Genomic DNA, 1,012,549 nt, shown 5'->3' on the forward strand with positions numbered 1-1,012,549 from the left:
CTCTCTCTCTCTCTCTCACCCTCTCTCCTTCCCTCCCCTTCCTCCTCTCTCTGTTTTCCTTCCTATACTCCAAATCCGCCTTCCCTTCCATCTCCGAAATCCGCCTCTCTCCGATCCAAAACCGCCCGACTATCCCTCCGAAATCCCCTAACCTCCAACTCCGAACCACAACTTCAACACACCCTAACCCTGTACCTCCACCAACACACCCGAACCCTGTACCTCCACCCGCTATAAAATCCATCCTAACTCCTATCTATACTGTCCCGGCCTCGAACCGAACCCCGACGAATTACGAATCCTATAACCCTGCTCTCCACCTAACCCTAATCTCGAACCCTTCGCCTCTGCCGAACTCGCCGCTACAACCACCCTGCCATCTGCTCCCAAATCCATCCCCCCGCCTCGACGACGCGAACGACACGGACCGACATCGAACCTATCTATATATCTACGGGAACCCTCCCTCTCCGAACACCACTCCATGCCCCCGACGTGACACTGCATCGCCTATGTCTCTATGGGAATCCATATCGGCCATGTGCGACATCCGGATGACGCCCTGCATTCCCCTCGCCCCGCATGCCCGATGTGGTGCGACCGTGGCGGGCGGATGACAACGGCCACGGGGAATCTACTGGTCTACGGCGCTGCTACGCTCCTGGCCGCCCCTCTGAAAACTCCGCCATCGTCGTACCATCGCCGGAAAATGGAAACATGTCCGATCGCGACCGGCTTCGCCCTCCGACATACGTTCCTGTATATCGACCTGCTGCACCAACCCTACCGTGCCGCGACGATCTATCCTGCACGCGGGGACGGGCATCTTATGACTACGAATGACCCAATAACCGCCTTCTCTCCTCGCTATGTCGCACCGCGCATATGGGATCACCGATATACTCTACAACGACGAACCCTCTCCCTTCCTACACGAACACCAACTTCTGCCAACCCTAACCCTAACGGATCGACGACCATCTGCCGCCGACGACATGCGACGGGAACGCCTGATGTCGCGGCGATGCGATGCTACGACGCACGGCAATAATCCTGCGACATGGAATCCGCGGAATCGGGCTCGTGTCCGAATCGTACGGATGAAATCTTGCGAAACCGACGTCAAAAAACATCGTGTTGTGGCCACTCTGCTATTCGAACATTGGCGACGACGACGAAACACACATTCGGCGCCCGAACGATAACCGGAACCATTTCACGCTACTTCTTCCCCCTCGTCGCGAATGGGGACCATGATTGCCGTCGTGGTGCAATTTACGGGCCCGCTTTTCGATCGGAATGTCGAAAACCACCAAAACTGCCCGGACGGCAACGACGATATCACACCCACGCCATCGTCTCTGCCCTCCGAACCCACACGACATCGAAAATGGACCGCCCTCGTGCTCTCCGAATTTTTGCCCGAATTTTGGGGCACTGTGGCGACGACGACGAATTTTGGAATCCGCCGCATCGCCATGCTCTACGCCCACCACTTTCGCGCTGACGTAATCATCCACCGCACCTCACTTGGCCATTCTGATCTGGTCACCCTCGAAATCGGACGGACATGCGAACAAAATGGACCTCTTCTCTGCCGGCGACCCGACATCGTGGGATGCTACCACGGTGGATTAACGGCGGGACAATGCCTCTCTACTGCCGACGAACGATCCTTACGGTCTGCTCGCAATGCCCTTTCGCACGGCTGGAACGGAACATCACTCCTTACTAATACTATAATGCATATGCGAATCCGATCCTACCCCGACGCCCTCGGTGCCGTGCACTTGTCCAAACTCCCAAAACAATCGAAACAACCCCGACATTTCGATGCCCTGGGACACTATCTTTCATCGGACTCGTCATCCGCGACGATGCCCACCTTCTGCGCCTCTTCTTCCATCCACGACACCATCCGTTCGCCTCCTACAACCAACATCGCCGCGACGGCGGGTCGAACTACACCCGGAAATTGACAACTCCGCTGGCGGACGCGTCGAAACCGCCGTCGTCCGCCATGGCTGATGTCCTGCCATTGGTGGCACACCGCTTGGGGGACGTGACATCCGAAACAACCGGTGTGTGCATCGAAACGAATCTTGCTAACAATGTCGTACGCCCGCTGGACGGCATCTCGCATGTCCCATGGGCACTGCTGCCACGAATGCCCCCCATCGGCTTCCCCACGCACAAAACATATGCTGCACCGCCCCGTCCACTGCTGCAACGTCGACGCGATGGACTCGACGCTGACGTGCTCCATCTGCCGACGATGTCGTTGGCGCTGCTCGACGAACGCGAACGCGCGGGCCTGCGCTTCGCGCTCGACTTCTCGTCGCCTGCGGATCCGCCCCTGCTCCTCCTCTTGCTCACGATCGGTCTCGCGCTGCTCGACGGCGACGTCTCCGACATGCTCGCGTTCCCCTTCGGGCCGGGGGACGGCGATCCTGCGCCGCTTTCGACCCCGCGGCAACCCGCGACACACGTCGCATCGTTCCTCGTCGACCTGGCACGCACTGCGATCCACTCGACCATCCATGTGTCGGTCCAACGGGACCCGGCGACACTGCTCCCCGCGGATGAACGCCTTCATGGCCGCGTCGGTGCCCCACCCCTGCTCCTCCTTCTCCTGCCCGGTCCGCTCGTCGACGGACGTGCCCTGCAACATGATGGCCTCGCTGGGGCGCCCGTCTCGCCCGGCACGCCCGCTCTCCTGGGCGTACTGCTTGATCTGCTCGCGAACGCCGACGTGAATCACGACGCGGATGCGGGGGGCGTCGACGCCCAACCCCAATGCGTTGGTGGCGGTGAACACGCGCTCCGTCTCCCCGGTCAATCGTCGCAAAATCGTCTTCTTCGCCGCGGCGTCGCCTACTCCGCGGTGATACACGCTGCACCCCAACACGCCGGCCAAACGCTTCGCCTGTTCGACGCGCCTGCAATACACGACGATCTGGCCCTCGGGGTACTGCTCCTTCTTCCGCTCGACCAACTCCCGCACCGCCCCATCCTCCTCCTCGCGGGCATACTGGACGACGGAATACGCAATGTTGGGTCGACCCGTGACGTCGCGAATCATCCGCACATCCTGCTCCTCGACCCCGATCGCGTGCAAAAACATGCTTTCCTCGCTGGGCGGCAATGTGGCGGTCAAAAACAACACCTGCACCCCGTACCCGGTCATCTCTCGCAACTCCAACACCTTCGGCCTCCAATCCGCCGTGCTCTCCAAAACGGTGTGGCACTCGTCGATGACGATGCGTTCCAATTGCCCGTTCGCACGCTTCATCGCCAAAAACTGGCCGAACGCGACCGACACGGCCGACTCGGGCGTCACGAACACGATCTGACTATCATACGGGGGCCGCTCGCCGTTCCACTCGCTGCATCGGATTCCGGCGGCGCTGCACCGCTCGTGCAAATCCTGGCGCAACGACACGACGGGCACCACGACGACGGTCAACCATTGCGGGGAACCGGCGGCGGGCAACATGAACAACATGCTCTTCCCGCCGCCGGTGCGCATGACGGCGACGACGTACGGCGTCCCCGCGACGATGGCGTCCAACGCTGGCCGCTGCACTCCACGGAACGCCGCGTCGGGCCCGTACATCCTCGCCAACTCGCCCGCGACGTCGACGCTCCGGATCCGCCGCGTGCGTGCGGCGTCGACCTGCTCCTGCTCCTGCTGGATCCGCGCGCCGACATCTGCGACCCCCTGATGCTGCGCTTCCGCGGACGGGAACTGTAAAATGCGGTGCCAATTGACGCTCACCTGCCGGAACTGCTCCCGCTCGGACATGGTGATGAACGGCGACTCGGTCATCAACAACCCATATATCATCTCCTCCATCTCGGGGCTGTGCCCGGACTGGGTCGCCTGCACGTTCCGCATCTGCTCGATCACGGCGCCAATGGCCGACCGCTGCGGACTGCCGTCGTAAATCCGGTCCAACGTGTCCCGGACGCTACTATTGCGACACAACTCGCGCTGGATGGCGGGATATGCGTTCCTCCACACCGCGACGCCGATCCGCACGCCGATGCGGCTCTCGGTCTCGCGATACATGACCCTCCGGACGCGGTCGGTGTCCCAAAACCCGTCGGTGTTCAACGGCGCCCGCTCGTCCTGGGACGGGGGCACATCCGCCAACCACTCGTCGTCCTCGTCGTCCTCGTCGTCGCTGTGTTCGGCCGGGCCCCTGCGGACCCCCTCCTCGACTCCATCGTCGCCCTCGTCGCCCTCATCGTCGACTTCGCCGTCCGCCCACTGCTCCTCGGGCTTGGGCTCCCACACATGCGCACCACGCTCGAACTGGTCCCGCACCGCTTCGCGCAACTGCTGGACGAATGGCTCGATCAACCACAAAAAATACACGACGACCTCTCCCACCTCCGTGGGCACGTACCGGTGCACGATCTTGACCCGCTTGCTGGCGCTGTATCCCTTGTGATAATTGGTGACGAACGCGACCATCCCGTCCTGGATGAACACTCCGCGCTGGCCGCGACTCTGCTCCCCATTGCGGTGCCGGATGCTGCTCAACTCGGTCGCGCGCGCGGGCGCGCCGCCCGAAAAATGGACCAACGCCATCAACTCCTCCTTGAACTGCCGCACCTGCCGGAAATACGCCTCGACGCCGCTCTGCTTCCACACGACGCGCCCGCCGCCGCTGCTCTCGATCAACTGCCCGGGGTGCTCGTCCGCCAATCGCTCCCACATCCACCGCTCCCCGGGGACCGACCACGTGTTGCGGTGGTCGTCGATAAAACACCACCGGGGGCTCATCTCGCTCGCGTCGTCGTACAATGATGCCACATCGACGTCCGGCATCTGGACGGGCCTCCAATCGCGCGCGCGGACGACTCCGTCCGCCGGGAACCACATCAACTGGTGCACCAAACGCCGCCGCACGCTCTCGTTCAACCCGTGCACGACGGCGCGGACCATGTCGATGGTGAATCGCGCCTTGCCGACCGTGATGCGCGCTCCCTCCCACAACACCTGCCCGGGCGCCTTGGTGGTGTACCGGATCTTCATCCCGTACGTCTTCTGGTGGAATATCCGGTCCAACGGCGTGGGGCGGCCCCCGTATTGCGTCAACGTCATGCATCGCTGCGCGTACGGCTGCACGCCCTCCAACACGGCCGGCGCGGCCATCTGCGCGGCCACGACGCTGCTCCCGCCCGCGGTGCGCGCGCGAATGGCGCTGACGCGCTGCCCGTGGGCGTGGTACACGACCATCGCCCGCAACGGCGCGATGATTCCGGACAAAATGGGGGTGTAATTGATGGCGGGCACCCACCCCCCCTTCTCGCTGTTCAACCCCAACACGGCCAACCCGCTGACGATGGCGCTCTGGAACTCGCTGTCCTTCAACGGGTGGTCGAACATGGACAACCAAAACTGCAAACTGCGGCGCACCAACTGCCGCTTCGCCCGGGCCTTCTGCGCGTCGCCCTCGGACTCGATGACGGCCACGGCGCCGCTCTGGACGCGGGCCAACGCCTGGTGCTGGCCCTCCAACAACACGTACGGGGGACGCCGGTCGCGGGCGTGCGTGCGCCAAATGTACCGCAATATCTGGACCCAATGCCCGCTATACTTGCGAATCGTCTTCACCTGCTGCTCGGCGTAAAACGGCCGCTCGTTGTCGTCCGCGCCGCACTCGCGGCGATTGATGTGCTCCAACGCGGCGCGTCCGACTACGGCCGGACGACACACGCGGAATGCCTGTCGGATCAACCGTCGCGTGGCGTGGCATGCCTCCGCCAACCCGACCATCTCGCCGTCCTCCTCGGCCGGGGGGACGGGCTCATCCTCGTCTCCCTCTTCGCCCTCGGCGGGCCGGATGGTCGCCAACAACTCCTCGGACGTGAATCCTGCCAAATGGGCCGACCACCCGGTAAAATCTAACCACGGGTCGGCGACGCTCCGCGCATTCTCGGCGGGGATGGTGCTCTCCTTTCGCAACTCTTCCCGCCGCTCTTGGATCTGGCCCAACAACGCGCGCATCGCATCGCTGGCGGGGGCCTCGACGGCATGGGACACGACGAAATACCGCTGCCATCCTCGAAACTTGAAAAATCGCTGGCAATGCTGGCCCTCCTCCCATATGCGGTCCGTGGGGGGGCCACCTCGCCCGTTCCGCGACCGACCTCGCGCCTGGTTCGACGACCATGCATGCGCCTGGCGGCAATGTGCTGCGATGTGGGCGGTCTTTGCTCCGCGACACATATACGGACATGGCTGTCCCGCGGCATCGACGCCTCGACACCGGAATCCATCGGTGTATACGGGCAACCATTCGATGGGGCGCGCGCCTGCTTCGGGATATGTGACTTCTTCTGGTGCCTGGGCAACGTCGGACAAACCGGCGAACACCTCGTGGACGCGCTGTTGCATCTCGCGATCCCATTGGCGATGCGCACGCCGTAAATGGCCTGCAAACTCGTGGGGAATAATCGCGAATCCGCATGGCTTACATATCACGACGCCGTACTCGGGCAAATGGGCAAACACCTCGATGAATGTCTCCATCCGATCGCGCTTCTTCCCATTCATGGATGGGAATCAACACGTTCGCCCCCGCCGCGACGTGATGTCAAACTCTCCCCTGACCCGGTCTCCCGATTCGTATGCGGCTCAACTTTAATCGTATATGTGGACGATGGAACAATTTCCTCTGCTCGACGCGGGGCTCTTCAATTCGCGAAACTGGGCGCGCGGCATCGATGGTCGGTCTGTAAAATGTGTGCGAAATTTGGGGGCAATCGGGCCCATGGTGGAAACATGGCCGATTTTGGGGCAAATCCATACGTTATATAAATACTCTTGCGATCCGTCCTCGGCATTAACTGCTACGACGAACACGCAACACGCTCGCTACTTATGGAAAACGCTTCGACGTGGTCGCCAATGCTCTGGAATGTGCAACTATATGCGATACGGTACTACCTTGCCCTCCGGGACACCGATATGCTCGTGATCGAATGTTTCGTCGGGGTACCCTAACCCTAATGGGACTGGCGACGACGATTCCTCTCGCATGGCACGTCGAATCGGCTTCAAACTCACGGACGGGCGACTTCACTGTCTCGTGTTATTTTGTGCAACGTTGCGCGATTTTGCGTGCCTTCTGGCGGACGGCATGAATTTTTTGCCATTCGTGGTCTCCTACGGATAACAATGGCGCTACTGGCAACGACGATACCTCCCGAACGACAATACGAATGGACCCCAAACTTGGTGACGGCTAACCTGGCCATCGAATGGAATGTGGGACAACGCTGCTCGGATTGTGGGATCCTCTTACGTGTGGCGTAATTTTCGCAATACGCGGTACTCGACGTGCCGAAATGGCGCTACTGGCGACGACGATATCTCTCGAACGACTTGTCCGATGAACACCAAACTCGCGGACGGGCGACTTTACTATTCAATGTAATTTTGTGCAACGTTGCTCGAATTTTGGCGTCCTCTGACGGGCGGAATAATTTTTGCAATTCGTGGTCTCGTGCGTACGGCTGCGGGCGGAACTGGCGACGTCGATACATCTCCAACGGCAACGCGAATGGACACAAAACCTGGGGACGGGCGACTGTACTGTCCAATGTAATTTTGTGCGACGTCGCTCGAATTTCGGTGGCCTCTGCCTGGTGCTAAAACTTTTGCAATCCGTGGTCTCTTGCGTATTACTACGGGCACTACTGACGACGTCGATACCGCTCGAACGGCCCTCCGAATGGACTCCCAACTCGTGGACGGGCGGGCCATGGTCGATCCGCAAAACCTATGCAATATTTGGGGACAATCGGATGCGTCGTGGAAACACGGTCGATTTTTGACGTTGTAAATGCGCATCACAAATTTCCTTTCTCCCCCCCGCCGTATTGGCCTCGCGTGTCCGACACGTACTACGCTCGCTCCTTGTCCGGAACGCTTCTCGCTGGACGCGGACGCTCTGGAACTGGTGGATGCGTCCGATACAACTCTATCTTGCCCTCCGGGACGCCAATATACTCGTGGTCGAATGCTTCGTCGGGGCTACCCTAACCCTAATGGGACTGGCGACGACGATTTCTCTCGACTGACACGACGAATGGCCTTTAAACTCGCGGACGGGTGACCTGACTATCGAACGTAATTTTGTGCAACGTCGCTGGAATTGTGCCGCCCTGCGGCGGATGGCATAATTTTTGCAATCCGCGGACTCTTGCGTTGTGCTATGGGCGCTACGGACGACGTCGGTGCCTCTCGAACGGGGCTGCGAACGGACCCGAAAATCGGGGACGGGCGACGGTAATCCTAAATGGAATATTGTGCAACGTCGCGCGATCTTTGATATCCGCATGCGTGTGGTATTATTTTCGCAACCCGCGGCCTTCTACGTGCTAAACTGGCGCCACTGGCAACGATAACATCTCTCGAACGGCAATGCGAATGGACTTCGAACGTGGGGACGGGCGATATTCCTATCTAATGTAATTTTGTGCAACGTCGCGCGAATGTGGTGCCCTCTGCCGGCTGGCGTAATTTTTGCAATCTGTGGTCTCGTGCGTACGGCAATGGGCGCAACTGACGACATCGATACCTCTCGAAATGTACTGCGAATGGGCTTCAAATCTGCGGACGGGTTTCTGTACCTTTTCATCTCCCTGCCGGAACTTTTGCGCGACTTTATATGGAACACCCCCTGGCGGATGGCAAACACGCGGTGTGCATGCGAAAACGGCACGACTGGCGACATCGACATGTCCCGAACTACCTGTGCAATGGACCCTAAACTCGCGGACGGGCGACCTTGCTATCGAATGTAATTTTGTGCGACGCTGCTCGAATTTTCGCGTCCCCTTGCGGGTGGCATAATTTTTGCAATTCGTGGTGTATTGCATACGACAACGGGCGCTACTGGCGACGACGATATCTCACAAATGGCAATGCGAATCAACTCCAAACTTGGGGACGGGCGACCTTACGATCGAATATAATTTTGCACAACATTGCTCGAATTGTGGCATCCTGTGGCGGGTTGCATAATTTTTGCAATTCGTGGTCTTTTGCGTACGGCTGGGGGCGGAACGCGCGACGTCGATATCTTGGAAACGGCGCTGCGGATGGGCGTCCAACTTCCGGACGGGCGACTTTACTGTCTAATGTAATTCTGTGTGACGCCGCTCGAATTTTGGCGTCCTCTGGCGGACGGTATGAATTTTTGTAATCCGTGGTCGGTCGGTGGTCTCGGGAATGGCGGACCTGGCGACGTCGACATCTCTTTACCGGCGCTGCCAATGGGCCCCAAACGTGCGGACGGACGTCTATATTATCCGCCCTCCCTGGCCGGATCTTTGCGCGAACGTACACGTCCTCTGGCGGGTGGGATATCTCGTGGCACGCGATGCTCGACGTGCGGGAATGGCGCGACTGGCGACGACGATATCTCTCGAACGCCCTGCGGAATGCACTCCAAACTTGCGGACGGGCATCTGCATCCTCCGACCTGCCGCTCTGCAACTTTACGTGAATTGATCATCTCTATGGTGGCCGGGTGGAATTTTGGACTGGACGGTGTCTTACACTCCTCGGCGCCCGGGCGCGTTGCCCTGAAACTCGACGACGCGACTCTTGACGTGCATGTGCGCCCTCTCGACAACTTCTCGCACACTCTATGCCGCCGCCGACGTGTCGGGGATCTATGGGGTCTGTTCGCGCGATGGTTACGACCGCTTCGACGTGCTGTTGCATATGCGATGTGTGCTGCGTACGCCTGCTGCGCCTGCTGCGGTCGCGATTCGCTGGCCTTGGCGGAACTTCACTCGGTCCCATGGCTTTCTTCCGGCGACGATATCTCGCGAACGGCGACAGCGGCTGCGGATTTTCTTTCAATGGTCCTCAGCGATTGCGCGACTCTTCTACATGTCCCGAAATCAGCGTGTGCGAGCGCCATCTCACCATCCGAGATTTGGGGTCGAAATCAAATGATCGGATGGGAGACCCTGGGGAATTTTTGTATGGGAGAAGCAGAGCCGCAAATGATCGAATGGGCATCCGAGACCCCGGCATACTGGGTAGCGATTGCGCGACTCTTCTACATGTCCCGAAATCAGCGTGTTCGAGGGCCATCTCACCATCCGAGATTTAGGGTCGAAATCAAATGATCGGATGGGAGACCCTGGGGAATTTTCGTATGGGAGCAGCAGAGCCGCAAATGATCGAATGGGCATCCGAGACCCCGGCATGCTGGGTAGCGACTGCGCGACTCTCCCACATGTCTCGAGATCAGCGTGTTCGAGCGCCATCTCACCGTTCGATATTTGGGGTCGAAATCAAATGCTCGGACAGGAGACCCTGGCTGAATTTTAGGTGGCTTAGGGTATAAAACAAATGCTCGAACACACGTCCGATCTCCCGGCATACTGGGTAGTCATCTTTCGTGGACACACGGCTGCGCCCGGTCACGGGACAAGGAAGGATCTCTCATACCCTGAGAGATCCTCCTGCATATGAAGGAACGGATCTCTCGCTCTCTCGACAGAGCAGCGGACCGGGTCTCTCACGTACACAACAGACCCGGAGGAACATATGGGATTCTCCTTTGTATATAGCGAGCGATGAATATCGCCTCTCTAGATAGTGATCGCGTACAACTCACTGTTCTATCTCACTGATTGGAATCAAGTGAATCTTCCTACTTCGTTACCTTCCTCTAGACTACCCGACAAGCTCAAATCCCGATCGAGCTCAAGCTTCTGCTTAGTGAGATCTTAGGTCATCAGCATCCCGCTCATAACCTAACAGCTTTGTACGCCCTTAAGGATGTCTACCACAGGAAGCTCCAGGGGGAATCCCGCCCCCAGCGAAGCAGGATCCAGCCGCAGCAAGCCAGTCCAACCTCCAAGACCGACTCCACCAGATGACTCCGACGACGAAGATAGTGGCCCAAGACTGAGAAGCTTCAAACCAGCGAAGCCTGACCACTTCTATGGAGATCGGAACAAGTTCGACGATTGGGTCAACCAGATGGACATGTTCCTCATGTTCAACCCCGTCGAAGGAAACCTCAAGACTGTCTTTGCCAGCACGTACCTCAGAGGTAGTGCACAGAACTGGATCAAACCCCACCTCAAGGTCTATCTGGACAGCGAGGGACGACAGGATCCCACCGGCATGTTCAGAGACTACACGACTTTCAAGATCAAACTCAAGGAGATCTTCGGATCTTCCAATGAGGTAACCCAAGCGATCAGGGTTATCCAGCACCTCAAGCAACGTACCTCAGCATCCGAATATGCAGCCAAGTTCGAGGAACACTCTCAGGTGACTGGATGGGACCAACAGGCGTTAATGACGATGTTCAGACGTGGACTCAAAGACTCGGTCAAGGACCAGTTAATGAACCACGGAGGAACACTTGACACCCTGAAGGATTTGACCGAAGCGGCTATTGAAATCGACGACCGGCTCTACGAGAGAGCGCTGGAACGCAAGTACGACTCCAAGGTTGGAGGAACCGCCGGGTTCACCCCAGACTATGGAAGGAACCGCGGATACCATTCCAAGCCAAATAATCAGTCCAACAAACCATACTACGGACCCCAACCAATGGAACTCGACGTTACCCAGAAAGGTCGGAAGATCAAAGGAAGAGGCAAGCCAAAGGGCAAGCCCAAGAAGAAACAAGGTAGCGATAAGACTTGTTACAATTGTGGCAAACCAGGCCACTTTGCGAGGGATTGTCGTTCTAAGAACATGGTGCAGCGACAATCCATCAACACGATGCAAAGAAGAGAAGAAGGACGAGGTGGTTATAACGACAATAACTCCCCTCAGGAGGTCCGACTTCTAGGCATGATACAACGAAAATCGGAAGGAACGCCAATCCCGCCAGAATGGATTGCGCGAGAAAAGAACATCGAGCAAGACTACATAAACCTCGATGAACGACTTGAAGAATGGGATCGACTAATCAACCTGGTTCGCGAAGAAGAAGACTCGCTCAGAGCACGGGGACAAGAACGCACCGAGTCAACCCACAAGCTTCGCGACTTCCACAATCGAATCGTGGGAGAAAGGAACAAGGTTGTCCAAGAGATAAATCAACAGATCCGAGCAAGTCAATTTTCCGATAACACCCAGAGAGACGTAAGGACCTTCGGTATGATATCTCGGAAGAGAGAGAACAAGGCGACTACCGAAGAAGACGACCAACTCATACTACTCGATCGGCTCGACCGACAAATAAGCGAAATCGAGAACGAAATGCATCCCCTCACCTCGAAGACCGGGCTGTGGACGGACCAGGAATACAAGCGATTCAGGGAACTGATTCGACAGTATAGCAGGATAACCAACGAACTCGAAGTTCTAAGGGACGCAATGGTCGAAGAACCTACGACAAAACGGACGCTTGGAATGATGCAACGACGAAGCATCCCAACACAGATCCGCTGGGAAAAACGTCACGGACACGGAAGCCTTCACTGGCGATTCTGTTACGATGACGCATGCCAAACCCACATCTCTTCCAAGAGGGAGAACAACTTCTTCCCGATCGAACCAATCCGAGAAGAAGATCCTCCAATCCGGCGATATGATGACGGAAGTAGGCCCTTGCCTATTCCAGAGGAGCTGCAAGAGTTAGCACCACACCTCAGACTCGCCGAGGAAGAAAATAACGACGAATCTTGCCATGAAAACCAAGAGAATATCCCTCCTGAAATTGACTCCGAGGAGGAAGGGCAAGACTCGTCCGCAGACGAAGAAGACGTGTCGGAGGAATCATCCGATGAAGAACCAGACCCGGATGACGAAATCACGACATTCACGTGTACCCAGGCAGGAATAATGCGCAAGGTTATGCTATTCCTGGCTATGCGACAAGAAGACATATTCCCGAGAATTGGTGGGAAACGATACCTACACCCCACCAAGTTCGATCACGCACTCAAGGAACTTCGTATCAAACTCTGGAACCAGCCGAGAATCTCTGTACAGTACGACTTCAGATCACTGGTACAGGAACTCGTTCCTATCGGAAGCACGATCACACCATTCGGATATGTCACACCGAGCGAAGAAATCGTGCCGAACTCAGCACGAGACAACATACGCCGAATCTCCGAACAATATGCCAAGATACAACAATGTCAATCGATGTACGCTTGCATCGAAACACCAGAGGAGAAGACAATACACGAAACAATCAGATACACGTCACATCAGATCCGAGAATGGTATAGAACACCTACCATCGAGACCCAGTCGGGAAAAGGATCGACTCTCAAGGAATGAGCGTCCAAAGAGAGTTCTGCAACACGGAAAGCGCTCAGGCATCAACATCAGTCTTTCGCACCAACATTACCGTCAACGGACACAAGGTCCAAGCCATGATTGATTCTGGAGCGAGCGGGAACTTTGCCTCCAAATCATTTGTGAAGCGATATGGGATAGCTACCCAATCGAAGGACGAAGGGTACGAATTGATCGCAGTCGACGGATCATCGTTACCAAGCGTGGAACGAGAAACCATTCCGTTACCACTTGCTATCCAACAGCACCACGAGGAAATTGTCTTAGACATCACAGACATGGCCAGTCATGACGTCGTACTAGGCATACCTTGGTTGAGAAAGCACAATCCAATCATCGATTGGAGACGAGGAGTACTCAGGTTTGAACAATGCGATTGCGTTATCGGCATTGACCCTATGCAGCGACAGAGTTCACTGATAGATGAGGCTAGGAGACAGATCAACGAAATGACACTCCAGTCGCCCGGAGCTACGAAACAATCGAGCCCAACTCGGACAGTCACTCGCGATGGCAAGGAGGACAACCAAGTCACGAGAACAGATGGAAGTAACGTACCATCGAAGGATACGGCCTCGGAACCCGATATCCCCAAGGAGTATCAAAAATGGGCGAAACTCTTTGAAGAGGTAGAAGACATCACCGCTTTACCTAAACACCAGACATGGGACCACCGGATCAACCTGAAACCCGGAACGGAGCCCCCATTCGTGCCACTATTCAAGAAATCCGAACACGCGCTCCAAGAAGAAGATAAGTGGCTACGCAAGATGCTAGCCAAGGGCTGGATACGAAAATCCAGGTCCAGTGCAGGCGCACCTATCTTCGGCGTTCCAAAGCCCAACGGGAAGACACGAATCGTCGTTGACTACAGGAAGCTCAACGACATCACGATCAAGAACCGATATCCACTACCCAACATCGAGGAATCGCAGGACAGACTTACCGGATCAGACTGGTATACGAAGATCGATCTACGAGATGCATTCTATGCTATCCGCATGGCGGAAGGCGAGGAATGGAAGACGGCATTTCGAACACGCTACGGATTGTACGAATTCACGGTTATGCCAATGGGATTAACCAACGCACCCGCCTCCTGTCAGGAGATGGTAAACGACATTCTCAGAGACCTGCTCGACATATGCGTCATCGCATACATGGACGATATCCTCGTCTACACTAGAGGATCTCTTGAGAAACACAAACGACAAGTACAAGGCGTATTCGAAAGACTCTCCCGAGTAGGATTCCGGACCGCACCCGAGAAATGCGAATTCCACAAGAAGGAAGTCAAATTCCTTGGCTTCATCATCAATACAAGAGGAATCGCAATCGACCCGGAAAAGATCGAATCTATCAAAACATGGCCGACTCCGAAGACAGTCAAGGATGTACAGTCATTCCTTGGACTAGCCAACTACAATCGGAAGTTCATCAGAGACTATTCTAAGATCGCCACACCACTGTCAGATCTTACGAAGAAGGACCTCAAATGGAAATGGGAACAACAACATCAGGAAGCATTTGACAGGCTAGTACAGATGTGCTGCGGAGCACCAGTACTAATGATGTTCGACACCAAGAAGCCAGTCTTCATCGAGACTGACGCATCGGATCTAGCCATAGGAGCATGCCTCACACAGATGCATGATGGGAAACGACACCCAGTGGCTTACTATTCAAGGAAAATGTCACCCGCGGAACAAAACTACGATGTCCATGACAAGGAACTGCTAGCCATCGTTGCAGCACTGCAACACTGGAACTACTACGCGGAAGGAGCACCAGGACTAACGATTCTTTCTGATCACAAGAATCTGACCTACTTCACTACGACTAAAGTACTGACCCGAAGACAGGCCCGCTGGTCGGAACTGCTCGGACAGTACAAGTTCGAAATCCGCTATACTCCAGGAAAAGAGAATGGTAGAGCAGATGCCTTGAGTCGAAGAGTCGACTACATGGAAGGAAAAGAACCCGTGCAACAACGAGTTCTCAAGGCCAACCCGGACGGAAGCCTTAGTGCCAACACACAAGAATTCAACAACATAGTGCGAATCCTCAACGACACCGAGGAACAGTTTCCAATACTACAAGGAAAGTACCAGGTACCAAAGGACCGAGAAGAAGAATGCATACGACAACATCACGACGACCCGTCGAAAGGACACCCAGGAGCGACCAAGACTGTAGAACTCATCCAGAGAAGTTTCAGCTTTCCACAGATGCGACAGAAAGTGCTTAAGTACATAAAGCGCTGCGAGCATTGCCAAAGAAACAAGGCCGAACGACATGCAAAATACGGACACATACAGTTTAGGACTCCGCCACAACAACCTTGGGACGAAGTCACGATGGACTTCATTACCAAGCTCCCGCCCTCGAAGGACAAGGTCACGGAAAACACGTTTGATATGATCATGGTCATGGTCGACAGACTCACCAAATATGCACACTTCATACCTGCAAGCGAAAAATATACGGCGGAACAACTCGGATACCTCGTGATGGACAGGCTAGTACGATACCACGGATTCCCGAAAATCTTCATTACCGACAGAGACAAGCTATTCACATCGAACTACTGGCAAACACTGGTCGGAACTATCGGAATCAAACACAAACTATCTACGGCCTATCATCCAGAAACAGATGGACAGACGGAAAGAATGAACCAAACCCTGGAACAATACCTACGACACTACATCAATCACGCACAAGACAATTGGGTTACGCTGCTCCCCATGGCACAAATAGCACTGAACAACCACAAGTCAGAAACTACGCAGGCTACACCATTCTTTGCGAATTATGGACGAAATCCGAACCTGTTCGGAAACCCACATAGTCATCCCCAAGCTGAAAGAGCAATGGTTGCGGCAGAGGACATGAAAACCGTTCATAACGAACTCAAAAACCGCATCCAAGACTCGCAAAAAGCGATCACCAAGTCTAGGCAAGACAAAAGAAAAATGGCACCTCAGCTAAAGAAGGGGGATAAGGTCTATCTTCTTACCAAAAACCTGAAGACAAGGAAGAAGACCAAGAAATTGGATCACATCAAGGTCGGGCCATTTTTGATTGACGAAGCCAGGGGACCAGTCAACTACCGACTCAAACTACCAAAAGATGCAAAGATCCACCCGGTGTTCCATGTATCACTGTTGGAACCCGCCGACGCCGAAACCCCATGCCAAGACACATTCCACTTCCAACCAGAGGAAGAAGACGAGTTCGAAGTCGAAAAAATCCTGGACTACAAGAATCAGAAATACCTCATCAAATGGAAAGGGTACCACGAATCCGACAACACCTGGGAGCCGGAGACGAACCTTACGAACTGCCGGCCACTCCTTGAGCAGTTCCGTCGGCAGGCTCTGCCACAACTCCGTCGAGAAAACCCCAGAAGGCGGAATCCGCGGAACCATCCATAGCACTCCAGGTCAGAGGACTAAGAGCAAGACCAGACGAGTCCCCGGGAGCAAGGAGAACACCCGCCTGTTCCATGGCACGTTCCTCCTCCTCCATCTCCTCGAGCTCCCGCTCCTCAAGAGCACGACCAGCCTCTACTTTCTGGTCCAAGGCATCCAACTGCCGCCGCAAGCGCATCTCCTTCGCGTGCGCCTTCATGAGCGCATCTTTCGCCTGATCCAGCTCGGACAGTAGCTTCTTGCGCTGTTTCCCGAGGCGTTCCCATTCAGAGTCTGTTATCCGCGCGTCGCACCTCTTCGCGTTGCTGGCATGACAGTGGGAACACTTCCCCGACGAAATATGGATCCGACACACCAAGTTGTTCTCTTGACAGCGAGAACAAGGCTTCATGGCGTATTCTCCGAACTGGTGAATTCGAATGGCACGGCGTTTGCGTTTCTTCGTAGACGGCGCGTCAGTAGGATTGATGTTGCAAGGGAAAGAAAGAGACATCTTTACCACCAGGTATGACGAGGGGAATCCTGAGGCTAATAAGCACGGAAGCTCGGGACGAGCTAAGCTAGAGGGGGGATGGTGTTACGGTTCTGACCGTCACGACTCCCCCTGCCCAGTCATCTTTCGTGGACACACGGCTGCGCCCGGTCACGGGACAAGGAAGGATCTCTCATACCCTGAGAGATCCTCCTGCATATGAAGGAACGGATCTCTCGCTCTCTCGACAGAGCAGCGGACCGGGTCTCTCACGTACACAACAGACCCGGAGGAACATATGGGATTCTCCTTTGTATATAGCGAGCGATGAGTATCGCCTCTCTAGATAGTCATCGCGTACAACTCACTGTTCTATCTCACTGATTGGAATCAAGTGAATCTTCCTACTTCGTTACCTTCCTCTAGACTACCCGACAAGCTCAAATCCCGATCGAGCTCAAGCTTCTGCTTAGTGAGATCTTAGGTCATCAGCATCCCGCTCATAACCTAACAGGCGGGAGGCCTCGAGGCCTCCCAACACGCGACAACACCCCCCAACCGACACCGCGACGTCGCGAGCGGAGGAGGGAGCCTGGGAGAAGGAGGTTGCGTCTCCAACTCCCAGACGGCCCAATCCCGCCCGCAACCACCCCTCTCTGGCCTCCCAAGCCAGAGAACAACTGCTAACACCAATACCCTGAAACTGACCATCCAAAAGAACCTAAAGACACTCACCGAACAGATCCAGAGCCACCTCGACTCCCAGTCGACCCTTTCTCCCTCCCCAACTCTCCTCCTCCTCCAACAGGCCCAACAGGCCCTCCTCCACCACGCCCTCCGCCAGGAAGGATCCTCGGCCATTCAGGCCATCCAGAAAACCCTCCAGAGCCGCCCAACACCCACTGCCACCACCCCCAAAACATGGGCCCAAACAGCCCAATTTGGACACACAATGCCAAGGCCCCAGCCTCAGGCATCCATGACCATCTCTGTGAAGATGGGAAACCAAGAAGAAAGAGAAGCAGCAAGGAAGATGAGCCATGACGAGCTCAGAAGGAAACTTGGAGTCCAGCAATTTAAGGCTGTGCAAAAACTCCCAAGTGGAGACCTCAAAGTCATCCTCCACAGAGAAGGAGAGAAAAGCCGGTTGGAAAAGGACCAATCATGGCTTAGGGCTGCATACCCAGGAGCCCAGGTAGAATCACCTGTCACACAGGTAATTGTACACAGCATCAGGACTTCCTGGAAGCCTGAGGATGCGAACAGCTGGGTACAACTGGACCAGGACAATCTGACCTGGTTCCCAGATGGGCTCAAGATCAAGAAAGCCTTCTGGCTCAAGAACCAGAGGGCAAGGGAAGAGACCAACTTCTCATCAGTCGTGATGGCAGTGCAGGACAAGCAGACTGCAAGAGAGATGTGCAAGAGGGGCATAACTATTGGATCAATGTGGTGTGTAGTAGAACCATACCACCCACAGCAGAGGATAGTACAATGCCTCAAGTGCAACAGTTTTGGGCACATAACCACCCACTGTAGGGCTACAGAAGATATATGTGGAAAATGTGCAGGGAAGCACAGGACAGACAGCTGCAAGGAGAAGAAAGTCAAATGTTGCAACTGCAGGGGAGACCACAAGGCATACTCCCTCCAATGCAGCTACAAAGCTGCTGCAAAGACCAAAGCAAGAGCATTCTCAGAGTGGTTCAAAAAGCAATGGGAGGCAGCCTCAGGCCCAACACAAGGAGGCAATGCTACAGAACCCACAGCCCTCAAGAGGAAAGCCCCACCAGCTGAGCCTCCACAGAGGGATGTTAGGTACAAAGGCAGGCCCCTAGGCACCACAGCAACAGCAATGGCAGGCAGGAGGCAAGCAAGCAAGCTCCACTTCCCTCCTACACAGGAGAAAGAGGACACCCAAGGGGAAACAAGCACCCCCCAGGAAGACATGGACATCGACCCAATTGAGCTCCTCTCCCAAGTATCCCATGAGTAACCAAACTATGACAATCTACCAACACAATGTCAACAGGTCAAGCACCACCCAAACCCTACTGCTAGACAGCCAAGCAGCAAGAGAAGCTACAGTTATTGCACTACAAGAGCCATGGCTCAACATAACAAATGGCAAGACTAAGGCCAAGAAGGGATACCACACAGTCCTCCCACCCCAGCAAAACCCAAGGGTCGCAATGCTGGTGTCAGACAAGATTGGAACCACCAACTGGAAGCCACTGTTCTACGGCACAGGAGACCTGGTCACCATCCAACTCCAGACACCTGCAGGACCCATCTCCATTCACAACTGCTACAATCCATCAGGACCAACAAGCCACAGACAAGATGGGACTTTACCTGCACTCCAAGAGGCACTTACGCAACCCCAAGAAGACATATCTACAAACCACATTGTCCTAGGAGACTTCAACCTCCACCACCCAAGATGGGGGGGAAACACAACCCAGGCCCAGCATATTATGGCAGACAAACTTATTGAAACGGTTGCAGAGGCCCATCTACAGCTGGCCCTTGAACCAGGAACAATCACATGGGAAAGACACATGGCCAGCTGCCAAACACTGGACCTGGTCTTTGTTAGCCTCTCCCTCCAGAACCTGATCCAGGAATGCAAAGCCCTCCCAGAGGAAACACACAGCTCTGACCACATCCCTATAAGGACAACCCTGTGTGTCAATCTCTATGGGCTACCAAAGCAGGGACAAAGGAAACAATGGAAAGCTGCTAACTGGACCCAGATCCAGAATCTCATTTCCCAGGAAACCAACCAACTCAATCAATTCCCAGTCAACACAAGGGAACACCTGGACACCTTAGCCAAGGGAATACAATCCTCTATCCAGAGGGTAGTAGAAGAGACAGTCCCAACAGCCAGACCATCAAGCTATGCCCAGATGGCCTGGACACAGGAGTGCAGAGATGCCACAAAGCTGGCAAGGAGAATGAGAAGAGAATGGAGGGAAAGCAGGACAGAATGGAGCCATGAACAATACCTTAAGGCCTCCCATGCAAGAAGCAAGGTTGTGAGGAGGGAACAGAACCTGGCCTGGAGAAGGCTTATAAGAGAAGTAACAGAGGACCCTAAGAAGATCTGGAAGATGGCCAAATGGGCGAGGGAGGGGCCAAATCAAGGGCACCAGTTGCCACATTTCCCAGACCTTGCTGACCCAGAGCACAATGGAGACACCAACGAAGGGAAAGCAGCAATCCTGGCTAAACACTTCTTCCCAAACCCAAGAGATGCAGACCTGAGTGACATCCAACACACCCAGCTGCCACCCCAGTTCCACATGGAAACTGAGGTAAACTCAGAGGAGGTGAAAGGGATCCTCAAGAAACTGCCTAGCAACAAAGCCCCAGGGCCTGACCAGATACCAAACCTACTGCTCAAGGAATGCAGAGACCAACTTGCCCCAATTCTGGCCAAGCTCTTCACTGCATGCCTGAGGATAGCATACCACCCTAAGCCATTCAAGCACTCCACTACAGTGGTGCTCAGGAAGCCACAGAAGCCAGACTACACGAAGCCAGGAGCATACAGACCAATTGCCCTACTCAACACAATAGCAAAGGTCCTGGAGGCGGTAGTTGCAAGGAGGATATCCAAGGAAACTGAAGAAAGAAAGCTCCTCCCAGAAGAACAGATGGGTGCAAGGCCAGGCCGGTCTACAACCTCAGCACTGGACCTCATCACAGAACAAGTTAGGACTATCTGGAAAGCCAAGCCAGGAGCGGTTGCATCAATGCTCTGCCTAGACATCTCTGGTGCATTTGACAAAGTCTCCCACCAGAGGCTGCTCCACAACATCAGAATGAAGGGTTTCCCAGACCACATAGTTAGCTTTGTCCAATCCTTCCTTCAAGACAGGACCACCTGCCTCAGGTTGGGAGAGTTTATGGACCAACCAAGGCCTCAGAACACAGGGATTCCCCAAGGCTCCACCCTGTCCCCAATTCTCTTCCTCTTCTTTGCATCAACCCTGCTCCCAACACTACACGAAGGGAACACCTCAGCAATGGGTTTTGTGGATGACTCCAACATCCTGACATACAGCATGTCAACAGAGGAGAACTGCAGGCAACTGGAGAAAGCCCACCAAAAGTGTGAGCAATGGGCAAAAAAACATGGTGCAGAATTTGCACCACAGAAATACCAACTCATCCACTTCACCAGGAGCAGGAAGCACAACCTCAAGGCCACAGTCCAGATCCAAGGATTTGATGGGGAACCACTGCCCTCACTCAGGCTCCTTGGGGTATGGGTAGACACCAAACTCAAGTGGGGCCCACACATCAAGAAAGCAGCAGAGAAGGGGGCCAACCAGATGCAATCACTCCAGAGAATGTGCAAATCCACATGGGGAGCATCCTTCCAGAGAGCAAGGCACCTGTACACAGCAGTTGTCAGACCAGCCATTACATTTGGCTGCCAAGTCTGGTCCAACCCAGAAGGCACACAAGGCTACTGCAGAAACCTCACCAAACCCATTGAGAAGATCCAGAGAGAGGCAATGAAGAACATCACAGGAGCATACAGGTCAGTTGCAACAGCAGTCCTGGAAAAGGAAGCAAACATTGCTCCCCTTCACCTGTACACCCAGGACCTGGCCAGACAGGCAGCCAAGAAACAGGACAACCAGCCTGCATACCAATACATCAAAAACAGGTGCAGGGAGATCAGAAGACAGGCACAAGCAGGGAGGAGAACAAGGCACCCTGCTGCACCAACCCAAACCAGACAGGAGGAAATCCTCCAACTAGTACAGGGCCAAGAGACCACAATGCAGACACACCTGGGTCACAAGGCATGGTGGGCAAAACACCAGTGGAACAGGAAGTGGGAGAGAGAAAAGGAAGGGAGGAGAACCAGAGCAGGAGGAGAACAGCCACCTGCATGGACAACCACCACCTCCTCCACTGTAGGACTAGCTCTGCATAAAGGGCTCACCAGACCAGAGAGCACAATGGTCACACTCCTCAGAACAGGGCACATTGGGATGAGGCAATCCCTCGCGAAGAGGAGAGTCCCAGGTTACACACCAGACTGTGACTGCGGGCAGGGACATGAAACACCAAAGCATGTATGCATGTTCTGCCCAAGATGGGCTGAGAGGAGACACCTCCTGTTCCAAGCAGGGGGATCTACAAACTGGAAGGATTTGGCAAACACAAAGAGGGGACTGCATGCAACAGCAAAGTGGCTTATCCAGGAAGGGGTCCTAGAACAGTTCTCGCTGGCAGGGAAAGAGGACTAGGAGGAAAGGAGGAGAGAAGAAGGGAGAGATAGGACCTGGTGAGAGGAGGACTCGCTAGACACCTAGTATTGTCCGAAGGAAAAACAGAGGCAAAGGAAGCGGCTACGCAGGCTGCAAAGTAAAGGGAAGGCGAGGGTTTTTCGAAGGCTTTTCCCTCGGTCGAAATCTATAGAGCGTGCTGCTTACTCTAGTATTAAAGAGGTAGACCGGCGTATAAGAATTATCTATCTATTTATTTACTAAGCTTTCTGTTACGAAGTCGCGTATCGTCGCATGTTATCGGGGGGCACTAAGGGACCCTCTCTCGTATTGTCGGGCAAAAGAGGATACAAAACTATCTACACTATCGAATGGTACTATATAGGGGCTAGTATACAGGGTCTGGGGTCCCGGGTATATAGGAACCAATATACATGACTCACAGCAGGGCCCAGTGGAGTGTCAGTTCACAACACTCCCCTTGACAGTGCACTGGGGCTGTTCAATCCATCTCCTCATCCCAATCATCATCCTGATCATGTGCAACTAGGGCCAAGGCCTTTGAATCTGAGATCTTGTTCTCAGAGACCACCTTTATCATTCCTTGGGCCATTTCCAAGTATGGGCAGATTGAAACATAGTGCCCAGCTTGATTGCAGAGCTTGCATCTCAGTCCTTGTCTGTCAGACATCTTGCTGTCTGATCTTCTTCCTCTGTGAGATGATGATCCTCTTGATGATGCAGCTCGGGCTGCAAAGGCCACAGGTGTGCTGCCTGCAGGCATGCTCACCTCTTTCTCCTGAAGGATTGAGAGTATGCTTTCAGGTGACAGTGAGGGTTGACCATCTATTGCATCTCTGATGGTAGACCATTGTTCTGGAAGCCCAGACAAGAGTACCTGTGCTCTTGCCTTTGGGTTTATGGCAGCAGCCATTTCAGGTTGGGCAACTTTGATCCTTTTGCCAAGTGCCTGAAGGTGTGTCCATGCTCCATCAATGCTCATGTCCTCTGCCTTTTGGAAACTGAAGTACTGCTTCAGAAGTTTCCTTCCTGTAGCTTGGTTGTCTGCATACTTCTTCTTCAGCTCTTGCCAAACCTCCTTTGCAGTTTGGAGTTCTGAGACCAGCTCTTCATCATCCTCCCCTATGCACAAAGATATCCACCAGATTGCTTTGTACTGTGACTTTGGGGTGATGGGTGTGTGTGTCTCATGGGAGATTGTGTGATACAGGTCTTCTCCCCTCAAGAAGATTTCCATCCTTCTGAACCATCCTTCTGCATTGTCCTTGCATAGGATTGGGCATGGTCTTTTCTGAAGTCCGGAGGATTTGTCTTGAGTATCCATTGTAGTCTTGTAGAATTAGTATTGGGTCAGATGGAAAGTTGTCCTTCTGTCCCAAGGAGAATCAAAGCGGGGAAAAGTCAAATGATTGCAGGGTTCTTCCTATACATGGGTCACCCTCTGTCCCTCCTCAGATTAGAGCCTCCTGTTGGAATGATCCGGCCATCAAGCAGCCGTGCTTTCCTGCTGGCATATGGGAATCAAGGGAGCATACCACTTTGGCACCCTCCAGCTCAGGACTTCCTGTAGCTATCCCATAAGACAAAGGTAGGTTCATGACTCCTCTTGATCCTGGATTCACCATTGGCCTCCAGAGGTAGTGAGAGGTTCAGGCAGTCTCTGAAGTGTTATGAGCCATCAGCAGTCCATGTCAGAACTGCCTTGCAACTGCTTCCTCCCTGAACATAACATATCTGGTATAAACCAAGCCTTTGGTTACTGCAAGATCTTCCTTTGAGAGTTGGCAAGTTCTCCCAGCACCAGAGATAAGGTACTAATCCAGACAGCTTGGGGTGCAGTCTCTGAAGTGTTATTCTGCCAACAGCAGGTTTGGTGTACTGCAGGTTGCTGTTACACTTTCTGCAGCCCTCTGTTGCAACATCCTCTCCCCTTGTTGTCTGTCTTGGTGTCCTCACTCTAACTATCATTCCTCAATGCTCTTCTCTCTTCTGCATTTGGTCTCAGCTGCAGGTGGGCTGGCTGCAATTCTGCATGCAGCTGCACCGCTGTTTTCAGTCCCTCAGCTAGGGTCCATGGGGTCCTACACCCAGTTGCAATCTGGGACTCATGTTTAACCATGGAAAGGGTTTTGCTCCTTCTTTATACAGGGGCACATTGTCCTTTGTCCCTGAGCACAGAGGGCACAGTCCTTCCTCTGTGTGCCTGTCTTCACCCGCAGGCTCCTGGCGCAGTCTCTGCTGCTACTGTCCCTGTTTATACAGCCACAGCTCGGGCTGTTTCCTTGCTCTTCTAGCTCGGTGTCTCGCTGTTGCCAATAGCGTTCCTGTTGTCCTGCCTTCGGCTTCCGTACTCTGTCGGTGAACCGCGCCTCGCCTTCTATCGGAGCTTGGAATACAATAGCGCTAACCCGGGCTCATAACCTGTTACGAAGTCGCGTATCGTCGCATGTTATCGGGGGGCACTAAGGGACCCTCTCTCGTATTGTCGGGCAAAAGAGGATACAAAACTATCTACACTATCGAATGGTACTATATAGGGGCTAGTATACAGGGTCTGGGGTCCCGGGTATATAGGAACCAATATACATGACTCACAGCAGGGCCCAGTGGAGTGTCAGTTCACAACACTTTCTATAAAATAGATATTTTTTGTCACGGGCTGGGCCCGTAGACATAAGACTGCCTGGAAGTCGGCGGAAGTTAGTAACGCCGGCCCCGGCTCACGTGCGCGGGAAGCACGGGAGCGCCTGCACACTTGTACGCTCGAAGAGAGAAAGCTCTCCCTTCCTCTCTTCGAGCTACGTCCTGTCAATTCGGGCTACCCATATGGTAGCGCAGAGCACCTGAGCCCTGTCCGTAGCAACTGTACCTGTGTCAACCATACCTACCTTCCTGCTAGCCTCCGCCCGTGACACTACGTAGCTCCTACCTTTAGGTATGGCTGTCGACCGCCCTCTACCTCCGTTCCTCCCGGAAACCGAGTCTCAGTTCTCTGAGCATGCCGCTACCCACCCGTCCCTCTGGTACGCCTATTTCCAGTCCGCCTACCGCTATATCGACGAACACGATAACGGCCAGGATAAGCTCGCGAACGAGCTTGTCCGCGAACAAATCCGCGCTTCCGAGACCCAAGAAGCCCTCCAGTCCGCCCGTACTGAAATCTCTCAACTACGTGCCATTATCGACTTCCAGAAGAGCTCGTATGAAGAGAAGGAAACGAAATTCCGCGAGGAACTGCTCTTAGCAAAGATAGAGGTCGAGAGAGCCCTCCACCTCGCCCAACCTATCGTACAAACCCCGCCGTCCCTACCTGCCGACACGCGCGCTAAGAAGAGCGCAGATCCTACTCCGCGAACGACTCCGCCTACTCCTGCCGCACCTACCGAGTCTAGCCAACGATCTGAGAAGCTACCCGACCCAGAGAAGTTTACCGGCGACCGCAAGGACCTCCGCCGCTTTGTCTCTCAGATACACGAAAAGATGTTCGTAAACTGCGACCGCTTCGCAACGCCCCAGTCTCGTATATCCTACGTAACAAGCCGCCTCTCTGGGATTCCTTACTCTCAGATCCTACCGTATATTAAGGACGGGATCTGTCAACTTCCAGACTACCAGAACGTTCTTCAGATTCTCGACAACGCCTATGGAGACCCGAACCGTGTTAATAATGCCCGCGCCGACCTGTTCCGCTTCCGCCAAACTAATAAGGACTTTGCTGCCTTCTTCGCCGAGTTTCAACGCCTAGGACTAGAGGCTGAGATGACCGAGGAATCTCTCTCGACGCTCCTCGAACAAGCCGTTTCGAACGAGATTAAACAGATGCTCGTCCATAGTCCTCCACCGACGCGAGAGTACCTCAAGCTCGCCGCACACTTGCAAGACCTCGAGAACCGTCGCCGGTACTATAACCAAACCCCTGCTATCCCGAACCCCCGCACCTTACGACCGACTACTCCGCCTGCTGCCCGTAACGAGAAAACCTACGCCGCTGCTATTAAAGAGAGGTCGCCCGATCCTATGGACCTCGACCGGTTTAAGAGGAACCAGAGGACAGACAAAGAAACCGGAAACTGCTTCCGCTGCCACAAGCCAGGCCACCAGGTGAAACACTGCACCGAACCGGACACCCGCCCTTCCTGGAAACAGTTTAGCGACGAGCAACGACGCGCAGAGAAGCGGCGGGCTAACGAGACCACCCGCACCGCTTCACCCCTCTCCTCTCGAGGACGATCTCCCCCGCAGTTACCTCTTGCCCGTAGTCCGTCTCCGAACACGTCGGAAAAAGGCGTACGCTTGGTAACAGTCGCTACCCGGCGTTAAGTGTGCGCGAGGCCTTACCTGCCCCCGCAACTAGCTACCGACCCTGCGTTCTACCCGACGTTGTTCGGAGTAAGAAGCATTGTTTACCCTCTGAATTGTCTTCTGGATCCCCGCCTACTGCTCCTAACCCTCTAAAGAGAGAGGTTTTCCGTATTTCTGCTACAGCGCTTAGGGTGCCACATAAGTTTGACCGCTCCGTTTCCCCAAAGGTTCAGTTTACTACCACCGTTAACGGCTCCGAAATCTCCGACTACGCCCTACTAGATACCGGCTGCGAGGCTTATGGCCTTATCGACCTGCAGTGGGCTACTGAGGTAGGCCTACCTATCCAGACTCTCGAGAAAGAGGTCTATATGTTGCCTGTCGACGACCAGGAGGGAGAACGCGAGTTCGCTCTTAAGTACGGCACAGTCTGCGCCCTGCGAATCGGCGAACATACCGAAAAAAATGTTGTCTTTCGCCTTACGAAGCTAGGCGGCTGCCCGATGATTCTTGGCTATCCTTGGATGGAAGGCCATAGCGTGAATCTTAGCCCCGCTAACGCTACTCTATTATTTGACAGCCCGTACTGCCAGTCACACTGTAACGTCTCACTAGTCCCCGCTAAGGTTAAGGTCTATACCCGGAAGGTCCCCCGTTTAGCTACCCGGAGGAAGAATAAACTCGTCGACGTCTGTAATATCTCCTTTCGAACCGCAAGCCTCTATGCTGCACCGAAGTACCAGAGGAAAGGCTACCGCCTCTGCTATACGACGATCGAGGACCTGCAGTCGATATTTACCTCCGAAGAGAAAGCCGATATCGAAGGACAGCTGCCCGAGTGCCTCCGCGACTTTAGCTCTGTGTTTTCTCCGAAGCTAGCCGACCAGCTTCCTCCACACCGCCCGTACGACCACGATATTAAGCTAAAAGAGGGCGCTGAACCGCCATTCGGCCCCCTCTACGGGATGTCTCGAGATGAACTACAAGCCTTAAAGGAGTGGCTCGACGAGAACCTCAAAAAGGGCTTTATTCGACCAAGCTCCTCCCCAGTCGCCTCACCTGTCCTGTTCGTTAAAAAGCCCGGGGGTGGCCTACGACTCTGTGTAGACTACCGCGCGATAAATGAGCTTACGGTTAAGGACCGATACCCGCTCCCGCTAACGACCGAGACTCTAAATAATCTTAGCGGCATGAAGTACTTCACAAAGATCGACATTATCTCTGCGTTTAATAATGTCCGTATGAAAGAAGGGCAAGAATATCTTACTGCCTTCCGGACCCGTTTCGGACTATTTGAAAGCCTCGTTATGCCTTTCGGACTCACCGGCGCGCCGGGAACCTTTCAGCGGTTTATTAACGACACTCTGCGCGAATTCCTCGACCAGTTCTGCTCTGCTTACCTTGACGATATCCTGATTTACAGCCGGACCCGAGAAGAACACGAAAAACACGTCCGGGCTGTCCTGCAAAAGCTGCACGATGCGGGTCTTTACGCAAAGCTATCGAAGTGCGAGTTTTTCCAACACGAGACTAAGTTCCTAGGGATGATCGTTGGCCAAAACGGCATCCGGATGGACCCCGAAAAGATCCAGACAATCCAGAACTGGCCCGAACCGAAGAATGTTACCGACGTCCAGTCCTACCTAGGGTTTGCGAATTTCTACCGCCGCTTTATACGGAACTTCTCGAAAATCTGCCAGCCGCTCACAGCTCTTACGCGTAAAGACACTCCGTTCGCCTGGACTCCCGCTTGCCAGAAAGCCTTCGACGACCTAAAGCAAGCCTTCGTAGAAGGCCCGATACTCGCCCCGTTCGATTGGACTAAGGAAGTTATCGTCGAAACCGACGCCTCCGACTACGTGTCCGCCGGGATCCTCTCCCAATACGATAACGAAGGAATACTACGACCTATCGCCTTTTTCTCAAAGAAGCATAGCCCTGCCGAATGTAACTACGAGATCTACGATAAAGAGCTGCTTGCTATTATCCGCTGTTTCGAAGAGTGGCGCCCTGAGCTCGAGGGAGCCGAACACCCGATTAAAGTCTTGTCCGACCACAAGAATCTGGAATACTTTACGACGACAAAGCAACTTAACCGCCGTCAAGCGCGCTGGTCCGAATTTCTGTCCCGTTTCCGCTTCCAGATTACCTACCGACCAGGGAAACAAGGCCAAAAACCCGACTCTCTGACCAGGAGGTCAGGTGATCTGCCTAAAGAGGGGGATGAACGCCTACAGCACCAGAGCCAAACGATCCTAAAACGAGAAAACCTCCCTGCCCCTAGGAAACAAAAACGAGTATCGTTCTCCGACCAGGTTACGATCTATACGCTACCTACGCCGGAACCGCAGCTATACGCCTTCCCAATCCGAACAAGGGAACAGTCCCCGCCGAGGGACGCTGTTAGCGCAGTACAGATCCCCGAAGAGCTCCAGGAAACGATAAGGCAAGGATATCGAACCGACGAGACCCTCTGCGAGATAATAGACGCAATACGAGAAGGGAAAAGCCGTTACCCGACGATCCAGCTCGCGCAGTGCGAGCTACGAGAGGACCTGCTCTTCTACCGAAACCGACTCTACGTACCGAACAACGAGGAGCTTTACGACCAAGTTCTCCGCCTCTGCCACGAAACCCCAGCTGCCGGACACCCTGGAAGAGCCCGCACGTACCAGATCGTATCGAGGGATTACTACTGGCCAGGTATGAGCGCGTATATCCGCCGCTGGGTCCAGAACTGCCATGTCTGTAGTAGGATTAAGCCTAGCCGACAACGTAATCGAGGACTCCTACAACCGTTACCGACACCCGACCGTGCCTGGGATTCGATCTCGATGGACTTTATTACACACCTGCCTAAGTCCGAAGGGTTCGACGCTATCTTCGTAGTCGTCGATCGCCTTACGAAGCTACGCCACTATGTCCCATGCCTTACGACCGACGGCGCCGAAGAGATTGCTCGCCTGTTTGTTAAGAATATCTTCCGACTCCACGGGAAACCGATTAACATTGTCTCTGATCGGGACGCCAAGTTTATGTCTGACTTTTGGAAACACCTTACGCGGAAACTAAGGATTACCTGCTCCCCATCGACCGCCTACCACCCGCAGACAGATGGCCAGACCGAGAGGCTAAATGCAGTCCTCGAACAACACCTGCGTGCGTACGTTTCGTACCTACAAGACGACTGGGTAGAATGGCTACCGCTAGCGGAATTCTCAGCGAACTCAGTATTCTCCGAAACTACCGGCTTGTCTCCGTTCCTAGCTACCTACGGTTTCCAACCCCTCCTAGGAACCGAAGTCCTACAGCATACGACCGACGCCCCTGCGAGTCGAGAAGCAGAATCTTTCGTCGCAGATATGAAGGCGATTACCGACTTCCTAAAGGCCGAGACCAGCCTCGCACAGTCCCGATATGAAGAGGCTGCAAATCGGCACCGTAGCGCCTCACGCAAGTTCTCTGTTGGAGAAGAAGTCTGGCTCGACGCTAGGAATATCAAGACCCTCCGCCCTACGAAGAAACTTGACTGGAAGAACCTAGGCCCGTTCCGCATTCTTGAGGTCAAACCGTATACCTGCCGACTAGACCTGCCAGCGACGATGAAGCTGCACCCGGTGTTTAACAACGATCTGCTTACTCCTGCCGCGAACAACCCGCACGGCTATCAGCGTACGCCCCCGCCGCCGCCCGTTATCGTCGACGGGGTCGAGGAATGGGAAATCGAAGAGATCGTCGACTCGAAGGTCGACCGCCGCGGCCGCGGTGGCAAAGAACGACTGCGTTACGTAGTAAAATGGAAAGGCTACGACGTACCGACTACAGAACCTGCCGATACGATTATCGAGGATGTGCCACACCTCGTCCGGAACTTCCACCGCCGGTACCCGCTCAAACCAGCGCCCCGCCAAATGCCAATGTAAAGAGCAAAAGTCGGCACGACGTTGAGACACCGCAGGTGCTATCAACGTTACGCATAGCCCGTCGAGGGTTCGAACCTCGAGCGTCAAGCATGGCAACCGAAGAGACAGACGTTGTGTCTCTCGGCCTATACCTGTGCCCCAGACCAACTGGACGAGCTGACTAAGCACGATTCCTGCCGCAGTATAATGCCTGAAATCCGTTGGACGTTACAGACTTGCGCCAGCATACGGCTGCAGCGATAACCGCCAGAGGTTACACGAGCCCACTGGAGTCGAAGATCTTCCGCGCACCCAGACCCCGAAAAAAGTCACATGACTTCTTGGCACGCCCGCCTGCTCCGCCAACTACCCCCTCCGACCGGTCGCGACCCGAATGTACACCCAACGCCGCTGCCCCGAACCGACTCGAACGCGTAACCCCGAGGAGATTGACCTCCCCGCCGAGAATTGCCATATCTCGCCCGTCGTCGCCGGAAAAAATGTCCCGACTTTATCGCCCACCTGCACATGACCCCTGCTACGCGCCTACACCTTGAACCGCTCGAAATCCGATACTCGGTTCCTGCCCCCAACGAGGATTGAACCCGAGGCCCCAGATTCCTGCTGGACAATCATAACCACTGCACCACGGAAGCAACCTGAATTCTGAAGAGTCATATTGGATCCAAAATCCTCTGCCTGCGACCATTCAGACAAACTGACTACAGGGGTCCCCGCCGGGGGTTCCTGTAAATTGAGGGGCTGCATATGAGACTGGCCTGACCACCCAGTGACTCTAGTGCAGTAAGAGGGCCGTCCTGACCACGAAGAACTGTGTACAGTAAAGCTCCGGTGTTGTCTTTGGATCCTGTGTACTAGTCGCAGCAACGATGGTGGATTGGGTTCCTCGAGCGGGCTGTACATACCAAAGGCGATACCGTGGAAGGCTCCTGCTTGCAGGAGCTAACCTGTTTGCTCCGCTGTTGCAGAGTATCTGTCCTGTTTTGTTCCGCCCTCGGGTAAGACCCGAGGAAGAGGAGCTGCACGCTGCCTAGGAAGGGAGTGCGCTGCACTCGCCCTATTTTGAAAGAACGTGACTCGGAGCGTCACTGCTAGGAAGGGAGTAATGTCACGGGCTGGGCCCGTAGACATAAGACTGCCTGGAAGTCGGCGGAAGTTAGTAACGCCGGCCCCGGCTCACGTGCGCGGGAAGCACGGGAGCGCCTGCACACTTGTACGCTCGAAGAGAGAAAGCTCTCCCTTCCTCTCTTCGAGCTACGTCCTGTCAAAGAGGGCTACCTATAGGGTAGCGCAGTGTCTATAAAGCCTGTCCGTAGCACTCCGTACCTGTTGCGACATCACCTACCTTTCCTGCCGGTCTCCGCCCGTGACAGCGCGGCGCTTCCTTCGGCTCTAGGCGATACCTCGCTATATAGTACCTCGCTACTTAGCTTAATTAGCTATATTAACTCGTTATATACTATACGTTTATATCCGTTATATATCGCTATATATTCGTGTCACGGGCGGAGGCTAGCAGGGAGATAGGTATGGTTGACACAGGTACAGTTGCTACGGACAGGGCTCAGGTGCTCTGCGCTACCATATGGGTAGCCCTCTTTGACAGGACGTAGCTCGAAGAGAGGAAGGGAGAGCTTTCTCTCTTCGAGCGTACAAGTGTGCAGGCGCTCCCGTGCTTCCCGCGCACGTGAGCCGGGGCCGGCGTTACTAACTTCCGCCGACTTCCAGGCAGTCTTATGTCTACGGGCCCAGCCCGTGACACGCGCCTACTAAACTCTAAGTATCGAGGTCTTACTACTCGGATCTAAAATATATGTTGGAAAGTGCAGTCCAGTTGGACATTCTGAGAGACACTTTGGGACAGCATATCAGGTGACATAGGTCATGTGACGTTAGGTCACATGACTAAGCTGATGCCCTATCTCAGGAGTGAGATGCAACCTGTAACTAACTAACACAATCAACTCGGTTGGTTCCTACCTATCGCCTCTACTTCTACTGCGCTATACGCCTTACGATCCGACCTGCCGACCACATAACTCGACAGGTTATGAGCCCGGGTTTGCAGAGAGGCCCTAGGTAGAAAGAGTTAGCCTTCTCATCCTCAAAGTAACACCTGTTACCTCTTGTAGGACCTGCAGTATCGACAAGACAGAGAAGTAGGAAAAGAGCATAAGGGAGACTGGAGGCAGATCCCATCTGCACTGCCTAGAAGCTTTGGAAGATCCTGGTTGCAAACCAGAAGTTCCCAAAGGGCAGGTAAGACAGAGAAAAGCCTAGTGAGGCACACTCTGCTTTGAAAGAGAAGCACATCAAAGGAGTGTAAAGAGGAAAGGATAAGCCTTGGATTGCAGCACCCAAGTGGATAAGACTGGGCCCAAGCACCAAGTACTGCCAATACCTCAGAACTGGCCAGCAGTGCCCTTCTGAGAAGGTGGATCTTTTGGAGGTTCTCCACCTAAGAACCTAGCCAACTCCCCCAAGAGAGAAGAGTCCTTGGAAGCCTCAGCTGAGAGAGAAGAGTCTCAGCACACAGGGAAGGCAGAAATCCAGAAACTGCCCATCAGATTAAAAGAGCTTGTGTTTCTGGAGTTTGGATTTGTTTGTTTGATTTTGCAGAAATGGATTCAACAAATGAGTCTGACAAGAGGAGAACACCAATCTTGACAAGAGAAAACTGGAGACTATGGTTCAAGCTGCAGGAAAACATACTTGGAGGAAAGGGAATCTTCTGGACAATCTCAGACCTCAAGGGGACACTATCATCCTCTGAGTTGTCTGAGGCATCATCAAGCAAGGGAAAAGGCACTGCATTCTCAGAGTTCAGTGCAAACTGGAAGAAAGACAATGCAAGGGCAGTGCACATCTTGATTGAGAGCCTTGGGCAAGATGACCAAGATGAGGTTATGGATGAAACCAGAGCATATGACATTTGGACAAGGCTGCACAAGAAATACAGCAAAGTCCAGCAAGCACATGCAATGGCTATTGTCCAAGAGTTTGTGACATTCAAGATGGAACCAGGAGATACAATCAGGAAATCATGGGTTCACCTTGGCAACCTTGGAAGAAGAATTGCAGAGATTGATCAGAGGGAGTCTCACTACAAGACACCTGAGACAAGAATCAAGCACCTGCTCTTTGCACTTCCAGCAGAATATAAGAGCACAAGGCAAGCCATCCAAGCCCAAAGGGACTTGGAACCTGAGGAAATCCTCCAACTCCTTGAGGCAGAGGAGTCAATGCAGCATAGGAGCCAGTCCCAAGAAACGGCAATGTTTGCCAAGGGCAGAGGCATACAGCACACAAGACTGAAATGCCACCTCTGTGGAGAGGAGCATTTTGGAGGTGTTGCCAAGTGTCCACACCTTGACAAAGCCAAGAGATTTGTCAACCTAAGACAAACAAGCAGGGTGGAGAAGAGAAGATCACCACCCAGAGAGAGCAACTTCAGGAGGAGATCATCACCAGACAAGGATGCACTGAAAGAAATGGTGAAGAAACTCAACCTGAAAGTCCAATCCCTTGAGAAGAGACAAAGCTCAAGGAAGTTTTCCAAGAAGGCATATGCTGCCCAAGAAGATACAGAGCCTTCTGCAGCATCTGAAGCATCTCAATCCCCATCAGAGGATGATGATGTTGATGAAGTTGCACACTCAACTGTTGAGGCAAAAGGCAAGTACATGCCATCCAAATGGCTGCTTGACTCTTGTGCCTCATCACACATGACTAACCAAGAATCACTTTTCAGGGAACTGAAACCTCTTCAGAGGAAAAAGTGGATCAAGGTTGGAGGTGGCTATCTAATAGCTACACATGTGGGAGATGCAGTAATGGGTGGAAGAAAAGGAAAACAGATTGTCCTCAAGAATGTTCTCTTAGTGCCTGGATTGGGAGTAAATCTTGTTTCTTGGAATCAGTTCAGCCAGCAGTATGGTGTTCAACCACCAAGTTTCACTCTTGTTTCATTGTCTGGGAAACCAGTTGTCCAGACAAAATTAATAGGAGGAGTACCATTCATTGAGGAGATTGATAACACATTGCAGGAGCTTGCAATGTCGTGTATTAATCAGAATCAAGAGAATGAAGCCTATGCCTTTGAAGCCCAGGAGAAATCCCAAGATCAGTGGGAGCTTTGGCATAGGAGACTTGCACATTTTGGAGAGGGTCTTCTCAGAAACCTGCACAAGGTGTCTGACTTGAGGGCTCAGATTCCCATTCCAAAGGAACATCAACCATGCAGAGTATGTTCCTTGGCAAAGATGAAAAAGCACAGAGGAAAAGAAACTGAGAGAAAACCCCAGAGGCTATCTCTTGTTTCTGTTGATGTCTGTGGCCCTTTGCCTGTCTCAAGACTAGGATACAAATGGTGGCTTGAGATTGTTGACAACTTCTCAAGGAAGAAATGGGCTTTCCCAATGAAATCCAGAGAAGATGCACCAAGTATCCTAAGAGATTGGAAGGTGAAAGCTGAGCTGCAATCGGGAAATCCCCTCCAGATTGTAAAGAGTGATGGAGCAAGAGAGCTTCTTGCTGTGCTAAAGCAGTGGGAGAAGGAACATGGCATTTCCTTCCACACTACTGAGGCATACAACTCCATCCAAAATGGAGTAGTTGAGAGGTCAATCCAAACCTCTGAAGATCATGTGAGAGCAATGCTAGAAGATGCCCACATGCCCATTGAATTCTGGCCAGAAGCCTTGGCAGCCTGCATGGTTGTCAGAAATTCTCTTCCAAATGGCCCAGAAATTGATGGATTCAAAGTGTCACCAGAGGAGGCCTTTTCAGGCATTCAGCCCTCAGTGTCACACTTCAAAGTTTGGGGTTGCAAAGCAGTAGTCTACATGGATCCAAGGTCCCAGCCAGCTGGGATGAGATCAGACAAACTGATGAACAGAGGCAAAGATGCTGTGTTCATTGGGTATGTTCCAGATACTGCCAAAATGTGGCTCTTTTGGGAGCCTGACATGAGAGCTATCAAAGCTCACAGCACTGCAACTTGGTTTGAGCATGAGAAAGGAGGAGAGATGGAGCTGAATGTTCCCAAGCTCAATCAGTCAAGCAGTGCACCTGTCAGGAACCCAGTGGGCAGACCTCCAAAGAAGCCAACAGCAGTTGCACCACCTGCAGCTGCTGCACCTGCAGTGCCAAGACCAGATCCTGAATCAACTGGTGATTTGATTCAGCCTCAGGCACCAAGTGCCAAGAAAGCTGCAGGTCCCAGCCAAACACTCTTTGTGCAGTTGCCACCTCCACCAAAGGACAAGGAGGAGTACCAGAGGATGGAGGATCCAGAAGAAGAAAACTCTGGGGAACCACTTCCCCAGCAGGAGAAAAGTGGAACCACTGAACCACCTGAGTCCAGCCAGGAAATCAATGGACAAGCCAGTCCTGGCACTAGTGGGAGACTGCATTCCAAAGCAAAAGGATCAACTGTTGCACAGCAGGACCCACAAGGACACAGGGATCAGGAGGGGAACCAAGACCAGACCCATGGCCAAAAGAGAAGGAGATCTGTCTCAGATGAAGGACCAGGCCCAGAGCCAAAGGCACACAGCATGGTCACAAGACAAGTTCTGCAGAAGAGACAGAGAGAACATGGACAGGAGGAAGAGCCAAGTGCCAAGCACCACAGAGCATTCCTCAGCCAAGTCCAAGGCCAAGATTGGGAGTGGATTTGGGAAGCCCTGTCAGAGGTTCAAGAATCTGCTTATGCAGCAATTGCTCCTCAAGTCTCAGGACTGAGACAAGAGGTGCCTATTCCAAAGTCCTACAAAGAGGCAATTCAGGACCCCAAATGGGGACACATGTGGGAAGATGCAGTCCAAAAGGAACTGACTGCATTGGGAAGCAACAACACCTGGACAGAGGTTGTTCCCCCGAAAGGAGCAAACCTTGTTACATCCAAGTGGGTGTTTGATGTGAAGAGATCAATCAGTGGAGCCATTGAGAAATTCAAGGCAAGGCTGGTTGCAAGAGGATTCTCTCAGAAGTTTGGAGTTGACTTCCAAGAGACCTTTGCACCAACAGTCAGGCATGACACTCTAAGAGTGTTCATGGCTGTGGTTTGTGAGAAGGACTTGGAACTTCACCAAGTGGATGTGAACAATGCATTCACTGAGAGTACTCTTCAGGAAGAAATCTTCATGATTCCACCTCCAGGGGTTGAGATTCCACCCAACATGGTCCTGCAAATCCTGAGAAGCCTGTATGGACTGAAGCAAGCAGCAAGAGACTGGAACAAACTCTGTGTCTCAAAGTTGAAACAGATTGGGTTCACACAATCAGAGGTGGACCCATGCCTCCTCATCCACCAGGAGAGAAACATTCTCATCCTGACCCATGTGGATGATATTCCAATTGCAGCACCAAAGCTGAAGGATGTGCTTTGGTTTAAGGAACAGCTTGGCAAGGTCTTCAAGATCAAGGATCTTGGAGAACCAGAGAAAATCCTTGGGATGAGGTTGACAAGGGACAGACAAGCTGGAACATTAAAGCTTGATCAGGAACACTTCATCCAAGAGAACCTTGCAAAGCTGGGAATGATCAGAGAAATGGCCAACCCAACTCTCTCACCAATGGACAGTTATGAAAGTCTGAAACCAACAGACTTGTATGATGAGAGAGGGAGCAGATCAGAGTACCAAAGTCAAACTGGTACCTGGATGTGGCCCATGGTTATGACAAGACCAGACATTGCTTTCTCCCTTGGCAGACTGAGCTCATACAGTTCAGACCCAGCCAAGAGGCATATGCATGCTCTGAAGAAACTGGCAAGGTACCTAAGATCATCCCAAGACCTGGGATTGATGTTCAGGAGAAATGGAGGAAAGCTGATTGGGTATTCTGACTCTGACTATGCAATGGACAAAGCAGACAGAGTCTCAATCCTTGGAAGCATCTTCTTCCTTTGTGGAGCCCCAGTTTCTTGGATGAGCAAGAAGCAAAAGTCTGTTGCAACATCAACAATGGAAGCTGAGTACATGGCTATGAATGCATGTGCAAAGCAGTCTCAATTCTTGGCAGCACTCTTGAGAGAGATGGACTGTGCAGGGTTAGTGGGAGAATGCCCATTCCAACCAACTGTAAAGGCCCATCCTGACGCAGTTAAAGAGTTGAGGCCAGTACAAATTATGGGAGACAACCAGGCAGCTTTGACCCTTGTCAAAGATGCACACACCCATGAGAGATCTAAACATATTGATGTTGCATACAACCATGTCAGACATCTCTGGTGGCAAAGGAAGGTTGCAGTGGAATATGTTCCAACAAAAGAGATAGTTGCTGATGGCCTAACCAAACCAAAGAATGGGCCACAGTTCCAGGAGTTTGTAAGACAACTCCAACTTGCTTGATAAAAGGCAAAAGATTCATGCCCTAACTGTGGATTGAACTCTGGACCTTGGAGAAGCAAAAGTCCAATCCATGTAGGTTGAGTGTTCAACCACATGGACCGGAATACCAAGCCCAGGAGTTGCACCATGGAAGAAGTGGCTTGCCACACTTGATGAGTAATCAGAGTCTGGTGATCCATATATGGCTCAGAAGAAAGGACTGGAAGAAAAGCAAAATGGTAAGGGAAAACCCCCAGAGAGGATAACCTTCTGGGCTCGCCCATACCACGATACCAGGCCATGGAATTGAACCAAGATGGATTGGGTACACAGCTCCAACCATGTGACCACAGCACCTGATGACTCATCATAACTTGGGGATGGACTTGAGTGCAAGAAAGCAGGCAGAAGACCATCTGGCCTGAGTGGGAGTGTTGGAAAGTGCAGTCCAGTTGGACATTCTGAGAGACACTTTGGGACAGCATATCAGGTGACATAGGTCATGTGACGTTAGGTCACATGACTAAGCTGATGCCCTATCTCAGGAGTGAGATGCAACCTGTAACTAACTAACACAATCAACTCGGTTGGTTCCTACCTATCGCCTCTACTTCTACTGCGCTATACGCCTTACGATCCGACCTGCCGACCACATAACTCGACAATATAGTAAATTTAACGTAAGACTACTAGTTATACTATTAGACTCTAAGTATAGACTATACTAGAGCACTACTACTATAGGAGTCGCGCGGTAAAGAGACTATAAGCACCGGACCTTCTCTGCCTAGTTACGTCTCCGCTCGAACGATCTATTCGGTTGTTACGGTCTGGTTCCGCAGGAACACCACGGACCAATCACACCCGGGATGACCCTGGTGGAGACAGCGCCTGGGACCAAGACACCCACCCACGTGACCTACTCTGTTTGGTGAGAACCACCAGAAACAGAGGAGGATGCCTCTGCAGAGGGTCTCTCTCTTGAGACAGAGGCAGGACAGAGCGATGCTCTGTCCTAAGGGAACATCTCCTTTGTATTTAGCAGCGATGAGTATCGCCTCTCTAGATAGTCATCGCGTACAACTCACTGTTCTATCTCACTGATTGGAATCAAGTGAACCTTCCTACTTCGTTGCCTCCCTCTAGACTACCCGACAAGCTCAAATCCCGATCGAGCTTAAGCTTCTGCTTAGTGAGATCTTAGGTCATCAGCTCCCGTTGATTAAAACCTAACATCGGTATCGCGAGATATTAGTATAATATGGCTATCTTAGGCTGTCAGCGAGGCGCGACTCGGTGTTAGGTTTGATCAACGGGAGGCTGATGACCTAAGATCTCACTAAGCAGAAGCTTAAGCTCGATCGGGGTTTGAGCTTGTCGGATGAAGTTGAAGTGTAACGAAGTTGGGATCTCAATATTCCAATCAGTGAGATAGAACAGTGAGTTGTACGCGATGACTATCTAGAGAGGCGATACTCATCGCTCGATATATACAAAAGGATTCTGCTCATGCTTCTGAGCATACTGATCGCGCTGATCAAGGTCCTGATCATTCTGCTCAGTGTGATCAGTGTGATCAGGATGGTGTTGGTCTGAGCGCCTCTGATCATTGGATCCTTGGCGTAAGCCTCAGGCCCCAGCGCCTGCTCGGGCTGAGCCTCTTGTCACATGAACCGTAACACTCGGTTCCTCTTGTGCGAGCGACGGAGACGCCTGGATCTAGCTCTCACGACCACTGAAACGTTTGTCGCAATCCGATCAGCGCGTCGCATTACTCCAGTGGAGGACTCCTCGCGACCGTACTGAAAGCTCTGCTTTGAAGCGCCGGGGTTAGCTCTCTACAGGACTGGCATCGCCACTGGCATGACCTCTTCGGTGTGCAGCGCTCTCGTGTCCTTCGCGGCGACCATGGTGGCACGCGAGGCGCTGTCTGGAGCGCATAGCGCTGTCCGCTCGTCCTCGACAGCTTCCAGAATGGAAGAAAACAGAATGAGTTCCGGCGCCAGACCACGGTGCTCGCTCAGCTGGGATTACGCCCAATGGCAGCAACGTCTGTCGCGATACTGGAACAGGTGTCCAATTGCAGCGTGAGAGAAGCAACGAATCGTTCTGCTGCTTGCAATGTCCAATGTGCTTAACAGGCTTCGACTCTCGCACTCAACCTCAAGGAATGGGTAGGCTGCCTCGCGCCACAACCGACCCAGCTGCCATGCGCAGAAGGCGGGGACGATGAGATTGAGCCGATGCACATCGCTTCGTGGCTCTGCGCGTGTGGGATGCAAAGTCATGATCACATCAGTCGAATTATGGTCGCAGTGCATCGGCCAGTAAAGCGACTCCGAAAGAAGATGAACATGAAGCTTCTAGCCAATGCCCACGTGGAGCAGCCCTGGGGTGCAGCCTCAAGGTGCTTAAGCGAGCAGCTAGGAGAGGAGAGAATTTTCTCATCTCTGGGAAGTTGTCGCATGAGACCAGATTGGCCTGTCAGTCCGGTCGCAAGAGAGCTGTCTCGTGCGAGGTCACTGCTTAGAAATCCTGGACGTCGTGGCGCTTGATACTTTGCATGAGCCACGAACGCCAGGCTCATGAGAATCAGCTACATGCATACTACAGCCGTCCCAAAATCAAACACTGGTCGATCTTGGCACGCGTTCCGAGAGCTCTCCGAAGCTTTGCGAGACATATTGGCAGTGAGAAGCGACTACGGGAATAACGATGGATTTTGGAGAGCGAGCAGGCGACATCGACAACAACATGAAGTGGAGGCTCCACGATGTCAACGAATACGATTCGCTGGAATCTGCCTGAAGATTTCAAATACGTCGATCGCAGCAAGCTAGTTCTACCTACCCCACCAGCCCACCTGTCTAGGCCTAGGCCTCTGCACTGGTGCTTCCTAACATCATCAGGCCCGAGGCAATACAAAGTATTGTTCTCACGCTGATCACTATTCAAATTCCTACTCTCTTCCTCGTTAAGAATCCACAATTGAACATCAGCAAAGCAATCATGTCAGCCCCAAAGCTTCTCTCGGGATCCTTCTCCCACATTATTAACGGAAAGGCGTACGACACCACAGGAGCAAAGACTCTGGACGTGATCAACCCCGCGACTGAGGAGAAGATTGCCTCAGTGCCCATTGCTACGCGCGAAGTGCTCGATGAAGCTGTCGAGCATGCCCAGACGGCATTCGAATCATGGTCCCAGACATCATGGCAAGAGCGTGCAAAGGCGATCAAGGCTGTCGGTGAAGAGTACAAGGCAATGAGCCAGGACATCGTTGAGCTGCTTGTGCTCGAGCAAGGAAAGGCCACTCCATTCGCAAAGGGCGAGGTCGATCTTGTCAACGAATGGTTCGAGCGTCAGCCAGCTATGGAAATCAAGGAGAAAGTCGTATGGGAGAACGACGAAACAAAGGCCATTGAGCAGTATGTTCCTTTGGGGGTTACTGCTGGAATTGTGCCATGGAACTTCCCAGTCCTTCTCATGATCTGGAAGATCATCCCCGCTGTCCTCACTGGGAACACAATCATCATCAAGCCATCGCCATTTACCCCTCTCTGCGATGTCAGATGTGTCGAGCTCTTCAACCGACACCTGCCACCTGGTGTCGTGCAGATTGTGCTGGGAGACGACAACCTTGGCCCATGGGTCACAGAGCACCCAAAGATTCGCAAGATTTCTTTCACCGGCAGCACGGCAACTGGTCGCCTGGTAGCCAAGAGCTGTTCTGCGACTTTGAAGCGTGTAACACTAGAGCTGGGCGGCAACGATGCATGCATTGTCCTGCCAGATGTTGATATCGAGAAAGTCGCGCCCACTATCCTGCTGAGTGCTTTCTTCAACTCCGGCCAAGTGTGCCACGCAGCAAAGCGCATCTACGTCCACGAAGACATTTTCGAGAAGCTCTCGAAGGCCCTGGTCGAGGCCGCCAACCAAGCTGGCGTAGGACCCGGCTCAAAGGAGGGCGTCATGTACGGCCCATTGAACAACAGACAAGTCTACGAGAAAGTCAGTGAGTTCTTCGCAGACTCGCAGAAGAACAACCACGACTTCTTGACTGGCGGCAAGATTCCCGAGGGCCCAGGATTCTTCGCACCACTGACCCTCGTCAACAACCCACCTGAGAACAGCCGTCTCGTGCAAGAAGAGCCATTCGGACCAATCGTGCCATTGCTCAAGTGGAACGATGACAAGGAAGTCATCAAGCGTGTCAACGACTCTTCCTGGGGCCTGGGTGCCACCATCTACGGCACAGACTTGGCTCGTGTTGAGAAGCTAGCTCGCCAAGTTGAGGCTGGTGTTGTCTGGACCAATACGATGATGCAGCAGCATCCGGTAAGTTTCGTCTTTTGCGTTTGACTGATTAGTCGCTAACTTCTCGAACAGGAAGTTCCATTCGGCGGCTTCAAGGGCAGCGGTGTTGGCTGTGAGAACGGCGAGGCAGGCCTCAAGGGCTGGTGTCAAGTGCGCAGCATATACCTGGCCAAGGCATAGGTCCTGCGACTCACGTACGAGAGCATTGAAATGACAAATACACATAGCAGTACAACACCCTTGCCTCTGCAAACTACATCAGTGGCAGCTCAGCAGACCTCTGTCCAATTCACCGTTGGTGTAGCTCACTTTCTGTTCCATCTGGTCGCCTCCGAGCCCTCGCCCGCCATCGACAGCGCATAACTATTCGACGTGTTGCTCTGTTGTAGCAAGACCAACTGCATTACGCCTCTGCTATGGACACGCGCTTCTCTAGGCCTTGGGCCTTAGTGTGTTCAAAAAGATGCACGGCTGTATTATGCACGCGTCTTACAATTAACACGACGCCATGCGTTCTCAATCAGAAGATGGCGAAGCCTTTCACTCAGCGTAAGTACTCAATCTTTAGGCCCGACAGATGCATCGAGACGCGCGTTGCCGCAGGAACTAATGTCTTCAACTTGTGCGGACGTGGCCTAGATTGACGCTTGCGATGCGTCCAGATGCAGGCGATAGTCGTACGATTATCTTTATTGGTAAGTTCAATGCTATCGCGGTACTTCATCGCTGGAAAAGCTGATCCGAGATCGCAATGGCATTACTTCGGATGTCGGGTTACGTCCTCAATCGTTCTAGCTCTCTGTGGGCCGTCCGAACGAGCATTTTCTTCACATCGTGTTGGGCCGAGATCGCGCGTCGCCTGAAGGGCTCGCCTTCGCCGGGCCGTCGTGCGTCCATATAGTCTATTGATCTGATAAGATCCTGGAGCTTGGTTTTTGAAAGTGAATGTGTACGGTCTCGAGAGATGGCGCAAAAGCTTGATCATTCGGCTACAGCGATCCCAAATTTCCAGTGCAGACTACCAGATCGCAGCAAAGAAGAGCCGTCATTCGACATCGTTGCAGTGACCGGCGATGCAAATTCAGCTGGAAGTGATGGCGGGCGATCGACACATGTGCCGATGCGTATGAAGCTGATCGCTGTGTTGATGGTATCTCTGATCGGATTCGGCTCACACTGGTCTTCTGGGGTAACAGGAGCCATGAAGTCTACGCTCAAAAAGGTGACTTTCGTCTTCCAAAGTTAATCAAGAAACTTCACTAACACGGTGTATCAAAGGAACTACAGATTGACAACACTCAATACTCATTGCTGGAAGCGTCAGAAGACTTCATGAAGACGGCACTAATCCTGTTCATGGGAATCCTGACTGACCGCTTCGGAGGTGCGGGTATCATGGTTTGGGGCAACATCGTCTACAGCCTCGGATCTATCATCATTGCTGCAGCCACCACAGTCCGTAGCTACAGACTCATGGTCGGCGGGATGATCGTCCAAGCGCTGGGAGACATCTCAACTCAGGTCGCTCAATACCGAATCTTCAGTTCGTGGTTCGCGCCATCGGATGGTTTCGCATCAACGCTCGGTCTGGAGTTGGCCATTGGCAAACTCGGCTCATTCGTTGGCACAGCCACAGCAAATCCCATCGCCAAGAACACTGGTAACTTCTGCTGGGTGTACTGGACTGCTGTGTTCATGAACTTACTCACAAACGCTTTCACGATACTGTTTTGGTTCTTCCGGAAATACTGCGACAGGACATACAGCGACGGTATCAACGATCCTGCAACGGGCGAGGAGCTGAGAGAAAAGACAAAGAAGTTTGAGTGGAGAAAAGCACTGCAACTTCCGATGGCTTTCTGGGGTTTCATCTGCTTTACTGCCTTTCAAACATCCATGGCTGTAGTATTCTCTCAAAACGCCACCGAGCTCGCGGAGCAGCGCTTTGATGTCGATGGCACAAAAGCAGGATGGTACACTGCATCCGCAAGGTATCTGGGATTCTTCTTGGTCCCTCTCCTCGGGCTCTTCATCGACTGGTATGGACATCGCCTTACAGTCATTCTTGTCTGTGGGCTCTTGTGCTTCCTCGCCATGTGCCTCGCAGCATTTGGACCTACGGTTGCAGGGACCGCTGCCGCTTTCGGGATCTACGCCTTCGGCTTCACGTTGGGTCCGACAGCTATCATTGATGGTATCCGGACGGCAATCTGGTATCAGGACACGTTCGGCACGGCTTACGCTGTCAAGATTGCGGTGAACAACAGCATGAGCATCATCATACGCATCATTACTGGGGTGGTCCAAGACGAAGATAACAACTCTTACAATCATGTTGTCATTGTTTATGTGATCTTGGCTGCAGGCGCTGTGGTCGTGGGACTCACACTTTTCATCTGGAGCTTTTTCACTGACGATTTGCGGCGACTGCAGTGGTCTAGAAAGCAGAGGCAGCAAAATGGAGACCTGATCAATGCCCAGCGTGAGTCATATGAGGTTGGGAACAAGGCCAGCTTGAATAGACAAGTGGGCGTTGTCTTCTTCATCATGCTCATCGCCTTGATCTTGGGCGGATGGGCGAGCTATTTCTGGGGCGTAGCGACAAACAATAACTCGTAGCACGTGGCTCAGAGGCATCCAAGCAGTTTTGAATCATGTCTCAAATAGCTCAATCATTTTCCCTGGAGGCAGATCGAGCACCCTTGAAGAAGTCTGCTCCTCCAACATCTTCGTCGCCGGCTGCACATTCACAGTCCACGGCTTTATCGGAGCATCATCATGAAGGCACCAAATCACCTTTTCTGGTTCGTCAAGCCACCTCGAGACTTTGACCGCAAATTGAGCAGCAGATCCATCAAAAGGCCTTCCATTCAGATTTGCCCGGCCAGCAATGGCTTGAATCAGCACGTTCGGCTTAGGCTCAACACTTTTTAGGATTCCTTCGTACGCACCCAAATGTGCACTCCACATGAGGGTCTCGTTCGTCCCAAGCAAGCAATTGAACATCAATTGGCCGCCATCGAAGTGAGACATACAGTTCCGAGCTGGACCGTTGATATAATCAACGAAAGATCGCATACCATCGTCCATTGACTCGCGGGGTACATGATCGCCCATCTTCAGAAGACCGTATTTCATGCCAAAGGTGATGTTGAGTGTGCACGCAAACTGGCTCGCACCTCCCACGTATTCCTATCCCACAATTAGCCGTCTTCAGATTCAAAGTAACAGACAGCTTTATCGTACCTTTCCCGTATCCATGACATCTGGAATATCTGCGTGCGACTTTCCTGGCATGAGACAATGCAACGATGGCCAGATGTGCACAGCTGCCACAGCAAGCTTATGATGCGGACTGCTTGGAGCTCCTGGCGGACCTGGCTCGACATCTACTTCGCCGCGTTTCGCTGCATAACGCACTTTGCGCGTGAACAACGGCACTCGTTCTCCGCCAGCTACTGGCACAAGCTGCTCCTCTGGCACGCCGGCATTTCGCAGCACATTGATCGCTTCTCCATTGGCGATGACGATTGCACCAGTCTTGATTGCAATACGGTCTGCGCCGGGAAGACTGCATAAAGCAATCAGCTTCTCTTCCCAAGGTGGTCGACTTCCTCATTACATACTGGTCGAAGTGAGCATGTGAGATGAAGATGTAGTCTGCTTCTTGAACATCATCAATGGCTAAGAACTTTGGCAGCACACTCGGTCTCTTAAGCCATGTGTCAAGGAAGATCGTTAGTCCATTCGTCTTCAGCCGGTAGGTCGTGGCTCCTGCGCTACTGGGTCAGTACATGATGTAGGCGAGATAGGGTATCAATATGGATACCAAACCATTCGAGCGTTGTAGGCATTGTCGTCTGTTTGTTACGACTCCAGTCTTCGAGCGTCTTCATGCGCACTGTAGTGAGTTCATTCATGTGGAGGTGGGGTATTCCGATCTAAGCTAAGAGGAACAATCGGCAAAAGCAGACCCACGGTGCTGGCGGGAACTCTAGTTCATGACTTTCAGCACTCTGTCTATCAATTGCTTCCAGTCTTGCCCCCGAACACCCGCCAGCTCCCCTCGCCACGCAATGATACCGTCTGGTCGAACCAACACTCCACCCATAGAACCGACTGCACGGTGTTTCTGCCATTCGCCTGTCCTATCCTGCCAGCCATCGGGACCAATGACTACGACCTTCGTGAGGGCATCATCGACCTGCCAATTCTCGAAATGTTCCACGAATAGTGTGAATATACTGAGATCCAAGAGATCGCGAATCGCCACAGTCTTTCCGTCTTTTTCAACCCACGCATGCGGCAGATGATGCCCTGGGATCGTTGAAATGAAGTAGGAATGATGTACAAGAGTGCCATCAGGCATCTGCTGGCCACCGTGCGTCTCGCCACCTTCCGAGCTGATATCTGCCGAAGGATAAAACCAACCGACCTCGTAGCCAGGCGCCTTGAACTCAGTGTCCAGTTGTCGCGAAGCTTCCTGTATAAGTGCCTGCTTGCGTTGATAGTCTGGGTGGTTTCGATCGAAGAATGCTTCTCCAGCAGCGATATTCTCGGCTTTCGTCTGGTTCATACTCACGCCCATAGCAGCATCGATGTGTCCAGAATGGGATCGCATATTTTCAAGGCTGGTTTGGCCCACCCGCCTGCCAACTTCCAGCCGCTCTGTTTCGTACGTATCGAGCAGAGCATCGTATTTCTGCTCGTTTTGTAGAGCAAGACTCAATTTCCAGATAAGATTTTGTGCGTCTTGAATTCCAGAATTCATGCCAAGTGCTGCTGAATGTCAATACACTACGCAGTGTCGGTGTGTGATGTACTTACCTCCCCAAGGCGGTATCCGATGAGCACTATCGCCAACCAAAAAGCTTCGCCCAACACGCCATTGCGAAGCGTACAGAGCATTCACAGTCCAGTGGCTCAGACTAATGAGCTCGATATCTAGGTCTGGAATACCGATCGTCCTCCTCGCCCGATCCAGTACAGTCCTCTCATCGAACGTTGGAGGGTCATCTTCAGTCAAACCACAAGCAAACATCCATTCCTCAACAGCCGGATTCGTCATCGCCTCTGGCCAAGGTCCCAATTGATATAGATAGCCAGTCCTTGTACTACCTCCCATTGCCGGGTTGGTAAACCATGTCATGAAATTGCGGTTGTCAGGGTGAAGCGGCCTGATCGGAGCTCGAATGTGTGCACTGGACATCGTCAATAGACCCCCTTCGCCACCCCAGCTCACTCCAAGTTTCTCTGTGAACGATCGCCCACCATCAGAGACGATGAGATAGCGTGCATGATGCTCAGATATTTCGCCTGTCGTGCGATTCTTCACAGTCACCGTAGCTCTATCATCTGCGTTCTCAGCAGTCAAGACCTCATGATTGTACCAAATGCCAGTCGGATTGAGCTCGATCGCTCGTCGCTTCAAAATTGGCTCCAACCGGATCTGAGGCAAGATGCAGTACCGCGAAGGACTATGCTTCGCATATTCTTCTTCGTACATACCTCCTCCCCACGCATCTCGAGAAAAGATCTCTTTGCCATCGGGTCCGAGAGAAGTATACCAAGCTGTTCGTCCGGCGATTTCTGCAGGTGCGGCATGTGCATAGACTTCGTCTTCGATACCCATCACGCGAAAGATCTCGGTCGTACGTTGATTGATGCCTGCGGCCTTGGGATGAATCGATGTCGAAAGATGCCGCTCGAAGAGAATGTGCGGGATCTTTCGCAAAGAGAGCAAGATAGATGATGTGAGACCGACTGGTCCACCACCAATGATGATGACGGGATTCATCTGCTCCGTCATGCTTGGTTTCGCTGTCCTTTTGTTTCTGGCTGTCCTTCAGTCTGAATCTCGCAAAACACAACGGATGTATATGAGGTCAAATTGTCTGGCCAAGCTACAGACGACAGTGGCCCAAAAAGAGTGGAGTCGTAGGCTTAGCTCCGCCTACTCGGCCGCTGACTGTCTGTACTCCGCAATGGAGGCAGGAACCCTGATTCCGATGATAGTTGCCGTTAGACTCGGCCAGTGATGTCCTTTGGATGAGGCTGACACCACTGGGGTCGACAGTGGTATTCCTGGTATAGTTCCAAGTTTGATAGCGGGGACTCCGACTTTGCGGAGCAGCCGTGTTTCAGATGTCCAAGGCCTGGAGCAGATTCGAGGGTGAAGAGACAGCTAGCAGAGGATGACATGATGGATTCAAGATGATTGATGCTACTTGCGATGATTTACTGGCGTTCATCCTTTGTACGAGGTGAAGTCGAGATCTTCTCGCTCTTTGAGTCCGATAGTTTCCAAGGCTGACGCTCCCCAGCCGAGCACTGTCAAAACAGCACCGATTACTTTGATCAGCACTTTGCCGCTCGTAGTCGTCAGGTCCAAGTCAGTGACGCTCTGACTCGCTTTGACCATTTTGAAAGCTCGCCCGTACATCTCCTCGTCAAACTGGTGAACCAAAGTTGCAAGCTCCTCGTCAGAGGGGGCGCTTTCCGTAAACTGTGTCCCATGAAACAGCTTGACAAGTTTGCCTGCATCCGTCAAAGCCTGATTCGCTCCCATTCCTCTTCCCGGTGTCATTGGGTGGACTGCATCTCCAAGCAGAATCACTCGGCCATGTCTAGGGTCATTGTTCCGCCAGCTCGTCTTCGGCTTCACTGAACTAGTCAGGAGTCCTGTGCGAAGATGCTCGGTTGCTGACTCCATGATGAAAGGTAGAGCTCCTTCGTACCCAAGATCCTGACGCAGATAGTCCAGAAGATAAGGAAGCACCTTTTGCGGGTCATCGTTCGCTTGCTGCAACATCTGCTTTCCACGCACACTGGGCACCAGGATTGACCAAAACAGCGTGTACGTCTCTGTCCCACCCGTCCCGAGGTCGGCTTTGGGGTCGTAGACAGATGCAAAACCGGAAGCATGTCGGCCGCCCAAAAACAGCACAGAGCCAGAATCTATTAGCGATTTGGGCAACTTGTCTCGTACGGAGCGATCGATGCCCGCTCGAGACTGGATCAAAGTCCAGTTTTCGAGCTTTACTTTGTTGTTCAGGCCAACTTGTCGATTGATTCGGCTATTACTGCCATCTGCAGCCACCAGGATATCGGCATACTGCGACTGCTCCCCTTCAAAGTGTAGCTGCACGCCGCCTTGTTCTTCTGGCAGGTAGTCGAAACTTGTCAGACTGTGGTTGAAGTGGACCCTCTTCTGCGAGAGCAGAGGTTGGAGAAGAGCACGACGAAGTCCAGTTCGTGGTACCGGACGACTCGAAGGATACAATTTCAGATCGGCGAGGCGAAGGAGCAGTTTGAAGTTGGGATCCACTACTGCCGGTGCTCTAGCCTCATCGCCAGCCCAGGTTTCACGAAGAGAATCCCAGAGATCCCGATCAGAAACGATTCGCAATGCATTAAGGCCATTTGCACTGATACGTAACTGGTAGCCACCACGCTCAGAGTCGAATGCAACCGTGTCGCGCTCGTAGACCTGCACATCGAATCTGCCAGCCGGGTCTTTCAGTAACCCATTGGCGACGGCGAGTCCAGATATACCTGCTCCGATAATGGCAACTTTGATAAGGCGCGGCTTTGACTCCGTGTGGTCACTGTGCTGGGATCTTGGTGAAGGCATGTTGTCCAGGATGGAGCGATGTTGGCGAAATTGTCTTCAAGGCCGGACTGTCCGAGAAAGGCAGCCTTTATCTCCAGTCCGACTGCTCAAAAAGCTCCACGTCGTGCTTTGAACCCCATGATAGACCAGACGTGTATTGACGGAGTACTGTCGACTGGTGACACGCTCTTCCCCACAGCCGGCGTACCCCACAAAGCCAAAGCTTGCAGGGATTGTCCAGTATACGGCACTTCGGGCACAGTCAAGCTGCGATCAGCCGTTCGGCCTTTCAAAAGTGCTCCCTTGCACTGTTGCTTGTGCTTTCAATTTGCTGTGGGACTCAATGGCTACCATCAACATCGGAGGCGTAGCTGTGCCGCGCTTGGCATTTGGTCTCGGATCATTGATGAAATGGGCACCAAATCATGCATACCCACTGCCAACAGACAGCAGCAAAGAAGTACGACAAGCGATAGCAGCCGGATTCCGACACTTCAATACTGGCGATTTGTACACCAACAACGAAAGTGCTGCAGAAGTGCTGCGATCCAGTGGTCTGCAAAGACACGAGATCTTTCTGAGCTTGAAGCTGAACACATATGCCATGCTCGGCTGTCGCGGACGAGACCACATGATTGAGAACGCAAAGCGAGAGATTGATCGTTTTGGGCTCGCTGGCTATGTTGATGTTCTGCAGCTGCACTTTCCGCCTCGAGGGTATGCTGGGCAGTTGTCAAACCGGGAAGCGTGGCGAGTCTTGGAGGAGCTGAAAGACCAGGGTATCGCTCGAATCATTGGAGTGTCTAACTGGTGAGTGTTTGTGGTCTGTTGCAGTACCGTCGTGGCTGACCTGGGCATTCGCAGGACCCTTTCGGATTACCACGACATCATGAACGCTTCAGATCTCAAACATCCGCCACAGCTCAACGAGTACGAATTCAGCCCTTTCCTGTTATTTGATGACAAGTTTCGTGCGCTGCATGCATACGAAAGCAAGCATGGAATCGTCCATATGAGTATGCTCAAGTCAATTTCAATCTGAGGACCAGAGTGCTGACGATGGCTGTAGACTACGGCTTCCTGACTGCCATTTCCGGGCGTCTGCCTTCTGCAGATACTTCAGCCTTGCTGCGGCAGCTGGAGACAGCCTCGGAGCAGACGGGCTTTTCCACTGGTGACTTGCTGCTGTCGTGGGCATATTATCGGCTCAATGGGATCGTGGTGACTTCCTCGTCCAAGGCTGAGCGTGCTGCAAAGACCGTGCAATTGCTTTCCGCGCAGGAGGCGCCTGTAGCCGGCGAAGTGTTCGATGCGATTGAGGAAGCGGCCAAGCAGGATGGTCCAGAAGGAAAGGTCTTCTACGGCCATCCACATATGGAGAAGGCGCGACAGGCTTCGATGGACCAGAGCGAGCCTTGATGGGCGTGCATAGACGGCGTGCAGATAGTGGCGAGCATATTCTGAACGCATGTCGAGTGAGATGTTGCATAATTCGTGTCGTTTTCGTACGGCCTGGAGCCAAGCGAGACATTGAATCAATGCCTCAGGCATCATCGGAGACGCGAAGATCTCCAATTCCAATCCCAAACCGACATCGATGTCTCGTCGTTCCCGGCAGTTGCAACCAGCTCAGCATCCCGTCCGTACCTCCCCAGAGACGATCAAGGTTACAAACAAGCTTCTCCGCTTCTCCACCTTCGTGTACGCCTCGGCGACAGTGCACATCCGCCACGGGCCGTTGAGGATAGAATCGTGTATATAATTTCCCCGCCCCCGCAGTCCTTCGCAGGACCATTCCCGGATCTCCCACTCCCTCCTCCTGGCGCCGCAGGATGGCTTCGTCTGCTAGTCGCGCCCCTCGGACGCGGAAGGCCGCGGCATCGCTCGTATGCGAGCACTGCGACCTCACGTTCCGCCGCCGCGAGCATCTCAGTCGCCACCTCGACCGGCATTCCGGAGCTCGTCCGCATCAATGCCAGTTGTGTGACCGGAGCTTTCCCCGGCGGTAAGTGCCTCTACTGAACGGGCATAGCGTGATGAGTCTGACCAGTCGACCTCGTAGAGACACTCTCAAGCGGCATATGAGCTCACATGGCTCGGCGGCTCTTGCAGAGTGGGCTCAGCAAAACGGACATTCACATCGCCACGCCTGCCTTGCCTGTGCCCAGGCAAAACAACGCTGCGATGGTACTGGGATTGCAGATTGCAGTAACTGTGCCACCAGAGGCCGTGTCTGCACATATCGAGACCCAGCGCCTGGTGAATCTGAGGCGCAAGGCTCGAATATGGACCATTCGCTGGACGATTCTGTCGACCCGAGTGGTCTGGGCACCGACTCTGGGTCGCTCATCTCGACATCGCAGGGCGATGGGCAGGCTCTGAATCCACAAGGTCTGCTTTCAGAGTCAATTTCGAATCCTGCCTCAGGAGGCGCAAGTCTGCCGCCTCAGCACGCCGTGGCATCATTTCCGACACCAATGCATGGCGAGAGTCCGGGGGACGACTTTCTCTCGCAATCATTCATGTTTCCATTCTCGCCCATTCCGCAACTAGGTCCGGACGATGCGTGGGACTTCTTCGTAGGCGGCAGCGCTTTAACAGCCTTGCCGAGCTCGATACAAGAACAACACACTTACATCGCATCTCCGCCCCCTTCTCTGGACGTGAGAAGCGTCCTTGAGCAAGAAAGCCTTACGACCCAGGAGGATGACATTTTGACCGCCGAACACATACCTCATGTTCCTCAGGTCGAGCTCGAGACTCATGCGCGGATCCTGCACTTCATCAAGAACAGTCTTCAACCAAGTGAAGCTGAGGCGTTGGCAAGCACATTCCCGTCTCGGCAGCATCTGGATGTTTACGTCCAGCTGTATTTTGAGCACTACCATCCTCGTGTACCACTGCTGCACTTGCCCACATTTCGACCTTCCGCAGAGGCGTGGCAGCTTGTTCTAGCTCTTGCCTGCATCGGTTGTCAGTACTCTCTAGCTGGGCAGAAGCCGAGACACATGATTCTGTTTCATCGTCTCGCGCATCACATGGTCTCGAGAGAAGTAAGATCACGGCTAGGCAAGCAGAGATAAACTGGCTCACAGATCTGCAGGTAAAATCGATCGTCAACGGTGATTCATTGACGGGAATGCAGTCGCTTCTGCTATTCCATCATGAGCTCTGGTTTGCTGGAGATCGACCAGCGATCATACACCTGCAGCTATACAGGAACGTGCTTGCCACCCTTTGCCGACACCTGCTTTCGCAAGAGGGCACCATACTACGCAGTCAAGAATCTCCTGATACTTCCTGCGATCCTTGGTTGCAATGGGTCCACAGTGAATCGAAACGTCGTGTGCTCTACTTTACTTGGAGTGAGTTACCTCCTTCACTTCCTTTCATAGCTGATGAACTGATCAGCTACTTTAGTAACCGAGTGCCTCCAATCGGTCTTCTTTATGCTGCCTCCGCTACTTTCCATGCATGAACTTCACCTCTCGTTGCCGAGTCATGAATCCCACTGGCAAGCTGATCAGCAGCAATGGCAATGCCTTCCTCCTCCGCAGCCGCCTCGACTATTGTGTGCTGCTCTTGCTCGAATCGGAATCGAGAGCACGTTGCAAGAAGATATCAGTCCAACCGCCCAGCTGGCATTGTTGCTTTCCGTTTCCATCCAGCGTAATGAGATGCAAAACCTGGAGCGAGCAATGGGAGTGAACCTCGATCAGACATACGCCGGCGATCTCACTTCTGCTGCCGGCAGTGCGGCAGACGTTCTACGGAAAGCATTCAATACGATGTCGCAAGTCGACTTTGCCCAAGCCTTGAACCCAGCTATGGCAGCCACAATCTCAAGCGACCACAGTATAATGGTGAGGATTATTCGAATCCTCGACTTCATTCCTCTCAGAACTTTGTGTCGAGCCACTAGATGGCAAACGACAGAGCAAGGCGCTAGCGAAGCTCGTAGACAGTTGTTTGAGACACTCAGACAAAGTCCCAGGCGAGCCAAGCAGTGCGTCTTCGAGGCTTCGGAATTGTTCCAGTACTTCCGAACGATCAAGGGCCTCAGTCACATTGACACCATGACTTTGCTAATATGCGTACTCTATATCGATGTCTACATTGAGCTTGCGTTACACTATTCGCTGTCAACAGTGCCGCAAGCAGATGGCCTGCGGCCTCGCAAGATTATCAGGCTCGATCAGCCGGTTCCTGCTGGCGAGAAAGAGGATTGGTTCAGCGGACGGCACGACTACCGACCACATCTTGCGGGCATTGGTCTACTGGATGCGGAAAGGAGTCCTGCACGACTGTTCAAAGAAGCCTCACGGATCATGGCGAACAGCTCCACAACATCTCGGCTTGCCATGGCATTGTCTTCAATCATGACCACGCATGCAGTTGGCGGAACTCCGAAATTCCAGGAAGATCAGTAATTTGAAGGCGGCAGCCAAAAATCATCCTGCGAAAGTCTGGTTGTACAATCTTCCTGATGAGTGCGCACCACCGCACAAACATCTGCCTGCGATCCCAGAGACCAGAGCCCGAAATGCCGTGCCGTGAAGCAACATAGGACGAACTCCAGGGACCTTCCCAGAACGTAAGCAGTGGAGACACCCCTCATCACGTGGGATGTGGAGGTGGAGACTCCGTACGCCTGGACATCAGTATGGGCCAAAGTTTCGCCCAGCTTTGCTATATCATCTATCGTTCTCGAGAGCAATTTGGACCGCAGCTGCACCGAGATCATCAAGATGTCTACTCGACAATTCTCAGTGCCTGTAGCTTTCACAGATATTGATCACGAACCCAAGAATACATGGACAGAATATGGCCCGCCCGAGAGACGAATTATCTCCAAGGGATGGACCAAGGACGAAGGACGTCGTCCCTTTCCTGTCAACGTAGTCTGGGAGAAGGACGTTCGTATCCCGCTCCGAGATGGTGTGGAACTGCTGGCAGACGTATTCCGTCCAGTGACATCGGACGAAACACCCGTCCCAGCAATCATGCCTTGGAGTCCATATGGCAAGACTGGCTCTGGAATGCAACAGCTTGACATGTTTCCTTGGAGAGTTGGAGTCCCTCGAAATGCAACAAGCGGTCTTGAAAAGTGGGAAGCTCCCGATCCTGCAGAATGGGTCGCTCGAGGGTACGCTATCGTCAACATTGATGCCCGCGGATCATTCAAGTCTGGCGGCGACTTCTTCGTATATGGGACCCAGGAGGGACGGGATGGCTACGACAGTATCGAGTGGATCGCGAAACAGCCTTGGTGCAACTCGAAAGTCGCAATGGCTGGCAATTCCTGGCTCGGTACGACGCAATGGTTCATTGCGGCAGAACAGCCACCTCATTTGGCTTGTATGGCGCCCTGGGAGGGTCTTGGTGACTACTACAGGGAGTCGATTTGTCGTGGAGGTATTCCGGATCATGCCTTTTGGGATGTGCTCATGGCTTGGACTTGTGGTGAGTAACTCTGCTTGGCACATTGTGAGCCTTTTCTGAACGTCCATCTGCCAGGACCAAACAGGCGCGAGGACGTCGCGGCTATGGTTGATCAGTATCCGTTGTGGAACGACTACTGGGAAGACAAGAAGCCGAAGCTGCGTGAAATTGCAGTGCCTATGTACGCGACCGCAAGCTACTCCACGGGCTTGCACACAGAAGGCTCATTGCGCGGCTTTCAGCTTGCTTCGTCGACTGAGAAATGGTATGTTCGCATCCCGATCACTGTCAATCGAGTTTCAGCGTACTCACCAGTTGATGACAGGCTACGTTGGACCACTACCCAAGAATGGCACGACATCTACCAGAAAGAAAACATTGACGACTTGCAGAGATTTTTCGACAAGTACATGAAAGGTATAGACAATGGCTGGGAGAAGACACCTAGAATCAGGCAATCTATGCTGGGCCATAATCGACCATCGGTGGTCAACCGACCAGCAACCGAGTATCCGCCTTCGGACTTTCGCTACGAAACATTGTACTTGGATGCTGCGACTGGAACTTTGACCGGAGCTCAAGTATCAGAAGAAGCCAACTCTGGATATCAAGCCGACTCGTCGACTGACGAAGGCTGCTTCTTCACGCACACATTTCACGAATACACTGAACTTTGTGGAATCTCAAAAGTCAAACTCTTCATGTCTACAGATGATCACAACGACATGGTAAGTCAACAGTCCTACCCTGCAGCATTGAGCATCCTAGCTCATACCATCTAGGACGTCTACGTCGTCCTCCGCAAACTCGACAAACACGGCACAGCCCTCTGGCACCAAAACATCCCCATGAAAGACCTCCCACCAGGCACAAACCCCTCAGATATTCCCAACGAAAACGTATGGCGCTACATCGGCCCCTCAGGGCGTCTCCGTGCATCTCATCGCGAGATCATCCAAGAAGGGCTTCCGAACCTTTCTACCTCTGAGTACAACGACCTCATGGGCCCAGCTTACGTCTACCATCCTCATACTTCGGAGCAGAAGCTGGCAAAAGGCGAGATCGTGGAATTGGAAATTAGTCTTTGGCCGGGTGGGATTGTATTTGATGCTGGAGAGTCTATGGGATTGGAAGTGAAAGGGAGACATCCGATTCTGCCTGAGTTTGAGGGTTTGGAGAAGAAGATTGTGAATTTCAATGTAGGGAGGCATAAGTTACATACTGGTGGGAAGTTTGATAGTCAGTTGCTTGTTAGTCTGAGGCGTGGCGAGAGGGAATGATGCGAAACACTAGCAGTAAAGAGGCTGAATCCTAAGGCTTGAACATATACGCGAAGGTAGAGACATCAACTAGACAGGAGGTAGAAACAGACGCCATCTTTGAATCGCTTAGCACGCAATTATTCAAAGATCGTTGGCTCACTCTGTCGGCCTCGGCTCACGATTATCGATATGGAATGTCTTATAAGCGTATGTGCACAAGAGTCGATAAGTACCGACAGGATGGGAAAGCAAAGCAGAAAGCCCAACGAGTATGGCAGACTCAGCCGCCTGAGGAACGGACATGTCATGGAATCTGCACGTTTCCAGCTTCGTCTCTTCTACAAACGGATTCTGAGCCAAGGCGGGATACATTCTTCCAAGACTTGGCGCATACATAGCGCTGCAGAGACCTTTGTTGCCTAAAGCAACAGTTCTTCATACATTCCTGTGAAGCCTCTGTCCTCAATCTGGCGCTCAAGTCACTTCAATTAATTCACAAGATAGCCGACGCATCGAGCTCACACGATGTCAGAATACGCGGAGGGTAGCGGCGACTTAGACGAATATTGCGATGCCTGGCCACCTGGATGTCTGCCAATATCGGGAACTGCGGACCTCTGCAATATCACCTATTCGCGTGCAGCATCCATTGCGGCCTTTCAAGACTACTACGACTTCCTGACGAGAATGTATCTCGATCCACAATATCTCATGACACCTCCCGAAGGTGGCTGGCCTGAGATTACTCCTGAGAATCTGAAAGACCTAAACAAGACCGACGAGGTCATTGCTCTGCTGCGCTTTCTTCCTTATGTACGAAAGCATCCCGATGGAACGCCTATTCACAGTTAGATTTTCCCTTTTCGACAAGTTACTGAGATTGCAGCTGATGTCTGTGTCTAGGCGCTGGTTTTTGTGTGTTCGCTGACTGGGCCTCGTACGCTCGAGACATCTCGAGACGTCCAGCACTGTACCCAGCAAGCGACGCAGCAAAGATCACAGAAGTTCCATTCGATCATGTGCCCCCTCATGTGATTGGTCTGGTAGAATCGAAATATCACAAGATGTTTCTGGACACCCACCTCGGAGTAATATATTTCTGCGGGACGGTATTTGGATATCCGGCGGTCATTTCTGACAAGGTCGAACAGCCAATCAAGCCTGTACAGGATGAGCCTCATGACTATCCCCCGAAGAAGAAGCTGATTGGCGCTCGGGCGGCGGTGTCAGCAATTGCTGTTGCGCAATCGCGGACTTCTTCGAAGTTTTGAAGCATCATTTTCGAGAGCTGAATTACATACCTTTGACTAGGGAAATCGTGGAAGAAAAGCATGCATTGACACATGAAGATGCTGAGGCTGGTAGGATGGTGTCAGAGATATTTCGGCGGCATGGCTGGCCTGCCTCGCAAGATTTCTCCAGGGAGCAATGCATGGCTGACGTGGAGAGACAAATCAAGGAGCATTACCCTGATAGATTCTTCGCACACTAAGCCTATGCGTGCCTGAAGAGGGCATTGCCAATTGTTAAGCTTGTCAAGAGACTGCAATATCTCTTGACTATGACTTGAAGATTGGATTGATGCCTTGACCCAGGACAGGAATTTCTACAGCGGCCTGCCAGCTTCACAGCATCGGGAAGGCCGTTACAGGTCTGCGCTTTCCTAAATGCTTTTGGACGACTGAGACTGGCAAGTAGTATTGACCGACCTCAAGGCGCAGATCGGCATATTCGATGTCGGCGACGATATGGGCCATGCGGTCGCGTCCGTATTGCGAAAGAGACCTCACGATCCCTCGCCGCCTTGGTCGATCATTCGTCCGCTTCATAGGCGTGCGGAACACGAGCATCGGAGAGGGTCGTCTCATTTTCAGGATCTCCCACGCACAGTTCGATGACTCCAATCTCCCCATGCTGTTAGATCTGCTCTCTGCCTTCTACTGCGACCTATCGCTGCTTCGTCCTTACTCCTGCTCGCAGTATGTGGCATAAAAAGGTCAGAAGAAACATAGTAGTCTGGAGTGCTGGAATTCAAGATTGTAAGGGACATTTCACCCGGATCCCAGCGGAGGGAGCTGTTCCTCTGACGGCACGAGCATATCGAATCGGTTCAGCGTGGAGAGACAATGACGATGCCAAACTCTCGACAACTTTCCAAGCCGCCTGCGCCATCGCTTTATCTTGTCACTTCGATCAGATGCAAGTCGTTTTGAGCCGTCTGGTCACTGGACGAGCTATGCTTCCACCCAGCCTACAAAATGTCGTGCGACCATGCCTCACAGAAGTACCTGTCCAAGTGCAGATTGAGCCAGAAGACACACTCGATCGCGTTGCATTGATCCTTCAGCGCCAATTTATCGAAGATTCTGCCAACGAATGTGCCGGCATGCAGGAGATCATTCGATGCTCAACCACTTGGCGGCAAGGCGACGAGGACTTTGGATGGCGTACGGCGTTCCAGCAGGGAGACATCGATGACTTTGAGTTTCTGGGCGAGAAAAGTCGGATTTCGGTCTTCGAGCATGCTTTGCTTCCACGTCCGCGACCGGAAATCTATGCGGCACCGAAGGGCAAGCTTTTACATTTGCAATTGATCGGCAACCGAAGGATTTTGCAGGAGGAGTCTGCACGCGAGATTCTGGGGATCTTGAAACGTGTTCTAGGGGATGGATTGCGCAGGGCGTGAGTGCCTCGCCAGCAACACAGGACCTTGCCCTAGTAGAGGCCGATCCTTGAGTGAGAATACTCCGATCCTTGACTTTGCAAACTAAGAGGGGTGAGATTTAGGGCTTTCAGCATCACCTACTTTCGCTTTCGGGACCGGACATTTATGTGAAGCCGAGCGCAAGTCACTGTATTTGCTCTCGACATGCAATTAAAAACTGATGTGTCGAGGGACTCTGCCTGTGAGATTCTCACGAGTTTGAGAACAGTTTCAAAAGATTAGTCTGGCCGGCCGTGACTGGCCAGACGCCGAGAGATCCTGACTCAAGAAAGACCTAAGACATTAGGGCTTGTTCGATATCATTTATGCGAGTTTATCCGAACATACCTTGCTCGCTCACTAACCGAATTGTTAGTCTAGCAGCTTGACTTGTCATCCTCCTGCTTGTCGATTCCTTGATTTTGCCCTGCAGGCCGAAATGGAACGAAATTGGAGGTTGCTCTTGATCCTGGCGAAGTTTTAGAATACTGCGGTATAGATAGCTAGGTGGTGCCAGATGCTGAGTGATGGATGCACACTTCTCCGACAACATCATGTCGTTGTATCGAAGCCTTCACCAACAGTCGTCCAACTCCCGGGTTTGTGTTGGTCCATTAGTCGCCTCGCGTCTTTTTGACGCCTGGTTTGCGGAACATTGTGCGACATGACGATGGTATTCATGCGCCACATGTTCGCACGACAGATGTTACTGGCTTCCTCCGCCCTCGCGACACTCTTGTTGGTTATTCTCATCCTCGAAGTGGCGCATCATTCAAGCTTGTCTGGATTCCAATTTGCAGAATGGAATATAACGGCAACACACAACGACACGACAGCACCACCGCTACCTGAGCTACTCGATGATGTATCAAATGCAACACTCGGGGTAGGTTGATTTTGTGGTTATAGAGCCTCGCCATATGGAGAATAGAGCAATGTTATTGACGCAAATTCGCAGTTCCAAAAGATCTTTGTCATTAATTTGGCGTCGAGGTCGGATCGAAGAGATTCTGCCAACCTTGCTGCTGTGCTTACGGGATTGAAGTTTGAATTCGTCGAAGCTGCCACGCACATCGACCAAAAGTTCATGCCGCCAGGCGCGGAAGATGTTGATCTCAAGGAAGGTGCAGCAGCGGCTTGGCGGTCGCATGTGGACATTCTTAGGCGGTATGTATGTTCTCTCCTTCGTTTCTCCGGGATACAACTATCTGCCTGCACGGATCGAGCTGACCACGACTTCCCGTGCGTAGAATAGTTGACGAAAACATCTCTTCAGCGTTGATACTTGAGGATGATGCCGATTGGGACATCCGTATTAAGTCACAGATGCGTGACTTCGCAAAGGCATCGAGAAGGCTTCTCCAACCACTAGTCAACGCAACTGACCAGCCGCTTGACCGGCGTTTTTCGCGACCACTACCGGTAAATTATGTGCTCGGTGACGCGAACACTACCGAGCCTACGACCTCTCCCTATGGCGACCTTGATCGCTGGGACATGCTCTGGATCGGTCATTGTGGCGTCTCGTTGCCTTTGCCTGGCAATGCAACCGCGATTAGTTCTCAAGCACGTGTCATGTTACCTCAGGAAATGACTGCACGTGTCATTATACCAAACGACATGACGGTCCCACCGCGTCGGTACATTCAGCGCGAATTCTCGGATCGTCAGCTTGTGAATCAGTATCCCGACTATACACGAGTTGTCGCTCGGACGCGAGGAGGGACCTGCTCGTTAGCCTATGGAGTCTCTCAGACCGGTGCTCGAAAGTTGCTGTGGGAAACCGGCATACGCGCTTTGACAGCACCGATGGACCTCATGTATCGCAGTCTATGCGATGGGACTTTCGGGAGGGACATGATAAACTGTCTTTCCCCTTCCCCGGCTCTCTTTGGCCACTATCGGCCACCGGGGCCTTCGTCAAAGTGGAGCAACATTGACGATTTGAGTGAGATGGAACAAAAGGACTATCCTACGTCAGGGAATGTTCGGTGGGGAGCAAGATTTAACATTCATAACATGGTAAATGGGAAGACGGACTATTGGGATCCGTTCGATGATGAAGAGTAGGAGAATTTGAGTAGCTCTCAAAAATCCAGCCGTCTTTTTAAATGAGTCCCCACTTGTCCTCCACAAAGTCGATGAGGTCTAGCAGGTCTCTGCATTCCATCAATCTCCTCTTTTCTTTCTTCGTAAAACCTTCCATGCGACCAGTCATATCGCTCACATGGTGTAGTACCAGCGGGAACGGCATCGGACACCTCACAGCCCAGCGTAAGAAGTCCTGCACGCATTTCGCAGGCACTTCATCATAACCCGCAAACATCGCCGGATTCTCCAAGATCCCTCTCGCAGCCATAACACCATCCGCCTCAGTCGACTCCGCAATCCTCTTGACATCAGACAGACAGTACGCATCCCCATTCGCCACCATCGGAACCTTCACCGCACTCCTCAACTCCCTCACGGCCTCATAATCTGGTTTCGTGCTACTCCTCTGACTCCTCGTCCTCCCATGCACCGTAATAAAATCCACCCCTGCATCCTGCACAGTCTCAACCCATCGCTTCGTAACCTTCAAATCCCTATGAATTCGAATCTTCACACTAACACTCTTTCCAAAACTTCCAACCCTCTCCTTTGCAGCCTTCACGATCCTCGCCACAACCTCGGGACTTTCCTGCAAAGCACATCCAATCCCCTCCTTAATCGCCCAGCTCTGCGGACACCCACAATTGAGATCCACCCCATCGACCCAAGGAGCAATCATTTCCGCAGCGCGAGCAAATTCTTCTGGATCTGAGGAGGCGAATTGTGCGATGACAGCCGTGTTCTTATCGTCTTTGGAACTTCCATTTTCGAGTGGATGAGTGGAGAAATCCGAATCTCTCGCAATGCCCGAGCGAATGAATTCGTGGGCCAGCATCATGGGCGTGAAAATGATATCGGCACCGTATTCTCTGAGCAGCATTCGGAAAGGTAACTTGCTATACCGGACCATGGGAGCCGAGACGTGAAGTGGACGGGCATCTTGTTTGGCTTTTGCGAAGAGGTCGAGGACGCTTTGGGCAAAAGTGTTAGGAGTGGCGGAAATGTGTTCCATGAAAGACAGACTGACCGTGGTCTACGTGGAGTGCTCCGGTTGCAGTTGGTGAGCGCATGCTCGGTCTCTGATATGCTGCCCATTTCATTCGAGTGGTGGAGTAATAGTGGAGTGCAGGGAGAGAAAGGTTCGGTTCTGAGAAATCGCCACGAGACGAGGTCAAAATAAGCTCAGCGTTCAGATCTTCAGAGCGGCATGTTCATTCCATCATCACAATCCTACAAAGTGAGGTTTCTAATATCACACAGTTCTCGCCACGTTCTTATCGTCACAACTTCACGCTCGACAAGCGAGCCTCTGTTGTGCTGCCGGACATAGCAGCTGTTCCTTCAGATACTCCGCAAATCCGCCCTCAACGCTTGCTGAAAAGCGCACATAATTGGCCATATTCGTGGAGCTCGTCACAGGTGGACAGTGCTCTACTATCGCCTGGACATCAAGCTCTTGCAGCTTGTTCAGCTCTTCCAAATACTGCAACCACTCCATTCCTTCATGTGTCTTCAGAAGTCGGAAATCCGCCGCAGAGTAGGTCGCAATGCGATCCCACCCTCGCTCGCCCGGTCTTCCTGCGACGACTCCTAGTTCTAGTCGTCGGAGGAAAATGTTGTTGTCCACGTTTGTCAGATACCGCAGCGCATTCTCCCACTCGCATTTGTCGAACTCTTTCAAGTAAGCCAAAGCCCGTTTTGTGAGTCTAATGCTCTTGATGCAGCTTCGCGTGAAAGGCGTGAGATCGCGGAGAAAGGGTATGATGGCCTCGATATGCGTATCGAAATCGAAGGTGTAACTCGAGTACATCAGTTCTGCGGCTTCGGCGTGAATCTGCTTGTTCGTTCGCAGAATGGCGAGGTTGTGTTCGATGCGAGGAACGTTGACGCAGTGGTATGTCGTTGCCATACATCGAGCAGCAAATCGGTCCGCTCGGACGCTGTAGCTCGTTCTCGCATGCGGTCGGTCTGCGTAGCGGCCTTTGTATCTCGTTGGATCGACTGTTCGAATGCGCAGAGTCGGATTCTTCAACAGATCTGGGCGTACTATTCCATCGTCGAACACCTGCCACTGATTGTAATCGACTGCGTCAACTGCGCTCGCATCGATTCTCTCGAAAGAGCAAAGAAGGTCGATGGCTCGCCGAGGAAAAATCAGGAGTGAGTATATGTGGAGACGAATTTCTGTAGGTAGTCGCAGAAACGGCGAGCCCATCGGCTCACGTCGCTGCCCCTCTGGGGATGCAGAAGGCATTCTGGGCAAAGAGTTGAGTGTGAGGAATCGGGGTCTCTGTTGTCTGGGTGCTGTCGTCTCGATGGAAGGAGAAAGTGTGGCCGTCCTGGCAGTATTCAAACCACCATTATTCGCAGGATGATAGAAGGGATCCCGATTCTGTGACCGAGTCTCGTGGTGCTCTCGACAGCTGGTGTATAAAGGCCTCACTGATTCGGGGTCAGCCAAAATGTCCCTCGGGCCCATCAATGTCCATAATGCCACGCACTGACGGTGGTGCTAAGGTTCTCGCTCCTGCCCTCAGCTGCATGCCAGACTGTCGCCGGCGGGCGACTCTGCTGTGAGCTCGCCATCTCGTCCTGAAGGGCGGCGCGGAAGCTTAAAAGGAGGTGATTCTGTTCACTTCGCGTCAAAATATCGGCTCGGCATGCTCATGCCACGCGAAACGCGTTCTGTTTGGCTGGGCTCGCGGCGTCCGAGATGGCGGCACGCAATTGGTGTGGTGGTATCTACGACTCGGGTGTACGAATCGAAAAATCGTGGATGAGTCTCGGAGCGTATGCAGGATGATTCTAGTCTCCCTCCTAGCGATGAAATGGGGTGAAGCGGGCTTGTACGAGACAGGTGCTTATCGATGACGGGAGAGGATGACGCGATGTTTTCTCCTACGCTCATGGTCGCTTGGCGGAAATGCCACGAACTCCTCGTCTGCTGCGCTGGCATGTACACGACATCATCCCACGTTCTACGGCAGAGCAGCAAGGAGCGTGGGAAGATCGACTCTGTTTCGTGTCATGCGGCTGAGATGCATGAGAGAAACACACGTTGCGCCGCCATCGCGTGATCAGTCATCCGCCTCGTCCCGGGGCTTGTCCATCGCTTTCCTCCACCATTTCTGCCCGCCAATGAAACTGCTCCGCTTTCGGACTTCATCTTGAGGTATACGCCGACTCTGGTCACGCTTGTAGTAAAAGGATTCTTTTGGCTGTATACATGCCTATGGTTTCCAAGGCGTGATCACTGACTTCCTACTTTCCGAAGCCTCGATAGCCGCTTTCAAACGCGGGTCCATTATGATCTTGTTGGCTTCGGCCCCTGGGCCACAGCATTTGGTATGAGCAATAACTACCCGATCGCAGTTGATCAAGTCGTTTGGAGATATCTGAGCAAGGAACTCAGCTGACACTTGACTCTGCCTTCCAAAATCCCGCGCGGCAACTCTCCTGAGAAAACATGGCCGTGTCATAGGCGTTCCTCGACCTCCTGGAAACTTGGTGTCGAAGCTGAGCCTTAATTGGAGCTTACTGGAATGGCGAGAGTTCTTCGCAGAAAACGGCTATACAGAAAGACTGGCCATTCTCTGCATTCCCTTCTCTTGCTACGGCAAACCTTCTGGTCAAGTGCTATCAGCAACCTGTGGCATCGACGTTGGCTTCCTGTGGTTCCTGACCATTTCTTACCGGATCTAAGCGTGTCACCTTTCTCCTTCCGCAGAAGGCTCGATGGGCTGGAAACGTTGTAAGCGAGTCGTGAAAGCAGGACAGAGTAATCTACCAGCAGGCTTGATGGAGGGCAGTAGAAGACTTAGAGACCCTTGGTCCACGAAAAAGATATGTTAACTGACTCTTGCCATGTAGCGGCGGTTGGAATGCAATGGTCTCGAAACCTCCTTCGCTGCCACTGTTCGTAATGAGTCACGGCAAGACGACGGAAGAATCGCGTACGCCCGGCCGCCCAAGACTGGACGTTTCCCCATACGTGCGGACTGGCATACATTACAAGCCGAAGAAATTCGATGTTCGGTTCGTGTTACCCACGCTATAGACATCTCCCAACACACTTGCACTTACATCGACATGAGCACCAAAAGATCTCAGGAAATCATTGTGAATCTGCTGTCACTTCCTACAGCATAGTTACCGCAAAGCTCTGCTAGACGCAGGTGAATGCAAAAGTTGTTGCTGGTGGCGCCGCTATCTCCGTGGTCAAGGTATCATTCGCTTCCTGTACCATTTGGAACGCATTTGGTATTCGGGAATTTTTCAACCATGTGCCAACGCCGACCAGCATCGAGCAGTCTGGACTTCCACGCCGACATTCTGGAAAGCATAGAGCCTCAGCTCGCCCAGGCCCGACTGGACCGAGGTCGACTGTGCTGTAAGTCAGCCAAGCCGCACTGTGAACTAGTGCGCGCGGCTGAACACTAGCACTCAGAGATATATTTACGCGGCAGGCTATTGATGAGCGGCACTTGGACATGTAGAAGCATCTCGAGTCCTGCCAGCCAAGATGTTCCTGCAAGTATAACGGTTTGCACGCTTCTCGAATGCTTGTATCAATACGCTCAAAGGTCATATTAACTTTTAACTTCAACCACTCGCAGGAGGACTAACAACGTAGAGCACAAATCGGAAGAGAGGAGAATAGCATGAGCAGCTCGCAAGGGACTTTCGGGAGCATGACCTTGTACCCGGCAAGCGCTTGCCACCGAGCCCGATCTGAGGTCTCGAACTTGATGGCGAGACCTCAACACAGCGAGTGCAGTGGCACTTGAACTAAAGTTCCTCTACAAAACACTGTGATAGCGTGTGCAAAGTGTACGAAGCTGGCGGAAAATCTTCTTGCCACTCTTTCACTTGCCGGTCTCGCCAGATTTCGTCTCTGCAAGGCCAGCGCCAAGTCGCCTAAAGTTCGCCAAGCCGACGATAGAAACAGAGTCGATGGAAGACGAAACGCCGTAACGTGAACTGATCTAGCTGCCAAGCTTCCACTCCCAGCCCCTGCTCGGCGTGATGGGCTCGAGGCATCCCCTAGCGGGTCGTTCCTGTATACGATCATGTTTTCCCCCGCTGGAAAATGGTTGCAGGTGGCAGCACGAGTACAAGAATGTGCTTGAGACTGTCATTACTGCAGCATCAACTTCATTCTCACTACCCTCACAACTTCCTGATCATGAAATAACTGTCGAGCTTCGCGATCACGGCGTTGGTGTCGTTGCTGTTAGGAGCTGTCAATGCAGACTACGTAAATGTCACTTTTGTATGCTGCATGTGCCATCTTCTTGATCCTAATAGGAGGTATGCAGACTATATGCGGTCAAACTGAGGGTCTTCCGGGCTATTGTAACGTTTACCTAGAGAATAGAGAGTACACCTATAAACGCACTCGGTGCCGGGCGGTAAGCTATTCTATACCAGCGCTACTCGCCTTAAAGATGTGTTGCAGACTAAGTTTTTATGGTTAGGCCAAGCCATGTAATGTAGTAGGCAATGGCTGTTGGTTGAACGCAGAGTTTATTGAAGGCGGATGATACTCGAACTGTAGCTGAGGGTCTATGGGTCCCGGCTCTGAGCAACGGAAATGAGTTCATCGAGGTACTCGGAATTGATAGAGTGTGATTGAATTACGATGCATGTACTATACTCCATCTGTTCCAACGTCCGCATGGAGTCCACTATAGCGTCTAGCGCGATCGCATTTGGTTCGACTCCTGAGCGGCATCGTACCTGCCAGGAAACCTTTCATATCTGGACCTCCAATTTTCGAGGCCGCTTGGTCGGCTCACCCAAGCATTTCGAAGCCTTACGAGTTGCGGCTTTATGTAAGACTACTCCCGCTGAATAAGTGAGAGATCAAGATTCGTATGTTCTATATTGTGAGAATCAACAAGGTGTGCTACCATGAGTGACCGGGTGCGCGTGTCAGACCGTTTGGCGGACGGATGTGTTAGCAGTCTGCAACACATTCGATGCCAATCTCAGCGCCCTGCAGTCTGTCACAATTGATAGGCATGTTCAGCTACGAAGTCGGCGTACTATACATACATGTAAAGCAGCTAAGACTGGTCCGACTGTTTGATGACAAAAGATCTATTCTCTTTACTGTGTAAGCAGCTTCTACCTGATTGTTAGTTTTACCGCAGGCAAGGTGCTAGTAAGTCGACACCGGAAATCCATAATGGTTATAGCTATCGGTTGTGTCCTGTTCTGCATGTATGCGAATCAGACCGGTACCGTTTTACTGTCCTCCCTGCACATAGTCGCCGCAAAGTTCGGAACAAATTTGGAGATGGTCAAAGTAGTGCTTAGAATGGAAGTTCAGCTGGCCTCTCGTGGTTTCTTGGGGCGAAGGTTCAGAAGTACAAAAAAAGGTAGTATTGCGGCTGGGGAGACCATCTGGACAAGCTTGCATAGCAACGACAATACAGGGAAGGACCCACAGCTGACAGTACATCCGGTTCTGATGTCTTGTTGTCGAATGGCTCAAGCGTGGAGGATATTGTGACAATATGCGTTGACGATCGCTAGCATCGCGCTGCCTGCGTCCTTGGCTTGATTTTTGGCTACAGTACACATTAGCTATGATACGCACCGAGCGCATGACTGAAGGTATCTTCCAAGACAGTCAACGCACATGTCTCCACTTTTTTTTTAGGACGCTATCAAAGGGCAGGAATGTTGCTGACGATCGATCAGAGGGTGCAATTGCAATGGCTTGAGATTCGGGCTGAGGCTGCTTCGCACAAAGGTGTCAGTGCTAAATGGCACCCGCATCTCGAAGACCAATGACAGGCGAGCAGAATCAAGCTGGAATCAGGGCCAATGGTTTCCGCAGAGGTTGTACTCAACATACACACATCGGAGGATTACCACTCGAGCACTCTGCGCGATACTCGATCCAGTCCTAACAACGCTTGTTCCCTCTGATTGTCTGTCCCTAGAGGTTTCCAATCCGTAACACATTAGGCACTAGAGATCGTATCTGCTAGTTCGGATGATTACCGCAGGTGACAAAGGTATTCGTGCCAAAGTAGGTACAAGCCATGTTATAGCAACATTTCTGGCCTCTGTCACATCTCCCTAAGCAGGCATTATTAGTCGGCGCATCTACGTACTAGCATAATGCGCATTGAAGCCTACCTCCTTCTTTTTGACAATGGTGACAGTGATGCTTGAATTCTCCACCTTGTTGAATACAGGCCATGTTTCCGCAACACTTGTTATCGTTCGGGTTGCATTGAGCTATCTGGCATTAGTGAACATCCGTCTGATAGGATTTGTAACAGAGACCATACCATTGAAATTCAGACATGCGGAAGCTTCTAGAGCTAGAGCGGACAATATAGCAACCAGGCACAAACGCATGATGCTATTAAGGGCAGAAAGTAGTGCAGTGTTTGCAAATACTCCATTTCTCTCTGCCTCTCCCTCTCTCTGTATATATCTATGATTAGTCTGGGCGGCTGCTTTGTTGGTCAGCTATATCTGGCTCGTGTAAGCAGAAGGTATGCACATGGGAGCTCATGCAGCCGAATCAGGTCACTGCATGAACATCAGCTCGGGAGAACCTTATTCGTCCTCTCCGTCCGCTCCAATTCATTATTTGAACCTGCCCGTGCGACTGAGTATCCTACTAACCTTATCGGATATCTCGTGTAGAAGATCTCAAGCTCGTATTCTCTCAACATCTATTCTTACGCTTGCCCGAGGATGTCTGATTACTTGCTCTACAACATTCGAAGCAAAGTCGATTGTTGGGTACGACACTTCGATCGCAGGGTAGGAGAGATGAGAAAAGATCAAACACGAAATTTTGACTGGCAATAAGTTGAGAAAGTATGATGACTGTCTCGTTCATATTATAGACATTCTCTTGCAAGGCATTCGGATCTTGAAAGCCAGCAAACAAAATCGCCTTTCCAGCGACATCATTTCGCGGCTCGCGCACGTTCTCGTAAGCCACCTCAAGTAGCCTATGCTTCAATACTGAGTCGAGATCCCCGGATCCCTGAGATCCCTCCAGGCTATCAATGGCATAGAAAGGTGCCCAGGCTCCACGATTGGGTGGAGGAGCCCGACTTCAAAGCGGGAAGGGAACATCTGTGGGGTGGTTGACCGGACCGCAACGGATGAACACTGATTATTTGCCAACTCTGCACATCTCGATTGAGAAAAATCTCCACCTTCGTCTCTGCGATACTCCCCGCTTGAGCTCGAACGTGGGGTGACCGTTCGGTAGACTGACACGCCGCCTCACGAATGGATGGCCATGCTGACTTGCTGGGCCAGGGTTGGCGATTTTGTTCGTCTCCACCTTGTTTGTACATCTCTCGACTTAGATCATTCTTGTGTGAAGCCTGATCTGGAGAACCAGGTCGTTGACGACTGTGAATATAGCCAACATCATCATGATTACGTTCAAGGCCGGTAGAACAGCAAGATATCCTTCGAGATTCGAATTCAACGGGGAGATGTCGTGCACAATGTCTTCGCTCATTTTTCGGGCCAGGATTCTGAACTCTAACGATCAACGAGAGACGGCTTCCCGAGCAAAATGTATGCTATGCATACGATGCCACAGAACGGCGACGAGCACAACCACCAAAATCAGCACAGTCTGTCCCACGGCCGTTGTTGTTCATACGATCTTCACAACGATTCCATAGGGAACCTCAACCTTCCTCTATATAGTCTATAGCACTTCGCTGGTTACCAAGATCTACACCACTACATTGACCGTTACGAATCTTGCGGCAACTGTCACAGTCACTAGCCTGCAGACTACCGACATAACCTCAACCGGTACTGTCACTGCAAGCCAAACTTTGTCAGATATCGTGTCTGTCCTCACATCTGTGCAAACGCTGGCGGCTGAAACAGCCAGCGAGACAAGTGTGGCGACAGTCGCAGAAACGACATTCGTCACATCAACTTCCACATCCACCGCACCAGTCATCACAACCCAGACATTCGTGATACCATCTTGCAGGAACTCATTCACGCTATCGATCTACACTAGCATCACATCATTCGTGGATCCTCGAACGACTATCGTGCAGCCCATCATCATAATGACCACTCTCTCGTCATTCGTCTGCCAGTCGACGCCGCGCACAATCACTACCACGATAAAATACGTGCCGACTCCAGTAACTTCCACAATCTTGACCATGAGTTGTTTCACTGGTCAAGTTCCAACCACTTCGATTGCTGGAAAGTCGACAGCTGTATTTGGAGGGGGCATTAGAGTCACTATGACATCCTTCTCGACCTATACAAAATTCGGGACGAGCTGCACTTTCCACGTAACAACCACTGTCAGCACCCTGCCACCGCCAGCCATGACCTCATAGATTCAAAGAAAGGAACACGGGGTTCGAATGTGCCAGAGGAGAATCTGGCAAAGGGATGAAAGTACTAATCACAAACAGCAGTAATAGCACTGACAATAATGTACGCGAGGAAAACAACGAGCTATACAAGATAAACAGTCTTACTACACAAAGGCACTCGGGCTGTTTGAGCTTGCGCACATCTTTCGTAGACAGTCACCGAATGCCATCAATTGCGCTGCGAGTGTCGGAAAAATGTCTTTGCGTCGTGTCTACCCATTCTCGCTCTACACCAGTACAAATCTGCCAAATTTTCCTATTAGATCGTCCAGGGCTCGCTTCATGTTGTCGGCCTCTGTACGAAGAGCAATTATTACATGGCCACAAGGCTATTTACACATCTTTCGGCCCGAAGTGTTCGCGGTGCTTCACGCCAAGGCTTGCGAGACATGTCGCTCTCCGTATCACTGTCCCTTCGTTGCATGTTACTCGCGCCACGGGCTGCCGAAAGTGGTACAGTAGGCTCAATTACTTTGCAATCCTCCGCCGATATGGATTATAGCCTTGTCTACTTGTTTCCTACGCGAAAGTTCCTAGCCGTGCTTTCCAGTTGACGCATACCAAAGCGTGAAGCTGATCCCTGGCGCCCTGTACTGCACCTTTCGACACCTGTGATCTTCCTGCTGTCCACTTCCTCACAATTGCTAGCAGGTCCTGCGCTTTGCGGGACATGTTGAAAAATGAACAAGCCCTCGAGACCCCAGTCGACATGATAGGGAACTTGTCCCGGAGAGGAAATGCCTTGTTGTCTTTTCAGCTCCAGGCCAGGTCATGTTCTGAGGCTCTATTGATGGAGACAACCCACTATCGCTTGCTAGTACACTGCATGAATCCTTCGCAAGGTCTCATTGGGCTGTAATCTGCACGCATGGCCAGCAGTGGGCCCCCGAGTTGTCCGTGCAAGTCAACTCAAGTGATAGCCTACCCCTCAACCACTGATACCACATGCTTGCCCGAACCGAGTGACTTGCCCCGGACAAACCTCTAGCCCCGATCATCTGCACTGCCTGGAATCGAAGGAGACTTTCCCTATACTCATGCACATGTCCGCCACCAAGCCTCCCTTGCCAGCGACCAAATGATTGTGCCGGGTCAGGACCAGGGCTGGATATCATACAGACTGGCCTGAAGCCTCCATCGCTGCCGAGTAGCAAGTATGCAAGGGATAGAGAACATTTTGTGCAAAGTCCAGCCGCCAAGTATTAGACTTGAGCGTAGCTCGGTTTAAGCACCATTCAACAGCATGAGAATACTTCTCGCCGGCATCAAGTGCCACATCCCGAACCCAATCACAAGCAGTAGCTTTGCGTATGAGGTCCCCAGGGCCCGGTACTAGAAGTCCTGTCGCAGTCGGTCCCAGTCCGTCAGAGAGTTGCATCCACGAAGGGTGTGATTCCAAAGGATGTCCGAAGCAAAGCTCAAGGAGCACGATGCCTAGTTCAGAGAACGCAACGTCGGGGACAGCGGGCCGTATAGAGTTCCTACAGAAAGAGCTTTCGAAGTACGCTTTGCGGTATAGTATCTGAGAAGTGCCAATCGACGTTGGGAGGTGTATATCCTTGGCTGTACACCTGGAGGGAAGCCAAGGCGTTTGAAAGAATTGGAGAAAAGAATAGGCGACGGAGTACGCCAGGATCAGCCTCTCCACACGCGGGAGTGATTTTCCACTGCCACCCTGTAGTAAAGTATCCAGATTGAACGACTGATCGCCTCTCAAAGGGTGTGCCTCGGGGACCAGACGAAGCTCATATGTCTGTGCCAGGGAGGCGTTTTTGAGAATCCACAATGCCGCACTATCCGCTGTGGCTTCGCGCGCAAGTGCGCAAAGGCCATGATCTTTGGCGTTGGGCAGCAAAGAAGTTCCGGTCTTGGATGGACTTCCCGATGTAAATATGAACCGGCTTGCAGTCAAGGCAATTTGCGCTAGCTCAGACGATACTGAGAAATCGGTGTTTTTCCGCCTGCTTGCTCGTCAGGTACGATCTCCTGAGTTTAAACCAGTGTGGCTCACCGTGCTTTGTTCTTTTCCAAGCCTTCGACGGATCGACTGTCCTCAAATCGTAGCCTTTTGACTCCCTTTGAAGGTTGACTGTTTGCAAGCTGCGCTGTTCTCGGCACTTCCTCTTCTACGTCGTCGTCTTTTAATGCGACACGCAGCAATTGCTCCCAGCTCGACTGCCACTGGTTCTTGCTACCACGGAGAAGGATGTCGAGATTTATTGACTGTTCAGTGCTAGGCTGCTGTAACCATACAAATGCGCAATGCATATGTCTGCAGGGACATTTCCAAGCCTCGTTGAGTAGCTGGTGAATATGATCCGCATACTGACAGAAAGATAATGCTGCCTTGAAGCGCGCTCGCACCCTGCGCATGTTTGGTTGACCCCTTGTATCTTCGTGAGCGGCAATCCGATCACAAGTCTTGAGAAAGCGTGAGAGGGTCTTGTTATGCGTCTCAATTTCGTCAAGAAGGGCATCGCGCCGATGCATGGTCAAGGTATACGCCATTCGCTTGACCTCGAACATGAAGTGGGCGTTGGCTCGATGGACAAGGCCGTTCGCGTACAAGTCCGTGTTCTCCTTCTGCTGTACCTAAGGCTCACACCTCAGTCTCTTCCACAATAAGCACTGACTAAACCTACATCATTAGTGGCTTGTAACTTTGCCTGGAAGCTCACATCGTCGACAAATGTAGCTTTAGCCAGTCTCGTAATGGCTTCGTCCAACTCCTGCAGGACTGCTAGATATCTGTCGCGCGCATCGGCCAAGCGGTGATGGAGTGCCTCTTGAACTTCTGATCTTTGCCACCCGTTGCCTCTAGAGTCTGCAAGCAGATCCTCGAACTCCTGTTCACTGATCACACCTTCCAGACGTAGGGGTATGAGTAGCTCTGTCATATGCAGTTTGTACTGGACCTCGCAATTTTTAACACGACCAAGATCTCTGCGATGAGCTCGGCGAATCCGCCACCAAGTGATCGTGTACTTCTTGGTACTCTCGTAGTGTTCTAAGGACGATATGATCAATGGGAATGCTCCCAGAACTAGACCAGCAATTTCGATGCCGCTCATCTTTGCAATTCCGTTAGCAATGTTCGCGGAATCTCTGAGTAGCAGGTGCAGAACGACCAGTTTGCTCAAGCTCTCACTGTTACACAGTTGCGGGGAGCTCGACTCGCCCTGTTGTACCCATGATAGCTGGGTTCCCACGAATTGTCAATCTCCAAGAACGCCAGAACATCTCAACCATGACCGAGCACCATCGACTAACCAACTCGGTGGCCTCACACACGGTCCAGGTGCTCGAGAGTTTTCGTTGCGTCAGAATACTGAGTTCAGAAGCAGGATCTGAATATGTACTTGCAGACACCGAAGCTCGCTTCCGCATATGGGCAGGAAACATCGGGGCATACCATGTTCAAGATGATCCGAAATCGGCTGATCATAGGCTTCGAAGCGCACCTATAGTGACAAGACGTTTGATTGAGGTCCTCGCAGATGTTGAAGAAACAAACATCGAGATAGCGGACCTCATTTCAGGGAACCGGCCGGATGCTGCAGTCGAGAGCTATCGGGAGTCCCCTTTCTCTGACCACGACGAGGATCCTGACCTTGGCGGACATGCCACAACTGAGCTTGGAGAACTCATGTTGAGCCTTGAAGATTACATCACCAGTCTGTTAAGAATTTCTGTCCTGATACGTGCGAACACTGGACGTGACCGCCACGCACATGCACAGCGTGTGGCAGCTCGGACGGTTTCAATGACTGCCCAATTCGATATCGCGCACATCTTGCAGAAGTATCCAAAGCTCGCTCGTTACGGCACTCACGGATCAATGGATTTGGTGAACAAGCTCGGTAATGGGCTTACTCAGCGCCGTCAGTACTTCTCATATGCTAGAGAACACCATTCCAAAATTTCAGGGGCAGAAAGTTCAACATTGCGACACATGGACGTCGGTGCCTCCACTGTCGGATCCACTGTGCATGATATACCTAATTTGCTGACAAGAATACAAGATGACGATTATCTTGATGTGGAAGACAGCGAGTCCCAAGCGTCATCTGTCCAATCGTCGACTGCAGCTCTAATTGAGCCTGAGCCTTTGAATGTTCCGGAGCTGCAGAAAGTTGGCATCGTTGGCCAACCTTTCCGATGTCCGTTTTGTTACGGAATCGTTGCATTCTCCACGCAGCGGAATTGGCGGTACGTCACTCTCTCGTCCAACAAGGCCTCGGAGCTGAGACTCATCTAGTCGCCATATCCTAGCTGATCTTCGAGCATGGACATGTCTATTCCCGCATTGTCAGATAGGGGCTTTCGACTCCTTCAGCTCTTGGTCGGCCCACGAGCAAGCTATTCACAGGCGTTTGTGGACATGCCCTACGTGCTCCGAGACTGGCTTTCCGGACGATCAGAAGATGCTGGTCCACATGACTGAGCATCAGAACACAGGCGGAACGACTACAGGCGATGAGCTGAGTCGTAAGTACATGCACGCAAGTTCTCCAATAGCACAGGTTGCAGATCCACGGGACTGTCCCTTCTGTGACGCCTGGAACAGTACGTTAAGCGAAAGACGAAGGCATATGCCGGCCGTCGACCCAGAGCTACCTGGTACAGTGCCGATGAAGACTTTCCTGAGACATGTCAGCAATCACCAAATCCAGCTGGCTTTGTTCGTCTTACCGAAATGTTCTGATGATGAAGAGACCGAAGGCTCAGTTGTCGAACGAGCTGCCAGTTCCGCAGAGCATGACCAACAAACTCATCAAACCGTTGCGGATGGAGAGAACACAAGTTCGAGCCATGAGTCTAGTAGTGGAAATGGCGATTCCCGAGATCATGGTCCTGTGCATCAAAGTATTGAAACACCCGATGCACAAACAGAAACACGAGACGGACCTTCATATGCGAGGAAACCAAGTCCCTTAAGTCCTCCGTTCTCTGCGAGCTTAGGGCCCACTCCTCCCAGTGAGGCAAACATGAGATTCTAGTCTGTACGCGTTTTCTTGGGAGGTAGGGTGCTGCGATATTATCTGACGCCAACTTCGCAAAGCGGAGAATTCAATGGTGACATGGCGCTAGCAAATATACGCTCTCCTTTCTTTGTTGGGTTTAAGCCCTCCATGAGGACCCAAGCGATCAAAACAATACGTGCACTGTGACACGTGCGCGAAAATGTTCCTTGGCGCCTTCCACCGTAGCTTCGGCGGATGTGACCAATGTCGCGACTCTCTCGTGGCTTGTAATCTGACTGTGGCTCTGGCTCTGGCTCTCGTGCGGTCTTCTGGTCCAAATGCTGGCTTCTTGGACCGACACTCGATCCAGAGCCTCGTTGTTAGATGACGCCTGGTCGTTGGTGTAAAGTGCATATCACGTGTCAACCGTTGTGCATTGTCACGGACACATTTCGTCGTGGTATCAATCAACACAACAATTGACATTGTCGCTGCAAAAACTGCACGCGTGCCAGGTCACTCTGGAATCGTAGTTGCTTCCTGCTCGGATCGACGTCGGCGTGAGCTGGCCCTGCACGCAGCACATATCTGTTTCCTGGCTCGTCAACGTGCTCATACCACGCATGAAGTCCATAGGCTTTTCGTAGAGCGTGTATCATCATAACCTCGACAGAGCACCAGGCCCGGTTGTAATAATGTTCGTCCACAAGACTGATCAGCGCATCGCACTGTGCGATAAGCATTGGCAGAGCAGCAATTCCGGGCATCGGATCGTTCTGATCAATGCACGCAAAGTCGACCCATATACCCAGAGAACTCGGTTCAATCGATGGACAGGCTGCCAGAAAGTCGTCCACTGCGGCGAGGGTCCTGCGGTACTGACTGTTCTCTGTATCATCAGGAAATTTTGCCCACGGATCACGATTGACCCATCGGTATGAGATGAACACGACATGTTGAATCTCCTTCGCAGTCTTGTGGAAGACTTGAGTCAGGCCATCGCTCGATCGTGGGAACTTCTCAAAAGCGCGGAAGTCCTGGTACTTGACAAACTTGAGTGGATCGAATGATCTCCCAGTCTTCCCGTATCGCTCATGGGCTTCGGCGTACGCTAGGCGCACTTGCTGAAGCGTATCGTTATCGGGACGAAGAAACAGTGGTCGCATTCCTTCCTGCAAGATCTCACGATACCCTTTTCGCAACTCCGCCTCTCGAACGCGTTCCGCAACTTGAACTTCCGGGCTGTCTTTGCGTATGACAGCACGCTGGCGCAGCGACTCGACGACAATGCTGATGGCATCCTGGTCACCATTGAACACAGCATAGTCTAGTGCGGTATAACTGTGCTCATCTGGAGTATCCATCTCAGCACCACAGTCTAGAAGCTCTTTGAGGTAGACATGATTCTCTTCGGAGGGCTCCTTGCAAAATGCCACTGCAGGAGAACAAGCTTTAGGCAAGTCAAACTGCGCAAGCGCCTCGGCGCGTTGGTTGAAATTGAGCAGCGCTCTACCATAGAAGAAACGAGATATGGCTTCCACCGTAGGATCCGAGAGCCCACGGGCAAGCTCCAGCGATTGCAGTGCTGTCGCCAAGGCCTCCGACTTGGACCCTCGAGCGTCGTGGCAGAGCGATAATCTTGCCAGGCCAACAGCTTCCAATGTCAGAATGTAATCAACCTTGCTTTCTTTAGCTGAGTCTGTAGCGAAGGCTTGTCGGAGTGCCCGAGCAGATTCCACGCGCTCCTTAAGCTGCTCAAAGGCAGTGGATAGGAGTATGTCAACTTCCGTGCGTTGCCAGAGCTGGAAGTTGATGACTCCAAGGTTCCCAATCGAACGACATTTCTGTTGCTCGGCTTGCAGCTGGACAGCCATATCATACTGCTGCGAGAACGCATCACGGGCGGCCTCTAATCGACCCATCGACCGAAGCACTGTACCGTACTCTCCCAAAACCTTGAGCCGCAGTTGCTCTGCATCACCCAACTTTGCAAGAAGCTGCTCCAGTACGGCGAGTGCATTGCCATACCTTCCCATTCCTCGTTCCACAGATGCGATCTCTCGGAGGATAACGCAGACATTCAGTTCGTTGTCGCTGCTTGTTGACTGATGGCATCTCTCCAGAGCGGTATAGAGGACTCGCGAAGCCTGCTCCCACGCGCCATGCTGCGCATGTTGCCGGCCAATGCGTAGGAGAACGTCCCAGTCGGAACTGAGGCCAGTATCGTGTGCCGACATAGTGCTTTGTCACCCTACTTCTCTGTAGGCCTTGTTCAGTCGGTCTGCGTTTGACCAGTAGCTGGCTGATGCGAATGTATGCTTGCAATTTTGCTGCATTGTGAGACTGCAGATGTTGAAACTTCCAGCTGCTCGCGAGAACAAGGGTATAGATAAATGAAGGCGAGCTGATGAAGAGGAGGATGTGGAAGGATGCGGAAGGATCATTGGAGTGTGGCCGGCTGGCCATATCAAGCTGGAGCCAGGACTTTTTGAGCCGAAGGTGAACAGGACAGGAAGTCCTTCCGAGGCCACCACCGGCACGCAAACATACTCAAGCACAGTCCTGTTACCATATCATATTCCGCGTGATGTCCATCTTGGATTGCCCGGATGGAGGAGGCGGTCAATCGAGAGCTCTGTCTTAGAGCTCTGCCGGCCAGGTTGGTCTTGCACTGCAGCGTAGCAGACATGTTCCCTACTTAGCTGCAGGCTGCTGAGCTTGCAAGCGAGCGATGGCTAGTATAAAGGATGCTTCAGCTCGCAGACAGAATCCTGAGTTCAAGAATATGACCCGATGAGAAGACATGGCAGCCAGGACACCAAACGTCTGCTCGCGCTGCTCAAAGCTCAAGCTCGACACAACACCACAAGCGAGACAAACCCACGTGCTCGGCAGGCCATCCACATGGAATAGCAGCTGCAGTGTCTGTGCTTATCTGGCCGTTCTCGCTGGCATCGAACAGGTCCCGCAGTATGGCGATCCACTAGACCACGAGCCAATTTACCATATCGTGCCTTTCAACACCAGCACGGTATTCGAAGATCCGCCGACAGTGCGCCTGAGAAGCCCGGCTCACCCCGTTTCGTTTGCCGTCGTAGAGGCAGACAACGTCGGCGACGCGGATGGCCAACAGCTCTTCAACTGCGTGCGTAGCCGAGGATGGGCAAGTCCTGTACCGTCTACGAAGAGTGTCACTACATTTTCTGCGCGCCTACTTGACAGCAGAATGGACTCTGGATTCGTCAAGGCACAGCTTAAATCCTGCAAGGACAACCACCCTGCTTGCCGGTCGAATTTTCAGCGACCGATGAAGACTATCAAGCTGATTGACTGCACTGCGCACCGAATCTTTGAACGGGAACGCAACGAGTCATATTTGACGCTGAGTTATGTCAATCGATCTGTCAACTTCGACGTGACTCGCCACATCAAGGGTCAGATGTTAGTCGCGCCACCTGCGCTCTACAGCGATGCTATGAACTTGACTACCAAACTCGGATACGAGTACCTATGGATCGACAACTACTGCATCCCCCAGCCGCCACCGGGTCGGCAATTCGATAAAGGCTCGCCAGAGAAAGCAAAGCGGAAAGAGCAAGTACAGCAGATGGATCAGATATATACCCGATCTGACCTGACTATCATTGCTCCTGACTTTCTTGACAGCTTGCCAAGAGTCAGTCAAGGCGGATCCTCTAGCAAGGTCTTTCAGGTGGGCGGCCTACCATTTGTGGTATGCCCACCAACGCCCAGATACGAGATTGAGAACTCAGAATGCAGCGAGCGAGGTTGGTGCTACCAGGAAGCAACACTCGCAGTACGACGTGTAGTCGTGCTCAAGGACCAAGTATACTGGAAGTGCAAGACAACACATGCTCTGGAATCTCTACATGGAACAATAGACCCTTTCACCCTTGTGACTCAACAGCAGTCCACAGGCAACGGGCCTGCTGAGTTCCACAGATGGAACGAATTTGAAGTCTTTGCAAATCTTGCAGAGAGAAGACCTGACAGCCTCAACCACGTCTACAACCACATCGCAGAGTATACCAAACGCCGATTCACGCAATACGACGACATTCTCGAAGCAACCGCCGGACTCCGCAATCAATTCAAGATGCTCTACCCAGAGCTCCTAACGATATCCGGTATTCCTGTCTTACCTCGCAGCAACAGAGAGACCTCCGGATGCCTTGATCGCTTCGTGACAGCGCTATGCTGGAAAACGGCATTCCACTGCGATCGTCGACCAGGGTTCCCGAGTTGGTCATGGACTGGATACTACAGGCCTGGTTTCATCCAAGGAAAACCACTTGAACATGCTCTGGGTGCAGTAAATCCATACTTGGACGCTGGAGAGCGGAATCTGATTGCGAGGCCCAACGTGAAAATCTCACTGGATATCCTAGAACTACAAAGATCGCAGGTTGCAGTAAACGAGGCCCTGCCGAAAACACTCCAGAGATCTGGGCTGGAACTGACATCCGAACCTTCTCAGCTGACCATAGAAGCTCAAATGATCGCAATACAGTTCCAGCAATGGCTTCACGACCTACCAGGAGATACGCAATCGCCCTATGGTCACCCTGCAGTCAAAAGCACAAAACTTTCGAAGACAGCAAAGGTCCGCATGTTTCCTCCAGGTTGGCCCGGTCTGCGAAATGGCTCTGCCTTTGCATTGATTGTTCTTGGCAAAGGGCAATCGTTAAATGGACGCCAGAAGACTGTAACGCTTATGGTCGAGCAGAATCAACGACGTGGGTGGCAGCGTGTTGGCGTCGTGGACTTGTATGATCAGGCTGAAACGACATTCATGAAGGAGTCAGAATGGAAGCAAATCATATTGTTTTGAGTCTGCTACCACGTAGTACACTATCCCATCGCAGAGAGTCTCTTTCGTGCCTGCCAGGTCATTACCTCCCATCGGTGAGCAGATTGGCGAAGATTGACGCGCTTAGCCTTTACAATACTAGACAGCGGAGCGCGGACCGGAGCGCCACCTTCATTTCGTTTACGATGGCGCTTCCCTTTTTGGTCCCAAGTCCAATCATAGTTTAGGTTTCAGGGCCTCGATACGCGGCAGACTGTATACTGCCACCACTGCTCTTCTCCTGGAATGGAGTGAGTATGTGAAGTGCACTGCCGCCATCCTATGGGGTGTTGGTAGTCTCACATTGCGATGATAATGCACGAACAAGCACCAACAACCATGCAGACTATGGAGAGTTTGCCTCCGACAGGTAGCGACGATGTCGTCTATCCGCTCTTCATGCTCGATGATACGAAGACTTTGCGCGGGATTGTGGTAACATGGACACTTCGCTTCAATGATGTCCTAGATCCAGCGAAACTGCATAATGGACTAACGAATCTGCTCGAGATTGGCGACTGGCGCAAGATTGGTGGCAGGCTCCGGATGAGAGTGCGATACATTCATGCTCGAAGAATTGCGGGAGCCAAACTAACACATGCATCACAGGACGATGGCAGGCTGGAGATCTGCGCTCCTCGAAGCTTCGCTCCAGAGCGGCCACCGATCACTTATTCCCATCAGCGTTTTGAATTGAGCGTCGATGACCATCCCCTCGCAAAGACACTGCCTAAAGCGACGAAGACATCCTCAGTGCAGGTCGGTCCAGATGGCTTCCGAAGCTTCGCAGCCGGGCCAAGCGCGCCAACGAAGTTGGCCGACTTTCTCGACAAGGACAAGCCGATGCTGTCGTTGCACATCACTTCTTTCAACGATGCGACTTTTGTCGCACTCTCATGGCCTCACGTTCTCATGGACGTGATGGGCCAGCAGGCTCTCGTGCGTGGCTGGTCTTTGGTCCTGGCAGGACGGGAGGCAGAAGTGCCACCGTGCAATGGCGCCCACGATGATGCTATTGCCGAAGCCGCAGCCTCGCCAGCGTCCACGACAGAAGAGTATGCACTGGGAAAGCTCAGAATGGGTGCACTGGGCATGATCAAATTCGGAGCTCGCTTCGCTTGGGATATGTTCTGGAACAGTGTTGTCGAGACGCGGACCATGTGCATTCCCTCCAGTGCCATGTCTCGCCTACACAGTGAGGCACAAAAGAGTCTCATTACATCAGCTGCCGGCACAGAGAGACCATTCACGCCATTTGTTAGCGAGGGCGATGTCCTTACAGCTTTCTTTGCACGCCAAGTCGTCTCATCACTGAGAGAGCCTCGACCAGTGACGATACTCCACGCGCTCAACGCACGATTCCGCCTTCCAGCTCTCAAGGCCAGCAAAGGCGTCTACATCCAAAACATGGCCGTTGCAGCTTGCGCTTACTTGAGTGCTGATCTTGTCCAAGGACCGCTCGGACCCGCTGCTTTACAGAATCGAGCAACCTTACTAGAACAGGCTACAGAGCACTCAGTCCTCGCGGCTCTCCACGAAATGCACGAGCAGCATCAGAAAAAGCCAGGAGTCGACCCCAACATTCTGTCTGGCGACCCAAACGCGGTGCTCATGCCTTTCACCAACTGGACACGAGCTAATTTGTTCGAAGCAGTAGATTTCAGTCCTGCAGTTGTGCGATCTGGGGAGAGCGAGCAAACGAGATCGAATCCCCCTGGAACAATGGTATACCATCATGCAGCTTCCATGCAGTCGAATAGTGCGGCGAGAAATGTCATTGTCGTGCTTGGGAAAGACCTTGCGGGAAACTATTGGGTGACTGGAGTGCAGCTCACTACTGCGGCTTGGGAGAAGATAGAGAACGCTCTGCAAGCATTGGAGGCCAAATGAATGGCAGCATCAGCAACTCATCTTTCCATGGCTATACTGCAAGCACTAGTACGGGCACAATAGTCACTCTCCAACGTTACGGCTAGTTTTGCCTGAATGGCAACTCGCATACAGATCCATCCTTACAATCAGTTTTCGACGTCTGCTTCGCATGCATCGCGAGGAAGAACTCCAATAGTTACCGGACCACCATACATGGCTCTTCAGAGCCTGATACAGGCAAGGCATTCATGCACATGAAACAAGATGGCAAGGTACGATCGTCTGCATCTTCTTCTTCACAGCCAAACGCAAGCATGATCTAAGACATCCTGAACCCAAACATAATGTCGCAACCCGTGACTTCCGCACGATAATGCTCTAATGTACGATGCAGCACTGGATGCTCATCTCGTGCCCAGAGTGAACTGCCACTCTTGGAACAATCGTGATGCATACTCTTCACCATGCGTGATCCTTCAGAGAACACCAATGTCCAAATCGGGAGCTTGGTGTACCTTCAACTCTTGGCGGCCGATCATTGCCACAAATCGACATTGGTGTTCCACATGCGACTATTGAAGAGATAGATATAAAGATGAATCAGAATCACGTCTCTCGCAGCATGGTACTCTTGTATCTTCATCATCGCATTCTGAACATCACAGAATACCAAGAACGACCTGTGATCAAGACTCCCAGATACCAAAACCAGGAACAACAAACCTACAACCACCCACTCCACAACACTGCCAACATGTCCACAACTTCAACACCACCAACAACATCCTCCTCACCCCTCCACAGTATCCCCCTCGCCTTCGGCCTCGCTCTCGTCCCTCACGCCTATGGCCTCACCCGTCTCATGGTCGCGACTCGCAATACCCAGTCCAACGCCATGCCACGCACAAACCTCGAAACGTTCAAGACCGTCCTCCCAAAAGACCTCTACAACCATCTCATTCGCGCTCGAGGCGCACATCTCAACTCCTTGGAAGTCTTCCCATTATACGCAGCCGCAGTGATTGCAGGCCAGCAAGCCAAGCTTTCCGAAAAGGAAATGGGGAGTTTGGTTGGAGGTTTCTTCGCTGCGAGGGTGGTGTACATGGGGTTGTATTTGGGCGTAAAGAGTGATGTGTTGGCCTTGGTGAGTTTTTGTTCTCTCTGTCGTGCTTGGTGGGCGTTTTACTGATGTTTCCGCTTTGCAGGCAAGAACAGCGGCATATAGCTGGAGTATCGCGCTTCCGATTATGGCGCTTTGGAAAGCAGGAAGTGTGCTTGCGGAGGATTGATGAGTTGCGCAGTCGGCCCCGGCCCACAAAGTCGTGGTGTCAAACTTCGGTTAAGCGATATTCGTTCTCAAACACATCAAGAACCTCTTAACATCCCACTCCAGCTCATATATCTCTTCTGCATTCTGGAAAGCCGCTCCTTTGGAGGTAGTTGACCGAGATCTTCGAGAAAGTTATTGCTGTTCGCCAAAGCAACCTGAGCTACGCCCACTTCCTGTCCGGTGAAAAGCCAGGAGTGCCTCGGACCAGGCTGCTTCTGCAAATCCATGATCTGCTTTGCCAGGATCCGGATCTCTTCTGCAACAGCACTGGCATCTGAAGTCATGGTACCAAGTAGTATCTTGACAATCAAGTGGGACTCCAACGCCTGTCCATATGCCTCTCTGCGAATGTTGATTTCCTGCTCAGTTGGGATGGCGAGAGTGCGTGACATGCAGTATTCTTTGTACGTCTCGAGCCAATTCCTGTATTGAGAGTCCAATGCCTGGCATCTTTGCTCTAATTGTGACACAACGGTCACCTTGAGTTCACATTCCGATGTCAATGTCTTGCTAACATTGTGCCAAAGGCCTGGTAACGGGAAGATGAGTTTTCGAGCACTAATCACAAGTTCACTGCGTTCCGTCAACTCTTCAGTATCAGTAGCCAATGATTCGTACAGCGCTGTCCATTCAGGCTCGGCTAGATAACCTGCAGTGCCTAGTCAGCATCAACCCACATCTGCAAACAGATCGCGTACAGTGCGTGTTATTGTGCAGTGCCTCCGAAACAACCGGCCCAACATGACTGTGAAACAGAGCCTTCTCGAACTCATCCTGAAACGCACGAGATGAGCGATGCTTCATCAGACGAGTGCTTCCCGCCACATGGTGTGCGTAGGCATCGATTCTCGAAGGATCAAGGAGCTACCCATATCAGCTGTAGTCCGTACACGGAGAAATTGATTGATTCACCTCGTTCAAAGTCATCATCTGCACAGCGCAGACCAGATCAGTGTCAATCGCTGTAAACTGTCAGCATAGGTTCCGTCAGCTGAAGCATCAGTATCGTACACTTCTCATCGTCCGCTATACTCCGCTGCAGAACATTCAGCGCCTTCGCATACAGCTTCGAAGCTGCAATTTCAGCATCGACAGAAGGCATCAGAGTACTACTAGCCTTGGCCAGTAAACAATCCGTCACGGCAGTCAAGACCCTACTCTCTCTATACCGTTTTGGAACCAGCGCCAGATACGAATGTGTATTCGAAGGAGCAGAATCCAGCACAAGCGAGTATATCCTCGAAGGATCCTCGGCGAGCTGTCCCATAGTCGTCTTCCCCACGCTGAAACTAGTCAGTCGATCGAGCATACTGACATCGATCCCGAAGCGACAGCGTGCAGCTTCGTAGCCTGTCATTGGCACCGGAAGGATGAATGGCGAAGGGCAGAAAACTTCTGTATCGTGGCGGGCGGGAAACCAATGCTCAAAGTCGTAGTCCTCGCCAACAATTGAATCCTCTTCCAAGACGACGTCCGGAGTGCTTCCTGTCCCCTGAGATGCCTCCTTAGAGCTTCCATACCCACTGCGCGCTCTGCACACAACCACTTGCTGCTCAAGCTGATCAGGCATACAGATCCTCGGCACCGGACGTTCCCTCGCAATTTTCTTCTCAGCAGCATTCTTTACTCTCCTCTCCATTCCCACATCTCTCATCGCCTGTCTGCGAATAATCGTCCTCACAGCAGGATCCGAAGGAAGTTTAGGTCCATTGCTGATGACGAACTGGAACCCATCAGCCAAGTCAGTCTTCTTCTTTCTAGGCATGGCATGCTTTGTATGATGCTGATCTTGTCCCAGTGATGCATAATCGGACCTGGAGGACGAAATCCATGAGTCTTCGCTTCAGGTAGGGTGGCATGATTCCGGGAGTGGAGTCGTGCATGGCGAGGTCGCGCGACGAAGGATCAATAAGGTTGAGGAACACTGATGCCCAGATATGGAATAGTGTGGTGGAGTGGCATCTACGTAACGTAGCTGTGCAGTGACATCCACGGTAGAGATGACGAGCTGGCTTGGCGCGCATCGGCGGATACATGGCTCGGAGCTCCTATCTCACTATCAACATTATTATGCTGTACAATAAATAAACATTGGGTATCACAGTCTCTCATAACATCATGCTCCAATTCTTCCATCCAACTTGACTTTCATTTGTCACAAACCTCGTTATTGCCTTAGATATCCTTCTTCTCCTCCCCAACCCTTTCCAGTTCCTCCACAATTCCGTCTTCATCTCTGGCCCTCCTCTTTCCCTCCTTCTTCGACGAAGAAGCTGCACGATCGACCCAGCCCTCGCCTCTGAATACACCCAAAGTCTTCCTAATCATCGCACCCTGCACAGCACCAGGCTGAGCCTCATAGACGTAATTAATCGCTGCCAGACTCGCGACGAACAATAGCACATCGCCATTCTTCACTCCTCGCCACCACCCTCTCTTCTTTCCGACCTTGTAGAACGAGTCGAGACTCAGTCGGAAACTGTACATGAAATTATCACGTTCCTGATTTCGCGCCACATAGGCCCAGAGTCCACCCATGAAGCCTCCGAGGAACCAGCGTTGGGTTGGAAGCAAGTTGCGCGGTAGAACATTATTGAAAAGGCAAATGCTGCCCCATGACGTTCCGATGGCACCAGTAATGAAAAGGGACATCTTGATTATGCGCTGAGAGATACGGTTCAGGACCGGGCTCGGGTTTTTGAGCAGGGCCTTGTAAGCGAGCAGAGCAAAGGCGCCATAGATCATAGTGAAGAACTTGAGAATGGGCGGAAAGGCAGCGATCCAGTACTTCAGATATGTCCTTGCGCAGCTGGGGTCCTTGGGGTGAAGGAAGGCGCAAGAAGTGTGTTTCGTGCCAGGATGTGCGGGTGATGAGATGGGTGCGAGTCGTTGCACAGCTGCTCCACCGGGAAGTGTTTGCGGGTTGTTGGGGAAGAGGATGGGGCTCACGAAGGCAGGCCATCGCAGCTTGCTGATCTCTGCTAAGCCATCGACGATGTCGAACGTGCCGGGCCAGCTGCGCCCGATCGGATAGTCCTTGGGTCGGAGCTGTATGTACTCAGGACTTCTCTTTAGGATGAACGCCCCCATGCTTTCTGGAAAACACTCGCGATCGAACACGAACGCATGCAATAGTTGTCCGCAAGCGAAGGGCATGAGCAGCCAGCTGCCGAACCACCACGGACGGTCCTTGCCCTTGCCCCAGATCAGTCCATTGCTCGAAGCATGGTTGTATCCGAATTCCAGACTGCGCGAAAAGACGTAGATCGCAATCGTGACGCGCAATTGTTCAGCAGGCGTTGCGCCTAAGCAGAAGCCAGCAAGCGACGCTCCAATGGCAGGGGTGTACTTCGACGTAAGCGCTTGTGATATCCGCGGATTCCTGGTCCGGAAGGGCTCTGCATTATCGGACTGCAATTCTGTACGCAAGCGAACGAAGAAACGATGCAGAATGCGATGGAAGAAGAGCATCGTGGAGAATGACAGCGCAATCCGCGTGTTCTTGTATTTTGGCGCAGGTTTTGTTGTTGTGACAACTCCTCTCCTTTGCGCAATCTTGGCCAGCACAAAATCCATGCTCTTTAGTGCAGAGAACAGCGCGACGAATACGCGCAATGCAGCGCGTACCGACGCGACATTGTAGTCCTCGCTCTCGGTCGTTGTTTTGGTGTAGTTCTCGTATCGCGAGGGGTTGGGCGTTCGCTTTTGCACACGCTGCGGCGCCCGGGAGATCAAGTAATTATGCAACAGTTCATACTCCCGTGGCGACAAGGTATATCGTAGCGCAGTCCGGGTGATGGGATCGATCGGTCTCTTGCTCAAGTTGCTGGCGGAGGAGCCGGACGACTTGTCGGAGGAGGACGACATCCTCCTGCGAATTTCCTTCAGCGTCTTCTGCGTGGCCGCATTGGTGAGCGGGAAGGAGTTGGAGCGGGATGTTTTTCGGTGATGGCGGGTGTTGATATCAGGTCGTTGGTGGGAGGAGTGTTGATGATGATGTCGATGATTGGGATCGTGTGGAGGAGAACTGCCTGCAGGAGCTCTGAAAGTTGTTGGGGGAGCGTCGCCAAACAGCCTCGGCTTCAGCTGATGATCAACACGCCCATCGCACTCGACAACCACCGCCGACAACACCCCGCGCAGGCAGATGAAGTTGTCGACGTGTGCCATGGGCCATCACCGCACGATGCACAGCATTCTCACCATCACGACCCATCTTCCGCAGGACCACTCTCCACCCCCTGGTCGTCCACGAGAACTACCTTTGCGGGGACGACAGCGATCAGGCAGGCCCATCCTCCACCACACGACCTCTGCCAAGTCTGTTCAGGACAGGCCTGTTGCTCGAGCCCGGGACTGTCCACGTGCGCTCTGTACCATGAGCCCGAGGTCGGAACAGGAGCCTCGATTTCCACTGAGCATAAATTCGGAATCCTGAATTATTCATCCAATGCCCGCAAGCGGTCTACCGCCCTAATACCGCATTTATGAAACTGAAGTAGGGCTGTGTGTTGGACTTTCAAGCACAAGCCCTTGTAGCCCACGTTGGAGCCAGTTCCAGAGTGCACCTTGGGCTTGCTCACTGGTTGGATATAGAACGAGATTGATTCACAGTTGCCTTATTCAAGGGTCGAGCTTGATATCTACCTTGATATCTACCTTGGAAAGGCCACCTCTTCCCTTCTACGCCTGCAGTATCAGCGTTGTACAACTCCGCGATCACAGTAGCATGTCGGTCTGCAACCAGGAAAGGCTGCATGATTCCGCATACGAACGACAGAGAGTCGGTTTCGGGCAGGCAATGTGCTGCAACAGGACCGAGAGGGCTCAAAAAAGGTTGTTGACCAAATTTAGGCCGTCTGGCTGGTGTCGCCTGCAAATAATGCACCACAATTCTTGAGCTCTATATCAGACACCTTCCGTACCCAAAGCCTCCAAATCTTCACACCCGCTCTTCGCATCAACGCCGAACATCCTCTGATTCACACAAGTACTCTCCTATCTTTTCTTGTCGGCCTGAAACCTCTCACGTACAACGTGGCTCCCCTCGTTAGAACCGTGGCTCTTGTGCTCGCTGTTGCCCTAACGTCAGTTGATCCTCCTTGGTGCTATGTCTCTACATGACTAATTGCTCGATCAGTGCCTTGGGGGCGAGCAACTGTCAATGTGGAGAAGATGGAGGAGATACTTACAACGCGTGCGAATATGCCATCGAAGAGTCGGACTCAAGTCGTCTAGCACATTGGTCGCAAGCTGAAAACGCCGCCGGACAGGCTTACGCGGTAAGTAGGAAGAGCTCCCAATTGCTTTCGTGTCATATGCGGATAGCTAACGCTTCGCAGTGCCATTACCCAGGGAACGGAGACGCGCTGAAATCATGGGGAGGGCAGGCTTTCAATAAAAGGTGCGGGGGCAACGCAATCTGTCGACCAGCATAGCCTCGGGGACCAACTTTTATGCCACGAGTTCTTCTCATAGCACGATAGGCTCAAGATCGCATGGAACACGAGATATGGTAAGAGCTGTGGATAACCATGATAGGGTTGGTGCGGTGATCGAGACCTCTCATTCTTTCTGCAATGTAATCAACACCACACACTCAGAGTGTGCTCGTCGGAACCTCGCAGACCTGACCTACTGCGCAAATACTTCCTCACGAGCCGGGTTGGCTCTCTGAAAGTCTTGTTCCATTTCAGCACAAGTTTGCAGGATGCATACACGAACAAGTGTTCACAAGTGAGTCGCTCGCAAAACGGCGGTGATACCCAATGGACAACACGGATGGCCTCAAGAGACTGCTCTCCACACTGCAATCTAGGCGGTCCCCAAGATTCGACATAATTTAATCATCCATGACAACCTTCAAGCAACCTCGAATATCGCCATGGATTCCAACGCTCAGCCCCTGTTCTACCAGATCCAATGGGGCGAAGCCTGCTGCCCCATAGCCAATACGAATAAGCCTTACTTGGCCCTTCGACTTCCGCACCAAGTTCTCATTATGCCATCTCAGGACCGATGGTGTGTTCATGCCAACACCGAGTTCCAAGATAACAACTTTGCTCTCGGAAGACACAAGAGCATTCCCCACGAACTCACGATACGCCCGCTCATTCTCAAGGAAGGGCCCATCGTTGAAGTATGAACCTCCACGAACGCACAGCACGAGATCGCTCTTGCAGAATGGACATTTCGGCACCTCGAAATCCTCCGGCAAGTGTTGTGATTTAGCATCAAGTCTCGGCTCGGCAGCTTCAACGAACGGCGCGGAATCGAAGACAGCACCTCTTCTGCATTTGCGGACGCACTGGACTTGAGCGTAATGCCCTTGCGGCGTGGAAACTCTTTCGCCAGGAAATTCGTGTCTTATGAAGAGTCCATCAGCGTTCGAAGTCCTCACAAAGTATCGAGTGTCGGCATCATTGTGAGACGCGAAACGTCTTTCGACAAAATCCCGAAGATCTGAGTAGAGTTCCTGCTGCGGCCAGTCCCAAATCAGGATGAGATGATTGATCAGGTAGCTCCATCTGGCCTGGTCTGAAGACCACGAATTGAAGCCGAAAACATCGTACAGGCAGCTGAATCCATATTTCACGAAACCTGGAAGATGACGTGTGAATAGTTCGTTACTGGTATAGTCGAGTCCCGTCGCCGCCGAGAGACCTGCGCCAGCACTGAGGACGAGGTAATCTGCGCCACGCAAGAAGCTTCTTGCCGTCTGAATATTCTTGGATAAATGCAACGACGGGGCCATTCCCTTCTCATGCAGACCCAGGACATCGCCATCGTGTTTCTCTCGAGCCAATATTTCGACCAGACGACGACGATATAAATACTCATCATCTTTACTGAAAACATTGAAAACGATATCCGTGATCGTCGAAGTGCGACGACCGGCAAACCAGTTCAGAACAGTGCGCACAGCAATAGCGCAAGCCTCCTCGGTAGGGAAGCCAAAAACACCCGTAGAGATACCGCAAAAGGCCAGAACTTTCCGTTCACCTGTCCGAACTGGAAGGTCCTCGGCAGCCTGCAGACAAGACTCGTAGCATCTCGCCAACAACAATATGTCCTTTGTCGATGGAGCCTCATTGCGCTTAACCTGCGGACCGACAGTGTGTATCACAAAGTCCGCATTGAGGTTGAATCCCGGCGTGACTTTTGCCAATCCTTCAGCTTCGTCATGTCCTTGAGCTTGCATCAGAGCGTGACAAGCCTCACGAAGCCGCGGACCAGCAGCAGCATGGATCGCGTTATCGATGCATTGGTGTCCGGGAACAAAACATCCGAGCAATTTGCTATTCGCAGCATTGACAATCGCCGTACAGTCTCGCAAGGTCGTGATATCTCCCCTCCAGACGCTGATCGCAGGTCGTTTTTGGATCATTTCGTCCGATGCTTCATCGGCTCCCATCACCCGAGGAAGAATGGGAACGATATCCATTGCTGAAACTTGCGCTCGTGTCGCCAGGTCGCGTGCCAAGGTCGCATCAATTGCAGTCTGGATCTCGAAAGGTAAGGGAGGATGTGCTGGCCGAGCACATAGCGAGGCCTTCAGGATTGTGAGTGCATCCCAGTCGTCCAGTGTCTCAACATCATAGCGTGCAGCGCTCGGCCCGCAGCACTGGCAAACTTGCTTTTCCTTCTGCAAGAAGTTGAGAGTTCGATGGAATTCTTCCCTTGCACTGGAGACATTCGCGAATGGTGCAAGGCGCGACATCTTGTGCGTTCGGATCCAAAATTCAGATGATCTAAGAATCAATTCCAAGAAAAACCAGATTTATGCCATCGCGCAGCAGGACCTTCGACAGTGCAGAGGATCACCCATCTTTAATACAGTTTAAGCAAGGCTCGCGAGAGCACAAAATTACTCTAGCTAGAGGAGGGAAACCGCTCTCATATCTCCGGAGCATCTTCAAAGCTATGCTTTGTTATACAGCGGAATTGTCTCCGCTCTGGACTTCAATTGCCACTTGGCTTTGCATTTCAACTTTGCAATCACATACTACTTGAGAACAGTTTTCAAAGGCTGTTACGAACGAACCGCAGCGTCCGAGCTTACAATATACTCTCAGAAATGGCAGAAGAGAATCAATACGGAAGTCCCGAGAGGCAATGCTAACACTATCTCAAAGCGAGAGTCCGTCGTGGCGAAGGCCCCAAGGGCTCTACATATGCGTTGCAACACATCGTGGATTCCCACAGGCTGGATCTAGCGCCGCTGAGACAACAGAGAAGATTTGCTGACGAGGTAGAGTGATCACATACTGGTTTACTTCGGAAGCACTTGCAGCTTGTAGGGCGTGATCACAAAGAATTGGTGAAGTCGTCATTGGACTTTAGCTGAAGTTGACGTGGCGATGGCAGATTTGCTTCATTTGGCTCGATCCCCATTGCCGGCTGAGCCAGTTCTAGGGTTCATACATCATTGCGGCTGACAAATGTGTGCTCGGAAAGTATGCGGGATTCCCTGGAAACCATCTTCTGGCCTGTGCATCGATCCACGAGGAAACTAGATCGTCGGCATGAGAAGGGGCATCGTCTTGGAATCGCGACTGACATGCGGAGAAGAAATGTAGCATTGAAGTCTGACGTTCTCGAACCGCTTGCTTGCGGGCTCAGGAAGAGAATTCATGATAGCTGCTTCTTCTACACTAGTGAGATCAAGCTGGACCATTGCTCAGTACAGACTCAGTCCTGAGGTCTTTCCAGGAGAAGCATGACTCGGTGCCCAACGTATTTGTTTACACTCCCTGGGATACACTATGCCAGAGCGCCCGCCTGAACCTAAATCTCAAACCGACTTGCGGCTTAGAGGGCTGAAAAGATGATTAATCATTGTCTACTCAGCAACACCTAAGCATAAGCACAGCCCACATGAGTCAATGCATCAAGGTAAACAAGCACTGCACGATTCACAACCTATGAGCGTCGACCATCAATATCCTCAGCAAGGGAGTGCCTGCAACATAGCCAGTCACTTTCGGTCGCTCCGGAGAGTGCCTTCCTAGGTATATATTGTCCCATTCGTCGATGATGATTGCACGGCCGTATGTCCACTATGTCACTGTATGTGAACCACTAGGAGATGAGGGCTCACTTCCACCTTGTCTACGTCACACAAAGACTGGAGCACCCTACACGGACTTCTCAAGCGATCCTCAAAAGGGTACAAATTGTTTGATCTGTTTCCCGTTCTCGAAGCCCACTCAATCTCCAAAGACTCTTTCTGTTCAGCCTACGACAATCATGACCGAATCAAAGAAGGCCCCTTACAAATGGATCGCAGCCAAAATCGAAACGCTCGATCCGTACAAAGACTACGAGGAAATCGTGCGACTGACTACCTGCTACCACTCCAACGACTTCATGAACAATCTCATCTACAGCATCACTTTCCCCCAACTCATGAAGCCTGAATGGGCAGCACGGGCGATTTGGCGAGAGGACGGTGGGAAAGTCCTACACAAAGCCACCGTTCGTTGCGAAGACAGCGAGTACCACAATATGACATGGCTGTACGTCACATCTCTGCCCAACGTCGGTGGCTTACCCCTTGGCCGATGAAAATGACAAACATACAATGATGTTCAGCCCATCTGACCAGAGCGACCACAGCTTCTACGGCCCCAGCGACAAACGCTGTCTCGATTCCATCGCCTACGTCAACAACTTGCACGCCCGCCTCGAAGCCAAAGTCACGCCCGGCTGCTACGGCCACAATGACGACTACATCTACACTTTAGCCTCCGCAGCCCTCATCGGTCAACGCTTCGCCACGACACTCGGTCTTCCAAGTCTTTCTCCCAAGCAAAAAATCGCAACCCATCTCTTCTGGCAAGAAATGTCCAAACACTTTGAATCACATCATCCAAACGGTGAACGGAAGTCTCTGACTGGATTCCCCAAGAGTTGGGAAGATATGGAGAAATGGTGTGAACAGCACGAGAAGAAAGATTTCGGACCTCCTGATCCGCGAAGCGCGTTGATCACGGAGTCAGTATGGGAGCAATTCGCTTTCAGGTTCTTCCCTCCTGGACTTCGATGGCTAGGACGCGTGATGGTTGTTTCTCTTTCTAACCCACAACATATTCGAGATGTTGGCGCGACGGATGTCCATCCGATTACAAGAATGGTGTTCTTATGGCTTTTGAGTTGGGTGTTCTGGTTGTTGCTGTTTGCTCCTGACCCATCACCTGGAGAGGTGCCATTTGAGAAGCAGCAAGCTATGTCGAAGGAGGAGAAGAAGGTCAGATTGAAAGGGTTTGTGGAGGAGGATAAGAAGTTTTGTCCGTATTTTGCGAAGGCGTATATGGATAAGAGGCCGGATTGTCCGTATTATGTCAAGTTGAGGGAGGAGTTGTGAGTAGGATAGAAATGAGTATTGAGGAGTGACAGGATGCGACATGAGACAGGGTTGTCTAGTGACAATATCGACACCAACATAATGGCTTGCCTCATACTCATTCTCACATATGATGAAGGCGATTTTACTTTTCAGGTAGGCTCCATAACGTACAGACGACATCAAAGATCCAGATCTTACCTGGTGGGACATTATACTCATAAGAAGAGACGGAAATGGTGAAATTTGTGTTGCCACGCCACTATAGCCAAGCTGACAGATACACCCCACCCTTGGCAAGAGTATGCGGGAATACCAGTCTGAGTGATGAAACAATGCTCGAAGGACATCGTCTGACTACATGCTCGGGTTCAACTCGAAGTATTTATGAAAGCTCCAACTTGACCCATCTAGCCTGCTTTAGATGACCGTTCGTGCGGAGCTTCATACACTCTCTACCCTACCTCTCGTCCCTACATCTGCTGCTCCCTTAAGTCCCTACAAGGCAGGGAATACCATAATAACAACAATCACCACCTCTCCCAACGACCTCTCAAGGCTCTTTCCTCCACCCTTCCCGACATCATGACACCGGCTCGCTAATTGAACGTACAACCGGACACGCCCTTTCCGCCTTCACACGGAAACCCTCCAGGCTTAGTACCACGTTGCACTTCACCACGCAGGGTGAACGGCGCTTGGTTCGAGCAATCGTCCAGCGCGTCTGGAAGACACTATCACAAAATGATATCCGCGTTAGCAGAGAACCCCAAGAAAGGCGCGTCAATGGGAACCTTTCCAAAAAGGAAAAAAAAGAAGAAGAAGAAGAAGAAGAATCGTAAGGGCGAACGTACGCATCGAGGATTCAGATTCAGACCCTCTGTACAACTCTCCCGCCCGTCCAGTTCGATTGTGTTAGGAGTACAGCAGAAGACTGCGTGCGCGGTACTGAAGAAGCAAGCGATGAAGGTGGCGAGGAGGATGGTCTTCATAATTTGGATGTTATTATGACTGTTGGGAGAAAGCGGCTTTTGGATTTTCGTTCGTGCGCGAGATGATATTGACAAATATGACGGGAAACGTGATGTTGGCAACTCGGCGGGACGAAAAGGACTAACAATAACAGAAAGATGATGGAAACAAGTACGATACCCCTTCTTTTAATGGTAGATAGACTAGTTCCTCATTAAGATAGAAGGACTTCGCGCGAATGACCCCGGCGTGAGAATCCTGCTCAAGGGTTTGCCTAACTAGCGGTGCGTATCAGTAATCAGTCTTTTGCTTGGACAGAATCTTTATTCTTTGCATCGTTAGCAACTAGCACGGAAGAGTGACGCACTATCTCTGTTTGGGCTACGTCACGAGCGAACCATGTCGGTGTAGGGTGATTTGACGATAAGCCAAGCAAGCAGTCTATGGTAACTCGTCTCTGCAGACAAAGCAGCCCGCTTTACACATGTTGTTTTAAGCGAACCGTTCTCTACACGGAAATGGATAGGACGAGAAGTTGTAAGCCATAGTCTTTCTGGAATACATTCTCTAACATACCTGTTCCTCTATTACTACTCGTAGCACCACTCGAAAACATCCAACGTATAGACTCATGCAAGACTATATCATATCTCTGGCACAAAAGAAAGTCTCGCATCATCACTCGTCTGTACACCTAGTAGCTTCGCTCGCAAGCCGTTAACAGAGAAAACCAGCCGGAACCACAAGATCTCTCCACCAGAACGAACTTTCCAAATCACCAATCATCTCGACATTTGGTGGCTTCGCCCAAACGTTATCGACGGAGTCACTAGCCAGATCCCAAATCATCTCCGCCAGATCGAGCTTCACAATTATTAATTGTCTCTATACCTGGTAGCTTCGCTCGAGCGCCGTGGACGGAGACGCTGGCCAGATCCCATATCATCTCCACCACATCGTGTTCTTCAATCATTGCTCATCTGTACACCAATTGGTTTAGCTCAAATACCACAAACAGAGAAATTAGTCAGATCCAAAATCATCTCCACCACATCCAGATTTTATATCATCATTCATCTCTACAACCATTAGCTTCACTCGAACGCTGTCAACGGAGTCACTGGCCAACCCCGGGATTATCTCCAGTTTAAACGAATTGTCGATTATCACTCATCTCCATATCCGTTGACTCTATCCGAACGCTTTCAACAGAGAGACAAGCCAGCACAGAGAGTATCTCCATGACTTTGCCGATATTCAATCTCGACTCATCTCCACAGCTGTTGGCTTGGCTCGAATACTATAAACAGAGAAACAGGGCAGGAAAACAGTATTTCCAAGTCTTCGCCGATGTTCAATCGCCGTTGATTTCCACACCCGGTGGCTCAGCTCGAACGCTGCAATCAGAGAAAGAATGCAGAAGCAAATCATCTCCGATAAACCATTCGATTCTTTGCTCATCTCTACCTCTGCTAGCATACAACCGGTCAAATTCTCCAGAGAAAACCCCCAATTTTTCCCATCTACCTCTTCGCAAACATCTCATAACCCCTCAACATCTCCTCCGTGATCCCCCTCCTCACATCCTCCCTCGCACTATCAAAATCCCTCATAGTAATACACCTCATTCCCCCCTCCTCCACCTCACCACTCCTCACTCTCCCAATCGCCAAATCCTTCGCCCCCTCACAAATCTTCACAATTTCCGCTCCAGAATACCCCTCAGTCTTCCCCGCCAACAACGCGAATTTGACCTCTTCCGAAAGACGCACGCCCGAGCAAGCAATTCGGAAAATATCCTGTCTCGCCGCCAAATTCGGTGGACCGAGGTAGACATGTGAATCGAATCGTCCAGGCCGAATGAGGGCAGGATCCAGCGATTCAGGTTTATTAGTCGCCGCTAAAATGAGGACATCCTTCAGTTCATCAAACCCATCCATCTCATTTAAGAGTGTAGTGAGGACATTCAAACCCTTACTTCCGCTATCCAGGTCACGTGAGGTCGCAATTGCGTCGATTTCGTCGAAGAATATGACACACGGAGCCGCTGCACGTGCCTTTGCAAAGACTTCGCGGACTTTCTTTTCGGAGTCACCGACGTATTTGCTGATGAGTTCGGCTCCTTTGATAGCGATGAAGTTGAAATTGTAGCTGTTTGCGACGGCTTGAGCGGTCATTGTTTTGGAGCAGCCAGGAGGTCCGTAGAGTAGGACGCCTTTTTCGGGCTTTCGCTGGAATTCTTCGAGGAGGGCTCGGTCGTTTTGCCGTAGGCCGAGAATTTTATCGAATGACTCGCGGACCTTGTCCGAGCCACCAATGTTACTCCACTGCACCTTGGGCTTTTCGGTGAAGATTTCTCGCAATGCTGTTGGAATGACATTGGGTAGCGCTTTCTCGTAATCTTCGAGCTGAGTATCAAGTGGCTCAGATTGACGTTCAATGGCACGGGTTGAACTCTGCGCCGGAGAGTCGTGGTAAAATGAGTTTGCCTCGTCGTAAGTGGGAAGACTTGGCGATCTCAGCCTGGACGCAGCCTCCCTCTTGTCTCGTTGTTCTGCGCCATCGCACGCCCAGCCGTGAAGAAGCTGAAGATCAGCGCCGGTATAGCCATGAGTTCGTGCTGCTATCGCTGCTGAGATGTCATCTTTAGCGAAGGGTGACTTCTGGCGAGCAACGTTCAGGATCTGTTGGCGCGCAGCAGCGTCTGGAATGGGTATCTCGATATGTCTCCAGAATCCAGATGGGCCGATTATGGAAGCATTGAGCTCGGAGATTGACCTCGTAGCAGCGGCGATCATGACCCGGCAGTCTTTTATTCGTTCCAGCTCCGCGATGAATGTGTCTGAGAACTTATCCTCCTCATTGGGTGTGAGCTTCTCGAGTTTGTCGATCAGTATAAGTGAGGGCTGATTGGCACGCTCGGCCGCTTGCTGGAATGTCTCTTGAATCTGCGTTCGTGCTTTGCTCAGTGTCCCACTGAGTAGGCTCCCAGGCTCGATGCGATACACTTTGCGGAATCCACTACCTGCTAGTGCTTCCATGACGGTCGTCTTGCCGCAGCCTTGGTACCCGTGAAGTAGTACGGCACGCGAACGAGCGTGACCATTTGCAATTCGTGCACTTTCCAACAGCTGACCCATTTGCTCATTCAGTTTTCGAGTCTGCTCAACTAGACCTCCGAGGCGGTGCGGGTCCAGCTCCAGGTGCGTGTCTCCATTCATCTGACCTCCAAATCCATTTGTGTGGAGCGAGAGAATGCCGTGACCATGCCCATTGACCGGAGAGGTCAGTCTGGACAAGGTACCATTCGGAAGTTCGATCGATGTTCCTCGTCGCATGCGGTACAGACAACTTCCATCTGGCGCACCGGCTGACTCTATGTGCTCGATGTGGAAACGTCTCCGATACTTCTTCACGCCTGTCACTTCGAAAGAGACGCCAGGTGCAAGGGCGTCGGCATCCTCTGCAACGTGTTAGTCATTCTGCGTATAGGTCCCAGGCGGGATTGATCTGTTTGCAGCGCCGTCGGTCCAGCAGGACTGGATTAAGTGAAGAATAACATACCAAACAAGACGCCAATTCGCATTTCCCAGTTCGTCTCGTCAACAACATCAGGCTTGTTATGCCCTTCAGGCGTGACATCGTAGAGCACAATGCGGTCGGCGGGGTATAATTTCGTGTCGGCGCGGGAGATCTTGACTTTGGAGCCGTCTTTGAAGTCGTACAAGTCGCGAAAGGTTTCAGTCATCTTTGCCGGCCGGGTCTTGGGTCTGCTGCCCATCTTGTCTTCTGCTCGCCAGGCGATGCCATAACCGGTGGTCATGCCATCTTCGCTGGTGATTTGGCAGATATCGTTGAGCTTGAGGCCAGCGTCAGTGAGGGATTCGGGCAGGACGTGCACCCGAAAGGCATCCTGCAGACCCTTGGACTGTTGCAGTCGCACGACGACATGCGAAGCGTCCATTTTGGCGGGGGCGGGCTTGTTGGTGTCACCAGAAGGAGGTGGAGGTGGTGTTGACATGTTTGCGCTGGCGGGCAGTCGTCGCTTTTCAGCGATCCGAGGCCGCGGCGGCGCGTCTTAGTGCAGGGGTGCGAGTTGACTGACTTGTGCTGGCTTCGACGTTGAAGTGCAAATAGAAACTTTGGCGGCTGCAGGAGCGCGCGTGGCCGACGCGCTAGAAGCACGATGGATGCAGGGATTGCTGAGAAACCCGCCCAATACCGGCGCCCAGAACGAGAGGTCGTCTGCGCGGCACCCGGCACTGCTGAGCTACAGAGATGCCAGTGAAAATCAAGGAGACGAACCTACGCTCTGCGACTTTTCTCTGTCCTCGCACTGTTATGTACGCCCACGGATGTCCGGACAGCGGAAAAGTCTGTCTGCGATGACTCGAGAAAAGGTGCGAAGTGGTACCGCGGAAGTCACTCGGGAGAGAATGATATTGGGCCTTCTCGTCCATAGCACATGCTGCTCCACGACTCGCCCGCCATTAGTCTGCCCGGTCTGACAATTCTCCCTTTCCAGCATCGCCGACACTTGGTCAAGTCCCACTTGTCATCCTATGCCCAGGCCGCGGACGGGTCCAAGCTCCTCACACTTCTGACCGCACACTTTCTTGCACCTCCGACCTACCGAGCAGCCTTCGTCTTCGTCACCCTCATCAATGCCACCCATTGATGCTCCGCGCGCGCCGACCTCCTCTGCGCATCGCGTCTCGGCCATGGACCGCTGAAGTCGCTTCACACAGGCGGTCCTTCGCCAGTCGCGGGGAGCAGCCGCCATCCCAGCCCAATGGCAACAATGCCAATCGAGATGGCAAGCAGGACGACACGAAGCCTTCGTCAGGCGCAGTGCCCTCAGCCAATGCCCAATCCGCATCCGCAACCGCAACGAAGCCCTCTCTGATCGAGCAGCTGTTCCCCGAAGAGACGAAACGCTACGAGAAGCAGCAGGAAGCAGCGGCGCGCGAGGTGCCAAAGCTACCCTTGGATACCCTCCCGCCCATACCTACTCCACGACGGCCGAAGAAGAGCAGAGAAGAGGATAGGCATGAGCATGAGTCGTCGGTTGCCAGACGGCTCAGGTCCGCCATGGAACACGCCCCACCCGGCACAGCTGTCCTGGTGCTGCGAAACGCAAGCAAGAACCTTTTAACGGAGGACTTCAGACGCTTGATACCACAGGGCAAACACATTGAAGGATGGACACTGGAAGAGAGTGACATTTTGCAGGTCATTCCCGAGCGAGATTTGAGCACCCTGGAGCAGCAAAATCTCTACTACATCATATTCACTTCTCAAATCGGTGCATACACATATCAACAGCATGTCACACGCATACACAAATTGGCAGCGATCCACACGCCTACCTCCAACACGTCGCCGATACCTCCTCCACCAGGCTACATGATTGAAGGTCTCGATGCTCATGCTGCCATCCAGGCATACGCTCTGAAGCCGCCGAGTCAAAAGCTGGAGTTGCATCAGCTCAAAAGGCCATTCACACCCTTGGTAGAATCGATTGTGAAATTTGGGGGATACAAGGGCATTGTACAGCGAGTAGGAAAGATGCCTGTCGAGGTCCGCTTGACGATGGAGGGACCGCAGTTGCACGCCAGCCGCTTAAAGCACATATTTCTGGAGACCGGGAAATGCCGCAACCTCAGCTGGTCAGGAGGAGAGAACTACGAGCTGGACATCACGAAATGGGAGGCGCGAGTGTCTCCGTCATCTGCAGATGTCAGCGAATTCGCACAGAAGAATGCGGCTGGTATACGTGATGGAAGACAAAGCGATGAATCTGGCAAACAACTTAAAAAAGCAAAGAAAGATGAGCCTGACATGCATTCAATGCGTACTCCACCGCATGTCTTTATTGTTGGCTTCCACACTGAGGATGCTGCTCAGAGCTTCATGGCTTACTGGCATAAGCGAAAGCTGGAACTGCCCAACGCAAAAGCGCCCGATTTTGAGGACGATTCGCCACCTGTGGCGCATGTAGAATTGCTCTGGTAGACATTCTTTCATCTCGCAAACGGAACACCCGTTTCCCCTCAAGATCACCATGTCTTCTCTCATTTCCAAAGTCAAAAAGGCAAAGCAATTGTGTACAGATTGTCAAGGTGTACATCTTAGGAAGACGAGAACTCATCCCATCGTCACGGCTCTGTTCCCGTCGAAGCAGAAGAAAGCCATAGTCGACACAACCTCCTTCGGCCTGACAGCAGGATTTGCAACCATTCTCTTTCTCCACGCGTGTTGCGACGTCTATTGTTGAAGTTGTATGACAACGCGGATGCACCGGGTCTCGTACCGCGGAAAGAATAATTTCCTCGGAGCTAAGTGCGACTTGCATGTCTGCAGTAGAGACTGCTTGTCGTGCAAGATATCTCGATGAGCAGCGGCCTTCTCCTGGTTAGCCCTGCACTTTGATACCAATGCTGCTGCGAAAGCTTGGATTACCCGATGCGAGAGCGTCCGATATCGAAGATGATGATTCGCCACTTGTTGCGCATGTAGAACTGCTCTGGTGGAGATTGATCACAATGCTTGAGTGCCTGGATTGCTCCGCCCCGCACAATGGGCCATTTTGGTCTCCTGTCTCTACCTCATGACCTTCTCGGTGGACACGCAACAGGAAGCTGGCGCGCGGCCACGACAATGTGCGTTGGCGCAGGCTGCCTCTCTGGCTCAGGGAGACATCACAAGGTGCGAAATGGAGCTGTTGACTTTTGCTACCCGCGAAACAGGCAGCCACACATGTCAGATCATGATGCTCCCATGCTGGAGCTTTGTGAGTTACGGGAAGACTTCTAGATATGCTGTTCGACGTTGCCTGGAGGAAAACTCGGTCATCCGATCGGACGAGACTTTGTGACAAGTTGCAAGCTCTTACGAGTATACCTGATTTCTAAAGCGCTTTTCGTGTCCTGCTCCGACACGACTCATATTCCTAATGCCACCATTTGCAAGCGATGTTCGTCAACGACACAGTACTCCTCGGCCTGGTAGAGGGGCTGGTAGCCATTCTAGCCAGGCCAGCTGCGATACTTGACTTTTTGATACACGCCTTTTCCTTCATAATTGGATTTTGTTGCGCTCTTAGGACGATCAGTTCTTCCACGGTCAGTGCGACATGCACGTCTGCTACGAAGATCGGCTGCCTTGCGAGGAGCGCTGGTGAGCAGCGACACCAACCTGGCCGACATAAGGGCCTCGCCATAATAATGTGGTGTTCAATCAGCAGCCCTTGACCGATTATATCGTAGTGCACATTTTTCGTCTTCGATCCTCGCACGATCAAGAGAAGACCTTTGGAGCCTTCGACCGGGACCAAGATGTCGTCAGGCTGAGCACCTGGACACACGAGCGCAGCCACGTTTCCAAAGACGCCGACAACCGGCTGCGCGATCTGATGCGGAGACTCATCGTTTCTCCCAATGAAGTCCACGGCCTGTGGTGGAAGATGGAGGTCCAAGTCTCTCACATCGCTGTCTTCAATGCAAGCACAGAGACTGTCTGAAGCAGTATCTTGCAACCTAGCACAGGCAGTCCCTTTGAAACTACGACCGAGCACCGTCGATGGATCTCGATCGGCGTCCAGCCCAATGGTGTGCACGGTCTGCATCGATGCACGAGATCGTTGCTCCTGCAAACGGTCGGCTACTTCATTAGATTCTGGGGTGATTTCGAGAGCGCGAATCAGGAGATTCAGCACTCTAAGAGGCACTTTAGGCCCTATGTCAACTGCCAAGTCCCAACCTGACTTGGTGTAGTCCGGAAAAATGCGAGGACAGCCGCTTGCCTACCAGTCTGTGAACTCCACGAGAGCAAACAGTCGGTCACGTGGATCGGAACAGTGAAATTCGCCGAATTGGGAAAGATTGGTCTCCAACGATCGACTGTCATCACGGAACTTTCCCATGATCGCAAGGAGTGCCATGGTGGCACGATCTCTTCTTCGGAAACGCCGTTGATGGAAGTGTCCGAACATCTCGGGGATGGCCACAGTCTGAAATGATTTCATGGCGATCGCGCCGATGTGGTGCGGCCCGCTGAGGAGTCCGATGTCGTTATGAGCTGCAGCAACCTCCTGCACGACCCACAATCTTTGCCAATAAGGGTTCTGATCGAGATCACGTATTGCTGTCCTAAAGTCATCACGAAGAGAACCTTCGAATAGTTCCTCGCATAATGCTTGGCGCAATTCCCATTCCTGGTATCGTGATGTAGGCAAACGTTCCAGGATCGGCTTCAAGAAACGTACGACCGTGAACAACCATTCTATGTTGCCTGAATGAGCTCCTAAACTTGATACGACTTGCGTTGCCCCATTAAATATCCGATACATCATCGCAACTTGAGCACTCTTCCCAGCGTCATCGCTCTGGTTGATGCAGATGGAATCGATCCAGATATGGATTTGTCGATGATGCAACTGTACCTGCCGCAAAGCGTAATAGGCATTGTATCTGATCCGTACAGGCTCTCCGTTGATGACAACCGTTCGTGTGTTGAGTCCACCCCACGTGTAAGAGATGGCGACGTATGGAGGTGCTTCGTCCAGGCTCCAGACCGAGGTCTCCAGTGCAAGCGGCGAATGACCAACAGCGGAGACGAATCTGAGCAAGCGAATTTGGGTTTTGGGATCTTCAAGAGGTACAGGAGAGTAGGCTGCAACCGGCGCCGGGCTGCCGCTGTTTACCTCCGATGAGTTGTTCTGGAGCCAAGGGGAGGATGTCGATGCTCGCTCTAGTGAGTCAACATCTGCATTTGACAACATATCCTGAGGGCTCGTCATTATGAGCGCTGCGCAATCGTCAGCATCGAAGTCACCGCAGGCTGAGGAAGTGAAGGTCATTTACGATGTTGAAAGAAGCAGCTGAGGTCGCAAGGATGCGCCACCCCGCCGCCAAGAGTTGTTCAGCTCGTTTCGCGGCCCTGCTGGCGGCTGCGGTCTCTGGTAACTACATTCGCAAGTCTGAGCGATCATGCAGGCCGCGCTGTATTCTCAGACGTCGCGTTCGCGTCTCGACCATCGAAATAACGCGTAATCAAAAACTTCCGATGCGGCATATGCTCGATCTTGAATAGAGTTTCAGACCTGCACTAGCGCGGCTTCAGTTGACGACGGAGGACATTGCTGTTTGCTTTCCACCTTTTTCGAACTTGCAGACTTTGCACTCGACACCGACATCAAAATCAACACAACCAGCCTCCCATCGCCATGTCCGACATAGGCAGCTCTTTTCAGGCCATTGACCCCGAAGGAGACGTCATTCTGGTAGTTGGCGAACTCGATGATCAGTTCCAAGTCTCCTCCGCGGTCCTGTCGAAAGCTTCGCCTGTTTTCCAGGCAATGCTCGGCCCCAATTTCCGCGAAGGTCAGCAGAAACGCAGCAGCTCACATCCAGCAATAGTGGAGCTTCCGGACGACGACTCGGATGGAATGCGTTTGATTCTTCAATTCATTCATCTTGGTGAAATCGATCTCGATACGAGTTTGATAAGCCGAGTCTTCGTCATCCGGCACGCTGCGATTGCGATTCGGAAGTACCAGATGCTTGGAATCTTGTACTGGCAGATGCACGGCCTTCTGGCCAATTGGCTGTTCGAAAATAAGAACTCAGAGAGCATCCTCCTCGGGATTGAAGCCGTGGCTGCCGCGTACCTGCTGGCATCTCGTGACACCTTTCAGACGGCCACGTCTCAGCTCATCGAGAACTGTGTCCATGGGCTGGGAGATCTGCTCGACGAACCAACTCTCGATATCCTCCCCACGCGAGTACTGCGTACGTATTAGCGAAGATTGTATGTGAAATTGCTTGTGCTGACTTGAAGAGAAAGTGATCCTAGAGGAGCGACGCCTCAGAGCTCGAGACCAGGGGGGAGCATCTTCGATGGATAACGGCCTATGCTTGTCGTGCTCAAAAGACGACGAACAAGATCGATACAAGACTTGTTCCAGAGGCTGTTAGCTGTTGTTGAAGGCAGCGCTATCCAATGTCCGTTTCAGCGGTAATGGAAAGAGCGCCTGGACACATCGTGGATTCCTCTACCTGCAGTATTCTCTCGGCACATTCGCGAAGGCTTTTACTACAGGATTGATACTGGCTACAAGGCGCATGGAGCGATGAGATAGACGAGGCTGTAAAGGCAGCAAGGAGCGGAGCACCAGAAATTACGAATGACTTGCACGTTTCGCGACGTAGCCTGGCGAGCCTCATACATGCTTCAGGTCATCGAGGAGAAAGGAGACCGCCATTCTCCTGTTCTGACACTTTTGCAGCCACAGTCTGAGAGTTAATGGCGCAAGATCGACACGCATATATCTCTTGGCCTGCAAGCCGTTCACGGCTTGAAGATTCTCACTGCACTTGCGATCGATAGTACGACAAACAGGACGTCAGGGTGATTAAATACTTTCTGGCAGCAGACGGCGCATTCGTCAACTTGACTCGAGCTTCTCTCCCTTTACAACCACCATTTCTGGCTCGTTCTCGAACTTTCAGACTTCGCACGTGAACGTACAAAGTGAAGCGGATGGGCGCATGTGAATGGTCGCGCTAGCGCCGTTTGTCGTCTGCCACAGCTCTTTTATCCGTTCACACACCTTCGCTATCAATTGCTCAAACTGAAAGCGCCACAACCTTCATCTCCAACTTTCTATTCTGACAAGCCCCGGCGCACCATACCAAAACCCAAACACGCAGGCAACATGTCCGACATTTTCGCAACTGAAGTCGTCTCGCGTGACGGAGACATCATCCTCGTCGTCGGTGACAAGGCGGAGAAGAGGAAGCTTCGTGTCTCTTCGCACATACTATCCACCGTGTCGCCCGTCTTCAAAGCGATGCTAGGCCCGAATTTTCGAGAAGGCCAGCAGCTACGCAGCAACGGCAACACGGAGCCGGTGGAAATCCCACTGCCGGACGACGATCCAAAGGCCATGACCTTGATGTGTCGTCTGCTCCATTGCCGCGATGCGCCTGCTGAAGATGAGAGATTGGTGGACAACTTCAAAATGCTTCCCGCGGCTCTGGCTTTCGACAAGTACCAAGTTGTCGGTCCTCTTCACTGGCAGATACGCGGAGTGCTGTCCCATTGGCTATTTGACTTCGACGCTATCGTGGATTCTGTGACTGTATGTGCAGGCACAGTTGCGGCGGCCTATCTACTCAACTGTGACGATGCGTACAACAGAGCTACCGCCCATCTCATCAATATCTGCGAAGACAGTGTGACCGAGCTGGTGGAGCGTCAAGACATCACAGACATCATTCCGCTCCAGGTTCTTCGTAAGCGCTCACGTTGATATTTCATTCCACCCGTGCTAATCAAGAAACATAGTCATCCTAGAAGAGAGACGAGTGAGAATGCAGACGAAGATGAGTGTGGTGGAAGGTTCATCGGATGAAGTCGCGAAGGATGGGGGATTGTGCTTGCGCTGTTCGAAAGCGGGCAAGCAGGATCGGAACGAAAAGTGTGTGGGCCGTCACGGAGCATCGTGATTCTCGCGGAGGACATCGCCACTGATGGTCAAGTTAGCTGGAACTGGTATGCCACGATAAGGAGGTTGTGCGTGCCTCTGAACACGTTGCGACAGATCAGGCAACAATGGGTTAAAGTACTGCAGCGGTGAAGTGAACGAGCGCATGTGAAAGCCGCGCTTGTGGCGTTTGCAGCGCGTCAGCACAACTTCAATCAACCATGTGCCTTCTACTTCATCTTCATCTTTCCCATCCTGATTCTCATTCCTTGATAAACCCTGCACACGATCTTCGCCTTGAACACACAACTCTGACCAGCTCTACACACCACATCGATCCAAACGCACACAGCCACCATGTCCGACAAGCCCGCCGCGAGCGATCTAGACGAAATCGAGGTTGTTGCCCCAGACGGAGATGTCATTCTCGTCACTGATAAGCTGTGTGGCACCGACTTGGGCCACAAGTTTCGAGTCTCCTCGCACGTACTTTCCACCGCGTCGCCGGTCTTCAAAGCTATGTTCGGACCACATTTCCGCGAGGGGCATCAGCTGCGCAACAGTACGGAGCCTTTGGAGATACTACTACCTGAGGACGATACGCGTGGGGTGCGCTTGATGTGCCAAATGCTCCACTCCTGGCAGCGTGGCTACGACGTACACGACGAAGATGCCATCATCCGGCTCCGTCTCACTGCTGTCCTGCTACGGAAATATCAGGCTCTTGGCTCTCTGAACTGGCAGATGAGTGGGTTTTTGCACCACTGGCTCCACAAGCACCGGGAGCAAGACTCTATCGACATGGTAATAGAAGCGGTGGCCGTAGCCTACCTTATTAGCGATGAGAGCGGGTTTCAGAGAGCGACGGCCCACCTGATCAACGAGTGCGTAGACGGAGTGACGGAACTTGTGAACGATCCGACCATTGATATAATTCCTGTTCGAGTGCTACGTACGTATTGGCAGACGAATCTTCCTGAGTTTTTGTGCTAACTAGGAGACAGTCATTCTGGAAGCCAGACGAGCCTTCGTGCAGCAGAGAGCTACGAAAGGAAAAGAAGACGCAGGGCTCTGTCTGCAATGTTGCAATGATGGCGAACAAGGAGTCAGCGGCGCTTGTGAAGGTCATGACGAGTGATTCACAAGGAGCGGTATGGACAGTTGCAATGCACTATCTGGAGACTTTGCGTTGGAGCAGTTCGAATAAGGCATAGATTGGCCTAGAAGATTGAGGCTGGCATGCGATTCTCAGCAGATGACGAATGCCTTCGGCCGCTTTGTGCTTGAGTAGCAAAGGAGTGGTTCAAAGACTGCAATGCGAAGTGAATAGACGCGCGTGGAACAGTGGAGTTTGCTTTGAACCACCGCGACTTACATAAATCAAACATCTGCCTTCCCTTCCAACTTCCAATTTCCAACTCTCACAAGCTCGTCAACCTTCGCCCTCGACCCTCAACTCTGACGCGCTCTATACAACATCAACACAAGCACTTTCGACGCACCATGGCCGACAAAGGGTTGATGGCGCCTGGCGGCAACATTGTTCTCGTGGTGGGCTCGGCCGCGCAGGAGATTCGTGTGTCTTCGGACGTCCTCTTTGCCGCTTCGCCAGTCTTCAAGACGATTCTCAATCCACCGCTCCAAGAAGGCAAACCTCCGCGCAGCGGCAGCGAACCAGTAAAGATACCGTTGCCCGAAGACGATCCTAACGCGATGTTTGTACTCTGCCACCTGCTCCATCTCGACTCATTCAACGCCTCAGACAACTTTAATTGTAATTTTGTCAAATTTGCGAATTTTGGAATTCTCGTAGGCACTCGTTAGAGGGTACTTATAGATCCCCTAGCAACTCTATTCCCTCTTCTCCCATCCCTCTACACCACTCCTATATTGTTACGTTAGTAATTATTTATAGCGCCTATGGACAAGGCCAGCCTAACGCCAGCTAAGGATACCTACTCTGGTATAGTAAGGTTCTTTCGTGCCCGGTCGCAACACACTAATATCCCCGTACTACGCTGCAGCATCGCAAGCGCGGGCGACTATCGCTTCAAGCGAAGGCCCAAAGCTAGCAGTACCTCGACCCGTGGGAAGAGAAAGCGCTCGTTACGTTTCTCGCTCAGCAAGATGCTTTAGGCCGGCCTGTTCGGGTCGACTAGCGAGCCTCCTGTTTAAAGGGGATTAATCCGGCTAGGCGGGTCTGTGTGTGACGCTGTGTGTGCTAGAATGTCTACCGAGCTCTCTTCTCAGCACTCGTCTATCGATCGATTTCTGCGCAAGGAGACCCATATGCTACCTCGGTGTATATGGGACTTGTCAGACAATTGCTCAGTGCCGGAAGAGAGAGGCTGGTGGAGTGAATCGTGAGTTTGATGGAGAAGGAGACCGGAAAGGATCCGGAAGATGGCCGTCCTTTGAATTTCAATATTGAGTTTACGAACAGTGTTGAGCAGCTCCTTGAGTATCGCAGAAATGTTACTGTCCCCGTACCGCAGAGATTTCATCCCAAGTTAACGAAAAGGAGCACTTTGTAGCTTTCATGACCGTGACGGAGACTTTTGAACAGACGACTGAGCTCTGAATTGAAGCGAGAGGGGTCGATGTATTGAAGAATTGATAAAACCCTCCATATGCGGCTCATGATTATATTTGGTCTTGCAGCTATATTCCCTTCTGGCCAATCTTGCTGTACTGCGCCCATTCGCTTCGATTGCGCTGGTGCCGTAGTCAGGAGTTGAACAAGAGGTCGATGGGACGTCACTACAAGACCAAGAGAACAAAGAATGCAGAACCTCATTACATGGCTTTCCGATCATAGGGATTGACTCTAGCTAAAGCCGCGTTAACGGGTAGGTTGACACTTTGGTCCATTCGCAAGACAGATACTTGAATGTCCTTCTTGAAGACGAGGCAATGCGTGCTTCCGCCGTAGTGAAACATGCCCATCTCTTCTCCTCTTCTTAGTCGCTGTCCTTGTCTAACATTGATCTGCGTAGTGCTTACTTCATGCAGACCGACAGCAATAAAGGCGACTTCACCGATGAGCGGATTATCTGCTTTGATAATAATCACAGCTCGTGAACACATGCTGCTAAGAGCAGCTTGACAGCGTTCCACCTCCAAGTGTCCAGTCTTGGCTGGACAAAATTGTTCCACCATTCGAGGAACGACGAAATACGTGCCGTCGATTCGATAGCATTTCATCACTTTCCCAGAAACTGGTGCATGCCACCGATGATACGAGTACTGGCTTAAGAATGCTTGATAGACAGTGCCGCCTTCGAATTGTAGAGCAATATCCTTGTCATTGAACATATCGACTAGCGAGTATGGAGCGCCCTTTAGCCAAAACTCGTCTTGCAGCCTAATGTTCTCCATAAGTGCTAGTGGTGTACTCTCGCATGCATTGATAATAGTGCGATCATCCTCTTTACACAATGGGCGGATGTGCGGCCGGAATCTTCTCACGAAGAAATCGTCCCATGATGTGAAGCCGTAATGCTTTTTGCCGGGGTCACAGACAAAAAGGTCGTGGAAACAGTGCGTAGTGCCCAGAGGCGCATTCGCACTTTGTGTCAACTTCTCCAGGCATCCATTCTCTTCGCTTAGCCATGTGTCCAATCCGATCTGGCTGGCGGGGGATCTCAGATAGCTGTACCAAGCAAGAAGAAGCTTTTTGAAATGCGCCGTAACTTCGGAGTCCGTAAAGGCGGCGTAGCCACTTGGAGTTAACACAGCGTAGTAGAATATATCGCTGAATGGTAGTCCTGAAGAGCCGAGCTTGGAAGTTGAAGGTGACCACGGTGGAGGATGTTGAATGAATTCGCTAAGGAGTTCAAACATGTGGTCCAGGTCACGAACAATAGTGTGCCCATCCAGCTTTGGCTTCTCTGCATCTTGCCACATGCGACGAAAGTGCATGAAAATTCGAGGATTGGACTCGACAAACGTCCTGAATGCTGCGACAGCTGGATGCAAGTGTTTCGAGCGAGCATCGCAGGTGTCTCGTTCTATCGGCCAGCTGGCTTTCCTTGCACGCATGTCAGCATATGTCATGAATCGGACAGCAAGAACGATACTTCTGTGCGGTTTCACGTGCAGCCAGGCTATCATGCTCGAGCAGGTGTCCCAGTGCCTTGAACAGCCCGAGGAAGAGGTACGCCATTCTCCAGTTGCTTCAGTCTCAGGTTGGACGCCTTTCGAATTAAACAAAGACGTGAAATTTGCTACATACAACTTCAACACAGGCAAAGGCGATTTTAAATTCAGAGTCCGTCGTGCCCACACCCACCTTCACCGATACGGCAAATGCACACGAGTGACCACTACGCTTTTGCGAGCTAAGAGCAGCGTTAATTCGCTCCGCTGGAATCCGCATCTGGATCTGCAATGGCAACTCTGGAAAGTTGCCGCACGGTGCATTCTTGACGTCATGCTACTGCCAAACGGTCTTTCCTGGCCATAGACTCACGAACGAGCGGTGTCAGAGTCTGCTCTCTGGCGCGGTGCTCATCTTGCTGTGCTGGCCCCACTTTGTTGGATGTAATCACGCCTTGCGAATAGGTCGGAAGCTACGCTGCCCAAATGCCCACAGATCATGGACATCAACCAGCTCAGACGCAGCGTCACACGTCATGTAGACTAACACATTCTGCTGGGAAACTTTGCTACGGAGCGGTTGAGCTAAGCCGACTTTGGTAAACACACTTTGACTCAGAACCGCTAGACGTTCCACTCATGTCGAGAAAACGGACACATCTACCGCTAAAGCAAGTCTGTGAAGCGAAGCTGTTGGATTCTCTTGCTTTCGCAGCATCGTCGTTGCTCCTCCATCTAATCGACCTATTTCTCTGCATCGACACGATCAAGCAACACTCTAGCATAGGCCTCAAGACCCGACGTGAATTACCATGGCTGCTATTTCAAACAACTGTCCGAAAGACGCCCAGAAGCATGGCGGGGACCGTGAACAAGGCCGAAAGTTCGCTGACGGAAGCTCGATCTTCTCCATGGTTGATGAAGATATCGATATCACGGGATTAGAAGTCGTTCAAGAAACCCTCCCAGGATTATTGGCAAAACAAGCTCGCATCACGCCTAACGCAATTGCTCTGGATAGTTACGAGGGGCGATGGACCTACATTCAATTGCAAGAAAGTGTTGTCCACCTCCAGTGTGCTCTTACAGCCCAAGGTCTTAAGGCTAGCACCCGAATCGGCATGCTGCTTCCATTATCTGCACGGGGCGTTGTAAGCATTATGGCTATCATGGCACTGGGAGGGACGGTGGTTCCAGTAGACATCCACCACCCTCCCGCTCGACAGTCAACTATGTTCCGAGAAGCAAATGTCCGAATCGTTGTTGGAGAAGATTCTACACTAACGCGCGGACATTTGAACGGGGAATTCTCGATGATCAACATCGGAGAACTCGAAGCAGCTCATCCAGCATGCCATAGACACAATTGCGCAAATAGTGATCCACAGCTGCAAAGAAACGGGTCGGAAAACGAGAACGACGCGCCTTATCAAGCGTCTCCACACGACGATGCTTATATTGCGTTTACTTCGGGATCTACTGGCAAGCCGAAAGGAATTGTCCAAAGCCATGCTGCTATAATTACAATAAGCAGAGCATTAGCAAGGTCTCTAGACGTTCAATCTTCGTCTCGAGTTGCACAAATCGCGCCTTATGTATTCGATGTTGCAATGATGGAATTTGCAATAAGTTTCGGAACTGGTGCTACATTATGCACTATGCGTAAACAGGAGCTTATCTATCCAGAGCCCGGAGAGCTTGCCGGACATCTAACTAAAGCACGGATTTCGCACATTACCATGTCTCCGACGATGCTCAAGTCTATCGTTATCGGCTCTATACCGACGGTGAAAGTGCTTACTGTTATGGGGGAGGCGCTCGACCGCAGAGCCGTACACACTTGGTCGAGCATACATGGCATGCAGTTTCGTCAGCTTTGGGGCTGCACCGAGGCCACTATACTACAGTCGATTACGCCGCCGATCGAAGCTCACCACAATCCACAGAATATCGGGATGCCGCTCGAAGGAGCCTGTCGCTTGTGGGTTGTTGATCCAGAGAATACGAGCGCATTGCGGGAAACTGGGCAATCTGGGGAGCTTATCGTTGAAAGCAGGGCGTTGGCTAGTCGTTACATTAACCAGCCCGAGCAGACTGCGCATGTTTTTCTTCACAATGTCCCGTGGACGCATTTCGGCCCAGACACTAGGTTCTACCGCACGGGCGATCTAGCCCGTAAAGAGGTCGATGGGTCTCTTACGTTCCTAGGTCGTCAAGACGGTCAAATGAGCTTGCACGGAGAACGCGTGGAACTTGGTGAAATTGATTACCATTTGAGTCGTCTTGAGCTGCCGCAAGGCGCGGATTGCTTTGCCGAATTCGATGCTTCCAGCCAGACGATAATTGGAGTAGCCTGTGGACGACCAGGTGCAGAACCTCTGATGGATGAAGCACTGGAGCCGCTTTCCTGGACTGCCTCGATTGTGTCCGCGGAGTTACTCAGCGAAAAGATGCAAGACTTGCTTGAAGAGGGCGAACTAGCGCCGAACATGGTGCCTCGCTTTTGGATTCCGATCTCACAGAGACCACTTACAATTTCGCACAAGACTGATCGCTCCAAATTGCGACAGATGTTCGCCGCCTTGCAGGCGCAAGACCGGGAGCAGTACCGCGTGTTAGCGGAGTAAAGAGACGCCGTATGCGGTGCGCTACGCCCTGGTAGAACTTCTGCAATATCCCTAAGTGGCCGGAGCGCTTACGTCTCGATCTTCGGATACCTGCATAGTTCCTAGATCTAGCTTTCTCCTGAAGATCTTCTGCCTTGTGCATCTCAAATTTTATCTGCAACGGACTCTGCTACCGAGGCCTATCCGGTCAAAACTGCCAATTCTTAACCCATTCGATCTACGCAGTATTGAGCTGCCCGCACTATGCTCGAACGGTCTGCACGCAACCACTAACGTTGATTGAACAGAAGCTCGAAGCTGACGACAAATTGCCCTAGCCGCCTTCGAAGACTGGTATACTATCCAACAACAGAACTCTTACGCTAATCGAATAAGAGGTCGTTCGTCAGAAGGTCCTTGTCCTAGATAGGCCGTCATCGGAAGCTAGGCTTCCCGAGTACTATAGGCACGGTCTAGACAAGAGGTTAGACAAAGATGGGCATATGGCCTCAGGAAGCGTGATCTAGATATTGAGACAAGGTTGAACGGAGACTCTTGCACGAAACGGCTAAGAGTAGAGATCATAAAATTAAGAAGAAACCAAGGGTTAAACTAACCTGTGGTAAGTGTGGTATCCTAGGCCACATCTCAAGGGGTTTTCTATTAGATAGAGTGGCTTCTGAACATCTAATTGATACATTCTTATTAGAGTCCGAGCTCGCATAGTATTCGAATTGAATGTACAAAGCAATTCAACCGATAAACTGTTTCACACTTAATTCTGATTCACTTCACAACTTACTCATTAGCGTCATGGCTTCACTCACACGCGTTGCTCAATACAGGAAATCGTATAAAGTGTTCTGCGACGAGAACGTGTTATACAATAGAACTAAAGAAGATGAACCTTTCAAAATTCGCCGATCTGGTCTTGCAGCGATGCCATGTGGACTCCACATGCCTTTGTGGTTGGGTGTGCTGGGCTCAGAGTTTTAGAGTACCCAGCACAAGCCCGCTTATAGAGGGGCGGAGCAGCTGCAAAGTCGTGCCTCTGATAGAAGAGATAGGCCAGGCAGTGTACGCTCGTCAGCGTGTCGGGATGCTCCGCCCCGAGCACTTTCTCCCTGGCCTCCAGAGCTCGCTGGTTCATCTCCTCCGCCGCCTCGCACTTTCCCTGAATTTGCAGCACTGAAGCCAGATTGCTCACGCTCGTCAGCGTGTCGGGGTGTTTTTTTTTTGCCTAGCGTTTGTATCCGCCTTCGGTACACAGGGGAGAATAGTTCTTCTGACTCTCCCCACCGGGCCTCTCCTCTCCACATGGTCCCGATTGTGTTCCACTGCCATGAAACCCCTTCCTCCGCCGCACTGGACCCCTTACTCTTCCACAGCTGCCACAAGCTCTTGCTCACCCGCGATATCTTCGCTTCTTTGACTGCTGATCGTCCCGAAGAAGTCGGTTGTTCGCAGGGAGATGAACCGTCAAGCAGCGTCGAAATGTCACACTGTCCTTCTCTCTCATATATATGGAAAGAGGCCGCGGTTTACGAACAGGACATACCACTTCCACATCTGCTCCCCCTATCAACCCTCGTGAGATGCACATCACCAAACTGTGCATTGCGAGCCCTTTTTCCAAGGTCCCTGAGCCGGTCGCACCAAGCCATACCGCAAGAGCAAACTGACAGCGGCTCTGTAAGAGTAATCGTCCCAATCATCTTCGTCATCGCCCAAGGATAGAACAGCCTGCATCTACGAGGGCGTATTCCTGCCTGTCATCCTGCACGTCGTCTTCATACCGAGGCTTGCCAATAGGAACAGCTCATCTTCAATGCCGCCCGGGCTGAGCATGGGGATGAGCATCAGGAGTTGCGGCGGGAAGACACCATCTTGGCCCTTCTCTATCCGCGTGATGTACGACAAGCTGGCCCCCAACACGCTCCATACCGTCTGCCTATACGACGTCGCATCAGCGAAGTGCTCGTTGCGGTGCAAGCTGCTGCGATGGCGATCGAGCTCGGTCAGATACTGGCGGACCGCCACTCCAATGTCCTCTTTATCCTCGACATTCGCTCCGATCTGAGCCCGCACAAGGTCGATCGCGAACGGCAGCCTGTCTAGACGGTCACGAGACTCTTCAAAAGCCTCGCAGTGCCGGAGTGGTCGTCTCTTCTCTCTCTGTTGACTGCTTTGTGGAGCAAGTATCCCGCCTCCTCCGACTCCATCTCCTTAACCTTGATTATCTCGCACATCCCGAGTAATGTCCGCGGCGCTTGCCCGACTTGGCTGGTCACTATCACCGAACCGGCTGGTCTATGAGGGACGATGCTGCTGACCTTCCACGTCAGGTCATCGGCGTTGAATACATCATTTATCAGCGGAAGGATCCACTCTTCACTCGGGAGGAGATTTCGGGGACGCGACGACCGACGAGCCAATCTTATTACGACGAGACACACGAATAGGAGGAGGGGAGAGACGAGTGGTGAATGACAGAATCGCTAGGTGTAGAGAGGGATATCGTTGTGCGCCCGAGACGCGTAACTGCGCAAGCAGCAATTAATTATCGGAGTCTGCACAGAGGAACCCATTCTTCCAACGCGACCGATGATAGGGTAGAAGGTAAAAGGAGGACCTAGACAATAGTAAAGGCTAAGGACAACGTACTTTAGGGAGTAACTAGAGCTAGCGATAGTACTCTATAGATATTGGCACTACTCTAGATACTAAACTACGTAATATTAATAGATAAGTAAAGAAGAAAAAAAAGTAGAAGAGCGTACTAGATAAGTGTTACGTCCTGCCGGTCCGTTGGCAGCCTAACCCTAATCTAATATGGGGGTGGCCTAGGAAGTGTCGATCCTCGCAATGTCCTCGTGGTATATCAGAGAAGGTCCTGAAAGGTTTGTAACATAACCCCAAGAGAGTTGTATTGAGTTGAGCACGAGGCTCCTATCCTACGGTAGGGAGCGTCGTCTATATAGTTCCTTGTTACCTATGTGATCATCCTGATCACTGCGACCGCAGTGACCCGAGTGATCACTCCGTTCACTCTGCTCGTTCTGCTCACTCCTTGGCGAGTGAGCACGGCTCCTCCCGTGTTCGTTTCTCTCCTTACTGGCCAGCGGGTGGCCGCGAGGGCCAGACCGTAACACCATCCCCCTTCTAGCTTAGCTCCGTCCCTGGAGCTTATGGTTCCGGTCCGCCCCTTCATCTTTCGTCATCTTCTGTGTCCAACATGTCTTCTTCCTCCTCCAAACATCGTCGCCTTGATCGTGTTGCGAAGATTCTAAACGACCCGTTCCCCGCAATATCTCCCTGCGATCGTTGCCACAATCGCGGCCGAAACTGCATTTTCATCTCGGATTTCTCTATCATGGCATGCAGCGAGTGTACGCGTCTTGGTCGTCCCTGCGTTACTTCGAGCATCAACCGTCTTGACGCCGTCGTTGACAAGCTGTCTGCCAAGATATCCGCGGACGAGCAAGAGTTGGTCGCAAGCATGGACGAGATGGGTGCCCTCCTGGAAAAGATCCAGGATCTGCGTCGTCGCATCGCGCGTAACAAGACCGTTCGTCAGGCGAACAACGACAAGCTTGATGAGGATATTCGTCACCTCGTTGAGTCGAGTTCCAACACGGACCTGAACGAGGGTCTGTCGGAGAGCGTGGTTTGTGGACCGGTCCTTGCGTGATGTTGGGCTCCCTGACCTCTTTGACTGGTCCTTCGAGCCGTTGTCGTCGTCCGTTCCTGGGTATGTCCTTTCTTCGTATTTCCGTGGTTGCGGTGCTGATCTCTCTGTGTCTAGGTCATCGAACCAAGAGACCGCGGTTCAATGAGCCCTTCGGGGTTGTCTCTCCGAACTAGTCGGATTTCGAGGAGTCTTCCTCGCATTCCCGGTATGCTGTTGTCCGAGCCATGGTGTTCATCTCACGGCTGACCTTGTTTTTCTTCCTGCAGTTCCGCGCGTAGTGGCCTTCCTCGCCACACTCGTAGCAGGTGAAGCCTTTGCTCTTCAGCTTCCTTCCTCGCCTACGTTCGGTAGCATCCAACTCCATTGGATCTCCGTAATCAGGGTCCTGACTTCTGGCCTTGAAGCCCCCTCTTCCGCCTCGAGCGGGTATCCGGTGTCCAGGCTGTACGAATCGGTCGTATCTCAGCTCCTGGAGTCTTTCGTCGATTTCCTTCGCTGCTTTGATCATTGCACCAAGCGTCGCTATGCTGGAGTTTCGGGATAACTCGGCCTTGACTGAATCCTTCAGTCCCAGGTAAAACTGCGAACGATAGGCAGCGTCGTTCCACTCGAGATCGGCCTGATATCCTTGGAATTCTGACGCATAGGCGGCGACAGAAGTGGTTTGTCGGAGTTGTCGGATATGGCGATCGGCGTGTGCCTCCTCGTTGGGTATCCCGTATAGATCATTAAGTTTTTCTTCGAACTTATCGTAGCTGTGGAAGATTCTTCTGGTTTCCGTTTCTGGTTCATCATCTGAATTCTGGCAGACCAGCCAGTCCTTCAGGTATGCTCGGAATCCTCTGGCGGCTCTTCCTCGTAGGAAGGATGCGGCATACAAGACCTTGTCGGCCTCGCTATGAAACTGGTGCGCGTTGAAGTGGAGGTACAGCTGAACCTGCAGCTGGAAGCTCTCCAACTTCTCCTTAGTCCCGTCGAACGTCTCCGGCGTGGATATCTTAGGTGCGTGGGTTGACTCGTATGAGCCCGCTGTGCTCATAGTGGGAGTCGATTGTTTCCCGCTTCCGTTAATCGACATGTTGCTCATTCGTTCCGTGATTCCAGTCGATAGCTGTTGTCGTGATGGACTTCTCGTGTCGGCGACGTCCTGAGTCTTTCTTGACATTGATCGATAGCGCTTCCCTTCGGCTTTTGGTGCTCAAAGTTGTTACGTCCTGCCGGTCCGTTGGCAGCCTAACCCTAATCTAATATGGGGGTGGCCTAGGAAGTGTCGATCCTCGCAATGTCCTCGTGGTATATCAGAGAAGGTCCTGAAAGGTTTGTAACATAACCCCAAGAGAGTTGTATTGAGTTGAGCACGAGGCTCCTATCCTACGGTAGGGAGCGTCGTCTATATAGTTCCTTGTTACCTATGTGATCATCCTGATCACTGCGACCGCAGTGACCCGAGTGATCACTCCGTTCACTCTGCTCGTTCTGCTCACTCCTTGGCGAGTGAGCACGGCTCCTCCCGTGTTCGTTTCTCTCCTTACTGGCCAGCGGGTGGCCGCGAGGGCCAGACCGTAACAATAAGCGAAAGAGTAGCTAAAGTAGCTCGAAGACTAAATAGCTGAGATACTAATAATCGAGTAAATTATATATATTCTATATTGTCGAGTTATGTGGTCGGCAGGTCGGATCGTAAGGCGTATAGCGCAGTAGAAGTAGAGGCGATAGGTAGGAACCAACCGAGTTGATTGTGTTAGTTAGTTACAGGTTGCATCTCACTCCTGAGATAGGGCATCAGCTTAGTCATGTGACCTAACGTCACATGACCTATGTCACCTGATATGCTGTCCCAAAGTGTCTCTCAGAATGTCCAACTGGACTGCACTTTCCAACACTCCCACTCAGGCCAGATGGTCTTCTGCCTGCTTTCTTGCACTCAAGTCCATCCCCAAGTTATGATGAGTCATCAGGTGCTGTGGTCACATGGTTGGAGCTGTGTACCCAATCCATCTTGGTTCAATTCCATGGCCTGGTATCGTGGTATGGGCGAGCCCAGAAGGTTATCCTCTCTGGGGGTTTTCCCTTACCATTTTGCTTTTCTTCCAGTCCTTTCTTCTGAGCCATATATGGATCACCAGACTCTGATTACTCATCAAGTGTGGCAAGCCACTTCTTCCATGGTGCAACTCCTGGGCTTGGTATTCCGGTCCATGTGGTTGAACACTCAACCTACATGGATTGGACTTTTGCTTCTCCAAGGTCCAGAGTTCAATCCACAGTTGGGGCATGAATCTTTTGCCTTTTATCAAGCAAGTTGGAGTTGTCTTACAAACTCCTGGAACTGTGGCCCATTCTTTGGTTTGGTTAGGCCATCAGCAACCATCTCTTTTGTTGGAACATATTCCACTGCAACCTTTCTTTGCCACCAGAGATGTCTGACATGGTTGTATGCAACATCAATGTGTTTGGATCTCTCATGGGTGTGTGCATCTTTGACAAGGGTCAAAGCTGCCTGGTTGTCTCCCATAATTTGTACTGGCCTCAACTCTTTAACTGTGTCAGGATGGGCCTTTATAGTTGGTTGGAATGGGCATTCTCCCACCAACCCTGCACAGTCCATCTCCCTCAAGAGTGCTGCTAAGAATTGAGACTGCTTTGCACATGCATTCATAGCCATGTACTCAGCTTCCATTGTTGATGTTGCAACAGACTTTTGCTTCTTGCTCATCCAAGAAACTGGGGCTCCACAAAGAAAGAAGATGCTTCCAAGGATTGAGACTCTGTCTGCTTTGTCCATTGCATAGTCAGAGTCAGAATACCCAATCAGCTTTCCTCCATTTCTCCTGAACATCAATCCCAGGTCTTGGGATGATCTTAGGTACCTTGCCAGTTTCTTCAGAGCATGCATATGCCTCTTGGCTGGGTCTGAACTGTATGAGCTCAGTCTGCCAAGGGAGAAAGCAATGTCTGGTCTTGTCATAACCATGGGCCACATCCAGGTACCAGTTTGACTTTGGTACTCTGATCTGCTCCCTCTCTCATCATACAAGTCTGTTGGTTTCAGACTTTCATAACTGTCCATTGGTGAGAGAGTTGGGTTGGCCATTTCTCTGATCATTCCCAGCTTTGCAAGGTTCTCTTGGATGAAGTGTTCCTGATCAAGCTTTAATGTTCCAGCTTGTCTGTCCCTTGTCAACCTCATCCCAAGGATTTTCTCTGGTTCTCCAAGATCCTTGATCTTGAAGACCTTGCCAAGCTGTTCCTTAAACCAAAGCACATCCTTCAGCTTTGGTGCTGCAATTGGAATATCATCCACATGGGTCAGGATGAGAATGTTTCTCTCCTGGTGGATGAGGAGGCATGGGTCCACCTCTGATTGTGTGAACCCAATCTGTTTCAACTTTGAGACACAGAGTTTGTTCCAGTCTCTTGCTGCTTGCTTCAGTCCATACAGGCTTCTCAGGATTTGCAGGACCATGTTGGGTGGAATCTCAACCCCTGGAGGTGGAATCATGAAGATTTCTTCCTGAAGAGTACTCTCAGTGAATGCATTGTTCACATCCACTTGGTGAAGTTCCAAGTCCTTCTCACAAACCACAGCCATGAACACTCTTAGAGTGTCATGCCTGACTGTTGGTGCAAAGGTCTCTTGGAAGTCAACTCCAAACTTCTGAGAGAATCCTCTTGCAACCAGCCTTGCCTTGAATTTCTCAATGGCTCCACTGATTGATCTCTTCACATCAAACACCCACTTGGATGTAACAAGGTTTGCTCCTTTTGGGGGAACAACCTCTGTCCAGGTGTTGTTGCTTCCTAATGCAGTCAGTTCCTTTTGGACTGCATCTTCCCACATGTGTCCCCATTTGGGGTCCTGAATTGCCTCTTTGTAGGACTTTGGAATAGGCACCTCTTGTCTCTGTCCAGAGACTTGAGGAGCAATTGCTGCATAAGCAGATTCTTGAACCTCTGACAGGGCTTCCCAAATCCACCCCCAATCTTGGCCTTGGACTTGGCTGAGGAATGCTCTGTGGTGCTTGGCACTTGGCTCTTCCTCCTGTCCATGTTCTCTCTGTCTCTTCTGCAGAACTTGTCTTGTGACCATGCTGTGTGCCTTTGGCTCTGGGCCTGGTCCTTCATCTGAGACAGATCTCCTTCTCTTTTGGCCATGGGTCTGGTCTTGGTTCCCCTCCTGATCCCTGTGTCCTTGTGGGTCCTGCTGTGCAACAGTTGATCCTTTTGCTTTGGAATGCAGTCTCCCACTAGTGCCAGGGTTGGCTTGTCCATTGACTTCCTGGCTGGACTCAGGTGGTTCAGTGGTTCCACTTTTCTCCTGCTGGGGAAGTGGTTCCCCAGAGTTTTCTTCTTCTGGATCCTCCATCCTCTGGTACTCCTCCTTGTCCTTTGGTGGAGGTGGCAACTGTACAAAGAGTGTTTGGCTGGGACCTGCAGCTTTCTTGGCACTTGGTGCCTGAGGCTGAATCAACTCACCAGTTGATTCAGGATCTGGTCTTGGCACTGCAGGTGCAGCAGCTGCAGGTGGTGCAACTGCTGTTGGCTTCTTTGGAGGTCTGCCCACTGGGTTCCTGACAGGTGCACTGCTTGACTGATTGAGCTTGGGAACATTCAGCTCCATCTCTCCTCCTTTCTCATGCTCAAACCAAGTTGCAGTGCTGTGAGCTTTGATAGCTCTCATGTCAGGCTCCCAAAAGAGCCACATTTTGGCAGTATCTGGAACATACCCAATGAACACAGCATCTTTGCCTCTGTTCATCAGTTTGTCTGATCTCATCCCAGCTGGCTGGGACCTTGGATCCATGTAGACTACTGCTTTGCAACCCCAAACTCTGAAGTGTGACACAGAGGGTTGAATGCCTGAAAAGGCCTCCTCTGGTGACACTTTGAATCCATCAATTTCTGGGCCATTTGGAAGAGAATTTCTGACAACCATGCAGGCTGCCAAGGCTTCTGGCCAGAATTCAATGGGCATGTGGGCATCTTCTAACATTGCTCTCACATGATCTTCAGAGGTTTGGATTGACCTCTCAACTACTCCATTTTGGATGGAGTTGTATGCCTCAGTAGTGTGGAAGGAAATGCTATGTTCCTTCTCCCACTGCTTTAGCACAGCAAGAAGCTCTCTTGCTCCATCACTCTTTACAATCTGGAGGGGATTTCCCGATTGCAGCTCAGCTTTCACCTTCCAATCTCTTAGGATACTTGGTGCATCTTCTCTGGATTTCATTGGGAAAGCCCATTTCTTCCTTGAGAAGTTGTCAACAATCTCAAGCCACCATTTGTATCCTAGTCTTGAGACAGGCAAAGGGCCACAGACATCAACAGAAACAAGAGATAGCCTCTGGGGTTTTCTCTCAGTTTCTTTTCCTCTGTGCTTTTTCATCTTTGCCAAGGAACATACTCTGCATGGTTGATGTTCCTTTGGAATGGGAATCTGAGCCCTCAAGTCAGACACCTTGTGCAGGTTTCTGAGAAGACCCTCTCCAAAATGTGCAAGTCTCCTATGCCAAAGCTCCCACTGATCTTGGGATTTCTCCTGGGCTTCAAAGGCATAGGCTTCATTCTCTTGATTCTGATTAATACACGACATTGCAAGCTCCTGCAATGTGTTATCAATCTCCTCAATGAATGGTACTCCTCCTATCAATTTTGTCTGGACAACTGGTTTCCCAGACAATGAAACAAGAGTGAAACTTGGTGGTTGAACACCATACTGCTGGCTGAACTGGCTCCAAGAAACAAGATTTACTCCCAACCCAGGCACAAAGAGAACATTCTTGAGTACAATCAGTTTTCCTTTTGGACCACCCACCACTGCATTTCCCACATGTGTAGCTATCAGATAACCACCCCCAACCTTAATCCACTTTTTCCTCTGAAGAGGTTTCAGTTCTCTGAAAAGTGATTCTTGGTCAGTCATGTGGGAAGAAGCACAGGAGTCAAGAAGCCATTCAGATGGTTTTGACTTGCCTTTTGCTTCCGCTGTGAGGTGTGCAACTTCATCAACATCATCATCCTCTGATGGGGATTGAGATGCATCAGTTGTTGCAGAAGGTTCTGCATCTTCTTGGGCAGCATATGCCTTCTTGGAAAACTTCCTTGATCTTTGGCTTTTCTCAAGGGATTGTACTTTCAGGTTGAGTTTCTTCACCATTTCTTTCAGTGCATCCTTGTCTGGTGATGATCTCCTCCTGAAGTTGCTCTCTCTGGGTGGTGATCTTCTCTTCTCCACCCTGCTTGTTTGTCTTGGGTTGACAAATCTCTTGGCTTTGTCAAGGTGTGGACACTTGGCAACACCTCCAAAATGCTCCTCTCCACAGAGGTGGCATTTCAGTCTTGTGTGCTGTATGCCTCTGCCCTTGGCAAACATTGCCGTTTCTTGGGACTGGCTCCTATGCTGCATTGACTCCTCTGCCTCAAGGAGTTGGAGGATTTCCTCAGGTTCCAAGTCCCTTTGGGCTTGGATGGCTTGCCTTGTGCTCTTATATTCTGCTGGAAGTGCAAAGAGCAGGTGCTTGATTCTTGTCTCAGGTGTCTTGTAGTGAGACTCCCTCTGATCAATCTCTGCAATTCTTCTTCCAAGGTTGCCAAGGTGAACCCATGATTTCCTGATTGTATCTCCTGGTTCCATCTTGAATGTCACAAACTCTTGGACAATAGCCATTGCATGTGCTTGCTGGACTTTGCTGTATTTCTTGTGCAGCCTTGTCCAAATGTCATATGCTCTGGTTTCATCCATAACCTCATCTTGGTCATCTTGCCCAAGGCTCTCAATCAAGATGTGCACTGCCCTTGCATTGTCTTTCTTCCAGTTTGCACTGAACTCTGAGAATGCAGTGCCTTTTCCCTTGCTTGATGATGCCTCAGACAACTCAGAGGATGATAGTGTCCCCTTGAGGTCTGAGATTGTCCAGAAGATTCCCTTTCCTCCAAGTATGTTTTCCTGCAGCTTGAACCATAGTCTCCAGTTTTCTCTTGTCAAGATTGGTGTTCTCCTCTTGTCAGACTCATTTGTTGAATCCATTTCTGCAAAATCAAACAAACAAATCCAAACTCCAGAAACACAAGCTCTTTTAATCTGATGGGCAGTTTCTGGATTTCTGCCTTCCCTGTGTGCTGAGACTCTTCTCTCTCAGCTGAGGCTTCCAAGGACTCTTCTCTCTTGGGGGAGTTGGCTAGGTTCTTAGGTGGAGAACCTCCAAAAGATCCACCTTCTCAGAAGGGCACTACTGGCCAGTTCTGAGGTATTGGCAGTACTTAGTGCTTGGGCCCAGTCTTATCCACTTGGGTGCTGCAATCCAAGGCTTATCCTTTCCTCTTTACACTCCTTTGATGTGCTTCTCTTTCAAAGCAGAGTGTGCCTCACTAGGCTTTTCTCTGTCTTACCTGCCCTTTGGGAACTTCTGGTTTGCAACCAGGATCTTCCAAAGCTTCTAGGCAGTGCAGATGGGATCTGCCTCCAGTCTCCCTTATGCTCTTTTCCTACTTCTCTGTCTTGTCGATACTGCAGGTCCTACAAGAGGTAACAGGTGTTACTTTGAGGATGAGAAGGCTAACTCTTTCTACCTAGGGCCTCTCTGCAAACCCGGGCTCATAACCTGTCGAGTTGTGTAGTCGGCAGGTCGGATCGTAAGGCGTATAGCGCAGTAGAAGTAGAGGCGATAGGTAGGAACCAACCGAGTTGATTGTGTTAGTTAGTTACAGGTTGCATCTCACTCCTGAGATAGGGCATCAGCTTAGTCATGTGACCTAACGTCACATGACCTATGTCACCTGATATGCTGTCCCAAAGTGTCTCTCAGAATGTCCAACTGGACTGCACTTTCCAACATATATAAGAGTAAGTCGTAATATATTTCTAATAATAACTAGCTAACGTAGTCCTACCTACGCAGAGCACACAGCTTCCGTGAGACGCACTCCAAGTGCTGCACAACCACCAAAACAAGTCGACTTTCATCGCTCACTTGCACTGTCAAGCATCAAGTACAGAGTTTCAATAAAACGGAACTTCCCAAAAAGAATGCAACCACAAATCCTCAACCCTGATCCTCTTCTATCCCGTCCCGTCCCAAGCTAATCAACTCCGCTAGCCCGAATCCTCCTGCTTCTCCATCTATTTTCACGCTTGCACTCCATCCTCCGCGCATATGAGCAATGCAAGCCAGGCCAGCGATATGAGCTCCGTCTCCGATTATCCCACTCTAACCTCCCATCTCCAATCCCCTCCCACAATCCTCTCCTCCATTATTCCTCTCCAGTCTCCGTCTGCAATCTTCCTCTCCAATCCTCCCCTCCAATCCTCCTCTCCAATCCTCCTCTCCAATCCTCCTCTCCATTGCTCCTCTCAAAACTCCTCTGCACGTGCTCCATCAGCACGCACCACCATTGCCATCACAGACTGTTCTCTCACTTTGGCGAAAAGCTCGTACGGTCAACTCAAAGCCGGTTCCGCCAACTCAGCCCGATTGAAGTCAGCCATAGATAATCTCCAGTAACCAAAATCCCTTCTCCTTTTTCTTCTTCTACATCATCGTCAAACAAATCACTGCAAAATCAGCGGACATTACGCAATTCTTGCTTTGCACAACTTCCGCATCGACAATGTAAAAGCCTCCCTAATCAGTATGCTGCACTTTCAACTTGCACGAGGCAACCTTTCCATCCAGCATCGCCAGTTCTGCTCATGACATGCAATTTGTCTTGTTCCCGCAAAGCTTTAGCTCCCAGAGTCCAGCCTACTACTGCTTGCAACCTTACTCGCACAAAGTCTCGACTCCCAAATTTCGTTTTCATCAATGTTCATTTCATATCCTGTCTGTCCGTCTATACTCAATACCAATCAATTCATAGCTTCATCTGGAAGCCTAATGCCAACATTCTCTATATTCATATCCCATTCCAAACGCGCCCGCTTAAACGCAGCAATCCAGAGAAACGAGCGCCAGAAATTTCTCATTCTCCACAAACCCCGCAACAAACACTTCCTACCCCCTCTGCACCACCCTCGTAGCAAAAGGCGTCCTCTCATCCAAACTCGAATACCCCGAATCATCACCCTCCTGCACCCTTATCCTCACAATCGAAAGTCTCGACTCCCGATGTCGTGGATGTTCCGGCAAAAAAGGCACAACAGCTTCGACGTGATGATTCTCGCCGCTCTTCTTCCTGTTAATGAAGAAAGCTTGAACCGTACCGATCAGGGCAACAAGCGCCGAAGCCCACCATGCGATCGCCGTGAAATCCATTTTCATCCCGAGGCTGTACAAGTATCCAGCGACAGGGGAAGCCATGCATCGAGCACCTGCACCGACGGAAGCAGCCAGGCCGTTGATTTTGCCGAAGCAGCGCGGGCTTGGGGAGGCTTCTTTGATGAGGATGAGGAGGACGGGATAGGCGATGATGGAGAAGAAGTTTCGTACGGAGAGGGTGGCGTAGATGCCGGGGTAGAGCCATTTCTCCGGGAGCAAGGCCAGGTATGGGACTATGAAGTATGCGAGCGGATGCCCGATGGCTGTCATCATGAAAGTTTTCCATGAGCCAAGCCAGGTGACAACGAGAGGGAAGATGAGTGCTTGAACAACGAGTGCGATGATGCCGTTGAAGCTGAGGATGACACCGGTGTCTCGCACGCTGAAGCCCAGGCCACCGGCAAGTGAGCCATATGGCGAAGATGGTGCCTCAAGCATTGCTCTCATGATTCGGCCTCCAGATGGGACCCGTTCGTCCTGGAAGAAGATTGGCGTCAAGTGATCGTAGGTCATTGAGTGGTAGGTGAAGATGCCGAGCGCCATCGTAAGCATGATCACTCTTCTTGTGAACACCTTTCGCTCATCTGTACGGCTGTTCTGGCTCGGTGTTCGACTTGTGCCATCGGCCTTGATATCCCACTCCTCCTCAACCACTTCCTCATCCACAGCATTGAAAGTGCCATAGCTCTCATGTGTCAAGTTTGCTCCGGAAGTGGTCAAGCCTGCTTGAGCTGGTAGCATTGGTGTCTCGGCATCGGTCTGGTCCAGGTCCTGCGGCGTGCTCCATGGCTGCATGTCGGGGTGGGTCTCCATTAGCAAGCAGTAGCCAGCAATGACAGAGATGAGCATGAGCCCGCAACAGATCAAGTTCGGCAGCAGATATGGGAACTTGTCGAAAAGACCGCCTTTGTGGAAGTACTTCGGAAAGTTGTCGACAGGCTCGGCGAAGAGACCGCCAATGGAAGGACCAAGAATCGTACCGACACTCCAGACGAATGGCATGACAGCATAAGCTTTGGCTGTTCTCTCATCAGTCATCTCATCGCCAGACAGCATCTTACCACTTACGTTCATGCTTGGGATTGACAACAATCTCGCCAACCATAGTCTGAATGACACCTACATTGCCATTGAGCGCGCCGGCAAGGCAACGACCAAGCAAAGCAATCCAAAAGTTGGGAGCAAAGCCTACCACGAGGAGAGAAGCAATGGTGCCGATGCAACCAATTAGGACGACGGGGCGGCGGCCATACTTGTCACTCATTCCACCCCAGAAGCTGTCCATTTAGCTCGGATGTGTACATTGGGGGTGGAGGTGGAAGCTACTCACTAGCAGAAGAGGGTCTCTGTGAGAGACATGGCGGAGATGAGGATGCCAGCGTAGAAGGAGGCATTGCTCTTGTCGCCGACATTGAAGTGGAGAACGAGCTTCCAGGCCCACGGAAAGATGGATGTGATGGCAATAGGCTCTGACAGCCGCACGAGTGCTATGCGATGTTAGTATGCTGTTCTCAATGCAGGTGAGAAGAAGAGCATACCAAGCAGAAAGAGCTGAGTGGTGGGAAACTTGTTGGGATCTCGAGGAGAGGCGGTTCTTGTGTGTGTTAATACCATACTGTAATGACCCGGCTCCAATCTTACGTCAGCCCTCACACACCCAAGACCCGAAGCAAGGCGGAAAAGATTTGGGGTGTTTGGCAGAGTGGTCGTCGTTGCGGGAGTGGCGGTCACGAAACTTCTTCCGGTGTTGTTCGCCGCTGCCTGTTTTGGATGGAAAGGGAACGTGGTCGCCGCAGACGTAATTGAGGGTGCGAGTCGAAAGTCAATGCGTCGCAAACGTTATCGCGCCGATCGTGCAAGATTCAGCGGGAAGAGTGAGGCAGGCGTTGGAGTCAGTTGGGATGGAAGTTGTGTCGAGGAAAGTGGCGGACAGCGAAAAGATAATAACCGGAATGCCGCTCTGCTTTCGCTTCTAGCGTATGTGGGGGAAAAGGTCGCAGTACGACGGGAAGATCACACGACTGCGAAACGGAGAAGCTTCGTGAAAGATAAAAGTCGCTACTGCCACCGCCTTTTCACTGCACTGCACCTCTGACTTGCTGCTGTGAATCACGACGCATGTTTGCGACACGTTCCCACCAGCTTTGCATTTCTCGCCAATCTGTCTTTCTACGCAAACGGAGGCAGCTCCAGTCGGCGATCGGCGCCAAGCCTGCAGCCAGTGACGCTAGTGCCGCGTCACATGCATCCTACCCGCGGCTCCCATCGCGATTTCTCTCAGGCACGCGACGCTTTTCACACCATTTGCTCCCTCGACTCGTGTAACTTTGTCACTAACGGCTCTTTTGCATGGCCATTGACGCAGGAACAGTGAAAAGCAAAGAGAACATATTCCATCTTGCGGTGTAGAGATAAGGACGAGAGCTGTGGAGGGGAAGTGCTGCTGACAGCTGTCGGAAGGCTCGCCACTGCTGTCACGAGGTCTGGGCTATGTGGAGAGAAGCAGATCTTTGTGCGCTGTTCAACTGCGCGACGAGGCACAGTTGGCGGAGAAGGGCGCCAGTCTCGAATTGGAACGTTGCACCACATGATGACTTGCAGCATTTCTGCAGCCCAAGCAGTCCAGGCTCGGACTCTAGAGTCGGTGAATGCAGGTGCAGCAGCTTTGCCTGGTGCAGCAGTCTGTACGTGGATTGCGTACGGCAGAGCATCAAGGATTGACACCCGTAATCGTAATGACAAAGTCCTGCCGCAACCACATGTTGATGCCAGGAATGACCGGCCCAGACACTCGGCGCTCCTCAGCAAAAGTGCTCTTGACATCCAAGATGACACCAGTCTTCGCTGCGACATCATCCACCAGTCTGCGAAACGAAGCTTCGTCGTGTCTGTAAGTCTTCACAAGCTCGGTTTGTGCATGCTCGACTTCGCCCGCCGCCGTCGTACCAACTTGCCGTCCGAAGATCAACGAGCCTGGCTTTCGCTTCAGCAAGCGCACACACCTAGACATGGCTTCAAATTGCCTCTCCAAGTTGAACAGGTGGAAGAAAGAGCTCGCATGAATGTAATCGAACGAATGTTCGACCAGACCCGCCATCTCCGGCGCGAAGAAGTCGCCAGTCGTAAAGGTTGCCTCTAGTCGGTCTCGATCGCGAAAAAGATCATATCCAACGTCGATGAAGTCTGGACACAGCTCACTGCCTGTCAAATTCCTCGCAGGAGCTCCATCAAACACCAGCTTGCGAATATCTTGTCCGACGCAGCAGCCCAGATCCAATAATGTCGCGCCTTCCTTGATCTTCTCCACCACGTCTGCATAGAAAGGATAATTTCCAATGCTGAAATCCAGAAACGCATACCATCCTATACAAGGATATCGATAAATCTTCCACAATCGCTCGCGCTGAAGCACGTTAGTAATCGCAAAGACAGCCAAGTATTGGCAAAGCTGACAATCTGCCGAACATGTGATACAAGCTCATTCTCAGGTACGCCGCTGTATTGAGTCAAAATGGCTTTACATTGCTCCGAGAGATCCGGGTCGCCTTCGAGGTAGAATTTTGCAATATTGTCGTTGTTGACGGGGACTTTGGTGTCGTCTGCAGCGAATGACATTGTGATTTGATAAAAGAGAGCTGAGGCGAAGACCTACGAGTACAGTCATGACTGGCAGACTACTGAACACTTATACTTCAAAAATCTGTGTTGATACCCTTGTTAGAGTTTGTACGATTGACCAGCATTCGGGGTTGTCAGCATTTTCTCGAGTTGGGCCGTGGTGCGAAGTCATGGTCGGCGTTTCGATGATACCGTGTCGCATTGGGAAAGGAATGCGGAGGATTTAGTTTGCGGGGTGGAATGTGAATTGCCATCGTTCCGGCGATGGCAGAAGAGATGTCTTCCACGCTTGCATTCGATAGAAGATGATGATGGCGAGGACGAAGAACCTCTGCTACTGCTGTGATTCGGATGCTTGGGCCAACAACACCACGCGGCGATGATTAATCGGTGGACCGACTCCTCCTACGTCACTGTTCGGCCGCATCGTCGGCCAGACCTGCGCAACGTCTCTGCTGCCCACTTCACCACCTCACCACCACCACTCGCGCCCACCAAACCGAAAGGCACAGAAACGTGCAATCTGACATACTGTCACCAGACGGCGCTTCTCGAAACGACTCCGACAAACCCGAGCATCCGAACTCCTGGAGACGTGTCAGCACGCTATTTTGGCACGCAACCAGGTACCCTGCACTCCATGGGCGGCCACGCGTGGCCATAATACTGCTTTGCGCCCGCGCCCGAAACCCTCACCATGAGTTCGTCCCAAGCACCGCCTTCCTCGCCTCCTGCTGCCAATGTCGACGCCATGAATGGACCGATCCATAGCCCCGGTGCTACCCGCGAAGAACGACGACGCTCATTCCTCCCAAACCTGCTCCCACACAACTACAAAGACGAGCGAGACCGGCGGCGCTATGTGGCTGTGAGCAATCGGCCGCGATGGGTGTTGCATTTGCAGGCCACATTCTGGCGGGTGCTCATGCAGCTTGGCATGTTCTTTCATCGATTTGCGCCTCCACGACCGCCGAAGCCGTCGTTTTGGTATATGATCGATAGCACGGTGTCGGGCATGCCGGGGCAGATATGTCTTTACTTCTACACGCCGCCGGACTATGATACGCAGCAGCGACTATGGACTGGTTGGCCGGATACGGAAGAGAGCGACGAGGAAGAGCTCAGATCACCGCGAGAGCGTCAGAGGGCTCGAATGAGCGTTGGCTCGATAGGCGATGGGCTGCGTAGGAGAAGTCGTAGCTTTCGCAGATGGGGAAGCTATCCTGTGATTATCAACTTCCATGGCGGAGGCTTCACATTGGGCTCGCCACATGATGATGCGAGGTGGTGCGGCACCGTTGTCCAAGAGCTGGACGCTGTTGTGGTTTCGGTGGATTATCGGCGAGCTCCGGAACATCCATTTCCCACGGCTGTGGAAGATGGCGTGGATGCAGTTCTGTTCGTGCATCAGCACGCAGAAGATCTTGGTCTGGATCCGCAAAAGATCATGCTTTCAGGCTTTTCGTCCGGAGGCAACATGGCGTTTACAGTACCATTACGGCTGTACGACCATTTGACTGGATTCCATCGGGAGACGTTGGAGGACTCCGACGATACTCTACCTAGAGAAGGGAGTGAAGAAGGAGAGCGGTATCCATTGCGACAATGGAACGCCGACGATTCGGCATCGAGTTGCTCGACGAAAGCGCCGACCGATCCGAACAACCTTGTCCTGGACCCGAACAAGTCTCCTCCGCCTGTTCCTGGCCGGCCAACAAAGAATAATACCACAGTTGGCGAACGAGCTCTCAATGTGCCTTCAATACAGATTCGAGGCATTATACCATGGTATCCTTCATTGGACTACACCAGGACCCGAGAAGAACGCCGAGCGACGGGGCTGCGGGCAGACCAAGAGCTCCCTGCTTTCTTCACGAATCTCTTCGACGACTCCTACCTGCATCCTCCGAAGGACGTTACACTGGACTCGCCCTACCTATCGCCTGCCGTGGCACCTTCTGACCTACTTCGGAATGCACTACCGGATGAGATCATCATGCACACGTGCGAGTACGACATGTTGCTAGACGAGGGGCAGATCTTCTACAATCGACTCACATCAGATGAGATCGGCAAGAACGTCACATACACCATGGTGCCTGGTGTACCGCACGGCTGGGATAAAGCGCCAAACCCGTGGCGGCCTACACCAGGTGTGCGGGAGTATTATCTCAAAGCTTGCAAAGAGATGCGGCGTATTCTTGGTGAACCGAATCGTAATGATGGGATGAATAATGCGAGACAGAGTGTGGTCAACTGAGACTGTTCGATTTGGTATTCGCCACTGGTACGAAAACAAGTGCAGCTGAGACCATGGCTTCTCTTCTCCGGTAGAAGAGCCGTTCAGTCATGATGTCTTGAACAGAAACGCGTGCTTCATCAGTAACCACGACCGAGAGGGGTTCTCGGTTCTCTACAGGCTTGTGTGATCGTTCTGGGTTGAGCGTTATTGCATGCATTTCGGCGGCTAAGCGTGTACAGGTCCGGTAGCGACGTAGATCATGAGCTTTTGAGCAACATTACGACTTTATTGGCATGACAGCAAGAACCGATTGATTTATTCATTCACTTTTTCGACGAGTGCCACGTTCTCACATACGCTATGGACAGCCACATGCATGAGATCAATTGAAAGATGATGTCTTGTCTGGCGGGCAGAAATTGGCAAACCACAGGCCTAAGACTGTCCGGCTTTCGTTCTACACAATGTCTTACCCGCTCGTGCTGAGACAATGCAAGTCTCCTACACTCACTGCGTGTTCCAAATTTCGTATTCTTGCCGGCAGATTGCGAGTATATCAAGAGTGCTGCGCCTTTTGTCACTTTCAGTCAGATCATACAGCAACAATCATGGGCATCATGGCATCAATGATGACACGCAATCAAAAACGCAAACAGCAAACAGAATCGTTCAACAACGCGCACCAAGAGGCGACAAACGCGAGTGATGTAGACGCAATCCAGGAGCTTCGAACACTGCTCCGTGGTGGCCATGCAGATTTCGTCAAATTCCTCCCCTTATCACCCACACATCAAGATGAACCAATGGGCAGATATGCTGGCCTTTTCCTCGCTAAATTACATCATTCTGCCGACAACTACGATCCTGCTCCCAACAACAGTCTCTACTTGAGGTATCCCTCTGGCGCGATCGAACGCTTCACATTAAGCAAAAGATCGCACAGGCACACGCATCGCCACGCACGTCCTCTGAAGCCTATCAAAGACATCATCCGCACAATTCAAGTCTTCCACATTCAAGCCGGAACACTCACGTCCTCTGAAATCGACACCATGGGTCGGATGATTGAAAAAACATTCGAACACTTCGCCGACACCAACAACTTCCACCCGCTCCAACGCCTCATCGGCAACCTCACTCACCCTGCTTTCTTTCCATCATCAACTCACCTCCCCCTACCCCCTCCATTCGACCTAACAACCCACTTCCTCGCCCAACTCCACGACCGCATCATCGCCGACGCTGCTCACAACCTTTCTCGCCCAAGTACTTCAAACACTGAATCTACCTACGGCGAACTTCTACCGCCTTTTCTGCGTACCCTCTTTCTCCAAACCAACCTCAACGAAACCTCCACGTACTTGGACTTGGGATCTGGAGTCGGTCAAACTTGTCTCCAGGCTTCCCTCACAACAGGCTGTCTTTCTTACGGAATCGAACGAGAAAGTCGAAGCGCGGGTCTAGCAGCTTTGCATCTTGCCCAATTCCACGAGCGCGCTACACTGTGGGGGTTGACAACCGAGCAGGACAATCTCAAGGAAAGGGTTATATTCAAACTCGGCGACTTCCTAAAACTAGAATGCGTGAAAGATTGGTTGCAAGAGGCGGATGTGGTTTTGGTGAATAATTTGAAACTGGAGCCTGAGACGGATTTGGCTTTGGTGAAAATGCTAAGTGGGAAAGAAGGGGTCAAGAGGGGGACGAAGGTGGTGAGTACGAGGCCGTTTGTGATGGTGGGGAGGACGAGGGGGAGGAGTGGGAGTTGGGTTGGTGGGAAGAGGAAGAGGGGGTTGGAGGATGATTGTGAGGTGGGGGAGGGGGTTGAAGCACAGGGGAAGAGGAGGAAGATTGCGAAGGGGAAGATGAATGAGAGAAGGGAGAAGATGGCGCCGACCGAGGAGAACGAAGGAGAGAACGCATTCATGGCGGTACGCTGCGGAGAAGATGAGAAGTGGACATGGAAGGAGTACGTGTACGAGGCGGGGAGTGTCAGTTGGAGTAATGAGTCGAGGCCGTACTACATCTCAGTGAGGAAATGATGAAGTGAAATGTCGTAGATTTTGCGATGATGTACGTATTGTCGTATAGAACGATGCCCTTCTCCTGAATATCAACCAAAATGCTTTTGTCGTAAGTCGTTAATCGTTTTGCCTCCTGGGCCGCATCTATGCCTCCATCTTTTCTCGAAATGCTCTCCTTTTAGATGTCTGCACCATCGTTTACGCTCGAATGTCGCTGATAACTTCTGATGGATCTCTATGAGATCGTTCTGGATAGTCTGCAGTAAATTAGCGACTGTATCTCTCCATCGAGCGTGGACATGTCAACTCGCCTAATGGCGTTTCTTTCAGCAACGATGCTCGTGAACTCGTGGGACGATGCTGCTCGAATGTGTATGAGCCCGTGTTACATTCCTCTCCCCAAGCTGGCAGATTGTCAGCGACGCTCTCCCCTCTGCCCTGCACGTGTCGTAGCTCACCTGGGGATTCTCTGATTTGGCGTTTCGATTCAAATAGTATTGCTCTTCACTTGCCATGTTCGGCGCCGTCTGCAGCCAAGAGAGACTCAAATTGGAGGAACGTCTTGACCCATGCAATGACTGAGAATTCTGTCCCAAGGTAGAGGCACAGAACAGCCCAAAAGGCGATTCTAAGCCAGAAGACCCGGTCCAGCTTTGCGTCCTCCCTCAGGAACCAGCGAGCGATGCTCCGAACCACCGAAACTTTCATCGGAGGAGGAAAACAGAACCTGAAGACAACTCCGGGAAAACCCGGGGCTGTGGAATCGGTAGCCAGCAACTTGTCGACAAAGGGCATTGCGATCAAAGTGAGGAGACTGTTTCTCAGAAAGTCTGAGGGAGTTTTGAGCGCAGCGGAGCCAAACACAGCATATGCAAAGGCATATTCGCACAGATTGAAGAGGAAGATCAGCGACCGGCGAAAGAGGTAGTTCTGCAAGATCAAGGGAGACTCCAATGGCGTGACTTTTGCGATCTCGATGAAGATGAAAACCATTGCCGCAAGTATCGCCTTCACTGTTGTTTCCAAATGCTTGTGGGAAGCTCGGGAAGCAGCCTCACGCTCTTTCGCAGCAGCCTCTCGCTCGCGTGCAGCAACCTCGCGCGAATCACTGTAGTGCTGTCTGAGAATGCCTTCCCAACTAGCTTTGCGCCGCGGATTTTCGGGGTGGAGGCCAGAGTGGGCGGCGTAGATCTTCAATGTGTCCATAGTGACAGCGTTGTAGATGGGTTCGACACCGAAGTCAAGTCCCGTGTGATGGAATGGCAGCATGCTGAAACTATCGCCAGATGTCAGTGAGTGAGGCCGAAGCCACCAGCCTTGAACTCACCTAGGAATTGGTGAGAGAGGGACTGACGTGCGAAGGTGAGCTTTGAAGAAATTTAGAGCGCGCAATTGGTTGAGGTAGTCTTGGAGAGGTCTGAGAAGAAGAAGAGGATATGTCAAAGGTTGGTTTTGTCGGAAGAACAATCCAGAGCCAAGTGTTGTCAAGCTATTGTCGCCATTGAGCATCTTTCGCAAGTGAAGCACGGCTGCAGGCAGCAATGATCTGCACAAACGGCAGCTCCAGGTCCCGCATGACTGTCAGAGCTATGTGCCAACAAAATGTAGCAAAATGGCTGCTCGGAACCCACTTATCATTCCTGATCGGGTTACCGAAGGCTTTAGAAGTGAAGTGAAGGCCTTATGAAGTGCGGTTGTAGCATTCTGCTGTTGAGTCACACACCGATGAACTCATGGACAGAGGCGTCCGGCTACCTGGCGTTCTTGAAAGGCGTTGTGACCACATGAAATTGGAAGCGAAGCTGTGCGAGCAGCAAGTGAAGTGAGCGGGGGAAAACGCCAAAAAAAAAAGATCTTGGTGGGAGCCCATCGATGTCGCAAGGCGAAAGACGACCATACAGCTCGTCAGCCGTACGTCTCGAAGCGCTTCCAATAAATCAGCGTCAAGAATAGACACAGCCAGTATATAACCAATGTTCCCACGGTGACCCGTGGAAGCGCCCAGGGCCGATCGGGCGACTTCGAGACCCAACGGGCTGAGAAATCTGGGGAGACAGCCACAATTTGGCCTGAGATCTACATCGGGTGCGAATATGCCCAACGTTGAGCTCCAATGCCAAAGCTCATGGTCTTGTCAGATAGTGCTTCTTCTCTTGTCTACTCTTCGTCCAGACTGAGGAGCAGGCACGCCGATGCTATCAAGGAGCAGTATGCCGCGATCGAGAGCGTCGGAACAGATCCAAGATGGTCAAAAGACTTCGACTGGCATATTCATCAGTTGGGATTTGGTTGAGCACGCCCAAGAAACAGGTTTGCAGGTCAAGTAGCTGCAGCTTGGGTCCTTGAGCTGTTCGCAGCATCACGGACACCCTGTTAATACCTCATGCTTCTTGATACAGACAACCAGAGATGACGAATCTAGGTTTCTTACTGACCAAGAGCTGCAGATCTTGCACTGCACGTTCTCGGTACAAGAGTTGAATCGCACTGGCGACGAGGCGAATGCACGGAGGAAATCCTCGGTGAGCACTCTACGGTGCGACTCCTGCAGATTACAGGACCAGCCGCGAAGGCAGGCGCGGGAACGTGTGCGAGGAGAAGTGTACACAGGTGTCGTGTTGGGTGGGAGATGAGGTGAAGTGCAGGCTTGGAGCTTCGGATGCATGGGTCGTCAGGCACCGAACTTTCCCACTGCATCCACTTCTGCATCCCCTCCATCATCACGACCCGTCACATTGAGGCCAGGATCTCGGCATACCTGCGAGCACTCTAACCGTACAAACAAGGGACCATGCACAATGCGCGCTGCTGCTCTCACTCTTTCACGCTTTCCGGCAATGTGCACAAGTCGTTCCGGCCATCCAATGGCCAAGTCATACTACGACCACGAGGCTGAAGGGCCAAGGCCAGGCTGAAGAGCGGTACCATGGAACAGAAGCAACAGCCTCAGGTCAGGTCTAGAGCATAGCCACGAAGTGCATCAGGAGTGGCTGCATGCGATGTCGTCGGTTCTGTTCCCCGACTTCAGCTTGTCATTTTCTTTATGTGTTGGCCTCTTGATGCGTGAAGCCACTGTGCAAAGCCATGCTGCCACCAAACGCACGAATCAATACTGAGCTCTCAGCGCCGTCTCGCTGAACGACAGGCAAGCATGCGGCTTCTCAGAGCAGACTGTGAGGGGCTGAAGCTCGAAACCTTCAACGACGAACGAAAGCTTCCAAAATATGCGATTCTGGCCCACGTGTGGCTGCCCGCAGACGAAGAAATTACGTTTCAAGATTTGCAGCTTGACGTCGGACAGCTCCAAACGAGGGCGGGCTGGGCAAAACTGGATCACACGCGAAAGCAAGCCTTTCGAGATGGGTACAAATATTGCTGGATCGACACGTGTTGCATCGACAAGAGCTCGAGTGCGGAGCTAGCAGAGGCCATAAACTCGATGTATCGCTGGTACAACTTAGCAGAAGTCTGCTATGTGTATCTTGCGGACATGCCCGATGCGCTGTCCTTGGCCGAGGAAGTACAGGACTCGTACGAGACTGCCGGCTCTGAGCCGTTCTCCCAGCGACAAGAGAGTGCGCAAAAAGACCCGCGCGTGTCTGTATTGCTCAACTGCTCAATTTTAGATGAAACGCAGCAAGAGAAAGACCAGTGGGACTGGGACGCCTATGGTCGTTGCAGATGGTTCACCAGAGGCTGGACCCTGCAAGAAATGCTGGCCCCTGCTCACGTTCAATTCTATACAAGGTCGTGGTTGCACATCGGCAGCCTCCGCGAACTTGCCAATCGGGTTAGTGAAATTACGGGCGTGCACCTCGAGGCATTGCAGCGGCGATGGCCCCCGGGAACATACAGCATCGCCCAAAGAATGAGCTGGGCATCACGCAGAGAGACCACAAAGCTGGAAGATCAAGCCTATAGCTTGCTTGGCATATTTGACGTGAACCTTCCTATTATCTATGGAGAGGGAGAAAAGGCGTTCGCAAGGCTCCAGATGGAATTGCTTCGAACATGTTCCGACCAGACTATTTTCAGTTGGCTGACCTGCATTCCCCAATCAGCAGGAAACATATGCTACGACGATAATGTCGTGACTTTATGGCCACTGGATCTGCTTGCAAAGTCACCGTTACCGTTCCGCAGCTGCGGTACTTTCGTTCCGACCGAGAATCACACCTTATTTTCAGATCGAGGCTATCAGTTGGTGGACAAGGGCGTACGATTTGACCTTCCTACGCGATGGGTGGAGACTGGGAGCAACCCTCGGCGAGATCCGCAACGGCCTGCAGCAGGAACATGGAAAGACCCCGACTTCTTGCCGGAACAAATGCTGGTCGCCTTGGATTGCTGCTGCAAGAAAGATCCTACACAGAAACTCACGTTACTTGTTCGAAAGGTAAAAGACACGCGCGACACATATTTTGCTCTTCGATGCAGCTTGACGAGCATACAGCAAACGACATGGTGCCACACCGGGACCTGTCCGAATACGTCGAGAAATTTCAGAGTCCTTCACACAGCTGCTCAAGAGCAACGCCGACCACCACTGCATCCCAGGCAGCAAATTATATCTTTCTCTCTTACGAACAGGACTAGTCTCAAGCTGAGCGGTGGTGAGCCCGCTGTTCTCTGGAACAGTGAAAGTTCAAGCTTTTTCCTTGGTCGAGCAGAGGGAGCTGGATTTCCCGAAATCCCTTTCCGTGGAAGTGTTATCCTACGGCGACCTCGATCTGGAGGAACGGTGATATCCATTGTCTTAGACATTTCGATTTGGAAAGACGACGATGGTTGGTGGCACAATCTTTGCTTTCACGTTCCCGCTGGCGAGAAGGCCCGCCAACTGCAAATTACACCTTTTCGGAACATGCTTGTTATTAGGGCGAATGAGACTTCTCCGAATCGTCTCTTGGCTTTTACCGCTGCATTTGAGACTAAAACCCTCGCGCATGAGGAATTGATCCTGATAGGAATAGACGCCCGTGAAGTGTCTGCGGGAAGCATGCTCTGGATCCCATTGGTCTTCGCATGCAAGATTGTTTTCGCGTTCTCTCTATTACCAATGGCCGTGGTCGTGCCCGTCGCAATCCCCGCAGCTATCCGCATGCACGCATACGAAACCGGGTTGATTCCAGAATTTGTGTCAAACACCACTGCCGGGCCCGACGATCTAGGATTCACGTTGTCACCAACGGAAAGGAATGGTCTCGCAGTGGGTCTCTCAGCCACCTGTGCTTTGAGTGTGTGGCTTTTGCTCGATTCGAAGTTGTACATCGGATGGACACCCCTTTCATGGCGACAACCTATATTCTGGTTACTCCGAGCCGCATTATTTATTGTCAGCATAATGTTGCTCAACGAAATTCCTTTTCCCATGAGCTTCCTATCATTCTGGGTCAGTTCTGCCACGTTGTGTCCTGAAGTCGACGCTTACATTGTTACAGGAATGGATGAGGGCCGTGGCAACGGGCTGTGGTCTAGCTCTAAACACGGTAGCGCTCGTCGCCGAATTCTGGTCATCTCGTAGTAGCAAGCTGAGACTATACCTCAACACCCTGTCATTCTTTCTCAACCTTGTATCAGTTGCACCATTAGGTGTCACATTATCAAAAAAGAGACATTGGCAGTTGCCTTGGACTGCACAAGCATGCAAAGACCTTGCTGTGCCGGGATCTAGCCGACCCAGTTTTTCGGAGGTTTTGGATCCCGTGCTGTTCGTAAGGATTTGCGGCACAGATGCGCTCCGAGCAAGGTATAACTACACCTTTCTGTGAGCCTCAATCGACTGGTTCGAATGTTTCATTTTGCTGACGAGAAACAGAACGCTGGGTTGCTATCTGGGCCTCCTAGAAATGATTGCTTTTGGACAGGCGCTTTTCAATACGCCCCGAGCTGAACCAAAAGACATACTCCGCAGGAATAAGCTGCAAAAGCTCGCCTTCAGCCTTATCTCATGGCTTAAAGGGCTTCTTTGGAACGAGGGACGCCAGAAGCAGGACTAGCGTTGAGCTCATCGCTCTTTCGACGGTGCTCCTCAAGAGCGATCAGATCTGTTCAGAGTCGAGAAATCTACTCTTTCAGGTCCTGGAGAACGGACCTTAGCAAACAACAGGACATAGCAGAATTTACGCTTCGCGTCTATCGATTTTCATTGAATGCTCTTTTGTCGTGCCCTCGAGGGACCTGAGAGCCAACGGCGGCGCAGGCAGGTGCGATCACAAACTATGTCAATCGGGCATCCCTTGCCAGCGAATGTATTTCAAAAGTGGAGTTCCATTGTCTTGTCTTTAACGCGACCTTGGCCAAAAACGTTTACTCTTTTACAGAAGAATAGCTCATCCGTGAGAAAAAGCTTATTCATCTCTCTAAACATCGAGAATATTGCCGATGAGATTCATATGGCTTCTCGGTTGACATCGAGTCTTACTCCCAATTTCTTCAAGCTCGATCAAGACTCTCCACAACAAAGGGACCTGACATGCACATATATGTGTCAAATGCTCTGCTCCCTTCATTCTTGATGCTTGGGAATTACACTGATCTCCAGCAGTGACCGTACTCAGCCAGTTTCAAGCCATTAAAGGCTTCGAGCTTATTGATTGCCAAGGCCAGTAGTTGCTACCGAAGGCCGGTCGAATTGATTACTCGAGCAAGATCGAAACTAAGCGACCCTTGTTCTAGAAACAGATGAGCTTGCCATGGAAGTAAATCAGGTACAACGTATGCTATATCAATTACAGATCTATGTCTTACAGCTATTCAACATACCCACACATACGCTACCCAGTGCGGATACGAATGGATAGTGTTGGAAGAGATCTAGTTACAACTATGTGCCTCCGTCGGTCGACGATCACGACCACCCCAAGGCTGCAGTTGATTATGCTTGGCCGACAGCTTCAATTAATCAGGCCAAAGTCGTGCTCAATCGCGATTACTGACTTGCTTTATCGACCAATGCGACGACCAGTGCAATGACGGAATATCCCGACCATAAGTACATACGGACGAACATCCAGAGATCAATGTCGCGCTGTACTTCTCGGTCCTCCCCCCGAGCACGGTCGAGCAGTGGACCAATAATCGGCAATCCCCCGCCCAGAGAAGTAAATTTAAACAATTCGAGCAGAACAGAACCAACCGAGAAGCTGAAAGTTGACGGTCCGTAAACTGCAGGAAGGACCACCGCGCCCACAAAGACAAGAATCTGATCTAGGATAATGCGCGGAATGCTGAACCTAGAGCGTCCAAGTACTGCGTACACAAAAGCGTACGCGAAGGGGTTGAATACGTAGCACAACAGTCCGGCCTGGCTGAACCATTCCGGCATCTGGATAAGTTCGAATTTTGTGAAGCGCTGGGCTTCTACTAGGGCGAGTAGTACTCCGAGGAGACCCATCCTGAGTCTCCATTCGTTCTGGACCACCTTTTCTTCGGCTTCGAGTGCTCTTCTTTTCTCATCCTCGAGCAGTTTCTGTTCCGCAAAATTGCGCTCTGTCTGGTAGTGCCGCTTCAGGACTGCTATCAAATACTCTCTGTTGCGCCAGGATCTGGGATTGAGGTTGAAGTATTCAACATAGTCCCTCAGTGCTTCCGAGCGAAGATCGTGGTACAATGGCTCTACGTTGTAGTCGCGAGCGATTTGTTCTGTTGACCACATGTCTGCCCTGGCTCAACGTCAATTGGAAGGAGTCAATACGGTTTAGTTGCGGACCTACATTTTAGACGACGGACCCGAGAGCGGATCAGGTCAGGTGGAGATGTCTGCGATATGGTGCTGTAGATACACAACTGTTCGGTATGTTTCCGGTAGTCGTCTAGCTATCGAAGTAGGAGGATACTTCGGATGTTCTTGTTGTCGAAAGAACAATCGAGAGCCAAGATTAATGTCCCAGTTCAGCAGCATCTCCAAGTCCGGCTTGGAACAACAAAGCCTCATACAAAGCAGCAACATCGGCTACATAATTTCTGCAAAAATAAGCCAATAGGCTGTCACCAAATGATGCTCTGGATTTCTTTGTTCTTCTTCACGTGGCTGCAAAGCATGTAGAACTTCCTAAGTGCGACTGAGAAGGAATTCGCCTCTATGATTTTGTGCTTGTCTGGTTCAGATTGAACTATGCCTGGGCAAATGAATACGCAAGGAAATTTTCCGAAAACGCAGCAATGGTCTGTTGTGACTTGAGATAGACTGATCCGCTATGAATGTGGGCTGCCTTGTCCTTCCTAGAAGCTTCATTCAATATCGGCCATCATGATTGTCGTAAATCGTGAACGTAAGGTCGTTGAAGTCTTCGTGAAGTCCAAGTGGGTATCGCGTGCCGTGCATCGTTATCGCTTCGCTGCTTGTGCCTCTATCGTTCTGCTGCTTTCCTTTCTTTTTAAAGTATGCACACCAAGCTTGCTGTCGCTCTCGAACGTGAAAGATAAGATGTGCGTTTGTCGAACGCTGTGTCGAATGAAGAAGGTGTTGATTCATTGGCCCAAGCTCATCTGCTCGAAAAGTTGGACTAGACTGATACGTTGTCAACGACATGATGATGTTTCGTGTTGATAACACAGTCGACTCACCGCTCGGAAGCCATGCCCACAACAGCAAGAAATGTAGTGTTGACATGCTCATGCGAGCATTTGCATGTGCTTGACTGGCGCTTGCCAGCGTAATACGCCTTTAGTTCGGCGATCCAGTCGGCGTTTTTGCGACGATCTTTGGGCTGGAGGCCCAAGCGCATCCCAAGTGCCTTCAATTCTTTGTGCTTTAAGTCTTTGTAATTAGGTTCTATATCGTCTTGCGAGTGAATCGGATATAAATGATTCATGTTTGTTCTGCCACTGACTGTCAGGACGCTGACGTTTAGGCAGCGCGATGTTCAACATACCTGGAAAAAGCGGTAATTTGAGTTGACCGATGTCGGCAGGTACAAGAGTGAGCTCCGGTGAATCGTTCGCAAAGCTGTCAAAATTTGTGAAATCGAGAGAGTCAGAGGAAGCGAGGAATCCAGAAATGGCAGACATAGCTCAATATATGCGCAGTCCGAAGAGTTCCAAATCTTGTGGCTGGCTGAAAATCAGTAGCCGTCCCGGCACAGTCTTACTTGAGGTGTGAACATGTTGTCTCAAGAGGGGTGAAAATGGCGCCGAAAAGGAACATGATCACTCTAGTCCAAGGGAGCCACAAGAGCTGCAACAAGCCGTCCCGCACCATAACATTGTGACGAGCAGACATACCGCTGTGGGGCTGTCGATTCCCATTTGGTCGCATTCATACCAGCTCACTATACACGTGAAAGCACACATGTGGCATATCAATAGCGGCAGTGCACATGGCTCCCTAGAGTCGGGTCTTCGTGAGCATGTCAAGAGTCCGTGTCTTGCAGCGTACAGTGCGTGGGCCCCAGAAATCTCAGAGTCGAAACCAATAAGCTGTCATTGAAATGGCCCATTGAGATCATTTGTCCCCAGCTGCGCGGTGCTCTCCCCGGTCCCGGGTCTGGGATAAAGGAAATATGCAGGCAGCCGTGGCCAGCAAGGCCGCGAGAGAAGGCAGCTCGTGCGCTGGTGGCTGGTCCTCCACAGGTGTTCGCACGCCTTACGGGCGACTCTGCCATCGTGGTAATGGCGAAGGCAACCATACTGCACCTGCTGTTCGTAAGCACAGCGTTTGATGCCAAGAAATCTCAATGCACGGTCCTCGAAGCCACAAAAGCCAGCGATCTTCTTCGCGTTTCTCACAACGCACGATGATAGATATGCACTACTCGCAAAATGCTATCCATACACGGTCAGCGAAGCCAAAGCTGCGACCCATTTCGACAAAAAGACCGAAAAACAAAGGACATCAAAATGCTCCAGCATTATGCACATGATCGTATCGTGCAAATGCACAATCCCACTCCTGAAACTCCTTCGCTGAAAATGCTCTAGCACATCTTGTATTCGCAGTGCCCGTCCGCAATGCGGTGCGAGTCTTGCGTCTCAAGCTTGTAGTCGATTCCAATGTCCAAGTCTCGGTGCTTGATGTTGTTGGGTCTGCACTCGAGTTGGCCGGTGATGTGCTCGCCGGCTTCTACTGTAAGGACATCGGCGAGGTAGAAGACGGTTTGCTTCCAGTGTGTGTACTTTGTGTGGGGACCAGTGCTGAAGCGGACAGGCTTGTGGCAGGCGGAGAATTCGATGTCGAACCAGGCGATCAAGGCGTGGATGTAATCTGTTCGGCGGACTGTGAGGTCGTATGGGAGCTTGAATGAAAGATCATCAACTGTGCAGGTGTAGAGATCGAGTGTGATGACTGCAGAAGGGTCGGTCACGACGGCCTTGAGCTCAACTGTGTCGACGAGGGGTTCCGTGAGGGCGGTGTGCTTGAGTGGGGAGTAGTCGAAGCCGTAGACGTTATCCCAGACTGTCCTTTGTTAGCACTTCCCTCGAAAATTCCATTTGTCCAAACTTACAGCCAATCTTCTCGTCTTTGTAGTCTCCATCCTCAATACCAGCCATGTAGATGGTGGCCTTGTCGGGGAAGATCAAGCCCTTGCCGTCCTTGCGGAGGTACTTGTCACGAGCCCACAGCACGGTGTCCAACATGCTCTCGTACAACAAGAAGTATCCCATCCATTCCGAAATGATGATGTCGACTTCTGGGAAAGGCAGCTCGACTTCCTCCATCTTGCCCTGCAGCAGTGTAATCTTGTCCGACATGCCATTGGCCTCGACGATCTCTCTCGCCTTGTAGATGATGGTGGACATATCGACGCCAATCACGTGCTTTGCGCCAGCCTTGACCGCGAACCTGTAGGACCAGCCTTGATCAGTATGCTGGGTCGATATCGAGATCGATTTTCAGATCGCTGCTCCTATCGATAGGAATGGCGGTGGGGGAGGGGTTGGAAGGGCAGAGTGCGGTGCGGAGGGAGGATTATGTGTACATGCTCAGGATGGATGTACCGCATCCGACATCGAGGACGACCTTGTCCTTGAACAGGTGCTTGTTGTTGTAGATGGAGTCGCGGTAGCTCTTAGTCCGCACTTCGTCCTTGAGCATTTCCTCGTGGATGCCGTGGTGGTTGTAGCTGTTGAAGTAGTGCGCTTCGCTGTGCGCCATGCCCGCCATGGGATCGCTGGTGGGCTGCTTGTTGTCTGCCATCTTGTCTGTTGCACGAGATTGTTGTTGGTGAGAGAGGTACTCGATGTGGTCTCCCACTTTCTGCGCTCACGAAAAAGTCAACAAGGGACCACAAGAAAGTTGCGCCGCACCGCTCCGACGTTTACCCGAGCGTTTCGAGGGTCTGCCACGTGATGCCCATCCCTGCACAACATCACTTTTGCTACAGGCGAGTAGTATCAACCAACAATTGCTTCACATCATCAAAGATCATCAAATTCTTTACCGATGCGCGCTGACCCGGTGTCTGGTTTTCGGAAGATGGCACAGCCTTAGGAAGCTATCAAGCCCGAAACAGTACTCAAACTTCCCGAGATGAAAACACGATACAGTAGGAGGTGAAAGAAGTGCACAAAAGTCTGTATTAACTCTTCTATGGACCGGTTCCCTTCGATGTCATAATACAAGCCCCAAAACGTATCGCGTCATAATCAAAATTCCGAACAAAAGTCTAGTTAACTCCCAGGCAGAGTCTGCAATCTTGTGGCTGGAGAAGGCATCAGTAAATGTTCAGACAAAGCGAAAGGGATACGAGCTCAACTCACCAAGTTCGCGCCAAATGCAGCAACCGCAGCGATACACTTTGAGTCTTCCTTGATGTCCTTGCCGAAAGAAATGGCGGCCCAGACGCAAGTAGCAAGGGCACCACCAGAGCTGAGAGCGCAGCCTGGAGTTTTTATCAGCAGCTGTCTAAGGAGAAACACCTGTTCCTCTTCAGTATGCAGGCTCGAAGGCGACTTACGAGCGGCACGCGAATAACCGCAGTGCAGGAAAGGAACATCAGCTCGCTTTGAGACACGAGTATCGACATCGGTAATGTCAATTTCACCTGAGATTCAATCAGTCTTCAAATCCTTTGCTTCGTGTTTTGGAATGATGGAATATCGCATACCGTCCGCAAGAAGCTTCGAAAGAACACCAAGAACGTCAACCTGGTTCACAGCCTGATTGCCAGCCTGGTCGAGGTTCACATCGAGGTCCAGGTCAATGTTGCAGCTGAGCGGTGTTGTGTCGATCTGGAGTTCGCGGGGAATCATGACTGCGCTTGCCAGTGGGAGCCCAGCGGCGGCGTAGGCGAAGAACTTCATTTTGGAGGTGGGTTGTGGAGGTTTTGGATTGATGAGGGACTGGTGAGGTAAAGAAGGACTTTTGGAAGTTGCTGATGCTGCTGTTTGCTGCTGTTGCTTGCTGATGGAATTCTCTCTTTCTCGCAGCAACCCCGAATCTTTATACCACTCCCACACGCTGAAGACATTTTCACGGCTATACCTCTCTTCGCACGTTCGCATTGCTGGTTTCACTCGCACGACACGGCACCAACGGTTCAACCAGCAAAGATGAAGTCGAGGTCGTGAACACCACGCTGTGGAGTCTCGACCGCTGGATCAAGAGCCCATGCGCACCATGATGGTACAGAAAACTACCCTGCCTGACCATGCATGGCGTTCGCATTCGAAACTCGATCCATTCGAGTGAAGCCAAAACAGCAAAAACGTGATCCTATGCCATGATCTCGTGCTTGCACGCTGCGATGGCATTGGACTGTGCGAGATCCATAGTGTCAGCAAACAGTAACTCGATGGAGTAGCCTTAGGGTTACAAGCGTATTGCCGGGATGCATGTTTCGAGCTCGGTGCTTTGAGCGGGTTTTGCTTCATTCACGCCATTGACGCCGCAGCGCGAGAGTGAAAATGCCATTAGCAATGCGGATGTTGACAAGCAGCCCTTCAAGCACGTGTGTGTCCCAGGGCGGCCTATGAGTGGCTAAGTATCAGACGAAACATGTGGACTAGCCTAACATTCCTTGGCGTCTCAAGCACGTCTTGTGCAAGCTTTTCCGGCCTTAGCTTACAGTAGACTGCAGCACACGTGCAGCAATACTTGTTCCTGGTTTTCCTTCGTTGTGGAAGTTCCACTACAGAAATTATCACGAATGCGGACCGAGCCAACTGTGGGTAATCCGAGACAGTGACAGCCAGGCAGTTCTCCATACGCAACTCACTCCAAGGCGAACTGTGAAGGCAATTATCTCCGCGAATAGCGCAGACACTGCTTACATGCAGAATGCTCTTGGATTCGTCGTTTCAAACCCACGTGCCTGAATCTCACCGGGCATATGCGACCGACAGTCGGTATGGCTTCCGCCGGATCTTCGGGCTAGGACTTCTATTCTTGCACCTTTCGTGAGCAGTCTAGTCTGATCGAAAAACGAATTCACCGTTGTACGAGATGCCGCACAACGCCATCAAGAAACGACAATCTCCTTCGTTCGGAGTGGAGAACATGGCAGTTCTAACATTCGAGCGAGCACATACTTACACCCAGGCAAGTATTCCGGCGGCGATCATGACATTGACCAATTTCGATATACTGCGGTATGATCGAAGCTTCAACAGTGGGGAGCAACTCGCCGGGACAACAACAGGTCAATCAGGAAAGAGCACACAGGCACCCAACCTCATGATAGATTGCATTCAGAGGACACATGCGACGCCTGCCGATACTACCAATCGAAAATGTCATTCCAACCTGGTCAGAGCACTTTTTACTTCACTGCTTTTGAATGCGAGAACATTGGAGGATAAAACGGCTGGTCTGAGTCAACGCGTTGCGAGCTCGGAACCACGACACGATCGATTGGGAAGCTGCAAAACAGGGTGGAGCGGAAGGTGGGATATCTGAAGCGGAGAAGGAAACAAGAAAAACTCATGAGGTTTCTGCAATCTGTCTCTCCCTGGACGCCAAGCTTTGTAACAACAAGGTCTCTGGAGCAGACATACAGGAGCGTCCATCTGCCTTTCAGGTGCGTCGCGTTGATCAAAAAGCTTGACCAAGGTCTGTTAGAAAACATTGGAGCAGGTCGGAACCGCGTTGCTCGCATGGTCCTGTTTATCTATCTCTTTTTGACGCCATACTATGCTGACAGTTCACCATCCTATGCCATATATTCAGTCATCGGGCCCGCATTGATCTCGATCTTCAGGCCAAACCACTTAACAATGCTCTCCTCGCTCAGATCCTCCGTTAGGTGTCTCCAGCCAACGCGCAGCTGCAGTACCCTTCCAACATCAACAACCATACCATCATCTTCTCCGTTAGACGACACTCGGCAGAACTCCTTAAGCAGACAAAGAAGCAAAACCACCACCTTCGACCACAGGGCCACTAATGACCCACATGCACCGTGCACTTCTTGTCCAGATTGGGAGCTTCTTTCTTCGAGCATTCCAAACAGAGACCTTCGCATCGCCTCGAAACGCTCGCTGCCAAATCCTGAAACTGGGACTTCTTGACTCTCTCAGGTCGACACGCTTTGTCACACGCCGTTATGATGTCGCGAAGCCCACGTGTCTTTTCGATCCAGTACGACAGCGGTCTGTATCCCTCTTTGAACTTTGGTGGCCAGGAAATTAACCCGAAAGCCTCGTGGAGGGCAAGCATGTACCTCTGCGTTCTCGCCTCCCGGCGGCAATTTGACTTGCAGATGGGGATTCCGAGTTTGGGCAGCTCGTAGCAGAAGTACTGCCATGCGCTTGAGCGCTTTTCTGCGATTGCGACTGATGGATCGATCAGCTAGGGGCGAACAGGGATTAATCATTGCCACTTACCACCGACACTAACTGGCAGGTCATTCATGTATTCCGAGTGAAGATTCCCAGTCGTTTCGGTGATCAGTTTCTGAGTAGCCACTTTGAAAGCTCGTGGGCAGTCCATGAGGTACGAGGCCGTCACAATGCGCCAGCGATCGTCCTGCGGCACACGTGCCTCGTCGACAGCGCTGGAATCCAACCAAGAGTAAAGCAAAGCGGCGGACTGAAGCTTCAACGAACTCGAGCATTTATACTTGTCGATATGTAGAGCGAGATGAAACAGCTTCTCTGCATCGAAAGTCTTCGTCAGATCGTCGTGCTTCAGATGTGCCATACGGCAGAGTTGTTTCATGGAAAGGTAGCCATCTTCTTCTAGGACAATCTGGATGGGACCGCCTCGGTCTTGCTGCTCTCGTTGGAATTCGCGGAACTTTTTGTGATTGAATATTGCCTTGAAGACAGCTGAGGCATTTGCGAGTAATGCTGACGAGACTCGCAGCCTCCTCTTTTCGTGGCCGACTACGAGAACCAGGTCTCCATCGGCCGCGATGACGGCCACGTCGCGTTGGGACATATCCGCTTTGGCCAAGGCCTTGTAGCCTCAGTCGAATTTCGGATTGTTGCAGTGAAGGTGAAAGGGTGAAGCGCTTGTAGGGCTTGAAGTATGGTTAGTGCGGTCCCGACTCGAACGATCGTGGTGAATCCGGCACGTGCAGAGGCCATCTTGTACACGCGAGCTTCTTCTCATATGTGCTTTTTTGGCTAGAATAAAGTTGAAGCAGCTACCTCTGCTCCATTGTTATGGAGCCCAGTATAACTCTGAGTAGACTCTCATTCTCTTGTGAAATCCGTCAGTGTCAGGACAAACTAGAAGAGTTACGGGAGCGAAGCATTCGAGTTCATGAGTAGCAGAATTCCTAGTTGACTGTGATGCCTGTACTCGAACGTCATCGGATCTCTACTCAATCCATTGCCGACGGAGAGATTGGGGCCTTCAGTCAAGACGTGATCAGTATCTGAGCTGCCCAATTGATTGCGTATCCGGCCATATCGCATATGTGCGAGAAGCAGTTGTTAGCCACTTCGGCCATGATAATGCCAAACACACCTCTCACAAATTCCTCGCATGCTCATCACAGCTGCCATACAATGAGCTCCTTCCTGTTTTCGCACATCCTAGACACATTCCTTGATAATTTTCCTCGATACTCTGCGCAGCCTCGCAGAATGTCACATTTTCCAACATGCGAATGGAGTTTGTGTGTACGCAGCTAGGTCTAGCACGCACAATGTCAGGCAGGGCCCTTGTCGTGGCCAAAAGGCTGCATAGCGGCTGGAACGCAAAATTGGGAGGCCAGTACTCTATCTGAAAAGCATTGGCGAGCCGTTCCATGAAGGCTTGGTCCTGGTTACGGCAGCGATGAGAGTCACATGTCGGAATACCGAGACCTGCCAATTTCCAGCAGAAATCGCGTTGGGTTGTGGCACGCTTCTCACAGATTGCCCCTGCAAAGATTCAGATCAGTTTGCAGTTGCGGGTGAGACATCACCTGAATGAGTCTTACCAATGACACTCCCAGGAAGGTGGTCGAAACCTTCGAGGTCAAATTCTCCTTTCGTATCATAGACGAGTCGCGTAGTGGCAACTTTGAACGCCTTTGAGCAGTCCATAAAGTACGCTGCTGAAGTTACCGACCAGAAGTCCCTGTCGGCCAGCACATGAAAGTCGTAAAACTCCAGGCAATTAAAGAGTATGGCAGAGCTCTGTAGCCGGAGAGGACCTGCACAGCAGTACTTATCGATACACTCCGCAAGGTTGAAAATGTTCAAGGGGTCACCGAAGTCCTCGTGTTGCTCACAAACCAGGTGTACCATCTTACAGAGTCGGTGCATACTTTCGCCAGAATCGTCGGGCAACGGAATCTCGATTGGATTCGATGCGCCTCGAGGCTGCTGACCGTCGTGGAAGTGTGGGCCGAACATTGTCTTGAAAACTGGCGACGCCTTTGCGAGCAGCACTGAGGAAACGCGCATCTTGACTTTGTCTGCGCCGACCACAAGAATCACATCGCCGTCAGGGGCAACGTCCTTGACTTCCTCCATCTTCTCGATCGGCTCGGGGCTCTTGTCGGCGGTGAAGAGTCGATGCTGGTGAGTGCAGATCCTGTTGCTGTCGTGGAGCGGACGGGCAGAAAGCTGAAGCAGGAAAAAGGCCAGCGTCGACTCGAGGCTTCGAAACGCCGCTAGTGGATGCCGTGCATTAGCGTCAGGCGGTCACGATCCGCAGAAGTTGCATTTGGCTATTCCTTCCAAACATCTGACTATCAATGATCAACCCAGTAACCTGCACTTCTACAAAACACTTCGATTCGCGTGACCTAATGTTCTTGTGCGAAAACTTTGAGTGTCGTGAACGCAGTAGAAGCAGAGTTCTCCGCGAAGCCCATGGACCTCAGTGGGACTGTGGATCTCAGTCAAAGTCACAGCCTTCATCAATTCAATCACTAAGCTACGCTTGAAGGGAAAAGCTCGTGCCCGTTGAATTTCTCGAATTCATTGTACAAGAAGATCACTCAGCGGTTGAAGCTCTGCTGTGAGCGCTCGAACGCTTCATTTCTTTATCGCCCTTGAGTCCTTCGCAGCATCGTAACGAGTGCTTGGAGCGTCCAACTAATCGATCATGTTGCCCCAATCGCTTGATCCATTATCAACGACCGTCAACAAGCGAAACTTCTTGCCGAAGCTACTTATGCCGCGCGATGCTCATCGCACACAGCCTCCGAGACCGATGATCTGACCTTGGCACAAGCTAAGCAGAGGCCGGTGCACTCTTTTGCCACTAGATCTGCAGCGTTGCGAAAGGCTCTGGCTTCAATAGTGGAGTAGCATTGTTCTTTGCACGGCACGATCTCGCTGTGTCGAAGGGCCGGCGCCTGCCGTGTCTTCTCGATCAAAGCCTTCAGCGAGGTGCTCTGTGAATCAAATTTCGGTGGCCAGTAGCGCAGGTTGAAAATCTCGAAGATCTTCTTCCGATAGTCTTGCTCTGCGTCTTTGTTGTCGAAGCAGTGGCCCGTGCGATTGGACGTCATTCGTCCCAAGGCCACACTGAACGTTCCACGGGCAGTGCTTCGCTTCTCGGCAACAGTCGCTGCTTTGATCAGTTGAAGCTAGCAGAGATACGAAGGGGTGCTCTTACCAGTCACACTTGAAGGCAAGCTTTCGGTGGACAGAAAGTCGAACTTATCCCAGGTGTGTGTCATGAGCATAGACGTGACGGTCCTGAAGGTGTGCGGACATTCGATGAGGTATGCCGCCGAAGTCATGCGCCACAGATCATGCTCCAAGGAAGCGGCGGTCGTGGATGGCCCGATGGGATCGTACTGACACCACGCGAGAAGAAGCGCGGAGCATTGGAGCTTGACAGGAGCCACACAACAGTACTTGTCGACGGTAACAGCGAGATCGAGGAGTTCTTCAGCGCTTAGGCGCGTGTTGAGATCATCGTAGCTCATGTGCGCCATGCGGCACAGACGCAGGACGGTCGGAAAGGTGTCGTCTGGTAGGGGTATCTCGGCGGGATTCAAGGAGTCTCTGACTTGCTGGCCTTCACGGAAGTGAGGGCCGAAGAGTGTCTTGAACACTGGCGAGATGGCGGCGAGTGTGGAAGCGTACACTCGCATCTTGCGGCAGGTTGCCGGGCCTGTGGGAGCGCCGACAACGAGGACGACGTCGCCGTCAGGCGCGACGACCTCGATTTTTTCGTCGGCCATTGCGAGTCGATGTTGGTGACTTGTGTGTTGATGTCGGCGAAGAGAAAAGCGGCGAAAAGTTGAGGCAACTTATAGCAACCGCAAGCTTCGACTCGAAACGCCGCTAGTGAGTTCCATGCATTAGCGTCGAGCAAACGTTCAGTTCCCATCCGACCACAAACGCCGAATGTTCGAGTTGGCCGCCGAGGCTCTGGCTCTTTCTGAAGTTCGGGACCTCGTGCATCCATGCAATCATATCTCATAGTACCATATTGCCGACTCTGTTCATCAGCCACATTCCTTCACCTTCTCCCTACTCCTTACCCTTCTTTAACCCATCATCCACCACCCTCGGCACAGGCGAAACCTCCACATCCTCCTCAACCACCCACTCCATCCCAATATACGCATCACTAACAACCACAATTCTGATCTTCCTCTCCACATCGCTCTCCGGTAAACTGACACTAGACTTCGTCGTCGGCTTGCTCCCCACAGCGTTCGTACCAGCACCTCTTCCTTTCCCGCCTCTGTCATTCGAAGGCCAATTGACTCTCTTCATAGCGTAGATCTCCCCATTTGCTGCATCATGCACCACTAAGAAGTAGCCCTCCGTCTGCGGCTTCGGGTACCGTGGCGCGTAGATTCTGTACTCTTTGTCCTGAACAGGATTGAGGCGAGACAGATGAACGCTCAAGCCCAGAGCATTCACATCCGAGACACCGATTCGCAATTGCGGAAGCTGACCAAGAGGCTTCATGACCCTTCCAAAGCTAGGATTCGGCAGACCAACTTGCTTCAGGGCACTTTCGATGACCCCTCTCTCACACATCGTAGCTTCGACCAAAGTCTTCGGCCTTGCATTATCGCCGAGAACCCTCTTCTTCTCCTTCTCGGGTCCAACGCCAGGGAAGATCGCCAACGGCCCGTCATCCGGCCATCTCCCGCTCTTCACGCATTGCAGCAGCGTCATCATCATCTTACAACTCTGCAGATATCCCAATTCCGTCAGAACATCGATCGAAGCTTGCAAGATACGAATCGCCTGATCGAGAACCGAATTCTGATCGCCCACATAATCGCTGATTGGGAGATCGATCCTCGAAAAGTGCGCTTGAAGCAAGAGATGAGCTTTGACGTGCGGATCCCACATGACAAGACCCAGTTTCTCTGCATCGATGGGTAGATTTTTGGATAGTTCGGCGTTAATGAGATCTTCATTGTGTCGGACAGGAAGCTCGTCGTATTCCGTCGCACGACACATCCAGCCCAGAACATCCTCGAAAGTTGCAGTTGGCTGGGCATGCTCCGTCAAAGTCCGAATGGTCTTATGGGAGAGGTAGTAGTAACTCATGATTTTGCCGAGAGGGGTGGGATCGATATCGCCATTCGGCATGATGGTGATACATTTGGACTCTGCAAGCTCATTGAGCGACTTGTCGACCATTTCAATCATGTAATCACTAGCTGCCTGCTGGGCAGCAATCGTGTTGTTCTCTTCAGCAGAAATTTCCAGCCCATAGTAGGATGGGTTCTTGTGCAGGCGCCGGAAGAAGAAGGTCCAGGTCAAGTAGTCCAGAGCATCTTGCTTGGTTGCGATAGTCTCAGCTGAGACTTCTGCACCCAAGTGATTGTCCAGGACATTGTGCAAGCTGGACTCAACAGGGAAGCCAGTATGCAAGAAGTGCTTGTAGAAAGGCTTCTTCGAATCTTGCGTGAAAATCCTTGCAATACCAGAAGTGTCGAACTGCGGTCGGCCAGCTCGTCCTAGCATTTGCAAGACGTCAGTCAAGTCCATGTCTTTGTAGCCTTCTATCTTGGCGTCGAAGAACTGAGTCCCCTTGACCACGACCAAATGAGCAGGCAAGTTGACACCCCAAGCCAGAGTACTTGTTGCGACCAAGATCTGAATCTTGTTGTTGGCGAAAAGCTCTTCGGCCAGCGATCGATCCGACTCAACCAGACCAGCGTGGTGCAACCCAATGCCGAAGCTCAGAGCTTCTCTCAGCGCGTCGTCCTTCACGCGCTCTGTGTTCAGCGCAAGATCGTCTTCAGACATATGCATAAATCTTCTCGGGTTGTCTTCCATGCCACAAAGGTTGATAAGCGCCCTCGCAGTAAGCCTGGTCTGTCTTCTCGAAGCAACGAAAACAATTACAGGCTTGCTAGGACTATGAGCCCTGATCGCCAAGAAAGTCGGTCGGTTCATGCTTTCCATCAACGGACAAAAGCCTCTTTGCTCTGGAAATCCATCGATGTAGATCTCCAGCGGCACTGGACGAACCGAATGGCGGAAATTGAACAGACCTTCTTTGACACCGAGCCAGTTGGCCAGATCCATGGCATTCGCACAAGCAGTACTCATACCGACAATTCTTACAGATCCCTTCTTCTGCGAAGCGATGTAGTTCATACGACTCACAATGATCTCCAGAATCGGTCCTCGGTCTCCACCAAGCAAGTGGATCTCATCAATGATAACCAAGCTGACTTGCTGGACGTAGCTTCTCGTCTGCCACGAACGTGAGATACCATCCCACTTCTCAGGTGTGGTGACAATGATATCGGCATCACGAATTGTTCGAGTATCAGGTGTGTTGTCACCAGTCAACTCGACCAGCTTCAGGCCCATCTGTCGCGTCAGGCGCTTCTGCCAGTCTTGAACACGTTCACGAACCAGAGCCTTCATCGGTGCAATGTAGACGACCTTGCTGCCAGGCTTCTCTCGGAAGGCCCACCACATGGCGAGTTCGGCTGCAATAGTCTTTCCAGATCCAGTAGGAGAGCCAAGCAGTACATTGGCAGGAGTGTAATACATGCAGTGGAAGAGCTGAGTCTGCATTGGATTGAAGAACTGGAAGCGCTGTCCATAGATCTCTTCCAGCAGCGGATTCTTCAAGGCCTTGATCGGGAGAGGTTGTAAGTTGAGCAGATCTGTGTATACGCTCTCAGTATCGGGACGGATCAGATGCTGGAACGAGACGGGCGTAACAGTCTCCGCGCCTAACCACCGGTCGCTCACAGCTCGGACATAGATTTGACTGGGCAGCGGATCCGAAAGCGGAATCGTGAAGTTCAACTCGTGATCATCGTAGAGCTTCTTCCTGCTAAGGATGAAGTACTCATGATGATAGATCTCGCTGGTCTCAGAGTTTTCCACCCAGATCCAGTAGCTCTCACTCTTGCCGTGATGGCGATCATTCCAGGTGAACTCTGGGGTCACGTACAACTTGACTCGAAGCACGTCTCGATTGAGAGGCGCAATCTCAGCTTCGATAGCCACGGTCGGGAAGTTGTTCAACAGCTCGCCGATAGTGCTGCCCATTTTTTGATTATGCACCAGACTGCCGATCTCAGCACTTTCCATGTCTCGCAATGACTCGATCGAGGCGGTGCTACCCTTCTCGTCAAGTTGACGCATGACACTCTGTGGCAACTCAAATTGATGGAAAGGATGCTCGTAAGGCCAGACCCGCTTCTCGATACTCTTGCACATGCTCAACAGGACAAGACATTGGTAGCCCCAACGCCGATTAAGCGCAATCATGAACAATGCTCGACAGATACGGGCTGCGTTTTGAGCGACGTAGGCCGTATCAGAGACCAGAGTGAAGTCTTCGAGGTTCGCCTTGCTGATGTACGATTGCAAGAGGACGTTCGTCTTGCCCTGCTGTGTTCCGATTCCGCCCTCGATGTCGCACGGTGCGGCGTTCTCTTTCAGCCTCATGAGCTCCTTCTCTTCGCTCTCTCGACTGGTAATGTTGTCGAATTCTCCGCTCATACTGATCATCTTGAGAATGTCTGCTTCGGTAGCTTGAGGCCGCATCATAGTGTTGAAGATCTCAACGCTGGTCTGCAGCACGTAGTACTGACTTGCGATTCGTCCAACGTCCTTCGCTCGCAACTCTTCGGTTGTCTCGTTAAAGATAATCATCTGGCTCGACTGCAAGACTTTGGCAGCTCGAATGATGAGGTCTCGTCTTCGCTGAACCAAATTCGGATCTCGCTGAATCTCAGCCCACTCAATACCATACGCGATCGGGTTCCTCTTCATCCGCACGAAGAGATAGGAGTAACCCATCCAAGTGATAGCCTCTGGCACACTGGTTACGGTGCCCAGTGAGATCTCGGCGTTAAGGTTGTCAATCAGCTTCTTGCTGAACTGACTCTCAATCGGCTGTTGCTGTGTGACTGCAGTCAAGTAATGCTGCAATTTATCCTGCGTGGTCAGGATCATGCCAATACCTGTGTCCTGGAATTGTGGACGACCAGCACGACCGAAGATCTGCAGCACATCCAGAATACCGACATCGACAAATTTACCAGCTTCTGCGCTGTACAGCTGAGTGCCCTTGATGATGACAGCGGCAGCCGGAAGGTTGACACCCCATGCGAGTGTCGCAGTACAGCAAAGTACTTTAAGCACGCCTTCAGCAAAAAGTCGCTCGATGAGATTTCGGTCCGAACGAGGCATGCCCGCGTGATGCGTTCCCATACCCTTTGCGACCAGCTCTCGAATCTCTCGGCCTTTCGACTGCTTCACATCCTTCAGTGCCTGAGTATAGCCCTCGGATAAACTTGGATCGAAGAGATCAGTCAAGCCCTGCTCCGTAGCCATTTCGTACAGAGTCCTGGCAGTCTTGACCGTGTCTTTCCGGCTATGCACAAACACCATGACTTGATGTCCACACTCCAGCATATCCTTGACTTTCTCGAAAGCCACATTGTCGATATTGTCCCGACTGGTCTTCGTCCCAGGCTTGCCTTTGACACCGATAAAGTGCTGTTCAAGGGGAACAGGGCGGAAAGACTGATCGAAGAAGAACAGACCTGCCATCCTGTTCACTTTTAAGAAATCTGCCACATCAACGTAGTTCGGCAGCGTGGCGCTCAATCCCACGATCCGAATCAGAGACTGTGTACTCTCAACCTGTCGTTCTGTTCTTGCAACCAAAGACTCCAATACCGCACCTCTCTCGTCGTGCAGCATGTGCACTTCATCAATGATCAAAAGTCGAACCTTTTGCACAAGTTCCGTATCGCCAGTCGACTTCCTTGTCACAACATCCCACTTCTCGGGCGTCGTGACAATGATCTGCGTAGCCACAATTTCCGCTTTGGTCAATTGCATATCACCAGTCAACTCCCGCACTTGGATCCCGAGCCACGCAAGTCGCTTGCCCAGCTTATCCGTGATTTCTGCCGCCAGAGCTTTCATTGGCGCCACATACACAATTTTGAAGTCGCCCACGTGCACAGCAAACTCCGTAGCGTCTGGCTCCTCGATCGGGTTCGGATGGATGTTTTTGGCCACGGTGTTCAAAATCGTGAGCATCGCCGCATCTGTCTTACCCGCACCAGTCGGAGCACAAATGAGCATATTCTCACTGGTGTTATATGCAACAGGATATACCAGACTCTGCATGCGGTTGAGAGATTTGTATCCTTTGAATGTACGCCTACACAGGCCGTCCATATCCTTGATGTCCACGAGTTTTCGATTGGAGCCGAGCACACCAACTCGATTGGCCGGAATACTGTATTCTTCATATTTCTCTCGTTCGATTCTCTCACTACCCATAGGCAACGCATATTTTCTTCCGTGCGCAGAAAGCGTGTTCCCAGCGTCGTGCGCTTTGTAGATGTGCGGATACTCTGCTTGCGAGCGATTCTGCGCTGCAGCCAGTGGCGCACTCTTATGCATTCGATCCTGCTCTCGAAGCCGAGCATCGCGTTCCGCTTTCGAGAGAAGACCAGAAGGGCGAGAAGAGGTAGAAGTAGCAGGAGTGGAGGAGAGTATTGATTTTCGATACTTGAGAATATCGGAAACTAGATCGAGTTCTTCGAAGCCCAGAATATCGGCCAGAGTCATCTGCAGCTCGTCATCACTGCTGTCAGATGCGAGCACAGCGATGATCTGCTCTTGAAGGGCGTTGGCCTCGAGCCCGTTGCCCTTATTGGCCACTGTTTGGCACTTCTCTTGCAACCAATCTCTCGAGCCATCTTGCACTTGTTCAATCGCTGCAGGCACTTCAACGCTGTCCTCACTGAACGTCTCTTCCTCTTCTTCACTGATCAGATCCCAAATATCGTCTCCTGAAGCCGGTGACAGGTCTTCATCGTCCAACTCGAGATCCAGATCAGCTTCGTACGCTGGCTTCTGTTCGCCATTCGTTTCCGGCAGTTTGAGCTCTGCAATAGCAGCTCTCATGGCCGCCAGCTGTTCGAGCCATTGTGCTGCCGCAGCTTCGGCCGAAGAAGACATTTTCGCGATGTACTGTTAATGCTCGATCGTGAAGTGGAAAGAGAGGTCGAACAGATTTCCACACGATGATGCGTGTGAGTCCAAACAGAGTTCACGCTAGTGGGGTCGCGGTGGATCCTTTCCGACACCATCTCGCGGCAAACAGACGCGTCGACTTCAACAGGGCAAAACACCAGCAGAACCACTTTTGTTTTAAGCACTTGTAGCTCACGAATTGCAAGGCATCATGGTCAGCATCCTCACGACTTCGAACACTCACCGAACGCAAACTAACGCTCCTCGCAGGAATCCCCCCACGAACACCAACAATCCCTCCTCCTCACCCGCATAATCACCAACGTGGAAAAGCTGAACGAAGCAATCATGGTCCTGAACAAGTCTCTCCAGGTACATGAGACCAATGGTACTCACCTTCGTACGCCGCATTTATTGACAATGACAACAGGAAATCAACATTCAAAACATGAACGTCGAGCTCGTGGCTCAAATGTTCAAAAACTATCAGAGTAATGTGTTATTTCACTTAGAAGGTACGTATCGCCTGGACTATCGTTCTTGCGGGCATATGGTAGATCCGACATGCCGTACGACAAATTTGGCTGATGCTGTTCCGCATAGCTACCGACAGTCTGAAGGAGCCATCATGAGGCTGCAGGCACAATCACTGAAAGGCTATCGTTGGTCACGAAGGGAATGTAAAATTGGCAGCGCACAGGGAAGGCGCATTGTGGACATGCTTTCTGGATGCGAGTCTAATTGCAGAAGGCGGGGACGTCACGAGAAATAATCACGATCAAGTAAAGTAAGCATCAACTTGAAGATGGAGGGAATAGAAAGAAGAGACGAAGACTCAAGCTCAACCTTCAACAACGAAGTCGAGCCGACTTTGTGATTTGAGAAGAAACAACGAGTAGTCGTATGTGCGCGCTAGGAATCGTAGCTAGCGAGAGCGCAGCGCAGCTCAGCAGATAGTGAGCGCATCATCATCACAGCGCCGTCCAAGCACAGCATCGGAGAGAAACCGAATTGTGGTCCAGAAAGCCTTGCTTTCGCCTTAAGAGTAGTAGCAGCTTGCATGCATGCATCCATGATTTATGACCCCGAGCTCCCAATCGCGCCAAGATTCTGAAAGATGCCACCCTGTGGTGGCGCAATCGTTGATCCACGACCAGCACCTGGTGCACCAAATGTGCCAAACGCAGGGGAGCTCTTGCCCACAGCAGGCGACCCTATCGCTGCGAGTTCGGCAGGGCGATGTCCCTGGTCAGGCGTCGAAGCATCTTGGGTCCACTTGATCTCTTTCGTGCCATCATCGTGTTCCCGGAAGTGGAGTTCGCCGCCGCCATTGCGAGAATCGCCTTCCACTGTCGAGATGTCCTTGACTTCAGCCACATCCGGTGGGAAGTCCAATGGTGGGTTGCGGGACATGATGTGCTGGATCACAGCATCGACATTGTGGTACTCGTCGCCTGAGCGCGAGAGATCTCTGCAGGCACTGCACAGCAACTGCCGCACTGTGATCGGTCTGGTCTGAGGACCAGGACGTGGAGCACCTAGCGGGCCGCCAAAAGAGCCAAAGTGGTTGTTGTTCGGGAATCCAGCGTTGTTAGCGCCCCAGCTACCAACTTGAGGCGGCAATGCTCCCCAGCCAGGACCTCCTAAAGCAGGACTCTGCCCGAATGGCGCAGCCGGTGTGTTGCCCCAAGACGTACCTGGAGCACCAAAGCCACCAAAGCCAGCGCCACCAATGGGCGTCATGCCAGCTCCTGGAATATTTATGCCACGTGGGTTGCCAGCCATACTCGAATGGCGTCGAGTATTCTCGCCATTGAGGATTGGCTCGTCAGTATCGTCCAAGAGCGCGGAGCTGCCAAGATGCTTCGACAGGTCGTCGATCTCCCCAGATCCATTGCGCTCTAGGCCAGGGGGACGCACGCTACCTGGTCGCTGTATGGGCGCCGGTCGAGCAATCGGCTGTGCTGCTCCTGAATCGAGGCGATCTTTATCAGCAGACGCCTGGCGTGAATGACCAGCAATACTCTGTCGCTGCGCTTCGATACCACTGGTCGGTGGTTGTCCAATCGGCGAAGTCTGCTGGTGATGAAGATGGGGCTGCCCAAATCCTGGAGGCGGTGGCTGCTGTTGTCCCATCATGCCAGGCCCGTCAAACGGAAACGGTCTTCCATGCTGCTGAGGCATCATCATGCCCGGCGGTGGTGCCATGCCGTTCATGCCTGGAGCACCAAAACCGAGGCCGTTCGGAAAGCCCATGTGCGGTGGTTGTTGTGGAAACATGGGCATTGGACCTCGCTGCCCCATGTTTGGCATGCCCATTGGTCCGCGCGGGCCGGGGAAGTTGGGAAAGCCCATTGGCGGCATTCCTCCAAAGCCTCCTGGTGGGAACTGCTGAGGGTGAGGCATACCCGGCGGTGGTTGAATCGGTTGATGGTGAAGCGGCGACGGTGCACCAAGAGGGTGCTGGTTTGGATGGTTAGCTTGCTGATTACCAGACTTTTGCAAGATCTGCTTCGGTTGGTTCTGAGTTTGCTGGGCGCCGCTACTTCCGGGAGAGGAGGATTTGCTTGGAGCGCTTGATATTTGCGATTGCGTCTGCTTCGGCGAAGAGGCATGCGAGCCGTGGTGCGATGCTTGCCGGGGCTTCGAAGGAATTGGAGCTTTCGGTATCGCCGGCGTGGGCACAGAAGGATGAGGTGATGCCACAGCAGAAGGAGTCTGCTTGCCAAATACGCCAGGGATAGCCACCGTAGCTTGAGAGGGACGCTTTGACAACACCGGGGGGTGTGCAGCATTCTGAGCATTGGCAGCCTGCTGTGCACTCTTTTCTCGTTCTCGAGTTTCCTTGTCCGCTCTCGCCTTCACTTCGCGTTCTTTCCTATCCTTGTCTTCTTGGGCTTTGCGCTCGCGAGCCTCTTTCTCCCGTGCCTCTCGCTCTTCGCGTTCCCGCTTACGCTGCTCTTCCTTCTTCGCCTTCTCGGCGGCTTTCTGCTCACGGGCTTTGCGCTCGGCTTCCTCTCGCCGCTGCTGTTCTTCCTGTTGTCGCTTGAGCTTCTCAGCTTCCTTACGCGCCTTCTCCTCCTCTTGCCGCTTCTTCTCTTCCTCACGCTTTCTTCGCTGTTCCTCCTTCTTACGACGTTGCTCTTCCTGCTTCTTCTCCTCAGCTTCCCGTAATCGTGCCTCTTCTGCAGCCTTCTCCGCGTCGCGTTTCGCTTTCTCTTCTGCCTTGGCCAGTTGCTGCTGCTTCTTCTTGTCCTTCTTCTTCTGCGCGTCTCGTTGCTTCTTGGCCTCCCGCTGTGCCTGTGCCTTCTCATCCTCCTCCAGTTCGTCCAGGAGCTTCTGTTGACGTTCGGCTGCCACCTTCTCCTTGTAGGCTGTCAGCACGCGCTGTTCGAACATGCGTGCTGCAAATATTTGAAACATTCGGCGTCCTTCCTGCATACGTTGTTCCTCGGTCAGCTCCTCCTGCTCTATATTAGTTTGGAGATGTGTGGGACTTGCCATCTTGATGTCACCCACCATGTCCTCCTCCTCTTCCATGTCGTCGTCATACTCTTCCTGCGAGTTGTATGACTCCTCTTCATCGTCGAACTCGTCGCCGTCCAACTGGTCGTGGTCGTAGGCGGGGTCGCCCGGAGGATAGCCGGAGTGGGTATCTGCTTCGTACTGAGATCGCTGTTCTCGCTGCAGGCGTCGCTCGGCCAGCTGCTCCATCATTTCGATGAACTTGCGGCCGTCATTCTTGAGGAGGTCGTCTGCTACCGTGAGAAGGTTATCTGCATTACCCTTTAGCTCGGCTTTCAGCTTCTCAACCCACGGAGTCAGTATACCTTTGACGGTCAAGTGAGAGCCAAACGAGAAGAAATCTGGCACGCCGGGATGACCCCGAGGTGGTTCAGGCTCCGGCTCGGGCTCTTCGTCCGAATACTCCTCGTCGTCCTCTTCATCACTGTACTCCTCGTCCTCCTCCTCGTCACTGTACTCGTCCTCGTCGTCGAGCACCTCATGTATCTGACTCGTCCGGTGGTGAGAGTGCGGATGGTGGGCATGGCGATGCAAGGGGGGCGGGGGCGTCGCCAGAGGATGCGGTCGGCGGTGCTGCAGCGGATCGGGCACCAGGCCATCGGTCGAGGGCAAGGGCGGCACGTCGTGGTGAGCGTACTGCTCCAGCTCCTCGTAGTAGCCCTCATAAAGCAGCTCGAGCTCGTCCTCTATGGCCAGTCTCTTCCGCCCGCACACGGTGCACGAGCAAGAGTGCTTTTGCTGCTGCTTCATCTTCTTGAGCACCGCTTCCTTCTCAATCCTCAACAACCGCTTTCGTTCGTCCTCGGTCAGGTTGAGCCAGAAGTTCTTGATGTTCTCTCGCTCTTGCTGCATGCTCGTGTGCCAGATTGCGTCACTTTGTCGGTTCCCCCGGTTCGGGGCCTTTAGCTGATTCGAAGGCTGCGAGTGAATCGGCGGAGGCATAATTCGAGGGTCGTACGAAGCTCGCTGCTGGCTATTGCCCGGCTTCTTCTTCTTACTGCTCTTCTTACTGCTCGTCAATGGCGGCGGGGGCGGGTGCACGCCATTTGTCGGAGCATGCGCAGCATAGTGATGTTCGTACTCGGCCTCGGAGTCGTAGTCGTCCTCTTCGTCCTCTTCGTATCGCAGGGCGTCTTCGTCATAGCCTTCGTCGGTCTGCTGGGCAGCCACATGGTTCGCGGGCAGCTTCTGAGCGGCCTTTTGCGCGGCCTTTTGCCTCCGCTTCGCCTTCTTCCGGTTCACTGGAGGCGCCGTCACCACCGTGCCATTTGCGGACATGGCTGCGAAGCCAGATGGGGCGTTGTGGTGGTCGATGTTGGGTTGCGAGTGAGAAGAGAGGTATGTGTGAGTGCTCCACCTTGGTGGAAGGATCGTGGCTGGTTCGTGCTGCTGCTGTCCCACTGCCGCGCGCCGCCGTCGTCACGTGGAGCCAGCAGAGAAAGAGAGTAGACGCGCAGTGTGCTGGACATGCGCGGGGCGGTGCGGTGTAATCGGAGCGGTGGTGGTGGTGTGCGAATCGGCGTGGGCGTCTTTGGCGACGTGGGTCATTCCAGCAGAGCAAGAGCACGAGCGAAGTGGAGTGTTCTTCCGACCGCGCCTCACTCTCATCATTCAGCGACGCATGCACAGACAGACAGGCATTCATTCAACAGAGACCGACGCCCTCCTCACATCCCGCCGACACGCTTCCCGCACACATACTATTGCTACATTGGACGGTATTTCTCGCGTTGCACGTCGTCGAGAGCAGAGTAGAGCAGAAAGTACCTCCGGCGCAGCATCTGGGCCCAGTCGGCTGCGTTCATTGCGCAAGCTCGGAAAGGTTGCGCACGAAACAGCGACGACACGACCACCGACTCCCAACCCCCTCCGCCTCGACCGCCATAACACTCGCACAACTCCGCCAGCAACACCGCTCCACGTCCGGACTCGACCACGCGCTGCACCTGCCCACCGCACTCGCTCAGAGACCCTGCATATCCAAGCAGACCACCCGCAGCCGCCGACTCGCTTGCCTTCAGCTGCCAGATCAATCCCACTGCGAACTGGGCAGCTAGCGCAGAACTGAGGACTATCTCGATCGTCTTCGTCAACCGCTGCTCTCCGGCCACATACGTTCAAGAACACATCTCGTCCGGGCCCACCGGCTCCCCCGTCCTCAACATGGCTCAACCACAAGATCAGCAGGTGATGCGGAGGTAAGACACGGCATGGCTACTGGCACAGTGCAGCCGCATGCTGACTGCCGCCTTCAGAAAGCTCGTCATCATTGGCGACGGTGCGTGCGGTAAAACGTCGCTGTTGAGCGTCTTCACCCTCGGCTACTTTCCCACGGTGAGTCGCTACGGGAAGGTGCGACAGTGAGCATGCGCTAATGAGACCCAGCGATATGTGCCTACTGTCTTCGAAAACTACGTTACCGACTGCAGAGTAGACGGCAAGAGCGTGCAATTGGCTCTGTGGGATACCGCTGGGCAAGAAGACTACGAACGCTTACGCCCATTGGCCTATAGCCAGGCCCATGTTATTTTGATTGCGTTTTCCGTGTCCAGTCCTGACTCGTTATCGAATATCACGACAAAGTGGTGAGTTGCGATCCCGTTCGCAGTGCCGTGAAATAACCATCATGGTTTCACCCTGCTAGGCCACGCTAACACATTCCGCGATGAAGGCATCCTGAAGTCCTCGATCGCTGTCCAGGCGTTCCCATTATTCTCGTTGGCCTCAAGAAAGACTTGCGTGACGATCCAGTGGCACAAGAAGAAATGCGAAAGCGGTCTGAGAAGTTCCTCACTCCCGACGAGGGAGAAGAGGTGCGGAAAAGGATAGGCGCGAAAAAGTACCTTGAATGCTCTTCGTTGACTGGCGAGGGCGTGGACGACGTCTTCGAAGCTGCTACCAGACAGTCACTGCTCAGCGGAGGCAAGGAAGGAAACAGCAGAGGCTGTTGCACTATACTCTAGGAGTGCGGTGTGTGCGCTTTGTGTGAATTGGGAGCTTGCTAGGGGGGGCTGCACAAAGCATTTCGTGACTCGGGCCTGTGGCAGACGGTCGAGAAATTTCTGACTTGGGCCATGCCGGACACAAGCGACGCGGACTGGACATTTTCCGTCCGGAGACGTGGGCAGGAGAATTACAGTCGCATGACAGTCGACAGGACCAGGAACTGGGTCGAGTTGCATGCTCCGGTTTTCCACGAAAGCGTTGATGAGGGCGAAGCAGAAGCTGCCCACGCGAACATCGATGGAAACCACCTTCACCATTCAAGGCAGCATGATCCGCTCACAGCAGCTCTCGGCACACATCATCGTAACGATCATATCAGTCGAAACCTCGAGGAGAGCAACAACATCTGGGTGCATCCTCACGAGGCCACAGAGCAAATTCCAGACGACTATATCTTTGATGGTTTCAACGAGCGACAGTTCATAGGGGATCCTGGCCACAGCGGACTGCAGTCCAACGGAGACGGCGTAATGTACGGTGGCTCCGATCGCGCTCAGATCGTGCCTGACGTTGATGCGGAGTCGCAGCCTGCTGATGCAGTGTCCGTCGATGAACTGTCCTGGATACGCACCCCGAGCAGCTGGTACACCCGTCGGAGCCGTCGGTCGCCTGTGTCGTCGCTGGAATTGGAGCCTTCTGTTCTACCCGATTGGCTCGCGTTCTTGGACGCGCCGAGGCAAAGCGAGCCTTCCGAAGCTTCGAATGATGCGGCTACTCTGGTAGAGGAGAGCACTGACGACTGAAAATGTATCAGGAAGCCGTTCTTTCTTGGACGCGAATTTCCAAAAGTGGATCAAACAGACAGGCAACAAAAGTTTTTCGTTCTTTGGCAGTGAGTTAGCGTTTTTGGATTCTGTGCTTCTTAGCGAGAGCGATGGAGTTATTGTATCATCGTTTAGAAATGAGCCACATTCTGTTGTGCTCGCGGCAGAGACTGCTAGCAAGAGAGAAGTCAAGGTAATGGATACTAATGATGGAAAGACGGTCACTACGATTATAGTGTTTAAATGGAACAAATAGTGAATCCACAACACGAAAGTGAAATTACTGGGGTTGTGGTAGACAGCTTCAGAAACGTCCTTGATGGGCGGCGCGAGCTGTCGCATATTCAACAACACACGACCTCTGTTAGCTGCAGTTCGGTGGGCGATATTCTATTGTGAAGCTCGTGTCACGGCTCGGCTCTGTCCACAAGCCACCACCTCATCACACAGTTTCGCACGCCGGCAACTGCTGCTGGAAGGGCACTGGCGCGGTCGCCAACAACAAGCGATGCATCTGGACCATAAGCTGCCTTGGAATCTTCTGGCATCGCACCTAGCTATCATCTGGTCACACGCTCGATACACACCGCACGCTACAGACATCTTCTCAAAAGGACATGATGACTGGCCCAAGCACTTGGAGTATTTCCGAAAGGCCTTCTACAACACACTGCTAGAATTTTCCCAAACAGAAGCCAATAGATTCCAAGATTTGCGTCTCTGGAAACCTTCCTCTGCCGATGAGATTCTATCCGACACCATATGTTCCCTCCCAGAACGCATTTTCAATCTCGGTCAACACGAAACCAATTCCCTACGCCACAATCCGATCGGCCCGCAACATCAAAGCATTCAATACTGGATCTCCCGAGCATCCGAATCTCAGCCGCCTTCATACACGTCCTCAGACGGAGACTTGGCAGATGTGATCAAAACCCTCCTAGCTATCTCAGCGCATCTATGCACTTCCGAGGACCCCGCTGAGCAAAAACTTGGTCATGAAGCATTCGCGAGTCTGCTACGACTTAACAAACATCCTACCATTCCTTTGGAGAAACTAAATCATATCCATTGGGGCCACAGTTTTGGCGTCGAGCATTTGGCTGAAGATACTCTGAGGATTTACTTATTATTGAATGTGGTTGATGCGATCAGACAGCAGCAGCAAAGCAAGAACAGCGAACGTAATCCTCAGACCATATCCATCGTCGAACTGGACAACTTCCGCAAATGGGCCCGAAATAGTCTCGTAGATTTCGATTTTCCCGCACAAAATCTTCTGCACTATGATTTTTGGCGAAGCTATGTCGACGCAGAGGAGCAAATGCAGAGTTCCAATGCGACAGGCTTGGAGGAAAGAGTAATGCAGGACTTGGATCCTACGCTGACTGGCAGTGAGGGCTGGTCTCGGGATGACGGGATTGCGCTGAAGCGGTACCTTCGCACTTGTTTTGGTATTCTCGTGCGATATAATGTTCTGCTGTCGTTGTGGTATGGGGAAGATCATGCGAAGAACTTCTGGGAGGAGCAGATTGGCTACCGCCTTGAGTTTCGACAGAAGTGAATGGCTGTTGTTGGGTAGGTGGATTAACGGTGCTGAACTGAATCAATAGCTTCTAGTTAAAGCCCTGCTTGATGGCATTAGGTATCAATATCTATTCTGCAGTGCCAACGCACTTCCCCGAATGAGCGCCATGGTGTTCTCTAGGGGTAGAGTGTGTCCTGAAGGTCGACATTCGGTCCGACTCTCTATTGTGAGTGTGATGGACACTGCAATTGAGAGAAGTAGCAAGACGACAGGTCTCACCCATTGAACGACTTTCATCACGACAAGAATGTTCAAACAGGACGAAGGGTCCAGGCATTCCACTAGCAAGGGTCTGTTCGAAGATCAGAAACCTCGAAGTTGCTCTCCGTTTGTGGCGCGAGCTGTTGCATATTCAGCCAGCCACGGAGACCGCAAGCTGTAGTCTAGAAGGCGATGTGCTGCAGCTGCACGCACCAAATTGTGCAACCGCTGCGACGAGCGCGATTACTACGAAGAACAGCTATACGCCATGCAACGCCTCTAATTGCAGTGACTTTAGATCAGGAGATCACAAGGGAGAACACATTTATATTTTCTCTGCCTGCGTTCAGCTTTTTCTTCCATCTCCCTGTCCTTCGCAAACGCAAAAGACTGCTTCTTCCGAAACAAACAGCATCGAATAATTGACCGCAAAAATGACAACGTATAGTAAGTCTTCTCCATGAACACCCAAACTCCCAACCTGCGCAAAAGAGAAAAGGGACTAACCTCTCCCAAAAAAGTCCAACTCCTCGACTCCAACAACAACAAACTCTTCACCAACAAAGGCCAACCATCTTTCACGCCACAATCCACGCTCGACCAAACAATTTCCATCTCCATCGCCTCCGGAATCCCCATATCTTCCTACTCCCTATCTTTTACCAACAACGCCACCTCAGACCCCGCTAATGCCCGCTTCATCCCGGGAAAACTCACCACATCCGGCCTCGAACTTACTCGAACTTTCGATCAATGGTCGCCTCTCGTTTTCCATCGCTTAGCGAGCGCCACAACATTCAAGACGTTGGTTCTGGTAAATTTCTCAAACGTAGGCGCCGGAGGCGGCAATCGGATCATGTCTGTTTTGACTTTTAGTAACGTTTTGCTTGTGAATCAGAGTATTGTGGGATCGGGAGATGGAGCTGGGCCTCCAACGGAAAATTTGCAGTTCATTTATGGGAAGGTGCAGGTTGCGTATCAACCGATGGAGGCGAGTGGGAAAGCGGGGAATCCTGTGCAGGCGGATTGGGATCTTTTTGGGAACAAGGGGAGTGTGAGTTAATGAGAGCTTCGTCTTTGGGATTTGTTGTTTAAATCTTGCTGTCCGGGTGTTGTTATTTGAGGAAGAAGTGCATGAGAGAGAAAGACGTTCGACGAGGGAATTGGAGTGAAAAATCGGCGCCGCTAGCGTATTGAGTACACACGAATGACTTTTCTGATAGTGGATACATGTGCTAGGAGAAGCAGTGGTATGATGCGCTGTAATGCTCGCTTTTCATGATGAGTTGTCGTAGAATGCGAGAGATTTTCAGGCGTATCGGTCGGTTGTTGAGTCTCACAATTGTCCTCACTATTATAGTAGGTAGAGCTCGTGGGGAGCATTTGACCTCTCCGAGCATTGGAAGATGGTTCCGGTCCTGCTGCAAAATTATCGAATGGCTCGCTCAACCTCATGCAAGCCATGGAATCAAAGTCCTATTGTGAATATCTGCGCGACTTGCAGGGTGCGTCCAAACCTCACGTGTGAAACAATCACGAAGATGCAAGATGATCAGTACCATAGAACAAGCACCTGGCATCAACTGGACGTATGTCGTACAATCGCAGCACCATGTCCCACGTAACGTACCGCGCCATGACCAGGAGTTTCATGCACTCCAACGTGAAGCAGATCAGTACCAAAGCCAAATTTGGTCCCAAGTTCACCGAAAGTTGATTTTCGATGGGCTGTAGGCTGTGATCCCGCAAGATGTAGTGTACGAATCTGGCATATGCGGAGCACTACCGAGCAGTGAAACGATAAGGCAAGGTGATGGCGACATTCGGACGTCTCAGCTGGAACTGTGTTGAAAGCGGCAGCCAATAGAACTTCACGGGCACGCAGCAGCCTTTGCGGTTCGTGCGAGCTGAAACTTGCGCATGGGCGTTGGGTTCGCGGCCATGCTGGATCTTGGTCAGACTTCTTCAGCCTTGGTGCAACGTGCGGTGGGTTTGATCAGTGGAGCTGAACGTTGAGGAGTTGAAGAAAGCCGTGGGGTGAAGTCTCGACGCGAAACGGCGTTCTGACTTCGTATAGCGCCACAGCTGCGCGCGCATTTGCTCGGGGAGCAATACTGTGCATTCCCCTTCGGTGCTGGCAATAAGACCACGTGGCAGTAGGAAAATGGTCGACAAGTGAAGTCTTCTGCAGATCCACGTGATGGTCACAATTGACAAGGGAGTGACGTTCGTTCGTGGACCCTGAAGAAGAAGTGGTCGCTTCGAGACTCGTGCTCTTGCCTGCTGCGCGGCTCCTGGCTCGGCTGGAAGCGCGCCAAATCCCCGATCAGGCCCATATTTTCCGTGGCCCGCAGCGCCATGCGGTCATGCCATGCTGCTGCTGCTGCCGATGACAGCGCGCGCGAATGTGACTCGAATACATACGATCCTGCTGGCAGTGTCGAGCAGCCAATCGAGCATTCTCGCAAACGTCCTCGACGGTATGACTGTGCGCAGAGGCTCGCGTGCAGCAGCACAAGTCAGATCTGGTGGACCGGGGTGCGTTGCATGTGGAGCAGAACCACTTTCGACGTTTCTAGGGGCCGAGGACATCGATTGGTCGTACAGCCTCCCTCCAGCTCTCCTGCATGACGCGGTGCGAAGAAGAGACATTTTCTGCATGCGACCGTACGTAATGACCATAGCGAGAGATTCTTTTGACGCCGGCGTGCACACCGGAACGCAGGGCGAAAGGTGGAAGATTGGCAGGAATCTCGTCTCTCGAGCCAGGGTTTCAGCGGGATCCGGGGAGGGGCGGATTACGGATTACCTTTGCGTGTGGCCGGTTTGGCCTGGGGCTGCGCCCGTCCATGGGCGATGCTGTCTAGACCGGATATGAGGCTCGAGAGTTGCCCAACAGCGCCAAATTGCATTGCTTGCAGCAGGCGTCCCGTTCAGTACCTCTGATGCCTCATGTCGCAGGCCAGCTGTATGACATCCATGTGCGGAGGGATGCAGTTCTGCTGTGACGGTATCCAAACGGGACTGCCGGGCCAGTTCCTAGCCTGGATCACGCGAGCAATATCATTGGATATACCCACTAGTCGGTCGGGTCGAATTATAGTCCCACGGTTTGGGCTGCGCTAGAGGCAATGGGTTGAGCAGACAGACCAACATGGCGGGCGCAAGAAGTCTGCAGTCGGTGTCTTTCGGCGGCCTGCGAGATGCACCGAAGACTAGCATCACGAACGATCTGAGTCAAGGTGGTGTTCGTCACAAAAGGTCGGAGAGCGCTGTGCATGGGGTGGCCTGCGTTGATATTTCGAGTCGAAAAAAAGTCAAAAGCGGTCAAGCCGTGCAGGACTTGGTTCGGCAGACCCCTGCTTAGCGCGCCGAGTCTAAATTGTAAAAGATCTGGTGAAGCAGGAGCCTCTATTCCTCTGCTCCCTCTCTCCGCTGCATCAACCACGCACACCACTCCCACAGCGACGAAGCACCACAAACCGACCTCACCGGGCACATATCCTTCACAATACATCACTTCGTCGTCCAAGATGCCGCAGGCCATCGGTGCGCACTAGATCACTGCTGGAGGTCGGCCCACGTGCTGGCCTCCAGTCGTTCTCTGCCCATCGAATAACTTCAATCGCCCCCACGACGAAACGAGACGACTACTTCCAAGCATAGCTTGTCAGTAGTTTGACCACCTGCACCGAGTTTGGAGTGATCTCCGTCACATCAGACCACCAGGCATCGGCACCTCGAATGCGTTTGCACCCCGCAAACGACGACGAAGACACGGCTTGACCCATTGCGCGGCCACGCCTACACTACTATACGCACTACAGCTCGTTGCCAGAAGGCGACTTACGCGAGATACAAAGAGGACCCGGAGTTGTGCTTTCGACAGCACGAGACGAACCATTCCCTGAGTTTAACCTACAGCGGACCCCCTACCACCAAGGACATCAATACTCGAGATCCCGCATCTCACCATCGCAACCGAAACTTTTTCACCAAAAATCCAGAACAACAAAACCGCAATGGCTCATCGTTCAACCAGTTCCGCCCCTCAGGCGAGCAATCGGGTTCCTTACGATCCACGAAAGTTGACCAACGGAAGCCCGAAAAAAGCGTCGCATCACTCACGACCGATGAAGAGTAACATCACCAAAATGAGCAATGGCACACGCACCGGAGATGCTGTATCAGACGACAGCGATAACGAGGCCCAAGAGGGCGCTGCAGACAGCCCAGACGAGGAGAGCGACTCTGACGATGAGGCGGATGTCTTTGCCCTGTCAGGCGCAAAGCGGAATGGAAACATTGCTGCACCGCGGCTGGCAGGGCCCGCATATCATGTCGAAGCGGATGCTGTGGCGGGCGCTGAGAAGAATCTTGACAGTGAAGACGAGGACTATGATGCTGTCGATGACGATGACGAAGAAGAGGATGATATGGAGAAGGCTCTCGAAAAAGACCTGATCCAAGACTTCCTCGAGCATGAAGCGGAAACTGAGGCCCAACGGCCACAGACCGCTACGTTGGTCTCCAATGATATGACTGGTTTAAGCCTCACTGAGGACGCTTCGCTCGCCCGCAGACTGAGCTTGCAAAGCGAGGACAGCAATGCGGGCGATCTCAATTGGACTGAAGATCCGTTCCACGGCCTTCGAACTGACGACACTCTCTATCAAGAGATGATTGACGATGCCGAAGACGAATTCTCTTACAATCTTGCTTCATGGCGCATGCAACAAGACGAGGTCAGCGAGGATGTACTTTTTGACCTTCATGTGCAGCGATCGAACAATGAGAAGCGTGTCCGATTCGCAGAAAATCGATCCTCGCGTTCATCGAGCATGAGCAGCGAGGATGACCCCAGAGATTCGTATCCTGACCTCCTCGATGGGACAAGCACTCCCCAGAATGCGGCACAATACATGATGGATGTCGATGTAATTGACGATGATAATGAGTCTCACTTTGACTTTGACTACGAAGATGATTATGAAGGCGCCATCGCCGAGGGAGATGACGAAGAAGACTCCGATCTCGACAGTGACACAAGTGATGAGAGTATGCACAATGTAAAGCGCCGTCTACCAAAAGTTTATTTACTGACACATCCTCAGCGGATGGTGATGCTACAGATGACGAAGATGAAGAGGATGCATTCAGACGCATGCATGCCATCCACAGGGAGAATGCAGCGGCCGCGGCCAAGAGCACTCCTGCTAGCACCCCAATCCCAAGCACGCCGAGCACACCAGTGACAGATCAAGCTCCCACTCTACGACAGCCAGCCAGCACAGGGCCGCGTCCTCGTGGCGGGAAGGCCAGTGGAAGACCAAGAATGGGCACATTTACTCATGATCCCACTCGTGCCGCTGTCACCGCTGACGAGAATGGCAATGGAATAAAAATCTCATGCCCATCAAAGCCCATCGACAAGGAGAGTGCCTACTGGGAACAAGCACGCCAAGTCATGGGCAGCCGTGACGGAAGTCCTGGAGAGCCTGTGACATGGACTCGCACCACGCCTCACACTGCCAGTATTCCTCAGAGGCCTTTCACGGCCAAGATGACTCTGGGCAGCATGTTCAACGGCAATCTCGACTTCCTGCGCACCAACGACGTCAATGGGATCACGAATGGGCTTGTTCTTCCCAGCACGCGTGGCAGCAGCGCCCGCTCATCATTCGCATCTTCTAACACCCTTGACAGAGAGCGAGTCACACCTGCACCAGCTGGAAATCTCGAAGACCTCGTACAATATCCTGACACCGATTCTGACATGGATGTCGATCCAACGCCATCCGCTGCATCTCAGCAGCAGGACGTCTTCGCGAGCTTCACGAACGATGACTCCGAGCCTATGCCTCGACTTGACAACGAGGATCTTCTGGATCATTTTGATCAGGTACCTGGTGGAATCTCGGTTTTCCGCAACAATCAGCATAATGTACGCCAAGTCAGCTCGCTGGCAGCCAACCCCGCCAGTCGAGTTCAGACTTCCGAGGCCAATGCTCTACAAAAAGGCAGACGCAATGCTGCCAATATTCCGATTACACCCGGGCGCAAAACGCGCCCAAGTGTTGACATGACACTCACTGGCGCAGGCGTCAGAAAGTCCGCAGCTCATGCCAGCCCTCTCGCCCAGAAGCGCCGTCGCAGCCGCGGCAACTCTCTTTCGCAAACTCTCGCACTCGACCGTTTCGGCTCGAAGGCGTAGTAATCCTGCCACTCAGCCCATCGCTAGCGGCACTTTTTCAGAACCGGGAATACACAAAAGCTCAACAAAAGCCCGAACACGAACAACAGGATTTGCAGCTTCTTTACTTGTCTTTACTTTGCCAGGATCTGTTTTTCTCGCTCTTTCTGCTATGACTTTTTCTGGTTTTTGGGAACGTATATGCATGTTAGCGAGGCGCAGGGAGGCGTTTCTGTCTGATCTGACCAGAGTTTCTTCCTCTTTCTGTTCGGGAACTCTGCTGCTGGGATGAAGATGGGAGCCTCACTGCCGTCGTTGTTTGCTACTGCGCGCGGAGATACCCTTTGGATTTCCTTCCTTTGCATTCGCTAGCAAGAATATACGATGATGCGGTGGGATATGGTGTCAGTAGTTTCGAGCGATGATGAGCAGCAGTATACGCATAATAGTTGGAAAATGAATGATTCAAAGATGAGCTCTTTTCCTTTCAGAGATGTGATCAGAGGAAAAGTTGTGTGGCAGCTGTTGTGCCTGCCTGCCATTCAAAAACGGTCGAGCGCAGCTTCCATCAAGTGAGGAAGTAATCAACCACTTCCGCCAGTCAACCAAACGCACCACCTCAACATCGACATCCAACATTCTTCCAACCCCCACAACTCGCTATCTCCATTCGTCATCCTCTCACCTCCAACATAACCCAGCACTCAACCATGGATCCCGAAACTCGCCACATCTGGCGCGAAAGGATACGGCAAATGAGAGCCTTCAGCCCCAACACCACCCAGTACTCAACCATGGATCCCGAAACTCGCTCCATCTGGAACCAAAGGATACAGCGTATGGAAGCCGCTGGGGTACCCTTGCACTTATTCTACGGCGTTTCACTCGATCGCGTATAGGAAGAAAATGTCGAATATGTCGAAGAACGAGAAGGATATCTGGAATGCTTGTATCAGGACATAGCGCAAGAGCCATTCGAATTCAACTACGAAGCTGCGATGGGATTGGTATAGTTTGGCGATATACATCTTTTGGATTCGCAGGGGAATATTGTGAGGAGGAGGGATGATGAGGAGGAGAGAAGGCGGTGGGTTACTAGACATACAAGGATGGTGACGTTGAGGTATAGGGGTATGGCGGGACTAAGGGCGCGAATTGCAGAGGAGAGTGATGAGGACAGTGATGACGATAGTGATGGATCTCTCATGGATGAGTATTCTTTGCATCGGTGGCGTCAAGATCAGGCCTGGGCAATGAGAGCACATCCAGAGCGATCGGAGATTTTCGAGCCGGGCGAAATGTTGGACTGGAATGATATTGTTGGTCGGGTCGAAGAATTGGAAAGCGACACGACAGAAATGATGTTGAGCCCCGAGCAACTGGAAGACGCCATCGAGAGACTTTCCAGGAGGATCCATGGGCCAGACAGTACCGTGCAAGAAGTGGAAGCCGGCGAGAGAATTGAGGAGGCGGGCTTAGAAGCGAGGGAGGGGTTGGAGAACGAGGGTGTCGAAATGGATGAGGGTGTGACACCACAGTCGGGCTCGGGCAGCAGTCATTGAGGAGTGATATTATCACTATGGAGCAGAGCATTCATTCGTGGAACAAATTCCAAGAGAGCGGTCATGAGACAAATTGATAATATGTGCTGTATTCCTGCAATCACTTAAGTACAATCCACACGCCAATCAAAATCATAACACACTCATGCACCGACCATCTACGCCTTCACCGCCCTCCTCCTCACCTTAATCGTTGCATTCGAAGGCGGCACTCCACTCCCACCCATATTGATATTCTGCGGCCTCTCCGGCAAAGGCTCAACATCATAATGCATAACCAAAAACGCAACCAACAACTTCAACTCCTGCTGCGCGAAAAATCTCCCCGGACACGCATGTCTTCCCATACCAAAAGCCATATTATCTTTCCCCACACTCGTCATACTATAATTCTGCAATCGAAGCCATTCCTCTCTCGCTTTTCCCTCGAGCTTCTCGCCTTCACGCTCTGCCGCGGCGGCGAATTCTTCACGAGGGCGAGAGAAGCGGTAAGGGTCGAAAGTGTTTGGATCAGAGTAGACGTCTGGGTCGTGGTGCCGGTTATAAGCTAGGACAGCGACAGAGGAGCCATATGGTGCTGTGAAATTCTCCACGGGATCGTACATTCCATTCGGATGCACGACTTTACGGGCATTGAGAGATGCGAAATCTCCTATACGCATAGATTCTCGAAGAGCGGAGTCTGTGCGGAGGAGTTTTGCGAGATTTTGTTTAGACCAGATTCCCTTTTCGTTTTCGGCAGAGATATTTGTGGTGTTATTTGATGATTCACCGAAGACGCGTTCGGCTTCTTCGCGGAGGGAGGCTTGGATGTCGGTTTTGGAGGAGAAGATGTCGAGGATTGCGTTGCTGCCTGTTATGAGGGTTGTGTGAATTGTGGCGAATTCGAGGGCGAGGAGACAGCGGACTGTCCAGGAGATGTCGAGGGCCCAGAGTTTGCCTTCGGCGCGGGCGGTGCGGATGTGCCAGGTTATGTAGTCGTCTGGGATATCGTGTTTGGTGTCTGGGTTAGCAGCTTCGGCTTCGATGTCTGCGATGCGTTTTTCGATGACCGGGGCGATCATTTTGCGGACTTTGAAGTAGTGGTACCAGTTAGGGAGCGCCACGAGGTTCATGATGGGTTCGAGGAGGGTTGGAAGTAGCATGTTGACGATGATGCAGCGGATTGCATCTTCGGCGAAGTGAACGCAGTCATCGAGCAGAGCTTGGTCTCTGCAAAGTGGGAGACCGACCAGTGTGCGGTTGCTCACTCGGCAGGCAATCTTGGTCATCATTTTTGTGATGTTTACTTCCTTCCAGTTGGCTGTGTCAGTGCCGAGAATCTCCTCCATGGTCACGGACAATTCGTCGTAGCTTGTTGGAAGGATATCCTTCAGCTTGCGCGGCATATGTGTAGTCAGAACGTGTTCGTGGAACCGAATGCGGACCAGATCAGAATCAGTGAAGGTATACTTGCAAGCCAAAGTATCGTAATGGGCTTGCCACGCGCTAAGCACGTCTTCAGGCTGATCGTTGTATGCTTGCAGGCGGTCGTTTGGTACAATAATAAGTGGCTTTCCGGAGATATTAGGCATCAAGAAAGACTTCCCATGCTTGGTGTACTGTGTGTTCTCGATCAGTATGCTGACACTTCAGATGAAGCTCTGTTGGGTCATACCTTGTAATACCCTTCTTCCAGCCATTCTCGTGTGTTTTTCGGGCTGCTGAAGTTCGCAATCGTGGTGGCACCAAAAGAGTTCGTCTTTCTCCCAACCCATGGCAGATCAGGATAATTGCTTATGCTGCGCGCACGTATCGACGCAACGACAGTGGCGATCAAGATGACAGCAGCGGCTGCAACAACCGGATGTTGTACCACCACGTCCAGCAGCGCCATCTTGAGTAGCAGATTCCTCTTCCACAAGCCACAGAGTACTTGCCAGACGCTGCTCTTGTGCAAGCTGAGAAGCAGCAGAAGAAAAGTGGTACTGTGCCAGATCTCAGCGCCCCGCGGTTTGTACAACACGAAACAAGAGGAGGAAGTGAAGTCAAGTCGGCTCGAAGTAAGCGTATAAGCAGGTGAGCAGCCTGACCAGCTGAAACAAATTGAGGGTCTGCAATTCGTTCGCATACGAACCGACCAAAAGCACCAACGAATCCTTTTCGCACAAGGCGCGGAACAGCGACTTTCCTTGGTGACGATCATTCAGATCCCTCGCGTGCACTTGACCATTTCACCGCTCGGAAAGTGCTTGAGCCGGCAGGGTGAGAAAGCTTATCCAGCCCGCCAGCCTTTGAATGGACGTCAAAATTTGATTGAGGAAAGGCGACGCTGAGCCTTCGTTTAGGGCTATGGAGGTACGAGAGCTTGGTATGGAGATTCCAGGCTTGGTACATGGATATGCTAACTAGGGCTACACTACTTTAATGCGGCATCTGCTAGCATGATAATCAGATCTCAGAGGAGAAGGGGGAGGAGAAAAAGTACAAGGTCGCAGATATGTTGTGCTTCAAAGTCGAGCGCCTTTGAACACCGGTGAGCAGAAGTACCTCTGTGCGCCAGCGCCGCTGAAGGCACCACCCAAGTATGCAACCTCGCCAATGGGTTTGTCGACTTCATATGAGCACAAGTGAACATGCTTGGTAGCGGATCAGGTTTTCGATGGCACAAGCACATGCGATCGGGCAGCACGTGTACCTACCATCACACCATACTGCCACATGCGAACGATCGCAATGGCAGCACAATGTGGTTTGACTAGCGGTAGCTGTTCAGCCCACCGATAACATTGCCTTGCCGATTCTATAAAGTAAGACCTCCAGTCAGCGGCGAGGCGCCATGGACTTCTATCACTTCCCAGCATACGACAAAGCCGGTCTCGAAAGAAGGGTGTCGACAAACGATGCCCGTCCGTCGTCACATCGGAGAACAACCTGGCCGTTGCTGACTTGTATCGAGTCTCCCCAGGTCCAATTTGCGCTACAACCGAAAATCTTGAGGTATCGTGACCTTCGCATCGTCGGGGCAGAAAGCACTCTGCACCGAAATGTGCGTGAACGGGAAGGTGCATAGCTCCAGCGATCCTCCGTGGCCATGCAAGACTGACAGGGAATTCACAGACGACTCGGCGCATCTAGTGAAAGTGAGGCGCATTCTGATGAAGAAATTTGGGCGGCCTGCAGACAGCACGGATGGGCGAGACTTTGGTGCTGGTGCTGGAGCTGGAGTCATCTCGTGTATGATCGAAGAAGCCTGGAGTACGCTCGCTTGAACCTCGCTTGACCGCATGAGCAGTAGGCTACCGCTCGAAACTTGCAACTCTTTGAATCGACCAGGCCTTAGAACTCCCTGGAAATGCCAATATCACAAGTCTCGAAAACATTTTGCTCTAGGCCCTTCCACTTCAAGGCTTCCTTAAGGACCTTAGGCGGGTCCAGCACAGCTTCTTCAGTCAGAACCCAAGTTCCCCAATGAATCCCCATGGCCTGCTTGCACTTGGTATCCACAAATATATTCACGGCATCATATGGATTTGCGTGAACAGGCGACATGATCCATCGTGGGTCGTACGCTCCAATCGGAATCAGGCCCAGGTCGAATGGTCCCCGATGCTCGCCGATCTCCTTGAACGCCGGACAGTGAGGGAGATGGGCATACTTCTCGCCATAATCGAATTCGTCCTTCGCCGATCGAGGCACGGCACGATATCCAGTATCACCGCCGAACCAAACTTTCTTGCCGCCCGACTCCACAGACCAGGAAGCCCAGAGTGTATGCGCCTTGTCAAACGCTGTCCTGGCTGACATGTGCTGACACGGCAAACAGGAAATCATCGCCTTCATTTCCCTCGCACGATTGGGTTCCCCGGCCACGTTTGGGGTGATCTTCACCTCTCTCTCCTCCCACCAGTCCAGCTCAGTCACATTCTTGAACCCACACCTCTCAAACCAAGGCGCGTTTCCCAATGGCACAAAGAACTGCACATCTCGATGCTTCTCCGCAATCTTTTGCAGCGTCGGATATGACAAGTGGTCATAATGGCAATGACTGATCACCACCACATCAATATATGGAATATCCTCAATCTGACACGGCATGTCCGTATACCGCTTCGGGCCCATAAAACTGAAAGGCGAGCATCTCTGCGTAAAAACCGGATCGAACAGAACACGAAGCCCTCCCGCAAATTCCACATAATAGCACGCATGACCCAGCCACGTCGCGCGGAGATTTTGTGTTTCCCTTGAGGGAAGGAAAGTAGGTTTGTGGACTGGGACCGTGGGCGGTGTTGTGTCGACTGTCTTCCTTTCCCCAGTGAGACCTCCTAACACCCCCCATTTGAATATCGCCCACATGTTCATATCTTCCCATGAATCCCACGGGTTGAGAAACCCTTTCCCCTTCTTATTATGATGTTTCTTCAGACTCGCATCGGCGGGTTGCGGCGAAGGTCGCGAAGGCGAGGAAATGGCAACTGTCGCCATGGCTTCTGTCGATTTGAATCTTCTGGATTGCTGTATTATCTGTCGATGTCGCGTGGTGATCTGTAATAGCTGTCTGTTGTTCTGCACTGGCGTGAATCTGCTGAATCGGCTAAGGACGAAGCTCATGGTAAAAAACGAAAGAGGGTGAGCAGCGCGATGGAAGGTTAATGAGATTCGATGGCTGACGATACTGTACCTGGCGTAGTCAGCGCCATGCAGCTTGCTACGGGCGAGAAGGATGAACACAAATGTCCGTGATGATGCGCGTTCGGACGGGTTTAGGCGATGGTCAATTCCATTGTTCTAGCTCATGCACGGACCTCCGGATTTAAGAATCGCCGGATTGCTGGGGTCTAAATCTTGGGCGTGCAGGACTCCAGACATCAACAACAACAATGCTATCACGGCAATATGCATCCTCTCTATACTTGCGATGAACGTGTCATCGATCTCAAGGTCTCTCTGCCTGTATGCAGAGGCTTTCGGCTGAAATCATGAGTCCGACTTAACAGCTCATGTCTACAGGCAGATCATCCTTTGGCTCGGAGCCTGGTCTATGCTATGGCTGGACCACTTACAGGCAGCTTCCAGGAGTATCGCAACAGTCATGGGCGGAGAGCTTAAACGTCAGTCTCTGAGGATATTCTTGACTGCTCAGAAAAAGAGTGCAGCGGCTCCGGTCATTCGGCTTTTGCATTGAACACGACTTCTACTTGTTGCAACACTTCAGACTTTGGTCTTCATCTCCAGAAGACGAGTGCGTTCCGTCTTCCTTGAGGCTATCGCCGGTAAACATCACTACAGGTATAGTGGTAAGGCCACTCATGATCGCCAGGCTCCAAGCCATCGTGGCCCATCCGGCTGCTCGCTGCACAAAACCAGCCCACAAGATACCGATCGTGAGCCCCAGGGTGTAGGCTGCCCACCACAAGCCCTGTGCTTGGGCAAAGGCTCCTTTCGATCCGCATACTCCCGGGTTCTTGCGCTCGAGCTCCATAACTACATGTCCTGTCTCTGCGCAGAATATGGGCACTGTGGTGCCTAGAAGGCAGTCCAGTAGCGATAGTAGCGCAGCAAGCAATACTTTGTCCGATACGTTGTCCTCGTCGACGAAGCGGAGGCATACCAGAACCGCAGGTGAAAGCAAAAATCCTGCTGCGGCTATCCATCTTCCACCAACTCTGTCAGCCCATGCACCAACCAAAGGGCTCGCAAATTCGGGCAGTGCCAAAGCCATAAAGAGTAACCCTGCCGTCTGCGAGCTCCAACCAAAAAGCTCCTTCACATGGACGGTCAAAGTCGCGTCGAAAGATCCCAAGACTGCTGCGTGCGCGAACGTTGCCCATAGAGCAGACAACATTCGCGCGGACTTGAGCAGCAGTGGTGCCACGAATTGCGTACGCTTTCTTGGTGGCCGAGAGTGGTCTTCCGCGTCCGCGGTGTTCTCTCTCAATTTGGACTGCGGTTCTACCAGCAGGACACGCAGCATGAGGTCCAGGAAGAAGATTCCACACATCATGCTCCAGACACCATGGTTTCCAGCGTGTTCATACATAACACCTCCGAGCACGGGGCCGAGAAACACGCCCAACGATAGGCTCAAACTTGTGTATCCTAAGAACCTTGCTAATTGCGCCTCTGGAACCGTATCAACGATCAAAGCGAGAGTGTTCGTCCACACCATCGCTGAGCCGAATCCTAAGATCATTTGGCCGATTATCCATAGAGCAATATGAGTGCCAATGATGAGGAAGGTTACGCCAACAGACTGCACGATGACAGCGGCGACAAATAAGGGCTTGCGCCGTCGACAACGATCCGAAAACCAGCCTGCAAATGCTATGCCAAGTGTGTCAGCGACGTTGTCGAACATGACACCTCCATAATATGACGTACGTGTCGAGAGCACAACAGTCGCTGCCTGAATTGCCGGCAAAAGTGTGACACATAGCTCAACTACACGCCTCCGACATTAGATGAGCTGCCGACAGTCGCAGAAGAGGGTTTGCCTGATACCTTGCGAATTGGGCACATTTGCTCGATCAGGCAGAGCAAATGGTAAGATGGGCGGGAGAATCGTCGCAGCGATGATATCCTGCAGTATACCTCGATCAGCGCATTGTACTTTGTTCCAGTCTCGTTCCAGCCTTGCCAGTGTTTAGGCCCATTTGACCTACTGAGAAAGTGGCAACACAGCAGCTTATCAGCAAAAAGCCTAGTGACGAGCAGAGCCTGAGCCTCGCTTGATCAAGACGCTGTACCATGGCCGCGATCAAGGCAGCAATGTCAAGATCGATGAGGCTGTCAACAGAAGGCTGTGAATTATATATTCTGTCACGTGAGTGGGTCTAGAACGACGCCAGATGCGATTCGACACATCAACGGACCGATCATCAGAAGTCAGGCTGCACATCCGAGCCGCGGGGCGCCTCACCTCTGATGATGCTCCGTTGACCACACGGTGGTCTAAAACCGTCGTCTGGGAATTGATTCTGGCTACCTTTGCAGAAGGTGGGACGGCACATCTGCCTCTTTGAACCGGCTCACGTGGTCCGCGAGCATCTTCAAATTGCAGGCTTAAAGCCATATGCATGCAGAGGATGTTGTGTCTCGGAGACACGCGTACAGAGGTACCTATTCTCAATATCTGTGCATCAATCGATGTCTTACTCACCCGAGGCTTTGACACGCCCACTTAACATCCATTGACTCTTACAATTGCTTTGTATGCCTGTGGGTGGCAAGGCGCAATTGGCAATTGCTTCGGTAACCTGTTTGAATAGAGACCGTCGCGGAACAATGATACGCATATGCTATCGATACATAGCTGTAATGATCTATATGTAAAGCGGAAAGCACAAGGATCTTCAAGCATTTATCCATGCACCGCACGATCCTTCATTTAGCGTGTCAGATGGCAAGACAGCCTGTCTCAAGGCGGATTTTGCGAAACCGGCGAATGGGGATGTAAAGAACGTGATGGAAGCATAATCTTCAGGAGGTCGAGTGCCAATCAGATGGATTCTCGTGGTGAGCGAATAGAGCTCGGAGAGATCGACTATCATCTGGGAACGAAATCTTCCCGACCGAGTACTGGGTTGCTTTGCCGAATACGATGCAGCCCGTCAGATCATCATTGGATTCGTGAGTGGTATTGAGGGGTCTCAGTTTTGTTGTCGGCAGCAGGAGGACTTAGCATCCTCTTGGAACAATGCTGCTGTTGGCAGAGACGTAATGGCCGGGTTCACGGAGACACTGTTGTCTGACGGGGCCTTGCCGGACTCCATGGTATCTCGATACTGGACACCGATACAAAGTCGTCTTTTGACAGCATCTGCCAATACGGGTCGAGCGCCGTTGAGAAAGTTGATTCGGGAGACTGATGCAACACGATGGGTGGAGTTTGAAGTTCCACCGGCGACTATCCCGTTGTACAATTATTGACTGTGAGATCACGGTACCTACAACAATTTGTGGCTTAGACGACCTGGTCGAAACGTGGACAATCACGCCAGAAGACGCATTTATTGATCAGCGTACTGGCGCTGCTCATTTGTGCAGGATCGTCAATTTTCGAGAAGAGCTCCAGTGTTGTTATCGTTTCGCATACCCGATTCGCAGTGGCGATTGCTCGCTTGCAAATTCAATAGTCATGCCAGAAAGTGTGTTGACTACAGAAGCCCGAGATTGTCCAGTGAGAGCATCGCTGAAATGCGCATTCAAAGCAACCTCACTACCACGAAGGCTCGAATGAAAACATAATGGTGCCTGGCTGACTTGTGTGATCGCTTGTGCTCGGTGTGTTGTGCGCATTGACAGCCGCACCTCTGTTATTTGGGCCTGAGTGGTACAGAAAAGGATCTGATGCGAGGTAGAGAAACCTCGCCCAGCTTAGGCCAAACTTCGCAGGCGCGTCTAGTTGAAGAGCTGCATATGACGATGGACAGCACCAATTATACATGCCCATACTACTAGTAGATGAGGGGTTTCATCGGCGTCAACCAGCACGGAGTACCGTCTCAGTGCTCGGCCACATAGTCCTTTAGGCAGTCCGGTATGTTTCGTGCTACTCTTTGAGCAAGATTGAGCGAGTGTGGAGGGTCCAATGCGTGGCGACTGCGCTTGGCTCGACATTTGACAAGGCAGACCGATCGCAGCAGATCGTGGATCAATATTCCGCGATTACTTCCAATGATCAAATGTAGCTGACGATCGGCTCGTAGACTGTCGTCGAAGCTCTTCAAGCTTAGGATCAGCCTCGAAGCGCCGTAACCATTTTTGGCGTACATCCCACACTTGCGGACATCGGCTCTCCACAGCGTCTTCAAGCCACACGGCACCCTTCTCGTCGTTCTGAAGTCTCAAGATATACGCTGCTCGCAGAGCGTTTATTGAAAACGCCCTTGAGGTCATTTTACGTGATGTCTTCATGCCGAATTGTAAATAGGTAGGAGCCATGTCTAGGAACAGCTTGCCATTTGGCTCCGTTGGATGGTAAAGCATGATCATTGCTTCATTGTGCGCTCTCATGGTTCCGTGCGTGCTGATTTTGTTCGCAGAAATGAGCACAGTTGACAGGGCAGGGTCGTAGGGTGGCAGTGTGGTACTTTTAGTCATGCGGCTACCGCTCACCAGCGCCGCCATGATCATCCACTTCAAGTGTTTACCCGAGAAGTCTTTGAGCGCTCTCTCCAGAGTCTTCAGAGGAAGTACAAGTGAGTCGGACAATTCGACTTGGGCGTCCATTATGCCGACCACCCACAAATGACGTTCGGGTACGTCCACGTCGCGCTTTTCGTTGTTCATTTCATGAAGCAGCCAATTCCAGATGTCATTGTCTCTGCCTTCGGCGACCGAAAAGTAGCAAAGACAATTTACAAATATGCGATCTAGTGAGAGCGCATCCCTGACGGTCATGTCTTGGCTCCACAGCCAGTGAAGCACCCGTTCGCCAATCCGCCGAGCTTCGCTGTCTGGATGTCGTTCTGAGAGCGGTGTCACTTGCAAGTCATTCTTGAGATGGTACAAACAGGAACGTGCTTGCTCTTTGGTGGCCTTCCCTCCAGCTGCTAAGTGCACAAATTGTTCCACAGAGATTGCAGGCAGAGCAGCGGTCTCTTTTTCTTCCTCTTGCCGCCTGACCCAAGAATACTTGTCACCATGACTGACGCCGTGCTTCCGGTACACCTTGCTCAATGGCAACATTCCCCAACGTTGCTTGGTGGTCTTATTCTCTTCATAGTCTCGATAGCGCTCAGATGAAGTATGTTTCGTCGACAAGTATCTTGACGCGACGACTGAGGATGTGACCGCAGGGACCAGTGTAGGACGAAATGCGAAACATTTTTGAAAGATCAAGGGAGCGCCCCAAGAGACACTTGGTCCACAAAGCTTCCAGAAAGAACGAGACATGAAGGGAATAATGCTGGTGACGAACGAAGAAAGATCGTTTCATCTGGTGAAGGCAGGTCATACTCTGCCAAGACTCCATGCCAGGCGGCTGGATCAAAATTCAAGCGCGTTGTGCAACACAACCTCGTCACAGTGACAACTCGTTCTCGATACTTCCCCTTGCAGTATCACAACTATCAGATGTTGAGCTCTCATCACCTTGCGACAACACCCAATGGCAAGACTTCTCAAAGGTGGTTTGCTACCTGCAACACGTATCCGCAAGAATTTTGACGCTTCAGAAACTCGGCGCCATTCTTACCGGATTAACTCTGCTCCAGAATACTGAAAGATGCAGACCCGAAACAGCACAGATAAGAAGTCCAGCCTTAAGTTAGGTATACTGTTATGCTAGACTCGAGTGCTGCGATGCGTTTACCTTTATAGGCTTACGAATGTTACATACTGTGGTAGCGTGACATTTTGCATTGTCGTCCTGTGTCTCGCGGCGTACGTCCTAGCCGTGGAGCCACGGCCAGACCTGGAATTGATTGGAAGCGCAGATACAAAGATACGGCAGTCTAGGACGCAACCGGTTGTGGGAGATGGTCTTCTCCGGACACCAGTAGCTGTGCCTTAGAGTTGAATTCGGGCCCTAAATCAACCCTTACCGTGTCCGAGCCCCGACGACAAGACGGTCTATCTAGTCTCGAACAGAGTCTATCAGGCATCATCGACTAACGTAGATCTTGCGACAGAATACGAAGTGCCCTAAGCAAACGGACTTCCTACTCACAGCAGCCTATTCGCTCCGCCTCAGACCAAGTCGAACTAGCAAAGGTCTACCTTACATCTATTGCCTCTGGTGTGTCACAAAGTCGTGCCAATGAGCCAGATTTGTCTTCTATATTTGGCGGCCAATATCTTGGTCTCGAGCGAGTATGCATTATAAAACTGAGGAGAAGCACGCTCTGCAGGCCGAATGGGCGTCCATCCTTCGAGCAAATCAATTCCTTCGCATACACGAATCGAGCCGACAATGCACGCTTCTATCCACACCTTACTCATACTCTACATATCTCTCGTACTCGCACGACCACAAGGCAATACATGTCCAGGCGGCCCCGGCTCGAGTCGATCTTGCCCAGGAGAAAATCCCTCAACTCCAACATTGTGTAAACCACCTCCGGAACAACTATTTTATCAAGTGATAAACTGCGAAAGTTCATGCAACAGTTACGTAGGTCTTGCCACGCTCCAATCATGCCTGCAGATGTTGGTGGTTGCTGAATTATTTGCAGTGCAAGGACAAAGGTTGTTCCGCAAAATGTGAACTCACAGGAAGAGGCGGCGCTATATGTAAATGCGGGTAGGAGAACTGCTGATATCCATCTCACATTGAGTCTGGGACGGCTGTAGCATCGTACAGCCTCGATCTCGCTTCGAGAAGGATTTGTACGATCAGCTGGGCGAGAGTAGCATCGAATGTGCACAGGTGTGGGAGAAATATGGCGAGATGTTGTATCATGGAACATGGAGCACCACGACGACGACCAAACACCAGATGTTTCTCAACCAGCGATATCTTCCACTCTCAACAGTCCGTCCGCCATACCAGCCGCAGCCCATCCAGCGACCTGCAAATTCGGGTTCCAAGCCACTGCCGTAACCGCAGTCTTCTCCTCATAAATCGTAGTGTACAGGATTCCGTTTCTTGCATTTGATGAAGGCGCACCAATCACGTTCTGCAGCGTGATCTTTTCTGCTTTGAAGCCCTCCACGAATCGAGCAAGACCAACTTTTCCAATGAAAGCCTTGTCATCAATATCGCTTGGGTTGTCATCGTCAGCAGAAGCAGCGGCCTCTTCCTCCGTAGGTCGTCTCCACTCGTGAGAAAACCACGTCTGAGACCAGAGTGTACTCTTGCCACCGTCTGCAACGCGTCGTATCGGATTCGTGCCAGAAACTTCTCCGCCCACAGTGCCGGTCAGAATGAATGGGTGACATTGGCTGACGGCAATGCACGAGACATGGCTCTTGCACTTCGTCAAGCCAATTGTCCCAAACCATCTTCTGAGAGGATAGGCCCTCACGATCTGATTGTCCTCAGCACTTACTGCGCTCTTGACGAATTCGTGCCACAGTATGACTGGCTGTCCAATGCGACTTCGTGCAGAGAGCGTTGTACTGCTTGGGCCGAAAGGATGCGGTTTCGATAGATCGGTAAGTGTCTCGAAGCCGTTCATTGATGTCGTCATGAGCATGTGAGGGAAGCCAGGCCATCCGGAGGAGATATCCATGATGTAGGAAGTGCTTAGACTACCGTACAATACCGGGCGAGGATTGTTTTTGGACGATCGAAGTGATTCAGCAATGTCCCAGATACCTACGCATCCATTGGCACAGGCGACTGCTATTCGGGTCGAGCTGAGCCAAGTGAGGCTTGAGCACACAGTGTTTGGAGGTCGAACTTCGAAGGCGCACTTCTCCACCAGTACATATCCTGTGGAGTCATCTGGTGGTGGCTTGCCAACTCCGAGGACTCTGGCAGCGCCATCGCCTGATATGAATGCGAGGAACCCCATCACTGCAGTCTCTTTGGCTGGCACGGGACACCATTTGAGCGTTTTGATGTCCCCGACGGCCATGCAGATCACTTTGCACAGCCTTGGCGGCGCGGCCTTTGCGATATGCCCCGTCTTATCGGCTGTGAATTCCCAGATTTGTATGCTCGACTTGTAGTCAGGCTGTGGCGAGAATGCTGGCGCGGATCGCGGTGGATCGCGTTTCGGCAGGACAGAAACGGCCAGATAATGTTTAGATCCAAACTGGCTTGGAGCCCAATCTATGCTCTGAATCTTTGCACCTAGATTGAGGAGATAGCCAGTCTTGTAATCATTTGGAAGATTCTCCTGCCATTGCTGTCCAGGAGGTGGAACTTTCTCGAATGGCTGCGCGAGCGGAAGGAACTGTCCCGGCTGCAATCGATGTAGCTTCTGCCCTTCGATGCCGCCCATGGCCACACATCTCACGCCATTCGTGTTTTGTGGCAGATACTCTTGCGCCTCATCTTCGGTCAGACCGGTGACGACGAGGCGCGCTACGAATGCCTCTTTGCCTCCATCCTTGTGATACCACCTCCAATTCGCCTCAGCTTTGACCATTTCGCGTTCGTATGCTGCAGTGAAAGCAAATCCACCAGTATCGTCCTTCTTGGGTTTCCGGCTTGGGAAGCAGGCCTCCAAGCCCCACTTCGTCCTCGTTCTGAGAAGCGTTTCCCAGTCGTCCTTGGTGGGTCCAAAGTAATGCAGTCTCCTCCGAAGTTTTGACATACGATTGTGAATTTCGGCATTGTCAAGAACGCCTCTTGTGTAGGCCACGTCTTCTGCTGGGCGGGACCGCTTCAACTTGCGTTTCTGCAGCTTTGTTAAAATTGGAGGCCCTGCGTGGGGTTCTTCAGCGATGGAAATGTTGTCATCGAGGTCGCGCTCTCCAGCATTGCTATCGAGGTCGCGCTCTCCAGCATTGCTATCGAGGTCGTCCTCCACCTCTTCCACAGCTCCGAGTTCCACGATTTCTGACATGTCATCGTCGCTTGGCTCTGGTGACCCAGCACCAGTGTGAAAAGAGTCCGCATCGTCTTGATCCAATTCGTCGTCATCGTTGACCAGGCCCTCCTCGCCAGACTCCTTCTCAGACTGAAGTTCTTCTATGCCCTCGAAAGCGTCCACGGTATACCTCCTCCGCGGACCACTTCGCCGAGCGGATCTTAGTGAAGTCATGATGCTAAGAGAAAAAAGAACAGCGAGAATACTTAGCTTTAGTTACCTCAATGGACAACTTACCACTTACTGTGATGCCACTATTATTCCACCCAAGACGCGAAAATGACGCGCTCACGGCTGCGCGGCCAGAAGTATATGTGGTCTCTCAGCGCCAACAACTCGGACGCAGACTTCAGACTGGCTGCTCGATGGCGCGTCGAGTTTGTCCTGGTCTTGCGATTGCTTGACGCAAGGTTCTGAAGAAGTGGGATGAGAGGTGAAGTGAAGGTTTGAGTTCGCCAATGTCGTTGGCTTGGCAGGGCAAGAGGCGCGAGGGACTTGGTGCAACGTCGAGCAATGCCGCAGCCAGATATGCCACAATGCGACGACACATTTCGAGCCGATTATGGCTGCCATCAGTCTGCATCATCCTCCTCTTCTCGGGCATAGCAACGGCTAGCTTAGGCGATCGTCTGCCAGAGTTCAAGCAATGTGTGGAAGTAAGAAGAGACATGATTGTGTGCTCTAAGAAGCAGACGCTGAGAGGCGACGACATAGGACTGTATAGAAGCCAATTGTGGCGCGGATGGGCCTAGCATCTGTAAGTATACCTTCACGCCAACTGATTGCGAAGATCTCTAATGCAACCATCTTCCAGCCCTTCTCCATCGCCTCCTCTTCTGGACCTGTCCTTCCGAATGCGACTATGCATGCCAACACATCGTTACCGACCAACGACTAAGCCGCGACCCTCCATACCTCTCGCCGATAGTCCAATTTCACGGCAAATGGCCCTTCTACCGCCTGTTCGGCATGCAAGAGCCTGCCTCCGTCCTCTTCTCCCTTCTCAACTTCCTCGCGCACCAGCATGGCATTAGCAAGATCAGGGAGCAGATACCAGCTCGATATGCTCTGAGGAAATACTACTTGGGCTTTGGATACTTCGGTCTTGCTAGTTGGATCTTCAGCATGATCTTCCATACACGCGACAGCAACGTCACCGAGAAATTGGACTACTTTGCAGCAGGAGCGAGTGTCATGTATGGGATGTTCTACACACCAATAAGGATCTTTCGACTCGATCGCAAGGACATTTTTGGCAACAAGACGGGCACAGTCGTGCGAATGTGGACATTGCTGTGCGTCACGTTGTACCTATGCCATGTCGGATATCTCACGTTTATCCGATTTGACTACACCTACAACATGGCAGCGAATGTGGTTGTTGGGCTGATCCAGAATGTGATGTGGACATGGTTCTCGATCTCGAGATTCAGGAAGGTTGGAAGGCTGTGGGCTGCTTGGCCTGGACTGATCGTGTTCTGGATCATTTTTGCAATGAGTCTAGAGCTCTTCGATTTCCCACCTTGGAAGGGCATGGTAGATGCGCATGCGCTGTGGCATCTCGGGACAGTAGGTCCAACGATCTGGTGGTATAAGTAAGTGACGCCGTTGCGAGCTCGATACGGCACATATTGACATGGATGCAGCTTTTTGTTGAAGGATGCCCAGGAAGATCTACAGGCTGAACGCCTGAAACAGTAGCATTGGCCTTTGGTAGCTCCAGAGAGCGACTGACACAATAGCCTCGAACATTCACCGAACTGTTTCCCGAATCCTGGCTCCAGATCGATGAGTGCGCACGGTGGCCAGCCGAGCTTTCTAGACAGTGCCTCGTTCAAGAGGCCGAGCATGATCTTTCGTCCACTTACAACACGGCTCAGGTCATTGATGTGCATGATTTTCTTGTATGCCAGCAATCTTTAGACTTACACATGTTTACAGTCGAAGGCAGAGCGCGTGCCTACACCTGTAGAGGGTCAACATGGCTACGAAATGCAGGTAACCTTCAAGAGCAAACAAGAAGCAAGGAAGTTTCGAATGCTGCGCTGGGCGTAAGTCAACATTGCATAATTGGTCTAACAGACGAGGACAAATTTTCCAGTAACGACCGCTTTGCACAAATTTGCAGTGCTCTTCCAAGACAAGCCATCTCGCACCCACACTCCATCAGCTTCAATATGAGCACCGTCAGTAAGTCTTCCGCTCTTTCGTGGTCAACTACAAGCTGACGCGCGTCACTTTCTTGTATGTCTTGTGGGCGATCTTGAGCTGGCGTCTCGCCACACTACTGCGTCTTGATAGCGTTTTGTCTGCCTCAGCAATGTCGATGCAGCCGTCGACGTCCTGTTCAGAGCACAGTGGGATTAGTTGCTTAATGCCCATGTCACAGAACTTGCCGTCGACGCCGATGAAGTCTTCACCCCAGGATGTCTCAGAGCTGCAAAGCTCCTCTGCGGTTTGGCCCGGGATGCTCGAGATGACGAGCTCATCGACGAGCCACTGCGGCCTTTCGGGCACGTCTCGTTTAGCTGGTTGTGCTGTTGCAGATCAGTCACGGCCACAATCACGAGTTCAAATGATCACACCTCCGATAGGGCCTTCATCTCTTCCAAATATCGTCGACTGGCAGGCCCTCCCGCCCTCGAGGGTCGCACGCACATCTGCCCCGTATGCTCGGGTCCTGAACTTCATCGAGGCACTCATTGTCCCGTCAGTAAAGTCAGAGTCCAGCCAGGTACCTATTAATCGGTCAGTCTGAGCGGCGAAGCGGCAGGGGAGAAACTTCAAAAATGACTCACAGTGCGGTACATATTCTCCTCCGCCATTTGGAATGGTACCAGCTGACTCCTTTCCAAAAGTCCAACGTTGGCCACACTCCTTTCCGATGTCTCCAGTCCAAGCGCCACCCTCCGTATCGTCGACGAAGCCGACCGCGATCCAGGATATACAGATCCCGTCGTTTCCAGCTGCAAGAGAGACGAACGTTGCCTGCTGACCCGACACTCTCTGGTCAATAACAACTTTCGCAACGCCTCCGTTATCAACGAAAGTTCCGGAAGACTGTCCAATGAACTGGTTGCCCGAGTTATATCCAAATGCGGCGGAAATAGTGCCATTCTACGGCTCGTCAGTGGCATGCGCAAGATCAAATCGGTTGCAACTTACCAGATCATTTGGATTGTCTCCAGGATCCGATCTTCCAGCTTTGATGGTCACGATGGTGCCTTCAGGCTCCGCCTCTGGAGCGAAATTCGACTTGATGAAGTCGATAATACCTAGGCCGGTACCGATGGCACCAAGTGCCTCGATGGCGCCAACTTGTCTCCGATCAAGGCTGGTGGCGACCTTATCGTCAGTGCTCAGTCCGAACGTGAGGCTTGGAAGAAGGCAGAGAATGCTGAGGGCCATGTTGGGTGCCATGATCGGAGCCATGATCGAGAAGCAATGGGAAATGTGCTCGTGAATTGCTTGGGAATGAGGTGTCGAGTGCTGCTCTACAATCCTCCAGCAGGGTGATATCAAAAAGGCTTTATATCCTTGCGCTTGCCCCTCCATGCACTCGTTCGCTCGTAGCCTAAGCAAAGGTTAACGGCCATTCTGAGCGGCGGGACGCTACGAAGCTCAAGTCAAGCGCCTGAACGAGGCCATGGCCCCAAAAAGCAATTACGAGTGTCGGTCTTCCTGAGCATCATCGATGTTGATCATATCCATGGCGCTACGATGCTACGACCACATGACAGAGGCACGGCACAGCACACCCCGCCTGATCAGCCGTAGCAGTGCATGTTCGGCCAAGGCATACGACGCTTGTTGCGCGCTCGGCGCTCGAACTGGCAGCGGCATGGATCAAGATTGTCCTTGAGAGATCATCGACCGATCTGAAAGGAGCTCCTTCACCAACACGTAGGAGTATGATCCATGTCACACAGTTGTTTTAGCGTAGACCGGCGTCAAAGGAAGGTCTGCTGCGCCAAGTCAACCGGGCAGGACGACCAATCCATCTACAATGTCTGATTGTATGCTACGCTGGTATTGCATGATATGACCCTGCTTGGACGCCGCTGCTAATCCTCCGAGCCCAGAGCCACAGTCGACATTTTCACCTTCAATACATACCAGTAAGGCCATCGCCGTTGAGTGTCACAGCCGTTCTCGCTCCAGAGGCTTCTGCACAATTTGCCAGCTAGCTGCGTGTCCACTGCACTGCAACGTAACATGCGATCGTCTCGATTCGATTCCCTCAATATGCTTGCTGGCGGCGCAGCATCCATTCAAGGTCCTCGGGATATTTCTGAGTTTGGTCATCAGCTGGATCCGTGAAAACTATAAGCAGCCAAGTCGCTTTGCTATCTATGCTATTCAGCGGCGCAGCAATGATGTCCAGCGCTGGATGCATAGCACGAAGCTACCGGTCCGGGCCGACATTCTCCATGCAGTGGTTACCATCTGGCGTTCATACCTCCACGCATGCTGTGTCATGTCTTCACGCATTCCCAGCCAACTTCACGTCGTTCGGCATAGCATGTTTGCTTGTGAAGGAATCGATGCCCAGTATTCAGCAAGCTTTCGATAGTTGGATACCTATGTCTGCTCGATGTTTGTTCCATCCATCGTTCGATCCGTACTCCAAAGACCATGAAGATCGATGCATCCCCTGGAGCAGGGAGCGTGGCACACGGTATATATGTTCGTCTACCAGGCTCGTAGTCACGTAGCACAAGTGCATCTTGAACCAGCGTCGACTCGCGACTTCTACATCACAACCTCATTCACAGGCTACAGCAATGCAGTTCCCAAACACAGTGCTCCTCATTCTCGGCTTCACCGGACTCTCTGTGCTGGCCAGACATAGTGTTGAGCCTAGACAGAACGATGTTCCGGAGTGCATCAATGGGGTGGAGGGAAACGTCGGCAAGATCTACGACTTCGGTAGGTCCCTTTCACGTGCCTGTACGCTGGACCATTGCTCACACGTGCTGGACCATTGCTCACACGTTTTAGGCGCTGAATGTGCTGATAATTGCTTCGCCAACGAGACCGAGGGTGGCTACAGGGGCACTTGCAAAGGTCGTTGCCAGCCTTTTGGACGTCCAGAACCGCAGTTCGAGTGCCGTGGATCGTAAGTCCGCTGACTGCTGGGCTGATGCACATGTACTGAAGCAATCACAGCTAGTCCGCGAGCCTTGCTCGGAGGTTCCATCGACCTTGGCGTCGCATTCAACCAGTGACTAGGGAATTTTCGCTGTCTGTCCCGCGTGACTAAATTTCTTGTCGAGTCTGCAGCTTCATATGCTTGGGATTCGGTCTGGGCGAGAGCAACGCTAGTAGCACCACAGTAGCAGTGAAATTAAAGTTTGTTTTCATGTTCAAGGTTCGGCGCGATCAACACACCTTCTTGAATCAATCCTTGGCATGCGCGCCTTCTCGGTAGGCACTCGGTTTAGGCATGGTCACCAGCCGCACACGGACGGGACTTTGATCTAGCTCAGGGGGCCGTGCTGATTGCGAGCGCTTGGATAGTTCAGTATGCTTGCCTAGCACTTCAGCTCACACTCCACGCAACACCACCGGATGATGTTGAGCGGGCAGCACAGTCCAGGCCTTCACTCGAGGCACGGCCATCGACAACTCATCGATAAATGACCCGGCATGAGAGAAAGATTGCATTCTGCCGCTCACTGACCGGCTCGCAAGCCTGTCCTCCGCAGCGCCTAATAGCGCACAGAAGCGGCGCAGAAATAAGAAACTTTCGAACAAAGCAAGCCAGCTGCATCCTTTAGAGCGCAATAGCAAACCTTCGCCGCCCAAGCAGCCAAGATCGTCAGTGCATTCGTATCGAAGCAGTATTGCGGCGCAGAATCATCAAGAGCTCTTGTTGGACCGCGCTTATTTGTCGCGAATCATGCCTTTTATGACAGCGCATGTTTCACGCCCAGCTTCGTGCTCTTGGCTGCTCCGCTGATCATAGCCTGGTACGCCCGCAGGAGAGAGCTAGCACATATTGCACTCTGATCTTTGCCTTGGCCGACGTCGTCGTATGCTCAGAAACATACTGTGCCACATCCGCGCATGTAAAGAAGACTATTGTCAACATTCCAGTACTCCAGCTCCCCGTTTACAACCAAAAACTCGAAGGAATTGTCGCACTCGCAGTTCAAGAGCTAGCACGTACCATGGAGGCCCGGACTCTTGCTACAAGAAGACTCTCAGCGCTGATCTTGGTTAACCTTGCCGGCCTGCTCTTGAAGACTGCCCAAGCACAATCGGACAACCTCGCTGTGACATTCTCCCCGGACACCCTCAGTACATGCGCTAGCCCTTCGAATGTTACAGACCAACAAGGTTTCACAATCTCAATTTCCGGCGTTCCGCTCGTGAACCACTGCTTCGACCTCGCCTCACTCACACAAAGCCCGAACTCCTCAGGCATCATAAACCAGACAGATCGTCTACCGGACAACATCAAATACCCGGATCTGGACCCCTTCTACTATAATCTCACCAACCAAGCCGCGTACGATGCGTCAAAAAACTATTCCAACATCTTCTATGAACAACTCGTGCTGGCGGCCGGAGCCGGCGAGACTGATGTCCAGGAAAACACGGCCGCCCGGCGAATAACACTCTTCTCTGGGCCAAACTGCACGCACTTGTACAACCCTGACAAGCGACGTGATGAGGATTGGTACAGGATTTCTTGTGTCAGTCCTGAGGAGGGTCAGTGTAATCGAGCGAGTATTGGGATCAAGAGCTTTATTGTAGCTAATCCATTGGATCGGTTCAATGGGGGAGGGGAAGAGGAGTGTAATACGTTTGCGTTGTTTGGAGGGGCAGAGAGGTTGAGCGGGAGTGCTTGGAAGGTTGTTGTGGGAGTGATCATGGCAGTTGGCTGGATGACCAGCTGAGCAAAACGGCGCTTTGAAACGTTTCGCAAAGCACTTCTTGCGAGCAAAGTGCATGACAGCTTTTGCGAGTGAAATACACCGCGATAGGGCAAGTTAAACCTCTGCTGCAATTGATTGAGCATAATCTTGCATTCCGTGTTTGTGCCTACTCTTATAATGTCTCTGTCTGAGCAACGACCGGCTGACTACGACGTTCTCACGCTCAAGTATATGAGCTCGAGTATTCTGTGACATGTGATCATGATAGCTACGGACAAGCAACGTGTCCCTGCATGCAAGTAGCTCCATGTCCTGCGATCGACAATCGTTCTTCTCCACTAGCATGCTGCGGCTCCTTCTCGGCTGTGGCCTAATCCATGACTGTGTCTCAACCATCATACAGAGCTTCCAAGTAGAGCAGGCTGCCATACCATGTTGCCATATGTTGAGCTTGTCACAGGAGGGCCACTCGCTGCATCAGTTGCCACAATCGCTCACTGGGTACGACGTTCGAACAGAGTTCCACCGTGACCTTAGGATCTCTTCTCACGATGTGGTACCCCTTGTCTTGATACTTTTGCAGAATATCTTCCATCGAAAGCTCCAGTGCATCCGATGGTTCTCCTGCTGCCTCGCGAAAACGTCTGCCGCACTGATGCATTGAAGTGATGATGTCTCTGAACGTGATTCCGTCTTCAGACCGGACCACACAATCCACGGTATCACGCCTGGTCCATCCGGCTGCTCTGCTCTTGACTAGCCAGTGTTGAATGACCCTGACAACCTTGCATGGCGGGTCAGTAATGAATGCATCCAGTACCGGGCTCTGGCCTGTGAAGGTAGAACCGAGTGCCGACGGCGCATTCAGCGATCTTGCTAACATGCGCACTTTCCTTCCAAGTGTTGCGCTGACTCGCTCGGGCGTTCGAGCATTGAGCCTGTCAGCAGCCGAATCCTTGAAATGATTCATGAGAACCAGTAGAGGATGAAGCTTCACAGGCTGAAGGAACGTACGGGACTTGATGCTCGCCTCATCCGGCAACTCACTGAGTTCGGTATCGTCGGGCGCTGGAAAGATTCTTGCGATTGTGAATGTAAGTGCTTCCTTGAATTCCCAGACTTTCCTCGGGGTCGCGGAGAGGAGGAAAAGCTTCTCTTTGATTGCCTTCGAGGTATTGACCAGAGCTTTCCATTGAGTACAAACACGGTATGCGCTGTACACCGATTTGACAGGAAGCTGCAGAATGATGTTCTCGAGAAGCTCGGCGGTATTGAAGACAGCTTGACGGGGCGCGTCTACTTGCGTGAATATCGTGGTTTCGGCTGCTGTAGCAGGGGCTGTGGCCTGCTTCGAAGCGCGAGGAGCCTGTGTGGTGTTAGTGTTGAGCGCGGCAGCGCGACTAAAGGTGACGATCACTGACCTTTGCTTTGCGTGTTGCGACTCCGTCGCTCTCGTTCAAAGGCGCTTTGCGCTTCTTGCTCGCCATGCTCTCGATGCCGATGAGATGTCTCGCGCCAGACGCTTCTGGTGCGGCGCGATCTCGCGAGCAGACGGTGATGAGAAGACAATGAATGGTGAAAGTGAGGGTCGCGCGTCAGCAATAGCAAACACGCCAAGGCGTCCTCGCTGCCCGTCTCTTATCGCCGTCGCATCCGCCCCGCCCCGCCACCGATATTGATTGACCCCCCATCAACTCCAGCCCACCCCATTCACGTACCCCTCAGCCACCGCACCGCCGCCGCCTCAGTTTAAAGCTATATAACTCCGCTGCAATCCTGCTTACTCATGAAATCGACTCGGTACCACCTTTCAGGATTGGTTTAGGAAAGGTGCCCCAGTCGTAGGTCAGCAGGCACACTGGGAAATGCCGAGTACCAGTGTGATCCTTGGTTCCTTAAAAGATGTCTGCCGACTCGCAGGAGAGTCGTCGGGCTATCTTTTTGCTGTTTTGTTTGATGTTCTGGTAGTCCAAGGTTCGAGCCAGGGGTTTGGCTTGAATTCTTTTTGCAGCGGCGCGGCGTACTTTTAGCGACAGCGACGTTCTCGATCGGAGGCAACTTCGCGCACCGCCAACAACTGCTCCATTGGCAGTTCTCCTCGGTCTCAGCTGGTAGCTGTTCTGTGTGAGTTGTGCCACGTCCTTTTGCATCCGTCCGTTCAGTGCGCGTCTTGGACGTTTTGTGTGAAACGAAGTTCCATTGCTGTGGTCTTGAGGTCTGTCTATGTGATCCTCACAGAATTTTGGCATCCTTTTTGGCCGGCCTGTCACCGAAGATGGTCGTGCCTACTCTCACTTCATCGCTTCCAGCAGAGATGGCAGCCTCAAAGTCCTGGCTCATGCCCATGCTCAGCTTCAGCTCATCCTTCTCGATCCCAAGGTCGCCGGCGACTTTGTCCCTCGTGTCTCTCAGCGTGACAAAGTCCTCATTCAACACATCGGGCGAAGATGCCTCCTGACTTCTCGCGATCGCGCCAATGGTCATGAGCCCTGCCAACTGCAAACTCGGGCACTGGTCCCGCACATGTTTGCAGAGCTCAGTCGCATCCTTCGGCTCAACACCGCTCTTGCTCTCCTCGCCTGAGGTGTTGACTTGCACCAGCACCCGCAGCTTTTCCGTCAAAGACTCTTTCTCCGCGAGCGACTTTCTGCCTTTCTCTAGCTCGTTGGCCTTCTTTGCCGTGTCCACACTGCTCACGCACCACAGGTTTGGCACCTCTGAAGCCAATGGCTTGCACTTATTGGTCTGCAGACCTCCAATCATGTGCCATCTGATCGACCTCGGAAGCAGACCCGCCTTCTTCGTCAACTCGTCCGAGTAGTTCTCGCCGAAGTCACTCTGCTTCAGAGGTGACTGGTGTAGCGCCAGAATATCAGTGGCAGGTTTCAGCTTCGAGACGGCGATCACCCTGACCTATGCTTCATGTCAGTTCTGCACATGCAATCCTCTGTTTTCTACACATACCGCGCGACTCCCTCGAACAGCATCGACGCGCTTCACGACCTGTTCGAGGTTTTCCACGAGCACCTTGGCCCGCGCGGGATCGACTCGCATCTCTTCCACCGAATCGGACATGGCACGAATACTCGATGGCCTGTGCAAAGTGCTGTCAATGGACGAAGGCCTGCACTGCTTGGCTTGTGAGTACGCATGAAGTCATCCTCGGGCGAAGTTTGCAGCGAGCCAAGGCCGATCCTGGACGGATCGTGCTTGCCCCGCAACGGAAGATGTGGAGGCAGATGGACTGATCGTCAGGCACGACTTCACCTCCTCATCGACACAGTTTTTGAGTCGTCCAGATTTTACAGCATGACATTGAAACGCATGCGGTAAACGGCAGAAAGACTTGCGTGCCATGCTCAATCAATTCTCATTACAGTGTTCGGGACTCCGCTGAGAAGCCGCTTCTCCAGTCTTGTCAACTGAACGACATTCTTCTGTACTCAAGATCGGTAGTTGGAACCTTGCCGCGCTAGGCAAGACGCGCTAAGCACGGCTGCACGACAGGCTTGTCAACATGCAGGCTCTTCGCCCGCAGGCGGGTTGATGGCCACCGAAACATGCTACAATCTCATCGCCACTCCGCGTGGCATGAATGCCGGGCAGGCATCCGAACAAGGATGAGAGAGTATCTCAGGCACCACCGAGAAGCGAACGGTGTGAAAGTCTCGCGAAATATGCGGCTGATCGGTACTGCTTCTCGTCTTTTAAGCGAGCTCCAAAAGCATAAAACGAGTCGTGAGTACTGCTCACCATTGTCTCTCATTCTCTTCTTCTTGAACTTGGAGCAATTGTTTTACGTCGGACAGGATGCTGCTCCGAGTACTAAGCACAGCATATCTTGCTGGACTGGCCGCAGCGAAGTACGATGAATACATCTTAGCCCCGAGATCACGGACCATCAGCCCCAGATCTGTCTACCAAGTCAACGGAACAGTCGAAGATGCAGAATCACTCCTTGTCGGTGGTGAGGGAGGTGCGACATTCACGGACGATTCGACAGTAACCTACGACTTCGGTATCAACATTGGAGGCATCACCACCTTGGTCATTGGAGATGTCGACCCGGACCAATACATCGGCATCGCGTACTCCGAGAGTTCGCTTTGGATCACTCGAGAGGGCAGTGATGCTACTGCAGATGCTGGTCTTGACGAGGTGCTTTGGTTCCAACCTACCGGTCCTGGCAACTACACTGTTGACCCAAGTCACAACCGAGGCGGCTTCAAGTATCTGAGTCTGATCCACAACACCACTGGTAACCTGGAAGTCGAACAGGTTACAGTGCACTACACGGCAATGCCTCATGTGGCCGAGGACGAGATTGCCCAGTACAGCGGGTACTTTCATTCCAACGACGAGCTGGTCAACAGAGTATGGTATGCTGGAGCATACACAAACCAGCTGTGCACAGTAGGTTGCGATATTTCTGCAGGTCAGGGCAGCACGCGTTGACATGACACAGATTGACCCGAGGTATGGCGATTCCTTGCCATTCATTGGCGTGATCAACTCAACCCAAAAAGGAGACGAGACCCCGCCAAATCCGTGGTACACCAACTATACTATCACAAACGGCACATCTGCTCTCGTCGATGGAGCCAAGCGTGATCGTCTAGTTTGGGCGGGCGATATGGCTATCGCTGTGCCGGCCATTATCGTATCGTACGACGACCTTGTATCTGTCGCCAATGCGCTTGATTCTCTCTTCCAGCGCCAGAATGAGTCTGGTCGGCTTCCATACGCTGGCGCCCCCTTCCCTCCTGCGGTCTCCTTCACCTACCATCTTTACACTTTGATTGGAGTTGCCGACTACTACCTCTATTCTGGCGATCTCGACTATGCTCGAGAGAAATGGCCAGCCTACAAACGTGCTATTGACTGGTCCCTCTCCAACATCGACTCTACTGGCCTCATGAACGTCACCTCTCCCGCCGACTGGCTCCGGTTTGGCATGGGTGGTCACAACATTGAAGCGAACGCCATTCTCTACTATACTCTCCAACAAAGCATCCTTTTGGCCGAAGCCCTCAACGAGGATGACGCTGTGGTTTCCAACTGGAGCAGCACGGCCTCCAGAATAAAGACTGTCGCCAACGAACTCCTCTGGAACGAAGACCTCGGCCTCTTCATTGACAACGAGACCACCACCCTCGCTCCACAAGACGGGAATTCCTGGGCCGTTGTCTCCAACATCACCCTCTCTGCCGAGCAAAATCAACGCATCAGCGAGTCTCTCCAGTCCCGGTGGGGTCCCTACGGCGCTCCTGCCCCAGAAGCCGCCGACGCAGTCTCCCCCTTCATCTCCGGCTTCGAACTGCAAACCCACTTCCTGGCCAACAACGCATCTGCAGCACTCGATCTGATCCGTCTGCAATGGGGCTTCATGCTCGACGACCCACGCATGACGAACTCCACTTTCATCGAAGGATACTCGCAGACGGGAGAATTGCACTATGCGCCTTACACCAACGATCCTCGCGTGTCGCATGCACATGGCTGGGCGACAGGTCCGACATCATCGTTGACGTTCTACGTCGCGGGTATCCACATCTTGACCGCAGGTGGAGAGACGTGGGAGTTGAGCCCTAGGTTGGGAGGACTGACTTTTGTTGATGCTGGGTTTGAGACGACTGTTGGTGAATTCAAGAGTCAGGTTAACGGGAGTGAGAGTGGTGAGGTGCAAGGGTTCAGGTTTAGTACGCCCCCAGGCACGACAGGAAGAGTGAGTCTGCCGGGCGTGGAGGGCAGGTTGAGGAGTGCGGATGGGACAGTTGTGAGCCTTGTGGATGGTGAGGCGAGCGATGTGGCTGGTGGTGATTGGGAGCTGGTCCTCGATGGAGGCAACTCGACTGGTGGTGGTAATGGCACGACCGGAGGTTCAACGCCTGTGCCATATACTGGTGGTGCTCCGATGGGTGCGACGGTTTCCGTTTTGGTGGGAGCTGTGGCTGTCATGGCTGCTATTCTGTAATGTGATATACCTGACGAATGGTACACTCATATGCACTTTATCTATCATTACCTCAAGTCCATCTGGGCCAGGTTTCGATACCCACCTGGAGTCACACAACACATATTTGCATCTTCAGGATCCGACGATCCCGCCACATGACCTATGTAAGTTCGTGGCTGACAAGGAATAAGTGACCGAAATAGAGATGATAAGAGTCTTGGATAGTGGTACCGCAGCACATGCACGTCTCCGCATATCTTGAAGCCTCTGACGTGATGCAGTACTTGAATAGGCATATGCGTAGGCGTTTGCTGTGAGGTTAGGGCTGGAGGATTGGAGTGTGGGACACGTGCTGTTTGAGGAAGCGAGTGTGGCTCATTGAAAGGGACTTGATGTGAGGACTACATGGGGAAGTGTGCTTGTTAGATGAGGATGTAGTTGCTTGAGAAACTTATCGCCGGACGGCTGCGTGCCCGAGTAGACGTGTTACAGCTCGATGTCCTGGCGATGATTGTGATGATAAATGAATGTTTCAATCGGGCTGCCACGCGAGTGACACGTTGTTCCCGCGAAAGGCGTTCCTTCCTGCACTACCGTTCGTGCCGTCTGCCACGATCTGCCTCGATCGGAATATGGCGGGAGACAGATGAGATGTTGTTGCAGTCGAGCCAAGAGAAGTTGTACAATAATGTGAGTGTTGGTGTTGTTGGGCTGCGGCAGCAGCAACACGTCTTGGTCAACAACTGCCTTTTCTCGCGTTCGAGGGCGGGGCTTGGCGCTTTCCGCCGCCGGACCCTGCAAGAGTGGACCCGCGCCTTTCCAAAACATGCCGCTTGGAAGTTCTGCTCTGTAAACTTTTGGGAGCGATCTCCACAGCACACCCGCCGACGCTGCTGTGCCCATATGCCAACATGGACGCCGCCGCCCTTCGCACGCGCATTCAGGCCACGCTGACCACGGATGCCGACGTGAGGCGGCAGGCCGAGACGGAGCTGAAGTCGGTGCGTGACATTTCCACGGACAACTCACTACTCTCGCACTGGCGGGGAAGCTGTGAGACCAGCATGGCGTGAGCTGACTCGGGCAATCTATCGAACAGGCAGAAGAAACTCCGGGCTTCCTCGATGCTCTACTCAATATCCTCGAAGCTGAGCAAGATGCGGGAGTTCGACAGTCCAGTACGTGGGAGTAGCACATCATCGAGTCGCGTGATGAGTCGTCGGCAAGACACTGACCCGCAATGAACAGCCGCCATCTATTTCAAAAACCGCGTCAACAAAGGCTGGTCCAAGCCGGAAGATGCCATTCCTGCGACATCGTCCATCCAGGACGACGAAAAGGCCGCCGTCCGACAACGACTCGTGCCCGTCCTCGCCAAATCCAGCCCCGGCATCCGCCCCCAACTCATAGTCGCTCTGCAGAAGATCCTGCACAACGATTTCCCTAAGCAGTGGCCCGACTTCGTCGATATTACCAACAACCTTCTCCACTCCCAAGACGTGTCTTCCGTCTTCGCCGGGCTGCAGTGTCTACTGGCAATATGCCGCACTTACCGATTCAAACTCGGCGACAGCAGAGGCGATTTTGACAAAATCGTCGAGGCTACCTTCCCGCAATTATTGAACATCGGAAATAGCTTGGTCAATGAAGAGAGTCTCGAGGCGGGAGAGATGCTCAGGACTGTGCTCAAGGCCTACAAGCACGCCATATATTTCGAGCTTCCTCAACAGCTGCGATCACATCAGGCCATGGTGGACTGGTGCACACTGTTTCTGCGCGTAGTCAGCAAAGAACCTCCTGCGAACTCGATGATGGAGGATCTGGATGAGCGAGAGATTAATCACTGGTGGAAGTGCAAGAAGTGGGCATACGTCAATTTGAACAGGCTGTTCGTGAGGTACGGAAATCCTGCGAGCTTGCAAAAGGGAAATGGCGAGGACTACTCCGCAGTCGCAAAGAGTTTCATTGCGACTTTTGCGCCAGAAATTCTGAAGGGATACCTTGGCCAGATTGAGCTGTGGGTCAGCAAGAAGGTGTGGTTGAGCAAGCCGTGCTTGTCCTACACCCTCGGATTTTTGGACGAGTGTGTGAAGCCAAAGGCCATGTGGGATCACCTGAAGCCACACATGCCAATTCTTATCGAGCATCTGCTCTTTCCAGTGCTGTGCCAGACAGACGAGGATCTGGAGCAGTTTGAGGAGGAGCCCGCGGAATACCTGCACCGCAAACTCAATTTCTACGAAGAAGTTTCGGCACCGGATGTGGCGGCAACCAACTTCCTCGTCACTCTCACCAAGGCAAGGCGAAAGCAGACATTCGAGGTCCTCTCATTCATCAACAACATTGTCAACAAATACGAGGCCGCACCGGAGGACCAGAAGAGCCCGCGCGAGAAGGAGGGTGCTTTGCGCATGATCGGGACGCTCGCCAACGTCATCCTGGGCAAGAAGAGCCCTATCGCGGACCAGGTCGAATACTTCTTTGTGCGACATGTCTTCCCGGAGTTCCGCAGTCCTCATGGCTTCCTCAGAGCGCGTGCATGTGATACCCTTGAGAAGTTTGAGGCTCTCGACTTCAAGGATGCCAACAACCTCTCCATCATCTATCGCAATATTCTGGAGTCCATGGCCGACCCCTGTCTACCCGTCCGTGTCGAGGCTGCACTCGCACTTCAGCCACTTATCCGACATGACCCTATCAGGATCATGATGCAGCAGAATATTCCACAGATCATGCAACAATTACTGAAGCTTGCTAACGAGGTCGATGTTGATGCCCTTGCGAATGTCATGGAAGACTTTGTCGAGGTATTCGCTGCGGAGCTCACTCCTTTCGCTGTGGCGCTTAGTGAGCAACTCAGGGATACATATGTCCGAATTGTGCGCGAGCTCATCGAGCGCAACCAATCCAAGGATGGTGAGGATGGCTATGGCGACTTTTTGGACGACAAGAGCATCACAGCACTCGGTGTCTTGCAGACAATTGGCACACTTATCCTTACTCTGGAGAGCACGCCAGATGTGCTAGCTCACCTCGAAACCATACTCATGCCGGTCATCACGATCACATTGGAGCACAAGCTATATGACTTGTACAACGAGGTGTTCGAGATAATTGACAGCTGCACCTTCGCTGCCAAGGTCATCTCTCCTACGATGTGGCAAGCTTTCGAGCTCATTCACCGGACTTTCAAATCTGGCGCTGAGCTCTATCTCGAAGACATGCTGCCTGCGCTCGAGAACTTTGTCAACTACGGCTGGAGACAACTCCTGGAGACACCGCAATACCTTGACGCCATCGTCGACATGATTCGAACTATCTTCAAGGATGACAAGGTCGGCGGAGTGGACAGGATATGTGGTTGCAAATTGGCTGAAATTCTCATGCTCAACCTGAAAACCGGCATCGACAATTACGTTCCTGAGTTCATCTCGCTCGCTATGGGCGTTCTGACGAATGACGACCTGAAGGTGAAGTCGTACAAGATTCATCTTATGGAGATGGTTATCAACGCCATCTACTACAACCCTCGCCTTGCGCTTACTGTTCTTGAGGCGAATGGCTGGACAAATAAGTTCTTCAGCTTGTGGTTCTCCAGCATTGACAGCTTCACACGAGTGCATGACAAGAAGCTCTCAATTGGTGCTATCACTGCCCTCCTGTCACTGAGAATGGAGGAGGTACCACAGAGCGTGCAACCGGGTTGGCCTAGACTGCTGCAAGGTGTGGTGCGACTCTTCCAAACCCTACCTGCTGCCCTCAAGAACCGAGAAGAGGCGCAGAGGGAAGAGGACTTTGGCCTCTCTGGGGATTATGACGACGATGAAGAGGTGAGATGCATTTTTGTTCTTGCGTTGTGTATCAGTACTGACTATCGCGCAGGAAGAAGAGGAGTGGGAGGCTGAAGATTGGGAAGCTGAGGAGACAGAAGAGAGCACTGATGTCAAAGACGAGAGCACTGCCTACCTCGACTTCCTTAGTCAACAAGCGAGCAAGTTCAATGCTGCCGTTGGTGAGGATGAAGGTGATGATGAGCTCGAAGAGGAAAGTCTACTGGAGACACCACTCGACTCAATGGAGCCGTATGGTTTGTTTAAGACGACGCTTGAGAGTAAGTTCAGACCCCAGCTTGTGCGACGTAGCAATTTCGTGAAGCGGCATACTGACGAGATAACAGCGATGCACACCGCCCAGCCTCAATTCTATCAGCAACTGTACGGCATGCTTGGGCCTGAGGAGCAGGCAGTCGTCCAATCAGCAATCGAGCAAGCGACCAAGATTCAACAGGCTCAACAGGCCTCCGCAGGTGACGCTACGACACCAACTCAGACGAACGGAGCCTAGAAGTCCCCGCTTGATACAGCGGCCGGAGGTGCCGCATCTAGTCGACTAAGCCTTTCGCAACATCGAACACAAATACAAGCACGGAAAGAAGACTTTCACGAATCGGTGAAAAGACCTGAGCGACTAATGGAAGAACTCATCAAACTCCGGGCCTCGTTTGAAGCTGCCCGTATGGCGATCAGAATAAGTGGACAGGCCCGCCATTGGGAGTGAAGGGCGGAGTAGGGCCCCCTTGAGAATTTGACGATTTGATGGTAAGGCACCTGTGGATGAGGAATGAAGTATGAGGGCACGTCATTCTTGCGAATTGATAATATTTGCATCAACACCAGAAGTAAAAACTCCAAAAACAAATAAGAATTCCGAAAGTGAAACTTGGATTCTGTTTTCTTTGCCGTAGATACAACAAGTTGTCACTGCCCTCAGTATCATACGGACCGCAGATCGCCACCGTGCCTTCAAAGTCTTGGATGGCTACGACGAATGCTTGGTGACGCACAGAGTTGTCGGCGCGCAGAACTTTGCAGCGCATCTCTCGAAGACTCTCGGGTGGCAGGAAGAGTGAAAGAGGAGGAAGAGACCGCCTGTCTAGAGCACGGCCAGCATGATGAGCTGCGTCATTCGATCTCGGGTTGTCTCTATTCTACTGTCGATCCCGCCAGCTGTCTGGTGTGGTGTGCCGTGATGGTATTCAATAGTCCGAGCCTTGCCTTGACGACTGTATATTGGCTCTATTGATTGTCTTCTTTTTGGTAGGTTTGAGATTTGCTTGTCACGGCTTTTGTGAGGTTAAGGTAGCGGATATTTTGGTTTGTATGTTGTCATTGCTACGAACGTGAGGTATCATCGGTGCATGCATTGCAAGAGCTGTAATCTAGGATCGGACCAACAAGCAGCTGCTCATGCTAGTAGTACTTCTGTAAGAACTCCTCTAAACTCGTGAAATGAAAGTCCGGCAAGAGACGATTCCATGTGTCCGAGACAGCATAGCCACCCATGTAAACAGAATACATGATTTTCGCGTTGAATGTACGGCTCCAAGACTCTCTGAATTGCTCTGGTATGGCAGCATGATTGAAATCAGCGGCCCAAGAAGTGGGAAGCCGACCAGCTCGCGCCTGCGCCAGCGTGACGTACTCAATGTCGAACTTCTTGCCTGCACGATCAAAACTCATTATCAGCATTTGTCACGTTAACGGCGCCGTTGCTTGTCAACTTTACCTCTAAGCCGTTCCCCAATCTCAACTAGCTCGGGTGCTGACAACATGACGGAATGCATGCCGCCGTCGACAGGCCACTCTCCTACATAATCCACTGCTTCAGCCGCAACCGCGGCGATATCGTTCACTGTCGTCAGGCCAAAGCGGCCAGGATTGTCTTCCTTGAGCAAGATTGCGCGGCAGTTGAAGAAATCGACTTGCATCCCAAGGTTCGGGAAGTGTTTGCAGGTCTGCTTCGGGTACGCGAGGTAGTCAAGGGCAAGGCCTGGCATGAATCTACAGTACTCGAGAACCTACAACATTGGAGACTCTGGTCAGCCGCATGGACAACGTTTCCAGATGATCGTGAGGCCTACCTTCTTTTCAGCGTTGATCTCCTCAAGATATGCTGCGATGGCTGCTTTTCCCGCATACCACGGAGTTCCTGTCGATGACGCCCTGCAAGATTTCATAACGTCAGAACTGTCTTGTCTGTTCTGTCCCATAGGACGACGAACTCGCTGCAAAAAGAACATGGTAGACCAACCCTACCCACTCGCTAGGTGCAAATCGTTTGACCTTGGCTTCCACACATGCATCGATCAGGTTCTTTTGCGCAACGTTTCCAGGGTCCTTTCCCGTGATGATGAAAGAAAAGACAGTTTCAACGCCTCGCAGTGCATCAACGATCTGACTTTTCTGGTTATAGTCCACTTGAATCGCTTGTACGCCGTTCGGTAAAGTTACTTGCGCCGCGTCCTAAAGCATAGCCCTGTCAGGGTGGAACGAAGGGCAGACCATGCGTCCAATACGTTACCTGACGCGTCAAAACGATAACTTGGTGTTTGTCTTTGGCGAGTAGAGCGTCGATGACTTCACGACCAAGACCGCCTGTGCCTCCTGCGACGGCAACCTTGACCATTGTTATTTCAAGACTCGATGAGGTTCCCTCAATTGTGTCTCGTCACAGCTTGAAAAGATGTAACCTCCAGCGAATACAGCATTGTATCGTGGGCACGCACTCGTCTGTCGACATACTCGAGTTCAGCTGACAAAGTGTGCACATGGCTCTAGGGCTGTGCATGGGTAGGGTGAGGGATCTGGCATCGCGCTTACCAGGGCTATATCGTGGGACGTTTGGACCTGCAGGATATCCCTGCTTGATGGAAAATCAAGAGACCGTGCTAGTTTTAAAGAACACGAGGGCAAATTCCAGGCCCTTCTAGCCGCGAAATGGGCAATCATAGTCGCTGGCGTAGCGCTGCAGTGCTCTCGATAGAAACACGATAACTAATCAGAAACATCATCAAGGTCTTCAATGTCTGTTCTGTGCCGCGCGAATCCATCTCGAACCACGAGCAACACCGTGCTGCAACTATAGGGCGATACATTATTCCATTTTGAAAGTTCGGATTCGAGTCTCACTAGGTATAAGCAGGGGAATTTGGCTCAGAGCGTCTTGGTCTACGATTCGGCTCAATGCAATGATCCAAATCTCCTTTTTCGCCGCCGCAGAATATGGCGGTAAGTGCTATCTTGACGGGCTTCCAGGTTCTTCGTCGACTCGCCAACTCAGAAGCTACGCAGTGGTACTGCAGCTGTCGACTTTGGCTTGGCTTAGAAAGACTTCTGCCACACTGGATGGAAAGAAGTGCCAATCCTAGGAAAGCAGCAGACAGGGGCATGTGTCGTGTAATCAGATTAGTAACCCTGGTTTCAGGTGCTCGAGCTGTTCCTCGCTCGCATCGAATCTACACCGTACTTCGTCTGGAGTGTCTTGCGCAAGGGCAGAGTGCGCACAATGAAGCAAAGCAGGAACCCTGCGCCAGCAAAAGCAAGCGCAACTTGCCAGACCCTCAAGAGGCTCGAGACGAAAACGTCCTTGGCCACAGCAAGCGCCTGTGGCGTCTCCCGCAAAGAGTCCATGAAAGCTTTGGTCGCGGTTGAATATGCTTGTCCATGCGATAGCGCCTGTTTCAATGAAGTGTCGGAGATGCTATCCGACAGGGATTCGACGCGATCTTCGAAAATCGCAGCCGCGATGGCGACACCCCACATGTACCCGAAATTGCGTGTAGATGTGGTAAATCCGACTGCCGCAGCAACATCATCTTCTGGAAGGCTCGCTAGAGCGGCTGGAAGACAGCTCGTAAGAAGGATGCCGAATCCCAGCGCGAAGGGAACCTGGAAGCCGAGCAGATAACTGATTGGAGAACTGGGGTCCAGAAGGAGAAGCAAGCCGAATCCGATCATTAGCAGTCCAAAACCCGCGAAATGGAAGAACCGGTATTGACCTGTTTTTGCAACAATCACCCCTGCTAAGATGCCAGCAGGGGCCGTCAAGATACTTGTTGGAAGGGCCAACACAGCGGCTCGCATTGGTGACACCGCCAGAACTCCTTGGCTGTAGACACCCAAGAAGTAGATGAGCCAGTACAGCAGCATGGCCTGCAGGAAAGTCAGGGCGAAGATAGTGGCCGATGTGCGATTTGCAAAGATTCGAAGAGGCATCAGAGCATCATTCCGGCTCATGTTTGCTGCCTCGAACACGACAAATCCGGCCATACCGAGGAAACCAAGCAGTAAGGGGAGCAGGACGCGCCAGGACGACCATTCATATCGACTATCAGCCCAGCTTATCGCCAGAAGCACGGAGCTCGTCGATCCGGTGAAGAGAATCCCGCCATACCAGTCAATACTGGCCAAGCGTTGTCGTACCGTGCCTTGGGATGGATGCTTGACTCGAAGATACCTGACTGCAATCGCAATTGCAATGGCGGATGCTGGGAGATTGATCCAGAACATCCATCTCCAGGAAACATGCTGGGTGAACGCACCCCCAACTGAGGGTCCGATCACAGTCGCTACCTACTCGCAAGAGTCAGCAGGAATTGGCAAGGCGAAAGAGTGTCACATACTGTCCACGCTACATTGATAAAGCCATTGTACAGGCCACGCTCTCTGACCGGCACTATGTCGCACATAATCAAGGAAGACATGGTGAGTATGCCACCACTTCCTATGCCCTGAATTGCACGCCCGAGTATCAAAACCGCGGTGGATGGCGCAGCACCGCAGAAAGCACTCCCGATAGCGAACAGAGTTATTGAGATAATCATCACGGATCGCCGGCCGAATAGATTGGAAATGTGTGCGCAGATGAGACTTGTGACGGTGCACGCCAACAAGAAGGCATTCACTGCCCAAACATACAAGTCTCGTGAATGCAGCGCGGATGCAATCGTTGGCAAAGCTGGTGATAGTATGGACGTGTCCAGAGCGCTCAAGAAGGACGAGAGACTAATCGAGAAGATGATCATCCAGAATCGAGTGTCTTTCGGCGGCGCATCGTCGTGTTCTGGACCGGATGAGGAAGCGTCCGGTGTAGTGTCCAGTTCCAAAGTCTGATGCTCGACATTTACTTTGCTTGCTCTGGGCCATATTGCCATCCTTCGTATGGTCGGCGCGAAGTTGAGAAATACTGTCGAACGGCCTTTTATTCGCCGTACCACACAGGCTCTTCCGCAGTCGATCTGGCCAAGTGATCAAAGGTCCTCCCGATAAATCGACCACGTATGGCTGCACTGGACAATGACCGTCAGTACCATGAGACTTCCACATCTTCATCCACGTTGTCAACCGACGCTACTGGACTCACCTCGGTCTGCCAGCACCAGAAGGCGCTTAGTGCGATGAATCAGAGAGAGCACATCTGTTATTGTTAGGCAGGGCTTTCGTCTACAGAAGAGCATTCGCACCAACTTCGGCGCTGAATAGACTCGGATGGTCGGGATGGTCTTCTGCTCCTTAGCGTGTCTGATATCCGGGGATATAAAGGTAGGCTGTGGGCCCGATTTCGGGAGCCGAGTTCAGAACATCAGTTGTGACCGTGCTCAGTCATCATCCCAGCCCTAGTTGAGAACTTCACAATTCTGGTCCAACTGAGAGCACCACTTGATTGTCACTTTCACATGGGATGCAGCAAGTGGGAGTTAGCACCCTATGGTAAAACCTAACTACCAATGGGAGTTAGACTATCGATCAGGCCTGGAGAGCGGCTAGATTCACGTTAGTAATTGACCCAGAACTGAGGCATTTACTGGGGTGACTTTAGTGCTGGGTCGCTCACGATCCTCGTAGGCTGTGGCAGACGAGAAACTGGGCAGACCGATCCCGAATCTAAACGCATGTAGCGAAGGGATAGGAGCATCGGGAGCGTCCTTCCACTCCGGACTCGACATCAACCCAGCTACAAAGTAGAGACTCAGAATGCTGTGTTGAGAATCCTCGTTCCTTGTTGGTCCTTACATACAGTACGTCTCGGAGCCATTATACCTCTTCGGCGGTCGGCATAGTCTCAGCTTGTACAAACATCGTGTCTCGAGCACCACAATCTATCTGAAGATTGATTCGTGATACGAGTCGGCTGCTCCTCCGAACGAAACACAGGCAAGCAATATTATTGCAATCAGCCGAAAGTCGCCTGGGACATCCTCTTCTAACACTGACGTACGCGCGAAAGCTATTCCCGACTGCGCTGTCGTTGATATGTCCACACCACCAGAGCCCATAGCGGTCGTCGGCGTCGGATGCCGCTTCCCAGGCGGCTGCAATACGCCATCCAAGTTGTGGGATCTCGTATGCGAGCAACGAGACATACAATCAAAGATCCCTACCGAACGATACAACAGTGACGCTTTCCATCACGAGGACGGATCGAAACCGGGATGCACCAACGTCAGTCATGGCTACTTCCTCGATGAAGATATCAGAGCATTCGACGCCGCCTTTTTCAGGATGAATCCAGCTGAAGTAGAAGCAGTGGACCCTCAACAACGTATGCTACTTGAAACCGTCTACGAAGCTCTCGAATTTGCCGGTATCACAATGGATCAGCTTCGCGGTACGGATACAGCCGTATACGTCGGGTGCATGACCAGCGACTATACTGAAATGCTCTTGCGAGATCCCCTCGACTTTCCAAAGTACATGGCACCGGGAACGGCCAGATCCATCTTGTCAAACAGAATATCGTACTTCTATGACTGGCATGGACCTTCTATGTCCATCGATACCGCATGCTCGGCAAGTCTTGTGGCAATCCACGAGGCAGTGCAAGCGCTTCGATCCGGCGTGTCTAGAGTCGCCTGTGCGGCCGGGTCCAACGCTATTCTGGGTCCGGAAAACTTCATCATCGAGTCCAAGTTGCAACTCTTGTCTCCTACAGGGCGAAGTCGCATGTGGGACGCTGCGGCAGATGGATACGCACGCGGTGAAGGAGCGGCAGCGTTGATCATGAAGAAGCTCTCCCACGCCCTTGCCGATGGAGACAAAGTCTACTGCATCATCCGAGAGACAGGCGTCAACTCCGATGGTCGTACGAACGGAATCACGATGCCTTCTGCGGAAGCACAGGCCGCGTTGATTCGGCAAACATATGCTCGTGCTTGCTTGGACCCGCTCAAGGATGGATGCCAGTACTTTGAAGCTCATGGAACTGGTACGCAGGCCGGTGACCCACAAGAGGCGCGTGCCATTCATGAAGTTTTCTTCCCTGAAACCCGAGATACAGCTGGAGCTCTTTACGTTGGGTCAGTGAAAACTGTCATAGGACATCTCGAGGGCGCTGCTGGCGTAGCAGGGCTCATCAAAGCTGCTGAGGCGGTGCGCAGAGCTATTGTGCCTCCGAACATGCTTCTGCAAAAGCTAAATCCAGCAATTGAGCCATTTTGCAAAAACCTCAAAGTGCCAACGCAGTCCTCACCATGGCCACACTTATCCCCAGATGCCCCAAGACGGGCCAGTGTGAACTCATTCGGTCTGGTGTCTATTCCCTGGTTGATATGCCGGTTGCTGACTTCTCAACCGCAGGTTTTGGCGGCACCAATGCCCATGCGATTATTGAAAGCTACAAAAGCCATCCAGCAATAGTAAAAGGATCGCCGATCCTTGACCTACCTCCATCACCATTGCTACTGTCTGCAAATTCAGACCTGTCCCTAAGGGCTCAAGCGACAGCACTCGCTGATTTTCTCGAGTGCAACGAGTCCATCCCTTTGAATGACTTGCTGTATACTCTACAATCCAAGCGGAGCCAGCATTCCGTGCGAACGGCCGTGTCAGCGACGTCTAGAGAAGATCTTCTCCGCAAGATCAGAGCCACCGCACAATCTAACGGCACAGTCAGCACCAGCGCCAGCATGACACAATCATCTTCTAGCTTCCGCTTTCTTGGTGTCTTTACTGGACAAGGTGCACAATGGGCCACGATGGGCAGTGAGCTGTTGAGGACCTCCTTGACAGCACAGCAATGCTTCGAGAGGCTCGATACTTCTTTATCTTCACTCCCAGACGCTCCAGATTGGACTCTCTCTGATCAATGCCGCGCTGGGAGTGACACCTCTCGACTTGACGAAGCGGCAATCGCACAGCCACTCTGTACTGCAGTACAGATCATGCTTGTCGATCTCTTAAAAGAAGCCGGTGTCAATCTGGTCTCAGTTGTAGGTCACAGCTCCGGAGAGATCGCTGCTGCGTACGCCGTGGGTGCTATCTCCGCACATGATGCCATCCGTATTGCCTATTACCGTGGCCTCAATGCCCCGCTTGCTAGAAGTCAGAATGGGCAAAAAGGCGCCATGATGGCTGTAGGCTTGTCGTACGAGGAGGCTTGCGAGCTTTGTGAAGGAGAATTCGCCGGACGTGTGGACGTCGCGGCGTGGAACTCAGATACAAGCAGCACCTTATCCGGCGATGAAGACGCCATCTTGGAGATTAAAGCTAGGCTCGAAGACGGAGATGTCTTCGCTCGCTTGCTCAAAGTCGATACCGCATATCACTCGCACCATATGGTGGCGTGCTCGGGCGCGTATACCAAGGCATTGCGAGCCTGCTCGATCAAGCCTCATCGTCCCAGAAGAGGTTGTGCATGGTTCTCCAGCGTCTATGGCGGACGCGTGCAGGGTGATCATCTCATTTCAAAGCTATCCTGCGAGTATTGGGTCGATAACCTGCTCAGCCCGGTCATGTTTCACGACGCCATCGAGACTGCGGCTTACGGAGACCTGCTCTGCAACGCTGCGATTGAGATTGGGCCACATCCGGCCTTGAAGACTCCTGTGACGCAAACATATCAGCGGACCATCAATCACCAACTTCTCTACTATGGAACACTTCTCCGTGGTCGTAACGACGTTGAAGCACTTAGCGAGACTTTAGGATCGCTTTGGATCCAGCTTGGATCCAACGCAGTGAACTTTGTTCAGTACAACCAGACTTTCTTCGGGACAAACCCGGGCCCCAAGCTGGTCAGACTGCCAGGCTATGTGTGGGATCATAGCAGACAATTTTGGAAAGAAGGACGCAAGTCACTGATGTACCGCATACAAAACGAGAAGTCGCACCCGTTGCTGGGCAAACGTGCTGTGGACGACCTGGACGAGGAAAAGCGTTGGGAGAACTACTTACGACTGCAGGACTTGCCCTGGCTTTCCGGACATGTTGTTCAAGGCCAGGTGGTGTATCCAGCTGCGGCATACTTGGTGATGGCACTAGTAGCATCCCGAACGCTGGTCTCGCCCGAACAGGTTGCTTTCTACGAACTTTTCGACGTGACGATTGAGGCCGCGATTCTACTTGGGGAGAATGATGCCAACGTCCAGACGTTGTTCACGCTGAACACTGTGGCAGTCAAGGATGATGCTTCACACTTTCAGGCTGAGTGGACCTGCCGCTCGGCATCCGGTGATGACAGCAGAGCAAAGTGGCGTGTCAATGCGAAAGGCAAGGTGAGAGTCTTACGGAACAGCGAACATGATGAGAAGCTACCTCCACGTATCGGACCTGCTCAGTCGCTATTGACTAGCGTGAGCTCGGAGAGGCTCTACGACAACATCGAAGGATTGGGTTTGTCTTATTCAGGGCACTTCCGACGTTTGGAAGATGTGAAGAGAAGGTCGAAATACGCCACGGCTACACTAACAGGCCTTGATACTACGGACCCAATACATCCAGCTATCCTTGACTCAACATTTCAGCCACTTATCGCTGCAATGGCTTATCCAGGAGATGGCTCCATGACCTCTGCTTGTGTACCGACTCACATCGGGCGCATACGAATTACCGGCTCTCAGCAGATGGCAAAGAGTGACAGGCGCTTGATCGTCGACACATTTGCGACGGCATCGAGTGCGCGGTCCTTCACTGGCGATGTTGAGTTGTACGATGCTGAGAGCGGAGATGCATTGATGCAAGTAGAGAGCATTACATGCACAACTTTGAGCCAGCCCGGCCCGAGTGACTACAAGGAGCTTTACACGCAAGACGTTTGGGAATTGGACATTGGAAGCGGTGTTACAATCGATCAAAACGGTCGGAAAGATGAGCCAGAGGAGCTGGATCTTCTGGTTTTCCAAGAGCGTCTGGCATATTCTTACCTCAGAAGGTTCTATGAAACATTTTCGGAGACCGAAGTATCCTCGATGGAACCGTATTTCACCAAAATATTTGAGTGGCTTGATAAACTTTTGCCACTCATCGCCTCCGGCCGACATCCTACTGTCAAGGCAGACTGGGCGGAGGACGATCACGAAGTGCTGCTGCAAGAAGCTCCAAAGTACCCTGACAGACCTGAATTGACATTGCTCCAGGCTGTCGGTGAGCACTTTGCGTCCGTTGCCCGGGGCGAGATCACCATGCTCGAACACATGATCAAAGACAATATGCTCGAGCGGACATACACGGAGATGGTCGGTGTTCCATACCTCACTTCTTCCATCGGTCAGGTGGCGCGTCAAATTGCCCATCGTTATCCTCGAATGAATATTCTCGAGATAGGTGCAGGCACAGGCAGCTTTACCAGTGGCATGCTACACGGCCTAGGGTCGACTTTCGACGCCTACACATATACGGATATCAGCTCTGGATTCTTCGAGAGCGCTGGAAAGCGCTTTGAGGAATGGTCTCACAAGATGGTGTTCCGGCAACTGAATATAGAAGGGGATGTTGAACCACAAGGTTATCGACACAACGACTATGATATGGTAGTGGCGGCGAATGTGCTACATGCAACCAAGTCAGTGAGTCAGACGCTGAACAACGTTCGAAAACTCTTGAGACCCGGGGGCTACCTCCTCCTAGTCGAGTGGACTGGGGACAACCTTGGTCGTTTCATGACCTACGCTGGTCTCCCTGGCTTCTGGCTCAGCGAGGACGGACGACATGACGGTCCCACACTTAGTAAGAGCGAATGGGACGAGCATCTGCAGCAGGCGGGATTCTCTGGGATTGATACCTGGATTCCAGACATGGCTGATGCTTCCAAGCACCTCAGTTCCCTTATGGTCGTGCAGGCGGTCGATCGAGACATAAACATAATGCGTTCTCCGCTCACGGCCAATGCAAATCCACTTACAGGACATGCTATCACGATCGTTGGCGGACGTACGACTGGACTCGATGAAGCGATCAAAGACTTGCTGACCAGCAGCTCTCTGGGTCCTGGTATTCATCTAGTCGATAGCTTGGCCGAATTGGCGGATGAGGAAGTTCTCCCAGCCTCGTTGATTTGCCTCGAGGATTTGGATAGACCGATCTTACAGGATCTTACAGAAGCCACTCTACGAGCCCTGCAACGGGTTCTGCCGAACTGCCGACACATAGTATGGGTTGGCCGTGAAGGCCGCTTTGCCAACTTGTCGATGGGGCTCTGTCGATCACTGGCCAATGAATATGGTCATGTGGCCTTGCAATTCCTAAAGGTCCATGATCCCAGCGACCCGAAGCTGTCTAGACCCATTGCTGAGTCTATGGTACGCACTATGTACTCTTCGATCTGCAGTCAAGCACCATCCTGGCTGTGGACTTCGGAGCCAGAGCTGGCGATCGATCAGCACAATCGGCTTTCTATCCCTCGAGTGTTCCCAGACACCGTCTTGAACGATCGTTTCAACGCTCATACACTGTCCATCAAAAAGTCCGTTCAACTCAATAGTCAGGCAGTCACAATCAAGTGTGCCGACGACGCATTTGAGATCAGCGAGGTTGACACAACCGAACAGCCGCAAATTCGCATCACGTATGCTCTGCTCCAGCCAATTAACATCTCAGGAGATAGCTACTTTGTCAGCTATGGGCGCGCAGCGCATCGAGAAGATGACATCCGGATGGTATTGTCACCGACATGTAGCTCATCGGTCCCCGTATCCAAAGATCACACCGTGGCTGTAAGCCACCACGCAAATGCAGCGAGCCACCTCCCAATCATTGCAAGCAGGATGCTCGTGCAGCGATTCTTGCAAAACTTTAACACAAATCGACGCCTGGCAATCAACGAGCCAGATGAAATTCTCGGGGCCGAGTTGCTGCGTGCCTGTGACGAGCACGGCATCAAGGCAGTGTGCTTTTCCAGCCAAGGGAAGCCAGGCTGCACATCATTGCATGCTCTGGCAACGAATCGGGTCCTAAGTCACGCCCTCCCTCGTGATGTGGCAGCTTTCCTTGATTTTGTACCTAATCAGAGGGCCCGATGGGCTGGAGTGCTCCCGGCTCGCTGTACCTATTTCACTGTCGAGGACCTCTGGAAAAGCGAACTCTCCTTCGAAGATTTCGCCAGCATCACGACCAAAGTCTTCCATGAGGATCTTCCAGGCGTTGAAATTGCCGATTTGGTACCTGTCTCCCATCTATCCAGCATTATTCCAGGAGATGTCTCATACTCCAGCGTCGTTGATTTCTCTGCAGCCACACATATCGATGCTCTACTGCCGCCTCCACACTACAGACAAGTGGTGCGTGATGACAGTACGTACTTCATGGTCGGCTGCGCAGGTGGTCTCGGTCGCGCCGTCTGCTCGTGGTTAGTGGACCAAGGCGCACGATATCTCGCACTTGTCAGCAGGAATGTATTGTCAATCGACAAAGCTTGGCTGAGCGAGATCGAAGGGAAGGGCGCGAAAGTGCAGCTGTGTCAAGCCGATGTATCAGACATGGACTCGCTGAGTTCGGTCCTCTTGAAAGTCCGAACAGACATGCCACCAATCGCGGGTGTGGTACATGCCGCCATGGTCTTGAAGGACAAGGCTTTTGGGGGATGCAACGTCGACGACTTCGCCACTGTGTTCGGGCCAAAAGTAAAGGGCGCCCTGAATTTGCACTCCTTGTTCATTGATGAACCACTGGATTTCTTCATCATGTTCTCGTCGATCGCAAGTCTACTGGGCAGTCCGGGACAGTCAAATTATGCTGCATCAAATTTGTGCATGACGGCAGTTGCGGCAGAGCGACGAGCCAGAGGACTCAGTGCCTCTGTCATCCACATTGGCGCGGTGACAGGACTAGGCTACGTCCTGAACTCTGACATTGAACGCAAGTTGCTGACAAACTACGATACGCCAATGCCTATCAGTGAGCCAGCATTCTTGGACATCTTCGCACAGTCGATCTTGATCGGAAACCCCGATTCAGGCCACTCTCCAGAAGTCATCACTGGAGTGCCGCGTTACAACCGGGATACGGTATCAGAGAGCAAATACGGGACCAATCCTAGGCTATCCCACCACATGGTCGAGCAGACGACGTCCAGAACCGAAGCTTCTGCTACTACTGTCAGTGTCCGCCAGTCAGTGGATGATGCCCAGAGCCAGGACGAAGCAGCTCTAATTATTCAACGCGCCTTCTGCGCGAAGATGGAGAAGACTCTGCAAATGCCGGCAGATGCTATCGACTGTGCTCAACCACTTATGAATCTCGGTGTTGATTCTCTTATCGCCGTCGAGATTCGTTCCTGGTTCTTGAAGCAGCTGGACGTCAGTCTCCCTGTCCTCAAGATTCTGGGCGGTAGCTCTGTTGGTGACATATGTTACGAGGCGGCTTCGAAGGCCTTCGCCGCCTCGAGCAGGACGCGTCTTGACTCAGCAGACCACGAAATACCAGTATCGCCGCCAACTACGTTCCTCAGAACTCCATCGGACAAGCAAGACGATTCCAGCTCAGAATCGCGCGAGGATGTGCGGTCTAGTCCACCTAGCAGCGTTTCCCAAGACTCGGAAACCGAGAGTACCGACCGCGAAGGACCACTTGGATACGAGCAGAAGAAGATATGGTCTGCAGTGGAGACCTACCAGGACCCTACGTTATGCAATCTTGCAGTCAACTTCAAAATAGCCGGCCAGCTGGATCTGGTCAAGCTCGAACAGGCCGGTCAACAAGTAGTCCAACGACATGAGATCTTGAGGACTAGATTTGAACAAGATCCGTCCACTGGCGAAGTAATGCAGTACGTTATGGCGCACAAGAGCACTCGACTAAACGTCGATCCAACTTTGACGCCGCAGGCGGCTTTCGATGCCGTTCGCTCTCATGTCTTTGATCTGAGTGCTGGAGAGACCATGAAGGCGATCGCTGTCCCGAATGAAGGCCATGTTTTCCTCGCGATAGCGTGGCATCATCTCGTCTTTGATGGTTTCAGTCCAGTACCATTCCTGCGAGACTTAAACATTGCCTACTTTGGCGGAACTCTACCACGTCTGAAGTATCAGTATCTGGACTTTGTTCATGATCAGTTGCAAAAAGTTTCTCAAGTCCAAGACCGTTTGGCGTACTGGACTTCAGAATATCGACACCTACCGAGCACAATTCCTCTGTTCCCATTTGCGAAGACGAAAGTGCGTCCGACGATATCGTCACAGAGACCGAAGCCGCGACCAACTGTGGAGAAAACTTTGTCCGCTCATCTTTGTGCCGCTATCAGGAGCGTTTCTCGAAACGTTGGTGCTACGCCGTTCCATGTTTACTTGGGCGGGCTTCAGGCCCTCTTCTACAGCATGCTCTCCGTGCAAGACGTATGTATAGCAATCCAGGTCAACAATCGCGAAGCAGAGTCCGACGACAATATTGGAGAATTTGGCGATCTGCTGCCCATCAAGTTCCAAACCCAGGATGATTTCGCACAGCAGGTTCGACATACCAGGGACAAGCTGCAAGCAGGGCTGCACGCCAATATACCACGTCAACTCATCATGGCCGCTCTGGAAGGACCGGAACTGCATCGTCATGGGTCGCTCTTTCAGGTTTCAGTCAATTACATGCCCAGCCCAGTACAGGACATAACGCTAGGTGGGCATAAAGCCGAACTCTTGAACTACAATCGGGTCGGTGGATACGATCGCGACCTCGATTTGGAGTTGCAGGACGTGGGCAATGGTCGCATGCTCTTGGTCCTGCGAGGCCGGCAGGACTTATATGATGAAAGTGGCATACAGACACTATTGACTGTCTATGAGCGCATTCTTTCAATGCTCGTAGAGGACACGTCGCGATCCGTCTCGGAGCTACCTATATCCTCCACACCGGGCGACGATCTGTCCTTACGTGAGTAGAGTTGTAAGATAGCGATAGCGCCTCAAAATACTCACTTCAACATCGATTCATACCTCGACCGCCAGAACGAATCAACCGCCTCATCTACATATACAAACTCGCCGTCGCACAAATATCCCTCTTAATCAACTCCTGACACTTCTGCATCTTCGTAAACAACGTCGGATCCCCAATAATCCTCGCCGCGTTCTTCACCTCTCGACACGTCTCATCCAACCTCGTAATAACCCTCACAATCGTCCCCTCCAACACATCCGTCAAATCCGTAATTCTCGAAAATGGCATTCCTCTCGCCCATTCGTATACGACTTCCACAAGACCGAATCTTGGTCTCGAGACGAAGTCGTTGCTGTCATCCGATGAGAGAATGACTTGATGGAGTGTTTGGTACTGATTGACTTTCTCCGCGATGGAGATGATCATTTCTTGACCTTTCTCCAGTTGAGGTGTGAGATTTGGGACTGCGTCAGTTTTTTCCTGAAAAACGAAAGATGAGAGTAAAGCGACGATTTCTTCTGGTTCGTAATCTGCTAGAACGTTCTCGAGAACGAGTTCTGTGAGGACAAGTTCATCTGCTGAATGGATTTCGCAAGCGACTTTGCCTTTGAGTTCGACGCGGGAGTTTGAATCGATGAAACCGAGGTCTTTGAGGACTGAGATGCGTTGTTCGTAGTCGGGGAGGAGTTGGAGGTTTTGGTCGGACATTAGTTGGCGGATTGAGTTGATTTTGTCGCGGATGATCCATTGGTCGTGGGCCATGGCGAAGTGTTTGGGGAGGTTGGGGCAGTGGATGCATTCGCGGTCGGATGCAATTGCGGCTGCTTGGGAGCGTTGGTCGAGGAGGGTGCGGATGTTCATGTCTTTGAGGTATTTGTAGTAGTCGAGTTCGTTCCATGTTGAGGAGGTCCAGGAGGAGCATGTGGTGAGGAGTTCTGTTTTGGCTTTGGCTAATGCTTCTGGGTCGCGTTGCAGGACACCACTGACATCCATTTGAATGTGTGATCCTGTCAGGGCTTCGATGTTATCGAGAGGTATCGTCACTGTGCGCAGCTGCATTTCGTTCTCTGATTGTGGAAGGTCGATGAAGCGTCGGCGAAAGCGAGGTAGGAACGGTAAGAAGTCTGCGTCCTGTCGCTTGCGCTGGTTGCGATATAGCACTTCCAGCACTTGCACTGTTGGAGGAGATCCTTTGCTAGCGCCGTCCCGAAGCAAGACGCCAGCTGTGCGAACATCATTGCGTCCTTTGAAAACGATCAAGCGCTTAGGCTGGAACATGCGACGACCAACAGGCGTGGACAGCATCATCAGATGAAGACTGGCAGTAAGCTTTTCGAACTCGACAGCAGCGGCCTGGCATGCATCAATGTCCTTGTCACAAATGTCGCATGGCTCTCTAACCACTTTTTCGAGGTCTGCTTCTGACAACTTGATCTGCTTCTGATGCTCAGGCAGGAGCGCTTGAGTGGCATTCTCAGAGAACGATCGCTTGATCATCTCTTCGATCTTGAGTGCCTCCACACGTAGCAAGTTCAGAATCATGTTGTAGGTCAGGCGGAATTGTGACCTTAGCTTCGTTGGCTCGCCCAGCATCATTTGTCGCAGACGACCAGCTGGAGGTGCTTCATCTGCTCCAGGACTGACCAGTATGACGTACCCAACAGTATCGAGACCTCTTCGTCCAGCACGGCCAGCCATTTGCGTGTACTCTCCAGGAAGCAGATCTCGGAAAGACTTGTTGTCATATTTGCGGAAGCCAGAAAATATGACTGTCCTGGTTGGCAAGTTCAGTCCCATAGCAAAAGTCTCGGTTGCGAACAAGACCTTGACGAGAGTCTTGGAGAACAGAATCTCGACGCATTCTTTCACAATCGGAAGCATTCCGCCGTGATGCACTGCGATTCCTCGCGAGAGCAGTTCCCGAGTTCTCCGAATTTGAGGCAATGTACGATCGTCCGGTTTCAGGCGTGCCAGCGACTTCTCCAGAATCATGTGGATGGCACTCTTCTCTGCGGCGGTACAGAAGTCCAGGTTCGAGAGCGCATCTGCGTTCTCCTCGCAACGCTTCTTCGAGAACACAAAGATCGTGCATGGTAGCAGATCTTCCTTTCTCAAGTGCTGTACAAGATGCACCCAGATGTTTCTGTCTTGCGCTGCAGTTGTACGACCTCCACCACGTCCAGTGCGGGCAATGTTGCCTTGGCCACGGGTTGCAGGTGCACCTCTACCACGTTGCTGTGGACCACCGCGCTGATTACCGCCGCCTCGTTGCTGACCTCCACGGCCTTGCGGAGCGCCACGTCCTCCACGCCCACCTCGACCTGCTGCGACTGCTGCCTCCTCTTTCTCCTTCGCTTTGGCCTCTGCTGCAATGATCTTGTCTCGCCCGCTCATGGCGTCGTTAGCATCCTTCCAGCCCTTCTCGATGAAGCTCTTGTTTGCATCGACAATCTTGAACATCTTCTTATCTGCCCACAAGTAGTGCTCAAGCGGTACAGGACGCTTGGGTGTGGAGATGACATATATGTCCTTCTTCTTGGTACGGCCCACCCAAGAAGCGAACTCGTAAGTGTTTGGAACAGTTGCAGATAAGCAGATCAAGGTCACATGCTCCGGCAACATGATGATGACCTCCTCCCATACCACACCGCGCTCGGAGTCATTGACATAGTGGACCTCATCAAAGATGACAAATTCAACGTCTCGTACCAGATCTGCTCCGCGATAGAGCATACTTCGCAGAATCTCTGTCGTCATGATCAGGCAGCTAGCTTCGGGCCTAATCTGGACATCTCCAGTCAGAATGCCAACATCATCAAATTCCTGTCTGAAGTCTCGAAACTTCTGGTTGCTAAGTGCTTTGATCGGTGAAGTGTAAATGGCCTTGGTCATGTGCTTAGCTGCAAGCGCGATGGCATATTCTGCGACTACAGTCTTGCCGGCAGATGTGTGAGCTGCAACGAAGACAGAATCGCCGTTCTCCAAGTGGTAGACAGCCTCCTTCTGGAAAGTGTCCAGCTCGAATGGCCATTCTCGGGCCATTTCCGGCACAAGTTCCCGGAAGTTCGTGATGTCGCGATTAACGTCAACCATATGTGCCCATTCTCGCCCGCCTTGCTTGTTACGCGCAACTGCGAGTGGACCATGTGCAGCCAAAGCTGGGAACTCCACAGGTAGGAGTGCATCGAGCTCTTCTTCGCCCTCCTCATCATCTTCATCAGCTTCTCCATTCTCCTTTGGAAGTGGCACTCCGTTCTGAAAAGCCTCGGGAACGTCAGACTGCTCATCGAGAACTTCTTCGACTTCCTTGGCAGCCTCGTCATCCTGCTTTGGCTTTTCGTTGACACGCAAACCTCTGGAGAACCCCGGCGGGACTTCGAGCAAACCACCCTCTGCTGCAAAGTTGATAACCTTGTTTAGCTTGCTAGATTTCTTGGCATCTTCCGCGCCTTGCTGCTGCTGGATGAATTCGTCTTCGTATGCGGCTGTCGCTTCTACGGCATCAAGGCCGCCGGGTGCAAATGGGTAGAACCCTGCGGCGCCTCTGACGAAGTCGGCGCGATTCGCTGGCTTGCGTAGAAGTGAAGTCGAGTTCTTTGCAGTGGCACTGTTGGCTGGCACAGTCACTTCCTTGTATCCAGTGACACGTCCTTCGAGACCTTCCCTCGTGAATCTGATTATCGTCCTCGTTTGAGTTGGGCCAAGTGCGAACAGCTCATTGTAGTTCGTAGGTGCCTCCCACCGCTGCTGTAGGCGGTCTAGCCATTCCGGGCTGAATGAGGTCGATGGGGTGAGGAATTGACGCTCGAGATCAGCCTTGACTTCTTCAGGCGACTTTCGAATGCGTTTTCGTGGTTTGGCTTGGTCGAGCAAGTCGTCAATGTCTTCATGTACGCTTTCTGATGACAGTGCCAGCCCTTCCAAGGCAGCGCTCAGCCCGTCCGCCATGTTTGTCGTGAACAGTTCCTTGTGTTGGTGGGGCACTTGGACGTTGTTTGGTGACGTTGAAGATGGCAAATGAAGCGAGCCAAGAGTTGGTCTTGGCAGTCGCGTCCTGCTGCTTCTTCACGCGCATATCTTGACTTTCCATCTACTGCTCATCCTTTTGTCTTTATGAAGCATCAATGTCATGGAATCAATATTGACCCGAGCGAAATCTACGATCATCTACAAACTTCTCTCAGCTTATCGTGGCTCTGGCTCATTCTACTACAGAAAAGACCTCTCACTTCAGCCCTCCAGAAATCAAGATAGACTGCCCAGTCATATACCCAGTCTTCGCCAGCATAGTCACGACATTCGCACACTCCTGCGTCGTTCCAGCTCTACCAACAGGGATGTTCTTCAAATCGCCCGGCGTGCCCTTCAAAAATTCCTCATCGGGAATCATGCCAGTCCCAGTAATCATCGCAGGCGCCACATCATTGCAAGTAATCCCATTCTTAGCCAACTTGATCGCAAGATTCTTTGAGAGGCCTTGGACACCAGCCTTAGATGCTGAGTAGTGGCAGCCATTTATGGACGTGCCACCTGCTGCGATACTAGAGATGTAGATGATACGGCCCCAATTCTTTTCCTTCATGTGTGCTACGGCGAGCTTGGTGAGAATGAAACTTGCTCGAAGGTTGACATTGATCGTGTAGTCCCATTCCTCGATGTCGATGTCGAGGATGTCGGAAGTACGTTTCCCATAGCCAGCATTCGCCACCAAGATATCAGGTCCTTGGCCATGTTCGGCCCGGATCTCATCGTACAGCCGCTTCAAGTCATCGTCTGAGGCCTGAAAGTACTGTCAGCGAGATGTTATACACGCAAGTCCGGACTTACTCACCATGTCGGCTTTGTGGGCGGTGAGCTTGCGTCCATTGGCGTTCGGCCTGAGTTCTTCTATCAATTGGTCGACTGAAGCTTTGTTTGACGAATACGTCAAAGCCAGAGCTGCTCCACTGGCGAACAAGTCTCGTGCACAAGCTGCTCCAATGCCGCCGCTTGCTATTTCTGGTCAGTCACCTGTCAATTGAATTCCGTGACGGGTGTCTAGAACCTCCGGTGATCAAGGCAAGCTTGCCGGCAATCTCATTGTCGACTGGCATCTTGATTGGAATCCTACCTCTAACGAATAACGAGAAGGGGGTACAGAAAATGGATATTACACAATCTGCAATATCAATGTCTAGACATCGCAAGCTTGAGTTGCCGGCTACATGTGGAGCAGTGGGGGCGAGCCGTCGGTCCATTCATATGCCGAAAAGCTGATCGGCATTGTAGCTCTTCAGCTCGTGGTTGGCCTACACTTCACCACAAGATGGAACATCTACAGCAACTTCCTCACTCGACCCATTCCTCGCGGCCGCTGAAGTCAAGAAGGGACAGCTTACTACGGGGAAACAAAGAAGACACTAGGATCTTGGACACGATGAGCTCTGCCGAGGTGATTCGAATGTTCTATCTATCTCGCATCTCCTCCTTGTTGAGCCAATCTGAGGCATCCTGTCAATGAAGCTCAGATGGGCGACAGGTCGAAGGTACTTGGAGACGTCAACGAGGCTGCAAGTATGCGACGTTTTGTCTGCTGTCCGACATTGCACAGCCTGCGGATGTTACTGTCGAAGCAGATCGCAATGAACATCAGTCCCACTTGGGAGCATGCTATATGTCTGCAAGCGGTGGCGTCTTATTGCCGTGGAGGATGACCTTCAGCTACTGGATCCGCAGGGTGGTAATAGCGTCCTTCCAGGTTCCCCAGCATTCTCCTGCATGCGAAGCTGCAAATACTAATCCCTCTGACCCGTGCTTCTTGTGGCCGTTTGCCAAGTGCCAAAGAGCGTGCCACGAGGGCCGTCAAGCCTCGGCCAATATCCGAGCATGAAGTTGTTTAGCTCACACTCCTGAAGCGAGACCACCTTAAAATCCAACACGTGTGTACCGTTTTTGCGAGCTCGGAGGGCATCAACGATTTCCCGGGGAGTAGTGCCCTCCGACGTCTTAGCAAGCATCCAGGAACCGTCGGTGTAAGGTCGCAGATGTGATTCATTATGTCTCATGATATGACATCGGACTCCTCTGGTGAGCGAGAACTCGATCGGTGGCTGAGTGATGAACATCCTGAAACAGGAAGCATATTCTGGCAAGTCGAGCAACGGAAGTTGAAGATAGGCGCGCGTGTTGGTCACCCAGCTGATGGTGAAGGCCAAACGGCAGATGATGAGTGGATTGAACGCGAGGCTAGACTTCTTGACCGCGTCTATCTCCCCAAAGCCCCACTTCTCAGCGAGTTGTGCGCTTAGTCTGCCAACCGGCACTGGTTTGACAGGAGTCAGATCGGGTCCAGGAGGGACTGTCTCGACGTTGGTGTCCTCCGCGTCGCCGGGGTTCAGAAAGAGAGCCTTGCGGATGCGAGTCGAAGAGTCCACGGCGCGCTTGCAGTCTTTGTTGATTCTCTGAGACAGGAGCAGGTCCTTGATAGGTAGTTCCAGAAGAATCGCTTCTAATAGCTCGCCGATGGCGAAGACTCGAGCCGCTGCCATTCCGCAAGCGCTGCAAATTGTCAAATTTGATTTGGCGGTGTTGCGAAAAGACCGGGAGAAAAGTAATTTACACCTTAGTATCGAGCTGGCGAAGCACGGTGTGTGCTAAGTGCTAGGTTTTAGAACACAGGGTTGTTGTTCGAAGGACGATAATGAGAAGGCGACCGCCGAACGCCATGGATTTCTCTTCACATGCACGCCAAGAAAGCAAATACTGCCCGGCAACCGGCAGTGACGTGGACGGGAATGGTCCTTGCGCGCAGGGAGATGTGAAGTGAGACGGCGTCGTGGCGGTGCTCTCTGCCTGCTGGTAAAAGAGAATGAGTAGCGTGTCTCGAGACCTGTGGGCATCGAGTCAAGAAGAATGGATGAGGAAGAAAGAAGTAACCAACAGCGAGCCAGCGTCAGTTGTTCTCATGGCAGATGGCTGTGAGCGTGGAAACCATATCTACAATGGCATAATAGCACAATTCAAACTGCTGAAATGTTCTCGAATTTGCACGGCTTTAGCCTTTGATTTCGGACAGCTGTGTACTCAACTGCTTGTAAACTAAGGGTCACCTGCGTTGCAGCATCATGACCGTAGGTGTGGCGCCCTAATGGTTTCCCATGCTGATTTCTCGCCCTCGGCACTCTTGCAACTATGACACGAGTCTTGCACCAAATAGTCCAACTCGAAGCAAGGCGAGTAGGGAGGTATAACGGTGAGCTGTCCAGATCTTGTAGACCAAGGCTCCATAGCTCACAGAGCAGTGTAATGATTTTTCAATGACACGCAAATCAACGAGGACAACGATAGCGGTGGATGATCGCGGTCCTCTTCTATCCTTCTTGGCATCTCCTCTGTAGCATTCGCGATGGTCTTTGTGAGCTTGCGGATAGTAGTGCCTTCGACCGACCGAGGAACCGAGTATGACCGTGCACATGAGTCGAATTTCACACCGCCGTCGGTTGGATATTTCCAATGGAGTTGAGTCGACGGAAAGTAAATCGGCGGCTGAGTTACAAGCATCTTGGAACAGGAAGCGATCTCTGGCATGCTGCACGTCTGTGGATAGATGTTCACATAAAAACCTCGAGTGGCACACAGCACCGTTTTAGAGACCAGGAGCGGATTCAGTGCCACGCCAGATTGTCTCACTGCAGCTACATCCTGTCCGACACTCATCTTTCTGGCCAGCTTCGCACTTAGCTTTCCGACAATTGCGTTGTGATAAGAACGACTGCGGTAAGAGTCCTCCTCGTCGATGGTCCAATCAGAATCGGAGTCAGAACCAGAATCAGAACCGGAATCGGAACCAGAGTCGGAATCAGAATTAGAAGCTGAATCAGAGGTCGACTCTAGAGATGGTTTCACGTCAGGGGTGATATATTCGACGTTGATATCTCCGCAGACTCCTGGAATGAAAAAGAGCGCCTTCTGTATGCGAACCGACGAGTCTACCGCGGTCTTGCAGGCTTTGTTGATTCTCTGTGAGAGCAGAAGGTCTTTAGTTGGAAGTTCCAGAAGGATCATTTCGACGAGTTCGCTGACGGCGAAGACTCGAGCAGCGGCAGCCATCTCGCGGTCACTGTCACTATCAACAGTCAGTCATGCTCGAGTGCGTTCCAGAAATGGCGACAGAGTGTCTCACATGGCGTTGGCGATGTGGCGGCGCAACTTGAGAGTTGGTTCCAGAGCGCAAGGTTGCTGTTTGCGAGAAGATAGCGCTTCGGCGACTGTCGAAGAGGATTCGAGGTGAAAGCGCGCCTTGTGAGTCGGTGCTGGAGCCCAATTTTGTTGTTCGGAAGATGTATGTGCATCGGTGACTGCTGGATAAGGGTCGAGTTTAGCGGCTGTGACGCGCATGACCTGTCACAAGCGCGTCCAGCAAACGAACTCTGTGCGGAAGTGATGACTGGGGCGACTGGGGATGACCTGACTCATATGCTGCAAAGGCGACTGATACGCAACAGGAGGGTATCTCATCCAAACATATCACGACCCAGAAACCTCACACTCACAACGCCGGCTTAGGCATCGTCTTCCCTTCTTTCTCCCACCCCTTTACTCTTCTCGCCTTCGCCTCCCTCACCAACCTCCCCGCCTCCTCAAACTCCACAGCCTTCAACTGCTTAACATCCACCTCTTCCTCCTTCCCAGTCTTCGCCGCAATCCTGGTCCCCTTTGTCACCAACCCCTCCCTCTCCTTCTCATCCGTACATTTCCTCGCCCAATTCCCCCAGCTCTGCACACACTTCTTACCAGTCGCCAGATGGGGCAACAACATCGCGAAACAATGCGGCATAGCTTCATACCATTCGAAATGTACTTTCACGCCTTGTTCCGCAGCGCGTTTTGCAACGATTAAACTCTCGTCTGTGAGGAGTTCGTCGCCAAGGCACATCCATAATGGTGGAGAATTGGACCAGTCGGAGGCCAAAAGGGGTGAAGTGAGTGGGTGATCGAGAAGACTAAGATCACAGAAGAGGTCGCCACGCGGAGGATCGGCGGGCCAGATTCCAGCTGGGTCGCGAGGGAAGCGGGAAACGGCATCGTCATGGTTTGCGGGTGGAAGGTAGTCGGTCTTTCCATTTGCTGTGATGCTAGGCATAGAGCGAGCTATGTCGAACCAGCCTGAGTTTGCTGAAGCACCGGCTGGGAGGGGAACGTGAACGTCCTTGCCGTGGAAGCGTACGAGAGGTACGCCTGTCGATGAGCGGTGAAGCTGCAAGAGGAGTTGAAGCAGGGCGAAGCTGAGATTTCCGCCTGCTGAGTCGCCTGCAAGAACGATCTTTTCTGCTGGAACTGCTTGGTGAAAGGATCCTGTGGGTGGGTATAGGAGGGACAGATAGACCTGAAATGCATCCAGAAGTTGGCCTGGGAAAGCTGTCTGCGGAGCAAGACGATACCGAACAGAGCACACTCTCCCCTTCGACTCCTTCGCCAGACGGCTTGTGAGAGCTCGGTGCGTTCGTGGATCGCAAAGATAGTATGCTCCGCCATGCAGATACAGAAACGTAACATCGCTAGTCCGCGTAGGCTCAGCCATCAAACGTTTATACTTCTCCTCTTCACCAATATCAGGCAGAGGTTCATCCTTCCCAGCGTCCGGTCTATACCCAGTCCATTCGACCTCAACGTCCACCAATTCAGGTTTCGTATAGCTCAACTCTTCCTTATTCGGCGCCATATCGTCCACAGCCTTAAACACAGCATGCCTCAACCCAGGCGCCTCACTGCCCTCCCCATCACTAGCCGGCGGCTTCGGTATAGTAGCATCCGCGATCCAAGTCTTGCCCTTCTTCCCCGGCTCTTTAATCGTCTGCGCCTGCACTTTCGATATCGCTGGAATCTTTTTCTTGGTGCTCCCATTCGATCCACCACTCATCATGTCCTTCAGCACCTTGACTGTCATTTCTGTTCGCAGATCCCAGTACTTCGAAGTAGGACTGAGGCCGAAAGTATGTTGCGCAGCCGCGTACGAGAGTCCTGGGATCTGCGGCGCCAGGAACTTGACCACAGCCATTGGGGAGTCCATCGTGGGCGATTTCTCGTTTGTCTGGTTCTAAAGTGAGAGTGGCGTCCGAGGCGCGTCGCCTGTGGTCTTTGAGCAGAATCTGTACTGCAACGAAGGAGGGGCAATAGACCTAGAAGAGAGCGAAAGATATAAAGTGAAGTTAAACGACTTACCGTCCGCGCAAACGAGCAGCCAGGCACGCGTCCTGTTCACATGCTCATGCTCAATGTCCGTCTGCGATTAGTGCGCGGGTGGGAAGTCGTCCGATCTCTGGCACAAGTCAATTCGTTCGCTCCGAGTTCGTACACGTCCGAGCAACGTCATGCCGAGGCAGCGCGTGGCGCCGACATGAGACATCGTCGTTACTTGCCGAGTGTACGATGTACATGTCCGGGAAGTGGCTGTTCAGAAAATGCGGGCAGAACGGCGGACGCTGCAAGTTGGGGCGTGGCCGGTCTGTATCGTTCGCAACTCTGTGCTGGCGGGCGCTCCCTGCTAGATTCTCATGTCATGAAACAGAACAACGAATTTGGAGACCATTGTTGGTGTGCTAAACCTTTTCCATTTTTTATTGTCATTATTTCATCTATGCATACAATCCCCATTGCCATTCTGATCGTTTTGGGGTATCAAAAAACTCCGCTCTCGTTTTTGGTGATATTACAGCCGAGGAGGCAGAAACACGCACCCTCCCATCCCAAGACAATTTGGTCCTCTAAGTCCCTTGGCAAGACAATTGCCGAAAACTTTTGACTGTTTTTGATGTTTGAAACGCTTTCTTCTGCTGGCGGCCAGGATACTCATGGATTGTGAGACAAGGAAAGCCAATGAGTGTGATGTTGGAACCCTTGATCTGAAGGGAAAGCACAAAGGCCTAACAGAGAGTGTACGTCGCAGAACTGCGCAACAGAAGATGGATCAACGCCTGTCGGGGCTAGCCATCTGTTGCGCAGGACTCCCGTGGGTTCTCAGATATGACTGGTGTAGTCTGTCGGATATCCGACATAGCTCATCTCAGCGTCATGGCTTCGTTCCGATTCTTGATGCCGAACGCTTCTGCGAATTCCGCCCACGCACCTACGAGGGCTTCATCAGCTTGGAAGGGTCGGCTCCACGGTTGAGAATCTCCTCAGTGAGCAGCTTCTCCTTCTCCTGGTACAACAGCTTGTAGGCATGACGAATGGTGCTGTCGCTGACTTTCGCAACATTCATGATGTCCTTGGGAGACTTGGGGTTACCCATGAGCATGCTTGCCATGAAGATGCAAGCAGCTGCGGAGGACAGTGGTGAACGACCTGCGAGCGCTCCCGTCTTGGTCATAACAGTAGCCAGAGCGGTAGCCACATTCGTGCTTCGCTGATCCATATCGAGCTGGCTGCAGTAACGCTGGCACAGGTCGGCGGGATCGGCGGTCGTGGTGGTGACGCCCTGGCCATAGACTAAAAGGTGTCAGTACTGCAAAGACGAGGTTAATGAGCAACGTCGAGCGCTTACCGTCAGGAGCAGCATTGGGCTTAGCAGCATCAGCCTTGGCCTTATTGCGCAGGAACTCATTCAGGAGCTTGTAGATGCGTCCAATCTCCTTCTTCGAAACACCGGTAAGCTCCATCATTTCCCTAAATGATCGGCTCAGGCCGTTTCGGCGGCACGCAAAGAATATGCATCCAGCGATCAGAGAGTCCTGACTCTTGCCTTTGAAAAGACGACTCTCTTCGGCATCCTTGTAGATGTGCTTGGCACTATCAGAAACAGTACTTGGAAGCTGCCAGCCATCGCACAATGCGCCAATCTGCTTGTAAGCCTGCAACAGACTCTTGTTTCCCTTGTCCAGATTTGCCTTGTTCTGAGCACGATGAAGATCCTTCGCGCGCATGCCACCGTCTCCGAATGCGATGTTGGTGTTCAGTTGTGCGCCGTTAAGCAGAGCGTTCGGACCATCTCCGACACGACTGGGATCATCGTTACCCTGGTCGTCGTTCGAGAAGGTCCGCCATTCGCTGCTGGTGTCGATCACGCGCTCCTGCAGTACGAGGCCGCAGCTCCCGCAGATGAGGTCGCCGCTGGCATGGTCCTCACGGAGATCGGGTGGATCCTCGCGGCAGTCCTTGCAGATGAGGCGAACGTTCAGGTTCTCGCGCCACTCGTCGTCTTGCGGCGGAGCCATGACGGGGTCAGGTACCGCACCCGGAGAAAGGACCTGTGTCATCAGGGCTAGAGGCTTGCGCACTGTGTAGCTCTTCTTGATCGAATCCTCAAAGCGTGCCGTTGCACGCTTTCTGATGCCTTTGGAGCTCTTCTGGAGCTTGTAGTTTTTGGCAAAGCAACGAATGAAGAGTGGGGAATGCGTTTTGGCGGTAGTGACGAGTGAAGCAGAAGCGACCGCGACTTCAAGCGTGAGGTCGCAGCTAAGGACCCACCAAAGTTAGCGCATACGCCAGAATGTGGTAGTGGGAGGAGGATGCGGAGGAGAGGTCGCTGTGACGGAATGATGTGGCGCGGTGATTGTGAATGTGATCGCGAGTGCGGTTCTTTGTGCGCGCGACACAAAGGCGCAAACAGCTCTAGTTCTACGAAGGAATGCGGTGCACGTACCCTCACACTCCGTTGACGGGCGACGAACGAACCGATATTCGGTTCAGATGCGCGTACTCGAGTCGAGCGAGCGACGGTGCGGAGTGAGAGGATGCGGTGGTGAGGGATGCGCTGCAAAGGCCGGCCGTTGACCAGTGAAGGTGTCCGTGAGAATTTGCGACGAGAGTCAAGTGGTATGACGGGTGTCGCAGGTCTCAGTAGACGGCGGCCGGTAGATTGTGCGAGTCTCGCGAAAACCAGTTGCCAGCAACTCGTTTGATGCAGTGGTGATGTCTGTGGTTTCGGCGGCGAGACGGGCGTTCTCTGAGGCAGGGAGCGGTGGAGGGTGGAGAGGTTGTCGAGGGTGAAGAAGAAGTGGACGGCGACAGCGAGAAGAGGCTGAGTTGACTGCGAGCCGAAAGTGAGTGTCACGTGACGCGAGAACTTTGTGGAGCAAGAACGACCCGAGCTTGCACGACTTCACGGCCGCGAGCATTGAGAGCACCGCCATTGCACCTCATTCACCACCGCTCACCATGCAGGCAATCAGAGTCTCGGTATGCTCGTTCCGCTGACCTTGTGATCTGCAGCATGCTGACCACCTACAGCGCAACGCGCTCGCCCGAGCTGCGACCAAGCAGAATGCCGTCTCCTTCCGCCGCACCTTCATCGCGACTCCAGTCCGCTCGGGTACGATCCCAACACATCCCGACAGCATGCAATATATAGCCTAACTTGCTCCCAGCCGATCTCGTCCAGGACATGTACTTGAAGGAGCTGAAGGCGTACAAGCCAGCTCCACTGAAGGCCAACGATGCCGAGGGCCAAGTGCAAAAGTTCGCCGTCCCAAAGCCACCACAATCCCCAGAAGAGGCAGACCTCCAGAGCGGCCTTCAAGAATACGAGCAGTCGACCCCAGAAGTCCAGGGCGCGTCGAGCGATGCCAGCGCAGCACCCGTTGAGCAGGATTGGTTTGTCGAGGAGGAAGAAGAGGCCGAGGCGCATCACTAGAGCGTGCGTGTACACGAGGGGCAGTGGATATTGAGGAGGCATGTAACATACTACAGTGAAGCAAAAAGCCAATACCAGTTGAGATGTACATGTGGGATACAGAGTTGTTGTTTCATCCCTTCCACAAGCCCGCACCATGCGCGCCAGGTAAGGAGTCTTTTGGAGTGCTCAATGGGCACGGAGGTGACTTGCGGATCTCTCCGGCTACTATCCTTCGCAGTTCGAGAGCAGCAACAAGCACAAGGTGCTCTGAATGTTTCCGCAGCTCGATCTCTCAGGACCCGATCACGTGACAAGACAACAAGAATGTGGCAATGGCCCGCTCGATGGGGAGATCTTTACTATACGCAAAAGCACTGGTCTTTGCCATATCGTCTCCGAAAAACAGCTGAAGCTTGGTTGTCTTTCGTGACAGTGAAAGCACTGGCCAATACGGAAAGGAAGTGGTCATACCCGATATCCGAGCCCGGCTGTCGATATTTCCTTGCCAGACCCAAGTTAGGTCACTCAGAGACCTAATTTTCTTTAGGGTACGAAACCTCAACGCGGATCGTATTTCGAACAGGACACTGTCTGACACGAGAGCCGTTGTCATCCGCGCACTTCACAGAAAACGATGTCTATGAAGACGTAAAAGGGAGTAAGATTCTCGAGTCTCCAATTGTTATATTAATACCTTCGAGACAGCAGACCCTTCCAAGCCCCACGCTAAGAGAAATCCTTCTTCGAAATCAACACCATGAACATCATCTTCCTGCTCTCAGCTCTCCTCACCTACATCTCAACATCCTCCGCCTTGCTCTACTGCTGCCTCCCCGGAACAATCCAATCAGGACTCACATGCCGTACGGAAGCATCAATCAAATGCGTAAGGCCACCTCCACATCAAACTTGAATACACCTGATCTACAGCATCAAAATCTGCCTCTCGCAAAAGCCAAGCTGATATTGACTATGTTTTCGATTCTGTAGTGCTCAACAAACACTTACAAAAGCTGCGCGAACCGCGGTACTTTTACGGAAGTCGCGTACAACATCGACCTTAGTAACGTTGATTGCAAGGGCGGTGGAAAGTTGGCCTGTGTTTTGTGAGGATGTTGCGGAGTATACCAGAGATCAAAATTGGTACGAGAAAGATCCCATCAAGCAAAAGGTGAAACGAGTGTGATTTGCAATACAGAAGTGACTCCAAAAAAATGCTACCCCGTCATCCCAACCGCGCAAGACCCCAACACTCTATTTTGTCGCATGTGAGGCGTAACAAGGGCGTCCCCAAGAATTTCCTCACAGTGCGGTCACAGTACTTAGTAACGACAGTGAGAGCTCCGCACAAGAAGTAATCTAGCAGTTTCCTGGGTCGGCCCTTTAATTTCCACGTTAGCACGAATGTTCCTCAGCCGAATGGCAATGACCACGAAAATCACTCACTTGAATCGCCAGCCAGCAACAGTGGACTCTCCACCCTTGCCGCATCCAAAGATCTCGTTGGTGAGGCGGTTGTAGCAATCGTCGTTTCCGAGATCAAAGCCAGTGTTGGAGTTGAGGTTTTGCACCTCGAAGAGGAGTCCAAGGCTTCTGGAGCCGCTGCGAGGACACATGGATTTGGCCTGGCGAGGAGCAAAGTTGCCCGTGAACATGCCGCCGTTGGCGTAGCAGGCGTCCCAGACGAAGGAGCGGGCTTCTTCGGTGTTTGGCCAGTCGTCGCCGGAGCCGTAGCAGGTGGCACTAACGCCTCCAAGGGACATGATGCTGCCAATGGTGGCGAGGATGGTGGTGGTCTTCATTTTTGGTGGAGGTGTTGAAGTGGTGATCGGGAAACGATTTGTAGGTTTTGTGATGGGATCTGAGAGTTTGGAGTGGTGATGAAGGCGCTGATGTCGATGTCAAGGTGCGCAGAGCCTGCCTCTTTATATCTTATTACAGGCAAGCTGCCTTCCGACCGGCATCCATGTCTCGTTCCAGTGTGAGCCGAATCGCTTCACACCGGCGCCAATGTGTCTCGTTCCATATTCAGCCGAGTCATTGAGCAATGCCCACCTGACAATCTGTACACACTGGGCCCCAGGCCCTCCGTTACACGTATTCGCTTGCCTAGTGCTTGTTGGGAAGGTGCTTGCCACCAATGACATGCGTCCCGCAATAGTATACAGCAATGAACTGCATGAGGCTGAGAGCTTGAGCCCCATGCAACGGTTCAGCTTGCACAGTATAGTAATGTTTCTTGGCACCCCAAGAATGCCAAGCAGTCGTCAAAGAGAAATAGGTGGTGCTGCGCGATCCTTCGAGGACTTAGGGAGGCTGACGAGTTACACAAAGCTGGGTTGGCCTTATATGGGAATGACTCCACTCGGGTCATCGAGCAGCCGAGTCAAAGACCGCAGTTGCACCAAATTGAGGTACAGAGTCTAGAAGAATGCTGCTCGTGTAAGAGGGGCTGCATATGCGCCAAAGAGGGCCCTAGATGATTCGAGATTGTGTCGACGGGCAATCTTGTCCGCTTCTTCGCCGATTTTATTTACAGGTATTCCTTCCTGTTTGAGCTTTTGGGTTGCCTGACATCAGCCAATCCTCACGTCTGAGCCTCAAAATTATGGATCTCGTATTGTCTCCAGAGAGCAATGACTGCATCTACGAGTGTTACGTTGAGTACATGATAGTGTTGCGGAGATGTACCTTACTTCCAGCGCTGCGCATGAGAAAGCTCTCGCGTCTGCGACATCGTGCGTGCCTGTGTAGCACAGCCTTGATTCATTCCGCCGTGCTTGTACGGAATTAAGAGCTAAGCTCACCGGTCTTCCACCAGCTGAGACCAAGTGAAAGTGAACCCGAGCGCAAGCATATGAAACGATTTCTCATTTCGGTCTTGCGCTACCATTCTTCACATTTCCAATTAGCGAATGAGTGCCAATTGCATCGTGATCTTGGTCGTGACGAGAAGTGCGCATGGTCTCAATTTTTGCTACGGTGTCGCCGCTGCCTGTCAGGCTCGTTCCCTATGTGGACGCTTCGATGTGCAAGGTCAGTCCTCACGCAGCAATCAGCTCCTGGCAGCATGTACTTCAAACATGCGCAACACAGCAAGGGATATGACCGGGTTCCCAATGATAGCATCATGCAAACCATTTTGCAAGGTCTCTGCCTGGAGCGGACCATACTCTGTCCTCCATTCTACCACTGTCGCCGCATAACAAGATCGAGCGTTGACTTGGATTTTGCCTCGTCCAGCTCCGCATAGGTAATGCCTGTGCTTGCGAGGCGTTCACCGCATGCCAGAACAATTGGAGGTATGCGTACAAGAGATGTCATCATTCGTCCCCGGTATGGAAAGACGCGATTTGATACGGCAAGTTGTGCACCAGGTGATTTGGGCAGGCTAGCAGCTCCAAAATTCAAGCCGGAATGTTGCGAGCGAGCCGACGAAACTTGCGGCTTATCTTGCGACTTGGATAAACATTTTCGAGTGGTGGATATGTCCTGTAAGCTACATTTGAGGCACTGTTTTGGCTGTCAAGCGAATGGCATCGATTCTGGATGTTGTTGATTTTGTGGACGTGCACGTGGACGTGGACAGTCAAGTCAAGGTTGCAGGCGCCGAGCGTGCCGCTCGGCTCGTCGGCTCGGGGCGAGACGGTGCTTCCGATTTCATATTGTCGACCGGGTTCTTCATGCCCCATCTTTCGTCCTTTGCCTGCGAATGATGGATGAGAATTGGTAGACGATGGAAGCGTCAAACGCTACAACAATTTGCACTCTGGTCGGAAACAAGTACTGGTACCTGAAATACAGTAGTCGCATTCAAAGCTGCACAGAAATTCGTTCAAGCACAGCCAATTGTGGAAAGAGCAAGCAGGACCACGAACGGCCAGCTATACTTCTTGCAAGCAGTCAACATCGGCACTTCCGGCATCTGCTATCATATGTCACCTGCGACGAGGGTTCTCCGGCCCAACCAGTTCTTGTGGTTCCTTGACCACGGCCAACTGGAGCTGACGAAGTTGCACCGACGGCTTTTCGTTGGCACAGAGAGTCATTTCGCTTGCCATTACGAACGCATGTGAGAGAACTGCGACCGGAACGTCTTCCATACACTATTTGCCCTCCCTCGAATGCTACAGCGGACCGCAACGCAATTTGCACTATGCCGAAAGCGCACTGGGGTCCAGTACCGATTCGGAGCCTTCCCACTGGGGTCTTCAGTGGTGCCTGTCTGCAGAGATCATTCCTCCGTCACGACACTCCAATGACATTGACAGCGCGGGAAAGCTAGCCCAAAAGGTCGCATTGCTTTCCAAGGAAAAGTATCTTTGCACGATCTTCCTCAAACCTCAGCAACTTATCTTTCAGTGATACTTGGATATCTGTTGGACCTGGTCGCAATCCTGTGATCTTTCCATCTTGCTGGAGCGCAGAAGACGCTGCAAACTCGTACCAGTGGTGTACGCCGTACGTCCTCCGTAGTTTGTGAATCATCATCACTTCTACGTTACACCAAGCTCGATGATAGTACTTATCATCTACCACGCTGATAACCGCATCACATTGCGCCAGCAGCATGGGCAGAGCAGCTACACCGGACTCTTGATGTTCCGGGTCGATACACGCGAAATCGATCCAAATGCCTAGCTTCTGCGGGTCTACAGAAGGGTGCAATGCTAAGAATCGTTCAATCGCCCGTAGAATGTGCTGGTGCTGTGTGTTCTCCTCGTCGTCAGGCTCACGAGCCCATGGATCGGCATTGATCCAACGATAGGAGAAGAATAAGAAGAAATCATCGGCAGTGGTTCTTGGACAATACGAACGCGTCAGTCCGGCATTCGATCGCGGCAACCTTCCATGCTTGGCCAAGTCGGAGTATCTCACGTACTTGAAAGGGTCGAACGCCCGACATTTCGCTGGATCTTTTGCCAGTGCCTCGGCATATGCTCTCCTGATCTTGGATATGGCCTTGTCTCCGGCACCTATCAGCGTAGGATGCACTAACTCCTGATAGATCTCGCGGAAGTGCTTACGCAATCTTGCTTCGCGGAGGCGCTGATGAATCTCGCCACTGGCTTTTTGCTCCAGATTGCTCCGAAGGGCCGCGACGATGATGGCTTCAGCTTCTAGATCACCATTGATCACAGCGTAATCCAATGCGGAGCATCCGTCCTCGTCTGCGCGCTCGAAGTTGGCACCGACACTTGCCAGATTTCGCAAGCACTGGCGGTTGTGCTCGGATGAAGTTTTGCAGAAAGCAACAGCAGGACTGATGCTTCGATGATGATTGAAATGGACCAGAGCTTCTTGATGACTGCCACTCAGAAGCAGCATTCGGCCATACACATAGTGCCATTTCGCCACTTCTTCGACGTCTGAAACATCGTGCTTGCTCAACAAGAGATCGAACTCATCAATAACGGCCTGCTTGTATCTCGACATGCCTTCCAAATCCAATCTTGACTCGCAGAGAGCTTGCGCTCTCTCAAGCACTACGAACGCTTGCTGCCACTGGCCCTTTCGAATATGATCACGACTTTGCGCCAAGTAGTCTTCCCATTGTCGCATACTCTCAACAAGCACTGATAATGCACGCGGAGTGAACTCAGGAGCATCACGGACTTGTATGTGCTCCGCTGATTTGGCAGGACCCAATACAGGCGCATCCTCAACAAATCCCTGAGATCCATCGAACAGGAACATAGTGGCATGGAACATCTCAGGGCTCACCTCCGAGCTGTGAAGACTCCCAGCCGGCATGGAGTAGCTCATATTGCGCTCATGGGAAGCAGTCCTTCCGCGCTCAGCCTTCATGAAGTTGCCTGTGTTCACGACCTTCGAATACGTCTGACTGTGTGTGTATGCGGAACTCACGCAGGCTCCAGAACTCCAAGCAAGAGCGTATCTGGCATGTGTGGCAAGGTCGGCTGTAGCGACAGGCTCAGCTGCGTACGTGTGGTCTGTGCCTTTGCCAGCCAATATCCAACTTTGTGCAAACGGTTGATGCGAATGAACCGCGAATTCAGGCACTCCTCTTTTCCCATCTGGAAGCCAAATATGCAAGCGGAACAAGAGGTCGATTTTGCCATCCTCCACCACACTGCATAGAGGAACGTTAACGAAGCCCTGCGCGCTGCGACTGATCCGCAGTCCATATCTTTGCATCTCTTCACTCTGCAATACGTCGCTGATCAGACTCCATACAAATGCAAGCTCTCCTTCAGAGGCCACCTCTTGACGCTGTGACTTTGAGACCATTAAAGCAATTGCAATGGTCAGGTTGGCAAGCCGCCGAACATTTATGTTGCTTTGTTGGAGTTCCCGACCTGCTTCTGCGTGCCATTCAGAGGCAGTCCGAGGTCTTTCCGGCTGTTGCGAAAACAACACGAGCACGGAAGCAACTTCATCAGACGGAGCCTTGATCACAGTTGAGACTCCATGCAAAACCTTTGGAAGAAGCCTCCAGTCTAATTTGCAGCTGCTGGGATCTGGCAGATCCAGAGTTTGTTGCAATCTGCATGTCGTCGTGTGGTATCGCCTGGAAAGACTAGGTGGGTAATGGCCTGAGTTTCGAGCAACGCTGGACCGCCTGTTATTGGCAGAGAGCTTCGTGAGCACCATGGGTGCCACAAATAATCTTGGCCGCCGCATTGCGGGATTAAAAAGACTTCGACATGCCATACGAATCTGATAGTTCGGCATTTCGGCGACTTTTTCAGAGAGCAAATGTCGTGTCCGTTGCGAAGCCTAGCCTTTCTTCCAAGTAACATGCTCGCCATATTTGGATGTTCGCTGTGGCGACACAACGACTGCTGAGGCGTGGGTGATACACTGAGACTCTCACAGCCACGATGCATATCAATAAGCCAGCTGCATGCAGCTGGGCATGCCCACCGAATCCTCTTATATTGGCATATGGGCTGGACTAGTCGCGCCACGTGGGACGGACAAGCTCTTGCCCGTGCGATATCCATCCCGATGGAGGGTGTACGAACCCATGATACTTCTCAGCCCTGTTCCCCAGTGGCCATCATCCACAGAAGGGCGTCAGCTGTTCCCCACACCCGGCTGGGAACAGAAGTAGTTTTAAGACTTGGCCGTCATTTGATCGTCATATCTTGCGTACCTCAACAGCATGCGATCAGGACACTCACCATCGAGTCGCTTTTCCTGATACTTGTGGAGGCCCGTGAATTCCACTGAGGCACCGTGAAGAGCTCGGGCGAAGAAGATATTGCAACGCGCAACCCATGTCTGTCACCGCACAAAGGAGTATCGAGGGCGTCAGCTAGCGAGGCTCGGTTAAATGCATCAACGACAAAAAGTGCTGGGTGGCTTCAGCCAAAGCGAATAAGTGCATGCATCTTTCGAGCTCGATCCACACGCAATATGCAGAGCTGGGAGGAGAACCCATCTTCTGCATTGTGATCTTTCTCTCCCTACACGCACTTCTAAGACGTGCCTGGACTAGTGAATTGGCTTCATGAACGACGGTCTCGTCAAATTCGAAGGTCTCATAAACCGTGCAGCTCAGCACAAGCAAGCTGCACAATGGGAGCTCGCTGAGAACTATCTGAGAGATGCAGCCAAGCTGTGTAGCAATCCTCGGTTCCCAAATCATAATCAGAACAATGTCAGAGTCGAGTTGGAGCTGGCCGAGGTCTTGCGACGCCATGGAAACTTTGCGGAGGCGATCAAGTCGCAGGAAAGGCTAGTTAATTTGAGGGAGATCGATGAAATGCGAAAGACAAAGATATATGGAGAGCTGGGTGTGAACTACAGACACACTAACAGGATCGGAGATGCTATTGAAGCTTTCCAGAAGCATTACAATCTGGCTGCGAAATTGGAGTTCGAGATGCGTGCAGAAATCTGTCGGTCCACGAGCAACCTTGGGATAGCCAAACTTCAGCTGTTCTTGCAGGACGTGACGAAGACGGTCTATCTCGATGACTCTATAAACCTGCAAAAAGAACGCATCCGGACATCGGAAAAGCTGCTCGATGACTTAAAAACGACGTTCGCTTCAGCCACCAAAGACGACGCAGCGATGGTTGATGTTGGCATCAACAAGGCTTGGCGATCACTCTGGCGTGATCGATTGAGCATGTGGAGAGCTATTGGCATGTCCAGGATAGTACTCTCATACGTCGCCGCGAAGAAGTTTGACATTGCCGTAACCGCCGGTCTGGATGCCGTGAATACCAGCAGCGCTCCGGATGCTACTTGGGCCGACCCGACAGTCAAAGCCTTATGTCGATTCTCTTACGGATATGCCTTGCAAGCGAACGATCAGATACCAGAGGCGAAGATCCAATTCTCATACCCAGCTGGTGCCACTGCGAAGTGTACGCCCGCCATTGCGTTGTGCAAGGAGTGTTCTGATGAGAACAGAGGGTACCTGAAGATGGTGATCGACTCAGGTGCAGACTTGACCGCCTACGACGAAGTCGGCTACAATGCACTGGATTACGCAATTTTCGCCAACGATACCAAAACGGTCACGATGCTCAAGGATGCTCTTGCTCGTCAATTCGGGGTCGATAAGCAAGCAGAGGAGATCCGAGCGGCGGAGATCCGTAAATATTTCCGTGAGATCTTTCATTCACAGTTCCGACCAATTCTACGAGAGGGACGAACGGATTGCATCAAAATGTTGAGGGCCAAGTTCACGGAACTCTTGAGGAAGGACCCCGGGAAGCGCACTCGATTTGACAAGCTTCGTCTCGTCTCGTATGAAGACTTCAAGGATCGACAAGCACTGCCTAGATGGAACATGGACGACAGTTTCACTCGCGAGTTCGATCAGATCGTGGCATCGGGAGCTCGTGTTCCTTTCCTGATATTCTTCTCGTATCGCTGGATCGGCAAAGAGACAGATCCTTCCAGCAAGAATCCCGATAGTCCCGACAATTATCAGTATCGTCGAATGCTGGATGCTCTCGAGCAGATCATAGACAGGTATCCCGATATCGAGTCTCAGGACATCTACATTTGGCTGGTAAGTGTCAAAAACACTCTGTACTCAGGACGCCGTCTTGCTAAACAAACGCGTCGAATAGGACTGTGCTTGCATTGATCAAGAAGATATTGAAGTCGGCAGGCGAGATCGAGGCATCAACACGCTGCCAATCGTCGTTGCACAATGCGATGCAATGATCAGTATTACAGATGATCAATACCCGAGCAGAGCATGGTGTGCAGTCGAGACGATGATCATGCAAACTCTGAAGGAGAGCTCAAACTACCATCATTGGTATGTGCACACGCTGCTTGATGCAACGACCAGAGACCCTTGGGGAATGCTTGAGCCGGGACCGGATCGACGACAGCACGTTAATCGGCCATCGCTGTTGAGTTTGAGTGTTGAGAGCGATCGGCGCTACATTGAATTCCTCGAAAGACAGAGCATGTTGCTTGGTGAAGCTGGGGCTAGGACATGAAGCCTGAATTTCATTTGATCATGAGCACAATGACGTTGGTGGGTGCGTTTGCAGCGTTTGTGCTGCAGATCCATAAAGATTTACGACATGTATGTCATGTCATCGATCCGGGTGCACCTGGTCTGATGCTATCCGCGTTTGGGATCCATACATGGCGACTTCCATGTGGTGCAAGATGGGAAGCAGCGTGAGAAATTGCAAACACTTGGTCGTCATGCACTGCAACTTCCCGTGCAAACGACAGCCATGGCAGCAGCAGCGCGTACCTGCTCTTCGCAGGCGTACGGTCTTCTTAATGATGGTCCTACATCTCCTCACTGGCACATGTGAATCGCACTCCGCTCACTGCACCGAATGCCACCATGCGCTGTCTAGGAATACCGGTTGATCACCGTTTACGCGGTTTGCGCCGGACCCCGGGCGAGCAACAGCCAACTCAAGATTCCACCAGCGAACACATTCGTATCTTGAGCGAATTTGGACGCAGCCTGACCGACAAAAACGATGACGATTTTCTCTCTGCCCACGAACTCGATTTCGGGCTCGAGCTTGCTCGACCTGAGTGCACTGGAGGATTAGTCATTGTCCTGTACCGTCCAGATCCATCTCAGGACTATTCTGAAGGATATGTGGCCGAAGAGGCTAGGTGTAGGACCCTGGCTGCCGTCAAGGATTTGATCAGCAATGCAACAAACGGAATGATGGACACGGACGCAATCACAATCCTCGACTCCATGGCCTTCATATCGGAAGATTACGATGGCTCGGTGCTACACGTGCAAGCTCAGAAGACCTTTCTCCGTGCGCTCGAAGCGAAACGTCCGGACGTTGTACTTTCCTGCTTTCGCACCAAGACCAAGATCAAGTTCATGAAGGACTTACAAGGCCAAGGCATTGGGAAGGACAATCACCTGGTACGAATGACTTTTCCTGCAACCGCTCAAGAATTCCAAAGGATCAGTGCTTTCCATCCGAGCTATGCGGTCAACAGAATGGCGTTTGATCCATGTTTCCGCCATCTACTTATGCTTCAGTTCCACCAAGCTGTTTCAGTCTGTTGGGGTATGTGGGAACACAAGCTCTGGATGGCACATTTGCGCGCGTGTTGCGCTGAGAAGGCATGGCTGTACAAAGGTATCAGGTCCTCGCTACATGAAAAGGACACGCACAGCTGACCGCGGCAGGCCCTTTGTTCATGCAAGTTCGCAAACTCTCCAATTTCGTGCATGCGTTTGAAGATCTGGAGGATTCGCTCAAGGAAGTGCGATACTTCCGACTTGAGGATTGCACAGGAATACGTGACGCAGGCAGAGTGATCTGCGACAGAGGAATCTCGTCGACGGCCTGTGAGATCAGCGTGCTTTTGCAAGACGACGGTATCACAAAGTCAGGCGAGCTTCCATTCGAACTCATGAAAAGGACCTTGCATGACGCCTTGTCCTGCCTTGGCATGGGGCAGTTCCTTCTGAATACTGAAGCCGCGAAAGCCGGCTACTGCGATCATCTACAACTGGTTGACAAAGCACCTCACTTCAAGGAGCCTCATATGAAGGCGTTCCATGAGATGTTTCTCACTCTTTTGCGCCAGTTGAATCTCACATTCACCGCGACGGACGGTGATGGACGTTACACGTGCGAGTTCCAGCCCCAGGGAGAAGCCTTCTTGCGATTCTCAGAGTCCATAGAGAATCACCTCAGGATGATTGAAGGGCTGCGAGAGGAAACGTCGTTGACACAGAGGATGGAGAGGATATGCCTGTAATAGGATTGGTCCTCAGAAACGATGCTATCCAATCTCGATTCGCGCGAACATCGATGGGCTTCGACGAGAGATCAGACTCGTTACAAGAGCATTCTGTGTATCACAGAGTAGGATTCGAGCTTGATCCAGTACAATTTTTGCAGCATAGAATTTGGTCTCACAAGGGATCCGCTACAAGGCACGATATGACTGAGTTGCTCCAGAGACAAACGACGGGGCTCGACGACAACACCCTCGCCAGTCTCTTCACCACGCGCTGGAGGGTAGCATAGCGCCTGCCTTGTATGCACTGCCCTATCAAGGCCGCGCCTACCATGCCCTGCGTTCAGGGCAGTAACAGGCCGGTTCATGCTTGCCCGCCTCGCTTGCCGGGCATCGCTGTTCTCCTCAAGCCCTCACGTTTCATTGCTCAATTCAAGGATACAATCATCGGAGTCCGTCACGCTCTATTCATCAAGATCACCTGTGAATCGCCCAAAGTTCCTCATGACTCTTCTCTTCATCTTCCCGCGAGCCCTTGGATCCCACCGCACGAACGATATCCCACCCATCCGCGCTTCGCCATCGAGGGGGCCAACTCGCACTCCACGGCGTCCAGTACTGTAGGTGGTACCCAAAGGGCTGGCCTCAGCTCGATAAAGCAGAGTCTGCTTCGCTTAGTCGCCGGGCCTCCTCGAACGTTGTGATATCGAGCAGGAGACTGGGCAATGACACTACACCCACTCGAACTTGCTTTGCTCGGTGGCCTGGACCGGAGATGAATCTGCGAGAGACTGGCGCCGAAAGATAGGAGTCGAGTAACAGATCACGAAGTCTGGTGAGACTCCTCTCTCGCGACCAGCACGTACTCCCTCATACCACCTGCTTTATTGGCTCAAGTGAGGTGCGCTCGCTGTCATGACGTTTCTCCGTTTCTCTCGTCTGACAGTCGCAGTCGCCGCTACTCATTTTTCCTGTTGCGCACAGAGTCTTGTGTAGCGGAGCCTGATCATTTCCAAGCTTGTGGCTTGACCAGCGTGTGCGTCAGGCTATTGTGCTTCAGGTTGAGGAGAGCATGCGGGAGTGAGACTGGCTGACATTGATAGCTGAGCTCTCCTGGGGCATCGAAGCCATCGCATAGGCAACGACAACGTCGAAGCGCTCTTCCGATCCTGTTACAGGCACGCCAACATCGTCGCGACACACGACGGCTCAGCACGAGAGCGACATACCAGATATGGCCAAATGCTCTGCGTTTCAAGCCGCACGTACGACGCAAAGATCGTGACGCACGGCGCCATTGATGTGAGACCACGTATCAGACACGACGAAACGCTTCGCAGAGCAGACCGTAAACACTACGATAGCATCGCAGCATGGGGCAGCGTAGCATGACGATCACATACCTGAGACAATGACACTGTCTGCGAAGCAAGCCGGGCGCATGCTGTCAGAATGGCGATGCGTACTACATACTGAAGACGACACGTGGCTCTGTAAGTCAGACTGCAAACGCATCGACAGCATGGGGTCACACAGTGCCCCAGCCCGACAGCTACATACCACAAACTACCTGATGCTCTGCAAGTCAAGCCACATACATACCACCGCGATGGCGCCATGCAGCAGCCTGACCTGCGACTACGTACCGGAGTTCAACAACCTCTCTGCGCCCCAGCACACGAAGTGCCACGACAACAATGAGGCCGAAGCCCCCCACCCATCCCAGCCCAGCGGAGCGCTCACTGCCCATAGGCCTTACGTTCAAGGTAGGTAACAAAAGAAATCTATTTAATCCATCCCATCTCCCTTGCCAACCTCCTCTCGACCCTCCGCTGCTTGAGACGTCTGATGCGCTACACCAAGACGCTGCAAAGACCACAATACATCGCTGCCCCCAGAGTTATGGTCAAGGGGAAATCTTATGTTTCTGTATCGCTTTTTATTGCTTCTGCCTCCTGGGTTATGGCCAAGTGGGCTTACGGTCAGCAATGGTTGTCTTTGCACGGAAAGGTGAGAGAGAAAGAGAAGAGGAGGAAAGGTGGGAAGAGAGAGGGATTTGTGCTTGCGAGAGACGGGAGGGAGCGTGGTGGGCCTTCCAATGAGAGGAGAGGATGGCGATGGAGGAATGGTTGGTCAGGACAGCTCGAGTTTTTTCGTGCATTGGTAGAAATGTTCGGCTGGGTGAGGCGGTTAATCGTGTGTTGGATGAGTGGTACGGAGTGTTTGGTTTTCACTCAGAGAACTTTGCGGGGTGGAGAAACCTGGAAGTGTATTGCATCCGTCTGTCCTCGCGGTTGATGGCACTTTCACATGAGCTCTTAAATTCATCGGATGTACATTGCGCCCTTCCTGTTTTCCCTAGAATATCTTGAACCTTCCCAATTGCGCGGCTTCTCAGCTCTGCTTTTCCTGCGTCGATGATCGTCCTGACATAGCTCTCGCATAGTGGCTCCAATTTCTTGCTGTGATTTTGCAGGTCACTCATCGTAGGTTCTATGGTTGCCAAGCCATATCGGGGTTGGTAAGTTTGGTTTGTCCAGCATAGGCGAAGCAGAAACACACGAATGCTTCTGCAGCGGTAACAACAATTCTTCTCTAACTTGATCATGCCTCGATGGCTCTGATACGAGTCTCGTACTCGAAGCAAATCTGTGATTCTGCATTATATGAATTTTATCGTGAGCGTCTGTCGCTTCCTGCCAGCGTCGGCAAAGCGCTTCAAAGGATGGATCCAGCAAACACGTAAGTGCGGCACCGAAACCCTGTACAGCCTGGAATATATTGGATGAGTAGGTTGTCAGTTGCAACGATCTTGCACATGATCGGACTTCCAGAGGACAATTGGCGATGGAATGCAAGCTCTCGAGAGCGGCGGAGATGGATCTTCTTGCTCGGATTCAACGCAGATTTTTTCTCGTAAGGGGGGAAGTGCAACCAGACCTACGTATACCACCAGTCAGCAACATGAAATGGAGAATGGAATTTTGAACTCTCGTCGTTCACGTCCTATCATTCATGCTCATTTCCTCGTGATCATGCCGAACGCTATCAAAATGGCAGTCAGATGCTGTGGATCGCGGTCATGATCGCTTTGGGTCTGCGGAAATGTTGTCGACTCCATCAGCGTGCCTTCTGCCATCAACCGTGTCCTCCGCCGCCGCCAATTCCAAACTCTTCTCTGCATCTGCCTGGTTCACAGCCACCTGATCATCTCTCCCATGCCGATGCTCATGCTGATCATGCGAATTCTCATGCACCTGCTTCACCTTCTCCTCATCCACCACCCCAAACGGCTTCGGCTGCCCATTCTCCTCCATAACCACCACCTTCCCATCAGCACTACTCCGATCCTTCTTCAAAACACTCCACCCCCCATGCCACCCCACCCACCCCTCCTCCCAAGGCCCCCTGCCCACCGTAATAAGCAAAGCCGCCCCAATAGCCGCCACACTAAAGCTCCCACTCGTCACCCACCCACCCCTCTCAAACAACTTCGCCCCAACACTCGTCCCCGTCAACTGTCCCGCAAACGTAAACATCATATAAGCCGTATTAACGCGATTCCTCCCCTTCGGTTCCACAGTAAAAATACTACTCCGATTCGCAATCTGACTCGTTTGCATTCCGAAATCATTGAGCAAAGCTTGAATCACAGGTCCCGCGACTGTGAATGTTCCCGTGTAAGTTCCTATTGTGGTACCGATGAGACACCAGCACATTCCTAAAAGGACGGTGAATAAGGGGACGAAACGGTCGGTGACGAGTTTGGCGTAGAGGGGGCCGATTGCCATTGCGCTGATTCCGATGAGGGCGAAAAGGCCGATTACGACGGGGGTGTAATTGTATGGTTCTCCAGCGAGGAGGAATGTCAGAGTTGTCCAGAAATTCGTGAATGTTGAAGAGGTGAAGAAGCCGACGAGACAGGCTTGGACGAGGACGGGGTGTTTGAAGTACATTCCTACGATACTCCAGAGGACTTTGAAGTAGTTGAGATTTTCGTTTGTGCGGGGGTAGTCGGGCATGAATTTCCAGAGGAGAGCCCAGATGAGGTATTGGAGGCCGACGGAGAGCCAGTAGATTGTTCGCCAGGAAGTGTATTGTGTTACGATTCCGGCGAGAAGGCGGGCGAGGAGGATGCCGAACATGAGGCCTGTGGTGACAATGGACAGGGCGAATGCTCGGCGGTTTGGTGGGGCGAGGTCGCCGACTAGGGGAGTCATGAGTTGGGGCGTGACAGTTGTTATTGCGGTGATGAATTGAATTGCGGAGAAGACTTGTATTGAGTCGGTTGCGGCGAGACCGATACACATTGTTGCAGTGAAGAATACGAGCGTTAGAACGAAGGGGCGGCGGGGAAGCATATCTCCCAAGGGGCAGAGGAAGAAGAGGCCTGTGGCGTAGCCTGCTTGGGCCAAGGTAGGAATCTGGGAGACTTGAACGTAGGATACATTGAAGTCTTCGGCGAGGATATTGAGAATCGGTTGATTGTAGTAGAGGTTCGCGACCGTGAACGCACCAGCAAAGGCGAAGAGGACGTTAAGGGCGATGGAGAATTGTGGTGGCGAGGAGGGATCGTAGCGACCTGGCGGTTCCTTGTCAGAATCCATTTCCTTCCAACTTTCAGCATTATCGTAGACAACGCAAATAGATCGAACACTTCTCTTTCCAGAGTCATGATCGCACTCAATGACCCCCATCCCAGACCACGTCCTTCAAAGAGGAAATTGAAAACCATCAAACTCACAATTCTCCGGCACCCAAAACACAAAATCATAAACCCTCCACCAAATCGCCTGATATTGCTCCTCTCTCCCAACCGTACTCTTCGTCTTCTCCCTCGTCAAAGAATTCCCATCTCCATCATCATGGTCATCCGAAGCAGCACTCGACGAACTTTCCGTCTCCGTCGTCGTAGGTCGGTCCGCATCTTTCACCCGACGTTTCTCTCCAAGTTCAGCATCCACATTTTCTCTTTCTCTACTTCCCAAAACGCCATTCCTCTTCGGCACTGAATTCGAGTCCGCATCCGCATTCGCAGCTGTCGTTGTCGTCGTTCCTGTCGTCGTCCATGTCTCGGCATTCCCATTCCCATTCCCAGTCTCGGCAATCGCGTCTCCGGGATCGGCCCCAGCTCCAGGCATCGGTGTCGTCATCAACCCTGGAACCTCGTGCTCTCAGCCTCTCACGAATTGTCCACTGGTACACAGTACAGCAGAACCAAACAAAAAATTAAAACATGCAGAATGTCCAAAGATGTCAAGCACGAAAGGAAGACGGGGAGAAGATTAACAAACTCCGTACGCTACACTACGCTACAGAGCGACTACTGCAACTCCTTCGAACACCGCATGAATAGCAGCAGCGGCAGCGGCAGCCAAGTGCAGCATTTAGCGAGCCGTCAAGCAGTCGTGATTGATGACATTGATGAGCCTTGCTTGACGGCTGCATGCATGCGGTTATCTCTGCTGTGCGCGACAGTCATTGGCGAGCTGCGATGACTTCTAGCTTGCGGTCTCTGAGGAACCGAGCACTAGTCGCTCGCTTGGTCGCGTACAATAGAGGGGGACGAGAAGTCCGTTTCCCGTTCACCGAGACACAGCTGTGCAGCAGAATGCACGAAAGGTGCCCGCAATACCCGTCACCACACATTGTCGATCTTTTAGACTTGACATTCTGGAAGAAATGCTCGATTGTATTCTGGTCTTGTGTACCTTCAATTAAATTCTCATAATCTTTTCTTTTCATCAGTCATCTCTCTCGCTCGCATTTCCAAAAGCGCTTCGAAATATCACAACAACAGCATACCTTTGCAAACCGGACGACATTTCTCGGGCTCCGGGACATTTCTTCTCGTGCATTCGGGCTTACGTCGACACCAGAACTCCAATTGATGACCCGATTCTGCAAAAACTTTCCAAGACCAAGGCGGTGTGAGACATTCACTGCGATCGCAGCTGCTTCTAGACCAAATCCCACTCCGAATCCTCACTGCTCCCAGCATCTGGCCAATTTTCCGGGCTGGTGATATTGAAATAAGGACTTCCGGGTCGTAGCTTCTCAGCATCCATGGCCATTTTGGTAGGAGTCAGGTCAACCTTGACAAAGTCGTGATCAGGCTCCGTCTCAAAAGCAAGAGTCTTGACCGGACTGGAGACGAATTTGTACTCGTCACTGTCTTCTACTTCCTCTTCTTTCACTTCTTCCTGCGGCTCCGATGCTGTCTTCTCTGGTGCGGCTGATTGTTTTCGTGGCGATTCTGTGTCCAGGACTGGTTCATTGCCGACCACCACCTGGTTGGGCACGGGCAATGCGTGCGAGGAGGCTGCTTGTGCTTTGGACTCCCTGTACTTCACCAGCTCTAGGTAGTCTTGGTAAGAGAACGTGTCGTGCTGTGGTGGACCAGGCTGGCGCAGAGGCAAATCGAGCGGCTGCTTCGCATGAGCTCTGTCCATACTGCTTGCTGGCAAAGTGTGCTTCAAAGGCTCAATGCCTCCCCTCCTCTGCAGCAGGGTGAGCTTTTGCAGTCCAACACGACTTGGCCCGGCCGCTCGAGAGCTTTCAACAAAATTCTGCGGCTCTGAGCTGGAGCCGGTTATCGAACCTCCATTCTCAATGCCTTCGTTGGATAGTAATTGCACACCACCGCTGTCACCCGACGATGAGTCCATTGGTCGCCGCTTGTGTGTGTTCGCGAACCCGTCATCGCCGTGGAAGTGATAGACATCGTCAAACACTTGTCTGGCTCTTTCGTCATTACGGGAGGCGTAGGCCGCTGGCGCATATGGTTTGAAAGGCATCTGAATGATGGCTTGTGCAGCTGGTCACAGAGTCAGCCAAAGCATGGAAGGTAGCGAAAGTGCAACACTTACTGTCATTATCTTCGAATCGTCTCTCCATGCTAACCTTGCACAGATCCTGATGAAACGGTCGCAAATCGTATGCAATTCTGCGGAAATCAAAGCTCGTGCCTAAGCGGTGCCGCGAGAAGCAGGTCACGCAGTATGCGATGATGGTTTCGATGACATCGGCATGTTCTCGCATGTTGGTGTAGACGTATTCGATGGCCTGGCACAAGTGAAGGGGCGCATCTGGAGAGGAGCAGCCATACTCGCATTGTCGCACGATATTCGCATATGCCTGCGTCTTCAGATCAGGCATCATGTAGATGTCGCCAAGACGATGCATGTGGCAGTGGACCAGCAGAGAAGTGGGCACATCTTCGAAGGGCCGTCCTGCTGGTGTGGGCAGAGTGTAGCATCCAGTATACACAAATTGTAAGAAAGGTTTGATGGTCAGGTGAGACACGGCTTCAAGATGGAGCCCATTTCCATCGAGAGCGGATGACAGTAAGGCGCTGCGATCTTCGAGGATTCCTCCGTTGATACCATGAATGCGCTGGATGGCGCCATCTGCGTTCGGATATGAGATGGTGACTTCGCCTTTGGGGTACCAATCCAAGAAAGACATGTCCAGTGCTGGCGAGGTCGTTTGTGAGGCCTTGCTGGCTTTCGAGGATCGCTTCCATGCAGATCTTTCTGGAGACCAGCCATCTCGCTCGAAGTTTGAGCGTACATCTGCCATTGCGCGCCCTCTTGGCGGCATCTGTGGTCGCTGCTGTTGATAATAACTCGGGCTGCTCGGCTGAGAAGGTCGCAGAACAGGTGTTGTAGGTGGGTGAAGTGGCCACATCGCCGGAGCTGGCATGGGAGCAGCACGAGCTGGTGGACACTGCCACGACTGCTCGTACGGGTAGGGTCGCTGTTGTCGCCTGTGGAAGATGCTGCCCTCCCCTGGCGGCAGAAGATTGGGCTCGTAGGTGTATGGCCAAGCTGATGAAGTGTGAGAATCCATGATTGTGACCAGCTGTGACTACGAAGCTGCGACGTTAGTCATTGACAGCAGAGGTGAAGCTGCACACACGGCTGACGACGGCTCTGGAGGGCAGTCTACGCGCAAGGCTGCTGTCTACCAACCATCGCAGGCAGCCAAGTCACGGGCGGGTGTACAGTACAGCTGGAGGCAATGCCCCTCCGCCCAGGGCCATCATCGAGCTGCGCAGAGCTGTTTGCGCTCAGCCTGCCGTGCCCATGATTGGCTCGCGGTCAGCAGTGAGCCACTGTCTGTACCTCTGCGATGAAAGCCAAAAGACGACGACCGGTGAAGTGGTGCAGCAGGCGGCAGTGCATCACGCCGCGGCAATGCGACGATGCTGCTGCTGGCGGCCTCCGCTCGACGTGAGACTGACGCCGCGGGCGTGAAGATGCATCGCTCCTCCTGGCGGCCTTGCTGCTGCCGGAGTGTGTAGTACAGATCGAGGTTGCCCGACAAGCGAGAAGCGCAGAGGCAGAGCCAAGCGCGGTGGAGAGCGCGCGGAAAGAGGTCCCGAAACCTTGCTGTGTTGGGCAAAGGCGACCCACGCGCGCGGGCAGGGGTCGCAGTGTACATGCATGCTGTTGGGACGAACTGAACGACATCATCTTCTCTGCGCTGCCATATCAAGGAGTTCCATGTGCATCATCACACCCGGCACTGCATCCATCCTCTCACACCACCGAAATGGGCTGGTTCTCGATCCTCCCCGAGAGTTGGCGGACGACAGAACTCTGGATCTCAAGAGCCTTCGTGAGTGGGATGCTGTGGAACACGACAGCTCATCGAAAAGCTAAGTCAAATCCAGCTCTTATTCGCCTTGTTGATCATTGGCCCGTGGCTGTTTCTCATTGTATATGATATTGTGCTCTACATTTGTCGCCAGGCCACATACAACATCCCATATGTGGGCGGCCGAGCGCGTGGCAAGCAACGTCCACGAGCACCAAGCCTCACGGAGCGGCCTAGCGGGCATCGACGAAGATTGAGTGTGCTCTCCCAAGCACGAAGCGATCAAGCCACTGCCACTGGAGCGGCGTCAACAAGGCAACGCGCCACCGAAGACACTGCTCCTCGCGTGCCTTCCAAGTTACGAGATTGAGGCGCCCATCTTCGGATCAATCCGGCTGCCTTCTGACGACCGAAAGGGCTGTCGGCGGGCGAATGTAACACAAAGACTCGTAAGGATCAGTCGCACGTGGTCGCCTTCATCCTCCGACCATCTCTGGATGACGCCGGGTAATCTGGGATGTCACCAACTACTGCAGGACTCCGCCCGCGCAAAGCCAACGCCTAGCCTCGCTGCAGATGAATCGGATGCATTGTTCCTGGGCATTTCAATGCCATACATTATACGTGGACATGACTGGTCCTTCTTTCTTGCCTGATGAGTCGCTCTTTTGCACTGGACTGTATCTCTCCATCGTTGGTCTCCCCAGTCGGGCGCTAGCCTGAAATCACCGCCACGACGTGCGAACCGTTCACGAGATCCCAACTCACCGACTTGCATGGAGCATGACCAACTTCGATCAAAGTCTTGGCTCATGTGCACCTATCGCCCAGCAACTGCCGGAGGTCATGTCAGCACCCGTTACACTAGGCCACTCCGGAGCCAACTTCCACGGCTGCACGCATGCGATGCACGTCTCTCGTATGGAGCAACGTCACCATTAGCAGAGGACGGCCACAGTTCGTGAGGGCCTCGTGATGCCGGGGGACATCGGCCAGCGCGACTTGGGAATGATCGTGTTTCAGGCGATGCCGCTCGTCCGGGCGAACATAACAAAGATAGCATCGTCTAAATTGTAGTCGATCACTCAGACTTGTGGGTCCACTCTTCCCGGAGTCATGGCCTATCCTCACATTTTTATGGACGAGACTCGATTTCGATCTTCACATCTGCATTACGGCTTCAATGTCATTCCTTTGCAACACGTAACGTCATCATCTGGCTTCGACAACGGAGTAGGCTCCGCATATTACTACCACACCACGTACAGCGCGCCAAGGTACTTTCTGGATGCCGCCGACCAGATCAATCAGATGTACATGCAGCAGAGCGGCGTCAGGTGGTATAGCGATGCTCAGATACAGCGGTAATGAGTGGGATTCTGCGCTACGTCGCAAATTCTGACAAGTTTCCAGCGCAAATCTCAATGCCGCCATTGCAAACGGTGCCATCTTCTGCCTACCAGAGCCCGTTCTCTTCGCCCAGCCGATGCGATGCCCATCAGGTGCCTATCCTCCAGGCTTTGCGACGCGGCGACACATATCCGACTTTCTACGCATGGGAGATGAGCAATTGCATCAGATCATGCTGGCATACAACTTGTTACCCGGCAGACCACAATACACGTACGCCCTTCGCAATCGACTTCTTGCGCAACATTATGCCCTCACCGGGCCGGTGACACGCCTCGCGAACCTTATTGCCCTCTTCGATCACCTTGGCGCTCATCGAGTAGCCGATCAGTTGCGGTTGCGACCGCCTTGAAGAGCGTGTAGTCGACGTGTGAAGTTCGGATTTGTACGATTGCGAAGTTGGTGAAGAGAAGGCGTCAGATACAACTGCATGATACGAATTGTCTAGCAGATTTACGAAGGACTGTCTTGCCTCATATGGCAGCTCCAGGCGCGAGCTCGTGATAGCGTACACCAAGCTGTGAAGTCATTGGTCGAGCTCTACGCCCGCAGGACAACTCCACCTCAACCCGTCCAGGCACTTCGTCGTATTTGTTGACTCAGATGCAGACGCCCTATCTATGTACACTTGCGTCGCTTTCGATGCTATAACTTAACTCGTCGTCTACCATAACCTCCATAGCCCTCGACATCTTCCCATCCCACCAATCTACGAAACCATGACACCAATCTTCATACTTTGCCTCCTCTTCGTATCAGGTCTAACCTATCTCATCTTCCGCCACGCTCGCAAATCCACGTTGGCGGCAAAAACGACAACAAGCTCATCACGTCACAATCACAATCACAATGGAAGAAGAACTGTCTCGGATATCGATATCAAGGATCCCTATCTTGATATCCAACCTCTTCCTCCTACCTTTGATTGGAAAACTACACCTCCGATACGAAACTCTCCACTGAAGCCGAAATATCATCTCACGATGGCGTTGGAAAATATCACACTCTCAGATATCATCGCCATGGATAATACGTATGTTGAACGTATGCAAATTCGAAGACGAGTTATGGATGAACAAGGGGAGGCGGCGATGATGTGCAATCCTGTTTGTAATGAGGCAGTGGGAGAGTTGTATGAGTGGATTTTTGGGGCTTTGCTTCCGAGGAGGTTTGAGGGGATGTTTGAGATTGTGGATGGGAATGGGAATGGGAAGGAGAGGGAGAGGCATGGGTTTTTGCGGAATTTGGTCTCAGACGAATATATCCCCCTCCACGAACAGGATCCTCTCCAAGCACTCCAAACCTTAGGCGCACACGTCGACACGGATTTCCTTTTACTCCTACCCTCCAGATCCTCCACAACATCCTCTACACAACACAAAGTCGAAGTCGAAGCCGCGCAAGAACAACAGCAACCAATCTACCACCTCCAAGCATTCATCTGCTGTTTTCCCTCAGGTTTCAGCTTACAAAAAGATAAAATCGGACGCACATTGGCGGAAATTCACGCTCCTGTACCGGGGTATAAAGCGAAATTGGAAAAATCTATGGATCGGTTTTTTGCGAAATTACCGATTGGGAAAGCGGTCAAGAGGAGTAATTGGGCCATCACGACGGATGAGGTATTGTTTAAGGAGGGGGGGAATCATTTGTATGATGATGATCATGAGCAAGAAACGGGAGGAGAGAAATTGGATATGACGAAAGAAGTCCCGTCTTCGATATCACAGCAGAAGGAGAATGTGGTGATTGAGAATTGTAGATTGAGATCTGAGAGACAGACGTTGTTTAGGTTGCCGAGGACGGGGGCGATTGTGTTTAGTTTTAAGACTTATCAGTATCGTTTGGAGGATGTGAAGAGGGAGGGGTATGGAGAGGAATTGGCGATGGCGATTGAGGGGTTGGAAAAGGGGAGTGTACCGGAGATGGCGTTTTATAAGAGACAGGTGGTTTGGGGGGATAAGGTGAGGGAGTTTTTGAGGAGTTGAATTCGAAAGGAACATGTGGGATGTATGAGATTTGAGAGGAGGAAGGAGAATTGTATTCATGGATGGACCAACCTTTGGAGGTGTTGTGAGAGGATTCGATTAGAGGACCAGTCTTAGTCTTTCAGATATCGCAACCTGATTTACAGCTGCTGTAGATCGATTCATCTTCACTCTTTGCTCAAAAAATCGCCACAACATTCGGCGGACTCGCCACACCACCCGGCACATAAACCGGTTTACTGCACAAAAAGAAACTCCACCTCTTCTGCCTCTCACACTCGTCCGCCAACTTCTCCAAATCCCATAACTCCCCAATCGGCATCCCCCACCCCGCCAACATAACCTCATGCAAAGCCCAATCTTTCTGCGTAGGCCACGCCTCCCAACTTGGATGATCTCCCGCACAAGCACTAAAATTCTCCCATAGAAATTCCATCATTTCTTCACTCTGTTCCACACCCGTGAATGTCAAGGGTTGTTTCGATCGAAGAGTTTCGATTTCGGGTTTCGAGAGGGAGTTGTATGCTAATAGATATCCTGTTCGGAGGATGAGGATATCTCCATGACGGATTTCGGTTCCTTGGTCCTTGGCGACTTGTTTCAGAGTCGCAGCGCTGATAGAGCCTGTTTCAAAGGCGTTGTGAGGAATATTATTTTTTAGTCTCCAGGCGTGGTAGTCGAGGAGGATTCCTCGGCCTACGATTCCTCCACTTTCTGCCCAGGCGCCGATTCCATTGTTGTTGGTCTTTTGAACGCCATTTCGGCCGTGGATTTCATCGAGTGTGACGCCGTTGTAGAAGACTTGCTCTTTTTGGTAGCCGAAGTGTCGGAGGCCGTCCCATTGGGAGGAGGATTGGGTGTTGAAGGTCCAGACGTCGTCGTTTACGATTCGAGGTGGCTTTTGGTAGACGTTCTTTTCGAAGGATTGGCGGCCGAAGAAGGGGACGTCGGCTTGGGCGTCGAGAGGCCAGTCGAGGTTCACGCGGATGCCGGTTTGGATTTCAGAGGCGGCGGATTGGACGACGGAGTTGGTTAGGCGGTTGAGGGTGCCGTGTTGGTCGTCTTTGCCGTAGCTGAGTTGCTATGAGTTAGTGAAGATAGACAGGTGAGTCGTGCTGCTTACAGGCCCCAAGCATTGTGATGAGGACCATTCTTGTCGACTGGCAGCTCAGAGAACTTGGGAATGCTGGATGCCATGATGAGATTGTTCTTGAAAGACTTGGAGGCTGAATGATGACCTACAGCTTGATCAATCCTACCTTTGAGCTCGTCAGTACCTACGATCGCATTGCCGACCCCTCGCTGTAAGCTATTGCGTAGCCGGTCAAGCAAAGCCACGAGCAGTCGTGAAGTGGAGGTGCCGGAGAAAGCTCAGCCGAGAGGACAGAGCTCTTCGGTCTTGGCCACGTCCAAGCGGCGAACTTGGCCCACAGCTTCGGTATCCTTGCCAAAGCACATTGCTGCCATTTCAAGGCGTTTCCGTTTGATATCTGGTCAGTCCTCAGGTATCTGAACGGAGTCCAGCTCACATGAGAGGCTTGGCGCGGGAATCCAAAATTCAATGGGCCACGTCCAAAGGCAACCCTTGGCAACTGGCTCTCGACTGGAGCCAAACACACGCCTCTATATTGTTTTTGGAGTTCTCGCCACCCAATCACAACAGCCCTCTTAGCGTAAGCAATCACCGTTTCCCACCAGCTTCTGATCCTTGCTAACAACAACCACAGTCAGGGGTAGAGCGCATCACTAGTACCTTCGGAAGCCGGCGATGATGAGGTCATTGGTTCGAATCCAGTAGAGGGCATCTCTTTTTGCTAATGGTGTCGTTGTCCATGTTGTGGTGGTGTTGTTATGGTATTGATATCGAATTTTTGCTTGGGGGAGGAATTTCGAGCAAGGTGGGGACCCTGGCTTGGAAACACGCCGCAGGGAATCTTCGCGTAGCTTTCGGGGCTTCATTTCATCAAAGAGCAGGTTCCAAAGAGACCTCGTATGTCCAGACACTTGCTGAAGACATTGCAAGTCTTAGCGTGGATGTGAGTGAATCAAGTTGACAAAATAGGCAAGTACGCTGCATTTGTGTGACAAGATATGTCGACAAGCAGGAACGAAGGGAGGACTGTCCATGTCATCCCGAATCGCGTGGATCGATCGTGGCGGAAGTGTTCTTCAGGCCTAAGTTATCATTTTCTTGATGCTTCGAATGAAGAGCCCGCAGATTATGTCTTGATCAGGCGTCGTACCGGACTCTTCCTGTATTCGAATTCGTGGATTCCATAGCTTGATCACCTGGCGATATCGCTGCAACATTAAATTGCCGTTTTTCACCAAAGCCTGGTCTCCTCAGGCAGTCGACGAGGCTCCCGCGACTGATTTCGAAAACCCGTCTCAAACAGACGCGATAACCAGGCAGAAAGTCAAGCTTGTCCCGCTCGCAGCTGATATCTTCAGGTAGATTTCGTCGAGATATACAATTCCGGCTTTCTGTTGCTGTGATCAATCGCCCCGGTCGGCATTTCGTTCTTCTTGGACATGCTCAATTCGTAAGGAAGATCGCTTCGCATTCTGCAGCAGTCTTGCTATCAGAGCACGATTGCTAAGAATGTCCTCGAGCAGTCATGTATGTCTTTGGAGCCACATACGTTGAGTTTGTGAGATTTGAGCATCTCAGACTGGTCCGTTCCACATCGATTCGCAACATACACGACGGCTACGCTTGCACGCATCATTTTGGCAAGCGACTCTGTTGTGCCATGTACTTCGAAGGGCCGGTGTTCCGTGTATGGCGCTGATTCAGTATGGTCGACTTGAAGCCGCCCACGGCCCCCCTCACGTCAAACGCACCTGCTTCCACTGCAGCAAAACAGCTCACGAGATTCAAGGAAGTTGCGCTCGCGCACTTTCGGATACTTCAAGGCAACTTTCATTGCGTTCGCTTCAGCGACTCGCACACTGATCCGTATATTACACGTTTGGAGGCTCTCGTTGCCATCGCCTCTGCCTTCTGCTTCCAATCAACCATGCGAGGTTCTCTCAAGTAGCTGCTGCTACTGCTCCCTCTACTCCTCGTCCTCATCGACCTTGGCCTCAGCCAGGTCGTCCTCCTTCGGCGTGACGCCCTTCTGATTCTTCTTTGCGGCAGCCGCAGGACCGCCCTTGGTAGCCGTGTCCTCAGCATCTTCGTCCTCCTCGGGAGCTTCTACCTCCTCTTCCTCGTCGGCGCCGTCAGCGCCATCGGCAGCGTCCTCCTCCTCGCCATTGGCTTCCTCATCGTTTACGACTTCTGGGGCAGCGGGCTGGGTCTTTTGGCGCTTGGCCTTGGGCTCTGGAAGGATGAAACCGTTAGCGAACTGGAGAGGGAATGAGATCAGAAAGACGAATTACCTGGAGCTGCCGCTTCCTCCTCCTCGGGCTCTGCTTCCTCGTCGTCCTCCTCCTCCTCATCGTCGTCTTCTTCGTTGAAGGAGCCCTCGCTCTCGTACCTGTTGCGCAAAACGATCTCGTCAGCCAGATGCTCCTATTACATTGCGCAGTTGCAGTAAGTCATCGCGCGCAACAGCTGCGATCACACCGCGTGGGAGGCGCGCGTCGCGGGGACCTCAATGGCATTGCGCGACCACGGCTTCGCATCGGTCGCAACTTTGCGACCCACGCGCGAGAGCCAATGGCAACAGCCACGAAATGAAAGAGATAACGTACTCCTCCTCCTCGCTTGCGTCGCTGTCCTCCGGCAGCTCAACGAGCTCAGCCTCGCCGGCGCTGCGCTTAGCTCTCGTGCTTCCGACCATTGTGAGGATGTGAATGCGGATTGACGCGAATGGTGTGGAGATCAGAAGGCAGTAAAAGAGAGTGTAGCAGAGACAGAATGTAGGGGAAAGGAAGAGAGTCAGTGGGAAGGGGAAGACGGGGTTGAAATAAAAACAGAGGGAGAGAGAAGGGAACTGGAGCTGGAACAGGAACACCACCAAACCCACGCAGCACAGCAGAGCCAACAACGTGCCCAGCTCAGCCAAAAGCCGAGAAAGCCCTCTGCTGCACCCAAAGACTCAGTGTGCGAGCGAGCGTGCGTGCGTGCGCGGAGGGCAAGTCGCGCGGAGAGGCGGCTGGAAAAGAGGAGGCAGGCAAGGCAAAGCGCAACTCCTCGCTCGCCCTCTCTCCCTCGCTCAGCTCCAGCTCCGGAAGCTCCTTCCCTCCAGCAGCAGCTGCGATCCTGTGCGGGCGTCATTGCCGCACGACGCGAGAACACGTGAGATGACGGGATTTGAAATATCTCATCACTCATCACTGTTTTGCGACAAGTCGCTTCTCTTCCATGCGGTGATCTCGCTCTTATCTCATGATGCGATAAGTCCGATTGCGGTGAACATGGCGGATGCCCAGAGAATCATTCCGAGTCAGTGTGCAGTGAGGTGTGAATCGGATTCGATTAAGCTCCATTCGGTTATATAACGCAGAGCAATCTTATTAACTTATCGTCATCGCTGTCTGTCCTCTGTGCCACTCTTCGCAGAAAACGCGTGGCTGCTTCAGTCAGCGCGTCGTCGCATCGCTGACCCGCGTCAGTCGTCATACTCTCCCGAATTCCATTCCCTTTGCCCTCCTGTGGCTTTCCATCTGTGCTAATAAAAAAACTATACAGCAAACCCCCAGCAGACTTTTGTAATCTATGCTTCAGCAAGCAAAAAGAACACCCACTCCTGCTCGAAGAACGCAAAATTGAAAAACCAGAAACAGAACAGAAGCAATTAAAGTGAGCAGTGAAGCATCCAGTCTACGCCGCCGCAACAGCAGTAGCAGCAGCAGGAGCAGCAGCAACAGGCGTGGCACTCTCCCCACCCGTCTTCCACATCACCTCAAACAACAACTCAATCTCCATATCCTGCGGCTGACTGCGCAATCGTCTTATCAACTGCTTCAGACTCGCGCGTCCACGAATCTCATCATGCACGATACGCGGTAAGACTTGTCCGCCGGAACCATGGAGTTCTGTCTTGGGCTTGATACGAATTTCCTTGATTTCGCCTGTCTTGACGAGTTCGTCTGGACGTGCTTCTTCGACCATGTCGAAGAGTTTTTGAACGGAATCGAATTCGTGCATTTCCATGTGGTCCGAGTAGTCGAGGTTGCGGTTCCAGTTGATTTCTACTAGGATGTTCTCGAGGGTGCGGCCGCCGTGGGGGATGTCACTGGGTTCGTCTTTAATGTGTGGGGTCACTGGTGTTTCGGTCTTGTTGCTGTGATGGACTGGTGGGCCAGGTGTGGGACGCGGTGTGAGAGCAGCATCTCGTCCGTAGCCGTGAGGGTGAGGATAGGCGTGCGATGGGTGATGTTGAGGTGGTGGCGGAACAAAGACGCCTACGGGATTTTGGACCCATCCAGGTGGTGGGACGCGCTCGGCTTCATATTGGTCTGGTGGCATGCGTGCTCGCCGCTCGAGTGCTTCCAGCTCATATCGCGCATCTGGGAAGTCGACGAGGAGCTTCTTCAGCTTCTCGAGTCGATGGCGCGGCATTCTGGGGCCGAGTTCTTCTTTGAGCTTGACAATGACCGGACAATGTGCCAAATCGCCCAAGACCTCCTCGAACAGGACGATGTCTTGATCGAGTGGGTCTGGCGTGGCTCTGGGCTGCGGCATTGGTTCCTTCTTCTCGCTTGCAAACTCAGCTGCAGGGAGAGTTGGGGTCGCACTCGGCCGACGTTGACTTGATGAACCAGGTCGTCGAGAAGATGAGTGCTTTGAGCGAGACGATGGCCGCGGCCCGTGTAATCCAAGAGCCGACAATATCGGATCTGGCAGCGGCACATGCTGCGGTCGAATAGGATTGACTATTGGAGGCGGAGGGCCGGGCGCTTGCTGACCGAGCGGAGGCGGCGCACCAAACGCCGGCGGGGGTGGGCCCAACGGCGGACCAACAGGCGGAAATGTGCGAAACGGATTGTGCATATTCTGGGGCGGAGGTCCTCCTAACGGAGGTCTTGTTGTGGGAGGCGGAGCATTGACAGGTTGAAAGGCAGGACGGAACTGCTCATGTTTCGGTCCTGGTCCTGAAAGATGTGGCTGATACGGCGACTCGTAGTTCCTAGGATCGAAATGTTCATCTCGCCTTTGTTCTGGACGAGGTCGTTCCGCAACAGGCTCACTGTGCCCGCCAAACCCAGTGAGCGTAGGCGGTGGGCCTCGTGAAAGACCATGCACGCCATTGAGCGGCTGTAAAGAACTTCTCCGAGGCCCATTCGCTGGAGGACTGGCTGTGTTGCCGTTGGTAGGCGGTAGTGTACCTGTCTGCGGAGAGCGCACTGGATTTGTATTGGCAGGCGGAGCGCTGACAGATGCTTCTAGTTTGGGCGGAACGGCGTTCACCGGGTTGAAGCCGAGGATACGAGGCGGCTCTGATCCATCTCGTGCTGGAAGTTCGTTAATGGACTGAAACGAATACACGCTCTGCACCTTGCCGGTAGCAGCTAGGCGTCCAAGTGCTTGCTCACCGACACCTAGCCTTACGACCAAAGACTCTCCTTGAGACGATGATTCCGTAACGCTTTCGCTGCGCGCCCGCTTGGGAGCGCCATTCTCTTCTGCAAGGGTCGTGGTACGTTGTCGTTTCCGTGCACTTCGAGGTTCTGCATGGATACCATCATGCGGTGGCATGGGGTGTGGTCTTCCATCCTCGTCTGGTACTGGCTGGGTGTACGCTGCAAATTGCGATTGAAATTCGTCCATCTTGCTTACCGACTGGGTTGACGGCTCGGATCCATCGTGTTCGGCGTCTTCTCGGGGCGACTCGCCATCGTGCTCAGCATTTAGTTGATTCTGTAATGCTTTCGCAGTATGACGCCGATGTTTTTGCAGCTGGTTCTCATGATAGTTGCAGGACTTTTCAATGACCAGCTGGATGAAGCGCTCCTTCAGGCTATGTATCGATTAGCGAGACGTCATACGGGCGCCACCAATGGGAGGAGCGTAGTCGCTTGCATGCGACACGTAATCGGAGGCAGTCTTAGTAGAACTTACTATTCGTAATCCTCAGGAATCGTATAGTGGCGGGCCTTGGGATATTTGCCGTCGTGTCGCGTTTCGCTAGGCTCCTCAATCCAGTGAGGCCGAGGCTCATCAGGTCCGGGCCAAATCTGGGGCCCGTGTTTGTCGAAGAGCGTCGTCGCATCTGCCTTGAGCGCTTCGGAGTCGCGAATAACAGTGAGGTCCTGGTTCACATATGCGACCATGATCAGTTTGATGCCTTTGAGAATGGCCTCAATCGGTGGCGACTCCTTGTTGCCCTGCCGCGAAACGCCTCGCTCGCTTTTTAGGCCGAGCGTGCGCTCAATGGACAGAACGTCGGTCTGGTTCCGTCCGTTCTTCATCTTGGCCGTGTGCGAATCAAAAGAAAGAAACATGGAACTGCATTGCATGCAGAGGAGAGGCTAGGCGGCAAGAGCCATGCGACGGCGGAGGGCGTGTGAAGTGACGAAGAGCAGGAACGGCGGCGATGGTAGGAGGGAAGGGCTAGTTCTGCGTACGCAAAACTTAAGTCTGCTAGTCTAGCGCAAAGTCACTCGCGCATCGGATAGAGGGTACGCACGCAAATGCAACGATTGGCTCGCCTAATCAGGAGCTTCGTTACAGGCTCATTTTATTATCATAAGGTAAGATGGCTATACTCGGGACGCTTAGTTGATGCGCCACTAGATACGTCGCATCCCCTAGCTATTGGCCTCGCACCCGCAGCGAGCAGCACGCCTTGCGCGCGCCCGTCCGGCTGACGATAAAGGCGAGCGAGCGAGCAATTGAGCGCGCGGGCGGTGTGGAGGAGGGCGTTGCCGCGCGCACAAGAGGGCTCCAGTGACGAGATTAGACTTGGGCAGGTCGATAGGCAAGCTTTGGCGTTCCATTCTCCATAAACAGCAGTCCCGCCTCAACGTTGCTTCCGCGCGATGCACGTGCGTTGGCTGATGATTACTCACTTGTCAATGTACTTGCGACGGAACTTGACAAATCTGGCAGCCGACGACAAAATCCCGTAGCATCACAGCAGGATGAAGCGGCAAAGCGTAATATCGTACCGATGCACACGATGGGCTGCCAATGCCCTCCTGGTGCGTGCTCCAGACTAGATTGTGCGACAGGGCCCAGCCCTTGATACAACTTCCAAGCTTTCCGTTCTCTGACTTATTCCTGCCATCGACGGGGATTGTAGTGCCCTAATGGCCCTAATGAGCGGCCCTGTCTAAGTTGTCTGTCTGCCATCCCTTCTCGGTGCGCTCCCGCAACGTCTCAATCACTCGGCCGCATCCCCCGCCCAGAAGCAAATTTTCATTCGCTTCCTCGCCCTCCCTTCGACATTCGGCTATGTCGGACAAAGGCATGGCAGGCTAATGGAAAGCTTCTTTCCCGATCCCTGCTAGCGCCGTCTTGTGCTCGCGTTTCAACATTACTCGCGAGCGCGGCGGTAGCTGGACCTGGCAACTTGAATAGTGAACCTGTCCTATACTCATCACACCAACGATGAGTGCCTCCGGCGTGCAAGGGAACGTCGCTCAGGCGAGCTCTGCCGACGACAATGCCAAAGTTCAGCGGGAGCTCGACAAGCTCTACAGCGACTGGAGCAATCTGCCCGAGGGCCACAAGCTGCGCCAGTTCCAAGATGCCCTGAAAGACATCTTGGTTAAGACTGATTACAATGAGATGTATGGTGTGGAGCTTGTGGCACCTGTCGATGGGTAAGATGGCCAACTATTAGCCGAGACAACCCTCCTGACACTCAGCCAGGAAGCCTGCACCACACACCACGCTCGTCATCCTCCAAAAGTTCCTCCGCGCCAATGTCGACGATCTCGAGAAAGCCAAGGAGCAGCTCACGGCTGCGTTGAAGTGGAGGAAGGAATACCAGCCACTCAAGGTGCGCGACGAGACATTCGATGCAGACAAGTTTGGCAAACTGGGCTATGTGACCCGCGTCAAGGGCGCTACAGAGACCAAGAACGAGGAGGATGTCGTGACCTTTAACATCTATGGCGCTGCTGCCAAAGATGTGAAGAAGACATTTGGCGATACAGATGCGTACGTTGGACATGACTTTCTGCGACTCCGGAGCTGACTTTCTGCAGATTCGTTCGCTGGCGAGTCGCACAGATGGAGCTGACCTTGAAGGAGCTCAACCTCAATGCCGCTGACAAGAATATCCCCGACTACGGCAAAGGCCCTGACCCATACAAAGCGATCGCCGTCCACGATTACCTGTCCGTATCCTTCTTCCGTCAGCCGGCCGAAATCAAGAGCGCCTCGACCAAGATCATCGACATGTTCCAACGCTATTACCCTGAAACAGTGTCTTACAAGTACTTTGTCAACGTTCCCTTAGTCATGCAATGGATGATGGGTGTGATGAAGACGCTCCTGTCCAAGGACTCCATTCAGACCATGACATGGATGACATACGGCAGTGAACTGCACAAGTACCTGGGCAAGAGTGTGCCAAAGGAATACGGCGGAGATGGAGCACCGCTCGCTGAATCGGCCATAACTCCAAATTATGGCAACGCTGAGGTCAATCAGGCCAATGCTGCTCCAGCTTTGGTGCCCGAGCCTGTTCCAGCAGTGAGCGATGCTGCTGTTGAAGAGAAGAAGGTTGAGGAGACCAAGGTTACTGAGTCTCCCGCAACTACCACAGAATCGGCACCAGCAGTCCCAGTAGCAGCAGCCGAGCAAGCTGTGCCCGTGACCGGCACCACACCAGAGGTCACTGGCAAGCCTGAAGAGAAAGCTACTGTGGCTTAGTACGCAGCAGATAGCCTCTCCGCGGCTTTTCGTCGTGGTCCTGCTCCGGCATGCAGCGCAGCACCAGTCGCTTCCACGCCTCGATCGAGCCTCCAAGAAGTGGACGAGCTGTATGCGTAAGGCTACATCAAGCTACGTAAACTCGCACACCCAGAACATCAGTCATTCCTGCTTCTCCGCTCTATACCCCGGTCTGTACGCGCATTACAATTAGATTAATCATAGATACAAACTGTAGCGTTTCGTCTGCTGTTGTTCGACCACGAAATCAGATCGTCACAGATGAACCACCTGCGGGCTGTTTCCCAATCTCCCTTCATCTTCATACATCATAGCCGCATTCACCATAACCGTACTCGGAGGCTCATCTCTCCAGCAAAACACCTCTCCCAGCACCTCTCGCACACTCCAATAAACAAACGCCAGAAAATGATACCACAGCACCAAATTCACCAAATTCAACGCCCAATCCGTCAACGTCTCCGGAGACTCCCGCTTCAAAACCTCAGCCAAATGCCTCTCCGCTCGATCCCACCTCACCACTTCTTTCCCGCCTCTCACTTTCCCAAAGACATCTGACCTCCCTGCATGAATATGTCCGAAAACATGTACAGCCGGTTTGACCCTTCGCACTTCATGCAACAAGAACTCATCACCCATCGCTTGCACTCCAGGTAAATCTAAATGAAACCTCGGAGGACAATGAGTGATGAGAATATCTGTGTCGCCGGGGATTTTACCAGTCCAGTAGTCTTGACTTCGAGGATGTTGGAAAGCATGTTCAGGGCCACCGACATGTGGGACGAAAGGTGAGCCGTAGATTTTTAGTTTCGTGGTTTGGTTTTTGCCTGCGATTGAAGGGCCTCGGGTTGGGAACTTTAGGGTTATGTGGCTGTCTTGGAGGTAGATGAGATCTTTCCAGTCGATGTCTGTGTTGCGGTCGGAGAGGGAGAGGGTTCCTCGGGAGCGGGGGTCAAGGTGGCTGTCGTGGTTGCCGGCTATTATGATTTTGTGTTTGTGGGGGAGGGAGGAGAGGTAGGAGATTTGGGAGTGGAGTTCGCGAGGTGTTCCGGCGTTGGTGAGGTCGCCGGAGTGGATTAGGATGTCGCCGTAGGGGATGGAGGAGGGGATGAGGGTGTGGGTGTCGGAGATGCAGACTAGGGTTATGTTTTTGCGGGTTGGATTGTGGGGGCGGAGGAGGGAGATGAGGAGGTCGATGATTCGGGCGAGGAGTTTTAGAGGGGAGAGGAGTTGGAGATAGAGTGATGGGATCGCGTAGGGGTTTCGAGGGGGTTTTGATTTTATCATGGTGATGTTTGGTGAGGAAATTGTTCGATGTTTGGTTGGAGAGCTGTACTTGCCTGATGGGCATGGTCTTGGCAGCGTGCCACTCTGTCTCGGAAGCTTGCCTCCCTCCTTCGCTCTGATGTGCACTTCTTTCGCATGTGAAAATTCATTGCCCAGCAGCGGAATGACGAACGCTGTGAAGCACTCGTTCTGTCACGAGCGCGTGTCGAGTTCCCGCATGTAATGTGGGTGCTGTCTTGATCGCGGCAAATAGCATCTGCTGCAAGCGAGGCGAGCTGCATTAGGGCGCATGGCACACCTCGATGTCGGAGTTCATCTGCACCAGGCCTTCAAGCATCGAGTCAATTCTCCCCAGACCCGGTGCCAGCGTCTTGGTATGGAGTCTGGCCGAGTTAGCTTGTGAAGATCCTCAACGTCTTGAGAGACGGCTCAAAGTACAAAGGCAGGAGGATTCCGCAGCTCACCTGAGTCATGTGGCTCCTTGATACATAAGACAACGACACTCCACGATTGAGGTCAATCCGTGAGATTGATCTCGAGGCCGATCCAAAGACCGGGTTTCCTCGCATACAGTACGCAATCTTCTCACATACCTGGGCGCCGGACGATGAGCAAGAGATTAGTTTCGACGACATTCGAAGCGGAGACTTCTCTCGTACTAGCACTGGCTGGCGCAAAATCCAGCATTGTCGGAGACAAGCGGCCCAAGATGGTCTCGCATACGCCTGGATAGACACGTGCTGCATCGACAAGCGCAGTTCCGCGGAGTTACAAGAAGCTATTAACTCCATGTTTCGCTGGTACTCCCGCTCGAATGTTTGCTACGTATTTTTGACAGACGTATCGAAAGCTGAGCTCGATTTAGACGAGCTCGCTACACATGCAAACTGTAGACACCTCAAGGCGAGAGACAGTGGGGTGAAGCTCATTGACAACGCTTTTGCGAGATGTCTATGGTTTAGTAGAGGTTGGACACTGCAGGAACTTCTGGCGCCAAAACACCTATACTTCTATGACAAAGACTGGCAGCTGCTCGGAGATAAGAAGTCTCTGCAATGTTGGATCTCGCAAGCGTCAGGAATCGACGGCGATGTCCTCTGCGGAGACTATAGTCTCCAGCAGTGCTCAGTTGCGATGCGAATGTCGTGGGCTGCGAGGCGCCGGACGACACGAGTTGAGGATCGCGCCTACAGCTTGCTCGGCATTTTCGATGTCAACATGCCAATGCTGTACGGCGAGGGCTCGAAAGCTTTCATGCGGCTCCAAGAAGAGATCATTAAAACGAACGACGACCAGACGATATTCGTCTGGGAGAGTGATCAGAGTGATTATGTTGGAATGCTCGCCCCTGATCTTGACGCTTTTCAAGGCAAAGGGGAACATCATTATTACACTTTCTTCCCTTCGCAAGGTTTCTCTTTGTCCAACAGAGGACTTTTGATCAAGATGCCGCTCATACAATGGTCTCTAGATATCTACATCGCCGTTCTATGCTGCGGAATCATTGTCAATGGCAATGGTAAGCCCCAGGGCATCTATCTTCAACGACTCGGCAGTAGCGAACAATATGGACGTGTGCGGTTCCAAGGTCGCCATAGCGTACCAGTGGAGGGCGCTTTGCCTGCACTGAAACCTGTCTATGTGCGGCAAAGAGTTCTCTACCCGTCCGAGATGCACTACCTCCAAGAACGTGATTACGAATTCGAGATCGATCCTTTACTCCTCTCACCTTCTCCACAGCAGCCGGTCAACATTCTACTCGGCCAATACCGTCAGCAGGATCGCACCATTTCTCAGCCCCCTGGCTCGAAAATTTACCCCATTACAATCCTCTCACTCGATCACCTACGCTTGCAAGCCAAATGGCTGGGCCTCGGATTTGATCACGATTTCCACCCAGTGATTGTCTTTGCAACCTCCATCGCGTTCTTCCGGTCCGACGGCAGTCATCTCGACCTCTCCACGCAAGCCCTAGGGGTAATGCGTGGCTCCGATCATGTTTCCAATAACAATTACTGTTGTGAACTGACACTCCACTGGGCCCTGCTGTGAGTCATGTATATTGGTTCCTATATACCCGGGACCCCAGACCCTGTATACTAGCCCCTATATAGTACCATTCGATAGTGTAGATAGTTTTGTATCCTCTTTTGCCCGACAATACGAGAGAGGGTCCCTTAGTGCCCCCCGATAACATGCGACGATACGCGACTTCGTAACAGGTTATGAGCCCGGGTTAGCGCTATTGTATTCCAAGCTCCGATAGAAGGCGAGGCGCGGTTCACCGACAGAGTACGGAAGCCGAAGGCAGGACAACAGGAACGCTATTGGCAACAGCGAGACACCGAGCTAGAAGAGCAAGGAAACAGCCCGAGCTGTGGCTGTATAAACAGGGACAGTAGCAGCAGAGACTGCGCCAGGAGCCTGCGGGTGAAGACAGGCACACAGAGGAAGGACTGTGCCCTCTGTGCTCAGGGACAAAGGACAATGTGCCCCTGTATAAAGAAGGAGCAAAACCCTTTCCATGGTTAAACATGAGTCCCAGATTGCAACTGGGTGTAGGACCCCATGGACCCTAGCTGAGGGACTGAAAACAGCGGTGCAGCTGCATGCAGAATTGCAGCCAGCCCACCTGCAGCTGAGACCAAATGCAGAAGAGAGAAGAGCATTGAGGAATGATAGTTAGAGTGAGGACACCAAGACAGACAACAAGGGGAGAGGATGTTGCAACAGAGGGCTGCAGAAAGTGTAACAGCAACCTGCAGTACACCAAACCTGCTGTTGGCAGAATAACACTTCAGAGACTGCACCCCAAGCTGTCTGGATTAGTACCTTATCTCTGGTGCTGGGAGAACTTGCCAACTCTCAAAGGAAGATCTTGCAGTAACCAAAGGCTTGGTTTATACCAGATATGTTATGTTCAGGGAGGAAGCAGTTGCAAGGCAGTTCTGACATGGACTGCTGATGGCTCATAACACTTCAGAGACTGCCTGAACCTCTCACTACCTCTGGAGGCCAATGGTGAATCCAGGATCAAGAGGAGTCATGAACCTACCTTTGTCTTATGGGATAGCTACAGGAAGTCCTGAGCTGGAGGGTGCCAAAGTGGTATGCTCCCTTGATTCCCATATGCCAGCAGGAAAGCACGGCTGCTTGATAGCCGGATCATTCCAACAGGAGGCTCTAATCTGAGGAGGGACAGAGGGTGACCCATGTATAGGAAGAACCCTGCAATCATTTGACTTTTCCCCGCTTTGATTCTCCTTGGGACAGAAGGACAACTTTCCATCTGACCCAATACTAATTCTACAAGACTACAATGGATACTCAAGACAAATCCTCCGGACTTCAGAAAAGACCATGCCCAATCCTATGCAAGGACAATGCAGAAGGATGGTTCAGAAGGATGGAAATCTTCTTGAGGGGAGAAGACCTGTATCACACAATCTCCCATGAGACACACACCCATCACCCCAAAGTCACAGTACAAAGCAATCTGGTGGATATCTTTGTGCATAGGGGAGGATGATGAAGAGCTGGTCTCAGAACTCCAAACTGCAAAGGAGGTTTGGCAAGAGCTGAAGAAGAAGTATGCAGACAACCAAGCTACAGGAAGGAAACTTCTGAAGCAGTACTTCAGTTTCCAAAAGGCAGAGGACATGAGCATTGATGGAGCATGGACACACCTTCAGGCACTTGGCAAAAGGATCAAAGTTGCCCAACCTGAAATGGCTGCTGCCATAAACCCAAAGGCAAGAGCACAGGTACTCTTGTCTGGGCTTCCAGAACAATGGTCTACCATCAGAGATGCAATAGATGGTCAACCCTCACTGTCACCTGAAAGCATACTCTCAATCCTTCAGGAGAAAGAGGTGAGCATGCCTGCAGGCAGCACACCTGTGGCCTTTGCAGCCCGAGCTGCATCATCAAGAGGATCATCATCTCACAGAGGAAGAAGATCAGACAGCAAGATGTCTGACAGACAAGGACTGAGATGCAAGCTATGCAATCAAGCTGGGCACTATGTTTCAATCTGCCCATACTTGGAAATGGCCCAAGGAATAATAAAGGTGGTCTCTGAGAACAAGATCTCAGACTCAAAGGCCTTGGCCCTAGTTGCACATGATCAGGATGATGATTGGGATGAGGAGGTGGATTGAACAGCCCCAGTGCACTGTCAAGGGGAGTGTTGTGAACTGACACTCCACTGGGCCCTGCTGTGAGTCATGTATATTGGTTCCTATATACCCGGGACCCCAGACCCTGTATACTAGCCCCTATATAGTACCATTCGATAGTGTAGATAGTTTTGTATCCTCTTTTGCCCGACAATACGAGAGAGGGTCCCTTAGTGCCCCCCGATAACATGCGACGATACGCGACTTCGTAACAATTACCAGGATTTCCTGAGCTCCCTTCAGCACCCCAACTTGCTGGGCCAGAGCTATCAGAGCGCTGTCGGTACGATCGAACCGATCCATTCATATGGGACCTATTGGGCCTGCAAATGTTATCTGGATAAGGAGACCCAACAATTTGTCCTATTAGATACTCGCGCTTCCAATGGAGCGCCAGTCAGCGTGACTGCTACCATTCAGTCATGGTCCGAAAAGAAGAACAGGGCTTTGTGGCAGGTTCGATTGACTGTAGCTCATGATGATGAGTGATATGCTCAGGGATACATACCCAAGGCTGCGGAAGAATCGGCACAGCGGTAATCCAGTGCGGCCGCTGATTGCTGAGTTGGAGTTCACTTACTACTCTGATAAGTCAACAAACCTACAGTACCTCCTTACTGTACGACCAATACGACTATGCAAGGATTGGTTTCCCGCGAGAGTTTCCGGCCGTTTCGAGCTGCATGAGCTCTATGCACAAAACAGGACATTGGTACCAAAGCGCCCAAGATTAAGCTTAGTCAGGGGTTTGTGACAACTTGACCTAGCTTGGAGATGCCGCACTATCTCCGGGACAACAACTATGTCCGGCCAAGAAGTACTCTGATGAGCGGCGGCAGAATAGTCAAGGATTTATGACACTGTTGAAGCCGTCTTGCTATCTCCGGGCAAGACCAGCCTACCCGCTGGAAAGAACAACAACCTCGTACGATTAAACGATTTGGCCCTCAAGCCTTGTTGTCTAGCTTCCCTTGTCTGTCAGCAATGTTGCTTGATTTCTTGGCATGGATTACGAATTTACTGCCAAAATGTATCTTGGAGCCAGGGCAAGATTAGGGCAGCTGGCGAGTAGAGTTTTTCGATCAGGATGAGTGAAAGAACATCGTTTCTCTGTACTCTAAATCGAGCGGTCCCGCTGCGGTGGAACTATCGAGACCGCGCAGATATGCATATTCCGCAAATGCTACGTTTCGTTGGTAATCTCTATTGAGCACCTACACAAGAACTGCCAGACAATCTGTCTATCTCGTCCGTCGCATGCTCGTCCGTTGGCGGATAGAGAGAATGCTACCGATTTCTCAAGCGCTAGGGTATCGTATGTTGTTGCTGTTGCCCGCAATCTTGACCTGGTTTGTCCGAATGCAGGACCGCTGGTTTAGTGATCAAATGCAATAGTCATCAAACGCAATGTCATGCGCGGCCGCGGTTTGATACCTCAGCTGGTGCTCGATCCCGGGTCAAGGCATCGTTCAACGATGCTAGTGTGCAGCGTAAGACCTGACAGGTAGAACTGTGAGAGACGAGGGTGTGGTATGAAAACCCGAGAATGTGATTCGATGCAGGAGAGGCGTAAGCTTTGCCATAGACAGGTGGCTGGAAACCGAAAACTCAAGGTGAAGAGGAAGTCTGTTGGACCACTTCCGTGTCCAAGAAAGAATTTCGCTATCTCCGGAGCAAACCTATTCCCTCATCCTCTGATAGACTCAACCTCGTATCGCTCGTTCTACGAACCGCGAAAGCGCGTTGTCCCAGCTCCCCTGCTGCAATTACTCTCGACAGCCAGCATATCTACAAGCACTGCGCGTAACCGTCTTCGTAGCACCAGCAGCCTGAGGTGTCGGCCGAGCATGGGGAAGACTATAATCCATTTGTATTAGACCATGAAAGATCAAATGTTCGTAAAACTTACAGCATAACACTCATAGGCACCCCCCGGGTGGTTACTGCATTGACAGACACCATTGGGGTATCCGCCTACGATAAGGCAGCCCTAATAAGAAGAGGTATTAGATTGACGGATCTGACATCTGTTTGTGCCCTTTGTACGTACGCCTTCGCCAGCCGCTGCGACTGAAGCAGCGGTAATGCTCCAGAGAAAGAAAAGACCGGATAGGTACATGTTCAAATGCATAATGAGGCTGTGTCGAGTTCGGTATGTGTCGAGTCCGGTATGTTTTGAGTTCGTCATGTGTCGAGTACGATATCTATCGAAGAGGAAGGATAAAAGTCGTATCAACATGAGAGAAGACAAGCTAATCTCATGCAGTCACTACTCTCGGCGCCATCAACAATCTGCCGTACTATTGCCTTGGACGATCAGCCCGTATCACAATCGGTGGCATGAGCGTCTGTTGCGAGACCTCGAGCATGCCGAGAGTACTAAGGCTGGCCGCTAATACAACTACTCTCGATAGCCAACTGCTAGTTACCCTCCGACTGGTAATACGCGCCCTACGAGAGCGAACCTGACTGCAACGAGCTGTTCGGCACTTGCGTGGTGGGGACACAGGAAATGATCTTGACCAAGAATTAGAGCCCTAGAAGCAGTAGCTGATATCGGGAAGCTCGTAGGACATCTGTGTCTGCGATTATGTAGACAAACGCATTGTCCGTTTCAGCCATTCGATGGGAGCAAAATACTAGTTTTCCGTACTCTTTGTCTCGTTGCCCGAAGAATAACGCTGCTCTGCAGAGAGAACCTATCCTGTAGGTCGACCAACTTGATCTTGATATTGTCCTGATTAGCTATTGCGACTCGCTACTGCTGCATAATGAAAGTCCTCAATTCGAACGTAGCGTAACGTGTCGCCGGACGGTCCCAGGACGCTGAAGATCGATGGCTTGTCGGAGCACGGATTGGAACGTTGTGTCATCGAATACTTGGTCATCCAACACGATAGTCACCAGATACTTTGTCATTCGCACCGTCTCGATACATTTCGATCTCAAGTGGGGCCATCGTGGATCGACGACAAGCTGCAGTGTAGGTATAGACACCAAGGGCTCGGAGAGACGTGGATGTGGTCCGCAAGTATGATGAGCATCTAGTTTCAGCTAGGGAGGAGGGTGGGACTCGTGGTCATAGAAACATGACTGACAGCGGAGCATGCGGGAGGAGGAAGAAATTGCTTGGGTTAAATTTTGTGAAATGCAGCAACTGCGCGGCAACGCTGGCTGACATGTTACATGCTATCTACTTTACTCACGCAGCATCGCCATCACTTCAAGCCGCGAAGCGTCTCAATGACCGCTTTCCGTACCCAGGTGGCTTGCCATACCCCGGAGGAGTTCCGTATGCTGGCGGCGAAGGCGAAGTCCCGTTCCCGCCATTGCCAACACCTGCCTGATCGGTATCTAACACCGCAACACTCAGCTCAGGCAAGGTAAAGCTGAAAACACCTCCCGCACCAGCTGTCAAAATGGACGTTGTGGTCTCAACGACGTTGATCCCAGTGTGAGGGTCATTGTAAGCATATCCGTTCTCGCCAGAGTTGGTCAAAACCGTCAAGTTCGCCAGTGTGCCTTCTGTGATACCTTCGAAGTGTACAGAAATAGGCACGCTGCTGCTGTTCGTAGTGTTGTACACGGCACCCTTCCAGACGAAAGCATCATTGCGAGATTCGTCTTTACCGGCACCCCAGTAGACAGGTCCGAAGCTGGAGTTGGAAATCGCGGGAAGAGTATGCGTGATGGGATGATGGGCGAAGAGAGACCAGCAGTACCACGTCACAGCTTTGGTCGTCATTCTAGGATCAGCAGCAAACTGGATCAAGGTAATTGCCCACTGCCAGCGGTTTTCGTTCTTGAGAACAGGAGCGTAGAAAGTTCCGGGAATACGATCGGAGTTGCGTTCGTAGCCGATAAGAGAGACTGCTTCGCCAACGGCGCCTTGCCACCAAGGATAATAGTATAGTCCTGTTTCCCAACGAGGCTCAGTCACGCCGTTGACGTGCGTTGCGGCGACTTCGCCAACGATGTGGCCAATGTCGTTGTCGAAGCGGTCAAATTCCTCGACAAGTTCATTTGGAGTTCGGTATGGATGGTAGTCTCCGATCGCATCCGGAGGAAAATCCAGAGCGTCTTCAGGCGCAGAGACAGGGTCGGACGTGGCAGCGGAAGAGATGACTTGGATGTCTGGGTACTTCTCTCTGATGGCGTTGTAGAAGAGCGGGAAGCGGTATTGTCGGTAACTGTCCCAGCCTCCCGGATATCCAGCGAGCCAGTCTTCGTTGCCAATCTCGACGTAGTTCAATTCGAAAGGCTCTGGATGACCGAGTTCTGCTCTGCGGGCGCCCCAGGTGGTGTCGGCTGATCCTCGTACGAACTCGATCTCGTTGAGGGCGTCATCAATGAAAGGCTGGATATCAGCTTCAGGAGTGACATCGCCGTTTAATGCGAGACCGGCCCAGACACCAAGGACTATCTCGAGACCCATGTCTTCGGCCCAGTAGAGGTATTCCATGATGCCCAAGCCGTGGGTCTGCTGATAGTCCCACACACCTTGGAACCCAGGACGATCTTTCAATGGTCCGAGAGTGTCTTTCCAGTCCCAGTACGTATCGTTCGTGAGGCCCTCGAGCATGTTACCACCTGGGAAGCGGAGGAAATGTGGGTTCATATCTGCCAAGGCTTGCGCAATGTCAATACGAAGGCCATTCTTTCTGTCTTTGTAGGTTGGCGGGAACAAGCTGATCAAGTTGAAGTCCAGTGCATCGCCCTCAACAGCTGCTGCATCAAAGGTGAGAGAAAAGGTGTTGTTGGAGTTTGGAGCATCTCGTTCTGGGACAAGCTCAAAAGTGTGTTCGACCCATTCATCTGGCGTGGCTTGAGATTCGACTTCGACAGTCCCGAAGACATCGTCTGTCAAGTTGGACTTTAGAGATGCAGTAAAAGAGCCATTGTATCCTCCGCGAACCCAGAAGGATCCCGTGTACGTCTGCTGCCTAACGTCCATACCCCAATAGCCTTCATTTTCAAACCCTACCTGGCCACTGCCGTTGCCAGTTGTAACTTGCAAAGAAGCTGGCAGGGCTTGCGAAAGAGGCTCACTCAAGTTGGCGATGCTCAGCTCAGCGCCACCGATAGGAAAGTACCCGGTGGTAGACACTGGGAACTCGGGGCTGTATTGGAACGCTCGGTTTCTAATTAATTCTGCGTAGATGCCGCCATCGCCGGAATTATTGATGTCCTATGCCTGGGTTAGCATTGAAAAGCCCTAGCGCGAAGCATACTCACCTCGTGGAGAAAGCCATAACCATAAGGATGCCCAAACTTGCCAGTAAGGTTTTCGCCAGAGGATGCGACACGAATATCCACAGCTGTACAGCTGGCAATGCAGGCTGCAGCCACCAATGCTTGCTTCATTGTAGGGAACTTGGACGACTACAACGAGATTCCTTGAAACCAGTTCCTACCTTATACCATTGAACACTTTCTCGCCTAGCACTTGGCAGGAACAATTGAACACGCTCTATGGTTCCACGATGATGCCATGTTTTGCCGTTCGACTTGGTATGCTTGCAGCATCTTGACCAATTTGTGGACCGCGAGATTGACTATGTTGAGGGCAGGTCTGGTCATTGGAGGAAGTTCTTGTGCCTACGCGGAGTAATTCGATAGCGCATTGCGGTACCTGCAGGTGAATTTATCCATCCTTGTCGATCAGTATTAAGCCCCACGACCCCTCCTCAACCTGACGTGCCTGAGCCAGATCGTACCGCTTCAGGCTATAAGTTGGCTTTGGACAAGACGAAGGCTCAACGTGATTAACGTATGTTCGAAGCATACACACCTCGTTTAGTAGTCCCATATGAGGGATATTCCCCCGCGGTCGTGGCGATGTCGCTGTGCTGGCACGAGTTAGTCCGTGTTGTGTGCGTGCAGTGCGAATGTTGCTAGATCCTCCGTGATCTACGACTCTATATTTCTTGGCGACATGCTTGATGCGGAGTTCTCGTCACTGTCTCCTCCAGAAAAGCCTGAAGCAAAGCTCATTGATCGAGTGAATACGGCGGAGAAGGTTGGTTGCAAATGATCATGCGATACTACCTCAGCCTTCAGTGCCGGCCCTCAGGCCGCAAGGGCCCGTAGCAGCCTACAGCCTGTCAACAACCGGTAGCTCTGAAGAGGTCTTTCAATTGAGCGCTGGCCCGGGAGAACAGCGTCGTTGGTTCGTTGTGGCCTGAGAGCAGAGCGAGAGAATGCGCCCTGGTTCCTCGAAGCAGCGTAAGCCTGGTGGACGCGTCACAGTACGAGGACAACACGGCCGCGGCCAGACTGCCTGATAGACAGCAAGTGTCTCACATCCGTATCACAATCACGCTCTTCAGTATCCATAAGCCATGTTGCCGCCACCACAGATGTACTGGCATCTTCTTGCTGCCGAGTGTTTCTTGATGCTGGGCATGCTCTCTGCTGCACGATGAGACAACATGTTGATAGGAGGCGCCGTAGGCGAGGCTGAAGTGGCAGGCCGGTGTCGCTGCAGAGAGCCGATGTATTCACGGCAGGCTGCTGTGTCTGTGGAGGGAGGATTGGCATTTTGGTGCTTGAATTCCTGCTCTTGTGTAGATGCAGGCAGCCGGAGCACTCCCGGAGCTCCGAAGCTCTCCCAGGATGTGATCATCTCGACGCGAGCTGTGCACACAGACACTTTTTGGATTCATCAACACAACCGTGACATTGCCGCAATCACCACCCGCGCACTTTGATTTTCGACACGCGCATATCTAGAAAGCGTATAGCATCATCTTCGACACGCGACTGGAGTGAAAATTGCACGTGGCGTAGCCGCAGCAGCGCTTTCACATTCCTCAGCCCATTAAAAGTTCGTCGGCGCAACCACCACACCTTCCTCTGCCTTTGCTCCCCGTCACTGACACTCAGCAATAGTGGCGCAGATCAAGTACATCAAGACGAAAAAGCCCGCGTCGGAAGAGCCAAACACGATGCCTCCGAAACGCGCCTCCGCACGCACCGCCGCGCCCAAAGACACGGACGCGACGACAACGAAACCAAAGGCCAACACCAAGGCCAAGATCGTGAAAGCCGCGCCGGTTCCAAAAGGCAAGACAGCAGCCGCTAAGGCCAAGACAAACGGTACCACGAAGGGACGTGGACAGAAGGCCACTGAAACAGATAGCGAGGCTGAGACAAAGAAGACTGCCACAAAGGGCAAGAGTAAGTTCATTTCCAGCATATATGGGGACTGCATGGAAGGCAGAAAAAAGCGCGCCGCCAAACAGCAAACATGACGCGTGTTTCCGAGTCCTCACCGCTGTGCTTCATAGATGTGTACGGTTACTTACATGCAGCTACAGCTACCACAAAGAAGACAACTACCACGAAGAAGGCTAAAGTCGAGGACACGACCGAAGCGCCCACAAAGACGACGCGCAAGCGCAAAGCCGCCGACGATGACAGCGCCGCCGCCCCAGCCAAGAAGGTCAAGGTTCTGACCAAAGGACCTGTCCTCAAAGACGCGCCCACGCAAAAGCTGAATGTGTACGTGTTTGGCGAAGGTACAGCCGGCGAGCTGGGCCTGGGCACGGCGAAGAAGAGCATCGACGTGAAGAGGCCACGTCTGAACCCAGAGCTATCAGCAAGCAAAGTCGGAGTGGTGCAGATCGAGGCTGGTGGAATGCACGCCATTGCTCTCACACATGACAACAAGATTCTGACATGGGGCGTCAACGATCAGGGCACTCTCGGAAGAGATACCACCTGGGACGGCGGACTCAAAGACATGGACGACGCGGGTTCGGACAGTGATTCCGAGGAAGGCGATGACAATGGGCTGAACCCGAAAGAGTCGCTGCCAGGGGAGGTGGATTGGTCGCAGACGGAGGTCGCAGAGGGCACGCGCTTCGTTGAAGTGGCAGCTGGCGACTCCACATCATTCGTTCTCACAGACGATGGCAAGGTGTATGGCTGGGGCACGTTCCGCAGCAACGATGGCATTTTCGGCTTTACTCAGGAGGTCAAAGTCGCTACACGCCCCGTTCTCATCCCGGGACTGAAGAACATCACCAGCATCAAGGCTGGAGCCAACCACGCCCTGGCCATGGACACTAAAGGAGCTGTCTTTGCTTGGGGGTCAGGGCAGCAGAATCAGCTGGGCCGCCGCATTGTTGAGCGAACGAAGACCGAAGCGCTTTTCCCACGCGAGTTTGGACTGCCCAAGGGTCCTAAGAAAGGCATCATATCCATCCAGACCGGTGCATACCACAGCTTCGCCATTGCAAAGACGGGCGACATCTACGCCTGGGGCTTGAACAACTTCGGCGAGACAGGTATCATGGACAATGCCGGACAAGACGATGCAGTTATCATGAATCCTCGAATTGTCGCCGCACTCAAGGGCAAGAAAGTCACAAGCATCAAAGGCGGAGGCCACCATAGTCTTGCCGCAACCGAGGATGGAGCGTGTCTCATCTGGGGCCGTATCGATGGCGCGCAAACTGGTATCTCAGAAGACGACCTCGCTAAGCTCCCTGCAGAGGCGACAATCAAAGACGACTCCGGCCGTCCGCGAATCCTTGCCCAACCACAAAAGATCCCGACCATCCAAGGAGAAGTCGTTCACGTATCTGCTGCTTCCGATCACAACATTGTCATCACAAAGGAAGGTCAGGCATACTCATGGGGCTTCTCAGCGAACTACCAAACCGGTCAAGGAACAGATGATGATGTCCCTGTCGCCAAGTTGATCGACAACACAGCTGTGCGAGAGAAGTTGTTGAATGGAGCTACTACTGGTGGCCAGTTCAGCATCATCACTGCACCCGCTAGTGAAGAGGATTTGGTGATGACGAATGGCGTGTAAAGACGCCTTCTGAGACGACGACGAGGTAGTTCTGGGGTCTGCGCTTGTTTTCTCGCATGGCATGGCTGGCGTTTTTTGCTTTTTCCGAAGAGGTTTTGGGTACGTGGAGAGTGGAGGGAACAGTACACTGAGGAGGATAATGATAGGGAAGGAAGGCGCCTGGGACGTTCGGGCATGGGAGATGATGGATTGACCACTCTTCGGAACGACGATTGGGCCTGATGTACGCGCCGCTTTTTATGCATGAGCTTTGACTCCCCGTGAGGGTGATGTTGGCTCATTGCTGGAAAGCTGGCTGTTATCGGCGATTGTTGGTCTTTGGGGAAGTGGATCTGTCCAGAAAGATGGATGTTGGTCTGAATTTGTACTACAGTAGCTTTGACTCCCCTTTCATGGGTCGAGTTGGCGAAGTAGCGCAGACAGACAGGGACAGACAATGACTTCAATTCGAAAAATGGCTTTCACATCAATTCCCGCGCCTTCGAGACTAGGATCTCGTGCTCTTCATGTCTTCGTCGCCTTGTTCGATACCACTGAGGGCTTGGTCTTCCAAAGTCTTCGTAGAAATCCCATCCTTTTTCCCGCCTTACTCAATTCCAGCTTATGAGGAATCGCCCGTTCACTTCGCGTCTGTCTGTGCATGAAGTAAACCCTACTGCCAATGGATGTTTTCCTTATCCAAGGACTTGAGGCGTGCCGTGAAAGAAATAATCTGACTTCACCAGGAGAGTAGTCATTTCAAAAGGTGGTCGTTGATTGGTGTTGTGCCGCGCACGCTTGTACAGCGGCTCAATTCTTGCGAGATGTTTTTCTTTCCTGGAGAATGTGACAAAACAGCAGATGCGATTTGAGACAAAGGAGGTGATAGTTGAAGTACTTGGGACACAGGTACACAGATATGTTCATTAAATGGATCTATAATTATGTAAAAGCGGAAATGTGTGAAGTTCTACATGTTTGCTGTTCAGCTCGCTTTTGATTCCCTTTTCTTCCTGCCATTTGTTCTGATTCCATGTTCCTTCTATTATCACTGGCGCTGTTCCACCTATTGCTTCGAACGCCACCTTTGCAGCGGAGGTATGTACAGCTACTTTTGAGGTGGCTTGCGCCGAATTCTCTGGTTGGGCTCAGCGCTGTCCGAAAGAGGATTTGCAATCAGCCAGGACATTGGCTCTGGTCATGAGAACTGGCTTCCCTGCCACAAGCAGCGATGATGGGCCATGGTTCGAAGTCGTGCTATTCTGCTTTCCGGTACGGCATTCCTGGGAAAGGTGAATGCTGCTTGGCCGCGTGCCGCGCCCACAGTCCTGCGCGGACTGACTCTGTTGGATGCTGGGCACGAGTCGCCTGTGAGTCTGGCAGCATACCACTTAAGATGGTACGATCAATGTGGTAGGATGCGAGAGGATTCACGAGACTGCTCCGGTTCTCGCGCGCTTGAAAGCAGGCATGCACCTTGATGGCCAACGTGAAACTTCATGTAGTTTCTCAACTTGCATCGCGCAATGTGCTGTCAGCATGCTTTGCTTGCTGTTCATGCTGTTCCGCTTGTTGTGGAGTTGCATGCATCTCATCATCGGCAAAGTTGTCCAGAAGCTCCGCCTCTACATCTTCATAAATCGCGGGAAGGTCCTTGCGGAGGTCGTTCATGCCCTGTTCCTTCAGGAACACGTCCAGCTGTTTAACGATATTACGCTGCACGTATGGAAGTTCAGCAAGTCTTCGCACCGCCCAAGCAACAATGCCACGCGGTGAGAGATCTAGTTCCTCACCAGCACCGTCCTTGACTGGGGCTTGTGCGACGAGTTGCTGATTGTCCAAGCTCGGAGGATGTGGTGACGCCTTCACTTCTTCGAGCGCCTTGCGAAGTATAACAAGTATCGTGTTGACATCGGGAAATATCGCCCCGTAAAGAACCAATCTGCTCCTGTCGCCTGGCCTAGGCGAAGAGATCACAATTCTCTGCCGCTTTAAGCTATTGAGAGCTCTGGCTCGCATGCGTGGCATCCTTTTGCGCATTGCGCTACTACGAACCATGTTGAAAGCAGCATCATGTGCGCGTCGTGCGGAGTGCGGCCAGAATATACCGAGCAAACGACGACCAGCAACGCTGCCATGTGCGGCAACTACGCCCTCGAGTAACATATTGAATTTGCTGGTGTCAAGTTGAAGCGGGTAGTTGGATTTCTTTGGGCACAGAGGGAACGCAAAATCGAACCAGCGTTTGTTGATCGCTGCTAGCACAGCCAGCAATGACACACTGGCGTCTGTTCGAAGTTTGCGTTGGCGCCTGGCGATGGTCCTGACAAATGATTGCGCTCGAGATAGGTTTGTGGATGTATCGCTCTGTTCGCCTTTAACGTCGGTGATCTGTCCAAGCATAGTCCGTATTGCAACGGCCAGAGGCTGACTAGCAAGGCCTGGGCCTGGGGTGTTGGAGAGGTAGTCCAATGCTTCCTGCGCAGCATCCCACCGAAGCGCCTGAATCTGACTGATCAGAACCGACTCCAGGGATGCTCGGGAAAGGCGGCTGTCCTTGAAAAGGGACAAGAGAGCTTTGTCATTACTGGCAGCAGCGAACCGGATCAGAGCTGGCTGCAAGTTTGGGTCGTCGTAGGAGGACCTTGGTATTACTGGGCCATCTACGTCTCTGCTGTAAATCAGCCAGCGGCCGAACTCGAAAGCTCTCGCTTCCGTGACCTGGTCCAGCAAAAGCGCCAACGTCGTGATTGGAATCTGAGTGTGGAACCCTGGGTATTCAATAGTGGGAAGGTTGCTTGTGAACATGCCTAGGGAACTCACAGCACGAAAGACCGAGTTCGCCGCCTTCTTCACGTTTCCTCGCTGGTTCAGCCTGCCGAAGAATGACCCCACAGCCCTGAATTTATCCTGATCTGCCCGGTACTGAATCCGATTGAATACTTCCAAGCTGCCTTCGAATGATCCAGAAGAAACTTGACCGTAAAGCGCGCGATGTAAAATTCCTTGCATGGCTGTGGTGCCATCTTTGACATACGCTGGCAGGTCTTGATTGTTGCTCGTGTCAAGGTCACTTCCAAAACCAGAAGTCAAAGCGACCACTCTTTGAGCAAGATTACTGTCTGTCTCTGGTGCAGCACTGCGGGTGTCGAGAAGTCGTAAGCTAATCCCGGCCCATGTGCCAAAGCTGAGACTTTGCTTTTGTTCCATCAAGGAACGTCTCATGGTATGCAGACAGTTCATCACCACTTGGATGTCAGTCCCTCGAGTCCCAACGCCAATGTTGACATCGCAAGACAGTGCGTCAACATAAGCATGGACTACTTCGCTGCTGATCGTGCGAGCTACAGAAGGCTTTGGCGACTGCACTTCATCCATTGATGTCTTCGATCGTGTTTTGAAGAGGAACTCCCATGACCTCCAGTCTCGTGGCTCTGTTGAATAGTTCTCAGGAAGAGATTTCTGGTAGTCCGTCCAGGAAAGCAGGGTCCAGGACTTGGTTCGATCTGCGAGCAGCGACCTGAGGATCAAGGCGCCTTCACGAGTCCAGCCTCCATGCAGGCACGACCATAGTATAAGTTCCATCCACACTTCCGCACGAAGACCTGCTACATGCACGCGGAAGACACTTCCGCGAATTTCTGGTCGAGGTGAGGATAGAGCTCCGTAAGCCTTGGCCTCCTCTATCACGAGCTTTTCATGAGCGCGCCAAGCAGCATCGGAGAGAGAGGTCAGGATCCGTGAAGACAGGAAGGGGATCAGAGGCGGCTGTTGAATGGCGCACCTATCGGGATTCGGCTCTGCCTGGTAGATGGCCAGCGGCATGACCTCGCGATGATGCAAATAGGCTATGATCTCCAGCACCTCAGGTCTCATGTCATTGCCAACACACGCCTTGACCATCGCGCCCAGTGTACGCCACACTTGTCCCAGTACCTCGCGACCAAGCAAATTGTTTTGATCCTGATTCAGCGGATGTAGACCGTCCAGCATTTCGTCCAATGGAGGAGACCGCAATGCTTCCTCTGTTATCATGACATCTGGTGCCCCCAGATCCAGCGACTGATCGCAATCGTCGAGACTTGGCACTTTCTGCCATATACTTCCAACCCCGGCAAGTCGCGATTCGGCAGCGTCTTCAGCCGGAAACCTGTCAATCAGCTTCTTGATCAACCAAACAACGGCAGTCCATCGATTTTGTTCAATGCCGAGATGATAAAGGAGGTCAATGGGCTTGTCACTGTCATTGAGTGGATATTGCGCAGCGAGCAGGACCTGGGCCACGTCCACAGCGCCAAGGGTAATGTCTGGTGGAGTGACATTGGGATCACGGAGGTGTGGCGGCAGTGCGCCTTCGAGCAGAGGAAGCCATAAGGCGACATCTCGTCCGGGAGGCTCGATTGTTCGAAATAATTGATATCGCCTCCCCAGAGGCTCCAGTAGTAGTTGTGGCGAAGTCCCCCCTAACGGCTCATCGAGCTTGGATGGAGTCGCCACATGCAGCGCTCGCCGGACAGCGAGTCGCGTTGTCCATCGCAGAGGCTTTGTCCAGGCAATCGACTGCGCTCTACGGATCGTCCATGTTCTCATTGGCGCAGTGGCATAGTTGTGCAGATGCAAAGAGGTGAGGAAAGAAGAGATGCCGCGAGAAGAAAAGTCTCGAGTGACGTTCGCGACTCCGACGCGATCGCCCGGATCCCTGCAAGTGCCAAGCAACTGTCGCCTGGACTGGACTGGACTGGCTGTTCATGCTTGCTTGCTGCGGGTTGCAATTCACAAACACTCCTCATTCTCCAAGCACCGCGTCTCTTCGACTGCCCTTTCCGAAGTCTTCGCTCCAAGCGCAAAACAATTGTCGCGATTCCAGTTGCATCGTCCTCCACCGCCCACTCGCTTCTTGGACGCGTCTCGGCACGCGATCGCGGAGGCGGCGTGAGACAGCAACAACAGCAAAGATGAGCTACCGCGTCGGTGCGTCGAAAACACCTTTACCATGAAAGACTCAATTCCGAACTGATCAGAACAGAACTTGCGAAGACGGGTCGCTCGGGATGCTCCAACACCTCCTGCAAGAATGCGGAATCCAAGATTCAGAAGGGGGAACTCCGCCAGGGAGTCCTCGTGCAGATTCAAGAGCACCAATCCATGAAGTGGCGCCACTGGTATTCGACAGCCTTGCGCATCTCATCTTCTGTACTTCTGTACTGACATAACTAGGGGCTGCGTGACGCCTACCGTGCTACACAATTGGTGGGAGACCGCCGGAGAAGATCTTGACCTCGTTGATGGCTACGACGACCTCCCCGCAGATGCGCAAGAAAAAGTCAAGCGCTCCCTGGAACAAGGCCACGTTGACGACGAGGACTGGAATGGCGCAAGTAGCCTCTCACATGAAATATGATGCATTAAACTAACGTGTGCAATAGGATATTGAGATGAATCGCTACGACCCAGCCAACCCACGCCAAGGCATGTTCTTGACCAAGAAGAAGAAGAAGGAGCTCGGCATAGACGACGTGAGGACTTGCACCCTTTGAAATCTGCCCATGCTGATTTGTACCAGGACGATGACGAGGGCGACAAGCAGAAGAAGAAGCCTTCCAAGAAGCGAGCCCGCAAAGATGCAGAGGACGAAGACGAGGAGGCCGAATCGAAGCCAGCACCGAAGAAGTCACGCGGCAAGAAGGCCAAAGCCGAAGAGGAAGATGAAGCACCAGCGCCAGCCAAGAAGACGTCGAAGAAGAAAGCTCCAGCCAAGAAAGAAGTGGCCGAGGAGTCTGCCGAGGAGAGTGAGCAGCCGGCACCAAAGAAGACCAAGGGACGCAAGGCCAAGTCCGCTGCCAAAGTTGAGCCAACGAGCGACGCTGAGGACGTGTCTGCCGAAGAGGAGAAGCCTGCACCTCAGAAGAAATCTGCTCCGAAGGCACGTAAGGGCAGAGGCAAGAAGGCTGCCAGTGAAGAGGACTAGACCGGCCTTGCTCTCGCGCTCCAACCAGTATTGATGGACACCGTCGCTCGTCGAACGTTTCAGGCCACACGGCATGCCCCTGTTCACCACGAGTTAGCGGCAGTGCAGCGAGGCACTACACGTCCCCCACAGTATCACGGCAGTTGTACACCATTCCTGCATTGCAACCTTGAAAGCCAGCGAGCTTCGTAACGTCGACAACGCGTCCTCGGCGCGTTCAAGCTTCATGAGTTTTAGATACCCACAGCTTCAGTACGTATTCAGTGTAATAGTATCAACACCTGAAGACTCCCAGTCCCAATGCTCGCGTCGCAAGAATACTCTGCATCAATAAATTGCATCAATGCCATTCCGAGAAGAAGGGCCTCATCGTATTGCTGTGGCCGCCGTCATAACGACGTACCGCAATCCTCCGGGCGACGCGAATCAGGGACCATACACGTCACGAACAGTACGCGAGCCTCTTCATCAACGGTAGTGCTTGCATTGGTCTGAAGATCCAGAGATCCGCCAGATCTGTTGCGATCTCAAAAATGCCAGATTAACCTTGCAGGGTTCATGTCTCCCCGGCGCGCTTCATGTACGATCGAACTCTGTTCCTGGCGCGCTAGTCTGCTTCCTGCATGTCATTGACGTTTCATGCGACAACCACATCTCTCCCCAGCGTTCGCACATGCACGGCTCAGACACTCTTCAGCGCATGCTATCGCTCGCGAAGCCCTCTGTGCCAATGGGAAGTGATGCTTAGAGGTCCGGGGGCTGAAAACGCTCATGGGTCCTTTTATGGTTCAGCGAGGCTGGATCTAGCAAGATCTGCTTCATGACTTGTTGTAAGTCTGTGGATGGTACCTGCGTCGTTAACTTGTCGAGAAACTCTGCTATAGTTGATGTCAGAGTGACTACACCTTTGTCGCTTCACACATGATGAGCCTTACTGTTCTGCTGTGTTGCATCGACTGTGACGTACGCAGTCTCGCCAATCGTCCAGCCCCATGACAACATGTAGTCGACTGCGAGACCGGGAGGAAAGAGGTATAAGTTCTGCACGTTTCTTCTACTTGTCGAACATCTTTCCAAGCACTAGACTCCTGAAGAACAACTCAGAGCAACACCTCCAACACATCAAACCAAACACCACCAAACATGTCTTCCTCCGCCGACGACCAGTACGAGCAGCAGAACGACCAAATCAGCGGTGACGCCCCCGCCGGAGACGCACAAGACAACGACTACGCAAGCCGTACTGGCCAGAACCAGTATGGAGTGCCCGTCGTCAAGGACGATGCTGCTATCGAAGAGGGAGGATATGGCGAGAATGCCGACTCTGATGCTCAGCTAGGTAATTCATCGCATGCGCTCAGGTACATACTTTCCATGCTAACTTTCAACAGAGAAGGACGACCGCGATGTTGATGAGAGCAACATCTTAGACTCGCGCACTCGTGGCGCTGCGAAGCAGAAGGGAACTTACGCTGAGCCTGGTGATGAGGAGGGACTTCCTGGTCCGGAGGATGGGACTAGCAGTGGTCGTCAGTAGACTGTTTTACTGGTTCGACGATGAAGTGTCAATGTATGAAATTACGAGATGAAATTTGATGTAATGGAAGTTTGAATGATACCAGATGTTTTAATTGTATACCTCATTCCCTCTTCTCACTATCTACCTTTCTCTTCTCTCCTAGCCATTGGAGAGGAATCAAACAACATTTCGCTATCTTTTGCCTGTCCACGACACCTTGCCAGGAGTTTCATCACGCAGATCTTTCCTCCACATCTATACATTATTCGTAACACAAGTCAAAACCCCTCCACCCGTACACGGAATCGTCCCAGGATTGCCACGCCTCCAAGTTGATCTGAATGTACCGCGACGTGCGCTGTCGCAGGTATTATAGGTGTTGCGGGAGCACTACGGAAATGGAGTACAACTGTCAGCAGTCGAGGGATATTGGAGTTAATGTGCTTAAGAGCAGATAGATCCGACGTACGCATTTAGGCTCCATGCCTCCACTACAAGTAAGTTCGTTTTCGTTCCCGGCATTGTCGATGCAGTAGAAGACTGCGAAGGCGCAGGAGGCATATGTGAGGGATGAGAGGAGGATGTAGAGCTTCATGATGAGATGCGTTGCTGTTGCTACAGACCGCGTCTTTGTGTCTTCAGAATAGAGATCTCGAACGAATCCCTTGGGTGAGGAAGAGGGAGTTATAATGTGCGCAATTCGTTCTTCTTGAAGATTATGTTTCTGCGATGGAAGCGGACGGCATCGGAGATACAAGTAGAAAGCCAGTCGATTCATAAGCGCGGTAGTCTTGGTCGACTCGTATTGAGGATCAAAAGTCATGAATTGGTGACTGTGTTGAACTCCAACGATCTATTATGAGTTGCAAGATTGCATGGTATCTGCATCTACACAGACTGAGGTTACTGAGTATCGAGTGAGTCAGCTTACTGCATCGAAGGCTATCAATTCGGGGGTCTGTGGAGTGTTGTAGATGTAAACCATGTGTGCACTTCCACGAACATACCAGAAGACTCACCTTTCCTCGCATCGTCTTTCCTCCTGTTGTTTTGACCTCACACAACACAAGCCAGAACTCCTCCACCAATACAGGAGATATCACTCATACTCGCTCTATGCCATTGGTGCTGAAACGTCCCACGATTTGCACAGCTCTTGTAGGAATTTTTCGAGCACTGCGGTGTCGTTCACGTTAGCTGATTGAAATTTTCAATTGCCATTGTCTGGATTGTCTGGAAAGGTTTTCCAAGACGAATGAATAGTGACCAAAGAAAAATAGTGTGAACATACGCATTGTGACTGCGCACCATCAGAACACATGAGTTGATTCTGAATTTCTGCTGCAACAGGGAGGCAGCAGTAGACTGCGTAGCTGGAAGAAGCGTAAGTGAGAGCGGAGAAGAGGGTGAAAAGCTTCATTTTGTCTGATGTCGATAGCGAGCGAGGGACCCTGTGGTAAGTCGACCAGATTCTGCGAGTAAGTGGTAAGAGCACCGGAGAGAGTAGGCCATCGTAGTCAGCCTTTCTTTATACAACAAATTCTCATTCGAAGTGAACACGAACGGCACCGGCGCTTTGAGTCGATTTGTTGTCCATTGCAAGCGGGAGAGTTGAGTCGAACGACTGACACGAGATATTGAGTGCTGACAAGCAGATTGGAATAGAGTCTGACGCTCTCGTGGCATGTGTTAGTCGCAACTCTAGAGTAAGATCCCGCATGGTTATACATCGTCTTAGTAAGCTTACGGCGTAGCAAGCTATGAAGAGCGAAATCCCTGTATCGAGAAGCAAACTTTCCCGTTTCTTGACATGCGGAATACGATATGCCAGACTAATTTGGTTCTTGGCATTAAATGGGATAGGGCAAAAGGGTGCTGGGACAGACTGCGTCGTGAGCAGAGACTTGTTCGTTACTCCTGGGATAGTGATGCTTGTGTTTGACTACTCACATTGTCAACATCACACTGATTCGTAATGCACTCACTTGCTGTTCTCCATTTCCAGGATTTCATCCAGCAAGCTCACTGTTTCGGCTGGGTTCGCAATCCATGCTGTCGTACTCGCCAACCTCGCCTTGAAGTCGTTCGCCCCAGCACTGAGGAACTGGTCTCCTACGTGCAAGCTACGACTTCCTTCAATTCCGCCAAAGTACCGCTGGCATGCCATGACACCCCAAGACTTGTCCCCAATGTCGACAAAGACGTCATTGCCACCGTTGAATGCGCAGAAAGGGATGCGTTTGCCGGCGGGTGACATTTCGAGGATGCGTTGTACGACGAGGACGGTCTCTTCGAGCTGTTCGCGGGAGAGTTTGCCCTGGATTGCGATGTTAGCAGAGATTGAAGAGGTTGTGCTATTCTTGGGTCATCATGGTACCTTCGGCGGATAAATGCCCACGGCACGTTCTTTCCGGAGTACTTGGACTGGCATGTTCATTGCTTCAACGCAGTCTTTCAAAGCTGATTCAGCAACATCGAGCAAGGCAGCGATGTTCTCCTCGGTCCATGTCTGCATTTCAGGCAGGCGCCATTCCGCATCTGCAACTGGCTCAAGCTTGTGTGGAGCGTTGGCATCAAATCGGAACAAAAAGTTAGCTTCGCCGCCCATCACGACAAGTCGATTGTTGAGATCAAGATGACCTTTCTCATTCGCCACAGCATCAAGAAGACCGAAGAGACGTTGATAGTATTTCTCAGCTTCTGTGTATCCCGCTGCCGTGACGATGCCGATTCGCGAGCCATTTCTCATGAGTGCGAGAATGCGTTCAATGACTGGGTTGTCAGGAGATAGATTGTGGCCATCATCATATAACGTAACATCTCCGTCGAATGTCACCAGTTCCAGCTTGCCGGATCTCGTGAGAGCCATGGCCTGAGCCGTGTTGAGAACAAGTCGGACATCATTGAAAGACGGAGCCACGAAGCGGCGGGAGGAGATGTGCCGCTTCCTATCTTGCCAGTCGAACGCATCTTGGAGAGGTAGGGGTGTGAAGAAGGTGCCGACGGAGGGCACGAGGAGTTTGAGCTTGGATCTGTTCTCGTTGCCTTGCCGTTGATGTGCAATATGATCTTGGAGCAGGTCTTCAACATCTTTCATGATCTGAGCATAGCGTTCGTGGGCTGACTTGGCCATCTTGGCCACGCTGGGTTTGTCCGCTTCATGGATGTTGGTAGGCTGGGAGAGCAGCACAAATGGCACTGCGAGAAGACCTTTGATCCATTCGATCTGACATAGATCAGACAAGGCTCAACTCCTTCCTCCAAGAGTTATGACTTACGAACTGATCTCGTCTGTGCGTCTATACAGCATCAGCAATCATTCATCTATACCGCATTCGCTTGGCAAACGAACCTTCAGGGCATCTGTGAGGTGTCAGCTCGTGCTTGGGACGCTGACAATCATGCTGGCTCACATTCGACACGATAACGAGTGGTCATCTTTGGTAAGCTTCTCTGATTGCACGTAGTCCAGGATTTTTCTGGATGTTGGAACCGAGAGACTCAGAGTGGAAGAGGAGATTGGAAGAAACAGCAACTCAACAGTGGCTATCGGACCTGGCCGTTGCACATGCACGACTGGTCTTAGCGCTCGCTTAGCTCTAATCCCTGTCGCCGATCCCTGACGTGCATTCACGCGTCGCGTCTTCCCGCCGATATGATCTTCCCACCTTGTCGCAACACCAACCTCAATCGGCAGCACCACCCACCACGCCGCCATGGCTCCAAACGATGCCAGCCTCACGCCCTGGGCGTCTTCCGGAGAGCCTGCACCGACCCTCGGGCAACGGCTCCAGCAACTGCAGTTCGAGCGCGGCCATTTCCGCGACATCACCGAAGAAAGCTTGAGGACAGAAATGGCTGCAGAGGAGAATCCTGACTCCAGCGCCAACACCGATGATGGCGCCGACGAGCAGGAGGACGACGCGCAAGACGGCGATCAGAGACCCACTACTCGTCAAGATCTGTATGGAATACGACAGCAGCTGCTCACCCACGTGGGGCAGGCTCACCAAGATATCATGATCGCCCTCGATGCCATCTCCATCCTCGAATCGACATACGCCCCTGCTCAAGGCGCCGCGACTATCTCACAGATAGCGAAGCAAACTGTGCCGACAGCTTCCATTGGCGCAGACGTGTGGGCTCGTACTCCTGCCGATCCCGCTCGCGAAGCTCAGAATAGAATCATTGCTACCAATGTACGCGCCAAATCTCTCAGTGAAAGTGCCGACAGCTTGCTTGCAGCTGCTGCGAGGTTGCAGGATAATGTCAGGAAGGAGTCACGGTACTGGTCACAAATCAAGGAGATCATGGCAAAAGGCTGGAATGTTAGTCGGATGCCCGGTCAGAAGCACATGTGCGTGCATTTTGGCTTCAATGGGAGCACGAGGTCAGGGCGGACGACTGCTGCACTGATTCAAGACGACGAGGGCAATATAACGCTTGAACGAGGAATTGGTGCCCGCCCGCAGGCGGTAAGAGCAATCTTGAAGAGGGACAATCGTGTTGTGGGAACTTCCAGGCTACCACTCTTGCCAGAAGAACGAGAGCCAACACTGGAAGCGAAAGTCCGTCACGCAAGGGACAGTCTCTTTGACGAAGAACTATACCACGAAATGATTCGAGAGTCTCGAACCCTGTACGGGCAGGGCGTGACGATGAAAAGCAATTCAATCACATTCGCGTATGATGATGCCCTTGGCAGTGTCAAAGTCGAGCTCGAACTGGTGTCCCTCGATGAAAGCAATGATGTTGCCAGTGACGGCTCGCAAGATCAAGTTGCCAATGCACTCATACTCACTGCTCGACTTCTACTCGGACGAGCACATCGCAAACGCACCAAACAGAAGGCTGAGGTCCCCGCTCCTATGAAGCCCAAGGAAGACCGTAAAGAGCCTTTGCAAATACTTGCGCCAATACTGGTGTTCATGGGGCATAGTGCCAATGTCCACCAGATCAATACGTATGCTAACAGGGTGGGGGATCTCTTGAAGAGAGCGCAAATTCCTGCCATAGTGCACAAGGCACGTGTGGAACTCCCGATCGACACAGAAGGCACAATAACTACCGAGTCCCTTTACGAGGCTCTATTTCGACAATCATCGGCGACGGCTTCCATTGAGATTGCCTCACTGCCGCCGTTCAAGCTCACTGTCGGCAGTAGGCCTGAGGACACCGTGTGGCACACCTTCAGTTACACGAAGGAGGGACAGACTTTTGACTGGACAAATATCAGAGACCTCACGGAAGACGTCGATCAGTACATTACTGATGCAGTCGCTCAATACCTTATATCTGAATGCGAGGGTTGGAAATTCCAGCCTAGGAGTGGACTGCTTGTCAAAAAAGGAGCTGCTGGTCAGCTATCGGCCTCGATAGAACTCCTTACGGACGACGGCACTTTGGAGCTACGCTGCGGGAATGAGACTGCGAAGTGGACATTTGAGGATGTTGGTAGTGATCCCCGGAGCATTGCGACTGCTCTCGCTGCGATTGCAAAAGATTAGATATCTTTGTATTTGAACGGCATGACTTCATCAGAGTTTCTGCCAGCTCCCCCCCTTTGCGACTTATCAAACAACGTTCTTCCCGCTGCATCGGCTTCCGATTGTCATTCTGCGTCGTGGTTTTCTGTTTGTGCTATATAAATCTCTACACATCGGATGATTCTCGTGCCATTGATTCTGAAAGCCAGGATCAACATAAGATGGCCCTCAATCAGAGATACTTGGCAGCGATCTGACGCCATCTTGCAAAGTCTTTCCTGTGCCTGCCAGATGTCCTTCTGTGCTTCGAATGGCTGTCTTGCAGTCGAGAGTAAAAATCAGAATGACAACGGAGTCGATTCGAATCTGAGAGACTTGTAAGGAATGCAATGAGGAAATGAGGGAAAGAGTTTGCGAACAATCACTTCTGATGATTTCGCAATGTCTATCTGCGATATTTCCATGCCTTCATCCCAACTTCTGTGCAAATGAGTTTCCTGATTTTGTCTGTGCAAGTTTTGTAGTGCCGTTGGTTTTTATGCTATTCGTACAAATTTCCATATCCGTACCCGTATTCGTAATCCCATATTCCCATTTCCTGTTTTCCGTTTTCCTGTGTCCGGTTGTCTTGTAGGTAAGGGATTATCAAGACATGGTGAAAGATTTGGTGCTGCTAAAGGCAGCTTTGTTGTGATAAGGAGAGTCAAGTTGTTACTCTAGCCGCGGAACTTGCGTGCGTTCCTGCTGCGCTTGTAGCTGTTTGGTTGTTTAGGGTAGGTATCTGGCTTTTCGGCCTCGTTCTCTTTGCCGCCGTCGTCATTGCTGCCATATGAAGGTGGCGCGGTCTGCTCTGGAGAAGATTCGGTGCTGGATGGCTTCTCAGGCTCGTAGTTGTCTGGCTTGTCCGAGTCATTGTCATTTCCGCCGTATGAAGGTGGTGCAGTCTCCTCTGGAGAGGACTCAGTCTCGGATGGCTTTTGAGAGCCGTAAGCTGGAGGCACTGCGGCGCTTGAAGTTTGCTCTGGGCTGGCTTCGGAAGAACTTGGTGTGTCCTCGCCGCCACCGTAGCTTGGAGGAGAAGCTGGGCTGGTGGTCTGTTCGGGGCTGGATTCGGTAGTCTTGGTCGTTGTCTCACCGCCGCCATAGCTGGGTGGAAGCGCGGCGCTGGTAGTCTGCTCTGGGCTGGCTTCAGTAGAAGAAGAGGAAGAGCTTGGCAGACCATATCCAGGTGGCACGGCCGCGCTGGAAGTCTGTTCTGGGCTGGCTTCAGAAGAAGAGCTTGACTGTCCATACCCAGGAGGAACCTCGGCGCTCGAAGTCTGCGTTGGGCTCACTTCAGTGCTGCCTGTGGAGGAGGAAGAAGAAGAAGAAGAACTTCCTCCATAGCTTGGTGGCACATCGGTGGATTGCTGAGGCTTCTCGGTGTTCGAGGAGACTGGGTAGGCGACCGAAGAAGAAGAGTAACCATATCCAGGTGGAGCGTAGCTCGACTGCTCAGGGCTAGACTCAGTGCTGCTGCTGCTTGGGACTGGGTAAATGAAGGAAGTGGTTGAACTGCTAGTACCGTATCCTGGAGGAGCCGAGGACTGAGGGTATGCTGGTGCGGAAGTGGACCCGCCATAGGCTGGAGCCGTAGGAGCACTGCTGGAGCCTACAGGGTAGGCGATGCTAGAAGAGGATGCATAGGCAGTAGTGGAGGAAGAGCCGCCGTACGCTGGTGCAGTAGGTGCACTGCTGGACCCAATTGGATAGGCCAAGCTCGAGCTCGAAGATGGGACATACGAGAAGCTTGGGATAGAGCCGCCACTGGAGCTAGATGGAGATCCATAACTTGGTGGTCCAGTTGGGTAGATCGGAGCAGACGTAGATTGGGTTGGGCTGACCTCAGTTGAGCCTGAGCTCGATGAGTAGTCAGCAGGTGGGACTGGGTAGCCAGACCCTCCAGTAGGAGAAACAATGGTGGTGTTGGCAGAGAAAGTGTAAGAGTAAGTCAAGCTTGAGTGACCATAGCCAGGTGGCGAAGATCCAGTTGGTGAAACTTCGGTGTTACTTGGTTGCGATTGAGTGCCAGAGACTGTAGTCGTGAAGTAGACGGTGCTCGTCGACTTCACAGTGCTATCTGCTGGGCACTCGTACGCATTTGGCGCACAAGAGGTAACGATCACCTCGGTGGTGGATGCAATTGTGGTAGTGTAGTACTCAGGTGGGGAATCCGGAGGTGAAGTCGTGGTTGGGCTGGCTTCGTCCTTTGAAGTGTACCCAGGCACGCCCTCAGTGGGAGAAACTTCTGTGCTGCTGGGAGCTGGCACAGTAACTGTAGATCTAATGGTTGAAGTGACAGTGGAAGTAGTCGAAGAGTCGTAAGTCGTGGTAATCGTAGTGCCATCCGTCGTATAAACGCTGCTGGCAAGGCACGTAGTTGCGTAGGTAGTCTCGATGTTGGTGACGCTTGTAGTGTATCCAGGCGGGGCCGGCTCGTCACCGCCATCTGTTGGTGGGCTTGGAGAGGAATCGGTGGGCGCTGGGGCGCTGGAGCCACCTGACAGAATTGCGGTGCCGGTTGTGAATGCAGGAGCGCTGGTGACTGGCTTGATGACAACACCGCTGGATGCACCGTATCCAGGAGGAGCTTCAGGTGCGCCAGAGGTCAGACTGGATTCCTCAATCGGTACAGAGGCGGTGGACTGGGACACAGATGGTTGGCCATAGCCGTTCGTGATAGTCACAGTGACAATGCTGTAGCTGTATTGCTGAACGGCGGACGTGGTGCCCGGAGCTCCGTAGGCAGGTGGTTTGTCATTGCTTCCCTCAGTCGGCGAGACTTCAGTATCGGACTCTGGAACAGCTGTGTGCGTCTGTGTCTCGGTGATAGTGGCGGTCGAGGTGAGCGTCTGTGTATGGGTCACTGTAGGCCCATAGCCCGATGGTGCCCCACCACCATAGCAGGCGCACGTAGACGGATCGGCTTGGCGGTCGTGAAGCTTTGGCGCAGCATCGCTCAAGCCGATGATGCTGGCCGCAGCGATGAATGCTGGGGAGAACTTCATGCTGAGTAACTTTTGTGAAAGAGTGCTGGAAAGACTCAAACAGGGTTATGGGTACCTGACCCAAAACGAGTGTGGAGTGGCCGTCAAGACCTGAGGGGGTGATGCTAAAGATTGTGAAAGTGAGAGAAACGATGCAAACAACGCACAATGCTGGGATGATGAACAGGAGTGGCACAGCAGAGGGCCGACGCTCTTATACACACCTACCTCGTACATCTCGCGCTTGGCGCGCAATGTGCTAAACAGTCGACACAGGCCGGGGCAGACGGTCTCGGGTGGATTCAACGCCATCTTCGATTCCAAAACAAGAAGTGCGTCGTACTTGGTGATTCCGAATGCAGGGCTGGCGAGTCTGAGTGCAGCATGGCCGTCTGCTTCCAGCGGTGCGGTGGCCAGCGCGTGCAGAAAAAGTCCTTGCTCATCTCGACAGACGTGTGCGCTGTGCGGTCGGGTCAAAGGTCGAAACGTGCTAGGTTTCAGTTGTCGTGATGCATGAGACGAAGGTGAGGTGAGGACGAGCTGGGCAGGCGCGAGAGATCGGCGCGCGGGTGGGACGTCTTGGCATCCAAGCGACACGAGGAAGCGCCCGTCTTTCTCAAACACCCTCCTCCGCGAATCAGACCTGCCCGACACCACGCGGCCTATTTCGAGCGCCTACTTTCTATCGGGAACCGCTCTGGGCAAGCTGCTTCTCGGACCACGCTCAGGCATTTGCACGAGCGCTCGTTGCTGAGCCGCTGACGAGTCTCGTCGACCACGCGCGCCTACAGTACCATCGAGCTGAGTCGGAAAAATCACCTTTCCTATACCGTTGGACGCTATGAGCAGTACGTGAACGACTAGTGTTGACAGCTCGTACACGCACCTATTCTGGTGACCACTCGTCGAGAAATCGCTTCTGCGATCAGCACAATATGGCGCCAATGCCTTCGATCGGGGAGCTGTCGCATTTGTTGAACCCTTTAGCCACATCTCTTCAACTCGAAACATCGGCTAGTCAATTAGATGGCCTACCGCGAGATCTCGAAGACTCAATCCGGTACGAGACTGCGCGGCATGTCCAAGCCGCAGGAATTCTCCTCCGCCTACCACAAGAAATCATCGCTCAAAGTCTCGTCATACTGCAGAGATATTGGACAGGCCCCGATGGTGGCAGCATGCTTCTCTACGACTCGAAGGTATGTTTTGCAGCTGTTTGATCGCCCACCGTCCGCTAGCGAACTGACGTGATACAGCTCGTTGGGGCTGCAGCTCTCTACCTCACTGCCAAACCATCAGCCCATCCTGTCAGCGCGCGACAGGTGCTCACGTCATTCCAGTATCTGTCAAAGTTGAGCCCTGATCAGATGCATATTGCAGATGAACAGTCGCAAAGCGTGAACTCGTGGCATTACATGGAAGATCTGTACGTAGCTGAACGGGAATTTCTCTACGAGATTGAGGCAAATATGCTCCGCGTCCTTGGTTTCCAGACTCATGTGGCGCTGCCACATACGTTGTGCATCAACTACCTACAGACGATGGACGTCTTCCAGTCAGGAGCAGGCAAGAAAGTGGCCAGAGCCGCCTTCGAGCACCTAAACAGTGCATTGCTGAGTCCACAGCTGCTCTACCTTACGCATCAGCCGTCTGCCCTGGCAACAGCGGCGATCTACTTGGCCGCCCGAGAAACTAATGTGAAGCTTCCAGAAGTGGAGTGGTGGGAGATCTTTGACGTGGATCGCGAGGAACTTGGCTTTCTCGTTGTTGCGCTCAGAAGTATTGAAGGCTTCGCGCTCCAAGAGAAGCAAAAATGGAGCGGCCGCCTCGTGCCTTTTGATCCTGTCGATATCAAAGCAGAGATTGAGAGGCGTGAGACACTCGAGGCTGGAGGATGAGCGGACCTCACACATGGCCATATTACGAATTCCGAACCCGAGTAATGCGTTGAGCACAAGTCCCGGAGCACTTCAGAGCGCCCGCAGACGAGTTTATCTTCGCCACATTCTCGCAGGTTATGCCATCTTCCACCTGGTCATAGCGAAGGCAAACAATGGCTGGAGGGCGTGAGAAACAGGGAAGGCAGGCACGAAAATCGATGCGCCTGATAACAGTTCAAGGGTGCCACTAGGCCGCAGAACACCGCAGCGCAGCCCGCAGTGTTCAGCAGATGTCAAGTCTAGCAAACAAAACCTTTCTTCTGGTCGAGCGCGCAACTCAGCCAGCGCCCAAGCACAATGCAGCCGGGCGAGCAAGACACAGTGAAGAGGTCCGCAGTCCTGAACTAGAGCAAGTCATTCACAGCCACTCCAACGCCCTGCTCTAAGCCAAAGCCCGGCCTCTCTCCCTCTCCTTTCTCATTCCTATTCTCAAACCGCAGCAAAAGACAGCGACTTTCACACTCCCCAACTGAATGACTGACTTATTGACGCTGGCGTCAAGTTTTACATTCGCTCAGACACACACACGAAAAGAACAAGACAGACGAGGCAGCAAAGCAGAAACCACAAGCCGAAGCAACACAGCAAACCACAAAACTCGAGTGAGACATCTCACATACGTCCAAAAATGAACCGCTCGACTGCTTTCTCCACGGCAACGGAGTATGAGAGCTCCCGGGACCAGAACATCGCCTGGTCTCAAAACAATGAATCCTACGACTTCTCAGACGCGTACACTCGCGTGCACATCGTAACAGCGACTTCTACACGCTACATCGACGAGAGTACGGCAAGAATGCGAACTTTCGAAGAGGAATGGCTGATGAGACAGGAAGCGGGGGCTACTGCTGTGCAAACAACAACAATTACGGATCAGGTCGGTTTTAGGGTTAGGTTGGCCAAAGGTGGAGTGAAAGAATTGTTGAGGAGGGTAGCGGTGGGGATATTTGGTGGGAGATGTCGTTGACATGCTGGAGGGCGATGATAAGGTACGATTGGTGTTGCGATGGGGTGTGACGAATGCGATAGCAGGTTCATTGAACCTCAGCGGCGGCGCGTTCACGCCGAGTGGACTGGGCTGGGTCGGATTGGCGCAGGACCTGTACGGGATTACGCAGGCTATGAGAACCTGGGCTAGGAGATTAGATACGCCAGAATTGAAACGATATCAAGGAACGGAAATGAAAAATATGGTATCAAGTTCCTTTTCATTCATTTGACCTACGCAGAGGATAGCCCATCGAGTGGCCAAGCCGCTGCGTCTCATTCATGCCGGTACGCCTTGCTATGCATACCTCATACCTTGTACCCCATGGCTGCCGGTCCAGCTCATACACCATAAACGCCGCGTACTTTTGCAGCATATCGCAGTCATCTTGCCCCGTCTTCGGATCTAGTACGTTCGTGCCAAATTCCTCAGGTACCAATCTACTAGTCTCCTGCCAACCTTCGCTTCGCTGACGTGGATGATGTCGCCTTCCATGGCATAGTCGAGGTCGCTGGTGTTCACAATGTCACCTTCGAGGAGGCCGCCGTCTCCGGTGTGTCGCACTTGTCGGCTGCGCTGCTTGTTGACAAGGAGCCAGCTGCGAAGGGTGTCGGCGTCCACTTCGAGGAAGCCGGCAAGTTTTGTCAGGTCCATGGTGGTGTAGAGCTTCAGGTAGCTGCGGACGGTAGACGTGTAGATATTGTTCTTGACCTCTTCCATGAAGATCGCCAAGTGGTGCTCGACAGGGTCGACGTTGATTTGCGGGTTGTCAAAGTCAGGAGGCGTGGGCGAGATGAACTTGGGGCAAGCGCTGCGGAAGAGCTCTTCGAAAATAGGGAGAGCCTCTGGACCTCCGCGTTGCATGCGAGTGAGCTGCTCGCCGTACTTCTCGCGAAGAGCGGTGTGGATGGTGTCATCGAGTCTCGTTGGGTGGAAAGCGACACAGATGGCGACCAGTGCGTACATCTGATCGTTCTTCTTGCTGATGCTGTCGTACTGAGCACCCTTCTGGAAATTCTTTGTCCTTGAGACGTAAATGAGGATGTGGTTGAAGGCGCGGAGGGCGTCTGCGTATCGGTGCATCATCATGTAGGAGAAACCGATGTAGTAGTATGTGGTGAAGTTGGCTGCCATGACGCGGGCGAACATGGCCTTCTTGTTGAGCTCAATGTCGTCCAGAGTCTTGAGCGCCAGGCTGAAGTCACCGAGCAAGCAGTGCACTCGTAGCAATCCAATAATGGAGAAGTATCCCAGCATCTGATAGAGCGGCCTGTTGCCGTACTCGCCAGCGTATAATGAAGCATCCTCGCCTCTCTTTCGTGCGGCCAACTGCTCACTGATCTGTGATCGCTGGATAAGGGAGTAGAGGACGTTCAGGACTGAGTAGCAGCCCCATGTGTTCGGATTTTCGCGCAGGATTGCAATCTCCTCCTCGTTGTTTTGTTGGAAGGCCACGCGCTGACGGAAAGAGCAGAATGAGTTGAACTGGTAGATGAACTCGTCGATCACGTCCCATGCCCAAAAGTACTGCCAATTCATCAGTGTCTCCTTCTTCACGCAATTTTCATCGCAGATGTCCTTACCGATGGCACTTCGATGTCGACTGGCCCTTCGCTGTTCAAAATGAAGTGGAACAAGTTGCAGTAGCTGTCATAGCTCTGAATCTTCAACTCCGTAGATGCGCCATATTCGAGCGGTGTCGCCGCCGCCTGCAGCTGCGCCTGCAGATCTTGTCCTCCTCCCCCATATGAGTCCACCTGCTCCAGGCCATATCCATCATCGCCGCCATAGCCCGCTTGCTCGCGGAAGTCGTTGGCGAGCGCCTCCTCTTCGACGTCGGAGTCGTCGTCCACCTGCCGTGTCGGCGCGCCCTGCTGGTAGGACGGTGCTTGTCGTACGCTCATGATTGCGGTGGTGGTGTCGGCGGAGATTGTCACGGCGTCGCTGGCACACAATTTCGCGACTGCCCCACGAAAATCAGGAACGGCAGGTTTTCCGCTCAGTCTTGGCAATGCGAGCGGAGTTGGAACAGAAGCAACGACTCAAAGAGGACCACAACATCGGCGTCTCTACTCCGGCGCTCAGCCCGATTACTATACAATTGCGTCGGACTTCACGTCTGTGCTGTATCAGTGGCGGCATCATTATCTATCACCGCAGTCCCATTGCATCCACTCCGTAGCTCCTCTGCAAGTCCTCCGTTGTCATCCACCACGATCGCCCTCGTTTCCATATCTCTCGCCATAGCACTGCACAATTCTCTTCATTCCGAATCATGGCACCAGTTCATCGCGTCGCTGTGATTCAGATGTGGCCCAAGGTTCGCATCTCTTCAATTCTGCCCCCTTGGCGAGCAACATGAGCTGAGCACCGTATCAGCCAATGGCTATGGAGCGCAACTTCAAAGTGGCTTGTGACTTCATTCGTGCTGCTGCGAAACAGAATGCAGTACTTGCTGTAAGTCATGAAGCAATCGCCAGGAAGGGGCCCTGAATTTTCGCGGTCACTTTGCTCTTGGTCCTTGCCTCGGGCACCTTGCGCGACAGCGACCTGCCTGAGCACGAGGACTATCTATCGTGCAAGTAGAGTGCTGACCTCGCCGACTGCCTACAGGTATTGCCAGAGTATCACTTGCTCAATTGGATCCCAAGCGATGAGAAGTTTAAAGAAGCTTGCTCTCACTGGCAGCGGTACCTTCACGGATACATCTCTCTGGCCAAAGAATGCAACATCAACATAGTCCCAGGCACAATCGTCGAGCTGCACGACGCGGGTACCAAAGAGGAACGACTGTTGAATGTTGCCTACTTCATCACGAATACCGGCGAGATCGCAGGTCGTTATGTGAAGAAGAATCTGTGGGGAGACATTGAACGACTGCATCTCACGAGTAGTTCCATGGATGACCATCCCGTATTCGACACGCCGCTTGGCAAGGTCGGGATCTTGATCTGCTGGGACTTGGCATTTCCAGAGGCTTTTCGAGAGATGATCGCAAAGGGCGCCAAACTCTTCATCATCCCGACGTTCTGGACCTTGAGCGACTGCTCGAAAGCCGGACTGGCCATCAACCCTGTGTCTGAAGGCCTCTTTCTCGACTCAATGCTGACAGCCCGTTGTTTCGAGAACACCTGCGGTAAGTGAGCTGCCACGAAGTAGCATCAGGCTGGAGATGATTGCCCCGATCCTGCTGAGACATGCGTTTGGCATATTTCAGTTTCTCCCTTCCTGCACAAAAGCTGAAATTGTGCATGCATGGTCTCAAGGCCTGTGTTTCAGAAATGGAGTCAAACTGACGCCCAACAGCGATCGTCTTCGCCAACGCCGGAGGTCCTCCGGGCAAGGGCTATGCTGGCCTGTCACAGGTCTGTGTCCCGTATGCTGGCGCCCTCACTCGGCTCGGTAGCTGTGCCGAAGGCATGGCTGTCGTCGACGTCGACATGCAGATCCTCGAAGATGCAGAGGAGAACTACCAAGTACGAGGTGAGCTTCCAACAAGGAACGCTGGACTGGATTGTCGACATAGGGCTAACCTGACACTTTCCTAATCATAGCCGATCTTGCAAGGTCCGACTGGGTATGTCATCGGAGCTTTACCAACGACCTGGATACATGCTAATTTGTTATAGCACTATGAGTACAGGCATAGCAAGCAGACAAAGTTGTAATGCGCAGGCTCTAACCATCAATGAAGCCATTTGCGACGATCACGGCCATGTCTGCACAGCGCAAGGGAGCTGCCATGCTGCTCTGCGTGCTCACCTCGTGATGTCTGAGAGACTGATGATGATCCCTCCTCGGTCCCGTTGCATGCACCGACCCACCGCACTTCTCAGCGCTTCTTAAAAATCGTGCGAATCGTGCAGCTTGCCGCACCAGCTTGCCATCGCGAAGTTGCATGCGGCACAATTCAGCCGAACTCAAGGTGGGCGTACCGCCTGATCGGCATCCTGTTTTGAGTCTCCCGCACCAACATCTGACAAGCAAATCAACCCATGCGGCATCGCGTGGTCCCCCTGGTGGCGACGACAGCACGCTAACTCCGAATCCCAGCTTCGGCAGTCCACGCGAGCCTGAGGACGGATCGAACTTTCGCTGGTTGCAAACATCTTGTGCTCAGCTCGAGGAGCTGGCTGAGAAATGGAATCATCATGATCATCGCCTAGGAGACGCAACTCGTGGGCTTGTGCGTCCTCAATGGCTGATTTGGAGCATGACAATTGGCTGGATTCGCCCAGAAGCATTCCTTCGCCTGATGAGTGGTGAATTCGGCTGAAGACCCTCCGCACTCAATGCTCCACATTTCACTTGGCGGAGTGCGGGACACCCCAGCACCCCAGTCATTCACCCTTGTACCAATTAAGCACTGTGCGCCCAGAGCTGATCGTGGCGTATAAGAGCTTTAGTCGGCCCATCGAAACCTTGTTTCGTGCCACTCTCTTGTGCTTTCTTGACCTTTCTTGTCGCACGCGGTCACGGCTTGGTCAACAACATGGCGGAGAAGACATTCGCAGAAGCCGCACCCGGCGGGGAGCACAACGAGAAGAACCCGCCTATCTACGAGGAGGCGACCAAATACGAGACTGACCAAGGCGGTCGCCGTGGGTCTGTTGCTGTCAATGTCGTCGAGAATCCACTCAAGGTAAGCTAAAGATGGCGCCCAGAGCGCCGCGGCGCAAACAAGACTCGACAAGAACACTCGACCTGAGGACTAACACTTGAGATCTGTACAGCGCGAATCGCCTCAGAAGGTCGTCGAGAACGCTCGAGTCTTCGCCGAGGGCCATGGCATGACAGAACATGCCGACTTGTTCGGCCGAGCTGCTTTGGTGGCACGCGACCCAACTCGATATCGCCAGGTTGATGGATTGTCGGCAGAGGAGCTGGCCGCTCTGGAATATGAGGAGGGGCACAAGTGGCATGGCCCGACGATGCTCTGGTATTCGATCGCATTGTGTGCCATTGGAGCAGGTAAGAGTGGTCGCTGGAGATGTTCAAGAGTGCGGTAGACTGACAAATTTGATAGCAACACAAGGCTGGGATCAGACAGGTGAGTAAAGCGATGTGTGGAAGAAGGAGCGACTTCACCCCTTCTCAGCCCAAACTCCAACCTGAAAACACCACAACAGAGCACGAACGCCATGGCTGTGCTTCTGGGATTTCCCACCATAGCCCATGGCCTTGTGTCTATCCAATATGCGAGACAGCGACTAATCCATCACCTCCAGGTAGCAACGGCGCAAATCTTTCGTTCCCTCAAGAGTTCGGCATCGATGGCGAGGGTCGAGACGAGTGGATTGTTGGTGCGATCAACTCTGTCATCTTCTTGACCGCTGGTCTCATGCACGTACAGAGCACCCTCTCGCTGTCCACGTTACTGACAGCCTCACAGTGGCGCTTTCATCGTGGATCCTCTCAACAAGTACTTCGGCCGTCGTGGTGAGATCTTTATCACTGCACTGTGCTTGACGGCAACGCCGATTGCTTCAGGTTTCACGCAGAGCTGGCAAGCGCTCTTCGCTGTACGCTTCGTCATGGGCATTGGTATTGGTGCAAAGAACGCCACTGTACCCATCTACTCCGCGGAGATGGCTCCGGCGAGAATTAGAGGAGCTCTAGTTATGTTCTGGTACGTTGTTACTCATCTACCAGCTTGGTCGGGAGACTGACTTGATTTACAGGCAACTCTGGGTCGTGATTGGTATTTTCCTTGGTTTCTGCGCCAACGTCATCGTCAAGGACACCGGCCGCATCGCTTGGAGACTGCAACTCGGCTCTGCTTTCATCCCATCTTTCATTCTCGGAGTCGGTATTTACTTCTGCCCGGAGTCACCACGATGGCTTATGAAGAACAACCGAATGTCCGAGGCTTTCACTTCCATGAGGAAATTACGGGCTCATCCGATCATCGCTGCGAGAGATTTCTACTACTCGTATGTCATCTACGAGGAGGAGCAAGCACTTGCTGCCGGATCGAACTACTTCACTCGTCTTTGGGACTGCTTCACGATCCCACGTATCCGGAGAGCGAATTACGGTGCCTCGACTGTCATGATTGCCCAGCAGATGTGCGGAATTAACAGTGAGTTATCTCAGACATACCTTTACGGCATAAAATTGACCCAGACACAGTCATCTCCTTCTACAGCTCCAGTATCTTCGAGCAAGTGGGTTACACGGCTACTCAAGCGCTCTACGCCTCGCTCGGCTATGGCGCTGTTCAAGTGGTCTTCACGATTCCGACCCTCTTCCTCATCGACACCAAGGGACGACGAACTCTGACGCTGGCGACATTCCCTTTCATGTGCATATTCCTTCTCGCTGGCGGTCTCTCACTGCTTGTCCCGGATGACGCACCTCGAGGTCAGCGAATTGGCCCTGTCGTCCTCTTCATCTACCTCTTTACTATCGCATACTCTCTCGGCGAAGGCCCAGTGGCATTCCAGTACTCGTACGTTGCAACCAAAATCAAACTGGAGACACACCCTTCGCTGGAAGTAAAACATACGCTGACAACTTTCATAGCGCTGAAGTCTTCCCGACCATCCAGCGTGAGCAAGGTATGGCCTGGGCTGTCTGCATCAACAACACATTCGGTAAGAGACAATCAAACGATTCTCGTTCTGCATCATATTTCTGACTCCTTCATCTCTAGCTGGTGTCCTCTCCCTCACCTTCCCTCGCATGCAAACCGTCATGACTCAGACTGGTGCATTCGGCTTCTACGCCGGTCTCAACTTGATAGCCTGGTTCATGATCTTCGCGTTCCTGCGCGAAACCAAACAACTCACCCTCGAGGAAATCGACCAGGTCTTCTCCGTTCCCACCAAGGAGTTCCTGTCCTACGAGCTCAAAGTCTGGCTCCCATACTTCATCAAGCGCCACATCTTCCGCAAGGACATTCCAAAGCCTCCGCCGATCATCGAGAAGGGTGAGCGTGCTTCGAGCGATGAGGAAGACCACGTTCCTGCTGCGCAGGACCCTAGGAACACTCTAGCCTACGCCCCAGCGAATGGCATCTAGGTTGAGAGCATTTCGAACGAGTAATCACGATGCATGAATGGGAGGCTTTCTATGGGATTGCGACAAGCTCGCACTAATACACCTGCTGTAAGGTAGATGTGCTGATCGTCGCGAGAGGGGGTCAATAGCTGCGCTTTCCCCTTCCGTAATGAACAAAGAATCACCAATTCCACTATGAAGTTGTTGTGGCGTTCTACCTACATATTCCCATATTCTACGGACTTGCGCTTCACTTCATCCACGCCAGATTTTGGGCGCTTACATCGTATGAGGTCAACTATGAGCAGTGGTCTGAGGATTCTATCGAGACCGTTCGGCGTCAGCACGCTGTCACAAAGGTACGAAGTGCAAAATTAGCCTACCGATATTGCATCACTGACATGAGTTTTACAGACATCCTCAAGTGTACTGAAACCAGAATACATACTGCAGAGGATATGTACGCAAGTAAGGGCTTCTTCCTCGCCTGCGCTTCCCACAGGTGTTTTCTTCCCAGTCATCTGCGCAGGCAGCCACTGCTGGAGGCAGGTCCTCGCAACCGAATTCGCCTACTGCCGTTCTTGCTTCGCCTGATTCTGGCGTCTTCCTAGATTTAGCACTCTCCAGAATCATCGCGACGAATTTATGCACTTGCACAAATGTTTTACTCAGACCTAACACATATTTCACACCAGGACCGCCGGGCCCGGTCGACGACGGCGCAACAACGACACAATGTCTAAGAAACCTTCGTCTGAATCAGACACTGATGTTGGTTCCACGCGCACATTCTGAGACGTTTGCTTGTGTCTGATCTGGTCGCTGGTAAGCAGTGCATGTCTTTGTGCTCGAAAAACTGTCGAATTGTCTTCTATTCGCTGGGTGTCGAGCTAGAGTAGATCTCAGCGATGGCTCTGTCTCAGAATCATTCACTCGCGGTGAGTCTGCCCGCCTGAGCTTGAAATTCAAAAGCTCGCAAATTTCCCATATTGGGCTCACTATTTACTACACACCGAAGCAGCTTTCGCAGACCCAGAGACTGGTACTCATTAGCGACTCCTTCTTGCGCAAACAGCCAACGCGCATAAACACTTCCACTCATCGCAACATGCCTCCAATCAAACTCGAGCGGCAAGACGTTGCTGCTGAGGGCGACCTCGTGGTGACCGTCAACAACCAAATCGAAGTGCGCGTACAGTCACAATTTCTCACAATGCTGTCTCCCGCCTTCCGAACCATGCTTGGCCCGGACTGGCTCAAAGATCAATCCCTCCTCTCCATAAGTGCAGCGGAACCAGGTAAACTCGCGCTTCCAGACGACGATGGGGAGGCAATGAGGCTGCTCTTCCTCATATTGCACAACCAGAATAACCTACTGCCGTACCTGCCCATGCCACGGAATCTACTCGACCTTGCGAAAGTTGCCGATAAGGTAAGTTACAGGACAGCTTCCTGAAATGACAGCATAACATTGACTCAGAGCCAGTACCGATGTTTACCTGCCACCAAAATTGCTTTCACTCTGTGGTTCTCACGGGTGCTGAGGGCTACCACCCAATATGAGCATCTTGCCGCGGCCTACATCGTTGACGATCCAGGTGCCTTCCATCAATTTTCGCGGAGCATCATTCTCGGTCAAGACAGCAACAAGATCCGGGAGCTGTGCAAGAAGGTCATGGATGCTGGCGACGAATTTGGTCTCGGTGGTAAGCTTCGTTTCCAGGTGCTCACACGTGGTGCTTTACTGACATTTACAGCTATTATTCAGTTACGCCACCAAGTACTCCATAAAGTCGTTGCTGGGGGAGTTGCATACATGGTTGAGGAGATGAGCAAGGTCTGTTTCAGACAATCAGAGACATGCGGGACTACATCACTGACACAACAGAAGTTGACAAGCAGCGAATATGACCATCAAGTCAATGTAGAAGTTTTATTCGCCGGTCAAGATGTCCCACGCGGTCATTGTCGATACTACCACGATGCTGTGGTCCAACAGCTGCGACTCCTCTCCGACGATGGAATCTGGCCAGAAGCATGTCGAACAGACAGTCTCACCGCGATCCGAGACCGTCTCAAAGCGCGACAACTTGCACCAAGCCCACTACCGGGCTATCGCGGAGCCAGACGCTGCTGTGAAGCGCACAATGATAATTGGTTCAAGCAACACTTTGAACCAGGCATGAAAGCTTTTACTAAGATTGCGGAGAATATGAACGTCCAAATGTGTTTGGATTGTCTGAAGTCGCCTACTGGTCAGTATGATGGAATTTGCAGAGACATATACCAACATAGGCCCAAAATCATTCCGAGAGCGCCAATGGCTGCGCCTGTGGAGATCAGAGACTATCTGGTGCAGGTGAGGCAGGAGTTTGGAGATGTTTAGGGGAGCTCTTGTTGGCCTGGGTGATTGGTACTGGAATAAGAAAACAGAGAATACGAGAGCAGAGGATTGTGCTGGCAGTTCGGAGTAGAGATGGCAATCGAGGGATGTGGAGTGAACGGGACAATATGCAGGAGCTGCATTAGCGCGTTGTTTGCCTACCAGCCACCAGCTTTTCCCTTCACATAAATACATCACAACAACGCTACTTTTCTCCGTTCACCGGTATCCGACCACGCTCAACTTGCTCACCATGGCAGACAGCGACCGTGCAGCTAAACGACAGAAGAAGATGCCGGAACTACAGATAGACACGACGACGCAGCAGAGTCCCGGCCTCATCGTCGACATCTGTATCAATGGCGACGCAGTGCTCGTCGTTCAGGGCATCGCAGGAATACCTCAGTCGTAAGTCCACTGCGAATCACCTCCATATTGCCCACTAACCAGCGCAGTGTCGGCATCCGAGTCTCATCGAACGCCCTCACCATCGCGAGCCCCGTCTTCCGTCGCCTTCTCGCGCCTCCTGGCGGTCTCGCGCCACCAACGCCGGCACCGGGAAATGAAGAACTTCTGCAGCCACGAGAAGTCCACCTAGAGAACGAAGATGGCGACGCACTCTTCCTGCTCCTCAACGTCCTCCACCTGCGAAACGATGCCCTCCCAACGCGACTCCAGCCAGATCTGCTCGTCCGCTTCGTCGCCACCTGCGCCCGCTTCGAATGCCTCGTCGCCGCCGGCCGCGCAGCCTCCCAATGGCTCGACTACATCTACACCAAACTCCAAAAATCCACCCGAACCTCGCGCAACAGTCTCTCCTCCGCTTTCCCACCACCAACACCCTCAGGCACCGGCCCACCAACAACCCCCTTCTCCGCCAGTCCAGCACCGAACGACACCCAATACCTCTTCCAACTCATCGAAGCCAGTCTAATCCTCAACGACGCCCTCTTCTTCACCCGCTTCACAACCCACTTCATCCTCACCCAACCCATCCTCACCGACCCCAAAACCCAAACAACCTCTCCCACCCAACGCCCTCTCTTCCACGCCCTCAAACGCCGCCAACGAGAAGCCGTCCAAGACCTCCGAATCGACTTCGACCTCCTCATCGACCCCCTCGCCGAAACAATGTCCGAAGACGCAAAACACTACGTCGACTTAGCCCCTGGCGAAAGACCCGACTTCAACCAGCTCGGTAACCCCGGATACGTCTCCAGCGAAATCTGCACAATCGATAATGAGAATGGAACAGACCTCCTCTCCGCTCTTCGAGACGCAAATCTCTGGCCTGGAACTCGTTGGCCTCTACTCATGAACAGCACCGATCCAACACCTTCCGCGCGCTCGCAAACAGGAAGCGTCGTAGCCGCCGTCGAGAGATTCCGAGTTCCGGATGCGGATACAAGAGATTCGTGTTTTTGGTGTATGCACGTGGAAGATAAATTCGCAACGGCGCTGGGATTGGTGAGAATGATGCACAAGGATCGGATGTGGGGGTTGTGTTTGGATTGTTATCGCGCTGAGGGGGGCGTGAATGATACTGGGGATTGTAGGGTTGAACATTATAAGGCTGTGGTGAAAGAGGGAGCTGCGAGGTTGCAGGTTTTGGGTGCTGCTGGACCGCAAGCCACTGGTGTTGGTGCGGCTATGAGCCAAGGAGCGCAGTCAGCTTCGAACATGGCCACTGGTCCTGCTGGCGGTGGTGGTGGTGCGATGCAGAGTCAAGGAGGAGCGCCGGCTTCGAATGTGGCAATGCAGGGCGGTGGTGTTGGTGGTGCACTGCCGGCACAAACTGGGCCTTCGTCTACGAACATGGTGATGCTAGGCGGCGGGTTTGGTACAAATGGGCAAAATGGAAGACAAGCTGCAGGAGCAGGAGCTGGAAGCATGAATACTACAAGCGGTTGATCAGCGATCGTTGACTGACTCTGCCAAAGGTCAGAATAGTGTAATACTACAGACTGTTCATACCATATCCAATGTTCTGTCTCTCACGATGTCCTCCACACTGGCGGCTCCCTCTACTTTTACAACACCACTCCTCTTTCCCACGTCACGAAACCTGATATTCGCGATTCACCCACGGCAACAAAGCATTCCAAGTATATCTGTTGTTGTTCGGTCTGCCTCCGAGAAACTGACTCAGGCGCTGCTGATTCGGATCGTTAGACCTGGGGGAGCCATGCACAATTCGCACGTGCTGCAGCATCGTAGAGTAAAGTCCGCGATCCGTATCGAGAGGAACGATTGTATATCTGCAACGCCGAGGAATGCCATCATTGTACTTGCAAGAGTACAAGGGACAGGCAAGGCGTCGGGCCATAGGCACTGCTGGCTGAGCAGGCAGCGTCGCCAAATTCGCAACTGTAAGAGGCGCGATCATGCTTGGTCCAGGAACAATTGTCGCCGGATTGGCGGCGCGAGGATGAGCAGCCGTCCTCACCCTGCCAGCAATTGGCGCGAAGTACGGAGCAGGAGGAAGCCTCTAGTCCCCCTCATCTCCCATCTCAACATCATTCTCGCCCGCTACCGTGCCAGTCTGGTTGTCCGTAGGAGCTCCCGGAAGAGGAGAAGATGCTGGAACCATATCGTCGTCCCTGTCTTCCTCGTCATCTCGTTCCTCCTCAAGATCACTAAGCTCGCTCTCGTCATCTGCATCATCTGCGTTCTCATGGATGCTTGCGGGAGCACTGTTTTCCACCGAGAAGCCTCCAGGTAGACTGGATCTCCGTTCTTGGTCGATGACGTCCATGACACCCTTCGGTTGAGCAGACGCATTCGTTCCAGCTTTGTCCTTGTTGGAAGCTGAGCCGCCTTTGAACGCGCATGCTTCGGCATTGGTTCTAATTTCACGTCTTCCAACGCCAATCTTGCGGCGGACTGGTGCGAGATCTGGTTCAGCGATTGCAGGAGCAGGCACGGGAACGGGCGCAGGCGCTGCTGGAGCTGTACGAACGGCATCAGAAGCGCCATCCACATTCATGAGATGCGTGAGGCTCATCATCGGATTGCGAGGTGGGCTGGTGACTGTCGCGGGAGTGGGAGCAGGGGCAGGTTCTAATGGCTTGTTCGCTTCTGCCTCCCTCTTTTGTCTCTCTTCTTGCTCCCACAGCTGCTTGCCTACAGTGCTGAAGAGGTGCGCGTACGAGTCTCCGATGAGATCATCGATGGCACCCGGTTTCATCAAGCCTTGATTAATCTTCTTCAGCTCTTGTACCTCACGAAGCACGTCAAGAGCCGGCGACTCGCCACTCGGCGTGTTCTGCATCCACACTTCTAGAGGATCCTTCCTGGCCACGAAGTCTTCGTATGCTATGTTGCTGAAGCACGCAGTCTCGAGTCCTTCTGATAAGCCACCGTATGTGCGTAGGAGATACAGCCAGGCAGCACAAATGTCCTGCCAGACAAGGCTTTGCTCAAAGAGATCATTTTGTCTTCTCCGAACTCTCTTTGCCAGAGTCTCCAGTGTGACACGGTCTTTGAGCTGTTTCAAGATCTTCACCATGAAGCGGGTGTAGCGGGAAGTGTAGACAAAGTGGCGTCCAGCCCTTTCGTTTTCTGGTCGCCAAACTTGCAACACCATCGTCTTTGTGAACATTTGCTGAGTCAAGACGTTGTTGGCAGCTCGGGCGCAGGCATCAAGCTGTTCCGTGGTGGGCTCTGCGGAGGGTCTGTTCTGCTCGTAGGCAATATTAGCAGTTCTTGCAATCATGCGATGATACCAATTCGATTTGTCTGCTTTACTCAGAGCCTTGAGCACTGCTAGGACGTGCTCTGTCCACTTGTCCATAGACTCTGGGAATCCCTCTTTGCGCGCATAGTGAGAATGGTCCAGTGCCTGTTTCATGCTGGCCGAATCAAGAGTGCCCTTCCGCCAGAGCTTGTCGACAATGACTAAAAGCTTGTAGTGTGGCTCCAAAGTAGGCTCGCGCTTTGAGTCCTTACTTTCTTTCCGGTCCTTGTCAGGCAAGAGTTCCAGTGCCTTGACGAAAGCATCCACAACTTGTGGACCTGTAGGAGGCTGATCACGTCGTCTTAACTCATCAGACGCATTGTGCATCTTCCACAGACACTTACCCACCATGTAGTGTAGCTGCCACTGATCAGATCGACCCCGCAGAGCTTTCTTGAACATGGTGTTGGCCAATTTCCACACAGTGTATAGCCGCATGGGCTTGAGCGAGGTTGACCTGTGCACGCCTTTGTGATCGCTGACGAAGATGTTCTCCTCCTCAACTTCAAAAGGCTTCATAGAGAATGGCTCCCGAGACGATGCATACAGCCTCAAGGCAAAATCGCTGTACAACTCTGCCATCTTGCTGGATGTTTCGAACTTGAGGTCAGCAGAACGATGAGCAAGTGCCGTGGCCATCGTGAAGCAGTGAATTACATATTTCTGCAGCGTGGTGATGTCCTGCATGCTGTTGTTGAGCTTCTCAGCCGACCATACTACACTTTCTTCGATTTTGGTATCGTAGGCTTGCCCAAGGCGGAACCAAGTCTCCCAATGATTCATTGTGAACTCCAGATCTTGCATGAAGAATGCGATGGCAATGTCGACATCTTCTGTTGGCGTTGGCCCAGTGCGCTTTTGGGCGCGGAATTTGGTGAGGGACATATGACCCATCAAGAAGAACCAGCCTTTCGATGCCAGCACTGCGTCGCCCTCAGGCACGGGATGCACAGCAAGATGATTGCCTTCGCCCTTCACGCAGGAGTATAGCTCCAGGGGTTGGATGTTCGACTTGAGAAACTCTTTGATTGTCTCTCTGTTGCGTAGTATTGCCTCAGATGGCCTCCTCCTAGCAAGCGCACCATGTACTTTCTCAATTGTGTCTTTCAGTGTATGCTTCACGAGCTCTTTCATCGGAAGTTTGCTCGCCTGAGCCAGCAACAGGTCCACGGCTTGCAAGGCCACGCCTCGGTCGAGGAATGCATCATGCGTGCAGTTGTGTTCAATGAGGTCCTGGTCTGGATCGATGAAGCAGTTCAGGCCGTACAGATCGTACAGTACCTGCGCTTGCTCGGTGTCGTAGCCGTCCACGTGTGTCATGGAGAAGAACTCGTCCTTCAGCATTCGAACAAAAGCTCGATTCAAGCAGGAGCATATGCCACGGATACCCAAATTGCGATGAACCACACGTAAAAACTCGAAGCGATCCTCCGTTGGTGTCAAAAAGATGTTCTTGTTCTCCGATATTGCCTCCTGGAAAATGGCGTAGAGTATAATCCACACCCGAACTTGCGTCTCGTGACTCCAAGTCATGACAGCGCGGAAAGACTGCACCGATGGTGCCTCGATCCGGCCGACGCTCACCGCATCATTCACGACGTTGAACACTTGTAGAAGCTGTAGTAGTTCTCCAAAGTTCCGCACCGCGAATCTAATGTAATCGTCATCCATGCAACCCATGCAGCCTATGGCGTCCTGCTTGCCATGTATGAGGTCGAACAGAAGCTTGACCCATTCCGAAATCAGACGAAGGCTCTTGAGTTCAGTCACCAGTCGCTCTGCTGGCTCAAGATTTGCATTTTCAGACGTCTTCATCTCTTCCAGAACTATCCCGATCATGCGCAGATAACAGCAGACGACCTTTGGTTTGTAGTCGATCTTGATGTAGGCATCGCGCAGACGCTGCCAGAGCATCAGCCGGACAGATACCGGGCTCGTTTCCAGAAATCGTACGAACTCGGGTTGGACGTTTGGTGGCAAGGCTGGGGTTGGCTCATCATTGCTGGCATTATCTGTGTGCTTGACAGCGTCGAGACTCTCGAGCAACGGTTCCAAGCTCACTATCACAGACGCAGGATCAGAGACATCTTGGTTTGTGACCTTGACGAAAAAGTCTTTCATGGTCAGCTTGGAAAGCTCGCGTTCCAGCGCGTCGAGTGAGACCTCAGGCATGATCGCATTGTTGGGAAGGTGGATACCGGGCATGTCGGCTTCAACGAGAATTCTTTTCAGATCGTGCATGCAACCGATGGTGTGTTCCTGGTTCACATCCTCGGAAGCGCCGATAGCGAAGGTAGTGGCCCATAGAAATCTGATGTTCAGATCATCTTTGAGGTCAGGCAAATCAGTCTGCTGTCGTGCAAGCATAATGTCTCTCGCCAGTTGCGACCATCGTTGGAGTCGGTCGCCTTGGGCCACGATCGTGTCTTCTGCTACACCGCTATTCGCCTGCTTGATAAGAGAGTACACGTCCAGATGAAGCTCGAAGATAGACTGTATGATCTCCGATAAGTCATGCACGGCAGTCTGGACCTCACCGTTGGTTTGCGGAGTTTGCCATTGAGCAACTTCGGCAGCTGCCTGCTTGTAAAGCGTCTCATCAAAGTTAACGATGACACGGACCACCACTGTCTTTAATGTCTCGGGCCACTGGTACTTGACGTAGCTGCTTTCTGCGACCGAGAGCTTGCCGGGGCGAAGCAGCGCGTCAATGAACTTGCAGGCAACATCCGTTGTGAGCGACCATCCTTCGTTGACAATGTCTACTAAGTCCTGAAGTCCGTCATTGGGCAAAGGATCGAGTTTGGTCAGCGCCTTGGACGACCCTACACTGCCGAACATGTTGCTTGTGGTGAGGAGATTTTGGCTTTGACTGATGTCGAGATTCTCGCCTCCAAGCAAAACGAGGTGAGCCATTGATTCTTTCCAGTGACCAAGTAAGCCTTGAATGTCCCTTCGCGCGTGGCGCAAAGCCGAAGAGGCCGCAAAGCCTTGTTCCACGGGCGAGACATCGCCGGAGTCTGTGGTCTGCATTTCCTGCCGCACATGACGCGCAGCATCGAACCCCACAATCCCAATACGCTCGAAAAGGCCACTCACAGTCCCGAACATCCAGTCATCGGCCGCCTGGAACTCATTCAATGCCTGCTCGTGCTCCCAGCGTGTGTTTGCATCTGCTTGGCGCTCAGCGGCAGCGTCCACAATGGAATCCCGCGCACGAAGACGTTTGCTTTTAGTCCGCCCCTCTTCTGTATCCTGTAAGCCTGCCACATCTCCTGATCGCTTACGCGAAGGGAGAGTCATAGTCGACAGCTCAGTCTCGACCTCGACTGGTGAAGGACCGGCAATAGTCATGCTGGCGTCTGCAGAGGCTATCTGAGGCTGCACAGTGGGCCGACCATTGTCTAGGCCAGGAAACTGGTGAGTCAGATTCATCGGATACATCGTGATCTTGGGTATTTTGACCCGTGAAATAACAACTTGTGGACTGCCGGGCTTCTCTAGGTCGCGCGGAGCTGGTAATGGCGGCAAAGTGCCAGCTTTGTCGAAGCATATGGCGAGGCCGGGAGGGCGGGTTGCGATACCATGTTGGTCTGACATTTGTTGCTGCAAAATTGTATCGCCAAGCTCTGCCCAGGTCCTCGGAGCTGGTAGAATGTGCCTTCCTGTGTCCTCAGTCTCAGGCTGTTGACTGTTCTGTTGACGCAGTTCTCGTGCACGGTTTATGATCGCGTTGTATGGATGTAGTCTGGCCTTTATTTTATCGGACAGGAGGCGGCGCACATTCATGGAAGGAGGGCTCTGCAGGGTAGACAGATGATCTTGCAGCTGTGCGATCAGTTCTCTCAGCTGTTCTGCCGCAAATCCCTCGTGGAGACCAGGCAGCGAGCGCACACTATCAAGCCCATCTTCGTCGCCATCGAGCACAGCTTCCAAACAGAAACGTGTTATTCGGTCACTATTAAGAACTTCTCCTACAGAGGCTGTTCGGCGCCACAAGTCAGGATCAGTTTCATCCTTGTCCAGCGAGCTCACGAAGTGCTCCAGAGCATCTGTAGCCTCTGTGAGGATTTGATTGAGTGTCACGGCGAACGTGTCGAGTCTGTCGGACAGCTGGTCTAGCTTGAATTGTGCGTAATTCTTGTGCGACAGGTGAAGGATTTGCGGCAAAGTGCTTGGTCCAGTGTCGAAGTTATTATTTGCCGTGCTCCGTCCGGATGCAGGTCCATCAAGAGGAGGCACGTAATCTGGCGCTGGGCCATAGAGTTGTATGCGCTCGAGCTCCGTCTGCGACTCCGGATACTTGAAGATCTCCGATTTGAACAGTTCCTCATACGCTGCGGCAGCCTGATCGTACGACTCTGGACCATCTGCATGAAACTTCAAGGCGGTTTGGTAGAGCTTGAGTGCCTCTTCGATTTGGATTTCCTTGGTATCGTCAACCTCGACGTCCGACTCATCATCATATTCGATATTCAGCGCCCTGAAGCCCGACATTGCTGCGTTGGGCACAGTTCATGTACGAAATAATTCGGCCCTGTTATGTTAGTTTTGGCCGATGTTTAGCAGAAGAGTGTTGAGTGAAGATGATTGAGAAGGTCGTCGCAATTGCCAGACGCGTGAAACTGTGAACGGACGCGCCTGCGCCGGCAGGGGCCGAAGGTTCCGATTGGCTGCGCAGCTGGGTCCGCTCCCAAGCTGGGTCAGCTATGTTGGAGATTCGTGGTGTCTTGCTGCCGCAAAGGTTCACATCCAATTGATACACACCACCGATCAATCTCGCTGCCCCACCTCACCCGCCATACAACGACGCCACGTTATCGAGGACCTGATTGCGACCCGGAAGCGAAGCCTTGCAGGCAAGGAGGAGGCACAATGGTGGCTACAGCAGTGCCTGAGTGAGTGCATCCGTCCTCCGAAGCGCAAGCGGTCAATAGAGCTTCGCCAGCTAAGCACGAGGCAGACTGTTCGAAGATGAGAGCCACTCCGTTGTCGATGTACGAACCGAGAGCCTACAAGCACTGCGTGAACTTGGGCCACCTGATCTGGTGCATTTGACCAAAGCACCCGCCAACAGCAAATCCGTCTCCAAGCAGGTATGCGACGCAACGAGCTGGACACGCAGCGGCGAGCTGAAAGCTTGCTGAGCAACGCATGGGATTGGATGCCCATATACTGACTGGTTACACAAGGTTGGAGTCTACCATCATGTCACGGGCATCGATGCGTCCTCGTCAGCGAGCTTGGCAGCATACATCAACACTCTCACATACGCACCCAGCAACACCACGAACAAGGTGATCTCAGGCACCTACTGCTGCTACAATGCCTTTTCACGAGTCGATATGCGCGTGCAGGTACAGATTCCCGGCACTGTCGAGAGCTACTGTGTGGACGAGCGGGGAAACAAACTGGAGGCTACGGAAGAGCATTGGCTGGAGACATATTTGTGCAGCGTACTGCGGGCATATTCATACGCAGACACCGGCTCAGGCGATGTGATCAAGCGCATCATCGGTGTCAGGCGATTCAATCCAGTGCAGAATACCGAGCAAGAGCAGAGGTTCTTAGATGCGGCCGAGAAGCTGTTTTTCAGTGGTCGGTCTTTCAGATTGCGCATGGTGTATACCGAGACTGATCTATCGCAGGCTGGCAACTTGGTTCCGATCCCGAAATACAAGTTCCCAACCTTGTCTCAAATCACCTGACATCCGGACTCCTGCACTACTTCAAAACCACTGGCCGCTTCGCGTCTGGAATCAATCTGTTCGAGAAGCTACGCATTCGCGATCCCGAGATCTCTTCTCTCCTGGCAAAGGTATACTTGGCCGCAGATGAGGAGGTCAAGGCTGTTCAACTTCTGCACGAAGCTGTTCAAGAACTGCCCATGGACTATTCGATACTTGACACACAAGCAGAATTCTGCAATCGCAAAGGTCGCGCAGATCTTGCACTGGAACTGGCCAAGCGCGAAGTAGTTTCAGCTCCGAGCGAATTCTGCACATGGGCACGACTGGCCGAAATTTATGTGACTATGGAGAAATGGGACCTGGCGCTCTTAACATTGAACTCCTGCCCCATGTTCACTTATCAAGACAAAGACGCCCCGCGATTGCCCGAGCCAGCTCGTATCTCTTTGCCACTTTCACCCGACACTATATGCGACGAGATCGATGATGCAGGCGCGACACCTGATTCCGATGTAGTGCACCCAACGCTTAGGAGGCTGTCGGCGGGCAACTACAAAGGCACTTTCCTCAAAGCTTATATGCTCCTCACAGAGATCACAAAGAGAATCGGCTGGGACCAATTACTTAAAATTCGCAGCCAGGTGTTCGTGATGGAAGAAGAGTACAGGCAAGAACGACAAGTACCCAGCGCTAGCCGCAGTGCTAGCACAACGGCACTTCGAGGCACAGATACGCCGCAACCGAATGGGCATTCTCAACAGGATGACGCCCACTCCGATGCCGATACCGATGACATGATCAATGGCAACGATGAGCCTCAAGCAGCTTCCTCCCATCTTGACCCAGACGTCTCCAAACCTTCGACTTCGATCACCGTCCGCTCCGGTGCAGAAACCCCGCAAGCGCAGCCCCCGAACACGGATCCGGCGCACCAGCAATATACACAATTTCAGCACAAGCGCCTGTGTGAGCGGTGGCTAGATAATCTGTTCATGGTGCTATACGAAGACCTGCGCATCTACACCATATGGCGGACCGAGGCATCGCAATACAAGCAAAAACAGCTGCCCTACAACACAAAGAGCGCCGAAGAATGGGAGATCTTAGGTGATCTTGCGGAACGTCTACACCACCCTGACGAGGCGATCGAGGCTTGGCAAGCATGCCTCAGTATGCGCTTCAGTCCTAAAGCCATGCGTGGTGTACTAAAACTATACGAACAGCAAGGAGATGGCAGAGGAATGCTGGGCGCTCTTCTGCGGCTGATCGCCTGGCAGTACAGGTGGTATTCAGAGGTGAGTCGGGTCATCTTGTGTATAAGAAAGTGCTTTGCTGACCTTTACCAGTTCTCACCCGACCTGCTTTACACGATTCGCAAACTGATCGAAGACGAGGGTGCGGTCAAGGTACGGAGTATTGTGCAAGCCACAAGCCTGCCACAACCCATTCTGGACTTGACACACACCTACGCCGCTCTCTGCGCGGCCTTCAGGAGTACTGGCAGTGAAGGATAGCATCATCGCCCAGAACTTCCTCTTGTAACCAGAAGTTGCAGCCAGCAACGCCCCGTGGTGATTGACCTGGTAGATTGCGCCGCGCGCTCTGCCGGGCAGGCCAGATGGCCAGTGACCGCCGTAAGCACAGGAGAGACACGCGTGCATTTCTCGGTCTGAGTCGAGATCTTGCTGCATCCAGATATGCACGTCCGCGGTCACGATTGAAGCATTGGAGGCGGAGCCAGTAGGCATGAGATACCGGAAAACGAAAAGCATCAGATACCAGTATATCACGATATGTCCGCAGGGGCCGTATTGCTCAATGTGTTGCGTTGTAGCCGACTCGGGCCTATCATTACCTTAGCGCTTGCTTTTCTCTGCATACGAGAAGTTCTCGATCGATCGCGTTCAGAGGCACTCGGACTGAAGCCAGCGGATCCCTGGCTCTGAATGCCAAGCCGTCGCTCTCCACGCCGCTGCCAACTTTCTGTGCTGGCCGACACTCCCACCGCCTACAAGAACGCAGAGTCAATAATGCCAACGAAGCTCGCCGCCGCCGCCTTTTCAGCCTCATCGCTGTCCTTCGTGCGACGTCACAGGCAGTCTTTCTTGTTCGATGCACTCCGAACATGGATACGAGGTTGCTCCATTCAAAGACCAGCTTCCTGTGCCTTGATATGTGCCGGGTCATCAGAATTCGGCATACGAGATCATGACGTGCAGTCTCTCGTATCTTTGGCATAGAAGCGGTAAGTTCCCTCATCTTCACAAACTCGCATTCTTCTTTCGCACCCAATTTTCTCAAGTCAGACGTCACCATGACCGAGAACGCCACCCTGTTCCAAGGCTTTGAGTGGAATGTCCCGGCAGATGGCAAACACTATCAATGCCTTCTGAAAGCGCTTCCAAGCCTCAAGAATGCCGGCATTGATAATGTATGGCTCCCACCGGGCTGCAAAGCCTCTTCCAAGGACGGGAACGGATACGACATCTACGACCTTTACGATCTAGGCGAGTTCGACCAGAAAGGTGGAGTCCGGACCAAATGGGGCACAAAAGATGACCTGCTTGAATTGAGTGGCAAGGCGAAAGAATTGGGTGTTGGACTCTACTGGGATGCAGTCCTGAACCACAAAGCTGGCGCAGACAAGCAAGAGAAAGTACAAGCCAAGGAAGTAGCAGAGGACGATCGCAACAAAGAAATCAGCGACTCTTACCAAATCTCCGCCTGGCTTGGCTTCGAATTTCCTGGTCGAGGAGATAAATACTCCAAACAGAAGTATCATTGGCATCATTTCACTGGAACAGACTGGAACCAAGCGAACGAGAAGAAAGCCATTTACAAGTTGGAAGGTCGGAATAAGGACTGGAGTGAGAATGTAGATGATGAGGATGGGAATGCGGATTACATGATGTTCGCGGATGTTGATTACGATCATCCGGAAGTGCAAGAGGATGTTAAGAATTGGGGTGGCTGGATTGTCAATGAACTTGGGCTGAAAGGTTTCCGCCTTGATGCTGTGCAGCATTTTAGTCAAAGGTTTACAAATGAGTGGGTTGAGCATGTCCGTTCATCTGAGGCTCACGAGAACAGCACTGGCGAGACCGGAGACCAAAAGAATAAGGACGACATCTTCATGGTCGGCGAATTCTGGAGCGCAGACACTGAAAATATGCTGCAATGGCTGTCGAAAATGGATCATGAATTCTCACTCTTCGATTCACCATTGGTGTACAACTTTTCTCGGATCGGAACAACACCAGATGCAGATCTTCGGACCGTGTTTGATAACACTCTCACGCGAGCAGCGCCCTGCAATTCTGTCACTGTCGTCACAAACCACGACACACAGCCTGGACAGACGATGGCCACGCCCATGGAGGGTTGGTTCAAATCGCTTGCGTATGCGATGATCTTGTTGCAGGAGAAGGGATACCCGTGTGTATTCTACGGAGACGTTTATGGCATGAAGGCCGGAGAAGGTGACGATGGCGTTGATGCTGAGGAGCCTTCGGCAGGAGGCAAGATTCCAGACATGGTGCTTTGCAGGAAGTTGTTTGCGTACGGGGAGCAGGTGGATTACATGAACGAAGCAAATTGTATTGGGTGGTATAGGAAGGGTGATGAACGGCACAAGAATGGCATGGCGGTTGTCATGAGTAATCAAGGGCCTGGTTGTATTAAGATGGAGGTCGGAAAGGACAAGGCGGGCCACGTCTGGACGGATGTGCTTGGTTGGCAAGAGGGTGAAGTTGTGATTGACGAGGAAGGCTTTGGGGAGTTTCGATGTTCTGGAGTGAGTGTCAGTATCTGGGTCAACAAAGACGCAAAGGGAAGGGAACGTTTCCCGGTGGAATTTGACGTGGACATCTACGACTTGGGCGGCGCAAACGGACATGCTAACGGAGAAGAGAGCGATGCGAGTGTTGAGAATACTTGATCATGGGCTTCGAAGCGGCAAGCAATTTCTCGTTAGATATAGAATATATATCATGCAGGGATGAACCCGATTTACTATGGTCATGGGCTTGGTCCTGGAAAGCATGTTGCAAAGGCCACTGGCTGTGTTACAATGCATAGCACTACGAAGATCGCTCATACACAGGCCGAGTGAGACATACCGCGGATACTACACAAGCCTGCAGCTACATGGAGAAGAACATGCATGTCTCACGAGTGACTCTGCTGCCATGTAGACAGCAAAGTCTTTCAAATGCAGAACAAAGACAAGAGTAACCTCAAGTTCCCCCGGAACTCGCCCTGGACGTCATATAATTGTTGACCGGAATCATTCTTCACAGCCTGAACTTACGTCTGGCCAAAAAACAGAACTCAAGACCACCCTAACATGGAGTTTAAATACCATCAGCAAGCAAATCGGTCAACAAATCGTCCCAGACCTCTCCTCCCGCAAATCAAACAGCTTCACAATTCGCCTTCGTTGAAACCTCCATACGACCACATACAAGCCTGGCAACACCTACCCACAGAAACGCAAAATGCTTTTCCGAAAAGCTACTGGCAACTAGCTCCAACGAAGAGTGTGAACATACAATTCGCTTCGACGAACGAAAGCCACACAGAAGAGCACACTGGAGTATTCTCATCACTCATTTGTGCGATCGATGCGGAATTGAACAATTGGCAGACTACAACAACCAGCGGTCTAAACACTAACAGCGGGCCCTTCAACCAGTCTTTCCGGAAACTCAACGAAGAGAGTCCACATGACTCAGCCATTGATTTGAATGATTTCGCTTGGGCCTCGCCGCCAAATTCAGCTTCTGTTGGAGATGGGCCACGAAAAGCATTGAGAATGCTTGAAGGAAGAGATGGAGAAGACAGTCCTACAGTGCCTCCTCTCTTTTTCAATGCTACTCGTGCAGTTGCTTGTAACGATGATGATGATGGTGACAGTTCATTCTATGTAACGAGGTCGAATGTTTATCGAGCGGCAGGATTGGGTAGAGAGTTTGTTGAAACAAGTTCATTTCGACGGGAAGAAACCGGCTTCGAAGCCGCAGTCACAAAGAATGAAATGAGCACGAGTGCCCCAATCGGCATCAAGACGACGTGCGTGAGAGCCACAGGGGAACGAGTGATAGATGAAGATCGAAACGCAGGTTCTGTACGGAGAGTTATCAGGAAGCTGAGACGAGTGAGTAAGTTTGGTGGTTTATAGTGCGGTCGTGACATGCATATCGTGGACGATGGCATGAGCTACCCTGCAGTATAGGGAATCTCAGATTTGCGTCCGTGCGATGACCAGTGTGAGCTAGCTTCCATTCTCACTCAGAATATCCAAGTCTTCGCACTGCTCATCTCTTCCTGTTGATGGACGACCCCACGATGTCTCAACAGCTTTCCGTTCAATCGCGCAGGCTCTGGCTGAACATTATCGCTAACCAGATTTCACGCCAAAAATAACGACTGTCTTCCCTTCGGCGTTCACAGATCCCCATACTCAAACCTCACCTGCTCAAGATGCACCGTCATGAGCGTCTGCTTGCTGAGACTCGGAATAACACGCAAACCCTGATGCTCCTCGCATCCAGCCCCATCAGCCAATCTCACGCAATGAACACAAAGTGCAGTGTCCACATGATCCGCAATAGCCTCCAGAGCAGCCAATGCAGATGGCAGATCAGAAATGAACCAATTATCCTCCCAGAAATCCTCTCTCATGCATTGTCCATCATCAAAATGAATCTCAGGCAACTTTAAATGCTTCAGCTTTTGAATAAGGCTCTCGAGCCTCTCAGCACGGCAGTCGGGCCAAATGCGAGCTTCTGCGAAAAGGGCGAGATGTTCGCCTGTCATCTTTTGATAGTAGTCGCAGAATTTTGGTAGACCTCCGCGGCGTCGGCGGACGAATTGTTTGGCATCTTCGTCGGTGATGCCTGGGATGTTGTCGACGTAGTGTTTCATGTCTGGTCCGAGGAGCTTGCACATTTCTTCAACCATACGATCGACTCCTCCGATCACGATGTTGCGGAGCAGAGCGTAGCGAAGCATGAATGCGGCCACGATGCCGAATTCATCTCCACTCGTTGCACTCTTGCAGAATGTGCGGAATTCATGTGGACTGGTTTTCATGAGCACTTTTCGGGAGAATTCTTCGAACGTCCATGCGTCCTCGAGGATGTACGCGGTGGCGAGGTGGCTGTATTCGATCTCGTAGTATTTGAGGTTCACAAGTTGCGAGATCCACAACTCGAAGATTAGGCGCGTACTCGAAATGCAACGGTACTTATCGGCGGCTTTCGCGATATCCAGCAACAACGCATGGCTCGGCGCAGTCATAAGCTCATTGTGGCAATTGTGCAGCATCAAGCAGAGGTACTTCATTGCTTCGGGGTCGTCGTCAGGTAGCTTCAGCGTTCCAGGTGAGGTGCTGCTAATGTTCGCAAGTGATTGCCCCTCGAGCCAGTGTGGGCCCAGCATGACCTGGAAGACTGGGGAATTCGTCTTGAGTATGAACGAGTGCACGCGCAGTTCGTAGTTGTTGTTGATAATCAGAATAAGATCGCCATCTGTGGCAATGTTGACGCGTGGGATTTCGCTCTCGTTTGCCGTAGTGTCTGCCATGTTGTTGCAAGCACTGGTTCGTTGAGACTTGAGACGATGATCGAGGATGCTGTTGCAGTTTGTGTATGTCGTTGTCAGTGCTGGTGATGGGTTTCTGAAACTGAAATAGAGACAGGGAAGAGGTTGGTAAAAAAAAAAAAATTCCTCGAGCAAGATGATAGCGCCGCGACGGAGTCGTTCGTCAATGACCGCCAGAGTGCACCATTTCTTGGTCCTCACTCATTCACTCCGCCACGAGATCGACTCGAGAAATGTTGTTCCCATTCACTGTTGTGTCGTTCGGGAATGCTGCTGCTCGTTCTCGTCCTTCGCACGTCTGATGTACACTTTCGCTGCCAATCCCTGCTTATTGTTGTGCATCTAATCCAATTCCCCTCTGAGCCAATTGATTCAGCGCCTGGCATGATGCAGCTCCGGTCTGTTGTCCCGGAAGATGGTATATCGTTGCAGATCTAGCTGTACTTGTGCATGTGAGCTCCGCTGCACTCAAGGACACGGGTTGTGCTGTGGACGTACTGGTTCTTCTTTTAACGTTCTGTGTTTTTTACTCTCCTGGAGTCTCACTCAGGTTGCCGCGGGCTTCTCTTTCATCTGAGCTAGCCGCTGCTCAACACTCTGTAAAAGCCTGACATTCTCCCTCTTCAGCTCGGTGAAGTCGTCATCGAGTTTGTTATGCCATGGATAGAGAACGAAGACCTGAAAGCCCAGTGCCGTGGTCGCAATGAAGAAGTTCGTGATAGAGAAGCGTTTCGCAAGGAGAGGCATCTTGGCGGCAAATGGAACAGAATAGTCAAGAATCCGACGAATTGGAACACAATATAATTAAACGATAGAGTGAGCGTCTTAGTTGAATCTGCTAAGACCAGAATTCGCTGCCATATATATTTCCAGGCTGGCTTGTGACGTGTGCTGGGAAGGAGGTGAAGTCGGAGATGCTCCGAACACACCGAGGTCGGCCATGCCCAATATCCGGACCAAGACGGATCTTGGAATCTTGCAGAAGAGTCAACACGCACGATTACAGTGCTAAGAATGGCGGAATCGCAGAGTTCGCGGGTTGGTTCGTGGATCGAGGAACGCTTGTAGTTCATGTGCCGCTCGTGCGCGTTCAAAGTTCTTCCGGACATCGGTGAGAAGTGCGAGATATGCATATATCGCGCACTAGGACCGGTTGGTTTCAGCTTTTCTGGGCCTCGGGTTTGCTGACGAAGGAGATCCAGTTGGACCGCGGTAATTTCGATTGTTTGCATGCATTTGCCGATTGCAACAAAGTGCGCTTATAACCAGATTCGCTGCCTTTTCTTCAAGTCATCAAGCTCAGGATAGCATCTCAATGGCCTGGTCCAGGCAATCATAAACGGTGATGGGACGATCCTTTGCCACTGCAATCAGTCTGATGAGATTTTCTGTGAGACGTCCTTCTTTGCCTATCGCCTTGCGGTCGCTCTCTGAGATCGATCTCACAATCGAAAGAATTAGCTCCGGTATGATTTCAACGAATGATAATTGCGCTCTGATCTCCCTGGCCACAACGTTCCCTTCTGCCATAAGGATCAGGTTGCCAATGTCGACAAGAGCGTCCAATGCCCTTTCCTTGGCATAGACGTAATCTGTAGCTTCTGCACGCTCACGTATCAGTGCAGTCTGCACTCCAATCTCCCCAGCGGCCTCGAAGGACTTTTCATGCCGTTGCCTGTCCTTTAAGTGGGAGTATTTGGCGTACAATATATGTTCGACTTCATCAGCGCAAGCGGCGAATTAAGAGGGGTGAAATGGTTCCTCGTCCTCGTCGGATGCGTTGCTTCGTTCATCGTCTCTTCCAGTGGATCCTTCATTCTCTCTTTCATAGTCTTCCTGAATCTCGTCTTCGTCTTCTTCTTCATCTTGATCGTCCCCCTCGCTCTCATCTTCTTTCTCAAATTCACTGTCCGTGATTTCGTCAGGATCCTCGCCTCGAAGCCGTTCACATGCTTCCCATACGTCAAGACCGGCAAGGCAATGGTTGTTTACTGCTTCTGCACGGACCCACTCCATCTTCTCCCAGAGCTTGCCCTTTCCTACTTCGGACACGTTTTGTCCTGCTTTGAAGCACTCCTCTCGACTCATAGTCCTAAGAATTGTCGTGATAGCATTCTTCAAACCCATGTCCCACTCGTAATTTCTATGAACTTCGCGCCCGATGATCTCGCTGGCCGAAATGATGGTCTTCCCAATTCTCCTGAGGGTCTCCAGAGCGTTGACTTTGGTCCCGAAAGAACTGAACGCGGTGGCCTGCTGGCTGATGCTCTCGATGCAGCGCTCGACGTCGTTTAAGACATCATTCGCTCTTTCGTATTGCTTGCTACCGCTCAAGCGATCATACTTGGTGTTGATGGCATGCCACGCCGTCCTGCTGTAGCTGTCAAAGTTGATGACCCGTGTACGTTCCGTCACGTGCTGCCGGACGTGGTGATTGACCAGTGCGGAGTACATGAGGCCACTTGCGTCTTCTTGCGTGAGCTGTAGGAACATTCGCTTCAAGAGGTCCGGGCTAATGGCATTGACCATTTCTTCGTTGTCGGGAATCATGATGCCATAAGGTATTGGATCAGGATGATATCTCGTTGGCCTTGGTAGAGGCATATGAGTGGGAGCGAACAGTTGCGACATTGGCGCCAGACCTGCTTCTTGATATCGGCCAGCCTCAAACAGTGCTCGAATGTCAGGAACCGGAGGCGCGGTGCCAATGTGTATTTGGTAAGACTGTTCAGGTGCGCCGCCTATAGCAGGCAGAGCGGACGCGTGAGGCAGAACATACGCGTGGGGTTGAGCCTGGTCCGGATTTCTGCTGCCGCCGCTGGCGTCGTCCATCCTCTGCCTTTTTGCTGCCGGAAACATATCTTCGGCACTGCTTAAGTGGTGAGAATGGGCAAGCGAGGAGGGTCAGAAAACTGAAAGAGCGACTTCACAACAGGATGATGTGCTCGCAATTTACTTATCCTTCACGACGCGCTTCGGCGCGGTGGCCCGGAGACGCGTCTGGAGTCACCATGGGGACGCCAGCCTCGGTTCTTGGTACTGCTGTGTCTGGAAGACTCCGAAAAGGAGGACAAAGCAACATGGAGGATATAGTGCTTCGCAGTACCATCGTGGTGAGTTGCCGCGATGACTTAGACAGAAGCAGAGGCCAAACGTACGAATGTTGAAGCAGAAGCTGTGACGCGACCTGGTGGATTATGTAAGCGGTGTGCACTGTTTCACGTTGGAATCCCATCTCTCCACCTCTCGTTCCCACTTCTAGCACCGACATCTTCAAGCATACCAAATACCAAGTCTTTTCGGACCTGGGAACTCAGTTTGCCAAATATACAATGCGAAGCGAGCATAAAGCTCCACGTCAGCGCCGCAAGAAGCGCCAACGTGTCGGCAGTGCTTCAACACAGCCGGCTTCCATTTCCTCACACAGCTATGAGCCATATCAAGCTCTTCCTCCGCATCATATACGCGTACTTTGTCTCGAACCCGGACCATGGGACTCACCATTGCGTGCTTCGTTCGACGTGGTATCCTTGGACCCAAAACTGGCAGCGAAAGATGGCCACGGAGACCACGAAGGTTATGAGGCCATCTCATATGTATGGGGAGAACCAGTCTTCCAGCACGAAATACGCATTGGTGACTCGGACGTGAAATTGCATCTTACTACATCACTATACAATGCTCTCCGGCACTTTCGGCGAACTGATAGTACTCACAGACTATGGGCAGATGCTTTGTGCATTAATCAAGCTAATGACCTGGAGAAAGGAGTGCAAGTTGCTATGATGGCACAGATCTATCAGCAAGCCAGTAGGACGCTGATTTGGCTAGGACTTACTTGTCAAACTGACACACTCGCATTCGCGGCTGGCAATATTTATTCCGACAACCCTCGCTTCGAGACACTGGATTTAACTTCTCCAGAAGGTGTAGACACAGCGATAAAATGGCTCGATGACAAGCTCTCAGAGACTGCTCGCTGCTCTTGCTGTCCTACGTTCTCCACCTGCGAGCAAAAGTCCATCACTATGCAAGCACTGCTCAGCGCTGCAGAGTTCACCACTCGACCCTGGTTCACACGCCTGTGGGTATTGCAAGAGGTTCAGCTCTTGAATGACGTAGAAGGCAAAGCTTTAAAGACGATAGTGTGTTGCGGGCCTTATCGAATGTGTTTCCAAAGCCTTCCCTGGCTTACAAACGTCTTCGGGGTGGTGGCCAGGTCCGCGGAGCGGCTCCCTCTCCTGAGTGTTTCGATTACACGCGTGCAAGAAGTCCAAGCGTGCACACTTAGACTGAGTCAGCACTGCTACCAGAGCTTTGTTATACAGACTTTCTGGCTAGCGTACTCCACATTTATGGATCGACACTGTTCGGATGCCCGAGACCGAGTATTTGCGCTTCGAACTTGCATGCAGATCGACCACCCAAGCCTTCAACCAGACTATACTATAACGTGTGCGGAAGTCTTCCGCCGACTCGTCTGCGTTTTCATGGATGTCAAGTACGTCACTACCAGAACACGGCATCTGCGTTCCTTCGATGGAAAAGGCGATGATTTTGAGGGCAACGAGCACGACATTCTCGACTGGGAGTTCATGCCCTGGGCGCCATTAGCATTTGTGGGAACCGAAGCAAGAAATGGCTATTTCGCACACGGCCCAAGCTGGGTGCCTGATCTACACCACTTGACTGAACAGACGAGGTCGAAAGCACTTCTTTACACAAGGGATTTTCGCAAGCATCTCACACAATTCCGTGCTGACTACGATAAGTTCGAATGGAGACTCGATGGTCATAGTGACGAAATTCTGGAGGTGCGCGGTCGGGTCTGCGGCCGAGTGGGTAGCATTCTCCCAGAGTCTTCCTGGCCCCGTACAAACGACATAAAGCCAACCGATTTCGCCACACACGCCCTTCCAATGATTGTGTCATGGTACGAGCGATGCCTTGCGTTCGCTAGACAAGGGTCGTGCTCTCAAATGGTCGTTGAGGCCAACGACTTCCACGACTTGCTGTTTGGTCGATTGTACTGCAGGCATGTCGACATGACAGACTCTGTCGTGACGGCAGTCCGATCGATCGCAGATTACGTTTCCTTACAGCAGTTCTTGGAACGATACTGGCCTGATACCAGATCCGCCGACGAGATTGAGACGCTTTCACGGGAATTGTTGTTCCTGATATCCCTGATAGATGCACGGGATGTGAATCCAGGCATGCGGCCCCTGCCAGAGCTAGATCGCTATAGACGACTGTGTCATATCTTTCATGATAATGGGAACATAGGCCTTGGGTGGGTACCTCAATCAGCCGAACCAGGAGATCGAATCTGCATAATTAAAGGTGCTCCTTATCCCTTTGTTATTAGAAGCGCTGGTGAAGGGAAATACAGGTTGATTGGAGATGCTTACACCCATCAGGAGACTCTTAAAAACATGCTTGGTTGCGACTGCCGGGAGTCGAGGGGGCCAAACAATGACCCCGTTTCCATGCGATGGTCTGCCCAATCTCCAGAGCCACTAGGTATGACAACTCTCGACCTACGGAATTTGTATGAGACAATGAGTGACGTAGAAGCCATTTATGGAGAATCTAGTTCTGGGGACGAGGCTTCTGAGCAAGACTCAGAGAACGAAAATGGCAGCAGCGACGAAGGAAGTGCGTCCGACGCTGGCATCGATCGCGACATGCAGAGGCTGATCGATAATCTTGGCTGGATTACCTTACTTTGAAGGCGGTCCAGGTTGGACTTCATTCGAGCTCGAAGGATAAGTCCGTCAATTGCATACGGCTCTCCGAGCACATTGGTTATGTTTCCGAAATGCACGAGCACCGACTCGACTTGCTGGTGCAACAGTACAGTTGTGAGCACTACTATGCTACTTAAGTGCTTCTGCAGGCAGATTTCAGTGGCTCAAATGGGTCCAAGACAGCTCACATGTGACTGGCCATCTGGAACAACTGCCAATCATGCTGCTTGTCAAAGCTCTGCTGTGCCGCAAGGAGGCATACTGCGGTCATCTAAGCGCCACACGTAGCCTATGACTTCAATCCGGGATGGACAAAGTTTCAACAAGCTTCGAATCTGCAGCGTATTGGTCATTTGCAGTGGCAGAGCCTGTGCCACTTCACGCATTTGGACGCATCGTACAGCTTGCCGGTCGAGCTCCAGACTCTCGTTTTCGTGCTCTTGCAGGTGAAGCTGACAGTGGACCGTGGCAACGCCTTCGCTGGCACCTTCTTGGTTTGCCGTACAATATAACAAACTTTCGCCCGCAAGAGTCACACGTCACGAGAACGCCAAGATCACCTTTGCACCGTTTTGGCCGTCGATCTTTCGTGCCTCTTTCAGCTCTTCACCGCTTTTGGTCGTAGCTTGAACATCCTTCAGCTATCCCATGCGTTGTGCCAAGCACAATTGAGGCGTAGCGGATGCTTCTGCCGCATTTCACCACACCTTACCTGCGCTGGATGATATCGAAATAGCTAGGCGCTCGGTAGACTGTGCCGTAGCGTGCGGCATCTTTCCTGGGTCGATCCCACAGTTGAGCTTTGCTTGCATAGGACGATCGTGACCGCTGACACTTCTGTTGCCCAAAGGTCGCATTTAAGTTCAGCTTGCTGCTGCTCAAGGCCAACGCCGATGTGAAACGGTTGAATTCGACACATTCTCCATTGGCCTTGATATATCATTGCGCCTCGGATTCACACGCTTCTTACTGTACTCACTAGTTCGACTTCAGTGACCGAAGTAGTAGCAATTTATCAAGTCATGCAATCCACGCTCGGCGGCGTACAACCTACGATGCAGAATTTCACAGACTCGCCGACGTACCAATGCAAATCTGGCGGTATACCCGTGGTCTATAGCGAAGCACCTTATTGCATTGTGCAGAATGGGCAAGTTGCAACACACCATGAAACCGTTCATAAAGTTATAATACTAACAATCCTTCTACAGAGCGAAGAGAATGGCTGCCTGCTGTGCCGAATCTAACAACGGCAATGCCACATTCACCTTCAAGCCAGATTGTTACCTCTGGTGCAATGTGGTGCTCGAGACTGGTTTCCCAGATCCGGTGGCGCGAGCACTCAATAAGTTTTCGAATTGTTTACAGCGAGACCAAGATCCACGATATACGCCTAGCATGTTGTGTTCAGATCCTGCATTGAATGGGCCTCTTGAATCACAGACCAGTACGCAGGTCCCGAGCAGTACGCAGCCTGCTATGCCAAGTTCGACTTCTTCTGGAGCGGAGCCCCAGCGTATCAGTATGGGGACAAGAGTTATGTTAGGCCTTCTCACTGTTGGTGCTGTTCTGCAAGCAGGATGTTGATATGGCTGTCTTTAAAGACGGACAGGTGCAACTTAGCTGAGGAACGGGATCAAGGTGTCCCTAATTGCGAGCAGATTTGGTGAATGAAGCGCGCAGATACATTGGGAACGCTCAGGCGTGTTGAAGCAAACCAGCTGTTCTGTCGCGGAAAGTACACATGCTGGCAGATTTCTATGCTACAACGACAAATTAGTAGTCGCTGATGTTCGACGCCCTCCGTTCATCCCAGTTCCACTGTTCCGGCGAGGCCTTCTGCTCATCCGCGAAGCTCACATCGATTGTTCTCCAAAAGCACAAAGGATCACGACCGGGCCCCTTACATCAGTGCTTCAATCCATTCTATTGGGCTACACAATGCTCTGCGCGATCGCGCTCTTCGAACAGTCGTTCATGGTTTAGTGGTAGATGCCACAAGTCGTCATATTCCAATGACGCCGGCCTGCACACGAAGCGATTTGCTACACATTGAGCCTGAAGCAGTCTCGCTGATGATGTTGTCGCGCATGCACGAGCTCCGAGCGATTGTTTTGCTCTTGTTGGGCTGCTTTTGCTTTGCTTGTTTCAGAAGGCTTGGCCATTTGATTTTTACATATTCACGTGGGTACATTTCGAAGGAATGGAAAGAGAATCGTTCGATTGACGTACAGAGAGATTAATTGCTTGTTACCTCCGTCCACGCACACAACAAGCCTCAAAGTGCCCAAGCCCTCTCACTCCTCGCCGCAATATTATCCTCCTCTCCATGCCCAGTAGCAGCAATGACCGCAAACTCCGCAACACTCGCTCCTGTCCCGTTCTTCTCATTCGCCGTTCCATCATTCGCATGGCTCCCGAAAATCTCCAAAGTCGCATATATCGCGCTCCAGACAGGCTGATCAAGCGTCACATTCGTCATATTCGAAGAATAGCTCCTGATCACATCCTCCACAGCAGGATCGTAAGGATTGCTAACTTCCACATCATCGCTGCTCGTGACTTCCAGAGGCGGGACTTCAGAAGTATCAGATAAGTTGTGGAAAGTGACGCGATAGCTCGTGGGTGGCGCTTGTGCCCAGTCGAAGCGGATTTCGGTGATGGGGACGAAAGGTTGGGGAAGCTCGACTGTGAGTGAGGAGGTTGTGTTTGCGAGTGAGGGTTGCCATTTGGTGCTGACTGCTCCGTCGACTGCACTGAGTGGAAATTGACCTGGCTCATAGTCTTGTTCAGACATCGCAGGACGACATTGAGCGATATTGCCGGCCCAGGTCTTGTTGAGTCCGATTTGACGATTTTCAATCGTGATTGAGGAGTTTGGTTGAAGTTCGTAAATTTTGGTGCCGGAGATGCTGATCGTGACGGGAATCGGCGCGTCTGAAAATGTACTGTTGGCGGTGGAAAGCGGCTCGCCGCTGCGGGTTAACGTGGTGTGAGTCTGATTTGAGAACGCTTTCACAGGCCAGCCTTGCCAGTAGATCGTCCTGTAGGTCAGCTGTGGGATCTGTGGTGGCAGTGAGGGATCAATATTGAGCTTATCGACCATCAGGCGCAGACCCAGGTACCCAAAGACCGCGACTCGGTTTGCTCCTCCCACGCCCGTCAGGAAGGGGAACGCAGGATGCGTGCCACCATTCAGAGTCCGGTCATCGATAAGCTGTTCGCTGAATTGGAACCAGGGTCCTCTGGTATAAGGTTTCGAGCCATACAGGTCGTAAGTGTACGATGAGCAGCCAGATGGCGATTCACGATTCGCAACAATGCTGAATACTCCATATGTCATGGCAGGACCGTCTGGAGACTGAGCAGCGGCATAGTAGTCTAGGTTGTCCAGAGTGTATGGATTTGGCCATTGCAAGAAGTCATCAATCAGAACAATGTCAGCCTGTTTAACCACAATACTGCCATTCTGAGTCGAATACTCGAGAATGATGTTGGCTTCTTCATTGACAGGGATCGTGATCAAATCGGAAATGTTCGCCCAAGTGGCATTGGGCTCAATACCAAATCTTTCACGAATGGCGTTCGTCTCATTGAGGTGGCTTTGCATCAAAACCAGCGTGAATCCCACATTATTTTGGAAGTTGGCGTACTCGTCAGGGTCTGTTGCGTTATAGAGCTCGTACAATCCGGTTGTCTCGTTGAATGTTAATAGGTCTGCATAAAGCTGAGCGATGGATTCGTAGATGGGGAACAGTTCGTTCTTGAAGTATTCGGTATCTCCGGTCGTGATCCAGTAGTTCGTAAACTCCAGTCCGATGTCACCATTGAGATGATACTGGTAGTCGAAACATGGGCCGGTCCCTGTACAATTTCCATACCGCCCACTTGTCCACGGATACGCAGCACCTTCGGGCGAAAATTTGCCAGTCTCATTCTGACTAGATTGATAAGCAGTCAAAATGTTTTGATGTGCTTGTGGAGCTCTGTCCACTCGATATTGTGCAATCTGCTTGGCAGCATCCGGGAAAGCAACAACAAGCCCAGGTTGCATCCATACTTCGGTGTCCCAGAAAACCAGGCCGGCGTAGCAAGACGATCCGAGACCACAGACTGAGATACTGTTCGACACAAGTTTTGTGTTGTTTCCCGCAGCCGCAAGCGCATTCGAGCTGACGGTGTTCTGCAGCAATTGATATGGATTCGTAATTGCTGTGATCTGGAGTTCTTGAACATCTTCATCGTCCGGCAGGTCCCCGTTAGCGTCTCGGAAGTCGTCTACACTGTCCGTTGTCAAGACATGGTTCCACTCCTCCACATGAGACTTGTAGAGAGCGTCAAATCCAGCCCCAGCGCCCTCCCAAGATGCGTTCAAAGCGGTTGATGCTGCATCAGCGAATGCATCGCTAGAAGCTCCACCTACGAACTTTGTAATGACGGAAGGTGTTCCTCGGGAAAGAGACACGTCCACAGACTGTGCAATCGAGGAACTGTTACTGCCCAAGATAGCACTGTCAGTAATATTCTTCCTGCTCGAGGCGTTGCATGAGTCATCTCCAACAAGAGTAGAGAAGATCCAGGCAGTGACATTTTGAACGCCATTTGGGCTAACAGCAGACCAGATGACAGGCCACACCGGATAAGACCCGGTCTCTACAGGCGTAGACCTGACAGCACAGTCGCCCTGCAAGAGGTCTATGACGGCTGCGCTGGTATCTTCTTCAGCTGTGAGCCTGAGCTGCACAACCGCTTGGCTGACGTGCAGCTTGTGTACAAACATCGAGTATTCGACCTCGATCGCTGACCCGCTGCTGGGTGTCCACGTATAGTTCCAGTACACGACTCCATTCTTGACGTCTAGAGTCGAGCTGAAGTCGGAAATCTGCTCAGCTGGCACAGTCGCATCCAGTAAGTCGTGTCCGACCTTCACGTGGAGGCCAGCCCAGTGAGGTACACCTGAGATTACACTTTCGCCACCATATTGATTGAGCCACTCGAAGTTCGTTCCATTCGTCGTCGGCTGCGAGTCCCAGAATCCAGCAATGGTGGCGAAAGTTTGCCTACGGTCGAAGAGAGGCCATCCTTGGATGTTGTCTCCGTTGACTGGCTCGTCAACATCGAAGAATGGTCCAAGTGCTGCTAAATTGATACCCAAGTAGCCATTGGCCAAGGACATGCGCGACTGATAATGGCCTTTGTCTAGATTTGTAGTCGTGATTCTCCAAGCTTCATCATCCCAGGTGGTACCATTGAATCTAGTCTCATAGATCTTGGCGTCTGTAGAGCCGACCAGGGCTATCGCAGCTCCCAATGCAGCCCAATTCATGCTGCCTGCCGGCCGTTGTCAGTATTGCTACTGCATTCTTGAAGTTCGTCGTTGCTGTGCTGTCTGACAGCTCCAGCTCAGGTCTGGATCTCAAACACGCTCTACATTGAAAGGCCAGGCCCTGCCAATGCTTATCCTCCGCACTCTCAGAGGCGTGTACCAAGCTTCGGCTACCTCGATGACAAGCTCAGTCAAGCTATGGGCGACTTACCTAGCTGTTTTGCTTCTGATGAAGCGATTAGTGATATCAGCAATATTTTCCAAACATGCTCATCCAAGTAATCCAAGTGTTCTTAACAGTCGTAAAGCATCATGGGCAAGGGAAAGCATGAAGAAGGCGGAAGAAGCGCTCGTAATAATGATCCTTGACGCAGACGCGCCAGCTCGTCAGACGGCGATCAGCCACGCATCCTGCAGCTTGCTTTGACGGCACGGATACTACCTCGCGTACGGGAGAAGCATTTCCTCCAGTTGCCGACGACCGCGAGAGGATCAGAAGCGGCTTGGACATTTCGAGAAGCTGCAAGGCGCGATCGTGAGATGCTCGATGGCTGGGAGATGACGTCTGTCCAGGAATCCCCGATGCCGGTCGTTCCATGCTCCCCGCATCTTGTGAGACTGGAGAGCAAATGCGGTTTAGTCTGAAGTGTTGTCTTGGAGTCAATCCGAATGCGAGATTTCAGCCGAAATTTGACGAACTACAGCCTCATTCATTCATGCGTGCGTGGGACATACATGTACAAGCTCCAGTTTGATCATCGCTTCTGACAGTCAATTCTTTTTGAGGTCGGCCCTTGCTTTTGACACTCTCCCAGAATCTCTTGAACAAGTCTTCGCCCTCGGAACGCAGCAAAGAGCTTTGAGAACAGGCACTGTAAACATACTGCCCCTAGAATTCAATTTTCACCCTCTTGTCCGCTCCTGGGAGCAGAGGCAGTAAGTTCCAGACACGTGGGGCTTCCAACTCAGCAACTACCCGACAATTGGCGTGGCGATGGAATCTCGCCGCTCTTTGACCTCCAATATTGCCTCCTTCAATTTCAGGTTCAGGATTTTGCCCGTAGGTCCAACGGGAAAGCTGCGCAAGCCCAGCTCGCCGAGGCTGTAAACTTCGTCAAGAGCATAGTCATCGCCCAAAGACTCTCGGATGATTTTCTTGATACGCTCTGGAGTGTTCGTTATATCAGCACTCTCAATCACCGCCACGACTGATTCGCCATCGATCTCATGAGGAACTCCGAAAACCGTGGCCTAAATTCTGTTAGTTGGCCCATCACAGTTGATAACAAATATAGCGACTTACCAGAACGCCAGGCTGTTTGTTCAACCTCGAACTGATGATCGCTGGCGAGATCGTCCTCCCGCGCTTCTTGATGACGTCTTTCAGTCTTCCGGTGATGAAGATGAATCCATTCTCGTCCATGAATGCGCGATCGCCAGTCAACATCCAGTTACCCTTTTGGTCCTCGTAAAATGACTCCGGCTGCACATTCTGCCAATACTGTCGCAACACGTGAGGGCCGCCCAGATGCAATTCTCCGAATTCACCTCTTTCCACGACCTTGCGATTTTCGTCACAGATCCTAGCACAAGCGGCTCGGGCTGGATAGCCCGCGCTGACGATAGTGCCAAAGGTAGGCTGAAGGCCTTCTCCATATTTGCTCGAAGTCATGGCAGCGATGCATTCACTCATCCCGGAGCCGCCTCGAACGACTGCCTTAGGGAAGACTGCGCACGCTTGCTCTATCATGCCCACTGTGATGACGTCTCCTCCCAACATAACTCTCTTGAAGCTGCTCAGATTCCTCTTGCCGGCGATGAATTTGGCATCTTTGGAGAAGAGATGCACCATAAACGGCATAACAACCGCGCCCTCTACTTGGCAGATCTCGATGACATCCAACATCGCCGCGATATCCATGGCCACTGAAGGGTACACGACTCTCGTATTCTGGAGGATGCAATGATACGTCATCCAATTGGCTGCAGCGCGATAATTGGGATAGGGAACGAGCATCGATTGGACTGGCTTGTCGAAGACAGAATCGCCATTAGCGCCGGTCAGGATTTGTCCAGATCTTATAGCGCAGCCTTTGGGTCTGCCGGAGGATGTGCCTGAGGTGAAAAGGATCGCGACGATGCGTTCGTGATCATTCTCAAGTTCGAGATCTTGCTGATCAATGAGCTCCACCTCGGCATGGTAGTCGGTCTTAGGAAGCGGTAAGGCGGTAAATTGTGTCCATCCCGGTCGACTGGTGGGCTTGAGACTCAACTGTAATGCTCCCGTCCCTAGACCTCGCTCTTCCCATGCTGTAGCAGCTTGATCGTCGCTCACGATCACTACTCCTGGTGAGACTGAGTTGATGTACTCCTTGAGTTGCTCTTCACGACCAGCCTCAAGCAAGGCCGGATCGCATGATTAGAGCGTAAGCTGGAGAGCGACAGATCCCCACAAGCAAAGCTCACGCGCGATGCCGTTGGGCAAAAAAGTCACCATTGTGGAGCCGCGCTTTACACCTTTGGCCAGCATCCCAGCCGCCAACCTCACTGTGGCATATTCGACTTCAGCAAATGTCCAGTTGAGGTACCCTCTTTTGGGTGCATCGCTCCCACGCCGGAGCTCTTGAAGATGGTCTGCCGGCTCATAGTAGACGGTGTAGGCAAAATCTCTGGGCGTCTTCGATACGGCAGACTTGAATGTGTGCCAAATAGTGTCAGGTATCGGAATGGGCGGGTTGCAAATCTCAGCCGGTGCCATATTGAGCAATATAATCTGCGATAGAGGAAACTCGCAACGCCCGCTGTCGTCGAGCACGATTTATCTGATTCTTGCTCCATGAAGAGCTCTTCCAAAGCCTTTGTATGCCCAGTGGCTCAGTCAGCGGGCAGTTTCAACGCTGGCAGGGCTATGCTGGGCACCAGGTTTCTCCGCATCATCCGTGCTGCATTGTTCGAGTGACAAGCCGAAAGCACAACTTGTCTGCGAAAACGCCCTCTTCCTCCTGGATTAAACATTAGTAATCGTCGGTCTGTATATCACTATGGCTTTCGGTGATAATAGAAAGTAATCTGATCACTATAGGATTTCACAATCAATAGGCATTCAAACTTTCGGTGATCTCAGAAGAGAATCTGATTTAGGGCAACTATGACCAACAAACTTAAACCATCCCCTGTATTGCAAGCCAGTCATCTTCCCCTCTTCGCGCGTGGCTCATCCTCCTTCGGCTTCCGCGTCTCCTACTTCGCGAGATCAGTGGCTCTCGTTCCGTTCCCGGTCTCTCACGTGCCGGCCCCGTATCGAAGAAGGCCATGAAGCACAAATATTGTATTGGTATGAGCGGTACGCAAGTCTGTGTCGAGTCAGTATGCCGGTTACTTGAACGCTGACAAAAGCTTGCTCAAGAAAATGCACAGGGCGAATCGACATTATGCTTACCAATAACAGCCATGGCTCATGCGCCAAAATTGCATACATAACAATGCAATATGTTATGATAGTGCTCAAAAGCCCACAAGAAGTATAGATTCCCACATGGAAGCGGTCCAAGGGGCTCAAAGCCTCCCGCCTCCGCCTGGCCTCTAGGGCTTTCTGTCTTAGGCCATGCGGCCCATCGAGATAATCCGATGGATTGAACCGAACGCTGACGTGCTCACAAAAAGGGCACAACGAGGCCAGAGAGCTATTGTTCTGGCAGTTCTTGCCACATTCTGCCAAGACTTTCATGCGAAATTCCATGTGTCTACGCTCTCGCTCGGCTTGTTCGATGGGAGACATCAGGACATTGCATCTATAGCTTTGTGCCAAGCTCGTCACACGAGTGAGATGCACACTCTCGATAAGTTCGCCCATACTGTCGAAAGCTTCACCATGTGGTGCGATCTGTAGAGATGAGCGGGCATTCGGAGACGCGGATCCTGGACCGTCAACTATTTCCATTTCGACAGTGGTAACGGTCGAAGGCCTGGGCTCCCGACGAGGAAAGCTGCAGCGCTTCATGAAGGCGTCGATGTATTCTTGTGGGGGTGAGAATTCCTGATTGGAGCTTTCAGCGATGCTAGGAGTGGCGTCTTCTGATCCTTCAGGGCGTGGCTTTGTGGTTGCAGGAAGACTGCACGCTGAGTCCTTCGGCTGCAGTCCTGCCGTCGAGATACCACGTGGATATGGATCATCTTGGAAGATGCGAGCCCATTCGTCCGAACTGATGTCTTTGGTCGGCGCTGGCTGTGCGATGATGCTTGTCAACGACCCCAAGGGTGGAGAAAGGACTCGCGACAATGGAGATTGTGGAGATGATGCGCGCCTCTTTGGTTTTGCTGTGCGATCTATTGTCCGGTCTGTTTGGGGTGGTTGCGCTACTCTAGCTCTGCCATTATGCAACAATGGTCTGTGCTGCCTTTTTGTTGTCCGCGTGAGGTCTAGTGGAGATGGTGGCCCTGAGCTGGCAGAGTCGGAGTCCCTATCGCGGACGTGCTCAAATTCTTCGTTCAGCGGTTGCGGGCTCGCCCAGTCGGTGGTGCTGTCGAGACGGCCAGAAAGCTTGGGAGGTTTGGTATGGCGTGGGAAGATGAACTCTTCATCATGAGTCTTGGGCGAAACTTCGTAGAGACTGCCTGCACGAGTGCGCGCTCTAGACCAAAGAGATGCTTGATCTCGTGCGCTTTCAGCTTTGCGCTGCCTCTGGTTCTCCGACACTTCCATGATGACTGAATGCCCTATGTGTTCTTATTAGTGTACGTGAGTCAAAACGATCGACAAAAGCAGAACACTGAATATTCCCACAGAAATTTATGGACCGGGTGCGAATCCCATGACTCGGCGGCCATGAGCAGGGCAATCATCATCGCAGCATAAGGTGATGGGCATTTCGAAAGCATCCACACTTCTTCGAGCTCGCGACCAATCCATTGACTGGTATTGCCAACTCTCGACCAAATGTTGAAGTGGGGGTGGAAGCATGTCCTGAGGTGTGCAAAGCTGCATCGCCAGAGCGCCACGTGAAAAGGAGCCGATAGGGCAATATGTGTCTCCATTGTGGTTGTACCGAGCAGCGGATCTGTGTATTTGAGCATTTTCCACCTTGTCTTGTGCGACGCAAGCGCCAAGGTGTCAATGTCAGGTTCTGGGTCGAAGTGAAGCTTTCGGCGTTGACGTATTGCCGGAGTGGTTCTCTTAAGCGGAACCTCTTTGAGGGCGCTACTCACATGCAGTCTAGATGCATATTGCCTGAAGATGACCTTGGTCAAATTACAGTCATAGGGGCCGAAATGTAAGCGCGCACGATCAAGCGTGAGGAAGGAGAAGCCAAGCTGCTTCCAATATGAGAGACTGCTTTGCTCACTTGGGCATCATCGAGTCCCGAGCAGCTTTCAGTCCAAACGATGTCAGGAACTGTAGGCACGCCAGGAACATTTGCAACAGATACTTGCTTACGTTAGCAAGGGGTCCACCCGATACGCGGGTCCAAGCTACTTACCAGACAGTGCTCGTCCCAGGGCGCAGGCAGATTATTCCTGAGGCCCCATGACCATGCCATGCCTCCGAGCGCAGGGCCAATTGCTCGGCCTGCCGACATTGCAGTCTGCGAGAACCCAACATACATACCGACCTGCTGGGGCGGTACAATGTCAATGACCTGAACAGCGAATTCTTTCGTCAGCGACCAGCCTCTCTGCCCTTCGCCGTAACAACGAGAGCATAAATCGGCAGCAAAGAGAACTTACCAAAACCGCTATGCTTGTATAACCAATCACAAGGCCCGCAATTCTGATGGCGAGGGCAAAAAGCAAGCACATCCATTCCAGCCATGCTGGCGCTGACTCGGGTCCAGGAAGAAGTGGAAAGATGCCATAGATGAACAGAAACAACACCGAAGAGATCCTCCATGAACTCACGTACGAGACTCGTTTGCTCAGCCAAGGATAACAAACGAGCTGCGTGAATATCGCGAAAGGACCGAGAACCAGAAGCGAGCGAGCGATCTGCTTCGCGGTGAACCCATATCCGATAGGTGGAGCGGACGCTGCAATGACGGGATACATCTCATCGAAGACAACGGCGTGCAGGGCGAGGATGCTTTTGTTTTCCTTCGTCAGTCAAGTACACCTACACTCCTGGTGATATCGACCTACCCTTGTCCCATAATGATGAGAAAGACAGCTGACATATGTGCCTGACGTCGAGAGTTCTCTGATGATGGAAGCAGGGGCTGCTCCTCTGGCGGCTTCGTCACTTGATCCTTTCGCAGTGGCCTCCGGTGTATGTTCGTTTCTGGCAGACACAAAAATGTCACAACAGCAGTAAACCAGTTGTACACTGTCAATACGGCGCACGGCAGAAGGTACGGGTACTCTGCGAAGGCGCCCGCTGGTCCTCTAAAGTCAGGCTACTCTGCGGCATCAGTACCGAACGACGGAGATATCCTTGACTAAATCATACCTTGCTCAAGTAGCCTCCAATCAACGGACCGATGATCGAGCCCAGCGAGAAACAGAACCCGAAGACTCCCATAGCCTTGGCCTTGTTCAATCCCACCTGGTTCGAAAATTCGCCCAAGCAGCTTCGAGAGACTGGTGCTGTGCCTGTGATACCATAATGAGCTTCCAGAAAATGGAATTGCTCCAGGACGGCAGAGTGCGGAACATACCATTGAAGAACCCAACACACGCCCTCGAAATCATAGCAGCTGTCAGGCTCTGCGCCATTCCGAATCTGAACGTACATATCGACGCCCCAAGCAGCCCGAATATCAAAATCGGCTTCCGCCCGATCCGATCGCTTATGAGCCCATAAACGGGCGCGAGAAACATTTGCGGGATGAAGTATGATGAAGCTGATCGGGAAGAATCAGCATTCATACTCTCTAACACACACAACGCGTGGAAAGCCTTCTGCCAGCAGAAAGCATTGCTTGGGACCTTACTTACTGATCAAACCACAATACCACCCAACTCTATCTTCTTCAATATGGGGGAATGACCGCACCATGAAAACAATGAAGGGAAACAAAATCGTGGCTGCAAGACTTTCTCCGAGGACGATGAGGGCTACGATACCAATAACTCGACGGACAGGAGGATCGTTACGGTCGTAGCTGAAGACTTGCTCTTCATCTTGCTCTTGCTCATTTTCGCGCAGACGCCGATCCTCGTTATCGGAAGTGGCCATCTTGGTCCGCTTGGCTTCTATGTCTATGATTCGAATCTCTATTCTGTCACAGCATAGACAATAATCTTGTTGTTCGACGCACCTTTTCTATAGTGTAGTGTGAAGAACATGCGGTGAAGTGTAAGACCCTACCAATCTAGGAGGATAAAACGGAAACTCTACAGGCATGATCGCAGTTATGAGGCTTGCTCGGTGACGAAATCTAGATTTCTGCACACTGACGGATTGGTGATCTGTACTGATTGATAAGACAATTTGACCTGGACGATTGATCATCGGTCGAGAATGATCATCCCAGATGTACGTTCTTGATCGTGCGATGTGACTTCGTCCTCTCGCGTCCAAAATTTGACACTGCTCCAAATATCTTTGACCTCGGCAGAGCGCAAGTCACTGAGCAGATCGCAGCGCTCTCAAAAAGAGGCAAACTCAAACATCAGCAAAAGGCATGCTCCGTGCAGCTGTCACCTGTCTTTCAAACTTCCGATGAGAACGACAGCAACGACGATGAGCCGAATCGGTGAGCGCTCAGCCAGTCCTGAAGGCGATCAAACAGATAAAGTTTCGGTTTGAGCTGTGATCCCTACCTTTAACGACAAGGACAGTAATCATCTGTCATATGATCTGCGAGCCCACTCCTGGTCTTTCAAGTCTTCTCTTTCTTCCGTGGAAAGCACGGAGTATCCGAAACCCGACAGGAAGGATCAGTGTCCGCCGGAACCTCCTATTGTTCATTTGGTCCTGCAATGACCACGGCGCAGTCTTTGTATGCTTGTCCTCCAGTACAACATCTCGCACCTTTGGCACCAATCACACCGTATGAAGCGCAGAAGGCGGCGATACCAGAAACCGCAGTAGGGTCTATGCCTTGGCACTACAAAATTACATATGTCAGACAAGATGTTCCACGAATGGAGAACTTCCAAGTGGATGCCGAGACAGTTCGGACGCCGCAACAGATCAGAATGTCCTTCGAGGACGTGAGATTGGCTTGCTCACTTACCTGCGGAAAGCCATCGACATCGAAGAGAATGCCGGAATAAGCATTACAAGCTGTTACAGATACTTCCTTGTTGGGCAGGTCATCGGGGATCGCATCGTCGGGCCTGGCAGTGCCTGTGAGAAAGAAGAGAATGTCAGCTTCCTTCTCATCCCTCATATTCAATCAGAATAACTCCGCGTTGATAAGTGGACCACGAACCAACACATTGACAATAGGCCTGCTCAGCAACACTTTCCGGATTCGGAGCGGCAATCGTAAGACGAGCAGCAAGTTGAGCAGTGGCTATGGAGCTCCTATTTCTGGTAAGTCGAGTTCCGTCGGGCTGTTGAACTGCACCCACCAAAGCCCAATGGCAAAAGCAAAGTTCATGAGTTGCATATTGAAGAATAGAACATGAAATGATCGAATGCTTCCAAATACGGACCTTTACAGCGTACCTGACCTGGACTATATATACAGAAGATCCTCCCTTCCTCATGGGGAATTCTAGAATCCAGAACAGGACCAGAATCAGACCAAAGACCCGGTAGAATCGGTCTTCTTAAGGGCTACAATCATGGGTCAAAGGCTTGGTCTTCGGGCCAAGAAACTTGTGTAAGCTGCTCAGCCTTCTGGTCGCGTGCCTTTCTCGATGAAATGAAGCCTTGACGTTCGGAACTGGCAATTTATGCGCGATATCCGTAGCTCATTCTCGTATAGTTCCTGATAGACCAACTTGGCACATCCCCAAATGACCTCCTTACTGTAGTAAAACTTACTACAATGAGACATCTCAACGGCCAAGATAAGAAATGACCTTCTCCGAACCGGAGTCTGCTTATTTTCCATTGATACCCGGAATGATCACATGGCAATCCTTGTATGCTTGGCCTTGGCTACAGCATCGAGCGCCTCTGGCGCCGTTATCTCCGTAGGAGGCGCAGAAGTTGGAGAAGCCGGAGTTGGGAGGGCTTACACCGAAGCACTATCAAAGAATGAGAGAATCAGTACTTATGTCGGTTGGTGACAACAACAAGAGGATGTGAAGTGAAAGTACTTACCTGCGCATATCCATCCACATCAGTCCTATTTCCTTGGAACGCATTGCAGACCAGTTCAGTGAGAGGCTGGTTGGGGGATTCGTCTGGGAAAGCGAAAGAGCCTGGTAAGATGCAATGTTAGTCGATCGACCAAGAATTTTTGCCGGCAATGGCCCTATGTTCGTTCCATCAGGTAGTCAAAACGACTTGAGCAAATTTTTGCTTAACACATACCAACACATTGGCAATAATCCGCACTTGCGACACTGTCTTCACTTGGAGAAGTTCCGGAGCGACCAAGCTGAGCGAGGGCCAGAGGGTTACTATTATTAAAGCGTTCACATTAGCGATCATTCTTCTTCTTGGTCCTGTCTTTGCGCACGTACAAAAGCGCCGCAGCAGCGAAAGCGACAGTGGTGAAGTGCATCTTGAAGAAGGTCATTCTGACTGGAATCCTCACTCCAATCAGCTGAAAGAAAGTATAACAAAAGAACAGCGAAAGCAGGAGAGTTATACAAGAACCTTCCATTCCTGCTTTCCTCATTTCTATTTTAAGGAAAGTAGTGACGAGGAACGCGCGGAGTCTCCAGCAATCGTATGTAATCAGATCTTAAAAAGCGGTAAAATCGGTCCTTGTGGTTTCACCAAAAGAGTGGTCCCTTTAGTCTTCTTTCTCTCCGAAGCTCTCCTCTGCATACGATTAAACCATCGCTTCACATCTTCCCCGGAATCTTAATCGGACAATACTGATACTCCTGATTACGTTCGCAGCACTTCGCACCTCGAGCGCCATCTTTGCCGTAAGAAGCACAAGTGTTGGCGAAGCCGTCGATAAATTTCGGGCCCACGTCTTGGCACTGCGGAGTGAGAGAGATATTACGTTAGCTACACATTCTAGATCGTATGATCGACGGCAAGGTAGCTCTTGTCTGCATGTGGTATTTCTCTGGGGTTGACTTGACGAAGGAGAGTATACGACGAAAGCGACGAAAACAAAGGAATAAGAGAAAGAAGCAACTTACTTGCAAAAAAATGCCCGCATCAACGAGATGCCCTCCCGTCCAACCATTACAGACTCTCGAGGTGAGGTCGTTGTTAGGGATGTTGTCGGGTGCTCCAGTGAAGCCTTCGATGGAAGCTTAGTAACCTTTCTCTGCTCCAACGAGATCGCAATGTATGTAGTCATTGCAAGGAAAGAATGAAAGACATACCAACGCATTTGCAGTATTCTTCGTATTGGTAGTAGTTTGGGTTTTGATCGGCGAAGCTGGAAGCGGGAGCCTGCGCAAAAGCCAAAGGGCTGCTGTTATAGGATCAAGAATCAGCCATCTGTCGATAAAAATTCGCAAAGTCAGAAGGCTGCGATGTTTCTTACAGAAGCACAGCGGCGAAAGCGAAGTTTGTGAATTGCATCTTTGGTTGGTAGTTTCGGTGTTTGTTGTCAAATGGGGGATTGCGGAGTACCTGTTATCGTGGACTTGAGGAGACCAGTGGCCAGCAGTATCAAAAGCCTTATATACCATCTCTCATAGTCCCAAAACCGGGACTCTATCTGTCTTGAACATTAGGGCACGAACAAGGGTCACACATAGGAAACCAATCAGACCATACAGAAGAAACCGTGCCCTTTGCCAATGCCCAGCAATGACAGTGGTCAGACTGGGCAGTCCTTCTCCCGATGATGTCTCATACTGCCGTGCCGGGAAGCAATTCCAAAACACTACTCAAGATAGCAACAATGATGGCAAAAAACCACATCATCGCCCTACGCCGCCGCACGCCAAGGGCCTGGAAATAGATCCGTACGAACAACAAGACCGAAGAGAACAATATCGGTAGCCTTGATATTCCGAGTATAAGCCACCAATGCTCAGGAAACGTGAGACCAACAAAATCGTATTGTTTCTGCTATATGTCAGCAAAGCTTTACTCATAGCCTCTTCTTCCTTGATTACTGCAGATGATCTCTCTATCGGCCGGCTGTCTCGTGTTTCTCGTCATCGAAACATCGCCATTGCTGAGCCTCCTCGCATCGCAGTGCGGCGAGACGATCGCAAGACATATCCCTACTTGTTCATTCCATCATGGCCCGTTGCTGCAGAAATTCAACCACGCGTCTTGGCTCGGGTAACGGACCAAGATCTTGTCCTATGAGAGGGGTCATTGCGTCGTAAGTGACGCGATCAGCCCGAACCGCACTCTCGAAAGACAACCCTCTGGTCTCGAGACTGGGACAACTCCAAAGCTGCTTCTCCAACTGTACGAAGAGATCTCATCAGCCCAGAAAGGCAACGCAACGACCAAGACCAACATCCCAGTTCCCAATCCGACACAACTCCATTTCCAGCACATCGTACATCACATCGCGGACCATCCGAGGCGCTTAGTCAAGAATTCTTGAGTTGCGTTCTGATCAGCTGGAGTCGAGAGCAAATGACGAATAACACATCATTTGTTTCCAAACCACGAAGACGTGAAGTCTGAAAGGATGCGAAGGAGCGGAGACACAGGAAGGAGCGTGCCGAACAAGATAGAGTTTCGCTACACGTGACGCACGCACCATTTCGCCTCGTCCTCAGAAGTCTGGATCTCCTCCTGAAGATCATCGGCGGTGTGTTGCATCAGGGTCAAAGACCCAGTGGTACAATATCGTTGCGGTGAAGAGACGCGGTGAGAAGGTGAGAAGATGTGTGATCATGAAACGTAAAAGAGCTTTTAATGGCTACAGTAAAAGTCATACGTAGTCCATCGCTCATGGCAGTAGCAAAGTATACCACCGAGTCAAGCTGAGATAGTCATCCATCCGCAACGCCATTGCTTTCATACCCCTCATTCCCAATCGCTAATCCCTCATTTGATGGTATCCTATCCTTTAACGCCGCCTGTCCCTTCTGGTGAGCACGCGCTCGCTTCATAGCGCTCTGATCCCTAGTCGAAGTCTGAGATGCCTCGTTGTCAGTAGAAGATTCGCGCTGAAGCGGTGCGCTGTGACCCGTCGCAGTACTAGACCGCGCCAGACGTCTGGGCGTCGACCGCCAAGTGCGAATCTTCGTTGACGTTGAGGAACTCATCGATCGAGAAAAGCGAGCCGCAGATGCTTGCATCATGCGCTCCATCCGCGAAGGCGAAGTTGTCCATAAAGCTATTAGAAGTGTCTTGTAGCAGTTCTGGAGGTTGAAATTCATCAGAGAAAAAAGAAGATGTGTCCACGTTACTGCCGAAGCCGTACTGCTGGTCATGCGGCTCGACCGACACTGCAGGTCATTGCACAACATTGCTGCAGAATGTTGTGTCAGGTCGAGCGGCGTGAGAGCAGACAGCTTCGAGTCCTCGTATTGTGGGACGTTGAGTTGAACGGGAATGTCGTGGGGTTCCATTTTGATGTGGTGGAAAGCGTGTTCGTCAGCTGGTGGAGTTGGACTTGCTGGGTCTTTTTGCGAGCCTGTGATGAGTCAGTATGATGCGTTCGGTATAGCGGGCAGCAGTGGTACTCACCATGTGATTCCGTGAGTGAAGGTGCTGGTGTGGCTGCGGAGGCTGTGATGACGCCCGAGTCGTCAACTTCCACCTTGACTTCAGGGAGAACGATGTGTGATGGCAGTTCGCCGAAGTGAGCCTTGAAGGCAGCGAGTTCCGCGTTGGCCTTGGCGAGCTTGACGGCGAGGTCCTCGGTCTCTTGCCGCTTGCGCTCGCGGGAGTTGTGAGCTGCAGCGCGATTGCGCTTGATGCGTTCTATCCGGCGCTGCTCCTTCTCGTCCTCGGTCTTTGCGCGCTTGCGAGGTGGTAGCGCTGTCTTAGGCTCGGGGAGTGCCTGGCCCCATGACTTTCGCTTCTTGGTGGGTTTTGATTGCACGACGATGGGTGCGGGCGATGATGTTGACCAGGCGGCGCTGTCGGTGGCTGCCGAGGGAGCGGGCGACGCCGATGTGCTGTGGTGGACGTCCTCCATTTTGAGGTATTGTGGTTCGGACATGGTGTCTGTGGAGTGTGGTGATGAATGAAGGGCGGTGATGGCGGGCTCCATGGTGGGAATTGTCAAGGCTACGTGAAAGCGGTCGCCTAGAGGATGGAAGTTGATGCCAGCTGTCCCTCCCACAAAGCGCGGGTGAGTGGCAGGCTTAAGAAGGAATGGCCGAGCCAAGCCCCCAGGGACCTTTGTGGCTTGCGCACCGAGTGGAACCCTGGTCGTCAGCTCCCTCGAACACTCCCAGAGCCGCGGGTCCGTCGCCCCTGTGCTGTGCTGCCACACCACTCCCAATTCGCCGTACGTGGTGCTGTGTGCAGCTGCTCCTGTCCTGGCGAGATGCACGAGTCGACGAGTTGCTCAGTGGAAAATAGCAGTTGCAGCCATGGTGGTGCTGGACAGCGGAAGGCGCGGACAAGTGAATGACACCGTCACGTGAAGAGCGGCCATTGACGACCACTTGCAGCCAGCGCAGCAGGCACGCGTCTCGAAGCTTCCCCTTCGTGCCCCGTCCAATTTTAGGTCACAACATCGCTGATCAGCACCAACACCGCGCACCTCATCTCAGCCTCTCCTGACATGGGCCTTCGTATCTGCCTTGCTGTGCCATCTAAACATCTTGTCATCGAAACTGTACTGTAACTATAACCGTATCGACGCTGCCTTGCCCTATCGTGCCCTTCCTGTCCTTCTTTCGCCGTCCGGTACAGGCGGTCGAATTACTGCCTGTGCCTCGTACAGACTCACCACAGCTCTCGCACACCGCACAGCTCACGCCACGGTGAATTGCAGAGCTGGTGGGAACCTTGCACCTCCCTCCCTTTCTTCCAATTGGCACGCTGGAACGCGCGCCGAAGTACGCAAACCACATAATCTGCCGCAGATTGCCTTACGTGCTCGGCCCCTGGTTTGCCTCAGCTAGAGAAGTCAAGCCAACCCCATGGGCCGGAAGATCGGTGGCAGCAGATAGCTCCTGAACCACCAAAAAAGAATCTCCGTGCCGAGCTTCTGGCCGCTCGAGCGCACCACCCATGCATCTGCACTTTCGGATCCCGACCACTCCATATACTGCTCGCGGCATGTCCCTCGCGATGACTGAGTCTTTTATGCCATGTTCAGCACGCCTTGTTGGCACAGTCATCATCGCGAAGCCGGAGTGGTGCATGACTGCCGAGACCAGCTTGTGGAGCACACAAAGCCACGCCGTAATGGCCTGCAACAGAGTACGCAGCTGGCGTCCGAAAAGAAAGCTTTGAAGAGCTACAAGCATCGGGCATCACCACGATCGGACTCCACTGGAACAAAGGTCGTCAACTTGGAGTTGCACGACTTGATCGAAAATGCCATTTTGGTCTTGGCGCGAACCATTTCTCCATCTCTGACGCTGGCGAACTACTTACTACCAACCCTTCGAAATCTAGACGAGGCAGCTTTCAGACACTGCGTACAGATTTGAGTACAGCGCGGGCTTTGAGAAAATGCATTGCGCAGCTACCTCCGGTCGACCGTTCCTCCATGCGATTTTCGAATGCCCGCTCGAAACCAGATCGATCCTGAAAACGAATCAACACACGCCCGAGTGCCATCAATGAATTCCGCGCACCCAAATGAAAAGATGGACAGGCGCGATCCCATCAGTCGCACGGAATCGCAACGTCTTGCGTTACACAACATTTCATCTCGTCCTCTCGAACAGCCTGCAGCCGCCGGTCTATGGCCAGATCGGGAAGGCATTCCACGCGACCTCCGCCAGTCGACACGACACGACGGGATGACCTAACCGTGACCACCTCTATAGATTCAACGACCTCTGAGTGCAAGCGCCTAACGAGATTGGCTCTCGATCCATGAAAAGCTTTGGTGATTGGCTTAGCGACCTGCGATTGCACTCAGAAGTAGCCACGGTTATGCCTCTTTCCCTACCTCCTCCTTCTCCACATCCGCCCACTCTTCCTCAGACGGAACAACACTCGAATGCAACCTCATAACATACTGCACCTCATCCCGCAAATCATGCCCCTTCATCCTCGCAAACCCCACAACAGGTCCCAACCTCGTAATCTCATTCGAAGTAATCGTCTCCTCCCCCGGAAAATTCACCCTCCCAACCCCTAACCCCAACCCCAACAACCGAAAAACATCCTTCATCATCACCCCTCCCCCTCGCCTCCAAAACTTCCCCTCGCACTCAAAATCGCAATCCACTCTCACTTCCACCGCACACCCCTCTCCATGAGAACCGCACCCTCGTACTCTCTGACTCAACGCCACCCTCCTCGTCGGCGGATCCGTGATTTGCGCAGACATGAACAGAGAATCTTCCAATTCAATCCACTCCCGCCATCGCTGTCGATCTGCTTCATTGAAGAACACTTCCACTTCTTCCACCCAGCCGTTTGTCATTCTTTGATGGGAAGGCGATGGGAGCGGGGATGTGATGTGGTAGTTCATGATTTCTAGGAAAGGGTTTAAGCGTACGGGTCGGACATTCAAGTTTCCCTTTGAGTCTTGCTCGTGACCAACAAGACCCATTTTCTCGCGAATTTCGAATCCTTCGACAAGACTCAATTTTGTTGTTGATTTGTCTCGTCCTGCTGCTGCAGCTGGGGCTGGAGCGAGTTTGAATTTCTCGGTTGAGGAAGAGAAATTTTTCGTCCAGATGCGTTTGGGCTCTTGGATATTAACAAATAATATCAAGAACCATGACCGCGCCCCAGCAGGCGACGACGACGACGGCGGGAGGCCTCGAGGCCTCCCAACACGCGACAACACCCCCCGACCGATACCGCGACGCCGCGAGCGGAGGAGGGAGCCCGGGAGGAGGAGGTTGCGTCTCCAACTCCCAGGCGGCCCAAACCCGCCAGCAACCACCTATCTCTGGCCCACCAGGCCAGAGACAAACCACTAACGCTACACAGACACAGACCATAATCAGAAAGAACCTGAAAACACTTACTGAACAGATCCAGAGCCACCTCGACACCCAGTCGACCCTTTCTCCCTCCCCAACTCTCCTCCTCCTCCAACAGGCCCAACAGGCCCTCCTCCACCACGCCCTCCGCCAGGAAGAGTCCCAGACTCTTCAAGCGATCCAGGAAACCCTCCAGAGCCGCCCAACACCCACTGCTACTACCCCCAAAACATGGGCCCAGACAGCCCAAATTGGACACACAATGCCAAGGCCTCAGCCTCAGGCATCCATGACCATCTCAGTGAAGATGGGAAACCAGGAAGAAAGAGAAGCAGCAAGGAAGATGAGCCATGACGAGCTCAGAAGGAAACTTGGAGTCCAGCAATTTAAGGCTGTGCAAAAACTCCCAAGTGGAGACCTTAAAGTTATCCTCCACAGAGAAGGAGAGAAAAGCCGGTTGGAAAAGGACCAATCATGGCTTAGGGCTGCATACCCAGGAGCCCAGGTAGAATCACCTGTCACACAGGTAATTGTACACAGCATCAGGACTTCCTGGAAGCCTGAGGATGCGAACAGCTGGGTACAACTGGACCAGGACAATCTGACCTGGTTCCCAGATGGGCTCAAGATCAAGAAAGCCTTCTGGCTCAAGAACCAGAGGGCAAGGGAAGAGACCAACTTCTCATCAGTCGTGATGGCAGTGCAGGACAAGCAGACTGCAAGAGAGATGTGCAAGAGGGGCATAACTATTGGATCAATGTGGTGTGTAGTAGAACCATACCACCCACAGCAGAGGATAGTACAATGCCTCAAGTGCAACAGTTTTGGGCACATTACCACCCACTGTAGGGCTACAGAAGATATATGTGGAAAATGTGCAGGGAAGCACAGGACAGACAGCTGCAAGGAGAAGAAAGTCAAATGTTGCAACTGCAGGGGAGACCACAAGGCATACTCCCTCCAATGCAGCTACAAAGCTGCTGCAAAGACCAAAGCAAGAGCATTCTCAGAGTGGTTCAAAAAGCAATGGGAGGCAGCCTCAGGCCCAACACAAGGAGGCAATGCTACAGAACCCACAGCCCTCAAGAGGAAAGCCCCACCAGCTGAGCCTCCACAGAGGGATGTTAGGTACAAAGGCAGGCCCTCGGGCACCACAGCAACAGCAATGGCAGGCAGGAAGCAGACAAGCAAGCTCCACTTTCCCCCTACACAGGAGAAGGAGGACACACAGGGAAAAGCAGAAATGCCCCAAGAAGACATGGACATCGACCCAATTGAGCTCCTCTCCCAAGTATCTCATGAGTAACCAAACCATGACAATCTACCAACATAATGTCAACAGGTCAAACACCACCCAAACCCTACTGCTAGACAGCCAAGCAGCAAGAGAGGCTACGGTTATTGCACTACAAGAGCCATGGCTCAACACAACAAGTGGCAAGACCAAGGCCAAGAAGGGATACCACATAGTCCTCCCACCCCAGCCAAACCCAAGGGTCGCAATGCTGGTGTCAGACAAGATTGGAACCACCAACTGGAAGCCACTGTTCTACGGCACAGGAGACCTGGTCACCATCCAACTCCAGACACCTGCAGGACCCATCTCCATTCACAACTGCTACAATCCATCAGGACCAACAAGCCACAGACAAGATGGGACCTTACCTGCACTCCAAGAGGCACTTACGCAACCCCAAGAAGACATATCTACAAACCACATTGTCCTAGGAGACTTCAACCTCCACCACCCAAGATGGGGGGGAAACACAACCCAGGCCCAGCATATTATGGCAGACAAACTTATTGAAACGGTTGCAGAGGCCCATCTACAGCTGGCCCTTGAACCAGGAACAATCACATGGGAAAGACACATGGCCAGCTGCCAAACACTAGACCTGGTCTTTGTTAGCCTCTCCCTCCAGAACCTAATCCAGGAATGCAAAGCCCTCCCAGAGGAAACACACAGCTCTGACCACATCCCTATAAGGACAACCCTCTGTATCAATCTCTATGGGCTACCAAAGCAGGGACAAAGGAAACAATGGAAAGCTGCTAACTGGACCCAGATCCAGAGTCTCATTTCCCAGGAAACCAACCAACTCAATCAATTCCCAGTCAACACAAGGGAACACCTGGACACCTTAGCCAAGGGAATACAATCCTCTATCCAGAGGGTAGTAGAAGAGACAGTCCCAACAGCCAGACCATCAAGCTATGCCCAGATGGCCTGGACACAGGAGTGCAGAGATGCCACAAAGCTGGCAAGGAGAATGAGAAGAGAATGGAGGGAAAGCAAGACAGAATGGAGCCACGAACAATACCTCAAGGCCTCCCATGCAAGAAGCAAGGTTGTGAGGAGGGAACAGAACCTGGCCTGGAGAAGGCTTATAAGAGAAGTAACAGAGGACCCTAAGAAGATCTGGAAGATGGCCAAATGGGCGAGGGAGGGGCCAAATCAAGGGCACCAGTTGCCACATTTCCCAGACCTTGCTGACCCAGAGCACAATGGAGACACCAACGAGGGGAAAGCAGCAATCCTGGCTAAACACTTCTTCCCAAACCCAAGAGATGCAGACCTGAGTGACATCCAACACACCCAGCTGCCGCCCCAGTTCCAGATGGAAACTGAGGTAAACTCAGAGGAGGTGAAAGGGATCCTCAAGAAACTGCCTAGCAACAAAGCCCCAGGGCCTGACCAGATACCAAACCTACTGCTCAAGGAATGCAGAGACCAACTTGCCCCAATTCTGGCCAAGCTCTTCACTGCATGCCTGAGGATAGCATACCACCCTAAGCCATTCAAGCACTCCACTACAGTGGTGCTCAGGAAGCCACAGAAGCCAGACTACACGAAGCCAGGAGCATACAGACCAATTGCCCTACTCAACACAATAGCAAAGGTCCTGGAGGCGGTAGTTGCAAGGAGGATATCCAAGGAAACTGAAGAAAGAAAGCTCCTCCCAGAAGAACAGATGGGTGCAAGGCCAGGCCGGTCTACAACCTCAGCACTGGACCTCATCACAGAACAAGTTAGGACTATCTGGAAAGCCAAGCCAGGAGCGGTTGCATCAATGCTCTGCCTAGACATTTCTGGTGCATTTGACAAAGTCTCCCACCAGAGGCTGCTCCACAACATCAGAATGAAGGGTTTCCCAGACCACATAGTTAGCTTTGTCCAATCCTTCCTTCAAGACAGGACCACCTGCCTCAGGTTGGGAGGGTTTATGGACCAACCAAGGCCTCAGAACACAGGGATTCCCCAAGGCTCCACCCTGTCCCCAATTCTCTTCCTCTTCTTTGCATCAACCCTGCTCCCAACACTACACGAAGGGAACACCTCAGCAATGGGTTTTGTGGATGACTCCAACATCCTGACATACAGCATATCAACAGAGGAGAACTGCAGGCAACTGGAGAAAGCCCACCAAAAGTGTGAGCAATGGGCAAAAAAACATGGTGCAGAATTTGCACCACAGAAATACCAACTCATCCACTTCACCAGGAGCAGGAAGCACAACCTCAAGGCCACAGTCCAGATCCAAGGATTTGATGGGGAACCACTGCCCTCACTCAGGCTCCTTGGGGTATGGGTAGACACCAAACTCAAGTGGGGCCCACACATCAAGAAAGCAGCAGAGAAGGGGGCCAACCAGATGCAATCACTCCAGAGAATGTGCAAATCCACATGGGGAGCATCCTTCCAGAGAGCAAGGCACCTGTACACAGCAGTTGTCAGACCAGCCATTACATTTGGCTGCCAAGTCTGGTCCAACCCAGAAGGCACACAAGGCTACTGCAGAAACCTCACCAAACCCATTGAGAAGATCCAGAGAGAGGCAATGAAGAACATCACAGGAGCATACAGGTCAGTTGCAACAGCAGTCCTGGAAAAGGAAGCAAACATTGCTCCCCTTCACCTGTACACCCAGGACCTGGCCAGACAGGCAGCCAAGAAACAGGACAACCAGCCTGCATACCAATACATCAAAAACAGGTGCAGGGAGATCAGAAGACAGGCACAAGCAGGGAGGAGAACAAGGCACCCTGCTGCACCAACCCAAACCAGACAGGAGGAAATCCTCCAACTAGTACAGGGCCAAGAGACCACAATGCAGACACACCTGGGTCACAAGGCATGGTGGGCAAAACACCAGTGGAACAGGAAGTGGGAGAGAGAAAAGGAAGGGAGGAGAACCAGAGCAGGAGGAGAACAGCCACCTGCATGGACAACCACCACCTCCTCCACTGTAGGACTAGCTCTGCATAAAGGGCTCACCAGACCAGAGAGCACAATGGTCACACTCCTCAGAACAGGGCACATTGGGATGAGGCAATACCTCGCGAAGAGGAGAGTCCCAGGTTACACACCAGACTGTGACTGCGGGCAGGGACATGAAACACCAAAGCATGTATGCATGTTCTGCCCAAGATGGGCTGAGAGGAGACACCTCCTGTTCCAAGCAGGGGGATCTACAAACTGGAAGGATCTGGCAAACACAAAGAGGGGACTGCATGCAACAGCTAAGTGGCTTATCCAGGAAGGGGTCCTAGAACAGTTCTCGCTGGTAGGGAAAGAGGACTAGGAGGAAAGGAGGAGAGAAGAAGGGAGAGATAGGACCTGGTGAGAGGAGGACTCGCTAGACACCTAGTATTGTCCGAAGGAAAAACAGAGGCAAAGGAAGCGGCTACGCAGGCTGCAAAGTAAAGGGAAGGCGAGGGTTTTTCGAAGGCTTTTCCCTCGGTCGAAATCTATAGAGCGTGCTGCTTACTCTAGTAGTTAAGAGGTAGACCGGCGTATAAGAATTATCTATCTATCTATTAACAAATAATTTACAGAGAATCGAAGGGGAAGTTTGAACGACTTCTTTCCAGTACTTGTTTACTTCTCGGACTTTGTAAATATCTTCCACTGGAAGATGTACTAGGATGTTTTCGAGGAGTTCCGGAGTATTAAAGACGGCGTGTTGGAGGCCTTCAGCGGAGGGAGGGAGAGGCGCTGGGTTGAAGGGGACTTTCTTCTTCGGTGTGGTCTTGCGTCTCTTGGTTATTGGGTAGGATGCTGGCTTTCTTCTCCTTTTTGGTGGATTACTTGCACCTGAAGCTTGGGAGCCAGTTCTCTTGAGTTTGGAGTCTGTCATTTTTTGAGGCGGATGGAGCTCTAATGCCTTGGTTGACAAAAGGTATGCAGAGACAAGTAATAAGGTGAACACGGTTCGCTAAACCTCTTTTTCCGTCTTAGTCGGTACGAAAAAGTCGCTCACAGTAGGCCAGCAGGTAGGTGATATATATATATACATGCACATCATCTCTCCAAAGAAGAAGAAGAAGAAGACGAGAGAAGAAAAAAAAAAGTCCTTAGGATCGATCATTCGCTGGTTCGACCAATCGTATAACCACAAAAAAAAAAAATCAAGAACATTTTCAGTCTGAGCTTAATCCAGCGGCCTCAAAAGTATTAATACGATACGATACGAACAAATTCTCAGGGAATAATGGCTAGAGACACCTGGATCAAGAAACTCGTGACAAAGACCAAGACTAAGAGCTGCAACGACGGGTCTCTTCCTACGGATTTATTATTCCAAGGAGGAGAATCTACTGCTCGTTTTCCTGAATTTCTGTATCGATCTGAAGGCAACTTTGCAATCTTTCTGATTCTTTGGGTCTCAATGGAGCTGCGCACTCTCATCGATGATTACCCAGCATGTCATGCTATACCCCGGGTCGTGGAGAGAACGGACCGAGATGAGACGGAAATATATCGCGAGGACACTGTGGGATGTAATAATGTTGTCTTATCGCCATGATGTATGTGAGTTAGCCGACGAAAAAAAAAATACATGTATCTGGCGCGCTCTCTCTTTCGCTCTCGCTGACTTTGCCTCGTTTTTCGCTCCTCTTCTCTCGCCTGCCTTGCGAAACTCACCTCACCTTCGTAGCTCGTACAGTATTTTGGAGACCAATCGTCGAAAATCTGATAAACTTTTGCAATACGAAATAGACGATCTGACAATCCAAAGAATTTTTCCTTTCCCTCCCATGAAAACCACCCATTCATAATTCATACAACCGCGTGAACAGATATCCGCGAGACACCCTTCATGGCTACGACGAAGAAATCTTGCGTCCTCATAGAATACCTCCCGATTCATACCTCACCCCAGGACTCTGCGAATAAACAGGAGTTCGCGCAGGCGTAACACTCGCCCGAGCCCTCGCCTGCCCCAAAGGATTATTCACCCTCGCCGCAGCTCTACTACGTCCCTGATCATACGGAATCCCCCTCTGCGCCAAACGATCAATCGCCTTCTTATCCAGTATAACTTTATCCCAATTTCTTGGTAATTTCCTCTCAGCCAGAAGTAAAGTCAATTTCATATTTCGGGCTTTGAATCTTATATCTTCTGCTGAGCGACGCGAGAGTTTGGCTTCGCCGGATTCTTCGAGGGATTGATCGATGGCTTTGAGGTTGGAGTAGCCGATTTTTTCGTCGTCGGCGACGTGGTCGACGATGAGGTCGATGAGAGCGGCTTCTTCTTCGTCGGTCCAGGGGGTTCGTTCGGTTCGGACTGGGGCGGCTGGAGCGAGGACGCGGTTGTATTTGGCGTCGAGTTTGGCTTGTTTGTAGTAATCACTCGATGGGACTTCGCCGTCTTCGGGAGCGGGTGCTGGGCGAGGAGGTGGGATGGCAGAGCCGGGGTTCTTGCGTTGTCGCTTGGATGGGCTGGGAGCGGTGCCTGACGTCCATTCGTGGGCTGAAGGGCCGGCATCTGCGCTATTGCGAGGCTCAATTGTCGGGAATCGTTGCGGTGGTCTTCCTTGGAAGGCAACTTCGGCGCGACGTTGTGCAGCATTGTTGTGGTTGCGGGTATCGTTCTCGAAACCATCATCCTGGGTAGGGTCAAAGTCTTCAGGCACTTCTTCCTCCATCTGCGCACGACTTCGCTTTCCGGTCGCTACTGGAGCTTGAGTCTGTGAGTCCATGTACATTTCGCTGCTGACTCGCACAGCATTCTCTTGTCGATCAAGCAGGCGTGCTTTGGCTTTCCTCGCATTCTGCTTCTGAGTGGCCGCAAAGCTCGCCAGTGCTTGTTGTGCTGTGGATTGTACTTCGGTTGGACCTTCAAAGCTGTCTTGGTCGACTTCAGATCGCTGGCCAGTGGCAAAATCATGCGTGATTACATCGCTGTCCTGGAGCGTGTCATTTGTGGAATACATGCTTGCAACAGGCGCCGGAGCTCCAGCTGCCGGAACTTGGTCAGAGAGGCGCTTTTCACGACCCTTTAGCAAAGCGATAGCGCTCTTGCCGCCCAGGCTCTGTCTCGGAGTACCAGCTTTCTTGTATGTGCCTTTCATCTGCTCAGCCATCTTCTCACTGGCGCGGCGCTCGACTTCCTGTTCGAGACCAGAGACGATGGTCTGTACGCCGCCGGCAGCTTCGATGCGACTGTTGACTTCTGCAACGCGCGCCTCAAAGTAACGCAAGGCATGCGATCGGAAATCGTCCCACCGGAATTGCGCTTTGAGATATCCGTTGGCCGCAGTTGCATCCTTTCCGTCGTCCTGGCCAAATGGCTCCTTGAGAACACTGATGCGCTGGTTGACCATTTCCATTGCCCGCGCAAATTCTTCCTCATTCGCAGAAGCGAGGCCCAGAGTCTTTGCATGTTTGAATTCACTGTCCGCGTCGTAGAAGACATTGTCAATCTCTTCATGGGCGGAGAAGTTTGGCTCAGATTCGATTGCAGCTTCCAGCCTGTGGATAGTGACGTGTGCCGCAAGCTCCAGCCAGAGATCAAGCGCAGCGAACTTGAATTCGCCACCCGCAATGCATGCTGGGAATGCCATGTCAAGACTTTCAAGAGCGCCTGTAGCTTCCTCTGTCCAGTCTGCGGGGTCACACTGAACGAGCACGGTGCGAAGCATGAGGGCCATATTGATTTTGTACAACACATTGTCGGGTCGCCACACAGCGGGCTGGACCTCAGCCATGGACGCGACATTCAACAGAGCGCGTAGCACATAGCGTGGCTCGATGTATTCGACGCTGGTCAAACTGGGCTTGTGGATGCGCAACGATTCCCATCGTGCCGTGAAGAGCTTGTTATGCTTGGAACCAGTGCGCTTGATCTCCTTCCAGGTTTCTGGTGCAGTGTTGGCACCATTCGGCACGAGTAATTGTGTCAGTCTTTCGGCAGCAGAGAGAATGTCTGGTAGGACATCACAGATGACTTCGTGATCAAGTTTGTTGATTTCATCTTGAGAGAAAGACGTTTTTGCAGTTGTGCCCGAGAAGGCGGAGCCAATGGAGTTGCGACGAGGAGTTCCATTTAATTGCTCGTCGAGGCGTGCATCGACGTCCTCTTGGGCCTCCGCATCGGCATCTTCTCCCACGAAGAGGCTGTTCTCGTCGACAGTGGGCAATTCTGGGTTAGCAGTCAGTGGATATTCGCTTCGGGGTACAACGGCGCTCGGCGGCCGGCTTCCGATCAGCAAAACAACTCGCTACCACAAGCGTACCTTCAACAACATCCTTTGTTTTCGTCTGTCGACCGCCTCTCTTCGCCGATGTGTTGGACGCATCATCACCAATTTTGGCAGCCGCTGCATTCGTCTTTTCGATTTGTTGGGGTTCTGCACTCTGACTACGCGTTGTGCGACGCGTTGTTGAAGGTGGAGCTGCCGTCGTTACGCCTGGCGCCGTTGCAGAGTATGCCTTGGCCATTTGGATGGCAATGCAGCAATTTGCAAGCCAGGCGCACTGCCTCTGACTATGCCGTCCGACAGACTCGTCGTCGACGACGGCGCGATGAGTGTTGGTGAGAGTTGTTTGGAGCGAGAGCGAGATTAGGGTGCGTGACCCTAGTCGAATAACAAAGCGGGCGAGCTGCGGCTAAGGCAGCAACGGACATGTCTCAGGCAGCAACGTCACGCAGCGTTTCTTCACAGCCCTGCCGAGCTTGCTCTTGCCTTTCTCCGCTGACAAACGCTGCTCTCCTGCTACTTCACCTCTCTCGCTCTTGCTGTCCCGAGTGAATTGTCACACTCCTCCGCGGGGCTCAGTAGGACCGAGCCGAGGCATGGCATGGCATTGGAACTCGCGCATCCTCCCGTATTGGCAATCTTGTAGACGTTGCGCGAGACGGATGAGGCGGCGGAAGTGCCAAGCAGGATGCGCGATCCCCTGAACGCGGGCGGGTGAGTGACATGGTCGTGGATGAACAGACACATGCCTGCCGCAGCTGCTGCGACCTCTCTTTCTCAAACGTCTCGACCACCGCCCAGTTGTCCATCTTTTGTCGTGTGTCCTCCGCTCTCTGTACCACCACCGCCGCCCACTGCGCGCTTCCATTCCTCCTCGCCCGCGGCTCCCGACCACTCTCCTCCGACTTGCCCACGTCAGCGAGACGTGCCACGGGCACTACCGAGTCTGCTGCATCTCTCCTTGGGCACTGCTGGTTGCGTCCTGAGGACTCCTTCCTCCTAACGACCTTTCTCTTCTACATCTCCTTTACATATTCATCACAATGCGGCTCCGGCGAGCGTCGCCATTGTTACTATTGCTTGCGCCGTCATTGGCTGCAGCCCAAAATGCCGCTGCAAAAGAGGGCACCGAGGTCCTCTCCAACGAGGAGATCCTGTCTCTCAACCGCATAAAAGGTGCAGACTCTATACGAAAGGCTGCCGGCGATGCTGCTGCTGCGAATCCGCCCAATGCCAAATCTACCCGGATATACAAGGGCACAGAGGATGCGCCTGTAGATGGACTGGACGGCAAGCCACACGCAGGGCCCTTTGTGGATCGGCCTGCCGAAGATGGCTCGAAGAAGGCAAAGGGCGACGCTGCCGTTGGCCCCAAGCCAAAGCCCACTTCGCTCAGCAACTTTGGTGGCCAGGACATTCCTGAGAAGAACGATGGAGTCATGAACGATGATACGCGAACACCGCCGAAGAAGGGAACGACAGGGACCGAAGGCGGCATCAGCGAGAAGACAAAGGATCGCATGGAGAAGGAGGGAGTTGTGGCCGAGCAGAAAACACCTCAGATGCCACAAAAGGCACCTCCACTTCCACATAGCGAGGAAAAGCATATTGAAAGCGCCGATGCAGAGAAACGTCCATCTGGAGAGGCAGTCGATGCTATCACTGGAGAGAAGGTGGCAGGGTCGAAGAAGGGAGGCGACTATGGTGACTCAGGATACGGACTGGAGAAGCCTGCGAACCTTCCACCCAAGCCTCACAACATCCCTCATCCTGATGCAAAAGTGCCTACTACGGGCACAAGTGACGACTTTGGTCCTCCAGTGAACGCAGGAGGCGGCAGGGACAAATGGCTCGTCGACACCATGCCAGAGACCGAAGGCAAGACCAACCTGAAACCGCCCAAGGCCAACAGCAACAGCGGCAGCGGCAGCTCCACCCCTTCATCATCCACACCCATCTCCAAGTCCACTCAAGACATGGAATGGCACGAATGGTTCCACTCTTTCGGTCTCTCCTTCACCATGATCATCTTCTCCGAAATTGGCGACAAAACTTTCCTCGTCGCCGCCCTCATGGCCATGCGTCACGCCCGGTTGCTTGTCTTTAGCGCCGCAATCTCCGCTCTGATCGCCATGACCGTCCTCTCCGCTGTCCTCGGCCACGCCTTCCCAACACTACTCCCGAAGAAGTTCACCACTTTCGCCGCAGCCATCTTGTTTTTCGTGTTCGGCGCAAAGAGCTTGAAAGAAGGGCTTGAGATGCCCAAGGATGCGGGCATTGGAGAAGAGCTGCGCGAAGTGGAGGCGGAACTGGAAGAGAAGGAGCATAGCATGCGGAAGAGGGGCAACAGTAAGAGTGATCACAGCCTGTCCGCATATGAAATTGAAGCCGGACGAGGGAGAGGCAAAGGCGAGCTCTCACCTCCTCTATCAAGAAGTCCTTCTCCTCCCAGCAGGCGTGGCGGCGGTGCAGGTCTCGAAAATTTGCTCAGCCTAGTCCTGAGTCCTGCGTGGGTTCAAACATTCATCATGACTTTCCTCGGCGAGTGGGGTGACAGGAGTCAGATCGCCACGATTGCCATGGCTGCTGGACAGGACTACTGGCTCGTGACGCTGGGCGCTATTGCTGGACACGCATGCTGCACTGGCGTTGCTGTTATCGGCGGGCGAGCTCTTGCGGGACGAGTTTCCATGAGAGTCGTCACCATCGGAGGCGCGATTGCATTTTTGGTGTTTGGCTGCATTTATCTGTATGAGTGCTTGACGGAGTGAGGAAGATATACGACGTTTCCCTTTCTGCAAACGACACATCACTTGCCTCATGGCTAGGCTAGGCTCACAATTTTCTTCCATCGAAACAATCGGGAAACAATTCTCTTAGCGACCGGCGCAATCAACGGGTTTGGGCGGCGAGCTGCGGCGACGTCAACGGCCACGGCAACGGCGGATGATGTGTTAACAAAAGGTACGGAAGGCGAGCGGAAAGGTTCTGTAATATGTGTGTGGTCCGGATTTGAGCGAGCAAACCGCTTTCGAGAGAACAGGCATAAAAAAGAGAAAAGAGAAAGAGTGTCCAGAGATGAGTCCAACAGCTTCTGGGGAGGGAGAAGAGAGAATTGAAGAAACAGCGTGAGAGCGTTCATGTTCTTTGTACCTGTAGGAAGAGAGAGATTATTCTTGTGTGTGAATGTGTGAAAGTATATGACAACGAAAGATATCTCTTTTTGCTTGCACATCTTTACTTCAGGATTGCGACAAGGTTCACGTTCAGGTTGCTGACGCCACGGCTCAACAGCAGAATCCAATGGCATTAACAGGTTCAATGTGGCTGCAATGGGTTTCTCCGGTGCGATGGATTTCACTTGCTGTACATTCGAACGTCTTGACCTTCCGATTTCGCGTTCGCTTCGCTCATATCAGACTGCTGACCCCTGACCAGCGTTCATATATCTCTCATATGTTCGTCTCTTCAACAGTCACATCTACCTCCTTAGCACAAGCAGTAAGTCGTCAGGTTGCTGCTGACGCTTGGTTACTCGGGCGTTCTAGTTAATTCGATTGAGTCGATGGTGGACTCATATCAAAATCGCATAGGACCTCTGGCTTTGGTGTAGGTGTGATTTGTTTTGCTTTTGCGATCTCTGCTTCTCTTTTGTCCTTCATGTTGCCCTTCTTCCTCTGCAGGCTTTCAGTCTCCCTCCTCTCTTGGTTTTGTACTTGGACGACGAATTGGTGGGTGTTGTATACAGGTTTGTTATTGTTGATGCTAACGATCACATCTGCATAGTTGGTCTAGGCAGTAAGTCGTCAGGGAAATTCTGACGCTTGTTGATATGACTGTCTCGTGCTAGTAGTTCGTCGGAATCGATAATCGCATCCGTCAATTTCCTGGAACAAGGTAGCCACTAGCTGGGTTTGTGGATGTGATTTGTTTTTGCTTTTGCTTATTCTATTGAGCTCTTTGCTAAGCGATTGGAATCTTCTTTTCTCCAATTGTTCCTTTTGCGCTCAAAGCCTGATGGACGGACTTTATCTATGGCTTTGTGGTCGTCGATGTCAACGATCATATCTGTATAGTTGGTCTAGGCAGTAAGTCGTCAGGGGAGTCGGACGCTTGCCAATGTGGCTGTCTCGTTCAATTGGTTCGTCAGAATCGATAGTCGCGTTCGTCGCTCCATGTGGAGAGATTGGCAGGGGGCTCGGATGCGGGTGTGATTTGTTTTTGCTCTCGTTTCTGACCTTTTACGGATTGTCTTTACTGTCCTTAGGTGTGACCTGCTGCCTTTGCTCCTTTTGTTCTTGCTGCCCAAGGCTATGCTACGATTATATATGGATCGACTCAGAGTCTTTCTTAACGGTCACATCTGCACGATTGGCCGATGCAGTAAGTCGTCAGAAGACTGCTGGCGCTTGTCGAGATGGCCGTTCCAGTTGCCCCTGATCAAGTCGATAACAGTATTTGTCCAAATCAGAGAAGTTGCCTATCAATCGTGTGGGTGTGCTTTGTTTTGCTCTCCTTCTTGTTCTTTTTGCGGATCGTCTTTGATTCCCTTCGACGGTATGCTGTGCTCCTTTTGCTCCTCCTGCCTCGTGTTACTCTTGCTGCTTCCCTGCAGAGTTAATATACGGGTTGCCTTAAAGGCGCCTTCAACGGTTATACCTGCACCATTAGCACAAGCAGTAAGTCGCTAGGAGAATGCTGACGCTTGTTGATCAAACGGCTGGTTATTTGTGATCTGAGACAAGTGCAGTATGCTAAACTTGTCAAAGTCACAGATTATACCTCTGCTTCGGTGCAGGTTTGATTTGTGTTTTTTTTTTCTTGGTACTTTTGCTCAACTCTTTGCGTCTTCGCCGTTGATTTTTGCGATGGTGTAAGTCGCTCCTTTTACTTCACGTGTCTCTTGTGCTCACTTCCTTCCTGTAGCCTGGCTTGGGCTATTATGATATATGAGTTGTTTCGTGGGATTCTTAACAGTCATATCTGCCTTCTTGGCTTAAGCAATAAGTCGTCAGCTAATGTCTCTGACGCTTGCTTATGTAGCTATAGCATAACCCGGCCCCGATGCTAATTAGCATTGGCAGGTTGAACGTATTCTCTATAGAGACAGGAGGGCAGACGTGGTTTGTTATGCTTCGTTTTGCCTCCTTGTTGTGTCCGACGGTCCCCTGCTTTCTTTTGAAGTTCACTCTCGTCACCTTTTGCCCTACTTCTTGCCTAGATTTGTAACATTTATATCCGAGTTGTCCCAAAAGTCTTTCTAACGATCACATCTGCCTCCTTGACGCAAGCATTAAGTCGTTAGGTTGCCGCTTACGCTTGTTAAATAGCTGTGGAGTCGATCGGGCTCGAACGGAAACTAATATCCGTGTGCCAACTGAAGGCTTCGATAGTGTCAAAGTGCAGGTGTAGTTTGTTTTGCTTCGTGTCTTTTTGCATCTAGGCATTCACTTCCTCGGTTCTGTGCAGGGACCCTCTTACTGCAAACCTGCTAGGGCCTGCAGCATTGATGTACGAGTTATCTACATATCGCTTTAACAATCATACCTGCACTGTTAGCTCAAGCAGTAAGTCGTCAATCAATGCTTATCGATGCTTGCTAGTAAGGCCGGCATATGCATCTTCACTACGAAGTACAATCGGTGCTTCGATGGAAGAGGGCAATCCGGGCTTGCAGTATAGATATGATTCGTTTTGCTTCGTTACTTTTTGAATCCAAGGACTCCACCTCTCTAATCTCGTCCCTCACTCTGCCCCTTTTTGATCGAAAGTCTCCTCTTACACTGCAGGCTTTATAATCGGGTGTCTGTTGCTGGTCCTTCAACGATCACATTTGCATTCTTGGCTTAAACAGTAAGTCGTCAAGTCTTCTAGCGCTTGTCAACGTCGACAGTAAAAGGATTTCGGCTCGGAAGCAAACTTGCATCCCTCCTACATCCGGTTACCTCGCAACGTCGAGTTCAGATGTGATTTGTTTTTGCCCTTTTGCCTCCGAAATTCTCGTTTCGCCCATAAGCGATGCCTTTTCTCCCTCATTCTTTTTGCTCACCTCAGCCTAGGCATTCCAGCCTTCATATTCATTCACCTATCACGATTATCTCAACAGCCACATCTGCCCCTTTAGCTCAAGCAGTAAGTCGTCAGCATTGTGACGCTTGCGTGTTCAGGCTGGTTATTGGCAGAGGTTCAGGATATCTGTATTCTGAACTGCCAACAGATCCATGATCGCAGAGCTAAAGTGCAGATGTGATTTGCTTTTGCTTCTTTTGCCTCTAGTATCCCCCTTTCCTCCCTTAAATCCCTTCTCTCCTCGCTCTTTTGGCTCACCTGAGCTTCTCGTTCTAGTCTTCATATTCACTTACCTATCGCTGTCGTTCAACAATCACATCCGCCCCTTTAGCTCAAGCAGTAAGTCGTCAACTTCTTGATGCATGCTATATATGGCCGAACGAAGCAGAGTTGAATCGATTATGATTGGACCTCTCCAATCGTTGGGCCAGAGCTCATAACGCAGATGTGGTTTGTTTTTGCTTCTTTTTGCACTTTACATTGCCTTATCACTTCCGACGCTTACGTCTCTTTGATTGATCCTCTTGCTCGAAACTGATCGTACAGTGTTTCGTGAGACTTTGGTTGTTCGTTCGTTCTTTTTCCCCGTGCTCGGATCGCTGGTGACGCCAGCCTTGTTATTCGCCCCTATTCGCTTTCATCCAACGACCACATCCGCCCCCTTAGCTCAAGCAGTAAGTCGTCAGGTTTCTGACGCTTGCTTCAGGAGGGCTACGTGCCATGTCCGCAGATTGTCGATTTAACTGATCTGTAACGTGTGACACGTTCGGCACCTAGAGCTATAACGCAGATGTGGTTTGTTTTTGACAAAAAATTCTTTTGCGTTCAACGTAGACCACCGGAGAATGCTTCCAGAGAAGGATATTATTGATGCATTTCGACAAGCATTTCTGACCGAATGACTTGAGCAATGACCCTTTTTGCTTTTGCAAAAGCCACTTTCCGTTGCTGTTCTGTCGGACAACCTACACCTGACAGCCTTCTCTCATTCAGACACCCAGCCATTATGAAGGCTCTTCTGCAACGAAGGTCGGCAGTGTCCATAATCCTCCCAAGCTTTCCAATTGGTTCCAATCTCACAAAGTCTCCGAATAGCAAGCAAATCACCCAAAGCTCATATACCATCCGCATTCTGCCCTTCACAACGACCGCACCCGCAGAATTGGCTCAAGCAGTAAATCGTCAAGGAATCATTATGATATTTGCCATTAATACCAGTCTCTGGTCCTCTTACGAGGGCGCAAAGGTCTCTGGGTGGACCCAGGATGGTGTTGTCAATTGAGTCGGTGCGGCCAGTCGCTTTTTGCCTTTTTTGTTTCATCTTTATGTATAGTTCTTTCGATTGCTATCGTGAGAGTAGGAAAGGAAAATGTGCGGTTAGTTGTGTTGAGCTTTGCTTTCGTATTTCTGACTTCTCCAGTGCCTTCGAATTCCTCAAGTCCTCTTGCTCGTCAGCAGCTAGACAGACTTCATGAACCATTGGCATTCTACCCTATCCAACGACCGCATCAGCTCACTTGGCGCAAGCAGTAAATCGTCGGCAATGGGCATGGCGTTTGTGAATGGCCAACATGCTGACTGTCTCGAGAGCATCGAACCCTCCTATGTGCCGTCAGTGACTTGCCAGGATCGATCGAGCTGATGCGGTTGTTTCGTTCTCTTTTTTTGCTCTCCACGTCCGTCTTCGATCGTTCTCGATATCATCCCAGAAGAGCGAGAACTGATAGGAAAAACGGCTGATCGAGAAAGCCACTCCTGCTTTAGCAAATGCTTCAATTCGTGCAAGTTGATCTACACGACTATGGTAGTGAGAAAGTCAACATTTGGTGCGCTGTTTATGTAAAGTTTCCTACTACCTGTGGGGGTATCGCAACAACGAAGATTGCTCTTATACATCTTTCTCCCCCTCTTATCCCAAACAAGAACGCCGTGGCTGTCAAACTTTCGCATAATCATCATATCACACATCCGGCATTCCTCCTATCCTCTTCTCTTCTTCATGAAGAAGAAGTCTGTGACTCTACAGCCTCGCCCTCTCCAATCCAGTCCAACCATGCTGCTGAGCAATCATCTCCGCACAACGCTCACCGATAGCAAGAACAGTAAGCATAGGGTTGATAGATGGCATCTCTGGGAAAACACCAGCATCCGCGATACGCACGCCCTGGAGTCCTCGGATCTTGAGTTCTGGATCAACGACTGCCATGTGGTTGGTCTTGACATCACCCATCTTTGTCGTTCCAGCAGGGTGGTAGACAGTGTGAGCTACACGACGACCATACTCGGACAAGTCCTCATCAGATTGAATCGCAGGTCCAGGGGCGATTTCTCGCTTGATCCAGTCTTTGAAAGGAGCTTGTTCGGCGATTTTACGTGCGGCTTTGAGGCCTTCGACGATCGTGGCGGCGTCGTAGCCTTCTGGGTCGGAGAAGTAGCGGAAGTCGAGGGCGGGCTTGACGGATGGGTCGGCGCTGGTGAGGTAAAGCTTTCCGCGGGATCGTGGGCGAGGGATGTTGGGTGTGACGCAGAAGGCTTCCTTTGGAACGTCGTAGCCGAGACGTTCGGTGTTGTAGACGAATGGGACTTGGTAGCAGTGGGCCATGATGTCGATGATATCGCCATCGTTGCCTGCGGCGTTTGGTCGTTCGCGGCGGAGGAAAATGGCTGCGTCGGAGTCCATGACGGTCATGTTGTGGTCGACTTCCTTGTTGAGTTCCCACATGATGATGGATTCTGGGTGGTCGAGCAGGTTCTCGCCGACACCTGGGAGATCCTTGATCACGTTGATTCCGAGGTTGTTGAGTTGGTCCTTCGGTCCCAGACCAGAAAGCATGAGAAGTCGAGGAGTGTCGACTGCGCCTGCACTGAGGATGGTCTCAGACTTTGCTGTGAGAATGTGCTTCTTGCCGTCTTGCTGTGTCACGTTCACACCGGTGACCTTGGTGCCTTGAACGTTGACTTTGCTGACCCAGGCATTTGTGAGGACAGTCAAGTTTGGCCTTCGCTCATCTCCTCGGAGGATAGGGTGGATGTATGCCACACTGGCACTGCTTCGGCGGCCATCATCTGGGTTGTATGAGACAGACAAGAAACCAATACCTGGGTGAAGAGCACCAGTCGATCGAATTTCCTTGTTGTAGTCGTGAACAACGGGGATGTTCAAAGCCTTGGCTCCGGTCTCAATCCAGTCCTTGGTCAGCTGGTTTCGGTGCCTCTCGTGCACTGGCTGCACAGTATTCTTGAGGTTGTCAAGAACGCGGGTGAAAGTCTTGAAGTCCCATCCCTTGCAGCCCTGGGCAACCCAGCGCTGGCAGTCGTGCTCAAAAGGTCGGAAGCTGATCAGGGTGTTGTGGCTGGAGCAGCCTCCCAGAACCTTGGCGCGGGAGTGACGAATGTGAGAGTTTCCGTGTGGTTGCTCGGTCGTTGGGTAGTCGTAGTCGAGCTCGCCGCCCAGCAGCTTCAGCCATTCTTTGAGCAGAAGCACGCGGTCATCCATGAAATCCGAAGGGCCGGCCTCGATCAACAGGACTTTCTTGTTTGGCAGGTACTCGGACAGACGCGCAGCGACGACACAGCCCGCCGTGCCTCCGCCCACGATGATAAAGTCATAGCTGTTGACATCCTGAGCGTTCAGCTCGTTGGTGGTGCCGCTGGCGCTCATATTGATGGTCGATTGTATGCTTTATCGGTGTATGGCAGGAATGTAGATAAGCCTGATTCTTTGTTCTCAAGCAAAGACCGATACACCCGAAAGACGTACGAGTGGACTACGTACTGAATAATGAGAGAGGGAGGAGCGAGGCTGGTGCAGACTGAGAAAGAAAGAGGCAGAGGGCAAAGGCCAAGCTCTAGTAGTTTTAATGTAAAATCCTCACGACCCTCTCCCAGCGATACAAGAGGGCTCCACCCGCTGACCGCGAGTCTTATGGTTGTCGCGCGGCCTCTCCCGCCGCGCCTCTTCTGCCTCTGGATGCGTCGGGATCATGGATACTCACGCGACGCATCTCGCAACGCGGTCGATATGCAGCACTAGAGCTCTCGGGATGGCTTCCTTCGCTTCCCACGGCCTGCGCCAAACGTGCGAGGGCTGCGGATGGAAGTCGGCGAGACGCTGGCTAGCGGGCAGTGTATACGTCAGATGTCTAGGGTGCCATGGATTTTCTGACCGCACAGATGTCTTGTCCATTGGCCATGACCTCAGCTTGAGCGGTCGTCGTGCCAGATTGAGTGAGTCTCACAAGTTTCACCGCCGCCCCTCGCTTTGCCGAAAGTCGATGGCCGACCTCACCTTCTTGTGCCGCGCGGATCCCAGCCTCGCCACACTGCTGCCGCTGCTGCTGCTGCTGCTGCTGCATCTCGCTGTTCATGTCCAGCCTTCGGTAACCGCCATCCACTCGCATTAAAAATCTTTTCTGCCAGCGCCTAGTCCCGCAATCTGCGCAATCGAGCATTAGTTCCTGCACCCAAGCTTTTTGCACGAACGCGAACCCGGTCCCACCTCTCCAGGTGATCGGGAGCCCTTGCTGCATTCGAGCTAGTCTGCTATCTGTCGTATCTTCACTTGCTAGCAATCGTATCGCATCACTTCTCTTGTGCATTCGATCCCTCACTGTGCAGAGGCCAAAACACTCAACCCAAGCATCCCCGGGAGCACCGCTGTAACCTCACACCATGGCGTCGATCCAGTACGAGCAACAGTCCCTCTACTATGGAGGCAAGCGACGGACGACCAGCGACACTTTTCAATCAATAGATCCTTCGACTGGAAAGCCAATAGCGAACATTTGCAAAGCAGACAAAGCATCGGTCGATGCGGCGATCAAGTCTGCGCAAAACGCCTTCCCAAAATGGTCGGCAATGTCTCCGATGGAGCGCTCCCGTATCCTCCTGAAAGCAGTAGCACTTCTCAGACAACGAAATGATGAGCTGGCCAAGATCGAAACTCACGATACCGGAAAGGCTTTTTCAGAGACGAGCGTCGTAGATGTGGTGACAGGCGCTGATGTGCTGGAATACTACGCAAATTTGATCGCCTCCGGAGGCCTCAATGGAGAGACCACAACTCTTCGACCAGATGCTTGGATCTACACAACAAAGGCACCTTTGGGAGTATGTGCTGGCATTGGCGCATGGAACTATCCCATTCAGATCGCCCTCTGGAAATCTGCACCGTGTCTGGCAGCGGGAAACTGTATGGTCTACAAGCCTTCGGAGTTCACTCCACTCCACGCTTTGCAGCTCGCAGAGATTTACACAGAAGCCGGTGTGCCTCCTGGAGTTTTCAATGTGGTGCAAGGAGCCGGTGACGTGGGTGCTATGCTTTCCGGCCATCCTGCGATCAAGAAGGTCTCCTTCACTGGACAGGTCAGCACGGGCATGAAGGTCGCTGGTTCGGCCTCAGGCGGCATGAAGTATGTGACTATGGAGCTCGGAGGCAAGTCACCTTGCATCATTCTCCCAGACGCAGACGTCGAAGATGCCGTCAACGGCGCCATGATGGCAAACTTCTTCTCAACTGGTCAAGTCTGCACAAACGGCACAAGAGTCTTCGTTCCCAAATCCATGAAGAGCAAATTCGAAAAGGTCCTTCTGGAGCAAATGGGCAACATCCGAGCAGGCGATCTCTTTAGCGAAAACACAAACTTTGGCCCTCTTGTCAGCGAAACACACTACAAAAAAGTCAACCAATACATCAAGCACGGCATCGAATCCGACAAGGCCAAACTCCTCTACGGCGGTCTCGGCAAACCCGAAAACGCCTCCCCAAATGGCTTCTGGGTCAAACCTACCGTCTTCACAGACTGCACAGACGACATGCTCATCACAACAGACGAAATCTTCGGACCTGTCATGTGTATCCTTCCATACGATGACTCTTCAAATGATTGGCTTTCCAATCTCATCTCACGAGCCAACAACACGAAGATGGGTCTCGCAGCTGGTGTCTTCAGCAAGAACATTGATCTTGCTCATAAGGTTGTGGGACAAATTGAAGCTGGTATTACATGGATTAATACGTGGGGTGAATCGCCGGCGGAGATGCCGGTGGGAGGTTGGAAGTTGAGTGGTTTGGGGGTGGAGAATGGGAGGAGAGGGTTGGATAATTGGGTGCAGAATAAGAGTACGCTTGTGGAGATGGGTGGAAAGGTGCCGACTGCTTTTCCGAAGTTGTAGATGTATATACCAGTGTAGAAATGGAAGAATTGAAATGAGGCATGAAGTCTACAGTATGATCGCGATGAGAGTGAACTTCACAACGACCACTATTTCTCATGCTCAAAAAGTCCTGCCCCGCTCCGCTCCGCGGCTCGCTTAGGGGCAGGAGATGAAGCTACATGATCAGTCTAGCTACATTCGTCCACCAATGGGCTTGTAGCACAGTGGTAGCGTGAGTTTCACCGCATCGAAAATTCCTCGTTTCATATCCTAACACCGTTCAGGCGCACGCTTTGCATGACCAATCGGTCGCCAGTTCTGCGTGAGGTCTAGGGTTCGATCCCCTACTGGTCCAAACTCCTCAATGCCTTGGGTTTAATGCCCTTGAATGCAGTATCGTTTTTGCAACTTTTTGGTGGTGGAGGTGAAAAGTGAACGAATATTGCTTTTTTTTTTTTTGCATGTTCCCGAGAGATGCTGCGGCCTGTTCTACACAGCGACAACGGAGGAGCTGCGTCTGTCGTTTGCACAGTTCTGCGTAAGGCTTAGTTGTGAAGTTAAAGTGCGGTATAAAAAATTTCGATTATAAGTATGGATCTTCATCTGTGTTGCGACATGATGCGCATTCCTTGCTCTGCTTATGCGTGCGATACTGTCCCCAGAGCTTTTTCATCATCCTGTATCGATATTGATGCCTGTGTAGGTTTGCATTTTGGCTTGTGGCATTTTCGGCATTTTGTTGGTGGGGCAGCCGCTTGTGCCAAGTCCTGGTGAGGTGAAGCTTTGCGCCTTCAATTGGAACTGTCAAATTCTGACTGGGCGTATCGTCAATTTCTTCGCCCGACCAATGCGACACGACACAACTTGAGAATTTCGGTTGTCGCTGCGTGCCGCACTTTCTCGAGACACTGCTGAGGCGCTGAGGCTTTCCACATCATGCTGCTGATGCGATGGGTGGTACAATGTCAAATTCCGTCTGTGGCATTCCTGCCATGGCCGTTGTAGTCGCCGGATGCGGAAAGACCTTTTCAGCACGAGATCCTTCAGCACTTGCCTTCGGCGTGAACGGGCACAAGAGCGAGCTGACTTGAACGACGCCTACTTCACATCAGTTACATATTGACGGACTGCGAAGCCGTATGGTAACGCGAAATTCAGCGGGCCGATTGAGAGCATTGAGTCGTCGTAGCTCAGAGACAATGTCCGGATATGGGAGTAAAGGTAGGCACAAACAAAGGACTGACGGACCGCAGTTGAGCAAAGTCACCTCGATGGCCATACCTTTCAAGGCGTTGCTCTGTTTCCATGCGTTCCAGGCAACCCGGAAAGGACCTGGTAAATCAGCCGACTGAAGACATGGCGGCGGAGTATGCGCAGCAGAAGCAGTTACGAAAGCGGTATAAGACGTACGGCTGGTTCGATCATGGAAATTTCGACCATGGGGAAAGCTCGCATCCATCCAGGCACATACGCTTTGCGGATCGTTCACAGCAGCCTCGCAATAGGAGAGGATCCATCTTGAATGTCCTGGGGAAGCTTAATCCTGCATTAAAACTTGCACTTGGTGTCGTGGGCTTCGTCCTGCTCTCAGCACCGGTGCTAGTCATTCTCAGCAAAATCAGCTTGTTTGGCGTGCAGTCCCTCTGCCAGAGGGACATTCTGCCCCAAGGATCTGGAATCTGTAATCATGCCTGGACGAAGCCATCAACAGCAGTTCTACCTTCCGTTCCAGTGGGCAAGACTCCGTTGACGACCACATTCTACGAACTATTGGAATTGAACAAGATTTCACCTTCGCTCGCGTTTGTCAGCATGCCTCTTTTCATGATCGAGACGAACCTTTCCACCATCCTTCCAGCTGTTCAAAGCGACCTGCCTGGAACGAACGTCGACGCACTGAGGAAGAGCAGCTCAAAAGCATTCCGGCTAGCTGATCAATTCAGCACCAAAGACACTAAATATCGACATTCAAGTTCGATATGGAATGTACATGGCATAGCAGACTTCAGCTCCTCAATCGAGCAACTCCGAACTGCACTACCGGCACAATCTGATTTCAAGACTTGGTTCACAGAACTTCTCAATAACAACATACCTTTCCGGTCCGATGAGACACTCAACTACCAACTCCTGTCACTCTACGATAACTTTATCATGCACCAGCTCCCATACCTTGAAGATCTTGTTTTCTCCGCCGGGGCTACTAAACTCGCGATCCAGGAACTGCTTGGGCGCATCGGACAGCTTGAAACCGAACTGATCAAATCCTCTCATGCGTCCTATGCTGATACGCTCGGCATCATGCGCCTTTCCGCCAAGTGGGCTCTCGAAGTCGTCACGCGCGCAGAAGACCACTACAGGAATCTCTCCACTTCCCTCTTCTCTCTGTTCAAGCGTCTTGGACCTGAGATGGAGAGCTATGAGAATTGGTGGGCTTTGTTCGCATCGAGAAACGCCGTGTCGATCACGCGACTGAGAGACATCGTAATGGCCGAGAGCGAACAGCTCGCAGACTTGTTCGCGATAGCTATGCCGGTACAGGAAATGGTCGACAAACTGACGACAGGGTTCCATGAGGACGAGGAGACGCAGGAGAGAGTCAAGCGGAAGTTGGAAGAGGCTGCGAGGGAGCGAAGAATCGAGGGTATCGATTTCATGTAGGCGCTGCATAACAACTCAAATAAGTTTTATAACTCGTGTTTTGTCCGTCGGCATTGGAAGCCAACTTGTCACTTCGCCAAGCAAGAAATTGTGCATTTGACAAAGATCAAATCCCATTTCTCCTATCTTATCTCCTCGATCCTACCTGCGCCTGTATATATACATCGCATAAACACATACAACCACTACTATCTCCTCCTCAACGCACATATGCAAGTGCGAAGCACGCACATAAAAGTCCACTTTAGCCGATCTTATCAAGGAACCAAAGCTTTCAAGATCACGCAATTGCCGCTCTAACCAATCAAAATTGAGCCTGCCAACCTTCTAGAAAAGCTAGAAAAGCCGGAGTGGACACCCGGAAGCCGGATCTAGATTTCTCTCAAGTCAATCCTTGCTGTGGAGACTCGTCATAGAAGTTGCAGCTGCAGATTTGTTGCAGCTCGTGCAGATTGCAGCTTGTGCAGAGTTGCAGAAGAGAGTAGCAGTGAAGAACTTCGACAGCGGGTCGTCGGTTCGATATTCCTGTATCTTCTCTTGTTCGCGCCTGTGGGTAGAGAAGGTGCACGGTACGTGCTACGCGGATATTGAGCTTTCGTTCCTTCCGAGAGCTATAGCAGGAGCACGTTTTCTGCTCTCGCTCTTCCGTACGAAAGTGGCAGAACCGGTCGTATTATCTTGCCGAAGCACGAGACAAGCTACGCTGGAACTGACTAATGCTCTTGCAGCCTGGCCGGGGGGATAAGGATGAGGAGAGGCTGAATCGGACGATTTTCTTTGCTCTCGGATTTTAGAATTGGTTGGACCCCGGCGCAAGCACGTTTTTGGCTTCGATGACTTCAAGATTGTTGTTGTTGATCTTGGAGCTGAGTTTAGGATTTGCATTCTATAACGAGCACTGTTCTGGTATTGCGTGACTGAGATAGCCGAATATGTTTGATGTGCCTCTTCTTCTTCTCTTCTGTCAGGCCACTCTGACCATGCGCTGAGGTTCATTGTTGCGATTTGAAAGAGGAAGGTGGATTTTACTTGCTTGGTCTCGTCTCCTCCATTGGCACGCAGCGCGCAAGTACCGCGTATCATCTCACCGTTCGAGACGCCAGTTTCTCTCTAGTTACCGAGCTAGAACAACTCCATTCTCGCGACGGCGTAAAACGCCGCGCGATCGCGCGCATAAACATTTACTCCAAGAAAGTGCCCGACCCCCCTTCCTCTCTTCCCAACTTTACCCCTCCACTCCGCGACGGACGCGACCACAAAAATGGCCAACCTCCAAACCTCATCGCCGCAGCGGCAACAACGCCTCTCCGACGTCCTCCCCCCACTCATCTTCGGCACCGCAACCTTCAACTACCAATACAACCCCGACCCCTACGAACTCGACACCACAGGCCTCGTCCACAAAGCACTCGAATACGGAATCCGCGCATTCGACACCTCACCCTATTACGGCCCATCCGAAGAAATTCTCGGCTCCGCACTCGACTCCTCCTTCGTTCGCGAGAATTTCCCTCGTCAAGACTTCTTCCTCATCACCAAAGTCGGACGGATCGCGAGCGATGAATTCGATTATTCGAAAGAGTGGGTTTATCAGAGTATACAAAAGAGTTTGAAACGACTAAAGAGCGAGTATTTGGATTTGGTATATTGTCACGATGTGGAATTTGTGAGTGAGGATGAGGCGATGGAGGCGATTAGAGAGTTGAGGAGAATAAGAGATGAGGAAGGGACGATTAAATTTATTGGAATTTCGGGGTATCCGCTTCCTGTGCTTTGTGGGATTGCGAAGCGGGTGTTGAGGGAGACGGGAGAGCCGTTGGATGCGGTGATGTCGTATGCGAATTTTACGTTGCAGAATCAGTTGTTGGCTACGCAGGGGATGAAGGAGTTGAGGGAGGCGGGGGTGGATGTTGTGCCGAATGCGTCGCCTTTGGGAATGGGGTTGTTGAGGCGGGAGGGGGTGCCGCTTGGGAGCATGGGGGATTGGCATCCGGCGAGTGATGGGATGAGGGCGGCGGTGAAGAGGGCGAGTGATTTTTGTGATCGATATGATGAGAGGATGGAGGTTGTTGCTATTCGGTATGCGTTGGAGAGTTGGTTGAAGATTGGGGCGGAGGTGGGATCGAGAGGTGATCCTGCTTCGGGTGTGCCGTGGCAGCGCGAGTCGAATGAGCAGGTTGGAGGGAATCGATTGGGAGTGTCGGTCATGGGTGTCAGTAAGGCGAGTGAGCTCGACAAGACGATGCGCGTATGGCGTAGTATCTTGGACGGGCTGGAGAACGGCGCCGAAACTGCTCGTCTTGCAGGGCGATGGAGTCGCGACCACGAATGGAGCATCAATCGACGACGAGCAGTGCAGATTTTGGCAGACGGCATCCAAGAGCATCTGGATGAGTATCTGGACTTTTGCTGGGACAGTCCAGGCGCAGGCTTTGTGAACAAGCGCGCAAGAAAGCAAGAAGATGGACGACTTTTGCAGCCCGAAGTTGCCGCGGATGCCCCGTTCACCCCTGCTGCATCTCCGCCGCCAGATGAGATACCCTACCCTAATGATGCAACTCTGGCACTTCGCTAGCGAGAGCTGCTGCGACGCGAGACATGTCGATGTCATCGCTTGTTCGTATGGGAGGCAGATGTTGACGATGGGATGATTTCTGGTGCAGATTGGCGCGTTGAAAATTTCAAACCCCGATCTATCAGGGCCGGGTATAGCATGGAGTCCATACATGGAGGTGGGGAGAGTTTGAATGGTTGTATAGACAGGCGGCTCACGCTGACATGAAGCATGGCGGCTATCGATGATTTGTGTTAGAGGTGACCAGACGAAACGCATGTTGCTCGCGCGAGTGCCGCCATGTGCGCTCTGCGGCTCTGTTGGGCATTCCCATACTGTCTGATGAAGTGTTTGCCGTCCCGACAATCGCAGCGCTGTGAAACAGGATGGGGACTGTAGCCATTTCAACGTGCAGCTGTCGAGCTTGTCGCTGACGAAGCTCTGGTTTAGCGGAGGTCGTCGCTGCATGCATGACGCCAGAGGTGATCGTCAGCACAGACGCTCCTTCGTGCCTATGCGGCTGCTGTGCTGCTGCTGTTGCTGCTGCTGCGACTCCGACGTGTCCGGCGGCTTATGAGATCTTCGCGGCCCAACAACCACCACGACGACATCGAATACACCTCTGCCAACTTCGCATGGTTATGGACCATTCTTTCCCCCACTCCCACCACCCTTGGCCGACAACTTAGTGCGCCGTGGATCGCTCTCACTGAAACACCGCCGGCCGGCATCGCCCCTCATATACCACAACGAAACACCATTCACCGCGTCGTGCTGCCTACCTCACGTGCTCCAACCCTCCACCGACAGGGAAGTACCCAACGGCTGCCTTGGCCACCGCCGTGCTACTCTGCTTGCCCGGACGAGCTATTCACTACGACCACACCCATCCCGGCGACAGCCCAATGCGCTCCGCGAATATCAACTGGATGCTGCGCTGAGAACGGCAAGCGCGGAGTTCCGGTCACTTCACCATGGGCAACAGCTCATCCAAAGACGAGCGCAAGGCCGGGAGACCGGCTGGCGACAGACAGAATGCCGGTGCCACAGCAGCACCTTCACAGCAAGCTTCGACAGAACGATCCGCCGGGCGAGTATATGTTCGAAGTAATGGCAACACGAGTGCGCGGGGCAGCAGCAACAACCTATCTCTGCTCCGGATAGTGCGGGGAGATCGAGATGAGGCCGATGCTGCACAGGCAGACCGTCCCCGGGAGACGAAGCAGGAGCGAGAAGCACGACGGGCGGAACGCGAACGGCAGGCGCGGATCAAAGAGCGGGAACGCAGTATGCGGGAAGAGCATGTTGATGGCGGGTACCTAGTGACATTGGGCGTGTACGTCGGCGTCGAGGACTTCAACAAGCAGGTCGTGAGACAGCTGCAGATTGAGCGGAGACTGGCTCCGTTCTGGAGGGGACTCGATGATCACTCCGACTCATGGACAGAAGCACAGCTGGTCGCAGCTGCACGAGGACTGCCGATCCCCGCTGCAGATGAAGTGCCTGCAGAGATGGCAAGGAGCACTTCGCAGGCCTCCAACGATGCACGCTCGTCCGAAGTCAACGTCAACAGCTTGACAGTTCCCATCACTGGCCGATCACAGTCGTACCAGTCAGATAGATCGACGTCCTTATCAGCGTCACATCCTGCATTCTCGACGAATTCTGGTCCCTCCTCTCCCACTGGCCAAGCCACATCACTGCTCCGAGGGCGTGCTAAGACGCTCGCATCTCTCGCGAGCGGGAACAAGGGTCAATCACCAGATTCAACTCCTCAAGAAGTGAAGCTGCCAAATGATCCCAACGTTAATGGCCAACCGCTTGAAGCCTACCTCTACAAGGATGTTCTCGAATGCCCCATTTGCTTCATGTACTACCCTCCCTACCTGAACCACACTCGATGTTGCGACCAGCCCATCTGTTCGGAATGCTTCGTCCAGATCAAGCGACCAGATCCGCATCCACCAGAGCATGAGCAGCCGGGCCAGCAGCGGCCGCCAGAGGAAGAAGCAGAACAACTGGTGTCGGAAGAAGCAGCATGTCCGTTCTGCGTGACACCACAGTTTGGTGTGACTTACGAGCCACCGACTTTCCGAAGAGGTCTGGCATATGCAAACCAACCGAATGGAAGCTTAAAGCCACATGCTTCAGCAATGTCATCATCTACATCACTGCAAGCGCAGACAGGACGTCGTAGAGCTACATCTCTGTCCGCGAATGCTCCAAATGTTGTCACAACGGACAGAGTGCGGCCGGACTGGGCCAAGAAGCTTGCAGATGCAAGAGCAAACTTGCTGAGGAGATCAGCTGCTGCTACTGCGCTACACAATGCAGCCTATGTGCTGAACAATCAAGGAGATGCAGCTGGTAGAGTTGGATTCGCCGTTGGGCGGCGGCGACGAACACTGTTCGGTGACAGTCCGAGCGCTAGTGGAAGCGGGACCCCACGAGAAGGCGACAGCAGCGACATTGCTGGGGGCAGAACTAGCTCGCGGAGAGCTCGTGTTGAAGATCTTGAAGATCTGATGATGATGGAAGCAATTCGACTGTCTCTGCAGGCGGAAGAGGAGCGAAAAGCAAGAGAGGAGAAACAGGCTGCAAAAGATGCGAAGAAGAAGGCGAAGGCGGACAAGAAGGATGAGAAGAAGGCGGAAAAAGCTGCCAAGAGGAGTGGCCGAAGTGGCTCGTTGTACCAAGTCGGGACAAACGACAGCTCGAGCAGTTGGGCTGGAACGAGTGCCATGGCTCGCTCAACGAGCAACCTGGGCGCACAACCAACGATACCTGAAGAAGAGATCCAAGGAAAAGGGAAACAGCCCGCCCAGGACTTTGCTGGATTCAATCCTTTGACGGAACCCACCTCCACATTAAATCAACCTGCGTCGGCATCTTCGGCGCCGGAGAGCGCACAACAACATCTCGAAGCACAAAGAGCGCGATTCGAGTCGGAATCTAGCCCGGTTCCTGCGCCAATGCGTCCCACGCACCATTTTCGAGACTTGTCAGGCGTCTCCGGAGTATCGTCCGCTGCTTCCTCTTTTGTCGACTCTGGAGCCAACTCCAACTTCTCTTCACATAGTGCGAGTGGATTGGACGTGAGTACCGGCGGTGCTCAGATGGACGGCACAAGTTCACGATCTGGAGCTGCCGCAGCAGGCGGCGAGCCTATGCTCAACTTCCAGTCTCTCACTGCCATGATCGAATCGGATGACAAGGCTCACTCTCAGCATCTCGAGCATGCTGGATCTTCGAGCCCGGCCGCTGAGCAATTGAAGGAGCCTTCGCCCACTGGATCTCCGCTGCCATCACCTGGTCTACTGCCAGGAGAAGGTAACAGATCGCGAGGCGATAGTGGCGAATCGTCAAGTTCTGCTCCTCCGCCTGTGTATGTGGAGCCTGTGCAGGAAACCGAAAAGCAGGGCGATACGGATGCTATTTCGCCTGCTCCTGAGGCTATTCCTGTACATCGTCCAGATCACAAGGAACCTTGTAGTGTGCAGTTGATGGATCATGGACACGGACACGGGCATGTTGGGACCATATGAGGCCGTTGCGTGTGAGCCTCTAACCAGGTCAGCCGAGTGCCTCACCAAAAAGCGGCTATATTGTATTCGTGTGTATTGTGTAAGCCCTCCCAAGGAGTGGAGAGAATGGGAGGCAGGCTGTCTTTTCAAATTGCGTGTGTTTTTAGTCTTTCGTGTTAACATTTAGATGAATGGTCTGAGGAGCGAAAACATGGAGGCGGGCGTTTTCAACAGAGTCGTTTTGAGGATGAGCATCGGCATGGTCATGAACTTGAGGAGCGAGAAGGAAATGCAGTTGAGATGGAAAAGGGAGATTGTATCAATTGAAGTGAGCGAGTTGTTAACACATTGTGAAGGACTGCTGCAAGGAAGTAGAGACATGAAATGGAGATATGAAATGAAAACAGGAATTGTTTTCACTTGCTCGATCTTTGGTATATTTTCGAGTTCGCCATTTGTTTCCCTGTGGTTGTGAAAGTCCTGATCGAGACGGTTTTGTGCTGTTGCGTCTGAGGGATCTTTGAAGGAGCTTGGATCAAAGGTTAGGGTTATATCGCACAAAAGTGGTGGGACGACGGGAAGGTCGTGAGATGTAGGTGAGGAGAGCCGAAAATTGGGTGACCGAGTTCGAAGCTGATTTTAGTTATGTTTATGAAGTTTGAAAGCGTTCGGTTGGACGTTGGGAGGGTTGTTGGTGATTTGCTGAATTATCGAGTTTTTGAAAATTGATGATCTGCGAGAGTGCACACTTCTGCTGGCTTCGATGGTACCCAACAGACTCGCTCAATAGGGAAACTGACAATGACATTTGAGACGACAGCAAGGTCCAACTGTACTGTCTGTACTCCTTAGAAGAGGCAGAATGGATCATGAAGGTATTCTTGATTGACAAGCAGACTTAACGCTCAACTTGACAAGACGCTTTTCGCTCAGAACGCTATCAAACAACAATCCGCCGCCATAAGATCTCACTTCTTCTCCTCGTCCTTTGACGGGGTGGAAAAGTACCACCCACCACACCACAACCCAATAGGAATCGCACTGACTCCTCCCAACAATCCCAAAGACCAAGTCATCGTCTTCCAGCCCGCGTGATCCATAATCATCCCCGCCATTAACGGTCCAACGAAATTCCCAAACGACCACGCGATGTTGAACCAAGCGTACGCGGAACCATAATAACCTGGGGAAGTCTCCGAAGCTCCAGCCTTCGCGTCATCACTCGCTGCCTTCGCAATACCGTCTTCCTTCTCCAACCTCTCCGCCCGTTCCGTAACCTCCTTAAACAACGGCTCCAAGATCAAAGCCATACAACTCCCCACACAACACAACAACCCACAAAGCATAACCTTATGCCCCATCGTATCCCTCTCCACGAATCGAAGAGAAACTAAACTCCCGCAGAAAGTCATGTATCCTGCGACAGCGAACCATCTCGAAGAGTTTGCGTGGCGATCGCAGAGGGAGCCGATGTAGGGTCCGAATAAAGAGGGGAGGGATAAGGGGATGAAGATTAGACCTGAGCCGATGGAAGTCCAGGAGAAGGTTGTGTGGACGAAGAGGGGGAGGGTTGCTTGGAAGCCGGAGAAGACGGTGGCGAGGATGAAGATTCCCCAGAGGGAGGTGAGGAAGCGCATTGAGGCGAGGAGGCGGAAGATTGGGGGGATGGAGGAGAAGGGTTTTGTTGTTGGTGTGGGAGTGGTGGTGTTGGTATCCAGCTTGGGTACGAGGGTTAATTCGGAGGAGAGGCTGAGTTGGTCGATGGCGATTGAGGGGAATTTCTTCTTGTTGACCAGGTCGCCAGAGGGTCCGAGCTCGAGGGTGATGTCGCAGGGTGTGGTGGACATGGAGAATTGTGCTTCGAGCCGGAATCGCTTTTCGATCATGACGAGTCGGAAGAGGATATCGAGGACGATGATGGAGACGATCAAGCCGAAGACGGCGTGGTATCCGCATTTGGCGAAGACAATTCCTCCAAGGAAAGGTGCGATGAGACTTCCAGCATTCAATCCGATGCCGATGTAGCCCACGTATTCGCCGATGTGCTCCTGGCCCACCGTGTCCACTAATACGGCTAAACCAGTTGTCCAGACCACGACAGACGCAAGGCCTTGTAGAGCCCGTCCTACGACGTGGCCAGCGACGGTACGAGCGAACCAGAGTATTAACGTCGACCCAAGCAAAACCAGAAGTCCGACCATGAATGGCACGCGGCGAGATTTTGTTCGATCAGTGTACCAGCCCCATGGTAACGATGTGACAACGCTGGCGAGGCCGAAAACGCCTAGCAGAATGGCTACCCAGAATTGTACTTGGTCTTTTGAAACTCCGACGCGTTCTTCGAGACTGTAGGGGTAGACGGGGATGATTGCCGCGAAGAGGAATTGGTCTGTGAAGATTGCCTGAAGAGGGAACAAGGTCAGTGTGTGATTCATGGTAGGTGACTGCGGGACTTTACTCACGTATGAGATCGCAAATGTGATGAATGCTGTTGACCCTCGGAACGATCTGACTGCACTTCGCGCTGACGCCATTGTGAATAGTGAGGACACGGCGTGCTGCAGCAGGCCGTATTCGCAAAGGTCCGTGATCGAGAGAGGAGGCAAGAGTGTAGACTGTGGAGTGATGAAAGAGAAGGATCAACAGAGGCGTGCAGGATCAGTGTTATACCACTTCGCGAAAGCCTCGACCACTTACCAAGACGCCATCATGCCATGTGGCAGAAGCAACGCGGGCATGCCGGTTGCCAACAGCTCATTCAACTCTCGACACTCGAGATGCAAAGCACAAACACTGCCCAGGACCCAAGACTCCTTACACGTGGGAAAAGGCGGTAGCTGGTACACACTACGACAGCATAGCTTGCACGTGGCGCGTTAGTATGGTCGAACGGGGTAAAGCGTTGGTCATAGGGCTGTGTGGAAATCTGGTTATAGCGGGGAATGCTGTTGTCCTTTTACCAGATCGGATCTGGTATCGTAGATGTGGTGTGTGAGGCGTGCAGTGTAAAGGCGACTCCGCAAGCCACGTTGGTTGTGATTTGTCTGGAATCGGCTCCGGATGCATTTAGTGTTTGTGGCGCTGGATTGTGGAGAGCTGGAGACTGCACTTGACGACTCAGCCTTACCGCTGTACCATGTTTTTGAGGCGTGCTGGCAGTGCTGTGCATTGCATGTATAATGCTCGGAGTGGTGATTGTTTTCGGGGCAGGAGCCGGTTGACTTCGAAAGTGCGTTGCGCAACGCACGCAGATAGAGCCACGTGGGGACGCGCAAGAAAGCATACGCCAGATTTGTTTTCGAATGGGATGCCTGCGTCACGCCTCGTCAACAATCAGATCTACCACACCTCTCTGCCCACGGCGAACTTCGACCCAGCCATTCTTCTCAACTCGAATGATCTTGCCATCAATGCATACTCGTCTGAATCGGCCATCGTCTTCGTTGAATTCGATTCGCAGAGCCTCGATCTCTTCGTACCCGACACGCTCGTCATGCACATGCTGGCCGCCTTGATATGCCTTGCCCATGATCGCCATTGCATCTTCGCCGCTCGTGGGGCCGAAGTGGACGAGTCGCAGCTTGCCATCTAGCGGTGCAGAAGCCGGACTGATCGTGAAGCCCTTCTCAAGCCGATTGCATAAGGTAGCAAGGACGTACGCGTGCTCACCGCTACGAACAGGGTGCCATTCGGGCTGGCCAGGACGCTGTATGGAGACATTGGCTCGGTATATGTGAGGCGGAGATCCGTCGCTGGGTGCTAGGGCTTCTTTTGCGGCCATCTTGAAGCGTTCGACACCGAACTTGCGGAACTCGGTCGTATCACTATCGGCAACAAGACCGGCGTGCAGACCCCACGAGGCGACTACTGATCCATAAGCCACCGCGGTGCCGTCTTCCACATGGAGTGGACGCTCCTGGCGAGCTTCATCGAATAACAGTCGGGAGCCAGGCGAGAAGCTTGCGCGGAACAGAGGTAGCTCTTTCATGCCGCCGCGGAACCATGCCTTGATGCCAAGAGTGTTATCTCGTACTAGACCAGCACTGTTCGCCAGCGCGTTCCCGGTGCCAAGAGGTAGAAGTGAAACGTTGGGCTTCTTGTACTTCTCGCTTCGCTGGCCTGAAAGCAATGTATTGACAATGTCGACAACGCCGCCGTCTCCGCTCATGAGTAAGACTCCCTGACTGATCCCAAGGTTCGCATTAGGCAGGAGCACATCTCGGGTCAAGTCCGACACGCTGTTCTCAGAAGTTGTATGATGCAGCAGGTAGTCTTTGCCTTCTACCACGCTCAGCAGTTCGACAGTTGGCTTCACAAGCTGCTTCCAGACGTCCGGAGCCAAACCAGTGCCTGACACCGTAGACACAATGATGTGAAAATGTGGCTGTACGTCCCCACGGTCTTGCCGGAACTCCCAGCAATTTGCGCCAGTGGCAGGGGCCACGAAGTCCTTCACGAGCGGCTTGGGCGGATTGTTGAGCGTCGCGTATCTGAAAAGAACCGGCGATGCCTTGGGGTCTTGCGCAGTATCCGGATTCTGCTCTACGTAGATGAAATGGTGATCGCCATCAGCGCCGCCTTGCTTCGGAACGCAGGCGACGATGTCCTTGGATGGGATTCTAGTCCATTGAGAGGTAGGATCTGGCGAGCGATGACTGTGTGAGAACCGTGATCGTCAGGCACTCCCATCTGTACAGCAATACGTACAGACTTTGTAGCCTTCAACGTAACCAAGTCCGCCCTCTTCGTCGCTGTCTTCGGATTTGTAGAAGAAAGTCGCGGGTCGGCCGTCGAACTGACCTTCCGTCTGGGCGGTAGAGGACTCCGACGCGCCCATGATCCTGATAGTGAGAATGGGTCGTCGAAAGTGTGGCCATCGTCGTGTGTCTGCTGGAGCTTTGTTGAGAGTTGATGGGCGAGATCAACAGCACGTCAGCTCGCTTGCACTTGCCGTGCGGCGGATCGACAACAACCAACGACCTGCGCCTTCAATACGGATGCGCCTGCAGCCTTACTCATGCCCGCTCACTCAGCGTCGCACCCTGATCTCCTCGTTGCACTTTTGAATCCTGATGCGTATACAACAAGTGCATATTAATATTCCCAATACTGCGACAGATCCGCCGGCACAGTTGTGACCCGGAACCGACGAGGACCTTTCCGACCAACTTCAGGCAGCGCCAGCAGAGCGCATTGGTGCATGGGAAGGACATAGGCAATGGCGATATCAGGCTGGGGAGTGTTCCTCATCATCCTCGTGCTCCTAGTGATCGGAGGTGCTGGAGGCTATATTGGGTAAGGCTGCAAGCAGATGGCATCATGGCGCCTGTGCTAATTGCATTCTCCTAGCTACACGAGATGGCGAGCGAACCGCCTAGGTCTACCACCACCACCGCTGAACCCATTCGCGAAAAGACGAGACGATGCGACGTATAGGGCGCCGGCACCTCGTGCAGGAGGAGTCGTGGGATGGGTGACAGACAAGTGGAATGCGGTGCGGAACAAGCGCACCGCCGGAGGCGCCTACGAGAGCACTGGATATGGTGGTGAATCAACACGCGGAGGGCGGAGAGGCTTCGGACCACTCGATCCAGACGAGGCATGGGATGCGCGCGTAGATCACGAAGCTTCAGGATACTACGAAGAGCAAGAACTCGGCCTACAAGATCCTGCTCAAGGACCATACGGCGGCCACGGCTACGCTGAGAACAACAACATCGGAGTCGGCGGGATTGAAGCTGGGCGGGGGCGAAGCAAATCGAGACAACGAGAGCTGGACGACCGGTACGATGAGGAGGTACACGGTGGCAGTGCGCGCCTCAACCCGTTCGGCGACAACGCTGAAGCGAGCAACATCAGCATGCGCAGCATGAGTCCTCGACCTGATGCTGATACATCCTATCATGGAAGCGGGAAAGGTGTGGCATCCCACAAGAAGAAAGGCAGCACAGACGACAGTCCGACAGAGCGACGCAGCATGTTCAAGGAGGATGTGTAGATTGACCGCGAGGGACGGCAGGCAATTCCAAGCAAGCGTGTTCAAGATATGTTCGAGACTGGAAGAGCGAAAAGCCTGGTGTAATGGCAGGGCATCTGGACCTGCCTTGTCCTCCAAATGTTTCCTGTTTCTTGTATACATAATGCACATGAACGACAGTAACGGCCTGCTGAGATTGAACGTGTCTCATTTTGCATTCCTCTCCTGTCGTTTGCACACACATCTTTTTGAATGCGGCATCTTATGTTCCTGAGCAGCTTCGTCCAGCGCTCCGCACTCTCCACGTTCTCGAACCCTACAAGTGGGTATCGACCGCGGCCCCAGCCACCGGCCCGTCGCCCCTTCTCAAATCCATCGGAACACTTCGCCTTTGCACAACGTGCAACTGCAACACAACGACATTATCTTGCCAGACCGCGGGGGACGAAGACGTCGACAGTGCGATCAACTCAGACTCCGACGAAAGTAAACGCATCATCCGCCCTTTCCAGCCAAAGATGTCCCTGCAGCATCCCCAGCTCGCTTCTCGAGCGGCTGAAATGCTGCTGCACCTTAGAGCGCGCCACACTGTTGGGAGTGGGCGTACTGTCACACCAAAGAGGCCGCTTCATCAGCTAGTGCAGTGATCCTGCAGATCACTCACGGTAGGTATACATCCTCTGCTTCTTCCACCATTCCTCCATCCGTTTGTCTCTCCATCTGGCACACGCGCCATGCCACCTTTCTCCGGCGCGCCGGCTGCCTCCCCGATCACTCCTGCGGATCGTACTAATAAATCAGCCATGCTGTCTGAGGAGGACGACCTAGATACAGTATGGGCAGACGTCATTTCACGGTGCAGCAAGATCACAAAGTGGGACTTGAATGACCGGCGATCGTTGACCATCGACGAAGTTGTGGGCAGGATCATTCCACCCAAAGACAAGAAAGCAGCAGAGAGTACCGGCAAAGCGAAAGAAGTATTCAGAAATGCATTGGTGTGCGTGCAACGCTTCGGCGACATCGCTGCAAACGCCGCTAGCATGGTGTTTGGCCCAAGTCAGCAGTGCTTCAATGCCATCAGCTTTGTCATATCAGCAGTACAGGAATACGACGACGTGTTCAATAACATCACCGCACTCATGGAACGTGTTTCCGTATTCCTCGAAAGGCTTCGTATCTACCTGGATGATACGGATGCGAAGACAAAATTGGACAAGCGCTTGCGCTTGACAACCTACCGTGTCCTGGAGCACTTCCTGATGATCATGGGACTGGCCCACAAACTTACACGCGGCTGGAAAGCGAAATGGAAGCTTGCGGCGAAGATTGCTGCGTTCGGCGATGACGACGGAGTGAAAGACGCTCTGGCTACGCTGGAGAGGTTGATCGCAAATCAAACCCAGACAGAAATCACCGTTATTGTGAAAGACATGAGCGAAGCCGCCAAGAACATCCGCTCGCTAAACAGCAAACTGGATACCATTGCCGATGCCCAAGAGAAGGCCGCTTCATCGCTTGGCTTCTTGCAGACCGCTGAAGAACGGAGAAAGGCAGAAGACGAGGATCGCAAACGTTTGGAAACAGTACGAGAGGCACTCAATATTGACAGTACCAAAAAGCCCTGGACCGAGAAACAAGATGAGCTTTGGGGCAAGCATATCGAAGGGACTGGCAACTGGTTACTGGAATACAAAGCACCCGGCATGTCGTTCGCGCGCTGGGCAGACCCGAAGCAACCCGATCTCAACGTGCTCAGTGTGAAAGCAGACGAAGGATTTGGCAAGAGCTTCCTCTGCAGCATCGTTGTCAAACATCTGCAAGAAAAGCATCGTGAAGACTCGCGGATTTGCGTTGCATACTACTATTTTGCACGCGATGTTCAGGACAAGAGTCCGATCAACAGAGCCATGAAAGCCATCATCTGGCAATTGGCTTCTTCAATCACCACAGTGAGCAGGGACTATCTCAAGCTTGCCGCCAAGGTCTGTGGGAGCAACAAGGACTTTGGACGAACAGCGGATCTTTGGCAAAAATTGGTGAGCGAGGCTGCGAAGCATTTAGATGCCACATTTTACATTGTGCTGGACGGTATTGATGAGACAGAGTCAGAGGCTGGGAAACCTCTGGCATCGATCATCACACAAATCATGCAACCCGAAAAGGATGCGCTGTTGCGCGTGCGCCTGTTTCTCACCGGCCGTGCCTCTGGACTGGACGCGTTGAGTGACGATGTGGAAAGCCACATCCCACAGATCAAGATTGCTGGGCAAGCTGATCAAAAATCATTGAATGAGGACGATATTCTCCTGTACGCAGAATCGAGGCTGGACGATATGGACATCTTCACGAACAAGAGTGAGAGGAATGCGGACAAGATTGTCGAGCTCAAAGAGAGGGCACGGACAGAACTTGGAACTGGAGTCAAAGGTGACTACTTCGCACTGGATTACAAGCTCGATAGTGTGAGCAAGAGCCGTAATTTCCGGGAAGTCGAAGAAGTGCTCAGTCTTGCCAGAGAGAGCAGAAGCCAGGCTATAGCGCGTGAGATCAACCAGCTCAACGATACGCTGAGGAAAGACGAGATAAGGGAAGTGAACGACTTGCTCATGTGGGTCATCACAGCTTTTCAATATCTGTCCATCGATCAATGCGAGTCCGTCTTGCGACTCAAAGCTGATACTTTCACCCTTGTGGCACTGGAAAAGCAGATCAAAGAGAAATACTACTCACTATTCGACGTTGACGACGAAAAGCTGGTAACCATGAGATCTGACGACATTAGAGAGTACCTCGACAAGAAAGACGAAGACACCTTGAAAGACAATGGAAGCACTCATCTCAAACTGCATTCTTCGGAGCATGTCGCGCTTCAAGAGGGAGAGATCGCGCTGGTGAAAAGAGTACTACAGACTCACCTGAAAAATATCTTTGGGGGCGACGACCTGTACGAGCGCTTCGACTTTGACGCATTTTTCGCCTCGAAGCTTGGAGACCAGGCTGTCCGCATCCACTTGGAGCCGATGAATATTAGCCATGTCCGGCTGTCTCAGGCGTGTCTCGTCGCCATATGTGACAAGTTCGGAGAAGAGGAATATGCCTCCTTCCACGTTTATGCTTACGAGTGGTTTGCAGATCATTTGCGAGCCATCTCAGATAACGACGATATTGACGTCGCTACCAAACAAGATGTTGGCCGCAAGCTGGTCAGGATCTTGCGTGAAGAGGCACTGATTGCCGAGTGGTGGAGTGCGGAGAGAATGTTTTTAAAGAGCTACTGGGTCTTTGGCACCAGCTGTTTGGACGCCGTGTTCAAGTGGCTCAGCGACCCAGTCGTCCAGCGTGGCATGCTCGATATGCCAACTGAGCGACAGTGGGTGATTTCAGCCACGAGCGATGACACTACACCCACCCAGATACTGGTCAACGTTGCAAAGTTTATGGCAAAGAAGTGGTATGATCAGGATGATCCGAGTGGTGACGCGTTCTGGTGGCTTTATGGCTATCATAATCAGGTAAGAACGGAACCTTGCTTCGGAGCAGAAGACGAAATCGCTAAATGACTGGCGCAGAAAGGCGAAGAGCCACCAGAGATTTACGGTGACGTTACGCCGGCCGATATCGAGGTAATTGGTCAAACCTTTTGCATGTGTAGAACGGAAATGCTAACGACGATCAGCGTATCGAAGAATGGGCGAAGGAAACGATAGATGACACCGACGACCCAGCACAATGGCACAAATGCATGGCAGAAACATTATCCGCCACTGGCAACTATCTTGCCGCGATTCCCCGAACACAAAAAGCAATCGAGCTGCGAGCGGACGACTGGGAGCTGAAATTCAGCCTTGTGCAATCGCAGTATCTCGCGAAGGACCCCACAAGTGCCATGAACACAATCGAGAGTTTGTTCCGAGACCATGAAGCGCTTTTGAGCAGCGGCGACGATGCTTACAAGGAATTCCATTATCGTTCTCTGCTGCCTTACTACGGTAGTCTCCAACGTGAGCGAAAGGATTACACAGCAGCGGAGAAGACCTATTCAGATTTGCTGGAAGAGGCAATGAAGAGGCCCGAAGTCGACTTTTTCTTCCAGTCATCCGTGGTACGCCTGATTGAAGTTCTACGAGCGCAGGAGAAACATGAGAACGTGCTGCGCTTCCTACAAGACCTAGACGCCAAAGAACACGGTACAGAAGGCTCAACGTGGCTGACCGAAGTCATGTACTACTATGAGCGAAGCGGAGGCCTTCACGATCCCATATGCGATTCCGCAAGACGCGTTTCACAGCTTGACTTCTTGGAGAAGCGCTACACAAAGGCACTTCAAGTGCATTTGAATGCACCTGAGTCAGGAACCAAGTGGTGTATACTGCTGTACCTGGGCCTCTGCCATTCGCGTGTTCTGCGCGCTACTGCCTTGTTAGAGAACAGGCTACTTGCAATGGAAGAAATGGAGCAGAATTTATACAAACCCCTGTCCGAAGAGCTGGAAGACGACGGCTACGTTTCTGATGTCTTGGGCTTGCACGCCACCAAGCTCGCTATCGACCTTCTGGACATGGCCAAGGAAACTGGTTTGAGTTTGCCACTCTCTTCTGAAGCGACCCAGTATGCCATTCGTCTGGAAAAGCTGACCCATCTGAGAGACTCCATTGCGCAACAGGAGCATCAGGATCTCCGAATAACATTGGCGAGATTCTGGCATCTGGCTGGCGATGAACGGCGTGCGAAAGACGCAGTCCGGGAGTATCTGAAGCGCGGGATGGAGTGGATGCAGACGGAAGAGAATTTCAAGAATGGATTCTATCGACTTGCGGTGACCATGCAGGCTCTGGATGATGATGTGAATGCTGTTGCCGCCTGGTCGGTCTTCACACCGAGTAACATAGATACGGAAGATGACATCGCGCTCTATGCTGTTGATGAGACGGTCGAGAAAGATACGGGAATGGCTGAGCGTAAGAATGAAGACGGAGCCACTTCTACGGCGCCTGCTCCAGAAGCGCTGTCAGAGCAAGCTGTTGCCGGAGCAGAGCGTGAAGATGCGGATGCCCAGGACTCTGAGAAAGAACAGAAACCAAGCGCAAATAAGCCCGCGGCAACAACAGAAGAAGACAAGACTGCAGCGCCCAAGAAGCGCGAAAAACTCGAAGGCATCCTGACAAGCTCCTGCGACGGCCGCTGCGGCACCGAATGGACCTACATCGACCGCATGATCTACTCCTGCAAAGACTGCCTCGACGTGCAATTCGAGGAGAACTGCTACCAAAAACTCATCGCCGGCGAACTCGGCCCCAATATCTGCTCCTCTAAACATTCGCATCTCGTCATCCCGGCTTTCGATTTCATGAAGTGGAGGCAGATATCCGATCCGAAGACGCAAAGCTGGGTTGGGGGAGAGATTAAACTTGATACGGAGTGGTTGGAGGGGATTAAAATGGAATGGGGGATCGATGAGAAGAGTTTGGAGAGGAAGAGGAAATTTGTGGAGGGTGTGAGGATGGTGCAGAGGTTGTGGAGGGTGAGGAAGAAGGAGGGAGGTTCGGAGAGTGTGGGCCCTGGGCCGTTGAGTAGGAGAGGGACTGCGCTGAAACCGAGACTTGCGGGTGGGGCTAGTGGAGTGGCTACTGCTGCGTGAGTGGGGAGAGGGTTGAGGGTATGCAATGTTTCATCACATTTGATATTCATGGCAGCTTTGCTGATGATGGTAAAGGCAGTGTAACTCCGAGCTCATCCAGGCTTTGTGCAGTTTGATCTTCGCTTCAACATGTGACCAAGCCATGGCTCGGGAACGAGCAGGAAGTGAACGGGAAGCAGACGTATGCTCAATCTCCGGCGGTCTCTTTCATGATTCTCAGCTCACCGACCTCAGTGTCGTTATCGTTTATGCAACTATCCGGAACCGCGTCGACGGGATGAGGGAAAAGTTGCCTTTGCTCAGCTGGATGTTTGCTGCTCAAACGCATCCTGCCGGCTCACGTAAAACGCTGTTTCACCGATACGACCGAATCTTAAGAGTATTGATGTTGGCTCACACTCTCCTCTCCTCGCTCGAGCGTACTCAACTCGAATGCCTTTCTCCCTTTTCGTATATACGCAATACCACAACTTCTTATATACTCTACAACACTCTGGTCTCGATGTGGAGATGGTAAGCTTGATCACAGCGACTCTGGATCCCATGGAGATTGCCATTCTAGTTCTAACCTTCCTCGCAGATCCCGGACTGCGTTGCTTGTCGCTCGTTGCGATGAGTCTTCTGTCTTCAGGACGGAAGCATGTTGGGTCCGGAGAGCGGCAGTACGAACGCAGCTGTGTCGGGCAAGTCGCGCCTGCTATCCGAATCGACCCCTCCAGCTCGAACACTACAGGAGTCGCTGCTTTCCGTCAACACCGGAGTGTCAATCTACGCCTCGTCTCTGGAGATCCAATGATGAAGATCATCATTGCTGTGCCTGGTTTCTACGGGCACACTCTTCTGATTGTGGACAAGGCAAGATGCGTACCTGACTGGAACGATGGCACAGTTTTGTACGCGAATGAGCAACAGGACGAGGACTTTTCCTCCAAAATTCTCCGCAGCGAGCACGACAGAGCGCCAAAGGCTCGCGGATCATTCACCATGCGAGCCGAGAAATATAGCATAATTCTGGCTCTGAGCATTGGCAGCGAAAGAACCTTGCTGTGCTGGATGATCGAGCGCATAGAATCACGTGAGCTCTCCTCAGAGATTGGGATGAAGACTACAAACAAGACGGAGAAGCCGTCCCGCGATCACAACACAGCGATTGTTTCCAACAACCCCGATGGAAGATCTTGAATTCGACCTAGATCTCGCACAAGACTATATTCATTGCAGACAGTGGATCTCAGTCAAGCAAATAAGCTTGTTCCTCAAGAATACTCCAAATGACCAACACACGAACATCGGAGGCCGCACGAACGTATCCTCAAAAAATCAAACTTCGACCCAAACCAACTTCAGTGCAGGTATGCACCAACCTTGTTTGTCGCCTTGGTGTAGAAATCTACCAGGTGACTCTTCGACGAGATACGCAGCTGTTCACCATGACCATCCACTTCTGGTCCGAGCTCGACGCTAGCTGCGCTCTTGAGCTCTGAAGTCCTTCTAGCTCGTTGGACTCAACACGATACGTTCATGCAATCCTTCCCTAGAGACCTGCGCATCGGACACAAAAATACACAAATTGTTTCAATCTTCGATCGCGCAACGCCAAGATGCCCCGCTGCGCGCTGCATCATCCGGCTCTGGCGGAAGACTTTCGTGGCATTCTTTGTACGCGCCACAGCAACGAGGTCTGCAACCACTGCTGGAAGAAGCGCATCAGTATGAAGATCGAGGATCGCGGCATGATCAAATGCTTTTGCGGCAGGGTCTTGGGAACTGACGAAATCCGGTCAAGAGCTGGCGAGAAGCTTTGGGAGAGGTAAGTGTCGAGACTTCGAGTCAGAGGAGAGTGTAGTTTCCAGGGCTTGCTGACGAGGAGACAGGTATCTGGATGTCAAGGAAAAGAAGGAGAAAGATGTTCAGGACGCCGTATTGGGTGCCTTTAAGTTGGAAGAGGCTGTCGACAAGAAACGCGAGGCAGGTGAGAGTAACAAAAATGCCGAAGACGATGCCGGAGAAGAGAAGAAGGAATTTGAGGAGGATGCCGAGTTCATTTTCGTTGAGAAGAAGGACGCCGAGGCTGATGAAGAGTGGACTGTGATCGATATCGAGGAGGTGGAGACATTGGATCTGCTCCGTCGCTTTGTTTCCTTCTCGAGCTTGTGACAGGGTTGTTCAGAAGTCCAATTTGGAAAAGGGTTCCAGAGTAGGGACAGAGAATCAATACTGCGGCGTGCGCAGATGCAGAGGGTTATCCTAGTTTCACTGATGCTTTATCGCAAACCTACTATTGCATTGCACAGTTTCGAAACACTTTTTTCTGCCTCTGTACAGTTCTGCTTGGCTTTGTTCCCATAACTCCGCGTTGCACACGATCCCATGAATAGCGAATACAAACCGCAAACACCAGCTTTCGTGCTATCCAGATCGGTGCGAAACAGTTCCCAGAAACACCTGTTGGCGGACGAAAACCTAGTGAATATGCTTCATTGTGTTCGAAGAGAGAACGTTTTTTGTCTAGTACCATGCTTGAGAAGCAGACTTTTCAATACGCCATCTGTAGCGCTTTCTCCGACTCCCCAGCCGGAATACACAGTTTGTATGGCCTATGACATCCTCCGGTTAGTTCGTACTGTGGAGATTCTAATCAAGGTCAAATGCAGGGGCTGCGGGTAATCTGGTTGACCATGGCCGAGCTCTGCTTGCCAGAACCCGTTGCACAATGAAATTGCCCCGTGACTAGCAGACAACAATCAAATGGTAAAGATGTCGAGCTGATATAGCACATGGTGGCTGAAAGAAATGTAGAACCTGGTGGCTCGGCTGCTGAATGGTCATTGAAGTCGGATGAGGTGGAGGGACATCGGCCCGGAGTCATCTTAGTAAGAGCGACTAGGACCTCACTTCCTCGAGACTACAGCTTGCCTTCTCCTCAACGCTCTTCAATAGCACGAGCGACATATCGCATCAGCATCACGAGGAGTAACAGCGTGTAAGGACAGGTCAGCCTTATTGCTGAATTGTTTGCCCACGACCATTAGCTGGACCAGGGACCCTCATGCGCGACCGATTCATCCGTGACACCGCTGGATGAGAATTCGCCGAACAGTGGCATCTTTGTAGCTGCTCAGGTCTGTTCACATTTGAGCAGACATCGAAGTGATATTACAGGCGCCAAGAAAAATTCGGAGGATCTCAGCAATCCAAGTACGATGTCAAGCATTGGGGAGTACGATGTCAAGGCAAGCATATACTCACTGCGGCGAGAGCGAAAAGCCAAGCCGAGCCAAGCATACTATCTTTCGCAGTCGGTCATTTGCTATGTTGCGTTCCGGTTTTGTCAAAACTCCGAAAGACTGTCCGGTTCCAGCTTCAGACGAACTGCATCCTGTACAGAAGCTCAAGATGTAATCCCCACCCCTACCTCAGCCCACCGAACAGGCTCCGAGTGCCCGGAAGCAGCACGTCTGGTGCCCCATGACTAACAACATAGCCGGCAACCAGCTATGGCAAACCCGCAACAAATGGCCGAAGACACCAATGATCGCTACACACTATACTGGAGCCTTGTGGCAATGGTGAAAAATCACTAAGCTCTACAGGCATTTAATAGCCCGACTGAATTGTACTAGTACCAATTGAAAAAGTGTCGCTACGTTTGCATGTCGAATAGCAGGCCTCGAATGGAACACGAAACAGAAATACGACGACACCTTTCTGGTCTAAAGAAACACTGAAAAGATAGCATACCGGACCTATCGAACTTGGAGTGGAAGAAAGGTTGTTGTGTTGAGTCGTCACATTGTGCGACACGGCGGTGGCTATGTCTTAGCCTTGGCGAGTGTCAAGAGGTCCTGGTTGCACTACCAAACCATGTCCAGTGCGGACCTAGAACTACTAGGCTATGCGTACAGCCGTTGTTACCTTTTCTACCGACACTGCATTCCTTTTTGGGGTTGCGGACCCAGGCTTGAGACACGTTCATGCCCCGAAACAGCATCCAAATTTGACAAGCATGAATTTACCGCGACCATACGATGCTGACTGGTGCACATGTCCAGTTCTCCGAAGGCGAGCGACGAGGATCTTGAATCTTCAGCATATAATGTGCTGGCAGCGACCAATTGATCAGCCAGATTTCTATTACTACATCAACACTTCGATTAACAAGAAGCCTAGAGCAGGACTCGGCCAGCACCAAACCTTTTCTAATCTAATCGTCCCTGAAATTCCATCTACACAGCAAACATGCGCGTAGCACTCTGTCTCCTCACGGTCCTCGCTCTCTTCTGGCAAAGTGTATTCGCCTTCCCAGTTGAAGGAAACCCAGTAAGCCCTCATGAATCTCGCAATCTACAAACAGCAGCTGACATGAACAGTATAATGCCGAGAACTCAATCCGCATCCCAGTCGCCGGACTCCCAGCTCTCGGCGATCACTACGCCGATCTGACACTCAGACCTAACCTCTCGCTCCAACAGCGCAGCATCTTCAGCGCCATTGCAAAGGGCGCCAAAGCCGTCGTGAACAAGATCAAGGGCAAGCCTAAGGTTCCAGCTGACCAGGCCAAATGGCAGAAAGCGGCAAAAGCCGACATGGACAAATGGAGACCTCATGTTGAAGCCCAAAGGCTCAAGAACCAAGCCGCTGGGGCGGGTGCATAGAACCTTGAGGGCAAAAAACTTATGACTGGACGAGACGGGTGCATGCAATTCGTATGGTGTTATGGATTATGTGGAGCGGGTCGGAGTTCGAAGAATTGGGCATATCGTAAGACGCAGGACGTCAGCCTGTACGGCAACCCTAGCTCTACGCTTGAATAAAGCCTTCGACTTTCTCACATCGATCTCTAGTCTTGCATGCGAAGTTCAAGGCAGCTTTATTGCACTGCAGCCACCATTCCCGCATGCTGCTACTCTTGAGATCGTGACCTTAGGGATACTTATGGAATTTGTGGCTAGTTGCAAAGTCAGCGACCATTCTGGGCCTGTCACTGCCGCGGACAATCGAACTCTGGTCAACCGAGAAGATGACATCGCTGGTTCTAGCTGGGTTTGCTGTCCTCTAGAGAAGTTTGCAAGGTGGCAAGCAGTGAGACTTCAAAAGCGTGTTACATCGATGCATGTCTTTCCACAGGTGGTGGGTATCTCTCGTGCTCATCTTCACCCGCATTATGCAAAATTCTGCACTAAATCACCTCGTTTGATAGCTCGTCACGCTCGTCGATGCCTCATAGGCACTCTTTGACTTCCCTTCCATAGACCATTGCCGTCGGAGCTAGACAGCAGTAAGCTTGACATCGGGTCGTGAAATATATGCAACGCAAAAACATCCAAGAGATATCGATGCAGCATTCTGCAGGCGTGACATACTGTACAAACAACTGATCAAGCCTCGACTCTCCTGTGAAGACCATTAGTCCACCTAGCTGTGGAATGTGCTTACGCTAGCCCCAATTCATCGCACCATTCACTGTATCACTTCTTCCTTGGTTATAAAGAGGCTTCGCTCCAGTCACCACAATCGAAGCAACAACAAACTTTTCATCACACACGCACCGGATAAAACTTCGCAAAGGTGTGTGCAAAGCGTGCTGCAAGACCCTACCACCGGACAACTTCCGCGGCGTTGGGTGCGGGACACACAAGAACGAGGTGCGCAGTTACTGCTGGGACAAACTCGCACAGAAAAATGTGTGCCAGAATCGGGCCGAGAAGATCGAGTGCATTTAATGCGGTGAACCCATGGACGATGGCCAGTTCGAAGAGCGTCTTTCAAACATGGTGTACTACAAGTAAGTTCCCAGCAGTCATCGATTGTACTCGTCGCTAAGTCTATGAAAGGTACGCTACCGCTAAGCTTAAGAGAGCCCTTCCACAAATGGAAGAACAGAAAGTCGCAGAAAGTGTCGCGAAGGGGGAGAGCGAGGGAGACTTCAGCGATTTCGTCATGGTAGAGAAAGACAATATACCAACAGACACGGCTCCGTACGCGCAGGGCGGACAGGGTGGGGCGAAGAGACAGGCTTGCACAATGATGTAAGAGACATGGAGAGGCATGACGTGGCGCGATGAGAGTATGATAGCAACACAAAAAAGATGCCAGGTTGATGTACACAATGGCAGAACTCTCGATAAGGGGTGCTTGTACCAAAGCATTGAATGCTCATTGACAGCTCAATAACACACAATGACCAAGCTCGTGGTTCTTGGACAACGTAGCGCTCCCCCAGTTACGCAAACCTCGAGTTCGTAGAATCGTCTATTCACTTCTCTGGCACGTGCTTGCGCTAGTCTGGACTTTGTCTTTCTGCTCAAATTCATCTTGACCCCAAGACCGTCTCTGGCCAGAGCTGCAGAGCTAGATCCAACAATACACCTTCCACGTACAGCAAAGATTCCGCGAATATGCCCTTCTGCCGGAGTTGCTACCAGTTCTCAGCACCGCATTGCTTCCGTGGCAGCTGTACGACGCATAAGAACGACGTCTGCGACAACTGCTGGGATAAAGTCGCCTCGAACAGATTAAGTCAACGCGGACATGCCCCAAAGGTTTACTGTACGCAATGCGGCAACCACATCAACGAAATTGAGCTCGAGAAACGTCTGTCGAGCAAGTATCTGCTAGAGTCAGTTCGACCCTGGAGTACAAATGCTCGAGTCTGCAGCTAACTTTGTCGCAGGTACATCGGCGCGAAATACGAAATGGCTGTGGCACGAATCAGGGGTCAGGATGTTACTTGGGAATACGCCGATCGTGACGGCGATGGCGAGAGCACAGGCAAGTTTGTCCTGGTGAAGAAGAGCGATGTTTGGACGGAAGGGGCCTGCAATGGAGAGGCTGGGAATAAATGGAATGCGGGCCAGGCCTGCGCGATAATGTGAACAGACCTGAACTCAAGCCACGCAATGTCAAAGCTTTGCCGCCTTGCCTTTCAAGACTTTTAGATGATGGTCGGAGGATATGATCTGGTGGACTGCGGTATCGAAGCTAGCGGTCACACAATCAGTCTCGCAATGCCGGAAGCGAATTTGTTTGCCCGAACCGAAGGATCTAAACGATATAGCAAGCGGCGAAGAATACAAAGATGCCTTCACAGCATCTACCCAACACTGTCTGATACTATTGCGAGTATATTTCGTCCATAATGCTATATGCAAAGTATGCTGCTTCTTTATCAGGCTTTACAAACACTCCTCTACAGTATTCACTTCTGGTCCGTGCATCGCGCTAGTCCAAAGTTTCGCCGTCCACACTTCCCAGCTACAAGGCTGCACAACTTCTCATCTACTTCATCACAACCAGCGCGCTGATTGAATCAACCCCATTCATCGTCATCAACCGCAGATCTTTCGATACAATGGCTATTTGCAAAGAGTGCAACACTCTCGCGCCCCCACACTGCTTCCGCGGTCGCTGTCGAACTCACACAAACGAGATTTGCAGCAAGTGCTGGGACAAGTTGGCACTTGACAGGATGGGCAAGTCTCTGGTTTCCTATGTTAGCTGCAAGCAATGCGGCGAGACGCTCAACGAGTATCGATTTGGGCTTCGCATGTCGGCCAAGATCTCCCAGGAGTAAGTCGAGTCGGAGTTTCGCAGTCCAAACTGGCAACTGACACACTGATAGATATGTGTTGTCGAAGTACTGGCTGTCCGTGGAACTAAACAAGCAGCAGAGAAAGCGGGAAATGGAGCAGCAAAAGCCGATCCAGGATGCTATCGCGCAGGATGAGGAGCTTGAGGATTTCGTGGTCGTGGACAGGACTGATATTGCGGATGCGGGCTATTGTGAGGCAAATGGCGGAATCAAGGGCAGAGACGATCAAGCTTGTATGGTGATGTGAAAGACATTGGGGAGTATGGCGAGGTCTGATCGCGGTAGACAAAGACAGATCATTTCGGGACAAAGGGCGAGGTCAAATCCCATATAATGGGCGATGCGGTGCTGCTGCGTAGTATCGCTTCTCAGCAGTACGCTAGAATGTCTCTCAGCGCAGTAATCGCATTCGACGAAGGGGGAGAGTCTGCTGCTCATTTCTCAGCGTTCATGATTCCGGACTTTGAGTACAGTCTACTGTCCCACGTGCTCACGACATGCTGTAGGTGGAGAGAAGCGTCCAGACTAATGGCTGGATCTCCATCATTCCACAGTAGTCAACGCAGCATTGTAACACATTGCCCTTTCTCACCGGAAACATCGTTGTTTGCTAGATTTCATGAGTTCAATGATGCAGCAAGCGGCGGAGCTAGAGAAATATGTCTTCGCAGCGCTCGCTGATTGTAATTGTCAAGCACTATATCCACACCTGCAATTCTGTATCCAGAATGTTTCCCCCTCACCAGAGGCACGTGCGCCGCCCAAGTGAAAATTTCAGTCACTCCTGTTACCCTCTCTCCGCAGCTTTCTTCTCCTTGTTTACAACAGCACCATAATTTTCGTCACAAGAATTAAAATCGGCTCCACCGACTTCGATAACTCCATCAACTACACCACTTTCCAAGACAGCTTCCTCAACAATTAACTCGCAGCCATGGATTATTGCAAGCTCTGTCGCCGTTTCCCTGTCCGAACCGTTTACCACGGACCGTGTGCACAGCACCCCAGTGAACTCTGCCACAGGTGTTTCGACCAGCATGTGCTTGCGACAATCCGGCGAACTCGAATTATCGCAGTCACATGCAAGTGCGGCAGAAATCTGAGCGAAGCCAAACTCGAGTACGGCATGTCCTGTGGATCCTACCGCGCGTGAATCGAGCCGATTCGAGTCAAATGGAGTTGCTCGAGTTTTACACCTGCTGACAAGTGATCAGATACAATTGGATGAAGAAGAACTTCTTACGAGCAGCTGCCGAGCAGTCCGACAAGAAAGTGGCGATGACCAAGACCGAGGAAGCTATTGGGGAGTCTGACGAGGGAGACTTCGTGATGGTAGAGAAGGAAGATGATCCAACGGGGATGAACGATGGCACCCACGGTGACAAGAAGTCCAGCAAGGCATGCTGCGTAATGTGAGAGATCGACCGATGCAAAGGAGGCATAGTTAGTTCAAACCCGAGCCACAAGGCATGGCGTACTGTCTCAGGCGGGCAGCTCTGTCTTAACCTAGAGGACTGAGGCATGCGAAATGAAGACGCTAAGCATGGCCGCGATTGATCCCCTCCAACGAGACAAAAGGCAAGTAAGGCCGTACCGCGTTAACAGGCCATTCAAATGCAAAAGGGGTCTGGTTCATCACTGGGCGACAAAGTATGGTGTACTGTCTCGGACGGGCAGCGCTACTTTCGTGTTGAGCACTGAGGCACGCGATATGGAAACACTAAGCATGGCCGCAACTCGCCCCTTCTAGAGGTACAAAAAGGAAGTAAGGCCGTAGCGCGTCAAGAGCTCGTCCAAATGGGAAAGGGAGCTAATTGCGAACTATCATGCTTCTCGTCTGTATATCTCGAAAGCGACACAATACTCATGTGTCCACTCAATTCTCACAGCACATGCCGAACCCACTTCCATTCACTCCAGGTCCGTGCGTCACGCTAGTCTGAATTCTTTTTCACTCTTTCACCTGCTCCATACCTACAAAAGCGTACTCCCCCTCACGACCGAGAGACCTATACCCAGCACACAAAACGTTAAACTCAAATTCAAAAACAAGATTCAACAATCATGGCAATCTGCAAACTATGCCACACCTTCGCCCCACCACACCACTTCCGCGGCGGATGCGCCGAACACAGCAATAAGATTTGTGCAACATGCTTCGACAAGCATGCTCTCGACACGCTGTCAAAGACTCGAGGTTTCAAAGTTTATTGCATGGAGTGTGGAGAAATCTTGAGGGAGAGCGAAATTGACCAGCGCCTCTCGAGAGCTGGACGGAGAGAGTAAGTTTTCGCCCACTCCTTTCAGTCGCACTGTATAGCTGACTCGATGTTTAACAGATTAAACGTCATGAAATACTACGTCTCTCTCGCTGGGACCAAGGAAGAAGACCCCGCCGAGGAGTCTGATGAAGAGGACTACGTGATGGCCGAGAAGAAGGGAGCGTTGACGGAGATGAACGGTGGTTGGAAGGGCGCAAACAAGAGGAAGAGCAGCAAGGGGAAGGAAGCGTGCGCAGTAATGTGAAAGATCTGGAGCGTTTTGGGTCCAACAAGGAGATGGCGCTGTGCAATGGAGCACGAGCGGCTGAGGCCATGGGCAGCAGACAGCTGTCGTAAGAGCAGGCGAAGAGGAAAGCAAGCTGCGCGCGAGATCCGACATTGGAATTCGCAAACCGGTCGCGAATTGAGTCTGCGGTAGTGTCTGTTCTCTATCCTTTCATAGCTCGCAGCATTCGTTTCCGCGTGCAAGAAAAAGTACCATCTCTTACTTTTGGCAGTGCCTATCGCACTGTAGAACTCTTATCATCGCCCTCTCACATTCGTACATCATGTATCCCACTCGGTCCTTGATCGTTGTAATCTGTTCTAGTCATATACCCCTTGCTCGACCCTCCATCGACAATGAACAGCAGCTTGCCCGCCACTTGTGCGCCGAGGAAAGTCGCCTCCTCATACCCCACCTCTTTCCACTCAGGGAAGTAGTCCGGGATTTTAGCGAGTTTGATGCTCGTCGGCGTCTGCCCGTGCCCACTTGAGTGCATGCCATGCGGTACAGGAGATTGGCCCATAGACTGCGAAGGATGAAGTTGTGGGTTCTGTGCTGTCAGGGCAGCGTGTAGTAGAGGGTTGACACCACCATGATGTTGGGGCTGTTGGCCAGGTTGAGGTGTGTTTGCGCCCGTGGCGATAGGTGTCGAGAAATTTGAGGGCAATTCTGATGTGAAAATTGTTGCTGATGAAGGCGAGATGATGTACTTGGCTTGCAGCGTTGCGACCAAGGCTTCCTTAAAGCCTCGTACCTTCGCTCCATTGCCGAGGATTATCAGGGAGTCCCACAGCTCGCTACGCTTCCCGATCTCCCCGCATGACAGTATTGTCCGATGGATGGCATCGGCAAGTCGTTCGAGGATACCGCCTGTCGCTGCTTGAAAGCGCTCGGCTCCAACCTCGATCTCCCGTCGAAGTCCTCCGGTAGGCGCATTCTCCGTCGTACCGTCTTGCTGTTCGAATGAGGCATCTGCAGGCTTATCCGACGTTGCAGATTGTGGCTCGGGCGTCTTTTGTTTCTTGCTTGATCCGTCTAGCGCAGTCTGCATGTCTACCAGCTCCTGTGCGCTCTTGCCTGCCTTCTTCATCGCATCGTGAAGCGCAAAGTCTTCATAGACGAAAGTGTTCCGCGCTCGCTTAGAATTGGGTAACCTCGCAGGTTTGTTCTGTTGCTGTTGTGCTTGCCCTTCACTCGGCTTTCGCTGCTTGGCTGCCGCTTTCTCCTGCTTCTCACGTTCTTTTTGTGCCAAGTATTCGGCCATATTGCCGCTCGTTACAATGCTTGCGACATCCAGTACACCTTCTTCATCCTCAAGTTTCTTCTCCTCACCAACTTGAGTACCAGGTCCCGGCCCTAGTGGAAGTTCGCCCGCTATTGACTGTTTCCGCTGCCCAGGCGCAGCACCTCCAGCGCCTGTTGAAGCCGCGGCTGCAGGATTTTCAGCTCCAGCTTCCGCATCTGGCAATTCCACGTCTGCCCCCAGGATCTCGCAAATCGGACTTCGCTTCAACTGCTCGCAGACATCTCGATTGAAGCCTTTCCTCCCTGCCAGAAGCTCCACCAAGCGATCCGTCATTGTGTTTCCTCCGCAATCAGGCACAGCAATCCCACGTCCGACATCCTGGAGCATGAAATCGACCACACAACTGACATCTGCCTTGTTCAGACCCACGTCTACCACTGTGGCAGTCGGAATACCGTAAGCATATGTGGTGGCCACTGCAGAATCCATCATAGCCAGAGCAGGCGTCTTGAACTTCTCGAAGATGAATTGGGCCACCTTCTCGTATTCCTTGTGTGTCCAGCACGGTTCTGCAATCAGAAGAATGGGCGTGTGAAAAGGCGGGTTGACGGTGTTGTAGACATGCTCCAGCAGCGCATAGAAACAAGGCCAATCCACAATGCTGCCATTCTGGATGGGCCATACTGCGCCCTCCTCTGATATGCGATCCTCTTCCCACTCGGTCTCGTCTGTCTTCGTTTCGCCATTTGTCGTGCCGTTCTCGGTGCCATTCTCAGTCGATGATACCACCTTTTCTTTCTTGCGGATCTTTATCGGCTCGTATTCGCCCTTTTGCTCGCCAGGAAACATTCGCGATCGAAGTCGGTATCGTGCTGGTGTGAAGGATTCGGGCAGGCCTAGTTGCGCCAGCGTGGTTTGCGAGCCCGGCGCAATGATCTGAGACGTAATGTCAGCACCATTGCATCAAACCGCGATTGCTTAAAAACATACGAAGATCTGATCATCGCGAAAAGGCGGCATGCTGGGCAATGCCTAATCGCGGTCGCGAGTGCTGTGGTTTTACTGTGTGGTGGATTGTTGCAGCCTCACGGCGTCTGGGAAGAGGTGTTAGTGCACCTGCAGGTCGTCGTCTGTACGCGACGCTAGAAACGTATTCAGATGGGCGCAAATGGTAAGTGGCTAATGGTCACTCCAGGCAAGTTGCTGGAGATTCAGAGGTACGCGACAAGCTGGAGTCCAACGCGCTCTCCGACTACCCGATGATACTTTTATCCGTCTTGGCACTGCGAGTAACCGGGCGGGCCACTTATGCAGGTCCAAGGCCAGGCGTCGTCATGTAGAAAAACGAACAGTTTCAAGAAGACCTTAAGCGCCTTGCATAGACCGGCCTCAGGCTTCTGACGCGAGTGAACCACTCGTTGTCGACTCGCAATTTGGGAACGTTGCTTAGCTGCCCGTCCCAGCCACCTGTCAATTTGTGGCTGAATTTACGACTGCTGCCCAACCTGATCATCGTTCCGGGAAAAAAATCAATACATCGCGACCCGACGCAAGATTGTAGCAAACTCTTGTGCATTGTGAGACAGACATACCATGCGACGAGACAACAACCGCAACTGGAGCTTGATCGTGGCGTTAGCTGGCCAACTTATCGAGACTGTCGGCGGCTGAGCCAATGGCGAGTGAGCAGCGGCGAAGCAACTCTCGCGCATTAAGTCGCGTGCGCGATATCCGGCCAGGGAAGAGGATTGTACTATGCGAAGACGGTCGGTCATCAAGTTTTTTGAGGTCCGAGGTGACACAAGGACTCGAAGGAAGCTGACGAGCATGCTGCAGGGACATGGTTGAACTCTAGTAGCGACAGCCTCAAGAACAGTCTTGCTATACCCAGCAACATCACCCGGATCTCCAGAGCTATCAAACCTGTCAGCTCGGATGGTATACAACAGATTGTATATTACCATTGGGGAGTTGGAGCAGGTGGCGGCATCACAAATAAACTTCTTGGCATTTCTGGTGAAGGACTAGCACAAATTGTTCGGGAAGGGTACACATTCATCGCCAACAACTACCAGCCCGGAGATGAGATTTTTATCTTTGGGTTTTCACGAGGCGCATTCAGTGCGCGCAGCATAGCAGGACTTATTGGCGATGTTGGAGTTCTGACCAAGGATGGTCTACCTTATCTTGCTGAGATTTTCCGCGATACCCAACACCAACATGATCCGGACTACGTGCCGAAGCATCCAGATCTGCCATTTCCCAACAAGCCGCCTGCTTCAAGTCCAGAGTATAGAGAGGAACTGGCCCGGCGGCGTTTGACGAATCCTGAAGTTCCTGTTCGAGTGGTAGGCGTTTGGGACACTGTAGGAAGTCTCGGAACGCCGAAGATAGGATGGCTCACTCGGCTGGGTCTGCAGTCAGCGACTATGAAAGAGTTGTCATTCTACGATACCTCGCTCGGGAACCATATCGAATATGCTTTCCAGGCCTTGGCACTGGACGAACGACGATTTGCATTCCCGCCGACGCTATGGGAGAAATTTGAAGACAACACCACTGTACTGCGCCAAGTATGGTTCCCGGGAGCGCATAGCAACGTCGGCGGAGGCTATGATGATCAGCAAATTGCCACTATCAGCTTGGCATGGATGATGGCACAATGCCAACCTTTCCTGGACTTCGATCTCGATTACGTACACGAACAGTACGAGGATGTGGAAGATTACTACGAAAAGACGGATCAAAAATCGCGAAGGTGGAGTTTTGGAAAGATCTTCAGCGGGATGGAAGGAGTCTATGCACTTGGCGGGAGCAAGATCAGAACGCCTGGACGATACACTGCAGTAGATCCCACAAATGGTCGCCAAACTGATGATCCGCTTATGGAGACCCACGAATACATTCATCCTTCTGTCCGGGCGAGGTATAAGCTACGAGGGCCCGGCTTGAATGACAGAGGAGATTACGACTGCAGAGCAATGCAAGACTGGAAGCTCGTGATTGAGTCGCCAGAGGACGGAGCTGCGAAGCGACCTAATATCTTTTGGAAAGCACGAGACCGACCCGCGGATGGATTTGTGAAAGTCTTGCCCGAAGCGCCGCTATGGCAATTGGAGACGGAAATTCTTGGATATGATCGAGAGACGGAAGAGTATGTCATGCGACCCAGCGCGGTGAAACAAGGAAGAAGGAAGAGTTCGAGGAGGACCGGTAGCCGCGTGATATCACCTGCCAGGAGTCCGAGAGGCGGAGGCAGTCGGGCCATTTCGCCTGTGAGGAGCCCGAGGGAGCGGGTAGTGTTCGAGGAAAGAGTTGAAGAGCGCGAGAGAGACGGTAGTCGGATGCCTTCGATGTCGAGAGGGAGGCGACAGCGGGATCTGGAAGAAGTCAGTTCACCCGGAAGAAGAAGCTCGAGGTACAGGTAGCGCGAGACATGCTCGATGGAACTCCTGTCGTCAGTGAGGCTCTGCGCGGCGCGTCTTCGTGTATTTGTTTGCTCGAAGTGACGCGCGCACAGACCGCTGGAGCACGCAACGGTTTGGGCTCAAGTGCTTCTCAAAGCTTTAACGGGACAAAACAAGCTACACAGCACCTCGACCTCGACCAACAGCGACATCGCGCAAATGGCTTCCGAAGATGGCGACGTGCAGATCGTGCTGGACAGTCAATTTGTACTCTTGTGCGAGTACGAAAGCACCGACCACAGGTGCGCGAAACAGAAACTTCAGGACTTCAGCAGCTAAACATTTCCAGCACCCGAGTCTTCATCTGTCCCATTGTCATGGCACTGGCATTTCCGGGTTTCAAAAAGACGTTCCAGAAATTCATGATGACCAACTCCTACGACGAGGAAATCGAGCAGGGTAACCCTTACTCTCGACTGCTGCCATCTCGACTGCTCCCATATCCAAGCGAGTTCGTCGGCCTGCGCGCAAAATTGCAGAGTTCCCCACGTTGCGCAGAGGAGCTGAACTTGATGAGGGTTACAACATCCCGACCGGCAGTATGGGTGGATTTGTGTTGGGCCATGCACGGCGAACTCCATCGGCGCGAAGACTTATCTCAGACGATGATGTCGGCCACGCTGGACCTTGTTGAATCCCTCGAGATCTCCGAGCGTGCAAAGTACACAGTCTGCAGAGAAATTCGCTGGGCGCTCGGGAGCGCAGTAAAAGCTTCGTTGGATGTGCCATACGACGATGCAAAACTGAAGAGCCTCCTTTACATCGCCTCTCGTCTGCACGAGAACGGTGCAGACTTGGGGTTGCTCAGCAGCGCCATCCGGCCTATTTTAAAATTGGTGCCGTCCACAGTATCTCGAGCATCTCTGCTCAGCCAACAATTACTCGAAGACGATTGTGATTAGTAGAAAGCTCATAATGTTGTGTTCGGCCTCATACTGATGAGGAAGTAGACTATGTCCTGGATCACTACGCCGACAAGTTGAGCAATACTTTATTCGGACTCAAGGAAAAGGTCAAAAGTGAGACGAAAACCACAAGCGTATGCCCGAATGGCTGCTCCTACGTCAGTAACCGAGGTCCCTTATTCGTTCGCCATCTTTTTGAGCTCAGGCTCTTGCCGGTGTACGAGCTGGTCAGACAATCTGCTCGTGAGGTTCGCTCCAAGCTGGAGAAATCCAGTCTCGAACATCTAAGTCATCTCAAGGCGTGCTCGGGCCGCAAAGGTATTGATTGCAAAGGTATGCAAATGGTGAGCACGTCCAAGCTGGTCAAGGAGGTCCGTTCATTGGCGAAGCATTTGGATGACGGGTGTGACATGTCCTGCCTTGCATGCCTCTGTGGTGTCGAAATTACAGGGCACAGATGCTGGAATGAGGAAGGAAAGGAGATCGAACTGTAAATGCAGTATCAGGAGAAGACGAAGTGAGCACTGCAGGAAGCAGAATAAAAAAGAACGAGAGTGGAACGATATCGAACACGTACGGAAAACGGGATATCAAATTCCATAGAAAAAATTCGTCATCGACACCTGCAAGAATGCCATGAGCCAGATATCTCCCCACCGAGTTCAATCGCTTCATCACCTATTCGGTGTCCACTAACTTAAGCCGCAATTTCACAATTGCTTGCCCCAAAGTTGATCGCATTACCGGGCCCATTGGGCCGTGGCTCACAGCAAGCTGCTCTCACTGTGCCGTCGTTGTCTGTCGCTGCGTCGAATCTACACCTCACGTGCTGGTTCCAGCACATGCTCGTCTTTACAAATCATCAGTTAAGGTGACTTCGTGAAGCTTTTCTACTGTGTCTGCTCACCGAAGCGCATGTCTGGACTCTATCTCCAGATCTACAGACACCATTTTGAGTGGCCAGCCAGTCATTGGGATCACTGACGCCTACGCAGGTCTGAATGGTCGGGAAATCAGTCTCGTGTACATTCTCGATCACAGGGAGGGACTTTGCGTATGGGACTTACTTGCGCTGAAGCGTAGACAGCGAGGAAGAGAGTGAGACAGATAGACTTGAGCATGTTGTAGATCAGTTCTGGGTCGTTCGTTCTGAACGTGGTTGTGAGAAAGATGAGAGAACTCTTTTGGTGTTGGCAATACATTGAGAGCACGTTCTCCTGGGTTTATATACACACATAGTCATCCTTTAGCGCCATGGAAAGCGACAGATCATCTGCTCGGGCACTAGTAGAGCGTGTGCTTGGTTGCAGGGAATTGGCGGCCTCCGACTTAGCACCGTCTGCTCCACCGGTACAAGTTGGCCTCTACGAGTCCCGACGCGCAGACGTCTGATTGCAAGTTCAGAGACTGATGCGTCCTGGGTGACAGATAACTAGTAGGGAGCCAAGCGTGGTGAACAGGCAGATCCCCTTGATGCGTCGTCTCTTCATCTGCCAAACCCGGTGAATGTTTGGCAGTACCGAAATACGACTAACGCCAAGATACACCGCTGGTCTGGGGCAGAGCCATATCAATATTCTAAAGTCGGCTGTGCCTTCGGGGTCATCCGCATAATCGTGGAGCATCTTCGTAGCTTTCACATAGGAGAAGCCGTGCGATGCTTTGGGCTTAATCCACCTGCTTGCCAAGACCGAGTTGTCCTCAGATGCCTGTAAACTGACACGAGCATCAGTAATCATTCTGTGCCTCCGACCACGTGGACCGATGATCTTTGGTATATCGGTGAGCATATTCGCGGATAGACCAGATCTAACCCCATTCGAACACGCCTCGAAGCGATCAGAAGGACACTTACTGCACGCGCAGACAAGTGCTTACGCTGGGAGAAGGAAGTGCGAACATTGTGCACACGACAAGAGCCTTTCGTCAATGAGGATCAACCAATACGAGAGACCAATATAATTGAAGCTGCTCATCACTATCTTAACAGGTAGGGTCGCCCAATCCTGCCTGTGGCCCACTCGAAAAGTCTGGCCTACAAGAGGCAGCTCTCACTATACCGTCGATATCTGGCATTGCACCAAATATATCGTCCTCAGCCTCTTCATTCCACGGGCGGGCCTTTCCAAGCGCTTAGTGGAGCAACTCATAGGCCGAAAGCTATCCTGTCTGCTTACTGAAGCGCGTTCTTAGGAGTGACACCTGGTTCGAAGTACGAATTGGTACCTTCGGAGCATTCCCCCTGAAAGTTGCGACAGTCATTGCGAAGGTCTTTCAAGAGATGTCTATGGAGGAAAAATGGTGAAGACGTGCTCGACTGGCTACATCTTTGCCTCACTGGGAAAGATAACGAGGCAGAATACAAGGTCCCCGAAATCGATCCCTGACGAAGGTTTTCGAGAGGACTCCACGATTCTTGTCGATCGAACATCGCTTGCATACACTGCGCAACTACCAAGCAACCACTTACGTACTTCGAGACATGTGCGCCCTCACTAAAGCAACATGAAGCACAGCACCTTACTCCCATGACACCATCCCGAGCCAGCCGCAGCATCGTATCCGACATGCAGATATTCTCTATCGCGCCTAAACCTATGCGTCCGTACACGTCGGCGGAGCCGACCCAACTTCCGCCGGATCCTCAGGACGTGGAACACAACAGGATGCCTCTTGTCTACCGAATTCATCTGTAGCGAACCAGAAAGTGCAGCTCTCGCCTACATTAGCACATCGGCGACTCTATGAAGCCCTTCAGTCAAACCACTGTCTTGATTAAAAGCCGTTGTGCCTGCTTACTCCATTGCAATTTTCGAGAATGCCGCCAGGGGCTTCGCATGTGTTGCGGAAAGGATCGCATACGCCTTGGGCCTTCTGATCGTTCAGCAAGCATTTTCTTTAGGTTGGAGATGTCGAGAGCTAACCTGGCAATGAACATGGCCGGCGAAGAAGGAAGTAAGAAGAACGGTTTTGTATAGCATGACGGTCGGATTTGGTCTTGGCCGTGTGAAGAGATGTATAAGCTTCTCTTCAGCTCACAACAAGTTTGGCCGCGCATCTTGTTACGTTATGACATATATACACAACCGTCTAACAGCCAGGCTAGGAGAATCTCTACGTGTGAAGCCGGTATAGCCTGTGTTGTCTGATCCTTGGTATATTCTCGGAGGCTGCAATAAGTCGACGCTTTGGGCTGTCTAGAGTCTAGACTTACTTCCCAAGCTTCCAAGGTCTGAGATGCCCAGTGAACCAGGTCAGCAGACAGTCCATGTGTACGGAAGCAGAGACAATCGACTTTCGAATGGCGAGGTGACTATGGTCTTTTGCGAGCACCACGACACGTCCTGCAAGATTCCATGGTGGCTAGAACACTGTCGAGCTTCCACAGATATGTGAGGGACACAAAGGCCACATGCAGTGGTAGGTTGATAGCGGTGGAAGATACCGACAGAATGGAAGAGTTGTGACCTGGAAGTCTCCCGTCGAGATATAGTTCGACATTGCGCCTTCCTCACATAACTGTACCGTACACCAGCAAAGCTTGAATCGCCGTCGAACACTTATGCAGTGGCATACCTGCTTTTTCGGACATCAACCGAAGTATGGAAAGGGGGCCGTTAATCAAGCCAGCTTCTGAGCTGCGAGCGAGTTATTCTGCTGCTATCTTTGTTCTTGGGTTTCGATGAGTCTGGCGCAAGCCACTTGTTCGTCTGGATGTGCATACATTTTATGACATTCATGAGAGTTGGGTGTTAGATTGAGTTGAGTGGCGGAAGAAAGAACTATGAGAAATGAAGCGTTTCACGAGTCTCTTTCCATTGGTGCTTTGCCTTTCACCTGAGCTAACAGGGTTGATGGAGAGTGGAGACCTAGTTGCAAAACACTCTATGCAGCGGCAGCAATTGCAGCAATGATCACGATAGTCCTCAGAGAGGACATACCTCTTCGGCCAGCAGCAGAGATATTCGTGGTCGTTGAGCTGGAATTGCCTGTGCGCTGACCTGCTGTAGCAGGAGGGCTAGCGCCAAGACTTTTCCCACTGTTTGTAGTATCACTCTCGTTCGAGGCACCCGAAGCAGGTGATTCACCACTAGCCGACCCTGTTGCCAGATTGATTCCGGCTGACAAAGGGCTTGCATTAGGTAAGCCAGGATTTGCAGCATCATTGTGTGCAGAGGACCCCAGGGACTGGTCGTTGTCACTTGGAGCAAGTGATGACGACGACGAATAGCGATCAGTACCGCTAACACTGTGGAGATCTTGCCCAGGTGATACTGGTGGGATGTCGCCTGACCCGCCCGAAGCAGCATTCGTGTTGCCTGATGTCGTACTAAGAACGTTTCCACCAGTTGAGCCTTCTTGTGCAACTTGTGAGTTTTCTATCCTTCCGGATTGAGAGTTTATGGAAGACGAAGATACATCTGATTCGTGACCAGATCCAGAAGCACCTGATAAGGCGGGTCTGTTACTTCCGGAGTCCCCAAATTGAAGAGAGTCGTTGCTTTCTAAGCCTCCTGATTTGTGAGATTCGGTGCCCTCTGATTTGTGAGACCCGGTATCTCCTGGTTTGAGGGCGTCACTGCCTCCTGACGAAGTGATTACGCCTTCTCTCCCCGGAGAGTGCGATGTGCTGCCGCTGGCATCTTCTGATGGTGGCGATGTGCTTCCAGACGAGGAACCACCGACATTGACATTGAGAAGCTGACCACCCGACGACATCCTGCTGTTAGAGCCCTCAACTTTCGTCTCAGGAATCGGATTGGAAGGTGTTTGATTGCCCGCTTGTTGCTGATTGGAGTGCTTCAATTGCGCGCTACTGGCCCCACCATCATTGTGGTTGTCGCCATTCTGCTTGTTGTTTCCTATGTTTGGCAAATTAACAGCTTCGACCTTGGGCTTTGTCGCGTCTTGGGCCGTGTACGGCGTGAACTTGACGGGTCCAGCTGTGCGCCTCAATACCACCGCAGGGATCTTCTGAATCGCCGGAGGACCTGGTGCCCCTAGGAGGGGACCTAAGTTTTCGGGAGGCGGCGCTGTTGCTGAGATGTTGCCAGGGATCGTGAAGTTCTGCATAGAGGGCCGTGGAGTTTTACACGCGGATGGAGCGCTTGTCCTCGTTGAGGAGCAGGTCCCTGGCCTGTTGCCTCCAAGCTGTTGGACGACTGTCGATAGACTATCAAGATACGCAAGCAGTGGGGTCGGCAGGTGGCCAAAGTGGAGCTCTTTGATTGCATTCGTTCCAGCCGTTGGTGTGTATATCAATGATGCTCGGTCGGTGGTAGCTGGTAAGAAGATAGGATGGACATCTTTTGCCTGAGCGCACGCTGTAGGGGCTGGAGTTGGCGCGGCAACGCCGCTGAAGTTCTCAAAAGAAGCGTAAGTTGTTGGATACGTCCTTCCCTCAAGTCAGTCACAAGAGCGAGGCTTTACCCGTGAATCTGGACTTACAGTGTTGCGCCGTCAGTGACCCAGATCGTGGTCGAGTTGTCTTCAAATACCGTCGGCATGCCGGAATTAGTTGGCAGACCCGGTGGAGTGATTGTCTCATAGCCATACGTGACATTGGTGCCATTGGGAAGGCCTGTCACGCATGGTATGATCGTGACATCGACTGTCTGCGTGATATTATATGGAAAAGTTAAGGTTTTGGTGGAAGCCCCAAGTAGACACGAAGCGCACGTCACTGCGGGCCGCGTGCAACTTGAGTTACTCGAAGGGAGGAGCGGGGTGTGCATGATTGCTCTTGCGAGGTGCTAACGTTGCTCGCATCCAGAACCAAGCTTGAAGCAGTCGATGATAGGCTGGATGGTTGATATTCTGCTCGTGCCGGAAGCCCACGGTGAAGCGACGAGACCGCTCGCGCTCCAACAGCACAAGAACGAACGAAGATCGCAGAAACGCGACTAAAAGCAAAAGAAGCAGACCTGGGCGCATTTTTGAGTAGGGTTGAGCGCTGAGGCCAGCCTCGCTTGGTGGACGACAGCCCTTCCTGACACCAGGATCGACCGAAAGGTTCACCACACATACGCAGCACCTATCCTTATTTTGGGGAACCCTAACCAAATCTGCTGACGATTCTTCACTTCAATCGAATATGCTAGCTGAAGCCTGGATGTACAAAGAAACCTGCGAAGACAAATCGTGCATCACCTATTTGGTGAGCCGAACATCACTGTTGACTTCTCAGAGATGTGAAAGCATTAAAATTCTGCTTCGAGGATGTGAGATGATGCGATGGAGATGCCCGCAAGAGTTTGTCGATTAGGGCCACATGTATCGCGAACATGGGGATGCTGGAAACTCACGGATTGGAGACATGGTATGCCCAGTCCGCCCTTCGCACCGTAAACCGAAGAAGCAAGTGTTCCAACACAGGCCCCACGCACCGAAAATGTATAAAGGACATAAGCTCTGCAAGGTCCTCGCGCTCGACACGGTCCCGGCTCCCCTGAGCACGAAAACGAAAACCACACTGGCGTCAAGTCTGATTTGACCATGTCTCTCACGTCCAAATCGTCTTTTCCAATGTTGAGGCGATCTTGAAGTGGAAGCCCCAGTCCACAGGCTGGCTCTTCATGGAACCCAGAACCATGCTGCATTCTCCTTCACCTCTGATTCTGCAATCCTCGGGCTGGGGAGGTAATGATGGCAACTGGTCTACCTTTCAACTGAATGTTGGCACACCGCCGCAGGGCTTCAACCTCATTTGCTCGACGACTAGCAGTGAGATCTGGATACCGCTCCCAGAAGGCTGTAATACCTCGATCACAGGATGTGCGAGCTCTAGAGGAGTGCAAAGCTTCAACGGCGTACAAAGCAGTGGTTCCCAAACCAACGAATCGAGTAGCTGGAAACAGATTGGGATTTATGCACTCAGTGGATACGATGACCTCTTCCCCGATTCTGGTGACGCGGCATTGTACGGTCTGGACAATATCTCGCTGAGCTCATCTGGTAACACATCGACATTTGGTAGTCAAATCGTTGGCGGGATATCTAGCTACATTTTCTGGCTCGGAGTGTTTGGGCTTGGAATTCAACCTGGAACTTTCTCCAATCTACCAAATAATGCGACAACACTGTTAGAGTCAGCTAAAGAAATCGGCCTCTCTCCTTCAGCCTCGTATGGGTTCTATGCTGGTGCAGCCTACCGCAAGTCAGACGACACAGAACGCAGTGTTGAGCACGAAAGCTGACGATTTGCATAGGCAGTGCGCCGGGCAGCGTCATTTTAGGAGGCTATGATCAGGCAGCTTTCGAGCCTAGCAACATTACCTTTTCAACGACTTTTGCAGGACCAAAGTCCCTTACCGTACGACTCAAGAGCCTAGTAGTCACGAACACTCCTCAGGGAACTGTGTCACCAATCATTGACACCTCTGGGCTAAACGTCTCGATAGACTCTACGGTCGCACAGCTCTGGCTTCCTGGCACATTATGTGACGCCCTATCTGATGCACTTGGCTTGCAGTACGATAATGGTACCGAATTGTACTTTGTAAACGCTACTATGCACGATACTCTGCTCAACTACGCCCCAGAGTTCACCTTCATAATCGCAGCATCGTCGATGATCAACAAAACCACGGCTATCGTGCTTCCCTACGCGGCTTTTGATCAGCAAATAGGACAGCCGTGGTCTACTACGAACACAACATATTTTCCCATCAGGAGGGCAGCGAATGAGAGCCAACTTGTGCTTGGTCGGACGTTTCTCCAAGAAGCGTACCTCATCGTCGATTGGGAGCGGGAGAACTTTACACTGGGACAATCCTTACACAGACCTGGAGTCTCCAGTGATATCGTGACGATTCATCCAGTCTCGTCACAGAAGGACAGATCAAGCGAGCTCACCGCGGGCGCGATCTCCGGTATCGTGGTCAGCATGGTGCTGCTGGCGTTGCTAATGTTCGGCGGAGGCTACTTTCTCCGGCATAGAAGGCGCAGGAAGCAGCAAGAGGAAGCGAACCGTACCCAAATTGCAGAATTGGATGGCAAAGCTGGATCCCCAGGCCAAACCAGTAGCATTGGCGTCGAGTTGATGTCTAACAATATACACGAGATGTCGTCCCCACCTGCACTTGCCGAGAAGGAGGCCGATTTTGGAGGAAAACTCGAGCTTGAAGGCTGTGAGGGCGCCCAGTTGGTGGACACTGGCGAAATCTATGAGTTGCCCGGTCATGAGGTTGGCCATGAGATGGATGGCGTGATTTTCGAAACCTCATCTCGACTGTGAGTTCCCCCTGCTTTGTCGTACATTGAAGGCGGACTAATTCCTCCTCGTAGCAGCGCACCAAATGTCGAGAAGAAGGCCTAACCCACTTTGTCGAAGATGCGAGCATGACCAACATTCTCGCGAGTGTTAGTGCCTCAAGCGGGTAAAACAATGTGTGTCCCAATGACGCGTGAACTGAGACAACAAATTGCCATTTGTTTGCCGTACCAACAAGACACAAAGGAGAGGAACGAACGGGAGATTACGTTTCTGTAACTTCCCGCGACATACACTCACCTGCAGGAAGCTCACGTTAGCGTTGATTGCTCACAACAGATGAGGATATTTCACTTGAATATCTAGCTACAACGCTTGCACTTCATTTCTCGACATCTTTCCCACACACACCAACTTCTGGCACAATTCAAACACCGCAATGTCCAACATCAACATCAAGACCGTCAAGGTCGCTCCTGACGGCGACGTCACTCTGCTCTGCGGCGATGTGAAGAAAAGCGACGGGTAATGTCCGCAGGTTCTTGAAAATGCTGGTACAGCGGCGCTGACGCACGACAGGATGAAAATCGTCGTCTCATCCGCGATCCTCACTCTCGGCTCGCCAGTGTTCAAAGCCATGCTGAGTCCACGCTTCAAGGTACGCTCCGGTCGAGCTGGCTCTTCATGCAATCTACTGACATATGAATAGGAGGGCGCCACCTTGGCAAAAGCTTCGAGCATAGAGATACCTTTTCCAGAAGACGACCCACCGGCTCTATTGACGCTCTGCAAATTGCTTCATTTGCACGACGTAGTGGACGAGCCGCGAACTCCAGCGCAAATTCTGAAGCTCGCATTTCTTGCCGACAAGTACAACTGCTGTGGCGCTCTTCGGGCGTTCTACAGCATCTGGGTTCGCAAGGCTCTCGAAGCCACGATGTTCGTCGATCAATTTGTTCAACTCTTCGTGGCATCATACCTTATGAGGCTCTCCGGCCCATTCAAAGAGATTGGGCACAAATTGATGTTCACGTCAGGAAAGAGCGTCTCTCTCCGCGTAGCTGGCGAAAGTGTTGGCATTCTGGACGATGTAACAGGTATGTTCGCTATAAGATGTCGCCGCAATGGATACTGACACGGCACCAGTCGCCCTGAATCGTGAGCGCGAAGGCCTCGTCCTAATGGTCGCCACTGTTCTAGAGAAGCTTATCAAACAAGAACTCGGGCCTCGTGCACCCCCAAGATCGACTCATGCGTGCCACCATGCGTGCACCTATCTTGATGATCGAAACAACGCATTTGGGAAGTGGCTTTTTGCCTCGTTCGCTTGGCCGATAAGCACGATCACGGAACGACCTCTCCAGCAAGTTGTACACTCACTCGACACGTTGAGTTCAGACTGGCTCATGTCCACGTCTTTCTGTGCTGGCCGCTCAGGCAAGCTCTGCTGCGGAAAGCTTATGGCTGACGCCCAAACGGTTGTGAAAGAGCTCCAAGCTGTGCGGGACAAGGTTCGTGCGGTGCGCAGAGGACCATGCTTTGAATGTGTTGGGGCTGGCCATGTTCCAGTCCTCGGCTTCTGCGACAGAGGCCACTGATGCGTGGTGGTGGAGAGGAGCTGATCGTGGGGACTGCTTCGATCGGGATGCACAAAGGAGTCATCGGGATCTCGCCGCGACGAAAGTTTCCACGACTTTGGATAGCAGTAAGGAACGTGCCTTTGAAAGGTACAGTCAGCATGATCCGAGCGCGAGTTGTTAAGACTGAAGCGGGTCGTGATTGCTGTCGTCTTCACATGCAAGCCAAGACGCCAGGGGTGCTTAGCGCGTTTCGCAAGCAGAGACGCTCAGGCAGCTGAATCAAACACTTCAACTCTTCCCGGCACTTTCCACTTCTCCAAACACTGAAACAAGGCTTAACAAAGATGGCGACCGTCCACGAAGTTTCGTCAGAGGGCGACGTGAAGCTCATCTGCGGCAGTGAAGAGGCAGGCGACGCGTATGTAGGTTGGAGGCCGACAATGCAGACGAAACTGACTCGACGGCAGGATGCACATCATTGTGTCTTCGGTGATCATGCGTCACGGCTCTCCAGTCTTCAAAGCGATGCTGGGCAGCGACTTCAAGGTACGTAGCTCAAGCACAAAGTCCCTGGATTACGGCTGATGTCTAGACAGGAAGGCTGCACGCTGTCTACTGGCGCGCGACTCGATCTCCCATTGCCCGATGACCACGCCCGTAGCATGTTGACAATCTGTCAAATCATGCACCTTCACCCGAAAGTTCATGCTCCGTGTAACTGTCAGGAGATGCTGAAGCTCGCGATGCTGATTGACAAATATGATTGCAGAGGTCCACTGTCATACCCGGTCAGTGTTTGGATGCGAGACAGGATGATTTGTAGGATCGATTCTGATCGAGTCCACCTTTTCGCCTCAGCCTACACGCTTGGACTATCTGTGGACTTCACACGACTGGGAGAAGAGCTTGTACAGCTCAGTGATCCTCGGTTTCCACCCGAACGCATTTCGGGCATCGATCAAGACCTTCAAACCGCAATCGGTAAGCTTGAGATTTACAACTCTGCTTCGAGGATTGCTAACAAATTTTCGATAGACACCCTCGGACGGCACGCCGATACTTTACGTAGCGACGCAAGAATGTTCCTCGACAACATCATCAAGAGCGAATGCGCAGGAGAACGCAAGAATGACCTATACGACTGGAGAGTGCGCGAGTGTGGCCCCAACGGATGCAACTATGTCTCGAAACGCTTCAACAGCTTCATGAAAGTCATGATTGAGAGCGAACTCTGGCCGATCACTGCCTTCATGGAGAAATCCGTGCTCCATATCATTGGAGCGCTGCGCAGATTCCCAAGTGGTTGGTCAAACATTCCAGGGAAACCATGCGGCACGTCCTGCAAAAGGGATTACATGAAGACGGACGAGCAAATCGTGAGCGAGATGAAGGACATGGCTGATGACATGGAGTTTGCAACCGTCAAGCCTTGCTTGGTGTGCGTCAAGTCTGGAGGCATGCAGGAACGAGGTCACTGTGAGGAGACACACTAGGAACACGACCGAGCTCTCGATACCAAAAAGTTGCGAAGCAGACAAGGAAGGTGATGAAGACAAGCAAAGCATCAAAGGCCGCGAAAGGCGCATAAATGAAGCAAGGTGCTATAAGAAGCGAAGATGCAGACCAATTCTCAAAACGTAAGCGCGAACAACATCCAGGGCTGTGAACTTGGCACTCGTCTAGAAGCGTAGCGGAACAAAATCCAAAGCAGATTGTTCCAGTTGCAAGAGAACTACTGCCGCATAGGTCCACAGTTAGGAAGAGTGAGCAACCATTTAGACGATGATCCCCATTCCAATTCGGATAAATGCATATTCATATCTGCTGTCACTTGCTTCCTTGAAAGCTGAGATCTTCACATTTTGAAGACCATCGGCGTAATTGAAGCAGAGGAGCAAAATCGGTAAACCTGGACGCGTGAAAGTTGAAGCCTTCACATGAACGCCAAGACGACAGGGATTCTTAGCGCGGTTGCCTTCAGCATGGACGCATAGGCAACCACAAAGATTTTTGTTCGCTTTTCCCGTGCTCTCTTCTCATCAAGACAACAAAGATGGCAGAAGTCCATCAAGTCGCCCCCAGGGGCGATGTCAAGCTCATCTGCCCCAACGAGGGGGACGAAGAGGGGTACGTGACCACTTACCAGTCTCCGTCTGAGTGGCGGTCTGCCAACGAACGTCCAGTACATTCATCATCGTGTCTTCTGTAGTTCTCCGCATGGGCTCGGCTGTCTTCGAGGCGATGCTCGGTCCTCACTTCAAGGTGAGCGCGGTGAGCGTCTGGCTCGGCACATCTTGTACTAATGGGAGGACAGGAAGGCCTAACCCTGGCTGGAGGTGCTCGACTCGAGCTACCACTACCCGAAGACGAAGCCGCGAGCATGCTCACGATGTGCCAAGTTATGCACATGAAAGCAGTGACAGCTGCACCGGCGACCTCTAAGGAGTTGCTCGGGCTTGCAGTCTTGGCCGATAAATACGATTGCAAGATCGCTCTTTCGTACCCAGTCAGCAATTGGATGCAGCAGCCCAGTATTCGCGAGTCCAACCAGGACCGTGTCAACCTCTTCACTGCTGCTTACCTTATGGGACTGCACCATGATTTTACGATGCTTGGAAAAGATATCGTAATGCAGAGCTGCTCACAAGCGTTCAGCGGCTCCCTGATCCCTGATCGGAGACCTCAGAAAGCTATCGGTACGTTTGGCGAGCTTTGATGGCATTGAGAATTGACTGACGAGTAAATCAGCTACTCTGAACAAGCAGCGCACAAGAATTGTGCGACAAATTTCTGGAACACACAATCCAGATAGAGTGCTCTGGTCGATCCATCGCTAACAGATACAATCCCCCCGCTAAGAAAGGCACTGTCACCCCAGAGTGTGCTTCCGATTGCACATATCATGCCAATCGCGCCAGAGACTTCATGGCTATGCTCCTCTCAACCAGCTTGTGGCCACCGACCTCCCTCCTGGATGAGACCGTCAAGAACATCTGCGCTGCACTGCAAAACGAGCCGAAGTCCTGGTGCAACGAGACAGGCTTCTGTAACGGTGTCGCTGGCAGCGCATGTAAAGGTCGACGCATGCGAAGTGTAAGAGACATCCTTTTCAGCATCAAGGACTACGGCCGCGAAATGCAGCAGCGAGTCATTATCTCATGCTTGCAATGTGTTCGAGATGGAGAACTCTTGCCAAAGGGACGCTGTCGGAGGGGACATGGTGGGGTGGTAGATGAGGATTCCGAATGCTCAGATGCACCGAGTTACGAGTTTGGTTTTGACGACGACAACGACGACGACGAAGATCTTCTATGATCATCGAAGCGCTAGAGCGCTTCCCTGAATAGTGGAGGAGAAAGGGCGTACTGGATGCTTCCTACACCAGAAGTGCACGAGAAAGTGCCATCGACGTACAGTGACAGCGGTCGAAGCGTTCTCGCACAAAGATCAGCTTCACCACTAACAAAGGAACATACCATCCCCGACGGTCGAACCACCTCATAAGTCCCGCGCAACGCGACTGGTGCAGCAACGAGCAAAGGCATGCAGCCCAAGATAGAATCAGAGAGCTTCAAACTCACACAAATTCACATGATTCCCTTCACAGTTGACTCTTATCGCTCCACTCACCATTTGCCTGTGTGCATGTTTAGCCTATGTCTTATCTATCTTCCAACGACGAACATATGACCAACTCATGTTGACTCTTGACGCTGTGCTGTGCCGCAATCCAATGTATGTGTATGTGTATCTAGACCGAGACGACGACCCCCTCTCCAACGCAAACGAATGCATATGCGTAGCGAGCAATGACCAAACGCTCGATGCCAACCTCCCAATGTCAAAGACGGCGTCCAATGCATCTCAACGAATGCTCTCACTCATGAAATCCAGATCTTCCACCCAACAACGACCGCTCGGGGAACAACAGCCCCTCCAATGCAACGCAATGCAATGCAACACAATCCGCCTCAGCCTCAAAAACCCGCCTATGCAACAATATCAACCACCTCACATCGGCCAGCAACACTTCAAACAACTCAAACACATTGCAGGACAACAAGCACAATAACAGCACTCATCCTCGTCGCAAGGCGTTGTTCTGGTCACATTGCCGTTGGTATGCACCTGATGACTGGCGCTTTCACGCACATATGGCGGTGGACGATCCTCCTCAGCGGCTCCAATGTCCGAATTAGCTGCAGGCTGTCCCGGAGCTGGAGAAGCTTGTTCCGGGATGGCAGGGAGATATCGCCGACCACCGTAGTGAATATCGTGGGACATGCCGCGGGGACGACGGGTTCCTTGAGGCCACTGAGGCCTCCTGGGTGCCGTCGGGTAGCGACGCAGAGGAGTCATTGGGTCCGGGTCTTCGATGTCACGAGGCTCGTTCTTGGTTTCGTCGGATACGACAGGGCGATCTTGCATATCATTGATTTCGATCTCGTCCTAATGAGCCGGAGTCATGGAGTTCAGTGCCTCAGGTGCAGTCTGCTGTTGCTGTGCCTCCGTCTCACCAAATTCTTCTGCAGGCGTCACGAACTGCTCTTCGGCGCCACCAAGATCCTGACCAGCATCATCGGGTACAGTGTCATTCGTGGCCACGTCGGTTGGCGAAGTCAGTAAGCCATCACTATTTACAGCACTCTTAGAGAACTCTTGTGGGTGCCGCTCTGACAGGTTGACAGCTGTGAAACTCTTCGGCAACTTGACGGTATCGAACTTCTCTCTGAGGGTCTCCAGTACGGTGCGCCATTCGCCATGGTTAGTAAGGGAGCGACGAGGGGCGCATCCTATGCAGTGCTTGCTATCCAGCTGCACATCCAGAGGATCGAAAGTATGGCAACCTGGAGATATGGTGATGCGAATGCTGTAATTGAAGGGATTCTGTTGAGGCTCATCAGGATTGGCAGCATTGTGCGCACAAGCATCAGGATTCTCCGACTCGTACAGCTCGAAGCAGATTTGGCTCAGATAGTCAAGCTCCGGGATGGCATTCCGCGCGATTTTGGTCTGCACACCGCCTTCGAGAATGCAATTCAGTAAGGTGTAGATGTGCGACTCTTTGGTGAAGTAGATGAAGGACTTGCAATCGTCGGAAGCCTGCACCTCCTCCAGATCCTTGACAATCTCTTTGAGAAGTGGCAACGAAGTGAGAAGACCAATCTCCAACTTCTCGCTATCTGTGATACCATACTCTTGAGGACCAATAAAGTCGAAGAGAATCTTCGAAAGCTTGTACATCTCGTTGAGCTTTTCCAGGCGGACGTCATGCTTGACCTTTGACTGGTTTCCCGGCATCCCTCCCGTGAAAAGGTTGAAGTATGACGCGGAAGGATCGTCTGCGTGTGCAGCTTGCGTCTGGACTGGAGGTGCTGCGAGACTCTTGGCCACGGTTTGCAGGTCCGCACTCCTACGTCTGAAGCCAAGTCGTTGAGAAAGGCTTGGCTTGGGCTCATCTTTCACCTCACCATCTTTGCCCTGCCGTGATAGACTTTGCACGCTGCTCTCCATGTTGGAGGCATTTGTACTTGCGGTGTCGCTCCTCTTTGGAGGCGGCAATTGCAAGTTATCCATAGCAGGCAGGTCACTGCTGGTTCCGCTGGGTCCGTTCGACGCAGATGGAGCTTGTCCCTCATGCGTATGCTCGAACTCAGTTCGTGCCTGATCACTCTCAGTACGCTTAAGCGTGGGCGATCCGATCTCGATTGCCTCAGCGAGCATGGCCTTGCTTGGGGTAAAGACCCATTCCAGAAACTGACGATTGTGCAACGCATCGAATTTCATAGTGTCGTAAAGTTCGCTGACCTTGCTAGGATCAACCTTTTCGGCGTCAGTAAATTCATTGAACAGCTTCTCCCATCGCTCTTTGAAGAGTTCTGCATCTTCGCCTGTACACCACCTAGTCTGGATTGTGGACGCCTTCGCATCTGTCGCATTCTCCCATGGCACTTTCGAGGCAGCTGTCTCGGTCGTCGGACTCGTGAGCTCTCTGCCTTGGTTGGCGTGCGCCGGGCTCTTTTGAATCTTCTCCAAACTAGAGACAGCTTCGGAATTCTGTAGCTTGGCAAAGTTGTTCCTCATTACTCTGCGATGAAACTTCATGAGATCGACCACTTGACGCACGACCACGTAGGGCTCGGGTGTTCCATCCTTGGGCCACGCAAACTGCTCGGGTGCCTTCTCGCCCTTTCGCAGCAGACCTTTGAGCTTCTTCTTGACTCTGTCCATTTCATCTTTGGCTGCATTAGAGTCGTCCAGCAGGTCCTTGCGAACATGGATCTGGTCCTCATCAACATCCTCTTGGCCCAAGAAAGCTCTGGCGAATATTGATGCACTGGTAGTGACGCGTCTCTCAGATGATGTGAAGATTGAGACGTCCTCTAAAACTCGGCGATTCATGAGAGTCAGGTCGGCACGCATATTCTCTCCCAGATCAGTCGCCTGATAGCGTGCCGAGTGTGTCGGCTCACCACCCCATTTCATGACCAGCTGCAATTTGTCCAACACAAGATTTTGATCAGCGGCCGCCGCTCTGGACATTGTAATCTCACCAAGCGAGTCGCTTCGATGCTGCGCGCGAAGCCCAGCAGGTCCGGCTGGATCGTCCCAGCTGGGCATCTCTTTTGACTTGGTTCGGGTGACAGTCTCGTCAATCTGGGCAGGATCCTCGACCATCGGTATGCTTTGCCGCAATGGCTCTTTCTCTTTCTTGTTCTTGTCTTCTTTGCCCTCCTTGGGCTTCTTGAACATCGGCTTGATCTGAACCTTAGTACCCGGCCACGCGCCCTTCTTGGCCAAAGCATTTGCAAGAGTGCGAAGCTTGTTCATATCCTCCACACCTTCGGCCATTGCTTGGCGAACAGCTTGCTGGACGCTGTGTAAAGCTGCCTCGCCAACAAGCAGAACCTCTTCCTGATGTCCTTTGAGGAGATCTACAAATGGCTTCGTGTGGAATGTGAACTTGAACTTTTGCTTTGGCGTACGATCTGCATGGCGAATGACGGCGACCATGCCCTTGAGCTTCCACTGACTCTTGATGGCAGGTGCCGGTGCATGCGAAGGTGCCTCAGAGTGTGCAATGGAATCTAAGCCAGCAGACGTGGGCCGCTCAGGTGGGATGTCCTTGGGCAGGTCCAGGGAGCCTACTGCCGGTGGAGGTAGCATCTCTGTGTTCGTACTTGGCACAGTCGCACTGCGCTTGTTGAAAGAGCCCTTGCGCTCCAAGGTCGGCGGAGAGGTGATCGGACTGGACTTCCCACTTGGGCTCTTAGCCGCATGAGGGTGACCAACGTGCTGCGCGGCATGATGCACACTCTCTCGAAGCTGAGATATACTACGGCTTCTCAAGACATGACTGAGCACTCCGCGATGGCCGGTACTATTAGGCAAGTCTTTGCTGCTCGTCGTGTTAGGCTTCCGCGACATGTAGTCCGGCATTGACGTAGGAATGAGGCCGTCTTTTTGCTCGCCCTCGTCAATGTCGCTTGGAGTTGCTCTTCCTTGCCATTTGATCTTCTCGCGAATGAACATGTCCTTCAGGATCTTGGCGCATTTGTCGTAGTAATCGTTATTGTCCTTGACAAAGCTCCAGCCATTGACATCGATAACATAGCTTTTGTCATCAACGCGTAGCAGATCAAATCCGCACACTCTTTGCCCAAATCCTGAAGCGATCTTGGCAGCCATAATCTGCTCCTCCTTGTTGAGTTTGGTCACGTAGCGAATCTCCTTTCCGTTCGGATTCCGCTTCACCACGCCGTCAACCACGGGGGACTTGCGAGTTTCCGCGTGGCAGAATTCGGTGCCGACTGTATATGCCTTGACATCTTCGGCATTTTCCACCTTAAGGAATTGTTCGTAGATGTAAGACGACTCTGGTTCGGTGACGGCGCGTGGGATAGTGAGCGAGTCGTCCTTCTCACTCGACTTGTTGTTGACCTTTCTGAACAATCGCCGACCTCCACCACCCTGCGACTTGGGGTAGTAGATGTTGATGTTGTGATCTTCTCCGCTGGTCGGCTTCTCGACAAATGGCTTCTTCAGCCTGTGGCCATCTACAACCAAGGTGTCATCGTCATCCTCCATGTGAACGTCGTCCGGCGGTGGTTGTCCACCACCTCTGCCATCGTCTGACCCTATGAGCTCAACTCCCGTAAGGTGCTTCATTCGTGCCGCAATGTCAGCTGTCAATGCAACAGGACCTCCGTCCCGGTTCACTTCTATGCGCTCTGGCGTTGGCACGCCCAATTTGTCCAATATCCGCAAACACATTCGGCGGTCCCAGAGCACCGTCTGCATTGGAAGGTCGTTTACACAGAACGGTCGCCGTAGCTTGGCATAAGCGATCGCTTTTTCCAACGGGAACCCATCACTGAAGAAGGATATCAAAAAGTCGCACACAGGCCAATTCTCAACGTTTTCGTCCAATATGACTTTGTCTCCAAAAATGATGACCTCAAAGTCAGTGTCCTTGCCAACCAATCGGTTGAGAATGTTTCTAGACGGCTTGCTTCTCGCTTTCGAGTCCAGTGCGCAAATACCAATCGTGCCGATCTTCGGAGCCTCGTTTGGCCGCTCTGTTGAATGTGAAACGCTCGGCGGTGCGCTGCCATTGATGCTGCCTGACACTCTACGAGAAGCAGCAGGCGTTCGCCCTCGATTCGGTGCGATGGTTCTACCTTGGCGCGATGTCTGGGTAGGAGCGGGAGAGGAAGGAGGGTTGACGGGTGAGCCAGAGGAAGTGCCTGAAGGAGCAGAGCTGGTGTTCTGTGGTGGCTCACGCAATGAGCCATTGAGACTGGGCGACAGTGCTCCGTTCTGACTCTGGGTAGTGACCGAGAGATTCTGTGTGGCCGTTGTAGCGGCGTCTTGCCTTGCTGCAGCATCACCATCATCGTCAGCATCTACAATGGCCTCGAGCACATTGGAGAGGTGTCTACCATCTTGATCCGAGCCTCCTCCTAACGAGCTCGGGCCGCTCGTGACAGCACTTCTCCCTGGCCCGTAGAGGGAGGAGAAAGACATTCTGTTGCTCTCTAAGTCGGGCTCGGTTCGGCGAATGGCACTGGGAATGCCGGAGTCGGACTGGGTTGCCTTGCGAAGGGCGTCGAGCGTCGCGTGGACGTCCTCGGGGGCGGGAGCAGCTCCGTCCTGCTGAGAAGACATGGCGTCGGCGGGGTGCACATATGTCGTGGGCGTGGCCAAGGTTGGTGCTTCCTGGCGGGACGAGCGTCGACTGGCAGCTTGGTACCGAAGAGTATTAGGCTTTGGCGTAGCGGGCGGTGGCATAGAAATACTGGCGCGGTTCGAGTGATCGGCGGCGATATCTAGATCTGCATGTCGACCTTTGCGATTGGCGTTAGAAGCGTGCGATGCAGATAAGATATGGCCCGAAGAATGCGACTTGGTGCTTTCGCGGGATGTCGTGCGGGAGAGAGAGGAAGACGGAGGCTGAGATTGCTGCTGCTGCTGCTGGTCTCCAGCAAACGACGAGGAAGGCATTGCCGGCTTCCTACTGGCTGGCGACTGCCAACCCAATTGCCAGAGACAGCGGCACTAGCGACGCACCGAGCAGGGAAGAACGATGGGCGAGACAGAGCTGGTGCGAACGCGTACATCTGCCTTGCTTTTCACTCGTTCATGAACGCACTCCCGCAATTGCGCCTGCCCCACCACCGAAAAATGCAGCGTCATCCTGCAGCCACAACATTGACACGGGCCATGCGGCTCAATTAAGCTTTCGCTCAGTGGTCCGAGCTTGCTTCCATGTGAAATTTTGGCTGGACGAGCACATGCTTGATCTCAGCGCGTGTTATCACGATGGAGGTCGAGGGGCGTGTCGCGAAGAGGCAGAAGCTGTCGAATGGCGTGGCAAAGGTGCCGCGATCCGCGGGACAATCGAGAGTCTTCGCGCCATACAGGACCGTCGGATTGGTCTCGCCGACCGCAGTACCCTTCACCAGCGTGCCGCTGGGCAAGACGACATTCCAGATCACCACTTCTGTAGGCCGAAGCCTGCAAACGTACGATTTACGACGAGGCCTCAACCTGGTCTTCATCACCCGACCACAGACTCCCGAAGTCATCACCGCGACCGCAGCATGGAAAGATTGCATTTTTGCAGCATGGGGAGGTGAAGAGCCGCAATCGGCACGAGGCGTATGGGTCATGAAGCGAGGCAAGAAAGAGGCAGAATTAGAATGGCCGACAGACTGCGATGAGAATGTCAGCACTTTCTGCGTGCTGGGAAGCTGGGTTATTGGGATATGCGATACACAACTGCTGGTGTGGAAAACGACCACCTTGGAGCTCTACACATCCCTCCGGGGCATTTCACCTGTGCACTTCACCAGCTGTATCTCTGGGCTACCTACTTTCTTGAACAAAGTTATCGTAGGGAGACAGGATGGCAGCGCTGAAATTTGGAATGTCTCCAGCGGCAAGCTGGTCTACACCATTCTTCCACCTTCCACTGCATATGGCGCTGTGACTGCTATTGAACCAACCCCCGCGCTGGCTCTGATTGCCATTGCGTACGAGAAAGGTCCGCTGCTCATCCACGATGTAAAATCAGACCAGACTGCGATTCAGCTCAATACACCTGCAGGTGCTCCGGTCACTTCGATAACATTCCGAACAGATGGACTTGGTGCCGGAGAAGATGGAAGGCTGGCCGGTGTCATGGCCACGGCTTCTACTGCGTCTGGAGATGTTACCCTGTGGGACCTCAACGATGGTGGTAGGAAAGCAGGTGTACTCAGAGCTGCGCATGCCCAGCCTACAGCCACGACTCCCGGAGGAACCAGCAAGATCGAATTCTTGGCAGGTCAAGCCATTCTTGTTAGCAGTGGTCTTGACAACAGTCTGAAGACATGGATCTTCGACAAGACGCCCTTCGACCCTCTGCCCAGAGTACTGCATGAGCTCAGTGGTCACGGTGCGCCAGTCTCGAAGCTGATGTTCTTGCCTACAGCCTCAGACGGCGCAGATGACGATGGAAAATGGCTGTTGTCTGCCAGCAAAGATCGCAGCCTCTGGGGCTGGTCGTTACGTCGCGATAGACAAAGCACAGAACTCAGCCAGGGTGCAATACAGAAGAAGGCCAAGAAACAGGGCTTGCTGTCTGGTGACCGAGATGCTTTTGAAGATCTCAAATGTCCGCCCATCACAGGAATCGCATGCGGCTTGAACAGAGACGGTGGAATTGGCGCTCTGCCCGGCAAGCATCCCATTTGGCAGAACAATGCCAAGTCCAAGCAGGTCAGCGCTGAAGTCAGTGCTATGACAGGATGGGAGAGCGTGTTGACGGCACACGAGAACGATTCCAAGGCACGAACTTGGTTTTGGGGAAGGAAGCGTGCGGGTCGTTGGGCATTTTCCACAAGCGATGGAGGCAACGTGACATCTGTCGCGCTGTCGCCATGCGGCACTTTTGGTATCGTTGGATCGGAGAAAGGCGGCATTGACATGTTCAATATGCAATCTGGCATACATCGTCAACGCTTTCCTGCTCGATTGACACCAATGCAGGCGAAGCAGTTGAGGCTGGACGTGGAGCGCAACAATTTGGTCTTGGAAGACGACGGCAAGAAAAAGTTCTATCGAGGCCAAGGCAAACACGCAGCAGCTGTTGTGGGCCTCGCGGTCGACAGTCTGAACAAGACCGTCGTTTCTGCTGGCGCAGATGGCAAGATTAAATTCTGGAGCTTCAGCAATGGCCTGCTGACAGGTCAGCTGGATTGGTCGAGCTCGACGGGCATACTTGACATGCGGTTCCATCGCGCATCGGACCTGGCGGCTTTCACCTGTGCCGATGGTTGCATTCGCGTGATCGACATCAAGACACAAAAGCTGGTGCGAGAGTTGTGGCGCTCACGAACGCCAACAGTTGAGCTGAAGGGTCTGAAGTTTTCCGATTTCACATTCTCCACAGACGGACATTGGCTCACCGCTTCTGCTGGGCAGCTAGTCTTCCTTTGGGATCTGCCGACAGGTCATCTCGTGGATCTGTTCAAGCTCAAAGACGAGTGTACGACTCTAGCATTCTCGCCCACGGGTGAGTATTTGGCCACTGCGACGAGGGACAATGTCGGAGTCGACATCTGGACCAACCGTAGTCTCTTCACCCACGTCTCCACGCGTCATATAACGCAGAAGGAACTCCTTGCAGTCATTCATTCGACCACGACATCAGCTCCGACAGCTTCTGGCGAAGGCAGCACGAACCTCATCGCAGCGAGTGCACACGAGTCAGACGCAGAAGAAGACGAAGCAGCCATCGACCTGGACACAGACCCAGCATCGGAACTCGATACTCTCTCCGCAGATCTCCTCTCCCTCTCTCTCGTCCCGCGTTCCAGATGGCAAAACCTCCTCCATCTTGATCTAATCCGCCAAAGAAACAAACCCACCGAAGCCCCCAAGAAACCCGAAAAAGCTCCCTTCTTCCTCCCCTCCCTCCAAGACCTCCCCCAACAAAAACCCGGCGCTTCCTCGTCCACCAACCCATCCGCAGAAGACATCGAAAAAGAACGCCCCCGCGTCCTCAAACTCGCCTCATCCGGCACGCAATCCCAATTCACAACCCTCCTCCACTCCTCTTCTTCCTCCCAGGATTTCTCCCCTTTCCTCACACACCTGCAATCTCTCCCACCCGCCACAACCGACATCGAAATCCGCTCTTTATCACATACTGATAACGAACATGTCGCTTTCGTGCAAGCTTTGACGTGGAAGTTGAGGAGTAAACGTGATTTTGAATTGGTGCAGGCTTGGATGGCGGTTTGGTTGAGGGTTCATGGGGATTTGGTGATGCAGGATGAGGAGGTTAGGGGTGTTGTGAGGGAGTATAAGAGTGCTTTGGAGAGCGAGAGGAAGAGGGTGGAGAAGTTGGTGGGGTTTGTTGGGGGGATGGTGGGGTGGGTTAGGGCTGCGAGGGTGTAAGAGGGAAGAGTGTATGTCATGGCCCTGCCCGCCGCCGGCTCTAAAGAGCGTTTGAAACGACAGTGTTTTGTGAGGCCCTGATGAGCAACCAGCTTGTCGAGGCGTTTCCTTATTGAGACATGCGGCAAGAATTCATATAAGATGTACCTCAATCAACAGGTACTAGAACGTGTGCAACGATTGCCTGAAATGAAGACTGTTGACCACGCTTTCAGTTGCAAGCTACTCTCGGTTGGCACTGCGTTCAGTCCGAAACTTCGTACAAGCTACTCTTGTTATCATCTACTTTGGTAAGATCTATCACAACAGCCTCATCGTCAACATCATTCGCTTCATATGCATCACTCATGTCGCCTTGATCATTATCATCGTTCTCCTCGTTCTCATCATTCTTACCATTCTTGTTCGCATCGTCTTCATCTTTATCATCGTTTCCGTCATTCGCATAGTTTCCGTCATCCTCTTCATCCTCGTCGTCCTCGTCGGTGTCATCCACTGCGCTCTCGCCACCCGAATCAAAGTAGTCGCTGTAGGGAACAGTGTCTGGAAAATGCTGATGAAGTATGCTCCATTTGTCTCTCCGCTCACGCGTGCCGTGCAGGGTCTCGATGCATTCATCGGACAAACATGACGGATCAATGCCAGCAAATAAGCAGAACTCGACCAGTTCCAGATCGCCACCGATACAAGCGTCTCGCAGTTCAGAGTCATCTTCCGGATCCGGAGTCGCTCCAGCAACGAGGAGGCAGCACAGCAGCAGTGATTTTTCTCTCCTTGTGACATGTGGGGACATCTCGGAGGCATTCGCGAGCGCCGTTGTCGGTTTCAGCGAATCCGCTGGCATGACACACCGGTTGACATCCGCTCCGTGCTTGATAAGCATGATAACAATTGCCAGACTCCTCCAGAGAGTAGGCCGACATGCCATCATAAGAGGTGTCTCGACCCAGTCGTGTTTCGACCCATTTGCCGAAGCACCAGCCTGGAGAAGCCTCTGAACCACCAACTTCATTCCGCCTCGAACAGCAGTAGAAAGCGCTGTGTAACTGTGCATACTTTCCACATCAAATTTTGCGCCATGGCTAATGAGGATCTCGATAGCCTCCAAACAGACAAGCTCTCCTCTCCCTCTTGGCCCCCAGCCACGTTTGCAGCACAGATGTAGCGCGGTTCGTCCCGCACCATCTTGAGCATTCACATCAGCACCTTTCCGCAGGAGGAAAGCGACCATTTCAAGGCGATGACATTTCATCGCAGCGTGCAAAGGCCTTTCTCCAAGGGCCCGGTGTCCGCGGTCTGAACGGGATGCATTGATACTTGCGCCCGCGTCTAGGAGCATTTGTGCCACCTGTAAGCTTCCATGATATGCAGCATTGAAGAGGAGGCTCTGCTTGTACGGCGATTGTACCGCGGAGTACATTTCGTTTAGCAACATTAATGTCCGCTTAGGCTTCGGGTGCCGGCTAACAATTCTGGTGAGCAGGGCAGTGTCATCATTCTTGACAGCTTGTCTAATCCCCGCCCATTGCTCTTCTTCCGGATTCCATTGTTCAAGTTCGTCCCCAAATTTCCATTGCTCAACAGCAGCGACGATTGCTTCATCTTTTGAGGCGCTTGTTTCCGGCATTTTCGAAACATCGTGATCATTCTCCAACGTATTTCTCGGCAGTCGAGGTTTGGAGGCCACAAAACCCCGAACGAACTTGAACATCGAGATTTTTTCGAGTCCATGCTTTGGGTCTTGCTCCTGAAGAGGATCCAGCGACAACACGAGACTTCGCTTCCGTTCCAAGTCGGCAGCGGTTAGTGTCTCGATAGGGACCTCGGGCCCCTGCCCATAATCCCGGTGATTGCATATTGCCTTATGCTGCTCCAGGTATTCGCTTGAAAATGTCCCCATGCAACGACTGCATTCTCGAAGACCTTCCCCAGTATGTTTTTGCCTCTCGTGGCGCGTAAGATATTCTTTTCTGGAGAACGACTTGGTACAGCTCTGGCACTGCCAGGAAAGCTTATTTCCACTGTGTTGCTCTCGCTTATGTCTTCTCAATGCATCTGAGCTGTTGTACGACTTTTCAGGCGTACAATGCGCGCATCGGAACATCGTGCGGAGATATCAGATTGATGGTGATTGGGGAACCCGTGCTTTCGGATCCGAAATGTCAGGTCCAGGTGCCGAAGTGCAGCCCACTTCCGCGTGGTCGAGATGCAAGAAGTGTAGAGTCTGAGGCCTTTCATTGCGTTTCCACGAAGCATGTTAAAGACTGCATGCGGAACCGTCGCAGAGAAGACGTGGCGGCGTAGCTGACGACAAGGCAAGCTTGGATCTGGTTCACGTGACCCGACCTCTGAAATTTGTCCCGTTCGGGCGCGTGTAGAGTCCGCTGTGGCTTGCTCTGAAACCAACCAGATGGATTTGAGGCTGACAGGTCATGCCAACGCATCCCTCCGATGTCCATGCACTGCTGAATACATGCACACAGACTTGGCAGACCTCTGAAGATTGCTCTCTTTCGGCAACGCACCGCCCCACGACTCCTTGAATCCGATCTTAATGGCAGAGCAGTGACGTGCCACGCCTCGTTGTGACGCTCGGATTCAGACCTCTGAACATTGTTCTCTTCTGGTGATGCATTGTCCTGGACCTCCAAATTTCTCCCATTTTGGGAAAAGAGCGAAGCGCCATGTGAAGACTACCTGATCTTGCAGGTTCTGTATAAGTACTGTGGGCTCTGTTGAGTCCCGCTCATGTGTACTATCTTCCGTTGTCCAATTTGCAAAGCATCGGCGTTGAGCCAAACGGTGAAGCATCGCAATAAAGTCAATATCTCAGACTGAGATGGAACGCAAAACCCTATCCAGGCCAAGCAACGATTACCAGCAAGTCCTTCTCGCCGCACTTTTTGGAGTCATCACTACGATCCTCGCTGTCGCGTCCGTGATCGTTGGGTATCTCCAGCTACGCAAGTATAGACTGGCGCATGCAGTGCCCGAAGTTGAGCGCGGCATCGACGCCGTAAGCCTGGCCGACATCCAGTAAGTTATTGAACACCAGCCTTCACTCGACCATCATGCTGACATCCATGAGGACTAACGCCAACACTTCATCGATTCCAGACATCGCCTCTCCCGGGCAACAGGTCGCTAGGCCAAATGCGGGTGCTCTAATGCCACCAGAAGTCGAAGAACAGTGACGCCGTGCGGGAAGAGATGGCAGAGACGTGCAATGGATATAGACGCGCGTTGAGAAAGATTAGAACGTTATGACGTTCGAACGAAACATCGTAATAGAAAGTGATAAGAACAAGAAGAGATGATGTTGTCAGTAGAGATTTTAGTTAGATAGAGCAAAGCACTATACCGACAACGCGCCGACGTAACGCGTCCCGGCTAGGTCTTAGCAGCATCGCTGTTATCAACATTAACTATATTAGACGTCTTTGCATTGTCCTCTTACGTTAGAACCTCGTCCAGGACTCTGTACACTTCGCGCTCTCATTGTATTGCGCCTATAGAACCGCAATCTCAAGGAAATTGTAAGCAAGAGACCTTTTGCAAACCTTATACTTGATGTGGGCTTCTTTACCGGTACACTATGCCGCTTACTCTTCGATCTCGGGTCACTGCAGACTTCGTTAAATCCGTTCAGAGAGTCGGACCTCATAATTCTATCACCTCACCTCTGTTCACAAAAACAAATCGCTATTTTCCCCAAAGCTCTAGCAATTCCTTAACCCCACTCCTGCGAGTCATTCCCCGACGGGGGAGGCTTGATCCTATATCTCACCCCTCGTTTCTTACCGCCCCATTGCATTTGTTCCGTGCATCTGTGAACTGGTACGGTGTGATTCCAGCTTGTCTTGCTGCCGATGTTGAGATTAATCAATATGGGCCTCTTAAGAACTCTGTCCGATTCGAGAGTCATTATCAATCCGAGTCTTAGTCTGCGCTGTAGAACGGTCGCCAGATGTGATAGAGCGTGGTGTCTCTCACAGCAGCGTAAAGACTTTCATTTGTGCGCCATTCGTGGCCCTGGTCACGCCCTTTCGTCTGATTCGTCGTCAGAACAACTACCATCGTCATTAGCCAAGGTTACGTTCTCCTCAAGGTCCTCATACAGTATCCTACAAATCCTTGCCGTTCTCATCGTTCTCAATGCCTTCGTAGTTCTCGTCATTCTCAAGATCCTCATCGTGTTTGCCACTCGTGTCGCTACATCCAGCACCGTTCGCATCCTTCTACACTGCATCCTTCCCGATCGAAGTATTCTCGTCCTCGAACATGTCTGGATAATATTGCTGGAGCAATTCCCATTTCTCTTTGCGCTTATCGTATAGGCGCCATGGGCGCTCGTGCAGGCCTCGAAGAGTCTCGATACAATTCTCTGACACTCGTGACGGATCAGCTCCGGCATCGAGGAGAATTTTGATAACACTCGGGCCCCCATATATGATAGCAGTCTCCAGAGGAACTACATCTCCCAAATTTGGGTCCGCTCCGACGGCAAGAAGGCGTGACGACATCTCCTCCATTCTGTTGATAGGAACATAGGGGCCACAGCTATATGCGAGCGCCGTCCATCGTAACTGAACCTGTTCCAACATGACATTCGCACGGAATTTATACCCTCGGAGCGTATCCAGGTCCAGCCCACTCGAGTGCCCAGGACGCGAGTGACACCGATTGACTTCAGCTCCACGCTCAAGCAACATATGCACAACAGCGAAGTTTGCATAATAACACGCTCCCATAAGTGGCGTTAAGTGACCCTCTTTGGAAGATCCGTTCGCGGATGCCCCCAGGTCAAGCAGCCTCTTTACAACCACGTGGATACCTTCTATAGCAGCGACACAAAGTGGGGTTTCATTCCAATTGTCTTCGACATCAATACTCGCGCCACGTTCCAGTAGGATATCAACCATTTGCAAGTTTTCAGCCTCATTGTTCCTCCCGGGGTAGCTCGAGCACGCTCGAAATAGAGCCGTCCGTCCATCGAAATTTTTTGCGTCCACATAGGCGCCTCGTTCAACCAGATATTCCATCATCTCAACCTCTCGATGGACCGCTGCTCTGTGAAGAGGAGTTTCACCATTTTCCACTAAGTTGATGCCCACACCTGCTGATAAAAGCATTCGCGTAATCTTCATACTCCCATAAGCTGCGGCACGGTGCAACAGACTTGTGTAAGAGGCCTCATTGACTAACAGCAAGGCTTCCCGAGGATCACGGTAGCTGCCAACGATCGGCGGGAATAACGTGATGTCGTCCTCTATGACTGCGTAGTCAGCATCTCTTTGCTGTTCGACGCTCAGCTTTGGAGGCTCGAGGGCATCGCACACTGCTCCTTCCTTCCGCGCGCTGGAGCGCGATGCCGTCACGACTCCGTGCTTATTCGAAGTTATCGCTTTCTTCCGGCGGAACATAGGAGTCACATATCCGCGAACGAATTTTAGCCTTCGTATTTCCTCTAACACTATCGCGGTTCTCTCATTGCCAGCCTGCATTGCATGGGGAAATGAAATCGGGTGGTTCCATTGCAACTCCACAATACGCGCTTTCCTGAGAGGTGGTTCGGTCGCTTGTCCAAAGCATCGAGATCTGCATGCTTCCATGTGCTCCTTGAGATACCTGTTTGCAAATGTCCTCAAGCAAAGGTCACATTCTCTAAGATATTCTTCAGTGTGTTTCTCCTTGACATGGCGTGTGAGATGATCTTTCCTGGGGAAAGGCTTCTGGTTGCAGTTTGGACACTGCCAGGAAGGCTTGATCTCGCTATGATGGATCTTTCTATGCCTTCTCAGTGCGTCCAAGCTGCCATAGAATCTTGAGGGCTGGCATTGTGAGCAAACGTGGGACTTTGCAAGCTTATCGAGTGCTGGCTGGGATTGTTCAAGTTGTGTTGCCATTTGTCATGCTCAACGACCGAATACCGGAAGAAGCCTCTGAACCATTCAGTGCGTGCGCAAAAGGCACAAAGTTGGAGGTAGACAATATCGCAGCTGCAAGAGCTCAACGAGAAGTAAGTTCTAGGGAATTGATGTAGTAATTCCAGCGCGACTTACGAAAGAGGCATTAACTGGGAGGTCGGTGCGACCGCTTCTGCGCAGCGCGTGACGTTCCGCCAAATCCAAAGCATGGTGACATGGCCCGCGTTCTGTGCAGCTGTGCGAAAGGGCCCGCAAACGTGGCGCCTGCTTATGCACGAGGCTGCGGTCAAGAGGCAGTGCTGACGAGTTCCTGGCGATTAGTCTTGTCCAATCAACTTCGAGACTCGCGGTTCCACGCGTGAGAGGATCCAGCGCACGTGACAGACCTCCCAACATCTACCTCGATCGGTGATTGATCAAGCATCTTGTGGTTGCTTGGCTCACCGCGCCCGCGAGCAGATTGAATCGCAGCAGCACGAAGATCACAGCCCTCAGCTTGACGACCTCCCAAAAGATACCTTTCACTAGTGGTCTGGCGTTAGCAGGCCTCCAGGAACTGTCCTGTAACGGCTAGATCGAGGTGGCTTGTAACATGTTAGCGCGGTCACTTGAAAGACCTCCCAACCCTCTCCACCCGGGGCCTGGTAGTGCGGTCCGACTGCAGACCCCCCAGAATTTGCTCCATCTGGACATGCTGGAGTGTCCAGTATCGTCAGACCTCCGCAAAATTGCTACGTCTGGAGATCTGGTGTCGGCCGTACTGTGCACGCCAGCGGGTTCCATGCAACCGACATGCCACAGGATCGCTTGTGCATACTGTAGTGTAATCCCAGCGATTCCTTTGGGCCTGCACCGTCGCAGACCTCCAAAGATCATCTTGTCGTAGTAGCGGAAGATGGAAATAAGGCCTTCGCATGGAAGTCAAGCCGTCGTCTTCATGGCACTTAAGTACTGTGCATTCCTAGTTCAGGGTCGCAGATTCGTATGGTGTCAAAGTCGTCGACTTCTACTTCTTCATTTCGATTCGACCCCACGCCATTGCTATCGGCCTAGATACCACGCATTGCAGCGCTCTGCTCGACATGGACGACACAAACATCGCCATTCGGAACAACGACTACCAGCAAGTCCTCCTCGCCGCACTCTTCGGAGTTCTTACTACCGTTCTCGCTGTCGCATCTGTCGTCGTAGGATACCTTCAGCTACGCAAGCATAGGCTGTCCCATGCAGTAGGAGATGTCGAAACCGGCGTCGATGCTGTCAGTTTGGCCGAACTCCAGTAGGTTCTTCCAGCATCGGACATTGGTTCCGCTAGTTTGCTGATGTTCGTCCAGCTCTGACGTCGCCCTTGCTCCAGGCGCAAACACCCCAGCTCCCGAGCATCAGGTCAATGGACCGAACACAGACGCTCCAATGCCATCAGAAGGCGACTTGTAAGCATCGGGGTAGATATGGGTGGAAGCGCAGAGTTGCATACAGGACGCGCTTCGCGAGCTTTCAGAAGATACATCAACTAGTTGTGTGAGTGATGTGTTAGGGCAGGGTTCGTAGTAAGAAGAAGTGGTGCTGTCGTGACAGTGGTGACGGGGAAGAGTTCAAGCCCGTCACGTCGACGCACCAACGCGAGCGACGTTGTCTTGGCAACCGAATTATACTTCACATTGTACGATGTACGTCTGGAGGTCCAATTTCAACTATAGTCTGCATCCCCAATCGCATTCGAGGATAGCACTACACATCCATGAGTACGTATTATGTCGTAGTAGGAGGTGGGAGTCGGCTTTGCGAGAGCAATCATATACGAGCCAGTGATTCATCAGCGGCAAGAACAGCAGAGAGAAGCCACGTGCTGACTTGGGAGGAATCGGCTTCGTTCAATTTTACGGCGACTGATCTCGGCGGCCTGTTCCAGACTCATTCAGGAGTGTCACAATATCCTCTCCTGCACTTTGCCAGCCAAGCCTTGCAGCATTGCATACATCTCTGCTTATACCCGCGCGAGCCGTAAGTTGGTATGAGACTATCTCATATCGTTGACATCCTCGCATACGGTCATGTATTCTACCGATCGGGCTGCACCTCATCGCCATAGGTGTCTTTGCTTGGGCCCACGTTTGAGAAGGACGGCCGAGGTTGACTTTGGATCCACGCCTTAACGAAAGCATGACGAGCTACGGTGACCGGCGCATGTTTCAAATCTCCAGCAGCGGTGCGGAATCCTATCCACCTGCAACGACATCGGCCAGTGCAGCATGATTCCGAAGTCGCTCAGCTACAACGACGTATGCCTTTCGAGCGGATAGAGTCAAAGCTGTATGGTTTCGAGAATCTGGTTGATCGACCGGCGCGCCATGCTTTAGTAGGATTTCCGTGATCTCAAGGACCTTGTCCTCATTGTGCCGCCCTGATGCAAGAAGAAGGTGCAGAGCAGTCGACCCGAACAGGCATTGGAGGCCTGCATTAGCACCGGAGCGGAGGAGGTAGTCGGCCATCTCAGCATGCCCATTGAGTACCGCACAATGGAGTGGTGTCCATTTGGCCGCATTCCTTGTGTCCACGTCGTATCCTTCAGACACGAACATCTGTGCGATTCGCATACTGTTGAGTTCTGCGGCACCGTGAAGTATGCCATTACTCTCGGGATTGGAACCAAAGCGTCGAGACGAGCGCCGGAAAGAACTGTTCAAGGCCGCCAGATTCGACGAAAACTCCAGAGGTTCCGCCATCTGTTTCAAGGCCTCTGGATCATCCTTGGCGACTGCATCATAGATGATCTGAAGGCTCTCTTGATCCAATTTTGGTGAATTAGGTACATGGTCAAGATGACGGCGCTCGTGTTGAAGCGTATTTTGTTGGGGTCTTTCTTGTTCGGATATGTCCTGTTCGAGGGCCTCTCGTACGGGCATTTCCTGTGCAACGATGTCTTGTTCAGACCCTCCCTGCTCGCATGGTCCCTTTCCAGGTATTTCCTGTTCGACTATTTCCTGTTCGACTATTTCCTGTTCGACTATTTCCTGTTCGACTATTTCCCGTTCGAGTATCTCCTGTCCGAGCAACTCCCGATTGCTCCTTGAATTGCACAGGCTGGATGTTCTTGGATACACGAATCCACGCACGAATCTGATGATACTCGGCTCTATCGAAGTTCTTTCGAGAGATGGAGATTGCGAGGTCGGCTTAGGTATTGCTGCTGGCTGCCAAGATATCCGGGTGGGGATAGTGCATTGCACTTTGTCGTCGGGACGCGCTGGCGCACCTTCTCTCGGCCGATGCTTGCATTTTTCCTTATGCGAATCTATGTAGCGACGTGTGAAGTCTCGCATACAGTATTCGCACGCTTTGCGGCGCGGCCCGTGTTTCTCCTCGGTATGTCGTCTCGGATTTTCCATTCTTTTGAAGTTCCGATTGCATATCTGGCAATGAAACTTCACGTTAAGGGGGCCGTGAACATCCCGTTTGTGCCTCTTGAGTGAGGATAAGGTACTGTATGATTTGTCCGTGTTGCATTGCGAACAGAGCCACTTATTGTCGAGCATCCTTTCCTCGATGGCAATTCTTCCAGACAATAATTTCACCAGATGTTGGACAGGTAGGACCACGAGCTGTTGAGCAGTCACAGAGCCAGAAGCAGGATGTGGACGGTTGCGCGCGGCACAGACTCTGGGATCTTTAATAGCCACATCGCGTGTGGGCTAATGGCGGAGGGTCCAAGATCCTAATTGTTAGCGAAGATGGCTTCAAGCATCCCAACCCTCCTTCTCATACTCTTATTTGGCCTTCGATGGCAATCGCACCTTCAACTCCTTTCCAAAAACAGTTTCGGTTGTCGAGGCTACTGGCGAGTGATGTATCATCAAGGACGATCCCTAAACCTCCGAAAGTCTTATTTGCCCTTGGTTGATGGTCGAACCTCCAAGGCTTATCCCAAAGCAGGCCTGTACCGGTCTTGGTCGATCAGCGGCGCATGTGTAGTAAGCACGAATCCCTGAACCTCCGACTGAATTCTGCATCGATCGATTGACATCACGGAAACCTGCTACTTGTTGCCAAAAGCAGATTCGGAGGTGCTCTAGTGCCATGCATCTCAAAACTTGCCGACCCATCATTGGTTGATGCGCGCTGGGTAGCTAATCCTTCTGTCTCGACTCCAGCACGGCAGAACTCATCATGAAACACGGAGTCGGTGAAGACAGGCAGGTACATGTCAGATCTGGTGATGGCCGTCGCGTCGCATCACTGCTGGTATTTTGATATACTCAGCTATCTCTCAGCGATCGCTCGCGACGAACGCGACTTCTGCCTTGCGCAGGATTGCAGGCAACGCAATCTGTACAGCCTTGCTGCAGGTGCGGCCTCTCGGGCTCCTCGGGCCTGTCGCTCCCCGTCGCACTATCAACCTGCATGACGGATCAACAGATCCTTCCTGCGGCGAGTCTGGCTGTTTGCCAATCGTTGTCGCTCGAAGGTAACGTGTGCCATGATTGGGAAAATCTCAGATGTACGGCAATCGAACAATGGCCGGTCCAGCGAGCTCGAAAAAGAGCTAGTAGTCTGTTCGGAGATTCCGACTATTCTACTCCTCTGCTGCTGGACCAGCGACTGCGCAATATTTAAGGCCAGGCGTGAGTCTTGCTGCCTGTGAAGCCAAGAAAAATCGCAACGATCATGTATTTCCAGATCTGCCAGCTCTTCATCCAGATGCGATCCCCGTAGGAAGTATGAAAGCTCACCTGCTAGATGTCCGAGCCAAACTGCATGATCGCGATTGATGAGAACAAGAAGAGATGATGTTGTCAGTAAAGAGTTCAGTCGGACCCACGCCGACAACGCGCCGACGCGACGCGTTCCGGCTGGGTCTTGGCAGCGTTTCTATCAACCACATCAGACGTCTTTGCATTTTCCTCTTGCGTTATAACATCGTCCAGGGCTCTGTACACTTCGCGGCTCCATCGCATTGTATCCATAGCACGAAACCTGATGATGACGAGCACGAGGCCCTTTTGCAGAACCTCATACTTGACGCGCTCGAGGATGGCCTCGAACTTCTTTGCCGATGTATATCATGCCGTTTCTCTCTGCGAGTACAAGTCACCGCAGACCTCACTCGATCAATCCAAGAGTCAACAGTAAATCCTCAAACTTCTGTAACCTCACCCCACTTCACGAGAACGAACCGCTACGCTCCTTAGACTCCAGCATTCCCTCCACTCTACTCCTCCGAGACACCCGGTAGCGGCGACGGCACTTTCATGCGCTTATCACCTTGCCTCTCATCCAGTCGAAAATATCGCTCTCTTGCTGTTCGGATTCCTGCAACTCTGCGCATCCCCCGGATCGACACAAACGTTCACTCCGCAACCTGTGGAATCTCCACTGATACACTGTCCACTGAAGCAGTCTTCTGCGCCTCCACATACCTGACCACAGGTACGGCCGCCTGCCGAACAATAGCCACCTCCATTGACTGCCTTGTAGCAAAGACAATCTGAAGCCGCATTTTCACAGGGATAGGCTTGGGCACGGGGTTGGCATACGTTCGGCGCCTGGGTGCACGAGCCGCGCTGGCAGATGTTGCCTGAGCCGCTACATTGGTTTTCGCATGCACCGCAGTTGTTGTAGTCGTTGTCTGGGTTGATGCAATATCCCCGATTTGGGCAGTAAGTTGGTTGGGTATCTGGGCAGGTTTGAGTAGTTGTGACCGAGGTCGTGGTCGTTGTGGTCGTGAGGGTGGTTCTAGAGAGCTGATCAGCATTGAACAGGCCAGCGACTGCCTAGCCGCCGCTGCTACGGACTACGCGTTTTCCAATTCCAGAAGGAGCTGGCATGCAGACGAAGCCATGAAGCGGGCCGATCGCGTGTATATGCACTTACGTGGCGGTTATTTGAGTGGTCATCTCTGTAACGACTATTGTTGTCGTTGTCAGAATGGTCGCATTGAAAGTCCTGCGGTAATCAGCTATTATCATTCCTTCACAAAGTGTTGTGTAAGAGGCTCACGATGTTACGGTTGCAGTGGTGCTCAAAGTGGATGTAGCAACAACACGCTTGGTAGTAGATGGAGTCGTGGTGATCTGATGCGAGTTGTGAGTGTCATTTCCGATATGTGAATAACCTGGAAGGCGTTCTTACTGTGGTAGTCTTCGGTTTCACCACGCACTTGCACACAGAGGTAATGTACTTATTTGGCTGCTTGCACAGACTACTGAACCTTGCGGCTTGAGGGTTCGGGGTAGGTCGGCCAGCGACCGCATCCCGCTTTGCATTGGGGAAATTTATGATGGTCGTTGCAACGGTCGTTGTTGCTGTAGACGTTGATGTTTGCGTCACTGCAGGGCAGATCGTCAGTCGACAGCTGGGGTTAGGAGGCGGGATGGCGACCCACCAGTATTGGTTGAGGTCGTAGTCTGTACGATCGTGCTACTAGTGCTGACTGTTACAGTCGTAGAGAACGGAGTGACGCTGGACATAGTGAGCATGAAGTCTCGACGCTCCATTCTGATCCATCGTACCTTGACGTTGCAATTGATAGAGTAGTAGTAGCTGTTGTCCATATTAGGCAGGTGCAAGTAACATGGAGGGCGCTGGCTAACTTGTTGTGGTCGACACAGTCGTGGTAATCGTCGATGTAGGGGCCGTCACTGTGCTTGTCTGCTTAGGCAAGGGAACTTTCTTCGAGCAGTACGTTTGCGCCGGGGGATAATTTCTCAAAGCGCAGCCGATGGATGAATAGACACCACTCTTGCAACCCGGATACTGGGTTGCAGCTGCCCATTGCGGCAGGGCTAAAAGACCGACAAGGAGCTTGGGAAAGGACTCCAGACGCATGATGATGGCTGTCGATCGATGTTTGATGTTGCAAGAAGTCTGTCAGGACGAGCGCAATAGGATGGGCTGGGACAGACAAGGACAACAAAGTGATTCTTTGGTCTCCTGATCTGACGGGATGGGCCACAAGCGTACACAACGCCGTTTAGCTTTCACCAATCCCGCAACAAAATTGCGTGGTTCTGGACAACGTCCAAAGCTGGGACTAGCATTACGCCACATGCAGACTTGGCTGCTTCATCAGGTTAGACAAACAATGTGCTTGACACGAAAGCTTTTTTTGTGGCTGGCTGACCCCGCGTTCTGCAATGCCAGATTGAGATGGAGGACGGCTGGACTTGGGTTTGCAAGAAGGTAATCGAAGCAAGAATGCGGTGGACAGTGTTCTGACAAGTCGTCAACAAATACTTCAATGTGTTCCTCGGCCGCTTCTCCATCATGAATGTCGTCGAAACAGCCAAGGTGTGCCGACATCCTGGTTCTTGCTTTCTTATACCGCACTGGTAGTTCCCGTGAAGCTGTCTCGATCAGGCCGCTTGAAAGTGGCGTTTCTGGCCGACGGCCAAAGGAATGTTGAAATGGGTAGGATAAGAGCTGGACACGACGAGAGAAAGTCGTCTCCGTTGCTCTTGTTACTGGTCACATGCTCCCTTGCAGAGGTGTATGCATGCGCGTGCATTTTCTGAGGATTGGTGAGGACCGAGGAGAGCACGGAGCAAGATGTTCGAGGTCCCGCACAACACCTGTAGTAACAGTGACACACGGTTGCTCATGACAAAGCCCTATCATGGCGACTCTTGTGCGTGGAATCGCATGTCTGTGGCTTCAAGTTATTGCCGCAGCATCGCTGATTTTGGAACCAGGTCGTGACTGGAAACTGCGACGCTGGAGAGCAGGAAGGCATGGTTCCAGATAGGTCAGCGTCCGGTAGGCGCAGCTTCAATGTCAGTTCATTGAGTGCTACGATTCCATTTTTTTCTGGGCCGCGTCATCAGTCATCATGACTGCGAGGACAAGTCAGCGCTTGCAAGAGAAGGAAGTGATGTTGTTGCTCGGAAGTTTGTCAGCCTTCGCATCCCTGGCAAGAGACATGGGTGCACGATTCCGGGTCTTGGCACTGTCTTCCGCTGCTGTCCCACTATACTGCTGCATCGACACTGCAACAAATATGATCTGTAAAGTGGGAATTTCGTCGACATGGACATTTATTTGCATACCATTGCGAGTGGTCAGTCATTGGCCGATTCCCTGCTAGCGGTAGACGACAAGAATTGACAGAAGCAGAATGCACTAATTCGATCGCCACACTTTGCCGTGCTCTATGAGCCGTATTGGCCTCCTGGGCAAAAGCAGCCTTCTCGAAATGAACCATCAAGCTTAATTTCGCCGACTCTCTACCCATCCATCACACTTGCTCTCGGAACGAAAATCAAATCGCACCTATCATGCCGAGAACGATACCCATTCGCTTCAAACGGAGCCATTTTTTCCGGCGTCGTCTCAGGAGCAACCTCAACCCTGAACGCACGAATAGTCTTATGAAGTATCAAACGCATCTGATATATCGCCATATTAGCTCCCGGACATCTGCGCGCGCCAACACCAAAGGGTGCCAGAAGACGTCGTCGCTCGGCGTTGCGATTTTCCTGCAACCATCTCTTGGGATTGTAACAATCGTAGTCAGGGAACAAATCAGGTCGTTGCCGGCTCAGAGACAGTGATTGTGTCGTGACGACAGTACCCTCTTTCAGGTGATATCCGAGCACGTCGAGGCCTCCACTCGGAACCAGGCGACTTCCAGTAAGGGCTACCGGAGGCCGAAATCGAAGTCCTTCTCTTATACATGCGTCAAGCAACTTCAAAGAGGAGAGATCCTGATCCTCGTCCACGGCCAGGAGTTCCTCGTACAGGTCCTCTAACAAATCGTGATTCTTGGCCAGTTCGTAATAAATGTACGCAAGCGCCGAAGTGGTCGTCTCAGTCGCTGCGAGAATCTGACCTGCCATTTCGGCGCTTATCTCATCTTTCGTCCAAGTTTGACAAGGATATTTAGCTTCCGGGTCGAGGAACATGCTATAGACGTTCGGAGCATTGTCCGATGCATTGGCAGCTCGACGTTTCCCGGCTTGTTCACAGATTTCGACCCCGAGGTGGAACAACGCATCGCTGGAATTGACACGGAAACTTGCGTGCGGAAACGGACTATGCTTCAGCCAGCTGAAAGTCCACTCTGGGAGACAGAGACGCCAGACCACGAGGAAGTTGTATTCGCCAACCACGTGAGGAAAACTCTCCGAGTGGAGCTCGATGTCGGGACCTCCCATCAAGGGAAGGGAGTTTTTGAGTAGACAGATCCGCAGGTGGCGCACAATGTCTTCTGAACGTGCTCCCTTTGATCTGTCAAGGTCTTGAACCATGGCGTCGATATTGTCTGAGAACAATTGATGCCTTGTCTTGAGATGGTTGGTGGTAGAGGAAATCATGGTAGGATGCCGACGCTGTCTTGCAATTTCAAACTGAGGATGTGTAACGGTCCACTCATGACCACCTACACGCAAGGCCCGGATCGCCGGTGGTGATGTATCCAGATCCTTGCGAGTAAACATCTTCTCAACAACTTCCAGATCATTGACAAGGACAATGTCAGGGGCGATTCTCACGATGGGCCCATACCTGGTGAGGAGCTTGTCTGCTTCCAGCGAGAGACGGCCATTCCATCGTTGCCACCGAATCCAAAGTGAGGTGGTTGATGCGATCCACGGACCTGGCACTGATTTGCGAGCACGCGACGAGCCGTGGCGAACAAGATTGTCAAGCAATATGCAGGAGAGCAGTGCAATGATAATTATGAAGAGCATTGTAGCTGTAGATTTGGCGTAGCTCGGATGAGTGAGTCGAGAGCTTAGGTTCGTCGAGCCGGACTATATGACAATTGTGGACCATCCTAGAGACTTCCCTCGAGTCACCATTCTTGATCTCGTATGTGGATTGGTATGTCATGATTCGGTTGAAACCTGTTGAGCATACAAGCATGTAATTATTTTCGCCGAATGGCATTCGTAATGTCGCCTGCTGAGGTCAGACTGAGGGTTGGCGGCATCATCGAATTATAGGGTCGTGGAAAAAGCGGCCACAATCGCTGCCAGTAGACCAGCATCTCCACCCAATCGCCGCGTGCTCAAGCCATCAACCTGCTCGTCGAGGCTGTAGGTTGTCCAGTAACACTTCCATCCGTGGTGTAGTAATGGGATCGAATAACTGGACTGCACCCTGCGAGCTGACTTACACGAATTCGTATCGAAGCATCTGGAAATAGCTTAGCAAATCATCTCCGGGCCGTAGAATTGTGCACGCTATGCTCTCTTCTTTCAGTCCGCCAGTTCTCGGTGTTACTCCCGGCCATGGGTTATCTCCGCCCTGTCGCTGTTGAGCGAGGCTGGCGCAATCGATGAAGGATTATTTTATCGTGCCTCGTCCTCACTGCAGGCTGTTACAAGAGAGGAACGGCCCACTCTGCGCACACTTCTCGAGAATTCTTTTAGAGATGAAGCTCGTCTTCGTACCCGATCGAATCCGGCGTGTTGCTTCAACTCATTGCAGTCCAAGACTGCTCACATCACAATTCGGTCTTTGCCCAAGCAGCATTTCGCTCATTATCTTGCCTGTTCCGAGACTCAAACTTATGCCCCAAGGTCCGTGTCCTGCACATACATAGACACCTCCAGACGGCTTTGCCATCGTTCCAGAATCCGTGTGGAGCTTGTCGTCAAGTATTCTCGCAAGTATAGGGTTGCCGCTCCTGGTCACGGGTCGGAAGCAAAGGCCCTCTCTGATCACTTCAAAGTCGTCCCCTATCAAATTCTCCGTCACCCGTCGCAACTCCGCAAGCGCTTGCGTGTCCACCTTCGCGTTGGTGGGCAGATTCGGGAGAGGCAACCCAGGATCGTTGAGTCCAGCAATGTAGATCTCTTCTCCCATGCGACTGAAGACCTCAGGAGACCAATCTTCTGAGGCACTCGCAAAGACTGCGTGACAGCCAGTATCCTCTTGTTTTGCAGTCCAGCGAGGCGAGCGAACAACTAAGCTGTATCCTGCGAGTTTGCTTACAGGAACGCGTATCGGTGCGTCTGGAAATAGCGTCGAGAAGACGTGCGATGTCCATGCCCCGGCTGTGATCAACAGTCGAGTGCAGGGTATACTCAATTCTTCCCCTGCTGCAGCGTTGTCGATGACCACTGCAGCCAGTCGCCCATCATCTTCTCTTTCGATTCCTTTTGCCTGCGCTGGCTGATGCAGCTTGACACCTCGCTCCAAACACTTCTCCAGCAGAAACCTGCACAACCTCTTCGGATCAACCTGTGCCATCCCGCCCTCTTCACTCAGCACTTCCACCTTCCCACCTCTTGTCCTACGCATCCAACCCGGCCCTTCTCCGTCAGCATAATGTTCTACTCGCTCGCCCGCCGCAACCTCAGCTCGACTTCCTCCTTGCTCCAGCCACTTCTGTCCTTTCTTCTGCTTGCTCTTCCCAACAACGACGCTCGTTCCAGTAGTCCTAGCGTATCCCCATTCCTTTCTTCCACCATACTTCGTCGCCAATTCCTGATGTAAGCGGAAACTCAGCTCTCCAAGCTCCGCTGTAGCAGGTCCGAACCAGTCTTCTGCTACGAGTCCGCCGGCTTTCCCTGATGCAGAGGCGAAGAGCTCGGGGGAGGCTTCCACGAGATGGATCGTGCCTGAATGGGCGGTCGGTTCGGAAAGGTAGAAGGCTGTGGCTACACCTATGATACCGGCGCCGAGGATCACTATGCTATCAGTAGACATTGTACGTGCGAAGAACTGGTGTTGTGGAAAGGAAGTGGCGAAAGAAGAGAGCTATCATGTTGAAGTAGCTCATGCTGATGCGTTGCATGATGACGGCAATCTGTGGCCTCGATCAAGGCCTCCTGCCTTGGTCGGCTACTTTCCTCAGCAGTGAAGTCATCCAAAATGTCTCTGTCTGTTCGAATTGGACGAATATCGTGTCTGAGAAGGGCATTGAGTCGACTGGATGGTTGGAGGCCGCGTGGAGGTGGACGGATCTGTGATAGCCCCGCCAAGCAACAAACATGGTCAAGCTTGTCGACTTCAGCTCCTTCTGACTTGAGCATGTCGTGAACGTTCTGTCCAACAAACGCATGATCATTGCCAGAACTCGGGAAGAGTAACATCCCCGTTCAGCGGTTATGCGACAGTACGCTCTGCTCAAAGAAAGCTTGCCGTGAGGATCATGAACGACTTCTCCGGCGTCTCCTACTTCCATAGGACGATATTTGTACTAACATGCCTTTCGCAGCGAAGATTGACTCTCAGGTGGCGTGCAGCGCTCGTGCTGCGTTCTGGGTGTCCGAAAATGTGCTCTCAACACCTCACAAGTCCTTCGGAGACTCTCCATCTCGTGCAGCCGCTCGAAGCTCCTCGGAAATACACCATCTCGTGGGATCGCTCAAGCAACAACGCATGAAGATTCCGGATCTCCTGGCGTGCGCTCGTTCAGAAGTATCATTCGATCAAGCATGGATCCAATCTGGGTATTTCAGTGCGCCTGCCACCAGAAGTACGACCAATCCGGCGCCGCACACATCAGCAAGCTTATAGCCAAGACATCCCACGCGAAGCACCCAGCGATTAGAATCACCGATGGTGCAGTGGATGCAGTCTTTCAGACGTAGAGCCAGATCTTTGAGGGCTCCATACTCTCTCGGCTTGATCATTGCCCTCAGTAGGGGAGATGGGTAGCATCTGCATGAAGCTGTGGCAGGAACAAAGTCATCGTACGCGCGCAGCTGGTGATCGTCTACCGTTGGCAGTGTCGGCCGAAGCTGCTCGCCATTCGTCGAATAGCCTTCTCAGGCACGGTGCTGCAAGAACGCTGACATGATCATAGACCCCGAAATGTTGTCGAACGGGGATATAGGATCACCGAGCAAGACTAACCGCGAATCACTAGGGTACAGTCGACGCTGACAGTGGTACCGACTCTCAAGCTTGGTGTGCCAGCTATGTCAAGCTCTTTTCAGGCACATCGGTCATCGGCACTGCCGCAACTGGCCACGGCCGCAAGTAGCCGCAGCTTTCGATGCGAATACAAACCCACATTCGACTAGCGTCATCTCAATTTCAGTGCTGTACCAAGAGTGCGAGCACTACTGCTGTCCTGATGCAGACACAACACGATTCAACGCCCAGCAATGCACCTGCCCGTATGGCCCGGAGCGCTCGGCCCTCAACGAGCCCGCTTGGGCATGCATATTTAAGACGACCGCACGCTGCTTTACTAAAGTCCTCCCATCGCTGTTCCTCCGAGGCCATGTTCTGCAATATAACATCAAGGCTGGCTGCGCAGTTTGACGCGGCAGACGATTCTTTTACCGATTGGCTCTTTTCCCTCTCTTGGACGCGTCGCTCACACCCTACAGGGTCCACAATGGCCGCCAAAGACACCTCATCACATGTCTCTGTCAATCATCAGGACAAGCGCGCAGCTCAGCAGAAATCCGACACAGACGACATCCGCCCTTCTGGTCCAGAGCCGCAGGAGTGGAAGGATAGCACCCCGGCAACAGCAGCACTACTAGCAAGAGTCGGCGAGCTACCAGCCGAGCTCCGAAAGATGGTCTACGACCAAGTAATCCAACTTCCCACCAGAACGCGAATCTCAGTCGATAAACACTTTCGACTGCCATCAGTGCTCCATGTCAACTCTGCCATACGCGAAGCACTTTTCTCGGAGTATGTGACGACAAACCGATTCCACTTCGCGACGCCGGATCTGGTCTGGCCATGGGTATACGAATGTATCGGCACCCGCGGTCACTATAACATCAGGATTCGCCTCCACAATGGCATACTCCGTGCCACTGTATTCGAGAGATCCACTTGGTTGGTGATCGTGGGCCACTGAGGCTTTTCTGGCATCGAAGGTATATCTCTGCATTTCTGCACGAATCTGAGGCAACCGATCTATCGAAGCGGAACAAGCAAGAGATTAAAATCGCAGCGAGATGTCCACAAAGACAGGTGCTTCTGAATTTTCAAATGGCTGCCCACAGCTGGCTGTCAACGCAGGTTGCGCCGGCGCGTCAGAGGAAAAACGGGATAACGATATGCGACAAAAGGGTAGTGAATGATGACGCAACCCACCGCTACGCAAGTACTCGCATCTCCATGGAAAGACGAACATTGAGGCCACCAGGTGGGACCCTCCCAAAGCAATGGACATCACCCACCGAGCTGAAGGGTAGCCGAACCACATCAGGAGTAATTCGCCCCGCAGCAGTTTCTCAGTTGCTCGAACAACATCTACGGCAACACTTAGAAAAGTATCTGAATTTTCAACGAGCTTCAAATTTCAGAGACCATTCTGTCAATCTAACAGTGATCCAAGATCTCCCACCCGTCAAAAATTTGCTCTACGTCAGCGCCAAATTCGTGGACTTTCCCCAAATTTTCGGTTGACCAAAAGTCTCTTTCGGCATTCTCCACGGATCAGTGCCCTTTGCCAGCTGAGAGAGCTACCTGCTGCTCCCGGACGCGTCCACAAGGTCCGGACGCGTCCACAAGGTCCATGGAAACACAAGAAAATGCGAAAGACTAAGGTCCATAGAGACCTACTCGATCGGGACAGTGCAAGCCATGGCTCAGCTATACAATTTTCCTTCTGGCTACTCATTATCCAAGACTTGGTACAACCAAAGCCCAAAGGCACATTATGTCATCCCACGCGAACCAGGGACTGCATCATGGAACTCATGTCCCCTGAATGTGAGGCTCTGCCCCACGCTCACCTGATCCGAGCGGTACCGCGCAGGAAATGCAGCTCTGCACTCGACGAAATTGGACTTCCGGTTTAGAGCGGTTGTGAATTGTATTTACTCTTTCCAGACTTTCGGGCAGCAGAAGAGGCCACCCGTACGTGAAGAAAGTGGACACATTCCCGCAAGGTACGCTTGGCAGCAACGAGGAAAGCAGACCGGTAGTGCCAAAAAGCTGAGCCCAAACACGTGCTCGATCGATCCAAAGCAATAATAGAACAGCAGCCCTTACAATCACGGCTTTACCCGCAGGAGTCTCTCATCTCAGCGGGATGCTCACGAGACCAGAGTGGTGGCTGGGAATTCACTTTCGAGCGCCAAGTCTCGCACTGCACGTGATCTTCACAACTCGCCTTCCGTCCAGTCCAGTGCGAGATTTCTATAAGGTAATGATGTCTATACACAACAACTTCATCTTGACTTGTCTGATTGATAGTATAGTAGATGAATGAGGACGCGTAAGACAAGGTAGCAAGTCCAGGTCGCATGGGCAGTGGCCTCATTCGGTGAGTAAGTTGATTTGAAGAGGTGATGAGAGAGAATAGATGCACCCTTCATCTGTGAAAATAAGACTAGATTGCGTTTTCATATTGGGTTCATTTGCTCTGTTCTGTTCTGTTCTGTTCTGCTTTGTACTGATGACACTAAGAAATCTCAAGATATTACGAATACTGTTAGCTAGATCTTGTTTCGCATTATTGCATCTTCTCTCTCTTCCTCTCTCACTTTGCTCACCCAAACCCCATCTCCTCTCACCATCACCCCTTATCCGCGAGTGCTTTAAGAGTTGCCATCATTAGGCGGCCCCGCAATAGCCCCCAACTGTCCACACTGCGCATTCCCCACCGTATACCCCAACCCACTCTCGACCTGATAATAATGATAATTATTCCCGAAATTCTGAGATCCATCACAAACCCCATTATTCAAAATCTGGAAACAAGCACCTCCCTGAAGAATACTCTGTTGAGCAAACCCAGCGCATGTCGGCAAGCGAGCGCACGAGTCGCAACATTCGAGACCGGTGATATCGGTAACGTTGATGGAGCGGACGGTGAAGGCGGAGTTTATGGTGACGGTTCCGATTTGGTTGCCGAAGAAGGCGGAGGAGATGAGGTTGGCTGGAGAGCATTGCGCGAAGGCTGTGGCGGCGGGGCCGTTGATGTTTACGGTGTTGGTGTTTACGAGGACGGTGGTGCTGGTTGTTGTGGCGGAGCGGAGGGTGGTGGATGTTACGGTGATGAAGCGGGTTGTGCCGGCTGGGGTGACCTGTAGGGGAGATGTTAGTTGGTGAGGTAAGGAGGAGAGGAGGGAAAATGGGACGTACAGTTCGCGGTGCGCCGGTGATGGTTGTGGTGACGGTGCGAACGACGTTTGGTTGAGTGATGGTGATGGTTGTGGTTGGGCCTGCTCGGGTAGAGGTTGCGGTGCCGGTGACGAAGAAGGTGGTTCTGGAAGTGCAGAGGATGCCGACTGGGAATTCTTGTCCTGAGTTCTGGCGAGCTTGGATCTTCTTTCCGACTTCTGGGAGGATTGGCAAGTGTCCCTTGGCTGCAGCACGGGCGATGTGAGGATGGTGAGGCTCAGGAGCGGAATCGCGCTTCTCAACGAAGCCTGGAGACAGGCCGAGGGCGGTGAAACCAGCTGGCTCAGCCACAGTGCTAGTAACACCTGCGAGAGAGTTGGTGATCGTAATGACGGTCGCGCTGGTGAAAGTCTGAGTGACTGTCGAGACCTGAGTGGAGGTGGCAGTGACGAAAGCAGTAGCGGTGGCCACAGAGCTGGCGGCGGTGACGGTACTGAACGACGTGAACGTGTTGGTCACGGTGAACGTATTGGCTCCAACAGTGCGAGTGGTTCTTGGATTGACCTGAGGCGAGGCATGTCAGCATATCACACGTTCTCAAGCACTATCGAAAGAGACTCACAGTAACAGTCCTACCAACAGAATTGGTCGTGGTGACTCGAAAAGTGGTGGTCCTGATTTGATTCGTTGGTTGCAGGGCATATCTGGTTGCGCAGACGAAATTGACAGTCGAAGACGTCGGCTGCTGAGCGAGAGCCACTGAGCCCAAGGCTGCAGTGAGGAAGACAAGAAACTGCATCTTCCCGTGCGTTGTCCGAAGGTCGAATACCGGAGTGATCTGAGTAGAGGAGAGGAGGATGGTTGAGCTGATGATGATTTCTCCAAAGCGAGTCGACGACACAGGATATATACTGTCTGCTCTCCGGCTGTGTCTGATCCGTCGTTGACTCTACATCATGGATCGATACATGCGACGCTATGGCGCCTGTGTCCTTCGAGTATGGCTTTGTCCAAGGCGAAGCCAAAAGCCATACTCGTGACCTTTCTCGCCGCGAACTCGAATAGAGTATTGCCTATTGCGGCAGACACATGATGTTTCCAGAAGTATTCCAGCCTCGTGGGTCAGCATGGCAATATTGAGAACCAGCGGAATGCAGGTGGGACGTTGTGGCATTGCGGCCACGATGGCCTCGCGTGCATAGCTGTACGTGCGCATTGTGAACCTTGTCACATCGGAGAGGACCGTCCATCGAGATTTTCGCGTGCGAATGTCGTGGCGGTCGTGGTAGGATCCTCGTAAGCGTAGAGGCGATATGCTTTCAAACGCTGAATCCTTCAGCAGAACGGAGCACGTCCCCGGTGTTCACTTGAAGCCATGGCATACGAACGCCTCTCGACAGCATTGACCATGCTGTCGGGATATTTCGTACGTCAGTACCAAAGTTTCGAGATCCTTCTTGTGCTGACGTGTGGTGCTGGTAACGACAGTTAGGATCCGTCAACGTTCCACGTGGCGCGGGCTGTGTTGTGTCAAACGTGAATTCTCACGAGCAGCCATTGATCTGACAAGATGAGAATATTGAATGAGCACCGTAGCTCGATAAGCGATGTGGTATGAGGACCGCAATTGCCATTCCGCTGACAGTGTAGGATCAGGTGAGGTCGAAAGCTGTCCGCCACGCTTTCCGCATCAAGCCATGGGGCGAAGCCAATGTCGCAGTGTATCACTTTCTCCTCTTTTGCTACGACGTCGTGAATGGCCAGGGCCTTCAGCCGCATCGGGTTCGTCCGAGAGCAGTTGGTGTGGACAGCTGAATGCGTAGGAGTCGACTCCGGTAATGTTCAGACCAATCCATCAAGACTGTTGGGCAGGATGAGACAAGCAGCCGTTTGTGCCAAGCTTCGATACATGTCTAACCCAGCGCCACATTTTGGGCTTCGCATATGTAAGACATGCAGGCACGTTAGGCGAGCTCTTCAGGTTGTTTTTGGGTTGCACGCCTTTCCATTCTGCCATTGGATCAGCGTTCGACATTGACTGCACTGTAAATTCAATCGTTCGATATGCTTTGCTTTCGCGAGGATTGCCCAAAGTGGCCAGCCATGCGATGACATGAGTGCATGCCTCATTACACGGCTGCGAGAGGATCAATTATGTGATCGACGAACACATGCCGAAGCTCGTGATGACCAGATACACACGTGCGGTCGGCCGCGACACCCCCGGAGACTGCCAGATCGAAGGATGTCTGCCTCGGATCCAGCTGAGTACGCAGGTTTCAGATAGGTGGTCAAGGTATTCGGGACCGTAAAGGTGGAGGGGCATCAGAACCCCGCGAAGTGTCGCAGCTTGCGGGACAGCACTATTCACAATGCATCTATCAGCTGCACGTATGACCTCCACCGAGTATTTGAAAAAGTTGAGAAAAGGTTGTGTTCGTGATCATGCAATCATATTGTCATTCATTACTTCTGAGCTTGTTCTTCAACCTCGCGGTGAGACTGCCCTTTCTCAATCCCTGGCTGGACTGTCCTTGCTTCGGACTCTCTGTATCCTGCTTCGATGATGGTGCTCCAATGCGAGATGCTGCTCTCGCCGCTCTTGCGTCTGCCGGGTTTGCCTGATCTTCTCGGGACCACCAAGGTCCTGTCATGCTCTTGAAGCTCGCCAAGCTGGTAAGGCTAGTCGTGCTTGCATTACTCTGTCACTTTGAGAGCTTGTTCGCCTGCTCATCGACGGTGGACTCGACGGGACCCTTGCCACTGCCGGTGTTGCCTGCGGTGATGGGCGCCTGGCCAGTAGGGCCAATGCCCTCGCCTGCCTCTGGCTCTGGTGCTGCGGCGGCCTTGCTGGAGCGGTCGACACCGGAAGATGTTGGTTGCTGCAGGTGTGTTAGCCGACTGCATTCTCCATACCAGATCGATGGTGCTCGAACATACCTCATTGCCTTGTGGGGCGCCGTGCTGGATGTTGTGCTCGGCCTCGACGGCGTTCTGAGCGTTTCCTCCATCGCGAGGCATGGTGATGGTTGATGAGTGGTGTGTTGGGCGGTGGACGGGTGATTGTTTGAAGAGTGTTTGGAGATGTTGCTCTAGCGGGTCTGGTGAAGAGAGTGAGCAGAATGTGGCAGGAGAGGCAAGAGGTGGAGGGGAAATAAGTAGTTTGGCATTGGCAGCAGCTTCTGCACAGGCGCATAGGGATGATGTAATGCTTGCTCGTGATCAAGGCACCATTACGTCGTGGGGACCGCTCCTGCCACTTGTCGCGACGTCTTTTTCATCTCGGGAAGCTGCATTTTGGGTCGTTCCAGCTGTGAGAAACAGCATATCGATGGTCGACTGCACAGTCTGCTGCTAGAGCAAGACGTGTCGTTGGCCTGGCGTCTTCCGCACGCTGACATGTGAAAGCGCGCGCGAGATCGACAGGCCACGCGCTCGGCAAGTCGAGCCGAGAGTCAAAAATTCGCCTACACTGCACATGGGACAGCAACATCAATGCGCTATCATCAATGCGAGTGCTGTCTCATCCTCGCTGTAGTTGTCGTTCGTTTCCCAGAGACACCTCACATCTCCTGTTGCATCGCTGCGGCGTTCTCGGGAGTCTCTTGCCCATAATGATCATATCCGGCTAAGAACTTTCTCCTTTTCGGTGGCGGCGAGCCCGTGAACCCAGGGACATGGCCGTCTTCAATCTTCCCACATCGATTCGACTTCAGATGATATCACGTCGATTGATTGCGAGACACAATCCTCTTCAGGCCTGGCGCACCGCACAGTTGAATCGGCCTAGCATATTGCATCCCCTTGGCTATTCCCACCCGCGTGAACATTCCACCGTGCCTGTCAGCGACAACGACAAGCCGTCTGAGAATGGCCAGGCTAGCGACAAGTCACAGGCTCCAGCTGTTGAAGACCTCCCAAGCCCCGACGAAATTATAAGTATGGCTCGCGAAGCGATCACTGCACGCTCTCGTGCGACTGCGCAGGAGAAGCAAGCTGTGCTCCAAAATATCTCCACTCATCTGGGGAATTTGGCACATAACAAGCGAAAACGCAGGGCTCTCATCAAGGGGTTGCGGAGCGCTGCCAGCACGAGAAGGAGAGATCCTATACGTTCAATCAAGAACGTCCTGACGACGCGCGGGGAAGAAGCAGCGCAGACTGCTCCTGCTAACCCGCTTACCACTCTGTCGGAGGCTGACGGCGTCACTCTTGATTATGTGCAGCGGTACATGTCCTTGCCAGCAGAAGCAGACTATCCCAAAGCACCAGAGGCCTTTCGTCAGGCTTTGGATGCGCGCGACGTCCGTTTCTTGAGCACCTTCATCACAGACCTGGCATCTCAAAAGACCCCGCCCGTCGCAGTAGAAACACACGTGCAGGAGCTGCTGGCAGAAAATTTCTCCAAGGGCTGGGCCATGGCTATCCGCTTCGATCCAAATGCCACTCGTGAACAGCTGGCGATGGGCCTTGGCGATAACAAAATGGAGGCACAGCGCGCTGCATGGCTCGCTCTTCTCTCAAAGCTACATACCGCGGGCATCCTCGCAGAGATTGTACCTCAGAAGGCCGTCGAGACCCTGATGCCACAGCCCGCGCAATATCCAGGCGCTCCGAAAAGGCTGTTTACACCCGACTTAATTCACGATGAAATGCAGAGGGTGTTCAAAGCGAGAAAATTGAACGTTCAAATCAACGGCGAATACACCTCAAAACTGCCTGGTGTTCACGATTTCACGCTTCGGCTCGACATCCCTGGTATTGCTGATGCCACCACGACCGGAAGCGCACCACGCAAGGCTGTCGCAAGGCGTGCTGCTTGGATTGCCATGCTCAATCGCCTTCACAGGCACGGTGCGCTGCAACAGCTTTTTCCACCCCCAGCCCCGCCCGTCAAGCCTCAATCTGTCGACAGCAGTGACACACAGGTCTACATTCGTGACGAAGAGCCGAACGACATCAAGCTGGTCGAACTAGACCGGCAGGTGATGAAACGCGAAAGAGATGCGAAGTTGGACATATACAACTATGCTGCAAAGTACGGTCTGATACCGCACTTTTCGACCAAGTCTGTACCACATACCACTCGACGTAGTCGGAGGGCCAAAGGCAGCACCAAGCTTGTGGTGCAAACGACAATCAAATTATCCGAGCATGGTATAGAAGTGGTCACCAGAGGCAAGGATTCACGAACGGCCGAAACCGCTGCTGCGATTGCGTTCAAGCGCAAGGTTGAGGAGAAGCATCTCTCGACTGACAATGCAAAAGCCACAGCCGTTGCACCCGGGTATGAGCTTCTTAACACTGAGACCGCGAGTGAGTTCGTGGAATACTTCAGGTCTCTCAGTCCCGGCATGTCCCTTGAGGTGGAGACGGATCATCTACACGGAGATAACTACACTCGCATTTTATTCGATGGCTCAACTGTAAGCGAGCCCGGTATCATGCACTTAAGGAAGGACTCACAAGCCCTGGCATTTCTTTTGGCCGCAATGGCGATTGCCAATGCGAGTCCTGAGACGCTTGGGAAATGGGCAGAAACCAGGAACAGTGCTGCTGCCCAGTCTCAGCGCTCGGTGCGGCCCTTTGACGTACCGGTGGAAACAGACGTCCTGGATCTGATGAGAGACACCTTGATCAGTGCTCGTAAAGCAGGCTTACCCGATCAACGCGAAAGCCTCAGCGCAGAAGACGTGTCCCGAGAGCCTTCTCGCTCGCAGCGTCGCTTCTTGGCAGCGACTTCCAGAGATATGGCTAGTGCTACCCTGCAAGAAAGCCTCAACCGCTTCCGACAGGATCCCCGACTGGAACCATTACGCACCACCAAGGCTGGTCTGCCAATGAGCACATACACGGACCAGGTTGTGAATCTCGTCAACCGGGACATATACAGCATAGTCATCGGCGCAACAGGCTCTGGAAAGACGACTCAAGTGCCACAGATTCTGCTTGAACAGGCCATCGAAAGTGGCAAAGGAGGACACTGTGACATTATATGTACGCAACCAAGGCGGATCGCAGCTTCTTCTGTTGCGCAACGCGTGGCTGCAGAGCGCGATGAAGAGATCGGAAAGTCTGTCGGATACCATGTTCGCGGCGATGCTCGTCTTCCACGGCCTGGTGGCAGCATCACTTACTGCACAACTGGCATCCTGCTCGAGCAGCTCAAATACAATGCTGACGACATCATGGACAATGTGTCACATCTCGTGATCGATGAGGTCCACGAGCGAGACATATTTGTTGACTTTCTTCTCATTATCCTGAAGAAAGCAGTCGCGGCGCGCCAACGAGCCGGAAAGAAAGTTCCACACATTGCCTTGATGTCGGCGACGCTGGACCAAAAGCTTTTCTCCGAGTACCTGCCCAACGTCAAAGAGGGCAAGCTTGTGCCCTGTCCATCGCTTAGTGTCCCAGGTCGCACATTTCCAGTGGCTGAGATATATGTCGAGCAGATCGTTGAGGATATCTCCGCCTCGCATCACGACGAATTCAGTTCTCTACTGGCTCAGGAAAAGGGCGTATCGAAAGAGTATCTGGACGGTGAGATGCGGTTCGCGCAGGACGATGCTGTCGGCACATCAGTGATTGACTGGAAGCGCAAAAACACCGGCGAGAATGATCAAGATACTCAGACTGCCGCAGAACAGAAGCACGAAGCCCTTGTCCCCGTGCATCTTCTCACTGCAGTCCTTGCACACATCTGTGTACAGAGCACCGACGGTGCGATTCTCGCATTCTTGCCAGGACTTCAGGAAATCACTAAGGCTCAGGATACTCTGATGCAACAGCCAATCTTTGGGATTGATTTTAGTGACCCAGCCAAATTCACTATTCTGCCTCTCCATTCGACTGTACCTCAGGATCAGCAGAGACTCATCTTCGAGCCGTCGCCGCCTGGGTGCCGAAAGATAATACTGACAACAAATATCGCGGAGACGTCGGTAACCGTACCAGATGTCAAGTTCGTGGTTGATACCGGCAAGCTACGTGAGAAGCGGTACGACCAGGTCACGCGCATCTCTGCGCTGGAAACAGTCTGGGAGAGTAATTCGAACGCGCGTCAGAGAGCTGGCAGAGCTGGTCGAGTGTCTGATGGCAACTATTATGCTTTGTACAGCAAGAAGCGACGAGAGACCATGCCTGCTTCTGGACTGCCAGAACTACTTCGAAGTGATCTTCAGGAAACCTGTCTGTCGATCAAAGCCCAAGGCTTCCGCGACCCAGTCTCAGACTTTTTGGCGGATGCAATCGAGCCTCCTTCAAGAGAAGCTGTTCAAGTCGCAGTCGAGAACCTGAAGAGCATCGAAGCTTTGACACAGGACGAAGAAATAACTTCGCTCGGGCGCGTACTTGCCCGACTACCAGTGCATCCAACATTGGGCAACATGGTGCTGCTCGGCATCATCTTCCGCTGTCTAGACCCCATCATCATCAGCAGCTGCCTTGGTAGCGAACGACCACTCTTCGTTGATCCTCCCGCCTTGAGAGCAGAAGCCAAAAAGCAGCACGCGCAGTTTGCACAAGGGAACTCCGACCATCTGGCTTTCATCAATGCCTTCAAGACAATGCGGACGCGCGTCAGGGACAGAGGTATGCAAAACGCATGGTCTTATGCTCAAGACAAGTTCCTCCATTTCGGCGCATTCAGAAGTATGGAACAAACGACTCAACAGATTGTTGAAGCTCTCAGAGATGCAGGACTCGTTAAAAGTCTTATCGAAGGCAGCGACTATCAACTCGGAGGCGAAGCACTCAACATCAACTCCAACAACACCGCCCTCGTCAAAAGTCTGATCCTGGCCGGAACGTACCCAAACCTCGCCATCCACCGGGCTAAGTCCAAATCTCCTATTCACAAGACTATCAGCGAAGACAAAGTCATAATGCACCCGAGTAGCACAAATGTCCACAATCGAGACACTCCTTGCGAGAACGATCAAATTTTCGCGTACAATTCTCTCTCACGCAGTCTCGCAGGAGATACTCTTTACATGCGCGACACAACGCTTGTCACACCGCTCATGGCAATTCTGTTCGGTGGACGTCTCGAAACGAAGACATACAAAACTCTCACCATGGATGAGTGGCTCCCCTTCTCGATCAAAGCACTCAACAATGAATTCGCCGTTCGCTTACTCCTCGAGTTCCGTAAAGCAAAGGACAGAATGTTGTTTGGTGTATACAATGATTTGAGCAATTTGGATAAGAGACGGAGAGGTCTGCTTGATGATCCTGCCCGGGAGATTTTCGCGAATGGTTTGGTGGATGTGTTGAAGAGTGTCGATGAGGACGAGAAGATTCTTCGAGGGATGCAGAAGAAAGAGGGGGATTTGTTTCGAAAATTTGCGATTCGACCGAGGCCAGAATTGACGAGTGCCGAGAAGAGTGTGGTGATGAAGGGGAGGTTTGAAGGGGGGAGTGGGGATGTGAGGAATTTATTGGAGAATTGAAGCATGAATTCCCGGAGTATGGAACGCGGTTCGATATGAGGTCTGGAATTGACGCGACGAACAACACAACATAAAGCGAATATCCTTGCCCTCGGATGACGAATGTACGATATGAGCTACGACATGGCTCGCTGTATACTACGCATATTTGCTTCGCGCGGGAATTCTGGTTTCTGGAATTTAGATCACCTTTTTGCATGGCGATGGAGGCGAAACCAAAAGTCGCCGCTCTTGGTTGGATAATAGAGATATCCTGTGCTTTTACGCACACGAGAAGCATCAGCATAATAGACTTTCGAACAAAGCTGTACAATAGAATAGACGGAACAGATAGATGGACATCGTCATGGATGGCCTCGTGTTGTAGAATCAACATAACTTGACTCTTTACTCTATCATTCCTCAATCTCATGTATCCAGTACCTCCTCCCATCATGAACTCGTGAAACTCACGCGACCTTCAACTGAAACCCCGCCCCCTTCACTTCTTCTTCTCTCCCCGCGAATATCGAACTGAAATCCACCTGCTGTCCTCCTCCCAACCCCGGCGCAACCCCTCTCTGCGGCGCATTCGGCGTCTCCCGCTTCCTTCTCCTCCGTTCTTGACCGGCTTTCGACGGGAACGTTGGAAACATGGCTGTCGGTTTCGGCCTCGGAGCTTCGGAGATGAAGTATGGATGTTCGAGGATTTCTTTTGCGGAGGGACGAGAAGTGGGGTTGAGGGATAAGAGGGCTGTGAGGAGGGCGAGGGCTTGAGTGGGAAGAGTTGGGAATTTTGTGCGGTATGTAGGTTGGGCTGCGGGGGAAGAGGAAGAGGGGAGGCGGAGGCTGCGGGCGTTGGGGAGACGTTTGAAATTTGGCCAGATTGTTGTTGTGGGGATGCCGCAGAGGGAGAAGATCTGTGATTTTGAATGTCAATTTAGGGATGGAGGAGGATATCTGAGGGCTTTCCAGTCTGTATTGGTCAGAGACTGGAAGTGTAGAACTCACCTTGCTTAGTTGATCGACTTCATTTTTCCCTTGAAATAGAGGTTCTCGAGTCACAAGTTCGCCGAAAATACAACCTAGACTCCAGATGTCGATGGAAGAGTCGTAGGTTGTTGTGCCGAGGAGGAGTTCTGGGGCACGATACCACAGTGTTACGACGAGTTGGGTGAGATTTGAAGGTGCGGGATCTCCTACGAGACGCGCCATGCCGAAGTCGGCGAGTTTGATTTCTCCGCGGTTGTTCATGAGGATGTTGCTTGTTTTGAGGTCGCGGTGGAGAATCCAATTTGAATGGAGGAAGTCTACTGCGCTGCAGAGTTGGAGCATGAGGGTTTTGGTCTCGGAGGGGAGGAAGGGTTCGTCCATTTCTTCTTGGAGGGTTTTGAGGTCGTGTTCGAGGAAGTCCATGACCAGGAAGACTTCTGGGGCGGTGTCGTTTGACCCAGTCACGATTTCGCGGAGGGTTACGATGTGGCGGTGCTTTGAGGCCTGGAGGGTTTGGATCTCGCGTAGTGCTGTGACGGGGAACCCTCCGTCTCTGATGGGATCCATTTTGAGCTTCTTGATTGCGACGATTTCGCCTGTGGCTTCTTCTCGGGCGCGTGAGACGTAGCCATAGCTGCCCTCTTCGATGTGGTTGAGGAGATCGAATCGCTCGATGGATCTCGTGGGCTGCCATGATGGCGCATGGAACTGCATCAACTTCCGTTCTTGCGGTGCCTCTGCTGTTCCTGATTCGCCATCTTGCGACAGTCTGCGTCTCTTTGCTGGCCGTCCCGAGTCATCTTCGCCTTGTCCATTTGCCCTCGCTGCGGCCGCCCGCTGTGCTTCCTCTGCTTTTCGCTGTTTCTCGGCCTTCAGGCGCTTCTTCTCTTCCTTTTCTGCCTTTCTTCGCGCGTCTTCTGCCTTGTCTTCTTCTGTGTCAGCCCAGCGGGAGACCATGTTCGCGAAGTGATGTTGATGGTGTTCGGAGGTGTTGCGGCGAGCTTTCTGTTTTGGTGAAAGCTCGATTGCACATGAAAGTCGACCATGTCATTGAGCTCTTCCCTACCATTCCCAGCTCATTTCATCAACAACCATTGTCGGTCTCAACAATGACGAGCGTTATACCTCGAACAGCTCGTCAGCTGAGTCGCACCGCTTCGAGACTACGCGTTTGCTCTTGCCGACACGCCGGCGCAAGATGGAGCTCCTCCGAAAGTGGCCACAAATGGTCTACACCTTTGGCCAAACAGTTGGCTGAAGCTATAACAGTACGATGGACATCAGTAAAGCCATAGATGGACAGAATATGGCTAAGAGATGGTAGACAACTGGGCCGATACCGGTAGCTTCGTACATGCGTCAAGTCCTCACGTCCGACCTGGGAGGCTATTATACGGGAGCACTGTCTGGAGACCGAGACCAGTTCGGTACCAAAGGGGACTTCGTGACATCGCCAGAGATCAGTCAAATATTTGGCGAGCTCATTGGCGTTTGGGTCGTGGCAGAATGGATAGCACAAGGCAAAAAGAGCGAGGGCGTATATCTCATGGAGATGGGGCCTGGGAGAGGAACACTCATGTCCGATATGCTTCGTGTAGGTTTTGTCAGCTTCATCTGTTGATGCCCTGCTGATGTTTGTGGTAGACAATTCGAAACTTTCCGCCTCTCGCCAAAGCCATCGAAGCAGTATACCTGATCGAGGCAAGCGAGACGTTACGGCAGACACAACACAAGCTCCTTTGCGGCGACAATCCGATGACGGAAACAAAACTTGGTTGGGAGAGTGTCAGCAAGCATTCTGCTGACCTCAAAATCGTTTGGACGGAGGACCACAAGTTCGTGCCACGAGACGCGAGCAAGACGCCGTTCATCATCGCCCACGAGTTCTTTGATGCTCTGCCGATCCATGTGTTCCAGTCTACTAAGGTCGATCCAGACCAAGCGAAGACGATTCAGACTCCAACAGGGCCCATCGAACGAAGAGGAAGGCCCCAGGCAGGCCACCAATGGCGTGAACTGCTCGTCTCTGCTAAACCACCTCACAGGCTCAAGGAAGGCGAGCCTGAATTCGAAATGTCAATGTCAAGGACAGCGACTCCACATTCGATGTATCTGCCAGAAACCTCACCACGATATACTGCGCTGAAGGACACCGACGGAGCTACAATCGAAGTCTCACCCGAGTCACAAACATACACACGAGACATGGCTGTGCGAATTGGAGGGTCCAACCCGGGAGAGATTAATGCAGCCGCGAAGCGTAGACCGCCAGTACCAGGACGAGTCGTCCCACCTACATCCGAAGCACCTATCTCCAAGCCCGAGCCATCTGGAGCAGCACTCATCGTTGATTACGGACCAGCAGATCGTATTCCCATCAACAGTCTCCGCGGCATCCGCGCCCACGAACTCGTGTCGCCCTTCGAGCGACCCGGCGAAACAGATGTCAGTGCAGATGTCGACTTTCTCGCACTCGCTGAAACCGCAATCAACTCTTCACCTGGCACCGAGGTTCACGGGCCTGTCAGTCAAGCCAACTTTCTCAACGCAATGGGCATACAAGAAAGAGCAGCGCAACTGGTCAAAAAAGCCATTGACGATGAAAGAGCAGGCAAAGGTGGAAAGGACAAATCAGAATTGACAGAACTGGTGAAGAGAATCGAATCTGGCTGGAAAAGGTTGATTGATACAAGCCCACAGGGCATGGGAAGACTCTATCATGTTATGGCTATTGTGCCATACGCTCCACCGAAAGAAGGACAACCACGGCGGAGACCTGTCGGGTTCGGCGGCGACATTCCCGCGTGAACTGCTTTCTGCCTAGAACGCCTCTCATGAATCGCCGTTAACCACGACTTCGCTGGCCTTCTTCTGTGCCGGACGAACCATGACCGTTGAGATGTATGCCCCATTCATCATTGGAAGCTCCTTGATCTCCTGGAAGCCCCATCGAGCATATGTCCTCTTCGCCATTGGGGTTGATTCGAGGATGGCTTCCTTTCCGTCGCGGTCGATCAGCTCTTGCATAGAGTACTGAAGCAGCTTTCCGGCCACTCCTTTGCCCCAGTGATCCGGATGAACGGCGAAACTTTGCAAGTACCAGTAATCGGTGCGTTCTGCATACCCAAGTTCCTTTTGCGCCTCCTCAATGGCACTCAAGAGAGCTTCGAAAGGTTTCATGTTGACGAATGCGGGTCGACCTTCCTCCGGAGGGTGCCCCACAGGCTTCGCGGCCGGGCCACTCCAGCCTGCATATCCCAACACCTCGCCAGTGGACTCTGCGCGAGCATTAGCTAATCCGGATCTGCTGCATGTGTCCAATTGCTCTTACCATCTACGGCCATCAACCAATGTCGGTTCTCACCCTCCAGTCGCCTTCGAAATATTGACTTCCTCCATTCGATGTATTCCTTCTCCTGTTCTGGGTTGACGTTCTCTGGCAGAACCGATCGATTCAAAAGGTCGTTTTGAAACGCTTTGAAGCCGAGTTCCACGCACACGTTTGAGTGTTCCGGGCCGGCGCGGTCGATTCTGATTCCCATGATGAAAGAAGCGTGCGAAGTCCGCTGTCACAATGTCCGGGGTACTGCTGTAGAAGACAAACTGTCAACTGAGCACATTGACGACACCTTATATCAGGCAGTCGCTCAGTATGAGCCATGTTGAGTCGTCGCTTTGGAGCTAACTAGCCTACCAATCCTTCGGCTGGCGGCACTTCAGGGCTTCGGCGTTCGGAGCCGAAAGTTCGGTGTTCACACCACAGAAAGATAGATGATACCATTCAACCTTCCTCTTCGGGACACGGTCGGCGTTCGTGACACACCATGTCATCAGGCTGCAATATTCTTGGAACGATTGTGCCATGCGATTTACCAGGCAGACAACTTTTCGAGCTTTCCACAGTTGCCGACTTTTGCGGAACTTGAGTCGCGCTCGGACTGTGACCACCGCTTCTGGTGCCGTGTCGGGAACACTCTAGGCATCGAGCAGACAAGCATGCCATGTCTCGTTCGTACTGTCGGAAGACGCGCGAGACTGAGCTGTACGCAATGCCTAAGGCGTGGGACCTATGCTGATCTGATCACCCTTCAGTAACCGCTAGCACAACCAGGCACCCATATATTCGATGTCGGAAAATTGCCAAGATTGCAACAACTCTTCGAGCGTACGAGGATGTCATCAAACATACTCCGTGTCCACGTGATTTCTTCACTTGATATGTCGGGAAGATCCTGGCAGCGAGCACACGCACGCCAACTCTGAATGCGCCACGTCAAAGCGCTGAAGAGTCGGGCGTCCGGTTACAAGAATGAGAGGACGCGGTGAGCTGGGCTGTGCCATCACCGCCTCTCAACATGGCGGACCATTCGCGATTTCACGAACATATAAACGACACTGGGTCTGACGTACATAAGCCTCCGTCGTTTCTCTTCGCTGCTACCAGAAAGCTCGTGCCTAGTGATAGGCGAAACCGGCGCTGGAGTCCACTCGTGCATGAGAGCACGCGAGAGCCGCGAACCGTACGACAGACCGACACGCTCAATTGCAACGGCCTTGCATTTCGTCACACAAGATTTGTTCCACGCCCTGACCAAGATATGGTAGAATTTACTTGGGGAGCTGGATCCAGAGGCAATTATGATGCAGACAGCAAGCGAAGACGGAATAGAACTCCTGCGACAATAGCATCTTTCGCAGGCTTCTTACTCGTACCCTATGCCCTACGGAAAGCTAGACAACGTTCGAAAGAACGGAAAAAGTCGAAACAGGAAGCCGAGCGAAGTCGAAATGTGGCGGAAGAAGAACCCAACAGACACGACTCAGCCATGTTCGTGACTTCGCCTTTCAAGAGCCGAGATGGACGTCCTTCGTCTTCTTCGCTGGATACCTCGATTCCTGAATCAGAAAGACTGGCTGCTGGGAGTACTGGAGACGAGGATCACTGGGAGACAGACACTGGGACTGGATCTTCGGTCACGATGCTGGAAAGAGTCAATAGCGATGGGAGGGGAAGCCTTGAAGGCTCGAGTAGTAGGAGAAGTAGTTCGGCGATCTTGTACGGGAACTGGTCGAGGGATTTGGAGGCTGTGGTTGAGGAAGGGAGTAGCGAGATTGATGCGAACGGGACGCCGAGAGTGGAGAGGAAGACTTGGAGGGAGGTTTGAGTCGGGTAAGAGGGGACGAGTGTGAGAGCAGAGGTCTGGAGCTGAAATGCTTGCATGTGGTATCGTATTGTTTGCTCTTCGTACGACGTCAAAGATTTTTTTGCTGCTGATGATTCCTAAAACCAGCATCTTACACTGCTCTGGCCTGGCTTTATTTACAGTCCAATCCTTCTCCTCAGAATTGCGGCACGAAATACAATATTGATTCACCACCTCAGAAGCCTCTCACCTTTGTACGTTCTGCCACACTGCGCGCGAAAGTAGACTCATGAACTCTTTCGTTCATCCTCCATTCTGCCCGCATCACCTCCCACCGGGTCTAAACACCACCAGGCCTAAACACCTTCTTCAGCTCCTCCGCTTGTAAGAAAATCGGCTTCTTGTCAAGACCCTTCAAATTTGCCGCTTTGATTGGCGCTTCTGCCACAGGAGCTGTCTTGGGCAAGAAGACTTTCTTCAACTCTTCGGCTTGGAGGAAGATGGGTAGGCGGGAGATGTTTGAGGGTAGTTCGGACATCGTTTTATCCGTCTCTTTTCGTCAGGCGACTTTATTCGTTGAGGCCTTGAAGGGGGGATCTACGGCTCGTTATGCAAGGGCTGTCGTGTTCTCGTATTCGACTTGTTGTTGCGGAACAAATACGGTATGCAGACAAGACAGGGCAGCTATGTGCTATATATACTCCCACCCTCAACGACACACCACAGTACAGTCTTGCAGTGTTTCCGACACGATCTCCCCCATCCGTCCACGATCCGAACACCTTACCCCGCCCTGCGCAGCAATTGTGCATGTGACGAACGACTGAAAGCGGTGTTGCAGAGGTTTTGGCGATCCTGGCAAGGTACGAAGATTCGAGAACGTGTGTACGTATCGATCATAGCTCCCTTTTGGGTATCTTGCTTCCTGGCAACTCCACTTTTGCGACTTTTTGCAAGGTCTGTAAGGAGCATGGGTGCCGAAGGCGTTCCTGTGGACCGGAGGTTGAGAGTCGGTGGGTGTTAGTGATCAGGATGCGAGAGTGTCACTCTAATAGACTGAGGGGGAAGTGGAGGAATTTGCCATTGGTGGGAGCTGGGCACCACTGTTGTGTGAGTGGAAGTATTGGCGATGCGTTCACGAATTTAGCGCAGCGTGTATAGATGGTTATGAAGGCAGAAGTGCCGTTTCGCATCGTGCGAACTTCTCATATAATTCTGAAGACCGATGTTCGCATAAAGATGAGGAGCGGCCAGACTTTCTCCTGGCGACTGATCGCAGCCGAGCTGCAGCAGTGTATTCCTTGCCACTACGTTATGCTTCGATCGCAGGGCCGCTCTGACTACCGACATGAATCTCAGCAGCATCGTGAGCCTTGACACACTCTTGCGTTCCGCCTAGCGAAATCTGCGTCGCTTCGCCCTCGCTCGCTGTCTATTCCACGCGTCAGTCTTGCTCCTGTATTACTCTTGCCAATGATCAAGAAAGAACTCACTCCGCCCTCTTTGCTGCTTTCTCTCGTTGTGTCAACCACATGAAGATCGAGTACCTCGTTGAGTCTCGAGTCCACTTCTTTACCATCTTGCTAACCACAAAAAATGCTTTGGTACTCGCTGCCTCCGCCCTATCAGCGACGAAGCTGGCATTCTGCTTCCGCCAGTACTCTTCAACCCAACTGGCGTCGACGTCGTGTCGAGAAAGCCATGACGCCTCGTTCTTAGGCCATCCGGCCCACTGCACCAGGTATTGCCACTTTCCGGTGACGAAGCTGTTGTACCGTGCATCGAGGATGTCCTCGATCAGGTATTCGTTGTTTCTGATCGGGCCTGGCCGAGTATACTTGTACTTCTTTGAAGACGAGGGCCCAGCCGTGGGAGCTGTCATTGTCGCGGTGTCGATTTGAGTGTCAGAGGCTTTCTGCTTGAGTCGCAGCGACATACGCGTTGGTATCGAGCCTCCCATGGGAGGCACCTGCTGTGCCGGCGCCATCACTAATTGCTAACGCGCTGTGTCGTGTCTATGGTGTATCTTCGAGATAGTGGCAAATGCCAAAGGCCAGTCCAAGGCCTGAGTTGGCTGCGATTCACCCATTCATTCGTTCACCTGCGAATGCCCCAGGCATGAGGCACCAGCAGCGCTGAGTGCCAATGAGCCCACAGGTATTCGAGTCAACAGCATCGTCGAACAACTATGGGCGTGATGAGTATAATGTGTGACCACCAGAATGAAGTGCCAATCGCCTTGGTGCTAGTGCAGCAACCAACATCCGCAACCACACGCAAAGCCATTATATGTAACATCGCGAGTCGTATAGTCCAGCATATTGATATGTATACCCACTGACCAGGTAGGTGGAGTGCCGCTTCAGCAGCAAATGCGCTCTATATCTTGAAGCTGTCCGTAAAGTCGTTGCATATTGCCATTGTTTGACAAACTCCAACAGAAGTCTGTCAGGCAATCAACAACGCCCGGCATCGCAATCACACTCAACCGCCGGCAACAAAGCATGGACCAGACTCAAAACATCCTCAAGGCCGTCCTCGGGAGCCTTTAGCTTCGCAAGCTCACCTCTGAGCCTGGATAAGCCCTCAGGAGCGACAGTCTTTTGTTGACTGACTCGCCCCAAGTCGTGGCAGCCGCTGAGTCCTGTCTGGCAGGACTCGTGTCCGAGTAACAGACTGTCATGCTCGCTGGTCTTCTCGTGTTTCGGACACTTGGAGAGCGAGAGAGTCTGACGCTGGGAGGACGCGAGACAGCTCGCACGCTGTTGCGGACGCTGGGAAGTCGTGAGAGAGTCTTTTGTTGCTGTTGCTGTTGTTGGAAGTATTCCTGCGGTGACTGGATCTTGATGGGAATGGTCTTCGATAATGTTTTCCGATGACGATGAAGAGCCCGTGGTTTCGGTTGCTGTTCTTCTATCGCGCTGCTGTGCAAATTCGACTTTTCGTCGTCGCGGTGGCGTGATGGCCGTCTGAGAAGTCTGGTAAGGAAGGACCTTGAATTTGATCTTGATGCCATCGGAAGACACATGTTGATGGTGCTCTTGTTTGTCTGGAGAATCAACAGCAGGAACGAAGACAGAAGTCGAGATATCAGATAAGGTCATTGTAAGGAAGGAAAATTTGAGCAGCTCTGGCGCGGACGAGGCTCTGTCGCACACCACACTTACTCATTATCTCGGCAGAACATCAGAAGCTTCTTTTTTCTAGGTGTGCACGCTGCCGTGGGTGGTCATTCGACATGCCTTTGTGCCTTGTCGTCACTTGAAATAGAGACGAATGTTGTGTTTCAGAAAATTGCGACCTGTATGGTACTTACTCATCGGCGATCTTTAATGGCTCAGAAACACCCAAGGCAATGGTTCTCTGTTTGACAGGAGCTGCAAGCTGCATGATCTGCAGACGGGACCTGCGGCAGTCTCACATGCCGGCATATGGCTGTGATGGGCGGACCTTGAGCGTGCGACTTGTCGTCCCGAAATGAGGATGCAAAGCGACTTGTCTGCTTCGTTGTGCAAAGCAGCAGGCTGGTACTGTGGTACAGAAAGTCCATGCGAGAGTGATGAGGCATCTTTACCGCAAATAGGTCTGAGCCAGGAACGGGCTGGGCAAACAAGCTTTTGCCCTGTCGAATGAAATGACTCGAGCAGGGACGCTTCATTTTTGCCCGCCTTGTTGACTTTTTCACTCCCCTCTCCATGCTGAACCTTCTGGAAGATTTTGCGACCCAATGCGCACTGCTGAGTAGGCCACATGATCGAGTGTGGTTGCACAACGGCGCACAAAACCTATCAGTTGTGTAACCGACATGTTGTGTTTCATGTGCTCAGCATAGAGCAGCTCCTCAGAATGAATGTTGGCCACATATGGGCGAGTGCTGCTACTCCACGAGCAGTGAATTGTTGACGCGCGGCAGTCTGTCGATGGCCAACACGCAAACACGGCAGTTCAGTTGAGGGACGGGGATACCAGCTGCTGCATCACCCCATAACGCAGCATGAGGCGACATCTTGCAGTGTGAGGCCCGCATTCACCAACAAACACCCTCGACCACCGCCAACTCCGCACCAGGTACCAGCACTTCCCGACTCCTGACAAGCAACACAGCCAGGACATCCCAACGATTTCCCAGAGTCTCTTGCAAAGGTAATTGCCCAAATGGTGGTTTGTGCTGCATTTTCCATCAATGAAATCTCCAGCTTCAGCGGTCTTCCCCCGGCATTGTAGCCTGCAGGCCATCAAACAGGCTCTGAAAGTAGAAAATGGAGTCGTGCCCATTCATTTGCGACCTCGTTTGCCTCCTGAGTAGTATACCGTACTTCTGCCACTGCGCATTTTTCCATTGTTCGCATCATCTCATTCCGCATCAGTAGCACGACAGCAGACATTCGTTCTTTTGTTACCACGCCCAAAATGCACAGCTTCTTTTCTCTCCTCGCTGTGGCGAGCATTGCCGCTGCCGCCAGTACCACCGAGCAGGGCGGCAGCCCGCAGATGCCAGATCTCAGCAAAATCCCACCATGTGCTTTGCAATGTCTCACACAAGCCGCTGGCACCACTAGCTGCCTTCTGACCGATGTCTACTGCCAGTGCACTAGTGGCGCGGCAGATATCGCGAAGGCAATTGTTCCATGCTTGTGCTCAAGCACTTGCTCGGAGACGGACCTGATGGGTAAGATGGCCATTCGGAAGAACAACACGTAGAGCGACATTCTGACGAGAGTATTACAGGCACTTTGGCAGCCACCGGCGAGCTCTGTATCACCGCCCTCGCAGCCAAAGGCGAGTCTTTCAAGATTCCGAATGTCAGCCCAGATCTCTGCAAGAGCGTGGGTGGAGGCGCCGCACCACCACCAGGAGGCTCGCCGCCATCCAGCCAGCCAAACCAGCAATCTCCAACTGGTCCAGAAAGCACTCAACCGAGCCCACCAACGGGCTATGCTCCTCACACCAACATGACACCTACCACGGGCCCAACAGGGTACGGAGGAAACCAGACCAACCAGACTGGACGACCACCGATCCAGCAGAGCACCGGCGATGCCTCTGGTCTCCAAGCAGGAAGATTTGTCGGAACTGCTGCGATTGCTGGTCTGGTCGGTCTCGCTGTGGCCGCGTTGTAGAGGATCAACCTGTCAGTCTTCGAAGGCGGATAAAAATTGATCAAGCTGTATTAATCGGATCTTGATTTGGTCACATCGAAGTGGAGTCGAGGGGAGTGGTAGTGGTGGCGGATGCAGTTAGATTGTAATAGGCATGAGGTAATGCGACGGATTGTAGCATACCAACACTTCTTTTCTGTCCTTACCGAACACGCGTGTAGGGTAGACTACGTGAATGCGGATAATCAACGTATTGCCTCATCCCATTTATCTCTCCATGTCGTAAATTCGTCTTCTCTTGCGGCCCAGTCAAGTCGCGCAAGTTGGCTCACCTCTCGTGATTCATTCACGCATTTCTCTAGTATTTCTTTGACGGCGTCTTCGTCGAGATCGTAGAAGCCAGCCGCAATCTCATCGAGCTCTTCTTGGAGATCTGACATCCTTTCGACTAGTTCATCTAAGTCGCTGACACTCTTTTGCTGCTCTGTCGGCTTTGAACCGAAGGTCTTCAAACGTCTCTTACCCAATGCAGTGTAAAGAAGCACGATCTTTTTCATCTTGCCACATGCGACGTCCACAAGCTCTCTTAGCTCCGGTCTATCCTTGGGACAACTGTTGGCTGCATTGAAGATGTCGTCAAAGCTTTCCGCGTCGCCATCGACACCTTCGTCTCCGCTGTCGAGCAGCGCATCGTCCACTCCTTCGGTATCGAGATCTGTGCCTTCTTTCCACTCTTGTAATTCAAAGATAGCGTCTTTGATCGTTTCGCGAAACTGCTCTGCTTTTTGCACAGCAAGACCAGCGATGCCTAACGTTTGTAGCCCGATGAGCGCATCACACGACTCCCAGACGACACCAGTGCTGGCCAGACTGTCCCGTGCATTCGTTGCGCCTTGCCCATTACCATCTGCAATACTTTGTAGCTCTTTCAGCAGGTTCTCCATTTCCATGAACACTCTCCGAACTCTTCTGGCGACTTCGCGCCCTACTGTTGTGCCCCACGTCGATTTCTCTTGCTCGCAGATTTGAACCGCGGACATCATGGCGGGAAGACACGTTCCCGTCAATTCTCGCAGAACCTTGGAGACCGCGGAAGGTGTGAAGGGTTTGTTGATCGACAGCAGCGATATCTTGGTCGTGTGCGCCTTGAGAAGTTTCGCAGAGTCACGAAGCACTTCCAGCGGGTTTGGAGGGTTCTCGATTTTCGTGGTAGCATCGACGGCGTTTAGGGACGAACGGAACTGCGCAAGCAGTGTTGTGGTGGACTGGATCAAGTCCTTGAGAGCTTTCAGATCCGCTTGCGACGGTGCCATGGCGTCTGTGTAATGGAGCAGTGTTGTAGATGTGGTCAGAAAAATGTTGCCGGAAGTTGACTCGGTGGTCGCTTCTGCCTTTGCCCGCTTCACGACTGGACTTCACGTCACCACGCGCGTCTTTCGCGATATGAGCAACAAGTATACTACCTCACTCAGGCACGTAACATGATCGCAGTACATAGTACATATATTGCGAGCACCAGCCGAATTGGATTCGCGTCACAACCCGTTGCAGGCTATATTATCGTTGGAACATGTCACTATTTACTTCCCCCAGTTCTTTGGAAATCGCTCGAGGCGCAATCCCCATTGTCTCCATGCTTTCTCAATCAGCATACTTCCTACTTCACACTCTATTCTCCTTTGTTGATCTTGAATGGATCAATACCACTTTTTGCCGGAACCGCTTTCAGCGTCACCCGTCGCCTGAACATCTTCTGCATAGAGCTCGGATTCGCACACTGTGCGGTATTAAACGCGGCCTCCGTGACACAGATATTGCCAAGGCAGCTGTTGAAAACGCAGCGCTCTTCCGAGGAACAGTCTTCATCAGAATCGCAATCGACGACATCGGTTGCTAGATCAGTATCGATGCAACTGGTGCCGTCTGACACTGTCACGCACGCGCACGAGGACGAGGTACCGCACGCCGATCCAAATTCACCAGTATCGCAGTTGAATCCTGTGCCGCAATTTGGTGTGGGAGTGGCCGAGGTGGTTGTTGTGGTGCTCGAGGTTGTAGTGCTGGTAAATAAGAAAGATCAGCCTCTTTTCTGGATTCAGTAACTTAGAAGTAGATTGACTGCAAGGACATGCTAGGAAAGGCAATCACGACCGCAACCTCGGCGGAGAATAGAACGGAAAGGTCGAACATACGTTGAAGTCTGCAATGAACAATTAGCTATGCATGGATCAGTTATCGTGTCGGAGCCAATACACATACCGTCGTCGTGGTCGTAGTACTGGTACTGATGACTTTCGCAGCGACATTGCCAATCAGTGGAATCAGCATGTCGTTAACTCTTGAAAAGAGCGTGCAGCCATTGAGGCCAAGGGCTTCTTGCGAGTTGAGAGCGACGCAAGCTGTAAGACCATCGCAGTCCTCTTGACATTCCTCCAATGGTGTCAGTACGGCACGACGTCGGTTGCCGCCTCCAACACCGGGATTCAAGATAATATCTCCGGTGAAAGCTACATCACACTGGATCGAATAAGTCTTGGCGCCTGTGCCGGTAGCTTGGACAGGACAGGTAGTGGTCGTTGTGCTCGTCTAAGACAGTCAGTATTGAATTATTTAGTTGGGCAGTATCGACAATCTCTTACCGTTGTAACTGTGGTGGTTGTGGAGTCAGAGGTTGTCGTTGTCGTGCTGCTGATAGATGAAGTCGTGCTGCTGATGGATGAAGTTGTGCTGCTGACAGAAGCCGTAGTGGAAGAAGCTGTCGTCGTAGTAATCGGCGTGGTTGACGCAGTCTGAAAGAAGCATCAACATCAGTCTATGATACCAAGTGTTGCTAAGAAATAGCCGAAGTAAGAAAATCGCGAGGCCAGATTACTTCCTCCGAAGAGTCGAATCCTTGTTGGCCCCCAGCCCGGTGAAGCGGCAGCACATACCGTAGTGCTAGACGATTTGGAAGAGGACTTAGTCGTCGTTGACTTGGTCGTTGTCGACTTGGGAGTCGTGGTGCATTTCGTAGTCGTCTTCGGCCTTGGCTTTTCGGCACACTTAACCCCATCACCGCGGCCAGTCTTTTGCCAGTAAGGAGAGCTGTTAGTATTGTAGTAACACTTTTTGCTGCTCTTGCTCCACTTGGCAGACTTGCACTTCGAATCCTTAGCGCAGGCGGTTACACAATCATCGAAGCAGGAACGGTAATCGTTCTTATAGCTTCCGCTTGTGAATTCGTAACCGCAGTGACGGGTGCACTGTCGGCCGTATACTGTGATCGCTCCATTTCGGCAGCTTTGCTGCTTGCTAGATGCAATAGGCTCTGCGAGCGACCCGGCGATTGGGAGCAGTGCTAGGAGGATCCGGTTGAGAAACATGTTGTCGGAAGAGTTGGAAAGCTCAACTCGAAGCGGACAACAGGAGTCGGGAAAGGAGAATTCGAATGGAGAGGTAGAGAACGCACCAAGAGATAGACTGTCCTACTTGGAGCCTACCATCTGCAGCTGCCTCCTTGCCATCCTGGCTCTACATTCCTCTAGTGTACGCCACATGAAGGCTCTCCGCGTAGTCGATTGTCCAGAGGACGGAACATACCTTGTCTCCAGAGCTATAGTTTGGAATGTCTCGAGCATGTCTGCATTGGGCGTCGCGCTAGTCTGCAAACGTGGTCGACTATGCTTGAAGGAGAAAGAGGATGGCAAAGCCACTGGCCAGGCGCAGCTAGCAGCGGGAGAACGGTCGTCTACCCGTCTCCCAATTTGATGTTTTAAAGCACAGCACAGAACTCATCAATTAGCTTCACGCATGTTTGTCGGTTGTTGCAGCATACTTCAAATGAGCATCCTGACTTCGAAAACACAGGCGAGACGGGACCTTGTTATTTGTCGGAAGTAACTCGATTTCCTGAAGCCAGCTTGTTTCGCGGTCTGTGCCATTCGTAATTTCGTTGAATGATGCGGTGCACGACTCTCTTGGGCATTAGCGTAAGCCACTAGTCCGCGTGGCACAGCTCATGTTTCCTTCCTACACCCACGTGCGTGGTTGGACCAGGTGTCGCTGGGCTGCTTATGCCTTCGACCTTGACCTTGACCTTTCGCCACAGCCTGCTCTTGCAACACACGGCTCTCCAGCGAAGGTCGATAGGAATGAGCGTGATTCGGCTGCAGGTGCACACGACAAATAGTTCCTTTGGTTCAAAGAACAAAACTGAATGTTAAGACTAGATGCCGTTGTCGAGCTTTGGCTCATACTTCTTTATCGTCTCGTGGACTTCTGGTAACAGCATTTCCGTCTTCCACACTTTGGCGGAAAGGAGCTTCTTCGTCATACTGATCCGGTATAGCCTGTGCAGTCCAGTCCGTTGTAATTGGCGGTCACGTACTTAGGCGTTGTTAAAGACTCGGTGATGCCTGAAGCGTAAAAGATGCCATCCAGTCTGGTCAGTTCATCGGTACTCATTGTTTCCCCCACATCATGAATGAATCCAAGCTAGAGGACTTGAAGAATTGGGTCTACCCTTCCTCATACTCGAGCTCGAGCTCGTGTTGCATTGACTCTTCCGCGATGCACATCGCGCGATCTGACCGATTAGTGTCGTGAACATACTATTGCTGGAGGCTGCAATATGGTGAATGTAAACAGCAGATGAAGGCGAGGTTATTTGATACCGCTCCCGTGCACGCACGATTCATGCTTCTCGAGCAAGCTGCTTCTGGCGTGATGTAGTGCTTTCCACCAATGACCTCGATTATGTTGGTTGAGACAGACGATTCCGCCTGAAAGATCGTTTGTTGACCGAGGCCCAATCCGCAGTGAGCAATACGAGGTTACTTCGATCAGCGGGACCCGTAGTGCCGAATAACGGCCACGCTTCGATACATTTCTCTATAGGAAGATGTGGTACGATATGTTGCCGATCTGAAGATGGGTCTGAGAAGACAGTGTACAAGCGGTGGATTCGAGAGTGCTCGTCTTCGATCGTGGATTTGATCGTTTCGGTAGCGGCAATGTCGACTTGTCTCGTGCTACGCGCTGTCGATACCAGTTAGACCACTCTGCCACTTGCGCATCAAATTCCCGGCGAAAAAGGCCTCGTTGACTACGACGCTCTCTACAAATATGAAGATGTAAGTATCGGGAAAGAATGCAAGACTCAAGACGAAGATACCATAGTCATTCGAAGGACTCGTGAACATCGCAGCATGCATCCACTAGACAGCTGGCGGGACGCACCAAAGAACTCCATGCTACGCTGATCACGCGGTGTTGTCGAAAGTTAGCATGCAGGTGTATGCGCCTCGTGGCGGACATCGTGGTCTGCTTCGCAATGTACAGCCCGCTGCTGCAGCTCTGAAGCCGAGTGGCGGCAGCATCAGGGTGCGACTCTCTCGCTATGTGTTAGTCTTAATGTATACCAGCAGGAGAGCCTGACCCTGCCGATTATGGCACGTTGCAGCAGTAGCATTGAACTCCTGTACAAAGTACAGTGTGCTCTCCACACGCTCCAGGCTGTTTATATCCCGCGGGTATTCAATTCCATAGCGCAGTATTTCCTTCTATTTCTAACTTGGCACAAGCATCGCGCGCTGCCGCTGCCTGCACTCGAGTCTGAGCGGCGTTTGTTCATCGTGTTCATCGCTGCGATTGGGGAGCGTCTCGTTCGTCGGATCGCCGAATCGCCGCATCATCAGAAGGCTGACCGTGTAATGTACAGAACATGCTGCCATGCTGCAGTCAACACGCATCGTCCTCGTCGCTGAGGGCAGATTGATGCTCGTGTCTTGTCGCTGCAATAATGTTGATGTGGAACTGGCGGGTCCTTCCTAGCGCGGCCCTTTCACGACTTCACGTCACCACGCGCGTCTTTCGCGACACAATTCCAGCATCAACATGGGAAAAACAAAATCAAGCAGTTCAGCGCCAGTCGGCCGACTCGGAAAGACGACGCTCGTGTTTGACCATGGCGCACATTCTATCAAAGCCGGCTTCAGCACGCCTGGATCGGAACCGAAACTGGAAGACTGCCATCCAGTGGCTAACTGCGTAGCAAGATCGCAAAGAGACAAGATCACTTATGTTGGCGCAGAACTTGATGACTGCGGCGACTTTGGAGAACTTCAGATCCGAAGACCAGTCGAAAAGGGCTATGTAGTCAGCTGGGAAGCCGAGAAAGCAGTTTGGGAACGAACGATCCATGACAGCAGATCACAGTTCAAATGCGACCCGCACGAAACAAATCTCATATTTACGGAATCGCCGAATGCACCTGGAGTCTTGCAAAGGAATGCCGATGAAATGGTCTTTGAAGAATTCGAGTTCCATTCGCTTTACAGGACGATTTCACCAGCACTCAATGCCTACGCTCCATCGCCATTTCCGGATACGGCAACATCAGCTCACGGCGTACCTCTAGAGTGCCTTCTAGTTGTGGATTCTGGCCACTCACACACCACAATCACGCCGCTATACTATGGCAGACCTATTCAACAAGCGATCCGGCGCCTCGACATCGGTGGCAAAACCCTTACAGCGCACTTGCGCTCACTATTGTCACGCACGATGGACATGCATCGCGAAGAATGGATCTCGCAAGAAATCAAAGAAGACACGTGCTACGTCTGTCCAACCTCGCAAGAGTTCTCGTCACGGCTCGAAAGAGTCTGGAAAGGCGGACAGAAAGACCCAAGGGATATCGATGCAAGCATCGTAGTGGACTATGTCCTGCCAGACTACGAGAAACTTAAACGAGGATTCCCGCGCGCACACGATCCGAGTAAAAGCGCGAAGATGAGGCGACTGGGTATTGGAGGGCAAAGTGAGATGGTTTTGCCTGTAGGGAATGAGAGGTTTACGGTGCCAGAGATTCTTTTCACGCCTTCTGATATTGGGATGCCGCAGGAAGGCATTGCGGGGACTATCATGCAGAGCCTGGAGAGCTTGCCCAAAGGTCTGTGGCAGGCTTTCCTGGCGAATGTAGTGGTGGTTGGAGGCACGAGTCTCCTGCCGGGCTTTGTCGAGAGGCTTGAGAATGAGTTGAGAATGAAGCTGGATGACGGGTACGAGTTGAGAGTTGCGAAGGCTGAAGATCCGTTGAAGAACGCGTGGCTGGGTGGAGCGAGAATGGCGCAGAATGAAGACTTGATGAAGAACCTGATTGTCACGCGAGCAGAGTATCTGGAAAACGGCGATGTTTGGACAAGAAGAAAGTTCGCTGGAAAAGTTGGGTGATGAAGATCCTACCGTCGACGAAACTATCTACCCAGCTCAACTCTGTCCATCAGTCGCCATAACGGAATCTGTGTCTCCGCTGTGGTCTCCGGACGAAGGTTGCAACCCAGCCATTGCTACTCCTGCAAGATCTGCGAAGCGCCGCTGATTGGCATGACAGTCTCTTCCCAGAGCTTTCACCAGCTTGATGCCACCTTGCTTTATCTCAGGTCTCTCATGTCGACACAGCCTCTCTATCGCATCTGACGCTGGACCGTAACTTCCAATGGCCTCCCTTGCTTCGAGTGATGGCCTTGATAGCTGGATCAGCAAGCCTGCTATTGAGTGCAGCGTGTCTGGGAATGCAGCATCATAGCCTCCAAGTGCAATGATGTCGATCAGATCCTTGTGCAGCCCCTCGTCATCAACGAGTCGTGCACACTGCTGAGGCTCCTTTTGCGCCCACAACAAGTTCCCGAGCACCTGGCATGCCGCGTTGAACTTTTGCCCTGCAGCAGAGGTGCCGACGAACCCAGCAGGATATTTTTGCCGTGTCTGACCTCTTGCGTTGTCCGCGGCTGCTTGAATGACATGTAGTAAGAACTGCATCTGCTCTCCATCCCAAGCATATGCTGCCGAGAATGCCGGGTTCGCAGCAATATCCGATAGACACCAGACCAAGCTTGCCTGTAGAGGCACCAGAAGTTTCAAGTCTTCTTCCAGATCTCCATTTTGGCAGTAAGGCGGCAGAGGGCGCTCATCACCGCTTCCGACCTCAGTGACTCTTGATTCTGCTCTCTTCAACTCCCCTATTACATTCTCGATCTTCTCCAAAAGTGCCCAAACCTTTTCGAATTGCCTCTCCTCAACAATTTGCGTCTGCACAACCTCGTCGCGCAGAAACACCAACTCCGTCTCCGCGATCGTAGCGAAGCTCTCCACATCATCATCTTCACCATCCCCAGTCCACAAATCAGACAGAACCAAAACACCTTCCAAAACATCCTTCGGCAACCTCTCATTCAATTTCGGCTCCAACGTACCCTTCTGTCCCATAATCGTGAACAAAACATCAACACCCGCATCTACATCTTCTCGACCGCCCTCTCCAGTCTCTTCCCTGCTGACCAAAACATTCTGCAAAAACCCGACCAAAGCAAAATGCACCTTCTCCTCATAACATTTCTTCTGCGAACTTTCATGCTCCGAACAAATATTTCTCAACACTTTCGTCGTGAGAATTCTGATATCCTCGTCTGATGAAATTTGAGAAGAGAGACATTGGATTGCCCAAGAAAATCCTATTGCGGTAATGTGGTCTCTTGGTCCGGGTTGTGAGTCTGCAGTTGATGTTGAGACGCAAGCGTTTGCTAGGAGGCGCAGTGCTTGGTCTGTGGTTTCGAGATCGGTTGTGAGGGAGATTTCTATTGTTTCGATGATGTTGCGGATGATGGAGGGGTTGTTGAGGGCTTCTCGTGTGGCTTCGGAGGTTCTGCTTGCTGTCGATAGGGTTTTGATGGCGGAGGGGTTGGGTGTTGCTGATGAGGTGAGGGAGAGGGCTTGAAGGGCATCTTCGATTTCTTGAGTGGTGGTTTCTGTCATTGTGCTTCTCTCTGTGATTTCAGTCGTGCGAGGCTGTTTCTGTGTGATATGACTGAATTTCGAATATGTGCTATTGCTCTATACACGATTTGAAATGCATTGAATTGAATTGGGTGCCTGAGGTTCACAATTCTCGGTGGCGCGTTTCATCCTTTGCTCTTTCTCAACTCCATCTCGACTTTCTGCCTCCTGCATCGACTTAACATTGGCTTGACCGGCTGCTCGCAGACACCAGTGAGAATTTCGTTGAGACCACGGCAAAGTCACGCGACAGTACCAGAATGCGAGCAACGTCATCTGCGGCGACGTCGAGAGGAGAAGCTGCCAAGAACGTTCCTTCGTGTCGCGCGCCGGCCTCGAGGCCGCCTGCGGTACCCCTCTGATGCCTCCCTCAAGCGCAGAGGGCGGCGTGGCACAACGCGACACCATCTCGCCCTCCTGAAACATCGCAGCTGGCCCATGTAGCATTTCTCGTCTCTCTTTGATTGAAAGATTACACACTTTGTTAATGACGACAGCGTACCAGAATCCGGCGTCCGAAGCACAAACTCGTGATGGCAGACCAAGTCGATAGCACAGATGCAACACTGTGGACGCAAGAGCAAATCTGGACAATGAACGCCAATCAAGAAGTCTATCCCGGGTCTTTCATGATCTCAAACGAGGAACTACTGGACCTGTCTCTGAAGGACATGAATCTAGCGCAAACCATGGCGGGGAACACAATGCCATTCTTGACGCCACAGCCCTCCTCGATGAACTTCGACATGCCACACATGGGTTCCGCCCCGTCATTCGCTGTGTCGCAGGAGGAGAGTGACTCTTCTTGGACTGAGGCTGACAGCCAGGATCTGTGGTACGATCAGCTTCGACAACAGCTTCAGGACTTCCGCCAGAGCCCGACCTGCACGCTCACGACCATTCCATTGGGAGGGAGGCAGCGCAAACAGGTCCATTCCATGGCCAACATGTGGGGTCTCAGTCACATGAGTGTAGGCGACGGCCTGCAGAAGCGCGTGCTACTGAGCAAGTGTGCGCTCGCCAAAACAGGCGATGCCAAGGATCGCAGGTGGAACCCGGGCCGCAACACATGGTCGCCAGGTTATATCGATCCTAGGCTGGTAATATTCCACCAGGTCTCATCGACCATATGCTTCCGAACATGTCTTAATGTTCTAGGGTTGCCACCGCCCAGCAAGATCACTAGAGACATCCGTGGCGAGTACTGTACCGTGTATGCCCTTTTCGAAACACCGCCCGATGCCGTGAAGGCTGTACTGGCGCTCAATGATACTCGTCCACACTGGAACGTCAACGCAACGGATCGTAATGTCGAAGCATGCTTCTTGCGTATGCCTCTGGGCTTCAGCCTCACATCTTACCTTCTGGATGAGGGATTCTCCCAATTGCCAGCTTTAGTGCGTGAGGCTTTTGGCAGTGCATCTAACTACGATCCCAACCAGGCACCATCAAGCATTTCAACTCCTCCATCAGCCTCCCCACTGCCTACTCGAACATCGTTGGCTCCCGGCGCCGCTAGTCCGACCGAGTTGGCAAACGCGCTTTTTAGAATTTCTTCGTCGCCCAGACATTATCCGCGTGTTGCAGGGTCTGCACTACATAGCAGAAGGGGTAGCATCTCTAGGCGCATGTCGCTCTCTTCATCCATGTCACGCGACTACGGCTATATCTCAGCCAGCAGTCAAGTGGACTCCGACTATAGCTTGGCGACAAGTGCCTCGAAGAAGCGTAGACGCGAGCCCAAGATACTTGCTGGCTATCACTGCACTTTTCCCGGCTGTGATAAAGCTTTTGATCATCAAGGAGAGCTTACAAAGCATGAGAAGGTGCACAGCACAGACCGGCCTCACGTGTGTGTCCAGTGCGGGAAGGGATTTTTCTATCCCAAAGACTTGCGTCGGCATGAGCGAACGCATACTACGGAGTCAACTCCCGTTTCGCCAATCCCGGAGCCCACAGGGACTGGCAGCGAGCCAGATGGGTACGAGTTTCAGATGGCACCACGGCACATTTGTGTGTGTTGTCCCGATGGTCCACGAGCTTTCAAATCTGAACTCGAGCTCAAGCTTCACGAGACCGAAAGGGCTCTGAGGTGTGAACATTGCCCCAATAGGTAAGTCTGAAGCAGACCGGAATGTTGTAGTGTCACACTGTGTTCGCGTCAAACTCCGAAGTCTGACGACCATCGAACGAAAGACTGACCAGTAAGTGTAGATTCCGATCGAGAAATGAGCTAGAACGACATCACAGCGCAGTACATCAAAGTCTCACTTACTCATGTGGGAGCATCAGCGACATTGAAGTAGTATTCATTGTCCGCAACGATGGGAATGGCATGGACAACTGTGCCTTCTGCGGCGAAGGGTTTCCGAATCCTCCAGACTGGGGTACTCGTTGCCAACATCTCATCAAAGCGCACCAATTCGGCAGCTGTAACAAGAGTAAGAAGTTCTTGAGGGCAAGGCAACTGTAAAACTCAAGCGTTCATGGTGTGGATGCTGACCAGTGTGGTAGCTCGATCACTTTCGTCAACATCTAAAGCACAGTCATCATAGCACGCCGGGTGAGTATTCTGATTCTATCAAAGGGGTCACAGCTAATAGAATGACAGGAGCGTGGATCAGGAGACTTGAAGATGCAGCGACAATATTCGAGGTGACCAACCATAGCCTGCAAGGATCTGGTCCTACAGTCGAGGAATCTAATCTAGGAGCTTCCAGCGGGACTTGCATGAATATATTGACGGGTACCACGAAAGCTACAAATCACGAGCGAACGCGGCATCTTTTAGGCGTCATACCGTCGAAAGTGGCGCACTTGTTCGGTGGTGGGAGAGATGGGAATCCCAAAACATGATTTTGGGGCCGGAGCTCCAACACGCCAGAACCACGCGGACAACGTCCATTGATGTTACACGAGCCAGCAAGGACAGAGCTACCACGACCGTTCGTCGAGCGGCAAGACCGGTATGCATCGCGATGAGAGCTCTTCTCTTCCCGACAGAGCACATGCACCTCAGAGCTGGGTATGCGCAACGATGTCGTCCCTCAATGAAACTCGAACTGAGCTCACCAGCTCGTCCTCATCATCGCCGCATCATTCTCAACATTGTACAACATCTACTTCCAAGCACACAAGCTCATATAGGACTTGCCGGATGCCGTCTTTACTTCTCCACACATGTACCCCAACATTTCTTATCGCTAGTCTTAATGCCACAACTCGTGGTTTCCAGCGATATGCAGGCACTATCGCATTGCATAATCATTGCATTGCATTGCATTCTATCGCATGTTCCACAACACCTCCATGTTACTCCATAGTGGTGGTCCTCAACCTTTTGCCAGCCTTCCGAGCTCGTCCACTTGAACGATTCACTTCTATCTCCTACGTACGAGCAGAGTCTCATGTGGGAACGGGAATGCATTCATGGTTACTCCAACCTAGTCTAGAGACTACGAGTAGACAAACTTGCTTGCAATCGCACATTGACTCTTGAGATGGCACTACGCTCCAGCGCATCGTGAGACGTGTTGAAGTCACAAGTCCGTTGAGTAGACGACAGATTTGTGCCCATCCGTAACAGTCAGAAGTTTTAAGAAACATTGTTGCCTCAGTGGCGACAAGCATATACATTCTTCGGAAAAAAGATAAAAGCTCAAGTAGAAATCACAAGCGCCAGGAGGCTCAAATGTGGACTTACACAAACACTTGGTGAACAATACAGCATCGTCCTTTGCACAAATCTTTATCTGCTTGGTCAGGATGTCCGCAGCGTGATCCGTAAAGATGAAAGATGGAAATTGGCAGGAACGTAAGATGTGGGAGCTGCACTCTGAACTGATTCTCTCTTTCATTTCTCTGTTGGAACACACAAATCTATCTATCAGATACACAGATGCAACAATCATGATTCCACCATCTTCTCGAACACAAAACGCCATCCCATTATACATCGCCATCACGCACCATCATGAAAGCCGTGAGAAGAAACATTAAAACGCCTGCCGTCACTGCTCGTGAGAGCTCACAATCTCTCACCCATGGTTGGGCACTGCCATGCTGCCGGCACGAGGACGGATCACATCTGGTGAATCGCTCTCATATTTATCCCAGTTCTCCAAAATATTGCCAATGCGAGGAGACTTTGTAAGCTCGTAGACGTCTTGGAAGTACTCCTTGGTAAGCTCGAATGGCTTCGCGGTGACGTTGGGGATGTACTTTCCAACAAGCTTGCTAGGGTCGATGGAAGTCTTGTTGATCTTCTTCAACAAGAAGGATCGGAAAGGCTTCACGCCAGAGCGCAAGAAGGTCGAGTGGAAAGGCACGTCAATACCCTTGAGAGGGATGGTGGCGAAACCTCTCTGCAGGTCCAGAGGCTTAGGCTTGGCCTCGGTCTGTTTGGCGCAGCCCTGGATGATCTCGACCAGGTGAGCCTTGACCTCTTCCATGCTCATGGTCTGCATGAGCTCTTGGATGTCAATCTTCTGTGCCTTGAGGTAGTTGAGCACACCAGTGAGGGTGTCCAGGGCACGAAGATCACCGGCGCAAACGTACTGCTGGTTGTGGACGTTGAGGTTGACAATCTCGAGGAGCCAATCGGTCGTGAGAGAGATGTTCTCGACGACGTATTGCAAGGCCTGCTCGTTGAAAGTCTTGCTGATACGAGATGGGTTGACAGCGCACATAGAGTAGTTGGAACGGCCGGCCTCGTCACGCTCGACAGCGACTTGCATGGTCAGACCACGGTAGAACACGACAGAGACCAATGACTCGATTGGCATGACTTCAGCCAAGGCAGCGAGGGCACTGTACTCTCCGAGAGAGTGGCCAGCAAAGCTGCTGTCGCGCTGAACAAGACCCTTGGAAAGCATGTCCTCGAACGATGCCTTCTCCATGAGCGTCAACGCAGGCTGGGTGAACTGTGTGGCAGACAGCAGACCGGTTGGCGATCGGTACGTGTAGGAAGTGGTGTTCTCGTTGATCTCTTTGAAGATCTTCTCCGACTTGATGGAGCCGTCGGCGGCGACAGTCTCGAAAGTCATGTCCATGTAATTCTTGCGAATGGCCTTGCCGCGTGCGCCACCAAAGTGAATGGTGAGCTCCTTGGGGTTGTTCTTGACAATGTTGGTGATGGCAAAGCCGTAGTTGTCCATGAAATGCTTGTCGGCGCGGTCCCAGACCTCCTTTGCAACCTCGCTGGATCCGTACAGGTCCATACCCATACCTTGCTCTTGTGAACCTTGGCCAGTGAAGACGTAAGCGGACACAGGTTGCTCAACCTCTGCCTCTGCAAGCAACACCTTCTCCTCAGTCTCAGCCTTTTGCGCCTCAATTTTGATGATCTTGCGGCCAGCAACCATGCCAACGTGCTGAAGCTTGACTTCGATAGTGTCATCAGGCAGGACCATGCCCACGAGCGAGGCATGGAAGCTGCGGACACGACCAACGTTGTTCTCAGCAGCCCATGTCTCCACAAGCGAGCGCACAGCGGCACTTGAGTACATGCCGTGCGTGATCGTACCAGGAAGGCCAGCGTATTGCGAGAAGACACGCGACACGTGGATCGGGTTGTAGTCACCAGAGACACGAGCATAGGTCTCGTTGGACGATGGGGCCTTCAGCACAAGTGGAGTCTTGCCACTGAGAGGAATTGGGTTTTCGAAGTTGACAGGCTGATCAAGAGCAGATCCATTGCGAGTCAAGTAATCAAGAACAGGGTTGCCGTAAGAGGTTCCCGCCTCGTATTCGACAGAGGCGACGGTGATGATCTCCTTGCTGGGCAGCTCGAGCTCGACCGTACCCTCGGTCTGGACAGACGAGAACACAGTCTGGTTCTTGTAACGGAGGATGCTGTTAAGTCTGAAGACGAGAGTCTGGTTCAGAAGATCAACGTCCTCGTTCTCAACCTTGAACCATTCCTTCGATTGCAGAACTGCCACATCCTTCGTCGAGCCGAGGTGCACCTGCATAGGCGTCTCGACCTTGCGCTGGAAGGTATTGTGGTAATCGGTATAATTGCCACGGTACAGGAACTGGCTAGTGACCTCCATGACTGGCTTGCCATCACGTGTGATAGTGCCGCAAACCTCGACCATCTTGCCCGAGGCTTGGTTGATGACAGCATTGACTTGAGCGGTCGTGTCGAGGACATCGCCCTTCTTAAGTGGTGCGGCGCCAGGAATCATGCGGAAGCCATTCGACAGGTGGACGAGCTTGAGAAGGTCTCCATCAATGGTGCGTGGGAAGATTGGCTTAGTGATAGCCTTCCAGCCAACCACAATGGCGAAGTCCATGGGAGCGAAGACTTCCTTGCCTGGTCGGTCGACGAATGCCTCGCCAGTGTTGCCCACGGCGTGCACAAAGTCGTTGATTGCCTCGCTAGTGACTGTAGCGCGACCACCGTCGAAGCGTGAGGTGACATCCACATCGAACGGGCAAGCTTCGTCGCCGAACCAGATCTTGTAGTAGAACTCCTTGATGCGATCATTGCGAGCTTCCATGATTTCGCGAATTGGTGCGTAACCAGTCTCTGGGTGGTAGGTGAAACGGAGTGGCAGAGCAACGGCCTTGCCGGTCGCTGTACGGCCTTCAATCATGTTGACAGTGATCTCGCCATTGCTGTCACGAGCGACGTGCACGGTCTGAACGTACTCGTTACCGTGCGACGGCTCCTTGACGCTGATTGTCGTCCTCTTAGGATCGTTAGGGTGCTGAATCTCAACGACCATACCTGGCGTAGGCGCAAAAATGCGGTGGGTAGGGTTGGTCTGATATCTTTGGCCCTGGACGAACACATCCGTCGTGAAGAAGGCGTGGCGCCAAGTGTGGGCACGACCAGCGAGCAGCTGGATCCAATTGTCCGATGGAGGCAGAGCGGTGCCAGTGACCGAGGACAAGCGGTAGAGGATCTTGTGCTCAGTCTCATTGACCGTGAGGCCTTCGACGTTGTGGAGATCATCGCTGGCTTCGATGAGCTTGCCTCCAAAGTACTCGACTTGTGGGATCTTCTTGACATCGTCGCCATACAGATCGCGGGTCAAGAACTTGATATGCCCCTCGTGGACACCGTCGAGGATGTCCTTGATTGGCTCATCAACAATCTTGGAATACTTGACAGCCATCGGACCCTGCAGGATGGCAACACGGCCGACATCCTGGTCAACAACAGCCTCAAGATCCTCAGACTGCCAGAGGGAGTCCTTCTTGAAGAAGAACTCGAAGGTGTCGTCCAAGCAAGGAACGAAAGGCACTGGCTTCTGCCCACGTCTCTGGCAGAGGAGTAAGAAGTGCTGCACATCTTGAGCGTTGATGAGCTGAACATCGGCTTCTGGGTATGCCTCGAGCACCTTTGCAACAGTGCCGAAGGGGTCATCCAACTCAGTGTAGTTCTGAATGAGTGAGCCAGCACCGTTGGTCTCAGCGAAACGTTCCTCAATGCGGCGAATGAAGTCACCAGTCAGGCGTGCAAGCGACTTGTCGATCCATCGCTTCTGGTGCTTGATGTACATGAGGTCCACCATGCGGCGCAGAACCTCTCCGTAGGTCATGTCTTCAAGGTCGACGCACTCGCCAGCCTTGTTGCGCCCGAACCATGGCTTCTGGAAGTCGTCGTTGAGCTTCTGGATGATGTAGTCGCGCTGCTTCTTCAGCTCAGGAATGCGCTTGGCCTTGTCGAGAGAAAAGATCTTTTGATCCATCTCTGCCCAGAAGAGCACACCACGAGTAGCAAGCTTGTGAATAGGCTCGCCCATCTCGGAGCGGACAGTGATGACACCACCAGCGGCTCCCTTGTAGGTCTTCTCCCACTCGTGGTCCTCGAGACCAGGAGCATCGACAATAGCCTGCTTGGCTGCAGGGGAAGTGTGTGCTTCCTTGGCCACCATGACACGACTGCCAAAGAGGACACCATCGAACGGCATTGGCGGGTAGCCGAACTTCTTCGCCCACTCACCAGTGAGGTAAGGGTAGGTGTCTTCTGCGCCACCGAAACCAGAACCGGCAAGTAGAACCAGGTTCTCGCATCGTCGGATTCTGCTGTACATGGACAGAATAGGCTGGTGGAAGTCCTCGAAAGAGTGATGGCCACCACCACGACCACCGGTCCACTGCATCATCACGGGGAAGCCAGGGTTGGCCTTTGCGATGTTGATCACAGCCTGGATAGCATCAGATGAGCCGGGCTTGAAGCCAATGTGCTTGATGCCGAGCGTCTGAATGTATTCGTTGGCGACCTCAATCGAAGGGACACCGGCACCAATGGTCAGACCTTCAATTGGCACGCCCTCAGCTCGCAGGCGCCCGATCATGGGAATCTGCCAAGCCATCGCACGAGGGTTGACATAGATGAGGTTGACTGTGATACCACGACCTGCAGGAATCTCCTTCTCGATCTTGGCAATGGCTTCCGTCATGCTCTTGTCGTTGTAGTAGCCACCACCAGCCAGCTCAATCTCGTAGCCAGCGCGCATGGTAGCCGCGACAAAGTCCGTAGGCACAGTGCAAGGCGTCATGCCAGCAACCATGACAGGCGGCAAGCCGAGCATGCGACTCATCTTGGTATCCACAAACGTCTGTCCTGCAGAAGTCTTGACAAGCTTTGGTCCATACTCTTTCACCCAGTCCACGGCGTACTTGACGGCGTGCTCTGCGTCGCGGTCGAAGATCTCAGGCTTGTATCCGACCTCGGGATTCGTGCCATCCATGGTGCCCGCGAGAATTACACGGACACCAGTTCCGTCCTTGTTGCGGTTGGTGAGGACACCAAGGCCAGAGATGCCACCAGGGCCAAAGTCGAGGATGTGCGTAGCATTTGGCATGACTGTAGCCTTCTCCCATAGCACTTGATCCTGGCAGATCATCTTGACCAACGCAGGTGTAATACTTTGGCCGGCCTTCTCCTCACGCAGATCTTCACCAGTGTATGTGTCGTATACTGGGATTCCGAGCTCGGAAGCTTGGATGTTGATCTCAGCCAGATCTTTCTCCAGGTGCTTCATGGCCTCTGCGAGGTATGGGCTGTGGAAAGGTGCGGTGATTGGGAGGAAGCGGTTGACGAAACGGACCTTGCGCTCCGTAAATGGTATCCGATTCTGGTCAAGGCCAGTTGGAGCCTTGATTTTGCGCAGTTGCAGGTTGAGACCGTACAGCGACATTGGTGGACCAGTGACAACGAAGTTGCGAGCGCTGTTCACTAGCGAGATGCCAATATGCCTGTCCTCCGGCAAGTGCTCGTTGGTCTGCTTGATGAGCTTCTCCACGGTCTCCCGCGAGAGATCTCGCACAGTCAACATAGGAGTTGGAGCTCCTTCGCCATTGTCGATTGAGTCTTGCAGCACGTTTGGCGCGAGAGATGTGCGTGGGTAGGCCTGTTGGCTGCGGGCACCGATCCAGAAAAGGATAGTGAGGGCATTTCGGGCGTGTTTGTCGAAGGTCTCCCAGTTCGACGAGGCGGCGATAGCAGCTGCGGTGACAACACCCTGAGAGTGACCAGTAGCACCCGAGAAACGATCTCGGACGTGGCCTGGATGTGTGCCGAGGACTCTGCAGGTCACAACGTAGTGTGCGAGCTGTGTGAGACCGATCAATGGGAAGCTGACAGGCGCAGAAACCAAGTAATCGGTGTCTGGCTGCGAATCCTTGTTGTCCAGCCATCGCATGATATCGAGGCCTTTGGCGTAGCTCTTGAACGCTTGCTCGTCCCTTGACAGGAACTGCAGATGTTGTGCGGCCACGTTCAAAAAGTCGCGCACCAATGAAGGGTAGGTGTTGTAGATTTCTCGGAGCTCGTCAAAATATTCTTCAATATTGCCCTGCCCGCCAAAAACAGCGTAGACATAGGCATTCTCATCAGCAGCTTCACGCAGAAGCGCAGACTCGTGTGCTCTGATGGCTCGCTTGACGGCAGCGCGGGCGGCGTAGTATGCCTGCACTGTGACGAGCTTCTTCTCGTAGATGCCGGGCAAATGTGAGGCAATTGCGTGCACCTCGTTCCCGCGGAGGAAGGTGCGCTCAAACTCAGTGAGGACGAGCTTCAGAACTTCAGTGAAGAGCTCCGGGTCTTCGCCCTCCTCTACTTCTTTGGCAACAAAGCCAATGTATCGAGCAACCAGCTCCGTGACCGAGGAAGGCTCGTCATCCTGAGCAAGCTCTTCGGTGGCCTCGGGGAGGGTCGAAAGGAACTGGTCCTTGAGCTGTGTGGCGTTGAAATGTAATGCGGTGGGTATCAAAAAGGTGTATTCGAGCGATCCGTGAGTGAGCGTGAGAGGTCGTGATACGGCTTGCGAGCGTGGCGTAGAGACGCCGGTCTGGGAGCCGCTGCCATACATGTTGGATCGGCGGCGTGTCTGAGGGGATGGTCTGGTGGGTGCAGTGGGCGAGACCGCCTCTTCAAACTGCACGAAGGGATTCGTCAGTTCTTGCGCTGGAGTGCTCATGTTTGCAGCATGATCTGGAGGGGCGGTGTCGTGTGCGCGGAACTGGAACTGGCCAACTGCCGACGCTCTTTTTTCGCTGCTGCCTTCAATGGATCGTGCAAAAAGGGCGCGGCGCTGACCAAAAGACCACGTTGCCGTCGCTACGCAGCACAGAGATTACTGATGATGGTGGTGGAGGAACTCACGTCGTTCTCGTTTATAGCAAATGCGTGCCTAAATTCTCATTCGACAGCTGGATTGGATTTTGTCGAGCTATGGGCAAAGCTCAGACGCCGACGGCAAGGATGTGGTCACTCCCGCGGGTAAGTGGGTTGGCGTGGTTTCGCGAAATGGACTGCGCGCTCGCAATGGCACGCGGCGCTGCAGCGGTATGGGCTCGAGAGAAGGTGTGAGTGTGGGAGTGTGTGAACAGTGAGCAGGAAAGGGTCGGGCACGGCCAGCACGTCTTTCCACGCGGGCAGGAAGCGTCGCCCAGATGCATTGAGGCTCGACGAGCTGCGACGTTCCGGCGTTGAGGCATCATCGTGCAAGGATGGTAGTGCCGTTCCGTGGCGCTAGCCGCCGACCTGCAGCGAGGCCCTCTGCGCGGGCGTGGTTGAACAAACTGCCCGCGAGACCACGACCACGATGCGATGCGCGGTCCTCCGTCGCAGTGCTGCCTGCGGTACGAGTGAAGATGAGTGATTCCTCCTATTGCCCGTTGTCTCATCGCGCCCGCTGCAACACACCGCGACACGTTTCGCATTGTTTCTTCCTGCCGTCGCTCTTCACGCCGCCGCTAGTATTGGCGTCGATCCGCAAAAAGCGAGCGCACTTGCTCAGGGACCAGCCGGCACACGTCAAGGCGCAGGCCAAGCGAGCACGCCGGTCTCAAGACTTTCTGCCTGCCGCGCTCTGGAGACGACTGGGGTAAGCTCGCTCAACTCGATCAACCTCTGGCGTGAGCTGTGTTCAACGGTCCGCTGGCCCTCGTCCACCTGCATATCAACCACTCGACGGCACTGTTGAGCCTGCGGAGAGCACCGGCCTCACCCTCTGCGCCCTTATCGCACGCGTTCCCATCAACCGCCCACCCCATCCCCATCCATTCATCCATTCATCCATCCGGCCACGCGGGCACTGAGTGCGTGTCAGAGAAACATTGAGCGTCCGCAGTCTGCCCCGAAAATTCTGGCAGCTGTTTCCTCTCTACCCACCACCACTGCACCTTCCCTCTACACCACCACCACCAAGACCCATTGGCGCCATCCGCTGTGCGCATGATACACTCTTTTTGTCCCTCCGCACACTGAAACCGCAATTTTCCTGGACAGCGCCATATACACCACACCGACACCGCCACCATGAGGCCCGAGGTCGAGCAAGATCTGGCCCATACGCTGCTGGTCGAGCTCCTGGCATACCAGTTCGCCTCGCCCGTGAGATGGATTGAAACACAAGATGTCATTCTGGGCGAGAAGGAGACGGAGCGGATAGTGGAAATCGGGCCCGCAGACACATTGGGCGGCATGGCCAAGCGGACACTGGCTGCAAAGTACGAGGCATATGATGCAGCACGATCCGTGCAACGGCAGATCCTCTGCTACAACAAGGACGCCAAAGACATTTACTACGACGTTGACCCAGTGGAGGATGAGCCCGCAGCAGCGCCTGCGCCCAGCGAGGGTGCGAGTGCTCCAGCAGCATCATCCGCACCAGCAGCGGCAGCTCCAGCGGCAGCTGCTCCACCTCCTTCAGCAGGTGCTGGACCGGCAGCAGCGGTCGCCGACGCTCCAGTTGGCGCTGTCGACATCCTCAGAGCATTGGTTGCTCAGAAATTGAAGAAGCCATTGGCAGACATCCCATTGAGCAAGGCGATCAAGGACTTGGTAGGAGGTGAGTTCAAACCCCTAGATTGATGTGTCACGAACATAGAGCTAATGATTACTAGGCAAGTCGACACTTCAAAACGAAATCCTCGGAGACCTGGGCAAAGAGTTCGGCTCAACGCCTGACAAGCCGGAAGATACACCACTCGACGAACTTGGAGCTTCCATGCAAGCAACCTTCAATGGTCAGCTCGGCAAGCAATCGACATCACTTATTGCACGTATGGTGTCCTCCAAGATGCCCGGTGGCTTCAACATCACAGCAGTGCGAAAGCACCTGGAAACGAGGTGGGGTTTGGGCACCGGACGACAGGATGGTGTATTGCTGCTCGGTCTCACTGCTGAGCCAGCGTCACGTCTTGGTTCCGAGAACGACGCCAAAGCATGGCTGGACGATCTCGCCAACAAATACGCCTCGCATGCCGGCATTAGCTTGTCCACTGCGCCAGCTGGCGGAGATGGTGGAGCTGGTGGCGGTGGCATGATGATGGACCCAGCGGCCATCGATGCCCTTACCAAGGATCAACGAGCACTCTTCAAGCAGCAGCTCGAGCTCTTCGCGCGCTACTTGAAGATGGATCTTCGTGCCGGTGACAAGGCAGCACTGGTCACCAAGCAAAACGAAACCGCACTCCAAGCACAACTCGATCTGTGGACCACAGAACACGGCGAGTTCTACGCTGCCGGCATTGAGCCTACATTCAGCCCGCTCAAAGCACGTGTATACGACTCCTCATGGAACTGGGCCAGACAGGACGCTCTCAAGATGTACTACGATATTATCTTTGGCCGCTTGACCGCAGTCGATCGCGAGATCGTATCGCGATGTATCCTCATCATGAACCGATCGAACCCGTCACTTCTCGAGTTCATGCAGTACCACATCGACCACTGCCCTACTGATCGCGGCGAGACTTATCAGCTGGCGAAAGAGCTTGGACAACAACTCATCGAGAACTGTCGCGACGTTCTCGGAGAGGCTCCTGTGTACAAGGATGTCGCGGTTCCAACTGCACCACACCTCGAAATCAGCCCACGAGGTGACATGGACTACGCTGAAGTGCCTCGCCCCAGCGTTCGCAAGCTTGAGCACTACGTTCGTGAGATGGCCGACGGCGGCAAGATCTCCGAATACGGCAACAGGACGAAGGTGCAGAATGACCTGCAGCGCGTGTACCGCCTGATTAAGCAACAACACAAGCTTTCCAAATCATCGCAACTTGAGATCAAGCAGTTGTACAGCAACATTGTTCGATCGCTTTCGATGAACGAGGGCCAGATTATGCCAAACGAGAACGGCAAGGCCAACGGACACATCAAGAAGAGCCGAAATGGCCGCCTCAATGGTGCCATCAACCCAGCCAAGCAAGGCAAGATTGAGACTGTGCCATTCTTGCACTTGAAGCGCAAGGAGGAACATGGATGGGAGTACAGCAAGAAGCTCACGAGCGTCTACCTTGACGGCCTCGAGCAAGCCGCCAAGTCTGGTGTCACGTTCCAAAACAAGAACGTGCTGATGACTGGTGCCGGTGCTGGATCCATTGGTGCTGAAGTCCTCCAAGGCCTCGTTAGTGGTGGCGCAAAGGTCATTGTCACCACTTCCCGCTTCTCTCGCGAGGTCACCGAGTACTACCAGGGCATCTACGCCCGCTACGGTGGTCGTGGCTCCCAGCTTGTTGTCGTTCCATTCAATCAGGGCAGTAACCAAGATGTCAATGCCCTTGTGGACTACATCTACGACGAGAAGAAGGGTCTTGGATGGGATTTGGACTTCATTGTGCCATTCGCTGCCATTCCTGAAAATGGACGTGAAATCGACAGCATTGACAGCAAGTCTGAGCTGGCTCATCGTATCATGCTTACGAACCTCCTCCGCATGCTCGGTGCCGTCAAGAGCCAGAAGGCTACTCGTGGTTTCGAGACTCGCCCAGCACAAGTCATTCTCCCACTGTCACCTAACCACGGTACATTCGGTAACGATGGTCTCTACTCCGAGTCGAAATTGGCTCTGGAGACTCTCTTCAACCGATGGCACTCGGAAAGTTGGGGCAACTTCCTCACAATCTGCGGTGCTGTCATCGGCTGGACTCGTGGCACTGGTCTCATGGGTGGCAACAACATCGTTGCTGAGGGTGTTGAGCGCTACGGCGTCCGCACTTTCTCGCAGCAAGAGATGGCTTTCAACTTGCTCGGACTCATGTCGCCCGCCATCGTCAACCTCTGCCAGAATGAGCCTGTGTTCGCTGATCTGAACGGTGGTCTGCAATTCTTGCCAAACCTCAAGGATTTGATGACCCGCCTGCGCAAGGACATCACTGAGACTGCTGAGATCCGCAAGGCTGTCACTCGCGAGACTGCTGTGGAGAACAAGATCGTCAATGGCGAGGATAGCGAGGCTCTTTACAAGACTGTTAAGGTCGAGAAGCGCGCCAATCTCAAGTTCGACTTCCCCAAGCTTCCAGATTGGAAGGAGGAGGTTGAGCCTCTCAATGCCAACCTCAAGGGCATGGTTGATCTCGAGAAGGTCGTCGTTGTCACCGGTTTCGCAGAAGTCGGACCTTGGGGTAATGCTCGCACTCGATGGGAGATGGAAGCATATGGCCAGTTCTCACTCGAGGGTTGTGTTGAGATGGCTTGGATCATGGGCTTGATCAAGAACTTCAACGGCAACCTCAAGGGCAAGAGCTACTCTGGTTGGGTTGATGCCAAGTCTGGCGAGCCCGTCGACGACAAGGACGTTAAGGCCAAGTACGAGAAGCACATTCTCGATCACTCTGGTATCCGTCTGATTGAGCCCGAGCTCTTCAATGGCTACGACCCCAACAAGAAGCAGCTCATGCAAGAGATCCAGATCGAGGAGGACCTCGACCCATTCGAGTCGTCCAAGGAGACTGCCGAAGAGTTCAAGCGCGAGCACGGCGAGAAGGTGGAGGTCTTTGAGCTCGAATCTGGCGAATATCAGGTCCGTCTCAAGAAGGGCGCCACGCTGCTCATTCCAAAGGCGCTCCGCTTCGATCGTCTTGTTGCCGGTCAAGTGCCAACTGGATGGGATGCAAAGAAGTATGGAGTGCCAGACGACATCATCTCCCAAGTCGACCCAGTCACCCTTTACGTGCTGGTGTCCACTGCTGAGGCTCTGCTGTCCTCGGGTATCACCGATCCATACGAGTTCTACAAGTATGTGCACATTTCCGAAGTCGGTAACTGCATCGGTTCTGGTATTGGCGGTACTACCGCCCTGCGTGGAATGTACAAGGACCGCTTCCTCGACAAGCCTCTCCAGAAGGATATCCTCCAGGAGTCCTTCATCAATACTATGAGCGCTTGGATCAACATGTTGCTCATGTCATCCACTGGTCCTATCAGAACACCTGTCGGAGCTTGCGCAACGGCTGTCGAGTCTATCGACATCGGTTACGACTGTATCGTTGAGGGCAAGGCTCGCATGTGCTTCGTTGGTGGTTTCGATGACTTCCAAGAGGAAGGCTCGTATGAGTTCGCCAACATGGGCGCCACCAGCAACGCCCGCGACGAGTTCGCACATGGACGCACACCAAAGGAGATGTCCCGACCAACAACCACCACCCGTAACGGCTTCATGGAGTCGCAGGGTTGTGGTATGCAAGTCATCATGGACGCCAAGCTCGCGCTCGACATGGGTGTACCGATCTATGGTATCCTCGGCTACACTGCCACTGCCACTGACAAGATCGGTCGCTCCGTCCCAGCCCCTGGTCAAGGTGTCCTGACCAGCGCTCGTGAGCAAGCTGGCAAGTTCCCATCTCCTCTGCTTGACATCAAGTACCGCAAGAGGCAACTCGACCTCCGCAAGAGACAGATCAAGAACTGGCAAGAGTCTGAGCTTCTGTACCTCGAAGAAGAGATCACCGCCATGAAGCAGCAAGGCGCTGAATTCAACGAGACTGAGTACATGGAGGATCGCGCTCTTCACATCGAGCGTGAGGCTCGCCGCCAAGAGAAGGACGCGCTTTCAAGCTTGGGCAACAACTTCTGGAAGCAAGATCCTCGCATCGCGCCACTTCGTGGTGCGCTTGCCACTTGGGGTCTGACAATTGACGATCTCGATGTCGCATCTTTCCATGGTACCTCTACTGTGGCCAACGACAAGAACGAGTCCGATGTGATCTGCCAACAGATGAAGCACCTCGGCCGACAAAAGGGCAACGCACTGTTGGGTATCTTCCAGAAGTACCTCACTGGTCACCCCAAGGGTGCCGCTGGTGCTTGGATGTTCAACGGTTGTCTGCAAGTCCTCAACTCTGGTCTTGTGCCAGGCAACAGGAATGCAGACAATGTCGACAAGGTCATGGAGAAGTTCGACTACATCGTCTACCCCAGCCAGAGCATTCAGACCGATGGCATCAAGGCTTTCTCTGTCACCTCCTTCGGTTTCGGCCAGAAGGGTGCCCAGGCCATTGGTATTCACCCCAAGTATCTGTTTGCCACGCTTGACCAAGCGCAGTTCCAGACCTACAAGCAGAAAGTTGAGGCACGACAGAAGAAGGCGTACAGGTACTACCATGATGGCCTCATCAACAACACCATGTTCCGTGCCAAGAGCAAGTCGCCTTACGAGGATGCTCAGCAGAGCAAGGTCTTCCTCGACCCAACTGTCCGCGTTTCAGTCGATAAGAAGACGAACGAGCTCATTTATCCCAAGACGGCGCCGAAGAAGATCCAGGACAAGAGCACCACGCAGATGGTTGAGACCTTGATGAAGGTCAATGCTTCACAGAACTCCAACCCAGGTGTCGACATTGAGCAAATCGACGCCATTGACATCAGCAATGACACCTTTATCGAGCGCAACTTCACTTCCGAGGAGATTGCATACTGCCGCAAGGCAGCCAGCCCGCAGGCCAGCTTCGTTGGCAAGTGGAGTGCGAAGGAGGCTGTCTTCAAGAGCTTGAAGGTGCCTAGTCAAGGAGGCGGTGCAGCGATGAAGGACATTGAGATCGCGAATGACGAGAACGGCGCGCCTGCCGTGAGAGTGAGTTTTCCTATCTGTCTAATGGCCATTTGGGACACGTGACTAACTATTTCGAACAGCTCCACGGAGACGCTAAGGCCGCCGCAGACAAGGCTGGCATCAAGTCGACGACTGTATCGATCAGCCACAGCGACGTGCAGGTCATCGCTGTCGCGATCTCAGCATTCTAATTGCATGATGACGGGAAAGATTGAGCAAATGTGTGCGGGAGAGTGTGTGTAAAGAGTAATTAACGAGCGGGATACCAGTCAGTCGTCGGGCGCAACGTTTTATGAAATGTATCGTGTACAAAGCGAGTATAGAGTATTGATGGGCTTCAGGACTCTTGATTTTACAGGAGTCTGGAGCAAGCAAGATGGATGAATGGAAACGCTTCATGCTACGTTATTGCAGTAAGCAGATAAATCAATGCAAGGTTCTAGATTTTTCTTTATGATGCTTCTTTTCGAGTCCTTTCCATTCTGAGTATTGTGCCTGCCTCGTGAACCCATGAATCGCCGGAAAGCGCTTCTTGACACTGATCAACGAATACACACATCATGTCAAGACACTTTCATGAATGGGACTAAACCAGAAAGCATAGAAGGGACGAGCACTTGGATTCTTTCCATTTCAGCTCAGCTTAGGAAAATTATTGTCATAATCAATGGTGATGCCGGATTCTCACTATGATACGACGAATGTTGAAAAAGGTCACACTGTTCAAATACATTTCGCCAGAATGCAGCGTCTACCGCTCCCGAAGCCTCTCTTTTTGGCCACAATGTGTGCAGACCTGCCATTTCTTTTCCCAGAATCAACATGAGCGGCCTTCGCAAGTGTAATTCCATTCCATTCGCTCAACGCCAGGCCGATTAACCAGACCTTGTCATCAATTATACACCAACCTCCTCACCGGACTCTTCTGTGGACTCCTATGCTCCCCATTCTCAATCAACATCTGAGCTTGCCCAGGATATCCACTCGGCCCAGGCTCCAACGCTTCAAAATTCTGCCAAGGTGTCCCACCACCATACCACTGCTGCTGTCCATTCTGCCCAGAAAATGTCCTCTGTGGCGTAGGCGGCGGAGGCTGTTGATAGTATTGCTGATGTTGATTCCCCGCCTTATCCCGAAAGAATCCAAAAGCGAGATTCCCGCTCGCAAAACATCCAAAAACTAAGAGGAATGTGAAAGCCATTGCTTTCCAGCTAATCGGCTCGACGAAAGAATTGAAAATTTCCGCGAATGTGTGAGCGGAGACTTTTGCGCGGCCGACTTTGGATGCGTCGCGGTTCATGCATTTGTGCCAGGTTTCGCAGACGGTGTTGAGCGCTGGTACGCGGACTGAAGGGTCGCAGTTGTTGGTTGTGTATTGGCGTGCGCAGTCTGCCATTTCGGCCATGATGTCTGCCATTGCTTCGTGGGATTTTTTGTCCACGTCTCCTTGCACTGCGGACCAGAAGCAGTATATTAGGTAGAGGCAGCCGGCGAGGAGGAAGATGTTGAACATGAGTTGGGCGTAGAATGAGAGGATGTGTGGTACTGTGGGGTGCTGGGCGATGAATGTGAAGGTGCGGGAAAGCCAGTGCGGGCGGTCTTGATTCGTGCTGCTGTCCTTCTTGTGTTTGGAGGAGGTTTTCCTTGATCCTTTTGAAACGACTTCGCTGTCTTCGCCGGAATCAGATATACTATGTCTTCTTCGTTTGGAGACCTGGCGTTGCAGTTCGCGCTCGCGACGTTTCTTAACTCGCTTCTCGATTGCGCCAGAGTGCTCTGGGCGGTGGATTTCTCCTCGTCCGGGGCTGTTCAATTTGCTCTTGAATTTTCCCCATGATGCACCCAACCAGCTGTCTCTTCGTAATGTGTCAGGTCGCGTCTTCTCTTTTGTAGGACTCCCTCTTTCTGCGCCAGGCATTGTTGGCAGTGTGGATGCCTCGTGGTTGTTCAGTGCTCCACGCAGACCCAGCCTGCTGTGATCTGGCGTTGCGTCATTGTCGCTTCGTTCAGGTGATTTGGGCGTTTCTCCCGCGCTCGAATCGTCGAAGTCGATGGCTTTTGATCGCGGCGTGTTGTAGAGAGCGTTGAAGGCTGAGACGGGCGTGGGCGGTAGCGCTTTTCGTGTGGGCGAAGGTTGAAGGTTCGTAGCGTTCTTGAAGGGCGAACTGAATGCGCTTTGCCCTCCTGTACCATCATCAGCATCACTACAAGACTGCACTGTTGCAAGCGACGTACGTTGCTTGGAGGGTGTGCTGGCGCCGAAGCGCTGTGTGTTCTGACTGAGCTGTGCAAAAGGCGATCGCGCATCAAGAGGACCAGTCTTGTTCTGGTACTCGAAGTCCATTCCCGACTCGTTGCCACGCGACATGTTGACGGCGTTGCTGGTGTGTCGCCGGAGTGTAGAGCGCGCGTCGATGTAATGCCGGTCGATAGGAAGATTGAAGCTGGGATCTTCGCGAGTGGAACAGGGTTTATTGTTTACTAAGTGGGGCGCCTCGCTTTCGGGTTGCCAGGCAAGTGAATCTTGCGTGTCAGACACGTGGAAAGCACACCGTCTCACTTTGCTGTCTTTGCACTTTCTCATAGTGCTTTCTCATACTGACGTCTGGTATATGTGAAAGCTGAAGACCACTAAGTGTGGCAGTCTTCGACGGTCGTGAACGCGTCTTCACCCAGCGGTGTCTCTGCAGTCCGGCCCTCACGCCTCTCTTCAATGTGGTTCGCGGCGCCGCTATAGACACGTCCTCATCTCGATGTCTCCATATCTATTTGACTCCTAGCACACGCATATGTTCCTGGATGGAGACATTCCCAAGTTCGTCAATCCAGTCTGCTGATCGGCTCGCCTGCTAATCCACTTGCGATTGTTGCCGATTTCGCATCCAAGTGCAGACAGTATTGCTCTGTACAGTCAGCTTGTATGCAAGTACCAGACCACTTAGACAACTCACAGGCTTCTCTTACCCAAATACTTGATCGAGATGCTGAGGCGGTGTCCAATGCTCTTTCCCATCAGCGCCTCGATATTTCAGTCTCACTTGCATATCAGCTTCACGGATCAACTCCCCCTGTCGCCGTCGTTGCATCCGGAGGAACACCCGAAGGAAACCTGAATTACGGGAGCAACAGTCGTTCGGATTCGAACAATGGTCCTCGTCGTGGAGTTCGCCAGGTTCAGACATATTGTGGAGGCCAACTTGCTTGATGTGTCGTACATGCCAGTCGCTGAGCTGGATCGCCCAGTCATTGAAATCGAACCAGTGAATCACGAACCATGTCTTTGCAAAGTAAGCCGGCGCATACTTTCGACGAGTGCCGCTGCTGACTCGGAGAGCTAGTGGTGGCCTCCACTCTTCGACTCGGATCTCTTCCTCCTGAGTCTCGAGAAGACAGTCTAGGATAATATCCTGTAGCTCCTGTGCAAAACGGCTAATATGCTCCTGGAGGTCCTTGAACTCGGTCGGATCGAGCATCATGTGATCTGTCAATGGGTGCGCAGCGTTCGTGAGCGAACTCGTACGAGGTCGTGGACGAGAACATTCACGTTGATGGTTCGTGGCTAGTCTCGAAGGAGACGCGAGCGAAATGGACGGGGACTTGGAAGTGGATACCGAGAAGTGAGCCATCACATGGCCTGGAACGAAATGTGTGATTCAGGAAGATTCTAATTTGCTCGCAGCCTCCCTCACTCTCGACCCGCCGACTCCATTTGTATGACACGGCTGTTCTATGAGCATGTCCAAGTCTCTGCAGCATCGTAGTAGACCCCAGACTTCGATGACGTTCCAGTCAACTCTCTGCATTATGTTTCAATCAAACGCCAAGCCAGCATCAACGAAGTACGCCCTCATCGAACAGCGAAACTCTTGGCCACAGATGCGCCTCGCATCATATCATCAAATATAACCCATTCGGCAACCCTTTTCTCGCTGTCTCATTCTTTCACCCACTCGGCGCGCTTTGCTACATCACGGTCAGTCCGAACTCGACACAAACACGCTGCAAACTCACCATCTTGCTTTAGGGGTACTTGATACAGGCCGAGGGGCTGCGTCCAATGATACTCCCCTTCGATGTAGAGCCTCATTTTGATCCGAAGATTAGCTGGACGAGATGACTCCCGGTCCTGACAGTTCAGTCGCGCTACCGTGCGGAGGAAGCAATCGTGAGCGAGTTGCGGAATCAAGCTTTCACTAGGGGCAGAGAGGCCAGCCACCATCAAATCGAACCAGCCCACGTTCACAATGTTTTTGAGATGCCAGTCCGTGAGCTTATGAGTCCATTGAATAGACTTCTGCCGGTTCACCACGAAGACGGTGTTGGGAAAGTAATCTGGTGCGACTCTTTGGCGACTCTTGCTGCTGACGTGGAGGGCCAGTGGCGGTTTCCAGTCCATGACGTGGGCTTCTGGCTGCTCTCCGACCTCGAGAACATAGTCAAGGATCATGTCCTGGAGCTCTTGTGCCATGCTAGCGATGCGCCGCTGAAGCTCCTCGAACTCGATGCTGTTCGCCATGATGAGGTGTCCTACAGAAGCTCTGGTGTGAGTGGCGGATGGAGTATCGGCAAATTCCATCGAGTTGAGAGTTGTGTAGGTGGGTTGTGGCTGCGATGAAAAGCTTAACTAGGTCGGTCCATGATGGCCGTTCTTCTGGTTATAAAGGGAACGGTGGTGAATGAGCACGGGACTCAATTGCCGTTCACTGTCCTTCGTTTTAAAGTTCGGGTTGATGAGGCTAGGTGTCACTCAAGAATTCAAGTATAAGAACAACACTACTTCCTTTGCACGAAGTCCCAGCACTGACAACAGTTTCATTACACAAACCATCTAAAGATCAACACCTGGCGCATAATAAGCAACTATGCTTTCAAAGAAGCAGTTCAAGAGCCTGCAAGCGCGCATCGCTACACTTCCGAATGAGCTCAGCGATATCATCCTCGAGAAGCTCCTCGAGTTCGATCACCCGACTGAACTCGAGCTCGCCGACTTTAAACCACCGCTAGCATTCTTCCTTAGCCCTAGGACTCGATCCAAATACGCTTCACGCTTCTTCGCCACTACTAAGATCCTCGTCCGACCCAGCGATCTCAAGAACTGGACTCTGTATGGTCTGACTGATTGGCACCGCAAAGCCATCAAGCATGTTGGCATCCTCTGGCTAGGTGAAACGCGCACGACATGGCTGAAATTGGCTACGGCTGTCTCTGGGGCCAGAGCTGGGGAGGTGATGACTCAGAGACTGCATGGCTTTGTGGAAGAGCTTGCTGCTGAACCGACGAACGAGACGACAGAGATGATCCAGGCCGGAGGGAGCAAAGAAAATGACTTTGATGCCATTCTGATCAAGTGGGGAGAAAACTATGATTTCGAGGTCAGCATGAAGTGGAGCTTTGGGTTCATCGATGTGACGGGCGACGGAAAACTCAAGTGGACGGAGGAAGTGGAGGTGAAGAAGATTCGTATCTAGGAGGAGAGGCGTGGCTGTTCAATGGCGGGAGGGATTCTAGTAAAAGTGGAGAAAAGCCGCAGTCTGCAGAGGCTGTCTCTGACGGCATGTCTTCTCAAGCCGGACTGGAAGGGCGTGATAGAAGGTGCTTTGGAACAATGGAGTGAAGTATGCCGAAGGGCAAGATGTCGGCGCTTTGAACAGAAATTGGGTAACTGCAAAGGACGCGACGCATAGCGTGCTTTTGGATTCATGCAATCGATGCTCATTCGGAGACTCAAATCTGGTCTCCCACTTTCTTCTTCTTGCTGACTTTTGCAAGTTGGCTTCCGAATCCACGTCAGCTTGTTCTCATATATATGAGACTGCCAAAGAAGCCTCGGCGAAAATTTGGGCTGGAAGTGACGAGGTCTTTTCCAGCTTAAGGTCGGCAGCGGTTCCGGATCATGAAGTGAAGTTGACCGGACGGAGCCAAGAACGAAGTTTGCGGCCAATGAGGAGAAGCACAAAGGCCGTGACCATTTGTGATTTTTCAGATGGATTCAGTGCAGCCAATGAGAGAAGTCCAACATATGCTGACAGTAACAAAGCGAGGCAAATTCGCGTGGCGATAGAAATCTGGAGATTTCCAGGCTAGAAAGGAAAGCTCGGTGTCTTTCCGACCAATCAGCGTGCAGCGAATGTCAGCATTAGCGTCATTTGTGCTTCGAAAGTGAATCTGATAGCATCGTATCAGATGTTTGCCAAAGCATAAAGGACTCAATTCCCAGTCTTCAAACTTCCTCCATCTTCATCCAACAAACCTCATTCCCGCATAACATCGATCATCCGCGACCACTTTCCGGCCAATTGCTCAAACACTTTCAACTCCAATCAACATGTCTGCACCAACTGCCGCCGTTCCAGCAACCTGCTGCGGTCGTGACGGAGTCTGCGTCTGCGCCAAAGAAGCCAAGTGCTCATGCGGCAAGCAGCCTGCTCTGCACTGCACCTGTGAGAAGGCTCAGACCGAGAACAAGCTCGACGGTGCCCGATGCTCTTGCAGTAAGTTGGCCACTTCTCGGAGCCATAGCAGCAGCTGACCTGTATGGAAGACCAACGTCCAGCTGGCGAGTGCACATGCTCCCGTTCCTCGACAGAAAATGCATCAGTCACTGGAGCTGCTTGCGCTTGCGGAAAGAGAGCCAAGGGTTAGTCAGCCTGGCGTCCTGCAACGACGTCATGAACAGTGTTGTTAACATGTCCTCAGATTCGTGCAATTGTTCCGGAAATGAGGCCAATGCTGCATCAGAATTGGAGACCGACTTCACCACTCGTCGTGCATAGATGGAGCTTGATCAGACATGAGCGATGTAATTTGACTGCATAAGGCCGGAGGCCTGAGGCTCAAGGGCCAGGTGTTGGATCGGGTCGGTGGCGTTATGGAATTGAGATTGGGGAGGGCATTTTTCCCCGAATGGTGATACCAAATACCCCTCTGGTATACTCTGAATGCAATCAATCATTCTGTATATGACATCTGCAACGTGAAGTCAACGATTTCGCCATCACGGTGCAAATGACGTCCCTTGATCTGATTGGTTACAGGGCATGGCGGCGCTAGTCTTTGGCTCCTCTGGCGGTGCTTGGTCGTCATACTTTGCTCCACGATATGACCTAACAACAATGCGTTTTGTCTCATTTCCCCTCACACGAACTGTGGTCGGGCTCCATACTGTTGTTTTGGCTAACGAGAAGCATTGACAGGAAGGCGCCTCGGATCGCACGCGAGGCGTGGAAGGAAATGCCATCTGCTTCGACGCTTCCAGAAAATTTTTGCGCCATGCACAGGAAATTGTCTTGACCTCATTTCTCGCGCTGGCGCATACTGCCACGTGAATGATATCATACAATTGCAGAAACCCTATCCATAACCAACACGCTTGGTAGCTTGATATCGATTCATCTTCGGACATATCAGACCCCGCTGAATCCGTTGAACCAATCCAAGCTTTTCTAGACCTCGTCTATCGGCAGTTTCAACCTGGAGGAACGGTGCGAGACGCAGTGAGGAGAAAGGTGCAAACCTCTCCACATTGCACCACCCCAGCGGCTCCACATCCACGCCACTTTCTGTTTCTCCTTGGCACTCGACAGATCAGCAGGGCGGTGCCTGGTCAAGACGCAAGGCACATTAAGAGACCTCTGCTTTACCATGGCTTGCCCTGGCGTAGCGTACTACGAGTTTCGTACCAACTCAATGGTATATGCCACGCGACTTGCTGCCGAAATAGCATTCTATTAGGATGATGCTGGATTGAGAAGCTGTATGCGAGATAGCATGTCTTGACGACAAGCACCTTGGCGCCTAAGCAAACAACTAGTGTCAAGCGATACAGCTTCTGGAGCTCTTGAACCGTCGAATACCGAGGTCTGGATAAGGTGCTGTGTATGCCGCTGCAGTTTGCCCAGAGCAGTGCCTCGATCTCACGAAGCAGAATGCCTTGGCGAAGAGCTCCCTGGAGCAGCCGCACATCTCGATCCTGCGTTGCGTGATCATCAGTTTCAGTGTACGATGTCCTTGCAGGGCATCGTTCATCGATAGCAAGCGAGCAGGCTCGAAGGCTGACAGCTCGGACTCTCCGAGTCGCGCATTCTGACGATGATGCTGATTATGATGCTGCTTCTAACAAAAGACGCTGCCATGACATCTTCATGGCCCAAATGGTAAGACAAGCACCGGAAACCTTCGGACAACCGTACCGAGATTGCTCGCTCGTCACGCCCTCGTTGGGAATGCGAGTTGCCAACGCGTGCCTAAACTTATAGCGAGCGTACCCAATACGAACTTGGTACCTATCCATTTCTATCTTCGAAACATCGGGAATGCTGAAAAGGGGAACGCCGTTGAGGACTTTTAAATTTGATATCGTGAACTTGTTCATGGAAACCCAGAGCCGCTAGCACATTTCTCGGATTCGTCGCACGTCGCACGTGGTTCGAACGTGTACAGAACGAACCAGTGCGTTCCTGAGACTAAAGTTGGTTGCCGGTGGGCCAGGAGTGAACATCCTGTATCCCAGCAATTTTACGTTCAAGGCCTATCCCAGCTTTAATTTTTCCAGAAGATAGCAAGGGGTAAGTAAGATGATGCTGAAGAAGAGGGGTGTTCGTGAGATAGACGCAACAATGTCTGAGATTATGCATGTATGCAAGTACACTATGTGAACGTTGAGTCTTACATGCTCTCTTGAATTCTCCGGTGGTGAGTCCACGTCAGTGTTCATGGCTCGTGATTGGCCAGTGTGCGTGAAGCTGACAACGTGGAGAGCACGAGAGCAAGCTCTCCGGCGATTTCGCCACGAGGGGAAATTTGCCCGACGACATGTCGTGAACTCGCAGTTCGCACCCAACATACTGGGCGAACCATGAAGGGTAGGGCTGAGAATTGAGAGGATCTAGGCTCCAGCTTTTTGTGTGCTTGAACTTTCAGCGTTGGATGGATATTGTATGTACAACGAATGCTATGGCTGACAAACTTGAACGCTCTCAATGCTATGTACATGAAAACCGAAAATGAAAGCCTGGGTGGGGGTATAACGAGGGGGTATAAGTGATAGTGTGATCCATGACTGCTCCGAGTCCAATTTGATGCGTCGCCAAACGCCTTTCCGCGACTCCGTGTGTGGTTTTGCAGACTGTTCAAGCCTTCGACTTTTCGTCGAGGACGTATTTGTTGATAAGTCTTTATGCGCTGCTGCACGCACCGGATGCCGAGCCAGCGATGACTGACAGGCGCCGCGTCAGCTCCTGAAATTCCTTCGCCTTGCGTGCACACGCGCGATCCAGTAGCTCTATCGTCTCGATGGCGACAGACAGTGTTGTAGTTTTGCTCTGACGTTTGCCCGGATGTCTCTCTGCCCCCTCCTCAGGAACCTCCAACTTCATCGGCACTTCCCAGTCTGGCACTTCAGTTCGGCAAATTTCCATGGTCTCCGGTTGTGTGACAATGCGAGCTAGTGTCGCATATCGTTCGTTGAGTGTGGAGCGGTACTTCTTCTCCACGGCATAGTGCGCGCGAGTATTCAAGGTAGCTGGTGGACTGGAGGAACTGCTACAGGGACTACTGTTGCCCATGCTGAATGTTGGAGAGTCTTGTATCACCTTGGCGCGCTTGACATCCATGCTGTCATCAGATGACATATGGGACATCTTCCGCTTTTGTCGCATGCTAGGTATCGTCGTTGAGGCCAGTGGTATTTGTGGTATGTGTACATGGAGGTCTGGTCGTGGGTGTTGCACGCTCAACTTTCGGCTGGTTGATTCCACATCGTGAGGCGCCAAAGGGTATTGGTAAGGTAGTGAGAAGAGCCCGTTGGTTCCGCCGGTCGGCCAGGTCTGATGTTGAAGAGAGGTCTGTAGAGGCCATTGGGTGCTCCAATTAGGGAGAGGCATGTACTCGAGGCCCATGTCTGGAGTCAGACCACCACCAGCTGTATGCGATCAGCTATGTGTTTATATGTGGTTCATACCATGTCGGCTTACCATAGAATCCTGACGGATAGAAGCTGTGCTGCATGTCGTTATGCATGACAGCGGTGTCACCGTACGTATCCATCGTTGTATGAAGGTAAAAGTGAGTGAATATTTGCTGTAGGCTGGAGTCGATGGATTGTTCGCTCTGACGCGGCCTTTCGCGAGAGTCGGGGCGATTGTCGATTAAAAGCGCAGATACACAGTCCAGAGAGGTTGGCAATGAACGTCGGGTCGACGAGATATAACTTATCCGGTCGACGCCGCCATTCAGTGAGCACTGATCTCAATCCTTTGCAAGCTAACCGGTTACTAAGGGTAAGTTATGCGGAGGACCTGGTGAGTGATCTCTTGATCTTCCGTGCGCCTTTCCATGGCCCAAGACTATCCCGGGCCCTTTGATGAGACACAAGCTCTGAGGTGGGTCGGATACCTCGTCGAATCCTTACATGAGATGAACAGTCGGCCACGTGCGTCTCGTAATCAGAGTGGGCTGTGTCCACTAAGCAATGGCGATGGACCGCGATTGTCCCAAAGGTCGCTGGTGTGTTTATGAAACACCGTCGCTGACTGCTTTCTGTAAATGGCGAGGCGTGGTTCTTATTTTGGCGCACGGTCGAGACCGGCGCTTCTCAATGGCTTGCCGAACCGTGCGAGCGCATGAGCGTACATGGATCAGGAAGTGCGCTACCCCACATCGAGTGTCGATTGACCTTGTCTCGTGGGCTTCAACGCGCTGTTTCTGCCATGCAGCTGCATCTTTGGAGAGACATTTTGAGGAGGGTCGGCAAATGTAGGATGCTGAATCGAGTGTCTGAAGCTTTTGCAGCGGCGAACGATTGTTACAGACAGGCCGAGTAACTACTGGACTAAAGAGTATGGAGGATAGATTGTAAGGGCTCGTATATGGCCACGAAAATATGCGAGAGGCACTCTGATTGCTGGTGACGCCTAGTGGTGGTGCCAAGAGTGGTGTAACTGATTGTCCGGATCGCACTATGCCTGAGATAGTCTTAGATATCTCGCGCTCGGCACGAGGCTGGTACAAATCCTAATCGGTCCGTCTGTGCTTGGTGTTTGATAGCCTGCTTATATGTGCGCAACCGGAATTGTTGGAGTTGGCACAGTACCTTAATAACTCTGTCATCAAACCATCGACATTGCAGGTTGCTTGTAATTTCCAACACAGCCTTTGCTAGGCTGGTGTGAAATGAAAGATTCGAGTTTCGTGTCGAATCCGTTGAGAAAGCAGCGCCTATGCACAGGGCAGCGCAAAAGCCGTGAGAACCCGCCACCTGCGCACAGTCGCATCAACAGCAAGTGCTCACCGCCGCCATGGCCCGCGCTGCGCTCGTCCTACCCCGCGCTTCCCTTGTTGCTGCCAGGTGACGACGTCCCTTCTTCCTCTCCAAGCCAGTCGCGAACTTGCTGTCGAAGAGTTTCGATATCATTGTCGTATTTACGATAAGTCTCAATCAAGTGTGTGGTGTATTGAATGGCCTTATCGAGTACAACGGGCTTGGCTGCTTGCTCGGGTTCACTACCGTCCATGCTAGAGCGGAACCTTTCTGCTGGGTCCAGTGAAAATGATCCCGACGGCGGTATGGCGGCATGTAGTTGCTGCAGCTTGGTGTTTACTGTGCGTCTGTACCGCTTTTCGACTGCAGCGTGTGGCCGTGACGGTATTGATGGAGAACTTTTGTTACTTGATGGAGCCTGATCGACCTCGGGATCATTTCCGGCGTCGGTGCGAACGGTGCCTTCAACGTGTTGCGACCACACGCCCCCGTCTCCGTTCTTCACGGCCGCCGTATTTAAGGTGCCGGGCGGCCACACGTTGGCAGAACAGAAGCGCGCATCCATCATGCCAGAAAGTCGATCTGGTGCCTGATTCGTCGGTTTCCCATAGGACTGTGGCTGCTCTGGGACCAGTGAGCGCTGTAACGGCGTCGGATCAGTATAGCTGAGTGCAGCACCCGGGACTGCACCACCGGAACCGGGAAATCCTGTCCAGAGGTTCTGCTCAACGTTTTGGCCTCGCTGCGAGCTTTCGACACCGCCTTGCCCGGACGACATGGCGAGTCTGTTCTGGGCGTTCGACAGTGTCTTAGGAGTCGATCGTGGTAGCACGCAATGTGTTCAGTCCAAGCGCCGAAACCTTGCCGAAAGGACTCAATCACAGCTTAACCGAGGTCAAACTAATGTAGGTGATGGCTGCGAGTATGTGGTTCTTGTCTGTGTTCGAGCCTTGACATCATCTGAGCATCAGGGCAGTGCATAAGCGACGGAGACCGGATGTTACAGATACTGCTGACGCCAGTCCCGGTCCCGTGACAAAATTGAGTTATCAGATATCAGTTTCCAGAGCAATGCCTAACATAGCCTTGGGACGAAAGAGGAGGTGGATTGTTTTCTGAAGCCCATAGTGATCGCATCAGAAGCTAATTTGCGTGCTTCACCCGTAGCAGGCACTCTCTGCCGCAAGCGTGCTATGCGATCATCGTTACCCAACGAGACACGGGGCGATGTGCTGGCCGACTGCATGGCTCAATATCGCCTTTCCCGTGGCGGACATCCAACATCGGCGGTCCTCACGATCGACCTCGTAGCCCGCAGCGGGCTTTCTGGTCTGTCGAATGAGGTGTAGCGCTCTGAGAATCCTGGATCGCATCAAGTCCGGCAGTCCAACTGACCCGGGGTGAGGTTGGCTAGTGCCATAGCACGCGACGGCACGACCAATGTCTCACAGGCTCTTCAGGCGCCGTCCCACATGGCCGCTAAACCTCAACAGTGGCTGTTCACTGGCTGATTGATGATGCGCGGATTGCCCTTGTCCGCTGTACCGCAATGGGATAATGGATGGTGGATGAGTAGAGCAGGGATTAGCAACCAGGTGAAGGTGAAGTCGACTTGCGGTCGGATCGTCCCGTTTGCGTTAAGACTCCACTTCGACACCGACTTTCGATGGACCAATGTCGCTCCGCAAGAATACCATCATGGTCTTACAAACTGTAAAAGCTGAGAAGATAACAGCCCCCACCGCCTTCAGCAAACATAGGGTGATGGCGGGCGCGTCGCAACGCGATCGCGACACGAGAGCGGCCGGCCTTGGCGCCGACTTTGATCGTGCAACTAGCAGGTAAGATTCTGGAAATGAAGACGAGACATGAGAAGCGCGAAGCAGCTGGCCGAAGTACGTGCGGCGTAGCGAGAGCCATCGGCCGACGGCAGAATCCTGAACACGTTCCTTGCTCTGGTCCGGCAAGTATTGTCAAGGTCATAGCACAAGAGTATGTGCTCTGCCCTTCAGATAACGCAAGCATTGCGATCTACCAGTGAAAAGATGCGTCCCACTGCCCAGTGTGAGCGGGACAGCCTGTGACTTCGTACGTCGCTCGAAGGCTGCTTATCGAACAAGCAGACATCATTGGCAGCATTGCCTTGCCCATGGCATCGCGGGGCGCAGCATGGAGGTCTTCTTCACAATCACCTCCACTTGCCGACCTCCGCTTTTCGTATCAAGTATATGGTGCGCTGCTCAAAGGTGTGCTCTTTGCCGTGTGGCTCGTTCCGCGCACGTCATAATGAACCTGGGGCCAGCCAGGAGGCGATCGTACCCAGTCTGTCAGCATTTTCATTTATGGCCGCGTTGAATTGATCAACGCGGTCTGTGACCGCCTTCTCAGGACTGTGCTTTGGATTTTCGCAGGCTGTGGGTAGATCGCGAGCTTCCAGTGTGCCGGGTCAGGTGCGCAACGTGAGAGCAATGTTACTAATAAGAGAGCGCACGTTGCAGAATGATGATCATCAATTAGACGACAATCAGCGCAATCTCTCCAGACGCTGGTACCATGCGTGCCACGCAGCTCCACGTGAGTCTTTGTTGAATCATATCTGACCCTGATCGTCTGCCTCGGCGCCATTGTTGAGTGATCTGACCACGGTCTTCGCATCGGCAAGTAGAGGCATGTACACTTGAGCTGAAATTCCAAATGTCGAGATTATGCGAAACTCGGCCGGTACATGCTGAACGCAATGGGACAGTAGACTTGCTTTTCGATTTGCCGGCCCTTTCAATGTGCAGTGCTGACCAATGTGCAGAGCACGTTTAAGATGCGAGGGTGGCTCTCTGCGTGACTTCGATGTGGCAGGAAATCACTCTGCCGGGACATAGCTGCCATTGCAGTAATTCCTCACATTTGAATCCATATGGATCTTGTGGGCGCACTGGCAGAGTAAGGCCTCAGCCGTCCTCGGAGAGCGAAGCCATGCAGACGCATCGACGAATCGATGACAGCTCGCGCTTCATCTCTGACCACAGCATCCTCACTTGTGCGTCGAGATGCTGACCGCAGCTGTTCCACGGGCTCCCGACGTGCTGGGCTTTTCCATCGACCGCTCGATGCGAATTGATGACCCGATGCCGTCAATGCCATGCTTGTCAGAACTAGGGCGCTCGATGTAAGAAACAGTGCTCGAGGATCCAGATCGATCGTGGAGTCATCAGGGGGTCGGCGAGCTGAAAGTAGCTTCAGACATCTTCTTCAAGGCCGTAGTGATGCCTCCCGAAGGGCTCGTCTTTCTCTGTAGATGGAGGAAGTGCAGATGGGATTGGAGTCGGACTGTCTTCTGCTGGCTCATTCGGCTCCGCATTCGGCCGGCGTCTTCACTTGGCACCATTGAGTTCCACCAACCGGCCAATCGGAATGAGAGCGCGAAGCCCTCTTCTCATGCACGATAGCTTATCGGGCCCGTCCCTGCAAACTGGCTATGGGTCATGCAGGCAGAGCTGCGAAAAAGTCATTTGCGCCAATTCCCACACAAACAAACCATTGAGTCTTCAAAATCCTCGACAAATACCACTGGCAGCTGTAGAGTTGCTCAAATCATATCAACACAGCCTTAGACGACAGCATCTTCACCATGAGCAAGGGCAAGGTCTGCTTGGCCTACTCAGGCGGTCTGGACACCAGCTGCATTCTGAAGTATCTTCTGGTGAGTCCACGTTCCCATTGAGTTGACAGCAGGCGTGATTTTGCACAATTACTGACGAGATGTATTAGGACCAAGACTATGAAGTGATCTGCTTCATGGCCGATGTTGGCCAGGAGGAGGACTTCGAGGCTGCAAAGGCCAAGGCGCTCAAGATTGGTGCTACCAAGTGCTACATTGAGGACATCCGCCGTGAGGTGAGTAAAGCTCATTGACTGCAAGAGAGGATCAAGCTGACCGCCTCTCCAGTTTGTCGAGGAGCTCTGCTACCCAGCAATCGCTTGCAACGCCATCTACGAGAACGTCTACCTCCTCGGAACCTCCCTCGCACGTCCCGTGATCGCTCGCGCTCAAGTCGCTGTCGCACAGAAGGAGGGCTGTTTCGCAGTTTCGCACGGCTGCACTGGCAAGGGCAACGACCAGGTCCGCTTCGAGCTCGCGTTTTACGCCCTTCAGCCTTCCATCAAGGTGATCGCACCTTGGAGGGACCCAGCTTTCTACGAGCGCTTCAAGGGCCGACAGGATCTCCTTGACTATGCCGCTGAGAAGGGCATCCCGGTCACCAGCACCAAGAGCAAGCCATGGAGTATGGATGAGAACTTGGCACACTGCAGCTACGAGGCTGGCATTTTGGAGGATCCAAACACCGAAGCTCCAGCAGACATGTGGAAGCTCACTGTGGACCCTACCAAGGCTCCAGACACCCCAGAAGACTTCACTCTGACCTTCGAGAAGGGTCTGCCCGTGAAGCTGGAGTACGAGGGCGGCAAGAAGACCGTCACCGACCCAGTCGAGCTCTTCCTCACAGCGAACGCCATCGCACGCAAGCACGGTGTCGGCCGTATCGATATTGTCGAGAACCGATTCATCGGCCTCAAGTCTCGAGGATGCTATGAGACTCCAGGTCTCACCATGCTCCGTGCAGCGCACGTCGATCTGGAAGGTCTCGTTATGGACCGTGAAGTCCGCGCTCTCCGCGACCAATTCGTTACTTTCCACTACGCAAAGATCCTCTACAACGGCTTGTACTTCTCGCCAGAGCGCGAGTTCCTCGAGGACAGCATCAAGTCATCTCAGAAGCACGTCAACGGAAGCGTGCGGTGCCGTGTCTACAAGGGCATGTTCAGCGCTGTCGGCCGCTGGTCTGATACCGAGAAGCTGTACGATGCCAGCGAGAGCTCCATGGACGAGATCGGTGACTTCGCACCATCCGAGACCACTGGCTTCATCACCGTGAACGCCATCCGCCTGAAGAAGTACGGAAATGCGAAGGAGACCGCCGGTGAGAGCCTCGTCAAGAAGATCTAAACGACCTGGTCTTTCTTGATCAATTTGGACACGTTTCTAGCTGGGAGTCTTGGAGTCTCCTACACAACTGTAGAGTATAGATTCGGACGCCTGTGACACGATAATGAAAAGCAAATGTTTTGATGAGCACGCGACTTGCAGTCTTGACTTCAAGTCTCTCGCAGGACAGAGCGGCCGAAATTCGGAGAAATGCGGCTGCCCTTTCCCTGGTCAGCAATCGCCATCCACGTCCAAGCGTCATTCTCGTCTTCCAAACATTTTCCTCCGATACATCTCTTTGCGCCACTTGAGCGACTTCATACTCCTTCGACGTTGTCTTTCTACACTTACAGATCGCAAACATGGGCTGGTTCTGGGCAGATGCGACAGCCGCGCAGCAAACACCACTCCCTCCATCACATCCTTCGAGATCAGATGCTCAACCACCGGTATGCTGGCCATATCTCGTTCTGTCGTAGACTGTCTCAGCTAATACTCTTAGCCATCATGTCCGATGCATAACAAGATGCCTCCCAAACCCTCATCACAATCACAGACCGAGCGACCGAGCGCCTGTCCCGTTAAACACTCCAGCGCATCTACGACACCTGCCGCCATGAACCCATCTTCGTCTGCGCAACCGCCACAACCCGCGAGCACGACACCCTCATATATCTCAAAACTCAACCCTCTGAATTACATGCCCTCAAACCTTGCCAACACTCGCGAACACTCCGAACAAACCATCTCCCTACCTCTCGAGCGCGAAGCCTCGACCATCCCCCGCGGCGATGGTCAAGGGACCTGGGAGTACCCTTCCCCGCAACAAATGTACAACGCCATGCTGCGAAAGGGCTACACCGATACTCCCGCCGAACACGTCGAAAGTATGGTCGCAGTACACAATTTTCTCAACGAAGGCGCATGGGAAGAGATTCGAGGCTGGGAAGACCGCTTCCATGCAGGACTAGGCCGTGGTTGGGAATTGTGCAGTCGAGGAGAAGAAGGGTACGAGAAACATGCGAGATTGGAAGCTTTGCGAGTTAGAGGACGAGAAGCAGAATTATTGAATCATGAACCGGACTTGATTCGATTTGAAGGAAGACCGGGGGATATGACGCCCAAGGCGAGGATGTTGAGTTTCATGGCGAAGGTCTGGCCGAGCGAATTTCCGGATAATCCGCCTTTTGATCGGCATGATTGGTTTGTGAGGAGGAAGATTCCTGGTGGGAAGGAGAAGGAAGTGAGATATGTGATTGATTATTATTCGGGACCGCCGGAACCGACGGGTGAGCCGGTGTTCTATTTGGATGTTAGGCCTGCGGTGGATGGACCGACTTCTGCGGCGGAGAGGCTGATGAGGTGGGGTGGAGATGTGTGGTGGAGGGCTAGTGGGGGTGTGGTGAGGGAGGAGCTGGCGCGGCAGAAGAAATAGAGAGGCGGTGTGAGTATTGTGGATCTTCTCAAGGTGTTTTTATGATTTGATGGCGATGGTGATCATGGGCAGCGTGGAGTCTGGTGTTCAATCGTGTAACAATGCGGCTTTCCATACTCAGCTCAGGCGTGTATTTCTGTACAGACGATAGTACATAATGAAGACGATGTTACGGCTTGCAGCCATCTGGCACTCTGATGACAATTCAGCGACAAATGATCAGAACAGCGGAGTCGGCTTCCAATGCCCGAACCATGACAGTATGCACAGTATGGTCACGTCGACCTGTTGTGTTCGCATGCTAATGTGGAATTGTGTGTCTCGCTTGAAAGGTCAGCTGCTCGAGACAAGCACGTTCGGAACAATTGGAAGCGTGCATCGAGTGTCAGCCATCACGTGGGATCCTACGCAAACCTCACCACCCTGTCAAAACCTCACAGCAGGCGTGCAGGTCGGCTGTATGCTGCATATGACAGAGTGTGGCAGACACGAAAGATGATTGTTATAAGACAGTGTTTTGCGTTCAGTAGCGTTACACTTGGCAACTTCTACACCTATCCTACAGCACCACTATGCCGCAGTCTAAACGAACTTTTGCGCAACACGAGGCAGATCGGCGTTGGTATCGCAGCCTACCGGTGTGCTCTTGTGGTGTGTTCTTTTGCTTGGGTCGATACTGCTATTTGCGAGGGGAGAGTTTGGGGGGTCAGGAGAAACGCGGAACGAAGAAAGAACGAGCGAATATTGGAAGGCGGCTTGTTCGTCGGTAGACTTGACCTATGCGTTGGCTGGAACATTTTGGACTGCTTGCCATTACCGCTCGACACTTCCTCGCCTGATAGGCCGCTCGTTGTTGACAGCACAAGCGACTGCAGTGATGGACTCAAGCCGCGCCTTCTTCTCGAAATCTTGCTGGCCACCCTGATGATTCGGTCCTCACTCGATGTCGCCTCATTCGAATACCGCAGCTCGAAACCTCTCGTAGCCTCCTTCCGTGACCCCTCGGCGCGCCTGTACGAATGAGCTCAAAGCAATTTGCCATATTCATCCAGCTTCCACGGCTCGTACTTCATCGCAAAATGCACAACGTAGTCTCGAGACTTCCAGTCCAACATCGGAAGGCCAGAAATAGTCGAAAGATTGCGCTTGCCGGTGGTTGGATTGATTGACCACATTCCCTCCTCGCCCTTTGGCACCTCCAACTTCCACGGCTCGTACATGTTGGCGTAGTGGACAAAGTAATCTCTACCCTTCCTGTCAAGCATCGGACGACCGGTCCTGGACGATATCTTGCGCTTGCCGGTCTCTGGATCGATCGCCCACATTCCTTCTTCGCCCACTGGCACATCTCTGATGTCGTACTCCGTCCCTTCCACAAGCTTCGCTGAGGAATGCGGCAGGACAGGGGAAGCGAAGTCTTCTTGGAAGTCCTCGGCCCGCTTCTGTCTCTCGAGCTCTAGTCGCTCCTCTCGCTCTGCCGGCGTCTCCTCTTGGAGGCCGTACACCGGTGTGGGCTTGATTCTCTTGCGAAGCAGGCCTGGGCTGCGGTCCTCGCTGGCTCGATCTGGCCCGACGTCGCCGGCGGATTTGCGCTTGAGTGTTGCGCCGACTGACCATTCGGCTCCTGCGCGACTTCGCGGGGTCAGGTAGTTGGGCGTGGGAGTCTGGACGGCGGTTGAAGCAGTGCTGGCTGCACGACTCGATTTGATCTTCCACTGGCGAGAATCACCGCAGAGGCCATTTGCAGCGCGAGCTCTGATGTGAGATGCCCGGCCTGCGCCTGAACCGAAGTCCTTGCCGCAGAACTCGCAGACGGTGACGACCATGTTGCTGGGCGCTTTTTTGGTGGGGGTTGTTGCGCGATCCGGTGAACTTCAAATATCTTATTGTCCAGTCGGTTTGTTCTCCTTCACTTTTATGCGCGCTTGCACAAACGCTGCACGGCCCGCTGCAGCCTGTTCCCTGCAGAGGCAAGCGCGCCAGCTTCACCTCATCCTCGAATACATGTACTTGCTTCATCAGTACTCTGCACCCGTCTAACACACGACGAGATGGCCGCAACCGACGCGGGCCTGCATACCGGCGAAATTCTCGAGCGTATCCTGCTGTCGCTTGCTCCTCCGGAAGTTCTGCTTAACTCAAGAGTGTCGCGCTTCTGGCAAGCTACCATCAAAGGCTCAATCCAGATTAAACGCGTAAGCCACGCCACACCCGGCCTATCTTTTGAGCCCTCGCACGCTGATGAGACTCCTCGTCGTCGTGAATGACGGGGTTCGAAGCGCGACCGATCCGCAAAACAAGCAAGACTAACATTTGGAAGGGACTTTTCTTGGCTTCTCTGGATGGCACTCTCGGAAGAGCTGGAATGTTCATTGCCAACCCTTACCTCAGCTTTGGATTTAGAAGGACCGACTTCCAATACATGGCCAAATGGGCACTGACCAGAGTGTGCTTCTTACCGGGAAACCACGGCTCCTGGGAGAAAATGCTCGTCACACAGCCGCCGTGCGCTTCGCTCATCGCAAGATGTGAGTGTTGCACTGAGATGGGTGGGATTACACACACTGGGGGCAGAAAGGTGCTGCGCAACGCGACTGGCGTGACCATGGGCGAGTTTGTCGGTGCTATTCATGCACATCTTCCACTTTGCGGGCCTGGGGAGATGCAGCACAGTGCGTGGGTGATCGAACTTACGCAGGGCGACAAAGTTGGCTTTCTCAGCAAACAAGATAGATTTCTTGCAGACAGCCTGTTGCGGATTCCAAGCGGCGAACGCGAACGGAAAAAATGAGCTGTACCTTGCAACCTCTAATAGCAAGAGCGAGCCTCCAGAATGCCGCAAGGTAGCTATGCTGTGGAAAGTTGGTGGTGCTGATGCCGAGGCCACGTCGAAGCGCACGCGAAACCACGGTTGAGCCAGAAGATAGACCTTAGTATAAGTCGTCCTTAGAACGCAAGTCTTGAGGACACCGGCAGAATATAAACCACGCTCGTTTCCCCGAGCGATCCCCTTCTCCACGGATATCGCCTTCTCTGCTTAGCAGGCCAAATCCTTGAAGTCAAGTCGCTTTAGAATCAACGCAACCATGTTGGCCATATCGGACGCCGTAAAACCACCTCAAGTCTCGGATGGGAAGGCCCCAACGCCTGCCAGGGACCAAGTATTCTCCATGCCAGAATTAATTGAAAATATCGTCGGACACCTTCCAGCAAACCAGATCCTGGTCAACCAGCGAGTATGCCACACCTGGAAGTACGCCATCGCAAGCAAAGATCTCCAAGAAAAACTCTACCTCCGCCCCTCATCAAACGAGCTCGTAGAGTTCCGCAGCAGCTTCGACCTAGGCGACACCGACATCGTCACCGTCGATCTCAGCCTCGTCTCCACTCCTTTCGACAACTCCCTCGGCAAATGGCAACAAGTCTCCTCAAAAAAGCCTCTCACCCCGAAACCCAACCCTCTGCTACACCGCTACCTCATCCCATTAAAAGCCCCCAACAACACCACAGAATTCTCTTTCGTCCATCACGGCCTTATCGCTGAACCGCTACATTACCCGCATCATATCAGTATCGCTATGTTGGGCGCTGGTATCGGAGCAACAACCACCAAGCATTTCGGACCAAGGACGATTCCGGAATGGAAGGCCATGTGCAGGAAACGAGCTTCTTGGAGGAAGATGTTTGTCACGCAGCCGCCTTGCAGGACGCTGGATTTCAAGTGCGAGCGGATGCGGAAAGTTGTTCGGTTGGAGAATTCGAAGGGGATTACTATGGGATATGTTGTGTGGTTTCTGAAGCGTCATGCTAGTCAGTGTGAGGATTGTATGAAGACTTCGGCGCTGCCGCAGTGGAGGTTTAGGGGGAATGATTTTGGAGAGATGGGGAAGGAGATTGGATTGTTGAGGGAGCGGTCGGATGTCGGTGAGGGATCTTAAGGGGTAGTCATGAGCGGGACTTAGTTCTGCTGCACGAGCTCTTCGTTGGGGAGCAGGTGGGCTCCCTTTTCGCGGCCGCGAGCGCAGCGCGGCCTCACTGAAGGTATGACGACGTTTGGGATTTTGCACGTAGTCGATAGATGCCCTTGAATGTAGCATTGCTTTTGAAGAATGGTTCTTGGAATGTGCTCATATGTCCATTTCCCATGCAACTTCGAGTGCTGCTCGGTCCTTGGCTTTATTCCTGGCGGCGAACCATTTCCTCTCGAATCCATTACTTCGATCCACTCCATCCCATCTCCAGCCTGGCTTGATCCCGTATCGATTCGGCTCAAATGCACCCTGATATGTCTTGCTCCCACCTTTGCTCTTCCCGCCTTTCCCACTGCTCTTCTTCGTTGCCAGCAACTGTGCCATGGGATCATTCCACCTCTCCCTCTCCTTCAGCTCCGCATTCATCTTCTCGTCATCCGCTCCTCTTGCTACAGTCATGACCTTCGCCTCCTCGAGGTCTCGCCTTCTCTCCTCTTTCTCCCGCCGTTGTACATCTCCCTTCCGACTCTCCAGCTCCTCTTTCGCTTTTCGCTCCTCTTCCCTCTTCTTCTCCTCTGCTTCATCCTGCTTCTGCTTCACATTGATCATCCGTCCCGAAGCATCACGGTATATCGTCTGCTGTGCTAGACCCCCTGACGCCAGATCTGCATCCTGCATAGCTTTCATCTCTGCTTTTTGTTTCTTCTTCAACGCTCGTGAGACTTGCGCGGCGGTCTGTAGTCCTGCTAGTGCGCCATTTTGCATAACGGGTCCATCGTAGTCTGCTCCATTCTCTCCGACAAATGTCGGGTCATCGTCGTCTTGTTGTGCGCGCGCTCGCGATTCTGCTTGCGCATCTGCTAGAATGGCATCTGCTGCCGCTTGCTCCGAGTCTTTGGGTGCTTCTGCGCCCACTTTGATCCATTTTGATTTCTTCACAGGTTTGTTCAATCCACCCGCTAGCGCACCTCCTACTATTACCGGTGCATCGTCATCATCGTCGTTGTTTTGCGTGGGATTCGTCCAGTTTTGTGCTTCGTCGTCCTCGATAGTGAGACCTTCGGCTTGCGCTTTCTCCTTTCTCTTGCGCTTTTTGGCCGGCTTTTCTGCTGAGAGATAATTTTGTGCGAGGTAGTCGGCGAGACCCATATTTACAAGTGACTGCCAAAGACAAGTCAAGCGGTTGATTTGTGGCAGCACAAGTCGCGAAACTGAAGGGCGATCTTGACGGGTGACGCACTAGCGCGACTTTGGTTCCGCGCGCCGAGCGCACAAAACCGTTCTTGCATTTCGATCAGAATTACAATCACCAACATGTGAACGGCGACCACAATGCCTCGATCTGATGAGGCAGCGTCATGGTATACGATGGTCTATAGGGCTGTCCAGCAAGTGCCGTACGGCTCGGTGACGAGTTACGGCCATATTGCGACTCTTTTGGGGTATCCGTGAGTATTTCTGATTGACAGCTCACGATCGATGCGACCAGAGGCTCAATCGTGGTTGATAGCGAGCGACCACGGTATGATGAAGAAGAACACGACACACAAGACAGACCGACATTCTGATCATGTCCGTTTCAGCCAAGTTGGCATTTGCCTCAAGTATTTGCCCAGCGCAGCAGACCAGCCGGACGCTCGCTACAACGGCGACACGGTCCCTTGGCAGCGAGTGATCAACTCAAAAGGAATCATCAGCCAGAGGCAAGTGCCCCTCGTCATGGTGATGATCCTCCACCTGCGCTGGAATGTCCAGCTGACAGCGCCTCAAGAGGGGCGAATGGTGCAGCTAACCAAGAAACCGCCCTGCTCGCAGAAGGAGTGCAAGTTGGCCGTGGCTCTCTAGGCGAACGGACAGTCGACTTCTCCACCTATGGCTGGTTCCCGGCTGTGCTGCCCAGCGAAGCTGGCGAGGCGGAAGAGGAGTAAGGAGAGCGCGAGGGTGTGAGTGCGATCATCCTCGCACAACTCAAGCTCTGTGTCACCGACTTTCTGGCCTTGCCCACGGCCTGTGTGAAGGTGGACGATGGCCGCGATGCGTTCGCATCAGCAGACCCAGCACGGCGCCGTGCTGCGGCGAATCAAGGCTGAACCAAAGCTTCACGTGCAATCATGGTGGGACAACGCGCTCCGTCCCGATTTAGACCCGCACGTCATCGGAGCTCGGCCGCGCGCGTTGGAACCTCACCACTGCGATGGGGCAGACAAAGCCCCAGCAATCGCTGCCAGGCTGCTCTCGTCACCCCGAGGCAAGCAAGCATAATAAACAACCTGCCGCCGGATCCGTGCACCAGTCGTGCAGCCACGTTCCTGATATCTCGCAGCCATGACGGAGAGCATGGACGTGGGCCTCCTGCGCCACGGGATCGCGCTGCTTCGTGCTTATCGCCTGCTCCCCACACGTCCGTGTCCGGAACGAGGTAAGAGTCAAACCAGATGACCTGGATAAAGGCAGCTCTCGATCGTCTTTGACGTGCTTTGTGCTCTGTGCAACGCCATCTATTGATTGAGACTCAAACAACTGCCTTTCAGCTTCGTCTTCTGTCACAGTCATACCTCACAAACACGTCCGAGAAGCGACACCGCGATCACAACGCTCAACGGCCCTCGGAAGCCACGCCGTACATCACCTCGTGACTCAGCTCCGCAACGACGAGTCACGCCTGCTGCTGATAAACACCGCGAACCTCTTTGATCCAGTCGTCACTTCCACCCTATCACGAGCTGTTGTTCCTGTCTCTTTGTCTCGCTGACCCGGACGTCACAAAGACATCCACCTACGACACCTCGTCCCTGTTCTGTCCGACTTTAATCCCATCCAACTATCAACAGACACCAAGGTGTCCATCCAGGTCTAGGCCACTCCTCTGCAGCCAGATCGCAACATACGACGTTCAAATACCACGTTCCCCAGATACCGAGCTCGCAACAGCTCGAAACCCCTCATCATGTCCTCTGAGCAGACCTTCTCCAACGCCGACCTCCGCGCCACTGCTCAAGACTACAAGCGCGATGCTTCTCACAAGCACAAGTGGGCACTCGGCTCAACGGGAGGTGTAGGCCGTGCTCCTGCGAAGCCTCGACCTCATCGTCCCTCAGAGACGTGAGTATCTCATGTAGCTCGCATCCTGTCTGCCCCACTGTAGCTGACACATAACAGCGAGTACAGCTTCAAGCGGCGCGAGAACAAGAGTGCGGTAGCTTCACTAGCTCACGGAGCTAAGGTCGCTCGCAAGCACGATATGCTCGAGGGTGCAGCCATTACGGACGACTCATCAGGTTCCAACTCGGACGAGTACGACGACACGCCCTCTCCACCCGTCGATGCTGGTGTCACCTATTCCTTCGATGCAGCCCGCTCGCCAAGTCAAGGTAGCCAGATCCTCAACGTCGCCCTCGCAAAGGCCGTGGAGAAGTTCGAGGACCGCGAGACGGCCAAGCTCGTGAAGAAGGAGTACGAGATGCTGGACTCAGATGGCGAGGCAGTTGTCATGAGTCCAGAGAAGAAGAAGCGAGGCAAGAAGACCGATGCGGATGGCCTGGTGATCCTTCGCAACGCAGACGAGGAAGAGTACGAGTTCCTGTGAGCTCACACCACCAGACACGATTTGCATATGTAATGAGGGGAACTGGATACGGCGTTGGGACACTTGTACTGGGAGTGCGTTTCTCTCGGGGTTGACGACGACATCTTCTCGACATCCTTGACAGTTTGAAACTGTCTGACAGCATTAGGGACGTTGAGATCGCGGACTGCATTGTGTGTTAGTTGTTTGCATATCATCATCTGGCAAGGTCATGAGAAGGAGTGCCAGAACCTGCTCGTTGAGCCTAGCCTAGCCTGTGCTAGCATTTGGCGTTTCTTTGAGGACATGAAACTGCGAAGATACCCTATTAGTGTGCGGCTGAATTGGAGATGCTGCTGCTATTACTGTTTTTAGTCGTTGGGAATGAGCATAAGACGCCTTTCCCAGTCAATTGGCTGAGGCGTGATCTCAAGCACCAAGCATCTCTCGTTTCTTCCCGTCTTACACCACGTTCTCCACTAATCGGGTCAACTTGTTGGTTGTTGGAAGTGGTTGCCTAAGCTAGGGGTTGTGGGTGCTACTCCTTTGAGATTGGCCTGCAGTCGCTTTGCCATCACACTTGATGGCTTCGGCAGTCCGAGGCGTATGATTGGATCCGTGAGTACGGTTCCTTTGGCGCAAGGTGGGTGGGAGGCTCTGTGCCTGAGGAAGAAGGTCTCGTGCACGGTCGTTGTTGGTGGTGTGTGGCGGAGTCTTTCGGCTCGTATATTGGTTTCAGACCTCCCTTTCGATCGACTTCACCATTTCTCTTCTCTCTTCGTTTCCAGGGTACTCTTTTTGAGTCATCACTGCGGTCCAGGCCTCGCTGTTCACGTGTCGTCTTGCGAACTTAATCTGCAGCAGCTGCGTGGTTTGCACGAGATTGAGGCTGGCGGAGTCTCAATCCGAAAGGCGATGACATGGCCACGTTAAGCATTTCTCCTTGAGAGGCTTCTGAACACACCGCTCATCGTATCTCTACATCCGAATTGAGCGACCGGTCGCAATCACTCTGCGACTTCTCACTTCTTGCTGCATAGCAAGTAGGTCCCTGGTCGCCAAGCTCAGCTGGTAGGTTGTCAAGGTAGGCATGTTTCCCTTTGACTTTCACACACGTCTAGTGGGATAGAATGAGCAAAACAAGCGACGTTCACTCGGAGTTCACATGAAGACAAGAATGACTGCAATTCGCATGCGCTGGCAAAGACGAGGAAGAAAACTGCTTGATGCCAGCCCTTCACCGGTCAGATGAAGCCCCAATCAGCTATCGCCAGCTCCACAAGCGCGGCAAGCGGCTCACTGTCACGTCGTACCGGAAGAGGAGCACGAAGGTTGGAAATTTCGAGCGCCTTTCCGGTGAGCCTCTGTCCATCATCCCGTGCTCGACTCCAGTCACGCATACCGTGCACACCACTATCCTCGCGTGCCTGAGGCATAGCGCGCGCGCCAGAAGCTCTCCACGGCCAATGACTCGAGTTGCGAAGGCGGAGGCATCGCAAGCGCAAGCGCCCGAAGCTGGTACCAGCGAATAAGATGGCAGAGCACCAGCGTGAGCGGACGCTCCTCGAGTCTGCACTGGACTGCGATGATGCTGGCTCGGGACTCTACCGACTGCGCGACGCCTTGTCACGACATGCTACAAGGATCACGGCGATCATTTCTGAGCTCTTTGGACTCAGTTCTGAGTTGCGAAAGATACACGGATTGGAGAATACGCAGATCCATGGCCCTTCGTTTTACCGAATCAAAGACGACCTTGGCCTTTTGCGCCGAAGTCTGAGATACACTACGCAAGATGTGTTTGATATGTTTGCGAGGTCACGACTGCGTTCTGAGGAAAGAGCGTGGGAGGATCTGGAATATCGGCTGGGTTCACAAGAACGCGTTGGACTGCTGGAGAGACTGGAACTCTACAGAGACTTTCTTGATGCTCAGAACGATGTTCTAGAACGGGAAAGCCCTCCAGGTCTGAGTCAGCTGCATCGAGAGGTGACTCGACTACTTGCGACACAGCAGAGGCTGCGAAACGTGTCTGACGATTCTGGACCGCTTGAGACATCTGGTACGGTGTCCGTTTTACATCTAGTATGGTGCATTGTACTGACGTGTTTGCAGGAGCACGCACACCGAGGCCAAGAGGAGCAAGCAGGCCGACTGTAGTTCGAATACCTACAAGCCCAACTGTAATATCGGAAGACCTGATGTTCGAGCGCCCTCAAGGCATGCACGCGCCAGATCCCCCACTGCCAGTGTCTCCGACTTCTCCATTGGTTTCGCCTATCTTCAGTACTTTCTCTTCGGGCTCTTCGCAGACGATGTCCAGTCATACATCTTACTCAAGCAACCCCTACTTCCCTGGCCAGTCCGCCTCGGCACCTCATTGGGCCCAGAGTGTATTTGACGGCAGCTCTCCTACCAGTCGATACAAGAACGAGTATCAGTCCCTAGATCGCTCAAAGTGCTATGGCGATCCCGCCCCAGAGGCTCTCGAAGCAATAGCTACGACCGGATTCCAGCAAGCCACGCAGCTGTCGTTTGATGAAGACCGAACATGGGTACGCCTGTACTACCGACCTGAAGACTTTCGCGCGATCATTCTGATCATGGCTCTGGACGCGTATGGTCAACCGCTGCATTATTCAGAACGATTGACGAAATTGAAAATCATTCGAGAAGGGTCGTTGCTCAAACTTTGTCGCGTCCGACATGGGAGTGAGAGACACACTCTATGGGCACGCCTCAACTTCTTCCTTCACGAGAGAATGGTGCTCTTTTACAACACTTTCGTTGCGATGAAACATCAAGATCACGAAGGTATCGCACACCGGATCCTACTGGAAGATTTACCACTTGAGAAATGCGAAGGAGGTGAGAAGATGCTGTTTGCGGGAGAAATACGACATGGCGAGATGCGACATGCGCTGCAGATCATCCGCGATAGTGCTTCGAAAGTCGTGCGTATCGAAGCTTCACCTCTCCGAGGACCGAGGGCAGGTGTACCGATTTGGACGGCATTCGTCACGAGATACATCTGGGATGCGGACTGGGCCGAGTTGCAGGGCAATGGGCTTGTGACTTTGGCGAAACTGAGTCCCGAGCCCTCGGTCTTCATTTCCGGATACCTGCCTCCTGTGACCGCTCGAGGTGAGCCGGTGTTGCCTTTTGCGACGACGAATGGTAAATCTGCTCGACGATTAGGTGTCATGGTTCGAAGGCTAACGATTTTTAGATGCGAGGATGTTCATGGACACCTGGGCCAATATCTGTCGCCGTTATGGTCGTTGAAAATAACACAGAGGCGCGGAATCTTTGGTTGTGGCCTGCGTGCTTAGCGATGGCGTTTGAGGAAAGCGGCGCTCTTGGGATTCTTGGTGAAGGCATTGAAGCGTTCGAGCGTGAAAATGGTGATGCGGCACGATTGACGAATTCTACGAAGAAACGAATGTCCATGACACGATTTAGCATTTTAGCATGAAGATGACTCTTGCTCTGCAGCCTTCCACGAGAGTGCCATGTGCATTATGCACGTCTGCATATTGGACTGATCCTTCTTTCCATTCTTCTACACGTGACGCGGAGGAACCTCGAAGGCGTCGCCAAGCTGCTTGACCGACGTCTACGACTCGTCACCTCAGCTTCGAAGGATTCTGGTTAGACTATGACTTGGCAAGCGAGCTGCCATTGTCGCCTGTTGCGAGTTGCTGCGCCTCTGGAGCTCAGCTCACAGACGCATTGAAGCGAGAGAGGCGAAGTTCGAGGAATCTTGCCACGCGCTTCATCACTACATGTACCTTTTTGGAGAAGAAAGCTAATCTGTCAGTGCCGTGAGCCATATTCCTTGGACACGTCTGCCGAAAAGCAAGTCAAGAATCCTCAAGTCCCGAAGTTGATTTCAAGAAATGCAAAAACGTCGTCGAGCTTGCGAGAGCTGCCACGTCCTTAAAGCGCGTTGCGAACCTAGCGAAGATGCCGCAGATGAATCCTGTGAGCGCTGCTATCGCGCTGGGAAAGAGTGTGTTCCGGCAATGAGAAGATTACAGAGAGATCGGATTGCTGCTCTAGAAGCTCAAGTTCAGGAATTGACAAATGCATTACAAGCTCAGAATTTGGCGAATGCTTCTCCAGAATCGGACACGAACAAAAAGAGGAAGCTGAGTGATGATGTACGAGTGGATTCTGGGTATGAGAGGAGTCCGGCTCAAGTCACGAGTGCTGATTTGAGGTTTATTGATGAGAGGGTGGAGTGGAAGTTGCAGGCGCGGGTTGTGGAGGCTTACAACGAGCAGCATTCGAAGGTCCTGCCTTTGCTGCATGCTGAGCCGATTGACCTTGAGGTTCTGCGTGCTGGAAACCCTATTCTACTATTGGCTATTCTGGCGTTTCCAACGAATGGGATTCTGGAGCTGGATCTTCAACTTGAATTGGTTGATCGGGCTATGCAGGATTTTGCCAGTCGACTCATAGCCGCAGGAGAGAGGTCGTTGGAACTCACTCAAGCTCTGCTGATTGCGAGTTATTGGTTCCGGATGAGGAATGGCAGTAAGCATGCGACCATTTTGCAGATTGTTCAGCTTTCGACGAGTATGGCTATTGATCTGGGCATCGCTGGCTCGCACGTCACACATGATCCGGGGACCTGGTTCGAGAGAGCTGATCAGGATCTGTCGTTGGAAGGCTGTCGGACTTGGCTCTCTTGTTTTGTGACTGGCTCGGCGATGACTACTGTCATACGAAGACCAGACAGCAATCCCTGGACACCTCATCATGATACCTCTTTGGCATACGTCAAGGCTCATGCTCGAACGGTGCAACAGCGAACATTCTGCGAAATCATCCAGGCCGAATTGCTATGCTATCGTGCTGTGACTCGTCTGGGCTTGTGCGAGACGTCGCAGCCTACAGTCTTTGCAAGCGATTATGCGAAAGCTACAGTCTCTCAGCTGCGCCAGGAAATCGACAATTGGACGCAGCAGCTATCACCAGATCTCAGAAAGCCAGAGCTGCTCATATATCGGCATCAGGCTTTGATCTATCTCAATGAGCCAGTTTTGCACACTGCAACGAACAAAGCCACCTTCTCGGCGCCTTTCATTCCAGAACGCATCGCAGCAGCAGACTTTGCGAGTCCGATCGTGACAGTCGATCATGTTGCAGCACTGTATGCACTCAAAGATTCGTGCCATGCCGTGTTGGACATCGCGAGTGGTCTGACACCAGAGACGGTCTTCGCGACTTCACCACTGTTCTACACTCCAAGGATACTATACGCTCTCATGATCCTCGCCAAACTCTTCGTGGCTGTCACTGCTCCAGGAAACACGTACGGTGCAGTGCTGAGTCGTGACGAGCTGAAGCTGCCTGGTTATTTTGAGAAGATGAGGAGCCTCTCTGCGTCACTGCAAGAAGTCGATGCTACATCTTTCACAACTAAGATCATCGCCGCGTACAAAGCGATTGAGGACTGGTATGGCAGCTACTCTGCTATTGTCGAACAGTATGAGCGGGACTCAGCACAGAGTACGGCGCACAATCCAGTATATCTGGAGCCTGTGGACATTACCGAAGATCTTGCATCCTTTGACACAGATTTGAAAGCGAGCGAAGACGACTCTTGGCTTCGTGATCTCCTGGCTGACCAAACTCTACTCCAACAGTAGGATGCAGCCTGCAAATCACTCTAACAAGCGGCTCAGCGCTTTCAGGCAGTTCCGTTGTCGCGCAGCAGCACTTGGCATACTTTGTAGCTGAGAAGGATTTGAGCTCGCTTGCATGCTCACAGGGAGCTGGTATCTACTAGAGCTTCAGCTGAGGAGTTCATGAGTTGGACTGCGTTTCCTCTCCTGTCTCGTCATATCTCACACTCTGAGAAAGGAGTCTAACGCACATATGGCTGAACCAATCTTTTCCAGCTATGGGATCGCCGTCACAGCACTGGTTGTTGCTTGTGCTGGCCTTCTTTATTGGCATCTCTTGCCAAAGCCCTTGCAAGGCATACCGTACAACAAGAAATCAGCCTCACGCTTGCTGGGAGATCTTCCAGATATGCTGAGATGGTCAGCACAAACTGGAGAGCCATTCTATTTCCTGCCGAAGCTCTGCCAGGATCTTGCGTCGCCAATTGCCCAAGTCTTTCTCTTTCCTGGGACGAAGCCTTGCGTGGTACTTGCTGACGGGCAAGAGTGAGTGTGATGGAAGCAAATCTGACGCTTGTACTGTGGTGGCCAGCTGATTTTCATCAAGAGCACACGACATCATGCTCCGCCGAACGCACGAATTCGATAGATCTCCATTCTTCGCTGATACTTTTCGCGCCTGGCTGCCAAATTCTCTTCCTGCTCTGGCTTCGAATGAGCAGTGGAAACACCAGCGTCGGATCTTCTCAGACACGATGGCGCCTTCGTTCCTGCAAAGGGTCAATGCTCCTCGAGTGCACGAAGCTTATACACAGCTCTTGGATCTATGGACGAAGAAGGTGGAAATCGTAGGTGATGCTCTTGTGGATGTTGACAAGGACATTCTGTATGCTACGCTTGAAGCCCTCTGGACTTCGAATTTTGGACGGTCGTCCGGAGCATCGAAGTTGCAAGCCGAGAATCTTTCGTTGCCCAGGAAGACCGATCCTATGACTGGTGCAGTGGTCTTCCAGGATGCGATGTTGTCGGATGAAGTTGCGTGTACGATCATGCTGCCGAACAGTTCCCAGATCGCGATCAATTCGCCATTTGGCGTGTTGCACCAAATGGTTGCTCTTGCCGTGGTGCCGAAGCTGAGAAGAGCGGTGATGGCGAAGAGAAGACTCGTGGATGTAGAGATTGTAGCAGCGGCGCGACGATTGGCGGACAAAGAGGAGAGTGCAGATGATATGACCTGCGCTGCAGATGTGATGATCAGTAGAGCTCAGCGTTTGGGCGATGACTTATACACGTCTGCCATGCGCGACGACGTCTTCACATATATTGTGGGAGGCTTCGACACGACTGCTACCACCATTCGCTGGGGAGTGCTATTACTCGCAGCACATCAGGATGCCCAAATCAGATTGCGGTCTGCAATTGAGCAGGCACACGGGACATCGAGCCTTCCAAGCACGGAAGCCATCGTTCGAGCATCAATGCCCTACCTCGACGCCGTCATCGAAGAAGTCATTCGTCTGGGCGATCCAGTTCCAGCAAATATGCGGGTCGCTACGTGCGATACTCAAGTCCTAGGATACCATATTCCAAAAGGCACTGAAGTCATCTTCCCCACTTGGGGGCCTACGCATACTTCGCCCGGATTCCCAGTGGACGAGAACATGCGGAGTCCTTCAAGTCAAGAACATGGTGGAAAGATAGGGTCGTGGGACGAAAGTGATATGCACGAATTCAAGCCTGAGAGATGGCTGAAGCGGGATGGCGATGGTCGGGAGATTTTTGATCAGTTCGCTGGGCCAGGTGAGTTTTCTTCTCTCTGCGAAGGTCCTGGGAGATTGGTTCACGACTCTTGGTCTCTGGCTGACTTAGTCTCACTTAGCCATCGTCTTTGGCGCAGGTGCTCGAGGCTGCTTGGGCAAGAAACTGGCTTTGCTGCAGATGCGGATTTTCTTCACGCTTGTGTTCTGGAAATTCGAATTCTTGCCCACCGATGTCAAGATGCAGGCGAAGCAAACCGTGACAAGGAGGCCGAAGAATGTGTCTGTGAAATTGAGAAAGTTGAGGTGAGAGTTCTTCCGATCTGGAAAGAAAGGACTCGGGCTGGCCATCGTGGTGTGGTGTTGCTAGGTTACAGCTTTGCAACTACATTGGTCAGTATATCTCAAGCCTCTTCTAGATGGTTCTTGTTGATCATGCTCGGTCCGCTCACTTGGGTTCTCGGTCCGTAAGAGAGAATCGGTGGGCTCAAAAGGACGTCGTTGGAGATTGCAGAATTGGCACAGCATGCTTCGTATCTTTGTCAACTTGTCCTTGAAATTGGTTGATTCCGGCCCAACAATTGATTGAAGTTAGTCAAATCCCTGTCAAGCCAGCGACATCGGCGGGGTGGAGGGGCATCGAGCTCTTGCATGACGCTTGCACCAATCTGCATGTGAACCATTGGACCTTCGCTTCAAAACATTTCTCTCTCTCGAACAGCAAATACAAAATGTTCACAGGCATTGTTGAGATCGTCGGCAGTACGTCCCTCGTACCACAATCATCATCGCTGCCGCTGACATGAACCCCCTCTCGGCCAGCCGTCTCCAAGCTCGTCGAGCACGATGAGTCCTCCAGCGGTGGAGGTGGAACTTCTTTGACCATCAGCGACTGCTCTGAGATACTCGACGACTGTCATCTTGGAGACAGCATCTCCATCAACGGAACTTGCTTAACTGTCACCGAGTTCAGCAAGAATGAATTCAAAGTCGGTGTTTCCCCCGAAACCCTTCGGAGAACGAATCTTGGAAAATTGAAAGAGGGAAGCGGAGTCAATCTCGAACGAGCCGTGAGCGCGAGTACGAGAATGGGAGGACATTTTGTGCAAGGACACGTGGACACCGTGGCTGTGGTTGCAGACAAAAGACCTGATGGAAATGCCGTGACATTCAGGCTGCAGCCGAAGGATAAGAGTGTGTTGAGGTATATTGTAGAAAAGGGATATGTGACGCTTGATGGAGCGAGCTTGACTGTTACGGAGGTGAACGATGTGGAAGGATGGTGGGAGATTATGCTTATTGCCTATACGCAGGAGAGGGTAGTGTTGTCCAAGAAAGAGGTGGGAGAGGATGTGAATGTTGAGGTGGATATGGTTGGGAAGTATGTGGAGAAGAGTGTTGCGGCGTATTTCGAGGGGAGTGGAGGGACGGGTGGTGCGATGTTGGAGAAGATGGTGAGGAATATTGTGAAGGGGACGAAGTAGTGGAGGTAATGAAAGCAAGATTTTATCTTCGTCTGGGGTTTGGCCTGGTCGCGGACCTTGAATATGAGCTATCTTGGTATGTTAAGCAGTATATGTTCTCGCTGATATCCACAGGTTCCGTTGGTTTCACACACCACCCGTGGCCGTACAGTGGTACTGTCGTATCTATGTGAGCCTGAGGCACGTTTGCTTGCGGGCGCCTTTTCGTGTTGCACAGTGGAGGCGCAGGCGTTCCTCACTATTTTATGGAGCTACTAATGTTCTTGATGTTCAGTATTGACAGATCTTCTCACTCCCCACCATGGATGGGGCCGTACCACTCCTCGAGGCCCAGGCTACAGCGATCGCATACACCCACGATGTATTACCTGGCCCACGATGCATCCGTGTCCTAGTGCTGCAGCCGGCCGGCAATTTGGAAGATCCGCTCGTAGGTTCTTTCGAGACAGTGTGGTTAGGCGACCCCCTACCTTCAGAGCCCGAAAGTTCTTACGGTCCGGTTCGCGTCAGAAGTGAGGCAATACATGAAAAGGATCTCATCATGTCCAAACGGCAGAATTTGGAAGTGGAACGAAATCGTGCTCACTATAAGGACGTGATCAGCTCAAGGTCGTTATACTACGACGCTGTTTCCTACACCTGGGCGACCGAGAATGGCGATGCGTCCCTTTCCCATTTCATGCTGCTAAACGGACTGCGTCTGAACATCACAAAGAACCTGGCAGAAGGACTTCGCAGGCTTCGATCTCGCATAGAATCGAAGCAATTGTGGATAGATGCAGTTTGTATCAACCAATGCGATCTGACTGAGCGCAGTTCGCAGGTGGCCATAATGTTCGACATTTATAGACTGGCTCGAAACCTGATTGTCTGGCTTGGGGAGGGCACTTTTCCCGAAGAAGACCGCATCGTATGGCAGTTGACCAAATGCATCTCGGACGCAGATAGGCCTATGCCCCATGATTACATCGTCCTTAACTGGAGCAAATCGATGATACAGGAGGCTATCGACGCCTTTTTGAACACAGAAATGTGCAAGACTCACCCCTTTCGAGTTATAGAGTCGTGTTGTGGTATAGAAGAAGAACAACATACATGCCACATGTCCTCAGCAGAGCCTGCTACGAATGGGCCATGTCCGGGCCAATGGCTTGCCGCAGAATGCCCCAAACGACTACGACTCGTGGTGGGGCTCGAAGCCCTTCTGTCCTTGCTCGAACGAAGATACTGGACGCGCCGTTGGGTCCTCCAAGAGAACTTCGCTCGCCTGTCATTCTCCGGTACTGTTCGATTCCATTGGGGCAGGTACTCAGCCGATGCCAGGCTATTTCGTGGAGCACTACGGATGGCCAGGCCATTGCTCTGGAGAGCTAGTGGTATCAGCTATAGTGCGAGCGTCGCGTATGATCAGTCTATACAATTCGTCCTCCGAATTGTTGAACCCGCAAGTCATAGTGATAAGAGAGACTTGCTCGAGAGAATTATACAATTTCGACACTTGAATTGTGCAGAGCCACGCGATCGCCTCTACTCGCTGCTTCCTTTGGTCCCTGGCCATCGCCTGCAGGCAGACTACACGGCTACATTCGAGACTGTGTGTTCCCGTTTCGCCAAGAGCATGATGGAAGCGGGTGATATGCGCGTGCTATATCACGCTGGGGACGCTAATGATTATTCCTCGATCACTCTGCCATCTTGGGCACCGGATCTGCGGGGCTACTATGCGCAGAAAACTCCAGTGGCAACGCTGGGAATGACGGACACTCGGCACTGTGTCAGTGTGGACAAATCGAGTCTGGTGATGATGGTGTACTGGATCGGTGACATTGTTGACGGAAGTTCTCATTACGATTCCGATCAGGGATCTTGGGTGCACTGGTACGGAGATATTCGTAGGTATGGCGACACCTTGGACGTTCGGCTTATATTCGAAACACGAAGCGAACCAGTGCCTGGAGAACACGACATTCTGTGCATGCTGGACATACGGCCACTGTACACTAATATGAAATTTTTGTGGCTAAGGGCCGTGGACTCTACCAGGTCTACTTACAGGCTGATTGTCTCTGGAGAACACAAGACGATGCAATTGTACAGCATGACCGGGTTCGAGAAACTCCTCAAGAGTGACTTCGAGTCGCTGCGGAGGAGTAAGATATCAGTCACAATCATTTGAGCGGTACTCTGCGACTTGCAGCACATTCGCTTGAATGTCTGGCCTTCCAAACGTTGACGTGACACTCGACAAGCAGTGACTGCATGAGCATAGCTGGCGTTGCTCGAGAATGTCAAGATGCCGCATGGCAGCTTCTACAAGTCGTAAAGGAATCGTCAGAAGTCAAAGCACTTATGCATAGCACTCTCATATCCACGGTCGAAACTTTCCAGCAGCTTGTTTCGTTTTACCATCGATTGCATAGGACTGCGCATGCATCGCTGGAGGAAACACAACATACAAAATCAGTGGAAGCAATGTGCTTTGATTTCGGACCTGGAGCGATGTTAGCACATGAATCGCTGGCGACTGCTGGCAGCCTTTGGAGAACACCGTTGCATTGATTCACAGGCACCGCGTGGGTGTGCAGTACTGGGCATGGCAATAGCTGCTCGCATATTCATTGATTCAGTGTCCCGCAATTACATTAGAGATCGCCAAGGAGACTTTTGCAAGACTCTCGGCCCTGCCACCCTGGACTTGAGTATCACAAGATCCGTTTCCTCCGGCCCCACATCAACGACTGCCTTCAAGGTCTCAGAGTCACCGTCCACATTCTGTTCTTCCACAAGTTTCTCATCCCGATAGGCACCATACCGCCCGATCGGCAGGTTTTTGACTAAGAATCGGGCACTGCAATGGATTAGTGCTTCACCTATGACAGTATGATGAACCCTGTAACTCACACTTTCCTCGAACCGTCCCAAGTCCGCATAGTAACAACAAACGCCTCCTTTTCCGGATCCCAAGTACACCTGAGAAAATCCACACCAGAAGTAAAAGTAATCCCGTCGATGTATGGGAAGATTGAAAAATGCTCCGTTGGCCACGGCTTCTCCCACATCTTCTTCTGACCATCCGGGACATTAAGGCGCGCATACGCAATTGCTGCATTACCTGTGTAGGGTTCTACGAGCGTCCAATTCCCATGCTCGTCAGACTGGGTCTCATTGCGAGGATAGAAAAGACCACCTTTATCCCACGTGGGGTTGAGGAATGTGTCTGCGTGGCGGAGAAGACCTTCGGTCAGGGATGGGTCGCCGACTTCTGAGACCCATTGAGCGATGTAGCCGAATACTGGTACTGGGAAAGGTGGTGGAGGTACTGCTTTTGTTTGTTTCGCAAGTTCTTGTGCTTTTTGTTTTGTGCTCCAGGCTTCAGGATCTGCGTTTTCGGTTTTAACGAGCTTGCGAATGATCATGGCCACGGTAGTGCTGTTGAGACTGACTCTACCGTCGGACATCTTTGTGAAGAAGCCTAAGGATTGAGCTGGGAACGTGGAACGGACAAGCTGAGGGTTCCAGCTGTTCATGAACGCAGATGTCCTTCCGTGGCGTCAGCAAACCAGTCTAGCACGTTTGAATATTCTTATCTTGTCTTACCAGGCGGTGGTTCCGATATTACCAGGAACTATACGTTCTTGCTTCACCATGTACCAGCTGTGGACGAACTTGTTACCTTGCAGAAAGCCGCCGTGTTTCTCCCACGCTGCAGTGTAATTCTTCAATACCTTTTCGACTACGTTTGTTCCAATGCGAACGTCATTGTACCGCATAGCGATAATCTCATGACTGTCAGCAGGACTCTCGAGCGCTCCCAGGTGCTCTTCGCACTTACCGGAAATTGGTTGCACACGATGAAGATGCTGTTCGGCTCACAGCACACGCCCTTCCATTCGTGCCGCTCCATCTCGGCAAGGATGGCTTCTTGGAGGCTACTCCTGGTGTATGTAAACTTCTCTGGTCCGAAACCCCAGAATATCGGATCCCAATGGAATGTGAGTGCTTCAGGTTGATCATACTTGTCGTCATCGAACAGCATCGCATGCAATGATACCATGAGGAGGAGGTGTCCGGAGTACTTGATAAGAAGAAAGTTATGTCTCGTAGAGGCCATCTTGACGTTTCGCAATACTCACCATGATATTCTCCTCCTTGTTCGGATCGGCCCATGGCTTGCGCATCTCCACTATGTCGGGGTCCACGAACTTTCCGCTCTGACTAGTCAGGTACCAATAGCTCCAGACGTCTCTACGTAGCATTTTGTGGATGAGCTGTTCGATCAGGCACTTGAAGGCAGATCGTAGAGCAGGAAGGCGATGAAAGTGTGCAACGCCGGCGGCGTATACCATGGCTGATAGTTGATAGCGGTAAGCATCATTCCACTCTTGGCCGGGGTCTTGGCCGCCCATGTGATGCCATTGGCCATCAGGCTGGGTAGCCAGATTGTGGAAGTGACGCAGGTGGCCGGCTTGTTCTTGCGACAGCTTGGGGAATTCAGATAGAAAGTCTTGAGGAAGCCTGGTGGGGAGGCCGCTATATCTCGTTCCGTTGCCGTTGTCCTCGATGCCGGGGAGCATATTCTGTGTGCTAGTCATGGTGGCCATAAATGATGAATGAAGCTATTCTGAAATCAGGTTATACAAGCTTAGATGGCAAGAGATCAAAGGTGAGTACATATCGAGCATATACGACCTGCAGATAAATAGCACAGATGTATACATAACATGGCGGATCCGCGTACAGCCGAAGATTTTATTCCCGGGTTACTGCAGTATGTTTAGTGATCCAATGCGCTTACGCTTGTCTCTGAGAAGTTGTGGTAGGTGGCAGAAGTCTGCTTGCCGTCAATGCCAATCAGAGCACCATGTTGGTTGTCTTGAAGATGCGCCGGGACAATCTTCCTACAATCCACGCACGGCTTTGCACCACCTGTTCTCGGCGACCTATCATGTATGCGAGCAGAGGATGAGAAAGCCACATCGAAAGCTATGACAAGTTCAGGTGTTTGAGCCAAGATGAACTCGATTGCGCTTAGCAGGCTTCCCCGTCTCCTCAGTTTGCATATCCTGGCGTGACTGCAGGGATTAGCTCGAGAGCGAGACAGGGAAGTTTCCAGGCCGGAACACGTAATTCCGAAGTGATAGGAACAGCAGATCTGTATATGGATAGTGTGCGAAGTGCCATGATGCGTAGTGCTTCCGCATGCATGGCTTAGGGTGACTGCCGAGGTCCCTTAGTATCCCGCTTGGGTAGCTCCAGTCTTCGACAACATCGATCAAGTCATGGTGCCTAACCAGCATATCAGCGATGTGACGTAGTGATATATTTTCCTGCTGGGGGGCATCTTGGTGTCCAGGCTCCATGAGTCTGTTGCAGCATCGCCTGGAGCAGGCCTGGGCTTTGGTTTCGAGAATCCGCGGGTACCATCGTGGTCTTTCACGAGCTCGTTGTTCGAATTGCTTCAAACAACTTGCAGCTCCAGCATTCACGTCGACGGTCTCATTCTATTCTAGAGCATCTTGGCGGAACGAATATCCACGACTGTTTCTGGAGATTGGTGACATGGGGAACAGGCATCCGAAAAGTAGCTGTGGTGTTTGAGGCGATCCCTAGCGATTGTCTGGCACTTAACAGAATCGGGAGTACCGCACGAGCCAGATGAAGGAAGTAACATCGCACTTTGGGCACAGATTGCTGAGCCGTTGGTTCTCTAGAACGTGATGAATTCGCAGTGGCAGAGGTATGTGTTGGGGATGCTTGCAAAGTGACCAGAGTGTCTTCCAAGTGGAATGGGGCACGCTGTCAGATAGAATCTTCTGCCAGATTCGCTAAGGGAGTGAAGAGAAGGAGCAAAGGGCAAGTGAAGTGCACCTCACACAAGACCCCTGTCCTCACACCCGGAGAAACTTCGGGCAAACTCGTCACGGCCGCGCATCTCGACACGTCTTCCCAGCACGAAAAAGGAGCGTCGGCATCGCGACAACTGTTTCAAACGCTTCGACTGTCAACTTACCCTCTCCACTCACGATCTCCACCTCAAGACATAACAAGATTCTCGGCGCATACACAACAGGAACATCCCAGCACATCCGCCAAAATGCCTACATACTGGCTATCAGATGGTCAAAGTACATACTTCTCCAGGTCGCATTGGGATGCGATACAAACGCAAGAGAGAGACTTTTACTAACCATGTTCTTCATCATCTACAGAAGTCGGCGTCGCATTCTGCACAGGCGGTAGGTAAGCCTCCTTCACTATCACCGAGCATACCACAGCCCTCCTCCCAAAGTCCCTCCACTGACATTGACCTTCTAGGCGGCTTCTTCCTCCTCTTCGGCCTCATCCTCCTCTTTGATCGCGCCCTCCTCGCCATGGGTGATATCCTCTTCCTCATCGGCATAACGCTCCTGCTCGGCCCACAACGCACTTTCGCTTTTTTCGCTCGAAGACAGAAATGGAGGGGAACAGCAGCATTTTGGACGGGCATTCTGTTGATTTTGATGAGGTGGCCTTTTGTCGGGTTTGGGGTGCAGTGTTATGGGTAAGTTGAGCAACAAAATCATCCCGCCTCGGGGGCACGATGTTGGGGGAGGGGCACGGGGAGCTGCGAAAGGGTTTGGATGTGATCGCTGACATCTGGGTTTGCAGGATGTTCATCCTCTTTGGAGAGTTCTTCAAAACAATTGCTGGGTTCGCATACAACGTGCCTGTTGTTGGGCCATATATCGCAAAAGCGCTGAATGTTGCGGGAGACAAAGCGGGAGCGGACGAGAGGAAACACAAGGATTTGCCAGTGTGAGGCATCGTAGAAACTTCGACTGTGTTGGCGAGACTTTTGCAGGCAGCTGGAAAATGTCATGAGATGGACGAACACGAACAGGAGAAGAGTGGGAGAGAGCAGGGGCGGGGCATGAGACGCCAAAAGCGACAGACGATTGAGTGACAAGGAGAAATAACGAAGAGATGAGAGATGAGAAGCACACAGGGCACGAGTGGTATGGCATCGCTGTGCGACGCATATCATTTGAGACGGTCTTCGCTGACTGGGGTTGAAGATGTGAAAAGCGAGAGGAGCGTTGAAGAGCAATCAGGTATGGCAGCAAATAATAATACGCTGCTAGAACGCCAATCTCGCCGCGCCGAGAGGAATGTCTGTGTAGAGCAAGATCGCACCCCGAGTTATCAAGCAAGAAAACGACTTTTCAAAGTGCGCAGAGGCGGAGCTCGCATCCGCTGACACTCTATTCTTTATCCTGTCATGCACCCACGATTTCATGTTCGTTATGCACCTTCACGAGCCTGACCAAACTTCCGCAGCAACGTTCCCGGCGATGTTCTTAGTGCGAACCGTTCGCGCCGTTCGCCTTGCTCTTCAACACTTGACGTCTGCCACGAACGCCGTCTGCGAGCTGCTCCAGCACAGCGATGGTATCCTCCCAGTGAATGCAAGCATCTGTGATTGAGACGCCCTTCTGCAGCGATGCGAGGCCAGCAGTGCCAGCCTTCTGGTTGCCTTCGTTGATATGTGACTCAATCATGACACCAACGATGCCAGTCTCGCCCTCGCGAAGCTGGTCACCAATCGTCTGAGCGACCTTGGGTTGGTTCTTGTGGTTCTTGAGCGAATTGCCTATATGATAGTCAGCCGCACGTCCACGTTTCGCTCTTAGATCGCTCATCACATACCATGCGAACAATCGATCATCATAACCTCCGGAAGACCTTTCTTCCTCAACGCCTCCCGTGTAGCCTTCACGCTATCGCGATCGAAGTTTGTCCCCTTGGTACCACCTCTCAGAATCACAAAGCAATCTGGATTGCCCGCAGTCTTGGTGATCGCAGCCAGACCCTGCTTCGTCACACCCATGAAATGGTGCTTCGCAGCCGCAGCTCCAATAGCATCCACAGCGACTGTGAGACCCCCATCTGTTCCGTTCTTGAATCCCATTGGGAAGGAGAGACCAGAAGCCAACTCACGATGAAGCTGTGACTCTGTTGTACGAGCTCCAATAGCTCCGAGAGAAATCAAATCCGCAAGGAACTGAGGAGAAATAGTATCCAACATTTCCGAAGCAATTGGCATACCCTGGCTCGTCAAATCGCAGAACAGTTTTCTGCTCACGCGGAGTCCTTTGTTGATTTGGTAGCTCTCGTCAATATCCGGGTCGTTGATCAGACCTTTCCAGCCGACTGTTGTGCGGGGCTTTTCCAAGTATGCGCGCATGATAATGCAGAGGTCATCTTTCAGTTTGTCGGCGAGCTGCACGAGGCGAGTGCAGTATTCGACTGCGGCTTCGGGGTCGTGGAGGGAGCAGGGCCCGACCATGACGAGGAGACGGTCATCGCGTTGGTGGATGATCTCGACGGCTTCTTGGCGGCCGCGGCGGACAGTCGAGAGGGAGGTCGCGGTTGCTGGAAGTTCGGATTCGAGGAGTTGAGGTGGGATGAGAGGGTCGTAGCCCAGGACTGTGCGATGGGTGTTAGTTATGCTGGCTGGGAAGCGAAATTGTTACGGTGATAGCCTACCGCGAGCGTCGTCGGTGCGTGCTTCGCCGGCTGCCATGTTGGATCGCTGATGGTGGTATCTAGTGGTATCGAGGACAGCTGTGGGTTTGGCAGCTGAAAGTCGGTCTGCAAAAGCCAATGGCTATGCAATGCAGTGGTTCGGGTGGAGGTGTGAGTCGAACAATACTAAGAGGAATGGCGGCCAATGGCTCAATGGGCAGGTTGTGAGTGAGCTGGAGAAGGTGAGTGAAGAAGGACGAGTTGAAGTGCACACCGCCGGCGTGTGACTCTTGTGGTGGTTCAATGTGCTGGGTCCAGCCAGAAAATTGACTTTTGGGTCAATCTTGGAGGGGGCCTCGGTGCTCTCGGCGACACTTTATTGCCTGTGACGCATCCACGCCCACCACGCACAAGCACATGAAAGGTACGTGCACTTCTCGTCCCTAGCACAAAACGAGAATGGTTCCACTTTGGGAATATTCTTAGAGGCACTTCCGACGACTTCACGCCCTTTTGCTATATGACTCAGCTCCTCCATTGCCCTTGTCCATCCACTTCCGGTGGAGAGATAGGTCATACGTTGCATGGACAACAGAAGAAGAAGTTGCAAATGAATACGAGAGGGGTGTATTGGAAAAGCCAAAAGCGTCGACGAGCAGACATCCGTCTTTGTTCCACAAGCCCTGAACATTGTCGCACAATATTGACTGCGGCGGGTTTCGTGGCCATGGCCTCGCATAACTCATCGATGTCATTAACAAGATACTAACGCCTATGTCTAGATGCGTACGCCGCTGGCAGACCTCATATATTCCTCTCCGATACTGTAAGATGCCTTTGCGGAGTGCCGATTTCCCAACCTCGCCAGTCGCCATCAAGCTCTGCAGGCGAATCATTGTCTATCTCGACGGGCTTCACGACACTGCTCTTTTCATACATAGCTCCTTCTCCAGTGAGCTCCCGGTGGACTCCATCTCCAGCAAGCTCTGCTTTGCCGTTGTATGAGGAAGGATCCCCGTTTCTGCCTGTTCTGCGCTTGCGTATGACAAGTCCAAGTATGACAAATCCGACGATGACCACTCCAGCTACACCAGAGCCGATTCCTGCTTTGGCGCCAGTGCTCAAGCCAGGTCCGGGCTCGGGTGCTGCGGTTGGCAAGATGCCGGTCTCGGTTGGCCGCGAAGTCGAGGCAGCAGATGTCGTGCTTGTGGATTCCGGAGTCGCCCACAATGACAGATCAGAAGACTCGTACGCCACCACGATTGAAGGCGCGAGTGCAGACTGGACCGTCTGCAGCCAGGTGTCCGTGCCATTTATGAACGTGACGGTGTCGGCTGCGCTTGTGCAGCTTGTTTCTATCACTGACATCGAACTACCAAACTCTGTCAGCACATGCGAAGGATGCCAGAACATCGCGCGACACTTACGATGGACAACAAGTGTTGAAGTAAGTCTGGCCATCATATGTCGCTGCTGCAGCGACATACCCGGATGGACATACTCCTGGCGAATACCAGCTTTGCGGCCTTTCTATCGTTCGACGAGAAGAATCTCCCTCTTGTCTCTTGTTGACAGTGCTCGCTAAATTCCCAAATTGAATTTCTTGTACAATGAGTTGATTAGCACCTTGCCACCGCTCGACCTTTGCAATATCGCCGAAACCAATTGGAAAACACTCCGGACTGTATCCCCTTCTGGCAGCGCCGTATGCTACGACCGTATCGTTGCCTCGAGGTGAGACTGTATACGTTGGAGCGAAACAAGATGCTGGCGGAGTGAACGTAGTAGTAAGGTTGTAAGTCGCTGTGACTCTTGCACTATATGTATCGAAAGACTGCGTCGTGCTTGTCGCTGTCACTCCGCTGTTCGGCGCCCAGCTTATTGTAGGTGAAGCCATACTAAGAACGTGGCGTGGAGCGAATAGTCGATGTCTAAAGAACGCAGCGCAGAATCGCGTACGGAAGAGGTCCACGCAGAGAGAAGAACGGAGAATGCAAACAAGGCTTGCGGCGGCCTGGCTCGACTTTTCAGTGTGTTGGCAGATCGCTTGCCCCTCACGAGTTTGGACGCAAGGCTGAGATGTGGAACTTTATCATACATATTGACCCTGCGGCGGACTTGGCTCACCGATCAGTGGCTGGTAATACGGACAATGCAGGACCGAGTGGCAATAGCCGCATATCTCTTCGTGGCAGAATCGACGCAACAGCAAATCTACGTGATGCAGTAGGGGCAATGCTGGCGGGCTGTTATCCCACGTCTTGGCATTTACTCATGGGATGTCAGAGCGATCAGTGAGAGTCTCTGCCACTCGTCACAAGTCCCACTATGGAGGCTCAGCTTCTTGCCGACCTAGTCGCCACCTGGACCCAAGAGTATCGATCAACAGCCTAAAGCATCCAACCTCAATCGTCAAACCTTTGCAGAGGCTCGCTTATTGCCGCGAAAGATGTTCTCCCAATGGCTCGCGAGCATAAAGATACCCGCAGTACACAATGCCGTAATGATCAGCACAATCACAGCTACCCATACAGACACTGGCGAGCCATTGATCTCCTTCAAATTCATGCCGAACACGCCGGTGACGAAGGAGAGTGGAACATATAAGAATGCCAGCTGCGTCAAGCGCTGATTGCGTTTGCCCTGCTGTACAGCAAGTTCTGCTTCCGCCACGCCGGTCGAACTTATCAGCAACTTAAACGAATCAATCAGGAAATTCTCGAAAAATTCTGCCTTTTCTGAGATTTCTTGAAGAGCGTCTTCAGGGAGAGGAAGATAGCCAAGATGTTGATATGACAGAACCTCAGTCCGAACTGCAGATGGCCGCCATTTTCAAAAAAACCCTTTGCACTCTAGTCTTAAGTGGAGTCCATCATGGGCCATACTTCGATCTAAGAGGATTAGGCTTCACACGGGGCAAACCGTCCATGTCGTTACGACCGTAGTCGCCCACATCAACTAACGTGAAATCCTTGGAGCGATCCATCTCCTTCCATTGCCAATCGATTCAAGAAGCCTGATAGCATGCTCGGGAATCTTGGTTTCTTTCGAGTGTGCAGGTCTTGAGTGGTTCAACATCATGTCAAGCTGCTGCTTACTCATCTGTCGCTCGTTTCTGTAGCGAAGGATATCATCCCATCGAAGACACTGTCTGTCGATCGTGAAGTATGGAAATGGTAGTCTTTGATGCTCGGACCGCACCAATGGTGAGAGATTCGAGGGATGCAGTGTACATGAGCTCTTGACGAAGCATGTCAAGACAATGGAAGAAATGTTACCCGTCTGAGAAGAGCTGCGTCAGCATATACACTACTCGAAGCATGGCGGTGACATATTCTACGAATCGGTGGCGAATTTTACTCACATAGGGGATTAATGGGTCTTGCGAATCTGGATCATCTATTAGCAACGATATGTACATCTCGAAATGGTCTTCCAAGCTTCTTACTCATAGTAGTCCATGAAAGCGCCTCTACGAATCATGTGGAGGCAGTGGATCAAATGGAAGACGTTGATTTCCGCCATGTACGTCTGACCAGTTGGATCGCCTACCCATTGAGCACCCACGTCGGGGTCTAAGCCAGTTTTGATCCAGTCTTCTTTGCAGACGAAAATCCGGTTTGCTTCGCCGCCGATCAGATCTTTCCGGGCCTGGTCTGTCTCTGGCGTCGGATCTTGGCGGAAAATATCGTTCTCGTCCCACCAGAGCTCACCGTCAACTCGGACGTGTTCAATGACAAGTTCAATATCGTTGTATACAGGGGCTTAGATGTTGTAGAACCCAGTCAGATGCTCGGTCTTTGTCGACGTACTTTCGTTGGTCATCATTTGACTTACAGTAGCAGCTAATCGAGGCATTCCGCTCTCTGGCTGGGAAGCATTCCAAGGAGACGCTGTGTCTTCCGACAATTGAAAGATAACCAGGATGTGAGGGCTAAGCTTGACATCCGTACCAGGCTCAAACGCAACGATGGCAATGGGATGGTATAAAGAGTTCTTACGTAGTCGGGCGCCTTTCGAATGAGTGGAAACATAGTCTTCTCGACTGTGCTCGACAGCCGCCATTCAACGGACATCCAATTCTCAGGAGTCATGCCTTTTGGGGCTTGCCTATGTCGATCGTTTATAGCAGACACAACTTGAGAGATGGGAGAGTTACTATGGATGTGCAGTCGTATCTCCTTTCGATACTGACGGGTAGTGTATGGCTCCAAACGGCTGGAAGTGCAACAAGACACTAATTTCCCTTGACAGCACCAGTACATACTCAAGATATCTTGAATGCGCAGATGCAGCAATGCTCAAGTCAAAGTCTGCTTTGGATTGAGAATCCCTGATTTTAGAGTGGCTGGAAGTGTTCGCAGCTCGGCGAATTCGTTCCTTGCTCGAAACACCGTGCTCAACAACGGTGAAGCCGAAACAGGCTAGACATAGACACAAGTCCGACACCACGAATGTTTTGCGACGATTGCAACGAATCACAAACTACGAGAAACATCGTAGTGAACAGTGCCTCGGCGGAAGCATACTATTCAAGCACAATACCATAATGCGAGAAACACCTAATGTGCCGAAGCAACATTCACTACGCTGAAACACTGCATGTATAGAACAATGGCATTGTCTGAAGCGAATCAGCAATTCACAGGCGCATCAAATAACTCTCTCAAGCATACAAGATTCGATCTCCATCTAAGATCTCGAGTGCACATCTCTTCTCACAAAACTTGTAACGCTATTTTCACCATCACCGCCACAATTCAATCAAAACAAAATGCCCAAATCCAAGCACAATCTCCAAAGCCTGCTCGCGCGTCTCAGACAATCGCGCAAAGCTCGACGCGAGTACAAAACACAAAAGCTTGTTCAGCGGGATGAGGAACGGCAAAGCTCAGGGTTACTACGAATTGCGTTGAAGAGACATACTTCGATGAATAGCTTTACTGCTGCGGATCCTGGGAGATTCTATCGTAGGAGGGATACTGGTGATGTGCACGTTTGCGAGAGGGAGCTTGAGGGCGGTGGATATGCGCTGGGGAGACGAAGAGCATGATTGGTGAAGGTCGATGGCAACGATGCGTGGAATTGATCTGGGAAGACGAGCGTGTAGTTGGACAATGGATAATAAGAGTTCTTTCCTGGCTTGCAATGGGATAAAGATGCGATCGTCGAATGTTGTGAGTGGGTACAGGCTGCTTGATTTGAGACAAAGCCAGCGCTGTCTCTGTGGCTCGCGCAGTCGACCTCGGTGGCTGCATAGCCTCTCGAGACATCTTAGATCAACATGGAAGTCTGCTGGCGGCCCCATGGAATCGACCGGCAGAGGGAATGTTACGACACAGAGTATGATCGGCGTGGTGCTGGAGTTTCATTCCGTTGTGTATGCTTTTACATGTTGTACAAAGTATTATGTGGTTTTGCGCCTGCGCTTTGAGCTAGGAAGTAGCCTAGAAAAAGTTGTGAACATGAATGAAACGACGTTTGCGCTTGTTTTGATGCACTGGCTGTCCAAACATCATGCGCGAAGGCTGTACCGTGCTTTTGGGGAACATTGCCGCTGGTCCCGTGGGTGCTGCGCGTCTTGGGATGTAGCAGCATGGAACCTTGGTCGCACTTGCTCTACTCCAACCAGACATACGGGCACGTGCAGTGTTGCAGGAAGTCGGTGTCATGATGTGCGACCACGGGTGCAGTCACTGTGTGATGGATCTGTTGTCATCCGAAAATCGTTATCGCCATGATCCAACCCAAAGTGATAGATGCATGCCATGCATGAACCCCGGTGCACCATTCCATGCTGTTCCAACAGCCGTATATTGGATAAGTAAAAGGTTTAATGCTTCAGCTCAACCAGTAAAGGGAGTCTTTGGCGCGTCGAGTCCTACGATGGACGGGAAGAACGTGTACACCACCAAGAAAGCGCCGATAACTGTCGCTGCAAGAACCAATCCCTTGGCGCGTGCAGGATTATTTTGACGCATTTGCGCAAAAGCGAGCTGGGAATCGCGAAGGCCATTCTTTACTCCGTCTGGGCCGAGCTTGTACCAGACAAGGCCACCAAGAGCGATAGAGTAGCCGAAGAATTGCAGAGGAGCGACCGGATCCCGGAAGATGACCATTGATGCGACAACCAAAAGGATGTCCTTGAGAACACCAGCGAGTGTGAGGACGACGGCGGAAGTTTTGCCAATCTGCTGTTGTTAGCGCGAGAGTGGAGTGAACGTGCCGATGTTTAGCTTACCAAGAAGACGACTGAGACGTTCAGTCCGAAGGCGACTGCAGCGTTGGCGATGAGAACAAAAATGCCCACGTTGTAGATATCGCTCATGCCCATCTTTGGGAGTTCGATGAAGAGGGTGAAGAGACCGTTGATCACAGCGCATGCTGGCGCGTAGTAGTAAAGCGAGACCAGAGGATCCATCTTGAATTCAGGTGCAGACAAAATGCGCTGCACCATGACAAGACGGATTGCTTCGAAGATGATGCCAGCCATTTGAACTAAAATACCAAGTCAGCAACCAAGCATAGAGATAATTTCCAGCTGCAGAACGTACTAATGAAGCCAACCATAACGAACTTGATCTCGCCATATGAGGCAATCACAACACCAACCATGATAGCAGAAACGTTGGCGAGCTTCTTCATATCTGGTGGAGAGATGCCAAAAGCCCATGTGGCGAGCAAAGTGGCGATGGCATTGGAAGCCTACGATAGTTAGCTTTGGCCAACCTTTCAAAGCAAGATGTCTGATTTACCTTCAGCATCTGAATGAAAGAGACACTCAAGTAAAGGTAGGCGAAGTTTCCGCAAATCAAGCTGAAGCTGAAGAACAGGCCGATAGGCAAGATGGCTCTCGTATAAGTCTCACGGGTCATGGGGACCTTGTGTCGTGAATCGAGGACAGTCGTGAACTTGGCGAGCAGTTGTGTGACTACTGTAGCAAACGCCATGTGCCATGTTGTCAAGAATAGAGGGAATTCTGGTGCATGTCAGTGAGATAGAGCTTTCAAGGAGCCAGCTCTCAGCTCTTTCATACCGAACTTGGCCGTGCTCAGGACCCATTTGTTGAAAAGAATAACACTTCCGGACAGTGCGATCCAGAGTCTGATGAAGCATTAGAAGCGTTTCTTGATGGTCTTGCTATGTCTTGGTACCCGCATACGCGATATAGAAGGCAGGGTGGAGGTCGTTCTTAGGAGCCTCCGGCTTGGCGAGCTGAGGCGCTTGAGCCTCGCCACCCTCGAGCTTGCGGTCGTCGTCGCCGGACATCCTGATGTCGTTCTTGGAGGACATTTCGCGATTCTGTGATCGTGTTGTCGGAGGAAGTATAGATGCTGGCAGCTCAGGTGAGGTTCAACGGAAAACATGAAAAAGGAGGCTCAAGGCTGTGAACCCTGGTGGAGCATGGGCCTCCTTGTCGGGGATCGGTCCGTGCGAGCGGGAATCAGAGCTGAAACAAGCTACGGACAGCAGGAGAGTGAAACTTGACGCGTACCTCTGCTCCATCAACATTCCCCTTCCCTGTACCACTGCGCGCTTCTTACTCGCCGACGCGCTTTGCATCACTTTTTCCTATGCAGCTCGGCGGCGATGCTCATATCTCTGCGGAAAATCGATGATTCCATTATGCAGGTGCTTTCAATCTATTTCGAGCGATTGACGGCACCTCCCACGCGCAATTTCACCCTCAACGCCACAGCCTATCGCGTCAGCCAGCTCTATCAGCCATCACCAAAATTGAGCGGGCCTCATAGTTGATGCCGAAGTGCTCCCTCCTGCTGCCAGAGACCTCGACGTAATTCAGTTCACAATCTTGCTCGCTGGATCGACAGACAAATTACAAGAAGCTGCATTACACTGCTACTACCGTAGCAGACTATACTGTACTCTATAGGTATCGTTCCGACCGATCTAGCATGCCTTTATCCACTTCGCGCAGTATTCCCAACGCCGAGAAATGCACACCCAAAACTCCTTTTAATGCTCTCCTGTTAGCTGTTGCAGCTCTCCAACAAACTCTTCCGTCACACCAATGGCCTCATCCAGGCCCATCATATCCTTCAAGCAGAAAATACCGATACTCAGCTTGCCATCTCTCACCGCGAGCTCGACATCTACAGCATGTTGATATGCTTCGTTAACCTCGAATCCCCACAGCTCTGGCGGCATTTCGAACGACCCCGGTTTCTCTGGCTCATGCACACGCGCCACTTCTTCACTCCACTCATCGTTGGCATCAATGATGGCATCCTCGCTCGGGAGCTGCTCATCTTGTTCAGGCATCTTCAAAAAGTTGACAAACGTGTCAATCTTCACCCCAGTCCAATGGTAAATCTCTGCCAAGCTCGCGGACGAGTTTGCAGCTGTGGTAATTTGGCGCAAATCTTGATCGATCTGCTTCGCGCTGTCGAGAATGCTGGACTTTTCGGGTGCTTTCACTCGCAGCGGCAGAAGATTCAATGTTGGCGCTGGAAGTTGGTCAAGCTCTGGTAGGTGCGTGCGATTGGCAATGTAAATGCCAATCACCACGTCAGTTGCGTCTTTCCCGCTTTCTACAGCGTGCTTGCTGTAGACCTTGGCATAAGCGGCGAAGAACAGAGCCTGTGTAGAGACGCCTGCGCTTCTTGCCTGACGTTCCAGATCGCCACAGAAAGCGAAAGCTGCAGGCTTGAAGATTTGCACCTTCTTCGTCGCACTTCCATCGGGCTTTCGGAATTGTGCATATTTGGTGCATTGCAGGTAGTTCGTCCAGAACTGCTGACTAGATTTCAATGATCCCGAGCTAAGGCCGAGTGCCAGGTAATCACTGAAGTCTACAGCGGGCTTCGATGCAGCGACTCCTTCCAGAAAAGAGCCTAGACGCTGCATCAAAAGTGGCAAAGACACTGCATCGTACAGCGCATGGTGAATTTGGAGCTGCAGGTCGAAGCCATCGTCAGTCTGCTTTGCAAGCAGGTGCGCGAAGGGCTGTCGTTGCGGTGCTGGCAGTGCGTCTACCAAGTGAACACTCTCTGGGACCGTCTTCCGCACCACCTGGACGATGGGTATGCCCGGCGCCTTTGCTTCGCAGAATTGTGTCCGGAGAATAGCAGTCTCGGCAACGACCTGCTTCCAAGCGTCGCGGAGGTCATCAACTGACTTCTGCGTCCTGACATGGTATTTGAACGTCGGGAAGAAGAGCTCGCCACCTGTCTTTCGCCAGACTGAGAGCATGTACAATTGTCCAGCCGTTGCCGGGAACATGCTCTCGATATCATCAGCAGTGACTCCAAGGCTTTGTTGGACAGCTGCTCTGTCAATGTTGTTCAACGCGCTGGCAATCACATCCTGTGCAGCCTCTGTGTGATTGGCAGCCGGTTCGTTGTGGCTGACGAGCTGTGCCATTGCCTTTGGTGTCTGAGCTCTGACGAGATCGCTCACAGACAACTTAATAGATTGCTTGCGTAGCAGCGAAGCTACCTTGATAGCTGAGATGGAATCGATGCCGATTGACTGGATTGTGGCATGCGACGGAACGTCTTCCACTGGCATCTTCGACACTTGAGCAAGCGCTGATCGGATGGCATCGATCACTGCGATGTCGTCTTCGGATTCCTCGTCAGAGTCGTCGATAATGTATTGCTCGCGAGTAGTCTGTCTGGACAGGGCTTCAGAGCGCAGCGTGAAGGCGGGCAGTCCGCAGATGCTGACATCGTCGCCAGAGAAGTCCACAGTGGGCCGGTCTTGGTCAGAGGCCAAGAAGCTCAATACTGTATCGAAGCGTTCCAGCAGCAACTGCGTTCCCTCGGCATCAAGGACCGCAGACTTGCAAGCAGCCCGGAGCACAAGTTTGTCGCCGACAGCCTCTGCTTCGACAGCGACAGGATACTCAACATTGGCATCGGCAATAGCAGATTCGTACAACGCATTCGTCGCGTCGTCGTTCATCTCACCTCTGTTTTGATACATGAACAAAGTATCGAACAGCCCCTGCTTGGGTCGGGATTTGCTTGATTGGAGCAGGTCGGCACAGGCAGCCTGGATGTGTCGCAAAGGCGTCCTCTGGTGCTGCCTCATCGCATTGATGTTGTCCTGCACATCGCGCAGCATTTGAGATGCAGATCCATGAAGTGTTACTCGCGCGGGGACAGTGTTCATGGTTGGGAAAAGTATTTGCTCTGCTTCCTCGCTGTCGCGACAAGCCAGCACGACGCCGTAAATGACATCGATGTCTTCCAAGTACGTGGCGAGCAAGAGCGCCCATGATGCCTGTGCGAGAGATTGCAGAGACACGCCCAAGCTCGAACATAGCTTGCGGGCTTCGATACTTGTAAGCGTGGCATTCCTTTCGGCCCGATGTGTTGTCGGAGTCTGGATGGCCGCGGTGCTGCTGAATCTGGACAATTTGGCACCCGCGAGGTTCTGTCGCCAGAACGCGAGGGACTCAGCGCTAGTGGCGCCCAGAGCTTGATCAATGGCTTCGTCGTAGCTTGGACGCTGTTCAAGGATTCCGTTATAAGCTGCGGTGATGTCGGCATGCAGCAAACCAATACTGTGTCCATCATATTGTGCGTGAGATAAGGAGATTACCAGGTACTGCTCGGACTCGATTGTGACAATCGCCAGACGGAGTGGTGACGCCTTTGAAAAAGACTGGCGAACGTCCGATTTGACAGCCTCAAAATAGTCATTGAGATCATCGAGGCTGCTTGCTTCGATCTGGTCAAAGTCCAGAGGAGAAGCCTTGAGAACGACTTGAGCGAATGTGGCATCGATATCGGGATCAGAAACATCGACAAATGCAGTCCGAAGAATGGGTGAAGCGTCATACACTTGCTGCCATGCTTTCTTCAACCGCTCGATGTCTGTATCTTGCGACAAGTGTAGAACATCCGAGTTGAAATACTCTTGAAAGTCTGAGCGGATCATCTCTGCAATGAGTGCTTCCTGACCTGGGGCGGCTGGGATGATGCGTTCGATCTCTTGTGCCGTCTGGGACTGAACCTGTTGCAAAACTGCTTGGAGCTGTCCTTCCAACGTGGAGAACTTGCTCGCAACATTGGATTTCTCGTTCGCGTTGACAGTGCTCTGAAGACTGTCCAGGATCCTTGGAATTGTCTGAGCACTGAGGATCTTGCTGACAGGTACTGGAATCCCAGCCTTTTTCATGCGTGCCGCAAGCTTGACTGCGTCGATACTGTCCAGGCCAAGGGTGAAAATTGTGACATGCTCTGTGACATCTTCAGGAGAACAGCCAGCAACCTCCGCGATGATCTCTCGGAGCTGAGTGGCCTCTGCAGTCCACTCAAAGTCGGAAGTTTCGTTGACTTGAGCAGAAACGTCCTGTTGTTGAGCGGGTGTGGCACTAGTATTGCTCCGTGAGATGGTGAACTTGTCTGCAATGCTCCCTTCGATATTGTCGGCCATGCACTGCAACGCTGCTTCGAATTTGTCAAGGAGCTCGGTCAATGCTTCGCTGCTGGCGACTCCAGCTTGCGTCGCCACAGTAACCTCAGCAGTTCCTGAAGAATAGTGGTCGATGTCAAAGGCGAGAGGATATTCGGCTGGTGTAGATGATGGCAGCAGATGCAAAATGTGATCCGCGTGGGCTTCCGTCCCATCTTCCGGACGTTGGTAAACGAAAAGTACATCGAAGATCGGATCGCTCGGATGGCGGCGACAGTGCTTGCGAACCTCGCGTAGAGAGGTGTGTTGATATGGTAGCACTGTAGTGTTCGATTGATGGCAGCGCTGCAGCAGCTTCGACCAACTCTCTGTAGGGTCGACATCGATGCCATAGGGCAATGTATTGAACATCGGTCCAATGATGGCGTCCGCATCTTCGAAGTCGATCGACCTGCCGGAGGCCACGACGCCGTAAGTCTGAGTTTGCGGCGCAAATTGATGTATCGCGACAGAGAATGCTGCCTGGAACACCGCTTGATGAGACACGCCCAAACCCTTTCTGATCTTCTCAATTGACGACGTCGATGCCAGATTTCTACTAGCCTTTGTCCCGTTGGTGGTCGAATCTTGTACGTTTTGCGCGAGTGGTGTGAAGTGAAAGCCTTTCATACGTTGTTCCCAGAAGTCCTTTGCATCGTTGCGTTTACACAATGGACCGTATGGCAGAGCTTCGACGAAGCTGGGTCCGAAGTCAACGCCCAGCTGGGAAGCATAGCTTTGCTCGAGTTTGCTCATCATCAAATCCCACGAGATTCCGTCATATAAAGCATGGTGTGCATGGAAAGCCAGTATAATCCCTGAAGGCGAGCGGACGAGGACTATTTCGAAAGGTCTGCTGACCTCGTGGTCTGCGAGCGCTTCCCATTTCGCTTTCGTTTCCGCCAAAGTTGACTGCAGCTGGCTTTCATCTTCCAGTTCTTGATCATGTATGGGAAGATCACCCTCGCGCAGAACAACTTGGGCAAAGCCCTCTTCTGTTCGAATGAAAGAGGTACGCAATATGGGGATCTCCGACTGCAGATATGAAAGGGCCTCATGCAATCGGTCTAGATCGACTTCGGACAGTCGATAGTGGAAAGCATTGAAATAAGGCTTCTGCGAGGCCTTTAGCGAGTCAGCAAGCAGACCCTCCTGCAACGGCGTGCAAGGTGCCACGGATTCGATGTTCGACACGTTGACGGACAGTGTCTGGGCGGCAAGGCTGCGGTGTCGCTGAGCAAAAGCAGAAATACCGAGCTGTGCTTGTCTCACTGCGTTCTTCTCCGATTGATTATTGCTGTCGTGGCTCGAGATTGCCGTGGCCAGACCACTGACTGTGGGGTTGCTCATTATGGTTGCAACGCTGGCGCTCTCGAAGCCGCTGCGCTTCAGCAGTGTAGCCAAGTTGATGGCAGAGACCGAGGATAGACCAAGGGAGAAGACATTTGATGACGCGCTGATGTCCTTGGTATCGATCGATAGCAGTCGGCTGAGAGCTTTTGCAATCTTGCGCTCACTCGACCGCAGAGGACGATCTGTTCCCTGGCTTCCTTTCAGCTTCTGCAGCTCTTGAGTCGAAAGCGATGAGAAAAGAGCTACGAGACTCTTAGCGTCGACTTTGTTGTTCACAGTCAGGGGAAGGCGAGAGAGCGGTATGATGTGCGTAGGCACCATGTATCCTGGCAACCGGTCGCGACAAGCTTGGTCTGCCGCAGCCACAACCTCGGTCGCTTGTCCGGATTGTGCAACATGCAGGTCTCTGCTTCGAGCTTCACTGTCAATGATGAAAGAGACGAGCATCTCTCGATCACCCTTCACCACAAGTGAGGCAACATCTGATATGCCAGCATGTGCGCCTTTGATGACAGCGTCAATCTCGTCAATCTCAAGTCTCTGTCCTCTCAGCTTGACTTGTGTGTCTTTGCGGCCAATGAACGAGAAGGAGTCATCTGCAAGGAGCCGGACGAGATCTCCCGTTCTGTACACGCGCTCGCCCAGACGCTCAAGGTATGGAAATGCCTTCGCGGTGAGATCTGGCCTGTTCAGGTACCCTTTGCCTACAAGCTTGCCTGAGACGCAAAGTTCGCCAACTGCACCGCGCAATACAGGCTGATCGGTCTCCGGAGCGAGAACGAATGCGCCGACATTGTCGAATGCAGGTCCAATGTTCGACGGCTTGGCTTCTGGACCGATGTGAACATTCATGGTGCAGCCGATGGTTGCCTCCGTCGGACCATAGCCATTGTAGATAGTGTGGTATGGACCCCAAGCATCGATGATCTCCTGTTTAAGTGCTTCACCGCCTGTGATGAAGACGTGATTGTGCAGACTTGGCACTTCTTCTGCTTTGAGGAGACGAGCAAGAGACGGCGTGAGATCGATGTGTGTGATATTGGCTGCGGTGATGAAACCTGGTAGATCTTCCAGGACCAGGTCGCGAGGAGCACCAACCATGGTGATGCCCACACTCCAACTCCAGAAATGTTCGAGAACGGAGACGTCGAACCAGTAACTGGCGAATTGTAACCATCTCGATGAAGAAGTCCAGTGGTCAGCAAACAGTCTTTGGAACGAAAGCATAGCCTGCACAGCATTTTCGTGTGTGATCTCGCAACCCTTTGGTGCGCCCGTGGTGCCACTAGTGTAGAGGCAATAGCTCGTCGAGCTTGGGTCGATGAGGCCAATTGTAGGTGCAGTGACAGGTAGGCTCGTCAAAGAGTCCTCTGTCAACTCCACGTTGCGGACTGCACCAGCCACCTCTGCGTCGGTCTTGCCGGCATCCACGAAAAGGAGTTGAGAAGCAGAGTCCTCTGCAATGAACTTGCGCCTTGCCAGAGGCAAGTCTGGATCCATCGCGAGGAAAGCACATCCTGCTTTCAAGATACCGATGAACGCAAATGTTGCCTCGGGAGATTTGCTCATGCAAACGCTGACTATGTTGCCTGGCTGGACAGAGTGCTTTCGGATCAGATTTGCCACTTGGTTGGCACGCTCGTCCAGCTCTCGATAAGTCCATGTCTTCCTGCTCTTAGGCTGATCCTCCAGGCTGTATATGAACTCAAGTGCGGTTTTATCTGGGTGCTCCACGGCGCCTCGCTCCAGGAATTGATGCAGCAACGTTACTTCGCTGGGAATGACGGCGTCCTTTGGCGCAACGATAGACATCAGATCAGCGCCTTCCAGATCATGCGGATCGTTGCCGATCATGGACTGCAGAAGCATGTCGAATTGTCTCAGTATCAGCGCGGCATGGTCTTGTGGCACCATCGCGACATCGTACGTCAAGCGCAGTTGTAATCCATCCTTGCCGTCGGCCTGCATCTCCATCGACACGGTATAGTCAATGCCCAAGCTGTCACTGACTGCAGTCCAGCTGAAGCGCTCGTCCTCGTCGGTGTTACTCCTCTGGTACACAAAGATGGTATCAAACAGCGCTTGGCCTGGACTTCCGGCAAATCGCTGGATGTCGGACAGAGGTGTAAATCGATGGCGCTGAGCTGACGAGTTGTAGGTGACCATGGCTTGAACTATGTCGAGGACTGCCTGTTTTGTGTCGCAGTGAACAGGCAATGTCGAGATACTTGGGAACGCAACACCCTTTGTCGCAGATGATGAGAGTCCAGAGAAGACTGTGCCAAAGGTCACAGCTGGTTCTCCGAGGTACGCTGCGAGCATTTGTGCCCAGACAGTCTGTCCAACGGCTTGTATTGTCACGCCATTTGCCCTGCAGAACGTCTCGAGGGCGGAGATGGTTATCTGGGAGCTGAACTCGGCCGATTGGGCTTCGCTTTGCTTGACCACTGTTGGTGTGATGTTTGGAAACTTGACGAGATGAGCGGCTTCGAGTGATTTGCTCCAGAACTGCTCACTGGCGTTCTTCCTTTGTGTCGCGCCGTTTAACTGCATCTTCAATACAGCGTCGATGCTGCGAGGTTGTCCAAGATTCTCTCCTCGCAAAACTTGCGCGAAGTCAGACAGGATGAGCTCGAGAGCGTCGGCATCGTAAAGCGCGTGATGCAGCGATACGACCATACGACGTGTTCCCCCAGTGTTCTGTACGACAGCTCGCCAAGCAGGAAGCTGCAAATCACTGAGGACGGCGGACCGCATGCTTTGAGACAGCTCCTCCGGTGAGCCCTCGCCGGCTTGAGACACGGTTTGCAAAGGAATCGACTCCGGATTGTATATTAGCATAGCGAACGGAGTGGAAGCATCCTCGGTTTCGAAGAATCCCATCCTCAGCACCTGATGCTTCTTTTGCACTGCTGCCCAGGCTGATTGAATCTGCTCAAAGTCGACGTCGTCTGGCACTTGGTAAATACTTTGACTGAAGTAGTAATTGCCTCCCGACTGCACAAATTGAGCAAGCATGCCACTTTGAGCTGATGTGCATGGGCGTATAGCTTCAATCGCATCCTCTTGAACTGAATAGTTCTCCAGCACTCGTTGCATGTGTTTAGTCGCGAATGCATCAAAGTCGACTGAGTTAGCCGCGACGTCTTCCTCGACGCCCTGGTCAGAGCCGATCAATTTCGCCAAGGCAGTTGGAGTTTGTAGCTGCATCACGTCGGCCGCGTCTATCTTCACGCCTCGCTTCCGAAGCTGTGAGGCGACTTGCACTGCGTTCAAACTGTCCAGTCCAATTTGATGCAGCGAAGTCTGCTTCGAGATTTGGTCTGGGCGGATTGCAGCAAGCTCTGCGTAGATTTCTCGGACCATGATCTCTTCCTCTGTCCACGGGTCTGCTTCACCGTTGGTCTCCGCATTTTCTGTAACAGGAATAGGTAGTGGTGCGAGCTTGCCCACAAGGTTCTCGATAGACTCTCCTCCTAGCTCAGTGATGCTGCCAGAGGTGTACCTCAGGCAGGCCTTCACAGCTGAGATAAAAGCCTCGGCAAATGTTGTGGCTGTCGATTGGTTGATCTTGTCGGGCATATAGTGCATCAGCAAGGCATGATCATTGCCATTGGGAACGACTTCGATAACGAGTGGGATGCCCATCCCCATATCGTCGTCCTCTTCAATATCCCACGAGTCGTCACCTACCGCAGGAGGCTGCAACAATAGAAGAGTATCGAACATATGCTTAGATGGATCCCGACTTAAGCCCTGGATGCGACGAAGTGCAGTCAATTGATAAGCGAGGCATTCCAGATTGTTCTTCTGAAGACTTTGCACAAGATCAAGATTAGTTCGCAAGCCGTCGAGTTGAACCCGGACAGGAATGGTGTTGAAGCATGGTGCGACGAGACGCTCCACGTCAGGCACCGAAACCGATCGCCCGCTGACGACGTTTCCGAAGCAAAGATCCGTGATATCTTGAGCGCAAGCGATCGTCTTCGCCAGAGCCGCCTGGAAAATGCTGAGACTAGTGCAAGAATGTCTTTCGCTGAATGCACCGACATCTGCAGGCGATACTCCCAGTAGCATATCGAAGACCTGCTCGCTCGCCGCAGCAGCTTCTTCCAAAGGTGGGAAAGGACGCGGCTGGAATGATCCGATGCGAGAAGACCAGAAATCCAGGGCATCCTGCTTGTTCTGACGAACGACTTCTGCGAGGAAAGGCTCAAAGGAGACAGAATTTGGCAATTTCTCCTCTTTGTACAAGCTGATCAACTCGGAGAAGAGATTGTTCACTGCGATGCCATCATAGACAGCATGATGCATCTGTAGGTAGATGTCATGGCCACTTTGCACGACTTGAACAGGTCGGTCAGGTGAAACTCCAGGCAACTTTGGCTCATGAGGCCTCACGTCCAGTGGCGAATCGCTGCGTTTATGGCCGTTGACATGTCCATTGGCATGTCCGTTGGTGTGGTTCGAGTTCCCATTTGATATTGGGTGGTCTTCGCTGGTCCACGTAGGCGGAGGCTCTTTGAGCACAACTTGGACGAATGGGTTCGAGGACAGTGTTGTCTCAACAAAAGATGTGCGAAGAATCGCATGCCTCTGCAGCATTGTGTTCCAACAACTTTTGAGCCTTGCCATGTCGCCCTCGAAATGAATTTTCATGGTGTTGCAGTATGCATCCACATTGTCACCACCTGTTGTCGACAGCATCGCCTCTTGGAGTGGAGTACAGGGAAAGACCGCGTCGACAGCTAGATCGCTCATTGGCAATGCAGACTTGATCTTTTCAGTGAGACTTTCGTCCAATACTACGGTTTTGTCAAGGTCGCTGTGTCCAGTCGTTTGTTCCTCTGTGCCAGAGATGGACCTTGAGAGCCGCGCTATGCTTGAATGGCGCAAGACAGCGCTGACATTCACGTTCCAGCCAAGAGTCTTCTGCAAAGCTCTCGCGAGTTGGATGGCATTGAGCGAATTCAGACCGAGTGCAAAGAAGGAAGCATTTCTTGATATGTTCTCGACTGGCATGCCTAGCGTTTGAGCGACCGCTTCGGCCATATGCTGCTCGACTGGCGTCGATGGACCGTCGTGAGCTCCAATTTCGTATGAACGCGAAACGCCATTTCTGGTGGCCTGGTCAAGGTTTGCGTATGTGGACTGTAGCAGTCTCTTGTCAAGTTTGCCTTGAGAGGTCATTGGCAGTTTTGAAACTGGCACGAGCACGCTCGGCGTCATGTAAGCCGGCAAAGCATCTTCTAGGAGATCATACAAAGACGACACAAGTTCGGTTCCTGGGCCATAGACGCAGAATTCCGGCTCAGTGCTGGCCGCCTTAGCGACCCAGAAGGTGGCCAACATCTGGTTTGAACTGCTATCGCCAATGACAATAGTGGCGCAGTCGGACACCTCCAGATGGTCGGAGACAACCGCATTGATCTCTCCAAGCTCAACGCGATTGCCTCTAATCTTGACCTGATCGTCCAGTCGGCCGGAGATCAGCAGAGTGCCGTCGGGGAGTATGCGGCCCATATCACCACTTCTGTAGAGACGACCATATTGCGGATGGTTCAGAATCTTGGTGGCGTTCAAGTCCTCTCTGCCAACATATCCTCGGAACACCTGCTCTCCACCGAATACGAACTCTCCATAGGCACCAGTGGGCAGAATTTGGAACTCGCCTTCGGGTGCAAGCACAAACGCTGATGTGTTTTCGAAAGCCGGGCCAATGTTGCCCAGGACATCGTTTGGTGACACATGCATGTGCACTGAGCAAATGTTGGTGGTCTCGGATGGTCCATATCCTTGATTAAGTCCACGGCCTGCCCACTTGCGGTGCACTTTCTCAGTGATACCTTCACCAGCTGTGACGAGGAAATTGACGCTGGGAACATTTTCTGGCTTCGCCAAAGCTGCCACAGTGGGAGTTAGTGACAGATGAGTGATCTCAAAGGCTCGGATACTTTGCTCAAAGTCCCTAAAGAGAACGTCTTTTGTCGCAGAGCACAAGCACATTCCTGTATAGAAGGTGAAGAAAATCTCGAAAACGGAAACATCGAATGCTTGCGAGCAAGACTGCAACAGGCGGTCGCCCGGCGAAACTTTGTATAGCTCCGCAAGGACAGCAATGTTACCCTTCAGGTTGTCCATGGTGACGGCAACGCCTTTGGGCTCGCCAGTGCTTCCGCTGGTGAAGACCATGTAAGCGATGCGGGAGCCGATCTGGCTGACATCTGGTGCATCGTTCGGTCGCGTCGCCAAGTTCATATCGGAGACGTCCAATATTGTGGCATCCGTCATCGAGCGGAAGCTGGGAGTGGTTTGAGCGTCGCAAACGCACAAATTTACGTTGGCTTGCTTGAGGATCGACTTGACGCGAGCTGCTGGAGTTTCTGGAACAAGTGGCAGATATCCAGCACCCGCTTTGAAACTCGCGAGCATGGCCACGTATAGATCGATACACTTCTCCATGCAAATACACACAAGGCCCTCAGGCTGCAGACCAGCTGCGATGAGTTCGTGGGCCATGCGATTTGCACGCTCGTCCAGTTCTTGATACGAGAAGAATACAGAGTCAATGGAGTGATCGTCGATTCTTGTTGCAAATCTGATTGCGCTCCTCGCGGGGTCAAGAGATGCTCTACGTGAGATCTCCTCTGTCAGCTCGAAAGTTGTGGCGAAGCACTTGGGTTCAGGGTTGAACATCGAGAGCAGCTCGTCGCTCAACCTGCCGTAGAGCTGTTCGACCAGGCCTTCTGCGTCGTTGAGCAGTTGCTTGGCGACACTTTCGATCTGCTTGATGAGCATGTCCACTTGTTCCTTGCTCAACAGACGCTGCTGATATGTCGCACGGATCCGCAAGGCAGTTGGCGTGGGGTCAATTTCGAGGACGAGATTGAATTCGAGCTGGTCTTCAGAGTCAAGCTCTACCACGTGTTCTCCCGTGCTTTGAGTGGCCAATGTGGTCTCCTGCCACACGAAGAGACTGTCGAACAGACCCACTCCAGGAGCCACGCCGGCTGCCTCGCGAATTGCAGTCGGCGTGGTGAGTAGGTGTTTTTGAATTTGACGATTGCGATCAGTGACTGTGCCTAGGAGATCTTTGCCAGTTCTCGCCGCCTTGGCATCAATCCGAAGAGGAAGGGTTGCAAGACAAGGGCCAAAGACACTGTCGATGTCGTCGATTGGCAGCGTGCGACCAGAGAAGACGGAGCCAAGGACCACATCAGACGCCCCAGAGTAGGCGCCCAAGATGAGACCCATGGCTGTCTGGAAAATTGCAGGCGCGCTGCATCCCAGTTCTTGCGATCGCTTTTTGACCTTGACACTCTGAAGTGAGGTAGTCTGCCAGGAGGTCCGCTGGAGGGCATTCTCAGCATGTGTTGCTCTGAGCAGAGGCAATGATGTCGGCGAAACGTTGCGAAGTTGGTCTTGCCAGAATTCAAGAGAAGCCTGTGACGAGGACGTCTCTTCGTGGAGGTAGTAGTCGGCCACAGCTTGAAATGACTGGGATTCAAGAGGACTGGAGCCAGCCAAAATCGCAGCCAGGTCGTTTTGAAGCAAGTCCATTGACCATTGATCGTACAGAGCGTGATGTATCTGGATCGTAAGCTCGAACTCATTCTGAGAAGGTCGTATGTGGAAGCTCATGGGTCTGAGCAAGTCGGAGTCGCTGGTTATCTCGAAAGGCGAAGGGGCCTCCTCTGACTCCACGATCTGATGCTCCGCCAGCGATCGCCAAACGACTGTAGCATAGCTCTGAGGAAGGCTGGGCGTCGCTACAAAGCCCGATCGCAGGAGCTGGTGTGATTGGGCTAGTTGCATTAGGCTCTGACGAAGGAGCGATACGTCCGAGCAGCTGGGCAACGCGAATTTGACCCAGTTGCAGTATGCCTTTGGACTTTTCGCAGTCTCAGTAAGCATAGCAACCTGGAGTGGCGTACAAGGAAACGAGATCTCGACATCTTGCGCATCCGCGTCGATTGCAGCGCTGAGCGCATTGTCAAGACGTGCACGATAGCTATTCTGTGTTTCTTCTCGCCAATTCGCGGTATCTTTGGTAAGATCCTGCTCCTTCGAGATTGCCAGTATATCGGTGGGTGTCCGCGCCGCGAGGACGCGTCCAGCATCAAGCCTTGCGAGGCCTCGTCTTCGCAAAGCAGCAGCCAAACGAATCGAGGAGAGTGAGTCCAGCCCACAAGCCGCCAAGGAGGAAGTAGGGAAAACTTGCGATCCAAGAACATCGTTCAAGCAGTCCAGCACCTGTTGCATTTCTTCGCTTTGGAGTGAGTCGTCCTTCTCCACGGCTGCCGCCTGTCGTTGTTCATATTGTGCTCGCAGAACTTTGCGATCACATTTTCCAGATGCCAAGTAGGGGAATGATTCCATTAGCACAACATCACCAGGTACCATATACTCTGGGAGCCACTTGCGACAGACGCTGGTTACTGCGTCTCTGCTCAGCTGCTTCGATTCAGTCACGCAGAAAACGACCAATGTGTTTGCGACAACTTCCGCGACCACATCGGTGCAACCTGGCGTCCTTGCTGCTGCATGTTCAATTTCTCCCAGCTCGATACGCTATGAAGAGTCAGTGACGAGCCGATCTGGCCGCGAAGATATATAAAACGTACCTGCCCTCGAAGCTTCACTTGCCCGCTCGAAATTCGGCCGAGGCATTCGAACGTTCCGTTCGGAAGCATTCGTGCTCGGTCTCCTGTTCTGTACAATGTCCCATATTCGGGATGCTGCACAAACGCTTTTTGCGTTTGTTCGTCTCGATTCAGATACCCATCAGCAAGTTGATATCCACCAACAGCAAGTTCGCCCTCCTCTCCTATTGCCAAGATTTCTGGCGTACTTGTCAACGCGCCATCGATCGCTCTAATGACAAACGCAGAAACCGTGTCAAGAGGAATACCGATGCTGTTGCAAGTCATTTCCTTGCCAAAATTTGTCTGCAAAGTGCAATGTATTGTTGCCTCTGTGGGCCCGTACATGCCATGCAGAATAGCCTCCTCGGACTCGTCGCCACCAAAGCTCTCCACCACGGATGGCTTCAACATTTCGCCAATGGTCAGGAGTACTTTCAATCCAGGCACATTTTCACGAGTCCTCAGCAGATTGCTCGCAACCGATGGAGTCAGCTCGCAAGCATCGACGCGCAACTCGTTGATGACACCGGGCAGATCGTTCAACAGCCGTCTGCGATCACAACTCACCAGCGTCATCCCTCGAAGCCATGGAAAGAAGATTTCGAACACTGACACATCAAAGGTGGGACTTGCAAATTGCAGGAACCTTCGGAATTGAGGGATGTGCTTGTCGTGAGCCAAAAGGGCTTGAGTTGCTGCGGAATGTGATAGAACCACGCCCTTTGGCTGTCCAGTGCTGCCACTGGTGTACATGATGTAGGAGGCATCGGCGGGTTCGACTGAAGAGCTCAATTCTACCGACTGATCGATCGCACCTTCCTCATCCACAGCTAAAATCTCGACGCCTTCTAATGAGGGTAATTGGGGCTTGAAATTTGATGTCGTCAACAACACTGTTGCTTCGACATCTTTGAGAATAAATCGGAGGCGCTCCTCCGGAGAGTCCAGAACGATGGGGCAAAAGGCGCCCCCTGCCTTGAGAATGGCCAGCTGTGATATGTACAGATCGGGACATTGTGGGATCAGTAGAGGCACAACTGTCCTTGTGGGTTTTGTCGTAGAGCGTTGAATCGCTGATGTGATACGACGTGCCAGAGCATCAGCTCGGCTGTGAAAGTCCTCGTAGGTCAACGATGTGTGGGTGCCATTTTCGAATGTGTGCTCGATGGCCACTGCGCCGTCTTTCCCGGCAGTGCAGATGAGCTTGTGAAGAAGTTGAGGGCCGGGCAACTTCCTTGGCGAAGGGTTGCTGATGGACAGATTTGTTGCCATGCTGACGATGTGTTGTGGAGGGGCGGGGGCTATGCAGAGGGCAGTGGAAAGAACGAGTGCAGAAATGGAGTCGCCACTATTGAATGCAGCACCACCGCGTCCAACAGCGATGAAGTTGTTCGATCCGCCGGCCGGGGCTTGGCCACATGGTGCAGGCGATGGCGATGGGAGAGCCTGTCATGGGACGCGAGGAGGGTCTCACGCCAGCGTGTGCAGCGTCGGCGCGATGGACATTCTCAGCGTCGCTCGTCGTCTCGTCGTCCTGGGATGTGTGTCTGTGTCTGCTCTTTCCGCGAGAATATGCCTTAGCACCTGCCCTTCAACACGTCAACACTGCTAGCGCCGCCCGACATCCCTGCCCACGCGTGCACGGCCGTGGCTGCTGCCGAAAGTCAGTCGTGCTTGCGCGGGATGACGCTGGCGGCTGTCGTTTGTCACTTTTTCGCTTGCACACCCACACCTCGCCGCACTGTGCAGCAGCGCGCCGCGATCAGCGCTGCTCCTGCTCCACAAGCAACAATCGCCGACGCTGCCGTCCGTTGACGACTTCCGCCAGCCAGATCGCGATGTCGACGACGCGCGGTGGCCATGATTGCCGCTGCTGGCCCATTTACCCGACGCGCTCGCCCTACTGGTGCTACTACTCATCATCATCACTTATTACGGGACACACACCGGCACGCCCTGAATGCGCCGATACCGGCTTCACTGCACACGCCAGCCTCACCGTCTGTGGTCTGCCCAGTGCTTGCTAGTCCGTAGCAGCGCGGCACTCGTGCGGCCATGGGTCTGTACCCTGCCGGACGACAGCCTTGTGGCCACTCACCCCTGCTCCATCTGATAATCTGATAACTTAAAAGTTAGGTCAGAGGTCCCCTACGAGCCACTACGCTGCTTGGCGAGTAGGCGGTACTGCACCTGGAAGATCGTAGCGCCATGTAGCTCCTATGCCGCTGAAGGCGCCGAATCCGAATGCATTCAGCCTCCGCGAAGGCCCACTGCGTCATACGTACTTCGTTCGAGGCCGCGTCGAAAATTATGGATCAGTACCAGTACCACTACCGTAGTCGCGCACACCCGGAGCACATTTTCTCATCTCCCTCCGGCGTGCGTGCAGTGATGCCAGGGTCACCTTGACCGTCTTAGTGTCGCGCACGTTGCTGGACGCAGGCCCGACTGCCAACGAAAGTCACGCAACTAACGAGTGTTCACTACTGCTAGCCTGGAGGTGGCACCGGAACCGCACAGCCTGCGGCGGGCCTTTGCTCGGACCAGAGTCGTGTTACCCCGAAGCATGGCACATTCACAACGAGCAGGAGCGTGATCGAGTTGTGCTGGCACGTACTATCTCCCCCACCTGAGGGCGTCGACCTGCGACTCTCAGCCTTCCACAATCATCGTCCGTTAGCATGGGTCCTCCGCAAAGTGTTGGAGAGGGCGCGCCCCACGAGCCTTTGGATGTGCGTCGCTCTCGTACTGCATCGAACGCAAGTCAGAGCCGGGCGGCTTCTCAAGAGCGAAGGATCTCTGTCGGCACCTCAGAGCCTTTGCCGGAGACGCAGGCAGCGCCCTTTGAGAATGCACGATTTCCAGCAAATCAAAGTCCGACTGTGGGCTTCTCCAAAAAGATCTACGCCCAGTTGCTGGGTCTTAACCCATTTGAGAACTCATACTTGAGTCTTTACGACCCTCTGGAGGCGAAGAGTCACAAGGCCATTGCCATCGGAAGTGCCTTCTTCGCTATTGTCGCTGGTATACCACTCCCCATCATCGCTTACATTTTCGGCAAGATCATCAACCAGTTTCCACCGGCCGAAGATGCTCTCTACGATCGGTTGGTGCAGTTGATCGGAGTGGCTGTCGGCTATTTCGTGGTCACAACAATCTACACCATCGGCTTTGGATTGACTGCTGAAAATGTCAGTATCAAGTTGCGACAGCAGCTGCTGAAATGCCTGCTGCACCTGGACCAAGCCTATCTGGACACCCACGACATCGACGTCAATGGACTGCTTACCGAGAAGATGGATACCATCCAAGCGGGATGCTCAGAGAAAGTGGGCATCTTCATTCAAGCGATATCCTACTTCGTGGCTGCCTTTGTTGTTGGATTCATGTTGGATGCCAGACTGACAGGCATCCTCCTCGCCTCTGTTGTGCCCGCGGTCACTTTAAGCTTTGCTATCTTATCGCCTGCAGTTTCGAAATGCAGTAAGGCTACCAACGAGAAGAACGAGCGAGCTAGCGGGATCGTCGAGGTGCGTTGATACCACGTTGCACCTAAACTTTATGCATGCTGACATGATATAGAGCGCGCTTGGCGCCGTCCGAATCGTTCAAGCTTTTGACATGATCGAAGCCCTTTGCCAAAGACACATCGAATATGTTGGGGAGGCGACTCATGCAAACCTCAAAAAGGCCGTTCTTGCGGCATTGCAAGCAGCACTGGTTTATTTCATCGCTTTCTCCACGAACGCGTTGGCATTCTTCCTCGGCAGCCGGTCAGCAGATGGAGGAAATGCGGGAACTGTATATGCCGTCGTGCTTCTCATCCTGGATGCGTCCTTTGTGGTCGGCCAGTTTGCACCGTTTCTGGAAATCTTTGCACGTGCTGCGGCAGCCAAGGCAACAATTCAGAAGCTTCTCGACGAGAGCAATACCAGTGACAACACTGGCACGTATCGCAAGACAGATGTGAAGCCCAGCTTTGAAAATTGCGACATTGAATTTCGAGGAGTCGAATTTCAGTACCCCGCTAGACCAACTGTGAAGATTCTGAAGGGCTTGAACTTGCTCTTCAAAGCGGGCACGTTCACTTCTCTGGTGGGTACCAGCGGTGGCGGAAAATCTACGATAGTTGCTTTGCTGTTGCGCATCTACGACTACTCTGGACGCATTGACATTGCTGACAACGACCTCAAAGCGATTGACTCTGGACACTTGCGTTCCCAAGTCGCGGTCCTGGATCAAGATAACATCTTGTTCTCTGGAACTATCTTCGAGAACGTTTGTTACGGACTTCTGGGTCAAGATGTCACCGAAGAGGAGAAAGCGAAGCGTTGCGATCAAGCGCTTCGCGACGCAAATGTGGATTTTCTGAAGAAGCTACCTCAAGGCGTGCATACTCGCCTCGGAAACGAGATCCAGCTCTCTGGTGGTCAAAGACAGAGAGTCTGCTTAGCACGAGCCTTGATCAAACGACCTTCTGTCCTCATTCTGGATGAGCCGACTGCTGCACTCGATGCAAGGTCCGAGGTTGCGGTTGTGGAAGCTGTGAAGAATGTCGCCGCCACTGGAGTGACGGTCATTATGATCGCCCATCGCCTGTCAACGACACTCGATTCTGACACGGTTGCAGTCATCAGTGATGGCCAAGTCGTCGAACAAGGAGCGCCACGCGAGCTCGCTTCGCGGGAAGACTCTGTTTTCCGCGGCCTACTGGATGCTCAGAACACGAACTTCAGCGATGCCGAGGAATCTCCTGTAGAGGAAAGCACATTTGGTTTGCACAGAACCAGATCATCATATCTGGTCGGTTCCGCAGAATCAGAGATCACCGAAGAGACTGATTCGGATGATCCTAAAGCAAAGATGAGCCTTTGGAGCATTGCGAAGCGCATTGGCAAGCTCGCGAAGAAGGACAGCTTGCTGGCCATGGTCGGTATCATCGCCAGCATAGTCAGCGGCGGCATTCTCCTGGGACAAGCTGTTGTTTTTGGAAACTTGATCGAGCTGCTGAACACTGGCCCGAGCAGTCCCAACTACTATGATCGGGCAGACCTGTTCTGTCTGATCTTCTTCATACTGGCTTTGGTGGCTTTGACATCGTATTTGGCCAGTGGAAGCATATTCGGTGCAGTGTCATCCAGGATCACGGCTTCAATGCAGACTCGGCTCCTGAAGCACATCTTGCACCTCGACATGCAGTGGTTCTCCGAATCCGGCCATTCTGTGCAGCAACTCATGTCGAAATTTACCAAAGATCCTGGAGACCTTTCTGCTTTGGGTGGTGTGGCACTTGGGGCAATTTTCACCATATTCACCTCTGTCATTGGTGGCATCATTCTGTCGCACATTGTTGCTTGGAAAATTGCGCTGGTCCTCCTCGCTGCCGTGCCTGTGATGCTTATTGCAGGTTGGGCACGACTACGTTTGCTCACCGCTTCCGAGAATGAACATCGGGAGGCATACACAGATGCCACAGCACTCGCCGCGGAAGCCTGCCGCAACCGTCGTGCTGTGACTGCCTTATGCCTCGAGCAACATCTGATTGACCAATATCGTACTTCCCTCATGACACCCTTCAAGAAGCTGCGGAACTTCGTGTACTACGCCAACACATTGCTCGCATTCTGCTTCTCGGTTACTTACTTTGTCTATGCTTTGGCATACTGGTGGTAAGTATAGCCTCGCGCAACCTCCATTGACCTTGCTAACCATAAGCTTAGGGGAGCGCGCAACGTCAGGAACGGCACATACAGTACGACTGATTTCTTCATCGTACTCCCAGCTCTCCTGTTCTCGGCGCAGTCTGCTGGTCACTTCTTCAGTCTCAGTCCCGAAATTGCACGCGCGAAGACTGCATCTCGAAGTATATTCACGCTGCTAGACTGTCAACCAAGTATTATGCGAACAGAAGCTCAATATGCATCCCTGAAGTCTCCAACGACACCATCGCTTTCGGACAGCAGTCCCAGCAAGTCGATGGAGCTTGGACCGAACGAGAAATACGCACAGAAGCTCGAGTTCAAGAACGTGACCTTGATGTATCCCAACACATCCAAAGCCTCACTAAGCGGCATCAACTTCACCATAAGCCCGGGACAAACCGTGGCATTTGTTGGTCCCTCAGGAGCTGGCAAGTCTTCTGCAATGGCTCTGATTGAGCGCTTCTACGATGTCACAGAAGGTGCACTGCTGTTCGACGGCCAAGACGTGCGAGACATGGACGTTCGCACATTACGCAGTTGCATGGGATTGGTATCTCAAGAACCCGACCTTTTCACAGGATCGATCGCGTACAACGTCAAGTTGGGAGCGCCTCCCGGCGTCACCATCACAGATCGGGATGTGGAAGCCGTATGCAAGAAGTGCGGCCTCCACGACTTCATCACTAGTCTGCCAGATGGCTATAACACAGAATGTGGATCGAGTAGCTCTTCTCGGCTGAGCGGAGGCCAGAAACAACGACTGGCAATTGCTCGAGCACTCGTGCGCAACCCAGAGGTTCTCCTACTGGACGAGCCTACATCGGCGCTCGATGCTCACAGCGAAGCACATGTACAAGAATCCCTGAACGAGGCCGCCAAAGGACGCACAACAATCATCGTCGCACATCGATTGGCATCGATTCAGCACGCCGACCAGATATTCGTCTTCGACCAGGGGAAGCTCGTAGCTCAGGGTACGCATGCGGAGCTCGTGCGCCAAGGTGGACTGTATGCTACGATGGCCAAGACACAGGCTCTCGTTTGATGTGCAGCTTTAGTCTGCAGATTTTAGCATGGCGTTGGGGTCGCTTTGGTGTTGCACTATCCTTTCGGTTGTAGGCATGGGGTCTGGCGTTTGGCACCAACGAAAAAAGTTTTCATCTGATCCGACACGTTGCCCACTTGGCGAACAATCTAGAAAACAGTAGCGCACGATGGAGGTTCTCCCGGTTCATCAACCTAGAGAACAGTAGCGTGTAATGAAAGTTCTTCCGGTTCTTCAACAACGCGAGATGCCCGTGGTGCGTGGATGCATTGCCACGACAAGGCATCGATCGCTACTTTGTCCGAAACATCGTACACGTGAGACATCCAGTTGCATTACGCGGTACATAGCTCTGGGTCGTACGATGCAGGGCAACAGCCACATGAGCGCCCGACCTCGGCACTTGGATGGCATCCACAATATTGTGCACCTGCGAGACATTTAGTCGGAATCTTCGATAGCCTTGCTAAGGGCGCTTTGACGGCTATTTCCGGTAGAACATACGATTCACCTGGAGTTATGGACTCGGAACTTCACCGAGCAGACTGACTACATTTTGGCTGGATATCCGACAAAGCTATCGTTTTCTACAGCAATTGCGTTTGCGATAGCAGGTTTTCACCATCGTTCATAATTCGTGATCATTGTCACTACGGACCAAGACCTGCCAGGAAGCGGAGCAAATTTCCCCTCACGGTCTAGATCTTCCAGAACCCATGTCAAGAAATCCTGTTAGCGCAGAACGGCTTCGGATCAGATAAGTCTAACGCAACCACAGCCCACCCAGTCCAGCCTTCTCGCTTCGCTTAGGGCTGCAAGGTGTTGACAAAAGTACTGATCATCATTTTTCACCAAATTTTGGTGGGTCCAATGTCGAATCTCGTCGACAGGGCACAAGAGCGATATGCAAATTATCGCTGAAGCAACCTTTATCTACTGTGCAAGTTATAGGACTACAAACTTCGTGTCACGCTGGTAGGGGCGGAGGAAGGTATTGTGTTCTTTGAGAGGAAATTGCCATATTGGGCTTAGCCCCGCTTTACTACTTTTGTCAACCTCTCTGCGCTCGCTCAATACGCGAACCACGCCCCGTTCTCTTGTATGATCCCTGCATGCATCATCATCTCTGAAGATCCTCGTCCTGCATGCGCGTTCTGCCTGCGACAAACGACGCTAAGCAAGCGCCGCAACGTCACGAACGGCCAGGCTTGATTGGAGCTCATGCAACTGGAAAAGAAAAAAATTTAAGCTGGTGCGTAGACGGCGTGAAGTCACTACTGTACGGCTGGCGTGCGCTGACGGAATGGGCTTGCAGGCAGGGTGGCAGAAAATGGCCTTTCCCTTGTCCCTTCTTTTTACGCCATCGGATCATCCTCCACCCTCCTGCTGGCTTTCCTCGGACGCGCTCGGCGACACAGGACAGCACAGATGATCAGATTAGATTGTATTGTGGGAACAGGATCATCTTGATCCGGAGAATCTCCGCCCGCCGCGTGGGCAAAAGTATGTCACTCGAGTTACGCCATAGACTTTTTTTGTTTGGTTCGAAACAAACGAACGAACCGACGGGGCTGGGCTGCTGCGTGTGTCTGCCCACGTCGCTCGATCTCAGCTCACGGATCTGCTGAGCATTACCACTGCGGCCCTCGCATCCCTTCGTCGGCTCTTTCTTGTACCTGCCGGTTTCGGGCGTGCTAGTAAACCGAAAGGTCCTGGCAACTTACCTTGGCCCCATACTGAAGCAAGCCCCGAGCTGCGTGCTTTGGAATAGGCGTGGGAGGAGAAAGTCAATCTATTACTAGAGGAAAGCGAGAGCACTCTTTCCCTTGACAAGTTGAAAGTACCTTTTTTTGTGGCACATCGTACCCATCTTTTATCCTTCCTTGTCTTGTGTCGGTCATCAACCACCAGCAGCAGCACACTTGTTTGTCTGGTCCACTCAAACAATCGAAGACAACTTTTCACCATGGCACCACATTCACTGCTGGACGACATGTCGTCTTCTCCACACTCGGAAAACTCAACGGCCATCACCTCGCCTGACGACATGTTCAGCATGGTCAACGGCATCAAGCGATCGAATCTGCATCGATATGGTGACGATGAGGTGCAAGATCTCGTGTGCTGCGGATTCGGCCCCGCATCTCTCGCCATTGCTGTGGCTCTTCACGATAGTCTGGAGCTGAACGACACCAGGCTATCGACCCGTGCTCCTCGTGTACGCTTCTTGGAAAAACAGCACAAGTTCGCATGGCACGCTGGCATGCTGTTGCCTGGTGCGAAAATGCAAATCACCTTCCTCAAGGATATGGCAACCCTCCGAAACCCACGAAGCGAATTCACCTTTTTGAACTACCTGCACAGCAACGACCGATTAGTGACCTTCACCAATCTGAACACATTCCTGCCACAGCGGATAGAATATGAAGACTACATGCGTTGGTGTGCAGAGCACTTCAACAACGTCGTGGATTACAGCCAGAACGTGGACACTGTCACTGCCGGCCCACGGAATCCAAGGACGGGCGCGGTAGAGTACTTCAACGTGCAATCGACAAACACTCAGACTGGCGAACGACAATCGCTCAAGGCCAGGCATGTCGTCATTGCCGCGGGAGGCCGACCAAACATCCCGCGATCGCTTCCACAGAACCACCCCAGAGTGATTCACTCTTCGCAATATTCCACACATATCAACAAGATCTTCCCAGAGGGCTCAAGACCAAGGAGGATTGCTGTTATTGGAGGCGGACAGAGTGCTGCTGAGTGCTGGCATGATGTGCCCACACGTTTCCCAGGAACGCAATCCGTTCTGCTGATCCGAGGCGCGGCCCTGAAGCCAAGTGATGATTCGCCTTTGTGAGTATTGCCATGAAGACTTTTGTTGGCAGGTACTAACCAGGCATAGTGTCAATGAAGTCTTCAACCCTGACCGAGTGGACCACGTCTTCTCTCAGGACCCCCACATTCGCGCAAATGCCCTGGCCATGGATAAAGCCACCAACTACGGTGTCGTCCGAATCGAACTCCTCGAGCACATCTACAATGAGATGTACACTTACCGCCTGAAGGGAATCGCGGAAGAGGACTGGCCACAGAGAATCCAGAACCACCGGGAAGTGACTGGCCTGCGGGATATCACGGTCGACGGCAAGCCGGCCATCGAGCTGCAGATCCAGAACAACTCGGGGCTGTACGAACACCACAGAAGTGTTGGCGCTGAGACACTAGAGGTCGACCTTGTCGTGGTTGCCAGCGGCTACAAGCGGGACTCGCACAAGGAGATGCTCAGAGAAGTTCGTGGTCTCATGCGAGGCGGTGACGCCGAGGACAACGACTGGTCTGTCAAGCGTGATTACGCTGTTGAGTTCGAAGAGGGAACCGTCGACCCAGGCGCTGGCGTCTGGCTGCAGGGATGCAATGAGAAGACACATGGTCTCTCTGATACTCTCCTCTCCATTCTTGCTGTGCGTGGTGGAGAGATGGTTGAGAACATCTTCGGCTACTCGCCTGTCGCGAATGAGAAGCACATGGAGACTTCATTGAAGCTGAGATGATTTGACGATGATATTTTGGGATGTTGTTCAACTTAGACTTGCGGGTCTCTTCTCCTTAGCATGATTCCCCCGAAGCTTGGGTGATGGTCAGTATAAAATGGGTTCTTTGTAGCGATAATGCCAGTTGATCATACACGAACACCGACTTCTCTTCTCACATTTCACTTTGCTGCTCCGGTCCAATGTGGCGTGCTCATACACTTTGGGTCATTGTGCAGCAGGCGTGCGATGAGTGCTCTTCCGCGGCGTGTTGCATGCTTCCTCGCTTCTGCTGATCAGGACGATCGATACCTTGCTCGATCAGTCCTGTCGCGTGGTGTGACACGTTGACGAAACCTAGTTGTCAATAACGTGGCGTGCGTGGGAGACATTCGCAGTTCGAGGAGTGTCGTTCAAACTCCAGCCGCGGTGTAGTCAGCTCGCAGAATGTGGTCCCGTTGATCTCCTAGATCCGACGATATGATAAGATTGCTGATCGTGATCCCAGTCGAACATGTGTTGCTTGTCTTGCTTGGGAACTGCGAATGTCCGGGTAGTGCTTGCATGGCGATGTCGGCGGCAATGTGCTCGTGTTGTGTTCCTGGTTGATTTCTTCAGAGTGCGGCTTTCTGTGAAACATTCTCCAGCCAGTGAGTCGGTTGGAGATATCCCTCGCTGCACGTGGCGTCCGCAATATGTTATCCGCTTGCTATGTTCACCCACGTTATGTAGCCACTCTGCGCATCAATCTTGCCGTTTAGCAAGAGACGTGGCGTGTGATAGATAGTTGCCACGTAGTGTTATCGGTTAGGCAGAAAGAAGGAGAGGAGGACACGCCAAGACAAAACCACCTACCGTGACTGCTAATTGCATCTCCGCTACCACGCTCCGCTCCGCTGCCTCGTTGCTCGTCAAAGCTCTCCGACGGTCTGAACGGCAGCTTTCTTGCGGCTTCTTGTCTCCGAAACATCACCCTCGACGGCACATTCACTTCTGCCAATGCACGCACACAGGCCGACAACTTACCGTCCACTCACGCATCCGGCACGGCGTCTTGAAATGTGAAGACGTCGTTGGAGCGACTCTTCGCGGAGCACAGTATGACAGCCTCCACGGCGTAGCTTTGGCTGATGGTCGATTTTGTGCTCCCGGTTTTTCCTGTGCGCTGGTCCTCGCTTCCACTTCTGTCCGCAGGACAAGAGACACTCTTCTCCGCCTCTGCAACCTCGAATCAGGCAGCCTCGTTCCCGCTGCCTCGCGATCGGGGGAAAACGCTACGCAGCCCACCAGGTTCCTTGCACAATGAGCAGGAGGTGCATTAGAGGTGGATCCCGCAAAAGGCAGAAGGGTGCCGTGGGGGTTTGGTTGGTGTCAGCACTTTTGCGCGAGACGTGAGAGGCTGCAAAAGCTGTGAACAACCACATGCACCACGCGGCGCATGCATCCAACTGCACCGCATCCAGGCGGGTGTTGCGCTCGTGGCTGGCGAAGCATCGCCTCGTGGCGTGGCCAAGTCCAGTGAGAGAATGGCGGAGCGCTTGGTCAGACAATGACCTCGGCAGCTCATAGGCTGAGAGGCCATACAGACACTGCAACCCACCGTCGCTTGTTGCGCTTGCCCGCTAGCGCAATGCTGCCCACATCACGAGGAGCAGAGAACGACAGCTCACCACATCCACATCCTCCTCCACCTCGTCGCACGCTCTGCTCCAGGCCGCGCGAAATGGTGTTTGTGCCCTCCCGACTGTGCTGAGACGCTGCGACTTCTCCGGGTATCCTGCTGAAGCAAGAGTATCAGAAACACGAATTGCCAGCCACTTGGCATCCAGTCAGCCGGCGAATCGCAGATCGCAAGCACAAATTTGAGCTACCGTGACAGCTGCACCGAAGACATGGCAGCAGCAACCGCCACCCTCGACACTGGGGAGTTGCTCGAGCTCATCTTGCTCAATTTGGACACGAAAACCCTCCTACTCTCTCAGCGCGTCGATAGGAGATGGCACTACATCATCCGGCACAGCAAAATGCTGCAAAAGAAACTCTTCCTGCTGCCGACGAATTCTTTTGATGAAATCCTGGAACTGGGACTGCTGGATGCCTCCAAGTCGGAGAGATACAACATTCTGGACGCGACCTCGCAACGTAGCAAGCAGTTCTTAGAACAAGTCGTCATTCTCAATGACCTCCTATTCGACACAACGAGAGAATGGAAGCTGAGGAGTGTAGCATTCGCTGATCCGGCCACAAGGAGCGGGACCTTTATCCCATCGTGGCAGAGAATGTTGCTCACGCAGCCTCCGCCCAGCACCGGCCGAGGAGATGTCATGTTCTGGTTCGAAGACTCGCACGACAATGACGAGCTGTGTGAGGGCGTCAACACCCTCGGAGATATGATGCAAAAGATCTATGTCAAGGAAGCCAGCTTACCAGGCTTCGACGTCGACTGGCAATCTGCCGCCGTGCGGCCTGTCAAGCACGCTGTCGACGGCACGTATTATATGAAGCTCATGGTACAACGCCAGAAGGATGCCGTGAAGCTTCCGGTGAAGAAGGTCCCTTCGTTGACTGATGTCCGGAAGGCTGCGGAGCTCGCGACTCGCTTCGAGAATCGCTTCCAGGATGATTTTTTCGTCGATGATGAATTCGACAACGTACAGACGACAGCAGCGACGCATGACGATGCGAGCTGGCCCGCCGACGAGGGTGCAGAGTTCGCAAACCTTTGACGACAGGTTTGAAGCCCAGCTTTTATTCTTCAGAGAAAACCTCTGATCCTCAGCTCGCCCCTTGTTCCCGCCGAGACGCAATGCCTTGAGAGTGAGCCTGCAGTGGTGACAGTTCCGCATCTTTAGGTGGCATCAGATGTGATGCGTATTGATGTCAACCTTGGCGCGGTCCGCAGCCTGGTGCAAGTTTATCTCTCGCTCGATGTCGCTGTAGCCAAGTGACGAGCAGCTGGTCACATCGAAGCTCATGCCACATTTCCCTGGTCTGCACGTCGAGACGCGATCAAGCCTGCAATGCGCATCGTGGACGTCACTGGCGACGGCATGAGGCCAAAGGGCAACGGAGCACCAATGGATCTCATGTGGCCAGCTTCGACTGTATGGGCTTGATCGAAGACAGCACTTCCTCACACCTTCCAGCATCGACAGCCTACCAACAGACGCGCCCGAGCATTGACACGAGCGCTTCAGCGGGGCAATCAACAGGCATGTCCGCCGAAACTCAAAGTCGGCAGCACGGTGGCACTCCTAATGACCCCTGCCACGCCTCGATGCTGAACAACATTCTCCTCGCGCGGAGTGCCAGCAAACATTGGGATAGATCTATTGCATTGTCACCTGCCCTTCGATGCACAAGGGTTTACCTGCCCAGTGCCAGGAACAGCGAATCTCGAGTGCACAGCCAGAGCTCAAGGAAAGTCCCCACGGAGCAGACTGTGCTTGTGCACACACAGGGATCAACACGGCTTGTGTCTGGTCTGGTAGCAACTCAAGTCTGCTCGAGACACATGCAGAGGGGAGGGAAACTGAGAAGCTAGTGGAAGAGAGCCGCAAGCCCCAAACACAACAGCCGTATCTAGCACACAAACAGCCACTAGGTAGAGCCACCAGACAAAGCAACAGATTTGACTTCCTGAAACCACGAAATCAATGACATGTCTGGAATAGAGCACATTTTCCATTATCCTGTCTAATATGTGTAAAAGCCTTTTCCAGTCTTCTTACCCAGCCAACCCGCATCAACCATCTGCCTTAGCCTGACAGAGGGTCGATACTTGCTATCCCCGAGCTGCGTATGCAAAACCTCCATGATTGCCAAACACGTATCCAAACCGATGAAGTCCGCCAATTGCAGTGGGCCCATGGGGACGTTGGTCCCGTTCTTCATAATGCTGTCAATGCTCTCCTCGTCTCCGACACCGGTCTCGAGGCAAATAATAGCTTCATTGATGTACGGCATCAAGATGCGATTGGCGAGGAAGCCGGGAGAATCGGCAGAGATGGAAGGGATTTTGCCCATGCGTTTGCAGAACTCAATGGCGGTGGCGAGCGTGGAGGGGGAGGTCTGCAGGCCCGAGATGATTTCGACGCCTTTCTGCACTGGGACAGGATTCATAAAGTGCGTGGACACGACGCGGGAAGAGGCGCTGAGGTCCGTGGGATCCTATCAGAGGAGAGGTATTTAGTATGACGGTGCATGTACTGCGGTTCGCATTCTGCACGTTCATCTGATAATGTAGGGTGACGTGTACGTACTGTGGTGGTGGCAGCGGCGATCCGAGTAATCGAAATGGAAGACGTGTTAGTGGCCAGGATGGCATGCGCGGGACATGTGGCGGCAAGTTGAGCAAAGATCTTGGTTTTGAGGTCGACGATTTCAGGCACGGCCTCGATGACCATGTCGACGTTGCTCAGATCGTCCATGCTGGTGCTGCCAGTAAGACGTCCTCGTATAGCATCGGCATCCTCCTGGGACAGCTTCTGCTTGGAGACATCTTTGCTGAGCAGCTTGTCCGCAAACGAGAGCCCCTTGTCGAGGGATTTCTGGGAGTTGTCGACGAGAGTGACGGGAACGCCTGCAGCACGGGCAGCCACCAGAGCGATTCCCAGGCCCTACAATCACGGCTGATCATCAGTCAGCTGCATTACAGTCGGTGTGATAGGTGCGACTGCAGGCATACCATCTGACCAGCACCTGCATGGCATTAGTCTATGATCCTCTCTCAGCGCTCACGACATGGGAGACTTGCCTATCACTCCGAGCCGGTTTATTGTAGCGGCTTCAGCTAACGCCGCGGGAGTGTGCGAGAAGGAGCGCCGGTGGAGGCATGTTGGCGAGACGAGCCTGGCCGAGGCGTGGGGAGCAAGACGTCTCGTCAGCATCATCATGGGCGCGAACGGAAAGGCGAGAGGAGAGTGATGAAAGCGTGGGAGAGTAAAGTGCAAAACAATGTGATGTAGCTTCTCGGCTTAGCAGAGCTCGATTGCCGAGGGGGCCAGGGATCGAAGTGTCAGCTACAATGCGAGTGTGCAGTGCAGTGTGCAGCACCATGCAATTGTGCGGACACGCACGCGAGCTGTCAGATGCAACGTTGCATGTGATGGAGATGCAGCCCCAGCAGATGCAGGCAAATATCCGTACGGTGAGTGAGTGCAAAGCATCGCAGAGCATTGTTTGTGCTTGAGGCAGGATCACTGGCGCCAAGTCCGGCCCCGGCCCCACCTGCTACACGCGCGAGCCAGACGCGTCTCCGGCAGGACGCGTTCGCGCTGGCTTCTCGTAGAGAGATGAACGGCATGTCAATGTAGCACGCCGACATGGACCCATTCGAAAAGAGCACGACGGTCGACGTCGAGGTGCGCGCCTATGTCACCTCGCTCGTCAACGCTGTTGGTGGCCGCTCCACTTACGACGACAGCTATAGCGTGGGAGACGACGCTGTCGCCGTGCTCAAGGACTTGCAACGATGGCTGCGATTATACGACGAGAAGACCAACCGACACGATGTGAAGCGCATGCTGGCCGAGGCGAACTTGGTCAAGGGAGACCTGTTGGAGATACTGGCCCTGTGGCCCGAAGATGCGCAAGAGAACAAGCACAAGGCCAAATTGGCGCTGGCATGTCTAGAACTACTGGTGCCATTGACATGGCCGCTTCAGTTGGACGAGGAGAAAGCGACAGTTAATCATCATCGGCACATTCCATATCTGCAGCTCGCGCAGGTGGGCTACAAGAGGGCTGTGCTACAATTCGAGGATGCAAAGGTCTTGAGGACTGTGGTGCGGACTGCCTTGCCAGCCATGGCTACGACGAGGAGGGAGAGGAGCAAGAGAGACGAAGGCATCATCAAGCTAATGATGTACTTGTTCCGGAATATGGCTATGATCACACAACCACAACACCTCCCCTCGCAAGGAGACGAGAACGACATCAGCCGCTCCGCCACGATCGAGGCTTTCCAGGAGCAAGACGTATTCAATGTGCTGCTGACAGTCGGCTCGGGAACGGGAGATGAGTTTCAAGAGCAAGACGTGATTCTGTTGGAGGTTCTTTTCCATCTCCTGAAGGGCGTTGACGCGAGGAAATTGTTCATGAAAAAGGAGCAGGTAAACACTGAAGAGACGACAGAGCTGAAGAATCTGTTGCAAAAAGAGAAGGCAATGTTGGACAGCTACAAGAGACATGCTCCAACCAGGCACAACCGATTTGGAACCATGATCTGGGTGAAGCGTGAGGATGAGAAGCTGTCAACAGTGTCTGGACAGACGAGTATGACGAACGAGACCGCTACGCTACGACACATGGATGCGAGCAAGAAATGGGACAAGCCGCTATACCGTGGCAAGCTCGCGCAAGAGTTTGATGAGACTTCGGAGTTTGGCATGCGAGTGGATCTGTCAGACAACTCCCGCAAGCATTTGAGGGCGTTTGTTGAGGACTTCTTGGACTCATCATTCAACCCGCTCTTCTCTTCACTGAGGAAAGCCATCGAGCGCGAAGCAGACCGGGTGCAGAGCATGCACAACAAACAGTACTTCTACCTAATATCCTGGTTCCTCAATGCGGAAGCAGCCCGTCGGGATCACTCGCGCAGAGAAGGCTCCTGGAACGCAGATCGAGCGACACAGATCGGGCCAGAGGACAACACGTTCGCCTATATTGCGGCAGTGCTCGATCAGGAGACCTTTGTGTTGCTCAACAGGCAGATGCAGGAGGCGTTCGATAACAAGAGCTGGCAGGACCTGCATGCCACACTCCTTTGTTTCACGCAGATTTTGCTCACTGTGCAGAATATGGCGGAAAGCAAGGACGAAGAAGATCAGGAGATCGCTGAGAATATTCAGAACCGCATTTTCTATGAAGAGTCAACGCATGATCGAATCGTGCAAATCCTTCGTGGTTACACTCATCAAGGATTCGCCTACCTTGATGCTGTGACGGAATGTGTGCATGTCTTCGTCCGGATGCTCGAGCGGTACAGCAAGCAGAATGTCGAAATGCAGATCCGATCGAAGCGAAGAGCGAGAAAGAAGAAACAGCAACAGCCGAATGGTGAAGCCGGCGACGACGCTGAAGAAGCGGCAGAAGATGCTCGCGAAGTGGCCCGAACAGTGTCGGAAAGGAAATTCGACTTTGCGAAATACTCGGTCAAGTTCTTGTCGCAGCCGTGCGTCAACACCTTCATCTCCTTCACGCAATACTACCGTGACCTCACGCCGGTACAGTTGAAGCGAGCTCATCGATACTTCTACCGCTTGGCTTTCAAGCATGAGCTGGCCGTGCTGCTGTTTCGGGTTGATATCCTTGCCCTTTTCCACAAGTTGATCAAAGGGCCAGAAGGACTTGATCCGGCTATGGAAGGTTACAGAGATTGGGAGCAGCTCGTGCAACAGGTCTTCCGTCGATGTATTAAGTGGGTAGAGAGGGAGACTACTGGGCAAGGGTGGCGGGAGGCCTGCATCGTGGAGATGCTTTTCAGCAAAATTCCAAACACACTGTTCTACCTGCAGAACGGCTACGAGCAGGTGGTTGAGAAACGACCACCGCGACCCCCAGCTGAGCTTGAGATCAAGCCGTCGGTATCTGCGGAGCAGCGGATCGCTATCGCCACATCTCTTCTGATTGAACAGGCTAAGGCTGAAGATCTTGACTGGGTGAAGAAGCAGCTGCAAAATGCGGCAGATGAGCGTCAGTCTTGGGAAGACGATCAAGCAGCGCGCATGGGCCTCGTCAGTCTGGAAGATCGAGCGGAAGCTGCAGCTGATGCGCCAGAGCCAGAGGCAGCGCCCACAATCTTCGCGACGCCCGACAACGAGGAGCGAAAAGCTGCCCTCTTCAAAGACAAGCACCTCCGACTTCTACTGACGACCCTCGGGTTCCAACGACTAGGTCTCGCCGACGACGCGGAAGCGGCCTGGATCATCCCCTCCGAACTCTCAGCCTCGCAGCTGAACGATGCACTGAATCAAATCAAAAAGGCCGAGTTTGATCCTCCGACCTTCGAGGATGATAAAACTGCTGCAGATCTTGTTCGGTCGAAGGCAGCCGGGAGAAGAGGTGCCACCTTCAATGATAACGATTCTGACACCGATGCTAGCGGCAGTGGAGGTGACATTGACGAAGCAATGTTCCCGCCTAATCTAAAAGAGAAACGGAAGCGCAAAGACGGTGACGAGAAGCCTACGAAGAGAAGAAAGAGGAATGCAGTGGAAAGAACTGAAGAAGAGCTTGACGATATGAGAAGAGCGCGAGATCAGAAGGAACGAGAGAAGAACGCAAAGATCAAATCAAAACTCTTCATCACGGAATCTGACGACGAGAGTGATGCCGAAGCCGATGCGGAGTTCTTCAGACTAGAAGAGCAGAGAAGACAGAAGACTGCTGGCGTCATCCGCAATGCACTCTTGAAACAGATGGACGATGCTAGAGACGAAGCGGAGAGACAGGTCGATGACATGCAAAAGGGAAAGAAATCAAAGCAGTCGGCTAAGACGGTGGCGAAGAAGGCGGCGAAGAAGGCGAAAAAGACTTCGAAATTCGTTGACAGCGGCGATGAAGACCAAATTATGATCGATGCTGGGGACCAGAGCAGCGACGACGCAGCAGAGGCACTAGTGCCACGACGACGGTCCAGGAAATCCTCACCTCTTGGTGTCGAGTCGAGCGATGACGACGATGAATCGGCTCTGGCCCCAAGGAGCAGAAAGAAGCGCCCCAAGCAGTCATCGCCAATCGAGCTCTCTGACGACAACGACTCTTCTCCTCTCCCATCGGACATGGAAGATGAGATGGACAGGTCTGATCGTCCGCCGCAGAAGCAGAAAGATCTGCCCTTGAAGGAAGTCTCGGCGAACAAGTCGTCTGCGAGGATTGTAGATAGTGACGATGACGAGGAGGAGCAGAATCCTGTCGTGTTGGCGAAACCTGCTGTATCGAGACGGAATGTTCGGGCGGGATTCATTATTGATGATAGTGATGATGAGTAGGAAATATGTATGAATGATCAGCACTGTTTGATAGATTACTGCACGGATGACCGTACCCGGCTCCATCAGTTGCTCTTTGCATGAAGTAGGATAATGAATCTGTGGTGATAGGACATACGATAGCTGCCACTTCCTTCAGCACAGCATTCTTCTCATGGATTGCAGGTGCTTTTCTCTTTCCTCGCCCTATCCTCGCAAAGAGCTGCGCGGCATATTGTTCAATCTCAAACCCCCAAATTTTCTCGCGACAATGGGACACTGTCGTACTGGACGACTTTCTCTGGATCCATGCAGACAATCTCCAGCTCCGACGGCTTAGACGGACAGAGCACGTTGGTCTGTCATAGCCCAGGCCGTTTGCTGACGCTATTGTCTTGCCCACCGCAACCCCAGTATTTGCCTTGTCTTGACTAGTCATAGTCATCTTGGGGTGGAATGAGGTGAAAGAAGTGAATCTTATCTTCGTTCTCATTATCCCATAACATGGCCAAGACTTCAGTGTGGCCTCTGAGCAGGCTTTCCCCGATTTCGGGACCGACAATTGCAAAGAAGCAAAGGACTGAGACTGGTACTATATGTTAGCCATGATGGATTCGAGACAGAAAATATGCGATGCTGGTGAATACCAAATGACAGGATGAACATCGTCGCTAGCGTCGCTACTATGACCGTGAAGATCGTTGCCGCGAATCCCATCTTCGAGATACCGTGTATGCCTTGTGGTTGAGCTGGTCGACGTCAGGCGGTCTGGCGGGCAGTGCTGAAAGGGCAAAGGGGTTTCGCGTCCGGTGTCCTGTAGAAATATCTCCACTGACGACCGGTTTTACGCTTGGGCTATCGCTATCTTCAGGCGCCCTCTCCGCAATCACTTCAGCTGGCAGATGCTCCTTCTCTCGCGTGGAGCACCTGCTCGTGCTCTTCAGCCGTGAGTCGTTGCCTCAGGGACCTGCATCAGGCACGATCGATGCCGCCGCAGCCGCCCGAGCTTGACACTACAACGCGCTAGTTTGCTTTCCGGTGAATTCCTCCACTGACTTCACGCACACCGCAGACTCTTCTTTGGTTGCTCTTTCCCATCCAGATTAATCGTAGCTGCCAGTCCTATCCGCCATGTTGTCGCGTCGAACCGGCTCTCACCGGATCCGAGGCGAGCCTGCCTTTCAATCAACTTCGCAAGCCGACCACGGTATCGGTCTGCCGCCCATGGACCGCCAGCTCCGGTGGCCAGTGTCGAGCCGGGTAATGCGTAGACCGCAGGACAGCATGAGCTTGTGCCGTCTTCTAATCGCTTGTTTTCCTGAAGCTTGTGGGCTTGGAAATCTGAGTTTTCCGTCCCTCGGTCCAAGACGCCTGGCTTCCTAATATAAATCAGCTTAGGCGTCTTGAAGCCCACCTGCTCTACTCTCTCCATTACCTATCGCAATCTGGCCATTCCATTATCTCTCAAAGGGGTGTCCGTCAGCCAGCGGCATAACATCTCCGATAGCACTCTCGTGCAGCGCACTCGCTCCAGGCTGCGCAGTGAGCGGTGCAATCAGCTATCATGGTCAACTTCCACGCTGTCTCTGCCGCCCTGGCAGTCGCGGCCTCCATCCCATATGTGAGTGGGTTGCCAGCGCCCGCGTTCACACACCCAGTCTTCAGACATGGACCACACGTCTCGAATAATTCCATACACCTGCCTTGTCCAACATCAAAATCTCACACAGCAAATGAGTTCAAGACCGCACCCTGGGCGATTGGGTCGAAAGAACACCGTCAAGCGCTGCTTGACGGCCTTCTGATTTGGCATCGCAACGTTTGCGCCAAAAAGGATCCGAGCAGTCAACTCTCGCCACTCAGCCAGGACTCCGGGTGCGCAGACTTGTACAAGGATCTGGAGCCGCTGCTAGCCAGCGAACGCGACGATGGGTCATTCTACTTCCCACAAGGCTGGCCCAGTAAAACTACAGCCCCGAATTGTGGGTCTATCCATGCCATCAACACCGAGGGAATCAAGATGAAACGAAATTGGCATAAGCAAACCCTGAGGCTCATCAAGCAGAGATTGAAGCACGCTGCAGGACAATTCCATCCTTTTTCCCGTAAGGAATCTCGAATGCATCCTCCTGAAAGGCTGATCACCGGCGGCACGAGGGTAGGAAACGCGAATGTGGCTTCGTCGTCGTCTGAACCTAAGGCGCCGTACAACATTGCAACGCACGAGCGTGCTGGTGAGATATCCAGAGCTGTTCTGAACGATTGTCTCGAGAATCAGTGGCCACATCATGTCTGTGTTGCAATGGCCGACAGCTTGCGGAACGGCACTGGTCCTCTGTTGGCCGCCGGCAATGCCTACAACAAGATGCAAGCATCAGGAGGCGGAATCAATTTCATAGCGAAGCTCATACAAATTATTTTCGGCTGGCTGGTCAATCCTGACACATGGAAAAAGCACCATCACGCAAGCAGCAAGGCCAGCATCTCAGCGGCACTTGCAACTTGGGTCGGCCATACTGCCGATGCTCCTCCAGCTCCAGCCTCTCCGAGCGGCAACGACACCTCGACATCGAACAGCACAAGGCCGGAGCCAAAACAGCCAAAGGAGATCAACTATGCCTCCAAGATCGCGAACATTCTCGATGAGTACGCCGAAGGCATGCCAGGGCGAGAATATGGAACGTGGCCTGTTTATTTCACCCCGCTCTTCGACCAATTGAAAATTGACGGCTACGCAAATGGCACTGCTCGAGGAAACCTGACCGCCGAAGGCATGAAGGCTCGGGAGAAGAAGTATACTCCGCTGGCCAGGACGCTGCTCGCACAGACGATTTTCTACCCGTCCACCGAGTGGCTTGGTGGCGTCAACATCTTGTTGCGTGCCATGGAGATCGACGGCCTCGTGCGTGACTTGCGAGGAAAAGCATCTCACCCTAGCTTCAACAAGAGCATGATTCCTCTCACCGGGGCCCGGCCCAGCTATATCAGCGAGTCGACAGCAATCGTGCTCGAAGCGCAAAAGCACGACTATCGTCTCCAGGAAACTCTAGGAAGCTTCGAGCCTCTTTTGAGGGAGCTCAAGAAAGACGGGTATATGCGTCCTGACTCCGATCTCGAAGTGGTAGAGAGAACAGCGATAACCTCGCTGGAACACAAGCTCCCAACACCACAGCAAGAGAAGTACGACAAGTTGATCCTGCAGAGCCATTGGCAAATGTCGAAGGTCAGACCGGTCGGGAAGCACCATCTTCTGACGCCGTATGTGCTTTACCATCACATGGTTCGTGATGAGGTTGCTTCGAGACAGGTGCTGAACGAATTGGAGCTCCATTCAATTCTCCTTTGAAATGTTCCTTTCACTCGCTGAGTGAAGTGGCCCACGTGATCAAAGATGGACAGAGTCGATGGGATGCTCGGAGGCCTTGTTCTCTCAATGCATGCTGTAGGAACCGTGATGTCTCGAAATTTAGGAACGGCGTTCTTCGCCGAGCGTGAGAGAGTGAACGACGCGTTCAGCTTGGGTGACGAGGACCACTAGGATGGACGCATCGGCATTGGCTATGCGGTCGTGGGTTCGCAATAATGCCGGAAGATCTTATCTTTAGTTTGTCTGCTCCTTGTTGATAATATCATGCCATATGCCCTGAGCACTTTCACATCCTGACCTTCTCAATTTGCAGTTGGCAGCTGAGATTCCAGATCGATGCAATACGCCCGGACTGGCCAGCTGGCGTTGACGTCGACGTCAATATCAGTCTCGTTGTTCAATGCAGGAGTCCTCAATAAGAAGGATGTCGGAGCTGGAGGGCGTTGTGCCATGACATGGCAGGCAGGCTTGTTAGAGTGTTCCTCGAGCTCTGTTGTTCGATAACGCATGCTTAGCGCCTCACTCATCATCCACAAAACTGCTCGCCAGTCTGCCGAAGATGGGGACTTCGACGCGATCCAGTGTTTCGGCGTATCTCCAGGCTCCGTAGGCCAGGTATCCTATTAGCACAATGTCAAATACGAAAAGCAGCCAGCTAATGACCGCCGTCCACGAGAAGATGATGTGTACGAGGAAGAGGGCTGAGAAACTGTAGTTTAAAGAATGTGAGTCAGCTCGGTCCCATGACTCCACGCAGTATGAGAACGTTGCAACATACACTAACGCGCTCTGCCACGCGTGAAAGCGTACGTAATCGCTCTTGTGCTCAAAGAGTAGCAGCACCACACCACCGGCTGGCGGAAGCAACAGATAGGCGAGCGTGGATTCCAATGCAATGTTCAAGCCTAACGAGGTCTCGTATATGGACGTGAGACCTCCCCTTCCACCTAACGCGGTATTACCGCCTCCCTCGAGCGCTCGCGAACCAATGTAGTCGTTGTAGTATGGATTGCGACTGGCGCGTGATATTTCTTGCGATTCATCTTCATTCTCTGAGTCCGAGAGGTCTTGATATTGCGAGGGCGAAGGGAGTTTCTGTGCGCGAGCTGCTGCCCAGGGGTCTTCGCGGTCCGCGACCGAGGCGATTGTCGTGCGCGGTTGGCGCGATTGGGGTCCTGGACTGGATGGTGGACTGCGGACAGGCGGAGGCGATTTGGCGCGTTCGGATTCGGGCGGCGACGACTGGTAGGGCGCGAAGTTCATGGCTATCCTGCCTGTGTGAGTGGAAGGTGGCGGTGTATTAACAGCAAGGCAGTAGGCAGACGAATGCCCGGCCTGCATGTTTGGGGACATGAGCTCGAGCTTGTGCACGAGCGCGCGGCCGATACTCGGATAAATTTCGGCAATTTATGTGCAGCGACAATGTTTCCATCTCCAGAATGATTAAGGTTGAGGAAGATCTGTCGTAGGAAGAAATAGGAAGTTCTTGTGGGAATTGCATCCTTGAATCTATGGACTATAGGGAGAGTGCTATGAAGGAGAGACCCAACAAATCGCAATATCATCAAGCTCGTTTCTTCGTGATCATCACACCTCATCGTGTTCTTCTTGTGATTGATTAGATTAGGCTCGTGTGAGAAGTACCATCTTATCTGCTGTTCATATCAGTCAGCGAAAGAGCTTCCATGGAGTAGTTGTGAGCACTTACGGGGAGCACACTAGTCACTGTCATACTTGTTCTGGCCACTAGGCGTGTAACCGGTTCCGGATCCTTGTCCAGTTCCAGGGTGTTGCTGTTCGAGTCCTGAGTTAGAGGAATCTTTCTGGTATCCTGAATTAGAGGAACCCTTCTGCCATCCCAAGCTAGAGGTTCCCTTTTGGTTACCAGTCTCCGAGGTGTCCTGCTGGGATAGAGACTCCGAGGTATCTTGCTGGGAAAGAGACTGTGAAAAGCCCTGCTGGGACCCAGACTCCAAGGAATCTTGCTGGGACTCAGAGTCAGAGGACTGCTCCTGAAGTTCAGAGTTCGAGGAATCGTTCTCATGGCCGCTTAAGCTTCCACCATATCCAGAGCCACTGCCACTGCCACTGCCCCCTCCACCATGGTGAGCTCCACCAGACGTCGCTTTTTTTGGGGACACGCCAGAGTCTGGACCATGAGTGGAGCCACCGCCGCCACCATTGTAGCCTCCGCCAGACTGTGCGAGTTTCTCGGAGCCGACAGTGTTCTGGACAGCTCCGCCGTGCCCCCCTCCAGTGGTAGCTCCCCCGCCGTTCAAGCTGCCAACGTCACCTTCACCTTGGTCCTTGCTATCGCTGAGGCTGGTATTGTCGCTCTCATTGTCACTCTCATCCTCTTCCTCCTGCTTGTTGTAGTTGGAATTTTGTTGGTTGGCAATTTGGTTGACGTTCTGGTTGACGTTCTGGTTGACATTTTGGTTGACATTTTGATTGGTATGTTGACTGGTATCAAGACTCTGAGTTTCTCCTTCATCGTAAGAGCCTATAATGGGACATCATTGGTCAGCGAGTCGTACAGCAGGGAAGCGGGCAGTCGTGCGAAGAGATACGGAACGATGAGTTATTTGGTACAGGCGGATTGGTGCGGCGTCGCCCTGGTGAAAGAGCTCACTCACTCTGATGTCCATGTTGAGGTCCAGCATCGCTCTTCGCCACCGAGCCTGGCTGTTGTGCCACTGGGAGGGCAACAGCTGTGGCAACGAGGCCAGAGGTGAGGAGCATACGCAAGAGCTGCATGTTTTCGTCTGAGTATTATTGCGGTAGGGTGATGCTGCTTTTGTTCCTTAGTGATGGAAGATGTTAACGAGCGCTGGTCGTACTCAGACGGCGGGCAAAGCGACCTCTTTTATGTCCTCGCTGACGAATACATGGCACTGTGTGACTGTGAACTTTCCGAGCAACTTCATAGACCCTACGAATCGAAGCGCTGTCCGATTCGCTTCGAGCTGAGTTCCGGGTCATATTTGGCAACATGGTCGTGGGTCAGCCATGTGCGCATGTTGTTGGGAGCGCAATTGTCGACCTCATGACCGCATTGCATTCCAATCGCGTGCAAAGCATCTCTGTCTGCCGTCAGCCCCGCTGCAACAAGGTAACGTGTTCGGCTGGCCTGTCAGCCATATTGCCGGCATGGCTTGCAGAGCGATGCCCTGATCATGGTTGACAAGTATTTTCTCCTAGCTTGGGATTGCGCGTCTAGCCACCATCAAATACGTCTGTTGCGCTGGCCCAGCGCCGTCTTTTGAATGTTGCGCGCTCAATTGCACTGCGGACTGGAGTGCATTGGCACGATTGTTCCTCGTTGATGGCGATGAGTAGGGTTACGATGAGGATGTGTTGGTCGACGAACAAGGTGCCTGACGAGCAAGTTCAAGGTTGACTTCCCTGCGAGCCATGTTCCTCACTGTGTAGGACTCATTCGTCCTCAGACGCAGTGACCTGTCATACGGACACGAAGTCTGAGAATAGCATGCTGGACGAAGAAGGGCAGAGAAAGGTTGAGCTTCGTGAGGTCCGAAAATCGAACATTCTAATCGTCAGTGCGTCCAGAAAAACAGTGGTGGCAGGTGCGAGCCTGTATTCATGCTGGTCTCTCGTTCCGGGGAAACCTTAGCGACATGCCCGATTCTTCCAGGAGGTGGTGCGGCACGTTTTCAGGGCTGTAAAGTTTCTGACTGGTCAACATTTGTATGCAAGACGTGTCGTTTTCGTTTTCGAGCTTGAAAGAGCTTCGACTGCAGCAGAGAGTATGGCGTGACCGATCGTGGCCATTTGCAATCGACGTTCAGGCAGTGCTATTTGTAGGCGGCAATGTGTCAAACTGCCGTTGGGCATTGCGCTAAACACTCATCATTGGAAATTTCCCAGAGTTTATGTTCTTCACACAGGTCGGTTCTCATAGCGCTTGATGTACGACATGTGGAGGGAGGGGTTCGGCCGGCAGCTCGAGAATAGCACTCGAGAAGGTGAAGAGAAGGGGAGAGTCGCTCCACGAAAGGCCTGCGAAACCGCTGGGACGCCAAGCTTTACAATACTTTGCACGGCTCTGTGGCTTATGTGTTGCAGCTACTTACTCACTTCACCTCCTGTCAGTGACCCGCTCAATCAGTTCGAACGCCCTCACATCTGCGTCGATGGTCTGCCATCGATGAAGCCGCCAGACCTGAATGATACAGACCCGCTAAGTGCTCCGATTGCCGAAAGAATACATTGTGCGCAGACAGATCATAGGCCGTCGCGAAACGTAAATGTGCTTCGCACACATAGGCTGCTGTGTGCTATCTGTCGTACTGCCCATGTTTGAGCGGTGTAAGCAGGATCTCTTTGCCCTCGCTCTGTTGACCCACTTCTTTTTAGACGTTCGAGGAGGACCTACTATTTGGGCAGCGGTAGGTCGACGGTAACGCGACAATCCGGCCTTTCTAATGCTCTATCACGCCACCATGATTAATTCACATTCTGCTTCACCAGAATGTCCAGTATAGCGATCTGTACCTTTCCACCACGGGACGGCTGGCTTTGCACTCTATCATTCCAGCGGCGAGATGATGTCATCATAAAAAGCAATGCGACAATATCTTGCGATCTCAATCGTTGCATCGTGGCTTTCAGCGACCCGTTGCTGTGTCATCCCGCAACATTGTAATCGACTTCTTCAGACTGTTTGTTAGGACGGGGAGATTTTCAAACGCGAGAGTTGAGATACGTCGTCGTGGCTTCCAGATGTACAGAGAGCTAGATGCTACACGTAAAGAGATTCGGCTTCTGAAGCTAGAGCCGGGTGCACAGAAAGAAGAACTACATGGATCGTTCGAATATACCTGCCTTCCTACCCCACATCGACATTATGAGACAGTCTCTTATGCCTGGGGAGATGCCTCGACCCAGAGTCGGATGGTTTTGTCCGGCCGTAGTCTGGACATCCCCACAGGTGCAGAGGCTGTACTGCAGAACTTGCGCTATTCGAATAAGCCCAGGCTATTGTGGATCGACTCTGTCTGCATTAACCAAAAGATACAGCGGGAGCGGGAGGCGCAAGTGGCACTTATGCACGAAATTTATGGTAGGGGCATGCAGAATTTGATTTGGCTCGGGCCTGCGAACGAGAGTACGCCGGCGGCTATGCGCTCGATTGAATTGCTCGCTCGGGAATTCAAAGACGCTACCAACGATCTCGACGATATCAATTCCTTTGTCAGTGGTCAGCTGGCAACGACAGCCTTCAAGTCAACAATCGATTCACTGGCTACGCTTGAATTGTACGAAAGTCCATGGTTCAAGCGATTGTGGGTCGTACAGGAAGCATGTCTCTCTCCGCATAGCATTTGCCTCAAAGGCTCCTTCGAGATAAGCTTAATCCACGTTCTTAGGGCTGCGTGCGTTCTGAATCGAGGAGGCCATTTCTTGTCAAACGAATGGCGCCGAACACCACATTTGCGTGCATTGACTATGGCGGGCCTTGTCGATGGCGTTTTCACGCCTTTCGTCCCACGCTCTCCCGGCGCGCTGCAAAGTCTTATCACCGAGATGAGTTGGTTCGACTGTACAGATCCAAGAGATAGGGTCTATGGTGTGATCGGCTTGTATCGAAAACTCTCGACGAGAGTGGAACTGCCGCAAACCTTGGAACCGGACTACAAATCGAATACGGAAAGCGTCTGGCAGAATGCGACAAGACAAGCAATTATTGACAAGAATTCTCTGGATATCTTACGCTACGTATCGCCCTTTCGCGACAATACAAAATTGGCAAGTTGGGTACCAGAGCTTTCTGCCAAGAGAAGTGGCTGGCTACCGTTCCCGAATTTCCTCGTTGCGGACAACAACGAGCCTATGAAACTTAATGACAACACAAGCTCGCAAAGTGTACTTACAGTCAATGGCTTTTGTGTTGACGAAGTACAGTGTGTGAAGCCTGCACTCTGGCAGACACCTGGGTCACATCGCAACGCTGTCGAGATCCTCGCTCGCCTGAGCGAGATTGAAGAGCTTATTGCAGAGGATCCCCAACGGATCGACTCAATAGCCTGCACAATGCAGATGGGCGCAGACTCTTTCAACGGTATTTTGAGCCGCGATCGTACTACTGTTGTATACATGCACATGAAGGAGTACTTAACTACTCACGACACTCTTCCAGACGTTAGCTCGCCCAAGAATGAGAACGAGCAAGATATCATCAACCTGTTGACAAACATTCACATGCGAGGTCGGCAAAGGTCTATGTTTCGGACCAAAACAGGCTACCTAGGCTTAGGAGTGACGAACATGCGCCCAGGAGACATGGTCGTGATCCTCTTTGGAAGCAACAGTCCTGCTATTCTTCGACCGATCTTGGGCATGGAGTCTTATTACTCGTTCATAGGCCTTGCCTTCGTCGATGGCATAATGGGAGGCAGCCTGGTCGAGGAGCACCAGGTATCGAACAGACCTGACACAGCTTTCCACCTGAAATGATGGCTCACGGCGACGCCTGGGTAGATGTTGAGCTGATACCAGATTATGTGGGCCATGGATCGTGGTTGACATTGACCAGAGGCTTGCGAGGTCATGGCTCCATGGAACGGCTACTGTCAATACCTTAGGCCAGGTCTTGGCATCATATTGGTATTCCAGCGAAATCAATTTGTACAGCTATGATTTACGATCGTTTTGTCGACAGTCAGGCATTCCAATAGAAGAGAGCGACCTGCATAAGCTTTTCAACTACTGTTTCTCAGTACATTAGGAACAATGAAAAGCCCATCACAAGAGCTTTGATCTGCAGTGCAACGTGACGTGAGTAGTATCTCATCATTGGCAGACTGCTGGCCATACACCACACTTCAGGATCTAATAGCATGCGCTGTCAGGCGTCGTTACTCACAGAAACCCGTCAGCGTAAGTCAAGCGATACGTGGGCCTGTGAACTGAAATCTCAGCCATCACAAACGGCTGTCGGCAACAGTGACTTCGCTGGGCAGCGGCACAGCTGCATCAAGTGTTGATCAGCCACCATTACTCTTGTCTGAAGGTCGTGTCGTTCTCACAAACGGTGATTTGTACCCTGCCTTCTAGCGATTCCACAAAATCGCGTCGCCATCTGCCATGTCGAACTTCATTCTCAAGACCCACCCTAAGCGGCCGCAAGAGCTGCTGCTTGCTCTTGACACATATGGGGCCGGAAAGGAGGTCTCTAATTCCGTGACTGATCCGCAACCCATCGCCGGGTCACGCGTGGCACAGGATTGTTGGCAGTTGCCCGGCTTGATTATTATCGATGATCCTACAGCGCTGAAAATGCTCGGGGAGAAGATGTCTCACGACGGTGTTGATGGCAGCATCACACTGAGCACAGACCAGGACGAGAGCATTCTTCGATTCGCATCCATGGCGATACTGGAAGTCGGAATCTTGGCACCTATCACACTGGAAGATGAGCTGACTCTCGAGGAACTCAATGGTGGAATTGATGGTCCAGTCCTTTCTTCACTGACAAAATCTTGGCGTGAAGCTTTTCGCTCTCTGCCCGAGAAGCATGCGATTCAATGCGTACGATTCAATATGCGCTGCCAGCAAACTCACGAGCCTAGATACATTGTCCGCTTACTTCAGGAAGTCAGTACAGGCATGTATATGAAAGCAAAAAGGGCAATGGGTCGAAAGTTGGTCTTCGAAGCCACCGGCTGCAAAAACGATGCGAAAAAGCGTTGGCTGGAGGCAAGCTTACCCGGAGCGAAGGACAAGCAGAGTATTTGACTGAGGAGTGTACACTTTGGAAGACGAATGCATTCCCTTCCTTTTGCTAATCGCGCATGGCGAAGTCCCTTTACTCATGCCTGGTGCCACAGACATCACTTCACATGTGTTTGAGCAACCAAAGGCAGCCTGCTGTGCGGGGCATGCAGTCGCAAACAACCTGGCGACTTCAGACTCGCGTGCTGAATATGCCGGTTTGTGACCAAGCTGAAAGTTGCGGTGAAGCACATTGGCTCCAGCGCTGCACCTCTGACAGTCGTGCAAGAATCGAGCCTGGGCAAACGTGAAGTGGGTCGCTCTTGTTTAAGATGCAGTGGAGCAGTTGCGCCATTTACTGAAAGGCGGCCATGAGGTGGTGAACGCGCCCATTTGGTCGTAGATCCTTTCGAAGCTGGGAGTGGTAGCAAAGGCTGACTTCGAGAGCTGCCAATCAAGAGGCAGCAGAGATAATTGCTGCGCAACGACACCTTCTCAGCCGAACCTCTCCCTCGCCAGACTTCTCAACATATCCATCGTCTTCTCCTCTTTCGCCCTGACGCCCTGCATCCTCTCCTCCCGCTCCGCCATTCTTGCCCGTAGTGCTTCTTCTTTCCGCACTTCCCTTTCAGACTTCACCTTTTCTCTCCTCTTCAACTCTTTTTTAAACTCATCTTCACCACCTCCCATCATTTCCTGATCATTGACTTCGACATCACCGCCATCCTTTGCTTCACGGAATGCATGCAAGGTAGAGGTTTTGTCGGCCTTTTTCTCAAGTTGTCGCTCGCGACTGCCCGGGTCGGCGCGGGGAGCGAGTTCTTCCAGGCGGTCTTTTTGGAGGTTGCGGTCGACTTTACGGGAGTATTGGAGGTCGGTGCGGGAGTTCTGGTGGGCTTCTGAGATGAGCTCTTCTCGGTGCTGGAGGTCTTGGAGAGAGGGTATGCTTGCTCCTAGCGTACGACATTCTCTGTCAGGGAGAGCGGGGCCGAACCCGTCCTCATCGCTATCTTCCTGGGCATCTTCTACGCCGCTGACTCCAACTTGTAGTGGTCGCGGATGTATGGGAGCGTCCATCTGTGTCACCAGCTCTGCTCTGTCTCGCTCATTTACAGTTGGTCGATTTTTCCACCTGTCCTCTGCTCTCCATCTCGCCTCGGGATCGTACCAGCCTTCTGCCAATTCTCCTCTATTCCACTTTCCCAGAAAGCTCTTCCATCTGCCTCGCACTTCGGTCTCGCTCAACTCGTTGATGTCGATCTGCTTTTGGACGTCCAGGTAGCGAGCGAAGAGTCCTTCATATTGCTTGAAGTCATGCTTGTGGAGAAGCTCGGCTTTGAAGGGCAGCTTGACCGACTCGCTGCGACTTGTGGTACTGCGATGGTGGTCGCGGTGGTGTTTGCGGTGCGGTGAACGCGAGCGAGGCCGCTTCACTTCGTCCGATCGGGCATAATAACGATCAGGCGAGCGTGACCGCTTTCTGTGATGGTCAATGTTCCTAGAAGTCATGGCAGTATTGTAGCACGAAGTGGAAGTCACGACGGAAAGCGGCCGCTGCCTAGCTTACTCGGCTCGCATGTCATGTGAAAGGTGGATTGCACACGCACGCTGCACTGCACTGTGCTACTTGATGCCTCCACTACCGCGGAGATTCCAGTCTGGTGCGGCACGCGTAAGTCAGTCTTGCATTTCGACGATGGGACGTGTGCGGCAGTTGCACTGTCAAGACGTCCGGCTCACAGCCCGGACCACAGCAACGAAGCAACGGGAAATCGAGCGATTTGCGTGGACAGTGCATTGCAAGACATCATTGCGGTGACAGATGCCGCCATGTTTGTTGGCTGTGCATGCTTCGAATCCAATCACGTCGGCTTGACAACACGTCGATGCATGTGCTGAGCGTGGCCACTGCGTTCTGTCCGCCCGCACAGCTCGAACAAGGAACAGGCTCAATGGCTGCTGCAACGGCTCGGGAAAGCGGAGAGGTGAGCATCAGCAGGCGAGGACGAACGAGCTTCACAATGAACGAATGCGCGGCACACGGCAGCATGGCAGAGGGCAGACGGTGATGCAGTTGAGGGTGACGATGTTGGCAGCTTGGCGGAGCGGTGAGTGGGTCGTTCCCCCGCGAGGTTCGTGCCAGACCAAGTCTCGGATGAGTCGCTGCAGACGGCGCCCAGACAACGTGGTTTCTTGTGGCGTGGCGGGACGTTTGCTGTGCCCATCAATGTCGAGGATGAGGAATCGCATGGGATAGGGAGGACAGGACCAGGACATGCATGCTTCGCCGAGAGCTGGACTGGACTGCACTGAACGTGCAGAGCGAAAACTGAGGCATATACCGCATTGGACGCAAAACCACGCGCTCGCAGCGGTTGCGGCATTTTGACAATCGTGGGCGTGTGATTGGGTATTGTCGGCACAAGAGTTGGTGGCTCGCATGGACTAGTGTCGATCGAGACTATCACCAGGTACACCAGTCGTCAAAAAGGCTCTGATCTTGCGCCCTCGCCTTTTGCATCACTTGACCACGCAAAACACTGGGTCCCAACCCATTGCTGCCGCTGCCACCTGACGTGCCATTGCGTGCTGCCTCTACTGTCCTCCCAACAACCACCACCCTCCCCCCCTCCGCCTCCGCACCTCATTCTCTCCCTCTGCTCGTCTTATCTTTTGCTTGATCTCTGTATGCGATCAAATGTAAGCCAATCACCAGACTGCAGGCCGCTCTCGCGCGGTGCCCTGCATGGCCGCATTGGACGCTTTCTTCAGCAGCAGCACGGCCACGAGCTCCCCGAGGACACACGACACCGGCACGACGGCGGGCGGCGAGCATGGCCAGTCCACGCCGGGCTGTGAAGAAAGGCAGCCCAGCGTACGGCACATGTCTCACCACCCGCTTCCAGCCTGAAGCTCGAATTCCGCGCTCGGAGCTCCCGCGCCTGCGCTGCGCTGCTGACGTTGGCCTTTGTCTCCGCCGCCCTCACGCTCTGCGTCCACTCGGCTCCTCCTGGCGTTGCCGTATGCGCATGCGGGAACGCAGAGCCCGACTCACTAACACTTGTTTCTAGTGATTCGCCCTCCCACCCTCGTTCACGAACGACACCATGTCTACGCCCTCTATTCCTCCCCGTCCGCAGCGCAATGCTCAGCAAAACGGCCAGACGGCAGTCCGCAGCGACCAGCCGCTCGTGCCTCCGAGGCCCCTCCGCAAGGCGGACCCTTCGCCCACTCGCTCGCCATTGAACTTCCCGCCCTCTGCCATGGCCAATCGCCCGCCTCCGAAAAGAACGAGTCAAGAGCTGCCTCGCAGGCCCCCGAGCGTGTCTCTGCCAACTCTCGGCCACGAGGGAGATGAATACTCCAGCCTGGATCAGCTTCCCGCCGAAGCCAAAGCAGACAATGCAGAGCAGACGAGAAACATTGCGGCAGACTTGCCCATGCACCAGCCCAAGGCATCTGTGCCACAGTCGACAGCCACGAAAAATATTTCCAAAGTCACGGATACCGACTCCACCACAGCTGCGGGGCTCGGCATTGGCCGCTCAAAACCCGCAGACGATGTGCATAAGATGCCTCCTGGGGACTCTTCGCCCGCCTCGCCCTCCCGCATCACTCGTGTGACCAGTAATACGAGGCGGGCTCCCTCTACCGAGCCTCCCAACATCCTGCGTACCAAGGCAAGCTTCAACCGCTCCTCTCAGAGCTTGGGTTTGGAACGCCAGACGTCTCGTCCTGGTAGTGTATATGGCGACGACACCGAGCACGGCATCCCAGAAATTGGCCAGCAAATTCCGTTGAACAGATTTGCTGGCGACGCTCAAGCGCCTACTCCCGGCTCTGGTCAAAGTGCACACGCGCCTGGAATCGGCTTCTTCAACGACGGCTCGGCCAAGCAGCACAAGAAGAAGCATTCGAGACAGGAATTCTTGACTCACGATAGCTATGGTCTCGAGCACGACGAGGATCATGCAGATCAGTTCGAGAGAGAATGGATGAGGAAACATCCTCAAGAGGCGGCTAGAGAGCAGATTTACCGCCATCTGCCAAAGCCTGAAAGCGCCTTGAGTAGCGAGCAATTGAATAGAATTGTGCACAGCAACGACTCTGGTGAGCCTCGCATACTCCTCAGCTTTGAGCCAGCTAACCCCACATCCAGGCGCCGCGCCCATGCCCAGCACCCCAGGCGAGGAAGATGCCATCCAAGAGTACCTAGCTCGCATGTCTCCCCAGGTCTCCCACGACCAGCGCACCTCCAGCAACGATGCTACCCTCGCTTCGCCCGTGCGGAAGACCTTTTCGAGGAGTTTGCATCCCGATGATGCCGCCGAGGACGATCACCAGGCTGCGAGAAAGCTGCACCGATACGACTCCGAAGACGAGCATACACAGCGTGATGGCACCCCGATTCTTGCCGCTGACGAACTGATGAAGCGTCCGGGCAGTGCTTTCATGCCTGCTGCTGTGGTTCCTGAACCGCGCGCCGATGATGACTATTACTATGAAAGTGGTGGTGAGCACAACAGCCGTCGCAGTAGTATGCACGTGCCCAGTCGTCCATCAAGTCGGCCCGGTAGTGTTCACGGCGCTCAGAATCTGCATGGCTACGGGGGCGGATCTCTGCATCGTTTTATCTCGCACGAAGAGGTGCACCACTCCGGCAGTGGCACTCCTCTCGAAGAGATCGAAGAGTATGAGCCGCTGTTCCCAGAAGATGACGGGAAAGCGGAGAAGCCCAAAGCAATCAAGAAGCGACCTGATCTCGCGGCCATGCATCATTTCCCCAGTCAAGACGTGTGGGAAGACACGCCGGATTCGTTGCAGTATCTCGCAGAAGTGTCCACTCCTGAGCTGGAGCGACAGCAAGAGGCTATCGACGCGGACCGAGCAGCCGGTGCCGTATTCGAGACACCAGAGCAAGAGCAGGCGCGTCAACGTGCAGGGCCGGACATGACGAGTAAGGAGAAGACCTTCATCTCTCCACACTTCAAGCCTGGCGTCATCGAAGAGGTCAAGGCCGCACATCGACCCGGTGCACATCGTTTCCCCAGCTCCGATGTGTGGGAAGACACGCCGAGCAGTATGTTGGGCGAGACCACAGTCAATCTTCCTGATATGGATGACGTGAGAAGTCCACCTGAGGAGCGGGCTACCACCTCCGCGCTCCCGTGGAGCCAGGATGACATGGATGCCCGTGCCACTACTGCTGGTGGAATGGGCAAGCCATCGATACCTTCCCGACCACAGCGACCTTCGAAATTGTCGGCCGAAAAGAAGCCGGGTGACGAGCAAACGAGTCCCACGAAAACGAAGCCGCCGGGTGTCCCAGCAAAGCCCAGTATTCCGGCTCGACCGACGCGATCTGCCCGCGAGGGTGACAGCGACGAGATTGTTACCTCGCCACCTCAAGCAAAGGCGAAACCCGCGGTTCCAGCACGACCCGGGTCCAAGATTTCAGCTCTTCAAGGCAACTTCTTGAGCGATTTGAACAACCGCCTGAAGCTTGGCCCGCAAGCCATCCCCAAGAAGGAAGAAGTACCAGCCGCCAGCGAAGAAGCCGTCGAACGAGAACCTCTTGCGGACGCACGCAAGTCCCGCGCCAAAGGTCCCGCACGCCGCAAGCCCGCCTCTTCGTCAGATCGCAAGCCTTCGCATACGTTCGCCATGTCTCCACTGATCACCTGTTGGACGATTGACGAAACGGATGAATTGCAAGTGCAGAATGAATCCGAAAAGGAGAACGCTGATCCTGAAGCTGAGACGGAGAAACTATTGGAGGCAAATGAGAAGACGAATACGGATTCTGCTGCTCCTCCTGCGAGGGACGTCGCGGCAGAAATCAGCAAATCCCGTCATCCTTCGGAAACCGCACAATCGCATGCGGAATCGGCCGAGGCTTTGAAAGCTGCGATTGCTGAGGCGGGTGCTGGGCCCAAGGTAAATGCCATTGAAGAGGAGGCTGCCGTAGCTGAGACTCCAGCGGAAGAGAAGAGTACTGTATTGGAGACGACGGGAACTGTCAAAGCAGGCGACATTCCTGGTGGGTTCCCGGGTGAAGACGCTGAGGGAGAAGTGGTTGTGAAAGAGAGTAAAGACGTGGCATGAAAACTCAGAGTCATGGTGCAGGAGTTGGAAATAAATAAAAAGTTGGTCAGTTAATGAGATGTCGACGTATTAGCATTGTGTTGTGTTGATGTCCGGTGCAATGTCTCAGGCTAGTACCGATCTAAGCTGTGTGCATCCACGTGGAAGCAGGACTGACCAGAGCACGTGGAGCAGGATTGCCATCACTCACTGATGAGGACGGAGAAAGTGACATTCATCTTTTCAGTCTGATGCCGAGTTCAATTGCAATTCGTTGGACAAGTCGGCGTACCTGTTCAGACAAATGTGTTGTCTCCTGCTTGAGACTACCCTGTCTCTCGCGCTTTGCTTTCTTCTCCCGTGCATCAGCGACGTTCACGATGTTGGCCAAGATTGTTAAATAGTGTCAGCGCCTGGTGCAGGGCAGGCTTTCATGATTCTGCACTGTCGATGCTAGAGCACGTTTATATATGTACAGAATTAGAGCAGAGATGTCCGCGTGTCTATCGCCAATGGCTCCCACGCTTTGCAATGCAAGTGTTTTTCTTTTGTGTTCATACGGTATGACCCTCTTCATCAGCCGTCTTTCCTGATGCCATTGCATTCCCGCTGCCCTTAATATGGGCTTGCCGCAGCCTGGCAGGCCTTGAGCTGATCCAAGTACCATCCACAGATGGTCAAATTTCCCTGATTCTCGTCCATGCACCTCTTGAACCCCTGCACTTCGTTTCCGCAAACCGTAGGACCTTGTTGCTGTTGCTGGGCGGAATACTGATATGCTTGCTGTGCTTCCTGCGCCTGCTGAGGAGATGCAGCTTCTTGCACTGGAGTGCTGCTTCCGCCACCAAAGAAACCGCCAATGGCATGACCGATGGAGGAGCCGACTGCTACACCGCTGCACACTGAACGTTAGCATCCATCTTGCGTATAGTACATTGCAGAAGCATGGGCGAACTGGAGACTTACGCTGCTGTGCTCGCCATTTGACCAAAGAGACCCGGTCCCTGCGATGCGGCGGGCGCTGGTGGAGGTGCCTGCTGCTGGTGAGGTGGTGCGGCTGCTGTGCTAGCGGGTCGTGTTTGCTGTGGTGATGGAGGTGCCGGCCGCGCTGGAGCAGCGACTGGACGGCGGGGGGCCGATGGGGCTGGACCACGAGATTGACGAGGCATGTTGTGTGATGTTCTGAGGTACGTCGATGATGACCGCGCGGCTGGTTCTTGTTGCGTCGGAGCTGAGGTTGCTGATGGCAAAAGATGAACCAGCACTAACAGGCAGTATAGAAGTCGCTCGAAGTCCCAATCACGTGATACGGCCGATTCCCGAAACCGTGTTGCCATCGTACTACGGACTCATCGATTGTGAAAGGAATGCACAGAGGATGAGCAGGATGCAAGCACGAACATGGCACGTATGTGGATAGATAGCGAAAATCGGACATCAACCAGATTCAGAACGATTTCACTATCTACAGCCAGCCGGCAGTTGGGCGTTTCACAACTGACGGCTCACAGCTTGAGCCGGCCGAGGTGACGGCCTGAGAGAGCTGTGATGACCTTCAGACACTGTCGTCTGGTCCATTGTTGCAGAATGTGAAGGGTATCATGCTTCTGCTATCCATTTCTCCCCCTCACATCCGGTGAACCATTCAAAAGTCTTCACATACACGCACAACATATGAACCGGGGAAACGCCTCATGAACACCGGTGCATGAATTGCAGCTGGTACAGATCTCGCGAACTGCACGGTCTATTCTCAATCGCTAACTTTCGTTCTGCCTGCTGATTTCGACGGTCGATTTTCGAAAGGGACGAAACATGGTGGAAGTCGAATTTGGTGACCTAGCAGGTGGTCATTGCGAAAAGGAGCGTGTTGCGAAGTCTGATAACGCTCACTTGCTGACTTGCTCGGCGGCGGCGGCAAGCCAATCGGGGGTGGAAGTCGTGCCTCACAAAATGGTGCACTTGGGCTTCTTGGTGGGCTTTTGTTGCCTAGGGCTGATAACGGCTCTATTACCAAGTGTTAGGAGTGAGTCGCAGCATGAGGGTGCGCCGCAAAGGGGCGACTTTTGTGGTTACTAACTTGATTGCTTCATCGAAAACGCTCTTGAGATTTCTCTGCGTAAGAGCGGAGCACTCGAGATACTTCACAGCTTTGATGTCCTTGGCGACTTGCACTGCCTGCTCGTACTGAATCGGTGCCATCTTCCTTTGTCGCAATTGCTCGCGCACTTCGGGGTCGTCTCGCAAGTCAAGCTTGGTGCCTACGAGGATAATGGGGGTACCAGGTGAGTGATGCTCGATTTCAGGATACCACTAAATTGCCTGTCAGCCATGTCCGGTGCACGGGGAAAGGTCGTGTCTCACCTTGGCCTTGACGTTGTCGAACGAGGAAGGGCTAACGATCGAAAAGCAGATGAGGAATACGTCGGTCTGAGGGTATGAGAGAGGACGCAGTCTGTCGTAATCTTCTTGTCCAGCAGTATCCCAGAGCCCCAGACTTATGGGCTTGTTGTCGACCATTACGCTCGCAGAGTAATTATCGAAGCTGTTATATGGTTAGTCCAGCCAGCCCGTAACCTGTCCGACAGCCGCGACCTACACTGTGGGGATATATTCGCCAGGGAAGGCATTCGTGGTGTAGGATATCAGCAGACATGTCTGTCGGATACATCAGTCGCGGTGTCTCGCCCATCCTCGGAGAGCTCCATACCTTGCCGACTGCTCCGTCCCCCGTCACGACGCACTACTCGAGCTATCAGCGAATATCCACAGCGCCGTAGCGCGCGCATGCTGCCACGCACCTTCAGTGACTGCGTTGCTTGAGCTGCCATTGTTCCCCCTTCTGATTCAGCAGTTGCCGCTGACTCTTGCTCCTATCGTAGATTTTCGCTGCGTCGCACGACAGTAGCTCTGACTGCGCACACGTCGGTCCGCGGATCGTCGAATATCGAGTGCGTTGCCGTTTCGTGTGTTGCAACACCAAAAGATGGGCTCTGGTGCTGTTTGTGGCTGGGACTCGGTGTGTTTTCCCTGCTCGTTCGGTTCAGGCAGAGTCGCCACGTGCAGACCCGATCAAGATGTTCGATCCGACAGCGCCCAGCTTCGTCGATTGCACGGGCCGGAAGGGTTACCAGGCTGCGATATGGTGATGGTTGTTGGGTTCTGGATGAGCAGTGAATAGCGCGCGGGCGTGGTTCGTCCGAGCGCGATTGGCGATTGGAAGAGGAGATGTTGAGCGCGGCGCGGGGCGATTCCGAGTGGATCTTCGGGGGTGTCGTGTCGTGGTGTCGTGTCGGACTTGCACACAGCGACAACACACACGGACAACTCGTGATGCAGCGGCGGTGATGGGGCACTCGTGGTCAATGTCACGGAGGCGGAGCGAGGAGTAGCAGCAGCAGCGGCGGTGCGGTGAAAGTAATGTGGCAGCTTTGCAGGCTAATGCATCGCCCAACAGCCAAGCTCCACTCTCGACGAACCCATGCACACGCCCGTCGACCTCACTTTGTGGAGGAGCTCAGCGCTTAAACAACCACACGCCCTCACGCTGCATGTCCTCTCTGGGCCAACCAACGCTGCATGTCAACGTTATTCGTCCAGTGCTGCAGCTGCATCGCGGCATGCGACCACTTGGCCTGCTGCAGCGTGAACCTGAACTGCCGCGACCACCGGTTGTGCCTCACTCGTTGCCGAACAAGACGCCGACGTGGGGTCCGCCGCACGCCAACAGCCATCGTCGTGATCCACCGACCAAGTGCTATAGACAGGGGTGGCATCAAGTTACAGATACAGTACTATACATTGCGAGATTCATCTGAAGACCATGTCCCAACCGCCGGGTTGCTGGGTGGCCCGTATCTTGTGAGAGCCGGCCTGTCAGACCGTCCACGTCAACTTGTGCGTCGACGACAGCAGTAACCCAGTCATGCCTCTGGGCACGCAACGGATCTTGAATTCGAGAGTGGAGATGTTGTTGGCTGAGCGTCCAAGCCCTCTTCACGACTTCTCGACTTCCTTCTTCAACATCTCAATCTTCTTCCGCAGCTCCACCTGGTCTGCATTACCCTTTGCCTCCTGCTTCTTCTTGTCCAACTCAGCCAGCTCAGCCATCTTCTCCACGATCGTAGTGCGCAAGTCTCCGACACCGTCTTTCCTGCTCAACACCTCCGCCATCCATTGCTCGATCTCTTTGTCCGCCTCTGTATCCCCAGCATACACATCATAACCGACACCTTCCCGAACCCAGTCCCGCAGATCCTCCACGTCTCCGATGTTGTTCAACTTCATGAATATTCCCGTTCCAGCCATGAAGACGCTGAACACAGACAGTGTCGCGAGACCAAGTGCTTCGGCGGCATCGAGACCTCCTTCGGCTTTTGGCGGAGTGTTGGACGGCGAAAACGTGGGCATTTCGATTTTGCTGCCTCCTTTCGTTGTCGTCTGCTTGATCATTTGAGGGTAGGCGGCGAGATACTTCCTCCTCAGCGCCCGGCGTGTCACAACCGCTGATAGGAGAGTGAAGGCGAGGCCGCCGTACAGGAGCGCATTCTGCCGGCGAGCTCGTGTGGATGCATCGGCTCGTTCTGTGTACTTGGGTCCTAATGAGGACGAGTGTGATGCTGCATTTAGAGGATCAGGTGTTGCCGCTGCTACCGCATCAGCCTGTTGCGGGCGTGACTGGCGAATGTCACCGGGCGCGAAGTATTTGTCCCACCACGACATCCATGCGGCCTCTTTCGATGGATGCTGAAAGTTTAGGTCTGCGCCGCAGGTGACCGGCGAACAAAGTCGGAAACAATCGGCTTTCCGAAGCACGTCGGACCCTGCGTCGGCGTCGGCGAGCCATGACCAAGAACAATCACCTCAACCGCCACTGGACTTCTCTTCTGCTCATCAACACCACCCCTCGCCCACAACAATGGCTGCTCTGCGCCCCGCATCTCGCCGTCTGCTCTCACAGTCTCTACTCGTCCCACAAAAGCGGTCCTTTGCGACTGCAGTCGCCGATCAGCCTCCGCCGACCACGACACCGCGCCCCGCGACATCTTTCACGGACCGATTGAATAATGGCCCGTCCTTTGGCGACTTCGTCAGCACGCCGAAAGAGACGGTGCTCACATCAGAAGAGCTTTACGAGCTCCGCGAAGTAGAAATTGGCCCTGCCGGACGCAAACGCAAACATACTCGACTGCCCGAATGGCTGAAAACGCCCGTGCCATCGAATAACAACTACAAGAAGATCAAGTCGGATCTGAGGGGTTTGGGCTTACACACGGTGTGCGAGGAGGCACGATGTCCGAACATCAGCGACTGCTGGGGCGGGTCGAACAAATCTGCTGCAACTGCAACTATTATGTTGATGGGCGATACGTGCACGAGAGGATGCAGATTCTGCTCCGTGAAGACAAGTAACAAGCCTCCCCCACTGGATCCTCACGAGCCAGAGAACACCGCTGAGGCGCTGAAGAGGTGGGGTCTGGGTTACGTGGTGCTGACATCTGTGGATCGGGATGACCTGGCGGACGGAGGTGCGAGGCATTTTGCTGAGACGATCATGAAGATCAAGCAAAAAGCGCCACACATGCTTGTTGAAGCGTTGACAGGTGACTATGCCGGTGACTTGGAGATGGTCAAGCTGGTCGCTCAAAGTGGACTGGACGTGTATGCGCATAACATGGAAACAACAGAGGAGCTGACGCCGATTGTTCGGGATCGGAGAGCCAAGTTTAGACAATCGCTCGCTGTGCTTGAAGCCGCAAAGGCGGCGAAGCCCACTCTCATTACGAAGACGAGTATCATGTTGGGACTCGGCGAGACTGAGGAGCAGCTTTGGAATACGTTGAAAGAGCTGAGGAAGGTGAATGTGGACGTTGTAACCTTTGGACAGTACATGCGGCCTACGAAGAGACACATGAAGGTCCATGAGTACATTACACCGGACGCTTTTGAGCTTTGGCGACAGAGGGCCTTGGACTTGGGTTTCTTGTACTGCGCTTCTGGGCCACTGGTGCGGAGCTCCTACAAGGCAGGCGAGGCGTTCATTGAGAACGTGCTGAAGAAGAGGGCGAAGCATGATACGCTGCTGAGTGCAGAGAGTGTCGGGAGATTTGCGGACATGAAGGTGGCGGAGTGATGAGGTGTGTAGGGGGCATTTGGAAGGAGTTTGGGCGGCATCAGGTGTGCATTGCGAGGTATTTGGGTGGTAACCAACCTACTTATTCACAAGTGGCTACAGAGCGCTGCATTGACAGTAACGAGAATAGGCGGCAAGCATTACATGTATAGGACTGCATGTCTCGGTCAGCAATGGAGCGGACTATTTTTCGAAAGTTGAGACAGCTGGGTTCTGATCTCATGCTCGTGCTCTCAGCTAGCATGCTTCACCTTGCGCGAAGATGTACCACGACGGCCTGCCGGAAGCGCCACTACCATTAAATCGGGGACCATAATGCTCGGCAGTTTCGAGTCGCTCCTGCTGCGCCGGACAACATGTGTGACATTGCAGTTTGGCAAAGGAGGCTGATTCTACGTTCAGCAACGAAGGTCAAGGCAATACAACTCAGCAACGAAGGCCTCGTCGTTGCATATTTCTTTAGTGCCGCGAAACGAGGGCCTCGTCCTGGTCACTCTATCTATGAGCGTTATGGACGAGGCTTCATCTGCACTTTTGTGTCTCCACTTATATGCATTAGCGTGGGTCAGTGGGTCAGTGGGTCCATTGTCACAGGCATGGAAGGTCAAAAGCTCGACTGTACTTTGAACACTTCCACTCTCCTACCAACAACAACAACACCAATTACGTTGCCCGACATACCATCCATCCGTGCGATCTCAAACCCAACTCCTGAGAGGCAACGCGCCCGAAGACCAATTCGCTGTCGAGTTAGAGCTTGTAATGTCACGCATCTAGGTCTGACCACAACGCGACATGCTGACATATTTCCAGGCTCTGGCGCCGGCGCCCACAATTCATAGTTCAACGAACAAAAGAGCTTTCAAGCCTCCAATGACGCGAAACAGAGACCAGGCCCTCGGCCTGGACATGCTCGATTACAATGAACAAGCACTCATCGACCAAGTATGTGCCGAGTGGGGCGTGAACGGCGTCGTGGCCCTCTGGGATCGTTTCGATGGCGAGCCACAACCATTCATGGGGACATTGGTCCATGACAAGGGGCTTGCCAGTGTATTGGCAGAAGGTGCCGTTTACAGCCTAGGTGATGGCTATTTCCAGCCTATGGACCAGGAAGCGCTCATCCAAGCTGCGAAGGAAACGATCAGTCAGAACCTTGCCCGTGTTTCCGAATCACCAACCCAGACGATATGGTTGATTCGTGCAAGTACTGCCTGCAAAGGCAAGGTCACGTTCGGTACCAAGCCTAGTCTTTATGAGAGAAGCATCAACGGCGAGGCTACGTTCGGAACTAGGCCTAGTCTTTATGAGAGAAGCGTCAACGGCAAGGCTACGTTCGGAATCAAGCCTAGTCTTCATGAGCAGGACCTGGAGGAGAAGCGTGGTCGACTGGAAGAGAAAATCCGCAAGGACGAGAAGAGGCTTCGCAAGGTAGAGAAGAAGCTTCGCAAGGAGGAGAGAGCGGGTCGTGGGGACGGTGCTACGTTGGCACAGGTCAACAGCAACGAGGACGAGTATCTCTCGCGCTCACAAAAGCAGTCACGCCACCAGGCCTCGTTTTCTGACCAGGCCTCGTCTTCCGACCAGGACGAGGCTGCCTGGCGCAACAAGGTCAAGTCTTCGCCTACTATGGCTCAGCCAACCGACACCGAGGACGAGGACGAGGCTGAGGCATCTTCACACAGCAAGGCCATTGTGCGCAAGAAGAGCCGTGAGACCAAGGTGAAGGTGCCGGCAGGGGAGGATAAGGACGCAGACGAGGACGAATTCGATGACAAGGGCGTGGTCTCTGCGCACAAGAAGAAGTCGCATCGTAAGGGCCACCGCACGCTTGAGCAGATACCTTCAGTCACCGACCAGGACATCGAGGACCTCCTCGACTTCAAGGTGGCTGATTGAGCTGAGGCACGAGGGCATGTTGTTACGAGGCGCAGGATACGATAGAGGAGTAGTGACACGAGACATTAAAGGCGTGGGACAAGGGCTTGCAGTCAGATTATGTAGAAGTCTCGTGCGGGTACTAGTCGTTTAGTTTGGAGTTCCTGTTGTGCTTACTGCTCGAAGGTCACAAGGCTATAGGCAAAGACGAGGCCTCGTCCAAATTCAATGCCCTAGAGGCTCGGTCTATATACCGTATAGATCGACCTAGTTGCTAATAGTATAACAAAGGAAGGCTATATATTACCGATATTGTCTCCTACTACCTCTATTAGCCGTTCCTAGTTCCTTACGACTAAGATAAAGCATTACGGGCTCGCTAAAGCTATATAGAGCTCGATAGGTAGTTGAATTTAGTAACCCTTCTTAGATAATATCTTAAAAAGCCTATATAGCTAGCTCGATATACGACGTCGCCTAGGTTTTATATATAAAACCTTCTACGGTCCCGCGCTATACTGTTACGGTTTGATTGGACGACACAGCCAAGAACTGATCAGGCAGAGTGGCTGCGATCAGTTTGAGGATCACGTGAGTGATCACTGAGCAGCAGAGCGATCAGCGATCACTGATCACGGTGGTCACAGTGATCAAGGTGAGCATGCAGGAGACTAAGTGCTATATAGACGACGCTCTTTAGCGTAGGATAGGAGCTTCGTGCTCAACTCAATACAACTCTCTTGGGGTTATGTTACAAACCTTTCAGGACCTTCTCTGATATACCACGAGGACATTGCGAGGATCGACACTTCCTAGGCCACCCCCATATCAGATTAGGGTTAGGCTGCCAGCGGACCGGCAGGACGTAACAACTTTGAGCACCAAAAGCCGAAGGGAAGCGCTATCGATCAATGTCAAGAAAGACTCAGGACGTCGCCGACACGAGAAGTCCATCACGACAACAGCTATCGACTGGAATCACGGAACGAATGAGCAACATGTCGATTAACGGAAGCGGGAAACAATCGACTCCCACTATGAGCACAGCGGGCTCATACGAGTCAACCCACGCACCTAAGATATCCACGCCGGAGACGTTCGACGGGACTAAGGAGAAGTTGGAGAGCTTCCAGCTGCAGGTTCAGCTGTACCTCCACTTCAACGCGCACCAGTTTCATAGCGAGGCCGACAAGGTCTTGTATGCCGCATCCTTCCTACGAGGAAGAGCCGCCAGAGGATTCCGAGCATACCTGAAGGACTGGCTGGTCTGCCAGAATTCAGATGATGAACCAGAAACGGAAACCAGAAGAATCTTCCACAGCTACGATAAGTTCGAAGAAAAACTTAATGATCTATACGGGATACCCAACGAGGAGGCACACGCCGATCGCCATATCCGACAACTCCGACAAACCACTTCTGTCGCCGCCTATGCGTCAGAATTCCAAGGATATCAGGCCGATCTCGAGTGGAACGACGCTGCCTATCGTTCGCAGTTTTACCTGGGACTGAAGGACTCAGTCAAGGCCGAGTTATCCCGAAACTCCAGCATGACCACGCTTGGTGCAATGATCAAAGCAGCGAAGGAAATCGACGAGAGACTCCAGGAGCTGAAATACGACCGATTCGTACAGCCTGGATACCAGAGACCCGCACGAGGCGGAAGAGGGAGCTTCAAGGCCAGAAGCCAGGACCCTGATTACGGAGATCCGATGGAGTTGGATGCTACCGAACGTACGCGAGGAAGGAAGCTGAAGAGCAAAGGCTTCACCTGCTACGAGTGTGGCGAGGAAGGCCACTACGCGCGGAACTGCAGAAAGAAAAACAAGGTCAGCCGTGAGATGAACACCATGGCTCGGACAACAGCATACCGGGAATGCGAGGAGGACTCCTCGAAATCTGACTAGTTCGGAGGGACAACCCCGAAGAGGCTCATTGAACCGCGGTCTCTTGGTTCAGTAGCCTAGAGAGAAAAGAGATCAGCACGACACGGAAAACCGCGAAACGAACGAGGGGAAAAACTTACTCGGAAAAAGACAAATCGTCAAAGGGAACAAAGCCTTGGAGACCAGGAGACATGAGGTTCCACCACAGGGGAGGCATTTCAAGGCTAGCCTCGGGGGCGGAAGCAGACGAAGAAGATGCCTCAACGCCGGATTCGAATTCCAGGAGGGCGGCCTGCTCAGCGGCCTCTGCCTCCTCGAGACCATCCAGCTCTTGACCGATCGCATCGTCGGTGCGACGTTCGAGAAGGCGAAGGCGTTTGCGGAGCTGCACCTTCTTCATCTTGAGCTTTATCTCCTCCTCTTCAATCTGCTCGATGTCGCGACGGAGCTTATCGCGAGTGTCCCGAAGACTCTCCCACTGGGGGGCGGAAATCTTCACGTCACACTTGCAACCTTTGCGAATGCACTCGGAGCATTTCCCAGAACGGGGACCCACGATACAGCGAGGTGCGGGTTCGCCAGCAGAGGAACGAGCGGTCTGACAGCGAGTGCAGGGAGCCATCTCAACACCGTTCGCAGCAACTTCTTTTGCGAGGGCAACACGACGAAGACGACTTGCGGAAGTATAGGGTGACGGGGAAGACATTCTTGAGAAACGAGGGAAACAAGAGGAAGGACGAGGTTAAGCTTCGGGACGAAGCTGACTAAGGAGGGGATGGTGTTACGGTTTGATTGGACGACACAGCCAAGAACTGATCAGGCAGAGTGGCTGCGATCAGTTTGAGGATCACGTGAGTGATCACTGAGCAGCAGAGCGATCAGCGATCACTGATCACGGTGGTCACAGTGATCAAGGTGAGCATGCAGGAGACTAGGTGCTATATAGACGACGCTCTTTACCGTAGGATAGGAGCTTCGTGCTCAACTCAATACAACTCTCTTGGGGTTATGTTACAAACCTTTCAGGACCTTCTCTGATATACCACGAGGACATTGCGAGGATCGACACTCCCTAGGCCACCCCCATATCAGATTAGGGTTAGGCTGCCAGCGGACCGGCAGGACGTAACACGTAGCTAATATACTACTATATCTATATATAGCTATTTATATATAACTTAGAATTATTTAATAGCTATATTTGTCGAGTTATGTGGTCGGCAGGTCGGATCGTAAGGCGTATAGCGCAGTAGAAGTAGAGGCGATAGGTAGGAACCAACCGAGTTGATTGTGTTAGTTAGTTACAGGTTGCATCTCACTCCTGAGATGGGGCATCAGCTTAGTCATGTGACCTAACGTCACATGACCTATGTCACCTAATATGCTGTCCCAAAGTGTCTCTCAGAATGTCCAACTGGACTGCACTTTCCAACACTCCCACTCAGGCCAGATGGTCTTCTGCCTGCTTTCTTGCATTCAAATCCATCCCCAAGTTATGATGAGTCATTGGGTGCTGTGGTCACATGGTTGGAGCTGTGTACCCAATCTATCTTGGTTCAATTCCATGGCCTGGTATCGTGGTATAGGCGAGCCCAGAAGGTTATCCTCTCTGGGGGTTTCCCCTTACCATTTTGCTTTTCTTCCAGTCCTTTCTTCTGAGCCATATATGGATCACCAGACTCTGATTACTCATCAAGTGTGGCAAGCCACTTCTCCCATGGTGCAACTCCTGGGCTTGGTATTCCGGTCCATGTGGTTGAACACTCAACCTACATGGATTGGACTTTTGCTTCTCCAAGGTCCAGAGTTCAATCCACAGTTGGGGCATGAATCTTTTGCCTTTTATCAAGCAAGTTGGAGTTGTCTTACAAACTCCTGGAACTGTGGCCCATTCTTTGGTTTGGTTAGGCCATCAGCAACCATCTCTTTTGTTGGAACATATTCCACTGCAACCTTCCTTTGCCACCAGAGATGTCTGACATGGTTGTATGCAACATCAATATGTTTAGATCTCTCATGGGTGTGTGCATCTTTGACAAGGGTCAAAGCTGCCTGGTTGTCTCCCATAATTTGTACTGGCCTCAACTCTTTAACTGTGTCAGGATGGGCCTTTACAGTGGGTTGGAATGGGCATTCTCCCACTAACCCTGCACAGTCCATCTCTCTCAAGAGTGCTGCCAAGAATTGAGACTGCTTTGCACATGCATTCATAGCCATGTACTCAGCTTCCATTGTTGATGTTGCAACAGACTTTTGCTTCTTGCTCATCCAAGAAACTGGGGCTCCACAAAGGAAGAAGATGCTTCCAAGGATTGAGACTCTGTCTGCTTTGTCCATTGCATAGTCAGAGTCAGAATACCCAATCAGCTTTCCTCCATTTCTCCTGAACATCAATCCCAGGTCTTGGGATGATCTTAGGTACCTTGCCAGTTTCTTCAGAGCATGCATATGCCTCTTGGCTGGGTCTGAACTGTATGAGCTCAGTCTGCCAAGGGAGAAAGCAATGTCTGGTCTTGTCATAACCATGGGCCACATCCAGGTACCAGTTTGACTTTGGTACTCTGATCTGCTCCCTCTCTCATCATACAAGTCTGTTGGTTTCAGACTTTCATAACTGTCCATTGGTGAGAGAGTTGGGTTGGCCATTTCTCTGATCATTCCCAGCTTTGCAAGGTTCTCTTGGATGAAGTGTTCTTGATCAAGCTTTAATGTTCCAGCTTGTCTGTCTCTTGTCAACCTCATCCCAAGGATTTTCTCTGGTTCTCCAAGATCCTTGATCTTGAAGACCTTGCCAAGCTGTTCCTTAAACCAAAGCACATCCTTCAGCTTTGGTGCTGCAATTGGGATATCATCCACATGGGTCAGGATGAGAATGTTTCTCTCCTGGTGGATGAGGAGGCATGGGTCCACCTCTGATTGTGTGAACCCAATCTGTTTCAACTTTGAGACACAGAGTTTGTTCCAGTCTCTTGCTGCTTGCTTCAGTCCATACAGGCTTCTCAGGATTTGCAGGACCATGTTAGGTGGAATCTTAACTCCTGGAGGTGGAATCATGAAGATTTCTTCCTGAAGAGTACTCTCAGTGAATGCATTGTTCACATCCACTTGGTGAAGTTCCAAGTCCTTCTCACAAACCACAGCCATGAACACTCTCAGAGTGTCATGCCTGACTGTTGGTGCAAAGGTCTCTTGGAAGTCAACTCCAAACTTCTGAGAGAATCCTCTTGCAACCAGCCTTGCCTTGAATTTCTCAATGGCTCCACTGATTGATCTCTTCACATCAAACACCCACTTGGATGTAACAAGGTTTGCTCCTTTCGGGGGAACAACCTCTGTCCAGGTGTTGTTGCTTCCCAATGCAGTCAGTTCCTTTTGGACTGCATCTTCCCACATGTGTCCCCATTTGGGGTCCTGAATTGCCTCTTTGTAGGACTTTGGAATAGGCACCTCTTGTCTCAGTCCTGAGACTTGAGGAGCAATTGCTGCATAAGCAGATTCTTGAACCTCTGACAGGGCTTCCCAAATCCACTCCCAATCTTGGCCTTGGACTTGGCTGAGGAATGCTCTGTGGTGCTTGGCACTTGGCTCTTCCTCCTGTCCATGTTCTCTCTGTCTCTTCTGCAGAACTTGTCTTGTGACCATGCTGTGTGCCTTTGGCTCTGGGCCTGGTCCTTCATCTGAGACAGATCTCCTTCTCTTTTGGCCATGGGTCTGGTCTTGGTTCCCCTCCTGATCCCTGTGTCCTTGTGGGTCCTGCTGTGCAACAGTTGATCCTTTTGCTTTGGAATGCAGTCTCCCACTAGTGCCAGGACTGGCTTGTCCATTGATTTCCTGGCTGGACTCAGGTGGTTCAGTGGTTCCACTTTTCTCCTGCTGGGGAAGTGGTTCCCCAGAGTTTTCTTCTTCTGGATCCTCCATCCTCTGGTACTCCTCCTTGTCCTTTGGTGGAGGTGGCAACTGCACAAAGAGTGTTTGGCTGGGACCTGCAGCTTTCTTGGCACTTGGTGCCTGAGGCTGAATCAACTCACCAGTTGATTCAGGATCTGGTCTTGGCACTGCAGGTGCAGCAGCTGCAGGTGGTGCACCTGCTGTTGGCTTCTTTGGAGGTCTGCCCACTGGGTTCCTGACAGGTGCACTGCTTGACTGATTGAGCTTGGGAACATTCAGCTCCATCTCTCCTCCTTTCTCATGCTCAAACCAAGTTGCAGTGCTGTGAGCTTTGATAGCTCTCATGTCAGGCTCCCAAAAGAGCCACATTTTGGCAGTATCTGGAACATACCCAATGAACACAGCATCTTTGCCTCTGTTCATCAGTTTGTCTGATCTCATCCCAGCTGGCTGGGACCTTGGATCCATGTAGACTACTGCTTTGCAACCCCAAACTCTGAAGTGTGACACAGAGGGTTGAATGCCTGAAAAGGCCTCCTCTGGTGACACTTTGAATCCATCAATTTCTGGGCCATTTGGAAGAGAATTTCTGACAACCATGCAGGCTGCCAAGGCTTCTGGCCAGAATTCAATGGGCATGTGGGCATCTTCTAACATTGCTCTCACATGATCTTCAGAGGTTTGGATTGACCTCTCAACTACTCCATTTTGGATGGAGTTGTATGCCTCAGTAGTGTGGAAGGAAATGCCATGTTCCTTCTCCCACTGCTTTAGCACAGCAAGAAGCTCTCTTGCTCCATCACTCTTTACAATCTGGAGGGGATTTCCCGATTGCAGCTCAGCTTTCACCTTCCAATCTCTTAGGATACTTGGTGCATCTTCTCTGGATTTCATTGGGAAAGCCCATTTCTTCCTTGAGAAGTTGTCAACAATCTCAAGCCACCATTTGTATCCTAGTCTTGAGACAGGCAAAGGGCCACAGACATCAACAGAAACAAGAGATAGCCTCTGGGGTTTTCTCTCAGTTTCTTTTCCTCTGTGCTTTTTCATCTTTGCCAAGGAACATACTCTGCATGGTTGATGTTCCTTTGGAATGGGAATCTGAGCCCTCAAGTCAGACACCTTGTGCAGGTTTCTGAGAAGACCCTCTCCAAAATGTGCAAGTCTCCTATGCCAAAGCTCCCACTGATCTTGGGATTTCTCCTGGGCTTCAAAGGCATAGGCTTCATTCTCTTGATTCTGATTAATACACGACATTGCAAGCTCCTGCAATGTGTTATCAATCTCCTCAATGAATGGTACTCCTCCTATCAATTTTGTCTGGACAACTGGTTTCCCAGACAATGAAACAAGAGTGAAACTTGGTGGTTGAACACCATACTGCTGGCTGAACTGGCTCCAAGAAACAAGATTTACTCCCAACCCAGGCACAAAGAGAACATTCTTGAGTACAATCAGTTTTCCTTTTGGACCACCCACCACTGCATTTCCCACATGTGTAGCTATCAGATAACCACCCCCAACCTTAATCCACTTTTTCCTCTGAAGAGGTTTCAGTTCTCTGAAAAGTGATTCTTGGTCAGTCATGTGGGAAGAAGCACAGGAGTCAAGAAGCCATTCAGATGGTTTTGACTTGCCTTTTGCTTCCGCTGTGAGGTGTGCAACTTCATCAACATCATCATCCTCTGATGGGGATTGAGATGCATCAGTTGTTGCAGAAGGTTCTGCATCTTCTTGGGCAGCATATGCCTTCTTGGAAAACTTCCTTGATCTTTGGCTTTTCTCAAGGGATTGTACTTTCAGGTTGAGTTTCTTCACCATTTCTTTCAGTGCATCCTTGTCTGGTGATGATCTCCTCCTGAAGTTGCTCTCTCTGGGTGGTGATCTTCTCTTCTCCACCCTGCTTGTTTGTCTTGGGTTGACAAATCTCTTGGCTTTGTCAAGGTGTGGACACTTGGCAACACCTCCAAAATGCTCCTCTCCACAGAGGTGGCATTTCAGTCTTGTGTGCTGTATGCCTCTGCCCTTGGCAAACATTGCCGTTTCTTGGGACTGGCTCCTATGCTGCATTGACTCCTCTGCCTCAAGGAGTTGGAGGATTTCCTCAGGTTCCAAGTCCCTTTGGGCTTGGATGGCTTGCCTTGTGCTCTTATATTCTGCTGGAAGTGCAAAGAGCAGGTGCTTGATTCTTGTCTCAGGTGTCTTGTAGTGAGACTCCCTCTGATCAATCTCTGCAATTCTTCTTCCAAGGTTGCCAAGGTGAACCCATGATTTCCTGATTGTATCTCCTGGTTCCATCTTGAATGTCACAAACTCTTGGACAATAGCCATTGCATGTGCTTGCTGGACTTTGCTGTATTTCTTGTGCAGCCTTGTCCAAATGTCATATGCTCTGGTTTCATCCATAACCTCATCTTGGTCATCTTGCCCAAGGCTCTCAATCAAGATGTGCACTGCCCTTGCATTGTCTTTCTTCCAGTTTGCACTGAACTCTGAGAATGCAGTGCCTTTTCCCTTGCTTGATGATGCCTCAGACAACTCAGAGGATGATAGTGTCCCCTTGAGGTCTGAGATTGTCCAGAAGATTCCCTTTCCTCCAAGTATGTTTTCCTGCAGCTTGAACCATAGTCTCCAGTTTTCTCTTGTCAAGATTGGTGTTCTCCTCTTGTCAGACTCATTTGTTGAATCCATTTCTGCAAAATCAAACAAACAAATCCAAACTCCAGAAACACAAGCTCTTTTAATCTGATGGGCAGTTTCTGGATTTCTGCCTTCCCTGTGTGCTGAGACTCTTCTCTCTCAGCTGAGGCTTCCAAGGACTCTTCTCTCTTGGGGGAGTTGGCTAGGTTCTTAGGTGGAGAACCTCCAAAAGATCCACCTTCTCAGAAGGGCACTACTGGCCAGTTCTGAGGTATTGGCAGTACTTAGTGCTTGGGCCCAGTCTTATCCACTTGGGTGCTGCAATCCAAGGCTTATCCTTTCCTCTTTACACTCCTTTGATGTGCTTCTCTTTCAAAGCAGAGTGTGCCTCACTAGGCTTTTCTCTGTCTTACCTGCCCTTTGGGAACTTCTGGTTTGCAACCAGGATCTTCCAAAGCTTCTAGGCAGTGCAGATGGGATCTGCCTCCAGTCTCCCTTATGCTCTTTTCCTACTTCTCTGTCTTGTCGATACTGCAGGTCCTACAAGAGGTAACAGGTGTTACTTTGAGGATGAGAAGGCTAACTCTTTCTACCTAGGGCCTCTCTGCAAACCCGGGCTCATAACCTGTCGAGTTATGTGGTCGGCAGGTCGGATCGTAAGGCGTATAGCGCAGTAGAAGTAGAGGCGATAGGTAGGAACCAACCGAGTTGATTGTGTTAGTTAGTTACAGGTTGCATCTCACTCCTGAGATAGGGCATCAGCTTAGTCATGTGACCTAACGTCACATGACCTATGTCACCTGATATGCTGTCCCAAAGTGTCTCTCAGAATGTCCAACTGGACTGCACTTTCCAACAAGAATGAAGCCTATGCCTTTGAAGCCCAGGAGAAATCCCAAGATCAGTGGGAGCTTTGGCATAGGAGACTTGCACATTTTGGAGAGGGTCTTCTCAGAAACCTGCACAAGGTGTCTGACTTGAGGGCTCAGATTCCCATTCCAAAGGAACATCAACCATGCAGAGTATGTTCCTTGGCAAAGATGAAAAAGCACAGAGGAAAAGAAACTGAGAGAAAACCCCAGAGGCTATCTCTTGTTTCTGTTGATGTCTGTGGCCCTTTGCCTGTCTCAAGACTAGGATACAAATGGTGGCTTGAGATTGTTGACAACTTCTCAAGGAAGAAATGGGCTTTCCCAATGAAATCCAGAGAAGATGCACCAAGTATCCTAAGAGATTGGAAGGTGAAAGCTGAGCTGCAATCGGGAAATCCCCTCCAGATTGTAAAGAGTGATGGAGCAAGAGAGCTTCTTGCTGTGCTAAAGCAGTGGGAGAAGGAACATAGCATTTCCTTCCACACTACTGAGGCATACAACTCCATCCAAAATGGAGTAGTTGAGAGGTCAATCCAAACCTCTGAAGATCATGTGAGAGCAATGTTAGAAGATGCCCACATGCCCATTGAATTCTGGCCAGAAGCCTTGGCAGCCTGCATGGTTGTCAGAAATTCTCTTCCAAATGGCCCAGAAATTGATGGATTCAAAGTGTCACCAGAGGAGGCCTTTTCAGGCATTCAACCCTCTGTGTCACACTTCAGAGTTTGGGGTTGCAAAGCAGTAGTCTACATGGATCCAAGGTCCCAGCCAGCTGGGATGAGATCAGACAAACTGATGAACAGAGGCAAAGATGCTGTGTTCATTGGGTATGTTCCAGATACTGCCAAAATGTGGCTCTTTTGGGAGCCTGACATGAGAGCTATCAAAGCTCACAGCACTGCAACTTGGTTTGAGCATGAGAAAGGAGGAGAGATGGAGCTGAATGTTCCCAAGCTCAATCAGTCAAGCAGTGCACCTGTCAGGAACCCAGTGGGCAGACCTCCAAAGAAGCCAACAGCAGTTGCACCACCTGCAGCTGCTGCACCTGCAGTGCCAAGACCAGATCCTGAATCAACTGGTGAGTTGATTCAGCCTCAGGCACCAAGTGCCAAGAAAGCTGCAGGTCCCAGCCAAACACTCTTTGTACAGTTGCCACCTCCACCAAAGGACAAGGAGGAGTACCAGAGGATGGAGGATCCAGAAGAAGAAAACTCTGGGGAACCACTTCCCCAGCAGGAGAAAAGTGGAACCACTGAACCACCTGAGTCCAGCCAGGAAGTCAATGGACAAGCCAACCCTGGCACTAGTGGGAGACTGCATTCCAAAGCAAAAGGATCAACTGTTGCACAGCAGGACCCACAAGGACACAGGGATCAGGAGGGGAACCAAGACCAGACCCATGGCCAAAAGAGAAGGAGATCTGTCTCAGATGAAGGACCAGGCCCAGAGCCAAAGGCACACAGCATGGTCACAAGACAAGTTCTGCAGAAGAGACAGAGAGAACATGGACAGGAGGAAGAGCCAAGTGCCAAGCACCACAGAGCATTCCTCAGCCAAGTCCAAGGCCAAGATTGGGGGTGGATTTGGGAAGCCCTGTCAGAGGTTCAAGAATCTGCTTATGCAGCAATTGCTCCTCAAGTCTCTGGACAGAGACAAGAGGTGCCTATTCCAAAGTCCTACAAAGAGGCAATTCAGGACCCCAAATGGGGACACATGTGGGAAGATGCAGTCCAAAAGGAACTGACTGCATTAGGAAGCAACAACACCTGGACAGAGGTTGTTCCCCCAAAAGGAGCAAACCTTGTTACATCCAAGTGGGTGTTTGATGTGAAGAGATCAATCAGTGGAGCCATTGAGAAATTCAAGGCAAGGCTGGTTGCAAGAGGATTCTCTCAGAAGTTTGGAGTTGACTTCCAAGAGACCTTTGCACCAACAGTCAGGCATGACACTCTAAGAGTGTTCATGGCTGTGGTTTGTGAGAAGGACTTGGAACTTCACCAAGTGGATGTGAACAATGCATTCACTGAGAGTACTCTTCAGGAAGAAATCTTCATGATTCCACCTCCAGGGGTTGAGATTCCACCCAACATGGTCCTGCAAATCCTGAGAAGCCTGTATGGACTGAAGCAAGCAGCAAGAGACTGGAACAAACTCTGTGTCTCAAAGTTGAAACAGATTGGGTTCACACAATCAGAGGTGGACCCATGCCTCCTCATCCACCAGGAGAGAAACATTCTCATCCTGACCCATGTGGATGATATTCCAATTGCAGCACCAAAGCTGAAGGATGTGCTTTGGTTTAAGGAACAGCTTGGCAAGGTCTTCAAGATCAAGGATCTTGGAGAACCAGAGAAAATCCTTGGGATGAGGTTGACAAGGGACAGACAAGCTGGAACATTAAAGCTTGATCAGGAACACTTCATCCAAGAGAACCTTGCAAAGCTGGGAATGATCAGAGAAATGGCCAACCCAACTCTCTCACCAATGGACAGTTATGAAAGTCTGAAACCAACAGACTTGTATGATGAGAGAGGGAGCAGATCAGAGTACCAAAGTCAAACTGGTACCTGGATGTGGCCCATGGTTATGACAAGACCAGACATTGCTTTCTCCCTTGGCAGACTGAGCTCATACAGTTCAGACCCAGCCAAGAGGCATATGCATGCTCTGAAGAAACTGGCAAGGTACCTAAGATCATCCCAAGACCTGGGATTGATGTTCAGGAGAAATGGAGGAAAGCTGATTGGGTATTCTGACTCTGACTATGCAATGGACAAAGCAGACAGAGTCTCAATCCTTGGAAGCATCTTCTTCCTTTGTGGAGCCCCAGTTTCTTGGATGAGCAAGAAGCAAAAGTCTGTTGCAACATCAACAATGGAAGCTGAGTACATGGCTATGAATGCATGTGCAAAGCAGTCTCAATTCTTGGCAGCACTCTTGAGAGAGATGGACTGTGCAGGGTTAGTGGGAGAATGCCCATTCCAACCCACTGTAAAGGCCCATCCTGACACAGTTAAAGAGTTGAGGCCAGTACAAATTATGGGAGACAACCAGGCAGCTTTGACCCTTGTCAAAGATGCACACACCCATGAGAGATCTAAACATATTGATGTTGCATACAACCATGTCAGACATCTCTGGTGGCAAAGGAAGGTTGCAGTGGAATATGTTCCAACAAAAGAGATGGTTGCTGATGGCCTAACCAAACCAAAGAATGGGCCACAGTTCCAGGAGTTTGTAAGACAACTCCAACTTGCTTGATAAAAGGCAAAAGATTCATGCCCCAACTGTGGATTGAACTCTGGACCTTGGAGAAGCAAAAGTCCAATCCATGTAGGTTGAGTGTTCAACCACATGGACCGGAATACCAAGCCCAGGAGTTGCACCATGGGAGAAGTGGCTTGCCACACTTGATGAGTAATCAGAGTCTGGTGATCCATATATGGCTCAGAAGAAAGGACTGGAAGAAAAGCAAAATGGTAAGGGAAAACCCCCAGAGAGGATAACCTTCTGGGCTCGCCCATACCACGATACCAGGCCATGGAATTGAACCAAGATGGATTGGGTACACAGCTCCAACCATGTGACCACAGCACCTGATGACTCATCATAACTTGGGGATGGACTTGAGTGCAAGAAAGCAGGCAGAAGACCATCTGGCCTGAGTGGGAGTGTTGGAAAGTGCAGTCCAGTTGGACATTCTGAGAGACACTTTGGGACAGCATATCAGGTGACATAGGTCATGTGACGTTAGGTCACATGACTAAGCTGATGCCCTATCTCAGGAGTGAGATGCAACCTGTAACTAACTAACACAATCAACTCGGTTGGTTCCTACCTATCGCCTCTACTTCTACTGCGCTATACGCCTTACGATCCGACCTGCCGACCACATAACTCGACAATTCTCTTGATTCTGATTAATACACGACATTGCAAGCTCCTGCAATGTGTTATCAATCTCCTCAATGAATGGTACTCCTCCTATTAATTTTGTCTGGACAACTGGTTTCCCAGACAATGAAACAAGAGTGAAACTTGGTGGTTGAACACCATACTGCTGGCTGAACTGATTCCAAGAAACAAGATTTACTCCCAATCCAGGCACTAAGAGAACATTCTTGAGGACAATCTGTTTTCCTTTTCTTCCACCCATTACTGCATCTCCCACATGTGTAGCTATTAGATAGCCACCTCCAACCTTGATCCACTTTTTCCTCTGAAGAGGTTTCAGTTCCCTGAAAAGTGATTCTTGGTTAGTCATGTGTGATGAGGCACAAGAGTCAAGCAGCCATTTGGATGGCATGTACTTGCCTTTTGCCTCAACAGTTGAGTGTGCAACTTCATCAACATCATCATCCTCTGATGGGGATTGAGATGCTTCAGATGCTGCAGAAGGCTCTGTATCTTCTTGGGCAGCATATGCCTTCTTGGAAAACTTCCTTGAGCTTTGTCTCTTCTCAAGGGATTGGACTTTCAGGTTGAGTTTCTTCACCATTTCTTTCAGTGCATCCTTGTCTGGTGATGATCTCCTCCTGAAGTTGCTCTCTCTGGGTGGTGATCTTCTCTTCTCCACCCTGCTTGTTTGTCTTAGGTTGACAAATCTCTTGGCTTTGTCAAGGTGTGGACACTTGGCAACACCTCCAAAATGCTCCTCTCCACAGAGGTGGCATTTCAGTCTTGTGTGCTGTATGCCTCTGCCCTTGGCAAACATTGCCGTTTCTTGGGACTGGCTCCCATGCTGCATCGACTCCTCTGCCTCAAGGAGTTGGAGGATTTCCTCAGGTTCCAAGTCCCTTTGGGCTTGGATGGCTTGCCTTGTGCTCTTATATTCTGCTGGAAGTGCAAAGAGCAGGTGCTTGATTCTTGTCTCAGGTGTCTTGTAGTGAGACTCCCTCTGATCAATCTCTGCAATTCTTCTTCCAAGGTTGCCAAGGTGAACCCATGATTTCCTGATTGTATCTCCTGGTTCCATCTTGAATGTCACAAACTCTTGGACAATAGCCATTGCATGTGCTTGCTGGACTTTGCTGTATTTCTTGTGTAGCCTTGTCCAAATGTCATATGCTCTGGTTTCATCCATAACCTCATCTTGGTCATCTTGCCCAAGGCTCTCAATCAAGATGTGCACTGCCCTTGCATTGTCTTTCTTCCAGTTTGCACTGAACTCTGAGAATGCAGTGCCTTTTCCCTTGCTTGATGATGCCTCAGACAACTCAGAGGATGATGGTGTCCCCTTGAGGTCTGAGATTGTCCAGAAGATTCCCTTTCCTCCAAGTATGTTTTCCTGCAGCTTGAACCATAGTCTCCAGTTTTCTCTTGTCAAGATTGGTGTTCTCCTCTTGTCAGACTCATTTGTTGAATCCATTTCTGCAAAATCAAACAAACAAATCCAAACTCCAGAAACACAAGCTCTTTCAATCTGATAGGCAGTTTCTGGATTTCTGCCTTTCCTGTGTGCTGAGACTCTTCTCTCTCAGCTGAGGCTTCCAAGGACTCTTCTCTCTTGGGGGAGTTGGCTAGGTTCTTAGGTGGAGAACCTCCAAAAGATCCACCTTCTCAGAAGGGCACTGCTGGCCAGTTCTGAGGTATTGGCAGTACTTGGTGCTTGGGCCCAGTCTTATCCACTTGGGTGCTGCAATCCAAGGCTTATCCTTTCCTCTTTACACTCCTTTGATGTGCTTCTCTTTCAAAGCAGAGTGTGCCTCACTAGGCTTTTCTCTGTCTTACCTGCCCTTTGGGAACTTCTGGTTTGCAACCAGGATCTTCCAAAGCTTCTAGGCAGTGCAGATGGGATCTGCCTCCAGTCTCCCTTATGCTCTTTTCCTACTTCTCTGTCTTGTCGATACTGCAGGTCCTACAAGAGGTAACAGGTGTTACTTTGAGGATGAGAAGGCTAACTCTTTCTACCTAGGGCCTCTCTGCAAACCCGGGCTCATAACCTGTCGAGTTATGTGGTCGGCAGGTCGGATCGTAAGGCGTATAGCGCAGTAGAAGTAGAGGCGATAGGTAGGAACCAACCGAGTTGATTGTGTTAGTTAGTTACAGGTTGCATCTCACTCCTGAGATGGGGCATCAGCTTAGTCATGTGACCTAACGTCACATGACCTATGTCACCTAATATGCTGTCCCAAAGTGTCTCTCAGAATGTCCAACTGGACTGCACTTTCCAACAATATTAAGTATAAGGTAAATGTTAAATATAATATATTTTTTGGAAAAACATGAACGCGCCCCAGCAGGCGACGACGACGACGGCGGGAGGCCTCGAGGCCTCCCAACACGCGACAACACCCCCCGACCGACACCGCGACGTCGCGAGCAGAGGAGGGAGCCCGGGAGAAGGAGGTTGCGTCTCCAACTCCCAGGCGACCCAAACCCGCCCGCAACCACCTCCCTCTGGCCCGCAAGGCCAGAAAACCACTGCTAACACCGATACTCTGAAACTGACCATCCAAAAGAACCTAAAGACACTCACCGAACAGATCCAGAGCCACCTCGACTCCCAGTCGACCCTTTCCCCCTCCCCGACCCTTCTCCTCCTCCAGCAGGCCCAACAGGCCCTCCTCCACCACGCCCTCCGCCAGGAAGAGTCCCAGACTCTTCAAGCGATCCAGAAAACCCTCCAGAGCCGCCCAACACCCACCACTGCCACCCCAAAAACATGGGCCCAAACAGCCCAAATTGGACACACAATGCCAAGGCCCCAGCCTCAGGCATCTATGACCATCTCAGTGAAGATGGGAAACCAAGAAGAAAGGGAGACAGCAAAGAAGATGAGCCACGAAGAGCTCAGAAGGAAACTCGGAGTGCAGCAATTTAAGGCTGTGCAAAAACTCCCAAGTGGAGACCTCAAAGTCATCCTCCACAGAGAAGGAGAGAAAAGCAGGCTGGAAAAGGACCAATCATGGCTCAAGGCTGCATACCCAGGAGCCCAGGTGGAAGTGCCAAGCACTCAGGTGATTGTACACAGCATCAGGACCTCCTGGAAACCAGAGGATGCGAATAGCTGGGTCCAGCTGGACCAGGACAACCTTACCTGGTTCCCAGAAGGACTCAAGATCAGTAAAGCCTTCTGGCTTAAGAACCAGAGGGCAAGGGAAGAAACCAACTTCTCCTCAGTAGTAATGGCAGTGCAGGACAGGCAGACTGCAAGAGAAATGTGCAAGAGGGGCATTACTATTGGTTCAATGTGGTGTGTGGTGGAACCATACCACCCACAGCAGAGGATAGTGCAATGCCTAAAGTGCAACAGCTTTGGACACATTACTACCCATTGCAGGGCCACAGAGGATACATGTGGGAAGTGTGCAGGGAAGCATAGGACAGACCAGTGCAAGGAAAAGAAGGTCAAATGCTGCAACTGCAGAGGAGACCACAAGGCATACTCCCTCCAATGCAGCTACAAAGCAGCTGCAAAGGCCAAAGCAAGAGCATTCTCAGAGTGGTTCAAAAAACAATGGGAGGCAGCCTCAGACCCAACACAAGACAAGGCCGTAGAACCCTCAATCCTCAAGAGGAAAGCCTCACCAGCTGAGCCCCTACAGAGGGATGTCAGGTACAAGGGCAGGCCCCTGGGCACCACGGCAACAGCAATGGCAGGCAGGAAGCAGGCAAGCAAGCTCCACTTTCCCCCTACACAGGAGAAAGAGGACACCCAAGGGGAAACAAGCACCCCCCAAGAAGACATGGACATTGACCCAATTGAGCTCCTCTCCCAGGTGTCCCATGAATAACCAAACCCTGACAATCTACCAACACAATGTCAACAGGTCAAACACTACCCAGACTCTGCTCCTTAACAGCCAAGCAGCAGAAGAGGCAACAGTAATAGCACTGCAGGAACCATGGCTAAACACTATAAATGGCAAGACCAAGACGAAGAAAGGATACTTTGCAGTCCTCCCACCCCAACAGAATCCAAGGGTTGCACTACTGGTATCAGACAAGATCAGGACGGACAGCTGGACACCACTCTTCCACAACACAGGTGACTTGGTAACCATTCAAATCCAAACACCCGCAGGAACTGTCTCTATCCACAATTGCTACAACCCCTCAGGGCCAACAAGCCACAGGCAAGAAGGGACTATCCCTGCACTCCAAGAAGCCCTCTCAAAAGCCCCAAAAGACACAACTACTAGCCATGTAGTAGTAGGAGACTTCAACCTCCACCACCCAAAATGGGGGGGAAACACAACCCAGACCCAGCACTATATGGCAGACAAACTCATTGCAACAGCTGCAGAGGCCCACCTGCAGCTGGCCCTAGAACCAGGGACAATTACATGGGAAAGACATATGGCCAGCTGCCAAACACTGGACCTGGTCTTTGTCAGCCTCTCCCTCCAGAACCTGATCCAGGAATGCAAAGCCCTCCCAGAGGAAACACACAGCTCTGACCACATCCCTCTCAGGACAACCCTCTGCATCAACCTCCAAGGGCCAACAGGAAGAGGCCAGAGAAAGCAGTGGAGAGCCGCCAACTGGGCCAGAGTCAAGGACCTTATAGCCCAGGACATTGACCAACTCAGTCAACTCCCACTTGACACAAGAGAACACCTGGACACCCTAGCCTGCAGAATACAATCCTCCATCCAGAGAACTATAGAGGAGACAGTTCCAACAGCCAGACCATCAGGCTATGCAAAGATGGCGTGGACCCAGGAGTGCAAGGATGCTACAAAGCTAGCAAGGAGAAGGAGAAGAGAATGGAGGAACAGCAAGACAGAATGGAGCCACAAACAATACCTTGAGGCATCACATGCCAGGAGCAAGGTTGTGAGGAGAGAGCAAAACCTAGCGTGGAGAAGACTAATGAAAGAGGTTACAGAGGACCCTAAGAAGATCTGGAAAATGGCCAAATGGGCAAGAGAGGGAGCAAACCAAGGGCACCAACTGCCACACTTCCCAAGCCTAGCTAACACAGAGCATAATGGAGACACCAACGAGGGCAAGGCTGCAATCCTAGCAAAACACTTCTTCCCAAACCCAAGGGAGGCAGACCTAAGTGACATTCAACACACACAACTGCCACCCCAATTCCAGATGGAGGTGGAGGTCAACCTAAAGGAGGTAGAAGGAGTCCTCAGAAAACTGCCTAGCAACAAGGCCCCAGGACCTGACCAAATACCAAACCTCCTGCTCAAAGAATGCAGGGAACAACTTGCCCCAATCCTAGCTAAACTCTTCACTGCATGCCTGAGGATGGCATACCACCCTAAAGCCTTTAAGCACTCTACCACAGTGGTGCTCAGGAAACCACAGAAACCAGACTACACAAAGCCAGGAGCATACAGACCAATTGCCCTGCTCAACACAATTGCAAAGGTCCTAGAAGCTATAGTTGCCAAGAGGATGTCCAAAGAGACTGAAGACAGAAAGCTCCTCCCAGAAGAACAGATGGGTGCTAGGCCTGGCAGGTCTACCACCTCAGCATTGGACCTTATTACTGAACAAGTAAGAACCATTTGGAAGACTAGGCCTGGAGCAGTTGCATCAATGCTCTGCCTTGACATCTCAGGTGCATTTGACAAGGTCTCCCACCAGAGGCTGCTCCACAACATCAGAATAAAAGGCTTCCCAGGACATATTGTTGGCTTCATCCAATCATTCCTCCAAGACAGGACCACCTGCCTGAGGCTAGGAGGGTTCATGGACCAGCCAAGGCCCCAGAACACAGGAATCCCCCAAGGCTCCACCTTATCCCCAATCCTCTTCCTCTTCTTTGCCTCTACCCTGCTCCCAACACTGCATGAAGGGAACACCTCAGCAATGGGGTTTGTGGATGACTCCAACATCCTCACATACAGTATGTCCACAGAGGAAAACTGCAGGCAACTGGAGAAAGCCCACCAGAAATGTGAAGAATGGGCAAGGAGACATGGGGCAGAGTTTGCACCACAGAAGTACCAGCTCATCCACTTCACCAGGAGCAGGAAACACAACCTCAAGGCTACAGTCCAAATCCAGGGATTTAATGGGGAACCACTGCCTTCACTCAGGCTCCTTGGGGTATGGGTGGACACCAAGCTCAAATGGGGCCCACACATCAAACAGGCAGCAACAAAGGGAGCCCACCAGATGCAATCACTCCAGAGGCTGTGCAAGTCTACATGGGGAGCATCATTCCAAAGAGCAAGACACCTGTATACAGCAGTGGTAAGGCCAGCAATCACCTTTGGCTGCCAAGTCTGGTCCAGCCCAGAGGGCACACAAGGCTACTGCAGGAACCTCACCAAGCCTATTGAGAAGGTCCAGAGGGAGGCCTTGAGGAACATTACTGGAGCATACAAGTCAGTTGCAACAGCTGTCCTAGAGAGAGAAGCAAACATTGCTCCTCTCCACTTGTACACCCAAGACCTAGCCAGACAAGCATCCAAAAAGCAAGAAACACAACCTGCATACCAATACATCAAAGACAGGTGCAGGGAGATCCAGAGGCAAGCACAAGCAGGAAGGAGAACAAGGAACCCTGCAACACCAACCCAAACCAGACAGGAGGAAATCCTCCAGCTGGTCCAAGGCCAAGAGACAACAATGCAGACACACCCAGGCTGCAAGGCATGGTGGGCAAAACACCAGTGGGACAGGAAGTGGGAGAAGGACAAGGAAGAAAGAAGGGCTAGGGCAGGAGGAGAACAGCCACCTGCATGGAGAACCACCACCTCCTCTGCCATAGGACCAAGCCTGCACAAAGGACTTACCAGACCAGAGAGCACAATGGTCACACTCCTGAGGACAGAGCACATTGGGATGAGGCAATACCTCACCAAAAGGAGAGTCCCAGGATTCACACCAGACTGCGAATGTGGGCAGGGGCATGAGACACCAAAACATGTATGCATATTCTGCCCCAGGTGGAGGGAGAGAAGACACCTTTTGTTCCAAGAAGGAGGATCTACAAACTGGAAGGACCTAGCAAACACAAAAAGAGGACTGCATGCTACGGCCAAATGGCTAATCCAAGAAGGTATCCTAGAGCAGTTCTCACTTGCCAGAACAGAGGTATAGGAGGGAAGGGGAAGAGAGAAGGGAAAGGATAGGACCTGGTGAGAGGAGGACTCGCTAGAAACCTAGTATTGTCCGAAGGAAAACAGGAACGAAGGAAGCGGCTACGCAGACTGCAAAGTAAAAGAGAACGCGAGGGTTTTTCGAAGGCTTTTCCCTCGACCGAACTATATAGAGCGTGCTGCTTACTCTAGTTAAAAGAGGTAGACCGGCGTATAAGAATTATCTATCTATCTATTAAGTATAAATTATTTAGGGGATTTTTAAACGACTTGTTAACCTTTCCGGTATAAATCTAGCTTAATATAGAGTAGTTATAGGCTATCTCCTACTATCTCTAAAGTATATATTGACGCTCGAACTACGCTATATATAATAAAGAGAAAGAGCAGAGAATATATAGCCCGAGCTTCCTCTACTCTAGCCTAAGCTTCGTCTACCGGACGTCTAAGCTTCTATAGCGTCCGAGCTTCCTCTAACGTCTTTTATAGACTCTAAACTTCTAATCTAGAATAGAGATTCGAATTCCTCTATTTATAACTAGGCTTTAGTACTAGAAAGAGGTCTCTAGGAGATTTTAGTAGTCTATACTCTTTACCTAGGTAAGGAATCTTACTCGAGCTATAAAGGTCTAGATTTTAGTATCTAAATCCGGGATTCTACTTCGTAAAATAAGATTCTAGCTCCTAGATCGAGGTTCTTAAGCTAGATTTAAGATTCCTAGACTAGAATCTAGCTTTTAGAAGTAGTAGTAGCTATAAGAATCTATAATAATCGTCGAGAATCTCGTTCTACTTAGAGGAATCTAGGTTCTAGCTCTTAAAACGAGATTAGAGCTCTGAAAATAGAGTTCTAAGACTAGGATCTAGATTCTAGAAGTAGTAGAAGCTCTAACATTAAGCTTTTAGCTCTAAAATCGAGATTCTAGTACTTAAATTAAGATTCCTACACTAGAATCTAGATTCTATAAAAATTAGAAGCTACTAGAACCGTTTTACTCTATAGACTAGGAATCTAGTTCTAGCTTTAAGAATCTTAATTCTAGCTTTTCTAGCTTTTAAAATAAGACTCTAGCTCTTTAAACGAGATTCTAAGACAAGAATCTAAATTCTAGGACTAGACTCTGTATTCTTAGAGAGGTATAAGCTATTAGAATCTATAATATAGGTCGAGAGTCTAGCTTAAGGAGTTTCGATTCTAGCTTAAGAGCAATTCTGTCTTCTAAATCTAGATTCTAGCTCTTAAAACGAGATTCTAAGACAAGAATCTAGACTCTAATAGAAGTATACGCTACTAGACTCTATAACTTCTACTAGGAATCTTATTATAGCTTTAGGAATCTCGTTCTTAGAGCTAGAATCTTAATTTTTACTCTAAAACTAGATTCTAGCCTCGTAATTGAGATTCTTGTTACGAAGTCGCGTATCGTCGCATGTTATCGGGGGGCACTAAGGGACCCTCTCTCGTATTGTCGGGCAAAAGAGGATACAAAACTATCTACACTATCGAATGGTACTATATAGGGGCTAGTATACAGGGTCTGGGGTCCCGGGTATATAGGAACCAATATACATGACTCACAGCAGGGCCCAGTGGAGTGTCAGTTCACAACACTCCCCTTGACAGTGCACTGGGGCTGTTCAATCCATCTCCTCATCCCAATCATCATCCTGATCATGTGCAACTAGGGCCAAGGCCTTTGAATCTGAGATCTTGTTCTCAGAGACCACCTTTATCATTCCTTGGGCCATTTCCAAGTATGGGCAGATTGAAACATAGTGCCCAGCTTGATTGCAGAGCTTGCATCTCAGTCCTTGTCTGTCAGACATCTTGCTGTCTGATCTTCTTCCTCTGTGAGATGATGATCCTCTTGATGATGCAGCTCGGGCTGCAAAGGCCACAGGTGTGCTGCCTGCAGGCATGCTCACCTCTTTCTCCTGAAGGATTGAGAGTATGCTTTCAGGTGACAGTGAGGGTTGACCATCTATTGCATCTCTGATGGTAGACCATTGTTCTGGAAGCCCAGACAAGAGTACCTGTGCTCTTGCCTTTGGGTTTATGGCAGCAGCCATTTCAGGTTGGGCAACTTTGATCCTTTTGCCAAGTGCCTGAAGGTGTGTCCATGCTCCATCAATGCTCATGTCCTCTGCCTTTTGGAAACTGAAGTACTGCTTCAGAAGTTTCCTTCCTGTAGCTTGGTTGTCTGCATACTTCTTCTTCAGCTCTTGCCAAACCTCCTTTGCAGTTTGGAGTTCTGAGACCAGCTCTTCATCATCCTCCCCTATGCACAAAGATATCCACCAGATTGCTTTGTACTGTGACTTTGGGGTGATGGGTGTGTGTGTCTCATGGGAGATTGTGTGATACAGGTCTTCTCCCCTCAAGAAGATTTCCATCCTTCTGAACCATCCTTCTGCATTGTCCTTGCATAGGATTGGGCATGGTCTTTTCTGAAGTCCGGAGGATTTGTCTTGAGTATCCATTGTAGTCTTGTAGAATTAGTATTGGGTCAGATGGAAAGTTGTCCTTCTGTCCCAAGGAGAATCAAAGCGGGGAAAAGTCAAATGATTGCAGGGTTCTTCCTATACATGGGTCACCCTCTGTCCCTCCTCAGATTAGAGCCTCCTGTTGGAATGATCCGGCCATCAAGCAGCCGTGCTTTCCTGCTGGCATATGGGAATCAAGGGAGCATACCACTTTGGCACCCTCCAGCTCAGGACTTCCTGTAGCTATCCCATAAGACAAAGGTAGGTTCATGACTCCTCTTGATCCTGGATTCACCATTGGCCTCCAGAGGTAGTGAGAGGTTCAGGCAGTCTCTGAAGTGTTATGAGCCATCAGCAGTCCATGTCAGAACTGCCTTGCAACTGCTTCCTCCCTGAACATAACATATCTGGTATAAACCAAGCCTTTGGTTACTGCAAGATCTTCCTTTGAGAGTTGGCAAGTTCTCCCAGCACCAGAGATAAGGTACTAATCCAGACAGCTTGGGGTGCAGTCTCTGAAGTGTTATTCTGCCAACAGCAGGTTTGGTGTACTGCAGGTTGCTGTTACACTTTCTGCAGCCCTCTGTTGCAACATCCTCTCCCCTTGTTGTCTGTCTTGGTGTCCTCACTCTAACTATCATTCCTCAATGCTCTTCTCTCTTCTGCATTTGGTCTCAGCTGCAGGTGGGCTGGCTGCAATTCTGCATGCAGCTGCACCGCTGTTTTCAGTCCCTCAGCTAGGGTCCATGGGGTCCTACACCCAGTTGCAATCTGGGACTCATGTTTAACCATGGAAAGGGTTTTGCTCCTTCTTTATACAGGGGCACATTGTCCTTTGTCCCTGAGCACAGAGGGCACAGTCCTTCCTCTGTGTGCCTGTCTTCACCCGCAGGCTCCTGGCGCAGTCTCTGCTGCTACTGTCCCTGTTTATACAGCCACAGCTCGGGCTGTTTCCTTGCTCTTCTAGCTCGGTGTCTCGCTGTTGCCAATAGCGTTCCTGTTGTCCTGCCTTCGGCTTCCGTACTCTGTCGGTGAACCGCGCCTCGCCTTCTATCGGAGCTTGGAATACAATAGCGCTAACCCGGGCTCATAACCTGTTACGAAGTCGCGTATCGTCGCATGTTATCGGGGGGCACTAAGGGACCCTCTCTCGTATTGTCGGGCAAAAGAGGATACAAAACTATCTACACTATCGAATGGTACTATATAGGGGCTAGTATACAGGGTCTGGGGTCCCGGGTATATAGGAACCAATATACATGACTCACAGCAGGGCCCAGTGGAGTGTCAGTTCACAACAATTCTAGCTAATAACCCTAGATTCTAGTAGTAGTAGGAGCTCCTAGAATCTCGAGTCTAGTTAAGAAACTACGAATAAAGCTTAGGAATCTCGATTCTAGCTCGAAAATTAATATTCTAGCTCTAAAAACGAGATTCCTAGCTTAAATTATAGCTTCTAGAGATAGTAGAAAGGATTAGAATATATAGATAGATAATTCTTATACGCCGGTCTACCTCTTTTAACTAGAGTAAGCAGCACGCTCTATATAGTTCGGTCGAGGGAAAAGCCTTCGAAAAACCCTCGCGTTCTCTTTTACTTTGCAGTCTGCGTAGCCGCTTCCTTCGTTCCTGTTTTCCTTCGGACAATACTAGGTTTCTAGCGAGTCCTCCTCTCACCAGGTCCTATCCTTTCCCTTCTCTCTTCCCCTTCCCTCCTATACCTCTGTTCTGGCAAGTGAGAACTGCTCTAGGATACCTTCTTGGATTAGCCATTTGGCCGTAGCATGCAGTCCTCTTTTTGTGTTTGCTAGGTCCTTCCAGTTTGTAGATCCTCCTTCTTGGAACAAAAGGTGTCTTCTCTCCCTCCACCTGGGGCAGAATATGCATACATGTTTTGGTGTCTCATGCCCCTGCCCACATTCGCAGTCTGGTGTGAATCCTGGGACTCTCCTTTTGGTGAGGTATTGCCTCATCCCAATGTGCTCTGTCCTCAGGAGTGTGACCATTGTGCTCTCTGGTCTGGTAAGTCCTTTGTGCAGGCTTGGTCCTATGGCAGAGGAGGTGGTGGTTCTCCATGCAGGTGGCTGTTCTCCTCCTGCCCTAGCCCTTCTTTCTTCCTTGTCCTTCTCCCACTTCCTGTCCCACTGGTGTTTTGCCCACCATGCCTTGCAGCCTGGGTGTGTCTGCATTGTTGTCTCTTGGCCTTGGACCAGCTGGAGGATTTCCTCCTGTCTGGTTTGGGTTGGTGTTGCAGGGTTCCTTGTTCTCCTTCCTGCTTGTGCTTGCCTCTGGATCTCCCTGCACCTGTCTTTGATGTATTGGTATGCAGGTTGTGTTTCTTGCTTTTTGGATGCTTGTCTGGCTAGGTCTTGGGTGTACAAGTGGAGAGGAGCAATGTTTGCTTCTCTCTCTAGGACAGCTGTTGCAACTGACTTGTATGCTCCAGTAATGTTCCTCAAGGCCTCCCTCTGGACCTTCTCAATAGGCTTGGTGAGGTTCCTGCAGTAGCCTTGTGTGCCCTCTGGGCTGGACCAGACTTGGCAGCCAAAGGTGATTGCTGGCCTTACCACTGCTGTATACAGGTGTCTTGCTCTTTGGAATGATGCTCCCCATGTAGACTTGCACAGCCTCTGGAGTGATTGCATCTGGTGGGCTCCCTTTGTTGCTGCCTGTTTGATGTGTGGGCCCCATTTGAGCTTGGTGTCCACCCATACCCCAAGGAGCCTGAGTGAAGGCAGTGGTTCCCCATTAAATCCCTGGATTTGGACTGTAGCCTTGAGGTTGTGTTTCCTGCTCCTGGTGAAGTGGATGAGCTGGTACTTCTGTGGTGCAAACTCTGCCCCATGTCTCCTTGCCCATTCTTCACATTTCTGGTGGGCTTTCTCCAGTTGCCTGCAGTTTTCCTCTGTGGACATACTGTATGTGAGGATGTTGGAGTCATCCACAAACCCCATTGCTGAGGTGTTCCCTTCATGCAGTGTTGGGAGCAGGGTAGAGGCAAAGAAGAGGAAGAGGATTGGGGATAAGGTGGAGCCTTGGGGGATTCCTGTGTTCTGGGGCCTTGGCTGGTCCATGAACCCTCCTAGCCTCAGGCAGGTGGTCCTGTCTTGGAGGAATGATTGGATGAAGCCAACAATATGTCCTGGGAAGCCTTTTATTCTGATGTTGTGGAGCAGCCTCTGGTGGGAGACCTTGTCAAATGCACCTGAGATGTCAAGGCAGAGCATTGATGCAACTGCTCCAGGCCTAGTCTTCCAAATGGTTCTTACTTGTTCAGTAATAAGGTCCAATGCTGAGGTGGTAGACCTGCCAGGCCTAGCACCCATCTGTTCTTCTGGGAGGAGCTTTCTGTCTTCAGTCTCTTTGGACATCCTCTTGGCAACTATAGCTTCTAGGACCTTTGCAATTGTGTTGAGCAGGGCAATTGGTCTGTATGCTCCTGGCTTTGTGTAGTCTGGTTTCTGTGGTTTCCTGAGCACCACTGTGGTAGAGTGCTTAAAGGCTTTAGGGTGGTATGCCATCCTCAGGCATGCAGTGAAGAGTTTAGCTAGGATTGGGGCAAGTTGTTCCCTGCATTCTTTGAGCAGGAGGTTTGGTATTTGGTCAGGTCCTGGGGCCTTGTTGCTAGGCAGTTTTCTGAGGACTCCTTCTACCTCCTTTAGGTTGACCTCCACCTCCATCTGGAATTGGGGTGGCAGTTGTGTGTGTTGAATGTCACTTAGGTCTGCCTCCCTTGGGTTTGGGAAGAAGTGTTTTGCTAGGATTGCAGCCTTGCCCTCGTTGGTGTCTCCATTATGCTCTGTGTTAGCTAGGCTTGGGAAGTGTGGCAGTTGGTGCCCTTGGTTTGCTCCCTCTCTTGCCCATTTGGCCATTTTCCAGATCTTCTTAGGGTCCTCTGTAACCTCTTTCATTAGTCTTCTCCACGCTAGGTTTTGCTCTCTCCTCACAACCTTGCTCCTGGCATGTGATGCCTCAAGGTATTGTTTGTGGCTCCATTCTGTCTTGCTGTTCCTCCATTCTCTTCTCCTTCTCCTTGCTAGCTTTGTAGCATCCTTGCACTCCTGGGTCCACGCCATCTTTGCATAGCCTGATGGTCTGGCTGTTGGAACTGTCTCCTCTATAGTTCTCTGGATGGAGGATTGTATTCTGCAGGCTAGGGTGTCCAGGTGTTCTCTTGTGTCAAGTGGGAGTTGACTGAGTTGGTCAATGTCCTGGGCTATAAGGTCCTTGACTCTGGCCCAGTTGGCGGCTCTCCACTGCTTTCTCTGGCCTCTTCCTGTTGGCCCTTGGAGGTTGATGCAGAGGGTTGTCCTGAGAGGGATGTGGTCAGAGCTGTGTGTTTCCTCTGGGAGGGCTTTGCATTCCTGGATCAGGTTCTGGAGGGAGAGGCTGACAAAGACCAGGTCCAGTGTTTGGCAGCTGGCCATATGTCTTTCCCATGTAATTGTCCCTGGTTCTAGGGCCAGCTGCAGGTGGGCCTCTGCAGCTGTTGCAATGAGTTTGTCTGCCATATAGTGCTGGGTCTGGGTTGTGTTTCCCCCCCATTTTGGGTGGTGGAGGTTGAAGTCTCCTACTACTACATGGCTAGTAGTTGTGTCTTTTGGGGCTTTTGAGAGGGCTTCTTGGAGTGCAGGGATAGTCCCTTCTTGCCTGTGGCTTGTTGGCCCTGAGGGGTTGTAGCAATTGTGGATAGAGATAGTTCCTGCGGGTGTTTGGATTTGAATGGTTACCAAGTCACCTGTGTTGTGGAAGAGTGGTGTCCAGCTGTCCGTCCTGATCTTGTCTGATACCAGTAGTGCAACCCTTGGATTCTGTTGGGGTGGGAGGACTGCAAAGTATCCTTTCTTCGTCTTGGTCTTGCCATTTATAGTGTTTAGCCATGGTTCCTGCAGTGCTATTACTGTTGCCTCTTCTGCTGCTTGGCTGTTAAGGAGCAGAGTCTGGGTAGTGTTTGACCTGTTGACATTGTGTTGGTAGATTGTCAGGGTTTGGTTATTCATGGGACACCTGGGAGAGGAGCTCAATTGGGTCAATGTCCATGTCTTCTTGGGGGGTGCTTGTTTCCCCTTGGGTGTCCTCTTTCTCCTGTGTAGGGGGAAAGTGGAGCTTGCTTGCCTGCTTCCTGCCTGCCATTGCTGTTGCCGTGGTGCCCAGGGGCCTGCCCTTGTACCTGACATCCCTCTGTAGGGGCTCAGCTGGTGAGGCTTTCCTCTTGAGGATTGAGGGTTCTACGGCCTTGTCTTGTGTTGGGTCTGAGGCTGCCTCCCATTGTTTTTTGAACCACTCTGAGAATGCTCTTGCTTTGGTCTTTGCAGCAGCTTTGTAGCTGCATTGGAGGGAGTATGCCTTGTGGTCTCCTCTGCAGTTGCAGCATTTGACCTTCTTTTCCTTGCACTGGTCTGTCCTATGCTTCCCTGCACACTTCCCACATGTATCCTCTGTGGCCCTGCAATGGGTAGTAATGTGTCCAAAGCTGTTGCACTTTAGGCATTGCACTATCCTCTGCTGTGGGTGGTATGGTTCCACCACACACCACATTGAACCAATAGTAATGCCCCTCTTGCACATTTCTCTTGCAGTCTGCCTGTCCTGCACTGCCATTACTACTGAGGAGAAGTTGGTTTCTTCCCTTGCCCTCTGGTTCTTAAGCCAGAAGGCTTTACTGATCTTGAGTCCTTCTGGGAACCAGGTAAGGTTGTCCTGGTCCAGCTGGACCCAGCTATTCGCATCCTCTGGTTTCCAGGAGGTCCTGATGCTGTGTACAATCACCTGAGTGCTTGGCACTTCCACCTGGGCTCCTGGGTATGCAGCCTTGAGCCATGATTGGTCCTTTTCCAGCCTGCTTTTCTCTCCTTCTCTGTGGAGGATGACTTTGAGGTCTCCACTTGGGAGTTTTTGCACAGCCTTAAATTGCTGCACTCCGAGTTTCCTTCTGAGCTCTTCGTGGCTCATCTTCTTTGCTGTCTCCCTTTCTTCTTGGTTTCCCATCTTCACTGAGATGGTCATAGATGCCTGAGGCTGGGGCCTTGGCATTGTGTGTCCAATTTGGGCTGTTTGGGCCCATGTTTTTGGGGTGGCAGTGGTGGGTGTTGGGCGGCTCTGGAGGGTTTTCTGGATCGCTTGAAGAGTCTGGGACTCTTCCTGGCGGAGGGCGTGGTGGAGGAGGGCCTGTTGGGCCTGCTGGAGGAGGAGAAGGGTCGGGGAGGGGGAAAGGGTCGACTGGGAGTCGAGGTGGCTCTGGATCTGTTCGGTGAGTGTCTTTAGGTTCTTTTGGATGGTCAGTTTCAGAGTATCGGTGTTAGCAGTGGTTTTCTGGCCTTGCGGGCCAGAGGGAGGTGGTTGCGGGCGGGTTTGGGTCGCCTGGGAGTTGGAGACGCAACCTCCTTCTCCCGGGCTCCCTCCTCTGCTCGCGACGTCGCGGTGTCGGTCGGGGGGTGTTGTCGCGTGTTGGGAGGCCTCGAGGCCTCCCGCCGTCGTCGTCGTCGCCTGCTGGGGCGCGTTCATGTTTTTCGTATCATATAAAGAAAATATATAAAAGTATAGAGAAGAGGAGCAGAGATAGGCGGCCCGAGCTTCCTCTATTAAGATATAAGCTTTATCTATAAAGTATCTAAGCCTGCGAAGACCGATTGCACGCCTCCACGCGGCCGCAGGCGGAAACAGGCGGTCGAGCTCGCAACTCGACCGTGCTGGCAAAGTGCACGGCATGGTGGAGCGGAGTGGTGGAGTGCGAAATCCGGTGCGGTTTCGCCAAGACTACTCCGAACAGAGGACTACCACCGAAATGGTTTTGAAAACCATCCGACGACGACCTACCTGCGTTAGAAACAGGTCCGCTTAATCGTGAGCGTGCGAAAGAGCCGCGGAACTCCTAGGCGTCGATAGGACACCTCTGGTGTATGGGAGGAATCCTCAGCTGAGGGTATTTGGAGCCAAAAGGACAACAAGTCACCCAATATGCAGTCTCTGGATCCGAACCACCTACCTCTGGAAGGCTTTGAGGGGACTCGGAGAGCGTACGCGTTGTTAAGGCCGGAAGCAGATGCGTTATGCACTTGGAAGAGCCGAGGTGAAAGAGCTAGAAGGGAGGCGTTAGTTGGCGGGCAATGGAGCTCGGAGTAACGCTACGAAGCCCGTAGGGGCCTGTCGATTGCTCAGGTGCGAGTAGGAGGGTTTTGCCCGGGGCACAGCCTTACAAAGAAGGACACCTAGTCCAGCAGTCACCTAGAAGAGCTCGGAAACTTAGGAAGGCCCACATAGAGAAGCAGGCAAAGGAGACACAGAGAGGCGAGCCGAAGGGAAGACTCGAGGCAAGAAGGAGGGGGTGCAAGGCGTGAGGAGGCGAGGAGGAGGCGATACATTGGTTAGTGGGTGGAAACGCAAGAGCACTGCTGCCTGGCTAGGAGTAGACGCTCGAGCAAGCCTGCGAGACATGGCCGGCCATAGCCAAAGAGATGCGGTATGGTAACGCGAAGGGAGTCATTCTCCTGGGGCGTGGTGGGCAATGGCAGCGACTGAGACACTGTCTGCTCAGCCCGAGAGGACGGACGCGCATGTCGGTCTTGGAAGAGAGGCGACCGGTCTTCAGTTCGCTGAAGTCCGAAAGAGCATAACCAAGGCTTAAGGAGCAAACAGTATATGGAGCGTAGGGTAGGGGCTTTGGCCTGGGGCCTCTCCCTCGAAGCGATAAAGGCGCAGAGGTGTCCCTAAGCGGGAAAGCGTGGGCAGACTTTGTCTACCTGCCTTACATAAGTTTGTAGGAACGAGTGTAATTATATGCTGCCACATTGTCCTAGGAGACTTCAACCTCCACCACCCAAGATGGGGGGGAAACACAACCCAGGCCCAGCATATTATGGCAGACAAACTTATTGAAACGGTTGCAGAGGCCCATCTACAGCTGGCCCTTGAACCAGGAACAATCACATGGGAAAGACACATGGCCAGCTGCCAAACACTAGACCTGGTCTTTGTTAGCCTCTCCCTCCAGAACCTAATCCAGGAATGCAAAGCCCTCCCAGAGGAAACACACAGCTCTGACCACATCCCTATAAGGACAACCCTCTGTATCAATCTCTATGGGCTACCAAAGCAGGGACAAAGGAAACAATGGAAAGCTGCTAACTGGACCCAGATCCAGAGTCTCATTTCCCAGGAAACCAACCAACTCAATCAATTCCCAGTCAACACAAGGGAACACCTGGACACCTTAGCCAAGGGAATACAATCCTCTATCCAGAGGGTAGTAGAAGAGACAGTCCCAACAGCCAGACCATCAAGCTATGCCCAGATGGCCTGGACACAGGAGTGCAGAGATGCCACAAAGCTGGCAAGGAGAATGAGAAGAGAATGGAGGGAAAGCAAGACAGAATGGAGCCACGAACAATACCTCAAGGCCTCCCATGCAAGAAGCAAGGTTGTGAGGAGGGAACAGAACCTGGCCTGGAGAAGGCTTATAAGAGAAGTAACAGAGGACCCTAAGAAGATCTGGAAGATGGCCAAATGGGCGAGGGAGGGGCCAAATCAAGGGCACCAGTTGCCACATTTCCCAGACCTTGCTGACCCAGAGCACAATGGAGACACCAACGAAGGGAAAGCAGCAATCCTGGCTAAACACTTCTTCCCAAACCCAAGAGATGCAGACCTGAGTGACATCCAACACACCCAGCTGCCACCCCAGTTCCACATGGAAACTGAGGTAAACTCAGAGGAGGTGAAAGGGATCCTCAAGAAACTGCCTAGCAACAAAGCCCCAGGGCCTGACCAGATACCAAACCTCCTGCTCAAGGAATGCAGAGACCAACTTGCCCCAATTCTGGCCAAGCTCTTCACTGCATGCCTGAGGATAGCATACCACCCTAAGCCATTCAAGCACTCCACTACAGTGGTGCTCAGGAAGCCACAGAAGCCAGACTACACGAAGCCAGGAGCATACAGACCAATTGCCCTACTCAACACAATAGCAAAGGTCCTGGAGGCGGTAGTTGCAAGGAGGATATCCAAGGAAACTGAAGAAAGAAAGCTCCTCCCAGAAGAACAGATGGGTGCAAGGCCAGGCCGGTCTACAACCTCAGCACTGGACCTCATCACAGAACAAGTTAGGACTATCTGGAAAGCCAAGCCAGGAGCGGTTGCATCAATGCTCTGCCTAGACATTTCTGGTGCATTTGACAAAGTCTCCCACCAGAGGCTGCTCCACAACATCAGAATGAAGGGTTTCCCAGACCACATAGTTAGCTTTGTCCAATCCTTCCTTCAAGACAGGACCACCTGCCTCAGGTTGGGAGAGTTTATGGACCAACCAAGGCCTCAGAACACAGGGATTCCCCAAGGCTCCACCCTGTCCCCAATTCTCTTCCTCTTCTTTGCATCAACCCTGCTCCCAACACTACACGAAGGGAACACCTCAGCAATGGGTTTTGTGGATGACTCCAACATCCTGACATACAGCATGTCAACAGAGGAGAACTGCAGGCAACTGGAGAAAGCCCACCAAAAGTGTGAGCAATGGGCAAAAAAACATGGTGCAGAATTTGCACCACAGAAATACCAACTCATCCACTTCACCAGGAGCAGGAAGCACAACCTCAAGGCCACAGTCCAGATCCAAGGATTTGATGGGGAACCACTGCCCTCACTCAGGCTCCTTGGGGTATGGGTAGACACCAAACTCAAGTGGGGCCCACACATCAAGAAAGCAGCAGAGAAGGGGGCCAACCAGATGCAATCACTCCAGAGAATGTGCAAATCCACATGGGGAGCATCCTTCCAGAGAGCAAGGCACCTGTACACAGCAGTTGTCAGACCAGCCATTACATTTGGCTGCCAAGTCTGGTCCAACCCAGAAGGCACACAAGGCTACTGCAGAAACCTCACCAAACCCACTGAGAAGATCCAGAGAGAGGCAATGAAGAACATCACAGGAGCATACAGGTCAGTTGCAACAGCAGTCCTGGAAAAGGAAGCAAACATTGCTCCCCTTCACCTGTACACCCAGGACCTGGCCAGACAGGCAGCCAAGAAACAGGACAACCAGCCTGCATACCAATACATCAAAAACAGGTGCAGGGAGATCAGAAGACAGGCACAAGCAGGGAGGAGAACAAGGCACCCTGCTGCACCAACCCAAACCAGACAGGAGGAAATCCTCCAACTAGTACAGGGCCAAGAGACCACAATGCAGACACACCTGGGTCACAAGGCATGGTGGGCAAAACACCAGTGGAACAGGAAGTGGGAGAGAGAAAAGGAAGGGAGGAGAACCAGAGCAGGAGGAGAACAGCCACCTGCATGGACAACCACCACCTCCTCCACTGTAGGACTAGCTCTGCATAAAGGGCTCACCAGACCAGAGAGCACAATGGTCACACTCCTCAGAACAGGGCACATTGGGATGAGGCAATACCTCGCGAAGAGGAGAGTCCCAGGTTACACACCAGACTGTGACTGCGGGCAGGGACATGAAACACCAAAGCATGTATGCATGTTCTGCCCAAGATGGGCTGAGAGGAGACACCTCCTGTTCCAAGCAGGGGGATCTACAAACTGGAAGGATTTGGCAAACACAAAGAGGGGACTGCATGCAACAGCAAAGTGGCTTATCCAGGAAGGGGTCCTAGAACAGTTCTCGCTGGCAGGGAAAGAGGACTAGGAGGAAAGGAGGAGAGAAGAAGGGAGAGATAGGACCTGGTGAGAGGAGGACTCGCTAGACACCTAGTATTGTCCGAAGGAAAAACAGAGGCAAAGGAAGCGGCTACGCAGGCTGCAAAGTAAAGGGAAGGCGAGGGTTTTTCGAAGGCTTTTCCCTCGGTCGAAATCTATAGAGCGTGCTGCTTACTCTAGTAGTTAAGAGGTAGACCGGCGTATAAGAATTATCTATCTATCTATTTTCTTTATATTTATAATCTTTAAAAATGTTTCTAATCTATTTTTATATTTTAAATTAATATAGGCCGATAGAGTATAGCTTTATCTTAATGTCACGGGCGGAGGCTAGCAGGAAGGTAGGTATGGTTGACACAGGTACAGTTGCTACGGACAGGGCTCAGGTGCTCTGCGCTACCATATGGGTAGCCCGAATTGACAGGACGTAGCTCGAAGAGAGGAAGGGAGAGCTTTCTCTCTTCGAGCGTACAAGTGTGCAGGCGCTCCCGTGCTTCCCGCGCACGTGAGCCGGGGCCGGCGTTACTAACTTCCGCCGACTTCCAGGCAGTCTTATGTCTACGGGCCCAGCCCGTGACATTACTCCCTTCCTAGCAGTGACGCTCCGAGTCACGTTCTTTCAAAATAGGGCGAGTGCAGCGCACTCCCTTCCTAGGCAGCGTGCAGCTCCTCTTCCTCGGGTCTTACCCGAGGGCGGAACAAAACAGGACAGATACTCTGCAACAGCGGAGCAAACAGGTTAGCTCCTGCAAGCAGGAGCCTTCCACGGTATCGCCTTTGGTATGTACAGCCCGCTCGAGGAACCCAATCCACCATCGTTGCTGCGACTAGTACACAGGATCCAAAGACAACACCGGAGCTTTACTGTACACAGTTCTTCGTGGTCAGGACGGCCCTCTTACTGCACTAGAGTCACTGGGTGGTCAGGCCAGTCTCATATGCAGCCCCTCAATTTACAGGAACCCCCGGCGGGGACCCCTGTAGTCAGTTTGTCTGAATGGTCGCAGGCAGAGGATTTTGGATCCAATATGACTCTTCAGAATTCAGGTTGCTTCCGTGGTGCAGTGGTTATGATTGTCCAGCAGGAATCTGGGGCCTCGGGTTCAATCCTCGTTGGGGGCAGGAACCGAGTATCGGATTTCGAGCGGTTCAAGGTGTAGGCGCGTAGCAGGGGTCATGTGCAGGTGGGCGATAAAGTCGGGACATTTTTTCCGGCGACGACGGGCGAGATATGGCCATTCTCGGCGGGGAGGTCAATCTCCTCGGGGTTACGCGTTCGAGTCGGTTCGGGGCAGCGGCGTTGGGTGTACATTCGGGTCGCGACCGGTCGGAGGGGGTAGTTGGCGGAGCAGGCGGGCGTGCCAAGAAGTCATGTGACTTTTTTCGGGGTCTGGGTGCGCGGAAGATCTTCGACTCCAGTGGGCTCGTGTAACCTCTGGCGGTTATCGCTGCAGCCGTATGCTGGCGCAAGTCTGTAACGTCCAACGGATTTCAGGCATTATACTGCGGCAGGAATCGTGCTTAGTCAGCTCGTCCAGTTGGTCTGGGGCACAGGTATAGGCCGAGAGACACAACGTCTGTCTCTTCGGTTGCCATGCTTGACGCTCGAGGTTCGAACCCTCGACGGGCTATGCGTAACGTTGATAGCACCTGCGGTGTCTCAACGTCGTGCCGACTTTTGCTCTTTACATTGGCATTTGGCGGGGCGCTGGTTTGAGCGGGTACCGGCGGTGGAAGTTCCGGACGAGGTGTGGCACATCCTCGATAATCGTATCGGCAGGTTCTGTAGTCGGTACGTCGTAGCCTTTCCATTTTACTACGTAACGCAGTCGTTCTTTGCCACCGCGGCCGCGGCGGTCGACCTTCGAGTCGACGATCTCTTCGATTTCCCATTCCTCGACCCCGTCGACGATAACGGGCGGCGGCGGGGGCGTACGCTGATAGCCGTGCGGGTTGTTCGCGGCAGGAGTAAGCAGATCGTTGTTAAACACCGGGTGCAGCTTCATCGTCGCTGGCAGGTCTAGTCGGCAGGTATACGGTTTGACCTCAAGAATGCGGAACGGGCCTAGGTTCTTCCAGTCAAGTTTCTTCGTAGGGCGGAGGGTCTTGATATTCCTAGCGTCGAGCCAGACTTCTTCTCCAACAGAGAACTTGCGTGAGGCGCTACGGTGCCGATTTGCAGCCTCTTCATATCGGGACTGTGCGAGGCTGGTCTCGGCCTTTAGGAAGTCGGTAATAGCTTTCATATCTGCGACGAAAGATTCTGCTTCTCGACTCGTAGGGGCGTCGGGCGTATGCTGTAGGACTTCGGTTCCTAGGAGGGGTTGGAACCCGTAAGTAGCTAGGAACGGGGACAGGCCGGTAGTTTCGGAGAATACTGAGTTCGCTGAGAATTCCGCTAGCGGTAGCCATTCTACCCAGTCATCTTGTAGGTACGAAACGTACGCACGCAGGTGTTGTTCGAGGACTGCATTTAGCCTCTCGGTCTGGCCATCTGTCTGCGGGTGGTAGGCAGTCGACGGGGAGCAGGTAATCCTTAGTTTCCGCGTAAGGTGTTTCCAAAAGTCAGACATAAACTTGGCGTCCCGATCAGAGACAATGTTAATCGGTTTCCCGTGGAGTCGGAAGATATTCTTAACAAACAGGCGAGCAATCTCTTCGGCGCCGTCGGTCGTAAGGCATGGGATATAGTGGCGTAGCTTCGTAAGGCGGTCGACGACTACGAAGATAGCGTCGAACCCTTCGGACTTAGGTAGGTGCGTAATAAAGTCCATCGAGATCGAATCCCAGGCACGGTCGGGTGTCGGTAACGGTTGTAGGAGTCCTCGATTACGTTGTCGGCTAGGCTTAATCCTACTACAGACATGGCAGTTCTGGACCCAGCGGCGGATATACGCGCTCATACCTGGCCAGTAGTAATCCCTCGATACGATCTGGTACGTGCGGGCTCTTCCAGGGTGTCCGGCAGCTGGGGTTTCGTGGCAGAGGCGGAGAACTTGGTCGTAAAGCTCCTCGTTGTTCGGTACGTAGAGTCGGTTTCGGTAGAAGAGCAGGTCCTCTCGTAGCTCGCACTGCGCGAGCTGGATCGTCGGGTAACGGCTTTTCCCTTCTCGTATTGCGTCTATTATCTCGCAGAGGGTCTCGTCGGTTCGATATCCTTGCCTTATCGTTTCCTGGAGCTCTTCGGGGATCTGTACTGCGCTAACAGCGTCCCTCGGCGGGGACTGTTCCCTTGTTCGGATTGGGAAGGCGTATAGCTGCGGTTCCGGCGTAGGTAGCGTATAGATCGTAACCTGGTCGGAGAACGATACTCGTTTTTGTTTCCTAGGGGCAGGGAGGTTTTCTCGTTTTAGGATCGTTTGGCTCTGGTGCTGTAGGCGTTCATCCCCCTCTTTAGGCAGATCACCTGACCTCCTGGTCAGAGAGTCGGGTTTTTGGCCTTGTTTCCCTGGTCGGTAGGTAATCTGGAAGCGGAAACGGGACAGAAATTCGGACCAGCGCGCTTGACGGCGGTTAAGTTGCTTTGTCGTCGTAAAGTATTCCAGATTCTTGTGGTCGGACAAGACTTTAATCGGGTGTTCGGCTCCCTCGAGCTCAGGGCGCCACTCTTCGAAACAGCGGATAATAGCAAGCAGCTCTTTATCGTAGATCTCGTAGTTACATTCGGCAGGGCTATGCTTCTTTGAGAAAAAGGCGATAGGTCGTAGTATTCCTTCGTTATCGTATTGGGAGAGGATCCCGGCGGACACGTAGTCGGAGGCGTCGGTTTCGACGATAACTTCCTTAGTCCAATCGAACGGGGCGAGTATCGGGCCTTCTACGAAGGCTTGCTTTAGGTCGTCGAAGGCTTTCTGGCAAGCGGGAGTCCAGGCGAACGGAGTGTCTTTACGCGTAAGAGCTGTGAGCGGCTGGCAGATTTTCGAGAAGTTCCGTATAAAGCGGCGGTAGAAATTCGCAAACCCTAGGTAGGACTGGACGTCGGTAACATTCTTCGGTTCGGGCCAGTTCTGGATTGTCTGGATCTTTTCGGGGTCCATCCGGATGCCGTTTTGGCCAACGATCATCCCTAGGAACTTAGTCTCGTGTTGGAAAAACTCGCACTTCGATAGCTTTGCGTAAAGACCCGCATCGTGCAGCTTTTGCAGGACAGCCCGGACGTGTTTTTCGTGTTCTTCTCGGGTCCGGCTGTAAATCAGGATATCGTCAAGGTAAGCAGAGCAGAACTGGTCGAGGAATTCGCGCAGAGTGTCGTTAATAAACCGCTGAAAGGTTCCCGGCGCGCCGGTGAGTCCGAAAGGCATAACGAGGCTTTCAAATAGTCCGAAACGGGTCCGGAAGGCAGTAAGATATTCTTGCCCTTCTTTCATACGGACATTATTAAACGCAGAGATAATGTCGATCTTTGTGAAGTACTTCATGCCGCTAAGATTATTTAGAGTCTCGGTCGTTAGCGGGAGCGGGTATCGGTCCTTAACCGTAAGCTCATTTATCGCGCGGTAGTCTACACAGAGTCGTAGGCCACCCCCGGGCTTTTTAACGAACAGGACAGGTGAGGCGACTGGGGAGGAGCTTGGTCGAATAAAGCCCTTTTTGAGGTTCTCGTCGAGCCACTCCTTTAAGGCTTGTAGTTCATCTCGAGACATCCCGTAGAGGGGGCCGAATGGCGGTTCAGCGCCCTCTTTTAGCTTAATATCGTGGTCGTACGGGCGGTGTGGAGGAAGCTGGTCGGCTAGCTTCGGAGAAAACACAGAGCTAAAGTCGCGGAGGCACTCGGGCAGCTGTCCTTCGATATCGGCTTTCTCTTCGGAGGTAAATATCGACTGCAGGTCCTCGATCGTCGTATAGCAGAGGCGGTAGCCTTTCCTCTGGTACTTCGGTGCAGCATAGAGGCTTGCGGTTCGAAAGGAGATATTACAGACGTCGACGAGTTTATTCTTCCTCCGGGTAGCTAAACGGGGGACCTTCCGGGTATAGACCTTAACCTTAGCGGGGACTAGTGAGACGTTACAGTGTGACTGGCAGTACGGGCTGTCAAATAATAGAGTAGCGTTAGCGGCGCTAAGATTCACGCTATGGCCTTCCATCCAAGGATAGCCAAGAATCATCGGGCAGCCGCCTAGCTTCGTAAGGCGAAAGACAACATTTTTTTCGGTATGTTCGCCGATTCGCAGGGCGCAGACTGTGCCGTACTTAAGAGCGAACTCGCGTTCTCCCTCCTGGTCGTCGACAGGCAACATATAGACCTCTTTCTCGAGAGTCTGGATAGGTAGGCCTACCTCAGTAGCCCACTGCAGGTCGATAAGGCCATAAGCCTCGCAGCCGGTATCTAGTAGGGCGTAGTCGGAGATTTCGGAGCCGTTAACGGTGGTAGTAAACTGAACCTTTGGGGAAACGGAGCGGTCAAACTTATGTGGCACCCTAAGCGCTGTAGCAGAAATACGGAAAACCTCTCTCTTTAGAGGGTTAGGAGCAGTAGGCGGGGATCCAGAAGACAATTCAGAGGGTAAACAATGCTTCTTACTCCGAACAACGTCGGGTAGAACGCAGGGTCGGTAGCTAGTTGCGGGGGCAGGTAAGGCCTCGCGCACACTTAACGCCGGGTAGCGACTGTTACCAAGCGTACGCCTTTTTCCGACGTGTTCGGAGACGGACTACGGGCAAGAGGTAACTGCGGGGGAGATCGTCCTCGAGAGGAGAGGGGTGAAGCGGTGCGGGTGGTCTCGTTAGCCCGCCGCTTCTCTGCGCGTCGTTGCTCGTCGCTAAACTGTTTCCAGGAAGGGCGGGTGTCCGGTTCGGTGCAGTGTTTCACCTGGTGGCCTGGCTTGTGGCAGCGGAAGCAGTTTCCGGTTTCTTTGTCTGTCCTCTGGTTCCTCTTAAACCGGTCGAGGTCCATAGGATCGGGCGACCTCTCTTTAATAGCAGCGGCGTAGGTTTTCTCGTTACGGGCAGCAGGCGGAGTAGTCGGTCGTAAGGTGCGGGGGTTCGGGATAGCAGGGGTTTGGTTATAGTACCGGCGACGGTTCTCGAGGTCTTGCAAGTGTGCGGCGAGCTTGAGGTACTCTCGCGTCGGTGGAGGACTATGGACGAGCATCTGTTTAATCTCGTTCGAAACGGCTTGTTCGAGGAGCGTCGAGAGAGATTCCTCGGTCATCTCAGCCTCTAGTCCTAGGCGTTGAAACTCGGCGAAGAAGGCAGCAAAGTCCTTATTAGTTTGGCGGAAGCGGAACAGGTCGGCGCGGGCATTATTAACACGGTTCGGGTCTCCATAGGCGTTGTCGAGAATCTGAAGAACGTTCTGGTAGTCTGGAAGTTGACAGATCCCGTCCTTAATATACGGTAGGATCTGAGAGTAAGGGATCCCAGAGAGGCGGCTTGTTACGTAGGATATACGAGACTGGGGCGTTGCGAAGCGGTCGCAGTTTACGAACATCTTTTCGTGTATCTGAGAGACAAAGCGGCGGAGGTCCTTGCGGTCGCCGGTAAACTTCTCTGGGTCGGGTAGCTTCTCAGATCGTTGGCTAGACTCGGTAGGTGCGGCAGGAGTAGGCGGAGTCGTTCGCGGAGTAGGATCTGCGCTCTTCTTAGCGCGCGTGTCGGCAGGTAGGGACGGCGGGGTTTGTACGATAGGTTGGGCGAGGTGGAGGGCTCTCTCGACCTCTATCTTTGCTAAGAGCAGTTCCTCGCGGAATTTCGTTTCCTTCTCTTCATACGAGCTCTTCTGGAAGTCGATAACGGCACGTAGTTGAGAGATTTCAGTACGGGCGGACTGGAGGGCTTCTTGGGTCTCGGAAGCGCGGATTTGTTCGCGGACAAGCTCGTTCGCGAGCTTATCCTGGCCGTTATCGTGTTCGTCGATATAGCGGTAGGCGGACTGGAAATAGGCGTACCAGAGGGACGGGTGGGTAGCGGCATGCTCAGAGAACTGAGACTCGGTTTCCGGGAGGAACGGAGGTAGAGGGCGGTCGACAGCCATACCTAAAGGTAGGAGCTACGTAGTGTCACGGGCGGAGGCTAGCAGGAAGGTAGGTATGGTTGACACAGGTACAGTTGCTACGGACAGGGCTCAGGTGCTCTGCGCTACCATATGGGTAGCCCGAATTGACAGGACGTAGCTCGAAGAGAGGAAGGGAGAGCTTTCTCTCTTCGAGCGTACAAGTGTGCAGGCGCTCCCGTGCTTCCCGCGCACGTGAGCCGGGGCCGGCGTTACTAACTTCCGCCGACTTCCAGGCAGTCTTATGTCTACGGGCCCAGCCCGTGACACTTAAGGTCCTCTATTCTACGTTTAAGGCAATAGCCTATAGCTTAGTTAAGAGTAGCCTTTATTCGTAATAGGCTTAGTTTAATATTCGTATTAATTTAGAGCTCGGTATATAAATATATTCGTACTAGATTAAGAGATAAAGGTTAGGCCCTAGACTTAAAGTACTAAACTGCGTCGTCTAGTTATAAAGATAGTACGGGTGTCGATAGCTCTATCGAAGAGCGAAAGTCTAAGACTAGGACCCGGCTTCGCTATATAGCCGACGAGAGTAAGGACGAGGACGAGGACGAGGATAAGGACTAGAGCCCGGCCGAGGAGAGTAACAAGACTAGGGCTTCCTTACGTAAAAAGACGAAGAATTAGAATAATTCCGATAAAGACGAGGCGCAGGTCTTAAAGCACGCGACTAAGGTAGCCCTACTAAAGACTAAGACTAAGACTAAGCCTTTGCCGGAAGAGGTAAAAGCTAAGGCCCCGAAGCCTAAGAAGAGCAAGAAGTCTACTACTACTACTAATAAGGGTTAATCCGACATAGACGAAGAAGACGTCTACTAGCGTCTAAAGAAGCTCGAGCAAGCAAAGACTACGACTAAGCCTAAGTCTGCCTCGAAAGAGGCTAAGGCGAGGCCCTAGAGACTAAGAAGACGAAGAAGGAGCAGACTAAGACTAATTCTTTATCTGAGTCCTCTGCCCCCCGTCCTCGTCTAAGTCCGAAGACGAAGACGAAGAACCGTACGAGAAGAAGAAGAAGAAGAAGAAGAAGAAGAAGCGAAAGTCGACGTTGTTATCGAAGACCGCGACTAGGACGAAGGAAGGAGCCTCGTCTAAGTTCAAGCACCTTGCCAAGCGTCTAGTCTCCGAGTCGGACGAAGAGGTTAAGACCCCCCCAGTTAAGCAGATTAAGGTAAAGAAGGAGGCCTCGTCCAAGTCGGCTGCTAAGCGTTCCGCCTCTGTAATAGACGAGGAGAGTGACCATCCTCCAGCTAAGAAGCAAAAGGCCAAGTCCAAGGAACTCGCAGAGTCGATTAACAGTCCCGAACCCTTCACTCGCCGCCGTATTCAGGGCGTAGAGGATTAGGACTCTCGCACCAAATCGACCAAGACCAAGCCCTCGTCCAAAGTCAAGCAGGAGGTCGTGGTGTTGAGCTCCAATAACCTGTCCTCCGAACCTGAGGACGAAGTAGTTATCGCCGAGACGCCTCCAAGAGTTCGCGGAGAGCAGAGAAACAGGGGTAGTCGTACCGTCCACGGCGTGGGTCACGGCAGCGGAAGAACACCAGTGAACACTCCACCACCAAGCTCTGCTGTCAAGAACAAGGGCACGCTCAGCAGCAAGAGTAAGGGTGGTCGCTGAGTACCGTTGCATTGAACAGGTCATCTTCTGGCCAACGTATTTCACCAGGCCCTGGTAAATGGCCCAAGTCCGGCTTCTCGCTGAGACGTGCCATAACCAGGCCTCATCTGTTGGAAAGGTACTGCTGCTGCTTTGCAATAGCACAGGACCAACAACATACCACGACGACTGAGGCCAGACATCAGGCAGTAGTCATAGCATGAGCTTCAGATATGAGATTAAATGAGAGCATGATTCGCTCTGGATGAGTACACGAGGCCTCAAGCTATGTGCTTTACCGAGAGCGACCATTATGCTCAAGACTTCTTCTCTTGTATCATCCTCATTCGAGTGTACGTCCGCTGCACAGTAACTAACACAGTTGATGTCTCCCAAGGCGATTGATATTCATCTGCCGAGAGACAGCATTGGAGATTTCGTGTCGTAGCACAGCCAGAATCCCTGTTACCTTGCAGAAGTAGCCTCAATCAACCGCATCTTCTCATTAGTCTCGAGTGGCTGTACATGAGCCAGCCAGATGCCCTCGACCCAGCGCTGAGTTTCAATCTCCTTCCGTGTTTGACGATGCGCGGCCGACTTGATACTTTTGGCTATACCTGTAGCCGGATACGCCAGGGTCCCAAACATGCCCGCTCCAGTCTTCGTAACCAATCCAGTAAGCCCTTTACCAAGTCCTGTAGCCAACCCAGCGGCGCCATTCTTCTTGACATCTCTGTATGGCTGCGCGACCAATCCCGAAAGACCATCTGCAAAGCCCCAAGCAAATGTCTTCCCAGCAACAGCGAAGCCACTCCCGATCCCTGTTACTTGACCGTGGTCTCGAACCTTGTCTCCGTAGTGTCCAGGTATAGACTTCATGCCTTCTGTGATTGCAAGAGGGATATCTGAGGTCATGCCTTTGAGTGCCTTTGGGCCGAACATTCCTATGCTTCTGACACTAGCTAGTCCCGTGTTCTGCTTGCCAGGTCGCCGGCGGGAAGTGGTAGATTGATGAGACTTGCCCGTCATGTCGCTGTGCGTGCTGGCGGCGCCGGACTTAGCAGAATCGAGGCTCTGTTGTTGTTCTTGGACAAACTGTTCCAATACTACTGCCCTGGCTTTCTGTCGCTGTTGTTTCTGATGTTGCCCAATCGGTCTTGTAACAATACCTGTAATGCAATCTCCAAGGTCTATCGCTGTTCCTAATGTGGCAGATACACCACCACTGACCGGGTCCCATCGGGTGGTCTGGATACTGATGGGCTTTGTCTTGTAGCTACAAACACTTAGCTGGCTGCGCAAGAAAATCCATATTGGCATGGTCTCACCATTTCATGCGTTTTCGAGCATCGGATTGGACTTCAGCCAGCGATGCCGCCGCAGCTTTGCTGAGCTTCAGCCGCCGATTCGACTTCTTGTAGCTCCAGACTGCAGGCTGATCGGGCAACATGTCGCATTGGATGTCTTCAACAACCAAATGTCTGTGGAACGACTGCACAGCAGCATGAACACCATTTTCGTGGACCATGCGGTCCGCAATAGCTGTCGCAGCTGCCTTTGCTTCTACTGTGAGGCAAAATTGGATGCCCTCTGCCAGCAGAGCAGCTGTGAGCTTTTTAGGAGGTAGCGGTTCCGGGCCTGCACCTGCGGACGCTACCATGTGGCCCCAGAATGGTTGGCTGCAACGTCGTCAGCATGATGAAAGGGCTGAGACATCCATCCCACATACTCGCCAAAGAATGGGACAATCAATGTCGGAATGCCGTTCTTAAGCCCGCAGGCCGTGGTTCCTGCTCCGCCGTGATGCACGACGGCCGCCATTCGTGGGAAAAGCCATTCATGAGGACAGTCTCCAATGTAGAAGATGTCCTCGCCAGCGTCGCCGCCAAGTTCAGACCAACCTTTTGAAATGATCGCTCTTGCTCCGCTGACTCTCACGGCCTCAGTAATGACGGACAGAATTTTCTGTGGATCATCGAGCACGATGCTGCCAAAGCCGATGTAGACTGGAGGAGGCCCTGACTTGAGGAACTCGTCGAGATCGGGAGCTGGTGTATATGAAGGAGTGCTGCGGAAGAAGAACCCACAGACATCTGGAGAAGGTGCACACCGTTAGCACGACATAGCAAGAAAGACGTTGAAGAGAGAGCCACCAATATTCTCAGCCCAATCGACAGGCTTAGCAACAAGAGCAGGAGACCAGCAATACGTGGTTGGTATTTTCAGTTTGTCCACCAGTAGCGGACCATCTATCATGTCAACTGGATCCAGATCAATGTCTTTGCGGAAGTCGTTGATGACGTCGCCCAATCTATTGCCAAGGCCATGTTAGCTGTTGAGCAGGCTCAAACGTCGCAATCACCTTACCCTTGCCATGTCATCCACTCAACGATATGATAGGACAGGAAGTTAGCAACGTGAGGATCGTCGCCGACGTTCTTCAGATTCGCCAAGGGATGGGGAAATGCAGCGGTAGCTGTCCACGGCATAGTAAACATCATGTGGAGAGGAATGCCCATGGCCTCGGCACAATGAACATGGGCGAAGCTGGGTGGATTCGCAATGATAGCGTCGGCCACAAAAGGCGTGTCGAAAATGGGATCCGGCAAGACGCAGGAATCCCAGAATCCTTCCAGCATATCAGCTACCATTGTCCTCTTTCGCGAGATTTCTCCATCCATAATCGTCTTCATAGAGGGCATCAGGCTGGGGTTCTTGACCATGTATGCCATCAGTGCAGCAGGATCACCACCAACTGGATAGAACTCCAGGCCAGCCTTGCGAACGAAATTCGCAAACACATCGTGCGTGGCTACACGGACACGGTGCCCGTATTTCTGAAGCTCGCACCCCAGTGCCAAAAACGGCTGCACGTCACCACGACTGCCCACAACGTGGATGACAATGTTCATCTTGATAACCCATGTCGGCAAAGCCTTCTCTGATTCTGCTGTAGGAGGAGGTGTGGTCTCGATCGTCGAATAGTCTGGTGGTGCCGGTAGAAAGTGCGACAATCTCTGAAGGGTACGAGAGCTGAAGTCGATGTCGATGCGCGCATCATCTGGTGCATTTGATAAGTACTGACAGGGTGCCAAGTTTCAAGACAGTCGATCTTGAGGAGAACTTCGCGAACCTTCCAGAGAATAAACCGGAGGGCTGTCGCAATCTGAGCTCAAGCTTGGTGGGTAGGATGGTAGCTCATGGAAAGATGGCCCGGACGAGATGGTGGAGGATCTGCGCCTGCCATCCTTGATAGAGGTCATAGATGCTGAGAGGAGGTGCGAGTGAGGTCAATTGGTGCATAAACAATGAATATGGCAGCTGCTAGAAAAAGGTTTAGTGTTGTAAAGAAGCAAAGGACAGAATGAATAAATATAATGGTCATGGACTGAACGCTGTCTCTTCTATGATTGCCGCAGTGATCACGAATTTATTCGCGGCTCAAAGACTCAGCCTCGGTGATGGGGCAATGGGTAACGTACGTGCCCATTGGACCAAACTCTACCATCATAAGTAGTCGGCAAAACCATCGGCGTGTTTGTCGCTGGCAAGGACAGCGTCATGCCTTCTGAGTTCGTGGTCGAGACTGTGAGTAGGCTAGCTGCTTTTGTGCTAGCCCCATCCCTAGACCTTGCTAGCGAACACTCTTGTCCGTGTTGTGAGCGTATTCCGTATCTCGTACTTCGTTCCTCCCTCAACATCGCCTCACAAGTCCTGACTACATATAGATACCCTGCACAACGACCCGCCCACTGTCACGGCCGCACTCTCACCTTTGAATACCCATGTGTTGAGCTGCGCCTTCTCGGGCTGTACGCCGTACGCGTAATTTCGCCCAACTTCGCAGAACAGATCATGAAGCTTGCAGACGGTACGATGAACCAGGAGACAGTCTGCACGACAAAACAACGGCCATTCCGGGCGGCTCGCCAAACAGGAATCTCAGTACCGAAGCAATTCCGAAGGCCCGCCACAATTGCCTCGAGAACCATCAGTCCTGTTCTCCATTCTTGAGATCCATGGAGGCGCATTGCCAAGGATACAACGCAGCGAGTGTTCCTAACAGAACCAACGCTCTTGTCATGAGCTCAGTCAGTCGCCTTTTGGCCGCGAACAGCTGGCGCCGAGATACCGAAAATTGGGAATGCATTGGTAGGAAAGGGACAGGAGATCATGCTCATGGACAAACATCGCCCGTCGTTGCCGACATCCATGGTCATGATCAGGGCTTGAGTGCCTTCGCCATCTCCAATCGGAAACCTGGAGCTGCCAGCGCACCTGGAGCACAAGGGACGATGAATGCAGGCAGTAGGTACAACCGCGGCTCATGTCGAGTTCGGCGCCGCGGGTTGCGCGAAAGTTTGCACTCGCAGAAATGTAGGAGGCAAGCGATTCCTCTGAATTTTGATGTCAACGAGGCTGGAGTCGCATAGGTCTGCCCACAGAAACACCGCCGTCAATTTGGCAGACGAATGAGCATTAGTGCTACTAATCATCCTATGGAACGTTTTTAGGGACACCAGGCCTCCCATGCTTTGCCGCAAACCCAAAGACTGCAGCTGCGTTCCGTCCTTTGTATGAGAGTCGAGTCACCCTCTTCTTCTCTGCTGGTCCTTTTACAACAAGTTTCAGGCCCGGATGATACTGCTTCTCAAGTCGCTCTCCGGACAGCAGCTCGCGATAGTCAAGTGCCAAGTTACCTGTGCCTTCTTCTCTCAGTAGAGCCAGAGTGAACGATTCCAGCGCCAGAAGTCGACGTGCCAAGGTCGTTAAAAGAGACAGCCAGGTGAGATCCGCCACAGTTGTAACTTGGACGAGGTGCAATTCGGTTAAGCTGTTCGCCGAAGCTGCCAGAAGACTGTAAATCGAGTGCGCAGGAAGCTTGGTGTGCGAGAGGCGTAAGGTCTCGAATTTCGGCAGTACTCTGTCCGCGGATATTGCCTTATACTCAGGAAATCCTTCGATTGAGATGTTCAAGTCCTGGAGACTCGCAGCATGATAGAGAATCTGCTCGAGCTAGTGCGTGCAGCTCTCCTGATCTAAACGCAGGTCTGCGGATCGCAACATTGGAAACCCGGTGCTCTGTCCTTGTTTGTCGGGCGCGAATTCGATTCGCAACTCTGATACGCGAGGCGATCCAAGAGCGATTGACTGACCACTTTGTGCAAAGCGTGGCAGGTGTAGTGGAGAGCTTTAAGAGAACGGAACTATCGACATCATAGCCAGATTACCACCTTCCACAATTTCTCGAGCGAGAGTGAGAGCAGTTGGATGACTCGTCGCCTGTTGGCTTCATCAAATCTCGTATGATATCCATCTCTGAGCAAAATTTGAGATTCGCAGCTTCGATGCGATAGTCCCGAATCAGGATCGTATGCGGCCGTATCAGCTTCTGCCGTAACACATTCTGGACGGCTGTGACATCGAGCTGACTTGAGTCGATATTACCAGATCCATAACGAGACCAGATATGATAGGCCGTATCCATTGATGGCAGCTCGAAGAGGCGTATGGATCAACCAACTCGCTATCGTCCGTGACGCTGATGACTTTCACATATGCTGCGAGTTCCGGATCTGCTGCGAGGCGATTCAGGCGCTGCAAGTCTGATCTCATGAGGGAAGTTCTCCGAAATGGCTCCAGGCATTGCCGTGGAAGCTAGACATGCTTTGCGTAATCCCACTTGGTCCGACGGTCGTAAACACTTGCGGCTGATTGGTATAAGTCTTCAAGAACGTTTAGATCAGCAAGGGCTTCCAAAGATGCTTACAGGCGCTCACACAACTCCTCGACATGCATCGCTGGACTTATACTGGCCATCACGTTTCCATCTCAATACAAGCAGTCCTCGGCTTTGCACTGGGCTGCGATACTAAGAGAAGCCTAGTATCCTGAATACTGCCCTACAACGCGCGTGTGTCGGTTCTCGAGGACGGACGATGATGCCGTCTATTAATGCAGGATATTGTCGCCGAGCACTTCGCCTTGCACTCTGCGTAGGCGCCAACTTTTGCAGTGCGATACTCCGAGTTGGGTGCTCACAGTACATTCTCGGCGAATCACACTGAAGTTCGACCAAGCGTATACGTATTAGCGTGGGGCGTTGTGTCGCGAACAAGACCGAAGCAGAAACGTAGAGATGAGTACACAGACATCACCTTGCCTCATGGCTGGTGCTGACCAGAACAAGTACGAACACGCGACAATGGTTACCCCGCTCCGCCAATTCGAGCGGGTGGATTAGTTTCAGCACATCAAACTCCCACACTCCCAATCGAACGCTGCCGAAAGTCACGTCGACACTCACAGCACGGGACCAACGGAGCGCGCTGAGAAGGAAGCAGGTGGCCTCGGAACTAGAATCAAATTGTCTAGACTAGACCCCATATTCCATGCTAATTACAAATGAATTGTCCGCTTCGCGGCTGTACACCCTACATGTCCTCACTCTTCACCACGCTGCCCATGCTGTTCACACTCCTGAACCCGTAGCTCGCCCTGATCGTTCGCCTGCCCTCCTTATGGTGATGCTCATGCTGCCTGCTCGCATAAAACTCCTCCATCTCTTCCAAATCTCTACACTTCGCCTCATATCTCGTCACCGCCTCATCGCGCTCGTGATCCGCCTCAGTGCGAGCCTTGATCGCGCGTTCCTTCTCACTGCGTGCCTCCCGGAGCATAGTACGCAGCTGTGTAAGCTGGTACTCGTAATCGGAATGACCGCCTTGGCTTTCCTCGTAGGTCTCGCAGATTGACTCGTATCTTGTCTCGCACTCGTGCAGCTTCTTCTTGGTGCAGTCGTGATCCTCATGGGCGACGCTGAGTTCCGCCTTGAGCGAGACCATGACTGCTTGGAGGGAAGTGATTTCCGCTTCCAGATTGGTGCATCGACCTTGATGACTTTCGCATTCCGACTGCAGGCGCTCAATGCGTTCACTGAGAGTGTGAATCTCTTCACTCTTCTCCTTGATCGTCGTTTCGTGGCGGCGGATTGATTCTTTGAATACCAGAATCTCGCGGTGGCTGTTCTCCGCCTCCTTGCACTTGCCGTGATAATCCCGCTCGAGATGCTCCTTGATCTTGGTGATGCGTTTGAGCTCTTCGGTCTTTTTGGTGATCGTTTCCTTGAGTTCACTCTGCTTCGACTCAATGACGCGAAGCTCTTCCCGAATAGAAGTGATCTCGCGTTCAGCGTGCTCCCACTTCAGCTTCCACTTTCCACAACGTTCTTCGGCATCTTCCCAGCGGCAGTGCTCCTCGTCATAGTTGCAGACCAAGACCTTGCACCTCTCCTCAAGCTCCTTCTTCTCGCTCTTTAGCTTGATGACCTTCTCCCGCACTTCGCGCACTTCTCTCTCTGATCTCTCAATAGTCTCCTTGTCTTCCTTCTCCTTCTTCTCATAGTACTCAATCGTCTCCTTGAGCTTGCGCTTGGTTTCGTCATGCTTGTGGTGGCACTTGCGAAGATGTTCCTCCAGCTCGCCCTTCTCATGAAGCCATTCATGCTTCTCCTTCTTGAGAACGGCATAGCTCTGTTTGACACTGGTGTAGTCCACCTTCATCGACTCATACTTGGTGCTCGTTTCGGTGCTCTTCGCCTCGAGCTCATAATATGTCTCCTTGAGATCACGTAGCTCGCACTCATGCTTCTTCGCATCATCCTCGGCGTGCTTGCACCGCTCCTCGGTCAGCACCAGAAGCGCAGAAGTCTCTTGCAGGGTTGTCTCTGTCTTCTCCTTCTCCTCCTTGAGGTATTTGAACACATCCTTCTGCTCAGCGATCTCGCGACGTGCTTCGCCCAGCTCGCAATCACGATCAGACAGCTTCTGCTTGAATTCTGAAACACTAGCAAGGGCGGCAGTGATTTCAATCTTGAGTTTCGCAATTTCAGTCTTGCTCTGCTCGTGTTCATGGTTGTGACTGTGCCACTCGCGCTCCTTGCGTTCGATGATTTCCGTATATTCGTCGATGCGCTCACACATGCGATCCATCTCCAGATAGCAGGAGTCGCGCTCCGAGATGATTTTGCTCCAGACTTCTCGCAGAGATATACTCCGCCTGGAAATACCAGTCATGAGTTCCATCAATGCAGAGAATTCGGTCTCAGCTTGAAAGCTGAGCTCTTTGGACACCTCAGAACGATGATGTCCATGACGGTGGCTTGTTCGACGACGGGTCACTCGAGTGCTGTCGAAAGAGCTTCGCACAGAGCACGCCGGGCTCGCATCTCTAGGACGGTCGATGGACACATCTCCTGGAGGGCATCTGATTATATGTGGCTTCTCCACAACTGCGAAGGCCGATTCGTCTGGCGTTGGCAAGTCCGCCTGGATCTCAGCAACGTCGATCGCCACGCCATCGAGCTTCTCACCAAGGCTGACTGGCTGTGAAAAATGATGGGTAGCCATGTCGACAATCCTTGATGTTCAACACCGTGTAAAGAGTACTAATGGAGCTGGTCGATCAACGCAGCGAACCAGAACGCTGGAGAAGTGGTGTGCAATTGAATCATTCCGGTCGTCCAAGAGACTCGATTTATATGATCCCAAAACCACGCGGTGCTTTGAACTCGCGTCCTCCGAGAACATCTAGAAGCGCTCAGCTCAGCCATGGCTCTCGGTGTGAGCGATGGCTTGCATGCTACCCTCGTGCAGCCACGTGGATATGCAGCCACATCGCGTGCTACCTGTTTATGGATGAAGCTGCAAGCCAGTGGCTGATCTTCTAACTCGATATAGCTCAGTTGGCAATGCACGTGATTTGAAAGTCCGGGCTGTCCAATATGCAAATGCAGTTAGACTGTATCTGCTTTGGCCGAGACCATTGCACGTGCCCATGGAGCTGCATCTATTGTCTCAATTCGACCACGCGCGTCGAAGGCAGGAGATCTAGAATCTGTAGCTATCGTCGCCTCTCAATAGTGGAAGCCACCACCAGGGATGTGGACTACTCCTGATTGCTTGCTCGTGAACATCGGCGGGGGAGCCCTGCCGGAACTTGATTTGGCTTCATCGTGTCGATTGCACTCTGGCCTGGGGAACCACGAAGAGCAGTCTCAGCAGTGAAGACTGGTTGGCGAAATTGAGGTCGTCTCTGTCACATACCTCCATATCGGGCCATTGCCAAGCTCAGCGCTGGAACGCGGAGAGTTCTCTCTTCGTGAACAGACAGCGGACATTTCGAGCCTGTTGGCGATAGCGACACTTATTTGTCCATTCGTACTTGGCAAGAGGCCAGAGTCATCCGAGAGCCAGCTGTAGCAGTGTCAAACCTCGCTGGACACGCAAGCTGCCGACTGGAGATCAAGTCGATCCAGCTACTGACTGCTGCCCTCTGAGCTGCCCACCAGACCGAGTTTCACATCGTAAGACTCTGCATCTAGACACCCGTCCTCACTGGCCGCTGCAGCAGTACCAGGGCGCCTATATCAGGCCCATCTGCTCACTTCATTCTCCATCGGCTTTCACGTCGGAAGCAGCCTTTTTCTTGGCTTCATTTCGACGCTCCCGCTCTGCGAGTACCTTTTGCTCTAGCTCCTTGACAAATTGCATCGTGGTCGGATCGTACATGGCCTTGATAGCGGCCCAATTACCTGCCTCAACCTTGTTCTTGCCCTCAGCTTTGGCGAGTAAACTTTTCTCAATTGCGAAGAAAGCCGACTCCACATACAGCGCGATGAAGTGAACATTTTGCCCAAGCTTGTCACCCTTGAGCTCCACGGTTGGTTTATCAGTGTCATAGTGCAGACGGACGAGGTTCGCGCCGCAGAGACGTTTCTGGAGCGTGGCCTTCGCATTCACATCATACGTTGAAATGAGATCCGCCGCGCTTTGCGACTCCTTGTGGTGAGCCAACGGATCCTGCTCGATCGCCTTGAGTAACCTTGGCGCCCACAGTGTCACACACCATTGTTCCGCAGTATCGTAGCCTCTAGCGTCGAAATCGCTCAGCACAATGGCGGCCACGTAGGCTTCGAAGACATCTCCCAAGATTTTGTTGAATCCCTTGTTACCGCGTCCTTGGCTATCGCGCATCATGTTCTCGACCTCACCACCGACTTCGACCAATTCATGAAAGCGGTAGGCTCGCGAGTACTCGGCGAGCGTCTCGTTCTTGACCAGCAACTCGCGAAGCTGCGACATACGCCCAGCGGGAAGTTGTGGATAGCGGCCGTAAATGAGTCGTGAAGCGAAGAGCTCCAGGTAGGCGTCTCCCAGGAATTCGAGGCGCTCGTAGGTGACATCCCCAGCGGCCACTTCGCGGCTTATGTTATAATGCGACTTGTGGCGGAAGGATGCTTGACGGTACTCGTCCTTGACGGGAGGCAGCTGCGGCAGGTCCGTCCCTACACTCACGCTCACTTCGGCGGGAGCACGCATGTAGTGCGGAGACGAGGCAGACGAAGGCAGCTTCTGCACTGCTTTGGCGTGTGATATCGAGGCATTGGGCAGGAAATCGTGGTGCTGCGCTTTCTCGGTTCTGCCGCTCTGGTGAGATCGTGCCTCCCGTGGGCGGTCGTGTCGGTCGCGTCGGTCGTGGTTGCGGTAGTGGCCAGAATCGGACTTGTGTCGCTTCGGCGAGCCGCCACCATCACCGTGATGGGACCGCTTGTGGTTCATGGTGCCTCCACGCCCTCCTCTGCGCTGTGCCAATGACAACGAGGAGATGAGCGGTGGTGATGGCGGTATTTCAGAAAGGAAGGCCCGCGGTTCGCGACTTTCTTCTGGGAGCTTAGAGCGGCCTTGGCACTCGGACCTCCGATGACTTCACCACTCCTACGCCTACTCTTGCCATTGCAGGCCATCCATCGCGCACCCAGCCGCCATGTCGGTCCCTCGCTCACGTCTTCTCGACTTGATGAAGGCGCAATGCCGCATTTTCAACACCACCTTCAATCCCACCGCACAACGACTCGGCAACAAAATCCTCCGCCAACGATTAAAGGGCCCTGGGCTGGCAGCATATTACCCCCGACGAGTGGCGACGTTTGTGGACCTGAAGAGGCTGTACCCAGGATATGAACTGTACGATGACTTTGAAGAGGATCGGTTAGAGCATCTACAGATCGCGAAGTCAAGAGGAAAGGGCGCGCCAAAGAAGAAGAAGGCAAAGACGGGTGAGTGATAGCCGTGGTGCATGAACCAGATGGGCGCTGACATGATAGCAGAAGCAAAGAAGGGCCAGAAGAAGAAGCGGTAGTGGACATGATGTTCAATTACTATATGACGCGCTGTTCAGAAGTGCCCAGCTGCGATGGAGATGTGAAGCACGCTCTGGAACCTGAGCAGTCGCATTTGCGCAAGGCCTGCAGATGGCTTACAAATGGCCGGCACACTTTTCTTGCCAGCGCAACGAGCGTGGCTTGTTGAAACGGAATCCCGACAATTCCCTGGGACGAATCGCATGGGTTCAGCGTTGTTTGCTGCCTCTCCGAAACATGGCGTCATGGCTGGCGCAAAGAGCTCGCGCTTGCTTCACTTGCAGCAGTCTACCAGACAGCGTGGCGCACGCATTGATGGCGGGCTCGATATCAAAGGGTCGGGCTGCGCCTTCCGAAGCCGGAAACAAGATCAAGAGGCCTCGCCACAAACTCAAGACGCTCTCAGATTAGAACAGCTCATCTTGCATACAGCTTCTATGGAGAAACGACTTCCACTCACGCGTCCTCCATCCGCAACACTGACACACATTGCGAGGCAGGTGGAAAGCGCCATTTGCTTGTGCGCACGTAAAAGCCGAGTGAAGTATGGGACCCAAGGGGGCTGCTGACGTTTGATAGCACCTCACATGCACATTGCTGCCTGTTGCCTGTTGCATCTTGCGCCACTTGCATGTGAACAGGTCGCACATGTTTCTCATCATGCTTCACTTGCAACATGCCGGGTGCGTCTTCAAATAGACAACCTTCACCACTCCGGCCACTATCTTTTGGCCCTCAACATCAACCTTCATTCCTTGGCCCTTGCCCCATTTCCTTAACCACCTGACTTCCGATTAGTTGCAATACAGCGCCGGTAACAACACTTAGAGGTCGGCAAGATGCGCCGCTCGCGATCGCCTGCCGGCACCAACTCAGCCCCACCGCCAACCAAGAGACGCAAAACAGCGAAACATGATGAGGCCGACCCTCTACCTACTTGTCCGATGACGCGCAAGCAGAAGCAAACCGCCCAAACACTTGCTTGTGCATTCGCGCAGGATCTTGCTCAGCATCGTGGTGTCAGCAAAGAGTTCGAGAACGCTTACCAGGCCTGGATCGAAGCTGCAAAACAGCCTCAATTCGTCAAGCCGGTAATTGGACTCTATGGTGGCACTGGACAGGGAAAGAGTGAGTTTGTCAATGCATTCTCTGGACAGTCCGACGCATCCAAATCGGCCGGCTCGGGAAATGCTCTGACGTCTGTTGCGATGCTCTTCGTTTCTCATCTACATGGTCAGCAGAAGAAACACGACGCCATCGATCACATTGTGAAGCAAGATCGCCTTCAAGCGACGGTAGCCCAATGGGTTCGCGACTATGTACGGTTTCACTTCGACATCGACCCTGTACTGTCGGACGAAGAGTTAGCCGAGAGGCAAAAGCTTGCGGACGTTGCCAAAACCAGATTCCGGACACTGTTCAACAACAAATCTGGTTTCGCGACAGACGCTGAGCTCTTCGAATTCTTCAAGAACCGCAGGCATAACGACGCAGCCATCGTCGAGCAGCTCTTGGCTTGGTGTGATGAACTGCTCACCGGGTTTGATATGGTAGACGGCCATCGAAAACGTAGATTCGAGGAGGACGAGTCATCACGTCTGAACGAGGTGCTCGAGCGATATATCTATGATCAGGATGGATTTACCACTCCCTTGCTGTGGCCACTGGTCGACCTGGTCGAGAAGGCATGTCCGGACTCGCCGCATCTTCGCTACATCCACATACTCGATCTTCCAGGCATGTCAGATACAGACGAGAGCCGCGGCAATATCGCCCACCATCACTTCCTCCGTTGTCAGGCCTTATGGGTCGTAGGCAATATCAGTCGCGCCACTTCAGACAAAAGGCTCCACGACATACTGGCAACATATGGGCCGCGCTTCGGAAAGAACATCGCAGCGCTCTTGACATTTTCCGATGCAAACGCCGATGCGAACACTGCTAAGGAACTGGAAAAGCAAGGAGCAGACATGAAAGAGTATTGGATTCAGACCGAGCGAGTTCGCACCGTCATTGAAGATATTGCGAACATGAATGCGCAGTTGGACCATTCCCACCATATTGAAGATCGAAGTAGACTCGCGATGACTCTGCTTCGCTTCCAATCGGAAGTCCTTCCCCAGAGCAAGACAGCCCAGCTTGATGCCTTCGTGAAGGGACGAAACAGCTACATTGCTGCCAAATTGCGAGGAATCACACGACAATATCTTCCGCCGGGGGTGGAGCTCGCAGTCTTCTGCATTTCGAATACTCATTTCATTGCACGACCTCCGAAGTCTGACATGGGCAACACTGTCATGAGCCTGGATAGCACCAATATTCCCGCTCTACGACTACATGCTTTGAGCCTGGCCGAAGACGCGAAATTCAACAGCTATTATGCCAGCATCAACAACACGATCAGCCTCTTTGAGAGTCTCACGCTCTGGATGGCCGCGAATTCCAAGCGGCCAAAGCACTTTGAAGAGACCCTAAATGCCCCCACGCAGCAGTTAGAATCTCTTTCCTGCAGCTTTTCAGACGATATGCGGAACGCACTCAATACAGAATTGATGTGTCACGTTGCTGAAGGTCGTACCATCTTCCGCGAGAAGGCTTTGGAGGCATTGCGTGAAATCTCGGAGAGATACCACCACCTTACCTTCCGAGCTTTCATTTTCCGCGATGGTAGTCATCGTACTGCCGCGCAAGAGAGCGCAGTATGGAACGAATTGTTCTCAGACGCGCAGAGTGAGGTGATTTGCGAGCATTGGGCATCGCTGACGGAGGCTGTCAAGAAGCTGTTCCAAACATATGTCGATGACATGGTGAAATGCCTTCAAACCATGTTTGAAAAGCTCACAGGTAAGCAATTTTGACCCATGCCAGTATCGAGGTTAAGCATGACTGACTATCGAGCAGAGGATGCTACCGACCAGAAGCTGGTGACAATGCTCGAAGGCTTGTTGCACTCGTACATGAATAGCATTCGCGCGGCTTATGCACAGCTCACAATCGGCAATGACGGCGTCGATACGCGCCTCAAAATTATCAAGGAGAAAGCGACCAAAGATGTAAACACATCGTACTTCGGTCTTGCTCTGCGCCATACATACAATGCTTGCAAAATGGAGCGTGGCTCTGGCAGCCCGGAGCGCATGAGGCAGTCGCTGTCCCAGTCTCTCGACAGAACCGATGCCAACAATGGCCTACCATGCCCCTTCGAAGCGGTGCTTACTGGCCTTGATGAAGATCTGACAACGACTGTCACCGAACTGGGCGTCAAGCTTCGTGACGACCTGGACACGACTCTTACCCATCTGAAGCACGACCTTCAACGCGCCTATGTGAATACTACTGCTGCCAGAGGCACTCACGAACTGGAGGCCCACAAGCAACTCAAAGCGTCGTTGGCCAACAAGCAACATGAATATGATCTCTTGAAAGCCGGGCTCAGCGAGCTCAAGCAGAAATACAACATCCAGGATGACGAGCTGAAGCAACCTACACCCAAGAGTCTTATGCAATACATCAGGGGCTTCTTGGGTTGAAGGCTTTCAACCGACATGAGGCATTACGATCTTCCACAGAGATGATAAAGCTCATTCTCTCTGAAACATATCAGTACACGACCTGCATTTTGGATACGGCGCTCGCAGTGACCAATTAGCGGGTCAACGATCTCAGAACGGCACAGAAACGACATCTGGCATAGGCGCCGGAGCAAATCCTGTGCTCGGCAGAGTTTGCACTCTAGGCGCCACGAGGGAGCATCTTCGAAGGTCACAGAGCTTATCGCACATTTCATCCAGGACATCATACATATATTTAAAAGGTGGGAAAGTGTGACTTGGATATACCTCTTAATTCGTGAGTTGCAGTGGGGGAAACGCTTCACCGGCGGAGAATGGAGAAGAGCAGGTATCAAGAGGACGCAGCCGCCAGTATTGGCACCTTCCAACGCAAAATAGATATGACACTTTACGCAACATCGCTCTACGTTCAATGACATCAGGTTCCAGTGTTGTCATTCCTTCTGCCTCGCTCCCACCATTCTCTCTAGTACCGTATCCGTAAAAGCCCAAACATTACTTGAAAAATCAGTACACCACAAGCTACCCGTATACCACGTCGAACGATGTCCCTGTAGCGCATAAAGGTTTTGTATAAAGCCAGCTTTGATTTCGTCTGCGGGTAATCGCCATTTGATGCTGCCATGAGACCTGAAGGCAACGAACTCGACGCCGCCTGCACCACCGTCTTCTACTCCGTCTTTGCCGCCGCCACCTTGTGCATTCGTCAAGGCTGCGTTATCGAATGTCCCAGCAGTCGCAAGCTTCTGTACTTGAGATGTAATATACGCTTTTGCTTCGGCTTCGGTGAGGGGAAGTTCTGATGTTGTTTCTAACAATGTACGAAAAAGCCGGGAGCCCTCCGGCCCTGTAGACTCGATCTTCAGATCGTAATTGATGTCTTGATACATGTCGAGGTAATTGTCGGGCACGACTTTCGAAGAGACATACTGCACCGAATAGTTTCGTGGGATGGCAGAAATTTTCGCAAGGCCAATATGGATTGGACGCGGAGAGCTGGAAACGAAGACGGCAGATTCTTGGTCATCGAGGTCCAGAGAATCAAGATTCTCAACGCTGGGCGGAGGAGTCACAAGGAGCTGTTTTGCTTTGATGAGCTTTTTGCAGCCATTTTCGCTTTGCACGACCAAAAGCACTCGGTTGTTCTCGTCTCGTTCTGCTGTGGTGACAGTGCTTCTCAGTAGTGTGTCGTCTTTGATTCGTGCGTACCCCTTTTCGTAGATTTCGGAGTTTGAGCCTGACTTGGGCGCAAAGAGTGTATTTTGCAGCAGATTTTGGGCTGCGGGATGGCCAAAACCAAAGCCCCTATTCTCGGATCAGTCAATTATTCATGCACAGGTAGGACTCACGTACATTATGTAGAGCGTCGGAATATCACGAACGCCTCCCACCCCTACTCCAGCGGCGATCTGCGCCAAAGGGAATGCATTCGCAATGCCATACTTTTCGCAAAACTCTCCGTAGGGTAGCAGTAAGTCTGCTGGAATGTCATTGCCCGAGGGAAAGTTCCAGTAGCCAGGCAGCAGTATGTTGTCGTACTTTGCAGACTCGTTGCCATAGACTGCCATCGACGTCAGGATATCCGGGAAACTGGGGATGAGATAATCGGTCAAATTTGTCGCAGTCTCTGAGTCCACGTACACCGTTGTGCTAGATCCCGGTGGTGCTGCGATAGTATCGACGCCCAAACGCTCAAAGTAGCTCTTCGCAGGCCCGTAGTCCCAAAATGCCAAAACTCCATAGTCCACGGGCTTCCGCGTTTTGGGGTCGGTGTAAGTATCGGTGTGCCCACCTATGCGATCGTCTTTCTCAATGACAGCGATGCTAAGGTTATAATCTTCTAGTAAGCGTATGGCGGCGTATGTACCCGAGGCACCAGCTCCAAGAATCGCAATGTCCCGGACGATGATGTCTTTCGCCAGAAAGTCCTGTTCATCGATGCTGGCGCGGGCGAACCTTGCGAGCGCGACTGCAGCTGCAAGAGCGCGGCGCATAGTGATTGGCCTTCTTGCAGAGGATTTCGATAGCGTGACGATCAATGAGGGCAGTGGTGCGATTCTGGATCCTCTCTCGAGGTCAACGAGGAACCAGCCCTTCTTGAGCTTGGGCCAGCAATGTCAGCATCGAGATGAATTTCAAGCCCTATGCCCTCCGCGTGGGTGACCAGGAACAGTCAGACGCAGTGCTGGTGTTGCCGCGGCCTGCTAGTGACGAAGACTGGATTCCACATTGCGTTCTGCGTGCAAGCATCCTTGCAGCCGTTCTTAACCAGGTCGCGTTCCGCCATGTACAATGCGACAGCCAAGTGCGCCTCTGATCCCCGTCATCCGCAATACTTGGATCCCTTTACGCCCGTGAACATCTCAATCGTAATGTCCCCGGATGCGGCGGGCGTGCGTCTCGGTACTTGCCCCGATCATCATGACATGGACAACTCTGACTGGATGCAAATCACGGTGCACCCGGTGTGCTACGTCCGAGGTTGTTCGTATGCTCGCCTCGTGGTGAAGTCACGCCTCGAGATGCATGGAGAAAGGGGACAGCGATCCGACTTCCGGGCCCTGGCAACTTTCCTCACAAAGGATATCAGGTGCGCGTCAGCCGAATGAGGGGACATACGGAGCACGTACTCCTCGAGAAGCGCAAGTTAAATTTGTCGAAGCTGAGATCCCCGCCGCGAACCTCGCCGATGTCAAGGAGTCCTGGACTGAGCCGGTCTGGAACTGATGTGTAATCGGCTGCTTTGCCTCGCCGAGGCAGTTGCAGCAGAGCATGCATGGCCGATAAGAACAGGAAGAGGGTTGCAGGCGCGGATGGAGCAATGGCATCTGAAGTCCAGACAACAGGAACAGCGCGAAAACGGTGAGCAGTTTGCTGACTGTGCCACCGCCATGCTGCATGTCTCTCAGGGCTTGGGGACGGGGGCTCATCAATTTGCTGGCCACATTTGATGAGACTTTGACCAGCCTCGCTTGGCAGGGTCTGGATGCGATGCCATGTGTTCACTCACGACGTGGGAGCGCTGCCACTGCAACGTCGACTTCCGTTCCACTTCTTTCTCCTTCTAGCCACCTGTTCCCCGCGCATTGTTGTAATAACCATTTCCAAGTGACATCAAAGCAGCCGGCAATCATGGCGGAAGAGGTCTTCACACTGCTCCCGCTCTCCATCGACCCGGTGACCAAGGCAATTTCATCGTCTGACCAAAGCCTCGCCGGCGAAATCGCCGAACTGAACCGCCTCGCCAAAGCATTTACCCAGCTCGAAACCCCCAACCAAGTCACACCCCCGCCTGCGCCCGTCAATCCCAAGCGCAGCGTACAGATCACTAAGCTCAAAGACTCTGGCAATGCCTCCTACAAGAAGGGCAGCTATGGCGACGCGCTGAAAATGTACGACCTCGCTATCAAGATGGCTACGGAACGACCGCCTTGGGAAGCCTCTGGCTTGGTTAGAGAAGAGCTGTCGACATTATATGGCAATCGTTCGCAAGCGTTGTACGCGCAACAAGACTGGGCTGCGGCCGCTGTCGACGCGGAGATCGCAGTAGAGATGAAGCGGATAGGCAATGTCAAGGCATGGTGGAGGAGAGGCATGTGCTTGAAGGAGATGGGTCGCGTAAGTGAGGCGTATGAGTGGGTGAAGACGGGTCTGGAGTTCGAGAGAGCTGGGCCAGATAAAGCCAGCTTGGGCGAGCTGGAGGCATTGCTCCGGGAGGTCGAGGCAGCAGCAAATAAGAAGTAATGCTGCTGCGGACTCAACAACACTACACACAATTGCGGTCTGGCGTGCGGGACGCTCAATTTAGCATCCAGGCGGACCTGGTTTGGGCTGGCCGTTCAGCAGGCGACACGCGCGCCACGCGCATCGATTGCTTTGATCAGCGCCCAGCATAGGGAGGATCTGTTTCAAACGACTACAGCAAGTGGCAGTTCCCTATCCGGGGCATGGACGATCTAAGATCATGCCGCTACGCAGATTGCTGCAAAGCAAACCACGACTTGACAACAGAACGATGAGTGCATCTACTTGGAACATGCATCGGCACATGTCCGCACACAAGTAGCTGGGCAAGCTTCGGTTGCAGCGTTGAGATGTTCGAGGTGGAATGCGGTACTCTCGGAGCGCGAATGATAATTGTAATATCTCACGGACGCCTGTCCTCCATAGAGGTGAATGGTCAGCAGTATGGGTTATGAGTGACAATGACAGCGCTTCTCAGTCGTTGCTCTCTGTCTGCGAATTTGTCTCCCTCGTTGTGACCATAGATCGTACAATCATCAATTCTCGTCCGATATGTGTCGACGCCTCACGACTTTTGGGTACACAAATTGTGAGCGAGAAAGTCAATCAACCTCAGGCACTCAAACTTCTCAGCTTGCGACTTCCTGAAATCCCTTTTGCCGCTGCCATAGCTATCCTCCACATACCATGTCTCCGCCGCAAGTCCTCCAACAACAAGACATCATCTTCTCTCCTGCCTCCCAGGTCCTCAAGCAAGCGCTCTCCGAACTGAAGCGGTCGAATCTTACTATTCACAATCGCCTACAATCCATTTATCAAGACTCCAAATTTGTGGTCTCCGTCTCTGAAGCTTACAATGATGCCCCACTCATAGCGAACGAGCGCTGCGGGAGCTGGTATATTCCGCCAGACCAGAAACGAGGGAGCGTGTACTTCAAAAGTACAGACGGGCACTTTGGACAGTGGGCATTCAGTCTGAGAAGACTGAATTTCACACTCTTTGATTATTTGCAAAGTTCTGCGGATGACGCCCAGCGTGCTCACGGCTACAATGCCGGCGACAATCGAGGTAGTGAGGCGACCAAGGCAAGAGGAGGTTGTGTGGTCATAATTGATTCCACACGAAGAGGCAAAAGTATGTCGGATGCCATGAGTAAGACTGTGCCGATCTGGGCTTGTGTCTGGAATCGTGTACTTTTCCCCGACCACAGAATTGGAGAAGACCTGGGGTTGCACACGCCGAGTGACGTTGTGAGCGAGAGTGAACATGCACAGATTGAGAGCCGCGTGCAAGGCTGGGTGGAAGACGTGAGGCGCCTAGCTCTTGACCTGGAAGGGTTGAGGACCAAACTGAACGGAAAACCAATAAGACTTTCCTGGCAAAGACCTGGAGACGAGATGCCAACTCAAGAAGATCTGAGCAGAGCAAGGGGAGCGAATTTGATTGTACTTTGCACGGCGTCAAATCAAACGAGCAACGAGACCTCTGCGACGTCCGATTACGTCCAAGGAGCAGCGGATGATCCGGAGAGCTGGTCCTTGGGACTGAACGCTGCAATGTTCTGGAGATGCAGGGAACAGTTGATCGCGGCCTCGGAAGATGAGTTGCCGCAGCTTATTGGCGAGATCGTGGCCGACGCTCGGAAGGACATCGACGTAGCAGCCCCTAGGCCCATCAGGCCGACTTGCAACCTCTATGTCGGGAAAAATACAGCTGCTGAAGTAACGGGACCAGGCGACTTCGATGTCGTGATCTCATGCACAACTAAGCCAGATGAATCCATGGCCAAGGCAATGAAAGACCGGTACATCGTGCTCAGCTTACCTGAAGGCAAGAATGGCAGCCGAATGCTTCGCACGGAGCTGCTCAAGCTGGAGATACTCTTGCCGACGCTGGACAGCAAAACCAAAGTATTAGCCACATGTCAAACCGGCAAAGATCTCTCTGTAGGGGTGGCCCTCGCACTTCTGTGCAAGTGCTTCAACGACAGCGGGCTCGTCAAACAAACTTTGGACAGATCTTCAGTGAACAAGAACTTAATTAAGCAAAGGTTGAGCTGGATTATGATCTCAACTCCAGATGCGAGTCCCAGTCGGGCTACGTTGCAAAGTGTCAACGCCTGGTTGATGGGATGAAGGCAGCTCGTCACCTTATGCCATTCTACTCGTCTGGTCGGTAGCAGTCTCCATAGGATGAAAAAGAGCGGATACAAAGACGTTCTCCGAGTTTGGTACTCCTTCAGCAATCATGCAACCCATTCCAACCGAGCCATCCTTCATCACTGCGTCTGTCCCGGGCGACTCCATCATTCAAGACTCCTTCCCGCCTGGGCATCGACACCATCTCTCAACCTTGATCTTGTGTTCAGCGCGGACTCCGAGGTTTTCACGGCAATGCTTGGGCATGATGACGGTATGCTTGCCGTTCTTTCCGCAATGGATGATTCGGACCTGTTTGCCGTCGCAGATTCGGCACTGCAATTGTGTTGCGGAGCACATGTTGCTGAAGTTGTGCTCGGGTCTGGTATGCCTGTCTTTAGTCAACTTGCTCCGCAACGTGAGTGATTGAACTTATGCCTGGTCTCACCTACCCAAATGATTCTGCAAAGCGGCTGATGGACTGAGGAAATACAGATGAGAATCTCACTGTTATATCTATTCGCAAAGCAAACAGACCAAATGGCGCACGTACGACAAACTCAATTCCTGCTTGCTGATAGGCATGGTGGTCTTTCAGCTATTGTTTGTATTGGCTACGCACGCCGATTTCTCATGGAAGTTCTGGAACCCTCCTAGGTTGGTTCTGTAGCTCGCTCGCCTCCGCATAGCCAGCGACTTCGTGTCTGTCGACTCCCGCCTGCAACTCCTGTCCCACTGGTCTCCGCGGAAGTGTGTGCGAAGAAGCTGGCGATACGGGAGCGATATCTTCCGCTGGAGGTTTGAGCTCGTTGTTGCCGTTGAACCCCCCTTGGCCTTCACCGGAGCCTCCTGCTGTCGCCACGGCTGCTCGCTCTTTTCTTCGGTTGCGGAGCACGATCCAGGTGATCAGTGCTGCGATCAGACCAAGCACCGCAACACCGCCTACTACCCCGCCAGCTATCGCGCCTGTGTTCGTCGAGGAACCACTCGAGCCTCCGTTGTCATCACTGCCAGCTGCGACCGAGGTTTCGGATGGGGAGCTACTGCCAGTCTGCTCAGAGTCGCCAGTGTTGACGTTGGTATTTGTTGCTGAGATTGGAGGATTGGTCGCTTGAGACCCGGTGGTAAGATCTTCTATCTCGGCTCCGAATCCAGTGTACGTGCTATACACGTACGCGAATTGACCTTGGGCTGTGGTACAGCCGACTTCCGAAAACGTCTGGCCTGGTGTAGGCCAGTAGTTTGTATAGCAGTAAGGGGAAGCCAAATCACTAAATGTCAAAAGTCAGTCGCTTTGCGGTCATCTAGGTCGTCGACAATTGAAACAGCGGAAGAAAGAACACGGACCACTTCGTTGTCCGCTCATCCGCACTACATGAGCTGTCGCAGGACCTTGACTTGTCCGCCTGCGCAACGCAAGCCGTAGGAAGCTGGCAATTCGCAGCATCACCAAGACGACAGCAGCCACCTGCAACGCTTAGGCTACTCTCAGCGTAGCAGGTATAGCCCTGTGCGCATCCCCGAGGTTCCACTGCGCACTAATCAGGACTTGCCAAAAGAGCACTGAGGTTAGATGAGACTTACACACTGCTGCGTTCACATATCCGCAGGTATCCGCCAGAGAAGTAGTGGCGAGCTGTCTACGCAAGGCTTGATGAGCATCATCGTGCCCGTGGACTGCCGGCGCTGGCGTGATCAGTGGACGGTGAGGAGCGACTCCACCCTGGACAAGTGCGTATGCATTGAAAAAAAGCCCATGCAGTAGCAAGTGATCTATGCGAAGCTGTCGTGTAACAAACATGTTTGTCAAGGATGTCGACTGTGACGAGCGAAGAGGAAGAGGTCTACAGACTGCGTGAACAGCTGAAGTCGAGTCGCGCCTCTCGTCCTGCCAACACTGCCCACGAGGTCGGACAGGGCTTCAACGATGCATGAGGCTATACACGCTTGGCTGCATGTCGGTTGTGTTCACTTAGCCCAATCTGGAAGTTACCAGTCCTCATGTGGATGCCAAGATATGTGGGCATCGGGTGAGGCGTTCACGTTTGCGAGGCCGCCCTCCCCCGATGGCGGAGGTTTCTTACTATGCAACATGGCCACGACACTTGATGGACAGTAACACAGAAACCAAGGCCTTGTCGAGATGAGCACCTTTCGACGCAGGAGTTACACTCGTGTTGGGTCGAGTTTGTCGCTACCAACTTGTATCAGGGATGCGTCCAAACACTACGGCCGATCAAACCGAATATCATGAGCTACAATTTCTGAACTACGTCCTGTCGTACATGTCCTCCAGCATTCCATACAGGTCACACAATCGAAACGCCCGACAAGATGTCCCCTTTCCGGTGGATAGTGCCACCCGTCAAGAAACATTTTTGCCAACAAAGTGCCTTCCTTTCTCCAATCTTGCGCCCTCTCCGCTCCACATTGACACAACTGACAGGCTGATCCTAGCTCTCTTGCTCTTGCTGTAGCTGACGAACAAGTCCAGCAAAAATTTCATCCCTGGGCGCAGCGGCAATGGCTCTCTCCAGATCGGCATATCCGCTGGCAATTGCGGGATACTGCAACAGCGAAGCACGATCATCCTTCGCTATCCCACTGAGATACGCCTCCCTGATCGCTGGGGCAAGAGCAGCTCTCTTTTTCACGACTGGGCCGTGTTCAAGTATTCTCCCTTCCAATCTATCGAACGCCATTAAGAAAGGCCTCATAGCTTTAATCAGTGCTCGCTGGACTTCCTGAGCATCTGGATGATGTAGTAGCCCCAGCCGATCTTCAGACAGAACTCGGCCACTGAGAACCAAGGTTTTCCTCACGCGGTGTAGTTCGTCTACTGCAGGATGGACCATCGCGTGCTCCCGGATGTAGCTTTCTTCTGCTAGGCGGTCTCGTGTCATCGGGCTCGGTGGCTTTGGTAAATTGTATCGTGGGCATAGGCGACCAGCGGACCAGTGGCCATCGCCGTGGAAGACCTCTTCGCCGCAGGTGTAGCAGAATGAAGTACCGCCGCACGCAGGCAGCTGGCACCGCATGTGATTGCAGCCTTCAGCCAGCTCGACTTTCAGGCCGCACTTCGGGCAGAGCTGGTAATCCGCGCCTCGGATCAAATCGACAAGCGGATCGAGCTGGATTGCACATTGGTGCTCAAATTCGTAAGGGCCCTTGCTCGTAGCACAAAAGATACAAGTCTCGGTCTTGCAATTGAGACAGAACGCCACATTGAAGATTTGCCGTTTGTCCCCAAGAAACTTTCCACAAGGAGGTCCTTCCAACTTTCCGGCGCAGTAAATGCGATATCTGGGCAGCACAGCGTATTCCATTATGCGCTCTCTAAACTCCGAAATGAACTCTGCAGAGAACTGATGCTGCACAACCTTGAAGCTGATCGGTCGGCCCTGCCAAACGACGGGCGCAAGTTCGTTGGCAAGGTATTGTTCAAAAAGAGGACGGATGCCGGCGTTGAAGCATTGCTGACAGAATTCGAGTCCATGGATGACTGCTGCGCTGGGACGATGCATCGTGTCTCCACAACCGATGCAATCGTACTGAAGCTCGACCTCCGACATAGGGGCACCCAAGTCGTATCCTTGATCGTGCTGCGACACTTTTGCGAGTGTTTTCTCAGTGAAGTGAAGGTTTGCTGGGTAAGGTTCTGTTGTTGATAGGCCCGAGTGGAAAGGATGATGCTTTTATCGAAGAGACGAGCCTGATCTGATGAACAAGGCTATTCACCATTCAGTGTTTTACCAGAGTCGTCTCACCTGTTCTACATCAGGTCTGGACATTCACCGTCCGATCTGAGACTAGTGGCACCAGTTCAGTGCTGCAGTATGTCGTGCAGTTATAATATTAGTCGTCAAATACTGGCAAAGCGGTAGACTTCGATCGTAACGGGAAGATTCAACGTTGCGCAGTTAGCTCATACCGGGGTGGAAAGGAAAGTTGCAAGCCCACAGACACGATGCGTACACTTTCTTATAAATCAGCTTGACGCCTTGTCTGCAAAGCTTGATCTTGGCACGTGCCTGTCAAACTTCAATCAGCAATCATTGTGTACATCCGTAGTTCTTCCTGTGTCTACAGCTTCGCCTCTTTCTCGCCACCTGGCGGCAGAATCTCAATATCTCTGAACGGTACGCCCAAGAACTGGTAAATATAATGGAACCTAAGAGCCAAAAGTCAGCATCCCGATACCCAAACCTCAAAACCCCAACTTGCAATAACAAAAGAACTCACCGATCACTTCCAAAAAACGGCTCCTCCACACCCTTCGCATTCTTAACAATAAACCACGGCGCACCATAAGCCCCCTTCTCCACCAACCTCCCCGTCTCATCCACCAACATCTTCTTCCACTTCTCCTCTCTCGCGGCCTTCACAGCCCTCTCCGCTTCCTCCTTCTTCAAATGTCTCCCAAGACACTTCACCAAAACCTCCGGCTTACTTATATCCTCATGTTCCCTCCACAACATATTCCACAACTCCCCAAAAGCCTTCTCAAACTTCTCTCGATCTTCGACATTACCTTCCACATCCAATAATTCTTCTCGGACGAAGAGTAAAGCCCTCATGGGCAAAAGACTCATAATGGGAAAGAATGGTGGCGCGGAGAACTTGTCTGGCTCGGGGACTTTGAAATATTGCTTTGCGCGTGCTCCGTCGAATGTGCCCATGGTGGCTTTAGCGGGGAGTGTCCACGGTGGTTTATTGCCGGATCCGACGTTGATGCCTCCAAGGAAGATGGGGTGCATGGAAATTGTGATGTGGTGCTTGGCTAGTTGAGGTCGGATCCGACGAATGTGCATATGCGTGAAATAAGAATATGGCGAATCTGTAAATTTGTTAATACTGTGAGAAACCATGTTTGTATTTAGGTGTTTCGCGGTGCTCGTTTGAAGCATTGCTGGCAGAGGGAATGGACATGCGAGGACGCCGTCAACCGAGGAGACGTACTACAGTCCAGGTAGACATCGATTCTACCGCCTTTACCCATCTTGATGTGTGTCTTGCCCTGTTTTGGACAATGTATCAATTCATGCGAAGACTTGAGATTGAGACAGTACCTTACAAGCGGAAGTCGAGAGGTGATGTCGATTATATGCCAACCCTCGGCCGGCTTGGAGGCCCGTGCGTAAGCTTCTTAACCGACTGGTCGGGCTTCCTGATCACTCATCAAACAAGTTGTGCATTGCCGGAGAACGACAGGCTTTCGCAGAACTTCACGAGATGCGGTACAAGTCTATTTCTACATTTGTCTATACGTACGTACTGTTCACGCCACTTTGACCTTTTCGGCCTTACCTCTCCACACTCTCGCAGCTTGAGCGAACATTTCTCTCGCATGCACTTTGCTCTCCAATCGTGCACATAGTAGAAACGCACCACTCAGTTTGCGGTGAAGACTGTACGTTTCTTCTGGCGGAGGCGCCAGCCTTTCTCTCAGCATGAGCCCGATGTTTTGTCGTACTCGGTCTGTAACCGTCTGTCCTTTGAAGTCGTAAACTTCTGGTGCATTGGCTACGAAAGGCTCTGCAAGAGTCAAAATCGAATCAACGTGAGCTTTCAACATGGCCGAACTCTCATGTCCTGTGAGATATCCTAGCTCGATAGACAAGTCCTTGCATGCCTCGCGATCTCCCTTCGATGCTGCGATGAGCAATTCGCAGTATGGCACGACGAAATTATCTGGAAATTCTCGACTTGCACCGAAATCTAGTAACTCGAGCTTCTTTGTCGATCGGTTGTACAGGAAGTTCGTCCAATTGGGGTCGGTCTGCATGAACTTGAACTCCATAAGCTCGCGCAAGCATAAACGCAGAATATTGGAGCCAATCCAGTCTCGCTCTTCTTGCGTCAGGTTCGGCACTTTTGTCAGGCCAGTGCCACCCATGAATTCAGCTGTAAGGACATCCGGGCCGGAAGCTTCTGTGTAGATCTTTGGCACACTGAAAGTGTCCAACTCATCTGTGAGCAATTGCTCACGAAACTTGATACAGGCATTGGCTTCCCTCTCGTAGTCACATTCCCAGCCCAGCTCCGTCCGCGCGTTTGCAATGGTGCGATCCAGGAAGAGTCCTTTAGGCAGCAACTTGGACGCAGTCAACAGCAAAGAGAGGTTGTTCAGATCAGAGTCGATGCTATTTCGCACACCAGGATACTGCACCTTGACTGCTACGTTCACCCCGCCTTTGTCAGTTTTCAGTGTTGCTTTGTGAACTTGTCCGATCGAGGCAGCTGCAAAAGGCTTTTCTTCGAAGCTTGCGAATTTCTCTCTCCAATCAGAGCCTAAGTTCCTGCTGAGAACCTTGTCTCGTTGTGACGAGGGCATGTAGTCAGCACTGTCCTGCACACGTTGTAGTACGGCGTTGATGGTCGGTGGCAAGATTTTGCTGTCCTGAAAACTCATCATCTGGCCTAATTTCAGAGCCGCACCTCGCATGCGACTGAGCTTCGCGACCAGTCGATTCATGTTGCCTTCGCTCAACATGAGACTGCCTGTGCTTCCACCACCCACCAACCTGCTGAAGCTCTCGCCAACTGCACCGAATGCCATACTTGTGGCAAGGCCGCCGTACTGCCAAATACGTCCAAATCGCGTTGCGGGCACTCGGGACTCGCGCATCTCGAAAGCTTTGGGCTGTTGCTGCTCTGCCTCGTTTGTTACAGCACCAGCAGCTTGTGGATCCGCAGCACTCGCTATCTCCGCGGCGAGCTGCTGCGTCTCATGGTCGTGCGTAACGTTCTGACTGACTTGCTGCGGCTGGGCATCTTCAGCGAGTCGTGACGTATCATGCGCGGTCTCGACACTTTGTTGCTCCTTTGCCTTCTTTTCCTCGTCTCGCCGCCTTGCAGCCTCGATCATCTCTGGCAAAGGCTTTGGAGGTAGCTTTTGCCTCTTCGCATATGGGTTCGTGCCAGCGCCTCCAGAGGCACTCAGCATTTTTCCTATCCGCGGGCTGTGAAAGACCTGGTCAATGCCTTCCGGCAGCGACTCTGTCTCAGCATCTTTCGATTGAGCTGGTGATGGATACACCTCCGAGTTGATCTCCTTTTGCTGAAGTCCCTGGCTCGATTCTGGAACCTCCTCCGCGTGCCGTGGAAGCTTTGTTCGAGGCAGAGAGGACAGCTCAGGAGTGACAGATTCTGACCTTTCGTTGAAGGTGTCCTGTCCAAGTTCCGACCTCGCTCCAGGTTGTGTTTCTGCTGCCTGCGCTGGTATCTGTGCCTCAGCCTGCCGCTGCTGTTCACGTTTTCGCAGACTAGCAAGTGTGCCATCATCCCACGCTCTTCCCTCCTCAGCTGGCTGTGCTTCAAAATCAGCATTCGCCGCCGCTGTCTTCAGATCCTTTCGAATATTCTCCGCCTCCGTCCTAACCGCCTGAGCCTGCTGTTTGGCATAGTCCACGCCATCCTCTGTCTGTTTCTGCCAGCTCGGCCGATCGTCGTTGAATCTTTTTGCCAATTCTATCGCGGCACCGACAGTGACCGTCACGCGACTTGTCTGGTTCTGGACAGCCCTTGCCACTCCGGAGGTCTTGGTAAACAAGTCATATTGCTCTTTTCGTATCCGAAAGTGATTCTTTGCTATCGAGCCGCCAGCGGACAAGAGTTTGGAGGCATCAATGAGCCGCTTGCCCGACATTTCACGGGCATTCGAACTGATGTCGCAAGGGATTATCGAGTGGATCGTCGCAGCATCTTTTGTTCAAGCGCCTGTACAGTCGTGCAGGGTGCATATGTGAGGTGTGAAACCAATGGGAAGGTCGTCATCGAAGCTCCAGAGTGCGCTTACCTGATGGAGATGACTCCGCGTCAATAATTGAACGGGCTCTCACTGTTTATCACCCAATGTGTCTCACTTTCCCTCGCGTTTTTCGACGCGCGACTTCACCACCGTGCCATGCTGCATCCATCAACACGAAGACTAATTCTATAGCGTTCAATGACAAGCTACGCAACGTCTCGAGGACATGAAAATTTTCAGCTTGGATCGCCAGATGCGTCATTGGCCTTGATTGACGCTCCGAATGGAGAATGCTACCAGGTTAGGAACTGTCCGGTGTCAAGCACCGGATGGGCTGATACCATTCATCAGCCACCCACACTCGTAGACAATCTTTTGCTAGAATCTCTACCCACAGTCGTCCTACGAGTGCAACGAGTTTGCTCGATCGAGAGGCTGCGCTGCACAAAAGCTCTCTTCCTCATCCGACTATTCGGAGAAACCGACCTCAAGCTTGGAGCGACGTCCGACTTCTGCTGCAAGGGTAAAAAGTCTCTTTGACCCCATACTCGGACCTTACTATCTCAAGTTGAAGGTCGCCTTTTCTAAGAGCAAGTGTGAGCCGACAAAGGGCGACTCGGTGGTCCGTAAGTCGCAGCATGAGAAGCGACTTAGATCCAGCGAATTCCAGAGCCGCTCCAGCTTGACTTCCACGCTATTCATGTCGTATCCGAGTGATAGCTCGATGTCTTCAAGAATAAATGTTTCCAGCGAATGCGCCGTGTTGGAGAGTATTGTGCGCAGCTGCCAATTGTCGAAGGCCCGTTCGCATTTACTGCCGAGAACTTTCAGCGTTCTCAAATTGTGGCGATCAGTCAATTTCCAGCCGATATGCCACCAGAACTGCCCAGATGGCACTTGCAGCGTGAGCTCCTGAACGCTATAAGCAGCTCGAATGAGCGAGCACAAAGCAGGTCCGACGTATTCCAAATAGTTCCCACGCCCTGGGTGCCGAACTTGAATTGCACGAAGCTTGCTCCAGACATCCCGAGAAACACGAGGGAATTCGGCGGCTGCGGCGCAGTCCAATTTCTTGTAACATTCCCAAGCCGGCGAGTCCCACACGTGTGGTATATGTTTCTCAATTGAGCAGTGCAGCTCTTCAACGACATGGCCAGAGGTGGTCAATGCAATCGCCACAGTGTGCAAGGCTGGAATGAAGAACTCCTCGGTTGTGTTCAGTGCAATGCGCTTCGCCGAACCACATCTGGCAAAGTTGGAAAAGATGTCCCCGAGCAGTACGTCGTTTGCTTCTGGTGCTCTGACCTCTACGACATGATGTACCTCCATGTACTCAGGAAAGCCAATGTCTACGAACTCAATGTCTGTCGCATGCAGGGGCCATGAAAGCTCTGGCTTGTAGCCTGACCCAGCATCGAACGCGATTGTCTTCACATGTTTGACAAAGTGCGGCGTTGTACTGATATTGCGCACGTTCTCCAGGGACCGCGTGGTGAAGCGGCAAGAGAGGTTGGAGAAGTTCTTTGCCGCAAAGACGTCAAAGGTGTCTTTTCCCAGAGATCGGCTGACGCGGCGGAGGGAGCGGAGATCCTCCTTCTCAAGGATCTTCGCAATCTCGATGTGTATCTCTGCAGCGAGACGTCCCAAATACTGAAGCTTGCTGGTGGGAGCAGCGGTAGCCGAGTCGTGTTCGCCCTCCATTGGCGCGGTGACCAGATTGGCAGCCATGTAGTGTTGCTTGCTCTGTCAAGAGTTAGTAGACCTGAAGTCAGAGGTGCAAGAGGCACAAACCCTCACTGAGGTGCAGTTTCCGCTGGCGGCGATGACGCGAAGAGAGTGGTGATAAGCTGCGGCGAGAAAGTTCTGTCGAGTTGGGTGGGAGCTGCGCCTCACTGACGTGCTTTTCACAGCGATCAGAAGTCGAGTGAGAAGTGAAGTGAAGCTCACGATCAGTCTGCAGCTGCTCACCTAACAGTTCGCAAACAAGCATGAATGTCGCATGATTTTTGCCAAACGCCCCACAGGCCAACGTAGTTCCAATGAGTGCCAGTATTTACGCGGTGCTGGGACTCCAAGTGGGTGCTATAGCCAGACTTGCACGCAAATGTCCTTGGACTGTGCCCAATGTCTCTGCAATATCAAGAGCTTTTCCATTCGCGTTCTATGATTCTATTGCTTCGTCAAGAGTCTTCTACGCCTGTCATAGCCTGCAGCGTCGTATGTTTCGCGGCATCCGGGTCTATGGTAGTAGCAGCAACAAGTCGTTCTATTCGTAATCATCGTTGCTCAGCTTGCGGTAATTCACCACTTAAGCCAGAGTCTTCTCCTTCAACTCGATTCCATACTTCTCCTTCAGCTCGACACGAATTGGCTCAACCAGTTCCGGAGTGACAGGAGCAAGGACACCCTTCTGCTGAATCTTACCGTTCAACACCAAGAGCACCGCGACGGCGCAAGGGACACCGACCAACTTGGCCATGGCAGAGTAACCACCGCTGCCCTCAGGCTCACCGTACTCGGCCAAGGTGGAAGTCCTCATCTCTTTTCTGCCATCCTGCCAGGTGATCTCAAACTTGTGCTGCAACATGACGAAATCACGCTCGCCTTGCTCGTACTGTTGCTTCTTCTCCAATGTGGCGCAAAGAACGTCAAGAGGAGTTCCACGTGGCTCGATCTTGTCGTCGCTGAAAAGACCGTACCAGCGCAGTCCGGCGAGGATGCGGTCCTTGGCTTCGTTGGAAGAGAACTGAGTCTTGGAGGAAACGGCCCACTCGAGGTCCTTGACATCGTGGCTGGAGGAGCCAACAATCTTGGCAAAAGCCTCCTTCCAGGCAATGGGTTGCTTGAGGTAGTCTTGTGGCTCTTCGCTGAGAAGGCCGAGATCGCGGAAGGTTTGCACGATGGAGGGGTTGCCCTGAGATGTGTTAGCCGGACAGCTGTAAGTTGGTATGTGCCGAACGTACCTGGTATCGCAGTGTTCCGCGAATGAGGGTCTCGGCCTCAGGAATGTCGTAGCGCTGTCTGTAAGGAGTGCTATCACGGTTGGGGTATGCCTCGAAAGCGTAGCCCGGGTAGATAAAGTATGGCTTGGCAGATCGCATCAGGTCCTTGCCCTCAATCTCGGCCTTCTTGTTGTCTTGGTAGAAGGTGGCAGTGTTACGGGCAGCGAGGAGCACGCCACGTGGCGACCAGGAGAACTTGTAACCAAGTGGGTTGTCGGAGTTCTCTGGTGCTGGAAGACCACCGCAGTAGGACCAGAAGCCGGTGATCTTGCCACCTGCCTTGTGCACCTCATCAATGGTCTTGACGGCGTACAAGTGATCAATACCTGGGTCCAGACCGATCTCGTTGAAGACGGTGATGCCGGCATCCTTGGCCTGCTGGTCGAGCTCCTGCATGGCTGGCGAGACATAGGAAGTAGTGACCACATGCTTCTTGGCTGCAATGGCGGCCTTGATGACGAGAGCGTGGAAGGTGTATGGGATCAGCGAGATAACCAGATCATTCTTGGCGATCTCCGCCTCCAGGGCCTTGCTGTCGTTGACATCGAGAGAGATGGCACTGGCGTGCTTCAGGTCGCCGGCGACTAGCTTCTTTGCGCTGTCCAGAGTGCGGCAGGCGACAGTGACTTGCACGCCGGCCTTGTCCAGCTCAACGAGAGTAGGGCGGACAACGAAGCCGGCTCCGAGGAGCAATACTTTGCTGTTCGTGTCGTTAGTCGGAGGCAATTCTAAGTGGGAGTATGACTAGCGCAATGCCCGTGGAGTGTGGTCCATTCACCGCCGGCGCTGGATGAGGGGTGAACTTACTGTGGCATGGTTGCGGGTGTGTCGACTGTGGGCGTTGTCGACGTGATGGCGATGTGTTTTGTATGTGATGGTGCCGTTCCCAAGCGGTGGACTTTCTCGGCGTCACTTGCTGTTTCTCCAATGCTCACAATTTTCCCTGGCTGCACCTTCCGTCATCGGACGAGCGTGCTACAGGAATAAGGTTAACAGCGCCACAGAGCGGGGAGACGCGAGCCACAGTCGATCTGCCGCCGTCGACAAATGTCGTGCGCGCGCGCCAGGCCAAACGCGTTCGGGAGATGTTGATGACCAGCCGAGGGATCTTGCGATTTGCAATGAAGCCACTACTTTGCCATCTGTCCTCTTGACACCGTCCTTGCATATCTTCTGCTGTACTCCTGTGTTTTGCTCTTGGTCATTTGAATACAGCAGACATGGGCGACTTCACGCCGCAGCAGCGCAAAAAGGTGCTCCGCGTGCTGGTGATCTCGTTGATCTTGGACCTGGTAAGGCTGCATGTCGGCAGATGCACCAGATGGCAGAGATAGGCGAGACTGACTGACGCGTCCAGATCTCCTTCACCTTCATCCTACCGCTGTTTCCCAAACTGCTCGAGTTCTACCGCAATGTCGAAACGCAATCCGATTCCACGCTCCTGGCCAAGGTGCTGTACGGGCTGAACGCGTACAAGAACTCCTTCGCCAAACCCATCAACGACCGCTACGACATTGTGCTGCTCGGCGGCGCCCTGGGCTCGCTCTTCTCCCTCTGCCAGGCCATCGTGTCGCCCGTCATTGGCATCCTCTCCGATCGCTATGGCCGCCGTACTGCACTACTGTGCTCCATGTGCGGCAACATCGCCTCCGTGGCCCTGTGGTGCGCGGCCACCGACTTCCGCACCTTCCTCGCCAGTCGCATCGTGGGCGGGCTGAGTGAAGGCAACGTGCAGCTCGCGCTGGCCATTGCCACCGATATCTCCACCGACCAGGACCGTGGCAAGACCATGGCCCTCGTGGGCGCGTGCTTCTCCATCGCCTTCACCTTTGGCCCAGCCCTGGGAGCGTGGCTATCCACGATCAGCACCGTCGCCGCCAATCCCTTCGCAACCGCCGCCGGCGTGTCGCTCGCCCTCATCGTCACCGAGACCGTCTACCTCTACTTCGCCCTCCCCGAAACCCACCACGCTCACCAGTCTGCCGAGGAAGACGCTCGCAGGAAAAAGGAGAAGGCGACATCGAACAACGACCCGCTCGAAACCCACACGCGCACGAACTCGCACGTCCTGCTCAACATGACCCACTTCACCTTCATCCTCTTCTTTTCCGGCATGGAGTTCTCCCTGCCCTTCATGACCTACGATCTATTCTCCTACGGCAGCAAGCAATCTGGCAAGATGCTGGGATACATTGGACTCGTGGCTTCTCTCCTCCAGGGAGGCGTGACCCGGCGTATGCATCCTCTGCGAGTGGTGCAGCTCGGTGTCATATCCGCCGCTGTCGCCTTCTTCCTGCTGTCCAAGACGCAGACGGAGAAACAACTATACGTTGCCGCGACACTGCTTGCAGTCACCAGTTCTACAGTGGTCACAGGATTGAACAGTCTGAGCTCTTTCGAGGCGAGCAAGGATCAAAGAGGAGAAAAGCTCGGCAATCATCGCAGTTTCGGACAAGTGGGAAGAGCTTTGGGGCCATTGATCTTCTGCTCGCTATACTGGTGGGCAGGTCGAGACACAGCGTACCTCATTGGAGGGTCCGGCATGGTCGCAGTGTGCGGACTGGTCTTTGGCGGTTTGAAGGCGCCAGCGGGCTTGGAGGTGAAGAACCCAAAGAAAGAGTCGGCGAATGGCACAGCTGTGAAAGCTAATGGGAGTACGAAGAAGGCTTGATCGTAATCATTTTGATAGTCCTGATCTAGTGTATATATTCTTGCAGAACCAGTCGTCCTGTACAGTACAATTCATACTTCGTCATCATGCTTCGCAGTCGTATACCTCGTCAATCATGCCCGTTGCCCTCTGCGTCAAACGCAGCGAAACCGAGTAGAATTGCTTCTCCCCAGGTGAGAGTGATCAAAATGCAAGCCCCGTGTCCCACCAGCCGCTCCCCGTGCGCCAGCTGACCAGATCTTTCCACAAAATCCATTCTTGCCGATCATCTGCCTGGCCCCAACCCAAGAGTCGCAAAGGACTGATAATCAACGGCTCGTACAACCAGACACCACCTTTGGCGAAATCGTCCACCAAAAGCGGAGCAGTGAAGTACATCCAAACGATCACAAACGAAAGATTTCCGAACTGGCGTAATGGTCGAGGGAGATGCGATGTAAAATGCTGTTGGACTTTCTGAGCGAAGAACGTCTGAACCGTCATCCCGAGAGCTTGTGAGAGAAAGAAAGCGAAAGGCCCTCGAATAGGCCGCGTATCGCCGAGCTGGGTAGTACTGCCACTGGCGTGAAGGAGACCTGAGAGAGCAAAGGCGAGCCAGAGACCTATCAGCCTTCCTTTCTGAGATCTAGGCTCGACTTGCAGAAATGAAAGGAGACGGGTGGCAGGAGCCTGGAATGCATAGCGAAAAGTCTGGTGCCAGTAGCTCGACCAGAAACCTGCGAGGCCTTTGTTGAGGACCAAACTAATGGAGCCAAAGTACGTTGGTGGATTGAGGAAGGGAGCTCCTCGGAGTCCGATGCGTTTAGATGAGAGGATGTAGACGAAGAAGAGTGGGCCGAGGAGGAAGATCGTATTGAGAGCGACGCTGATTCCTACAAAGGAAAGCAGGAGGCGGGCAGAGCGGAGCAGGACGGGTGAATTGATACCGAACAGCCACGGTGGATGCGTAGTCGTATTTGTGTAACCCCAGAAATAGGGATCGTGATGCATGAGCGTTTTTACGATGTCGAGAGTTGCAGCGCCGAGGAAGAGACGGGGGACGAAAAAGCGTAACAGGGTCTGTCGAGAAGAGAAGCGAATGAGACCGGTGTAGCTCGTTGTTGGTGGAGATACCTCGTCGTCCTTACTGGCTTTCTGAACATCGCCATTCGCATCCTCGTGACCCTCGAGTTCAAGCTCGATATGTTTTGGTAATTTCGGTATCCCACTCGTCTCGAATCCCCATCCAACCCCGCGAAAAGAACAAAACACATCCGCAGCCCAGTCCAGTCTCTCAAGAAATGGTTGCTCAGGATACGCTTGCCAGAAAATAGGTCCAGTTCGATTCGCAGGTCCTTGCGTAGCTTTCTTTTCCGATAGTTCCAGTATCGCCACCCTCCTCTCCTTCTCTCCCTTGCCATTGACACTCCCATTGGCGCTTCTACCAACGCCGCCGTCCTCCCTCACCTTCTTCAACGACCCCTCATCAGCCCTCTCCAATCTCCTAAAATCCGTCTGACAATCATTCCACGCCATTACCGCCGCAGTCCACATCGTTCCCCAAGACGAGATAAGTCCAACTCCATAAGCCGCTGGAGCACTCCTGGCTCTCACATTGAGGATATTCCATATCGAAAACGCCACTAGAAGTCCAAATAGCGGAAGCCGGACTTTTTGCAGTAAAGGTCGTCGTCTGTGGTCGATGAGAAGATAGATGAGGATTATGGCGAAGCCGAGTGTGGCTTGAGGGTATAGGAAAGGCTGGAATGCGCCAGAAGATATGAGGTCGTTGTAAACAGTGTTGTAGTGCGCTTTGACTTGACGAGGTGTTTCGAGGCCTGGAGGTAGCATCTTGTTGCCTCCCAGATATTGTTCTTTGCGATGTTTGGAATGTTTTATCTTAGGTCGATGTCCATGGCTTGAGAACGAGTGACGATGTTTCGTTGCTACCTCTTCGAGAAACGTTAGTTGTTTGAAATCGTTCGATCTATGTCTTTGTTGTGAACTCACCTTGGAAGAAGAGAAAGGAAGAAAGTAATGTGATGTTGATTCGACGACGTCAGCTGGGCGGCGAAGGTGGCGTCGAAGTGTGGCGCCTCTAAATGTGGCTTGTGCTTCCAGTTCGGCTGCAGCTCAAGTTTGCATCTTGAGCACGATCACCACCCGGCTGATTTCTCTGTACATTCTCCGCCGTCGACTGGCACGAACTCAGATCCAGTAGCAGCTCGCGGCTTCGCGAGCGACATTCGCAAAGATGGTAAACATCACGGACAAGATCAAGGAGTGAGGAAGCTATTACCGTTGAAGACTGGACTGAGTGGCTGATGGTGATTCAGGATTGAGGAGGAGATGGCGAGGACGCAGAGTACGAGATGCCCGACTCGAACATGATCGTTCCGGACTGACAATTTCAAGAGAATAAGGCTACCAGTACGTCTCTGATTTCGTGACCGGTTGACCGTTTCACGAGGACTCTTTGCTGAGCATTACCAGACTACCACTTAGGTCTTCTGAAGGGGTAAGCCTCGCCGATAGCAATATTTGCTGCTGGCATGTCGTAGGGGCCTTCACTGAAAGCGTCACAGAAAACTCGCTCGTCTACGAGCACAACTCCTCGAACCAGGCAAAACCGCAGGTGCAGAAGGAACAGGATTCGATGTCAGCAAATCTGGTGATGCTCGAATAGCACTCGTCGGCTTTCCCTCAGTCGGAAAGTCCACTTTCCTGTCCAAGATCACGAAAACGAAATCCGAGGTCGCTTCGTATGCCTTCACAACTCTCACGGCCATTCCCGGTGTCCTGGAATACGGCGGCGCTGAAATTCAGATTCTCGATCTCCCCGGTATCATTGAAGGCGCCTCAGAAGGAAAGGGACGAGGTCGTCAGGTAATTTCAGCAGCCAAGACAAGTGACATGATCGTCATGGTTCTCGATGCTACGAAACGAATAGAGCAACGTGCTTTGCTAGAGGCAGAATTGGAGGCTGTTGGCATCCGGCTGAATCAGGATCCTCCGAACATTTACCTCAAGCCGAAGAAAGCGGGAGGCGTCAAAATAACCTTCCAAACGCCGCCGAAAAATCTGGACGAAAAGATGCTGTATAACATCCTCAAAGACTATCGTATTCTGAATGCCGAGGTGTTGATTCGAGACGAGAATGGTGCGCAAAGTTCGAAGATTGTTGTTTTCACAGCACACTAACATGAACATCGCAGCCACCGTGGACCAATTCATCGACGTAATCATGAAAGACCACCGCACCTACATCAAATGCCTATACGTGTACAACAAAATCGATAGCGTCAACCTCGAATTCCTCGACAAACTCGCCCGCGAACCCAACACGGCCGTCATGTCCTGCGAGCTCGATCTCGGCGTGCAAGACGTCGTCGATCGCTGCTGGAACGAGTTGAACCTGATTCGCGTGTACACAAAGAAGCGGGGCGTAGAACCTGACTTCAACGAGGCGTTAATCGTACGGCATGGAAGCACGATCGAAGACGTTTGTGACTCGTTGCATCGCTCCATGAAGGAGAGCTTCAAGTATGCACTGGTGTGGGGTGCGAGTGCGAAGCATGTTCCGCAGAGGTGTGGTTTATCGCATGTGGTCAGCGATGAGGATGTTGTAAGTATCGTGGGCACGAAGAGTGGGCTGAATGCCGAGACGAAGTAGGATGGCACGAGGGGTGTGCGTAGCATCGATGGAGACGCGTTGCTGTGGAACAGGCTGAAAGCCAGCAACGAGAGTGCAGTTATGAAGATGGATTATCACCAGATGCACGCTCTTGGTCTTCACTGGGATGAAAAGATGCAGTTCTCAACGCTCAAAGCATATACCTTTGGTTTTCCACCGATGATCAGACTTGTTCCAGAAAGAAGATTTTGGTTGACTTCGTACCCGTATTGAAGCTGACCAGCACCGAGCCCTCATTCTCTGCGAAGGCGTACATTCTGGCAATGACTTTGGCGTACAAGGGTCATCGCCAGACGGAAGCACTTTCTCGGGCCAGGCACGACAGTGCAGTGACGCCCGTGGCCAAGCTGACGAGCAGAGAAGTATTCATGTCTGCAGAGAAGACACTTAGACTGTCTCTCAGAGGTCTGTTTGCCTCACGCGAAACTCAGCGGCACAGCAGGGCTCGTTTTATGAGATGGTGGGCATCGAGAGTCTTGTCTGCTCAACTACGAATAGAGCCCGGCGATAGTCTTGACATGAACTGAAGACGGTCGGCCGGACACAATCGATGTCTCGAAGAGTTCGACCTGAGAGGCAGAGATTTCACTTCCAACAAAGAGAAACCCACGCTTCGTAGCTGTTGCTACGACGGAGCGATCGCCAGAAAGCAACATATTCTCCGCAACAATGAAGTCCTCTCTGCTCACCAGCTTGGCCAAGGACGAAGTTGCGCCGCATAGATGTGTCTGGAAGAGCTTTCCGAGATCGCGAGATCGCTGTCTGCCTCTACGGCCAGGTTTTGATATCGTGGTCAAATCCCAGCCAGGAGCTCACATCGATGGTGTCAACTCGTTCCGACGCCTGAATCGTGGTGATATACCAATGGAAGGAGTGTCAGTGTTGTGTAGGAGCATGCTACCACAGGTAGTAACGGTCCTGTTCATCGTGTCTGCGAAACTTTTCAAATATACCCTCCCGGCTGCAAGCGACCAGTATCAACAGTGTGAATTGCATGATTGATTCTTTATGCTATGCCGTTGACCAATGGATGGTAACGACAGTGATGACTGCTTCTGAAGATCCTGGTAGTGCCGAGATCTGGTTGTGGTTGTGGAGCTTCGTTGTCCAAGCTTGGCAGGCTGCCCCTCAAGCCACCAATCGTTGCTCCGCAGCAAATTTCAAGCTCTTTGCGATGAGAAATCCCTCAGCACAGGTTGCCTTCTGCCGACTGTTGCGGTCGCGATTGTAGAAGCTGCTCGGTTACTGAAAGAGTTTTGGCCGACTGTTGCGCGTTGCAGTGAGAGATCATCGGACAATTCTGTGGAGATGTGAAGCCCTGCTCCGCTTTCCGCAGTGCATTTGTGGCAGGATTCTGAATAAAGCCTAGCGCGCCCCATTTGAATCATGCCTGCAACACCCACACCCTCGACCTCATCGCATCGCTTTACTTCTACGACTTCCTGTTGTTCGCTAACAACTGCCGATGCCTTGTCTGTCAACCACCTCGAGCGACAGATGCCTGCACTCGCGCCGATTGGACTGCGCATACGAGCTTCGGACGCAATCGTCCTGCAAGCTTTAGCATGTATTGACGGATAGGTGCAGTGCATTACCAGATAGTCTGGAAACAGCAGATACGAGCTCGTGCGACCCCGAGAATCGCCTGTCCGCATCAATTTCCGGCGCGTAATGTATCCTTCGTCCAGTCGTAGCTCTGTATGCGGGACTTTGGAGGAACAATAAGGTCCACTCGTTCGTAAAGGCTAACGCGGCGCTATAGCTCGACAGTATGATCTCTGTCCTGAGCTGGAGAAGCAATCAAGGCATCCAGACTATTCGAAGCCCTGATATGAGCGAGAGATTGCCGCCATAGCCATTGTGCCGAAGTCCACGCCGGAAAGCTGAGCAGACCTCCAATATGCATGCCGGTCATCGAACCAACACCACGAGAGTTACACAGCATGTTGCACAGGTTCAGAAACCTCCACAGATCGGCTACTTCTCTTACTCGTCACTCAGCCTTCACAACGTACCACCAAGACCAAGAAGGCGAAGATCGCCAAACCCCCAGCAAAGTCCAAGAGAGCCAGGAAGGAGAAGGCATTCCGCTTCCTGGACCTCTCCGCCGAGCTTCACAATCAGATTTACGAGCTCACACAGACAACAGTCACCCTGGCATCACCATTATAGGAAGATAGCGTTGAGACCGCATGACAGGGAAACAGCAAGAGTAGCCTGGAGACCCGACTAGGCTTACGAAAGAGCTAGTGAAAATGAATGGATCCCTATGGGCGGAACGAAGGATAGCAGCACGGGCGCAGCAATGCAGTAGTTTCATTCAGAAACGCGAAGCCGGAAAGAAACGGCGAACTGCAGTAAGCTCAGCAGCCAAGTACAGAGAAGGCAGTTGAGAAGGGAAGGGTGATAGAAACTGCAACCGACGATAATGCAACAATGTGTCGGACAGCTCTTCGACCGGTATTCACTGATCTAACCCAGCCAGCAAGTTACACACGTTTGTCTTGGTCAATTGCGGCTGGCAAGTCTCGCATGCTTCCATTGACTGCAATGACCCGCGGCAGTCACGCATAATTATGCTGGCCTCATTCACCTGCCCTGCTCTACCTGCTTTCATTGGCTACACTCATATGGCAAACCACAAGTCTTTGCCGTGGTTACATTCATCTTGTGAGTTTCGCACGCGAGACACGCTTGTCTGCGTGTCTGCGTTACATTTTCCAATCGCACTTTCATCTGCTTCAATTGACGAATCCACCTAGTGGTATCCACATGCTCTCAGGGGCAGATCTGCGTGGCGACTGCTACGCGTTTGTCTTCGACTGCATCCAGATTCCAAGCTATACATGCACGAGTCCGTACTATCCACTTGGCAAATGGACCTGCTTGTCATGGTTGCATTGCCACCGGCTGAGATTTTCGTAGCCTTTGCATTCGCCATGATAGCAGTTCCCAATGCCTTGGCTATCACCTTATAAGTCGCCCTTCTTTCCTCCTCTCCATCTCTGTTTCAATCACAATCCCAAGTCAATTCCACTTTCGTGAGCTGAGGAGCCTCTCACTTCTCAAAGATCATCAAGTCGTTTTCACCTACACGAACTTGACAGCCTCTCTTTCCTCAGGCATCATCAAGTTATTTCCACCCTCGTGAGCCCGAATCCCGCCTTCCACTGTGCGGCCTTCCCTCGCCATGGTCCAGACTCCAGCCGTCCGGGCTCGATACCCTATCCGCTATCCCGCAGTGGTCTCTGCGTCAAGGCCGGTCAGGCCGCCCGCGCCAGCTCTAGCCCAAAACTGGATCAATGCCGATCCCAGAGACGAGGTGATGTGCATTTCTCCATTTCGCATGGACTCCAATGGCAGGCAGTATGTTGAGGTGACCTATCCTAAAAACTTCAACAGTCAACCAGGACGTCGTGGATTCATTGCAAGCGATCAACTCCAGATTGGTGACATCAATGGCCCAATTATTGGCGATCCGCTCACGGTTATGCTCGGTCCTCCATCTCTCAGACTGAGCAGCAATACGACAATCAATAGCAACACAAACTCTGGTCTTCTGTATGACACTGTTCTGGGCTTCTTTACAGCCTGGCATGCAAATTTGGAGAGTATGCCTAAGGTGCCAAGCTACTTGGAAAGCAATTGGATCAACACAGCGCAGCGCCGTCAAGATTTAGCCCAAAAGTTTTGCGACAGCGTCCGTCGCGCCAGCTCTGGACTTCTTGATCTGCTAAACACTGGCAAATTCAGCCTACAGAATATCGCAAGCCAAGCTCCGCTTGTTTCCTCCGGAGGTCCACCTTCTCAGAGATCTGGAATATACACGAACATCGCAAGGGACTTTACGCCAGCCAAAGATCCCGAGCAATACATCGGCTCGACTTTACGAACATTCTCTATACGCTATGCCGAGCATGTTGTGGAGAAGAGGGCTGCTTCTCCAAAAGGCGTCCACTATCGATCAGCGGTACGCGCGAGAAATTACACATCACACGCATTGTGCATCATTGAGAAAACTACCGGAGACGACTCTGAGGTCTTTCATATCTTCGAGCAGGTGTGTGTTGATTTGTTCCAGACCGCGAGCCCAGCCGTCCTCAGTTTGACTACAGTCGACAACACTATTGACGACAGTGACAACGACCAGGTCGGTGACAATGGTGACGTAGTGACGCGAGTAGCCAAGTATGCTATGGACAAGGACCTCGCGAACGTTTTTAAGGTTTTGGCTGACGGTGTCATCGCAATTACGGGCTGGCCAGGTGGTTGTCGTCGTACCGCTGCGGCATCGGCGATCAAGTCATACGGCTGCACTGTCGGTCTGAACTGGAGGATGCCCCTTACTGAGATCTTGAATTGCAAGACTATCTGGACGAGAATTGAGAAACCAGGCGTGTTCGCAGAAGTTCGACGCACCGACTGCAATGTCTCACAACAAGGACCCGACATACGGTTTATGGTCCTCAACTTCTACAGACAAGACAGAAGCCGGCTTCTTACCAACTTCTATCTTCCAAAGGGCGTGGGTCCTCCGGTCGGCACTAACATCCATGTGATAATTGAGATACGGCTGGACGGACAGCCTCATGAAATCTCGCATGGACTCCAGGCTACTACTGGGCCGATGAGCGACTTTGACGAAGCTTGCGGGGTTGGTTTACGGATTGAATGGAAGGATCCACAAAGCCAGTGGATGCAGGAATATGTCCAGATGAGGCAGCAATACAACCGACACGACACAGGCAAGCCCCCTGGCAGGACGCAGGGCTATCTAAGGTCTACTGGATTCCGGGCAATGCTTCTCCAAGAGCATCGGGGGCTGCATCATCTGTTTCCGTGGATCAGCGACTACGGCATTGCAAAGGTCAAGAAAATCACGATCGAACACCTCACTCAGACTATCAAGTCTGAGCTTCTCGCAACGACTGGAAACGCTCGACCTACGCCGCTCTATTACCAAGACGAAAGAGCACAAGCACAGACTATGCAAGCTTTGGGTGCGCAGCAAACTGCACTTTCTTCTCAACCGAACTACCCACCAGTCGGTGCAAACTTCAGAAATAGCACACGAAAGGTCAAGTGTGACTGGTGCCACTACTCTCAGGTTATTGCTGGCCGCGCAGAGAAGGACTGTGTCAAGGTAGATGGGAAGAGTATCTGTGGAAATTGCACCAAACAGGGAAGACCTTGCCACTACACCAACGCCACAACCATGAATGCAAGCCGGGCGCTCCAGAGAGCATCCTTCACGACAGCAGAATCGACGAGAGGACCACAACGATGTGTGCCCAGACTGCTCATTCAATACTGAGCCACTCGCTACCGAATTGGCCCTCGAACCATCACCCTCACTGAAGCAGACCTTTCCTCATGGAGCTGGCTCCCAAGTATGTCTGTGCTGCAGAGACTGGTTGTTGGAGACGCGACGCTTCCTCTTCCCGACTGCAAATTACGACTCATCATTGCTATCCGGACCTGCACTCACACTTTCGGCACTACTTGTCCTCAGCAACACACATGACGATTTCCTCTTTTATCTCCCATCGCATTTCCCCGGACATCAAGCTTGACAAGCAACACACAACGGGGCAGAACAAGAAAGATGGACAACGATACGGCACGCTTGATAGACTGGGAAGGGTTTCTGTTCTTTCCGGGCATGCCGACAAGAATTCGAGTGCAACGACCCATCATGAATACAAAGTAGGAAGACGTGGATTTCGGATGTTCTCTTTCATTGGTCACGTACTGTAGATCATGTTACCTCCACACAATGTCAAATTTTTCTCCATGCGACCTCAATCTCCTTCCATGTTGGCGCTGCGCCTTCTCCGTTCTCACCTGCCTGTGCTCCTGACTTCCTTCCAGCCAATCGTGTATGCTCCCATCCTTCGTTGCTCCTTCGCGACGGTATTTCCTTGTGTCCATTCGCCTCGCCTTGCGCCTTTTTGCTTCCCTTCCTCTTGCCCGTCCTCCTCCACTGCACTCCGTTACCAATCCACGATCTTTCGATGTTGTTCTGTCCTCCTCTTTGCGTCCGATGATCTCATCAGTCGCTGTTGATGGGCGCGTCGGTTGCCATGACGATGTGCTCGATCGCGCGCTGCAGCGGCTGAACCCGTTCAGCCCCGCTTGGAAAGGAGCCAGATCTCTCGGCTTTTCCAACTTCTGCTTCACGAAGTAACAATCACAACAAGATGGGTTGAGATGCTCCAGTGCCTGGTGTACTGTCGGTGCCAGGCGTTTGAATCTGTGTCGAATGGAGAAGGTGGCGTAAGAATTGGCCTCTTCTGATTCGGTGATCTGCGTCTCGAGGTGAAGCTGGGCGTGATGATTTCGCCTCAGCTCTGCTGCCAGACAGGAGTCGAGACGCAGTCAAATGGCTGCTGTCGCTGATGTTTGGAAAGCCATGTAGGTCGCTTGGTAAGGTTGAAATTTCTTGGTGTTTGGTGTTTTCGACCATTGTTGATGCTTTTGAGCTGTTGCTGATGATTTTTCAGATCTGGTCATTCGCCACTGTCAGTACGGCACCACACAAGAACTGAGCATACTTTCCATACTTTTCGCTTGCTTGAAGACAGCTGAAAGGGCATCCTCCGGTGTCCGGCAGCGGAGCTGATGGACGCCCCCGGGCTTGAGAAACCCGTTGACCGGGTCGAAGGCTAGTCCGAAGACAGTGGCCATTCTCCGACGACCCTTCCCGATACCACTTCCTGATCAGGCCCTGCTAGGACAGGCTTCGCCGCAGATTTTGTTGTTACTGGCCTAAGTGCGATCTTCCTCTTCCCTCCGCAAAGAACGACGGACGGCCTTCTCGTATATGGCCGTAGTGGCCAAACGGGCCTCAGCGGCGGCGGCGGCGGCGCGGGCAGGGCGGCGCGAAGTGTTGGTGCTGCACGAGAGTATTAGCAATACCCTTGTCCTGTCCAATCCAAACCGATGAGTATACGTACGAGAGGGCCGCCAGAGGCGGTCTCTGTGCCTGCGGAGCAGGTGGTGCCTTGGTCTTCTTGACCAAGGGCTTGTCATCGTCATCGTCGTCGTCGTCGCTACTCTCAATGATGCGCCTTCGGCGCCGCGGAGCGACCGGCTCGTCGTTCTCCTCATCTTCCTCCTCCTCTTCTTCTTCCTCCTCCTCCTCTTCTCCCTCCTCCTCTTCTTCTCCCTCCTCCACCAACCACTCCTCTCCTTCCACCCCCTCCATCTCCTCTCCCTCCTCCTCCTCTCCTTCCTCCTCCACCCCACCCCATCCACTCTCCACCGCCCCATCCTAGATTCAAGGTTAGCTGACAGCAGAGTCAATGAAAAATGGATCTCTTAGATAGCTCACGTCTTCCACCTCCTCCCCCTCACCCTGCACCACCCACGCATCATCCCAAGGGATTGATGGGAGTGGGAGGGGAGGGAGCAACTCCTGGTCAGCCGGCCAGGCCGGCAGCAAGTGATGGTGCTCCGCACCAGTTGCAGTGGCGCATTGCGCCGTGAGTGCTGCGGCGTAACTATATCACAGTCAGCTTACAATGTCATAGAACAGGTCCAGGTGCATCAAAGCATAGTATACTGACGACATGGTGTGTGGTGGGAGCGTGCAGCGAAAAGAGAGGTGAGGTGAGGTTCGCGCTCTCAACTTCAGGTCTCCCGCACCCAGTCCTCGCTCCTGCCCAACATCGCTCTTTCCTCGCGGCAGGGAAGGCACCTCGCGCCGAGCATGTCCCCACTTTAAGCTTAACACGGCCAGCATTTTCTCACATATCGAACACACTGCTCGCAACGATATCGCGAAGTCGCGGACGACAGCAGAGCGGGAGAAAACGACACCCTGCATCTGAACATGAGCGACAGGACTTCACCCAGATGATGTTTGCACGCCCAACCACTGACATCGCTTCAGCATCGGCTCGCTTGCACGCCTGCAGCACAACCCCAACGATCACTTTCTTTCTCATGACTGAGCCGGGCTTCGCCACCATGAGCAGAGGCCTTGCGGCAAGCCGGCGGTCGCAGTGGTTCACGGCGACAAGCGGAACTGCAGACACCCATCTTAGTCTCTGCAGAGACGCATGCTCTGGCGCAATGTCTCCTACAGTGCAGCAAGGCATCGCTCGCACCATCTTCACGTGCCGTTCCCTGGTTGTCGTCTTGAAGTCAGCGCTCATCGTGGGCGAGGGACTTGCATGTCGCAATGAAGGATCGCCGGCGAGTGCTGCCACAGCATCAACATCGACAGATGGAAAGACTGCAAGATTGTCTGCAGATGTAGTAGGCACCAATGATCTTGAGCGTCTCCGCATGGGTCCATGCTGTCTTCTTCCCCGAAACAGTCGTCCTTGACGTAGGAGACCTGACCGCGCTTTCGCTTGCTCGACCGAAGTGCAAGCTGCACACTGTCTTCTTCCTCGAAATACTCGTCCTCGACGTTGGAGACCTGATCGCGCTTTCGCTTGCTCGACCGAAGCGCAGGTTCCACGCCCTCTTCTTCCTCAAAACAGTCGTCCTCGACGTAAGAGGCCTGATCCCGCTTTCGCTTGCTCGATCGAAGTGCAGGGCCATCTGCCGCAATCGACACGGACAACATATCAACAAGTGTGGGAGAGTGGCCGCTTGAGTTGCTGGGCCCAATGGTCTATGCAGACTCCCTGGAGCTTGAGACCAGCAAGAAGTCACCGGCCTTCACGTACCCTTACACTGTGGCCATCACTTGCAGTACTGCCGATAACATTGCACCAAACTCAGAAATGTTTCTGTAGAACATGCAGTGAGAGATCGCCCAATTAAGCTCCACAGCCTAGTCTTGGCACCCCAGGATCTTCAGAAGCAGGGATTCTGGTCATCCCCACAGATATGATCGCGGCCTGGCAGGACAAGCACAGAAGAATAGACCGTGCGACGAACACGGCCGCTACCATGCTGGCAAGCGGCAGGATAGATCTGGAGAAGACGAGCAGGCACGCCGAGCAGAACCGCTCATGTTCCCTGACGAAGTCGTACGAGACTGACATTTTCTGGCCTGAATCCCAACCACCCATTCAACAAGGTTTCCTTCATCTTTGCGGACTTTGAGCCGATCTTCAAGTTGAAATTCAAGACTGTCTGCGGGATGCAATCGGATCTTACAGCGTGCTTCCAGACCACTGATGCGACGCGATTCCATCCTTGACAAAAGCTAACGAGCAGAGACGCCTCCAATTGTGGAGGTATTATGGATTTCACTGATCGCTTCTCTGAAGTAGCAGCTACACAGCTTGTCTTCTCGGGCATGGATGTGAAATCCTAGCTTCCTGGCTTGACCGGGAACATAATCATAACATAGCATATAGTTCGAACCGCAAGTCTCTTCCGGTGCCGATCTTGTGGCATGTGTCAAAGCTGTTGCCAGGCGTGTAATTGTCTTCAAATGATAGGGTCCTATACACGTGAATTCCACTTGGCAATATCGTCGTTGTGGTCGGCACTGAGATTGTATCCAAGAGCACACTGGCGAGGAATGAAAGGTGGCATGTTGTTCTTTTACCATCGACAGCTCGGCGATCTCTGGAAGATGCAGAAGTGCGAAGTCCTTGGAGCAAAACCGCGGGATAGTGCAGTGAACCGAATTCATATCACATTCAGACTTGCGATTTGATTGCTCTATTGCTTGGATGATGCTCCCACGAGCCTGATGTACATCGAGCTGGCAGACGACAGAATCTCGAATCGCAGTGCAGAACACTGCAGAACCTAGTGCACAAGAATCGCAGCTCTGTGTGTCTGCAATTTCTAGCGCAAGATGCTTATTCCCTTCCATATTATGTTCGACTAATAGAGGACAAATTACACTCGTAAATGGGATGATGTAGGTCGAACGATAGCTTAAACTGTTCGCAAAGAATGCGACGTAGCTCGTGATAAGTACACATTTAGTGTATCTGCAACTTTGACGTCTGAATAGCCTTTGAGGGCTATTTCGCAACTCTGCAGCAAAATAGGCACTTCGTATCCATGCAATAGAACGATGAGAGTTTCACGTATACCTGGAAAGCCAAGTGGTGCAGCGCGTTGCTCGTCTCGTCCAGACTTTTCATCCACGATATATGTCGACTTTTTCTGTGCCTTATACAGTAAATTTAAAAAAGCTAGAATCCAGGTTTCACGAGAGGGAAACGATTGACCAATCTCGGATGATCGAATGCACGGTCGAGCTGCAGGAAGGCCAGGAGTTTGACGCACCACCGTCGGCCTCACGGCTGTACATCTCGACACATTGCAGACTCATATTCACCTTTCAAGATCTAGCTAAAGACAACTCTTAAGCTGAATCGTTACTGCTGTGGCGTTCCGAATTCGCATGGCGAGCCGTCGATGGGAAGCTTGGCAAGATCGGCCTGGCTTGGGGATGAAAATTTTCAACAAGTTTTATATACAATTGACAACCTCCGCTGCCATCCAATTATGGGTTAACTCTTAGCACAGCTAAGATGGTGTGGTCTTTAAGTCTTCCCGGTTCCAATTTGTCCATGCATAAAGCTAATACCCTCACAGAGTGGTATGACGACGTGTTGTGGTTAGTCCTCAGATCCGCGTTAGCCCGTGTTCGATTCACGGCACCGTCAAGATCGTGAACACAACGACTTTGAACGTTCGATTCGTTCCAAACCTTTCTTTTTTGTCGTTACTTGCGAATATCTGGTGTACACTACTTTTGACCCTGTCCTTAGCAGCGTGTTGGGCGATCTACTCTCTGCTGTGAGTATTGCCGTGCATGCCGGCATTATTTTTATGGTCTTTATGTCTTCCCGCTTCCTCGTTGTCTTAGAACTCTGCTAATAACTTTACAGAGTGGTATGACGACGTGTTGTGGTCAAAACTGCAGAACCGCGTTAGCCCGTGTTCGATTCACGGTATCGCCAATCTCGTGATCATAACGAATCAGAACGTTCAATCCGTTCATCGCCAGTCTTTTTGGCCTTTTGCTGGAGCTTCAGAGATGCAAGATTGGAGTACACCCTGCCCTGCGGCAGTGCTGAGCCTCAGAGATGCAAGATTGGGGTACACGCTGCCCTGCGGTCGTGGCAGCGAGCAGTGCGTTCCATCCACGGTCCTCGGGGTACAGCAGGTTAACAGCTTTTCGCAGACTGTTTAGCAACCTGTATTCCAGCTTCCTGAACTGTCGTAGTCGCCTGGCTGCAGTGGGACTTTGTCTTTTTGAAAATCGTTCGACGAACATGCATGTGCTCGACAGGGCACGACCGGCGAGACTGCAGGAGCTTCTTGAGACGGCAACGAGTTCGCGGTATATTGATCTGGTCTTGTAATTGATCTTGCATCGGAGAAGAACTAGAGTTCTTGTGGAAAAGACCTGGTGATGACAATCGTCGGCTTCTTTTCTTGGGTTGATGCATGGAGGTCAAGTCCAGAAGTTTCTTGTATCGCACCATGCGTTTAACGGAGTATGTATCGATGCGCCGCGACGAACACTCGAGAGTGATGTGTGTGATAACAATGTTGTGTAGAGCTCCAATGCGAGTGACCATGGACCAGGTGAAGTCGAGCTGGCGCGCTCCTTCCTTGCTTAACTTCAACGGCACCACAACTTTTATGCACTTCATGCATTGCGTTTACTATATCCTGCACTCTGCACTACCGCGAACAAGAAATGAGCCTACGAAACTTATATCCTCCACCTAATAAGCCTGACCCGCAGCGATCAACAATGGCGAGAACACAGCACAAGGCGCGTCCGTCTCGATCAATGGTCTCGTCTCCTCACCGCTCGGATTGCCTTCGCCGCCCAGCACTCCCAACTCTCTACCAAAGCTGCTGCCCAATCTGGGCCACGGGGCGCCATTGCTGGGGTTCTTCGCGAAGCCCGCCCACACACCTTGCATGTACTTGCTCAGCGCAATCTGAGTGGGAGTCGCGCCGGCAGCAAAATACGTGCCCCACACTGACGGAATCTCACTGCTGTGCCAGGCTCCGGCGTTCGGGAAGATGCTGAGATTTGGAAAGACACCCTCGTACCAGTACCGCCAAATTGGGCGACCGGACACTTTGATCGCATCGGCGAGCGTCTTGGTGGAACAGGTGAACAAGAGATCAGTGGCGACCCGGTCGATGAGTTTGAACCCAGCATTGGCCAGAGTTGGGTATAGAGATTGAATGGTGCTCTCGGAAATACCTTGGAAGCCGTAGTTCGCGAGAGTGGAGTTCAGAGTGGCGGGTGTCGTCGAACCAGTATTGAGACCAAAGAGATCGAGGAAGACGGAAGCTTCATTCTTGTTGGTACCGATCAAGACCGGCACGTTTGCGAACTTGCCGGAAAGGATGTTGGGCAGCGCTTGCTTTCCTACGCTTGTGCCGTCACCAGTAACATCGGGAAAGCTCAGGCTATTCTGTGTAATGTACGCCTGGATGTCGGTGGCGGGTACTTTGCGCAGGCAGTCGATGACAGAAGGCGCGGTGCTGCAGCCGAAATTGGAAGCGACCTGATTGTAGCTAACAAGGCCGACGCCAGCAGCGGCCTGGTTCTGCGATTGCATGATTGCTGCTCGGAAGGGCAGGGGGCTGGGAGGGTTTGCAAGAAGTTGCTTCACATCGTAGCCTCCTGCGCTCTCACCGAATATTGTGACGCGAGCAGGATCACCTCCGAATTGCTGGATGTTTTGCTGCACCCATTGCAGGGCCAAGCGCTGGTCCAAGAAGGCACTGTTCTGCTGGCCAAAGGGAATTTGAGGTGAGTTGGAAAAGCCAAACACTGTTTGTAACATTTAGCACAATCCCTTGAAATGCGCAGGGAGCACTCACTGTTGGTCCGATAATTGATAGCAACAACTACAACATCCTCATTGGCCGCAAGCGAGCTTCCATTGTAAAATGCTAACGACGCTGTGCCAAATTGGTTGTTGCCACCGTACAGCCAAAACATCACAGCCTTGGTTCTGGTCGGGCTAGCCCCTCTGGGAGCAAACACATTCAAGTACAAGCAGTCTTCACTCTCGGCCGGTGGAGGCAGAGTTGGGTTATTGAAGTATTGCTTTGTCTTTTCGTTTGCTGCAGCGACTGGTTAGCAAAGGAAAGTCTTTGTCGATCAGCTTGGTCATACCGAATTGTTGCAGACATGCTGGAGGGAGTTTCTGTGCCCGCAGTGGCGACCTCCATGGAGTCGCTGGCTCAGGAGGAGCAAATCGTCGAGCACCAGTCGGAGGCTGTGCATAAGGAATGCCCAAAAAGGCCTTGACTGGAGGCGCACTTGGCTGGTTCGATACGCCAGTGACAGTGCCGATTACCCTGCCATTGTTGATAGTTACTGTCGGGTTTGCAGCTTGCCTCTGCTCAAGCGGAGTGGCATGGACCGCGGCGAAGATGCCCAGCAGAGAGAAGTGAGAGAATCGCATCGTTGCTAGACCTCTCCGCCGATAAAATTGATGGAGTTTCCTTCTAGAATTGCGAAACGTTACACATTATATGTCAAGTCGAGATGGCCCCGAAAGGTCCCAAAGCGGTGCATGTGGAATACGCAGTGAACGCTGATCCTCGGTTCCATTACGAGCAGCCTGTGCTTGGAACTTAAGCATTCCGCCAGCCGCGGAGCCGAGTTGCAGATCATGCACTTTTAGAATTTACTGTACCATGGCCGTTGGAATTGTGTTTTAACTGGTATTGTATGCGAGGATGTTGAATCTCGTCCATTTGTGCTGACATGTCCAGCCTGGCGCGCACAGTGCGATTCGTACTTCATCGCGTCCACGCCCTGGCGCATGTGCGTCCGTGGCGAAAAGCAGATCGCCGAGGATGAACAGGCTACTGTAGGCTGTGCGCCACCTCCACATGCTCTATGGACAGCTGCGGAGGACGCCGTCTGGGGCCCCAGATGGGGAGAAATGTGCTGGTCTAGTGCGTGCTGCGTATAGAGCGACAGCAGTGACCAGTCTAGTTGCTCGAGAGCCGGATCTCGTCTATCGTCGGGCCGTATGAGCTGACCACGAGCTATGCGAGGCGGAATAGATCAAACATGGTAATATTACACACGCACGGCGACTCCCGCGACACGGCAGTAAAGGTGCAGACGCCAGAGCATGCGCGAGCCCTCGTTTTTGGCGTCTTGAATGCCATGTGCTGGGGTCGGTAGAGGTCGTCGCCATGATGAGCTGTGCAGGTATGTGAGAGAAAAGAAGCAAGAGACGTTGAGAAACGCGTTCTCCACACGCGTCTGTGCTCACGACGAAGCCACCACGACCACCCTTGCTCTTCCATCTATCAAACATCACCACCCTATCCCACCCATCAACACACCCGCGCCGCCGCATCTGCCGCTCAGCATGAGGCAGAGGATCACGTATCTGCTGCCACGCGGCACCGGCGTCGACCCGGCGGACATCAGCGCCGGCAAGGACGACCTCACTTTCCGGCAGGCCACGACCGCTGCAGTTGAGCGTCGTATAACGCTTGGCTTGTCCGAGCTGCCCCTTCCGGTAAGCGGCATGACAAGTTATCGAGAACACGAAGTTGAGATTGGCATTGTCAGGTGCAAGATTTCCTCAAGGACTTTCACGAACTGCACATCCGGGTAGTGTCAACACGCAACTATCCGGCACTCTCGCCCGCAGTATCAGCGTTACCACCCGGTCTCCATACCTTCTTCACGCCACCAAGCAGGCCAGGAACATCCGGAAACAAGCTCTGCTCTGAGCTTGGTCACCTGCTGGGACTGGATGAGCGACAGCTGATCTGTAGTTCTGAACTCGGCACCTATCCCAGACCACCTGTTTTGTCCGAACGATTCGCGAGCTCTTCTACATACCAGTTCTATCATGGAGTGGATGATTTGAATACGATCTCGCAGCACGTAGCAGACCAGCTTTGTCCGGGACTTCCAGCAGCGTCCACCAGTGGTCAGCTGTGCAAAGTCATTGCAGATACTTCCGGTGCTGCATACGTGGACTATGATTTTGATGTCATCAATCATGCCGTGACCATCAGCATCCTTTCGCCACCTTCGTCTGAAGTAGATGAGAATGGAGGCCCGGGCAGAGCACATAAGATTCAACCTGAAGATCGAGTCGAAGTGGGCATTCTGTCACCGGAGCAGGCAGATGAGCCAGAAGAGCTCAAATTGGGCGGCTATCTGACTGTGGTAGGTGAAGATGATAAGCCCAAGCCAACCCTGTTCTCTTTTCCCTCCCGACATCACTCTCTTCCTTCGGAGGATCGCACAACGTATACCGCGCGATTCCAGGAGCCGACAGGACTGCATCCTAAACTCGATATTGTCTTCCCGGCCAAAGATCTCACGTCGCCGAGTCCTAGCAAAGCATGTTCGCTACACGCCTACATGACAACTCCTTCGACTCTGTTCCTTGACAGGTATCAGTTCGAGGACGATCTGTTTCTGGCCTCCCAGAACCTCATGGCTCTGCGTACCCTAAGCGGCGAGGAGGACCTAGAAGCGCCGAACTGGGTGGTAAAGCAATGGGGATCTGTTGCACTATTCGAACTGGCCTCTCCCAAAGGCACTGAACCGCCCAAAGGCAACTGGACAGTCACAATACCCATGCATCTACGATACCTGAATGCTACTGCCTCTGAGACTGGCCACACAAACATAGCAGTTCCATGGCCTGTCGTTTTCTGGGCATGCGAAGCTGAAGAGGGCCTGAAGATGAGCACAAATCCATTCGATCGCATCAACTTGGGCTATGACGGGCTCTTTGGTCCAAAGACAATGTTCTACCACGTGCCGGCCAGTCCTGAGAGTGGACATCTTGTCGAGCAGTTACGCGTACCAGTACTGGATCCTGCCCAAGCTACCTGGGTGCCTCTTGGGACACTTCTCGCCGTAGTGATAGGGTTTGCTTGGATATCGTGGAAGCTGTTTGCTGGCCAGGGCGCGCTAGGCGTTGGCAGAGACAGGAACGCCACTGCCAAAGATGCATCAAAACAAGCGATCCCGGGAAAGAAGACTCGGTAATGTAATAACAGGCTGGACGACCGTTTCCGTGTAACACAGAACGGGCGGATTGTATCTCGTGTGTGGGGCACATCATCTCGGCGATCTGCGCGCTATTTAGCGAGCTGAAGAATCTTCCTTGAAATATAGGGCTGCGGAGGACAACGATTTACGATGCTGCACATCGTTTCGTCCTTCAACACTGATTGGTGGCATGTCAACTATGTACTCGCCCTTTGGAGCGGTCGTTGAACCCACTTCATGCAGCAAAGATACCCCGCGATCACTCAAAAGGCGAATAGATGCCATTCAAACTCTCGAGAGAATGACATTTGCGGTCGCGACCGCCGTCAACACGAGAGATTGGGATCCGAAATCCTCAGCATGGAGCTCTGTGGCGTCCGACACCATACTCACTACGATGTCGGGACAAGAGTTCGATGTTCGTGGCCTCTTGCGCCACTTGGAGCAAGTCACGTCTGCGACACCTTCCTATCATATCGAGTTCGTCGACTTATACACCACTATGAATAGCACGCTCGATCGCGGAGAGGTGTTTGCGCGGGCGGAAAAGTTTGGGGATCCGCCTGGCGTTGTCAAGAAGGGCCTCTTCCAAATTGAGTACAGGTTGATGGCAGGCGAGTGGAAGTGGGTGAAGCAGACCAGCTTCGCTGCTGGAGAAATGGTTGCGTGGGAATAGTCTGGAGGAAGAAGAGCTGACGTCTGTACGACAGCTGTATGGTAATGCGGAGGACATTGGACGAACACTAAGAGATCCAGAACTGCCTCCTACGATGACGCCCGCCGGCAGACTTTCCTCACGCAGCCTCGTCTCGAGCACTTCCCCAAGCTTTCTTCTCCGCAGAGTAAAGGATCGACTCTACAATGACATCCCCTCTGGCATTGGAATTCTGCCCCTCGTCCGAGATCGCAGAGCATGATGGCATGGCGTAGGCATTTATTCGTGTTCAGCGTAGGAGAGCACCCTGGACCAAATTTCCTCACTTTTTTGCATTTGCATCGGTTATTGCGTATTACTACCCATACAGCCTAGATTTTCAGCAACATGCCTCCTACCACGAACGGGCAAGCACCTGCAGTAAAGAATGTTGGATACATCGGCCTCGGGAATGCAGGCTTCAGCATGGCGTCGAATCTGCCCAAAGCCGGCTACCATGTAGTCGTGCACGATGTGAACGAAGCACAAGTCCAGAAGGCTATCTCGGAATGGCCAAATACCACCGCTGCGAATGGGAAGGCCGAAGCGTTTGCGGATTGCGAGGTTATCGTCACGATGCTGCCGCAAGGCAAGATCGTGAGAGAAGTGCTTCTCGGCAAAGACAACTTTGCTCGATGCTTGAAGCCGGGTAAGCGGATGGAGATGAGACACCAAAGTGAACACAGAAACCAATTGACACCTTCAGGCACAATCATCATCGATACCTCCTCATCCTCTCCCTTCGACACCATCGCCCTCGGCAAAGAACTCGCGGAACACCAACTCGAACTCGTCGACTCGCCCATCACGCAAACCTACATGCACGCCACCGACGGAGGCGAGTCCACCCTCATAGTCGGCGCCGACTCGCCCGCCGTCTTCGCCAAAGCCGAGCCCATCATCCGCACCATGGCGCGCTACGTCTTTCACATGGGAAAACTCGGCAACGGCCACGCGATGAAAACATTGAACAACTACATCATGGCATCATCGATCTGCGCCTTAAGCGATAGTCTCGTCACAGGACAGAAATACGGCTTAGACCCCAAACAAATGATCGATGTCTTGAACGTAGGAACAGGCGTCTGCTTCCCCACATTGGATACGTTCCGAAGAGATGGCTTGACAGGAAGATATAATTCTGGTTTCGGGCTGGCGTTGTTGGTCAAAGATTTGGGGATCACAGAGGAGTTTATGCAGCATAATGGGTTTGAAACAGAATTGCCGGGTTTGACGAAGAGATATTTGGGGGATGCGCTGAAAGAGGTGGAGCAGAATGCGGATCATACGAAGGCTTTGGTGGGGTGGGAGAAGAGGAGCGGGGTGACGTTGCAGAGACCGACGGAGGTGGAGGATATTCCGAAGGAGAATTTTGAGCATCGGTTGAAGGGATTGAATCGGTCGAGGGATATTTAGAGGGATTCGAACAAGAGAGCTCTTTATACAGTGCAGTAAAAGCAAGAAGATATGTTCTTGGACTTACTCTCTCCTGTGAACATTGCTCGATGCTGTGCTGCCATGCAATGTGCGTTTTGACAAACCTTGACTACTTGATAAAGCTTTCCAAGCCCATTTGCTTTCGATGGGGATCGAGACGACTGGCATGCGCTCAATCGAACAACAACTTCAGCCCCATCACGAACGCACTCACAACCATCGAGATTCCGATCTCAGCCCTCACAATAAGTCTCGCACTGCGGGCAGCCACATGCGACAGTCCAGAGCTCACCCAGCTGGCGTCAGGAATGGCGTACCAAATAGCCACGACGGCGAGATGGTATGCCACTGCACACAGCGACACCGTGACCACCTTCTTCCACTCGAGCGGCTTTGGTGACTGCTCCTGGGCGTGAAAGAATTTCCGCAACTTGACCTTGACGAGTGCGACAGCGTAGAGTACCAGCCAAGCGAGAGCAGCTGTCCCGCCGAAGACGGCGAAGACGGTCATCCAGATGTCGAAGAGAAGGGCATCGAAGGATTGCTCTGATGGGCGGAGAAGGGAGAAGTGCTCCTCGGGGATGGCTTGATCGTCGCCAGTCAGGTTGTAGACGGCATCTTCGGAGCCAAGGGTGAGGCGAGGCGCATTGCCTATTCTTTGTGAGTTGTCTGGTGTGCTGCTTAAGGGGGTGATACCTACGTCTCACCATCTTGGGCACCTCCTTTTGAATCGCGTTGAACAACGAGTCTCAAACCAATGCTGGGCTGTCGAGTCTCGGGAAGTTTCAAGGCACACTCGTGTGTGCTGCCTATGTAAAAGCAAGGATGTTGCTGTGGCATGTGAAGCCATCGACCGTTTGCACTTTGAGCCACTGGCTGCATTCTTCATGCAATTCTGACGTCGCTTACCAGCTCATCTGGTTGGGCATTGCGTAACTGTACAAGGCGGCTGTTGAGGCAATGCATTCACCAGCGCTGTATGGTCGCGCGCAGTATTGACGTTGGGATAGCTCATAATGAGGAACCCAAGAACGCATGGTGGGAGAGTTCCGCTGAATTTGTGGTGTATGAACAGCTTCATAGCCTTGAGATATGCCTCACAACAATGTTCACGCCGATCTTCCTTGTGTCTCTTCGCATTACATTCTCTAGGGTGTGTCCATGAACCATTTCTCCACCCACCTGTTTTCTCTTCCACGTCCAGTATCACTGCTCTTTCTGTTTGGGCGTATCTCCTCTTGGTCTTTTGACTCGATCAATTCTCGCAGCTGCCCGGCTGTCAGTACCACATGCTACTGCTCCGAACTGTGCTTGGTGAAAGATGTGCGCGCCGTGCTGGGCCATGTCATTCCAAGACAAAGGCAGAACCGCATTTACCGTCACATGCGAGACGACTGGGGACGGAGTGGGAGCCGTGCCAATCATCGTTTCCACGCCTGCAGGGACCTGATGACCTCGGCCCTCAGGTGTGCAGACGTCGATGCGGCCGACAATTAGCACGGCAGAAGAGCGTGCTCACTGATAGCACCACCGACCTAGGCTCTCTGACTTGATTAGAGCGTGTCGTAGGACTACATTTCCTTGCCATTTGTCTGTCTTCATACTCCTCTTCGATCTAACGGTATAGACTCCAGACTACCACAAACATGCCTTTCAACACTGCTCTCACGCGCAAGCTGGGCATCCGAGGTGCGATATGGGCGAGACTACTCGAGATGAGGCAGCACTGACAGGACGCAGTACCCGTTGTCCAAGGTGGCATGCAATGGGTTGGATACGCTGAACTCGCATCGGCCGTGTCCAACGCCGGTGGCCTCGGTATCCTCACTGCCCTCACACAGCCCACGCCCGACGACCTGCGCAAAGAGATCCGGAAATGCAAAACCATGACCGACAAGCCGTTCGGTGTGAACCTGACCCTCCTCCCCTCGATCAACCCGCCCGACTACCCCGCCTACGCGCAGGCCATCATCGATGAGGGTATCCGCATCGTCGAGACGGCTGGCAACTCGCCCGGTCCCATCATCAAGCAGCTCAAGGAAGCCGACCCGCCGTGTGTGATCCTGCACAAGTGCACGACCATCCGCCATGCCATGAGCGCCGTCAAGCTCGGCGTCGACTTCCTGTCCATCGACGGCTTCGAGTGCGCCGGCCACGTCGGCGAGCACGACATCACGAACCTGATCCTCCTCAATCGTGCCCGCCAAGTTATGCCCGTTCCATTCATCGCCTCTGGAGGCTTCGCCGATGGTCAGGGTCTGGCCGCGGCGCTTAATCTCGGCGCGGTGGGCATCAACATGGGTACGCGATTCATGTGCACGCTGGAGGCGCCCATTCACCACAACATCAAGGAGAGCATCGTCAAGGCGCAAGAGACAGACACACAGCTAGTGCTGAGGAAATGGAAGAACACATCGCGTTTGTTCAAGAACAAGGTCAGCACAGAAGCATACCAGATTGAGAACGATCCCAATACGAAGGAGTTCGCCTCCGTCGGCCCTCTGGTCAGCGGGCAGCGCGGCAGGAAGGTCTTCCAGAACGGAGACCCTGATTTTGGCGTAAGTTGTCACTCTTGGTCCAATACGGAAGGAGCAGCAAGCTGACATTTCGTGATAGGTATGGACCGCTGGTCAAGTTATCGGCGTGATCCACGATATTCCCTCTTGTGAGGTTTTGGTGTCAAGGATAGAGAAGGAGGCGATTGAGAGCTTGCAACAGGCATCAAGTCTCATTGTTGACAAACAGCCACCCGCAGATATCCGCGGCAAGCCCGCGAGTGAGATCCAGGCTAAGCTATAGATGTGCATATAGGTTTGACATATTGAAGCCATTTTACCGCGTTAGCAGCATTCAGCTACCGACTATCGATCGGCAGCAGCGGAGCTCACGGGTGTAGAATTCCCGGCAAGTTACCAAAACATCGACTAGTTCTCGGCAGGCTCGGATACACATTTTCTGTGAAACCGTGGTTCGGCATCCCGAGGACACCCCTCGTCCCCTCTGATTGTCTACAATACCCAACAATGTCGGCCGATGGCTACGCGTCGTCCACGACAGACTTTGTTCGCCAACTCTGCAGCTGGTGCGATACCACTGTCTACGTCGCCACACGCTCCCAGGATGTATATGGCAAGATCGACCCCACGAGCCCGGACCCAGACGGACAGCAGTGTCGACTTCGACATCCAGACCCATTCAGCTCAGTTGTGCAACTTCGAAGGATCGCTACCTTCGAAAAATCGACACTCTGGATTGATACGCTAGTCGAAATGCCGCTCTCTGGTCAACCAGGACCCTTCATACTCACGCAGACGCAAAATCCACGTGAGCACCATGCGATACGTAGTCCAAAGTTCAACTTGAGATGCCCAATAGAAAATACTGGAACTGACCTCCCGTCGAACTCCTAAGTTTGAGCAGAATCCAAGCCTCTGAAGTGGGCACTCCAGCACATCCGCAAACGGAGGAAACAGAGAGTGCACAAAACGCAGGCCTCGCTCTCAACTCCTGTTCTTTTGTCTTTCTTCCAAATGAGACACACGACCATTCGACTTCATACGATTAGTATATAGCGGTCATGCGTCCCTCCACCCTCTCATCCATCGCGGCCTTGGCTGCTCACGCCATGGCTGCACCGCAGCTCGTCCTCCCTTCGGGCCATCTCAGCAGCATACTGACCGCTGCTACTCCAGCCGTGGTCGACCCAAAGGCCAAGGTCAGCACTGCGGACCTCTGGGGGCCTGCTCCAACCCCTGAGGTGCTCAGCACTTCCACCACCTTCGGACCCGCTCCAACCGCTAAGGGGCTCAACACTTCCTCCATCGTTGCAGGCCCGACTGAGCAGGATGTGTTCCCATCAGTCAAGACCCTGGCTCCCACTCTTCCCGTCGTCCTCGGCCAAAAGTTTGCGCGTAGCACGAAGACACTCTCCACAAACACAAACACGCCAGTCATCGCCGGCGGAAAACCCAGGTCCACCCACGTTCCAGAGGCTCCGAATATGGCAAACGTACCTGGTACCTCACCTCGTGCTTTCCATTGCAAACTCGAAGGTTGCTTCTACGATGACGATGGCTCCAGGGTTGACATGAGGGCTCGCGATGTGAAAGAAGTTATGGCTGTGAGTAATTGATCCTCCCTTTCTCTCCACCCTTGCTGTCCTGCACGGCACTCTATTCGATCGAATCTTGGCTGACACGATTGCTCTTAGACCCGCACTCGCACGGTCACCGCCGGTGGAGCAAACGCTGCTCTTTCCTCATTCCTTTCAGCCTTGAATGAGGCGCTCCCTACGAAGTTCCCGCACATGCTCCCACAGTGAGGGTTGCTCGTGAACGCAGTCGATTATGTATAGATGGACATGGCGTTAGTGTATTGGTGTTTCCGCTTCCAAGGGACATCAAAAGTCGGGCTCGATAGAAAAGGACGTAGTGGTAACCAAAAAAATCTGTTGGATATACTTGGTTTCATTTTGCTCATTTTCCGTGTTCTTTTGACCTTGGCAGCAATGAGCGACGCCTGCTGTGCAGTACTCTTCTCGGTCGGGAGGGTCAAACATCACTACTGCCCTGTGAGTGAGGTCAAAGTAGTAGCGGCAAAACCTCGGCCAGAAGACCCACACAAAAGCTCATATTGTCACAAGATTCTTCTTCTCTTACTTCTGAACAGGGTCGATTAGTGTAATGGTCATCACGTCGGATTCTGATGCTTCAGTTCCTTCCGGAGATACCAGTTCGATTCTGGTATTGACCTTCTCAACTTTTGTCAGATCACTTTTTGTTGTAGTGGTTGACCATTTTCCATCTTTTACTCGACGGCTTTTGGCCCCTTACTGTATCCATTTTGCCGTTGTCCTCAAGCTGATTTTGCGAATACACTTTTGTTCTCGATCACGAAGTCCTTGAATGTCCGAGGTGGTCGGCCGGTCACCTTCTCTACCACGTCGGTCGTCTCCCAATGATGACCTTTTGCAACCTTCTCATCGATTTCGCCCAGCATTGCGGCAAAGTCCTCGGGCACGCCGCCAACTTTGACTAAAGTCTGGGCTAGTTCATGGCCAGTGAGGCTCACATGTTCGATCTTTCTTCCGAGGACTTCGCTGAACATGGCAGCGATCTTATCGAATCAGTACGTTTTCGTTTTGCTAAATTTGGAAGCAGCACTTACATCGTCATATGTGAGACTCTCTGGTCCGGTGATGTATAGATCGTCATTATGTGGCTTCTCATCGACCAGTGCTCTATAAGCCGTGGCGGCGATATCTCTTGCACTGATGTACGGTTTCTTGCCTTTCCCAGCAGCACTGTATATTTTGCTTTGCTCCATTATAGTCTGCCAATGATATCCGCCATAGCCTCGCTCGACGAAGTTCTCCATGAAGAAATGTGGGCGAAGAACAGCCCATTCGAGCTTTCCCTTATCGCCGAGTTTGTGTAGTTCCGCATGAGCTTGTCCGAATAGTGGACCGCCTTCTTCGATCTCGGCTGAGGAGAGGAGTACGAAGCGGCGAACGCCTTGGGAAACTGCCAGACGGACAAAGGAAATAACGAGGTCGCCGCAATTGTCGCTTTCGAGACCCACAAGGTACACGGCGGATATGGGTGAGTTCTTGGCCTGCTCGTGCTCGAATGGATTGTTGTATGTGGTGTTGTCTGTCCAGTCGAATCGTACACTTGGATGATTTGTTGCTTTATGTGGCGAACGTGTGGCGATGAGAACTGGATACTTTGGCGTCAACATGGAAGTCAACTCGCTTGCAGTCTTGCCATTAGAGCCAGTGATGAGGATGGTCATTGTGATGTGTGGAACTTCTTGACTTGTGGCGTTTGGTGCTAAAATCTAGTGTATCAATGACAGGAGGTGCCGGATGAAGTCCTCTGCTGCTTCTTATGTACTTCAACATCCTTCAGTCGACTTGCACGAGGTCCTCAACGAACTCGCCTATGGAGCACGACAGAGGTGAAGTATGTCATCGGGGTCTTGGCCTTCGATCTTGAGAAGATCACTACCACGAACAGGAGCCATCTGTCAGCATTCTCAGTCTTTTCGAGCTCGCATTGCAAACCACTTTCATCCTTCTCTGGCGATTACCAAGCAACGCAGGATTAGTTGTGCCTCTACGTACCGAAGATAGGCCCTCGACATGCCAGATGGAAGGAAGCGTCTTGGACGTTGCTGACCATGGCGGCCAAGAATGCCCAGGTGGCAGTCGTTACACAGCATCTTGACTCATGAAGGCGAAGAAGGGTCTCTCGCGTCAACTGTTGCAGCGCATGTCGTCTGCACTCACATGCGAACATACCACTGTCCGTCGGCAGAGACGGAGCGTCATCTGCGCGAGCATGGCAAGGACGAGTGCAACAACACGACCAAGAATTCCAAGACACAAGGGCAGCGGAAGCGGTTGAACTTCCACCCGAAAACCGAGCAAACTTCCTTTTACTTTTTGCCAGGGCCAGGATCCAGAGGCATCATGCAGACGTCGAATCCCTTCCATTCTATGCTTGCCCGCAAACGCTCTCAATGGCAGTGAACGAAGATAAGCCGTATCGCAATGCCGTCGCGTGGGAAGTGGAAGACACCGATCACGACTCCTCCTCAGCAATATGCCCACGACAGCTCGGCGCGCTCGCGTCGTCGAAGGATCATGCTGGCATTGCAAAAGCCGCCGCGTGAAGTGCGACCTGGCTAAGCCGGCGTGTGGGAGGTGCCAGCGAGACGAGCGAGAATGTTCGTATGGCGGCATGCCGTTTAAATGGGTGGGCGGAATGGCTCTACGTGGGCGTCACGCACCGCCGTCTGCGTCGCGACCTGATGATCTTGGCTCTGCAAAGCTGCAGACTGTGGGCCCTGACGAGGACGACCGTCATTCTACTTCTGGAGCTTCCACAGCTTCTGACAGGTCCTCCAAATCCCCAGTCATCCAGCGCCGCCGATCTGACCTCTCCACCACTGCCGTGTTGCCTGCGGCTCTGGCCTCACCAGTGGACCGGGCCTCGCTCGTGCCTTACTTCACTAACGTAGTGCTGCCTCGCTACTGCATGGGAGACTTCGTCCTTTCACTGGATCACAATATCCTGCTCCAGAATGATGCCCTCCACGAAGCCATGCTGGCGATGGCGCGAGCACATTTCGACATGCAGTCGAAGCACGGATCCGTGACGACGAGGAACCGCACGCGCCAGAGTGCCATCGCAACCTTCCGCAAACAGCTAGCGTCAAGCTCATGTGAAGATGCTGCTGCCAAAGACCTCTTCTCGACAAATGTCCTTTTCTGCTTACTGGATGGGATGATCGAGCCTACAGAAGAGACGAGTGCATCGACACTGCACTTGAAAGGCGGCTTTGCTATTCTGGACCGCTGGGAGAACATTGTTCCAGAGATGATTGCGGAGGGTGGCATCAGATCACATTTGCTTTCTGTATTTGCTACTCTGGACCTTGTGCATGCTATCCTCAGTGGCCGCAGACCACATTTCGACCCAAGCATTTACCGAAAATTCGCCAATACGGAAGCCTGGTGGGGACGACTCACTCCGAACAATGCCATCATCCGGGCTGCTGAGAACCTGAGCAGGGTTGCAGCACTTGCCAGTATAGTCCACGACAGTATCAAGACGTATGGCTTGGACGTTGTGCGCAAACGATTTTCCTACTTCGAAATGATGCTGAGTGCGCCGCTTCGTGCTCACTTTGCACGACGAGAAGATGCTCGGGATGGCGACACCGCAGAGATGGATGAGTGGACTGCTTTTGTCACCCTTTGGGATATCTCGGCACGCATATTCTACGAACGGGCGATCAGGTTGAAACCAGTCGATGATCCGGCCGTGCAGCAGTACACGAAGAAGGCCGCGGTGATGCTCAGCCAAAACTTGTTCTCGGGCATGCTGCAACATTGCATCGTGTTGCCGCTAGTCATCATCGGAATACATTGTCTGCTACCAGCTGAACAAGAGATGATCTGTCGTGCCTTGTCCCCAACAATCTCGTACCTGGCATTTGGTTGTCTACCTTTAATGGAGCAGTTTTTGAAGACGACGTGGAAGAAGCGGAATTTGGAAGCCACCTGGTGGGAAGCGTTTGCAGATATTGCTGAGAAGACTTTCCTGTTTTGATAGTGTCACGACTTACCAGCTCCGGCCTAGGAGGTGGCACAGCGAGAATGTTTGCACACATTGCTGCGTACAGCGGCAGATGCTATGTATATATGTAAGTTATGCGAAGTCGCTGAAGGTTCTCTCTCGCTGTCCGCTGGTGCCGCTGCCTATGCGAACCTACACGCCCCAACTGCGAAAGCTTTCACCAATTCGACCACACTCGGAAGACCTACTATCTTGACAATTTTCGCTCAAAATACATATTGTATTGGACAAGCCTGGCACAAATCTCCTCCGGCACAATGCGACCTGTCACGTCTCCGGCGTGTATGCTGGTCTCTGTACCGCTTTATCCCTCTCCTACAATTTGAGCATGTTACTGCATGCCGTCTCGTCCCTGGTGCATCAATAACATGTTCTGGGAGGCGTGTGCATGGTTGTTCCCGTAGCAGCACCCATTCCAGCTGTTCCTAGCCTGTAGTTGGAAGATACTGTCGCTTTCGGTACGAAAGATTGACTTTGCAAGAGACTGTGTTTCATGATCGTTGGTCAAAGCTGCCTCCTTCCCAGGCCGTCTGGCCGTCTGTGCAGTACCTTCCACTTGATCGCAGGCAGGCATCCCGACCTCACCTCGTCACGGCCACCACTTCACGAACACCAATCCGCCAAATACCGCACTGCCGAACGACAAACACGCTTCGCCGATGCCGATACGTATCTGATCATCCTGTTTCCTGCCAAGCGACTCAACCTGCTCGACTTGCCGACTGTCCAACTGGCTTCGAAACTCACGCGCGGAGGGTGCCGCACGCAGGTCAGAGTTGGACTGGCTACAATGGTGAAGTGCAGTGGACACGTGAGCATGCGAGATCTGCGGCATGCAGGCCTCCCGCTGAGCGAGCGGACGTGATAGGTGAGAAGCGTTAGCGAGAAGACATGGCTAAGACCGCAGGTGTACACGCTACCACCGACTGCGTGCAGAACGAGCAGCGGTCTCAGCAGACGATCTTAGCAGATGGAAAGCATCAGACACGCAGCACCAAGTGTTCCTCGGCTGCGATCGCCCATCTCTCCAGCTTCTTCTCCAGTCTCCGCAATATCTTCACATCCACCTCCGCGTGCTATTAGGTAACACGCCCCATACTGCCCACAAACAATGCGCCCCTTAGAAATCACAACGCCCTCCTACACAATCACTTCTCCTGCACATGACAATGGCTTGACGTTGCACTCGGCTGTCGGCGGGCAAATGCGACGCCAGAAGACCAAGGCCGAGCAGCAATGCCACTAGAAGGCCTTCCACGCATATGCGAAGTCCAAATTCCCGCAGACACCGCGACGACACGATCCTTCGACTGAACGGCGCGGACTTCCAACCAAAAGTGTACGCCCGAACCGGCAGGAGATAAGCTGTACAAGTCAAGACAAAGGCGAGAAGCCGCAACATTGGTTCGCCGCGCCCATGGGAGGAGGACCTGAGAGTTTGCCCAGCCAGCGCCGATACTTGGCAACTTGAACTCTATCACTTGGCCACGAGCCAGACCCTGGCGAGCTCGTGGTTAGCTGCACTAGAGCAAACCGCATGCGTGTGGTTCGCGCGCGGAGAGCTCGACAAAGCGCGGTATAAGTATCGCCATCGCGTCCTGTCGCAGCGCGCCTTTCTTCCCCCATCGCTGTCGCGTGCGCCGCGCCTTTGTCCAATTCAGCGTTCTTGCCCGTAATGAATACTACCGCCATGCCGGACCCACTCCGAATGGAGGTCGAAAAGGGCCATGCGCCTGAGATCAAGACCTCCGGCTCAAGCCAGGACGGCGAGGTCTTCGCCGACTACAGAGAGCCTCGCCTGATGACTCGTTTGGGTCTGACTGCTGAGTCTTTCAAGCGCCGAAATGCTGCAGACAAGCACAATCAGCTTAACAAGACCATGAAGGCTCGCCACCTGAACATGATTGCCATTGGTGGCTCCATTGGTGCTGGTCTCTTCGTCGGATCTGGTAGCGCCCTGAATCGTGGTGGTCCAGCGTCCCTCCTCATCTGCTTCGGTCTCATCGGTATTGTACGTACAGCATGTTGCGTTTGCGGTGTAGCAGGATTCTAACGAGACTGCAATAGATGATCTTCAACGTGGTCCACGCTCTTGGAGAACTCGCCTATATCTACCCTATCTCTGGTGGTTTCTACACTTTCTCGGTCCGCTTCATCGATCCTTCCTGGGGATTTGCCATGGGCTGGAACTACGTTCTCCAATGGGCCATCGTTTTACCGCTAGAATTGGTCGTTGCTGGTCTCACTGTGGCTTTCTTCGGTCTTGAAGTCAACAACGCCATCTGGATCACTGTCTTCTGGGCATTCATAATCATCATTTCGGTTTTCGGTGTCCTGGGATATGCTGAAGAGGAATTCTGGGTCTCATTGCTGAAGCTCACAACCGTTGTCGTCTTCATGATCATGGGTGTCATCTTCGCCTGCGGAGGTGGCCCAAGCAATGGCATGTACAGCGAGTACTGGGGCGCCAGGCTATGGTACAACCCAGGTGCCTTCAACAACGGGTTCAGAGGGTTCTGCAGTGTCTTCGTCACTGCTGCTTTCTCCTTCTCTGGTACCGAACTTGTTGGTCTGGCTGCAGCTGAGTCCGAGAACCCACAAAAGGCTCTGCCTAGCGCCATCAAGCAAGTCTTCTGGCGTATTACCCTCTTCTACATTCTGGGCTTGTTCTTCGTCGGTCTCTTGGTTCCATACGACGACCCACGTCTCCTCGGCGCTGGTGGACTGATCGATGTTTCCGCCTCGCCTTTCGTCCTGGTCGCTATCAACGCAGGTATTCCAGCGTTCGGAACTTTCGTCAACGTGGTCATCATGTTGTCAGTCCTGTCGATCGGTCTCTCCGGTGTCTACGGTGGTTCCCGTACCCTCACTGCCCTCGCAGAGCAGGGCTACGCGCCTAAGTTCTTTGCCTACGTTGATCGCGCCGGTCGTCCGCTCCCAGCTACCATCTGCATCATCGCTTTCGGTGGTATCGCCTACATCTCTCTTGCAAGCAGCGGTGTTACCGTCTTCAACTGGCTCTTGTCCTTGTCTGGTCTTGCCGCTCTGTTCACATGGGGAAGCATCTGTCTTGCGCACATCCGATTCCGAGCAGCCTGGAAGTACCACGGCCACACTCTCGATGAGCTGCCGTTCCAGGCTGCTTTCGGAGTCGCTGGATCATGGGTCGGCGTGATCCTCGTTGTCATCGTCTTGGCCGCTACCGTAAGTCTCCAGTGTTGACGTTTCATATATTCCCAGCTGACAAGTCTCTAGCTCTACGTCGCCATCGCCGCATCCATCGCTGACGCTAGCGTCGAGCCTTTCTTCCTCAACTACCTCGCCGTATTCGTCGTCCTTGTCTTTTACATTGGTGGCTACCTATGGAAGCGCAAGAGCTGGTTGAGCCTCGCAGAGATCGATGTCGACTCTGGCCGTCGTGAGATCAACTATGAGGCATTCCAGGCTCTCAAGGAGAAGCGTGCTGCATGGCCAGCATGGAGAAGAATCCTCGACAAGTTCGTCTAGAAGTGGTCATGTAATAGTGGAGAGGTAGTGTTTGATAATGAGCTGGATGATGTTCTGCTTGATACCCATACATGAATCCAGTCAGAAGTTCCAAAACGATTGTCTCACGAACATGGCTATTCGATTTGACTGCGGTTCGAACCTGCCAATCTATCACTGTCGGTGGCTTATTGACGCCCTACGCCCTACGCTTGACATGGAAATGTTTCAAGTTGTTCAACTTCGCCAATCCCAGCACCTATAGAACATAATTACTGTAGCACTTCTCTTGCTCCACGCAATCTTTGTGATCGTCAGCCTCATAGTCAGCGCTGAAGATAACAATCCCTGCGCATTCCAGTGCCAACCGCTTGGGTTGTGGTGCTGCTTCGGATTGATCTCGCCAAGTCCACTGGGCACTTGGCAATTCTTGACGACCTTGTCTCCTCCCATTTCCGGTTTGGCATGCTCGGGATCTCGTGATACGGCACTCGCCTTGTTCGCTTTGTCAGGCAATGATACGACACGCTGAGCGGCTGACAGACATATCACTTTGCAGGATCTCAATCAGATCTGCAGATTGCCCCAGAAGTACGGGGCCACAGTACAGGTGGCGTTTCGTACCAGACCTGGTGACCTGCACACACCGTGAACGTCCTGACAGGACATTCGTCGAGGATATCTGTGTAGTTCGATACGGCCAAGAATACGGAGTGGCGCATCGATTGGCACGCAATCTTTTACAAGCTCAAATGAAAGAAGTCTTTCTTGGTTACGCCAAATGATTACTCCCGCGGTTGGCTCGAGCTTGTCAATGGTCTGGATTCTGGAAGCTGTTTCACCCACTAGTGGCAAGCTCGTCAGAGAGCACTGACTCCATGTGGCTGAGACGGTCGCCGAGGCAAGGCTCTTTTGACTTCAGCAGAAGATATTGCACGCGACGACCTGCTGTATGCAGATGACAGGCGTCGGTGCTCAATTTTGTGGCTGACAGTGGCGACATTGCTCGAAGCCATCGCCGCGGACGCGAGTAGAGTCTGTGGGAGCGAGCAGAATAATTCCAAAGCAGTCGTGCAATTGTATGCGACATTGAGTGCTACTGTTTTATTTGCAGCCGTTGACTGGCACCACTTTCAACTGTCCTGGGCGTTGCTACGCGGCTATAGTCATGGAATGGCATGCAGAAAACAACCAAGAGCATGGGAAGGCTTCACTGAGACCACGTTCTATCTCTCCCGTGTAAAATTATCAGCGCCTTGCCAGAGTTTGGAAACAACGCGTTGCTCGTTTATACGCGTATACCTCGAGACGAATTCCTGCATGTTTGCTCGAGCAGAGCAGCGCACTGTGTTGAACGTTTGTGCTTCGGCTGAGCGCGGTAGTGTTCTGTGCATGTGACTACGCGCCTACACGTGTTCCAATGTCCGATCGGCTCTGCTTACGCATACTTGGCTGCTTGTTCGTTTTCAGAGGCTTGAGAAAAGAGTGACAAGCCGGTGTGGCGGAGAGCTTTCGATGGCATGGCAAAGCCACTCCTTCGGAGCGCTCACCAGAAGAAGCAGGAACTAAGACGCTGGGCAAGCCGCATTTGAAGCCACAAGTTCACTTCACTGATTCCTTCGAACAAATTTGCAAACATACGAGATGGCACCAACGACCTGACCTCGTCTCTTTCGTCAAATGTTTGTGCATGTTACAGCATTTGTGTTCAAGGAGTGGCCTTCGCACACAGTTGACATGTGGGTTTGCGGGGAGTGCGGGGCTGAGACCGTTATCGGAGCCCTCAAGCAGTCTTCGAACCATACTGGCTTTTCAAATGGCATAGTAGACATCGATTCTGCGAACACAATTATGGACGCGTCGAACGGAGCGTCAGTGTTGCCAGTCACAAAGATTCTGGCTGCCTTTGTCGCGTCTGCTTCAGTGGAGCAGCTGGACGATAAGCTCCGGGCGAAAATCAAAGAAGTCTTGACAGACTACATTGGTGTCGCGATAGGTGGCTATGCCAGCGCGGACTCGTCAACTCCGATATTCAATGCCGTTGCCGGTTTGCAAGGCACTGCAGCAAATGGAAGCTGCACTGTTATCGGCAGGACCGAGAAGATGCTTCCGCAATATGCAGCGTTGCTGAACTCAGCCTTTGCACATTCGCTGGACTTTGACGACACTTATGCTGAAGGCGTAAGTAAAGTGCGATGTTGGAGTCTGGCGTGATGCTCATCTGGAGGAATCGACAGTCGTTGCACGCAGGCGTTACCACAATCTCAGCAGTAATGACACAAGCTGAAGTTCTCGGAGAATCGACGTCGATTGAGGAGGGCATGTTGGCGATCGCAGTGGGCTACGAAGTGACTTGTCGTTTGGGTCGTGAGCTTGGGACGGAGTCCTATCATCGCGGGTGAGACTTTGAGCTGTATGGAGAGCCCACGGGCACTGACGAGTCATAGATTTCACAACACAGGAACCGCTGGCATTTTCGGGGCAGTGGCAGCCATTGCGGTCCTGAAACGTCTCTCATCAGATCTGGTCGAGTCTGCTTTTGGTCTTGCTGCCAGTAAAGCTGCGGGGTCCATGCAGTACTTGGATAACGGATCGTGGAATAAGCGTCTTCATCCCGGGTTTGCTGCACACGATGCCTTCATCTGCGTTGCTCTGGCAGAAGCAGGCGTTGTTGGCGCAAGCCGAAGCATCGAAGGGAAGTACGGGTTTCTGCAAGCTTACAGTCCTAAGTCCGATCAAGATCTGCAACGCCTGACTGCAGGGCTCGGAAAGATCTGGGTGTGGTTACAATCCAGTCTGAAGCCGTATCCTGCCTGTCGTATGACACATACCTTCATCGAGATGGCCGGCAAGTTGCATAGCACACACACCTGCAAGCTCCCGGATATTACCGCCATACAATTACAGATGCCACCAACGAACATTCTGTTGATTGGAGATCCAACACCGAACAAGATACATCCGAGCAACAACATTGATGCGCAATTTTCGGTCTTCTTTCAAGTCGCACACGCGCTGTTGCATGGTTCTGCCACGGGCATGAAAGCCTACGACAATATCGGTGATCCTGAAGTCAACGCGCTCTGCAGTAGAACTACTGTAACCGGTGACCACAGTATGACTGGGTTCTCTGGTAGGATACGAGTGCAATGGAGCCACGGTGGTGTCGAGGACATGGAACAACAGTATCCACTCGGAGAAGAACAGCATCCGTTTCGTAAGGCAAATGTGGATGAGAAGTTCATTTCTTTGGTGCGGCCAGTCTTCGGGGAGGCGCGGGCAGATGCCATCCTGAGCATAGTGGAGCATCTGCAGGAACGAACCATCCAAGAGCTTCTGCTGCTGTTACATTGAGCTCTGGTGTTGGGAATCAATCTGAGCCCTGCTGACCTGCGCGCGCTTGCTCTCTGTCCAATTGAGCCCGGTGCTCGCGGAACGACTGCAGGACGATGTCCATAGAATATTCCTCACTGATCTTATGCAGCGTGATTTCTTTGACGCCTTTGCGTCGCTCAATCGTCCATGTCCCTTCGTTGTTGATGTTTGACTTGAGGAAATCAAGGAAGGCAGCTGCGAAGTTGATGCATGTGTTGCCGTCCCAAGTCTGGAACCCCTGTCGCTTCACGAAATTCGGAATCTCAAGCGTCTTCCACTCTTCGAGGCGCTCCAGATGTCCATTCGCACTTCGAAAGCCGATAATGATCTTTGGAACGCCAAGAAGAAAAGACTGTGCCCAGAAACGGCACATCTTGCGTTCAAACTTGGTTGCAGCTTTCTGGTCGCCACGGTTGAAACTCTCGCTTGTTTTCAGCTCAACATAGGGAATTGGATCAGCTGTGTCGTCGGGCTTGCTGCCTTCCACAGCATCCACTTCACCTCCAATGATGATACTGTGATTGCCGATGCCTGTTCGTACCACGGAGCAGTATTGGGCATGATTGTTGACGATCTCATCTTCACGATTTTCGACCTCATCACGAGAGCATTCGGCAAGTGGTCGCGGCAACGTGGCGAGTGTCTCAAACTTGTATCCTGGCGTCCAGTATTAGTGCATTCGTCACAATCGCTGCGTCACGTACCCCAAAACGCCATTTGATCCGGATCAAAACGTCCTTGTCGCTGTCTTTGTTGATTGCCCTCGACTCGCTGCTGGGCTGCTTTTGCTGACTGATTCTCCTCGATGTACACGGTTCCCTGGTGGCGCAACCTTATCAACGAATGGTTCAGACCTTTGGTGTCGAGGACTTACCTGAAAATATGTCGCGTTCATCTCGAATTCACCGAAGCCGTCGAAAGGCGCAGCCAATATCTGGTGGAGATTGTTAACTTCGAGAACTCACATATAATCCAGCCAATGCGTCGGAAAGAGCTGGCCTACTTTGGTCATCATGCCTCGCCATGTGAGGAAGTCTGCGTCTAATTTCGTATTGTTTTGCTGCTCATGGAGCCGAATCGTGTCGAGTAGTGGGTTGAGATGTAGATCCGTGGCGTCATTGTACTTCTGGAACGTATCAAAGCCTTTCGAAAGATCTATGCGACGCTGTTCAGGCACGTATGGGACGTCGAAAAATGGAGGGTAGTAGTAGCGCAAGCTTCTGCCATCTAAAGGAAAGCAAACATGTTGATCATCGAAAGAGAACTCGGTCACTTCGCGGGGACGTTTGATGGCTGCTGCTTTACCCTGGAATGGCCGCAAGTCGTGAAAGCGGAAGGAGAGCATACTGGATGGTGTTGTTCATGGTCGATGTTGTGTTGATGTCGCCTACCACACCTGCAGTGAACAGAAGGTGAAGCGAAACAGCGGCCCGACCCGAAGGCATGCCGTGTTTGAACCACTTTGATGCCTTGCTGCCTCCGAACATGTTCAATCTGACGCAGCACCATTGCGGCAAAGACCGAGGCAGCATCGACGCGCTTCCGCACATCGAGGCAAACTGCTGGAATCCAAATAATTCGCGGCACCATCTCCTCTTCAAGCGCACTCTCACAATCGAGCAGACCCAGACCCTGAAGAATGTCACTTCTGGGCGACCGCGGCAAATAGTGTTCACAACTTCAAGGGCTCTGGACCGCCAGACCAGACATACAAAAGCCACTATCAGTGCGCGGTCCGATGTTTGGTCGATTGCATAGTATGTCATCGAGCTAAATCATCCTCTAGTCCCCGAGGGCTGCAACATAGGTATCTTGATGCAGCCACTTCACACCGGCAACATCCATGGCAGATTCGTGCGCGGCAAAACACCAAATCATCGAGGCTACCAGTCGTAGTACACTGCATTTGCCGGGACTTCGACAGCCTCCTCATCATATCTTCTGCTTGCTGATGGAGGCCAAAGTGAACAGCCACAGACTTCATAGACTTCATAGACCCGACGATACGTCAAGCGATCCTGCAGCACCAAGCACTACGATGAAGCATGCGATTCACACGCGGTGGGCACAGATCGCCATTCTGTTTCTCCGCAACAAGACTGCGTAGACGTTGCGTTAACCACCGTGAGGCGCCTGAAGATCTGCGGAGTGCGCGCGCCACTTGCGCAAGTTTAGACGCTTTCTCCGTTCTGGGACGTTACCGCAGCCTCGATGCTTCATGTGCGGCGTAGTTGGCTTGAGCCCCTCTTGCTTTGTAGCCAAGTCGCGCTCTGGCGGACGCCTCTTTGAGCCGATCACCTGCAGATCTTCACCCTCCAGCCAATGAAAGCCCACTGGGAAATGCTGACCCTCTATTAGTATCAAGTGCGGACGCACATCAATACACTTACCATGGCAAAGGCTGCGAATGCGAGCGGCAAACGCAGAAAAGAACCGAACGGTATACAAGCAGTATGATGATGTCTATTTGCCGCAAGGCGACTATATGTATGAGCTCGCATGTCGCGACTGTCGATCTTTTTTCACCACAGTTCAAGCATTGCAATACTGCTGATCTTTCAAGATGAAGTCCACACTCCAACTGTTGACGGCTGTGCTGCCGCTGGCTTCGGCCTACCCCGCCGTCATGGAGGCACTGGCCCTTGAGAAGCGACAGAACGATTTCCCTGAAGTGCCTGCGCCACTGTTCACCACCGACCGTGATAACTGCGGGTCGCATGGCAAGTGTACAGTCTTCGATGCTCAAGACCAACTTGTTCCGGTTTCCCAGGCCAGCGGTCATGAGGTATGGATGACATCTGACAGAGTTCAATAACACAGCTAATGAGATTTCAGTTCCGTGCCCCAGGTCGCAATGATCTCCGTGGACAATGTCCTGGCTGTCAGTAGCGCCTTCCATCTCTGCTGACGTAGCAAGAACTGACGAGTTACAACAGTAAACGCAGCTGCGAACCATGCCTACCTTCCAGTCGGTTTATACAGTTCAGCTGATTAAGGCGTGAAGTTACTAATGCTTTTCACCAGAGAAACGGCCTAGCCACAATTCAACAAACCGTCGATGGTTTGAACGCAGCATACAGCATGTCGCCTGAGCTTGGCGCCGTTCTGGCAGCCATTGCTATCGCCATCTCTGGTGACCCAATTACAGGGCGATGGTCGATTGGCGGCGGTTTCAATGGCGCGCTCGGCCTTCTTGGACGCCCTACTGGTATCGCTGGTACACACAACCGCTACGAGGGAGATGCCTCGATCGTCAGAGGTGATGCCTACATGCACGGCGGAAATGTCGGATTTTTCGAGATGCACCGCTGGAACCGACTCTACGGTCTCGCCGCTTCAGACGGCGGTCTCACACACGACAAGGTGGCCTCCCAGGCTTACTATACCGCTGAATATTCGATCAGGAACAACCCGTAAGTCCGAAGGTGGATCGGCCGAAATGGAAAAAACCTTGACTGACGATGCAATTCTAGATACTACTTCTCCGCACCCTTCTCCGGCCTGGTTGCTCCAGATGCCCACAAGTATGTTGAACGCTTGTCACAAATGCTACCTATGCTGACCACATTGTAGCTTCGTGGTCCACTTCATGTCCAACCGCTCGCAAGAAAACATGGGCGGTGTTCTCAACGGCGAGGTCCTCAAGTCCTTCTTCTCTGTCACTGGCCAGCCCGGCTCCTTCGTTCACACCCCTGGCAATGAGCGCATTCCAGAGAGTGAGTTTTCCTATCACTTTCACAACTCGAGCGAATTTCAATTAACTCTCATCTAGACTGGTACAAGCGACCAAGTTCTCAACCAATGAACACTGTTGATACCAACGTCGACACTGTCATCAACAACGGCATGTACCCAGGCATCATCAGGTTCGGTGGAAACACTGGTACCGTGAACAGCTTTGTCGGTGTCGATACCGGCGACCTCACTTCCGGCGCATTCAACGGAGCCTCGCTCTTGGAAGGGTAAGAGCGAAGCACAACACGCATACGCACAAAACCGTAACTAACTATTGATCCAGTAACAACCTCTCCTGCTTCTTCTTGCAAGCCTCGCAAGCTGGTTTGGCCGATGCCATCGATCCTCTCCTCCAGCCAATCGGCCAGATCCAAAACTTCTTGAACGCACAGCTCGGACCTCAGATCTCTGCCCTCGGCTGCCCACCGCTTGCCAGCTTCGACAACTCGCTGTTCGGCAACTTCCCAGGTGCCCAGCGCAGGTCTTAGAGCGTCGGCTATGTCGATCGAAACGGCAGATTAATTGTACATATGGGAATCCACTGCGGATTAGCGTAACAAGCTCAAAATAGCCTTTGTACGGTACAATACTATTCAGAATGGTATTGGAATTGTCTATACAAAACTTTTCTTTCTGTCAGACACTTAATTCAATTTCCAATTCCACTCAAACCATGCTCAACTGGGGTTTTCCTCCGCCATTCGTCCAAGGCAGTCCTCAAACTGAGAATGCGCCTCGTTTGTCTCCAGCTTTTCTACAGTCTCTGAGCAGGCTTGCTGGGCTAGAGGTGAGATTTTGTCGCATAGGCCTGTCTGAAACATAACTACCTCTCGTCCACGCCTTTGGCTCGTGTTCGTGTTCGCTCGGTTGTATACCATTGAAGCACAATATAGGCTATATCGTACAGGTGGAAATCTGCCGAGAGTATTCCTGCGGGGATGGTATCCACAGCATGCAACGCGAAACGTCAAGAGATACAACACACGACATCGGGTGGACATTATGGCACAAATATATACAATTGCTTTACGTTCCTCAGCACATGGGCAGAGCTCCGTTCACGACGATGCACGGATTTACGAACGCAGCGCTGCTGCTTAGCAGCTTATGGACAATTTCCACGGAAGCACTCAACTCGACATTCTACAACCCAATATTACCAGGCTGGAACTCGGATCCAACCTGCACACAAGTAAACGGTACATTCTTCTGCGCCACAAGCACCTTCGATGCCTTCCCAGGTCTACCCATCTACGCAAGCAATGATTTGATCAACTGGAAGCTAGTGAGCCATGCATGGAACCGAGAGGAGCAATTACCAGGTATCGGAGAAAGAACGCTCGCCCAGCAAGCTGGGATGTATGCTCCTACGCTAAGATACCACGACGGAGAGTTTTACATCATCTGCACTTACCTGTACAATCGCGTCAATGGGAGTGTTGGAACATTGTTTAAGACATCTGATCCTTTCGACAATGCTGCCTGGTCTCAGCCAGTGCTATTCGACGCTCCTTCGATTGATCCAGATCTCTTTTGGGACGACGACGGCAAGCTGTACATGGCATATGCTGGCATTGGTTTGGCAGAACTCAATGCTCAGACCGGGGAGCTCACAGAGGGAGTCAGTATCTGGAATGGCACCGGAGGCGTGTTTCCAGAGGGTCCTCATATCTACAAGAAGAATGATTGGTACTATCTCTTAATCGCCGAAGGTGGTACAGAGCTGAACCACATGGTGACAATCGCGCGATCGCGGAACATCACTGGGCCTTACGAGGGTTATGAGAACAATCCAATTCTGTCCAATGCCAACACGACCGAGTATTTTCAGACAGTCGGACATGCAGATCTATTTCAAGACCAGAGTGGAAAATGGTGGGGTTCAGGACTTGCCACGAGATCCGGGCCGGAATGGGAGATATACCCTATGGGACGCGAGGTGAGATCCGCAATGTGGGCATGCTTAGCTGAATGTGGCTGACTGTAACAGACTGTCTTGTATGCTGCTTCATGGGATGGTGACTGGCCGGTCCTAGATCCGGTCCGAGGCGTGATGCATGGCTGGCCTCTTCCTTCACCATCTCAAGCACTACCGGCAATTGGTCCGTATACCTGGGAGCCAGAGACTCTGAACTTCGCTCCCGGTAGTTCTCTTCCAGCGGGTTTCTATACTTGGAGATATCCGCCATCCGATTCGACGTTCCAGATCTCACCTGCTGGACACGAGAACACCTTGAGGATCCTCCCATCGCGTGCCAACTTGACAGGCTCGTCCGAATCACCCGAACTCTCTGGACTGCAGGGAATTGCCTTTGTGTCAAGAAAGCAAGAGCACAGCCTCTTCACATTCGCAGTTGATCTGAATTTCAATCCACAAAGACCTGGCCAAGAAGCCGGCATCACGGCTTTCCTGACGCAACAGCAACATCTTGACCTTAGCGTGAGACACAGTAACAGTTCTAGCAGGCATGAAAATAGGCAGATCGTCTTGCGGACATATGCCGACTCTGCCAACTTGACGTCGAGCCTCAACACAATACCATTGCCTAGCTCCTGGTCAAAGTCCAACGCCATCAGGTTGCAGATCCATACGGCCAACGACAGCAGCTACGTATTTTCAGCGTGGCCGGTAGACAATGCCAACGAGCGACTGATTGTAGGCTCCGTCTCAGCAAGAATTCTTTCCGGCGGCACAGGTCCATTCACAGGCACCCTGCTAGGCGCTTTTGCGACCTGCAATGGCGGGAATGGTAGAAACAATACGTGTGCGGACGCCGGTGGCGAGGCGTACTTCAGTAACTGGAGTTATACCGGTGCTGCGCAGAAAATTGCCGCTTCTGAGTTTGTGCCATCTGCGGCGTTGCATGGAGTAATCTAGCGCTGGTGCCGGAGCCGTCTATCTCGTGCTGGAGAGGAATATAGTGCTAGGTCTTCATACCTATGGGAGAAGTGAACTCTCTGCTTCGATACCGTGGCAGTAGATCCGCTCCGAATCTCGGCTGTGGAATTGGTGGTATAGCAGTAGTAGTTGGTAGAGAAAGGTAAATGTGGCCGCACGCCCTCAAAAGCCTTCGATATACTCGTGCCAGCCTGTCATTTCGCCGTTTATTGAAGTGAGGTGCTCAATCAATGGGTCCCTACAGTATCGCTCAACTCAGCTGCTCGTCTGCCCGGGCAGGTCTCCGCACATCATGGTCGCGAGTCTCGAAGTCTAAGGTCCTAGGTGCGACATCTCCGCTCGATGCTCGACTCAGATTCAGAGAACCAAGTATTTGGCTGCTAGCCCGATAGCTCTATACGACTCCAAGATGCGGAGATATCACACATTGCCCGCTTATCGCGCCAACGAGCCTTGAGCAACGACATCATGTGCTCTACTCTACTGTACGTGACAGCAACCAAATCGGCGGCGAGAGAAACCTCGGTGCCAGGTCGTCCGCGCACCGATGTTCTTACACGGGGACGATCATTGATGCAAGCGATTTAAAGATGGCCGCGGTTGCACTTAGGACAGGGTGTGCTGACGAACAAGGTCGATTTAGGGAACCAGCTTCTGTTCTTCCATGTGTTTCCATCTTAGCCCCAGCGATGAACCACATCTTGCATCACCCTGCTGTCTTCAACTTCGAGCGCTGTTGACGAGGCAATGATTATGTTCGTACCGCCTGAGGAGCCGATCAGCATAAGCCTGCCTCGATGAAAGAGCCACATTCCCTGCCCCGGCTTGTGCTTTGAAGTTTCCCCGCCCAATTCCAAGTTGCTACAAGGTTGTAGCACTTGGAGACCTGCCCATCATGCATACAAGCATGTCAAGCTTCTCGAACCATCGACCAAACCTCGCAGATCAGCTGCGATCACGTCCATCGTCTGAGATTGATACTGTTCCCGCTCGCTCCATCGAATGGTATGTGGCATGTGTAGAGCGGTCGCACAGCTTCTCCCTGCACGAGATCCATGGTATAGCCAATCAGAACCGGTTTCTGCCTGTCAACCCTGCAGCTCCGATGTCAATGGGTATCTGACTTTTTGGGTCGAGCCGCCGCAGCATCTCGAAGCTGCTCAAAATCTTGCGCATCATGTGCTTCGGCATGAATTGACTCCTCACTGCTTGGTCATGAATTGACCGCCAAATGCACTGTGCTGAGTACTTAGCGCAGCAATTTGAGCAATGCCAATGCGCTGTGCCATCATGGGTTTTGATGTTTTATTGGAGAACGGAGCTTCTGACTTTTACGTGGTGCGGTGCTGCGATGCACGTTCGAACATCGTTGGCATCATAGGGAGAAGCTGTTGGTGTGGGTCATCCTGGGCGGTATATTGCCCTGGCGATGGATCGCCAACAGTGAAATCACGTCCAGCTTTCCTTTCAGCTCGTCGCAAGTGCCTACTTTCTCATCTGAGCGTCAGTGTCGCTCCTTCGCTCGATTGCCTTGCGCAAACCCCAAGAGCAGCAACAAGATCTCGAAATGGCCGAATTCGTCAAGCGTGACAGTGCGATTGATGTGAACGGTGACACTCTCAACGGAGTGTCCGTTGACATCGCCATCACAGCCGATGGATCCTGGTTCTACTTTGCCATCTGCGCGATAATGGGGGCAGTTGGAATGTCCGTCCTCGCAGCATCAGTGACGAAACCACGCACCCATCGTGTCTTCTTCTACATCACTGCGGCAGTCAATTTGACAGTATGTTGCAACAACGCGAGGACCTGAGGTCCAGCACTCGAAGCTAACCGATGAATCTCCAGGCTTGCATTGCGTACTTCGCCATGGGTAGTAACCTGGGCTGGGCACCAATCGATGTGCAGTTCCAGAGAGATCGTGCCAATGTCGCCGGCGTGAATCGAGAAATCTTTTACGCACGATACATCGACTGGTAAGATCAGTCAAGTGCATTCACATGCGCGATGCTGATGACTTGACTCCTGTAGGTTTGTGACCACGCCGCTGCTCTTGTCGGACCTCATGCTCACCGCCGGCCTTCCATGGACCACAATCCTCTGGACAATCTTCTTGGACGAGGTCATGGTCATCACTGGCCTTGTCGGAGCTCTGGTCTCCACCCGATACAAATGGGGATTCTATGCTGCCGGGTGTGCGGCCATGTTCGGAGTGTTTTACAACCTCGTCATCCATGGCCAGAAATCTGCAAGATCGCTCGGCACAGATGTGTATCGGACTTACATGATGTGTGGTGTTCTGACACTTTTCGTCTGGCTACTCTACCCGATCGCTTGGGGCGTTGGCGAAGGCGGAAATGTCATTCCGCCCGATTCAGAGGCCATCTTCTACGGAGTCCTGGATTTCGTCGCCAAGCCAGTCTTCTCGATCGCTCTGATTTACGGACACTGGAACATCGATCCTGCTCGAATGGGTCTTGTGTTGCGAGATTATGACGAGGCTCCGAATTACTTTGGTACCTACAGTCCAAGTCATGGCGGCCATGGCGAGAAGGGCACCAATGGTCATGCTGCCGATGGTGAGAATGCACCAGTTATCAACACACCTGCCAATGGTGCTTGAGGAACAAACTGGCGACGACGACTGGAGGGAGTCTTGGCCTTGAATGTCGACATGAGGAGGTGTTGGAGTTCGGTCTGCAATGAAGTGATACCCTTCGTAGTAATGATTGTACCAAGCCGTGGAAGCGATGATACCCCGATCGCTCTTTCGGTACTGGCGAACCTGCAAGTGTATTCGTAATGGCAGGAGCGATCGCTAGGAGTAGGTACTGCGGACAATGGAGTTCATGTGGATTTCAACATGTGCTGACGTTTCGTGTCGCCGGAGGTGCCTGATATTCGGACGTACTGCCGTGTGAGTAACCACGTCGCCAGCCTCCGTTCCGTTCTCTTCATGATTCCAGTAGGTGGAGATCTCCAGCGGCATCTGTCGGGAAGCTCGCTGTAAGTCCTTAAGTATGGGCTCTCTGCAACGGCCATTCTTGAGAGCCAAAGGCGGCCGGCCGTTGTAGGCACCGAATGCAAGTTGGCGGAACGACTGAGGTCGCGTCCAGGAGGGGTGAGACTAGTTGGCCTGTGGCGTCGCATTGTGGCGCCAAGACGGCAGTCAGCGGCCCTCCCTGCTGCAATCGTCCTAAACGCGTTTCGCCGCGGAGGAGAAGACGCGATGTCGTGCAGCGTCCACAGTGGCTACTGGCATCTTTCATTGGTGATGTCGACGTTGCGGCAGCAGGAAAGCAGGACGACACGTGAAAACCAAGGCGCAAACCACGCGTCGCCGGACTTCAACCTCTCGTTCATGCCCGTCGATCCCTGCCGAGGTGTGGGGACGGGATCTCGACTAAGGCAAACTCTATTTCCGCCGGTGTGGACCACGCTCCATCCAATTTGCATCTCACGCATCCTCCCTACGACGCGAGCAGGACGCCATTCTCTTCCATCAGCAGCATCATCACCAGCATGAGCAGGCACATCCAAGAATCTTAGCACCAGATCGGACGCAGACTTCTCGCCCACGCGGCTGCCCGGAGCCCATCACAAAATGTCCGGTGAACATTCTCAAGGCCTCTTGACGGGCGAATTCCAGGAGAAGTCCTCCGCCACCGGCCGATTCTCCGCCATCCGCAACATCTCATGGTCCGCACTCCTGCACTCCATCGGCCATGCACTGAAGCCCGAGATCTTCGAGCGTAGAGCCCTCTCAGCCGCGCAAAAACGACCTGGAACGACAGCATGGCTGGATGGTCTTCGCGGTGTCGCCGCTCTTTCCGTCTGCACGATGCATTTGTGCGTCTATACGCACACAAATCTTGAGCTCTGCTATGGAGCAGGAATTTGGTGGCAGAAATGGAACACGTCTATTGCGGCCTGGCCTATCTTCCGTCTACCCTTCACTGGCGGCCACTTTGCCGTCATTCTCTTCTTCACCATCTCTGGATACGTGGTACCACGACGTCTCATCTCTCTTCTTCACGAGGGCAAACAAGCCGAATTTGTGGAAGCCATCAACGCAGCCGTTGTTCGTCGCCCCGGCCGATTATTCCTTCCCGTGGCATTTTCGACCCTCTTTTTGGCGTTTTTCTGGCATATCACAGGAATTGTGACGGCTTTCCCCCAACGACAGAGTAACATTTTCACAGAAGTGTGGGCCTGGTTTTTGGATCAGATGAAGTTTTGGTATTACTATCGCACAGGGTTCTTGTTTACCTATTATAATGCACACACCTGGACCATTCCGGTCGAGCTTCGCGGCAGCATGAATATTTTCTTGTGGTTGTTCGCAGTGCATCAAGTCCGGACAAAGTGGAGAATCTTGATGACAGTCGGAATTCTGGCACATTTCATCTACGCGTCTGGTGCGTGGTATGCAGCTTTCTTTGCGGGCATGTTGACGAGCGAGCTGGACATGATTTACACAAACGGAATCCCGGTCAGCTTGCCATGGGACCCGATTGTGAACTTCTTCCGGAAGAGGGAGATGATCAAGCAGGGTGTATTGCATGTGATGCTCTTCGTTGGACTGTGGCTCGCCAGCCAGCCGAGCTCGGACATGCATTCGCGAGACGAGGTGATGGACTGTGGAGCGTGGAACTACTTGAACAAGCTGATTCCGGATCCGTACAATGATGGCAACAACACGACATATCGATGGTTCTGGCTGTTTTGGGCGGCGTGGATTATCTTGGTCACAGTGGGCCAGATTGGCTGGGTGAAGTGGCTGTTCGAGACTGGTCCAGCTCAGTGTAAGTTCACCAGGCGTGCCAGTACAAGGCAAACAGAAAAGCTAATTGGTCGCAGACCTCGGCCGCCACTCGTTTGCGCTTTACCTCGTCCACGGCCCTATCATCGGTCTGTACTCCGACCGCCTCTTTTACCTCACAGGCGTCAAGATCCCCTCCAGCGATGATGACATCAAGCGCTTCGGACATCTGACCAACAAGTGGAAAGATTCCAGCTGGTGGATTCTGCCAGAAGGAGGACCGTATGCTCTGGAGCCCAGCTTCATTTTCTGTGTGCTCATGTCACTGCCTGTCATGTTGTACGTGGCTGAATGCGGAACACGCATGTTTGACATTCCCGGTGTGAAGATTTCAAGATGGATGTGGACCAAGATGAAGTCCTTATGAAGCGTGGACAGTGTATATTGTGCATTTTGAGCGGGTCGGCGTGTAGCAGTACCGGTGTTGGTAAATACGGGTTGGGCTGTCTGATGTAGAAGTATGTATAGCGTGGAATTTGGCAATGATCAACTTGCAGTGTCCGACGTGCTTACCATTGGGTTCATCATAGCTATTTTAATGGGCGGGAAGTTGCCGCAGCCAAGCTTCTGACCCCGGAAGCCAGCATGTGCTCGTGGGTACAGGTGTTGATCACAGTCATTGAAGACTCACCAGCCCGTCGTCCTCCTTTGTTCACTCACTTCTCCCGTACATGCATCAGCGCACTGTGCTGATCGCGACTGTCTGTCTCTTCACTCTGCGCCTGTCGCTCTCGCATGCCACCACGTCTTCCATAAGAAGCAGCCTCGACCCCCGCCGACTGTTTGCGAGAGCGCCTATCCTCTTTCCCCCACTCATTTCACACCACTCGCGGACAATGGCAACGCAACCGGAATGGCGGGCGCCGCAGCGTACAACTGAACAAGGAAACTTGCCTAGCCTCGTGGTGTACAACTCTCTCACACGAAAGAAGGATGCCTTCGTGCCCATCTCTGGCAAGAAAGTGGGCTGGTATGCTTGCGGACCGACCGTGTACGACGATGCGCACTTGGGCCACGCAAGGAATTATGTCTCGAACGATATCATCAGGCGCATCATGTCGGACTACTTCAAGTTTGACGTGAACTTCGTCATGAACATCACCGACGTCGACGATAAGATCATTCTGGAGGGCAGGAAGAGGTATTTGTTGGAGCAATTTCTGGAGAATCACGAGACAGTGGATGAGGAGGTACGAAAGGTCACAGAGGAGGCCTATGAGGCGTATCTGGCGAAGCAATTGCCCTTGCTCAAGGATAGCAAGCCGAGCAGCTTCCTGCAGGACGAGAAGAAGGCGTACGGGCATGTTTTAAGTGGGAAGGCACTGGAGGGAGATGGGCCACCTGGTGATCGAGAGGCAAAGGTCAAGATGCATTTGGACACAACGCGAGCAGCCGCGGAAGTGCTAGCTCTTCCCTCAGACAAGGCGCCGGGGCTGGAGTCGTGGGCGGAGAAGGCGTCGGGAGTACTGAAGCCGTTCCTGGACAAGAAGTACGCACACACCATCGACGGGCGAAAACAGCACGACATCTTCACCAAACTTACGAAACTGTATGAAAAGCGATTTTTCGAGGACATGCAGAGGCTGAACGTGCGGGCACCCGACAAGCTGGTGCGAGTGACAGAATATGGGCAGAAGATTGTGGATTTTGTCAAGCAAATACAGGACAACGGCTACGCATACGACCACGAGGGGTCGGTGTATTACGACACGACAGCTTGGGAGAAGTCAGGAGGTGTGTACGCTCGTCTACAGCCGTGGAATCGCAACGACCAGGAGTTGCAGGCAGATGGCGAAGGATCGCTTTCTGCGAATGCAACGAGCTTCAAGAAGGCCAACTCTGATTTCGCTTTATGGAAAGGCTCCAAGCCAGGCGAGCCGGTCTGGGACTCACCTTGGGGCGCAGGTCGCCCCGGCTGGCACATTGAGTGCTCGGCAATGGCGTCAGATGTGCTGGGAAAGCAGATGGACATTCATTCTGGAGGCATCGATTTGGCATTCCCGCATCATGATAACGAACTGGCCCAATCAGAAGCATATCACCATAAATGTGGTGCCGAGAGTGAGCAGTGGGTCAACTACTTCTTGCATATGGGGCACTTGCACATTTCCGGCAGCAAGATGAGCAAGAGTCTCAAGAACTTCACAACAATTAAGACCGCTTTAGATCGAGGCGATTATACTCCTCGTCAAATGCGCATCATCTTCCTGCGAGGCGCATGGAAAGATCAGCTCGAAATTGATGACGATATGCGCAAGGCTGGGAGGTCATGGGAGGAGCGAATTGACAATTTCTTCATCAAAGTGCGCGATATACAGTCGCATCCTTCGAAAACGCTCAGCAACGGCACGAATGGCACATCGACGCCCGCATCGGATCTTGATGGCAAGCTGGAAGAGGCAAAGAGCGAATTACATAAGGCACTGCTCGATTCTTTCGACACGCCTGCAGCAATGCGCATCATCTCCGATCTCGTAGGATCATACAACTCAGCTAGCTATGTCCCCGACGAAACATCACTGGCGATCGGCAAATGGGTGACCGATATACTGGTCATGTTCGGCCTCGACTCTAACTATCGCAAAGGAGAAATCGGATGGTCGGGAGTCGACATTCCCGAGAAGGCGAAGGCGTTCATTTACCCACTGTCTGAGCTTCGTGATGAGGTTCGCAAGCAGGCCATCGAAGGCCACGTCGACATCATCTCCCTGGGCCGACTGGACGAGAAGGACAACTACTACAATGATGACCAAAAGTATGCCCGTGCGTACGCTGAGTTCCAACGCAAGCTCCACGAGTTGTACACCAAAAACGCGGAGCCCAAAGCATACCTCGAAGCCTGCGACGAGCTCCGAAATACCACACTCTGGAATTTAGGCATTTACCTCGAAGACCGTGAGAACAAGCACGCGCTTGTACGGCCTGTCTCTGCATCATTACGCGACGAGCGTGAAGACAAAGAGCGACGAGCGGCAGAGAAGGCTGCAGCTAAAGCTAAGGCGCAGGCAGACAAAGCGAAAGCGGACGCTGGGAAAGCAGAGAAGGCGAAGATCGATCCTTTGACCATGTTCCAGCAGGGAGAGTATGCCGGGAAATACAAGGCGTATGATGAGAGGGGGATCCCAACGTATGATGCGGAAGGCAAGGAGATTGCAAAGGCGCAGACGAAGAAGCTGACCAAGTTGTGGGAGGCGCAGAAGAAGCTGTTCGAGAAATCACAAGCATAAGTCGAACAAGTGTAAGACCTATACGAGGCGAACGAGCATTACGCGTAGCCCTGTGCGCGATCAGCATGCCTCCGATATATCATTTTTCTCACGCCGCTCACTGCCCTGCCTATCATGCGCACACTATTTAACCCAAGGAGTATCAATCACAGCTAACCTCTACAATAGCTGCACCGTTCGATAGAGAGCTCTGGCCCGCGACGAGGATGCCCATGAGCGTCTCGCAGAAGCTCAATAGGCCACGTACTCTGGTCTTAACGATACTCGGCGTGTACTGGTCCACATGGGGCCACTTTGAGTGTGATAGTGGAGCATTCGTCCCTCGCTGTGTGGTAACTTCACCCGGAGCACATCGGCACGGACCGTGAATGGAAATGTACGTGACACCGACAGCTGAGAGCTTTTAAATCCCATAGATTCAACAAAGTCCATCCAATTCATTCCCGTCTCTGTGGTCACGACGCAAGATCCAGCACAGCACACTGTTCTGTCCGCGCTGAAAACGGAGGACAATCGCCTGTCCGGTCCACACTCGACTATTTCGAACATGAGTGCAACCCTCGATGCCTCTGCCCGCCCGATCACCCCGGAGCCATACCTCGTCTTTCCTGCTGAAATCCAAATCGAGATAGCAAAATGCTGCGACGACACGACACTCTTGAACTTGCGCCAAGTCTCCCGAGCCCTATCGCAAAACACCTTTGAGATCTTCGGGAAGCGATTATTCGCCGTCATCAGCTGTGACGGGGTTCATTCTGTAAAGAGACTCCACACTATCTCCACGAATCTTGAATTTGGACGATACGTGGAGACAGTGCAACTACGATCAAAATGCTTCGAGAACTTACAAGACTTTTACAAGAACCATTACAAGCCCATGGATGCCGTCCACCACATGCTCCAGGCCGCCCTTGACAACCTCTCGCGACTTGGCGCGGACGTGCAGATCGAGCATCTTCTTGGCTGTAATACACATGGCCACGACGGCAAATACATCAATAACCACCTCTTGTTTGGGTCACATTGCAAGCCAACGTCTCTGCGTCTTGGCCTTTGCTGGCTCTCAACCAGGCTGACATCCTTTCCGTACGCTCGTTTTGGCATCCGTCGCTTGCGTAGTAGATGGTCTGATGTCACACGCCTGCACATCGATTTCACGCAATGGCAATACATCAGCTTGTGGAAACGAGGACTTTATGATCTTCTCACCTCCGCAGAGGGGATTCAGGAACTTGAACTCCGCGGCGCTCTAAATTACCACTTGCGGGATCTCGAAGCCGCCATTTGGTTCGTGCGACGGTCAAGAGAAGGGGCGATTAGTCTACGTATATTGAAGTTGCTGGAGTGCCGACCAGAGGGTCTGGAATTGCTTGACTTCCTCGCAATTCAGAGACATTCATTGAAGGAGCTTCATTTGGATAATGTTAGCATTGCCAAAGGGTGGCAAGAATGGAGAGCTGTGCTCAGATGGATTGCTAGAGCCATGAGGCTGGAATCTTTCAGGTCACAAGCTCTGAGTCGTAAGACTTACGTCTTTGGGTGGCTACCCTTTCTGACGAAATCTGGCGAGGACCATTTCAGGGCCATAGGTACCAGGGGAGACGTTGAAAGCGGTTTGCTGGACTATGCGGATTCCGCCCGCGAACCGATTCAGCACTCCGAATTGCTATGTTAAGTTGAAGACTTTGGCCTATTCAGTCAGCAAGACTATACGGCACCAGGGACAGATTTTCCAAAGCTGTCGATGGAAAGTTATAATCGCTCTATTGAGCCATGGCGGCACACGTTCGTCCCCGAATTAGAATAAGGAGCAGAGTTATCCTGATTTATTAGAGAAAGGTGTGTCTGCGGCCATGTTTCAGGACACTGTGAGAGACGCATTTTTGGCTGTAGTGAGCCTTGTAGGCTGTGCAGGATTCGTTCTGGCAGAGAAAGGCGTGCTTTCTGACGATTGTTGCAGACATTAGCTCAGACCGTTGAGCACAGTCACGTATGTCGACTTTCAAGGTCCAAGCGGTATTAAGCAAGGACATCTGGCGCCCGACAAAGAAGACCTTTTCTCCGAAGTCCTTTCGATAGCAAACCTGATGGGCGAAAAAACATGTCGGTTCACGGCTTCTGGGTGGTACTGGAAGAGCTGTTGGCCGCGCTTCCTGACTCTGGCGCACTTCTATCCAGATCTTTCTACTGCATTCTAAGCGAAGGCAATACAGGCTTCAACATTCACATGCGCCACCGTTCACTCCGCCCGCGCCGAAAAGAATCCGAAAGCTTCGCTCTTATTCTCTAGTGCTTTCACCGAATTTGAACTTCCTTCCCTCTACTTGCACACAACAAAGTAACAAAGTCAACGAAATGGCTGAAGGCAGCGCGACACCCGCCGACTTCGAAGAGATCACCAACAACATCAACCAGCTCGCTTGTGGTGACGACGAAGGACTCTCTGCCACCAAAAAATCTGCTGCGGTCCCTGGTGGAAAGACCAAGAGGGCCCTTGGTAGCCTCGCAGCTGAGTTACATATCGCTATTGCAGAAGTATGCGGCAATAGGGCTTTGCTAAAGCTACGTCGAGTCTGTCGGACCCTCGCAGAGGACACAAGCGACGTATTCTCTAAGCGCTTTTTCGGTGCGGTGTCTCACCGTCTGACCGTAGAATCTATGGAAAAGCTGTGCGCCATCACCAAGGTCCCGCGGATTGCTCGTCACGTTGAGATCCTGAGCCTTGACATCAGCGACAGGAACTTGGATCCGGGCAGGAAGCGGCCGACGCGAAAGCAGCGGTCCAAGGTGGCAGCCACTCGAACGAGAATCTCGAGTGGACTGACTGAAGCTCTGCAAAGACTCGACGCACTTGGCGCAGGCTCGACATTGGTGGTGCACTCGCTCGAAACTGCTATCGACTTCCGTTGCGTGGGGACCGCACTACTCCAATGCAACTATGCGCCCCGCAAACTTCGAATCGATCTCGAGGATGCGGTAGAAGCTCCATGGCCCCATTCACAGACTCTGTCCTCCATGTCCCTCGCGGGCCTCAGTCGGACGTGGAGCAAATTGGAAGACTTGAACCTGGATGTCACCTTCCCCTTCCGAGTAACTTCGGCTAATCCAGTCATGGACTTTACTCGTGTGCTCCGCGATGCCCCCAACATGAAGCGTCTTTCCGTAACGGCTGACAGCTGTCCTGGCGTAGCGAGCTTCTACAAGAATCTTAGGGCCAGTCACCTTCGCTGTTTAGAAATGGATTACGAGGATCTGCCAACCTTAGATCTTCTGCAGATCCTTGGGCATTATCAAGCTTCTCTCAAGAAACTATCATTGGCGCGCATCACTCTAGATCATCCGGATGGCTGGTGCACTGTTTTGCAAAAGATTAGGGACGACATGCAGCTGGAGGAGTTGAGTGTGGATGATGTCGACTTCCATTTCGGGCTCGATTTCGCTGGTCAAATTTTTGGGGCTAAGCGAGTACGCTACTTCTCGCTCGATCTCCAGTCATCTGAGATGCGAGATAGACTGAACGAATTGATGGTGGTCGCCTCAGACGCAGACGCAGATTCAGAGCTATGGGAAGGCTAGGCAGATGGACATCCGATTTCTCTCGCCGCGTTGCTCGCCTTCGATCAGATTCTGAACACTGAGCTCCTAGAAATCGCTCGCCTCTTCGATGACCCAGACGATGAGATATACGATTGAAGGACCTTGAGAACCGACTTTCGAAACACATGGAATTTGGCGTCGAGCAACTTCGTCTTGCAAAACATCGCCAAATGCTCTATGAGAGGGGCCTAACGCTATAAGAGCAGCCAGAAGACGTGCGCGATGCACGTTTCCAAGCGAGTATATTGTGATTGGGGATTACGAACGGAAAGTAAAGGCAGGAGTGCGGCAAGAATGCATTAGCGGACATCAATGTGCGGCATGAATGGAAGTGATTGGGCTACTGGCCAGTTTGGAAACAGAAGGTCTCGAGGCAGTTGTCCACTTGTATAGGATCAAAAGCTTTAACGGCAATGCTGCCATACTGTGTGAACAGTAGCCCTTCAGAGATTCTTTCCCGCGCATGCTTGATAACCAGGCAACAAGTCAGCAGTCGTCTTGATTCGTTTTCATTCGTCTTACTGAGCGGGTAGTGGAAGTCGGCTTCTTGCATCCCTCATTGTCTAAGGCCGCAAGGACTCCTGCAGCAACAAACTGGAGATGTGGCTATGAGCAGAGACCTCAGATCCCATAACGAAGCACGCTGTTACATTGTAGCCTTCCCTACTCACTCGTTGTATCATAATCTGCTTTCTATGCTCTCCAGAAGCACTATTCAGTGTGCAGCGGCATACCGCAAAATCTTCTACCTCTCGATCTTCATTTTGATTGCTGGCGCCTCCGGGGCTGGTCGTGCGCCGCAATCACTACGGATACCCGCATTGCAATCCCCGAAACATCAAAGACCACCCAACCACTCGACAGACGCTATGAGTCGAATTCTATGCCACAAACACCTGTTTGAAAGGAGGCAGATTCCAAAGACGTTTGATTTTTCATCCGTTTTACTGCGTGAAACATTGCGCATTCCTCGCGAACCCCTTTGATCTGATCGTCTACGCCGTCAATTCTTTTCTCCCTTACACGATTCAACAATGCTATAAATGTCAACACGGCAACAGGAACTTCCGCCAATATCAATGCAGCCGAAGACGCAATGACTCCTGTCAACTTTACTCTGGGCGTCTATTCCCATAGGCATATCTCAACCGCTATACCAGACTACTTTCGTCCTAACAACGACTTGGGAACGCTCGCTACGGAACTGCACCTCAAGATCGCGGAATACCTCAAGGATAGCGATATCCAAAACGCCCGCAGAGTCTACCCATCTCTGTTCCATTATACCAGCAACACATTTGCCGCTTGTTTCTTTCGCAGCTGACGCCACCGCTATGTGCCTTCTGTAACGAAGACATTGTTGAAGATCAGCGCCACTCCAGTCTTTGCACGTCGCAATAAATGCGTCGTAATCGAAACTCGGCGACTTGACGCTCTTAATCTCTGTTTCCAGAAACACTCGCAAGGTGGTTGTAGGAGACAATAAGTCCTGTCGTGTCAGGGGAGTCGCCGAGCGCGCTGCCTTCAGCGACCTTGTGTTTCTGACTGTGCAAAGCTGTGGACGGACTCGCGGTTTTTTTCTGGCAGTCGATGATAAGCTTAGAAGCTGCGCGCAATCGCGCAATGGAAAAGCTTAAGCGTTCGGGTACCTCCCGCTGCAGGTCGAGTGAATCAGCGGGGCATATGAAGGCTGGGCCAGGTCAGGCCGACACAACTTCTCTTGTCCTTCACCTCCAACATAGGAACAGACACCAGCGGCGACTTGGGCGCAGTGGCAGTCACTATGTCTTCCGCAGACTTGTCCGCTGCATCAGCAGAGGGCCAGAATTACTTCCAATACCTGGCCACGGAGCTGCACATCCAGATCGCCGGGTACCTCGAGGACATGGACCTGAAGAACACTCGCGCAGTCTGCTCGGCCCTCGCACGAAACACCGTGGACATATTCGTCGCTCGTTTCGTCACTCGACGAGTCAGGCGCCACCGCTATGTGCCTGCTTCATTGGAGACCTTGTTAGAGCTGAGCTCTCTTCCAGTCTTTGCTTGTCGCCTCGAAGCTATCGAGATCGAAACTCGGCGACTCGACTCTATCCTACCTCTTCTTCCAGCAACGGCCTTCTCAGACATGCAGCAGCAACTCTGCTCCATCTTCAAGAACCTCTCGAAGTATGGCGGCGCGTGCAAGCGAGTCAGCGTGACGCCAGGCCCACGTTCCGCGCATCATAATCTGGCCTTGAATTCATTGTGCAAAGCGCTGATCGAGAGCAAGTATCCTCTTCAAAGCCTCAGCTTCACTTTCTGGGGCTTCAAGTGCCCCATGTACTATACCCATGAACCGGGCAAAAGCCTCGATGAGTATCCTTTCAAGTTTCCCGCAGCTCAGCGCTACGGGCTGCGACGACTCTTGTCCTCGCTGCGATCCGTAGAGATCAGCGTGCGCCATTGCGAGGAACCCCCCAAAGGATTCCATCAGGATGAGGATAAGCTATCCTGCCACTGGCTCGCAGACGCGTTGGCCTTATGCGAGACCATGCCAGAACTCATCATCAGTGGAAATGGTGAAGAATGGGCGGACCAGTTTCGATTCCAGTTGCGAAAGTTGCCCCTGCATACCTTGACAATCAAGAACATGTCGAACGAAGGAAGCTTCTTCGTGGGATCGTTCATCTCGGATATGAGAGGATCTTTGAGGCATCTGAGGCTGAATCGAGTCGCAATAGGTGGGTACGAAACACCTTGGGAAAAACTGCTTCCTCAGATGGGAGAGTATCTTACACTCGACTCCATCAAACTCGAGGAACTCGTCAATGTTCACAAGATTCAAAAGAACATCACAAGCAAGCCATACAGCTACGAGTGTTCTGCTGAATCCGAGCAGATTCGTGCCCATCTGCTTCAGATCGGAGACGAAGAGCATGACTGGGTACCACGAGAAGATCAGGACTGAACAGACGGTGCGGACGACAGAAGCTGGCTGATTTGAACGGCAATGATGGAAGAGGGCCTTGATACCGGTTCGAATGGAAAGCCGGCAGCAGATGTGATTGGATACCTGGGTGGCAGGATCGCGTAATTGGCATTTGATGACTTGCGCACTGGGAAGCTATTCTCGCAGCTTCGGGATACAATTGGTGTGCGCCTGGGAAGTTTGTGGGACTTGGTCCTCAGCTCGACGCCTGCTGCTGTCGCGAGGCCAGCGCCGCATCCTGGGCTTTTGTATTGTGGTTGGATGAGATCAGGCAAATCTTGTTTTTCGGTTCCTTGAGTCAAGAAGCTCATTTGGAGCTACAATACCTGAATGTAGCAGTGTCGCAAAAATCCATTTCTCACGCTCCACGTCCACCCATGACCACCACCAGCGATGGCTCCATACCATGGGCGTTCTCTCGTGTTTCATCCTTGCGTATTTCTCGTTCCCTCAAAGTCTTCCCACCTCTCCTTCAACCCCTCCCCCTCTCTCCCCAGCAAGTCACTTCCCCTCAAACTTCTCACCCTGAATCGTAGCAACCACTTTCCTCCTCATCTTAGCCTCTCTAAACTCCAAATACCAAATTCCCTGCCACGTTCCCAACGCCAATTTGCCCTCGCTAATCGGCACACTGATGCTCGCTCCTACCAATGCACTCTTCACATGCGCGGGCATATCGTCTGGTCCCTCACACGAGTGTCTGTATAGTGTTCCCTTCTTATCCTCGGGTACGATTCGATCCAGAGCGTCTGACATATCGGCTCGGACATCCTCATCCCAGTTCTCATTGAGTGAAAGCGCGCATGATGTGTGTTGGATGAAGAGATGTACCAGTCCGACGCGGTAGTTCTTGATTTCGGGAACTGAGGAGAGAATGTCGTTCGTGATGAGGTAGGAGCCGCGGGACTTGGAGGGGAGCGTGAAGGTCTTTTGTGTCCACGACATCGTTGGGGTTGTGGAGGAGCTTGTACTCGGTGTGCAAGATGCTGGAGGGCAGCAGGCGCAGGTGGGGAGCTTTGGCGTCGGTATTGAGGAGAAGTCGGGAATGAGCCAGGAAAGCGGGTAGGTGAGTGGGATGAGGAGGACGTGGAAGATGTTGGGGAAGAAGGCGAGGATGAAAATGGACAGGAACAGGCAGGTGTTGCGCAGATTTGTGTCGAAGGGCATTGGGAGTGATGTTCTTCAGAGCTGACGTCACGGCGGGACAGTGAGGTCGTCGTTTTTGTGTCTCGGACGATGTTATGGAGCGCCGTAGTCTGAACGTGTCTTTCGAAGAAAGGGAGCAGAGAGCAGAGAACCAAGCTCTTTTCATTCATAAACACTCATCATACTTTGCCGTAGCAGCATCTCGTGTGCCGCATGCTTAGTCCATGTGATTCGCAGCATCGCTCAAGCTGCTGCTCTCAATCGTGCAGCTCCAAGTACCTTTCCCAAACGTGGCCACATCGTGCCGCTCTCCAATCGCTTCTGCAACGTGCCCAAGACTTGATGATAAGCTTCAGGCAACCAAATATCGCGCGCAAGAACCTCCTCTCCTCAATCCTCCTTCTCCTCAGTACGGATGAAGTAGAACGACTTCGGGTAGCGTGGGTCCTCCTTCCAGTACCCGGTCAGCTCCTTGGCCTCGCGGAACATGCTACCACAGTATTAGCTTTTTCCTCACTTCGAGAGCAGACCCAGTAGTTAGAGGCGCATACCGCAAGGTGTTGGTCTTGTCGAGCTCGACGACCCAGCACATCTGACTGTCGTCCATCTTCGGCACGAACTCGCGCGGCTCGTAGACCTTCTCGGACTTGGCCATCTTCATGTTGTCCTCGTCGACTTGGGCTTTGGTGCGACCGATCCAGGCGTTCGCCGTCGGACCAGGCTCTGCTGCCTTGGGCGCTTCGCCGACTGGGATGTAGTAGTGGCCGCCTGGTGCGCCTGGCATTGGAGAGCCGACCGGAGCTGGCATTGGGTACGGCTGGTAGTAGCCCTGTGGAGCGTTGTAGATTGGCACCGGGTGCGAATAGTACTGCTGTGCGCCTGGGTGAGCCATCTGTGGAGTTGGGTAGCCGTAGTAGATGGGCTGTGGGTAAGAGACGACGGGTGGTTGAGGGGACTTGGAGTCAGCGCGAGCTGGCGAGCGAGATTTCTCCTTGGGCATGAGGTACGAGTGAGAGTGGTAGCCGTTATTGCCATCGAAGCCTGGAGCGGGCTTGGCCGGCTGGGTGTAGTACTTCTTGTCGGACGGCCAGTGCTCGTACTCGCTGTCGCCGGTGGCAGACATGGTGGATGCGCTTCGTTGATGACGGTGGATGAAGACGGCTTGAGGTGGACGAGGAAGTTCGCGGTTGACTTGATGTCGAGTGAAGAGGTGGATGGGTGGGTGCATGAAGGTGGAGGGGTTTGTGTTGTGCTGAAGTGGCGAAAAAGAATGGCACTTACTGCTCTCGCGTGGGACGTGCGCAATTCGCGTTCAATTGTCAATTTTTGGGTGCGTCTTCTGCGACGGGGGGGCGGCGACGTTTCCAACCAGACTGTTTCTGTGCACGGCCAGCACATTTTTGTTCTCGAGCTGGAAGGCAAAGAGAGCACCGGTTTGTTTACGGAGGAGGAAGCAGTGAGGTAAGCGCGAAGTGATACCCCAGGCTCGAGTCCTTGCTTCAGCCGAGTGAGGGCGCGAAGCCGCAGCTGTATTCAGTTTTACCTCTTCCACAGGCCAAACGCAAGCCGCGGAGTTCAGCTACAGTCGATGGGACAATAAACTTCTTGTTCAGCACAGAATGAGCTCCTCGACCAGAATAGGGGTCAAATCATACAACAGCTAATTCCCTTCATGACACGCGCCGGAATCCACCACTTGTACCTTCGATACTCACAACTAGTACGCAAGAGAAAGCTAACACGATCTATAATGACGCTGTCTCCATCGTCTCTCCTGAGCGGACGGCTCAATGTATGTTTTTCGATAACATCTTCTCTGCTCTACAGAATCGCTTCAGTCGACACAGCGCATCACGACTGTGTGCTCCCTCCGTCCTTTATCCTCAGAGCTTATGTCAAGAGGCGGGAGTATTTGCTTGCACCTTTGCGGAGACTGTTAAGAAGAAATATATTGACAGCTAGTGAAGAGGGAAGCGCAGCGGATATCGGTCAAAGTTGTTCATTGGGACAGCACGCCATTATCTCATGTCTGGGACGCCGCTCTGCGAGTCTACCTGGTACTTTTCAACAACGAATGGTGTCTCGTGTGCGGAGCAGCGGCAGAATTTCTTGAGACGTCGATAGCTGAGTTGCTTCATTGATCATATGCTACAACATGCATCACCCTAGCATGCCCGAGTACTATATGTCGCTCTCAGGCGACAGAGCAGAAAGCCTTGGAGCTACGATCTGGGCCAGGAATCGTCCACGCCATTCTGCGAGCTCCACGATGGCTGCATAGCCATGCGTCTGCTAGCGAGACTGCAAGTACTTGCAAGCGCAGAATCCTCGGTGCAGTATGCTCTATGCTCTCACTATCCTGGGTTTCCTTGAATTCACTGGTATTCATCATCACTTTCATCAGAAGTTTCCTCCTCACTGTTGGAGTCCGAGCCCTCCTCATTGTCACTCCAGCCAGCTTGTTCCTCGCTTGGATGAAATTCGAGGCTCAAGCCTTCGTCGCGTGTATTGCTGTCGGTCCCATAGCTTTCGAGCTCAAAACCTCTGGTAGCCAATTCTTTCAGCTGCAACGAGACTTCTTCTCTAGTGCCACCACAAACGAACCACTCGGGGTTATGCACACAGTGCCAGTACCGGTGCGTGCCATCGGCGGACAAACGAGATATATGCCAGCCAGCGCAAGATGTCAGCGCCAACTCCGCTCCCAGATACTCAAGAACTTCAGACCAAGCATTCTCCGCTTCGCTGAGGAGAATGGTATCATCTAGTTCCAATGCCTCGAGCGTGTTGCGGTAGGCGGAGATGAAGTGTACTAGACCCGTCGCCGTCGTATCTACGTTCGAGAGCCACAGCTTCCGAAGAGGCGGCCCCGGAAGTAGATCCCGTACAATGTGAAGTGACGGAGTTCCGAAAGTATCAGGGCCTGCCACTGTGAGAGACTCGAGACACGTCGGCATCGCCAAAAGTCGGTAGAGAGGTGCGTTGTGCTGATACACCATCTGCTTATCGTTATGCAGCAGTCCAATTTCTAGAGTGATCAGCTTGGACCATATCGAACACAGGCAATCCAGTTCTTGTGCCGACATTGACTGAAGAAACATCGTCCCGGCCGTTGCGACACACATTGCCCAGATATTCAGCGAGGTGATGTGATGGCGGGACGCTGCTAGTGCGTGGCTCACCACTTCGAAACCACCCCCATCGTCCTTATGGCTGATGCAAATGCTCTGAGCTGCATTGGCCTTCGACAAAGAACGAAAGCACCGCCTGAGTGTGTGAAGTACCTCTGTATCCACACGGAGTGTGTCGCCAGACAGCGTGGTGAGATCGCGTTGCATGTAGAACGAGAAGCGTTTGACATATCTGCAAAATTCAGGTTTGAAGCTGATAGCCTGGAGCCGAGCAAGTGACTTCGTGGAGGCAGAGCTTATGTCGCACTCGACATACGAAAAGAAGCGTTTCACGAAAACATCTGTGGTGTCCTTTGAGAGACTGCGGCACACCAGACGCAGAGCGCACAAGTCTTTATCCCCACAGCGCTCAGCGATGCCAATGTGGATCCCAGCAGCGAGGCGGCCGAGTAGCTTGGAGGGTGGAAGTGCCATATCAGTCTTTCTCTGCTTGTAGACCATGCGCGTCTGACTGCCGTCGTCCTCCTTGGTGCCTTGCATCGTTCCGAATGCATTGTTTGCGCCATTCGTCGCGGCGACAATCTTCTCAGTGTGGTCGTCGATGGCACTGACCTCAGTCGCAAGGCGCTTTCTTGGGTTGTTGTTCGACATGTTGCTGATGCGCGTCACCCGCCTTGATGTTTGGTTGGCGTGCAAGATGAAGTCTTAGACGCGCGAGAAGGGACTCTGTGTGTTGCGAGCCGCTGTTGGCAAGAATGGATTGCCGCTAGTGCATTAGTGCCGCTTAGCTGCAGCCAGCATCAGTTGGCAGGCGCGCATCAGTACACTTCCCGCTCTGCTTTACATGGTCGGTACCCATTTATTGCGAGCTGTAGCTCGTGGAGATCAGGCTGGGCAGTGTCATGTTCGTCTGAAACTCTTTGCTCTGCTGTATATTTGACGAAACGTCACTGCACAGCGGTTCGCTTTCGTGACGAGCAGGTAGAGCTTCTGCTCCTACCGCCTCGTGCTACTTTATTACTCCCGGTCTCAAGCATGCTGCGCGCTGAACATGTCCATTGTGACGAGCCAAGGACTGCTTTCACGCATAGATCTTCGGTCACAGCTCACAAAGCGCCGTAGACAGGGTCATGAATCAGTGTCCACAGTCCGGAGTTTGTTTTCCTCTTCCCTTGGAAATGCATCTGGTGGGAATCACTTCTGCTGTACAAATAAGTGCTGTCGCCACCGCGGTAGAGGTACGAAGCATCAAAAGAAGCCAACTCGTGGCTCGTCGCAACGTATCTGAGCACCTCAGACCAGCATTCATTCTCCGGTAGTGTTAGACGCTGAAGCCGAATGTGCTCGAGTTCTTCGCCGGCTGCTGCAAGCAAGGCGATGTATTGTTGAGCCGTGGCGAAGAAACCAATGACCTCCAAAGACTGGATCGAGCTGCAGCTGAGCGAGCTTGTGAACAATGGTAAGGGGCTGGTTGATGGATCGTCCACGCCCTCAAAGCTAGATGCAGAGCGGATGCTTAACCTCCGTAAATTGACTGCGCTGCTGATTGCAAGGAAGGCCCGCTCAAGTCCCTCAGTCGGTTGACCACTTTCCAGATGATCAAGCCCGAGCTGTAAAGCTGTCAAGTATGCGGGCCAAGTCAGATTGGGAATGGCGTGTGTCCCAGCAAGCACATAACGGTCGTCTCTGTTCCAAGTACGACGGCTTGAGAATCCAAGCGAGCACCACTCAACTGGCCAATGCAATATTACTGTGTTGTACCAAAGTTGCGGGTCCAAAAAGCGACTCCACCGTGACGGCACCATTTTAATGCTGTCAATGACATGGGGCGCTAACCTTCGGAGTGCGCTGTTCATGCCAGAGTGATTCTCACGCCAAATGCTGTCATTTGAGATGGTTATCTGTGGCGTGTGTGGAAGCTGGGAGAGGGCCTCACAAATGGCGTCCATCAGCTCCGGTCTCCATAGTAGAATCTGATCTGCCCGGTCCCATTTTTGCAGGACTGCAAGTCGATCTTGATACTGTTGAGGTGTCACAAACGGGTCGAACGTGTCTATAACTGGAGACATTGTGGAAACTTGAGCATCGGGCGCTTCGGGCTCCATAGCAAGCAGGTTGATGCGCTGCATACGACTGGACAGTCTCTCGTCCCGGCAGATGGTGAGCAAGACTTCTAGGCTCTGTTCGGTGACAAGGTGATTGCGTTCGGTAAAGTGCGCCTGTGATCGACGAGACATCAGCATGTTGACCAGATCGAGAATGAGCGGGGCTAAGCAGCGCTCACGTTGAGGAACCCGTCGTCAGCTGCAGCCGCGAAGGCGGGTGAGATGGAGCGAAAGGCAATGATGTCTTGCCTGTCAAGATATTCCGCAATAGTCGTCAGCAATTCCGGTGGCATATCGCCCATGCCAGTAGCGGCGTGTGTCGCCATGATTGCGCCGTGGAAGAGTCGTGGTAACGGACGATGCGCAAAAGAGCGGGGAGCAAAACAAAAGCGCGACTTGACAGACGAACGTGTCAAAGCGCAGCGACTAGCGTGTCGCCAGCGCACCCCGCCAACTCAATGCCATAGCGCAGACAAAAGGGTTCTGCTGTAAACACAATCAGTAGGCGTGGTAGGCTTGTCGAAGTTGCCATCACAGCGCGAGCTACTTCACGTCACTTGAGTAATTGGTCGCAGGTGAGCGAGACATGGACATCTCAAGCTATCATTTACAGTACCTCAGTCCTGAGACTGTGCTCTCTATCTTTGGCCGTATGGCTCCCCAGTCACAGTTTGGTAAGGCGTGGTAGCACCTGTCCTTGCGCTTCCAGCATTGAGATCTCCCGCTGGAATCTGTGCAGCATCATTGATCGGCTCGAGCGGGTATGAAGTGTGAGGCAAGCTCTGAAGGTGCTTGCGGTGATGCTCATGTGCCTGCATGAACAATCAGTAAGGCCCGAATGCCGGCTTCAGGTCGTGCTTACAAATGGCAGACCACAATATGTGCACATGCAGATTTGTGGCTTGTCCACATTGATGAAGATTCTTGGATGTCCCAATGGTCCACCTCCTCCGTCGCAGGATACAACACGCTCCTTGGTCCATCTCACAGGCTGCTTGTGAATGAGGTCAATGGCAGCGAGTGGCCGAGGCTGGAGACGATCTGTCAGCTGATCTGTTTGGGCAGTGCCTCATTCCACTGATGTGTGCAGCAAACTGCTGCCAGATTTATTCTCACCTGATCCTCCATGATAGTCTGCTCAAATCGTGGCCCAACCATGGCCTCCGCCCGCGGCTTCTGGCTCCGACTCCAGATTCCTGCCCTGTTTGGCGCCTGCATCACGCGCTTCTTCTCTCCTTCCTCCACTTGCTCAACCAGAGCTTCGTCCTGCGCTCCATGGGCAACTGTCGGAAGAGCGTTGGTGCTCGAGACGGGCGAGTGTCGCTGGGGTTGCTGCGGGCTGTTCGTGGGGATAGTGTTGTCGGTGGCGAAGGAGCTGTAGGAGCGAGCGACGAGCATACGCCGACTCGCGGCTGGCACCAGCCTCTGTGCGCTTCGTTGGAGCATGGTGGGCTGTGGGGAAGAGCTGGTCAGGAAGGAGATGGTGCTCGACGTTCGTGAGGTCGAAGTGTCTCCCAGGCATTGGCCAATGAGAGAAGCGTAGAATCAGCGTCCGTGCATGGTCGTCACTTCTATCTCGCGAAGTCAGCAAACAACAACGCTGCACATACTGCGACGGGAATTGAACGCGAAGGTCGATGCGATGACATGAGACAGGCCTCCCTGACCACTAAGTGCCGTCGTACTGTGCTGTCTAAGCAGACTACATCACGCAGAGATCGCTGCCGTTTGTGGCCACCGCACCCTGATTCCTTCCGCGTCAGTCTCCCGCCGCGTGCCACCGCCGGCATCAAGGCCAAGTATATCACCATTCTTCCACACTTTGTTCTGTCTCAAAACTTCAACCCACTGTGATCTGTACTCACAACAGCTCCATTACCATGTCTACTGCATCTTGCGAAGATACCTGGATGGCCTCCAGCTCCGATGTCATGCGCAACGCCATGCAGAGTCGGCGTCTGGCACCACAGGTCCCTCACCTCATTCCGATCTTGGACGCACTGCCCGAAGGTGCTGTTGTATGCGAAGTGGGCTGCGGTCCTGGTGGCATTACTCTCGACATCGCTCAACGCTATCCTCGTCTGACCGTGCTTGGCATGGACATTGATGCCAAGTCTATCAAGGTCGGTAGATGTGCAACGAACTTCTCCATTTATATCGAAAGCTGAACATTTTACCCAGCTGGCCCAGGACGCGGCAAACCAAGCGGGCGTTCAGAACCTACATTACTCTGTAGGCGATGCACTCAAGCTGTCCGAACTTGCTGCTCAACCCAACTTCGAAGCTATCAAAGGAGGCTGCCATCTCGTCTACAGTCATGCGGTAAGCTCCTTTCCTCATCCATGCTCTCCGTCACAATGTGCTAATGCTTCACGCCTCAGGCAATCATGCACACTCCCGACGCTCTCACTTCAATCAAGCAAATGAAACGAGCCACAATACCAGGAGGAACCATCTCTCTGACAGAAGGTGACTCTGGCCTCTTCTTCGCATACCCCGAGGTTCCCGGCATGCAAAAGCTCCTCGAAGTCTTTCCTCGTATTGGCGCAGCAAAAGGCGCAGATACTTTACTTGGTAGAAAGCTCATATCGCATGGCCTTGCTGCTGGATATGCGCGAGATGACATTACACGCCACAAGTTGTCAGAATCGACTGTTTCTTCGCCCATGGAGCGAGCGGGGCTTGCTAAAGGATTCGATCAAATATTTGCAGATGTCGGGAGCAAGCCAGAGATGATGGAGGCGGCGAATGTGACTTCGGAAGATATTGCATTCATTCGCAATGGGTTGAAGGAGTGGTCGAAATGCGAGGACGGTATATGTTCCTTCATCGCCATGACCGTCGTCTGTGTTGACAAGGGAGGGAAGACGGGTAATTAAAGTTGGAAGAGATGAAGGTCGCGGACGCACAAGCCCGCCTTGTGATGCTGCAGACGCTGAAGGGCGCTGTTCAGCAACAACAACTTCGTTGAGATAAGCATGTCACTCGAAGAATGAGAACGCCGAGCTTTACGAACCAACATGCAGTGGACAATACATTCATGACCCTACGCCGCAGCACCAGCGCCCTCAAGCAACTTCTGAAGCTTCGTATCATCCAAAATCTCCCCCTCCACTAACCTTCCAGTCTCCTTAACCTCACCACCTACATTCTCATATCTAACCAACGTAGGAACATTGTGCACATTCCAGACCGTGCGGAAGACATTACTCTGCACTCTCCACCTACACAAAAAGTCACTCCAATCAGCACACCGTATCACTAGTCAATTCGTTTTTCTAGAAAAGATGGAAACTTACTCCGGCCTCTGCCCAACCTCAACAAAAGCCACAGTGGGCTTCTTCGATCCCGTGAAAGTTGCTTCGAGAGTTGGTAGACTGGCCACGACATCGGGACACCAGGGCTTCTGCGTATTTGGGTCTTTTGATGCGAGGTAGGCGATGAAGAAAGCTGGCGGAAAGGCCGGGATTGTGAGAGAGGAGGCCGAAGCTGGGAGGGTGAAAGATTCTGCAGTTAAGATGGGCATTTTGTCTTCGATCTTTGTTTGGTCTCGGGATTAGTTGGCGACGTATAGTTTTCCGGTAGAGTATTTTTGTATTGAACAACGGCAGGTTTGTGCAGTAGGCTTATCAAATAGTGGAATATCTAAAGGCGTGATCAAGGTGAGTAATGAGTGAATTGCAGCGGAATATCATTCTTCCGAGACATTTTGCTATCTTTGGTTCTGTGATAGGAACTCCTCTTGCACAGCAGAAGAACTCTTGTTCTTTCACTTGTCCATTCTCCAGACTTAAGAAGATACGTGTCCCAAGTTTGAAAGCAAACTCGTCTGCCCTGGGATTCCTGTGCCAGCAGCGTAGAAGCTTTGCCAACACCACCAATCTTGAATAGGTAGCCAAGCCGTCATACCAAGGTTTAAGGTGACCGTATTGAGTGCCTGCAGTTGCCGGCTGCCGTTATGGTATCCCAGCGGAGATCCTCCACTGTTATATTTATGTACGATTGATGAAAGTGGAAGCTGCAATGCTCGTATTTGGGTTAGGATTAAGGACCTCCTCGATGCTTCGTCTATTCGTGGCTATACGAAGCAAACCGAGGACACATGAGTTTCGCAGGCGATCAGACTTTAGGTGTATACTCCGCGATATGCTCTGCATATGCCGCGGCACTTTGCGAAAAAAACATACTGTGATGAGTGAACACTCATGAAGTGAAGTCCTTCGCCACCTGAGTTAAAGCAATGTTCAGCCTGTAGGGCAGCATGCCGAGACAATGTCAAAACCAACCACGTCAACAAATGGTATAGCGCCGGGGAGACGGCAATTCAAACTGTGAAGAAGTCCGGACGTCGACGTGCGTCGCTAGACCATGCAGGCGCTCTCGGCAGCCGAGCTCCCGCTCGCACCGTTCTGAGCGTCGTCCACCTTGGTAAGTGCTTTCGAGTCTTGCTCCTCCGCCCCTACCTCCTCCTCCTCCATGATTTCCATCACGATGTTCGATTTGCTCGGTAAAGGATGTTAGATTGTTTCTCGGAATGTTATCGTAGCCTGACTAATCAGAAAATCGGCCGTTTCAATACAACACAAATGTAAATGCTCCATCTAGACTTTTAAATCACAGTCTCATCAACACTTCTGAAAAGACACTGACTCTGGGAATGGTACATGCCACTGACCGCATTGAAGACAAAGCGATTCATTGTCTTGACTCATTTCGGGCTATGCTGATGAGTCTCATCATACCATTCTTTGTCTTTGCCACGTGAAACCACGCTGCAGTCGTGAATCTCGCCTTAAATAGTTCGCTCGCTGTACAAATGGCTCGACATATTGCTACGTCTGCACTGGTAGCATTGAAATTGAGCATACGACAGGATGCCCCGCAGTCTAGCATCACCCACAGAAGTACATAGCGGAGGAAGAGACTCAGCGGTGTCTTTATCAAGTCCTAGCGCTCGGCCTTCTTCAAGGCGACGCTTCCTCGACCGTGTGTTGGGGAAGAAGACTCGTCCAAGTGATATTCTTCCGGCATCCGAAGCACCCGGTGCTGCGAACGATCAAACGAGTAAGAAGAACGACAGAGATCTGCAATTGGAACGATCCCTCAGTTATGAAGACTATCTAATTCACACGAGGCCAAGAGACGTTTGGCTGCCATTGGATCCTTCGGTGTCACCATCTGATCCTGCGTTCAAGGCTGCTGTGAAAGCATCACAATCGTAGGCTGGGATGGTACATTGCACGAGGCGGGAAGACAGCGAAATGGCATGTGTCAATGCTTATTGCTCGACACTTAATCTATGATAACCTCATGTATTATTTATCATATCACATAAGCCGTATCCGGAATTGGAATGAGAATCAACAGAACATGCCCGGTTTGGTGCATTTTACCAATCCATCCCTCCACCACTTCCCCTCTCCCCACCAGCCAAAATCGCTCTCGCTTTGCCCTCAGCACCAAGTCCATTGACTAAATGACTCGCTTGTATTCCTCTCCTTCCCTTCTGGATCTTCGCCAACCTCTCATCCAACTTCGCAAATTCCGACTTCGCTTCCGTCTCCTCCTTCTTGACCTTCCACTTCTCCGTACCCAACACACTATCTAGCTCTTCCACGCTCGGCAACTTCACATACACCATCCCATCATCTCTAGCCTCAACCGGGAACGTCGCAATATTGACAGCCTCATCATTACTACACTTCCCAGCATCCTCGCCTTTCATGCTGTAATTCCGCTTATGCAGCGGACACGAGATCCAAAGCTTGTTAGTCTTATAATCCTCTCCAATCAAGCCATCGCTCAACACGAAAGCGCGCTTATGAGGACACATTTGCTGTGTACAGTAGTACTTCCCCTTGACTTTGAAGATTGCCAATTGAGTATCGCCACGCTTGACTGAAAGACTGGATCCTGTTTCGGTGTCGACAAACTGCTCACATTGTGCGAGAGGTTGCCAGGTGAGTTCACTTTCCCATTGCTTTCCGCGGAAGTCTTCTTTTGCGGATTCTGAGGCCCATTTGGCGGGTCTTGTTTGCTCTCTTTCGGGAACAATGTCTGTGCCGTCGACGTATTCGTCTGTGTTTCCAAATTGTTTGAAGACGGCCATTTTCTTCGGGTCTTTGAGGGTTTCCGTCCACTCGCAGAAGAAGGAGCCGACGATCTCTTGCATTTGCTTTTCGAGTTCGGCACAGATGCCAAGCTTGTCTTGAAGGACTACTTCTTGTAGGTATTTGATGCCGCCGGGCAGGTTCTCAAGCCATCGCGCTGTGCGTTGGAGCTTGTCACCTGTGCGGATGTAGAACATGAGGTAGCGATCCAGTATCGGCACGACATCATCCGGCGGTACGTCCTTTGCGAGCAGCTCGCTATGCCGGGGCTTCGCACCTCCGTTGCCTCCAACGAAGATATTGAATCCCTTCTCTGTTGCGATGAGGCCAAAGTCCTTGTTCTGGGCTTCAGCACATTCTCGCACGCAACCAGATACGCCACCTTTGAACTTATGTGGGCCACGAATACTCTTGTATCGTTCCTCGAGTCTGACAGCCATGCCTACAGAGTCGCCGACTCCGAAACGGCACCATGTTGTGCCGACACATGACTTGACTGTTCGCAAGCTCTTTGCGTATGCGTGACCAGATTCCAGACCGCCATCGATCAGCTCTTGCCAGATGAGAGGCAAGTCATTCTTCTTTGCGCCAAACATGTCGATACGCTGACCTCCAGTGATCTTGCAATAGAGACCAAACTTCTTCGCCACCGTGCCGATAACGATCAACTTCTCGGCTGTGATCTCACCTCCTGATACTCGAGGAACGACAGAGAATGTGCCGTTGCGCTGGATGTTCGCCAAGAAGCGGTCGTTGGTATCCTGAAGTCCTCTTCGATCCTCATCAAGAAGATGTCTGTTGTACAGCGAGGCTTGGATGGAGCCAATGGCTGGCTTGCAGGTTTCGCACCCGGCAGACTCGGGTTCTCGTCCAGCATGCTTCATCACATCGGCAAAGGTCTCGAGTTTCTTCACGTATATGATGTTGAAGAGATCTGCGCGTGAGTATTCGAAGTGGGGACATAGGTGGTTCTTGACTTCTTGACCCAATGAGGCCATGGTCTTGTTGAAGATGGTCTGTACGAGTGGCATGCACCCACCGCAGCCAGTGCCTGCTTTCGTGCCTACATTCAATGTCAGTCTGGCATGTCATATTTGCGATTGTGCGCGACTTACATGACTTGACATCCCCAATAGATTTGCATGTACCATCTTTGACACTTTTCGTCACATCGCCTTTGGTAACGTTGTGGCAGGAGCAAATTTGTGTGTCGTCGTCCAAATCGTCTCCGTCATCATCGCCAGATTGCGTGCCAACGATGAAAGCCGATGGTGACACCTCCAGAGGCTTCTGATTCTTGACCATCGGAACGAGCTTCACATAGTCTTTGGTGTCTCCGATCATCATGCCTCCAAGTAGATACTTGCCATCCATCGTGAAGAGGTACTTCTTGTAGACCTGCTGAAATGGGTCCTTGTAGGTGAGCGCCTTTACTGGAGGTGGCGGAGGCCCATCAGTCAATGCTTTCGCAGAGTCTACTCTGTCTTTGTTATCCAGACCTTCCTTGCGCGCACCACGAGCTTTTGGTAGACTCTTTGGGCCATCGCGATCGGCAAAGAAGTCTCCAAAGCTGGCCACCTCGACACCAAGCAACTTCAGTTTCGTGCTCAAGTCTGGGGTCTTGAACTTCCGGGGGGTATGCGCTTTGGCTTGTGTCAGGTTAAAGGCTAGGATGTCTGCCATCTCGACACCCGGTGCAATTAAGCCGAAGGTTTGGTTCTGCCAGCTTGCGCACTCTCCAATAGCGTACACATCTTGTGCTGATGTGGAAAGATCGTCGCCAACAATGATACCAGCGCCTCTGTCAGCGCACTTGATACCTGCCCCACGTGCCAATTCGTCTCTCGCTTTGATGCCGATAGCGAAACATACTGTTGAGCATTCAATTTCCTCACCATCCTCGAAGACCACGCCGGTGACATTGTTTTCCTCGTCTGTTGTGATCTTGCCTACTCTCTTGCTGAGCAGCACGTCAAGACCAAGCTGGCGCACTTGTTCGACTACCATGCTACCAGCATCCCCGTCGAGTTGTCGACTCAATACCCATCGGTTACGTTCGATCAACTTGACCTTGCTGTACTCCTCCAGATCCATCATCGCCTTGGCCGCCTCGAGACCAAGTAGACCGCCGCCGACCACTGCACCAACTGTACCCTTCCGGGTTGCGGAAAACTTGATGAGATTTTCCAAATCTTCCAGCGTTCGATAGACGAAGACACCGTTGGCATCGTGCCCGGGTGTGTGTCTCGGCAGAAGTGCATATGAGCCGGTGGCCAGAACCAGGATATCATAGGGTACTGTGTCTCCCTTTGCGGTCTGTACAGTTTTTGCGGTGGTGTCTATTGAAGACACAAGAGTGTTGAGGTGATATGATAGTGAGCCCTCGGGCATCGATGCATACCATGAGGCCGGATTTAGGTAGAGATTTTCGGCTTCTCTGTGTTGGAAGAAACTGGTCAAGCCGACTCTGTTGTAGGCCAGATGCGGCTCTTCGCCGATGACTGTGATGTCGTACTCTCGTCTCTTCACATCCAGTTTGAGCAGCTTCTCAATGAAGGCAACCCCGACCATGCCTAGTCCGACCACGACTATCCTCTTCTTGGCTGTGCCATTGGGTATCTCCCCCTCAGCGTCCATCTCCGCCACCTTCTTGGGGAGGACATTTGCCTCTGCATCGTTCCACTCGCTGTTACTCATCGTGCGAGCAGCTTTGGAGCAGCACAATGTGAAGAATTACAACCGTACAGAAGAGAAAGGCAAAACTTACAACGGGACGAAAGCCATCAGCTCGACCAGACACGGGCATACCTCATCTATCAGGCCACGGCGTCAGCGCCGCATCTCGTCTTCAGAGGCAAACCAACGAGTGCCATGTTTACCCAATGCCATGCGCTCCGGAGAAGCACGACAGGAGCGAGCCGTGACTGTCGACCATACAGATTGCTGCAGATGACCATTGCCACAGCGATATCAGTCGCATTGCTTTGTTCGCTTCTCCGAGGGACGTGGGCGAGGGAAGAGATAAGGTCGCGTTGATAAACCCACCCTGCTGTTGTCTTGGCAGTCTGCCGTTGTTTCCCGATTTCATCTCACGCCTTCCGTAAATCTTTCTCACGTGCCTTCCATCATGTGAGCGGAGGATTCGGCCAGGAAAGTTCGATCGCTGTCTTCCGAAAAGCAACCTCATCCCAACTTGCACTCGAAACTTTCCGCCGTTGGAGGGCAGGATGGCCGGGTCATTCCAAATGCAGCGTCAAACACTACGGCGTGAATGACATTGCATCTCCGGCATACCACAACGGACCCCAACATTATGCCTCACTGCCGGGGTGGTAGTGCGAGCGTAAGATCCACCACCTGCTGTCCCATTTCGGAAAGGTGATAGATAAGGGTGTGCTGATTGGGAGACACCCCAAGCCTGATCCCGCAACGACATGATGCTATTCCGCGGCAACCTCATGTCGCAGCTGCTAATCGAGATACTGCAGGCCATGCTTTCGCAGTGCTTCTCCTCGCGATGCGGCACACTCAAGGCTGATTGCGCTGGCGGTCGAGGAGATCGAGAGCTGCGTCTAGACGTAGGTCTGGTAGGATTGTCTGTCCTACAGTGACGAAGGTCAATTGGTGTCCCTTCGACCGCTGCTATACTTCTCACCTATCTTTTTGTTTCCCTGTTGGCACTACTTTGTGGTTCTGCATCAACCATGGCAACTACCCCTTTCACTTCAGAAGACCAGAAAATGCGACGCACGCCTGTTGACTTACCTCCTACGCCGCCGGACTCCCAGTCGGAGCACAGCGGCAGTGACAAGGCTGACAACGAGTCAATACATGGAGATACAGAGGCTGCTTTTCCGCTCCCACCACCCACCGTAGAGCCGACTGAAGTGCTCGAGATTGACAAGAAGACTCCCGATGGCTGGCTACCCAGAGACCCGCGGCTAATAAGACTGACGGGTGTGCATCCTTTCAATGTCGAGGCGCCGCTGTCAGCCTTGTACAACGAAGGCTTTCTCACTAGTCCCGAACTTTTCTATGTCCGCAATCACGGTCACGTCCCACAAGTCAAGGATGAGGACATCCCAGACTGGACATTCACTATTGAAGGAATGGTTGATAACCCCATCACCTTGACGCTTGCAGACCTAATAGAGCAATACGAACAACAGACATACCCGATCACACTCGTTTGTGCTGGCAACAGGAGGAAGGAGCAGAATGTGGTGCGGAAAACGAAAGGTTTCTCCTGGGGTGCTGCAGGTGTGTCAACGGCGCTCTGGACTGGCGTTGCGCTTGGCGATGTCTTGCGTAAAGCCAAACCTAAGCGAGGCGCAAGATATGTCTGCATGGAGGGAGCAGACAAGCTACCGAATGGTTACTACGGCACATCGGTCAAGCTGAACTGGGCCATGGACTCGGAGAAGGGCATGATGCTGGCGCACAAGATGAATGGCGAAATGCTACGACCGGATCACGGCAAGCCATTGCGAGTAGTGATCCCTGGACAGATTGGTGGTCGCAGCGTCAAGTGGTTGAAGAGGCTCATCATTACTTCGGAGCCGTCTGATAACTGGTATCACATATACGATAACAGAGTGTTGCCAACGATGGTGTCGCCCGAAGAGGCCGCAAAGGGTCCCAAATGGTGGACAGACGAGCGATATGCCATCTACGACCTCAGCACCAACTCAGCCATCGCATATCCTGCTCATGATGAGCAGGTCAAGCTTGTCAGCTCATCCGAAACATATCGTGTCAAAGGGTATGCGTATGGTGGCGGCGGCCGACGAGTGACCAGAGTCGAAATCTCGCTGGATAAAGGAAAGACATGGCGACTAGCGAACATCGACTACGCCGAAGATCGCTACCGAGATGCTGCTCCTCGCCAGCTATACGGCGGTACTCTCGACCTCGACTGGCGAGAGGCAAGCTTTTGCTGGTGCTTCTGGGACCTGGATATTCTTGTTTCTGAACTGGCCGATGCCAAAGATGTACTGGTCCGGGCCATGGACGAGAGCATGAATCTCCAGCCCCGAGACATGTATTGGAGTGTACTCGGCATGATGAACAATCCGTGGTACCGCATCGCAATTGCGAAAGAGGGCGATTCTTTGCGATTCGAGCACCCCACTCAACCAGCTCTCATGCCCGGAGGGTGGATGGAACGCGTCAAGAATTCTGGTGGCGATCTCACAAATGGGTACTGGGGCGAGGGGATCGATGGCGAAGAAAACACACAACCTGTACTGGCAGTTTCAGAAGAAATAAAACTCACAAATGATAACGTGAAGAACGCGATAACGATTGACGAATTACGGAAACACGACACAGAAGAAGCACCATGGTTTGTGGTCAACGGCGAAGTCTTTGATGGCACAGCATTCTTGAAGGAGCATCCGGGAGGAGCTCAGAGTATCATTTCGGCTGCTGCACTTGACAGTACGGACGAGTTCATGGCTATACGTAAGTATGTCCCGCTGTTTCATAGCAGAACGCAGTCACTGACGTTGCTACAGACAGCGAAACAGCAAAAGCAACGATGCCTTCATACCACATCGGCACTCTAGACGAAGAAGCACGTGCTGCGCTGTCAGGCGAGACAATAGAATCAGACACCACTTCAACATCTCCCACTTTCCTCGAACCTCGAGCATGGAAAAAGGCCGTCCTCACAGCTCGAAAGACTGCATCCTGGGATACCAGAATTCTTACATTCAAGCTCGATCACGAGGAACAAACGCTAGGTCTACCGACAGGGCAACACCTAATGATCCGACTACGCGACCCCGTCACCCGCGAGGCAATCATCAGAAGTTACACACCCATCTCCCAAACAACACAAAAAGGCTACATGGACGTCCTTGTCAAAGTCTACTTCAAAAGTGAAGGCCAAGAGGGCGGGAAAATGTCCATGGCTCTCGAACAAATTCCCATTGGCCACTTTGTCGAATTCAAAGGACCGATTGGCAAATTCGAGTACCTTGGGAAAGGTCTCGCGGCCGTCAATGATGTCAAGCGAGGTGTGAAGACGTTCTACATGATTTGTGGCGGGTCGGGTATTACACCGATCTACCAGGTCCTGCGAGCGGTGATGCAAGACAAGGAAGATCCGACACGGTGCGTGGTACTTGATGGGAATAGGCTGGTAGAAGATATTCTGTGCAAGGAGGATTTGGATCAGTTTGCCAAGGAGAACTCGGAGCGATGTACGATTCTCCATACTTTGACAAAAGCTCCGGATGATTGGCAAGGCTTGCGAGGGCGCATTGCTGCACCATTGCTGCGAGAGCATGTGAGTAGGCAGAAGCATGGAGAGAGAGAGGCAATGGTTCTAATATGTGGGCCGGGTGCACTCGAGAAGAGTTGTCATGAGGCTTTGCTCGAGCTTGGGTGGCATGATGATGAGCTGTTGTTCTTTTAGACTAATTCAAGCATTGGCTTTTGCGAGGCAGGTCAGACCCAAATCCAGCTATGACTTTTCGAACTATCATATGAGGCTTGGACTCCTTCGAAGATAACACTGCCCGCGTAACGTCGGGTGGCAATCATGTCCCAATCCTGCACTCATGACCGCAGAAGATCACGCAAGGACCAATGTCATTTAACCCGCCATGCTAGCGAGGAGAAATGGTCAAACTCGCATTCGATCAGAGAATATGAGCAGCGGTGATTGAAGCTCAGCGTCTTTCCCAACCCAATGCTTCGGAAACATTCCTTCCATCGACCTTGATCGTTCGCATGTATTTTCTCATCATCTTGTGTTGAACCTTCTTCTCTGCTAGGAACTTGCTTGCTGGAAGCCGTCCAGGTCCTGTTCACGGAAGCGCCGATCCTTGTATGCCGAATCTTGAAGCTCTGCAGGAATGTCATCACTCAAGCCCTCTCGCTTGCCAGCGAAAGAGCTAGTATCGTCCTGCTCCCGACCAATCGTGATGAATTGCTGGGTAAACACCCTGTTCATCCACCACGAGTCAGAGAAGACGATGTCTGCCACTTTCATGTCTTTCAGTACGCAATTGCCGAATTGGGTGCCTTCTTCGAAGTGACAGTTGATGAACGTAACGCAATCGATGATGCAGTCGTCGAATCTCAATGGCTGGTCATCGCCGAAGCTGCAGTTAATGAAGGTGAGTGCAAAACAGAAGCCATTGCTGGAAGTGGTGTTGGTGACCGATACCGGGCATGGTCCGAATGGCGGGCACGGGACGAAGCTGAAGTCGATGGCCGATGCGCTTTGCAATCATGTCAGCTTGTGATGAATGCAAGGGAGACGGTTCTGCACTGACCGGTCAGGTACTGGCGAGGATGGAGTCTCGCTCGGCGTCAATATTCCTGGGCTGGAGTAAGTCAATCAACATGGCACCTTTTCCTGATTGCCGTAGAGGAACTCACTCGCTTGTTTCCTCCTCATCAATGTCAATCACGCCATCTTCAGTTTTGATGTCACGATCAGAACTCAAGTCGACCTCAATTGACTGGAAGTGCTGCTGCTGGTGATTGTCAGCTGGCCATGCCTCGCAAATGTCCACTGCAGCGAGCTCACCACTGATCAGTCTTCTGCTTGTCTGCAATCCCACTCTCGCGCTGAGGCTCAAGGTGAGCGTTGGCGATAGCTTTGGCGAGATCGTCGACTGCTGCCATCGCGACGGCGAAGAAGCTTTGATGGCGGTGGTGATGTATGGGCGGGCGACACTGGTGACAGAGTGTGTGTTCGAAGATGGCGCTGTGTCGAGGATTGGACATTTGTGTTTGCTGCAGCACAAGCTCGGTTCCAGTGTGCAAACGGGCGGCAGCTGGGCGCAACGGCTTGTCTATCACTTTGCGCGCTACAACGTCGAAGTGAAGACTCTGTTGAAGTGGCCTAATCGTGTTCTCAACACCACAACGATGTGATCAAGGACCAATGCCTGCCATGTTCGGATCCGGAAGCTCCCCAGAGTCGCCCACCAACCTCACAACCTCCTCACCACACTCTACGCCTCGATCGTCCTCCTTGTGCAGATATATCCGGAACCATCGGTTGGCCTCAAGTTCAGCCCCTCCCGGCTGTATCTCGCCTGTCTCGAACCGAGCACCACAACGATAGCCGCCCCACCTCCAGAGCCTGTATACCAGGCTGCGATAGAAGAGCTTCCAGACCGCTTCATTGAACTTCATCTCGTTCCTGACTTCCACGCACTTCACTTTCCTCAAGCTCTTCAGAGTCTCGCTCAGAATGTACGCCAGCGTATGTGATTGCGACAAGTCTGCTATTTCTGCCAGAGCACGCGCGTGTACATCGGGTCTCGTTGGTAGAATCGTCAACGTGTCGAGGTCGAGACTGGGATGGCCGAACGGGAGCCCGGCCCATGCCTCATTCATCGGCCGCAGATGGCTAATGCGAGCGGTCAACGTGAGATGCTTGATCGCGCCAATCTTTCTCGCAGACAATGGTCGCGAGCGCAGGTCGAAGAGATCGGGCCAGGAGGCATCGCCGGAGACGCTAAACGGCGTCATGGACAGTGCTAAGAGATGGGCTTCATCGTGGATCTGCTTGCAGACGCGTAGGATATCGAGCTGATTGCCATTGCGCTTCGTCCGAGGACACGCACTCTCGGCAGCGAGCTTCAGCGCGACTGCGAGCTCATCTGGCTTTTGAGGGTGCTCTACTGCATAATCTGAACGCTCGTTCTCGAAGACGAGCAGGTAGATGGCATTTCGAAGCTCGCACGGGATCGTGAGCAGAGAGGCCTGTCGGTGTGCCATGATTGATTGATCAGTGACTGCTGGGAACGAGAGAAGGGAGGAACAGAGTCAGCGGCGCATTGCGGTGTGATAAAGAACAGGTGAGGTCGTGTGAACTGCGGATGATATCTGGGTTATCAGGAGCATATCTTCCGGGTGGCAGAGCTTCACGACCCAGCAAAGCAAAGATGTCTCGGCTTCCTACTGGCCAATGCTATCATGCTGCGGCCATGCTTAGCGTCCTTTGTCCTGTGTCGCGTGTACAAGTCGATCAAGTTGCTTATTGCGCGACGTGACGTGACTTCGCGAGCTGCTTCTGGCGCGGGGACGCCCGGACGAGTGAAGCCGAGTCCACTTTCCAGTCCTTCTTGATGATTGTGCCTCTCCTTCTCCATCATCTCCTCCCTCCAAGACATACTCTGAGCACCACCCAAGCTGCCTACGTAGCAATGCTTGTGTTGTCCATTGCGTGAAGAACAGGGCCGCGCATTGACACTGATCCACAAAGGCGTAATGTCCCTTCACACGAGTCACTGGCACTGGCACGCGTCTATCAGCGGCTCGGGAGACTTCAACACGGCACTCTTCCTGGCTGTCACAATAACCTAATCAAGGGCTATTTCTTCGTTTTCTACAATGCAACAAGTACAGCTGCGCTTGTATTGTTGAAGTGGCAACACGCAGCGCGTTCCCTTGCCACACTTCGACATCCCGGTGCGACGACAATGATCTGTTCTCGCAAGACCAGCAATGTACATTCGAGGCTCGACCGAGCCAACGCCGAGAAGTGCTCCCGACAGTAGCAAAAGAATGTGTGCTCCGCCCGTGGAATGCCTGGGCTGCCGCTTTGTCTGCCCTCCAGTGGCCTTTGTCCTGGCACATGAGACCAGCCGCATGCCAAGTCCAAACATGTTTTCATTGTCGGACACCTTGTTGTGGCAATGGCGCCTCCGTTCGAATCCTTCCTGATCATCTCCCAGCACACCTTGAGAGACAGCTATGTCTACTGACATTGGGAACCTTCTAGGCCGACTAGGGAACCAGGATGCAGCTGGGTGTCCTGCCCCCTTCATAGGAGAGGCGCTGCACCCGTTTCGTGGAGGCTGTAAGCGATTCTTGGGCAGCTTGCCGCTGTTGCAGAAGCACTGACAGAGAGCAGTCTACGGAGGGCGCAACTGCGCTGAGAATCCATTAGCTCCACCTGGAAATGCATCACGATGTTGCATTCCTTGTCCTGTTTTCGATTACACCTACCAGGACGACTTCAAGAGTCTGACCGATGGCGCTGCATGGTAGGTCTTTGCAATGTTTGAAAAATGGCCCCTGCTAATGGCGTTGTAGGGTGAATGTTGCAGGCTTCATCCTCTGTAGCTTTCTACTCCTTTCGAACGCAGTTCTGCCAGCAGCAATCACGAGACGATCCTACCTGAATATCGTCATCCTCATCGGCATCCTTATCCTCGAGCTCGGATTTATCGTTCCTCTTGCACGACAACCAGAACAGTGCTTCGACCCAGTCACCCCAAATGGACAGGGCAGCGACTTGACATGTGCCTTCTCTGGAGCTTTCCTTGCCTTCGGTCTGCTGTTCTACGTGGTCTGGATCTTGATCAGAAGCCTGTTCATGCATGTACAGGTTTGCTGGAACCGCACACCGGACAAGATATCCTATATCGCGGCAAACGTGGCCGCATTTTCTATCACGATCAGCTTGACTACCGCGACTCTCGCTCATACCGGTGTGTCATACCGTTTTGGTGGCTATTGTCACATAAATGTACGTTCGCTCGCAACGTACTGGGGTTGGCTCTTCGGGTTTGGAGGCACAGCTTGCGTGCTCCAAATCGCAACCATGATCTATTGCATAAAGGTCTACATGAGCTCGGCATGGAACAAGCGCAACGACCCATCGACGAAATCTGCGTCGATCGTCAGCTCTTCTCGGACACAAAGCGCGCGAGCAAAGGCTCGTCGCGTTCGACAGGTACTCTTACTGCAGTGGCGATCGATAACTCTGGCTTTCCTGGCGGTCTTTACCACTGCTTTCGTCTGCGTCGTATTCATGATCTACGACAACGAGCTCACCATTGAGGCATTTGACAACGTCGACAAGCTGATACCTTGGCTTCTTTGCTTGATCGAAACACAAGAAAAGGAACAGTGCCTACAGCTCACAAGTCCTTTCATCATTTCGGAGAATCTTGCGGTTGCCACCTTGTTCATATTGAGCTTCGTTGGTATTGAGGCATTCTTCTTGCTGTGCAGATGGGAGATCTTTGGGGCATGGTGGTCACTTATTCGACGACCTCAATGGAAGCGCAACAACAGCTCTGTCTCTAACTTTATGATACATCAAGCGCAACAACAAGAGCAGAAAACGCCGGTGGAGGAGAAAACGCCGCGAGAGGATGCGACTGCTGTTGATGATACAAACGCCGCTCGGGGTGGTCGTGATAATACTGCTGCAGGAGTGTGATGTAGCTAGCTCCAACTTTCAATTCATGTCCTTTCTTCGTCCCCACCTAAACTCATGCGCAGCGTTGTGAGAAGAGAGTGAAAGGATCGACATTCGACAATAGATCCAGTGCCACCGGCCCGAGACGCCTCCACTTCTCGGCATTTGTTCCACACCCTCTTGGGTTGTCACCAAACTACATTTCCAGCACTCTGACATTCGGTACTTGTTACGCCGCGGCACTCGTGGCATCCACGGCCGGGTGCCATCGATAGGGCGCGCATATCGATCGACATTTCCATGCAGCTCGTGAGTCAGACGCGTCCATTGAACAGTCATCCAACCACTTCCGCCTTGTAAGGCAAACATCTTGTACATCACATTTCCAGGAACATTGCACAACACATCCTGACCCTTCGCCATGGAGCCTCAAATCGTGCTTCGTTGGGCGACCCGCGCAGACATACCCGATATCGTCAAAGTCCTCCACGCCAACTTACTCAACTTCGAACTCCACGACCACTTCATCCCAGAACGTCGACGATATCAGGATGAATTTTACAGTTTCCTACTCCGACGCATCAAGCTCTTTTTCATCAAACCTGAAACTCGCTATATGGTTGCCGAGACAAGCACGGCTGCTACAGATGGTACACAGCACACCTCCATCGTCGGATTCTCGACTTGGGAAGCTCAAGGAACTGAAAATCCGCTTGGACGACAATGGCGACAGCAACGTTCAGGATGGGCAGACGCGTTGGAGTCTAGTCTCGTGAACCTGGACTTGAATTACTATCGTTACTTCTTGAATCGTATTGTCGATTATCAAGCTTTGGCGAAGATTACGGAGAGACTTCACGCTCCGTACGAGAATGATGATCAGTTGCGAAATTGCTTGCATCTTCAGTTCTTAATGGTAGATCCTGCGAGGCATCGAGGAGGCGGAGTTGGCAAGAAGCTGTTGCGGTGGGGATTGGATGCTGCTGATCAATTTGGCCTGCCGGTTGTGGTGGAAAGCAGCCTGATGGGGTATGAGTTCTATTTGAAGTATGGATTTCGTTTGTTTGCGAAGGCTCACATTGATATTGTGCCTGAGAAGGCGTATGATATGCCGATTGTGGTATACCAGCCTGGACAGCAGGCTTCCAAGGATGGGCAAGCAGAGGAGCCTTCTAGGTGAACCACACGGCGTTCAACTTCGAGAGGTGCACTAGTGCTGCCAACATCAATTAATGTCAGAAAGTCGCCAATGGGTGCGGGATTGACTTTCGTCGACAGAGCAGCCGGGCCAATGGATTTGGCAGCTACCCCACTCCAATACAGCTGCTTGGAGAATGATGTCTAATAAGGAAGGGAAGCACGACCGGGGATACAGGACCAGTCGCAGATATTCTGAAAGGCTTCATATATCATCCCTGTCATCTTCAAGATGTACCCACCTTCCATGGCCAGACCGGCCGCAAGCAAGAGTGAGAACATCGACTACACAAAACGCTTTAGTGAGCTTTACTTTGGCTACGCATCCAATCTCGCACCTTCTTCCATCAAAGGTCGCTGTCCAGACTCGTTGTTCTGCGGACTGGCACGTCTAGAAGACTATAAATGGCAAATCAATGACACAGGTTTTGGAAATATCATTCCATCGAAAGGTGATCATGTGTACGGCGCTCTGGTTTTCCTCTCGCCACGAGATGAAGCCGGACTGGATGAGAGTGAAGGTGTGCCGTGGCTGTACCAGAAGCATTCGCTCGAGGTGGAGAGAATCAACGCGGATGGTAGTGCTTCGGGACAGAAGGTACAAGTCATGACCTATGTTGATGTGGAGAGGACGGAAGAAGGGGTCATTGATCGAGGCTATGTGGTTTGGATCGTCAAAGCCATTCGTGAGGCGTCGGCCATTGGTATGCCGATGGAGTATGTCGAGAAGTATCTCAGGCCATGGTTACCAGAGTCGACGGAGGTGGAGGAGAATCAGGAGATTGTCATGGTGCGAGTAATGCGCTCGAAGGATGCGGTGGCTGCGAAGCCGGGGAGCACAGCGCTTGGTGATGCTTGATTGACACGAGGCTTGGAGTATATGGGTTCTCGCGTGTGAGTTCTAGCGGTCATGGATCTCTGCAGCAGTAAAGGTTCACCTGAATAGCGGATTGTGTAGCAGGAGGCTTGAGCTCGAAAGCTGTCACTCTCGAAGGAATTGTCCAAAGCCCTTGGAGGATCGCGGCTTCCACATGTGTTCTCCACTGTGCTCCTTCGCAGCTGCTTCCGAAGCGCGTATGCACAACGTAAAGTGTCAGCTGCGAGCGGCGCGCGTAGAGCATCGCATGCAGTTATGAAGCATATCAGCAGCGGGCCGCGAACCGTGGGGGCTGATGTCCAGGATTTCATGTCTGTCGTACGTACCACTCTCCATCGCCATTCGCATTCATTGCCAAATTCTAAGCTACGTTCGGAGCGATTCAGCGGCATCGAGTCATGACCTTCCTAGCATGCAGCTAACAAGCAACCTTTGATGAGATGGCTGTGATTGCCTCTCGATGTTCTTTGAAAACAGAGTGGATCGCTGACAGCGTGTCGCATTACTAAGCCCAAGCAGGATCAACCCACACCCACTTCGCTCAAACAGGTCACACAATAGCCGAGCTGAACCGTATTGGATCCATTGCTTCCAATGCCAAGAGAGTCATCTCCTCTTTAAAAGCGCTTTGCTGCTGATATCACCTCACACTTCTACTTTTGAATGGGTGAAATAGCATTCACATAAGCGAATTGAAAATGGCCAACTACGAAGAGCACGAAGTCAGCTACGCCGATGGCCAGAAGAAGATCTTCTACCTGGCCGCCGGCCCCAAGGACGGTCCACTATTGATCTTTGTTCATGGTAAGCACTGAGGAGTATTAGTGATCGAACGCTGTCTGACACCTGCTAGGTTGGCCAGCAATCGCAAAGACATGGAAGTCTCAGCTCGATACCTTCTCTGCACTGGGCTTTAGAGTTGTAGCCCCGGATATGCCTGGTGAGAGGCATCACAGTATTACTAATCTGCATATTCGTCACTGACGCTGTAACAGGCTATGGCCGGTCGACAGCAAGGAAGCAGAAGGAAGACTACGCCCTGCAACAACTCAACCTGGGCATGGTCGCCCTGCTCGAAGATACCGGCCGAGATGCTGCAATTTGGATCGGGCACGATTGGGGGTGCGGTGCTGTCTGGAGTTTTGCAGAGCACTACCCTGAGAAGACTATCGCAGCAGCCGGTCTCGCTGTCCCATCCCACGTCATCGAGAAAGGTCTCGAAGAAGAACTGAAATTGGTCAATCGCGACTTCTACCCTGCGGACAAATTCCCCTACGGACAATGGTCATACCAGAAATTCTACGAGGAAAGCTTCGACAAGGCAACTGCATTCTTTGATGCAGATGCTGCAGCCATCATACGTGCCCTCTACGCAAAGGGCAGCCCCGCGAGTCTGGGCAAGCCGGCGATTACTGCGACTGTCACTGCTGATGGCGGCTGGTTCGGAGGTGCTGAGAAGCCAGATCCTCAGATGAAGCAGCTCCCGATTGAGCGTCTTTGTATCGATGAAGAGACTTACAAAGACCTCGTCGAAGCTATGGAGCGCACCTCATTCTATGGAGCCGATGCTTGGTACTCAAATCACCAGGTCAACCGCAAGTACTTCTTCGACGATGCAAAGAATGACGGATATCTGCTCATGCCAACTCTGTTCATTGGTGCACGTTACGATACTGTCTGTGATACGTTCACCTCACCACTTGCTGAGCCTCAGAGAAAGTATTGCAAGAATCTTACAGAAGCTTCGATTGAGGCTGGACACTGGGTCGCGCAGGAGAAGCCGCAGGAAGTGAATTCGATAATCACAAGGTGGATTTTGCAGTCCGTACCAGACCAATGGCCTGGATTTTGGTCGCGTGGATACACTGTCAAGTCCAAGGTCTGATCTTGCGGCGAGGGACAGGAAGTAGGGTTCGTGTGATCGTTTCATACAGCTATTGAAATGATGAACATGTACCATAGGCGCTCAGCTGAAATGATGCAAGAATAAAAATGTCTACAATGGACTTCTCTGATTGAAATTCTCAAACACCAATCTTGATGGTCTTCGCCACACTGGGAACTCCATTGCCATTCAACGCAAACAGGAACCAGTTACCTGGAATGAGAACTCCAGAGTCATTCGGAAGTCGGAAAGTCCAGGTCGAAGAACTCCTCGATGCCGTAATGGGAATCCTGCGCTGATCCGTATTCACAGAATGAGTAGCAGATCCTAAGCGCACCAAGGAAAATGTGTAAGTGCCAGTATTACTCATCTGCACTCTGAAACTACCGCCCACGCGAACGGAAGTCGTAGAAACAGAATTGATCATGGGACGTGTAGCGGCAGAACCATCAGAGTTGAAAAGATAAGGTGGACTGAAGATTTGTCCATCTGGGTGATCGTTCTCTTTGCCGCAGTTTCCGCCTTGCCAGCAGAGACCTCCGCCACCGGACCAGACTCGGGCGTCGGCGAGGAGGATTGAAGCGGAGTGGTAGTTTCTTGGAGCGGCTTCGGGGGCCATGACGGTCCAGCGTTTTGTTGATGGGTTGAAGAGTTCGGCTTTCATGACTCCTGGGGCGTCTTTGAAGTTTGCGCCGAATTTCATTCCGCCTGTGACGAGGACTTTGCCGTCTGGGAGGACGACGCTGTTGTGGTAGACGCGAGGCCAGGACATGTCTGCTACGCGTTCGTTGGTTGCGGCTTGGAAGGCGTTGTTAATTGTGGTGATGTGTGCGGCGCGAGTGGATTCTGCGCCGTCGTAGTTTCTGCTGCCTCCGCAGGACAGGATCTTGCCGCTGTCGTACATTACGCTGGTGCCGCACATTTGGTGATCGGTGTTGGGGCGGGAGCCGGCTTGTTGGACTGAGCCACTGTTGGAGGTTCCGTACCTACTCAATGTTAGTTGTGTCTTGGTGATACTGTGTCTGTTCACTGAAAGGAAATTGTTACTCACCAATTCTGTCTAATGCTGGGTCCAGCTTGAAAGACACTGCCATTCTTCCAGCCATACAACCACGCATGGTTATCGCTGCGATACTGGCCTCCCGGATCGGCTGTGAGCATGGGCACGACGTCTGCATTATCGAGCCAGGTCCATGTGTTGGCCTTTGGATCATAGACTTCGCCATTCTTGCCGCCTTCTCCGCCAGACCAGGAGCCTCCGATAGTAAAGACACGACCGTCTGAGAGCGTAGTCGAGCTCTGGTATCCTCGAGCTTGATCCATGTTGGGTCCTCGTGTAAATGCGCCTGTTTCTGGGCTCCAGATACTGGTGACTTCGGCGTTTGAGCCCCCGGTGATCATGACACGTCCATCGGCAAGAGCACTGATTCCAGGACAGAACATATCATGCTGTGTGTTGGCAACCTCTCTCTGTGAAACGGCGCCTGTTTTGTAGTTGAAGTCGGCAAACTGAGTAAATCCGCCAGAACCCCCAAAAGTATCAAGGCCGTTGGAGGAGAAAAATAGCAGTCGAGACGATTCTGGGTATTCTGGTACTGCATAGGTCGCGACTGGGATCAATGGGAGTCGGATCAAGTCAGTCCAGCGACCTTGCGTTGCGGGATTGTAGTTCGTTACAACGTGAATAACATCGTATTGTCTATTCAAGTTCCAGACTTGCGTGGCCTCATCGACCGTGTCTTTAAGGTGGCAAAACTGATTGACCTTGTCGTAAACAGCTTTGGTACACCCGGAAGTGTTTCCGCAGCGTTGGGCGCACGCGGTTTGAGAAGTGACGCCGTTGATTCCCTGCGCGGTTGCGCCCCGGTAGTCCGTATCTGGACAGACTTGGTATCGTGTGCCACCTGAGGAAGTGTAGCTGCCGGTGGTGAATGGGCAATTGGCGATGACAGTTCCCTCTTTAAGATCGTTGTTGAGACGGATAACGTCGAAGCGTCCATCGGAGACCCAGTTCGCATTTGGGATGTTGTTCGCCTTGATATGACACACTCTGCCCTGGGAGTCCCAGACCGCGCGGGTGCATCTTCCATCAGCATTGCATCTCGCTGCGCAATCTTGAGCTGAGCCAATATTGTTGTGCATTGCTACACTGTTGCCCTGCACATCAGTGTCCGGGCATATTGCCCATTTAGCACCGGTGGAGCCTGTGTAGGATGTCTCTGCAGTGGGGCATCTGTCCAGGGCCAATGCCAGGCCCAGATTGAGGAGAACCGCGGAGAGCTTGAGAATGGTCGGCATAGCGCCTCTGTGCTTGTGGGTTCGATGACCCTACAACCCTAGTAAATGTGTTCGCGAGATGAAATAGAATGTTACGAGAGCCCAAATAGGAAAGAGAAATGAAAGAAGAGGATCATCAACGTCGTCGGCACATCCAAACCAGTTGCCAGGGCATGTGATGCTTATTATATATCTTCAGCGAACGAAGGCGCCTGTGTCTTCACTCCCGTAACGCCATGGCGCTCCTAATCTCATAGCAGCCGGCAGCCTCTCGGCTTTCGTATCGTGCCGACTGTACGAGTGCGCTGGCTAGTCAGGTCGACCTTCACCATCGGCCACGCTATCAGTGCCATCGCACGAGGAGGGCCCTTGGCGTCAGTACGGTCGACGTGGTCTGCAGACTAGGCGGCGGCAGACCGAATGCCGAACCAAGTGAAGAAACGCCCTTTGATCTTGATAGTGCGATCTTGTGCTATCACTGCCGCTTTAGGACGTGCCGCTGAACTTAACTCCGATGTGGAATCTCAAAGTTGCTTGGCTCCAAGCCATAGGAGCAAACTCTCCCATTTTAGGATGCTCGATTGGAGTGTCGGCCAGAAGCAACGATAAAATGACGGCTCGCCAACTTTGGTTTTTGCAGACCGGTCTTTGCCCCGCTGTGCGTGCTGAGAACACACCACGTGTGAGCGTTGGCCACGCGAGATCCAAGATGGAAGATGGATGAGGTCGGGGCGAGGTGAAAGGGAAGAAGGATATGGTGAGAAGGGGTGCGGCCTCACGTGGAATCTCTTGGCAAATGAAGGTCTCGGCCGTGTCTCGCGCCGCTGCCTTTCTGACTCTGTAGCAGCCGGTACCAACTCAAGCCACACGCCTCCGGCCAATTTTGTTCCTGCGCAGTGCCATCGATGAATACGAGAGTAACGGCAGACTCAACATGCAAAGCTCTGCAAGACTGCATCACTGAGATCGCGCTTGGGGAGAGAAGCCAATAGCAGAGTGAGAGAAGGATGCATGGCGGCTGCAATGCGCACAGCTAAAGTTGTTATTTACGGCATCATGCCCCGCGGAACGACAGTCGCCCACAGAGAACACCGCCTCGTCGCTTGTTCACGCCTTTGAACAGATAATCGCGATGGAAACGGCCCGATCTGAAGGACTATCCGCACGCAATCAAATCCAGGCCACCAGACTCAGATGCTCCAGGATGAGAGGCGACCGCAGAGGTAGACCGTGGGAACATCCAGAATATTTTGAGTTACGGCGAAAACGGCGGAAAGCTCGAGTGCCTCGAAGCACGCTCGATGGGCGTGAAGTAGTCGAGGTCGCAAAGAGCATGAAGAGGAGCAGCAATGGTGAGCATATCCTCGCAGTGCCGATCAGATCAGCTGTTCAGAAAGTTTTCGTGAAGCTGAACGGAGGGAGCATTCGCAGTGGTATCTTGCCGACTGGCTAGTACTTGGTAACGATCGTCCATATGCTGGTGTTGTGCTCTTTTACCTCCCTCTGCTCTCAGTAAGGCGTGAGCCAGCGTCACGTTGCAAACGGCGCATAAGGTGAGTGCAGTCGTGAGTTCTCCATGAAGTCGCCTGATGCCCAGCAACGATGTTGCAGAAACTATGATAGAAATTGCTCTGCGTCACCTCGCGCTTTAGATACGAACCATTCCAAAAGCGGGAATGAAGGTGAGATTCCAAGATGCAGACAAGGCGGGCGCCAAGCCTGGACGCAATTCGAGGAAGGCATCATCATGTCACAACAGGCAGTCGCTTTTTGTAGCGCTAATCTCGTGTGTTGCTTGGGAGGAGCGATCAGCAGACAGCAGGCTTCGTAACAGAATCAAACCATACCCCGCCAAGGCCGACACATCTCTTGAGTCTTGAGTCTGTCTTCGTTTTGTGTATTTGCATTAGCAACCCAGGATGCGATTGTCGCAACATCAGACTTATCGCCCTGTCTCTCGCCCGCTCTTACGTCAGGCTCTCGAGCGTCTAAAATGATGGACTACCTGGTGTTTGGACTGCCGACATTTGCTGACGTGCAAGAACGCAGAAAGGGTGAAGGGTTCACAAACAACACTCGCGATTCTTCGATTTCTGCCCATTGATCGATTTATCCCAATGCGCTTAGACGAATGCTGGTTGCACTTCAGGTCTCGATCACGAACTTTGCTGGCTTCTTACGCCCAACGAGGTCATCAAATGTGCTTCTCATCAAGCCGGGACAACCAAGGCCCCATCTCGCACTCGGGCAACCCGAGCAGAGCAGGCCATATTCCGCCGGTCAAAACCGCCGCAGGGAAAAGCTCTTCTACGCCGTGGATGATCGCGCAATATGACAGACCTAGCAGAGCATACGGTGAGACGTCTCCTTGTCGTGACCTCATCGCAAGAGAATGCAGCTGCTGCCTCGCGCGGCGTCAAGGCCTAGCCTCTGCTCACAGATTGCTGGACTGAGTCAACGAGCGATGTGCTGTCCAGGATCTGCTCACTGCCTAATTCCACGATCAGGATAGGGATGCAGGTCGGTGGCGCGAAGACGCTTCCGCCACACTTTGTGACTGTGATCTGTTTGTCGGTTTACATCGGATGTCGAGCACCATTCTTGGTTCAGTTCGGGAGCGGGAGAAGGATTTCACACTGAATAGAAGTCCTATGTAGCGACGGGAGGTCTGTGTCAGCTGGCATGAGGCGCGGCCAATATTTGGCTCATCCAGAGACTCCAGATGTCCCAGTTGGGTTCTGGTCACAGTAGGATGTCCTCGCTAGATGGCGGATGGCTTGGCCAGACCTTCGTGGCGTGGAGAGGTATCGCCGGGATGTACACGGTGGCTTGAAACAACTCACGGCGACTGCCAAGAGCATCGCGACCAGTCACACCGTCTGTCTTACGCAGACGCAGGCACTCGAGACATGGCATGAAGTCAGACTGAGGGCCAGGAGAAGCTTCGTCACGGTCGCCAGCCCAAGACGAGATTGCGTAGCAGCACGCACAGTGCGACGCGTCACGCCACTGCAGTCGGGCGCCCGCAGGCCTGCGGACGCGGATCGGTGTCTTCGTGAGACCGACCGCGACCGGGCATTCCAGCCGCTCGACTGATCAGCTGTTGCAGCAGCTGCGGTGCGACGCCCTCGGGCCACTGCAGCAGCACGAATGGCGTTCAGCGCAAGCAGCAGCGACGTCTTCCGGCGAGCACAGCGACGCAGGCACCTGGGAAGCGACGCGCCCAGACATGCGATGGCGCGCTCGTGGCGGCCACGACACGGTGTCCATAGGCCGAGATCGATCCCAAGTCCCTACAGAGGCGCAGCTCACTCGAAACATGGGTAGGCCTGGGTACCGTGGAATCTCGTTCAGGGTGTGCAGGACTCTTCGTGGCGTGTACCCTATAGCTCTCGCTTCGGTGCCGATCTTTCTGTTAAATGCCCTATGTCTATGTCTCTCGCCGCCAACGTTCAATCGACATAGCAACCCACTCACCAGTCAACCATCTCCAAACCATATCACATACCTTGGCCGTTCACACCAACATACACATCAATACGCCAGTCAAACCTCACAACATTGCGTCACTCTACTTCTCTTCTGTGTTTCGAGCTCTATATACTGTAGAGCATTATCAACCAAGACTCCATCGATCTCTTACCATGGCGGAGGTCCTATCGCCATCGATGTGGCCAGTGCAAGCAAGAACAACGACACGCAAGCAAAAGCAAAATTCCCTACTTTCAACACCAGTCCCATCCTGCGCATCAACAGAGTGGAAGTTCGAATACTACAAAATCACGTGGATGCTACGCGAACTCATCGCTCTCGAGCCACTGAACGGACCCCAAAAATGGAAACAAGATCTGCTCATTGAAGCCTTACGACTCTTGTACTCGATCGAGAACTCTACAGATCTGCCAGTCGTGAAGCGCGAAGACCACGTCAAGTGGACAGACGTCATGGTGCGAAGGATAATAGCAGAATCACTCTGGGAAGAAGACAGTACTGTTTCATTCTACGATTGTTGCGAGCATCTACGAACCGGACGAAGCAAAGCCGGCGCAGCGAGACTCTTTCAGCAGGCCAGAACAAGCTGGACAGCCATCACACAAACAGATATTGGAACCGAATTCAGCTTGGCTGCATGAGTGCGTTTGAGGGAGGAAGGCGTTGTGTTATCAAAAATTCCCCAGGAGGACAGGCAAAAATTTGGCGGCGGCTGCTTTACTATTCCCACAGTGGTGCATGATTCGCGAACATGTCACATACTTCGATTCTCATTAGCGCGTGCAGGTCCACGAACCAGTCGATCACGGAAAAATATTGAATACTTTGCATCACTTCTTGCTTCACATTGTATCAGGTTGATCATGTGTGGTTGTGCATGTGCTTCCTCAATCGCATGCCAACGTGATGCGAACCACGCAGTCCCCCACACTGTCAAGCACTTCGATGCACCGCATATCAGGACATGAACGAAGGCGCCAATCAAGGCGTCTGGGTTCGATGGCTGCATTGCACCTGGCAGTCGCCACGTCTCTTCTTTTTGGAAAGTCTGCTGGTCCCCTGCAGACTGCATTGCGTTGCAGCAAGCCAGCTCATGAGCGACCCACTCATCAGAGGACGACAGCCAATGTGCAGTACAATGCCAATGTTCGCGTACAGCGAACATGACGCAGCTGTTTGATATCCAGCTCCATCGCACGATGAAGCAGTTGGGAGATGCTCAGCCTTTTTTTCTGAAATCATCGATGTCTTTTCGATATGCACTAAAGACAAGGGCAGGTTTGATTTACCTTAGCTTCAGTCCAACGCTAGAAGATCTGCTCCACTACACGAGGTGCTGCATGCCATCGTGGCACCCGAACTTCAACTAAACCCTCCAAGGGTCCTTTCATCGAGCTTGTCGATGTGTCGATGCAGCGCCTGTGCTTCAAAGTTCGGAGAAAAGTTACAATGACGAAGGCGTGCCACAGCCACGCTTCGCAGACCCAGGATACTGGTACTCCAAATTTCCAACCCCAACACAACCCAACCCAACTCCCATCAAGTTTCATCAATCATCATCAAAATCTCAAATCAAAGCTTTCAAGAATTCCCTCTCTCCACCGCCTGCTTCTCACACCAACTCTTCAAATCACTCGTCCACAACTCAAACTTCTCTTGCAACGTACCTTGAAACAACCACTTAACAGTATACGCCAAAACACCTCCCATAATCTCCCACGTACGGACTTCACATTCCTCATTCTCTTTGCCCGCGATCGGGATAATTTCGTGAAAGCGCTCGCTTCTGAGACCTTTCGTCATCCAACCGCCGTGCGTTGCCCACGAGACGCGATAAACTTTATTGATATCGGCTTCGAAGCTGGGGTCTTGAAGCATTTCAGAATCCAAATAATCAGATGGCTGTGAGGGTGTCGAAATATCCGTGACGATGAGATTGGTTTCTGTGAATTTGGAGGGTTTGTTGGCGTCCATGATTACGTTGAAAATGAAAGCGGTGTTTTTGTGGAGGTGGGTGAGGTCGTTGGCTTCTTCGCCGTTGACTGTGTCTTGCTTTACGATTCGGCCGCTTGGAATCCAGGTGTTCCATGCTTTGTAGTTCTCAATGTGCAGCACTGTTTCGAGGACTTGTGATGCGGGCGCGGCGATTTCCCTGGACGAGTATACTTGGAATACTGCCTCTTTGCGAGGTACGACTTTGGTCGTCAGACCTGATGCCGGCGGCCAGGAGTCGGACGACATCGCTTGGACTTGTCTGGAGAAGTGCTGCACTCCGTACCGTTGGTCCGTAGTCGATTATGGGTGCGTTCGCGAGTGCAAGCACGTTGATGTGGTGCAATAGCGTGAATCGAGGCAAGCGGTGTAATTATGAAGATATCACTTTGCATAAATCTTGGCATGCAAGCCGTATCGAATCATCCCCCATATCTTCACTCTCGAGCAGAACAGCCTCGCTGAGTCGTCATCCTTCCATGGAAGGGCTTCAGACTACTACATCGGAATGCAACACAGTCAATTTAGTAAAAGCAATGCACAGTGATCGTTGCCGTGTGACTAGGTAACTACATGTCAAAATCGGCCGTTTCGCGTTCGTCTGTTACCTTCTGCTGCCGTACTCGAATGTTCGTATCAGTCTGTTGCTACACAATGCCGAAACCTCAATCAAATCCAAAGAGCGGAGATGCAGTTATGATAGTCCGAATGCCACAGCGCCTTCCCAACTGTAGACGATGTCCAAAATGAACGCCCGCCGAGATGTGATCAAGCCCTCGTTTTGGCCGTTATGTGTACGAGCGCATAGCGTCTAGATATCCGGCACCACCCTTGAGGTCGCGGTCGAAAGTCTCCGCCACGTCTAATACTCGCTTGATATGGCCCATGGTCAATTTCTGCCCCTCGTTAATAGCCAATGCTTGCGCTGTGCGAGCCATGTTCTTGATCTGTCGACCATTGAGACGATGTCTGGACAGAGCCACGAAGTCCTCTTCGCTGAATTTGTCGACTCCAACGACGTCCTTGGTGTCGTTCTGCTCATTGAGTTCGCCTTGCTTGCGGACACGCTCAATGAAATTCTTCCAAATCTCCTTGCGGGCCTTTGGCGTCAGCTCATCATATCGCAAAGCGACATGAATACGGGACTGGAAAGCATCGTCGAAAGTCTCCACTCTGTTGGTCGTGAGGAAGAGAATGCCTTGGAAGTATTCAAGCAAGCGCAAGAAGATCGAGACCAGCGCGTTGCGGTGTATGTCGTGCACCTCTCGTTTCTCCAAGAATACATCTGCCTCATCAAGCAGTAGCAGAGCGCCCCAAGAGTGGGCAATATCCAAAATCTTCTGCAGCTCCTGCTCAAGTCGGGCGGGATCAGTGCCAAGTTCTCCGGCTGAGACAATGTACAGTGGGGACCGCAATGCCTCGCTCACAGATTCAGCTGTCAATGTCTTTCCAGTTCCTGGTGGGCCATGCAAGACGAATACCAGACCTTTGCCCTTGCCTTGAATCACGTCGTCAATGGCCTGGGCAGGGTGGAACTTGTGGCTCTCAACCAACGCACGGACAGTGCTCTTCTTGTCGTTGGGCAGAACCAGGGAGTCGTAGGCATCATCGTTCCAAACAATGTCTTCAACACCGGAGAGTGAAAATTCGAGCCACAGCTTCTCCGAGAAGGCGAACCCAAGCACTACGGGTGACGTCAACAGCAGTTGCTCTTCAGTGTAAGTGCGCTTGTCCAAGGTCTCGATCTGCTGAGATCGAATAGGCTCGCCATCTTCGTCAACTTCAACAGCGACATAATGAGGTTCGCCCTGGGCATCTTCCACCCACTTGTACTTGAATTTGGATTTGTGGTTGTTACCGCCGCCGAACTCATCATCCTCCAGCTTGTCATCCGCGCCGGGTGCATCGTCGTCGCCTGGGTCGCTGCAACACGAGCAGTCGTCATCCTCGGAGTCGCTGAAAAGGTCGTCCGATTCTTTGGGCTTAATGATGGAGATCGGGTAGTTTGCGTTCACGCGGCGGAAGGTGGCCGGGTCCACAATAATTCTGCCTGAGATGTTGATCTTGAGTATCGCCTTCTTCTTCTTCATGAATGCGAGACCTTTGTGGGACCGGTATTGCATTCCCTCCATGTTGACAAACTTCTCACCGCGGGCGATGATCTGCTTTCTGATACCCTCGGGATCGCGGTGGTATTTGAGCGGATATGCAGCCAGGCTGGTGATTTTGCGTGGCCCCTTGAAAGATTCGATGTCGACCTCAAAGTCACCAAATCCGAAGCTCTTGCCATCGTATTCCATGTACTTTCCTTCGATGCAATACCATTCCCCCTTGGCAATTGTGGCGTATTTCATTGCCCAGTCGGCCTTAAAACAGCGAGGGTGCTCCCACGCGCCGTAGCAAGAGGTGATGGCGATGTCATTGGGCGTGAACAGCGCCCAGAGGAGGTCGAATGTGATATTGCCGGCAGCCAGTAATGGATACAGCGTCTTCTTGGTTTCGGCGTAATCATCGTCGATAAATTGGACGAGTGTTCTACACACAGCCTTCTGCTGTTCCAGCTTCTTGACCACCTTCTTCTTGCGCTCAGTCTTGATCTTGTTCTTTAGCGTCTTTCTGTAGTACGTTCGCAGGTCTTCGAGGTACAAGAAGAGCAGGTTCGGGTCGATCGTGGGCTCCTCGGCTTCGAGACTCACACTCTTGCAATCTTTCATGACAACCGCCAGAACAGCCCGGAGGGCTTTCGACTTGATGTCGATGACGGTGCTCTGGTACTTGTTCTCCCAATCAAATCGTCTTCGCACCAGGAAAGCATACTCTGTAAACTCGCCCTCCTCTTCTTCCGCGCTCTCCTTCAGCTTGTAGTTGTGTATGGTGCTGTCCCAAAGCTGATCAACACGTTTGTAGTCCAAGCCATCTGCTTTCTTGCTCTTACGCTTCGTACTTGACGTTGATTTGATACTCGCACGTCGCTTCTTAAGCGCGCTCTTCTTCGGGTTGGTCTTCATTTCGTCAATCTTCGCACTGAGCTCTTGCAGCTGAAGCTGTAGGGCGGCCATATCGTCCTCGCCATCGCTTCCGGCCTCTTCGGTCTCGGTGTCCGCGGCCTTCTTTGCTTTCTTGGTCTTCTTTCGCCGGCGGGCAGACTCGTCCTCGGAGGAGGAAGAGCTCTCCTGCAGAAGTCAGTGTCAAACCGTTGGCTACCACGTACTGCCACACATACCTCGCTCTCAGACTCTTCGCTATCACTCTCCGACTCCTGCTTCTTAGTCTTACTCTTCCGCCGCCTCTTGCTCGCCTTCTTCGCTTTCGATTTCGCCGACTTCTTCTTCCGCTGCTCCTCTTCTGATGAGCTGTCGGAGCTGTCGTCCGAGGCCGATTCGTCGTCGGAGTCGCTGTCAGAGCTAGAATCGTCGCGAGAGGACTTCTTCTGGGAAGACTTCTTTCTCTTCGCCTTGGATCGTTTCTTGTGCTTCGGCCTAACGCACTTGGCCTTCTTCTTCGCAGCAGCAGCCTTCACCGGATCGTCGGCGACCTGCTTGGCGGCGGGCTCATCGGTTTCCTGGCGCTCTGAGGCGGCGGCGGCGTCATCTTTTGAGACGTCGTCCATGTTGCCGCCACTGACAGCAGTTCGCAGGGCGGTGATCGGCGGTGCAGTGGTTCGCTGGGGCGAGTCAGAAGGCGTTGAGGCGGGCGTGTCCAGCGGGGATTCGCGTACAGAAGGAGTGGAGGTGGGCGGATGAAATGACGTGTCAGTAGCTAGCTGATTGCTCATGAATGCAAGTGAACTGTCTCGAACATGCGAGGCGGGTAGCAATAGTTTGTGGAGCGGTGAAGACGGGAGGGAGAGCGGGGGGGAAGAGGAGCTTCTTCTGCTGGGCGCTGTGTGCGGCGCTGGGACGAGGACGTGGTGGTGGCAGAGTGGGCAGAGGAAGCGGTCGGTGTGCCATCAGCACCTGCCGGCATTGTCTTATAAGTACCGTGAGTGTGGCGCCAGGCAGGCAGGCAGCGGGCTCACTGGGCGACCATCCAGCGCTCAGTCGAGGACAGCAACGCGCGGGTCCAGCTGCGGCGGTGATGGTATCGAGATCACTCGGCCAAAGTGAGGCTGTTGACGCGAGAGACCGCCTTCCACGCGCCCTCAGAGCTGGGATACGGCCGGGGGTAGGCGGCTGGCAGGCAGTAGCGCGCTGCTCTCCATGTCTCGCGGACCCATGTCTGTGGATCACAGACGCCACCCGCATGCAGGTCGCGCTCCCGCCGTGCAGCCGATCGCGAGTGCGTTCGTTCTCTTTCGACCGTTGTCGTGTTGCAGCAGTCGCTGCGCGCATCGTTGCCGCACTCGCCGTCAGCCTCAGCTAGGCTTGTCCGAGGTGCTGCGGTGCCCGCATGAAGCTACGCCAACGTGAGCGGACAGGCCGATCGAACGTGGCATGCAGCGAGCCAGTGGCCGTGGAGCAGTCGTTCATGAGGCTCAGCATGGTCCCCATTTCCGGGCCACAAGGCCGCCGCCGGGGGCCTGGGAACAAGTGTGTCACTGTCCGATGCATCCTCAGCCGTTGGCCCTAGAACGAGTGACTCTACTGGAGATGGGGGTTCCTGCCTGCGAAGGATCACTGGTCTGGACGAGCTAGGAGCACTGCTCTAGCGCGATGCAGACACCGGTGACGGGCCATGGCGCCAGGCAGCGCAGCGCAGTCGATGGGAGAACGTCGTGTCTCGCTCGGCCGCTTGAAGGTTGGCGGTCGACATGGCAGGCAGACTGCAGAGCAATATAGAGGAATGATGGCAGCGAAAAGTGCAAAATTGGGGCAGGCTGGGATAGGCATAGCTCCGGTAGTTGCTCGAGTGACATGGCGAGAGGCCGAAAAGTCGTGGGCGCTGGGCTGGGCAGTGGAGCGGGCGTGGAAATAAGAAAGACGACGACGCGTTCCGACGTTCTGCCAGCTGACGCAGAGCGGGGATGGCCAAGTGCATATCATGTCTGCGAACGCAGCTGGGTCCGAGGGGAACAGCAGAGGGATGACTGCTGCTTTTGTGCAGCGCAAAGGCACGGCAGCCACGACTTTGTGCTGAGGCAGATGGCCAGCGAAAGCATCGTCCTTATCGCGGAGCCCGGATCGACGCCGATCCAGAGTTTGGCAGAGGGCAGTGGTGGGACAGCATCATCGTCGTGCAGTAGAGACTGGAGCCACCATCACCTGCCTGTCGCGCTGAACGGCCTCGATGCACTCCCCCGGCCGGCGAGCTGCCTGACCACTGCCACTCCTGCGCCGGCCGATGCTGCGGTGCGCCGACGATTAGGCCATCATGGACGGCTCGCAGTACTCCAAGCCCAGGGATGTCGCGGCCGGTCCTTCGAAGCACGCCCGGCCCGCCCATCACGACGCGCTGGCGGCGAAGCGCAGTCGACCGTGCGATGCGTGCCGTCGCAGGAAGTCCAAGTGCGTGACCGAGGACGGCAGCTCCATCTGCGTCCTCTGCAGATTCCACGGCCAGGCCTGCACCTACATTGAAGCACCCCAGCCGCGCAAGCGCAACATCCAGGCTCAGGCGCAGGCTTTGAGCGCCACCGCCAGCACCGTCTCCACCGCCTCGCAGGTGCCATTGAAGCGAAAGCGGACCTTGCATCTGAAGCCCGGCACCGGCGTCGAGGAGTACGACACGCTGCCGGGCAGCCTGTTGACGTGCACCTTGGGCTTGCAGAACCGCCATCACAGCGAATACGTCGGCCTCAATGCCGTGCCAGACGTGTACAGTAGCCATGCAGTCGACTCCACGGCAACCACGAGCGATGGGAAGCAGAAGCAAGACTACATCCGCTTCGTCCACCCGTCTCACGCCTTCCGTATCATTCCGGATGAACAAACGGAAGGCTACGAGCAAGAACGGACTGTCGTCGACGAGATCGAAGCCCTCGCCAACGGTCATGGCAAGAAGCTTGTCGAACTCTTCTTCCGCGTCGTTCATCCGAGCTTCCCTATCATCCACAAGGACGTCTATCTGGAAAAGTATGCACGATCATATCGCGAATTTTCGCCACCCTTACTTGCGGCAGTATACCTGCTCGCTTCCAGCTACTGGGCCTACGATGAGCAACTGGCAAGGTGTCGCATGATCGATACAGCAGCGTTGCAAGCTCTGGCTTTCAGCTCTCTCCAAAACACCATGCGAAGGCCAAAGCTCTCTACGATACAAGCTGGCCTGTTGCTATCGCAGTGGCAAAAAGCGTGTAAGTGAATTCCTTTCCATGCTTTTAAGTTCGCATCTTCTAGTCAACTACAACGCACTCCTGTCTCGGCGATGTACATGTGAGGAGCGAGAGCGCTAGCGACTGCAGTAGGAACGCGAGCTGACGTCGTGGCTTGTAGTCATGGGAGCATCAAACGACAACCGTGATCGATTGACAGTACAGCTTGTGAACATTGCGCACGGACTCGGCCTGCACCTCGATTGCTCGCACTGGGAGCTACCGGATTGGGAGATAGGTCTGAGGAGACGCATCGGGTGGGCATTATTCATCCAGGATAAGTGGACTTCCCTACTTGAGAGCCGGCCTTCTCTGATCAGCATGGACGACTGGGAGGTCGAAGACTTGTCTGAGATGGACTTTCCTGAAAACGTCGAAGATGACCAAGAAGGGAGTGGCGAGGTCGAACGAGGCCGTCTCGTCTTCACGTACATGGCGCACCTCTCTGTCGTTCTGGGAGAGATCCTGAGAAGCATCTTCTCGGCACGTGCGAGGCGAATGCTTGGAGGCGCTGCAGATCCTCTGGCCGTACTGCTTGAATGGATGAAGCCGCTGCAAATAAGTCTAAAGGACTGGTTCGTTACACTTCCCGAAACGCTCAAAATGGACACTGCGGCATCCATGAAACTTTCGTCGGTGGGCTACTTACGATTAGCCTATCTCACAGTTGAGGTCTGCCTTCACAAAAAGCTTCTTCGAACGTTGAACGAGACAGCCCGCCCGGACCCTACCATAGCACAAGTCTGTCGAGCTGCCGCAACGGAAAGGTTCAGTAATGGCACAGACTTCGTACAAAGACTGCAAGCGCAGCATTTGCACTCGTTCTGGTACTTCCCATCAGCGAAATGTTGCGCGTTGATACACGCCTTGGGTCAGACACTATCGTTCACAAGTTTCAGCGATGACGAGAGGGGATTGTACGAGCGGAAGCTAAAGGAGTACAAATGGAATCTCAAAGTCAACTCCGAAGCTGGAGCGAGCTTCATGAAGCAGGCCCTGGCACTAATCAACCAGTCGGTCCGCGTGGTCAGTCAAGCAGGTGATGGAAGCTCGGCTACAACAAGTCCCACTCCCGCGCTCTACGTTCCTGGCCATGATTCTCGTACGCCGGAACAGCCCCCACCTAAACACCAATGGATTCCCCACCACCCGCAACCGGTTCCGAACGGTGGCATGGTGTACGACAGCTATCACGATTACAGCATACACCATGATGCATTCTCTGACCCTAATACCGTATTCGCCCCTTTCCCGACTGAGATGGAAGGCGCGTGGATTCATGATTTGAGATGAGGAGCTGCGAGTGCAAGTTGTGCATATGAAAGACTCGGCACATATCCAAGGCTGCCGTGCAATGAACAGAGGTCTTGACTGGATGGAAACAGCGGCAAGCCAAATAGGATACAGTATGCTGGATGATGTAGTCCGCGTCACTGCGATTGCCGGATTCAAAGCTCTATCGCCGGGCTTGCGCTCGAACGGCGCGCTTGCTCAATGACCCGATGGCAACTGAGCTCTACCAAACAGCTGGATGGCGACAGTAATTCTGGAAATTAGAGCACGATTGATCTATCGCTAAGAGCACAGTGCCCCGAATGATTGAGTCTCGCATCGATCCACGATGCTCTGAGCGTAACACTAGGCGGAACGAGTACTCGCACAGATGCCAACTCGATCTACTCCTGGAGCAGGAGTAGTCGCGCATTTTTACGTAGCCTTTGGCTCCTGCGAGCCGAGCGATTGGTCACAGACCAAAGTCATTGCTGGTATTTGGAAATGCAGCTGCGGAAACCTGATTCTTCAACCGCTTTACCACCGTCACCAACTGAGCCATACCCATTACGGGTAGTATACAACGACGCTGGGGGCCTCCCTCTGGTTTCTGCAATTGTCCGCGGACGAAGGGATCTGCACTTAGCACGTGGATATGCTTGTTGCCGATTGAGTTCAGATCCACGTGTGATACACCCAATCAGCTTCACACAATGGGAGCCTAGTGTTTGACCAAGATCTAGCCCAGTCCAGACTCTTGCCCAGTCAAGCTGGTCTTCCGCCAGCACAGCGAGCAGCTGGCACGGAAGCTTAGGACAACCTCGACACCACTCCCTTTCGCGCAGATTGTGGGTAGCTTGACCCGACAAACGCACGCTACCGTCTGTCAGTGTCGCCGCTAGCATCGTGTCCCGCAAAATGGCACGCGTTCGCTATAGCCATTCAACTTTGAAGGATTCTGGCCTCACGTAGAACAAATTATTCCCGCAATAGATCCCCAGGACCCCAGATTACCCCAGACTTGTGGTGCGGATCGCGGAGATGTTCAGCGAGCTCGCGGGCCAGAATACACGTGCAGCGGGACCGAGTATCACCAACGAGGGACGGTCTGTTCAGGAGGCTCTTGCCAGGAGTCTCAGCAAGTGTCATAAGATATAAGGTCGTCGGAGACGTGCTGGTTCAGGTAGAGCAAGCAAGGCTTCGATCCAACAATACCAATCAACATCTCATCGATCCCAGTCCGTTCTCATCACCACAGTCTTGCATTGTCACCGCATCTTTTCATCATGGCACACAACCCGTCCCCCGATTCAACATCTTCGCTCAATTACGACGACGTCCATCATGCCAAACATCATCAACAACACATTGAGAACCTGGAGAAGCTGAAGCCAACGCCTTCGCAGTTCGAGAAGGTGAGCATAATGGTGAATTGACACTTTTCATCAATCGGAAGGCTGACCAAGAGACGTAGCTCTATCTTTCGCCGGAGACTCCTGTTGCTGGCAACCTGCGCTGGACATTCGGAAACCCGACACCCATTGCCCTTGGTGGCTTCCTTCTCGCCAACACGCCAGCAGCTATCGATCTCATCGGATGGGGAGGAGCTGGCGGTGGTAATGGCAATGCTTCAGCAGGCACTGGTGCCTACTTCTTCCTGGGAGCAGTGCTACTTTACGCTGGCGGTATTGGTGAATGGATCTTGGTAAGATCGGCGTATACTCAATTGTTGCGGACGCGGAAGGCTGACGAATTGGCCAGGGCAACACATTCCCGGCAGTCGTGTTCTTCACTTTCGGAGGCTTCTGGGGAGCATTTGGTGAGTTTCCTCGAATTTGCTATGTGGAACATACTAACAATGGCAGGTGCAACACTTACTCCTTTCTTCAATGTCATCAATGGATATAACGACGACTCGCCTGCATTCTATCGCAGCTTCGCCATGTTCTTGATGTGGATGGCAGTCCTCTGTCTTCTCTACGCCATTGCCGCCATCCGAACAAACATCTGCCTCGTCGCAATCCTCCTTTGCTTCGTGGTCACTTTCCCGTGCCTGACAGCATCGTACGTCTCTTTCAACCGATCGCTCTTGACGGACTTCGCTGACAATTGACAGGTACTTCTACGCTGCAGATGGCCTCGTGGCTCTCAGCAACACCACCCGAATCGCCGGTGGTTACTTCTCCTTCATCGCGAGCATCATCGCTTGGTACCTCTGGTTCTCCATGGTCTTGGAGTCTGTCGATTTCCCGATCGCTCTTCCCGTCGGAGACTTGACCAAGTATGTGAAAGGCAGGAGCGAGAAACTCAAGAGTGCAGCAGAGATGGCGTGAGGGGAAGGTATGATCTGTATACATGTACATTATGATTGACGAGAATACGAGCACATCTGCAGTGGCACCGCAAGCATGACTTCGTTGAGGACACGTATGTCGGTGCACATGCACGTATATTGACGTGGCCAACTTTGATCAGCGACCCTAGGGGACGTGGGCCAAGAAGACGCCCCCTCTCGAGGCCTTGCATTTTGCAACGTATGCTACTTTTCAAAGACGTGCTCATGTCGTGGAGATCGCTGTTACTGGCCTAGATTCGGACGTTCCGCCCACTGGAAGAGGCAATTCCTACTTGGCGCATGTTCGATGTGAGTTTCCTAGCAATCCTGGTGGCTTGTCGAAGCTCAAAGCGAGCTTTCCGACCCGACTCTCGCGATGGAGGCGGCTTTGGATCCGGCGGAGGTGCAGCACTCGCCTTCTCGCAACAAGAAATCACGAAAAGAATAAGTACAACAGCTTCTGCGTTCACACTGACACATTCTACAAACACTCCATCCATTTGTTTACGGAAACACTTCGTCGGTTGCCTTGACGTCACACTGCTGGAACTTTGCAAGACCTCCACCGAACTGCAACTTGAACACTCTTCCATCTTCGCCCGCAAGCTTTGCTGCGCGATAACAACATGGCAGAAACACAGAAACGACTACGCGTTGGTGTCATTGGTGCTGGCGAAGTTGCCCAAGTCATCCACCTTCCCGTTCTAGGTCTTCTCAGCCATCTTTATACCACAACCGCCGTTTGTGATATCTCGAAAAAGGTAAAACAAATTTCGCAGATCATCGCAGGCAATATCAGTGCTAATTCCTTAAACAGACCGCCGAACACTGTGCTGCCAAATTCCATATACCTCTGGCAACAAGCGACCCTAACGACATCTTTAAGAGCTCAGACATCGACGTCGTGTTCATACTCACTAGCGACGAATTTCACGAACCATATACAATCGCAGCCCTCGAAGCCGGCAAACATGTCATGATCGAGAAGCCCTTCACCCTCTCCGTGCAAAGCGCCGATCGTGTCATCGCCGCCCAAGCCAAATCCAACGGCCTCGTCGTCTTCATCGGCTACATGAGACGCTACGCCAAATCCTTCACTCAGACCTTCAAACGCGAAGTCGAATCAATCCCAAGAATCCACTACGCCCGAGTCCGCGACTTCCCAGGCCCGAATCCGCTCTTCGTCTCTCAAAGTGGTGCCTTCGCCGTTAGGCACGTAGACGACATTCCCTCTTCTGCTGCAGAAGATCGAGATAACCGTCTCAATGCTCTCTACAAAGAAGTCTTCCCCGGCGACCAACCCATCACAGAACAGGGCATCAAACTCTGTCGATTCCTCGGAACGCTCGGCTCACATGATCTTTCCCTCATGCGTGAAGTTCTAGGCTCCCCATCAGAAGTCTTAGCCGTTACAGCCAACGATCCAGTTTACACGGCCATGTTCACATTCCACAACACCAAATCCCCAGGCAAAGAGCCCTTTACCGTGACCTACGAATCCGGCTGGGATGAAGTACCAGATTTCGATGCACATCTTGCGGTATATGGAGAGAAGAAGAGAGTCTGGATTCAGTACGATTCTCCATTTGTCAAGGGATTGGCGATCAAGGTCGTTGTGCAAGAAAAGAATTCCGAAGGAGAGATTGAGACGAGAGAGATGTTGGGCTCGTATGAGGATGCTTATACGGTGGAGTTGCAGGAATTGTACGAGTGTATTGTGAATGGGAAGAAGGTCAAGACGTCAGCGGAGGATGCGAGGGAGGATTTGAGATTGTATGATGAAATGTATAAGAAGTGGGCTGCTGGCCAGGCTGCCGCGTAGGATGGAAGTACGTCGTAATGTTGAGACGCGCTTGATCAAGACTGGAGGAGCTGAAACTGGGACGAAGAGCAGAAACTATGTCTGCAGTCAATCAGTTGATCAACTGCACAAAAAGTACATATGATAAATTTTGTCCGGTTATGTCCCTATCTTAAATCGCTCTGTGGCGCTAATTTCAACACAAGAATCTCGCTCTCTCTCATCCTTTCTAATGTATCCTTGGAAATGCGTGCAAAAGGCAATCAACGCTTTTGTGAAAGGTTGTGATTAGTAGATAGCACACATTAGATCCGTTGTATGACGTGGGTATCATCAGATGTTTGGCCATCCCAATGGCCGTTGGCGCTAACATGAAATGCTGGACGCTGCAGTAGAAGTCGAACAATATAAGGAAATCCATGCCTGAAAGGCAATTTGGTGCACAGTGGTTTCGTCGCTGCTTCCGTGGTCGTCTCGACGAATTGTTTCGGAAAAGGGTAAAAGTGAAGTCCAGAGAATGTTGGCCTGGTGGGCGAAAGTTATCACTTTACAGTGATCACAACAAGGGCAACCTGTTACATGTCAGCGGTCGCTTGAAACATCTCACAACAATAGGGCTTACCACAGCCCCGATCACGAGCAATCCAATGACGCTCATGATTCGATTCAGCATCCTCCACCATTTGGCTTTGCGATATGTCCGCTCGTCTCTCCATCTTTGCTCCGCATCGCCCGCTTCATGACGCATCATGGCCTGCTCTATATCTTCCTCGCTCCCAGGCAAAGCAGCACGATGTTTCTCCAATTCGGTCTCGCTCGGTGGCTGTTTCGGCAGAGGCAGCACAGCTGCCAACATCCAGAACAACGGCATGACAAAGCCTAGCGTGAACAACAATACCTGCCGATTGCATCGAGAGCGAATGAGCGTGTCAAGGCTCTCAGTAAAGCTAGGAGCTTGCCAGAAAGACAGACGGGTTTGAGACGTTCGTTTGCTGGGCGCCAGGTGCGGTTGCTGGCTGATCAGTGAGCCTCCAAATTCCGAGAGGCGATCCTTCGTCATCGGTCTTGGGAATTCCATCTGATCCCACTGGCCTTGTTTGCTGTACTTTCGGAGAGGTTTGTGGCGGGGTATGCGCTGAGGCGGCGAGCTGTCGGGGTCTTGCAACAATCCCCATCGCGGCTGACCAGATGGAAGGACCTCGAAATCGGCGCCGTGTTCAGGCTGTGCGGGATCTGCTAGAATGGGCATCGAGTCTGGTCGGTCGTCATTCGAAGGTCGAGATCGGTTTGTCTTGTTGCTCTTGTTACTCTTTTGGCTTCTGTGGCTCTTTCGAAGTTTGGATTTACGCGAAGCTTCATTAGGCCTCGTGCGAGGGCGGAAGATCGCAGGCAGGAAGTGGCTACTTGTCGGACTCACGTCGCCTTCTGTACTGTATGTCTGCCCTAGACGACTTGTTATACTGTGGTCCGTCCATGTGCTGTCGCCTCTTCGATGCTGTTGTGGTGCCGTTCGCGCTCGGTCTGAATTTGACAGGCTGCTCAGCGAGATCTTACTGGACAACTGCGCGTTACCACTGTAGAAGTTCCTTGCCCATACGGGGAAGATCCCGCCGCCCTGGCTGCTGATGTCGCTACCAACATAGCTGACTTCGCTTTGTCCGCGAGAATGGCCTGGAGTCGTGTTGCTTCGTCCCCGCAGAGAATAGCCAGATCTCTTCTGATGAAGCGAAGGCCGAGTCATCTCGGATAGCGTGTCGAATTGCTCGTCGCTGTCACGACTCTGGGGAACTGGGGGCATGGGAGGAAGCGGGCCATCGTACTTCCTCGTTCCCGCAGAATTACTCGGCCCTGCATTCTCCACGACTGTTGCGCTGTGTTGTGTCCGGAATAGTGGCTGCGGCACAGCGGACTCTTCTCGATAGATACCCAGTGTCATATCTCCCACATCCGTGCCTGTTCCATGCGTGGCCGGCGATGGCAAACTCGATGCGATCGAATCCACTGGAGCACTGCGACGCCGCGACCCATCGAAGGTCATGGAAAGCGGCGTCTGCTGGCCGGACGCTATTGTCAACACCCCGCTGCCAGCAGACCAGTAGCTGAAATGGTGACTACCCGCCCTGCCATCGCTCTCGCTCGCGATGGTGCTCAGGTGGTTGCTGAATGGGCGTCTCGGGTAGGGTAGCGTATCGATATCCTCCTCTGCGTCCATTGTGTCATTTGAACCACACTGTGCTGTCCGTGTCCGATCCTCGCTCGCTTGCGAAGCTGCCTGCGAGGCCAGAGATATCGACGCAGGCTTGTGTCGCACTCGTCGCCTAGGTATGTACAGTGGCGGAGGGGTGCCGCCGTTGTCGAAAGATGCCCACGAGCTGTGGCTCGCCAAACGCGCACCAGGAGGCTGAACGCTGTATAGCTCGAGCCGCGAATTGATCGAATCGATCGAGCTCGCTGGATGCAGTAGGCGTGGCCGCGAGACCGAGTGGCGGACCACGCTGCCCACACTGGGGCTGTACGCGACGAAATTGGGCGATGACGAGTGCGACCGAGGAGCCTCAGAGATCGAAGCCGGCTCCGAATCATACACTCGCACAACGGGAGATGAAGTTACGTCTTGAAGGTTAGGATTGCTTGGTAAAGTATGTATCGACCCTGTCGAATATGCTCTTCTCCAAGTCCGTGGTAACGATGTGGGCGAGTCCGAGTCGCTAGGAGATTCGGAGGGCGGTGCAGAGGGTCGTGAGGCTGCAACAGAGGCGTCCTGTAACGTCTCCGACCCTGGTCCCGGCTCGACCGGCGAGGATGTAGACGTCTCAGACTGCGGGACAGCGCGAATGGTCGTGCTCAAGTCTGGAGATGCTTCCTGCAGCGTCTGCAGCGACAACCTGCCCGAGGCATCGGCGTGCGCGCGAGCTTGATTCTCGTGCTCGTGCGGCGTGGGAGTTCCACGAAGAGTGGTGACCTGGCTGGAGCGATGACTTCGCGAGCTTTTGCTCCCCAAGGCAATTTCGCTACTGCTCTGCAATGTGGAACATTGCGAGAACCATCCTGAGGATGTGCTTCGGCGGTGGCCATCTGAGCTGGCAAGCGTGAGCTGCGACGATTCGGAATACAGGGTTGTCGACGGTGCTCGATCCTGTTCTTGATCTGTTCCCGACACCTCATTTGCTGAGGTGTGTGCTTCTGAAACATGCGAGACCCGGCCTGAATCCGGAAATCCTTGTTCTGAGTCGCTAGCTCGCGTCAAGCGAGGTATGGCGCCTGTCTCTTCCGCCGCCGCCGCCCGCTGTGAATGCGTTGCAGGATCTTCTTGGCCGTCATCGTCACCGCTGTATTGTGCATCTCCGTCGGCGGAGTCTGGCGAGGTGTAGAGTGCTGGTTCTGAGGTCGAGACCGAAGGCTGCACCAAGCGAACCGTCGGCTTGTCGGGAACGGAAGTGGAGCTCGGGTTCTGGCTTTGGCGCCTCAGCTTGAGCTCGTTTGCGCTGTTCGCCGCTCTCTTGTCGCCGTGCGCGTCGCGGAGGTTGGTGAGATCGCGTTGGGAAGCAAACAACCCTCCGCCCCTCGCGTCTCTGGACTTCCGCTTGGCCAATCGCTCGTAGAGTTCTTTGCGTTCCCTCACCCGGCCGCCGGACGACATGGGCGTGATTATGGAATTATTACTGTGTTAGAGAGCGAGAGTGGGTAGGGATCGTGGGCGTTGGCATAATCAAAAGAGTGACAGGCGCGAGAGCAGATATGCTCTGCGCAACCGAAAGACGCCTCGCTCAAGCTCGCTCGCGATCCAGCGTGAAGTGTGCGCAGTGGGCGGTTGTTGAAGTATGTACAGCTTCAGGAGTCGCCGAAGCGGTCTGGTCGTCCGTTGCCAGCCAATGCAATTGTCCGTGTATGCAGGCTGCACGAAGAACGGGTCCCACCAACGGCGTGGTTTATCCTGGTCGCGCAGGCGCTCGTGGAGTGGCCGGGGTCGTGAAGACAGAGAGAGTGCGGCAGTGGAACCAACATGGAACAGGAAGAACAGCGAAGAGAGAGATTCGGGCGAGATACACTCACAAAGTCAAGCCCGCTGACCACGATACCGCCGTTAACAGTCTTGCGGCTTTCGCAATCGATAGGCAGGGATGCCACGAACCATGATGGAAATTGAAGCTGGCCATTTTGACGCGATCACGCGGAAATGACACGCCAGCTAGCAGCATCGTCTATGCCGCCGCCCATCGACCAATCAGCCACGCGCCGTGCCGACTTCACTGTCGCGCTGCGCTGCGCGTCCAGAAGCTCCCGGTGGAGAGTCCGCGCGCTGAGTCGTGCCGTGAACACTCCCAGCGTGTGTCGAAACCTCGAATTGTGAAGCTGAAGATGGAAGTCGCCCAAAGGGGATCCCCGGGCGACACCGTGGTTGTTCTCAGCAATGCAGTAAGACCCCAGCACTCCAGAATGCTCGAGTGATACAAGTGCGAGCCGCTCCCGAGTGTGGTTCGCGGTCTGCCGTTCTCTCATGTCATGCATACGTCGGCAGACACACGGTGGCAGTCAGTACCACGGCTCCCGAAACGTTTCTCCAGCTTGCATGAGCCATGTGTGATTGCGACAGTCCCGCCGTCCGTGGTTCGCGACGGCCGATCATGCTCTCGAAGCAGCTCTTCAGGAGCTCGCGTCGCGGTTCCTCGCGCTGTGCGCTTATGCAAGCTCTTAACCTTAAGTGACGACTGTCAATTTCCTGCATCCCTATCCTGCACTTCTAGTGCACTGCCAGCTCATACTTGCAGCGGTGGGCGCTGCTGCAGTAGTGGGCGCAGCAGCAGCAGTAGCAGTATCGGCTGACGCAGCGGTTGCCGAGACTGGACGAAAGACGTTGCGATTAGAGATGAAAGCCGGTGGAGGCCACCATCACACTGCGCAAAACCAGGGACCTCTGAACAGCAAGACCAGCAAACCACCACCCGCAAGATGCCTCCTCCACCGACGAAAGTGGGCAAGGCCTTGCAAGGCGGCTACCATCTGCTCGGGCGCATGAAAGACTACTATTTCGGGCCACACGGCAAGTCGATACACCCCTGCTTGCAGAACAATATCAAGTTTCTGCATTTGACTTTCCATGCCTTGGCACCACCCACTCTTCACTCGATCATCAACTAACATGCCCTGGTTTACAGAAGCGCCGCCTGCGATCTCCGAGCGAACAGCCCTGCTCTGTGGCTTGCTCTTTACTGCAATCTTCATCGCGCCATTCTACCTCAGCCCGACACTTCGCGCCACACCACTAGCCTCACGAGATGCCCCTGCTGTCATCAAAGCACGAATTCGGGCAGTTGGCCTGACTTGTATCGCCTCAACCGTTATTGCCGTCTACATTCTGGTGTCTCGGGGCCATGCAACACCACGAGACGTCCTCCGCCTGCTTGGTGTCTGGCCGGTAGATTTTCTCGATTGCGCCAGGACACTAGCGTTGCTGTCGGTTCTCTTCATAGGGCCCTTGTACGAAACCATCCTCGTCGATGCTGGATGGAGACTATGGAACCTCGCGACCTTCAAAGAGAAGTTCTTCACCGATTTGCGAGGCCTTAGGAACAATGTCGTGGCGCCATGGGCTGAAGAATGGGTGTTCAGATCGCTGGTCATATCACTGTACCTTCTGGCTAAAGTGTCGCCGCAACGAATTATATTCACGACACCTCTCATCTTCGGAGCGGCTCATGTTCATCACCTGATCGAGTTCGTCCGAAATGGCAATGCACCATTGGGACAAGTCATCCTGATAGGACTTGTGCGCAGTCTCTTCCAACTGACATATACAACGATCTTCGGCTTCTTTGTTGCGTTCGTGTACCTGCGCACCGGCAACGTCTTCGCAGCAGTCACGGCGCATACCTTCTGCAATTTTATGGGATTCCCAAGAATGATGGGTAGAGTGGGACAAGTGGAATACGAGGGGTACGAAGTGACACCCGATGTTGCGCAGGGAAAGCGGGATGATGGTGCGAATGAGGTGAAGTTGTCGAGCATTTACCAGCCGCAGAATGTGCGCAACATTGGGATACAGTGGACAATAGTCTACTACATGCTACTCGTCGCGGGCTCGTATGGCTTCTATAAGCTGCTGTGGCAGTTGACGGAAAGTGCAAACGCTCTAGCCTCGATATAACAAGCGAATTCATCTGTTACCCCTCGGCCATGCCGTTTGGGGGAGGAGCTGTGTTTCAATCTTTCCCACTGTCAACATGTGACCACTTGACTGGGTAGTAGAACCTTGAAGCTCGTTCGTAGACTATACGTCGTCCTCGTTGCCACTGCCGTCTCGCCTGTGGAGTTCTCAGTCAGCATGCTCACTGCGACTGCCAGATGAAGGTCGTTCTTGCTAGGGACTGATATGAAACTTACGGTATGTACTGAACGCCGGCGTTCTCTGCAGCCGCGACGTACTCTTCTGGCAGCTGTCGCAAGTGTCAGTACGACCCCTAGCCGACACGCATCCGGACCTTGCAAGCTTGCAACTCTTCGATTTCATGTGAATGGTCGACGGCAATATGCCCCACGAGCTGCATCGCAAGTTCAAACGACTTACCACTCCGTTCACTTTCGTCGCATATACGCCTGGCACATATCCCGAAATGCGCAGCCACCTGCTAACCCAGCCCGTGTTGGTGTCATTCACTGTCACCAGGCCCTCTACCGAAAGCAGTCAGTGACAGGTATCGTAATGTCTGAGACAAAGTTCTTCGCGAATTGAAGATGCCTTGTAGCGACCAATCTTACCCATGACCTCGCTTGTGCAGTCGCCAATCGTGTCGCTGCTGTTCTTCATCTCCAGGAAATCTTCGCAGTTGGGACAGCCGGATCTGCTCCACTTGGAGTAGGTCTGCACGAACGCGCAGACCAGGCAAGCGCGTAGCCCGCGAGGGACGCCAGACATTTCGAATTCAGCCGGCCGTATAGAATTCTGGTTCCTTGTAAAGTTCGGGTTTTATAGTCGCCTGATGGTATAGATCCTGTTTCGATTGAAAGCCTGGTGTCGTCGTTGGCGGTGTTGATGTATTGATGTTGAGTGTGAATGGAAAGGTTCCAGCATGCCTGCACAAATGCAACCCGCATATGGCATTGCAGGGGTCGGTGCTGACTCCGCCCCGAGCGCCTTGGCGGTGGAATCTTCTATCCATGTGTCTAGCCCATCTCGTCATGATAACCATCCAGCAACACTCCTCGGCATTCTGCGATCCGCACAGTCAGTCTCTACAGCGACCCGCGAACATCAGCATTGGAATAGCTGCGCTCCACAGAACACAGTCGAAGGAAGACAGACGGTCATGGCGGGGGATGAAGAGCTGGACGCCGTTGCGCTGAAGAACAAGGGCAATGAAGCATTCAAGGCGCATGACTGGCCGGCCGCTGTCGACTACTACACCAAGGCTATCGAAAAGGATGGCACGCAGGTCGCCTTCTACACAAATCGTGCACAAGCCAACCTGAAGCTCGAGGCGTACGGCTACGCGATTGCCGATGCAACGAAAGCGATAGAGCTCGACCCAGAGTCCGTTAAAGCATACTATCGGAGAGCTGTAGCGAATACCGCCATACTGAAACACCAAGATGCCATCCATGACTGGAAGATTGTTGTGCGCAAGAACCCGGGGGATAAGCTCGCAAGAGCGCAGTTTGATGCATGCAACAAAATGGTCAAGCGGGATGCGTTCCTCAAGGCCATCGAAGTCGCAGACGCCCCGTCCGCCGCCGAGGGGTTGGACCTGGAGAACATGGCTGTGGAGGAAGCATACGATGGCGTGCGCCTGAAGGACGAAATGACACAAGAGTTCATCGAGGACATGATACAGCGCTTCAAGGATGGCAAGAAGATTCACAAGAAGTATGTCTACCAAATCATCATCGCAGTCAAGGACATTGTGTACAACGAGCCTACCATGGTAGAGACACATGTGGACTCAGATGTCAAGTTGACAGTCTGCGGAGACACACACGGTCAGTACTTCGATCTTCTCGAAATTTTCAGGCTCAACGGCTTCCCTTCGGACAAACACCACTATCTTTTCAACGGAGACTTCGTCGACCGAGGATCTTGGTCGTCAGAGATCGCACTTCTGTTGTACAGCTACAAGTGGCTGTATCCCAAGTCGTTCTTCTTGAACCGCGGCAACCACGAAACGGACGACATGAACCGAATGTACGGATTCGAAGGCGAGTGCAGACACAAGTATAACGAACGTGTGTTCAAGCTCTTCTCCGAATCTTTCTCTGCTCTGCCGCTCGCCACGTTGATCGGAGACAAGTATCTGGTTCTTCACGGCGGCCTCTTCTCGGACGATCAGATCACGCTCGATGACATCCGTAAACTGAACAGACACAACCAACGTCAACCTGGCCAAGAAGGTCTGATGATGGAGATGCTGTGGACAGATCCGCAGACTTCGCCAGGCCGTGGACCATCCAAGCGCGGTGTTGGACTGCAATTTGGTCCGGATATCACAAAGCGCTTCTGTGAGAAGAACGGCCTGGAGGCTATCATCCGCAGTCACGAAGTCCGCATGGAGGGTTACGAGGTCGAACACGACGGGAGATGCATCACTGTCTTCTCGGCGCCAAAGTACTGTGATTCCACAGAGAACAAGGGCGCATACATCAACATCGGAAGCGACTATAAGTTGGACTTCCACAAATTCGACGCGGTGCCACATCCCGATATCAAGCCGATGGCCTACGCCGGAAATCAGATGCAGTCCATGATGGGTATGTAGGAGGCGATATATCTGCACTGTAAGATCATGACGAGTTCACTTCATTGGACAAGGATCAACATTTGGATTGTCCTGCCCGTTGCGATACTGGGCATTGATTGTATGCATGGCGATGGAATGTATGTAACCTCATGGCGAGGCATTGGACGTGCAGCTACGAAGCAATTCTGACGAAGTCACGACATACGCTGCTGCTGCCGCTTTCACGCAATTGACGGCTTGTCTGTGTGTCACTGGAGCTTGAGAGTATACAGCCTCTTTGAAAAGTCCCAAGTGGCACAAATGCAAGTCCAAATTATTGGCTAGTGAGCACATTCTGTTCTTACAAAACACGATTGATAATGATGGTATCGTGCAGTGCAACCGGGATGGACTGGTCCTTGCAGTCAGTCCCCGGCTGTCAGTCTCTCGTTGTTGAACAGTATGGCCCTCTTTCGAATTGCTGCCTGAACATTTTATGGAAATATGGTTGACCTTGAACCTATTGACCCACATGTGCCGCGCACCACATATCTTCCATATCGAACACCAGCTTCGGAAAACATCAAAACTACATTCAAGATGAGAACGCCAGGAAGGAGACCAAGAAGACCTATCGATGGCGCACCAGAGACATATCAAAAGTCACTTCACCTCGAGAACTTCAGATCACTCGAGCCAAGCTCCGCTACTCAAACTGGACGACTATCCCAAGACAACGACTTATCCTCAGAATCTCTCGCACTCAAGATCCAATCGCTCCCTCAAGAGCTCCAAGATCTAATCATCAACCTCACATTCTCCATTCCCCAACATCAGATCATCCTCATCACATACTCCTACACTCCACCCTCGATCCTCAACGTCAGCAAAGCAATCCGTGGAGAGCTATGGCCCAAGTATTTTGGCAAGAACCAATTCTTGCTACAAGCACCGGGGAACTTTTGGCACATTTACGAGAAATGGAGTAGTTGTAAAAGTTTCTTCCCTGAGGGCTATGAAGAAGCGGAGGGTATGGTGTCACGGCAGAGGGAGACAAGAATCAGCGACCTGGTAGCGGATGAAGGGAACAAACCGTTTAGTGAAGAAGATGAACGACCCGGTGCGATCCTACGAAGATATTGCTCGGGAATCACGCCTTGGACTATAGTGTATCACAGGATATGATTCTACTTCAGCCCTTGAGTATCTGGAAGCTGTGGTAGCAATTGCTAGTCACGGAGAGTAAGATATGGAATAGGAAGGGGACGTGGAGGAGAGGCGGCCAGACCGGCAATATCAGGACCATTGCGGCGTGGACGACATGAAACTTGGAGGCCATGTCAGCAATGTTCATTCTCATCTCTATCTTGGGTATCATAAACGCTCCTCATCATGAGTCCATTCACGAGCGTTGCTCATATCAAAGCAACCGCAAATGACGTTAGTGCTGCCACCACTACTGTCCTCATCAAGGATAGTTGCGCATTCGTTCCGTCACCCAAATAGTAGACTGCGCCCAGATAGCTGCAAGTCAAGTCACCAGTTCGTTTCCCATATCCTCTTTCCAGCCCTCGGCCAGGATAGGGACAAGCGAATTGCATGGATGCAGGGCAGCTTTGCATCAGGCTGTAGCACAGGTCCTCGCAGGGCAGCACCTCTTTGTACGGCCCAGGTTTGATGGTTTCATCGATTGCGGGATTTCGCGACTGATTGGTGGCGAAGCTCGAAATGAGGGTCTGATCAAAAGCGATGGTGCCATCAACTGTAGGGGCGTCTTCCATATTAATATAATTCTCGTTCAGCTTCGTGTCGCTGAGCATCGAATTGTTGTTGTAGAAAGGTTGTCCAACATTACGTATTTGCAAGTGATCCGCCATGTTCGAGAAGTCCTCGCATCGAGGTATGGAAACAGCGCACAGCCACTCTTTGTATGCTGCTGCACAGTCATCGCAGCCTTTGGCCAGTGAGTATTTGGACTCAGAAGTCGTGTTGCACGGAATTTGCGCCAAGGTGTAGTTGAAAGGCGCATACCACTTCAAGGTATAATTTTCGTAAAATTCCTGTAGGGCTTCGAACGTCCCGACATCGGGATTATTTGGGTTTGCAGGAACGGCGTACGCCACTTCGTCGCAGAACGTCAAGTTGAAGAGCAGTTGACAATTGCCATCTGTCTTCGTCCTGAACGGGACAGCTTTCCAGACCTTGCCGCCACCACCTACAACGCCGTCGCCAGATGCCGTTGAATTGCCGTCAAGGGCAAGGTACGCATTGTAGTCACTCGAACCATTGAGATTGTCGACATAGAACTGTTCCTTTGGCTTGCGTCCCAGACCGCGCGTGATCATACCCATGGATATGTTCGTCTCATTGCCTGACAAATCGTTCTGATCAGCCTTCAGCTGTTTGTTGGCGCGTATGAAGTTTTGCAGGCCACAATATGAGTTCTCCATCCCGACCAAGCCGGTAAGATTCTTATTGCTGACGAACAGACTGAACGGCGCTGCCAGATCTAGCCACTCTTGATAGACAGGGTCATCGGGCGCAGCTTGCGTCAGGTTGTCCGTGACCAAGAGTGCGGAGTTGATGTCCGTATCGACCTGGTATAAGAATGGATCGTTGAACTCAGCAGCATGGAAGTAGTCGTCAATGGAGACTGCCAGCTCGAGGTTCCAGAAGCCAGTAAACCCTTCTGGCAAACTTGGAGCATGCACGGCCATGTACCAGTCGCCGCTGGCATTGGGCACGGATGCGTTCACAAATCCACCTCTGAAAGGATGAACGGTCTGCGTATTGTTGCGCCCACCCGGTCCAGGAGCCTGGTTCTCAGAGGTGGTGGACACATAGAGTGTAAGCTGACCTGGGGACAGAGAGGCGACCTCTGTATTATTCGTTGGTTGCGAGCACACGTTTGCAGAGATGTAGATAGTCCGGTCCGTATTGCTGTTTTGTCGCTTGCGCAGCTCCGCGTGCTGTAAATCGACATCCCGCTTTCCAGTCAAGTCGTTTGGGAGCCCAGGTCCTTTCTCAGTGCGATTTGCCGTCAGAAAGCGGTTGGGGTACAAAAAGATAGTCGTGTTGCTGGGGTATATATTGTAAGGCGTGCCAATGTTGTTGCCGCTGATCTGCGCTGCCTCTGCGCTCTGTCTCTTGGCTAGTGTCGACGCATCCTTCTTGCCAGTCGCTCGCTCTTCACCCTCGTCGATGCCGTCCTCATTTCCCAAATATCGTATCCGATGCCAGTTGTGGTCTTCGCCGCCCCTCAGCTGCCCGGTCCCATCATATGCCAACTCAGCTGCATATGCGAAGTGTGGATTCGACAGTGACCAATAAACCAGCACAATGAGCGCAAGTGCGCCCAAGGAGGCAACGAGACGGGTCTGGAGGGGCGAGAGTTTGGGGCATTGGCATAGCATCCTGGGGTGGACCGGCGGTCGTGGGAATGGTGGTACCGGCGCAGGGCGGTGGCCCCACGCTTAGGAAGTGAGCGCCAGCTCGGCGGATAGACAGTGATGTGCGGGATCACTGCGTCGGGAGGCCAATGCTGCCACAGTTGAGCGTTGGAACGAAAGTCGTCGCGAAGGGGAATGCCCGCGCGTCAGCGACCTGAAGGACGTGTTGAATCAGGGTCTTGCCTGCTGGATCACCTCGCCAAGCACTTCGGCACTCCTGCTCCCTAACTTAGCGACCTCACCTTCAGCAACACATTCACAAAATCTCAAGATGTGCGTGCGTGCATGAGTAGCCGTGAGCGACGGCACATCTTTCGACCTTGTGTGTCTCATCCCTCTCAGCTCATTACTCCGAATCACCATTTCGTTGGCAAGCACCAGAACATGGCCAGATCGTGCATGCTGAGGCTAACTTAGTGGCCGGCCGCGGCCGCGTGCAATTGATGGTGTGGACGAGATCTGTGAATGCTCATGACCGCTTCATAAATCTTTCAACGCAGAATAGACGACGCGGATCCGACTGCGAAGACGCTGGCCGGTTTCCCTGAATGCTTCTACACTTTGCATTGAGGCACAATCGTGCCTGCACCGCAACCACCAGGTTCGGCATGCCAGATAGCCAGTCATATATGAGAGAACGTCTCAGGTGTCATTCGGAGTCCTGTGTTCATAACGTGGGCAAACATCCTTCCTTGCTACGTATACCCGCGGTAGCTTGGTACTGTGCTCTCACTTCTTGCCTCACGCTGGCAAGCCTGCTGCTGCTGCAGCATACCATAATGCTACCTGTCATGGCAACACATTGCCAGCTCATGTGACCAGTGACACCTGCCACCGAGCAAACACCTGCTCTCGCCTGCCTTTAAACCAGCAGAACTGAGTCACCGCCCCAACCACTGACAGCCACAACAGTGGATCTCAACACAACGCACACCCAGCCCCAACAGGATTTTATTCACACTTCACTCCATCATGTGCTATTATCGCTACCGGAACTTCCCATGCGGATGCCGGGAGAAGTTCCTCACATGGCGCTGCAGTTACGCAGACCAACCACAAGTCGGCAAGGGCCACGCTTGGACACACCGCAAAGATCCAAAGAAGAAAGATGTTGAGTGTGATTACCCTTGCCCGAACAGTTGTCATAATTGGAAGAATGACGCGTGGACGAAGCCGGATTGGAAGACCAGCATCGTGATCCGATCGGAGGGATGGCACAAGCTGTTCTGGCGTTGACTGCTGTCAAAGCCTCGCGGCTTTGGAAACTTTCAGCAGCCTTGTGATTTTTCAGCAAACGGGTTTCTTGCAGGTATTATGTTTCTTTCGCGATGGATCGGGTTGGCTGGCCAGCCCATTCAACGATCTACTCACTTATTCACCCAGTATGGGGCAATTCCATCATGTGCGAGCGTTTATACAGCCACGATAATGAGCCGGGACTCGAGCCACAACCGATATCCCAGGAGCCTAGCATTTTCTTTAATTCTTACCAACAGCACTGCGACAAACCCCTGGGACATATACATACCTTCCGTCGCGGACGCACCAAGATCAATTGAAGGGCCTGCTGCAGCAAAATGTGTTTCTATCGATACCGTCGATGGGACTGCGGTTAGTATACAAGTATGCTGTGTCGAGTTCTCGCGGTCGCTGATCCAATTCAGGATGCAAAAAGAAGTATCTCACATTTCGTTGCAGCTACGCCGATCGGCCTCAAGTCGGCAAAGGTCACGAAACGGTGTGGCAGAAGGATACCAGAGGCAAAGACATCCGCGAGAAGGGCGAGTGCCCGAACGGCTGTGTTGGTATCAAGCGGTCGCCAGCTGAGATGCATTGGCGTGAGAGGCTTTCGAGGTTCTCCACGGGCTGGAGGGATTTCTTCTACCGATGAGAGTGCGGAGATTGTGTTTGTTCTTGGCAGTCCTAGAAAGAGAGCTCTGGCAATCATGAATCTTGGTAAGTGGTTGTCGAATCGTACAACTACCGTTGGAGCGCGAAGCTGATTGCAAAATTAGATGGCCTTCTTTCTATCCACGCCACTCAGTGTACCTGTAAGGTGCTGTACCTCGATACTTGCGGCGGGCACTGCAAATTCCCGTCCGGTATTTCAGAAACCCAATTCGAGGCGCTTCAGCTCCAGGCTTCCTCTTCTAGAGGCCTTTGCAATATGTTGCTGCTTGCCATTCCGTAGCCTTGAGAAATTTCATCATTGGTGATTCTTTCACACCATGCCAATGCATGAGTTGAAGACATCTCCAAATCAACACTCCATGTTGCTGCCTCCTTTCTACTGACCGATGCTGCTCTTCCCGTCCAAGTTCTCAAGCCGTGTCTCCGCTCTGCTCCTTCTTCGCGCCTCCAAAGACTATCTGAGTCCTCCTCTTCAGAGCGTCTAATGTCTGCTGCGTCGTCCTCCCCTTCTCCTTCTCTTCACGATTGATGCGAACAGCAGCGGCCGTAATGCCCACGCTCACGGCAAAGATGGGGTCAATCGCTCTGTGCAACAATCAGCACTAGGCCCCCACAGATATCAATAGCTTCCGTGGATTTACATACTTGGAGATGAGGTACGTAGTCGACATGATTTCATTCACCCGCGAGACGCGTCGCAGACACGGAGCGGAAAGCGCGAGCAGCTTCGTGCATGTGAAGTGGTGGCAGCTCGGGCCGACTGTTCGGCGCCTAGATTAGATTAACTGGCGACGAGGATCATGACGCACTTGGGAGCGCAGGCTGCGTGCTTCCCCGCCTATCAGAGGATGGTCAGGTGCTTTGCGGCGGTGAGCGAACAAGGCGCGTGGGATATGCGATGACTGATGATGGCAGATGTGAGCCACTCTACCGTGTGCAAGTCAGATGTCACATGCTGATGCTGATATCGCAACCCTTGCTGTCACCTGATGCGCACAGCAGCATCGATCACGTCATGCTATGTGCCGAGGGAGCATCGCTAAGCAGAAGCGGCTATGGTATCGCAGGGCTACGGACTGTTATTCTCAGCTATGCTATGTTGAAGCAAAGCTCAGTGACATCTGTCAAGACCAGAAGCGTCCGTAGGTTACGCCGCAGCTTCCAGAGATCTGTAGTCATGCCTGCCAACCTGCTGAGGCGTATGCTCTGCCGCTTCTTATCCATATCGTGTTGTGTTCATTGATGTCCTAGCAGAATCGCCTCCCGATAACGCCCTCTCCCAAAGAGAATCTTCCAGTCATGGGCATAGGGGACGTGGCTGAGTATTGTCGTAAACGTAATAGCTTCGTGGCGAGTGTGTCGTGATTGTAGGTGATGAGGCGGCGACTGCTTATGCGAGCTCACCGAACGTGTTCTCGCCCGAGTACCTGCTCGTGTGTTAGCAAAAGCGTCGTATAGTGTCTGAGTATAGATAAATACACATACGTGATGTAGAGGAAGCCATCCTCGTCCTTGTGTTCCTCGTAGATGGAGCTCATGAGCGCGGCGGTTGGTGGCAGCACCTCGTCTACGAAGATGAAGATGGCCTTCTCTGGGCTGAGCTTGATGCGCTTGCGGATCACGTACACGAACTGGCCGACAGTGAGATCCGCTGGTACGAGATACTTCTTCTTGTCGATGGTAGCGATGTCCGACTTCTCGACCTTCTCGCAGATGACCTGTCCGTGTTCGTTAGCGATGTTGCTCGCAAGTCGCGCATTTTGATGTCGCTATTGCGCGTGTCGTCGTCTTTGCACTCCGAGGTGGCACTCACTGGGATTCTGTCGGCGTACTTCTGGCGGATGCGCTCAGCTTCGGCCTTGCGCTTCTCGAAGGGATGCTCGTCCTTGAACTTGGAGCGCATGGCGGCGGTTGTTGCTGGAATCTGCGGTGTTGTTGTGGTGGATGTCTCGAAGTAGGACGGACGTGGAGAGCGTGGTGCGAGGTTCGTGGTGGTGAGTGTTCGGTAGAGGAAGACCAGGCAACGGCGGTGTCAAGTCGAGCTCAAGTTGCGCCCCGCTGGCTGACGGACGCTTCCGCTGATCATGTGAACGTGAACCGCAGAGTCACAGTCACGACGCTGATTCATTCCGTCACACGCAGGCAAGCAGGAGTTCATGCCGGAATCAGTCAGAGGCTGACGTGACGAAGCGACACAAAGAATGCTGAGCGCGAAGCACAAAGAAATTAAACCGTGTTTTGATCGTACAAACTACATAGGTATCATCATAATGCCCCTCCTTTGCGTGACAAACCGGATGATAGACGCCCGCTCAAAAGCAAACTACAGCAATGAAATGTAACATCCCTCACAGAGTGGCTGTTGGGAAGTAGTACTGGTCCCAAAGGAACTCGTAGTCTTCGATGAAGTTCCCGACCATGTCCAAAATCGGCTTGCCTTTCAGCTTGTTCGCCGTTCCTTGAATGAACGTCCGGGTAATGTTCTCATAGAAGGCGCCACGCATGGCCCACCATGCCAGTGACCAGCCTCGCTTCTTCATCTCCTCTCGCTCCAGTTGCGTCAGACCACGCGCCACACCACCGGGTCGCCTATTGTCGAGGTCGCGTTTTGCGAGTGATCGTGCGCCGTACTCGATGCTCAATCCCAGCAGCCATGGCCTCCAATCCGCACTCGATCGTCCATCATCTCGTTGGCTCCAGTATGCCATCGCCGTGGCGTATATGACGGGGCGCAAGATGAACAAGACTTCGGCTATCTCGCCAAACCCTGATGTTCGATGGACGAGCTGTTTGGGTGGCTTGATGTCGTCGGCCGTGAGTACCTTGGAAAGCAAGTAAGATGAGATGTCGCTAGAATCCGGCAGTGGTGGCAGGGTCAGCGAGGTCCGCGGCATCGTCCATTGTTCGCTGCCTGGCTCCGAGGGCTCTGAAGGTGGAGTCGCAAGCTCCTCTTCTTCATGCGCTGGCTTCTCCTCGACGACTTCTCTTTCGGGCAGAGGTGGATTGAGTAGCGGTCTTGAATTTGTCAAGCGCATCATGATCAACCTGCACACTGCCTTGATAGCCTCCAAGAACACCACGAGTCTCCATCTCGCCTTTTCACCCTTCCTCTTCGCCATCATCTCCAGCAGCAATTCCGTATATTGTACCACTGTCAAAGTAGTCGCCGTCCTTCGGTATGTTGGGCTCTTTTGGCAGTAGAATCTGGTATAGCGATTGTGTGGACTCTGATGTCGCGGTTGTGTTCGCAGGGAATGCGCCAGCGCACGCGAAAGCAGATTATCGTGGTATAGCGAGAGTAGTTGAACGCCCGAGTTAAGGCCCTCTGTTCCAACGTCCGACATACGCATGCCTCCAGGAGCGAGATATGTCAACGAACGCAGCGCGCCTTCGACCTGTCCAACTGCGCCCGCGTTCTTGGTGATGAAGTCGCCGTACATGTTGATCCATTTCGTCGGTAGGCTGACGATCACTTTGGTCTGCTCAGCTGCGTGCTTGAGGCTCTCCATGGCGCCGCTCATGCTCGCAGGATCATGCTCCGGACGTGGGCGAGCAATATGTCGAATGGACAGGAAGAGGAGTTCACAGCGTCAGACCAACGCAGCGCCAGCACGTGCCGAGGCTAGTATTTGCGACGGCACGTGAAGCGCGTTGCACTTCGGCGCTGGAAACGGCAGACCGACGCCACATGGCCATGGCCATCAACAGACTTGATTCTGACTCGAATCAAATATCGAGCGTTGTGTGCGTGCATCCGACCTTGCCGTGCCGGGTCAACTTTCTCTCGACATAGCAACCACATCGCATCGCACTTGCTACATAGGCACTCGGGAGGAAACAACATGCAAAGATGATCCCTTCTCGGGGAATTTTGCTCCACACCTGTCGCGCGCCAAAACGCGTTGCACACCATGTACCGTGCTGATATGCTTTCCGGCGAGTCGTGTGCCGGATAGAACGACGAGTAACGGCGATGCGAACAGGGTTGATGTGGTTGGAATACAGCAGAAAGGTTTCGCAACAGCCGTCACTGACACGATGGCGTTCTCCATCTCGCAGTCTTAACCCGATCGCATTGCCTTGTTCTGCCTTTCCTCTTGTTTCGTTCGGTGCTCTCACCAACTACCTCCACTATGGCTCTCGCATTGGACAAGGTTTCTGTGGTGCGCCAATACTTATACAGCAAGCAGCACCTGCCCTCAGTACGGATAGCTGTGCTTGGATGTGAAGGGGTTGGAAAGCGGAGTCTATTGCAACGAGTGAGTCGCTTTTGTGATCGTTTTCGTTGCTAGAACTGAGAGTATTGCAGTTCTGCTATGGTAGTCTGATTGAGCAGACCCGGACGTCCATGATGGAGCTTGAATGGCACAAGCACGTTGCTGTCCAAGGAAGAGATGTTCACATCCAATTCGATCTCATGAACGACGGTTCACTCCAACAGGCACAATCCAACCTCCTGGAGTATATTCAAAACAACGAAGCTTTCATGCTAGTTTACGACGTCACGGACCAGGAATCATTCGACGTCCTTCGTCAGATCTGCCAGCTATATTCTGAAATTCCTCACCAGCGACCATGGCATGCGGTGCCGTTCTTCATTGTGGCCGCGAAGATCGATCGGTGGCGGGGCGGCTGGGCGGTACCATATCGGGTGGGCGACGAATTCGCCAATAGTGTGGGCGCCACTTTCCTCCCCATGTCTGCGCTCAATGGCGAGGGCACGGGAGACGCTGTGATGGTCGACATTGTGAGCAGGGTGTTGTTGAGCCGCTTTCAGAACGATGGAGACCCAGAGCCACGATCGTTTCCGAAGATTCAGATACCTGCTACGTCCAAGGAATTGCCGTCTCCTCCACAGTAAGTCATACTGCGTGCCTGCCCATAGAGTCAGACACTCACCAAGTCGTGAAGATCTCCGCTCCAGGCTCCCACACTACGACCATCGATTTGGCAGCGCACAGGCATCCTCCGTCTCTTGCATCGGTCGGGCAGGTTACTCGACTGGCTGAAACCAAGACAAAATGTACACCACTGGGAAGCGACAACTCGACATCCAGAACGCCATCCAGAGAAGATGTGAGTCAGGAAATTGTGTCAACATGTGCGCATTCTAACATCAATAGGGACTCCCTTCACTGGCATCCCCCACAGTCGTCCTCTTCATCGCTGTCCAGCAGACACTCGAGAGCAAGGTCGACACCAAGAGTGAGCCTTAGCAGACATCGGAACATGGTTAACGCCGTGGAGCGATCCGATCCACCACCACTTCCTCCAAGCAGATTCGGCGACGGCGCGCGTATCAATCGCCCAGCACGACAGTCGAGGACGATGAGCTTGGAAAGAGCTCTCAGCCCGGAATTCTTCCAAGAAGTCCGCAGTCAGACCCCAGTAATGTGAACCTAATGTCTTTGGTCAGCACCACAGCTTTAATTAATGATAATAATTTCTTCTTTTCCGGAGAGGTGGAAGGCGTCTGAAATGGTTGGCTCAATTTGTGGGAGACACGCGTTCAGGTATAATGCAAGCGAATTCTTTTGCTGCCGTGCCACGTAGCAGTTATCTCATCATAACTTGTGTCGTTTCTCACCACTCGCGATCTTTCTGAACTCTTCCTGTGGCACGCCCTTCATGAAGACCTCCAGGCCACTGAAGACTTCCTTGACTCCCATAGCATCATACAGGTCGCGCTCTGGGCCTCTCATCAATGCCTTAATCCTCAGCAGAGAATCAGGCACCAGGTGAGGTCCAAGCCTGTTGTTCACTTCTTCAAGCACCAGGCCCAAGAACTTTTCCCACTCTTCGGGCTTTGTATCGAACGTCTTGTTCACGAAACCGCATTGCACTAACTCTTCACAGGTGATTCGCTTCGACATCAAAAGGGCCTCTGGTCCCCGTGCTGGTCCAAGACGTGAAGACATTGCTCGGCTCGCAAGCCCCTCTGCTACCAGGCCCAATGAAGTGAATGGGCACAGCAGATATGCGTGAGGTGCGGCATACACAAAGTCTGCGTGTCCCACAAGTGCGGCTGCGATGCCCACCACGGGTCCATTAAGCGCTACCACGAGGATCTTACGGTGGGAGTAGAAAGCCTGGGTGATGTTCATGTTGAAAGCTGCGAAGCTCTGAAGCCACTGCTTGTACTGCTCGTCGGCCGGTCCCTTGTTCTGGCCAGCGACTGTGACATCTGCGCCACTATATTGGGTAAGTCATGCGTCTGGGGGCATTCGAAATAATACCTACGCGCTGAAAAATCGGCCGGTGCCAGCAAGGACGGTCACAAAGGTATCCTTCCGCGAATCCACATGTCGGAGCACTTGAGAAAGGTTGAAGAAAAGATCCTGGCTCAATGCTCCAAGTTTCTTGGGTTGGTTGATTCTGATGACTGCTACTGTGCCCTTGATCTCGAGCTGGACCTCGTCAACAGGCTTTGGTGCTTTATCCATGGTGACAAGTTTGTAGTGCTTGCGTTTACGAGGCTAGGAGAATGTATGACAAGAGAAGTAGTAAGGAAGTGTTCGCAACTTGCCTATATCCGACCACTTCGCTGATCGCGAATAGTAATCCTTGTGGCAGCTCCGATGCACTGGACATGCTGGAACAGAGTCAAAGTGAGCTGAAGCCGAGGCAAGCTCCGCTCGCGACTGCCAAGAGATGCGCGCTTGCGTTTCCACGATCCTTGCGAACTTCTCATCCCACCTGCCTCTCAACCAACACACGCTACAATGGCTGCATCCACAAAGAACATCCTGATCTTCGGGGCCACGGGCTTGATTGGGACTCACATCACCAACGCCATCCTTGACGGCAAGGACAAGTTCGGCAGGATTGCCGTCTTCACCTCGCAGAACACCGTCTCCTCCAAACCAGATGAGATTGACAACCTGAAGAAGAGGGGCGCCGAAATCATCGTTGGAGATCTCACATCAGATCCTGATGTAAACCAAGCCTACAATGGCTTCGACACGATCGTTTCAGCTGTTGGCCGGCCGGTCATAGATAAGCAGTTGAAGCTGATCGAGCTTGCCGAAAAGCATCCGAATGTCAAGCGTTTCTTCCCCAGCGAGTACGGCACAGATATCGAGTACGATGAGACTTCTGCAAATGAGAAGCCGCATCAATTGAAGCTCAAAGTGCGTGCATTGCTCAAGACTGTCAAGAATATAGAGTACACGTACGTGGTCACTGGGCCTTATGCAGATGCCGACAGCTTGCTATATCTCTGTGCAAAAAAGCCAGAGAACGAAGCGCAGGGCACGTTTGACGTTCAGCGAAAGAGGGCAGTCCTGCTTGGCGACGGTGATGGCAAGATCTCACTGACCACCATGCGTGATGTTGGTAAGCTTGTGGTGGCAGCTCTGTTGCATCCAGAAGCTGCAAAGAATCGCGCTCTCCGGGTCAACTCGTTCACAACGACACCGCATGAGCTACTCAGAGAGTTCGAGAAACAAACTGGTCAGAAATGGGATATTGGCTACACAAGCTTGGCTGAGCTCAAGCAACTCGAAAGCGAGACGCCGTCAGTCACCTTGCGGCGGATTTGGACCAGCGGGAAGACATTGTACGAAAAGCGCGACAATGGCTTGATTGAGATGGAGCAAGGTCTGGACGACTTGGAAAGTACTGTCCGGCAGGCGATTGCAGTTCAGCAGAAGAGAATTGCAGAGGGCAGCTTGTACCAGTAGTCCTTGCATCTCTGTTCAACGAATGCAGCCGTTGCTCTGCAAAGGGACACCTCTCGTATGCACGTCTAAGGTGTCTTTGCCTCGCAGGAACATGCGAAGGTTGCATCGCTCCTTTCGGCAATGGGGCCGTGTTCTGCAGAGAATAGAGAGGTAGGCGCTTGGCTGTTCGATCCGCGATGTTTCACGTTGAGCTTCTCAGCCGAGACCTTTAGAACTAAGCACGCAGGAGACCGTTCGTCAGATGCCCGACTGTGGCAACTTGGTGCCATGATCAGACTTGAGCACCCAGCAGACGCCATACGCCATGATAGTGCGATCATGCGATACGAACAGGACTACCCGTACTTTCGAAGTTAGCAAGCCATTGGTGCCAAAGGAAAAGTATCTGGCCTCTAGAGTGCAAACGCACGTTCTGCAAGGCATTATATTAGCCGCGGGGTGGACCTTCTCGAGCGGTGGTGTGATGTCGTACAACAGATTCTGAAGCGAAGGATTCCTCTTCGACAAACCGGCATGGAGCGGATCGGTAGATGCGACAGTCGTTTCAGCCCGTCGAAAAGTGGAGACTCGTATAGCCACTGTGGAAAATAGAGAAGTTTCACGGGACAGAGACAAACCCAGGGGCAGTGGTAAATGACAAACCCATCGCTGAAGGATGGGAGGGGAGAAGAGAGTCTGATGCGAAATTTTCTCCTCCTATCAACAACACTTGTACGTACAATGCGAAAACGAATGTAACGAACAACCGAACTCAACAATCCAAACTACCTCTCCTTTCCATCTATCCACCGTTTGCGACAGTCGCCATCTACTGGCAGAAGTCACGTGAGTGAGTGCGCTGAGGAAGGGCAGAGCTAGTGGTGTTGCTTGGGGCGCTGCCGCTGCCGGTTCCCTCAGTGCTGTTACCAGCGCCAGAGCCGCTGCCGGTGTTGCCGCCGGTGCTACCACCAGTGCTGCCACCAGTGCTACCAGAGCCGCTGCTGCCGTATGGTGCTGGGCCTGGGATCTCGTAGCTGTCGAGGGTCTGGTAGATGTTGATGGTAATGCCTGGGTCGGCAGCCTTGTAGAGGGCAGTAGCAGCAACACCTGCTGGCTTAGCGGAACCGGAACCAGTGACCTCGATGTTGATGCCTGTTTCGATAGTGTCAGAAGTGTTTGATCACGACAATTGAAATGTACGCTTGAGCTTACACTGTGGGTAGTTCTGGGCGCCGTTCTCTTGACCAGCAGAGTGGAGAGCAATGATCTCGTGACGGAGGACGTAGTTGCCTGGGGCGATATCGCTTGGGATGGTCACTTCACCAGTGAAGTTGTTGGCTATCGGGCCTTTGTTAGCATACTGATTCGTTGCGGATAGCTGGGCTAAACGTACCAAGGAGAGTGTCAGACTCCCATTTTCCTGGTGGAGTAGAGCCATCGATGAGACCGCCAGATCCAATCTTGAAGAACTCAAGGTCGCCAGCGGTAGCAGCGGTGAACTCGCCAGACACAGGGGCGAGGTAGTTGATGACTGGGCCGTGGTGGCTGTCTGGCCAGGTGTTCCACTGGAGCTCAATGGTGTCACCAGCGGTGACCGGAACGCTGTTGGTGCCAGGGGTGGCGCCCTTGTGGCAGGCAATGTCGGAAGAGCTGTAGGAAGCTGGCTCGACGAAGCCGTTGTCCTGGTTGTTGGCGTACCAACCAGCAGTGTTTGGCTTCGTCTGCTGGTAGAACCATTCTGGAGTGGTACCGGCATACCACTTTCCGCCAGAGACGATACCAGAAACGTGACCGTGGGCGCTGACCAGAGCTGGAGCGGCGGCGACCGCGATAGCGGCGAGCTGTGCGAAAGCAGGCATTTTGATGCGAAGATGCGGGAGTTGTTTGGTTTGGTTGATGTGTCGATTTGTTCAAAGATTGAATGGGAGCTCCGATCAACGGGCTGTGAATGCTAATGAAGGACTGGAAGTGAAGGTGGGTTGTGTTGTGATGAGTTGAAGAGAAGGGCAGAAGTAAAGGTATTATATACAATCATCGAGAGTCCCTACGGCGTTGCCCAGACGGATGTTCGTGTCCACCTTGGATTCACTTTGATAGTGACAATATGCGAAGGCGCCAGTGTGCTGCAGACGGGCGGATATCTTCCATCGACTCGGTTGTGGGTCATGCAGGCGAGTCTGAGAAGCCCGCCGCTTATGGCGTTGTAGTGACCGAAAGGGGCAATGAGTGGTGCTGTGCCTCTCAGGTACCCAAACGGCCTTTCGGCACGTGGTATTTCTCAAACACCTCGATGTCCACAAGCTTAGACCACCATGTCTAGACATATCAGGCAAGATCCAGTACGGGAGCGGTAAGTGAAGCAGGTGGGGCCCAGCTCGTAAAGACCATAAATTGCATAGCAGACACTATGGATCGACGACTAGATGTTCAATCGCTTCGATGATTGAGGCACAGCAAGTTGCGTCAAGACTGGGCTGAGCAGGATTTACTGTGTGCCTCGCAAGGCCAAGTCGTTATTCGCCAGCCAGCAGAATTGCTTCGTCCGGACTCCGGCAGACTGTGCAAGGCGGAGAGACGTTTCCTGTAGAATAGACGCCGTGAAGTCGAGTGTCTCAGATATGCGGAGCATGGGCCGCTTTTCCAAGTTGCGATGTAGTGGTGTCCACTGCGTGTAAGCCATGTGGCGCACGCAAATCAAATTGCTTCATGGGCGCTTCGGCAAGGCGCAAAAGGGCGGAGGCTCTCTGCACGTGCCATAGTTTCAGGTTACTCAAACCTGTGGTCATCCTGATCGGTAGCGAATGTCACGGCTGCTGTTGTGACGCTGTGGAAAGTCGAAGTGTGCCAAGCGCTGCAAGTAGATTAAGCTCGCCTGTCGCTTAAGGAAGGCTAGAAGATCTGAGACATGACAGGGCTTGGCGATGTAGCGCCCCGTGCAAACCTCAAGGAAGCTGGCGTTATAGCCCGTGGGCGGTGGGACTGGCACATGGACTGGCCGTGTAACACAGTGGGTGGTCGAGTGTTGGATAATTTTTGTGAAAAGCTCCCACTGCACCAGAATGACAGCCTCTGCTGCGGCCCAGATGGAAAAGCAATATCGGTCGGTATCCAGACGCATTCTTCGAGATTGTCCTTCTTGGCTTGTGGACGGTCCGTAGGACCGCGAGTGTGGGTCTTGACATATAGCCGCTCGACAAACGGAAAGGATCCTGACCGCCCAGGACGGTCACGCAACCAGATGTACCATTTGCGGAGGAAGGCCTCAAATCTAATATGCGTTTCGCTTCTTGCTCAAACGCGCGCAATCATGCGCTCTGTGCGAGGGCCCAGCCGAGCCTATCCGTGGGACCGACAATGAGCGGCAACGTAGCGGAGTGCATCATCAAGTCAAACTTGTGCGGGCCGTATCCCGATCTGTAAAAATGCAATATACAGTCCGCGCCGCAACACCTCGCTAAGTGCATCAATCGTGCAGGGCGCCGCCCTTCCACACCGAGACCCCTTTCATATCGCATCCAGTGGCCGGTTGAAACCTCCGACTCTGTTCATGTACTGCCTGTACTCCGATTTCTTCACCTTGTACACCGCGTAATTGCGGTCGTTGCCAGGTACCTTGGTATTCTTCGTCGACTTGAAATCGCCAAAGCCCATGACACGACGCATCTCAGCCTCGGAATCCTCGTCTTCTGCTCCGTTCTCCATTTTGACGTCCTTCTGCTCCTCTTTTTTTACGCCATGGGAGTTCCCCCGAGGTCGTGTGCCGCTCAGCCTGCTATCCGCTGGTTCACGCTTGATCCGATCATCTGGTGCGCCACGAGGTCCACGGGGCTGGGGAACATTCGTGTCGCGACTGCGCTGATAGTCGCGATCGCGATCTGATCGCGCCGGCGGTCCATTTCTTGGCGGAGGGCCTCGTGGCGGTGAGCGGTCTCTTCGGCGGTCATCGCGACGATCTCGACGTGGTGGTGAACGCGAACGATCATGCTCTGAATGCAAGTTAGCAGATAAATTTGCATTGTGGAAGATGCGTGGCCCACCATAGCGCGGGGTGTGGTTGCGATTGTCGTCTCGCGGGGCGCGACGCTCGTCGCGTCGTCCGTGCCGGTCTGACATGGTGAGGCGTGGTTGATGGGAAGATGTCGCGGTTGTAGAAGATTATGTCAATCCAACATGACTCGCGACGTTCACTTTTGCCCCACTATTCACGCTAGCTCATGCTTCTTGGCAAGTCGGCCGTCTGCATGATTATTCCCTCGCAGACGATCAAAGATGCTGTCAGAGACCGTGGGTGATGACATTGGGCTTAAGCATGTATTGGCATTACAAAGACTAATTATCTTCCGCTCATGCATCGATCATGAGGCCATGAAACTTTTATATTTCATCCTCTTCTTCATCAAAGTCGTCCTCTTCACCCATGTCATATAAAATTCTTCCTCCATCGCCGCCTCCATTCTGGGCGTCGTAGTAGGGCAACACAACTCCATCGCGATCTCGCCTCTGCTTCTCTGTGAGTCCCAGCTCGAATGTGGTGTCGGCAGCCTCTTCTTGTGCCGTGACGGCCTTTTCCTCTGGAGTTCGATACTCAGGGTGATCCTCGAGCAGTATTGCAATCTCTCTGCTTCTAGTATGGGTAGCGCCTGCTCTGTCAAGAGGTAAGAAATACCACTCTCGAACCCCTCTGCCACTTTTCCTTCTATGCTCCATTTCGAGCACTAGACCACTGTCACCATTGGCACCAAGGCTTTGCAAAACGCCTTCGATGCCTTGTTCCAAACCAAAGATTGGTTCAGCATGGCTTCGTGATCTTGCTGCTTTCTGAGCCAGGACGTGATGCAAGGAATGTGCTGTAAAGATGGTCGTTGCTAGATACCGTAAAAGCACCGAGACGGAAGGCGTGTATGCGTCTTGATACGGAGCCTTTGAGACTGGGAGTGGAATGTCCGTGTGATAGAGTGCCAGTAGAGAACTTGTGGGTCCAATGAACGAGGAGAGCAAGGCGGGAACGTTGGACGCTTGCAAGGCGCTGAGTTGGTTCAAACTGTCGAACACTAACAGCTTTTCTACGTCACCTTTGTTAACATTCAAATGGTAGACATCAGGGAAGGTCACTAACTCTGCGCCGGCTCGTTCTTGAGATGTGTAACAACTTCTTTCTGCCAAGCTTGCACGCTCTGGCTCCAGGCTTTGACGAAAGCATCTGCAAGACGTGGTCTGCGTAGCGTTTCGAAGGAGACGAAGATGACTTGGACTTTGGAGAGCTGTGATTGTTTAGTTCAGACAAAAGGGACATCTGTGCCGCAACACTTACAGCAGCTCGTCTCATGTACTCGGCAAGTATTGGTTTGCCCGATTGCTCGAGGCTGTCAAGGACCAATGTAAACGGCGAAGCGCCATCTCGTCCGTTCAAAAGTCGGGAAATCAACAGCAGGTTATGCGTCCTTCGGTGCTGTAGAGAAGAGGGAGGCATGTTGTGACGTTGTGACTGCACTTTTTAAATGCAGAAGTTGATTCTTGGAAGCGGAGCTGAATTGTCAATCAAATTTGATGATCTCAAATGAATCAGAAAGCGCGCTGCTCAACACAAGCGACCATACGATACAACATCTCAATGTCGCTGGTAACATGAAGGCTGCCGCGTGGCACCCAAAAGCGAATGATTACAACAAGTGGTAGTCTGCCTGCTAATCTGGTAAAAGAGTGTGCCATAACATCAACTAAGCGATCGTCCTCAGTTGCTTCAGGCTTTGCCAAAATTAATGAATCGTGCTGAGTCCCGTTTCCATTGTGAGCATAAGGCTACAAATAGCGTATAGGCCTGTATGAGGACGCTGGTATGTAGCATTGTTGCATCAGTCAAAAGAGCGCGAGCACAGCATAAGAGCCATATGCTTTTGTGTGCGCCTCGTCCGCTCATGGGGATTCATCACCGTCAACTGCCCTCCACGCTCTCGGTTCAGCAGTGTAGCCTTTCTGGTACCTCTTCGCCCTTTCAACCTATTGAATCTTCGAGACTTTGGCACTGGTGTTAGCTGCAACTTTTGCGGCATCTCGAGCTTCTTCCTCCGTCACCCGCTCAATTTTCTTCTCCTCAAAGCCCTCGCGCTTGCACCAATCGTCCTCACGTATCTTGTCCTGCCATTCTGCCCACACGCCACTGGCACGCTCCTGCCCGGCTTGTATAGCCTCTTCGCGCCATTTCTTCGTCTCCTTGCCGTCGTTGAGATCATCTTGATATGATCTAATCTCTTCTTCGATGTACGATCTCAAATCTGTCTTGAGAGGGTTGATGTTGATATCGTGAGCTTCTCCGCCTGACTTCGGGGGAAGTAGGTCGTAGAGCTCTCTACGGGTCTCGACTGGCAGCGTCTCCCAGGCAGAATCTTTGCGCAGCACAGTCTGTGCTGGAGTCAGTCAATTGTGCAAGTGCGCCGAAGATGAGGTCGAGCATACGGGAAGGTCAGCTGCCTTGCCAACCTTCGAGTTTGGCTGGGTCAGCCAGCGTCTCTGCGGTGGTGACATGTTGTTAATGGTTTCGTGAACTGAGCGTGCGGGCTGTTCGGTTATCCTGAGCTGTTCGTTGTGAGATGTGGTTATGTTCAAGCAATGCCTCGATGTTTGATGTTTGTGGATCGCTCAAGGGCTCGGTCAAGCGCATGGGAGGCGTAGCAAGCAAGAAGAGATGGCCATGCTTCCTACCGTTCTCTGCCCATCGCAGCTGCGAGTTGTTGTCGTGCCGTCTTGCGCTTTCCCGCGGGCAGTCGCAGCCTGGCTCGCCCTGCTGACCGCGGAATAATGCTCAGTCCGACTTTCAGACGGGTTGCTAGTAGACTGAGGGCAATTGCGATGGTGAATACCCCGTATTCAGCTGTTCGTGGCCAGTGTTGTGTGTGTGTGTGTTGTTTGGGGCCGGGCGCTGGGACACCTTTCATCCCTCCATCGGCTCCACAGCACACGTCGTCGATACGCTTGATCGTAGGCCCCATGCCACCGTATCAACGACACCTGTTCAACCTTGCTGCTATAACATCCACATGCGCCCTACGAGCTCGTCAGCACGCCCGTAGAACCCTCGTGTCGCTCTGCAATGATCTACACCACGCAGATCGTGAGGCTCGACGGTCAGTCGCACAATTGCGGTCCGCAATTCTTCGTAGCATACACCACTGACTCCCGCGGCGATCGCAGGCCTCACGCTCGTGGCCTCTGTGGACGACTCCCAGATCCAGGAAGTCACAGAGCTCAAGCAGAACATCCGACAGGTCATCAAAAAGCTCACGCCCTCCTCCGAACCTCGCGCGTCCATCGAGAGCTCGAAGTACACCATTCAGTACGCCCACGACCCGCACCGATTCGCCCTCGCATACCACTGATCACGCCGACAGCTACGTCCTGAACGATGCGGTGGCATACCTTGCCATCACCGAGCGCTCTTACCCAAAGAAGCTCGCCCTGACATACCTTGAGGACATCCGCGCAGAGTTCCAGACCTCGTACAAGCGCGACGAGATCCACGATCCGCAACTACGGCCGTACCAGTACTCCGAATTCGACCGCTTCATTGAACGCTCGAAGAAGACCTACCAGGACTCGCGCGCGACGGACAACCTCAGCAGGCTGAACGATGAGCTGAAAGATGTCACGCAGGTCATGACCAAGAACATTGAGGATTTGCTATACCGAGGAGACTCTCTGGAGAAAATGGGTGAGTCTATATGCCACGAGGATGTGACACAGCACTTTCTGACAGCTTGTGTCAATAGGCGATATGTCGTCCCGGCTCCGAGACGACTCTCTCAAGTATAAGCGGGCCGCTGTCCGGATCAATTGGGAATTGCTGCTCAAACAATACGGCCCCTTCGCTGGGCTAGGACTTCTCATTTTGCTTCTTCTCATTTGGCGCTTTTGGTAAAGTATACTCCCAGCTTGAGATTGTTTTCTTGATCGGAATTTAGGCATAGCGTGGCGTTCAGGATAAGAGCAGCCCGGCATAGACACCTGGAAAATTTGCATGATACCCGAGAGCGTACAGGATAGCTCTTCGAACAGCACAAGAGGCATTTGAAGCCCGTCTTGCCTCACCCGCTTGCTGCGACAATCTTCCATATGTGGTTTGTTGTCCTTGTCTTTTATGTTTTCTTGTCTCCTAAATTCAAATGAAGATAGCTCAAAGCAACCTATCAAGACGGGAATACGGACTGAGAGAACGAAAGAAGAAAAGAAGAGATGAGACAACCTCACTACGAGAAGCATGCCTGCCAAAGAGGACTTCGCTGGACTTACCTGTGGACAACGCAGCACTCATGGCTGTGAGCGCGTTCATCCGGATGTCGAAGCCCGCACACTCAAGCTGGTGATGCGTATAGTAGAGATCTCTCCACAAGCCAGCATGAAGCGGAGAGAATGGAGCTGGCCTTTGGGCGTTCTTCCACGGATTTGGAGCCTGCAATGTAGGCACCACTTGCATGATCCAAGCGGCCCAGGAAATACAAGATGCTGCGCGCCGACGCTGGCTCCTCGAACCCATCGTCTGCACTGGGAGGTCAACTAGAGTACCAGTAGCAATCAGCTATGGTAGAGGAGCCATACGCCACATGGCTGCTACTTCGTTCAGCGAAGGTATGTTGCAGCTCTGCGGTGCTTCTTGCTCGTGCTGGCACGAAGTATGAGACATCTGGTCTACTCCGATCTGTGAACTCTGGTATCTGGTTTCCTGACGACCTGCTAGTGAGCCACCTCTTGCATTGGCGCCAGTTCCAATACCCGGTCAAACAGTTCTATCTGCCATATTCCGCTCAGACCATCGATGAGGCTCTTAGACTGATTGGCACCTGGTGCGCATCGAAGTGTCGCTTGTCGCAGAGCGGAGGTGGCGCGGCAAGCAGGTCAGCCTTGCTCAGCCATGGGATGAAGTGTCCACTCATGTCCTGCTCCCTCTGTCTGCCTCGTGTCTCGCAACGCGGTCGCTGCCCCAAGCCGCGTAGCCACCGCTAGAGGAGCCGAGAGTAAGGTTGCGGTCGATGTGGTCCTGCTCCGCCGTGGCTTTCTCCGTCTGCTCGCTGGATTCGGCGTATGCTCGCTCGTCCCTCCCTGTTGGTATGGTGCTGGTTCGACTGGACAAAGAAACAGCTCGTGTTGCTGAGTGAGGACTGGGCCGTGTGATGGTGTCGCAGTCGTCGCATGGCGGATGTCCGCACCGGGCGCATCGGTTGGAGCCCGTATTGCAAGTTCCGCAAGAACAGCAAACATGCATTGTGGTTGCGCTCGTTCACAGCGTTGTCTCGAAGGCTCTGATGCTTTCTCCGGCGAGAAGCTTGTCGTCAAGAGGTCTTCGTGAGCATTGGATGGTGTGGTGTTTGGTTGTTCATCGACCTCGTCCCGCCAAGCCTCCGCCAGCCCGCGCAGCTCGCTGGTCCACCAGCCCTCCTCGGCCACAATATCTTCACCACAACATGGAAACACACAATATGGGTATGCGGAGGTTTGCATTGAAGTGCTGAACAAGCTCATGTGTATATCTTGTTGTGGTGTCGCGGTTGTGGCGAGTTGCTGCCAGGGGAGGGAAACTGGCTGATGAAAGGATATATTTGCTAAGATTTTCTGCTTACTGTGCTCTACCACTAGATCGCCATATGACATGGTACCTTGAACTTTCGGCTTCAAGGATGGTCTGGTGGTAGAGTAGCAAGAGGGGGGATTTCGCCGCCGCTAACGTGACGTCCATGTACAGCATAACATTCGCCCAGTGCGGGACTAACTCGGTCACAGAACATTCATCCACAAGTCATCGGTTCGAAACGGTGGCTTGTGTCCGAGAGCTTAGCTCTACGGTGCTCGTTTCTTTTTTCCCCTCCTGTCCCATCTTTTCTGTGCGTCCACCACACAAGAGACGGGCAAATGCGAAGGATCGTTACTTTTTGTCTACTCGCTTGGCACTAATGGCAAGTACAGAGGCATGGTGTTGGCAGAGGTGATCAGCCAATCCAGGGCACAGCTGAACAGCAATACTTTTGCCTCGACATCGATTGCAATCTCCACAACACGGATGGAACACTTCACGTTAGAAGAAAAGCATCGCCGAGCTGAGAGCATCTTCAGCATGTGCGCATCGGCACTTTGTACCTTGCGTTGATGTCGTGGTGGAATTTTGCATGTTTTTGCGACTTCCATTCAGCTTGGCTGGACGTGGATTCGCGGCCACCAAGTGCTTAAATGCCGAACAATTTTGCCTCGAAGGCAACACCACACGCAACAACGCCTGTGAGATAGCTTTCACCCGCTGGGAAAGTCTGGAAGGCCCATAAGATGCACCTCCTATCTAGCTGTGCATGGCTGCGCGGGGTTGTGGGCTTGTGGAGAGCATTCGAACACTGGACGTTCGCTGTTCGAGCAGCTCAGCGGACGACATGAGCGAGCGAGCAGCGACGAGCCTCTCGGTCTCCGCAGCTTTCACCTCTGATGCCATAACGACTCCGACAGTCGCAGACAACAACACCGTGTGAGCTCTATGCATGAGCTGGCTCTCTTCATCAAACACACCGCACGAGCTCCGTTCCAGTACACGCAGAGCAGCGCGTGATTGCTAAACTGCACGATGTCATGGCGGTGCCAGGGCCAGATTGCGCTCGAGCGTGTTCACCGCCCTCTTCACAGCACTCCGCACAGCACTCAGCTCATTGAAAAGCAAGTTACCAACCCGAACATGGCGGTAGGGCCCGTGGGTCCCCAGCTCTGCTCGAGCGCGGAGCGCACAGGGAGGTACAGGTCCAATGGGCATATCAGACAACCACTGCGAAGGCGCTAACGCTCATGGCTCAAGGCAGCCAACTCTCAGCTCATCCTCGCGCTCAGCGGTCCATCTTTTCACTCCGCGCTTACGTTGAACTCAGAGCGCCACACATTCAGTTACCTCTAAAGCCGACACTGGCTTGATCGCGCACTGTCTTCCACCTCTCTTCGTCTTGAGAGAAACTCCATACACGATCCGACCTTCCCTACCCTGGCGCTCTGTCTCGGCCATCAGGACCGGATCACACGACGCTCGACGAAGCACGACGGGGGCGGAGGCGGAAAACCCACACGCGAGTCGCACATTACCAGCTGTTGGCTCTGAATGCTGCTGTCTCCCATCAGCGCGAGGTGACTATGCCATTCTGTAGATGAACCTTTCTTATTTGAAGACGAGAGATACACACAGGAAAACGCGCCGTGGCAGTGGCCATCTCGTGCAAGTTAGACCTGACAACGGAGCCAGCGCTGCATGGGTGAAGAGCTTCAGGATGCGAAAAAGGGAGTCACACCGCAAAACGTAGCTTACGAAGTTGAATTCGGGGGTATAGTAAAATCTATGGAGAAACGACTCTATAGAGAACAACAAGCACATCACAGGAGCGCCGTGAGAACGCTTTCGCGTTTCGTCAGCATTTCCTCCCATTCAGCCTCTGGGTCACTCAGCGCGGTGATCGCGCCTCCAGCACCAACATGCCAATCGTCACCTTCATCGTCCCATTTGAAGGCGGTACGTATCACGACCGAGAAGTCACCACCACCACCGACATCAAAAAAGCCAAGAACACCGCTGTACAGGCCTCGGGGTTTGCCGCCTTCGATTTCGGAGAGTAGTTCGCAAGATCGCTTCTTCGGAGCACCAGTCATAGAGCCAGGTGGCAAAGAAGCAGCAAGAGCTGAGACCCCAGAACCTCCTTCGACAGTGCCCTCGATCACAGATACGAGTTGGAACACAGTTTGATATTCTTCCACCGACATGAGCTTCGGAACATCCACCTTAGCAATACCTTTCACGCCTGCCAGGTCGTGCCGAATCAGATCGACAATCATGAGATTCTCAGCGCGCTCTTTCGGAGAAGCGAGAAGCTCTTCGGCTTTTGCGCGAGTTACACCTGGAGCCTTCTTGACTGTTCCTTTGATTGGCCGGAACTGGCATTTGCCGCTGCGAGACCACGATAGGAACCGCTCCGGACTACTGCCAACAATGGATATCCCAGGTCCTTCGCTCTGTTGCAGACGCATGAAGGTGCTGAAAGGAGCTGGGTTGCGGTCACGGAGCTGTCGATACATGGTCCACGGCTCGGCAGAAGTGCGAAGTGTGGTTTGATCGGTCAAGCACAGCTCGTAGGATTCGCCAGCTCTGAGGTTTGCTTGGCAGTCCAATACCTTTTGGCAGTATTCTTGTTCTTCAGGTCCATCTGTTAAATGTGCTACCAGCTTCTCTTCTTGTAACTGGCTGTTTATGGTAGGTATCTCGGTGAGTTGCACAATGAGAGACTGAGTAGCTCGCAGCCATTTGTCATCGGAGGTACGAACTGTCTGCAGGTAGGCCACATGGTCGACGTGGTCCAAAACGATGCTTCGCTCTGCCATTACGAACCAGAGATCGGGATGTGTGCGGTTAGCACCAAGTGGCGTTACGTCTATGCTCTGCAGGCCCGCCTCATATGAAATGGATCCGATCAGTCCGCCCCAGAACGGAGAGTTAGACGGGCCGCTCGTTGCCTTGTTTGACAGCATGATGTCTTCGATATGTGCAAACGCATCTTTGACGCCTTGAAGGGGTATTCGTTCCGTGCTTCCGTTACTAGCCACTTCCATGTAGCGATCAAGAGTGGAGAATCGGTACTGCTTGGAAGATGCTGAAGGAAGGCCAATGATACTGAAGCGTCCTGTCTCCGCATTCACTGGTCTGCCGTTGCGAGTGCCCGATTCAAGCAACAATGGTTGTTCGCAAAAATCCTGTTCCTGCAGCATCTCCACTATCGAGGCCACATCTGGGAGCTGTTCGAAGTCCATTTGAGTCCACTGCACCGCTGCGGAAGACTGCAAAGGCTTCCCTGCGTCACAAACTTTGGTTGAACGTTCTGCGACAAGTTGTTGCACTGGCCTTACTGCGCGGTTCTGACTCCGCCATTCGCAAGCCTTGTCCCACCAATTCTTCACCAATTTATGGCCTTCGCTGTTGGTGCAGATGGACTCGGGATGATACTGAACGCCCCAGAATGGCTTACGCTCATGTCGTACACCCATTAGAGTAGGTCCATTTGGAAGACTCATTGAGGTCCAAGAGAGTGGGACGAGTTCTGGGCATTTCTCCGACTTCTCCCACTGGCTCGATGATCCCCAATCGTCGACAGAACTCTGCTGTCCAAGCGTGACGTGCAGAGAGTGATACTGAGTGGCAACAACCCGACCGGTGTCAGCATATATGTCTTGGTGGCTGTGGTCTACCATAGTCATGATGCCATGTCTAGGCTCCTTGAGTCGCTCAATCTTGGCGCCAGATGCTAGGCAGAGGCTTTGGAAACCAAGGCATATTCCCAAGACAGGGAGCAGGTGCTCCTCAGGTAGACTCCATAGCTTCCCAATCAAGCCAACGTCTATGGCGTTGGCAGGATGACCGGGACCAGGACCTGCGACTACTGCGTCGAAGGCATCTAGATGATCGAAGAACGCTTCGTCGTTGAGGACAAAGCGAGCATCGTCGATCTTGATGCTTTCAACAGTGACCGGTAATTCGGCTTGAAGTAGTGCGACTATCGAGTTGGAAAATGAATCGTATGCGTCAATGAAGAGGATCCGGTGTCGTAGCATGTATACCAAGTGTGTGGGGTGACTCTGCTCGGAGGCCAATGCGATTGTTGGAGAATGTGGCGTTGGACGTGCCGCAGCGAAGAAGAATCCACTACCGCCCACACCGCGACCTCTTCAGAAGCATATTAAAAGAGTGTGCTCATTCACAGCGATCGTGAGGCAGAAGCGTGGTGGTTCGCGATAGAGTGACATCGGAGAAAGAAAATTGCCCGGAGCGGTCCCCATGGCTGGCTGGCCGGAAGCCGAAAGCGACCGAGAAGTCAATCGAGAAAGAAAGACTGCGGGCTGGTTGGCTGCTTTGCCGACCGCTGCAGCAACCACATCCTTTCCTTCCGCCACCGCTCCGCTCCGCCCTCTCACACCACCACCACCACCACCGCGGGCGATGACAGCATGTCGTGCATGTGCGCACGATCACGACGTCCGCTGTAATCTCGCGGTCGCACAAGCAACGACCAAGATCTGCACAGCGTAGGCTAATCTTACTTTTAGTCGAGCGCTAATCCCGGTGAGCAGGCTGTCATGTGCAGGGCATGTGCAGCACACCACCAATAAAGTATTCCTGTACCATCACGCGGTGTGAAGCCGGCTGACGGGGATGATAAGAGAAGGGGGGAGCAGACACCCAAGTCAACCTGCGTCGCGTGCCTGCTAACTTAGCGACGTACCAGGCAAGGCAAGCTATTCCGTCAGTGCTGCTGCTTTCCTTGCTCTTCTCTTCCTTCTTCCTCTCATCACTCTTGCATATCGTCGCCAGAAAATTGTTGAGCACGCAAAGACCCAAGAAGAACACTCCAGAACCCCGCTCAAGCACCTCCAAAATGGCAGACACCAAGCCCGCAGAGACCACTCCAGCTGTCGCAGGTAGGTGCCGCGTTCCCCTGATATGTCTCCTCACAGTGACCAGGAGCAAAATGTGCTGACGACAAAAATAGCTCCAGTCGACAACACGACCGCGCTGCCCACCATCGAGAACGAGGCGCCAAAGGCCGACGCAGCTACCACTGACGGTAAGAAGAAACCCACAAGATGGCACTCAGCGCATCCTCTAACGAATCCCCACAGGCACCGCCCCAGAAGCCGCAGCTCCAGCCGATCAATCCACTGCAGCACCAGCAGCCGCCGCAGAGCCAGCCAAGGCAGAGCAACCAGCCGGCGAGACCACCCAGACATCCAAAGCCGACAAGAGGAAGAGCCGAGTCGGCGATTTGGCCAAGAAGCTCCAGTTCTGGAAGAAGGACAAGAAGGAGGATGCTGCCAACTAGGCGCAAGAAAACTTGTCCAACAGAAAGAAGAACAAGCAAACCTTGTGGGCATGAAGTTTTTATTTGCGCGGCGCTGTTTCCTCAAGAGATATCCTATGATACCCTTCCATGTTTGATATTATGGCATGGCTAATTAAGCAGACGAGACTGAGCATCAGGTCTGGAATCTAAAGTTGATTTTTGTTGTTGTTTCACCGGTATCTTGCCACTTTCCATTTCATTGTGCTCTACCTATCTGTCGTACCCATCGTACTCATACTTGAAAAGGGGTCGATTGCCTTGGCCTGACCATTGCCGTAGTTTTGGCGCAAGACTCATTTCTCGGCCAATTATTGCTTATCGGCACTTCTGACTAGCTTCGAGCGAGTGATCCACAATCGTCACCGAGTCACTTCACCTCTTACTCCTCATCTAGTTCAGCTAGCTGCTTCTCAATAGCCTTCTGTTGCAACGCAAACTCGGCCTCGGCATCGATTCTGGCCAGAGCAGCTTTCTGCCTGATGAAGCTCGTTTCCAGTTCAAGCTGCAACTTGGCCCTTTTGCGTTGTTTCGAGCTTGCAACAAAGATCTGCGCCTGAGCAGCAGCCGTACCTTCGGTTCCGTGTGCGCAAACACCATGGCTAATGACTGATGGCGTTGGCCTCGGAGTGACAGGGCCATTCTGTGTCACAGCGCGGGCTTCGATGAACCTGCAATCGTCGTCGCTATCACGAGGCTCAGCCTTGATTCTGGTGCCTCTGTCTTGCAGTCCAATACTAGTAGTCTTTGTGGGAGTGGCTGAAGCTTCACGCTCATCTCTGCGGCGGGATGGTCCACAAGCCTGTTCCGGTGGTGGAGACTCTGAGTGCACTACTCGAGGGTGCTTTCTGTGACCCAACGTACGACGAGTCCGAGTTCGCTTCGGAGAGGGAGAGTCTGAACAATCGCTTAAAGCATAGTTCAGATTACGTTTAGAGCGCCTGGGACGATCTTTTTGGGTGGGATAGCCTTCGGACGACACAGGAGGGCCTTGAGCTCTGTGGTACTCTGCTAGGGGTTCTGCGTTGTCAGTAAGTGCGACAGAGGTGTCGAGCTCGTGAAGAGAGCCGTCTGAGCCATCATCTGCGCCGAGCACCATGGTGTTTGCGTTCACGATGTCCGGTTTGCCCTCGATAGCTTGGACGTTCTTGTATTCCGCAAACAGAACAGGACAATTCTCGCTGTTCAGGTGCTGAAACCATGTCTCGTCAATGGCAAAAGGCTGTGTCTCGACTATGTTTCTGAAATCGTCTTGTCAGCTTCTGTCGATCATAAATCCCTTTCGTAGACTTACTCTGGCGGTATGGCAGGCACCAACGGGTTCCGCACATCATAGTCCGTTCCCACGCGGTCAAGCGTGAGCTTTCCGCGTATGATATTGATTACGACAGAGCCTTTATTAGCAACGCCGTAGTCACGGGTCCACTCATCGCCTGCGCACGGCTCTTCCTTGTCTGCACCCTTAGCAAGCTTTCGAAAATTAAGTGATCAATACTTACTCATCGGCACTGGCAAAGTGTAAGCGTTATTGGTGCAATCGAGCTCAGGTAACGGCTTTGTATGGTTCCACCGAATCCACTTGTCGAATGTGACATGGCAGCCCCCATGCTTCCTCGACAATGGTATCGCATAGCATTGCGAGGTCGTTATGCTGTCTGCTCCAGCTGAATTGCAGACAATTTCCACTTTCAGCGCGTTCGCCGTATACTGTCGGAACTCTGGGTCAAACTCCAGGCAGACCTTGAATGCCTTCCCAGAGGCGCCGGATATCAGTCGACTGGTTGTCACCCCGCCTGGGAATTGGAAGTGATGATTCGTGTGCTCTTCCATAATTCCGTCGTCCGCCACGGACCTAAGCTCTACCCGAACGCCTTGCTCGCTCCACATGATGGCAGAATTCTTCAAGTTGTGGTGTTTCTGTAGCGTTGGCGGTGCTATCAGTGGAACGGCGCGCAGGATGTGTGGGTGTTCAGGTGAAGTGAAACCAATGAGCCTCACAATTCTTTCCCTGTCCACTTAGATCCGATTTACGATGAGCCGCGCTCACTTCGACTGCTCAGATGTCCCTTGAGAGTAACAGTGCGGGGGATGTTGAAAGGTGTACACATTTGAGTCGTATATTCGTAAAGCGCTCGCACGCTGTTTGCACCAGATGCCATCGGTTCATGCAATCGTCTCTCGTAAAACATAACCTGCACAACAGATCTTTCAGTACCTCGCTCACATAGGCCCAACTTGCAACCAAGGTTGAAGCATGCCGAGCTCATCTTCTGCCAGTGGCCTCACACTGGGTCTTCTCTGTTGGTCCCAGCCTCCGTCTTCCATCACTGCGATGTTTGGCATTCCAAGATTGCCGCACATGCTCAGTGTTCGGAGCATGCTGACGCTTTGCCTCATGCTCCATTGCGGACTCGTCCTGCCGTCGACGTTCGTGCTGAAGATGCTTGGTAGCTGGGCATTTGAGTTGTTTCCGGGCGCGAATATCTGTCGCTGCTCGTCTGGCGGCGGCAGTGTAACGCTCTGCATCTCAAACCCAGCTAAACCCTCCACTTTCGCCATCAGAGGCTTCAGGTAGCGTGACTCTTTGCCGCGCATGGAAGATAGACGGTTCAACAGCACATGGAGATAGTGCTTCCCTTCGAGAAACGTTGCCGATGTATCACCGGCAGTACAGCGCAAGACGTCTGCAAGGCATCCGGCGATGTCGGATATCTTCTGCTCCTATTCAGGTGTCAATGAGCCGCTAGCGTAAATTAGTGCTCGAAACAACTCACCATGCCAATGCCGTGAGAGTCCAAGGCAAGTGCACTTGCTCCGGAAGTGATCTCTACGACTTTACGTGCCAGCTCGACTGGATAGTCCAACCTCATACCTGCTTCACCCTACAAGGAGAGATATGGAGTTAGCTGACGTGCAAAACGAAGCAGTGCTTTAGAGATGGGCAAGATCTTACCTGACCCCAAATCAGACCGTTGCTCACTCCCATTTGCCAAGCTAAGACGTGTAACCATTCGCGTGTGATACTAATGTCAAGTTGTTGCGTTTCGCTGAGCGCACCGACCAGATTCGCGTTCACACTTTCGTCAAGCTGCTTCTGCGTTCGCACGAGCCAAGCTTCATCGCACAGACTGGCTCTCCGAGTGCCACGCCACGCGCTCACGAAACTGTCATCGACAGCACTAAATAGATTTGCCAGATTAACGAAGCCGTTCAAGAGTTGCGGATCCTCGCTTTCAAATACAGCTGGTAGAGAGACGGATGCGCTGAGTCGAGTTCGCTTTCTTCGCTGGACTGCATATGCTCTCTCGGTGATGAACAGTAGCCAGTACAAACGTCGTCGCCATTGCGCATCTATCGGATCAAGCTTGTCGTATTCCTCTTCATCGTCCATACACATGTTTTCCGAGAAGGTAATGCTTTCTTGCAAAAAGTACCAAGCCTGATTGTGCTTTTCATGGTTTCCATAGAAGCAGAACAGGAAGAAGCTGGTCATCACATTCAAAGTTGTAGCTTGCTCGGGATAGTCGAAATTCTTTCGCTCGCGGAGACACTCCTCAGCAAAGATGGCGTCGTTTCTCTTGACCGGATGTATTGATGGTGGCTGTGGGATCGAGGTGTCCAGCTGAATCACGGTGGTTGCGCACAAGGCACACAAGAATGCATACATTTCAGAGCTCATATTGTGATTGGAATAAACGCCTGAATCCAGGAAAACTGATCGATCCAGGATAGGCATTATCGCGAACATGTGCTCGAAGAAGAGCTGAACGAACGGTAGGAACGTCTCTGGGGGTATTGCACGGTGGCTGTGATGCTCGGAAGCACTGGGAGAGTAGACGCGCGAGTGCCCATCACTCCCGGCAGCCGATGCGGTCTGATGTGTATTGCCTGTCCAGCTACGCTGTGGTGGTGTGGGCGGCAGTGGTCGTTGCGTCTGTGGCTCCGGTTTGACCGCATGCACATGTGGCTGTGGCATTGAAGTCGGCATGGGCTGGTAATACGTCGGCTGATCTGGAGCTACGCTCGTGGGCTGCGCATAGATGGCATCTCGACTGTGTTGTCCTTGATATGGTGTCGCACCTGGCGGCACGCTACCATTCGTCCCCCAGCCCCAATTACTGCCAAAAGCCTGGCGAGGAGAGGGAGGACTGGCCGAGCTGTGTGTGTTCGACGATGCGTCATCGTCTATACGCCTCAGTGCATGTAGCACTCGCGCACTCCTTAGGCCCTTGGGTCCCTTCTTCTTAGGTATGGCTAGGTAAGCACAGCGGATGCTGGCTTTCTTGCACGGTGTGCATGGGTCCTGTCCGTCGCATCGCACCTTGCGCTTGCGGCAGCAGTCGCATGCCCTCTTCAGCGGTTGCTTTGGTGCGCTGCCACCACTGCTACCATTCTTCTCCGGCGGTGACGCCGTGGGCGCAACTTGCGCCGGTTGTGTCTCTGAAGCCATTTCTACCAATCACGCGGCGCGCCGCTCGCCCACAAAGCCGACGCGGTCCTTCTCACTCGTAGCTCTTGTATGCCATGCCAGCGTGTGCCTCGAACAGTCGCGGATGTGCAGCCACGCAATGATGGCTCTCGAAGGTATCGTGGATCGTGTTTCGGTCAAGTCGGCGTCTGCGGAAGCGAAGGTTCTCAGTGACGACTCGCAAGAAAGGCGATGGTGTAAAGCGTCTACACTTAGGGCGGCGCTAATGCTGGTTGTGGGGTACTTCCGCCCACGCTTCTCCTTCTCCACGCGGCGACTTTGTTACTCCATCAAACACCGAGAGCACATGCGCGGCTTTGCCAACGACCAACAAACGCACATCGCCACCGCAGGCAGTGTGGCGAAGCTGCGTTGGCCATGGCAGTATCTGCGCATCGGCTGCAGTGGTCAGCGCTTGCTTCCGGTCTGGGTCGCGTGCATCGGAGGATTGCATGCTCGGCATACCATTCATACGCAAGCATCCGAGCTCTGAACCAGGTACATGCTCGCATGCAGTTTGTGCAAAATGCCGGTCACGGCCAGCACAGAACGCCCATTCGCTGGCGACGATGTGCTTCTCCGAATGCGCCTCAGCCTGGCGTGGGAATGTCGCCGTTCCTATCAATGTCAGCGGCGCATGAGCACTCGACGAAGTCCTCCAGCTCTTCGCTGACAGTCTTGAGTTTCTCTTTCACAGCTGTGACGCCTTCGACGCCCACAATATGCCGGGCGGGCGGATTGTCGTGGCCGCCGATGGCCGCGACTGCGTGCACAGTTTCGGCCACGAGTCGCTCCTTCATGCCTCTGCTGAGTGGGGCGTAGAGGCTCTTGACCTCGCTCGAATACAGCTGATCACCAGTAGTTGGCTCAGCGGAGCCTTCGATCTTGTCCAGTAGGGAGGAGAGGATGTTTCGCGACAGCGGTGCTGGGTTGTTCTCATCGGTATAGCAAACCATCGGAGGTGCTGAGGTAATGCGGTGGGTGAGAACGTTGACCTCCATGTTTGGCTGCACGATGGTCATGCGAATGTTAAATGGAGCAATCTCATACGCCAGACTGTCGCAGTAGCCTTCGATAGCCCACTGGCTCGCGCAGTACATGCTCAGACCAGGAGTACCTAGATGTCCTGTAACAGCTGTCATCAGCACAATATGGCCGTTCTTCTTCTCTCGGAAGACAGGCAGCGTCGCTTTGATGATGTTTACGGGCCCAAAGAAGTTCATCTCGAACTGATCCTTGACCAAGCTCAGAGTCCTAGGGCTCTGCGAAAGCTCCTCTACCGTGCCCACCACGATTTCAGAATGGCAGCAGAATAGGATGTCGACTCGTCCGAAGCAGCGCACAGCTTCTGCTACTGCAGACTGGCACTGACCCATGATCTTGACATCCAGCGCTACAACACGCAGTCTGCTCTTCCACAGCTCTCGTTCGCGCTGCTCTTTCTCCAGTCTCTCCTTTCCCTTTTCCTTCCTCGACGTCTTTCCCTGCTCATCGGGCTCATCGTCGTCATCCTGGCCATCTCTGGCAGCAGGAGGAGCGCTCAGCTCTTCCAAGAAGTCCTTGAAGTCTCTACTCCTCTCTTCTTCTCTTTCAAACTCTGTGGGCTGAACGCCTGCCGTGACATAATCACCGTGTGCCAGCAAGTGTCTGCAGAGGGAGATGCCAATGGGGCTGTTGGCGCATGTCAAGAACCATACGCGCGGAGCATTATGCGTGGGAAACTTGGGCGTTCGAGGTAGCTTGATCTCACTGGGAGCAGACATGGCGTCGCTTCCTCCGGCGGCGTGGAGCTCGGGAGCAAATCAGACGACCATGCTACTGTTGCCCTTGTTCACGAGAGAGCGATGCTACGATGAGGAGTCTCTGTGATGCATCCGATATTGAGACCGTGAGAGCGAATCAAAAGGCCGCCGCGACATGCAAGGGTCGCTGTCGCAGAAGCGATTGAGTTTCGCTTAGCAGAAAGCTTGGACGACCTCGACGCGGCTAAAGCAGGCACGCCAGCTCGCGCGTTCGTCTTCTTCTGACTTTCATATGACAGCCACTGTTTGCTTGAGCTTGATTGCATGTCGGCAAATCCACATCGCTCCTGGTGAAAGCACTGCTGTGAAGGGAAGCACTAGTGAGTCACCGTGGTGCTGGTGGGAATCAATTGGCGCGTCAGCAGGCCGCATACCGTAGGACTGGCTGAGCTCGCTCTTCGACAACCGTGCCACTTGCTCTACGCCTCGCGGCCACTGATTTGCCCAACATGGCGACCACATCTACCACACAACTGGATGAACAGGTCTACACCTTCCCACCACTCATTGAGTGGTGGGTCAACACCATGGGCCAGAAGGCTATGGACGAGAACATGATCCATCGTTACATGAGCGAGTCGCCTTTCTTCGAGTGGAGCAGCAAGAACGGGCTGCTCTTTGAGCAAGGCAAGTTTCACAGTCCGACTCACGACATGTGCAATAACCGCAAGGCGCTGGAGGACAACTTGCGGGGAAGAGTGGGTCTCGAGTACATGATTGTCCAAGAACCACAGCCTGTAGCAGACAAGGAACTCGCTGCGCAGGGAATCACAACGGGCATCTATGTGATTCGCAAGCAAGATCGCCAGCGAGCTCCATCTGGAGCGCGAGTACGACCTCCTGGTGTGATCCTCGAAGGCAATTGGGAGTTGACCGTACTCGGTACATATTATACCATGGGTCAGAACGTATATCAAGCGCCAAACATGTTTGATGTAGTGGAAAACCGACTTCTCTCTGCTGCAAGCAGCCTCAACAAGTTCATTGATGCTACATCAATACTGCCCAGGTACGCACCTGCGTCCGGCTACACTTATCTGCCACCAAGCCAACCGTCGAAGCGAAACGGTACAGGCTCCATAGCTGGATCGCCGGCTGGGTCGCGAGAAGGCAGCGTTGTACCGGGCCTAGACTCGCAATCATTCCGTTCAGGATCTCTGCTTCCGGAATCAAACGTGTCAACCTCCAAGGCAACTTCAGACCATGATCAAACTCGGCTCTTGGCAAGCTCGTTAGCGATGTCCATCAAGTATGCTCACGACTACACTGATGAGAATCCGCTCGTGGGTGAGCCTGGTAACTTCAAATTTGCCATGACAGAAGCTGCCGTGAAGAAGCGCAGGGCTGAGGAAGAAGCCGCTGCAGCAGAAGCCCGTGCAAAGAAAGAATTGGCGTCAAACAGTCGCGGTGTCTCTCCGAGACAAGACAGTGCGTCTCCCAAGGCAGACAAGGCTGTTGCACCGGCTGCCTTTTCCACTGAGACCAAGCTGAAGGCCGAAGAAAAGCGCAAGAACAGCGCGTCCGGAGGGAAAAGGAAGAAAGACCGAAAGAAGGGCATGAGCAGCGCGGGTCCTTCGCCCACAACTCCCGGACCCAGTACTGCACCGACGCCGAAAGCCAGTTGAAATGATAGAGATATCGGTCATCTTGACTGCTCTTGGACACCGTCTTGATATCAGGCCTACCCAGATCGTGTATCCCGGCATCATCATACAAGCGTTCAAGGTTACCACACGCATGAGAACCACAACCTGAACGGCAACTGAGCGCTGCGAACGCTAGGTTCCGTATGACCTCTTGCGTTGTTGGCTGAAGAAACTCGCCGAAACTTTTGGCGAGGGTCCGACGACATCGTCTCCCGTCAGCAAGCGAGCAGAGTGTTGGATATCTATGCCGCCGCTCTTATTCACCTCTGTCGCAGGATACCCGTGAAGGTGATACTAGGCAAGTGGGGAAAGGCCTTGCGATCTCAGTCGCTGGCAATGAAAGGAAGCAGACTGAGCTTACACAACAGCCAGCTGAGATAGGATTGATTAGGGTTTCGTCATGTTAGCTCTTGGCGCATTATGAGGATCGTAGCAATAGGAGCCGTAAGCCTGGTGCAACAGCTGAACCTCAGCTCCATTACAAAGCAATAGCCCAGAATTATCCCTTCTCCGAGTAGATAGGGAAGACCAGCTGTTGGCGTATTCAAGCCGCCAAATTCTCACCAACAACGAGTAGGTCCTGCCAATAAATTATGGGATTGTCAGCACTGTTCGAGTCTTTCCGGAATAGTCCTGTGGCGATATTTGTATCCCTCTTCGTTGTATTACTCGCATCCTATGCGATATACCAGCGGCAATTCCATCCTCTCGCAAAGTACCCGGGTCCACTGATTTGCTCGCTGACGGACTTCTACAAATCGTGGGCAACATGGAACGATTGCATTCCAGAGGAGATGATTCGTTTGCACGAGAAGTACGGAGACGTGGTCCGCATCGCGCCAAACGATCTACACTTCAATCAGCTGGAGGCAGTCAATGACATCTACAAAAGAGGCTGGCAGAAGGGAGAATTCTACAGAGGCTTTGATCAAAGAAATCCGGGGCTCTTCGCCGAGCCCGATGAAGGAATTCATGCCAGACGTAAACGAAGATTCGGCGCTAACTTCTCGGAGAAGTCGATCAGGGAGTATGAGTCCATCATTGACTCTCGCTATGCCGTTCTCCGAAAGCAGCTGGACCGCTTTGCAAAGTCGCGGGAAGTCTTCGACCTGCGGAGATACATTACATATGCCATCGTTGACATTCTAGGATGCCTTGCATTCTCTCAGTCGTTGGGCAATCAGCATGCAGAAGACCCAAAAAAGATCCCTCGCGTCTCGGAGTTCCTGTGGGCAAACTGCGTCGCAGGCTCGGCTCCCTGGCTCGCACCCTTCTTAGAATGGATAAGGGATCATGTACCGCCGTCCGCAGAGATGGCGGAACTGCTGGAGGGGCGCAACACGATCATAAGAATGGCAAGCGAAAACGTCCAGAGGAGATCAGCAATGCCAACAGAGGAGCCAGACATTCTTGGCAGAATTATCGCGGCAACAGAAGAAGGATCTGGCAAGAAGTTGTCGCACAACCAAATCATGGCAGAATGCATCGATCTCATCGTGGGTGGGACACATACCACGGGCAACACATTGCATTTGCTGTTCGCCAACCTCGCCCGGCATCCCGAGTCCTTCCAGCAATGTGTTGACGAGATAGATCGGCACCTACCAGCGCTTAGCGAAGGAGAGCCTAGTTGCAAGATCATGGGACTCGAGGAAAAGCTCGAATTCGTCAACATCTGCATTCTAGAGAACTTTCGCAAGGATCCTGTGGGAACATTCAACATGCCTCGCGTTGTTCCTATTGGGGGTGCAACGATCGCGGGACACTTCGTTCCAGCTGGTACGCAGGTGAGCATGAATATCCATGCTTTCCATCATAACGAAGCAGTCTGGGGTAAAGATCATGGCGATTTCGATCCAGCAAGATGGTATGATGAGAAGAGAGCCAAGGGATTGGAAAGTCTTGTGATACCATTTTCTGTCGGGAAGAGAGCCTGTGTGGGTCAGAATCTGGCGAGTGCGAATATCTTGAAGATGTTCACGACATTGTTGAGGTGTTACGAGTTCGAATTTGTGAACAGTGATGAGCCTATGGTGGTAGTTAGTCATGGTGATTCGGATTTGAGAACTCCGGTTTTGGTGAAAGTCAAGATGAGAGGAGCAGGGTACACAGGACCTGTGCCGGAGGAGTGAGCTTGTTATTTGTGATGCCACAGTAACAGTCTTTGCTCATCAGCCAGGCTTCTGTCCCAATTGCATCGCAGGAACGTTCTTGAAATGTGCTCGAGCTCCTACGCGAGATCGTATCAATGTGTTGAATCCAGTATTTGTGCCTTTCCCATATTTTCCTCAATGCAATTCTGATTCGATGGCTTGGCAGAAAGTAATGTTCAGAATGTGGTGATGGAGCACGTGGACTCGGTGGAGAGTACAGAGAAACAGGGGTCCCTGCTCAAGCTTCGGCGCATGGGCAGTTTCCGAGTCGGACAAAATTATCTGAGCTCTTGCGTGCTGCTCGACTTTCTTCACAATTCTCGCACGGCCGATACTGAAGCATCAGTCAGTCAGGTTATCGAGACCACACATTCGCTATGTCGCCGTCACTTCCATCGCCCAAGGCCGGCGCTGGCCAGGTTGAGAAGGAATCCGGCGTCGCGCGAGTCCTCGGCGCTGGTACGATGCCGACATGCACTCGACTCTTCGAGTAATATGCACTGACACGCCATTGCAGGTTCTGCTGGTATCGCCGAGCTCGCTGTCTTCCACCCTGTCGACACGATAGCCAAGCGATTGATGTCCAACCAGGGCAAAATCTCAGGAGCCGGTCAGCTCAACGAAGTCATTTTCCGCAAGCACGCCGGCGAACCTTTCGTGCGACGATTCTTCACCCTCTTCCCCGGTCTCGGATACGCGGCAGCGTATAAAATCTTGCAGAGAGTGTACAAGTATGGAGGACAACCATTTGTGCGCGATTACTTGTCGAAGAACCATGGCGCGGCGTTCGAGAACACATTTGGCAAGGGTAATGGAAAGGCTATCATGCACGCGACTGCTGGATCGATCATTGGAATTGGAGAGATTGTCCTGCTCCCATTGGATGTATTGAAGATCAAGAGACAGACAAATCCGGAGGCTTTCCGTGGACGAGGCGTGTTGAGAATTGTCGCTGACGAGGGTTTCGCGCTTTACCGGGGATGGGGATGGACAGCTGCCCGAAACGCGCCTGGCTCTTTTGCGCTCTTCGGTGGTTCAGCGGCCGCGAAACAGTATCTGTACAAGCTCGAGGACTACAACAAGGCCACATGGTTGCAGAACTTCGTCGCCTCGGTCGCCGGTTCGAGCGCGTCGCTCATCGTCTCTGCGCCATTGGACGTTGTCAAGACAAGAATCCAGAACCAGAACTTCGAAGTCAAGAAGTCCGGCTTAAAGATTGTCTCTGACATGGCTCGACATGAAGGACCGTCGTCCTTCTTTAAGGGCCTGGTGCCCAAGCTGCTCATGACTGGACCTAAACTCACCTTCTCTTTCTGGCTGGCACAGACACTCATCCCGCTCATCAACAACAAATTGTGAGACCTGCAGCAGGCATGGCGTTTTGGCGCAATGGATCACCACGTTGCCTACGATAGAGCATGAATGGGGCATTTGTTGATGAGTAGAAGGGTACGTCTGACATGCAGCACAGACGAGTTTGTATGAGCGTTTTGTAATTTCACTTGTTTGCATTCTTACGAAGTTGTACATAGATCTACAACGCAAGATGCTAATTGAATAGCTCACGAATCATCTCAACTCAGTGCCGAAGCAGCCGAGCAATGCGAGCAATCACTTCTGTCATAGTTGGTGCAGCGTCGAAGCGTCAACAAGTCAGACAACGTACGAAGCTTGGCAGCAGCCAGTTCTGCACCCGTCTGCAGAGATGTCGAAAAAGACTTCTGCGGAGCGCACCGCGATGCCTTGGTTGTGGTGATGATCTCAGAGGCACATGAATGTGCCTCGTCACGGGAGCCGATCCCCAAATCATCCAAAAGAAAACAGAAAGGCTGGACCACCGGAGCGATGCGCAAAGTACCCCTCAATTCTGGCTGCGAGATCAACAAGATCTAAAGTATGTCCTTATCGCAAGAATTTGAAGAGGCCGAAAGTATGCCCTTCAGTCAATACAGCGATGGACGGCCAGACAAACGGAGTTGGAGATGCGAGCAAAGGCGTTCAGCCATCGATGGTCAAAGAGCTCTTTGGGATACCTCATGAACGCGGAGGTCTCACCTGGCTCGACGAGTGTCCGGAATACCTGAGCAAGACAGCAAGCAAAACTCCCGACCACGCTTTGGTAAGCCTCTGCGACATGCTCATGTCAGACACGAGAAGGGCACGAATGCTGAACACAATACTGGAATCACTTTCACACAGAGAGTTTTTGGGCAATACTAACCTTACGCTTTGCGCTAGGTGACAAGATATCAGGGCAGGAGATCCGAAGGCGTCAGAGCGACATTGGAGCTTTTCCTGGCCGCGATCAATGTGCAAAGTCCATCATTGAGGCAGCTGGTGCGTGGCCTGCTTGGAAACTATCCGGGCGAGAATATTGATGCACAAGATCTTGAGTTCAAGAGTCCGTTTCATCCATTTTTCCATCATTGGGCATCTCTGGTGTCAGCCAACGACAAAGCCCATCAAAGTCACAGCGAACAGGCAGAGCAAATTAACGCTCTGATAGAGGTACTCGGCGATGAGTTCAAGGACTCTATAGCGGATGCTCAAAGTCTTGCGAATAATGGAAACACGACTTTCAGCCTGCTATGGACTCTTTTTCCTCCCGGATGTCCTGTGTTTTCCGAAATTAATGGCAAGACGCATTGCTTTCTGGTCGACAGCTACAAATACTTGATGGCTGAGCACCCACCAACTCTCGCTGTTCACCTTCTCAGTCTGGACTATGACGGGTCACGATATGGCTGGCAGAAATCTGCAAGATTCATACCTGCCTTTTCTGGGAGCACGAAAATTCTCGCATTGCCTGTCATACCGTTTCATTTTTATGAAAATGCGGGACCTGTCCTGGAGACGCTGTACGAGCGCGGCAGTGTAGCCGTGGACTTGACAAGACAGGCGCCAGCCTACAGATCCTACGATGGATCAGTGCGACTCAACAAGAGCGGTGACTACGATTTCGAGGACGTTGAAGTTTTCGTGAACGAACGCTTAATGATCGAGCCTAAAGTGCACTCGCAGCAGGCCAGTCAGTATAGTCCGACAGTCTACACCTCTCCGCATAAACTCGAGTTCTTGCTGCAACGAGATCCGCATACGAAAATAGCCCGAGAAGCGGACAACAACAAGGAAGAGACGGGGCTTCTTTCAATAATGCATATCTTGAATATGCACATCGTGCTCAGCCTGGGTCAGAACAAATTAAAGCCTTCGCAATCGGGAGAAACTGATGATAATTCATTACTCAAGAGCCATCGATGGACCGAGGCTCTTTTTGGTCTGCGACCAGAAGTTTTCTGCCGATCTGTCGTTCGCGGATACTTGCTTGGTTCAAAATGCTGGGCTGAATTCGAAGTCGACAACATTTCGCCCATCCGATGGAATGACAATGCATTTGAATCTCTCGTCGTGCCGCCAGCCCGGAAACGCTTACTAGAAGCACTAGTCCGACAACAGAAACTTCACAAGCAAGACTTCGACGATGTGGTGCAAGGTAAAGGTCAAGGGCTTATCATGCTTCTCAGTGGGCCTCCTGGAACTGGCAAAACTCTCACAGCAGAATCCGTGGCAGACCATTTGAGAATTCCGCTTTATGCAGTCAGCGCGAACGAGCTTGGCGATAGTGCGAAGGATATAGAACATCAATTTCCATCTGTGCTCCGGTTAGCTGCCTCCTGGGATGCAGTCTTGCTCCTGGACGAAGCGGATGCATTTCTCGAGAAGCGAGCTCCGCAAGACACTCCCGGTGCTCGAGAACGTAACAAGCGAGTAGCAGGTGAGCACCCTTCAACGTCATAGAAACCAATGCACGATAACATCCATACTGACAACATCACAGCCTTCCTCCGCATCCTCGAATACTACCGCGGAATCCTCATACTCACAACCAACCGCGCAGTAAATTTCGACGATGCATTCTACTCCCGAATTCACCTAAGTCTGCCCTTCAAACCCCTTGATCATCAATTTCGAGAGGACATCTGGAAGAACTTCCTTCGTGGTTCCGAAGTCTCTGAGTCCGAGATCTCAGAATTCGCGAAAGAAGAGATCAACGGAAGGCAGATCAAGAACGTCGTGAAAATGTCGCGGTTGCTGGCGCAAGATAATGGTGGTATGCCACTGCAAGCGAGTCATGTGAGAGATGTATTGAGTATCACGAGGGAGGATGTGGAAGGGCAATAGTTGCGTAGACACGGTTGAAACCGGGCGTTCGTAGAAGACCAAAGCGGGGCGTCTCCAGTCTCTCCTAGATCCAGTCTCTTGCAGGACAGTGGTATCTATGGCCAGGCTCTTCAGTTGCATGAAATTTCTCACCTTTTCAGAGAAAGCAGGGCGGTCTGCCCATTGATCTGAAGTTGAGAGGAACAGTTCTCGTGCTGCAAACATTTCTCCTGGGTATCACCTTACATGCATTACATTATATACGCGAGCAGTTGGATCTCAGCCATTAGCTACAAGTCATAGCAATCGTACACGGCTCGAAGGCCGTATGAACAGAATGATCTTGAACACGTGCCCGCTCACAATCAATTCGTCTTCCCTTTTTGAAACGCATCTCGCAGGTTCGGTGGCAGGTTTGCCATGAGTTGTTGGGCATCCTGTCTCATCTCCTCAGCCTGTCCCAATTGTCCGCTCAGCTCAAGCGTATCGGCGTACATTCGAGTTCCCACAGCTCTCCAAAGCTTATTATTATTCTTGCCGGCGAGTCCCCGCGCTGATTTACCAGAGCTAACGGCTTGCTGTCCGACAATGTTCTTGAACCACGCATCGGTCATAATGTTCATGACACACATCAGAAGTTGATCGTTCCCAACAGCCTGAGCAGCTTTGACGCTGCGTTGCAGGATAGACTTGGTATCGATGATCAGTCCGCCCGCTCGCTGCGAGGCCACAGCCTTGAGCATACAAAAGAGTGACTCCATTGCTCTGCTGCCGTGCTCACCGCCATCGCTATTCCTAGTGACGATGCAGTAAGGTTCGGTCCAGTCTAACAGCAGGCCAGCCTCTTCACTCTTGCCCTGGGAATGAAGAATTTCGACGCTATTCAATGCCGAGAGGACTTTGATTGGGTTCATTGGAGCCATATCGCTTTTTGTGCTGCCGAGTAGGGCTACCTGCAGCACAGGTGAGCGGTACAGTCGCAACGCCTCTTCAAGGTCCCCTGAGCCGTGCTTGACGACAGCATCCAGATATGTGGCCAAGGTTGTGAAAGCCGCATCGGGTGCGCCTTCGAGCTGTGGAAAGTCCTTCTCACGATAAGCCTGCAGTGCATTGATGGCGTGAGGCCAGTCCGAGATGCCACAAAAAGCGAATGCGATATAGAGCCTCGCTGTGGCCCGTAGTGAGACTTGCATCTGCCATCTCGACGTCGCAGCACTCAAGGAGAGCGGCATATCCTTCGGCACTGTCCTACTCATAGTAACGACGTGGCTCAAATATTTGGCTGCCTCTGGTCCTGTACTGCCGTCAAGTTTTGACAAGCCACTGATCAAATAGCCGACAGCGTATGCCTGCTGTTTGGTGAGCCATGAGAATGCGAGACAAACATCACCGTTGGGGCCCTGCTGAAAAACTCCGCCTGAGTCGGCCTCCAACTCAGCATATTTGCTGTGACCAAGACTGATGTGAAGCGCACAACCATCTCTATTGGTCCATGCTTCATCGTGCGTGCCTTGATCGAGCTCCAGTTGCATCGCTTGCACTTTTGAGTCGGCCACCTTGCGATTGAATCGAATGAGGGAACATCCGACGTCGAGGTAGTTCAAAAGAGCTCTGACTTGCGGCATTGCTTGCATTTCAGGTGTCAACTGATGCATTCGCGCGGAGGCCATCGCCCGGTTCGCAAGATCGATGCTATCAGACGTGCGAGCCCTTAGGTGTACCAGCGCTTCGATTGTATGAGCAACGATCTGCACAGAGACATGATAGTGTCTGGTCGCCACGGCCGACAGTGCACTCAAGTAACGCACCAGTGAGACTGTTTCGTGATGGTTGTCTGGAATCTGAAGTCCAAAAGACACACGCAAGAAATGGAATGCGTAGACCCAATGCAGGAGCTGCAATTTCTCAACTTCGGCTGTTGTCCTCTCCACGGTCTTCATGGCCGTCTTGAACTTGCGGCTCTTGAACCAAATTCTCGCCATCAAGTGATGCATGGCATATTTGAGGTCCGTCAATCGTGCACGCTCGCACAGAGAGATCCCTTTACTGAGACACTCCTCTGCGTCAGTCAAGTTCTCTGTCTCTTCATAGAGAAGACTAGCGTATCTCAGCCGAATGCGGGCCTCTTTGCGTGGGTCGGTGATGCGGTAGTTTTTCAGCACCGAGTCAAGACAGCCCAGACCTGTAGACAGTAAATTTTGATACTGATCCAATAACTCGTCAGATGCCTCCTTTCCGGACAGAGGGCCAGTTATGCTGTACGCAGCACTGATGTAGTCGTCAGAGAGAGCAAGCAGAGCGGCTTGGTAATCGACGCTTGTCAGCGGCGTGGGTGCTGGGGGCAGTTGAGAGGATGCCAGCTCCGTCAGTGGCGAGGAAGCGGGTACCGGCCTGGATTGGTGCATTTGGCGAGGTGACTTGGAGTCCAGCTCGTGCTTGACAGATACGGCACGCGGCTCAGAATGATTGTCAACTGGCAGAGCAGTGCCATCATTGGACCTTCTGCGCTTTGGCGAACGGGCTTCGGGGTGCTCAAGCTTGATAGACGGGCGTTGAGGCTGGGCCTTGATCGTAGAATTTGGTCGCTGCAGCATAGAGGGATCAACCGTGGTGGTTGATGCAGTAGACTGGACCTGACCGGATGATGATGGTGGCCTGAAATTGTTCTGCGGAATCGATGGTCGCTTGGCTTGTGTGGGTGTCTTGACTTGATGTGAGCTGTGAGCCATGCTAGGGGTCGCCTGCTGAAGATTGTTGTGCTGTACAAAATGTTCGACAGTAGGCTGGCCCGGCCGATCATTCATGACTCGATTCTGCACAACAGAAGATGGACGCTGCTGCGAGTCTTGGCATTGCTTGTGGTTTTGCGAGGGCATAGCTTGCGAAGGCATCCGCGCTTGACTGTATCGTTGACTCGGCATTGGCCTATTCATTTGTCCCTGGGCCATCTGCGAGGACGGTTGTCCAGGATGAGAGACTTGTTGATGAGATGGCTGCGGCGGCGGCTGCTGCTGCTGCTGTTGCTGGGCTTGCTGTGCCATTGCATAGGGACTGCTGCTTGCTGGTGCCCTGCTGGATGGCCCTGATGTCTCATACGGTGACGGCGAGGAGGGATAGTGGGCCCATTGAGGTGATGCCGCTGGCTGCCTGTGAGATGCTTGCAGCCGGGGCGTCTGCTGATTCTGAGACGACTGAGACAGCGGTCTCTGCGCTTGCTTGGCCTGTTGCTGTGCGTAGAAAGTCTGTTGCTGCTGTTGTCTCGGCTGAGGTGGCGGCTGAAAGTGATGCAGAGGGTCCGGTGAGTATTGCACGTTTTGCTGTATGAGAGCAGGCTGAGATGGTGGCGACAAGTACTGTTGTTGGCGTCCAGGCTGGTTCGGCGTTTGGTAGAATGATGTCTGGCCTTGGCTCGGGTCGAAGGCCTGAGGCGTGGCGTACGGAGTGTGCCAGTTTTGTTGGTAGGCGTGCTGCTGAGGCGGTCGCTGCTGCTGCGGTTGCTGCTGTTGCTGCTGGTGTTGGAATCCATATCGTGCTTGCCCATATTGTCCTGAGTGATTGCTATAATTATATTCCGGCACGTAGCCGTCTTGGTACGGCATCTTGCACCATCCGCCGCCTCACATGCTATACTGTGAGCATCGTCTATTCTTCTTGTCCATTCTCTCCGCCAACGTCTCGGTCGAAGTCAGAGTGGAGTGGAGGTCGCGCTTGTGCCCACGCGATCGCGTCTGACAGGGGTCGGACTTGTCTCCGCCCGCCCGCAACCTTATTGAGCTCAAATCCAAATTTCCTTCGTCCTCGCAAGAGCTGCACCGTCTATCGCGACACCTCACCATGGCGCCCAAACAGAATCGAGTGACGAAGCCTAGCAATGGCCCGAAGCGTTCCGCATCGAAGACCTCGTCGAGTGGGCCTTCCAAGTCGAAGAAATCGTCCAAACCGCTTCCTGCAGTGAAGACGGTCAAGACGAAGCAAGGCACTGCGAAGTCCAAACTCCCGCCTCACAAGCGATACAAAGAGTCCGAGCTCAAAGTGCCTCAACTGAACGGAATTGTACCCGCTGGTGTGTCGAAGCCGCCGAATCAAAAGAAGGGCAAAAAGTTCGTGGACGACAAGGAAAGCATGAACACAATTCTCGCCATGGTCATGGCCGAGAAGGAAGGCAATCTGGAGAGCAAGATGATGAAGGCGCGGCAATTGGAAGAAGTCAGAGAAGCAAGGAGGATCGAGGCCGAGAAGAGGGTGGCTGGCAAGAAGAGCGAGATGGAAGAGAGAAAGGCGAACATCAAGACTGAAGGCAAGAAAAGCAAAAGGCGGCGCAGCGCAGGAGATGTGGACGGTGATGCGCCGACAAAGAGCAGCAAACCTGGCGACGATGGGGCCAAGAAGGTCAAGTTACGGAAACGGGTCAGCTTTGGTTGAGCCTTTGCTCGATCTATGCTTCAACTGTACAAGTCTATGGTCTCTGTGGCGTCCTGTAGCGCCATTGGGATCTGTCGGTTCTTGCGCCCTATCATTGCTCCTGCTCAGGACGATGTGATTTTCTCCTCATCGGATCGAAGACGAATGGCGTCTCATGTCCTCCGTGTGGCCCCTTTTTCCCAAATACTGGCACCTCGATCTTATCGAATTCGACGTTCCTCATGGCCTCCAGGAATCCGACAGCAGGCTTCATATGCCATCGGCCACCTCCAAGCTCGAACCAAGCCAGGTGACCGCCAGAACTGGTGGCGCACATAACAGCGTATGGATTCTGACGGATCTCGGCGTATGGCACAGCTTGGTCACAAGCGATCGGGTCGTCCACCGCGTGTATGCATAGCAACGGAATGCGCACCGATAGCACACTATCAGAGCTGCTGGCGTCTCGGTAGTATGCGCCCTCTGTCGGGTAGCCCCACTGTCATCAGGTCAGCACGTTTGGGGTTCTGCGGACTCGCCATGACAGTGAAAGGGGAGACACGGAACGTCAGGCTTCGAAAGCTTGCAGGTTCACTTACGGTAGCGCATTGCACGACGCGGTCGAAATCGTGCAGATATTTGCACTTATGGATGTCTTCAGTCCTGATCGACGTGTTCTTGGTAACCTGGTCCTTGTGGGCTTCGAATAGACGTAGCATGTTGCTGCCCATTGTTTTTGAGTAAACGTTCAGGCCGATATACGTGCTCTTGAGGAAAGCGTTGCTCACTTCGAGCTTCCAGGGGTTGGAGACCACCACAGCAGCATTAAGAAGGCATTTATCTCCTTCCTCGCCAAGATACTATTGCACAAGAAATTGTTCAGCACAAGCACTCCTTTCAACCATGATTCTGTCAAGGCTACCTACGTTTGTAAGGATGTTTGCGCCAAGCGAGTAGCCGATGCCATAAAGCGGCCTGTTTGGCCAAGTTTTCCGTGCCCATTTGACGGTCTGGCGAACGTCCCAGGTCGCGCGAGCGTTGTACAAAATGCTTGTGGTGATCTTCGAACCAGCACATCCGCGGCTGTTCACAACTAATGCTTCCCAGTTGCCGCCTGAAATGCCGCCAGCCTTCTCACCTTCTGGCGTAGCCTTGACGAGTGGTTCGAGGACATGGCGCAGATACGTCTCGTAAGACCCACCACTCAGACCGTGCAGGGTGATCAGCAATGGCTTGGTGTCATCGCTAGGCAGACTCTCGAACTCCTTGTCCGTGAAGTACGTCGTCCTAGGTGGCAGCGAGTTGTGTCCTATACCGACCGGGTCTTCCCTCAAACCCGCGTCCTCGGGCCCTCCATCTTTGGCTTGTCCGGAAGTGGCGGGAGCAGAGGTCACAAAGTCGACAGAGAAATGGCCCTTGAAACCTGCATCCTCTTGCTCGAACACTCGTCGCTTGTAGTGAATCGCTGGGCCATCGTATTTCATTGCAGTCCATGCTGTTTGCAGATGTCCGTTGAAAAGAAATGGGTTGAGATTGCATGGTGGGATCACGTCTTTGCAGATTTCAGAGAGAGCACGCACTGGGCCGTTCTTGGTCGGTAGCTTGATTGATTCCTCTGCGTGCGTGTATGTTGCGGTGCAGGCACCGGGAAACCAGGAGAAGGCCATACTGTGATCGATGCTAGCAAGAAGATGCAATGTACACGAATAGTGGCAGATGTTTAGAAGTATACGTGAAAAGTTGCTGTGAATGATGCCTGTGCTCTTTGGCTTACGGACGTATGGCCGGCGGACATATAGCCATAGAGAGACAGAAATCGCATGTGAAAGTTGCCAAGTGTAACGAGAAGATGACGAAGTGAAAGATTCGGTCTACGGTGAACTTCGGCGCAACGCTGCCGGAGTCTCAATCTTGGTTAGCCTCCAGTTCTCATCGCTGGCGTATGGTGCTTGATCGCGCCAGAAATGTTCTGTGAGTTGAGCTGCGCTGGTTCCGCACAGTCAATGGTCTCGTGCCATCAAAGGCCGTGTTGGATGACACAGATAAGGCCATGCGACATTGCGAGTCCTGCAGGGATCGTTGTCAAGTGAAAGATTCGGGCAGTGACTTGACTTGGCGAGGCGAGTGCGCACGAGCCCGTCCGCGGCTGCCGTCTCGTCTCGTCATGTCCGCGCAGCTGCAGCTCTACCGCAAGCTGCCTCGACAACTCGCCAGGACTGCCAACTCATATACCGACGCCATACTGGCAGACTCCCAGCAACTATCGGCATCTAAGCTGCACACGATACCCTCATCACCACTTCCCGGCTGACCTGAGACTGGCCCAGCCCCGTCTCTGCCACCCACGCAGACTCTCACAGAAGCGCAACCAAGGCACGCCCGAACGTGTCCACCAAAAGCTCAGCTGGCATTGCAACGTTCTGTTGGGACCCCGTGAGATAGGCTACAAAGCTCGACTACAGACCAAGATCAACACCCTACGCCACCGTCGCCGCGCGCACTCGAGAGACTTCAGAAGGCAGTGCAGAGAGGCTCGCGCCAGACGTACCAACGAGAAGAAGCGGAAGCCGAAGCGCAAGATTTCCAAGCTTGCGTCGAGCCTTTGAAAATAGCAAAGACACTGGGAATACGACGGAAGCTGAAGGGCTAGGAGCTTCTTCTCAAGATCTGGGCGGGCAAGCAAAAAGAGCTACTGCGCCTACGAACCAACCGAAGTTCGGCTCGACTGAAGTCGTACGGACAACGTGCAAAGGGCAAATCTGCAAAAATCCATTCAAAACTGCTCAAATCACTCTGAGCTTGACATCCTCACATCACCATGGAGGACCGCCTTTTCCGTTATCGCTTCCCGCGCCCACAGTGGCTGAACAGCGCCAATACGAGAACGGCTGGTGTTTATACCTCAGGGGCGTTGGTATGGGAGAGCGATGCCGTTGTTGAATACACATATACTAACCAGCATACAGTTCGCCATTGCGCTTTTCGTACTCATTGACGCATCCGTCTACAGCAACGGCAATCAGAATGGATCAGATCTGCACCTCAATTTCGTGGACTGGATCCCAGGCATTTTCTCCTTCCTCGGCATGGTCGTCATCAATAGTATTGATAAGACACGCCTCTCTGGTGATACATTCGCTTACTCTGGCGATGGCGTAGCATGGAAGGCTAGAGTAGTTCTGTTCATGGGTTTCGCCGCCATGGCCGGAGGTCTGGCAGGTGGGGTAACCATCATGGTCATCAAGTATGTCACTCAGGACGCCAAGGGCATGCAGCTGTGGTTTGGCGTCTCCAACCTGGTTGCGAATGCGCTGGTTATGCTGAGGTAAGTCTGTTCCGCTCTGTACTCGCCTTCATCTAGATGCTGATATCGCCATTCAGTTCTGCGGTGCTCTGGGTCAGTCAGAATATGGAAGACGACTACACATACAACCTGGCCCTATAGCCTCAACGGCTCTTTGCTCCCCGAAATTAGTATCTGGTGGTCGTACCTATATCCAATTCATCTACCTTGAACGTTCAAAAGCTACTCACGTGCATGCTTTACAGTTCCAAGTGAAGTGAGGTGAGCTTTGTGGCCTTTTGAGCTGACTGTCGCCAGGTCACGAGGTGCTACGAAGTATCTACGCTTCACTTACGCCCTCATTCCAGCTATGCTTGCCGCCGTCTTGGACTGCCTGCTTGCCTTGTATAAAGGTCATGCGGCCACCCTCCACTTTCTTTCAGACTTGCAAACTTTGCGCCGGTTCTCTCAACTTCGCATCCGCAACCACAACTAACATCTCGAACACCGCGACATCTCATCAAGATGCATCATACTAACGCACTTCGTCAAGCGGATGCTGATCTAGCAGCTCTCGTTCGTCGTGTCCAGGAACAAGCTGCCACACTTACAGATCAGGCCCAGCAGGACATTGACCAACTTCAAACCGAGAATACTGACCTCAAACGTGAGGTCAAATTGCTGAAGGAGCTGACAACGGACTCCAAGCCATTCATCAAACAAGAGCCATCAGAAGCACCACCCACCGCCGCCCAGCTTATCAAGGAGAAAGATGCCGATATCAAAATGCTGGTTACTGCGCTAGAAGAAGAAAAGGCGCTGGTGTGCAGCCTCCGTGTTCAGGTCGACTGCCAGAAGGGAGCTACAGAGGGCGTTAAGCAGCAGGCATTCAACGCTCGTGCGAAGCTTGGGAGCATCGAGAAGAAACTAGCCGCATCCCAGAAGAAGAACGCCAAGCTGGAGCGCGAGATAAAGAAGCTGCAGAAGAACCAGGTATCAAACCCCGGAAGGCAAGTACAACTTCGTTTCTTTAGGCTGGTCGACTAACCGCTCAGTAGTAAGAACACGGCAGCTCCATCTGGCCTATGTCGAGGTGTCTCAGCCGTCAAGAAGTCTTCTACCCACGCAGGCCTTATCAGCCTGAAGAGAGTCGCACCGGACGAGGACGATGAAGACGATGTCCCGATTGCGCAGTTGAGAAATTCGAAGCAGAAGATGGATCTCGACGATGTTCCATTGAGGTTGCGAAGCATGGCTATCAAGATGGAAGTGGCCTTCGGGGGTTCTGGCACGAAGTCAACGCCCATTAAGCTCGATTGATTGAAGGCACGACAACACGAATTATGAGGGGGGCTTCACAGCTCGGGCATGGTTTGAAGGTGGACGATAGCATCGCAACTCAGCATTGAGCTTGGATTTGGGGTATGCACGTGAGTACCGTACGTATTAGAGCAAAGAGGTGGCACGGATATATCAATCGCAGGCTCCGTGGCCCAGCTCGAATATTGTACAATAGCATGGGCATCTTGCCAGTACGGGTTAGAATGCGAGAATCCTTGGCCCCTCGTTCTCGCTCTCGTCTTGCACTGTCATCCGGCTTCACGGATAATTTGAGAATTATGTATGTTGGCATGTTGCACACCCTGCACACCTTGCCCTGGATTGGTCCCGTGTCGTGGGCCTGCGAAGTGACCAATGAAGAGAACTGAAAGCGCCTCGGCTGGATTTTTAGCACGCGATCACAAGCAAGACTTCAAGACGCGACAAGGGCATGTTATCTTTGCTGCGAGCGTTATATCAGCGTCCTTCTTTCTTCAATTCATGCTTCTAGATATTTTCGGCGGTGTTCTGGTGATTGGTGGTTGATCTTGCACTTTACCACTCCGGGTTTCATCACATTCACGACAGGAGCATGTCGGCGGCGACACGATTGCCTGCGGTAGCAGGCGCCTTAACTGCCGCCGGCGGAGCCATTGCCTTCTTCTCGCATCCGGCCGTTCAGGCCTTCTTCACTGAACATTTTGGAGCAAGTGCAGGTAGCAAAATGCTCAAAGTCCTTGCCGGCGCATTCGCATTGGCCAATCTCAAGAACCTCCCTGGTTTCTGGCATATTCGGGTGCTTCGTGGCATCATCTACCAGATCTACTTCCAGAAGCGAGCGATTCCGCCCAAACACATATTCGCCCCATTGATCACAGAGTCGCGGAATACGATATGGGACTGCGATTACAACATCCACAAGAGCAACAGCACCTATTTCGCCGACCTTGACGTAGGACGAGCACACGCCGTTGGTGCCATTATCAGGACAGGGCTGGCTCGCCTCAATGCAGGCGATCAAGAGGGGCTCCCGAGGTCCAACGTGGAAGCAAAAGGAAAATATGTCGTGGCTTTGGGTGCCGTGTCGTGCTTCTTCCAGCGACAAATCGAGCCTCTCCAAGCCTTTGAGGTTTACACCCGAGTACTGAGCTGGGATCGCAAATGGTTGTATACTGTTTCGCACATTGTACAAAAGGGCAAGATCAAGCCGGACAGCTATGTGTTGCAGCCCTGGAAGAACAGCAAGATCAGGAAGCAGAAGCAAGAGCAGAATGGAGAAGAGGATTTGACAAAATACATTTTTGCGACAAGTTTGGCGAGATATGTGTTCAAGAAGGGAAGGCTGACGATTAATCCGGAAATTGTATTGGAGAGATCTCGATTATTACCACCGAGACCCGCTGGAGTTGGTTTCCCACCGAGAGCAGAGGCCGGTGATACACTGGATCCTACAGCTACACCTTTCACACCTGCAACCCCGGCGACCAATATGGGAGAAAGCGCAGTGATTGTAGGAGAGGAGCTCGACAGCAAGCTGGAAGGTTTCAGAAGTAAAGAGGGCGACGACGACTGGACTTGGGACGACATGGAAAAGGAACGACTCAGAGGCTTAGAGCTTGCCAGTCATTTTGATGCTTTGAACGCTTGCCATGGAGAGCTTCGGGGAGGCGATGTGCTTGGAAAGTATGGCGATTACTGGTGAGCGGGTTTCTGAACACAGCCAGCGATACAAGTAGACGAGATACCCGGCAGCGGAATGCCATGTACCAATAAATATTGAAGAGACCATAGTGCCGCAAAGGCTGTCTGAAGCTGAAAATATCCGATTGACTGCTCTTCTCCGCATCGGCTTGCAGAACACATCGAATTGTTCGTCGAACCACGTTTAGTTACATCACTCTCCTAAAACGTTGTGACATCGTTCTCAGAACATTTGACAAGGTACATGCGCTAGCGTGACTCTACTATGATTGGTCAGTCGAACTCACAGCCAAATCACTATTGCCTTCGTCCAACGTTCAACCTCCGACTTACACGCCAATATCGTATTGTGCACAATTAAATTGCCAGAACATGGAGCGCGTCATCAGCAGAGCAGATTTACTCGCCGAAGAGCCCTCGCCTCCATCCTCACCCGATCTTCCAGCGATCAAAAGTCTCCAAGAATTTGATTTCGTACACCACGAAACTCTACCCGATGCAGATGATCAAGAACAAGAAGATGACGCCGAAGACGGTCTTGAATTCCAACTATTTGCTCCAGCCGCTGGGAAAGGCGAGAAGGCCTCCGGCATAGCAAAAATCCGCCTCGACTCTCCCGATCTCGCAAATGCAGAACCAGGACTACTGAATCCCAATCGTGATCTGAGATACTATTTCACATCCGCGCCCGGCCCAGAGGAGCAGCAGAACTTTGAAGCTGCAGCGATGTCTGGTCAAGATATTCTCAATCAGTCTCGAAGGTCGTGGCCCGGCATGGCCTATCCTTGGAAAGTCCTGCATGTGCCCAAAACCAAAAAGCAACAGAAAATTCTGGCGCCATCGGATTCTCTTTTTACGAAGTTGACAGGAAGTCAATCTGTGCAAAAGCGCACTCGACCTGGCAAGAAAGCTCGTATAGCTGTGCGCACGAAGCTCGTCGCAGCCAAGACGAAGCAGGAGGAGAAGCAGAAAGCCGCGGAACTCAAGGAGGCAGAGGAGCGGGAGAAGCGCACTCGTCGCAATCGTGAGAAGAAAGTCAAGAAAAAGAATCGCGAGAAGGCAAAAAAGGCGGAGGCAAATGGTACGACTGGTGAAGCTGAGGAGAAAGCCGAAGAAAGCGACCAACACGATGCAGACTGAAGCTATGAATGCTCTGGCCCTTCAGAACCTATTGCTGAAATGGTTCCTCGAGCCTCTTGAACTCCTTTCAGGACCTCCGAACGCCGGTTCTCGCGAAAGCTGATGGCCTGTAGCTGTCAATCGGCCCATTGATGACGCCTGACTCCCTCTTCAACAATGTTCTGCTCTTGATAACGATCGCTCGAAGCGGGCCATCCTTGGTTATTGCTGACACAGTGAATGCCTTTTTCCGCGTTGGCTGTTTTCAGAAGCAACGCAGCAGGATGAGGATGCTGTGGTTGACGCGATGTTGGCAGATGCTGTCTGCGAACCAGTCCGGGCGGTGGCTTGGGCCAGTGGGTCATCAGTGGCCGCTTTCGATGCACCTCCTCTCGGCATATGGGACATATCTCGCCCCCAAATTCGATCAGCCATTTCGAAATGCAATCCTGGGGAAGCAGGGTCAGCCCTCGAAGCACCGTGTACTGTGAGGTGTCTTACTCTGCAGAAAGTGTGCTGTGCGCGACAGTGTAATTGAACAGGTGCCACGATTGGACCAAGACAAATGGAACACTCTGTCTCGTCATGGTTCAGGACAGTGGGCGAGGGTTTTTCGATGAAAGTCCTGCGGAATTTGGCATGATCGAATTGGCAGTCTCGTGGAATGTCCCTACGAGGTGATGTCGCGAGGTGGAAAGCCATTGTACGTGAGTGAAGGCTAAGTAAACAGCGCAGAGCTTGACGATGGGCGTGTATGGATACTGGGTCAGCTGAATGGATGTGTTTGACCAGTGCTGAGTTGCTGGAAGCCAGAGGGCCTGCTTGTCAACACGCAAGCTTATGTTATAACTACCAAGTACGCCTGGCAACCGTCGCTACTCCTCCAGATCGATTCCCACATATGCGTGCAAGAGCAACCATGAGTAGCTTGGACCCATTGCGACTGACGAAGTATGTCATTGATGGTGAGAAAGTGCTTCCATCTTCAATTTTGGTGCAATTATCACGGCCTTTGCGAAGCAGTAATGCTGCGCTCTCTCGGATCATGCGTCGATAGTGGGCTTGTGAAGATACAATTCGTTTGTATGTCCTCATTCATGGCAATAACGTGCACGTGCCTTGTCGGCGGGTGATAGTCGGGTCTCCAGAGCTGGAGGAGGCATGTGGAGCAAAAGTTGCGTCGGATGGAGCAATGGATGCGCATCGTCGGTTCTCGTCGTTTGCGCTCTTCACTCCGACTGATCTTCACGTTTGCATGCCGTGCTGGGACATCTTCTCGACGACACCCGCAAAGCTTCCAATGCGCACCCTCACCGCGCGCGCTGACGGTTCCGATGGAGGATGAACGCGCCTTTGATGCGGCATTGACGGACGGCGCGCCGACTTCCCACGTAGCACCATCAGCACACGGGCCTTCTGATGCAGCCGGTCACGAGGCTGCGAACAACCAGCACGCCAGTCCCGCCAGTGCCAGCGCCAGCGCCAGCCGCCGCCGTGGCAGCAGCAACCACCACCACCACCGCCCCCAGTCCACAAGTGATGCGCCCGCGCCGCCTCCCGCCGGCCATGCAGCAGCCCACCTGCCCTTCGTAGCCCCCGCCGACCTGCTCCGTCCCCATTTCCGACCCATCAGCAGCCAAGCCTCCCGCACTCGAGCTGGCACTGCGAACAGCGCTCCGGAGCCCCCACCCATGCATCCTCAAGACCGCGAGCAGATCGAGGGCTTGCGCGCTGTGCGAGCCTTTCTCAAAGTCCGCACGAGCTACGATGTGCTGCCGCTCAGCTATCGTCTCATCATCTTCGACACCAGTCTGCTGGTGAAGAAGAGCCTCAACATCCTCACACAATGCGGTAGGTGACAGCAGTGATCGATTGGACGGTCTTTGACTGACAGCCATGCAGCCATCGTTTCTGCGCCGTTATGGGACTCCAAGACATCGGCCTTTGCCGGCATGCTGACGGTGTCCGATTACATCAACGTTGTGCAATACTATTGGCAGCACCAGGAAGAATTGTCTCGTATCGACAAGTTCAAGCTCAGCAGTCTCCGCGATATTGAACGAGCCATCGGTGTGGACCCCATTGAGACTGTCTCGATCCATCCACTAGAGCCTCTCTACGAAGCCTGCCGCCGAATGCTCGCCTCGCGCGCTCGCCGAATACCTCTGATCGACATCGATGACGAGACACAGCGAGAGATGGTGGTCAGCGTGGTCACCCAATACCGCATCCTCAAATTCATTTCTGTGAACGTGAAGGAGACGCAGATGTTGAGAAAGCCATTGCGGGATCTAAAAGTGGGGACGAGAGAGAATCTGGCGACTGCCACAATGGACACTCCCGTGATGGACTGCATCCAGATGCTGGTCAAGAGGAATATCTCCACTATTCCCATCCTGGATAAGGATGGCACTGTGCTGAACGTCTTCGAATCTGTAGACGTCATCGCGCTCATCAAAGGCGGAGACTATGAGAACCTCAACTTGACCGCCGGACAGGCGTTGGATAAGAGGTCGGACGATTTCCCAGGCATCTACACATGCACGCTGAACGATCGCATGGATACGATATATGACACGGTTCGCAAGTCGAGAGTCCACAGATTGGTCATCATCGACGAAAACACGAAATTAAAAGGCCTTTTGTCTCTGAGTGATATTCTGGATTATACACTCAACAGTCCTCTTGGTGATGGCGACGACTAGGAGACGTTCCCACCACCGGCGGGCACGACAGGAGCTCCAGGAAGCAAGTCTCCCAGATGGCTGCAGGCGAGTTCGGAAGATGAGAGGTCTGCGGAGGAGATAGCGCAGGAAGTTGTGAAGACGAGCATCCCGCACAACAAGCTGTTGGAGAAGGTCAGAAACAGACATGATTCATTGCAGCAAACAGCGACGACAATAACGACGAAGGTGGAGGAGGCCACGGCTAGCAGCAGCGGCTTTGGCACAACAGCCACAGATGCGAGATGATGAGACGATGGATGTAACGCCATGATATACCCCGCATGCCGCATTTTTGGGAGATGACCTGGTTGTTGTCGTTGTTGATCCATGTTTTGCATGCGTCGCGAGTGGCTGGGCCTGCGAGGTTATAGATACTGGCCGGGACTGCGGCTAGCTTACCATAGAGGGTGCAAAGAGCATGATAGAGCGACACGAAAGCATATGAGGAGCCGAGTCTCTGTCTTCCGTCCGGTTCAACACGTCGACAATGAGCACACACAAACCTGCCAACATGTGAAATCATCAGGAACGTTGACAAGGGAAGGGTTCGTGCGTGAACATGAGCTTGGAGACTGCGTGGTCATGACTATTTCACCGACCAGGTTCTTTTTTGCTGACAATTTTGCTCCTCTCACGCCTTCCATGCCTTCTTCACCCACGCCTCGATATCGCCGAGTAGTTCTTTCGGTTTCTCTAGAGCCTGCACGAAAGATGATATGTCAGAATTGATGCTACCAGGAACCTGTGCGCAAGACATGGTTAGAAACTTACAGCAAAATGCCCTCCTCCCTCATGTACATTCGAAAATACGAGGTTCGCGCTCGTGGCAACCCAGCTGACCGGCATTGGGGCGAGTTCTTTCGGGAAGAAAGAGTAACCAGAAGGCTTCTCAACGTATGGAACTCCGCGTCCTCTACCACTGACGGAGGAAATACGTGGCCTTTCATCTCCACCATTCAGGCCTCGATATGGGTAGATACATCTTGGGAATGTGTCCGTGAACCAATACAATGAGACGCCGTCGAGAATCGTATCGAGGGAAGGATCCTCGTCTGTCCATTCGAGGAATTTCTCGCCGATCCAGGCGAGGTGGGCGAGTGGGGAGGCCGCGAGGGCGTGGCCGATGGTAGCGGTCCGGGTGCCGTGTTCTAGGGCGTAGGCGAAACCTGTTTCACGGAAACGAGCTGCTCGAGGGAGGGCTTTGGCTTCGATGTCGGACATGTGCAGCTCGTCGGCGTTCTTTGGACGAGGGACGGGAGACATGTTCAAGTGCATTCCTTTGCATGGGGAACAGTTTGCAGCTTGGTAGCGAGAGATCATCTGAAACAAGTCAGTGAAAGGTACCTGAATGCGTCGGAAGAGGCGTCCATGATTTGAAAATGCCTCTCAGCAAGTCACACTTACCGAGCCAAGGTCGCCACCTTGGGCAAGGTAGCCTTGTGGAAAGAGAGCGGAGGCTAGGTTGTTGAGCGCTTCGGCAGCATTTTCGAGGCCGTAGTCCACGTCAGTTGGAGGCCCGGAGGAGTAGGCGTAGCCTGGAATGCTGGGGACTATGACGTGGTAAGGGAGGTCTTTAGGAGAGTAGGTTTTGCGGAGGATATCGAGGATTTGGAAGAATTCGAGGAAACTTCCTGGCCAGCCATGGTAGAGCGCTAGAGGGACAGCGTCTTCTTTCTCGCTGAAGAGGGCGACGAAGTGGATTGTATGAGAGTAGCCTAAGTCATCCTTGGCTTCGGCTGTGAAGTTGGGGAAGCTGTTGATGTAGTCTTCGGTCTTTCGCCAGTCGTACTTGTTAAGCCAGTAGTCTTTGGCATTGATCAGCCAGTCTCGTGGAACACCGTAGCGACGTGGTCCAGCTACGGAAGGGTCGGAATTCTCGTAGTTGGCATTGGCGACTGGTGAGAGCTTGAGAAGGGTCTTGAAGTCGTCGATCTTTTGCTGGTCGACGTGAGCCTTGAACGGCTTGATATCAGCCTTAGAGCCCGCTGGTGCTTTGCTAAAGTCCGCCATTGTGGTTTGAGATGGAAGCTGTTTGGAGAAAGAGAGAAGACGTCGTAGTGGTTGCATGATTCAGCTCGGTGCTATTGGCATATATAAGCTGACATGTGTGGAGCTGATGATGCGAAGCTCCTTAGGTGGATGCAGTTATGCAGTTCAGATATCGTGCTACAAGACCCGCCATTACCATAGGTCAAGTCATGCTGCACTGGTCAAAGCTAGTCATTTGCCGCGGCTATGAGTGATGATGTTGATCACAAAGCAATAATGCACAGCTGCTGCTGTGTCCAAGCGAAGAGTGGGCAGGCTGTGAAGGACGCAGTCCCCACGTGCGTTTCGAAAGCAAAATCCGGGCCCTTCGCTGCTGACTGTTGTCGAAGGCGCAAGTTGTGATGCATGTTCGCAGTCGGAGGAAGCGGCCGCATGCAAGTATGGTCATTCTTGGCATGGTGTTGCTGCCAGCTTTATGCCGACTTTATGCAGCATTTGTGGAATAACATCACGTTGTACTCAAACACTAGTCTCCCCAATCGCTGCCCTTGAAGCTATGCCCTCTGGCTATCATGCTCGGAGCGATCAACCGTGTTGTCCAAGCCTAATGCAGAATCCACAGAAGTCTTGCAAGAGGCCCATGAGGCCATTCTCTAAAACAAACCGCCAATGGAAGTCCCATCTCTTTGGAAATTACTCCGCGGCCAGCTATTGCGCTGGAGAATCAGGCCCACAAACTGGCGTAGGAAATGGGCTGCGACTTGAGCGAGTCGCTTCATCCAAACAATGCATTAATATGAGCAAGTGGATCCATAACGGTGGGTCATATCCTGGCAATAACGACATGCTTTTGATTGTCCTGGTTGCTGATCTACCAGCCGGTAAAATACGAAGCTCGCTGATAATCAAGTGTTCCTGGGCCGCTATAGACGACTTCTCGTTCTGGTTCATCTTCCTCCGACTCGCTCTCATATTCAACAATCTCTCTACCTATGTACCCATCTCCGTCTTCGTCCCCTCGGGCGCATTGCTCGATTCGCAGCGGAAGACGAGCACACAACTTGCCATCTAAGAACCGCTCGAGGTCCCAGTTGGGGCATCCGTTGTCATAAGATAACATCTCGCAACCTGGGTCAAGGTTAATATGCAAGTGTCGAATTCTTCACATTTGGCATGCGGTATCTTATGTTCTTGTTGCGGACTGCGAAGCAGGACTTACCATCGATCTTGGAGGACTTGAGCCAGACGTATGCCCATATAGCTCGGCGCTCGAGATGATACTGGCCATCTTGTCCGACACGGACTTCAAGCTCAACTGGAAATCGATGGCGATGAGCAAAGCGGCCATAATAGGCTCTTAGAACGCCCCGAGCTTCTTTGCCCAGGCCAAACACAAGCATGCCCTGCACAAAATCTTCTGGTCGTGGCGATCGAACGAGAATCGGTTGTTCAGTGTCCGAGTCGATATGCGCGTGCACACCAGGTAATATGCCTGGAGTCATTCTCGGAATCACGTCCTCTGCCGATCCCTGCGACGGCTTGCTGTCAGTAGAACTGCAATGGCAACACTACGAGATATCGTCGATACCTTTCCGAGAAGCTGCGCGAGTGACCCTGGCAGTGCGAGAGTATCGTGCACGAACGTCGGTTTGTAGGTAGAAGCATCGTATTTAGCTCCTGGTGCCAGTCTTGATGCGGGCATTCGATTGAGCAGTGCTCGTTGATGGCCAAAGGTAGTTACTGGAGCGCCAGTGACGGAGATTCTGAAGTGTGATAGTTCCAATACGGACGACTCTGTGTAGGTCTTCTTCGCCGCAACCTGTGCATCTTCATCGGAATAGCCGTCCGGAAGAAAGGTGTGCTCGCCTGATTCGAGCGCGCTGGTAAGCTGCTCATGAGCCGCCAGAGACGTTGCTTCGCTCGCCATGCCGAAGCAACGGTCGTGACTCCTCGCGAGGGACGATTGCAAGAGAAGCATTCAGTGGCGATGCCCACAGAGAGACTGCTCGAAAGCACGGTCCTTCAACTCGCACCTACCTGTATTCACTTGCAATATCATGTTCACCTTCAGTCCAGTGACGATCCCTGTTTACAGCACAATGTGGCGTGGCTTCCTTCACCTTCTACTGTCTGATCTTGCCGAGATCTCACTCGATGCACGACGCTTGGCGAATGGCCAGCAATAGTTCGCTCGCATGTGCGTTCTGGAGTTCGTTGCACGACGTGCACTTGCTGATCTCGACCGTGTCCTGACCAGTACTCGTGAAAACCTTGCCAAGGGACAATTGCGGATACCTATGTGATGTATACGTCGACGACGTGGGACAAGCGCGTACATGCGACTTGATGCAATCGCCGACTTGGACGCGAAGTCAGACCGGAGAAGCTCATGTGGCGGCGGCCTGGCGCGTCAGGACTGAGTCGTAGAATAGGCGCCTCCGGCCTCACGTGCAAGCGCGCGCGCAAGTGAATGTCGACGAGTGAATGGGCGCCAGGCAGCCAGTGAACGCGCGGTAGGTTTGCCGCTTTCTACGGCCTTCTGCGGTGGTTATCAAGAAAAGCCAGGTGTGCATCATCGCGCGTGCACAGACTAAATCCAGAGCCGAGCCGACAACCTTCAAGCTCACCATCAGCTCTTAACTCTCTTGCACCACGCACTACCACTCTCTACACCCACCACCCTCTCCATCACACCTGCCCGCCTCCATCACAGGCGCTCCTTCCACATCACCGGCGCCTTTCCTGCCGTCTCGCTCGCCTGTCGCCTCGCCGGCCGACAGCATTCCAAACTCGCCCGTCGGACTTCGGTGACTGACATAGCAACAACAAGCGAGGCACCGCTCATCACACAAAGCCGCAATCATGTCTGCAGAGCCAGACCACTCCGCCAGCAAGGGCAAGGTCAAGCTCGACAATGACCCATCGGGCGCCGAGAAGCGCGATGAGAACGAGGTCGCCACAGCAATCCTCAAGAAGAAGAAGAAGCCCAACAGCTTGATCGTCACAGACGCCACCACTGATGACAACTCGATTCTCGCCCTTTCCAACAACACCATGGAGACGCTACAGCTGTTCCGTGGTGACACAGTGCTCGTCAAGGGCAAGAAGCGAAAGGACACCGTCCTCATCGTGTTGGCCGATGACGACCTCGATGACGGGTCAGTGCGCATGAACCGCGTCGTGAGACACAACCTCCGCGTCAAGCTCGGCGACGTTGTCACAGTCAACCCATGCCCCGATATCAAGTACGCCAAGCGCATCGCTGTCTTGCCTATGGCCGACACCATCGAGGGCCTCACAGGCTCTCTCTTCGATGTGTTCCTCGCACCATACTTCCGTGAGGCCTATCGACCGCTTCGACAAGGCGATCTCTTCACAGCTCGCGCAGCTATGCGCACAGTGGAGTTCAAGGTCGTCGAGATCGACCCACCCGAGTACGGTATTGTGGCACAAGACACAGTCATCCACTGTGAAGGCGAGCCGATCCAGCGAGAAGACGAGGAGGGTAACCTCAATGAGGTTGGGTACGATGATATTGGTGGCTGCCGCAAGCAGATGGCACAGGTGCGAGAGCTGGTCGAGCTGCCTCTTCGGCATCCACAACTCTTCAAGTCCATCGGTATCAAGCCTCCGCGTGGTATCCTGATGTACGGACCTCCGGGAACTGGTAAGACTCTGATGGCGCGAGCCGTCGCTAACGAGACCGGTGCATTCTTCTTCCTGATCAACGGACCTGAAATCATGTCGAAGATGGCTGGTGAGTCCGAGTCGAATCTGCGAAAAGCTTTCGAGGAGGCCGAGAAGAACAGCCCGGCCATCATTTTCATCGACGAAATCGACTCGATCGCACCCAAGCGTGAGAAGACCAACGGCGAAGTCGAGCGCCGTGTCGTTTCTCAGCTGCTCACGCTCATGGACGGCATGAAGGCCCGCTCAAATGTGGTCGTCATGGCCGCCACCAACCGCCCTAACTCGATCGATCCTGCCCTTCGCCGCTTCGGCCGCTTCGATCGCGAGGTCGACATCGGCATTCCTGACCCAACTGGTCGTCTCGAGATTCTGCGAATCCACACCAAGAACATGAAGCTCGCTGATGAGGTCGACCTCGAAACGATCGCCGCCGAGACGCACGGTTACGTTGGTTCCGATATCGCCTCGCTCTGCTCAGAAGCAGCCATGCAGCAGATTCGTGAGAAGATGGACTTGATCGATCTCGATGAGGACACAATCGATGCTGAGGTTCTCGACAGCCTTGGTGTCACACAAGAGAACTTCCGCTTCGCCCTGGGCGTCAGCAACCCAAGCGCTCTTCGCGAGGTCGCTGTTGTCGAGGTGCCAAACGTGCGGTGGGAGGACATTGGTGGTCTGGAGGACGTCAAGCGCGAGCTCGTCGAGAGCGTGCAATACCCAGTCGACCACCCAGAGAAGTTTCTCAAGTTCGGTCTCAGCCCGTCTCGCGGTGTGCTGTTCTATGGTCCACCAGGTACTGGTAAGACGCTTCTCGCTAAGGCGGTTGCCAACGAGTGCGCGGCCAACTTCATCTCTGTCAAAGGCCCAGAGCTGCTCTCCATGTGGTTCGGAGAGTCTGAGTCCAACATTCGAGATATCTTCGACAAGGCTCGCGCTGCCGCACCATGTGTGGTCTTCCTCGACGAGCTGGATTCCATTGCCAAGTCTCGCGGCGGCTCTCAAGGTGACGCTGGCGGTGCTAGCGATCGTGTCGTCAACCAGCTTCTCACTGAGATGGACGGTATGACCAGCAAGAAGAACGTGTTCGTTATCGGTGCCACCAACCGACCCGAGCAACTCGACAACGCTCTGTGCCGTCCTGGCCGTCTCGATACTCTTGTGTACGTGCCACTTCCTGACCAGCCAGGTCGTGAGAGCATTCTCAAGGCTCAGCTACGCAAGACCCCAGTCGCCAAGGATGTCGATCTCTCGTACATTGCCTCGAAGACACATGGCTTCTCCGGTGCCGATCTCGGCTTCATCACCCAGCGTGCTGTCAAGCTGGCCATCAAGGAGAGCATTTCACTGGCTATTGAGAAGCAGAAGGAGCGTGATGCCGCAGAGGGCGATGACACCAAGATGGACGAGGATGTCGATGAGGAGGACCCAGTGCCAGAGCTCACGAAGCGTCACTTCGAGGAGGCCATGAGCATGGCTCGTCGCTCAGTCACAGACACTGAGATTAGGCGGTACGAGGCCTTCGCCCAGAGCATGAAGAACAGCGCTGGCGGCAGTGCTTTCTTCCGTTTCCCTGAAGGTGGTGCCGAGGGTGCCGCGGCCGAGGCTCAGCAGAATGGTATGTTGTCCCATCATTCATAACTACAGGTTCCTGATACTAATATTGTCACAGGTGCTGGCGAAGAGGATCTCTACGATTAAGTACGACAAGTTGAGGTATACAGGCATGGGGGACGGAAACTGGTTGGCCGCGGCGGATTCTAGTTTTGCGTCGATGTATGCTTATGATACAGATGATGCGGGTGGCTCGGCCAGTCGTTGCATGAACGAGGCGTTGCGCCTCACCAGGAGCTGGCCGTTATGATAGAGTGTCTCAATAGTTCGCGCCCTCCGCTGGCGAAATGAAGCATTTGCACGATACTCATGTTTCATGATCCTGACAATCAGTAATGAGATGTAGAAAGTGTCTGTCTCTCTAGCTATAGTCCTCGAAGCTTTATGTGTGTAAAGTGAAAGCAATGACCCAGCCCAGACGACAACACATGTAAGTGGAATCTTGCTGAAAAGCTTCACCTCCAACGCCACGCTTCTTGCTTACACCCCTCGCATCCAGCCATCTGTTCGTTCGTCACCCCAAGCGACCGGCTTGCTCATGTATCTGCCCACATCACTCACTATCCGCATTCCTGGTGATGAGATACTCGAGGATGACGTCCTTGTGCTTCTCAGCAATCTCGGAAGTAGATTTACTTCTGCCATGATGAAACTCCTGCACCGTCTGCAATGAAGCGAGAGAACGTCTCAAGTCCACAGATCCCTAACCACGTGGCTGGAGAGTCTCCCCTAGAGTAGCAGAAGTCCGGATGGGTAAAGCGCCGCTTTCTCTGCCTGAGGTCTCTGGTGTAGCAATGCCGGCAGGAGTCCCGAGCCCGCCGTTCAGTGGGCTGACGGCGCCGGAAGGTGGAACGGGAATTTGAATGTCCTGCGGACTGCTGGGGATCATGCTGGGAGGGAGGCCGTCGATATGAATGCGTTTGGCGCTATTGTTGTAGGATGCAGGAATGACTTCGATGATTTCGTCGCGGGGGAACTCGAGCGTGGGGATGTCGTGGGCTGAGCAGGCCATGAGGTAGCCATAGAGGACGCGGAGCACGGATTCGTGGGCAATGATGAGAAGATCGTTTTGCTCGCGCTCCAGCTCGAGAATGATAGGCTCGAGACGGACTGCGAGGTCGTGATATGACTACTGGAGTGTCAGCATGAGTCTTTGTGGAGACTGAAATGAACATACCTCTGCTCGTGGGTAGCGGTGATGGTAGGGATCTTGCTCGTGCTTGTCCACTTCTTCTGGGAAAAGCTCACGGATTCTCCGCTCACTTAGCTTCTCGCACACGCCGGGGTTCAGCTGGCTCATCTGACTCCTCTGTCGGACTCGGTAACCAAGCTTTTCGAAGAAAGTCGCGGTCTCGACTGTCCTCTTACGCGTTGATGTCCACACCTGTAGTGGCTTCGACGCTGTTGACTCAGGTGCGCCATTCTTGATGAGCATCTCCCTCTCCGTTTCTCTGTGCGCGACTATGGCATCCGTCATCCTCTTTGCATAATCCCAACCCTCAGCACTGAGGCTTGCGTCACCTTTGAATGTCTCCTCCTCTCGCGTTGTGCCGGCCCGTACAAAGTACATCTGTCGGCTCTTGATATGCAAATTGAGGAGGTAGAAGACGATACGCTGTGAGAGGTAGCCAAAGGCACAGCTATTCACGATTACCCGCTCTCCAGCGTTGATCATCTTCACGTAATGGAGATCGCGTTCTTCGACGCCCTCGTAATCCGGTATTCGTGCGTTGATTCTGCGCAGGTAGTCTTGGACAGCGTCCTCCGGCTTCCAACCAACATAGTCAGGCGAGCTGATCTTCACTGCACGGACATTCTCCTCGATAATACGCGGATCGGAACACGTGCACTCGATGAACATGGTTTGCACGCCATGTTTCTCGAACTCCTTGGCAAGAGCGCGACGTCCTGTGGCCAGAGGGTTAACCGCATCGTAAATGGCTATCTGGCCATTCTCGTGGTTGAGGAAGTTAAAGATGTCCTCTCTGCATCTCTTGAGAATCTTGTTGCGCAGGAGAACAGATGACGTGCTTGCATTGATGTGAAAGTAATCTTCGGGCACTTCTCCTTTGGCTCCGACGAAGGCTCTTCGATAGTCGCCGAGGTGGAAAATGTGCGTCTTGACACCGAGCCATCGCAGGTACCGGGCAAGGGCAACACTGATATGTGTCTTGCCTCTGGCCGGCAGACCTACCGTGGCAATTACGATTCGGCCAGAATGGAAAAGTCGTCCGGATTCGGTGGAGTACAGTTGAGCTGGGGCCATCGAAGCCTTTTCAGGCAAGTCATGAATGGCGTCGACATATGTGCTCGATCGACGCCTGAAATTGGGCGCCGAGCCTGCCACGTCGGCGGTGCTGGCCATGTTGTCTTAGCAGTGATCAGGGCAGGATGACACGACTGATGAAGTGGCAGTGTTTCGCGGCATTGGGTGTATGACGGACTTACAGTAGAGTGTCCATGTTGGACGAAGGAGCGTTGGCGAAGGCAGTTGGCGGCAGTTGCAACTGCACGTCGGCTTCCCTTTCACTTGTCCCGCGCTCGTGCTCGTATACAACCGTGGAACTTCCCAAATGGGCTCGCGAGCAACAAGGGTCGTCTCAACTGCGCGTTTCCTGGTGTCTATGCCAAAGGTGTAGGGCCTGGTAAATTTCTACGTCGTTGCGAGCTGTACCCCGTCTTTCTATGGTGGCGGCGGCACGCCGGAGCCCTTATCGAGATAGTCCTCAAAAGCAAGTTTGGGTGAATGTTGACTTGGGGGCGAGCCGGTGCTAAGAGAGTTTGTGACCGACCGGGCCCAGACACGTGGTGCGGTGAGCATGCAGCACAACTGTGCGCGGACTCGGTTGGCGGTGCAGATGTGTGTATGGCTCGGGGCCGTGTGCTGTGCTGTTGTGTCAGAGCGGGCGTGATAAGTCGAAGTCCGAATGCCCACCACGGCGCGCGATACGCGAAATCGGGACATTAAACGCCCGTGGTCATCGCTCGATCACCTGCCCGCTTGTCTCTGCGCCCTCCAACTTCCGCGTGCGCTGTCGACATGCTGTCCTGCATCCTCCTTGACAGATCACGATCGCAACAGTCATGCCGGGTCTGGCCAGGAAGCTGCTCATCTTCGCTGCAGTTGACGGCCTGATCATCCAGTCCGCTGGTCAGCGCGGCAGCGGGGCCACGCGCATAGAATATGGAACGAACAACATCACGGCAGCGAGCGAGAAGGACCGTGGACCAGAAGGAGGCGGCTCCCTGGAAGCGCACGGGCTCGTTGGTGCGACCAGACGTATTTCAACACCGCGTCCATGCCTCTGCTGATGTGCGGTAGGTGTGCTCAATCTTGTTTCTTCTTCCTATCTCATAGCCATTACGAGACGTTCAGAGGTTGCCAACATTCGAGAGAGGCCGGTATTTCGAATCACTGACGTTACACTCATCCCGCTGGCATCAAGAGGAGAGGCTTCGAACGCGATCTCACACGCGGAGAAGCTACTGCACCAGAACTCTCCAGGAGCAGAGCAGGATACTGACGAGAGTGACGTGGGGGAAGATGTCGAGACAGGCAGTGTTGGGACAGACTCTGGCGAAAATGCCCCGGCACGAAACCCAGAGGACGATTCCACGGCTTTGGAGGCTCCGAAGCCAGGCACGATCAAGCAGAGCACCACGTTTGTGAAGGATGTAGTCCAGCAGAAGGGCACCTTCGGGCGCTTCGCTACAAGTTGGTTTAGCAAAAAGGGGACCCAGACTGACTCACAGCGAAAGAGTGATGCAGAGCCGGATCAAAAGTTGAATATGGAGCAGAAGAAGCAAGAGATGGAAGCATTGCCAGACACGGACAAGAATCAGACAGAAGAAGCCGGCGAAGCACAAGAGGAGCCAAAAGGTAGGTCGAGTACGGAGAAACGAAGGCAGAGCGCTATCGACTACCTGGCACCCAGAATTGTGAAGAGCGCAAGGCTCTATTTCAGCACGAGTGGTTTCTATTTCTCCTACGATCACGATCTGTCCCATTCGCTTGGCAGAAACGCGACATCATCGTCTGCAGTGCCACTGTGGAAGCGCTTCGATAGCCTCTTTTTCTGGAACCGGCACTTGTGCAGTCCGCTTGCGGATGCGGGACAAGACAGCCTGGTCCTTCCCCTGATCCAAGGCTTCGTCGGTCAGCGAGCATTCTCCATTGCTCAAGCTGACGATCGTGCCATTGTAGCTGAGCCGGACGATACTGAGCTGACAGACTTCAACGAGAGAGAAGCATCCAAGAACGCGCAGCAGCACAACTTCCACGTCACTTTGATCAGCCGCAGATCGGTCAAGCGAGCTGGACTCCGATATCTACGACGTGGCGTAGATGATCAAGGAAATGTTGCGAATAGTGTCGAGACTGAGCAGATCTTGTCCACGCAAGTCGATGACGCCAAGCAGAAGATTTTCTCTCTGCTGCAGTATCGTGGGTCGATGCCGCTGTTCTTCTCGCAAAGCCCATACAGTTTCAAGCCCACGCCAATCATGTTTGGCAGCGAAGCTACCAACCAGGCGGCCTTCCAGAAACACTTCAAATCCCTCGCGGCGCGCTATGGCGATATCCAAGCAGCATCTCTTATCGACAAACACGGGACTGAGCTCAACATCGGAACGGCCTATGAACAGGCTGCAAAGAAGCTCAACGAGAGTAATGGTATTGATGGCAAACCTCTTGGCTTCCAGTGGTTTGACTTCCACGGAGAGTGCAAAGGCATGAGGTTTGACAAGGTCAATCTCCTGATCGACAGCCTGAAGTCATTCCTCGAGTCATCTGCCTTCACAGTCGAGCAAGATGGCGAGCTGAAGCAGAAACAATCTGGCATCCTACGAACCAATTGTATGGACTGTCTGGACCGAACCAACGTAACACAATCCGCGGTCGGAGGCTGGGCGTTGCAACAGCAGTTGCAGGAGCTGGGGTTGGACATTGATCTGCAGAGCGACCCGAAGACGCAGTGGTTCAATGTCCTCTGGGCCGACAATGGCGATGCTATCTCCAAACAGTACGCAGGTACCGCCGCTCTGAAAGGCGACTTCACACGCACGCGAAAGCGCAATTGGGCAGGTGCAATTACCGACTTCAGCTTGACGCTGAACCGATATTACAACAACATCTTTGGGGACTACTTCTTGCAGACCAACATCGACTACTTCCTCGGTGCTCCACCGGCCATCTTCGACGAGTTCGAAACAAATATGACCTCTCAAGACTATGCACTCGATATGGGAGTCGTTCGTCAGAACGCAATCGACACTTGCGTCAAATTGGTACTGGAGGATCCGAACGAGGATCTCATATCAGCTTGGACGCTGAGCTGTCCTCGGATGTCGAACACTCTTAGGAGCCTGCCCTTCGAAGACTGTGTGATCCTTTTGACCGCAAAAGCGTTCTACTTATGCCGTTTCGATTGGGACACGGACAAGCTCGGTTCCTTTGAGCGTGTGGACCTTCTCGATGTGCAAAAGATCTGGCGCGGTGCTTACATCACTTCGGCTTTGGGCACTAGTCATTTAGATGAGACGAAGAATTATGGTTTTGCGCTGGAATACACGAACCAAGGACCTTCTACTGTACGAACTAATACACGCAGTATGGAGGTGGCGCCTGTATCTGATGAGGAGGAGGCGGCATCGCAAGCCAAAGCTGGCAGTGCGGGCGAGGAAATCGAAAGTAGTGATATGCAACCGGACAGCAATCGAAGAAATCACGCTTCGCCTGGCAAGGGAGAAAGTCGCACACTGGCGTTTAAGGCCTTACCGCCGAAACCATCGAAGTCCTCTGCTGAGAATGATCTTCCCAATCTGGGAGAAGTGGATGCAACGAAACGAATTACGAACGAGCTAGAGAAAGCTGTGAATAAAGCCAGACAGCAGGATTATGGCGCCAGTTCTGATGAGACCAAAGATGCAATGAAGGTACAAGACCACGATATTATCTCGGTGGCTGAGGCAAGGAAGAGCACGGGGTATGTGGAAAGTTTGGGGTATTCTTTGAAGAAGTTGGTCTGGTCTTAATCATGCGATGACTTGTGTCGGACGTTGATGTCTGGAGGCCTTCTTAGCCTTCTTCGAATCTGCGAGCCCGAACGCTACACATGCGACGGTGTCAGCGTCCTGGTAGCTGTCCATTAATCAAAGCCTCAAATTCCCCCATGATCCAGCAACGACGCTATCCTCTCTCCCACTATCGACCATCTCAACATCCTTCTCTACCTTGATACTCTCCTTTCCATCCTCGTCATCGACCACATGACTACACTCAGTTTTCTCTTCTCCTTCTTCCTCCTTGATCTCGCCCTCCTCACTAAAGTCATAATCCTCATCGTAAACATCATACCGCCCCATCTCTCCCGGCTCCGGCGTCCGACTCCTCGCTCTCCTCTCCGCTGACTCCGCGTCATCCGTATCATCCAGCATTTCGTCCTCATCATCTCCTCGAACCTTCACAAAATCGTCCTCCACATACGGAACCAATGCATGGCTGACGTTCTGTTTGCGAGGTGTAGGCCGATAATAGAAACGTCTTCGCAGTTTTTGCTGGATGAGTTTCTGCGCGTTGTCAAGATGGAGTTCGAGACGGCGAGTTTCGTTTTTGACCCAGGCGATTTCCTCGCGGGCTTCTTCGAGGTAGCGCATTGTGGTGGCGCGTTCGAGGGCTCGAATTCCGTGTTCGCGGATTTCTTCCTGAGAGATGAGGTTAGTTGGAAGTGTCCTTTGTCAGATGTGAGGGGGAGAGTAGAGCGATTGATTACAAAGAGTTCGATGCTGAAGGTTCGATCTGATAAGAAAGCGTCTGGATCGAATTCCATTCCGTACTGCTCTTCCGTGGCGCTGTTGACGACACATTCGAGCTGCGGATCGAGTTGGATTTTGATCTCCATGACGGCGCACATGAGGGCTGAGTGCAGGTCTGTAAGCTTTGGCGGTGGATTGGAGAAGAAGTCTTGCGTGTAGTTGAAACCGGCGAGCCAGATGCGGACAGCATCGAGTCCCTTTTCCGCGAAGATGTCGGTTGGTTCGAGGTATGAGCGCGACATGGCTGAGCGCTTCTTCTTTGCCCTCGTTGTGGGTTCTTGGAGATCGGAGAAGACGTTGCCCATGGGTGAAAATTATAACTCGGGTGGTGGTGTTGAAGAGGTGAGGTGGCGCGAGGATGAAGTGAAGACGCGTGAGCAAGCGAGTGACACTCGAGCGTTCACGGAGCAGCTATCCAATCACTGCTACAACGGCAACTCGACGACCCACGGCGCGTTCTTTGGCTGATAGTCCTCGTTCATGATCGCTGCGTTGACCATGAGCGTCGACTCGCCTTTCCTTACTTGTGCCTGCTGTACCGCCCTGTTCGTTCCTGCCTGGCTGATCTTGACGTCTCTTCCAGCAGCGTCATTCCAATGCGACCAAGTGTGCACCTTCCTACCGTAGCCATCATGAATGTGCCCAAAGCAATGCATGAGCGGCCTCACCCTCTTCACCTCCTCGAGCAGAGTCTCACATCCCAACTTCTTGTTGCCCTGCTCCGCAACAGAGTCCAGTGATCCGTGAGGCGGCCCATGCGTCATGACAATATCAACATCGTCAGGAATCTTCCACCTCGCCCCGCCTCTCTTGTACCCAAAAGCCCAATTGCAGAACTCTGGCTGAGAAGGAGAAGCAAAGATCTTGAAAGTTCTGCCATCGTTCAACGTGAAGCCGTACGTTCCTTCGGTGAGATACGTCACATTTGCAGCCTTCGCGAGCGGTCCGGTCATAACATCGACGGCCCCTTGATGTTCAGATTCTTCGCGATCTTTTGGCTTGTTTGTGCGCCAGTATTCTTCATCGAGGTCGAGATCATGATTCCCGGCAATGACCAGTTTCAGCTCGGCGTCGAAGTGTCCAAGCATTTCGAGAGCTTTCGCGTAGTTTTTCGCGCCGCCGACGGAAGTGAGATCGCCGCAATGAAGTACGACATCGACTTCTGGTAGGGGTTTCTTGAGCGGACAGAGATCTGCTTCTTCTCTGTCGAAATTGTGCGTATCCGATAAGATGAGGAATTTGATCACTCGTGTTTTCGACATTATCGATTGTGTTCGTCTGCTGACGGCATTGAGGATGGATGTTCTATGTGATGCTTATCAGTGCCGGACGGCAGTCTGTCCTTGGACCATTTTGCTGTGAGTCGAAGCTACCACATGTACGCGCTCGAGTGGCAGGCCTGACCCACGGACAGCCGTGAACCACGTCCACTGTGCATTCTCGCTGTCGAGTACAAATACGATGGCATCTGTAATACAGCAACTCCACTCACTGCCTGCGCGTATGAGAGAGGGACTCTTCTCGCTCTAGGCAGACCTCCCTGTAGTGATGGACTGCCTGAAATGTGAGGCAGCAGCACTTTTTCGGGATATCGATCACACGACACATTTCCTCGTTTGTACAATGGTATCAAAGTTGACAGATCGCGATGTCGAGCACTCTCTCAACGATGAGTCTCGTGACATGTAAGGCTGGCAGGTATATGCAGGACCAAGGTGACCGACAGAGGGCTGAACGTCTTGAGCAGATGGCCAGACACAGCAGCACGCTTGTGTGCCGTTCGTCGCTAAACGGCTGATCATTAATCTGGTACCCGAGCGCCTCCCAAGAGAGCCAGAGGATAAATTGTTGGTTACACGAACTCTTACATCCAAGCTCGTGGGAGGTAAGCATTACAAGCTTTCGGCATACCGTCATCAAAGTTCAATAAGCGCGCCATATACATGGCTTGCCAGTCGAGAAAGAACCACCCTGGAGGGACAGGCCCAGGGAACAGACTTTGCAGTGGCCTGTGAATCTTATCGTTCCTGAAGGGGCCCTGAACCTGACATCCGCGTCTCAATTGACTTTGCAGCGAGGGTAGCTATGGGTTTGGTAACAGGGATTTCCACGGGGAGAATTTTTTTTGTGAGGTGCCAGTCAGACAAATCTTGACAACTGCCCGGGAGAAGTGATCGCGATCGTCGTGGTGTTCGGCATCAAGCCCGCATACAGTCAAGGTCAGGCCTTTCATGTAAGGCGGTCGGGATGCATCTACAGCACTCTCCCTTTCTCGCTGCAATTGTGGCCCTACTGCCCAGCTGGAGACGTGTTGAAGGTGCACGACTCGTCCGAGCAAAAAGATTAGGCATATGGACGTGTACATGCAGAGAGAAAGTCTGCATAAACTTCGGCCATCGAGGAAGCGAATATGATATTTATGTATCCTTGAATCGGGAAGAGTAGGGCTCGATGAAGTGGTTCTAGACCGCACACAAAGAAGAGTCTCATTTGTGGACTCGAATCGAGCACTGTTGGCATTCGCCAGTGATGGTGATGAGAGACTGGGGAATCTAGACTCCATGGCCCAGGAGCGACCTCGCGTGTTAGACGCATGAGGAGTCCATGCCCGTTCGACGCGAGCCGGTCGTATTCAGCGTCGGATATGCGTTTCGTCCGCTCGGTATGGGACGTCACTTTTGGCAATTATCTGCCAATTCTTGAGTACCGTTTTGCGCATATGCCTTGCTGGCAGCCTCCTTCGCAGCCAATACATCTTCGCAAGGATAGTCATCTGGACATAGATCCTCCACTTGATGACCAGCGCGTTGCGAGAGCACATCGAGCCCGTTACGACGTTGCTGCTCGCGTCGCAGGGGATCTGGCAGTGCCTTCACGTCCTTCTTACTAGCGCCTCTCTTCTCCTTGCCCACAAGTGACCTGGCAGTGGGGCAGAGCCAGATCTTGGGCCAGACAGCGTCATCAAGATCTTCGCATTTTTCGAGCTCGTTCTCTACCTGTTTGACAACGACCCTGTTGCTAGTTATTGTCGTTTTCCCGCTGGTCCAACCGTACCCAAACACTGACGAGTTGATCTTGGTCATGGAGTCCAGTATTTGCACGGCTATGGGGTGCATTTCCTTTTGGTAGTCGTCATCATTCCTGTTCACAATTCGAATTGGCAACTGCCAGTCAGAAGGTACTGGATAGGCCGACCATTGTTGCATGTCTTCGATAAGCTGGCTGTGGGTCTTTGAAGTATCGTCGCCCATCATAATCGCAGTACGAGCCTTCTCTGATGGCGTGCCAATCGTGCCCACGATCTCGCGCATCCTTTTAGCGGCTTCGGTCGTGCAGACAAGTTCCCGTTTCGCGAGTGCTGGGTACAGGAGCGAAGGAAGTAGATTCTCGTTATCCTCGATCTCGACCTGCCGCTGCAGCGATTTGTGGAACCATGGCTCTTTCGAAACGCTGGCGTGCGAGAACTCGGAAACAAGCGCAAGTAGAATGGTTCAGTCGATGTTGAGAGTATTCGTGAACGAATTTATGGGATCCGGTGCCATGGTCTGAAGCGCTTCTTGTATCTCCGGGACATGGCCAACACCTTCGCCGCAGAAAAGTGTAACGCCCGCTGCTCTGCATCGATCAATCACAGCGTCGACCTCTTTCGTTTCGCCAAGCTTTATTCGAGGAAGTACGAGATTGACCTTAGGCTTTTGTGTCCGGACTCTGTACGACTCTGAAGCTTGACAAAGCTCCTTTGCATTCTTGACGAGCGGTATATCGGCATCATCGTCATCCATACGCGGGGGCAAATCGTCGTCCCCTTCATCCTCGGAGCCCCCGGAGTCCCAGCCTTGCTTAGCTAGGTCCATCAGAATACGATGATTGGTGACGAGCGACACTTTCGTCCAAGTAAGTCCCTGGTCTGCAATCAAATCAACAGTGACTGCGGCGTTTCGAGAACCCTTTTCGCTGGGACGCTTGATGCCGAGATTGATATGGTGCATGGCTGAGGACAGTGATTTCGATGGACTATTGTAGTAGACTCGCTTCTGAAGAGCGCCGACGTGACTCGACTTTTTGGCCGTTTTCCAGACCGTCTCAAGAAAAGGCAGGTTCGACGACTTGGCCACATGAGTCGTCGAATCGGTCTCGGGTTTACTATGCAGCTTCTCTAGCATGCTCAATTCTGATTGTATTGTTCCCCGAAAGTGCGCGAGCTCAATGTGCTGTTCTTGCCTGATGATGCGGAGATGCTGTCGAAACTGCTCAAGCTCGGCGAGCAATGCTTTTGCTCGACTGATGAGGTTGGCGAGTAGCAGATGAGCCTCGCCGCCATGACCCTCATCGTTATCCTCGCCACCTTCATGGGTCTCAGTCATGATCGAAACTTTGGAAAGACCTCAGGCTTTCGTTTTGTGAACTTCAGCAGTCGAATAAGCTGTCCCTTCCAGTTCGATGGATCTGCGCGAATGCTACTGAGGCCCAGCTTCACTACTCATGCACATGTGCTGAGCGTAGTCGTTCCTGATAATTTACGCACGAGTCATTGAAGTGAATTTGACGTAGAAAGTGGAGCCGACTCGTTCTTGGCAGCACAAGCGCGAGCATTCTCCGCTCTTGCTCATGACCTAGTGGACAAGTTGACACCACCGACGGTTTTCTCGCGATCAGAAGATGGTTCTCCTCAGCTCGAGTGAAGAATGGCAGCAGCAGACCTCGCTGTTGCTGAAGGCACGGCCGACCACGGTGCGTAGGTGCGCCCACATCGAAATCGGCATCCGCACGCTTCTAATGCGATCCAGGCCCGGATCACGACAAAATACAACATACCGAACCTCGAATCGCCTAAATATCAGCAGAAGCTGAAGAAGAGGAAAAGAGATGCGGACAGTGAGGAGAAGGAAAGCGGCAATGCAGCACCTCTTGTCCCACGCGCGACTTTGACACTCAAGACCTACGACCCGGAGTCCGGCGTGACTCTGAAATTCAAGACAGACAGAGCTGCAGAAGTAGCGCGTCTGATCAATGGCCTGGGCCGCGTTGGGCGACACATGGCAGCACTTCCGGAGAAAGAAGGTGGTACGTGGTTGGTATGACCCGGAGTACACAATCCTGTGCTAATATCCTCCCAGCTCAAGATGCAGTCATGGAGGATGCTCCAGGACCAGAACAGGCCTCTGAGGACATGAAGTCTTCTGTGCCGGCGCCAAGCGAAACGAAAACACAGCCGCAACAAGCGGGAGGCGGTGGAAAGAAGAAAAAGAAGAACAAGAAGTGATTCTGCAGCATACCGCTCGCTCCGGGATGGTGTTTTGCTGCTTCATTTGCCAGTATCAGCTGATTTGGACAGCGCGATGGACTGCGAAGGCGGCGTGGAAAAACGGCACCTGCAATCCACCCAACCTCACTCCGCAATGTCGCCGAGCATGGCCCCAGACCAGCATTCTGTGGAGTATATGGGGATATGGGGGCTGCTCAACAGCATGAATGGCTCCCGCAGCCGGCCACGGCATCCCCCAACGACCTCGTCCACCCGTCCAAAATCCATAGGATATTCCCAGCTCGCACCATTGCTGCTCTCCGGGACGCCGGGCAACTCTCGCGAACATGGTCTGCGCCTTCATCGGCTTGGAATCCTCTCCACTTAGCGAAGAGTGCAATTTGTACACGACTCAAAATACGATGAATGAACAACACAACTGTGGGTTTCTAAGACATCAAAGCGGTAAGCCGAAGCCCAGAGATTGTGGCGGAGATAACGTGGGCTCAGGCATGCGACCCACTCGAATTGTTAAGCAGTGCCACGCTGCTTTCTAGGACCCGATATGGCGGATTTTCACGCGAATGCTTCCGATATCCATTCTCCACAATCTTCCTTCCACGCTGTGTTAAGCGACAAATTGGCGGAAAACGCCCGCTCTGACTTGAGCGTGCATTGCTATCCATGCCAAAGTTTTGCGACTGTTTGACAGATCTCAGTGCTGCACAACTTCCGAACAACAGATCCGATTAGCTATTCTGAGCCAACACTCGTGCATGCATAAGCCGTGCGACACCAACCTGAATGCAGCGAATGCGAAAGAGTTGCGGAGCCGGCAGCGGCCTCAAAACTTGTCTGCAGGTTGTCGAACTATACCTGGCCTTACGAGCGTCAACCGACAGGCCCTTCCGCCCTCACGAGCCTGGCCCGACCCCAGGATCGGAGCTTAAGCTCTGAGCTCTGTGATGGTGGGGCGCCACGCCGCATAATTTCTGAGCAAATCGAGGGCCATGAAAAGCATCGGGACCTCACGCCAATGTCCAACCGCGCTGGAGCATTGCAATTAATTGTCACACTGCAGCAGATGACGCTGCTTCGTCTTGAGCTCGCCCGCCATCATGCCCAGAGGCGTTGTCGCTGCAGAAGAAATGCTGCGAGCTGCTGCTCTCCATGATTACGTGCATACAGTCTGGCTTGAGCCGTGACATCGTCGATGATGACCGCCAGCGACCGCCGTGCTGCTGATATTTGATATTGACTCTACTGCAGACGTTGATCCTCCAAGCCTACTGCTTGTGCGGCTCCCGTGTATAGCGCGGCTCCCTCACACTACTGCACGGCTATGGCTCACGACAGTCACGTGTGGTCACTGACCTGGCCTCTGTTGCCTTTCCACGAGTGGTAACAAGTCCGATCTCTGCCTGGCTAGATTTTGCTGTTCGATCACCAAAGCCTGGTCGTCATCGCTTGGAAAGATCCTCGCCAATAGCCGTTGCAGCATACCACACCTTCACAAGTAGCGCAGGATGAATTATCTCCGAGGGCAGCAGTGATGGAGAGTTCGCTGCGTGGCCGCGCTGGAGGTCATGAACCCTGGACTGCAAGTCAGAGACACATTTCTTCGCCGTCAGTCGTCGGAGTTCATCGCGGCGAGTTGCTGCAATGAGTACAGACGGTGGAGCAGTACGCAACTGCAGCGAGCCGAGTCTGGAGACAGGCGCAGTAACAGCATGAATCCTGCGCATAGTTCGCGTACTGAGCTGCCATCGCCAGTAGTAGATGTGATTCGAGATGAGCGCTTGTGGTGAGGTTGAGACCATGCCTGCCAGGCCTGCGTGCTGGCAGACCTGCCCTGTCTGCATCTGTCCCCAGGTCCTTGACGTACAACGCCTGTGTCACACTGTCACGACGGACTCCATGAAATCTCCAGACCCGCGTGCATCAAGTGTCCAAGCGAGGCCACTGCAGGCCTGCGCTGCATCGGATAATCTGACGACAGCACGCGTTGCTCCAGAACGAGGCGCACGAGCTAAGTGCTTTCCTGCAGGACAATCCTTGGCCCTTCTCCAGACACTTCCACCACTTTGAGGCAAGCGCGGCTGCGGCGAGGTCAGAGTCATGGACGCCGAGCCGCTTGTATGCGTGCTCCGATGGACCCGTGCGAACTGAGATGATCCAGGCCAGTACCCCGTAGCCTTCACTCGGGCTGTGGACAGGCGTGAGAGCCTGCAGAGCTGGAGTTGTGTTGCAACTGGCAAGTTCTGAGAGCGAGGCACTAGAGTAGATTGCAAACGGCCAATCAATGTTGGCGCAGCTTGCCGTCGGAAATTCACGCATTTGCCGCGTGACATTTGGTGTTTCCGGGCGAGCAGCCGACTTCTGCGCCTTCGGATGCGATGACAGCATTGGCAGCGGAATGCTGATGGGCTCTGTGGCTCTCATCAGATGTGTGGACCAGCGTGGCAGCGGTTGGCGGTAGAGTACCACAAATGTCGGACGGCGCACATTGACACACTGACTCGTGGGTCTCACGGGCATACCCACCTCACGTTGCTGCTGGTCCACCAGCTGTGGCCAGTGTCTCAACGGGCATTGCTACACATCCTCCGCCGCGGCGAGTCGCTGTCCGCGAGGCCGTTCGCTGGGCAGCACATGCGAAGGGCATGCTGCCGTCGAAGGGTCCGCGCTAGACAGCGCTGCTAGTGCGAGCGGCCGCAAGCATGCTGTGTGAACCTGCAGCGCACAAAAACAAGGGCTCGGATGGCGGGTTGCGTCGACGATCGAGTGCGCTGCAAGGAGATGGGCCTCGCCAAGGGTTCATGCAGACGTTTGCACAGGTGACCTCTGATCCTAAGCCACTTCCACGCCCGCTATACCCGGGCCCCATAAGATCCGTCGTCGACGGGAAGGCAAAGCAAATGAGCGAGCCTCTGCGGCGCGACGCCCACATGGCGAGTGCGATAGTCATCGTCGTCGCCCCATCGATGGCGACGGCGAAGCGAGCGCGCCGGCTGGCTATGCGAGTGATGCGAAGGAAGCACGCGGCGCTGGCTATGGAACGTTGCGGCTAGTTAGCGGACAAGTGATCTTTGGCGCTGCGCGCTTTGGCGAAAGTGTGCGAAATGACCTAGCGCGCGGCGAGCAGCAAGTCTCGCTGCTCGTGATGACGGGCGCGCGAGAGAGAGGCGCGGCTCCGTTGGCCAACCTGCCTGCGCGAAGCAGGTCGCGGGCGGGACGAGGACGTGGTGCGTGCTAGCTAGCATTGGAAAAGGCAAAGCGGCAGCGGCCAGCAGCTGGCAGGGTCCGCTGGGCTCGGAGTTTGCGCGCACTGCGTTCCACCCTCATCTGTTTTGCTTTGCAGGCTGCTGCTGCTGCAGGCTGCATGGAATCCACCGTCGTGTGTACGGCGTGCGATCCTCAGGCGGGCACGCGCAGACTGCTGCATTGACACCGCTGCCGGCGCATCGCTGCTCAATGACACGGCGAGTGGGCAGGTGATGTACATGGCAGCTCCGAAGGCCCCAACCTTGTGCGCAGCAGCAGCAGCAGCAGCGTCCTGCCTGGATCACGTCTGCCGGCAGCAGCAGAGCTCAGACACCAGTGAGAAGTATAGCTGAAACTAGCTAGCCGACTGCTCTTAGCAGACGGCAGCATCGGAGCACCTGCTGGCGTGTGTGGTCTTGGATCGCAGGACGGACGGCAACCTACTCCAGCTTTTCTCCAGATTTTATGATTCGGTGCACGCCAGCATCCGCCGCTGAGCTCCCTCATCATAGCCTGCCCGTCCGCCCAGTCGAGCGTGTGCACTGTCTTTGACCTGCCCGCCGACCCAGACACTCGCCGCGAGCAGCCAACGCATCTGGACCTGGCATCCAAGGTCCAGCCTCGCATCGCGGACGAGCCAAACGTAAAACGAACGTCCACTTCGGGCAGCTGTGGCCCGCCGGTGAATAGAGTTAGACGCTTGCTTTTACTGGCTTCGTGTAGGTCTACCTAGAAGGGAGTAGCAGAACTCTAATGCTAGCCTGGCTCTCGGATGCCAGCTGACGAACGCAGTTCCATCTCGCCTCTTTGCTCTTCGACCTCGTCGGGCATGCGACTCGAGTGAGAGCTTCTGCGACGACCCATCCCCCAGGCCCGCCCGTACACTCGACCACCGCCGACTGTCCTGGAGTTGCCGGCGAGAGAGGACCGCACCTGCGCATTGTTGGGGCACCCACACGTCTCCACACTCCGCCTCAGCCACCCCGGTGAACTTCGACCGGGGCCTCAGCGGTTCGAGGGCAATAGATCTGCTCGCTGAGCTTTTGCAACCAGATTCTACGCGAGACACTCGCTGTCATTCCCTGCGACACCGCCTGGACCCGTGGGGCACAACCTTTCAACGTCCTACACGAGCATAACGTCGCTCGTTCAGCGGCCGTCCCACTGTTTGCGAGATCGGCTTCCTGCTTGGCACCATTTCCGGCATACCAGGCTGCTGACCACCATCGTTCTTTCCACGACAGCTGCCTGAGGAAAGATCGCATCACTGGAGGAAGCTGCAGGTTGGACCTTTGAATTACTTACTGTCAGAAGATTGGAGCATGCACGCAGAGGATGCCGCGAAACAAGAGCCGGAGAGTGACTCGCCGGGATTGAGCGCGAGCGCCGCGAGTCCTGCTCTGACGAACGGTACGTCGGCACTTTGTCGCATACCTCGCTCGCTGCATTGCATGGAGCGCAGTGAACAGCAAGCTGACCATCAATGCCACAGTCTCGAAAACGAGCAATGGCACCGCCACCACGACCCCCACGACCACAACCAATGCCAATGGCACTGTAAAGCCCGCATTCCCACCGCCCAAGACGGATAAGCCACGGCCGCACGTGTGCCAAACATGCACTCGGTCGTTCGCCCGCTTGGAACATCTCAAGCGACATGAACGATCTCACACGAAAGAAAAGCCGTTCGAGTGTCCGGAGTGTACACGATGTTTCGCACGTCGAGATCTGCTGCTTCGCCATCAGCAAAAGCTCCACATGACCAACACTACTACGCGACCACGCACTGGCCGACGCGAGAGTGTGGCGGGCGGGAATGGCAATGGCAGAGTGCGCAAGAATTCGGTCGCGAATATCAACGTGAATGGCATTAATGGCGCCGCTTCGAATCAGATTCGTCCACGAGCGAACACGATCAGCCACATCGATCTCTCTTCCCTGGGCCTGATGGATGGCCACGCTCAGATGGACCGCATGAATGCACTGGGCTTGGGTATGAATGGCGCCGGCATGATGGGTATGCATCCAGGCCTCGGACACTTCGACTATCGTGGCATGTCTACTGCGATGGGCCAGCACGGAAACCTGCATGGTCTTCCCAAGCTAGACACGGCTCACGCCAATCATATGGATATGACGAACTCGCTCCGAACGGCACCTCCTCAGGCGAGCTTTGGCGGGTTCGACATCGATCAACTTTTCACTCCACATACGACGATAAATCCAGCCGCCCTGCATTTTGGCTCGGCTGGGCAGATCTCATCAACTAATATTCCTTTTGGCCTTGAGGCTGGCACAAATCAGCAAGTCCCCATAGATGATGACTTTGGCTGGATGAGGAACTGGGGTATGAACATGGCTGGCAATGATCACGAGAATGCCATCGAAGAGTCCTCACCATCGCGCATGAGCAGTGGCGACAGTCCTGGGGATTTTTCGGAGAGCATGACAAACAGTCAAGCTGCCATCCCGATACAGAACAACTTTCAATGGCATCCGCAAGACCTTTCTCTCCAGCAGACTCTCTCGCATTCATCCACTGGCCCATTCCAGCTTGATGGACTTTGTAATGGCCTGCCTTCATTGGACCAACAGAATGGAACATTGTCACCATCAAGCCTACATGATCCCACGCCCACTGGCGATACCTACTTTCACCAGGCGATGATGCAACACAATAATGGCGCATTGCAGAGACACCCGTCTCAGGCGGACATCATGCAGAATCAGGGCGCCAATTTCTTTGGTGCTCCGGTCTCGAACATTGACTCTGACAGCCCTGGCATGTCTTCGCCATCCATGACGAGCAGCACAAGTGCGAGACAGAGTTCTATGACATCGATGTCAACCGATTCGATAACCGAGTCTACCAGGCAAGCGCTTCTGAACAGCTTGTCGCAACCCTCCCTTTTGGTTGGTCACAATCAACGCAAGTACTCACAGCCTACAGTGAGCTCTCCCCTATCTGGCGGAGCAGGCGCGCGAAACGCAACTCCCGAAGGTGTCACGCTACCCAGCCGCGCGGACTTGCAACGGTACATCGAAGCGTTTATGCAATATGCCCATCCACATCTGCCAATCACCCACATTGCAACTGTGACATTCAATCCTGTGGACCTTGTCGCGCCTCAAAAGGGATCACCGGCAGCATCGTCTTCCCCGTTCGTCACCGCCAACGGTCCACAATGTCTTATCCTTGGTATGGCCGCTATCGGTGCTCTCTACGAGTACGACCATCCGGCATCGAAGAACTTGTTTGAGGCTGCCAAGAAGATGATTTCCCTGTATCTGGAAGACAGGCGAAAGGCCGACATGGCATCTGCGATCAACCGGGAAGCTTCGCATAGCACAACGCCGCTGTGGCTTGTGCAAGCCATGCTCCTCAACGTCATCTACGGCCATCACTGTGGAGATCGTCTGGCCGCAGAGATCTCTAGCAACCACATTGCCGCACTCGTGAGCCTGGCACGAAGTGCCGATCTGCAGACGCTTGACGAGCCACGTTCCGCCAACGTCGACACCGCGATGGGCAACGGCGATAACAGCGACTTGCACGCCACTTGGATTAAATGGAAGACTGCAGAAGAACAGAAGCGCTGCTTCTTTGGAATTTTCATCTTGTCGAGCTTGCTGACCACTGCGTACAACCAAACGCCGTCCATCATGAATTCCGAGATTCTGCTTGATCTGCCATGCGAGGAAGAGCTTTACGAAGCTCCTTCTGCTGAAGAGTGGCACGCACGTGGAGGCCTGGCGAGAGTCGAGGAGAACTCGCTTTCTTTTGCCGATGCTCTAAGCTCTCTGCTCACAGCAAATCAAAGGAGTTCAACTTTCGACAATGGCAATTTCGGAGCCTCTGGTAGCAATTTACCTGCTTCCGAAATCAAGCCTAGCACGTTCGGATGCTTAGTATTGATCAATGCGCTGCACAACTACATCTGGGAGACCCGGAGTAGACATCGAGGACGCGAATGGACAATGCAAGAAACGGAGTCGATGATCGCAAATATCGAGCCTGCTCTCAACGCCTGGATGGCCGCATGGAAAGCCAACGAACGGCATACGCTAGAACGACCGAATCCTTTCGGACTTGGCCCCCTTGCTGCTGACAGCATCCCTCTACTCGATTTAGCGTATGTGCGATTGTACGTGAACCTTGGCCGGACAGCAGAGGCTTTCTGGGCGAGAGACTTCAACAAGATGGCAGAAGAGCTCATTGCCTTCAACGCGTTCGAAGAGAGCTCATCAAATGATGTAAAGACTCCGGACACACGCAAGTCGCCAGATACCAGGACCCTAGCTCAGCGCAGAATGTCTTCCGCTATTCCAAACGATCAAGCGGCATCGACAAGGCGGGAGCGCCATTTGCGTAAAGCTGCAGCTTATGCAGCTGATGCATTGACCGTGGCGTGCAGATTCAACCTCACCTACTCTGACGCGCACGCTCATGAGCTTCCAATTCAAGCAGCAATTTGCTTCTTGGACTGCGCTCAGGTTCTGGCAGAGTGGGTCACCACCGTTCAAGAACGCACCGGCAAGTATCTTGGAGTTCTCGGAAGAGATGCAGTGGATTACACAGATGTTCCAGCTGTCATGCTCCTCGCGCCGGAGGACATGGAGATGCTCCACAAGTTGGAACAAATCTATACGAGCATGAAAGAAAAACATGCTCACCAAGAGATGAACCTGATGGCGATGAACCCCAACAATTTCAGCACAAACATGCATCACAATGTCAACTTGGACAGGTGTGGATATGGAAGTAAGATTATGCGAGTGACAGCCATGATGCTGGAGAAGGCTGTCATTTGGCCGAGTAAGTACTGAATCGTCCCGACTAGCTCATCAATGACTAACACTTCGAAGTTACACATGTAATGGCTGCAGCGCTCGAGGTTCAAGCCGGTCATATGGATCGCCGGTCTCTTCAGTGTACTGGCGAGCTGTCTGAGACGACTACATGAATCGAACTGCTTTCATCTTGACCCCGCACCCAGAAGGACACTCTAGTCCCAAAGGACATCAACGCCCATCGCCGAGTCGAAGCATACCTAACACCTCCTTAAGTCGACCTTTCGCACACGTTGTACAGGAATCCTGCTGCAGATGAACAACTTATCTAACAAATGGATCATGCATGGGATCAGCAGAGATATTACCAAAACAAGATAAAAGCTCATTGATGCATTTGAAGGACCGGCGCGGAAAAATTGCATCACTGTCGTTACATGGGCATCGCGTTGGCAGTGCGCTTCAGCTCAGGATCGAGGGAATGTTACCAAAGGGTCCGAACTACGGCGCGGACGCAAAAATATATTGACGCTGTGATGACCATGTGTTCTCTGATGGTGAATGGGGACTTTAGTAGTAACTTATGGTTGTTGGGAAGGGAGGGACATTGGGCGTGGGCAAAAGTGCGCATGTAATACTTTGTCCATAAGAACTACTATGGCAGGCTGTCTTTTCAAGCCAACAATGGTGTGCATGAATCAGACTCCAGAGTCAGCCGTATAACTGAGTACATTAAAGTGCTCATTTCCAAGCCAAACTCGTCGCACGACATAATCGCTACTATCACGCGAGTCAGCAGCAGATGATGCCACCCTTTTGGTACCTTGCAGTTCGACCGCCTTCCCTGTTTGCACATGCAAACCATCCACACACCACGCGACACACCATCCAGATCCATCACGCCAACCGATCGGTACTACCAGATCTCTGGACTGCCAGGCACACACGCCACATGTACGTGGGTTGGGTGTGTGTGAAGTACCTGTGCTGCCGGTATACTAGCGAACAAGAAGCCGAGTGACCCCTCACGATATAACACCACCTCACAAACAGACCGGAAACACCGCGGTTATACTGCGACCAGATCTGTGCGATCGCTCCGGAGATCCGAAAACCAGCAAACAGTGCTTGACGAACTGGTATAATACCAGAAGCAGCGTGAAGAGCGAGTAGTGGGAGGTCCAGACACAGAGAAGCGGTCGTGGCCCTGCGGAGCAAGTGAGGAGGCGTGAGGAGTAGACGTGCTCGGAACCAGCTTGACACCACTTCCAAGACTTTACTCATCATACCCACGGCCCTTTTGCACCCACCCGGCTTGATTCCGATACCTCGCTCCATTACTAGTGAGAGGGGAAAGCGAACAAGAAAGAGGGGATCTGAAACTGAAACTCACCATGTGCCGCTTTCTTATCTACTCCGGACAGTCGCCCATTCTCCTTTCTCACCTGATTACCAGTCCCACGCATTCGATTCTTACACAGTCATACGACTCCCGGCTGAGACTTGATACTACCCGGCCGCATAATGGGGATGGGTTCGGAGTGGGATACTATACTGCTGGGAGTGGGAGGGTGAATGGGAGGAACAGAAGGCGAGGGTCGGGTAGTAAAGAGAAGGATGAACAGGATGATGATATCGTTGACTTGGGACCGGAGCCTTGTATCTTCACATCCACGATCCCGGCCTGGAACTGCAGGAATTTGGAGAGGCTCGCGAGCAAGACTGTCTCTCCTCTCATCTTTGCCCATGTACGAGCGAGCACCGAAGGCGCGCTGTCCGACTCCAACTGCCATCCATTTGCGAGAGGAGCCTTGATGTGGATGCACAATGGCGGTATAGGAGGATGGAAGCTTGGTGTCAAGAGGAAGCTCGTTAGTGATGTGGAAGACAAGTGGTTCAATGTCGTGCAGGGTTCGACGGACTCCGAATGGGCCTTCGCGCTCTTCTTGGACAGCTTGGAGAAATATGGAGGCGTGGATCCGGACGATGAAGCAAAGCAAAGAGACGGGTTTGGACACACAGTACTGAGGAAGGCCATGTTGAAGACGATCGAGAGGATCAACTCGTACATTTCGTCCTTGGCACCAGAGGTCAGAGAGGGCGAAGATGTACGAAGTCTGTTGAACTTCGCCATCACAGACGGCAAGAGCGTGGTGTGCACACGATACGTATCGAGCCAAACAGACGAAGCAGCAAGCTTGTTTTTCAGCAGTGGAACGGACTGGAAGCCTCAGCCTGGGAAAGATGGCATCGTAGGAGCGAAGCCGAAGGTCGGAAAGGGCGAATACAAGATGGAGAGAAGAGACAAGGGCGCCGACATCGTGCTGGTCGCGAGCGAGCCACTGACCTTTGAACGAGACAACTGGGTTACAGTGCCGACGAACAGCGTCTTGACGATCCACAATCAGAATGTTCTCATTCATCCTATCTTGGATGAGTACTACAATCCCACGTCGAGCTTCAAGAGGAGCGAGCAATTCGCGGCGGCCAAGGGACAGACGACTGGAGATGGCATCGCTGAGAAGAACAGTACGAAGGCTGCCATAGCGAGGGACAATTCGGTGGATCATTTGGCCAATGGCGTCGGAGCTGTCGCTGTGGGTGCTGCGTGATGTTGCTGGCGCTCCCACACTTGAGGCAAGCCAGACTGCAGACAGAGACGCCTGATCGGTTCTAAGCATCTCGTCTTGTCCGCCAAGGGACTTGCGAAGCCGTCGACATTGTGTCCGGACACATCGTTTCCTTCTCATGACCTTGCTCCGGCCAAGGCGCCCTTCATAATTCGACCCTGTATGCTGGCCTTTGTCGGCCCTTGAAAAGGGATCGGTCAGCACTCCGAGAACCCCAGCACACGGATTATGTGGGGTTTTGCATGGGGCATTGCGCAGCTTGAGACAGCCGCGTACTTGGTGTCGGTCACACAGCCTCGTCAGCACACTGTATGCCCGGACAGTGAACAGTGATCAGCGGTCAAGGCACTAGAAAGAGCAAGACTTCCCCATGGTACCAAGCAGCTATTGCAGGACAATCGGCGCTTGTTTAGCCACTTTTTGTGTGTATGTGTATTCCACAGCAGGATTGTGCGACTTCTTAGTAGCGTAGATAGATGTATCATTAGCTGTATCCATACTGTACTACTCCACGTGCTCGCAGCAGCTACAGCTATAGCTACAGCTCCATGACAGATGCAATCGCCACTCACACCGCTAATAACTGAGCACAATTTCTTGGGTCGCCGAGCTTGATAGCGTGGTCCATGACTCTCTCCCTTCAGGGATCATCATCAATGGTCAACCATCGTCAAGCGTGCAGCGGCGTCTGTCTCAAACTTTCCAGTCCTTTGGAGCCGCACTGTCTGTTCATGACCCGCTCAAGCGCTTATGTGATACCAAGGTACTTCTCAGCGCGACATGCATTACTGCGCTGCACACCAAGAGTCATGTCTCACAGGCGTCGGAAACGCACGACCGGTCCACACGCAAATTCGGTACCTCAGGATTCCGTGCTCGGCAGTGAGGTACACCACGCTTTCGGCATGTGTGGGCACATACTGTTGGTAACTTTTCACTGGGTACTTTTTTGACCATCGTGACATCGTAGTCTGGCACATTGCCCTCGTGCATCGTCATTAGTTCGTATATTGTGGTCTACTCGTCTTTGGCGTAGAAGATCTCGTGGTAGCGGTGTGTGGCATCGACTACGGCATCTATGGCGTTGAAATCTGGTGTATCACAGGTCAGCTCTCCAGCGCTTTGGCAATGAAATATTGATGCGAAGAACACGAACCAATACTGCCTTCTGGACCGAGATCTGTAGAGGCGAGCACGCGGACACTCAGATCTTGTTGGACTTTGCCGATGAACTCGAAGGCGTGGTTGTTTTGGAGGTGGCAGTCCTGTGATTTCCTTGTCAGTGGTGGACTGGGGTTTCTTCATGGGAGGAGAATGGTCTACCTTGTTCAAGTGCAGGTCGATCTTGCCGCCTGCTTCAATGGTGGCCATTTCGCCGCGAATTTGGCGGACTTTGCCTAGGATGCGGACTGTGCGGTGCGAGAACTGCTCGAGGTAGGGAGCGGTGATGCGGGGAGTTGCTTCGGACATGTTGAGGCTTTGGTCGTGATGTGATGCGATGCAATTCGATGATGAGTTGAGTTCAATCGGCGTGGCAAGGCAGTGAGGTTTGGGAAGACGCGTTCTGGACGCGTAAAGTGTTTTCGGACGGGAAGTGGGGGGTAGTTCTGAGCACTACGCCCATTCTTTTCCTGCTACTCCACCCAACAATCCAACACAACAACGTTATCCAAACCAGAACACTGCAAAGCCGACAGTCCATCATACCATACTCCCGACGCTTAAGTCAAACCTTCAACACCCCCGTCCTTGCGCAAAACCACTCCAGAGCGTCCTTTCCATCAACACCCACATTTGCCGTCGCACCTAACGGCCTTCACCACTTTCCTCGTACACCTCTCAAACGTCCAACCCTTCCTCTTTCCCTTCCTATCCCACCCCTCAATATCCACCCACCCGCCATCAAATCGCATATAGCTCACACGATTTCCATCACTCTGCAGCACGTCTCGAATGCACTCCATGTCGTGGCGCAACTTGTCAATCTCAGATTTGGAGAGTGAGCTGGAGGAGTGCCATCGCTTTGTTGTCTTGGACCAGGTCGAGCCAGACCAGGTGTAGCCTCTGGACTTGTCGAACTTGGCGGTGATCACTGTTCTGGATGATGTGGGACGATGCAGGAAGCAGCCGATTTTGGCGGAGATCTCACACATGAGTGGCATGGCTTTGTGATGGATGCTTGGTTCTGCTTCTGAGTGATTGTTGCACTGTGCTATGGAGCGATACTCAAAGCTTGTGGGACATGCAAGGACTTTTGTGCCATCCCGTCGTTTGCTGGATGAGCGTGATTGAACGAGAAGTGTCTCGTGAACGTGTCTTGCGTAAAGTGTTTGGTCAGGTTGACAGCATTCACAGGTGAGACTGCACAAAGAAAACTACATTGTATGATGCATGCCAGTGCTGCAGGTCTCAGTACTGGACTTGGGATAATGTTGGAAATCTTCAGCAACAGTGGAGCTACAGATCATATCATAGGGCATTGCATTGCGACAGCAAGGACACGTAGTTTGCAGTATCTTACTGCGTCCAATGTATGGTAAGCCCCTACTCTGACAAAACAGTTCCACTGGCTTATTCTCCTCTCATCACCACCTTGCCGCCTTTCTTCTGCTTCAGACCCCAATAGCGCTCCTTCCCATCAGTTGAAGTCTTCGCTCTCATATTATTCCCCACGGCCTTCATTGCCGACACTCCGTGCCCTTTACCTTCGAGATTCGTCTTTGCAGTCTTCATGAGATCTTGCATAGCTTGGGTCTGCTTTGCAGTGCCCAAAGAATTGTGTTTGGTATTCCATTTCTCGCAGGAACTGGACCAGTCATCACCAGAGGAGGATTTGAAGGAAGCTTTGATTGTTGGTTTGGGTTTTGGTGAGCCGTAGCGGACCTCGACGATATACTTCGAAGGCATTGTGGGTTGCGGCTCGTTGCGTGGTCGTTGCGTGGTTGATTTGTGAGAAGTCGTGCAGTGAACAGAATGAGGTTCTTGTGCAACCAGCAACCAGCGAAGGCTGACTTATATGTCTTCTGTGTCTCATTGAACCATACAGCATTCGTCTCGCGGCATGGATGTTGTGAACAGACTCTTGCGTCCTGGCGATATGCAAGACAGGTTGTGGCAGCGACCAGATGGTCCATGCGAGCTGTCATATTGTGGTATGCGGTTGCCAATGCCTTTGCATCGGACTTACCCAATAGCACACGAACAGCGGCGATTGGGGCAAGAGCCCTGCGTCAAAGATGCGTTGATGCGACCGAATTGAAGTTGCATCGGAAGTCATAGAGACCATTAGATCGGTGTGGTATCATTATGCTTCACCGGTCTTCCAGAATGCATCTTCTAGTAATGACGTTCTTGGCTGCTGAAGTGGCCATGTGGTGTTTCGCTCCTCCCAACGTTTGCCGCGACTTGTGTCAGAGCATACATATAGACGCCAGTCTGACGGATGCAGCAGGTTAAGATTATGGTTTCGGCGTAGCACAAGGGCATCTGCCCACGACAAAATCCTCGAACGACGACGAACAGCTGGGATGGTCATGGCCCGGACCACCTTCAGCATTTGCCCTATCACGAAGCAATCAAAAGTCCAGCATCATCCCCACGCCCACCTTCTCGAGATCCTCCAATTCCAACCACCCAACATCACTTTCCTCCGCCTCTCCCCGCTCCGCAGCTTCCTTCTTCTCCGCCACACACCTTGCAATCGTCTCTCGCACAAACACGTCCAGATACGTCTGCACGATCTGCAAAGCTTGCATGTCAATCTTCGTGTCCTGGTGCGTGAATCCAGAGTGTAAGAGGCGGAGAAGCAAAGGTTGTGGAATACTGGGTATACCATCGGAAGACGAGAGGGCAGGGGGAACATCGTCGTTGCTCGAGGTAGTCGCTCTTACCGTCGTTGTCAAAGGCTGAGGCTGATCGTCATCGTTGGTGGAGTCGATGGATATAGCTGAAGCTTTGCGCTTGGCTGTAGTCTTGTTCAGATTTGTAATAGTGGTGGAAAGAGAAGGTAGGCTCTCGTCGTCTTCGGAATCATCAGCGGCGCCGCCTTTGGCCGAATCGTTCAATTTTTCGTCATTATCGTCTTCGCTATCAGGCAGTGCTGTGGTCTTTGGTCTTGCCTTGGAAGCTGGGTTAGGTCTTGATGTAGGCGGTCCTGCTTTCTTCGCCGTTGGCCTCGGTTTGGGAACGGCACTTTCAGAATCTGTGGTCGATGTGCGGCCTATCTTTGTGGGCCGCAAAGGTTTGAAGGCAGGAGTCTTCGCCTTTGATGAGGGATAAACGACTTGCTCCTTGGGTTCTTTTCTTGGTGGCATGGTGTCGTATGTGGACACAGAGAGGAGAAGCGTGGAGTCGCGTAAAGTGGAAACGCGTCCACCCCGCGTTGGCGTCGCGAGGACGCGTGACTGCGTGGCTCATACGTTCGTTCACTCACGGCTTCCTGATCACAACCTCTTGGCTGTACAGCACAGGATTCTCAATGGTTTCAACATTACGAAATAACAGGAAACTACAAGCTCTTCTCTAGGTGTAATGCTCAGAATGCTCGACAGAAGCAGCTACGTGGCACGCTCACCACTTCAAATTTCAAAAGCCCTTCCAGAAGTGGGCAGATGGACCACGACCGTCCTATTGATTGACATCGCACATGATTCAGCATGCTACTTTCGCTGCCCATCCTTCGGTAACGCTGAAGACCCATCAGTCGGCCCATTCAACGCAAGCTGCACCAACTGCCGGAAGTTTGGTGTTCCGAAACCAGTGACAGCGTCCCAACCTTGCTGCGCTGGGAATCCAGTAGTATTACAGCCAGAACTGCTGCCGCTCACAATATCAGTGAGGCCTTGGTAGCCGACCGAGTAGAGCCATGGATTCAGAAACCCGAGCGTCGGCTTTCCAGCCGCAATTAAAGCGTCGTTAACCAAAGCAATGACTCCAGCGAAGGTGGGTGCAGAAGCAGAGGTGCCACCGATAGTGCTGAGCTCCCCATTGAATACAACAGCATCGTGGTCTCCATGCGCGGCAACATCTGGATAGCCTCTTCCGTTTGGATTGTAAGCACCACCGTACTGCGACCCCAGGCTCTGGATGTAAGCCTGAGTAGTGCTTTTCTGGTAATCTGGCGCGTCAAAATAGTAGCTGAAGCCACCGCCTGAAGCGAAGCGACTCACGGCTACTTCTGGGTTGAAGCCCGACGTGGCACCGACTCCAGTGACCCATGGACAGCTTGCTGGAAAGACGGCCACGAATTTGTCGCCACTGCCATCGTTGGCTATACATTGGCCATCTTTGCCGACTCCATCGTCTCCCGTACTGACGATCAGTGATACACCTCGAGCCGAGAGCTGTGCGAACCCGCTGCAGACACGCTCGGCATATGATCTGGGAACTGTCATCTCTTCATCTCCGTATGAAGTACTGATGACTTGTGGGACTTGATCAAGGGCAAGCATGTAATCCAGCCACTCAAGATATGGCTCGTTGGTATTGTCCGGAGTGGCAGCGCTCGGCTGGAATGGCGGGCTGCCACCAGTGTGATATGCAGTTAGCGGAATTGGATATGCGATACTTGCAATATTGCCCGCATCGAGATTCGCCTCTTGATTAGTTGACTCCGCAATCTTCTGTGGGCTAATGTTCTGATCGACGTCGCCGTTGGCAATGGAGACGATGTTGATTTCGTTTCCTATGTTCGCGGCGTCCGGTCGGAACGTCGACATAAATTGTGAGACATCGCTTCGGATCACAGTCTGGTTCAAATAATTCGTTGTCGCGACCGTTTGCTGATTGGGTGCTTGGGGGATGTAGTCGATGGTTCCATAGAGCGTTCGGCGACACTGTGGTGTGACATACTCTGTTTCAAGTCAGCTCAAATACGTCTATCAACCACAGATCAACATACGGTTTTGACAAACTTGGGAGACATCAATAGTACCGCCAACGTTGCCGCCTTGAGGAGGCTGGAATCCGCCTTGACTGGGCTGTCCGTTCTGCTGAGGCTGCGATTGTCCGAACTGCGGTACTTGTGCTCCTTGCACCGGCGGCGGCTGGCCATTGATGTTTGACTCATAAGACTGCCCGTACTGCCCATCAGCTGTACCTGCGAAGGCCTGTGGGTAAATCTGCTGCCCTTCAGATTTCCACCAAGCGGCATCGTGCCAAGCATTGTTGTCAGAAACCAAATGCTGTTTCGGATGGAAGAACGAATTCGTAGGTTGAACAATCTCAACAGAGTCAAGAAGGAATTCGGGAAGTGACCACTCAGGTGCACGGTTGATCTCCGTGCCATCCTCGTGTTTGAAGGTTGAATAGGTAGTGTTCAGGAGGGTCTCCGCCTTGCCAATGGGGATCGCGCAGTGGATCATCGTCTTGGACTTGTTTGGAACATAATTTGTAATGCCGTGTTCTTCCAACCACGACTTTACTAGATCCAGAGACTCTTTCGGCGGCGCCACGATTTCGTCAATTTCTTCTTGACTCAGGTGCTTGCCATATCGCTCGTGCGTGGGGTCCGATATTTGCATCAAGTGCTGCTCGATCGCGCCAGGATTCTGTTGGACAAGCCCGATCTTCAAATTGAGAGTGTCACGCTTGGAAGCAGGCCCAAGTTTTCTCCATGATCTCGGCACCACGTGTCGTTCCTTTAGCATGTATGTTGTAGAACGTTTCTGCGATGGCAATGCTCCGGCGATACCGATGAAGCCAAGAGTGGCGGTAAATTGAGAGAGCAACATTCTGCTGTATGTCAGTGAGAACATCCAGTCGTGGTGACTTGTCCATTTGTAACATTCTCCTCGTACCTAGATACGCGGCCGCGTGTGGTAGGGGCGATCAGTGGTCTGGCAGATCTCGGCCAAAGCAAATTCCCACTGAGTGCTGCTCCGCCGCTTGTTCAAAAGGAATTAAATGACAAGTTGGACAGAGCAATCCAACGATGATCGATAAGCCGAAGATGTGCTAACAGTCCATGATCTTTTTGCTGTTCGAATTATGATATGAATGGATGAGCCCGAAATGGCAAAAGAGTGTACCGAATGATGTTGCAGAAGTGTAATCCAGACAGAGAAGATAAGGTATGGAATGGGAAGTCGGTGATGGTCTGGCAGGAGAGTGGTCGTTCCTGTCGTTTCATTTGGACACGCTCAGAGCCTCGGCAGGCATGTCCCACGTTGGAATCTATAATGAACATGTTTGACTTCACAACTTCCATGGATGAAGAAAGTATACTGGATCAATGCGTATTTGGACTTCTCCTCAAACCACACGCAACGCCTTTAGTGGCGGTGAAGTGAGACAGACTGGCGTAGCTGTGACATGTTCATTATGCTTCCGAAAGTACGATATCGTGTTGAGCGTTGTGCTTCCGCGACGAGTCAGTCAAAGTGCCAGCAGATGAGGATGACTGATGTCCGAGGCCACCCTTGACTAAACCTGGTCTTGGCTGAGCCAGAATAGTTTTGTGCCTAAGTTAATGGCGAGTTGGCTTTTGACAGCCATGCCGTCCGGCTTCTCCGCGCCACGCGCGCGCTCTGAGAACAGTCGAGGCACGAGTAAATGCAGCGATCATGGGATTGTCCCAAATTACACAACCTTGGCTTCATCAGTGCTTCTCATGTTCAGTCGGAATCTGCTTTATGCCAAGACATCTACCACTGCGAGGTGAGGTGAGACAATGTGGTCTGTCTACACAAGAGTGCTTGGTTTGAGTCCCGGTCATTAATTTTTGGATCTAACAGCATACAGTATGTGCATCTCATCTCACTTTTTCTTCTTGTCCTTTCCACTCTTCGCATTGGTCGCTGGAGAGTCGCCAAGGATTGCATCGAAGGTTTTCGATGCGTCAACCGAGTGCACTGGCGTCCGTGGTCTTTCGGACACTGCAGGACTCGGATAACTGCCATCGGGCGTGACTCCAGCCGGCAGCGGAAGTGCCTCTAAGCCGAGGCCAAGAGTTGATAGCCTCTTGCTGCCGCGACTGCTCGTCTGGCTATTCGGACGAAGCAGATCATTTCCAGATGGTGGTGCTGGTAGGCCCTGAGCATCATGCTGCGCCGTACTGTTCGTCTGTTCGTGCAATGCGGCGCTCAGAATTGGGTTCGCTGCGCACCATCGCTCCGCCATGACCCAACAGTGACTTCTCTTGTATATGCCCTCCACGCCATGGTCGATCAGGTCTGAAGGAAGGGAAACCACACCTCCGCCGGCGCCACCCACTGAGAACCACGTTCTGCTGCCAACGCGCCCACCTGCTGCATTCGGATCCGCCCACGGCACGCCAGATCGAGGCGGTTCGCACAAGAAATACTCCACACCTTTCGTCCATTTCAAACTTGGCGCATCGCATGCTAACATTGGCAAAGCTTGTAACACTGTGTACATGAAGATCCACTGTCCAATGCGAAGATCTTCGAGCTCAGAAGCCGTGCAGCCGTGCGCCGCTCTCTTCTCCATTTCACGGAATGCGTCCACGAACGGCGTGACAAGCGCATCGTCGTTCCAGCTCGCTCGGAGAATTTGGTGGATCTCATCATCCTTGAGCTTCTTCAGTAACGCTTTGGCATCTTTCTTGGAATCGGCGCCGAAATCCTTTCTCGAACTTCGCAGCGTCGGGAGCTTTGGAAGATCAAAAGGAATCGGTGGCTTCACTGGTGGCGTCGAGCGATCGTATTCTGACAGCACTGCTCTCAGTCCACGGATCACAGCTTCGTCACGTGTGTCATCCATGTTGACACCATCAATGGTCCTCGAAGTTAGGCTGTTGCGGTCTACAAGCAAGTCGTACATGGAAGACAAGTCATGATAGACATCTCGAAGCACCAGGCGATTGAGACCAGATGTCTCGAGAGTATTCTTCTTGCTGCTTGCCTTTGGAGGCCAGTCGCCATAACGCTGCTTCAGGAGACCAAGCATGAACTTTCGCATACCCAAAAAGTGCTCTTTCCAAGCGTCGAAACGTACACCTTCTTTCCGTTCGATGGACGTCTTTGAAGCCATGATGCCGGAGAACAGGAAAGGAAAGTCGAAATCGGTCATAATGAGGCGAATAGCTGCCAGACGCTTGTCGAGATCCATCGCAGCACGGGTCAGTCGATTTTGTGTGATAGGACTGATCATGTTGAATTTCGGACTTTTGAGGGCCAGCAGGTCCTGATGCTTTCCAGCGGCGTGGGTAAAAGCCTCGTTGTACAGGGACACGTTCTTCATGCGCTCACCGAGGACGAGCCCTTCGATAGTCTTTTCGCGACTCGATCGGCAGTCTCCCAGTCCTAGTTCCTCAACGTACGCATCGAAGCTCGAGTTCGCTACCTCTCCGTATGTCGATCCATCCACATTCGTAAATTGGTAGGACTTCAAGATACCTGCGATGGTCATGAAAATCCCAAAGAACGAGCTTCGCCTCTCGGTCGCAACCAATGATTGTCCTGAAAGGAAGGCAAAGAAGTTGCGATAGTCGATCAGAGTCTGCACGTCTTCTGTGCTTGCCTTTCCTGCACCGGGCTGGGTTGTGTCATCCGTACTCAGCTTGATAGGTAAATACAGATGGCTTTCCTGAGGCTCGGAGAAATTGGAGTAACCACCTCGAGAGTCGCGTGAAGACGTCGAGCTCGAACCATGCACCATGCCGCCTACTGGCTTTCGCGTGACGCCCGTGGGAGATGTCAGTGAGTCGGCGGGCGGCGCATGTGGAGCATGCTCTTCCAGCTGCATGGCCCTTCTATCGCCATTTACCACACTTTGACTACTATAAATGTCTCCAAATGCGAGCTTGGTGAGCATTGGCGAAGAAGCGAAAATTTGTGAATCCACTTTCAACGACGCTCCTTTGCCCGAGGTGCGCGGATAGAAATATACGAAGCAATTGCCCTCGTCATTATTCCAGAGCTCGGGAAGAGGCTGCGCGTTTATCAAGGACTCGACATCGTACGGAATCTTTTGAGGATGGCCCGAGATCCAAGCTATTGGACCCTTCGATGCCTCATTTTTGTCATCCTTCTTGTTCCACCAGTGCTTGCTCTTTTTCTTGTCGTCTATCGGCGACTGCCCAGGCAGTTGTATGATTGGTGTGGCAGGCCTGCTCGGGTTCAGACCTCCAGGTGTGCCCGGTCTCGAATTGGCCGAGTTCGACCTCGAATGTGAGCCTGCATTCAAGGGCGGCGGTGGCATGAGATCGCGATCTGTGCCCATGGCCGCAAAGTCATCCTGCAGACTCTGCAAGCTGGGAAGCGTAGGAGGGGCGGCATTGTCGGCTGTCAAAAATGCCCCAGAGGGCTTTCGAGAGTGTTCATTTTGTGGCACCTGCTTCGACAGCTTGCTGGGCGATTTCGATCGGTTCGCATTGGGAGGAGATGTTCGTCGCGGCGATGTACTCGAGCTCGGTGCCGTATTCTTCTTGTCCTCAGACTGGAAGGAGTTGGTGAAGATGGCGGAAAGTCTTCGCGCCATGGTGAGGAGGGTGATGGGATATACTTGAGATTTCTAGGTTGTGCATAGGTAGTCGATTTCGAGAAATATTGTATCAAGTCCAAACAACAAAAACAGGCAAACAAGTAAGAGAGGTGAATGGATCAGGTGGACTGCATGAAAGTGGGCAGAACCCGAGAACACGCACATGTGAGGCAGGTGTCATGCTAAAGTGCCTTAGCTACTTACGCAATAGGCCAACACGCAGGGGCGGAGTCGCGAGGCAGATCCTGGTCACAGCCAGCCCTGGCGGTTGCTATGCTAAGACCTGCGCGGATCAGGATCAAGGCACCCGGTGGGCGGGCGAAAATGAGGAGCCACCGAGGATCACGTCGTGGGCTATTGGCAATGGAAACGCCGTGTCTGTGTGGCTGAGAGCGCGAGCTGCGCTGGGGCTGCAGACGCTGCGAGCACACGAGAAAGTGGGCGGCGGAGGATGACGTCGTAAATAGAAATGCGCCGCGCAAAACGATCACTTGCCACGCACTTCGCCGGCTCCAACGTGAGACTACCGGTCCTGTGCGGTGCGTCTCGCCGAACCGTTTCACATCCTCCTGGAGTCGACCGCCAAGTCTACAGCTCCTTCCGTTGCTCGCAAGGCTGAGGAGTCAGCTAGGCCGACCGGAGCAGCAAGCACGTTCGGCAGCATACAGGTAGGACGAGAAGGACTTCCTCCGAGCACGTCAATGCCCAGAAACGATCTTCTCCGCCTCGTTCGGAATCTATTCTGGTCAAACTCAACAGCCGCCGCCGCTATTGAGCCCCGAGCGAACTCTGCGCTGAACATGTCGTCTGCGAAAGAAGCCATCAATTTGTTGAGAGTGAGAGGAGCACCGGTCATCTCATCAACTTCAGCCTCTGACTCTGACAGGGCTGGCCTTCGACCGACTTGCTGCCTGCCAAGCTAATACAGGAAGCTGCTCATCATGCCCTGTCTGACCAGTCCGTTGTGATTCCTGGGCTGCTCTATGGGCCTGATGAGGGCTACAAGCCATGCCGTGAAGCCATAGCGAAATGGCTCACGGACTTCTATGAGCCTGTCCGACCCATCGACTTCGAGCGCATCACTATCACTGGCGGCGCATCGCAGAACATGAGCGTAACGCTTGGTGTGTATACAGATCCTGAGTATACACGCAATGTCTGGATCGTCACGCCTGGGTACATGCTCATCTTCCGCATGTTCGAAGACGCAGGCTTCGGCGAAAAGTTGAGAGCAGTTCCGGAGGATGAAGAGGGCATAGACATCGAATATCTGCGGCGGGAAATCCGCAAGAGTGAGGATCATGCACGAAACGCAGGAAATACAGCACCTCGTTACAAGCCCGATCGGAAGAGAGCCAAGGTTTTCCGACATTTGATCTATACCGTGCCGTCGTTCTCCAATCCTTCGTCGCGGACAATGACTCTGCGCAGGAGGCGTGAACTCGTGAAACTCGCACGAGAGTTCGATGCTTTGATCGTATGTGACGACGTCTACGACTTCCTTCAGTGGCCCGTTGTTGAAACACAAACTACTCTGAAGAAAGCCCACCTTCCTCGGATCGTGGACATTGATCGCGAGCTGGACGGTGGCACTGAACGCGAGGGTGCTGATGGCTTTGGTAACGTTATGAGCAACGGGACATGGTCCAAACTTGCGGGTCCTGGTCTACGATCAGGTTGGGCAGAGGCGACACCGAAGTTCGCATATGGTCTCAGTCAAGCGTAAGTGCAACATCTCTCCTTGTCTCGTGCGAAGGTACAGTATCCTAGCTGCGCAGCACATTTGTCTTTGTTTTCATGTTCACTATGGATGAAACGAGCACGTCTCGACACGCTAGTCACCTGTCTCTTTCTGCAGCCTTGACACATGGCTGATATCTTGTAGCGGTTGCCAGCGATCTGGTGGCTCTCCTTCGCACCTAACATCAACATACCTCACACGCCTCCTACAGACTGGCCAAATCCAGAACCACATCAAGACAGTGTTATGCCCAGCCTACGGGACCCGCTACAGGACTTTGATCACTGCTGTACGCCAACACTTACAGCCTCTCGGTTTCACGATTCCACAGCCAGATCGCGAGGTCGCTGGCGGATATTTCCTTTGGCTCGGACTACCGAAGGGAGTACGTGGCACGGAATTGGCGACAAGGTTGCAGGCAGAGGAAAATCTGATCGTGGCACCTGGCAAGATATTCGAGGTTCCTGGTGACGAGGAGGCGGTGGCTTGCGATAGCAGCATAAGACTTTGCTTTGCTTGGGAAGCGGAAGAGAAAATTCGCAGCGGCGTGGAAAGAATTGCTGCCACGACCAAAGTTCTGTTAGCCGCAAAAGAAGATGGGGCAGATGGATTCGTGGTGGTTGAGAAGGACACTGCAGACATGCTTCAGACTTTTCGATGATGTGAATGCGTCGCGTGGGGAGACAGAGCATCGAGATCGTGGTGTCGCTACTCATTCTTGCTGGGTGCCACGACTTCCAGATGGCGTTTGTAGACAGACCATGCGCGTGTATCAGCACAATGGCTGGCACCACCATAGCACAGCGATCTCGTGAATGATTCACCATTGATCTTGACAAAGATTGGGAAGCGGCGTGCAGCCAGCCAGTAACAGATTGCCGGAGGCTGTCGTAGACCACCGAAACGACGCTCCCAGCGGCGAAGGTTCTTTTGTTCTACTGGGTTCCGACAGCCATGCTGGGAGACGCCGTTGTTTGGCATGACGTGCCGTTGTTGGACCCAGAGTTCATCGAGGCGGTTGGCGGGTAGCCGAAGGGCAGGGAACCACGCTCCAGCAGTTGCTCCACGCATCGTCGGGCAACAAGGGCGTCCAGAATGGTCTTTGACGCGATTTCGGAATTGCACGTGCGAGACGACGACACAGCCTGCCGGCTGCATGGTGAAATGAGCAGTCAGTACTAATGCAGCTGTTGCGAGCGTGGCCAGGACCGACCAGTCGCATCCCGCCAGACGGCCAACTGCATTTTCAGTATCATGTCCCCAACAACCCAGACCTGGTGCTGATCTGCTATGAATCATTGGCAGCTGCAAATGGCCAATAGTGAATGCAGTCTTCTGATTCACGACACTTCGCACGTGTCACCGGAAGGTGGAGAGACTTGTTCGTAGGTACCTACGCGTTGTGTCTGCTGTGCACCGTCTGTCCGATGTGCTACAGCAATATATGGCAGGTCATGCGCGAGTTGGAAGTCTTGCGGTGGTTGCATCCCAATAAGTGTTCTGGTCGTGTTGTACCTTCTGCGATCGCGTGTGTGGCAAACGCGAAAGGAAATCTAGACTTGCCAAACGTTTGTTCCTCGTACCTGTTTCATGTTGGTAGATGCTGGGACTCTTCAACGGTCGTTTCTGGCGCGTGGTTGTACGGTGCCACCGCGTTTACGACCCGTCGGGGAGGCAAGGAAAACCATGTTTGTGACCGAGAGATCTGCGTTGATGCCGCACGCGCAGCTCCTCGGTAGAGAGCGACGGCATGAGTGCCCAAAGTGATGAAGCTTCTGCTTGCCAGATAGAAGGCATATGATGTGCACCAGTGACGATGAACAAAAGGTCAGAGGACGGGAGAGAAATAGGCCCTGTTTGGGGCCTTTGGCAGACGGGCCTATCAGATGGCCAGGTGCCAAGGTCGCGTGCAGGGCTGATGCACGCTAACCCGTAGAACTCTGGTCAAGTCGACGTCCGACGTCGTCTGTCGAACATTCTGCTGTCGGAGGTACAGTGTGCGCGTGAAGCCCCTTGACGACTGCAGTCCAAACACCGTGTTCTGTGGTGGATGCGAGATGTCTGGGCGGCTGCCGTTTGGCGCGGTCCGGGTCTCACAGCGCCGTTTGAACATGGCTAGGCTGGCTGCATTCCATCGCTGGCAGTGATGGTGGGTGTTCACATGGCTGAGAAGAATGCTGGAGCTGTCCCACCTCGTTCGTCACAAGATGGGTGATGGCGGCGAAGATGGAATCTATAAGACTCGCGTGGGCGCGCGGGCAGAGGCAGAGGCAAACGGCAAGGACATTCCAACTCGCGACGTGCATGCGCAGGAGAAGAACTTGAAACGACTGCCCGATACAGGCGCGCTGCCCACTGGCGAAAGAGGGATCATTGGTGTGAAACTCACGGAGTTGCCAGACTAGCGTGTAAGTCATCGCCTACAGCATCGAATGTCTATTGAGCTGCACCTGTTCAAAAGACTCGAGGCCCGCTCTGCCTCGCCCCCTTCACGCGCTCCTGCCCTCAACAATAGCGAAGTTGCTTTCTTCATTGTCCGCTGTTCATTGTCCCAGACACTCATTCACATTGTGCGCGGCGCGTCACTGTCTTTGTTCCATTCTGCGCGCTTTCCTGATATATCTTTCAGTCTACCACTCTCCGAGTCGACCCAAGAACTTTCTCGCACACACGAAAACCAACCCACTCTTTACAACACCCACAACCACCGATCCGTGCCGGCCACTGATCTTCCACCACAACACAACCTCTCTCGAAAACAACGATGTTTTCACCACGCAGCCTCGCGCTGTTCGCGACCGCACTGTCCGGACTGCTTTCGTTTTCCCCTACCGCTCAAGTCGCCGCAGCGCCTGCAGCACAAGCTGACAGCGCAGCGACTGCTGCCAGCAGCTACTGGCTCGCCACCATTTCGCGTGAAGGCGGAACCGTCTGGGGCAACAACGACACCGACTACAAGATCTTCCGCAATGTCAAGGATTTCGGAGCCAAGGGTGACGGCATTACTGACGATACTGAAGCCATCAACACCGCAATCTCCAGCGGCAAGCGCTGTGGTCAGGACTGTGAATCCTCAACCATCCTGCCAGCAATAGTTTACCTGCCCCCCGGTGTTTACAAAGTCAGCAAGCCGATCATCATGTACTACTACACTCAATTGATTGGCGACGCCGTCGAGAAGCCCACTATCCAATCCACACCCGAATTCGCAGGTATGGCAGTCCTCGATAGCGACCCGTACGACGACACTGGCAAGAACTGGTACATCAATCAGAACAACTTCTTCCGACAGGTTCGCAATTTGAAACTTGACCTCACCCAAACCAAAGCAGGAACTGGAATTCACTGGCAGGTCGCCCAAGCCACATCCCTCCAGAACATCGACTTCATCATGACCGAGGGTGCCGACAGTGAGCAGCAAGGCATTTTCATGGACAATGGCTCTGGTGGCTGGTTCAGCGACCTCACTTTCACTGGTGGCAAATTTGGCGCCTTCCTCGGCAGTCAGCAGTTCACATCGCGCAACCTTGTTTTCAAGAATTGTCGCACGGCGATATTCATGAACTGGAACTGGGGATGGACACTATCAAACGTTTCTATTTCTGGCAGCACTGTTGGTATCGACATGTCTGCAAATCCACAGAACTTGAGCACCGGCTCTGTGTTGTTGAGCGACAGCATCATACAAGACACAGAATACGGTGTCAATTCGTCGTTCTCGCTAACCAACAATGTTCCATTCAACGGAAACACTCTAGTGCTGGACAATGTTGACATGTCTGGAGTCAAACAGGCTGCTGTATGGTCGAGCAAAGACCAGAAGTCAATCCTTGCACCTGGCAAGATTTCATCTTGGGTTCAGGGCACAAGCCATGTCAATTCTGCCACTGGAAATCGCACCCAGAGCGCTACATCAACCCTGAAGAAGTCGTCTCTACTAGTTGACTCTGACGGCAAGATTTATGGTCGCAGCAAGCCACAATACGAGAATGTCCCCGCATCTAACTTCAAGTCGGCCAAAGCCGCGGGTTGCAAGGGTGACGGTGAGACCGACGACACCCAGTGCATCAGAGACTTGTTCGAATCTGTTGCGAGCGACCCCAACGCCATTGCGTACTTCGACCACGGCGCATACCTTATCAAAGACACGATCACAGTTCCAAATTCGATCAAGATTACTGGAGAGATCTGGCCGCTCCTTGTCGCAGATGGAGAATCCTTCAACGATGCTGAAAACCCCAAGCCTGTCTTCCAAGTTGGCGCCCGCAACGGTGATGGCAAGGGCGAAGTCGAAATCACCGAGCTCATGTTCGAAACCAAGGGCGCTGCTCCGGGAGCTATCATGATCGAGTGGAACTTGAACTCCGACCCGCTGAAGTCAGGCATGTGGGACAGCCATGTCCGCATTGGCGGTTCCTATGGTACTCAGCTGTCCGCAGCCGAATGTCCAGGCTGGCCAACAACCGAGCCGACCGACAAGTGTCAGGGTGTTTTCCTCATGTTCCACGCTCGACCAGAGTCAGGCGGCCTCTACCTCGAAAACACCTGGTTTTGGGTTGCTGATCACGACTTGGAGGTGAAGAACCAGACTCAAATCTCCATTTACAGCGCTCGTGGAACATTGATCCAATCGCAAGGACCAGCGTGGCTCTGGGGCAGTGCTTCCGAACATTCTGTCATGTACAACTACCAGATCGATGGCGCAAAGGCTGTGTTTGGAGGCTTCATGCAGACTGAAACTCCCTACTTTCAGCCAAATCCGGTGGCAACGGAACCGTTTTCTGTCAACACAGAGTACCACGACCCGGATTTCTCTAACTGCAATGGAACCGGAAACCCTGACGTCCCATGCGCAGATGCGTGGGGTCTCGTTGTGAAGGACACTGAGAGCTTGCTGGTATATGCTGTCGGCATGTACAGCTTTTTCAACGCCTACTCGCAAGCTTGCGTGCCGCTCCACAGCTGTCAGCAAAACATGATCTCCATTCGCAACTCGACTGTTGACATGTACACCGTCACCACGAAGGCTGCCGTGCAGATGATTCTGGACGATAGCATTGAAGGCGCAGTGCTCGGAGCCGATCATCGCAATGTGTTCGGCGATACTATTGCATACTACCACTCGGGCTCTTCTTAGGAGGGCGGGCCTGATCCAGATGGTGCGAGCGGTGTTTCCTCCAGCGGACGGCAAAGCAGCAGTGTGACCATTTCTCGCGGTAGCAGCACTGTGAGCAGTGCCGCCTCTCTTGTCAGCAGTGCTGCCAGCCCCACCGTCAATTCTGCGGGAGTGATCCCTGACTTGGTCACAATCATCGTCACTACGACCGAAAGCGCCACAGTCACGGTCACCTCTTCTCCCGCCACAACTTGCTAGTCATGTTGGTGGTCTTTTCACTTTCGACGTACACTTTGAAATAGAGAGTCTCTGATTAACTTCTCTTGCAGAAGCGCAGAGTGTGACAGCAACGACAGACATGATTATACCCAGAGCCAAAGATTGGCTGCGGCTGACCAGAGTCAGCCCGGGCAAGGGAGTCAAGGCGTTTTGTTTTGTTTGGCGGTTCCCGCCCGTTTTAAGGATGATTCACGAGATGCTACTCGCCGTAGCTAGATGAAATGTGACACTGAAAAGTTCCTCAAATCTCTTCACATCTTCCAGTTTTCTTTCCAATCGTTGCAGATACTCGAACCTCAAGTTGCCCAGTTCCTGCTAATACTCCTCGTGATATGATGAGTCGTTTGGTTTTCAACTCACCAGTGCACGTTGACTTCCGGCGGCTTTGCCTGCTGACTAAGATCGAATTCGCTACGTCAGAACGAAATACGGGAGCTTCAGGTTGCCTTCGGCACGACGTTTCTCACCAACTTTACCATGTTGACTGCTTCACACGAAGCATCATACATCTGTGCGAGATGCCTGGCGCGCCAGAGTAAGCATGCGCGCCGCCAGTATGCCACAAGCGCATCGCTCCCACCAGCTCCACCTCCATCCGGTACAGCTAAACTTACTACTCGCCGCCTGATATCTCTCCACGGCGCCGAAACACCCAAGTTCCTCCAAGGCATCATCACGAACAATGTCCGACCAGAATCAACGTCGGGATTTTATGCGGCTTTCCTAACGGCGCAAGGCAAAGTGCTGCATGATACCTTTGTCTATCCTACCATTGGGAGCGAATGGCACAAGCAGCAGGGTGGAGCAGAAGATGATGCGGGATATTTGTTGGAAGTGGATGCGAATCAGGCAGATGTCTTGATGAAGCATTTGAAAAGACACAAGCTGCGGAGTAAGTTCAAGCTCAGATTGCTGGACGAAGGCGAGCTGGATGTGTGGAGTTTGTGGAAAGAGGAGGACAGATGGACGGCGCATGGTACGGCTTCGGCGCAACAAACAGCTGGGATCGTTGGAATGTCAGATCCAAGAGCGCCGGGCATGGGACAGAGACTGATCCTGCCCGAAAAGAAGAAGGATGAGGCGCTACAAGATTTGGAGGAGACAACGCTGGATGCGTACATGATTCGAAGGTATCTCAGAGGCGTGCCTGAAGGACAAATGGAGATGCCGAGAGATGAAGTCCTTCCTATGAACTGTAATCTTGACATAATGAATGGCATCGACTTCAAGAAGGGCTGCTATGTTGGCCAGGAATTGACTATTCGGACACATCATACCGGAGTTGTGAGAAGGAGAATACTGCCGATCACATTGTATGAAACTGGCGCTGGAGTTTCGGAGAAGCCTGAATATAATCCAGCCGCGACCATCAACGCGAGCGATTTCATCGGCGCGGACATCAAGAAAGAAGACAAGCGGAAACGAAGCACGGGAAAGATTATCGCTGGAATAGGCAATGTTGGCCTGGGCATGTGCAGGCTGGAGCAAATGACAGATCTCAAAATTACAGCTGAGCCAACTCCGTTCTCGCCGGAGGAAACGTTTGTGGCGCAAGCAGGAGACGGGGCCGAAGTGGGTGTCAAGGCATTCGTCCCGGATTGGGTGCGAGGAAGCATACGAGAGCCGAAGCAACAGAAGCGCGTGGAGTGAAAGCAATACTTCGCGACTCTGCGGCAGCGAATGAGGAATGTGAGATGTGTATACGATCTCAAGCGGCTTCGGCAGAGCGTTTTCAGTATAGCTCTACGTACTTTGCATTTGGAAAGAGTCTCTTCAACTGGAAGCCTTCAATAGTATTATGATGGCATGAATTTGTATGGCAGGTAGCCCACAGGCATATTGTAACAACGTTGTACTATCACACGAATGCCTTTGGCTTCTCTGTACTTAGCACGAGACCTATGCAAGTATGCAAGTGATATATGGTATTCATTAGAGGGGCAACATAATTGATTAGATCTTATCGGTTTAGGGTCCAGGCCGTTTCTAGCTTAGCTCTTTCCATTACTTGTAATTTAACGCATCACTTAAGCGAAAAAGATCGTGCGGCATACTCTAAGGACGATCCATCCAACCTGTTGAAGCATACTCAGCGACGACTGAAGACGAGCGAGAAGAGGAGGATGGCGGAACCTCCGGGAGACGGAGAGTATATCACCGTGCGCCCAAAACGAGTAGCATCGCACGGCACCATCAACTACCGGAGCCTGCATCGAGGCACGCACACCCTGAATGCGACAAAGTCTGGGGCAGCGGGAGAAAAGAGCTTGGACGTAGTAGAAGAGGGCAGGGATAGTATACAACAAACGACGGCGGCGGCTGGTGACAATACACCACAGAGACAAATGCTAGCACAGATGAAGCAAGCGGAAGAGCGAGCAAAACAAGCGGAAGAGCGAGCAAAACAGGCAGAAGAACGAGCCAAGCAGGCGGAAGGGCGAACCAAGGAGGCAGAAAAGCGAGCGGAACAGGCAGGAAAACGAGCAGCACAGGCGGAAGAGAAATTGAAACAGCTGGAGGAAATAGTCGCGAAGGTACCAACAATCGAACAAATTACAACTATAATACAAGAGCAAGTAGCAGTGAGCATTCAGCAGCAAGTAGCAGCGAGCATTCAGGAACAACTGGCTAACGTAGCCGTACCTACTAATGGAAGTCGCTCGTATGCGGAAGTAGCCCGCACACCCCCAGACAGTCAACCTAGCAACATCCGCAGTCTCACGATGAGCACAACTCCATCAGCTTTTACAAACTCCCTCTACTGCACGATCGACATCTCGAGAGCCGACGAGGCCGAGAAAGCGAGGACCCACCCCGGCGCGGTCAGGGAGTGTATAGAGAGAGAGATGCGAGGAGTCGAAGGACAAGAACGGTGGCGCTGTGTGGCAGTTACCAAGGACCCACGCAACGCCGACCGAATCCGCGTAGCTTGCAGAAGTGAGGGCGAGTTGGCACAGGTTAAAGAGGCGATGTTGAAGACCGCAGCCGCGACACCGGGAAGCCGCGTGCTACGGGACCAGCTCCACCCAATCAAGGTCGACAATGCTAACCGCACGGCCGTGATCACCGAGACGGGGGACCTCCGACCGGGAGTGATTGAGATGCTAGAAAAGGAGAACGAGACCAAAATCGCCAAGATTGTATGGATCAGCCGAAAAGAAAGTATGAAGGCATATGGGTCGATGATAGTCTACCTAACCCGAGGCAACGACGCAGCACGCCTGTTACAAGAACAGTACTTCCACGTAGCAGGAGAATCGGCATACACCCGGGTTTGTGAACCGCGCCGACGACCAATGCAGTGCTATAGGTGCCAGGAGATAGGCCACATCGCACATACGTGCAACAAACCACAGAGGTGTGCTAAGTGCGCGCAAGAAGGTCACCGCCACACCGAATGCGACTCCGAGGGTTTGGTTCCAAAGTGCATCCCATGTGGTGGACCCCACGAATCGTACAGCAAGAACTGTCGAATACTGTATCCTCCTCCTGTCGCTAATGCCTAGCCCCTTGAAGGTCCTTTCACTAAATGTCGGCAAGCGGCGAGTGGTGCAACATAGCGTAATGAATGATACAGACCTCGAGGACTTCGGAGTCATCGCATTATCGGAACCTTGCTCGTTTGTGAGAGAGGGCAAGGTGTTGACCGCGCCGCTAGGCCATCCACACTGGACCAAGATGATACCTACGGAAACGCGCGAAGGCAGACGGGTAATTGGAAGTATGCTCTGGATCCGGAAGGGGATAGAGAGTGAGCCAGTCCCGGTGCCCTCTCCCGATATTACCGCAGCGCTGCTGCATCTACCCGATCGGTCGGTGTTCATCGCATCGGTCTACGTGGTGCCAGCCAACCCGCAAGCACTCGCGGAGACGATACAGCTCCTGCGGCAAAGCGTGGACACTGCAAGGAGACGGGTAACGAGGGAAAGAATGGATATACTTCTAACTGGCGACTTCAACCAACATGACCAGCTATGGGGTGGGGACGACATCTCACCTGCCCGACAAGGAGAGGCAGACGGACTCGTGGACTTTATGAACGACTCTGCGCTACGCAGTCTCCTACCGAGGGGTACCAAGACGTGGCAGAATGGCAAGCACGAAAGCACCATCGATCTGGTGCTCGCCTCCGAGGAACTGGCCGCCGCGCTCGTCCGGTGTAGGATTTATGGGACAGAGCACGGATCGGACCACCACGCGATCGAGACCACCATTAATGTCGACATGCCAGAGCATATAGTCCAGCCACGACTGCTACTCAAGAATGCACCCTGGAAGGAGATTTGTGCGAAGATTACTAGTACACTCCAGCCATTGGCCGTAAACATATACGGGCATGTACTAGTGGATGTACAGACGCAGGCCGACCAACTCATGAGTGCGGTACTTGCAGCAGTCCACGCACTTACTCCTGTCGCGAAACCGTCGCCGTATGCTAAAAGGTGGTGGACACACGACCTTACTAAGCTTCGTCAGATCTATACCCGTTGGAGGAACAGGGCAAGGAGCTATCGCAGGGCGGGCACCTATAGCGAACAACTCGAGAAACAGACACGGATCGCTTCTAAGGAATACCATGATGCCGTCCGTCAGCAGCAGAGGAGGCATTGGGAAGAATTCTTGGACGACACTAACAACATCTGGCAGGCGGCGAAGTATATGAAGGCCGATACCAGCCTAGGCTCCTCCCAGATCCCGCCCCTTACGAGGAGGGATGGGTCGATTACAAGTGGTAAGGGAGAGCAGGCGACCGAGTTGCTATCAACATTCTTTCCACCCCTTCCGCCCGTGATCGAGGACGAAGGGCAGCGAAAGCAGAGGAGGCCAGTCCATATGCCTCCGCTCACTATGGACGAAGTTGAACGGAGCGTGTTCGCAGCGCAGTCGTGGAAAGCAGCAGGAGAGGATGGGCTGCCGGCGGTAGTGTGGAAACGGGTATGGCCGGCCGTAAAGGAGAGGGTTCTAACACTCTTTCGAACGTCGCTAAGGGAGGGTATACTGCCGGCCCAATGGAAGACAGCCAAAATCATTCCACTAAAGAAACCTAACAAGAGCGACTATACAGCTGCGAAGGCATGGCGACCTATTTCGTTGCTCGCTACGCTTGGCAAAGCGCTTGAAGCAGTAGTAGCTGAAAGGATATCACATGCGGTCGAAACCGCAGGCCTCCTACCAACAAACCACTTCGGAGCTCGGAAGAGACGATCGGCAGTACAGGCGATCCTCCTGTTGCAGGAACACATCTACAAGGCATGGCGTAACAGGAGGGTGCTCAGCCTGATCAGCTTCGACGTGAAAGGTGCATATAATGGAGTGTGTAAGGAAAGACTACTGCAGCGACTCCAAGCAAGGGGCATCCCCGCAACGCTAGTCAAATGGATCGATTCCTTCTGCTCGGACCGGTCGGCTACAATCGTAGTTAATGGCCAGGCATCGGAGCGACAAGCGCTACAGCAAGCAGGATTGCCGCAGGGGTCGCCACTATCACCAGTCCTGTTCCTCTTTTTTAATGCGGACCTCGTCCAGCGCAAGATCGATAGCAATGGCGGTGCTATAGCATTTGTCGACGACTACACAGCGTGGGTCACAGGCCCCTCTGCAGAGGCAAACCAAGGCAGGATCCAGGCGGTTGTCGACCAAGCGATAGAGTGGGAACAAAGAAGCGGTGCCACCTTTGAAGGCGACAAGACAGCCTTTATCCACTTTACGCGAATACCGTGCCGAAGTAGCGTCCGACCAGTTCTGGTCAAGGGACAAGAGGTGGAGCCGGTGACCAGCACAAAGATCCTAGGAGTGGTCGTGGACTCGGAACTTCGATTCCAACAGCATATCGCACGAGCGGCCACTGCAGGTCTTACTGCTGCAATGGCACTGAAACGACTGCGAGGGCTGTCACCATCTACCGCCCGCAGGCTGTTCGAAACAATGGTGGCGCCAGTAGTCGACTACGCATCGCCGGTGTGGATGTACAAGTGTAAAGGGCGACTTGCGGCTGCAGTAAATCGAGTACAAAGAATCGGAGCACAGGCAGTCACGGGCTGCTTCCGCACAGTAGCAAGAGAAGTGGCCGAAGCAGAGGCAAGCATGCGCACAGTCCAGCAACGACACGCAGCCAAAGCCGCGAGCACATGGGTCGATATCCTCTCGCTGCCTACGACCAATCCGCTGTCGAAACTCAGGGTTATACCGACCCGGAGGTTCCGCTCCCCGCTGCAACAGATGTCAACTACCTACAAGGTATCGACAAGAGGTATGGAGAGCATCGCGCCATACACAGTAGCACCGTGGCACCGGCGACTAGCAGCAGATGCGAAGGAAACGACAGAGGAAGCGGTGAACGCTGCCAAACAGAGCGCAGGTATCTGTGTCGCAACAAGCTCCTCGGCGAGGAACAACATTGTCGGCGCAGGAGTCGCAATACAAGACACCGAACGGGGAGAGCCCCCATCCACCGTCGTCTCGACTACAGTATCAGCAAGGACGGAGCACAACCCGTACACGGCGGCCTTGATAGCGTTGGCAGAAGGCCTTGCACAAATACCCCTATCTACCGTCTCGCGGAATATATATCTCTTCTCAGACAACCGAGCAGCACTACAGGCAGTATGCCGGCCTAGACAGCAGTCAGGACAGGAAACCATACAACAAATCTATAAGAGCGCGTGGGCCCTGCAGGGCCGCAATACTGTCCGGTTGGCGTGGTGTCCCACTCCAGAGTTTGAGCTTGGCCAAAAAGCAAAAGAGGCGGCGAAAGCTGCAACGGAGCCAGGTCAAATACCACAGTCGACCCGGCCAGCAGCTAGATCGACTGCTATTAGCCACTTGAAAGCAGAAACGAGGAAAAGACGGCAGCCGATCGAAGGCGTAGGAAAGCATATACGACGAATCGACACCGCGATACCTGGTCCACATACACGGATGGTATACGATCGCCTCGGAAGCAAACAAGCGAGCGTGTTGGCACAGCTCCGGACCGGAATGTCACGACTGAATGGTTACCTTCACCGGATAGGAGCTGCAGAATCAGACCTGTGCGCATGCACGCAAGCAACTGAAACCGTCGAGCATTTCTTATTCCGGTGCCGTCTGTGGGATGATCTCCGACTACAGATGCTACAACATACAGACACTACGAGGGGCAACCTCTCCTTTTTTCTCGGAGGAAAGGCAGCATCAGACAACGAGAAGTGGAAACCGGCAATAGACGCAGTCCTGGCGACGATCCAGTTCGCTATGGCTACAGGCCGTCTCGAGAGCTCATCGTACCAACCTTCCCCTAGCCAGGTGACGGCCAACCGAGACACATAGAGGACACAACGCCACCAACCTTACACCTACTACTACTAACCGTTTCCCCCAACGCACCCTCGTACTATTAACAAGACACGCTTCACTCGCTGAAGATGGGACAGTGAACACTTGGAGGAGCGACTTCAAGAGAGCTTGTGCACACTAACCTAGTACGAGTTTCCGGCAACATAGGACAGAAGGAGCAGGAGAACTGAGATAGGACAAACCGAATGGGCTATTTGGAGTTCAGGAAAATTTCCGGAAGCAATGTGATGACGTAATATCCGTAGTGTGCCCTTTAGGTGCTTAGCGCCGGGCGGAATAAACTCCATCCATCCATCCATGCATCACTTAAGCCACTCACTTCTACTACGCACCCAACGGCGACAAGTTGCAAACGCTTCTAGTTACGCACCTGTCTCTCGACTACTCAGTCAGACCAAGCTAGTGGCCTCATTTGTCTAACATAAGCCCGGAGCCTTGTATGCAAGCACTGAAGGTGTGTCGGACGGTCTGTGCTCCTGCTTCGCGTCGGTGTCGCGACTGCAGGCAGCGCACACTTTAGCTTCTCCGATCCCACGAAGCAGCCAGAATAAACCACAACATATTGACAAGTACTGATTTAGTCGCAGCGGTTCATCGTATTCGCTGCAGCAGGCGCTGCCTGGCCTCGGCATGAGTAGCTGACCTTCGTCTTCCTTTCTCTCCCTTCGACATGGAGGACGACCCGCAAGATGTGTTCATGTCAGATGGCGAAGTAATCCGCTCCACTGAGACGCATGGGTCATTACTTGCGCAAAGTGGCGGTGATTGCACTGGCAAGCAAGCCATTGGAAGTTTCCACGCCGATGAGCCATTACTGCGACCTCCACATGCCGACACTTTGCTGAAGGGCAAGGGAATACGCCGTGGATCTAATGCCTTCGACCATCAGCTCTTCGCTCGGAAGGATGGCCCTAAGCCGGCCAAGTTCGAACAGCTGCCATACGGCACGTTGCAGACTGGTCTGGTCTACGATGTACGGATGAGGTTTCACGTTGAGGCGGAGCCATCTGAGGATGACCTGCATCCTGAAGACCCGCGACGAATACATGCAATCTTCGAAGCCTTCGTTAATGCCGGACTTGCATGGCGAGATGGCGATTCAGGTCCTGCGAACGATTATTACATGGGCCGGATCGACGCGCGTATGGTTACGCGCGACGAAGTATGTCTCGTGCACACTAGAAACCACTGGAATTGGGTTCAATCGCTCAGTGTTATGAGCTCGGCAGACTTGAAGGACGAGCTTCAGCATCCACCGCATACGAACGACTCCATATACCTATCCAACAGCACACCATACTGCGCTGCACTCAGTGCTGGAGGTGCGATCGAGGCCTGCCGTGCTATCATACTTGGCAAGGTGAAGAACGTCTTTGCTGTCATCAGACCACCTGGGCATCACGCTGAGCGTGAAGATGCCAAGGGGTTCTGCTTCTATGACAATGTCAGTATTGCTACCAAGGCCTGTCAAAAGGAATTTGGAGATCAGTGTCGCAAGGTTCTCATCTTGGACTGGGACGTACATCACGGTAACGGAATCCAGCAAGCCAACTACGACGACCCAAATGTTCTCTATATCTCCCTACATGTGCACAAGAGAGGTAATTTCTATCCTGAGCACAGCTATCGAGATAATCGTGTAGCCTACGGTGACCACCTTCACTGCGGAGAAGGGGCTGGTCTGGGAAAGAATGTAAACATTCCATGGTCAAGGCAAGGCATGGGTGATGCAGACTACCTATACGCTTTTCAGCAGGTTGTTATGCCAATTGCTACCGAATTCAATCCCGACCTCGTTATTATCGCAGCCGGTTTCGATGCTGCGGAGGGCGATATGCTGGGTGGTTGCAAAGTCACACCAGCCGGATATGCGCATATGACACATATGCTCATGTCGTTAGCGGACGGCAAGATTGCTGTCTGTCTCGAAGGAGGCTACAATCTGGAATCTATCGCGAGATCTGCAACAGCCGTCGCACGTACTCTTATGGGAGAGCCGCCTGACAGACTCGAGAACACCGTAGCCACGATCTCCGGTATTGACGATGTCAAACTGGTAGCGCGGCAGCAGAGCAAGTTCTGGACGTGCCTCTACCCGAAGGACATCTCACATCGACTCAAAGGCCCACTGCGTGGCGAGCGCATGCACAACGTGGTCCGTGGATGGCAAGCGAAGACAATGTGGGACGAGTACGAAATGACGCCGCTGTTTGTGCACCGCGAGCAATTGGCGAAAGAGTTCGAGGACCAAGTCCTTGCCACGTAAGTTCGCTATACTGCGCCGATGCTAAGTTCATAGCAACTAACGGAGAAGCGATAGGCCGAACTACAGCACAGCACAGGCTTTGTTCCTTGTTCTGCACGACCCGCCCGAAGTTCTAGCTTCTCCAGACCCGAGAACGGGCAAGATCGAGCTTCACAATACATGGCTGGTGAGCAAGCCCGAAAACCTGAGCTGCAGTAGCAGACAGACAGCTGACGTGATCAAAGGCTGATATTGTAAAGACCTACGTCGACACCGCGTTCAAAGAAGGCCTCGCTGTGATTGATGTCAACTTGCCCAAATACGTAACTGACTACGACGAAGATTCGCAAGAGCATCAGCCCAACGAAAGCATTGACTACCGCATCAAGGAAGCGTCACAGTTGCTCAAATACCTATGGGACAACTATGTCGAGCTCAGCGAATGCACTCACGCATACCTTATGGGCACGAACACCGGCCATGGCGCGATTATCAATCTCCTCAAGAACAATCAAGAGATGGTCTTGACGAAGTACAACGATCGCGAAGAAGGAAACAAGCTGTTGAAGGTCATCTCCTTCGTCGAAGACGTCCCGCTTATGTCGTGTAAGTCTCTTGTCGGCGGAGACGAGGAACTGGCCCATTGGTATCACCGAAACTCCCTGGTTCTTGTCGGTAGCGAGCATGCGTATTTTGCTAGCGACTTTGCCCGCAAGCCTAAGCGGAGATTTGGCCAGGTCGTCAAGAGTGATTCCAATACGATCACCGAAATGTTGCTGCAACACAAGGATGCGGTGTTTGAGATTCTTCTTGAAGATGCCGAGGAGTGGAGAAGTGCTCAGCATGGGAATGGTACAGATGAGATGGACTCTGGGCCTTCACCGCTTGCGAGCCCGAGGAAGTTGCCTTCGGTGGCATTGTCTCCGACCAGTACTGCGGCGATGCCAGTTTTCGCGCGGCCGGTGATGGAAAACGGAAACGCAAGTCCGCGCCGACTGCCGCAATAGTATGCGGTCGTTCGTAGCATTGAAAGTGACGAATCAGATGGAATGGGCCGACGAGGCTTTTCATGGGAATGGCGAGAAGAGCGCGGATGAGATGAGATGCGAGTCACGGGCACGACGAGGAAGTATGGCTAAATGTCGACGACACGGTACGACATGCGATCGCCGCTGCCGCTAGTTGCTGTACTGTATACCCTTCAGAGGCTTGACGAAACAGCATTCACGCAACCAGAAAGCAATTGGTCGCAGCTGGTCCTGGTCATCATGCGCCAGAACGCCGTCGCTAATTTGAAAACTGATTTGCGAAATTCAAACTGATCATAATTCATTACTGCGTATAAAATTGTACATTGGATCTGCCAAAGATGATTTGTTTTACCTTTTACTACTTGATACCTGCTTCCTCCTCTTCGACCCTCATATCAATCCTCCAAACATTACTCGATATCGACCTTCTTGATCTCGACATACCCAGCATCAAGCTTGGGTACTTCAACTCTCAAAATGCCGTCCTCCAGCCTGGCCGTAATGCCATCGACATCAACCTGAGCAGGGTTCGCTCTGCTGCCCAGTCTCACTTTGCGTTCGAAGGCTCCGACCTTTCTCTCATCGAGAGCAAGAGTCTTCAGCAATTCCTCATCGCCAGGTCGATATACGACGCCGGCAATGCTGAGCTCGGATTTCTCAGTATCCCAGTTGACGCCGACGTCTTCTTTCTTCGCACCAGGAAGAGAGATGTGGACGACGAAGGCCTCGGTCGTGTCGAAAACGTCGACTTCTGGGGTGAAGTCTTCGGATTTGGTGTCTTTGGTGGCGTTGTTCTCGTTCTGAGCGCCGAATAGCTGCTCCTGGAATAGTTCTGCAATTTGACCGAAGGGACCGAAACCATCGTATGGATGGAAGTGACCTCTTCGACCGAAGCCCCATGGACCACCGCGACCACGGCCGCAGCGTCCGCCACGCGCTCCGGGGCCGCGGTGTTCGTGTCCGTGTTGCGGTCGGCCTTCGGTTTCGGAATCAGAGAATGGTGGTGGTGGACCTCGTGGTTCAGATCGGCCGGCCTCGCCTTCTTCGTTCTCAGCCTGTGGAGGTGGTGGTGGTGGGGGTCCGTGGTGATGGTGTGGAGGCGGGCCGTGTCGTCCACGGTGAGGAAGCTGTCCCCATGGGAAGCCCGCCCAGCCTTGAGCCCATGGATTGGGTTGTTCGTGCTCGTTGTCGGAAGAGTCCGCAGGGCGGTTGATCCCTTGCTGCTCAAGTCCGGCGACAAAGTCCCAGAAGGGACCGGTCTGGTTGTAGTAGCGTACTGAAGGCATGTTGATTGTGATGATGATGAAGAGAAGGTTGAAGAGAAGCAAATATCATAGTCTTATAGGAGACATCCACACATCAGGACCACCTACCCGAGAGGCGAGCTCACAGGCAGCCGGATAGCAACGCAGAGCATTCGTCAGCCACATAGATGTGAGTAATATTGGATCTGGAAGCGGAGAGAAAGGAGGAGAACGCCATAGTACGTGGGAGAACCATGTGGTTCAGCAGGTAAACAGCTGCCGCGTGTGCTTGATAGTAGCTTGTGACGTTGCTGATAGGCTGTGGTTGGTGTACGTAGACTTGCCTGCCTACCGGATGCAGCAGTGTGTAGCCACAGTGGCGAAAGTAGGAACGGATTTCGTGATCTTCTGTCTTGCTTCTCGGCCGAGCTCTTTGTCCGAGCGATTGGATGAATATTCAATCCTTGAAGTTCTTGGTGACTCACGATATATGGACGTGGATGTCGTTGTGAGCGCTGAAGCATAATCATCTCGTGCGAAGTGGAAGACGAAACCCGAGAAGTGACAGAGAGATGACCCTCAATCGTCGGCGTGGGACAGCCTGCTGAAGCCGAGAAAATCTGTCGTCTCATTGGCCACTTTTTTTCGATGCAGAAGCTCCGATTAGCCGCACGTGCAAGGATGTCGGCTCGACCAGTCTCGAGGATCTGAAGACAAACTCCCGCCAATAATTTCCCAACTCCATACACTGGCATAAGCAAGAAGACTCGTAGTCCCGTCAAATCTCCATACGACTCACCACATCATCCACCTCGAACGAGCAGTCGAAATGGGCAACGGAGCCAAGGCACAGCAAAAGCGTGAGCGCAACGCCAAAGACACCAGCAACAAGGGTTCGCAGTTGAAGAGCGTACGTACCATTTCCAGAACCACGACCGTGATGGTCTTGCTGATCTAGAATGTCTGTATAGAACGCTGCTGCCAAGACGATCAAGTGCAAAGTGGTAAGTGCTCGGGTCTCGAGAGACATCATATTTCCTACGTCCGCCAGCCGCAGCCCGCACCTTTTTCTGCCAGACTGAGGATAGACGTCCTCATTTGGTACATCCGATGACCATCTCCTTACACCTCTTACAGTGCTTCGCCGACTTCCAGAGCACCACGAAGCAACCCGCCCTCGCTGAACACGCCAGCAACAAGCACAACAAGAAGTACGAGGACTGCTTCGCAGCATGAGCGCAGTAGCACGAGGGAAAGATGAATTTGATAATAAAGGAGTAACATGGCGCTGAGGCATATACCCAAACGTGGGAGACACGGATAAAGCATGAATTAAAGGTAGCGTTCACGCGGGTTTGCAAGAGAGCGCTGTGCACTTCCAAGACCCCGCCGCACGTCGGTAGGGAGTGGAGATGTGCCATCTCGCGGGCACAAATATGCTCTCACTCCGCCTACTACTACGCGAGGCACCGGATTCTATGCAGGTGGACGGTTGGGGCTCCTTTCGAAGAGTGCACACTGCCCGCGCTACCACGCACTGAAATCGCCAAATCCGCCGCCCTTCTTCGCCTTCTTGGTCGGAGGTGCCATCTCGGTCTCGTCCCACTCTCCGACAACTTCATCCTCCTCTGCCGGTGCCGCTGCTTGCTTGAGGTATTTGCCCACACCAACGGCATTTCCACCATCTTCTACTTTACCATCCGCTCGTATGCGCTTGCCAGTCCAGGTGGTCTGCTCATCTGCCGCTCCACCTTCTTGTCTGAGTCTTTCCTTGCGTGCCTCGGCTGCTTCCTTTTCGTCTCGTTCTTTCAAGAAGTCCTCGAATGGGTCAATGAGGACGGCCAGGTCCTGGATGGTGCAGTCTTCGAGGGGTCGTTTGCCGTCGTCCACTTCGATGCTCTCCAGGCGATCCAGTACTTCTAGACCCTCGACCACTCTCCCAAATATCGTGTGCTTCAGGTTGAGGTGTGGTGCTTGTCGGTACAAGATGAAGAATTGGCTCGTATTCGTATCTTTTCCCTTGTTGGCCATTGAGAGCACTCCCCGCCCGTCATGCTTGAGTGGTCCTTCCAGCTCATCCGTGAAAGTCTTGCCCCAGCAGCTTTGCCCTCCTCGCCCTGTGCCAGACGGATCACCGCCTTGTATCATGAAGCGTTGGATGTTCCTATGGAATTTCACCCCATTGTAATACCCGCGTTTCGATAGTTGAATAAAGTTCCATACTGCTTTCGGTGCGTGTTCTGGGTAAAGTTCAATGTTCATAGCACCGTGATTCGTGGTCATTCGTACGTAGCCTTTCTGCTTGACGCGTTTCGGCTTGAGCATGTACTCTTCGTCGGACATGATCGCTCGCGAGGTATCGGTGGAAGGTGTCAAGCCAGTACTGGTGAAGGCAGCCGCCGCAGCACCGGTAGTATAACGAGCTGCGTTATGAGGTACTGGCTTCGCCGTCCGCGAGGACTTTGCAACTTCTGCATGTGCCTTTCGTGCATTTGCAAGCGCTTGCGACTCTGCTGAACCAGTTGCTGCCTTTTCTCGTTCAGCCCTGGCCTTCGCAACTGCCTCTTTCGCCTTGAGTATCTTCGCCGCGCTTCCCAAATTCTGACCATTCACGCCAGCACTCCTCTCAGCTTCTTGCTCAGCGGTGAGCGTGCTCTGTCCTTCTTTCAAGTATTTGAAGTCGCTGAGATTTCGTGACTCCAGGTTCTGTGGATCTTGCAAGGTGATAATGTCGGCTCTCGTGAATTCCCCGTCGCTGACCAGATCTCGCCAATTTTTCGCTTTGATGTTGAGTCTCTGTACTGTGTCATAGCTGAACACATTGCCTGTGCTCTTGATTGCGATTAGGTGGGTGTTATCGGTTATGACCTTGAACGTAACAGGATCGACATATTCGCCCTCCTCATTCTTCGCAAAGTTCAACTTGATCAGATCCGAGCTCTTCAACGGCTGTCCATTCACCGGGTTCGTTCCATGCTTTTTGATCCAGGGTAAGATGTTCGTCAGGTCGAAGATCGTGCCATCTGCGGTGCATACAGGATGTTCGAAGGGCTGTAATGATACCGCGCAGAAGTTGAAGGGCAGTCGCTTGAAGCTGGCGCCTGCTCCAGAGTTTGCAGACCTTCGTGCGTTTGCGCCAGCGCTCGCGCCAAAGGCGTCTTCACTCGACCATTCGGAGTGGGTGATCTGTGAACAGGTTAGTGAGGCTTTGAAGTTGGTGTTGCGCATTGAAACATACGTACAGCTTATCAGTCCCTTATATCTGTCAGTATCATTACTATGAGTATGAAGGTCAAGACGGCTTACCTTTGCCCATTTTGATTCGTGCGACAAGGTAGATGCGCGTGGTGAAGCTATCGCAAAGAGAAATGTTGAAAGTGACGACTGGGTCGGAACTTTGAACGCGAACGCCGATGCTACATATCTCCTCTTCTTTCCCGCGTTTCTCCTCCTCTGCTCTGTCTCCGCGATCACTCTTTTACGACTGAAACCAATCGTCGTCAGCCAGCGAGGCTGTCAACCTGGAGAGTACATATCGAAAGAAGCAAATCAATGTCTCGCTCCGGACGGCAATTGCAAGGATCATGCGACGCGATATTGGATTGTTCAACAACGCGCACCAACCGAGACCTGATTTGAGCGTTGATTGTCACACAGAAGCCAAACCGGCCCTTCGAGCCTCAATTTTCGTAGATTACACATTACATTCGATACCGACTCCTTCAGCACCTCCCCACCGCTACCCGATTAAGTACGGAAGCGGTTCTGAACCTCTCCTCAGACTGTCTGACCCAGCGTCTTGATGTACAGGAGCTTGGTAAAGCATGATGAAAACATGAAGTAAGCATCGATGTAGGATGGGCCGTCAAGAGGGATCCCAATTGGTTCTTATGGCAGCATCGCCATGAGCCGATGGAAATACCAATGCCGTTGGCGTTCTGTGCGTCTCTACAGGCGAACAGGACCTCGTAGCGACAATGACCAGACGATGAATGCGCGGCCTTCGAAGGGACCCCAATCGATGAAAATCGTACGACAGCCCACAGACAGCAAAGAATCTGGGTATGACAGCTCTGGACTGTCGAGCCGGAAGCTGCGAATGATCGGATTTGTGGTTCCGCCCATAAACCTGAGCCAGGATGTATTGTTGTGCAGACCATGGCGTGAGAGTGTCGGAGTTCCACGCCGAGACGATAAATAGAACGTCTGTGACTTCAGAATCGACTAGGGCCTTTCACAACCAAGAAGTTGATCGAAGTTCAGGTCCAGAAAGTCAGAGACGGCTTTGCTGCCTCAGCTTCTTCGCCCATGATTTCGAGCCCGGCTATTCGAAAAGATATCGCGTTCTGGTTGTCCTGGACGCTTCAAAGCTCACATCGTCTAGCAAGCAACGTCAGTGAAACTCCGTAATTGTAAAGTCTCGCACACGCACCTGTTGCAGCAGATGTGAATGCATCTGATGGCCAGCAGCCTTTCCTTCCGAAGCCATCTTCTCGCGGTGCTGTTCAGCATCATACAATGTGTTCATGACGACCGACCACACAATGACGGCGATCGACGCGGCAATCGTGAGCATGTCTCCGTTCTCCATTTTTTCTTCCGAGCGGATGGCGTACAGTAAGAATAGAAGGAAGTGAACGCAAGAATTCTCAGGATGCAGAAATGTAAGACAGAGACGAGATTGCAAGCATAAAAACCACGTTCGTACGATTACAAGAGTCCTGTAATATGAGTTTCGTGATTCGTCGGTTGGCGTTCAGAATCGCATGATCCTCGAGTTTAGGTTTGCTGGGGTCGCTCTGGAGGGCGGCAAAAGTGGGCCGATGGAATCGAACCACGATGATGCACATGTGAATGCCAAGAAATGCGTTTCGGCCTGATTGCATTGGCTGAATCCTAACACAACTTCCCGCACACATCGCAGGCATTCACGTTGGTTGCGGCATTGAGTGTCAGGCATCGTGCCAGCTAGATGTGCACACGATACTGTACATTGTCATGTTGGCAGTCGCTGCCCGCTCTATTCGCGACGAGTCTGACTCTGGCTCAGAAGCCGACGGGGTCTCCGTGGACTGTATATTCATCATCATCACTGCGGAAAGAGAACATCAGCAGATGACAACCACAGCCTGAAACACTTGTGCAACGCATACATGGACTCACCACAAGAACACACCTCGTGCCCTCATGACATTCAATAATCGGCGCAAAACTGGCTCTCTCGAATCCGTCGGGCTGACCGCCTGCGAAGCCCACAGGAAAATAGCTTCCAAGTCCTCAATCATACCACTATACTCGCCCTCCATGGAATGTTTCCAATGCCTGTCAACGTTCAACGTAAATCTTCCGAGATCAAACTCTCCTAGCCAGCGACCCGAGTGCAAGATGAAACCATGTATCACCACAATTCTCATGTTCTGATGTAGCGCTTGATATGAAAGAGTCCTGTTGAGGAACAATTCGACTTCACAGTCGCCATCTTCGTTGAATCCTTGTAGATGAAATCTGCAGCGGCGATAGAACAGTGGGAGAAGCTCACTTCGGATTTGACGGTTCGCTAGACTTAGCAAAGGTTGCCAGTATCTTCGGGATTTATAAACGAAGTGGTATTGCTCGAGTTTGACCAGTGTAGGTACTGTTTGAAGGTAGCGTTCCCAGATCAAAAGACGTAGCTCTTTTGGGAGATCCAGGAGGTGGCATTTGCCTGTTGGTTCGCTGACAATGCTTGATGGAATCGAATCGCGGCCATCGGGTATTACAGACAAAGACGTCGAGGAAGAGTTGGCCTGGCGAGCAGGTGGATATAAGGAGGCATTCAGGCTAGCCATGTATGCTTCTGCGCTCGCCATGCTCAATCTATAACCACACCAAGCACTTCGACAAGCTGTCGCAAAGTCTCGATCCGCAGCTCTCCAGAGTCGTGAAGTTCTTCAGAGAAGCTCTGCTGCCGTGCTCGCTCGATTATGTCCTTCACTTCTTTGATATACAAAGGCGGAATCGAATTGAACCACAACTCTGGGCCAAGAATGCTGAAGTGCTGGAAGTCGAAATCAATGGTGCCTCTGTAGTCCAGGATGCCGAAACGATGCTTGACTGTGACCTTCCACAAATTCTTCGTAATGCTGGTATTTGACGCAACTGACTCAATCCAGTTGACGACCTCTGATCTGGCTCGCCGGTAGTGTAACGCAAGTAGAAACCGGTTCTGGCGGTAAAAGATCGGTAAGGACTCCTCTCTCAACTGTCGGCTTGTAAGGCTTATCGCGGGCTGTAGAGCTGGGGTTTTCTGTGTAATGTCGCTGCTGAAGACGGCTGGAGGTGCAGAAGAGGATATAAACGACGGCGCGTAGTAACCGCCAATTGCCAGAGTATTGGTATCTGCGAGAAGGTGTTCGAGAATCACTAGCCTAAGCTCGGTCGGAAGATTGAGGAAATGTGATGTTTCCATGCGCAGATATCATATGCCACAGACGAATCGAGCGTATATGTAATGAGAGCGGCAAAGTCACAAGTGCGCGTCGTGTCCAATGTGGCGGTCGACCTCACCATGATGTGCTGTGCCTTATGGCCTCGCACTAAGCCTCGTTCGGAGAGCGACATTCTTGGCGCATCTGGTAGAGGTAGAGGTAGAGCTGAGACATGGACGCACGTTGAAGTCGAGACTTTAAACCAGCATTCGCAAGCTGGCGTTGTCGAAGTGCTGGTGTCACGAAATGCTCTTGGTATCGACATCTTGCGACGATGCAACTGATGATATCCGAAGCACGAGATTTACGTCAAGATTTGAGCTTGGTCAATAAAAGCTATTGTACAAGAGCCGAATTATTTCAAAGCGCTGACTGAAGTCGGAGTACCCATGCAGTCGAAGGTTTGCCATGCTATGGTGGCGTAGTGTCGACCGCTCCACGATTCGTGTCATGACATTGACGATTTGGCTTACAGCTTCGACACTAGCTGTGGTATTGTTCCCATTGGCAGCCCGTGCAGTCGCCGTAATGCTGTCGAGTTGGTCCAAGAGTATGAAAGAGTTGTTGGTCAGTGGATGCAGCAACCAAGAGCTGTTCAAAATCTCCAGGCCTTTGCGATCGAACAAGACTGCAGTGGACCTGTGCGGATCCTCGAAATATTGAATTGAGATGTGTTTAACTCGTTCGGCAACGACTGGATTCTGGCGAAACATGTTGACCCAATGCTGAACTTGCACTCGTCCTTCTCGATATCTTAGAAGTAACACGACTATTCTGCTTTGGTAGAAAAGAGGTAGCGCTTCTCGTCTGATGCTGCTCGAGACTTGCAGCAGTGTTGGATGATAAGGATCGGGTCGACAATTCCATGGTCTGCCTGGCGGACCACCGATGATAATCGGCCCGGCCTTGAATGAGCATCCATCGACGAATTTATCAAGAAAATCCCTCATCGCTTTGCTTGACGGGAGCTCGAGGTCAAAGACGTCTTCGTAAATCTGTAGACGCAGCTCTTTTGGCAGCTGTAGAAGCCGAGACATTGCGAGGCTCGCAGCCTAATGAAATTTCACGTCACATATTTTAGGGGAATCTGCAGATCCCTCAGTATTTCTCTTGTCGTCTGGACTTCTTGTACTGTCGTGCAGGGGTGAAAGGGCGCGATGTCCATTATTCAGCGGACAGCGGTAGAACTCGGTCAAAGTCGATGTTGTCAGGCAGAAACTTTCCGCGCCAGGCACCCGCGCCAAGAGCCGCAGCCCGCACTGGTTTTGAAATCTGGCAAGCGCCTCACTTCGAATGCTCTCGTGAACACGGCAAGACATCCACGCCCAGCGCCAACCGCCCAAGATGTCTCTCGTAACCGGCGAGAAGTCGAACTTCCAGTTCATCTTGCGTCTCCTCAACACCAACGTGCGTACCCACCATTCCGCGGACCTGCGACGAAATCCTGGTCACGAGCCTTGGAGGAAGAAATGGACATGAGGGCGATCGCGATGGAAACTAACGGACAATGTGCAGGTCGATGGCAAGGAGAAGGTCATGTACGCCATGACCAAGATCAAGGGTGTCGGTCGCCGATACAGCAACTTGGTCTGCAAGAAGGCCGATGTCGACCTCAACAAGCGGTACGATTCCCACGACACCACAATGGCGCACGACGCACCGAATATCCTTTCCGATCATCGAGCAATCCGCATCATGGCCACATACTAACATTTTGTCTGCAGCGCCGGCGAGCTTACCTCCGAAGAACTCGAGCGCATTGTCACGATCCTCCAGAACCCAACCCAGTACAAGATCCCAACCTGGTTCCTCAACAGGCAGCGCGACATTGTCGACGGCAAGGACTTCCAGGTGCTCGCCAACGGTGTCGACAGCAAGCTCCGTGATGATTTGGAGAGACTGAAGAAGATCCGCGCCCACAGGGGTCTGCGTCACTACTGGGGTCTCCGTGTCCGTGGACAGCACTCCAAGACCACCGGTCGCCGCGGCAGAACCGTCGGTGTCAGCAAGAAGAAGGGTTAAAGGTGTGCGCTGCTGGGAGTTTCTTTGCGGCGATGGTGGGAAAAGGCGTCTTCAACCGGCTGGCTGCTGGTGGCACATTGTCATGTCATGCATTGGTTCATGCTATAGCGTGCTGTAAAAAGACAGATGCGCATGTAGCTACGCCAGAAATCCGATCGTCAAAGTTCAGCGAGGCTTGCTTTCTGATTTACGACCTGAAATGGGATACCCGAATGATACTTGCATGCCCGCCATGATGAGCAGGCATTGAGCATGCGCTGTCCAAACACTTCCATCCTGTTGAAATTTCTCGTTGGTAGTGGCCCACGGAAGCTCAGCTAATGCACTCTCAGTTTTGTTTGGCACTGTCAACCTAGCAAACACAGTCAGAACGCACTCACTTGAGTTCGTACTTGAACGTCAACATTGCGGGCGGCTCAATTTGACCTGCGTGCAGCACCAGATCCAAGCACTTTGGAAGCTATCTCAGGCCCATCGCCCACTTCACACTCGCCCACAGTAACACCAGACCAGAACCCGCTGAAAATCATATGGCTCGTGAATATGGCTGGCGCGCCAAGAAGTACCAAGAAGGGAGACTTGTGATCAAGAACGGCCAAATCGTGCAAGGCGCAAGTGCGTAACTGAATGGAAATGGTAAAGAATGAGCTAAACTGACCACTCTCAGACCCCGGCAACGATTCAGCGACCACAGACCTAGAAGACAACATCGTCACCACCGCCACAAGAGTCTTCGGGATCTTCGAGCTTCTCGAGAACATCGCTGAGTTCATGGACGGAAGGGAGATAGTCATCCTTCGACGTGTCAATCAGACCTTCAATTTCTGCTTGAGACAAGCAAAATTCGATCAGGAAGTGACTGTCCGACAAATCGCCTACGTTCCCACCGGCAAAGGACCACGCAGTATCCGCACTCTTCCTCAGACGCCAAAAGTGTTCAAATTTCTCCACGTCAAGAAACTTGGTCACGAGAACCCTAGAAGAATCTCGTGGTCTATCGACGCTCAACTCGACGGAAAATACTTCAAAGGCGCATCTCTACCAGCAGCAGCCGCCTGTGATTTATTAAAGAAACTCTATGTCTACACAGAAGGCGGTGCAACTGTGTGGGTACGTGCTTCCTCGTTGGCGAAAGGAACTCGGGATTCCGGAGCGTACAGTGTTCCGGCCAATTTGACTGTCAGTCTGCTTTGGTTGGTGGAGATGTCGCACGAACTAATCGGTGTATTCTTTGACCGTGTGAAGGGAAATTGCTCGTTTATTTTGCGCGTGGATGTGGAAGAAGAGCAGCTCGACTCCGTGCCATCGACGCCATCGAGTGAGAGATTTTTTGATGCGCAGGAATGGCCTGAAGGGGCTGCGCCAGAGGACCCAGATGACACAGGGAACGATGCAGTTCCGCCCATGGCATAACGTTTTGATGGCTATGAATGTTCGTCAGCAGCGAGCTAGATTGTGAAATGGCAAAGTTTGTCCCGGAGCGAGCTATGAAGTATAGTAAATCAACCGACGGACATGACAAGCATATGATCAATACGTGCCGAGGAGGAAAAGCTGCCCAGCAGAAAGCATTTGAAGCAAGTATTGCTCAGTTGTCAAGCTTGCTTTGATAGTTCTTGGAACCACGATGATCACTCTAATCATGAATTTCGTCGGAAATGCTCGTGCTATGCTGTTGCGGTAGGAGACTCCGCTGAATGATCTCCTTTCTTTTCAGTCCCGTCAGCTGTCTCACTCGAATCCGGCACAGTCGGTATCGGAGAAGCACCTGCCTCACTGCCGTCCTTAGCTGCAGTGCTCGATGCTTCAGCTGCATCTTCCGCCCTCTTCTTCTCGTCCTCTTCCCGCTTCTGACGCTCTTCCTCCTCCCTCCTCCTTGCAGCAATCTCTTCTTCGTTCCTCCTCCTCTCCTCAGCTTCTAGAGCTCGCACATAAGCTTCTCCAACGCCAGGCCACAAGCTGGCGACGAGAAGCGCTACAGCTCGTTCTGCAGGTCGGATTTGTTCTCGAATCCAAGCTAACCTGTTATTGCGTTGCTGTCGGTCTTCTTCGAGTATCCGCTGTGCAACTTGTGCGGGCGTCGGCATCTGACCTGGCCTCAATGCTCCTGCACCTTCTTGACCTTGCTGCTGACCAGCCGCAGCGGCGGGCTGTGCACGTGGATTTTGATTCACGATGCCATCCCACCAGCGTCGCAGAACACCTCCTTCGGCTAGTGGGCCTTGTCTTAGTAGCCAAAAGCCGATCGCGATAGCAACAAGTGCCAGAGGTCGTTGCCAGCCCAGATTTGCTCCCAAGATGAAGTACGCGAATATCAGGACACGCATCAAAAGCCACATGTGATTGATCAGTCCAGCACCGAGTACTCCCAGGCCGTCCTGCTGCGCGACTGGAGCCTGAGCGGGTGCGACTTGTGGTGCTGCAGCCGCGGCAGCAGCAACAGCTTGGTCTTGATTGCCAGGGGGAGCTTGGTGGAGTGCGTTTGCGGTAGTTGCCTGTGTCGTCGGGGTTGGTTGCAAGCCATAATTCGGAGTCGTGTAAGCTCCGAACTCAGGGGACAACAACAAGGCGTGGGGCCCCGAGGGTGACGAGAGCAGATAGCAGCGGACATCGGATGGCGAACTTGTAATTGACGAAGGCTGTTGTGCGGATGATGATCGAGGCATGTCCATCGGTGCATGAGCTGGCTGTGAGCTGGCACGGGGCATTGGGACACCCTGTGCGGTGTTTGCCGCTCTCGTTGCAGTCGCGTTGAAGCCACCAAGGTTAAAGGGATCGATGTAGTTATTGACGTCTTGTATGCGTTGCTGGATACTATCGATCCGATCTCGCTGTTCGTCGGTCGCTACATCAAGTGCACGGAGCTCGACCAGCATGCGACGCATCTCAGCTACGTTGCCACGAGCTCGGTCCAAGGCCGAAGGCACATTCCTGAGCGGTTGCTGCTGATGAGCATGAGGCATAGGAGGAAGGCCTAGTCCGTTCGGAAGAATGGCTTGTGGTCCAAGCTGAATGTGTTGCTGAATGTGAAATCGTTCTCCATTAGGTCCTCTGCCCTCAAGAATCATTCCCTGGCCTCTCGGTCGGGGTGGAGGCTGAGAAGCACTTCGCTGCTGAGCATCGGCTTGAGCGTCAGGACCCAAGGTAGGTGCAGGATGCGACTCTGCGGCACTATCTGTGGTAGACTGTGCCTGGGCTGCAGCTGGGTTGGGTGCATGCTGAGCATTGGGATGCGGTCCTGGTGGTAGCCCGGTCAGTGGACCTGGAGGTGGAGGCGCATGTACATGCGGGATTCCAGGTGCCATTGCAACTCCGCCTGCAAATGGCATTGGCTGCATGCCAAAGCGGCCAAAAACTTCGGGGCCCGGACCAGTGCCGAATTGACCAAGGTGATGCATATGGTGAGGGAGATGCTGCTGCTGCTGCTGGGCCAACATGGCCGCATGCTGCTGTTGGTGATGCTGGAGCACATTCTGATGATGCAGGTGATTGTGGTGAGCCTGAATGTCGCGTGGAAGATGCACGGGTCCTGGCTGCTGGGCATTATCATTTGGAGGAGCGGTGGGCAGTCCTGGTTGTGCTGGGCTCGCTCTGCCCTGTGTGCTCAAGCCTCGTCTCTGGGGCAATGGCGCTGTTGCCGTCCCGTCGCCCTTGACCAGGAGATGCACCACATATTCTGTTTGTGTAGGGTCTCTTCGAATATTCAGCGCCTCAGCCAGTGTTTGCTCGTTGTCGACTAGTGCTCTTCCTCCGTAGAGCAGTCGTTGTCGCTCGGGAGCTGGATTGGACGGAACAACGCGCTGGATGCGCTCGCGAACCTCGCCAATGCGCGCAATCACTGGCACTTCAGTTCCCAGCATAAACTCATCGAGGCCGCCCTCAATGTGTCCCGGCGGCACTTTGATGCGCAGAGTGATGGTCGTGGGCGGGTCTGCGGGAGGCGCCATTGCGGATGATGGGTGTGGGCTTGTATATCGCTATCGATGTCGGTTCATGATGGATGTGGGAGTGTCAAGACGTCGGGCGCGCCTGCAACACGTCGCTGGTTGGAAGTGTGTTCTGTGCAACGGCGACTTTCTGTGAGCTTCCAGCTGTTCTGTTCACTCGCGTGGCTTCATGCACGGCGCGAAGCTTAGTCGACGTCCCTGCCGCACGCTGTCGTCATTCCTCTGCCCTTCACCCTTCTTGCCGACAACCACACTCCTCTCAAGCTCTGTGGAAGAGAAGCGTGTCACCATCACTCCTCCTACCATGTAAGGTGATACATTGCACACCTCCGACCATGCGACCACTCCCCACGGCAGGCACTTCGCAAGTCCTGCTCCGGACCTTCGCGCCACGATCACGCCAGCACCACCGAGTCCGATCATTCTCGCGCACGTACAAGCACCGCCAACAGCATCGTAAGTCCTCCTTCAGCTCGCGACTACGCGATGCTTGGAACTCGACGCCCGTGGTGTGGAAGCCGATCCCCATTGGCCTCGGCGTCGTCTTCCTTGGTGCTTTTCAACTGTACAGAATCAATGAGCGCGAGCGAAGGAGGATAGAAGAGTCGACAGAGGATGACCCAGGAGACGTAGGCAAGCCCAAGCGTCGCGAACGGATACGCCCCTCGGGACCATGGACGGTACAGATCATGAGCACCATTCCGCTCAAAGCGCTGAGTCGGTGGTGGGGGTGGATGAACAGTATTGATATCCCGTACTATCTGCGTGTGCCCGGCTTCAAGCTATATGGCTGGATATTTGGTGTCAACTTCGACGAGATAAGCGAGCCAGACCTCCACAAATACAGAAATCTATCAGAGTTCTTCTACCGGACACTGAAGCCTGGGGTGCGGCCATTAGACCCACATCCCAATGCACTGCTGTCGCCCGCAGATGGCAAAGTGGTGCAGTTTGGTATTATCGAGCATGGCGAGGTGGAGCAAGTCAAGGGTGTCACATACAGCGTAGATGCTCTATTGGGACAACAGCCGGCTAGTGGAGCACATGCCAGTAGCAATGTCGCGGGCTCAAAAGATGCCCCTTCAACCTCGCCCAGTCGTGGGAAACAGGGCGAGGAAGAGGTCATCCGAGAAGACGAAGAGTTTGCGCGAGTCAACGGCATATCATACACGCTCCCCAACTTGCTTTCTGGCGCTGCTGCAGGGAAACAGGGCCGCAGCTGGTGGAAGAAACCACGCGTCAAGGATGCAGCCAACGCAGATCCCCAAGCCAGAGAAGGAGGAACAAGAGATGTTCCTCCGCCTGTGAGTCTCTCGGATCAATCAACCAAGTCATCGACTTCTTCAGAGCGGGAAGTTGCCAAGGAACTCGCGACTGGACCCGCTGCTCTTCGGCCATGGTACTATCCAGATAGACCGGAAACGCCAACGGCATTGTATTACTGCGTTGTGTATCTCGCGCCTGGCGACTATCATCGCTTCCACTCGCCGGTCTCCTGGGTTGTGGAAAGCAGACGCCATTTTGCCGGAGAGCTCTACAGTGTTAGCCCATACCTGGTCAGATCTTTGCCAGGTCTATTCACTTTGAACGAACGCGTTGTGCTGCTGGGCCGATGGAAGTATGGCTTCTTCAGCTACACGCCTGTAGGCGCGACCAATGTTGGCTCTATTGTTATCAATTTCGACAAAGAATTGCGGACGAACAGCTTGCTCACTGACACTCTTGCCGATAAGGCTGCTGAAGAGGCACAGGAGCGAGGCGAGCCATACTCAGGGTATGCGGAAGCTACGTACGAAAGTGCTAGTCCCGTACTAGGAGGACATGCTCTGAGGAGAGGTGAAGAGATGGGCGGCTTCCAGCTTGGAAGTACTATCGTTATGGTTTTCGAGGCGCCTAAGGGGAGAAGACCGACACTGGATGAGGGGTTTATGGGCACTGAAGTAAACAGAAAAGGCGGCTGGCAGTGGGGTATCGAGAAGGGCATGAAGGTCAAGATGGGACAGCGACTCGGCTGGGTCGACGAAGAGAAATAGTAAAATCGTTCAAGTATCGGAACACAACTCAATCCATTAGGCACCGCAACGAGTTCCGCGGTTCAACATCTGTTTTCTCTGCATGATCTTGTGCACTTGACGCCCGCCTTCACGCCGGTCCCAGCGAGATTTACAGTCTTTTGCTCCATTAAATGCCTCCGGTGTTCACGACGAGCCACAAGGACATACATGCATCCACTGTATTTTGGGCCGTAGCTCGATTCCTGCATTCGTATGGCATCAGCGAAATTCTCATTTCTATGCCAATAGCCATCAGATTAGACGGTAAATGCGTTCCAAACCGCTACCGTTCAGGTCTCGCTGATCATTTCCAAGAGAAGCAAAGCACAGGCTTCAGAGTCAAAGACTCCAGGATCTGTTGTTCGAGAGCATGCCGATCAGAAGGTTCCGCTACAATAGATTCGTTGGTCGACTCGCAACGAGCTTGTTGACTAGCACATAGAAGAGAATCAACAAATACAGTCTTGCCTCGGGTCATCATTCTTCACAAATCGCCTATTCCTCGCGCTCCATCCGCATGCAAACATCACCACGAAAAGCAGTAAAGATGAAGTTCGTCTTTGTCGGCCTTTGCACCTTGCAGTCTCTCGCATTCGAAAGAAACTCTGCTCGACAATTCAGCTCGTACGATGCATGTGGTCGGAGCGAAGTTGGCAATGCAATGCCTGCCTGCTGTCAACCGGACTTGATCGGCCCAGAGACCCCAGGCTGCAATTCGCGTAAGTCAACATGGCATTGTGTTAAATTACCTATTGAGCTCGAGCTGAAAGACTACGCAGTGACGGACTCGAGACCTCTTAACCGGGAGCAATTTGTAGCCTTTTGCGGATCGGGCAGGGAGCCTGCATGCTGCAATATGAGTGGAAGTGTAAGTTGCGTTCATGATGGCAATGGAGAGGAGAAGCCTCTTACTAATGACCTCAATGTAGCTAGGGTCTGGAGGTTGGTCTTGCGAGGCTGCTATCGCGGAGCTTGAAGAACGACCGGAAGACTAGTGGTAAGCGCTGGATATCACGATCTTCTAGTTCATGCTCCGTCTCATATCGAAGCAGAAAAACAATGTTACTTCTGACTTTGAGGCAAAAGTGCAATAGCTACCCAGAAGCTGCGATTTAGTCTACGATGATGACACAAGAAGCTATCGATCGCCTCCAGAAAACCACTAGCTCGAGTACTTTCCAAAGCATAGAACGCTCGACATTGCCGCTGTTTCCGTCTAGAACCATTCTGCGCTGGACCTGTTGAAGTACAGCAAGTCTCCAGATCCTTGACTCTGTATGTACCATGGCCTCCAAGCTGTAGAGCTACGTGCCGTTGGTGTCTTATGCCAGAGGTTTAGTCATATCCCACTCAACCCTCGAACGCTGCATGATGAAGACCGCTCTGTCTATGGGTCGAACGGCAGAAGGTCGTGTGAGCTCTGTAGTCGACCAAGCCCCTTTCAGCGCACCGCAGGCGTTGAGAGAGCGGTCTCCGCATGAGATGCACATCGTCTTCGAGGTTCGAGGGGGCGTGTCTGGGTGAGAAACTCATGCGTACTTCTTGTACAACGCCTGGTATCTCTCCTTCGCCCGCTCAATGATCTCCCGGTTGGTCCTCTGCCGACCAGTCTCACCCTTGCGCTCTGCCAAACGTAAACCTTCTTCAGCACCGTACGTGACCAGAGTGGGAGTGCCGTACGCAGGATCCTGCAGCAATAGGACTCTCTTTCCTCGAAGACCAGTTACATCCTGAGAAATGTACCAGCGCGTCTCTTTCTTTCGACCGAAGGAGAAATTGGGGTAGCTGTTGAAGGCCTTGATGGCGGGCTTGCCCAAAAGCATGTGATGGCTCGAGTTGCCGTAGTCGATGTAGGCGGTGACCTTGGCATGAACGCCGGCCATGTAAAGTTTGAACTCAACTTTCTGAAAATGTGTGTTCAGAGATCCGTCTGCTTGCTCGAAGGATATTGGCTCGCAGTTGATAATGGTGAGGCCAGCCTGTCTGACGGCAGTTGCACTGATGAAGGAGGAAGAAGCGCCGGTGTCTAGCAGCATTTGTGTGACCTTAACACAGCCTGCGGGGCGTACGATCATGCCAGTGGTCTCGAAAACGTCGACCACAAGACTGTTTGTGCGGTTGCTGGATCGCTTTGCCCGCTGGACTTGAAGTGAACGTGCGCTAAGCTGGCCGCCTTGAGCTGGTGATACGTAGGCAAGAACTGGGGCACGCTGCGCGATGTGTTCCCTCTGGTTGTTGAGGTAGCTGTGCAGCGAGTCAGAGGCTATTTGCTTGCCATGTGGGTGCGAGCCGTTATAGTCGCCATACCGATAGGTGGGCTCAGTCTTGACACTGAGCTGGTGCAGCGAAGTAGAAACCGGTGGTTGGTGGTATTCGGGCCAGCGATAGTAGCCGCCATTGTCTTCCACTGGCTCCGCCTTGATGTACGACATCTTGCTGCTTTCGCTCGTGCCGACCGTGCAAGTGTTGTGTAGCCTGTAACAAGTACTGTCGCGGCGTTAGCTGGTGCGCGAGGCTGTCATTCGGCGCCACTTACCTGTCTCAATTTTGCGAGTCGGTGTTATATGTGCGATGGTGAGTGGAGAAAAGCTGTGATTGAGTAAGGGGGCGACGCCACGCTATGTTTGAGCTTTGCATGCAAACAAAGTGGTTGCCTGGCCTACGTGAAGAGATCTCGCCTTCACTTCTCACGCTCAAGTAACTGAGGACAAACTTGAGCGCCGCCGTGAGAAAAGTTCAATGTATGAGTGGCCGGCGAGCCATTTAGTTGTGCGGGCGACGGGTTTAAGCAGGTCAAGGGGTGAAGTGGAAGCGGTAGAAGCAGGCGCCTGTTGTCAGGTCCAATTTCGATGATATTGATGATTCTGAAGCCCGCATGCCTGACACATGTTAAGACGTTACGTTTACATGCAGAGCTGCCCAAAGTGACCAAGGGAGCGTGTGCACGGCACGACTGTGGGCAGCTTCGTGGCCATAGATGTCGAGGAGCTTTGCAAGTGAAGTGGAGCAAAGTTAAAGGCAAAATGGCCGAATTGTGGAAATAGTGACATGAGAATCGAAATGTTCTTGTATTGATCGTAACATTTCACCAGGTCTGCGCGTTGGACTTGTATCCTTTTGTGGCGAACGACCTCCCAGTCTCACTCAAGGAAACTTGCCAGCTTGCTGTTTCATCTGCCGGTGGGCATTGTTGACGTAAGAAAGTCGCCCAGGAGAATGACGACTCATTTGCTCTGCAGGACTCTCACCGCTGGCCTCTATCTGGCGAGCCAGCCGAGACCATTTTCGGAAGTGTTTCATCTCCAGAGGCTTGCTTCAAGTAAAATGTCTTGGGAACGGTTCAATCACGCATGATGATAGCATGCTCCAAACGGCCTGCGATGCTGCATTGGGACATTGTTTTCGCTGAGAGAATAAGCCTCAGCGCTTCAGTGACTCAGATCATCCTGATATGACGCCCACTCTGGAGAGAACTCTTTGTCTACTGCCCGATTCAAGTCCTGCGAATTCGGTCCTCGACGCATTCGCCAAAGCCTGAAATACTCCTTCCATTCCTCTATAGCGATCCATTGGAGCAGATCCTCGATATGCTCGAGTGCTTCAGAGTTCAGCAACACTGCTCCCAGCTCATCCGCGACCATGATTGCATAGACTTCTCTTGAGGTCCCAATCTTCGTCCAGGCTACTGTAGGAAACGCATGCCTCCCCAATCTTGCGAATGCTGCCATACCAACCAATTCCAGCATGTAATTGACCTCATTTTTCGGAAACCATATCGCATCTGACATAGTGTCAGATGAATCTGGAATCAATTCCTCAAGTTCACCAGAGTGGGGACTAGTGATCGAAAAGATCGAAGGATTTGAGCGATGGTCGTGCATCGCACCGAGAGCGTTCAAGATCCCTGTGCTGAGGAGGATAGAGCAGTCATTGACATCATTCTTGTTGACGTGAAGTACGGCGTCGACAGTGACTGCGCTCGCCTGCGTGGTGAAGGTCAATGGTACATCGACGGCGTGTGTAGTGAACCCGACCGAGCCATCAGCCAGGATGAAATTCTTGTAGTCTTGACATGGCACGAGACCCATCTTTTCCACCACGCTTGGATTGATGTTTCCATGCCGTCCACTGCTCTCGTATCCAGAGTCGATGCAACACTTCGTGACCTTGGCCAGTCCATCGTTGAGGAACACACTGACTGTCGTGTAGTAGGATGGGTAGTGACCTCTTGCGTCACGCCTCCCGCGACATGGACGCTTGTGAGAAACGAAGTCGAAGGTTTCTTCCTCGCGACAGTGCTTGAGAGCAGTAGGACTGCTCTCAAACATGCGCCACATATTCCCTGGAAGCTGGAGTCGTGCAGGATGGTGTAGTACCTTTCTTCAATACTTGTGCGCGTTGTAGGGTGGTGTATTGTGGATGCAGCGGAGCAGCAGATGGATTGCGTTGCGCTGCAAAAGCTTGTGAAAGTAGAAGTGAAGTGAGGTCTGAAGCTTGGTATTCGTTTGCATGTGAAAGTCGCAGCCGCAGCCCACTTTCCGCCCCCCAGGCAGCCACCGCAGAGGCTTTAAAAAAATGTTTGCTGCTTCAAGAAGAGCTTTCACAACAACTCCAACCTGACCACAACTCGTTCAGCTGTTCCAAAACATCACCAGCAGCAACCATGACTGGCCGTTTCTATCCAGGCTTGACCCGCGGCACGCACAGCGGCCGCGGACGCGGGAACTTCAGTGGCAATGCTACGTCGTAAGCGAATCATGATGCATCATCGAATCTCCACTGACAGACAACGCAGCGCGAACGCAGTTCAGACCCCTTCGCTCATCAAGTGCCGCTCCTGCTCACAGCTCAAGGGCTGGCAGGCATTTTCAAATAGGCAACGCAACAAAGTCCTGGCTGCGCTGGCCAAAGACCCTGGTTTCGATCCCCAGGTCACCGCCATCGCCGACTGTTCCGAGGAGAACCGCACGAAATTCGAAGACAAGTGCAACAACTGCAAGAAGACCAAGGGCAAAGATTCGTTCAACAAGACGCAGTGGACGAACACCAGCAATGAAGATGGGGGCGAGTGCCTGCGCTGCCAACTCGGGGACCAGTACCAGCCCGGTGAACACGAAAGCGACATCGAGAATGATCGGGAGCGAAGCGAATCGGATGAAGACGACGAGTAGCCTTTCCGACGGCGAATGGGTTTCTCGACCAGAGCAGTAGCGGCCATGGTAGGATCACTTCGCCTTCTCAATGGATCGAACTCCGCTAATCAACTCATAGCCAATGCCTCGCTTGCGAGAGGTCGACTCCAAACCGGCAGAGGCTCCCTCTTAATTCATCATAGACCAAGAGTGGTAAGCTGCTCTATACTTTCAGACGCAGAAACTCCGCTGACCCTAGTCCGAGACACATCCTCTACAGCAGAAGACGCCTTGGGTCAGGAAACGGTACAGAGCGGACAGAGTTGGTCACGCATCGTGGGGCATCCCACATCACTGCTCACCAAGCTTGCATCGGCATTCTGAGCACCATAGAGAAGGCCGCCAGGCTTCATTACACATATCCAATCGTATAAGCTGGCAATGTGCCAGAACGATCTCACAAGCTTCTCTTTCATACACTCATCATCGAAGCCCGCTCCATGCCCAATCCATGTCTCATGTTCGTAGGGCTAGCCGTCTTCAGGACTGGCGAGACAGGCAGGGGCTGCTTGCCTGCAGGTAGGGGTAAAGGATCATCGAGCTCTACCTCTGAAGTGAAATCCGTGTCTGTGTCCGAGGCGACCGACTGTGCTGATGAATTGACAAGTGAGGGTGTAGCAGTTGGAGGCTGTGCATTAATCATGTCGTCCCAATCGGTCGCCTCATCGGGAGGTAAGGGCACAGCTGCAGCGTCGGTAAGGTCTTGACTCGGTATCGCAGGTACTCCATCGTCGATGCGCTCATAAAAGAGCATGAATGCGCCGCCCTGATCAAGCGCCTCCTCCTCTGTCACGGGATTAACGTCTTCGTCACTTAGTCGCCACCATTGCTCCTTTTCGTCGTTTTGCTGATATGGCTCGGCATCAGGTTCATCATCAGTCAATGGCGGGACACCAGGATGTTTTCGGTAACAAATATAGTGACCATTCTCATGCCGCCCATAATGCTGTACAACGGCGCTCAGTTTGAATGTGGCCGGCGAGCTTTCAGATTCGAGGAGCCACGGTCGTAAGTCTAAGAACCGGGGATATTGTACTTGCGCATAGTTCTTGCGTTGCATTCCTGTTCTTTCGTCGAAGACACTTCGGTTTATATGTATGACCAATGCCTGTGGCGCACGGCCAATGATGGCCTCTCGTCTTTTGATTGTACTTGCATAGGACTTGGAACTAATCTGACAATCTTGCTTGAGCGTCTTGTCCGAAAAGTCGTCCTCGTCAAGTGCTTTCTCGATCGCCTGCAACCGTTGAGCGATTTGACCTCGAAGCTCAGGTGGCAGCTCAATGATATTTTTCTCTGTACGCGCCGTCGAATCTTGGGCCTGGTCCACCTCGGCAGATTTGGGCAGCATCTTTTGTAGTTTCTCCGCGGCTTGTATGAGCGTGCAACTCCGACACTCCACGCCCTCGATATCTTCGCTCCTCGTGTAGTCTGTCAGACAATCTTCGAGGTCATAATGGAACGAGTTGCCCAAGGGTACCGTAAGGCAATTGAAAGGGATCATGGAATACCCTTCTGAGAACCCACATCTTGTGCACGACACTCGCTGGGCTGTCAGTCCTTCCAGTGGATTTCGCATGGCCACCGCTTGTGCTGCAGCCTCCGCGCTTTCCTGCTCCTTCCCCTTTTGGTCCCTCTCAAGGATCGCTTCTAGACCCGCAGGCTTCTCTTGCCTTTGCGCAAATGCTTTCTTCGCCTCTTTGTCCAGCTCGTCCATGACCTTTGAGAAATACTCCTGTGCGTCTTGCTGCTGCCAGCTACTCATATTTTTCAGCTTCGGGGGTGTCCAGATATGCTTTCCGTTATTTTCAGGATCTCGCAATTTCGCAATCATCTCCTGTAATGCGGTATTTGTGCTCGCGCTGGCGTCACTGTCCTCCGGCTCAGCTCTCCTTAGCCACTCTCTCAAACCCCCCTCTAGACTCGCCAGCGCTTGAAGTACGCTGTTCTGATAGCAACTGTTATCCCAGTTCCCCAAGCCAGACGGCGCATTCGAGCGCGCGGGTCGCATTCCGGCAGCCATGCTCAGCCTTCTCGACACGCCTCCCAGTCCTATCGCGTCTCCAGCAGGCAGTTTTTGCAGGATTGCATTACTTCCGATGCCTAACATTTTTCGCAGTGCTTCGCTTTTAGCAGCATGAGTTTGCGAAATCATGTCATTCGCTACCAGCTCTTGTCGGCGTGCGGTATCCAATAGCAGTCGTGCGGGTATGACATAGACAAGTGCGTTCCAGAGGAGCTCATGCGGCCTCAAGATGGCAAGGTCAAAATGCTGTATGGCGTAGTTGAGGCCAACTAATGCAATAATGGACCAGACGAAGTACGATGCAGCCGTGGGACGTGGGACGTCGTCGTAGTGTGGTTCACGGCGGTGGTAGCGGTAGCGGTCGTCCATAGCGTACGCTTCCGATGTGAGGCATCTGAGATGTCCAGCAAACGAGTAATTCTCGTGTGTGTTCGACTTGAAGATGTTGAGCTCGTGAACAAGTGTCTCGCGAATAGAAGGAACGACGTTGGTCAATCACATGCAGGTCTTGGCGTCTAATCGATAGCAGCTGCGGATTTCTTTGACCACCACGTCCAAGCTCCCACGCCCAGCACATTTTGCACTGTGCGAGGCCTTAGCGATGGCGAAAGTGCCAAAGGTCAAGAAGAAGGGTATGTGGCGAGGTGTCATGTTTGTCTGGTTGCTATGATCTAACTCTCACAAGGCGTTTCTGTCCATTCTCGCGCCGCTCGCCGTGGTGCTGAGCCTCCACGCAAAGATCTCGAGGCGATCAAGCCGCCTAAGGAAGAGAAAGACTATAAACCATGGCTACATAACGCGCAAAATGCTGGGATCCAGAAGAAGCAGAAAAAGAAGCAATTGACTACGGCGCAGAGGAAGCGGCAGGAGAAGGCATTGGAGAAGGCAGATGCAATTAGTGGCAAGCATGAGAAAAAGGTGGCTGACAGCAAAAGGAGAAGTGCGAGGACGCAAACTCGCGCGAAACAATGGGAGGAGCTGAACGAGCAAGCGGAGGCGGTGAAGCAAGCTCAAGAGGAGACGAAAAAGGCAGCGAAGCCGACAAAGGCTGGAGCGGCTGCGCAAGCAGTTGGAGACGAGGCCATGCCAGATACCCAAGTGCCGGTCGTGACAGAACAGACCACAGTGCCTGAGGGAGCACCTGGTTGGGCGTCGATGCATGCGCAAACAGAGGATTTTGACGAGATTACGTGAAGAGATGCTTCTTGGTATGAAGCATATCACCTGAGAATCAAGCCTGCACACGTCTCTCTGCTCAGCCACAGCTGGGACTATGGCGCTACAGTAAAGCTGTGCTGCGCAACAGAGCTGCGCCAGTCACACAGTGCCTGCAAGGTCCCGCCGCAGTCGAGCTCGTACAGTGCGGTGTGCACGCGGCAGCATATGGCTGTCGTGCCACGAGGAAGGAGGAAGGAGTAGTCTGCACAACACGAGTACGTGTGGGCATTGGCAGGAGCGTGGGAGGCATATGCAGCAGTGTAGCATAGAATGCGGTGTTGCGCAAGAATCGACATCAGACTCCATAACACGGCCGCAAATTTTCGACGTTTGTAAAGATTCTGCGTTCGGGTTTGATGCGGTGCGAGTACGAGAACAGAGCGGAATGGAAGTTGCACACCGAACCGAGATCAAAAAGTCGGGAGGCTCGGAGGTCGGTCAGTCGGCGAGACTTGCGATGCTAGTCCCAACGCCAGAGGTCGTTCAGAATTGCGATTGCGATCTGGAATCGAAGGTGCACAAAAGCGGTTGCCGCGCTGCATAACTGTCACAGTCTGGCTCCGCCCTACCGGACGGTTGCTACGGCCGTCTGATAGCACAGGAGGAAGCACACGCCAGAATCGAGCCCCTGGGAGGTGAAGTTCAGCTGTGCGCAGCGATCCGTTGGCTGGGGCGCTTGTGGTCCCCTAATCAATATGGGAAATTACAGTGACGGCAAGCACACCGATCCGGCTCCCGTTGGGCAATGGTCGATTAGTTCAGCTAGAGAAGAATGGGGCGTCGCGAGCAGTCGCAAAAGGCCCGCCATCGCTCTCCTTGAATATTATCACATTCACTGCTGCATTTCTCTTACACTTGTGCGGTCATTGTCATCTCGCAGCGCGGCATCGCCGATACAGCCCACACACGACACTCTAGCTTCGCGACACTCGACCACGCGATTTGGGTTCGGCATTGGAAAGCTTGGTGCCAGGCAGCTCTAGTGCGTCATTGACCGGCGTCGACAGCAGGGCATCTGAGCTGGTTGTTGTTGTTGTTGGAGCAGGGCGAGATCAGAAGCGTGAAGACGGGCGCGGCAGACGACGGCAGCTGAGGCGCAGGCATTGCTGCAGACGGATTCGGACGAGTGCCAGGCTGCGGATCGCACGGAATGACGGCGTAGGACAGACATCGAGGTGAGTGCATATAATCTGACTGCCCCGATCGCCGCCCCCGAATGTGCGGCAGCATACACCACGACAACCTGGACACTGCGAGGCAGCAGAGAGAGCGCGCTGGCCAACACATTGCGATCGCCATCTTCGATACGCAGCGGCGAGACTTCGCCGACCACGCTTGGCACGCAGCGCGTCAGGAACAGCCTTGCGCGGTTCTGCGTGAAACAGTCTTTGACATCACCGCAACGCACACGACAACCCAGGAGACATTGGCACCGTCCTGCTTTCTTGCCGTCGGTCAGCAGTGACGTTCCTTCACTCTGCTGCGCGACTACCACATTCCCTCCGACGACTGCACGTTCCCTTGGACTAGAACTACCCACGCGACTCCTGCTGTTGGCACTTGGCCCTCACACCCTTCGCTCCTTGCCACTCCATCTCCCGCGCCGCTAGTATACCACCACGAGTCCTGCGAACAACCTACACACGCGCCACATCCACCTCTCGCCCACCAGGACTCCGCTCGCCGCCATTGCTGGACTGCGGCGTGTCCGCCACCACATTCTACAGCACGAGCGTGCGCCCATAGAATTCACCAACTAATCATAATTCCCCCAAACAGACGCAATGCCTGCCATACGCGCCATCAAGCCTTTTGCTTCCTCGCCCACCCTCACCGAGACGGTCCTTTCTGAGAAGGAACCCATCCGTCTGGAAACCCGCGACACGACCACCACGAACCCACCCACGAAGACCGGCGGCATCCGCTTCGTACGGCCCAAATTCTCTCTTCCTTTTACCACATCGCCCAAAAACGCGAGAACACAGACTGCGTCTGAGCCAGCAGTACCGCAGGATCAGCTCAAGCCACCGCACGTGGTGCAGTTCAGGCCACCGAGCCCGCAAATACCCACACTCAGTCTGCCAACCATCAACTTGACAACGGCAACGGGGGAGAAGAGCAAGATGGAGGATCTGCCAAAGCCTCTCACACTGTTCCAGCCACCGACGCCTGCAGAAGCACGACGCATTGCGCGACAGCACGCAGCATTCGGTCCGCTAGGGTCAAAACAGCACTTGTACTCTTCGAGATTCGTCGGAACCGAGTTTCCGGAGCCCATTGAGGATGAGCCGCCGTACTACTTCCTGATCACCACATACATTTCATACCTGATTTTGATCATCTTTGGACACGTACGGGACTTTTTTGGCAAGCGCTTCAAGCCAGACCAATACAAACAGCTGAGGGAGCACGACGGATACGCTCCGCTCAACAGCGACTTTGACAACTTCTACATCCGACGACTGCAGCTCCGAATCAACGATTGCTTCCGGAGGCCAGTGACTGGAGTCCCCGGCCGATTCATCACACTCCTCGACCGTACGAGCGATGACCACAACTTGTCATTCAAGCTCACGGGCACCACAACCCAGACACTGAACATGTCATCCTACAACTACCTCGGATTCGCACAGTCGGAAGGAGAGTGCGCCGACGAGGCGGAGCGCATCTTGAAGAAGTACGGCATTTCCTACTGCTCGCCGCGAGGAGATGTCGGCACTTCTGATCTGCACGTTGATGTCGAGAGGCAGGTTGCTGAATTCGTGGGCAAGGAGGCGGCCACAATCTACTCCATGGGCTTCGTGACCAATGCTACAATCTTCCCGGCTCTTGTTGGCAAAGGCTGTCTCCTCATCTCCGATCAGCTCAACCACTCATCCATCCGATTCGGTGCCAGACTCAGCGGTGCCGTCATTGATATGTTCAAGCACAACGACATGGCCGATCTCGAGCGTCTCCTTCGTGAGCGGATTTCCCAAGGACAGCCACGCACTCACCGACCCTGGAGAAAAATCTTGGTTGCAGTCGAAGGTCTGTACAGTATGGAGGGCACCATGTGCAACCTCCCTGGTCTCGTGGCACTGAAGAAGCAGTACAAGTTCAACCTCTACGTCGACGAGGCACACTCGATTGGAGCGCTCGGTCCTCGTGGCCGTGGCGTCTGTGATTACTTCGGCATTGACACCGCGGAGATCGACATCTTGATGGGCACATTCACCAAGTCTTTCGGCGCGAATGGAGGCTACATTTGCAGTGACAAAGCGATTATTGACAAGATCCGAGTGACGAATGCCGGTACCATCTACGGAGAATGTCCAACTCCCGCAGTCCTGGCCCAGATCAGCTCCAGTTTGAGGATCATTGCTGGCCAGCTTGCACCTGGTCAGGGAGAGGAGCGCTTGCAACGATTGGCATTCAACTCCCGATACCTTCGCCTCGGATTGAAGCGTCTGGGATTCATTGTCTACGGCCACGACGACTCGCCTATCATTCCGCTCCTGCTCTATCATCCAGCCAAGATCCCAGCCTTCTCGCACGAGATGCTGAAGCGAAAGATTGCTATCGTCGTCGTTGGATACCCTGCTACACCTCTCATCTCATCACGGGCACGCTTCTGTGTATCTGCTGCGCACACCAAGGACGATCTCGATCGGTTGTTGATGGCATGCGACCAGGCTGGCGATGTTCTGCAGCTCAAGTTTAGCTCTGGTGTTGCCGGTGGCCAAGAACCTATCCCAGATGGCTTGACCAACAAGGAGGAGATGGAGGTCCGCTCATGTCTGGAAGCCGGAGGGCAACCTGCAGTCGTTGCACCACGATGGAAAGTCCAGGATGTCATCGCACGTGGCGTTGCCGACGTTAAGCAGCCACTGCGCTGAGGAGTGAAAAAACATTTGGAGGACAGGAATAGAAGAATCGATTCGTTTCACCTATCATGAATTTGGGTATTCGATCAAGGCGTTTCATGGTGCGAAGGGGCGTCGTCCGAGAAGTATAGAGAGGGCCTGCAACAACCTCCCAAAGCAATATCGGGAAGTGCGGCCACGCCAAACCATACAACACCGCTCAGGTGGCATGCAACGATACAAACGGACAGAGATACCATTGAAGACCAGCGGCTGGCCGACCGCTTGGTCAGGAGGAGGCATGTGCCCTGCCACGTTCAAGCAGAGGCAGAAGGAGGCAAGACAGAGGTGGAGAGTCGGCTGCCTAATTCATAATGTGTACATATTCCCATTCTGGCGCAGAGCATTAGCATTGATGAGAGGCGGAGTAGATGAACGACGCGGGAGAACGGGTGGGGAGGAAGAAATGAAATGAAATCATCTCAAAACTCCACCTCCATGTTTCACGTTTCATTCCGTGATGAGTGATGGTTTCGGAATTGTGCACACTGATCGCTGATGAGTAGTTCGCAAGGTAAGATGAGGACTTCAATTTATTAGAGGCTACGGGTGAAGCCTATATGAATTCTAACATGAAATCATCGATCACGGCTTTAAGATTGAAACAAACTGCTAATGTACACAATTCCCATCAGTGTGAGCTCCTGAGTGAGACAGCCGAGACGATGCTTTGTAGTCAGTTCAGCCATGAGCTCCAGAGAGGAGGTCCCGTCAGGTCAAGTCGTCTGAAGCGCAGGAACGAGCGGAAATGCCTCTGGTTCGTGTTTGTGAGCATGGCATGGCTCACTAAGCGGACACTGTTGAGGTCGTGCAGGTCAAGATGAACGTTGATGCATGTGTTAGCCTCGTCAGGCGAGTGGTCGAGCCGTGGTTCAGACATTGTTGGCATGAGCAGCTCGAAACAACTTCGTCTTCTTTTACCCTTCCACGATGAGCGATGAACGGTGGTAACTTGTGTAGTAATCTGCATCGCCAAGGAACAAAGCGTCAGGTCAGGCGAGGCTGAAAGTCGGCTGCTGACCGGAGCGACGTGATCAACCCAAGCCGTGTTGCTCGGTCTATTCTCAAACACAGCACTGCCAACCACCGCCGCCATTCCTGCACGCTCCTACACATCGTCTCGACAATGCTCCTTGTCCGAAGACGCCCTGATGCCGGCGCACGATCCGCCATCCTCGAGGACAAGCTCAATAGGTAGCGCTGCCTCCGAGCAGAAGCAGCACATCAACAACAATGCCGCTCTGCGCGGCGCGACACTGGCATTCGGTCGCCAACCGCCGCAACCTCGAGCGAAGCCGAAGACAACAGTAGGAGCTGGTGCGGGAAGTCATGGCGCAATGGCTGCAGCGGCGAGTGTCAGGGGGAGAGATGCTGAGCAGAGTCCAAGTCGCGCGTTCACGCGAGCTCCACTGTCACTACCGGGATCATCGGATGAGAGCGTCAATGCTGGCATGCCGACTGGGCCGATGGTTGTTTCGCAGCTGTCGAACACGAGCAGGAATGGGCAACAAGACCGGCGTACGGTGCAGGCATCAGCGCCTTCACAATCTCAGCAGGCTGCTGTGCTGGCAGCAGCTCGTGCGAAGCCAGCCGCACCCACAAAGGATGTGCGACAAGCGGCGCGTAATGCTGAGAGACCCGTCGTAAATCTGAAGCCTAGGCAGTATAGTGAGGGACACCAAGAAACTGCTTCGGAGTTGACAGACCGACCAACTGATTCGACACCAATCGCGCCTACAACCTCTCTCGTGCACCTGTTCGAGGAACGGTCGAGAGCTGCTGCATCTCCGGCAGAGAGATCCGAGCCTGCTGTGATCAAGCCAAGCCAGGACCTACCGCTGAGGAGCCCCAAGCCTGTCCGATCGGGTGGTATTACCTCCATGATACAGTTGGAGCTGGAACAGCGGGACCAGAAGGAGAATTCAGAAACTATGCCAAGCCGAGACACTTCTCCAGCTAGCCAGCACAATGGGCAAGCACGCCCTTCGCCTGGTGATCGATTGAAGTCGCATACCGACACCAAGCGAAGACCGCAACCTTCGCCCTCGCCATCACGCCCCAGTGCAACACAGTCGATCCCAATCAGGCAGCTTCCGTCCCCGCGACCAATGAGTGCACAGTCAACAGGAATATCTGTCTCTTCAATGCGCTCGCATTTGTCCATACCTGCTCAGTTCAATGCTGCCAATCCTCGCAAGTCGACTCCACTGCGGACTGGAGACGAATTAGCAAATGCCCTTGTTGCCTCAAGTCTAGCATCATCTCGGGCCCCCAGTCCCACACGTTTAGAACCGCCTCCAGTGCCGACACGAAGAAGAAAAGGCCACGGTTCCAAGTTTTCCTTCTCTAGAACTCCGAGCCCAACGAAGAATGGCATGTTACAGACGCTTCGCAAACAAGACAGCTCATCCTCTACAGACTCTGAAGATGACAGTCACCCTTATAGAAAACACCATAAACGCCGACTAGTCCGCAAGCATCCGCACAAACACCACGAAGGCGACCGGAAACGCTGGCGCGAGATCGTCACTGAACGAGAACGGAAACGATATGAAGGTGTATGGGCCGCAAACCGAGGTCTTTATTGCTCTCTCACTCCAGAAGAGCAAAATCTTTTCCGAACGCAACCTTCAAATCCTCGGACATCGGAGGTCAAAACTGCAATCAATGATTCCGTATCCAACATTGTTGCGCGAGATATTTGGAAACGATCACGTTTGCCAGAAAATATTCTGGAGCTGGTCTGGAGTCTTGTCGATACTGATCAGGTCGGAAGGCTATGTAAAGAGGAGTTTGTGGTGGGCATGTGGTTGATTGATCAGAGATTAAAAGGGAGGAAACTCCCCAGTAAAGTATCAGATTCTGTTTGGGCGTCGGTGAGGAGTATTGGGCTCAAAGTGAGGAAATGAGAAGATTCAGCGCCATGTTGTATAGTAGAGGCGGCACAGTCTGATTCGACATTTCGCGCTGCAGAAGGAAGCATTAGACAATGATACTCAGGTATATATTGTACAGACATGCATTCAAGGAGCTGTGAGTTTCCTCAAATCATCAACCTCATCTTTAACAAATCTCTCTCGACAATTTCGTCTTTTCTCTTCTCCAACTCTTCTACGTCCCACGTCACGTCCAAGTACCGCCCATTCAACCACTCCTTTCTCTCTCCGCCCACCAACCAGACCAACCACGCCCCTGCGAGATCTACATTCTCGGTGGACCACTCTTTCGCACTCTCTGGAAAGCCTTCGGGGACGACTTCAGGCCAGACAGCACCAGGATGGATCGCAGCAGAGAAGACTCCTTGGTCGGAGTAGGCCTCTGCTACTCGTTGGGAGAGACGGTTTGTGGCGAGGGCGGTAAGGGAGAAGCCTGCGGTAATTTGTGTTAGCAACGCAACCAGATCAAGAGGAGAAAATCAATACTGACCGAGCGGCCCCGAAACATGCGATCCGATGCTAGAGACGTTGATTATACTCTTCGCTGGACGAGAATTCTTGAGTATAAGAGGCAAGAGATGTTTCGTCATGTAGAATCTTCCCAAGAGATTCACTTGATTTGGCCCCTCAATCTGAGAAGTGTCGATTTCACCGAGTTTGGCGAACATGCTGGCATTGGTGCCTATTGTACGATCGTTAGTTCTGATTGATCGAACAATTCTAGCCCGTCTGCTCAACCAGACTCGTGCATAACCGCGGATGCCTCTGAATGCAACTACCTCTGAAGGCAACCACACGTCGCTAAGCCGATCAGCAAAGCTTCCCATAGGTCGAGAGCCAATCTGGTTAGGCGCTTGTGCTCAGAGGTCGTTGCATTCAGAGGTATCCACGATCGGATTCTACAAAGAAAAATACCAACTTACCAATGATACCCGCATTATTCACCAACAAGTCCAAAGACCCGCCCTCGAACTCCTTCTCTACAGCCTCGCGAATTCTGATCGCAGACTGTTCTTCGCCGTTATCAGCCTCGACGCAGACAACTTTCAACTCGTCGTTACCGTTGCCTTTCGACAACTCCGAACAGGCCTGTTTCGTTGCTTCGAGATCTTTCGCTTTACGAGCAGTCAACAAAAGACCAGTAGCTCCCGCTGAAGCAAAAGCTTTGGCGATGCCGGCTCCGATTCCTCGACTGGCGCCTGTGATGACAGCGACGAAGGGCTTTGGAAGCTTGTGACCAGCGGGAAGGGCGAGGTTGGAGGGAATATGCCCCGCGTGGTGGGGGCCTCGGGGTACGAAAGTGCTGCCAGACCAGGGAGGGAAGGAAAGGATGTAGTCAGCCATGATATCAAAGTGTTGTCGGGTGTGAAGTGGTTTTGTATCGTTTTGTCCCAGTGTTGAGCTCACAGTCAGTCGGTGGTAGCTGAGGAAGATGTAGAGCTCAAGAATCTGTGATCGATCAGTGCTATTATATACCTGGATCCTGTCTGAGCATCTGAGCAAGAAAGAGGAGTAGTGTAACATTACTTCAGCTATCTGCATACTGCATTCAGCATTAGTTGCCATGATCGGCATAGACTACTTCGCAATTCGTAACTTCAGTTTGAGTTCTTCAGCTCTCGAAGGATTCACGGACTGCGACGCTAGACTCCTTCCGGTATGCAGATTGCTGCATGTACCTTAAGTCCAGCAGTATGCCCGTAGCTCCGTATCTCGTAATAATCATCATGCTCGTCCTGTCAAAGTCGGGCGGAAATAGGTATTCGCGCTCTAGGTAGTGGCTTTCTCCGTTCATTTGATCACATCTCGTCGTCACCTTGCGGGTTCTCCCAATCGAGGTTCCATTCCGGCCTACCATACCGCCACTCGTGGAATTTAATGTTTCCTGGCATCTCCGTGCCATCGCTCAGTCGTAGGCGCGGAAAGTGGTCGTCTGCCCAGATGTAGTGGTAGCCCTCTCGAGGAGATGCTCCGTAATCGGATCTCTGTGGCAACTGGTGACGGGCTGCAAAGCTTTGTGTGGCCGTTGGTGCATGCCGGAGATGGGGTGCGTTGGGGTCGTACGTATTGGAAGACACGTTGTACGGCGCAAGACCTAGGAAATAACGGCCCCAGTCCGCTGCTACTATAAGACTCTGGTCAGCTTGAGCTAGGAAATATCTCCGCGCTAATGTGTATGCAACGAGGCCGCACATAATAGCGCTGAAGCTGCAATCAAAGGGAGACGGGAGAGAACGAGATACTGGACTTACCATCTGTCCACGTTGAAGAAGACTCACCGTTATCATCCTGCCCAGTGCTGGCCTGCGCTCCATTCGCAGTCTCGCTGGGATCTGCCTCGTTCATCTCTTCGGCGGCAGTCAGATGATCAGGAACTTCAACCGCTTTTTGCAGTTTCTCGACCATGGACTCGTTGACTAGCACGAGAGCACCGCTGTGCCATCCTGCCGCGGTGACATTGAGCACGAAGTAGGCTCCCAGGCCATCGTCATCCTCGTCTCTGATGCCAAATTTGGTCTCCCAATCACGCGCTTCCTGCTCAATCCACTCGCTGACTTCTCCTTGGGCGGCGACATGTGGAGAGCCAATGGCCATTCGGACACGTTCTGCGGCTTCCTGCTGATCGACGCCTCCGCTGGTCAAGAACTGCGCCCACTTACGCTTCTCCTCTTCGAACCAAATCCTACGGCCTTCGGTATAAGCGTGCGGCACGAGTCTGCCATCGCCTCCTAGAGCTTGGTTGCGAATACCACGGAGTCGACTTTCTGGCACTCCGTATCCACCTATGCCGAGAGCACCGCACAACTGGGGCTCCGAACCATAGGAAGTGATGTAGCCAGGAGCGTGCAGTGCATGGAAATGGTAATCACCAAATGCTAGAGAGATGACTTGCTGATTTTGAAGCGCGGGAATGCGCTTGAATTCGTGCCGTACGCCGGGCGCGCTTTGAAGTAAGGGCATGACATTGTCCTGCGTAGAGGTGAGGACAGCTCCGGATTTGGTGAAAACGGCGAAATTGCGAAACGACCCTTGAACATCGCTGACCACATCGTCTGCTCCATCTTTCAGTTTGGGCAAAGGTAGCTCGATTGGGTTGGACACAGTTTGCGATTGCGGGCTCCATCGGATCAGAGCAGCGTATGCTTTCCCGGCTGTAGTGTTGAACACAATGGTATCCTCGAGGACGATGAAGTTCAGGACATCTCCAATGCTATTCTCTTCGTCTTCAACATGTGTGGACGCCGTGTTTGGTACAGCGCATGTTTCGAGAACGAGAACAGCATCTGCGACAGCATCTTGATCGGGCTCGAGCTCCAAGGGCTCCCACAAGACGATGCCCGTGCCGGTGACCAAGGCAGCGCTTTTGTTCCAGCCTGCCACGACTTTTCTTACAGCACCTTTCTCTGTCTTTTTTACGTACTCCTTCGTTTCATGGTGTACGAATTTGACGTGTAAGCCAGGGTGAGCAGCGTTCTGCCAACTCCAAATTTTGCCTGAATCGCTCAGTGCCAGAACATGAGCTCTCCCGGAAGAAAAACCCTTGACAGCAGTGGTAGGCTCATATCGGTCATCTTGCGGCTGCGGATAACCTGGGGGAAAACCCAATGGTGTAGGTGTGTCGCGTGCCATCTGTTGATGAGGCGGTCTCTGGCTGAAAGCGAGTCCATCCAGCACTCCAACAGTATAAAGTGCACCCTTTGCAGTCAACAACGTCGTCGACCACCCGCCACACTGCATGTCCGCAATAACTCCCAGATTCTCCAGGCCTTGCATCTCGCCCGGATAACCAGCCTTACGGGCCTGCCTCCTACCATGTCGTATCAACGCATGTCCAGCTGTCCCACGAAACCCAGTTGGCGGCTGCGCAACGGCATGGCCAAGACATCCTTTCTCGTTGTTCCCCCAAGTGTAAGCCTTGCTCTGGGTACGCAATCGCTTGTACAGTTTGTGCCAGCGCTGGCCATCGTTCTCGACAACGGGTTGGTTTGGTACACGGAAGTCGCATCGGACCAGGGCGGACCAGTAGGTGCTGTCATGAGTGAAGTCGGGTGTGTGAAGTGCGGTGCATGTCGAGGTCAGACTGAGGAAGCTTGGTGCATCGAGGTAAGGGAAGATGAGCACGAGCAGGTCAACGGGCAGGTCGAGGAGCGTTGTCCTAGGCGCTGTCTTGTCGGACATGGTTCATGCTTGTCCGAGTGGGTATGTGTGTTTGCTGAGAGTGATGGAGATGCAGTCGAGTGCCGGAGCAGTGCAAGCAAGAGGCAGCCTTGCAAGTTAACAGCTGAAAGCTGAAGCTGAAGGCCACGAGGGAAGTGGCGCATTCAATGTTGTTTGCGTTCAACAACATGCCCGATGACGCACGCGCATTCACTTCCAACTTTTGTCATATGCAACTTACACAGCTGTCTACTAGCTCATGGCGCTGCGCGCGAAGCAGTAGGGTCTATTGCATGGCTGACGATAGGCAAAAGTCACAAGAGATTGAACACAGCTCATGAAAAAGATAATTTCATTGCCTCATTAACACTCAGTTGTACAGTATTAAATTATTACCTGCCGCTTCGGCTTTCAACTCCGAGCACGCCTGTGCCTTTGCCTTGTAGTGATTCAGATACTCGGTCTGCGAAACCTTTCAGACTCGATCCGGTGGATCGTTTGCGCGGGCTTTGTCGCAACTTCTGCTGCGCTTTAACTTCTTCAACGCTCTCTTCTGCCAGTACACTGATTCCTCCGCCAGCCGGATCGTCCAAAACCTGCTGTCGAGATCCGATAGCTTGATACGTGGCCTTACCCGCAGGAATCCGCGGCTCTGCAGCTACTTGGGCCGCGCGGGCTGTCGATGATGCTGTTGATGCATCATTGGCGTAAGGAGCCGCCGACTCACTCTTGCTCGCAGCCTTGTCAGCGTCGACTTTCTTTTGAGCAGCAATCTTCGCACGTTCGTATCGCGCGCTCACATCTCCACCGGTCCACTTTGTGCCGAGCAAGGTGTCCCAGAAGGTGAAGAAGGGCTGGGAGAAGTTCGTCTTGATACCCCAGCTCTGGTGGTGGACATCATGATAGCCAGCGTTGTTGCTGGTGATGTGCTGCAAGGGGTCCCATGGGAACGAATATCCGCAGTGGTCGTCCACGGTCTTGATGGTCGACATAGTAAAGAACCACATGCTTTGCCTGACAGTCATGCCCGAGAGGAGGTATGCAATACCGGTGCCCACCGTATCCAACAAGAACCCCTCAAATGGGTGGTTATATAGCGCACCGTAGGCGTATGGCACGTAGAGACGATGATGCCTGCTGTGGAAAGTGACGTATAGCCATTTGTTCAAGTGCATCGCTCGGTGGAGGAAGTATTGCCAGGTATCCACGACCATGATAGCGAATAGGAACTGCAGTGCTGGAATCCCATAGTGGTAGATGCCCTTGGCCGCAACGAGCTCCCATTCTGCGAAGGATGGCGTGGCAATTGGTTCGCCCATGACCTCAACAGTCTTCACAAGGCCAGGGTATACGCCTCCAGCGAGCACACCTGCCAGCGCACTATGTGAAGCTCCAATGTTGCTCGCGATTGATTGAGCGTCCAATCCAATTGTGGCCAGCACGGAGGGGATGGCGCGTTGTGCCAAACGCAGATGTTGCGCCCACCATGCAATATCGTACTCTTCCTTTCCAAAGGTGGGCTCCGGATCGAATATCGTCAAACATAGCCCCACTACCGTCTGTATGACTTGCTGTATGATGACGTCCCTGAACACATCCCATCTGCTGACATGATTCCGTTTCAACACCTCAGCTGGAGTGTGTAGCCGATATTGTGGGAAGAGGTCGAGCTCATCGATGCAGTGGAAGAACAATGAGACGCCCCAGTATGCCACTATGGGCAGTACGAGAGTGAGGTAGGCATCGGGCAGCCCTGAGATGAGTGGTTGCTGCGGCTTCAATTCGTAGGCGGGTAGCGGCGGGAGGTCGTAGAATGTCGCGTTCGCCATGCTGGCGGAAACAAAAGTCGCTGCGGCGATATGGCGCCGGTGGGCGCTTCAGTATCGTTCGACGCGCAGTTCAGCCGCAATGATGTGCGTCTGTGCTACGCGATGCGATCAGGAGGCGTCTCTGCTCGCAAGTCGATTGCGCAATGTCGCGAGATGCGGAGCAGGCAATGGGCGCGTATTACTGTTGGTGAGGACTGTCGGATTCGTAGAAAGCGGGATCAAAAGGAGTGTATGGGGGTCAGGACAAGATCGTATGGATGCTGAAGCAAGAAAGATGAGCGCGAGACAGGTCAGACCAGAATGAACAAGGACGCCACTGCCTCGTGCTCCCGAATAAAGGCTCCTTCCGGCTGCACTAGCAGGGATTCGCCACGGAAACCGTGCCGATCGCTTCTTGCCTGTAATCGTCATAACGCATCTCGAAACACGATCTCAAACTGCACAACAGGACGAACAGGATTGACCACAGGTGCGAAACATCGATCGGTCATCTATCACAACAAGCTTCGACTTGAGAACAATCACCATGGCTACAGCGTGTGCGACCTGTGCATCGCGCTTCGACAGCCCCCTGGATCCGGTGTCGGAGAAGCCACTCTTGCCAGGACGAGAGCTAGACTGCTGCGGCAGGGCGATATGTTCACGATGTCTGAACCAAAACAAACGCTACGAAACGTACTGTCCCTACTGCCAGATCACAACGGAGCCTTCACTGTTGCCGCAAGGGCTCAAAGACCCTCCTGCGTATTCAGATGATCGATTGCCACCTCGGCGAACAGCCCCGGATGATGAGCCTCCAGCATATTCAGAGCATCAACCTGTGCAGCTTCCATCGGAGAAACAGAACCATGAATTTGCTGAAGATGTACTGCATTTCTTGACGCCGAATGATACGATGTCCTCGTTGTCACTTGCGTATGGCGTGCCGATTGATGCCTTGCGGAAGACGAACAACGTGTTCGCAGATCATCTCATACAAGGCCGGAAAACAGTCTTGATCCCCGGCGAATACTACAAAGGTGGAGTGTCATTATCACCGCAGCCTGTCGAGAGCGAGGAAGAGGAATTGAAGAAGAACAAGATCCGAAGGTGGCAAGTTGCGTGCAAAGTTGCAGAGTGAGTTTACTGCCGTCAAACTTATACTACACGGCTGATGCTAACCAGTATATCCTCTTCTCTTAGGTACGATGTCGCGCAGTTATATCTGAGGAACGCCGAATGGGATCTGCAAGCAGCAATTGATGCCTATCGGGACGATGAGCAGTGGGAGAAAGATCATCCACTAGAAGCCAAGCAGCAGAAGAAGGGCAAGTCTGCTAGCAATGTTGGTATGAGGAGATTTCTTGGGTCGAATGCTAGATGAGATAGCTCTGTACAACACCCGCTCACGAGCATGTTTTCTGTGGCAAATTACCGCTGACGGCTTGAATGTCGCGATTATCGGATAGTCATCGTAGGGCGGACCACCAGGTGTGGGAAGTCCGCACGGAGGCTCCGCTTGAGCTGGGTAGCTCATCAATATCCTGGCGCTTCCGATAGGAGCAGTATCGTGCCATTCTACTGTCGTGCACGCGGATTCCTCGGACTGCAATGCTGACAGCCCTGCCAAGATCTCCGCTTAGTAAAGCACAGCTAGGGCTGATCGGCTGTTCCCGAAAGCAACAAGAACCCGTATACGAATCCACACTTCAGTTCAGACCACAATCTTACAGGGCTGTCAAAATGTTGTCAAGACGCATGGTATGTCTCAAGAACGCGAGCTATGTGATGTGGCGATGGCTGATTCTGTAAGCTCTCCCGTGAAGAGGAGGCCGAAATTGGCGAAGAGAAGGAAGTGAGAAAGGAAGATCAAGACAAGATCAACCGATTCAGCAGACTTCACTCTCGCGAAAAGGGCCTCGAAGAAGAGTTGAAGGTGAAGCAGGTGCGTGCAAAAAGCGTTTCAACTCGTGAACAGCTAATTGACAATTTGACAGAAGGACAAAGAAGATTTGGAAGAAATATCTGGTGAGCTTGAGCTTGCAGATGAAGATGAGAAAGTTCCGTGCGTGCAGCATCAGAGGTCATTCTAAACCAGCCAAAATTGCTGATGTCAAACAGGTACAAAATAGGTGATTCGTTCTTCAACCTTCCAGTCTCCGAAGTGCAGGAATTGCTATCAACGGCCGTGGAGCGCATTGACGGCGAAGTGGGCGCGGTCGAGGAGAAAATCAGCGAGTACCGCGAAGAGATGCAAACGTTGAAGACCGAACTTTATGGCCGTTTTGGCAAGAGTATTAACCTCGAAGTTTGAAGACACCGTTGGAAAGTCGCTCAAGCGTGGGAACCGCCAAACATGTTCTTCGCCGGTGTTCGCACCCATACTCATCAACCTGGACGAGGTCGAGATCGTGGCTATGCTCGAGCGCTCAATGTCGCACAATACGCTCGACTTCACCTGTCTTTTCGAGGTCACCAATCTTTCTCGGTGGCACGTTGTCTCCCAAGCGGCGAGCATCCCACGTTGATGCGGGCACACGGCAGGATAGCCGAGGGACCCAAGACTCTGATCTAGTGCCGGGTAGCCGTCTACCTCACATAGCATCACACACGCACGAGAGGTGCAGCAAGACCTCGACAGCAGCAGCAAGGTGCGGCTCGCTGACCATTCAGCGCAGCGAAAGTAGCATGCAGCGCCGAAGAGCTTGTTGACCAAACACGAATCCCTAGTTTCAACATCTTCTTCTCCTTCTCATGCTGATCGTTTGATGTTTTGGAGTCCTTTATCGCACTGCATATCGAATGCACCTCATGCTCCGCCGACTCTGTGACGTACTCTCGCCACTTGGAGCAGTGCATCCTCGCATGATAGAACAGTCAAGATGAGTGCCGAGAAGGCCCATCATGGCGAGCATGCGAAACCAGAGACTCGCCACGGGATGGAAAACCGCACAGGAATCATAACAGGAGACAACACAGACGCCGGCGCCCAGAATTTTCCAGCAAAAGCAACATCAACCAACAACCGGGAATCCGAATCGCATACAGAATCATCTAAAGAAGAGCTCCTATCTCGTAAAACCTCTCACAACAGTCTTCCAACATCACGGCCGACCTCCGCAGAACAACGAAGAGGAAATGGACAGCACCACGCCAATTACAACCTCTATGATGACCCTTACAGTGGCAAACAAATCATCGCTTTCTCCAAAGACGACCCCGACAGTCCCTACAATTGGTCCCGCGGCAAGAAAACTCACGTTCTACTAACCTGCATGGCCCTCGTCCTCAACTCCACAATTGGAAGCGCTTTACCTTCCGGCGCATCACAACAAATTGGCGAATATTTCAATATTACAAGTCAGTCGTTGCTCGTTCTACCTGTTTCGATATATTTGATTGGATATGTTTTGGGGCCTTTGGTAAGCATATGTACTATCAATCCTCTGTAAGGTTGGGAGTGACCTTGAACGACTGACATATTGTGAATACAGTGCTTCGCCCCATTATCTGAATCCTACGGAAGAAGATGGATCGTGATCGCGACGTTTGTGGTTTTTACCATGTTTCACTTGGGTTGTGCATTGGCTCCGAGTTTTGAAAGTCTGATCGTGATGCGATTGCTCGTTGGCATTGGAGCTTCGACGCCTGTGAGTGTTATTGGAGGGATCTATGCAGGTGAGTATAGGTTAGTATAGGTTGCATCGCTGCTTTGTTCCAAATACAGCAGGACGGTCTGACCTTTCAAGATCCCGGAGATTAGCGACTGACAAGTTCTGATACTAGACATCTACAGCACGCCCAAAGCACGCGGCCGAGCAGTAACGAGTTTCATGGCAGCGACGACTTGGGGTCCACTTGCAGGACCCATCATATCCGGGTTTGTAGCTCCTGTCTCATGGCGATGGGCATTTTGGAGCGGATTCATCATCGCTGGAGCAACGTGGCCGGCTGTCATCTTTCTTCCGGAGACATATGGACCTGTTCTGTTGAAGCGAAAAGCGGAGATAGCGAGGAGAGAGACTGGTAATGAGAAGATCGTTGCACCCATTGAATTGGAAGATCAGAGCTGGGCAGAGTTTGTAACGGTTGTTCTGACAAGGCCAGTAAGGATGTTTCTGTTTGAGTGGATCGTGCTGTTCTCGTGTCTGTACCTCTCGGTGGCCTATGCGATCTTCTACAGTAAGTCGATGCCCTTCTCTAGATCCACAGAATTTGCAAGCTAATCGCAACACCCAGTGTTCTTCCAAGCCTACCCAATTATCTTTGGCGGAATTTACGGTTTCAACGCCGGAGAGACAGGTCTCACCTTCATCCCTATCGGAATAGGTGCAATGCTGGCCGGTTTCGTCTACATCTGGTGGGAGCATTACCTGGAACGAGCAAGAGCAAAGTCCCCTCCACCAGCATGGAGTCAACAAGAGGAGTATGTTCGATTACCGATTGCATTGCTCGGCGCGCCGTTATTTGCGATCAGCCTTTTTTGGTTAGGATGGACTGCTCGACCGGGGATACACTGGATTGTCCCAACGTTGTCTGCGCTTCCTTTCGGCGTGGGGTTTCTCCTCATATTTATGGCAATTGTGAACTACGTCGTGGACGCCTATCAGCCAGGTCGCCAGGCAGGATTCGCAGCAAGCGCTATGGGCGCTTTGTCGTGCTCTCGTGCGATCTTTGGAGTCGTGTTGCCGTTTGCAGCACGGCCCATGTACGAGACTTTGGGCGTTGCGTGGGCCTGCAGTTTGCTGGGATTTCTCAGTATGGTCATGGGGGCTGTGCCGTTCGTGTTCTTGAAATATGGCGCGAAGATACGTGAGAACAGTAAATTGTGTCAGGAGTTGAAGAGCAAAACTGCGGAGTACGAAGACAAGGAACGGCGATTGGAAGAACGGCAGTCGCAGTTGAGTTCGCACGTGCATGGAGGTCCTGAGAAGCAGGTTTGATGGGTTGGCGGACCACGTGGGAGTTGCAAGTGTGGCGCTTAGTGGGACAATCGGGAGTGCATATCATGGAAATGGCGTTGAGCATATCGCATAGCATGACGACAGCCATAGAACAGACAGCCTGTTGTGTCAGCAGTACAGTGACAGCGAACAGATGTATACCACATAGGTAAAAGCATGGCAATACGGCCAGCTGTGGACGAAATCGAGTAGTCGGCATTAGGGTCGTGTGGCACCAGGAGAGGCGGCAGACAGGAGACGACATTCTTAGTACAACTCTTGGTCGATTGCTGCCACTTCTGCGTTCCAGGAGCGGCATGTCTGACAATTCCCCGGAACAGCGGCAGATACTGAGTCGGGCGGATGCGGTGCCCGAGAAGAGCGAAGGCAGACGCCGTTTGATATGTCGCCACTGTGATGTGGATGTAGAAAAGTAGACCCATCATCTCGCAACAAGCAGGACCTTGCGGTGGTGTGCCTTGCAGAGCGAGATGCAGCACGCAAGCACCAGTCGATAGGCCGATGTGAAGCTCGGGTCGGGCCTCAGCTTATGCAACTTGGTCCCGGCTTATCGGATCACGACTTGCAAGGAGCTTAAAAGTGATCGACGACGAGACACGTACTGGTACGACAGCAGCGATGAACGGGCGAGGGCGATGAAGATGTGCAGCGGTATATCGACGAAGAGGTTGCCCAGGTGGATTTCGCAATGTGCGCGGGAGGATTCATTGGTGTGAAGGGCAGAGGGAGCAAAGCAGGGCAATGGCGGAGCAGACACCGCACTTGCGAGCCCTACAGATGCAAATGCAGGATGCGGCGGGTGATTGGACGGCGGGGCTGACTCGTGTCGCGATAGCGTCGATCCAGCTCGGACTCCAGCGACAGACTTTCAGCAGCGCACCGCCGTGGGAGCAAGCTGAGCCAGACGGCACTCAGCTCTCGCTTGCGCTGCTGGCTGGCTGTGGCGGCGTGGTGCTGCGAGCCGAGCACAAAGTCTCCGAGGGGTGAGAGAGGACGAGTGGATGCAGGAGAGGTGCCAGAGACGGGCGAGGTGGCACAGCCGTCATTGGGCCAGGCATTCCCGTGCGTTGGTGGACTTGCATGCACCTCGATGGCAGATGCCATCTCCACGCCAACGTGCGAGGAATGCCCTGAGGGTGAACAGTGGGCTGCAACATTTCCCACACCTGGCTCTCGGCAACCGCAACCGTGCATGGTGCCAATGATGCTCCACCTGCACACCACCGTTGGCGAGCCGTTCCCTGCAATAAGGTGACTTTCCCAAGACGGTAGCCTGGACTGTGCTCCCATTCACTGTCTCGTCAGTCTCGTCTCTGCCATCGTCGTCGTTGCTGTGGCCGCTGGGAGAGCCGTGGTGCAGAGTCTGAGCAGAAAGGGCCGTGTGCTATACCACCCACGCCATATACCCACTTCGTCGACGACTAGCCAACGCTGTCTCGAACCCACTCGTCGGCCCGCCGAGCTCACCGGTCACCCACCCTTCGACGAAGTCTGTGAAGGAGAGCAGGATGTCCTACTGAGGACTGGGAAGAAGAGGCAAGAACCCACCCAGAGGCAGCAGGGCATACTTCCACGCCGAAACAAAGCAAGAGGCAGCAGTGGGACGATGGAGTTCGAACAGGCATACACGGGGTACGTATGGTTGCCATGCAGAACCACCACACAAACATCCCCACTGGGAATTGGTATATTGATGCTGCACACAGTGCCGTCGACTGGAACTTCCCCAGTCCGGGAGCCACGCCCACCAGCGCTGCATACACGCCCAATGTCTTCCACACGCCCAAGACGGCCTCGTTCCCCTCGCATTTCCACGATGCCTTTGCAACGCCGCAGATGGCCAGCTACACACCCTGCCAAGCCGACTTCCCAGACATGCACGCAGCACAGCGCCCGCACACTGCTGCACCGAACGTGCAAGACACCCGCAGCCATGACGCCCACATGCACATGAACGCCCATCAACACGACCAAGCCATGCCTCCACCGGGTGCTGCCATGTATCAGAACTTCATCATGAGCCCCATGTACGACAATACCTCACGGCCGCAAACCGCCGCACCTGTGAACCAGTCTTTGACGTATGATGCCGTCCAAATGCAAACACCGCCGCCAACTCGAGGGTCTTCAGTGAAGAAGCCTCAAATGCAGGAGGTCGCCTTTGGTACGCCGTCGACCATAGCATCAAGGAGATTTGCCAGTCCGAACGTCGCTTTCCTGCAAAGACCAATGCAGAATCCGCAGCTGCACATGTCGCCAAACATGTACCAGTTTGGGAACTTTGGTCCTGCTACCGCTCCAGCTATGCCACAAGCCCAGCTGCTATGGGATCAACATGGTACTCCTGTCGCCATGCAACAGCAACAACCCATGTTGGACGATCCTTTCGCACCAAACTCATCATCCTCAATGCAATGGTCCCAGACCCAGCCGCAGCAGAATCTTGCATCACCCACGGCTTTCAACACTCCTGCCATGAACAGTTTCTCGCTCCAACCTGCTACTCAGCGACCTGCGTCAGCTGTTCAGCTCAATTACACTTCAGATCCTGTTGCAACGACCACGAGTGTTGACCCGTCATTAGTATACAGCTCGTCCATTCGGCCACCTCAGGACTTCTCACAGGAGGCACCGAAAACTCAGCAGAGACTGCAGCCAAGTGCTCTAGAGTCGAATCCGAAACCAAAAGGAGGACGGAAAGCGGAATCGAAGAAGCCGGAGCACAAGCGTACCGATACTACAACGACAGTTGGTTCCAGCTTGACTGGTAGCTCATCTTCCCTCACAACGTCGCGGCCTGTACTTTCAAGAAGCAATACAACGGGCACTACCAGGCCGCAGTCTGTGCAGTCTTTCTCGAGTGCTGAAACGCTGAGTCGACGAAACAGTGTCCTACAAGAGCCACGAACAGCGTCACCGCTGAAGCGTGTTGGAAGAACCAATCTGGGTTCCATATCGGAAAACAGAAAGGCGAGACCACCGAGCGTCATCTTGACTGTTGACGAGTTCGGCCGTGCGCGAGCTGTGAGGACTGATGTGCCCCGTGAGAACAGCCCAACAAAGGCTATGCGGGAGAGGTATCCGGGGCTCTACGATAGCGACTCGAGTGAAGATGAGGAGTCAGAGGGCGAAAAGGATATACCGAGCCGAAGTACTTCGTTCACTTTCACAAAAGGAGAGGACCGAAACCCGAAGATAGCGAAACTCGATCCGCCTATCGAAGGCCTCGATGGTCTCAGCATACCTCGGACATCATCAGCTGCTTCGATGAAGGTCGCGCCGTCTCGAGCATCTATCGCTGCTGCAGCGCAGCTCCGACGTGGAAACAGCCTACGCAAACGCAATCCCAGCCGGACCAGCTCCCGACGAGCGAACAACTCCGTTGCAATCTCAATTGACACAGCACCCATGGATGTCTCATCAGACCGAAGACAATCGTTTATCGGTTCAGAAGACTTCGACCGGGGCCTCACGTTGACATCTCGCACCTCTTTTGAGCTCGACGCACACAACAGAAGATGGTCCATGATGTCCTCATCAGAGCATCAGCCTAGCATATCACCTACACATCCTGCACACTTCTCGCAACCCCAGTCTTCTCCGGCAAAGCGAGTCCGTTGTCTTTGCGGAGACAATCGAGAAAAAGGACTGATGGTCCAGTGCACAAGCTGTACTCAATACCAACATGCAAATTGCGTCGGTGGCTCGCAAGGTGCCGCTTCTCGCACGTGCTTTCTCTGTACCAAGCCTACTTCACGGCTTCAGGTGAGCAACCGCAGAAGATGAGCTGCGTTTCTGATGCATCCGCATTTGTCACTTTATTCAATACACATCTAGCGTTCGAGCACGTAATGGGCCATGCCTTCAGACTATACGCCCGATATTTTGGAAGGGTACTTGGAATTTGGAAGCAAGCCACAGGTTGGCATTGTTTCGGCGTTGAAAGAAAGAATTACATTGTACGACCACACTGCGAGACCAGTTCCAGACTGGTGAGACAAAGCGGCTTTTTGTTCGCATAATGCATTGTACTCAGATACACATCGAAACTATATTCAGCAAGTTCGATTTCGGTTGATGCTCAATTCACTTGCGATACTACTGTCTCAGCACTTCACGCGCTTCGCAAGTCTCACTTTGCAGGAACGAACAAGATAAAACTACTTCAACAGCTCTACATCTGTTACGAATATTGACTAAATCACCAGAAAAAGCCTCTGCCCTACAACACCAACACCATGCACAACGATCGAAGCTCCTCCCACCGCCGTGGCCCTCACGGCCGCCACCACGACCAGAATTTTCCACCCCAACGCTACTGCGACCTCTCTCACCACGATATGCTCCTCCTCGCACCCCTCTTCCGCCCCATGCCTCTTCCCCTCGATTCTTCCTACGCAGCTCATGCTTCTGCCCTCCAAGCTCGAATCCTCGGACTCCCAGCTCATCTCCTCCGATCTAAACCCGAAACTCCATCTTCTTCTTTCGCAAGCAGATTCTCCTCCTCTTCCTCTAACGACCATAGCACTTTCTGTGAACTGCATAAAAATTTATCTCCCAGACCGATTGAGAGTTTGGTCAGATGTTTGAAATGTGCAGTTCACTTGGATGAATTGAAGAAATATGATTTTGAGAATCTGCAAATGCAGATTTTGGGGGATATGGTTGTTACTTGGGGGAGTAATGGTAGGATTGAAGGGTTTGGTGGGGGAATGTCGCTGGATGTCAAGTATGGGCCTGTTTCGGCCGAGTTTGTTGAAGATGATGATGATGAGCAGGAGGTGGGTGGGTTGAGGAGGATGTTGAGTTTGAAGGGGAGGAAGAATGGGAAGAAGGAGAGGAAGGTTTGTTGCGCGGCTTGTAGGCTTTCGAATGTTGCGGGGGATTTGTATGGGTTGCAGATTCTTGGTGCGTTTGTTGCGGGTGATGTGGGGAGGAGGAATTGGAAGGCTTCGAAGAGGTTGAGGTGGATGGAGATATGGTATGCGAGTTGGAAGGGGGAGAATGCAGAGATGAGAGAGGTTGTGAAGCCGATGTGGGAGATGGCTGTTGAGTTTGCAAGGTATCGATATGATGCTTCGGGGCGCGATAGTGACTCTCATCGAGGCGAGGATGGGAGGGACTGGATTGAGGAATTCCAGGGGGAGGTTGTTCAGAACAAGAGAAGAGGTCGTCAGGAGGGCAGGGCGGAGATGGGCTTTCAGCACCAAGTTCCTTCGCCGGATCATTTTGTCGATCGTCCTCTTCCGGACCCTTTCGTTGACGGACCTCTCGAGAACGAACGCGAGAATGGCGCTGAGACTTGGCGTATTCCTTCGCCGCCGATTTCTCCTCTGCACCCTCCTGCGCACCCAAGACGACGAGCGCCAGATGCGATGAGCACTGCTTCTTCCTTCTACTCACAACACTCGGCGATGAACGACTGGGACGACTTCAGGCAATCTCAAGAGCCCTTGAGACCCATGGCGACCCCGGGCAGGCCTCACGAGCATTACCCAACGCCGTCCTCGGTCTACTCTGGTGGACCCCAGTCTTCCGGCCATGTGATGAGCAGGGGTAGAAGAGACCCGGCAAGTACGATCAGCCAGATCATTGACTTGTACGATCGCTAATATGTGCAGCAGTATTGGTACTATGAGCTGATGCAGCCGCTCGTCGCACCAGAATGGGTTTGATGTCACCGAAAAGTCGTTGTCGGATTTCCCGTCCATCGCGAAAGTAGAAATCTGGCCAGTCCGTTCCGGGAAAGGTAACGATATTGCCATCCAACAACCTCATTCGACAGCCTCAAGCAAAGTCTTCCTCAAAATCTCTCCAAACTCCTCCCAATCGATCTCTTTCTCTCCAGTCTCCGCGGCATTCTCGTAAGCTTTCGCCATATCCTCTTTCCTTACTCTCACAACCCATCCTGTACTAGTCACCATTGTAGTAGCAGTCCCGTCTTTACTCTTCCCGGTGATACCCGCCGCATTCAAAATCTTCTCCAAAGAGACTTCATCAAAATCTCCTCCAACCTGTCTCCCCACATCGAACAAATTACACATCTTCCTTTCGTCCAAAGCTTCTTTTACGAACTCAATAGCTCGCTCTCTCAGCGCAATCTGCTCCTCTCGTTCTCGGCGTTCCTGCTCCCTTCGCTTCTCCCTTTCTTTCGCTTTCTTCTCTTCTAGCTTCGCTTCTGTGGCTTTCCGTCTCACGACTTCTGCAGCTTGAGCGGCTTCTCGTTCAGCGGCGCCTTCTGCGTCTTTGGCGCGTTGGGCATCGCCTTGGGAACGTTGGAATTCGTGGTAGGCTCGTCTTTGGTCCTTTTTAGCAAGAGATTTGGCTTTTTTGGCGCCGATGTTGCGTTGGGCTGCAGGCATGCGCGCTGCGGGATTTGCTGGGCCGGGTTCGTTTCGGTCTTCTTCTGCTGCCACCCCCGCATCTGGTTGGATGGGAGGAGGAACGTGGCCATTCTCCCGCTCCGCCTGGTGAGTTTCGTGGACTCCATCGTTGCCATTGGGCTCATTCGCGTCATTTTGTTGATGATTGGGTGCTTGATCAATCTGCTCATCATGAACATGGTCATCGGGCCTGCGGTTTCGTCTTTGAAGGTTTTCTTGGATTTGTGGAGCGAAGTATAGGAGGACTGCTAGGACACCAAGGTGGATCACATCTTGATAGACTGGAGTGCCAGGTGTGGCGAATGGCAGTAGCCTATTGAGGAGTCGGAGGACGGAGGACATGGCTTATAGCCTGTGCGAACCGCACAGGCTTGCATGCGAAATCGGTGACCCCGTCGAGTCGTTCTGTGGCAAAGTCAATGTCGGACAAGCGAGATCATTAGGCGAGATAGTCCCAGATGCGTCAGTAATTCGGTTCCATGGGGCATTGGGCACGACACGAAACTTGCTTTGATGTTAGTATGTTCTCTTTGTGGCAAAGTGTTAGAGCAGAGAGTGAGGTCTGGCAAAAAGCCTCAGGCAGAAACTGCGTCCGGCCCGTTTTGCTTGGCGCCTCCTCTTCTTTGAAAGTCCAACTTCGAGATGGTGTGCAACTTGACAAAACTCACGTAAAAGGGACGGAATGGCGTGCACGAAGCCAGGGCAGCATGTCAGCTGTGCTCAGATGAGACCTGTGCGAACAACATGCCGAGGCACTCGACGCTTCTCGTATCTACCAACCCGCCCGGTGTGAGACTCAGTGGCGGACTCTCCGGGCGTTCTACATTTCTCCGTTCCAGCGTCACTGCAGGCCTTTGGGCCTGAGTGACAGCGTCTCTCACAGACGGAGCTCCGGCTTCAGAGTCGGCACAAGTCTTTGCCCTTGGCGCTGTCTAATCTCATCAAACCACTGTTTGTCAGCTGCAGTGCAAACAGAGCCGGAGACGATACCGAACACGCACAAGAGACTAGAGCAGGTCAAGTCCCGAAATACCAAGTCGAACATGCAGCAAAAGATCACAAGCTCTGCTTCACAAGACATTAGGCAGCTAGGCGACCTACTCGTTGCCACCGTTGCGCGTGGCTCTACAAGGAAATTCGCGGCAGTATGCACCAATCACGCACGTTGCCGCGTCCCGCCCGCCGAATGGTCTCTACAACCCATGCACACCGGACCTATACGCTGTCGTCACCGCTTCAGTCTGGCTCGTAGTCGCTCCGACACGAAAACACCGAAGGTGAAATATGAAGAAACCGAGGGCTTGGAGCCTAATAGATGGTAGGTTCCTTCTCCAACAACAACAACTTCATTTTCCTTCTACCCTCCAGGAAGAGGTTTTACTGTCTTTACTGCGGGAATGTCGTCTGCCAAGTGCGATGAGATTCTGGGTCGAAATGCTGGACATACGATTGTGAAGGGACCACTTTCGCCATTTCGCCGGTCGGCAACCTTGTTGTTTTCTAAATCTCCTACCACACCTCCTCCAGCCTACGACCAAGTCGTGAAGAGAGGAGATACATTCGCAGCGTCGCAGGCTCGACCGCTGCAATCCAAGTACTCACACAAATTCAAACCAAGTCTCGATGCTCCTCCTGAAAGTTGGGAACCGCGATCCCTCAAAAGCCACAAGAGCGAAAACTTCCTCAACTCCTACGCTTCTTCGCCTCGTTATCGAAGGGACAGCGCGGACTTGAACTCACACATCTCGGACAATGCTGCCCAACGCCTACCATACGTTCCCGAGAAAGACGTTCCGCCTCCGCTGATAATTGAGAAAAAGAGCTTGTCGCTGCAAAAGTCGGAAAAACCAAACCCATACGTCGTGGAGCTCGAGGCACCAATGTGCAGCCCCAAGACACAAAGTTTCGTGCCAATCAGGATACCAACCAAGATTCACCCTGCATTCAGGACTTCCGAAGATGATGCAAGCACATCAAGCGCACCAAGCACACCAGAGAACGATCATCCACTTTTCAGGATTCCAGATTACCAGAAGCCACAAGTTGCAAAGCCACAGATTGCAGAGCTAGAGGCTCCGATCGACTTTGCACGAGACAAACGTATTCACATTCCATCACGTTACTCCGTCGACTCGTCACCATCCCTGTACTCACCTCCTCTGAGTGCCCCACACGACATACGAAACTATCCATTCCGCCTCTCCATCGACTCTGCGCCCTCTGTCTATTCCGTACCATCCACATACTCTCCGACAACACCTCAATGGATCCCGGATGATGAGAAAATTGTTATCAGCGAGCCGGAGCTCCAGGACAGACAAGTTCAGACGAGGGAAGTTACAGTACCCGAGCAGATCCCTTCACCAACACAACGCATGGGATTGCTTCAGCCACCACGAAAGCGAAAGGTCTATGAGGTGCGCTTCGTGGGAGAATTCGCGACCAATCAAATGGAAATTCTGAAGAACGGAAGAGTCGTCAAATTCGTGCAGATCAAGTGCAGCTTCTTCGGCACGCCATTGGTCTTGGTTCATGCTGGCAATACGCACAATGCACCGATTGTCGCGGTAAGTCTATGCGCTACAGACCGAGCAAGGCTTGGCTTGGATAACCACCCGATATTTGGTACAACTGCTGACATGTGTTTCTTGTAACAGGCTTGCAAGTTCAAGCAAATTCGCTCTGGATTTTATGTTCGCGCCGGACCCATGGACTCTACGCCTTACCAAAAGTGGCCACAGGTGAAATGGAACAGCTGGAATGAGAAGGATTACCTGTTTGACTTTCAGCATCGTCGACTGTGCTGGCGCAGGTATGTGACCACGGCTCACTCGTCAAGCTCATCTCTTGTAGGACTATCCCACTGACTTGGAACAGTGCTGCCGACGGCATCCTCGACTGCACAAATGCTGGGGACCACCATCTCATCGATCTTGATACTGGAGTAGTGCTGGCCGCCTATCATAAAGATCGAACATGGTTCGCTTTCAAGCCCTTTGCGAAGATTGAATTCTATGCCGGAGTGGAAGAAGAGTTAGAAGTGTTGAGCTTGGCTATCGTCATGGGTATTGAGGAGAGGAGGAAGCGTGCGATTGAGGCGAACGCTGCTGGTAATCGCGGAAGCTGAGCTGATGAGGTGTAATAGGCTACGGATCAGGATATCTGTGGACCTGTGTGTGTACGTTAAAAGTCGAAGCTCTCTATACCAGATTGTTATTGTCATGTGAGTTGTCGTGGTCGGCTTGATGTCTCAATATACTTCACCTGCTGGACTGTGCTTCTGGATTCCATCTACGTGCTGCGTGGTGGCCTACTGCTGGGGCTCTACAAGGTTCAAGCATCGTACTGCGACAAACTCCTTCTCTAATCTAGGGAAGCTATCAGACAAGATGGCTCATGCATGACGCCTTCCTGCTCCGGGGTTCTCCAGCATCAGAACAATCTACCCAGGGCGAAACCACGTCCGCCTACTCTCTCCAGTCCGCAAACCGAAGACAGCTTTTTCTTACTGCAATCACTTCCCTTCTGGCTCTTCTAAGACCTTAGCATCTGCCCTGTTCGATCGCGCGGAAACGAAAGTGCCACAGAAGGATCGTCGGTTCGAGAGGACAGGACCTTTGGATCGCTTTTCGATCACATCCCCGTGATTATCTACTGGAACCTAGAAGTCGACGGCAATGATTAGCTGTCAGGCTCTCAGAGCAGCAGTCTCGATGCAAGTCGAATGAAAAGACGATTGATCAGCGAGTCTAGTAGCACATTGTCCGCATGAAAGCTTCAGAACGGCGAGTGAATTGCGATAGGCTTCATCATAGAATCAGAAGAATGGTTATGAAAGCGCAAGCTCAACGCACCTTGATCGTGCCGAGAAACGGCAGTGAGGAGTCTCGTGGTGCAGGTGAGAGGAGAGGAGAAGAGTTATAGTTTTGCGGTGACCAAAAGAGGAAGTTGGTGGAACTTGGCACCGACGTGGGGTCGGACGATTCAGTCAATCGCTTGATGCGTCGCAGCAGGCGATTGCATGGAATTGGGAATGATGTACTGTTAGGAGTTATGAGTAGTCTATGGTGAAGGTCCTTAGTTCCTACAGTCTACCGCTCAATCAAGCACAACATGAGACAGCCTCTCCGATTGTCTCAAAATGAGCGACCAAGTGACATCAGCCTCTTCAACGTCTTCATTTTGATGCACTCGCCATCTTCACGAGAACATCTTTGTCGCAAAACTCCACCACTTTAGTGACCTTGGACCCGTCGTCGTTGAAACATAGATACCAGGCTTGCTCGGCAGAATACCACTCTGTACCATCGACGGGATGAATTTCGGCGATAGATGTAAAGGCGGCCAGTCTGGCTTCTGTGTCGATGACCAAGTTGGAAAGGACGTTGTTCTTGAACTTCAGCACCTTGATGTCATTGGCTACGGCTCCTTGATAAGTCTTGTTGTCGAAGAAGAAATCAGCTGGTAGCTGAAAGGTTTGGTTTACAGATGCAGGGAGCATATGTCGAGTGCAATCTTCTGTGACGTCGAGGTTGATGATTGAGGCATCGTTTTTTGTTGAAGTTTCTTCGAATCTAAAGAGGAACGATCGAGCTGTTTGTTCGATGCGTTGCCTCAGGTCTGTGGTGGACAGCGTGGAAGTCATGCTGAACGTCGACTTTGGAAGTTGTTTTGGTCGAACAATTGGTACAGTGAAGTAGCTTATGATACTCAACCTTTGGTCTCTATGTCTGACAGGATTTCTGGGACTGATATATTGTATGCCATCACCACACATCGCCGCCTTGAGGCACAGATCGTTGCCATAACGTGATGTTGTAAGAGCAGTTGGTCCATCGTTCGTTCCATACCACGGACTTTGGAGTTATTGCTGAAGGGTCCAGGCCTTATGCATGAGCGCTAACATGTGCTGATGGCTGATGCCTCGTCCGTGTCCCATTGGCGTGAATAGCGTGCTGACGTTTTATCCGGTTCCGGACTAGTCTTCTCAGTGTGGCTTGGATCCCTGGTCCAAGTGCATTTGCTCCCTAACGTTACTAGATACCTCCCGCCCTGACGACCTTTCAAACTCGACTTTTTCCGGGACTAGTTACTGTACCTGCAGCATGACACATTTACCAAATCCTCATCATCAAGCAGCCACGCGCCCACGCGCACATCTGCACGCTTCTCGTGTAGGCAGGCCAAGAGATCGCGATGGCGTCTTCGAATTCTGGCCGCGATGAGAAAGCAGTCGGGACGCAAGAATCTCAAGCCCAGACTAGAAAGCGAAGGCAGCTGCAGAACAGGCTAAGCCAGAGGGCCCATCGTAAGTTCCCCGTCCAACTCCATGTGCTCAATCGACTCACAAGTGATCCAGGGCAGCGGAAGAAGACCCAGGCTGCAAAGACCGATCTCCCAATGCGACCTTTTCAGGTCGATCGGTGGCGTCTCGATGAAGTCGCTTATTTGGCCTCTCAAGAAGCCCCGGCAGCACCGCAAGACACGGATGTCACACATGCGGATAATCCCGCGCGACTGGAAAGCGACAGTGCGACTTCGCAGCCTCGCGAGCCTGATCAGCAGTCTGCACACTCACTTACCTGTCCCGCTGACGGCCCACCAGTGACCCCGCCGGCCGTTGTGTTCCCCCTCTCCACCGATCACCTGATCCATCTCGTTCAGTACAATGTCTTCCGCGCTTTCGTCTCGAATAAGCGCACTCTTAACACTTTCCTCACCGGCTGGAAAGATCCCCCGCCTTCCCCAGTCACCTGCCCCCTGAGTGGTCCCTACGTGGACGATACCATGGTCTATCCTTTGAACCCCAACACCCCACCGGCCCTCGTTCCGACTAAACTGCAACAACTCCAACCTCATCATCTCTGGCTTAATCTACTTCCTTTTCCGCAAATGCGAGATAACTTAATCACGCACGAAGGACTTTTCGATCATTGGGACATGTTGGGAGACCTGATTGGTGAGCTTCTGGTTATACCACGGCTTCTCGAGCGGAAAGCTAGATCGCGATCCTCCCATGTAACTAATCCTACGACCGGCGGAAGTGTGCCCTCCGCCTCAGTGGGAGATTCGGACGAGGTAACTTCAGGACGTACTGGGCTCGTTGTTTGGGGAGAACCGCATGAGAGTATGGATTGGGAAGCGACACCGGCCTTCCTCACAAAGTGGGCATGGGCTGTGAAAGGCTGTGGTGAACTGCTTGCAAGCAGCAACCGCTGGAGGGTCGAAAGAGGCGAGGAACCGATACGCTTTGTGGATGTTTCTGACGAATATATTGTAGAGGACAACTGGAATCTAGGCTGAGGCAATTTCAGTGCTACCGATTTGTAACGATAGACTTTCAATGCCTTCAACCGTGACTGGTGCTTGCTTGAGAGTAACTCATACACCGAAAAACACTAGAGGCGTCCGCTCGTGGTAGGCAGACCGCCATAAAAATGCACGGGAAACGGAATCTCTTTTCGACCGGTATTCCATATTGCTTAGTATATCACGCACGAGCTAAGCCAGAAGCAGACAAAACGTCACCAAGCTGTTGCAACGAGAAGTGAGTGCAATGTCCGAGATTGCTAGGCTCGCGAGTGTTCGGCCATCTGGAGAGAATATATGAGCGATCCTGCCGCACACTGTGTCGGATTGAACCAGCAACATCCTCAAAATCGACGAGCAACTACAGAGAACTCAGTGAAGATGGCCCAGATCAAGTTACCGACAGCCAGATTGGGCAAGAATGGACCACAAGTCACCCGCTTGGGCTATGGCGCAATGGGCCTGGTATGCGAAGCTTAGACTATGGGAAGGTTGACCAGGACTAACAACGTTCGCAGAGTGCCATGTACGGAGCTCTCAAGCCAGATGCGGAACGTTTCAGAGTTCTTGATACAGTGTATCAAGAGGGAGACCTGTTCTGGGACACAGCAGATATCTATGGAGACAGTGAAGAATTGATAGGTCAGTCTACAGCGTTCCTAGATAGGACGAATACTGACAAATCCACAGGCAAATGGTTCAAGCAGAATCCTGGGAAGCGTGAGGAAGTCTTTCTCGCTACGAAATTCGCCCTATCGGTCGATGCGGCCGGAAATTTCAATACTCGCTCCGATCCAGAGTATGTCCGTGAAGCATGCGAGAAGTCGTTGAAGCGCCTCAACGTGGATTACATTGATCTTTACTATTGCCATCGCCTCGATCAAAAGACTCCGATCGAGAAAACTGTAGAAGCGTTGAAGCAACTCAAGCAAGAGGGAAAGATTAAGTGTATCGGGCTCTCTGAATGCAGTTCCGACTCCCTTCGACGGGCTTGCAAGGTCGAGCATATCGATGCAATTCAAATTGAGTACGTGTGTCAAATAGAACTCAATGCAGGACTAACGGTATGCAGATATTCACCATTCAGTCTCGATATTGAGTCTGAACAAATCGGCTTGCTGAAGACTGCTCGCGAGCTCGGCGTCGCAATTGTCGCGTACTCACCTCTTGGCCGTGGCATGCTAACAGGGCAAATTCGCAACCCAGATGATCTGGCTATGGATGACATGCGCAAGTATGCTCCGCGGTCCTCTCCTGAGAACTTCCCTCACAATCTCAAGCTCGTTGATCGGCTTTCCGAGATTGCGAAGACGAAAGGCTGCACAGCAAGCCAGCTTACTCTGGCATGGATTCTGGCGTAAGGAGACGACTTTTTCCCTATCCCAGGCACGACTTCCGTTCAAAGAATTGGAGAGAACGTGAGAGCTCTGGAAGTCGATCTGAACGAGGAAGAGGAGAGGGAAATCAGGAAAGCATGTCAGGAGGCTGAGCCAGCTGGAGGAAGATATCCTGAGGAATATGCAAGCACTCTGTATGCCGATATTCCACCACTTTAGGGTATCCATGATTGATTTAAAGAGCCGCGGGCTATTCATTGTAATGGATACAGGGGAGAGATAGAAGATAGATGAAAGAGATCAATTGAAGGTGCATGTTGGACGAAACCGCTATTTCTGGCAAAGAATTTATTGCTTCGATTATGCCGATGTGATTGAATTTCAAGGGTGTGTGCTGCAGATGAACATGGTCAGTGCCCGTATAGTACAAGTCGATGCCGATTTGAGTGCTGGAAATGTGCGTAGCCATGTCAATTTGACGATTTTATCGTCGGCAGATCGTCGACTCGTGACATTGTGGATGCGGCACCGTCCTAGTCCAGCTTCTTCCTCTCCAAGTTACGTCCGAACCACTCAGGCTTCCAGCCAAGTGTAAATATCCTCCATGCAATAAATGGCGCGAATTGCCAAGCCGTGGACAACAATGCACTTTTTGACATTCCTCCTTCCATCGTGTACGCTTGCCATACCAATAGTGGAACGTACAAGACCTCGAATGCAAGTATTGCGCGATAGAGTGGCTGGCGAGATTCGATTGCGAGCTTGGTATTGGGAAAGTGAAGGCCCACTACAGCTCCGACGAATGCGATAGTGGCGCCATACTGCTGAGCGGCTTGTATTGCTGCTGTTGTGACTTGAGAAGCAGCTGCACCCATCGTTTGGGCCAGGAAATGCCGGGGAAAGCAGATGTAGTAGGCGCCCATGCCGACCGTGAGAGCAGATTCGACTGCAAGTGCAATACGGATGACACTGCCAGCAGCAGCTGGGTCGACGCCTTGATGTGAAGTTGTGGTGGAAGGCATGCTTCTGCTGATTATGGATCGGTCTGGAATGGAGTTTCAGCTAGAATTTCTTGCAGTGTCAGAAGAGGAGTTGTGACGGAAGTCAGAGTTTAGTTTTGCCATCTTGCCTTTATGTATTGAATCGTGTTAGATTCCGTTGTCACGGGCGTGAATAAAGGTAGTGAGCTTGTTGCTGACTATACGCATCCCTGCCATAACGTTATGACTAACCAGAAAAGGTCAAGCGCGCTTGCCATGTGCCAGGCCCGAATTTAGACGTCAGCTGTCCGATTCCTCGTCATCACTCTCGTCATACACGAGTTCCTTTCATTTTGGCTTGCCGATTGGGCACAGCGTATCTCGTTATGGCGTCTAAGGAGTTGTCTCTGCCACCTGGGCCGGAACGTCAGCGAGTTCTGAATGTCCTCGCTCAGCGGAGATACCGTAAAGAACCCCGGTCACGATACTTGCCAACTGGTACTCACTCTGCATAGGGCAGCGGAAGCGAGAACGGCTGCAGTCGCTGGAGAAAAGACTGCGAATTAGCGACACGGATGCGGCACGCGAGCAGCAGCAACTTCGGACTCCAGAAGTGCCTCCGCTTCCTGGTTCATGCATGGCTAGCGAGCCAAGCAACCGCTTTTACGATCGCCATCAAGGAGCCGATAATGCGGCATCGTATGCTCAGTGCATAGATCAAGCACAATATGAGATATTGTGGACGGCATTTGAAGAACCCGCTGAGGTTCAGATCGGAGTCGATGCCTTTTCGTACCGTGGTATGCCAGAAGAGGCTCGACGCTGCAATCCAGCTGAGAGGTTATTTGCTGATTCGTGAGGCAGATGATGCTGTGCAAAGTTTGACGTCAATTCCCGATGCTCAGTTGTCAGCAGAACTCCAACACCTCGAATCTTCACAGTTCACGTTCCCATCTGATCATGTCATTGACATCCCAACGCTCAAGACGATGGAAGCCTCACTTCGCATCGCAAGCATGCTTGGAATCATGGATGAAGTCTTAGACCTCACTGCCAATCGTGTGTTTGACTTGTCCAAGATACCAGTCACCTCTGGAGAAATACCTGAAAACCTGCGCCCTACGCAAGCACAGCTCCTCATACCGCATTGCCCAGTGCTTGACGTCTTACCTTTTCCATCCCTGAGGACCAAACTCGTGTGTCTCTTCAGTCAGCCTGATCAGCTAAGGCCACCAATCGCGAGGGGCTCCATGGCCATTATGCGACTGATACATGATCTTGACGATGAGTCGGAAGGCATTCGCATTGCTGTGGATGGCAACGGGCTTGGCTACGATGCCCGGAGCTGGGAGGTCGGACAGACTATATTCAAGGACTGGTGGTGGGCACTGGATTCCGAAATCGTCTCAAACTCAAACCGATTGAGGGAACTCCGAGGCGCACCTAGACTGCAATTGCCAGTCTCATGACCTGAAAAAGCTCTAGAAGTCGTCAGCACTCAATCACACTTGCAGCTTCTCCATCCCCGAGTGCGCTGATGGGAAGTCGTGCCTAGAAAGCAACAGCTCAGTTACTGCTGCTATTGGCGAGCCTTCATTGCTTTCCAGGCATCGCGGTTGTTGCATGGTGGCTTCCCGAGAACAGTACATCAGCGAAGCTCGAACGAATTTCTTGGACCTGTCATGGATGACGGTGGATGATATTGCAGGATGTGTCTTCGACATCGATCGAGGCCACCACGAATTCCTGGCCAGATCTCTCTTATGAAGCTTTGGCCTGCAACCAGGGATCCTCTAATAGCTGTTTAGCTGTGCTCCTCTCTTCTGGAAGCCACTTGATCATCCTCTTTACGAAGCTGATGAACATTCTCTTTTCTTCCCCTTGCATGTAGGTAATCGAGTCCTCGAAACTGGACTTCTTGGGTATCAAGTCTTGGTGCTTAAAATGGCCTAATCGAATTGGTCAGTACTCTGCAAAGAGGCAATGTGGACTCCACATGCCGTTGGAGTCGTAAAACCTCTCTGTCCTCTGGCCGAAAGGAAAACCATCAGGTTTCGGACCCAGAAGTGCCGTTATGTGCGCGATATGCGATCTATCATCATACTCATGGGAGTCTTTCTTAGCCACTTGGAAGAGCCATTCACCCTCGAGCAGATCCCACAGCTTGAACGACGACCGGTCAGCGCACACGACCAACAGGAATGGTCATTTCAAGCTATCATACCATGACTCCAAGGTTCCAGATATCGGCGGGGTAGGAGTAGCCCGCATCAAGAATACTTTCGGGGGCGCGATAAATATCTGCTTGTATGCAGCCTGACTGTGCTTCTGTACCGAGAACGGCGCGATCGAAGTCAGTGATGCGAATCACACCTGTCGGTTTTCTTAGAGGTCCGAAGTCATTTCGGGACAGATAGATCACACGACCATCGTTCAAATGTTTTTGCGCAAGGGGCGCGTTGTACTCGTCCTGGGCTACTTCTTGGGGCATCGCCGGGTCTTCGAAGCGTATCATGATGTTGTCTGTCTTGAGATCTGCGTTGCTGTCAGCTGCAGTTTGACTCGCTGCTGAGGCTTTCCCTTTACCTGTATGAATAACGTGGCATTCCGAGTGAAGATAATCGAGACCCTCCAATACCATCTGCAGAAGAATCTTGAGAATATCAGGAGGTATGACATTACCAACGAAGCGTCTTCGGTACAACCACAAGGGTTCACGTAGGGCTTCAAACACAGTGCATGTATGTTCGGCCTTTGGTTCATGCACGGTGAAGGAATCGATCAATTTTCTGACAAAGTTCCAGCCGTGGTGCTTGGGATTGGCCCCAGAAATTCGCTGGAGAATGGCGAGTTCATCCTTCACGCCATCGTCGCGAGTCGTTGACCGACTGGAAGCTATCTTGACTGTGACGAATTTGTCTGCTGTCCAGCGGTACCTGACGCGCAGTCAGCGGCGGTGCCCTGGCTGATTGCTGGACAGATCAACCTAGATAGATCTCTTGCAAGCCAGACAGTCGAGCCTGAGCCATGTCCTAGTTTGGCAACAATCTGGTATTGATTGTTCAGAACGTCATAAAGCCGCGTGGGATGGAAGCGATCAGGGTGGTAGTAGGGGCTTTGCTCCTCTTCGATTGGCTGGGTTGCGTCGAGAATCGGCGCCTTCGCTGTCGATGGAGGCCAGGGCGTGTGATAAAGCATTGCGAGTGGTCTGGTTCTGAAGCGAGGAGCGCATCTTTGAAGAGCCATGAGGAGCGTTTATCAAGGAAGAAAGCAGTCTCACGAACATGTGAGCGCGTGGAGGTGGAGGGACGTGTCTGGCAAGCAAGGATCGGGTGGAACATCCGAGACCCGCCGCTAGTCTGAATTTGTGCACACCCTGGACTGCCTCTGTTGACTTCTCACAAAACATGCCATTCTGCTTACAGCTGAGGAGCCCCAAAAGAATCGCCGCACCGCTGCACTGCGTACAGCACATGTTTCAAGCTTGCTGACCCAGTAGAGCTAATTCGTGGCCGCTGTCTGTCGCCCGCCGGACCGGCCATACCCCTGGCAACAACAGACCAGAAATGCGCTCAAGTGGCTCACGAGGATGGCATCAATGCGGGCGCCTAAGATCAGTCTACAACTGGTCATGTCTCTCTTTGCGAGGCTTCCGTCGATCGCTTACTTGTCAAGCAGTGGCGTATAAGTCGGAGAAGTGCTTACGAATATGGCCAGCACCCGTCACGAATTGCGGGAATGATGCTACCTCCCAGCATCTAAGAGCAAGCTGCCACAGTAGGCGCCGAAACGAACGCCGAGACGACTGAGCGGGCGTCTACAAAGTAGCATTGCGGCGTCTAGCTTGTCTGAGGCTGGAAACATGACCGAGACTTGCGATTATTTGAGGACCGGATTGCCTGCACCACGATCATCCGTACCCCATTCGCATCCTTCAGTTCATTTCGCAGATTCTACCGCAAGGAGCTCACGCAAGTGCTCCATCGATCCTCCCAGACACTACCAACCCGATCGACCAACCTCCAGTGCTGCAGTAGCATAGTCAAGCCGCCCGGACTCAAACATGTCTCGCAGTTTTTCAAGCGCTGCTCGCGCCCTTTATCGTTTTGTTCGGGGCAAAGCCTCGCGCGATGAGACGTACGAAGCACAACTAAAGAGTGCCCTTTCCAAGAATTCGAAATTGAAGGACTCGGACGAGATCAGATTCCAGTAAGGGCAGGTAATCTTCATATCGGAAAGACATCAGCTCACAGCTGTCAGTGGTGGTGAACATGTTTCAAAAAGCGGACCCAAAACTTCGCGTGTCTGGCGAGATCTTCAAAAACAATAAGAGACAGACGTCGGTGCATGCATACAAAGATGGACGAGTGGAGTACTCACAGGCCGAGTTCAACAAGGCTCAGGAGAAATGAGTTCAATAAATGCGGGTCACGATTCGTCAACAGTTTCTGAATATTTCTCGTAGCCTAATCGTGCTTCGCCTTGACATATGGGTCTAGAAATCGGATTGTGACATTCAGGGCGGATCAGAAACAGTATGCTCTTGATTTCCGCGGCTTATGGTGACAATCGCGTCGGTGAAAATCTTGAAATTTGAGATATTTTCCAGCGACCATACTCGTGAGATTGCGTTTAGTCACGAATCAGAACGATGGATGAATGTGCCGCTTACCTGAAGCCAGCCTATAGGAAGTTGCAAACAGGAATGAAGGCACAACAAAGCTAACGTAGCTAAGCTTTGAAGCGATTACCATGAATGGCATGCCCTCGTACATTTGTTTATTACAAAACCGTTACTTATAAGTTGTTTATTTCCAATGTTTTATAGAAACATATTTAATATAAATGGTATAGCTACAAGTACTTGTTAAACGTTGTTGCGATCTAAAGAGACGGCCATTGTAGTCGGGCAGCCTAGACAAGGCAGACAAAGACTCAACGAATGTAAGTCGGTAGCCTCTCGCAGCCGCACTGGGTCATCGTTGAACGTATCCTGCCTGAAAGAAGTCTCGGCAGTAAGTAGACAGAGCCGCATCTCGTCTTCAACCCTGCTTCAACAAACTTGCTTCCCCTCGTTTAGCAACAGCTTGTTTGACCTCGCGGGTAAACCCAATATCGCCCTCCATGGTCCCATCGAAGACCTTCTTCGGACCGAAGGTATTCAAAAACCAAACAAGATTAGCCTTTGCCCCTTTCCAGATCCATTCGCCTTTCCCAAGGGCAGGATTAGAGACAATTTCGCTGACGACTCCCTTGGCGAACTGATCTATCTTCATGCCAGAGGCTGTACTGTCTTGATTTCTCTTCTTCACTCCTGCCTCGACTTCAACGTACCAGCTCTCAGGACCGAAATTGACTGAATCGGCGCTGAAGATGTTTGTGGATACTACACCCATGTACAAAGTGATCACTTTGATGCCGAGGGGTGCCAGTTCAAGTCGTAGTGTGCTTGAATATGCTGCTATCGCGGCTTTGCTTGCAGCGTAGGCGGATGCGAACATGTATGGAAGAACTGCGACGATTGATGCGGTGTTGACGATGGTTGGAGGAAGAGAAGATCCAGCTTTCGCTGCCAGAAGAAGGGGTGTGAAGGTCGAGATCATTTCCATGACGCCGAAGACGTTGGACTCAAACATTTGTCTGACTCGGCCAGGATCTTGCTCAACAGCGGGTGCTTCGTACACTGGGCGAAAGTCAGCGCCTCGTTGTTAGATTTGGTGGTTACAGTGGTATGCTTACACGAGCCTGCATTGTTGAACAGAATATCCAGTTTGCCTCCGGTCCGCGTGGCGATTTCCTTTTTTAGTGCCGCTATGCTCTCAGACTTGCTGACGTCCAGGGTGAGCGTTTCGATGCCATGTTCTTGGAGTCCTTCTAGTGACGAGAGAGAGCGGGCAGTAGCAAACACTCGCAGCCCTCGTGATGCGAATTCAAGTGCAAGAGCTTGGCCAGCGCTGCCTTTTGAGCATCTACACATCGTCAGTCTTGCAGCGTTGATGCGACATATAAAATCGGTCCCGAATTACCCCGTGACCAGTACCGAGCGTTTATTGGAAGACATTGCTAATAATTGTCGAAGTGCTGTGGTAGACCAATGTGGCTTGAACAAGAACGGCAGGAGGGCTGGAGGTTTCCAGCGGCAGTTATAGACAAATGGGTGAACCGGGTATGTCTGCACCTGTCATGCTACTCAGAGCCGTGTCAGCGGCCCTTATCATTATTGCTCAGCCTTGCATCTTGTAGAACGATCTGTTGTATGAGTGGCCAGCGAATGAGCCTCGGCGATACTAATCAGCTTTTTAATCAGCTTTTTAATCAGCTTTCAACCAAAATCACGTCAATCATTGCCTTACCGGCTAGGCCGCTCTATAGCAAAGGACATATCAACCTTTTCAGATTCTTGTTGAAACAGGCGGATCCGTCCCATGGCTTTCCACTTCCGCTTTGTCATCGGTCGTGCTGTTGAACCCAATCGTTGCAGATCAATTAAAGTTGCCGGATCAACTGTTGCGCCGTCGGGACTGTATGGATGGCGCGCTTGGCGTTTCCGAGGCCAATGGTCCCCTCCAGATCACTAATCTCGAACGTCGAGCATAGAAAAGCGCCCTCTACGGCCGTGTCACTCCTAGTACAGTACACTCCATCCTTACAGGATCTGCACGCTAAACAAGTCTCTCACAATGAAGGCCCTCGTCACGGACAATGGATTACTCACAAGGTCAGCCAACCTGCTCACCAAAAGGTCGATGGGCAATGGCCTCAAAGAGGTGGAACTTCCCAGGCCAGTGATCAACAAAAATGAAATTCTGGTGAAAGTTCATGCGACTGCGCTCAATCCCATTGACACGAAATTCGTGGATGTGCTTGCCCCAGCTGGAAACGTGGCCGGATGTGACTTCTGCGGAACAATCGAGGAAGTCGGAGAAGATGCGCGCAGCTCATGGAATGTTGGTGATCGTGTGGCGGGATTTGTGCAAGGTAGTATCGACGAAGAGCGTGGCGCATTCGCCGAATATATCAAGGTCGAACGGGATCTGGTGTGGAAATTGCCCGAGGAAGTGAAAGATGAGGAAGGTGCGAGCTTTGGTTTGGCCGTGGCAACGGGAATGCAAGCGTTGCACCTGCATCTTGACGTTCCCTGGCCCGACGAAAGTGCCAAGTCTCCTGGCTCGCCAATCTTTATCTACGCAGGATCGAGCAGTGTTGGTCTCTTTGCCATCCAATTGGCAAAAAAGGCAGGCTGCACTGTTGTGACTACAGCATCGCCGCATTCTTTCGAGCTGGTCAAGAAATACGGAGCAGATCATGTATTCGATTACCACACGCCAACTGCGGCCCAAGATATCGCGAAAGCACATCCGGACATTACACGGGCGGTGGATTGCTTCTCAGAGGGCGAATCGACCGAATTCTGCGCCCAAGTGATCCAGAAGAATGGCGGCAAAGTGGTGACCTTGCTGGACAGCAAGACCCGCGTTCCTGGTGTCGAGACAACATTCATCATGTCTTTCCAGCTACTCGGCAAAGCCTTTGCTTGGCTGCCTCCCATCGGACCGAAGTTTCCTGCTGCCACCAGAGAGCGTGATGCGCTGGTGAAATTCTACGCAAGCCTACCGGAGCTTGCCAAGACGCTCAAAACACCTCCAGTCAGGTTGGTAGAGGGTGGCTTCCGCGGAATACAAGAGGGCCTCGACATGATCCGCGCAAAGAAAGTATCAGGCGCGAAGCTTGTGGTGAAGCTTTGAGACTTAGCAAAGTCAGCCTAATCGCAGTGCGCGTGTTCGCCAGTTTCGAGACAACCTCGTTTCGGGATGGATGGTTGTCCTGTGAGCAGGGCAGCTGTGTGGCGCTGTGCTGGGCGCGGTTGATCCTGAGCCATCAAATGCAGCTGCACCTCTGCGGGTGATCAGGATCGTGATCATCATACGGCATTGTGCTGGTCGTTCGACAACCCTAATGAGCACGCATCAGCTGTCCTCAGCACCACTCGGGGTGACTGAGTCCAGGAAGACAGCTCGTATCTCAGCTGAGCCAAGAGCTCCTGTGCTGATAGTAGCACAATGTTGGTGGTATTCGGCGAGCCGTTGTTGGGTTGATAATTTTCAGCTGCCAGCTGCATGATTTTTGGTAATGATGTACCACATGGTGGTAATAATGAACTTCGTAGACGATTTTGTTTGGTGTTGGCACTAACGTGCGTTCTATTTGTACAGTTGTATAAGTCGTACTTTCGGATGGCTCAGGATTCATTCCAGGACTGGGCGCTCGCAGCATGTCAGGCGTCCATTCAGTGTCCAAAGTGAGAGCAAACGGATCACTATTGGTTGAAGGATGTGGGACCGAAAAGCATCCTGCTTAATCAAAGTTCAGCATCTTGGATTCGTCCATGGGTGCCCTGGCATCAAGCGACGACGGTATTGTCGCATCGGTGGCAACGCCTAGCTGCGAAGACCAGTCTGGATCTGACCACATGGGATGTTGAAGCCATTCATCCACAGCGGCCCACGATTCCGGTGGGAACATAGACTCGTATGCCTCAGAGACTTGCTGATAATTGATCTCGCCAGGAGTCGCTGACGTGGTGGCGGGCTTTGCGGGTGTCGAAGCATAACCTAACGATTGTGCTGAGCACGGAGACGAGTCTAGTGTGTGTATGAACGCTGTTGGCGAGAACGCTGCTGGAGAGTGACCACCTCGACGCCTGTTCTGAAGTGCTCGCCAGCGATTCCGACACGTCAGCGGCGGACGACCTGGCAATTCCTCTGATACGGCAGTCTATCTGCGACCAATCTTAGCCACTTCTATCACAAGATGCGTGTCTTCTTCTGGAGTCCAAGGTTGCAGACGATCTTTTGCAGAGGAACCAAGGATCTCTACCTATCGCTCCGAGCACTGATCGTCCCTCCGGCCAGGTATTCGATGAGGGATCAGATACCAAAGCGGCCCCAGCGGTGCGTACGCCTCGAACAGGGTTTGATCTTCTGCTGGCGTCCAACGGCCTTCGCGCAGAGTCGGATCCAGTGAGTGGAATCAGCCTTTACGGCAGTCTTTGCTGGGTCTTCTGGGCAGATGCCGTGCAAGCTCTGAGCATTGATTGTCCGCTCCACGAGCGCGTTTACTGCCATACATCGCTACGAGCCGTGCGAGCAAGGCATCTTCGTCGGCACGCCATGGCCGTCTTCTGACTGCTGCCGCCATGATGAGTGCGCTGGCGCAAGGGTCGCGAGCGTTTTCGAGCGCATAATGCTGTGGTGTGTGTGTCCGATTGGGGAGGATGGCGCAGTGGAGCGGTCCCCGTAGAATTGGCTCTACGAAGCGCCCACGTAGCCATCTGGGCTCCCGTGTCGCGGGCCGCCCGGCTAGCGTGACTGTCGTCCATTGGCTGCTCCACTATCGCAGCAGAACCGTGGCACGACAACTCACTGCAACTGCGCTCTGCCACGTGCGGTGCTTCGCTCGGGGGTTTTGCTCTACAGTCTTCGCAGGACGAGGTTGAGAGCGTGCGATAGAGGTGTTCAGGTTTTCATGTACATGGAAAATCCAGCCAACAACGATCTTGACTCGAACCATTACGCCTCCCCGCTTGACTTCATGGTGGTCGTGGACCTGGTGAAGATGGTCGTGAAGAAAACTGTGCGCATTCCGGTCGGTTCTGACGAGACTGTCACCGCGGGCGAGCACGTCATACAGCGCAAGACAGCTCCAGGGGAGCCAAAGTATCTTCATCGGCTGCAGAAGACTCCGCCGCAGACGACAATGAAGCCATATCAAGTGGTGCAGCCAGAGGGAGCTAGCTTGAAAGTGACTGGAAATATGATTAAGTGGGAGAAGTAGCGCTCCTGACGCTCCACGATCTCTGGTTCAACAACAAGAGCGCCTTCATCCGACTCTCGCTCGCAGAGATGTTCGTACCCTACGGTGACTCGCGTAGCCCAATTTACCGAAAGGGTGCTTTTGATCTTGGCAACGTCGGCGCTGGCGTGACTGCAAACAATCTTCAACTTGGTTGTCATTGTCTTGGCACAATCAAGTACTTCTCCGGCCATGTCGTCACTGTGGACGGCTGAGGTGGATAATGGCATACAATGGAAGCACACCAATCAGCGAACAGGCAACGCAGCTGTTGTGAGGAAACGACAGCTAGTCCTGCAGATAATCCTCACCGTGGCCAACTCTAAGTACATCTTCGCGTGGATCCTGGATAAATCTGGCGAGATCACTTTCGAGACGCGAGCCACTGGCATCTTGTCGACACAACCTGCAGAACAAGATGTCAAAGTACCATGGGGAACACTTGTCGCCAATGGTGTAATGGCTCCACACCACCAACATTTGTTCAATATTCCAACCGACCCAGCAGTCGGAGGTTACGAAAACACCTTCGCATGCACTAATGCCGTGCCAATGCCATGGGATGAGAAGCTCAATCCACTAGGCCCTGGCTACGTGACGAAGGAAACTCAAATCGTTCGAGCAAGTGCAGTACCAGACGATTTGTACATAGGTCGAGTTATCAAGACCCTGAATGAGAACAAGACGAAGCCCGTGTCACTTACGCCAATTGCGTACAAACTGGTCCCGATCGGATCACAGATGCTACTGGCACAGTCTGGCTGATGGCACTGGAAACGATCAGAGTTCTGCGAGTCACCAATTTGGGTGACAGAATAGACAGACCGACAGCTATCTCCAGCTAGGGACTACACGAACCAGTTTCTGGGCGGCACCGGTATCAAATCCTGGATCAAGGTCCTGCTCCCGTCAAGAATAAGGATATTGTCATCTGGCATACATTCAGCTTTACGCATAATCTTCGAGGTATGACAACAAGTCGCCTATGGTAACACGAAGTCAACCAACTAATGCTGATGTTTTACAGTCGACGGCTTCCGATCATGCCCGCGGAGATTGCTCAAATTCATCTCAAGCCTACAACTCCTGCCTCTTTAACCCGACCAACGATGTTCCGCCATCAACAAAGTCATTCAAGAAGAGTACGGCGTATGAGTAGACTTTACCCGTGCGGACCAATGGTTGTTGCTCGGAAAATGGCACGGCGGCGAACAATGGGGTGAACGGTGTGCACGGAACCAATGGCATCAAGGTCACTGAGACATGACTGTCAGTAGAGGGTCCTAGTATGTATTGTCACGCATGGCAAGGTTGTATAGCCGGAATGCAAGTGGAATCTTGACACAACACAGGCTGAAAGGTCACTTCTATCTTCGATCTGATCGACATGCATATCGAATGACAGGCTTCGTTTAGTGGACTGCTTCGGCTGCGGATGATGGAAACAACGATACGGCAGTGAAAGTTTCTTCTATCTGCTATCCATCTGGTTGGTGCCTTCCATCGAAAGCAGTCGACACTTCACGGCTTGTGGAGGGCTCCAATTTGACGCTATTCGTGCAAATAAATAAGAATCTTTTGTATGCTCGGATGCACACCGCTTTTCATCGAAGTCTCACCTCGCTTTGAGCACAAGAACTGCAAAGATCAAGTGACCTCCACAGCCTCAACGTCGGTGAGCACTTAGTGAACACTGAACGCACACTATTGTATCCGGTGCGACAAATAACTGATCGCCCAGGACGTCTGTTCACTAATTAGAGGCAAGCTGGGAGATTCTCAGACATAGTACCTCGACAGGCATCCCACTATCATCCGATCGCCGAATGCCAATATCCAGCATACGCGACTATACGATCAATGTGAACGCCTATTAGCTGCAAGACACTGGACATTGGCAGATATTATAAGGAAGCACGCAAATGTGCAGCATTCCACACTAGCACTGACCATATGAGTGCTTATCGACGTATTTAGCATGCAGGTCTCAGAGGGGTCCCTATATCCAGACCGTGATACTCGCGACAAAAGTCGATAGCACAGTGAACATTTCTTTTACGATCTTGCAGCATAGCAATCCTCTCCTTCGCTGAAATTCACTGCGGCAAAACTGATGTGGCAAGGCGGCACATCAACGCAAAGATCGACTTCGACTTACAATCAATTTTAGAAGTTCTTGTTGCTAGTGTACAAGCAAAGATGAAGAGTTCGAGCATCGGCTCGCTACATCTCACGACTCTTCTCTCGTTCTTCATCGCATTGGGAGCTCAAGCTGCGTGTCCAGCCTTGTACACCTGCTGCACGACCAACGAGAACCCGGAGGTATGCAAACAGCATCTCACTCACAAGTGCTCTCCTAACAACTAGTCTAGCTGGGTGCGGGAGGAGTACCATACTTTGGCTACCGACACACACATCCACTCTTGCAAGATGCGTGCCAATGTGTCACTGGAGCTAGAGGCCGTGTTGGACCTTGTCTCAACCCTTGATTTACGGATGCTCACAAGCTGGCAAGCAGCCAGAGGAATGAGTATGCTGTCGTTACTTCGAAGTACCGCCATCTATAATGCGCTCACTTTCAACGCCACGGGTAGATATAAGACTCTGGGTACATACCATTCTGTCGAACCATAGCTTTCGGAAGCTCGCGCGGGGCAATTCCATCTCTTACAAACAGCTTTGTCAGCGATCGTGGGCTCATATGTCTACCATTGACCTCGTGACATCGCACTTTGGCCATACTGAGTATATTGTAACATATCTCATTGACAGTGTTCTGCACAACTTCTCAATCATGTCTGCGTTGCGTACCATTGCAATTGTCGGCGCAAGCGGACACCTCGGGAAGGAAGTCGCGGGGGCCCTCTTGTCATCCACTTTTCGCCAGAGCTATGGAAACGTTCTCCTTCTGACACGGGACCGAGGCGACTCGCAACCTGCAGCTACTCCGGATGGCGCTGAAACACGGCGCTTCTCCAACGATACATTGGTGGATGCGCTCCAAGGAGTGGACGTGTTGATTAGCACAGTCGGTCCAACAGGACACAGTTTCAAGGACTCGCTGGTAGATGCAATTGCACAGTCCAATGTCAAACTCTACATTCCCTCGGAGTTTGGGGTCGATCACACTATCCATGACTTCTCGCAGCCTGAATGGGATCATAAGAAGCACCACGACGCTTTGGTGAAAGCTCGCCTTCAGAAGACGAAAGTGTGTCGGATTTACGATGGGCTATTCCTTGAAGATAGTCTTGGGCCTTGGTTTGGCATGGACGTCAAGTGCGGTGTCTTCCACAGCGTTGGCCCTGCAGACTCACCAATTTCTTTCGCTACCAAGGCGGATGTCGGCAAGGTCGTGGCTCAGCTTGCTAGAATGCCATACGATGAGATACCTCCGCACCTGCGCATTAGCGGTGATGCGTTGAGCATGAGGCAGATTGCGAAGGTTCTTGAGGATGCTGGATCTTCTTCGATTGCCGTAAAGGAGATAGAGCTCAATGACTACAAGCGTCGAGCGATTGCGGAGAATGTGCCAGATCCAATGAAGTACCTGCGATTCTTGATGGGAGAGGGGAAGATTAACCACACAGCGTCTGGTTTGGGAAACGATAATGAGCTCGTCAATCCTGGACAGTCTCTGTGGAAGTGGAAGACCGTTTCCGAGTATGCGAAGGAGGTGAAGGGCAGACCTTGGACTGATTACAATTGGCCTGCTGAAGAGAATGATTAGTTCGTCGTTCACTCTTGGTACGGTGGTTTTGGCAGGAGGTGCATGTGGTTGTGTCTCGGAAGCATTGCGCCTCTTCCCAAGCCCAAAGAGCAGAGAGCGGGTGCTTCGCGGTTGCTTTGACGCATAGATAGTGCGCCGCAGACACTTCCAAAGGGTACGCTGCAGGCCGCATTTCGTATGGCGGGTTGATAAGGCCGCGTCCTTTCGAAGCGATCGTGCTTTTCAATGCTTGCTTGGGGTATCGGTAGACACTATGGAGATATTGAGCCGAATGTGCATGTATTGTTACGAAGTCGCGTATCGTCGCATGTTATCGGGGGGCACTAAGGGACCCTCTCTCGTATTGTCGGGCAAAAGAGGATACAAAACTATCTACACTATCGAATGGTACTATATAGGGGCTAGTATACAGGGTCTGGGGTCCCGGGTATATAGGAACCAATATACATGACTCACAGCAGGGCCCAGTGGAGTGTCAGTTCACAACACTCCCCTTGACAGTGCACTGGGGCTGTTCAATCCATCTCCTCATCCCAATCATCATCCTGATCATGTGCAACTAGGGCCAAGGCCTTTGAATCTGAGATCTTGTTCTCAGAGACCACCTTTATCATTCCTTGGGCCATTTCCAAGTATGGGCAGATTGAAACATAGTGCCCAGCTTGATTGCATAGCTTGCATCTCAGTCCTTGTCTGTCAGACATCTTGCTGTCTGATCTTCTTCCTCTGTGAGATGATGATCCTCTTGATGATGCAGCTCGGGCTGCAAAGGCCACAGGTGTGCTGCCTGCAGGCATGCTCACCTCTTTCTCCTGAAGGATTGAGAGTATGCTTTCAGGTGACAGTGAGGGTTGACCATCTATTGCATCTCTGATGGTAGACCATTGTTCTGGAAGCCCAGACAAGAGTACCTGTGCTCTTGCCTTTGGGTTTATGGCAGCAGCCATTTCAGGTTGGGCAACTTTGATCCTTTTGCCAAGTGCCTGAAGGTGTGTCCATGCTCCATCAATGCTCATGTCCTCTGCCTTTTGGAAACTGAAGTACTGCTTCAGAAGTTTCCTTCCTGTAGCTTGGTTGTCTGCATACTTCTTCTTCAGCTCTTGCCAAACCTCCTTTGCAGTTTGGAGTTCTGAGACCAGCTCTTCATCATCCTCCCCTATGCACAAAGATATCCACCAGATTGCTTTGTACTGTGACTTTGGGGTGATGGGTGTGTGTGTCTCATGGGAGATTGTGTGATACAGGTCTTCTCCCCTCAAGAAGATTTCCATCCTTCTGAACCATCCTTCTGCATTGTCCTTGCATAGGATTGGGCATGGTCTTTTCTGAAGTCCGGAGGATTTGTCTTGAGTATCCATTGTAGTCTTGTAGAATTAGTATTGGGTCAGATGGAAAGTTGTCCTTCTGTCCCAAGGAGAATCAAAGCGGGGAAAAGTCAAATGATTGCAGGGTTCTTCCTATACATGGGTCACCCTCTGTCCCTCCTCAGATTAGAGCCTCCTGTTGGAATGATCCGGCCATCAAGCAGCCGTGCTTTCCTGCTGGCATATGGGAATCAAGGGAGCATACCACTTTGGCACCCTCCAGCTCAGGACTTCCTGTAGCTATCCCATAAGACAAAGGTAGGTTCATGACTCCTCTTGATCCTGGATTCACCATTGGCCTCCAGAGGTAGTGAGAGGTTCAGGCAGTCTCTGAAGTGTTATGAGCCATCAGCAGTCCATGTCAGAACTGCCTTGCAACTGCTTCCTCCCTGAACATAACATATCTGGTATAAACCAAGCCTTTGGTTACTGCAAGATCTTCCTTTGAGAGTTGGCAAGTTCTCCCAGCACCAGAGATAAGGTACTAATCCAGACAGCTTGGGGTGCAGTCTCTGAAGTGTTATTCTGCCAACAGCAGGTTTGGTGTACTGCAGGTTGCTGTTACACTTTCTGCAGCCCTCTGTTGCAACATCCTCTCCCCTTGTTGTCTGTCTTGGTGTCCTCACTCTAACTATCATTCCTCAATGCTCTTCTCTCTTCTGCATTTGGTCTCAGCTGCAGGTGGGCTGGCTGCAATTCTGCATGCAGCTGCACCGCTGTTTTCAGTCCCTCAGCTAGGGTCCATGGGGTCCTACACCCAGTTGCAATCTGGGACTCATGTTTAACCATGGAAAGGGTTTTGCTCCTTCTTTATACAGGGGCACATTGTCCTTTGTCCCTGAGCACAGAGGGCACAGTCCTTCCTCTGTGTGCCTGTCTTCACCCGCAGGCTCCTGGCGCAGTCTCTGCTGCTACTGTCCCTGTTTATACAGCCACAGCTCGGGCTGTTTCCTTGCTCTTCTAGCTCGGTGTCTCGCTGTTGCCAATAGCGTTCCTGTTGTCCTGCCTTCGGCTTCCGTACTCTGTCGGTGAACCGCGCCTCGCCTTCTATCGGAGCTTGGAATACAATAGCGCTAACCCGGGCTCATAACCTGTTACGAAGTCGCGTATCGTCGCATGTTATCGGGGGGCACTAAGGGACCCTCTCTCGTATTGTCGGGCAAAAGAGGATACAAAACTATCTACACTATCGAATGGTACTATATAGGGGCTAGTATACAGGGTCTGGGGTCCCGGGTATATAGGAACCAATATACATGACTCACAGCAGGGCCCAGTGGAGTGTCAGTTCACAACATGTATCACGATTTAATGCAATATGCGATCAACTCTGTGCCAGCCGTACTTATTGATCTGTCGTCATCGCTCACGAAGAGCGGTCCATTGACTGAGAATCAAGCTTTCGCTGTGTTCCTCACGAGTAATTTCGGATCATCTGCTGCCCAAACCGAGTATGCCAGGACTGGGGAGACACGTCGTAACGATTGCAATAGATAGAGAGGTATCTAGGAAGCGGGTTGGGTCTGGGAGCTATGACAGATAACCGGCATACTTGTCGGGGCAAACAAGATCAGGAAAGTGTGGAATTTCTGATCGTTCGATGCGACAGGCGGGAAGGGAAGGTGACTCGGACGGCATGTCTACGTAGCTGTCTCAAATCGAAGAATCGCAACGCTGCCAGAAATACTGTCAGTGCCGTTTTCTGTGGAGAGGAGCAGTTGAGATTGATGATGGTAGCAAGGTGCGAAATTTTCAGCCCGCCATCTGCAATGGAGTCGAAGACATATTCCATTTCGCAGTAGCTGTTCCAGATTTTCATGGTTTCTCGCAATGGGCAATGAATGCCCTGAGTCTGCGTTGGGAAATGCAATATCGAGTGGTGACAAAAGTTGGAGATTTTGAATGGCAACGACGGATGGTTTTTCGCGGAAAATCCGTCATTGCCTACGCAGGCAGACGGACCTCTCTCCGGTATCCATTGCAGCGTTTTGATTGGGTCAAATTTGCTTGGCGTGTTTCAAAATTTTGTGCTTCATATTTTTGTTGCAGCCGCCCACCACCATTGAAGCATCGTTGGTTTAGTGGTAAAATCCGTCGTTGCCAGACCGTGAGCTGCGGGCGCTAGGATCCTAGTGCCTTGGCTCACGAGCCGTAAAACTCGACGGGCCCCGTGTTGTAAGTGAATGAGTGCGCTCAGTTCTTGCCTGTCGGGCGACTAACAGGTGTTCCAGCGATTCACGGACGATGCATGGACGCTCACATTTTTGCTTGTATGCAACCCGCATTGCACAACCTGCCACGCACTGCCGGCTCATTTTTGGAGAGACAGAGGCTCAGTTACCGTTTTGGGGTTCTGCAGCCGGACGCTATGCTCTGTCCAGAACCTGTTAGCCGGATTTCGGCGTTATTTTGGACCCCAGGAACCCGATATCAATGACTTGCCAAGTCGCATCCGCTCTTGAGAGATCATGCATGTGTTGCACAACTCTACTAGCGGGAGGAGCGACATCATACCGAGCGCCTGGTCGACTCCCTTGGCCAGCGCAGCCTGATCGTGGCGAAGAGCGCCCCAGCTCCTTTTATATCACGGTTTCCCTTCGACGAAATTCTTCACGAGACCACCGGCACTTCAACCATGGCTGACCACGTAGATGAGCTCGAGGAGATCCGACGCCTCCAGGCGGGACAATTCGAAAGCGGTATAGTCATACCTCTGAACGAACACTGTTCTCGTGCGTACCTGAGCACACTCGCGGTCGTGCGCAGGGCATGGGAAGCCTTTCATATGGAATTCCGTCAACCTGGCCAGAGGGATGCGTGGTCAGAGGTTCCCAACTCTGGACAAGTGATGGCCTTCCTCCAATGGTGCTTGCTACGCAGACAAGGGAAGATTAGCGGCAAGCTCACAACGACGACACTCAAGAAATATCTGGTGCAGTTGAACAAGTTGTTCTGCGACAAATTAGATCGGGGGATCTCGCCATCGCACTTTTTGAAACTAACCAAATTTATCGGCGAAGGACTGGTCAGGAAGGGTGCTTCCCAAGAAGCTGTGGCGCGACCCGTGGCCACCCCTGCTGTCGTAACAGACATCCTCTACTTCCTGTGGGCGCTCGACGAACATGAGTTCGATCATCCGCGTATCCGACTCCAGATCTCCTTCTCGATTATGATCCTGCTTTATTTCGGCATTCGCCCGGGAGAGTTCATCGAGTCGTCTGCCCATGCCGGCAATAACGAGGGCCTACTGTACAAAGATTTGGATATCATGATCATGTCCAGCGACGGCCGACGTCGCATTGGTATTGAGGTTGTGCTGAGGAATCGCAAGGGTGCCCGGGGTAAACGGGTGAAAGAGTAAGTCTAACGCTCCCACTACGGTCGAGCTGCCACGCTGACCCAAGGTTTAGCATCAGCATGTTGCTACTAGAAGACCATGAGAAGCCGGAACTTTGCCCGGTCGCTCAGTTCCTCGCGATGGCTCTTGCGGACGACGCTCTGCAAGATGTCAAATGCGCTGCCGACATGAGGAGCATCGCCGCGCCGCCGCCGGGAGTTTTCAAACGACTCCGGATCACAGACGACATGAAGCAAACGCCGATCCTGCGCCGCCTGACAGGACGTGGTCAAGGACTGTCGCCGGACAAGATTTTTACGTGCAAGGAGCTCGGTCCAATGATGGAAGCACTCGGGTACCGAGCTGCCCACCGTGAACGCTTTATGCCATACGCGATTCGCAGAGGGCATGGAGCATTGCTGGACAGTAAGTTGCGTCGCGAGCGGAACGGATTCACGGCGGCTAATCTTTTCAGGATCTGTGTCAGGCGCTGTGCGCCAGAAGCGAATGGGCCACCAACATGAAAGCCAATTCCAGCATTACATTAACAGATTCTCGGCAGTTGACGGGCAGTCTATGGTATTGGACCGGCCTATGGAGCAAGAAATCGTCGACCGCCTTGCATCTATGGCGACGACCGTCGATGTCAACGCCCCCAAGCCGCATCGTGCTTGCCTCACTGATGTAGGACGTCAGGACAAGCGAGCAGGTCTGCGCGCCCATCGTGCCATGAGGCAGGAATATTTCGACTCATCCGAAGCATTCGCGTCGGCCACAGTAACCAAGACTCCCGAGGACGATAAATCTGCTCAAATGGTCAAGGAGATCGCACGCGGGCGTCCTCCTCCAAGCAAGATGTTCCAGATGTATCTGCGGTGGGACTCCCCGCGCAGCGAGATCATTCAGATGTTTTACAACCGGGAGCCAGATCAGAAAGCGCAACTCGAGGACATCCTAGAGCCACTTGCGTCCATTGCTTGTCCTGATCGTACGACCTGGAGATACCCACGCACTACGGTCACAACAGATGGATTGTGCCACTGCGGCACGCGTCAGAAGCGGTACGATATCCGTAGTCTGAAGCAGGGGACAAATTACTAACGAAAGACACAGCCCTCGAGACACATTTGCCTTCAACAACCATCTACTCTGTTGTTATCTTCCTGCGCGCCGCAAGGGGTCGCGCTTCAAGTTGACAGGCAAAATTGAAGAGCTGTACGCAGTCTGTCCTTGGCCCGCCTGTAGAAGCACTTTTCCGAAGATGACCCTCGAGTCAATCGCCGATCATGTCGAGAGACATCTTGAGGGGTACGGGACTCATTGTCCGTGGTCGACATGTTTCAAGACGTTTCTTACATTGTCCGAGTTTAAAGTTCATATGCTCCGCGACCATTACCTCCCTCTCCCCGACACATTACCACGACTCCGCTACTGCTACGATTGCCGAGAGTATTATCCTTCAATGCTGGAGTGGGATGAGCACTGCCAGACACATCTAGAAGGGGCCGGTATGTTCTGTGGCCAAGTTCTGAGGAGGAATGTGGCGATCATGGCATGTCGTTGCCCGTTCTGCTTGGGTGCGGCCTCTTCGCCACCAAGTCGCAGGGCGTCACCCCACCTACTTGGATCGAAGTTCTACGACCATCTCGTGGACCACCTGCGTGATATCACGAGCTGGCCATTTGAATGTCCGCACCCTCTCTGTCAACATGAGGTCTCTTCTGTCGATGCGTTCTGGGATCATCTTCACGCAGACCACGGTATCGAGCGCCCTGCCGTGGGCAGTAGTGCACTTCGTGCATCGCAAGCACTGGCTACGATCATCGATGGCGACTGCGCGACAGCTGACGAGGCCGCATCTTCGAGCCTAGAATGTGGCACGGGCGAATGCCATAGCGGTGCTGGCGCAAGAAATGTTGAAGATGCCAAGGACCAGTGCGACTCATATGGGATGCCAGATCTCGCGAATGCTGCAAAGACGAACATTAAAGAAGCTTGCTCAAACGACGGCAAGGTTACTGATCTCATGGATGTAGCAGGCGAAGTGGTAGAAGAGTCGACTGCAGACGAGGCTGCGAACGACTGGCTAGAGTTCATTGATCTCACACGACTATGACTCGGCAAAGGCAGGTGTTAGGGTGCAGCTCCGAGGAGACGATGTGCGCCGAGCGGGTAGACATCATCGATCTTGCGTTGGAGGGCGATGTCGTGCGGTCTGCTGTTGTACATATTACTGGTAATGCATTGCGCGCGTCGCATATCTTCGACAACGAACCCATTTGGCAGCTTTATTACATCTGTAGAGACTATGAGCAACCGGGCAGACGTCGTAGCTTCACTATGCTCAGAGATAGTATGCACCGTTTCAGCTTTGACTAGGGATACGACATGTTACATTGGGCACAGGGCCAGACTCTTCTGCTGTGCTCACGCGGCATATGGTGATTGGAACGTTGATTGAGAACTAGGGTTTGGGCAATTTTGCTTCGGGCTGTTCCCGTTCTTAGTGGAGGTGCCTTGATCGACTACTTCGTGGAGAGGACCCATCGTGCGCGCGGGAAGCCACAAGTGTCCCGCATGAATACAGATGTCAAGAGTTATTGCAAGGCCTATAAACGTGAAAGAGACCTGCGAGGCCGATCCGGAATACCGAAAGCCCGTCCTGCACGAAGCGATATGGCAATGTGTACCATACGTAAGGGATGTTATCAGTGATTCGGCTTAGCTTCCGCGAAATCAAGCTCAGGTCTGCGAGAATTGGTTCTGCGAAGCCGGCATGTCGTTTCGGCTGCCGTGCGAATGTGAGCGTAAGGGAGGTTAGGAAACCAATTACGTGATTTACGCTGTTGGGCTCTTGGGATGCTGGAACAGTCTGCGGGCCAAGAGAACCTTCGCTGGGTGGACGGAATCCGGCTGGGAGGAAAGAGAGAATTCTGCTCTTCCAGATACCTAGTACAATTTATATTTCAATCGAAGATGGTCTACCAGCAGTACACCACATCTATGCATTGAACTTGATTTTGTTTACCTTGGACTCTGTTTGCACCAGCCTGTTGAGAATACAGAATGATACTTCTAGGCTTTAGCGTAGCCCGCTTGCTCGGCATAGAAGCGCAGTCAAGTCCCTCACGTAGGCGCAACGAGTCTCAATCATATCTCGGACAGGTCCAGGCGCTACACAGTACTACAAAGATATTTAGCTGCCAAGACAAAGCAGAAGCCTTAGTACAAGCAATCCGTGACGAGCGGTACAAGGTCGCGAATCTGATCCTAGACATTGGTGACGTAGCAATTAGTTACGTGTGTGTGAGCTCGTTCTGGAATGCTCGTAGCACCTGCGAGAATCAGATCGCAGCTTATGAAAACAAAAAACGACACGCTTCCCGCGATTACGATTCCACACACCACAGTTAGTGCATCGAGCTTCTAACACGTATCGAAAAAGAGGAGGAGCTGCAGGTCTTGGGCGAAGCGCTGGGGCGGAGAAACTGTCCGAGATGTGGCTTTGCGGTTGTGCATTAGATATGTCTTTCGGGATACAGATTTGAAGCCGAATTTATATGTATGTTAAACCATCGTGCAGGTGCTATACGTTGAAAATCACATAAGCGAACAGCTACCGCTGTAAGGCAGCGTGTTTATAATATTTAAAGTATAGTAGCTATAGAGTAAAATTACTTCCTATAGTACTCGAATCTCTTATCTAATTTTACCTATCTCAAAGTTTCGTAGGAATACGCTGTAATCCTTCCTTTACGTAGCGAGCTCTATACTTATTATAATATACTTAATTTAGTCCTATATACTTTATATATATTATTATCAAAAAAACATGAACACGCCCCAGCAGGCGACGACGACGACGGCGGGAGGCCTCGAGGCCTCCCAACACGCGACAACACCCCCCAACCGACACCGCGACGTCGCGAGCGGAGGAGGGAGCCTGGGAGAAGGAGGTTGCGTCTCCAACTCCCAGACGGCCCAATCCCGCCCGCAACCACCCCTCTCTGGCCTCCCAAGCCAGAGAACAACTGCTAACACCAATACCCTGAAACTGACCATCCAAAAGAACCTAAAGACACTCACCGAACAGATCCAGAGCCACCTCGACTCCCAGTCGACCCTTTCTCCCTCCCCAACTCTCCTCCTCCTCCAACAGGCCCAACAGGCCCTCCTCCACCACGCCCTCCGCCAGGAAGAATCCTCGGCCATTCAGGCCATCCAGAAAACCCTCCAGAGCCGCCCAACACCCACTGCCACCACCCCCAAAACATGGGCCCAAACAGCCCAATTTGGACACACAATGCCAAGGCCCCAGCCTCAGGCATCCATGACCATCTCTGTGAAGATGGGAAACCAAGAAGAAAGAGAAGCAGCAAGGAAGATGAGCCATGACGAGCTCAGAAGGAAACTTGGAGTCCAGCAATTTAAGGCTGTGCAAAAACTCCCAAGTGGAGACCTCAAAGTCATCCTCCACAGAGAAGGAGAGAAAAGCCGGTTGGAAAAGGACCAATCATGGCTTAGGGCTGCATACCCAGGAGCCCAGGTAGAATCACCTGTCACACAGGTAATTGTACACAGCATCAGGACTTCCTGGAAGCCTGAGGATGCGAACAGCTGGGTACAACTGGACCAGGACAATCTGACCTGGTTCCCAGATGGGCTCAAGATCAAGAAAGCCTTCTGGCTCAAGAACCAGAGGGCAAGGGAAGAGACCAACTTCTCATCAGTCGTGATGGCAGTGCAGGACAAGCAGACTGCAAGAGAGATGTGCAAGAGGGGCATAACTATTGGATCAATGTGGTGTGTAGTAGAACCATACCACCCACAGCAGAGGATAGTACAATGCCTCAAGTGCAACAGTTTTGGGCACATTACCACCCACTGTAGGGCTACAGAAGATATATGTGGAAAATGTGCAGGGAAGCACAGGACAGACAGCTGCAAGGAGAAGAAAGTCAAATGTTGCAACTGCAGGGGAGACCACAAGGCATACTCCCTCCAATGCAGCTACAAAGCTGCTGCAAAGACCAAAGCAAGAGCATTCTCAGAGTGGTTCAAAAAGCAATGGGAGGCAGCCTCAGGCCCAACACAAGGAGGCAATGCTACAGAACCCACAGCCCTCAAGAGGAAAGCCCCACCAGCTGAGCCTCCACAGAGGGATGTTAGGTACAAAGGCAGGCCCCTAGGCACCACAGCAACAGCAATGGCAGGCAGGAGGCAAGCAAGCAAGCTCCACTTCCCTCCTACACAGGAGAAAGAGGACACCCAAGGGGAAACAAGCACCCCCCAGGAAGACATGGACATCGACCCAATTGAGCTCCTCTCCCAAGTATCCCATGAGTAACCAAACTATGACAATCTACCAACACAATGTCAACAGGTCAAGCACCACCCAAACCCTACTGCTAGACAGCCAAGCAGCAAGAGAAGCTACAGTTATTGCACTACAAGAGCCATGGCTCAACATAACAAATGGCAAGACTAAGGCCAAGAAGGGATACCACACAGTCCTCCCACCCCAGCAAAACCCAAGGGTTGCAATGCTGGTGTCGGACAAGATCGGAACTTCTAACTGGAAGCCACTATTCCATAATACAGGAGACCTGGTTACCATCCAACTCCAGACACCTACAGGACCCATCTCTATCCACAACTGCTACAATCCATCAGGACCAACAAGCCACAGGCAAGATGGGACTTTACCTGCACTCCAAGAGGCACTTACGCAACCCCAAGAAGACATATCTGCAAACCACATTGTCCTAGGAGACTTCAACCTCCACCACCCAAGATGGGGGGGAAACACAACCCAGACCCAGCATACTATGGCAGACAAACTTATTGAAACGGTTGCAGAGGCCCATCTACAGCTGGCCCTTGAACCAGGAACAATCACATGGGAAAGACACATGGCTAGCTGCCAAACACTGGACCTGGTCTTTGTTAGCCTCTCCCTCCAGAACCTGATCCAGGAATGCAAAGCCCTCCCAGAGGAAACACACAGCTCTGACCACATCCCTATAAGGACAACCCTCTGTATCAATCTCTATGGGCTACCAAAGCAGGGACAAAGGAAACAATGGAAAGCTGCTAACTGGACCCAGATCCAGAGTCTCATTTCCCAGGAAACCAACCAACTCAATCAATTCCCAGTCAACACAAGGGAACACCTGGACACCTTAGCCAAGGGAATACAATCCTCTATCCAGAGGGTAGTAGAAGAGACAGTCCCAACAGCCAGACCATCAAGCTATGCCCAGATGGCCTGGACACAGGAGTGCAGAGATGCCACAAAGCTGGCAAGGAGAATGAGAAGAGAATGGAGGGAAAGCAAGACAGAATGGAGCCACGAACAATACCTCAAGGCCTCCCATGCAAGAAGCAAGGTTGTGAGGAGAGAACAGAACCTAGCCTGGAGAAGGCTAGTAAGAGAAGTAACAGAGGACCCTAAGAAGATCTGGAAGATGGCCAAATGGGCGAGGGAGGGGGCAAATCAAGGGCACCAGTTGCCACATTTCCCAGACCTTGCTGACCCAGAGCACAATGGAGACACCAACGAAGGAAAAGCTGCAATCCTGGCTAAACACTTCTTCCCAAACCCAAGAGATGCAGACCTAAGTGATATCCAACACACCCAGCTGCCGCCCCAGTTCCAGATGGAAACTGAGGTGAACTCAGAGGAGGTGAAAGGGATCCTTAAGAAACTGCCTAACAACAAAGCCCCAGGGCCTGACCAGATACCAAACCTCCTGCTTAAGGAATGCAGAGACCAACTTGCCCCAATCCTGGCCAAGCTCTTCACTGCATGCTTGAGGATAGCATACCACCCCAAGCCATTCAAGCACTCCACTACAGTGGTGCTCAGGAAGCCACAGAAGCCAGACTACACGAAGCCAGGAGCATACAGACCAATTGCTCTACTTAACACAATAGCAAAGGTCCTGGAGGCGGTAGTTGCAAGGAGGATATCCAAGGAAACTGAAGAAAGAAAGCTCCTCCCAGAAGAACAGATGGGTGCAAGGCCAGGCCGGTCTACAACCTCAGCACTGGACCTTATTACAGAACAAGTTAGGACTATCTGGAAAGCCAAGCCAGGAGCGGTTGCATCAATGCTCTGCCTAGACATTTCTGGTGCATTTGACAAAGTCTCCCACCAGAGGCTGCTCCACAACATCAGAATGAAAGGTTTCCCAGACCACATAGTTAGCTTTGTCCAATCCTTCCTTCAAGACAGGACCACCTGCCTCAGGTTGGGAGAGTTTATGGACCAACCAAGGCCTCAGAACACAGGGATTCCCCAAGGCTCCACCCTGTCCCCAATTCTCTTCCTCTTCTTTGCATCAACCCTGCTCCCAACACTACACGAAGGGAACACCTCAGCAATGGGTTTTGTGGATGACTCCAACATCCTGACATACAGCATGTCAACAGAGGAGAACTGCAGGCAACTGGAGAAAGCCCACCAAAAGTGTGAGCAATGGGCAAAAAAACATGGTGCAGAATTTGCACCACAGAAATACCAACTCATCCACTTCACCAGGAGCAGGAAGCACAACCTCAAGGCCACAGTCCAGATCCAAGGATTTGATGGGGAACCACTGCCCTCACTCAGGCTCCTTGGGGTATGGGTAGACACCAAACTCAAGTGGGGCCCACACATCAAGAAAGCAGCAGAGAAGGGGGCCAACCAGATGCAATCACTCCAGAGAATGTGCAAATCCACATGGGGAGCATCCTTCCAGAGAGCAAGGCACCTGTACACAGCAGTTGTCAGACCAGCCATTACATTTGGCTGCCAAGTCTGGTCCAACCCAGAAGGCACACAAGGCTACTGCAGAAACCTCACCAAACCCATTGAGAAGATCCAGAGAGAGGCAATGAAGAACATCACAGGAGCATACAGGTCAGTTGCAACAGCAGTCCTGGAAAAGGAAGCAAACATTGCTCCCCTTCACCTGTACACCCAGGACCTGGCCAGACAGGCAGCCAAGAAACAGGACAACCAGCCTGCATACCAATACATCAAAAACAGGTGCAGGGAGATCAGAAGACAGGCACAAGCAGGGAGGAGAACAAGGCACCCTGCTGCACCAACCCAAACCAGGCAGGAGGAAATCCTCCAACTGGTACAGGGCCAAGAGACCACAATGCAGACACACCTGGGTCACAAGGCATGGTGGGCAAAACACCAGTGGAACAGGAAGTGGGAGAGAGAAAAGGAAGGGAGGAGAACCAGAGCAGGAGGAGAACAGCCACCTGCATGGGCAACCACCACCTCCTCCACTGTAGGACTAGCTCTGCACAAAGGGCTCACCAGACCAGAGAGCACAATGGTCACACTCCTCAGAACAGGGCACATTGGGATGAGGCAATACCTCGCGAAGAGGAGAGTCCCAGGTTACACACCAGACTGTGACTGCGGGCAGGGACATGAAACACCGAAGCATGTATGCATGTTCTGCCCGAGATGGGCAGAGAGGAGACACCTCCTATTCCAAGCAGGGGGATCTACAAACTGGAAGGACTTAGCAAACACAAAGAGGGGACTGCATGCAACAGCAAAGTGGCTTATCCAGGAAGGGGTCCTAGAACAGTTCTCGCTAGCAGGGAAAGAGGACTAGGAGGAGAGGAGGAGAGAAGAAGGGAAAGATAGGACCTGGTGAGAGGAGGACTCGCTAGATACCTAGTATTGTCCGAAGGAAAAACAGAGGCAAAGGAAGCGGCTACGCAGGCTGCAGAGTAAAAGGAAGGCGAGGGTTTTTCGAAGGCTTTTCCCTCGGTCGAAATCTAAAGAGCGTGTCACGGGCTGGGCCCGTAGACATAAGACTGCCTGGAAGTCGGCGGAAGTTAGTAACGCCGGCCCCGGCTCACGTGCGCGGGAAGCACGGGAGCGCCTGCACACTTGTACGCTCGAAGAGAGAAAGCTCTCCCTTCCGCTCTTCGAGCTACGTCCTGTCAATTCGGGCTACCTATATGGTAGCGCAGAGCACCTGAGCCCTGTCCGTAGCAACTGTACCTGTGTCAACCATACCTACCTTCCTGCTAGCCTCCGCCCGTGACACTACGTAGCTCCTACCTTTAGGTATGGCTGTCGACCGCCCTCTACCTCCGTTCCTCCCGGAAACCGAGTCTCAGTTCTCTGAGCATGCCGCTACCCACCCGTCCCTCTGGTACGCCTATTTCCAGTCCGCCTACCGCTATATCGACGAACACGATAACGGCCAGGATAAGCTCGCGAACGAGCTTGTCCGCGAACAAATCCGCGCTTCCGAGACCCAAGAAGCCCTCCAGTCCGCCCGTACTGAAATCTCTCAACTACGTGCCGTTATCGACTTCCAGAAGAGCTCGTATGAAGAGAAGGAAACGAAATTCCGCGAGGAACTGCTCTTAGCAAAGATAGAGGTCGAGAGAGCCCTCCACCTCGCCCAACCTATCGTACAAACCCCGCCGTCCCTACCTGCCGACACGCGCGCTAAGAAGAGCGCAGATCCTACTCCGCGAACGACTCCGCCTACTCCTGCCGCACCTACCGAGTCTAGCCAACGATCTGAGAAGCTACCCGACCCAGAGAAGTTTACCGGCGACCGCAAGGACCTCCGCCGCTTTGTCTCTCAGATACACGAAAAGATGTTCGTAAACTGCGACCGCTTCGCAACGCCCCAGTCTCGTATATCCTACGTAACAAGCCGCCTCTCTGGGATTCCTTACTCTCAGATCCTACCGTATATTAAGGACGGGATCTGTCAACTTCCAGACTACCAGAACGTTCTTCAGATTCTCGACAACGCCTATGGAGACCCGAACCGTGTTAATAATGCCCGCGCCGACCTGTTCCGCTTCCGCCAAACTAATAAGGACTTTGCTGCCTTCTTCGCCGAGTTTCAACGCCTAGGACTAGAGGCTGAGATGACCGAGGAATCTCTCTCGACGCTCCTCGAACAAGCCGTTTCGAACGAGATTAAACAGATGCTCGTCCATAGTCCTCCACCGACGCGAGAGTACCTCAAGCTCGCCGCACACTTGCAAGGCCTCGAGAACCGTCGCCGGTACTACAACCAAACCCCTGCTATCCCGAACCCCCGCACCTTACGACCGACTACTCCGCCTGCTGCCCGTAACGAGAAAACCTACGCCGCTGCTATTAAAGAGAGGTCGCCCGATCCTATGGACCTCGACCGGTTTAAGAGGAACCAGAGGACAGACAAAGAAACCGGAAACTGCTTCCGCTGCCACAAGCCAGGCCACCAGGTGAAACACTGCACCGAACCGGACACCCGCCCTTCCTGGAAACGGTTTAGCGACGAGCAACGACGCGCAGAGAAGCGGCGGGCTAACGAGACCACCCGCACCGCTTCACCCCTCTCCTCTCGAGGACGATCTCCCCCGCAGTTACCTCTTGCCCGTAGTCCGTCTCCGAACACGTCGGAAAAAGGCGTACGCTTGGTAACAGTCGCTACCCGGCGTTAAGTGTGCGCGAGGCCTTACCTGCCCCCGCAACTAGCTACCGACCCTGCGTTCTACCCGACGTTGTTCGGAGTAAGAAGCATTGTTTACCCTCTGAATTGTCTTCTGGATCCCCGCCTACTGCTCCTAACCCTCTAAAGAGAGAGGTTTTCCGTATTTCTGCTACAGCGCTTAGGGTGCCACATAAGTTTGACCGCTCCGTTTCCCCAAAGGTTCAGTTTACTACCACCGTTAACGGCTCCGAAATCTCCGACTACGCCCTACTAGATACCGGCTGCGAGGCTTATGGCCTTATCGACCTGCAGTGGGCTACTGAGGTAGGCCTACCTATCCAGACTCTCGAGAAAGAGGTCTATATGTTGCCTGTCGACGACCAGGAGGGAGAACGCGAGTTCGCTCTTAAGTACGGCACAGTCTGCGCCCTGCGAATCGGCGAACATACCGAAAAAAATGTTGTCTTTCGCCTTACGAAGCTAGGCGGCTGCCCGATGATTCTTGGCTATCCTTGGATGGAAGGCCATAGCGTGAATCTTAGCCCCGCTAACGCTACTCTATTATTTGACAGCCCGTACTGCCAGTCACACTGTAACGTCTCACTAGTCCCCGCTAAGGTTAAGGTCTATACCCGGAAGGTCCCCCGTTTAGCTACCCGGAGGAAGAATAAACTCGTCGACGTCTGTAATATCTCCTTTCGAACCGCAAGCCTCTATGCTGCACCGAAGTACCAGAGGAAAGGCTACCGCCTCTGCTATACGACGATCGAGGACCTGCAGTCGATATTTACCTCCGAAGAGAAAGCCGATATCGAAGGACAGCTGCCCGAGTGCCTCCGCGACTTTAGCTCTGTGTTTTCTCCGAAGCTAGCCGACCAGCTTCCTCCACACCGCCCGTACGACCACGATATTAAGCTAAAAGAGGGCGCTGAACCGCCATTCGGCCCCCTCTACGGGATGTCTCGAGATGAACTACAAGCCTTAAAGGAGTGGCTCGACGAGAACCTCAAAAAGGGCTTTATTCGACCAAGCTCCTCCCCAGTCGCCTCACCTGTCCTGTTCGTTAAAAAGCCCGGGGGTGGCCTACGACTCTGTGTAGACTACCGCGCGATAAATGAGCTTACGGTTAAGGACCGATACCCGCTCCCGCTAACGACCGAGACTCTAAATAATCTTAGCGGCATGAAGTACTTCACAAAGATCGACATTATCTCTGCGTTTAATAATGTCCGTATGAAAGAAGGGCAAGAATATCTTACTGCCTTCCGGACCCGTTTCGGACTATTTGAAAGCCTCGTTATGCCTTTCGGACTCACCGGCGCGCCGGGAACCTTTCAGCGGTTTATTAACGACACTCTGCGCGAATTCCTCGACCAGTTCTGCTCTGCTTACCTTGACGATATCCTGATTTACAGCCGGACCCGAGAAGAACACGAAAAACACGTCCGGGCTGTCCTGCAAAAGCTGCACGATGCGGGTCTTTACGCAAAGCTATCGAAGTGCGAGTTTTTCCAACACGAGACTAAGTTCCTAGGGATGATCGTTGGCCAAAACGGCATCCGGATGGACCCCGAAAAGATCCAGACAATCCAGAACTGGCCCGAACCGAAGAATGTTACCGACGTCCAGTCCTACCTAGGGTTTGCGAATTTCTACCGCCGCTTTATACGGAACTTCTCGAAAATCTGCCAGCCGCTCACAGCTCTTACGCGTAAAGACACTCCGTTCGCCTGGACTCCCGCTTGCCAGAAAGCCTTCGACGACCTAAAGCAAGCCTTCGTAGAAGGCCCGATACTCGCCCCGTTCGATTGGACTAAGGAAGTTATCGTCGAAACCGACGCCTCCGACTACGTGTCCGCCGGGATCCTCTCCCAATACGATAACGAAGGAATACTACGACCTATCGCCTTTTTCTCAAAGAAGCATAGCCCTGCCGAATGTAACTACGAGATCTACGATAAAGAGCTGCTTGCTATTATCCGCTGTTTCGAAGAGTGGCGCCCTGAGCTCGAGGGAGCCGAACACCCGATTAAAGTCTTGTCCGACCACAAGAATCTGGAATACTTTACGACGACAAAGCAACTTAACCGCCGTCAAGCGCGCTGGTCCGAATTCCTGTCCCGTTTCCGCTTCCAGATTACCTACCGACCAGGGAAACAAGGCCAAAAACCCGACTCTCTGACCAGGAGGTCAGGTGATCTGCCTAAAGAGGGGGATGAACGCCTACAGCACCAGAGCCAAACGATCCTAAAACGAGAAAACCTCCCTGCCCCTAGGAAACAAAAACGAGTATCGTTCTCCGACCAGGTTACGATCTATACGCTACCTACGCCGGAACCGCAGCTATACGCCTTCCCAATCCGAACAAGGGAACAGTCCCCGCCGAGGGACGCTGTTAGCGCAGTACAGATCCCCGAAGAGCTCCAGGAAACGATAAGGCAAGGATATCGAACCGACGAGACCCTCTGCGAGATAATAGACGCAATACGAGAAGGGAAAAGCCGTTACCCGACGATCCAGCTCGCGCAGTGCGAGCTACGAGAGGACCTGCTCTTCTACCGAAACCGACTCTACGTACCGAACAACGAGGAGCTTTACGACCAAGTTCTCCGCCTCTGCCACGAAACCCCAGCTGCCGGACACCCTGGAAGAGCCCGCACGTACCAGATCGTATCGAGGGATTACTACTGGCCAGGTATGAGCGCGTATATCCGCCGCTGGGTCCAGAACTGCCATGTCTGTAGTAGGATTAAGCCTAGCCGACAACGTAATCGAGGACTCCTACAACCGTTACCGACACCCGACCGTGCCTGGGATTCGATCTCGATGGACTTTATTACACACCTGCCTAAGTCCGAAGGGTTCGACGCTATCTTCGTAGTCGTCGATCGCCTTACGAAGCTACGCCACTATGTCCCATGCCTTACGACCGACGGCGCCGAAGAGATTGCTCGCCTGTTTGTTAAGAATATCTTCCGACTCCACGGGAAACCGATTAACATTGTCTCTGATCGGGACGCCAAGTTTATGTCTGACTTTTGGAAACACCTTACGCGGAAACTAAGGATTACCTGCTCCCCATCGACCGCCTACCACCCGCAGACAGATGGCCAGACCGAGAGGCTAAATGCAGTCCTCGAACAACACCTGCGTGCGTACGTTTCGTACCTACAAGACGACTGGGTAGAATGGCTACCGCTAGCGGAATTCTCAGCGAACTCAGTATTCTCCGAAACTACCGGCTTGTCTCCGTTCCTAGCTACCTACGGTTTCCAACCCCTCCTAGGAACCGAAGTCCTACAGCATACGACCGACGCCCCTGCGAGTCGAGAAGCAGAATCTTTCGTCGCAGATATGAAGGCGATTACCGACTTCCTAAAGGCCGAGACCAGCCTCGCACAGTCCCGATATGAAGAGGCTGCAAATCGGCACCGTAGCGCCTCACGCAAGTTCTCTGTTGGAGAAGAAGTCTGGCTCGACGCTAGGAATATCAAGACCCTCCGCCCTACGAAGAAACTTGACTGGAAGAACCTAGGCCCGTTCCGCATTCTTGAGGTCAAACCGTATACCTGCCGACTAGACCTGCCAGCGACGATGAAGCTGCACCCGGTGTTTAACAACGATCTGCTTACTCCTGCCGCGAACAACCCGCACGGCTATCAGCGTACGCCCCCGCCGCCGCCCGTTATCGTCGACGGGGTCGAGGAATGGGAAATCGAAGAGATCGTCGACTCGAAGGTCGACCGCCGCGGCCGCGGTGGCAAAGAACGACTGCGTTACGTAGTAAAATGGAAAGGCTACGACGTACCGACTACAGAACCTGCCGATACGATTATCGAGGATGTGCCACACCTCGTCCGGAACTTCCACCGCCGGTACCCGCTCAAACCAGCGCCCCGCCAAATGCCAATGTAAAGAGCAAAAGTCGGCACGACGTTGAGACACCGCAGGTGCTATCAACGTTACGCATAGCCCGTCGAGGGTTCGAACCTCGAGCGTCAAGCATGGCAACCGAAGAGACAGACGTTGTGTCTCTCGGCCTATACCTGTGCCCCAGACCAACTGGACGAGCTGACTAAGCACGATTCCTGCCGCAGTATAATGCCTGAAATCCGTTGGACGTTACAGACTTGCGCCAGCATACGGCTGCAGCGATAACCGCCAGAGGTTACACGAGCCCACTGGAGTCGAAGATCTTCCGCGCACCCAGACCCCGAAAAAAGTCACATGACTTCTTGGCACGCCCGCCTGCTCCGCCAACTACCCCCTCCGACCGGTCGCGACCCGAATGTACACCCAACGCCGCTGCCCCGAACCGACTCGAACGCGTAACCCCGAGGAGATTGACCTCCCCGCCGAGAATGGCCATATCTCGCCCGTCGTCGCCGGAAAAAATGTCCCGACTTTATCGCCCACCTGCACATGACCCCTGCTACGCGCCTACACCTTGAACCGCTCGAAATCCGATACTCGGTTCCTGCCCCTACCGAGGATCGAACCCGAGACCCCAGATTCCTGCTGGACAATCATAACCACTACACCACGGAAGCAACCTGAATTCTGAAGAGTCATATTGGATCCAAAATCCTCTGCCTGCGACCAATCAGACAAACTGACTACAGGGGTCCCCTCCGGGGGTTCCTGTAAATTGAGGGGCTGCATATGAGACTGGCCTGACCATCCAGTGACTCTAGTGCAGTAAGAGGGCCGTCCTGACCACGAAGAACTGTGTACAGTAAAGCTCCGGTGTTGTCTTTGGATCCTGTGTACTAGTCGCAGCAACGATGGTGGATTGGGTTCCTCGAGCGGGCTGTACATACCAAAGGCGATACCGTGGAAGGCTCCTGCTTGCAGGAGCTAACCTGTTTGCTCCGCTGTTGCAGAGTATCTGTCCTGTTTTGTTCCGCCCTCGGGTAAGACCCGAGGAAGAGGAGCTGCACGCTGCCTAGGAAGGGAGTGCGCTGCACTCGCCCTATTTTGAAAGAACGTGACTCGGAGCGTCACTGCTAGGAAGGGAGTAATGTCACGGGCTGGGCCCGTAGACATAAGACTGCCTGGAAGTCGGCGGAAGTTAGTAACGCCGGCCCCGGCTCACGTGCGCGGGAAGCACGGGAGCGCCTGCACACTTGTACGCTCGAAGAGAGAAAGCTCTCCCTTCCTCTCTTCGAGCTACGTCCTGTCAAAGAGGGCTACCCATATGGTAGCGCAGAGCACCTGAGCCCTGTCCGTAGCAACTGTACCTGTGTCAACCATACCTATCTCCCTGCTAGCCTCCGCCCGTGACAATTACGCTATATATTATAAAATATCTTATTTATTATTTTGTATCTAAATCGTATCTAGGTAAGATATATCTAGCGACTAGGATCGAGACCCAGACTACCGTCGTGATCGGGATTACAGAAAGGAAGATTAACGGCTAAGTCTCGGAAAGTTTGTCTTGATGCCTGGGTGAGGTGTGTATACACGACTATATATACATCCCTAATCATGCTAACGTTCTCGGTCCTCGGTCTCGCTCCCTTTCTACCACTTCTCTAACATTGGCCGAATATCGATCTCGTTAGTAAAGCATCTCTTACTCTGCGTGTGCAAACTCCAATAGCTTTCAGCGATACTATCAGGAGCAATCGTCGCCTCCGCAGACATATCCTTCGTCCATTTCTTAGTGAATTCCGTGTCGATAACACCATCCACAATCACATGCGCAGTATGCACTCCTTTTGGACCATACTCCCTCGCAATAGACATGGACAGAGCTCGCATTGCGAACTTGGCGCTCGCAAAGGCACCCATCTGAGCATTGGCCTTAATAGAAGCCGTAGCCCCTGTAAAAATCAAAGTTGGTGGGTATTTGGCGAACTTATCCTCGGCGTGCTTGACGAGCCCGGGAAGGACATTCTGGGCGAAAAGAAATGCTCCTTTTCTATATGCACATGTTATGTCAGACTTGCAATCGGACTTCCGAGAGACGAAGAAGAGTGTGAAGTTACCCGGCGACTCCATGAGCCTTTTCAAAGTCCTCAAGCTTGATCTCCAAAATCGGCGCCCTCAAGGGTCGTGAACTAGCATTGAATACTGCGGCGGCGACTGGAGCGCCTTTGAACTCCTGCTCAATCTTGCTAAACGCGTTCTTTATGCTCTCTAGATCCGAGACGTTTGCAATGATGCCAACGGCACGTCCGCCGCTCTGATTGATCTCCTTGGCGATGCCTTCGAAGTTTTGCGAGTTCCGTGCGAGCAGGACGACAGGGTATGAGGCTGAAAACCTACGAGCCACCTCTGCTCCAGTGCCGCTAAATACGTCGGTCAGTTCTGGCGTGTGTTACTCATGTTCGGTGAGTGCAACGTACGGTCCGACTCCAGCGACGATCGCGATTGGTGTAGACATGGTTGATGCTAGAGAGGTGCCAAGTCCTTTTTGTGAGATCGGGGGAATACTCAAAGTGCGAAGAGAAATGATGAAGTAGAGGAATTCCTATTTATGAACACCCTAAGGCGTGCGATGGCGAAAATGCGCATGACGATGTGTTGGCTAAGATGGAAGCTCGATAGCTCGTATTTTGGAATCGATGATCAGCGATTCGATCGCTGGGATGACGACAATCTCGATGGGTAGCTTAGCTTCAAGACCGCGACACTAGCGATCACTAATCTGAGCATTGTCGGCATATATAACCGGAGATCTCGGTATGCTATACCTTGACATCTACATCACTTACAACAGAACGCCATGCCTACAAGAACAGAGACCACCTACCAAACGACGCGAATCACTCGCACCTACGACAAATCCTTCGACAAAGTCGTAGAACGCCTACACTCCAGCATAAAGAAGCCCGGCGGCACTGGCTTAGGCATTCTCGACCAGTTATCATCTAAAGAAGCCTTTGAAAAGGTTACAAATGCAGCTCTTGGACCCCATGAATTTATGCAATTTCAACAGTTCAATCATGGCGATTGGATGTCTCTATACGGCGTGAACGGAGGCAGAAAAGTCGCTCGGATCATCTTTGGAAATCCTCAGATCGCTATTACAATGATCAAGCATGATATTAGCGCTGCTCTGTTCGTCCCAGTTGAGGTACTAATCGTCGAGAGGGAGGACAGGAAGACTGATGTAGTACAGAGTAAGTCTGTCTGCTAGTATGTTATAAGGGACACAAGCTGATCGCTAGACAGTAAAGCCAAGCACGCTAATTGCAGGCGCGGAGGGCTCGAAGAGAGAGTTAAAGGCGGCGGCTGAGATCCTAGACGATAAGTTAGAGAAGTTGTGGGATTATGTTGCAGAATGACTTCGATAAAAAGAAGCCCGACTCTCCGGTCGAAATCGCTGGAGGGCTAGGGTAGGCGAACGGGAGGCGAATAAAAGGGCCTATTTTTCTCGCTTTATGCCTATTCTTCGGCGCTCTTCAATTGCCCGCAAACCTCTCCGGTCTTCTAGTTCCATGTTTCCATCCCCAACATGCTAATTCTGTAGCTAGCCGTGAACCTGGATAACAAAGAGAAGACTGGTTGTAGCGAGCGTGCTTACTTGTCAGACAACAGAGGCGTCATCGCTCGAATATCCTGTATCGCGTAGAGCTGAAACAAATTACCTCCCCTCCTCGCCAGCAAGTAAACCAAAACCATTCACTCGACCATTGAGGGCCGAGTCAGTCTCGTTGTTATTAATGAACAAAGTTCTTAGCCCGAGGAGGTCCGCGAAGGAGGTCTTGTTTGCTAGTGGCTAGGACAATGTTCTATGGACTGCAGGTAGAGGAGGACGGGCTGACGCGGAGACTGCTCTGCCTTCTGGGTATCCGAGAGTCTTGTTTGAAGCAGCCTTGGCCGCTGTGAAGCGTGGAATGCTGGACGGTAGAAGGCCGGCTTTCTTCTTGGAGACGTAAGTGGTGGGCCCGGGGAATCGTACGCATGCTAATGAGGTGCCGTAGGTCGACTTTGGAGGCTTGATAGCAAGTGCTGAGGCGGCATGTTGCGCCTTACTGTCCCTGACGCAATTCCCAAGCTCCTTCAAGTGTGCGTTGTTCTGGGCCTTGTCATTTCACCTCCACTTTGAGGTTTTGCGCCTGTTCGCTTTTTCTGATCTTCTCCTCATTGTCGCTCAGTTCGCTATCCTCGTCGTTGTCTTCTTTCGCGCCTAACTGCGCGTCTGTCTTCTTGTTAGAGTGCTAGCCTGTAGCACGGAGAAGTTCGATTGCGCTGCCAAGACTTCGTTGTCGTGATTGGGTAGAGGTTCTCCTCAAGGTAGCACGTACTCAACTTCTCGCTCCTCTGGCTCCTAGAGGGGGCAAATGCAATACTGGAACATAGGTAGCTTCGTGTACACTGGTTTTCAGTCCAAGCATACAGATCATATCACTATGCCTTGTTTATGTATTCCTAAAGGCTACTAAGAGGCATGGCAACCAAGCACTATACCCTGAGTACGCTATAGCAGACATTATCAGGGGCGGTGGCTTAGCCCTAGCGTGACGAGCGGTCGCAGATTGAATCTACGAGCGAGCGGCGGCTTCTTATTCGGGTTGTTATAGCCAAGGACACCTCTCGGGCGATATAATCAAATCCATTATGGAATTCGATCCGGTGTGTTATATTCTGAGGACGAATTCGCAAGGTTTTAAACTACCTTATATAGGTTGGGCTCGAACAGCTATAGAGGAATTTCATCGAGGAGACGCTGTTGCCGGCCTTCGCAAATGGTCAAAGTTTGGAAGTCTGCTCTAGAGTATGCAGAGCTTAACACGAAGCAAGACAGTTGGTACAAATGCTCTCGAGGGTGTTCTGGCGCTAGATCTACATAGTCTCACTGGTGGACGTTATCGTTCATGATGTGATTACAATACATTCTCGCTCTATGATTACTATACATTTTCGTTATGTGATTACTATACATTTGCCGCCTTTGCCGTGGTTATGGGTCGACAATGAAAGCGGAACCTTTCCACCCACGGCAAGGCCTTACGGTACCCCTCACCTTCATAGGTTACTCACCTTCATAGGTTATATACCCCTCACCTTCACATCCAGCAATTCAACAATTTCGAACGTCATCAAATTTCAAACATCGAACAAGCAATCAATTGTCCTCCTAAAACTAGACAAACCGCACTATCATACTGCTATGCCGTTGTTCGAGATCCAACACGTCGTTCCTTTGACAGACGCTCAAAAAGACGACCTCGCGGAAGCAATCACACAGATCCATGCAATCAAGTTTACCACGCCCCGCGTTGCCGTCAACGTGAAGTACACAGACGTTTCAAAAGTCTTGATGTACATTGCCGGCAAGCGACGCCAGGGCAACCATATAATCGGCAACGTGCGAGTTGGGCCTTCGCGTCCTCAAAAGGACTTCGACGACGAGTGCCTCGAGATTCTAGCCGCTTGGAACAAAACCGTGGCTACGCCTGAAGAGAAGACGAATGCTCCCCATCTAGACCTCAGGCTAAGGTCTTGCTTCCTTCTTGGGGGTATGGTGACGGGTTATGAGGCTGGGTTTATAATTCCCCCCGCTGGTGGGGATGTCAAGTGGCTGCATGATCACTTCGCGTCGTTCGAGGCGCAGGCTAATGCTGGGGATGAGGATATGGCGGATCTGGTCAATGAGATAAAGGAGAGGGGCATGATGAATAATAAAACAGTCTTCTGAATAGCAGACGGTCCTGCTGGGTGCCGCAATTGATATGGATTGAACTCATTACCACTCCGGTTTTTTACTCTCAAAGGCCACCCGGACTAGTTCATTCTGAACGCTCGGTCCAGCCTGTATCATGAAGCGGCCCTGCAGTATATTAGCTAGTAGCATATCTCATCCATACCAATACAGGTCCAGATCGCTCATTCATACAGACTGGGGACATCGGCACACGATTCAACCCGCAAAGCCCTTTCGACGGCCCAACATAAGTGTGTCAATTCGCACCTCGATTTTCAAACTTCTCCACAACCTACCTCGCACGTATGATACGAGTTGATGATGTGTTACATCTACCTACATCTAAACTCCCGCCTTGGGTGATGTGGATGTGTGACCTGCCGCAAATATCTCGTGCGACTCCCACCCACCTTCTCAACAGCATGTGTAACTTCGAGTAAAGTCATTATACTTACCGGCTTGAGGAGAACGCCGGCAGTTTGCCCACACCCAGGGCCTCGGCTTCAGCTGGAGACTTAAGCAATTGTAATGTGTTGAAATAATCATCAGCGTCAGTATGTAGTTCCATTAATCTCAAAGCACTCACTAGAAGAACGTGCATCGAGAAGCATGTTCATCTGGTTTCACAGATCCGACTACCCCACAAAGTGTTGTCGAGTCTGACTACATCCTGTTCAGAGAGACTTGATCGGAAAGTTAGATTGACACATCGTGTTGCACAGCACAGGTCAATCTCGTAGGTACTGGATGACTCTGGGCAGAAGTAGACACCGATAGTTGTTGGAGCAAGATCGTTTACCGAGTCTCGTGAAGCAAGGTCCGACTTCGTGAGCGGCTTCAACACTGCCACGTTAGACAGCTTTCGGTATTTGCAAGCGCTTCGACTCGTGGTCGTTGAGGTGTTCGGTTCTGCATCCGGTCGGCTGTAACCATAGCATTTTCTGATCGCTGCTCCCAGGGGAGAGAACTGTCGATTTCGACAAATGATTCTGCTTGAGCTATCGATTACAGGGTAAGCCCGCCATCTAAGATGATATTCTGTCCGGTCATAGATCGATTCAGTGCCGGTGTCTTCACTTGCTCCGCACAATCCTATTACAAAATTAGCTACCTTGGAGAGAGAGACAGCGCAATCCAAGTATTCACCTCAACAGTAGGTAGTCGCTTCAGCGGAGTGGCTTCTCGTACGCCCTCTCGCTTCTCCTCGGGGAACTTCATACCCCATTCTGTAAGGAGCAATCCAGGTGAGACACAGTTGACCCGCACTTTGGGAGAGCAAATTGCTGCCAGCGCTTTGGTCAAATGAATGGCTGCAGCCTTGGTTACAGAATAGGGCAGTGAGCTCCCGGCCGGCTTGACACCTGCTATGCTAGTGGTGGTGATGAAAGCACCCTCACTCTTCTCCAACTCGGCCTTGGCGGCGTGCAGTGACCAAAGGTGGCTTTTGACGTTGTAGACTGTGGATGTTAGTCATCGTATATGTGGTGTTGTACTGACGGTGGCCTACCAAAACATTTGTCCCAGTCCTGATCGTTCAGTCAGCTATATCAATTGGAAGTTGGAGCACATTGTTGATCCAAGGACGATTGCCTACCTCATCAACCATGCCCTCCTCAAGATTCAGAAAATTGGTAATTTTCGTCCAACCCGCATTGGAAACCACAAGATCTATACGACCAAACGTAGTCACCGTATCCTGCACGAGTTTCTGAACCGATGGACGATCACCAACGTCAGCACGAAACGGTTGATAGCGCGGCACACCTGAAGCCGATGTATTGCTCGAAATCGTTGTCGTCAACTCTTGAATCAAGTTTTCAGCTCTGTCTCCGTTGTTGGCGTAATTGATGGCCTATTCAACAGAAACTCAATTGTCACTTCCAAGTTGCGCGGCTAGATAGAGACGTACCAGACGGAAGCCTGATTGTGCCAGGTTGCGACAAATGGCAGCACCTAAACCTGCAGTTCCGGCGGTGACCGAGGAAAGTGCGAAAGTCGACCAGCTGGCGACCTCGTGGCCAGGAGAAGTGTGTTCTAGATTTCCTTTTTAGCACCCTGTGATGGCAAAGCTATACGTCCAATCTTACTGTCCATGGTTTCGCCGTCAAACTGTGGGTGTGGATATCAGGATTAGCAGTAGCCAGTGTACAGAGCATGAGAAAGAGAACGTGATGGACGAGAGCAATTCAAGTGTTTCCTCCCACTACCGTATGCACAGCCAGCCACTTTACACTAGTGTCTCCACTTTCCATATTCTCATCAGCACGTCTACCGTGCGGCAGCTGTGCCAAGGTAATATTCGACTTGCCAGGCTGCAAAGCCGATTCGAAAGCTCGATCATTGGGTAACGACACGAGCAGAGAGCACGCTCAGATTAGTTTGTGGCTGGCTGAGCATGAAGCTACTTAGCTATAGTATGCACGTAGCTGTATTTGATGTGGGGCAGCAAGATGGCGCGTGACTTGAGCGAGTTCTGCTATACGCTTATCACGGCGGACTCTAGAAAGGCAAGAAACCGCTAGGAGGAAACAAGACGTAGTACGAGGTCTGTGAGAACAGCGCGAAAGCAACGCGACTGATGTACCTGCGATTGCGCGCCAAGCCGGGCACATCCGAGCCAATCAGCCTCCAGATTGATTCAATACAGATTTTGTTCTAGCCAGCAACACTTCGCTCTGCAGCATTACCGGCCTCAAAAGCATGGGACGTAAATCGGAATAGCGTATGCTCAACCAGCGGGTAGCGGATCCTCATCTGTCTCGCTGTACCAAGTGCGAGGTACCGGCGTATTAGCTACTGCGTCATGGACACACGGCCGGCGACGCTTCTCAAACAGATCATCACTTTTGCCCTTGAATCTTCTGCCTCCACAACTTCATCCAATTGCAGGCCTCGTGCTGAAGGTACTCGCCGTTGCATCTGAACGTCGAACGCAACAGGAAGGTCAAGATGGAAATTCAACGGCCGATCCAGTCGGTCAAATTCTTGCGCGAACACTGTCCACGACTTTGTTTCATGCGAAGTTGATAATTCAACGCTCTTTGCACAGCATGCCTCTGAAACAGCTTTCCGACTGAGTCCTTTCCAAACCCCGTGGCCCTGGCCGGCTGCCATCGCATGCCACGAAGAGCGGTGGCATGCTATCAACGACCACACTGAGCCGGCAGTGTATTCCATCTTCAGTTTTCTTGGAGTACCGATAATTCGCGAGCTTTAGCGAGTCGGCATACGTGGAAGCGAAGGTGGCTTGAGGAGGAAAAGGGGGAAGTTGTTCAGTAGGCGATTGGCCTGATTGTC

At 52.6% G+C, this 1,012,549-nt stretch overlaps 362 protein-coding genes across 375 annotated transcripts; 184 read left to right on the plus strand and 178 right to left on the minus strand.

Moving 5' to 3' along the window:
• Positions 1–1,846: 1,846 nt before the first annotated feature.
• CKM354_000896000 (uncharacterized protein) lies at positions 1,847–6,544 on the minus strand (the record flags this gene model as incomplete). Its single annotated transcript, XM_044804361.1, has 1 exon — positions 1,847–6,544. One exon carries the CDS (start codon positions 6,542–6,544, stop codon positions 1,847–1,849), a length of 4,698 nt encoding a protein of 1,565 aa, XP_044660296.1.
• Positions 6,545–41,059: 34,515 nt separating this feature from the next.
• CKM354_000896100 (uncharacterized protein) lies at positions 41,060–42,547 on the plus strand (the record flags this gene model as incomplete). Its single annotated transcript, XM_044804362.1, has 2 exons — positions 41,060–42,388; positions 42,440–42,547. 2 exons carry the CDS (start codon positions 41,060–41,062, stop codon positions 42,545–42,547), a joined length of 1,437 nt encoding a protein of 478 aa, XP_044660297.1.
• A 784-nt stretch (positions 42,548–43,331) lies between these two features.
• CKM354_000896200 (uncharacterized protein) lies at positions 43,332–44,986 on the plus strand (the record flags this gene model as incomplete). The annotated part of the gene is made up of 2 exons (XM_044804363.1): positions 43,332–43,589; positions 43,646–44,986. The coding sequence occupies 2 exons, from the start codon at positions 43,332–43,334 to the stop codon at positions 44,984–44,986; spliced, it is 1,599 nt and encodes a 532-aa protein (XP_044660298.1).
• A 33-nt stretch (positions 44,987–45,019) lies between these two features.
• On the minus strand, positions 45,020–46,221 carry CKM354_000896300 (uncharacterized protein; the record flags this gene model as incomplete). The annotated part of the gene is made up of 4 exons (XM_044804364.1): positions 45,020–45,559; positions 45,614–45,938; positions 45,994–46,141; positions 46,197–46,221. 4 exons carry the CDS (start codon positions 46,219–46,221, stop codon positions 45,020–45,022), a joined length of 1,038 nt encoding a protein of 345 aa, XP_044660299.1.
• A 140-nt stretch (positions 46,222–46,361) lies between these two features.
• Positions 46,362–48,176, minus strand: CKM354_000896400 (uncharacterized protein; the record flags this gene model as incomplete). The annotated part of the gene is made up of 2 exons (XM_044804365.1): positions 46,362–47,146; positions 47,195–48,176. 2 exons carry the CDS (start codon positions 48,174–48,176, stop codon positions 46,362–46,364), a joined length of 1,767 nt encoding a protein of 588 aa, XP_044660300.1.
• Positions 48,177–48,614: 438 nt separating this feature from the next.
• CKM354_000896500 (uncharacterized protein) lies at positions 48,615–50,000 on the minus strand (the record flags this gene model as incomplete). Its single annotated transcript, XM_044804366.1, has 1 exon — positions 48,615–50,000. The coding sequence occupies one exon, from the start codon at positions 49,998–50,000 to the stop codon at positions 48,615–48,617; it is 1,386 nt and encodes a 461-aa protein (XP_044660301.1).
• Positions 50,001–50,322: 322 nt separating this feature from the next.
• On the plus strand, positions 50,323–51,398 carry CKM354_000896600 (uncharacterized protein; the record flags this gene model as incomplete). The annotated part of the gene is made up of 3 exons (XM_044804367.1): positions 50,323–50,789; positions 50,844–50,995; positions 51,049–51,398. The coding sequence occupies 3 exons, from the start codon at positions 50,323–50,325 to the stop codon at positions 51,396–51,398; spliced, it is 969 nt and encodes a 322-aa protein (XP_044660302.1).
• A 413-nt stretch (positions 51,399–51,811) lies between these two features.
• On the plus strand, positions 51,812–54,409 carry CKM354_000896700 (uncharacterized protein; the record flags this gene model as incomplete). Its single annotated transcript, XM_044804368.1, has 4 exons — positions 51,812–51,984; positions 52,042–53,032; positions 53,083–53,344; positions 53,400–54,409. The coding sequence occupies 4 exons, from the start codon at positions 51,812–51,814 to the stop codon at positions 54,407–54,409; spliced, it is 2,436 nt and encodes an 811-aa protein (XP_044660303.1).
• Positions 54,410–54,727: 318 nt separating this feature from the next.
• CKM354_000896800 (uncharacterized protein) lies at positions 54,728–56,701 on the plus strand (the record flags this gene model as incomplete). Its single annotated transcript, XM_044804369.1, has 4 exons — positions 54,728–55,442; positions 55,497–55,686; positions 55,747–56,149; positions 56,204–56,701. The coding sequence occupies 4 exons, from the start codon at positions 54,728–54,730 to the stop codon at positions 56,699–56,701; spliced, it is 1,806 nt and encodes a 601-aa protein (XP_044660304.1).
• A 507-nt stretch (positions 56,702–57,208) lies between these two features.
• Positions 57,209–58,175, plus strand: CKM354_000896900 (uncharacterized protein; the record flags this gene model as incomplete). The annotated part of the gene is made up of 3 exons (XM_044804370.1): positions 57,209–57,530; positions 57,587–57,908; positions 57,995–58,175. The coding sequence occupies 3 exons, from the start codon at positions 57,209–57,211 to the stop codon at positions 58,173–58,175; spliced, it is 825 nt and encodes a 274-aa protein (XP_044660305.1).
• A 705-nt stretch (positions 58,176–58,880) lies between these two features.
• CKM354_000897000 (uncharacterized protein) lies at positions 58,881–59,369 on the plus strand (the record flags this gene model as incomplete). Its single annotated transcript, XM_044804371.1, has 1 exon — positions 58,881–59,369. The coding sequence occupies one exon, from the start codon at positions 58,881–58,883 to the stop codon at positions 59,367–59,369; it is 489 nt and encodes a 162-aa protein (XP_044660306.1).
• A 682-nt stretch (positions 59,370–60,051) lies between these two features.
• CKM354_000897100 (uncharacterized protein) lies at positions 60,052–61,457 on the plus strand (the record flags this gene model as incomplete). The annotated part of the gene is made up of 3 exons (XM_044804372.1): positions 60,052–60,273; positions 60,346–60,554; positions 60,638–61,457. 3 exons carry the CDS (start codon positions 60,052–60,054, stop codon positions 61,455–61,457), a joined length of 1,251 nt encoding a protein of 416 aa, XP_044660307.1.
• A 37-nt stretch (positions 61,458–61,494) lies between these two features.
• CKM354_000897200 (tRNA dihydrouridine synthase) lies at positions 61,495–62,573 on the minus strand (the record flags this gene model as incomplete). Its single annotated transcript, XM_044804373.1, has 2 exons — positions 61,495–62,449; positions 62,506–62,573. The coding sequence occupies 2 exons, from the start codon at positions 62,571–62,573 to the stop codon at positions 61,495–61,497; spliced, it is 1,023 nt and encodes a 340-aa protein (XP_044660308.1).
• Positions 62,574–62,766: 193 nt separating this feature from the next.
• Positions 62,767–64,064, minus strand: CKM354_000897300 (uncharacterized protein; the record flags this gene model as incomplete). Its single annotated transcript, XM_044804374.1, has 2 exons — positions 62,767–63,920; positions 63,980–64,064. The coding sequence occupies 2 exons, from the start codon at positions 64,062–64,064 to the stop codon at positions 62,767–62,769; spliced, it is 1,239 nt and encodes a 412-aa protein (XP_044660309.1).
• Positions 64,065–71,993: 7,929 nt separating this feature from the next.
• Positions 71,994–73,953, minus strand: CKM354_000897400 (uncharacterized protein; the record flags this gene model as incomplete). Its single annotated transcript, XM_044804375.1, has 3 exons — positions 71,994–72,843; positions 72,894–73,474; positions 73,525–73,953. The coding sequence occupies 3 exons, from the start codon at positions 73,951–73,953 to the stop codon at positions 71,994–71,996; spliced, it is 1,860 nt and encodes a 619-aa protein (XP_044660310.1).
• A 176-nt stretch (positions 73,954–74,129) lies between these two features.
• Positions 74,130–75,882, plus strand: CKM354_000897500 (uncharacterized protein; the record flags this gene model as incomplete). The annotated part of the gene is made up of 2 exons (XM_044804376.1): positions 74,130–75,091; positions 75,141–75,882. The coding sequence occupies 2 exons, from the start codon at positions 74,130–74,132 to the stop codon at positions 75,880–75,882; spliced, it is 1,704 nt and encodes a 567-aa protein (XP_044660311.1).
• Positions 75,883–76,313: 431 nt separating this feature from the next.
• Positions 76,314–78,083, minus strand: CKM354_000897600 (uncharacterized protein; the record flags this gene model as incomplete). Its single annotated transcript, XM_044804377.1, has 1 exon — positions 76,314–78,083. The coding sequence occupies one exon, from the start codon at positions 78,081–78,083 to the stop codon at positions 76,314–76,316; it is 1,770 nt and encodes a 589-aa protein (XP_044660312.1).
• A 566-nt stretch (positions 78,084–78,649) lies between these two features.
• CKM354_000897700 (uncharacterized protein) lies at positions 78,650–80,698 on the plus strand (the record flags this gene model as incomplete). The annotated part of the gene is made up of 1 exon (XM_044804378.1): positions 78,650–80,698. The coding sequence occupies one exon, from the start codon at positions 78,650–78,652 to the stop codon at positions 80,696–80,698; it is 2,049 nt and encodes a 682-aa protein (XP_044660313.1).
• Positions 80,699–81,055: 357 nt separating this feature from the next.
• CKM354_000897800 (uncharacterized protein) lies at positions 81,056–82,606 on the plus strand (the record flags this gene model as incomplete). The annotated part of the gene is made up of 2 exons (XM_044804379.1): positions 81,056–81,268; positions 81,326–82,606. 2 exons carry the CDS (start codon positions 81,056–81,058, stop codon positions 82,604–82,606), a joined length of 1,494 nt encoding a protein of 497 aa, XP_044660314.1.
• A 577-nt stretch (positions 82,607–83,183) lies between these two features.
• On the plus strand, positions 83,184–83,877 carry CKM354_000897900 (uncharacterized protein; the record flags this gene model as incomplete). The annotated part of the gene is made up of 2 exons (XM_044804380.1): positions 83,184–83,732; positions 83,794–83,877. The coding sequence occupies 2 exons, from the start codon at positions 83,184–83,186 to the stop codon at positions 83,875–83,877; spliced, it is 633 nt and encodes a 210-aa protein (XP_044660315.1).
• A 76-nt stretch (positions 83,878–83,953) lies between these two features.
• On the minus strand, positions 83,954–85,683 carry CKM354_000898000 (uncharacterized protein; the record flags this gene model as incomplete). The annotated part of the gene is made up of 4 exons (XM_044804381.1): positions 83,954–84,567; positions 84,617–84,782; positions 84,831–84,880; positions 84,930–85,683. 4 exons carry the CDS (start codon positions 85,681–85,683, stop codon positions 83,954–83,956), a joined length of 1,584 nt encoding a protein of 527 aa, XP_044660316.1.
• Positions 85,684–86,093: 410 nt separating this feature from the next.
• CKM354_000898100 (uncharacterized protein) lies at positions 86,094–87,785 on the minus strand (the record flags this gene model as incomplete). The annotated part of the gene is made up of 1 exon (XM_044804382.1): positions 86,094–87,785. The coding sequence occupies one exon, from the start codon at positions 87,783–87,785 to the stop codon at positions 86,094–86,096; it is 1,692 nt and encodes a 563-aa protein (XP_044660317.1).
• A 1,975-nt stretch (positions 87,786–89,760) lies between these two features.
• CKM354_000898200 (uncharacterized protein) lies at positions 89,761–91,638 on the minus strand (the record flags this gene model as incomplete). Its single annotated transcript, XM_044804383.1, has 1 exon — positions 89,761–91,638. The coding sequence occupies one exon, from the start codon at positions 91,636–91,638 to the stop codon at positions 89,761–89,763; it is 1,878 nt and encodes a 625-aa protein (XP_044660318.1).
• A 1,529-nt stretch (positions 91,639–93,167) lies between these two features.
• CKM354_000898300 (uncharacterized protein) lies at positions 93,168–94,284 on the plus strand (the record flags this gene model as incomplete). Its single annotated transcript, XM_044804384.1, has 2 exons — positions 93,168–93,436; positions 93,537–94,284. The coding sequence occupies 2 exons, from the start codon at positions 93,168–93,170 to the stop codon at positions 94,282–94,284; spliced, it is 1,017 nt and encodes a 338-aa protein (XP_044660319.1).
• Positions 94,285–96,758: 2,474 nt separating this feature from the next.
• Positions 96,759–99,256, minus strand: CKM354_000898400 (uncharacterized protein; the record flags this gene model as incomplete). The annotated part of the gene is made up of 2 exons (XM_044804385.1): positions 96,759–98,698; positions 98,800–99,256. 2 exons carry the CDS (start codon positions 99,254–99,256, stop codon positions 96,759–96,761), a joined length of 2,397 nt encoding a protein of 798 aa, XP_044660320.1.
• A 656-nt stretch (positions 99,257–99,912) lies between these two features.
• Positions 99,913–101,250, plus strand: CKM354_000898500 (uncharacterized protein; the record flags this gene model as incomplete). Its single annotated transcript, XM_044804386.1, has 1 exon — positions 99,913–101,250. The coding sequence occupies one exon, from the start codon at positions 99,913–99,915 to the stop codon at positions 101,248–101,250; it is 1,338 nt and encodes a 445-aa protein (XP_044660321.1).
• Positions 101,251–102,187: 937 nt separating this feature from the next.
• CKM354_000898600 (uncharacterized protein) lies at positions 102,188–104,095 on the minus strand (the record flags this gene model as incomplete). The annotated part of the gene is made up of 2 exons (XM_044804387.1): positions 102,188–102,749; positions 103,044–104,095. 2 exons carry the CDS (start codon positions 104,093–104,095, stop codon positions 102,188–102,190), a joined length of 1,614 nt encoding a protein of 537 aa, XP_044660322.1.
• Positions 104,096–104,461: 366 nt separating this feature from the next.
• CKM354_000898700 (uncharacterized protein) lies at positions 104,462–106,745 on the plus strand (the record flags this gene model as incomplete). 2 transcript variants are annotated; one of them, XM_044804388.1, is made up of 3 exons in its annotated part: positions 104,462–104,618; positions 106,113–106,532; positions 106,585–106,745. In XM_044804388.1, 3 exons carry the CDS (start codon positions 104,462–104,464, stop codon positions 106,743–106,745), a joined length of 738 nt encoding a protein of 245 aa, XP_044660323.1. The 2 variants fall into 2 exon arrangements, with proteins under 2 accessions (XP_044660323.1, XP_044660324.1); XM_044804389.1 differs by lacking the exon at positions 104,462–104,618 and having other exon boundaries at positions 105,953–106,532.
• A 335-nt stretch (positions 106,746–107,080) lies between these two features.
• Positions 107,081–107,861, plus strand: CKM354_000898800 (uncharacterized protein; the record flags this gene model as incomplete). Its single annotated transcript, XM_044804390.1, has 2 exons — positions 107,081–107,675; positions 107,728–107,861. 2 exons carry the CDS (start codon positions 107,081–107,083, stop codon positions 107,859–107,861), a joined length of 729 nt encoding a protein of 242 aa, XP_044660325.1.
• A 365-nt stretch (positions 107,862–108,226) lies between these two features.
• CKM354_000898900 (uncharacterized protein) lies at positions 108,227–108,547 on the plus strand (the record flags this gene model as incomplete). The annotated part of the gene is made up of 1 exon (XM_044804391.1): positions 108,227–108,547. One exon carries the CDS (start codon positions 108,227–108,229, stop codon positions 108,545–108,547), a length of 321 nt encoding a protein of 106 aa, XP_044660326.1.
• Positions 108,548–109,519: 972 nt separating this feature from the next.
• CKM354_000899000 (uncharacterized protein) lies at positions 109,520–110,888 on the minus strand (the record flags this gene model as incomplete). Its single annotated transcript, XM_044804392.1, has 2 exons — positions 109,520–110,753; positions 110,803–110,888. The coding sequence occupies 2 exons, from the start codon at positions 110,886–110,888 to the stop codon at positions 109,520–109,522; spliced, it is 1,320 nt and encodes a 439-aa protein (XP_044660327.1).
• Positions 110,889–111,633: 745 nt separating this feature from the next.
• Positions 111,634–113,448, plus strand: CKM354_000899100 (uncharacterized protein; the record flags this gene model as incomplete). Its single annotated transcript, XM_044804393.1, has 1 exon — positions 111,634–113,448. One exon carries the CDS (start codon positions 111,634–111,636, stop codon positions 113,446–113,448), a length of 1,815 nt encoding a protein of 604 aa, XP_044660328.1.
• A 12,660-nt stretch (positions 113,449–126,108) lies between these two features.
• CKM354_000899200 (uncharacterized protein) lies at positions 126,109–127,986 on the minus strand (the record flags this gene model as incomplete). Its single annotated transcript, XM_044804394.1, has 4 exons — positions 126,109–127,391; positions 127,441–127,649; positions 127,703–127,859; positions 127,911–127,986. 4 exons carry the CDS (start codon positions 127,984–127,986, stop codon positions 126,109–126,111), a joined length of 1,725 nt encoding a protein of 574 aa, XP_044660329.1.
• Positions 127,987–129,082: 1,096 nt separating this feature from the next.
• Positions 129,083–129,987, minus strand: CKM354_000899300 (uncharacterized protein; the record flags this gene model as incomplete). The annotated part of the gene is made up of 2 exons (XM_044804395.1): positions 129,083–129,775; positions 129,826–129,987. 2 exons carry the CDS (start codon positions 129,985–129,987, stop codon positions 129,083–129,085), a joined length of 855 nt encoding a protein of 284 aa, XP_044660330.1.
• Positions 129,988–130,687: 700 nt separating this feature from the next.
• CKM354_000899400 (uncharacterized protein) lies at positions 130,688–132,250 on the plus strand (the record flags this gene model as incomplete). The annotated part of the gene is made up of 1 exon (XM_044804396.1): positions 130,688–132,250. The coding sequence occupies one exon, from the start codon at positions 130,688–130,690 to the stop codon at positions 132,248–132,250; it is 1,563 nt and encodes a 520-aa protein (XP_044660331.1).
• A 590-nt stretch (positions 132,251–132,840) lies between these two features.
• On the plus strand, positions 132,841–134,271 carry CKM354_000899500 (uncharacterized protein; the record flags this gene model as incomplete). The annotated part of the gene is made up of 1 exon (XM_044804397.1): positions 132,841–134,271. The coding sequence occupies one exon, from the start codon at positions 132,841–132,843 to the stop codon at positions 134,269–134,271; it is 1,431 nt and encodes a 476-aa protein (XP_044660332.1).
• A 486-nt stretch (positions 134,272–134,757) lies between these two features.
• CKM354_000899600 (uncharacterized protein) lies at positions 134,758–135,762 on the minus strand (the record flags this gene model as incomplete). Its single annotated transcript, XM_044804398.1, has 2 exons — positions 134,758–135,529; positions 135,581–135,762. 2 exons carry the CDS (start codon positions 135,760–135,762, stop codon positions 134,758–134,760), a joined length of 954 nt encoding a protein of 317 aa, XP_044660333.1.
• Positions 135,763–137,404: 1,642 nt separating this feature from the next.
• Positions 137,405–139,777, plus strand: CKM354_000899700 (uncharacterized protein; the record flags this gene model as incomplete). Its single annotated transcript, XM_044804399.1, has 1 exon — positions 137,405–139,777. One exon carries the CDS (start codon positions 137,405–137,407, stop codon positions 139,775–139,777), a length of 2,373 nt encoding a protein of 790 aa, XP_044660334.1.
• Positions 139,778–141,184: 1,407 nt separating this feature from the next.
• Positions 141,185–141,910, minus strand: CKM354_000899800 (uncharacterized protein; the record flags this gene model as incomplete). Its single annotated transcript, XM_044804400.1, has 1 exon — positions 141,185–141,910. The coding sequence occupies one exon, from the start codon at positions 141,908–141,910 to the stop codon at positions 141,185–141,187; it is 726 nt and encodes a 241-aa protein (XP_044660335.1).
• A 2,260-nt stretch (positions 141,911–144,170) lies between these two features.
• On the minus strand, positions 144,171–145,390 carry CKM354_000899900 (uncharacterized protein; the record flags this gene model as incomplete). Its single annotated transcript, XM_044804401.1, has 3 exons — positions 144,171–144,649; positions 144,699–145,036; positions 145,173–145,390. 3 exons carry the CDS (start codon positions 145,388–145,390, stop codon positions 144,171–144,173), a joined length of 1,035 nt encoding a protein of 344 aa, XP_044660336.1.
• Positions 145,391–145,859: 469 nt separating this feature from the next.
• On the minus strand, positions 145,860–146,496 carry CKM354_000900000 (uncharacterized protein; the record flags this gene model as incomplete). Its single annotated transcript, XM_044804402.1, has 4 exons — positions 145,860–145,895; positions 145,954–146,075; positions 146,151–146,237; positions 146,301–146,496. The coding sequence occupies 4 exons, from the start codon at positions 146,494–146,496 to the stop codon at positions 145,860–145,862; spliced, it is 441 nt and encodes a 146-aa protein (XP_044660337.1).
• A 2,077-nt stretch (positions 146,497–148,573) lies between these two features.
• CKM354_000900100 (uncharacterized protein) lies at positions 148,574–149,572 on the minus strand (the record flags this gene model as incomplete). Its single annotated transcript, XM_044804403.1, has 2 exons — positions 148,574–148,965; positions 149,017–149,572. 2 exons carry the CDS (start codon positions 149,570–149,572, stop codon positions 148,574–148,576), a joined length of 948 nt encoding a protein of 315 aa, XP_044660338.1.
• Positions 149,573–150,109: 537 nt separating this feature from the next.
• On the minus strand, positions 150,110–151,101 carry CKM354_000900200 (uncharacterized protein; the record flags this gene model as incomplete). Its single annotated transcript, XM_044804404.1, has 2 exons — positions 150,110–150,504; positions 150,564–151,101. 2 exons carry the CDS (start codon positions 151,099–151,101, stop codon positions 150,110–150,112), a joined length of 933 nt encoding a protein of 310 aa, XP_044660339.1.
• A 644-nt stretch (positions 151,102–151,745) lies between these two features.
• Positions 151,746–152,768, minus strand: CKM354_000900300 (uncharacterized protein; the record flags this gene model as incomplete). The annotated part of the gene is made up of 2 exons (XM_044804405.1): positions 151,746–152,146; positions 152,195–152,768. The coding sequence occupies 2 exons, from the start codon at positions 152,766–152,768 to the stop codon at positions 151,746–151,748; spliced, it is 975 nt and encodes a 324-aa protein (XP_044660340.1).
• A 292-nt stretch (positions 152,769–153,060) lies between these two features.
• Positions 153,061–159,012, minus strand: CKM354_000900400 (uncharacterized protein; the record flags this gene model as incomplete). The annotated part of the gene is made up of 1 exon (XM_044804406.1): positions 153,061–159,012. The coding sequence occupies one exon, from the start codon at positions 159,010–159,012 to the stop codon at positions 153,061–153,063; it is 5,952 nt and encodes a 1,983-aa protein (XP_044660341.1).
• Positions 159,013–160,104: 1,092 nt separating this feature from the next.
• CKM354_000900500 (uncharacterized protein) lies at positions 160,105–163,830 on the minus strand (the record flags this gene model as incomplete). Its single annotated transcript, XM_044804407.1, has 4 exons — positions 160,105–160,670; positions 160,725–162,492; positions 162,547–162,803; positions 162,858–163,830. The coding sequence occupies 4 exons, from the start codon at positions 163,828–163,830 to the stop codon at positions 160,105–160,107; spliced, it is 3,564 nt and encodes a 1,187-aa protein (XP_044660342.1).
• Positions 163,831–164,715: 885 nt separating this feature from the next.
• CKM354_000900600 (uncharacterized protein) lies at positions 164,716–166,457 on the plus strand (the record flags this gene model as incomplete). Of its 2 annotated transcripts, XM_044804408.1 has the most annotated exons (6): positions 164,716–164,750; positions 164,808–164,886; positions 164,938–165,137; positions 165,224–165,365; positions 165,600–166,277; positions 166,425–166,457. In XM_044804408.1, the coding sequence occupies 6 exons, from the start codon at positions 164,716–164,718 to the stop codon at positions 166,455–166,457; spliced, it is 1,167 nt and encodes a 388-aa protein (XP_044660343.1). The 2 variants fall into 2 exon arrangements, with proteins under 2 accessions (XP_044660343.1, XP_044660344.1); XM_044804409.1 differs by lacking the exons at positions 165,600–166,277; positions 166,425–166,457 and having other exon boundaries at positions 165,224–165,515.
• A 373-nt stretch (positions 166,458–166,830) lies between these two features.
• CKM354_000900700 (uncharacterized protein) lies at positions 166,831–167,886 on the plus strand (the record flags this gene model as incomplete). The annotated part of the gene is made up of 1 exon (XM_044804410.1): positions 166,831–167,886. The coding sequence occupies one exon, from the start codon at positions 166,831–166,833 to the stop codon at positions 167,884–167,886; it is 1,056 nt and encodes a 351-aa protein (XP_044660345.1).
• A 685-nt stretch (positions 167,887–168,571) lies between these two features.
• On the plus strand, positions 168,572–169,174 carry CKM354_000900800 (uncharacterized protein; the record flags this gene model as incomplete). The annotated part of the gene is made up of 1 exon (XM_044804411.1): positions 168,572–169,174. One exon carries the CDS (start codon positions 168,572–168,574, stop codon positions 169,172–169,174), a length of 603 nt encoding a protein of 200 aa, XP_044660346.1.
• A 2,959-nt stretch (positions 169,175–172,133) lies between these two features.
• On the plus strand, positions 172,134–174,325 carry CKM354_000900900 (uncharacterized protein; the record flags this gene model as incomplete). Its single annotated transcript, XM_044804412.1, has 2 exons — positions 172,134–173,169; positions 173,226–174,325. 2 exons carry the CDS (start codon positions 172,134–172,136, stop codon positions 174,323–174,325), a joined length of 2,136 nt encoding a protein of 711 aa, XP_044660347.1.
• Positions 174,326–175,014: 689 nt separating this feature from the next.
• Positions 175,015–175,866, plus strand: CKM354_000901000 (uncharacterized protein; the record flags this gene model as incomplete). 2 transcript variants are annotated; one of them, XM_044804413.1, is made up of 3 exons in its annotated part: positions 175,015–175,158; positions 175,204–175,311; positions 175,348–175,866. In XM_044804413.1, 3 exons carry the CDS (start codon positions 175,015–175,017, stop codon positions 175,864–175,866), a joined length of 771 nt encoding a protein of 256 aa, XP_044660348.1. The 2 variants fall into 2 exon arrangements, with proteins under 2 accessions (XP_044660348.1, XP_044660349.1); XM_044804414.1 differs by having other exon boundaries at positions 175,549–175,866.
• A 158-nt stretch (positions 175,867–176,024) lies between these two features.
• CKM354_000901100 (uncharacterized protein) lies at positions 176,025–177,742 on the minus strand (the record flags this gene model as incomplete). The annotated part of the gene is made up of 2 exons (XM_044804415.1): positions 176,025–177,467; positions 177,524–177,742. The coding sequence occupies 2 exons, from the start codon at positions 177,740–177,742 to the stop codon at positions 176,025–176,027; spliced, it is 1,662 nt and encodes a 553-aa protein (XP_044660350.1).
• Positions 177,743–179,184: 1,442 nt separating this feature from the next.
• On the minus strand, positions 179,185–180,456 carry CKM354_000901200 (uncharacterized protein; the record flags this gene model as incomplete). Its single annotated transcript, XM_044804416.1, has 1 exon — positions 179,185–180,456. One exon carries the CDS (start codon positions 180,454–180,456, stop codon positions 179,185–179,187), a length of 1,272 nt encoding a protein of 423 aa, XP_044660351.1.
• Positions 180,457–181,039: 583 nt separating this feature from the next.
• On the minus strand, positions 181,040–182,594 carry CKM354_000901300 (uncharacterized protein; the record flags this gene model as incomplete). Its single annotated transcript, XM_044804417.1, has 4 exons — positions 181,040–182,169; positions 182,227–182,286; positions 182,347–182,425; positions 182,508–182,594. The coding sequence occupies 4 exons, from the start codon at positions 182,592–182,594 to the stop codon at positions 181,040–181,042; spliced, it is 1,356 nt and encodes a 451-aa protein (XP_044660352.1).
• Positions 182,595–184,512: 1,918 nt separating this feature from the next.
• Positions 184,513–185,535, minus strand: CKM354_000901400 (uncharacterized protein; the record flags this gene model as incomplete). The annotated part of the gene is made up of 1 exon (XM_044804418.1): positions 184,513–185,535. The coding sequence occupies one exon, from the start codon at positions 185,533–185,535 to the stop codon at positions 184,513–184,515; it is 1,023 nt and encodes a 340-aa protein (XP_044660353.1).
• A 1,757-nt stretch (positions 185,536–187,292) lies between these two features.
• CKM354_000901500 (uncharacterized protein) lies at positions 187,293–189,503 on the minus strand (the record flags this gene model as incomplete). Its single annotated transcript, XM_044804419.1, has 1 exon — positions 187,293–189,503. One exon carries the CDS (start codon positions 189,501–189,503, stop codon positions 187,293–187,295), a length of 2,211 nt encoding a protein of 736 aa, XP_044660354.1.
• Positions 189,504–189,787: 284 nt separating this feature from the next.
• CKM354_000901600 (uncharacterized protein) lies at positions 189,788–191,030 on the plus strand (the record flags this gene model as incomplete). Its single annotated transcript, XM_044804420.1, has 4 exons — positions 189,788–189,985; positions 190,044–190,086; positions 190,144–190,924; positions 190,976–191,030. The coding sequence occupies 4 exons, from the start codon at positions 189,788–189,790 to the stop codon at positions 191,028–191,030; spliced, it is 1,077 nt and encodes a 358-aa protein (XP_044660355.1).
• Positions 191,031–191,546: 516 nt separating this feature from the next.
• Positions 191,547–192,761, minus strand: CKM354_000901700 (uncharacterized protein; the record flags this gene model as incomplete). The annotated part of the gene is made up of 4 exons (XM_044804421.1): positions 191,547–191,866; positions 191,915–192,067; positions 192,128–192,446; positions 192,495–192,761. The coding sequence occupies 4 exons, from the start codon at positions 192,759–192,761 to the stop codon at positions 191,547–191,549; spliced, it is 1,059 nt and encodes a 352-aa protein (XP_044660356.1).
• A 1,352-nt stretch (positions 192,762–194,113) lies between these two features.
• On the plus strand, positions 194,114–194,557 carry CKM354_000901800 (uncharacterized protein; the record flags this gene model as incomplete). Its single annotated transcript, XM_044804422.1, has 3 exons — positions 194,114–194,258; positions 194,331–194,448; positions 194,503–194,557. The coding sequence occupies 3 exons, from the start codon at positions 194,114–194,116 to the stop codon at positions 194,555–194,557; spliced, it is 318 nt and encodes a 105-aa protein (XP_044660357.1).
• Positions 194,558–195,502: 945 nt separating this feature from the next.
• On the plus strand, positions 195,503–196,234 carry CKM354_000901900 (uncharacterized protein; the record flags this gene model as incomplete). Its single annotated transcript, XM_044804423.1, has 1 exon — positions 195,503–196,234. One exon carries the CDS (start codon positions 195,503–195,505, stop codon positions 196,232–196,234), a length of 732 nt encoding a protein of 243 aa, XP_044660358.1.
• A 433-nt stretch (positions 196,235–196,667) lies between these two features.
• On the minus strand, positions 196,668–197,700 carry CKM354_000902000 (uncharacterized protein; the record flags this gene model as incomplete). Its single annotated transcript, XM_044804424.1, has 2 exons — positions 196,668–197,579; positions 197,635–197,700. The coding sequence occupies 2 exons, from the start codon at positions 197,698–197,700 to the stop codon at positions 196,668–196,670; spliced, it is 978 nt and encodes a 325-aa protein (XP_044660359.1).
• A 745-nt stretch (positions 197,701–198,445) lies between these two features.
• Positions 198,446–199,288, minus strand: CKM354_000902100 (uncharacterized protein; the record flags this gene model as incomplete). Its single annotated transcript, XM_044804425.1, has 2 exons — positions 198,446–199,126; positions 199,178–199,288. 2 exons carry the CDS (start codon positions 199,286–199,288, stop codon positions 198,446–198,448), a joined length of 792 nt encoding a protein of 263 aa, XP_044660360.1.
• A 735-nt stretch (positions 199,289–200,023) lies between these two features.
• Positions 200,024–202,187, plus strand: CKM354_000902200 (uncharacterized protein; the record flags this gene model as incomplete). Its single annotated transcript, XM_044804426.1, has 2 exons — positions 200,024–200,626; positions 200,679–202,187. The coding sequence occupies 2 exons, from the start codon at positions 200,024–200,026 to the stop codon at positions 202,185–202,187; spliced, it is 2,112 nt and encodes a 703-aa protein (XP_044660361.1).
• An 893-nt stretch (positions 202,188–203,080) lies between these two features.
• On the plus strand, positions 203,081–206,513 carry CKM354_000902300 (uncharacterized protein; the record flags this gene model as incomplete). Its single annotated transcript, XM_044804427.1, has 5 exons — positions 203,081–203,170; positions 203,269–203,347; positions 203,418–205,999; positions 206,052–206,280; positions 206,347–206,513. The coding sequence occupies 5 exons, from the start codon at positions 203,081–203,083 to the stop codon at positions 206,511–206,513; spliced, it is 3,147 nt and encodes a 1,048-aa protein (XP_044660362.1).
• Positions 206,514–207,418: 905 nt separating this feature from the next.
• On the minus strand, positions 207,419–208,634 carry CKM354_000902400 (uncharacterized protein; the record flags this gene model as incomplete). The annotated part of the gene is made up of 5 exons (XM_044804428.1): positions 207,419–207,669; positions 207,735–208,026; positions 208,090–208,171; positions 208,260–208,471; positions 208,530–208,634. The coding sequence occupies 5 exons, from the start codon at positions 208,632–208,634 to the stop codon at positions 207,419–207,421; spliced, it is 942 nt and encodes a 313-aa protein (XP_044660363.1).
• A 794-nt stretch (positions 208,635–209,428) lies between these two features.
• CKM354_000902500 (uncharacterized protein) lies at positions 209,429–210,711 on the minus strand (the record flags this gene model as incomplete). The annotated part of the gene is made up of 2 exons (XM_044804429.1): positions 209,429–210,580; positions 210,631–210,711. 2 exons carry the CDS (start codon positions 210,709–210,711, stop codon positions 209,429–209,431), a joined length of 1,233 nt encoding a protein of 410 aa, XP_044660364.1.
• A 1,549-nt stretch (positions 210,712–212,260) lies between these two features.
• Positions 212,261–221,088, plus strand: CKM354_000902600 (uncharacterized protein; the record flags this gene model as incomplete). The annotated part of the gene is made up of 2 exons (XM_044804430.1): positions 212,261–213,530; positions 213,584–221,088. The coding sequence occupies 2 exons, from the start codon at positions 212,261–212,263 to the stop codon at positions 221,086–221,088; spliced, it is 8,775 nt and encodes a 2,924-aa protein (XP_044660365.1).
• An 85-nt stretch (positions 221,089–221,173) lies between these two features.
• CKM354_000902700 (SKI complex RNA helicase subunit SKI2) lies at positions 221,174–225,034 on the minus strand (the record flags this gene model as incomplete). Its single annotated transcript, XM_044804431.1, has 1 exon — positions 221,174–225,034. One exon carries the CDS (start codon positions 225,032–225,034, stop codon positions 221,174–221,176), a length of 3,861 nt encoding a protein of 1,286 aa, XP_044660366.1.
• Positions 225,035–225,311: 277 nt separating this feature from the next.
• On the minus strand, positions 225,312–226,179 carry CKM354_000902800 (uncharacterized protein; the record flags this gene model as incomplete). The annotated part of the gene is made up of 3 exons (XM_044804432.1): positions 225,312–225,866; positions 225,918–226,078; positions 226,131–226,179. 3 exons carry the CDS (start codon positions 226,177–226,179, stop codon positions 225,312–225,314), a joined length of 765 nt encoding a protein of 254 aa, XP_044660367.1.
• Positions 226,180–226,860: 681 nt separating this feature from the next.
• On the minus strand, positions 226,861–227,613 carry CKM354_000902900 (uncharacterized protein; the record flags this gene model as incomplete). Its single annotated transcript, XM_044804433.1, has 1 exon — positions 226,861–227,613. One exon carries the CDS (start codon positions 227,611–227,613, stop codon positions 226,861–226,863), a length of 753 nt encoding a protein of 250 aa, XP_044660368.1.
• Positions 227,614–228,355: 742 nt separating this feature from the next.
• Positions 228,356–229,174, minus strand: CKM354_000903000 (uncharacterized protein; the record flags this gene model as incomplete). Its single annotated transcript, XM_044804434.1, has 1 exon — positions 228,356–229,174. One exon carries the CDS (start codon positions 229,172–229,174, stop codon positions 228,356–228,358), a length of 819 nt encoding a protein of 272 aa, XP_044660369.1.
• A 439-nt stretch (positions 229,175–229,613) lies between these two features.
• CKM354_000903100 (uncharacterized protein) lies at positions 229,614–231,134 on the minus strand (the record flags this gene model as incomplete). The annotated part of the gene is made up of 1 exon (XM_044804435.1): positions 229,614–231,134. The coding sequence occupies one exon, from the start codon at positions 231,132–231,134 to the stop codon at positions 229,614–229,616; it is 1,521 nt and encodes a 506-aa protein (XP_044660370.1).
• A 1,056-nt stretch (positions 231,135–232,190) lies between these two features.
• On the minus strand, positions 232,191–233,319 carry CKM354_000903200 (transcription factor TFIIB; the record flags this gene model as incomplete). The annotated part of the gene is made up of 2 exons (XM_044804436.1): positions 232,191–232,552; positions 232,608–233,319. 2 exons carry the CDS (start codon positions 233,317–233,319, stop codon positions 232,191–232,193), a joined length of 1,074 nt encoding a protein of 357 aa, XP_044660371.1.
• Positions 233,320–234,220: 901 nt separating this feature from the next.
• On the plus strand, positions 234,221–234,695 carry CKM354_000903300 (F1F0 ATP synthase subunit h; the record flags this gene model as incomplete). The annotated part of the gene is made up of 3 exons (XM_044804437.1): positions 234,221–234,241; positions 234,293–234,374; positions 234,430–234,695. The coding sequence occupies 3 exons, from the start codon at positions 234,221–234,223 to the stop codon at positions 234,693–234,695; spliced, it is 369 nt and encodes a 122-aa protein (XP_044660372.1).
• A 1,341-nt stretch (positions 234,696–236,036) lies between these two features.
• Positions 236,037–236,479, minus strand: CKM354_000903400 (uncharacterized protein; the record flags this gene model as incomplete). Its single annotated transcript, XM_044804438.1, has 2 exons — positions 236,037–236,058; positions 236,124–236,479. 2 exons carry the CDS (start codon positions 236,477–236,479, stop codon positions 236,037–236,039), a joined length of 378 nt encoding a protein of 125 aa, XP_044660373.1.
• A 2,479-nt stretch (positions 236,480–238,958) lies between these two features.
• On the minus strand, positions 238,959–241,373 carry CKM354_000903500 (uncharacterized protein; the record flags this gene model as incomplete). Its single annotated transcript, XM_044804439.1, has 1 exon — positions 238,959–241,373. The coding sequence occupies one exon, from the start codon at positions 241,371–241,373 to the stop codon at positions 238,959–238,961; it is 2,415 nt and encodes an 804-aa protein (XP_044660374.1).
• Positions 241,374–242,154: 781 nt separating this feature from the next.
• CKM354_000903600 (uncharacterized protein) lies at positions 242,155–244,114 on the plus strand (the record flags this gene model as incomplete). Its single annotated transcript, XM_044804440.1, has 2 exons — positions 242,155–243,672; positions 243,734–244,114. The coding sequence occupies 2 exons, from the start codon at positions 242,155–242,157 to the stop codon at positions 244,112–244,114; spliced, it is 1,899 nt and encodes a 632-aa protein (XP_044660375.1).
• A 362-nt stretch (positions 244,115–244,476) lies between these two features.
• CKM354_000903700 (uncharacterized protein) lies at positions 244,477–245,876 on the plus strand (the record flags this gene model as incomplete). The annotated part of the gene is made up of 2 exons (XM_044804441.1): positions 244,477–245,248; positions 245,299–245,876. The coding sequence occupies 2 exons, from the start codon at positions 244,477–244,479 to the stop codon at positions 245,874–245,876; spliced, it is 1,350 nt and encodes a 449-aa protein (XP_044660376.1).
• Positions 245,877–248,938: 3,062 nt separating this feature from the next.
• CKM354_000903800 (uncharacterized protein) lies at positions 248,939–251,011 on the minus strand (the record flags this gene model as incomplete). Its single annotated transcript, XM_044804442.1, has 2 exons — positions 248,939–250,440; positions 250,603–251,011. 2 exons carry the CDS (start codon positions 251,009–251,011, stop codon positions 248,939–248,941), a joined length of 1,911 nt encoding a protein of 636 aa, XP_044660377.1.
• Positions 251,012–251,818: 807 nt separating this feature from the next.
• CKM354_000903900 (uncharacterized protein) lies at positions 251,819–253,709 on the minus strand (the record flags this gene model as incomplete). The annotated part of the gene is made up of 2 exons (XM_044804443.1): positions 251,819–252,675; positions 252,728–253,709. 2 exons carry the CDS (start codon positions 253,707–253,709, stop codon positions 251,819–251,821), a joined length of 1,839 nt encoding a protein of 612 aa, XP_044660378.1.
• Positions 253,710–255,575: 1,866 nt separating this feature from the next.
• On the plus strand, positions 255,576–256,221 carry CKM354_000904000 (uncharacterized protein; the record flags this gene model as incomplete). Its single annotated transcript, XM_044804444.1, has 2 exons — positions 255,576–255,823; positions 255,873–256,221. 2 exons carry the CDS (start codon positions 255,576–255,578, stop codon positions 256,219–256,221), a joined length of 597 nt encoding a protein of 198 aa, XP_044660379.1.
• Positions 256,222–256,588: 367 nt separating this feature from the next.
• On the plus strand, positions 256,589–257,857 carry CKM354_000904100 (uncharacterized protein; the record flags this gene model as incomplete). Its single annotated transcript, XM_044804445.1, has 1 exon — positions 256,589–257,857. The coding sequence occupies one exon, from the start codon at positions 256,589–256,591 to the stop codon at positions 257,855–257,857; it is 1,269 nt and encodes a 422-aa protein (XP_044660380.1).
• Positions 257,858–258,035: 178 nt separating this feature from the next.
• On the minus strand, positions 258,036–259,054 carry CKM354_000904200 (uncharacterized protein; the record flags this gene model as incomplete). The annotated part of the gene is made up of 2 exons (XM_044804446.1): positions 258,036–258,930; positions 258,981–259,054. The coding sequence occupies 2 exons, from the start codon at positions 259,052–259,054 to the stop codon at positions 258,036–258,038; spliced, it is 969 nt and encodes a 322-aa protein (XP_044660381.1).
• A 1,862-nt stretch (positions 259,055–260,916) lies between these two features.
• CKM354_000904300 (uncharacterized protein) lies at positions 260,917–261,645 on the minus strand (the record flags this gene model as incomplete). Its single annotated transcript, XM_044804447.1, has 3 exons — positions 260,917–261,182; positions 261,242–261,339; positions 261,557–261,645. The coding sequence occupies 3 exons, from the start codon at positions 261,643–261,645 to the stop codon at positions 260,917–260,919; spliced, it is 453 nt and encodes a 150-aa protein (XP_044660382.1).
• Positions 261,646–262,628: 983 nt separating this feature from the next.
• Positions 262,629–265,219, minus strand: CKM354_000904400 (uncharacterized protein; the record flags this gene model as incomplete). Its single annotated transcript, XM_044804448.1, has 2 exons — positions 262,629–264,768; positions 264,870–265,219. 2 exons carry the CDS (start codon positions 265,217–265,219, stop codon positions 262,629–262,631), a joined length of 2,490 nt encoding a protein of 829 aa, XP_044660383.1.
• A 1,141-nt stretch (positions 265,220–266,360) lies between these two features.
• Positions 266,361–267,632, plus strand: CKM354_000904500 (uncharacterized protein; the record flags this gene model as incomplete). The annotated part of the gene is made up of 3 exons (XM_044804449.1): positions 266,361–266,575; positions 266,625–266,915; positions 266,963–267,632. 3 exons carry the CDS (start codon positions 266,361–266,363, stop codon positions 267,630–267,632), a joined length of 1,176 nt encoding a protein of 391 aa, XP_044660384.1.
• Positions 267,633–267,908: 276 nt separating this feature from the next.
• On the minus strand, positions 267,909–268,940 carry CKM354_000904600 (uncharacterized protein; the record flags this gene model as incomplete). Its single annotated transcript, XM_044804450.1, has 1 exon — positions 267,909–268,940. One exon carries the CDS (start codon positions 268,938–268,940, stop codon positions 267,909–267,911), a length of 1,032 nt encoding a protein of 343 aa, XP_044660385.1.
• A 789-nt stretch (positions 268,941–269,729) lies between these two features.
• On the plus strand, positions 269,730–270,992 carry CKM354_000904700 (uncharacterized protein; the record flags this gene model as incomplete). The annotated part of the gene is made up of 1 exon (XM_044804451.1): positions 269,730–270,992. The coding sequence occupies one exon, from the start codon at positions 269,730–269,732 to the stop codon at positions 270,990–270,992; it is 1,263 nt and encodes a 420-aa protein (XP_044660386.1).
• Positions 270,993–272,392: 1,400 nt separating this feature from the next.
• On the plus strand, positions 272,393–273,607 carry CKM354_000904800 (uncharacterized protein; the record flags this gene model as incomplete). The annotated part of the gene is made up of 2 exons (XM_044804452.1): positions 272,393–272,812; positions 273,293–273,607. 2 exons carry the CDS (start codon positions 272,393–272,395, stop codon positions 273,605–273,607), a joined length of 735 nt encoding a protein of 244 aa, XP_044660387.1.
• A 2,734-nt stretch (positions 273,608–276,341) lies between these two features.
• Positions 276,342–278,482, minus strand: CKM354_000904900 (uncharacterized protein; the record flags this gene model as incomplete). Its single annotated transcript, XM_044804453.1, has 2 exons — positions 276,342–278,306; positions 278,354–278,482. The coding sequence occupies 2 exons, from the start codon at positions 278,480–278,482 to the stop codon at positions 276,342–276,344; spliced, it is 2,094 nt and encodes a 697-aa protein (XP_044660388.1).
• An 836-nt stretch (positions 278,483–279,318) lies between these two features.
• Positions 279,319–281,942, plus strand: CKM354_000905000 (uncharacterized protein; the record flags this gene model as incomplete). The annotated part of the gene is made up of 3 exons (XM_044804454.1): positions 279,319–279,343; positions 280,010–280,297; positions 280,438–281,942. 3 exons carry the CDS (start codon positions 279,319–279,321, stop codon positions 281,940–281,942), a joined length of 1,818 nt encoding a protein of 605 aa, XP_044660389.1.
• Positions 281,943–283,430: 1,488 nt separating this feature from the next.
• On the minus strand, positions 283,431–286,511 carry CKM354_000905100 (uncharacterized protein; the record flags this gene model as incomplete). 2 transcript variants are annotated; one of them, XM_044804455.1, is made up of 1 exon in its annotated part: positions 283,431–286,511. In XM_044804455.1, one exon carries the CDS (start codon positions 286,509–286,511, stop codon positions 283,431–283,433), a length of 3,081 nt encoding a protein of 1,026 aa, XP_044660390.1. The 2 variants fall into 2 exon arrangements, with proteins under 2 accessions (XP_044660390.1, XP_044660391.1); XM_044804456.1 differs by having other exon boundaries at positions 283,431–285,914.
• A 365-nt stretch (positions 286,512–286,876) lies between these two features.
• CKM354_000905200 (uncharacterized protein) lies at positions 286,877–287,889 on the plus strand (the record flags this gene model as incomplete). Its single annotated transcript, XM_044804457.1, has 5 exons — positions 286,877–286,892; positions 286,948–287,083; positions 287,139–287,295; positions 287,348–287,437; positions 287,485–287,889. 5 exons carry the CDS (start codon positions 286,877–286,879, stop codon positions 287,887–287,889), a joined length of 804 nt encoding a protein of 267 aa, XP_044660392.1.
• A 1,143-nt stretch (positions 287,890–289,032) lies between these two features.
• On the plus strand, positions 289,033–289,426 carry CKM354_000905300 (uncharacterized protein; the record flags this gene model as incomplete). Its single annotated transcript, XM_044804458.1, has 2 exons — positions 289,033–289,228; positions 289,281–289,426. 2 exons carry the CDS (start codon positions 289,033–289,035, stop codon positions 289,424–289,426), a joined length of 342 nt encoding a protein of 113 aa, XP_044660393.1.
• A 1,963-nt stretch (positions 289,427–291,389) lies between these two features.
• On the minus strand, positions 291,390–292,541 carry CKM354_000905400 (IMP 5'-nucleotidase; the record flags this gene model as incomplete). The annotated part of the gene is made up of 2 exons (XM_044804459.1): positions 291,390–291,725; positions 291,786–292,541. 2 exons carry the CDS (start codon positions 292,539–292,541, stop codon positions 291,390–291,392), a joined length of 1,092 nt encoding a protein of 363 aa, XP_044660394.1.
• Positions 292,542–293,124: 583 nt separating this feature from the next.
• Positions 293,125–294,915, plus strand: CKM354_000905500 (uncharacterized protein; the record flags this gene model as incomplete). The annotated part of the gene is made up of 1 exon (XM_044804460.1): positions 293,125–294,915. One exon carries the CDS (start codon positions 293,125–293,127, stop codon positions 294,913–294,915), a length of 1,791 nt encoding a protein of 596 aa, XP_044660395.1.
• Positions 294,916–295,610: 695 nt separating this feature from the next.
• Positions 295,611–297,941, minus strand: CKM354_000905600 (uncharacterized protein; the record flags this gene model as incomplete). The annotated part of the gene is made up of 1 exon (XM_044804461.1): positions 295,611–297,941. One exon carries the CDS (start codon positions 297,939–297,941, stop codon positions 295,611–295,613), a length of 2,331 nt encoding a protein of 776 aa, XP_044660396.1.
• A 914-nt stretch (positions 297,942–298,855) lies between these two features.
• Positions 298,856–299,818, plus strand: CKM354_000905700 (uncharacterized protein; the record flags this gene model as incomplete). The annotated part of the gene is made up of 2 exons (XM_044804462.1): positions 298,856–299,119; positions 299,177–299,818. The coding sequence occupies 2 exons, from the start codon at positions 298,856–298,858 to the stop codon at positions 299,816–299,818; spliced, it is 906 nt and encodes a 301-aa protein (XP_044660397.1).
• A 1,435-nt stretch (positions 299,819–301,253) lies between these two features.
• On the minus strand, positions 301,254–302,752 carry CKM354_000905800 (uncharacterized protein; the record flags this gene model as incomplete). Its single annotated transcript, XM_044804463.1, has 2 exons — positions 301,254–302,375; positions 302,432–302,752. The coding sequence occupies 2 exons, from the start codon at positions 302,750–302,752 to the stop codon at positions 301,254–301,256; spliced, it is 1,443 nt and encodes a 480-aa protein (XP_044660398.1).
• Positions 302,753–303,123: 371 nt separating this feature from the next.
• Positions 303,124–304,516, plus strand: CKM354_000905900 (uncharacterized protein; the record flags this gene model as incomplete). The annotated part of the gene is made up of 6 exons (XM_044804464.1): positions 303,124–303,168; positions 303,228–303,305; positions 303,462–303,984; positions 304,155–304,331; positions 304,403–304,425; positions 304,478–304,516. 6 exons carry the CDS (start codon positions 303,124–303,126, stop codon positions 304,514–304,516), a joined length of 885 nt encoding a protein of 294 aa, XP_044660399.1.
• An 824-nt stretch (positions 304,517–305,340) lies between these two features.
• Positions 305,341–307,871, plus strand: CKM354_000906000 (uncharacterized protein; the record flags this gene model as incomplete). The annotated part of the gene is made up of 9 exons (XM_044804465.1): positions 305,341–305,490; positions 305,582–305,819; positions 305,875–305,898; positions 306,077–306,191; positions 306,241–306,477; positions 306,530–306,930; positions 306,981–307,299; positions 307,374–307,444; positions 307,504–307,871. The coding sequence occupies 9 exons, from the start codon at positions 305,341–305,343 to the stop codon at positions 307,869–307,871; spliced, it is 1,923 nt and encodes a 640-aa protein (XP_044660400.1).
• A 1,087-nt stretch (positions 307,872–308,958) lies between these two features.
• Positions 308,959–310,236, plus strand: CKM354_000906100 (uncharacterized protein; the record flags this gene model as incomplete). 2 transcript variants are annotated; one of them, XM_044804466.1, is made up of 4 exons in its annotated part: positions 308,959–309,282; positions 309,331–309,556; positions 309,608–309,687; positions 309,739–310,236. In XM_044804466.1, the coding sequence occupies 4 exons, from the start codon at positions 308,959–308,961 to the stop codon at positions 310,234–310,236; spliced, it is 1,128 nt and encodes a 375-aa protein (XP_044660401.1). The 2 variants fall into 2 exon arrangements, with proteins under 2 accessions (XP_044660401.1, XP_044660402.1); XM_044804467.1 differs by having other exon boundaries at positions 309,337–309,556.
• Positions 310,237–310,486: 250 nt separating this feature from the next.
• On the plus strand, positions 310,487–312,144 carry CKM354_000906200 (uncharacterized protein; the record flags this gene model as incomplete). Its single annotated transcript, XM_044804468.1, has 2 exons — positions 310,487–310,641; positions 310,689–312,144. 2 exons carry the CDS (start codon positions 310,487–310,489, stop codon positions 312,142–312,144), a joined length of 1,611 nt encoding a protein of 536 aa, XP_044660403.1.
• A 577-nt stretch (positions 312,145–312,721) lies between these two features.
• On the minus strand, positions 312,722–318,466 carry CKM354_000906300 (uncharacterized protein; the record flags this gene model as incomplete). The annotated part of the gene is made up of 1 exon (XM_044804469.1): positions 312,722–318,466. One exon carries the CDS (start codon positions 318,464–318,466, stop codon positions 312,722–312,724), a length of 5,745 nt encoding a protein of 1,914 aa, XP_044660404.1.
• Positions 318,467–318,844: 378 nt separating this feature from the next.
• CKM354_000906400 (uncharacterized protein) lies at positions 318,845–321,173 on the plus strand (the record flags this gene model as incomplete). Its single annotated transcript, XM_044804470.1, has 5 exons — positions 318,845–318,867; positions 318,933–319,065; positions 319,162–319,567; positions 319,618–320,954; positions 321,006–321,173. The coding sequence occupies 5 exons, from the start codon at positions 318,845–318,847 to the stop codon at positions 321,171–321,173; spliced, it is 2,067 nt and encodes a 688-aa protein (XP_044660405.1).
• Positions 321,174–321,973: 800 nt separating this feature from the next.
• Positions 321,974–323,596, plus strand: CKM354_000906500 (uncharacterized protein; the record flags this gene model as incomplete). The annotated part of the gene is made up of 1 exon (XM_044804471.1): positions 321,974–323,596. One exon carries the CDS (start codon positions 321,974–321,976, stop codon positions 323,594–323,596), a length of 1,623 nt encoding a protein of 540 aa, XP_044660406.1.
• A 1,508-nt stretch (positions 323,597–325,104) lies between these two features.
• CKM354_000906600 (uncharacterized protein) lies at positions 325,105–326,244 on the minus strand (the record flags this gene model as incomplete). Its single annotated transcript, XM_044804472.1, has 1 exon — positions 325,105–326,244. The coding sequence occupies one exon, from the start codon at positions 326,242–326,244 to the stop codon at positions 325,105–325,107; it is 1,140 nt and encodes a 379-aa protein (XP_044660407.1).
• Positions 326,245–326,808: 564 nt separating this feature from the next.
• CKM354_000906700 (uncharacterized protein) lies at positions 326,809–327,009 on the minus strand (the record flags this gene model as incomplete). The annotated part of the gene is made up of 1 exon (XM_044804473.1): positions 326,809–327,009. The coding sequence occupies one exon, from the start codon at positions 327,007–327,009 to the stop codon at positions 326,809–326,811; it is 201 nt and encodes a 66-aa protein (XP_044660408.1).
• A 993-nt stretch (positions 327,010–328,002) lies between these two features.
• CKM354_000906800 (uncharacterized protein) lies at positions 328,003–329,121 on the minus strand (the record flags this gene model as incomplete). The annotated part of the gene is made up of 1 exon (XM_044804474.1): positions 328,003–329,121. The coding sequence occupies one exon, from the start codon at positions 329,119–329,121 to the stop codon at positions 328,003–328,005; it is 1,119 nt and encodes a 372-aa protein (XP_044660409.1).
• Positions 329,122–329,594: 473 nt separating this feature from the next.
• Positions 329,595–331,994, plus strand: CKM354_000906900 (uncharacterized protein; the record flags this gene model as incomplete). The annotated part of the gene is made up of 1 exon (XM_044804475.1): positions 329,595–331,994. One exon carries the CDS (start codon positions 329,595–329,597, stop codon positions 331,992–331,994), a length of 2,400 nt encoding a protein of 799 aa, XP_044660410.1.
• Positions 331,995–334,290: 2,296 nt separating this feature from the next.
• On the minus strand, positions 334,291–337,338 carry CKM354_000907000 (uncharacterized protein; the record flags this gene model as incomplete). Its single annotated transcript, XM_044804476.1, has 1 exon — positions 334,291–337,338. One exon carries the CDS (start codon positions 337,336–337,338, stop codon positions 334,291–334,293), a length of 3,048 nt encoding a protein of 1,015 aa, XP_044660411.1.
• A 972-nt stretch (positions 337,339–338,310) lies between these two features.
• CKM354_000907100 (uncharacterized protein) lies at positions 338,311–340,096 on the minus strand (the record flags this gene model as incomplete). Its single annotated transcript, XM_044804477.1, has 3 exons — positions 338,311–338,589; positions 338,642–339,678; positions 339,805–340,096. The coding sequence occupies 3 exons, from the start codon at positions 340,094–340,096 to the stop codon at positions 338,311–338,313; spliced, it is 1,608 nt and encodes a 535-aa protein (XP_044660412.1).
• A 2,580-nt stretch (positions 340,097–342,676) lies between these two features.
• Positions 342,677–344,506, minus strand: CKM354_000907200 (uncharacterized protein; the record flags this gene model as incomplete). The annotated part of the gene is made up of 7 exons (XM_044804478.1): positions 342,677–342,763; positions 342,816–342,974; positions 343,063–343,414; positions 343,471–343,724; positions 343,778–343,920; positions 343,986–344,171; positions 344,266–344,506. The coding sequence occupies 7 exons, from the start codon at positions 344,504–344,506 to the stop codon at positions 342,677–342,679; spliced, it is 1,422 nt and encodes a 473-aa protein (XP_044660413.1).
• Positions 344,507–349,531: 5,025 nt separating this feature from the next.
• On the minus strand, positions 349,532–350,501 carry CKM354_000907300 (transcription factor HAC1; the record flags this gene model as incomplete). The annotated part of the gene is made up of 3 exons (XM_044804479.1): positions 349,532–349,695; positions 349,758–349,970; positions 350,024–350,501. The coding sequence occupies 3 exons, from the start codon at positions 350,499–350,501 to the stop codon at positions 349,532–349,534; spliced, it is 855 nt and encodes a 284-aa protein (XP_044660414.1).
• Positions 350,502–353,194: 2,693 nt separating this feature from the next.
• Positions 353,195–357,986, plus strand: CKM354_000907400 (uncharacterized protein; the record flags this gene model as incomplete). Its single annotated transcript, XM_044804480.1, has 3 exons — positions 353,195–354,165; positions 354,340–354,531; positions 354,617–357,986. 3 exons carry the CDS (start codon positions 353,195–353,197, stop codon positions 357,984–357,986), a joined length of 4,533 nt encoding a protein of 1,510 aa, XP_044660415.1.
• A 228-nt stretch (positions 357,987–358,214) lies between these two features.
• CKM354_000907500 (uncharacterized protein) lies at positions 358,215–358,541 on the minus strand (the record flags this gene model as incomplete). Its single annotated transcript, XM_044804481.1, has 1 exon — positions 358,215–358,541. The coding sequence occupies one exon, from the start codon at positions 358,539–358,541 to the stop codon at positions 358,215–358,217; it is 327 nt and encodes a 108-aa protein (XP_044660416.1).
• Positions 358,542–359,532: 991 nt separating this feature from the next.
• Positions 359,533–362,128, minus strand: CKM354_000907600 (uncharacterized protein; the record flags this gene model as incomplete). The annotated part of the gene is made up of 2 exons (XM_044804482.1): positions 359,533–361,829; positions 361,924–362,128. 2 exons carry the CDS (start codon positions 362,126–362,128, stop codon positions 359,533–359,535), a joined length of 2,502 nt encoding a protein of 833 aa, XP_044660417.1.
• Positions 362,129–362,930: 802 nt separating this feature from the next.
• On the plus strand, positions 362,931–364,658 carry CKM354_000907700 (uncharacterized protein; the record flags this gene model as incomplete). Its single annotated transcript, XM_044804483.1, has 1 exon — positions 362,931–364,658. The coding sequence occupies one exon, from the start codon at positions 362,931–362,933 to the stop codon at positions 364,656–364,658; it is 1,728 nt and encodes a 575-aa protein (XP_044660418.1).
• Positions 364,659–369,976: 5,318 nt separating this feature from the next.
• Positions 369,977–371,617, minus strand: CKM354_000907800 (uncharacterized protein; the record flags this gene model as incomplete). Its single annotated transcript, XM_044804484.1, has 1 exon — positions 369,977–371,617. The coding sequence occupies one exon, from the start codon at positions 371,615–371,617 to the stop codon at positions 369,977–369,979; it is 1,641 nt and encodes a 546-aa protein (XP_044660419.1).
• A 1,010-nt stretch (positions 371,618–372,627) lies between these two features.
• Positions 372,628–374,130, plus strand: CKM354_000907900 (uncharacterized protein; the record flags this gene model as incomplete). The annotated part of the gene is made up of 1 exon (XM_044804485.1): positions 372,628–374,130. The coding sequence occupies one exon, from the start codon at positions 372,628–372,630 to the stop codon at positions 374,128–374,130; it is 1,503 nt and encodes a 500-aa protein (XP_044660420.1).
• Positions 374,131–375,468: 1,338 nt separating this feature from the next.
• Positions 375,469–376,773, plus strand: CKM354_000908000 (uncharacterized protein; the record flags this gene model as incomplete). Its single annotated transcript, XM_044804486.1, has 1 exon — positions 375,469–376,773. One exon carries the CDS (start codon positions 375,469–375,471, stop codon positions 376,771–376,773), a length of 1,305 nt encoding a protein of 434 aa, XP_044660421.1.
• Positions 376,774–378,034: 1,261 nt separating this feature from the next.
• Positions 378,035–379,348, plus strand: CKM354_000908100 (D-arabinose 1-dehydrogenase (NAD(P)(+)) ARA2; the record flags this gene model as incomplete). Its single annotated transcript, XM_044804487.1, has 1 exon — positions 378,035–379,348. One exon carries the CDS (start codon positions 378,035–378,037, stop codon positions 379,346–379,348), a length of 1,314 nt encoding a protein of 437 aa, XP_044660422.1.
• A 953-nt stretch (positions 379,349–380,301) lies between these two features.
• CKM354_000908200 (uncharacterized protein) lies at positions 380,302–382,872 on the plus strand (the record flags this gene model as incomplete). Its single annotated transcript, XM_044804488.1, has 1 exon — positions 380,302–382,872. The coding sequence occupies one exon, from the start codon at positions 380,302–380,304 to the stop codon at positions 382,870–382,872; it is 2,571 nt and encodes an 856-aa protein (XP_044660423.1).
• A 947-nt stretch (positions 382,873–383,819) lies between these two features.
• On the minus strand, positions 383,820–385,385 carry CKM354_000908300 (uncharacterized protein; the record flags this gene model as incomplete). The annotated part of the gene is made up of 2 exons (XM_044804489.1): positions 383,820–385,253; positions 385,314–385,385. The coding sequence occupies 2 exons, from the start codon at positions 385,383–385,385 to the stop codon at positions 383,820–383,822; spliced, it is 1,506 nt and encodes a 501-aa protein (XP_044660424.1).
• Positions 385,386–386,167: 782 nt separating this feature from the next.
• Positions 386,168–387,688, minus strand: CKM354_000908400 (uncharacterized protein; the record flags this gene model as incomplete). The annotated part of the gene is made up of 2 exons (XM_044804490.1): positions 386,168–387,492; positions 387,559–387,688. 2 exons carry the CDS (start codon positions 387,686–387,688, stop codon positions 386,168–386,170), a joined length of 1,455 nt encoding a protein of 484 aa, XP_044660425.1.
• A 381-nt stretch (positions 387,689–388,069) lies between these two features.
• Positions 388,070–388,849, plus strand: CKM354_000908500 (uncharacterized protein; the record flags this gene model as incomplete). The annotated part of the gene is made up of 2 exons (XM_044804491.1): positions 388,070–388,146; positions 388,201–388,849. 2 exons carry the CDS (start codon positions 388,070–388,072, stop codon positions 388,847–388,849), a joined length of 726 nt encoding a protein of 241 aa, XP_044660426.1.
• Positions 388,850–389,562: 713 nt separating this feature from the next.
• Positions 389,563–394,469, plus strand: CKM354_000908600 (uncharacterized protein; the record flags this gene model as incomplete). Its single annotated transcript, XM_044804492.1, has 3 exons — positions 389,563–392,343; positions 392,401–392,454; positions 392,508–394,469. 3 exons carry the CDS (start codon positions 389,563–389,565, stop codon positions 394,467–394,469), a joined length of 4,797 nt encoding a protein of 1,598 aa, XP_044660427.1.
• Positions 394,470–394,901: 432 nt separating this feature from the next.
• On the plus strand, positions 394,902–395,651 carry CKM354_000908700 (uncharacterized protein; the record flags this gene model as incomplete). Its single annotated transcript, XM_044804493.1, has 1 exon — positions 394,902–395,651. The coding sequence occupies one exon, from the start codon at positions 394,902–394,904 to the stop codon at positions 395,649–395,651; it is 750 nt and encodes a 249-aa protein (XP_044660428.1).
• Positions 395,652–396,070: 419 nt separating this feature from the next.
• On the plus strand, positions 396,071–396,626 carry CKM354_000908800 (uncharacterized protein; the record flags this gene model as incomplete). Its single annotated transcript, XM_044804494.1, has 2 exons — positions 396,071–396,279; positions 396,344–396,626. The coding sequence occupies 2 exons, from the start codon at positions 396,071–396,073 to the stop codon at positions 396,624–396,626; spliced, it is 492 nt and encodes a 163-aa protein (XP_044660429.1).
• Positions 396,627–398,708: 2,082 nt separating this feature from the next.
• CKM354_000908900 (uncharacterized protein) lies at positions 398,709–399,124 on the plus strand (the record flags this gene model as incomplete). Its single annotated transcript, XM_044804495.1, has 2 exons — positions 398,709–398,789; positions 398,840–399,124. The coding sequence occupies 2 exons, from the start codon at positions 398,709–398,711 to the stop codon at positions 399,122–399,124; spliced, it is 366 nt and encodes a 121-aa protein (XP_044660430.1).
• Positions 399,125–400,240: 1,116 nt separating this feature from the next.
• On the plus strand, positions 400,241–401,344 carry CKM354_000909000 (uncharacterized protein; the record flags this gene model as incomplete). The annotated part of the gene is made up of 4 exons (XM_044804496.1): positions 400,241–400,254; positions 400,304–400,498; positions 400,924–401,088; positions 401,143–401,344. 4 exons carry the CDS (start codon positions 400,241–400,243, stop codon positions 401,342–401,344), a joined length of 576 nt encoding a protein of 191 aa, XP_044660431.1.
• A 476-nt stretch (positions 401,345–401,820) lies between these two features.
• Positions 401,821–402,307, plus strand: CKM354_000909100 (uncharacterized protein; the record flags this gene model as incomplete). The annotated part of the gene is made up of 2 exons (XM_044804497.1): positions 401,821–402,038; positions 402,091–402,307. 2 exons carry the CDS (start codon positions 401,821–401,823, stop codon positions 402,305–402,307), a joined length of 435 nt encoding a protein of 144 aa, XP_044660432.1.
• A 687-nt stretch (positions 402,308–402,994) lies between these two features.
• On the plus strand, positions 402,995–403,476 carry CKM354_000909200 (uncharacterized protein; the record flags this gene model as incomplete). The annotated part of the gene is made up of 2 exons (XM_044804498.1): positions 402,995–403,209; positions 403,275–403,476. The coding sequence occupies 2 exons, from the start codon at positions 402,995–402,997 to the stop codon at positions 403,474–403,476; spliced, it is 417 nt and encodes a 138-aa protein (XP_044660433.1).
• A 648-nt stretch (positions 403,477–404,124) lies between these two features.
• On the plus strand, positions 404,125–404,586 carry CKM354_000909300 (uncharacterized protein; the record flags this gene model as incomplete). Its single annotated transcript, XM_044804499.1, has 2 exons — positions 404,125–404,342; positions 404,400–404,586. The coding sequence occupies 2 exons, from the start codon at positions 404,125–404,127 to the stop codon at positions 404,584–404,586; spliced, it is 405 nt and encodes a 134-aa protein (XP_044660434.1).
• A 289-nt stretch (positions 404,587–404,875) lies between these two features.
• CKM354_000909400 (uncharacterized protein) lies at positions 404,876–406,873 on the minus strand (the record flags this gene model as incomplete). Its single annotated transcript, XM_044804500.1, has 2 exons — positions 404,876–406,789; positions 406,844–406,873. 2 exons carry the CDS (start codon positions 406,871–406,873, stop codon positions 404,876–404,878), a joined length of 1,944 nt encoding a protein of 647 aa, XP_044660435.1.
• Positions 406,874–407,528: 655 nt separating this feature from the next.
• CKM354_000909500 (uncharacterized protein) lies at positions 407,529–409,281 on the plus strand (the record flags this gene model as incomplete). The annotated part of the gene is made up of 2 exons (XM_044804501.1): positions 407,529–407,619; positions 407,690–409,281. The coding sequence occupies 2 exons, from the start codon at positions 407,529–407,531 to the stop codon at positions 409,279–409,281; spliced, it is 1,683 nt and encodes a 560-aa protein (XP_044660436.1).
• A 198-nt stretch (positions 409,282–409,479) lies between these two features.
• Positions 409,480–410,719, plus strand: CKM354_000909600 (uncharacterized protein; the record flags this gene model as incomplete). The annotated part of the gene is made up of 3 exons (XM_044804502.1): positions 409,480–409,562; positions 409,610–410,214; positions 410,268–410,719. The coding sequence occupies 3 exons, from the start codon at positions 409,480–409,482 to the stop codon at positions 410,717–410,719; spliced, it is 1,140 nt and encodes a 379-aa protein (XP_044660437.1).
• Positions 410,720–414,110: 3,391 nt separating this feature from the next.
• On the minus strand, positions 414,111–415,960 carry CKM354_000909700 (uncharacterized protein; the record flags this gene model as incomplete). Its single annotated transcript, XM_044804503.1, has 2 exons — positions 414,111–415,620; positions 415,674–415,960. 2 exons carry the CDS (start codon positions 415,958–415,960, stop codon positions 414,111–414,113), a joined length of 1,797 nt encoding a protein of 598 aa, XP_044660438.1.
• Positions 415,961–416,815: 855 nt separating this feature from the next.
• On the plus strand, positions 416,816–418,542 carry CKM354_000909800 (uncharacterized protein; the record flags this gene model as incomplete). Of its 2 annotated transcripts, none has more annotated exons than XM_044804505.1 (3): positions 416,816–417,381; positions 417,438–418,457; positions 418,512–418,542. In XM_044804505.1, the coding sequence occupies 3 exons, from the start codon at positions 416,816–416,818 to the stop codon at positions 418,540–418,542; spliced, it is 1,617 nt and encodes a 538-aa protein (XP_044660440.1). The 2 variants fall into 2 exon arrangements, with proteins under 2 accessions (XP_044660440.1, XP_044660439.1); XM_044804504.1 differs by having other exon boundaries at positions 416,816–417,377; positions 417,434–418,457.
• A 334-nt stretch (positions 418,543–418,876) lies between these two features.
• CKM354_000909900 (uncharacterized protein) lies at positions 418,877–420,035 on the plus strand (the record flags this gene model as incomplete). Its single annotated transcript, XM_044804506.1, has 4 exons — positions 418,877–418,962; positions 419,017–419,095; positions 419,147–419,534; positions 419,584–420,035. The coding sequence occupies 4 exons, from the start codon at positions 418,877–418,879 to the stop codon at positions 420,033–420,035; spliced, it is 1,005 nt and encodes a 334-aa protein (XP_044660441.1).
• A 326-nt stretch (positions 420,036–420,361) lies between these two features.
• CKM354_000910000 (uncharacterized protein) lies at positions 420,362–421,510 on the plus strand (the record flags this gene model as incomplete). Its single annotated transcript, XM_044804507.1, has 4 exons — positions 420,362–420,435; positions 420,485–420,563; positions 420,614–420,998; positions 421,053–421,510. The coding sequence occupies 4 exons, from the start codon at positions 420,362–420,364 to the stop codon at positions 421,508–421,510; spliced, it is 996 nt and encodes a 331-aa protein (XP_044660442.1).
• A 560-nt stretch (positions 421,511–422,070) lies between these two features.
• Positions 422,071–422,854, plus strand: CKM354_000910100 (uncharacterized protein; the record flags this gene model as incomplete). The annotated part of the gene is made up of 4 exons (XM_044804508.1): positions 422,071–422,144; positions 422,201–422,279; positions 422,332–422,713; positions 422,766–422,854. 4 exons carry the CDS (start codon positions 422,071–422,073, stop codon positions 422,852–422,854), a joined length of 624 nt encoding a protein of 207 aa, XP_044660443.1.
• A 1,612-nt stretch (positions 422,855–424,466) lies between these two features.
• Positions 424,467–429,521, minus strand: CKM354_000910200 (inositol polyphosphate kinase VIP1; the record flags this gene model as incomplete). Its single annotated transcript, XM_044804509.1, has 2 exons — positions 424,467–428,896; positions 428,960–429,521. 2 exons carry the CDS (start codon positions 429,519–429,521, stop codon positions 424,467–424,469), a joined length of 4,992 nt encoding a protein of 1,663 aa, XP_044660444.1.
• Positions 429,522–429,839: 318 nt separating this feature from the next.
• On the plus strand, positions 429,840–432,962 carry CKM354_000910300 (rRNA-processing protein UTP21; the record flags this gene model as incomplete). The annotated part of the gene is made up of 1 exon (XM_044804510.1): positions 429,840–432,962. One exon carries the CDS (start codon positions 429,840–429,842, stop codon positions 432,960–432,962), a length of 3,123 nt encoding a protein of 1,040 aa, XP_044660445.1.
• A 244-nt stretch (positions 432,963–433,206) lies between these two features.
• Positions 433,207–434,193, minus strand: CKM354_000910400 (uncharacterized protein; the record flags this gene model as incomplete). Its single annotated transcript, XM_044804511.1, has 1 exon — positions 433,207–434,193. The coding sequence occupies one exon, from the start codon at positions 434,191–434,193 to the stop codon at positions 433,207–433,209; it is 987 nt and encodes a 328-aa protein (XP_044660446.1).
• Positions 434,194–437,086: 2,893 nt separating this feature from the next.
• Positions 437,087–438,007, minus strand: CKM354_000910500 (uncharacterized protein; the record flags this gene model as incomplete). The annotated part of the gene is made up of 2 exons (XM_044804512.1): positions 437,087–437,174; positions 437,244–438,007. The coding sequence occupies 2 exons, from the start codon at positions 438,005–438,007 to the stop codon at positions 437,087–437,089; spliced, it is 852 nt and encodes a 283-aa protein (XP_044660447.1).
• Positions 438,008–439,971: 1,964 nt separating this feature from the next.
• On the plus strand, positions 439,972–440,326 carry CKM354_000910600 (uncharacterized protein; the record flags this gene model as incomplete). Its single annotated transcript, XM_044804513.1, has 2 exons — positions 439,972–440,168; positions 440,224–440,326. 2 exons carry the CDS (start codon positions 439,972–439,974, stop codon positions 440,324–440,326), a joined length of 300 nt encoding a protein of 99 aa, XP_044660448.1.
• Positions 440,327–441,108: 782 nt separating this feature from the next.
• On the minus strand, positions 441,109–441,795 carry CKM354_000910700 (uncharacterized protein; the record flags this gene model as incomplete). The annotated part of the gene is made up of 1 exon (XM_044804514.1): positions 441,109–441,795. The coding sequence occupies one exon, from the start codon at positions 441,793–441,795 to the stop codon at positions 441,109–441,111; it is 687 nt and encodes a 228-aa protein (XP_044660449.1).
• Positions 441,796–447,108: 5,313 nt separating this feature from the next.
• CKM354_000910800 (uncharacterized protein) lies at positions 447,109–448,572 on the minus strand (the record flags this gene model as incomplete). Its single annotated transcript, XM_044804515.1, has 1 exon — positions 447,109–448,572. The coding sequence occupies one exon, from the start codon at positions 448,570–448,572 to the stop codon at positions 447,109–447,111; it is 1,464 nt and encodes a 487-aa protein (XP_044660450.1).
• Positions 448,573–449,305: 733 nt separating this feature from the next.
• CKM354_000910900 (uncharacterized protein) lies at positions 449,306–450,538 on the minus strand (the record flags this gene model as incomplete). The annotated part of the gene is made up of 1 exon (XM_044804516.1): positions 449,306–450,538. The coding sequence occupies one exon, from the start codon at positions 450,536–450,538 to the stop codon at positions 449,306–449,308; it is 1,233 nt and encodes a 410-aa protein (XP_044660451.1).
• Positions 450,539–452,180: 1,642 nt separating this feature from the next.
• On the plus strand, positions 452,181–452,657 carry CKM354_000911000 (uncharacterized protein; the record flags this gene model as incomplete). Its single annotated transcript, XM_044804517.1, has 1 exon — positions 452,181–452,657. The coding sequence occupies one exon, from the start codon at positions 452,181–452,183 to the stop codon at positions 452,655–452,657; it is 477 nt and encodes a 158-aa protein (XP_044660452.1).
• Positions 452,658–454,347: 1,690 nt separating this feature from the next.
• Positions 454,348–455,672, minus strand: CKM354_000911100 (uncharacterized protein; the record flags this gene model as incomplete). Of its 2 annotated transcripts, XM_044804518.1 has the most annotated exons (4): positions 454,348–454,437; positions 454,486–454,836; positions 454,895–455,437; positions 455,496–455,672. In XM_044804518.1, the coding sequence occupies 4 exons, from the start codon at positions 455,670–455,672 to the stop codon at positions 454,348–454,350; spliced, it is 1,161 nt and encodes a 386-aa protein (XP_044660453.1). The 2 variants fall into 2 exon arrangements, with proteins under 2 accessions (XP_044660453.1, XP_044660454.1); XM_044804519.1 differs by having other exon boundaries at positions 454,348–454,836.
• A 1,906-nt stretch (positions 455,673–457,578) lies between these two features.
• Positions 457,579–457,894, minus strand: CKM354_000911200 (uncharacterized protein; the record flags this gene model as incomplete). Its single annotated transcript, XM_044804520.1, has 2 exons — positions 457,579–457,755; positions 457,814–457,894. The coding sequence occupies 2 exons, from the start codon at positions 457,892–457,894 to the stop codon at positions 457,579–457,581; spliced, it is 258 nt and encodes an 85-aa protein (XP_044660455.1).
• A 656-nt stretch (positions 457,895–458,550) lies between these two features.
• On the plus strand, positions 458,551–463,326 carry CKM354_000911300 (uncharacterized protein; the record flags this gene model as incomplete). The annotated part of the gene is made up of 1 exon (XM_044804521.1): positions 458,551–463,326. One exon carries the CDS (start codon positions 458,551–458,553, stop codon positions 463,324–463,326), a length of 4,776 nt encoding a protein of 1,591 aa, XP_044660456.1.
• Positions 463,327–463,775: 449 nt separating this feature from the next.
• On the minus strand, positions 463,776–465,255 carry CKM354_000911400 (uncharacterized protein; the record flags this gene model as incomplete). Its single annotated transcript, XM_044804522.1, has 2 exons — positions 463,776–464,225; positions 464,317–465,255. The coding sequence occupies 2 exons, from the start codon at positions 465,253–465,255 to the stop codon at positions 463,776–463,778; spliced, it is 1,389 nt and encodes a 462-aa protein (XP_044660457.1).
• A 152-nt stretch (positions 465,256–465,407) lies between these two features.
• On the plus strand, positions 465,408–467,106 carry CKM354_000911500 (uncharacterized protein; the record flags this gene model as incomplete). The annotated part of the gene is made up of 3 exons (XM_044804523.1): positions 465,408–465,566; positions 465,623–465,892; positions 465,943–467,106. 3 exons carry the CDS (start codon positions 465,408–465,410, stop codon positions 467,104–467,106), a joined length of 1,593 nt encoding a protein of 530 aa, XP_044660458.1.
• Positions 467,107–467,130: 24 nt separating this feature from the next.
• On the minus strand, positions 467,131–467,840 carry CKM354_000911600 (uncharacterized protein; the record flags this gene model as incomplete). The annotated part of the gene is made up of 2 exons (XM_044804524.1): positions 467,131–467,576; positions 467,630–467,840. 2 exons carry the CDS (start codon positions 467,838–467,840, stop codon positions 467,131–467,133), a joined length of 657 nt encoding a protein of 218 aa, XP_044660459.1.
• A 3,091-nt stretch (positions 467,841–470,931) lies between these two features.
• On the minus strand, positions 470,932–471,324 carry CKM354_000911700 (uncharacterized protein; the record flags this gene model as incomplete). The annotated part of the gene is made up of 1 exon (XM_044804525.1): positions 470,932–471,324. One exon carries the CDS (start codon positions 471,322–471,324, stop codon positions 470,932–470,934), a length of 393 nt encoding a protein of 130 aa, XP_044660460.1.
• Positions 471,325–473,852: 2,528 nt separating this feature from the next.
• CKM354_000911800 (uncharacterized protein) lies at positions 473,853–474,562 on the plus strand (the record flags this gene model as incomplete). The annotated part of the gene is made up of 2 exons (XM_044804526.1): positions 473,853–474,111; positions 474,171–474,562. 2 exons carry the CDS (start codon positions 473,853–473,855, stop codon positions 474,560–474,562), a joined length of 651 nt encoding a protein of 216 aa, XP_044660461.1.
• Positions 474,563–474,786: 224 nt separating this feature from the next.
• CKM354_000911900 (uncharacterized protein) lies at positions 474,787–475,854 on the minus strand (the record flags this gene model as incomplete). Its single annotated transcript, XM_044804527.1, has 1 exon — positions 474,787–475,854. One exon carries the CDS (start codon positions 475,852–475,854, stop codon positions 474,787–474,789), a length of 1,068 nt encoding a protein of 355 aa, XP_044660462.1.
• A 4,561-nt stretch (positions 475,855–480,415) lies between these two features.
• On the plus strand, positions 480,416–481,753 carry CKM354_000912000 (uncharacterized protein; the record flags this gene model as incomplete). The annotated part of the gene is made up of 1 exon (XM_044804528.1): positions 480,416–481,753. One exon carries the CDS (start codon positions 480,416–480,418, stop codon positions 481,751–481,753), a length of 1,338 nt encoding a protein of 445 aa, XP_044660463.1.
• Positions 481,754–481,789: 36 nt separating this feature from the next.
• On the minus strand, positions 481,790–483,334 carry CKM354_000912100 (uncharacterized protein; the record flags this gene model as incomplete). The annotated part of the gene is made up of 1 exon (XM_044804529.1): positions 481,790–483,334. One exon carries the CDS (start codon positions 483,332–483,334, stop codon positions 481,790–481,792), a length of 1,545 nt encoding a protein of 514 aa, XP_044660464.1.
• Positions 483,335–483,888: 554 nt separating this feature from the next.
• Positions 483,889–486,211, plus strand: CKM354_000912200 (uncharacterized protein; the record flags this gene model as incomplete). Its single annotated transcript, XM_044804530.1, has 4 exons — positions 483,889–485,468; positions 485,570–485,813; positions 485,870–485,918; positions 485,967–486,211. The coding sequence occupies 4 exons, from the start codon at positions 483,889–483,891 to the stop codon at positions 486,209–486,211; spliced, it is 2,118 nt and encodes a 705-aa protein (XP_044660465.1).
• Positions 486,212–487,392: 1,181 nt separating this feature from the next.
• CKM354_000912300 (tetrafunctional fatty acid synthase subunit FAS1) lies at positions 487,393–493,683 on the minus strand (the record flags this gene model as incomplete). Its single annotated transcript, XM_044804531.1, has 1 exon — positions 487,393–493,683. One exon carries the CDS (start codon positions 493,681–493,683, stop codon positions 487,393–487,395), a length of 6,291 nt encoding a protein of 2,096 aa, XP_044660466.1.
• A 1,451-nt stretch (positions 493,684–495,134) lies between these two features.
• CKM354_000912400 (trifunctional fatty acid synthase subunit FAS2) lies at positions 495,135–500,840 on the plus strand (the record flags this gene model as incomplete). The annotated part of the gene is made up of 3 exons (XM_044804532.1): positions 495,135–495,666; positions 495,722–500,670; positions 500,730–500,840. 3 exons carry the CDS (start codon positions 495,135–495,137, stop codon positions 500,838–500,840), a joined length of 5,592 nt encoding a protein of 1,863 aa, XP_044660467.1.
• Positions 500,841–501,541: 701 nt separating this feature from the next.
• CKM354_000912500 (uncharacterized protein) lies at positions 501,542–503,017 on the minus strand (the record flags this gene model as incomplete). The annotated part of the gene is made up of 2 exons (XM_044804533.1): positions 501,542–502,833; positions 502,885–503,017. The coding sequence occupies 2 exons, from the start codon at positions 503,015–503,017 to the stop codon at positions 501,542–501,544; spliced, it is 1,425 nt and encodes a 474-aa protein (XP_044660468.1).
• Positions 503,018–503,425: 408 nt separating this feature from the next.
• CKM354_000912600 (uncharacterized protein) lies at positions 503,426–504,125 on the minus strand (the record flags this gene model as incomplete). The annotated part of the gene is made up of 3 exons (XM_044804534.1): positions 503,426–503,552; positions 503,614–503,633; positions 503,688–504,125. The coding sequence occupies 3 exons, from the start codon at positions 504,123–504,125 to the stop codon at positions 503,426–503,428; spliced, it is 585 nt and encodes a 194-aa protein (XP_044660469.1).
• Positions 504,126–504,583: 458 nt separating this feature from the next.
• On the minus strand, positions 504,584–505,165 carry CKM354_000912700 (uncharacterized protein; the record flags this gene model as incomplete). The annotated part of the gene is made up of 2 exons (XM_044804535.1): positions 504,584–504,612; positions 504,661–505,165. 2 exons carry the CDS (start codon positions 505,163–505,165, stop codon positions 504,584–504,586), a joined length of 534 nt encoding a protein of 177 aa, XP_044660470.1.
• A 346-nt stretch (positions 505,166–505,511) lies between these two features.
• CKM354_000912800 (uncharacterized protein) lies at positions 505,512–506,117 on the plus strand (the record flags this gene model as incomplete). Its single annotated transcript, XM_044804536.1, has 1 exon — positions 505,512–506,117. One exon carries the CDS (start codon positions 505,512–505,514, stop codon positions 506,115–506,117), a length of 606 nt encoding a protein of 201 aa, XP_044660471.1.
• Positions 506,118–509,822: 3,705 nt separating this feature from the next.
• Positions 509,823–510,693, minus strand: CKM354_000912900 (uncharacterized protein; the record flags this gene model as incomplete). The annotated part of the gene is made up of 2 exons (XM_044804537.1): positions 509,823–510,568; positions 510,621–510,693. 2 exons carry the CDS (start codon positions 510,691–510,693, stop codon positions 509,823–509,825), a joined length of 819 nt encoding a protein of 272 aa, XP_044660472.1.
• Positions 510,694–511,964: 1,271 nt separating this feature from the next.
• CKM354_000913000 (uncharacterized protein) lies at positions 511,965–512,684 on the minus strand (the record flags this gene model as incomplete). Its single annotated transcript, XM_044804538.1, has 1 exon — positions 511,965–512,684. One exon carries the CDS (start codon positions 512,682–512,684, stop codon positions 511,965–511,967), a length of 720 nt encoding a protein of 239 aa, XP_044660473.1.
• A 2,847-nt stretch (positions 512,685–515,531) lies between these two features.
• CKM354_000913100 (argininosuccinate synthase) lies at positions 515,532–516,908 on the plus strand (the record flags this gene model as incomplete). Its single annotated transcript, XM_044804539.1, has 3 exons — positions 515,532–515,603; positions 515,672–515,797; positions 515,850–516,908. The coding sequence occupies 3 exons, from the start codon at positions 515,532–515,534 to the stop codon at positions 516,906–516,908; spliced, it is 1,257 nt and encodes a 418-aa protein (XP_044660474.1).
• Positions 516,909–517,249: 341 nt separating this feature from the next.
• CKM354_000913200 (holocytochrome c synthase CYC3) lies at positions 517,250–518,322 on the plus strand (the record flags this gene model as incomplete). Its single annotated transcript, XM_044804540.1, has 2 exons — positions 517,250–517,336; positions 517,390–518,322. The coding sequence occupies 2 exons, from the start codon at positions 517,250–517,252 to the stop codon at positions 518,320–518,322; spliced, it is 1,020 nt and encodes a 339-aa protein (XP_044660475.1).
• A 1,025-nt stretch (positions 518,323–519,347) lies between these two features.
• On the minus strand, positions 519,348–520,148 carry CKM354_000913300 (uncharacterized protein; the record flags this gene model as incomplete). Its single annotated transcript, XM_044804541.1, has 1 exon — positions 519,348–520,148. One exon carries the CDS (start codon positions 520,146–520,148, stop codon positions 519,348–519,350), a length of 801 nt encoding a protein of 266 aa, XP_044660476.1.
• Positions 520,149–520,373: 225 nt separating this feature from the next.
• On the plus strand, positions 520,374–522,260 carry CKM354_000913400 (uncharacterized protein; the record flags this gene model as incomplete). 2 transcript variants are annotated; one of them, XM_044804542.1, is made up of 3 exons in its annotated part: positions 520,374–520,517; positions 520,643–520,998; positions 521,396–522,260. In XM_044804542.1, 3 exons carry the CDS (start codon positions 520,374–520,376, stop codon positions 522,258–522,260), a joined length of 1,365 nt encoding a protein of 454 aa, XP_044660477.1. The 2 variants fall into 2 exon arrangements, with proteins under 2 accessions (XP_044660477.1, XP_044660478.1); XM_044804543.1 differs by lacking the exon at positions 521,396–522,260 and having other exon boundaries at positions 520,643–521,113.
• Positions 522,261–522,449: 189 nt separating this feature from the next.
• On the minus strand, positions 522,450–523,442 carry CKM354_000913500 (uncharacterized protein; the record flags this gene model as incomplete). The annotated part of the gene is made up of 1 exon (XM_044804544.1): positions 522,450–523,442. The coding sequence occupies one exon, from the start codon at positions 523,440–523,442 to the stop codon at positions 522,450–522,452; it is 993 nt and encodes a 330-aa protein (XP_044660479.1).
• Positions 523,443–525,240: 1,798 nt separating this feature from the next.
• Positions 525,241–525,879, plus strand: CKM354_000913600 (uncharacterized protein; the record flags this gene model as incomplete). Its single annotated transcript, XM_044804545.1, has 2 exons — positions 525,241–525,395; positions 525,453–525,879. 2 exons carry the CDS (start codon positions 525,241–525,243, stop codon positions 525,877–525,879), a joined length of 582 nt encoding a protein of 193 aa, XP_044660480.1.
• A 1,512-nt stretch (positions 525,880–527,391) lies between these two features.
• On the plus strand, positions 527,392–529,143 carry CKM354_000913700 (uncharacterized protein; the record flags this gene model as incomplete). Its single annotated transcript, XM_044804546.1, has 3 exons — positions 527,392–527,920; positions 527,974–529,035; positions 529,088–529,143. 3 exons carry the CDS (start codon positions 527,392–527,394, stop codon positions 529,141–529,143), a joined length of 1,647 nt encoding a protein of 548 aa, XP_044660481.1.
• A 614-nt stretch (positions 529,144–529,757) lies between these two features.
• Positions 529,758–531,515, plus strand: CKM354_000913800 (uncharacterized protein; the record flags this gene model as incomplete). The annotated part of the gene is made up of 1 exon (XM_044804547.1): positions 529,758–531,515. The coding sequence occupies one exon, from the start codon at positions 529,758–529,760 to the stop codon at positions 531,513–531,515; it is 1,758 nt and encodes a 585-aa protein (XP_044660482.1).
• A 229-nt stretch (positions 531,516–531,744) lies between these two features.
• Positions 531,745–533,558, plus strand: CKM354_000913900 (uncharacterized protein; the record flags this gene model as incomplete). The annotated part of the gene is made up of 3 exons (XM_044804548.1): positions 531,745–532,037; positions 532,099–533,291; positions 533,371–533,558. The coding sequence occupies 3 exons, from the start codon at positions 531,745–531,747 to the stop codon at positions 533,556–533,558; spliced, it is 1,674 nt and encodes a 557-aa protein (XP_044660483.1).
• A 421-nt stretch (positions 533,559–533,979) lies between these two features.
• Positions 533,980–534,732, plus strand: CKM354_000914000 (riboflavin synthase; the record flags this gene model as incomplete). The annotated part of the gene is made up of 2 exons (XM_044804549.1): positions 533,980–534,010; positions 534,071–534,732. The coding sequence occupies 2 exons, from the start codon at positions 533,980–533,982 to the stop codon at positions 534,730–534,732; spliced, it is 693 nt and encodes a 230-aa protein (XP_044660484.1).
• Positions 534,733–535,033: 301 nt separating this feature from the next.
• Positions 535,034–536,908, plus strand: CKM354_000914100 (uncharacterized protein; the record flags this gene model as incomplete). Its single annotated transcript, XM_044804550.1, has 1 exon — positions 535,034–536,908. One exon carries the CDS (start codon positions 535,034–535,036, stop codon positions 536,906–536,908), a length of 1,875 nt encoding a protein of 624 aa, XP_044660485.1.
• Positions 536,909–537,369: 461 nt separating this feature from the next.
• On the minus strand, positions 537,370–539,138 carry CKM354_000914200 (uncharacterized protein; the record flags this gene model as incomplete). Its single annotated transcript, XM_044804551.1, has 5 exons — positions 537,370–537,580; positions 537,634–538,272; positions 538,330–538,511; positions 538,565–538,807; positions 538,866–539,138. The coding sequence occupies 5 exons, from the start codon at positions 539,136–539,138 to the stop codon at positions 537,370–537,372; spliced, it is 1,548 nt and encodes a 515-aa protein (XP_044660486.1).
• A 1,688-nt stretch (positions 539,139–540,826) lies between these two features.
• On the plus strand, positions 540,827–541,531 carry CKM354_000914300 (uncharacterized protein; the record flags this gene model as incomplete). The annotated part of the gene is made up of 4 exons (XM_044804552.1): positions 540,827–540,857; positions 540,942–540,968; positions 541,048–541,273; positions 541,381–541,531. The coding sequence occupies 4 exons, from the start codon at positions 540,827–540,829 to the stop codon at positions 541,529–541,531; spliced, it is 435 nt and encodes a 144-aa protein (XP_044660487.1).
• A 538-nt stretch (positions 541,532–542,069) lies between these two features.
• Positions 542,070–543,295, minus strand: CKM354_000914400 (3-deoxy-7-phosphoheptulonate synthase ARO4; the record flags this gene model as incomplete). The annotated part of the gene is made up of 3 exons (XM_044804553.1): positions 542,070–542,362; positions 542,419–543,198; positions 543,259–543,295. 3 exons carry the CDS (start codon positions 543,293–543,295, stop codon positions 542,070–542,072), a joined length of 1,110 nt encoding a protein of 369 aa, XP_044660488.1.
• A 746-nt stretch (positions 543,296–544,041) lies between these two features.
• On the minus strand, positions 544,042–545,134 carry CKM354_000914500 (uncharacterized protein; the record flags this gene model as incomplete). Its single annotated transcript, XM_044804554.1, has 2 exons — positions 544,042–544,609; positions 544,665–545,134. The coding sequence occupies 2 exons, from the start codon at positions 545,132–545,134 to the stop codon at positions 544,042–544,044; spliced, it is 1,038 nt and encodes a 345-aa protein (XP_044660489.1).
• Positions 545,135–546,109: 975 nt separating this feature from the next.
• Positions 546,110–547,065, minus strand: CKM354_000914600 (uncharacterized protein; the record flags this gene model as incomplete). Its single annotated transcript, XM_044804555.1, has 4 exons — positions 546,110–546,195; positions 546,602–546,627; positions 546,686–547,001; positions 547,050–547,065. 4 exons carry the CDS (start codon positions 547,063–547,065, stop codon positions 546,110–546,112), a joined length of 444 nt encoding a protein of 147 aa, XP_044660490.1.
• Positions 547,066–549,083: 2,018 nt separating this feature from the next.
• CKM354_000914700 (uncharacterized protein) lies at positions 549,084–550,530 on the minus strand (the record flags this gene model as incomplete). The annotated part of the gene is made up of 6 exons (XM_044804556.1): positions 549,084–549,428; positions 549,479–549,735; positions 549,792–549,942; positions 549,993–550,216; positions 550,274–550,341; positions 550,400–550,530. 6 exons carry the CDS (start codon positions 550,528–550,530, stop codon positions 549,084–549,086), a joined length of 1,176 nt encoding a protein of 391 aa, XP_044660491.1.
• Positions 550,531–551,214: 684 nt separating this feature from the next.
• CKM354_000914800 (uncharacterized protein) lies at positions 551,215–565,931 on the minus strand (the record flags this gene model as incomplete). The annotated part of the gene is made up of 2 exons (XM_044804557.1): positions 551,215–564,585; positions 564,639–565,931. 2 exons carry the CDS (start codon positions 565,929–565,931, stop codon positions 551,215–551,217), a joined length of 14,664 nt encoding a protein of 4,887 aa, XP_044660492.1.
• Positions 565,932–567,340: 1,409 nt separating this feature from the next.
• CKM354_000914900 (uncharacterized protein) lies at positions 567,341–571,406 on the plus strand (the record flags this gene model as incomplete). Its single annotated transcript, XM_044804558.1, has 3 exons — positions 567,341–568,189; positions 568,242–570,328; positions 570,380–571,406. 3 exons carry the CDS (start codon positions 567,341–567,343, stop codon positions 571,404–571,406), a joined length of 3,963 nt encoding a protein of 1,320 aa, XP_044660493.1.
• Positions 571,407–573,372: 1,966 nt separating this feature from the next.
• CKM354_000915000 (uncharacterized protein) lies at positions 573,373–574,963 on the plus strand (the record flags this gene model as incomplete). The annotated part of the gene is made up of 2 exons (XM_044804559.1): positions 573,373–574,265; positions 574,315–574,963. 2 exons carry the CDS (start codon positions 573,373–573,375, stop codon positions 574,961–574,963), a joined length of 1,542 nt encoding a protein of 513 aa, XP_044660494.1.
• A 1,871-nt stretch (positions 574,964–576,834) lies between these two features.
• CKM354_000915100 (uncharacterized protein) lies at positions 576,835–577,668 on the plus strand (the record flags this gene model as incomplete). The annotated part of the gene is made up of 1 exon (XM_044804560.1): positions 576,835–577,668. The coding sequence occupies one exon, from the start codon at positions 576,835–576,837 to the stop codon at positions 577,666–577,668; it is 834 nt and encodes a 277-aa protein (XP_044660495.1).
• A 970-nt stretch (positions 577,669–578,638) lies between these two features.
• On the minus strand, positions 578,639–579,834 carry CKM354_000915200 (uncharacterized protein; the record flags this gene model as incomplete). Its single annotated transcript, XM_044804561.1, has 4 exons — positions 578,639–579,112; positions 579,205–579,561; positions 579,630–579,643; positions 579,699–579,834. 4 exons carry the CDS (start codon positions 579,832–579,834, stop codon positions 578,639–578,641), a joined length of 981 nt encoding a protein of 326 aa, XP_044660496.1.
• A 432-nt stretch (positions 579,835–580,266) lies between these two features.
• Positions 580,267–583,935, plus strand: CKM354_000915300 (uncharacterized protein; the record flags this gene model as incomplete). Its single annotated transcript, XM_044804562.1, has 1 exon — positions 580,267–583,935. The coding sequence occupies one exon, from the start codon at positions 580,267–580,269 to the stop codon at positions 583,933–583,935; it is 3,669 nt and encodes a 1,222-aa protein (XP_044660497.1).
• Positions 583,936–585,478: 1,543 nt separating this feature from the next.
• On the plus strand, positions 585,479–587,260 carry CKM354_000915400 (uncharacterized protein; the record flags this gene model as incomplete). Its single annotated transcript, XM_044804563.1, has 1 exon — positions 585,479–587,260. One exon carries the CDS (start codon positions 585,479–585,481, stop codon positions 587,258–587,260), a length of 1,782 nt encoding a protein of 593 aa, XP_044660498.1.
• Positions 587,261–587,800: 540 nt separating this feature from the next.
• On the minus strand, positions 587,801–588,544 carry CKM354_000915500 (uncharacterized protein; the record flags this gene model as incomplete). Its single annotated transcript, XM_044804564.1, has 2 exons — positions 587,801–587,990; positions 588,060–588,544. The coding sequence occupies 2 exons, from the start codon at positions 588,542–588,544 to the stop codon at positions 587,801–587,803; spliced, it is 675 nt and encodes a 224-aa protein (XP_044660499.1).
• A 455-nt stretch (positions 588,545–588,999) lies between these two features.
• Positions 589,000–590,038, minus strand: CKM354_000915600 (uncharacterized protein; the record flags this gene model as incomplete). Its single annotated transcript, XM_044804565.1, has 2 exons — positions 589,000–589,784; positions 589,918–590,038. The coding sequence occupies 2 exons, from the start codon at positions 590,036–590,038 to the stop codon at positions 589,000–589,002; spliced, it is 906 nt and encodes a 301-aa protein (XP_044660500.1).
• A 1,986-nt stretch (positions 590,039–592,024) lies between these two features.
• CKM354_000915700 (uncharacterized protein) lies at positions 592,025–593,758 on the plus strand (the record flags this gene model as incomplete). Its single annotated transcript, XM_044804566.1, has 1 exon — positions 592,025–593,758. The coding sequence occupies one exon, from the start codon at positions 592,025–592,027 to the stop codon at positions 593,756–593,758; it is 1,734 nt and encodes a 577-aa protein (XP_044660501.1).
• A 630-nt stretch (positions 593,759–594,388) lies between these two features.
• CKM354_000915800 (uncharacterized protein) lies at positions 594,389–595,039 on the plus strand (the record flags this gene model as incomplete). Its single annotated transcript, XM_044804567.1, has 1 exon — positions 594,389–595,039. The coding sequence occupies one exon, from the start codon at positions 594,389–594,391 to the stop codon at positions 595,037–595,039; it is 651 nt and encodes a 216-aa protein (XP_044660502.1).
• A 471-nt stretch (positions 595,040–595,510) lies between these two features.
• CKM354_000915900 (uncharacterized protein) lies at positions 595,511–596,524 on the minus strand (the record flags this gene model as incomplete). The annotated part of the gene is made up of 1 exon (XM_044804568.1): positions 595,511–596,524. One exon carries the CDS (start codon positions 596,522–596,524, stop codon positions 595,511–595,513), a length of 1,014 nt encoding a protein of 337 aa, XP_044660503.1.
• Positions 596,525–598,122: 1,598 nt separating this feature from the next.
• Positions 598,123–601,120, plus strand: CKM354_000916000 (uncharacterized protein; the record flags this gene model as incomplete). Its single annotated transcript, XM_044804569.1, has 2 exons — positions 598,123–599,125; positions 599,175–601,120. 2 exons carry the CDS (start codon positions 598,123–598,125, stop codon positions 601,118–601,120), a joined length of 2,949 nt encoding a protein of 982 aa, XP_044660504.1.
• Positions 601,121–601,714: 594 nt separating this feature from the next.
• On the minus strand, positions 601,715–602,268 carry CKM354_000916100 (uncharacterized protein; the record flags this gene model as incomplete). Its single annotated transcript, XM_044804570.1, has 2 exons — positions 601,715–601,994; positions 602,066–602,268. The coding sequence occupies 2 exons, from the start codon at positions 602,266–602,268 to the stop codon at positions 601,715–601,717; spliced, it is 483 nt and encodes a 160-aa protein (XP_044660505.1).
• Positions 602,269–603,045: 777 nt separating this feature from the next.
• Positions 603,046–603,930, minus strand: CKM354_000916200 (uncharacterized protein; the record flags this gene model as incomplete). Its single annotated transcript, XM_044804571.1, has 6 exons — positions 603,046–603,106; positions 603,180–603,412; positions 603,464–603,644; positions 603,699–603,757; positions 603,810–603,842; positions 603,901–603,930. 6 exons carry the CDS (start codon positions 603,928–603,930, stop codon positions 603,046–603,048), a joined length of 597 nt encoding a protein of 198 aa, XP_044660506.1.
• A 1,165-nt stretch (positions 603,931–605,095) lies between these two features.
• On the minus strand, positions 605,096–605,821 carry CKM354_000916300 (uncharacterized protein; the record flags this gene model as incomplete). Its single annotated transcript, XM_044804572.1, has 1 exon — positions 605,096–605,821. One exon carries the CDS (start codon positions 605,819–605,821, stop codon positions 605,096–605,098), a length of 726 nt encoding a protein of 241 aa, XP_044660507.1.
• A 196-nt stretch (positions 605,822–606,017) lies between these two features.
• On the plus strand, positions 606,018–607,232 carry CKM354_000916400 (uncharacterized protein; the record flags this gene model as incomplete). The annotated part of the gene is made up of 1 exon (XM_044804573.1): positions 606,018–607,232. The coding sequence occupies one exon, from the start codon at positions 606,018–606,020 to the stop codon at positions 607,230–607,232; it is 1,215 nt and encodes a 404-aa protein (XP_044660508.1).
• An 873-nt stretch (positions 607,233–608,105) lies between these two features.
• Positions 608,106–609,131, plus strand: CKM354_000916500 (uncharacterized protein; the record flags this gene model as incomplete). Its single annotated transcript, XM_044804574.1, has 1 exon — positions 608,106–609,131. One exon carries the CDS (start codon positions 608,106–608,108, stop codon positions 609,129–609,131), a length of 1,026 nt encoding a protein of 341 aa, XP_044660509.1.
• A 42,482-nt stretch (positions 609,132–651,613) lies between these two features.
• CKM354_000916600 (uncharacterized protein) lies at positions 651,614–654,411 on the minus strand (the record flags this gene model as incomplete). Its single annotated transcript, XM_044804575.1, has 6 exons — positions 651,614–652,424; positions 652,477–652,827; positions 652,878–653,241; positions 653,302–653,459; positions 653,516–654,209; positions 654,282–654,411. The coding sequence occupies 6 exons, from the start codon at positions 654,409–654,411 to the stop codon at positions 651,614–651,616; spliced, it is 2,508 nt and encodes an 835-aa protein (XP_044660510.1).
• A 3,171-nt stretch (positions 654,412–657,582) lies between these two features.
• On the minus strand, positions 657,583–659,556 carry CKM354_000916700 (uncharacterized protein; the record flags this gene model as incomplete). Its single annotated transcript, XM_044804576.1, has 1 exon — positions 657,583–659,556. One exon carries the CDS (start codon positions 659,554–659,556, stop codon positions 657,583–657,585), a length of 1,974 nt encoding a protein of 657 aa, XP_044660511.1.
• A 1,038-nt stretch (positions 659,557–660,594) lies between these two features.
• CKM354_000916800 (ribonuclease III) lies at positions 660,595–661,767 on the minus strand (the record flags this gene model as incomplete). The annotated part of the gene is made up of 1 exon (XM_044804577.1): positions 660,595–661,767. One exon carries the CDS (start codon positions 661,765–661,767, stop codon positions 660,595–660,597), a length of 1,173 nt encoding a protein of 390 aa, XP_044660512.1.
• A 205-nt stretch (positions 661,768–661,972) lies between these two features.
• CKM354_000916900 (mitochondrial 37S ribosomal protein RSM27) lies at positions 661,973–662,347 on the plus strand (the record flags this gene model as incomplete). Its single annotated transcript, XM_044804578.1, has 2 exons — positions 661,973–662,264; positions 662,316–662,347. 2 exons carry the CDS (start codon positions 661,973–661,975, stop codon positions 662,345–662,347), a joined length of 324 nt encoding a protein of 107 aa, XP_044660513.1.
• Positions 662,348–663,187: 840 nt separating this feature from the next.
• CKM354_000917000 (uncharacterized protein) lies at positions 663,188–665,878 on the plus strand (the record flags this gene model as incomplete). The annotated part of the gene is made up of 2 exons (XM_044804579.1): positions 663,188–665,192; positions 665,250–665,878. 2 exons carry the CDS (start codon positions 663,188–663,190, stop codon positions 665,876–665,878), a joined length of 2,634 nt encoding a protein of 877 aa, XP_044660514.1.
• A 476-nt stretch (positions 665,879–666,354) lies between these two features.
• On the minus strand, positions 666,355–667,914 carry CKM354_000917100 (uncharacterized protein; the record flags this gene model as incomplete). The annotated part of the gene is made up of 2 exons (XM_044804580.1): positions 666,355–667,225; positions 667,274–667,914. The coding sequence occupies 2 exons, from the start codon at positions 667,912–667,914 to the stop codon at positions 666,355–666,357; spliced, it is 1,512 nt and encodes a 503-aa protein (XP_044660515.1).
• A 1,138-nt stretch (positions 667,915–669,052) lies between these two features.
• On the plus strand, positions 669,053–669,664 carry CKM354_000917200 (uncharacterized protein; the record flags this gene model as incomplete). The annotated part of the gene is made up of 1 exon (XM_044804581.1): positions 669,053–669,664. One exon carries the CDS (start codon positions 669,053–669,055, stop codon positions 669,662–669,664), a length of 612 nt encoding a protein of 203 aa, XP_044660516.1.
• Positions 669,665–670,351: 687 nt separating this feature from the next.
• CKM354_000917300 (tRNA A64-2'-O-ribosylphosphate transferase) lies at positions 670,352–671,800 on the plus strand (the record flags this gene model as incomplete). Its single annotated transcript, XM_044804582.1, has 1 exon — positions 670,352–671,800. The coding sequence occupies one exon, from the start codon at positions 670,352–670,354 to the stop codon at positions 671,798–671,800; it is 1,449 nt and encodes a 482-aa protein (XP_044660517.1).
• Positions 671,801–672,434: 634 nt separating this feature from the next.
• CKM354_000917400 (uncharacterized protein) lies at positions 672,435–673,604 on the minus strand (the record flags this gene model as incomplete). The annotated part of the gene is made up of 3 exons (XM_044804583.1): positions 672,435–673,074; positions 673,151–673,334; positions 673,388–673,604. The coding sequence occupies 3 exons, from the start codon at positions 673,602–673,604 to the stop codon at positions 672,435–672,437; spliced, it is 1,041 nt and encodes a 346-aa protein (XP_044660518.1).
• Positions 673,605–674,256: 652 nt separating this feature from the next.
• On the minus strand, positions 674,257–675,327 carry CKM354_000917500 (uncharacterized protein; the record flags this gene model as incomplete). Of its 2 annotated transcripts, none has more annotated exons than XM_044804584.1 (1): positions 674,257–675,327. In XM_044804584.1, the coding sequence occupies one exon, from the start codon at positions 675,325–675,327 to the stop codon at positions 674,257–674,259; it is 1,071 nt and encodes a 356-aa protein (XP_044660519.1). The 2 variants fall into 2 exon arrangements, with proteins under 2 accessions (XP_044660519.1, XP_044660520.1); XM_044804585.1 differs by having other exon boundaries at positions 674,257–674,706.
• A 559-nt stretch (positions 675,328–675,886) lies between these two features.
• Positions 675,887–676,802, minus strand: CKM354_000917600 (uncharacterized protein; the record flags this gene model as incomplete). Its single annotated transcript, XM_044804586.1, has 3 exons — positions 675,887–675,974; positions 676,046–676,640; positions 676,763–676,802. The coding sequence occupies 3 exons, from the start codon at positions 676,800–676,802 to the stop codon at positions 675,887–675,889; spliced, it is 723 nt and encodes a 240-aa protein (XP_044660521.1).
• A 279-nt stretch (positions 676,803–677,081) lies between these two features.
• Positions 677,082–679,451, minus strand: CKM354_000917700 (protein kinase COQ8; the record flags this gene model as incomplete). Its single annotated transcript, XM_044804587.1, has 1 exon — positions 677,082–679,451. One exon carries the CDS (start codon positions 679,449–679,451, stop codon positions 677,082–677,084), a length of 2,370 nt encoding a protein of 789 aa, XP_044660522.1.
• Positions 679,452–680,111: 660 nt separating this feature from the next.
• On the minus strand, positions 680,112–681,254 carry CKM354_000917800 (uncharacterized protein; the record flags this gene model as incomplete). Its single annotated transcript, XM_044804588.1, has 1 exon — positions 680,112–681,254. One exon carries the CDS (start codon positions 681,252–681,254, stop codon positions 680,112–680,114), a length of 1,143 nt encoding a protein of 380 aa, XP_044660523.1.
• A 607-nt stretch (positions 681,255–681,861) lies between these two features.
• On the minus strand, positions 681,862–683,518 carry CKM354_000917900 (saccharopine dehydrogenase (NADP+, L-glutamate-forming); the record flags this gene model as incomplete). Its single annotated transcript, XM_044804589.1, has 3 exons — positions 681,862–682,467; positions 682,517–683,250; positions 683,491–683,518. The coding sequence occupies 3 exons, from the start codon at positions 683,516–683,518 to the stop codon at positions 681,862–681,864; spliced, it is 1,368 nt and encodes a 455-aa protein (XP_044660524.1).
• A 257-nt stretch (positions 683,519–683,775) lies between these two features.
• On the plus strand, positions 683,776–685,226 carry CKM354_000918000 (uncharacterized protein; the record flags this gene model as incomplete). The annotated part of the gene is made up of 2 exons (XM_044804590.1): positions 683,776–683,847; positions 683,913–685,226. 2 exons carry the CDS (start codon positions 683,776–683,778, stop codon positions 685,224–685,226), a joined length of 1,386 nt encoding a protein of 461 aa, XP_044660525.1.
• Positions 685,227–685,409: 183 nt separating this feature from the next.
• On the minus strand, positions 685,410–687,056 carry CKM354_000918100 (uncharacterized protein; the record flags this gene model as incomplete). The annotated part of the gene is made up of 1 exon (XM_044804591.1): positions 685,410–687,056. One exon carries the CDS (start codon positions 687,054–687,056, stop codon positions 685,410–685,412), a length of 1,647 nt encoding a protein of 548 aa, XP_044660526.1.
• Positions 687,057–687,459: 403 nt separating this feature from the next.
• On the plus strand, positions 687,460–688,878 carry CKM354_000918200 (uncharacterized protein; the record flags this gene model as incomplete). Its single annotated transcript, XM_044804592.1, has 5 exons — positions 687,460–687,488; positions 687,542–687,570; positions 687,699–687,723; positions 687,791–688,365; positions 688,421–688,878. 5 exons carry the CDS (start codon positions 687,460–687,462, stop codon positions 688,876–688,878), a joined length of 1,116 nt encoding a protein of 371 aa, XP_044660527.1.
• A 3,211-nt stretch (positions 688,879–692,089) lies between these two features.
• CKM354_000918300 (uncharacterized protein) lies at positions 692,090–694,213 on the plus strand (the record flags this gene model as incomplete). Of its 2 annotated transcripts, none has more annotated exons than XM_044804593.1 (1): positions 692,090–694,213. In XM_044804593.1, one exon carries the CDS (start codon positions 692,090–692,092, stop codon positions 694,211–694,213), a length of 2,124 nt encoding a protein of 707 aa, XP_044660528.1. The 2 variants fall into 2 exon arrangements, with proteins under 2 accessions (XP_044660528.1, XP_044660529.1); XM_044804594.1 differs by having other exon boundaries at positions 693,359–694,213.
• Positions 694,214–700,562: 6,349 nt separating this feature from the next.
• Positions 700,563–702,272, minus strand: CKM354_000918400 (uncharacterized protein; the record flags this gene model as incomplete). Of its 2 annotated transcripts, none has more annotated exons than XM_044804595.1 (3): positions 700,563–701,632; positions 701,683–701,928; positions 701,981–702,272. In XM_044804595.1, the coding sequence occupies 3 exons, from the start codon at positions 702,270–702,272 to the stop codon at positions 700,563–700,565; spliced, it is 1,608 nt and encodes a 535-aa protein (XP_044660530.1). The 2 variants fall into 2 exon arrangements, with proteins under 2 accessions (XP_044660530.1, XP_044660531.1); XM_044804596.1 differs by having other exon boundaries at positions 701,683–701,937.
• A 924-nt stretch (positions 702,273–703,196) lies between these two features.
• On the plus strand, positions 703,197–704,845 carry CKM354_000918500 (uncharacterized protein; the record flags this gene model as incomplete). Its single annotated transcript, XM_044804597.1, has 2 exons — positions 703,197–703,349; positions 703,403–704,845. 2 exons carry the CDS (start codon positions 703,197–703,199, stop codon positions 704,843–704,845), a joined length of 1,596 nt encoding a protein of 531 aa, XP_044660532.1.
• Positions 704,846–705,038: 193 nt separating this feature from the next.
• CKM354_000918600 (uncharacterized protein) lies at positions 705,039–705,524 on the plus strand (the record flags this gene model as incomplete). Its single annotated transcript, XM_044804598.1, has 1 exon — positions 705,039–705,524. One exon carries the CDS (start codon positions 705,039–705,041, stop codon positions 705,522–705,524), a length of 486 nt encoding a protein of 161 aa, XP_044660533.1.
• Positions 705,525–705,890: 366 nt separating this feature from the next.
• On the plus strand, positions 705,891–706,958 carry CKM354_000918700 (uncharacterized protein; the record flags this gene model as incomplete). The annotated part of the gene is made up of 2 exons (XM_044804599.1): positions 705,891–706,191; positions 706,249–706,958. 2 exons carry the CDS (start codon positions 705,891–705,893, stop codon positions 706,956–706,958), a joined length of 1,011 nt encoding a protein of 336 aa, XP_044660534.1.
• Positions 706,959–707,151: 193 nt separating this feature from the next.
• Positions 707,152–707,689, minus strand: CKM354_000918800 (uncharacterized protein; the record flags this gene model as incomplete). Its single annotated transcript, XM_044804600.1, has 2 exons — positions 707,152–707,630; positions 707,680–707,689. The coding sequence occupies 2 exons, from the start codon at positions 707,687–707,689 to the stop codon at positions 707,152–707,154; spliced, it is 489 nt and encodes a 162-aa protein (XP_044660535.1).
• Positions 707,690–708,625: 936 nt separating this feature from the next.
• On the plus strand, positions 708,626–709,778 carry CKM354_000918900 (uncharacterized protein; the record flags this gene model as incomplete). The annotated part of the gene is made up of 3 exons (XM_044804601.1): positions 708,626–708,668; positions 708,720–709,537; positions 709,596–709,778. 3 exons carry the CDS (start codon positions 708,626–708,628, stop codon positions 709,776–709,778), a joined length of 1,044 nt encoding a protein of 347 aa, XP_044660536.1.
• Positions 709,779–710,556: 778 nt separating this feature from the next.
• CKM354_000919000 (uncharacterized protein) lies at positions 710,557–711,300 on the plus strand (the record flags this gene model as incomplete). Its single annotated transcript, XM_044804602.1, has 2 exons — positions 710,557–711,099; positions 711,190–711,300. 2 exons carry the CDS (start codon positions 710,557–710,559, stop codon positions 711,298–711,300), a joined length of 654 nt encoding a protein of 217 aa, XP_044660537.1.
• A 533-nt stretch (positions 711,301–711,833) lies between these two features.
• On the minus strand, positions 711,834–712,772 carry CKM354_000919100 (uncharacterized protein; the record flags this gene model as incomplete). The annotated part of the gene is made up of 2 exons (XM_044804603.1): positions 711,834–712,094; positions 712,146–712,772. The coding sequence occupies 2 exons, from the start codon at positions 712,770–712,772 to the stop codon at positions 711,834–711,836; spliced, it is 888 nt and encodes a 295-aa protein (XP_044660538.1).
• Positions 712,773–713,584: 812 nt separating this feature from the next.
• On the plus strand, positions 713,585–715,096 carry CKM354_000919200 (uncharacterized protein; the record flags this gene model as incomplete). Its single annotated transcript, XM_044804604.1, has 1 exon — positions 713,585–715,096. The coding sequence occupies one exon, from the start codon at positions 713,585–713,587 to the stop codon at positions 715,094–715,096; it is 1,512 nt and encodes a 503-aa protein (XP_044660539.1).
• A 1,702-nt stretch (positions 715,097–716,798) lies between these two features.
• On the plus strand, positions 716,799–718,630 carry CKM354_000919300 (uncharacterized protein; the record flags this gene model as incomplete). The annotated part of the gene is made up of 3 exons (XM_044804605.1): positions 716,799–717,134; positions 717,191–718,327; positions 718,379–718,630. 3 exons carry the CDS (start codon positions 716,799–716,801, stop codon positions 718,628–718,630), a joined length of 1,725 nt encoding a protein of 574 aa, XP_044660540.1.
• Positions 718,631–720,460: 1,830 nt separating this feature from the next.
• CKM354_000919400 (uncharacterized protein) lies at positions 720,461–721,963 on the plus strand (the record flags this gene model as incomplete). Its single annotated transcript, XM_044804606.1, has 3 exons — positions 720,461–720,790; positions 720,847–721,007; positions 721,057–721,963. 3 exons carry the CDS (start codon positions 720,461–720,463, stop codon positions 721,961–721,963), a joined length of 1,398 nt encoding a protein of 465 aa, XP_044660541.1.
• A 16-nt stretch (positions 721,964–721,979) lies between these two features.
• CKM354_000919500 (decapping nuclease) lies at positions 721,980–723,329 on the minus strand (the record flags this gene model as incomplete). The annotated part of the gene is made up of 4 exons (XM_044804607.1): positions 721,980–722,641; positions 722,689–722,803; positions 722,859–722,918; positions 722,988–723,329. 4 exons carry the CDS (start codon positions 723,327–723,329, stop codon positions 721,980–721,982), a joined length of 1,179 nt encoding a protein of 392 aa, XP_044660542.1.
• A 1,218-nt stretch (positions 723,330–724,547) lies between these two features.
• CKM354_000919600 (uncharacterized protein) lies at positions 724,548–726,207 on the plus strand (the record flags this gene model as incomplete). Its single annotated transcript, XM_044804608.1, has 8 exons — positions 724,548–724,769; positions 724,820–724,865; positions 724,921–724,952; positions 725,009–725,397; positions 725,458–725,508; positions 725,558–725,700; positions 725,757–725,946; positions 726,003–726,207. The coding sequence occupies 8 exons, from the start codon at positions 724,548–724,550 to the stop codon at positions 726,205–726,207; spliced, it is 1,278 nt and encodes a 425-aa protein (XP_044660543.1).
• Positions 726,208–726,761: 554 nt separating this feature from the next.
• On the plus strand, positions 726,762–728,597 carry CKM354_000919700 (uncharacterized protein; the record flags this gene model as incomplete). The annotated part of the gene is made up of 2 exons (XM_044804609.1): positions 726,762–727,658; positions 727,710–728,597. The coding sequence occupies 2 exons, from the start codon at positions 726,762–726,764 to the stop codon at positions 728,595–728,597; spliced, it is 1,785 nt and encodes a 594-aa protein (XP_044660544.1).
• Positions 728,598–730,185: 1,588 nt separating this feature from the next.
• CKM354_000919800 (uncharacterized protein) lies at positions 730,186–731,241 on the plus strand (the record flags this gene model as incomplete). The annotated part of the gene is made up of 3 exons (XM_044804610.1): positions 730,186–730,404; positions 730,467–730,594; positions 730,650–731,241. 3 exons carry the CDS (start codon positions 730,186–730,188, stop codon positions 731,239–731,241), a joined length of 939 nt encoding a protein of 312 aa, XP_044660545.1.
• A 981-nt stretch (positions 731,242–732,222) lies between these two features.
• Positions 732,223–733,807, plus strand: CKM354_000919900 (uncharacterized protein; the record flags this gene model as incomplete). The annotated part of the gene is made up of 2 exons (XM_044804611.1): positions 732,223–733,423; positions 733,479–733,807. The coding sequence occupies 2 exons, from the start codon at positions 732,223–732,225 to the stop codon at positions 733,805–733,807; spliced, it is 1,530 nt and encodes a 509-aa protein (XP_044660546.1).
• A 469-nt stretch (positions 733,808–734,276) lies between these two features.
• On the plus strand, positions 734,277–736,667 carry CKM354_000920000 (the record flags this gene model as incomplete). Of its 2 annotated transcripts, XM_044804613.1 has the most annotated exons (2): positions 734,277–735,743; positions 735,782–735,823. In XM_044804613.1, the coding sequence occupies 2 exons, from the start codon at positions 734,277–734,279 to the stop codon at positions 735,821–735,823; spliced, it is 1,509 nt and encodes a 502-aa protein (XP_044660548.1). The 2 variants fall into 2 exon arrangements, with proteins under 2 accessions (XP_044660548.1, XP_044660547.1); XM_044804612.1 differs by having other exon boundaries at positions 734,277–736,667.
• Positions 736,668–739,022: 2,355 nt separating this feature from the next.
• Positions 739,023–740,243, plus strand: CKM354_000920100 (uncharacterized protein; the record flags this gene model as incomplete). The annotated part of the gene is made up of 1 exon (XM_044804614.1): positions 739,023–740,243. One exon carries the CDS (start codon positions 739,023–739,025, stop codon positions 740,241–740,243), a length of 1,221 nt encoding a protein of 406 aa, XP_044660549.1.
• A 1,804-nt stretch (positions 740,244–742,047) lies between these two features.
• Positions 742,048–743,211, plus strand: CKM354_000920200 (uncharacterized protein; the record flags this gene model as incomplete). Its single annotated transcript, XM_044804615.1, has 1 exon — positions 742,048–743,211. The coding sequence occupies one exon, from the start codon at positions 742,048–742,050 to the stop codon at positions 743,209–743,211; it is 1,164 nt and encodes a 387-aa protein (XP_044660550.1).
• A 522-nt stretch (positions 743,212–743,733) lies between these two features.
• On the minus strand, positions 743,734–744,399 carry CKM354_000920300 (uncharacterized protein; the record flags this gene model as incomplete). Its single annotated transcript, XM_044804616.1, has 1 exon — positions 743,734–744,399. One exon carries the CDS (start codon positions 744,397–744,399, stop codon positions 743,734–743,736), a length of 666 nt encoding a protein of 221 aa, XP_044660551.1.
• A 369-nt stretch (positions 744,400–744,768) lies between these two features.
• On the minus strand, positions 744,769–745,606 carry CKM354_000920400 (uncharacterized protein; the record flags this gene model as incomplete). The annotated part of the gene is made up of 2 exons (XM_044804617.1): positions 744,769–744,868; positions 744,930–745,606. 2 exons carry the CDS (start codon positions 745,604–745,606, stop codon positions 744,769–744,771), a joined length of 777 nt encoding a protein of 258 aa, XP_044660552.1.
• A 1,147-nt stretch (positions 745,607–746,753) lies between these two features.
• CKM354_000920500 (uncharacterized protein) lies at positions 746,754–748,160 on the minus strand (the record flags this gene model as incomplete). Its single annotated transcript, XM_044804618.1, has 1 exon — positions 746,754–748,160. One exon carries the CDS (start codon positions 748,158–748,160, stop codon positions 746,754–746,756), a length of 1,407 nt encoding a protein of 468 aa, XP_044660553.1.
• A 455-nt stretch (positions 748,161–748,615) lies between these two features.
• CKM354_000920600 (uncharacterized protein) lies at positions 748,616–749,940 on the minus strand (the record flags this gene model as incomplete). Its single annotated transcript, XM_044804619.1, has 2 exons — positions 748,616–749,728; positions 749,794–749,940. 2 exons carry the CDS (start codon positions 749,938–749,940, stop codon positions 748,616–748,618), a joined length of 1,260 nt encoding a protein of 419 aa, XP_044660554.1.
• Positions 749,941–750,252: 312 nt separating this feature from the next.
• On the minus strand, positions 750,253–751,060 carry CKM354_000920700 (uncharacterized protein; the record flags this gene model as incomplete). Its single annotated transcript, XM_044804620.1, has 3 exons — positions 750,253–750,426; positions 750,477–750,644; positions 750,731–751,060. The coding sequence occupies 3 exons, from the start codon at positions 751,058–751,060 to the stop codon at positions 750,253–750,255; spliced, it is 672 nt and encodes a 223-aa protein (XP_044660555.1).
• A 434-nt stretch (positions 751,061–751,494) lies between these two features.
• CKM354_000920800 (uncharacterized protein) lies at positions 751,495–752,493 on the plus strand (the record flags this gene model as incomplete). The annotated part of the gene is made up of 3 exons (XM_044804621.1): positions 751,495–751,737; positions 751,796–751,936; positions 751,996–752,493. The coding sequence occupies 3 exons, from the start codon at positions 751,495–751,497 to the stop codon at positions 752,491–752,493; spliced, it is 882 nt and encodes a 293-aa protein (XP_044660556.1).
• A 167-nt stretch (positions 752,494–752,660) lies between these two features.
• Positions 752,661–753,140, minus strand: CKM354_000920900 (uncharacterized protein; the record flags this gene model as incomplete). Its single annotated transcript, XM_044804622.1, has 2 exons — positions 752,661–752,838; positions 752,914–753,140. The coding sequence occupies 2 exons, from the start codon at positions 753,138–753,140 to the stop codon at positions 752,661–752,663; spliced, it is 405 nt and encodes a 134-aa protein (XP_044660557.1).
• A 1,863-nt stretch (positions 753,141–755,003) lies between these two features.
• CKM354_000921000 (uncharacterized protein) lies at positions 755,004–758,421 on the minus strand (the record flags this gene model as incomplete). The annotated part of the gene is made up of 2 exons (XM_044804623.1): positions 755,004–756,787; positions 756,840–758,421. 2 exons carry the CDS (start codon positions 758,419–758,421, stop codon positions 755,004–755,006), a joined length of 3,366 nt encoding a protein of 1,121 aa, XP_044660558.1.
• A 1,007-nt stretch (positions 758,422–759,428) lies between these two features.
• Positions 759,429–762,145, plus strand: CKM354_000921100 (uncharacterized protein; the record flags this gene model as incomplete). The annotated part of the gene is made up of 2 exons (XM_044804624.1): positions 759,429–761,187; positions 761,241–762,145. The coding sequence occupies 2 exons, from the start codon at positions 759,429–759,431 to the stop codon at positions 762,143–762,145; spliced, it is 2,664 nt and encodes an 887-aa protein (XP_044660559.1).
• A 357-nt stretch (positions 762,146–762,502) lies between these two features.
• CKM354_000921200 (uncharacterized protein) lies at positions 762,503–763,365 on the minus strand (the record flags this gene model as incomplete). Its single annotated transcript, XM_044804625.1, has 3 exons — positions 762,503–762,956; positions 763,011–763,061; positions 763,268–763,365. 3 exons carry the CDS (start codon positions 763,363–763,365, stop codon positions 762,503–762,505), a joined length of 603 nt encoding a protein of 200 aa, XP_044660560.1.
• Positions 763,366–763,617: 252 nt separating this feature from the next.
• On the minus strand, positions 763,618–764,469 carry CKM354_000921300 (uncharacterized protein; the record flags this gene model as incomplete). Its single annotated transcript, XM_044804626.1, has 1 exon — positions 763,618–764,469. One exon carries the CDS (start codon positions 764,467–764,469, stop codon positions 763,618–763,620), a length of 852 nt encoding a protein of 283 aa, XP_044660561.1.
• Positions 764,470–765,447: 978 nt separating this feature from the next.
• Positions 765,448–766,924, plus strand: CKM354_000921400 (uncharacterized protein; the record flags this gene model as incomplete). The annotated part of the gene is made up of 3 exons (XM_044804627.1): positions 765,448–765,553; positions 765,608–765,740; positions 765,790–766,924. The coding sequence occupies 3 exons, from the start codon at positions 765,448–765,450 to the stop codon at positions 766,922–766,924; spliced, it is 1,374 nt and encodes a 457-aa protein (XP_044660562.1).
• Positions 766,925–767,324: 400 nt separating this feature from the next.
• CKM354_000921500 (uncharacterized protein) lies at positions 767,325–768,083 on the plus strand (the record flags this gene model as incomplete). Its single annotated transcript, XM_044804628.1, has 1 exon — positions 767,325–768,083. The coding sequence occupies one exon, from the start codon at positions 767,325–767,327 to the stop codon at positions 768,081–768,083; it is 759 nt and encodes a 252-aa protein (XP_044660563.1).
• Positions 768,084–768,332: 249 nt separating this feature from the next.
• Positions 768,333–768,959, plus strand: CKM354_000921600 (uncharacterized protein; the record flags this gene model as incomplete). The annotated part of the gene is made up of 1 exon (XM_044804629.1): positions 768,333–768,959. The coding sequence occupies one exon, from the start codon at positions 768,333–768,335 to the stop codon at positions 768,957–768,959; it is 627 nt and encodes a 208-aa protein (XP_044660564.1).
• A 716-nt stretch (positions 768,960–769,675) lies between these two features.
• Positions 769,676–770,862, plus strand: CKM354_000921700 (uncharacterized protein; the record flags this gene model as incomplete). The annotated part of the gene is made up of 3 exons (XM_044804630.1): positions 769,676–769,781; positions 769,831–769,917; positions 769,973–770,862. The coding sequence occupies 3 exons, from the start codon at positions 769,676–769,678 to the stop codon at positions 770,860–770,862; spliced, it is 1,083 nt and encodes a 360-aa protein (XP_044660565.1).
• Positions 770,863–771,001: 139 nt separating this feature from the next.
• Positions 771,002–773,160, minus strand: CKM354_000921800 (uncharacterized protein; the record flags this gene model as incomplete). Its single annotated transcript, XM_044804631.1, has 2 exons — positions 771,002–771,848; positions 771,914–773,160. The coding sequence occupies 2 exons, from the start codon at positions 773,158–773,160 to the stop codon at positions 771,002–771,004; spliced, it is 2,094 nt and encodes a 697-aa protein (XP_044660566.1).
• Positions 773,161–776,783: 3,623 nt separating this feature from the next.
• On the plus strand, positions 776,784–777,272 carry CKM354_000921900 (uncharacterized protein; the record flags this gene model as incomplete). The annotated part of the gene is made up of 1 exon (XM_044804632.1): positions 776,784–777,272. The coding sequence occupies one exon, from the start codon at positions 776,784–776,786 to the stop codon at positions 777,270–777,272; it is 489 nt and encodes a 162-aa protein (XP_044660567.1).
• A 940-nt stretch (positions 777,273–778,212) lies between these two features.
• Positions 778,213–778,872, minus strand: CKM354_000922000 (uncharacterized protein; the record flags this gene model as incomplete). The annotated part of the gene is made up of 1 exon (XM_044804633.1): positions 778,213–778,872. One exon carries the CDS (start codon positions 778,870–778,872, stop codon positions 778,213–778,215), a length of 660 nt encoding a protein of 219 aa, XP_044660568.1.
• A 539-nt stretch (positions 778,873–779,411) lies between these two features.
• CKM354_000922100 (uncharacterized protein) lies at positions 779,412–782,398 on the minus strand (the record flags this gene model as incomplete). The annotated part of the gene is made up of 3 exons (XM_044804634.1): positions 779,412–781,796; positions 781,847–782,287; positions 782,342–782,398. The coding sequence occupies 3 exons, from the start codon at positions 782,396–782,398 to the stop codon at positions 779,412–779,414; spliced, it is 2,883 nt and encodes a 960-aa protein (XP_044660569.1).
• Positions 782,399–783,933: 1,535 nt separating this feature from the next.
• CKM354_000922200 (uncharacterized protein) lies at positions 783,934–786,166 on the plus strand (the record flags this gene model as incomplete). Its single annotated transcript, XM_044804635.1, has 2 exons — positions 783,934–784,855; positions 784,995–786,166. The coding sequence occupies 2 exons, from the start codon at positions 783,934–783,936 to the stop codon at positions 786,164–786,166; spliced, it is 2,094 nt and encodes a 697-aa protein (XP_044660570.1).
• A 1,265-nt stretch (positions 786,167–787,431) lies between these two features.
• CKM354_000922300 (uncharacterized protein) lies at positions 787,432–788,478 on the plus strand (the record flags this gene model as incomplete). Its single annotated transcript, XM_044804636.1, has 5 exons — positions 787,432–787,560; positions 787,620–787,850; positions 787,907–787,964; positions 788,011–788,209; positions 788,262–788,478. The coding sequence occupies 5 exons, from the start codon at positions 787,432–787,434 to the stop codon at positions 788,476–788,478; spliced, it is 834 nt and encodes a 277-aa protein (XP_044660571.1).
• A 628-nt stretch (positions 788,479–789,106) lies between these two features.
• CKM354_000922400 (uncharacterized protein) lies at positions 789,107–790,302 on the plus strand (the record flags this gene model as incomplete). The annotated part of the gene is made up of 2 exons (XM_044804637.1): positions 789,107–789,241; positions 789,298–790,302. The coding sequence occupies 2 exons, from the start codon at positions 789,107–789,109 to the stop codon at positions 790,300–790,302; spliced, it is 1,140 nt and encodes a 379-aa protein (XP_044660572.1).
• A 521-nt stretch (positions 790,303–790,823) lies between these two features.
• CKM354_000922500 (uncharacterized protein) lies at positions 790,824–793,921 on the minus strand (the record flags this gene model as incomplete). Its single annotated transcript, XM_044804638.1, has 2 exons — positions 790,824–790,853; positions 790,904–793,921. 2 exons carry the CDS (start codon positions 793,919–793,921, stop codon positions 790,824–790,826), a joined length of 3,048 nt encoding a protein of 1,015 aa, XP_044660573.1.
• A 1,458-nt stretch (positions 793,922–795,379) lies between these two features.
• On the plus strand, positions 795,380–796,426 carry CKM354_000922600 (CAAX prenyl protease; the record flags this gene model as incomplete). Its single annotated transcript, XM_044804639.1, has 1 exon — positions 795,380–796,426. The coding sequence occupies one exon, from the start codon at positions 795,380–795,382 to the stop codon at positions 796,424–796,426; it is 1,047 nt and encodes a 348-aa protein (XP_044660574.1).
• A 123-nt stretch (positions 796,427–796,549) lies between these two features.
• Positions 796,550–797,194, minus strand: CKM354_000922700 (transcription elongation factor SPT4; the record flags this gene model as incomplete). The annotated part of the gene is made up of 4 exons (XM_044804640.1): positions 796,550–796,583; positions 796,663–796,715; positions 796,847–796,950; positions 797,038–797,194. 4 exons carry the CDS (start codon positions 797,192–797,194, stop codon positions 796,550–796,552), a joined length of 348 nt encoding a protein of 115 aa, XP_044660575.1.
• A 391-nt stretch (positions 797,195–797,585) lies between these two features.
• CKM354_000922800 (protein serine/threonine phosphatase) lies at positions 797,586–799,028 on the plus strand (the record flags this gene model as incomplete). Its single annotated transcript, XM_044804641.1, has 1 exon — positions 797,586–799,028. The coding sequence occupies one exon, from the start codon at positions 797,586–797,588 to the stop codon at positions 799,026–799,028; it is 1,443 nt and encodes a 480-aa protein (XP_044660576.1).
• A 561-nt stretch (positions 799,029–799,589) lies between these two features.
• Positions 799,590–800,174, plus strand: CKM354_000922900 (uncharacterized protein; the record flags this gene model as incomplete). The annotated part of the gene is made up of 1 exon (XM_044804642.1): positions 799,590–800,174. One exon carries the CDS (start codon positions 799,590–799,592, stop codon positions 800,172–800,174), a length of 585 nt encoding a protein of 194 aa, XP_044660577.1.
• A 230-nt stretch (positions 800,175–800,404) lies between these two features.
• On the minus strand, positions 800,405–802,402 carry CKM354_000923000 (uncharacterized protein; the record flags this gene model as incomplete). The annotated part of the gene is made up of 1 exon (XM_044804643.1): positions 800,405–802,402. One exon carries the CDS (start codon positions 802,400–802,402, stop codon positions 800,405–800,407), a length of 1,998 nt encoding a protein of 665 aa, XP_044660578.1.
• Positions 802,403–804,759: 2,357 nt separating this feature from the next.
• CKM354_000923100 (uncharacterized protein) lies at positions 804,760–805,020 on the minus strand (the record flags this gene model as incomplete). The annotated part of the gene is made up of 2 exons (XM_044804644.1): positions 804,760–804,934; positions 804,995–805,020. 2 exons carry the CDS (start codon positions 805,018–805,020, stop codon positions 804,760–804,762), a joined length of 201 nt encoding a protein of 66 aa, XP_044660579.1.
• Positions 805,021–805,739: 719 nt separating this feature from the next.
• On the minus strand, positions 805,740–806,252 carry CKM354_000923200 (ubiquitin-like protein ATG8; the record flags this gene model as incomplete). The annotated part of the gene is made up of 3 exons (XM_044804645.1): positions 805,740–805,776; positions 805,835–806,067; positions 806,163–806,252. 3 exons carry the CDS (start codon positions 806,250–806,252, stop codon positions 805,740–805,742), a joined length of 360 nt encoding a protein of 119 aa, XP_044660580.1.
• Positions 806,253–806,697: 445 nt separating this feature from the next.
• On the minus strand, positions 806,698–807,870 carry CKM354_000923300 (uncharacterized protein; the record flags this gene model as incomplete). The annotated part of the gene is made up of 1 exon (XM_044804646.1): positions 806,698–807,870. The coding sequence occupies one exon, from the start codon at positions 807,868–807,870 to the stop codon at positions 806,698–806,700; it is 1,173 nt and encodes a 390-aa protein (XP_044660581.1).
• A 612-nt stretch (positions 807,871–808,482) lies between these two features.
• On the plus strand, positions 808,483–809,210 carry CKM354_000923400 (uncharacterized protein; the record flags this gene model as incomplete). Its single annotated transcript, XM_044804647.1, has 2 exons — positions 808,483–808,608; positions 808,659–809,210. The coding sequence occupies 2 exons, from the start codon at positions 808,483–808,485 to the stop codon at positions 809,208–809,210; spliced, it is 678 nt and encodes a 225-aa protein (XP_044660582.1).
• A 703-nt stretch (positions 809,211–809,913) lies between these two features.
• CKM354_000923500 (uncharacterized protein) lies at positions 809,914–810,792 on the minus strand (the record flags this gene model as incomplete). The annotated part of the gene is made up of 2 exons (XM_044804648.1): positions 809,914–810,541; positions 810,590–810,792. The coding sequence occupies 2 exons, from the start codon at positions 810,790–810,792 to the stop codon at positions 809,914–809,916; spliced, it is 831 nt and encodes a 276-aa protein (XP_044660583.1).
• A 279-nt stretch (positions 810,793–811,071) lies between these two features.
• CKM354_000923600 (uncharacterized protein) lies at positions 811,072–812,031 on the plus strand (the record flags this gene model as incomplete). The annotated part of the gene is made up of 1 exon (XM_044804649.1): positions 811,072–812,031. The coding sequence occupies one exon, from the start codon at positions 811,072–811,074 to the stop codon at positions 812,029–812,031; it is 960 nt and encodes a 319-aa protein (XP_044660584.1).
• Positions 812,032–812,839: 808 nt separating this feature from the next.
• Positions 812,840–813,869, minus strand: CKM354_000923700 (uncharacterized protein; the record flags this gene model as incomplete). The annotated part of the gene is made up of 3 exons (XM_044804650.1): positions 812,840–813,162; positions 813,223–813,348; positions 813,404–813,869. 3 exons carry the CDS (start codon positions 813,867–813,869, stop codon positions 812,840–812,842), a joined length of 915 nt encoding a protein of 304 aa, XP_044660585.1.
• Positions 813,870–815,514: 1,645 nt separating this feature from the next.
• Positions 815,515–816,123, minus strand: CKM354_000923800 (uncharacterized protein; the record flags this gene model as incomplete). Its single annotated transcript, XM_044804651.1, has 2 exons — positions 815,515–815,996; positions 816,048–816,123. The coding sequence occupies 2 exons, from the start codon at positions 816,121–816,123 to the stop codon at positions 815,515–815,517; spliced, it is 558 nt and encodes a 185-aa protein (XP_044660586.1).
• Positions 816,124–816,384: 261 nt separating this feature from the next.
• On the minus strand, positions 816,385–817,480 carry CKM354_000923900 (uncharacterized protein; the record flags this gene model as incomplete). Its single annotated transcript, XM_044804652.1, has 3 exons — positions 816,385–817,073; positions 817,127–817,271; positions 817,322–817,480. 3 exons carry the CDS (start codon positions 817,478–817,480, stop codon positions 816,385–816,387), a joined length of 993 nt encoding a protein of 330 aa, XP_044660587.1.
• A 527-nt stretch (positions 817,481–818,007) lies between these two features.
• CKM354_000924000 (uncharacterized protein) lies at positions 818,008–818,532 on the minus strand (the record flags this gene model as incomplete). Its single annotated transcript, XM_044804653.1, has 2 exons — positions 818,008–818,409; positions 818,464–818,532. The coding sequence occupies 2 exons, from the start codon at positions 818,530–818,532 to the stop codon at positions 818,008–818,010; spliced, it is 471 nt and encodes a 156-aa protein (XP_044660588.1).
• Positions 818,533–819,097: 565 nt separating this feature from the next.
• Positions 819,098–819,922, plus strand: CKM354_000924100 (SNAP receptor SEC22; the record flags this gene model as incomplete). The annotated part of the gene is made up of 4 exons (XM_044804654.1): positions 819,098–819,131; positions 819,199–819,340; positions 819,396–819,715; positions 819,774–819,922. The coding sequence occupies 4 exons, from the start codon at positions 819,098–819,100 to the stop codon at positions 819,920–819,922; spliced, it is 645 nt and encodes a 214-aa protein (XP_044660589.1).
• Positions 819,923–823,392: 3,470 nt separating this feature from the next.
• Positions 823,393–825,615, minus strand: CKM354_000924200 (4-amino-4-deoxychorismate synthase; the record flags this gene model as incomplete). Its single annotated transcript, XM_044804655.1, has 1 exon — positions 823,393–825,615. One exon carries the CDS (start codon positions 825,613–825,615, stop codon positions 823,393–823,395), a length of 2,223 nt encoding a protein of 740 aa, XP_044660590.1.
• An 821-nt stretch (positions 825,616–826,436) lies between these two features.
• Positions 826,437–826,880, plus strand: CKM354_000924300 (uncharacterized protein; the record flags this gene model as incomplete). Its single annotated transcript, XM_044804656.1, has 3 exons — positions 826,437–826,479; positions 826,551–826,625; positions 826,681–826,880. 3 exons carry the CDS (start codon positions 826,437–826,439, stop codon positions 826,878–826,880), a joined length of 318 nt encoding a protein of 105 aa, XP_044660591.1.
• Positions 826,881–827,280: 400 nt separating this feature from the next.
• On the minus strand, positions 827,281–828,785 carry CKM354_000924400 (uncharacterized protein; the record flags this gene model as incomplete). The annotated part of the gene is made up of 3 exons (XM_044804657.1): positions 827,281–828,139; positions 828,193–828,352; positions 828,398–828,785. 3 exons carry the CDS (start codon positions 828,783–828,785, stop codon positions 827,281–827,283), a joined length of 1,407 nt encoding a protein of 468 aa, XP_044660592.1.
• A 333-nt stretch (positions 828,786–829,118) lies between these two features.
• CKM354_000924500 (uncharacterized protein) lies at positions 829,119–831,348 on the minus strand (the record flags this gene model as incomplete). Its single annotated transcript, XM_044804658.1, has 3 exons — positions 829,119–829,619; positions 829,673–829,780; positions 829,852–831,348. The coding sequence occupies 3 exons, from the start codon at positions 831,346–831,348 to the stop codon at positions 829,119–829,121; spliced, it is 2,106 nt and encodes a 701-aa protein (XP_044660593.1).
• A 608-nt stretch (positions 831,349–831,956) lies between these two features.
• Positions 831,957–833,129, minus strand: CKM354_000924600 (uncharacterized protein; the record flags this gene model as incomplete). Its single annotated transcript, XM_044804659.1, has 1 exon — positions 831,957–833,129. One exon carries the CDS (start codon positions 833,127–833,129, stop codon positions 831,957–831,959), a length of 1,173 nt encoding a protein of 390 aa, XP_044660594.1.
• Positions 833,130–833,617: 488 nt separating this feature from the next.
• Positions 833,618–834,793, plus strand: CKM354_000924700 (uncharacterized protein; the record flags this gene model as incomplete). Its single annotated transcript, XM_044804660.1, has 1 exon — positions 833,618–834,793. The coding sequence occupies one exon, from the start codon at positions 833,618–833,620 to the stop codon at positions 834,791–834,793; it is 1,176 nt and encodes a 391-aa protein (XP_044660595.1).
• A 614-nt stretch (positions 834,794–835,407) lies between these two features.
• On the plus strand, positions 835,408–836,946 carry CKM354_000924800 (uncharacterized protein; the record flags this gene model as incomplete). Its single annotated transcript, XM_044804661.1, has 1 exon — positions 835,408–836,946. The coding sequence occupies one exon, from the start codon at positions 835,408–835,410 to the stop codon at positions 836,944–836,946; it is 1,539 nt and encodes a 512-aa protein (XP_044660596.1).
• A 398-nt stretch (positions 836,947–837,344) lies between these two features.
• On the plus strand, positions 837,345–838,326 carry CKM354_000924900 (uncharacterized protein; the record flags this gene model as incomplete). Its single annotated transcript, XM_044804662.1, has 2 exons — positions 837,345–837,426; positions 837,485–838,326. The coding sequence occupies 2 exons, from the start codon at positions 837,345–837,347 to the stop codon at positions 838,324–838,326; spliced, it is 924 nt and encodes a 307-aa protein (XP_044660597.1).
• A 595-nt stretch (positions 838,327–838,921) lies between these two features.
• Positions 838,922–841,149, plus strand: CKM354_000925000 (uncharacterized protein; the record flags this gene model as incomplete). The annotated part of the gene is made up of 3 exons (XM_044804663.1): positions 838,922–839,086; positions 839,206–840,742; positions 840,806–841,149. The coding sequence occupies 3 exons, from the start codon at positions 838,922–838,924 to the stop codon at positions 841,147–841,149; spliced, it is 2,046 nt and encodes a 681-aa protein (XP_044660598.1).
• Positions 841,150–841,493: 344 nt separating this feature from the next.
• CKM354_000925100 (uncharacterized protein) lies at positions 841,494–844,727 on the minus strand (the record flags this gene model as incomplete). The annotated part of the gene is made up of 1 exon (XM_044804664.1): positions 841,494–844,727. The coding sequence occupies one exon, from the start codon at positions 844,725–844,727 to the stop codon at positions 841,494–841,496; it is 3,234 nt and encodes a 1,077-aa protein (XP_044660599.1).
• Positions 844,728–844,962: 235 nt separating this feature from the next.
• On the plus strand, positions 844,963–845,550 carry CKM354_000925200 (uncharacterized protein; the record flags this gene model as incomplete). The annotated part of the gene is made up of 1 exon (XM_044804665.1): positions 844,963–845,550. One exon carries the CDS (start codon positions 844,963–844,965, stop codon positions 845,548–845,550), a length of 588 nt encoding a protein of 195 aa, XP_044660600.1.
• Positions 845,551–845,641: 91 nt separating this feature from the next.
• Positions 845,642–847,196, minus strand: CKM354_000925300 (uncharacterized protein; the record flags this gene model as incomplete). The annotated part of the gene is made up of 3 exons (XM_044804666.1): positions 845,642–846,028; positions 846,129–846,389; positions 846,456–847,196. The coding sequence occupies 3 exons, from the start codon at positions 847,194–847,196 to the stop codon at positions 845,642–845,644; spliced, it is 1,389 nt and encodes a 462-aa protein (XP_044660601.1).
• A 1,151-nt stretch (positions 847,197–848,347) lies between these two features.
• CKM354_000925400 (uncharacterized protein) lies at positions 848,348–848,974 on the plus strand (the record flags this gene model as incomplete). Its single annotated transcript, XM_044804667.1, has 3 exons — positions 848,348–848,443; positions 848,496–848,854; positions 848,911–848,974. The coding sequence occupies 3 exons, from the start codon at positions 848,348–848,350 to the stop codon at positions 848,972–848,974; spliced, it is 519 nt and encodes a 172-aa protein (XP_044660602.1).
• A 363-nt stretch (positions 848,975–849,337) lies between these two features.
• Positions 849,338–850,132, plus strand: CKM354_000925500 (uncharacterized protein; the record flags this gene model as incomplete). The annotated part of the gene is made up of 2 exons (XM_044804668.1): positions 849,338–849,826; positions 849,875–850,132. The coding sequence occupies 2 exons, from the start codon at positions 849,338–849,340 to the stop codon at positions 850,130–850,132; spliced, it is 747 nt and encodes a 248-aa protein (XP_044660603.1).
• Positions 850,133–850,724: 592 nt separating this feature from the next.
• Positions 850,725–851,834, plus strand: CKM354_000925600 (uncharacterized protein; the record flags this gene model as incomplete). The annotated part of the gene is made up of 1 exon (XM_044804669.1): positions 850,725–851,834. The coding sequence occupies one exon, from the start codon at positions 850,725–850,727 to the stop codon at positions 851,832–851,834; it is 1,110 nt and encodes a 369-aa protein (XP_044660604.1).
• Positions 851,835–852,205: 371 nt separating this feature from the next.
• Positions 852,206–852,973, plus strand: CKM354_000925700 (uncharacterized protein; the record flags this gene model as incomplete). Its single annotated transcript, XM_044804670.1, has 1 exon — positions 852,206–852,973. One exon carries the CDS (start codon positions 852,206–852,208, stop codon positions 852,971–852,973), a length of 768 nt encoding a protein of 255 aa, XP_044660605.1.
• A 1,313-nt stretch (positions 852,974–854,286) lies between these two features.
• Positions 854,287–855,657, plus strand: CKM354_000925800 (AMP-activated serine/threonine-protein kinase regulatory subunit SNF4; the record flags this gene model as incomplete). Its single annotated transcript, XM_044804671.1, has 2 exons — positions 854,287–854,803; positions 854,855–855,657. 2 exons carry the CDS (start codon positions 854,287–854,289, stop codon positions 855,655–855,657), a joined length of 1,320 nt encoding a protein of 439 aa, XP_044660606.1.
• A 652-nt stretch (positions 855,658–856,309) lies between these two features.
• Positions 856,310–857,688, minus strand: CKM354_000925900 (uncharacterized protein; the record flags this gene model as incomplete). Its single annotated transcript, XM_044804672.1, has 3 exons — positions 856,310–856,378; positions 856,450–856,998; positions 857,083–857,688. The coding sequence occupies 3 exons, from the start codon at positions 857,686–857,688 to the stop codon at positions 856,310–856,312; spliced, it is 1,224 nt and encodes a 407-aa protein (XP_044660607.1).
• An 850-nt stretch (positions 857,689–858,538) lies between these two features.
• On the minus strand, positions 858,539–859,594 carry CKM354_000926000 (uncharacterized protein; the record flags this gene model as incomplete). Its single annotated transcript, XM_044804673.1, has 3 exons — positions 858,539–858,795; positions 858,887–859,196; positions 859,256–859,594. 3 exons carry the CDS (start codon positions 859,592–859,594, stop codon positions 858,539–858,541), a joined length of 906 nt encoding a protein of 301 aa, XP_044660608.1.
• Positions 859,595–860,529: 935 nt separating this feature from the next.
• Positions 860,530–863,055, plus strand: CKM354_000926100 (AAA family ATPase CDC48; the record flags this gene model as incomplete). Its single annotated transcript, XM_044804674.1, has 2 exons — positions 860,530–862,972; positions 863,027–863,055. 2 exons carry the CDS (start codon positions 860,530–860,532, stop codon positions 863,053–863,055), a joined length of 2,472 nt encoding a protein of 823 aa, XP_044660609.1.
• A 616-nt stretch (positions 863,056–863,671) lies between these two features.
• On the minus strand, positions 863,672–865,333 carry CKM354_000926200 (bifunctional fructose-2,6-bisphosphate 2-phosphatase/6-phosphofructo-2-kinase; the record flags this gene model as incomplete). Its single annotated transcript, XM_044804675.1, has 2 exons — positions 863,672–864,097; positions 864,146–865,333. 2 exons carry the CDS (start codon positions 865,331–865,333, stop codon positions 863,672–863,674), a joined length of 1,614 nt encoding a protein of 537 aa, XP_044660610.1.
• Positions 865,334–866,052: 719 nt separating this feature from the next.
• On the plus strand, positions 866,053–869,001 carry CKM354_000926300 (uncharacterized protein; the record flags this gene model as incomplete). The annotated part of the gene is made up of 2 exons (XM_044804676.1): positions 866,053–866,236; positions 866,291–869,001. 2 exons carry the CDS (start codon positions 866,053–866,055, stop codon positions 868,999–869,001), a joined length of 2,895 nt encoding a protein of 964 aa, XP_044660611.1.
• A 117-nt stretch (positions 869,002–869,118) lies between these two features.
• Positions 869,119–870,086, minus strand: CKM354_000926400 (uncharacterized protein; the record flags this gene model as incomplete). The annotated part of the gene is made up of 2 exons (XM_044804677.1): positions 869,119–869,670; positions 869,739–870,086. 2 exons carry the CDS (start codon positions 870,084–870,086, stop codon positions 869,119–869,121), a joined length of 900 nt encoding a protein of 299 aa, XP_044660612.1.
• Positions 870,087–870,206: 120 nt separating this feature from the next.
• Positions 870,207–871,043, minus strand: CKM354_000926500 (uncharacterized protein; the record flags this gene model as incomplete). The annotated part of the gene is made up of 1 exon (XM_044804678.1): positions 870,207–871,043. One exon carries the CDS (start codon positions 871,041–871,043, stop codon positions 870,207–870,209), a length of 837 nt encoding a protein of 278 aa, XP_044660613.1.
• A 1,410-nt stretch (positions 871,044–872,453) lies between these two features.
• Positions 872,454–873,092, minus strand: CKM354_000926600 (uncharacterized protein; the record flags this gene model as incomplete). The annotated part of the gene is made up of 1 exon (XM_044804679.1): positions 872,454–873,092. The coding sequence occupies one exon, from the start codon at positions 873,090–873,092 to the stop codon at positions 872,454–872,456; it is 639 nt and encodes a 212-aa protein (XP_044660614.1).
• Positions 873,093–873,272: 180 nt separating this feature from the next.
• CKM354_000926700 (uncharacterized protein) lies at positions 873,273–874,145 on the minus strand (the record flags this gene model as incomplete). The annotated part of the gene is made up of 1 exon (XM_044804680.1): positions 873,273–874,145. The coding sequence occupies one exon, from the start codon at positions 874,143–874,145 to the stop codon at positions 873,273–873,275; it is 873 nt and encodes a 290-aa protein (XP_044660615.1).
• A 295-nt stretch (positions 874,146–874,440) lies between these two features.
• Positions 874,441–875,044, plus strand: CKM354_000926800 (uncharacterized protein; the record flags this gene model as incomplete). The annotated part of the gene is made up of 3 exons (XM_044804681.1): positions 874,441–874,512; positions 874,569–874,845; positions 874,899–875,044. The coding sequence occupies 3 exons, from the start codon at positions 874,441–874,443 to the stop codon at positions 875,042–875,044; spliced, it is 495 nt and encodes a 164-aa protein (XP_044660616.1).
• A 4,568-nt stretch (positions 875,045–879,612) lies between these two features.
• Positions 879,613–883,254, plus strand: CKM354_000926900 (uncharacterized protein; the record flags this gene model as incomplete). Its single annotated transcript, XM_044804682.1, has 3 exons — positions 879,613–879,700; positions 879,783–883,106; positions 883,157–883,254. 3 exons carry the CDS (start codon positions 879,613–879,615, stop codon positions 883,252–883,254), a joined length of 3,510 nt encoding a protein of 1,169 aa, XP_044660617.1.
• Positions 883,255–884,475: 1,221 nt separating this feature from the next.
• CKM354_000927000 (uncharacterized protein) lies at positions 884,476–885,693 on the plus strand (the record flags this gene model as incomplete). The annotated part of the gene is made up of 1 exon (XM_044804683.1): positions 884,476–885,693. The coding sequence occupies one exon, from the start codon at positions 884,476–884,478 to the stop codon at positions 885,691–885,693; it is 1,218 nt and encodes a 405-aa protein (XP_044660618.1).
• Positions 885,694–886,728: 1,035 nt separating this feature from the next.
• Positions 886,729–887,181, minus strand: CKM354_000927100 (uncharacterized protein; the record flags this gene model as incomplete). Its single annotated transcript, XM_044804684.1, has 3 exons — positions 886,729–886,802; positions 886,868–886,976; positions 887,035–887,181. The coding sequence occupies 3 exons, from the start codon at positions 887,179–887,181 to the stop codon at positions 886,729–886,731; spliced, it is 330 nt and encodes a 109-aa protein (XP_044660619.1).
• Positions 887,182–888,282: 1,101 nt separating this feature from the next.
• CKM354_000927200 (uncharacterized protein) lies at positions 888,283–888,618 on the minus strand (the record flags this gene model as incomplete). The annotated part of the gene is made up of 1 exon (XM_044804685.1): positions 888,283–888,618. The coding sequence occupies one exon, from the start codon at positions 888,616–888,618 to the stop codon at positions 888,283–888,285; it is 336 nt and encodes a 111-aa protein (XP_044660620.1).
• A 668-nt stretch (positions 888,619–889,286) lies between these two features.
• On the minus strand, positions 889,287–890,024 carry CKM354_000927300 (uncharacterized protein; the record flags this gene model as incomplete). Its single annotated transcript, XM_044804686.1, has 1 exon — positions 889,287–890,024. One exon carries the CDS (start codon positions 890,022–890,024, stop codon positions 889,287–889,289), a length of 738 nt encoding a protein of 245 aa, XP_044660621.1.
• Positions 890,025–890,369: 345 nt separating this feature from the next.
• Positions 890,370–892,442, minus strand: CKM354_000927400 (uncharacterized protein; the record flags this gene model as incomplete). Its single annotated transcript, XM_044804687.1, has 2 exons — positions 890,370–891,562; positions 891,611–892,442. 2 exons carry the CDS (start codon positions 892,440–892,442, stop codon positions 890,370–890,372), a joined length of 2,025 nt encoding a protein of 674 aa, XP_044660622.1.
• A 1,024-nt stretch (positions 892,443–893,466) lies between these two features.
• Positions 893,467–896,151, minus strand: CKM354_000927500 (uncharacterized protein; the record flags this gene model as incomplete). Its single annotated transcript, XM_044804688.1, has 1 exon — positions 893,467–896,151. One exon carries the CDS (start codon positions 896,149–896,151, stop codon positions 893,467–893,469), a length of 2,685 nt encoding a protein of 894 aa, XP_044660623.1.
• A 704-nt stretch (positions 896,152–896,855) lies between these two features.
• CKM354_000927600 (2-aminoadipate transaminase) lies at positions 896,856–898,556 on the plus strand (the record flags this gene model as incomplete). The annotated part of the gene is made up of 3 exons (XM_044804689.1): positions 896,856–896,990; positions 897,041–897,876; positions 898,040–898,556. The coding sequence occupies 3 exons, from the start codon at positions 896,856–896,858 to the stop codon at positions 898,554–898,556; spliced, it is 1,488 nt and encodes a 495-aa protein (XP_044660624.1).
• Positions 898,557–900,659: 2,103 nt separating this feature from the next.
• CKM354_000927700 (uncharacterized protein) lies at positions 900,660–903,032 on the plus strand (the record flags this gene model as incomplete). Its single annotated transcript, XM_044804690.1, has 1 exon — positions 900,660–903,032. The coding sequence occupies one exon, from the start codon at positions 900,660–900,662 to the stop codon at positions 903,030–903,032; it is 2,373 nt and encodes a 790-aa protein (XP_044660625.1).
• Positions 903,033–903,767: 735 nt separating this feature from the next.
• CKM354_000927800 (uncharacterized protein) lies at positions 903,768–904,940 on the plus strand (the record flags this gene model as incomplete). Its single annotated transcript, XM_044804691.1, has 1 exon — positions 903,768–904,940. One exon carries the CDS (start codon positions 903,768–903,770, stop codon positions 904,938–904,940), a length of 1,173 nt encoding a protein of 390 aa, XP_044660626.1.
• Positions 904,941–911,295: 6,355 nt separating this feature from the next.
• Positions 911,296–913,877, plus strand: CKM354_000927900 (histone deacetylase HDA1; the record flags this gene model as incomplete). The annotated part of the gene is made up of 3 exons (XM_044804692.1): positions 911,296–912,887; positions 912,946–913,057; positions 913,116–913,877. The coding sequence occupies 3 exons, from the start codon at positions 911,296–911,298 to the stop codon at positions 913,875–913,877; spliced, it is 2,466 nt and encodes an 821-aa protein (XP_044660627.1).
• Positions 913,878–914,311: 434 nt separating this feature from the next.
• CKM354_000928000 (uncharacterized protein) lies at positions 914,312–915,187 on the minus strand (the record flags this gene model as incomplete). The annotated part of the gene is made up of 1 exon (XM_044804693.1): positions 914,312–915,187. The coding sequence occupies one exon, from the start codon at positions 915,185–915,187 to the stop codon at positions 914,312–914,314; it is 876 nt and encodes a 291-aa protein (XP_044660628.1).
• A 787-nt stretch (positions 915,188–915,974) lies between these two features.
• CKM354_000928100 (uncharacterized protein) lies at positions 915,975–916,381 on the plus strand (the record flags this gene model as incomplete). The annotated part of the gene is made up of 3 exons (XM_044804694.1): positions 915,975–916,055; positions 916,117–916,149; positions 916,283–916,381. 3 exons carry the CDS (start codon positions 915,975–915,977, stop codon positions 916,379–916,381), a joined length of 213 nt encoding a protein of 70 aa, XP_044660629.1.
• A 291-nt stretch (positions 916,382–916,672) lies between these two features.
• CKM354_000928200 (uncharacterized protein) lies at positions 916,673–918,461 on the minus strand (the record flags this gene model as incomplete). Its single annotated transcript, XM_044804695.1, has 3 exons — positions 916,673–918,331; positions 918,384–918,400; positions 918,452–918,461. The coding sequence occupies 3 exons, from the start codon at positions 918,459–918,461 to the stop codon at positions 916,673–916,675; spliced, it is 1,686 nt and encodes a 561-aa protein (XP_044660630.1).
• Positions 918,462–920,191: 1,730 nt separating this feature from the next.
• CKM354_000928300 (uncharacterized protein) lies at positions 920,192–920,559 on the minus strand (the record flags this gene model as incomplete). The annotated part of the gene is made up of 2 exons (XM_044804696.1): positions 920,192–920,237; positions 920,309–920,559. The coding sequence occupies 2 exons, from the start codon at positions 920,557–920,559 to the stop codon at positions 920,192–920,194; spliced, it is 297 nt and encodes a 98-aa protein (XP_044660631.1).
• Positions 920,560–920,996: 437 nt separating this feature from the next.
• On the minus strand, positions 920,997–921,593 carry CKM354_000928400 (uncharacterized protein; the record flags this gene model as incomplete). Its single annotated transcript, XM_044804697.1, has 1 exon — positions 920,997–921,593. One exon carries the CDS (start codon positions 921,591–921,593, stop codon positions 920,997–920,999), a length of 597 nt encoding a protein of 198 aa, XP_044660632.1.
• Positions 921,594–921,938: 345 nt separating this feature from the next.
• On the minus strand, positions 921,939–922,649 carry CKM354_000928500 (uncharacterized protein; the record flags this gene model as incomplete). The annotated part of the gene is made up of 1 exon (XM_044804698.1): positions 921,939–922,649. The coding sequence occupies one exon, from the start codon at positions 922,647–922,649 to the stop codon at positions 921,939–921,941; it is 711 nt and encodes a 236-aa protein (XP_044660633.1).
• Positions 922,650–922,956: 307 nt separating this feature from the next.
• Positions 922,957–923,634, plus strand: CKM354_000928600 (uncharacterized protein; the record flags this gene model as incomplete). The annotated part of the gene is made up of 3 exons (XM_044804699.1): positions 922,957–923,019; positions 923,128–923,234; positions 923,337–923,634. 3 exons carry the CDS (start codon positions 922,957–922,959, stop codon positions 923,632–923,634), a joined length of 468 nt encoding a protein of 155 aa, XP_044660634.1.
• Positions 923,635–924,164: 530 nt separating this feature from the next.
• CKM354_000928700 (uncharacterized protein) lies at positions 924,165–925,047 on the plus strand (the record flags this gene model as incomplete). Its single annotated transcript, XM_044804700.1, has 2 exons — positions 924,165–924,249; positions 924,302–925,047. 2 exons carry the CDS (start codon positions 924,165–924,167, stop codon positions 925,045–925,047), a joined length of 831 nt encoding a protein of 276 aa, XP_044660635.1.
• Positions 925,048–925,301: 254 nt separating this feature from the next.
• Positions 925,302–927,581, minus strand: CKM354_000928800 (uncharacterized protein; the record flags this gene model as incomplete). Its single annotated transcript, XM_044804701.1, has 1 exon — positions 925,302–927,581. The coding sequence occupies one exon, from the start codon at positions 927,579–927,581 to the stop codon at positions 925,302–925,304; it is 2,280 nt and encodes a 759-aa protein (XP_044660636.1).
• A 335-nt stretch (positions 927,582–927,916) lies between these two features.
• CKM354_000928900 (phosphatidylserine decarboxylase 1) lies at positions 927,917–929,614 on the plus strand (the record flags this gene model as incomplete). Its single annotated transcript, XM_044804702.1, has 1 exon — positions 927,917–929,614. One exon carries the CDS (start codon positions 927,917–927,919, stop codon positions 929,612–929,614), a length of 1,698 nt encoding a protein of 565 aa, XP_044660637.1.
• A 1,550-nt stretch (positions 929,615–931,164) lies between these two features.
• CKM354_000929000 (uncharacterized protein) lies at positions 931,165–932,918 on the minus strand (the record flags this gene model as incomplete). Its single annotated transcript, XM_044804703.1, has 3 exons — positions 931,165–931,879; positions 931,943–932,110; positions 932,884–932,918. 3 exons carry the CDS (start codon positions 932,916–932,918, stop codon positions 931,165–931,167), a joined length of 918 nt encoding a protein of 305 aa, XP_044660638.1.
• Positions 932,919–933,063: 145 nt separating this feature from the next.
• CKM354_000929100 (uncharacterized protein) lies at positions 933,064–933,972 on the minus strand (the record flags this gene model as incomplete). Its single annotated transcript, XM_044804704.1, has 1 exon — positions 933,064–933,972. The coding sequence occupies one exon, from the start codon at positions 933,970–933,972 to the stop codon at positions 933,064–933,066; it is 909 nt and encodes a 302-aa protein (XP_044660639.1).
• A 326-nt stretch (positions 933,973–934,298) lies between these two features.
• CKM354_000929200 (uncharacterized protein) lies at positions 934,299–934,806 on the plus strand (the record flags this gene model as incomplete). Its single annotated transcript, XM_044804705.1, has 2 exons — positions 934,299–934,381; positions 934,431–934,806. 2 exons carry the CDS (start codon positions 934,299–934,301, stop codon positions 934,804–934,806), a joined length of 459 nt encoding a protein of 152 aa, XP_044660640.1.
• Positions 934,807–935,239: 433 nt separating this feature from the next.
• Positions 935,240–937,222, minus strand: CKM354_000929300 (ubiquitin-specific protease UBP1; the record flags this gene model as incomplete). Its single annotated transcript, XM_044804706.1, has 1 exon — positions 935,240–937,222. The coding sequence occupies one exon, from the start codon at positions 937,220–937,222 to the stop codon at positions 935,240–935,242; it is 1,983 nt and encodes a 660-aa protein (XP_044660641.1).
• Positions 937,223–937,454: 232 nt separating this feature from the next.
• On the plus strand, positions 937,455–938,047 carry CKM354_000929400 (uncharacterized protein; the record flags this gene model as incomplete). The annotated part of the gene is made up of 2 exons (XM_044804707.1): positions 937,455–937,485; positions 937,539–938,047. 2 exons carry the CDS (start codon positions 937,455–937,457, stop codon positions 938,045–938,047), a joined length of 540 nt encoding a protein of 179 aa, XP_044660642.1.
• Positions 938,048–939,855: 1,808 nt separating this feature from the next.
• Positions 939,856–941,949, plus strand: CKM354_000929500 (serine C-palmitoyltransferase LCB2; the record flags this gene model as incomplete). The annotated part of the gene is made up of 1 exon (XM_044804708.1): positions 939,856–941,949. The coding sequence occupies one exon, from the start codon at positions 939,856–939,858 to the stop codon at positions 941,947–941,949; it is 2,094 nt and encodes a 697-aa protein (XP_044660643.1).
• Positions 941,950–943,127: 1,178 nt separating this feature from the next.
• On the plus strand, positions 943,128–944,885 carry CKM354_000929600 (uncharacterized protein; the record flags this gene model as incomplete). Its single annotated transcript, XM_044804709.1, has 1 exon — positions 943,128–944,885. One exon carries the CDS (start codon positions 943,128–943,130, stop codon positions 944,883–944,885), a length of 1,758 nt encoding a protein of 585 aa, XP_044660644.1.
• A 134-nt stretch (positions 944,886–945,019) lies between these two features.
• CKM354_000929700 (uncharacterized protein) lies at positions 945,020–946,256 on the minus strand (the record flags this gene model as incomplete). Of its 2 annotated transcripts, none has more annotated exons than XM_044804711.1 (3): positions 945,020–945,345; positions 945,403–945,594; positions 945,845–946,256. In XM_044804711.1, 3 exons carry the CDS (start codon positions 946,254–946,256, stop codon positions 945,020–945,022), a joined length of 930 nt encoding a protein of 309 aa, XP_044660646.1. The 2 variants fall into 2 exon arrangements, with proteins under 2 accessions (XP_044660646.1, XP_044660645.1); XM_044804710.1 differs by having other exon boundaries at positions 945,836–946,256.
• A 455-nt stretch (positions 946,257–946,711) lies between these two features.
• CKM354_000929800 (uncharacterized protein) lies at positions 946,712–949,091 on the minus strand (the record flags this gene model as incomplete). The annotated part of the gene is made up of 2 exons (XM_044804712.1): positions 946,712–947,037; positions 947,165–949,091. 2 exons carry the CDS (start codon positions 949,089–949,091, stop codon positions 946,712–946,714), a joined length of 2,253 nt encoding a protein of 750 aa, XP_044660647.1.
• Positions 949,092–949,462: 371 nt separating this feature from the next.
• CKM354_000929900 (sphingosine hydroxylase) lies at positions 949,463–950,899 on the minus strand (the record flags this gene model as incomplete). Its single annotated transcript, XM_044804713.1, has 1 exon — positions 949,463–950,899. The coding sequence occupies one exon, from the start codon at positions 950,897–950,899 to the stop codon at positions 949,463–949,465; it is 1,437 nt and encodes a 478-aa protein (XP_044660648.1).
• A 526-nt stretch (positions 950,900–951,425) lies between these two features.
• On the plus strand, positions 951,426–952,262 carry CKM354_000930000 (uncharacterized protein; the record flags this gene model as incomplete). Its single annotated transcript, XM_044804714.1, has 2 exons — positions 951,426–952,015; positions 952,082–952,262. 2 exons carry the CDS (start codon positions 951,426–951,428, stop codon positions 952,260–952,262), a joined length of 771 nt encoding a protein of 256 aa, XP_044660649.1.
• A 359-nt stretch (positions 952,263–952,621) lies between these two features.
• On the plus strand, positions 952,622–953,192 carry CKM354_000930100 (tubulin-binding prefolding complex subunit GIM3; the record flags this gene model as incomplete). The annotated part of the gene is made up of 4 exons (XM_044804715.1): positions 952,622–952,639; positions 952,692–952,823; positions 952,876–952,943; positions 953,000–953,192. The coding sequence occupies 4 exons, from the start codon at positions 952,622–952,624 to the stop codon at positions 953,190–953,192; spliced, it is 411 nt and encodes a 136-aa protein (XP_044660650.1).
• Positions 953,193–953,760: 568 nt separating this feature from the next.
• CKM354_000930200 (uncharacterized protein) lies at positions 953,761–955,821 on the plus strand (the record flags this gene model as incomplete). The annotated part of the gene is made up of 4 exons (XM_044804716.1): positions 953,761–954,300; positions 954,373–954,556; positions 954,665–955,060; positions 955,118–955,821. The coding sequence occupies 4 exons, from the start codon at positions 953,761–953,763 to the stop codon at positions 955,819–955,821; spliced, it is 1,824 nt and encodes a 607-aa protein (XP_044660651.1).
• Positions 955,822–957,448: 1,627 nt separating this feature from the next.
• Positions 957,449–959,628, plus strand: CKM354_000930300 (uncharacterized protein; the record flags this gene model as incomplete). Its single annotated transcript, XM_044804717.1, has 2 exons — positions 957,449–957,474; positions 957,549–959,628. 2 exons carry the CDS (start codon positions 957,449–957,451, stop codon positions 959,626–959,628), a joined length of 2,106 nt encoding a protein of 701 aa, XP_044660652.1.
• Positions 959,629–960,080: 452 nt separating this feature from the next.
• On the plus strand, positions 960,081–961,454 carry CKM354_000930400 (uncharacterized protein; the record flags this gene model as incomplete). The annotated part of the gene is made up of 1 exon (XM_044804718.1): positions 960,081–961,454. One exon carries the CDS (start codon positions 960,081–960,083, stop codon positions 961,452–961,454), a length of 1,374 nt encoding a protein of 457 aa, XP_044660653.1.
• Positions 961,455–961,616: 162 nt separating this feature from the next.
• CKM354_000930500 (uncharacterized protein) lies at positions 961,617–962,567 on the minus strand (the record flags this gene model as incomplete). The annotated part of the gene is made up of 1 exon (XM_044804719.1): positions 961,617–962,567. One exon carries the CDS (start codon positions 962,565–962,567, stop codon positions 961,617–961,619), a length of 951 nt encoding a protein of 316 aa, XP_044660654.1.
• A 1,055-nt stretch (positions 962,568–963,622) lies between these two features.
• Positions 963,623–965,352, plus strand: CKM354_000930600 (uncharacterized protein; the record flags this gene model as incomplete). The annotated part of the gene is made up of 3 exons (XM_044804720.1): positions 963,623–964,792; positions 964,883–965,037; positions 965,103–965,352. The coding sequence occupies 3 exons, from the start codon at positions 963,623–963,625 to the stop codon at positions 965,350–965,352; spliced, it is 1,575 nt and encodes a 524-aa protein (XP_044660655.1).
• A 1,050-nt stretch (positions 965,353–966,402) lies between these two features.
• On the minus strand, positions 966,403–966,870 carry CKM354_000930700 (uncharacterized protein; the record flags this gene model as incomplete). Its single annotated transcript, XM_044804721.1, has 1 exon — positions 966,403–966,870. One exon carries the CDS (start codon positions 966,868–966,870, stop codon positions 966,403–966,405), a length of 468 nt encoding a protein of 155 aa, XP_044660656.1.
• A 551-nt stretch (positions 966,871–967,421) lies between these two features.
• Positions 967,422–968,528, plus strand: CKM354_000930800 (uncharacterized protein; the record flags this gene model as incomplete). Its single annotated transcript, XM_044804722.1, has 2 exons — positions 967,422–967,533; positions 967,585–968,528. The coding sequence occupies 2 exons, from the start codon at positions 967,422–967,424 to the stop codon at positions 968,526–968,528; spliced, it is 1,056 nt and encodes a 351-aa protein (XP_044660657.1).
• Positions 968,529–968,831: 303 nt separating this feature from the next.
• Positions 968,832–970,090, plus strand: CKM354_000930900 (uncharacterized protein; the record flags this gene model as incomplete). The annotated part of the gene is made up of 5 exons (XM_044804723.1): positions 968,832–968,999; positions 969,053–969,176; positions 969,225–969,561; positions 969,607–969,891; positions 969,940–970,090. The coding sequence occupies 5 exons, from the start codon at positions 968,832–968,834 to the stop codon at positions 970,088–970,090; spliced, it is 1,065 nt and encodes a 354-aa protein (XP_044660658.1).
• A 314-nt stretch (positions 970,091–970,404) lies between these two features.
• Positions 970,405–970,893, minus strand: CKM354_000931000 (uncharacterized protein; the record flags this gene model as incomplete). Its single annotated transcript, XM_044804724.1, has 1 exon — positions 970,405–970,893. The coding sequence occupies one exon, from the start codon at positions 970,891–970,893 to the stop codon at positions 970,405–970,407; it is 489 nt and encodes a 162-aa protein (XP_044660659.1).
• Positions 970,894–971,237: 344 nt separating this feature from the next.
• CKM354_000931100 (uncharacterized protein) lies at positions 971,238–972,320 on the plus strand (the record flags this gene model as incomplete). The annotated part of the gene is made up of 3 exons (XM_044804725.1): positions 971,238–971,316; positions 971,367–971,651; positions 971,716–972,320. The coding sequence occupies 3 exons, from the start codon at positions 971,238–971,240 to the stop codon at positions 972,318–972,320; spliced, it is 969 nt and encodes a 322-aa protein (XP_044660660.1).
• Positions 972,321–972,612: 292 nt separating this feature from the next.
• CKM354_000931200 (uncharacterized protein) lies at positions 972,613–974,049 on the minus strand (the record flags this gene model as incomplete). The annotated part of the gene is made up of 5 exons (XM_044804726.1): positions 972,613–972,800; positions 972,852–973,014; positions 973,076–973,386; positions 973,438–973,787; positions 973,838–974,049. 5 exons carry the CDS (start codon positions 974,047–974,049, stop codon positions 972,613–972,615), a joined length of 1,224 nt encoding a protein of 407 aa, XP_044660661.1.
• A 1,844-nt stretch (positions 974,050–975,893) lies between these two features.
• On the minus strand, positions 975,894–976,912 carry CKM354_000931300 (uncharacterized protein; the record flags this gene model as incomplete). Its single annotated transcript, XM_044804727.1, has 3 exons — positions 975,894–976,534; positions 976,591–976,820; positions 976,878–976,912. 3 exons carry the CDS (start codon positions 976,910–976,912, stop codon positions 975,894–975,896), a joined length of 906 nt encoding a protein of 301 aa, XP_044660662.1.
• Positions 976,913–977,531: 619 nt separating this feature from the next.
• CKM354_000931400 (uncharacterized protein) lies at positions 977,532–978,596 on the plus strand (the record flags this gene model as incomplete). Its single annotated transcript, XM_044804728.1, has 1 exon — positions 977,532–978,596. The coding sequence occupies one exon, from the start codon at positions 977,532–977,534 to the stop codon at positions 978,594–978,596; it is 1,065 nt and encodes a 354-aa protein (XP_044660663.1).
• Positions 978,597–980,895: 2,299 nt separating this feature from the next.
• On the plus strand, positions 980,896–981,862 carry CKM354_000931500 (uncharacterized protein; the record flags this gene model as incomplete). Its single annotated transcript, XM_044804729.1, has 3 exons — positions 980,896–981,458; positions 981,549–981,669; positions 981,731–981,862. 3 exons carry the CDS (start codon positions 980,896–980,898, stop codon positions 981,860–981,862), a joined length of 816 nt encoding a protein of 271 aa, XP_044660664.1.
• Positions 981,863–983,497: 1,635 nt separating this feature from the next.
• CKM354_000931600 (uncharacterized protein) lies at positions 983,498–984,433 on the plus strand (the record flags this gene model as incomplete). The annotated part of the gene is made up of 1 exon (XM_044804730.1): positions 983,498–984,433. The coding sequence occupies one exon, from the start codon at positions 983,498–983,500 to the stop codon at positions 984,431–984,433; it is 936 nt and encodes a 311-aa protein (XP_044660665.1).
• A 3,999-nt stretch (positions 984,434–988,432) lies between these two features.
• On the plus strand, positions 988,433–990,235 carry CKM354_000931700 (uncharacterized protein; the record flags this gene model as incomplete). The annotated part of the gene is made up of 3 exons (XM_044804731.1): positions 988,433–989,154; positions 989,208–989,560; positions 989,610–990,235. The coding sequence occupies 3 exons, from the start codon at positions 988,433–988,435 to the stop codon at positions 990,233–990,235; spliced, it is 1,701 nt and encodes a 566-aa protein (XP_044660666.1).
• Positions 990,236–1,005,120: 14,885 nt separating this feature from the next.
• Positions 1,005,121–1,005,985, minus strand: CKM354_000931800 (uncharacterized protein; the record flags this gene model as incomplete). The annotated part of the gene is made up of 3 exons (XM_044804732.1): positions 1,005,121–1,005,520; positions 1,005,588–1,005,890; positions 1,005,948–1,005,985. The coding sequence occupies 3 exons, from the start codon at positions 1,005,983–1,005,985 to the stop codon at positions 1,005,121–1,005,123; spliced, it is 741 nt and encodes a 246-aa protein (XP_044660667.1).
• A 342-nt stretch (positions 1,005,986–1,006,327) lies between these two features.
• On the plus strand, positions 1,006,328–1,006,889 carry CKM354_000931900 (uncharacterized protein; the record flags this gene model as incomplete). The annotated part of the gene is made up of 2 exons (XM_044804733.1): positions 1,006,328–1,006,724; positions 1,006,777–1,006,889. The coding sequence occupies 2 exons, from the start codon at positions 1,006,328–1,006,330 to the stop codon at positions 1,006,887–1,006,889; spliced, it is 510 nt and encodes a 169-aa protein (XP_044660668.1).
• A 1,829-nt stretch (positions 1,006,890–1,008,718) lies between these two features.
• On the plus strand, positions 1,008,719–1,009,246 carry CKM354_000932000 (uncharacterized protein; the record flags this gene model as incomplete). Its single annotated transcript, XM_044804734.1, has 1 exon — positions 1,008,719–1,009,246. The coding sequence occupies one exon, from the start codon at positions 1,008,719–1,008,721 to the stop codon at positions 1,009,244–1,009,246; it is 528 nt and encodes a 175-aa protein (XP_044660669.1).
• A 1,011-nt stretch (positions 1,009,247–1,010,257) lies between these two features.
• On the minus strand, positions 1,010,258–1,011,346 carry CKM354_000932100 (uncharacterized protein; the record flags this gene model as incomplete). Its single annotated transcript, XM_044804735.1, has 6 exons — positions 1,010,258–1,010,344; positions 1,010,399–1,010,709; positions 1,010,760–1,010,778; positions 1,010,847–1,011,104; positions 1,011,162–1,011,286; positions 1,011,340–1,011,346. 6 exons carry the CDS (start codon positions 1,011,344–1,011,346, stop codon positions 1,010,258–1,010,260), a joined length of 807 nt encoding a protein of 268 aa, XP_044660670.1.
• Positions 1,011,347–1,012,549: the final 1,203 nt, after the last annotated feature.

The sequence above is a fragment of the Cercospora kikuchii genome (assembly GCF_019650295.1).
Source record: "Cercospora kikuchii DNA, contig_00006, whole genome shotgun sequence".
NCBI classification, from domain to species: Eukaryota; Fungi; Ascomycota; class Dothideomycetes; order Mycosphaerellales; family Mycosphaerellaceae; genus Cercospora; species Cercospora kikuchii.